This window comes from Zootoca vivipara, chromosome 3 (assembly GCF_965207765.1).
Source record: "Zootoca vivipara chromosome 3, rZooViv2.hap1.1, whole genome shotgun sequence".
Taxonomy (NCBI): domain Eukaryota; kingdom Metazoa; phylum Chordata; class Lepidosauria; order Squamata; family Lacertidae; genus Zootoca; species Zootoca vivipara.
Window position 1 is genome coordinate 63,620,144 of NC_142586.1, and position 822,590 is coordinate 64,442,733.

Consider the following 822,590-nt stretch of genomic DNA (forward strand, 5'->3'; position numbering starts at 1 on the left):
AATTGCAACTCCCAGATCAGTAATCCAAACTGCAGTGCATTATATATACACATTATAATGTGTGTGAGTTAATGTACATTTGCTGGAGTGTTTTTCATGCAAAAGTTCAAATATTTATTCCCAAAGTAAACCTTTTCATTCAAAAAGTTTAAAGGACATTTGGAAGACGTTAACTTGCACAAGCTGTCAAACAATAAAGGGCTTGGCAAAAGAGGAATCACTCTGAGGGTTAAAAAGCATGGGGAAATGGAATCGTGTGCAATATGAGCATAGAACAAAATGTTCATGAATACAATTTATAGGATGGATACACACACACACAGCATCTAAGTTCATTACAATTGCTACAACAAGCAGAAAAATCATTGAATGGTCCATCAAGATTCTCGGCAATTTTCAAGTGGTTCATGAAGAAAAAGGCTTTGGAACCACTGAAGTAGACCATCTCTGTACAGATCAACTCCCCTAAACAAAAAAGATCCTAATATAGCAGTTGTTAACTCTGGGATAGGGATCATTAGATCTGAGAGTGAAGTCAAACCGCTGCGCCTCCCGGGGTGCAAGCCTGGGCAATGTGTATGGAGGTCCTGGGCTGCCCAGATGACAAGATGCCCCCCTCTTGGCCTCACTGATGTGGTACAAAGGAAAGCAGAGTAATAGGCTTGGCAGCAGCTTGGCTACAGGAATTACTGGAAAGAGAAATACAAGGCTCCATCCAACCGCCCAATCCGCCAGAGCCTGTCCTTCCCTAACTCACAGAGGAGTACACAGGTGCATAAAATTAATATACAGTACGGTAGGATAAGGAGGGTGGATATAGGAGTGGTTGCAATCTTTTTCTTGATGAAAAGCAGTGTACCAAATGCTTGAATAAAATTAAAAATTGCATAAACGCCCCACCAAAATGTCCACCAGAATGTATGACATACTGAGATGGTACAGGCAGAAGTGGGGGGAGGGTGTTGGAGTAGAGAGAGAACTGGCCAGCTCAAGCCACTAATATCATATAGTAAGCTTTCCACTCATTTTACCTGGTCCTAGTGGAAGATTTTCTGTGGACACAACAGCATGACTGGATCCTACATGCAAGTATCTGTCAAATCTGGTTTTGCAATGAATCAGTCTTCTGAATCTTAGAAAGCTGTAAGTCTGACTTCAGAAGCTCAGTGAAAAGGTAAAGGGACCCCTGACCATTAGGTCCAGTCATGACCGACTCTGGGGTTGCGGCGCTCATCTCGCGTTATTGGCCGAGGGAGCTGGCGTACAGCTTCCAGGTCTTGTGGCCAGCATGACAAAGCCGCTTCTGGTGAACCAGAGCAGCACACGGAAACGCCGTTTACCTTCCTGCTGTACTTGCACTTTGAGGTGCTTTCGAACTGCTAGGTTGGCAGGAGCTGGGACCGAGCAACGGGAGCTCACCCCGTCACAGGGATTTGAACCGCCGACCTTCTGATTGGCAAGCCCTAGGCTCTGTGGTTTAACCCACAGCGCCACCCACGTCCCTTCAGAAGCTCAAGATATTCAATTAATCTCTCCCTACTTAATTTAAACACCAGTCCAGTTGCATAAATGTGTTCCAGCCCCAATTTACAAATGGTTGGCTGCTTATATGTATCTCCAAATGTTTCTCTTTCTTCTTGAACCAGACACTGGCATTTGTCAGATACAGTACATTTACACATGGGTCATTCTCTATGTCTCTGCAGAAACCTTGAAGCTAAGCCAGAAGCCTGCAGCTGTCATTAATGCAAAACCAACAAAAAATGATAAATTGTTTGTTCACAGATAGCTGTAGCTGAGCTTATATTTTGCTTAGTAGTTGATTAATATGAAATAAAGTTAAATTCTTTGTGTGTGTGAATTTGATTTTTTCTTTGCAATTCTTTAGGAAGCACCACAAAGCTAGTAACTTATTTTAAATCACTACAGCTCTTTCAGGAGGAAGGAGGGATTTAATTTGATTGAATAAATAACACAATTCTCCTAAGTATTTATCACACCTCCTAAGTCTTTTGTTTAAAAATCTAGATTGACTCATCAGTTACCAGAAAGCCAACCAATTAACACACATAGTACCTGAGAGAGGCAGAGAAATCAATGAAAAGTTAACAGCAAATTTTGAAAGCTCATAGAGTCTCTGTCTGTAGAGTTGGAACAGATGCAGCTGTAACATAGCGCCTGGCCTACATTCCAACTCTACAGACAGAGACTCTCACCTAAGAGATCTACAGCAAACCTTTTCAGAACTAAAATATCTGCCTGATGAAGTTAAACAACAGATCAACAGAGCCAGACTGATACCCAGAGAGAACTTGCTGCAAGACAGACCCACAAAAAGAAAATAACAGAACACCACTAGTAATCACATACAGCTCCCAAGTTAAAACAGTTCAATGCATCATCAGAGATCGACAACCTCTCCTAGACAATGACAGTTCTCTTTCTCAAGCTCTGGGAGGAAGACCTTTCATTGCCTAGAGACACTACTCAACACTGTGCATTTTAAACACCTTTATTGGGTCTCCTCTTACTCACTTTTCATCAAAACTAAAGAAAACACAAAACCTGTAACCTTTCCTCATAGGGGCATTCTTCCACCCCCTTGATCACTTTGGTTGCCTTTTTCTGATCATTTTTTCAGCTCTACAATAACTTTGGGACGTGTGGTAACCAAAACTCTACACAGCATTTCAAAGGTGGCTATACCACGGATTTGTATAATGACACTATGAAAATGATAGTTTTATTTTTAAGCCCTTTCCTAAAGACCCCATCTAGCTTGGTACATCATTTTCACAGCTGCCATACACTGGGTCAACTTATTCATTGACTCTTTCCTGGTCACTTTCCTGGTCTGTCATTGCCGGTTCAGACATCATGAGTACATATGTGAAATTAGGATTTTTTGCACCAATATGCATCTTTTCCCACTTGCTTACATTGAATTGTGCTTCCCATTTTATTGCCCATATATTCTTGCTTGCTGCTTCCTATTTCTTAATCAGTAACTGATACATAAGATGACCTTTCTTCTCAAACATTCTAAAAGATAGGACAAAAAGCGAACCAGCTCTTTTGTTCTCTGTTCTATATATAACTGTAAAGCAGTCTGCCTCCCAGGGTAAAAATTATTTCCTGTATATTAAGAGCTCCTCTGCTAATATAATACTGTGCGCTTTGCATTATTCCTTCAGAGAATCGGCCTTAGACTCAGGTAACAGCAGTGGCAGCAGGAGAGTTCAGATGGCCTTTGCTGATTAATTACAACTGTATACTTAATGTGTAATCAACAGATCAACCAATTAATCACTGACTAATGGATAAATGGCTTCAACTGTAAATTTAACTTAACTCACATTTCCCCACCAATTTGGTAGTAAATAAGAACAGGTCATAACTTTTCCCACAGAAAGTTAGATTACTGTATTAATAAATGTAATCCATACATTCTGTTTTCACTCATATATAGAAATCAAAATCAGATGTTTACTTGCTAATGGTTTATAGCTGCAAGATTCTGTGTTGTATCACTGAGGTTGCAGCTGTTTCTCCCTGATCCAGCAAGAGGAGTGTGCAACAAATGAAAATTGTATATATGCAGATGCTTGCATGACATGATACTCTTCAGGACTTGGTTGAATGTTATAGATCAGGCATCCCTAAACTGCGGCCCTCCAGATGTTTTGGCCTACAATTCCCATGATCCCTAGCTAACAGGACCAGTGGTCAGGCATGATGGGAATTGTAGTCCAAAACATCTGGAGGGCCGAAGTTTGGGGATGTCTGTTATAGATGCTAGTGTTCATGCATTTGAATCACTATCTGAAACCACTATTTGTGTCCAACACAGCTTACTAGAGCTGTATTGGTGCCTCTGAGTTTGCACATATTTCATGTATTTGTTTATTACATGAGCACACATTTTTATCCAACCTTAGGGGCCTTTGTCCAACTTTTATCTTCACAAAAATCTATTTACAATCTTTATTGTTTAAGATGGTCACAGTTCCATTACAAAAAAACGTAAAGCTAAAGAATGTTTATTGTAGAATATCTGATGCTGCTAGTTAAAAACTAACTGGATGGCAACCCTGAGTTCTGAATACTGAATGCCTAAGTGTTTTCCTGGGAAAAAGGCCAGGTATTTATTTGGAGAAAATTGAAATAATTATGCATACAGTGATCCCTTGGTTCTCAAACTTAATCCGTTCCGGAAGTCCGTTCCAAAACCAAAGCATTCCAAAACCAAGGCGCACTTTCCCATAGAAAGTAATGCAAAATAGATTAATCCGTTGCAGACTTTTAAAAACAACCCCTAAAACAGCAATTTTACATGAATTTTACTATCTAACAAGACCATTGATCCACAAAATGAAAGCAATAATCAACTAAGCTGTTCGAAAACTGAGGTACCACTGTAGTAAGCTTCCCTGGACTGACTCAGCCCAATGTAGGAGGTTATTTTTAGATGTGTCAAATAATAAAAAAACAAAACAAAAAGGTGGATGATTGGCTAAGTCTGCCCTGTGCACATTTATTTGGAAGTAAGTCTCATTAAATTTCTTAATATTTATTAAGACTGGAATCTTAATGTGGTCCATCTTAAACTTAAACCAAAATGTGATTGAAATCAAAAGAGCAAGATATTTCCGTGGGGTCTGGTAACATTCTCCATCAAAGCTTTTTCTTTTAAATTCACATATAATCACGTATTTGAAATGCGTATTTGACATTTCTATGTGAAATGTCTTTTTAAACTTGAGAAAAATGCTTTTGAACAGAGGCGTAGTATAAATTATATTTGTCCAGCAAAACTGGTTTGTATTCCAGTTGATTAAGCAATTATGGAAAATAGTTATAGAGATTATAATTGTTTCTAGAAAATATCATTAATGAACTCCCATCTGTGCTTTTGTTCAGCAACCTGCAGCATAAAAAATCCAACTCTTAAAGCTAAAAAATAATCAAATATGTGCAGTACGTGACCTGCTTAAACAACAACATTGTTTGAGGAAGCTGAAGGGACAAGTCTGTGTTTGCTTTTCAGTTACCACAGTTCAGCAATTTCTTACTAGTCTGTCCCCATGTAGGAAAATGCCGTATGTGAAGCAACCTATAGTTTTAGAGATCTCCACTCTTTATTTATACGTTACCAAGAAAGCATGCCCAAACGGAAATAACTGGAAGATCTGAGTATGAAATTGAAAATGAAAGATGTGCATTTTATTATTTATGTATTGAATAGATAAATAAAATTTTATGATGCTTTTAGCTGAGAGAAAAGAAGTATTGTCAAGTAATTTTTAAAAAAAATCCAGGGTCCTTTGGAACCCCCCCCCCCAATGTATATAGAGCACTAAGCAGATGAGCAGTCAAAAATTACAAAGCTTCAATGTCATTACTGAAATCTGCACTAAGAACCGGTAAGCCATTTAATTCCTAGTGTCTTCTGGTAGAGCTTTTTTTTCCAAACTGGGTTGGCCTTTACCTGTCATCCTAGTTTTGGGGAACATTTTGGGAATTCTGAGAAGGTGCCAGGGGCACCAGTCAGAAAATAGCTGCCACCTCTAAAAGAGCAGAAAAAGAAGAGATGAGAACATAAAATGGTTCAAATATGGGAAAACAAGCTGTTTGAAAAAGCGCTAGGGATGAGGGAGTGGTGCTGTGAGCAGCCAAAAAGCCTCCTGAGTGAGGGGAGCAGGGAGGGAGATGGCAGGCGTTTCCAGCTCTTTTCCATCTGGGGAATGTGCTCCTCCCCCCACCTTTAAACCCTCCCCTCAGTCTCCCCAGAGCAGCTGCAGTGCTAAAACATAACACCGGGATGTATGGTGGTGGTGGTGGTGGTGGGGGAATCCTCAGCAAGCCCCACTGAGCACAGGACTCCAAAGCAACTACAGTCATACCTCGGTTTAAGTACGCCTCGGTTTGAGTACTTTCAGTTTAAGTACTCCGCGGACCTGTCTGGAACAGATTAATCCACTTTCCATTACTTTCAATTGGAAAGTTCGCTTCAGGTTAAGTACGCTTCAGGTTAAGTACGGACTCCCGGAACCAATTACACTCATACCTCGGGTTAAGTACGCTTCAGGTCTGGAACGGATTAATCCACTTTACATTACTTTCAGTGGGAACGTTCGCTTCAGTTTATGAACGCTTCAGTTTAAGTACTCCACGGACCGTCTGGAATGGATTAATCCACTTTCCATTACTTTCAATGGGAAAGTTCGCTTCAGGTTAAGTACGCTTCAGGTTAAGTACAGACTTCCGGAACCAATTGTGTTTGTAAACTGAGGTACCACTGTACTCTATTCCAAACTTAAAAATGGAAAGCGTAATGCTGGTGGTCAACAAAAAAGGTTTAAAGACTCTCTGAAGGCAAATCTTTAAAAAATGTAGTATAAACACTGGCAATTGGGAAACACTGGCCTGTGAGCTCTCCAATTGGAAAACAGCCTTTACCAAAGATGTTGTGGACTTTGAAGATGCTTGAACTCAGGTCGAAAGGGAGAAACGAGCTAAGAAGAAGGCACGTTTGGCAAACCCTCACCATGATCAACTCCTGCCCAGAAACCTATGGCTCCACAGTGGAAGGAAGTGTGGATCCAGTATTGGCCTCCACAGTCACTTATGGACTCATCGTTAAGATTGTGTTCATGGAAGACAATCTTACTCGGCTACAAGTGATCACCAAAGAAGAAAGAAAGAAGACACTCAAAGAAGGTGTGGAAAGCACATTAACTGGGGATGCTGCAAGCAGTTGCAGGGAAAGGTGGGGCAGGGGTAAGGGTTGCAAAGAGGGAGGGGGACCTCAGTCCTCCAGTGGGCAATGACCTGGGGTCGGGCTCTGCTTCCCAGAGAAGCAGGAAATTGCAATCCAAAGGCAGCACTGGGGGCATTGCAGAAGTACCTTGTGGAAATCCGTGTGCAGAGGAGGAGGTCGCAAGGCGCAGAGGTGCGGCGTTGGTGGAGGAAGGAACCAAAGGAGGACTTGCTTTGGTGAGAGAGTTGAGGGGTAATGAAGGAGAACCACCACCCCCATGGCCCACTTTCCCTCTGGGTGATCTGTGCTGTCTACTTGCACAGTGCAGCCCAAAGCACTACAGGATCACCAATGCAATACCCCCTTTAACCCCCCCCCCAGATCAGAACAGAAAGGCACAGCCTTCTGAGTGGCGGAGGAACATGCAGCCCAGACTGCTGGTGCACACCGGTTTTTTTGCGCAGACATGGTGCTTTGCCCTGTGTCCTTTTCGGCTAGCAGATGGGGCTCCGGAACGGATCCTGGCCGCAAAACGAGGTATGACTGTACAGAGCTATTGGTCAAAAGACCTTCAATATGTAGCAGCTATCCTGTGCTCTTGGGAGACCTCTTTCTTTTTCTTTACCTGCTAGCTTTCAGATCAATAAAGACTGCAAATTCCTCGCCTTAGCAGAGAGTAATATAGGTCTATGCAAGCCTATTGAAGATAAAACAGTTTTTAAGGGGGAACAGTTTTTTGATGAGGAATGTTATCTGTAATCAGCTTTTGCTTATCTGCAACAGACAAGTCCAAACAACAACGTTTTCTTAAATAGGGGTGAGGGTCAGCCAGGAAAATTTGTTTAGTACCTAGCAGAGGGTAATCTTACGAAGCCTGCACCACAGTTCTTGGAATTCACCTTATGATAGTTTCTACAGATGTGACTTTATCATGCCAGCTTGTGCTCCCCCAATGTTTTGTTTAACATCTAGGATTATGAAGAATTCTAGCTTGCTTTCTGTTTTGTTACATCTTGGTTGTTCCTGATAAAAAATACTGCTCTGATGTGTATTTTGCCTTACTTCGTCACAGCCAAATAATATTTTGACATAGATCAGCAGTTATTAATATGGTTGTGCCAAATTTTCCTCTACAACGGGTTTTTCAAACCTGGATCTCCAAATGTTTTTGGACTACAACTCCCATCATCCCTAGCTAGCAGGACCAGTGGTCAGGGATGGTGGTAATTGTAGTCCAAAAACAGCTGGGTACCTAAGTTTGGGAAATTGCTGTACAAGAATTAAAAGGGAAACATTGGGAACTTGAGAAGTATATCAAAAAATACCTCACTTGGCTTTTTCATTCAGAGTTGCTTCCTTCCCTAATCTGCAGCATTGGTGTATTCTCCACCAAAGCAAGAAGATGAATTTTAACAAGGAGAAATGTAAAGTACTACACTTGGGCAAAAAATAATAATAATGAAAGGCACAAATACAGGATGGGAGGCACCTGGCTTGAGAGCACATAGCTGCCAAGTTTTCCCTTTTCTCGCGAGGAAGCCTATTCAGCTTAAGGGAAAATCCCTTTAAAAAGGGATAACTTGGCAGCTATGTTGAGAGCAGTACATGTGAAAAGGATCTAGGAGTCCTGGTAGACCACAAACTTGACATGAGTCAACAGTGTGATGCAGCAGCTAAAAAAGCCAATGCAATTCTGGGCTGCATCAATAGGAGTATAGTATCTAGATCAGTGTTTTTCAACCACTGTTCCGCGGCACACTAGTGTGCCGCGAGATGTTGCCTGGTGTGCTGTGGGAAAATTACTTTATATATAGTCAATATAGGCACAGAGTTAATTTTTTTAACATTTTCTAATGGTGGTGTGCCTCGTGATTTGTTTCATGAAAGAAGTGTGCCTTTGCCCAAAAAAGGTTGAAAAACACTGATCTAGATCAAGGGAAGTAATAGTACCACTGTATTCTGCTCTGGTCAGACCTCACCTGGAGTACTGTGTCCAGTTCTGGGCACCACAGTTCAAGAAGGATACTGACAAGCTGGAACGTGTCCAGAGGAGGGCAACCAAAATGGTCAAAGGTTTGGAAACAATGCCTTATGAGGAACGGCTTAGGGAGCTGGGTATGTTTAGCCTGGAGAAGAGAAGGTTAAGGGGTGATATGATAGCCATGTTCAAATATATAAAAGGAGGGTCATATAGAGGAGGGTGAAAGGTTTTCTGCTGCTCCAGAGAAGCAGACATGGAGCAATGGATTCAAACTACAAGAAAGAAGATTCCACCTAAACATTAGGAAGAACTTCCTGACAGTAAGAGCTGTTCAACAGTGGAATTTGCTGCCAAGAAGTGTGGAGGAGTCTACTTCTTTGGAGGTCTTTAAGCAGAGGCTTGACAGCCATATGTCAAGAATGCTTTGATGGTGTTTCCTGCTTGGCAGGGGGTTGGACTGGATGGCCCTTGTGGTCTCTTCCAACTCTATGATTCTCGGGCCGTCACCTTGTAGCATGCTGATTATGTTGCACTGTCATGCAACTATGCAACTAAAAAGATTTGGCTGCATCACAATGTCAAAAACCCAATTCAGCTTGTGGGCAGGAAGCATTGCCCTCACTCTGAGTAGACCTCTTTATGTTGCCAAGTATTCAATCAGATTTGATTATGTAAGAATGCCACAAAGCCAAACCAGAATGAAACCCCTCTGAACAAATGAGCATTTTCACCATGTGAACAGGTCTTCCCAAACAATCACTTAAAAGGTGCACTTCACATAGTAATCTTTAAAAATGGAAATCCATTTTTGGTTCAGTTTTAATTTTAATTGGAGATGGGGGAAAATTATTTCTCTCTCTCTCTCTATATATATATATATAGGATTCATATTGTTAAATTATCTCAGCTCACTCTTTACTCTTTGAATCTGGATTTGAGTACAACAGACCTCAGTATTTTCGAGCCAGTTGCTTCAAGATTCATGCATGAGGACCCACTGGAGTGGGAGTGTACCGTGCCTGTCTTCCTTCTTCAGAAATAAATTTTGAGCAGCTGTTGGTGACTATGAAATAAGACCTTTAAGCCTCATAACTTTGGGATGTCCCCCCACCACCACTTGAGACAGGAAATTCTACAGAAAGATTCTAAAAACAGTACATTAAAATCTGAAACTATTTTTCACGTATTACAAGTTACAAGGGTATAATATTCCATGGAAACCGTGGAAATGATCCAGCGAAAGTTAAGCAATCTACTTCAATAGCAAAATCAAATGCTCTTCTTTAGAACTTGGTTCCCAATTTTTATTTGTGCAAAACTTTGAAATGCATCTCAATCAGAAAACTTAGAAAACAACTAAAGCTTTTTATGTCCCAAGTAAGCTTTGGTATACCAAAGTAAGCTTTGGTATACCCTGTATCAGTAATGACTGGCAGGTTAGCATGGGTGGGGATGTTCTCCTGACCCCTGTGACCAGGCCAAGCTCCTTTCTTTCTTGATAACCAGAGCAATACAGCCCCACCCATGCTACCGCACTGTCTGCTGCTGTTCCATATCATATAGCTCCATGACCAGAGGACTTTGAAATATACATTATAATGTTCTCCAGGCACAGTCCCTGTATCAGGTATACAACTGAGGATGCTACTGCTATACACTGCCTTTAACCCAGAGGGTTGTGCCAAAGTTTACTTTGCAACACTAACTGTGATACGCAGTGTGGTTTCTCTGGCTACCAAAGCGCCTTTCCCTTCGCCTGAAAAAAATAAGGATGCAAAAATAAAATGCAGAGAGAGGTCACTATTTTTAATATGTTACTTATTGTTTGCTTTCCTCGCCAGAGCTTTAGCATAAGCCTGAGAAAAGTTTGAATCCTCTCAAAATCTACATCAGTAAACAAGTTTGCGATAATGCTGCTTTTGCATAATACGTTTTACAAATGTGTTCTGCAAAGCCGCACAATTTTTGTTGTTGTATCCTTTGGTTCCATAGTTATACTGTACCACACTGCAGCATGGTAACTTCTTTTCTTTTGCATTCCTTTACTTTAACAGACAAGGCCACAGCAAAAACAAAGGATCAGTGTGTTTACAAAGGGGCAAACAAAATGTCACCTTTTATCCTTGAAGCCTCTTCCCTGCAATAGTTTATCACACTGGTGCTTTCATGTGATTCATTTCTTGGCTCACATAGGGCACAATTCCCAAGAAGGTTCTCCTGTACAATCCTCAATGAAATGAATGAAAAATGCCTTAAGCAAGCACAGTATATCTCTGTATAAGTCGTTCAGCCAAAACATTACATTTCAAGGATCATTCAGGAGTGTTCTACTAGCAGTTGCATTCCTACATCACTAACCCAGACCTTCTCACCTTAGTGTTAAATGCTTAGTGTTAAATGTGTCTCCTATACTTCTCTATTTACCAAAGATAAACCTCCACTCTAACTAAAGGATCAGTTAGTGTGATTGGCTTGTGAGTCTACCATTTGGTTTAAAGGGATTACTAAAGGTTTTCATGATCACTAAATAGTTGCATACCAAATAATATTATTGTTAATTGCCTGCTTTTTGTATTTAAAAAAGGGGGTGGGGTGGGGGTCAGAGGTTGTTGTATTTATAGTTACCCTTATTTTAAAAACTGGTAAAATATATAATTTAGTTTAGATGGGTAAGAGCTGTCAATTATTTGATATAGATTCTGTATGAACATTAGATGCTTGACTTTCTGAAGGTACGTGGAGCCAATCAGTTGTATTTTTACATTGTCACATGCTGTAGGTCCTTATAGTCTACAGCAGGTATGATTTTGTTGATGTTGAAGATTGGGTTATATCCAACCAAGTTCTATTCAGGAGAGACATACTGAAATTTATGGTCATGTCTGTCATTTTCATTGGATCTACTCTAAGTAAGATTAAGATTGGCTACATCATCATACTATTTTTCTTTGTTGATGTGAGGAAGGACAATTCACTTTAGAACTTAGATGAGAAGCCCCTAGATCAGGGGTGTCAAACTCAAATTCATCGGGGGCCGCATCAGCAGTTTGGTCACCCTCAAAGGGCCGGTTGTGTCTGTAGGACTATGTGTCCACTCTTTATTATCATAAATCATTGTCACTGTATTCAATTATTACTATTTTTTGTAATAATGTAAGCTCATTCCCGCCCCCACGCGGATCACATTCCTGCGTCGTGGCGTGTGTGTGGGAGGGGATGTAAACGAGGGAAATTTGAACAAAAGGTGGTGATCGACGGCTTCCAGGGGGGGGGGGGGGCTCAACTAAACCTTCTGCAGGAAGGAGAAAGCCACTGCTGGGATTAAAAACCTGCAGATGGAAAGAGGGCTTCCCTCTCCCACCCTGCGCACACCCAAACCCCGCTAGGCAGGATGCCACACGCTGCAACCCACCCCATGCTTTGGAGAGGGGCAGGAACATGCGGTGCAGCGCCAATTCCCTGCTTTGCTTTTGCATCCTCCCTCCTCAGCGCCAGAGTCCCTTCCCCTCGCACTGAGGGAGGGCAGCGGATTTCCCGAGGAGGAAGGCGGCGGCAGCCCCAGCGGACGTGCATCTTTGCCTCAGAGCTGCTCTTCCCCCCACCCGCGCTGTTGTCGTCTTCGCCGCCGCCTCTCCCTACCGGGACTGCAGGCAGAGGAGGCTTGAAAACCTCCCCCCCCAAAAAAAAATTCCCCTCCCACCTACTCAAACCGCGAGGCGACTCCATCTGGAGCTCTACATCACGAGGGGCTGAGAGGAGGCGGCAGCAGAGCGGGAAGAGCAGGAACCCGTGCCGTCGTCGCCGCCTCCCTCCCGGCTGCCCCCCGGGGAGCAGCTCCGCCGGAACTGAGAAGCCAAAGGGCGGCTCGGAGGTGGGGGGCAGAGCAAAAGCCAGGCACCCTCCCGAGTGTCTATGAGGAGAAAACGGGGGAAGAGGGAAGAGAAACCCGGCTCCATCAAGAGAGCGGCTGTTGCGCTTCGCCTACTTCCCCCTCAGGCTCACTCCGCGTCCCTTTCGCCCGCTCGCTCGCCCACCCCCAGATGCAGCCGAGGAGAGGAAGGGAAGCAGCGGGCGGCGGCTCCCCAGTGCCGCCTCACTCACTCTTGGAGACAACAGCAAAGCCCGCCCAAAAAAAATCCAGCGCTGCTCCGTCCCGGCACCAACTTTGCTGGCGGCGCCTGTAGGACTTTCCTACCTCCTCGGCGGGCTTCCTCCTCCTCCTCCTGCATCTCACTTCCCCGTCTGGCCGCTGTGCCACTGCCTCCCTCAGCCTCATTCGAAATTGAAATTCCCTGGCCAAGGCCGTCAGCGCAGCTCCAGCGCCCTGGCCTCCGCCTGCAGCCCCGCCCCCGGTTTTGACCCTCGGCCAATCGCAGGCTCCAGAACGACTGTCAGCGGCTAATGTCGGCGGCGGCTACACGGGCCACATGACAAGGTCTGGCGGGCCGGATTAGGCCCCCGGGCCTTGTGTTTGACACCCATGCCCTAGATGCTTTTGAACCCATCACCCATCAGCATCAGCCAACATGATTAACTGCTTCTGGCGCAACAGAACACCATGATGGAAACCAGAGTGCACAGAAACATTTGTTTACCTTTCCGCTGCAGCGGTACCTATTTATTTACTTCACTGGTATGCTTTTGAACTGCTAGGTTGGCAGAATAGACATCCTCTACACCAGGGGTCCCCAAACTACGGCCCCCGGGCCGGATGCGGCCCAATCGGCCTTCCAATCCGGCCCGCGACGACCCCCGCCGCCCGCTGCCGCCGCCCGCTCTCACGGCGCGCGGCGCAGCGGCGATCTAAAAAATCGCCCAAAAATCGCCAAAAATCCTTTGTGCGCATGCGTATGGGCCTCTCCTGACCCGGAAGAGGTCATTTCTGGTGCACTTCCGGGTCAGGGGAGGCCCATACGCATGCGCACAAGCGATTTTCGGCGATTTTTTTCCCGCACGGGCGCGTGTGCGCATGCGCACGGGCGCGCTCTCCCCCGCCCTCCGGCCCGCTGCGCGCGCACTCCCCTGCCCTCCGGCCCACCGCGCGGTCGGCGCGGCGGGCACCGGCCCGCCGCACGGTAAGTCTGGGGACCCCTGCTCTACACCAGTATATTGGGGGGGGGTGTTAACTCGTGCTCTGCACCCCCACCCTCCCCAAATGTCCCACCTAACAAAGAAGGCCGACTACAGGGCTGAGATTATCCCTAGAAACTAATAATAAGATGTGGGTGCATTTAAACATCTGTTGTGTGCCTTTCTGCATCCACTGAGCAGCTATGACCAGCTGTGGAAGTCACAGGGAAGGTTTCCAGCTTAGAGATTTTTAATTTCCAGGCACACTTGATACCAGATGTCTTTCATTTTAGTTACATTAAGTGCTGGAAGATACCACAGCATGTAAATGCACAATTTGTGTGAAAGAGATATATCTTTAGGGAGAAGGATCTAGATTGTAGAAGGGGGGCAGAGTGCACCCCCTCCCAAATCTAGTTCTTATAGTGACTAGAAACAAATGTGTTTTAAGCAATATGAATCTATCAGTTATCTTAACTGAGGAAACAAATGCAGTTCTACAAAGGACTTTTATGTCAGTGCAGTTTTACTACATAACTTCAGCAGCAGCCAGGAATCTGGAATTTCCCAGACAAGTTACTTTGGCAGATTGTTTAAAATAAATCCATCCTGGTTTGAAACAGTTTTTGAAAGATGTAATTCAGAAGAATATATTTGATATGGATAGGTATTTTAATTGCCAGAACAATTTTTCTCATTACACAATAGGAGCCACTTGGTGTTTTACTGACTGAGAAAGCTGTGTTTAATTCAACTTGAAAATCTGAAACTTCAGCTTCTAGTTAGGAATAATGCAGAAAACCACAAGGTCTGATTTTTGTAAACAAACGAACAAAAATAAATCTGTTAACATGCCCACAAAAAATAGCATACACTATACTTTGGCAAAGAAGTCATCTGAATAGGTTTCAGGAAGGATCCCGGGACAGTGTTGCTAGTATAACTGCACTCATATGATTTTGCTTTATATCTCCAGTGTAACAGGCTGTCAACCCACACAAAATTTTGATAGAATTCCCTCTATCAAGATTAAGGCACAACATTTCTTAAAAAGCAAACCGTGGAATGACAGCAGAGGAAATCAGTGCAATTTTACTGCATACTTCTCTCCTAAGGTGTAGATGCTCAGAAGAGATTTCTGATTTTGATTTTTACAGACCAAAACGAAACAGCTGCATATTTCTTCATTGGCAATTTAAGTGTAAGCATATCTTTGTACTCATCTAGAGGCTGGTTTCTTAAAGAGTTCATACAGGATTGATGCATGCCATGTGCAGGTGAGGAGAGAAGTTGACTCCATGCAGAGGATATAATTGCAGCAATAGAACCGTAAAAAATGTAAACAATTTTGCTCCAAGCTGTCAATGCAACAACTTTCAACCAGCTTAAACTTCTGATTCTTCTCTATAGCCTGGCTAGCATGACCAATAAGTTATTGCTTATGGATGCTGTAGTCCAAAACATCTGTCCAAAGAAGCTTGTTAAACTTTTAGGTGCTTTAAGGACTCTTGCTTTTTGGTGCAAGAGTCCAATTTGGCTCCTCTTCTGGAAATCATCTTTTCCTTACCAAAGGCACATGCCAAATAATTAAAGCATTAATTCAAGATTCAAATACGTTTCAATTTCATCTCTGTAAAGTGGCATGAACGTTTGGTGACCCTAGTTGCATAATTAACAAAAAAAGGAAAAAAGCACTATAAAGTAATCCTGGAGAATTACTTTGAAGGTCAAACATCAAGCAAAGCTCTCTTCCCACGCTGTAGCTCTAAATGATTAATATGTTCCTATAGACAGAATGCAATTTCCAATGTATTTTTTTTTTTTTTGCAAAGTACCAGCCATTGAGATGTAGGAAGAATAAGCACTCTTGTGCAAAGTATCAGAAAATCCATTATTAAAGTAGTCGCATAACTGCTCAACAGTATGTGTTACCTGGGCATAGTTTACCATATTTGTTTAACAGGAGGAAAGAAGATCAGTATGTATAGCTACATGTTTGATTTATGAGACTTCTTTGAAATGTGTGACTTGGTGAAAAATTACACCAATATAAGTAGACTAACAAACAGCTAAAGTAGCTGTTTTTACCTGTTTCTTGGAAGTTGCAGAAGAAGAGAGGTGTGTTTTGCTTAGCAAAATTCTTCTGTTTGTAAGACCTAATAAAAAACCAAAATGTATCTAGATTTAGAACAATTGGTGCTTTTCTTTAAGCTTGTATAGCAAATGCTTCTTAAGTACAGTATTGTTGAAATGGAGATCTCAAATTTGGTGGGATTGTCATTTAAATTCAGTTTCCAGGATCCTCATACAGAGTAGCCAGGTTTCTGACTGGTTAGGTCAATGCAAATTGGTCTGTCTATTACCTTGAATAATTCCAGCTCAGTGTGGGAGAATCTCTTCCCAGACACATCTGCTTTCATAGCAGATTTGTTGTTAAATGACCCCCCATGGAGCCAAAAGGCTTGTGGAAAAGCTGACAAAATGTCTCTCACCTCTTAATCATCTGCATACTCCACAGATACCTAGCAGAGGACCTGTCTCAAGAATCTTGACTGTTATTTGACTCTAGCGGGAAGAAAGAACAAAGAGGCTTGACCGCAAGGCTCAGCCTACTTTCTTTGGCCTTAACTCCACCACACCCCACCCCCTGCCTGACCAGATGTCCTTTGTCCTACCTGGCCAGGTGGCGGATCATAGGCCAACCCGAGCAGGTGGGTGGCACCCGTTCCAGGTAGGCCTCTCACGATGTCACAAACCCCGCACACCTGAGGGGGAGGGCTTGGGCGGAAATTGTGACAAGTTCTGAAAGGGAGCAGTGGGGCTTCTCTTTAGCTGTTTTAGAATTATAGAATTGTAGAGTTGGTAAGGAACAACAAGGGTCATATAGTCTAACCCTTATATGCTACAGATTTGTTTGTTTGATTTATATCTCTCCCTCCAAAGGAGTCTGACACAATAGACATATCAATGCAATGATAAAACTTTTTTAAAAAATTATTAAAACAGTTAAGAACATTCTAATCCATTTAATACATCTGAACCACTTATCTCTACGCTGTCAGGAACAGTGTCTATTAACCATCAAATGCCTGGGTAAATATGAATGCTTTTAAATTTCCCCATAATGAGGGAGAGCGCACTGCCACTGAAAGGTTCTATCATTGGTCCACCCTCCACACCAGGCAGTATGCTTCCACTATTCCCCCCCCCCCCGTGTTTCTTACATGTCTTAGATGTAAGAGGGACAGATTCAATTCAGCTATAGCAGGAGTCAGCTTGTGCTGACAGAACAATCTTATTAGCCTAGTGTTGAATTCTACCTAAATGCAATCTTCCTTCCTTCCTTCCTTCCACAAAAGCAGGCCTTACCTTAAAACAAAAACAAAACAACAACAACAAGCTATCACTTGTGGAAAATCTATGTGTCTATCTATTCCATGGGACAAGGTATTAGGAACACCAGGCTCTGATTTACATAAAATCACATTCTTTGTGCATTTTGCCCAATTCTGTCTACTCTGACTAGCAGAGTAAACCCAAGGTTATAGGCAGAAATTGCTCTCATCACCTGATCCAATTCTGGAGAGGCTAGGAACTGAACCTGAGATATGCCTGCTAAGGATTCTCTTAAAACACAAGACTAGGTACTAGAGTGAATACTGGATGATCTTGAAACCCCCCTAATTAAGCAGAAGGATAAGACAGGAAGCAGTTAATATATAAAAAACAGTTTGAGCCATTTATTTAATTTTGTTTGTGAAAACTAATCATGCAATTAATTTGTTAAAACTGCCCTGCCAGTAGGGTTGCCGGTAGGTAGCCGTGTTGGTCTGGATCGAAGTAAAATAAAAAAAATTCCTTCAGTAGCACCTTAAAGACCAACTAAGTTTTTATTTTGGTATGAGCTTTCGTGTGCATGCACACTTCTTCAGATACAGTAGGGTTGCCATACGTCTGGAATCTATTGGACATATATGGAATACTGCAGCTGCAAGCAGTATCTGGACGGAAATCGGCTATATGTCTGAGAAACTCGGGATGTATGGCAGCTTTAATAAAAAAAAACAACCCAACTTAGGTCAAAACTAAAATCTTTGCCAAAAAAAACCTCAACAACTTTTCTGTCCAGATTTTGACTTTTTGAAATATGGCAACCCTAACCTGCCAGTATAATCTCCACTCAAGTTTTTAAGGAATTGCAACACACCTTTGCTCTCTCCCGACATTACCAATATCTTATCTGAAAAAGATGTTTGAACAGAATTTCAGTATAGCAAAGAATGTGAAAATAGCTTCATTGCAAATTTGCTTTTGTGCAGATTGCACAATGACTATATTATCACCTATGGTAATAAAATCCAGTTAACCAATGTCAGCAGAGCTTCTTTGCAAACGCTATTATGTAGCAGAAAATGAACCCTACCTGCTTGGACTACACAAACTTCGAGGACATGAAGTTTGCAGAAGGCATACTGGTAGCAGCAAAGCTAATCTTTCAGGGATTCTTCCTTAAAGAGACAAAGGCATTCCCTTAGGCTGACCCCTGATTACATCATGAGTTATTTAGAAAGCCATCTTCTGTTGAAAGTGGGGAGTGCACCAGGAAACAGAAAGGGGACCTTGACTGGCTTCCAGTTACAGATCCAAGTGTTGTGAAATTAAAACGCATTATTTTACCCGTGAAAGTTTTAAAAATAAGTAAAAATGAAATGTAGGGTTGAATCTTACAACTGACAGATTTATTATTATTTATTAATATATTTGTTGCAGGGTAAAGAAAGGGAAAATTCTGAAATGTCTTCTCGATTTAGTGAAAGTAACAGACATTTCAGGAAAACTGCAGTGCAGGATAATTTAATAAAGGAAACTTGGATTCCAAGGCTTCAGAGAGATTTGCGGCGTGGTACGTGCCAGCATCCATGAAAAGGAGCCACTGGGAAGCTAATGGGCAATGTATCACACTGCACAGTGCGATTAGCAAGTGTGTTTGTTCATATGATGTAATGTCCTTAGCCTGGGATGTCATTGTTTGACTATGTTGCTGTTCAGTATCCTGCCTTGGAAAGCTTTGTTGAATCTCCTTCCTACTGTACTTAAGCAATAAAAAGGTACCCGGCATTGACCTACTTTCACTGTTCCTGAAACCAAGGGGAGTTACACTTTGAAATACTACGATATCTTGTTCAGAACATTCTTTTTTAAAAAAAATAAAATAATAATAATAATCAACTGCTAGCCTATAATCAGTAGAGTTTTAATTATGACATGGGTAGTACTGTACTAGCTTCCCTGGGGGGTATGTGTTTTACTGAGCAGCCGCTGAGTCTGTCTCCCTCCAGCTTTGAGTGTTTGCATCTGTGCTTGTGCACACTACTTATCTGTGTTTCCTCCCCCCTCACCCACCTGCCTGCCGCAGTGCATATATGTTCCAAGAGCACAAACACACTTTAGCCTACGACCATTGAAGGGATGGCCAACTCTCAATGTGGCCTTCAAGTAAAAAAATGTTAGCCACCCATGCTTTATAGCAGGGGTGGCCAACTCCCAAGAGAATGCGATCAACTCACAGAGTTAAAAACTGGCAGTGATCTAACCCTTTTTGGGGGTGAAGTGCAAAAATGCTTTTTTAAGGGGAGCCAAAGTTGTTGAGCTTCTTTGGGGGGGGGCAGTGATCTACCAGTGATCTACCACAGTCGCCCAGTGATCTATCAATAGATCGCGATCTACCTGTTGGATGTGCCTGCTTTATGGGATTGCAGCCTTACGCAAGCTTTGGTCTCTCAGAGCTCCATTTGCAACATGTGATAATGATACTGAGAAAAGGGCTGAGAATAATTACTGAGGTAGCATACATGAAATATGCTCTAAAATGCTGCATTAGCCTCTACTGCAGGTATCCCCAAACTGCGGCCCTCCAGATGTTTTGGCCTACAACTCTCATGATCCCTAGCTAAGAGGACCAGTGGTCAGGGATGATGGGAATTGTAGTCCAAAACATCTGGAGGGCTGAAGTTTGGGGATGCCTGCTCTACTGTATAAATGAAAAATATGGTTCTTGTTATTTTTCCTCCTCATGCCTTTTAACACATGTTTACCCACATTGCAAGAATCTGATGTCTTTAATTTGATGACCCAGAACAGTTTGGTCTGGGACTAGAAATTTCAGCCATGCAATAAACAAGCTAAACAGCAGACTAAGTAAAAGCTCTATTTCTTCTCAAGTTGATAACTATGCAGATGTCATCTGTCAGCTATAGAATATTTCATCAAGGTTTTCCTCCCTTTGTGTTACACTGGATAAATGCTCTTGCATCCATCAGAATCAGTTCCTGCACACTTGTTACTACGAGATGGGAGTTTTAAACCACAATTTTCTATTCATAAGCAGGTGGTGAAAGAGCAGATTTCTAGAAGTGGGCTTTTAATCCAAGGTAGTGATTACAAGCACAGGACCAACTAGGGAAGGGCAGTGGCTCTTGCATGCAGAAAGTCCCAGGTCCACATTCTGGCATTTTCAGGTAGGTCTGCAAGAGACTATAGAGAGCTGATGCCAGTCAGTGTAGACAGTACTGAGCTAGATGGACCAGTGGTCAGTATAAGGCAGCTTCTTGTGTCCCTAGTTGGCTGTATCACTCCTCCACATTTATTGATCGATGATCAAAGAAAGGGGTATTTTTGTTCTTGAAGTTAGGAGAATTATTTCATCAACCCCATCAAGTTTTATTCATTTATCATATTATTCTTCTGTCTACCCTGTGATCAAAGCAGCTTACAACAATGTCTAGAATAGTAAAAGTATTGCAGAACATTCTGTAGTACGCATCAATTACGTCCAGTACAACACCCCCCCAAAAAAAAAAATCAATTCCTTCTAAGTGCTGCTATGGTTCTGCTGTGATGCATGTTCTATATATGATGCTGTTCCACAACCTGGGGCACCACCAAGAAAGCCCTGATTCTTGCTGAGGCTGGTATGGTAAGACTAGAATTTGTACATGTAGGTTTTGGTAATGTTTCATGCCCTGTGGAAATCGCCCTTTGTGAACTTTGGCAAGTCAGTAAACTTCTTTGTATTTCAGTTTAACCAGACATTTATTCCTAAAGGAACTTTGAGATCTTCATATTGAAGCTCCTATTCAAGAGCAAAATATTGGGTTTTTTTAAATTCCTTGTTCTGTTAGTAGCTTTGTTTCTTTTTTGTAGCTGTTGGATACCTACAGAAAACATGCCTTCCAGCAAGCAGTTCTCAACGCATATTAATTGGGCTCAGAGCACAAGGAAATCTGACCCTTCAAAGTACCTGACTGCACATTAGTCTGTTGCTGGGTTTGAAGCCTGGTTTATGGGTAGCGAACAATTATAAAAATTAGCATAGAAAAAGAATTCTAGGGATCATGAGAAGATCATATGGTCTTCCACCCTCTGCTTGCAATTAAGACTGTTATTGGCTAAAGCTTTTGAATCTGTAGTGTATCTTACAAAACAGAAAAATAAAAGAAGAGTTATTAAAGGAAGATGACCCAATTGTGCAAAGCTTACTGAATATACCATTTGACTTATGCTTGAAAAACAGATGTATGGACTAGAGTAGTTCAGAAAACACCCTCAGTTCAATAATTTTATCAGATATGAAAGCAACTCCTAATCAATTTGCTGAGAAATTCAAGTCCAAAAACAGTAAAATAGAAGCTGACAGGTCAGCCAAGGAAGTATTCTTGCTCATCTACTTTTTCCTGCTTTAACTCTTACCAAGTACCGCTTGACATATGGGACATTCACTTGGCTGTAAAAATAACACCAGTTGTGAGAGTGTCTTTTAAAACGAAAGTGACTTGTTAAAGAGCACTCACTGGGCTGACCCATTTATGTATTTGCTATTTAAAACTGTTAGTAATAGGAGAGAGTCTTCTTAGTACAGTATTTAAAATATTAAGTCCATCACACACACACACACACACACACACACACACATATATATATATGAAAAAAAACCTTGATAATTATATAGTGCCACAATGTTGCATAAGCCTTACAGGATTCCAGTGATTAGTTTGCTCAGTGCTAAGTCCTCTTATTCATTGCACTGGCACTTTGAGTGTCCCAAGATATGCCTTTAATTTTTTTGTCTCAGATACTACCAATCATCACAACAATCTGTCTTAGAGAAGTCCAGTTGCCATAAAGTATTCAATTATTCAATAATCAAAAGTATAACACTGATGTGCTAAACAAAATCTACAAGATATCTGATCTATGATTAATGTTCAGTATCACCGTTTTAAATAAATATGCAACGTGATACATCTAATCAGAAGTATGCTCCAGTGATTCCTTGTGTGATTCTCTTGCTATAAAAAAAAATCTTAGCTTGAATGGGAAGGTCTTGACTTTCTATTGCTATAAGGACAGTTCTCAAAACATGTATGTATACATCTAATTAAAAAAAAAACCCAAATACATCTAATTTTTTTTAAAAAAACAAACACTTTAAGGCTTATTTGTTCATTCCTAATGGTATACATACAGTGATCAGATCAGTTCAATGCTTTTTGTTGCCCTGAGCAGCAAAACTTGCTTCCCTCCTTTCCTTCTGTCCACATTTGAATCTTCTTGCTTGTTGAAAAGCATTAAATTACCAAGTGCTGACTATAATCACATTTTTCTTGTTTTTATTTTCATTTATTTAACAAAACATTCAGGAATCATCTTGAAATTGTTTCGGAGTAAGCTAAACACATAAAGGTATTATTAGGATGGCCTTCTGGATGAGACTGAAGACCCATCTACTTCAACACCCTGAAGCTCACTTTGGCAGCACATATATTAAAAACCTATAAAAATATACAGTTAGCATATTTAACATCCAGCATTCTGCAGCCAGATGCTTTGGGGTATGTAGGACATGAAGGCTTCATCCCTCCTTCCCTGCTTGTCTCCTAGCCATTTATATTCAAATACCTACTTCTTCAAATAGACATTTGTACAGAATAGACAGACAGTACGTGGAGAAGCAGACTGCAAAATTAAGTATCTTGTAATGCTGAATAAAGGGCAAAAAACTGTGTTTCCAGTTGTTTCAATGAGATTGATTGATTGATTGTGCTTATAGGCTGCTTTTGGTCACACTGTGACCTCAAAGTGGTTTCCAACATACTGATAAAATAACATATCACTTAAAATTCATAAAAGCAGTAAAATACAGCAAGAGTTTAATCTTGTACAGGCAGCTGAGCAAGGTAAACAAATCTTGTAAATCTATGATCAGATTAGAAAAGTAACATCTTCCCAAACCACACCTTCATCTCTCTTTATACCCATGAACGGTCCCTAATGTGTGCAAACAGACAAGAGACTGGTTCCAGACTAAATTAGGTACAGTATGTTTTAGCCTCGTTTAAATCAATGGGATAAATTGACTAACTTAAGTCACATTGATTTCAGAGGGACTAAAGCATGACTAGTCTGGATCCCTAGTCAGTCTATCTAAACATCTTCCTTGGTGTAAACATATATTTTATCATTCTGTCATCAAAGGTTTATTGTTAATACAATCTGAAGTCATAGCATAACACTGATTTACAAGGAAGTTGAAAAAGAGAAAGACTACCTTTCCCTCCTACTTCTCTAGCCCACAGAAACCTCTTATTAGATGAGGCAGGCGATCACAATATGTGGTTAATTTTATCACCCTAAACAGGAAGAAACTTCATTCACATAAAGATCATTATAGCCATGTCATTCTTGATTGAAGGGTAGTATAGAGAAAAACAATAACAATGGTGTTAAAGCAGCAAAACTTTGTCTGACAACTATCCCCCCCCCCCCGCCCCACCAATGAATTAGTGAGGTAAGGATGATTGTGGCTGACAAACACATACAGTACCTAGGTGCTAAATGGTAGGGTATAGAGGAATTAGAAATATTTCTCTGAATTTGTCTATGGTAAGGGTGTTGATTTTACACACCCTGTTATTATTTCTATAGCTATTATTTCTATAGGCCCCTGTTAAAAGTGAGCTTCAATTGGACTTTGCCAACATTCTAGTCATCTAGTGCATAGTTGTGACAGTTGAAAAACAGCAGTTAAGAATGCAGCAAAACCATCAGTGGGCAGGGGGAAAGAATCTGTTCAAGGAGAGGAGCTTTTATCTCCCCTTGGTGGTATTCCAACAGCTTCACAAGGTTGGGTAAGTGTTTATATATAATGGAGTATCACCTTGATATTTTACGTTGGTGTTCTATTTGTATTGTTTTACCATGTTTTGAAATATTGATTTGGAAGTCTGTTTGGAAGTTCAGTGGCAAGAAAGCATCAGGACAAGAATGTATTGTGTGCTAGGTCGTTAAGTTTTAGAGCTGCCTTTGGCATTACTTTTTAAGACAAGCAATTGTTGCATAACATACATTGCATCGGAGTGGGAAACCTGAACCTTTCAGATGCTACTGTAGTCCAACTTCCACCAGCCCCAGTTGTAATGGCCCATGGTCAGGAGCTGATTGGTGCTCTAATCCAGAAATATCTGGAGGGCTACAGGTTCCCCATACCGGTAGTTACATTTCCTTGGTCTGATCTTAGAAGATACCTAGTGCAGGAAGCTAGTCCATTAACCACTCTCTCTGTGTAACCGGTTTCTCAGCACACTAAACCTCAGCAAATGTAATACTGTACGCAGGTGGCGCTGTAGTCTAAACCACAGAGCCTAGGTCAGCGGTTCAAATCCCTGTGATGGGGCGAGCTTCCGTTGCTCGGTTCCTGCTCCTGCCCACCTAGCAGTTCGAAAGCACATCAAAATGCAAGTAGATAAATAGGTACTGCTCCAGTGGGAAGGTAAACGGTGTTTCCATGCGCTGCTCTGGTTCGCCAGAAGTGGCTTAGTCATGTGGCCACATGACCCAGAAGCTGTCTGCTGACAAATGCTGGCTCCCTCGGCCTATAGAGCGAGATGAGCACGCAACCCCAGAGTCATCCGCAACTGGACCTAACGGTCAGGGGTATCTTTACCTTTACCTTAGCACCTTTGAACCTGGTGAATATAAAAGGCTCCACTACTGTTTACCTATTGTTATGCCACTTCTCATAGGACATTGGGATACTTCCTTGTGATTAGTGCAACTGAACAGTGGTGTAGCCAGGGGGAGTCACAGGGGTGATTGGTTGCCCTGCTGCCTCAATACAGCTGTGCGCTTCCATCACGGGGCTCTGTTTCTCCATTCAAACCAGGAAGTGACCTTTCCAGACAACAGAACAACTCTTCTTAATTCTGCAGTTACAATCTTCTGGGTGATGTGGACACCCTTAGACAGTTGAATGTGCATGCATACTCCACCCCCCCCCCCAAGCACAGCCCTGGGTGCTGGCAATCCACACTATGCCACTGCAACTGATTGTCAGACTGCTTCCCAGCTGTCAGATTGGTTACAACTCTTATCAGCTATTCAGGTACTTTTATGTGTTGGGAACATCACAGGAAAACGAACTCATTTTAAACACATACTGTACCGGTAATTACATTCTTGCACACAACTGAAAAAGAGACATAATCAGGGACTCAAATGCTTTGCAGTTCCTAGGATATGTTTGGAAGCTGCAGGGTTGGTACACGGTCAATTACTTATGTTATAAATGGTGTCGTTCTCTCACTTTTTGAAAGTCATTATTAGAGCACAAAGAAAATAGGAAGTTAATAAAGAAAAGGACTCAAGGATAAAGTACTACTAACAGAAATGCATGTAAGGCGGGATAGCCCATGAAAAGAGAACTCTGTGAATCAAAGATTGGTGAAAACAAAAGTATAGCATACATGAGTACTGAAGGATTAGACCAGGGTTCAGCAAACTTTTTCAGCAGGGGGCCGGTCCACTGTCCCTCAGACCTTGTGGGGGGTCGGACTATATTTTGGAAAAAATATATGAACGAATTCCTATGCCCCACAAATAACCCAGAGATGCATTTTAAATAAAAGGACACATCCTACTCATGTAAAAACATGCTGATTCCCAGACCGTCCGCGGGCCGGATTTAGAAGGCGATTGGGTCGCATCCGGGCCCCGGGCCTTAGTTTGGGGACCCCTGGATTAGACATTACAAAGACTTTAAAGAAAACCTTACACATACTCTCCTCCCATTTAAAAATAATAATATCAATAATTCACTATCCTGTTCTAACTGTCTCAATTATTTAACATGTTGTTTTGAGTAAGACACAGAATAAAAATACTGCCTGTTAACCCCTGATTCTAAATGCTTTTACTTTGTTTTGGTGGCACTTGCTTCTAAATAGGATTAAGACAGCATATCAGTTATCCAACAAATAACTGTTTTATCACTAAATCATGGCAACCCATCCTGTATCCTTTTCCTAATGGTACAGTAATAATTTCCTATCCTGAGGAACTGTATTAGCTATTACAGTGTGAAGAGTGGTGGGAAGCTGATAGTAAAAAATGTATTAGTTGAAATGATTACCTTGGAACAATTAACGTTTGGTCTTACAAACAACTGCAGAAATAAATGTTGAAATGACTCTGAGGTTTAGATGTACGAAAAAAGGAATGGGATTAACCTAAAGTAAATAACCATAAAAAACTGTACTATTAATATATAGTTTAAAATGCTTTAAACTTTTATCAGTGAGTCAATTATTTGTGCTGAAATTTTACTTAAACAGCAATTATGAATTTGTTAGGTACTTGTATTGAGCCAACTACTGCACCATGGGAAAGGACGTTGAATTAATTCAGTATCAGGACACACAATCCTATGTTCCTTGTTCTGTTTTGTTCACCACTGTAACTTAACCTGAGCTATTGGAAATAGCATAAAGGACCTGTTTTGCATGAAAAGAAATCTGTATTTATTCTGATGCAGCATTAGGGGTTGAGGCCTTGCTTTGTTGGCTTCTTTTTTGTTAGAACCTCACTCCAATACCTTTTGAAATTTGGTGGAAGAAAAATATGTTTGGGGGGGGGGGTTAGATAGGCTCCTCTGCAAAACTGTGAGCGAAATTGCACCTTTAACTATGGATTTTTAAAAATATACCAATGCACATATATTTTACATTTTCACTTAATCATACTTTCAGGATAGTAAACCCCCAAAATCAATGAACCTTATTCCATATGCATAGCTGCCAAGTTATCCCTTTTTTTAAGGGATTTTCCCTTATGCTGAATAGGCTTCCTCGCGAGAAAAGGGAAAACTTGGCAGCTATGCATATGTGCTTAGTTCCAGGCTCAACTTAGAACAAATACATTCTAGGGTTCATAATAAATAACTGTATAACCACTTCCTCAGTCATACATTTTTTGATATTTTTACGCTCCACCTACACACAAAATCTTTGTTTTTCAATATAGAAGGAGCCCAACAGTATATGTGGTGTATTTAAATCTTATGCTAAGACCATTGTTCACCATCCTTCTCAACCTTACCGGTAGAAACATTAGTTACACAATGGATAGAACAATGGGTAGAATAGAGTCTAGTCATGACTATTGCATGGCTTTGAGCAGGTAACTATTAGCATCAGTGCATGGTAGCAAAGCATTTCACCTTGGGCTGAGTTTACTACAGTACCTCAGACAAAGGAGATGGTGCCCCCCTTTCCATTTTCCTTAGGGAAGCTGCGTGAACTTTACTTCAGTAGTACAGCATCTCCCATCACACTGAAGGGGAACAGAATTGCTTAGGGGATACAGGGACATTGGGGGGTGGCAATACTCAATAGCTGCTGCTTAGGGTGTTATAGGAATTCTAAAGTCTCATACTGTATATAAAAATCAGTATTTTCTTACAACAAGGGGAAGATAGCGAGAGAAGGGCACAGCTTTGTCCTCCAACATTTTGCCACCACTCTCTATCTCTAGTATCTGCCAACTGAGGTGACCACCTCTCTTTGTCTAATGCTGGAAAACAAAACAAAACCCTGAACAAATACATTTTAGTAAAAATGGGTGAGTGGCAGATATTGCTATCACTTTAATAACGACAAAAGAAATGTAAACTGTTCTATATGCTATGAGAAAATCCAACTATTATGTCCCAGAATCCTGGGAACTATAGTTTGTTAAGGGTCTTGGGAATTATAGCTCCGTGATGAGAGATAAACTACAGTTCCCAGTATTCTTTGGGGAAAACTATGTGTGACATATTTACAATGCAATCCTATGCATGTCTACTCAAAAGTAGGTCCCACTGAATTCAGTGCATCTCACTCCCATATACACATGTATTGGATTGCAGGGTATAAAATGCTAGGACTTTTTAAAATAACTCAAAGTAAACAAAATATCTGTGTTCAATTTTATTGAAAGGCAGTACAGTGTCATTGCCAATTCAGTATCTTCTTATGAAGAAATAAAAAGCCATCAATATTTTAGTACATTTCAGCAACTGCACTTTTCTTGTTGATCTCTGGAAAATCTCCAAACATCAAAATATGATCCTATGGTAGTGATTCAGATTAGGCCTGTCTCTCCATGGCTTTGCAATGCTACTGGTTAATGGCAATTATTTTACTGACAAATCAAGCAGATCTAATGCTAATCCACTTTGCACCCGCCAACCCCCCCCCCCCCGCCGAAAAATAAATTAGACAAGTCACTACCGGTAGCCAGCAGTAGACTATCACATAGATAGCACAGGACAGGGTACCTTCACATGATGATGAAAACTAGGCTTGTGGGCCTAGATAGGAGTCAGGTCTGCAGGTCTGCCAGTCTCTTCTGTAGTGAGACATTGCCGTTGAAGTTGGCCACCAATGGCCCAGGCCCAGGGACACACAAAGTGTGTCCACTCTGGCTCGGAGCCCGCCTACCTGTGTGCCAGGTGGGGCACACAGGCTCCTCTGGGCGCCTCAGCTCCCTCCTCAGTTGACCAGCCAAGGGTTCAAGAGACACGGGCGGCAGCAGCGCTGATACAGCTCCTTGCCAACAGCACAAAGCAGCCTAGGTACGCCTCTGCATGGAACACTTGCAGAAATAGAAACTGGCCACCTTTGATCTACTCCAATTTACCCCCTGTGTTTTGCTGCATAGGAAGAAATAAGGGACGTTTGGCAATTCTAGTCCCTGGTGATTTATGCTTCGAGTACTACTGTAGGCACGGCCGCCTCGCCTGCCTTTGCTGGGGTGGAAGGTGGGGAGCACATCAAAAATGCCTCGTCAGCGGAAGGTCACGGAGACGTAATGTGCAGAGCCACTTTCCCTCCAGCTCTATCGGTAATGGAATTAACGCCCATTAATCTAGCGCGATGGCGAGAGCGGAAGGCGACTCTTCTTTAGAAGGGGCGCTTAGAAAAGTCAAATAACTATCTCTGTGGCGGGGAGGGGGCAAAGAAGGCCCGGGGGGGAGCAGCCACCTTGGTCAGGTGGCGGGATGTTCTCTCTCTCTCTCTCTTCCCCCGCCCCTTCTCGAGACCAGGTTTGATGCTGCAAGGCGTGTCCGAGGCTCTGCTCATGTGATGGAGCAGGAGGGAGAGCGGGCGGGAGGACCAGAGAGGAGCTTGTTCTTTCCTCCCCCCCCCTCTAAAGGAGTTTGCAGAAAGCTACTGGTTTCCTTCAGTCGCAGCTTGAGCGCTCTGCTGAGCAGCCGAGACTGAGGCGAAGGGCGCAGCTGCCTGGACAGCTTCATTATTGCTCTCCTCTCTTTTATCATTACTGGGCGGGAAGCTTTGGGTCTGGGCAGCGGAGGTGAGGAACCGGCGTCGCGAGGCAGCCACGCACCGAAGAGAGCGAAGCCATGGGAGCCGGCAGTTCTGCGGAGCAGCGGAGCCCGCAGGACGGGGCCACTGCAGCAGAGGAGTCCCAGCCCAGCAGCCCTGCGGGAGAAGCGCCCACGGCGGCGGCGGCGGGGGCCGAGCCGGAGCAGCCGGAGGATCCCGCCAAGGTACGAGCCTCGGTGCCATGCTGCGCGCCTCGGAGAGCGCTAGGGGGGCCGGTGTCTGTGTTTTGAGGCCGCTCCGCCTCAGTCAACTCAAACTTTCGAGGGGCGCCTAAGCACCTGCGAAGGGGCTGGCGGGCACCTGCCTCCCCTTCGCCCCCCCCCCACCCGTCCGCGTCCTCTTCCACCCCTCAAAAAGGGGTGAAGTTTGGCGGGGTGGGGCGTGGCGCCCGCTCGGCTCGGCTCTCCTGAGGCGGGGAACTGCGCAACCGGCACCTCTGCAGTAATAAACTCTCTTCCCTTTGTCTGTCAGAAGGGCGGCCAAAAAAAGTACTTGGCGAAGGGCGGATGAGTAGTCGCCGAGGCGCTTCGGGGAGCTCCTCACGAGCGCGGCCTGGCGTCGCCCCCCCCCCCCCGCAGATCATCTCATGCCCTCTTCCCTGGGCGCTATTGGGGGCGCCCTATTGTATTTGGCTGTTTTGCACCTCGCCTAGTTTAGTCTCCTGTGCGCAAGGTATTGCTGTGGTGGTGGTGGGGAGCGAGTTAAGGCAGCCTCCCTCCCCTCTTGGTTTTCCTTTTGTGTGTACGTACGGATTGGTGTGGGAAAAGACCCCACCCTATGGCCGGACGGCAGGGAGTAGACTGTGCTGTGCCAGGACTGCAGTCCTGCAGTCAGCCAGGGCTTGGTGGTACCCAGGGCTGCTGCAGTTGTAGCCTCTTTTCTTTCTCAGAGGATGAAAGTGAGAGGTGTGTGTAATCCGAAAGTGAGGGGTGGGAGTATAAAAACAAACGGGAAACACAGAACTAGTCCCTTGGTGTTTTCTGCACTGACAAGTGTTTAAAAAACCAGCTCTATCCTGCCCCCTCCTCATATCGACCTGCTTCAAAGTACAGCACGTGTTCAGAATAGACAAGTTATTGAACATTCTTCAGTGTTGCATATTATATGAATAATGTGTATGCATTGGTTGCAGCGAGATACTTGTAAACAAATGCCTGCAGTTGCTAGAACTACAGATATTCCTATAAGTACAGTAATAAGGTGTATCCTTAACTAACCAAATAATTTTACTGAATATTCTCATAAATGTTACACATACAAATAGCAACAGAGAACTTAGAGAAGCAAAAAAGGCTCTCTTAATACACATTTTCTGTGCACTTTGAGTTACATTTTGCAATCTTCCAGACAAAATTTCTTGTTTTGTTTAGGATAAGGATGGTTTCTTGCATTATGCTATTTTCCCACCAATAGTCCAATAAGTATTTTTCTTACTTTTTAAAATATAGTCAGGTTTATTAAGCACACCGATTTAGCTCAATAAAGTTCTTTAAAAACAATTTAGATACTTATTTTAAACTCTAGATGGAACATTTCAAGCTTGCTGTTTTCCTAATCTAATGTGTGGGTGTTTCTAAAGCTTGAGAACTGGTTGTGACTTTGTTTTTGTGACCTTGAGTCTCAGATTTTTAACTCCCAGGAAGAATTTTCCGTAGCTGCTGTCCTACAGTGTTCACTGTTGAGGGTGGTATTTTTAAAAGTGTTTTAAAAAAGAAGTTAAAATGGAACAAATAGTTTTAATAACTTGGAAGAAATATGTCTTCTGATGACACCTTTCCAAAGTAAAATTTCACAGTGTACCCACAGTTTGTTGCTGTGAGATAATTCAGCTACAGAAATGTAACTGCAGAAATCATGAAATGTGACCAAAGTATCCGACCAAGATGATAAAATAATGCTGGCTTCAAGCTTGAGAAAGAAAATTCCTGCGAAGGTCAAGCCAGCGTCTCTTAAGCTATGTGAAAAAGCATAAATTATTTACTATGTTTCGACTCCTCTTGTACTTTAGGTTCCAGGAAGGGACTTAAGCATTTTACCCACGTGATTCCAGTTGTTGGAAGAAAGATAAACAATATGATTATTTTAATATTAGCTGTGCCAGTGTCTAGAAAGAATTAATCACAAAATGTTTATTTAGAAACATATATTATTTTAAGTAACATCTAGCCAATAATAATACATTTTAAAATGCAGTTGTTTGCATGAAATCTTCTAGACTAGGGATAGGCTACATGGTGCACTCCAGATATTGTGGTCTGTAACTTTCCCTCAGTCCCAGCCAGCATGGCTAGTATGCAGGGTGATCTGTGTTGTAGTCCAAAACATATTGGGAGCATCATTTTGGCTACTCCTCCTCAAGACCACATAAAATCAGTTATACCACACCTCCTTAACCTGTTCAAGCACCAAAAAGCATGAGCTGCTAACAAAAGCACTCTATACAGTACTGGTTCTTAAACTCCACTCCCATCCCTTCCATTCACGTCTGTCCACTGTTTAGGTCAGTGACTCTGGCAGAGCCAGACATGGCCAGGCCTGTTTTCTCAAACCTGTTCCTTTTTATTTTTCCAAATGAAGCCTCCAGGAACATTTTCCCACTACCAACCCAGAATAACTGTGGTTGTTCTGGGGAAAGAGTCTCCACATTTCCTTCTTCACCCCTCTTTATAAAACTCATCAGACATTCAGCTGAATCAGACTAAGGGTTCATCTAGATTCCACTGAGTCTTTTGCAAATGGTAGCTAAACAGATGTTTCTGGGAAGTCCACAAGCATAGTATCAAATAAATGGCCCACTCCCATTATTTTAGCATTGCAGTGGCAAACCAGGCGCTCTCTTGATGTCATTGGACTACAGTTCTCATCATCCCTGACCATTGTCCAAGTTGGCCTGGGCTGATGGGAGATGGCATTCCAACAACATCTGAAGGACCACTGGTTCCTCATCCCTGTTTTTGCAGCTGCTATTACACAGTCTTTGAACATAACCTTTGATAAACTTATCCTCCATTAATTTGTCTAACCCTTTTAAAAAGCCATTGAAGCTAGAGGATATCACATTTTGCAGTGGTGGATTTCACAAGCTAATTCTATGTTTATGACTGATTGGAATAATCAGACATACTGCCTATGCTTTCGACATGGGGGAGGAAAAGTATTGCTCCTCCCATGGTGATTCTTTTAGTGGTAACCAGGCCACCCAGTGTTGTTGGTGGTTGGAAGACTTTGTCTGCCCTTCAGGGTTACCCCTCACCTTCCAGAGAGAGTGAATGAATGAATGATAGCCATTAATCTGTATATACAGTAGAAAAAAATTAATGCACACATTGGGATAGGGATAACTGTCCCAAGTCCCTGATTATCATAGGGCCTGTAATGAGAAGTAGGTTTCCACCTAAACAGTCCCAGTCTGCATTTTTGTTTTTACTTTGTCCAGTAAAGCTCAATGGGAACCTCTGAGAAGCATAGTAGCAACTAACTACAAAGCCCTACCATGGCCTGGTTGCTGTTTCTTAGAACATAGGTAAAATTGAGACAAGAGAATTGTCTTTTTGGAACTTGCTTTGGTATATGTGGATTGTAACAAGTATTCTGAGTTTGTGATAGCAGTCCCCAGCAGCACACAAAGGAATCATAGAAGTGGTATGCTATGTTTCTATGTAACTTTAAGGTGCTTAATTAACACGATGCAAAGCGAAATATACTGGCAGACTACTTTAGAATGTATGCTGGAAATTCCCTATCATACCCCAGGGTATATGCTTCTACCCAATTTTTGATCCATATAAACTTAGCAGGTTGAGTTGCAGTAATTTTGAGCCGTTCCTTAGAATGCATATTACATTGCCAGTAGTGAAGGAAATTATTTTGCCTCATGCACTAATGAGAGACCATAACTCTAGTGCAGTGGGCCTTGGGCCACTTTCAGGTGAACCTCAGTGCCTGAGGCTGACTGGCCCCCTCCCCCACCTACTGTGCCCCAAAGCCTTTTAGTTGAACCAATGCCAACATCAGAGCACCTTGCATATTGAGTAAGAGTGCATGGGGTGGAGTGGTAGCAGTTGGAGGAAGGGACATCTCTTCTAACAAAGTGTTGGAGGTGTTGAAAGCCATAAAAAGTGAGATTAAAAGTTATTTATTAATAACCATAAAGATTAAAATTAATTAGGAATAGAAAGGAAGGATGTGAGAGAGAATCTGTTATAGGAGGAAGAATAGAATATAAAATGACCACCAGGAAGGAATGGGGAAATGGCATGTTATTTAGGGGTGTGTGTGTGTGTGTGTGAAGGGGATAAGGTAAAAATCAAATGTAAAAGGAGACTGGGCTTCAGTTCTTTCCAGCTATTTCAATATCCTTAAGTGCTGCACTGGCTATTCTGGAATAGCTACCTTTTCTGGTTCTAACAGGTTAAAATCCATACTTCATACATTTAAAATTAATATACTGTACAGTGGTACCTCGGTTTGCGAACGCAATCCGTTCCACGGAGGCGTTCACTCGCCGAGGTGTTCGCTCACCGAAGGCACACTTTTGCATGTGTACGAAGCGCCCATAGAGCGCTTCTACGCACGCGCTGCGCAGATCGCTTCTGCGCATCCGAGCGCCGCGGAACCCGGATGTAAACACTTACGGGTCCGCGGCATTCGTAAACAGAGGCGTTTGTAAACAGAGGTAGCGTAAACCGAGGTTCCACTGTACTACCTACAAGTAGCATTTGGTTAAGGGATAAATAATTTGTATTAAGTGACCTTAAATATGCATCACACATTAAATAAAAGGGGATACACATACCCCTTTTCATTTAAAAGTACACAGAAAAAATTCAGGTACTGCACAATGAAAACAGTTTATGTTGGGAGTTGAGCAGGAATTTAGAGAAGTACAGTTGATGACCATTTTGCGCTGGGGGGGGGATCCGTTCTCGGCCCCTGTGTGTTTCAGCGCAGCGTGTATAAGCACGTCCCACTCCACCTCTGTTACACACCCTTTTAGTGACTTGTTTAGTGACGTTTCCAGTTTGCTTCTGGGTTTGGTGCTGTGCACAATTGTGCATCATTTGAACGCACATTAATCAGTCATTGCCTGTACATGCAGACATATTCCCAATCTACCAGTATTGCTTATCTTTGATTTATTGAGGTTTTTTTTATAGTGTTATTCTTATTCTTCAAATGTAAAGTAAACATTTTATGCTGCAAGCATGTACACATACAGGCAATTTCCCATTTACGTGGGGGTTATGTTACGAGGCACTGCAGGTTTAAATAAAATTGCGTATATTGGGAACACCCTCTGAACCTCTGGAAACTCTTGGAAAAACCATTCAGAAAACAAAAACTCCACCAAACTCCACCACAGTCGCTCCCTCCAAACCTCCTTGCTCAAGCTCCAACGCCCCACAGGCCTCAAAGGTTGGTGCAAAGGCTCCCAGGATTGCATTTGCAAAGGCTCCTGGGAATGGTAAATGGTATTTTTGTGCCAGTTTGCCATTTATAGGCTCTTTTAGGACTGTTTTTGCCCCTTTTCATGCCGCTTCCGGGTTTGCACGGTTGTGGTGTCTCAAGTGTGCGTAAATGAGGAGTTGCTATAATTAATGACACATGCATCACTTCTGCTCCTGTACTTCTGTAGCACTGGCAAAAGTTTAATCAGTTCTTCTTTGCAATTACCTACCCCTCCCACCCGCTAAATCTTTCTCATGTTTTTTAAAACAGTCTATGGTAGGTGATACTCAAAGATCATTGGACTTATTCATTCACTTCGGTGGGACTTCTCTGTGTATGAGTTGGATATCACTCTGAATAGAAATACTTGTATTATCCTGGCTTCAAAATTAAGACCTGCCTTCCAGATTCTTTCACCATTTTAATCCAGGAAATGTAGAACTTTTTAGTACAGTACAGTCATGCCTCAGTTTAAGTACACTTCAGTTTGAGTACTTTCAGTTTAAGTACTCCACGGACCCAGAAGTGTTTACTTCTGGGTTCCGCCACGCATGCATGCGCAGAAGCAATCTGCGTGCTTTGCGCATGCGCAGAAGTGCTATATTGGCGCTTTGCGCATGCATGCTACCGGCGCTCGGATTAAGTACTTTTGCACCCCGGAACCAATTAAGTACTTAACCTGGGGTACCACTGTATTTTTTTTGCATTTTGATTTGTGTGGCTTTTTCGGTTTTTTCACTGTGACTTGTTCTTCATTTTATGGTTTCTGTGACTTGTTTTTGTGCCTGTGTGGAACCCAGTTCAGCTACTGGTTGATTGTGTGACTGCAGAAATGGATAAAAATAAACCCATCCAAACTGACTATCATCAGTGCACATAAGAAAATAAATGTTAATTTTTTTCATCTACAATACTGTCTTATTTATTTTTATAGTACAGTATATTGATTATTGCCTTTATTTTATGGATCAATAGTCTCGTTAGACCAGGCACCCCCAAACTGTGGCCCTCCAGATGTTTTGGCCTACAATTCCCATGATCCATAGCTAACAGGACCAGTGGTCAGGGGTGATGGGATTTGTAGTCCAAAACATCTGGAGGGCCACAGTTTGGGGATGCCTGTGTTAGACAGTAAAATTTGCATTAAATTGCTGTTATAGGGGGTGTTTTTCATCTTCTGGAACTGATTAATCCACTTTCCATTACTTTCAGTAGGAAAGTTCGCTTCAGGTTAAGTACGCTACAGGTTAAGTACAGACTTCCGGGAACCAATTAAGTACTTAACCTGAGGTACCACTGTATAGTAGTACCTCTGATTACGTAACCCTCTGGTTAAGTAAACTTCAGGATGTGAAAGGGGCAAACCCGGAAGTATTTGACCGGGTTTCGCCATGCGCGTATGCGCAGAAGAGGTTCTCATGTTGCGGAAACCTTGGGATCTGACCGGAGCACTGGAACGGATCCCGTCCACAACCAGAGGTACCACTGTACACTGAAACCATTGTTAATGGTCTGTAACATCAGTACTTTAGTTACTACAACATAATTTATTGAAAATCCACTAATGTATCGGTTCAAATAATAGTTCTATGTTTCAATACAAAATATGCAAAGTCATTATTTCACAACTTTTGGGAGCATTTTTAGGCCATTGCAAAATAAGAAATAGTTGGCAGGTCAGTTTCAGCATAATACATCACAGCAGTTGAATAAGAATCCCTGGTTCTGTTCCCGTATTTCTCAATCTAAGAGAAGTTTACTTTCAGCTCTTTCTCTTAAAATGATTTATAATGTAAAGTCAGCTGCTTGATGACAAGCTCAATAAGCTCATTCACCCATTGATCTTCAGAATACAGCACATCAAAACAGTGAACGGTGGTAGAGGACAAGCATATTCCACATTACTGCTGCTGCCTTTCCTGGCTAAAGTTGCAGGAGTAGGTTTACTCATATCCCATGGTGTTGCGCTCCATTTGGCTTTAAACCACAATAATATATTCAAAGTAGTCACTCCTCGGTAGAACCTATGGTAAATTCTGCACTATTTAGTTACCAGTATTTACAAGATGCAGTATATCTTTTGAGGGACAGGGTGGATCCTGATCATGCTATCAACTCTGAGGAAACTCCACTCCACATATTGAACTTGCCGTGACTTGAGATCTACTGGGAAGGCCCTGCTGGTAGTTGCAGCTTTAAAGGTCATCCTGGAGTTTATTACCCACCAAAGGGTCTTCACAGAATTGGTATCCTAGTTGTTGTTTAAAGTCACCCTAGGGGCTTGACTAGCACCAGCATGGTTTAGCTTTAGGCACCAACTGAAGATCTGTTGCTTTGCTTTTTGATATAGGAGGATGCCTGGGTTTCAGGACACTGACAGATTACAGGAAAACAGAACATTGGTGGTTTTAATTGTTTTCTTCGTTAATTGCTTTATGTATGAATTGTTGTTACTTGCTCTGGATTTTAGGATGAAGGGTAGGATATAAGTTTTTTAAAAAATAAAAATAAAAACTCTTTAGTTGATTAAAAGCACAGTCCTATGCATTTCTTCTTAGAAGTGAGACCTGATCCTGTTGATGACTTAAGCTCTTTGGGACTTACTTCCAAGTAAGTTTGTATAGTACAATACACCAATTGTCATGTTTGTCCAGAATATGACTTTTATATTATATTTTGTGAGACCTTTACATTGTTTTCCAAACTGCAGTAATAATATCAGAATTAATTATTAATGCTAATGTAACTACTTAGGCTTCCAGGATTCTATTTTTGCACATTCAAGCGAGCAGCAAGATGGAAGGAAGTAATTTAGCACTTTACTTTAGTCTGTCCATTTCCATAGTTTGCATATTAAATCTTCATTTTAGTTTTATTAAATTTATATACCACCTTTCATCCAATGATCTCAGGGTGGTTCACAATATAAAAATACAGTATAAATACAGGTATGTGGAACTCAACATTATCATGCAAAAACGAAATAGATGTTTTTGTAGATTACTCATTTTTTCAACTGGGACCCCACTTCAGAATTTACCTGAAGCAGCAGCAGTTAATTTGTTTCACAGGTGAGCATGTGTAGTTTTGTATGTGCAATAAATGTGAAGATATGTGAATGGGGGTATTCAGCTTTAGAAGTGGACCATGTACAGGACACGTGAAGAATACATTAGAACAAAGCAGCAGTTCTTCTTCCTAAACCTTGTTGAGAGAATGGGGTAGGAGGAGAATATTATTCCCCAAATACTAAATGGATGAGGGAGTCTTTCATTCAATTCATGTCATTATTCTATTCTGTCTGTTTCAGGTTTCTTGTGGTCTCAAAGGGAGCTTACATCACAGTTTGAGAACCACTGTGTTAGTGAAAGCTTTAGCAAGCACAGAAGCTGAAGTTTTTAATATCAGGGCTCTGATTGGTAGATGTTAATGGAAGTTCTTCCTTTTCATTGAGTCATGCAATTTGCAACTTTATCCTAAACATATTATGATTTTCAAGACTACATAGCCAGAGACACAATTGCTCACACAAAGGACTTTTTTGTGTTTCCTTTCTAGCACGTTTATAAAGTCTCCTCTCCTCACAAGGCCAATATACAGTACACCAATTGCCCTGTGAGAAGGAAGAAGAGAAAGAGGAAAGCAGGCAAAAAACAACATTAGGGCCTACTCTAGTCAGACTGTCCCCCCACACACTCAAACTTTACTCTTTATCTTTACCTTGACTCGTCATTTATTTTAATATTTTCAAATTGGTAAACCATCTTGGGTATTTGGGCAGAATATAAATACAATAAATAGATAATAAACCTGGGAACCTTAGCAAACAGATTTATTTATTTATACTTACATTTATTCTGTTAAAAAAAGTTTGTGAGCATATCTTGGGGAGATTTTCTACCATGCCCACACAAAAATTTGCCTTTAGAATGTTACATACAATTAATTAGTTATATAATAATTGAAAACAATAGAAGTTAATTTGGGCAACTGAAATAGATACAATACCAGTCAAATATAAAGTCTCTCTTGTAATGCCCCCACCCCCATGTGTCTGTCCCTAGGAAGCACGTATTTATGCGCACAGCTTGTCGAGCATGTCAACACAAGTGTATTCACAGAATTTCAGTGACTTATTTTTCCTCTTGTTCTAAATCGGGCTTCCTCAACCTCGGCCCTCCAGATGTTTTTGGCCTACAACTCCCATGATCCCTAGCTAGTAGGACCAGTGGTCAGGGATGATGGGAATTGTAGTCTCAAAAACATCTGGAGGGCCCAAGGTTGAGGAAGCCTGTTCTAAATAATGTAAGGGAAATTTAAGCTAAGAACCCAATAAGAGCCCTGCTGAATCAGACTAAAGGCCTATACAGTGGTGCCTCGCTAGACGAAAGTAATTCGTTCCACGGGTCTTTTCTTATAACGAAAAAATTCGTCTAGCGAGTCCCATAGGAATGCATTGAATTTTTTCGCATTGTTTTTTGCCCATAGGAACGCATTAATTGAATTTCAATGCATTCCTATGGGAAACCGCGATTCGCTAGACGAAAACGCATTCGTCTAGCGAGGCAACCTCCGCTCGAAAAATCCTTTCGTTAAGCGGAAATTTTGTTAAGCAGGGCATTCGTTAAGCGAGGCACCACTGTATAGTCCAGCATCCTGTTCCATAGTGTTCAACCAGATTCTCATGGGAAGCCTGCAAGGAGGACATAAGCAGAACAGCGCTGTCCCTATTTTTTATTCAGAGGTATATTGGCGGTAGTACATAGCCATCATTACTAGTAAGCTTTATTTGTCAGTAATTTACTTACTTACTTACTTACTTCCCTTTTAAAACTGTCCAAAGTAGTTGCCATCACCACATCTTGTGGGAGTGAATTTCATTGTTTTAACTATGTGCTGTGTAGTTGATAAGTATGTACTGCGTGAATAAATACTTCCCTTTGTCCAGAATCTTCCAGCATTTGTGACCCTTTTTTGTGAGAGGGAGAAAAAACTTAAATCTTGCTCACTTCATAATTTTATACATCTCCCAAAGATCTCTCTCCCCACCCCTATCCCAGACTTTTATTTTTTTCTACTGGTAAGTGGAAAAGCCCCAGTGTTTTCATCATGGGGAAGTTACCATTGGTTCATTTTGGTTGCTCTCTTCTGCACTTATAGTATACTTTGGTGACTAGAACTGTACATAGTATTCCAAATATAGGTGCACCATAGATTTGTATAATTGCATTATATTGTCAGTCATTTCACCTACAGTCTTTTTCGTAATGATCGGTAACATGGAATTTGTCTTTTTCACAGCTTCAGTAAATGGGCTGACATTTTCATTGAGCCTAGCTACAATGATCTCAAAATCCCCTTCCTGGGATTTTAATTAGGCCATTAAGTGTATACAGTATGTGGTTAGGATGCTTTGCTCGTAAGTCAGAAGTTTTTGACTTTTTTGAGTCCACGGCTCCCTTGACTAACTACATTATTTGCAGCATTATTTGCTGCTGCAAACAGCTGTGCAAGCCTTTGGGAGGCAGAGACCCAAGAGGGCATCAGAGGAGGGAGGGAAGGAAAGAGGGACAGAGGCCAGTGTTGCCCGTGGCACCCCTGACAGTGATTCAAGGCACCCAGGGTGCCACAGCACACTGGTTGAAAACCACTGCCCGAAGTGCATCAATTTTAATTTCTTTTCACCCAGTTTGCAGAGATCCTTTTGGAGTTCTTCTCAATACCTTTTTGTTCTTAACATCCTAAACAATTTGGTGCAGTGGAGAGGGTGAGAAAGCTCCACTGTGCACATGGACAATTGTATGTAGGTCACACTGATTCTTCAGAATATGGTACTCATACAGAAAGTCAGAACTAGTTTAATGGACATGAAATGCATAATGTATACCAGCCTCTTTTGAAATAGCAGTGTAAATATTTTCTCTGTAAGACTATAGTGATTTAAAAAATAAAATAAAATCTGTTGAGTGCATGTGTTACGTATGTTGGCCAAGTGTAAATTACAGAATTTCAGTGCTTTTATTAACCAACCAGATTTCATTTCAAATGCTTTAGAACAGGGGTCAGCAAACTTTTTCAGCAGAGATGCATTTTAAATAAAAGCACACATTCTACTCATGTAAAAACACCAGGCAGGCCCCACAAATAACCCAGAGATGCATTTTAAATAAAAGGACACATTCTACTCATGTAAAAACATGCTGATTCCCGGACTGTCTGTGGGCGGGATTTAGAAGGCGATTGGGCCGCATCTGGCCCCTGGGCCTTAGTTTGGGGACCCTGCTTTAGAAGCATCAGTGAAGTAAATGGATAGGATCATCTTTGGTTATCAGGAATCCTATGAAGCAAGCTAATGTAATGTAAGCAGGGTTTAGTTAAACCTGAGTTTGTTAATCTATTCTATGAGTCAGCTTTTGTGTCCTGATTTCTTTTGTAGTAAGAACGGAATGTATGTGGAATTATAAATATATTTAAAACTCAGTCCCATAATCTTGGAGACAGAGCATGGAGTGTTTGAAATATTTAAAATAGCACCCCTGGCATTTTCCTAAAATTCTACTCAAGTCTTCTTTTCCCCCTGCCATTTAAATAGGTAGCAAATCCTGCTTAGAACAATGAACTGACAAATATTTTTTGAAGATGGTGTATTTGTGACCTGTGCAACAGTTAAGAGTTAGACAACTCTTAATTTCTATGTCTATTCAATTACTGGATATTAAGATAGAGTAAGCAGCCTGTGTAACACTGGATAAGTGTCACTACTACATCCTTGGCAATGCTTTTGTATGTAGTGTGATGCTGCATAAGAAATGGGTCTTCTATGCCGCCTTCCTCTGTTGCCAGTATGACCTGTCATCACGTAAAAAAGGATCTTAATGGTGGAACATATATGTACAAGGTGTGGAGTCTTCTTGGCCTATCTTCAGAGGCATGAAATATTTAGAAGGCAAATGTTCCCTCCTAGAGATAAGAGACTGAAATGTAGTGTTGCTTATGAAGAGTACCACAGTCCTTTGCAGTCTTTTGGATCTACAGGAAAAGGCCTTGCCAAACAAGAACTCTCATTTTCATTAGGGTGTGCACAGCAATGCAGTCCTGAATAATGCAAATAGTGTGAATTGCATTGAAAATATGCAAAATGGTTTTATTTTGATAATGCTGTTGTGTTTTGAATGCATTTTTGAAGCTCCCGTTCTTTATGAGGCATTGTGAATATTAAACTCAAGTAGACTATGATATCCATTCCTAAATTTGTAAAGAATAATCTGTTGCCAGCCATCTCTGGGCATTTGTGGAACTGCAGCTGATATATAGCCTTTCAGCGATGGAGAAGAATGCTGGGAATGCTTAAACAATCTTGGAAATAGGTCACGGTTTAATAGAACTATACAAAAGTGAATGGCAGTTTCTCAAGAAGTTCTTGTGATCCTTGAAGCTTATTATTAATATATACCTGACTAAATTTTAAAATGAATACAGTGACCAAATCAGTTCATTAAACTTCCACAGACACTGACCATTAATTTGGCAGAAGTTATAGTTGTTTCTTAAGGATAGTTTTAAACTATTTTTAATTTTGTATATTAAACCAATTTCGTAGCAAAATAAAATTTACCTGGTAGTAAGCCTCATTATTATTAAGTCAGGCCCCAAAACGGCGTTTCCGTGCACTCTGGTACTCATCACTGTGTCCCATTGCGCCAGAGGCGTTTTAGTCATGCTGGCCACATGACTCTGAAAGCTGTCTGTGGACAAACGCCAGCTCCCTCAGCCTAAAGTGAGATGAGCACTGCACCCCATGGTCTCCTTTGACTGGACTTAATCATCTAGCAGTCCTTTACATAGCTGCCAAGTTATCCCTTTTTTAAAGGGATTTTCCCTTATGCTGAATAGGCTTCCTCGCGAGAAAACGGAAAACTTGGCAGCTATGGTCCTTTACCTTTTACCTTTAAAGGTAAAGGGACCCCTGACCATTAGGTCCAGTCGCGGACAACTATGGGGTTGCGGCGCTCATCTCGTTTTATTGGCCGAGGGAGCCAGCGTAGAGCTTCCGGGTCATGTGGCCAGCATAACTAAGCCACTTCTGGCGCAACCAGAGCAGTGCACGGAAACGCCGTTTACCTTTCCGCCGGAGCGGTACCTATTTATCTACTTGCACTTTGACGTGCTTTCAAACTGCTAGGTTGGCAGGAGCAGGGACCGAGCAACGGGAACTCACCCCGTCGCAGGGATTTGAACCGCCGACCTTCTGATCGGCAAGCCCTAGGCTCTGTGGTTTAACCCACAGCACCACCTGCATCCCTTTTACCTTTACCAGGTTCCAAATAGCTGATATGCTAATAATGTGAAAGCAATGTGTTTGTTTGCTTTTTCAAAATTGAAATAATTAAAGAATCTGGATTGTGATTGCAGCACACAGAATGCCTGGCCATTTTTCCCCCTGAGGCATCTCCAGGTAGGAGTGGGAGAACCCACTCAGAAATCCAGGGGAGCTTCTGCAAGTCAGAGTCGATAGCACTCATCTAGATGTATGAATTATCTGATTTAATAAAAGGCAGTCCCCATGTTCTCATTTTCTTGCTGCAAATCCCCCTTGTTGCTGTGGTTGCACCTTGGGGGACAAATAGCTGTTTTTGGAAAAAGTTTTTAATAGGGAAATGGATGCAGGTAGGTCGGGTCCACCTCATTCCCATTTACTTCAGTATTTTTCTACATAAGTACTTAGTGCCAACTGGATCCGAGCTTTCCTTAGCACTCATTTGGATTTCTTGGTTCACTTCAGATCCATTTAGATCAATAGATCCACCATCAATAGGTTTGTTTTAAAGGTTTTCCAGTGCTTACATGGGAGCAGCCATGTTTTTCCATACAAGTCCCATCACTCGAAGAGGGACATGCTCTGTGGGCATTGAAAGTGCATAGTGCCAAGGAGCCCTGTCTGCTAGCTGCTCAGGCTGTGGGAACCTCACTGCACTATTCTGAAGGGTTTAAAGGGGGTGGGTAATTGTGGTGCAGAGTGGAGTGCCAACACACATAAATGCTTTTCAATGTAAAACATTTTTTAAAAGACTTTTAATTAAAAATCTGCTTGTAAATGGGAGAGGATGGACTTAACGCTGTCCACTTTGAGAACAGGAATGGTCCAGACTTTAATGGGTCTGTCCATTCCTAGCTCCAGCCAGCTGGATCAGAAATCAAAAGTCTAGTCCACAACATTGAGGGCACCAGATTGGCTACCCCTGACAGTCTCTTCTGTTTGAAATGTGTTAATCAGAAACAGAGGGAATAAAATAGTTGTTTGTACCTTGTCCGTATATATATATTTGTGTGTGTGTGTGTGTGTGTGTGTGTGTGTGCGCCTAGGGTGTTCATTTGTGTGTAGTGGGAAAGATGGTTCATGAAAACACCTGTAGCTAGCCTTGACAGTTGTCTGGTATACAGCTGCAGATAATGTATGCCGCTGTGATGTGATTCAGATATAATGCTGGTTCCCAACAAAATAATGGCTTGCAAATGGGGAGGCAACCACTTGGATATTGCATTCTCTCTTTCCTTTGTTGGAGAAATTTCTGCGTGGTATCATGGTAAAACAAACTAGTTTTCTCTGCAACCCAATTTTTCTCTTCATATTTTTCTCTTCTCTGGTTTAAAGGGAATCCTGGCTTGTATTAATTCTGTATAACATAAGTCAATAGAGTGGGAGGTGCTATTGCTTTATATTCTCTTACTGCTTTTGAGGTCATAAAGTAGCAAAAGTGCCTTGCAATCCTATTGTCTGGGAACTAAAAAAATCAATACACTATTCAGTCCAGACATTTGTGAAATAACCAGGCATTGAGCTAGTATCCCAGTAAAAAATGCCACTACATCCTTAAGAACCTCCTGGAAAGAGGAGGTTAAGTTTCTTCTACTTAGCTAGAAAGGTTATGCAGACTACAAGCAATAGGTACGCGCGCGCGCGCACACACACACACACACACACACACACACACACACACCCTGAATTGACATACACTAACATGACACTGAACTTCTAAAAATCCTTTTTTTCAATAAAATATAAAAGTACATTGAATTATGTTAACTCTTGAAACTTTATCACTACCATAGCAAAAACAGTGGTTTCTGCTGTGGTTGCTACCCTGTCATTTGTTATTTTAACACTAGACACAGATGTCCTGGGCTGTCTCATCCCATAAAACATCCTTACTACAGGGAAACCAAGGAATGTGGTGCAAGTGTTCTCAATTCCTAGACCAATAAATGAACTGTAAGGTATTGACTAAGAGGAAATCTCTGACTCTGCTCTATCTCTTATCTTGAAAAGGAGGCTTGAATAGCACACCTATGCTGCAGAGCTTCCCCTGTGCCAGCACTTCAGCTAGGGGTCAGATACAGTACATTTTGGGGGGGATCCTGTGAGAGGGAAAACATGTGACAAACAGAATATGTATGTCCATTCCTATGATCTGGTGCTTTAGTACCAGGTTTAAGTACCAGACTCACATGTTTCATCTTCTAAGATTTCAATTCTTGGACTATGTATTAGCTGAAAACACATTGTTCAGTTTCCTCAGTCCTTCACTAAAATAAAAAAAATTCCTTCAGTAGCACCTTAAAGACCAACTAAGTTTTTATTTTGGTATGAGCTTTCGTGTGCATGCACACTTCTTCAGATACCTTCAGTCCTTCACTATTTACATTACCTATTTAATGACTTTTTTAATGACTTGCCACATTTAACTTATAGTACAAGCCTCCATGTAATGCACTGATAAATTCTAGGCAGTAGAAATTCTTTGCATTTTTCACTAGCAAGGAAGGAATGCTTCAGAATTAGATTCTCAACAGGTGACGCAAATGCTCAAATTGTCTTGGAACACAGTACCCCACCGCACCTCTCTAGGTTGAATGGTGTTTGATTTAAGCAGCTTTATTGCTAATAGAAGGATTAACTACACTGCATCTGGGTTTTTTTGGGGGGGTGTAGAGTAAATTTTTTGTACGTGTCAAATCTATTTAAATATTTGAGGGGAGTCAGTCAGCAGTGATGGAGTTACTAGTTGCTTCATCTTTTTACTAGTCTTAGTAAACAGCAGCAAAATATAATGTCCAAGATGACTGTAATCTACAGTGTACTTATTGTGAACTGCTTCTCTGTTTATTATGTGCAAATAGCCTGTGCTGATACTCTGCAATACTCCCAAATCCTGGTATATTTCATCTTTGACTCCTGGTGGTGAACAAGTTGCCTGCCTTTACTGTAGAGCTAAGTTTATCAAGGGCTCATGTGTGATCTTTAGTAATGCAAAATATTCCACCACATGCACCTCACAAATAACTGAATTGGGGGGGGGGATGCATGTGCAGAAGTTGCTTTTATCACAGGATTTTGGAGAGTGTCAGTAATAGTCCTCAGTCACACCCCACCCATCCTTGCCAAGAGTACAATTTGATTCCCAAGGTTCTATGTCAAGTCCAGCTTACTTCAGCAGAACTTTTAATGATAGGACATATTTATCTTGTTCAGATGATAAACCAACCATTGTTCAACCTTCAGTCCTCAGATGTTGCTGGACTACAACTTCCATTGTCATTGACCACTGACTGAGCTGACCAGCAACATCTGGAGTTTAATGCTGAGGAATGTGTATTGTGAATGATGTGCAGTGAATATTGGTCTTGTATGCTCCCTTTTCTACTTTGCATGTGATCTTCCACTTCCACTTTTGACTCAGTTTGGTCCTAATATTTTATAACTAGAATTTGAAAAAATACAATTCCCTAAATGAGGGCAGAAACTTTCATTCTCTTTGTGTACAAAGGATTGGGTGAGCTCGTGGTTCACTGTGGCTAAGCCATGGTTTAGATTAGGATCTGAACCAAGTCATTAAGGACTGGAGCACTTTACAGTAAATATAATTTTGGAAATAAACCAGAAGTGGAAAATGAAATTGTATTTTAACATTAGTAAAGTTGTTCAAATAAAAAGCTGTTAGAACTTTTTGTATTAATTTGGTGACAAGACAATTTGTTAAAAATTATTGAAAAGCAATTTAAAAAATTGGTTAAAAAAAGGAATTATCTATATGTTAGGAAGCTTACATTGTGGTCTGAGTAATAAGTGATTATTATTGGGTGTATAGTTCTTTTTGTTGATGAAGTATAAGATGGGGAGAACTGCAACTGCTGACTATTCAAAAGTTCCATTTGAATAGGTTGCTTCTCTCTCTCTCTTCTTTTACATTTTGTGTTTCATGCCAGTTGGGATATACATAACTCAAATTCAGTTTACATAATGCTGTATCTTAAAATGGCACTGCTTAAAGAGAATACATTAAGATAGTGGGTGTTCAGTAAAATTATACTAAACACAATGTGCCCTATGAAATCAATGGACTTTACTAACTTAGTCTACTGTATTTATTTCAATGAGTCTACTCTGAGTATGGTGGGACACAGGTGGCGCTGTAGTCTAAACCACAGAGCCTAGGGCTTGCTGATCAGAAGGTCAGAGGTTCGAATGGCTCCCATTGCTTGGTCCCTGCTCCTGCCAACCTAGCAGTTCGAAAGCATGTCAAAGTACAAGTAGATAAATAGGTACTGCTCCGGCGGGAAGGTAAACGGTGTTTCTGTGCGCTGCTCTGGTTCGCCAGAAGTGGCTTAGTCATGTGGGCCACATGACCCGGAAGCGGCACACCAGCTCCCTCCGCTAGTAAAGCGAGATAAGTGCCTCAACCCCAGAGTCGTCCGCGACTGGACCTAACGGTCAGGGGTCCTTTTCCTCTCAGTATGCAACTCATTGGTTCATTTGAACAGCTCTGCTGTATTACCAAGACCTAGCTTTCCAAAAAATGTACCAGTAGTTACTTTGGCTGAAAATAGTATAGCATAGAAGAGAAGGAAGGAGGACAGTTGACAGCAGATCATGGAGTTGTAATTATGGAAGGAGAATTTTATGCTGGCCTTTATTCTAGCTGCTGGAAACTTGGGCTTTATACCTTCATTTCTGGGTACGGTACTCGCTGATAGCAGGGGTTCAGTTTTAGAAGTATTGGGACAAACTAGAGTTCCGCCTTTGAGATCATACATCCTTGAGCACCCTTTACTTTCCACTATGCTAACTTAATTGTGTCTATGCTAGCGAGTGGAAATGTTTTTACCCCCCTCCCCTAGAATAATTTTTGACACATATCCTTGAAATTGTTTCTCATCCACCTTATTTAAGTGCTACAAAATTGACTACAATAGAAATACGTTTTTCAAAGCTTTTTGAGTCTTTCTGTCAGGAATGTTTATTGGGAATTTTTTGGAAAATAAAGTAACTCAATGAGAATACTTTACTGTTAAAAAATGTATTGTATTGCCTTTAGGGATTGAATAACTTGACTGTGATTTGTTCTGACATTTGGCAGTTGTATTATGACCACAGCAGTAGTTGCCTTTCTTTCAAATTTTTCCTTAATTGGAAATGGATACACAAGGGAATATTGTGTCTTCTTCCAGCCTTGAACAGTTATGCACTGTAGTAAAGTTCCCAAGGGAAAAACTGTTAATGTTGGTTTGAAACTCCCACACCAGTGTTTTCAGGTAGTACATATGACAGATGATTATACAGTGTTGATAGAAATGTGTTGTTTATCCATATTGATCTCAATTGTGAATAAGGCAACCATCAGTATATATGCATGTGCTAAAGCAAAGTGCTTTGGAAAGTACTTAACTTTTAAAACTGGAATACTTAACAGTATTCAGAAATGCTTGCCAAGATTTTACTGAACAAATGATGTCTGTTTTTATCCATGTGTACTGTTGGTACTGAATTAATATGATATGAAACATACTTTTATTTTAATATTTATTAAATTTATATAATACTTCACAGGATAAAGTTGCTGAAGTGATGTACAGGGTAAAAAGGAATAAAAAGCAGAAACACAAGCTTTAAAACAGTAAAGCCATCCATATAAACTAAAACCAATGAAACCATTCCATCAGTTACAAAACTGATATTCCATAAATGACTGGATTACACCTAATGGCAAGCTTTCCTAAACTAAAATGTCTTTATTAGGCATCTAAACACCATACTAGGTGGCTGTTTGATTTCAGCTGCTAATTAATTTCAGAGAGCTGGAAATGGAACACTAAAAGCCCTACTTCTGGTCCAAACTGAAGGCATCTCTGGGGTATATTCTACTCTCAGCAGTGCCTATCTGAGGAGGGAGCACTTGCTGGGTATGGATATAGTGGGCAGAGCAGTCCCTTAGATATCCTGGTCCTACATTGTTTAGGACTTTAAAAACAGCAGGGCCTTGAACTCTACCTGGTAGCACATTGGCAGCCAGTGCAACTCCTTCAGCATAGGTGTTATATGGTACTGATGGGAGTACCCCAGTAAATAATCCAGCTGATGTATTCTGCTCCAGCTTTAATTTATGAGTTAAACCCAAGGGAAGCCCCACATAAAGCGTGTTGCAGTAATCCAGTCTTGAGGTTACCAATGCCATGATCACTGGCCAAGCTATTTTGGTCCAGGTATGACTGTAGCTATCTTACTAACACAGAGGAACAGGTTTAAGGATTTAGATTTGGTGGACAGAGTGCCTGAAGAACTATGGATGGAGGCTCGTAACATTATACAGGAGGCAGCAACGAAAACCATCCCAAGGAAAAGGAAATGCAAGAAAGCAAAATGGCTGTCCAACGAGGCCTTACAAATAGCGGAGGAGAGGAGGCAAGGAAAATGCAAGGGAGAAAGGGAAAGATACAGGAAACTGAATGCAGATTTCCAAAAAACAGCAAGGAGAGACAAGAGGGTCTTCTTAAATGAGCAATGCAAAGAAATAGAGGAAAACAATAGAATGGGGAAAACCAGAGATCTGTTCAAGAAAATTGGAGACATGAAAGGAACGTTTCGTACAAAGATTACCATAATCAAGGACAAAAGTGGTAAGGACCTAACAGAAGCAGAAGACATCAAGAAGAGGTGGCAAGAATACACAGAGGAATTATACCAGAAAGATATGGAGGTCTCTTACACCCCAGGTAGTGTGGTTGCTGACCTTGAGCCAGACAACTTGGAGAGTGAAGTCAAATGGGCCTTAGAAAGCACTGCTAATAACAAGGCCAGTGGAAGTGATGATATTCCAGCTGAACTATTTAAAATTTTAAAAGATGATGCTGTTAAGGTGCTACACCCAATATGCCAGCAAGTTTGGAAAACTCAGCAATGCCCAGAGGATTGGAGAAGATCAGTCTACATCCCAATTCCAAAGAAGGGCAGTGCCAAAGAATGCTCCAACTACCGCACAATTGCGCTCATTTCACACGCTAGCAAGGTTATGCTTAAAATTCTACAAGGCAGGCTTAGGCAGTATGTGGACCGAGAACTCCCAGAAGTGCAAGCTGGATTTCGAAAGGGTAGAGGAACCAGAGACCAAATAGCAAACATGCGCTGGATTATGGAGAAAGCTAGAGAGTTCCAGAAAAACGTCTACTTCTGCTTCATTGACTATGCAAAAGCCTTTGACTGTGTCAACCACAACAAACTATGGCAAGTTCTTAAAGTAATGGGAGTGCCTGATCACCTCATCTGTCTCCTGAGAAATCTCTATGTGGGACAAGAAGCTACAGTTAGAACTGGATATGGAACAACTGAGTGGTTCAAAATTGGGAAAGGAGTACGACAAGGTTGTATATTGTCTCCCTGCTTATTTAACTTATATGCAGAATTCATCATGCGAAAGGCTGGACTAGATGAATCCCAAGCCGGAATTAAGATTGCCGGAAGAAATATCAACAACCTCAGATATGCAGATGACACAACCTTGATGGCAGAAAGCGAGGAGGAATTAAAGAACCTTTTAATGAGGGTGAAAGGAGAGCGCAAAATATGGTCTGAAGCTCAACATCAAAAAAACCAAGATCATGGCCACTGGTCCCATCACCTCCTGGCAAATAGAAGGGGAAGAAATGGAGGCAGTGAGAGATTTCACCTTCTTGGGCTCCTTGATCACTGCAGATGGTGACAGCAGTCACGAAATTAAAAGACGCCTGCTTCTTGGGAGAAAAGCAATGACAAACCTAGACAGCATCTTAAAAAGCAGAGACATCACCTTGCCGACAAAGGTCCATATAGTTAAAGCTATGGTTTTCCCAGTAGTGATGTATGAAAGTGAGAGCTGGACCATAAAGAAGGCTGATCGCCGAAGAATTGATGCTTTTGAATTGTGGTGCTGGAGGAGATTCTTGAGAGTCCCATGGACTGCAAGAAGATCAAACCTATCCATTCTTAAGGAAATCAGCCCTGAGTGCTCCCTGGAAGGACAGATCGTGAAGCTGAGGCTCCAATACTTTGGCCACCTCATGAGAAGAGAAGAATCCTTGGAAAAGACCTTGATGTTGGGAAAGATTGAGGGCACTAGGAGAAGGGGACGTCAGAGGACAAGATGGTTGGACAGTGTTCTCGAAGCTACGAACATGAGTTTGACCAAACTGCGGGAGGCAGTGCAAGACAGGAGTGCCTGGCGTGCTATGGTCCATGGGGTCACGAAGAGTCGGACACGACTAAACGACTAAACAACAACAACATCTTACTAACGAAAGCTGCTTTAAAGCATTCCTAGCCCCAGAGATCTTATGTGCCTCAAGTGACAAAGATGGATCCAGGAGCACCCTCCTCCAGTTAACGTTCCTGTTTCTTCAGAGGGAGTGGAACCTTACTAAGAACAGGTGACTGACCTACCTCCCAAACACAAAAACACTCATTCACAGGATATACTGACGATACTTTGCTCCATATCCCATAATGACTGCTCCTAGTAGCTTCATAATAGATGTTAAATAGCCTTGAGGACAAAATAGTGCCCTGGAGCACCCAATTACATAAATGTCAAAGGGGCCAATGAGCATTCCTCCAGTGCCACTCTTTGGAACTGACCCTGAAGGTGAAACTGTAACCACCATAAAACCCTGGGATCCATCTCACAGAGCCAGTCCAGGACAATACCATGGTTGATGGTATCAAAAGCCATGGAGAGATCAAGCAAAAGAAGCAAGGTTGCACTACCTTTGTCCCTCTCCCAATTGGGATAGATTGAGTCCTAAAACCAGGTCTTGATAAAGAATGCCAGCAGCTGTGTCACTTAAATCATTATTTAAACTTATTACCATTAAAAAAATTATCCTTTGTTGATGTCTTATTATATGTCAAAAATATTTTACTAAAATTCGATAAGTAGCAGGTTATATTTTTTTTTCCATGAAACAGTGAAACAGTTCCTAAAACAGAATTGGTCAAAGAGAAGCTGCCTTCATTTTTCAAATATGGAATAATTTATTAATTGGTGGTGATTCTGGACATTAAGGAAATGTATTTGAAGTTTAGGCAATTTTCTTTAAACAATTCATCATGTTTAATCCCCAACCCCTGTACAGGATACATGTGCTTATTGAAGAGACAGTTGAAACATATTCTTGAGACCTTTGTTTCTGTGCAAATGTATATAGAGATAATATAATGGAAAATTGTTTTTAAAAGAAAGTTGACTTTTAAAAGAGGAATAGGAAGAACTTACAAAAATTGTATACCCCCAATATAATCAAGCAGTATATAAATGTTATGAAATAGAGAAAAATATATTCCATTTATTCTTTTGAATCTTTTATATGCCGCCTTGTAAATATTTGTTTTCTTAAATACATGGATTGTTTAAAAACACAGTTAAGTCATGCGTTTACAGAACAGCTGAAAGTGCTTTCCTTTGTTGAATGTCCAAATACATCCAAATCAATAAACTGTTCCTTGTCTGTGGTTTCTCCTTGTAAGGCTGTTGTCTGTATCCATTTTAGTGGCTTTAGCAGAGGTGAGAATTGCGGGGAGCTTGAAATCAGTGCTGTCACTTTAGTTTCCCCCTTGTTTTGTAACTGATTAAAATTACACAGATTTAGGACAGCCAAGTTATATTTGGAATCTGATACTGTTATTACAGTACTTGCAGTCATGCTTTGACCCACACCCTTGCTCTGCAAAGCATTCTCATTTTCTTGTAGACAGACACACACATATTTTATTAAGGAAACCCCTGCTTTCTGTTTATCTCTCCTCTTTGTATGTGAAGGGTACATGTGGTATTTTTAGCTGGCCTTGGAGAAGATGCATAATTAAAAGCCGCCTTAGTAAGCAATTCTGATGTGGCTGAGGCAATGCAGTGCCATTCTTACTGCATTCACATTCTCTGTGGTCCATCTTTACAGCTAGTCCTCCCCATTATTATTTTTTTAGTGCCAAGGTAAACCTAAAAGAAAATAACAGTTGAACAAAACTGGGAAATGTATCTTTTGTTATATTTAGGTGTTATTGAAGAATATTTATTTGTACCTATTAACCAAAAATTTTGAGGTAGCTTGAAAATATTTAAAACACAATAAATAGATACTAAGGTAGGACAGAGGTGTATATAATCCCCACCCACATGGTCTCCCAGTGTTACCCCAGCACAATGAAAACAGCACTGGAATCCACCCATAATTATGTATTCAGATGTACCAAGGATTATTTTTATGTGGATACATTCTTTAAAGTTATAATTGGATTAATTATACAAATTCCCATCCATTCCTAAATTAATTCACACACACACACACACATACTTGCATTTTCAGGTTTACAAACAACAAGAAAGAACACATTTAAAATACAATAATAGAATCTCCTTTGACTTCCGCTCCCCCTTTTGTAGGTCCTTGTGCTGGCATTTTCTCCTGCATCTCCTCTATTACTCCATTTTTATCAAGTCTATAAATAATCCATAATTCAGCTTTTAGCTACAAGTGTTATATCAATCCTTCTAATGATTTAACCCTACTAATGATTTTAATTGTTTACAGTAGTTTTTTTAGATACAATATATATTTTCCCCATTTCTTATTAAAATATAAATCTTCCTGGTTCCTAATTCTTCCAGTCAGTTTTGTCATTTAAGCATAACCCATCAGTTTTATCTGCCATTCTTCTTTGGTAGGGACTGTCTTTTCTTTCCATCTCTGGGCTAACAAAGTACAGGGAGCTATAGTCGTGTACATAAATTATCTCTTCTGGTCACTTGGATTTTTGACATCTAGAATTCCTAAAAGAAAAGCTTCTGGTTTCTTAGGAAATGTTATTTTAAACTTTTTTTTCAACTCATTACAGTGGGACCTCGGGTTAAGAACTTAATTCGTTCTGGAGGTCCATTCTTAACCTGAAACTGTTCTTTACCTGAGGTACCACTTTAGCTAATGGGGCCTCCTGCTACCGCTGTACCGCCAGCGCATGATTTCTGTTCTCATCCTGAAGCAAAGTTCTTAACCCGAGGTACTATTTCTGGGTTAGTGGAGTCTGTAACCTGAAGCGCCTGTAACCCAAGGTACCACTGTATATATCATCTCCTAGAATTTTTTTACTACTTTACATGCCCACTATATGTGATAAAGGGTGCCCTCTTTCTCTTTACATTTCCAGCATGCATTTGAGATTGCTTTATACATTTTAGCTAATTTAGGGACCCCTGACCATTAGGTCCAGTCGTGACCGACTCTGGGGTTGTGCGCTCATCTCGCATTATTGGCCGAGGGAGCCGGCGTATAGCCTCCAGGTCATGTGGCCAGCATGACAAAGCCACTTCTGGCGAACCAGAGCAGCACACGGAAACACCGTTTACCTTCCCGCTGTAGCGGTTCCTATTTATCTTATTGCATTTTGACGTGCTTTCGAACTTCTAAGTTAGCAGGAGCTGGGACTGAGCAATGGGAGCTCACTCCGTCACAGGGATTCAAACCGCCGACCTTCTGATCAGCAAGCCCTAGGCTCAGTGGTTTAACCCACAGCGCCACCTGGGTCTCTCTTTAGCTAATTTACTGGAGGTTAAAAAGCAACAACACACCATTTTCATATTGTTTTCTTTCACATTATCACATGCTGTAAACTTTAAATCCTGGTTCCATAACCTCTCCCATGCTGCCCATTCTTAAATTAATTCTTTTGCAGAGTTATTTGGTCCAGGCAATAAATTACTTTGTCTGAACATTAATAAGACTGTTTGCATGCATCTTGGTGAAGAAATGTGGCTTTGAGCTCATGCCTATCCCTTGCCCCCCTTGATGTTGATGTCTGGAGGGATTAGGATGGAATATCAGTGTTTCTCTCCTAGCCTCCATGGAAGTCACAGCTGTGCCTGCAGATCTCCCAAGGGCCCAATCCTTCCATCCCTCATCTATGCCAGATGGGAGCTGCCATAGCACAAATACAGAAAAACCCACCACCACCTTGTGTCCTGGCCAACACAACCAGTGGAGTCTGGGGTATTATAGTGTGTCTGCTCCTTCCTGGCCTAACTTTGGATAGCTGCCAGTCATTCTGTTGCTTCCTTTTTCAAAAATGGAGAGATGTCTGAGCATTGCACATGGGCTTCTGGTAGCTTTATTGTGTCAACCAGATGCATAAAAAGAGCTTTTAAGCTCCGCCTACCATGTGCAGTTTCAACCACCTAGCCTTCAACTGCTTCATGTTGAAATCATACATGTTGAGAATTATCTGTAGTGCATAATTTCATTCAGGTTGCAGTTTGTCACAGGTAAAAAGTGGGAGAGACTACAGAATCATAAATCACATGTATAACACTACACACCAATTCTCAAAAGCAAGATTAAAAGAATGTGTTACTGTGGTGTTTGTCCGTTCTTTTGGGAATGTCTGTACAGGGGGAGAGAAAGGGTTAATAGGTAGACCAATAGAAAAGCCCAGAGGCGGAGCCTACCTGCTTTTAAAAGGCTTAGCCAGAGGTTTAGGCAGTTGGGGAAGACAGTTGAGGAAGACTGAAATAGAGAGAGTTTCTTGTGGTTGGTTTCTTGGTAGGAGGCATAGGCGTCAGAGTGGGTTAAAGACAGAGGTGATGACAGAGAGAGTGAATCGGATTACAGTGTTTCAAAGCATTTAAAACTTGTTTGCGTTCACAATAAACTGGAAGCTTTGTTAATACAGTACGTTATAACCTGACTGAGTGAATATATTACTGGGGGAAACCTGGTTGGAATAGATGTGGTGGCACAGGGTCAATAGTCCGTGGAACAACCAGGGACTCTGTGTGAACGTCAGTTACATTTTAAAATATTATTTGGCTTATAGAATCATTATTTTTTCCATATGATAAATTAATAGTGATGTTTTACCACTCCTGTGGTCTAATTACAAGGTCTTTTATAACTAAGAGACATCCTATCAGGAACATTTCAAATGTCAGAAATGAGAATTTAGCATGTTCAGAGTACAGTATACCATACAGTAAAACTTTTGCATATTATTAAGAGTTCATATTTGAGAATATAGTTATAAAAATGATTATGATTATGATTTTTATTTGTACCCTGCCATTTGATTGGGTTGCCCCAGCCACTCTGGGCGGCTTCCAACAAATATAAAAACATAATAAAACATTACACATTAATAAAACTTACAATGGATGGACTATTTCATTTTAAAAGCTATTGAAACAATACTTTTATACCGCAGAGTGGGTCGAATTCTATTGCCCTGCCTGAATCCCATAGCTGTCATCTATAAATTTACAAAGAAAAGAGAGTGCAATACTATATTGCTTGTTTGACATTAGGTTCACCTGGCAAGTGCTATTCTTTACTAGACAGGAAAGGAAATGTAATATAGGATATTTGAAACATTATAAAAATTGAAGGTAAAACAGTGCTATTCAAGTCCAGCTCTGCAGTTCAGTTGGAAATGCATTTTACTAAAAGGCAAACTGAAACGATAAAAATATGATTCCTAGTAGATGGGTTGCACATGTGTGTGTACTTCTGCTGCTACAGAGGCATTAGCTTGGAAAACCTGACACCCTCGTTTCCTTGTTCTGCACTAGCTAAACTTGTTAAGAATGTAGAGTGCTAATTTAAAAAGAAAAAATTGGAAAGTTATCAATTCTGGCAGACATGAGTATGAGGTCAACATATCTCTGAACAATGCTAAGAGAAGGGGGTTGTATTTTCAGTGCTAAAACCACCTTGGATTTGTGCTGTGAACAGGAAGGTTGCAGCAGATATATGTATGCTGTACTTATTTGTTCCTTTTAAACATAACCCAGGAGTAGAATCAATAGGCAAGAATGAACACCTGAGGAGATCCAGGAAAAAAGCATGGCAAGACAAAAGGAGTCAGATTCAGGTGTAGGAAACTAGATGACCTGCATTGTTTCCAGTAACTGGCAAGTTCCAACTGAAGCCTGGTGTAGTGTGGTCTCTCGGACCATCTCCAATGCCTACCGCAGGTGCTTGAGTCTGCTGTATGAGTCTTTACCCTTGAGAGGAGTGTTGTTACTCACAAGCATCTGCTTCCTCAACAGTCGCATGATGACATTGGGCTCTCAGATGTGCACTCCCATCATCAACCAGCTGCCTGAGCTTGGACTTTCTGGCATTGCTGCTCTCAAGGGCTGGATGTGACTCAACATCTAACTCAGCCAGTGGTCCCTATGCTATAGAGGTAAGTCAGGAACCTACCCAGAGGGTCCTTCTATGGCAGGCATCCCCAAACTGCGGCCCTCCAGGTGTTTCGGCCTACAACTCCCATGAACCCTAGCTAAGAGGACCAGTGGTCAGGGATGATGGTAATTGTAGTCCAAAACATCTGGAGGGCCGAAGTTTGGGGGTGCCTGTTCTATGGTATCCCTTGGAGGTAGACCTTTCAGGGCTAGTGTTGGAAGCTCTGTCACCTGGGCTGCGAATCAGGCGAACCAGGTCTTCAGAGGATTTGTTGGCCAGTGTTGGGTCAGGGCTTGTCATGATAGTGTTTAACTGCATGCTTGTCCATTTTCAGATGTGGCCAGTTCCAGAGAGTTTGCTCCAAAAGCAATGCCACCATCTGAGTCAAAATGTTTAGCTGCCCCTCCTTCCTATGTTTCTAATCGTGCAAGTTCCGTATATTTGTGAATTGGCACTAGATGGCTTATATGAAGTGGTCTCTCCTCATTTATTACCATCAGAGTTTAGGCTATAGTAATAAAGATGGGATAAGGTGCCCTACTGTTAATTTGTTTCATTATCTTAATACAGAAATGGAATCTGCATATTGTTGTAGAAATATCCTTGGGATTATAGATTTATTGCATTTTGTGATATGAAACCTTATTTTTAATACCTTTTTCAAATGATTCCTAGCTTCACTTCCTGCTCACTAGTTCCAAAGTAAACTTTCACATAGTTGCCAGACTTTGAAAAATGCTTCTTAATGCCACAAAAAATAAAGAGTATTTCGAAACACTTATTTTCTCCACCCCACCCCCCAAGCTTCTCTGTGGGTTAACAGTTCTCCAAAAATATTGACAGAGTGAAATCTACACATGTACAACTCTGAAATAATGAGTGTCTTGTCCTCCAGCTACTGTGGAGAAAATCCTGATCCCACCAAAATTAAAGTTGCACATATGTGAATTTCACTCTGTTTTCTTTTCTAAATGAATCCCCAACAAAGAAGAACTATGCTTTTACCAGCGTTCCACAATAATTTTAAAATATTAGACGGTACCAGATTTTTCAATTCATTGGCATCTATTGAGATCTATTTCTGAAAGTTATAGATGGTCATTCTTTGTCCACTTACTTGAGAGTACATTCAGTTGAATTCAATGGTGCTTTCTTCTGAATAGACATGTATAGGATTGTACTGTTAGCCAGACCCTTTTTGAAGAGCCTCTCAGAGCATCACTGTGATCTTCAAAACAGGGACTTTTAATTAGCAAAAAAACCCCCAAAGAGGAGCCTTGTTTGGCCTTATGATGACAACACCAACACATTCTGAATGAGGAGATGTATATAAATGGTAGAAGTAAATAGTTATTTATTTTAACAGCTTCATATCTCACCTCTTCCCCCAGAGGAGCACAGGATTAGCAAAATGAGACAACATAAATTCATATGTAGAACAGTAATTTAAAAATCAACAGCATTATCACCCACAGTTTGAACACAATGTGCAACAGATTCAGCAATAATGTTCCGCAGGTTCCAATGACCTAAGGAAAGTTTTAAAATTTTTGGTAGATTGCGATGGTCACATCTGAGAAGGAGTTCTATAAATAGGGTACCACTACTGAGAACACCCTACTTCTTTTAGGAAAGTTCTCTACGGACAAATGCCAGCTCCTTTGGCCTGAAGTGAAATGAGTGTGCGCACCATAGTCTCCTTTGACTGGACTTAACCATCCAGGGGTCCTTTATCTTTTTTACCTTTACCTTTCTTCACCTTTACTACTTTTAGTGCCCTCAGACTGCATATCACTGTAGAATTGAAACTGTTCCTGAATGAAAAAGAAGTTCAGAACCTTCAAGCCACTCTAAGCTGCTTATTTGCTTTTCACAACATATGCACATATCTTGGAGATAATGACTTAAAAGTGGTTGGGAAAAGATGGGCCCTTACTTCTCAAGACAATATAAATTTGCAACCAGTGGTCTGTGTGTGGCTAAAGGATTTTAATTGAAAGGCTCTAAAACACTCAATTTTTTAAAAGCCCCAAGGGCTTTAAACCAGTGCCATGGCACCCTGGGGTGCCTTGAATGATGGTCAGGGGTGCTGTGAGCAACCCTGGCCTCTGTCCCTCACTCCTCTGATGCCATCTCATGTCTCTGGCTCCCAGCTTGTGTGGCTGTTTGTGCAGCAGCTGTGGCTACAAGCTCTGCAGGCAAATAGTGCCTCTGGGGCCGGCCAGGGGGTGCTGGTTGCTAGGAGGCTAGGAGCTGGTGTGGGCTCAGAGAAAGCAAATGAGCGGGGGGCTCAGCCAGCTAGTCCAGCATTCCTTGCTGCTGGGAATGGACAGAAAAGTCCCAGGCCCCTGTGGGACAGTGTGAGGAGGCACCCCAGGATGGGGCATGGGGGGGCAGTTCAGACACCAGGGGCAGCAGCAGCAGTTACCCAGAGGACTCCCAAGGAGAAGGGAATGGAGAGGAAGCTGAGGAATCACTCCACAAGGGTGTTCAAAAAAGGGTGAGAAGCTGCCAGCTCTGCAGGCAAGGGGTGACATAACTGGGTTCATGAGTCCCACAGAAATAATGTAGTTGGTCAGAGGAGCCATGGACCCAAAAAGGTTGAAAATCTCTGCCCTAGGGTCTAGACCAGTGGACCCCTTTTTAATCTCGAGACCCCCACATGCTGATTGTTGTAATTTTAGCTTCCATTAATTGACCAAATACATAATCAAAGTGTCGAAACAAAAAATAAAAATAAAAATTACTTCCAGTAGCAACTTAGAGACCAACTAAGTTTGTCATTGGTATGAGCTTTCGTGTGCTCATATTTTTTTATTTTGACTACGTCAGACCAACACGGCTACCTACCTATAATCAAAGTATGTAATGGATATTCCCACTACTCCTTTCTTCTCCCCCAACTTTATTTTTTAAAAAGCAAGCACCAGCATGGGGCAAAGGAGATGATTGCCCCTCTCTGACAGGCAGCATTTGCCTGAGCATGTGGTGATATCTCTACGAGTCCTCCTCACCCATTTTTTCCACCCTGCAGCTAGCCCCAGCACAGGAGGAAGAAAGTGCTTACAGCTGGCAGACAGAAGCAACCTGAACATGTACCTAAGCATGCAGGGATAATCCTGCCACGCCTTCCTTTCTTCACCAACATTTTGTTTAAAAGTAAGCTTCAGCACAGGGTTTCACAGACCTCTTGGGATAATTCTTTGGCCCCCAGGTTCGGAACCACTGCTCTAGATGATACTAGTGAGAACCAGATCCAAAACTCAGAATCTGATCCAGAGAGAAATCAGCAAATAGCTAAGAGCAAAATGTTGACACATAAGAAACAAAAGCAAGTAAGAGAAATACTGAACTAAAATCTATCATGTTCCCTTCAGTCTTCTCTTTGCTCGACTAAATATACTCAGTTCCTCCAACCTTTCCTCCTAGGACCTACTTTCCATAATGTTGACCATACTGTATTAATTGTTCTCTTCTGAACACTTTCCAATTTGTTTATATCTTTCTTCAGATGTGGTGTCTGGAACGGGACATAATACTCTAGATGTGGTTGGACTAGTGCTTAGTTAAGATTAAAGAAAATATACCAGTTTCACTAAGGTTACTAAATGGGAGAGCAAGCTGGTGGGCCTCTCTCTTTTGCAAGACCAGCTCATTCAGGAAGTAATACCAGTATGTAGATTTGAGGGTGTGTGTAGGAACCAGGTAGAGGCAAAGTAGCATTGGAGGAGTGATTCTAAGAGCATGCCCCAATAGTGAAGATTATGTAGAACTATGTACCACATTTCTCTTAGGAGAGCTGGAAGAACTACCGGTAGGTAGCATGGAAGAGGGATGCAATTTCATAAATATTGTTCAGGTTTGCACTTAATTCTCTTGACTTACCAAATTAATACACGTTGAGGAATCTTTTTGTGTGCTTTAATATAGTTCTGATAGCACCTCATCTGAAACTTGATGCATCATCATCAGTTATCTCTCGCTTGGACTACTGCAATGCGCTCTACGTGGGGCTACCTTTGAAGGTGACCCGGAAACTACAACTAACCCAGAATGCGGCAGCTAGACTGGTGACTGGGAGTGGCCGCCAAGACCACATAACACTGGTCCTGAAAGACCTACATTGGCTCCCAGTACGTTTCTGAGCACAATTCAAAGTGTTGGTGCTGACTTTTAAAGCCCTAAATGGCCTCAGTCCAGTATACCTGAAGGAGCGTCTCCACCCCCTTCGTTCTGCCCGGACACTGAGGTCCACCGCCGAGGGCCTTCTGGCGGTTCCCTCGCTACGAGAAGCCAAGTTACAGGGAACCAGGCAGAGGGCCTTCTCGGTAGTGGCACCCACCCTGTGGAATGCCCTCCCACTAGAGGTCAAAGAGAACAACAAGTACCAGACCTTTAGAAGGCATCTCAAGGCAGCCCTGTTTAGGGAAGCTTTTAATGTTTGATGGATCTCTGTATTTTAGTGTTTTGTTGGAAGCCGCCCAGAGTGGCTGGGGGAACCCGGCCAGATGGGCGGGGTATAAATAATAAATTATTATTATTATAAATTATTATTATTATATATACCCCGCCCATCTGGCTGGGTTTTCCCAGCCACTCTGGGCAGCTCCCAACAGAACACTAAAACAGAATAAAACCTCAAACATTAAAAACTTCTAAATGGCTGCCTTCAGATGTCTTCTAAAAGTCAGATAGTTGTTTATTTCCTTGACATCTGATGCATCATTTTTATTGCTTAATTGCTTAATTTCATTGGCAAAATGTTGTTTCACCAGTCTTGGGGAAATTCTGTTGCTTTACATCCTACAGAAAAATGGAGACTTCTAGGCAGAGCTGATACTTCAAATCCGTTTACAAGAAAAAGGGTTGGCTGTTCTGGACTGTGAGCCATATTAAGAGCATCCTGTACTCTTTAAAAATATGCTCTGATATATGACAACTATTTTTTTAAAAAAATTGGTACTGGTTTTTTTATTTTGTGGTGACTGAAGCTGCCAAAGAAAAATTAAGACAAAGCATGGGTCTTTCCCCATGGGGTTAAAACTCTTCTTCATGTGCTTTATTAGTGCTAGGCATATTAAATATTACCTTCCCATTGTTTTAATTGTTCATGTTTTGTGGCTGAATCCTAAAAAGATTGAGCATATAACATCCAACATCAACAGCCTTCTGTGGTGTGTGTAATGATTTAATATTTGCAGGGCATTCACAAAAGCATGGGTAAGGAACCTTCTGAGATATTTCAGACTAAAAACACCATCCAGTAGGCAGATTTTTGCAGATTACCAGGCACTTGGGCCAACAATTTGAGTGCTTGAAAACAATTATCCCCTCTGTAATGAAAACAGTTGCCTGGGTGATCTCACCAGGGTGGTTCAGTGACCGCTGAGCGCTCACAAAAGCTAGAGGACAGCATATAAGAAGGCTCTCTAACTGGTTTTTGGGCCTGCTGATGTGTATATCTGTCAGCTGTACTTAGCTCCTTGAAATCTTCGTAATCTCCACCGGAACAATTATCAATAACCTTGATAACCATACAGTAATTATATACTGTATCCACTTCTGAACTAAGGGATTTAGAACTATTTGAAATGCTTGTTAATTTTAAAAAGAAAGAAAATCAACAACTATTAATGTTTTCATTAACATTGAAAGTTTGTCCACATAGAACTACAATTACCTTGTTATTATTTATCAAACTTACCAGCCACTTTTTAAGCAAAAGTAAATCAAAGTGACTTACAAGGGGAATCCGAATAGAGACCAATCATCCACATGACTCCTGAACATTTTACTGATGCTGTTGCTCCTAAGAAGGGCAAGGGGAGCTGGATTGTGTCTGTCATATTATTATTGTTGTTATATTTGTTTATAGCTCACCTTTTTCCTGGACCGGGATTCAAGGTGGCTTACACACAAAAAAACAAGACAAAGTTCAGAAAGCTAAAAACATATAAAAGATAATCATTGATTAAACTGTAATAAAATTTAAACAATATATAAAAACCCAGTAAATACCCCCCCCAACAGTGGATTGGTGTGGTTGCCCTTTTTCTCACTGGGACTATGTACTTGTGCCTGGGTAGCTAATACGGAGATATATTATTCAAGTTGCTCTTTTTGTTCACTATTAAACTAGGATAGTTATTTGGTGTGGATTTAGAATTAGGACTGCCCAGCCACCACTGCTATAGCTTTGAGAGACCAGGAGGTATTCCACCCTTTCCCTTCTTCTTCCTCCTCCTCCTCCTCCTCCTCTTCCCTATCTTATGCCTGCTGCAGCAAGCAAAACTGGCAAAAATGTGAGGAAATGTGTGATTTTGTTTAGATTGGCCTCATTTGATCTTGAAGCAGTTCTGTTTTTTTCTCTCCCAGTAAAATCTTTATAGTGACAGTATGGAGGCTAACTACTTGCTTACAGTGGATTGATTTTTATGGGAAATGGTTGGATTTGATTAGTGTTAGATTTTTTTGCTCATGCGGAAAGGCTCTCTCTTCTGCTGGTTTTTTGTTGCTTTTAAAAATAATGTGTGAGTTTGTAGACTTGCCGTTATTTTGCTCTTTCCATTGCTGGTCAACTGCTTTCAGTCTATAACCTAGGGTGATATAATCAATACTAAAATGGTTACTACAGTGTCAGTTAAGGATTTTCAAATGTTACAGGGTATATGGTGCAGCTGAGTAATCTATCAACACAGACGTTTTAACAGTGTGTAAAAATATTTCAGTATGCCATTTAGTTTAATCAGTTGTTCAGACAGCTGGATCTGGCTTATTTTAGGAATCTGTAGTAGAACTGATGTAGAAGGATTAAGACAAGGGGGCAAAATTAGCACTAATGCATTTGGGCCTGGTATGTGGAATCCTTGGAATGATCCTGGGTCTGGCATGAGGAATGTTGGGAATGATGGTGATTAGAAGTGGAGGAAGACATAGCTGTATCTGCCTTATTCTCTGAGAATAATGGGCAAAGCTTGCTACATTCATCAGCATGTTAATACTGAGTTTCTGAATGCTATATTTGAGGAGATGGTGAGTTGAGGGGGTCACAGGGGGAATGGAAAGTCAGCAGAAATTAGTTCCCCTTCCATTCATGGAAGGATGCAACCCATTTGAATACAATTCATTGTTTGTGTGTTTTAAAGCCAATTGTTTCATCAGTTTTCCTTTTAGGAAATAAGAATAGGGTGGAATCCACTTGGTGCAAGGTGGAAGATTATTTGAGGGCCTGCAGGCAGAATAGGCAAAAATCCTCTCATTTTCTGTTAACAGATGCCTTCACAACATTAAAAGCTCTTCTGTGAGCCAAGAGCATCAATTGGGTTCCACCCTTAGTTTTTATGTATTGTATAAATATGGAAGGAATAACCCCCTGGGCATTTCCAAACTGTTGTTCTTTATGGATGGGATTCAGTTGCATACCTGCAAATTCAGGTTGTACAGTTAAAGTGGATTTGGCAAAAAGAAAAAAAGAATCGGAAAGTGTCAGGAAAACACTTTGGAGAATGTGGGATAAGTACTTGCTTGATGCAGCCTTATATACCCTCCCTGCAAATAAATCAGAACCAGTGCTCAGTAAACAGCTATCATCATGTAAGCCCCCCCAAATCATGTAACCTGGGATGAATTTTCAAGAAGAATGTCATCTGGTAGCAACCTCACACCTTTCAGTCCCTTTTTTACTTTATTTTCCTGTTAAAACAAGTTTCCCTGTTTTGCCTTTGGGGGATATATCTCGTTAGTGTGTGCACATGTACTAGAATTCTTCTCATTCCAGTCCTTGGTCAAGTTTCTAGAAGTTGCATTTTGACTCTAGTGCACATGCCACAACTGCCTGTCTGGATAGCTGCAAAAAACAGTGTTGAACAGACTATTGCCGTGTAAACAAACATCAAGCAAAGAACCTTTAGCAATGTGTTCTTTGTGTTGGGAGGATGAAAATTTCAGACAGTGATCCTTGGTGTGAAAATAAGTTACCCAAGTACACAAATGTTAAAAGAGTACATAAACTAGAGGTCAAGTGAGCAGTAAATGAATTGCTGGCTCATGCAGCATGCATTTTTAATGATGTTATGCAAATCCGGGTCCCCCCCCCCATGAAGCTAAGTGAGTGACTTTGGATAAGCCATTGGTTTTGTGAGGATTAAATATAGTATGACCTCTCCTCAACAAAGGTAGCGGAAAATGTCAATAAATGAATAAATAATGTCAAACTGTCATAGTGCTATTTCCTGTATTCCTCAGTTGCGTGTTCTTAGCAAAGTGTTTTTTTGTGTGTGTTTTTTTTTGCTTCTCAGCCATGTTCCAAAACAATTGCTTTGGATCTGACTGAGTTGAGTCATTCCAAATGGAATTGAGAACACTGCTTTAATATAGTTGACATAATTGGATTAAATTGCAGAACAGAACTTTCTGAGAAATGAGGCAGTTAATGTGAGTGCAAAGTAAAACAAGTAGCTCTGAGGTGCTAATGCAGTGGGACAGATTGAATTGACCCACAAAGTTAGTGCTGTGGGAGAATGTACCTTTCCAAAAGAGTCCGTGCATCATTAATGCAAAAATATTTTGAGAGGTAAAGATGCTGTCATAACTTTTACTTTGTGATTTTTTTTGCCCACAGTAAGAAGATAAACAATATATTCTGAGTTTTTAACTTTTTGTATACAGTACTGTATAGCTGTCCTGCCTGTGGTTACAGTTGTATCATTGTAGAGTCATCATAGATAAAGACTTATTGTGTACTCTTGTTTATTTTACCTGGTGCTTTCTTTGAGAAATAGCCTAAACTTTTAAATAAATTCTTGATTTGTAGATCAAGGGTCTGTCTTTTTACCTTGTATCATGTAATTCTTTGTATGGCAGTATAGAAGTCTGAGAGAGACACAAGGAATGTTTATGACACACATCCCACCATTATCTAAAGCTATCAAGGCCCATATTTGGCCTGGATACCAATAAGTTAAAGAGTGTAAATACTAACTGCACATAGGACTTCTCACAAATTTCATCCTGAGAGTTGACCCCAGATGTTTTATTTTGAGCAATTGATCTGTGCTTGATTCTGCAATCCTGTATTTCATACTTTTTAAAGATTTTAGAGATGTCTAGCATTACACTTTTGTTTTTAAAAAATGCAGTTTATGCTGAAATGTGGGTCGATAATATTTTAATACAACGTGTAGTACATAATGTATTTTATAAATGATAAAGCACGTTCATCTCTATGAAGAAAAAAAGTAAATGTGATTTCCCCCCCCTAGCATGAGGCTTGACTTACAAAAGTTGTTGCTCTCTTTCTTCCTCCACTCTCCCCCTTGGCCTGTGCAGCTTTTACAGAAGAATGGACAGATATCCATTATTAATGGAATTGCAGAAGAACAAGTGGAGCTCAACCTTAAGCCAGAAGAGCTGAAAAAGGAGCATGGAGAAGCAGTCATAACAGATGGTAAGTAGATGCCTATAATGACATGGAAGTTTACCCAGGACTATGGAAGACACAAAAGGAAATTGGTACCTCGAACCCTTTCCTATAGTACAAAACTTCACTTTATTAATTTAACACTTTGATCCCAAGATCCTTAATTGGGGATGCCCTCCCCTAAACAAATGATTGGCATTGCCAGCTTTGATAGTAATGACCACCTTTTGGGGAAGAGCAGGTGCCTGGATAGAGCAGCCCTCACCGCCTGGTCCAATCATAATCAGTAATGTTACTGATTCTTTGTAATGGTAAAGGTTCGATCTAGTTCCCCTGCAGGTACTGTACCAACATGCATCGGTTGCCTGTATTGCCCAATATGGCTCCGTTTTTCCTGCCTTCACCTAAGTGCTTACATGTGTGGGCTATATAAGGAGCCCTTGCAGGGAAAGGGAAGCACATGCACTCCTCCCATATCCTCATCCAACCTTATTTCTCTCTATTTTTTTAGTTACTTGTGTTCTGGAGCATATACAAGTTATAGTCAAATTGGGTGCACAATATCCATGCATGGACCTTTCATTTCTTTCAACAGCCCCTGTGTGTAAACCCTTATAAGAAATGGGGCTTTCTGAACCCTATGGGAATCTTGTGTGTGGTGTTGTATCCAAGGTGAACTGGATTAGGCCCAGTGTTTTTGAAGTAGTCTATGTTTTCATTCTTCACTCCCTTACTAATAGTTGATATCTCTAGAGAAGCCCCGAACAAACTGTGCTGCAAAGAAAACACACAGCAAGTTCATCCACATAGAATTAGGCTTTGATTTCTTGTGGCTTCTTCTAGCTCACTAGAAAAACCTGTTGTCAGAAAGCCCAAGTAACTCTTATGAGTTTCTCAATCATTGTGTAAATGTTTCGGTGTTTTTATGTTGGTTTAATATACCCAAGTGGACTGCATGCTTGCTTAATTTGGAGATACCTCTGAATGTTAGAAACTTTTTCTGCCTGAACACACCTGCTCTTGCTGCTGAGCCACAGCCTCTTATATGTCTGTTTCTTATCTTGTCCATTAATAGAATCATACTTTTAAAAGGCATATGTCTGCAGGCCTCATAGCTCAGAAATGAAGTTTTATTTTAATTAAAGATGGTAGTACAAAATCTCACCAAATTTGTTTCAGCCTGTTTTTTACGCCAACCATGTTTGCAACACATATTATTTATAGTTTTTCCCATCACTGCAGTGCCATAACCTGACAATCTTCAGGGTGAAACTTGACACACTGATTTTGACTGACCAGCTGCTTTTAAGTGCAGATTTCTGTTGTTCTAGTGTATTTGACTGATACTAGTACTGATACAAGTTTTCAAAAAGTCACATGAGGATTTAAATAAGTAGTACTAACAGTAGCTTTTGTTTTAAATTTATCATTCTCTGCTATAAAGGGAACAGTATATATGGTTTCTGTTGATGTTATAAAGAGCTTTTCATCTTCTCCATTGTTAAGATTGTATTTGTTTTTTCAGAAACCCTTTGATATAGAGGCATAACTTCAAAAACTTTCATATGCACATTCCCTGCAGTTAAAGCTTATCCAGTTTTGGGCTCATAGGAAACACTCTGTTACTTCCTTCTTTCTATATACAAAAGCTGCTATTAAGACAACATATTCACTTTTTACATGTTTGATAATGATTTTGTGTAGGCAAAGCTCTCTTAATTCCAATTGTGAGTCAGGAAGGGGAAATGTACTGGGCAGCCTTATCCACAGTCCAATTAAGCTGATGTTCTTAAAAGCAGCTTTGTCCTACTGATTAAGACAGCTTTTAAACAGTTTGATTGGGCAATGTCAGGGATGACGCAGTGTTTATAGTCTAGATTTCTTCATTTCATGGCCTATTTGGGTACAAACCTCAAATATTTAACTCTAATCATACTGGCAAGTTATTTAAGCCAGTATAAGAATTCAATCTCCACTTTAGCCTCAACCTGTAGTTAAGCAAGCAGCTGAGGAGTGTATCCAATATTATACGCTGCTGATTTGGCTGTGATTCCATCACTTTATGTGACATGGCTGATATGCAGTGAAAGTGTGAGGTCATTGGTCAAAACATAGGTTTTGACATAACCTTCCAAATCTACCTCGCTTGGGAGTGATGGAGAGGGTGCTTCTTTATCACAGTAGCACAAACTGTTCCACTGTGACTAAACTGAATCTGTAGAATCAGGATGAACCCATTTCATTAGAACACATTACTCTGTAATCATTAATACATACTTGCCAATTCAGCCACTTTTTTGAAATGCAGTTGGAATGACCTATAGAAGCCAACAATGATGCTTGGTAATTGAGATTTGATGTCAGTTCTGCATTCTTAACCAAAACTAATACTGGATCAATCACAATTACAGATTCTTTCCTGTGGATATATGAAGTGGCCTTGTTTTCTGTCCAATCATTGGTACTTCTTGCTTCAGGAGTCTGAAGGACACTGTCTGCATCCTCAAGGAAAACAAGATCAATTGACCAAAGCAATTTTGAATAGCTACTTCAGTGATGTCTTTTATAAACAAGTTTCCTAACAGCATGCAGGCTAAGCCAGATTAGAGCAATTTTATTAGCAAAATAGCTTGCAAAAGCATTGCAGTGGGCTACAGAAATGTAATCCTTGGGGTGGGGTTCTCATTTAGGTACAATTTCCCTCCACACCTGCAATAGCTTTTCTGGGCATGATGCTGCATCAGCAGGGGTTGAAGACACTGCATGGGTCCACAAATGGACTCTGGGGTACTCTTTCAGATTGGGCTGCACTTGTTTGTTACAGACTCTGCTAACCCAGAAATAGTACCTCAGGTTAAGAACTTTGCTTCAGGATGAGAACAGAAATTGCACGGCAACAGGAGGCCCCATTAACTAAAGTGGTACCTCAGGTTAAGAACAGTTTCAGGTTAAGAACGGACCTCCAGTTCTTAACCCAAGGTATCACTGTAAAGCAATGAAGTCCAGCTTAAGTTCAGAGGTCCACATACTTCCTTCTCAAGTTTTAGGAGCTTCCACCTTGGTAGACTCAAAGCTTGGAGCTCAGAATATAGGAGACGACAATCATTCTTTCCCAGATGCTTTGGGAACTGATGCACCTTGTGGCAAAGGAAGGACCCATTCCATTACGTATTTCCATCTACTTCCTACATAAATGGCAATTTATGTCGCTGTCAGGGAATGGTCATACTGTGTAGAGAAGAAAACTCATAGAAAACGTCCTATTCTGTCATTCTGAGAAGCACAACTAAAGATGCTGCCGGTCATCCCAAGTCTGTGAGAAATCACGAGTCGGATATGAATTGTGTGCAGCCAATTAGCCCTTGATGTCCTAAGAGCACTGTACAAACAATCTGCACATAGTTGCTTGAAATAAAAGTTGAAATGGAAGCCCCTATTATGCAGATAGAGAGTAGAATTCTCTCTCTCTATCCTTTAGCCATGTGGTGGGACTGCATGAGGGAGAGCGTTGCTGCATGCAGGTCTTGCTTGTGAGCTTCCCATAGACATGATGGGCCATTGAGAACAGAATGCTGGACTAGATGGGCCTCTGGCCTTATCTAACAGTGCTCTGCATATTTTCTTTCAGCAAGGCTCTTGCTTCATTTTTGTAGGCAGGAGTGTCTGCAGTGCAGTCTGCGCCCTCCAAGCTTAGGTATCATAGACTACTTTGTATGTAGAAGGAAGGGGAAAGTGGGGAACTCAGTTTGGGAAGAAAGGAGAAAAACCAAAGGAAGCTCTGTGTGTGTGTGTGTGTGTGTGTGTGTGTGAGAGAGAGAGAGAGAGAGAGAGAGAGAGAGAGAGAGAGAGAGAGAGAGCGCAGTAGGGATAATGGTGGCAATTAGGAATATTGTTTTTATTTCATACAAGTTATATACCTTTTGATTAAAAAACAACAACCTCAAAGTAGTTTACAAAAAACATCAACATGCAAAACCTATTTAAAACATTAAAAAATTTAAAACTAAAACAGATTAAAACACATCAGTGTTCTAGATACCCAAATACATTTGTCTAAACACAATTGATTTTAGCAGGCAGCAAGAAGAGTACAGTCGTACCTTGGAAGTTGAACGTAATCCGTTCTGGAAGTCTGCTCGACTTCCAAAGCATTTGAAAATCAAAGTGCGGCTTCTGATTGGCTGCAAGAAGCTCCTGCAGCCAATCAGAAGCCCTGTCAGACATTCGGCTTCCAAAAGAACATTTGAAAACTGGAACAGTCACTTCTGGGTTTTGATCGTTCGGGAGCCAAACCCTTCAAGAACTAGGCTGTTCCAAAACCAAGGTACGACTGTACAGCTATATCAATTGGCAGGGAATTCCAAAGTATATGCACTGCCACACTAATTAATTTCTTACAAATGTGGAACAGATATTATGTGCCACCTGTAAAAGTGGCAGTTCCACAAATCAAAGCAATCGAGTGGGCATATATGGGATGAAGTGATCTCACAGGTAAACTGATCATGAGTTGTTAAGGGCTTTATATACCGTAGTAGCACCTTCTACCTGGCCCAGTAGGCATCCTAGACCTTTTAAGCTTAGGAATTTAGAGTACCGTATACCAGAATGAATGTTTGGTACAAGGAACTCCTCAGGTAAGGATTTTAATACCAAAACAAATAAAAGTTGGAGACTCACTAATGTTGGTCTTCAGAACAATAGCATAACTTGGGAGCAAAAAACAAGTGCTGAAATATGTGTAAGAGTGTTGAAGATTGAGTATGGACACCAAATCTCTGCGCATCTGTCAAGCTTGCTGGGTAGCCTTCAACAACAGCATCTTCCTTTGTCAATATGATGGGGGTATAAATGAAGTGAAGACTGTAAAGGGTTGTACACCAAAAAGTCTGTAAGACTTAAAAACTCGTATATTGGGATTCAAAAAATAATACAGTCTCTTTCATTTAGAGGTGACTGGTTTGTGGTAGTGTATGGGGCTGGGCATTTCATTGAAGGAAAATGTTCACAAGGTAATAGGAGTAGCTGAACTCTTTCTTAAACAAAGCAGGTAAATTCTTCTGCATTCCAGACTAGCTAAATCACTGAAATACAAGAGAGGGCTTACCAATGAGTCAAGGGGCCACTTCTCACATTACTTTTTCCTACAGAAGAACTGGACCTGTTGGTATGGAAAGTGCAGAAAATGTGTGCCTGCTTTATCTTGAGATTAGCTAGACATATTTCTATTTTACCACTGAGACACATCTGGTTTCCATCAAACATTTGCTTGTCAGATGCTAGTCCTAGCAGAAAATAGGAAGTATTTTTCTGGACATTATCAGATTACAGCTCTCATGTTTCTTTTTTCTTTTTCTTTTTTCTTTGCTCTTTCTGACATACTTTTGACTTCTGGAGGGTCTTGATGGAGAATCAGAAATGTCCCTAGTTTACAATCATGGTTTTCAGGGCAAGTGCAAACCATAGTTTCCCAGTTCAGATATAATGCTAAACTGGTTTGCTGTAAACCAAGACACAATTCATTAAGCAGAGCACAGTGGAGAGAGGACTACATAAGCATAATGCTTGCTTCCTTAGTGCATAAATGCTTAAGAGGAGCCCAAAAGATCAAGCTATAGGCCAATCTAGTCCAGCACTCCATGTCTTCACAGTGGACAACCAGATGCCCACAGGAAGTCTGCAAGCAGAACCTGAGCACAACGGCTTTCCCCTCTCCTGTGATTCTCAACAATGAGTATTCAGTGGTATACTGTCTCCAACCATAGAAAATATAGGTAGAAATGTAGAAGCCATGGAGGTAGAAGGTAGAAAATATAGCCATCATAGCTAGTGGTCATCGATAGCCTTATCTTCCATTAAGTTATCTGATTTTTTTAAAAAAGTTATCCAATTCAGTGGCCATTACTACCACTTGGGAGTTAATTCCATAGTTTTAACTGTGCTTGATGAATAAGTATTGTACTTTCTTTTGTCTGTCCTGAGACTTCCAGCCTTCAGCTTCATTGGGAAAGGTTCTCTCCAAAAGTAGCTTGAAATAGTCAGTGACCACTGAAGGCTTGCTTTTTTTGGAGGGGAGTGTCATGGAGAGAGCATAGCTGACTGGCAACCTGAATTTGAGCAATCCGTGCTGCAATATTTTGTTGCAGCTTCTACTTTTTTAATTATAGTTTTAAATGTGATACATTCACCATGGGAAAAAGAGTCATGCTGTTGCAACATTGCCTTTATCAGTCTTGGGTTTGTGTTTTGTTTTTGCTAAGGTTAGGGCAAAAGCAAATCAATGGTTTTCAAATTATTCATTGGAATTCTGGGTTAGAAGTTATTGGGATTGTTCAGTGAGAAGAATAGTAATGTTAGATAGTGTCTGAAGGACAACTCATTTGTCATTACTCACCTTCCTCTACAGTGCACACTCTGGGCCAAATGAAATGTAAAACTAAATGTGTGAGTGTTCATTTTTTCCCTCCCTTTTAAAATAATAGCCTCTGGAGTTAGATGGGATTGGGATCAAGGTGCAAAGGAAGGAGGTTTCAGCCTTTCCCTTCCATTATGGATCCATGTGAGAGAAGCTTTATTCCTGGGTTTAGTCATCAGGACTACATAGGAATGGCATGGTGAATCCCCTCCGTGGTGACAGAATCCTGATATGCCCAAGCTATTTAGGAGAAAGCTAGACATATTAAATGTATTCATACATTTAACATAATGTTCATACATAATGCTGAACCAAACCATAGTTTATTGTATCCACAGCTATGGATTAAGCAAAATGTTAGACATGTATGTAATTTGCTTGTCTGCAGTCCGACAAATTTCATACATTTGAACATTAATGAAAATGTTCCACACTATTTGTATTTCATTGCAATTTGATCCCACTGTGTGCAAATCCCCCCATCCTGCACCCCAAATATGTATACATAATTGTCAATTGAATATAATGTTTCTTGCAGCTGATGCAGTGGTTTCCAGCCTATGACATACTATGCCATAATTGCCATAATAATTGCTTTTGAGGTGTTACAAGGTTGCAAGGTTCTTCACTGAACTTTCAACCATAAATCAGTATGGTATTAAACTGTATATATGAGATTAAAGTTCCTAGAGGAAAGAGTCTGGTTGCTGGAATATTTTTATTTTTGTATATAGAAAGTGGTTCTGGAAATTTTTCTCCTTTCACTTAGTAGGCATGTAGTAAATATGAAAGAGAGGTATGTTACACCCTCCTTGATCTAAAGGACTTTCAGTGATCTGCATAAAGCCCTTACAATAGGGGGTGTGGTTTGGTCAGAGGGTGGAGATCTCATTGTTAAATTTAGGAATATAACCTGCCCACTCAATGAGCAGCTAAGGAGGGGGGTGGGCCACAGAGAGCTGTCTGTCAAGGACCAGTCTGCTGAAACACAACTTCAGTCTGCTTTTTTCATCAGACACTGAAGGACTGAAGCGTGTTTCTGTTAGCTCTGCTTCCCTCCTACCCCCCTCCTTCTGATTGCACTGTGACTTGGAGAAATAAAAATAAAGGAGTGTCTTGCTTTGAGGAGAGGAAAATCCAGATTGCCAAAGGGTACAGAAAATGCTGGGAACTATCACTCTAACAGGTATGAAATGTTTCCATTTTGAAATGTATTGATGGTTCTGTTGTCTCTGCGATGGTGATTCTATGCAGCAGCACTTTTGTCCAGAACTCAAGCATGTGACACACATATTGGAGCAGTTCTTTATTAAGCCATGTACAGCGCAGTCTATACATGTCTACCTGGAGGTAAATCCCGTTGAGTTCAGTGGTTCTTATTTCCAGATAAGTGGGCAAAGTATTGCAGCTATAATAACTTTTAAATCCTTGTAATTTATGTCTAAATAGGAGTGGGGAAGTGTCTTTGGATTAAAATTCTAAAGCTGCAGCTCTATGCACACTTACCTAGAAATAAATCTCTTGCAAGTACATTTACTGCTGTGTAAATTTGGTTGAACTCATGTGGTTGAGTTAGGTCAATTTCCCTACATGTTTACACTTTAAATTAGGAAGTTTATAGAACAGTGTATTTCAAATGCAACACTATTTCTTAGATTACAAAGTACTTTAGGATTAGTGATTTTATATTGGCAGAGGTACTTTATATTCTCTGGTGTCTTCTGTACTCACAGAAGCTTGCTTGTTTTTGATCTTTCAAATGCCAGAGAATTCTGTACTTGTAAGTTATAAAAAAAGTTTCATTTCTCTCTCCCCTCATATTTACTCTTTAGTCATGTCATTTAATTACCATATTATTTCACTAAATTTTACACTGTGAGTTTTCTCTCGGCCATTTGATCCTTGGTTTCATATTTTTTTGCAACATCCCATGTCTTAAAAGTAAACTTCCTTTTGCTTAATTTCCATTATCCTTGACCCCAGGCACAACCTTTCTACATAAATAACGTAGCAAACATCTGTTTTAACTTCTGAAGTTCAAGTGCTCACTTCATCTTATTCATTAAAAAGTGGACTATGGAGCTGCTCATAAACACAAAATCATTAAATTGGAGTGAATTAATTAGTGTGCTTTGAGGGAAGCTATAACCCCCTCTGCCCCCAAACTCCTTTACAATTTAATTTTGGAAACGAAGAGCTTTGGAAATTCATCAGTATATTGCTGAATGGTTGGGAATAGTTGCTGTAAACAATACTTAGAAGTCCCAGGGTTTAGAAACTTCAATTTTATCTTTCCTGCTGAGATGCTTGTTGAAACATTCCATCATTTATAGAAAAAAGAACAGTGATGGTAGACAGTATAGTATATTTATTGCAATATATGCAATAAATATTTTCAGCTTATGCAAATGTTTTGCTGCATCTCTGTGAGATTTCCCCTCAGTTTTGCCTATTAGTCATTTTTGTTTGATCTTTTCTCATAAACATTAAGTAATACTAGCACTAACAAACAGAACTATGACTTTTTCTTTTCTTTTACAATATCAGTGCTGTGGAATGTATATGCATCCCATGTGGATAACCAAAAGAGACCAATTCTGTTTTGGCTTTACAGTAACTCGTTCAGAATGCTAATGTGTTTATTATCATTCTGATAGTAAATTGGGACAACTTAAAACTCCATATGTCATATACAGTTATATGCCAAAATGTCTTCTATTACAGTTGTAAAGTGCTGGTTGAGCTGACATCACCACAGAGGTCAGTTCATTTGTTTAATATAGGTAAAATACATTTTAAAGCTTGCCCTGCATATCCTTTTCTAATCTCAATGTAACTGTATCCAGCAATTGAATTCCTATAACAAAAAGCCAGTTTATACTTGGAGTGAAGAAATATGGTAGTTCAAATTCATTCTTAAATTGTTCAGTTGGCCAGCTGTTGTTAGACTCATGACAGTGAGCAATTTTCTTTCCACATTAAATATGTTGTAACACTAGGTACAAAATAGAGCTGTGAATTTTTCTAACAGCAGTTGGTTTAAACCAAATATTTCAAAGCAATGATCTGCTCTCAGTTTAACACAACCAACGACACTGATGGTAGTGGGATTAACTATGAAATAGAGAGACTATTCTGGTCTTAGATGTTTAAAGATTGAAACTTAAGTTTTGTTTTAAAAATTGTTTGGAGACATTCAGTGGATTGAGGATTTTGGAACACTAGAGACCCGGGTGTGTATGACATATATCTGATGGATACAGAATGCAGAGAATTCATGGAGAAAATCCAGGGCAGGGCAGCAAATCCTGGGGGTGGGGGGGTGGGGCAGGGGGAGAGTCAACCAGCTCCAGATGTTGACATGGTTGACTGCAAGCACATGAGGTGTTTCAGACTTAACTGTTACAGCCTGAGAAATACTTTCTGTCTTCCAACTACAAGAAATGGTATCTCTCCTTTCTTGTAAGGAGAGTGAGAAGGTGGAGGAAACGGAAAAAGTTTGAAATGTTTGTTAGAAGTAAAATGTATGTGTAACTTTTCAGGTATTGTGGCAGTAGACACTCACTTTAACACATTTATTTAGAGTAATAAGGAAGTGTTTTCTTTTTACACTGTATGTCAAATGACTGTGAATGTTGGACCTAAATTTCTAACACGTTCTAAGTAAGATGAACACTCTAGTACCAACCACATCAGTATCAACTGTGTGAATAAATGAGTGCCTGTCTATGATACGAAGGGAAGTTCTAGTGAAGAGAGATTGAGTACAAGTACTTGCAACAACTAGTAGCCATATAGATGTAATGTGTATTCCTATGACTCATCCAGCCTGTGGAGTGGGACTGAATGAGTATCATGATTTTGAATGTGCATGTTCTTATTTGCACCACCTGCATGCGTACCTTGCCAGATCTTCCTGGCTTGATCAGAGGACTAAGAAAGGGTGCCTTTTGCTCTTTACTCTGCTTCTCATTCAGTGACAGAGAAGGCTTAAAATCATTCTAACGCCTCATTAAGGTGGTTTTTTTAATGGTATAGTACAGGAGTGAGCGAATTTCAGTTCCTGGTATTCTGGCTAGCTTAGAAATCTGAAAAAGTCATGCTGGTGTCTAAAGTATAAATTAAAATTGTGATTGCAGTGCTGGAGTTGATCCTTCTTCAAGGCCCTATTTTTTCAGATTAAAATATTCCTCTACCCCAAAGTGTTGGGGGCACAGGGGTAGGTGAAACTCCAAGGAACCTAAAAAAAAAAAAGCTAGCTGAAATTTCATTACATGTATACATGTGACATTCATGACATTCAGTTAAGCTGTCTCGTCACTTTTCACACTGAACAATTATGAAGTCAGTAATGCTGGCTTCATTGAGTCATTACTGCTGTATATAAGTATGAACTGGCATTTCAGAGAAGCAAACCACAAACAGCAGAGTTATACTAAGAGACGCTGTTCTCTCTAGTTGACAGATAGTTTTTAATGTCCTTCAGACCTGAAATCAACATTGTTTACACCGTCGTTGATGTAACTGCACATAAAGCTACTCTGCAAAGTAATGGAGGGCTTCTTCCAATAGTGAGCACCGTTGTTGGGCACTCACAGAAGGGAACTATGGAGGAGACTTGATGTAGGACAGGGTGTGGCTAAAGAAGCCTTGGGGTACAATATTTGGATGTTTGGGTGGAGCCACTCTTTGACACACAAAGTGGTTTTCAGTATTTTCAAGTTGATCTGGGGTAAACTTTTCTAGAATTGTAATTATGGTAGTACTCTTACAAGCAGTAATCATACTTTTTCAGTGAATTTTATTTTATTGGCATCACTGCTATTCATAGGCATCATTGAAAGTTATTTTGTTTCGGCATGCTTTTTCTTATGAATCCATAAGCATAGCATATCTTGATTTTAAAACAATACATTGAATGTTGTTATATACACCTAGTATTTCACATAAACCTTGAGGTTTGTTAAATAAAATAGCAGTGAAACACTGCCCTCTGCTGTTCATTTGTGTCAACAAATTAGTTTTTCTTTTTGAAGATCATGGTTTTGCTTCTGACCTGTCAAATGACAATAGAACAATAAGACAGCACCTGATAAACTTGCAACCATCCACATTAATTTCTAAATATTATGGCCTGCTTCACAAGTCACTTTAAATGAGAGTTAAACTAAACTATGGTTTAAAGCTGCAAACTGCTGTAGCAGTTTTGCTCCTCTGCTGGGTAGGTGGCTTGTTTGGGGAAAACAAGCCACAAACCTTGGTTTGAACATAACACTAAACCAAACCATGGCTTAGCTCCTAACAGCATGGTGATAGCAGGAGCAGAGAAGTGAAATGCCTGTCCTTTCAGCAGTATGCATCCGCATGCTGTGTGCTAACCTTTAAACCATAGTTTAAAATGGTGTGTGAACAAAGCCTAAGCATTTGTGTAAATTCTAACCAAACAATTGTTGTTTCCACAAATCATTATGTTAGTAGGAAGAGGAATGTGTATCTGAACAACTAATGCTTTCTGAGATCAATTTGTTTATGTTTTAACTTATATTCTGCTTAAATTCATAGAAATCCTACACTTCCTCCCAAAGGAGTTTAGGGTGGCAAACAACAATAAATAAAAACAATTTGAACACAGATGCAAACTGGGAAAGAACTCGATCTAAAAGGCTTGTAGGAAGAGGAAGGTCTTTAGTAGGCACCAACAAGACAACAGAGATGGGGGGGTCTGTTTAATATTTAAGGAGAATGAATTCAAAAGGGTAGGTACCACAGCACTAAAGGTCTAATTCCTAAATTGTGCAGAACAGAGCTCAAAATAAAATAGTATTTGCAGGAGGCCTTCTTCACCTGCAGAGTGCAGGGGTCAACTGGATATGTAAGGGGTGAGATGATATTTTGGTATCCTGATTCCAGTTTGCATAAGGTTTTATATACTAAAACCAGCACCTTGAACTTAGTCTGGTAGCTAATTTTCCACCATGTAGTCTTCAAGGTGACTTACAATATGGAATAAAACAACATAAAATCAATCCAATTAAAAGAACAACAGCAACTAAAATGCATTCCTAATAATAAGATTTTACAATCCAAATTCTCAAAAGGTCTGGCAAGGTAGATCTTGTCTTTACAGAAGTATTGAAAAATTGGTAACAAATTGTAGCTGAACAGTTCTTCAGGTAGAGGGGTTTTTTGGTCTTCAAAGCATTCACCAGAAAGTCTCACAGTATTAAATTATGGTGCAACTGGATAATAAATTTCTCACAGAAGCATCCTAAATGTGGACACTTGTCAAAAGAAGACAAGCAAACATTCTCATGCCACTTACTGCAGCTTCATATCAGTCTGGTGGATGGTTTGAAGGTTGCTACCGGTAGTGGTAGGTGTTTGTGATCAAGCAGGTCCAGTTACAGCAGTTGGAGTAGACATGGATTTCTCCTCCTGTAAAAAGCCTGGGAAACAGAGACCCAATACTGTACTTGGCCAAATCTAGTACAATTATATGTAGTCAAGGTTCTTAGGTAACTGGAAATTGTTCAACTTTGAATTGCTATGGCTGTTGATATGGAAGGTACTGCATTGCAGATAATGACTATAAAATGTTAGTGCTCTCTGAAAGTATGCATACATCTCTTGAGGAATTATTCTGGGGATGGCTGGAGATGGAAGCAATCTGTATGGAAGGGCAAGTTGCCATTGATTATTGATTTATTATGGTTTGATCATGGTCAGGAAATGTGCTTAATATAATGCAAATCAGATCAGATATGATTTAGTTGTTAGAGGATATGGAGCATTTTTAATAGAGGGGTACATTTAAAAGGTTCCTTTACAGTAAAAGCAGAGAGCTGTTTTTTCTTTCTTTTGCTATATAATTAACATGTCAGAAAATACTCCTGTTTCTTAATCCAGCAGATGCTCAGGAAGGAGATTCAGGACAGACAGACGAAACTACGGCTCTTCACATAATTCATTTATTTAACATTGTGTCACTTTGCCTGTGGAATTCGCTCCCTCTAGCGATACATCAGATAACTTCATTTTGGGAGTTTTTGTTAACAACTTGGCACATATCTATTTACCTAGGCATTTGTGCTGTCTTGAGATCAAGTGTTGGGCTTTTTTTCTGCTGCACAGTGTATTTTTCATCATCATAATTTTATTTGTATGCTGCCTTTCCATAGTTAAAACCATGCTCAAGGCGGCTTACAACATGTTTATATAATTGCAAACAAAGCAAAAGTAATCTTAAACTAAATAAAACACATCAAAAAGTGCACAACCAAACTGAACAATTTCAACATAAATCATAATAACTAAAAATAAAGATACAAAAATTAACAGCAATAATAGCAACAAAGAAAGAAAGAAAGAAAGGAAAGAAAGAAAGAAAGAAAGAAAGAAAGAAAGAAAGAAAGAAAGAAAGAAAGAAATCTCTAAACAGTACCTCAGCAGCCTCCTGGAGTCCATCATTCAGGGCCGCTCCCTCCTAGGCCAGGTGGGGAAAAAGGCTTACAAGGCATGGAGCAGGTCTTCGAGGAATCACAACCAAAATTTATTGTTTGTTTTATAAAATTGATAAACAGCTTGATTGTAAGAAACCTCAATGTGGTTTACAAAAATATAAAACAAGAAAAACCTCTTAACTAATGAAAATAGACTAGGGTCTCCGCTGCTAGCTTGACTCAGATTCTACCGGTATTAAAAAAATTAACTCCTTTAATTTTGGAAGAAGAATGTCAGGTTGGGAACATGGTGTGGTTGGCTTTACATTATCAAAATGCTGAAAGCAAAATATTTTTTCCAATATCCACAATTTATTAAAAATTCTTTTGATGCCCATGGTTTTTCCAGTATGAAGCTTCCAACCAAATTTTGAAGTGATTTTATTTCACTTCATTATTTCTATATATAATTATGTTTTGTTAATTATATGCATACAGGTGAAACTTGGAAAATTAGAATATCGTCAAAAAGTGCATTTATAAATGGAATGTAATTAATGAAATGTAATAGCGATGTTTATTTTTGTATTATTGTAACTATTTGCTTTATTATTGTGGAATTTCCAAAACAAAGCATTTTAAAAAATTAAAAGAAAAATAATAAATAATAAATTGCATTACTGAAATAAATGCACTTTTCGACAATATTCTAATTTTCCGAGTTTCACCTGTAGATACCCTTAAAATAATGGAATATATTTTTATCATGTATTTTAAAAGACATACAGTCACACCTTGGTTCTCGAATGGAATCCATTCCAGAAGTCCGTTTGACTTCTGAAAATGTATGAAAACCAAGGTGTAGCTTCCGATTGGCTGCAGGAGCTTCTTGCACTCAATCAGAAGCCTCAGAAGCCGCGCCAGATGTTTGGGTTCCAAAGAACGTTTTCAAACTGGAACACTCACTTCTGGGTTTGCGGTGTTCGGGAGCCAAAACGTTTGAGTCACAAGGCGTTTGGCAACCAAGGTACAACTGTATATAGTTTCCACAATCTTGTACAAAATTGAATATATTTAAGCTCATTAATTTAAATGCATTTGACATTTTATAATAATGCAGTGTATTCCTATATGGGATTACTTGGAACTAAGTCCCACAGCCTTACTCCCAAGTAAGTGTGCCTAGGATTAGAGGAATAGTGATTATTTCTACTTCTTATGCAATTTAAATAGAATTGTGATAACAGAATGCCTAATTTATTGCTTTTAAATGTCTCCTACAGTTGGACAAAGAGAAACCGCAAATGTGATTCTAAAAGAAGAGCCAGCTGAAAATATGGAGACCAAGCCACCAGAATCACCCGATAAATCTAACATAGATGTGGAACAGAAAGATGCACAGGATGCTGATCAGCAATTGCCATCAGAAGAAGAAAAAGTGGAAGAGCTGGCAGAACCTAGTGAATCTCCATCATCAAATGATGTTGGATTTAAAAAAGTTTTTAAGTTTGTTGGATTCAAATTTACTGTCAGAAAGGATAAGACTGAGAAAGCAGAACCTGTTCAGTTGCTGAATGTGAAAGCAGATGAGACAGAAGTACTATCGGAAGGAGCTGGAGATTGTAAAGAAATCAGGCTAGATACAGTGGAGGAAGAAACACAAAGTGAGGTGCCCTGCCCTGTAGAAAAGACTGAGCAAGAAACTCAGACTGAGCAGACAAAAGAAGAAATTTCTCCTGAAAAAGTAACAGAAAGTCCTGTTGAAGCGGGAAGCAAGGAGATAGAGATTAAAAGCGATGGTAGCAAGTCTCCAGAGTCTCCAACAAGTCCATTAACTAATGAAACAGCATCACCCCTAAGAAAGTTCTTTACCCAGGGTTGGGCTGGGTTTAGGAAAAGGACAAGTTTCAGGAAACCTAGAGAAGAAGAACAGCAAGCCACTGAGAGAGAAATGCAGGAGCAAGAAAAAGGAGTGATAAAAGAGGAAGCCACTCCCACTGAAGAATCAGAAAAAGAAAAACCCATACCAGAAAAAGAGAGGACAGAAGTGCCTATAGAAGCCAGTGATGCTATAGTAGAAAGAAAAAAAACAAAAATGATAGATGTTTCAACAGAAACACATAAGGAGGAAGCTGTTGCTGCCTTTGAACAGCCATCACCACAAATGTCTGCTGAAAGTGTAGACATAGAACCCAATATAAGCTTGAATAAGATTGACTTGGAGGAAAACTTGGAACCTGCACAAGAATGTCAAATGGCCCTGGAGCATAGCCCTCTTGCGTCATCTGAGAAAAAATCTGAACTAGCAGCTCCTTTGGCAACTGAAGTATTTGAAGAAAAAACAGATCAGTCTGCCCCAACTTCTCCAATGCCTATAGAAACGCCTGAGGAGCATTTTGAAATAGTTGAAGCCATATCCGAACCAAAGGCTCCTCTGGCAACGGAAAATTTTGATGACAGACACACAGAGATATGCACTGATGTTGGCACTACTGTGGAGAAGGAAGAACCAAAACCAACTGAAAAAGCAAAACTTCTTCTTGAACAATTTGTTGAAACTGATGCTGAGATTAAAGAACAAGCCACTGATGAACAGCTAAAAGTCAAAGAAAGCTTAGTTGAACTAGTAAATGTTGAACTCAAGCAAACTGAACCAAGTAGTGGAGATTCAGCAACAATCAAACCTCTAGAAGTCATTACAAATGAAGTTGAATTACTTTCATCTCAAGAAAGAGCCAAGATACAAGGCAGCCCCCTAAAAAAGCTTTTTACAAGTTCAAGCTTAAAGAAGTTGTCAGCAAAGAAACATAAAGGAAAAAGAGAAGAAGCTAAGCTAGGGGAAGCAGCAGAACAAGCACAGCAGTTGTCTGATTCTGCAGAAAGTCCAGAAGATCCAAGAGCAGAAAGCTCTGCTTCTTCCCCTGAAGAAACAACAGAATCTGTAGGAAAAGTTACAGATGCAGCACACACCACTGAAACGGAAGATGGTTCTGCTTCAGATATGGAGAAGAAAAGAGACATTGTTACACCTTGGGCATCATTTAAAAAAATGGTGACTCCTAAGAAACGGGTCAGGAGGCTTTCTGAAAGTGATAAGGAAGAAGAACTTGAGAAGGCAAAGACTGCTACTCTATCTTCAACTGAAAGTGCACCTTCTGAAGAGCAGGATGATGTAAAAGAAAATGTTGAGGAACAGAAATTAGAAAAAATCACAGATGAGCCCAAAAGAAAGGTTGATACTTCTGTATCATGGGAAGCCTTAATTTGTGTAGGTTCATCTAAGAAAAGAACCAGAAAATCATCAACTTCTGATGAAGAGGTAGGACAAAGACTTGCTCAAGAAGGACAGAAAATAGATGAAACTGGGCCCAATAAAGAAACAGCACCAAGCATGACCATTACTAGCTCACAAGAAAGTGATCAAGGACAAGGAGGTTTTTCACCAGAACAAGCTGGAAGCCCATCTGAAGGTGAGGGAGTTTCAACATGGGAGTCCTTTAAAAGACTAGTAACCCCAAGAAGAAAATCTAAAACAAAAATGGAAGAGAGAAATGAAGAATCTTCTACAGTTCCAAGTTTAGAACATTATACTTCAGATGGAGAGTCTGGAAAAGAAGAATCATGGGTTTCATTTAAAAAACTAATGCCTGGTCGTAGGAAGAAGAAGTCAGATGGAATACCAGAACATGCTCCTGTTCAGGAAGCTGGAGAAGAAATGACTGAAATCCATGAGGACGATTCTGATGTTCCAGCCGTTGTTCCTTTATCAGAGTATGATGCTGCTGAACAAGAGAAGTTTGAAGCTCAAAAGGCAAAACAAGAAGATTTAACTAAGAAAACCTCAGACCAGTCAGAAAGTACTTTGATTATTGAGCAGTCCAATGAAGGACTAGTTCATGCAGTTACTGTCACAATGGTAGAAGGAGAGAGAGCAGTTACAAGTATTGAAGAAAGATCACCATCTTGGATATCGGCTGCTGTGACAGAGTCCATTGAACATGCAAAGGAAGATGAAGAGAAACCTATTGAGCAGATCTCTGAAACTGGAATTGTGGAAGAAATGGTGGTGGTTACTAAAGTCATGCCAGAAATTCAAAAGGAGATTAGTGGTGACACTCTAATTAGTGACCTGGAGGTAACCTCAGAAGCAATTACAGCTAGAGAAGAAACTTCAGGTGTTGAAGAAGCAGCTGAAGTATCCTGTGCTGAAGAGACAACGGAAATGGTTTCAGCAGTTTCAAGGCTAACTGAGTCCCCTGATACAACAGAAATAGTAACACCAGTGCAGGAGGTAGAGGAAAGCCAGCAAAACCTAGAAGAACTAAATAAACAAACACAGGAAATTCTGCAAGAAGTTGCTGAAAGAGTTAAATTGTCCAGTGAAGCACAGGAAATCAGTAAAAGGATATCAGAAGTAACAATTCTGCCAGAGAAAATAGGGCAAGAAACTACTGTCATATTTCAAGAGGCAGAACAACCCTCAAAGGAAGAACCAGAGAAGACTGATATCCAAGTTAGTCAAAGTCAAGATGAAGCTAAAGGAAGTAGTCTGAAGGAAGCGTTGGAAAAGAGTAATGACATTTGTGTAGAGGTGAAGAAAAGCTCGAAAGAAACTGTTAGCTTGGATAAGACTGATGAGAGTCATGATTCAAAGATTGAACAAGAAATTGTTCAAGAAATCATTGAAAAACAGACTGCTGAAGAGGAAGGATTTGTCATTGTCACAGTAACCCCTGAAGAAGGGCCAGAAGTAAATGTTGGTGACATAGTAAAGGAAGCCAAAACAAATTTAAAAGATGCAGTTGAAGGTGGGATTGCAGACGATACTGGTCCAGCAGTTGATGAATTGGCAAAATTATCACACGAAGAGAAGCCTCAGTTCTCCCAGAAACTTGAACAAGTGGTGAACACCATACCTGACTTGGAAGCTAAATTAGTAACTACTGCAGATGAGGTAAAAGCCCCTGTGCAAAATGAAATAAAAGAAGTTGAGCCTCCCTGTGCTGATGTTTTCGTGCTTGAGACACCTATCCAGAGCAAGATGACTGACGTTCCAGTGCAGAATGCAGTAACTGAAGTCAGGGACCTAAGTATGGCCAAACATGCCGCACTTGGCTTACTACCAGGAAGCACAGAGAATGCTGTAGTTGAGGCCTGCATCCAGAACAAAGACACAGAGGTTTCTGTGGTAACTGAGACCCACGTACAGAAGGTGGAACCCAAGGGCCAACTGCAGAAATCAGAAACCAATATTTCTATGGTAAATGAGAAACTTGAACCTCTCCAAGCTGAGACTGTAGAAAAAGACTTGGTGGAAGTGGAGGTCCACAAGCAGAATGCAGAGACTGAGACCCATAAGCAAAGTGTAGAAACAGATGACCATGTCAAAGAGGTGGAAATGAAGTTCCTCGCAGAGAGTGTAGAAGCAGAGAAGGCAGAATTGAAGGAGGACTTGGAGCTTCCCACAAAGGCAGAAGTAGTGTCCCCCTCAGAAAAAGAAGTGGAGGAACATATAAAAGAGACAAAAGCACAGATCTCTACAGAAAAGGCACATGCAAAGTTGGAGGCAGATGCCTGCACAGAGAAAGTAGATGTGAAGGTAGAAGCAGAGGTTCCTGCAGAGGAGGCAGAAACAGTGGCTTCATCAGATCAGCCAGATGAAAAGCTAGATCTGGAAACTCCTGCAGAGAAGGTGGATATAGAGTCTGCTGTAGAGATTGCGAAGGAAAAGAGTGAAGTGGAGGTTCCTGCAAAGAAGTTGGAGGCAGATGCCTGCACAGAGAAAGTAGATGTGAAGGCAGATATAGAAAAGGTGGAAGTTGAAATTTCCAAAACACAGATGGACGTGCAGACCTCCACAGACAAGGGGGAATCAGAGGCTCCCTCAAAGATGATGAAAGTGGAGGACCCTATAGAAAAGACAGAAGCTGCAGCAGAAGAATCAAATGCATCTGTTTGTGTGGAGGCCATCACAGTGAAACCAGATGTGAAGGTGGAAGCAGAGGTTCCTGCAGAGAAGGCAGAAACAGTGGCCTCATCAGATCAGCCAGATGAAAAGCTAGATCTGGAAACTCCTGCAGAGAAGGTGGATATAGAGTCTGCTGTAGAGATTGCCAAGGCAAAGAGCGAAGTGGAGGTTCCTGCAAAGAAGTTGGATGCAGAGGACTCTGCAGAGAAGGCAAAAGTGGCATCCTCTGTAGAAAAAGCAGAAAGTGATATTATTCTTAAAGAGAAAACAGAAGTCCCCATAGAGAAGGCAGCCATCAAGACTGGTGTGAAGGTCTTTGCAGAGAAGGAGGATGCAAAAGTGGAAGTGAAATTTCCTTCTGAGAAGGTGCATAACGAGGTCTTTTCAGAACAGTCAGAAGAAATTATGGAAGCAGAAGCCGCAGCCACCAAACAGCCAGAACTAAAAGAGATCCTGCAGAATGTGGAGAATGAGGTCAGTTTCAACTCTGAGGTAGAAGATACTTCAGATTCCCTAGCAACATGTGTTGAGATAATTTCTGATAAAGCCTCTGTAATTAGTGACCAAACTGAAGCTCCTGAGCAGAGAGAAATGCAAGATGTTTCCCTTTCCTTAGAATTTAAATGTTTTGATACAGTTGTTACTGAGGAGCCTTCAAAGAATGAAGTAGAAGATGACCTTGCCTCAGAAAAAACATCAACAGAGCAAGCTGTAGCTGAGAGATCTGTGGAAAGGGGACTAGTTGAAGTTTCAGCACCTGATCAAAACGCAGTGGATGTCATCCAGAAGCATGTAGCAGATGCCAGCCATACCTTGAAATTGGAAGGCACAGAAGGAATTGCAGTTGATGTTCCAGAAAGTAATGAACTGAAGGATGTCACACTTGTAACTGCAACTGAAGGATCTGTGCAGAATGAAAAGGAAGATGCACTTACTTTGGGATCAAAACACACTGAGACTGAGTTAACAGAGGACAACACTGTGAAAAGTGAGGCAACTGTGGATCCTGTGAAAAAAGAGATTGAAAACATAGAGCTAGCAACTGAAGTGAAATTCACAGAAATGGTAACAACTGAAGCAGTAAAGACCAAAGTTGGAGACATCCTCATCTCGGACTCTGGTGCTTTATCAGATGTCTTATCAGAAAATAAAGGAGAGAGTTCTGTCACAGAAGGCAGTGAAGCAGGTATAAATGGTGTTTGTGTACAGAGTGAAATGTGTCCTCATAAATTGCCCCTGGAAACAGTCCTTCCACTTTCACAATCTGCCACAATTTCAGATAGCTCTCGGAGAAAGCAAGCATTGTCGGAGAAGGTGTTAGTAACAGAAACAGAAAAATCAACAGGGAAAATTGAACTTGCTGGTGCTGATGTACTTTGTGCAGCTCCAGTGCAGCAAGAAATGTTCACTGAGCAGCAGGAGGTTATCACCACTGACATTCCTGAAGTACAAAGTTATGGAGTTCATAAATCCTCTGTAACAGTAACAGCTGCAACAGTCAAAGAACAAGTTATTGCAGAGAATGTCACGGTTACAGAAACATTAACTGAAAACCTGCAGTCTCTCCTAGAGGAGCCAAAAGAAACCACATTCAAATCAGTTCAGCAGGTGAGCTTTGCTCAATCAGGACTTGAGGTTCTAGGTCCTGATAAGGATACAGTGTCATGGTCTGGGAAAGCAGATTCAGTGGTAGAGGAGGCAGTTTTAGCAGCAGTAACGTGCACCAAAGATGATTTGATCCAGAAGTCTGTATTGGATTCCAGCCCTGAAATGAAGCTTCAGAGATTAGAATCAAGTCAAGAGTGTGAAAAAAAGGCACCGCCAGAAAGAAGATCCTCTTTAACTCATATAGAATTTCAAAAAGATGTGGTGCAATCGGTGACGATAGAGTCACAGAGTACAAAAATTGTGCTGAAAATTATCCAGAATGCTGTTGATACATTGGAGCAAACAGAAGAGTTGCCATCTGTGTCAAAGCAACAGAGTGAGCCATTTCTAATGGGTGTAAATAAATCTGAAATTCAGGAAGGTTTGCAGACTGGTCAGATTCTTCCTGTAAAAGGCAGGGGAGAGAAAAATCTAGAGATCCAGCCATCAACTATAATTTTAACTCAATCTGCAGAGAATAAAGAGGCCTTCAAAGTGGCAGAAGAAATTCCCTTTGTATCTAATAAATCTGAAGATGCTAAAGTGATGTTGCAGCCAGATGCACGATCAGGCACTGTGACAGCACTAGCACAAGATCCTGAATCTCTGAATGAAATTGTGAAAGAAATTAAGAAAGAGACAGGTTTCCAGAAAGAAAATGGTGAATCAAAGCTCCATTCTGAAGGGGATACAGCCACTCCAACAGAGATTCAGAGACCAGCAGTAGAAGATACTGCCTCAGGAGATCTACCCAAAGAGTCACTTGAAATGGCCCAACCAAGGCTGACGGATGTAGAAGCTGGGCAGACTGTTCAGATCCAACAGCAGTTTATAGACCAACAAACACCTGCAAAAAACAAAGATGACCACAGCCAATCAACAGGATTCGTGGAGACATACACAGAGAAAGATATAAATAATCAAGACTACACCATCAGTGAGAGTCCACAGCTAAGCTTAGAGCTCACTGAATCCTGAGGTTTAATGTAAGTATCTGCTATTCAAATTCAGAATAATTAACTATTTTCAGTGGCTTTTTAAGCTAGATAACTTGCTATCAGAACTACAAATTATGGTAAAATATTTCATTGTCAAGTGGCTAAAAACAGGTTTTCAGTTTCCTGTTTGAGAGACTGTATTTTAGAAATATATCTAAGCCGTCTTTTGCATTCAATTGAACTTCAGAATTTAACCTTGTTCCAGTTAACAAGTTTCCTTAATATACAGGCTGTTTATGGGACAAAGTTTGACTCCTTGTGCATATGCTTGCCTTCATATGGCCTGGTTAGTGCCTAATGGCATGATGGGAGCTGGGCTGAGAAAGGAGCAAAACAACTGGTTTTCTAAATGTGTACCAGTACACTTGCTTGCTCATACTAACCTATTTTTTAGCCTAGCACTGTGTGAATTGAGCCTGTGAAGATCCATTATTTTGCCATCACTTTCAAAGGATGTTCTTTAAAAGAACAGTGAAACCTAGAGGAGGAGGCCTTCGCACAACTTAAAGCTATATACAGCTGTGGCTGAATAGGAAATGTTCATTTCTGTAATTGCAACAGATGGCTTTATGGCATTGTTGTAGTCTGTCCCGTCCCCCAAATGATGCAGCAGGTTAACAGGATATATTCGGAGCCCCAAGTTTACTCAGGTCTGTAGAAGCAACTTGAGTCTCTTACCCCTTTATTAAGGTGGTCTGAAACTCTTCTTACCATAAGGTTCCTGTGAGGCTTAACTGTACTGTACAGTTTTAATCACTACCCAAACTTTTTAAATACACTTTTCTCTCGCCCTAGGATATATCCAGTGACCAGCACCATGTGGTTGCTAGACTCACAATGTTGTTTTAGCTGTCCCCACCTTAAATCTTATCTGCTGTGGCTGGGCCTGTATTTGCTGCTGTGTTTGCTTGCCTCTCCTCCGCCATCCCACATATTGCCTTATATGCAGGCGGGAGCTGAGTCAGCATCTTCAGGCTGCTCCTGCAGCCAAACCATGCTCTCTCAGGCACAACAATCAGATCTAGTGAGGTAGCAGCCCATGCTACCAAGAAACCCTTAGGTTTCTTAATGTAAAAAGAGGAGTAAACCGCATATTCCTCAGCTGTGCTTAGAGCATACCCTCACAGGCAAACTATCGGACAAATCAAAACACCGATTAAAGCTAATCACTGCTTGCCTGCTTCTTCTTTTGCTTACCGACTACTGCATGAAGAGGAACCTGTGGTCGTCCAGATGTTATTGGAGTTCAGTTCCTTCAGTTTCAGCCAGCATGGTGAAATACCAAGTAAGGGTTGTAGTCCAACATCTGGATGGTCACAGGTTCTCCACCTTTGCACCACTGCATTCTCCTTTCCTTCTGGCAAAGGAAAGTTAGCAATTCAGCCTTATACAGGCTTCCTCAAACTCGGCCCTCCAGATGTTTTTGGCCTACAACTCCCATGATCCCTAGCTAGCAGGACCAGTAGTCAGGGATGAGGTTTGTAATCTCAAAACATCTGGAGGGCCGAGTTATAGCTGGGTGCTGGAGGCAGGAATAAATTATGCTGCTTATGTCATGAGATTTTGCTAACTTTTCCAAGCTGAAGAACACACTGTTAGCCCCTTTTTAATGCTACCTTAGGTTGGTGAACGGTTAGTCTGTCCTACCTTTAAGGGCTTATTGAGTCATCTCTAGCCTGGGCAGTTTCCCACATAGTGCCACTGTTGCCACCCACTGCATAGCAGCATCATGCTGAACTACTGACTGCTTCCATTGATATAGCATCTAGATTTGGTTCATGATGTGCATAGAAAAAAAATCAATTATAATATGATGGTAACTGCCATCACTCTGGATAAAAGGCTCGGGCTGCAAGATTTTGTTGATTTTTCTTTACTTCTGTTTCCACAGTTCTGGAAAAGCTGTGTCTTTATATTTGGAGGGACCAGTTCCTGAAGCAGCAGCAGCAGAAGAAGAAGATAATGGATTCTGTTTAATTGGGTTGAAGGTCACTGATTTGGATCAGAGAACAGATGTCTGATGTCATTGTGAGAAATATACTTGACAATCCTGAGATACCATCAGGAGCTTGAACCACCTTCTTTTACTATTGATTGTCAACACTTGCTCTTCACAATATTCTTTTATATTTTTTTGTTGATGAGTTGTAGTGGGGGGCAGAAAGTGTTAACTTTTGCTGAAATGACGTCCATACCTTAACCTGGGAAGGAAGTTGGCATCTTTTAAGCTCCCCATTTTATCAGTGCTTCCAAAACTGAATTGTAATTCTTTGTGTATTTATGTGTATATCTTCAAGCAAAATCCGATTTTAATGTATATTTCCTCCTCTTTATATGTGGAAAGAAAAAGAAAGAAAGAAAGAAAGAAAGAGAATGAAAGAAAATGATCTCACTTGTCTCACCCAGTAAAGAAACAAAATATGTGACCAATAGGGAAGAATTGTGAGCGAGCTACAGTTGGCCACAGATGGATCAGAATACATTTGCATTGGCTTTCCATGGTGTAGAATGGTGTGAGAACCATGTTTAATGTTGTATTGGGTCTTGATTTGGTACAAATCATACTCCAGAAAGGCATAGTTTTGTTTTGGAATAGTTGTATTACTGGTTTACTAAACAGGACTTTATTTTCCACCGCCTTTTATAAGCATGGCACTATGGCATTGTGTGTTGAAAATACGTCAGCTACATTCAAATGGAGAGTTAGGCGTACTTAAAAAGAAAGATTTCAGTGTATTTAAGCCTTCCTAAGTCTGCACTGACTTTCACATTTATCTGAGTACAGTTTAATTCTGAGGGAATGTGGAAAGTCTTTAGAAGCCAGACAAATAAATGGCCCCTTCAAATTTTCCTCAGCCTTTTCTTAGTCCATTTAAGAAACTGTCATACCGTCGTAACTTTAGGCAAATGCTGAACTGGTTTGAAGCTATCAAGAAAAATAAAGATGGTTCAATTTTTAGTGTAACATTTAATGCTCTCCTGTTTTTGGAACATCCATGTCATGAAGTAAGACAATTCATTTTCAAAAAGTTTTTGATGAGTAAAGGATTATGTTTGCTCTTTATGTGTGTCCCCTCAGTAGGAAAGTATATTTCATTATGCTTGTGTACATTTAGAAAACTGATTTCTGAAAATTGATCTAAACAAAAATTTGGCTTATACTGAGCTTTGTGCTTTAATTAATATTTTTTAAAGCCCCACAATTTAGGAAACATTGAGCAGGAGTCACTCTTCTGTTTCATTAATGGAGAATTGCAGAGTTTAGTACTGGTCAGTATAGGTTGTGCATAAAACTGGGCAGGCTTGAAATGCTAAATAATTGAAAGATAATTAAAATATTCAAAGCATCTAGTTTTTGATCTTCTAGACACCTAACCTGTCTAGAAGGTCAAGTTATATTGCACTTTGTAGCCTTTGTACCTATCTCAGCTGTGTCTTGCATGGCCCAGCAGCTTCATTGTCCTACATGTATAGTAATTTATTTTAAAATTATCGATAAGTGAGCCAAATAAGACCTTTGGGGAGCTGCACAATGAGTAAAGAAAGAAAAATGTCACTGGTCTAATAGTACCATCTAGTGGTTGCTGTATGCATAATGTAGCTTATAAATACTTTTGGCTAACAATACTGCCTTTCTTCAAATAGAATGTGGAAAGTTGTGAGTTTTTTTAAAAATTCATCTAACTTACCTGGAATAGCTCTGCTAATAAAATGCAAAATAATAATATGCAATGTTCTCAGTGTATTTGCAGTTCTGCGATGAAGTAGCCGATTTATGAAAATTAAAAATGGAACAATGCTTTTTATAAACCCTCTTAAAAGGTATAAAGACAACAGGGTTTCTTTGAACATCAGAAAAGTGAAACACTAATACATCAGTTTGTTTCAAAATATAACTCTTAAATAATTTTAAATAGCTAGGTGGATAAGAAAGGTGAGTGGCCATTCTTTAAACATGTACGGTATCTACAGCCGTTATTTCAGTTTCAATTACTACCTTTGCTGACAAAGATCCACAAAGAAATATTAACATCATTTTGGTATAATCATTGAACCTTTTTGTATTACAGAGTTGCCAAACTGGCAACCTGGATAATTGTTTAGCTTTCAAATTAGCCCATGAGTTGGGCCAGGAAGTACTGAATAGTAAATTGCGGTGGGTGGGCTCCCCCCATCTCTTTACTGGCAACTTTTGAGCTGTGCTGCCAGAACAGATGGCAGCTGCTTGCTAGTAAGCCTCCTCCATCTCTGTCTCTTGATTGCAGCTAGTAAACACGGTGTAACAGTGGCAAGGTATTCTCTCCCAACCCACCTCCCTAGGCCCATCAACTGAAGGCTCTCCATGTACCTGCTAACTTTTCTCCAAAAATATGGCCTCCCCCGCCCCCCGCCACTACATCTCTTTTGTGAGCAGTTTGCTTGTTCAGTTTGGATCAAGTTTGGGATAAATGTGTCTTACATTTGTAAGACAGGGTAGAGGAGAATAATCAAAACCAGTAACCCTTTCACTCGTAGTGGGTGCTAGCCCATGAAGCCTCTTTACTAAGTAAAACAGTGAGCTGGTGAATAGCACCGCAGCAATCTGTCTCCCTGAAAAGTAGATGGTGTATGTATGTACACAAGTTAGCACGTGCCTCCTTCTGGACTTAGTGTGATAAGATATGAACTTCTTGATATGAATGAATTTGTAAGAAAGTTTCGTTTATTCAGTGCAAAATGGAAACTTTAAAAAGTATTGAAGGTTAAAGCTCAATGGCCTCCAAGAAAGAAATACAGGTAGGCGCTTGTTTGTGGATTGGTTCGGTTAGATGTATTCCATGTGTGTGTCTACAATGTGTACAAATGTGTAAAACATTCAGTAACATGGTGTGTTCCCAAATTATTTGGGGGAGTCTTTGGTTCTCCCCCACCTTAGTGGCAGCTTCCCCAGTTAGAGTATGAATTAGAAAGTTTGTTCTGATTGCCAAATGCTATTTTGATCACTTTCATTGTGTGCTTTACAACAAGTCTGTCAAAGTCATTGTCCCTGAACTTCATGTGGCCAGCAGTCATGGGTTTAGTAGATGCTTGATGAACCTTTCATAGCCGAAGGGGACCCTGAAAGAAGTTTATCTCACACCCAGCAGGTCACAAAACATGGCCTGTGAATTTCACAGCCTTTTTTTTACAGTGCTAAGCAAATGGAAAACCTGCTGTGAATTGTAACGTGTGTATGGAAAGCCATATTGCAGTAGCTGCAACAAGCTAAATAATAATAAAACAATGGCATGGCCTATGTTATCCTGGTTCTAATCTTTATAGCTCTGAGGCTGTTAATAAATATGTAAAGTTATCTAAACATTTAAATAAAACCTAGTAATCACAATGTAAATTACCTTGCTAGAAGTTGGGGAACAAGCGCTTAGTTCTTGCTTGGTTTTTTTTAAAAATAAATACTGATCTAGGGCCTTTCTAAGCAATGCAAAGAACACAAATCATATTACCAATATTTCTGCTTTTAACTGACCCGTCTCCAAAAACCAAAAGCACCAATAGATTTTTTTCCCATGGTGCAGGGAGCATGTCTCCATACACAGATACTGCTTTGTTACAGTGTATTGCTTTGGCCTCAGAAATATTCAAGACGAGGCTGCAAACTTTTAGCTTGTGCCACAACTCCAAGCTTTTGCAGTTTCTTCTTAATCCAATGTATTGGATTAACCGATACTTTGATTTTATATGTTGTTTTTAAGGTAGATTTTCATGGACTAAATAAAATACAAACACAATTCATGCTGACTGTGTCCTTTGTCATTCTTATAATTGCTGTTCTTTGTAGTCTCTTTGTCATGACACTGATGGGATTTGTACCTGAGCAGAGAAACTTTGAGAACTTCTAGCCAGGGAACTAGCATTCATCTTTTCCTGAAAGCTGAGGGGCCATGAAATAACACCATTACTCCATTGATCCCAAGAAATGGTGGAACTCACCAACTGGGTAAGGGAAAATCAGGCTTTGGCTTGTGACAAGGCCCACTTGCAGAGGTGTACATAAAGCTATGGGATTCCCTACTGCTTAAATGCCAAATTGCAGCCTGGGCATCTTGGAAATACCAAAACCTTTTGGTTTAAGACTAAATTGTGGTTGTGGAGTTTTAGTATAGCTTGCTTTTTGCAATCCTAAACACAGTTACTCTGAAATAAATTCCATAGATCAGTGGAACATGCTTTTATGTGCATATATTTTGGGTCAAGTGATAATCTACATTTTTATTACATAGAAATAATTCATGATATTGTTGCAAATAACCATGAAATAACCCTTGCTAAATATACACTGGCAGCAAGCATTGTTGAAGCAATCCACCATATGATCCACACTAATGCAGCTACAGTAAGATTCTGTGCAGTTGTTTCATTTATGAAAATTGCTACCAATGAAGCATGTTCAGCAATTCTAAAGACTTGCAGAAGAGCATCTGGTGTGTTTGCACTAATTGTGCAATAGTGTAGCAGTTTTAACCCATCCACATTTCTGGACAGTGCAGCAAGCTTAGTTTCTTAGAATGTGAACATCTAGAAATGGAAACATTTCTTTTTTTGCATTAATATTGTCTTTATAATATCTGTCCTGATAGCATTGGCACTCTATGCAGTTTAGTTCCTCCTCTTTAATCCGCTGTCATTCAAATAGCTTGCCATTCCTAGAGGATTTTGGAGAGCCAAGTCCTTACTGCCTACTAGTACAAAGCAAATATTAAATGAGATTAGATTAATGCAGAATAAACCAAGAATTGGATTTGAGTTTGGCATGCCCATGATCCTGCCCTTATGCATGCAGACATCTTTTGCAATAGAAACAGTGGTGGGGTATCACATAACATACCTTGCTATTTCAACTCAATAGACTTGACGAAAGATGCTCAGTACAATCTCTGCAAGCTTTATGAACATGCCAAAAGGGCAGTTACTTGACAATTAGAATACTCATATCACTGAACCAAAAGGTAAATGTACACTGACCCAATCCAGCTAAAATGGTGATTTAGAGTTGAATTTAGAGAAAAATTCAGAATGTAGTCAGTCCCTGATCCCAATCCATCCCCCCCCCAAAGTGTCTCCTCTCAAGTACCCTATTTGATTTTTTGATCTCGCCACTTCAAGCTTCACTGTGCCACAAGCCACCCCATTCAAGTGCCTTGAACTGTCAACAGGTTTGAGGAGGGGAAAAGGAGGGTTGGGAAAGACTAAAAGTACCTTTCCATGGTTTTCACTGAATTTAACCATTAGGTAGCAATCATTTGCATAAATCTAGGTGTAAGACCCTTTGAAAGCAGTAGGACTTCTTTCTGAGTTTTTATTTAATAGACTTCTAGTTGATCTTTTAGAGTGCACCAAAATGGTGTGGGAATTCAAATTAGCCTGTGGAAGGCATTCCAGATATACAGTCACCACGGTACCAAATTAACTTCTTTCACCAGTGCCAGAGCTGATTTAACGCTTAGGTGCCTAGAAGTACAGGTTATCTTTCTAAGTAGCCTGGCCCCAAACTCTTTATAGAGCTGTGAAGGTTAATGCCAGCACTTTATAAATTAATTTGAGCCTGGAGTTTAATAGGCAGCAAGTATAAGTAATTTGTGCCATTGACTTCAGTGAGGCTGTGTGGGTCTGAGTAGCCTAAGGCGTCACTTTGTAAATTGTTTCCTATAAACAGCACAGCAAGGAAGAGGCTGCACTAGCCCCTTATTCCGTGTTGTACCAGGTTTTTACCTAAAGGGAGCTTGGTTTAAACATGCAACACATGTCCTTGTAGTCTGAATTGGCATAGTCCACTTTAGTAGCTCACACATAGACTAGCTCTGACATTTTCTGGAGTGGGGCTCTGTCATGAGATTGAGGGCAGTGTGCTTTTTAAATTTCTGGGGTCCAAGCAAACTATAATGGAGTAAAGGGTAGGAACAGTGGGGACACACTCCATGTATGGGTCTTCACATGCAGCTTCCTGGATCAGGAACTTAGTTTAAACATGGTGACTACATGTTTTTTCTTTGTGGACTCTGAGCTGCAGCCATGAAATCTGATAACTAAGAACATGGTTACTTCTAGTCCTTCAATTTTTTTTAAAGAGAAAGCCTTATAGTTCTATTCTATCCCTTCACAAACTTGATCTGATGCAAGCACAGGCCCATGACAGAAAGAACAGTTACATTCTGTGTGTCCCTTTCCAGAGTGGCTGTGCAGTGACAGGCCTTAATTTGGGGACATAAGAGGCCCATGATCGCGAACTGCATAGACTTTCCCCTCACAAGCACACACATTTCCCACATCAGTTGTTCCTGCTGCTTTGGCCCCCAGACAGCCTCGTGCTGCATGTTGAGTCCATTTCTAAGGTCTGCACAGCATGTACTAGTACTGCGTATGATCAGCTCACATTCAATCACCTTGGACTTGAAAAAAATCAAATTTTATTTTATACCTTTTTTATTCCATAAAATAATGTATAAAAACTTACAAACTGGAAAACATAACTAGACACAAAATAGGATGATACTCAAAACATGTATACAAAAGCAGATTTGTATCTGCCTCTCTCCCCCCCATCAGAACACACTGCCCCTATTTCTGGTGGAATGCCTCTGTTTCTTGAAACTTTCCCACCAGGACAATTGACCTTTCAATGGACTCCCTCCTCTCAGGTTATTTATACTATTGGAGAATATTATTATATTTATATATTAAAAAGATAAAAATCAGTAACTTGATTTTAAATTTGCATACGGTACTATCCAGAGCAGAAACTTGAACGTACACTGTGTCCCCTTTATTTATTTATATTTGCATACTTTGACTGGTGCCCAAATTGAAGGAACATAAAGAATATGTAGCTTTCCACTCAATGTTGCACTGTTACTTAAAAACCAACCATGATACAGTTTCATCATTATACCATTTGCTATGTTACAAGAGGCTGCCAGTAGCTAAATATTATTTAAGACCAGATTTCCTTTCCCTTAATTCCTACATGTTAATCACATAAACTCAGATTGCTGCTTTGATAAAAATAAAAAAGCCACAATGTTTTTCCTTTTTCAGTTACACTATAAAGGCTCAAATCTATTATTCCCATATTTAGCACAGGGCTCACTATGTACAATTCTAATCTCTGATTTCCTTCACGTTTTGGGTGATAGCACTGTTCATCATCAATTACTAGTCAGCAGGATTTTAAAAAATTCATACACCCTGTACCAATTTTAAAAGGACCAATTGGTGAGACGTTACAAGCAATGGCCAGTTTGGAAAGGGTGCATGCACACATTTTACCTGCATTTACCTGAAGTACACACACACACACATACATACATTTTTATGCATATAAAACGATTGCCATCACATTATTACTGCTATTTTAGCAAAATCTGGTCCTAAACACATTTATCTGGAAGCTTTAAGTCCCACTGCAGTTAGTGGGGTTGACTACCAAGTCACTGTGCTTGGAGTCAAGCCTTAATAATACATTTTTAATGGACATAATGTCAATGAAGTTACCTGGAAACAAACACTTGACAATAATCATGTGGATTAAAATAGTGTTCTTGGTTCATTAAGGGAATTTCCAAGCTTTTGTAAAATGACAACTTTACACAGCTTATAGGTGTGTAACCATGAGAATTTTGTATCTTCGGTATTCCCTCAAAATGCTACCGGTATTTGTTGAGAGAAAATATTGTAGTTTAATAAACCTGTTTAGTTTCCTTTCTGTCTTCTTCTCACATTGCATCTCACTGCATTCAAGTACAGAATATATATAGAAACAGTCTTAGAACTCGCTTAGAGTATGTTACAGATGCATTTTAGCATTATTCACATAGTTAGCTGAGTTACCCTTATACATTTTCTTCTTGGTTAAAATCAATTGTTATAATGTGATACAACACCCTTTATTAATTTTATACTTTTTCTGGAAAAAGGAACAGAGCCAGACTTCCTTCCATGTCAGTGTAGTTATGGTTGGGAGAGGAGGAGGATCGGTTTAGTAAAAATGAGTAAGACAAACTGTTTTCTTAAAAAAAAATGATATGAGCCTCACAGTCAGTCTAACAACACTGCTTCCTGTTCTTTTTTGATAGAGTCTAAGACCGAATGATCACTCTCTGTGGTTTCAGCATCCCCACCACCTAGCAAAATGGATCTATCCTCGTCTAGAGTAAAGACAGAGTTCTGACTTTGGCACGAATGTTTGACGACTTCATTAGGTGTGGAGAACGTTTTATCACACAAGTTGCATTTGTAGGGTTTGTTGGTCTGTACCAACATGTTGTCCATTTGGTTGCCTTCCTCAAAAGTACAAAGCTCCAGAGTCTGCTTGTCCACCATGGTGTAGGTGTCCATGCTTTGGTTTAGACATACATGTCGAGCAGCTTGATTGGCCCGGCAGAAGCTTTTGTCACAGGTGCTGCACTTGAAAGGCTTGCCAGTATGAATGTACATGTGCTCTCTCCAGTGACTTTTCTGAATAAATTTGCGCCCACAAATGGAACACTCGTACTTCCGCCTTTTCACTTCCCTTTCTTGATCTGCTTGCTCCAAGTTGTCTATGTCAGCAATGTCAGAGGGTGGCGGTGTTTCAGCCTGCGGTTGTCCATCGATGATAGGTGAATCCGAGATCTGCTGCAGCTCACTATCGCTAATCATTCCAGCTTCAGCAACTTCCATAGCCTCTTTTTCAAGAGCGTTATTACAAAGAGATAAAGGAACACTACTTTCCCCATGCTGGCTTGATGAGAAAGGCACCCCAGTGTGAATCTGGAGGTGCTCACGCAAACTACTTCGCAAATTGAATCGCCGACCGCAGAGGTGACAAGCGTAGTATTTGGGGAAGCTTCCGTTCTTTTTCATAATGCTTGGCTTGACGTGCGCAATTGTGAGAGAAGCAGGCTGATCATCTGAGGAGGAGGCTTCCATGTTGTTTTCATCACCTGGAGGAGAAGGATGAGGAGCAGTAGAAACCAGTTCAGGAGACAAAGGAGGCTGTAATGGGTCTGAAGTGGACATATTTGTTGGGGGCACTTGAGGCAGCGGTGGTGGTGGGATCTGTGACAGTTGGGTGGCTTCATGCATCTGTTCTTGAGTTGCTCTTGATGACTGTGGCCTTGGTCCTCGAACAGGTTTGTCAGTTGTGGCTGCTTTTGTGGAATTTCTTGCCTGGTGATCCGCAATCTGAATACCATATAACGAAGATGCTAATGGAAAAATCTGTTCCGGGTGTGTAAAGTTTCCTTGACTGGCAAGACTAGCCTCTTGAATAAGCGGGAACGCATGCAGAAACTTTATTCCTTGCTCCAATCGAACAGGATCTATGAGCTGAGGTGCCATTTTCCCAGTGTACATCAAATGTAAGAGATAGCTGAAAATATCTGGCTGTATGTCAGTTGCCTTCAAACGGACACATTCACTGAAAGAAATTTCAAAACAGTATTAAAGAGGAAGATAAAATGCTTCTGAAGGATTGCAATAATCTAAGTATACAACTAAGTACACAATTTTAAGTATCCTGGAACATGTTCATATAAATAAAGTAAATAAAGTAAAATAAATATCTGTTATCATGGTTTAAGGCATTGCTTCTACTGGTGCAACATATTTATAAATTACGCTGCAAAATGTGATCTGACTAATTTATTCCAGAATACATACCTTCAGGGCAGCAGTTCATGAACTTGACCCACAAACTAGTTAGCAATGAAATCCACAGGATTAACACTGTAATCAGGTTAACTGATTTGTGGATGAAGCTAGATGTTGAGTTATTGTGATTTGTAAGCAACTCACATTAGGCTGCCTTAACACTTTCTAATTTCTTCAGACTATTTTACCTTAACTAAATACCATTTTTAAAGTGTATTATTTTATAACTACTGTACCTGCTTTGATGAACAAACAACATCTTGAAATAGTTGGAAAAAGAGGCAAGGACAGATTTGTGTGCCTTGAAGTAAACATCACCAATAGCAACTGTACAGTCACACAGGAAACCAAACTCCCGTTGAGCATTGAGCTGCTGCAGAAGAATCAGTCCATGGTTGGCTAAATCCATCTTTTAAATTCTGTAAAGCAAATATACTTGTTTAGAACAATTTCCTCATTGTTACAGATCCAGGGTAAACAGAATTTGGGGGTAAAAGGGCACCCATAACTGCTAGGGCTAGTGAATGTTAGAAATTAGTAAATGGTAAAATTTAGATAATATTTGAATTAATGAAGGGAAGATGCCCGACATTAGGAAATTGCCCTGGGGAAAAGTGTAATCAAGGTGCAATTACCAGACAATGGCCAGTGATTGAGCCTGTTCCTGAGCTCAGGGTATATAGCAGAGTTGGGAGGGGGAGGTTACAGGTAGTGTGATGTCACTAGGGCTGGGCAATATATTGTCCAAAACCAGTTTGAAGTCCATATTGTGATTGTTGTTTAGTCGTGTCCGACTCTTCGTGACCCCATGGACCATAGCACGCCAGGCACTCCTGTCTTCCACTGCCTCCCGCAGTTTGGTCAAACTCATGTTCGTAGCTTCGAGAACACTGTCCAACCATCTCGTCCTCTGTCGTGATATTGGTTTCATAATTTTTGAGCTGACTATGATGTGTGTGCGTGCATGCGCAAAAAACACGATGCGGGGAAAACTGTGAACCCAGCCAGTGCCTCTATATAGCTCCGTCCTTCTTTCATGGTTAAGCGGGTTTATTTACACATACAGTATATACAACCTGGAGCCTACAATAGAGGAAGTTCGCAGCAGCAGCCCAAAACATGTCAGCTTATTCCATAGCAGCAACAACACTAAGCTCAGCACCATCCTTTCTCTTCAGCCTATCTGGCACTGCAGACCACAATGTAGCTTAGCAGTTCCTTTCTGCTTCCTGGTTACATCAGTCCAGCCCTAACCTCACAGCTTCTCTCCTAGCCTCAGTTCTGGTCCCTCCTTTGCTATGCTAAAGCTAATTATCTCAAAGGGATGCAGATGGCACTGTGGTCTAAACCACTGAGCCTCTTGGGCTTCCTGATCAGAATGTTGGCAGTTCGAATCCCTAAAACAGGGTGAGCTCCAGTTGCTCCGTCCCAGCTCCTGCTAATCTAGCAGTTCAAAAGCACACCAGCGCAAGTGATAAATAGATACCGCTATGGCAGGAAGGTAAACGGTGTTTCCATGCGCTCTGATTTCTGTTGCAGTGTTCTGTTGGCCAGAAGCGGTTTAGTCCTGCTGGCCACATGACCCGGAAAGCTGTCTGTGGACAAGCACCGTTCCCTCGGCCTGAAAGTGAGATGAGCTTCGCAACCCCATAGAAGCCTTTTCACACAGATTCACACATCTCTTTTGAGGCTTTGAACTTCAAATGATCTATGCCCCTCCCCCTCCTTCACCTAAACAAGGAAATTAGTCTTTTCAATCAACACTTGTTGATTGGCTAGCATTACTGACCTGATACACAACTTCAGAAAGCTGCCTAATTTAATCAGTGGCTTACCCACAATAATTACTGATGCTTGTTGTTGTTTAGTCGTTTAGTCGTGTCCGACTCTTCGTGACCCCATGGACCATAGCACGCCAGGCACTCCTGTCTTCCACTGCCTCCCGCAGTTTGGTCAAACTCATGTTGGTAGCTTCGAGAACACTGTCCAACCATCTTGTCCTCTGACGTCCCCTTCTCCTAGTGCCCTCAATCTTTCCCAACATCAGGGTCTTTTCCAAGGATTCTTCTCTTCTCATGAGGTGGCCAAAGTATTGGAGCCTCAGCTTCACGATCTGTCCTTCCAGGGAGCACTCAGGGCTGATTTCCTTCAGAATGGATAGGTTTGATCTTCTAGCAGTCCATGGGACTCTCAAGAGTCTCCTCCAGCACCATAATTCAAAAGCATCAATTCTTCGGCGATCAGCCTTCTTTATGGTCCAGCTCTCACTTCCATACATCACTACTGGGAAAACCATAGCTTTAACTATACGGACCTTTGTCGGCAAGGTGATGTCTCTGCTTTTTATGATGCTGTCTAGGTTTGTCATTGCTTTTCTCCCAAGAAGCAGGCGTCTTTTAATTTCGTGACTGCTGTCACCATCTGCAGTGATCAAGGAGCCCAAGAAGGTAAAATCTCTCACTGCCTCCATTTCTTCCCCTTCTATTTGCCAGGAGGTGATGGGACCAGTGGCCATGATCTTGGTTTTTTTGATGTTGAGCTTCAGACCATATTTTGCGCTCTCCTCTTTCACCCTCATTAAAAGGTTCTTTAATTCCTCCTCGCTTTCTGCCATCAAGGTTGTGTCATCTGCATATCTGAGGTTGTTGATATTTCTTCCGGCAATCTTAATTCCGGCTTGGGATTCATCTAGTCCAGCCTTTCGCATGATGAATTCTGCATATAAGTTAAATAAGCAGGGAGACAATATACAACCTTGTCGTACTCCTTTCCCAATTTTGAACCACTCAGTTGTTCCATATCCAGTTCTAACTGTAGCTTCTTGTCCCACATAGAGATTTCTCAGGAGACAGATGAGGTGATCAGGCACTCCCATTTCTTTAAGAACTTGCCATAGTTTGCTGTGGTCGACACAGTCAAAGGCTTTTGCATAGTCAATGAAGCAGAAGTAGACGTTTTTCTGGAACTCTCTAGCTTTCTCCATAATCCAGCGCATGTTTGCTATTTGGTCTCTGGTTCCTCTGCCCTTTTGAAATCCAGCTTGCACTTCTGGGAGTTCTCGGTCCACATACTGCCTAAGCCTGCCTTGTAGAATTTTAAGCATAACCTTGCTAGCGTGTGAAATGAGCGCAATTGTGCGGTAGTTGGAGCATTCTGATTACTGATAATTACTGATGCTTAGAATACATCAATTCCCACGGCACATAATTTGTAACACAAGCCTAATTAAACACCTCAAACCTTAATTAAATTCTGGTACCATCTTGATCTAGATTTTTAGGCTGTCTTGCACCCCAGATTAACAACAATATTCCGTGGCCAAGTTGCTCATCAGGGCAATGGTTGTAGCTTATTACACCACTCCTTGCCTGACTGTACTGGCTGCCATTTAGTTTCCAGGTCCAATTCAAAGTGCTAATTTTGACCTATAAAGCCATAAATGGCTCAAGACACAATACCTCAAGGACTGCCTCTTTCCATATGAACCTACCTGGACCCTCAGATTATCTTCTGAGGATCTTCATGTCTGGAGGGTAGCAACAAAAAAACAGGTCTTTTCTCGCCAGGCAACAACATTCGTCTTCCACCAGACCTTTGGCTATTTAACATCCTATACTCTTTTAAATGTGTTTGTGGAAGGGAAGGGTTTTACTGTTTTATGTATGTTTTTTTTAAAATTATATTGCACTTTTATGGTGTGAATCTAAGATCAATGGATTAAGGGTTATATACAAATATAAATAAATGTGCTTGCTTCCAAGTTACACACCAGTACATTGCTATTCCAATGTACAGACCTGAAACACTTGGAAAAAGGAGTCCCAGGGAATCTGGTGATAACTTAAAAGTTAAACATCCCCCTTTAACGGATCTGTTTTTCAGTCAAGAGGACCAGGACATTGGGTTTGGGGCACTAAATAAAAAGTTGAGGCCCTCGTGGTTGTGCTCCTGGTTCGTCTGCTACTGTGTGCAAATAAAATACTTAAAGAGCTTTAAGGCGCCAAATAAAAGTGGCAAATTCCGTCTTCATCCCGTCCAGAAACGAAGCGGGGGAAAGAACATTTTGCAAACTAAGCGGCTGCTCGCTCGGCAACGAAGCAGACCGTCCGGCTCCTCCTCTCATAGGCGACAGCCGGACGGCGAGAAATCTACAGCAACCAATAGCGGAGGAGCGCTGCAACCTTCCTTTTCACTCCTCAACCTGCGCTTCCCGTGGTGAATCACGGGGTGCCTGCACTGACGGCGTTTCCTATTGGCTGCCCTTCGGTGGGTGGGCGGGGGAAAGAGGACAGGCAAAGCCAAGCCATCGCGCGCGCCCCCGGGCTTCCGCAGCAGCTCCGCCTACGCCCCGTCCTCCCCCCTCCCCCTCGGCGACGCGAGGTCTCCACGTGCGCGCACACGCAGCTCCCGGAGGGGGGCGGGGCGTACGCGAGGACGGACGGCGGCGCGAAGCGACGTAAGCAGCGCGAGCGAGCGAGCTGCGGCGCCTAAGGCGCGCGAGAGACGGGATCCGCCGCTGTCGCCAGGGCCGCCTAGGCTGCTGAAGAGACGCAGACGGAGCCGCCCACCATCAACCCCCCCGCCCCTCCCTCCTTCTCTCTCCCTCCCTCCCCCTCCCTTTCCCGCTCCGCGCGGCTGCCTCAGCGCCCGCCCCTCCCCCCTTTCTAGGCCGGGCTGCTGCTGCTGCTGCTGCCGCTGGTGAGAGAAAAAGCGGGGAAGGCCGCTGCGTAGCTCGGCGGCTCCGAGGGAGGGAGGGAGACCGGAGGGAGGGGGGAAAGCAGGCGCCGAGGGGCCCGAACCAAGCCCAGCTCACGCTGACCCCGCGGGCCAGCGCTGGTGGGAACAGAAATCCTCCCCCTCGGGTCCTGACCGGGCGACCTTCCCACCCACCGACCGGGGGGGGGGCAGACGCGTCCACCGCCCTCCCGGCCACCGTCTCGAGGCCGCCGCCGGTTACTCGCGAAAGTCCTCTCAGGTGCTCGGGCCGCCCTTTTTCTCCCTTTGGGTCCCGACCTGGCCTAGCTAGCCCAACCGCCAGCACAATGGTGGGTATGGAGTGAGGTGGGGGAGCAGCCGGGCGCTGTGGCCTCCCCCGCCGCCGCCGCTCACGCCTCCCCCTCCCTTCCCCCCGCCGCCCCGATTCACCTTGTGTATGTGGGGGGGGGCAGACGTAGCTCACCTGGCTCGCGCTCTCCGGGAGCCCCCGCCGCCGCCTCGGCGCGCGCCCAGCAGCAGCAGCAACAACGGAGTCGGAGACGGCGGCGGCGGCTTTTCCTGTCCGGTTACGTTAGGGTCACATGACCGAGAGCGGAGCAGAGAGGCTGTGGCGAGGAGCCCCCGCCGGGGAGAGAGGCAGAGAGGAGGGGGAGGGGAGGCGGCGACGAGCGCTGTGGCGGCAACAGCAGCAGGAGCCACCCCTCCCCCCATGCCTCCTTCCCCGCCCGCCTCGCCTTTTCGCGCGCCGCTTACAGCGAGCAGCAAGCGCAGGCCGCGCCGGGCTCGGGGCGGGCTCGCGCTCATTTGCAACGGCGGGGAAGCCGGGCCTGGCGGCTGTGGCCGCTTTTGGATGTAATGCACGGACATAGGCGGCGTACTGGAGCGAGAACTGCATCTTCAAACATTCGCTCCATGCGATGTTCTCTCCCCCCCCCTACAGTTACAGGAGGGAGGGAATTGCCACGAGGTGGCCAAAACAAAAATAAGATACGGTTATTTGAGGGTAAGAAAGAAAAGGTGAGGTGGGGAGAGAGCTAGGGTTAATGATCAATACTATTTTTAACGTGAGGTTTATTTATTTTCAAAGGAATGAATTGGCATTACAATATTTATAATATGCAATTTTAAGTAGCTACTTAAGCCTTGCTTAGAATATCAAACATGCTTACTCTTCAGTGCATTTTTGTATGTGTTTATGGAGGGCCAGATAATACGTAATTTTTTGAATGTATCAGCAATCAGCAGTTGTAATGAGAAAAAGGTTTGAAGATGAGAGTTAACCCTTTAAAAAAATTCCTTCAGTAGCACCTTAAAGGTGCTACTGAATGAATTTTTTTTATTTTACTTCGACCCAGACCAACACGGCTACCTACCTGTAACCTTTAAAAAAAGTGATCCAGTGGTGTCCTGAGTAACTGAAAAAGTACTATGCCATAGTTGGCAGGATAAATATATAGGCCACGATCAGTACAAAAATACATGCATTTGGCACCTGTTGAAATGATTTGATTACATGTACCTGATGCTTCGATGCATTGTGGCAATAGACTCCCATTTCAAATGTTGGAGTGTTGAGACTCTAGAACTGCAGTAAAAAAAACCATTGAAGATTTTATTTGCTGAGTGGCCTTTTGTGTTTTAAAAAAGGAGAGAAATCAGAATAACAATAGTGCATATGAGAATTAACCTAATCTATAAATGGCATCATCTGCCCCAAAGTGAATATGCTTCTGCTTGCTAGTGCTTTGAATAATAGGTGTCCTTATACAGTATCTGAAGATAGAAAGAAATACGATTGCAGTAGTGAGTTCTCAATATATAGGATTGCAGCTATAATACATACTTATGATACTCCCCCCCCCGTCATGTTGGGGCATGGGTCTGGAATACAGTACTTAAAAATTGCTAAATTTGCTTTTGTTTCTGAATTGCTACCTGCAGGCTATTTGTGTTTTTCTGTATGATCTGTAGCTGTGCATTGCCTTTCTTGTTAAGCTTCAAACATCTACAATGCTAGGTGTTACAAATACATACTTTTTATGTTGTAATGATACTAAGAGAAAAGGTTGCAGAATGCTTTACTTACTAAATTTTAATCAAACCAGGATCTAATAAACTGTTCTTTCTGCATTTATGTATATACTGTCATCTTGCTCTTAGAAAATGTAAGGAGCCCATAGGATTTAAAATTGAAGATTCTGTTTTGTCTAGTGCTGTTGTGTGTAGCTATTTATGTTGGTTCCAGAAAGTTGATGTGGAGTTTAAAAACTGCCATAGGCAAAGGAGTTCTAATAATGTTTTCGAAACAAAATTTAAAAAATCCTTCCAGTAGCATGCACACGAAAGCTCATACCAATGACAAACTTAGTCTCTGAGGTGCTACTGGAAGGAATTTTTTTATTTTGTTTCGACTACGGCAGACCAACGCGTCTACCTACCTGTAACTAATAATGTTTTGTTATGGAGGCTCCAATGTACATACATGTTTAATACATAATTTTTGCATTTCTTTGATACCACTAATTTTATTATATAAGTTCAATGGATCTGAAATGGCTTGAAATTAAGTATTTCATTCAGACTGACTTGTGCATTGGGGTTCAATCTATTTTGGTATAGAAAGACAGTCTAATGGTCTTCAAACAGCTCTTCACTTTGGCTCCCTTTACTACCTTTTTCTCTCTGTGACATTTTCAGCATCCTGTATGAAGTCCCACAGAATTCAGTCGGACTTAAGTGTGCATAAGGTACCAGTAGTAGCCTCAGGTCACATCCTTGTACCTGTACCAAGGCAGTCAAACTTTACCAAATGGGCCATAAGACTACTTTGACATGGAAACCTTTGACATGCACACTCCCTTCCCATAGGCCTCTAAGCAAGGAGTCAGGCTTTGGGAAGGAGGTGCAAGGCGCTGGCAGGGTCCTAGAGTCCTCACACCACCTTCCCAAAGCCTAGTTAGCACTTCCCAGCTGTGGGAGGGAGGTGGGAGGACTCTAGAACCCTGTCAGAGCACTCATAGCTTCCTCCCAAAGCCCAGCACTTCACTTAACTGGCTTGGGGAAGGCAGTGTGAGGGCTGCGGGGTGTGTGTGTGTGTCAAATGTTGCTGAGGGTCACACAGAAATGCCTCGAGGGCCACGTGCAGCCCTCAAGATAAGCATTGGATATATTTGTACATCACCTCACCCAACTGGTTCCCAGAGCAATTCAAAACAATTAAACAGTGCAAACCCAGAGTAAAATAGTAAAAAGTAAGATTGAGCAGAATAAGTAGATAAAAACAAATGTAGTCCAGAGCTTAAAAGGCCTGTGGCAACAAAAAAGTCTTTGCCTGATGCTGAAAAGATAAAACAGGCAAGGCAGGTATTCCTGGAAAGGGAATTCTGTAAATGTGGCATCCTCTCTGAAAAGGCTTTCCCTATGGTTGCCATCTACCTCTCATGAAAAGGAGAGGCTTGCTTGCTGACTTAAATCGTTGGGTTCCTTTAGGAACCCAGTACTGTACTCAAAACAGTTTATGGTTTTGGAAATTTGCATCAATACCTTGAATTCTGCTTGGAAACAAACGAGCCGGTGAAGTTTTTAAGCCTACTATTGTAGTGCCTGTAGTTTGGTAGCTGTATTCTGTACCACTATCATGCAAGTCTTCAGATGCAGTCCACATATAATTCATTATAGTAAACAATACTGGGTGGTTTATCAGAGTATGTATGGAGAATAGCCAGGCTCTCTCTGTCCAAGCCAGACGATGGCTGGTACAGCACTCTCAGCTAATGAAAGGTACTATGTACCACAAGACACAAGATCCATAAACACAGACTGAATCTTATCAGGGTAGAGTGCAAACCCATCTCCCTGAGCAAATAAACTACCTTTGCCCAGGACCTCTGTTTTGTTAAGATTATTTAGTGCTCATCTAGCCCAGGGGTGGCCAACTTCCAGGAGACTGCAATCTACTCACAGAGTTAAAAACTGGAAGTGATCTACCCCCATTTTATTTGGGTTCAGGTCAAATTTTAGGGGGAGGCGTATTAGCCGCTCACCAAAATATCGCTGTGGAAGCAGTCTGCCTCACAGCTAAAACTCTGTTCAAGAGAAAAGGAGAAAATGCAGCGAGAGGAGAGGGGGCGGGGCCAGGTGCTCTTAGGCAAAAGGAAAGGAAAAGGAGCCCAAGATCGACAGAGATAGACTAGAACCTCCTGGGGATCGACCAGTCGATCCCGATCAACCTGTTGGACATCCCTGATCTACCCTATCACAGGATTTCAGTGATAGACATCCAAATCACACTTCTGTTAAACCACACAGTAACAAGTAATCACATGTCTTAAAAACAGCTTTTGAATATCAAGTAGGTATACCATTCTAACCCCATCTCTAATGTTTGAAGGCTGAGCACTAGTTGACTCTGCTGGCATTGAGTCACATGGCTAGTTGTGAGGGGTACTACCCAGGTGGGCAGACGCTATCTCCAGAAGTTAGCCCTGGAGGTGGGATACTGGCAGTTTTAGAGCCAAAGTGTTGTGTATTCTTGGGCCCCACAGTTGTGCCAGCCTGGAGATGGCATGAATTTCAAGAAACCATTCCCTTCACTTTTCAGCCTGGCTGGCATGAGCCAACAGTGTTTGGGATGTGGTGGTGGATCTACCATGTTTTCTTCCTCCAATCCCACTTGATTGCTCTGCTAGTGACTTCTTCGCACCTGTCAAACCTTGAGGTATGCTTGCAGTCAGGGGTGCCAAATTGGATAAAATGGGGGGCAGGTAAGCCTCGACCCACATAATCGCATTACATGGCATATGCACACCATTTGAATGGCAATGCCCATCAACTTTGCAGGGGTGAGACCCCCTCAAATATTTTACTTGGGGAGACAAATGGGCCCTTGGCCCCTGGAAGTTGGCTCCTATGCTTCCAGTACTTAAGTGTTCATATGTAGTACATATCCAGGTGTTTGAAACAAAACATGAAAGTTTACTTTCATGCACTTATTGCAGAGTTTTTTAAAAAGCAGTTTCAAAAAGTCAGTAAATTTGTGCAATTTCCACATTAATGTGAAATAAATTAGCAGGACTTTAGTGTATGAGTTCTGCTTTTAACAATTGGTTAATGAGTTTTGAACTGTGAGATTTTGTATGTGTAAGAGCTGCTTTACATCTAATGTATGGAAATGATAAATATGCCGTGGCATGTGTTTGGTAAAAGCAGTCATAAAGCAGTCATAAGACCAAAACATGCCTCACTACTTAAATGAAATGGTATAAAACAATAAAGCTACACATGTAGATTAAGAACAAGACAGAATTTCAGTGTTGGTGGTGGTGTGATTAATCAGTTTGTTTGTTTTTTGTGGGAAATTGTGCTTCACACTCCTGAAGAAGTGATGGTGAACCTTTTAGAGACTGAGTGCCCAAACCAACCTAAAACCCACTTATTTATCGTAAAGTGCCAACACAGCAATTTAACATCTCATTTTTTCTGTGTTTCACGTTTTTTCTTTATGACTTGTAATAAATAATGCTTTGTATAAGTTATTGCATTACATTCGTCATTAAATTATCTTTCCATTTATATATAATTTTATGGTATAACTCAGTGCTTTTTTCTAAAATAATGTTTAGGGGTACTCTAATTTTGACCCAAGAAAATCACCACCAGGGGAAAAATAAATACAGTTCAAATTGGGAAAATAAATACAGTGGTACCTGAGTTTTTGAACATTACCGGTAGTTCTCGAACTACTTGGAACCTGAACACTTCAAACCCGGAAATGAGTGTTCTGGTTTTGCAACTTTTTTCAGAAGCTGAGGAGCGCCTGGCTTCCTTCAGGTGGTGCAAGGACTCTCAGATGCAGCTTCCGGGCTGCCTCCACCTTCCCCAACCCCAGCAACTATTCAGCCTGGCTGCCTTCACAGAGTTGCAGGGGATCTGATGCAGAGGTGGGGGCTCCTTTAAACTTCTCCCTTGAGGTGAGCGCAGCCGTGAACCCCTCAACGGAAAGTGTGATGGAGCCTGCACCTCCCTAGCTGAGCAGCCCCGATCCAGCTCCTTTTCCCATGCAAGCAGCAACGCTGCCTAGTGGAGCAGCCCAATCCCACTCCTACTTGCCTGCAAGCAGGAGTGGAGGCAGGGATCTCTGAAGTGGAGCAGGCTGGTGGGGTGGGGGTGGCGACATCCCTTGCCTGCTCGCTTGCCGCCCAGGCCCAGCCTTCTCTCACTCAGCGCTGGGGGCTGCAGGGCTGCATTCAAAATAAAAGGTGAAACTTTCCAGAAAACCACAAAGCCAACAAACTTGCAACTTGTGAAAAGGCAGCAACACAATTGAAAAAAGCAAACCAACCACAAATGAATCAAACTAAGAAAACATAAAACAACACTGACCCTAATTCTAATCCTTACCTTAACCCAGTCCTCTCCTCCCTTCCCCTACCCCTGGCACGGAAGCGATGGCCCTGCTGGGGTGATGGCACGTGACCACAGAGAGGGCTCTGAGTGCCCTCTCTGGCACGCGTGCCATAGGTTCACCACCACTGCTATATAGTCTAGCTCAGGGGTCAGCAAACTTTTTCAGCCGGGGGCCGGTCCACTGTCCCTCAGACCTTGCAGGGGGCCGGACTATATTTTGAAAAAAAAATATGAACGAATTCCTATGCCCCACAAATAACCCAGAGATGCATTTTAAATAAAAGGACACATTCTACTCATGGAAAAATATGCTGATTCCCGGACCGTCCGCGGGCCGGATTTAGAAGGCGATTGGGCCACATCTGGCCCCCGGGCCTTAGTTTGGGGACCCCTGGTCTAGCTGATCACTGCCTGTAAGGTTTACTGGAAGCACAGTAGTGAGTGTCAGGTGCCTAATAGGACTTAAGGCTGTAGCAGCTACCCATGGAATTGGACAAAATGCTGTTTTTCAAATACCCCAATTGGACACAATCCTTACATGCACTGAAGGTTTGTAGAACTAATAATCTTGCAAATTTTGGATTTATTTTTTAAAATACCTTAATTTGTTTGGGGATGTTAAATATTAGTGATTTTTTCTGAGTGCTGAGAGCAAGTTAGGACTTGTGAGAAACTTTTCTGAAGTACAAAGCAGGAATGGGCCACAGGTATGTAAGAGATCCATGCCACTCAGATTTGTATACCTTGGGCTCAGTTTACACATTGAGGTGTGAGCTTGCTGGTTGCTTACAAGCTATTGGGGATGGGGTCTCTTCTTTCAATTTGCAAGGCCTGAATAGAAGCCCTTTTGGGAACACTAGGTTTTGCACAACTGGAGCAATAGCCTCCACGCTTGGCTAGGGCAAACAGCTGTTTTAGATCTATACAACTAGTAGTGCTAGGATGAAGTGTTGGTGAGACATTGGCAGCGCCTCTTCCCACCTGTCTCCTGCCCCTTAGTGATGAGTTGTAAATGCTGGAATAGAGCATTTCGTTTTAAACAGGCTGAAGGCATCCTTTCACATGGTTGCTATGTGAACCAGTTTCTAGAGGGATAGCCATATTCTGCTGCAGCAAAAACTAGACTTCCTAGCACCTTTTAAGCCTTAAATTTACTAGGGACAAGCTATACCACTGGTTCATGCAGCCTAGTAGTGTATTCTGCCTAGCAGCTCTGATTGCAAGATAGGTGTTTCCCTGGCCTGCTAGCTGTGATCCTTTAAATGGGATTAAATCTTCCACTCTGTTTTGGATGGCAAAAAAAATGTGTGGCAAGCAAGAAAACCCTCTTAGGGTACTTTCGTTTTGTCTGAAATTATTTCCTTTACATACTCAATGTTTTCTCAAGTTATTAAAACCTAGGTGCTCAAATCCTCATCTAATTCAAATTCCTCTTTTGCAGTATAGGAAATGAACTTGTTTGTTCTTCAGTACATTGAAATAAAATAAGCAGACTCACAAATGGATGCTTTTCCAGAGAGATGCTAGAAAAGAGGAATTGCCCCTGCCAATTACCTCACAGGTTTTCATATTTTGTGTGTGGTTCTGGATCTACAGTTCATCGCCATATATTCGCCATTAAGTAGAATAATTTTCTCTTCCTGTTACTGGTTAATCCATTGCCCCAGCTGCCAAACTAAAATACGTTTAGAAACCTGGGCAGAATTTTCCTCCCTTCACACTTGCTGGAATTAAGGAATTCGTGGTTGTTATATGAACACAAACAATACAGTTGTGGACAAAGTTAGTAAAAACACACTTGTAGAAGTCTGTTTTACGGACTTCGTTTACCTCACTACAGAATAAAAGATGAGCCTGGATCAGGCCCATCTAGTCCACCATCTCCACTGGCAAACCAGATACCTGCGGGAAGCCCATCAAGGGGGCCTGATCTCAAGTAACCCATGTACTGTAATCAATCTGAAACCAGAATCTGTTACTTCAATATGTTAAATAACACTGCTTAATAGTTGCTTAAAAATGCAGTTAGCATTTGATATGTAATTCAGAAAGTAGATTGTGACCATAAAGCACTGTTGACAAGGACACACGTTCTGGCACTTGTAAAATACAAATGTTGTGTAATTAAAACCCTGTTATTCCAATTCAACCCATAAATGATAGAACTGAACCTTTTGATAAGTTGTACTTCAGTGGAGTCTCTGATCTCTCTTTGAAGATCCCCCTTTAAGAACAGTCAAGTGTCCCATCATTAAGCAAGAAAAGGGATTAGATTCAGGATAATTTGAAGCATATCAAAGCTGCTACCCAGGTTGATAAACCCAAATTTCATCATTCAACTGCTTATTTCCAGTTCATGTTGCCTTTCAGAAGTGGTTCAGTAACTTGTTCAACCCACTATGAAGCAGTTCTGATGCATTTCATACAGGTAATCAAATTCTTTTGAGTGCTACATGAAGTGTAAAATGAGATTATTAGAATGTTTTAAACATGTCATGTACTAGCAACACACCCTACAGAAGTTTGTCATTTCACTTGACCAGAAGAAAAACAAGCACACACTAAGTCTTGGTGGTATGCTACCAAAAATGGTGCCCTTGTTCTCTCCCTCTCATGTAGCATTTTAGGTACTCAGCATGCAATGAAGCATTGTGATGAGTGTTTCCCAGCTCCCTCTTCAAATGACTGGCTACCAGTGGTGGTGGGAGAAGCTCGTAATAACCTATCAAATTGCAAGTGTACTTAGAACACTACAGCAGGGAGATTTTGCCATGTAAATGCTGTTTTTGGTGGGCGTACTGCTGGAGTGGGCCACCCTCAGCCTGCTTTTGTGTGTCCTCTAGAACTACGGTATCTAGCTTGTATTCCCCATACTTGTACCGTGTTGTGATGAGAGAAAACACTGAGAAGAGGAAGAAATATATATTACCACAACCATTTCTTGCATGCACACACAAACACAATCACATTCCCCTACCTCCAAAGTAGTATGTGACACTTGAGGGGGGGGGAATTGCCCACTCCTGGCATAGTGGATTGCGCCAAACATCCTTTCACTGCCAGGACTGATTCAGCAGACGCAATCTTTGCTTCCTGCTGTAGGCAGAAGAGACCATTTTCACTGGTTCCCTGCAGCCACCTATGCCATCTGCACTGTTTCAGAGAGCTGATGTCCACTTCCCCCAGAGCACAGTGTTCACTTGTTTAAAACAATGACTGTTCTGGTCAGCTCATATTAAAATTGATATAGAGCTGAAGAACGGATTGGCATGTGAAATGATCAAGGATGCCTTTCTATAATAAAAATACAAGTTTGGGGTTTTTCCATTTAGGAAAAAAACAACCAAGCACCAAAAAAATAATAATGGAAAACTATGAACAGAGCATTGTAATGTTCATGGAAAACTCTGTTCATGGAAAACTATGAACAGAGGACGAGATGGTTGGACAGTGTTCTCGAAGCTACGAACATGAGTTTGACCAAACTGCGGGAGGCAGTGCAAGACAGGAGTGCCTGGCGTGCTCTGGTCCATGGGGTCACGAAGAGTCGGACACGACTAAACGACTAAACAACAACAACATGAACAGTTGGAATGATGAAGCAATTTCCCCCCTATATTTTTAATAGAAAGAATTGGAAACACCCAGTGAAGTTGATTAGCAGATAATCAATAATGGAAGTACTTCAAAATGCACAAAAGCACAAAGTTTGATAACTACTGGCTTAGGAAAAAAAGATGAAATATTTTATTACTATTAACTATAATTTGACTGCACACTTCCTTTAGGATTCCAGGGCAACAAATAGATAGGCAGTTAAAATCTTGAAGGGATACAAAATAGTATCAGCAAAACAATTTAAAATACATAATTCACAGTACAGACAAGGAATAACATGTCATCAGCCATTTTCACCCTTCCCCAAAGATCCAGATAAACAAGTAGGCCTTTAGCTGTCAGCGGAATATTTGTGCAGGGAAACAAACTCTTAGGTGAAGGTCCATAGGGTGCCACAGTGGAGAAAACCCTATTCCCATGTTTTCACTTTGACAAAGTCTGTTGGTTGGAGATTTCAAGTAGGACTAAGACATTAAACATTTTGAAGAAATTTATGCCTACACATTTATTAGTCCCACTTGAAATCTCCCACAAGCAAACTTGATAAGTGTCTGTTGCTCCTTGGAGAAGTACATTAAAGTCAATCTGAACTAGCTAGGTGCTTCTGATTGAACAGTCCGTCATATTTAGTGCATCATCTGGAAAGAAATTTTGGGGTAATTCCAAATTTGAATATTGTTTATTTAGATCAGGACAGCAAAATAATCGGAAAGAAACAGGTTGTGCTTGGTGGGGGGAGCTGAGATAAATGCATGATAACTCACTTTATGAGTCCTTTTTCCTCAAAAGAACCTCCTAACTTCCTGGGACAGTTACTGGTTTTTCTGTTTTATGGATTCAGTTTCAAGTCTGAACTAGTTCATCGGTTTGGGCTCCTACTTTTGGCCTAGGCCAAGAGCCAGTTTATACTTAGCAGCGTAACATGGACGTGTTTTTCCTGAGCTGTTCCTACGTATGCTGCAGACAGGGGATAACATGTTTAAATCCTTCCCTGTTTAAAAAACTGCACAAAACAAATTAGCATGTTTGGGAAAAGAGTTCAGCCTATTTTTCTCCCAACACTTATTTTTCTATGGATAACTTATTCCCCACATACACAGTAGTACAATACTGGAAACGCTTCCCTCAATTCTGGCATATGTGTCACTGTTGTGGCAAAATACACACCACACAGTGAGACATAACCCATATAAAAGCCTTATTTTACATGGCACAGACTACTGCATCATTACATAATTTCCTGCTATACAGCAGATAAAAAAACTGCAAGTGTGGATGCAGCTTTAGTAAGCCAGTCTTTGGTTGTCTGCTTTCTTAAAAAAAAGGTATCTTAAAGAAGGATCAATATACTCTGAACCATGATTTCTTGGAAACAACCCCCAAGTCAAGCTTTGTTCTAACCTCAGTGAATTCTATTGTTTCGTTAGCAGCAAGTGTCCATACATTTATTATGACACTTGAACTTTTCAGAAGTGTGAAGAATAAAGCTAAAGTCCAGCAAACACAAGGCTGTTGGGATTATCTTCACAATCTTCTCAAACTTCTCTTCTGTTGGGATTATCTTCACAATCTTCTCAAACTTCTCTTATCATTCACAAGTTATCAGAAAAGAACTCTGCCAAGTTCAAACATGACCTGCAAAAGAAATACAATTTTGTTATATTTTTTCAAAGTGTTTTTATTGGTAATGAAAGTCAACTGCTCCAAACTGTTCCTTACAGTGATATTTAAAATCACCCTTTAAAAAAACACCCTAAAGCTAACTAATACAAATAGGGCCCCTTACTCCAGCACAAGCAATCTGTTCAGCAGCTAAAAGTGAATTAAGGCAAAGGGATGGCTAACATTTTCATAAGAGTGACGGAAGATTCTAATGTTGCTCACTCACCCATATAAGCTTGGTGGCTAGAAAGATAAAGAAACAGCACTATTTATGCAAGCAAAGGCCTCTGTAAGTCAGAGGTAGGCAGGTGGGGAGGGGATAGGATGACAGGATAGCAGCCCTCTTTCAGACACTGACTTTAAAAGGTGGTCACTGAACAGCTCCTTTCATCAGCAGGTACTACTTGAGTTGCTATTCCAAGTCTTTTGCTTTGCCCTCGCACCTCAGTGTGTGGAGGCTGACCGGGGCTCTGATTTTGCACATAGCAGTTCCTTAACTGGAGGGAACAGTTCCCAGCCATTAACAGGTGTAACTTAACAGGTGTAACTGCTGTTGATTGCCCCCAGAAACCAAATGCATTTGTAGTTTGCAAAAAAGAAAGTACACAAATTCCAGTAACAGGAAGGAAGGAATTATAGCTCAATATGTATTCTCAATTTAGGAATGCTTCATGTCACATAGAAAACAGTGTAGACAATGTAACGTGGCTTCCAGGGCATGTAAACTCAGCCATGAATACACTTGGCACTTGAACTACATGCAGGTTACATACCATCCCATGATGTAATTTTGTGATGTGAAGTAGTCCTAGATGACTAATTTTGATTTCTTCTTTCATATAGGTAAAAATTATGCTGGTGCAGTGTGGTGGCCAAGTTGCTTGTTCAAATCTCATTTAATCAAAGTCCCTAATCTCTCAGTTTCAGTTTAGCATTTTTAATTTAGGGATAATACTGGCCTACTTTATAGTTCTGTAGCCAGAATCATCGAAATAATAATGTGTGTGAAGCATTTTGAACACTAGAGAGTGCTATATCTACATAAATTCCTAGAGGATATTTACAAACTTCTCCTCAACTTGCCCGCATCATGTTTAATTAAATTGAAATTTCATCGAGACATGATTCAGCGAACTTGCTAACATTATAGGAAGTGATATACTGATTGTACTCACAAGGAAAGAGCTCAAGGCATGTTTGTTTCAACAAAGCTGTTAAGTTCATACTAACACTGCACAGCAGCACATTGTTGCAGACTTACCTCTATGGTGATGAGTATCACAATCATCCACTCCAAACGCAAAGCATGTTTTTCACTCAAATGATTTCTCATCAAATCTGTCAGCTCTGTGCAGTGCTGGAGCTTTTCATTCACCACCTGCAATAGAGGAACTGATACTTCAGAAATCCTTGGGTAAACAACTTGCTCAAGGTATTACCGTATCACCTAAACAGCTTATCCACTGAATGGGGCTTAATGAACATACTGAAGTTTGAAGAACTATATCAGAACTGATGTTTCTATTAATGAATGCAGCAGAGCACCCAACACCATAAAGTTAGTCTTAGGAGTTTTGACATCTCAGTGTTAGCAGATTTATTGAACAGTGGTTTACAAATATTAGACCACAATGACATCAGCTGGAACTTTGTTCATTAAGAGTTACTAAAATTGAACAGTTTCTAAAGTTCTGGGTTTAAGTAATGGAAAATGAAGGCAAAATCCAACTCAATCCAGTGCAAAGCACCAACTTGTAAAGGATTCCCATAGACTTAACTGAACTATAATTTCTCCTCCCCTACATGCATGTGTGCATAAGCATGGGATAGCTGCAAATCATGAAGGATGAATTGGAAATGACTGCATTCCTCTCATATCTCCATCAAACCCTCCTGCCTGTTCAATCAAGTGACAATCAAGCTGGACTGCCCTAACTGTGCAACATATTTTCAAAATAATGCTCCTTTCAAATGCATTTTAGCAAAAAGTGCAATTTTGGACTCTTATGACTTGAAGGGCAAAAATCAGCACTTCCTCAAAACCTTGTTTACATAATACAGAGTGAACCTCTCATTAGGCTCCTAGTTCTTACCAATGAAGACCCTTTTTCAAACCAAATACCAGCCGCATAGGAATCGGAGAAACTCACTAATGCAAGACTTGTACAGGCCTGCCAGAGTTTTCACAGACAGCTAAGGAGCCACACCTATCAGCAGGAACAGCAGTTAATAGATTGTCAAAAGATTCATTGTTATAAGCAGATTAATAATCCTTTAGGAGAGAAAACCTGGCTTCGTAGGAAGGACTGATCATGCTGGGGAAGAGATAATAAAAATGGGGGATGAGTTTGCTATATGAGAAAACTATACCGCAATTAACAAAATTAAATACAATACCAGCAAGCCAGCTCTGAGTAGGAATGGGAAAAACTGAACATATTACCCAAGAGAAAGAGAGAAGATTTTTAAATAGTTAGTTCACCTTGCTAAGAAAGCAAACAGAATACCAGTTTACTACAGGGATTGGGGTTTTTTTTTGTTTAAAATTAATGGCATGAAGCCCCAAACCATGTAATGTTCTGCATGTGCACTGCCCCATGGAAGCCTTTTGCTCCTAGAAAAGCTGCTCCCAAAATTTGGTGGGCCCTCTGGAATGGCCTGTAAAGAGGGTAGTATACACCCTGTGAAGTAGGAAGAATCAATAATCCCCCAGCCAATACTAGGCAGAAGTATCTTCTAACTACATGTGGGTCACTTTGAGTCCATGCCCATATTCTTGCTCATCAACAATGAAATACTGGTACACATCAAGTGCCTTTATTTACTTAAATTTATGTCCTGCCTTTCCTCCAAGAAGCCCAAGGTGGCACACACGACCAAGGTGACCAAGAAAACAGAAGAAGAAAATGGAGAAGCATGAAAAGTTTAAGACTTCTTTGAGGAGAACCAATCTGTGAACAATTGACAAAAATTGAAGTTTTTGCTGAGGCAGGAAAGCTGGAATTGTGTACCTACCTTAACTCTGCGATTAATGCTGAGAAACTGGCAAGTTTGATCATATAACTGTTCAAGATGCTCTCTATCCCAATAGAAATCTGGAGTCATCAGCAGATCAGAACTCAGATTTATGCGGTGCCTGAGAAAAGGTAGGTAAATACATAGATTCAGAGCAATTATGGGTGGTTCTTCCTTCCTAATTTGAGTTAATAATTCTACCTAGGTGGTTCAGATGTAATGCCAAACCATGGTTTGACGCAAAATGAATAAGCACTGGAAAACTCTCAGGCCCGCACAATCCATTTTTCTATCACATTCTACAGCCACTTCCCTGGCTTGAAGAAAAATAATAATTTTACAGTACCAACAAAATGGCAACCTATGGTGTGCCTCACACCAGGAAAATATGATTTTATCACAGTGAAAAAGGTATTTCAGGCTCATTTTTGTGCCAAACCATGAAGGCTCTATGAAGGCTCTGTTGGTCACTCAAAACAAAGTGATGATTTCCATATTCCCTCATGGGCTTCTTTGAGAGGAAGGATGAACTATAAATTACTTACTTTATACTTTATTCGACCGATAGTCAGAACAAAAACATTTCTCAATACAAAGATAAACATATAAAACTGAAGGCATCAGAGGGATACATAAAAATATAAAAAAATATAAAACTGAAGACATCAGAGGGATACATAAAAATATAAAAATATAAAACTGAGGGCATCAGCGGGATACATATCCTTTAGAACTATAAATTTAAAAAATAAATATTAATTACTTTTAAAAGGTACAAAATTAATTAAGAATTTGGGTGGGATTCACCTAATGAATCCTGTCAGTGGAAGTCCTGCAGAAGGGATTATGCAACAGGGCTCCCCCCTCCTCATGCCCCCCCATTGGTGCAGGAGAAGCTTCAGAAAAGCACATGAGGGGACAAGGGAATTGTTCTGTCTGGCACACTAATATGCTTGCAGATAGAACTTTTGGAATGGCAAGACACTGAATTCTGCCCATTATTTTTTGACAAACAACTTTTTTTTACTGAAGTGCTTTTTTTCCTTGACTACCCTACCCTACCAATAAGATATGGCAACAATCCTGCTCTCTGGTTAAGACCTGTTCCTGCAGCAGGACTTCTCATGATTAGTACTTCCCAATGGTACTTCTAAATCCTTAATGATTAAAGGATTTGGGGCTTATCTCCCATCTCTAAACAAAAAGAGATTCCCTGCTCTCAGCAGCTGATCTAAGCTTTATTTACAGTTACCCTTCACAAATCATATAGGTCTGTAACAGACATTCCTAGAAACAGGATTTGGGGAAAATACAGAACTTGTCAAGGTTATAACAGGCACACTTGCTTATGCTCTTATCACATATGAAGGCTTAAATGCAGCTGCACCATACACTGTAGCTTTAAAAACTTTTATAATAAATCCATAATGTTATTCAATAGGATTTCCATTCAAATAAAGATTCTAGTTTCATGTTTAATAAACACCAATTAACAGGGTACATATTTCCAAGTGTTCAGACAATATGGTGCTAATTGGGGAGTGCAGAAAGAGACATGACTGCATTGTGTTGTTCTACTGTATTTAACATTTTTGTTTCTAATCCTTGGTGCCCTAAATTTATCCGCTTGCAAATGGTAGGTTTGACTTTGGGTGTGAGCTTAGGATATCTTTAAAAAGACGATGCTAGATTTCTATAGGCAGTTTTGCTTCTCAAAAGTGAACCAATAACCTTGTTGGTAGCAAAAGCAGGGTGTAGAAAACGAAGGTGGCTGGAAGTGAAGGATCAAAATATATTGTAAACTGCTTCAGGATGCCTTATGGGAAGCAATTTATAAATGAAATAAATAACAGCAAAGTGCCCTGGGAATTGTTAAGTTTCCTTGTTATAATGAAGATACCTCAACGCAAATAATTCCCCAATTTTCTGCATCACATCAGCATGAGAGAGCTTCACCTTCCTTCTTGACTTTAGTATCTGTTAAAAAGATAGTAGTAAAACATTAAGAACAAATATATGTTGCAAATAGCTCCATTTAATAATAGTACATAAGACCAATGAAGTAGTGAATACCTCAGGTATTGACTGGATAGATTCTACAAAATTATCCAATGATGCTTCCCAAATTGCCAGTTTCACTACATTAGGGAAAAGTACAAGAGATTTATTATTCATGTTCACTGCCCTTTAATGTTTTCACAAAACCAAATCCCTACTTTCAATTACCATATTTTTCCGTCTGTAAGACGCCCCCAAGTATAAGGACCCCCCTCCCATTTTGTGGGACTCAATTTTAGGAAAATTAGGTGAGATGGCCCAAAGTTGTTGAGCCTCTCCCCCCACGCAGCTGTGGGCAGGAAACACTCCCTAGATCATTTCCCGTGCAGAGCAGCATCGGGGGAATTTGTGCTCCCACCAACCATCCGGTCGGTGGGAGCGCAACCTCCCCTGATGCTGCCACATGTGGGAAACAACCCAGGAAGCGCGCGCTGCACACAGCAGCATTGGGGGAAGTTGCAATCCCGCCAACGAGCTGGCTGGCAACGCACAGATTCTCTCCCCCAACCCCCACGTAGCTGCAGGCAGGAAACACCCCCCAGATCACTCACTGTGGCATCGGGGAAGTAGCACTTCCGCCAAATGGCTGGCTGGTGGCGTGCCGCTCCCCCCCCCCCATGCTACTATCCGTGTATTGGACGGCCCCAATTTTTTGACATTATTTTTGAGTCAAGAAACCTCGTCCAATAAACGGAAAAATTCGGCATATGATGTATTTGCTAGAAATCTAAAAATGCATGCTTGAGGGCCAAAACAGATGTCAGATGGGAGACTTGCAATCAGACTTCCCAGTTGTTGGGAATTAAAAACAAACTTTAAAACAGCAATGGAGTAGGGATCTCCAGGTTTGATTCTAGAAGTGACAGCAGGTAGCAGGTGCTAAACTACCAATCTAAATCGTCCCCACCACAAATTACGGTATTAGCCTTAGGCTACTTCCTGCAAAGCTAAATTGCTTTTTGTGGCACTGAACTCCAGAAGTAACTCAATAAATTGCTTATCATTTGAATTTGATATCAAGAAGGAATTGTCCAGAACAGACATAAGCAACACACATTTTAAGGATACTTTATCAGCGCACCTCTGTAATTATCTCTGAAGTTCACCTCTCAAGTTCTTTGCATCATACAGAAGTAATACTACTTTATATAACTTATCTCTGGCGCACATTCCCAAGCTTTCCTCATAAACACATTTTAGGTAACACTTTGGGGGAAAAATTTCGCAGCACGTGCTACACACCCCAAATTCTGATGCAAAAAGCTGCTTAGAAAGCCTGATGCAATATATCACTTACCAGAAAGGCAAAGAGCATTTGAAAAAGCAAACTTCTCTAGTGTAACTTCGTCAGGATCTATTTCTGAATTTATCAGGATTTCTCCTCTATGAAGTTTTGACTGCGCTCTGTAAAGAGCAAAAGGAATACTTTAATACTTTAATTGACCATAAGCACCAAAATAGAATATGCCTAGTATAAATCCATGACACATAGGAACTAGCTATACTATACAGTACTTGTAAAAAAACCAAAAACAAATCAGAGCACCTAAGAACATGCTTAGTTCCCGTCACAGACAATGGAAGAAAACTTCAGACTTGTTGAGCTTCTTTTTCAACTCTACTGTATTTGTCAAACAAGAAAAACAATTCACATTAACAGAAAGTTTCAGAAGCTGCTTAGCAAGTTATTTGTGGATTTTTTTTAAAGGGCCGAGTATATATGCTGGCTTGACTGAGGCGATAGAACTCTCAGTGGCCCATTGTAATTCCTTTCTGAGGCACTCTGAGGATAAGGTCAGTTGCATCCATCATTACTTTCTCTTAACAGTTAGTGCAGGTGATTCTTAAGGGTCATTTATCTTGGAATGAGTGTCAGTTGGTGCAGATTGAAGATACTGGTTGGATGTGTGCAATCGCTTGCTGATCCATGCCCCTTGTGGCTTATAAAGTCTAGCAGGGAGGGGCCAGCAAGTAGGGCCAATGAAGTTATTAACACCTCATTACGAGAGGCAGTGGTCCCCAGTTCCCTAAAAGTTATTATTATTATTTAAGTAATATTATTTGTGCTCCCTGTCTCAAAGATGGCAATGGCAATACTTTCTTACTTTGCAAAGGAATTCCAAATGCAGCTTTATTACAAAGATTATGGGCAGTCTAAACAAGCTGGCAGAGTAGTGTAAATATTTAGCAATGTTTTCAGGAAACAAATATATGCAAGAAGATAAATTGCACAGAAACTAGCACTTGATGACGTACAAACACTTACTCTCCTAATCTGTAGTTCATCTCTTCATTTTCCCAGTGAACAAGTGCAACTTCGTATGGCTGAATTTCATGCCCTTCCAGCATTTGCATGATATTCTTCATCTAGAAAAGATCCTGCATATTAAAATTGCTGACAAATGCTAGGAGGTCATCATATAAACCCGCAAGCTAATAGTCATGGTGCCTTCAGCCAGTTTTGAAATACCATGGAGAGGGAGGGTGGAACTGCACATCACAAGGAAAACAACTCCAGCTTTTCCTTACAATGCAAATACAGGGGCAGAGAGAGGAATACTTACAAGGGAGAATTGACCTAGTAGAGGAGATGCTTCACACTTCCCATCTCTCAATCCCTCCCCCAGAAAATGGTCTCGGGCAGTTTTTGGTATTTTTTCTTAATCTGGGCTCTGACACTGGAAGCAAGCCCGTTAGAAGAATAAACCTTAAAAAGAGGAGGGTGTGCGAGGGAAGTCTAAAATGGTAGGTGTGAGAGAGGTTAAGCATCCCTGCCTCCTACTATTTTCCCACTTCAAGCAACCTGTGATACCACATTTCTGTTACTTTGCTAGGCACAGATGTTGGAATCTGTGTTTGCAAAGGCAAAATGTAACTCCTCTCAGAGTCTGGCTCTACTTTGCACATGGCCATGACCCATAATATCCTCTGTTTCATCTCATCGATTTCCTACAATTTTCTACACTGACAACATTGTCTTTATTCTCAAATAACAACTTGCAGAAATACATCATTGTGAATAACTTAGTTTAAAAATAATAATAAAAGCATCAAAAGACATGGGACAAAAACTCCCACTGCCCTTCATATACAATTTTTTACAAAACTGAAAAATTAGACTGTAAAATGTAAAAAGATACATTAATAGCATTTGCTAAATCTACACTTAAATCTAACCAAACCATTTTATTTCGTGGAACTGCAAAGACCAATGGAGTTTAACTCATAAAATTTGGCTTCCACTTACTGTTTTTTCTTCAACATTCCAGAACACAACAGATCCTTCCCTGTATGAACAGAATTCCAAGGTGGTGTTAGCAGCACAGATTATGTTTCACGCTTACATATGTATTTCTTGGCAAGAAGAAAGACTCTATTCTAGATAAGGATGGAGAAGAATTTAGTTTGGTCCACTTTAGGTGAACTGACATAATTCACACCCAAATTAATACACAATCAAAACAAAATTATACTTTAAGATTTTATACTTCTTCAAATTTAGTGGCAATACTTGGCTCAGAAACATACAGATACATTTACTGAGGGGAAAATACATATTTAAATAATATTTTGTGATTAAAAAATACGTATGTAGTAAATACAGTTTTTAATGGACTTTTTTTAAAAAAATCCAGAATAAGGCAGAAACAGGATGGAATCAATTTATGACTGTACTGATGTGAAACTGACGCTGACTGAAAATAGACTGTTAATCCTACACTCCTCAACTCATCCAAAATTTTAAATCTTAGTTATCTGGTTTCAAGTGTGATCAATTAACCAATTACTATGGTTATGGTGTGTTTATTGAGGGTTCAGAAAATATTAAATAGCTTCTTAAAAACTTTTAAATGGTTGCAATTATTTATTCTCAAAAAAATATAAAGAGCACAGAGGCTAGCCATCATATAGTACAATTCTATACAGTACATACTGTATCTGGAAAGGCATGAAATTGCAATTGTCAGTCCCTGCCCCTGTACTCATTGGGAATTACTCTGGAGTTTGTGTATAGCTGATGGCCTTAGGGAAGATTGCAGCCTTTGAGTGCTGCCACCCCAGCCCCCTTCATTACAGCAAAGAGGGAGAGGGAAAGATCTGTAGTTGCTTGGGGGCTAAGGCCTTTTGAAGCCCAAGTCCCAGAGTTGCTATCGAGCTAAGCAATAAAACCTATCATTTTAATTTGTGTTACAATATTTTTTTTAGTTCACATGCACTTTATTGTTGGGCATCACTTACCTGAAGAAAAAAACCATTCCGGGATCATATTCTTTTGCTGAGCTTTCTGTACCAATCACCAAAACGTTTGCTGCATCTTGTTTACAAGAAAGCATACTTGGAATCATATTCTGAGACACAGAAACAGTATTAAAAACCCTGCAACCCCACATATAATTTATTTGGGCTAAACCCCACTGAGAACTGTGGTGATTACATCTACCGGTAAGTAAAACTACCGGGTTGCACTGCATGTGTCCATTTAATATAGTCCTATTTCAGAACCTTTGAAATGTTAAGGGTACCACTTGCTGATGTGGGGAGAGAGAGATTTGGCCTGCTTGAGTCCATAACAGCTCCTAGTATACTGAAAACAGAATTAGGGGTTTGAAGTACTCTTACAGCTCCACACCTAAGCCTCAAGCCCTTTAGCACTATATAGCCCAGCAGAGGAAGTTTGCAGTACAGCGCTTCCAAGAGCATTACAGAATTCATGCTCTAGGATGGCTGGAGGTGTGAATAGGAGTACTTCTATTGCATGCAGAATATACATGGCAATTTTTCCTTTTCACTTGTGCATGTGTACAAGTGCTATTTTCAGGTTAAAGAACTACAGGCATTGATGAAAAGAAATGCTGTCAACATCTGCAAATAAAAGTATGTTCAACAGTGGTATTGTTTTACCCTCTGATCTAGAGTGACAATTTATGCTCAATTTAAGAATCAATAAGCCGTTATACAAGGCCCTTCCTCAGTTTACTCATGTAATAAATACATGACATATCACCATATTACTTTATAATGCTTGTCTACCAAATTGCTCTTATGAATTTAAACAGCTCAGGAAAAATATCAGAAAATATACAAGAAAGTGGAGAGGATTACCACGAAGAACAGGTCACAGGAAAATGTTATGCCAATGCGCTTCTAAGTATTTAAAGTGTTTATCTCATTTCATAGCATTAGAAATATTAAATAGGTATGTTTTTGGTGCAGTAGCAGCTAAGCCACATTACAGCATGCAATGGGGCATGTTCAAGACACATTTCTGTTCAGAAAGTTTTGAAAGAGAATTTTACAAGGTGATAATTCCACAGATAAATTGATATAAACACTGCAGTTTTATTACTAAGAGGAACTGTGTTCCATGCATTCAACAGAAGAGGGGCAAACTGTTCAGAGGTCTACCTCTAGGTAATGTTGTTATTTCAACATAGCCACATGACGTCAGATCATGGCATAGGGTACCAAGATTATATTCATCTGCTGTTGCAAAGGCTGTGCACTGCATCAGATCCTGTGCCAAAGGAACAAAGTTTAGTTTAAGAAAACAATCAAGTGATATATTTAGAGGACATTTATTTGGCTTATTCACCAGCACTGTGATACACTCGACTGTTCTATGACCCCTGGTATCAAAATGCAAATGTCACACAAATACTAGGAGCGCTATCCTAGCATTTTGCTAATGGTTAAAATCACTGTGCTTCACAAATCCTAGAATTAAGATTCAAACTGCAAGCCTTTCATGAATACCATGGTATAAGATTCCATGTGTTAAGATATTGCAATAGGCTTATTTATTCATTTTGCCTGTTGAACAAGACCCAGAGCAGGCCCTCTGGAAGCATCCTGGAGTTTGCAGGGGTTTAGAGAGATGCAAAAAATTCAAATGCAATATGGCTATAATCCTATACAAACTTAGTTGGGTGCAAACCCAACAGATTTTGTAGGATTCAATTCCAAATAAATAAAACCAGGCTGCAAGTGAAGTACTTGACATAGCTGCCAAGTTTTCCCTTTTCTCGCAAGGAAGCCTATTCAGCATAAGGGAATTTCCCTTAAAAAAAGGGAGAACTTGGCAGCTATGGTACTTGAGTAAATTACTGCCACAACGTTTTATCCCCTTCTTTCTCTCCCCTTAAAAAGGCAGCATTATAAAAATAACTCTCATTTTCTGTAATTGGAATAAAGTATTTTTTGGTCAACTACAACACTTCATATAATCTAAAAAATGTGTGACTGACAAATATTTTGTTATCTGGTGTGTGTCAAGATTAACATTTGCCCTTGCAAAAAATCCAACATTAACATCCAGCAGGTGGTGCTCTGCATCAAAGAAAGAGAAAATTTTGTAACTCCAAATGTTTTTATGTACTGTACTATAGTCTGAGTCAGTGCAATCTCTGGAACAATATTTTACCATGTGGCAGCTTTCACTGAAATAACCTACCCTTTCACCATGTCTGACACTTTGCTCTGTATTTTTGAGATGGAAAAAACCACAGCAACAGAAAAAGGTCTCTGCAAAACATTTATTTGTGTGTAATTAAAGGTAAAGGTAAAGGGACCCCTGACCATTAGGTCCAGTCATGACCGACTCTGGGGTTGCGCGCTCATCTCGCATTACTGGCCGAGGGAGCCGGCGTATAGCTTCCAGGTCATGTGGCCAGCATGACAAAGCCGCTTCTGGAAACCAGAGCAGCACATGGAAATGCCATTTACCTTCCCGCTGTAGAGGTTCCTATTTATCCACTTGCATTTTGACGTGCTTTCGAACTGCTAGGTTGGCAGGAGCTACGGGAGCTCACCCTGTCACAGGGATTGGAACCGCCGACCTTCTGAACAGCAAGCCCTAGGCTCAGTGGTTTAACCCACAGCGCCACCTGGGTCCCTTGTGTGTAATTAAAGGTAAAGGTAAAGGGACCCCTGACCATTAGGTCCAGTCGTGACCGACTCTGGTGTTGCGCGTTCATCTCGCATTACTGGCCGAGGGAGCCGGCGTACAGCTTCCAGGTCATGTGGCCAGCATGACAAAGCCACTTCTGGCAAACCAGAGCAGCACATGGAAACGCCGTTCACCTTCCCGCTGTAGTGGTTCCTATTTATCTACTTGCATTTTGACGTGCTTTCGAACTGCTGGGTTGGCAGGAGCTGGGACCAAGCAACGGGAGCTCACCCAATCACAGGGATTCGAACCGCCAACCTTCTGATCAGCAAGCCCTAGGCTCAGTGGTTTAACCAGTGTTACAACCCCCCAAATGTTTTGTATGTTTAAAACATCAGTGTTTTCAGAAACCAACCTGCATTTCAGTGACATGGAAACTTAAGAGCATATTCCACATAGCACAATATGTACTCTCTCTCTCTCTCTCTCTCTCTCTCTCTCTCTCTCTCTCTCTCTCTCTCTCTCTCTCACACACACACACACACACACACACACACACACACCAACACTTGTCGCAATGTAACTTGACCAGGAGCAGCACTTGGGAGATTGCATCATGAATTACACAGAAATTTCACCCTATATAACAATTATGAAAACAAACGATGGTCTTTGAGGAAGGGAGCAAAAAAAAAAAGAACCTACCTAAGGCCAGTGCTTTTTTTTCTCTGGGGGGACGCGGGGGGGACGCATACCCCTAAACATTTTGTAAATCTTTGTACTTCTGTCCATTTACTGTATTTATTTCCCCCAATTTGAACTATAAAATGGTGATTTTCTTGAGTCAAAATGAGAGTACCCCTAAACATTTTTTAAGGAAAAAAGTACTGCCTAAGGCCAAAAAAAGTTGGTAAGCTGTGGGGAAAACATTTTTATAAAAAGATCCTTGATTTGGAAAGGATGGTGGTTTTCTTTTATTTCTGGATGGGGTGTCTATTCTTCAGTTCCTGTATTGAGGATACTTGCAAGGGAGGTGGGGGCAGGCAATGTAGCTTCTAAATAGGAAAGTACAGGAACTCCAGCCTGGGAGGAAGCCTTCTGTCTGATGAAAGCCCTTCTCTTTCTTTGAAGCAGGAGAGGTTTGGTGGAAAGATAAAAGCATTCTTGCCTGTGCTCAGAGTCACTTTTTGCACATTTCAGCTGACTGGTAAAAAAATATTGTCAGGTACCAATTCCAGCTACAATTCTCATACCTATTTCACAGTGTGGTTCACTGCAGATGTTTAAGAGAGGAATGGTTTAGAGCAGGCATGGCCAAACCTGGCCCTCCAACTGTTTTGGGACTACAACTCCCATCATCCCTAGCTAACAGGACCAGTGGTCAGTGATGATGGGAATTGTAGTCCCAAAACAGGGGGGGGGGGGCAAGTTTGGTCATGCCTGGTTTAGAGACTAGAAAAGTAACCATAGTTTATGGTTAGTCTATATTGATACAATCTGCGAGCCAGCTAGGGTTTTCAGAGCTGTGCTCTACAGTGCAGCAGTGACTAAAGTCCTTTGGCCCAAGGGCTGCATTGATGGTCAACCACCCCTCTAAGGGTTATATGCCAGTGGCGTGCATAGCTGATATATTCACATTTGTATACACACACTCTAAACATACCCCTCACCATGCACACACCTTCACAACGCACATACATACTCTCACTAGACATGATGGTCTCTTGTCTCTCTGACATACATGCATTCATACACTCTCACATACAAACACGTGCACACACAGGTGCAGTCACATAACCAACATTTCCATGTCTGTCCACTCTAAGTAGCTGAAAATACTGCCTTTTACTTTGCAGATTAAGCAGCTGTATTTCTCTCCATCCCACTTCAGTGCTGGAATGAAGGTACTGTAGGTAGAAATGCTGCCTTTTACTCTTAAAGAGTAGGCAGGGGGTATCTCTGATGTTAGAAGAGCCTTCTGCCTGCTCTTTAAAGATAATTTCTAGAGAGCAGCCAACCCACTTGACCCATAGATTTCAGAGGGGCTCTCTGTAACTGCCAGTCAGCCAATCAGTATTTTCAGCAAGCCTCTTTGAAGACAAGCTCCAAGGAGCAATCAGCTGCTTGGTGCTGAAAGTACAGCTTCAAAGGAGGTTGCCAAACCTACTAGTCAGTTGATTGGCAGATACAGCAACCTCCTTACAGATTTAATAGGTACCAATCACCTGATGTCATTATGATAGCAGGTGACTGACAGGTGGGTGCTCCTGCCCACCGGTCCAAGTTGGCCTGCAGGGGCTGGGGGAAATTAGGAATCCAGATCACCATCCAGATTCAGTTCCCTATCCCTGAAGCAGCTGCCACATCTAAATGCCACATCTATTCAAATACTGGTTTTCTTTTCACAATTTAAGCAGGTTCATTTTTGTTCAATCTAGGGTTTTTATCATGCATTTTAAGTGAATATTATTTTCAATTCACAGAGGTTCTTAAACTGTGCCTAGCAAGCCCCCTCACACCAAAACTGATGCAACATATCTTCAACAGCACTCAAATGCCACCACTAAGGCAGGAATGAAAATAGAAGTAACATGACAAGAGCCATAAGGGACTTCAGTAAAAAGAAAAGAAAACCTCATCTTTGTGCATGAATGCTCTTCCTTAGGCTGTAGTCATCGACATAGCTGAAGTTGGGGAACTGGGTCAAGAAAGAGTTCATGCTTTCATAGGCTGCCCCACCCTGTACTGTTAGGAAGACAGTAGTTTTCTCATTCCTGCATAATACTTGTTATGAAACATTATTCTGGTCTTCATAACCCTTCAGTGTTATAAGTACTACACTTCAAAGTTTTAATACTTTACCTCAGTTTCAGACAGTAGTGGCAGATTAGCTCTAGATGGCTGCTTGGTCCTCGATGCTTTTGGTAGCCTTTTAGCTGGCAAAATATGTTGATTTGGCATAATTTTACTAGTTGATAAAACTGAATAATGTCTATTTGGTATATCTGTAAATTTTCTCATACACTTTGCATTGTGCTTGAAACTTGTGTTTTTAAGAGCACAAAATTGTTCCCTGTGTGGAGGACAAACATGCATACCCAAATAATTCACAGTCTTTGCTGCAGTAGGAACATTAGCTTGTGGTCTGTGCCATTCCTTGGCTTGCACACAAAGCCTGCTTAAGCAAGAAGTTGTTGCCTCTGGAATGCACCTACTGATGGATCTACACGCTAATAAAGAATTGCTTGACACCCATTGAAGATTGTTGCTTGATGCTGAAAGCCCATATTTATGCAAGTGTTGGCAGTGGCTTGTTTTGTGTGAAGATCTAGCCAGGAATCTCAGTAGTTTAGTTGCCATCTTTTCACTGTGTCCTGAATGAGAGAGTTATAGTGCATCAACTTTCTGAAAAGGAGCAATATTTATCATTTTATTAAAAACAGTTCTGCACTACAGCAAGTCAATCACATCAATGATAGGGCTTGTTCTGCATTCATAGGCTCAGCTTCAAATGAAGCAAGCAAGGAAGACTGCAGCAATGCATTTACTTTACCCACCACAGCACCATAATGGCCAAAGATGGGTCCAGACCAGAATATTCTCGTCAAAGTATCTGTTCTCAAACATATTAAAGTTTGGATAATGGCAAACAGGGAGATGCATCTTTCTTCCTTGTAGCATAACTTTAACTAGCCAAAGGCAAATAGTGCAGTCTATATTAACAGAATCTGTGAGTCAGCCAATGACTAAGACAGTGATAGTTCAGTTTCACCAACTAGGGAGTAGGATAGCTAATAAATTAGACATATCATACACTGAAACACATTGAATAGCATGGTACTCTGAATAAGGTCAAAATGTATTCCTTAGACCCTAGGTCTAAGATTCTTAGATTGTGGTGTGGCATAGGGCACCTCCTAAAGGAAAATTATTTGGGGATGGCCCTACTGTAGCTGGGGTCCACTAGTGAAGGTTTGGCATTTCAGTCACCTCTGCCTTCAAGTAGATGGCACAACTTTGCTGTGGGGTGTGAGGAGGAGATGAAATTATAGTGACAGAAGATCAAATGCATAGGTGTCAAGTTCTCCCCCTTTTTAAGGGAAATTCCCTTATGCTGAATAGGCTTCATTGCGAGAAAAGGGAAAACTTAACAGCTATGATCATATGACACTTTCCACTTCTTCTCATCCCTGCAGGTGAGACTTGGCACTACAGCTCTGCTCAATGTATGTACAGATGGAGGAGCTACTGCCATATTATCTAGCTTCAGGCCACATAAACACAGCTGTGTGAAAGAGCTAGGCGCTCCTCTGCATAAAGATTGTCAGCGCTGAGCTGGGTGGAATGGAATTGAGAAGCAGAACCCCAGTTCCAAGAGCTTGAGAAGTGCTGCCTTAATGGTCTATCTTGCATTTGACTGTCACTCACATGATCGTTCCCCCTACAACTGCCGCATACAGTATCTCAACAGGTCCAATCTTTCCTTCACTGCAGAATTTTCTCCCTCAGGCCAGGCCATTCCTGCACCAATCATATTAGTATTATTTGGATCAGAAAAAGCTGTACTCCGGGGCCCCCAGGAACTACAGGATACATGGCAAATGACCAGGAATCATGGGAGCTGCAGGGCCTCAGTATCTTCCCAGGCTCGCCCTGAAACCCTCCCTCACAGCGCCCAGGTGACAGGTGACAATAAGGGTGAAACCAACACCGTTTCCCGCATTCATGCTAGACGAACGCTAAGGGGCCTTCAGACCGCCTCCATTCCTCCCACTAACAAGACCGGAAGGTTGCGGGGAAGGACTCTGCTGGGAACCATATTTAGAGCGCAAGAGGCGACCCGCCGCAGGTGACCCTCACAGTATCCGATTAGGACATTTTAAACGGGTGCGGGAGGAATGACCCCCCCCGCCCCTCGTACTCTGTCCCCATGCGCGCGCCCCAAACACCATCCAATCAGAGGGAGACCCAGTTCCACGCGCAGGAGCCTTTTACCAACCTGGCGCCGAAGCACGAGGTGGGAGGAGGACCCGCTCACTCCACAGAGGGCCGGCGGAGCCACAGAATCAGCCCCGCCCCCTCCGTCTGTGCGGTTGACGCGCGACGTCATATTCCCCGCCCAAGAGCGCCGATGAAGGTCGCCGTCGCCTCCTACGCCTGCTCCTGAAGGGCTGCTTTGCTCAGCGCCCCTCCTCCCTAAGCCCGTTGAACAAGGGAGCCCAGCCGCCGACCAATGAGAACAGGCGTTGCTCGGGAAAGCGCGCGGCTGCGCCGGTCGGCGCCACAATGAGCAAAATGGCGGCGCCGACGGCAACGTTGCCGCCTCAGCTCGCGGGCAAGTTCAAGGGGTGCGTCCCGTCTCCGCCGCTTCGTCGGGGGCTCTGAGAACTGGGTGGGCGAGGGGTGAACTGTTGGCCATTCGCGGGGAGGCTGGAGCTGTAAGAATACCAGGGGACAAGGGTAGGGATCTATGTCCGGGTCTCTTCCCCTCCTCGCTCGGGGCGGCTGAGAACGCGGCACTCCTAGTGAGCCGTTCTTTTCCATTTCTGCTCCTCTTCCTCCGAGCTCCAGTTTGCATTGCACGGAAAGCCGGCTTCCAGATTCGAATTATTTGCGAATGTGGCATTTGCCGTCTCAGATGGGTGTCTGTTCCCCGCACTTTAAACCACTTCTGACTGGGAAAGGGAGGTTTCCCAACAGAAGCCAGGAACACAGTTGGCCTTTTTCGGCTATCAATGGGTGGTTGGGTTCCGCTCCAACCCTCGTGCTTCGAGTATTCACGTCTTCCCTGCTCCTCCTGCAAATCACTCGGTGGTTTGCAAAACCAAGTTTTCTATTACGTCGCAACCAAGCATAAGCCATACGTGTCTCTGAGCCAGAATTAGAAGTGAGTTTCCAGTTCAGGTTTGAGGCAAAACCAGGAAGTAAGAGGAACAGAGCGTATGTGAAGCTAAGTTTGAGATGTCCAAATCATGATTTGAGCAATGTCTTTGACAGAGGGCTATTTAATCAATATGTTTGTATTCTCACGTATTACATTTAATTTTAACCGTGCAGTTTTATTTGACACAGAACCTGTGGGCTGCATCCTGCTTGTCATGGGGGGGGGGCGCTAGTGAGGCCAAAAGTTGACACACACCACAACTCTCTGGCAGGGTCCTAGAGCCCTGCCTCCTCCTCAAAACTGGGAAGTGCTAACTAGGCTTTGGGAATGAGGCATGAGAAATCTAGGACAGGAGTAGGCAACCTAAGGCCCATGGGCTGGATGCGGCCCAATCACCATCACAATCCGGCCCGCGGACGGTCTGGGACTCAGCGTGTTCTTACATGAGTAGAATGTGCCCTTTTATTTAAAATGCATCTCTGGATTATTTGTGGGGCATAGGAATTCGTTCAATTTTTCTTCAAAATATAGTCTGGCCCACCACATGTTCTGAGGGACGGTGGACTGGCCAACGGCTGAAAAAGGTTGCTGACCCCTGTTCTAGGACCTTTTCAGAGCCCTCATGCCTCCTTCCCAAAGCCAAGCGCCTCCTTACCTGGTTTTGGAAAGGCAGTGCAAGGGCTGTGGAGGGGGGGGGGTCAAGATGATTCTTGTGGTCCCTTCCAACTGTACAATTCTATGAAAACCAGTTTTAAAAATATGTTTATCTACTCTGAAACCTAGCAATAGGACTTAAATTGCCATTGATTAACAAATCATACATTTTCTTACTATTCTAGACAATAATTCAGATGTACTGACATCAGAAACAAGGCATTGTCTTTTCCTTCCCCTCCTCTTTTTTGAAGAGAACTAAGTTTATTTGTTAATAGTAAGTAGTAGTAGTAGTAGTAATATGGTGCCCATCTGACTGGGTAACCCCAGCTAATCTAGGCAGCTTCCAACAAATTAAATGAATGTTTGAAGACTGACATTTTGGTTTTAAGCTTATTTTACCAAGTTCTTATTGGTCTGGGACATGGTTTAAGGAAGTTGCTTTGTACATATGAAGATGAAATGGAACTGCAATAATCCATCCTTTATTTTCCATGGTAAACTGTGTGAGATTAAGACCACAAAACATTTTTTTTGCAAGTCTGGACACTTGGAAGTAATATTTCTGCTTAATTTTCATATTTGGAATCAGTGTATTGCTTAGGACTGCATATCAGTTGGGCAAAATCTTAATAGCTTCAATGATAATGTTTCAGTGTGATAAATACTGTGTTTGCATTGAGATGTGGTGTGGAGAGGTATGAGAGGTTTCAAAGAAGGCTGTGTTTAGACATCATGATAAACCATAGTTTATTGTCTATAAGAATAATAGGCCTGGGCTCCTTCCCTTTGCTCCTTCTCCTCCAGAGCCACAAGGTGATGGGAAGCTTTCACTTCCAATTTCAATTTTTTACAGTTTAGGTATTCCATCTGAACCATAAATTGTGGTTACAGTAATCTTAAATATGGAATGTTTCAAACAAAGTTTAACCAGTTCGTCAAGTTCAAGCAAGAAGATGAACAGTGGTTAATTGAAAATGTAAGTAAAACTTTCCAAGCTTGTCTTCTTATATACAACAAGGGAGGGAAGGAGTATGCAAGCCTGGGAGGAGGCTCGGCTCACTTTGTGACCCAACATAATTATGGGTTATCATAATATCTGAACACAGCAGTTTTCTCCTTCTGTGTAGAAATTAACTTCAATAAAGTTGCCTGATGGTGATTCTGATGGTGATGGAAGTGGCTATTTACAAGCCTAAAACTATTGTTTTGTTCTTCATAGATCCTTCGCATATAATACAATTAAAGATAGGCTGCCTCTAATCCTGACTAAAGTTGTTGATACTCTGCATCGACATAGAAATGAATTCTTTGAAGAACATGGAGAAGTAAGAAATTGCTGCCTTTTATTCTTTCTCTTTCAATGCTGTTCTCTTAAAAACCTTATGCAAATCTAACTTTCTGTAATTATTTCTGCATGCTTAAGGAAATATTTTTCTGCTTCCATAAGAACATACAAAGACCCTTGCTAGCTCAAACTAAAGAGCCAGTATCCTCAGTGGCCCATGCATTTGTCTCAATTCTCCATTCAAGCCTTTTCAGCTAGTGGCCATCATCACATCCTTTGGCAGTGAATTACATAAATTATTCCTTGTGTGACCAAGTACTTTTCTGTCCTGAATCTGCTGCCACCTGTTTAACCGGATGACCCAAAGTTCTAGAATTCCCTGTCCACTTTCCCCATGCCATGCGTAATTTTATAAACCTGTAATGTCTCAGTCACCTAGGCCCTGAGGCCACAAGTTACCTACCTATGGACTAAAGCATTTGGTTGTCATGTTTGACATGGGTTCTGGACTGGCACTTTTGACTGGAATTCAATCAGTTTATTGCAACTCCACAATTTATTGAAAAACTAACTTGATGAACAAAACACATTCAGATTGAAAACACTTATCACTTCATTTTCTCTTAATTTTAGAAAGGTATTGAATCAGAGAAGAAAGCTATAGCCTATCTCGCCAGGTTACGGAATGAGCTGCAGACAGACAAACCGCTGATTGCCTTGAAGGATAACCTCCCTGACACTACTCTCTGGAACCAATGCTTAGAATATCATCAAAGTTTATCAGATGAACCACCAAGCTGGTTTCAGTCTCCTTGGCTATATACAGAGTGTTATATGTATCGTAGAATTCATGAGGCACTCGCTCAGAAGTAAGTATGTGTGATGTTTGCTGTTGTATGGTTTCCGTCTGTGGGATGGGGAATTGGGGAATAAAGCTCAAGCTTAAGGTAAAACAGAGAAAAGAACTCAATCTTAGGTGCCTACCGTTTTCCTTTTTTTATTCCTTCTCCTGACTACTTCTACTTAGCAACAGAGTGATAGTTGCTTCTTGCACCTGGCACCAAGAGTCAGAGCAACATAGCAGCAGCTTGGGTAAATAAACACCACCCTGTCCAACAGCCATTTCTGGGCTTCGGTTATTTCCTCTGAAACCTGCTATGTGGTGCACAGATCAACAGCAGAGTGCCAGTGGAACATCTGAAAACGGGAAGGTGAATTTTGTTCCTTCCTAGTGACTCTTGTCTATTTCATGCATTTTAAATATTTTCTAATCCACCTCAAAACCTAATTTAGTAGGTATAGTATAACTACAAGTTGGAATTTTAGTTTCACTTCTTGCTACAAATTTTGAAGTCCTTGTAATTCTCTTCTTCCTTTGCTTTCTGATTAATGATAGACCTGTAAAGTGATTTGCTCACTTTAGCCTACAGCTTAATTGAATGAAATGAAAACTGTTGACTACTGTACCGTACTTTCTTTTTTGAACCCTACCCATAGAAAAACAGCCATCAAATGAAAAAAAATCAGTTGAAAAATACTGTAAAGTTAGTAAGATGTGTTAAGAATAATTATATTAATTTACGTAACTTATAACCCACTTTCACAGCTTATACAGTGCCTCAGGATATAGTAGTTACCAAAATCTGGAGTACAGATTGCATGTGGAGTCCTATCAGATGACATTGAAATGATGAGGAAAAAATTGTTAACATTATTTTCTCCTGTTCCTGGAAGGATGAAGGAATACCTTGTTTCTTGGGAAGAAAAAAATGTAAAGTTCGTTTCAATTTTGAAACCATTCTGTGTTTCATAATTACAATGATTATTTGTTATATATTATTGCTTGGAATTGTTTCTCTATGAAAGGTCATAAAAGTTCCTTAAAATGTCAAGAAATGTGTGCTTTGCTTATGAATTATTTTAAATAACAAATAACATTTTATATTGAACAACTTCAGATATTTGATTTCTGTATTTCTGTCATTTTTATTAGAAAGGGGCCATGTGTGTTAATAAGGGAGGGGGGAAATGTGAAATATTCCTGGTATATTTATAACTCAAGCTGTTGTTTCCTTCTCATGCATTTGTGTACTACAACCAAACCACTGGTCAGAGTTGGGTAATAGGGAACAACTGCAGCTCAGTAATAGAGATCTGCTTATCATGCAGAAGTTCCCAGTTTCAATCCCTGGCATTTCCATGTAGGGATGGGAATGTTCTGTATGAAAACCTTTCATATAGCTGCTGCCATTCAGGGTAGACAGTATTGAACTACATTGGACCAATGCAGAAGGCAGCTTCTGATTTTATTTATTTGTTGCGCGTATCTTATTTGGTAAATAGGAACTCCAGATTAAACATTCCTGCTTTCTACTCTTAGCCAAGGAAAGAGAGTAGTGGTGGGAGGGATGATGAATGCTACAAGTATGATGAGCAGGGGCAGGGAGAATCTGAGAACTTTGGTATTTGTTCTCAAACACCTTTCTAACATTTACATAGTAAAATTAAACCTGTTTGACTAAGGATGGAACTTCGTGTTGTTCTTTGTAGCTACACTATGGGAGCTAAGCCATGGGTTGGCTGAGTGTTACATTATGTGTCCGAATTCAGGCATAACCCTAAGCCAAAGTGTGGCTTAACATAAATAAGCAAATGTGCTGGTGCAGTTAGGAAATCACAGGTAGTTCACGCCTCCCGCTGCTGCTTCACTACCAAGAGCTAGCACATGGTTTGGCTTAGGGTTATGTGTGAATGTGCTCCTAGCTTGTTTTTTTCTAGACAAACAATGAGCTCTGTAACTAAGGTTTGGAGTAAGACAAACCACAAGCCGAGATTCACATGTAACTCTAAGCCAAACCATGGCTTAGCTCCCAATAGCGTAGCAACAGCAGGACCCAAGAAGGAGTGAAGTGCCCTAGCTATGCACAAGTACACTTGTTCATGTATTTGGCGTAGCATTTTGTGAATGAAGCCAATGACTTTGAGCTGGGGTGTGGAAGTATACAACATAGCACCATGTCACAGGGTAAGCAATTGGTGAGGCGGGGAGCTCAACATGTGGATGTGGTCTTCAGTATTTATTAAGGTCAAAAACTAATTAATGTTTTCCCTCTTTTCTGTTTAGTCCACTCATCAGTGACTTTGATGTGTTTAAAGAAGAAAAGATACACAATTTCTTTGAATCTCAACAAGCTATAATTCTAATAAGTACTTATCTGCAAGATATATTGAAAAACGTGGAGAAGCTAGATGAAAATTTATTGAAAAAGGAATTTTTTAAATTGCTTCAGGTAAAATTAGTAATACTGTTTATTTAATGTTGCACAAATTCTCTAATTTAAGTTTCTTGTTTCAAAGATGGCCTAATGTAAAACATCAGACGTATCACATTTCTGATAAGAAATGTTGAAAAACTATTCCATGCCAGCAGAATAATTTTAAGAAAGTTAAGATCCTTCAACAACTCATATACTGTTCTCTGCAATATTGTTTTAAACGGTGAGTAAAATTCTCATATCATTAGCTGCACCTCTAATACTGGGACACAGAAACGAGCACATAATTATTTTTCATGCACGTAATCTATTTCACAGCTCTGAAATAGATGTTTTTGAGATGATAATTTCTCTGAAATTTATTTTCTGCTATACATTCTGCAGCATTCTTTCCTTGTATAGGATTTATGCTAACAATGGCTTCCCCTGATTATCTTTCACAAAATAGCATTTACATTCCTTCTGTTTTTCTTTTCTCACTTATAATCTGTTGTCACTTATTCTTCATTGGAACCTGATTTTGGTGTCCTGACAAAGTTATTGATGTGATGCCCATTCCTTGAAAACTAATAAACATTACTTAAACTTGAGACTAAAATATGATTGATGTAGTTTCTGCTTTTGAATTTGGAAACTTGGGAGTTAGCTGTGCTCCACAATTCACAAGATGATTTGCTGTGCTGAGGAAGGGCAGAATATGAATTGAATAAATAATAAAATGATATTTTTTTCACATAAATCAGCATTCTGCTCTAAATAAGGGATATACGTACTTGGAAGAAGGCTTCAGTGTCCCTATCCCTATCCTTAAACCTATCATGATAGGGAATAGCTTATGTAAATGGGTGCTGTGTGCATGGTCCCCCAGCTTAATCCAACAAAGGTATCTGATATTTTAAAAATAAGATTGAATCCCCTCAATCAGTTGTTCAGAAGTAAGGAGATTGATTCTCCTTACTTCTCTGCTAAACAGCTGACTACTGGGAATCCAGCTTTTTCAAGTATGCTGTTAAATCTGAATCTAAATATATGTGATAGATAGTGCAACAAGGCATTAATCACCTCACATGACTTGTGTACTTTTTCTTCTTCTTTTAGGTTTCACTGTGGGGCAATAAGTGTGACCTTTCACTGTCAGCCGGTGCAGATAGTTCTCAGAGGTCTGACCCATTACAGTCTGTGGAAGAGTTAAAACCTTTTATCTTGGTGGATCACATGGAAAAGCTTTGGTCACTGCTTATAAACAAAAAGAACATGAATATGCAGACTACTAGACTTGACATAGTCCTGGATAATGCTGGTTTTGAACTTACTGCTGACCTTATACTGGCTGACTTCTTGTTATCCTCCAAATTAGCTACTGAAATTCATTTCCATGGGAAAAGCATCCCATGGTATGTGTCAGATACTACAAGGCGTGACCTGAATTGGACAATTAAGCAAATGCAGTCAGCTAATCACAAAGGGATGTCTAGGTGTGGTATCTCCTGGGAGGGCTATTTGAAAAGTGGTGTCTGGATTTATCATGATCACTTGTTCTGGACATCACCACATGAATATTGTAGGATGGCTCAAGTGGCTCCTGATTTGTACAGTGAATTGCAGAAGTCAAATTTAATTATTTTTAAAGGTGATTTGAACTACAGAAAGTTGATAGCTGATCGGAAGTGGGAATTCACAGTGCCATTCCATCAAGCCTTGAACAATTTTCACCCTGCCCCCCTCTGTAGCTTAAGAACGCTAAAATGTGATATCCAGGTTGGGCTGAAACCTGGGCAAGGTGAACAGCTTACTAAAACTGAACCTGAATGGATGATCATTGGGAAATATGGAATAATTCAGTTTGATGCTGCTTCATGATTGATGTGCAAAGTTTAAAGGACAGTGGTGTGCTAAATGCTTTTGTTGGTCAAGGTTGAAAGACCGCTGGCTTTCAATATGCATGTTCTCTTCTACGGGTCTTACTGCTATTTTTAAGGTGGTGTGCAATTGTGGCATTTTACAAACCCTTTTCTGATATTCATGGTCTTAAAAAATGAAAACTTCATTCTTGGATATTTGTAAGTAAAGAACGCTTGACAGAGGAAACACTGAGTGAGAGCAGCTTTAGTAGCTGCGGTTTGTCTGACCTCTATTCTAACATTAATGACAACATATTGCACTTTGATTTGCTAAAAGTTTTTGGTTTTTCTGTAGCTCAACTCTTTATTTAAATCTGCCTGAACTTCTCTGGTCAAGATTAGATTAAATAAATAAATGGATTCAAATGGATTCAATGGATAGACTTGAATTCTTCCTCCAGTATAAGAGCTATCGGCATCAGTTGGTGGGAGTTTAAATAAATAACCTGGCATATAAGGAACACCTTTTTCCACTTTCTAGCTACGCTAGGCTTTAAGTAGCACTGTGGGTTAACTACAACTAGAGATGGAAGGCTTTGCCCTCACATGATTACAGTGGAACCTCGGTTTACGCCTACCTCCGTTTATGAATGCCTCCGTTTACGAACGCCACGGACCCGGAAGTGTTTACATCCGGGTTCCGCGGCACTCGGATGCGCAGAAGCGCTCTATCTGCTTCGTGCATGTGCCAAAGCGTGCCTTCGGCGACCAAATACCTCGGCGAGTGAACGCCTCCGTGGAACAGATTGCGTTCACAAACCGAGGTACCACTGTATTGGCAATTGGGTGAGACTACGTTCCCATTTTTCCCTTCCTGCTTATGCTCAGGGGCTTTGAGGTAGGGGAGGTTGTTGTTTAGTCATTTAGTCGTGTCCGACTCTTCATGACCAGGCACGCCTGTCTTCAAGCACACCAGGCACGCCTGTCTTCCACTGCCTCCCGCAGTTTGGTCAAATTCATGTTGGTAGCTTCGAGAATGTCCAACCATCTCGTCCTCTGTCGTCCCCTTCTCCTTTTGCCCTCAATCTTTCCCAGCATCAGGGTCTTTTCCAGGGAGTCTTCTCTTCTCATGAGGTGGCCAGAGTATTGGAGCCTCAGTTTCAGGATCTGTCCTTCCAGTGAGCGCTCAGGGCTGATTTCCTTCAGGATGGATAGGTTTGATGTTCTTGTAGTCCATGGGACTCTCCAGAGTCTCCTTCAGCACCATAATTCAAAAGCATCAATTCTTCGGCAATCAGCCTTCTTTATGGTCCAGCTCTCACTTCCATACATCACTACTAGGAAAACCATAGCTTTAACTATACAGACCTTTGTCGGCAAGGTGATGTCTCTGCTTTTAAAGATGCTGTCGTTTGTCATTGCTTTTCTCCCAAGAAGCAGGTGTCTTTTAATTTCGTGACTGCTGTCACCATCTGCAGTGATCATGGAACCCAAGAGGAGGTAGCAATTTCATTAATTGCAGAGGAGATATAGCAATGGATGAGTGTTGCAGCAGATAGAGAGGACAATGTGAGGAGGAAAGGGCCTTCCCTACCCTGCTAAAGTATTTGGGAGGCAGTTATATTATTTAGTTGGAGAACAAATGTCACTGGGTTGGATGGCACCTTGTACATTCTATTTTCCTTTGGACTGCATCAGCGAGGCCAACAATGGGTGGGGACCTTTGTACACACTCCTCAGGTCTGCGCTCCGGTGAGGTCCCTTTGGTGCTGCTAAGAATATCTAAGTGTGGTTTTTGTCTATTTGGTTAGGCAGTCCATGAAATCACAACAGTGAATTCCCAACAGAAGTACACACACTAGTCTGCATTTTAAATAAAGAGACTTGTGAAATATAGTTTATGGTATAATGCTTTAGATTATTATAAATTAATATAGTACTATTGGGTAGATGGCTTTATGATACAAGCAGCTATTCAGGTGCAGTCATCTTACACAATTCTAGATATATTCTGGCTTTTCATTTGTACTTTCAGTTGTTGAAACAGTTCCACAATCCCAATAAGCTCTTGTTTTTCCAACACCAGCATCTTATCAATGGACCTCCTCAAAGTCATGGTGCAAGGATAGTTAAGCAGCTTTATCTTAACTATAGGATCAAAGTGTAGAATCAAAATGGATTTTCAAATTCCCTCTATTACACCCACAATGATGCTAAAATTGTGGTGCTGGGAGTACTTTCTTTAGTTGGAGTCCATTAGAATGCATACAAAATTACATGAGCATCTAAGTTGGGCTGTCACCTCTGTACCTCCCTGCCAGTGAGACAGTGGCAAGATCTATTTTCTATTCCTGTAATTATTAAGAATCAGCTAATATTGCCACCTGGTTCTCCAATAACAATCCCAGGTCCAAGGGTCTTCCTTCACCCTTAAAGAAGAGTATGCACCCAGGAACAGTATTTCCTCATCTGTATAGTCTGTCCCTCTTCCTCTAAGTTTGTCTTGCCTAGATTGATCTTACGCTTTAAGTCTACTGCAGAGCCCAGACTCTTGTTCAGGGATACTGACAACATGGGATAATCTCAATTGAGACATTAATGACAAGCAACTCCCCGTCCGTGGTTGCGCTTAAGCCCGTTCCAGCGCCGAAAACACGTGCATGGGGGGGGGGTCACGCATCAATTGGAGGTGCACAAAATGGTAGCTGCCTCTACATATATAATTTAGAAGTGTCTCCATTGGCTCTGCTGTGACCAGCTCCATCCTCTCCCTCTCAGTGGGAGAGGTGGGAGGCAGAAGGCTCATCAGATTTGCTGAAAGCCCAGCTCTATCAGGCACCTCCTACCCATCAACTGTGCCAGCTGGTCATTATAAGAACAACTGTTCTAAGAATTGGTGCCTGAGTTTAATTTTTTCCTCCCCGTCCCTTCTCCCTTGCGTTTTGTAAGTCTGCGGAAATAGAATATACAGTACACATGATTCCTAACTACAGTCGCAACTCCTCCCACTTCTTCGCGTCTCTTCGCTCCGCAGCCGCAAGTTTGGCTTCTTCTTTAGTCGTGTCCGACTCTTCGTGACCCCATGGACCAGAGCACGCCAGGCACTCCTGTCTTCCACTGCCTCCCGCAATTTTGTCAGACTCATTTTGGTAGCTTCGAGAACACTGTCCAAGTTTGGCTACTCAGCGCCAACGATACGAGGCGGAAGCCAGCTGCGCCCGGTCCTACTGAGGACGGAAGAAGACAGAAGAAAGTCTCTCAGGGGAACCGCCGCAGCCCTGGGACGGGCGCTTTAATCGGAGTCGTCTCCATGCGCGCGCATCTCGAACAGCCACTCAGAAGGAGACCATGGGCCTTTTTTTTTTCGAGGGCGGGGGGGGAGGAGGAGGATCCTCCGCTCCTCTGCATCAACCCCGCCCGCCCGCCCCTTCTCTTCTCTACCTCCTTACCGAGGGAGCTGATTCGCTCTGCTCCCTCCTTCCTAAGGCTGCTGCGCGAGGGAACGCAGCCGCCGACCAATGAGAACAGGCGTTGCTTGGAAAAGCGCGTAGCTGCGCCGGGTGGCGTGCCGGGAAGCAAAATGGCGGCGCCGGCGTCAACTTTGCCGCCTCAGCTCGTGGGCAAGTTGAAGGGGTGCGTCCCGCCGCCGCCGCTTCGTTGGGGCTCTGCGAAATGGGGCTGGGAGAGGAAGCTCGTGTCCAGGGTCTTCCCCCCGCTCGTACCAAGACCCTAAGATCCTGTGCCACGTTTGCTTTGGGCACAAGGCCGGTGTCCAAAGTCTCCTTTTTCGCACAAGGCTTTATTAAGATTTAATCTTAAATCAATTTTCCATCCTCCTTGACTAGCAAGAGCATCGTAAGCATTCTCTCTCTCACGGCATAAATCCTATTGTGTTCAACAGGACTTTTATTATTATCCTCACACCCCACCCCACCCCCACCGGGATTGAAAGCGGCTTGCACAAATGACAACAAAGCGGATGAAATACGAAAAGCTAGAAACTTGCAAAAATGATCTTAAAAAAAAAATAAAGTGTAAGGGAATTAAAACAATAGAAAAACGAATCGTATTAGAATACAGATAATAAAAACAACTTTGAATATAAGAGTTGGAGGGAGCATGGAGTGACAGTTGGGTCTTCCATACAGCAGTGCGCTGTGGACTCTGTGCTCCTTACCTGAATCCTCACAGCTACATCAAAATGTACCATGGTACAGTGGTACCTCGGTTTAAGTACACAATTGGTTCCGGAAGTCTGTACTTAACCTGAAGCGTACTTAACCTGAAGTGAACTTTCCCATTAAAAGTAATGGAAAGTGGATTAACCCGTTCCAGACGGGTCCGTGGAGTACTTCAACTGAAAGTGTACTCAAACCGAAGCGTACTTAAACCGAGGTATGGCTGTATTTCCCTATTTAACGTGAATTTATGGTTTTTGTGGAAAATCCAATAGTTTTTTCTATTATTATAAAAACTGCTATGTGGAAGTGTCCAATAAGTTTACGACATTAATAGTTCTAATCCTGACCTGATGACTGGTAGGGTGGCCAAGAGTAGGCAAAACTAATGACGGGGGACCAACTAATCCTACTTTTGTACCCATTCACCCCACTTCCAAACTCCACAAAGGAAGCACTGAGGCCAAGGAAGAGGAAACTGACAACCAGGTCCACCCCCTGGGCTGGCTGTGTTAGAAGGCAGGAGCCAAGACAGGTTGATAGGACAGTGCTCTATTTTTTGTAACAGGCCAACCCACCCTACTGTGATGTGTGTTTAGGACTGTAGCCTGGGGCTACAGTGTTTTGATGCATACAACAATTTTGTTGTTGTTGTATGTTTTAATTTATGCTGTGAGCCACTTCAGGTACTGTACTCCATAGGGAGAAAGTTGTGATATTAAAAAAATATTTAAATCCTAAGAAAAGGATACATTGCTATATATACACATTTAGATATTATATAGATACATTTTTTTGTTCTTCATAGATCCTTTGCATACAATACAATTAAAGACAAGCTGCCAGTAATCCTGAATAGAGTTATCAATAATCTGGAGCAACATAAAAATGAATTCTTTGAAGAACATGGTGAAGTAAGAAATCAGTATATTTGACCTTTTCTCTCTTGACATTTTATTGGCAATCTTAGGTCTACCCATACCTTTTGAGAATTGTTTCGAATGCCTAGAAGAGAACATCAGCTTTCATGTGAACATGTGAAGAGCCATGCTAGATCAGACCAGAGGTCTGTCTTATCCAGCATTATGCTTCTCCAGTGGCAAACTAGATACAATGAAGGGAATAGGCATCTTCCACTGTATTTCACTATCAACTGGGTTGCAGTAGCATAGCTGCTTATGAACATGGAGGTTCTCTGTAGTAGTAGTAGTAGTAGTAGTAGTAATATTAAATTTATTATTTGTACCCTGCCCATCTGGCTGAGTCTCCCCAGCCACTCTGGGCGGCTCCCAATCGAATATTAAAACAATACAGCATTGAATATTAAAAACTTCCCTAAACAGGGCTGCCTTCAGATGTCTTTTAAAAATAGGATAGCTGCTTATTTCCTTGACATCTGTTGGAAGGGCGTTCCACAGGGCGGGTGCCACTACCGAGAAAGTCCTCTGGTTCCCTGTAACCTCACTCCTCACAATGAGGGAACCGCCTGAAGGCCCTCGGCGCTGGATCTCAGTGTCCGGGCTGAATGATGGGGGTGGAGATGCTCCTTCAGGTATACAGGACCGAGGCCGTTTAGCCATTGTTACTATTAGATGGTGATAAGACTTTTCCTCCTCGTTAATTTGCCATTCCCATTCAAGCCATTTAACTTGCGGCAGTCACATACTGTGCACTGTGATATCAATAAAATATGCTTTGTGTGAACAAGCATTTTCTTTTGTCCTGAATCTGCTGCCAGTTATTTTCATTGGCCTTAAGTTTTTAACTTTGAGAACATGCTGGGGGTTCCAGTCACAAAATGGCTATCATGGGAGGTGTAATATAACAACATGACTGCTATGGGAGTGGCCATGGCATAACACAAAATTAAGGATACAATCACAGTGAAAATTTTCCCAGGATTGCATGCCTAATCTGTTGAAGTTTTGCACACAAAACAAGACAGAAGCAGGAAAAGTGAAAGGACATTTAAGGTAGAAACAGTGTCTCCTTAAGACCCTGTGGATTCCTATTACCTAGCGCCCAAATCACAGCTCTGACTTCACTCATCAGCTAAAAACACCTGACTGGTAAAAGCAGCCAGGTTTGCTCATTTCACATAAATTGCTTAGAAACGTATCTATACATTTTCCTTTATAACTTACCATGTCTAGGGGCACCAGCTAAAGTCTTTCAGGCACCACCATGCCCCATGGGCACAGGGTTGGCAACCCCGGTCTTAGAAATTTGTTTCTAACTCTAAACCACATTTACTTGATTAACATCCACAATCACAGACAGGTTAGCAATGCCAATGTTCATTCTGCTTAATTCAAATACGGTACTATGTTGTTTGTGAGAAAATGGCTTTTTATAGCTGTTCTGGTGCTTGAAGCACTTTATGTATCAAATAAGATTTGTTTTTTTGTGGGGGGAAAGTAAGTTTTATCAACACACACATTTGATTGAAAATATTTCCTACTTTATTTTAGAAAGGTATTGAAGCACAGAAGAACGTTATAGTCCTTCTCACCAAGTTACGAGATGAGCTGCAGGCAGACAAGCCACTGACTTCCTTGAATGACAGCCTCCATGACACCACTCTGTGGAACCAGTGCTTAGAATATCATCAAAAATTATCAGATGGACCACCAAGCTGGTTTCAGTCTCCTTGGCTATATACAGAGTGTTATATGTATCGTAGAATTCATGAGGCACTCGCTCGGAAGTAAGTACATAGGCTTATATATTGGATAGTAAACAGTGGTAAGCATAACACATCCATCATACAATATAAAAAATAGTTTGCCAGCAGCTGGACAGTGATACGCAAGAACATACAGTCCTGTGTCAACAAGAGTGGCAGCTGAAGCAAAGTACCAATGGTGCTTGCTTAATAGTAATAGGCAAGGAGTTCCACAACCTAGGTGCAGTCATGTTTAAATGCCTTCTCTCTTGTAGTAGCCACACAAACATGGAACCCTTAACTGCATCTCCAACTTAAAATATCAGGTATATGGGGAAAGGTGGTCCCACAAGTCAGCTGATTCCAAGCTGTTTAGGTCTTTATATTTGTTGTTTAGTCGTTTAGTCGTGTCCGACTCTTCGTGCCCCATGGACCATAGCACGCCAGGCACTCCTGTCTTGCACTGCCTCCCACAGTTTGGTCAAACTCGTGTTCGTAGCTTTGAGAACACTGTCCAACCATCTCGTCCTCTGTCGTCCCCTTCTCCTAGTGCCCTCAATCTTTCCCAACATACTAGCGGTAAAACTGTGAATTTGGCTTGGTAGGCTCTAGTCAAGCAAGATAGGTTTTTAAACAGGCTTTCCATCGGCAACACACAACTCTTATCAAGTGGAGAGTAACGCATTCACCCCAGTGTGGTTCCCCTTTATCACATACACAGCACAACAAGCAGCATATGAAATATGACTAACCTGACCCAACAACCCTCCTCACACAGGAAGTGTGCATGCACACGAAAGCTTATACCAAAATATAAACTTAGTTGGTCTTTAAGGTGCTACTGAAGGATTTTTTTTATTTTACTTCGACCCAGACCAACACGGCTGTAACCAGAACCCTGCAAACAGTTGAACACAATCAACCAGGCTCTGGACCCTCTCTCACAATGCCAATAAAAATTAAATGTACAAATAAAAGCCCTACCCATATGATGCTGACATGATACCATACACAAATGCTATGCAATAGAACAAAATAACGTTACCGTTCCACCTCTCCCCTCCCCCCAACTGCATTTCTAGAATGATAGTGTCTCATACACAATGTAAATGAAATGTGAAAAAGGCTCTATAAATCAGAAATAGAGATGCTATATGTACTTTCCTCCATTTATTTGTTTTGTAACACAAGAAAATCTCAAATAAAACTTTTTTTTAAAAAAAAAAAAGAGAGAGGAAGTGACCACACTACTCCCTCCTTGAGGACACTGGGGACCCTTATACAGAGAACTGTGAGCTACATTCTGAACCCATCCAGTCATAAGAGAGCTTGGACACACTGCTGCAAGCGCTGTGTCCGTGGGTGTAGCCGGGAGCGGAGCTCTCCCCTCTGCAAGTAAATAAATAAAAATATTTAGCTGAGGTTCTGCCCCCCCCCCCTGGGCATAAATCCTGGCTACACCCATGACTGTGTCCACATCTTCAGGCCCCATCAGCTGACACCGATTCTCCAGCACCATGCTAGACATGACATACGGTCTCAGCAGAGACTGCAACAGCTATGGGAGACAGTTTTTGACATTCAGTGATGTAAAAAACTAATGTATTATTATGTTTCTATCCTTTCTGTTTAGTCCACCTATCAATGACTATGATGTATTTAAAAAAGAAAAGGATCATGGTTTCTTTGAATCTCAGGAAGCTATTATTGTTTTAAGCACCTATCTACAAGAGCTGTTGAAAAACATAAAGGGCCTAGATGAAAAATCCCTGAAGGAGGAATTTTTGAAGCTGCTACAGGTAAAAGTGGTAGTAATTTTTGTTTAAATAATTTATCTGCTGCACATATTCTGTAATGTTAAGATCCAGTTTAAATTTCTTGTTTAAAATATGACCTAATGGAAACCATTAGTGATAATATGTTCAGAAACTATTCAGGCCATCAGAATCATTTTAAGTGAGTTCGTATCTTATAAACCTCCAACTCATCATACACTGTTCTCTGCAATACTGTTGAAAATAGTGACTACTAAGGCCTAGAAACAAGCATGACAGATGACCTGGAATAATACATGGAGCCCCAAATCTGTTCCATGCACATAGCGGATTTAACAACTAAGGCAAAAATATTTTTATGGAGTGTTTCTGGCATTTATTCTCAGTCATACACATACCTTCCCATGATGAAATCAGTATATCAATTATTATCGTTGGCATGCTTTTTGTTTTTGTAGTTTGCCAAACTATTAATTCATAGGTATTGATCTCTCCTTTGCCAAAACCTGATTATGGCATGCTGCCAAAAAAAAATTGCTACAGCTTTTACCATGAGAGAGAAGGTTCAGAAAGTTTCTACAACATTTAAGGGCCTCTCCAAAACGACATAGGGCTATAGGAGGGCACATATATATTGGCCATGTTTGATGGAGATAATGGAAGTTAGAAGTCCAACATTGGGAGGGCCACAGGTTCCCCGTCCCTTCTTATCTAAATCAGGAGACTGCTTTATACTGAGAGATTAATAATTTAACCCAACTGCAGAAAACTACTAACCCCTGGCTTCTAAATGCATAAGCAGAAACTGTATTAATTATACTTTGGTCTCAACTTTTCTGTAACATCACTTGTTAGTATTCAACTAACAAGTTTAGTTTTTATTGGTTTAGCTATGTTCTTTCACTAACAGGTGTTTCATGCATAACACATTAGAAGGAGGGAGGGAGGAAAAGAAGGAGAACTGGAGGGTCACATTGCCCCCCTGAGCCTGAGGTTCCCTGGCTTAGTGGATTGGAACTTGACAGAACAGTCTTATGGAAGTAAGTGTGTCTTGGCAGAGGAACGGCTACATCCTAAGCCTGTTCAAGGTCAAAAGAAGTGGATTAATTCTCATTTTTCTTACATTTCATATTAATTTTTATTCATATTATATTTGCCTTTTGGGAATTAACCCACTGCCTTTTCACATTTCTAACCCCATTGGTTTCAATGGGAGTAAAAAGAAATATTCCAACTCTGACCGACTTTCTCTTGTTAGTAGCCCCTCAACTGCAGTCCTCAAAGATGCACTTGGTGTATAGTAGAGCAAGGATCACTTGGCATACAGATTAAGGTGTACTTTTTCCTTCTTTAGGTTTCTCTGTGGGGTAATAAGTGTGACCTGTCAATGTCAGCTGGGGCAGATAATTCTCAGAAGTCTGACCCATTACTGTCTGTGGAAGAGTTAAAACCTTTTATCTTGGTGGATCACATGGAAAAGCTTTGGTCACTGCTTATAAACAAAAAGAACATGAATAAGCAGACTACTAGACTTGACATAGTCCTGGATAATGCTGGTTTTGAACTTACTGCTGACCTTATACTGGCTGACTTCTTGTTATCCTCCAAATTAGCTACTGAAATTCATTTCCATGGGAAAAGCATCCCATGGTATGTGTCAGATACTACAAGGCGTGACCTGAATTGGACAATTAAGCAAATGCAGTCAGCTAATCACAAAGGGATGTCTAGGTGTGGTATCTCCTGGGAGGGCTATTTGAAAAGTGGTGTCTGGATTTATCATGATCACTTGTTCTGGACATCACCACATGAATATTGTAGGATGGCTCAAGTGGCTCCTGATTTGTACAGTGAATTGCAGAAGTCAAATTTAATTATTTTTAAAGGTGATTTGAACTACAGAAAGTTGATAGCTGATCGGAAGTGGGAATTCACAGTGCCATTCCATCAAGCCTTGAACAATTTTCACCCTGCCCCCCTCTGTAGCTTAAGAACGCTAAAATGTGATATCCAGGTTGGGCTGAAACCTGGACAAGGTGAACAGCTTACTAAAACTGAACCTGAATGGATGATCATTGGGAAATATGGAATAGTTCAGTTTGATGCTGCTTCATGATTGGCTTGTATAAAGCATAGCACTGTTCATGAATACTGTTTATGATGTTTAAGATTGGAAGGCTTACTTGTGTTCAATATTCATGTTCTTTATTTTCTTCTACAGTTCTTAGATTTTTAAAATTGTGTGCAATTGTGAAAGTTTACAAACCCTTTTCTGTTATTCTCAAAGTATCAGAACCATCTGAAAGGCTATCTTTCCTCTTTTAAAAAACATTTATGGATAGAGTCAATAAGTGAGTGTTTTAATGGTTTGCCCCCATCTGTCCTCTTACACTGTTTTAGCTATTACAGTGCAGCACTTTGCCTTGTGCATTTACAGTTATTTAGCAGATGTTTTTATAGCTTATTTGGACAAAATTTAATAAAATAACACATGTAAATAAGCATCTCAATAATTTCTTCAGTATAACAGCTATATCATTGGACGACAGTAGCTTAAAGCAGGAATGAGGAATCTGTGGCCCTTCCCATTGTTCTTGAGACTCCAACTCTTATCAGCCCCAGCCAATATGGGCAATGTTGATTGATTGATTGGAGTTAGACAACCACAGCTTCCCCATTCATGGATTAAAGAAACAGGAGAGGGAGTGTTCTGGATGATTCTGGATGATAATTAGGATGAATTCAAATCAATTTCAGGCCCATTTTTGGGATGGAAACAATGTCTATTTAAGGCAACCTCTCAAAATCACAATAGCCACTGTACTTCCCAACAGATGAGTCTGTACCTTAAACTAGAAGATGTTTGTGAAACAAAGTTCAGTTTCTAATAACCTTTATGGGAACATAGGAAGCTACATTACACTGAGTCAGACCACTGGTCCATCTAACTCAATACTGTCTACAGTGACTGGCAGCTGCTGTTCAGATAGGGGCTCTCTCCCAGCCCTACCAGCAGTTGCCAGAGATTGAACCTGGGACCTTTTGCATGCAAAACAGATTACCACTGAGCTACAGCTGTGTCTCGATTTATCTGATACAATGTTACCAATATGCCTCTCTTTTTTTAGCCAACACTGTTCCACAGATGATTTGGACTACAGCTCCCATCAGCCCTAATCATCATTGCTAACGGTCAGGGATAACCCATGTTTTCTATGTGATAGAAACCCTTATCCCCACTTTTCAACATGAAGGAATGGTAAATCATTAAATCACGTGCACAGTCAAAAATGGTACTGTCCAGTCATACGTTCATCAGCTTTTGTACTGTTTGTGAGAACTAGGTCTATTGTACTGTGACAAATAATGACCTTTTGAGACAATCTACAAACCCTCTTCTCCATATATAGCATCATCAATTTGCATAGTACATATCACCTCTAATCACATTTTGCATAATATTTAAGCCTCCAGGGACTCTGTGTGCCTCTCCACATATGTTATTGATTGGGGGTATTTATATTCAACATTAGTATCCAATCCTTCCAAAGTGTTCCACAGATGATTTGGTCATATCTCCCCCTTCCTAATTCTCTGGTAGGCTGATTCAAAAACGTTTACATCTATTTCTTTCTGGTTGTTCCTCGAGCTACAGGGCAAGAATCCGTGGCCATATGCAGTTATTGTATTTCAGATTGATTAGTGGTGGCAAAAATCAGTTCTTCATTTGCAGTTTGAGAGTTCTCTTTTATTAGAAAGGTTTTCAAATTTCTGTGCAAGTGGTGCCAATGCAGTGGTCCAGTCACATATTAGGGCTTGGCAAATTCTGTCAGTGTAGAAATCCGAGTCTCTATCAACCTCCATAACTGCTGCCATTTCCCCACCTTTCTGTGGGCAAGTGTTGCCTTTAGACATATCAGTATCTGAGGCCTTGTCTGAGCCCTCAGATATTGAGCCTTCAATTTGCTTTTTTTTTTTAGATCTAAACATGTGGTCTTGCATTTAGATCCTCAAAATCCTTGAATCATTACCATTCCCGGTGTGCAAATTTTTTTTCTGTTCCAAAGCCTATGGTTGTCTTTCAATGAGATTTTTGCCCCATCATGCTCAAAGACATAAAATTATGCCTCCATTTGTTGTTCTCACTGTTGCAATTAATATACTGTGTGCATTATCCATCACATTCCATCACTACTTTATAGGGACAACACACGATCAAACTAGAAGAGATACAAAATGCTAATTAGAAACCACACCAGCAGCAAGAGAACATTATTGTCATCAAGATCACAACATGTAGAGGGGAGGTTTAACTAACTCATTTTTTCTTAACCACAAGCTTTATGAAAACAATAAAGTTATGAGCTGAGCTTTTCTCCTAAGTCTAATAGCTCTGTCTATGTCTGCTTTTCATTAGGATTGTGTTGGAAGATGAAAATATGGATTCTCTCCTTCCTGCATATTGTGGCCTTGATGAAAATTATGTATGTGTGTTTGCTATACAGTATATTTATATTTTAAACTAGTTGGCCCTGCCACGCGTTGCGGTGGCTCAGTTTGTTAAATGGAGCCTCTGAGTCCCACTTCAGACTCCCCTCACCTTCAGAGTCCCCCTGTTTTTCGTGTGTTATGTTTACATAGGCACAACCCTGTCTCCCCCCACCCTGTTCTGTCCCTCCTCCCCCCATCCCCTGGTTCATCCCTGTGATTGGGCCCACCCTGTCCCAATCTATGACCTATTCGCCCCCCATCCCCCACCCAGGCAGGCCCCTACCTCCACTTGGCCTAGTCTGGAAAGTGGCCTAGTCTGCAAAGCCGAGGCAAGATACTGTGGAGAGGGCAGGTTTCAACCCTGTGTCTCCCCCCACCCTGTTCTCACCCATTACCTATCCCTGCCCCCTATTGGGGCCCCCATCCCGCCCAGGCAGGCCCCTACCTCTGGAAAGCAGCCTAGTCTGCTGCAGCCTATTCAGTCTGCTGGGCAATGTTGGGCCTCGTTGCTGCAAAAGGCCTGTTTTCAGTTGGTTGCTGTGGAATTTTGTGATGTCATCTGGTGGCGTGGCTTTGGAGGCAGCAGCGTGCGATCTGTCTTTCTATTGGATGCTGTTGTGGAGTCTTCAGACCTTCTGCTGGTGATGTTTAATTTGGGCGCCACTTTTTGTGTGTTTAATCATTATTTTAGGTGTGAAAGGTGTGCTTTTTTGGGAAAGATTTTTACGCGAGATCCCTCCCTGATGGGCATAGAACATTGTGGCCAAATTTGTTGGAATTCAGTTCAGCGGTTATGGAGGAAGGGTGTTACATCCGTGCACGCAGGTGGGAATATTTATATATAGATAGATATTGTTTGCAAGAACATAAACATACGTGAGACCACTTTTTATTCGGCCTACAGCAGACACCACAGTTCGGGGTACTGAGCACCTGTTGGAGAGCCATACATTCCCTGTACCTGGCAGTTTTTGTACCAGTGTCCCATACACCAGCATCACTAGACTACAGTTAAATCATACCATTATAATAAGAACTTCCAGGTGTTGGTACAGTTTTTTATTATGCCACCAATGTACATGACACTTTACAGAGTACTGTAGACTGAACAAAAGGTCTCTCTTTGCCAAATAATGTGAATTTTGGCATCAAAAGCAATTTTTATTTGTAGATTTGCTGCTCCTCACTATGCATACAAAATACACATAAAGTATATGGTTTAAGTGTATTACGCGCATTCATCTGTGTATGAGGTCTCATAGTAGTTTACAGGTTTAAAAATTACTGATGCAGCATGGTATAAATGCATGCAGAAGTGATAACAACACAAACAATATACAGTATACATATTCAGAGATGTCAGAAGCCAAGTCACAGTTTCTCTTGTGTTACTGTAGGTTTTGTGCTTGGCAAATGCTAGAATATTTTATGTTCTCTAGAAATAGAGGCAATCAAATAGAATGCATTTTCAAAGATTTAGTCTGAAAATCCAGTCCTTTTCTTAGCTCAAAAGCTTGATCTTCCTGATGATAACATCTCTATTCATGCAATGTAGTGGTAGTAAAAACATACTAATTATATGCTCCCCTCCCTCTTTCTGAAGATCTTCTATAAACAAGATTCTACATATGTTGCGGGTAGAATGCCAGTTTGTAATAAATCTTGGGTACATGGATATTTAGTTGTCAGCAAAAAAAAAAAAAAAAAATCTAATCTGTCTAACATCCTGTCCAAAGATCTGGCAATTATCTTAGACAAGGCAAAGTGGTCCACAAGAGGAACAAAGGCTTTGTTCCCTCCTCCTCTCTTTTTATTAATAGGAGAGAGAGTTCTTCTTTTGGAAAGGAAATTGGCACATTTTAAAAAGCTGGTTGAAATATATCTAAAGAGGGTCATGAAAATCCCACACTCCCACTACTGATAAATAATTAAAAAATGAGTATGGGACTCTAGTGGAAGCTTGCCCAAGTAGAAAACTTAAATTGCTTTCTAAGTTTCCACAAAAGGATTAAAGGCTTATCTAAGATTTTTACTAAGTGTTCTGGATTTTACAAACCTTTACCAGTAGACTTTTATGGGCTGAAATATGATTTCTGAGGAAGATGACCTAGAAGTCTAATGAATTTCATAAGCTGGTCTCAGTTCTAATTTGGTAATTGTAATAGAGAATAGAAGCTGAATTCTTTAGCAGTCTGCACTTTAAGATCCCAGTTTTTTGGCATATTAAGTTAAAATACATGATTTGGGAGGACAAGGTAGGATATCAATCATAAGAATGGTTATTATTTGAAACATTGTTTCATGCCATCAGTTCTCCCCTTACCTACTTAGCAAGGTAAAATAATATGGATGTGTACCAGCTTAATTTTCAGTTCGGATTCAGCAGTTTGTAAAACAGAAGGCCTCCATTCAGTGTATTAGTGGGTTCTCCAATTCAATTCATCCATCCGAGTCCAGTTCATTTTCTCTTCCTCCTCTCCCCAGACCCCACTTCACTAGCAGGAATTCAAACAACGGGTATACCTTCATACTCCCTTTATAAAAGTAGATGAAATGTGAAGGCGTAGTAGCCCCTCCAGAGTGGATAAAGCCTGCCAAATTACAGACAAATAAATCCAGAAGTGCCATTGCTGATTAAATACCTTAAAGGATCACTATTCCCGCCAAATTTCAGAAGAAAGCAGTGGCTTTCCTGAAAGGGCAGGGTTTACATTGTGGGACAGGACAATCTGAAAATTGCAGGCATAAGGAAAGGTAAGAAATGTGCCAGATTTCAGGCAAAGAAATCCAGGATCATTTGTGCTAGGTACTTACAAGCAGGGGTGGGGGAATTTTTCAGCCCAAGGGCCACATTCCATTTTGAGCAACCTTCTGAGGGCCACCTGGTAGAGATGGAGGCAAAAGTGGAGTAATTGATGTGATGTGTCATTATAGCAGTCTTCAGATATCTGAAGACTCGTTCTCTACTGCTCCAGAGGGCAGAACAAGAACCAATGGTGGAAACTGCAGAAAATCAGATTTCAGATAAACATTAGGACAGGGGTAGTTAACTTGTGGTCCTCCAGATGGTGTAGGATTCCAATTTCCATCAGACCTAGCCAGCATTTCCAATAGAATTGCAGTCCATCTGAAAGGCCAGCCACCCCTGCACTTGGATAAACTTTCCAAAGGTATAAATTGTTCAACAGTGGAACTGACTACCTAGGGAGAAGGGCTCTCCTTTGCTGGAGGTATTTAAACAGAGGCTGGATAGCCGTCTGTCAGCAATATCTGTCGGCTATACTGTAGTTGCATCACTGCAGATTCTGTATTTAGCAGATAATTTGGTGTACATACGCCTAAAGCACTTAAAGTGTGCACGAAACGCATAGAGAATTTGCTAAGAATACAAGATTTTAAAGCGCAACAATACAATGTGTGGAAAAGACGTTTCAAACTCTCCGCACCCACCTGAATTCTCAGGAAATTACAAATTAACTTGCGTTGTTTTAACTCAACCTGTGAGCTGTTAAAAGTCATAATGCCTCGTCAGCTTTTCTGGTGCCACCACCAGCCTAATATGAAAAGGAGGGCAATGCTTTTTCTTGCCCAGTTTCCAAACATTTGGAGGGGAAGAAAAACAAACACGATCTTCCGTTGGATATAATCCAACTTCAAGACCTCTCGCGAGAAGAACTAATCAACCGTCTCTTCCAATCTACAAGCTCTGCGGTGTATACTTGTTTCCATGGAGACCGGCGTCGCTTAGCAAGATTTGTGCTGAGGACGCGCGCGGTCGATTTCCCGGGTAAAGTTCTGATCGAACGTTGGAAGCCGAGCAGCTCAGGGCTGGCGCGTGGCGGCCCCGGGGGAGCATGAGAAGCAGCAGCAGCAGCACTTCCCGCGGGGCCTCTGCCTCTGCCAGGCTCATCGATGTGACCAGTAACGCGCCATTGCTGCTGCCACCTGCCTCGGCGGCAGCCTCGCTAGAAGCAGAGGTATGGACCCCCAGCTCCAGTCCTGAGCTACTGGTGTGCGGCTCAGTGCTTTGGGCAGGCCCCGTTCTCTCAAATATAATATCCAGAGCAGGCATCCCCAAACTTGGCCCTCCAGCTGTTTTGGGACTACAACTCCCGTCATCCCTAGCTAACAGGACCAGTGGTCAGGGATGATGGGAGTTGTAGTCCCAAAACAGCTGGAGAGCCGAGTTTGGGGATGCCTGATCCAGAGGCAAGGTTTCCTCTTGGTGTCGAAAGATAAATCCTATTAATACATTCCCTTGGTACATGTTGACTACCGGGTATTTACATGAGTTTATAATGCCAGTAGTGATGTGTAACTGTGTGGTTGCCAGCACCCGCCCTTTCCCTCAATTCAGCAGGTGAAACTTTCCTCATCATTGAATCTGTGGTAGGAAAAATGGCACCTTCTGAATTTTACTTAGCGCACAGATGTTTTAGGCATAGCAGCATCACCAACAAAGAAGAAAGAAAGAAAAAGTTTTGACTCCTATCTCGGTAAAGTACAAGTTGGAATGTGCTGTACAGCAGTTCCCTCTGTGTCATTACAGTAGTTCAAATGTGCCCCCTAGTTTGCACTTCGTTTTCCAGTTCTTTTTTTAGACCCTTTATTGATGTCATGGTTGAAGTCCTGTTTTAACTCTGGTGCTGCAAGCCTCTGATTACGGTGTTTGTCATGTGCCTTGACTGTAACTACACAGGTGACAGTATTCAAACAGTGATAAAAAGTGGTCACAGTTAGACGCCAGCTTCCATCAGGTACAACTAGCCTGGCCAGTGGTCAGGGATGATAGGAGTTGTAGTGTAGCAACATGAAGGCTGCAGGTTCCTGACCCCTTATTTGGACCAACCTTGAAGGTTGTGCTTCAGCTGCTCCTGTCTGAACAGGAAGCTACTGGAGCAGGGCCTCTCCCACCCCCACCCCATGAATTTTGCTTGGTGCCTACAATGTCAGTTAGATACTAGAAAGCCATTTTAAGTTCCCGAGACAAATATTGGTTAGGTTCTTAACGTCTGTTTTTAAATTGTCAACTATTTTTTAATATGATCTTTCTAAAAAAGATGATAAGCCACCATAAGCATTATCACCAGGAACGTGATATAAATAAAACATTTAAAGCAATGTTAATGTGCACAGATGTGCACAAATGCGCACTGGAGTTGCAGTTGTTCAACATTCAGAACTTACTGCTGAGTTTTTACAAGTTAGAGTAAAGGTAAAGGTAAAGGGACTCCTGACCATTAGGTCCAGTCGTGACCGACTCTGGGGTTGCGGCGCTCAGCTCACATTATTGGCCGAGGGAGCCGGCATACAGCTTCCAGGTCATGTGGCCAGCATGACAAAGCCGCTTCTGGCAAACCAGAGCAGCACACAAAAACACCATTTACCTTCCCGCTGGAGCGGTACCTATTTATCTACTTGCACTTTGACGTGCTTTCAAACTGCTAGGTTGGCAGGAGCTGGGACCAAGCAATGGGAGCTCACCCTGTTGCGGGGATTTGAACCACCGACCTTCTGATCGGCAAGCCCAAGGCTCTGTGGTTTAACCCACAGCGCCACCCGCGTCCCTACAAGTTAGAGAGCAGAGCCAAATTGGGATACTCAGATGAAGGGTGGTATATACCCTGTTTCCTCTTTTTTAAGACATACCCCAAAAATAAGCCATACTTCCGCGCTGCGGAAACCAACCCCCACAAGCACCTCCACTCACAGAGTCACTCAATGCGGCTGGCACTGCAGGAGCACGATCAGCTGTGAAGCAGCGCTCCAAGAGCTCCGCTTAACAGCTGATCGCGTTCCCGCCTTCCTGGCTGCATCCCCACGCGCCGCCTTCTCGGCCACCGCCGTCCCTGCCGCTTCCGTGCTTGACACCACCGCTGGGCTCACTGCTTCTTCCTGGCCTGGCCTGGCCAAGGAGCTTGGAGCGCCCTGCAGCGGCGGGCGGAGCGCCTGAGCCAGCGGCCTCCGCCTGGCCTGGCCAAGGACGCCTGCTGCCCCGCCACCCAAAACCGGTGGCTGCTGCAGCGCCAAGCACTCAGGAGAGCCCAGCGGCGCCCTGAGCCAGCGCCCTGAGCCGTAAAAACCGTAGCGGTAATAAATAAAAAAAAGACATCCCACCAAGACCACCACAGCTAACCACAAAGGAACAACCATATCCGAGGCCAACCCCAGCATCTCTCACCATCAAAAGGAAAACAAGCGAACAACAGAGAACCTATGCAAGCGCTGCTGACAAGAAAAAACCCACCCCATCCCACCCTCCCACCCTCCCTCCCTCCACCCACTATCCTTCCCCTCCCCTCACCAATGTCTCAACAAATGAAACCAAGCTGTAAAAGTGTTAAGAGAGACATTGCTCCTCTTATCTTTGTAAACCAAGAAAACCCTTAATAAAACAATTTTTTTTTAAAAAAAGACATCCCACCGAAAGTAAGCCACCCTTTGTTTTTTTGAGGGAAAAAAGTTATAAGACGGTGTCTTAAAAAGGGGGAAACACAGGTAAATATAATAAATAAAAGATAAATACAAACTGCTCATGAATAATAAGGAACAGACTATACAGTAATTTTATGCTGTATGTTGTACAGTCAAACCTCGGGTTAAGTACGCTTCAGGTTGAGTACTTTCAATTTAAGTACTCTGCGGACCCGTCTGGAATGGATTAATCCACTTTCCATTACTTTCAATGGGAAAGTTCGCTTCAGGTTAAGTATGGACTTCTGGAACCAATTAAGTACTTAACCCATTTATCATCAGTATCAAATTGCAAGCATCCTTAAAAATAAATAAAAAAGTGGCTGCCTAGGATTCTGGGCAAAGGTCTTTCCTAAACTTGCCGCTTGAGACCTATGACCGAAGATGCCAGATGTCTTTCATTTTTTTGAGAGCAAAACATGTGTTCTACAAAAATTCAGAGAGTTACGGGTAGGCTAAGTACACAGTATACAAATAAGCATCTCCCAAGAATCCTGAGTACTGTTGTTTGTTAAGGGTCCTACTGATTGTAGCTCTATGAGATTCTTTGGGGAAGATGTGCTTTAAATATATGGTGTGTACACAGCCTTAGTAAACATGTTATATTGGACTCAATAATGTGAGCAATGTAACATGGTTTTGTTTGTAAACTATGAATATAGCTGCTGTAAAGATCTCTTACCATATCCACCCCATCATATAAAGCACTGTTACCACTTTAACAGTCATGGCTTCCTCCAAAGAATGCTGGGAATTGTAGTTTGTTAAAGATGCTGACGCTGTTAGGAGACCCCTAGTTCCCTATCCCAAAGTGGTTAAAAGTCAATCTTGATGCCTATGGAACTCTGGGAATTGTACCTCCATGAAGAGGTTACTCTGTGTGTATGGTCTCTGTTTTACTTGCTTACATATTATGTCATTGATGTGAATGGGTGACTGAATGTTTTCTTAGTCTTCCGTTCGTGTTCCTCTCTTGTTGGAAGAAACCCACACATCATCAACTTGTCCGACCACTCAGTACCTGTTCAGTATAACTTGCTTCATTTATATTTTTCTTGGACAAGAAAGCTAACTACTAGTAAAAGTTTTGGAAGCAGCAAAAGGGAAGGCCCTCCCTAAAAAGAATTGTTCTGTGTCACTTCTCAAGGTCTGGTAGCAGATCAATCCATTTCATTTGCTGTTTCATTTCATAGAGCACAGCTGCAGTGTGCCTTGTATGGTATAAAGCACTGAAGATTATTGTTTCAATTATACTTAGGTACAGCTTGGTTATTAAAGCTTATCTTTCCTAATTCAAGGACTAAACTGTTTCTTGTAAAATGCTGCAAGAGGGAGTATTTTTCCAAGGTTTTCCTCTTTTCAGTTCTTTATCTTTCATCCAACTCATGGCTTTGATCTAAAGTTCAGAGAAACCCAAGAAGATTGTTGCTCAAGTTTCTCATAGGACCTTTCCAGATGATGGGGCAAAAGACTAAGATTTCATGTGTAGCATTTTATTTGCACTACACTTATATTGCATATGGTTCCAACACCTGTAATGTAATACCCAGTCTCCACATAACATATGGAGACAAGTCACTTTGTGGTGGGAGAGGAGACCCTTCTTGTCAAAACAGCTATGCTGCCATTCTGGTTTTCGTATGTTCACTTTAACTTATGCTAACCTTTTTCTCTAGAGTCCATAATAATAGTGTATACTGCAAACTCATTGATATTTATAATTAAAATTAGAACTGCAATTGCATCCTCTAAAAAGAAATATCCCACATCATCCAACCGCCTTAGGGACTGCACTCCACATATTTGTAGGGTATACCCTTAGCATTTTCTTCTCCTGAAGATGTCCAACAAAGCACTGGGTACTTTTGTAATAACATAGTCTCAGTGCAAATGTAGTGCAAGCCCAGGACCAAAGTAGAAGCATAATCTTGGAATATGGAAATAGGAGAGTGAAATAATTAAAATGGATGACAGTTGTGGAAGTGGATTGGTCTGTCTGTCTGTCTGTCTGTCTGTCTGTCTGTCTGTCTGTCTGTTTGTCTGTCCACCCACCCAAAGGATTTATAGCTCTCTCTCTTCATTGATACTAAAACCATGATGGGATACAACATAAATGTGAGTTTGTATGAATGTAACCACATCAGATTTCCCATGGGGGAAATTCCTTGTTTGAAAGCACCCTTCATATCAGAAGCTCCCTCCATGTCAAGATTCTGGATTGACATTCGGTGTTGTTTTTCTCTATATCCAGATAATTACCAGCAGTCCTTCTGGATTCATAAACATACATCAATTGCAAAATTGAGCATATTGATTTATTGGATCTCGTTCAGTTACAGCAAAAAACAAACAGCTCTATACATTTTTTATAACAGTAGCAGCCAGACAAAAACAACCAATCCACATTTTTTTTTTGCCAGTGAGCAACTTCTCTGTTCTTCTTTTTTCAGGCTCCCTTCCTCTACAAAGGCAAGGCCTTTTATAGGATTTGTTATTATTTTATAGTAGATAAATTAAACTCCTCCTCATCCGCACCTTCTAGTAGCAAGTAACGCTTTCCTATTAAGCCTTTGGCATAACCTCCCCACTGTCAAATTTTAAATTGTTAGTTCTTCAGGACAGGGACCTGTTTTCTTGTACACTGTTGGCACAACATTCCTTATTTATTACATTATTAACCTACTTTTCTTCTAAGGAGCTCAAGGTGAAATATATGGTTCTCCCCCTTCTTATTTAATCTCTACAATAACCCTATGAGGTAGGTTAGGCTGAGAAACAGTGACTGGCCCAAGCTCATCCAATGAGCTACATGGCTGAGTGAACTTGAACCCTGGCCTCCCAGTCCCCGGTCCAGCACTCTAATCACTACCCCACATTGATTCAATACTGATTATATTCTAAAACCACTGATTATATTCTAAATCCTAAGGGTGTGTTTGCATGGTTGGCTCCTAGGCTGATGTGATTTTGTAAAGTGTACAAGCAATCAACATAAAGTAACTCTGTGAGCACCTTGTTTTTAGGCATATATGTTTGTTGCATGGAAAGCCCTTGTGTTTAGAAGCTGGCATGTAACTTGCATGCAGATCACATATGTTTCTTTTGTTGCAGTCAATTGCAGCTACTTAACGTAAAATATATGGCATGAAATGTGTGTATGTGTGAATGTCATACATATTTATTTATTTATTTAACAGAATGTATTTATCAGTTAATCGTCAAAAACATATCTGTTTACATATGAGGTATCTACATGCAGAGCATGCTACTTCCTCTCTTAATGGACATTATTTTTCTGTAGGAAAATGGTTAACCTATTGGGACAGGGGGGGGAGGGGGAGATCCAGGACAAGTGTAACCATCTGCTCACCATTTGGTGCGGTTTTACTTGCATTTATTGCCTGTCAGTTTCATAAAACTGTTCTCTTCTGTGGGTTGCTTTTGGGATATGGAAGTATAAAACTGGTCAGCCTGAAGGTTATTGGTCATCAGTAAGGTAGTATTTCGTTTGATGACCCAGTCGATCTGTTAGGTTCTGAAACTCTCCGTAAAAAAACCACTGAGCTTTTGCTGCCAAAAAAGCAATTTGCAAACTCTGTGTATGATGAAAGCAATTTTCCCTGTGGCCATAAATCTGTGCTTTGTAACTTTTGGAGTTTCAAAGGCACTGAGGGCATCCAAGCAAGCTCTTCTTTTGTTTGCGTTTCAGCTGCTCATCGTCCAGATCTCGGTAAAAAATAAATCACAGAGATATTTTCTTTTTAAAACTTATTTTTATTCTGCATTTCTTTCCTTATCCCTGATTGAACTTTAATTTTCTTTTAAAAAAAATACACTTGTGATTTGATGGACACAGAGAAATTATGTGATTAAATGTTTTTGGTGTGGAGTAATGTCTCTATGAATAACACATAAGCAAAGCTGTATGCTTTATTTTAAACAGATTGCCAGTAAAGCATAATCCCAAGAAGATGGAGACACTATTAGAGTCCAAAATAAATGAATATATCTGATTTATAGATCCAACCCAGCAGAACATGTCAAGGTCTGTTTTTCCTTGCACATAGACTAAAGGGAAACAGAAATATCCAAAAATCACATATCACATTTGAGATGATTATATAAGGTTGACGCGATGGTTATTGCAAGATGGGAAAAGCTGGTAGGAGTCTTCTCGGCCACATGTTGCAGGGATGCTACCTAGATCTTGCGAGGACAGTTAGTACAGTATAATAGATTGGGAGGCATGCTCTGCTTTTGCCTGTGCAACTTTTAAACCACTCATATATGGTAGGCTCCATAAATACCATGGATTTGCTGCCTGACTGGAAATGCAGACACAGGAGATGGTTGAGCACCTGGCATGGTAGATGGGATGTGTTAGGCTCTGTAGTTCCAAAGCTATTCTGACACACAGTCTAGGCACATGGATCAGTTCGGAGTGGTTGTTCTCTTCTCTCAGCTGCTTTTCCTATACTATTTCATATTGAAGTAGAGCAGAGGAAGCCACTACCTCATTATTTTACCTGGTTTTTGATGCCCAGTCATCCAGCAGTTTCGAACAGAAATGAGCAAAAGGTATTTGCTTTGTGCACTTTTTCCAGCTTTATTTTATGCAGCCTGTTTCTTTGATCTCAGTGGATTTATGAATGCTAAAATATTCTCTGATGAAGGTAAAGGTAAAGGGACCCCTGACCATGAGGTCCAGTCGTGACCGACTCTGGGGTTGCGTGCTCATCTCGCATTATTGGCCGAGGGAGCCGGCGTGCAGCTTCCAGGTCATGTGGCCAGCATGACTGAAATATACTCGGAGTCAAGAGACTTCTGGCGAACCAGAGCAGCACACGGAAACGCCGTTTACCTTCCCGCTGTAGTGCATTTTTGACGTGCTTTTGAACTGCTAGGTTGGCAGGAGCTGGGACCGAGCAATGGGAGCTCACCCCGTCCCGGGGATTTGAACCACCGACCTTCTGATTGGCAAGCCCTAGGCTCTGTGGTTTAACCCACAGCGCCACCCGCGTCCCCTTCTCTGATTACAGTAACCTTTTAATTGTATATACTTTAGTGACCATCTGTGCAGAAATTCAACAGACAAGCCAACACTGCACTTTTGGGAAAAACTCATTTGTTGGTGAAATAATACAACCTACAAATAACAAGTAAAACAGCAGGAGTTGTTTTAAACAAACAAACAAACAAAAATAGTAATTTATAAAAATTTGCCAAGCAAATTTAGGTGCTGTACAATTCATTAATATACAGTTTTTAAAGACCTAGGAGCCTTGCTAAACATAATCTAATAGCCATTACCCCCCCATCCCATCCAGTACTGTTTGTTGTGTTTTACAAATGCAACAAAACAACTCACATGTCAGGTGTACCTAGTACCGGTAGGTAATAAAGACAGGACCTTTTCAGTGATGGCCCTTAATTCCTGGAGCTCAGTCACATCAGTTCTGGCCTTCAGAAAGGCTTTGAATGGTTCAACTGAAATGATTTTCTTAAGTTTACTGCTGGCTTTTAGACTTTGTTATTTGACCTTGTGCTAGTTTGAGAGTACCTGTATATAATAATGAGGGAAAGCAGTGATTATGGCATTAAAAAACCCTCAGATGAGGTGCTTAAAGGAATAATCAACAATATTTAAGTCATAACAATATGAAATATGAACCCACTTCTTGGGTCTGTGAGCATCATACCGTTTGAGTATAGAACATCCTTGTAAATAAGCCCACAAAAGTTACTAGCCTGCACCTTATTTTGCCAACCTAAGAGACTCATAATTTCAATGTTGTCTGGAGATGACTGAAAGCCTTCTCTTCTGAACTGGAACCAGAATGGAAATGAGGCTTGTTTCTTCCATGCAAGCTAGCAGCAGAGAAAGGGGGTTCCCTTCTTTGTCTGTGGTCATCACAGAAACCAAAATGTTGCAAGGAATGGCGGAAAGAAGGGAAGAAGAACACAACAATCTATCCCTCTTCCGCCATCCCACTCACTTCCCAGCACAGAATTCCTTGTTGCCTACAACAAGCGGACAAATTGCAGAAAAGAAGCCTGGAATAAAAACACTGGAAGGTTTAGGTTTTTATTTTTCATTCAGTCCAGAGTGTAGACAAATTGAAGCCAAGACACAAGGTGTGTTCAGGCAAACACTGTATTTGTGGGTATTTGGGGAGGGGAGGGGTAGAAGCAGGCATGCATGCTCCATCCCCATGCATATCACCGAGTTAGCTTAGTTCCCAGCTTTCACTGTATTGAGCAGGGAATGTTAAGTGGGGCTTCTACTCACAATCTCTTGAATGTAAGTAGAGCCTTCTGAATGGTTAGCTGAATTTTGTTTAGATGTCTTTGTCTGATTATTTATACACATAAAGATTAACCCCAGCCTTCCTTAAACTTCAAATCATAGTTGTACAGTTTATCTTTTCTTCATAGCGTTAAATACCATTCTGCTCCAAAAACACATTAGGTTTAATTTTATTCAAATAAACAATGCAACAGTTGCCCAGATGTCATGTTAGAAGCATATTTGGAAGGCACATATTTGATTGTTCTCACTTTCACAAATCCTTGCTTTTATTTAAGATAATTGGGCTTTGGGGGATAACTGTTGCCAGCTGTTCTCAGACCATAGAAACAATATTCAGGATTCTGACACAGCAAAGTACAGCAGGAGAAATGTACAAAACTACAAAATATCACCAACATCCTGAGTACTGTGTCACCCATGAAAATGAAAATTCAAACATGTATTCATTTAAAAACTATATTCTACTTTTCCAGTTTAATAGAATGTCTACTTTGACGCATGAGGCTTTGTCTTAGTCACACACACTGCACACCTGACGTCATATATGGCATCACCCATTAGGGCAGGCAAAGTTGTGGCTGGACCACAGGGGGTTGCAGGCAGGCACTTCTTATCAGTTGATTGGCAATACCTGGAAAGCCTGGGTCACAGCAATTTTCAAGCACCAATTTGCAAGCTGAGTATCCCAATGGCCAATAGCCATGATATAGAACAGAGGCCTTTCAACACCACTTCCTGGGTCAATCCCTCCAGAAACCATCATAGCCACCATAATACTTTAGCTGCAAATTCAACTCTGGCAAGGCAGTCCAGAATTCTACCACGGCTGATGGCATCGAAAGTCCCCGAGAGGCCCAAGAAAATTAACACAGCAGCACTCCCCCCAGATGATTTTCTTGCCCAGGTCATGCACCAGATTGGAATGGATCCAATCAGTGTCACATCAAACTGTCTTTAAAATTGGTCCTTTGCAATCCTAAATGAAGCAATAACAGAAAAAAAGAAAACAAGGAGTTCTTATTTTTTGCCTTTGACCCTGACTATACCATTTTCACTAGGGAGCTCATAATTATTTTCTGTCGGATGTTCCTGTTACTCGAGAGCAGCTGTGCCACTATCGGAATGCAGCAGAAACAGCTCGTAGTGAGCTAGCAGCACTCCTGGTGAAGTATGAATGTTCCCAGGCAGAGGTAAGTTTGGAACTGACATGAAAATGTTTCTTAACCTTTTTGTATCACAAATGTTTATTGACCCACAGAAAACATCCAGTGAGCTACACTTACCAAAACGGCTGATATTGGACTATAGCGAAACAAAAAATTTAAAAAATTCCTTCCAGTAGCTTATAGCCTTAGTCTTGTTTCCCCTTGGCTTAGCCATCCAGGTCTCATAGCCCACAGACTACTTAAATCTTATTGAAGTGAATGGAATGTGAGCAAGATGGCAGAGGAACAGCAGAAGGTGATTTATAATGTGTCAAAGCATTGGTCCAACTAGCTCAGTATCGTCTACCCCAGGCTTCCTCAACCTCGGCCGTCCTGATGATTTTGGCCTACAACTCCCATGATCCCTGGTCAGGGATGATGGGAATTGTAGTCTCAAAACATCTGGAGGGCCAAGGTTGAGGAAGCCTGGTCTACCCTGACTGGCAGCTGCTCCCTGAGCTTTCAGACAAAGGGCATTCCCAGTTTTAAAATGGTTTATTCTGGTTAATAAGACTTTGCATTGGCCATGCCTAACTACCCATTCACAGCATGCAAACTGCAGGCTTCAGGAAGTTGTTCTCAGGCAAGGAGCATGAGTGTCGTGACATCCCTGTGCATGAATAAGCATGTGTACAGTGTTTGCTATATTCACGGCGGTATTCTTCTATGATTTGCATGGCCTAAGCACTGAAATTGGCATTTGGCATCCTCTAATTTTTCAGATTTCAGGGTGGTTTTCTAGTCTTAAGGTTGTGAAGATAGTGGAAGCTACTTTCAAGTGATCATGTGTGGACTGGACCTTACTTCTAAGGACATTTTTTAGAACTGGGCTGGAACCATTAAGCAGAGTGCGGCAATCAACAGGCGGCAGATGATGTGGGCAGCAGCAGTCCCCCTGCCCAAGCTGGTCCCGAGTCCCTTGGCCATTCCCCTCTGTTTGAGAGTATAACTATGTGTGCCAGAGGCTTATAATACATTCCCTAATGTAGCCTGCTGCCTCAAGTGCAGTGTTGTTGTAATACTCAACTGCAATTCCAGTCAACTTCTGTCCATGAAATGAGGGTGGCAGTGTGAATCTTCTTCAATACATGGGTAAGCAGTATAATTTACTTGATCTGCAGGTCAATCTGATGCATGTAGGTCACACATGACAAAATAAGAAAAGAATCTGCAGACTTTTTTGCTTTTTCCACATTTTCTGTTTTTAATTAATGGACAGTCCATTAATTACATGTAAGAGAATGTGCTTTAATGCATAAACTTTTACGTTGTAGCAAAATTCAGCACATTCAATAGTTGGTTCCTTTGTCTTGTTCTTTTATTGATGGTGTTGGTTTTTGCTTTAAGAGGTATAGTTTACTAGTCTTTTGAATTTATTTATTTATTTAATAAATATACTGCCCTTTATCCAAATATCACAGGACTGTTTACAACATGAAGACACAAAATACATTACATGGTTGCAAAAAGTGAATACATTTGTTGTTGCCAGATCCATTTAATTAACTTTTGAGTGAAAAGTGATTTTCTTTCCTTACTGCATCTTGTTAGCATGTTAAGTATAGTTCCCACGCTTTTGAAGTGCAAATGCAACACTTTGGCATATGGTGAATCAGAAGCTTTTCAAGCACCTGTTTCCATAAATTCTGTTAATTTTGTAAACGGCAGTTCCATTATACTTATTGTGCAGATTAAAATTTAACTGTGTAAATGCTGCAGTGGTTCTGTTTATTCCTGTTTAATAATCTGGTTTAAAACCCTCATCCTGAACATGTCTCAACAGATATTTGCAAGACAAAGCAGCATTGACTTTATATTCGGTCAAGCACTTTGGTTCAACTAGTTTGGTGAGAGAGCCACTTTGAGAAGGTCCTGTGGCTTTGAGTGGAAGGCAAACTCCCCGCAAAACCTTCCCCAAGTGGCTAATTTCATTTCTGCAACTCAAACTTTGACTCCCTCTTCCCCTATGAGTTTTTAACAGGACTGTTTACAACATGAAGACACAAAATACATTACAATTGAGAATTGTTCTTTAAGGACTCAGATTGCTATTCTATAACCATATTTTAGCTGGAATAACTCATTTTATGTGATTTTTTTAAAAATTAAAAATCATTGTTCAGATAATACAGAAAAGTAATAAGTCGATGAGGCAGAATGGCTTCCATTTATGAGTTTCATGTGAAATAAGAATAATAATCTTTGCTAAAATCAGCTTCCTTTGTCAGAAGTTTGGAAAGTGGCTAGTGTCATAGTAATTTTTAAAGAAAGATTTAAATACGAAAGAAGGACCCCCCCCCCAAAAAAAAGTGTGAGGGGAAGCAGAGCCTCACATTGATGCTCAGAAATGGAAGATTTATTATGCTGTGTTGCTTGCCCAGAAGCGTTTTTAGGGGCAAGAAGGTGCTATAACAATAATCTGTAGTAACAGTTCATTTGGGGCATGTTTTGCAAAGAAAATGTTTTTGAAGAAACTTAGTCTACTTAACATGCCCTGATTGATTTAGTGGGGGGAAATATTTCTTCCATGTGGTTCTTACAAACCAATCCTATGCACATTTACTAAGAAGTAAAAGTTGCAGATTTCAGTAGACCTTGCTCTCAAATTCATGTGCATAGGGTTGTATCAGGCTTGCTCTTTTCACACACAGTCCACCCTGAATTTAATTTAATATACTGATGCAAGAAATTAAAACAAATTTAAGTGAATAGGCAAATTTAAAACTGTCCTGAGAAGGAAGAAATTCAGTAATTAACTTATGCCCCCTTCTCCTGCTCCTTGAAAATGGTTAAAATATTCACTGGGTCATACTGAGATTTCCCTTGCATGCCTGCATTTCATGATCCATTTCTGTTTACAGCTTCAAGATCTTAAATCCAAAATAGCCTCTAAAGAAGTATCTGTTCAGGAACTGAAGGCTGCCGTTGAAAGCTATAAGGAGAATGATGCCAGGCAATCTTCTCTACTCCTCTCCATGCAAAGCAGACTCCAGGAGATTGAGAAGGAATCTGGAACAATTGCCTTTTCTAAAAAACAAACAGACCTGAAAGCACAGGCCATTCTCCAGGAGAATTTGGAACTGAAAGAGAAAACCAATGAACTGGAAAGTCAAGTCAGGTAAGGACATCAAACAAACTGACATCTTAACCTAAAATAATTGCCCTAGAGCAGCCTTTCCCAACCTGCTACTCTCCAGATTTTTTGGACCACACTTTGCTGGCTGGAGCCTGATGGAAATTATATTGGAAAACATCTGGAGGGCACAAAGTTGGGGAAGCACATGTATTTTCCACTGACTTTTTTATAGTTTCTGTGGTGATATGGAAGATGAGAGCTTGTATGTAAGAGCTAATAGGGTTAATAACACCAGATTTTTGGGTAAATGTTTTAGGAGACGATCATGGGGACTTCGTCAAAAACCTTACTGAAATCAAGATATGCTACACCCACAGCATCCCCCTGATATATGAAGCTTGTAACTAGATCTTAGTAGCTTGTTGGTTTTATCCTGTTTCTCTAGTGATAGTGCTGGGAGATAGGGAGGTGTGATGTAAAAACCTTTGTAAATGCACTATGGAGTTTGACCTAGATTCCAATTTACTATAGTTTGTGACCTGATTTCTGATGTAAGGAAGATGTTTTAGATCTGGAATTTTGGCTTAGTTAAATTACATTTACACCCTACCTTTCCTGCAAGTTGTTCAGGGTGACATCCGTTGTGTCCCACATTTAAGCATCTCAGCAGTCTTGTGAGGCATGTTAGGCTGAGTGTGTGTGACTAGCCTAAGCTCGCTCTGTGAGTTCCATGGCTGATATGAGTGATGATTTGAACTTGGGTCTCCTCAATCCTAGGAGGCCACTCTGACCACATTGCTCCCCTGCTGTGCAATTTACATGGGAAAGTGCATATTTCATAGTGAATGGTAATTTCTGTGTGTGGGGAAATGGTAATGACTCAATATGGGAATATCAGATGTTGAATATCAGATCAGGAAGAATATAAAGTTTTGTATATATTAGAAACAGAAACATTGGCTATACGAGATACAGAAAATAAATAATTCTGAATACTGATATTTTCAGTGCTAGCTTAGGGATAGTAACTGAGGTGTCAAATTAGAATAGGGCTGCAATATTTCAAAAAGTAGAAACCAGGACACACCGAAAGTTGTTGAGTTTTCTTTAGGAAGAACCCAAAATTGTTGAGTTTCTTTTTAGGAAACCACAGAAATTGTTGAGCTTCTTTTTAGGAAACCACGGAAATTGTTGAACTTTTAAAGTGAATTTTGGAGCTTTTCTAGGCATTTTCGGCATGATTTAACCCCTGTTCCTGATTTTCTGGAACATTTGCCTGGTTTCTGAAAAATAATCCAGGACACCATTTCCAGAGGCAAATTCCAGGACATGTCCTGGAAAATCAGGACACATGGCAGCCCTAAATTAGAAACTAATAGTATTTTAATACAAATTTAATACAAGTGAAAACACAAAATACATACCATATTGAAATACTTACTGTTATGAAGACTTTTTAAAAGGCAAACATCAGAAAATCTATCCCCTCTAATTCACCTAATAGGTTGACCTTTATTAACTGCAGACTGACTATTCTGCTGTTGCTACTGATGAACCTACATGTGTCCAGTTGCTGAAGAATAACAAAACATCAGGGCAAGCACTATTTTTATTATTTTTATTTATTTATAAATGTCTAAACCGCCTGTCATCCAAGGATCATAGGGGGTTTACAGTATAAAAACACATAATAACAAACAAAACATTACACTCTCCCCTCAGTTTAAAAGGCCATGGATTAGTCAGAGGCCTGGGGAAGAGGAATGTTTTTTGCAAGTGCCTAAATATATCTAATGAAGGTGGCAGGCAAGACTCCCTGAAGAGAGCATTCCACAAGCAGGGAGCCACTACAGAAAAGGCCCGTTCTCATGTTGCCACCCTCCAGGCCTCTTATGGAGTGGGCACATAAAGAAGGGCCTTAGATGATTAACACAGGGTCCAGGTTTGTTCCTTTGGAGAGAGGCGGTCCTTGAGGCATAGCTGCCAAGTTATCCCTTTTTTTAAGGGATTTCCCCTTATGCTGAATAGGCTTCCTCGCGAGAAAAGGGAAAACTTGGCAGCTATGCCTTGAGGTCCTGAGCTGTCAAAGCCAGAAACTAATGAGCAGCCAGTGCAGTTGGGCTAGGATCAGTGCAGTATGCTCATACTGTCTTGTCGCAGAGAGCAGCCTGGCTGCTGAATTCTGTACCAGCTGAAGTTTCCACTGTGTTGATGTAAAAATGTTCTTTGGTTTGTGTCCGTCATATAAGCTGTTTGTTTTTTTGTTTTATATCCTTTTAGAACCTATGTGAATGAGTCTGAAGAGAGCAAGACCCAAGCCTCTAAGGCCAGCAGGGTGCATAATGAATTCATTGCACACCTTTGGCATTTCTTTGACATGAGCATAATAGAGAAAGAAGAGCCACAGGAAATGCTGCTCTCAAAGGTTTATGTTTTATATAATTATATGAGACATAGCCACATTTGTATGTATATCACACCAAACCCAGAGTTCCCATTTTTTACCATGTCATGTACAGATGATTGAAGAGTCTAGTGAGAAAGTGTGACATACATAGCGTCGTAGGGGTTTTGAGGAGGAGAAAGTCTGAAACCACAAATATTCAACAATGGACGTGCCAGAGCAGGAAAGCATAATTTGCAAGAAAGGACATGGTTCTGAAAAAAAAATGCAGGCATGGATCCAGATTCATATTGGAAGGTCAAGCTCATTTCCTCATCCAGGGCCACAGGCCCAGTTCAGAAAATCCCTTAGAGAATCCCAGTCCTGTCTCAAGAGCCCAGCATTAGGTACAGGCATTTTAAATGGGCAGATGGCTGAAAGGAATATCTGGGAAGGGAGATGGAATCCTTAATGACAATAGCAACCCCTCCGTCCCGCTTTGAGGTTGAGGTTGCATCTGGAAAGCTAGTGGACACATCAAGAAGAGCTTCTCAATTGTTCCCCTCCATCTACCCACGTTTCTGTTTTACGTGCCAGGTTGGCATGTTCTTCTCGTATTAAATCACAAATAGCTGCTGTTTTACCCTTTAACTGATCTGACATTTGAAAGCAGCATCTCTGTGATTTGTGGGACCACAGAGTGTTCTTGAAACTGAATGATTGACTAGAAGAACCAGCTGCATCTTCCTGGTGTGTCCACCTTCTGCCACCATTCTACTACATACCCCTTATTACCCTAACGATAGCTCTTCCTTTTCCCAGGCATTCACAAGGAACCCACTATAGCCCGCTAAGCACATTTCCTTTTTTTTTTGAAATTCATGTATGACCTTTATTGAATTTAAAATAATTATAAAACAAAACAGTCAACTAAAACTCCAACAAAAAATACACAACAACCAAAAAATATACAAATAAACAATCATAAACATTCAAATAAAACCTATCCTATATTCTGCCATATTTATCGGTCTAGCTAAGCACATTTCCAAGGGAATATAAATCTGATAGCTAAATCCTGTCCCCCCAAAACAAGCCAGCAGTAAAGGTTTTCCAGTGGTTAATAAGTATGGTAATAATGAAAACAGCAAAAGGCCTAAGGCTGGAGCAATGTCGTGGAGCACAAGCTAGCATTTTATAGGTGGTTGGCCCTAAGCAAGCTCCTTGCAATGTTTCTGGACATAAGACAGGTTCTTCCATATTCACCACCACCACCACACATTCATCCTTGCTTTGCAGCTCGATGCCCGAGAGGTAGAGAAACTGTTAACCTTGAAAAGGGATGTAATTATGGTAGTAAAGCCAGTGGGTGGATATAGCATAAGCAATGCTTCATACTTATCCAGAAATGGTTATTCTTTAGGATGTGTGAGATGTGACCCAGCAATGCATAAATATCTATGTTGTGAGACCCACGAAATAGCAATAGCGCAGAGCTGTAAGGTTGTTTAGGTTATGGCAGAAAGCATTTGTATTACTTGAAATAGTTTAACTGTGATTGGATCATGGCTTTAGTTTAAAAGAAAATAATTATAATTTGATAAGCAAGAGTATTTAAATGTGCATAAAGCAGGGAGGGGGAGGTAAGAGTATTAACTTTTAACTAGCTTCCATGCTTCCAGATCAGTGACATGCATGAAGAAAATAAAGTACTAAAAAGACAGATTGCCACACTCCAAGAGACCACGAATGTTCATGACATGGAGTCAAAAGCAAATAGAGAAACCATCATGAGGCTCGTATCAGAACTGAGCAAAGAACAGAAGCAGGCAGCATCCTGCTGTCAAGACATGGAAAAGTTAAGTAATGTAAGTCTTTTTCATTTTTCTGTCATGGGGCATCGAGTCTTTACTTTGAAGAGAGCTAGGTGGTCACTTGTCACAAGTGTGTTTGGGGATGGAGAGAGAAGTATATGTGACAAAATGTTTTCTCAGAATCAAACTAGACAAGTGCAAGCATTTTTAATAGACAAATTGCCATATGGGGCTTTAACCTTTTGCACTTCACAATGGTCCCTATCTGAACTTGGAGCCCCATGCCTGATTTCCATGTGGGGAGGAAAAGTCTCATTGATGTGAATGGGAGTTTTTTCCTTAGGAAAGTTGGAATCCTAGAGGGGCTTTAACTCTTTAACCCTTGTTCTCGATCCAAATTAAGATCAGGAACATAGCAGGAGAAAATGAGTTGAAGCTTCCCTACTTTCCATACTTGGGTTCCAATCAGACCCCCCACACACTGACCATTTGTTTTGTTTTTTAAACTTTGCACTTAAGGACACAGACATTTCTCTCTTTTTTTAGCATATACCAACTGCAGGGACCCTGATTCTTTGCGGCTACTGTGAAGGAGCTGCCAATTTTCAGATGACATTTTAAAATTGATAAGTTTCTAAATTCTTCTGCTAAACAAGCAACTGTAATCAGGGGCAGCTGTTACACTGAAGTAAGCACACACACACACACACACACACACACAATTCAGAAGCCATTCAAGCAACCTGTCATGTAATGGTAATAAGGTAATCATATGTGGTTGTCCGCACAAAGTTGTAGTGGTTCTCAGTGCAGGAAGAGTTCAAGAGTTACTGAAACAGATGTTCAGGCAAGTATTAGATATGAGAAGGTGAGCAAAAAGAAAAGATCATGAGTCACTCAGCTGATCTGGCTTAAATTAACGGCTGATTTATCTAATAGATCTTAAATGGGTAAATGCTTTTAAAATGCATCATTAAATGAGTTAATGCTTTTTTTAAAGGAACAATAAACATGTCACATGAATCTTGTTGAAAACACTTCAGGGGTACATCAAAATATAAAGTTAAACGTATGTTTTGTATTAAAACTTTTATGGTAAACAATGGAACTCAGTCACATTTAACTTGCATAACAACAGGACCTTTGTGGGATATTGGCTTTCCAGAAAACATAGATTCTGTCAAAAGACACGGCACGCATCAGATCACATCTCAGCTGAACTCAACACAGTCCCGAAACTTCTATACTGTTGGTGATAGTACTTAGAGGAACAAATATGTTTTTTATTAAGGATGTAGTCAGTCATACGACTTATGAAATCATGGAACACATTTGATAAATGATTTGGATTGAAGTAAGAATACTGCTTTCAGGGTTAGTGTTCATGGAACTTCCCAGATCTCTTGTGCAGTTGTGTCACTCAATTCAAGCCCTTTAAAAATGTTCAGCATAGATGTCACACATGTTTACAGGAACTGTGGTGCACTTAGGAATTGTTGTAAAGGAAGTACAGTCTGTTTTGTAAGCATAGACTGCTTGCCAAAACCACAATGGAGAATACGGCAGTGACTTATCTGTCAAATATTAACATTTTATTTTATTTCATGAGATATTGGGAACATGATCAGATCTTAATATATCAGTTGTTTTGAACACTTGCATTCAAGCCACTCACCTGTAAGATCCCACCCTTCATCATACATGATTTTGGGGCAGGTAAGAACAATTTGAAAAACTATTTAAAAAATCAAGAAAACCATTATAACAGTCAAAACAGCAGCAAGGCCAGTCCTGCCCCATTCTCTGTGTTTTTAAAAAGTTTGTATCATTTTTATTATACATAAATATAAATACAGGCTAAACCAGGCACCCCCAAACTTCAGCCCTCCAGATGTTTTGGACTACAATTCCCATCTTCGCTGACCACTGGTCCTGTTAGCTAGGGATCATGGGAGTTGTAGGCCAAAACATCTGGAGGGCCGCAGTTTGGGGATGCCTGGGCTAAACAAACATGGAAGTGTAATAACATTCATGGGGAGGCAATATTAAATCTCATGTGGCATATTCCATGTTAGAAGGGAAATATGTGAGATGGAGATGGAAGAAATTAAGCAGGTATATCTGTAAAAGCAAAGTGACATTTGACGTTACAAAATGGCATTGTTCATATAATTTATGAAATTCCACTAAGTCACATAAAAAGCCTGAATTTGCTCTTTGCCTTAGTTTGTATCTCTTAAATTATTTGCTATTCCCCCCCCCCCCCGAAATGGCCATTTCCCATACATTCTTGTACTACAATGAAAGGCCAAAATTTACCATTTTTGAGCGATTGAAAGCTGCATAGCCATTAGCAAAAAGACCAGAAATTCTTTAGGTTTGATGCCCACAATTACATCTTCAAATGAAGATAATAATGATAAGTGTGGTGTAATACAATGGTTCTTTTACACTGTCCATAATTTCTGTATACACTTTGTCACAAGAATCATTAACCAATTGCTACTCCCACCTAAAGAGACGTGGTTTGCAGTAACAATAGTTTTCTAGTTTGGAAGTAAAGTCAAGAAGGACCAGAGTGTTTCTGCTCTTTCAGGTTCACTGTTAAGCTACTGGATCCTGTGAGCTGTGTACTGTGTGTTTACTGTGCTAGATGCACTTAACTGTGGATAATTAATTCATGTCACAAGCAGAAAAGCTGTGCCACAAACAAATCAGCATATTGCTTGTTCGGCAAAGGCTGCTGTCTGAGTTATAATTAATAACGGGTACTACAAAAATAGTTAACTGAAGTTTGAAATTAGTAAAAGAAAACTCATTAGCACTGGATAGGCTAGGATTAGAAGGCTGTTCTGAAGTAGGAGATCACATTATAACTTGGAAGTGTGGGTCACTTTTTGAGAATTGGTGAATTTTGCTGTAAGGTGCTTTCCTGTAAAGTAGCATGTATACTTTATTGTCAGTATGTTTATCACTGCGTGCAGTAAACATGGATGCTGGGATATCTCTGCTTTCCTTGCCTTTTTGAGCATTATGGATATTAGCTCTGAAAACCATAAGGTAGTATCCAGCAGAAAACTTCCAGCGATAGAAGGAATTCATCAGCAGAACTGGGGTGGGAGGCAATTTTTGGCAAATGGTTGTTTCTTTTGAAGCCCCCCTGTGCCTCCCCTACATCTGCTAGGAACACAGGGGTCTGCAGAGAGGAGGGACTAACTGAAAAATTCCCCTTTGCTGATTGCACTGACACATTCGGCAGTGGATGGAAGCCATTGGACACTACCCACAAAATGCAGAAGGGACTCTGGGTTCCCCATTTTGATTCTTTCTCCTGCAATGGATGTCTGCCTCTCTAGTCTCCTGTAAAATCAGAAAATGCCGCAGCTTTCTGTTAACTTCCTTCTATAGTTGGGAAACGTTTCCTAATTGTTTGATCTAAATCAGTTTTCCCTTTCACTGCTTTTGCTTGTCGTCCCCTCTTAAACCTCCCCACTTCCACGGTTCTGAGAAAGTTTTTTGTTGCTTCCTTTCTTGCATCTTTTACAAAATGTTTGAAAATCTTGCTTTTCTCTAGGATAGACATACCAAGCTCCTCCAGTCCTTCCTCATATGATGTTTCTTTCAGGCTTCTTATCAGCTGTTCTTCTCTTTGAATTCTTTCCTCTCTGGTATACTCTTTGAATTACAGTGCCAAGAACTGTCTGCAGTTCTTCATCAAAGAATGAAACGAGTGTAATCTGGAATGTTTGTTTTTCTCTCATTAAATACAGGATGGCCACTTGTAATCGTTCTGTTTTTCTTTAGAGATTTCAAATTAAGCTGTATCATAACCAATATCTTGTAATTTCCCCTTCATTTTGTCCTTCATTGCCCCAATATGAAAGAGTGCATCACAGATTATAACTTTCTTTTCTGCATGAGCTTTACATATAGGAAAAAGTCTCTGCCCCACATGTGCCAACATGTGTGAGGGACATGGCTGCTTTCTGGGCCTTTCATATGAAGCAACATGCATTTTCTGTTACTCACAGGAGTGGTTGGAAGAATCTGTCCATTTGTTTCTCTTTGTTTCTAAACGATGTTGTGCTGCACCTGCGATGAGGAAAGAGTGCATTTGTTGAAATAATATTGCAATCTGAAATTGTTTCCTCAATTTTCTGTAATATCAGTAATTTAATTCTTGGCACTAGAACAGATTCCTCCCCACCAAGATCTTTTAAGAAAAGTAGCAGGAAAATTAAATTAAATGGAAGGTTGCCAAAATATACAAAGGCAGATTTTGTTGAATGTGACGTCTCCAATTAGAGTAGGTTTTAGTGGTGAGAAGCATGCACTTAACACTTCTCATTCTTCTTAAAAAGAATCTATTCTTAGAGTTGGAATAATTAGGGAAATAAACTTGACCCTTCAAATCTAGCATTCCACTTTCCATTTCGCTTCCAGAACCAGATAAGTCATAAAAAAAACAGAACACGCTTTCCACATGCACTCAGTTGGTTGTCTAATTCTTGCACTTTGCATAGAATAAAAGTATTTCCTATTCCCAGTTGTTAATCAGAAGGTGCATTAAACTTGTAGTATTAATAGCCGCTGCTGTTTTTATAGATTGCTCCTAATTTAAACAGTTTGTTTCTGTGTCCACAAGCATCTAATGTTTTTATTGCCAAACTCCCACAGCTTTTCATTAAATATCACCAAAATTTTGCTTTGCCAGTATTTTTTTCTCTGAGGCGGTGAGTTTTGGAAGCACATTGTATGAATGAGAACCAAGCACTGTGTGTGCACGTGTGGGCACTTAAATTTTATTTAGACTCTCTACCGCAACAATGCCTCTCCAAAGCATCATTTGTGTACAGAAGGCCATTCTGAGCTGATATGGAGAGTTTGTGATGGGGCAGAGAATCCTCATAAGTATGCAGGAATCTTAAAGGTATTAAAAGTAGGTGTCATCTAGTGATTTATAGGTGGGCCTACATCGTTTTATGAAATATATTAATATTTTCTCTTTATTATGATGATGATTATGTAATCTAGACTTCTATGAATGGCATAGAGTAGGACAAGCAAGCCCAGGTCAGCATCCCCAAATATTCCCTCCTAGCTTGTGCTGTGCTTTATTGTCCTATCATGGTTGTTCAAATGGGAAAGTATGGTGAACAGTGGACATGACTCCTAAACTTCATGTTGATTACCCTGAATGCAGAATCTGCAAACTTTGTGCATTAATATAGAAAAGGAAAATTGGGGCTACAATGTGATTGTTATGGCTTTTATTTAGGATCTGAGCAGCACTACGGCAGCTAAGCAGAGCCTCGAGAGGGAGATCAGAACTCTCCAAGAGAGGCTGGCTGCATGTCAAAGGGCTTGGGAAGTCTCACAGGAGGAAATGAGCCACCTAAAGAAATGTTGCCATGAGAAAGAAGAGAACCTGAAAACAAGCATGGAAGAGGTCAGGGCTGAAAAGCGTCTGCACAATGCATTTAAAGAGCAAATCATCACCCTACTTGGGAGCAGCTGCATTATAGCCAGTCGATCTGAGGAGGACATTGTAGAAAAAATTCGAGAAATTATTCGCATGGAGGAGAGCAAAAAAACAGTATGTGGATGTCTATTGTGATTGCTTGAGGTGCTTGATTTTCTGTAGCTTATTTTCTGTGTGAATTGAAACCTTGCACGTGTTGGCTGACTTGTTCTGCATAGACCCTTTGCAAAACAACAAGAAACAAACAAATCTAAGCCTTTCGACTCTGGAGTTTAAGCATCACAGCATCTGCCTCATCATCCCAGAAAGTAAGCACGGGTACTTTGCAGACAATCCCAGAGCCCCATAACAGAAGCAGGTCCAATTAAATTAAAGCCGATCCAATCCTTTCCCTGACCACAGGCCCACAGAGAATGCATTTTTTGGCAATAGTCAGCTGCTGCCTAAACATTTCAACTTGGCCAGCCTGAGCATATTTGGCCAGCCTGGGTGTATGGCACAGATCCTACTTTTCTTGACAATACAGAGCCCTTCCTCTTTTTCATTGCAGGGGAGATGATCTAAATAAGAACAATCTAACTAGGGAGAGGCAGAGCTGCGAACAGGCACTCAATAGTAGTGGCATGGATGGAGGCTGCCTTCAAAAATAGTAGTAGTAGTAGAATGAAGAAAAGTCCTCTGGTGGAAAACAATCTATGCACATAAAATTATGCCCTTTGGCCTTTCTGTTGCATGGAAATTTTGATATATAAACTCATGATGAAAGTATGTGCATGCATGAATTACAGCATTAGATGTTCAGAGCTTTGCCAGATCACAAGGCTTTTGCAGAATATATGAACCCTGTCAGATTTCAAGTTGCAACAGCATATCCCACCACAATGCTCAATCGTTTTCTTCTTTCATCATTATCTTATTGTTTGGTCTCTTCATTACTGATGGGAATTGGTTTCATAATTGTTGACAAAACTTTCAGAGTCCACTCTTCCCTGTCTTTGAAGGCTTCATGTGTGGCATTTTAAATGAAACAGGCAAATTATGAATAAAATTTTAAGTCTGTCAGGTGAGTTTTTAGGAATAAAAATCATCAGTTTCACTTTTTGGAGGCCTGTCTGTCTGTATATTGTGCAAGGCTGCTTTTCATTGTTAAAATTTCGCTGAACTGGAACTCAGTGACTGAGCAGAACTGTGTATATTGATGATATAATTTCTTTTCATTTCAATTTATTGCCAGTGGGCAATACCAGTAATACCAGTAATAGCAATACTGAATTTTATCAACAACTTTTGCTCCTCCTGTGACTTATTTTTTAATTTATTACGGGTCTCCATATTAATTAATCTTTATAGCTGTCACAGCAGAATCCTAGGTAAAGGTAAAGGGAGCCTGACCATTAGGTCCAGTTGTGACCTACTCTGGGGTTGCGGCGCTCATCTCGCATTATTGGCCAAGGGAGCTGGAGTACAGCTTCCGGGTCATGTGGCCAGCATGACTAAGCTGCTTCTGGCGAACCAGAGCAGCACATGGAAACGCTGTTTACCTTCCCGCTGTAGTGGTACCTATTTATCTACTTGCACTTTGACATGCTTTCGAACTGCTAGGTTGGCAGGAGCTGGGACTGAGCAACGGGAGCTCACCCCGACGCAGGGATTCGAACCACCGACCTTCTGATCAGCAAGCCCCAGGCTCTGTGGTTTAATCCACAGCGCCACCTGCTTCCTCCACAGCGCCACCTGCTCCTCCTGTGACTTATTTTTTAATTTATTATGGGTCTCCATATTAATTAATCTCTATAGCTGTCACAGCAGAATCCTACTCAGAAGTAAATCCCATTGACTTCAGCCTTGCACTGCAATGTATACCCACTTACTTGAGAGAAAGAGTCACTGAAATTAATGAAACTTACATCTGAGTAGTATATCATGTGGTGCAGCACCCAAAGTGAATATTTGCTTATTGTAAGACTTTCAGAGTGGTTTCCAGTTGAAAATGCATTGAGTTAAAATAACAGTATCAGCACCAGTTGTGACTGGTGTTTTATTCAGCCAATCCAGGAAACAACTTAGCTTCCATGTTTTCGCACTAAGCGTGAAGAAGCTTTTCGACTCCTCAGGGGTGCTGTATATTGGGATATCTGTTGGACACTGCATGTCCACAGTGGGCCAGGAGTCTAAAGTTGATGTCGTCCACATCTACCACACCCCTCATACATGCACACACACCCATCAATTCTCTCTCTCTCTCTCTCTCTCTCACTCTCACTCTCTCTCTCTCTGGCTTGAAAACCACTTCCATTGACACTGCAGAGGGGGGTGCAAGCTATACGGGGAGGCCCTGCAGGCCATACCCCTGCTTTATACAAACCGAAGTTTCTGAGTAGCCTTATACATTGTGTTAGACTTAGGTGGAGGTTACCAGTGCATAGCTATCTATGGCCAAGAAAAGCGCCAGTGGCAAGTTGATGGTGAAAAGCACCAGTAGGGAGTTCACTGAGGAATCTGGCAAATTAGTTGAAGTACCAAGGTGTCTTGAAGGTTGGCTGGCTTGAACAGCCTGCTCCACCGCACCACTCTACCTCCACCGGCCATCATTTTGTACTTTCAACTGTCTCAAGTGGGTCCTGGGGCTAGAAAGTTTGAGAACCCCTTATATTTTAAATTGGAAAAAGAGCAGGTGAATGAACCCCTGGAGACAGGAGTGATGATGGTTGGAGTAGAGCATGTTATTCTTGCAATGGCGGTGCTATCCCTACTCCATGTCTTGGTGGCTGCTGGTGAGGTGGGGATAACTCTCCATGTAGCTTCTAAATGTTACCCTTGAGTGGAAAGATCTTTTAGAATTTCAGTGATATCCTCATGGCAAGAATTGCTTTGATAAAAGAGATAAAACTTTGGGACTTGTGGTAGCAGGTGGCTGGGAAGTTAGAGCACCCTTTTTTGGGGAATGGAGATGGGATTGTTGGGTTTGGTTTTCCAGAAAGATGCTGAGCCATGGCTCATGAAATGCTGTACAAGTGGGCTTGGCAGAAACATTTGAGGCTACCACAGAAAGTAAGGTGCGTACTTGTCCATATAGAAATGGCCACTCTCAGTGAAAGCAAAGATGGAAAAGTACTGAGTGGATTTGCTGAAGAAAAGTTAGCCTTAGACAAGCACATAGTACAGATTTGTCCTGCTTACACTGCCCCAGAATGATGTCTGTCAATAAGGAAGAGTGCACTTCAGCCTCTGGAGAGTTCCTATTTGAAGGTCAGGAACTGAGATAACAGTGTCAGAAAAGACTTGAGCATACTCCAAACTTGTTTTTCCCAAGGAAGTGCTATCAGGTTTTTTGGCTGGAGTGCAGATACACTTATACTTGATCGATCATCTTCTGGCCTCTTCAAAAAAAGAGTGTGTGTAAAATCAAATCTTAGCATGTAGTGTTTAGGCGCAAGGCTCAAACAATATATATTTTTAAACCCACAGAAATTCTAGGGTTCGCTGTTAAATGTTATGTTATCTGATATTTTTGCCTATATTCCAACAACTCATTGAGACAGGCGAGGTGGTAGAAGTGAGGCTTTGGGGCCCACATTAAAAAATATCTAGTGTATGATGGTGGCAATGTCATCTAGCGTGTGGAAGCTTTGGAAACTATGTGGTTCTATCTTTTTGAGAAGGTTAAAATGATATAATAATCTTCTTGTGGTATCTCATACTGCCTGCACCCTAGGCGGGTTGTATTATTGTGCTGGAAGTGGAGAACAAATAACACCACACTGCTGCTATCACTTTGTTCGCATGAGCCTCAAAGCTTCAATTCTCTCATCATTCCCCACCAAAGAAAAATTCAATAAGCATTTTGCTACATTAGGCTACAGTCAGAGAGCCAATGGGAAGCTGCAAGGATATTACCCTGCCTGATCTCCGGCCTTCACTAAGTCTCACAGGAAGCTGGCATATGGCTTTTTTTCCTACTGTCCTGTTGACCAAAACTAAAAAGTTACAGCATTAATTTTTAATTGCTTTAACTAAATTTGCTACGAGACTTTTGTCCTTTACTTTGTGCCCCTGTTTAGGCTGTTATTTGAAGCAGATTCCTCCATTGCCCTATCTCTTTATATAATGGCCCTAAAGGAGGGGGGACTCATTCCCTGGTTGGGTGGTAGATTGTCAGGTTTTTCCCCATCTTTCCATTAGGAACAGCTGGCTTGTTTTGTGCCTTATTATTGCTTGGCTTGATGTTTTCAACTGTGCGGCTCACTTGTTTGCATCTCTTTGTTGCTGTTTGCATTTCATAGTATTTATATACAACCTTTACCCTGTGTGCCTCAGTCTCGGGTAACACAACTCGTTTGTATTTGAAATGTTGCAATCTTTAAGTGCTGAAGCGGGCAGTGGAAAAGTTGTGCGCATAAATGCTTGCAAAATCAGGCCAGCTTGCAAACACGAGGATTACACCTGCTAATCAGGAATACAATTTAACAATATTTTGAGAATGGAGCTAAAACTGTACAAATAAATACCTAAACCACTACAGAGAAGTACAATTAAATTTAAACCATCTTATTAATGTGGTGAGTGGACTCTAATACTCTTAATTAGAAGAGTCTAATGGTTAAAACACATTTTAATCATTTATATGGGCTTACATAATAGGGTTTAGTCTGTTTTTTTGGCTTTGGCTACTCTTGTTTTAGATTTTTTTTGTTTTAAGTTGGCGTAAAATGTCTGTCTTAAAAGCATCCCTGTCTTAATGTCAAATATGTTTTTAAAATATACTAAGTAGTTCGTTCCAGAAGTCAATTTATTGCTTGCCTCATGCCTCAGCTGCTTTCAAGTTCTACTATTTAATAGACCACACCCTTGTTCCTGGGTATTTGGCTAGAGTATGGTCTTACTGTCTTCTCACACCATAGCCTGTCATATTTTATTGTTATGTGGTCTACTAGCCCAGGTCTGCCTGCCAATGATGGAATGGGATTTTGTTGTCAGACCAGCCTTTGTTTTATTTTCTCTGGCTGTCTGTCCAATTTGAAACCTAGTTCATTGTCCAGCTTGCCTGCCACAAACTGTGGTCCAAAGCCTGTTAGTCTTCTATCTGTCTCTCATCCCGCACCCCACCCCACCCCAGCCTTTTGTTTCTGAGAAGGACTTCTGATTTGGAGAAGTCCATGTAGACAGATCCCCATTAGTTAGGTTTTGCAAGTGCCTGGCACACTGAATCAGCACATCCAATCCATAAGCCTCACATGGACTGCAGATTCCAGTGATGGTTCAGTGATGGTTGACTGGCAATATAAGATATCATCTATCTATATTACAATACAATCAAGTAATCAAATACATAATTAAGAGCTGGTTGGCAAACAATCTCAGGCTTGAAATAGCTATTTGTTATTTATTCGAATACAGTGTTAAAATGCAAGTTGTCGTTTGCTTATTTGTTGTGTAGTCTATTTCTGAAAGTTTGGCAATGTCTTTCTTGAACCACAGTTTAGTTTCAAGCTCAGCCTCTGACTTTAGTTTGCCTTTCTCCTCCCACCCCCTTAGATGGTACCCCAGCTTGAAAACCAAATAGCTAAACTGACTGAGGCACTGGAGACTCAGGCTGTATCACACCAGGAAGTTTTGCAGAGGACCAGAAAAGCAGAAAACAAATCTGAGACACTTCACGATCAATTGCTGTGTCTGGAAGCGGAGCTGGTATCTGGGGACGTGATACGAGATGCTTTGAAGCTCGACAAACAAAAAGTAATGGCTTCTATTCACAGTATGTGCACAAGGGTAGCTAGAGAGAGAGAGCCCCAAATGCAACAGCATTCATGTTCCAATATGCTGGTGCAATCATCATATTATAATAAACATCTTCTGATGCATGAGTAAGTCTTTCAGTAAGCTTGACCATTTCCAGTCATCAGAATAGCTCATGTAACTGACCACTGCTGCTCAAGGTTTTTTGACTGATTATACTGTACTTGCAGAGCACTGCCAGGAACCCCAAAGGATAACTTTTACATTTGCCCAGAGGAAAAGGAGTCAGTTTTGAGTTTCAAAGCTAGCTGAGAAAAGTGGCTAAGGTTTCATGGGGTGCTTGGGAGTTGAGATTAGCACTGCTTGCTGCATGACTGCTTCTATACCTACAACCTGCTATTCCTAGTAAAGGTAAAGGGTAAAGGGGGCCCTGACCATCAGGTCCAGTCGTGTCCGACTCTGGGGTTGCGGCGCTCATCTCGCTCTATAGGCCGAGGGAGCCGGCGTTTGTCCGCAGACAGCTTCTGAGTCATGTGGCCAGCATGACAAAGCTGCTTCTGGCGAACCAGAGCAGCGCACGGAAACACCGTTTACCTTCCCGCTGTAGTGGTACCTATTTATCTACTTGCACTTTGACGTGCTTTCGAACTGCTAGGTTGGCAGGAGCTGGGACCGAGCAACGGGAGCTCACCCCGTTGCAGGGATTCGAACCGCCGACCTTCTGATCAGCAAGCCCTAGACTCTGTGGTTTATCCCACAGCGCCACCTGGGTCCCTCTAGTACAGTAATGTAAAAGTTGTACACATTACTAAACCAAGAATCTTAAGGAGTTGGGCCTTTAAATTAGGGATGGGGAACCTGTGGCTCTCCAGATGTTGCTGGACTACAACTTTCACCATACCTCACAGCTGGTGATGCTGGCTGTGGAGCATCTGGAGAACCACAGGTTCCCCATCCCTATTCTAAAGGAAACTGACTATGTAAAGCTCTCCAGGAACTGCCCAGAAGTTGGGAAATGGGGAAATGAAACAATATACAGTATTTAATATGAGATTGAAGAGTTGCTGACAAACCACCTCAGCTAATTTTAGGAGCAAAGCTTGAAAAGAAATCCAGTGCATTTCTTAGGATCTACAAGATGATGCAGTTTGGTTAATTTGGCTCCAGAGATGTAGTCATAGTAGTCCTGTTACAGCAAATGCACAAAAGAGCTTTGTAGCACCTTAAAAGACTAACATTTATTTGGATGGAGTTGTTTTTGGTGCAGACCAATAACCTGCATTATTCTGAACAGCCCTTGTTGTTTGCTTTCTAATTTGCACACATTAAAAATGTGCTATGTACATGGTTGATGTGATAGCATAAATGGGAGCAACTGGAAAATAAATTCAACTTCTGCATTTAATAATTCTGATAGCTTAATCTAATATGTCTCCCTGGAAGCCTTTCTTTCTTTCTTTCTTTCTTTCTTTCTTTCTTTCTTTCTTTCTTTCTTTCTTTCTTTCTTTCTATCTTTCTTTTTTCTTTCTTTCTTTCTTTCTTTCTTTCTTTCTTTCTTTCTTTCTTTCTTTCTTTCTTTCTTTAGAACTGATCTTTCCTGCACATATTGCCTCTTAGCTAATTTGCTTTATAGGTCATGTTATGCAGGCTCCTTCCAGCTAACCTTGGCCCCAGTTTCAAAACCACCTACTGTGAGAAACACATATTTAGGACATGTTGCTTTTTAAATGACTTCCCTGGTGTTAGTTATAGGTAGGTAGCCGTGTTGGTCTGAGTCGAAGCAAAATAAAAAAATTCCTTCAGTAGCACCTTAAAGACCAACTAAGTTTATATTTTGGTATGAGCTTCTGAAGAAGTGTGCAAGTGTATTGTAATATAGATAGATGATATCTTTAAGGTGCTACTGAAGGAATTTTTTTATTTTCCCTGGTGTTGAGAGAGAACTGTCTGCAGGAGGTCATTTTCTCATATGAATCAGGGGAGTGACTGCTTGGTCAAAATCCAACATTTCTTCCACCTGCCAGGTGATTCTATGACACTGGTTCTGGGAGGGAATGGGCCATTCAACTGGATGTTTGCTGAAGTAATATGACCCTGGTGGCTGAGTGTTTGGGGGAAGGCATGCTGATAAAAATCAATACGGAATTCAGGGGAAGTTATTGCTAGATCATCCGGTACATTTATTGAAGAAAAGTGGCTATGTTTATGTGACTGCTAACTAGCTTAAAATGCCATTTATGGCAAGTCCAATGAAACATAAGAAACATTATTGAACCTACCCTGTGGTGTGAAGATGGCGAAGAAGCAGTTTTTCTCCACTACCATTGCATGTCCACGGTGTCATCCAGCATAGCTTTTCTGAGTGGTTCAGGGCCTTTTGCTGTCTGGCCCAGTGGGAAGATATGGAAGAACTGCAGCTCAGTGGTACAGCATCTGCTTTGCATGCAGAAGGTCACTGGTTCAATGCCCAACATCTCCAAATAGGACTGGGAACATCCTCCAGGTGAAACCCTGGAAAACTGCTGCCAGCTCAGAACTGCTGAGCTAGATGGACCAATGGTCTGACTTGATATAAAGGCTTCCTATAGCTAAGCAGACCCTGTTTTGTGCACACATACCCTGCTTGAATTCCACAAGTTATTTTTAGAAATAATTACATTATCAAAGCACCTGCTAGGGAAAAGGAAAGCACTTTTCCTTTTTGAATGTACTGGATGACCTTTTGTTGCCTCTTTTCATTTATTTCTACATTTCTTCCCGCTCTCTGAAGTATCTTAAATTCCTGGATCAACTTTCTGAAAAGATGAATCTTGACAGAATGGCAGCGGATATTGGATTTGATATGAGGTTGGATGCAGTATTGGCTCGTGCAGACCAATTGATCAAACTGGAAGGAGACACGTTAACTGAGAATAAGATCATGGCTCGCAATCTACAAAGAAAGGTAGGGAAAGTGGAGCAAGATTTGAGAATACCACCTTTCAAAAGATAATAAAGTGCAGCGCCTGATTATTTAGACCAGCATGGGGTAGTCACTCTAGCAGTTAGTGTCGGATCAGTATCAGGGAGATTTGTTGTGAGTATAAAAATGGGGGAGAGTGACAACCATGTATGCTGCCTTGAGCTTTTTGGCAAAATCCTCCCCATCACTTTTGACAGACCTTTGAGCAGAAGCAAAAGAGAGACGTTTGGGAGAGGAGGTTACAGTTCTTAGAGATTCAGGGGCAGTGGGAACATCATTACTAGGACCATGTATGAGAAAAGAAATATGGTTTCCTCTATGAGTAGTCTATGGGGTCAGTCATCCCTTTTGTAGTGTCCAGGTAAGAATTCTTCATCACTACACAGTGTCATTCCCAATGGCTTTAGTGGCCCTATTTCTCAACCACACAGCAGCCATTCTGTTGGGTGATTTGCTGCCTAGATGCAGCTTAGTTTTAAAAGCAATCTCTACCCCTTGAGAAGAACAGAAAGATGCAAACCCTCAGACAGCATCCTAAAACAGTAACACATTCCACTCATTCACCCAAATCTCCACTGCCCCCAAGTCAGTGTCCACCTCCTGCTGATCTTTGGTGGAATTTCCTGTCTGCCCTTCAAAGAGCCTATTAACATCTGCAAAAAAAGGTTAACATTAATATGTTTCCTGCAGGTGGCAAATAAATAAATAAATAAATAAATAAATAAATAAATAAATAAATAAATATTCACCATTATATTTCACGAGGGTGAAGTCTGATTTTGTGGCGTGTGTATGTGTGATCACTGCTTTTTAACTTTTCAATGCAGTTGAGAACTCAAAAAGAGCAGCTTGACAGCAAAGAGCTACACATGAAACTTTTGCGTCAGAAGATAGCACAGCTAGAGGAGGAGAAGCAAGTGCGCACAGCCCTGGCTGTGGAGAGAGATGATGCCAACCTGATGGTCAGGAAGCTACAAAAAAAGCTGGACAGATTACAGAATGAACTTGTCTTAGCAAGAGAAACAAATACAGACCTGAAAGCTAAACTGGCTGACACCAACGAACTGAAGGTGAGGGAATATTATATATATCTGTTTTAAGCCATGCTCAAAAGGTGTACAGATGCCAGTGGATAGTTTAAATTTTACATTGTGGTGTTGTTTAGTCGTTTAGTCGTGTCCGACTCTTCTTGACCCCATGGACCAGAGCACGACAGGCACTCCTGTCTTCCACTGCCTCCCGCAGTTTGGTCAGACTCATATTGGTAGCTTCGAGAACACTGTCCAACCATCTCGTCCTCTGTCGTCCTCTTCTCCTTGTGCCCTCAATCTTTCCCGGCATCAGGGTCTTTTCCAGGGTGTCTTCTCTTCTCATGAGGTTGCCAAAGTATTGGAGCCTCAGCTTCAGGATCTGTCCTTCCAGTGAGCACTCAGGGCTGGTTTCCTTCAGAATGGATAGGTTTGATCTTCTTGCAGTCCATAGGACTCTCAAGAGTCTCCTCCAGCACCATAATTCAAAAACTTTAATTCTTCGGCAGTCAGCCTTCTTTATGAACTGGCAAACCACTCCAGTATTTTGCCAAGAAAACTCCATGGACAAAGACAACAGGCATAAATTTTACATATGTGTATCCAAAACTGTCCAGCTCATGCTGAGTACTTGGCAAAATGGAACAGTTTAGAAATGCTGAGAAATTTGTGTTCTTCAGAATCTTGGATTTCTGTTTAATGTCTTAGTAGCTAATAACACAAGCCTATGCAAGTCTACTCAGCACCACTTGTTTCTGGGTAAACGTAGGCAAGGGCCTTGGCAGTAGAGCACACACCCTGTGTAAAAATTCCCTGGATTAATTGCTGGCTTCTCCCCCTCTCCCCCTCTTTGCGTCTGATTACTATTAACTAAATATTTTAGTTACTTTTCCTCATATTAAAATGTTCTTCCTGTGCTGCTCTTCCAGCTGCTACCATTCTGATGGCAGAATGATTAGTCTCCCCCCCTTTTTTTACAACTCCAAAGCATGCATTTTCAGCTCCGCATTAAGGGGGGTGGAGTTTAACTTTCCCTTCACACCATTTTCTAATCTAACCATCCCCACCTGGCCAAAGCTGCAATTTATTCCAGGGGGTGGGGAGGAGATATACAATGCCTTATTCAGCAAGGCAAATAGCAAATTTGGGGTAGCAGGATTTAGATCAATAAAACAGCATGAGGGCATGCAGAAGGTTAACCACACCATCCCCTGCACTCCGGCAATCAAAACCGGCTGCTTTGACATAAAAATGTAAACCTCAAGAGATCTCAGCAGGGATCTCTCACATCTTATGTACGTAGTTTAACCTTATACCCCCTTGCACTAGATAGCCTACTGTTTATACCCCTCCTGAGGCAACTCTGGAATATTTTCACAGATCAGGACACTGGAGCAGGACAGAACCATAGAAGATCTAAGCAAGTCCCAAGAGAAACTGGAAAAGATGAAGACAAAGGCTGAGAAGCAGCTGACCTCTGTCAAATCAGAGTTGCATGATGTAGAGCGTGAAGCAAAGGAAGATAAAGAGAAGGCCAAAAGCAGACTGGAATCTGTTACCAGTGAACTGGGAACACTTAAATCTACTCTACAGGCAGTGATGAAAAGAGAGAAACAGGTGTGTAATAATATGACCGACAAGCAGCTCTTGGCATTTAGCAACTTGGTATCTGAAGCAATTTCGGGTGTGTGCTTAGAATGTTATATTCCTTTTTATTGGTGTGAGTTTAAAAATACTCTTTAGTTTGCAAAAAGTTAAATTCCATAAATGAAAGAAGACTTCTTTTTTTACTAGTGTATTATTTATGCCATTTCAAGGTTGTTGTTGTTCTTTAGTTGTTTAGTCGTGTCCAACTCTTTGTGACCGCATGGACCAGAGCACACCAGGCACTCCTGTCTTCCACTGCCTCCCGCAGTTTGTTCAGACTCATGTTGGTAACTTCGAGAACACTGTCCAACCATCTCATCCTCTGTTGTCCCTTTCTCCTTGTGCCCTCAATCTTTCCCAACATCAGGGTCTTTTCCAGGGAGTCTTCTCTTCTCATGAGGTGGCCAAAGTATTGGAGCCTCACCTTCAGGATCTGTCCTTCTAGTGAGCGCTCAGGGATGATTTCCTTCAGAATGGATAGGTTTGATCTTCTTGCAGTCCATGGGACTCTCAAGAGTCTCCTCCAGCACCATAATTCAAAAGCACCAATTCTTTGGCGATCAGCCTTTTTTATGGTCCAGCTCTCACTTCAATAGGTAAAAGGTAAAGGGACCCCTGACCATTAGGTCCAGTCGTGACCGACTCTGGGGTTGCGCGCTCATCTCGCATTATTGGCCGAGGGAGCCAGCGTATAGCTTCCAGGTCATGTGGCCAGCATGACAAAGCCACTTCTGGCAAACCAGAGCAGCACATGGAAACGCCGTTTACCTTCCCGCTGTAGCGGTTCCTATTTATCTACTTGCATTTTTGACGTGCTTTCGAACTGCTAGGTTGGCAGGAGCTGGGACCAAGCAACGGGAGCTCACCCCATCACAGGGATTCGAACCGCCGACCTTCTGATCAGCAAGCCCTAGGCTCAGTGGTACATTTCAAGGTAGCCCGTGTCAAAAAGAATTTGCCAGTCCATCTTTGTTTATTAACTCTTTTTGCCCTATCTCTCACACTCAAAAACACCCTGAGCCGTGTAGATCACAAATTTGTTGGGTAGATGCTGTATAATATGTCTTAAAGGCTTCTGTATATAAAATACATAATTTTCATCCTACTTCCAAATTTCATTGAGTCAGTATATTGGTAATTATACTGAATCATAGAATCATAGAGTTGGAAGAGACCACAAGGGCCATCCAGTCCAACTCCCTGCCAAGCAGGAAACACCATCAAAGCATTCTTGACATATGCCTGTCAAGCCTCTGCTTAAAGACCTCCAAAGAAGGAGACTCCACCACACTCCTTGGTAGCAAATTCCACTGCCGAACAGCTCTTACTGTCAGGAAGTTCTTCCTAATGTTTAGGTGGAATCTTCTTTCTTGTAGTTTGAATCCATTGCTCCGTGTCCGCTTCTCTGGAGCAGCAGAAAACAACCTTTCACCCTCCTCTATATGACATCCTTTTATATATTTGAACATGCACTGATGCACTGGCTACAAATATAAAAGTACTGACTACTGACTACTCTTTAGGGGTTTACATGTAAAAAGGATTTTTCAATAGACTAGTGACATCATAGTGATCAGTGTATTGGATGTGTTGGTTCCATACGAAACAAATAACCATTCACTTCTTACTTAATCAGCCTGTTCCTCAGCCAGAGCTGTTTATTTCTCCAGCTAATGTTGGTCTCGATAATCTAGGTCTAGAATAGATTCTTTCAATCCACCTCAAATTGTCACAGAGTAGATGTAAGTACCTCACCTTTCTTCCCTCCAAGTCCTCCAGAGTTTGTTGGACTACAGCTCCCTTCAGTCCTGAGCATTGACCATGTTGGGTGGGGCTGATGGGAGTTGGAGTCCAATGACAATCGAAGGGGTTACAGGGTAGCTTCTTCTGCTTTGAAAGTACTAACTCTGAAGAAGCCTCTTCCCAGGGCCCAAAAAAGATTGGACAGACCTTCCTTACACCTTCATAGTCAGAGTGGCTTCTGCATTTTATACAAAAGCTTTGAGATTAAACTGCCCACACAGTATACTACAGCACTCATAGAATAGAAGTGGTTGCCCTTTTCCATGAATAAAAGTAGTTGATATAGAAAGCACTTCATTTGATAATAGCACTTCTCTTGGGCAGATTTCTGACAGCTTGTTGTTATTCTCAAAACAAGGATAATGCAATCTGTTGCATCAAATGCCACCTATTCTAATAACACCAGATTAAAGAGCACAAACAATTGCAAGCATTTGGAAAAAGACATTTTTGGACACAATGAACCACAAAGATCTGAATACATTTTGACATTTATTCAAGTTATGCAATGAAGTGTGTAATATTCAATGTGTGGTTGCAGTATAAAATAAACAGAACTTCAGATTCTTCCTCAACTGTTTTGACTAAAAGTTATTGAACTTTCAAGTTTGGATATTTTGCAGAAGACAATCACTTCCAGCTTTTTTCCTGAAACTGAGCAGGAAACCTAACCTGAATATTTATCCATCCATTTTTCTTTCTGACTACTCAATACTTTTCATGGAGGTGGTAAACCCTGAAGCTAGGTTTTATCACTTCAGATAAAATCCAAGGACTAATATGACTGACTGCTCTTTCATACAAAAAAAATCCCTTCTGCACAGAAAATGATAAGTCAAGGATCTAGCCTTATTGCGACATGCTAGATTTCCACATGCAATTATTTTTTTTCTGTGGAGATGTGCATTTTTGCTGAGGTGGGCTCTCCCACACTGGACATCTTCAGGCAGAGGCTAGACAGCCACCTGTTGGGTATACTCTAGTTCTGGATTTCCTGCATCATTTAGGCACTTAGACTAGATGGGTTTTACAAGTACTTCTCCAACTTTGTATGGTTTTATGTGAGTACCTACTTGCCTGAAGTGGCATAGACCAAGCCCATAAATTTAACATGTATGTGAAAATGAGGTCAATAATGCCTCATTATAATTTCTTTTAATTTATAATCTTTATTCAGTATTATGTAACTGTCACAGGGTCGCTGGCGGCTACTCTAGAGTAACGACTCCGACACGTTGCCTTTTCATGCTTTTATTAAGTGCAAACTATTTACAGTGCAGAAGCTGTACAATGTACATATTCTCAGTCTGGGTCAGTACCCCGGAATGGGGATTCCCGCGTCTTTTTCCAACAAAGTAGTCTGGGAACCCCCCAATCTCCGCCCCCTTTTCTTCATGCGCAGCTCCGGAACTGGAGGGAGGGGTCTTCTAGCCGTGTTTTCCTGCCTCCCCTTTTCCCTCTCCCTTCCTTCCTCTCCCGGTCGGCGCAGGGGCTCTGTGACCCTGTCAGAGCCCTGCGCTCTACTTCCTGTTTCCCCGCTGGACTCATCTCCTTCCCGCTTGTGCTTGGAGAGGAACTGGTGGTCACGATGGGAGGGGGCAGTCTATAGCTCCTGTCCCTCACAGTAACAAAGAAAGAGAGCCACTGCATCACACCCAACAGACATGCATATATACCACCCATCCACACACACACACATGTGCCATACAGAGAGAAGAGAGAGAGAAAGAGAAAGAGAGAGAGAGAGAGAAACAGCAAAGGGAGGACAAGGGGGGGAAGTCAAGGGCCATTGCTGTAGCCTCCAAATCTGACAAACCACCTTGGACGGTGATGCTCAAGTACATTGCTAAATGCGATTGGCTCTGGCTCCACCCACTTCTGGCTTTGATCTCACTCACCATCCGCATGAAGCCTCTTCCAATAACTACTCCCACCCAAGGGAGTATCAACCATCAACAGAGAAAAGATTCCCCATCCTTGCAAAGAGTCCCTGCCAAATTTTAACACCCCAGTTTGGTTTTTTTGAAAGGACATGTAAAGCTTTTTAGCGACATTGGGTTCATTTCTTGGTGTGATTTTATACTAGAAAGGCAATAATTTCCTGTTTCATAGTTTGCATTCTATGCATTTTATAAATTATTATAAGCTCTCTTTTTTATGATGAGCATCATTGTTTTCATTAAAATTTCTATGGCTATTCATCTATAAAATTCTCTGCAAAAGTAAGCATTATACCACATTAGAAATGCAAAATATAATAACTAAAACAACCCTCCCCTACAAAAATAGCAATATAAAACCTTTCTCCTAGCACAAACAAAACAAAAACAATTTGGAGCTCAGCATAAAGCCACAGGAAGAGAACAACTTCTTTATAGTAGCACTCTTGTTGCAGAGATATTGCATGTTCCCAGCATAGAATCATAGAATTATGCTGCTGGTTATTCCTGCGCTTATATTTGTCCCTGTTAAAATTGGTTTTGATTGTTTTGGCCCAGTTGTCCAATCTGTTAAGGTCATCTTGAATCCAATTCTGTCTTCTGCAACTTTAGTTACCTTTCCAGCTTGGTGTCATGTATAAATTTGATGAACCTCTGCTCAATTCCTTCATCCAAGCCATTTATAAAGATATTGAACAACAATGGGCCCTGCGGCACTTTCTAGGATATACTGTGACAACAAGTGCTGGAGATGTAATGGTCAATGTGCAAATTGTATACACACACACACACACACACATACATGAGCTGTCCAGTCATTCAGACATGTTGGTTTACCATTCAAAATTTTTATTTTAGAAAAGACTGGATATTTGTTATTAAATTACTCAAAAATATTGTTACTGAATTATCTACAAGATACAGTCCCAGAGTTAGACCTGGAAATAGGTTCAAATCTTTTTTAAAAAACGACTAAAGACAAAGTGTGGAAAGCATCATCATTTTTAGCTTGGCTTGAGGGTGAGGACAATGTATATCCAAAGAATTTTTTCTCTTATAATTTTGTAATATGCTCTTGGTTATATTCATTTACGTTCATTTACATTTTCGTTATGCAATGTGTTCCTTTTTGTTAGGATTAATATTGAAAACAAAAGCCTTTTCAGAGAAACAAAGCCATAGCAATAAAACAGCAGCATAAAACATTCAAACTTAATTTGGTATAAAACTCCAAGCATCTTAAAAGGGCAGCAAACAAGCAAAACCATCTTCCTTTGGCACCAAAATAACAACAGACACCAGGAACACTCCCTGGATTCCTTGGCAGGATGCCTCACCCCAAAGGCTCTCTGCCTGCCCACCTTAACATCAATGGCATGAGAATTGAAGAAGAGCTTCAGATGCTTGGGGCATGGACAAATTGGTATGGGAGGAGGAGACATGATATTTAATTTAATGTCTCTCCCCCCCCCCTTTTGTTTTTACAGCTGGCGGACTTCAGAGAAGTCGTCTCCCGAATGCTGGGTCTCAATATTGCTACCATTGCTCTTCCCGACTATGAAATAATTACTCGTCTAGAGGGGCTGATCCATTCCCATCCACATCACTTTGTTCCCTGTGTCTGCTTCAAAGAAATGTCGGTGAGGAAAGATGGGTCATTGCAGCTTCTTCACTGAACACGTTCCCTTTGCAACAGTAATGAATTCCTTCAGTAGCACCTTAAAGACCAACTAAGTTTATATTTTGGTATGAGCTTCTTCAGATACATCTTCAGATACATTTCAGTGTGCATGCACACGAAAGCTCATACCAAAATATAAACTTAGTTGGTCTTTAAGGTGCTACTGAAAGAATTTTTTTATTTTGCTTCGACTCAGACCAACACGGCTACCTACCTGTAACAGTAATGAAGACTGAGTAGAATTCCTGTCCTCGTGGTCCTCTTCTCTTTGCTAGTATAAATGTTCCAGGATTTGACACCGAATGTTGGTGATAAAATTATAGAGGGCCTACAGTGTGAGTGCTTTTTTAAAAAAATGTAAATGTCTGTAATATGTTTCAGAAGATCAATACCCATGAAGTTCAATACCCATGAAGTATCTTAATAAACAGCATTCTGTTACAGCTGAACATCGTATGCACTGGATATTAAAAATGGAAAGAACATTATTACTGTTGTCATCCATTAGTGGGATCTGGCTCATAGACGCTCCCTGAGCTCAATTTTGAACAGTTCATCTGCCCCAGCTCACCCCAGAGTATTTCACAAGTCATTAATATTCCTTTGGCTGGACACAATAATCAGTTCAGCACTTTCACACCAAGGCATCCCAGTTTGCATTCTTTCCAGTCTTTTTTATAGCTGTTCTCCACTACAGTACTTTTGGTTTTTTTCTACTCAAGCTGGCACATTACAACTGTCTTTAGTTAACAGATGAAGAACATCCTAAAAACTGTGCCAAAGATTCTTTTTTTGAAAAAGAGAGCTCTTCAACAGGATTTTTGATTTCCCTCTTACCTATCACTCATTTATATTTCTTACGACAGGTTACCAGTTTTTAAAATTGAGAGCAAATGGGAATAACATGACAGATTAGTTGCAGCTGCAGAATTCTTTGGACAAAAAAAATAGAAAAAAGATGAATCCAAGAGCTCCACCTCATTCAACTATTAATTCATTCAACACGAAATCCTGCAAAGAACACTCTGTTGCACTGCTCACAGATGGACACAGATGGACACAGATGTGCAAGTTAGAATCCTAGCCCCACTTTATGCAACCCCTGCTGCTTTCTGAAGCTGCCCAATTCTGTTATCCCGTTAGAATTTATTTCTTCCCATTTCTGCTTTTCCCTTTCTTACCCCTTCAGTTTGTGTGCATACAGCACAGTAAAGTCAGAAAGGAGTTACTTTCACTTGCTTTCCAGAACAGCAGCTGTATTGGTCTGCAGTACTGAAAACGAATAAATCTGTATTTGACAATATTCCCAAATTTTATGCAGGTTTTCCAGCTGATATGACTTGTGCTGCTGTAGAAACCTTGTCTGACCTCTGGAACATCTGAATGGTTCAGTCCGTTGACATGATTGCCCCATAGTGCCCTCTCCTGCTTATGGAACCTGCTTGGCTCCCTGGTGTACTCCAGAGCTTAGAGTGAGAAAACAATCGAACACTGGTGAAGCATCATCACCATGCCTGCCTAGTGGGAGTGAATTGAATCCTCATTGTGCCAACTGGCAGAGCTTTTCCAGTTCTTAAGAGTCTAGCCAGAAGGAAGTGGCAGAACCGCTATGACTTGTATGCAAAGCATTTTGAGGATAAAATCGTTTGAATCCAATGAGATCTTGACTCTGCTGTTACAGCAGATATCAAAGAGTGTCCAGAGCAGTTTCTAGTCTGGTTGTGTTGGATGAGTTTCAGTTAGTAAGGCTCAAGGATGTGGACAAAGTGCACAAGGGTCCACTTGTGCACAGGACCCTTGACCTTCTAAGACCTGAACCAATGGATTCAAGTCAGAAGAAATAAGATTCTGCTTAAACACCAGTAAGAGCTTTCTGACAAGGAAGAGTTGTTTGACAGTGGAACAGACTCCTACAAGAAGTGGTAGACTCTCCTTCCTTTGAGGTTTTAAAGCAGAGGTTCATAGAATAACAGAATTGAATCACAGAAACTTTATTGGGCAAGGTTCTTGAGCAGGTGGTCGCGGACCATATTTAGGTGCTCTTGAAGGAAACTAATTTTCTAGATTGATTTCAACCTGGGTTTAGGGCCAGTTTTGGCACAAAAACTGCTGTGGTCACTGTATGATAATAATTTTGTGACTCCTCTCATCTTTGATGCAGCTCCTCATGTCCCCTCTGAATCTACCCGAGAGGGTTGGGCAGATTTGGGGGGAGTGGGTACTGTAGGGAGAGGGATTGTCAGAAATTGCCTTTTCTGTTCTGCTGTCTGTGAGTAGATTGGATACCAGCTGCTAAGTATATATTTAATAGCTTTTCAAAACTTTCATAACTCAAGCTCCCAGTTCTTTCTTTTTCATAAAAACACACAGAGACACCTGGCTGTAATTTAATCAATGGAAACTGACAGTGCTCTCTAAGTTGTATTGGAGAACATTTGTAGAAAGGTGATCTATAAACCTTTTAAATAAATATCCTTTCAGCTGGTTAGCACACACTCTTGACTATACTCTGAAGTAAATCTGTTGATTTCATTGAACGTGCTTCCTAGCTAATGTGCCTTGGGCTTCAATCCTATGCAGTACACAATTACCTGGGAGTGCGTACACTGAGATACCTGCTTCTTCCAATTAAATGTTCATAGGATTGCACATGCTTGAAATGCTTGAAAATACAGAGGACAGAAGGGAAGCAGGGGGTGGGAGATCAACCCCAATTATTTGGTAAGGATAAAAAGAACAAATCTTTGTGTATGGATCCATAAACAGGGGCAGTTGGGAAAGATTTTGTATTCATGTACTGTAACTCAAAGACATAATAATCTGTGGCTACAACTCTCATAGGAATAAATAAGTTTTAATATTGACAGTACAGTATTCGCTTTTCTCATGGAAAAGTATGCTCTTCTGTGCTCGTTTAGCCAGAGCAAATAAAAATAAGTCCAATGTGCACAAAGTTCAGAGGGGTTATTAAACTATGCAATTAGTGTCTGCTGAAAGCAAAACTTGAGAATTTTTAATTTATATTATTTAAATCTAAATTTTTGTTTTTGATAATATCACACACAGCTGTCTTAATCTAGATATACTAAGAGCTTCCACAAAAATAGAAACTATAATTAGAAAGTTAAGCACCATAAAAGTAAATCTTATACAATAATTTGTGGGTTTGGAAGAGAGAATACAGAATGAATCAACTGGCCTTTGTCAGAATTAAGACCTAAAAAATTCATGCTACAGCTATGGCATATATTGTTTATCATCATAAATGTATAGCAATTAGTTTCCAGCTACTGAGGATGCTTCTAGGTGATAGGTTAATATGCCATATGGATTGTTGAAGTATCACAAATGGTGTGGTGATGTAGAGAAATTCAGGTTTCCTGGAGAGATTTTCAGGATTGTAGATCACCCAACAAAGGAGAGTGACCCCCACCCCATGACCTTACTGTCAACTTGTTGAGTGAGAGGCTAAGGATTTGTGTCATAAAAATCTTACCATGTACTTGTTGACAGCAGCCCATATGACAGCATCTAGGAACTGGAAGAATAGATTGAAGAATAGTTCAACAGAATATGGCAAATTGTCCTAACAGAAAAGCTGAAAGCAGAAATGACAGTTCAGAGAATACAAAAATCAAGAGAAACATTTCACAAGGCTTCATTTCGCATGTGCAAATAGGCAAGGACCTGGAATAACTCTGCCAGACAGTGCAAAGAACATTTATAGGTTAAAGTACATGATGATTCTTTGCAAACTATTCCTATAAATATTTGTTTCATGCTCTTGGGGGAGGAGGGGGGAAAGGGGCTTGTTGTATTTGCTTAGGTTGTTTCAGAAAATATATATGAAACATCATAACAACAGGTTGTTGTTGTTTTTTAACTTAACTGGATTTTCCCTTAAATTGAGATTAAAAGACAAAAGAAAAAGATTACCATTTGATGACATCATGTGACTGCTGCAAGAAATTTCCATGAATAAGGAACATTGATCACCACAATAAGTACCCTCTTGCAAGCACCCTGAATCTATTTTAATTTGGTTAAGCTTTGGACTGTAGTCTCTAGTAATCACTATTTGAATTGACAGAAATGTCATTGCTATAGATTTACAGTAGAAACTTTCTGTTTTACTGTTTGCTTTTAAACAACTGTTCTGATCAGTGTGTGAAAATAAATCTTTGGAGGTTTACTGCTGCCTCTGCTTGTCTTTTATTTAACCCCATTTCAATTGGCTGGCATTACAATATGCTACAAATATTCAGCTAGTAAAAATTATAGTAGCCATGTACACGGTTTGTGTGCATATAAAATAGATCTGTTTTGAGCCAACTTCATGCTGAGAAACATTTGTCAGTTTTATGTTTGTAGAAATATAAGGAATCCTTATATTTCTGTGAACATTTAAATGATGCCCACAGTCCCAAGGAGGGCATTATATTGGAGCATGCAATATTTAGACCAATTGGGGCTGGGGAAGACAGCTTGAAATTGATTAGATAATTTAATAGCACAAGCCTAACCATGTCTACTCAGAAGTAAGCCCTATCTAATTCAGTGGTGCTTGCTTACACCCAGGTAAGTTGGTTTAAGATTGCAGTCTAAATCAGTGTTTCTCAACCTTTTTTGGGCCACGGCACACTTTTCTATGAAAAAAAATCCCGCGGCACACCAACTCTGTGCCGCCCTATATTAAGTTTAGTTTGGAGGGGAGACGTACCGGTAAAGCATGCCGCTGAAGAACTGCTGCGCGGTAGCCAGGCGGACCCACCAGGCGCAGAGCCTGCGGAGCGAGCGGGGACAGACCCCAGGCGGGCAGACACGGGCGCGCAGCTGCCGCCGCTTCCCTCCCAGCCGCCCCAGGCAGCCGTCGCCGCTCTGACCCGGCGAAGGGAAGCCCTGCGCAGCCTTCCCCGCCTGCCTCCTCCTCCCCAGGAGGGCGATTTGCATTGTCACGTGCCTGGCGGCCGCCAATAATCAGCACTGACCCACCGGAAAGGAAGCCGGCCGGGTCACGACGCGGGCGCTCGCCTCGCGTCGTGACCCGGCCGGCTTCCTTTCCGGCAGGTCAGCGACGTGACAGTGCAAATCGCCCTTCTCGTCGCGGCACACCAGCCAGTGTTTCGCGGCACAGTAGTGTGCCGCGGAACACCGGTTGAGAAACGCTGGTCTAAATGCATTGTAACTCAGTTCTTTGCCTGTTTACTCAGAAGTGAATTCTAAATGCATTGTAACTCAGTTCTTTGCCTGTTTACTCAGAAGTGAATATTAAGTGGTCCTGTGTTAAATGTGCATACAATTGCAGTCTTAGCTTCCAGCATTAATAAAGACTTAATCAGATCAGAAAATTTAGAACCAATTCTTCACACATCACCCCCTGCCCCATAGCTCAGTAGGTGAGCACATACTTTTCTTGAAAAGGGCCCTGCATTCAATATGCTGCGTCTCTTTTAGAAGTAGAGCTGAAAGGACCAGTTGGAATAGGGCATAGCAGTGTATATTTGTTTTCAAAATGAATACCGGTAATAAATGAAACAAGTGAGCTCCATTTTAGTTATAAAAAGAAATGGGGAGCAAATGAATTAGTTCCAAATGAAAATACATTTGCACTTTTTAAAAATAGTTTCACTCATTTCAATTGAAGTATGACTGCAGCAGCCTTACAGGGGGAGAGGAAGAGAACAGTTAGGCTGTGCCTGTGCACCTTTTGAAATGGAAACTCCCCCCACCCCAATTTTATAGGTAATCTAACTGAGTTGTGGCAGATCTGATGCCCTGAGGGAGTCGTTGGGTGTCTAAACATTCGGATAAAGACCACGAAAGTTGCAGGCAGCAGAAAACTGTCTGGATCATGCACTGAAATAAATGGAAGCCAACACAAATGGAAGTTGAAGAAAATGATAAGCTAGTTCTACATCAGTCATGAAACAACTGTAGCAAATGAGTAAGAAATTAAGTGAAACTTTATTAAATAAACACTTGGAATTAATAACTAAACAAAAAAAAGGAGTTCACACCTAGATGTCACTACGCTATGCATGGACAAATGGTCTGGCTCAATTTAAGATAGAAGCCCTCTTCCAGCAATCTTGCCCTAAGAGACAACAAGGGAGCTATAGGGGTATACATTTAGCCAAGCCCACTAAGGCTGCATTATAACCCTTGACTCCTACAGTGGCATGATCCAAGTGAACTTCTGAAGGGGGAAGTATACTGGTTTCATAGGCTCAATATTGGTATCAGTGTTCCGGATTGGTATAAAACATTTTTCAGGTGTTCAATCCTGGCCTGGGAGGATTGTAGACATTAGTGGGCTTCACAGATTACTGTACAAGCTTTAAAGTGTGCACCTTAAAAAGTGAAGTGAATGCAACACATTGCTGCTTGGAAGGAAGGGCATCCTCCTGTAAGGGGGGGGGGAGAGCCTGTTTGGGTTGCCTCTGCCCATCTCCCCACTGGCAGGCAGTAAAATCTTTTTTATAGAATACACTGAGACAACCTGAGACAACCCCATTTCCAGTTCCACTTCCTACCAGCCCCACTGCAGGTGGCTTTGCCGGCTGCTCTAGGCAAAAGAGAAAAGGCGGGAACGGCATCTTGGAATGGACTTTCTTCTTCCTTTGTCTCTCTCTTCCTGGCTCCTCTTTCTGCTCCCTTCCGCAACTCCTGCAGGGTTTCCACTCTCTCTTTCCCCTTCTCCTGGCGTCCATTTCGTGGCCTTCCCATCCCCCACGGGCCTACAGCCTTGGAAGGCCTTTTGTGTGGGGCGGGGAGCCTCGGGAAAGGGCTTCAGTGCGGGAGGGCCTTTCCTCAGAGCTGCTTGAGAGATGGATCTCTCCGCAGGGGGACCCGGGGTCTCCCTGAATCCAGCAGCAGCGAGTCCCCCAGCCATGGAGGTTGCGAGGGACCTGCAAAGGCCTGCTCCAGCGGCTCCTGTTTGCCTAGCCTGACACAGGCTCTGGGCCTACCGGCAGGCCCCATCCCCACTCCACTTGCCACAGGCCTATCAGGGCCCCCTCAGCTGGAGAAGGAACTTATCACGGTAAGTACACATTTGCTTCTCCTGGCAAGATTTGGTTGCGTCTCCCTGTCAAGAGTACTTGAATTTGTTGGCACACGTTGCATGAAATGACTTTGGAGCAAGGGGGATCCAAATGGTGACTTTCAGTTAGCCACAGGCAGCGTGGTTAATGGTTAGGGGAGATGGGAGCTGTAGTCCACAGCATCTCGATGCCATTTGAGTCGGAGAGTAGGTGGGCCAACAAGTATCTCCAGGGGACTTTAGCAAGTAATATTATTGTTGTTATTAAATTTATTAGTTGCTTTCTTTTTTTGGCCACGGACGACTTAAAGTGACTACTACAAGAGGAGACAAAAAAAAATCAATATAAACAAATCATCTGTAGACTCTGGTAAAGCAGTAAAAGTGTGGACTCGCTAAATTCAAACAAATGTATTAACATCAAGGAAAAATATTGAAGGGGTATCCTTACTTGCAAAAAGATCTGGTTTTAAGCTGCTCTAGATTTTGAACCTCAAAGGATAGCTGTTTTTCACCCAGAAGGTACTAGGAATGGGAGGAGTCCTAATTGCTGGTAATTAACAGGCAGCCACTGCAAATCCTATACAGAAGTCGTATTTTTTCTTATGCAAAACATTAATTATTGGGTTTTATCAGCACAAACAATGTTCAGCAAAGGCTTTCAAATTGCAGAAAACAGCAGGCAAAAGAAAAAATGTCAGATTCGCTGTCAGCTTTAAAGGTCACTGGATGATTCATAGGACAAAGGAAGACCACTGCTGCATATTGCCTTTCAAAAAATGTCAGGCATACGTATCTCCAAACTATTTGCCTGTCACAATTGACCAAGGAGGAGTAGTCAGGTCCCAAAAAACCAATTACCAATGATGGACCTGGACAGCAGCTCCATTCTTCACGCCCACAATGTAGTGGTGTTTCTTTTGATGAAGGGCTTCTGGATGGGAAGTAGCAAGAGAATGATCTCATCTGCTTCATGGTTGAATGGTAGCGTTCAACCATGCTACCACCTCTACAGTGTGAGCAGGGGCAGAGCAGAGACTACTATATGCTGCTATCTGGTAACTTTGCAGGCACTGTGTGGTAGAAAGTCATGGGCAGTGATGGATTCCTAAGGCACCATGACTGAGTCAGCCTTTTGCCCCTTGGCCCATTTGGATATGAGAGCAAAAGTAGGGTATTCAAGGCAAATTTTCTAAGGGTCCAACAGCATGTTCTTGCTAAAAAGTAAAAAAAATCCTTCCAGTAGCACCTTAGAGACCAACTAAGTTTGTCATAGGTATGAGCTTTCGTGTGCATGCACACTTCTGTATCTGAAGAAGTGTGCATGCACACAAAAGCTCATACCTATGACAAACTTAGTTGGTCTCTAAGGTGCTACTGGAATGATTTTTTTATTTTGTTTTGACTGTATCAGACCAACATGGCTACCTACCTGTAACTTGCTAAAAAATGTCTACCCAAAAGTAAATCCCTGTGAATCAAAGCACATTATCTCACACAGATATCTTTTCTTAATAGGACCTGAACCAAAGCTCTGGTGGAGCTTCACACATCCAGGGCTCGCTCCCCTGTTGCATGTGGGAACTCCCACATGTGAAGTGGAATTCCCCATAGGATGTATATAGCATTACCTGAGTCAGTGAAAAGAACAAAGCAGCCTATGTGTAAGCAGTCCCACTCGTGTTCATTGGGACCCCTGGATCATAGGACTGTACTCAATAACCGTTACGTCTTCTATCACCTTATTATCTATAAGGAGGGGGGGAATGTAGCCACTGATGTTCCAGGTTGAAGGATTCAGGATTCTGTCTTTGTTTAGTTAAAAAAGGACAATATATGAAGAATGTGGGTAGATTTAAATTACAAAAGCAATTCTTTATAAATTGTGCATGCCTCCTGTGCTTTACCCAGACAACAGAGATTATTTTGAGTTTGCCCAGTGAACTTGCTTTTATTAATTTTAATTAATTTTATTTCAGTCCATTTGGAAATATATCTGAATATTCAGCATTTTAGGGAATAATGACGATAACAGAAGAGTCTGTCTATCTGTTTATCTATTGTGTGTGTGTAAGAGAGAGAATCTAGACACACACAAATACACCGTGTGTCTGAGACTACCTATATGTTTAATTCAGTTTCACTGACTTTTCTAGAAGTACAAACAGCGCACAAGGTATAATTATATATGGATCAGTTAATTTCCACAGAGTTAATGTAGCATGAAATGCATTGTTCATGGCTGATACAATTCCAGCATTGGATATAGATTGTATCTTTTGTAAGTGATTATAGGGATATTTCAATTGTCCTGCCCAGTTGGTGTGGGTAAGAAATTGAACATACAGTGCTTTACTTTCTTTCTGTCCCCACCAACAATGGCTATGGGTGAGAGCTGGGTAAAGGGTGGAGCATGGGAACAGGTGGGAAATAGGAAACTGTGAAAGGGTGGCAGGTGCAAGAGTGTGGCAATGGGCTTTTCTTTCCTCTTTGCACCCCATTTCTTTCACTACCACCCTGTATGTTTGTGCAGCTCCCACTTGCTGATCTGTACTTCTGTTTCTCTGAACTGTGTCCAGTATCTTTCAAATAAAATATTCCTAGTCAGCTTTACAGAACGGTATGACTTGAATCTAAACTGCTCTTCCATGAGTGGCAGGCATTTCTCAAATTCTGTCGATTCTGCCTCCAACTGCAGGCCCCACAACAACATTGCATGCCAATCCAGGTATGTCTTTTTTGGGGTGGAAGGAGAGTGACTATTGGCTGTAGTGAGAAGGGGTGGGCATGAAAGCAAGGAGACTCCATTTGCACTTCTTTGGATTCTTCTGTATAAGCCCTAAAGGCTTTGGAATGACTTTGCTGACAGAGTAAAAGCAAAGCTAATTATCTCCAGAGCACTTTAGAATCTAATTTTTCAGAAGTACCACCTTGGGATTTTTAACTTTAAACCTATGATTTATGAGCTGGTGGCTGCTACACTGAAATGCTTACACTTGATTAAAAGCATCTTTAATTGAAAATGATCAGTCTATTTCTTATTAGAATGTGCTTCAAAAAGAATTTATCCCAAATGGCATTATATTAATTCTAGTTTATCTAAAATAGGCTTCCCCAACCTTGGGATCCCAGATATTATTGGTCTGCAGCTCCCATCATCCCTGACCATTGGCCATGGTTCATAGCTGCCAAGTTTTCCCTTTTCTCGCGAGGAAGCCTATTCAGCATAAGGGAAAATCCCTTAAAAAAAGGGATAACTTGGCAGCTATGATGGTTGCTAGGGGTGATAGTGGTCAAAGTGTGTGTGGTTCATATGGATCCTTTATAATGCTGTAATGTATTTATGTTTCTGTTTTTAAATGTGTTGTACAACCTTTGGGTAACATGCAACTAATAAGTCAAATAAATAAATTATCCAACAATATCTCCGGACCCGAGGCTGATCTCTCCTGTTTTAGAGATTAGAAGAATGAGAAATTTAATTCTTTTCAGAGAGGCATACAAACCATTGTTCTATATAGCCCAGAACTTGTTCCAGTGTATGAACTGAAAGCATATTAGGCCCCCACCTTGCTTGAAGTTAAACAATACTTACAAGGGTATCAATAAACTACCAATCCGTAAAAATAAATATATATATAAAGCAGTCTACACCAAAATACAATCAAATCAGTACATCAAAATTGTGGGTGCCGGCCGGACATCAATAGGAACAGTGTTCCAAAATCCAGATGGCACTGCACTGAAACTTTGGTTTGAATGCAAGTGAAATGACTGCAAGGCAGCTGCAGGACAGTCAAGATGATGATTGCAGCAATCTGGTTGCTTTGTAAGGGTCCTTCAGGTGACCTGGTCCTAGGCCAGCTAGGAGGTTGTTGCTGTTAATTTTTTTGTATCTTTATTTTGTATCCTATGATTTATGAGGAAACTGTTCAATTTGGTTGTGTAGCTTTTGATGTTTTGTTTATTGTTTATGACTACTTTTGTTATGTTTGTAGTATATATGTGTGTGTGTGTGTCTCTCTCTGTGTGTGTAAGCCACCTTGAGCATGGTTTTATCTTTGGAAAAATGGCATACAAGTAAAATGATTGATTGATTCACAGCCTTTAAGAAGCCCTTTGAAGTTTTAAAAAACTTTTACAGCAGTCAGATCAGCTGTACTTAATTTGTTATTAATGAACTATCTTCTTCTTCTTTGGCGATCACTCGTAGCTAAGTGAGATTGTCTTCCATGAACATGGTCTTAACAGGGTGCCCATATGTGACTGTGGAGACCAATTCTGGAGCCACACGTCCTTCCTCAGTGGGGACATAGGTTTCTGGGCAGAAGTTGATCACGGTGAGGGTTTGCCAAACGTGCCTTCCTCTTAGCTTGTTTCTTCCTTTCGTCCTGAGTTTGTGCTTTTTCAAAGTTCATGACGCCTTTGATAGAGGCTATTCTCCAATTGGAGTGCTCTCAAGCCAGTGATTCCCAGTTGTTGGTGTTTACATTTTATTTTTAAAGATTTGCCTTGAGAGTGTCTTTAAACCTCTCTTGCTGTCCACTGGCATTACACTTACCATTATTAAATTGGGAATAGAGTAGTTGCTTTGGAAAATGATAATCAGGCATCTGAACAACATGACCAGTTGGTCATGTAATGAACTATACTATATACCCTGTAAAATGTACAGCATTAAGACTAGACTGGGAAAGCAGATAATGATCCTAAACCAGAGATACAGGAAAAGGAAGAGCTATTTTACTGGGTCATTCATTTTTAGGGGAATGATCTGCTACACTTGCTGGTTGCTGGTGCTGTACAAATAAATAGTTCAGATTGGGCTAGCCTAATGCTTGTAGACCTCTGTGCCTTATTTTAAAACATCAGGTTGAGTCTGGTACAGGTGACTCTGTAGGAGGTTTTCTTCAAAGGTTTGTGATATCTCTAAGAACAAATAGAGTTAGCAGTGTGTGTGTGAGAGATTTTAGCATCCTATTTCTAAAAAAAATCCAGCTGTTGGAAATAAGTTACTCATGTTTTTTATTTTTTCTCTTTGCTCTTATATATTGTATCTGTTAGATATGTAACTCTTTAACAATACACAATGGCAACAGGATAGAAAAGGAGAATGGGCTTTTCATTGAGATGCAGCAATATTTTGTCTTTGTGTTTACATATTTTGAGTCTAATAGTTAATATATAGTAACATTTTTCATTTTATATTGTATGTTACTAGAGACTAACATGAAAAATAAATGTGAGATTATATAGCATTCTTACAGTTCTTACAACATTCTAAGTTGTAGTTTCATTGATCCATTTGATATCACGGTCATAAAGTGGGAATAATAATAATAATAATAATAATTTATTTATTGTCTATACCCCGCCCATCTGGCTGGGTTTCCCCAGCCACTCTGGGCGGCTTCCAACAGAATATTAAAATACAATGATTCATCCAGTATTAAAAGCTTCCCTAAATAGTTTATCTGGGTTTAGGAACCATGCTTCTGGTGGCCAATCCTAAAATCATGATGTGTGAGTTGAAAATACTAAACATGCACATCTAATGCAGGTGGAAACATCAGAAGTCAAAGTGGAAAGTTTTTGAATTATACACTGAATTAACGATTCGGGTTTTTGTCTTGTAAATGCTTTAAGTAAGCTGCCTTAATTATTCCATCAGAATGCTGCTTTTATTGATTCAGATGGCTGGAATATAATGCAGATTTAGAAATGAATGCTAGGATAATAGTCTGTAGTCTGCTGTAGTCTGCTTTTGATGTCTGTAATTCCTGTGAATTATTGTTGATCTTAAGCCAAAAATCTAAGAGATCCAAATGTGATCAAAAGCTGATATGATAGAATACTGTACATATATAGGATCTGATGTACTAGTTACCTGGAGATCTAAACAGAGGTGGTATGTCTGTTGATGTGTTGATGTACTTAAGGGTAACATGCCTCTTTGTATCAGGACATTCTCTAAACCAAGGTAGACAGCCTAAGGCCTGTGAGCCGGATGCAGCCCAATCGCCTTCTCAATTTGGCCTGTGGACGGTCAGGGAATCAGCGTGTTTTTACATAAGTAGAACGTGTCCTTTTATTTAAAATGCATCTGTGGGTTATTTGTGGGGCATAGGAATTCATTCATTTCCCCCCCTCAAAATATAGTCTGGCCCACCACATGATCTGAGGGATGGTGGACTGGCCCACAGCTTGAAAAAGGTTGCTGACCCCTGCTCTAAACAATAAAACAAGCAAGAAGTTAAATCACTTCTTAATATTTTATTTGTCCATCTCAGAGGGGAGAAATGAGGCTGTATTGTCATATTGTGATAGTTACAATCATTGTCTCTGTCATTAAAAACAGTAATCATAACATTTGCATTTTGTATTGAAATTGAAATTGAAATACTTTATTGTCACTTGTACAACTTGTATACAGTGAGATTACACGAGCACCTCCACACAACTCTCTTAGTATTAATTCCCCTCGTTTACTGATGCACCCCCACCAAACCCGAAAATCAGTTGCCCTGTTGTTATCTTTTCCCACGGATAGAAGTTGTTCTTTACCCTGTTGGTGCGACTAATCATGCTTCTATATCTTCTGCCCGAGGGCAGGAGATCAAAAAAGTGTCGGCCAGGGTGTGAATCATCCCTAAGAATTTTCCTCACTCTACTGAGGCAACGGTCTTCCACGATGTCATCCAGGGTATTCACGGGACAGCCCATAATATCTTGTGCTGTATTCACCACTCTCTGTAGGCACTTCCTATCCGTTGATGTCAAGCCAGCGTACCACACCGTGATGCAGTATGCAAGGACACTTTCTATTGTGGACCGGTAGAAGGAGACCATCAAATGTTGATTAACATTGTTCTTTCACAATACTCTAAGGAAATGGAGTCTGTTGGGCTTTCTTAACCACCCAGGTTGTATAGATTTTCCAAGTAAGGTCAGAGACTTCCGGTTCGTCGCGGCGGTGAGAAGGACGCAGGGACTTCGCGTGCCGAGGTCCCTGGCTTCTCGGAGGGGGGGGAAGTCCGCAGAGCGAGCGGACTCCCCGTAAAAGCATCGGATCGAGAGTTCCGATGACTCAGGCGTCCAGCGGCTGCTCCGTTTGGCGGATCCCCCGCCGCCCGAGAGCTCAATAGAGCGATCGTGAGCCGGTGGGGTTGAACCGCGGGAGCCATTTTGGGCCACATCTTACCTCCGGGAAGCGAAGCTCCGAGTCCTGACCCAGCAAGCGGCGGATTCTTCCGATTTGATACTAAAGATTCCTAAAGAAGTAAGTGGAACTTTGATCAGGATCCTAAATTTGCTGATTGGAAAATAGGAGAGACTTAAAGAAACGGAAGCCGGTCTCTTCCTAATGGGAAACTGGGAGGCGTTTGGAAAAAAATCCAAAGCTGAATAACGAAAGAATTTGAAACTGTGGTCCCGAGAGGGAAAAAAGACTTTTTGGAACCATCTCAGCCCCCGAGTCCGGCACCCCTTGAGGTACAGCGGCATTAAGGGGAAGAGTGTTTTGACAGCTGTCAAAGCTGTCAAACTGTTAAAAGACCGGGTGGATTGATTGCATTGCTGTGAACAGGAAAAATTGTTTGTAAAGGTGAAAGAACTATTTAAATTGGAAGTAAGAATGGATTTGGGACTGAGTTAAGAATCAAGAAAAAGAACAGCCAAAATGGAGTCGATCGTCTGAGAGAGGAATTTTCCAGTACCCATTGTTCCCTACCCCCTGTTTATCTGCGGTTACGAGAGGTATGAAAACAAAGCTGTCTCGAGCCTTCCAGGAGACTGTACTGAACTACTTGCTGTCATGGGAAGATTTCTACAAGGAATGGCAACATCCCAACTTACCACCAGTTGAGATTGAAGTCCAAGTCCAGGACTTAGAGGATAATTTAAATTTAAATTTGGAGACTGCTGATTCTGAGACTGTGTGTGAGGAGAAACAATTGGAAGAGGACTTGGACTGTGACAAATTTGTTTGGGATGAAGCAAAATATGACTTCCAAAAGGAAGAAAAACAACCAGAACAAGAAGATGAGAGACTAAGGGACTTAAAGTTTAATGGATTTGAAGATCCTGGAGGGGTTAAAATGTGGAGTGGGGTGTTTGAGGGATGGGAAGGACAGGGGCAGGGGGGGGGGCAAAGGCCTGGAGATGGACTTGGGAAAGAATGGGTGTGGGGTAAAAACTTTAGTTAAAAGGTATTGTTTTGGTTTCTGAAAGACGGTCTTCGAAATCTTGGCATGACAATGGAAATGCTGAACCAATTGGGGGAAAAAGACTTAGGGAGAGGAGATGGAATGTAAAAAAGAAAGAGAAAAAAGTGTTATGTTTCCTTAAGGGAGTATAAGAATGGCTTGGAAAGAATTTTTAAGTTACTGTAAATTATTGCAGGTTAAGTGAGGTGTTTAGGCAGAAAGCTGCCTGCCCCCCTCTCCTTACTCTGAGGCACTCAGTGGCAGGGGGTGCCCAGAGGGGTGAGGAGGAAATGGAACCTTGGAAGTGCTGTACCCTGCAGGCACCTCTTGTGGCAGGAGGGGACCTGTGGGAGGGCAGCATGAAAAAGGAGGAGGATTGAGTTAATATTATAAGATTAAGATTTGAAGCTGAGTTGGAAAATTCGCCACAAGTAATCAGAATTTGTAAGGAAAACCATGAGGAAGACAACCGAGGGAGTCGCAATTAAGATGTCAAAATAATAAGAACTGGGAAGTTTGAACTCTTCCCAATTTTCTTTTTTTTCTTCTTCTTTCCTTTCTTTCTTTCTCTTTTTTTTTCTAGGTTTATTAATATGATTATGAAAGAGTTGGGGGATGCAGATCCCCATAACTCCTTCCTCCCTGTTCTCTCAGTGGCAGGGGGGGATATGGAGGGAGGAGGGAGGGGGGAAGCAGAACTCAACTCATAATTGGACCCCTTTGTTTCCTAAAGCACACGGGCCCTACTGGTGGCAGAAGTGGACCGGTGGGTGGAGGGAAAATGAAGGGACAGTGTTATATTATATGTCTTGTTTGTGTATTTCTTGTTTGAAAAATTAATAAAAATCTCTTTAAAAAAAAAAGATTTTCCAAGTAAGGTCTTCACTGAGATAAACTCTCAGAAATTTAAAGGAAGAGACTCTCTCCACACAGCCCTCGTCGATGTACAGTGGGGCTAGTTCTCATCTCTTCCTCCAGAAGTCCAACACCATCTCCTTTGTCTTGCTGATATTAAGGTGCAAGTTGTTCTCTAGGCACCATGTAGATATTTTTTGGACCCCCCCTCTATACGCTGATTCGTCTTCACCTGTTATTAAACCGATTATGGTGGTGTCATCTGCAAACTTAATAATTGGACAGTGTTCTCGAAGCTACCAACATGAGCCTGACCAAACTGTGGGAGGCAGTGCAAGACAGGAGTGCCTGGCATGCTCTGGTCCATGGGGTCACGAAGAGTTGGACACGACTAAACAACAACATGGTGGTGTCATCTGCAAACTTAATAATTGCAGTAGACGGGTCAGATGATACACAATCATATGTATACAATGAATACAGGTAGGGACTTAGCACACATCCCTGTGTGCTGATTTTTAAGGAATTAGATGTTACTTGTCCAATCTTCACTGTTTGTGTCCGATCTATCAGAAAGTCTTTAATCTAGCCATATATGGTAGAACAGGCATCCCCAAACTTCGGCCCTCCAGATGTTTTGGACTACAATTCCCATCTTCCCCGACCACTGGTCCTGTTAGCTAGGGTTCATGGGAATTGTAGGCCAAAACATCTGGAGGGCCACGGTTTGGGGATGCCTGTGGTAGAAGAAAGGTTCATGTCAGTCAGCTTTTTAATGAGGATGTCCGGAAGGATGGTATTAAAAGCTGAGCTATAATCAATAAACAACACCCTGACATAGTTCTCCGGTTTCTCTACATGACTTGCTGCAAGATGAAAGGCGGTAGCTATCGCATCATTTGTGGACCTATTTCTTCTATAGGCAAATTGATGTTTATCAAAGTCCGGTGGAAAGCATGTATGCCATGTTTCAAAGAATAAGAAAACAAACAAGCATCATGAATAGCAATGATAATTCCTAAAATATTTTCCATCCACTCCCCACTCCAGGGCACCAGAGTGCATATATTTTTCTTTAACAGAATGACCTACCAATGCTCTATCAGATGCCAATCAGATAAAGGTCAGCTATTGCACACCCAAATAAGTACCGTAAGAGCATGAAGGGGACAAGTCATTTGGACACATCTGTGACTTAAAAAGGAAGGAATGAAGTAGGAAAATGCCTAACATCAGCTATATTGCCTAATACATTATATATTTAATAAGTGTAAATTTGCATCAAAGAGAATCAGGGACATTTGAGAGTTTTCTCACCAGTGTTCCACCCCCCCTTTTGTAGAAACAGGTAAAAGCAAAGGGACATGAAACCAAAAAGGGTTAGAGCAGGCATCCCCAAACTTCGGCCCTCCAGATGTTTTGGACTACAATTCCCATCTTCCCTGACCACTGGTCCTGTTAGCTAAGGATCATGGGAGTTATAGGCCAAAACATCTGGAGGGCCGCAGTTTGGGGATGCCTGGGTTAGAGACTATCACAATGGCAGCACAGACTCAATCCTTTTCATTTCAATGGGTTTGTGTTTGATAATATTAATAAGAAGAACAATCTATGGCATTTTAAACTTTGTGGGGGGTGTTTTTGTTTGCTATTATAGTATTGTATATCAGATGAGGCATAGAAATTTAAATAATGATCGTGTAATTGATGATGATGATGATGACCAGGATGATAAAGTTGCATTCTCTACAAGCCTCTAGGGAGAAAATGGGATGTTGCCCCAGCAGGCCTCGGGTGGACTGTAAATATTTAACCAAATGCATTAAAGTTCTGTAATGTGACTGGCAAAAAGCACATGGATATCAGCATCTTTGTCTTGATGAAGAAATATTTGATTATTTCTGGATATCTGTCTACATTTATTTCACAATTATTTGGGAAATGATATTTATGCAGATTGGCAATATCTTTCCCTATTATTTTATCATTACAAAATACTTTTATAAGCTTGTTTCAGCTGCAATGCTATGTCATGCACTTCTGTTGAGTCCCCTTTGGCCCAGTTAACTGGCAAAGATCTGATTTATTAAGAGAATAAACCTCTAGATCGCAAACACTTCCCTCTTATATGTGTTATATCCCAGTTATATGTTGGAGTATAAAATAACTTTATTTTGCCACTTTAGTATGATTCATATGATCAGTTTTCTCACAGTATGATAATATTTCTGGAATAACTTCATACTGGGATAATCACAGAATCCAGATCCTTGCTCGTGCACCAGAAACCAGAATTCAGTTGCTCTTGCTGATGGTGGGCAGCAATGTTAGTCCGTTGTAGCAAAAAATCCACCCACCACCAAAGAATTTCATGGATCAAGTTTCTAATGTTTACTGACACTGGATGATAATTGCCAAAATTCAAATTGCGTACACGAGTCACCCTGGCATGCAAATATCTGATTCATGCATATAAGACATGAGGACCAAATGAGGTGTACAAAAAGATAAAACACAACCATACTTCAAAGCATACAAAAGTTGAAATCCTTGTGTAAACATGAATGCTTTTAGCAGGTGCCAAAGAGTGCAGTTCAGGCACCTGCTTAATCTCAAGAGGCAGGGAGTTTCAAAGTGCATGTGCTGCCACACTAAATGCTTGTTTTTTTCTGGTCCATTGGCTGTAATAAATTGAAGTGATGATTAGCTTAGAGCCACAAGAGCCTGCCAGTTTGATTGGGGGAACAGGAGATGAGCTGTGGAAGTGGCTGCTTAACACTACCCCCCCCCTACAGTTCCTAGACTCCAATCACCCTCCTCTAGCTGCTGAGAATACCTTTCTCTTTTAAAGTGGCAACAAAGTACAGTATATTCCTGCATATAAGACTACTTTTTAACCCAGGAAAATCTTCTCAAAAGTCGGGGGTCGTTTTATAGGCTGGGTCATATTTCTTAAACGGCGAGTATATCCCAAACTCTATATTTTAACTGGAAAAGTTGTGGGTCGTCTTATACACCCAGTCGTCTTATACACCAGAATAGGTATGTGTGCCTCCCGACACACAGTGATTCAGGAGTGATTCAGTCACATACCAGAATGTTAGGTTTGTGCATTTAAAGTGGATTAAGGCACTCTCTATCATCCTAGATCAACAAGCGCAATGACCCCCTCCCCTTCCCCAGTTTAGAAAGCGAAGAGGAAATACATTGAAAATGTGAGACAATTAAACAACAAAAAGACGATCTCCCCAGATCAATCTTGCCCTAGATTACTTCAAAGTACATTATGCCAGCCTGCAGCAAAAGGGATGGGTGTCACAACCTCAGGGCAAACAAGATTCAGAGCTGGAGGCTATAGAGTCTCCAGCAGAGGACTCGGACAAGTAGCCATGTTAGGTTCAGGGCTTAGAGCCTGCTGCTGGAGAACCACTAAGTCTACTGAGTGGTTCTCCAGAAAAATCTCCCTTATAGCATCAAAGGCATGAGGCTCCCCAGCCACCTTCCCCTGAGAAATCAAAGGTCTCCCACAGTACCTCACCTGTCCAGCAGCCTTGGAAGTCACTAGGTGAGAAACTATAAATGGAGGAGTACCCATCTTCAGGCCAGAAGATTTTAAGAATCTGAAAATTATCCACAACAGAGTGGAGCCTAGAAGAGGTGGAGGAGGTGGGAAGCTTAAAAAGCTCAGTCTGCACTCAACCTGCTGGGGTGAGTTGTTCACTCAGAGCAATCAAGGGTCCAACAATACCTGCCTTCTCTGTGGGATCTGGCATCAGACCAGAACTTGACAATGTGTAAGGATGGGCAGTGGAAGACAATGGCTGTGTCTTTGTGGGAAGGACCCATTTCAGTCTTTCCAATGCAACCAGAGGCATGATGTTTACACTTAGGTCTGCCCGGGTGTCCTTCTGCCCTCTCCTTCCCAGCCATCTCCTACTTGGCTGGGAGAGGAGCAGAGATGCCAGGATGCTCTCCCTCCACCACCATCACAACGGGCACAAAGGGGAGAATCCTGTGTAATCAGGAGCTCATGTTCTTGTCCAGCTTCCTGATTGGTGTGCTCTTTAAGACTGCCATGACACTTGGCATGCTCACACACCATTGCTCTCCTCTATCCATTTAACTTTGGATTCTATAAACATGTGAGTTGAATTGGTGTGAAATCTATGGGAGTGTCTGATTTGGTCAAGGTATGGCCTGGTCAGTGTGACTGTAGGGCATAAAATTTTAACACATACTTACTTCTCTGCTTGGTGATCCTGTTTTAGTTTTAGGTCTTGCCATGTGATGCTCATGTGTTTGATTTAAGACTGGCAATACCACAACTCCCCTCTGCAGGGAGGTGGGACCAATTCAGATGGTCCGCCCCCGCCACATAATGGATCCAATTGGCTTCCAGAGAGTGGTAGGGGATGTTTTATCCCATGTTGATGGCCTTTCAGCTGATTCCCTGGTGGCCCACTGGAATGTGGAGTTAAGCAGGGCTATTGACTGTCTGGCTCCGAAGCGCCCTCTCCGATTGCATGGAGCCCGTGGTTTCCCCCGGAGCTGAGGGTGATGAAACAACCGTTGAGACAGCTAGAGCACCGGTGGTGGAAAACTCATTCTGAATCCGACCGGACACGGGTTAGAGCTCAACATCAAGCCTACCAAGTGGCAATGGCGACGGCGAAGAGGACCTTCTTCACCGTTTCTATTGCATCTGCAGAAAACAGCAGCAGGTGACTTTTTCAGGTGGTTCGCAATTTATCGGAACCACCTTCATCATCGGGGCCTGGTAGGGACCCCAAGATCTCCTGCAATACTCAGATTCGGAAGGAGGTAGACTCCACCTTGGGAGCAGGGCCAGGGCGGGAGAGTGCTAGAGCCCTGTCTAGTCATGTTATATGGGATCAATTCCAATCTGTTACCTCCGAGGATGTGGACAGGCTGCTTGGACGAGTGAAACCGACCACCTGTCTCCTTGATCCTTGCCCATCCTGGCTAATAAAAGCGAGCCAGGAAGGGCTGGGTAATGGGCTCCGTGGGGTGGTGAATGCTTCCCTCTATGAGGGAGCCTTCCCAGACCCACTGAAAGAGGCGGTCATTAAACCGCTTCTTAAAAAAACATATTTAGACCCGGCCAATATGGCCAACTATCGCCCAGTCTCAAATCTACCATTCTTGGGCAAGGTGATTGAGCGGGTGGTTGCTGAACAACTCCAAGCACGCCTGGAAGAAGCAGACCATTTGGATCCCTTCCAATCGGGATTCAGGCCTCACCATGGGACTGAAACTACCTTGGGCGCGCTGGTCGATGATCTCTGGCGAGCTAGGGACAAAGGTGAGAGCTGTTTCCTAGTTCTGCTGGATCTCTCAGTGGCCTTTGACACCATCGGCCATAACATCCTTCTGGACCGTCTAGAGGGGCTGGGAGCTGGGGGTACTGTCATACAGTGGTTCCGCTCCTTCCTCCTGGGCCGTGTTCAGAAAGTGGTGTTGGGGGATGTGTGTTCAGACCCCTGGGCACTCACTTGCGGGGTGCCTCAGGGTTCCGTTCTCTCCCCCATGCTTTTTAATATCTATATGAAGCTGCTGGGAGAGATCATCAGGGGGTTTGGGCTGGGTGTTCATTAGTATGCGGATGACACCCAGCTCTACCTTTCTTTTAAATCAGAACCAGTGAAGGCAGTGAAGGTCCTGTGTGAGTGCCTGGAGGCGGTTGGAGGATGGATGGCGGCTAATGGATTGAAGTTGAATCCTGACAAGACAGAAGTACTCTTTTTGGGGGACAGGGGGCGGGCAGGTGTGGAGGATTCCCTGGTCTTGAATGGGGTAACTGTGCCCCTGAAGGACCAGGTGTGCAGCCTAGGAGTCATTTTGGACTCACAGCTGTCCATGGAGGCACAGGTTCCCTGTGTCCAGGGCGGCTGTCTACCAGCTCGATCTGGTACGCAGGCTGAGACCCTACCTGCCCGCAGACTGTCTTGCCAGAGTGGTGCATGCTCCGGTTATCTCCCGCTTGCACTACTGCAATGCGCTCTACCTTTGAAGGTGACCTGGAAACTGCAATTAATCCAGAATGCGGCAGCTAGACTAGTGACTGGGAGTGGCCGCCGGGACCACATAACACCGGTCCTGAGAGATTTACACTGGCTCCCAGTACATTTCCGAGCACAATTCAAAGTGTTGGTACTGACCTTTAAAGCCCTAAATGGCCTCGGTCCTGTATACCTGAAGGAGCATCTCCACCCCCACCATTCAGCCCGGACACTGAGATCCAGCACCGAGGGCCTTCTGGCGGTTCCCTCATTGCGAGAAGTGAGGTTACAGGGAACCAGACAGAGGGACTTCTCGGTAGTGGCACCCGCCCTGTAGAACGCCCTCCCAGCAGATGTCAAGGCAATAAGTAACTATTCTACTTTCAGAAGACAGCTGAAGGCGGCCCTGTTTAGGGAAATTTTTAATGTTTGATGCTGTACTGTTTTTAATATTTGGTTGGAAGCCGCCCAGAGTGGCTGGGGAAACCCAGCCAGATGGGCGGGGTATAAATAATAAATTATTATTATTATTATATAACTCTTGATGCAACACTGGCACATCCTTTCCTCTGAGATATGGCTGTAGCTGGCTCTTTTCTTTTGGCGCCAGCTTAAAACATGCCTGTTTATTCAAACATTTGGAAATGGTTAGCTTGGGAATTTTATAGATGATTCTCTGTAGTTTTGTGATTGATGTTTACTGATTTTATCTGCTTTTATGTTTTGTTTAATGGATTTGTTGTTTTAAATAATTCTTTATTGCTTCTCCCAGAGATCCTATGACAAAGGGTGGGTTATAAATATGTTAAATATTTATAATATAAATATACATATTTTAAATCATACTTTTGCTGAATCCCACTCATAATGTTTGGGGTTTGCTAAGCAGACTTCAGAATCATCCTGCAAGAGTGGACCAGTTGATCTAGAACAGGCATCCCCAGATGTTTTGGCCTACAACTCCCATGATCCCTAGCTAACAGGACCAGTGGTCAGGGATGATGGGGATTGTAGTCCAAAACATCTGGAGGGCCGAAGTTTGGGGATGCCTGATCTAGAACTGCAGAACTGGATTCATTTCTGCTTTCAATTCTAGACACCAAAATCTATGACAATTATCAAAGGTTTGGTGGAATACTGCTCTTTTGAGCCTGCTCAGGACAGTTGGTACTCTGCTCTTGTGATAACCTATAGAGCAGGGTGGTCCAACACATGGCCTGAAGGCCTTGAGGCCTTTTTCTGGCAGTCCTCAGCAACATTTGACACCGCCCCTCCAGGCCTTTTACTGCTCTCCCAAAGCCAAGTAATGAGGTGCTGGGCTTTTGAAGGCAGTGTGAGGGCTTTGAAAGAGTCCCAGCATCCTCCTGCCGCCTTCCCAAAGCCTAGGTAGCACATTAACAGCTTTGGGAAGAAGATGGGAGGGCCCTAAGACCCTTGAAGAGCCTTGTACCTCCTTCCCAAAGCCCAACACTTCACTTAGCTGGCTTTGGGAAGTCAGCATGAGGGCTGCAAGAAAGTGTCCAATTTTGGCCTTGCTCTCCTGTGCGACAAGTCATTGTACTGCCTGCTGGTTCCATGTCAAAGTACTCTTGTGGTCCTCTTGGTATGAAAAGTTGGATTGTCCTGCTATAGGGTTTCTAACAGCTAGTACCGTTTCTATCCAATATATGCTCCTGATTTGATAATTGTGTCAAGCACTTGATTGTTGTAAAGTGAATAATCTCACTCTAGCCCAGCTTTTTTTATTGTTTCCAAAATATTAACCACAATATTCTCAGTGATTTTGGAAATGTTTTCAACAACCCAACTAGGGCGCCTCATAATTAATCCGTTAGTACTTCTGGTGAAGTTCACTTGAGCAGCAGCAGTGCTATTATCACTTTTAAAAATTATACTGTATCTCTCTTCACTTGCATACTCAGAGCTGATTACAGCAGTAGTAGTCAATATGGTGCTCTCTATATGGTATTAGGCTACAACTCCCATCAACTCTGACTGTTGGTCATGCTGGGTGGGGCTAATGGGGGTTGTAGCCAGAAAACACCTGGAGAGCTCCATGTTGGGTATCTGATATGGGTATGTAAATACTCAGGTGGTTTGACTGTGACGTCTAGAACTAGAATAGGGAGTATGAGTGTGGATGCAATCCAGGAACAGAATGCTCAGTTCAGGTTTAGGTTGCTCAGTCAGATCTCTTTCAGCTTAATAGTATTTTTACGTATATTTCTGTTTTGACTACAGCTGGAATACATTACCTTGAGTTCTAGACAGAGAAGAATGATTAAATAGAGATATAGCAGATTAAATAAACAATAGACAGGGAGATTAATTCTTTAAAGGCATATCACGATGCTGTAAAAATAAAATGCAGGGTTTATATTGCTGGACTGATCCAGTGTTATGAAACAGGGATAGAGATACCTCTATGCAGTGCTTTTATCTGGGGGGGGGGCGCAGGGGTATACATATCCCTAAATATTTTGTGAATCATTGTACTTTTGTCCATTTGCTGTATTTATTTTCCCTAATTCGAACTATAAAATGGTGATTTTCTGGAGTCAAAATGAGAGTACCCCAAACATTTTTAAAGAAAAAAGCACTGCCTCTATGCATAATATAGCAGGAAGCAATTTTTCTGCAGCAGCAAGACAGCAAGATGGACTTTATCAAGCAATTCTACGAAACTATAAAAGCTGGAATGAACACAAAAAATGTCAGGGACAGGACACAGCTAAGCCCTGAATAAGCAGGTTTCAGCTTTCAGCTCTGGAGATGGGTAGAAATTTAAAGGGGAAGCTATAAATCAAACTCCTAGGATGTAGCCTATTGAGTCATTATTAGAATGAGCCACCATTGTGTATATTTGGCACATAGCAATAGAAAGACATTAAAATTATGTACGTCAATAATCAAACTTTCATGTCAAGAAATATGGATTCTATGATCCCCTGTATGAGTTAATCAATTATGGTGCTTCATTTAGTCACAGGGAGAGGCAGAGAGCTGTGGCTGCTGGTAATGGGTAGGCTTTTTTGTTTCTAGCTTCAAAAAACTGATTAGATTTTATTCACAAACTTTAAAGCCCATCTTTGCAACCTTAAGTGTTAGAAATTTTATTTTACATGTAAACAACATCATTCAGGGTTGACTTCTGTACCCAGTACAATCTTCTCGTGCTTGAGTGGCGATGCCGTGTAGAATACAAGCACCTCTCCCATCCGTAGAAACCATCCTTGGGCTCAGCATGCAAAGAGAGAGCAGGAAATAATAGTTGTGGCATTCCAAGCCATATCACAGGAGTACCCCCCGCCCCCACCAGAATGCTGTGATAATGACTGATTCAAGGATGCTAAACATCAATTGTCATCTAGGATACGGTATGTGGCAAAACAGTAGCTGTTAGGATTAACCAGAGCAAACCTGAATTAGGAACTGAGACTGATCATCTGATTAGCAATGGGGATTAGGGGATTAGCGGATTAGGGAAAGATACAAAGTGGATTAGAAAAAACATCTGAGGATATCAATGTAATCTGCATTCTGATCCTAGGCTGAGTGCCTCAGATGAGGCAGATGAAGCACATCCTCTTGATTTAATTTAAAGACTTTTATTATTTAATTCGGGGATTGAAAAAAAACTTCAAACGTTAGACGTCTGCAAGCACAAAAAACTTTTTTTTGAGGCAATTGTTCTTGCATGGTGGGGAATCTTGGGAGCCGTAGTCTGTTCAGTGCGTACGTTGAGTGTTGTTAGGAGACCTCTATTTCTCCATCAGAGAGCACACAGGTTAACATTTACAGACATCCTTTCTCCTGCAGCCACCTGCACCCATCAAAAAGCTTCTCTGTACGGTAGGGGGCTCTCCTGAATAAGGTAGGTTGGGGCATTGTGGACTGCTGCCAAAATCAGAATTGGATCCTAACATAAATTGAAATAAGGAAGTTCACAGAAAGTGGGTTTCTCCTCCCCCACAGCCCCCACCTGTGTGGTTCAGGAAGGGCCTTTGAACACCTGGAGAAGCTTGCAGAGGGAAGGAGGGACAGGGCACTTTCTTTAATTTTTTTTTTAATTTAAAGGCAGTTATAAACTGCTTAATATTTTGAAATCTTAGCGACTTGGCATTCAAGCCATTACTTTTAGAAATTGTATCTAAAGTTTGTTTTTTATTTTATGGTTTTACAGTATGGATTTATGGATAGCTTCTTCAGCTCTTGCTTGGCATAGAATTGTAAGGGACAACACAGGTCATCTAGTCCAACCCCCTGCAATGCAGGATTTCTTTTGCCCAAGGTGGGGCTCGAACCCATGACCCTGGGATTAAGAGTCTCATGCTCTGCCGACTGAGCTATCCCAGAGCTGTAATAATTTATTTTTATAAATCTGCCCCACATGGTAAAATAATGACACCCCAAATTTTTTTTGAAAGAAAACATTGTAAACTGAAGACGGCTATAAGTACACTGAAATATAGATGTCTTATGAAAAGCAGTTTCCCAACAAGGCACTGCAAGCTGGCTGTTTAAACGGAAGTGTGTGAAGAAATTGCAAGCTGTTGTTTTTTTTTAAGTCCTCCTTTTCCTCGTGTTTTTCTGGATGTAGACTGTAAATAATAAAAAATATATTATTTATATTATATTACTATAATATGCATTTATATTATATAAAATTATTATTTTCTTATTTTATTACTCCTCAATTACACCTGTAGTGTATTACTCAACAGATTTCACGTAAGTGGTCCATGAGCGGGAAAGAAGCTATGGTGTACAAATCTATTAGTATTAACATATATATTACATATTAACATATATAAATGAAACCCATTTATATACTTAAATAAAAGTATATGAAGTATATGAAATGAATTGGGAGACTTGTCTAATGAATTCATAAAAGCCCAGGAGTCTAATAAACATGCTCCCTGGTTATAGTAAGTTAAGTCAGATCCATTATTTATTTATTTCATAAAATTTATATACTGTTTTATTGTAGAAAACCTCAAGATTGTTTACAATAAAATCAAGAAAAAAATCACAACCATACTTCAAAACACACAGAAGTCAAAATAATAAAACAGATTAAAATTATCTCATGATGGGGTCACCAGCCTGGTGCCCCCAAAGGCCTCTGAACAGGGGCACCAGACTCAGCTATCTTTTACTTTAAAGCAATTTCTGTTAAAGGAGCTAGCCTGGCTGCTCCTACCTGTCGCTTTTAGCCAACAGGTGAGGTCAGAGCTGTAATTCATTAAGTAGGTTGTGTGGACACCAGGCAATAGTAATCCTTAGGATCTAAATAGGGCTGAATTTATAAAGGCATAATTGGAGTAATTGCACCAGATTCCATGCCAGGATGTGCTGCAGGCTCTGAGCTTTCATTTTTTAAAAAAGCAAATCTCTACTACTTTTAGATAAGAAGGTATGTGCAGACAACCTTTTAAGCTGGGATCACTAACCCACATCAGGTGGAGAGACAATAACAATGCTTCCTCCAGCTCCGTAGCACAGACCACTTGGTGGAGTTGGAAGGGCCAACCCACTTCCCACTCTGGTTGGCTATAATAACTCCAACTCTCCTTTACAGAGGGAAGGACTTCTCCAGGCAGTTGTGGGACAAAGATGGAAAGAAAAGGGTAGGATAAGTCAACCTCTTTAGGTTTTTGGAGGGTGCATGGGCTGTGGGAAGTGCTGAGGCTGTTTCGCCTCCTTTGCTTTGGCTTCCCATAGAAATACTTTTTGGGGAGGTGGGGGAAAGATTGTTCCTAAGTGGTTTTAATGTAGGACAGTGGAGAGACTGTATCATAATCATAACATTTCCCCCAAGTGTTTCCATTTTGGGGGGGCACCCACTTTTGGGGGACACCGATTTCAGAGACATTCATATTAGCATTACAGCAAGGATTGTTGCCAACTTGTTTTAGGAGCACAGTGTGAGGGCAGAAACATAATTATTGTCTCATACATCTCCAATTTTGACAATAGTCACATTTATTTAGGTGAAAAAATAGGGTCCCCACAAAGGATTGCACATAGGGCCCCTCAGAACATTAATCCACCACCAACAGTCTTATACAGTATAATCTTATGTGGAAGCCATGCAGCAGACAATATTATAGCATGTAACAATTCAAACATTTGCAGACAACTAAAGGTGTCTATATTTGTGTGCAATTAGGCCACAGAGTTTAATCCATTTAATTTACATTTATTAACCCACCTCAGCATTTTTCATATAGGGAAGCTAATGCTTTGTCATTTTAAAATTCATTTTTCACCATATATCTCCTTTAAATTAGGCAAGCAACTTGTTAGTTTGTTTTCTGTCTCACAGGATCTGTTTGTGCCCAAGGCAAACTTAAACAGCTGTGTTCCAGGCAGAAATGGGAAGATCATGTGACAGATGGGAAGGGCTTAGGAACCAGTAGGAAACTAATCCTTTTCAGGGCCACTTCAGGCAAATATCATACTACTCAGCAGTAGGTGAGTGGAAGGTAATGACGGGCCAATAAACTATATTTTGCTTCCAAGGGGTAGGTGAAAATGCATACAGCTTTAACTTACCTTTGCCAACGTTTTGAGCTTGTGGCCCCATTCTAATGAATATCTAGCAGCATGCATTTCCTGCCTACTCCTTAACTAATGCATTTTTAAGAGGCCCAACTTTTTTTTTTTTGTAGAGGGGGGGAATTTCTACCTTCTCCACAATTTATAACATAGGGAAAGAAATTCATTTGGACCACCTTAGCATTTTCCTGGCAAATTAATAGCACTATATCCTGTCATATATCTCTCAACCTTGATGGTAAGTTAAAAAGCAAAACTATAAAGTGCAGAGAGAGAAGCAGAGAAAACAGGATTCACAGGGCTCTTTGGGTATTTAATAGATTTCCCAACCTCTAGCATATGGTGGTGCTAGTACTTTATTTTTCAGCCAGCCAGCCAGCCATGATTATTCATTTTACAGTTCTATCAAGGCTCATAGTTACTGCCAGAAAGAGAATCTCATCATAGCTGAAAATACAAGCACACATGCAGCAGAAACCACTCAATGGGAAAGACAATTTTAATGTCTCTTGCTCCAGCTTTTGTCTCAGAATGAGAAGATTGGCTGCAACTCAGATGATCCTGTCAAAGTAGGTGACTATCTTACTTTCTTGAATGTTTGTGGTATTGGCATTTTTTACAAGATGGCTATAAGTTAAGTACACACCTAGGAGTTATGTGTGTGATGTGGGATATAGTTATTCATTTTCCCGTAGCAGTGAATGCGTCCAATGATTGCATTCCCACCCACCCCTGAATAGTGGCTGAGGACGGTGTTGCTATCTGGAATCTGTGTCTCCGGCTGTGGAAAACTGACATCTGGAGCAGTAATTACTGGGGATGTAGGAAAAAATAACAAGTGCTTCCTTTTTCACAGAGCAGGAATAACAGCCTGTCTTCAGCACTCTGGGTGAAAAAAATGTTTTTACAGAACTCACTTGGTTGAAGTGTCATATTGTAAGGATACCTGCTGGGAACCACATGAATCTTTCCATTTAGTTATTTATGAATGAAGCCAGAAGCAACTATGCGACTTTGGGCTTCAAAGGCTGTTATAACTTTGTGTGTGTGGCATGTGTATATAAAGGTATCATTAAGAACATCACCCTCTATGCAGTTCTGCAGCAAGACGAACTTTCAGCTGCAAAGCAAATTAATTCACATTTCAGTTTAGCTGGCATTAAATACGGCAGATGTTTTAGACTGAAAAATGTACCATGTAAGCAGACCACTCTCTAGGCAGACAGGACAGTTCAAGCTTCTTTCACCTGCAAGCTCTAAATTAATGCTGTGGGATTGGCTCTTAGTTGCTTGGCTGCCAAAATTCAAATGACTCCCAGAGCGAGAGCTTCAGGGTCTACAGGTCAAGTTGGGAGTAAAGTTCCTTGTGCAATATCACTTGGAAGAACGGTGTGTTCTCAACTGTACAGAAAGCATTGAAATGTTGGAGTGGATGCCATATCCCTGCTCCCCAATGTATCTTAATTCATGAAATAATTACGTCTAATTTTAAATACAAAAGAGAATGTGTAGGCATATACGCATGGGGCACACGCAAAATACTAACAGTGTACAGTAATTCTAACTATGCCCTATCAGAAATCCTATTGCAGTCAGTAGGGCACAGATAAGTGGTGTGCAGGGGTGGGGAGAGAATTAAAGCCAAAAAGTAATTCAATCAATTAATAGAATAACACAAGCAGAGCTTACAACAGAGGAAAAACAGTCACAAACAAAAGGGGAAGAGAGGTTGCTTCTTTACATGCTTTTTGGAGGTAGGATTGAGGGGGCAGTTCTGTTCCCTTGGGAGTAATGCCCATGGAATTCAATAGGACTTCCTTCTGACTTACTGTGGTTAGGATTGTGCTGCAAGTCAGGCAAGAAAGAGAAGGCGAGGGTTTAAGCAAATGGATCAGCACTACCTGTATTTTAAAATCTCCCTTTGTAAGCTTGGGGGAGGGGGTACAGAACTGATATTTCTATTTACCTAATGGAGCATTTTATCCCTCTTTTGTATCCTTTTCTCAAATGGCATCAGGGTGAGTTCTCTCATCCTGAGATAGCTTGGCCACCCATGTTGTTGTTGTTTTGTCGTTTAGTCGTGTCCGACTCTTCGTGACCCCATGGACCATAGCACGCCAGGCACTCCTGTCTTGCACTGCCTCCCGCAGTTTGGTCAAACTCATGTTCGTAGCTTCGAGAACACTGTCCAACCATCTCGTCCTCTGTCGTCCCCTTCTCCTAGTGCCCTCAATCTTTCCCAACATCAGGGTCTTTTCCAAGGATTCTTCTCTTCTCATGAGGTGGCCAAAGTATTGGAGCCTCAGCTTCACGATCTGTCCTTCCAGGGAGCACTCAGGGCTGATTTCATTAATAATGGATAGGTTTGATCTTCTTGCAGTCCATGGGACTCTCAACAGTCTCCTCCAGCACCATAATTCAAAAGCATCAATTCTTCGGTGATCAGCCTTCTTGATGGTCCAGCTCTCACTTCCATACATCACTACTGGGAAAACCATAGCTTTAACTATACGGACCTTTGTCGGCAAGGTGATGTCTCTGCTTTTTAAGATGCTGTCTAGGTTTGTCATTGCTTTTCTCCCAAGAAGCAGGCGTCTTTTAATTTCGTGACTGCTGTCACCATCTGCAGTGATCAAGGAGCCCAAGAAAGTAAAATCTCTCACTGCCTCCATTTCTTCCCCTTCTATTTGCCAGGAGGTGATGGGACCAGTGGCCATGGTCTTGGTTTTCTTGATGTTGAGCTTCAGACCATATTTTACGCTCTGCTCTTTCACCCTCATTAAAAGGTTCTTTAATTCCTCCTCGCTTTCTGCCATCAAGGTTGTGTCATCTGCATATCTGAGGTTGTTGATATTTCTTCCGGCAATCTTAATTCCGGCTAGGGATTCATCTAGTCCAGCCTTTCGCATGATGAATTCTGCATATAAGTTAAATAAGCAGGGAGACAATATACAACCTTGTCGTACTCCTTTCCCAATTTTGAGCCAAACAGTTGTTCCATATCCAGTTCTAACTGTAGCTTCTTGTCCCACATAGAGATTTCTCAGGAGACAGATGAGGTGATCAGGCACTCCCATTTCTTTAAGAACTTGCCATAGTTTGCTGTGGTCGACACAGTCAAAGGCTTTTGCATAGTCAATGAAGCAGAAGTAGATGTTTTTCTGGAACTCTCTAGCTTTCTCCATAATCCAGCGCATGTTTGCTATTTGTTCTCTGGTTCCTCTGCCCTTTCAAAATCCAGCTTGCACTTCTGGGAGTTCTCGGTCCACATACTGCCTAAGCCTGCCTTGTAGAATTTTAAGCATAACCTTGCTAGCGTGTGAAATGAGCGCAATTGTGTGGTAGTTGGAGCATTCTTTGGCACTGCCCTTCTTTGGAATTGGGATGTAGATTGATCTTCTCCAATCCTCTGGCCATTGCTGAGTTTTCCAAACTTGCTGGCATATTGGGTGTAGCACCTTAACAGCATCATCTTTTAAAATTTTAAATAGTTCAGCTGGAATATCATCACTTCCACTGGCCTTGTTATTAGCAGTGCTTTCTAAGGCCCATTTGACTTCACTCTCCAAGATGTCTGGCTGAAGGTCAGCAACCACACTACCTGGGGTGTACGAGACCTCCATATCTTTCTGGTATAATTCCTCTGTTGACAGCTATGCTACACACCCATATCATCCTGCAAAGCGGCAAAGGTGATTTTACCATGATGTTTGATAGGCAAACTGTAAACCTGTGGGCTCAGCATCTTCTTAGCATGCAGAGGAAAAAGTAGTAGTCAACTTGGACAGGATGCTTCCTGAAAACCTTTGATCACACTTTTGAGGCCAACATGTAACAGAATAATTACACTCACTCTGGATTAAGACTTCTGCATTAGCTTTTTGATAAACGGGAGACGCAGACATTTTTTCAACAACAAAGGAATTCCTGTTTATCAACATCTCCATGAAATGGATTATGTATCCTTGCTGCAGCCTTATTCCAGGTGACACCACTTGTATACTTAATCCAGTGTTGTCTACTTCAGCAGGAGTTTCCCAGGGTCTCAGGTATTTCCCACCATCTGATTATTTTAACTGTACATGCCAGAAACTGAACCTGGGATCATCTGCATGCAAAGCAAGTGGTCTGCCAGTACCACTGAGATATGGGCCCTCCCCACCAAGGAACTTTGCTTTAACATTGTATACTTGCACTGCTAAATGGCTCTAATTTGAGAATTTAGAATTCAGCACTTGGGATCCCTATAGTCCAAATGTACCCAGTACATCAGCTCACATTGATTTTCCCTCCAAGCTACACACCATAGCTGTCAACTTTCGGATTTGAAAATAAGGGATCAGCAGCCTCACCTGTCCCAGGGACAGTCTAAGGCATGGAACCCCCAAACTTCAGCCCTCCAGATGTTTTGGACTACAATTCCCATCTTCCCCGACCACTGGTCCTGTTAGCTAGGGATCATGGGAGTTGTAGGCCAAAACATCTGGAGGGCCGCACTTTGGGGATGCCTGGTCTACAGTATATCTAACAAACCAGGATAGCAGTGGGAAATGGCGTTGGAATAAGGGAATTTCCAGCAAAAAGGGAAGGTTGGCAGCTGTGGCTTGGAATAAGGGAGTTTCCCCGCAAAAAAGGGAGGGTTGACAGCTATGCTACACACCTAATTGGGGCTTACATGGAACCAGCACAAGCTTGTGCAGCCAACATGATTGGGTTTGTGTGTGTGAGTGGGGTTCTTCTCTTCCTGGTTGGCTACTAGACCTATCAAACAGATGAAATAAGGCAGTCCAGGTGATGTAGAGTTTCTCATAAGAAAAGGGCATGTTTGTTTAGGAATGTTTGAACAATTGGTGCAACTATCAATACAGTTTGGAGAAGGCATGGAAACCTAATCCCTGGTATTGGTGAACAGACTATTGTGGGCAATTAGATTATAGTTGCAACTAGATGTTGCGATCCTGTGGACTTTCTGACTTAGGGGTCAGAATGGTTCATTAACTTTGTGTCTTGCCCCTCACAAACCAAGGTATTTGTCACTGCATAAATTTGAGAATGTTAAAAGCATGAAAGAGAGGCTCATGCCATGAGCCCCACAGTATTGTTAGGATCAGGCTTAGGCTGGCAGACTGACACAGGAGACGAAGAAGAAACAGAAGAGGGGGCTGAATGGTGGGAACCTACTTTGAAAGGGGGGGGATCTCCTCTTTCCACCCTGACGTTAGGTGGCTTGGAAAGCGGAGCAGGGATACCAGCTCTTTCTTCTCACCTTTTTGCAACATGGAGATCCTCAGTGGAGGCTGAAAAGGGCTTTGATCAGCTGAGGGGGAAGTCTGAACAGGAGGTGGTAGTGATTGAGCAGGAGTTTGAACAGGAGGGTGCAGTCTTGGCACATAGAACCAGGCACGGTCTTTGCAGATGGGAGCAGACCCACCAGCTCCGACAGAGCACATGTTTGCAAGCTTAGCATTCCTTTGAGGCAAGAGTCTCATGAGCAAGCATGTTATGCCTCATCCGCAAAAGCTGGTGGGAAGGGTGGGGGAGCTGTTGGGTCATCTTTGTGAATTCCGTACCGTTCAGTATTTCTTGTCTTGCTCCTGAAGTGACTCCAGAGTACAGCATCTGCTGTTGAGCCTGTACCATTACAGTACTTGTCTGAATAACTATCTCTTCCTTATTTACAAGTAAGAGCCTGTGTGTGTGTATGTGTGTTGGGTGGGAGCCAGGATAGGCCTGCTGTATCTTTGTGGTTTGCCCTTTGCTGATGTGTTGTTGCTGTTGCTTCTGAACTTGTGGGAAGTCCATTACACTCAGCTTTGCCAATTCTCCTGATTAATGCAAAAGGAATTTGGGTGCATTTTCTCTTGCTGCTGCTCATATTGGGCACAGTTCTGATTCAGTGCCACAGAAATATCGAGTTGTTGGCATCTGTTTCTCACTCAAGAGACAATGGAGTGTGGCTCCAGGAGTGAAGTCAAACAGTTGAAGAATCACAGCACCTGCTACGGGGGGAGGCCTTCTTAACTGTGCCAGTTAACTGAAATCTGACATGAGCGAAGACCTCCCTGGTGCTGTCACCTTACTTAAGAAATTTCCTTCCTCCTCATATATGGCTGGCACCAACGCTTACGAATTTGCAGTGCCAGCTGAAACCTTACTTGTTGGTCCTGGCTATTATGTGGGAATTGATGCATTGCTGTTTTATTTCATTGGTTGCAAAAATTGAAATTGACAACCAATTAATTGATGCCAGTTCAGAGAGTATGTAGTGAGATGAAGTCTGAGACCTAGAAACTGAGGGTAAGTGTTAATTTTACCTTGTTCTTATTCAGCTATATAAAATCCTGCTCCAGCTTATTAGCACATGATTATTTGTTCACTCCTCAAGGAATCAAGCTTCTGTCAGTTCTACCTTCTCTGACACCTAGCCTGATAGGTGTATTTTTAAATCTGTTCTAAATGGTTAAATAAATTCAAATTGTTAGAATATACGACACACAGTTGTATACAAATAAAGCTATGTGTATAGAATTAGACCTCCGGTTATGAGATTGGCTTTCTTCCATATTACTTTTGCAACCTTTCAGCTGCCTGTTTTTTGGACATTGGCTTGTTTCCAGAAGCAAAAAAGACATAGCTTTGATGATCTATTTGAATGATTGAATATTTATTTGTGTTCTTTATTTGACATCCCATAACAAAAAGTTCAGTGGGCAGTTCACTAGATAAAACAAAAATTAAAAAATATTCAGTAATACAGTCAAATACTGTAAGATAAAATGCAGCATTTAAACATCCCATAAAATCACAAACAAATTCATGCAAAAAACAGATAGGAGAATAAAAAGCTGCAAAGCTAAAAGAGATTTTGGCTTCTTACTATCCATTGTTCAAGCAAGTACTGTATACAAATGTTGCTTCTGCATATTTACTGAGTTACAATTCAATCATTAGGTGGCGATAATTTATTATTGCCCTTGATTGTCCCCTCCCTCCCAAATGTGATGTGTCAAGTTTCCTCCACGCTCCAAACAGCTAAGTCTGGGCAAGGAAGGATAATATCCAAGAGAAGTTGTGTTGTTCAAGAACTTGAACCGGGACTTTATCTTTCCTGTGGATATCAAGAATCTTGATCAAATAATGCAGGCAAAGACTGAATATTTCACATTGCAATTATAACATGTTGATGAACTGTACCTATGTGATAGACTGAACGTAACAGCACAGCAGAGACTCCATGGTGGTGGTCCAGTTTAAATTACAGCAGATGGTCAGGGCAAATTGGTGGGCGTGGGGAGATGAGCAAGAGCACAGGTTTCAGTGAGGAAGATGCTAGGCTTCACAAGCTGCTCAAGAAACATGACTTCCCACACTCAGTGCCTGCTCCAAACAGCCATGAGCCTCCCTTGCATGCTGAGGGCAAAATCATATCCATAGTAAATGGTTTTCCTAGTTCATAAAAATGACTTAACAATCACTAATGTATAAATATAAGCCACAATTCTGATGTTGGTTACATGTGGTTCAGTGGAACTAAAGCAGTGGTAGGGGAACCCTTTTTGGAGCAGCGGCCACATTCCATTCTAGTCACATGCCAGTGGTGGGCAGGGCCAGAGGTACAAGGAGGTAGAGCAACAAAGTCAAATAAAATATCTGCATAATAAGCTAGTTTTATACACCCTCCTCTATACCCATCTAGGCAAGCAAGGAACACTATTGGAGTTCAGCATTCCAGCCAGGAAAGATGTAAAGCAGGAACAGTGAGAGTTGTGGGTCAGAGAGAGGGGATGTGGCTGAGGTGGGGTATATGAGGGCCTTCTTGGTGGTGGCGCCTGCCCTGTGGAATGCCCTCCCAACAGATGTCAAAGAGGAAAACAACTACCAGACTTTTAGAAGACATCTGAAGGCAGCCCTGTTCAGGGAAGCTTTTAATGTTTAATAGATTACTGTGTTTTATTTTTCTGTTGGAAGCCGCCCAGAGTGGCTGGGGAAACCCAGCCAGATGGGCGGGGTATAAATAAATAAATAATAATAAATAATTTTATTATGACTTGAGGACAGTCCTGAAGACCAGACAGAGAGCATGGAAGGTCACAGGTTCTCTACCACTGGACTAAACATGTATGACCAAAGAAATTTTTGATTAGTAAATGTTCTGAATTCCTTTTCCTACTCAAAACCACCAGGGATGAAGGTCTTCTTGGTAATAAATTAAACATGTACACTTTTAGTCTGTAGTTACAAGCATTCAGTGAAATGGCATTACAGAAAATGAGAGAACTTTATGGAAAAGGATACAGAAAAGTTAATTATAATATAAATCATATATAGAAACCTCATTTGGCAAATAATGTTCCATTTTATGTTTTAGATATATTTTCTTAATCTGGCAGGAGAGGGAAGCTCTGCTTTCTTAATAAGGGCAAATCTCAAAGATTTTTAAGCCAGCAATGAGCAAATCATTCTTGGCAAATATATTCCTGGGTGGTGTATACAATGGATGAACCCTGATCCTCAGGACACTGAGATTCAGTATGTCTCCTCCAGAAGCAGAAATCTGTGATTTAAGCCCTGGAAAGTTCAGACCCAGTTGGAATATACATCTTCTTTAGCTGAGTCAACACAGAGGTAGTAAAGAGTTCAAGAGCTTCTTAAAATGCATTTGCAGATGATAAAAAATACAGACTTCATCTGCAAACTATAAATGGAAGAGTTTGGGACATTTTAATGAAGATCTCCTTTTATCCCACTAGATACATCAAAATCTACTACTGTGAGCAACATACTCATAGTAAGATTCAGCATAAATCTTGAGAGAGAATTTTCAGGCGAGGTTTGGGGAGTAAGACATAAGGAAGATAAGGATGAAAAAGATCCATAACTCAGTGGCAGAGCATGTGATCTGAATGCAAGTGAGCACTAATTTGTCTCCTAAAGGTCATCTAAGGCAGTGGTCCTCAACCCCCGGGCCACGGACCAGTACCGGTCCGTGGATCAAATGGTACCGGTCCGCCCAAGGAACATTAAATACAATTAAATTAAAATTATTAAATCAAAACAATCTAAATAAAATATAAATAATCAATGCCCCCCCCTCAGCGGGCCACGAAACAATCAACGCCCCCCCCCCTCAGCGGGCCGCAGTAAAATTATCAAACGTTGACTGGTCCGCGGCGATAAAAAGGTTGGGGAGCACTGATCTAAGGGACCTTGAGATCCAGGAAAGTTATTTTCCCACCACACTCCCACCACAGATGGATTGCTGGTTTGGCTCCAGATAAGGCATGTAGTCGTATCTTAAACCAGTAGTCTCTTAAAAACTACCTAGACAGGAGGAACTCTTATTAGAGATATATATCACCAGTGAATGTACTAGTGCAGCTGGTTCAGGTAAAGCCTAATTTCTCTCTTCAGCAATGTACCTTTCATATTTAGATGGTTGAACTCAGTCCTAAAGCTGTATTGAGATGTTTATTAATAATCCTCTGCCATGTGAGATGAATCCATAATGAAGGAAAATGTGATTTAAGTGACTTTACACCATCCCATTCCTTTCTGGAAGCAAGGACAAACTATTCCAAAATAGTCTTATGACGTGCTTTGCAGATGTGGAATTTTGTGGTTACAAAGAGCATTAAGAAATTATTTGTGAATTAGCACTCTAGTCTTCTAAAAAGACAGGCTGCTGGCTTATTCAGGAGTAGATCTGCTAGTGGCTGAAGGACTCTGCCCAGACTCTTGGAAAAGAATTGTTTCTGATCAGCAGATCTTATGCAGCCCTTCATCAGGAACATACCCACACATTGCACAAAACACCACTGAGGAATATCCCTTTAATAAAATACTTGGTTTCCTACAATGAAACCCAGTGTTGGAACACTAATAAGCATTTGGTTTTGTGCAAACAGAACTAGCAGTTCCCAGAACTATATGCTTATGGGGCAGATGATGCAGAGCCGGCACAATTTTACACCATCTGAACTATAACATAGGCTAGAGTCATTGAATTGAAACTGAATAAGTGCCTTAGACTTCAGTCAGTGTTCATCAGTTTCGTCACCCTAACTGATCCAGGGCTTAAGACCTAATTCAGTTTTGACTGGTACTGGTAACACAAAAGCCTGAAGGGTACAGTTTTTAAAGAAAAAAAATCAATGTTGCATGGTAAATAGAATCAGATGGACCAACAACTATGAAATTACACAGTTCACTTCCAGGTAAATGGTGGATTGCTTTTCCAGCTTAATATTTAGTTCTTTTTTGTCCATTGCCTTATCAAAAGTCTTAAGCAACTGGAAACTTTCCTTTATGCCCAGTACATTATCATACTATTGTTCCTAGATAACATTGACTGATTCATTTTAACATTGACTAACTCATCTTATTCTTTGAAACAATCTTGGTTTTTGTGATTTGTAGATTGTGAGTTGACTATTACCGGTAGTCACCTCTTAATCAGACTGTGCTTCTGTGGCTCCTTTTACTCTTATTCCATAGGTCAACTCATTTGTTGTTTTTGTGTTTATTGTTTTTGAACTTTATCCAGCATGTCAATATCTTTCTGGCAGTGTTGAGCCTAGAATGTCATGTGAAAGTACAAAGGCAACAACCAGTTCATTTATTACCTTGTTTGCCTCTTTCCCTTGGCCAACTCTTGGTCCCCTTCCTTTTACTAGAGATGCTGTATCTGCCACAAACCATCCCAGTCCATATCCCTAAAACTACATATTTGAAAAGCAGACAACCAAGAAAATGTGTCTCTTCCCAAATAGACCTGTGAGATCACTACAGTCATCAGATGATTTTTGCTGAGAGTGTTGTGATCTGCAGAAATCCACCCAGCGAGAACATGGTAGCATGCACTTTGTGGAATGAACTTCCCTGTGCAATGTGATAGGCACGCATGGTGGCTTGTTTCAATAACCTATCTTTTTGCACAGGCATTCTCAGATAATTGATGCCAACTTTTAACTGACCTCCAAGCTCTCATGTGGATATTCTAGAGTGATGGAGTCCTAGAGTATGGGGAACACCACCGAAAAGGAATTCTCTTTTGGAATTGCACCATGACCTGCCTCCAGAGGCAACACACACACTAATAAAATACATCAGAATGATTTTTGCAAATGTAACTGATATCAGAGGGAGAATGCACCATTTTTTTAAAAAAGAAAGATGCAGATGAGGACGACCACACTTGGTCTTGAACTTACTATTGGGGAGATTAAATCAAGAGAGAAATTATTCTATATCATTTCCGTTTCAGCTGTTGCCCATTATAATGTGTGTGAAAAACTGAATTTTCAAAAAAAGCACTATATGAATGCTAAAAACTATTATGATCATAAAGAGGTGGTGTTCTAGGTACCCTTTTGTGATCCTTACCACAAAATCATGATTCCATCCCAGTGATGATTTCATAGTAAATATGCAGGTAGTTGGTTCTGCCTACACGATTGCAAACTTTGAAAAAGCAGCACTGTAACCAACATAAAAGCTGCTTCCATGGTGTTCTGTCATACTTAAAGCAACATTGAACTAAGCCTGTGTGATACTGATGATAGTACATCGTATTCATATAGCCCTTCATTTATTATTTTTATTTGTAATACAGAGAGTGCTCAAATCACATTATGGGAAGTGCTTCCCATAAGCTCAGCAATTGCTTGCAACCCAGTTGCACAGCAGGCTACTGCTACGTATCTCCACAATGCAAATGGGTAGTGGCTAAGGCTGTGAGGCAGTCACCTACCTATGGCTATCTATAAGTTGACAGGGGAGGTGTCTCAGCAAGCCTCCTTGGTAGACGGGTGTTTCACGTACAAATGTTCTAGTCTTGTGGATTTTGGGAAATGGCATGTCTTAAAATGTTTTTTTTATACTGAATATACTCATGATCAAAATATACACATGTAACATTGCAATAGCTCAGCAAAATATGCACTTATAACATGGTGATGTGGAAAATTTGAGATACACACACATACACACTTTTCTTCAGTTTCAGTTAATTAGTTAATAATTCTAACCATGACCAAACTAGCACGCATATAACATAAACTCAAGAAGCAAACAAAAAAGAGGAGGAGATAGTGTGGAGTTTTGGAGGAAAGACATGCTCAGCACACTCTAGTCTGATCTTGCTCTCTGGGCTCACATTGTAAACTTGGCCTCAGTAACATACAGCTGGTATGAACTTAGTGAAAGGCTAAGTTAGGGAAGAGCCAAAATACAGTACATGTCTAAGCACAGTCACATGCAAACACAGAGATGGGAAGAGGGAGCAGATTTCTAGGGAAAGGACCTCTAGAAGGTAGGATTAAGAGTAAAAATTGCCTTCCCCAGCCCCGATTGAAAATAAAGTAGCAAGCAATGAAAACACTCTGGAATTTCAAAAGGCATGTATCAGGAGGCTGGGGTTTTTTACTGCAGCTTTCTTATACTGTCTTCAGAAATTATTCCATTAAACCATTATGGGTGGTATTTAACTCAAATAAAGGTCCGTGCACTGCTCTGGTTCGCCAGAAGCAGCTTAGTCATGCTGGCCACATGACCCGGAAGCTGTACGCCGGCTCCCTCAGCCAATAAAGGAGTCCCTTTACCTTTATCTTTAAAGGTCCAGCTCACCTATGAAAATTACATGTGACTGAAATAGTGACTTTTCAGACTCATCATTTCAACCCTAAGAAATTTTGCATGGAATAATAGCCATGGATTAAGCAATTGAATAGTGGGGGGTTTTTTGTACAGAAAACTGCTGTTAACAAGTAGACCTCTTAGTGTATACAGCCTTTCAAGCTTCACAACTTAAAAACATTTAACTGAAGAAAGATTATTGTTGCCAGCAAAGGAGAGATAAAATCAAGTAGATTTTGTTGTACATGCTTCCTCTTGAGAATCTTGCCCTAGCAAAGCTTTAATTATGAGAGCCGCAGATGTACTTTATACTTAATTAAAGGTTCTCATTTGTGCTATGTTATACATGTATAAGTTTGGTAAATTAGGGTGAAATATTACCTAAGAATTTCTCTTTGACTGCATATAGAATCAAGCTATCATTCAACAAAGCCCACAATTTGCAAGTAAAATAATTATGACCTATTCTTACAGGGGCAAATATAAATAAGTCTTCTCCCAGACAAGTATTGAATCTAATAAGACTAATATTCTGGCCTGCCACAGTTCAGCCAAAATGGATCTCTTCTTCATGCCTTGGTTCACCATTTGAATAATAAGATGCTGGGTTAGATAAGCCTTTGGTCTGATCCTGTATGGCTTTTAATATCCTTTTAAAACATACATTTGCAACAAAAATAGAAAGCCTGGGAAATCGTAATAAAGAAAAGGTGAGAATGAGGAACCGTGATCACATCCTCCATCATGCATAGCAATGAAACAGTTTATAAAAGAGGCTGACATAGCTTGTGGTGAAGGGGTTATCCAAAACTACATTTGAGACTAATTCCACCAGCTTGGTTAGGGAGACTGTATCATAGTAGGGTAATTGTACACTAATAGCATCCCTATTCTGTCTCTCTGGCCCAACACCACAAAAACCCCTCAAACCCAGTCTCAGTATGGATTGTTCTCCTGGTGAAAGAGATGATTTCTTTACGGATGACAACCACCCCCTCATTCTGCCCCTCTGAACTTGGCTGGTGCTGCATCAAGTACCCAAGTGGACACAGCTGGCTTTGCTCAGGCCATCTACCCATGTTTTAGTTGCACGTGCCAAATTGCCCCCCCCCCACTGTCAAATGAATGGTGGATGTTTTCTTATTGGCAGACCTCACATTTAGCAACACCACCACCTGACCAGAGGGTCAGCTCGCCAGCACCCTCTGATTCTGAAATACCCTGGAGGAGGCCACAGACAAGGGTGACTCTCCCAACCTACCCCACCCCCATCATTGCATATTCACTACTTGTGAATATTCAGAGTATCCCTACCTTCTTAAACTTTGGCTGAATTGTGCCCATTGTATCTACAGTCATACCTCGGCTCCCAAATGATCAAAAACTGGAAGTGAGTGTTCTGGTTTTCGAATGATTTTTTGGAAACCAAACGTCTGCCGCAGCTTCCGCTATTGTTTCTGGTGCGCCTGCGCAATCGGAAACCAATCAGAAGCCTAGCCTTGGATTCTGAACGTTTTGGAAATCAAACGGACTTCTGGAATGAATTCCGTTCAACATCTGAGGTACGACTGTATAGTGTAGATCAATGTTCAGATAACTAATATGCAAAAAAACCTAGATAACGCTCCAGATCTGTATTTAATGCCCATTCTGTTTCACAACACACTTGTCTTTGAATCCATTGCTATGGATAGTATCTAATAGGCTGAGGATATTGCTCTTGGCTACTTTCATATAGTAAAAATTAAAGAATGATCAGCAGAAAGTTTGTTGTGTTGCCAAGAGATTTTACTGCCATTTAAACAAAAATACTTAATAATAGGGATTTGCTATTCACAACAATGTGGAAATAATTATATCCTATTATTAAAGGGAGCTGATGTGTTTCAATACAGTATGTACAGTATGTGTGGTAAGTGAACATGGAGCAGCTAGTCAATCTTGTTCTACTGTTTGGGGATAGATTTAGAATTCCCTATTCTCATCCTAAATGAAAATAAAAGTAATGTTTTTAATGAAATTGAAGAAAGCTTCCCTTTGAATTGAGTGTGGCCAGTTATCTAGCTTAAGTGTGACAAGATTCTATTGTGAATGGTTCCTTGGCAGGCAAGTAACACTGCATATCACAAGGAGGAAATGCCAAAGCATTTTTGGCTGTTAAAAGCAGAAAATGGGGCCAAATAGATGCTTCAGTGAGAATAAAAACTAAGGCCAGTTCACACAACCTTTTTAATGTCATGAGGTATGGGTGAAATGATTATTCTCTGAGAGTGGCATGGGACTGGACTAAGTTAATGCAGCCCTCATGTTACTGCAGTAACATAATAATCTGGTTTGAATTCATGTAACATAGTGAGTGGTAAAGGTACCTGGAGTAATTTTGCATATTTTAATTCTGTCCATCGGTTATGAAATCAAATGGAAAGCTCCATTGCATGAGAGCACCCCCTTCCCTCTACATATATCCTATTGAGAGCTACATTTAATTCCTCCCAATGAAAGCAATCCTCCTGAAACTGATGCTATGTACTGTGTCCAATGGGACTTACTAATAAGTGTATTCTGGACTGCATTTCAGAGACTGAAAGGCAGTTATAGATGGTACTGGGCACACCATTTTTACAGGAACTATAGATCACAAAAATAATCTCGGCATGATACAGGTTGAGATTATGAACATCCTTCCAAAAGCTTCTGTTATGGTGTTAGCTTGCCATTTGACTTGTATCAAAGGTTTGTTCAGCAAGAAACTTGAATAATCACTGGGGTATAATATAAATTAGGATGCACTTGAGAAAAGTGCATTAATCTACCTTCATGCTATTAATATAGACCCAGACCTAATGAATTTTCTCAAAGACTTTGAATTAATATTTCTACAAGAAAATGGACAACTAGAGACATCAAAATCAGTGGATTCACCTCCTATATGGTACCTGCACAGAAAACAAATACTAAGGGCCGGCCTAAAGCAAGCTTTTGCTGTCTGATTAAAGACAACCTAGGGATTGAAATCAAACAGCTAGAAAAAAGCTCTCCATTTGCACAAGCTTTACTTCTAACTCAAACGAATGACATTTTTCTCTTTGTAAATGTCTAAGTTCCCCCTACTAAAAGCAATATCTCCAGTGAGAATTGGTCACAATTAACTCTTTAATCGAAAATCTGATTGATAAATATCCAAACTCCTCACTAATAATAGTAGGTGATTTCAATGCTAGGGTGGGAACCAACAATGAGCAACTATGTAGTAAATTAAATTGGAACATTGGCAACAATATTGCTTATGCACTGAAAATAGAACGATTATCCAGAGACAAGGTTATAAATAGGGAAGGTTTATGCCTACTTGAGTTATGTAACAACTTTAATCTGCAGATTGTGAATGGTTCCACAAAAGGGGATAGAAGCGGAGAATTTACATATCCCCCCCCCCCGAGGATGCAGTGTAATCGATTATATCCTTGTCCCTTATATTATTGTAAATTTGATCACGGATTTCAAAGTTGGAATGCGTACTGAAAGCGATAACCAACCTTTATTGCTGTCTATCAACTTAAAGTTGGAAACTAAAATAACTAATTGTAACATCCTAGGACCTTGCCAATATAAACAAACAACCCAACTAAAATGGTCCCAGGAAATAAGTGTAGCAGTGGGGCAAAAACTTACAGCTAACTTGAGACAACAGGTGCTATTAAATTTAAAGAACGCTAATCCCCATAGGAACATTTTGAAAATCTATAATGAAATTTTTCAAATCTTTGCAGAGCTTAACACTCCACCTAAAATCTGGGTACCTAAATACAGCGCTAGCCCTTGGTTTGATGATGAATGCTTTCAGCTTAAAAGAAAATTGCGCCAAGCCTTCAAAAATAATCGTACTAAATTAGAACTCTCCTATTTAGATGAAAAAAGAAAATTTCACCATACTCTGGCCGAAAAGAAACAAAAATATGCTACTCAAAAATGGTTACAATTACTTGACTCAATTCAAAACAAAAACAACAAAACGTTCTGGATGCTAGTGTATGGAGGTCTGAAAACCGACAATCAATTAAATTTTTCATCAATCACAGAATCTAAATGGTTCCAGTACTTTACATCCATATTTAATGATCTACATAGTGAATCAAAAGGAAACGAGGCCATAGTTAATAAAATCAACAAACTGTAGGATTGGCCAAGGGTAGAAGAGGAGGAAATCAGGGAGATAGTTAGAAGCTTTAAATCGGGGAAATCACCTGGGCCAGACGGTCTACCGATAAAATTATTTAAGACATACATGGACTGGTGGGCAGAACCCTTAGCTCAGTTAATTACTCTCATTGATAAACATGGAATCATGCCTGAAATATGGCTTAGATCAATAATTATTCCAATTTTTAAAAATGGCGACCCAAACGAACCAAAGAACTATAGACCAATAAGCTTATTATCAGTCATAGGAAAAATCTATGCCAAGCACCTCTTACCTGGATAAAAAACCTAAATTTACCAGGGAAAGAACAAATAGGCTTCTCTAAAGGTTGCTGTACTTTAGACCATTGCCTTATTTGGTTGAAAAATATAGATCCCAAAAGCAATCTAAGACTTACGCACCTTTTGTAGATTTCCATGGTGCCTTTGACTCAGTTGATCATGCAAAATTGTGGAAGAAACTTGTAGAGCTAAGAATTGATCAACGCCTATTGATTTTAATACAAAATTTATATTCTTTCAACATCTGTCAAATTAAACTCAACATTAAAGGTCACCTCTCGTCTGATATCCCTAATACAAAAGGGGTAAAACAAGAGTGTATTCGTGCCCCCTTTCTATTTAATCTATTTTTATCAGATCTCCCAGAACACCTCCAAAAAGTAGAATCACACGCCCCCAAACTCAACCAGAAGCCTGTTCCTCTTTTATTATACACAGATGACGCAGTCCTACTATCATTAATGAGCTTGGGTTTGAAACGTCTTATACTCTCCCTGAGTCTCTACTGTGAAATTAACAAACTTTCTATAAACTATGAGAAGACGAAAATCTTGGTTTTCTCCAAAGGTTGGAAACTAGGGAAATGGAAAATAAGAGAACAAGAAATCCAGCAAGTAAAGATGTATAAGTATCTGGGAATTTTATTTCAGAGCAATTTAGGGTGGTCAAATCACTGTACAAATGCTATAAAACAGGCGAAGAGTACCTCCTCAGCTGTTGCTCGTTTCTATTATCAGAAAGGAAACCAATTTATCCCTACGGCCAACCAAATTTTCCAAGCAAAGGTGTTATCCCAGATACTCTACGGGGTCCCAGTATGGGTACAAGCATTTAATAGAGATTTAGAAAAGATTCACTCAAGTTTCCTGAGATGTATCCTTGGAGTCCCAACTTCCATTAAATATGAATCAATGTGTGCAGAATTAGGCATACACACAATGGAATACTGGGCTTGGACTATTGCCATAAAATACTGGTTACGGTGCCATTTCTGTTGCCCACCATCAAGTCTGCTCTCTGACCTGCTCAAGGACTCTTATAAATCTAGATGGTACCAACTCCTAGAAAACTAAATTAGATTCATAGGCATTGAGCTGGAGCCCTTGTATAATTCAAGTGAGCAATATATCTTCCACAATGTCCAAATCAGATTAAAGGATGTTGAAAGACAAAACATTGTGGCAGCTGCAAATAAGTTTGCTCCCCCATGTTCTATGATTTAAATATCTTAGATAATAGGTCAACTATGTTACAAAGCTAATAATCCCAGCCCAACGTAGGCCCGACTGAATGTCTTTCCCTCGGCTTTTGTCAGGGGTAGATATCGGAACACTCCAGAGACAAGAGATACTGTAGATGTTCTCTGAATGTGCCGGATACTGTAGAGCATATTCTCTTTCATTGTCCACTCCACAGCATGCTGCGTGAACGTGTGTTGTTCCCCCTTCTGGGTGCTCTGACACTGCAGCATGGTGGAAATGTTGGATTCTGCCTGTCTGACATTGACCATAAGGTGTCTGCGGGAGATGCAGTTTACTGTTGCCTCTTTGTTTGCATTTTAAATACTTTTGTATGTGACTCTTTTTCTTGCGGTTCTACTTGTAAAATGCCTAATAAAGGTTTGATAGTCAATATTTTGCAGAATCTTCAAAAGTTCACTGGGAAGAAGATGACTTTTCTGAGTTCTATGATTCAGAAATAACCTTGAAATTAGATGGTGTCTCTAACTTGGTATCTTCCTGAATTTAACTTGATTGAATGTCAGAGTAATGTGTAGGTTGGGATCCTTTCAGTTTTACCTCATGTCTGTTCTCATGTTTTAATCTGCAGCAATCCTTTGAATTAAATAATACAAAGGCAAGGCGGGCATGTGTAATAGCTTTGTAAACAATTAACTTAAAAAAGCTATTGACTGAGCCATGAAAGCTTTTAACCAAGAAATATTTTGTTTCAGTGAAGGATCCAATGATAGACAAAAAATTGTCAAAGCAAAGTTTCAGTAATGGCCGCTTACCCAGTCCTGGGGTAGGTGGCGGTTGTGGCCTATTGCGACCTGACTCCCAGGAGCAATGCTGGGCTGGACGACAGCAATTGGGAAATCCCCATGCTGGCCACAGAGGAGGGCGGGAGTTCCTGCCAGTCCCAGTTTTGAATTCCAGCCAATCATGCCAGTCCATGGTGGGGCAGGGCTCAGGAGCGAACTGGAGTGGAGCAGGCTTCACCACAGTCTGCCCTCTGGGTTTAAGACTGGCGGTTTAACCCTCTGGGTTTAAGACTGGCTGCCCCTGACTTTGGGACTGTGGTCAGCTGAAGAGCACACCCTCCCATCCCTCCTTCCCTTTCATGCTTTGGGACTTGTTGTATATTAATGTTTCTTCCTCTAGGTTATTCGATTAACGGCCTTGCTCTGGTTCTTTAATGGTTGCTGGGAAGGAAATTGCCTGCAAATAGATAGGCCCCGTTTGCAGGCTTTGCCCTCCACATTGCAATGGTCACAACTTTGGCTGATGTAGGCACTGGGGTGGAATTCTTCCTGCAGCGGCATGGGAGGGCCATCCGTGTAGACCTGCATCTTGTGATTAACCCATTAATCCCATGATCAACCCTGCCATGCCTCAGCCTTCCACCAGGATGCTGGGAGAGATACATACATACCCAATGCCTAAGCCAAATCCTAACTATATCTGGAATCAACAAAATTGTGCCCAATTTCAAATCCTAGAACATTGTCCTTGTTTCATTTGTTCACCTTCTTAGACTACGACTTGCTCCTGGGGAAATGGGTCACTGCGAGTGGGACTGCAACAGGTACTCTTGGAAACAGTGAAGCATTTGTTGTTGTTTAGTTGTTTAGTCGTGTCCGACTACATAATTCTGAAATGAGCTTGCTTCTAGGCTATTCTTGTTTTGGAGCCCCAATTTGGCTCAATAGGCCTTGTAAATATTCCCAATACACAAACAACAATATAGTGTGCAGAGGAGAGAGAAATAAACCTTAACTCAAATTTAACAGGACTTTAAAAAATGAATTGCCCAAGGTTGATGGCTGAGAGGTTTTAACACAGTGGAAGAAAACTGAACTTTTCTCTACAAACTTTACAGGCCAATGTAGCTCATGTGTATTATATGTTTTAAAGTTCATTTCTCTCCTCGGCATTCTGCTGCTTCAGTCTCCCTCTGCTGAGGCTTTTCTATTTTAGTTCACAAGGTCCCGTGACCCTGTCAGCCAATAACAGAACAACAGAAGCAATGGAAACTTCTTTCTGAGATAAAAGTAAGTCAAAATAACTCGGCTTTTTCACGTTCTGCTCTTCCTCAGAATCAATTTTGTTTACTGCTGTTTTTATTTTCAGCATGTTAAACACAACTCATGGTGCCCAGGGGAGTAATTAAAAAGTTTCTTCAAACTGTGTTTTCGTAACGTCACTTTTATTTATGGTGTGTCTTCGGTATATTGCAGTACGACTGATCCTTCAAAAGAGCAACCGAATTGAAGGAATGCATGTCAGAAGCTGAATAACTTGTACATAAATGCAGATTTCACCCTTATTTTTCTAAAACTGGTCCAGTAGTTCAACAGTTACTATTCAGTAAGGATTTGTGTGCCAGGTCTCTCCCCAGTTTTCTCTCTGACCCATTCAGGAGCAAGGGACGAAAGTATTATAAAAAAAGGTCACATGTTCTGGCCATGACAAATTGCACATAAAGCAGCAGTTTTTTAGGCTTTCTCGTGGATTGCAGTACTATTAATCTTAAGTGGTTTCAAGATTTTTGCCTGAATTACTGGTAAATTTTTAGCACACTTAAGAGAATATTAAATAAGTAAAATGAAAATGAATCCAGCAGGATTTGGGATGACATAACTTTTATGTTCATGAGATTCATTTGTATCCAGGATGAACATAAAATGTGCATACTGTACAGGAAACGGTGAATATACACAACATATTTGGAATTAGGGCTACATCTTCAGATTAGAGGTATTGTCTTTTACTAAAATATTCTATAAATATTTTGGTGACAAATACCCCAGTGTATTAAGAATGAGCCTTTGTGAAGTGCTATGTTTAAGTTTCCCTGAGTAATATGTGGTAGTTAACTCCCCCCACCCCCAGTAATTGGACAGAAACTGAAATTGGACTGCCATCTCTGTGTGAAAACAGAAAGAAAGCTTTCCAAGTTACACAGATTTCTACTCTTAGGTAGTAATAAGATATGGTCCAGTTTTAGCCATATAAAGAGAGTGACTTTAAAAAAGAACTATGCAGGAATTTAATAATTTAAGGTCAATGCCATCTGAATCACGTAACATTTAGCAGATGTTACTAGAAATTAACTGAATAATTGTGTATTTAAAGTAACACATAAAATATTGTTTTTCAGTTGACCTGTTTCATTTATTAAATAACACTATAGTTTAAACCCATAGACCGTAATTATCTTACAGATTTAAACTGTAGTAATTCCCTCCTCCCTGGGGATTGCAATTCTACCAGAAGCGATTACAATTAAAGTGGTGTGTGTGTGTGTGTGTGTGTGTGTGTGTGTTATACTTTCAGGAGTATACAATCTGTGCATCAGTGCAGGATCACAACTTCAGAAGAACCTAATAAGTTGCCTTATACTGACTTAGACCATTGATACATCTAGCTAAGTACTGTGTACACTGTGTACAAACTAGACGTGATGTTAATTGTATTGATGCAGTTAATGTGCATATGTTAAAAAATTTAAATATCAGCCATGGGAGATCGGAGCAGCCTATCTAGGGATTGGGTGGGGACAGGGGGAGATTCTCAATGGTCAGAGGATTTAGTGCATTATGCACCAAGCACCACTCTTTCCCTGTCAATGCCTTTAGAAATGTCAAGCAGAACACACAGAAATGGAGCTTCATGAAAAATTAGATGGGGAATAACAAACTATGATAGAATATAATATAGAATATTATAATGTCAAATTTTAAAATATTTTCATTGTTCTACCTAAATGTAGCATCTAGACATGTACAAACTAGACGTGATGTTAATTGTATTGATGCAGTTAATGTGCATATGTTAAAAAATTTAAATAGCAGCCATGGGAGATCGGAGCAGCCTATCTAGGGATTGGGTGGGGACAGGGGGAGATTCTCAATGGTCAGAGGATTTAGTGCATTATGCACCAAGCACCACTCTTTCCCTGTCAATGCCTTTAGAAATGTCAAGCAGAACACACAGAAATGGAGCTTCATGAAAAATTAGATGGGGAATAACAAACTATGATAGAATATAATATAGAATATTATAATCTCAAATTTTAAAATATTTTCATTGTTCTACCTAAATGTAGCATCTAGAGTATTGTACAAAACAACCTAACATCCAATCTGTGCATCCATGATACTGGAAATGATCTCCAGAACCCCAAATCACATTTTGTTTTACTGTATAGCTTATTGTGATTTTTCTTTTTAATGAACTTTACTAAGTCTGCTGGTAACCATATTCCCAGATAGTTTGATATTTTTTATAACCAAGGAATAAAAAAAACAAAAAAAGCTTTTGGAAGATGTTTTGGTCTCAGTGATATGCTGTGTTGAGCAGCCCTAGACTTCAAATTGGTAGCCAGGATAGTTGACGTAGGACAGGAGTAGGGAATGGTGACTATCAATTTCACTTTCTCTCAGTTTCTCATTTTCCCAATCTTAAAGTTCATTTGAGCATTGTGCACTAACCACAGTTTTTGAACCATCTTCATAGGCTGCCCAGCATAGAAGGCGATTACTAGATGGATGACTGTGCCCAAATACCAACCAAATTCCAAACCCAGCTCTGTTCTTTTGGTGGAGAACTGTTTGGCTATTCCCTCATATAATAAAATAAGAACAAAATAAGTGAAAGAATAATGAGAAGAGAGGGAGTGATACTTTCTTCATTAGCAGACTTTCAAAGTCATACCAGTGCATGAAAGGTTGTCATAAGAATAAGAACTTACAGTTTGCAAATCCGTAGGCAGAAGGAACAGAGTTAGCAGTAACGTGTCAGAACCATAATATTGATATCCTAGAATACAAGTAGTTTTTTTATTTTAAAAAATTGCTAATAAGTTCGATAAATGAAGCCACTGACTTTTTAGTCCACTTTCAAGCTCCCTCTGAAGTGATGAAAGGCAGTTAGGTAGCAAGATATGTGCTATAAGAATTGTTTGATTTTAACTATTCCCCCATGCAGTGCCTGTAACCCAGACCCAGCAGGCATGTAACTTGTGAAAACCAAGAACTGAATCTGTTCTGAAACAGATAATTATTTTCATTATTCAATCTGAGTGAAATTCATGCATGAAGTAAGTTAGGCTTTTGAAACTTTTTTTATTCTCAAGTAAAGACAAAGGGGCCTTTATAGTTTCATATTTGTGTGCTTTGAAAGAAGAAAGAACACATTCATATAGGAAATAATCGGACGTGATTGCTGAAGAAAGTAGATATAAACTTTAAATTTTTAATCTTACTAAAACTAATTCTATGTACCATGCAAGTTTCAAACAAGCAATTTACCTTTCTTTCTTTCTTTCTTTCTTTCTTTCTTTCTTTCTTTCTTTCTTTCTTTCTTTCTTTCTTTCTTTCTTTCTTTCTTTCATCACCTGCCTTTTCCAATGCTGACAACAGTATACAACATAAAAACAACTACAAAATCACCCAATAAATATACAGGACTTAACAATAATACAAGCAGACCAACAAAAAGCAGAACCAGTGTGAAAGTTAACAAACAGGGTTCCACAATACTGTCCACCTAAGTAGCCAAACATCTTCAAACAGAGGGCCTTACACAACAGCCTGAAGCTCAGGTAGATGAGAGGAGACTTCCTAGCTCAAATCTTCTTCTATAACATCAGGACAACCTGATGCATCACTCACATGTAGGGCATGGAGTGAAGCAGGACCATGCTTTTAGCTCCACCCCCTACCTGGGTGGTGGGGGGGTTGCTTTTCAAACAACTCCACATTGAGCATAGTTGTTTGCATGATAATCATGTAACTCATTGTCTTGTTAGCTTAATTTAAAATAGATTTTGCTGGGATGAAAAGCAGAAGAACACTGAGTGAAACTAATAAAACTTTAAAAGGAAATAATAGGTTCCTAGGGATCTGTAACAAAACCACTACATTCTGATGGAATCCTAAATCATCTAGAAAGCAGGAAGATAATGAGGGAATGTGTAAATCTTCAGATGAAGCCTGTTATTAAAGTATGTTATAAGTGAGAGTAAAAGTTGAAGACACTAGCATAGCTGCCAGCTGTCAGTGATACCTCAGCATTGTAAACGGAGAAGCTAGGAAAAATGCTTAGCGGTATAGTTGCCAGTGTAGTTACATATGAAATTGTAAGTAAGGCACACTGTCAAAGGAATACTGTATAGCATGCATGCATGCATATAAACATATATTTATTTGTATGCCACCTTTCCATAGTTAAAACCATGTTCAAGGAGGCTTACGACATGTAAAGAAACCCACATAATTACAACAAAAAATAGTCATATGGAACAATTTTCATATAAATCATAATAAGATATAAAATAAAGATACAAAAAGTTAATATCAATAACAGCAACAACCTACCCTCCGTTCCGTAACCCCCCCCCCGCCCGGCCAGGTGAAAAAAGGCCTGCCAGGCAGGTAACAGCTCTTCAAGGACTCGCAGCCAATATGGTCTTGACTTATAGCCAGCATGGTTGTGTTATAGCACTATACCTCCCTTTCATTAAAATGTAAATAGCTGGAAAAGCATTTTAGCAGTAACTAAAATATCACTTGATTAAAAAGGGGGTTGTCTTAAAATGGTACCTGCCCCAGAGTACGAAAGTCAGACTTCTGCAGCCTGAGGAATTTTTTTAAAGAAACCACAAGGAAAAAACCAGGATGACAATGACTACATGATGACATTGTGTGGATGCCATGTAAAAAGTGAGTGAAAAGCACCTAATGTGGAACAGTCTCTGTTCTTGTAAATACGTTTTTTTTAGGCAGGGCATTGCTTGAGGGAAGCAAGTATCTTTGTAATAATTGTCTATATATATATATATATATATATCAAGAGCACCTTTATGATTATATATTGCCTTTTTCACTTTACGTTAACAAACAAATTTTCTAAAAATGTTGCAAAACTGTTCTAGTTTCCTTGCATGACTCACTTGAAGCTAAGGCAATAGTAGCCCACAACAAATATGTATACAGCCTTTGAATTCCTTCTGGAGTAGGAATCAGTTTTATAGGTTTGGCCAGAGATCAAAGAGAGTTAGAAAAAGGTACAAGTTATGCTGCAGGCAATAATGGCTGACGCTATCATCTTTCTCTATCATTCTGCCCCAAGTCTTCGTGCCAGTCTATTTAGTTTATTTCTGTACTACATCTGGTACGTTGTCTTAAGACAGGTCCAGTTGGGAGTCTATTTATTTCTCAATCCATTTCCCCACAATCTAAGGTATAGTACTGGCTTCTCTCATGGGTTTTAGAGGACAAATGAAATAACAAATGAAATAACGGTGAGACATTTAGACGAGAGTTATGCTGACTCTCATGGTAATTAACACGTAATAGGAATCGATTGCTGGAAGTAAGAACTGGAATACAAAATTTTGAATTTACTCACATAACATAGTAACAGAATATCACAATTGTAGCTGTGTACGAACTGCTGACAGGTACATTGCCTTGCCTTGCCTGTTTACCTTGCTCTGAGATGGTCTTGAGTTTACTTTTTATGTTGTTGCAATTCTGTGGCTTTTAAAGTCTAATTTGTATGGGCAACTTTCAGTCGCTGGGGTCCAGGGTTGTAAACAAATCTGGCCAACTATCTATGCTTGACTTTGTCCATCATTGTCCATCACATTCTAACATACAGATTGTCTGGCTGGATCCGGAAGATTGTTAATGCATCCCTAAGGATGAGAGTGGGACCAGTTTCTTTTGAAGGAGACAGTGATTTGGCCTCTGATGAAAAACCTAACCTGGATTCAGAAGAAGTTAACAATAGGCCGGTACCTAACCTTCCTTGATAGTAGTTGCTGAAGGGTGGTTGTTGGGAAAGTCTTTATACTTTTGGACAAAGCTGATTTCTAGATTCTTTTAGTTTGGAGTAGGTTTTGGAACTGAAACTGTCTTGAACAACCAGCAGAGTGTCATGTATTGAGAGAAAGGCAGGGAAAGTGTGACCTTGTTAATTTTCTTAGACTTCTAGTGGCCTTTGATACTGCTGACCATGGTGGGCAGGCTTTCTGAGTTGTGGATTGGCAGCACTATTTTGTAGTTGTTCACTTTCATTATCATTATCATCAACAAATAAACTGGAAATAGAATAGATGAATGTAAGAGAAGAAAGTTATTATAGGAGGAAGCAGTAGTGGCTGGTGGGGCTGCATTGCTCCTGGCTTACTGGGAGGGAACTATGCTAGCTTCCAGTTGAGCTCACAATAAGAAGATGAGGTAATATGAATAACCAATAGGATCCCATATATTCCCAAAAGTTGTTGGCTCTGGCTACAAATAGCCAATGAAGTCTCATCTGTTTACTCTAGCTTGGCACCTCAGTCTGAGTAACTTGTTGGTTGTCAATGGTTAACTCCTACACTGACCGGTTAGTCAGTCACTACCAATGATATTGTGTTGAACAAGAGGTCTGACAAAATGGTTTTTCAGTAGCTTGTCACTTTCAGCTCAGTAGATCCATGGCTAGACAGACATGAGAGAAAATTTTAGAAAGAGGGGTGTTAAAAGGTTTAATGTGTCTGTATGCATTGTATCAACCAAGCAATGCCCTTGGCCAAATTGGAATTGGAATAATTTATTGGCCAAGTACCAAACATACTTGGAATTTTGCTTCAACTACATTGCAATGTAAATGTACCTTATACAAACACTGTTCTACTCACAATACAATATCACAGCAAAGGAACCCCACCCATAACTGGCCTCCCCTTCCGCTATACAACAATGAATTTTACAATTTGATGGCACAAGAGAAAAAACTGCTCCTGTAGCCTTGCCGTTTTTGTGTATAGAGTCCTGTAGCGACATCCAGATGGAAGTAGGTCAAACATATGATGACCAGGATGCAAAGGATCTGCAGCAATTCCCTCTGCTCACTTCCTAGCTCGGATAGCATAAAGTGTCTCTATTGAAGGCAAACTAACGCCAATTACACTTTCTGCAATTCTTACTGCTCGTTGGAGCCTTTTCTTGTCCATCTTGGAGGCTATGCCATACCAGGCAGTAATAAAATTACAGAGAACAGTTTCAATGGTAGCTCTGTAAAATTGGATCAACACTTCTTGGGGCAAAATAAATTTTCTTAGTTGATGCAAGAAATACAACCTCTGGTGGGCCTTTTAAATAAGACTATTGATGTTGCCTCACCAATTTAAGTTTTGAGGAATTATAGAGCCCAGGAACTTAAAGGACTCTACTACTACAATCATATTACCAAGGGTGGAAAGTGGCAGCAAGATGGAAGAGTGCCTTCTGAAATCAATTACCATTTCCACTGTCTTTTGTGCATTTAGCACCAAATTATTCCTGCTGCACCACGAAACAAGATGGTCTACTTCCCGCCTATATGCAGATTCATTGTCCTCCTGGATAAGCCCAATAACTGTATCATCTCCAAATTTCAAGATCTTAACCGAGATCTTAGTTAAGGTGCAGTCATTTGTGTATAGAGAGAAAAGCAGTGGGGAAAGTACACACCCCTGGGGAGCACCTGTACTGATGGTATTGTTGCTCGATATAATTTCCCCCAACCTCACCTACTGCCTCCTACTGCCTCCTGTCCATTGGCAAACAGGAGCAGGCACATTAAGATGAAGTAATTTAGAAAACAATTTAGATGGGACAATAGTATTAAAAGCTGAACTGAAGTCCACAAACAAAACTCGCACATAGGCCCACAGGGAATCCAGGTGTTGCAGGATGTAGTGCAAAGCCATGTTGACCGTATCATCTACTGACCTATTAGCTCGATAAGCAAATTGCAAAGGATCCAGCAAAGGGTCAGTAGCTTCTTTCAAATAGGCCAACACTAGTCTCTCAAAGACTTTCATTACCACAGATGTTAAAGCAACCGGTCTGTAATCGTTCATCACACTGATGAAAGGTTTCTTATGTACCGGAATGATAATAGAATGTTTGAAGCATGAAGGAACTCTATACAACTCCAATGAACGGTTAAATATCTGTGTGAGGATCGGAGCCAATTGTGCCGCACACACTTTCAAACAAAGAGGAGTCACCCCGTCTGTGCCTGGAGCTTTTTTGGCCTTCTGTCTCTGTAGAATGCTCCGTACATCTTTTTGCCAGATCACCAGCGGAGTGACTTCAGAGCAGGTTGAAGTGGTTGTGGCTGTTGGTGCCTCTGGCGCTGACTTAATGGCACTACTTGATAATGCTTGACAGGTTTTGACACAGTTTTCCTTCTCAGATCAGATCTGCTACATAAGTTGATATTGTGATCCACCATGGGAGGAGTGTGTCTTTAAACGGAGCTTATAAATGCTTTTTTAAAATAAATAAATAAAATGGATGGATGGATTAATCAGGGTGGATTTGATTTAAATCAAACTGATTTAAATCACGATTTAAATCACATAGTCAGTAAGGCTTGATTTAAATCATAGTTTTCTACATAAAGACTAATTCTTGCTGGTATAACTTTAATATGCAAGTAGATGAAGATTTTTGGAATAACAACTTTTCATATTAGTTTTTTATCCCCAGTTTAATAGGTTATTCATATTTGGACAACTTTACTGTTGTACTTAGGAAGGAGAAAAATAATCATTACCTTTATAATAACAATTTAAATAGATTTATTCAACTGAAACAATAACATTACAGCATATGTTATTTGCTTAAACAAACATCCATGTTCGTTAACTAATTTGGCTAAACAAAAACAAAATATATATATTTTAAGAAACTTAGACTGTCAGCCCAGCCTACACATGAAAAACTTAAATACTGTCCACTCCAAACAATCAGAAAAATATTGTTTATATTCTATTCACTGAACTTATTGAAACTTAGCACTGAAGGGGTTGTTTCTGTATTCATAGGTTTGTAGAACAATAGGATTAAGGTCTTTTTCTCAACTCTGTTCATGTTACAACATTTTTGCTGTGAAGAAGAGGCATGTGATCTCTGTTGAGTCAAATTCAGTTTTGAGAACTGCAAAAGTAAACCAAGCATCTGTGATAATATCTTGTAGGCAGAGAAACTGCCCAATAATCTTACAAAAACCTCTGGAAGAGCATGACATTGTGAATGGATTAATGGAATTTATTTACCCAAAAAATTAAACATATACAACCTTATTCTACATAATTAAAAAACTAAACTTTATTTCATGATGGCAATATATTTTCCTCAAAAAGCATTTTATTTTTAAAAAATCTGATTTAAATCAAAAAAATGTGATTTGAGTTTTTTTAAAAAAAATCTTTGATTTTTATCCACCCTGGGATTAATATAAACAACATTGAGCTCATGTTCTATTTTGGGAGATATAATTAACAAAGAAACAAAGAGGTAATAGCCTTCTTTCTTCTAATGGTAGCTGTATTGTTTAGGTAGTAATAAAATTTACAACAGAATTTAACTTCCATTTAACTGCATAATACAGGCTTGAGAATTCCTGGCACCTTTGGGCAAGAAATCCCTCAGCTGGTTCCCCTCCCTGATAGGGGCCTCCCCCCCTTGCCACTCTCATAAACAGCCAGTCACCAGCCCTCAGCTTCTGGGCAGAAGGAGAAAGCTATGCAAGTGAACGCTACTGGTCTGTTCCCTTGCTTTTGTCACTCTTAATAAGCTAGACATGAGCAGGTGAACAGGCAAAGGAAGAATAAGAATAGGGCTAGACGTCTGACAGTTGGTGTGTGAGCCTCAGCCCTGTGATGTCAACGCCATACCCTCCAACCGTTATAACAGGACATTCCTGGAATTGCAGAAGCCATCCCAGCTTCCGATTTGATCCTGGAATGTCCCAGGCATGCACTGGTCCTTACAGTGGTGCCGTGCTTTTGCAAGAATCAGCTAACTCGTATAAGCCGCACTCTCGTGTAAGCCAGCTGACTCGCCTCCTGGTTTTCATCAGGGGGATGTTGGAGGGTATTTAACTACTGATACTTGTCCTACATCTACATACAGTGGTACCTCTGGTTACAAACTTAATCTGTTCCGGAGGTCCATTCGTAACCGGAAACCACTTGCAACTAATGGCACCTCCCGCTGTTGCCATGCCGCCGAAGCACGATTTCCGCTCGCATCCTGGGGCAAAGTTTGCAACAAGGGGCATCTACTTCCAGGTTAGCGGAGCACGTAACCCAAAGAATTCGTAAGGGTGCAGTTTGGGTGTCCCAGCCCCAAAGGGCTTATTTCTCATACCCACCCACCAATCCCCAAGTCTGTGGCCAGAGAGAATGCTCTCAAAGGGAAAGGTTATAATATTGAATACGATCTGTGGCTTAAGTTATGGAACAAACATATGGAATTTACAGCATGTACGGTACTAAAAGAAAATGTAATGAAAATGATGTGCTGCTGGTACCTGACACCAGTCAAATTGGCAAAAAATTATGGAAAGAAAATCAAAAAGTGTTGGAAATGTAACCAAAAGGATGGAGAATTATATCATATGTGGTGGCTATGTGAAAAAGTGAAAACATTCTGGGAGTTAATATATAATGAGTTAAAAAAGATGTTAAAATATACTTTCCCCAAGAAACCAGAAGCCTTTTTGTTAGGGCTAATGGGAAATGAAATTAATAAGAATGACCAAATTCATGTATGCCACCACAGCCGCCAGAATGGTATTGGCTCAAAGATGGAAAACAACAGAAATTCCAACAGTTGACGAGTGGCGGGTTAAGATGATGGAATATTCAGAGTTGGCCAGGATGACTGGAAGGATAAGGGAGCAAAAAGACCAGAACTTCCAAAAAGATTGGAGTAAATTTGTGGACTATTTAAAGGAGTACTGTAAAAATGTGAAGACACTGACAGGATTAACATAAAACCTACAATAGAAACAATAGATGTTTCTGTCTATAAACGAGATAGACTTATTTAAGAGAATGACAGAGACAAAGAGGGATAAAGTGCATAACATAAGAGAAAAGATCTGAAAACCAAAAGTGGAGAAGGAAGGAAGTTGTGTTCGGCAGAACATAAGTATGTTTTGGAGGTTAGGATTGGTATAGTAATAGCTGTATTAAATAGTAATTGAAATGTAACAGATGAATTGTTTTATTTATGATTATTTCCTTTCTGTATTCGGGAAAACAATAAAAATATATAAAAGGGAAAGCAATGTTCTTGGGCACGTTCACATTGAAAGGATTTGCACAAAATGCCCCCCCCGCCAGTTTTGCTGTTTTAATCAATTAATTCCATTTCCTATTGGAGGTTGTCCGGTCATTGTATGTGCTTTCTAATAACTATTTGCCTGAATAGTCATACTATATGCAATTAATCCTTGTAAATTGGCAATAGTTTTCTCAATGGGAGCCAGAAATGACTTTCAGACTGTTGTCTGAACTCAATGTTTTCTAGAGGTTTGGGCAGAATAGTTCACACTTTGTCCTGTTGCGCTTTCAAATACAGTGGTACCTCAGTTTAAGAACAGCCCTGTTTACGAATGATTCGGTTTACGAACTCTGCAAAACCAGAAGTAGTGCCCCGGTTTGCGAACTTTACCTCGGTCTAAGAATGGAATCTGAATGGTGGAAGGGCACTGGCAGAAGGAGGCCTCATTAGGGAAAGCGCGCCTCTGTTTAAGAATGGTTTCAGTTTAAGAACGCACTTCCAGAATGGATTAAGTTCGTAAACCGAGGTACTGTACCAGTGTATGAGACGTGAAAAACTGGGGAATGGAAACAAAGTACTGTAGGCAGCTGTGATGTTATTGTTGCAAACCTCAGAAAGGCTTAGATGCAAGTCTCTTTTTATTCTAATCTGAATGCTTGTGGTTGGGAGTGGTTGAGATAAATGACTTGGGGTTCATCTTTCTGAAGTAATTATTTATTATATTAATTTGGCTTTCCCAAAAGTATAATAAATCCCAGAAAGTACTTTGCAGTATGTTTATCTTTATGCAGTGCCAAGCCATGTTCCTATCCTCATAAGAAACTGTTCTATTTGTGTTTGAGTTAGCAAATTCTGACCTGAAGCAAAATTACCCTTTTCAATAGGAAATGAAGACATGTTCCCTCTACTTCAGGATGAGAAGTAAATACAGTACAGTTTCATGGCCTGGGCAAGAACATTAAAAGCAATATCCTGGCCAACAGTTTGCTTACTCAGTATACAGTATTGCTCTTTTCCTAATTCACCAAACTGGATATGTTTTTCGTTCAGGACTGCTGTGTCACGTTGCTATGTTTTATGCCAGTCATACTGAATTTCAAGGAGGTGTCTGTGCATACAGTAATACACCTATATATAGATTTTAAATCATCAGGAAATTACCAACACTACAATCTATTTTTATTATTTTGTTAACACCTCATTTTCTTAAGCAGCCTTCCTGTGAACAATGAATTCCTTGTGGCACTGTTCATGGTCATTCTCACAATAGCTGGGAAGACACTTCTAAGGGGAAAGCTCTACAGTACTTCTAATTAACAACGCTTGAGGGATTTGATTTCTGCAAATTCCTGTGTAAGCTATCCTGATTTGCACCTCCCTGACTAAGGTGCGGATTAGAACATAATTATCTTTATGATTTCACCCTTCTCCAGATATTGTGATATGGTTCTTGGCTCAGAAAACATACAAAAATGTGTTAAACGGAGTAGTTTAGGAATTTGTTCAGAAATGCACACGTTGAGATAAAAATACATATTCAAATGCTATTTTGTGATAAAGTTTGTGTTCAAATATGGATATGTTTTTAAAGAATCCAGAATGAATTTAGGAGTGAGCACATGAAAAATTTACACAGACTGGAGATAGATGGATCTGTTCATTTCTTCAAATACACATTTTCAATTCCTTTTGCAATGATGCTAGGTACAATTAAAATAATACTTCTAGATATAATCATTTTTGAGCATTTTTTCATTATAACATGAAGGATATACTTATGTACGATGCCTTTAAAAAAGGTGGCTTATACAAGTTTTATGAAATGACAAAATGTGTAAGGTTTTGTTAAAAATAGCATATAAACGATTATTCTAGCTATAATGGGCTTCCTTTTCTTGAACTAAGAGTTATACAACCAGGGAATATTAAAGAAGATTCTAGCTATCATTTTTAAAAGTGGAACTACATATTATGGGAGACACAAAGCTGCAGACAAAAATGATGAGCTTGTGCCAAGTTATTCTCTTCCGTAATGTGGGAAACATGTGAATATTTGCAGAGAGAGAATTTGGGCCAAAAGTGAAATGAAATGAAATGAAATGTGGCAGGACTCAGTGTTGGCCTGGACACATCCAATAACCCAAATAACATAAACTAGACGAAACAAATGGCCAAGGCAGTGCTTTTTGTCTTGGAATACAAAAATGCCATTGGTCTTGGAATACAGAATGCCATTGGTCAGTTCACAGTTGACTGTGCGCCTTAAGTGATAGTTTTTGCAAAATAATCAAGGGTTCAAGCAGTCCAGTAAGACAGTGGGCAAATTCTAGGCATCTTGAGTAAAAAAAAAAATATGTTGGCTATTGGACAAGCTGAAATGATGATGACATAAGGAACCTCTAATGACCTGTATGAAATATGTTTGTGGAATCAGTCTGGTTTGAGGTTCAGAGGATGAAATCTTGCCAAATGTCCCATTGTTGTAAAAATAGCCATAATAGTATGAAGGTTTCCTCCTTCAATAGCAAGAGTTCTTGCGATGATCTGCTGGAACAGTGCAGTTGCATTTTTAAATGTTTTCCCTACAATTACAACTTTGGAGCATTTGTTTTTAATGCAAGTTGAAATGAATACAGTAGACAGCACAAGATCACTCTTGCTATTTTTAAAATGGGGGTCATCCATTTCAAATTGACTGGGCAAATCAGGTTTTCATCCTCCAGGAAACATAAAATTCTCAAGGGCCTGATGACTGCACCCATTAAAAATTGTACTTGAGAGCTGTGAATGAGGAACATTGTTCAGTAAATGTAACCACTGTTTTCTGTATGACATGATTTTAAATATTTTTAAAATACAACCATTGTATTTTCTCTTGTAAAATATTTTAATAGTGTAATAGCTAGAGACATGTGAACTTAAGTCCTGTGAGAAATTTCACCATGATTTATCCATTACTATTTTTTTTTTAAATTATCAGAAATTCCAGTGGCTTCAGTGGTTTCTGCCTTATTTGTTCAGTTATTGTTATGGAGATTATTAGCTTGATTCTGCCTCTCAAAATACAAGATTTTCACACAAACTCTTAAATGCACTGTAATAAAATTAAGCATATTTGGGTACTTTAATTTATTGTTCGAGGGAACAATCAGTAACATATAGTTTATAAAATTTGAAGCAGTTTTGTGTAACAGCATAAAAATGGGGTGAGGAAATATCCACCTTGTTACAATTTATGTATTTTTTTACCTTGCCCTTCTCATGCGCATGCATTATTTACAGCAAATAAAGATCACACTGAAATAACATTGAAATAAAATGCAGCAAAATATAATACAATGGAAGCAGACATAACAGGTTTTTTTAAAAGCACCTAGGCTTAATGGGATAAGATGGTCTACAGTTTTGGTGCAGCCACAGTGAACTCCTTATCTATTTTAACAGCCATCCTTGCTTCAATCATAATAAAGAGAAGGTTGAAACAACCAACTGAGCAGGTTGGTATGAGATTCAGTGATTAGGGCTGGCCCTAAACATTTTGTTGCCTGAGACAAATACGATGTCGGTGCCCATTCTGCTGGTGGACTGGCAGCTGAATCTTATCTCAACACTAATGACACCCCCCCCCAAAGGCTGTAGGTTAGTTTAGGGCTCACATGATGGGCCATGTGACATAACCCCTTTCTCATTCACCACAGACAGACAGCTGGGGGGCTCTCCAACATCTGCTTTAGGCAGCTGCTTCACTCTACCTACCGTAATAATGATAGAGCCAGCCCCCAGAAGTGCTCATTAGGTAACAAGGGCCCAAGCCATTCAAAGCTTTAAAGATAATTACCATCAGTTTGAATTGTGCCTAATACTTTAATGGTGTTCTGTATATGTTTCTGTTCCAGCCCATTTTTAATGATTGAGGCTATGTCACATTAGTGGCTTGAAACACAGTGAGGTAGTTTTCTCCCGCCACATTTTAAGTCACTTTTTAATGTTGCTGTTCATATCAGAGAGCAGGGCCGGCTCTAGGGGTAGGCTAGGTGGTGTGGGGTGCCAGGGCGCCGGGCCGGCAGGGGGGCGCTGCGTGGTGGAGCCACACAGCAGCCCACCAGCCGCGGCAAGAAACGGTGATCTCCGCACCACGGGGCCAGGGTGCCCGACATGCTTGAGACGGCCCTGCCAGAGAGTAGTTGGAAGGAACTTAATTTGTTTTCCCGTACTGAACTACAAATCACTGAAGCTCTTGTGTGCATGCACTTCCACAAGTAGCCTAGAGGGCAACAACATGAGAAAAGGCCTTTTCTGTGGTGACTCCCCATTTGTGGAATGCTCTTCCCAGGGAGGCTCGCCTGGAACCTTCATTACATATATTTAGGCACAGTGGTGTAGCATCAGTTTCTGGTGCCCGGGGTGCACAGAACCAACCCAGCCCTTGCTGATGGAGCAAAGTGGGGCTGCCTGCCCACCCACGCAGGGGGGAGTCCAGTCAGCCCGCATTTGGGTGGGTAGAGAGGAACACTGGGCCACGTTGGGGGTGACTGGTTGATGCATCCACAAAAAATTGTGTGCCCAGGGCTACAGCCCCACGCCCAGCACCCCCTTGCTACACCCCTGTTTAGGCACCAGGCAAAAGTGTTTATAACAAGGCCTTTGGATGATTGAATGTTCTATGTCCTTTTAAATGTGTTGGTTAGTGGAAGGTTATCGGTTTGCTTTTGTTTTATTTTGCATTTTGTGTTCTTTTGTATTTTCATATTGTGAACTATCCTGTGATCTTTGGATGAAGGGCGGTATGCACATTGTATTATTCGTATTCTTATTATTAATCAGCTGGAAGCTGGGTTGAGGGAAAGTGAAGCAAACAGGTGTATTTTTCAAGAAGCTACTGGATACTTATGGATTGGGTACTTGGCTTCAAACACTTTCAAAGGGTCTGAGCTGGAGCCCGAATAAGCAGCAATGTGTACGTATGTAGCCTATGACAGGAGATCCATTGCCATATTAGAAATGTGAATGTTTTAACATTTCAAATTCTAAGAACCAGATATAAATCAGAAACCATCCTGTCTGTGCTTTCTGTGCCACAGAAATGTCAAATACAAGCCAAGAAGATATGGGTCAAAAAGGGAAATGTGCCATTCAGAATTGTGACCCAACACCCCTGTTTTTTGCCTCATGTGTGCTATATAAAAAGAAGTGAGAATTTGAAGCCGAAATGGCATTAGGAAGCAGAACATATGCCAATTTGATATGATCTGTATAATTTTACCTGTAAATCTGTTAATCTAGGGCAGAAGTGGGGACTCAGGGGCCAGATGTGGCCTTCCAGTCCTCTGTGTGGCCCTCAGAACTCTTCCCAATCCACACACCATCTCCTCAGGCCACCCCTTCTTGATCATGCATTATACACCCTTGGAGTGTTTTTGCCTCCCTGGAATGTCTCCTTTAACTCTGATCATGCCTCTTGCTTATCTGGATGGAAGATAGACAGAGGTGGAAACTAGTGAACTGTACAAAGGTAAATTTTACATTCATTGCTCTGCCCACTGCTGGTATGTGGCCCTTGGAAGTTTGTGCAGAAAGGAATGAGGCTGTCAGACTGAAAAAGGTTCAATATATCAATTATATATGAGGGTGGTACATTAAAGTTGAAATGTTTAAAATTATAACATAAATAGTCTTAACATATCCAGGGTGAAGCTTTGGTTGGATGTATAATGAGATGCAGCACTAGATCTTTGATCTTCTGAAATGCTTGTTTCCTGACTTTACACTATGACCTGAACCATGGAACAAACCATAAAATAGGCAGACAGCACAATCCCTTCCTGAGCCAACCAGCAGGGTTTAATTTGGTCTCACATCTCACTCCAACACCTTTCTGCCTCCATGCCTTAGTAAGGTGGCTGGCATTGCCTTTCACACAAAAACTGTTAGGGCACTTTTAAAATTAAGTAACAAAGTAGTTTTAAATAACTGAACTGAAATAACAGTGAATTTTGTCTCCAAATGGTTGTGACAATGACAAAAGAGACAAGAGAAGTTGGGCAATTTACAGTAAGTCATCTGCATTCTAGCCTTTAATTTGATAATGTGGTTTGTCATCATGAGAAGAATTTTCCAGACTAGATATTTTCTTCAGAAGCAGTCCTCCAAAATGACATGTTACTTCTTACTGATTGAGTGGATTGCACCTCTTATGTGGTAGATCAACAGTGCCACTCCAAGGATAATGGCAGTTGACGGGGACTATAACACTGATTTAGAATCAGTGCACAAATAAAGGGATTCTTGCTTTGGGTAATATTACTAAGTAAACTGAATAGAAGGAAAACCCGATGCTTGGAAAGGGCAAATGGGAGTTACACAGCTTGTAGTTTATTATTTTCTATTAGCTGTGATCTGTCATTAAGGTGTTATGTTGCAAAGTTTTTATTTCTGGGAACTAAAACAGTGCCACAGGCAACAAAGAGGCTGCTATGTATCCAAGCATCCAAATAGCCCTTGAAGGGAAAATGGGAATTTCAAATAGCCAACCAATTAGTTTTTTTCTCACTTGGTAATCTAAATTTCCTGAAATAACGAAATGTGTTTCTTTGAAACATAAGTACCCTTTACAAACTACAGTCATACCTCTAGTTGCATTAGGTTCAGGTTGCGGATTTTCGGGTTGCGAACGCGGCAAACCCAGAAGTGTATACTTCTGGGTTTCACCCCGTGTGCAGAAGCATTTTGTGCATGTGCAGGAGTGCTCTATTGTGTCACACACAGAAGCGATGCTCTATTTATGCACTTTTTGGGGTGCGAATGGCACCCCATAATGGATCGCGTCCGTAAGTAGAGTTACCACTGTATAGTATTAGAAGTTTCTTCTAAATTGTCCGACCTGCCAGAATTTTTCCTGGAGATTAACATTACGATAAAGTTTCTCAGTATGCTTGAAATGCCAGCCTTACATCTCCAGGGAAATTCCTAGGTAAAATGTGTGCACTTGTCATCCTATGTTGATCTTCTAAGAGAACCCTATTGATTTCAGGAAAGTATGCATAGGATTGCAACCTTGATGTGTTTAATTTTGGAGACATTCAACCACAAGGCAATTATTACTGCCATATGTATGTGTTATCCATTTGGTGACACCTAAGCTGACTGGATGGCAATAAGAGTAATTTTCCATTAGCTAAATTTAGAAGACTGAACACTCATAAAGTTAAGCAACTGGTGTATGTGTTACTATGAGACTGTAGCCTTGATAACGTCAGAAAGAAAAGGTGTAACACTAAAAATTGCTTTCCATTGCTATAATTACTCCTGGAAGTGTTGATTCTGCAAGGTTGACTTCCTGTGCCTGTGTCTTTAGGGCAAGGAGGTTTTGTTTACAATTACAAATATTTTTAAAGTTATTTAAATAGATTGAATATCAATGTTCTTTTGTTCCCATCAAATACATGCTTTCCCCACTTTTCTAGTTTCTGAAAGCTACAAATTATATTTGGGTTAACTCACCAGAAGACTGAGCCAGTAGAGGTGACCTTTTGGGCTCCAGGGTTAGCAAAGAATTAGATAAGTACCTAACTAATATCCCTCTGCAGATTGCAACAGAGTGTGATCTGCAGCCACAGGATGTGTGGTGGTATGTAAGGTAAAGGTAAAGGTAAAGGACCCCGGACGGTTAAGTCCAGTCAAAGGCGACAGTGGGGTTGCGGTACTCATCTTGCTTTCAGGCTGAGGGCTTGCCCTCACTTTCAGGCTGTGTTTGTCCACAGACAACTTTCTGGGTCATGTGGCCAGCATGACTAAACTGCTTCTGGCACAACAGAACACCATGACAGAAACTAGAGCATACAGAAATGCCATTTACTTTCCTGCTGCAGCGGTACCTATTTATCTACTTACACTGGTATGCTTTTGAACTTCTAGGTGGACAGGAGCTGGGACAGAGCAATTGGAGATCACTCCGCCACAGGGATTTGAACTGCCGACCTTCAGATCAGCAAGCCCAAGAGCCTCAGTGGTTTAGACCACTGCACCATGCGTCTCCCATACATACTGTGTGGTGGTATGTATGAGTTAGTACAGGCATCCCCAAACTGTGGCCCTCCAGATGTTTTGGCCTACAACTCCCATGATCCCTAGCTAAGAGGACCAGTGGTCAGGGATGATGGGAATTGTAGTCCAAAACATCTGGAGGGCCGAAGTTTGGGGATGCCTGAGTTAGTAAGACCTTTGGTAATGGATGAGATAAAGTGTGCTCCATTGGGTAGAGTTTATAATTTAGGTGTGGAGTAGCCGAATTCAGATGACCTCCTCAATGCTTCACCACAGCTTCATTTCTAAAATGACATACCGGTAATTGGCCTGGCTCTCAAGAGATGTGGCGGAGAATGATAAGCATTGCGAATCATTTTGCACATGAGGAAAATGTTAGGAAAATGATTAATATCAACTCCTCTTCTTTAGCAGATTTTGGGCAACTAGGAAATGAAAAGTACAGACCGAATGTAAGAAAAGTATGAAAACGCTGTTATGCATTGTCAGGATTTTCATTGCCTCTTGCTCAGTCGCTGTCTCATATACTTGAAGTGATGAACAGTTCTCCTTTCTTTGTTCACCAGATCATTGACGCTAACTTCTACTTTATGACAGCTGCAAGTGTTCTGTGCCATATAGTAGAGAACCTATCTAAAAAGCCCAGCTAGCTCCAACATGCTGCTCAAGGCTTTTTGTGAGAGACTAAAAGAAATAATCTTCCTTTCCTCCTGAAAAAGATGTTATATTTCACTTCCAAAACAAAACCCACTCCTATAAATTGCCAGCTGAGTTCATGGGATATTACTTCTAGGAAAAAACATCCAGGAGGAAAAGAAGTGTGTGCAACTGTTGGTTTGAGCAGCTGGGAAAAGCAAAATGGGTTTTCTTTTTCTTTTTACAACCAAAATTTTTAATTAAACTGCCAATGCTTTAAACAAATGGCTGAGTGATAAAACTACTTACTCCTTTTCCAATACTTGTTTAATTTACATGGTGCTCTGTGGATTTTTGCTTCACAGAATGAAATGGACATATACAGGCTAAATCAATATTTCATGTGGCATTCTGGCATCAGCTACTTCTTAAGCAAAACATAAAGGAGCCCCTGGCCAAAGATGCTGCTTTACTGCGTGGCACACATCAGCTGGAAAATTACAGAATTTGGCCTCCAGCAGGGATATCCAGTACATCCTGAATCCTGCTAATCCCAAACTTACTTTGAAAGAAAGTTTATAGTCCTCTTACTTGGGTAAAGGCAACATAAGCTGACAAATGCATATTTCTACTGAATTTTAGGCTTTGCAGGGTGGTCCTGGAAGTCTCTGTTTAGAGGCAATTAAATATGTAAAAAGTGGGAGACCTTTCCCACTGGGTGTTTTTAAGAGGTGCAATAAATGGAATGATACATGTTGTGCACATGTGATAAAGAGACTTTGAAATATCACTTGTACATGGGAGCCCATCATGAATTTCAAGAAGGGACATTGCTAGGTATGTAAAGGACTGAGGCAGAGCCACATGACACAATGAGAAGTTAGGGATTATAGATCAAGCGTTGCTTACCTCTCAACCATTTTTAGTTCAAAACATGACCCTTGCCTTTGACCAGATTGTTAGGCTCTCAATATGTCACAGACGTGGGGGAGACTGTTGCTTTGTGATATCACAGAGCTAATAAGCGCAAGAGACAGGCCCGCTTACCCCCTTTGGGGGTGTGGCAGCGTTGCAGGAGCCATTGTCTCTCCCCACCCTCCACTGATGCTGGAGAGTTGGGATGCCAGGAGCTATCCTGAGCCGGAGATCCGGCTCTGCTCTCTTCTCTTTAGCGGTCACTCGTAGCCAAGTAAGATTGTCTTCCATGAACACAGTCTTAACAGTGAGTCCGTAAGTGACTGTGGAGGCCAATTCTGGATCCACACGTCCTTCCACAGTGGGGACAAAGGTTTCCGGGTGGGAGTTGATAACAGTGAGGGTTTGCCAAATGTGCCTTCCTCACTTAGCACGTTTCTCCCTTTCGTCATGAGTTCTAGCATCTTCAAAGTCCATGACACCTTTGGTAAAGACTGTTATCCAATTGGAGTACTCTCATGCCAGTGTTTCCCAGTTGTCAGTCTTTATATTACTTTTTATTTTATTTTAGATTTGCCTTGAGACAGTCTTTAAATCTCTTTTGTTGACCACCGGCATTACACTTTCCATTTTTAAGTTCAGAGTAGAGTAGTTGCTTTGGAAGACGATAAACAGGCATCCGCACAACATCAACAAAGTTGATGTTAAAGAATCATTGCTTCAACACTGGTGATCTTTGCTTCTTCCAGTACACTGGCATTAGTTCACCTGTCTTCCCAAGTAATGTGTAAAATTTTTATGAGACACCGTTGATGGACGCTTCCAAGGAGTTGGAGATGGCATTTATAAATGACCCAATCATACAGTAAGGTTGGTAGTTCAAAAGCTTTTGGTTTCCCTGTCAATGTTCTAGTCCTCAAACACACTGCACTTCCATCGGGAGAAAGCTGCACTTACAGAGCTCAGGCGATGCTGATTTTCGGCATCAATGTCAGCCCTTGTGGAAAGGTAGGAGAAGTGAATGACACTTTCCAGCATTACACCATTGTTGTTGTTTAGTCGTTTAGTCGTGTCCGACTCTTCGTGACCCCATGGACCATAGCACGCCAGGCACTCCTGTCTTGCACTGCCTCCCGCAGTTTGGTCAAACTCATGTTCGTAGCTTCGAGAACACTGTCCAGCCATCTTGTCCTCTGTCGTCCCCTTCTCCTAGTGCCATCAATCTTTCCCAACATCAGGGTCTTTTCCAAGGATTCTTCTCTTCTCATGAGGTGGCCAAAGTATTGGAGCCTCAGCTTCACGATCTGTCCTTCCAGGGAGCACTCAGGGCTGATTTCCTTAAGAATGGATAGGTTTGATCTTCTAGCAGTCCATGGGACTCTCAAGAGTCTCCTCCAGCACCATAATTCAAAAGCATCAATTCTTCGGCGATCAGCCTTCTTTATGGTCCAGCTCTCACTTCCATACATTACACCATAGAGTTGGATTTGTGGTGCTGCAGGGAGGTTGTTTTGTGCTTGTTGGTGCAGCGCTTTGGTTTTCTGGATGTTGAGCAATAGGTCAAGTTTTCATAAGCTTCTGCGAAGATATTTAGGATGGTTTGGAGTTCATCCTCAGAGTGTGCACACACTATGTTGGCATCAGCATACTGAAGCTCTATCACGGTAACCTTATTCTTTGCTTTCAGGCTACTCAGATTAAGGAACTTTCTATCTGTTTGATATATGATTTCATACCCGGGCAGAGTTTCACTTTGACAAAGTGTAGGATCATGGCAATGAAAATAATAAATAGAGTTGGGGTGATAACATAGTCTGAAGCTATTTTTGGTCATCTGCATACTATCCCATGCTTTTTCCTGTAGGACTAATTGCAGTCATTAACAGTTGTCAACAGGTTTACCATACCCATTGAGCCAATCACCCTTCTCCTACTACCCTTCTGAGAAATACCCCACCCTACCACTATATATAAGGGTCTGGTGACTTCTGCTTCACTTGAAGAAGTGTGCATGCACATGGAAGTTTATACCAGAACAAACTTAGTTGCTGCTGGACAATTATTATTATTTTGGACTGCGTCAGACCAACAGCGCTACCTACCTGAATCTAGAATCATTATATCTAGTTTATGGCGCAGGTCATCATCCGACGAATTTTGAGCACTGCTGTGCAGAATCTGGCAACGTATGTTGTAGCAGGATTGGTATCTGAAAGCAGCAGAGACAATAGAATTGTCCTGTGCACCCTGGTTACTTATGCAGCAATGGTAAGATGAGGCTAGTACAAATGTCTCTGTAATAAAGACATTGGAGAAGCACATGCTCTTTTTTTTCTATTTGTCCAGAGTCACAGAGGCATTTTCTCTCCAGGTAAGCAATCTTCCTGTATCGGCCTTCAAGGATAGCCGAGGGGAGGGCATGACATCGAGCCAAGGTAAAGGCCCTCCAGTGTTTAGGGACTTCAAGTTTAGCTAGATATGCCATAGGGGAGGCAGAGTACCTGAAGGATTCATTGGCAATAAAAGTTGGGGTCCTGGCTAGATCCAATTGGCACTCTGTGTCTGCTACACATTGTTTTATGAGAGCTTTGGCCTGTTCATATCCCATGCTGTGTAGAAAACCTGGAGAGATTTTAATTGCCACAGCCTGTTTCTATGTGGTTTGAAAATCATCATTCATAGTTACTGGGGCAAGGCCAAGGGGAAATAAAGATAGTCCGTTGGCATTCCTAAAGTCTGCTGGGATCTAATCTCTCTTTCCCAGAATTTTTCAATGAGCTTGTGTTGTGTAAGTTCAATTCTGCCCACTTTGAAGACTTCGGCAGTTATCCCACCAGGTCTGCTGGCTTTGTTGTTTTTCATTTGGTTAATAGCTGTACATAACTCTCCCAGATTTGGAGATACTGCAAGCTCATTTCTAATTTGTTTTTGTGGAATTTGTGAGAGGACCTCAGCAGCTATGGGTGAGTTGTTGTTAAGGAGATGCTGGTAATGTTCTTTGCAGGGCAATGCAATAGCTTCTTTGTCTTTTAGAAGTGTGGTACCGTCTGTTGATCATAGGGGGCATATGCCATGATTTCTTGGCCCATAGATCCAGCCCCGCACCTGCCTGCTGAATTCGTCAGGGCACACTCTGGGGATGGGCCTGATGGAGCAATCAGGCTTCCCTTAGGTCTGCTCCCAGGGAATTTAAAACTATTCATGCTGGCCCCCGACACCCAGCTCTCCTTTCTTAGATCAATCTACCCACCCACTCAATTATTGCATTTCACATACTGATTTGACTTGGCTATGGCAACAGTGGTCACCGTATTAGCAGGGCCAGGTAGGAATTTGCCTATCAGGCAAATTGGTTAGGGCCTGAAGTTTTTGCCTACCTCATAGCAATCATTCAACTTGGGCAGTTTGGGCATTGGGTAGGTAACCTTAGTCTTAGATGGTGTGGGGAGGCTGTACCCTCTTCTTCCCCTCCATACGTAGGGTATCCTGATAAGGGGATCCAGGAAGGAGTTGCTTCTGTCCATATGCCCAGATGGGGGCTTGGACCTTAGCGCTTCTCTAGGCGGTGATCCCTGCAGGGATCCCCCTATTTGATGTAAGACATAGGAATCCCCACTGCCGGGTTGACGCTTGATGTCATTTCTGGCAGGCATTTCTAGTTCTTAATATTTAATGAAGATATCTGTTTAAAATCCTTCAATCTTAAACCAGAACACCCCAATGTTTCACAACTGCCTTTAATGGTATTAATGTTTGTACCTGAACATGTTCTACCCTGACTTTTCTGTAATGCTATTTATTAGTCTATGAGGCAACTGATAAAAATGTAATTCCACTGTCAGCCAATTTATGGGGTTGTTGATTTGAGAATTTCTATCTATTAGTCCACAGAAGGATTGTGTATGTGTGTTAAAACAAACAAACAAACAAACAACCTCATCAGGCATAAGTTGATTGTGCAAAGCTGTAATTCTCTTGGATTTGCATTTCCCTCTGAATATTTTACCCCTTCATGGATCACTGCCTTGTTGTGGCAGTGCTTAAAATTCTACAAGGCAGGCTTAGGCAGTATGTGGACCGAGAACTCCCAGAAGTGCAAGCTGGATTTCGAAGGGACAGAGGAACCAGAGACCAAATAGCAAACATGCGCAGGATTATGGAGAAAGCTAGAGAGTTCCAGAAAAACACCTACTTCTGCTTCATTGATTATGCAAAAGCCTTTGACTGTGTCGACCACAGCAAAATATGGCAAGTTCTTAAAGAAATGGGAGTGCCTGATCACCTCATCTGTCTCCTGAGAAATCTCTATGTGGGACAAGAAGCTACAGTTAGAACTGGATATGGAACAACTGATTGGTTCAAAATTGGGGAAGGAGTACGACAAGGTTGTATATTGTCCCCCTGCTTATTTAACTTAGATGCAGAATTCATCATGCAAAAGGCTGGACTAGACGAATCCCAAACTGGAATTAAGATTGCCGGAAGAAATATCAACAACCTCAGATATGCAGATGACACAACCTTGATGGCAGAAAGCGAGGAGGAATTAAAGAACCTTTTAATGAGGGTGAAAGAGGAGAGCGCAAAATATGGTCTGAAGCTCAACATCAAAAAAACCAAGATCATGGCCACTGGTCCCATCACCTCCTGGCAAATAGAAGGGGAAGAAATGGAGGCAGTGAGAGATTTTACTTTCTTGGGCTCCTTGATCACTGCAGATGGTGACAGCAGTCACGAAATTAAAAGACGCCTGCTTCTTGGGAGAAAAGCAATGACAAACCTAGACAGCATCTTAAAAAGCAGAGACATCACCTTGCCAACAAAGGTCCATATAGTTAAAGCTATGGTTTTCCCAGTAGTGATGTATGGAAGTGAGAGCTGGACCATAAAGAAGGCTGATCGCCGAATAATTGATGCTTTTGAATTATGGTGCTGGAGGAGACTCTTGAGAGTCCCATGGACCGCAAGAAGATAAAACCTATCCATTCTGAAGGAAATCAGCCCTGAGTGCTCACTGGAAGGACAGATCGTGAAGCTGAGGCTCCAATACTTTGGCCACATCATGAGAAGAGAAGACTCCCTGGAAAAGACCCTGATGTTGGGAAAGATGGAGGGCACAAGGAGAAGGGGACGACAGAGGACAAGATGGTTGGACAGTGTTCTCGAAGCTACGAACATGAGTTTGACCAAACTGCGGGAGGCAGTGGAAGACAGGAGTGCCTGGCGTGCTATGGTCCATGGGGTCACGAAGAGTCGGACACGACTAAACGACTAAACAACAACAACTGAATATTTTTTCTTTGCAGGATATGCTTTTTAAATATGAGAATAAAGAATAAACATTTTTGGAAGAAAACTATTTATACTATGATATGACACATATTGGTCTCCTGCTGTGATCAGCACTCTATACCTGGGCTGAAATAAAACATTTTGAATAATATGAAAGGAAATCAATGTGTCTGATTCATTCTGAAAAACAATATATCTTCTGCAATACCTCACAATATTTTATTTTCCCTTAAGCATAAGCATATTTGTTATAGTAAAACAGTGAAGAAACAGGAGCATCAACAAACAACAGAAATAATTTGGGTTGTTTTTTTCCATTGGAGGCAATTGCACAGGCCATCTGTTGAATTTAAACTGGTCCCTGCCTCAGTTCCAGTGCCTAAATGATTTAGCGGTTTAATTTGTTTTGTGAAAATTTCCCTTTTTGGCAGACAAATATGTCACCATAAGAGTTGTGAAAGTAGCTGAAATTATAATGAAAGTGTTCTTCAACCTTGACTCCCAAGTAGATGTTGGCATCCTCAGGCAACTCATCCAGTGATCAGGAAAATATGGGGAACCAGCCTACATCACTACCGTACAGGTCTCAAAATGATGTTTCCTGTGACTAAAGGAAAACTGCTTACAGCATGAGAAATCAATTCCCCCCCCCAAAAAAAACCTGTGGGCAGAATTGTTTTTTTTTGGGGGGGGTTAATCAAATTCTTAAACTCTGCTGCTTTTCACAATTTAGTCAAATCACGCTCCTCATGTCTGCATCAAATCTCGGGACAATAGAGGCATGCACCTTGGGGTGAGTTTAAACTGTTGGAAAGTTGCAGCACCTGCTGTGGCTGTAGAGAAGAAATCCACTCCACTTCCCAGTGGGGAAGAATTGCGATGGACCGCGTGGCCACCCACTCTCCTCCAGGGGCGGGGATGCTCTTTGGCACTGTCCAGGGGATCCTGGCCACATCATCATTCGGCCGGCCAATCAGCTGGCTGGGTGTGTGTGGCCGGGACCCACTTAAACTGAGGCGCAAGCCTTTAGGGCTCTTGTGGCGTTCAGGCATTGGGTGACCTTATGATGGGGGAGGGGAGGTCTGGCCAACACCTGCCCCTCCATGCTTAGGTGTATTCCGTTAAAGGAATCCAGGGGTGTGGATCTTGTCCGAAGCCCGGGGCGGGGCTAGGGCCATGCCACGACCCTTCAGGAACCCAGGGGGGAGCTCGAGTTGGTTTGGATCGACAGGGCTCCCCCTACCGGGGGTTTACCCTACCAGACTTCCTGCACAGCAGGAAGGAGTCAGATATAGCCTGGTCTACTCAATTCCAGAGCCAATATCACTCACATTCTGTAACCAATAAAGTTGTGGCCTAAATTTGCCCAAGAACATTAGCTTTATATCCTGTGTCTTAGTGTTTGTTATGTACTGAGCTGAATCCTAGAACAATAGGATTCAGAATCAGCGGGAGCTACCCAATCCAACTCCAGGTGGAAGTGAATCCGCAACCTGATTGGCCTGCTGGAGCAGCCAATCAGGCGGCTGGCAGAAGTGAATCTGCTACCTGATTGGCCTGTAGGAGCAGCCAATCAGGCTGCAGGCAGAAGTCAATCCACAATATAATTGGCCCACAGGTGTAGCCCTGAAGTAGCCAATCACGCAAGGCCCATTGTGTAAATAATGTATATAAGCAGATGGTTTTGGGAAAAGAGCCATTCGTCTTCTCTTCTTCTCCTTGATGAATATGAGCTGAATAAAGAGCATGAAATTCACTCTCGACTCCGAGTATATTTCACTGGCGACGAAGGTGGGATCCTGCTGAGCTGACCGCCACCACGCACTGCACCGCAGCACCGCCACCTGCTGCACCGCTGCATCGCACCGTGCATCCAGGCTTCAGCTCCAGGACCCAAGGAACCCAGAATGGCAACCGACAGCAGCTTCTTGCCATTCAAACCAGCATCAGGAGACTGGGAAGGGTACGCCGCCCGTTTCAACTTCCTCCTGCAAGCGAAAGAAGTCACCAACGATGCCATGAAGAGGGCGACATTCTTCAGCGTCTGTGGAGAGGAGACGTTTGAAATCGCCCGGGCTCTCCTTGCACCTAGAGATGTCGCTACCGTCTCTTACAAAACAATAATGGAACGGCTGAAGGAGCACTTTTCACCACAGCCCTCGGTGGTAGCTTGCCGAAATGCCTTCTATGCAAAGCGGCAAGCCCCGGGGGAAACCATAACTGGGTTTGTGACCTCCCTCCGCCAAGCCGCCGGTTATGCAACTTCTCAGAGTTGGAGAACATGCTTCGTGACCGCCTCGTCGGTGGCCTGAGGGACGAGATGTTGCAACGACGCCTCTACGCCAAAAAAGACCTCACGTTCCAGATTGCTCTGGAGGAAGCCCTGGCAACCGAAGCCGCCGAGAGGTCAACGCAAGAGGCACGACCGGCCCCGCCATCCCAACCGAGGGTCTACCACGAAGACCTCACCGACGAATCCGAATCTGACAGGGAGGAAGTACACCGAGTACAGCGGCGCACTCAAGCAGCACACACACCACAGCAGCCTCGACGAGAAGGAGGGAACTGTGCAAGCTGCGGGGAGAACCACGAGAGGAGGACCTGTCGTTTCCGCAACGCAGAGTGCAGGCAGTGCAGAAAATTGGGACACATCGCCCGGGTGTGTCGGGCTCGACTCACCCGTCGACAAGCATCAGATGACCGACCCAGGAGCCCCAGGTCACACGGCACCATGCACCAAGGCAACTCGACGGAGATCACGGACTACCAGGTATTCCAGTTGCCCCATCCCAGCACAGAGAAAATTTATATAGAGGTACAGATAGAGGGAGCCCCATGCCGCATGGAGCTGGACACGGGTTCAACTCTATCCATAATCTCGGCCCGAACATTAAGGGAACTGTGCCCTAATGGGGGTCCCAAACTAAGGCCGGCCCCATTCACCCTCCGGGACTTCCAGAAACGTAAGGTCCCTACAATGGGGGTGGGGACCTTCAGGGTGCAATATCGAGGGCGAAAGCAACAATTGGACTTGCTGGTAGTTAAGGGCCCCTACGTTAGCTTACTGGGACTGGCATGGTTTGGACCTCTGGGGCTAGCCGTTACCGGGGTGAACCGCACTAGCTTACAAGTGGACGTGGACGCCCTATGCAAAGAGTTTCCAGGGGTTTTCGATGGGGCATTGGGACGATATACAGGACCCCCCATTGCCCTACAGCTAGACCCCGCTGTACGACCCATCAGGCACAAGGCCCGCCGGGTCCCGTTCGCCCTGAAACCCCGCATAGACGAGGAATTGGACCGGCTCGTGGAGCAAGGAGTGCTGGAGCCGGTGCCCAACGCCCCCTGGGAAACTCCAATTGTCACACCCGTCAAGCCTAATGGTTCGGTCCGCATCTGTGCAGACTACAAATGCACCATAAACAAGGCTCTCACGGCCCATGCATACCCAGTGCCAGTGGTCAGCCATGTCCTCGCCACCCTGGCTGGGTCAAAAATCTTTGGCAAACTGGACTTGGCCCAAGCGTATCAACAGTTGCCTGTGGACGAAGCCACAGCAGAGGCTCAGACGATTGTGACGCACAGAGGGGCATTCAGAGTAAAGCGGCTGCAATTTGGCGTTAGCGTGGCACCAGGCATATTCCAGAATCTAATGGACTCTCTCCTTAAAGGGATTCCTGGCGTCACCCCCTTCTTCGATGATGTACTGATCGCCGGGCCCACACCAGACGAATTTGAGGACCGCCTCCGCTCCGTCCTGCACCGTTTCCAGACGGCGGGCCTCAAGGTGAAGCGGGAAAAGTGTTTACTGGGAGTGCCGCAGGTGGACTTTCTGGGATTTAAGGTGGACGCAGACGGGGTCCATCCAACCGGTGACAAGGTACGGGCCATTTGTGAGGCCCCAGCGCCCAAGAGCAAGCCCGAACTTCAGTCATTCTTGGGACTATTGAACTTTTACCATGCCTTCCTTCCCCATAAGGCAGCGGTAGCGGAGCCCCTACACAGACTCCTAGATAAAAGGGCCCCTTGGGTGTGGAGCCAGCGACAAAGGGCCGCATTCCAGGCAGTCAAGGACTTGCTCGTCTCAAACTCGGTCTTGGCACACTTCGACGAGAGGCTGCCAGTGGTGCTGGCATGCGACGCCTCTCCCTATGGCATCGGCGCTGTCCTGGGACACCAACTCCCGGATGGAAGAGAGGTGCCGGTGGCATACTTCTCCCAGACGCTTGCTGCAGCCGAACGAAACTACTCACAGATTGACAAGGAAGGTCTGGCAATCGTGAAGGGCGTAAAAAAATTCCATGATTTCTTGTACGGGCGGCCCTTTACCATAGTGACTGACCACAAGCCGTTGCTTGGCCTGTTTGCCCCCGAGAAGCAGACCCCCCAAGTGTTGTCTCCACGTGTCCTCAGGTGGTCAATTTTCCTTGCCGGCTACCAGTATGCACTAATCCACCGCCCTGGGAAGGCGATGGGCCACGCAGACGCACTCAGCAGGCTACCACTACCAGAAACAGGCCCCGACCCAGCGCCTGCGCAAGAGGTTATGACCCTGGAGCTGCTTCCCGACCGACCCATTCAGGCACAAGAAGTTGCGCACCATTCCACAAAAGATAGGGTCATCTCCCGGGTCCTGGACTGGGTGTGGCGAGGATGGCCCAGCAGCAGCCCCGGGCCAGAATTCGCTGGCTACACAAACCGCAAACATGAACTGTCGGCCCACAAGGGGTGCCTGTTATGGGGAAGCAGGGTTGTTGTTCCCCAGCCCCTCCGCAAAAGGGTCCTCACAGCCCTACACGAGACACACCCAGGGGTAGTGAGGATGAAGGCCCTTGCCAGGAGTTATGTGTGGTGGCCGGGGATTGACAGAGAGATAGAGGCCTGGGTCCAACACTGCCAGACCTGCCAAGAATCCCGCCCGGATCCCCCAAGGGCCCCAGTCCAGCCCTGGGAGTCCGCCCGACATCCATGGTCACGCTTGCACGTGGACTTCGCTGGCCCGTTCCAGGGAAAAACATTCTTCATAGTGGTGGATTCCTACACCAAATGGCTGGAGGTCGCACTGGTACCGTCCACTTCTACGGCGGCAGCCATCCGGGTACTACGTAAGCTGTTTGCAACCCACGGGCTCCCTGACACCCTCGTCTCAGACAATGGAACCGCATTCACGTCAGAGGAGTTCCAGACCTTCACAGCGCAGAACGCCATCCGCCACATCCGCTCAGCACCATTCCACCCTGCCACCAATGGCCAAGCGGAGCGCATGGTGCGGACCACCAAGGACAGCCTCCGCCGCATAACACAAGGGGACTGGGAATACCGCCTTGCCGCATTTCTTCTAGCACAGCACAGCACCCCAAGCACAACGACGGGCCGGAGCCCAGCTGAACTACTCATGGGCCGGCGCCTTGCAACTAGACTGGACCGACTTCACCCCGACAGAGCTCAGGATGAGGTAGTGGTGGGGAAAGGCAGGAACCCCCGGACATTTGTGGCCCAGGACCCAGTGTATGCAAAGAATTTTGGGGCAGGCCCAGCATGGGTACCCGCCACAGTCACCAAGGTGACCGGTCCCGTGTCGTACGAGGTACTAACGGAAGGGGGGCAATGTTGGCGCCGCCACTGCGACCAGCTACGGCGACGATTCCCAGGAGGAACCCGGGAGGAGAGCGGGACAGAGGGGTCCCAAGGGGACAGCAGGGCAGTGAGGCCTGTAGAGCGAGAGGGGTGGGCAGGGGAAGCAGAAGCAGTAGGCACAGAGGGGCGCCCCGAGGCTGGAAGGACACCGGAACCAGAGTCACAACCTAGTGGTCCAGTGGCGCCAGACCAGACAGCCCCGGCACAGCCAGCGGCCTCGGAACACGAGCCAGAACCAGAACCCCTGACCAAGGAACACCCCAGGCCACAACGCACACGGAGGCGGCCAGCAGACCTTGGGGACTACGAATGCAACTTCCCGGGCAGGACTGGAACTTAGAGGGGAGGGGTGTTATGTACTGAGCTGAATCCTAGAACAATAGGATTCAGAATCAGCGGGAGCTACCCAATCCAACTCCAGGTGGAAGTGAATCCGCAACCTGATTGGCCTGCTGGAGCAGCCAATCAGGCGGCTGGCAGAAGTGAATCTGCTACCTGATTGGCCTGTAGGAGCAGCCAATCAGGCTGCAGGCAGAAGTCAATCCACAATATAATTGGCCCACAGGTGTAGCCCTGAAGTAGCCAATCACGCAAGGCCCATTGTGTAAATAATGTATATAAGCAGATGGTTTTGGGAAAAGAGCCATTCGTCTTCTCTTCTTCTCCTTGATGAATATGAGCTGAATAAAGAGCATGAAATTCACTCTCGACTCCGAGTATATTTCAGTGTTTTTATTTCTCCTTGAGGGGGTGTTTACGGGGTCTCAACACGCAACTTTATTGACCAGGGGCTGCCCTGCTTAAGGTGGGCAGTAGCTGACCAGTGAGGCATGATGGCTATTTAAGAAACAGTAGCTAAGGAAGCTTTCACAAAACGGGCCCAGCACCCCTTAATTCAAGTACCGCAATCAAAAGATGTATCTTAAAACTACAGAGCCATGCTACTTAGTGTTTCAATGGGACGGCACAAGGCCAATGAGCATGTTATGTAAAATCAAAATCAAAACTTGTGGCCCTTCAGATATGGTTGGACTCCAAATCCCATCATCCCTGATCATAGGCCATGCTAACTGGGGCTGATGTGAGTTGGAATCCAACAACATTTGGAGGTTTATGGGTTCACCATCCCTGTATTAATCTAGCTGCTGTGCTGTGCCTATATATTCCTGGTCAAATGTTCTGATGTTATGGTTAATTTTAACATATATGATCCTTTGCATCTTTTTAATAACTTCATTGCATACCACTTAGAAACCATGGTTTTTGCAGTATATAAATTGTTGAAATAAATAGATATAATAGTTGTTGAAATAAATACATTAAAAATAGCAGCAGGGAAGGAAGATTTTAGGTTAGGGAAACAGTGCATCACCCAATCCAGATAGCTTTTTCTTCATAACAAAAGAGGCTATCTTAATCACACTTTTAAAAAAGCGTGATGCTTTCTGCTAGCTGAATGATGCAGTAGTAAATTCATTAGAGGAATTAATTAGGGTTGTATCCACCGAAGTTCTCATTATTGCAAGGACTTCCACTTCACAATAGGATGAGTTTTCCTGCATGCACCCTTACCCCCATCTGCTCCAGGGGGTTGGGGGAACCCCTTTAACTTTTGGGGGGCATAAGGACATGCAGTGAGAGGAAGAAGAAATTCCATTGCACAGGCAGAAGTCATTCAGGTGACTTTGTTGCATATGTGTTTGGTATGGCTACAATGCATGGTGTAGTTGCATTATTTTGTGTCCTTTGAACCAAGAATATCCCCTTGGATCCAATAAAGTAATAGAATTGTCAGAGTTGGGAGGGGGGGGGTCCAGTAGGCCATCTAGTCCAATCTCCTGCACAATGTTCAGTTATCCAGAGTTAGATGACTCCCAACACACATCTGCCCAGCCTCTGCTTGAAGATCTGCAGTGCTGGAGAGCACACCAACCATCTATTGGTTCCATTGTCAAACTGCTCGAAACTTCCAGAGGTTTTTCCTAATAGAATTTATTCTCAAATAACTATTCATGGAATTGTGATCTTTCATGGCTAGTAATGAAGGCATGCATCATCTGTTCTGTTCCGTCAACTAGTCATCCCCAAAATGTCAGAGGTAGCAGGAACAATATACAGAGCTCTCAGGCAGGGGGTAGGAAGGACAGGACAGGTGGGAAGCCTTCCCCCCCCCCCATACTAAACCTTTGTTTTATTCCCACAGTGGCAAGATGCTTTAGCTTCAGCTTAGGTACTGTAAAATTGTCCATGCCACATGTCCTCATGGATAAAACAGCAGGGAGGAATTAACAATCCAACCTGATATGCATTCTTTGGATAGTCTGTGTATGTAAGGATAGACAAATTGGTCTATTTCTAGTCTGCATCACTTTCAAATTTTCATCACTATTTTGTTCTGCTCCTACAAATAAAAAATCTACAAATATCTAAAAAATTCTACAAATAAAAAAATCTGCAAATTACATCTCCACAAATATTCATGTTGAGATTTGTATTTCTCAAATATGCATTTTAAAACATTGATACATTTTTGGAACCAATTAAGAGTCCACATTGAGGAAATGTTGGTAAGTAATATGGCTGAGGGATGCCACTCAGATCAGAATATATTAAGATTAGCAGAGGTAAAACATTGTTATTTGTGGGTTGAGAACATATTTATTAGTATTTTAACCATCTATATCCCTTTGATATACTACTTTAGGTTTGTTGCTAGTGTCCCTCCCTCCCCACTGCAGTTAATGGGAAGGAATTAACAATGCCATCTTCAGGACAGGTGTAGATTTAGGGCTTTGTTGGGGGTTCTGTGAATGAGGACACATATCATCCTCTAGATACATGGTCTCCCCTGACACTCCCCATTCACAGCTCCACTGCTGGTAACACAGCAATAATAGCAGAGCCTTTTTTCTGCTGTACTGAGGTGTGTGCCAAACCCCTCTTCACTTGTGGACCTCCCTCTCCACCAGCAGAGAGGGAAATCCGTTTTTCTATATTTTAGGAATCTTTCTTCCCTACTTCCCTGTATAATTTGATTTTAAAAGTCATTTTAAAAATGCCTGATTTGAAATTAAAATTAAAATTAAAAAGTAAAAAGTAAAATTATTTATTAACTTTTAAGGCATTTGTTACCTAAAAGGGATATCACATAATTGTAACTACAGCACCATTTTTTGTCTTCTTCATTCTTCATGGCATGATCCCAACCAGTCAGATACCATGTAGTGCATATAATAATGGTATGGCATTATTGAGCAAATCAGAGTAGAACCAACAAAGTCACTGAATCTAAATAAACTCTCCCATTGACTTTGAATTGGGAGGGAAAAAAAGAGAAGAAATGAGTCCCCATGTCTCAGGCAACTGGTTGATGTTGACTTGCTGTGCTACTGGTTTCATTGTCTGCCCATTCTCTCATCCTAAGATATGTTTCAGTTGAACATCCCAAAAGAATAAACATGTTTTATGGGAATTATAAAGCATGGACTCATTTAAGTTAAGCACAAGTAATTATTAGCAAGCTTTTCTGTTATACATTTTGATCCAATTTGTGGCTACTGGCAGTAGAGCCATTTCCTCTTTCTCTCCTTTGGGAGGAGCAAGAGTGTAACTGCAGATAAATAGTAACATCCAAAATAATTCATCAGTGCAGATACAGCTTTTAAAACCTAGGAAGAATGCTACCAAGACAAATGTAGTAGACAGCATTGTAAACAACATTTTCTAGACTTTTTCTTTTCTTTTTTACTAGCCCTGCCCGCCTGCCTGCTCATATGTATTTTAGTCATTTGTGGTCTGTGAAGGGAAAAAATGAATGGAAAAGAGCTAATTTTGTGCAGCTTCTCTTCGTGGTTGCCTCCAGATGATTCTGAATTCTTAGAAGCATCCATGGAAAAATTCTCTAAAATGCCTGAATTAAAGTAACACCTATTTTTAAAGGCAAAAGGTACAACATAATCAAATAAATACTGATTTATTCCTCTGTGTTGAATCATAGAATCATAGAATAGTTGGAAGAGACCACAAGGGCCATCCAGTCCAACCCCCTGCCAAGCAGGAAACACCATCAAAGCATTCTTGACATATGCCTGTCAAGCCTCTGCTTAAAGACCTCCAAAGACCTCCTTGGTAGCAAATTCCACTGCCGAACAGCTCTTACTGTCAGGAAGTTCTTCCTAATGTTTAGGTGGAATCTTCTTTCTTGAAGTTTGAATCCATTGCTCCGTGTCCGCTTCTCTGGAGCAGCAGAAAACAATCTTTCTCCCTCCTCCATATGACATCCTTTCATATATTTGAACATGGCTATCATATCACCCCTTAACCTTCTCTTCTCCAGGCTAAACATACCCAGCTCCCTAAGCCGTTCCTCATAAGGCATCGTTTCCAGGCCTTTGACCATTTTGGTTGCCCTCTTCTGGACACGTTCCAGTTTGTCAGTATCCTTCTTGAACTGTGGTGCCCAGAACTGGACACAGTACTCCAGGTGAGGTCTGACCAGAGCAGAATACAGTGGTACTATTACTTCCCTAGATCTAGATGCTATACTTTTATGCCACACCTGCCTTGATAAGCCCTTAAACATGGCTACCTGCTGGACCCTTAGACTCTTCTTAAACAAATCAGTCTTCTTTACAACATCATTGTCATTCCAATGGCAAAGGTGTTATAAAGGACGTTTTTATTTTGTTTTCTTTTGGTTAATTCTGAGTGCTATTGTAGTAACTTTTTCTGTAAAAGTTGCAATCCAGCACACAGTGAACTGCTTTTCAGCATTCAGGAAGATGAAGATAGTTACTCGTAAAAACATAAAACATGCCACATATATTTATATCAAATACTTTAGTCCTGACAAAACCAAATTTAACAATGAAGAATAAAATTACAGTAACAGAACAAAAAAACCAAGGGGGGGGGGAGATTATGAAAAGATTGGCTACAGCTCAGTGAGGTGAGAGCTTAACCACAAGCCCCGCTGGAAGTGTCTGGAAGCTTCTTTCTGGGAGCCTACCTGTTCATTTGATCTTCAAGACAGTTTTTATCTTGCCAACAGAGTTAAATATAGCTGCATATTATTTTCATACAGTATAGTCATACCTCGGGTTACAGACGCTTCAGGTTGCGCATTTTCGGGTTGCACACCGCGCCAAACCCGAAAGTACCGGAATGGGTTACTTCTGGGTTTTGGAGCTTGTGCATGTGCAGAAGCATCGAATCACACTTTGTGCATGCGCAGAAGTGCCAAATTGCGACCCAGGCGTGCGCAAAGGCGGCGCTGCAGGTTGCGAACGCTGCGGGTTGCGAACGTGCCTCCCGCATGGATCACATTCGCAACCTGAGCGTCCACTGTATTCTGTACTTTAATGATTTATAAATAAACTTTTCCTCATTACATTTAGTAGGTGCACATCTTTAACACTTTTCTTAATAAGTGATCTTCATCAAAAAAGGTGTCTCCCAAACATGCCCATACCATTGTAAATTCAATAGTTTTAGAAGATTCTGTGTTTACCGCAATTACCTGTCCAGCTGCTTTTAACAAGGATGCTGCAACGTACTGATTTCCTTTGTGAACAATTGCTTTAAAATAACCAAGGAGGATGCTTTTGAGTGTTGAGGGTGGGTATGTGGCTGGTTATGGTTTTAGTATTAGCAAGTATTTCTTATCAGAATAGTTGTACTTGGGAGCAAGATCAAAATACCTGCTCCAAAAGTGTGGCACCACCAGCACCTGTCCTTCAAAAAGTCATAAATTCTCCCTAGATTTATTGGCATTAATTACCATCTGAACTAAATTTTGTGGAAACCTTCCTTACAATTATATGAGATAATATGTTAAGCATTTTTATATGTTATTCAATAGTCAGTTCAAATATAGAGAACCTGGAACCTGCTGATACCGTCCTAGTCTCTCACTCGAGGCATGCTTTTATGGAGCTTCCTCAGCCTTCTCACAGCTTTTGTACCCAAAAGTACTCAGTCAGCTGGACTGCACATACCCAGTTCAAGGTTGCAGTAGGTTTGGTTTGGTGAATTTATTAGGGATCTAAAGGATGACAAATGGGACACCCCTTCACTCACTCTTCTTTCTCTGGCCTGTACAGCTCTCCTCTTCCAGCTGCTTTACCACTTGATTCTGCTGATTGAATAAACTGCCCTTTTGAAGGCATTCAGAGGTGGAATTTTCAAATGACTTTGTGGCTTGCTTTTCACAAGTCGTTCAAATGCTTCATTTATGTCAATTTGCCATCATCGCCAATAACAACTTTGTAGCCTTTACAGCAAGAGGCTAGGTGTTAGTCATAGGACTGCCTGTATTCCATGCAAAGATGCTTCAAAACAGAGTTTACAGAAAATATAATATTCCAGATTAGGTTGAAGGTGTAATGTAATGAATCTGCTGTTGCCACAGTTCAAGAATATGTACCCCCTTCCCTCCAAAAGAAAAAGAAAAGCTACAAGAAAGCATTCAGGAGTATTCAGCTCAGGCAGGAGTCATAAATCTTTCTGGCTTCACTGATTCTTTCAACGGCTTATGATCTTCACAAATTCTACCCTCATTTATTTTGTTTGCTTTTCAGCCTGTGGAATTGTTGGCAGGTATTCTGGTACGTTGGCTTGCCCCCATGAAGGGGATAGGTAAGCCATAATTTTCATTTTCATTAAAGTTTCCTTTCACATAGGGGACAAGGTTGGGCAAAGGACATCTTGTGCACAGTGAAGCAGCATTCACTTTCTTTATGATTTAAGCTTCTTCATACTTAAGGGTAAAGGCCTTCCAAGTACATCAGGTGTATTTTTTCCACTTCAAGTGGAAAATGGATTTTATAGCTGTTACTCCTGCTAACTTATTGCTTGATGATATTTCAGAAAACATTAAAATCATGAGCCAAATCTTATCTTTTCTTACTGCATACTACACAGCAGCGCCTCTCCACCAGTAGTTTCTTGAGAGTTTTTGTTTGCAATCAAGTCAATGGAGCAACCAATGACATGGATCATGTGTGGCATCCCCATCACTGATTCCCTCGCTCTTCCTCATACCTCTTGCCTATCTTTGCTGAAGCTGTGCTTCATGGTCCCCATCTTGTTTTCTGCTGCCTCTTACACCCTCTTCACTCACTCACACTCACACTTCTTTTTCCTTGGAAAAAAGTGAAATTTAGCAGAAGGAAGAATAAGCATTTTTCAAACATCAGTCATGAGAGTTACTGGGTAGCATAATCTTATTACTTGCTAGAATCTTAGAAATTGAGAGATAACAAGAAATATTTAAGTTTTATTGAAGATGCATGCCTTTTAAAATTCAGAAATATCTTTCTTTTCAGAGCTGCAGAACATACATTGTCCTCAGAATGGTATCCAATTTCTTACTGAATGACATCCTGGGAAAGGAAAATGTATATTATCAAGAGAAGGGCAGTGGGCACTCTGATAGCTTTTAAAAAATGATTACTCTAAGTCAGAATTTCATTCCTGGTTATTATCCTTGGTAGCATCACTGTCTGTAAGACTGCAAATCCAGGGACTAAGCAAGCTCAGCACGGTCTACCAGACATATATTGTGATGGTGCTCACCTTCTGATGATTACCAATTCTGATGATTACCTTCTGACGATTACCAATAATGATCAGAAGGTCGGTGGTTCAAATCCCCGCAATGGGGTGAGCTCCCATTGCTCGGTCCCTGCTCCTGCCAACCTAGCAGTTCGAAAGCACATTCACCTTGATTTTAGCTGCTAAACAGCCCCACCCCCTAAGGGGTGTGCCTGTTACCCATGCCCTCTTTCTCTCAACTAACACAGGTCACTTCCAAGCTATTGCCATTTTAGGGTGGTTTTTAGTTACATTCTGGCCAAATCCAGATATCACAGTTAAAATCCTGTATTAGTATTTGCACAGTCTTAGGAATGTTGTAGTGTAGTTAAATAAATAAGGTTGGACCTAGTTAACCCAATGACATGCATTGGCTCATTGTTCTAGATTTTGTTGCAAATATAGCCTACTGGGGTCTTCATGAATCTCTTTCACAGATTTAAATAAATGGCAATGTCACAGAGCTGTTAGACTAGATGTTGAAGTCAAAGAGTTGTTAGACTAGTTTAGACTATTTGGAAATTACCTTGAGGCAAAAGGTGCTGTAGTTGTATAAAGTGGTATTACTTCTTATTTAATGAAAACTGGGTGGAGATTTCATAGAGCTTGAAGGGAGTGTGTGGGATTCCTTAGTGAGAAAGGATAGTCCAACATGAATGATGAGCTGACTTGCAAAGGGAAAACTAGTGACTAATGCTTGGATGTGTTTGGGCGGTATACCTCATTAATAGCAGGTACCATAGCCAATAACATGTAAATATCTTTTGTACCAGATGTCTAAATAAAATATGCGTGGCATCATTGGCTATCTTCCGGAGAAACCATTTCATTAGTCTATTTTCTAAACACCAATGCCCGTTAAAGTAATTTCTTTTCAATCAGTGCTCTGAAAACACTGTCCTTATTCATTGCATGGCTGGAAACATCAGCAAAGTTAGTCGTTTATATTTTGCTGATACTTTGATTTCTCTGCACACAGCTTATGCTCAAGTAGGACATCCAGCACTGGAGCAGCTAGACAGGTTTCTTAACATACAAACACAAGGCCTGTGGCCCATCTAGCCTAGTATAGTGTTCTCACAGTGCCCAGCAAGATGCCTATGGGAAGCAGGCAATGGTGTTTTCTTGTATTTATGATTCCCATCAACTGGTATTCAGAGGCATAACCTCCAGGATTAGTAGTCATTAATTGCCTTATCCTTACTAAATAGCTTGTGAGTAATTGAAAACATTCAGCCTTTCAAAGGCTGGGATAAAATGGAATCATATTTAGGAATATGAAAACCACTGCAATACAGTGGATAGAAAACTGGACCTGAAACACCTGTACTGAAATCCCTTCTTGGCTCCAGTCTACAAATTTCATGCAAAAGCATAGGAGCCAACTCCTCGAGGCTGTGGGGGCTTTGTGCCCCCCAATAAAATATTTGAGGGGGCTGCTCCTCTAAAGTTGATGGGCATTGCCATTTAAATTGTGTGCATGTACTGCATCATGTAATCAATTATGTGGGGCGGAGCTTACCCCCTTATTTTCTTCAAGTTGGCCCCCCTGTGCAAAAGCATGTAATTGGTGTACAGTAGCTCCTTTTAATGAGGAAAAGCTGCTGCTTGTGGATGCAGTGAGACTGGAAAAAAATGGTGGAAGGAACAAGAGTTGCTGTGCTGTTGTATGAGGACATTTGCATTGCTGCAACTGAAGTTCCAGGGCAAAGTGCTATTACACTCTTGTTCTGCTTATGGGATTCCAATAGGCATCTGGTTGGTCATTGGGAGAAGAGAATGCAGGAATAAATAGGCCTTCTCTTACGTGTTCCCAACTGGAGGCAGTGAAGGAGCTGTTCATGGCTTTGAAGTGCTCACTGCTAAAGAGGGGAGGGGGATTGCCTCAAAGGATTTCAGGGAGGCACAGTGGGCATGCCCAACTTACAAGGCAGTGTTGAGGGCTAAAAGAACAGCAGAACCTGGGAACTATCAAAGGCAGAAAGCTGACCCTAGACAAGTCAGCCTTGGGTTAACTTGAATCGAGGGGCAGCCAAGGGCATTTTGTTGCCAGGAATAGAGTAGCACCCCCCCCCAGGTCAATTATATATATTAATCTTACCTTTATATCCCACATTTGTATCTCCCCATAATTGATCCCCAAGGTCAATTATATATATTAATCTTACATTTGTATCCCACCTTTCTTTCACCTTGGCACTCAAGGCGGCGTACATGGGGTTCCAGGCAGTCACTCAACCATGCACTGACCACAGACCCAGACCTGCTTAGCTTCAGCAAGGCAATGATTTCATGTGCCTTCAAATCATACCCATGGCAAGTTATTTTGAGGCACAAAATACATTAACTGACCATCAGTATTGTGCCTTTCCATGACATCACAGATCAGCTGCCTCATTCTCCATAACGGCAGGGCCAGCCCTGCTTGAATCTCTTACTGATTATTATTTGAGCCCTAAGCCTTATAGCCCACATTCCAGGCTGGATGCTTTCCTTCCCATCCACTCTATATCTGCCTTCCAGTGCCCCCCCCTCATTTTCATGACTTTAAATATAGTCAGTGCTTTTTTTCTGGGGGTACTCAGGGGTACGCAGTACAGACACCCAAAGGTTAAAAGTGTGGCACTTGCTGTAGCAACATTCTTTTAAAAAAAGCACTGAATGTAGTCAACATTCATTACAAACTCCACTGGAGAAAACTGTGATGGGGGAGGGGATTGTAGAGCAGGGAAGGTTTGGTAAGAAAGGTTTTTCGCAACTCCTCCCCAACTGCGTTGCGACTTCCTTTCATAATAAGTAGTTTGGGATGGAGCCCAGGCATGCCATTTGCCCTTGAGTTACTGACTCTCAGCCTTTAGAATACTAGCGGCCTTTTTCATAGAATACCAAATAATTCTTTAAAAAAATATAAAACAAAAATCATTATTGGTAATCATATCTTGTTCTGAAACTGCATAGAAAATACACAAGGAATTTTGATAATATGGGGGCATTAGAATATCTGTTACTGCTAATAACGTTCTGTTGCATACTGATTCAACAAACTGAGCATTAGTCATACTTCAGTAGCAAATTAAGTCTCTTATGAAATTTTTCTGAAATACAACTGAATTACATGAAGAAATCCTTAATGTAGAATCCACTTGCTTACAAAGATTTATGTCTCACATTAGTATTAAAGCTAAAAAACCAGTTTGTAATTTATGTGGTAGTTTGAGTGTATTTTCCATTTCTTAAATAGGAGTGGAAAGTTTGGCAAAAAAGCGTGCAGAATAGAAGAATTTGGCTCTTTGGTGGAAAAAACCCCCCAATGATTTTGGTTTGGGATAAATTATGTGGATTTAAACCTCATAGTTTTTGCAACATATAGTGGTTTTAAAATAATTTATAACAAAAAAATTCAATTATGGCTAACCTCATATTAACTTTTTTGGGGGCCTGAACTGTTACAAAATCAGTGTGGCTTCTAGAATATCCTCCCAAATCCAGCTGTTTCAAAGTACCGGTAGTAATTTTGATAACTGTGAATTGCTTCCCCCACCATGGGCTCTTATTTACAAAATTATAGCATCTGGATGTCTCCTAGGATTTCCCATTTTCATTACTTTGCTAGTGGATATTTGTTTATACCAAGAATAGGAACCATGCATCCCTTACACATACCAAATAACGTTAAATATAGTTTCAGTTCTTTGACTAGTTTAGGGCATGAACTGCAAGTGTGCTCTGCCGCTCTAAGACAGCCTTGCTGAGCTCTGGCAAATCCCATACATACCTGGGTGCTAGAGACCATGCAGTACGTAGGCTGTGCAAAAGCCCTGCTCTGCAGCTGTCCTGACAGCTCTGACAAGTCCATTTGGAATCTTCCCTTTCAGATTTCTTTAAAATGTGTCATATGGATCACAGTGTCTTGTGAAGAAGACTGTAACATTTATTTTGAAAGGTGACCTTTTAAAAAGAAATGGCTAAAATAATCAGTACAATACTAAGTGCTGATTGAAAAACAACTACAAACCCTTCAGGGAAATGCCAGTCATTTATTACTTTGGCCCCAAAGATTACTGTTGTATCTCACCAAGCATGTGTTCTATTACTCCATCATCATGTGGCGACCCTATGATTATCGTTATGAAGAAGTGCATTTGTTATTGTGAATATGCCACATGACAGAGCGGAAACTAGGGAAAACAGAAGGGCGGATGAGGCAGGGATAGGGAGCCTGTGTCCCCCCCAGAAGTTGGAGTAGTACATGCCATGCTGGCAGGGGATGGAAGGAATTAGGACAGTATGCCTCTGAATACAAGCAGCAGGGAATCACAAATAGGGAGAGTGCTGCTGTGTCCATGCCTTCCTTGCAGGCTTCTCATAGAGATCTGGATGGCCACTGTGAGAACAGGATGCTGGACTAGATGGGCCTTTGGACTGATCCTGCAGGGCTCTTATTATGTACTTATGCACTACCAGTCCAGGGTAGCATAGATTGCAGGATAGCACAACTAGCACAGATGTTTGATTTGAGAAGTGTCAGTTTCTACTTTAGCTCTCATGCAAAGTTAGTTTAATATTTAGGATAGTAAAGGTAAAGGGACCCCTGACCATTAGGTCCAGTCGTGACCGACTCTGGGGTTGCGGCACTTATCTCGTGTTATTGGCCGAGGGAGCTGGCGTACAGCTTCCAGGTCATGTGACCAGCATGACAAAGCCGCTTCTGGTGAACCAGAGCAGCACACGGAAACGCTGTTTACCTTCCCATAGCGGTACCTATTTATCTACTTGCACTTTGACGTGCTTTCGAACTGCTAGGTTGGCAGGAGCTGGGACTGAGCAACGGGAGCTCACCCCGTTGCAGGGATTCAAACCGCCAACCTTCAGATCGGCAAGCCCTAGGCTCTGTGGTTTAACCCACAGCGCCACCCGCAACCCTGTATTTAGAATAGTACAGTTTAATTGATGGGTAGAATCTTGAAAAGGAGTGTTGCATAGCAGTAATTTCACTAGCTTTTTCTGCATTCTCAGAAACTGAATTGAATATAGTGTCAATGACAGCATTGATGATTTGGAACTTTGGCTTTGAGAAATAATTATTTCAACTGAAATAGGCAAGGCTATAAATCAGCAGAAAAGAGATAAGACACCTGGCCATGACAGATAACATCAAAACTGTTCAAACCCTGGAAGATTATAGCAAGTTATATTTACATAATGGTCTGATTTGGAGGCATGGCTAGGTAAAAGGTTGTGTATGATACAAAATAAAAGGGAACCTTATTGTCTCTGGCTGAAGGAAGAGAACAATACTCATCCCTCCTCCAACAGGTCTTTTGTACTATCATTCTGGCATTTGATGAAAAATATAAGGATAGGGGATTACTCCAAATTCAGGTGGTACCTTATCTGATGGCCAAGCCACACATTACAGGATGTGGCAACAAGAAGTGCAAGGGCATGCACATTTCTGCTCATCAGCAAGTAATTATTATTATTATTATTATTATTATTATTATTATTATTACATGATATAATCTCATAATATGTGAGGGAGCCGGAATCATTGATGGAAAAGCTTGGGGATGTTAATACTGAAGAATAATTTTGACTCATAAAAATGCTAATTGTGACTAGAAAATTGGTGTCTTGTCTAGATGGCCTAGAGTTCCTCATTTACAAATTCAATACTGTAATGTACTACTTTAATTGTGTAGACTTGCAACAGAGGTCGACAACATGCAGCTGTGTTTGCTAGTACCTCCTATGGTGCCTGCAAAAATCTCAGTGAATTTCCCGTAAAAAAAATCAGAGTGTACAAAAAGAATGTCTAGCTCAGCATCTCCTACATTGAATGCAGCCCCTTAAATATGCCTACATTTCATTGGGTTCCCAGATAGGACACCCACATTCGCATTTATTCTGAACAGAGGAAAGGTGTAAGGAACTGCTGTAGGTGCTTTTTTCCGTCGACAAGGCAGCAATGAGGAAGCATGCCTGCACTATTTTGTGGCCTTGTCTCTTCCTTGTCTTTGAAATGTGGCAACCATTTTGTGGTATATCTCATCCCCATGACAGTCATTTTGTAACAGGTATGCACAACCCTTTCTTCAAAATTCCAAACATGCCCATTGGCCCCCAATGCTTGCTGTGTCATATAAATGAAATAAAGTTTTATATGATTTTGGAGTTATACACTAACTTCTAGATCAAGAATACTGTATGAAACAACAATGGTGAATCCACAAGTTTAACCAACCCTTCACTTCTACACTGAGTTCTGGGCAGAAATCTCCTCTAAAATTCCATTTGCATTGTGAGGGAAGCATCAATTAGTGCCAATGGAAATTTCTCTACTAATGCAGGTAGCAGATCTTTCGGTGGTGGATGGAGAGGGGATTTTATTTGGCCATAGCAGGGGCAAAAGCAACCAAAAAACCCTTCCCTCCATGCATAGGCTCCAACTCCTAGGAGCCAAGACAATTTCAGCCTCCTTTTTTTTAGGGGGTTGGAGCCCCTCGATGTTCAGAGGAAGTCTTGTGTGGTTACATTGGGCTCCCCTGATTGTCTGGCGCCTCTGCCTCCGAAGTCCCAATCTTATTCAGGCCCAGGCAATGGCTGTTTACTGTTAAAATAGAAATATGTGAATTTAAATAAATATGTCTAATGTGGCATGTAGTTTGCTCATCTGCTTGGAATAGTAAAGGCAGACAGTGAAGTATTCTAAAAACATTTTTCCCTGAAAAATCTCTCCACAACTCATTCTGGAAATAACCTTCTGCATGCAAACAATTTCATTTCACTTGAAATCATATCCCACACACACTACAAAGGCTCAGCTAACAATTATGTATCAGAACCATACACATTCCTTTACAGAAAAGAAAAAGAAACATACATTGGCCACATGAAAAGCAACAAGTATCTTGCCATATCTACCAAGAGATGATCCACATATGACAGAATGAAGTAGATAGCTGAGGAAGTACAGTACAAGCTTGAACTGTATTGCAGGCGTGGGAGGGGGGTGTAATCTTTTTGAATACTCTGCCATGTAAAAATTTGTTTGCACAAAGATTGTGGGATGGCTATACAGTATAAGATTAGTTCTTTATTGGGTATGCGTTATGATTTGCTTTTGAAGAGGTTGTATGATGTTGTGTCAAGTAATTGTTAACCCATATTTCCCCATCATTTTATTTATTGCATAAAGTTTATTTTTAAAGTGGTTTTAAGAGTACGAGGCCTACTTTAATTGCACAGCCTGAATTTGCTGGTGTGTGATTGAATCATACCCACAAAACAGTGGCAGTCTGGAAGTGCCTTAATATATCAGAGAGATTGTAGCCCTCTCCCTGACCTGCTGCCTAACATTGAAGAGCTTTTGATTTGAGGGAACATTTAAAAACTGTAGTTTCAGTTCAGTTTGGTATGGTGCAGTCCAGAATGCTACCGGGTCAGTCTATGCACCTTCTTTTGACAACTTGTATAAAGCAGCAGTTTTAAAATACTGAATCTTGCTTACAGTTGTGCTTTGTTAGATTTCTAGAGAGAAGTTTTACCAGCCTTTGAATTGTATATTTTCACCACTTACTAAGATTATTGCATGACTACTTTTAACAAAGCATCATCACTAAGCTGGTTGTCTCTTTTTGAGTGTATATATACCAAAGGAATGGATCCAGGCTTGGTCATGCTTAGAGTAGACTCACTGAAATCAATGGAGCTTAAGTTAGTTGTGGTTAACAAGACTTGTCTATTTCAATGGGTCTGTTATAATCATGAATAGGCTTGGCTCCAACCCAAAAATATCACAGGGAACAGAGGTCTGTTTTTGTTTTTTATATCAGCTATCTCTTTTCAAAATGTTTGTATTAAAAATGATTGCATCTAAGGAGCAGACAGATTATTTTTGAGATGTTAACACAGAATATTAAAATTTAGGATTGCAAAAATATTCTAAGGTTACAGAAGCGTACTCACCATAGGTTTGGCATTATGGTGAATGACTGCATTTCATCCTTGATACATTGAATCCCCCCCCCCGACATTTCATTAGAGATAATGGAATCTGTTGGTCTTGTATCTTTATATGGCTAGTAACAGATAGCTAGAAACATAGTAGAGTGAATTGAGTGCATTACAAAAAATGAAATATACTTTAGAAGTCATGGTGATGGAGTTCTAGGGCCTGGTATCTCCAATACGAAATAAACATTTCTAGGAAAAACTGCGTCAAGAGGTTTGAGAGGTGGGCCACTTTGAAAGATGAAGGATCTTATGATGTAACCTTCAAAATACAGTGTATGTAATATTTTGGGCAATTATCCTTTAGCTGCATTCAGAAACAACTTTTATTATTAGTTTTTTTTCCTTGTATTATATCCCAGCTTGCTTCTTATTTGCATCCCACTGTCCCAAAAAATAAATAGTTATATTTACGGCATATTTAATATAATCTATAAAGATGTTTAGGGTATTTGTTAAGACATGCAAAATACAGGTTTGAAAGCTAGCTTTATTAACAGGCAGCAGCTGCCATCTAATTCATATCTCTGTCTTTTTTCTCTGCACCTTTTTTAGCAGGTTAAGTTACTTCCATATTTCAGTTGAGAAAGACTGCATACATCAAAATCCTAGATATTCTCAGATGTTTTTACTATAGGTTTGATTAACCATGTCTCAGATTAGAACTAGTATGTGATCAGAGGCTAGGAGAGTACAGATGTAGGACCTGTGGTGTCCGGATGTTACTGGACTTCCAGCTCCCATCATCTCTAACCATTTGCCATGCTGGCTGGGTGATAGGAGTCCTAGATCTTCTGGAGGATATGAATACAAAGCATTTCCTATTTATTATGTGTGATACCTGATGGTTGTCATAGTCAGAACTGACCTACTGAAATGGACTTAAATTTTACTAGCTATGATTACTTCAAGTATGATTGAGTTAGATATCACCCTAAATTTATAAATTGCTTCATCACTGGGGAAAAACAGTGTGTAAGGCAATGCACAATAAACCCCATTAAGAATACAGATATATACTGTTGTTCCAAGCATTATATGTCTAGTTGCATATATTTTCTATTAAATTATGAACACTTATACAACCCTCCAATGAACTATATACATATGGGATAGAAATGGCCCCTACAAGAAACATCTGGAACAAGGGCTCAGATCCCAGATGTGGCAATAGAGTTATGAGCAGGCCATCCAGCTGACTTGTGCTGGCATGAGGACTAGAAATTCAATATGCCAGTGCACCTAAATTTTAAGATACAGTCTATTAGGAACGAACCAAACTGTAAATCATCCCAAATGCTTCAAATAAAAAATGTCAAAAGTCCTAAAAGAAACAATGTCATTCCATGAATACATTATATATATTTATTATTTACATTAAATATGAAAGTATATCAGGCATATAAATCCCCATAGACAAAGTTTGCTATAACCTCAAACTACAAATGTCCCTTATGCTTTCCAAAACAAATAAAACTGATTCAAGTGTTGAGCTTTAGCCTACCTGTTCTTGAATGCCTGCACAAAATAGCCAATAGTTCAATCCTACACACATCTACTCGGCAGTAGAGTCAATGGGATTTATACTCCTGGGTAGGAGTATGTAGGATTGCAGCCTGAGCCTATGAATACCTTAGAAACAACAGATACAAAACTGTCAAACATATAGGTCCTATGTTATAGGCAATCTTAAATGCTCCAAAGCAAGTTAGATAGTAAAAACATGCTGTCTTATCCTTAGACATGAGATTGATTCATCTGTTTATGCTACATCAAAGTTATGTTGACTGTCAACATAATAGCTGAGCTGAGCTGAGTTGAGCTGAGCAGTGCAACACAGCAGTAAGTCGTACTCTGCAGTTGCAGATGACTTGCAACTATATATATTCTATGCCAAGACCATATTGAACTAGAACAGAGCTTTTTAATACTAGTTTCTATTTCACTACATTGTTTTCTTTTAAAATGTGGGGTCATATCACTAGAAAATGATGCCAGTAATTGTCAACTGATTGTGCCAAACTCTGTCACCATTTTGTGTCTAGTGGTCCTCAGTAGTTTTCAGCCATGTCAAGTGGGCCCTGGGGGTAGAAGATTTTAGGAGCCTTTTTTGCCCCTTGCTCATCCATACAATGTCTATTATATGTGTCCAAAACAAGGTTTCTGGTCTAAATTTGTCTAGTCTCAGTTTCAAGCCACTTTAATGTATTGTGCCCTTTTTGCTTCAAGGGAGCCATAATGCATTAATAGTGCACCTTGCATAATATCTGTTACACCATAGAAAATTGTGCCTTTGGACAAATTGGTGTATTTTGAATCGTTGTGTTTGTCAATGAAAGAATAAATACATAGCTATCTTTAATGTTAGCTTCATTAACATTTAGTATTACCATAGAGAGTTTACTGCTCAAGAACAATCCAGACTATTGACCACTCCAGTGTACTTATGGAGTGACACCATTTGGTTTGCCAGAAAACAATGCAAACAAGAGAACAAGCAAAGAAACCCAAGATTGTTGGAATAATGAATAACCCTGATTTCCTACCCCGCCCACGCCCCCGGCACTGAACTGTGTTCTTTGATCTTTTCTGTTCTGAGTGTTGAAACATCTGCCAAGGAAAAAAAAACTGTTCCTGAAACACCAAAGTCCCGTTTGTTCCACTCCAGAGATGAAAATGCACCTCTCTCTTTACACAGCAGCTGAGATGCAACATTAAAGCATTAAGGCTCAACGAACCAGTGGCTTTCCCTGCTGTTGGTTTTACTACCCCCTTTGTTGGTGTGACTATTGGATGGAGTTTTACTTCTGCTTTGATTTGTGCTTGCAGAAGCTATTGTTCCATAACCATAAAACTGATTCAAAGTGTCCGTATTTTGCAGTGCTTAATACCTGAGCAGTATGCATGCAACCTTTGAAACATTGATATTTGGCTTTCATTCTTCAGTCACCTAATGGTGGAGTGAGTTTGAAACTGTCACTTTCCAGCAATTCCAATGCAACCAAAATTGCTGTCTCTGCACTACTCTTAGCTATGTGGGGGACAGCGAATTTGAGCGTATGCAGAGTTGTGCTGAAGGAACAGGTTAAAGCCTTAATTCCCCGGGTATCCCAATATCAATATCATTGTCCCTTGCACCCAGTGATCTTTTCTGTGTTGCCCAGTTGATGGCTGATCAGCCTGGCAGTCAGGAAAAGTGCACAGGGGTCCCTGAATCTTGGAGCCCTGAATGAAGAGCAGTTGAAGGATGCATGTAACCCATGGACTGATGATTATCCACACCTATCCTAGGGTACAAGCCTGATTCCACATTAGTCAAGCCACACTTCGTCTAGACAAAGAGCAAACCCTTTTGTGTACCGTATATTGTTGGGAGAGGGCCCTTATTTGCTCATTTCTACTGTAGGGCATACTGACCTTGGCACTGTATTTTTTTTGGCAAACAAAATCCTGCAGTAGTGAAGCTTGCTTGACAAGGGCACATGAAATTCTTCTTTTCTTGTATCAGAATCACATTTGTGGTGAAGCACTCCCTACTCAGTAATTAAAGCAAGCAGTATGGTGAATAATGCTCAATATTCTCCTCAACATAACAGTACAAATGAATTCAAATAACTAAATGCTTCTCAGCAATAATTCAGTCTTCCAAACACTAATTCTTGGCAATTTCTGCAAATTAAACAACTGTGATCGTCTGCAATGCAAATGCTACTGGAGCTGTTATTGCTCTGGAGAAGGCTTAATGTCTTCCTGGATTTCTACAATGCTAATGCATTGATGTAAAATGTTCCCCTGGGCTCACTGCTTAGGGTGCTTTTGCAGGCTACAAGAGTAAGCCTCAGGTCAGAATGCCTGTCTTCCCATAACAAAATAAGTTCTCAGGTCAATTCAGCCCTTCTTCTATTGATCTTTGCCAGGGGTTTATCTATCAGACATGAATCTCATTGGGTTTCCTAAATTATGGAGGACCAGACTCATGCCTGAAACTGATGGAGAGATGTGCAGCTATTCTAAAGCCACTTCCATATGCTTTGGGATTATTCTCTAATCCTTTCCTTCTGTTCTTAAATTAACCATATAATTTGTACCATATTGGATAAATCCTTTAAGCTATCTCCTCAGATTCACCAGCTGTATTTTGTACATAAGACAAAGGAAAGCTCAGTTGCAAAAATAAATAAATAAAAATACTAGTTTCATATAGCAGGCTGCCATTCATACAAGCTATACTTGAAAAGTAGAATCACATGTTCAATCCACATCCGTATGTGAATGCCAACAAATCCAGATGCATGTTGTGAATGTCTGAAAGTAGGCATTTAACCATCAGTGGTGGAAATCACATTTAAGTGACTTTCAACATTCACATGGGAACATATTCACAGAATTTGTATTTAACATCAAACAGGACTTTGGGCAGGAAACTTACATCGAGTATGGTATGTTTAATGCTAGTTCCTATGCTTGCTTCCGTGAGAATCTAGTTATGTGATCAAGCTTATTTTTGAATGGATGTCATTTCTACTTGAGTAGTCTCATTGGGTGGGCTATGCCCCCAAAGGAGATCTATGTATGTGTGTTTATCAGTTACAGTTTGTGGTGTAGGCATGACTTGATAAGAATACATATATGGACAACTTTGGGGGGGGGGGTTCTCCAAGCTTCAACTTTAGCTAATATTAGGTACTCCTTAGTGCATTGTGAGGTAGATGAGGAGCAGCTTTATCAGAGCAAGTGGCAGTGCAAAATTGCAGATGCTGGAGCCTGATCCAGATTGGGACCACTGAAGGAAGCAAAGGGATTTTCAGAAAATTCCACCCCTAATGCAGAGTTGTTATTTATGGTCATGGTAACAAATTTGTTACAATTGTATTTGATTGGAGCTGTCATCCCAATGCAGGATGAATGAGAAAAGCTGTCATTTGTTCACCAATGACAATTTCCTGTAAGTGGAAACTTTTTTTCTACTTTGAAATACTGGCAGCAGAGATTACAACAGTGTCTATACTAAAAAAAGAAGAAGTTGAAGACCTGTTAGACTAAGACAGTAGGATGTAAGAGACTCGATCTTTACTAGTTTTAAGACATGCAGTGGAGCCAATTTAATTCCAGTGAGCCTTCTTAGTCATGTAATTGTGTTTAAATGCTTGACTGTACCATTTCTGTTGTGTTGATAATTTGTTATTTTCTATTATATTAGTGCATTGATTATATTTTTCACATTTTGCAAGCTGCTCTGTGTAGCTTTTGAAAGAAGCATTGGGTATAACATACAACTAACTAAATAAATATGTGATGGTGACTCTAATGCTTATGCCATCATATTCCACATATATAGTTACAAAAAGCAAGGACTGCATCATCTGTGGCAAGAGCTGTGGTCACCTGTCTGTTACCTTTCAGGCATGGGACAAGTAAAACCACGTCATGGCCCCCAGCCGGCCAATCCGGTCGGCCAGGGGGACATACGTAGCTTACCCCTTTTAAACCGCAGCGCAGCAAGGGAATCTCCCTCTTGTTAGATTGGATGTATCAATATATTTATCTGGAAGGCTAGAAAAATGGGGCGAGGTTACTGAATAATGTTTCTCTCTTATTTAATTTTCCCAGTGTAAATCCTTCTCTCTCCAGCTGTTGTTTAACCTGCTAGGTAGACAAACAAATACAGATACTATATTGTTTCTGTATTTTTCTCCAGCACACCAAATAGCAAACAATTTTAGCTCTAGTTCAATTCCTCTTCCTCTATCTGATCTATTTGAGAGCCCCTGGTTTTTTAAAAAAGTCAAAACAATAACAAACATTAGCAAGCCAGAGGTTCTAGTCATGGATCTTTTGCATAACTTGAACTTTGGCCCTAAAACGATATTTCTACCATGGACTGTCCTCCCAGCTGTGGCAGATTTCAAAAAGCACCCAAAATATGAAAAGTAGGCAATGTAATATACTTACATTGCCAACTCAGTGGTGTAATCCAACACAGTGGTGTAATGTTGGAAAACGTTGATCACTTCTCCTACCTAGGCAGTTACCTTTTCACAAGGGCCAACATTGATGCCAAAATCCAGCATCGCCTGAGCTCTGTGAGTGTGGCTTCTCCCGATTGAAGTGCAGAGTGTTTGAGGACTGGGACATTCGCAGGGAAACCAAAATGCTTGTTTACAAAGCTATTGTACTACCAACCTTACTGTATGCTTGTGAAACGTGGACCACTTATAAACGCCATCTCCAACTCCTCGAAGGATTCCATCAATGGTGTCTCCGAAAAAAAATTACACATCATTTGGGAAGACAGGTGAACTAATATCAGTGTACAGTACTGGAAGAAGCACAGATCACCAGTGTTGAAGCAATGCTTCTTCAACATCAACTTTGTTGATGACTGGTCATGTTGTGCGGATGCCTGATGATTGTCTTCCAAAGCAACTACTCTATTCCAAACTTAAAAATGGAAAGCGTAATGCTGGTGGTCAACAAAAGAGGTTTAAAGACTGTCTCAAGGCAAATCTTAAAAAATGTAGTATAAACACTGACAACTGGGAACACTGGCCTGCGAGCGCTCCAGTTGGAGAACAGCCTTTGCCAAAGGTGTCATGGGCTTTGAAGAAACTCGATCTCAGGACGCAAGGGAGAAACGTGCTAAGAGGAAGGCACGCTTGGCAAATCCACACCATGATCAACTCCTGCCTGGAAACCAATGTCCCCACTGTGGAAGGACGTGTGGATCCAGAATTGGCCTCCACAGTCACTTACGGACCCATTGTTAAAACCATGTTTATGGAAGACAATCTTACTCGGCTACGAGTGGTCGCCAAAGAAGAAGAAGAATATACTTAGTGCTTATAATAATAACATGGGGGTTTGGTGGCATTTCTTTCCACATATCTGTTTCTTGAGCTGCTGTAGTTTATATATTTTTTAACACCATGTTGTGAATGTTCATGTTGTGTTTCTTGTGGTGGTTGTCTTGTATCTTCCAGCTCTTTTAAAAGTCAGTGTCTACAACATGGAATGCAGACACAATCTGGAACCACTCAAACTTGATTTCAAATTACTATGTTGGAGTTTCTTCTAGAGTTCTGGCTCTCTGCATGTGGTTTTGCCTCCTAGCAATGCTTGAATGTGGACAAACTTCTGGCCCCATTTCTGTCTTGTCTTTGCTAGCAAGCTTATTTCCTCTTTCTGATGGAATAGGTTCTACAGTTTTCCATTGTAAAGTTGTTAATCCACTCATCCTGCTGTGGTTTCACATGAAGTTCTACCCAACAAATATAGCTAAACCTCAGTGTGGATTTCAGCTCTATGATGGCCAACTTTTTGTGATCATGTTCTCATACGAAAGTTTTTGAAAACCGAAGACAAAATCTGACAGCAAACTGGCAAACAGATATTGCTCTTCTGCCATTTTTAGTTAAAGAAAAACAAACCTTGTACAGTCTTAAGCTTCATATATGTGTGTAAGACAAAGAGAAGTCCTGCTCACTTGATCAATGAGCTATAGATCAGTCAGTTTTCTTTTGTTTTAGTACTTTAATTTCAAATTTTCAGATCCTTTTCTACCCACATAGGCTGCCTCCTGTGATAGAGGATACTGTGCAGGGATCATAGGGAAGAGCCTATGTAAACAGAGCATGCTTCTTGAGACAAGAGAAGGTATTGCAGTACATAATAGGACTATGGGTATCTAGTAAGATTGCTCACCTAGCTTAGCAGCCCCACAGAACAAATCACCAAAAAGCTTTGAGAGGTCCAGAAACACAACCAGTGTTACCATCTTCATACATCTGAACCCTGAATGCACCTTTCCTCCATTTCTCTTCACTTGGGAACTTGGAGTGACAGAGATAAATGAAAGGGAAATAAACAGACACTGTATTCCAGAAATATGATCATGTTTCCTCAAGATAATAATAATAATAATAATAATAATAATAATAATAATAATAATAATAATAATATATTTATACCCCGCCCATCTGGCTGGGTTTCCCCAGCCACTCTGGGCGGCTTCCAACCGAATATTAAAAACAGTACAGCATCAAACATTAAAAACTTCCCTAAACATGTAAGATAATGAACTTGTAGATGAACTAGACACTGTTCATCGCTCAGCTCCCAAAAGAACTTAATTCAAACTGATTGAATGGCAATAAAAGTGCAAATGCAATTCAGTGTAAACAAATATTAAAGTGTAGGAGCCAAAAAATATCATTTCCACATATACACTCATGGAGTTTGAACTGGTGATGACTGACCAGGAATGGGACCTATGGGTTGTAGTGCGTAGCTTGGTGAATTGCCAATATTCCCAGAACCATACAACAGGCATGAACTCCTACCTAACACTGTTCTCCACTCCATTCTAGTTTGTCAACAACTTTCTTGGAATACGGTGCCCAGAAGTGCTTCAAATGTGGCTTTGGTTACAGTATAGTACAGTACACAGTGCCTTCAGGAAAGGACATAGGTTGTCATGACTGGCCTAGTCTGGCGTGTTAAAACACAGAAAGTATAAAACGCTCAATAATGCTTCTAGGCTTCCTCTATCATAGTACTGGCATCTAGATGTTCTGCCTTCTCCCACAAGTTATCTACCTGCATTCTCTGCCTTGTTCAACAGATTCTGGATTCCACATTCTCTACCAGAGGCTCTTATGTATAATTTTCAGAAAACACCACTTGATGAGAGAATGAACCCTTGGAAGCACCACAATTCTGAAAATAATAGGCACATAATCAAATACATCTTCTGCAGAGTATAAACTTAAAGCCATTACTCAGCAAGATGGCTTTGAAAATAATTGCTGTAATTCTGATGACAAGGAAACTAGGCCAGCACAGGAGGATCAGTTTACTCTGCTAGCCTTGTAGGGCTCAGCTTCCAGGCTTGGTTTACTTCACCCAGTTGTGCTACTGTTTGATGGCATATTTTGGGCAAGTGCTAGTTGCAAAGGAATACTTGCTGGCTTGGTATATCTTCACATTTGGTCAGGCCTGCCCGGCTCATTTTGGGTAACATCTAATCACTCTCCCAGCAGTGCAGTTCATTACATACTGTATCTGCCTGCTTTGCCTTTCTTCCCCCATTGCCTTTGGTAGAAACATTCAGTTTTTGAGCAGAATTTGAATGAGGTATTGGGGGGCTTTCTTAGGATGGTCATAGGTCCTACTTTACAGAGTGCAACTTTCTATTTAAAGAGCTGTCAGTGGAGAATCCTCTACTGAAGGAGGTTCTTATCCGATCCAAGTCTAATTTCAAGATAATTATGGAGGGAGAGCAGAAACCTTGAAGTTGTCCATCAACAGCACCTAGCAGATGACTGAGAAGACACAGAAGTCACCTGGTCACAGTCTTCCCCACTATGATGAGATGTATTTTTTTCTACCTATTTAGATTATAGACATTATTTATAAATTTGCATTTATACCCATAAATTAGCTTATGCAAATGTCATACAAGCTTGTGTCATTCCGGGTGGCGAGGGGTGGATGCCTAAGCAGCCACACTATACCCTCTGTCATTGTTATCTCCATGGAGTTTTTTCTGTATCCCAGAATGGAGGGAACAGTGACCATTCATTAGTAGCCAGCTGCCCTATGCCAGCCACTGCTGGACTTAAACTGTATTCCTGAATTATACACTGTCCTAGTTGTGCCTGCACAGTACAAACCACAGTCCTCTTGACCTAGGAAGTCAGATGACCCCAAAGAGCTAATCTACTTGTGTAATCAGTAATTATAGTTCTAATATTGTCTCCAGATATGATAGTTAGAGCTAAGAGTTCACTGTTTAGCTTATTTTTGTGGTTACTTTCATTTTCCTATGTAGTGTGTATGCTTTTTATTCTGGACCTATATATTAATTAAATAAACAAGAATTTAACAGTGGCAATGAGAAAAAAACCCAGGTATGCCATCCTGTGGAAAAACTGAGGAATTTAATTCAGAAACAGAAGAATGGCAGCAATATGTGGACATACTGGGCCACTATTTCCTTGCTAATGTACAGTAATCACTGAGGTGACAAACAAAAGGCAACATTTCTCAGTGCTTGTGGATGTTCAACTTGCTCCCTTTTAAGAAGCTTGTTAAAACCACAAGTTTGGCAGAGTTGCAAAAGATCTTGTCTGACCACTATATTCCAAGGCCAAGTATAATTGTGAAACGTTTCAAATTCCATAATAGGGGGTTGAAGGAAGGTGAATCTGTATCAGAGTATATAGCTCATTTCTAAAAGCTTACTGAACCCCGTTCTTCTGGAAATCTGGAGGGGATGTTGAGAGACAGATATGTGTGTGGAATTAGTCATAGAAAAATTTAAAATCAATTACTAGCTGATAGGGATCAGGCCTATGATAAAGGTGTAAAGGTGGCAACTGCCATGGAAGCAACAGTGACAAATGTACAGGATTTGCATCTTGACAAGAGAGAAACTCAAAATAAGTCTCTAAGTCAAGTCTGCAGCCCACAGCAGAAGTTTAGAGATCTGGAAAGGTGCTTTTGTTAAGGAGGAATGCTGTCGGCCTATGTTGGTAAACACAGAATGTCCCAATGCTATAAATTCATAAAACCTAGGCATTTAGGAAGAATTCATGAAGGAGGTTATCTGGTTCCACAACCAAGTCAGTCCAAGAGAGAGGCAAGAAAACAAAAAGCTTATTATTTACAGAAGGAAAGGGGGGGGGAGGAGGCAGATTAGAAGATCTGCTTGGTTTACTGTGTAATAGAAAAAAAAGGAGACTCATAACGTAACTGTGCAGTTCAGTAATCATCCAGTTGTTGTTGTTGTTGTTTAGTCGTTTAGTTGTTTCCGACTCTTCGTGACCCCATGGACCATAGCATGCCAGGCACTCCTGTCTTCCACTGCCTCCCACAGTTTGGTCAAACTCATGTTTGTAGCTTCAAGAACACTGTCCAGCCATCTCTGGATCTCCAATCATCCAGTAGGCATGGAAATAGAGTCAGGGGCTTCTGTTACAGTTGTCAATGAAGAGAGTTACCAACAATGTAAAGGAGGCCTGAGTCCATTGGCTAAGAAAATAGTGAAATTAAGGACTTACCCTGGCAGAAATCCCCCAGTCCTAGGATCAAGAAGTGTTCAGTCACATCAAAGGTCAACATAAAAGGCTTTAGTAGAAAAGGAAGAAAGGCCAAACTTTGCTTGGTTGAACATGGCTGAAGGAAAGTAGAGGTATAGAAATTGTCAGACCTCTCAAGAGATTCTGAGAGCCCACCCTAAAATATTTCAAGAAGGATTAGGTGCAGTAAGAGGAATAAAAGCCAGGATTTATACCAGGAGGGCAGCCAGCCAAAGTACTGTAAAACTAGAGCAGTGCCCTGTGCTCTCACAGGGAGAAATGAAAAAGAACCGGGTAGTTTGGAATAAGAAGTCATAATCAATCAAGTTTATAAACTAGACATTTACCCCATTCCAAGAACTTAGTACTTGCTCGCATTGCTTGGAGAACGCCTCCATTTTAAAAGTAGGACATGCCCCAGGCTTACCAGCAGATGCAACTTGAGGACTGCAAGAAATTCACCACAATCAGTATGCACAAAGGGTTGTACCAGTGTAACAGGTTGCCCTATGGAGTTTCATCAGCCTGAGATGTATTCCAAAGGGCCATGAAGAAGCTCTGAAAGGACATCCTGGGAGTTGTGGTAATGATTGATTACATTCTCCTCATCACATGCAAAAGAAGATCAGGACCATCTTCCAACACCCAAGACAGCATTTGCTAAAACCACCCTCTTTTGAAGATTGCCCTATGCAAATCACTGGGCTTTTAGAACATCTGGATCAGTCCCCTGTAAAGACATTCCAGATCAGAATGTGGACTCAGCAGACTCCTGTACTATCTGGGGTAATCCATAACATCTTACAGGGGCCACAACAGAATCCAGGAATGAATTCTGGATAATGAATATAGAACCGAGCATAGATTATCTCTGCATCTTGTGGGTCAGGTCATGGGGTGTTACCATGACAAAAACAGCAAAGGGTTCTGAGAGGATTACATGAGGTGCATCCCAAGAATTTTCTGGATGAAAGCTGTAGCTTGTAGTGATGTCTAGTGGCTTGGAAAGAGTTGTTAAGCACTGTTCCCAATGTTAGCTGCAACAAGAAACTCCAGCACAGACCCTCTTGCACCAGAAGCACCTACACTTTGGAACTCCCTGCCTATTGAGATCAAGCCTATTGAGATCAAATACTAATCTGCTTTAGTATTTTAACTTTTGAGTGATTTAATGTATTGTGATTTTTTTCTTGGTTTTATTGTTTTATCATTTTGTAAACCGCTTTGAGGTTTTCTACAATCAAGCAGAGTATAGATTTTATGAAATAAATAACATAAATAATTTTGCATTTAGACTATGCTGGCCCCTATTTTAGGGAAGAGGATTTTATTATCAGAGGCTCATCCAAAATGTGGAGAACATTTTGGCCCTCCAAATGTTACTGAACTACAGTTCCCATCATCCTTCATCATTGGACATTCAAACATCATCCTATCACCCAGCTTCAAATGGCCTTATTGAAAGAACAGTGAGGAATTTTAAAGAAGTACAGGACCATACCACAAATCATCATAGGCATAAGATCTGGCCAACTGCTGTTGGGAAGGGGTCTAAGGACTCATCTGGATTTACTGTATCCTGACATGAAAGGAGAAGTATGGAAAAAACAAACTACTTAAAAAACCCTTACATGGCTACCATGTCAAAGACTTAAAGGTTCAGAATTCATTCTTCACAAAAAGTTTCAGTACCCACCAACCTACATGGATTCCAGGGATGACCTGATAACAAATGGGGCCTTTATCATTTAAAGTTACAATCTTCTGATAGTGAGTAGTCTGTAAATATCAATGTGACATTTACAAGTGGATAGATGCATCTGAAGTACTTGAGTGGTCACCCAAGAAGAACCAGAGCCCTGTAGAGTAATTGAGAATTCTGAACCTGGTTGTTCAGGGCTGTTCATAATAACTGTTGGTTACCAGTGACGGACAGATGAATCTAGAGGAGATGCCCACTCCTGGGGAGAAGTGTGATCCAGTGAGAGAGCAAAGAGCTCTTTGTTATTTGAAGGACTATGTCTGAGTTGTAAAGTAAGGGTGGAGCAATGTTGTAATTAGTTATAATAGAGTTAAATATTGTCTCTTAGTTATTATGCCTTGGAGCTGAGACTACACCCTTTTTTCTGAAATTACTTTTCCTTTCCTATGTAGTTGTATATTAGCTTCTTGTTCTGTGCCTACTATGTGATTAACCTTGATTTCTGTTAAATAAATAAGAATTTAACTGTTGTATCACTGAATTATGAGACCACCAGAGCTGCCCCCCCCCAGTCTGGGTCATTTACTAAGTGAGGTTACCAGGGCCTTCAGCATGACTTCACCGTCAGTCTTCAGCCTGCCTGACTACAGCTTCCCTCCATCCTGACTGCTTGTATTCCAAAACTTCTAATTCCCTGTAGGTGAGTTGGCAAGAGGAGAAGAAGAGATGGCGAGGTCCTTTGCATTGGGCTGGGTTGTACCCCACACATAGCGCAAACATAATGGGCACTTTGTTGGATTCAGGTGCCAATCACAGAGACTGGCTTTTAAAAATACTCGTCATCCAATGGATTTCTGATGGTGTACAACAGCCATAAAATTATTCAAAGTACAAATACAATAAAATTACTTCCTAGTAATTTGCAGACTAAGAGGAAACAAAAGACTATAGAAACCAAAAGCAGACTGCCAAATAAAAATGTCTTAAGTAGGGATACATAATAATTTATAAACATGCTGAATTTTAAAAAAGTGTTTTGCTGATTAATATGCAAATTGGAGCATAGGGACTCGATGGATTTCACACTTCTCTGAATTTTGCAATGTCGTTCTCAGCTTTAAAAGTGTGTATAAAAATGTGTAGAGGGAGGGGATGCATACCAAAATGAGTATTTTGGGACAAAATGCTTACAAAAATACAATTTAAGGAAGTGTATACAATTTAAACACAGTTTTTGTGTGGTTTAAAAGAACAATTTGCAGAAAACAAAACAACAGAGTCTGATGGATTGAGTGCATGAGATCAATAGTGGGTCTAACAGTCAAGAAGGCAATTTCTGCATGTGCTGTAGAGGAAATTGAGAGGCAGATGGGATTAACAACCTGGGAAGGTAGCCCATATAGGAGAAAGAAAACTAATCCTAAACCCCTGCTGTCTTGTGGGATATATTTGGGAGAAGAAAAGGCTAAGAAGAAACCCTACACAAATCCCGAGTGGTGTCCCTAAGATCAGGGCCGGCCCTACAGCCAGGCTGGGTGTCGCAGGGCACCACGGTGCCGGCCCGCCAGGGGGGCGCCGCGAGCTGTGCCCGCCCGCTGGCCGGCCGGCCCGCCGCGCAGCTGCGCCCACGGCAACTGAGGTGTGCCTGCCCGCCCGCCGCGCAGCAGCGCCTGTGGCAGCCGCGCTGTGCCCGCCTGGCCACCATGCTGGGAAACGGGGTGGGGGGCGCTGGAAGGATCCGTTGTACCACGGCCACGACGCCAGGGACGCTTAAGACGGCCCTGCCTAAGATGGTTGGATGGTACCCTGTACTCCTCCTTCCAGCAACTCCCCAAGCCTAGCATATGCCAAACGTATGACTCTGCTTTCCTTTGGACCACATCAGTGAGGCCGAGGGTGGGGGTGTCATTGTCTGGGCAGCCCAGGACCTCCATATACACTGCCTAGGCTTGTACACTATGGAAGGTCACTTCAGTGCTGCTAACACACACACACCCCCCACTGCCTGGAGGTGCACTCCATTGTTTCTTGAGACAGAAAGATGCCAGCAGTAATTGATAGAAATTAAGCAGGGACCTTAAATAAAATTGGACCTACAATACTGAACACACTGCTCCTGGTAAATATGAGCTGTGTATCTGAGCCATGGGGGACTAATAACTGTGACTCCCCCAGCGACCTGAAATTAATACAAGAAGCCTGAAGCTGGCCCAGTAGCACACGAGCAGCTAGTGAAAGCTTTTCAGCACAGAAGTGGGGTGCTGGCAGCAGTCTGCCCCCACCAACATGATTTGATTTTTACACTAGTTGTAGTGTCTGAACCAGACCCGACGAGATCCCCAATATAGCATATATTGCAATAATTGAGTCTTGAGGTTGCCAATGCATAAATCATCATGGCCAAACTATCCTTGTCTCACCCGCCTGTCAAAATTGGCCCGTGGGGGATGGAGTGAAATAGTGTCCTAACAGGATTGAACTCCCCAGAGGAGCACCCCTACAGGATTCAGAGGAACTCACTAGTGCACCCAACTAGGCAGGATTGTACTCCGTATGCATCAGCGTGGGGAGTTCACTCTTGCTTTCTACAGGTTGGCCAGTCCAGCTGCATCTTTACCTCCCCCACACCTGATGTGACACCTGATGTCAAGTGGGAGGCAGGTGGCTGTGGTATGGAAAAATGCCCCCGTGGGCCAAATGGAAAAGCCTAGTGGGCTGGTGGTTCCTCCACCCTGTATAATCTGGGGTAATCCCAATGTAATCCAGCTGCAACTGTTGCCAGGCTATCTCTGCCCTGAAACAGCCAAAGCTGACCAATCGGTCAAAGCTAGTAGAAGGCACTCTGTTGCACCAAGGCTACCTGATCTTCATGTGACATTGTCAAATCAAGGAGCACCTCCATGCTATGCACCTGCTACTTCTAGGGTACTGCTTATCCAGAAGCAGAAGAATTCTAATCTGCCAGACCTGAGAGCCACCTTCCCATATATTTAGAATTCAGTTTTGGTTTATTGACCCTCATCCTGTCAAGGTAGAGCTTAAGGGGTCTTCTCCTTCTGTTGAATGTGCTTTGGATTACTTCCTTGAGTTTTCTGGAACTCATGTTCTGCAGACACCATAATGTGCTGCACCCTATTTGCTCCTGGTCTGCATACTTTAGTTTGAATTACGTGGCATAATTCGTGAGAGGTTGAACTTGTGGGTTCCTGTCTCGGGAATGGGATCCTGATTTGGATGTCTAGTTTAGATTCTGCCTTTCCCCTTAAACTCAGCAAGTTCAGGTTCATGTTGAAATTATGATTCAAGTATGTTAACATTGTCAGGGAAATGTTTACGGTTAATTACATTTGTCTGCAATCTCTAATCTGCCCTCTGCTGTAGCATTTTCCCCCAACCTCAAAGTAATGTGGTATAAGTTCCATTTAAATATGTTCATTGCCCTTTGTGTTTGTAACTCTTATTTTGTTGGACCCCTGGTTTGGAAAATATAATAATGCTAGATTAAATGTATGGCTGCACAAATAAACTTCCTGTATGCATTAGCCAGCTTTAAACTTACAACCCAACACTACTGCATTCACATATTTCAGTAGATATATGAACGGAGTTACACTGGTGTCTATGAAAATTGCAAACACATGTGCGTTCAGAGAGAGAGATTCACACACACACACTTTCACTTGTGCTCTGGGGCATACATGCATGCATGTTTGTAGAGTTTTTGTAGGATCTGTCTGTATCCTCAGGTATGTGGATCTTTATTTCCTTGTGGAATTCAGGCATATTTACAACAACCATAATTCCTGACCAGATTTCTGCTATCTATTAAAGCTAGTAGGGGCAAGTATGAATGTTAATATCTATTAAAACTAGTAGATTAAGTTCCAAAGAGATTAAAGATATCTTTAATCGTCTTCAGATATGATTGCTGTAAATGGTACCTGTACCGGTATATTACAAGGTAGCATTCTGTAAAATCTTCAATTTTTTTATTCACTGCAAACACAACTTATGTAATTTATGTACCTTGTTACTCATTTGTAACAAAGACCTTTTTCATAATTGGTGATAAAGTTGTTTCAAAACTATTTTTTTGGTTATAAAGGCAAATTCGTGTATACATTCATATCTGTTGTATATGCTAAAAATATTTAAAACAATCTATCATTTGTATCAGGGTTTATAATCTGAATAACAAATAAGCATTTAACTATGGAATTGCATTCATACATTCACTTGGCTATCTATGTTTCAATTTCACAAAAGGTTTTGTTTGTTTTTTAGCCAGCGGAGCATAGATAGCTGGGAAGCTATCTATTTGAATGATTTAATGGCTTCTTTGTTTCTACAAAGTTAAAAATCATGAGATGGCAAAATAAATTATTCTGAAGTCTGTTTTGTCTTAGATTTCTTTTTATTTGAATGTGTTAAAATGACCCCTTTAGATATTTTCAAAGCTCTGCTTTTTATAGATTGGTCTCAATGTGAAATTGAAGATTAAAAAACCTAGACTTTTGGTTGTTGCTGCTAGATTTATTATCTCTTTGTTTTCCATGCAGCTAACATGTGGTTAAATGTCAAGAGGCTGCATGTTTAAGCAATGACTGATTTCACTTTATATTTTTATTTCGCAATTAAAAGGAAAGAAACATGCTGATAAGCACAATGGCAGCATAACTGCAGGTTTAACTTTTCTTTCTTTCTTAAAAAAATGCTTTCTGCTACTAAATACCAGGAATCGTGATAATTGCAGTAGGCATGTTTGTGTGCCTTTTCTCTGGCTTAGATACAGAACACTATTTGATTTCTGGAATTTGACAGTCTGTGGCTGGCTGCACACGAGCACGCAAGTGTGCCTTCACAAAAACACACTTTACTGTGCCACATCTCAACTACCCTGTAGTCCTACCCAGGGTCATTATAGTGTACACTTTGCATATAAAGAATGAATAACTGAAGCCTGGTAGGGGTATACAACATGAACAGACGAGGCTCCGTGCTTGCCGTCGGAATACTTAAAAGCCCCATCCCATTTGCTCCTCAATGCCTGCCTTTGATTATCAGAGCCATATAAAGAGAAAACGTAAACAACTAGTACATTGAAACAATGATTTGGTATAAATCCGGAGTTAATTGTTTTTCAAGTGATGTTTAAACCAATGCCAGTGCAAGGCAAAAGTATCTGGCCTATTGCCAGCACTGTTGTAAAGCATATTAGCTCAGATGAGAAGTACTTCAAGTTAGAGTCAGAAAGAGAGTGAGAGAGAGCAGGAGCGACACTGTTCCCTGTGCTTAGACTCTGCTCAGTTATATATTCCTCCTTGCTGGGACTAGCTGGATACATGCATACTCAGATCTGTTAGCCAGAAAACATGGGTTTTGCCCTATTTCAAGCTGATTTCTGCTCTTTTTTCAGGTGGATTGCCAGCTGCTGAGTCTTCTTCTAGCACCCTATCAAGATATAGCACCCTCTCTGCCACTAACAATGACCATGACCCTTCACACAAAAACCTCCAGTGTCGCTTTACTGCACCAGATACAAGGCAATGAACTGGAGCCTCTCAGCAGACCTCAGCTGAAGATTCCTCTGGAGCGGCCGATTAGCGAAATGTATGTGGACAGCAGCAAAACTGGAGTTTTCAACTACCCAGAAGGTGCCGCTTATGATTTTTCCACTGCTGCTCCGGTGTACAGCTCACCCAGCCTCAGTTATGCCCCTACGACAGAGTCATTTGGGTCCAGCAACTTGGGAGGATTTCATTCTTTGAATAATGTTCCCCCGAGCCCTGTTGTGTTCTTACAGACGGCACCTCAGCTTTCACCTTTCATTCATCACCCCAGCCAGCAGGTACCTTACTACCTTGAGAATGAACCGAACAGCTTTGCGATGAGAGAAGCGGCCCCAACAGCCTTCTACAGGTAAGTCATACCACTGATTTATTTGAAACAGAGCTGGTGTATAAAAACTGAGCATTTAAAGCAGGGAGAGAGAGAGAGAAAGCGTGATTTCTTTCTTTCTGGGGAGGTATGCCATCAGAATTGTTGAGTCACCGCTGAATTATTCGACTCAGCGATAGTGTGGTGTAAATCAAAATGTCTGTTGTGACGGTTGGGTAATTGTTGCTGTGTACACTAGAAGCGAAATGCATATGAAAAACAAGTTGGGCTGCCTTGGGGAGGGATAACAACCCTGAAGCCCAAAATAGTGAGCTAGGACAGGACAGGACAAAACAAAACAAAACGCTAGCAAATTCAGATGGAAGAGCAGCTATAATGCAAGAGTTTTTTTTTACTTATACCAATCTGTTCTTTCTATACATTTACATGTTTGAACGTTAAGTCTGTGGACAGAAATACGGTACTTTTTCCACGTCTGCTCAATTGACTTTTATATGAAGTGTTCAGAAAATTAGAGGGCTGCCCTTCCAAATAGTTGTGATTAACTTAATGATGGTTCTTCAGTCATAAAGAAGCCTTTAGAAAGTGCACCTAAGGCCACAGAGGGGAAATAAGGTAGTTCGAACAATACTTGCGTGCGCACACTCAATCAGTGGTGTGTTTTAAAAGATCGGCTTCTCAGATGTTTTTTCTCTGTAACTTGTAGTACACTAAGAGAAGTCTCAGAGCTGATAAGATTTTTTTTAAAAAAAAAATCCTTTCGGAGAATGAGGGGGAGTAGCATACATTGGCGGTTTAATAGGCCTGCATCTATAAAGAGATTTTAGGGCTCTTTGAACTTGCTGGGGGAGTGTGGCTGGTACAATGGTGACAGAAATCATAAAAGCATGAAACAGAAAGTATTGCTTAATTCTCCCACCAACTATATAATTTATTGTGTTGGCTTTTGTTGAATCAAGTACAACTTGCACACACGTGCATCATGAGAAATGAAACTAACTGGAGGATCCAGAGACGGAGTGAAACACCACTTATTATTATTACTGAAAATAATACTCTAGGATGCACCTCTTCTGCATTTGTGATCACGTTTGGGGATCTGTTCCAAGAATATTGGGAGCATAATACTGCAAAATAGTTTGTTGCATTGAAGTAAATCTATGTTAATGTGCTTTCTGCTCTACTTGAGATTTCCTTGGTGGTTCCTAGAAATCCAAGGATAACAGACTGTAAAACCAGAAGTAATAATTTCTGCAATATTTATAATTCGTTATCTGCTATAGTTACACCTTCAAACACAGAACCTATTGCTGGATTTTAGCTGTAGCATGTGTTTTGGTTATGTATTGCCACAGAAGCCAAAGTCATGCGCCAAAGTTTTTCTGAGCCTGTTTTAAAACACACACACGCACGCACACACGTACGCACACACATGTTCCATAAGACATAAAAACAGATAACTTTGAACTGTTGGGGGAAAGTGCTGTTAAGTTACAACAGTGCAAAAGAAATGAGAACAAGTGTACAACCAACATGGAACCACTATGGGCTCCTTTAGAAGAAGGTGCAGGATAGAAATTTAATGATAAATAAATAAATAGAAGGAAATAGAACGTAAACGTATCATTTATTCAATGATAAATAAATAAATAGAAGGAAATGGAACGTAAACTGACCTAATACATTCCTCTAGTGGAGATTACAACAAGATTAAAAAGACCACCCACTAGGCCAACTAGGGCATGAGATGCTGCTGAGTATACAACCTGCCACATATCAGAATGAAGAATGTGTTGTCTGGAAGATGTTGATCGCCTAAACTGGAAAATAACAGCTTTATACTAAATTCAGGTAGGTAGCCGTGTTGGTCTGACACAATCGAAAAAAAATGTCCAGTAGCACCTTAAAAAGGTAAAGGGACCCCTGACCGTTAGGTCCAGTCACGGACGACTCTGGGGTTGCGGCACTCATCTTGATTTACTGGCCAAGGGAGCCGGCGTACAGCTTCTGGGTCGTGTGGCCAGCATGACTAAGCCGTTTCTGGTGAACCAGAGCAGCGCACGGAAACGCCGTTTACCTCCCCGCCGGAGTGGTACCTATTTATCTACTTGCACTTTGACATGCTTTCGAACTACCAGGTGGGCAGGAGCAGGGACTGAGCAACAGGAGCTCAACCCGTTGCGGGGATTCGAACCGCTGACCTTCTGATCGGCAAGCCCTAGGGTCTGTGGTTTAGACCACAGCGCCACCCACGTCCCTTAGAGACCAACTAAGTTTGTTCTGGGTATAAGTTTTCGTGTGCATGCACACTTCTTCAGATATACACTTCTTCATATATACATTTCTGAAGAAGTGTGCATGCACACGAAACCTATACCCAGAACAAACTTAGTTGGTCTCTAAGGTGCTGTTGGACAATTTTTTATTTATTTTGAGCTTTATACTAAGCCACAGAATAGTGACAACAAAAGTAGTTCTTGAGGAATGGCCATGTATTACCAACATTTTGTGACTATATAATATACCCAAAGTTTTTTGCATTTGATTTTTCTTGGTGTTTTGGGAAAGCTCCAATGATTATCATTGCATTTAGACAAAATCATTTTAATAGTATTTCATATATATAGCGAGAGAGATAGTGCTAAAAACTCAGACATAAAGACTACAGGTTTTTTCCAGTCAGGGAGTGAGTGGAACTGCCACACAGCTCCTGCTTTCTGTGTTTACTATATTGCTTATCTTGACCAGTAGAATTAGATAATGGTTCACTAAGCCTAGTATGGTTTGGCTTCTTTAGCCTCAGTTCCACTAGACTTGAGAGAAAATAAAATACTTAGTTTTCAACTGTGTTATCTTGTAGAGTTCATAGTGGAATATAATTTTTCATTGTGGCATTAAGGTTGCATTTAAGTTACGATGGAGTCTTTAATTTTTCTATGGATTGCCCAAATGAGGTGATATCAGCATTCAAAAAAAGAATTGGAGGTGTATTTTGGCTAGTGTTATTCTTCTTTCTCTTTAGGCTTTTCGGAGGAGCTGTACTCTGGAAAATACAGTGTATTTGGTAGTATGCCTTTCTTTTTGTCCAAAAGCCTTTCCAGCATTTTACACTCTTTTTTTCATTGTGTTTTAAAAATAAAACGTTACTTCTACTTTTTAAATATAGCTATATTGCAAAATTTTATCACTGCACTTTAACAGACACTGTAATAGTAGAAATAGTCTTCACTTGATATTATAAAAATAGCATTTAAAAAGATTAGTAGCCGTATCTATATACACTTTAAATTAATGCATGTTGAAATTCTACCTGTGCTTACTCAGAATTTGGTCCCGTTGAGTTGCTAAACATTACTGATAAGGAAGAATGCATAGGCTTGCAGCCTCTTCATATTTTAAACACACAGTTTAAAAACTCCCTATAATTTCTTCAGCTATAAATGATCAAAAATATTGAATTAAATAGTTCAGGTTTCTTAAAAGAATTGCTTATGATATTTAAGTTTGTGGTCAGGTCTCTTACAAGTTAACAAACTGTCAGTGGTCTGGACTCTTTTTGTATATTTTTCTAACACTATGATGTAGATTTATTTTCATTTTCTAACACTATGATGTAGATTTATTTTCATTTGCTACTGGGCCCACAAGTCTTACTGAACTGCTTAGTTTATAAATGGCTGTAAATATGTAAACTATTGAGTGAGACTCCTGTGTAGGCATGTACTGCTACTCTCTAGTGTTTAAGATGTTATAATGTTCAAGACGATAACTATGCTTACTTGGAAGTAAGTTCCATTAGTTTTAATGGAATAATTCTTTAGATTGCAGCATTATATGCTAAATGCTCATACAGTTTCAATCTCCTTACTAAAAGCATCCCAGTAGGATTTTTTTTTAATAAACCATTCTGTACACAGGGAGTTGAAGCCAAGACACTGTAACTTTTAGCTAGTTAAGGACTGAGTTGGCTTGAACTTGTTGTTTGACTGAGCCCTGCATGCCAGGCATTGAGTAACAAAGCAGGCAATTTAGCATTGCATAGAGCTGTAAAGAAGATTTGAGTTGCCACCACTTAGCCCTAAACAGCACTAGAAGTTTACTATGGTAACTGAATGCTCACAAATGACTGTGGAAGGAAAGGTTAGAGTAAATTCATTCATTCTTTCACAATATAAGCACTGTTTGTGTTAAATACATTTTTAGTTTTATTACTGGGATGCCTTTTGGTATGCATCGTGAGAAGCTCATCAGCCGTTTCCAGCCCGGCATTCTGAACTACAATCCCCATTATTTATGGCCATTAGTCATGCTGGTAAAGCTGATAGGGATTGGAGCCTTAAGATACCTGAATAGCATTCAGTTGGGCAGGACTGGGATATAGCCTTGTGAAAAATGAGGGTGCAGTTCTTACAAATATGATTTTACAACATGTCCCAGTTTTCCCCTCCAGCGTCCTTCTTCACAGATTCTCTAAGGGCTGAGTCTCGGTTCTATGCTCCTGTGATAACCAGTCGATGGAATCCCTTCAGCACATAGTGTTTACATGCCCTCTGTATAGTGCTGTCCGGAAAAACCTATTGAGTCCATTAGTCCAAAAATTCTCTGGACTTCCAGTAGAGACTAATCTTGCCCTATTATTGTAAGAGACTGATCCGTTCGTAACCTTGCAAGTGGCAAGATTTTTAACTTCTGCCCTATAAGAGGCGAAATGGATTGTTACATGAATCCTGAAAGCTTTTACCATATTGTTTTTCCTAATTTTATATTATCTGTAATTATTATATTTTCAGTTCTATATTTATTTCTTCTAATTGTAAAGCAAGTATGTTCGCCGTGCCTATTTTTATGTGTATATGAGCTTCAAGCTGAAATAAATCATTCATTCATTTAACATGTCCCGGCCGTAAATATATAATCATCTGATTTATATATTTGCCTGATGTGTGTGCCACGTGCAAAGGTAACATCTGATGTATTGCCACCCTCCTGAAGCTCTTCTGTGAGCAGAAATTGCTTCTTTGAAGCCTGCAATTACATCTTCGCTCTGATAATTGGCAAGGATAGTGTTGATCAATATAGTTTAATGTTGCTTTTAAAGTTTCCCTCTGTTTAGAGTACAGTCATACCTCATGTTTCATCCGCTTCAGGTTGTGTCTTTTCAGGTTAAGAACGCAACAAACCCCGAAGTGTTTACTTCCGGGTTTCACCGCATGCGCAGAAACATTCTGCGCGCTTCTGCGCATGCACAGAAGTGCTCTATTGAGCTTCGCACATGCGCAGAAGCACTGCTCTGGTTGCAGACTTTTCAGGTTGCAAACGGCACCCCAGAATGGATCGTGTCCGCAACCAGAGGTACCACTGGACTAAAAACGGTTTTGCCTGAAGTTTGTTCTTGGCTGCAGCAAAGCAAAGATTAGTCTGGCTTCCACAAGAACATGGCTTTCCTCCCCTGCTTGCACAATCTGAATGAAAGTGGAGGAAGAAGCAATAAGAATCAACTATTTTCAGTTCAGATAATGGGCGCTTTCATTGACATGCTTCATTTTATTTCCAGTTAGAATTCCCCTTCTCTCCTCATTCTTGTCAGTGTCATAGCTGCCAAGTCTCCCGTTTTTCGTGGGAAACACCCATTTTTAAAGCCGTTTCCCGCTGTTATCCCGAATGGTGATATATCCCGTAATTCCCCTGGATTTTCAAATCAGCTCCTGCCGGCCAGAGAGGCTCCTTCTGTGCATGTCTGGACATGCGTAGAAGCGACTTCTGGTGCCGCGGCGCTGCTGAGCCTGTATTTAAAAACGGGAGACTTGGCAGCTATGGTCAGTGTCATTCTAGCTTATTGTTATTGTAAAGACTGAGGAATGGTGTTACTCCTTGAACTTTACATTCAAGAGAGCAGGCACAGAAACATGGCCAGCAGCTTTCCTCTGCTAGGGTCCTCACCTCACCTCTGCCACTTGATAGCTTTCCATTGCTTCCTGATCCCTGGAACTCATGGGTGCTATTGTATGTCACCCTGATGTTCGAGCAGTGCGAGATTCCAGGGGTTCCAGGTCCTTTCCCAGGGTTCGTGTTTCCTTTTCGACAATGAGGCAGAGTGGAGACTGTGGTGTCTTTATGATATATGGTTTATTTACACACCTATACAACCTGACCCTGGGGGGGGGGGGTTCACAGCATTAACACCCCAAAAGGGTCTTGTTTCCCTCAAAGCCACACCCTTGGATTCCAACAGACATCAGACATTGCTCTGTCTCTCTCATCTCCCAGCTCTTTGTCTCTCTCACCTCCTAGCTTGCTGCTTTACATCTGGCCCACGTCACTACAACTTTCAACTCTTGCATTTGTCTTTTTCTAACTACCAGCCCCACGCATTTCCTTTGTTTCCCCATCACCCAGGCAATCACTCACCAGGAAGCTAGCCTGCCTTATATTCTAACACTTGCAGGATCTAGGGGTTAGAAGGGTCTCTGCTTGCAGCCTACTTCCTCAACCCAACAAAAACAGGTGCCTGCTCCACATCTCCCCACGTTTGGACTGGCAGACTACTTGTCTGCCCTATACTGCTGCTAGTGGTATTTTTTAGCTGATTGTCTGGCCAAACCTTTCTTTACATCCAGTGTCTATCCTTTCAACGATGCACTCGCAACTGTCTCTGAGCAGCATGAAGAGCATGTTACAGATGGGGTCAAGGTAGAGAAGATCTTCTTTTCTAATCCGGCAGAATCGCGACTGGAAAGCTCAGCGTGGCTGAATGTGCTCATGCTGCTAAAGCAGCCCAAATGCTTGTGTATCCAGCTGAGCTAAATAGCCACTTATAAAAACCCTTCAGTGCTCACAGTAACAGGTTAGAATAGCTTCTCTACCTATTTATGCATTGCCAAATTGAAAAGAGTCTGATATAGGAGTTATATCTTCTGGCCTTGATGTTGACCTTGATCTCAGCTGGCAATTATTAAAATCCTTGTTGCCTTGCACTCTAATGTCACCTTTCAGCCTTTGGTAGCCATCTGCCAAACAATACGCAAGTTTTTCACACTACACTCTTGAGTTCTTGCACACTGATTGAGTCCACTGGTGTATGCAGTCCGTAGCTGATACCCTAGCTCAAAAAAGTAACAGAAAATATTATTACTAATTAATTATCATTGCTTAGGGGAAGAAAAAAGCTATTGTTATGGATCCGCTTTACCAGAAGCAGTGAAAAGAGTAGGTACACTGTGTGCTCTCTGGTGGCTCTCTTACAGTTGTAGTGTAGTGTGTCAACACTGGTTAAACTGCTAGTGAAATAATGAAAAAATGAAGCATGCTATTTATTTGTTTTAGAATATATTCAGTTCTGTTTATAGAAATTATTTGCTTTGGGCACTATAAACTGGTAAAAGATTCATAGCTGACTATTATCTGTTTTTAAAAGCATTTTTTTGATTCTTAAGAACATGATCCAGTTTCTTCCGGTGAAACTATTTGGACTGAAGTGTGCTTAACCTTAGCCAGATTGTGGTCTAATTGTTTAATTTTCAACTGTTTTGTATAAGCAGATCTCAATATATCTGCTTTTTTGAGGATGTGGGATTATTTTGTTAAGTTACATTTTATGAAATATACTACAAAACATGGATACTTCCCCCCACCCATTACTAATAAAAAGATAAAAGTATGCCAGTTTGTGAGACATGTATAGGCTAACAAGGCTGGCCCTAGTACTCGGCAGAGAGAGATGGGCACCTCGTGTGTCAGAACTGGTGGTGAGGTGCTGTAGGACAGAGCTGTGTGCCCTACAGCATGCCTTGCACCCCAAAACTATCTGCAGGAATGGTGAAATAAGGTTTATGTGCTAGTTTCCCTACATTCCATACATAGAAGAGGGGCGCCATCTTCCTCAGGCAGCAGGAAGATGTACACCATAGGCAGCACCAGAGGGGAGGCAAGGGGGCAAGTGTCCCCCCAAATAAGGAGCTTACCCCTCACTTGCCCCCCTTTCTGCATTCCTTTCATTATCATATGAGGTGTGCACTGCCATTAATAGCATCCATTTGGCTGAAGCAGTGCAGCCTGTTTTACTTGGAATGTGACCTTTCACAGCTCTAATACAATGAAATTTAAGTATGATGAGCAAAATTTATATAGCTAGCTGGAATATTTTTTGCTCTCTGTCTGACTCAAAATAGAGTTAAGGTAACATAGTAGCTGTGACTGAACTGTTCATCTGTGAACCAAATCAGTGGCTCAACTCTCACTTCTGTCACATTTCAAAGGGAAACTCCAATGTGAAACTGATGAGGTGTAACTTATCAAAAAGCTAAATGGTTTCTTGTACCACTTCAGGTGTTGATTTAATCCCCAATGTAAGTTGATTGTGTGATCATCAGTTACTGCTGTTATGAAGCCACTGGAAATTGAGAAAGCTGCTGCCTCTTCACCTCAGGCCTCCTTCCTGCATTGGCAATATGCAAATAACAGCATTGACCGATTTTTAAGGATTGTTGTAAGAATTACTGAATGATGTCAGATGTAAAACACTACACAGATGCTTCTTATTCATAATAACACATTTTGCAAAGGCTGATCCATAGAAGGGCTACACATGCTCAGTATTAGCACTGGAACCATTTTTTATTTATTTAATGGAAGTCTCTGCGTGTTCTTTTACTTTGCAAGTTGTCAACGGGACATGCAAATGACATTAGTGTAGACAGAGTGTGGCCATTCATGCACTGTAAGAAAGGAGGAAATGCCAAAAGCAAGGACAAAAGAGAACACAGGGTCGCATTAAATTTGTACAGTATATGATAATGTGTATACCTCTCACCATAGTTGGGAAGACTGTGGCAAGGTGACCCTGTGTGCCTGTCCAGTTTGTTGTCTAGATGCTAACTCCTGATAATCTACTTCAAGGCCCTTCTTACATTCTTTTTCTTTAAACCAGGCGCAGACAAGACAAAGAGAACTATCCTTTGTACAGTGAGACATGTGGTCATCCTACATTACTGTTCAGTCCAAGCAGTGTGGTTTGGTCATGATATGAATCCATTGTTCAACTATGCTTCCTGATATAGGCCATCTTCCTAGTTTATCACATGCTGGGAATATAGTAAGCTCTCAAATTACTCACACTTAACTTGTGCACATTCAGCTTTACTCACTTGCAAAAATAAAATTAAAAAGGGGTCTGACAGGAGGCGAGTGTGTGGAAAAAAAAAAACTTTGGCAATCCCACCTGCCATTGAACCCAATGTATTTTGACTATATGCAATTTTGGCTTTAGGCATGATACTTGGAATGTAACCCCCATGTTAGTTGTGGGCTTACTGTATAAAGTTCTGCTTCATTCCAGGAAGGACACATACTAATTGGTAGTTAAACACATCCAACAATCACAGTGCATAGGCCCTGAAGGGAAGTGGAAAGAGTCACCACTTAATGATAAGTGATTCCTATGACAGACTCACAGGAATAAAACAGGAGGTTTCTTTCCTGAATGTCTCTAGAAAATCCAAAAGAGAAAACCTCTGAGCTTTCTAGACTGAACAAGGTTTTTTTTGCAGGTTGCCTTGATAACGTGTTTAGAACTTTTTAGAGTCCAAACCTAGTTTGTGTGTTTGCACTTTATGTGTTTTTGTTAAGACATAAATAAGCACCAATTGCTTCCTATTATAGTAAAGATATAGTAGCAGACTTCTAAGTGAGTAACTAGTACATTTATTATTGTTTTCGTTCTTGTTTCAATTTGTATGTCGCTTTCCCACAAATCAAATCAATGCAATAACCGTCAACATGCCAATTCAGTTCAAAACATAATACGGCAATCCAAATAAATAATTCATTTTGATAGTCTGGATATTATAACATTTTAGATTTATTATAAAATGAACCATCAATCATATCAGTTGATATCAGTTACTGTAGTTTTAAAAAATCAGAATCAGATATGACAAATATTTCCAGTGCAATCAGATATTAACAATGAAATAACCAGCAACCAAGTACATTGTGATACTAACAAATAAAGCACACGTTTTTATAGGGGCTAAGAATTGAAGTGCACACAGCTCCTAGCAGCTTTATAATTTACTACAAAGTGCACAAAAAACACCTTTCATTAATCCTCACAGGAAGCCACTCTTCTGTCGACAATTGATGGCTTCAATGACCTCTTTCAGTCTGGCCTCTCATCCAGACTCCCATTAAAGCCATCAGATAACCACAGAAACTAAGAGTATATTTACTTAATGTCAGCACTGAATTAGGTTACTGAGTGTCCAGACAGCGGTGCACAGAAATCCGTTAAGAACAGTTATTCAGCAATACACACACTTTACCAAATGTGACTAATGAAGAAGTCAGAAAAGATTATCTAGACACAGACATGTTCCTGTATCTCTTCCCCCATCTTATGTTTGAGTGTTGCCACTGCCTTTTTCTAGACTAGGGAAACCAATATGGCCAATGTCAGGCATGATGGGAATTATAGTTCAACAATCTCTGGAGGGGCACAGTGTTGGCATAGGGTTTTTCCTTAGTGGCACAGTAAAGAGGTTTGAGTTGAAGTTTCTGCCCTGAAGCCAAGTGGTGGGCAGACAGAAGAATCAGAAAAATTAGTACTGCAACAATTGGAAACTGTCTATAAATCTAGATTTTCCCAAATGTCAGTTTTTGTTGCAGTTACTGAAATGGACATGCCATTCAAGCTTATTTGAATAATTTTGCATATTATGAACTTGATATATTTGTAGGTACAGTAATACCTCGGGTTACGAACGCGATCCGTTCCGGATCGCAGTTCGTAACCCGAATAGTTCGCAAACCGAACGCGATGGGCGCCGCCATTTTGCGCATGCGCAAAGCGCGATTTTTGCGATTTTCGCGCTTTGCGCATGCGCAAATCACGCAATCGCGCGCGTGCGGCTTATGCACGCACGCACGCGGCGAAAACACTTCCGGGTTTGCGCAGTTCGTAACCCGAACTGTTCGCAAACCGAGGTGGTCGTAACCCGAGGTACGACTGTATATGAAATACCTATAAAATACAGTAAGACGCCTATGGAAAAACAATGGCAGCAGTTATCTTAAACTTGGAGTTAAAGGCAAAACATCCAGCAACTTTCATAACACTAGCTTGGACCTAGTGTGCAAAAGTTTGTATATTTTTGTAGGAATATGCCATCCTACTAACTTCTTGACTGCTATATCCAGTAACAGCTGAAAAGTGGCAGTTGCAGAGAATTATGTACATGGAATTATGATCATGTACCAAACGTTCTTTACTAGTTTCCATTAGGCTTCTTCATAAATGTCCAATCAGAGTAGTTCGTGACAATCAAAAGCATGCTTGCTTGTGGTCATCTCAGAGACAGGTAATGTGGTACAGACAACTTCATGTGGGTCCTCATTCACAAACTGAAAAATCATAATGTGATTTTTCCAAGTTAAGGAAGGGAAGGCTGTGCCAAAACAAACGAAATCGATGTCAAAAGTGACAAATGTAAGGTTCTATACTTAGGCAGGTACAGTATAACCAGCTGCACCAATATAATATGGGGAACTGACACATCACTGTTCCATTTATTTATATACATCAGGCATAACCAAACTCGGCCCTCCAGCTGTTTTGGGACTACAACTCCCATCATCCCTAGCTAAGAGGACCAGTGGTCAGGGATGATGGGAATTGTAGTCCCAAAACATCTAGAGAGCTGAGTTTCGGGGTGCCTGATATACATACATACGTACATACTGCTCTTCACCTGAAGATCACAGGGCAGTTCACAAAATGGAAACACAAAATGCATAATAGAGCAAAAGCAAACGCAAACCAATAATGCTCCCCTCCCCAGCCAAATGCCTATCTGAAGAGAAACATTTTCACCTGGTGCCTAAAGATATGTAATGAAGGTTCCAGCCAAGCCTTCTTGAGGACAGCAATCCACAAAGGGGGAGCTACCTCAGAAAATGCCCATTCCTATGTTGCCACCTTCTGGACCTCTTGTTGAGGAGGCACAAAGAAGGGCATCAGATTATGATTGCAGGGTCCAGGTCAGTTCATATGAGGAGAGGCAATCCTTGCAGTATTCTGATCCTGAGCCATTTAAGATTCTATAGGTCAAAACCAACACTTTGAATTGAGCATGGAAACTGATCGGCAGCCAGTGCAGTTGGGCCAGGATTGGTGTAATATGCCCAAATCATCATATGCTAGTGAGCAATCTGGGCACTAACAGTGCTTCAGTCTTATCTGGGTCGAACTTCAGTTTGTTGGCTCTCATCCAGTCCATTACTGAGGCAAAACATTGGTTCAGCACATCACTGCCACACATGCAGGTGTAAAGAGCTGGGTGTCTTCAGCATATTGCTGACAACTTACCCCAAACCTCTGAATAACCCCATGCAGTGGTTTCATGTTACTTCTGTTTCATCATTTTTAGTGATGGCATCTTACCAACATTACCAGTGCTCATCATTCATGGGTGAGAGAAGAAGAGTCTGCAGATGGGACAAGTTTGGCTCTGATGGCTATTCTCACTGTCTTATTTCCTGTGGTGTTTTCCAACTGTGGCCTCCTCACTTTCTGTTTTCTGGGCACACTTTCGGTGAGCATGAAGGAGGCATATTTTAATCTCTCACCACACACTCCTTGACCAGCAATTTAAGAGCAATATAGTATTGTGATGGTGGTGATGATATTTATATAAAATGATAATGGTTGAAAAAGAGGCAGAAATAGAAATCTCGAGACTGCTCATACAAGCAAAGATTTAGTAGAGATAGCAGTATAGCAACATAAATGGTGTGGTTTTATTTTTTGTGGCAGTTCTGCAAGTAATAAGGCATTATGTAAGCCACCTAGAAGAATGAAAGTATAATTGAGTACACTATACAGTGGTAGCCCGACTTACGAAGAAGATCTGTTCCATGGCCGTCTTCGTAAGTCGAAGTGGTGCTTCTGCGCATGTGTGAAGCGCATTTTTGCGCTTCTGCGCATGCGCCGATTGTGTGCGCCGTTTTGCGCAGGCGCAGAACGCGCATGGCGAAAAGACTTCCGGGGTTGTCGACTTCAGAAGTCAAAACCTTCGGAAGTCGAATCGTTCGGTTGTCGAGGTACCACTGTATGTGGAATTCTAAGGAAATGAGATTCTGACAGACTGACAAAATGCAACTCATACACTAGCTTTTCAGTTCAAGTTGTACTGGTTTCACATAGAATGGGAAAGTAATATATAAATATTGGAGCTGCAGGAAATGCCTAGTCCTAGTTTTTCCTGCATTTATGAGCCAGCAGGAGTCCATTGAACATTTCTGTGGCATTCAGCAGACCACAAAAGCATTTCAACAACTGTCTGTTTCAGGGCCAAACTAGATGTGACATACAGTCCTGTCTCTCTTTCTGCCAACAGGCTGTTTGTTTATTTGAAAAGAAGCCCCAAAGGCTAAGACTGGGAGTGGAACAAGTAGCGGGCTTCATTAGCTCTTTCCCCTCTGCCCATTTGTCCTGTGGAGAAAAGATGTACAGTCCAAAACCAAATTCATGCAGTGTTTTGTTTGGGTTTTGGATTGATTCCGTCTTGTTTCACTTCACTCTGTTTTTGTTTGATGTACCTTGTAAATTCATAGGAAAGTGGATCCTTGCTGACCCTCTAGGAGAACAGGACTATTAGTTAAACTATTGTTAGGAGTTTGTAGTGGGTATATACTCTGGGTTCCTTCTAGGCCTGTGTAAAATCTATAGAAGAGCTGCTGAACTGGTCAGGCAAGTTTCTTTGGAAGATGATGGCTTTAGTGGCCAGTTAGATACCCAACATATTCAGATATTCAGATATTCAGATAGATATTCAACATACCCAAAGAGTGTTCTTCCTTTTGTGTGATTACTGTCCCCTGTGCATGTTTGAATGTCTCTACAAAATCAAGGCTTTGGGGAGAAAGCAACAACCTCCCATCAGTTTTCTAGACAGTTAGCTGCAGCCCAGTTATTTTATCTTCAGACAACCCTTAAATAGAAAACTATCTTTAGAAAGATTTTTCCTCCAACCGCATTTTATTTTAAAAATCCAATTTAAATAAAAAAAGATTTAAATTTTAAAAAAATGATTTAAAATTTAAAAATCCTAATTTTTTTTTTTGGGGGGGGGAAACACCATTGATTTTTATCCATCCTTCCTGGCTTACAAATGCCAATGAAGACTGCCCCGGGAACCCTCATGCCAAGTTTGGTGATGATATCTTGAGAAACACCCAAACCTAGGCCAAAAACATGTCAATGTGGTGTTTCTCTCTACCATCTTGATTCAAACTGGCTTCTGACATGTAAACATTGACAACTGCTGCTCACACCTTGGGAACCCTCATAGAATCATAGAGTTGGAAGAGACCACAAGGGTCATCCAGTCCAACCCCCTGCCAAGCAGGAAACACCATCAAAGCATTCCTGACAGATGGCTGTCAAGCCTCCGCTTAAAGACCTCCAAAGAAGGAGACTCCATCACACTCCTTGGCAGCAAATTCCACTGTCGAACAGCTCTTACTGTCAGGAAGTTCTTCCTAATGTTTAGGTGGAATCTTCTTTCTTGTAGCTTGAATCCATTGTTCTGTGTCCGCTTCTCTGGAGCAGCTGAAAACAACATTTCACCCTCTTCTATATGACATCCTTTTATATATTTGAACATGGCTATCATATCACTCCTTAACCTTCTCTTCTCCAGGCTAAACATGCTTAGTTTGGCAGTGATAGGCATCCAAACCTATAGAGAACTAGCTGGTCCTGCCATGCGTTGCTGTGGCTCAGTCTGTTAAATGGAGGTTCAGAGTCCCCCTTCAGACTCCCCTTACCTTCAGAGTCCCCCTGTTTTACGCGTATTCTGTTTTCACAGGTGTATCCCTGTGATTCCCCCCCCCTGTGCCGATCCATGACGTATCCTGCCCCCTCCCTCCCCTACCATCAGCTTATCCCTGTGGTTCCCCCCCATGTCCCGACCCATGACATATCACAACCCCTCCCCCCCACCCCCCGGTTCATCCCTGTGACTGGTCCCACCATGTCCTGACCTATCCCATCCCCGCCTCCCCCCACCCCTACCCAGGTGACTCAGTACCTCCATTCAGCCTAGTCTGTAAAGGCTTCGGCCTAGTATGTAAATGGGAGCCAAGGTGCTGTTGAGAGGGAAGGTTTTATAATGCAGTACCAGTGTAGCCGCCGCTAGAGGGTGCTGGTTTGCAACCTGGTTCTTTTCCCAGCATGCACTTGTTCAGTTTCTGTTAATTGGTTCTCATGGGAAACTTACAGATTCTTGCTTCACACAATTAACTCAAGATAGTGTCAATTTACTCTCTTGGCAGAAAGCCAAGGTCTGCCTGACCTGGAAACTACTCTCTCTGATTGGTTAACGACCAGCACTGAACTCTTATCTAGGAATGCTAGCACAGTTGGTTTTTGTTAGGTGTTAGGAGTAGAAGTGCTGTGTATATGGTTGGAGAGAGAGAGAGTAAGGATTTATTTTGCTTTGCTTTGTATGCAGAAACTCTGCTGCTTTTATTTTCTTTTAATAAATCCTGTAAATAGTTATTCTGCGTCTAGCCGACTAGCCATCTCCACCTCAACTAGCTTCTGTGCTGTGCAGGAAAACTCTGCTACGTTTGGGCTAAAGCCACTAGAGCTATGCCTGACACTTCAAAATTCTAAGAGCACTTTTGTCTGATTTGTGAGTTCTGGAACATGTGGTTTTGGGGGTTTTACCTGGCCCCAGGTGTGACACCTGTCTTTAAAAATGGTATGGGCTTGCTCTCATATTCGCTTGCGGTATTGTATCAAAATTTGAACGCAATCGGTCAAGCGGTTTTGGTGAAACATGGATACTAACGGACATGGCCAGTTTACATTTTAATATATATATATAGATGAGTGGACAGACAGCCCTTGCCAAGGTCGCCACCACACTTTCCCAGTGTCTGGGCATTTACTAAGTTTCAAAAGGAGTTGTGTGCACATATAGATGTATTCCAGTAGAATTGAAGTTATGCCCCTGCCCATATAGTGTTCCTCTTCAAGTTGAAGAACTCTGCCTGTGTGCATGTGTGGAACACCTTCCAATGTCTGTCGAATGTGGAGTCATCAGGGGAGTGTGGCGACGGCAGGCAGGGCAATAATGTTTAATACTGTGACTTCCTGTGCACATTCTTTCAATGTGCAGAGGGGTTCATGTGAACCCTCCTAAGAGCAGAGACATAAGGTGGTGGCAAGGCCATTATGGGTTTTGAAAGTAAGGATAAATACTTTCGTGGCATAGATATATCAATTGTGCCTCAGTCCACATTACTAATTCCTATACAATTAGATAGCTGGACAATTCAAAGAGATTAACTGGCTCTCCCAAGGTCCATATTAATTTGATGTCTCTTAGTCCTTGTAAAGACAATATTAGTGATTTGAGCTCCAAACTTTCCGAGTGAATACTTTCAAAGTCTTTTCTATTATTATTTTGTCCTAAAGGTTTGGCCAAATCTTGCATTATCGTTCTATGCATTTAACATATTTGCCAGTTTCCACTTTTACATAACCACTGCCTCTTTTGTTGCAAAAGCACTTCGTAAAGATGTCTCTTTGCTTTATGAAACATTTGATTGTGTCCAAATTGTCTATTAGAAACCCTTTTTGTGTCAGCACAGAATCTGCATCCCATATTGTATTAATTCACTTCAGATGACAGGCCAATCCCACAGTAAATGATTAATTCAACTCTATAAATGTCCACACTGGTCCTTCGGTTTAAGGTTTCAGTGATTTGTGAGCCTCAGTCCAGGCTTCAAAAAAATTGGCAAGTTTGCAGCACTTTGGAAAGGGCAGAGGTTGCTTGTTAAAGTGTGAGGTCAATGGTTTTACATCCCTCCCCCGATAAGTGTCCATTTTCTTGATATAAGTCTTTAATTTAATAAGATTATGATGTATGAATGCTTTAGGTCAGGCAAACTTGGCCCTCCAGATGTTGAGGGACTACAACTCCCATCCTCCCTAGCTAACAAGACCAGTGGTCAGGGATGATGGGAATTGTAGTCCCAAAACAACTGCAGGGCCGAGTTTGCCTATGCCTGTTTTAGGCTGCAGTCATGCATATTTATCTGAGCTTGCAGAACACGGTGGGGCTTATTTATGAGTAAACATGAATCAATTATGTTGCTAGTTAATGAATGCTAATTCTGGCTCTGTTGCAAGGCGAATACTTTGGTTTAGAGTCCACTCAGTTCACTTCAGGTAGTTGTTGTACTACGTTGTGCAACTGACCGTTTCCCAGGACTCAGAATTAACTTTCTTCCTGCAGTTGTTTGTTCATCTTCATAGGGATAACTCTATCTTCCAGGGTAAATAATAAGCTACATCTATTCAAACATATCAAGTCTGAACTCACTCTGTGTCCTGGGTGGAATCCTGCAGCAGACCTTGAATTGGTGACTTGAAGGTTGTCAGGCAGGGATTTCACCAGCTCTTCAAGGTACTTCAGGGACAGTTTGTTCACTGGTGCAAGGAACTAGGAGGCTGGCTCTTTCTAGCTATAGGTTGTTTTCTTTCATCTTGCTGCATCTCTCATTTTCGCTTGCCCCACCCTCAAGTGTACAGGTAAAGGGGCAGATGGATTGTCAGTTTTGTCAATTAGAATTTTGGCAATGAATTGGCAATTCTCTCAGTTTCGCAATTCCTAGTGTTCAGTTCACCATATCAAGTTGTTGTTGTTGTTGTTGTTGTTGTTGTTGTTGTTGTTGTTGTTGTTGTTGTTTGTTGTTTAGACTTGTCAGCATTTTAACTGTGCATTTCTCCTACTGTTCATGTATGGGTATGCACTTTTTCCTAATATACACATTGTTTTGCAAACAGTTTCCCCTAATTGATTGTCAGTTCATTTTCAGGCCCTCACATTAGTGTTTAAAGCTACCGTATAAACAACTTAGACTATAAATATCCAAAAGGAGACCTTCACCCCACCCCCTGCTTGCAGAATGATGCTGGTATCATTGAGTGCCCTGCTCTGCGCACCAAAAGTGCAGGTGTATGGAGGTACCACTGGCAGAATTCTCACTGGTGGTTGCTTATGAAGCGTCCCCAAATAGGACATTCTGGGGGTGGAATTAGTAGGGTCTAGGATACATGGACTCCTGTGCTGGCCACACTGCTGCCAGTTTGGGCCAAACTGCTATGCTATGCCATGCCATGCCCTGCCATGCCAAGCAGAGTTTTGTTTGTCTCAGATGCAACTGTGACTATGCTGCTCCATCATGCCTGCTGCTGCCTAGCCAGAGTCAGGATTCCTCTGCTCACTGTTTGAAATCCTTTTGGAATGTTACACTGTAAACAAGATAATGTAATAGAAAGGACAAATTGTTTCACATCCTCTCCCTGCTTTTCAGTAATGCATGGAAGTATAATAGAATCATAAAATTGGAGAGTTGGAAGGGATCCTGAGGGTCATCTAGGCCAAGCTCCTGCAATGCAGCAATCATTCCATTATCAGCTGGGATTCTAGAATTATAACTGGCCTTTAAAGGAGATGCCCTCACCTGATTCAAACCACAATACTCTGATATCTGCCTTCCATTAGGTATCATGGGCTGTGCTGGGTGGATGATTAAAACAGAGCCTGCACGGTTGCAACTCCCATGTCCTCCCTACCCTCTTAAATTCACTACACCAGTAAGCATCTTGACTACAGTTGCATCTTTCATACCGCTTGGAAGCAACAGATGGTCCTGGGGCCCCAGAAGCTTCTCAGTCTGAAGCTGGAGGGCATGCTACATTTTATTGTCCCTCATCCTCAACAGGTAGTTTTTGTTGCTTTGAAGTCATCCTTTGCCTTACACCATCTCCTCACTTTATTTTGTTATTAGAAGAACCCCCTCCCACTCCCTGCCGAGCTTGACTAAAATGAATTTGGGAAAAACACTGGCATATTCCTACTTTTTGACATCTGGGACCCACAGCCTTCAGTTGCTTTCCAGTGCCTTGATTGGTCATAATAACTGTAGGCAAAGGAACTTGCTAAACCACTGAACTCTTCAAGGGATACAGGGAGCTATTGAAACTTAAGTCAAGGGAATACTGTACTGAATACATCTGAACCACAGATTGTAAGCTTTGTTTGGTTTTGGTTTTCTGATTCATGCGCAGACCTTTTTGTTACATGTCTGCAACAATTAAGTCTAGGAATGGTGTTTGGTTTTATTGCTTGTCAAGAATACAAAAAACATTAATGTTTCTCAACAGCGAAGCCTGTGGCTCAAACTAGCAGCTGTCTGCTAGTTGGAGCCACAGGCAAACTCGCAGCTGTCGCTTGTTTTTGCGAACATTATCTGTAATTTTGTCACCCCAGTGTTAGATTACTACAGTACACTCTACAAGTGGCTTAAGGCTTGAAACTAAACCAAAGAATGCCTTTGGTGACAAATGAATTTGTTCATTATTAAATGGTGTTCTGTGCTAGTAAACCAGAAACAAATTGCATCTATTTTTCATTTTCTGCACCAGCTGGAAACCAGTTACTGGATGACATTCAAGCTGTTGGTTAGACTGATAAAACTGTTGATGGTGTCCTTGCTGGTTATTAAAGTAACTGGTGCTCATCTTTTTAGTAACACAAGGTGAAGGTTACCCCAAAAGCCTCAAATTACAAGCATAGGATGTTTTTGCACTTATAAATGGGCTATTGTGTCTACACATGGAAGTATGTAATTGGGAATAGTCAGCTTATCAAACACCAGTCCTGTGAACTGCAAGTGTTTTTCTGTTAAATGCTTTTGGAGCTTCTATTATAAGAGAAAAATAATACTATATCACCATTTGAAAAAGTTGTATGGGTATTGTGACAAAATATTCACATTTATGCATCAGCAGGAATCATTCTGAAGCCTATCCTTCAAATGACCTTTTGTGGGTGACCGACACAAGAAAAGGCACTGCAGTGATAGTAATTTTAGAGATCGATTTCATGAGCATTGTTTGTGCCTAGGATTTCAAATGTTCTGCTCTTGTAACCATTTATGTGCTTTTTTTGCAAAGAGAAATATTTGCTATGCAAATAAAGTGAAAGTAAGGGAATAGAGAAAGACTGAAAATGGGAAGAAAATGGAAAATGAAGGAAAGTGATTAAAGGGCTGGCTTGAGGTTAATGAGTAAACAGTACAGGAAGTGAAAGTGAATGCTACAGATGGATAGGAGAATGCTAAGGGCATTTATCTCACTGGGTGAACATTGTGTCTACTTCTGATTATTTCAGATTTCCTAAGCCTCCAGGCTAGCTGCTCTCTGAGGGTTATCTGTTCTTGGCAGACTTAAAGGAAGAGTTCTAGCACCTGGGGGGGGGATTGGCAGTTTTCTTTAGACAAAGAGATGATCTTTGTGGTACAATCAGTTCTCACTTGCTGTTCCACATGCTTGGAACAACCTCATGTGTGATGACACCTCTTTTATTTCATTGCAGTTGCTCCTCAAAACACGTTCCCCCTGAAGCCTTCAGCATAACCCCACTAGGTCCCATGCCCTATTTCATGGAGAGCCTTTCTCGAGATCGAAGGGCCATATTCCCTTTGGGCCAACCTTCTAGGATGGGAGGGCACATGCCAGGGGCAAAAGTGGATGATGCAACAGAAGCAAGTTTTATCTTTGTACAGTAGGCTAGTTTCTTTACCCTTACACTTCACTCTTTCATCCATCTAGGCAACCAAGAAGCATTACGAGGGTTAAACCGGGCAAGAACGCTCAAGGAGAGTGCAAAGCAGAGCTGATGAGGTGTGTGACTCAGGAAGGGGTGTGGCCGTGGGAGAGTCCTGAGAGTTGCATCCCCACTGCCTCAGTCTCACACCACATTCTGTCCCAAATAAAAATGAATGCTTAAAGTGGCAACAATAAACAAGCAAACAAAATATCTGAATGAAGGGGAATTCCCCCCCCTTTAAATGTAATCTTTAAAAGGTAATTTCCAGAGGGGCATTTTTGACCCACAGTTGAAATGGCAAAGAAAGGTCTAGGCCAGGCATCCCCAAACATTGGCCCTCCAGATGTTTTTGACTACAATTCCCATCATCCCTGACCACTGGTCCTGTTAGCTAGGGATTGTGGGAGTTGTAGGCCAAAACATCTGGAGGGCCGTAGTTTGGGGATGTCTGGTCTAGGCCAAATGCTTATGTCTAGCGCTACATTGAAACAAAATCACTTAAAGGTGCATCTTTTATTCACATAAATGGGAAAATTTACTTTTAATAGAGTGACTTTGAAACCTCATACATTGTAGCAGGTGTGGGGAACCTCTGGTCCATGCTTGCTGGGGCTGAGTTGTTGTTTAACATTTGGAAGGCTAAAGGTTCCCCACCCCTGCAGTATAGGTGCGCTCTCTCTCTCTGTCTCTCTTGCTGTGTGTGTGTGTGTAATATCCACCCTGCAGGAAACCTGAAACTGTCCTATAACATTTTTGTGGTACAGGGCGTAGCTTCTTTCAACAAGATTGCATTGTGCTTGCATGGGAAGTTTTCTCATTAATAATCAGTAGCAACAAAATCTAGAAAAGAAATCAAGGTCCACTCATATTTTACCAAAACAGCACTTGATTTTAAGATCTACAGTCTAATAAATGTAATTGCTGTTGGGGTGTGACCTACTAGACCAGTTAAATAATAACTTTTTAAAACAAATGATTGTGGGTGCATGGATTAAATTGAGGCTTTGCTCTAATTAACCTATTGCTCTTCTCAGCTATTTACTCAATATTTAAATGGATGAATACATTTACGCATTTTTTCTGGGATGAAAAATGTAGTGGGTGCAAATAAGCAAATCCACCAAAATGCTAATGCAAATTACAGACTTTAAATAATTAAATACAGGTAGAATAGTTGTTGTTGCATATTCAAGAGCATGGTGCATAGTCTGGTATCTTTTGCTTTTAATTTGGTGCAGACTGATCCATGATGGGGGAAGATAGCTGCCCCACTGGCATCTATCTGTCTCGAGAGACAGAGGGCTCAACAGAATAATTTGGTAAAATAGTACAGAAATATAGAGGCATATCCCAGAGCTATTAGGCATCATAATTCCAGGTCTTATTACTCTTTCTTACTTAGGGCTTATCCACACACACTTACCTTTCCTCTGTGCGTTAAAGCTCCATGTCGGAGCACCACTTTTTTTTTTGCTCCAGAGCTTTCCCTGTGAAAACCCGCTCTTTAAAGCTGAATCGGGAGCAAATGGCAATCCACAAAAAACCTGAATAGTAGGATATTGGAGGCACTGAAGTGTTTCCATTAAGCTCCAATATCATGGGCTAGAAAACTCAATTGAAATATGTTTCCCACATGCCTGCACAAGATATCAGCTTTAAAAGAGTTCAGGAGTCACAATTCAAATGTTCAGGAACCAAACAAGACATTCAGGACTAGGCAGAAGCAACTAAGATGTCCCAACATTTTCCATCAAGCTATTAAAGGCAAAGTGTGGTGTGCTCACTTTTAGGACTCACTCCTTTGTGAGAATGTCAGGATTGCAAATGAGCACTCTCCTGCGGCAGATGGGTCTGCTCCTATCTGCAGAGGAAGCTCCTAGTTTTGTTCAGGCTCTTGATCAGATCCTGCCACCTCCTGCAGCTGCCCACAGACCCCAGCTGCCACTGCTCCGCTGGGAGATCAGGGTGGGTGGTGGGTGGGAGGAACTAGCATCCTTACTCCCCCTTCTGAAGTGGCAGAAGTCAAGAAACACTGGAGACATCCCTTTGCCCCCTGATTCCCACCTCCAAGCCCACCCCTACCACTTTCTTCCTCCGGCATTGGAGCCTGCCAACCAAATCCCAACAGTTATGAGGCGCATGACACATTTGTTGCGTGAGCCTGTTTTACACTCATGCAGTGTTGGTTATCACCGAATACTCTGTCACACAATACATCATTAATTTGTGGAATTGATGGCCACAGGGTGGGTTGATGGTGATAGGTCTCTCCCACTTTTTAGCCATGATTTAAAAAAAGATGGGATTAGATTGCCTAGAGGAAGTATGACACTTGAGTGTCAGTTGCTGGGAGACAAGAACAGGGGGAAGCTATTGTGATCATGCCTCTCTTGTAGCAGGGGCAGATTATGGTACTATGGCACATTGAGCTAGGCCAAACTTTGGCATTCCCAGTCCAGCCCTCATGACATGCCAGCCTTTGGGAAGGACATATGAGTGCTCTGGCAGGGTCCTAGAGCCCTCTCATCTCCTTCCCAGAGCTGGACAAGCACTAACTAGGCTTTCGGAAGGAGGCAAGGAGACTCTAGGACCCTGTCAGAGTTCTCATGCCTCCTTTCTGTAGCCAGGCAAGTGCTTACTGAGCACCCTCTCTGCTTGGTGCCCAGTGTGGGGAAACTGCCCTAAACCTCCCTCTGCTTGTGGGTAGAGAAAGCATCATATTTCAATGGGGAAAGCTTAAAATGCAAATTACCACCACTCCAAACAAACAAACAAACAACTGATCCCATTTTAATTGTATGCTTCCCAGCTTTTCTTGAAAGCTCCAATCTTGCTTACCCAAAGCAAGTAAAAAAACTCTCTGTGTGTGGTTGGTTGAATGTTACCAACTTTGGGCTTCCCAGAAGCATCTGTTTGGCAACTAGGAAATGGGATCTTGGACTAGATGGGAAATGGGATCTTGGCTAGGATGAGGATCCTGGTGGCCCTTCAACTTGTCACAATGGCTGGTAGTCAAAGATGATGGGAGCTGTAGTCAAACAGCATCAAGAGACCCACTTGTTCTCCACTCCTTCACTCTGATCCAGCAGAGCTGCTATTGTCCCCCAAGCATTCTGGTTTAGCTTGGAGCATCACATAATGCTTAATCCTGGGAAGAATTACTTTGAAGTTTTGGAGAACAGTCAGTACATTTAGCCATCACAGTTCAATCTGAATCCACCACTTTCTTTTACGTTAATATTCTTAAAGAGCTAAAACAGCTGCTGTCGAAAATCAACATATCAGTGAAAATATATTTTGATGCAAAAGTTGATAAAGTGCAATCCTCCTTGCTCTTTTTAGGAAACCCAAGCAGAAAAAGTGGCTCTATGAAATAGCTGAGCCACCACTACCTGAGTGCCTGTCAGTGTCCTACTTCTCATAAACACTAGGATGCTGCCATAACATTTGCATCTGGGAAAGTCTTCCCATACCACATGTTGAAGCAGTCAGGCTACTTACTGCACTATTGCACATGTTATATCCAGCATATAAAGAAGTACAGTAGTGAAGTGGGTAGAAGCAGGCTGCAACTGCAACATGTGTGAATGTGGAGTACAAGCTTTCCAATTTGGCCGCAATGCTATGAATCTGTAGCGCAGCAACACCTAGATATTTCAGCAGAATCCTGGGGGAGGGAAAGTTGCTCCACACAGTTACAAAAGAGTTGCTCCATCCCTTATCTTGGGACACTGAGCCAGCAAGATGCCGGCCTAAGTTTTTAATTGGATGTCAACACCTAATGAATTTGATATTTTATCTTAAATAATTGCCAAACATTATTATCTTGGTGAAATCAAACAGGTAATTATGATGAAGTATCTGATGAAGTGTGCATGCACACGAAAGATCATACCAAAATTAAAACTTAGTTGGTCTTTAAGGTGCTACTGAAGGAATTTTTTACTTTTGTTTCGACTCAGACCAACACGGCTACCTACTTGTAACTAGGTAATTATGAGATGTGTGACAACACCATCAAGGTCAATGAGCTCTTTCAATGTTTGTTTTACAGGCCAGGCTCAGATAACAGGCGCCATGGTGGCAGAGAGCGAATGGTCAGCGCCAACGAAAAGGGAAGCTTGTCCATGGAATCCACCAAGGAGACCCGCTACTGTGCAGTGTGCAATGACTATGCTTCAGGTTACCATTATGGTGTATGGTCCTGCGAGGGATGCAAAGCCTTCTTCAAGAGAAGTATTCAAGGTAATAACATTGTTGCTACTTAGCAAATACATGACTTGTTGTAATCGAATAATAAGAGGGTTAGGTAATGTACCGTATCAGTGAAAAGACTTACTTGTAAAACTGTGAAAATAAGCTTTGTAAATTATAAGCTTGATAAAGCTAAGCTACATTTCAGGAGCTGAATTGCATTTGAAGCCCAGAACAAAAATAAAGCAAAAAAGTGGGGGGGGGGTTGGACACCTCCAGCATGTTCACCATCAGATGATTTTGATTTGTTTGGTACACATATGACATGCCTGCTGGATCAGGCCAATGGCCCAACTAGTCCAGAATCCAGTTCTCACAGTGGCCAATTAGATGCCTATGGGCAGCCTGTAAGCCCGTTTGGGGAGATCATTTTGGAGAGATCTTTTTGTTTTTTTGCCACCTTGAACAATTTGGTATCATTACCAAACTTTGTTACCTCACTTCTTACTTCCAACTCTAAATCATTTATAAGCAAGTTAAAAAGCACAGATTCCCATATTGAGCAGGGACATGACTTTCTGCATCCCGTCCACTGAGAGAACTGCCCATATGTTGCTACTGTCTACTAAGCTTATTCAGGAGTCTTTGGTGGTGTACTTGGTCAGAATCTTTTTGAAAGCTTAATTACAAAAGTTAGCTGAATCACCTTTATCTATATGCTTGCTGCAACTTTCAAATACAGTGGTACCTCGATTTACAAACACAATTGGTTCCGGAAGTCTGTACTTAATCTGAAGCGTACTTAAAGTAATGGAAAGTGGATTAATCCGTCCCAGACGGTCCGTGGAGTACTTAAACTGCAGCGTACTTAACCTGAAGCAAACTTTCCCATTGAAAGTAATGGAAAGTGGATTAATGGGTTCCAGACAGGTCCACGGAGTTATAAAAGAAAACAGGCACATACAAACAAGGAAAATTGAATGGAACCAAGACCCTGCTATAGTACTTTACAGTTCTGGAACTCCCCCTCTCAAAAAGTAAATAAATAAAAGCATAAGCCTGGAAAACTACCTCTCATAAGAGCTTATTACATCTGTAGTAGAACTGTGCGTGCTTATAATTTATGCAGCATTATTTAGGGTATGGAGTGCAATGTATTTCTTACGTCATTTGTTCACACAACTATGTGATTTCGGGGAGTGCGGGGGAAGGACTGCCAAAATGAAGGAGTAGTTATAGGAGGCCTCGAGAATGATTGCAGAGTATGTGGTTCATTTTCAATGGGCTTATTATCTACCAAGTCTTAAACAGCTTGAACCTTGAGAATTATCCCGACTGAAAGTCACAATGACAAAGGCTGGTGCACAGAGAGACAGAGAGCCTTGGTGGTTGCTGAACAAATGTTAAGCTTTTTCTCACCAAACACTTATAGTAGTTGGGGTTAGGGACAAGTGAAATGTTATATTGCAAGCCACATTTTATCTTTTCTTTATTTATTCAAAAGCATCTTCCGAGATTTTAGTGAAAGTATAGCAGGCATGGGAGAGAGGCTCCTTAACTGTTTCTGTCTTCTTCATCAAGCTGCTTTTCTCCCTGCAAATGGAAGATGTGTCATTCTGAGCAGAAAAATAGTCTGAAGGCAAGGGACAGTGCTAAAAACTTGCAGTCTTATTTAAGAGAATAAAATGTTGGAGGAAAAAATACATACACGTGTCTGCATGTAATATGCAGACTGGCCCTTAAGGTTTGAACACAGTTTTATGGTATTATATGTTAAGGAAGGAAAACCCTGTAGTGGCATGATTTTAAATAATTTCAAATCATTCTGCTGGCACTGTGTTAGCAAGTTAGTTGAAGTGATTGCTCAATCAACGAGCAGGGGAGGGGGAAACATGCACATGCAAATCCATCTGGAAAATAGGTTCACCTGAGTGGGTCCATTCCCTTTTTAAATAAGGAGAAATGAACATGTGGGGGTGGAAGTCGACAGTAGAGAAAAGGTAAAGGCCCAAGGGCATAACATGCTGCACCCACTCCTGACTCAACATCTGCACGGGCTGCTGCCAAATCCTGGAGATAATGTAACATTTGACAGAACGTATTTGTGCTGTAAAGAGAAGTGGTGTAATTTAATTCTACTTTAGCTTGGACAGCTCTTAGCATTATTACACTGGGGTTCTACATTGAGTCAAGTAAAAAAAAACCTAGCTTACACTAGTGTAGCTTACACTGATGCAACTCAGAGCACACACAGAACATACAAAAGCCAATCAACCTATTTCAGATCCCTTCAGTCAGCTTTAAAGAGCACAGCTAAAACTACTACAAAAGAGCTTAAAGCATTTAATAATGAATAATCTGATTTGGTAGACAGAGTGCCTGAAGAACTATGGATGGAGGCTTGCAACATTATCAGGAGGCAGCAACGAAAACCATCCTAATGAAAAGGAAATGCAAGAAAGCAAAGTGGCTGTCCAATGAGGCCTTACAAATAGCGGGGGAGAGAAGGCAAGCAAAATGCGAGGGAGATAGTGAAAGATACAGGAAAGTGAATGCGGATTTCCAAAAAAACAGCAAGGAGAGACAAGAGGGCCTTCTTAAACGAGCAATGCAAAGAAAGAGAGGAAAACAATAGAATGGGGAAAACCAGAGATCTGTTCAAGAAAATGGATATTCCAGCTGAACTATTTAAAATATGATGCTGTTAAGGTGCTACACTCAATGTGCCAGCAAGTTTTGAAAACTCAGCAATGGTCAGAGGATTGGAGAAGATCAGTCTACATCCCATTCCCAAAGAAGGGCAGTGCCAAAGAATGCTCCAACTACCACACAATTGCGCTCATTTCACACGCTAGCCCTCGGGCAGCGTCACTGTAGAAAACAGGCTATGCTTAGAATTCTACAAGACAGTCCTAAGCAGTATGTGGACTGAGAACTCCCAGAAGTGCAAGCTGGATTTCGAAGGGGCAGAGGAACCAGAGACCAAATTGCAAACATGCACTGGATTATGGAGAAAGCTAGAGAGTTCCAGAAAAAAAATCTATTTCTGCTTCATTGACTACACAAAAGCATTTTACTGTGTCAACCACAGCAAACTATGGCAGGTTCTTAAACAAATGGGAGTTTTATATCCTCACATTTAAGTACGCCTGAGTAGCTAATATATGTAGAAAGCACTATATTATTTTTGGATGATCCCATTTCACTTAGAAATTGATAGGCATTCACAACCACTGAAGGTCTCTAATAGAAGGAATTCTTTTTTAAAAAATAAAATTGAAAACCAAGGTGTTCGAAATTGTTAAGACTGGTTCTACAATGCAATTTTGTTGCTCCTCACAAGAATATACACTGGTTTGATATACACTGGTTTGATATACACTGGTTTTATTCATCTTGAACAGCCATCCCCAAACTTCGGCCCTCCAGATGTTTTGGACTACAATTCCCATCTTCCCTGACCACTGGTCCTGTTAGCTAGGGATCATGGGAGTTGTAGGCCAAAACATCTGGAGGGCCGCAGTTTGGGGATGCCTGATCTTGAAGCTACAGACACAGTAGGAATAGCCCTTGCATCTGCATGCTCTTCCTCACTAATTAGAAATGAGGTTGAGGGTTCATTAACAGTCATTCTGATACCTATATATATATATATATATATATATATATATATATATATATATATATATATATATAAACTAAAATAGAGAGAGGGGTATTCACCATTTACTGACAGTAATAAGAATTTAAATAAATAGATTAGTAAGTTTGCTGAAGGTCTAAAAATGCATTTTAGCAGATTAAGATATTTTACTTCATTTATCTGCATCCAATTCTTTGAAGTTTTTAGGGAAGTGCTTCAAAAGAGGTCAGTGACATTTTCTGCTAGAAACTAAACCTCCTCTTATTCTAACTTTGAGGGTTGGAATAAAGTGCTTGTTTTATTGGTGTGTGTGTGTGTGTGTGTGTGTGTGTTGTTTGTACAGTAATTCACATGCTGTCTACTTGCAATGGCTTTTAAGTACACCTTGTTATTTACATTATTTCAGAATGCTTGAGATTAGTTGGTGTAGCAAAAAAATAAGGGGGGGAAACCAACGTTGACTTCTATTGGCAGAGCTTGAGATGCAAGATGGATCTGTCACTCTGCTCCTACTCAGTCTCACTTAGGATTGTTCTGTCCATCATGTTGATTAACTTTAGCCTCTAGTTCTACCAGACCAACACGAAACTCACACTCCTCCTTCCTATCTTTTTGTGAAGCTGCCATTTGGTCTCAGGTGCTGAAGTGGCTTCAGCTAGCCTTGCTGCTAGCCTCTCACAAACACAAAGGTATTATTGTCTGCTGAGAAGCATCCTTATCCATGTTCAGTGCTTAACTTGAGGATAACTTCAGTGCTTAACTGGGTATCTGAAGCATGCACACGAAATCTCATACCTATGACAAACCTAGTTGGTCTCTAAGGTGCTACTGGAAGGATTTTTTTATTTTGTTTTGAGGAGAAGGTCATTCATGTATTTTTTTTCATCCTTTTTGCTAATTATTGCTCTGGATAGCTAACCATACAACTTTTTTCTTAGTCTAAGAACATCATTTCTGTTTCTCCTTACTCCACTGCATTTCTCTGAAGTGTGTTTGGCAGTGGCTTCAGTTGCTATCTCCATGGAGGAGCCTAGAATACAAAAGCACTCAAATACTAGTTTATCACTCAGCTTAATCTCCTCTCCATAAAAGTTACTTGAGAGGGGAAAGGGGAAATATCATAAATATCATTTGAACAATGGCTCTTGACTACTGCTGATGTTGTAGTATAAATAGTTATGTAGCTGTAGTTTCTCTAACTCTGAGCCACATGGAAAAATTAAATTGCATCTGTGGTTGGAGTGCACTGAGGAAAAAATACTTTAAAAACCGTACAGCACTCTCCAAGGATTTTGCAGCATGAACTATATATATATTAAAAGCATTTTTCGTCTCATGACATAAAAAACATTCACGTTGTCAAAACAAAAAGCTTTCTAGTCTGTAATGACAATGTAGGAGCCCATTTTATAGTAAATTTTATATTCTGACTGGAACAGTAGACTTGAGCCATCTGCTGAAAAGGGGTACTATTTCAGCATGTTCTGTTTCAGAATGTATTTTTGCTGCCATTTTGTACATTAGATCTCAAAGATACTTTAAACACATTTACCCTTCTTTTTGGATTGAATGCAGATGTCCCAGTTCAGTGAGCATAAAAATATTATGCACTTGGATCTGATTGTAGAGCAGGAGATACAGTAAGCCAATGCTTAGGAAGCCTAGGTGTGTCAGCTTTCTTGCATAACCAGCACAGCTGTCCAGCGTGCTAGAAAGCCAGCCTGGATCCACTCAACATCAACCGCACCCTTTCCTCATTCAGCTCCTCCCCAGAGCCCTTAGGCAAGGAGAAGCCAATCTGTAGTTTTCCAGTTGTTGGACTACAACTCCCATCATCATTAACCATTGCCATGCGGCGGATAGAAGTTACAGTCCAACATCGGTTGCCCATCCCTGCTGTTTTCTTACCTTGTCACTCTGTGTTGCATGGGTGTGTGTGTGTGTGTGTGTGTGTAGTGCCTCAGTTAGGATTCAGTAGATGTGACACCACTTCCTCATGCATCTCTTCTCCCAGCCAGTCTTCTCTGATTAGCTAATGAATCTGAAAGACCCTCCCACACACAGTTTTCCAACTCCTGCTGTACGTAAAGGTTGAACGGTTGAACAAAGAACATCTTCAGCCCTATCTTTCTGTGCTTGTTCATAATAGCAGATACACAGGATGAAACTTTTCAGCTAACCCAATAAATTCTTCCAGTATATTTTCTCATGCATCTGATAAACCTTTCTCAGGCATCACAAATTCACTTGTCAGCCTGAATTTGTGTTGCCCATTCTACAAATCTTAACAACAACAACAAAAAAACAACATTTTAAAAATCAAACAAATTAGAGAACAGCATATAGGATCAGTCACAGGTGACTCTAATAAGGGCTAATCCTTGCTGTCACTCAATTTGTATTTTTATAGTTTTAATTCCCCTGTATCTGAGAGCTTTTCTAGTTGTTCTGCAGCTGTGCCTTATGAAAACCCAACTTTCCCACTGAATTGGATCTTCTTAGATGTGTGAAAGATTTGAAAAGAGCCATTTTAAAACAGTATACTCTCTAGTCAATATAGGTTTTACTGATGCTAAATGTAAAGATCAATTTGTCAGTTGTGAACTACGAACATTTAAACTTGTATTTTTGTCTCCATGCCACTATTAAACAGAACAAGTATATTTAAATCCAGCCAATTTCTTGTCATCTTATGAATATATATTTATATTTATATATTTATTACAGGTAGGGACCCAGGTGGCGCTGTGGTTAAACCACTGAGCCTAGGGCTTGCTGATCAGAAGGTCGGCGGTTCGAATCCCTGTGACGGGGTGAGCTCCCGTTGCTTGGTCCCAGCTCCTGCCAACCTAGCAGTTCGAAAGCACGTCAAAATGCAAGTAGATAAATAGGAACCGCTACAGCGGGAAGGTAAACGGCATTTCCATGTGCTGCTCTGGTTTGCCAGAAGCGGCTTTGTCATGCTGGCCACATGACCTGGAAGCTATACGCCGGCTCCCTCGGCCAATAATGCGAGATGAGCGCGCAACCCCAGAGTCGGTCACGACTGGACCTAATGGTCAGGGGTCCCTTTACCTTTACCTTTACAGGTAGGTAGCCATGTTGGTCTGCCGTCAAAACAAAATAAAAAAATTCCTTCCAGTAGCACCTTAGAGACCAACTAAGTTTGTCTCTAAGTTGCTACTGGAAGGAATTTTTCTATTTTATTTTTATTTTATATATTTATTAGAAATCCCCCTGTGAAATTTTCTCCCAAGTATGTGTCCATAGGAGTGCAGTCATAGATCCCAGTGTAAATAAAATAGTCAAATTTAACTCCTTTTTTAATCAGTGGAACATAAGCTAGCCCCATTGATTTCAATGGGGTCCAGCAGGAGTTAACTTTTTATTTAATACGATTTGTACACTAATTAGCAAAACCTCTAAGTGGTTTACATAAACATCTTTATCTCCTTTTCTTTAATCTTCACTTGCTTTTTCTTTTGAGCCCCATATCTTAATGGGATGATAATTTTTTTTGCCTGTCATTGACAACAGATGGATTTTTAAAAAGTATTATGAAACGTAAGGAGAGAATTGCATACAATATTTGGGTTAGTAATGGATTGCCATCTTGAATCCATTTGCTGTTACAATCCTTTTTTTCTTTTTGATGAAAAGCTGACCTTTCAATATATTTTTTTAAAAAAGCAACCACTTGTATGTTGGTGTCTGATAAGTTATTTGGCATATTTGGCATTCTCCCAAATTTTGTTTAAGATTCCTTTTGTTTGCCACATGGAATATATAGCAGTTAATAGAAGCTCAGTTTCCAGAGCATGTAGGTCACCAGTATTTTTTTCAGTGTTATGTCCAAATCAGTCTCTTACACAGAGATGAAAGAACTGTATGCAGCCACAACTTTGTTTGGCCAAGACCTGTTCAGTTTAAAAGCAGTTGCTTCACCTGAGATTGAGCTATGTGTACTGCTTATGACATTCCCATTTCTTGATCCAAGCCAAGCGTTGAGAATGCTCTGACCTAAGCAGAGGTCCACCCCAGAACTTATTGTAGGCAGGCAGAGGTGGGGGGAATTCTAGAAGGAAGGAACATAAGTCTGCATGTAGCTATAAGAGGGAAGGAACTCTGAAGTTAGCCTGTTCATCTACCAAGCATAGGCTGAGCCAAAATTCTTATTTTTAAGGGTCTCAGACTCTGAACCCAGCATAACCTACCTTCATAGATTTTTTAGTTTGAATACAGTAATTACTGTTCTTATCTCTAGTTAATTTATGTTATCTTTAAGGCTTTTGCTAGCAAGTTTGCTTACTGGGGTCATGTTTTCATGTTGAAAACTGCTTGCGACATTTCAAGTCTTTCGAATGAAGCAGATTAAATGATATTGCAACTTCTGAAAATGTAGTATAAATAACGGAAACAGCTACATTTTTGTGGAAATAATTACACTGATATGTCTCATAAGCCCTTCCATTAGAATCATAGCTGCCAAGTTTTCCCTTTTCTCGCGAGGAAGCCTATTCAGCATAAGGAAATTTCCCTTAAAAAAGGGAGAACTTGGCAGCTATGATTAGAATAACCCCTTTCACTCAGAAGACACTGAACACAGAAGCTTTAACAGTTTCACACCAGACGTTCCACGAGACATTTTAATTAACAAACATCTTATTTACAACTGCTGACTATGTTTGCATTTAATTTACAAGAGCTGATTGATATGCATGTCTGTTCACTAGAGATACACACTCAGTTACTTCTTATACCATCCGTAATTTAACTTTTCATCACGCTTTCTAATACTGAACTAGGTTTTCCTGAAGCGTTAGCTTCATAGCCAAAACAGGGGAAACAAGTTAGCTATGGGGAAAACCCTGTGTGTGTGTGTACATCTTATTGGTGCTCGTGACAGAACCTCAAGCATAGCCACACCCTTCTCAGGACCAGCTCTGTCTCGAAATCTCCCCATGCTCTTCCGGCTTGGAAAAAGCCAGTGCTTCTTTTTTCAGGGGGTCCTTAAGGGTACGCAGGACTGACACCTTTTTTGTTTTTTGGTTAAAGAGTATGGCACTTAACTGTAACCACTTCATGGTGAGTACCATCACCATGGTACTCATTTTTCTAGAAATGTCCCTCAATAGCACCAAGCTTAAAGGTGAGGTAAAGTCAGCTCCTCCAGCAGCTCTCAAACTCCAAGAACTTTTCAGATCATGAATCTATTCCCCTTGCCATGCTGACAGAAGATGGGCAGGCCAGGGAGCACCAATACTATTGGCTCCCGGTAGGCCTGAGAGGACTCTGGCACTTGGCATGTTATATAATGTGTTTGCTTTGGGTGACTTGGCAGAAAGGCAGTATAGAAACTCCAGAAATAAATGAATACATAAAATCATATTTTTATAGAAGGAAAATAAGTTCCTATAGGGAAGGCTCCAACCTATAAGAAAATAATATCCCTGCTGGAGGAGGCCAAAGACCCATGCAGCCCCGCGTCCTGACCTCACAAGCAAAACATGAGCACAGCAGCATGCTCCCCAAGGCAACACCCCCCCAAACCCCAGAAAATAGATGCCTATGCTTCTTTTATCTCTTTACTAATACATCTGCTACAAACATGATTCAAAATCCTCTGCAACATTTGGTTGCAGGCCCCTACTTGTATTAGTCGAAACCTAAATACCAGGCTGACAAATGCAATGTAAAATTTAAAGGGGAAAGTTTCAAAGGGCAATTGTAGTGGGAGACAGGAATTCATTAACAAATTTGATTGCATTTCCTATAGTTTATTTAAGAACTGTGTGTTAAAGAGTAATTTTCCTTCCATTTGGTTGTGTATTGTATTAAGATGTGTTTAGTTCTCCAGCAGTAAAGATGTTGTTGCTTTCTCTTCATCTTTGGTGCTCACCTTGTTAAATGCAATGTATCCTTGGGCTTGGCTGATTAAATAAAATATACTGATCTTTCTTTCTGCTGAGCAAGCATTTCTGGACCAATGCCTTAATCCAGCTGTTGTGGTTGTGCACATAAAGCCTCCCAAGAAAAGCCATTAGCACTCCCAGAAACTATTTGGAAGAAGTAAGGGTATTGGATTTTATCTCTATCCATGCCCTTTTTCTTGCAAAACACCTGATTCGTGTGATTACCCAAAGCACCCATAGTAGCTTTTTACATATTACTATTATTTATTTATTTATTCATTTATTTATTTACTGTACTTTATTAAATCATCTTCCACACAAGTCTCAAGTCTATTGAATCATCTTCCACATAAGTCTCAAGCCAATTTACAGAAAAACAACTAGAAGTTGCTTTGAAAACAATAAAGATGGGTTTATAAACAATATAAAATAAACACCTAAGGCAAATACATTTTAAGCTAACTGAAAAAGGTTGTTGAAACAAATAAGTTTTCAGTTGTTTTGGGAAAGTACAACTATAATCCCAACAGAGAGTATGTTCCAAAAAAACAGGGCCTGCCACACTGGAAGTCTCTAAAATGCAACTGAGCATGCTCAAAAATGCAAGGTAGCATGGTCAGCTGCAGCAATGGAAGCATGTGCCCTTTTACTGCCCACAGTTGAAATCATATTTCACAGTGCTAGAATACAAGGGAGATCTAAATAGTGAACAATTAATCAGACACTGTGAATGTGTGATTTAACACCCAAAAGAGTTATAAAGCCTGTGTCTAGCAATGGCACATTTTTGTATGTTTGGAGAAAACTACATTGGAACTGAAGATACCCAGAGATCCAAAGCAAGAGAGCAAGATCAGTTTCTCCCCCAGTAGTCAATACCTTGACCCTGTCTATATTTGCTGTCACAAGAAACCTGAGCAGACGTTATGGGGTCCCACCTCATTGATAAAATGTAGGTGCTTATAATGTGGCAAAAATATAAAAGGAAACTCCCAAACTAAGGCCCTCTAAGATGGCCAAAGGAAGGGTGATATGTGTCCTTGTATTTCTACTTTTATTTGGGAAAAATATTTAGGTATATCCTAGATCTAAAAACATTGCATTCAATTTATTAGCAATTCTGACCCCTACATCAAAGACAGATAACTAAATGTTATGCATATAGATATGGGATTATTTTTACTACATTTTTGTCCTCTGTATATCAACAATTACAACAATTGCCACAGTAAGTTTGAAACCTCCCAGAAGTCAATGATTTGGACTCCAGTTTTGTAATGCTATTTGTGTTTCCTTAAAAATGAAATAATTCTGTTTCTGTTTCCCAATTTGTTTATATTTAGAATTTTAAAGCAATATCTAACGCAAGTTGAAATTATTATTATTACAAATGAATTATGCTGTCAAATCAAGTAAAACCAGGTTCTAGCATATCCATAAGTATTGTCATATATTTCATTTAATTATATATTTGTTCAGCAAGAAGCGAACCTGAGTGTTTATTTGGTACATGTAAAGTAATTGGGATGTAAAGATTATTGTGAGTTTGTAAGTGGGATGAGGTCAGTTCTAAAGCTTCCATAATTTATTATTTGGTGTATGTAAAAGAATTTGGGTGTAAAGGTTGTTGTGAGTTTGAAAGCATGATGAAATCGGTTATAAAGGTTCCATTATAATAAGTGCAAGTTATAATTATACTTGTAGAGGCACAAGGTGAGAGAGCAATATAAAAGATCAGCTTGATGAAAAGAATTTAGTGAAGTGAGTGAATGATGGAAAGCTCTATTAGTTTATTTCAGCATAGCTGGAAGCTTTAAATTTATTAATTGTGTGTCACAGTTATATTAAGGTTTGTTTTGGTTTGATTTCTATCCAGATCTGTTATAAAGCAGTATGGCTGGAGTAAAGCAGTACGCTCAGTTGGGATCAGAGCGCAAAGAAGCTATGCATCATTGCCACCATTTGCTATAATCTGTTATGTTACTGTTAGAAGGGAATTAAAATGTTTCTTTTATAATGGCATATGAGTACACAAAAGTTTCTAGCTTATAAAGCAGTGAGTCATTGAGAGGCGTTCCCCTGCCTCTTGCCGCTCCTGCAATGGAGAAGGGCATGAGGTTCTACAAGAAACATTTTTCAAAGTTCCCTGCCCGCCTGGTGGCAAAGTTGGACAAGGGAATGCCTCTCACTGACCCAGTGAGGGGAGGCCTTCCACAGAGCTTTGCTGCTGGTCCCTTTCTGCCGCTGGGATGAGGGAGACCAGCGGAAAGCCTGGGCAGTGGAACGTTGTGTCTCCCTGCTGCTGAAGCCTCCCTTACCTGAATTGCTTCTGTGGTGGTAGGGCAGTGGGGACACTCGTGGGAGTGTCACCTCCTCAATTTCCACCACCTGAGGCAGTTGTCTCATCCTGCATCATAGATGGGCTGGGTCTGCTCTGAGAGAAGGAGGGGAAACCAGTCACACTTGCAGTCAGAAGTCCCAGCTGAGATTCTTCCACCAAAACACAGCTCACCTGATGGACAGTTGCATAGCTGCTGGCAATCCATATTTCCTCCCACACTCCAATTCAAGTAGTTGAAAATAAAATGTGATGTTATTGTGTTAGTATTTTTACACACACACACACACACACACACACACACACACACACACCATTTGTTGCTGTTTGCATAGCATTTCACACAAGGAGATGTTGTTCAATAGCGTTCACATACCTCTCCACAATACATTGCCTGGGCTTGAGACCTAAGAGGTTTGCCTTTCAGAACAGAGTGACAAAGTCGTGCCCTCCAGTTGTTGTGGACTCCAGCCTCAGCCCAGATGGCAAATGGTAGAAGTGATGGGAGTTGTAGCCCAAAAACATACGGAGTTGGTCACCATGGCTTAGATCTAAAAAGAGAAAGTTGCTCATACAACAGATCACTCTCATATTCAACACCCCCTGCAATCTCTTACACTCACAAAGCAACATCACCACTCTGGTTGGTCAAGAGCAGGGTTCCCCAAACTAAGGCCCGTGGGCCGGATGTGGCCTGTGAGGCTCTTTTATGCGGCCCCCGGTGACCCTTGCTGCCCGCACTTAACAGCGCGGTGCGTTGCGGCTGCCCACTTCCGGGTGGCTGGAGCGTTGGAAACAGCTTGTGCGCATGCACAAGCGTCATTTCCGGCGCACTTCCGGGTTAGAAGATCATCGAAAATACCTTGCATGCATGCGCAAGCGTCATTTCCGGTGCACCTCCGGGTCGGAGGAGGCCCATGTGAATGTGCACAAGATGTTTCCGGCGCTCCTCCAGCCCGGAAGTGCACCGAAAATAGCACACTCCTGTGCGCTTCCCCCGCCCTCTGGCCCACCGCACAATCGGTGCAGCGGGCACTGGCCCAAAGCCGGGTAAGTTTGGGGACCCCTGGTCAAGAGCCCCTCCTTGATGTGTTATCTTGTGGGAGGCTGCAGTGGGACAACGGAATTGTCAAGAATTGGGTGGCAGTGCACATGGTGCTCCTGCTCACACAAGCTGCCTCTACCCAGTTGTTCATTATTCTCTCTCCCACTGACATGACTCATATTATATGGGGAGACTTGGGGGGGGGGCAGAGAGGCTTCAGGTAGAAGGAAGGGGTAAGCAGCCCTCTCCTTGTGCAACCTTTCTTAGTGGAGATGATGTGCCCTCCAGTCTGTCATAAGTTGAAAGCTGCCCTATGCTACTGGTTGACTTTATATAATAAATATAGTACCGTAAGTTAGTAAGAAAGCAAATAAGTGCACAGTGCAAAGTTCTGCAGAGTTCCATTGCACAATGATACCTCATGTAACCTTTGCCATTAATTACATTTCTGCAAGCTTCTTTATTCATGATGCTTACATTGTTTTAATTAATACTCTAATGCAGGGGAGCCTAACCCCCAGTTTGAGGGCCTTATCTCTTACCACCCCGACAGCAATATTTTTGGGTTGTATAAAACACCACCAATTCTGGTGGCAGTGACAAAAAAGAAAGAAAAGGGCTGATAAAATGCTAGGGTGATTTGAGGCCAACACTCTGATGGGGATACAAATGGTCACCAGAATGATATTGATGAGAGGAGAGGAGGTGGTAATGATGAAAAGGGAGAAGTGTATAACTCCCTTCCACAGCTGATCTGCACAAATCGGCTGAGGAGAGCAGGCTGTGTGACTTTGTTTATGTCTGTCTGCAAGTCTTCCTGTATGTATGTGTATGCAAGAGTGTGGGGCAGCTACACCTTCGTGTGGCCACATCCACCACTGGTCAAGTCCCTGGAGGCAAATGGAAGCGTTGGCCAAGGGTGAATCTTACCCTCAAGCCAAAACAGTCTAGCCAGTGTCAGTGCAGTACATGCAAGTCTCAATTAATTTCATTCTTGGGGTACCAGCTATTTCTCTGAGAACCTTTTATAACTGATGCTATATTTTAGGCATTTCTGCCCCCCCCTTTTGCATGCAGGGTATTTGATAGTGGTGATGTCAAATGTATCATTTGCAGTTTTTTAGAAAAAGCAGACTAATACTTTTTCCACATGGCTCTGTAGCTACGTAACTTATTTTTTCATCCTGAAAGATGTGTTCCCAAAAATGCTCATTGTCTCATGGGTGATAACAGGGAGATGGTGATGAGTGATTGATTTTGTTTTTTACTCTGGTACAGCTGTTGGTTTGATCACATGCCAAGCACTAAAAACAATTGTGATTTATCCGATGGAGAGAGTAAGGAAAGATAGCATAGCTGTGTGCCACAGTTTTAATAGATTGGAATCTGCACAATTGATCAGTTCAGCCATTTTTGGGGGGGTGGGCAGGCGGGTAGGAATAGGAGGTCATGTGTAAGTGTCATCTGGAAAAGGAATACACAACCTGCAGCATTCGTAACAAGAGGTATGACTGTATTAGTATTACATTATTTTGAGTTTTGAGTAAACTACCCAAAGCTAGTTGTTAATGAGTATTCACTTAATCTTTAATCCTAACCCACTTCACTGGAAGTAAGCCCCATTGAATTCAGAAGAACTTACTTTTGAATGGATGTTTGGTTGTACATTTTGTCTACTGTGTCTCTTATTTAGCAATGGCAATTAAGTTTAGCAACTTAATACTTAGAGAAAAAACTGTATACAACAAAGCCATGTAATAGCTTTTGGCCAGTATGAGCAGAATAATAATAATATCTTCATATAGATATTAAAAAGCATGGGGGAGAGAACGGAACCCTGAGACACCCCACAAGTGAAAGCCCAGGGGTCTGAACACTCACCCCTCAACACCACTTTCTGGACACGGCCCAGGAGAAAGGAGTGGAACCACTATATAACAGTGCCCCCAGCTCCCAGCCCATCTAGACGGTCCAGAAGGATGTTATGGTCAATGGTGTCAAAGGCCGCTGAGAGATCCAGCAGAACTAGGAAACAGCTCTCACCTTTGTTCCTAGCTCGCCGGAGATCATTGACCAGTTTCAGTCCCATGGTGAGGCCTGAATTCCGATTGGAAGGGATCCAAATGGTCCACATCCTCCAGGCATGCTTGGAGTTGTTTAGCAACCACTCGCTCAATCACCTTGCCCAAGAATGGTAGATTTGAGACTGGGCAATAGTTGGCCATATTGGCCATATTGGCCGGGTCTAAAGATATTTTTTTAAGAAGCGGTTTAATCACCATCTCTTTCAGCGGGTCTGGAAGGCTCCTTTGCAGAGGGAAGCATTCACCACCCCGCAGAGCCACCACCTACCCAGCCCTTCCCGGCTCGATTTTATTAGCCAGGATGGGCAAGGATCAAGGAGACAGGTGATCGGTTTCACTCGTCCAAGCAGCCTGTCCTCATCCTCGGAGGTAACAGATTGGAATTGATCCCATGTAACATGACTAGACAGGATTCTAGCACTCCCGCCTCAGCCCTGCTGCTCCCACAGTGGAGTCTACCTCCTTCCGAATCTGAGCTACTTTATCTGCAAAAAAAACTTTGCAAAAACATTGCAGGAGATCTTGGGGTCCCTACCAGGCCCCGGTGACAAAGGTAGTTCTGATAGATTATGAACCACCTGAAAATATATTTACTGATCACATAGAATAAAGCTTTAGCTTAAAGTCAGGATCCTTCCTTTCATTTGCAGCTGTGCTTTGATTACTACGACTTCTCGTCTCAAATCAGCTATCCTGTTCTGTTCAATCACATTTAAGCTCATGTATTTGTGCGTATGTGTGTTAAAGTATCTTTGACATCCTGCAGAATTGTATAACAAATCTGATGCTGGACATAAGACTAGACATATAATAGCTCTAAGTCCTTTATGTGGAAACAATGTTTTATTGTGACCAGTGCGATTTATTTCTGTAATCTAGACTTTCATGTACACAGGACATACTCTGACATTTCCTAATCTATACAGTGGTTGTTGCCTTATGAAAGAGAACAGAAGCATGTGTGTTGCAGAGGATGTGACTCCAGTCCCTGGGTTTTAGTTGTTTTATGATTAGTAATTATTATGTTAAAAAATTAAAACTGCCTTGGGTGCCTTGGCAAAAAGGTGCTGTGTAAATTCAATAAATAAATATAATATCCGTTAAGAAGAATAATTATTATATAATAACTGTAGTAGTAAAATGTGACATCCTTACTGTAAACAATTATATAGGTATAAGTACCAGAGATCAGGGCCAAGTGAGATGAGGCAGTTGCCTCCGGTAGCAGATTTAAACCTGAGGAGTGTGCCTCGTTCCACCCCCCTCCACTGCATCCCACCCCGATTGCAGTGGCAGTAGGGCAGAGCAGGAGGAGGCTGTGGTGTGCTGCTTGGGCCTGGATCTGCTGCCTGAAGCAACTGCCCCTCTCTGGCCTCCTTTTCACCTTTCTTTTCTTGGACTGTCTCCATGTGGTAAGCAGGGTAGCGAGTGGAGGCGGCGGCAGTGATTTGGGCAGGGCGGGATGTGTGTGTGTGGCCTTAAGCGACAAGTGTATTATTTCGCCACCTGATTTAGCTCATTGTTCCTCTGATGCTTCTGTAGTGTGTTTAACCTGTGTGGCTACAAGAGGAAAACCCACAAATTCCTCTGCCAGGGGACTATAGAATTGCTCCCCAAACTTTGTTTATGATAGTATGTAGCTTATGAATTGGTAGTGAAATTTAATGACTGCTGCAATTTTAAATTAAGTATACAACATAAAGTCATGCTCAGAGTGAAATTAATGGATTTAAGTTGCAGCAAATTCTTCTTTTTTAATTAATTTTTATTACTTTTCCATACATCACAAAACCACCAAAACCAATACGACAAAATAAATACAGATACAAAATTAAGTACCACATTTTTCTTGTCTATTTTTACATTCTTCTTTCTCCCCCCCAAAAAAAGAAAAGAAAAAGAAAAAGAAATATACCATTGTGACTTCCTGTCATTACCCATTGCATATACTTTCTCTTTCAGTTGAATGTACTCAAAATATTTGCCTTTCCTATAACCATTTATCTAATACATTCTGTAACACTATCTCTCCTTCCTTTAATAATTCAGCTTCGTATTCTTCCTTGATCACTCGAATGCTAGCATGGAAACAGTAGGATATGTTTCCACTCGAATGCTATCACTCGAATGCTAGCATGGAAACAGTAGCAAATTCATAGGATATCATCCAATGTAACTAAAACAGTAGGTGATATCCAACTAAGTCACACTCAAAATAGACCCATTGGTTTCAGCTGTCTACTGTACGTATGACTAACACAGAATACTAGTGTACATAGTCTTTATTTTCTATGGACTCTGATGTAGTAAATATTTTTTAATCAATTCTTATTAGATTTTCACTTACAAATCAATCATATCAAACCAATTATTCCAAATTATACAAATATATATCTATTAAACCAAATATTATGCCAGATTATAAACATTTTACTTCCCCATGCTTCAAATTCTGAGGGTTCTGAGTATCGATAATGGCTGCCATTCTAATCAAAGTTCCAAGTTCTTTCCAAACCTTTTAATCCAACATAGTCCAGATCTTTCCAACAGCCTCTGAAATGTTTTCAGGTGAGATTTACCACAAAGCCTATGTTTTCTGTCCAGCTTCCCCATAAATCCTTGCATTCTCCTTCCATACTGGAATATCTTCCAAGCTGCGCCGTTTGTCACGGACCTATGCCCATTTAAAGATTCAATAAGTCATGTCCAGGCTTCTGCTTGTTAATTCCTCCGGTCGCGGATTTGCAGTCTTTCCAGGCAGGTTCAGCCAAATCCAGATATTAACACACATCTTATAACAAACCTATGGCTCCCCCGCCCTTTGACTGCTTTTCACTCCCCAGCCTCCATTTTTAGCGAGCTCAATTAAAAGTGCGTCACAAGTCAAAAATCTTCTTAAAATCATCCACAAAGAATTTTAACAAGCTCCAGCCGTTGATATAACCACCCTAGGGAAGCTTTCATCTTATAGGTTTATCTAAACAAATTCAAATAAATCCTCTATTGTATATATTTCAATGTCTACACAGTTTATATTTTTATAACTTCTCGCTTGTTCTAGGTACTTTAGACAATCCATCCAGGGAAGGTGTTAAGTGTAATCTTGAAACATAAAAATGTTTCTGTTCGGTCCAACGTAGTATTTTCTTTAATACAATATTTCCTCGACTCTTTTATCATTCAAAGGCTGGATTTTCTGGCAGTGTCCTCCTCCTCTTCATTTGAAGCATGTCCATGAATTTAAATCCAATTATTCCTCTTAAATCATGGACTCGTGCACGAACAGGGTGGTCTCCAGGAGTTCCGACCCCCACGGGTGCTTGGCCCAGGCCCCCACCCCCACCCCCCGAAGGTCCAGAGTGGGTTAAGGGGCATCCGCGGGCCAGCGGCCCCTCCCATCATCCTGGGAGGGTGGGGAGACTGCCTACTCCCCAAAGCAGCCGCCAAATTTTCCCATGGGAGTTGGGAGAGATGTTACGGGTCAGCCATTTCTCCCGATGAGCACGAGTGGAAGCTGTAGTAAATATATTTTGATATAGTACAGACTGAAGAATTAAAATGTCAAGACATTTCTAATTCCTAGGTGACTAGTTTATAAATAAAATAAATTATAATTCTGAACAATACTTTTTTAGGTGTTATGTGGTCTGTCGCTAAATCACGTAGTGTCTTCTGCTTAATAGGAGGAATTTTATTTATTTTGTTTATTTAGTACAAGTCAACAGACTTGTTCTTGGTATAATCTGATAGTAGCTTCTTAAACACACACACACACACACACAACTTACCTTTGCTAACATATAATGAATGATAGAGGGCTGGGTCTGATGAGACCAAGGCCTCCAACAAGCTCACTTTCAGATCCCTGACCTGAATGAAGAACAAACAGTTCTGTCATAAAATTGTTTCTTTGTGTGCTGTACCTTGTCCTGTTTAGCTGTGTGTAGAAGGAGGACTGGCTAGGATCAGCTCTGTGTTTTCAATCCACATCAAGGCTTCAGTAGCATAGGATTTTTGTTTTTATTTCAAATAGGAAATACAAAATTCTCAAGGGAACACTAGTACACATCCAGTACACACATGATGAAAAGCTATACTCCTTTTCTTAGATCAGGAAGTAGGTCAAGAGCAAGTGACAGGAGCTTATTTTATGTATTTATCTGATGCATATCTACCTTGCCTTTCAGGACACGCCACCTTACAGAAAAATATAAAAATCTATAAAAACTCAAAAGACAGCTCTACTATAAAATAAGATTTTGAATATAAAAACCAGCAGTTTCATTTCCCCCCAGCACAATTTGATACAAAATACTGTCTGCCGCAGTTAAATGTTTTTCCAGCATGACAAATTAATTAAACACAGGCTGGGTTGTTGTTTTTAAATAGAAATGTTTTTAACCTCAAAGCAATGATAAGGTCTGCTGTGGGGCGAGAAATGTGGGGCCACCATTGAAAAGGCAATGTCCCTCATGCCAACCAACCAGCAAGAAATGTAAAGTAAAACATTATAGAAGCTTATGAAAGCATTGTGTTTTAGGGGTATCTGTGAAAATTGTCACTCTAATGTCAATTCCCTATGATTTTTACAGGTCACAATGATTACATGTGTCCTGCTACTAACCAGTGCACTATTGACAAGAACAGGAGGAAAAGTTGCCAGGCTTGCAGGCTCCGAAAATGTTATGAAGTTGGAATGATGAAAGGTGGTATGTATCCAACCATGTAGAAATGTTTCTTAATTAACTTTCATCTCCATTGTATAACACACAGTTCTTAAGGAGAGTGGCAATTAATTTTATGAAATTGAAGTTTTAAAAAGAAAACAAAGGACTAGGATTTTAGGGTTCATTTACTTCTATAAATCATGGCTCTTTGGTCAAGACTACTAATGAATTTTATGTTATCCTGTAATATCCTAGACAGGAACTGAAGTGCCAGAAGCAGAGATGAGCAAATCTTAGTTTCTCAATTTTATGTTTGCACTTTAAAAAAGTAATCACAACAATTAATTAGCATGTTAGTGTACATTTCTTCTAGTATACATATTCTTACACAATCTTACTTAATGTACTTATTTTTCAATGAATATTCCTAATAGCAATGCATGTTTTTGTGTTATTTTCATTAACACAGTACAGTATATGAATTAATATGCATTTGCCCCTTTAAAATCCACACGGGGTGGGGGGGTGGGGATCTGCATCACAAAATTTAGAGAGGTGCAAATTTCAAAGGATTTCCCAAGCTGTATTTCAGTTTGTGCATTGTTTCAGGAAGAGCAAAATAGGAAGTTTTATATTGAAATGTGATCAGAACTAATTTTATTCCGCAATTCTGTAATGAAGGCTGCAATCTACTTTTAGATGGACAAGTGTTCTTGATCAAAAGCAGTTTCAAAAAAATAGTAATGAATGAAATGGAAATTAGTATGGACTTCTGGCCAGTTCATACAATCCTTTGAATTTTAGTTGAACTGTGGTACATAGCAGCTGGCTACTTGTATTGAATGGAAATTTGTTTGTGTGCCGAAACAATTGAGTTGACTGATTAATCAACTGCTGAGCTGCAACATGTCTGTTCTGACAAAAAATGGGTCATTAGGGGAGTAAAATACTAAGCACATTATTTTACAGTACATAATGAGGTGATTACAGTAAACCAGTTCACTGAATTTTTCAATCAACTTGGAAAACACAGGAATGAGCTAATGAGTAGTACCTGCTTATCTGCACCATACCTACATATGTTGTAGGTATTTCTCATCCATATGTTGTTTCATTTGCATATTTAATAAAATATCACACAGTGTAAAAATTAGATATATTTTTGCAACAAGTTTTCCATTATGGCTGGTTGCCAGACTATATTATATGAGTGATCAATATTCATTAATTGCAAGGTTTTCCAGGTTCTGGCTAGTACCATTCTAGGTGCTGTTAATAAATAGGTTAGTACTTCTTAATTGGTCAATATATAAACTACATAAATTAATAAATAAATTAAATAAATAAATAAATAAATTAAGGAATCTGAAGAAGTGTGCATGCACACGAAAGCTCATACCAAAATAAAAACTTAGTTGGTCTTTAAGGTGCTACTGAAGGAATTTTTTATTATTATTATTTTACATAAATTAAGTAAACCTTACTTAGCCTTAGCCTTCCCTTGCTTCTATTTCACAGTATTTGTTATATATTTTTTGTATTTTTGTAGCATTTCTCCCTAAAAGGATGCACCTAATAGCGAAACATCACACAGAGCCATCGTAACTGGGGGTGTGAGGAGAGCAGTAGAGATGATCCACTATTTCTAAAGCTCTACCAGCTTACCCCAGCCAGGGCAGGAGGTGGGAGGGAAACTTTGTTAGAAAATAAAATAAATTTCTAAGACCTTCCTTTTAGAGAGTTTGGCTAGTCTTGATTGATTAGCTGTTGCTTCATAATGATTATATTGATGCAAATGTGAAGAATTTTACTCCCCTCTGTTCTTCTTCAGAACAGTTTACTGACATATCAGACCTATTCTTGATCTTGTCGCTTGTTTTCAATTATACTCTGATGACAATTTATTATACGGCAAAGGAAAAGCAGATGATTATTAAAGGAATTCTCAGAACCAAAGATGAATTAATTTTTTAATGCATCATCTGGAATCATTCCAAGAATTCTAATTTGCCTTGCAATTATCTTGAATGCAATGTTATACTGTACTAAAAATAGTACTTGGTGAATGAGGAAGAAACGTACTCAAGCTGTAGGAAACTATTTGTTTTGTATCTGAAGTGAATGTCTATAATATTTTCAAAACATACTGTTCTGTACCAACGTAAAAATGTACAGTTATTAGTACTTGTGTATTTAAAGAACAATTAACTAAAAGGACACTGCAAAAATACTTATAGTTCAGAAGTCTTTTCATGCTCTGTAAATACAAAGAGTGTGCTGGTTGTTTGAAGATACATCATAATACTGCCTGTATCCTATTACTACATCAGAAGTGCTATTTACACCAAACACACACCAAATATGCAGCTGGATGATAAATCACACCTACCCTTTCTGCTCCTAATTATGTCATTGTTGTCCTCACCCTGCTCGACTCAAGCTACTCTTTTCAAATCAGAAGAGCAGACTATCTCAATGTTAGGTATTAAAAGAGCTTTGGAAGGGCCATACCTCAGTGCTATTACCGGTACAAAGATTGCCCAGATGGATAGTCCAGTTCTTCTATTCATCTTACAACATTGCAGAGAGACCATGCTTCTTGGATATGAAGGCTCACTTGGGATTTGTGAATGTAGTACTGCCTACTGATATGTGCAAAGCAGCGATATAACAAGGACAACCTCCAACAATATGTATTGGGCAGCAAGAGGAAAGCAGATACTGCCATGTAATGGACTATTCTTTCGTCTCAGTCTTTTGCACCTTAACTTCCAAAATTAATTGAGCACCCTTATGTCTTGTACATGAAGAAGAACATACTTATAATAATAATAATAATTTATTATTTATACCCTGCCCATCTGGCCGGGTTTCCCCAGCCACTCTGGGCGGCTTCCAACAGAAACATTAAAATACATACTTGTGCATGTGCATGAAGGAGACACTGAAGTTGCTCACCTGCTTATGTCCATTGGGTGACATTGTGCAGTCAAATAGCCAACCCATCTTCAAAGTGGTTGTTCATCAGGAGTTAATTTCATCCCCCCCAACACATATATCCCACCTTTGTATGTAAGGTGGTTTACAAATAAAAATATAAACCACAAAATTCAAACAAACAGCAATAAGGTGCTCTAAGGGAAGCCGATGAGGAACCTACTGGTAGATTGGAATAGTTGCTACTGTACTTATTGCATTGTTCCAAGAAAAAAGAAAGATAGATCAAGGGATGTTCCTCCTGGTTAGCCAGGAAAAAAACAGATCTGTGCAGACAAAAATATATGCTTGATTGTTTGCTACTCCCCCCCTCCAATCCATTACAGTTTCTGGCAAACAATGTATTCTTATACATTTATGTTTCCACACAAATGGAACATATCCATTTATGTTCCATCATTGAACAAAGCATCACAAATAGAAAATCATTTTTTTCAAATCCTGTTAGGATCTCATAACATGTAAATTTCAAATACAGTGGTACCTTGGTTTGCATACGTTTTGGATTACAAACACGTCAAACCCAGACGTGCGTGTCCTGGGTTGCAACCTTTTTTTGGATTACAACCCTTTTTTTTATTATTATGAACAATTTTTTAAGGAGGCCCCATTAGTGAAAGCATGCCTTGGGTTACAACCTGTTTTGGTTTACAAACGGACCTCCGGAACGAATTATGGTTGTAAACCAAGGTACCACTGTACAGTATTGCTTGTAGTAAGATTATGCCACATGGGCAATTCCAGTTAACATTGGCAGGAACAAATAGTGACATTTAATCCCTAGTACAAGGAAGTAAAGAGAAAGTGCTGTTTTGATTTGTTAAAGTATGTGATGAGTCATATTGTGTGTGTGTGTGTGTGTGTGTGTGTGTGTGTGTGTGTGTGTGTGTGTGACATGTTTTGTCACTTCACTTCTGAATAAGGACCATAGTTCACAAATTATGAATTAATTTCTTACTATTTTTCTGCCTTTTCTTTCTGAGGAATAGAAACATGACTAATAAGAGTTTTCACCTGTGATACGTGGTCTCTGGATCGTTATCCTTTGTCCCTGCACTCACAATGCCTAGTTCTGCACCTCCCCTATTTACATTTTCATCAGTTTTATCATCATCATCATCCCAAGGGCGTTGCTCAGTGATGTGTGTGGCAAAAAAACTCGCTACCTTTTAACAAGTTTGTTGCAACCACAAATACCAGAGCATAAACGTTTGGCAGGGTTGCCAAAAATCTTGATTGACCGCTGCATTCCAAGGCCCAAGTATAACAGGAACATTTCAAATTCTGTAATAGATTCAGCTCCCTCTTTCCCTCCTATCAGTATAGACCTAATCTCAAAAAGTTTACAGAACCCTATTGTTTTGGAAATGTTCTGGAGGATATGTTGAAAGACAGATTTGTGTGTGGAGTTGGTGATGTTGTAATTCAAGAGCAATTCCTAGCTGATTGGGAGCTGAACTGGGATCAACCTGTAAATGTGGCAACTACCATGGAAGCAGCAGGGACAAATTTACATGATTTGCATCTTAATTTTTAAAAAGCCACCCAATATTTGGTTGCACAGCCAAATCAGGCAAAAAAAAAAAGAATTCTTATTTACAGGAGGAAATAGGACAGGAGGCAACTGAGGATCCATGTTTACTGTGTAGTAGAAAAAAATGTACAGTTCAGTAATCATCCAATAGGCATGGAAATAGCTAGAGGGGCTTTTGTTACAGTAGTAAATGAAGAGAGTTGTGTGGCGATACCCCGATGCCTCCCCGAGAAATAAAAACACTAGACACATTGCATAAGGTTAATGGGCATAGAAGGCCACAACTTTATTGATTACGGATGTAGAGGGGTATTGGCCTAGGCATTGGATCTAACCGACTATATCTGACTCCAGCCCGCTCTGCTGGCAGTCTGTGAAAGGTTAACCACCGTTGGATGAGTCCTGCGATGCACATCAACTAGGAGCTCATCCTGGGGCCACCGCTAGGGGCGTGCCCTCTGGCCCTCACCTACCACGGCTTCGGACTTGGCAACGCCCCCGGACTCCTTAAGGGAGTACCTTTCCGCATTTTGGGGGAGGTGATGGCCGCAACCTCCCCCCCCCACACCTGTACCTTCACGAGATAATCCAATGCCTACCGCCAAAACCCAAGTTGTGACGAGTAGCTACGAGGTAGGCGAAAACCACAAGGCCTGAGCCAATTTGCCAAGTGGGAAAAACTCCTACCAGGCCCCAATAGGCGACCAACCGTAGTCCATAGCACTGTCACGAGGAAACCCTGCCTACGTGGGGGAGGTGGGTGGGAGAAACGCAGTTGTTGAATCCAGAAGAAGCAAGGCAGAGTCTCTGCCGCGCTCTTGTTCAAATAGGCGAGACACGCCCCCCAGGGCGACCTAATTGGCTGTGCTAGGGGCGTGCCGCAGCAGGGAGATGACCAATGGGCTGGGGGGGAATGCTAACCATTCCCCCCCCACGTGAAGGCCTCGTGGTGCCCACAACATCTCCTCCCCCCGAGGTGGGGAAGAGACTTTGTGTGGCGATACCCCGATGCCTCCCCGAGAAATAAAAACACTAGACACATTGCATAAGGTTAATGGGCATAGAAGGCCACAACTTTATTGATTACGGATGTAGAGGGGTATTGGCCTAGGCATTGGATCTAACCGACTATATCTGACTCCAGCCCGCTCTGCTGGCAGTCTGTGAAAGGTTAACCACCGTTGGATGAGTCCTGCGATGCACATCAACTAGGAGCTCATCCTGGGGCCACCGCTAGGGGCGTGCCCTCTGGCCCTCACCTACCACGGCTTCGGACTTGGCAACGCCCCCGGACTCCTTAAGGGAGTACCTTTCCGCATTTTGGGGGAGGTGATGGCCGCAACCTCCCCCCCACACCTGTACCTTCACGAGATAATCCAATGCCTACCGCCAATCGAGCCCAAAGGGCTCGCCGCCAATACCCCCACAACCGCAACCAATACCTAATAGCAAAAGGAATGTCAGCAAGCCAAACACCATTTCCCTCATTTGAGAGGTGTATGCCATCAACACGGTACAGGGACGCCTTGCAAAAGGAATGTCAGCAAGCCAAACCATTTCCCTCATTTGAGAGGTGAATGCCATCAACACGGTACAGGAACGCCTTGCAGTCATATGACTCCAGCCTGCTGCGCTGGCAGTCTGTGAAGGATTAACCACCGTTTTGTGAGTCCTTCAACTAGGACTCACCCTGGGGCCTCTCAGAATCCTATGGCTGGGCACAAGATAGTTTGTCCATTCAAAGCTGAAACCTTTCTGGTCACTTTGTCCATTTGAAGCTGAAACCTTTCTGGCCACTGCCAGAACCAAGAATTTCCTTCATTTATCAATAGCAGCAGGGGTGTGAAAGTCGCGCAAAATGCGTCTCTTCAGCAGTGAAGACCAAAGATAGTTCAAGATTTAGAAAGGCAGTCCCCAGCTCGACAAAGTCTTTAAAATCTTCAGTGCAAATCAACGCCTTTACAGTAAGCCAAATCATTTCCACCAGGCTGCACCTCCAAGAAAACAGGGGGATTTTGTGAGGCGGCCCTGGCGGCCTTGGCCTACACAGCTGGCAGGAGTCTGTCCCAGCACTTCCATCTCCTTGTAAAGCAGGAAACTTTGACCCGTGGAGGTAGCCCCAAATTGGGACCCAGTCTCCAATCAAGGGCGCGCACCTGGGCATGGTACTGTGATCAACCATCCAGATATTCACCGTATTATCTCCTGAGAACAAAGCAAAAGAATGTAAGTGATTTGCCAAACTCAGTTGCTTAGTCACATTGTGCAGCGGAGGTAACCCTTGTAAGCTTGGACTTCCATTGACCCAAATCTTTTATTCTCTCCAATGAGAGGCCCATGTGTACCACTGCTGTAGCAGACCGAATTCGGAAGGAATGTGCAGTACCACACAGGGACTCTTCCCTCTCCTGTCCATTTTTGATTGACGAATGTGAAGCAATAGTTATGTATCGGATAGAATTAGGTCGGATAACCAAGTGCCCTTGACAGACTGGTCGGGGGCAGGGAGCTCGCACACCCATCCTGATGGATGATGAAGGGGCCAGGCGTGGGTGTCCTTAACTGAAGGAATCGCCTGGTGTCCTTTACCGATTCTTATTCAATTTTTAAGCTAAGAGAGGAATAGCGGCTGTCAGGCTAGTAAAAGACTTAACCACACGTCCAGGTAACACAGTCAGGCAAGGTATTAAAGCACCTGATCTGTGGCGGGAGGGCTGACTGTGCCTGATATCCCCAGATTTGCCCCATAGGCCATAAAATCTGAAAGCCAAAGGCTTTGAACCGAAAGTCAATGAAATCAGCCATAAGAGTGGACAGAGCCAATATGTCGCTTCTCCCACAGCCCATCGAGGCTAGGCATCGCGATGCCGTTAGTAATTCCAGAAATAAATGTGCTGGTAAGTCGAAGAGAAACTTAAGGTGAAGCTGCACAATTGCGCAGAGTGGGAGTGACATCATCTTGGACCGCTTTGCAAGGGTACCGATGACAGCTTGATTATCCATCCCAAAGGAACGTGGCGATCTCTGAAGTCCTCCATCCAGGGTGAACTGGAACTATTATGAAAGAAACTTCCAAAGGTTAAATAGCATGCAATAGTAACCAGGCAAGCCAAAAGGCCACAAAGTCCGACACCAATGATTTTGGACCTAAGTCCATCACATCAGCCCAGGCCCTCTTATAAGATGCCACTACTCCCTCAGCCCGTTGAGGTATGTCAACGCAATGCCATTAGTAACCCCGGGAAAAAATTCTGAGAAGTTGATGATAAACTTAAGGCAAAGCTGCACAAATGCACAGAGCGGAGCGACATCCTCTTGGAATTCGACGCCTGCTCTGCAAGGACACCTACGACAGCTCGACTATCAATCCAAAGACAAACACAGAGATCTCTGAAGTCCTTCCACCAAGGTGAAGAGCCACTACAATGAGAAGAAACTTGGAAAGGTTAAATTGTATGTAACCGCCAACTTCATGCACCACTGGTGTCCATGAAGGAGCCCTGACTGAATCTGATAATGTGGAAAGAATTACCAATTGTCCTGCCAGAGAGATATCCCCTTGTAAAGATCCAAGAAGTTCAGTCACGAGTACATCCATATGAAGAGGAATGAAGTCCAGCGGTTTACCCAGCCAGAAGCGCCCCGAATGGCCAGCCTGGCTTGCGAAGTTCAAGAGTCCCCAGAGACTGAAACCACCATATGCGTGCTAGGGGAAGTGGAGAACTCTGGGAGAGGGGAGTTTTGGATCTCGAAAGATCCAACAGCATAAACCCTCATATTGTGCTAATATATGCTGGGATTCCCTACCAAAAGTGAATGAGCTCTGAACTGGAATCCTGGCCTCAAAGACCTCTAATTTTATATTTAAGTAAGGCTGTTAGTGGTACACAAACCACGCCATCCTTAGCCTGAGGCTAAGCAGCCCAGCAAAATCATTCTCAAAATAAACTACAGGGCCCAGGACAAAGCGATAGAAAGCACGGATTGTAATATATGCTTTGTTGTTGTTTTAATTATTATTATTATTAATATGTATTATTGCAGTAGTAACATTAATCCAATTATATTCGATACAATACAAAAGATATTTGAGATTGTAAATATCTGCACGGTGCTTATTGTTATTATTATTAAATATTAATAATTATTATTATTGGTGTACTTATTTCTTATTTAAAGCACTGTTTCATACTGCCATCAATGAGATTTGCAATGGGCAGAATGTACGCAGGCAATTAACGGGGAGGGAGTGGGTTAATCAGCAACCAAGCATAGAAACAGCCTGACGTGTCCCTGTGGTTCTAATCGAATAAATAAGATTGCAAACCAATATTGCTCTTGCCAAAAAAAAAAAAACAGTTACCAAACAATATGCCCCCGAGTGTTGATAATATCTATGCTGATGACCAGCCAATGCCCCAATATTGTCTGCATCGCCTAGCAAGCAGGACCCCTCAGGAAGCGGGGTTTATTCTCAATAATGTGACTCAATATTATGCACACTGACTGGATTGACAATACTTATTTATTTATTTATTTTAATTAAGAATGCTGAAGTTTGTTTGGCGTGGGCTTGGACACACCTGGACTAGACACCATTTAAAGCAGTCTACTGTGCATCCCAGACTCTCGCAGGGGACAAATCTGAATTCAATAACCAAAATTTTTAAGGATGTGGAATCTTTTAAAGGTGTGGGAAAAGTAGGAATATGGTAGGGTGCCCCTAATTCCATCAGAAAATTGTTGAAGGTTATGGCGTTATGCAACCCCCAAGCTACATCTGCTTCATAGAATCTGAGTTTTTTGTTGTTGTTGTTGTTTTTTTTTGTTTGTTTGTTTGTTTGTTTGTTTTCCTCCCCTGGTGGTCATCTAGTCCAGCCCCCCGTATTGCAAGAGTACGCAGCTTCCAATATGGGAATTGAACCTGCAAACTTGGCGTTAACAACACTACTATCCTACCAACCTAGAAACAGTACCTCAGAGTTTGACTTGACCTTAGAGTTCGAGGGACCCTAGATGTCATCCAGCCCATCCCCCTGTAATGCAAGAATATGCAGCCTTCCCCATATGGGGATGGAACCTGCGGCCCTGATTTTGTTTTGTGTTTTTTTTTTAGTGTGTGTGTGTGTGTGTGTGTGTGTGTGTGTGTGTGTGTTTTGTTTCTTTCTCTCTCTTTCCCCCCCCCTTTTTTTTTTATATATCACTACTATCCTGCCAACCCAGAAACAATAACTCCACCTCAGGATGAGAACCAGAATCATACTCTGTCGGCAAGGTGACAGCAGGAGCCCCCATTAGCTAAAGTGGTGCCAATGAACTGATTGGCGGCCCCTGGGGATGCCCTATTTATTTATTTGTTATATTATTACTTTCCAAAAAGGACACTATAAATCAAACCACCCTAAAGTACATTTATGCTGGGACAGTGAGTTGAATAGACTGTAGCCTTGGAAGGGGTCTGTAGGTCATCCAGTCCAACCCCCTGCAATGCATGAATATGCAGCTGTCCCACATGGGGATCAGTGTGCAACCTTGCCGTTTTAAGGCACCGTGCTCCAATCAACAGAGCTATTTCAAAGGGAATCTAGTACAGTATAGTGTATACTGGCCAGAAGCAGGCTTCTTCTTCATCTTTTAGTGTGATGCCCACAGAGATGTAGGAAATAGAAGCAAGCAAACCGCAGCATAAAAGGAAAAGCCACTACCAGTTAAATTCACTCAAAATGTAAAAAGATCCTAAGCAGTCGTAATACTGGGATTTCCTTATGATGAAATTTACCCTAAAAGAAGTAAGGATACTGGGCTAAATGTGTGGTAGCATGACGAGAGGTACTGATTTTATTATTATTATTAATTTATTTACTTATTTATTATTACTGGGCTAAATGTGTGGTAACATGAAGAGAGGTCCTGATTTTATTATCATTCATTATTATTTAATTATTATTTTATTGTATTTTTATTCTGAAAGAGAATTTTGTATGCAGATGTAATAATAGCTAGCAGATGCCAAATTCAAATAATCAATCCACAGCTTAAAGAGGCTAAGGCAGCAAGTACTGTCTCTTAAACAATTGAGAATACAATACTGAAACAAAACGGGGGGGGGGGGAGGACTTGCAACAGGAAGCATGTAACAAAATGTTAAAAGAACAGGTAAGCGTTTTATAGTAGCAAGCAACGTGTCACTTAAAGCCGGGCCAGATAATTCAGAGCAGCTATACTGTGTAACAAAACTGCTATGGGCCTGATAAAACTTCCCCGCAGCTAAACTATGTAACAACTGCTGCTATTGGCAAAGTAAACTGCAGAGCAGCAAATATATCTAAAGGCCAGGCGGATCTGGTCAGCTAGGCGATCAGGAAACAATGTAAGCAGGCTGACTGGAAACTGCTGGGCAATTAAGCAGTACTTAAGCAGTAATTACTGGATCCGACCCAAGACTGCAGGGCGATCAGGGAAACAAAGAAACTGGGATTAAGGTGATTTTGCTGATAGGAAGAAACTGCCAAGCCCTTAAGCAGCAGTTCAGCCGACTCTCTCATTTTTTATTTTATTTTCTACGCGACTTATTGGGAACCTTTGCGAAGCAAAAATCAACAAAGGGGACCCAGCAATCCTTCCCTGTCCCAGGGAATAGTCCGACACTGAGGGCAAAATTGGGAAAAAGGCTGGTAATATGCAAACATAACTATAGCAACTGCAGTAATTAAGGCCAATGGCTCAGTGAATGGAAGCAATCAAGGGGCAATTTACCCCGCAATATCTATATCAGCAGCTCACAGTTAAGGGTTTTAAAAGCAGACTCACTGTAGTTTGCGACCAGAAAAGGCAAGGAATTTTAACTTTTTGTAAACTTTGTGGCCACGTGTTCTATTAAAATGGCGATGCACACGTGCTTCATGGTCGTCTTGGCAACCCTCAGCAACTCGGCAAAGGGAAAAACATTCAGCAGCTCCCTCTAAGCCTTAAACACTGCAAATGTTAGCAAGCACAGGGAAAATAGCAACAGCGATTAGAACTAGCTGTAAAAAGGGGTCTAGGAGCAGCGAAAGGGGGGGTGGGGTGGACGATTTAACCACGATAGCAACAAAGTAACCCTCGGCAACACTCCCAAAGCTACTGAAGCACGAAGCTGCTAATTAAACAAAAGGCAACTAAATAGGTTGTGCTGCTCTGGCTTCTTTTGCAAAATTAAAGCAGAGGTGAATTATGCACGTGTAGCAGCAACCCGATACAAAACAAACACGCACACATTAGTCAAGGGGATGTAGAGGGGTTCGCTTTTTGTCTTTGTCTTTGTTTTGTTTTTTAAAGGTAGCTCGCAAGGAGGGGTTTTTCCCAGCGGCAGAGAGAAATACAAAGGGCTAAATGAAAACACAAGGCAGAGATGCAAATTTCCAGGCTGTCCCCACACACACACACCCCGCAAGCATACGATACCCTACAGCAGCTGCTCCTTGCTCTCACAAGATCAGTCAGGATGCCGAAGGAAAAAGGCATCAGCGACGATCCAGATCCGATGAGGGAAAACGCAGTTGTTGAATCCAGAAGAAGCAAGGCAGAGTCCCTGCCGCGCTCTTGTTCAAATAGGCGAGACACGCCCCCCAGGGCGACCTAATTGGCTGTGCTAGGGGCGTGCCGCAGCAGGGAGATGACCAATGGGCTGGGGGGGAATGCTAACCATTCCCCCCCCACGTGAAGGCCTCGTGGTGCCCACAACATCTCCTCCCCCCGAGGTGGGGAAGAGACTTTACCAACAATGAAAAAAAGGCTTGGATCTACTGGGCAAGACAAGAGTGAAAATAAGGACTTAGACTGACTATTGAAAAGGCACCAAGCCCACAAAATACTTAAGAAATGAAGCCTTGTGCTACTGAGCAGACAGACAAAGGGAGGGTTTCCAGGAGAAGGCTGAACACTGCAGACATATCACTCCATTTTGACTTGTTAGTTTTGTCCTGTGATGCTTTATCTTGTAGACCAGGGACAATTCTGTCCCATAAAATAGATCCAGCAGAAGAAGAATGACCAATTGGTTATGCCTCCAGGAAACAAAATAAAGCCAAATGGGCCTATTCTCCATTGGAAAAGGAAAGTCTAGCAATCGTATTTGGCTTAAAGAAGTTTTACCACAGCCTGTATGGGAAGCCTTTTGCCATCAAAGCAGGCTACAAACCATTGGCGGGGCTGTTTACAGAGAAAATCGATGACAGTGTTGGGCATTTACCCTAGCAGCTTCTGAATTCAAGATTCTCTACAAGTCAACATGGCAACACCTATGCACTCAGAAGATTACTGCTTCCAGAATCAGCCCCTTCCAAAGAGTTGGATGAGACCTCTGTGAAGACATTCTTGATAAGAATGTGGAATTAACAGTATGCTATACTATTACGGAGGGCCAAGACAGTATCCAGAAGCAGAATATTGGCCCTTCTGGACAAAGGTATAGACATGAGCCTAGATGGTGGTTGCATCTTGTGGGGCATGGGAGTGGTGGTTCCCCCACAAGGGCAGGAGAATGTGCCAAGGGAATTACATGAGGCACACCCTGGATTTTTCTGGATGAAAGCTGTAGCTCATAGCTATGTGTCCACACTTAGAAAGAGTGGTTAAGCCTTTTCACCTACCTCAACAGTCTCCAGACAAGGCCCCCTTGCACCAATGGTCAGGGCAGTCTTGGTTTCATTTCCATCTCAACTATGCTGACCCCTGTTTAAGGGAGTTTTTTTTGGGGGGGGTCCTCACAGATGCTTGTTTAAAGTGGTTGGAAGTGCACTTTATGAGTGTCTTGAACCCCTGGCCTACCTGGCAGCCAGTCAGTATGTCAAGTGCAGAATAAAGGTAGCATACACCCAGTGTCCTTCAGAACACAGAATAGCAAAATTTATCAATTTGTAAAGTGTGATATCAACAACCTCAGGTATGCAGATGACACAACCTTGATGGCAGAAAGTGAGGAGGAATTAAAGAACCTTTTAATGAGGGTGAAAGAGAATAGCGCAAAATATGGTCTGGAGCTCAACATCAAAAAAACCAAGATCATGGCCACTGGTCCCATCACCTCCTGGCAAATAGAAGGGGAAGAAATGGAGGCAGTGAGAGATTTTACTTTCTTGGGCTCCTTGATCACTGCAGATGGTGACAGCAGTCCCGAAATTAAAAGACGCCTGCTTCTTGGGAGAAAAGCAATGACAAACCTAGACAACATCTTAAAAAGCAGAGACATCACCTTGCCTACAAAGGTCCGTATGGTTAAAGCTATGGTTTTCCCAGTAGTGATGTATGGAAGTAAGAGCTGGACCATAAAGAAGGCTGATCGCCGAAGAATTGATGCTTTTGAATTATGGTGCTGGAGGAGACTCTTGAGAGTCCCATGGACTGCAAGAAGATCCAACCTACCATTCTGAAGGAAATCAGCCCTGAGTGCTCACTGGAAGGACAGATCCTGAAGCTGAGGCTCCAATACTTTGGCCACCTCATGAGAAGAGAAGACTCCCTGGAAAAGACCCTGATGTTGGGAAAGATTGAGGGCACTAGGAGAAGGGGACGACAGAGGACGAGATGGTTGGACAGTGTCCTCGAAGCTACGAACATGAGTCTGACCAAACTGCCGGAGGCAGTGGAAGACAGGAGTGCCTGGTGTGCTATGGTCCATGGGGGTCACGAAGAGTCGGATGCGACTAAACGACTAAACAACAACAAAGTGTGAGTGACAGGTAGTCATCCCATTTAGCGTACACAGGAAGCAGTACTGTGCATGCTGCCTTCTGTAACCTAATATTGTCTTCAGTCCCATCCTTGACAAACATGAACAAAAATGAAAATACATACTGTGCTACCTGATATTTTAGGCAGTATAGAGGGCATGGTAGTTTGGGGAAATAGTTTTCGAGGAAAACAAAGATATATCCCATGGTGCCTCAGCCAACATATTCTGCTTCAGGCACAAACACACATAGAGTAGCAATATTTGGATCAATGCACAAACACAGCTGGAGGGAGGAAAATTTAAGATTGAGGCTTCTTAAAAATGGTTTCCTTGTGTGCTTTATGCTCTAAACAGCACAATGGAAAGTTGATTTATAAGCCTGCATCACATTGGCTGGCTTGTGCCAGACCAGACCATTGGAGATCAAATTGATGGCTGAAAGATTCTTTTAGAAGGCTGCAGTTGGTAATTTTTAATTTCCCCCCCAGACATATATTTGTCCACTTGACATATGTAGAGGATAGAAAGAAAATGTCTTGCGTTTTTGCAAGAAAGTACTTGTGTTCTGCACCACCTAGAATCCAGACAAGTGCATGCGTAACAGATTGTGAATCTCACTTTTGATTTCCCCACTAGGTTTGTTACTAGATGTTTGGGGAGTAGGGCTACAGGTACATGGTCATTTTTGTGCCAGCCAACCTGGCTTGCTCCCCTCCCCAAGTATTTATTTTGAAACAAATATTAGATTACTCTATGAAGGGAATAATTGAAACGTGTAATTTGAGGTGTTGGTAATATATTATGTTGCCTTATTCTACAATATAAGATTTGGGTTTTTGCCAGGGAACAAGACCAGATCTTTATGTACATATATTAAATATGAGAGGGACTATAACTCAGAACATCTGTAAGAACAGTACAGCCAATGGAAATTCCAGATTCCACTTAGAGCCAAGTAAGTTTTGTGCCACCTCGTGACTAAACTGTATACCGTAAGAATACTGTCCACAAACATTGGGTTCCTCTTAAGTTTTATTGTTAGTAGATCCATTGAAATCAATCAACATGCCTATGTTGATGTCCATTACTTTTAGTAGGGCTCAGTAAAACGCATTCTTTGCTTGGCCCCTCTTCAGCCGGGGTGGGGCTCCCATTAGTCAATGGCAGATGCTATGATGCAGGAGGGTCTGGTACTATGTCCTATTCTCCAAGAGAATGAAAGGGTGTCTATAGGAAGCAGAACCCAATGCTGTCACAATGTAAGCTGCTTACAGAACTAAAAAGCCATTTCCCTTCCCTGGGGAAATGGGGTCGCGGGCTGGACATGATCCTGCCCCATGCACGGGGGTGTAGCTAGCGTCTTAGGGAATTCCCTCCGCGCCCGGCCCCTAGGCTGACCAATCCGGTCTGCCAGGGGGCGTGGCACGCAGCATTTAAACTGCCCACATGCGGGAACTCACTTTTTTCTGATTTCCCCTCGCACAGTTCTCCCTCCCTCCCTAAGATTAGGCTCTTAATCCTTTGACCTTGCTATGGACCTCGGTTGGTCGCTTATTGAAGGGGCCTGGCATGAATTTTTTCCACTTGACAAATTGGCACCAGCCATTTGGTTTTTTTCTCCTACCTTGTAGCAAATCGTCAGAACTTTGTAAGGTTTGGCGGTTAGGCATTGGAGTATTCGGTAGGAGGTGAGGGGAGGTAGTGGCCATCACCTATTCCTCCTATTTCAAGGATATTCCATTAAAGGAATCCGGGGAGCATGGCCCCATCCGAAGCCCAAGCAGGGACTAGGGCCATGGCACAGTCCCTATTGGTGACCCTGGGAGAGTTCCTAATCGATGTGCACCACAGGACTCCCCCTACTGGTGGTTAACTCTTCTGAGACTTCCTGCAGGCGGGCAGGAGTCAGATATAGTCGGTTCAGTTCTAAGCCAATACCACTCACATTCTGTAACCAATAAAGTTGTGGCCTTTTTAGCCCATTAACCTAAAATATTGGTGTCAAGTGTCTTTATTCCAACATTTTTTGGGGGGGGATTTCGGGCCCTTGCCACGCAATTAGTTTTTCAGAGTTCTTATCCACTGCTTCCAGGCACCCCTGCATAATATCACCTCAAAGGGCTTTCCTGATCTGAGGGATGCCTTGATAATAGAACTGAGCATGATCCCCCCACTCCTCATGTTCCTTTTAACCTTGCCAGTGCCAACAACTTCAAATGAATCTGAGCGAATTGTTTTTGTGTTGCTGCCAGGCGCAGACACTCAGTTGAGATTCCTGCATTGCAGGGAGTTGATTTCCCCTCAAGGTCCTTTCCAACTCTATAATTCTATGACTCTATGATAAAAAAATGAGCATAGAAATAAGGAAGATTATTTAGCTCAGTATTGCTTCTACATTGACTGGCAGGAGCTCTTCCTGGGTTTCATACAAGAGTGTATTACAGCCCTGCCAGGAGATGCCAAGGACAGAACCTGGGACTGGCTGCATGCCTTTACTACACCTTGTGCGGCAGGGAAGAAGATATAGGACCACCGCACTGTAAGTAATACAGATGACAGAGCAACTCTATGATGGATTTCCACATGAATTTATTTCCACTTGCTGCCTGTATTAGACCTCTGTCATTTATCAAAGCCCTCACAAGTCTATAAAATAAAGTGACCCACTAAAATAATGTAATTCATTCATTCATTCATTCATTCATTCATTTATTGAGTGACTACCTGTTCTTCATCAAAAAGTCTCATATTTTAGCCATATTTTGCTTGTATTTGTTTTTAAATTGTGTATACGTTTCCCACCCTGGGCTCCATCAGGAGGAAAGGCAGGGATTCAATACTATTCAATAAATAATAGTAATAATAACACTGCAAACATTCAACTAAAATAGCTATACATGGCTGGACAATTATATTGATTGAAGGAAGTTCTGAAGCAGGAATTAAATAATTTTGGATTTTTCAGCATGTGGTAAATGCCTGTCAGGATTTCACTTGAAAAATCTATCACCAAGATAGCTGTCTGAAAGGATCCTTTCTTTATGAGTCCTGCAGCTGTCTCCTAAATGTTAGGCGGAAACCTATAATAAAAGATGTCTTCCCCACACCTATCTCTGCTCTTAGTATAAGAGAAAAAGTGGCAGCTGGTCACATCTCCTTGTCTTCTCATGGCTTTATACAGATGTTATTTTCTTCAAATTGCCCTTTTCTTTTTTGGCACCATCATTTATATAATAAATATACTTGGAGAGTTTAAAACGTATAGTCTTCAGAAACTTTTATTATTTATGTAGCATGGTCAGTATGCAGGTTGTCTTACACAGTATAAGAGGGCAGATTCCCTTCCTTGTTGTTATCATTCATTTCTACATATTCAAAATTAGGCTGCTCTTGCATTCACAAAATATGATTTTTCATAGCCTAATGGTGCTAAGAATATGATCCCTGGAGGCATCTTTTCTATCTGTTCAGAAACAGCTGTCACTTTTTGGGGGGTTATTGTCTCTTTCTCCATTTCCATATTTACTTTTTCTTTTCAGTGAGGCAATTTTCTCTTTTATGGCCCATCTTCAATTGAGAGCATTTCAGTGGGCACTTAGAATTTTGTTTTGTTTTTGCTTGAGAGCAGGTGATTTAACTTTAAAGGTGAATAGTTTTGGCTAGGTATGGCTTCTGCTGTAACAAAGCTCAGGCTGTTATATCAGTTCTGCAGTTGCCTTGTTGCAGAACACAGAACGCTGTTGGCTTGTATGGAAAGTAAAATGGAACAAACCCAAAGAGCAAAGGATATGATTGGAGGAAGGGGTAGCACAAATGGCATGCTGTTGTTGTTTTTTTAGATGAATGATCAGGGGTGATGGGAATTGTAGTCCCACAACATCTGGAGTATGACTTCTTCCCCAACTCTAGCCAAGCTTTTAAAGCAAAGCATTTGCTTTACACTGGGCAAATAGTTGCTTGTGTGCTATTCATCCAGTAGCTCTAAAGATGAAGATTTAAATATTTTAAGAGTAGCAAAATTATCATCCGCAACATTTATTTATTTATTTATTTATTTATTTATTTATTTATTTATTTATTGGACTTTTTATTTTCTGTGATGAGCTTTGGTAACATTTTTATTGTAGTAGTTAAAAGTTGCATCTACTTACAGGAAACAAATAAAGAATGTATTGTTTGTGAGTTTTAAGTAATTCTAAATCGATTCAGTTCATTTTCTGGCTTTTCTTTTGTTTTTTATTGTATTTTGAATCCCAGCTCTGTGTTTTTGTATAGGAGTCATATATGAACCTTCTAGCTTCACAGTCAGCTAAATTCTAACGTAGCTCTTAGGCTTTGGTTAACACTTAGCTCCAAAAGTGACTCATTCAAATGGTAGCCTAGTAGCCTTTTAGGAATTTGTGTCTTGTCTGCTGCTCATGTTATATTACTTTTTTTGTATTGGGTACTCATGATAAAATTTGATAAGCAGAAAAAAATGGAGGCATTCGAGGTTTTGTTTTTTTTTTCCAAGAGAAAAGTGCACTTACTCCCTTTTTGTTCAAGAGAATTAATAATGATCTCTCCTTGTTTCTTCTCCTTCTATGGGATAAGTGAAGAGCTAGTAAGAAAAACCCTATAAATCTCTAATGAGCAGTGATGCATCTACAGATTTTTTAAAAAAAACTTTTTCTCTGTAGGTCAGAACATTTCTAGCTGCTGATGTAAGAAAGACAGAATGCATAAAATTAATCTTTTTAAACTCCTCAGTTCTGGTGCCCAAAGCTGTCTTGAGGAAATTTCTATCAAATGGATAAGTATTTGCAACTTGTTGTTTGGAATAATATATTGGGAGATAAACGAGCCAAAGACATTTATACAGAAAGCAATAGTTGGTTTTCTTGTCAGAGACGAGTAATTAGATGCTGGTTCCCAAAATACTGGCTGATACATGTCATCTACTTGATTCCCACCTGAAGAACACAGATACTGCAACCTAGAGCTTTTGACTGCTTATGCAACTTGGGCTAAAATACTTGCTTAGCTTCCACCTAATTAGTATTTTAGACTGCAGTCATATTGCCCCTGGGAGGGTGCCTAAGGGGTCATAGGATACCTCACATCCCTCTCCAATTTTGAGGGAGATCTAATATCATATTTACCCTCTGCATGGGCCTTGCCCTTTCAGCATCAGAGCACCAACATCAGTAGACGAAAAGGGATGTGTGTAAGTGTTGAGACAGTTCAGGTGTGTGTCTGTCAAGGAACACGAGAAGAAATGTTTTAATGATTTCCTAGTTGCCCAACACAACCCCAAACCTGGGAGAAATTTAATTTTAGTCCCTAGATTTAATCTTAATGGGCCCTTTAGATGGCTATGTATTGTATCTCAGTTGGGAAGCGCATAACTAACATTTCTCTTCCATTTCTCTCTCACCTCTCTGCCCTCCCCTGTTTAATAACTGCATCTACATTCCTGTTAAGTTAGTGCAAAAAAACCAAAAAACCAAAACCAAACACAGTTTGCCAATCTTGTTAAAAAATAAATATATATTCTGAGTACAGTGGTAGCTCGGTTTTCGAACGTAATTCATTCCGGAAGACCGTTCAACTTCCAAAATGTTTGAAAACCAAAGCATTTATTTCTGAGTTTTTGGCATTCGAAAACCAAAACGTTTGACTTCCGAGATGTTCAAAAACCAAGGTTCACACCAAGTTTCAAGGATGCTGTGGCCGTCAAGAGCCAGCCTTGATGGGCCTTGCTGTGCCCATCCCACCCAGGTGCTGACACTAGGCTTGTTGCCACTGCCACCATCATCTGCCTCTTTCTGCCTGTGGCTCTATTGACTCTAGCTGCACCACTGATTAGCTGAATAAATTGGCATTAGAGAGAATTGCCCCTGAGTTCAGAACCTCATAATAACATCAGGTTCTGCATATGCAGGCTTTCTAACTCAGTTCAAAAGAGAAGATTACCCATACGTCCATCCCTTAGTGTGCAGAACAGCTTCGTCCATTTAAATGTTAAATCATGGTTTAATCCTCTATTGATGTGATTTCACGAGCCTGAGCAAAGTGTCAGGCTCACATGTTCCCTTCTCCTGCCCCCATTGTACTACTTGGCCAGCTTTTCATCAAGCAATGATTAGTTTAAAAGGACACCTTCATAATCCATGGTTTGAATTTGGTTTGTTTAGAAACTAACCGGTGTTTGTTGTAAACCAGGATCTCTGCTTCATACTGTAACATAATGTTAAGATGAGATATTTTGAAAGTGAAAGTAAAACACAACAGAAGTTATCCTGACCATGCAAGAAGAGGGAATGGTAAGCTAGGGAACCTTCAAACCTGAAATTTTGCTCTGGCTCATGGAGTTCATTCATACAAGAAATAGCTTAGCATTTCTTGTAAACTAGGCCAGTAGCCATGACAAATCTATAAAAGTTGTATTTTATCTGCTTGGAGTTCTAAGATAGCCCACACATATTTAAACACATAAACAAGAAGTAAGACATGCACATCTGTACTTTGTTTTTAAACAATCACATGATTCTCCAGAGTAAAGACACATGCAATTAGTAAATGACGTCAATTTACAAGGCAAATTACTATGAAAATCCTTGCCCTTCGTTCATATGCTTGCCTATTCTGTTTTCATAGACCAAACCAGTATCATATTTATTATGAGTCATGTGGCAGAATTCAAGAAGCTTCTGATTGAGTTGTCCTATTATTTTGCTAGTTAGATATGTCGGATGGTAAAGTTTTGCCACAAGTTCTGCTGTTTCTAATGATAGGCTTCTTCAGGCATGTTGTCTTTAAAATAAAGGATCAGGTGGCGAGTGTGGATTTGCAGAACCTCTTTACCTAGAAACAATTATTGAAGAGTTGGAAAGCTGACAACGTGCATAAATTGCAATTAAATAATCCAACATTCTTAGGTATTTCTTTCTTTTTAAATTCATTCAATTACATGTTGCTCAATACATAGAGATATTCACAATGTAGAACATTTCTTTCCAACCTTAGAAGACATTTTTTTCAGAAGAGATATAGGTGGAAGCAGCACCGCAAACTTCAAGCCTCATTGTCAAATTTAAACTGAAGCCTTTAAGTCAAGATTTATTGGCTTGGGATTGATTAATTTATTAGAGTGTTTTGTACAGAGTGAAGTCAATGCTTAAACAGAGATGTTCACCCATACCTTGCCTTTAATGTGGTAATTGCAGTTTCCCAGATGGCAGACCATTTGTTTAAAGCAGTGGCTCTTTTTATCCTTTTCTTTTTCATCAAATTGGTACATTACTAGTAGTATGCCCATAGCTGCCAAGTACCCCGTTTTCCCCGGGAAACCCCCGTTTTTACTTACCTTTTCCCAGTGGCCCCCCGTATCACTTCGTCTCCCATTTTTCTCCGTTTTTCTCCCGTTTTCCGCCGCCGGCTTCAAAAGTCGCATCTACACATGTCCGGTGTTGGCGGCGGACATTTTTGGTGCCCATAGATGGGCGGAGCAACACCAGAAGTTGTGTCGACGCACTTCCTGACATGCGTACAAGTGACTTTCGAAGCCGGTGGCGGCCATTTTTGGTGCCCATAGAAGGGCAAAGCAACACCGGAAGTTACGTCGACGCAACTTCCGGTGTCACACGGCTGCCGGTCCCGGATTCTGCAGTCCGGGACTTGGAAGGTAAGAGTATGCCAAACATTTCTTCTGCAGTTTTCCCTGGCTATTCTCCATCAATATTGTGAAAACAAATTACATTCATGAATGATGAAGGCAAAGGAATCTTTTGGTGAAATTTTGGTGGAGTGCTTTTTTGTTGCATTTTTCTTCGATTGTTAAATTTTCAAGTAAAAATAAATAAATAAAGTAAGGGGGGAGGAAAAATTAAAACAAAAAAATAAAGAAAATAATGGTGATGATGTATAAACAATACTACTACTAATAAAAATTATTTCCCATTAATTCACAGTGTAGCTTAGTGCATAGCATGGCTTACCCTAGGGCAGAAAATTGGATCCATTGGCATTTGCATAATTCCCAGCCTGGCTATTGAATAGTGCTGTATTCAAAGAAGAGGAAATTATATTAACTGAATTTTTATGTTCCCTCTAGGAATTCGGAAGGACCGCAGAGGAGGCCGTATATTGAAGCACAAACGCCAAAGAGAGGAACAAGACAACAAGAATTCGGGGATTGTTGCCGAGACAAGGAGCCCCAATCTCTGGCCAAGTCCTCTGATGATCAAGCATAACAAAAAGAACAGTCCAGCCCTGTCCCTAACTGCAGATCAGATGGTCAGCGCCTTGCTAGAGGCTGAACCACCTGTTGTCTATTCAGAATATGACCCTGGCAGGCCTTTCAATGAAGCTTCTATGATGACACTGTTGACCAACTTGGCTGACAGAGAACTGGTGCATATGATCAACTGGGCCAAAAGAGTTCCAGGTAAGAATATTAGTAAAGGATGTTTGAACAGCTGTTCATACCTCAAGACAAACTGTTGACTAGATTCTACTTATGCAAATGTGTCTGAAAGTTTGGAGAAACAGTATTCATACAACTCCCTTATGGCTTATAGAACAATAAAACAACAATAAAACCACAATTAACATGATATCAAACAATTAAGAGCACATCTGCATAAAATGTAAAAACAGACTATTTATTCTCTTCAAAGACTGTCAGTAGATGCATGCCTCTGAAGAAAGTCTGGATTGTTAAAAAAAATACTAAAAGTACGTAGAGATTTACCGTAGCTGAAATAGTAATCGTATCTATCACGAGGTTTTGTGGGTCACCAAGGGCCAAACAAGAGGGGATTTTGATGTTACACGGTGAATTCATTTATTTAAAATCTAAATAGCTGACATGCTGCCCCCTCCCCCAAAGCCGGATTGGGACCGAGGTGTGGGAAAGAGAGCTTTAACTCTTTGCCACCACTTTGGTCCTGATTGAATCTCCACTCCAATTTACCTGCTTTGCAAAATTGGGAAGGAAGCTCTTGCAAGGCACCAGGGAGAACATGCCTCTGATTGTGCATGGTTGCTGCAGGAAGGGGAAGGGGCCCAAATTGAATCTGCAGTGCAGCAGATTCTCCCGTTCCGCATTGGTAAGGTTTTTTTTCTTAATCTGCTCTGTAACTCTAAACTGCGTGAAGCAAAAAACATCATGTCAAGTTTAGACCTGTGTGCATGTTCACACAAAAGAAAGTTCTGTTGAACTCCTAAATAATAATTACAAGCATAGAGACTTGCTTGTGAGTAAACAGGGATGAAATTGTATGGATGAAATGCTACTGTAGGCCACATCCATTATCCTGGTGATACTACAACCATTAACTGTGCAAAATGTCATCCCTCACTTATTATGTAAGGTACGCAGGCAAGTTTAATGTGATCGTTAGTTAGCTGGCAATTGTTGTTAGACACTGAGGTAACAGAACTAGTAGCTAATAGTACAGATACTAGGAAAGGCGGGGTTGATATTTTTTTGCTTTTTTAATACTGCAAGAAGGTTGAAGTAGTTGGCATTGCTTTCAGTGGACTTGGTTAATGATTTACACCCAGTACAGTAGCTGCATTATTTAATGATCCTAAAATGGTACATTGGGCATGCAGGCTTTGAAGTTTCAAGATGATTCATGGTGCTATGGTTATTTTGTGGTTTCCTGAAGCTAAAAGATAAATACTTGGCACTGCATTTTTGTTTTAATACCACTGAAGTTGCTGGCTTTCTTAAGGCATTGTTTTCTCATTTGACCTGTAAAGACTGTTTGTTAAATTAGGAACACTCTGTGAAGGACCAACAATAGCCACGTTTCTTCTTCTTCTTCTTCTTCTTCTTCTTCTTCTTCTTCTTCTTCTTCTTCTTCTTCTTCTTCTTCTTCTTCTTCTTCTTCTTCTTCTTCTCCTCCTCCTCCTCCTCCTCCTCCTCCTCCTCCACCACCTCCTCTCACACCCTCTCCCTTACACCAAAATTCTTGGTTAAGTTTGTGAATTTTATTTTCACAAATAGAAAATAAGAGACAATCACACTATTCAAGTGTAATCATCTTCCATATGCTGTTGAAAATATTATTTTTTGAAATTTAATCAGTCTGCCAAGTTCTGACCAAATTGGCTAATTTTAAAACTTCTTACCTATATGCATTATACTACTTGATCTCAGGTAATGTTGGGAGGAGAGGAGGAAAGCATTGTTGCACTTGTGGAAGTCAATGTGTGGGCTTCTACTAACAGGACTTGTTTGCTGAATCCCACCCAATGTTTCTTCATCCACACCTTTCATTTAAAGCACATTTATATCACTTCATCAGTCATGCCTTAGCCCAAAGAATTCTGAGAAATTTAGTTTATCCATACCAGCACCTTTAATAAACTACAGATCCCTGAATTATTGTGTGGCGGGGGGTGGGGGGGGTGCACCATGTGCCTTAAATATATGACATGTATGTTTTTGTCACATAGGCAGCACCAAAAGAGGCAAGAAGGACAGATTTCTACCCAGAAAACTGCCTTCTCACCCTTTACCCTCCCTAGCTGTGACGGGGTGAGCTCCCGTTGCTTGGTCCCAGCTCCTGCCAACCTAGCAGTTCGAAAGCACGTCAAAGTGCAAGTAGATAAATAGGAACCGCTACAGCGGGAAGGTAAACGGCGTTTCCATGTGCTGCTCTGGTTTGCCAGAAGTGGCTTTGTCAGGCTGGCCACATGACCTGGAAGCTATACGCCGGCTCCCTCGGCCAATAATGCGAGATGAGCGCGCAACCCCAGAGTCGGTCACGACTGGACCTAATGGTCAGGGGTCCCTTTACCTTTACCTTTAGCTGGTAGTAACCCACAACGATGTCCTAATTATGTTTCTTGGCTTGACTGCTTACTAATACAACAAATTACGGTATTACTAAATTTCTCAAGGTATTTTAATTAACCTTGAGAAATTTAGTATTTAGAATGTGGGTTCTCCTTCTAAATTCCCACTATGTGCAATGCAGCACCAGATTTTTTCTTCCGCAAGTGAAATTGCAGAGCTGCTTGCTTACTTGCAGGCAAGCCTGCTGTTGAAGACATCAGTCAATGGAGTATTCCCAATGTTGGCATTTGAGGAATAGAGCGTATTATCTCTCACCCTCCCCTCTTAAAGCTGCCCACAATAGAACTTTATTTCTTTCTGAACTCATTTCCCAAGTCACACTGGGGTCATGGGGCAGTTGCCACAAATCTGAGAGTGCATTCATTGCAAGAGAGCATTAACCTTACTCAGCTCTTGGCACCTCCCACTTCAGGGTTCTATTGCTGGCCAAAGCTTTGGGCCTCCTCTCCAGGTATGCCATGCCCTCCCAAGGGGCCAAACCTCCAGTTTGAGGCAGGCGATGCTAAGTAAAAGATCAAGCTGCTTTGTCTAAACCACCTACAGAGGGAGGTGGCAAAGCATGTGTTGCAGCTACAGTTTTAAGACTTCCTTCTCTTATTTCAGCTTGTCTGCTCTCTCTTAGCCTTCCTTCTGTGCTGGGATGTTCTTAAACCTGCAACTCTCCAGGAAAATTCATGGTCTCTAAAGAATTGACAGATAAACATTGGGGTAGTTTAGTTATTTCTAGGTGCAACACTGAATAAACATAGGTTTTTTGTGAAGGTGTTTTCCCTCCTCCAATGCATGTTTAACCTTTATTCTCATGTTCTCCATTTTTCTTTCTCATATTCCAATGCTTATCTATCTCTCTCCATTAATGGGTTATGACAATTTCATTTCTGGTCTTCATTTTACATTTCTTCTCAGTACTGCTCCCCCCCCCCCCCCCGTATTGAAAATCTTGAGTCTAGGTTTCATTCATATCAGGGTGGCTGAGCTGTAACCCTCCAAATGTTGCTAAACTCCCCTCCCATTGCCCTCAGACAGCGTAGTCAATAGTCAGGAATGATGGTGGTATTATTATTATTATTATTATTATTATTTACATGCTGCCCACCTGACTGGGTTGCCCCAGCTACTCTGGGCAGCTTCCAACAAATTAAAACATCAAACACAGTAAAATGTCAGACATTAAAAATTTACCTATACAGGACAGGGCTGCCTTCAGATTTCTTCTAAAAGTTAGATAGCTGACTTTCCTTTGTAGGTAGTTGTAGTCAAACAATATTTGGAGGGCCACAGTTTATAGTCACTGCTGCCTTGTATCTTCAGTTTTTCTGCTGTTCTGAGATTCATTTATTGTAGGAACCGCCAACCTTTTTGGGCCCATAGGTACATTTACAAGCAGGATAAATTGGCATGAGCACCACACATTCTACAACTAAGCACATACCATATCCTATTATGTTGGCTGCAACAGAATGCTCATGCATTCATATTTTGGACCTGCCTTCTAATTCTGGGGTGCCAGACATTGAATTTAGCATTTTAAAAATATAAACCATGTTAAAATATAAGCCAGCATGGCTTCCAGATGAGGTAATTGCCTGGAGATATGAACCATTAAAAGAGCACAAAGAGATGGGTGATGCCCTATTAAGAAGGCCATTTACAGAGAGACTCTGGGCAGGCAGCAAATCGGAAAAAAACCCTCCATGGGGTAAGAAATAGCAGAGGAAAAGGCAAGAGTTTCAAGGGGGGGGGAGAATTGCAGTGAGCAATGAGGTAGGCAGAAGGAAAAATGGTTGCATTTTGCAGGGGGGGGGGGTTGGGGCAGAATGTGTGCTGGCAGGTTTTGGATCCCACGTGGCAGACATGAGAGCAACAGTAGAGGAGCTGCTGCGCCTATAAGAGGAGTGTAATGCTGGGAACCTCCCCACAGTAGGTTCAGGTTGTATATATGTGTAAATAAACCATATATCATAAAGACACCATAGTCTTCACTGCACCTCCTGGTCCAAAAGGACACACAGACCTTACTCCATTCTTCAGAGAGTGGCTGGAACTGAGGAGGCAGAAAAGCGTCCTCCTTTTCTTCCAGCAGTGGCAGTTTTAAACTGAAATCTCAGGCTCAATACTGCGCCCAGAGCTCAGAAACTGCTCGCATTAATGAAGTTCCCTGTCACAAAATGCACCTGGAACAATGGGAGTTTCGAACCCTGGTAACAATATGTTGTTTAAACACTGAATTGTATCTGTATTTACAGATGGGACTGGTGAGAAATAAAGCCATTTGAAGGGTGTAGAAGGAAGAGAGAACAGGAAATATGAGCCACTGTGGGCAGAGTCCATTTATAATGTAAAGTAAGACAAGGTGGAATTGCTGATGCATTTAATGAGACTATAGTGAAAGGCACAGTGAAAGGCTATGTACCTGAGAAGTATTTATGTTTGTACAAATACACTGAATTTATTTCTGGCCAAAATAAGCAGTGAAAGTGTAAGCAGAATTACTACTTTCTGTCAACATCCTCCAATTGTACAGGCTGGGGCTGTGAAATACTGAGTTAATATCTAACTTGCAGAAGTAAGCTGTTTCAGCACACATGAAGATAAATTTACTGTCTTTTCAAGTCAAGGTTGCACACTCACTCTAGCTTTCCCACTGTCTAGGAAGCTGTAGTCTACGTTTACATCTACTTGGGTTTTCAAAGACTTGCTTTTAGGCATTCCACTCCACTATGGTGCTATTTAAAATAAATCAAAAACAGATAACAGTACTACTACTAGGACCAACATCTCAGAGTATACTGGTAAATATGTGCAGTGTTTTGTGTTATACAGAATTCCTCTACCCAATAAATCCCCTATCAACTGAATGCTTGCACAACTACAAGTGATCCTAAGAAGAGATAGCAGATTATCTATGTTTTACCCAGGCAACATACTCCAAGACCAGCTCCTTCAGGGCCAATTGGTTTAACAAAGGTATAACCTAGAACGGCTAAGGATACTTCTTACTGATGGGAGTCATGCCTACCCTGGTTAGCTTACCCTTGTATGAAATAGAGGATGAATGTATGAAGACTGTCCTTATGGAAGCTCCCTGTGTAGTCCTTGGGGAGGGGATACAAATTATGCAGGAATTGTCCACAAGTAGAATAGGGCTCCCCACTTCAGACCTTTCCCCTCAAATTCATGGAGAGGGACTGGAAAAAGGACAGGGGGCGGGGGTGGGGAGCGGCTAGGCAGCTCCTTCACCCTCACAGGCTGCCTCATTTGTTTCACCCTATATGAATGCCTGAAGTGTGTGTGTGAGTGTGTTTGTAACTTTGGATGCTCCTGAGGAGTATAATGGCACCCGGCAATTTAGAATGGGGAATAGAATACCTCTTGGATACACATTATTAATAATTTGGAATGTCTTTTATGAATTTGATTTGAAGATAAAATATAATAGCATTCCTAGTTATCTGTTACCACAACTCGTCACTGTTATTTGTACAAGTGCGCACTGGGTGTACAATATTTACTGCCATATGGAAGTGTGAGGGAAGGTGCAGGATATCATAAGGTTACCTAGACAGATGTAACAGTGAGGAGAGAAGGAGGAAATAAGAGTGCCATTTCAGTGGAAAACAAGCATTTAAAATTTGAACCTTATCCTGCAATGTGCCAGTGTTCAGTGCTTCAGTCCCTGTGTATTTTTCATGCAAAATACCGTATCTCATTAAAGAGATACGGATCATCTTACAATAGGACAGAAGGCATTGTAATGAACTTTAATGAGCGACGTTAATGTTTTGCTTTTCTTAAATAAGATAATGCATTTGTTTGGGTGACAAAATATGCAAATTATTTGTAGAGCTTTCAGGAGGAATAAGGATTTTCTCTCTCTCTGAATGTTTCACCAGAGAGCTAATTATCTGGAAGTTTTATTTAAAAACAACAGCAGCTATGAAATATCCTCAAACACAGCAGGATGGAAAGTCTTACATTATGTAGATTTAAATGTTTGTTTCCTTGTAAGTAAGTCATGCTGTGTCCAGTTGGATATGCTTCCAGTTAATTTCACATAGAATTGTGTCTTTCATTTTAGCTTTCTGTTGGCTCAATTTTATAAGACACACACAACAGCTCATTAGATTGGGCAGTAGATTCATAAAGACTGACTATTGGGAAGAGATGCTCTGCTGCTGTTTTCCTTTTTCTCCAACACTCCTGTCCATGAAAGAAACATTTTAATGAGACATTGGCTTAAGTAAGGATGAGTTACAGGTAGGTAGCCATGTTGGCCTGAGTCGAAACAAAATAAAAAAATTCATTCAGTAGCACCTTAAAGACCAACTAAGTTTTTATTTTGGTATGAGCTTTCACACGAAAGCTCCTCCCAAAATAAAAACTTAGTTGGTCTTTAAGGTGCTACTGAAGTAAGGATGAGGAATGCCTTTTTCCATTCCTCCCAAGCATCCACTTGTTTAATGTCCTATAGACATCTCTGACCTATACGAATCAAAGGCAATGGATCCTCAGGACATATACTTACAGAGTGTAGCCTTAATGTTGTTGTTGTTGTTTAGTCATTTAGTCGTGTCCGACTCTTCGTGACCCCATGGACCATAGCACGCCAGGCACTCCTGTCTTGCACCGCCTCCTGCAGTTTGGTCAGACTCATGTTGGTAGCTTCGAGAACACTGTCCAACCATCTCGTCCTCTGCTGTCCCCTTCTCCTTGTGCCCTCAATCTTTCCCAACATCAGGGTCTTTTCCAGGGAGTCTTCTCTTCTCATGATGTGGCCAAAGTATTGGAGCCTCAGCTTCACGATCTGTCCTTCCAGTGAGCACTCAGGGCTGATTTCCTTCAGAATTGATAGGTTTGATCTTCTTGCAGTCCATGGGACTCTCAAGAGTCTCCTCCAGCACCACAATTCAAAAGCATCAATTCTTCGGCGATCAGCCTTCTTTATGGTCCAGCTCTCACTTCCATACATCACTACTGGGAAAACCATAGCTTTAACTATACGGACCTTTGTAGGCAAGGTGATGTCTCTGCTTTTTAAGAAGCTGTCTAGGTTTGTCATTGCTTTTCTCCCAAGAAGCAGGCGTCTTTTAATTTCGGGACTGCTGTCACCATCTGCAGTGATCAAGGAGCCCAAGAAAGTAAAATCTCTCACTGCCTCCATTTCTTCCCCTTCTATTTGCCAGGAGGTGATGGGACCAGTGGCCATGACCTTAATGTATGTACACATAGACATTAATGAGCACCATGTACCACTGCACCAGGTCTCCTTTGCTATTCTGCATATTAGTTGCAATTGCATGTTTAGACCTTTAAACCTCCCCCTTAAATACATTCATACAAGACTCAATTTTTTTGTTTGGTTTTTGTCAGAATTTAGGCCACAACTTTATTGATTACAACAAGTGAGTGGTTGCATAGGCTCTGGTTCGACTAGCTCCCTGCACCGTTGCAGGTAGCGCTGACCCAGGGCACTACCATAGGTCAGCCTAGGGTGAACACCTGGAATGGCGGAAAGCCAGGGACATGCTATGTCCACCACCCAGATGTCCCCCTGGACTCAGGCACGGGTACAACCCCTTGCAGGGTTGACCAAATCATTGAGTCCCTGGATTCCTTTAACGGAATACCCTTCACATAGGGATGGCGAGAGCGTTCCCCCATCCCTATCACCTGAACCAGAGCCTATCCGCAACCTTACAAGTTGTGACAATTTGCTATGCGGCAGGCGAAACCCAAATGGCACAAGCCAATCAACCAAGTGGAGAAAATTCCTGCCGTGCCCCTGTCCCAATGACAGACGACACACGACGGCATAGCAAGGTCAAGCGTGCAAGCCCAAAATATAGGGAGAGGTGGGCGGGTGTTCTCATGCAGTGACCAAGAGAGAAAGCTCAGGGTCACGTGCATTGGCATATATAGGTCCCTTGATCCATTTGGCTAGCATCCCATTGGTCAGATTAAACCCAGCATCAAGTGACCTACCAATAGGTTGTTGTGGCTATGCAATCGTACCCACCCACAACTCAAGGGTTTGGTTGCCAGGTCTCAACGCAACACGTGCCCTCTTTGAGGGAGGACACGATTCACATTAAAACAGCTTCCTACCATATCTCAGCCATATAATTGAGTTTCCTATTCCCTGCAGTCTCCCTGCTGCATGAAACTTGCTCCTGGAATGAATTTTTAACCCCTGATCGCTTGCTTACTAATTATCTTTCTCAGATCTCTACATTACTCTGGTACCAAGGGTATCTTATACTGGAAGCTCTCTTGCTTCACTGAAGAGTCACTGTCAATCAGTTTCCTTGCTTTGCCAATCTGTTCCCTTCTTTACTCTGGTTACTTTGTGTGACAGTGCTGCACCACAGTTGATAAAGATGGTGCTCTAGGTATGGTGCAGGCCTATTCCACTGCACCAGAGCAACATTGCAGGATGGCACTGTACACCACAGAGTTTGACACTTGGATGTTGCAGCAATACCTAATTTCCATACAAAAGACTTACTGACTGGCACAGAGAACTATGCTGCTCTTTGTTTAGATGTAGATTTACATTTTTTTAAAAAAGAAATGAGTGATCTTATGGCCTCACATTGATTTTTTTTAAAAAATTATCTGTTTCCTGGTGAATTAATTTTGTCTCTTAACCATTTACATTCTCTAAATTCCAGGTCACTTGTTGCACTTTATTTTATTTTAGAGCATTCTATTACTCTTTTTCTCAGAAATCATCCTTTTGCCCCTACATTCCAGCCACAGAGTAAACCACTTGTTTGTTTTGCTTCTTTCTGGATTTGTCCATAAATGAACTTGAAAGCCTCATGTCATCTCCTTTTCATTTGGAGTTTGTACTCTGCATGCAGCTGAACTCAGGTTAAGCACAGAAAGTAGAAGAAGGGTTTCCACCACCACCCCAAAAAAAACTCCTGACACTGAACCCAGCCAAAGTGCCCTGAAAGGCTCAACACCTACAATAGTTAAGGCCAAACTAGCTGCATGGCTGTATATGCATATCTTTAATATTTTAATTCACTTATTATCAATTGCTTTTTCAGGTAAATTACTTGTTGAGAAAAGTAGAAAACAAGTTAGGCTGCAATTCTAGCCCCTTTACTGGGAAGCGAGCCCCACTGAATTCAGTAAGACTTACTTTCGAGTAGATGTGGCTAGAATTCCATATTATGTTTTGTGGGTTACATCCAACTAAGTTATACTCAGAGTGGATCCATTAAAGTGATGTCCATTAATTTCAATGGGTCTACTCTGAGTATTACTAATGTTGAATATAACGCTTTGTGGACATCAAGGGGGGGGGGAAGCAGATGCTGATCTCCCCCCATCCCCACCGGCAAACTTTGACAAGTAGGAGGGACAATCCACCTTCAAAGTCTCATTTTTACCTGCACGACATCTGAGGTCATATATGACTTCAAGTGTGGGGCAGGTGGGCATGGCTTGCCAGAAACACCCTCATAGGCCAAATTGGGAGGCCTGATAGACTGGGCCCTCAGGCTAGAGGTTCTCCACCCCTGGTGTGCATTCCTTAAAATATGTTGACAGTGCCTATCATTTCAGTATGTTTGTTCTTACCATATGTTATATATGTTTAATAGTTTGATTACTTTTGCATTCGAGGCAAAAATATTAGTTAATAGTACAGTTGTACCTTGGTTTTTGAACAGCTTAGTTTCCAAATGTTTTGGCTCCCAAACGCCACAAACCCAGCAGTGACTGTTCTCATTTGCAAGCTATTTTTGGAAGCTGAACATCTGGGGCTTACATGGCTTCCGATTGGCTGCAGACAGTGCAGGAGCTGCGCTTTGGTTTTCAAACGTTTTGGAAGTTGAACAGACTTCCAGAACATTTTGGAAGTTGAACAGACTTCCAGAACGACGGATTCTGTTCAACTTCCAAGGTACGTCTACTGGTATTAACTGTGACAAATGTGAAGGGATAGATCAGGCATAGGCAAACTCTGCCCTCCAGATGTTTTGGGACTACAACTCCCATGATCCCTAGCTAACAGGACCAGTGGTCAGGGATGATAGGAATTGTAGTCCCAAAACATCTGGAGGGCCGAGTTCGCCTACCATAGATAGATATAGATATTGATATACTGTAGATATATTATCCAACCAAAGGAACTGTTTCATGCACATAATTCAATGATAATTTAGCCTGCCGTAATTTCTTTGAGAAATTTGGCTGCTTGAGATTTGGCAGGCACATGTACTTTCAGTGTATCTCATTATTTGACAAAGAAGCAGTTCTCAGTTGAAAGAGCTCAAACTTGTTAGGTGAGTGATGTGTTTTCTGGGAACATGCTGCTCATTAACTGGTTATGATTCTCCAGAAAGCCAAGTGAATACAAATGGTCAGCTGCATTCCAACTTCAAAATCTCCCCATAATATATTCCTTTGCACTCTCAGATTGTGACACTCCCACACAGCAGTTAAAAGTATTCATGCTATTGCAGTTGTTAAGGGAAATTGCTATAATTTATTTTGCTGCCCCCTTTCTCCTTTCCTTGATGTCTTGCACATAGCCCTGCAGGGGACAGATGGGAGAAGCAGGACTCTGTTCAGCTTTATGATAAATTTTTCCTAGGCACATCATCCAAATAGTGGGTGGGAGATTTGATATTTTAATAAAGATTGCAATGAGATTCTCTTGAAAAAATATTTTTCTGCAGACAAAAGAATATTTAAATCTTACCCTTATATACTAATGCTTTAGATGCTTAAATTCACTTAAGTGGATTCTGCTTTCAGTGCTACAGGCAATACAATGAAATTAGTTCATTTCCCCATGAACAAGCTGTTGGAATTTTTCAAACTTGAGCTATATGGAGACGTCAAAATGGGTGCAGGTGCCTCTGCCAAAGACCAATTCTATTTTCTAATGACTTAAAAGAATCACCAGATCATGAACTCTGAAGATATAGTTCATTTATTTGGTACAGCACAGTATGTTCTCAGCAGATTCTATTTGTAGATGAAGCACTGTCAGATTCAAGTTCATTTTAGATTTAGCAGATTCTGTTCTCCTTAGCCTTTTCTTGAAGGAATCAATTTCTGTGTTTGTTTAATATGTTGGCATGCCTGATACGATTGCTGATCATTTCAAAGATAAGAACATTCCTTGTTTTAAAAAGAGAGAAACGCACTGAAATGTTGTCTTCAGTTTGGTTTCCCCATTATTTTAGGCTCGGTTTAAATTTCACATTAAAGCTTAGTTAAAAAGAAACTATGGTTTCATGTGAACAATTCTGTAGTGTGCTCATGCACACTGCTCATCAATCTCTACTTTATTCCTCCCCTGCTCCTACTATTGCCTCACCAGGGAGGAAATAAACCTGAGGCTGACTTCGTATCACATGTGAACCAGTGCTTGTTTTGCTTCAAGCAAAACCCAAGCAGAAACCGAGCTTTGTTTCTGGCTTACTGCTTATAGTTTGTTTGAGGAAACAAACCACAATATGTTCGTAGTGTGGCAACATCTGTTCATTCTTGTTAAACCTTTGTTCATTTTACACTATGGGCAAATGTGTTGGATGAACCAGCGCTTACTCAAACCAATGTCACTGGCTTAAACTAGGAATCAAAATTTTAAATTCCTAATATGAGCAAATGTTACTGATTTTCTACTTTCCTTTTTTTTAATACACATGTATTTTAAAGTGAAGTATGGCCTACTTTAAAGTGAAGTAGGATTCCTTCATCTCTCAGAGCCTTAACCATAGAGGAATACAGGAATGAGAGCATAAACGGTCAGGAGCTCCATTCAGACATGGAGCACCACATTCGTGTTTGTGTGTGTGTGTGTGTGTGTGTGTGTGTGTGTGTGTGTGTGTGTGTATTAGTATGTCCATTTAGTTAGTAGTGAGGACTTGGATTGGCTACCTCTAGTATAAATACAGCAACCAACCAGATACTTGGCCCTTGCCTGGGAAACAATGTGCTTCCATGCATGCAGACCAAAGTAGATAGGATAGCAGCAGATCTTGTGTGCAGCATTAACTCCAACACCAAATCCCAGTAAAGTAGGAAGAGGGAGGGGACCACATGAGTATGAGGAAATGAATTAAATCCCCCTCCTACCATGTTTCTCCTTCAAAACCACTTCTTAAATCTGTTTTGCTCTTAGTGGGGTTCAGTGTTTGGAATAATACTATGTAGTTTATGAAGCAGTAGTTTAAAAATAGCAGGACTAAAAGAAACCCTCACTGGATCCTACCACCTTGGGATATTCTCATCCAGGTTCCATTAGTCCATTTTTGGGTCAAGTGTGTCATATGCATCCCTGATAACACATGCAACAGTACACAGAAATGCAGACATGTCACCAAAACAGGTGAAGTTTTCAAGATGTTGGGGCAGAAGTCACAGTTTGTCACAGGAGTATTGCTTTGTATACCAAGTATGAGGGGAGGGGAGCAATCAAACATGCACTTGGGTTAAAAATAAAGATGTGCATTAATTGCAAAATAAAGTATGGACCTGGTGCCCAGCAGTGCTGTAGTGCCTGTGAACTCTCTCTCTCTCTCTCTCTCTCTCTCTCTCTCTCTCTCTCTCTCTCTCTCTCTCTGTGTGTGTGTGTGTGTGTAGCCCTCCTAGAGAGGGACTAACTTCACCAAATTTCTCTAGGAAGAGGAGGAATTCTCCCAACCATTTCTGGGGCTGGAGTTCACCATTAGCAGTGGCAGCTGCGCAATACTTTTCCTTTTTTTCTTTCCCCCTAATTTGTTGCTGTTGTGGTTTCCACTTGTAATAGCAACCACAACTGTTTTTTGCAGTCTGGCACCACCTACCATGAAAAAATGATAAGAGAAATTTCTGAAAATAGTCTTCATTTTATAGTGAGTGAGGGGAAAAAAGAATCTCAGGAAATTTCCTGATAATATTTTGCTCAGCTCTGTTGATTAGCCAACTTCACTCAATGTTAAACATAATGCACGGAATTAAGTACTTGCATAACTGCTGAGGAAGGGAGCCCTGATTGCCTGCAGTGAAGGTCAGCTCCACTTTATGAAGTAAATGCACACAGGTCCTGCAGCAACTGATAGAAAGTATGGAGTCATGGACAACATATCTGCAAGCTCCCAGAAGTATGCAGAGGATGTTTAAAGAAGTGGGCATATTGTTCCTTGTTTATGTATTTTCTAAAGGAAGCACTGCCATGTTGTCAGCAGTCCTGTATGCCAAGTGGGGGGAACTCTTGACTACAGTTCCCACCATCCTGCTCCACTGGCCATACTCACTAGGGCTGATGGGAGTTGAGATTCGGCAACATCCAGAGGGCCAAGGGTTCCCCACTCCTGTGTGCAGTGTGAAGCATGGGACAGTCTTAATTACACCATGACTGAATTCCTAAGTCTCTGAATCATATGAGGGCCCATGGCGCTCCATGAATAGAGGTTAACAACATCTAAAGAGGACTTAGGTCTATCTGATATTGTGTTATTGTTTTTTTAATGCCACTGCTAAATTTACAAATGTGCTCCCTTTACTTATACTGACAGGACATTTGATGAATGTTCTGGGAAAAGAGGCTTCTCTTTTTGGTCTGTGTGTCTTGTTTCGGCTTCCAAAATATCACAGAACCAAAAGTACTCCCTTGAGACCCAACACAGCCAGTTCTCATGAAGTAACAGGCAGCCATTATTTAGCTGTCTCCTGCCAGTGAGGGAATTCAGTAGCTGCTGTTTTTTTATGGTTGGTATACACACTCGATAAGATAATGGTAATGGGATGGAAGACTTTGCTCAAATATTGTTTTATTACTATCTACAAAAATAAACACTTCATAGGTCTTGTAACATTTCTCTGGCAGGGAACTGCACATAGCCTTGTCTTCTAGTAATTGTATCACTTAATTATGTGATAAGACATTGTGTTCTTCAAAGAAGCACCTGAAAACTCTTATAGTTAAAACTGTACACCCACTCCATAAAGACAACCGAGGAGAGTGAGATCTGGAGTTCAAGCTGATTAATACAGAAAGCTGAGAGCAACGATAGGTTTAGACTTTAGAATATACATGTCTCTGTTGTAGTAAATACAGGGAACAAAGCAGAAAACACTATCCTATCAGGTGGTGTGCTCTGAGGGCTGCCACTCTTCCAATATAAAGCACAAAATCTCAATTACCCCTAATGGATAGGATCCTATTGGAAATGCACGATTGTTTGCACATCAACAGTGAAAATGAGCATTGTTTTATTTCCATCTGCTTGGAAGCACTGGATATGCGGCCTGGTTCCTGTATGAGCTGATTCCCATTTATGATAATCTCTGGGATATGTGAGGCTGCTGCTGGGATCATGACCAGGCTCAGATGGAGGCACCTTCTGAGCTAGCACTTGTATAGCTATTTGAATGCTACCTCAAATTAAACAGGGACAGCTGCCACAGGTCCTACATAAGCTGGCTAGAAAACATTATACCTATACCAAGAAGCCTTGGAGCTGGCTGGTATTGCCTCTAGTGCATGCTGGATCCTGGTATGTGATGGAATTAGCATCACAATGTTCTCGAGTCTGTCTGAAAGCAAATAAATTTTCTGACAAATATCAGAAAAAGCTTTGCTAAATAGGAACTTGTTGGAGATACACAGTTGTATATTTCAACAATGTGAAAGATAATACTGACATAATCATTTGTGTTACTTAATATTAGACGATAAACATTGGATTTGTAGCTCAAAATGATTGCCTTGATATCAGTTCCAACCCTTTTGCTCACCCACTAAAAACTAATATCCAACAACTCATTTATTGTTCTGCTGGTTGGCAGCATCCTGTTATGCCCCCAAAGCATTCTGGGAAGTGCAAGACTAGGATGAAGCAGTTTTTGAGAGGAAGGTGCAGTCTTCCTTGATGGTATCATATCCAGTGATGAACATAAGTAGAAGAGAGGAGTGGGAAATCAATGTTTCTTTCCCCCTCGGCATTCAAGTTTTTCCACTCACATTTAAAATCAATACAGTATTTGCTTCCATTAGTTTCCTTCTCACTCCCTGTCTCTGTCTGTCTGTCTGTCTGTCTGTCTGTCTGTCTGTCTGTCTGTCTGTCTTAGTCTCTGTCTCTTGTATGAGTTAGCCTTTCTTATTGTCATTTAACTATGGCATGACTGTATGGTGTGATTTTTTACTCTGTTTCAAAATAAGTCCTACTTTTGTTGCAAAACAAGTAAGTATTGAATGTACCCAACTAAAATAAACTCAGAGTTAGACCCACTGAAATAAATAGATCTGAGATAGTTTCTTGCTTGCCTGGAGGGGAAATGCTTGTTTTTGCCTCCACCACCACTGGTATGGGGCCCCTGTAAGGTTGCCAAGATGAAAAGGAGATAACTGACTGGGGAAGAAAGTTTTTAGGAGAGGTAAAAACACAGGTGCAAAAAGCATTCAGCATCACCTTCCCACCCAATTCTTTCACTATTTAAATGTTTTCACCTTCAGTCTGTTCAGTCCTGTCCTAATGTGGCTCAAAGGTCCCATGGGAAGCTGTGTTGAGGCAGTGCCACTTACTGGAAGGACAAGGTCATGTCCAGAAGAGCAGAGTCACAATCGGTAAAGCAAAGTGAAGTTCAATAGAACCAACTGGTATCAGGAGGATTCGATTCTGCAGAGTGCTCCTCTGTGTGCTGTTTGGAGGGGTGGGAAGAAAGAGAGGCCTTGAAAGAAGGAGAGGTTAGGCAGGAAAGGAGTTGGCTGCTTACCCTGCTCAGGTGGTGGTGGTGGTAGCTTCCCCTCCATTCCTGGGGAGCAAAGGTAATCTCTACATGGGAGGCCATTGGGTCCTCCCCTGGCCGACTGCTTTGGTAGTATTAACTCTAGTTTTGAACTGCCCGGTCATGGGTGGGCAGGGATTGGAGTCTGGGCAATGGACAGGAGTCAGGAAGTCTTCACTCTGGTTTGCCGCATGGAAATTAAAGCCAGCTGCACACTCAGCACAGTCAGCCCATATCCCAGGCATTATCCTGCTTAAGCTTTAGCCAGGAGGCTGAGAATGGAGATACACCCAGTGCCTGAGCCAATGCCTGGCAAAATTTCAATCCCAGATTGTTGTCTTGGCAAGTTTCTTCCATTGCACCATTGATATTGTCTTTGCCTACTGGGGTGAGGATGGGACACTGTGAGTGGGTCCACCACCCCTACCTTCTCCTGCAAACATGCAACTATGTAACATGGGTACATCCTTTTCATGGTTTTTGCTTCTTCCCACACCTGCCTGCCTCTCCTTCCTTTAACCCCCCCCCCCAAAAAACCCAGTCATGGCTTGCTCTGGGCTGTTCAACTCAACCTGTGGCAAACCAGGGTTATCTTGGGCTAACTCAACCCAACCTCATTCATGCCCAGATTCCCCCAAATCAGTTTGGCCAAATCCAGTGCACAGGTGTAATTTTAAAATTGTAAACCACTAGGCTTCGCCAAAAGTCATTGTATAAATGTAATCAGTTAATCAACTGATAATTGGTTTACAGTTATAAATTCAATCTTCTGTTTAACATAATGTTAGAGGGAGACCTGCCTAATTTAATCAACATGCGGTAAAAGTTTGACCTCAGTATCATTCATGAGTAATGGCAAGTTGCAAGGTGTAGAAATATCCCAGACTGTGCTGTTTCACTCTCCTATTTAGTTTTGTATGTAATGCCACAGCCATGTCTGAGCACAAGGGGTCCATAAGTGATTCCTTTTCTGCTAGATGGTGCCAGCATTATTTTGTCATTATAGCAGTTGTAGGATTGGAGAGTATGCAACAACAACAGCAAAACCCTGCCAGTTTTTACTACTAGGAGGATAATAGTGGATCCTGAGTGTACAGGAAATTATAAATTAGCCATCATCGCTTTAAACAAAGATGTTTTACTCTATTTTTAAATTCTGTTGGAAGCCATCCAATTTGGGCAGGGTATTATTATTATTATTATTATTATTATTATTATTATTATTATTATTATTATTAAAAATCATCTTAAGGTTATGAACACTGGTATATGTGCCTTAACACATGGGGATAAATGGTTGTAATTCAGGAGTTTCTCTTTGCCCCCACTGTGTAACATAATTTGACTCTTCATCTGACATAGGTCTTTCATCTCTCAATAGGGGCAGTTATTTACTACAAGTATGAAGAAGAAAATAATAAATCAAGTTGTACAACTAAAAAATTGTCCAAAGCATGGAGAATATTTTTATTCAGTTTATTTCCCTGTAGAAAGTTATGTTGCTTTTGTTCCTTGACTTTAAATGAACTAATTGAATAACCAACCATTTAATTATTTTAAGTGATTCCATAACTCAAACTGTGTGTGTTTGTTTGTATCATGTATCCCCTACAGATGGAATATTGCAAGTGCTAGCTGAAGGCACAAGTTTGACCAGTTTAGATAAAACATTAGACATGTCCTTTAAAGTAAAAGGCATAATGCAATGTTGACATTTTTATGGCCATCTCTATAATTATAATTGTAAATATTAACTGCAATTTCCCTTTAAAAGGTTTTTTTCTGACTTGTATATAGTAAAGCCCATAACAGCAAATATAAAACAACCTTTTAAAATAATTTACACCAGATGCTATTTTCTCTGATCACATCTCTCCTAATGCATGCTACAATCTAATTGGGCTTAAAGGAGCAAATTTACAAATTATGGTTCAGTTTTAGGTGGGATGCAACATCTATGAAGAAAGGACCATTTTGAAGCAATTGGCTAAAGGGGAATATAGTCCTTTAGATCCATTTATTATACGAGATAAGGGCTATGCCTCAAAAGGCAGTTTACAGTATTTAATGTCTGGTCTATTTTTACAGGAGGAGGAACTGGTTTATTTTTTTTTTGTTTTGTTTCATTTTATTTCTGAAAAAATGCATACAGTTGATCCTGTTTGTCAAGGGAAGTTTTGCCATCTTTAATCAAGATCTGGTTGGAAATATTGAACAAATCTCTGCAGATCTGTGCAATGGAAAGCACAGTCCAGCCCAAGTTGAGCACTTTTTAAGCCCCATTGGTTTTAGTGGGAGATTTTAATATGGTACATGCTTACATCTCCACTATTGAAATTAACAAAGTTTTTAAAAAAATGAAATTAATGGATTTGTCAGGATTCTAGCCATACATTTTGGCATGTTGCTTGTGTTGTATTTTATGTTTTAGGGCACCAACCTCATACTTCAGCCTATTCACTCAAAGTGGAAAGGTCTTTTTTTTTTTTACAGAAGTACAAGCCTGGTAGATGAAGGGAGCGCTGTGGATGTAGCCTATCTTGATTTCAGCAAGGCCTTTGACAAGGTGCCCCATGATATTCTTGTAAAGAAGCTGGTAAAATGCAGGCTAGACAATGCTACCATTCAGTGGATTTGTAACTGGCTGACTGACCAACCAACTCAAAGGGTGCTCATCAATGACAATGGCTCATCTTCATCCTGGAGAGAAGTGACTAGTGGGGTGCCACAGGGTTCTGTCTTGGGCCCAGTCTTATTCAACATCTTTCTCAATGACTTGGATGATGGGCTTGAGGGCATCCTGAGCAAGTTTGCAGATGACACCAAATTGGGAGGGGTGGCTAATACCCCAGAGGACAGAATCACACTTCAAAATGACCTTAACAGATTAGACAACTGGGCCAAAGCAAACAAGATGAATTTTAACAGGGAGAAATGTAAAGTACCATACTTTTGTTTAGTCGTGTCCGACTCTTCGTGACCCCATGGACCATAGCACGCCAGGCACTCCTATCTTCCACTGCCTCCCGCAGTTTGGTCAAACTCATGTTCGTAGCTTTGAGAACACTGTCCAACCATCTACACTTGGGCAAAAAAAATGAAAGGCACAAATACAGGATGGGTGGCACCTGGCTTGAGAGCAGTACATATGAAAAGGATCTAGGAGTCTTGGTAGACCACAAACTTGACATGAGTCAACAGTGTGATGCAGCAGCTAAAAAAGCCAATGCAATTCTGGGCTGCATCAATAGGAGTATAGCGTCTAGATCAAGGGAAGTAATAGTACCACTGTATTCTGCTCTGGTCAGACCTCACCTGGAGTACAGTGTCCAGTTCTGGGCACCACAGTTCAAGAAGGATACTGATAAGCTGGAACGTGTCCAGAAGAGGGCAACCAAAATGGTCAAAGGCCTGGAAACGATGCCTTATGAGGAACAACTTAGGGAGCTGGGTATGTTTAGCCTGGAGAAGAGAAGGTTAAGGGGTGATATGATAGTAATGTTCAAATATATTAAATGATGTCATAAAGAGGAGGGAGAAAGGTTGTTTTCTGCTGCTCCAGAGAAGCGGACATGGAGCAATGGATTCAAACTACAAGAAAGAAGATTCCACCTAAACATTAGGAAGAACTTCCTGACAGTAAGAGCTGTTCGACAGTGGAATTTGCTGCCAGGGAGTGTGGTGGAGTCTCCTTCTTTGGAGGTCTTTAAGCAGAGGCTTGACAGCCATATGTCAGGTATGCTTTGATAGTGTTTCCTGCTTGGCAGGGGGTTGGACTGGATGGCCCTTGTGGTCTCTTCCAATTATATGATTCTTTGGAACTCTTCATAATCACTCTTTGTTTTAATGGCCCTGAACATTTCAGCAAACTTGGCCACCTCATTGCTCACTCCTAACTCTACATGGTTCATGAAGAAAAGCACAGGTTCCAATACCAATCTTTGTGAGACTCCACTTTCTACATAATTTGGAGAACTTCCCAGTTATTCCTACTCTCTGCTTCATGCTACTTAACCAACTCCTGATCCACAAGAAGACTTCTCTTATTCCATGACTACGCCTATTATTCCATGACTGTCAAGCTTAATGAAGTTAGTTTAGCAACATAAGAATACCCTGCTGGATCAGACCAATGGCTCATCTAGTCCAGCATCCTATTCTCACAGTGGCCAACTAGATGCCAGAACGTGAGCACAAGAGCACTTTTCCCGCTTGTGGTTTCTAGCAGCTGGTATTCTGAAGCATTGCTGCTTCCAAATTTGGAGGTAGTGCCTAGGCATAATGACTAGTAGCCATTTGTCTTATCCTCTTTTAAAGCCATTCAAATTGGTGGCCATCACTCCCTCTGGGGGACAGGGGGGGAAATTCCATAGTTTGACTGTGTGCTCCATGAAGAAGTACTTTTATTTTATCTGTTCTAAATTTTCGATCATTCAGCTTCATTGGATGTGCACAAGCAAACTGCTAATAAGCTCTGGGCTTCCCCTCCATCTCCATTGACCCCTCCAGTAGGGAGAATCGTAACCAGGACCTTAATCAATATTTTGAATGATGGTTTAGCAAGCTGGAAAGGGTTGCCTGATACAGGCCAATGTGAATGAATCAAGTTCATATGCATAAAGTTGATAGCACAGAGGTGCTTTCTATTCTATACTTCTGTTTCTGATTTGCTGCTAACTCTTTGCAACGTATAGCCCATCTGAGTTAATACCCATGTTATTCTTCTTTTCCACATTTGACGGGTGAAAGCACTTGTAGTGTAGGCAGCAGATGAACACAAGCTGTGATTTGCCAAATGGTAACTTACTGTAAGCATGTAGGGCAATCACTTGTCTATAACTGTTGCTCATAGTCAAAAGGTTCCCTCCACCCACTCACTCTTCTGCTTCCCTGGATTTCTAGTAAAGAAGTAAACTTTCCCTTCCTCCTTAGGCAGGTGCCACATATGACCCAAAGAGTATTTACTTTTCTTTCATGATAAAACAGCAAGTCATAAAGCTGTATGCTCTTTTTCTTCCTATAAAGGGAGAATAAAATACCCTGGGGATGAAAAGCTTTCAATATGCAGATAACATCAAGCTATATTTCTCATTTTCCCTGCTTGTGCTATTCGCTAAATAACATACACATAGTAAAACTGTCAACAGGACTTTTATCTCTTAAACAACCAACAGCTGGCTTAAACTTCATGCATGCAAAAACTAAAGTGATGTTGCTCAGATGGAGGAAGGTTTAGCCAAGAAACTCTTTTGCCTCTTCATCCTTTACTGCTGTTTTTTTTTTTTAAAAGGTTTCTCTAAGTCTCCATGAGAGGGTTGGGGACTAGCCAGTTTTTTTTCCCATTCCCCCATGGAAAATCATTTGGGGACTACATTCCAGTGGTGGCAGGTTGAGAGGTAAAAAGTGGGTGGAGCAAAGGCTGCAACTCCATTGAATTACAAGGAGCAATATGCAATGTTCATTAAAAAATACATTCGTACAATAGGCTTTTACACTCTCCCCTGTCTCATTTATTCATCCAGTCAAGCAAGAGACATTATCATAGTTAGCTTTCCCCTCATTAACCACAGGCTGTAACCAAGATTTGTTCTCATCCAAACTGGTTAAGCTCTCTCTTCACTAACCAGCTTTGGTTAGTGAGGAGAGAGCTTAACCAGGAATCCCAGTTCAAATGACATACTAAGGCAAACCTTGACTCATTGTGGCACAGCATTGGAAAGCACCAAGGAGCAGCAATGCGGCTGCAAGCTCCCCTCTGTGAGCTTGCATGTTCACCCAGTCTCTGTAAGCCATAGTTTGGCTTACGGTGTAGTGCAAACCCAGTCAATGTATTGGAAACTTGGATCCAGAGAAGTGATGCATGTGTATGTACTGAGTAATTTGCAGACAGAGAATACAAAACACAACTCTAATTAAAGGCAGGCAGCTGTAACTGAAACAGGTAAGCTATCAGCTTGAGATCAGTTTATGGGTGGCTGTACATACACACAAAACTCTTGTTTGTTGTTTTTAAAACAGTGATTTCCACTACCAAAGTATCAAGCTGTTTTTGAGACTGAACACTTCAGCAGCGGGAAATGCTGCACCAAAAATAGTGGATGAAGTGCTGGCTGTGCATGTACCTTAGCTGTGTGTGTTACTATTACAGTTCTTTGTATCATGGCCAAAATCAGTAGTAGAGGCAAAGCATATTTTGTGAAAAGAAAGTCTTACCAAGCAACACACAGGTAGACATTGGCTACAGTCCACAATAGCAGCACTCGCATTTTGACATGGAACATTTCTGCGTCATTTATGAAGTTGTTTATGAACCATTTGGACTAAAGCGAATAAACAATAGGGGAAAAGGCTGTTGTTAAATAATCTGCTGTTTTCCCTATATAAATGTGATCTTGATTATGTTTCTGTTAGACTAGACTGAAGCTTGAAATGTAGCTATGATTCTGGAGTGCCAAAAGTTTGGCATTTCAATATGAAATAAACACAATTTTAAAGAAAAAGTTGCTTGCTTGAGTGAGCTGTCAGTGCCAGTGATCCTTTTTCAGAGACTGCAATGCCGTGCTGAGATGCAAAGTATAGTTTGTTGCAGAGGCTGCATATTCATGGCCTTGAGACCCTAAGGATATTCTAGGTCCCTTTTCTGAATTTTCATCTTTCATTTAAAAAAAATGCAAATCTCTGGCTCCTTACTTCTGGAACTATAAAAATTGTAGAGGTAGAGCTTTATCAGTTTGCTCAATGAATAAAGCAAATTTGCTCCTGGCAAATAACAGATAAGTTATTTTGTTTAGGTTTCTGCAGAGTAACTTATCCTACCCTCTGAGTTCCCACATAAAATTAGGAAGCATCTTTCGCCATGATTTCAAACTCTGTATTAGAATTAATGTGGAAGCAGGAACAGAACTCTGGGTGGTATTATATTTATCTTTATGTTTGCAAAGCTGTATTTAGGCATTTTCAATTTGGATCATTTCAGAAAATGTCCTGCTTTGATTTAAGCTATAAATCTAATATAGTTGTTCAGAAAGAGATCACCCAATTAGTAGTGAAAAACATCTAGCTACTGTACTATACTGGATTTAAAGACTACCTTGTGCTGGAGTGTGTGTGCAAGGGTGGAGGTTTCATGCTCCTGTGTTCCCCTAAACATTATTATGAGCTCTTCTATCCTTATAGCAAATGATAATGCAGAGAACTTCAGTGTAAAACACACTTGTTTGATTCCTGTCTGTAAATCTTTAACTTAATTTGTAGTGTTCTACAGTGGCTTCAATGCATTCAAAGAAAATGTCAGTTTATATTTAAACACTAAAAAGTTTAAAAGACAACATTCCACTCCACTGTGTCAAATGCTTTCTTGATGTCAGCTCCTCCCTTCTTTGTAATGATGCCTGTATGCTGAGAGCCACTCTGCCAGGCACTTCTCAGTGCCTCTGCATTACAATCAAAAGCAAGAACAGCTAGGCCAGAAGTTCCACAGCATCACCAATATGGGGCTGGCACTAGCCTGACCATAGCCTCAACCATTCTTAAGCTGCTGCAACTGCAAGAAAGGAATGGGGTGTGAGCAGTGGAATAGAAATACAGTAAAGGCACATGGCTAATATTAATGGGCAGGGAGTTCTAAAGAGTAGATGCAGCCACACTAAATGATCTATCCCTGCATTTAGTTGCATCTATCTATTTCTATTTACTGGGATAGCCTTAAAGTTCTCAGATTCTATCATGTTTGGGGAATAAGATTGATAGTTTTTAAATAAAATAAAATAATAGAAGTTAATTCATCATACCTTAATTTGAAACTGGAAGGAGTTCCCTTCCTTTTCCAATAATTTATTGGTCTTTTTTAAGAGAGAGGGGGGAATGGTTTTACAAAAGTAAGAATGTTAGCAGTTTCTTATCAGTATTGATTTGTTCTGACTTTTTCCTGAATGAATCTAATTCTGCCTAAATATTTGGCTCTAACTTTTCTTACTGCAGGGTGTGGAATCTTTTTCAATGTGAGGTCCATATTCCCTGCTGGGCAGTCTTCTCAAGTTGTGGTGGGTGTTGCAAAGTGGGTGTTGCCAGGCACACACTAATGCCTATCCTACATCCTGGCAAGAAGGGAGTTTTATCACAGGACATATTCCAATGGGTCAAATCACTAGAGGGCACAGAGCAGGTGGTGGCTTCGGGGGCATGGGGGTGAGCAGAGTGCTAAGGGAGGGTGCATGGAGGTTATATTTGATCCCCAGGCTTGTGGTTTCCCACCCTTGTTTTAGTGCAACATTTTTACTTTTGTAATTATTTCTTTGATTTGAATCTGAAAAAGTCTATTTCCTATTTTCAGAATTCTAAGACCACCAGAGTACACAACAGAAGATTCCATTTGCTGTTTCAAGGTTTTTTGATAAACAATCTAAAAATGAAGCAGAGGACTCATGCATTCTCTTTGTCAGTACACCACATAACTCACACCAGCAGAACTAACACACCTGGGTCCCCCCCCCCCTGCTTCCCAGCATATTGGCGAACCTCCAACTACATTAGTTTTACTCTGACAACAGGTTTCTTTCTTTGCTGATGGAAGTGGAATGCACTCCATATCCTATAGCCCTTCATCCAGCCTTCTGCTAGTAAGATTGCTCCATTAATTTCAATTTTTTTTCTATTTTGATAATTTATGGTTACAATTGTTTTATTATTTAATTTCTAAAATCACTACAAAATAACTTCACTGATCATATTATTTTATTTCAAAGTTTATGGAGCGGCAAAGTTCTAATAGGCATTCAATTAAGTTGTTACCTTCTGCTTTTTCTTTTAAACATATTGGTTTAATATCCTGTTGTCACATTGTTTGACATGATCTTCTACAGGTTAAACTTTACTTTCAGTGCTTAATTGGGATGCCAGTAAATACTTTAACAAATATATGTACTTCTTCAAGGTTTTTTCTGTTTTTACTGATAATTTTTTTGTTTTCTTTTTGTAAACTGCTTTGAAATGTAACTGCAACATAAATCTTGTGAAATAAATAAATAAATAAATAAATAAAATGCATCTCAAACACTGAAAGAGCAAAAAGAACATATCAAAATTGATATATAAGTTAAAACAATAGATTGCATAGTTTCAAGCTCCAAGCAATCAGCTGTGCAATACTTCCCCCAGTTCCAACAGAAGAACACACAGTTCCCAGGTGCAAGAGAACACAGAGTTCCCAGCTCTAATCAGAACACACAGTTCCTAAATCAAAGCAATCAGTTGCAGAATTTTGGGCTTAGGCAATCAATTGCAAATTTCCCAATAAACAATCAGATAAGAAAAAAAGGCTCTCCTTAATTGTACAAATCCACATTAAACGGGTGTAGCAAATACTTGGTTGACTTGGTTATCTTCTAATTCAGACACAGCCTAAGTTTATGTCTAATTTTCAGATCATTTAACAAACAGAATAGCTAAGTTATTATGCTAGACAAGAGTATACCCCCTGACACAAAACACACAAAACCTTAGTCGTTAATTGCTGCTTTTGATGCAAATATTATTCTTCTATGATCCAAATCCTAAAAACCTTGGTAGGGTTATTCTTTTAAGCAGAAGACACCACTTCTCAAAACAATTCAACCTGTGATCGGACCAAGAAGTAAAATAATCTGTCTTCTCAATACAAATCCCATGCTAGTTAATGTTACTGAGATAATATAGTTCCTAAAATAGACAAATTACACAGCTTCACCAGGCAAAAGTAGCTCAAGCAGCATACATAATTCTTTTTAAGAATTCAAAGACAGAGTTCTCTGCATCCTCTCCTGTGAGCAATCTCCAGAGTATATTCTGGTGATGTCAAGCTGTGGTCTCGGCCACTAAAATTCAAGATGCGAGAAATGACTTGGCAGGCAGTAGGCATTCCACCTACAGTCTAAGTTAATCTTTAGCACCCAAAGGTGGTAGGACTGACCAGGGTTGCAGTCGGGGGTGTGTGTGTTCAGAGTTGGATCTATATTTTTGTGTGGAGGGAGGGGTGTCTGAAGGATTAGCCAGCTTTTCACCCATTATCTAAATTAAATTCATTCTGATTGGAAGAGTAATCTCATAAAATAAAAAGTCTGGGGTGTCTTTGTTTGTTTGTATTTATCCTGGGTGGTATGAACAAGAATTCCAGGTGAAGCAATCAATGTACTCACCCTGGCTACAGGGTGCAAAACAGACTGGAAATACATGTTTTAGTATGCTGATTTCAAAGACGTGGTTTACAACTGTAGCCAAAAGGTTCTACATTGCAAAAGGAGTGTAAATTCATTGCAGAATATTGAGGTCTGACATGTGAAAGAATTAAAATAGTCAAGGATTCCATATATTTTCTTTATCATCTGTTGATGGACTATCTATGCTCCAAGTGTCAACACTCTTGCTTAAATTGAGGGCAGATTAGGAGTACCAGGTAGCATAATCATGCCTCGATATATGCATGGGGCCTTGGTATGGAAGGTTAGCAGTGTGTGATTTATAGTGCAAGAAAATGCCAAATGCATAGCTTAAGAAGGAAAGCAAAATATTTTACACCACAGAAGTAGTGTTTATATTCTTAGTTTTCAAGACCACAGAAAATCAACTTATCAAATTGCTATTATGCATTTTAAACAACTGTATTAATATTCCTATAGCAAACACAAGGGGGAAAGAAAAAATATTATTATTTAAAAAGTAAGCTATGATTCAGTCTTGCTTATCTGAACTAGTCCAGGGAGCTCTCATATTCTCTCCCCCCCCCAAAAAAAATTATTCCAATATGCCTAGTTGCATTTTTTAAAAATGTTTTATTGTCATGTTTGTGTTCCATCTTCCATTTGAGGTTGTAAGGGCAGCATGCCTGAGGCTATCTTGTTTTTCAATCACAACAATTCTGTGAAACAGGTTAAGGTAAGGGATACGTGCCAAGCAGGGTTAGGTTTCTTACACCCAGACCCCACCACTGTATCACATCAGCTTCTGTTTTCATGTTGCTACATACTGGTCTTCATTTTCTTCTTTAGGGTTTGTGGATTTATCACTCCATGATCAGGTCCATCTCCTGGAATGCGCCTGGCTTGAGATACTGATGATTGGCTTAGTGTGGCGGTCCATGGAGCATCCAGGAAAGCTATTGTTTGCCCCTAACCTGCTGTTGGACAGGTCAGTCCACATGTTCTTTGTTTGTTTGTTTCTGTTATTTATTGTTGTAACTGTCATGCTATGCAATATTATTAGTATTAGCCTGACCTGCTACTATGCCTTTCATACCAAATGCCAGTCGCAGAGAAGAACAAGCCTAAAACTGGAGCACTAACAGTATTTTATCTATACATTTACACAATGAAGCCTGGAGTCGGGATACAGATCAATACCAGCAACAAATGCCACCTAACTGATTTCATGCTATGTGTATAGAGTGGTGCCTTGCAAGTCGAAATTAATTCGTGCCGTGAGTCGCTTCGTCTAGCGATAATTTCATCTTGCGAAGCGCGGGTTGCGCGGCAAAAAAAAAACAACGCCGAAAAACTTCATCTTGTGAAGCGCGGCCATTGAAAACTTTGTCTTCAAGACGCTTTCATCTAGCGAGTTTTTCGTTGTGCGAGGCATTCGTCTTGCGAGGTACCACTGTATTTGCTGAACCATATTTCAGGAGTATTACAATGAGAGAGATAAGCTTAGTAGTTCCTCCAGAATGATATTTATTTATTTATTGCATTTATATCCCATCATTTCCCCAATATAGAACTCAGGGCAGCATACATGTTGTTTCCCTGGCTCTTCTAAACCAAGTTAGCCACTTAAATATAGGACTTGCTTCTAGTTAAGCTAACATCTGGCAGTTTCTGAGATTTTCCTGCAATTTTGGCAAATACTGTACTTTCAAACAAATAACTGTGTGAAAAGTGCTGAGAGAGAAGCGACCGTTTGGGGATCAATATTTCCTTTATCTGTGAAATTGAAAAAAGCAGCAACAGTAGAAATGAACCAATAGTCAAAATAGCCTGCTTTTCTTTTTAAAATAGGCTAAGGATTGCTAGTCCATTCTTAGAGGCTGAGGGTGGTTTTTTGCAGCACACAAATATTTCCTTTAGAATTGAGCCAGGAACCTGGTTTCTGGTGGCTGCCATTATCGCAGCAGCCAGAGAAACGGGATGGGAAAATATTGTTGTCAATCAAGTGCTGTTGTTGATGTTTATGTTGCTGTTAGAAATATTCCCCTGACCTTTTATTAAATCACAGTTAAAACTGCTTTAAGTTTACCATTTGATATTTCATAGCTATTCCTCAATTCACTTGAAATGGCAAGCTGGAATGGAGACAGCTTGGACATATTCATTCTTGTGTAATGCAAGGGGTAGCAAAATCAAACCCCTGCTTTCTTTATTGATGGTTCCCTTATTATTAAGATTTAAATGAAAAAAATAATAATCCCTTGTCCTTGCAGAGAAAATGTTTCATTAGTTTTTGCAGTGCCAACACATACAGCAAGAACGCATACTCCAGTGGAAAGTTAGGTAGAATTGGACTTTTTAAAAAAATGATAACAGTTTTTCCTGTCATTTTTGGATTAGGTTCAGTTTCTATTATCAGGCAATGTTCAAAAGAATGAAGAATTGAATACTGACAGTGTGGTTTCAAAACATCCCTTAAAGGGGATTCTATTCACAGTACGTTGCCAAAATCCAAAAGAAATGTTACCATTGCATGGCTAGGAGGGGCTGATGTGATGCAGGAGCCTAAGCTGACGAATGGAACTTTACAGAGTAAATATAAAATAACAACAAAAATATCAAATAAAATAAGAACAGCAGCAGAGAAAACAAGACAAAAGTTAAAAGGTTAAGGAACAGGGTGGCTAGATGCAAAAGAGGGCAGGGCTTCTTGCATAGTAGAGGGAATTTCAACAGGTGTAGTTTGTCATGCAAAAGAACAGGCATGCTTTTTTCCCACCTGTTGAACCTTTATCAGCTACTTTCAAAACTTACGATAAAGGTCCTTGCAAATGATTTTCCAATGGCTATAGTCATCAAGTGAAGAAGCATTTTCAGCAGACTAGTTCAGATAAAATTTTAGATGCTGAAAATTCAGTGTTTTCAACACATCAAATAATTGCCAGCTGAAGTCAAGAAGAAATTCCCTTGTTTCATAGAAAGGCAGTAAATGAGCAGAAAGGACCCCCTCCCCCACTTTTAAGTATCTGCATAAAGGCATTTTCAGATGCCAGATATGAGACTTAACAGACTGTTAGCCACTATTTTTATTATAATTTCTGGGTTGGAACTACTAGCACAAATTCCACTGAACAGCAGAATAATGTGTGGTCTTTAAGAGCAAAATTCTGTTTATGTTTATTCTGAAGTTCATTTTATTAAGTTCGATGGGATTTATTAAGTCACTTCTGTTGCACAATTTTACTGCTTAAATTGTCAAAGAAACTTTTCTGGGAGATTGATATTACAAAGCTTCTGGAGACACAGGTTTTTTTGCTGCACACTGTTGTTGTTTAGTCGTTTAGTCGTGTCCAACTCTTCATGACCCCACGGACCAGAGCAGGCCAGGCACTCCTGTCTTCTACTGCCTCCCGCAGTAGCTTCAAGAACACTGTCCAACCATCTCGTCCTCTGTCGTCCCCTTCTCTTTGTGCCTGCTGCAAACTAGGAAATAGGAAATACTAATACTGATTATGTTAGTTGTCCTTTTCTGAAGCTTTTCCAACTCTACTATATCCTTTTTGAGGTGAGGCGACCAGAACCGTACACAGTATTCCAAATGGATCACATCACCATGTCAAGCAAGTCATTAAAATATAGAAATGAGTATTTCCATTTCCAAGAATGAATAATGCTTTTCAGGCTGCAATCCAACACACACTTAGCCCCATTAAACTTAAGGGACTTCTGAATAGACATGTCTGAATAGATGTGTACATGAATGTGAAATTATTAGCTTCACTTTACATACCTATTTCCTTCCATTCTATCAAATAGTTTTCTGTTGAATGTTCTTCATGGATATTGTTGTACTTCACTGCCCCAATAGCTTAAACTACTGAGACCTAGTTCACACTGTTAAATTCCACTATTCAAAAGTATATGCAGGTATATGAGGACAGGGACAAATTACAACGTGGAACAGGCTACACATACGGTAATCTAGCAGTCATTTTTGTGATTGCAGCTGCTGGGGAAAGTGGAAGCAGTTATAGAGATGGTTGCTAGATCATCATATTTGTGCCAGCCTTTCTTTAGAGTGGATATGCACCCTATATTACAGAGGCCAGTCATTTGATGGAAGGGCTGTCAGAGGATAGTAATCTATCGGAAGGCATCAGCTATTGTGGTGGAGCAGCTGCAAATGTTCCTGGATGACACTGATAATCTATATCCGCTTTAATCTTGGACTGAATCAGCTTTGGACTGAATCAGCCTTGGTTGCCCTGAACAATGGTCTTTATCAAGAGGTGGATGGGGGCATGTGCCCTCTTACCCGTAGTTTTCAGTGGCTTTTTATACCATTGACCACAGTATTCAGAGAGCAGAATTGAGAGTGTGTACCTCATCCTCTGGCACTTGTAATAGTTCCCACAGGACACTATTTTGTCTCCAGTACTATTTGGGAGCAGTCATTAGGAGTTTTGGGGCATGGTGTTATCGGTATTCTGAAGACACACAGCTCTATTTCACCATAACACCTGAATCAGGAGAGGTTGAGTATTCTGGATGAAGGCCAGTGGACTTAAGCTTGAACCTTGGGAAGACAGAAGCTTTGAGGGTATGTGGGTCCATATCTGGAAGATAGACCAATTGCCTGTTCTGGATAGGGCTGCACTCCATATGAAGGAGCAGGTATGTAGCTTGGGGTATTCCTTGATATATAATTGTCATTAGAGGCCGAAATGATCTCTGTGGCTAGGAGTGTCTTTTGCCATTTTCAGCGGGGATGCCGATCGGGATAGCTTGGCCACTGTACTGGTGACCTTGAGAGTGGATTATTACATTGTGTTCTGTGTATATTTACTTTATGTATGGGATGGGGTTGTGGTATATGTGTGCGAGTCATGTTGTGTTACCTGTCCATGTGTGAGTTTGTGTGAGAAAGAGAGGATGGTGTTGAAGTAAGGTGTATGTGTTAGTAAGGTCGGAACAGTGTAAGATATGACATTGAGATCCACCAGATCTGGGCTGAAATATGAGCTCCAGAGTCTCAAATTGCTCAACTCAAATAAAACCTAGTAGCCTTTAGGAACTATTGTTTTCCCAAAGGCTGCTGGCAATTACAGTAGACCTTGATAAAGCCATTAAGACATTATGTTCTGGAATGCTTTTATTCAGCCTTCCTGCTGGGATTAAAGCAACAACGCTTACAATAAGCTATCTGAAACTCCAGCCCTGACAGTGGTTGGAGAGGCCAGTAGTTCCAAAACCAAAAGCTTTTGGAAGCCTCTTGGGAAAGGTACCCTCAATGGGCAATGGTGTCTTCTGCATCCCCTTCTCACCACCACCATTTTCTGGACTAAAGTGAGTGGCAAGTGAATGGTGAAGAGGAGGAGCTGGTTGCAGGCCTCTAGGTGATACTGACAGTTGACACTGGCCTTAGGAAATTTTCATCCTTTCCACTAGTGCACCACTGCCATCGCCAGCCAGAGATCAGAAGTGTTTATAAGGAAGGGGTTACTTGGAGATCAAGGATGGGAAGGTAGGAGAGAGTGTAAAGGAATGCAGAGGGCTCAAGTTTTGTTTTTATACTGAATTCAGTCTGTCTCAGAAATAAATCAAGCTGTCTCCCATTTCTTGTGAGTTCATTCCTCAACACAGTCCAGACAAAATCCTATAATGCAAAAGACCTCACAATTTACTCCTCCCCCCTTCTCAACACTTCTGATACAAGGATAGATTATGCAGCCAGTGGATAAACTGCCATCTAGACTCCTTTAACCATTTGATAAGACTTCCTTCCCTGTCAACTGGTTCTCTTATATGTAAAACTAAATAGTAGGGATTTTGTTGTTCTATAATCACAAACAAAACAGAGCACTTAGTTAAACCCGGAGCTATGGATTTATATTCACATCTACTATGAAAGCTAAGTTGGCACATTGATAGAGTTTTAGCTTTGAATTTGGGAGATCAGTAACAAGTAATAGTTTAGTTGTTAGCTTTTGCTACACCATTAATTTATCCTAGCACAAGCTGAAGCATATTTGCTCATATGTAAGTTTGCCAGATGCTGGTGGACGTTCTTGATAATGATGCAACTCCATTTGGATGATTGTTTAGGGGCCAAGGAATTGTCTGCTCTGCCGGATAGTCTGGAGAGACGGTTGACTCCTCCTTCTGGAAAGGAGACAAGAGGCTTCAGTGAACCCTGCTTGGTCCTTCCAGTAGGAGGCGTCATCCTCATCAGGAATGTTCTCCAGCAGCATCTTCAAACAGATATTCATGGTAAGACAAATTTATGTTTTCTGCTGAATTCAATGGCAAGTGTAATTGCCATTGAATTCAGTAGAAAACATAAATTTGTCTTACCATGAATATCTGTTTGAAGATGTTGCATAGGATTTTAGTGTTAGACTCTGTTTCCTTTTTGTGATGCTGAAAACTCTATGGCACATCGTTAATGTGGGAGAGAGAATTATTATATGCATTAATGAAGTTCATAATATCTGAACAACAACAATAATTCAGACTATTACTTATGAATGCACTAATCAAGATAAAACCACACACTACCATGTAGAGATGAGTGAATCTATTTGTTTCTCATTTTTTCAATCTTTATTGTCCACATTTTCTCATCAGTTTGCTATTTTAAATAAATCCTTCTGAAAAATTCATCAGCATTTTAGTGCATTTTTTTCTGTTTTTGTATGCAATTTTGATTAAAATGCACATTTTTGCAAAACAGTTTCCTCTGATGTAATGCATTTTGGTGTGCTATTTTCACTAATATATGCATTTGTGTGCATGGTTCACCCTGGTGTGTACATTTTTTGTACATTTTTATACACATTACAGTACTTTGCTGGAAAACTGCACTGCAAAATTAAGAGAAGTGTGAATTTTAAAAGGTGACTGTTTTGGTTTGCATATTAGAAAGTGCAAATAAGTAGCATAAATATTAGAAGTGATTTTTAGAGGAGGGGGGATTTTTGGTACTTCTCACATTAACATAGAGATGAAACAGGATCTCTATTATCCTTCGAATAATATTGTGCAGCTATTCCTTTGCTATTTCTAGAACAAGCTACAACCAGAGAACTCAAATAGAAACCTTTTACCAGTGCCTCAGCAGAGGAAACCACTTCCAAAAGGATGATTTACTTTACAGACTGGCCTAAGTCTTTGAAAAATGTTCTTTGCTGAAGTGCTGACTGCATATTTGGATATTCGCTTAGAAGGCTAAGCAGCAGTCGTAAATAATTGCTTTTAATCATCCCTTCTTGGAAGCAGACTCTTGGTAAAACCTTTCCAACCACACACTTAAAATACTTCCATTTACTTTTATATAACAAAAAGTCTCAGGGCACCAAACTGGGCAAAATTTCCACCCCTCTGAGCATGTGACAAAGGGATTTGCCATCCCACAGTGATTACTTTGACTGCATTCACTTTGTTTGACATGTTTGGTAGGCATGGGAGGCCAGGAACCTCAAGCCTGGGTTCAAAAGTGACCCTCTATGCCTTTCCATCTGGTCAATGGGACTCTCCCCAGGCCCCACTGCTCACTGGCCCCACTGGGCACCCCAAGTATTTGCTAGGTGAATGAATGGAGAATGGGGTGCATGAGAGTGTGTGTTAAAAGCAGCCTACTGATCAAAGGTAAAATTTACCTTTGTGCTCTGCACACTTTTACCTCTGTCCTCCTACACTGCTGGCATGTGGCCCTTGAAAGATTGCCCAGAAGGGAATGTGACCCTCAGGCTTTCAAAGAGGATTGAATTTGTTGACCTTTTTTTAGGATTGAAGTTGTTGAGCTTCTTTTAGGATTTTATCCCACGAAATAAACTGCCACAGGGGCCAGATCAAACCCACCGGTGGGCCCCCGGGATGGACTTTGGACATGCCTGTTGTAGATACTCAGAAGGCATGAGGCTCCCTTCAGCCATTGTGCTGTACAGAATTAGAACTGTGCAAGCCCTGTCTTTGTGCTCTCCATGTGTTGGGAGGAAGGGTTCAAGAGAGAAGCCTGCTGTAGTTTTGCAGATAGAGCTCCATGTGTGTGTTGAGCAGGCTCATCTTATCAGTTCTCCTCCCCACAAGGCATGGTGTGTGTGAGGGGGGGTCATCCATAAATTTCATGCAATCTAATTCATCATAATTGCACCCAGGACCTCGTGTCCATGATCAAATGGCACAGATGAAGGAATATCTTCAGAAATGTATTGATTCCAGTCATATGAAGTATTGCTATCAATAGAATTTGCTGGGGTTTGTGGTTGGATATATTACTCAAGTGTACTCAACCACTTTTATACTTCTGTTCTTAGCTCATTTTTCTTATTAAGATTTTATGGGGGATAAGATTTTCTTAGTAAGGTTTTATGGCTTAGATCATAGGGCAGTGTCTGAAGATACTTCAGGTGGGTAGGACCCATAGCTCTCTGTTTATATAATGATTGTTGCCAAGCCAAAATCCACACAGGTGTTTCTGAAGCAGGATTGAACAGTCAACAGCTGGCAATTAAAACAAAACGACTGAATTATATTGGAACATGTAGATCCCTCTGTCTCCCTTCCCCTTCTTCCCACTCCTTTCCACTGGTAGCTGAAGCAATATTCTTTTTTAAGTGACTGTTAATAATCTTTATCCCAGCTAATCAGTCAATATGATAATTTCAGTCTGTTTGCAAGCCAAATGCAACCTTCTGCCCTGTGCAGTACATTCACTAGCTCACCTCTAACATATATGTTCTTAGTTATTAGGTAGCTTAAGTCATGTACTGCAAGAATATTATTTATGTGCAGAATGGAAGCAATCTCTAATTGATCATAAAAATTTAGTCACTGTTATTTGTATACATGGAGGCTTCAATTATGTTATTATTAGTGGCTTTCCTGCTGGTACATATACAATTGCAATATATTTATGGAACTGTTAGCCCCTATCTATCATCTATCTATCAATCATTTAACTCAATTTAGCAGACACCCTCGGTTGCATGCAGAAATCATTGCAGCTCAAAATCTTAATTCCTCATATATCAAAAATTCCATATAGCAGCACTTATAAAACAATTAGAGAAAGACCACATTATTGCAAGCATGAATTAATACAAATCCTGGAAATATTTGAGAATACAGTATTGGATCCTGCTCTTTGGCATGGACTGAACTTCTTTGCCTTCTTGCCTAACCCATATTATAGTTTTATGAGTTAGAACAAAAAGAAAATTTCCAGCCTTGCAGCAGCAATTTCAACTCAATTAACTCAGTGGGTGTGAAGGAATTCAGGTAGAAAGACTTATCTCAGATTTTCAGGTCACACAATTTCCCTCCTGTATATACGGTTCTACCCTTTTGGCAATGAATGAAATTATTATAAAACATACAGCCTCCTAGAGATGTTTAAATAAATCAGGTATTTTCTGTAGTTTTCAGGTAGTATTGAATTTAAAACCAAAGTTCCAGTTTTTAAAAGATGCAATGCCTTATGGATGCTCATTAATTATACTAAACACCATATTAAAAATATGCAAAAAATATTCCTATTTTCCCAGGCCTTTGGCTAATTAAATAATCTATGGTTTATTAAACTGGGAGAGAGTTACTGTTTTAGTTTGTTATTATGCTGTGTATTTTTGTATTTTTACATTGTAAACTGCCTTGTGATGTTTAGATGAAGGACAGTACAGAAATTTAATAAATAATAACTAAAAAGATAATTCAGGCTATAATTCTATACCCAATGAACTCAGTTCCTGAGAAAATCTGTATAGGAACCCGCTGTTAAAAGATTTTTTAAAAATTAGATACTGTATGACTTACTAGAATAAAAGCTTATTGGCATCCTGTTTATGATCTCTTTCCCAATAATTAAATGTTTGAAAGTTGTAAAGAAAATCACGCATTTAGGTCAGGCTGTGTTATTTGATATGGGTAACAACCCATATTTTATTTGACAACTAGATTATAGCATCTGGATAATGTCTGATGAAGAAATAAGCTGCTTTCCAAGTGATGAGAGGAAGGAATGATTCTGAAGTTTGTGTATATAGCGTGTATTACTTTCTTTGGTTTCTGTGGATTGTATTTAGTACTTTACCCTTAAAAGTAAGTGATTGCATGCAATTGAAGTGGTTTAGGATTTAGTGCTCTTTCAGTTTTATGCAGCTATAATAGTAGCACTTCCTGCACTTTAAGGATTCTAGCCACTACAAATACCAGTATAAAGTCTTTGAATTCTTTGTCTGGTAGGCCCTCATCACTGTTCACCTGTGGGTTGTTGATTCCCTTCACTTGTACAGATCTGTTGTCTTTCTTGGGCCAATTTTCATCTCTAACCCTTGGGCCCCAATTGGTTTTCTCTCCAGGTCACGTGTTTTACACTCAGATTCAGTTGATGTCTCAGCTCTCCCTTTTGAGTGCTAATCATGACAGAGACAGACATGCATCACTCAGATTCTGATCTTTTCTTACAGGAATCAAGGAAAATGTGTTGAAGGTTTTTTGGAAATATTTGACATGCTGCTGGCCACTTCTTCCCGCTTTCGAATGATGAATGTCCAGGGGGAAGAATTTGTGTGCCTTAAATCCATTGTCCTACTCAATTCTGGTAAGTGAGATATGCTTGTTAAGGGGTCAGCTCTAATTTCAAATGCAGTGTTGCTACTGTTTCTGTTCTTGTTGCCATACAGTTATAAGTCAAAAGTTAAAATGAAACGTGTGTGTGTGTGTGTGTGTGTGTGTGTGTGTGTGTGTGTGTGTTAAATTATGGGGAGTCATAGTTATCCTAATTGTAGGGAGTTATAGTATTAACCTGACCATGTGTTATAATCTCAGTACTGCTTGCCAATCCATGCCTGCTCTTTAAACTGTACATTCTAATTACATTCACACAGTTAGCATCTATATTTGGCCAACAGACACCAGTACCACAATAACTGATATATACCCTGGGAAAGGGCAAAATGAATAGGAAAATTAGGTGGATGGGAAGGTAAAAGGAGAGTGGGTTGGAGGGGAGAGAGAGAAGAAAAGAGTGGTGGGTATGTGCATGTGCTGTATGAGAGAGAGGAAAAGATAGGCAAAGGTAGGCAAAGATAGTCTTCCATTTGCCACATCCCCTCCATCATTAACTGTGTTTAATTGAATAGGTTGGGCAAGGGAGCTAAAGTTTGTTCCTTTGCAAAGCTCCTGTGATTTCAATACTGTTGGCTTTACTTGTCTTTGATACAAAGACTTGAATGGACAAGTGAATGGCAAGTTTCATATCCCCTACATCTGACAGCATTCCCCAATAGTTTTGTCATAGAGTTTGGGGGGAGTTCCAGAACAATGTGAGATGATGAAGGTGGAATAGGTTGAAATCAGGGAAGAGGCCAGATCCTCTATAGAGGCTTTTGAGGGTGTGAGTGCAAATGGCTCGGGGTTGGGGGGACGTGAAACTTCACTTCTGTAAACTTATTTCTGTTTACTTATATTTGAATGCAAGCAAGTATTTCTGTAAATGTAGTTTTGGCGTTTGCCATTTGTTCCACAATATCGCATTCCTGACTCGTGTTCAGTTTGTTGCCCATTTTGATCACCAACTCCTCCTCAGTTCAGACAGATAACAGGCCACACATCCATCATTTTATATTTGAGGGTTTGATTCTAGTTTCTTATGATGCTGTAGCTTGTTACATATTTTTTCTTGAATCTCATGTTATTCCTATTAGCTATTCTCTGAGGGTTGAATTGCAGGACAAGCTGCTGTAGTCAAAGCAACAGACAGCACAGATTATTGTGGCATCAGCATTCTGAACAGAATATGCAGGAGCTTCATTTTGATATAAAAAGCCACAATTAATATACACAAGGTATTATAGCAATTCTAGCTGTAGCTGAGGACAACAGAGCAATGCTGTTGGACAACAGAGCAAAAAACAATTTGGGTTTTCTGAGGATTGCTGTTTGCTCCAATCGAGTGGGTTTTTGCAGGTAAAACTCCAGAGAAAAAAAGGTTGCTTGGGCACATGGGCGTAGCCAAGGGGTCAACTGCCCCCCTAAATAAATAAAAATCAATACAAATCTGAAGGTTCTGCCCCCCTAACAAAAGCCTACCCCCCCCCCACAAAAATCCTGGCTATGCCCGTGCTTGGACACAGAGCTTTAAAGCGTGGATCATGCCTGGAGAGAGTAGATGGAAGGTAAGTGTATAAGCCCTATCACTGGGAAGGAAGGGAGATGGATGTCATTTGGTGGGTCACAAGTTATGCTTGCTTTATTTTTATTTTTTATGAACATTCAGCTGCATGCAGGAGGAATTAACATTGGCCTAAAGTGAAAGTAGTGTTTTCACCCTCCCCTTCTGTTTGTGTTGCAGTTGCAAAATATAGGACATTGACACAAATTTGTGAAATTTTATCCAGATATTTGGACAGCAGCGTGTCTCTTGCTGCAAGGACAGAAGCAGTATTTCATCAGCTTAGTAACAAAATGGAATCTGCCCCTAGATTCACTGTGGAAGAAATGAAATTAACCCTTCAACTTACAAAACAAAGTTATGGTTTTGGGAAACAAGCAAGCAAAAAAGTATTACAGCCATGCACTCTTTGGAGTGCAGTAGTATAGCACTGTATTCTGGGGCCCCAATCCAAAGGAAATTAGTCACACTTTCTTGAATGCCCTGGAAACATTGACTGTTACACTGCAACCCTTGGCTCTTACAATGAGTACATATTTTTTACTCAGTTTTCTCACTGAATATAGTGAACTTAAAATCCAGTTCATTAAACTTACGGTACTATTTTACAATAGCGCATGAATGTAAAGCTGCAATCTCAGATTTGTTGCAGCTAACCTGTCCTGTGGATTTTCATATGATTTAAGCACAAGCCTAAGGATTTGAGAGTTTGACACTAAACTTTGAGACCCATAACCAGTTTTCCTGAGTTTAACTGAAGACTCTGGGTTTTTTTGTTTTATTTAATAAAGCCTATTTAATTGGATGGGGAAACTAGTATAAACTCAGCACTTAGGCATTATCTATTTGGCTACGAAACTACTCATATATTGTGAAATAGTGCAAATGACTTTAATAGGAAACTTCTCGAATTAATGTGTTGTGGCTTGCAGTCCAACCAGCCCAGCTGCAAAGTTTGAAGCAGACTGCCAGAATGCTGATGATATGATAAAGGGATGAGGAGCATGTGGCAATGTGACTGTCTGTCTTATATCTAGCAATCAAAGTTTACATTCATTTTTCTTTCCCCTTTTTGTGTGTGTGGTGAAGATGAAAGGCTTGTTTCTGTAATTACCACCTCAGAGGGAAGGTTAAGACCAAAGGTTAGCTCCGGTCTTCCTTCTGAGATAAGTTTTAATATGAGACCCTCTTTCATAGGAGTTGGGGGATGGGGAGGCCGGATCTTTACAGAGAATACTGAATTCATGTGTGAAGACTTTGTGTCACCTTCACTGAATATTGGAATCTTCCCTAAAGGTTATGATTTCTAATGGAAGTTCCACACCGATTTTTTCTTTTTGATTTAGACCAGCTATTCATGCTTCAATCAGAGAAAATCAGATAGAGATAATCAGCTGATGCCTCAGTTGGAACCAAAATGGAACAATACTGTAAATTTACATTGGTTCTATGCCATTTTGTGTATTTGAGAATTTCAATCTGCTGTGTTGCTAAGCTTGAATTATTTGTTTAAAGTGCTTAATATGCTCTCTTTATTCATAGAACACAACTTGTCTGTTGTGGTTTGTTCTGGGTCCTGTGTTTAGTTCATTACTTTGACTCGCCTTATCTGTGCTTTAACAAAACACAATAAATTTGATTTTTTTAAAGGAAAAAAGGACTAAAAATCCTAGGTAAGAGGGTTTACCACCTACATTTGTAGTGTGGATATATATGTTGTCATTGAACAAAGTTCACATATTGGAATCCTGCTGTCACTTCACTTTTTCTCTCTCTTGCCTTCTTCCATAGGCATCTACACGTTTCTTTCCAGCAGCTTAAAATCACTGGATGAAAAAGACCATATCCATCGCGTTCTTGATAAAATCACGGACACCTTGATACATCTGATGGCCAAATCAGGCCTCTCTATGCAGCAGCAGCATAGACGACTGGCTCAGCTCCTCCTCATCCTTTCCCACATCAGGCATATGAGGTGAGTTGCACTAGTGAATGCTAACTTGTAAGCAAAGCAGACATCATAATATAATATGCTATGGGGAGTGTCAAAAATGTTCTTTCCCCTTCAGCATAAGGAGATGTACCCACAGTACTTCTGCAGACAAGCTTGTCCGCACTGAAATTATTTAATTAATCTTCATCACCTCTAACCTTGAGAGGTCTGAAGGGAGGGTGACAACACGAGAATGGGCCTTTTCTGCAGTGGAATGCTCTTCCCAGGGAAGTTCATCTGGCGCCTTCATTATACACCTTTAGGCGCCAGGCAAAAATGTTCCTTTTTAACCAGGCCTTTGGGTTGATTTGATTAACATCCTATGTCCTTTTAAAATGGGGGGGGGGATTAAAGGGTTTATTGGGTTGTTGTTGCTTTTATTTTGATTATGTATTCTGTAGTTTTATATTTTGATTTTATTCTGTGAACCGCCCTGAGACCTGCGGTTATAGGGTGGTATATAAATTCAATAAATAAATATTGCACCTGTGAAAAACAGTTACAATAGACCCTTTCATGTGGTTCATAGTTTAATAAAACCACCTTCCCCACCAGAGTCCAGTAAGGATTCCAAGATCTCCTGCAACAATTTTGCAAAGTTTTTTGCAGATAAAATCACTCAAATTTGGAAAGAGGTAGAGTCCACCATGGTAGCAGGGATGGAGTGGGGGAGTGCCAGTGCCCTATCTAGATAAGTTGTATGGGATCAGTTTCAACCTGCTACCTCTGAGGATGTGGACAGGCTGCTTGGACAAGTAAATCCGACCACCTGTCTCCTTGACCCTTGCCCATTCTGGCTCATAAAAATGAGCTAGACAGGGCTGGGCAATGCTTCCCTCTGTGAGGGAGTCTTCCTGGACCCCCTTAAAGAAGTGGTTATTAAACTACTTCTTAAAAAAAACATTTTTGAACCTGGTCACTATGGCAAATTATCACCCAGTCTCAAATGTTCCAATCCTGGGCAAGGTGATTGAGTGGGTGGTCACTGAACAAATTCCAAGCATCTCTAGAGGATGTGGATCATTTGGACCCCTTCCAATCACAGTTCAGGCCTGAAACCACCTTGGTCATGCTGGTCGATAATCTCCAGTGGGCTAGGGGCAGAGGGGAAAACTGTTTCCTAGTTTTGCTGGATCTCTCAGCAGCTTTTGATACCATCATAGTATCCTTCTGGACCATCTAGGAGGTTTGGGAGCTGGATGCACTGTTATACAGTGGTTCCGCTCCCTCCTAGTCTGTGTACAGAAAATGATGTTGGGGGATGAGTGTTTGGACCCCTGGGTGCTCACTTGTGGAGTGCCGCAGGGTTCCATCCTCTTCCCCCATGTTTTTTAACTTCTATATGAAACCGCTGTGAGAGATCATCAGGGAAATTGGCCTGAGTGTCCACCAGTATGTGAACAATACCCAGTTCTACCTCTCATTTAAATTGAAACCAGTGAAGGTGGTGAATGTCCTTTGTGAGTTTCTGGAGATGGTTGAAGGATAGGTGACGGTTAACTGATTGAGGCTGAATCATGACAAGACAGAAGTACTCTTTGTGGGGGACACGGGGCGGGCAGGTGAGGGGGACTCCCTGGTCCTGAATGGGGTAACTGCGCCCCTAAAGGAGGTACACAGCCTCAGCGTCATTTTGAACTCACAGGTGCACATGGAGGTGCAGGTCAACTCTGTGTCCAGGGCAGCTGTCTACCAACTCCATCTGGTACACAGGCTGAGACCCTAACTGCCTGCACCCTGTCTTCCCAGAGTGATACATGCTATGGTTATCTCCCACTTGGACTACTGTAATGTGCACTATGTGGGGCTACCTTTGAAAGTGACTTGGGAACTACCATTAATCCAGAATGCGGCTGCTACAGTGGTGATTGGGAGCAGCTGCCAGGGCCATATAACACCAGTCCTAAAAGATCTACATTGGCTCCCAGTACGTTTCCAAGCACAAATCAAAGTGTTGGTGTTGACTTTTAAATCCCTAAATGGCTTTGGTCCTATATACCTGAAGGAGTGTCTCCATTCTCATCATTCAGCTTGGACACTGAAGTCAAGCTCTGAGGGCCTTCTGGAGGTTCCCTCATTGGAAGAAGTGAGCAATACAGGGAACCAGGCAGAGGGCCTTCTCAGTAGTGGCAACCGCCTATGGAATGCCCTCCCATCAGATGTCAAAGAGATAAATTTTTATATAACTTTGAAGGCAACCCTCTATCAGGAAGCTTTTAATGTGTGGTGTTCTGTTGCAGTTTTGTATATTTTGTTGGAAGTTCCCCAGAGTGGCTGAAGCAACCCCGTCAGATGGGAGGGGTACAAGTTAATAACAATAATAACAACAATTCATTAAAACAATGGAAAATCAGATAACCTAATCTAATGTTCCTACACACATGACAATATACACATACTGGTATGCCCTTTAGGTTTTGGTTTTTTTAAGGAAGAAGCAAATTGTGAGTCTTATTAGTAAAAGATATATAGAGAATTTCCAGGACACGAATGAGAAGAGAGAACCTCTAATGGTGCACTAAAGTATAATTTATTCAGGCCACTGTGTTCAGATCGTACTCTTTATTAGAGGCAGTATAAAACACTCTTGGTTATTTCCAGTGTCAATCATACTCCGAGGAGGCCAGTTAAAATTATTGGACATTATTAACTTAGGTCTATTAATATCAATGGGTCTACTCTGAGTAGCCCTTGGCTACAGACCTCTGTATTTTGAACATGCTCTGTTACAAAGCGATTCATGTCATTAAGATATAGAGCATTGGACTGAATGCATTAAATTTTAGTACACCTCAGACATTCTCTTTTCTCATTCCTGTCTTCCATCCTTTTTTCCACTTTCCCTGACAGGTCACAATACATGGCTGGAAGGCTGTGTTTGGGGCCTTATGGTGAAGGGCTGGTAAGAAATCTTATAAAGAAATAAAATAAATAATAAGTTATGTGTGGGATATATAAGCAATTGTACATCTCTACTAAAACATGATACTGTAGTGGTGTTTTAAAATGAGGGCAGGAAAGGAAAGGGGCCTATGAGGGAAGAGTCAGGATCTGTGGACATGCCCAGAGCCACTAGCACCACCAAATTCTTATCATAATACAGAGTGCTTTTAAAGAATAGTTCAGAATTCACAAACATTTAAGGAATATGTCAAGTTGCACTATTGTTCCATCTTTCTTAGTAGTGTGCAGCCTAACTGGTAGCAGCTCTCCAGAGTTTCAGACGAGTCTCAGTCAAAAGTTCTACAGGAAAAAACAGAGGGATTGAACTGAGGGCCTTATGCACATAAAGCAGGGTAGTCAATGTGGTTCCCTCTCTTGAGACTACAGCTCCCATCATGCTAGACCCTTGGTTACGCTGGCTGGGACTGATGGTTGTAGTCCAACAACAACGGGGGGGGGGCACCATATTGGCTGTCCCTGGGGTAAAGCACGCACTTTTTCACTGAACTAGAGTCCTTTTTCAATGTTACTGAGTTTTCACCACTGTGCACCATGACAGCAGTAGAAGAATCTTAGAATGTCAGTCACAATAGCATTACTATGAGCACAAACGTATTGCCTATCTCTCTAGGGAATTGCAACATTTCTGAGACAAAGACCTGCAGCATCTGGATATGCCCTAAAAATGTTGCAGAGTCTCATGAAGAGACTAAGACATGTTGGTCTCGGAAGCAAAAAGAGAAAAAGAAAAAGAAAATGAATTCAACCCTGAATAGTATCATCACCACCACCATGTCAATTTATGGCACTTCTCAGGGTATTCCAAAGGTGGATTCCCTTACTTTGTCCTGTGGTTGATCCATGCCTGGAAGTATGATTTCTCTACATGATAACATCTTGTTTTATTTCTATGTGAATCTGCAGCAATAAAGGAATGGAGCACCTCTACAGCATGAAGTGCAAGAATGTGGTCCCTCTTTATGATTTGTTGCTGGAAATGCTAGATGCCCACCGTTTGCATGCCCCTGCAGCAAAAAAAACACCGCCACGTGAAGATGATGCCATGAACCAGTTAGCAACCACATCCACTGCAATGCATTCCTTACCACCTTGCCGTGTGAACAAAAAGGAAGATGCAAATGAGCCAGAAACCAAATGAGAGCCTACATTTCAAATAGCCTACAGCTTTCTGATAATCCCATTAAAAAAAACTACCTACTTCAGGCTTAGCTGAACTGGTACCATGTGTAAGCACTCCAATATTCACCAATCACCAGTGATTCCCAAAGCTTTGCTTGATGATATTGTTAGTGGAATGTATAATTTTGGACATAATATGGGGATTCAGAAACAATGATCTCTGTTTAATATAAACATAACACAATCATGAGGATTCCTGAGGTCTTTTTGCTGGTATCAGACTGAAAATTTGGGTGACCTTTCTCTTTGAAATCAACTGAGCAAAGATCCCAGCTGAGTTTGAGTAGGTGATGTTTACATTTGATGTTCATTGGCTCTTTGATAAATGTAAGAATCCTATTACCCCCCCCCCCCAGCACACCCATGTACAAACAAAATGATGGCAAAGTACTCAGATTTTGTTAGACTCCAGTCTCATTCATATTTCAAGAAAAACCAACAGGATTTCGAATATCACCATTCAGGCTTTTTATTGTTATTTCAGGGAAATAATCTATACACAATTAAACAAAAACTTTAGACCACGTGAACAGATGACTTCAGCAACAAATCCTTCAATTAACTTGTTATGAGTGACAAAGAAGTGCTAGGTTGCAGTGGTACCCGTAATGGGCTTATGCTGGTAGAGATGGAACAGGTAGTTTTATGCAGTGCTATTTTTCTAGAAAAAGAACTCACTATGAATACCTCCCTCATTCTTATAGAATAGCAATGGCGCCCACCTGAAAGGTGCCAGAACCAAGTTTCAGTGAGTTCCAGCTGGAAAAAAAGCCCTGGTTTTATGATCACATAAAGAATTCTTAGATGGGTAGCTACAGGCAGAATCCAACACATGGGCCTACTAATTTCTGCAATATGGTTGGAATGAAAGGATTGTACGAAAGTACTGTGCAGAAGTATATCCTTTCCACAGTTGTATGGGAGTCAACCCTGCATTAACAAAATTATAGCATAAGTTTTTTATATATTGCCTTTGACCAGAAAGGCAATTAATGCATTTTATAAATAAGCAGAAGAATCAAAATGATTCAATTTAGACACTACCTGATACATTATAGTATGAGATGGCAAAATCTGACTGGTCATGTGGGAAGTTTTGTTGGTGCTGCCAGGAAGATACCACACTAGAATGGAAGCTTCCGACATGACCTGCCTCTTTGGATGTTGCCATTTTGTACCGCAACTGAGCAGCTTGCTGCTGCATACTTAGGGGAAGCAGCACTCTCACTTGTATTAATGGCATTGAATTTGGTCTCAAAGAAGAAGATTGGGAAACCGAACAATTGTATCTATTGCATACTATCAATACTGCACAAGAGGAAAATAATGTGGGGTCTTTGGGTTCTACATAGGTAACAGAAGTGAGTCTTCATGTTTGTGACTGGATGCTCCCCAGTGTACAAAATTGCTCTGTGTTGAGTAACTACTGGCAAAAAGGAGGGGGGTGACGTGAGTAAAGACTGTTTGTGTTGCACTGCAGCCGAGGTCACTTTCTGCCATTGGCCCATGCACATACTGGTCCCAACTAATGATAATGAGCACACACACCTGGGGGCAGACGGGAACCAAATCTGCAGGTGATCATCGTGAGCTGCTTTTGTGGTATATATTGTTGCGCTTCTGCCTCTACCCCAAATCTATAAAAAGCAGTACAGCACTAATGTTGTGAATAGTTTTCATCTCGTCTTAATTTTGCAAAATGCGCTCACCAATGCCTATATATTGAGCTTCATTTCTGGTGGCCTTGCTTTTTATTAATGTAATGAAGTATTTGTCTTTCTGCATTCAAAATGTACGACAAAACAACAAAAACTGTTCTACTTTGAAACTTCCCCAAAGCTGTTGGGGACTACAAAGTGCCTTGTCAGAAATTGACACATTTTCAAGTGATAACTGCTTTCTTGTGTATTGCATTGCATGAAGTATAAACAAGAAGTCAAAATGTGTGTAGGACAACATTTAAAATAATAAGCAAAGTTTATCCATTTGGATCCCAGTGACACCCAATGCATAAAAGTTGTACCCTTTTTTCTAGGGGGTACTTTTAGCTATTTTCCCAACCCTCTGTTTATTTGTGGGCACAGAGCTTTATGTGTGTACAGAACTCCTGTGCTTGCAAGGACTTATCCATTAACATCAGTGAAAATGGCATGAAGGACAGCCAGGGGCTTTCCCTCCATTATAGTGAATAGGGAACAACTGTCAGGCACAAGAGCTCTATGGTTGCATTGGATAACAGAGATGTTGAACTCTGGATGGAAGGTAGTGTGTACAACACAAATTAACCATCATTGATCTAAATAGCCAGCTGCTTTCTTAGTTCTCCTACTTAAATAGCCACTTGTGTAAATTACTTAAGTAGATCTGAACTAATTTTTGTAATTTATAGACATCAGTTTGGATAAAGACCATGGAAATAATTGCTTTGGCTTCAGAAAGAAGCAAACAAAAACAAGACAAGCTACAAAGAAGCTGTGAGTGAGTGAGGGGAAATGTCAGTTTGCAACCAGAATTTGTGGTTTTAAATCTCTAGTTTCAATGCCAACATACCTGTGGCAGGTTTAGCTTGGGAGTCCAAGGGGGAAATGTGTTACTTTCTATTAAATCTGTTTAACTTTGCAGGGGTGGGATGGTCAGTTGTTATTATTGTTAGATTGTTGAAAGCATTGTTTTATCGTAATTATTGAAAGCACCTTAAATGATGTAATGTGTGTGTTTATATGCATATTATATACACACATGCAGAGCTCACCTAACAGACAACTGAATGTAACTGTTGTATTAACCCAGTCAACCGACTAAAATACAAAAAATCACCATATGTTGTTTTTATACTTTTCAGCTATTCTCTCATATGCAATCATTTGTGCCTAAGGCTTAGCGATTGTTAGAAATCACTATTTCATATCAATTTTTATATTTACATTAGCCAAAACAGCACTAATTTAGCCTTGTACCTGAACACAATGAGGAACTATCCTTTAATGAAGGAAGGACATTCAAGGCCGCGAATTAAGATTTTTACCAAAATACTAATGATGGATATGAAAGATGCCAAATATGGCAATGAATGGTTCTTCTTTTTAAACCAAACTGTTCATACTGTACTTAAATTTAAAGACAAAAACATAAAACGCCCTGGAGATATAGGAAATGTAATCTTGCTACATGCCAAATCATTGTAATATATTGGATTAACTTGCCTTATTTAATGTCAATTAACAGGCTCACTGGAAATACATGGGAGTGGAAAAGCCTTGAGTGGTGACATTTGTCTCTTTTCTTTATTTTTTTCTTTGGTAAGGGCATTTTTTATAGCCAAGTATGAAAGCCATTCTTGTATTTAATGGTATTGTGGACTCTTGCTCAGGCAAACCTCCTTCTGCAAAATAAAATTCATTCCAGTAGCACCTTAGAGACCAACTAAGTTTGTCCTTGGTATGAGCTTTTGTGTGCATGCACACTTCTTCAGACACTTCTTTATCTGAAGAAGTGTGCATGCACACGGAAGCTCATCCTAAGGACAAACTTAGTTGGTCTCTAAGGTGCTACTGGAAGGAATTTTTTATTTTGTTTCGATTACGGCAGACCTCACCCAGTCATTGTTTTCTGTGTGGCAGGGTTATGCTTTCCTGTATGCTCATGCCATCTGAAATGTCCCCTACAACACACAGAAAACAATAACAGACTCATTGGTCTGTCTCCTGCATGGAAAAAACAACAACTCTGTAAGAGATAGTGCTGCACAACACTAATTTTCTTATCTGTTTGGATGGATTGCCACCAGAACAGGCACAATTCAGTGAACTTGAACTGTGAACAACCAATATGATCTGCCAGACTGCCTAGCACACATCCTAACACAAAGGTGAATCTCTACCTGCATCTTAATGCAAGAGTGAGTGCATAACAACATCAAAGTATTGTGTGCAGTACTAATTATTGATGTGCTGCACAGGTAACTTGTAGCATAATCACATTTAATTTGTATTCATTCAGCTTTATGAGATTGGCAAATTTTTAAAATAAAATTTAAAAGGGGGTAAAAATATGGGGGGGGCAATCTGGGGAAAAGAACTTTGCCAATCCCACCACTGCATCCAGTGTGTTTTGAATATACACAATTTTGGCTTTTAAGTGCTATCCTCAGAACATTACCCTCACATAAGTTGAGAGTTGCCTGTATTAGTTACATGCATGGTTATTGCTGGGGCAAGCCAACTGAGATAGAGGAAGAATTACAGTGGAAACTCCTGGATATTTGTGTATGATGATTTTTGCCACTGCACAACTAAGGAATTTTCATCTTAATGTAGTCTCAAAACATTGGGGCAAAAATTACTTACTGTCCTGTTAGTCTCGTGATAATATTCTGTGACAGAAAACAAAGCAAGTGGCCAAATTTTCCCTCGATGGTTTTCCATTAGCCTATTGCCATTTCAAAACTTGTCCTTCTGTACATAATTATCAACCTAAACTTGCCTAATGGAAAATTAGCTATGCCCTGATCCGGTTTTCATTGTGTCTTACATTACAACTAAGTCCTAAGTGGGGAAGCACATTCCCATCCACCTCAAAAAACACATCTAGATAGGAGCCTAGATAAGCATCTTCATTAGCATTTGCTGTACACATGGAATCCTGCTTACACAGCTTTTATTTGCTGTATTGTGGTGCTAGTACTTGCCATACAATTTGGTATGGACTTGAGCCTTCATTTTACAGACATGTTCTCAGTGCTACTGCTTTTAAAATGCAAAACTAAAAGCCAACTTTTAAGTACACAAACTTTTGAAGATGCGAATGCTCTGCAGGGTAAGTCAAATTAATTGATTGCTCTACATTACAACTATTTCTGAAAGCTTTTTTTCTAATGTATCTTACTGTGGCTTTGTGAAGTGAGTCTTCAGAACTGAAGTGACTGCTAAGTCAAGACTTGATCTTAATGCAGTGTTTTAAGCTATCCGTCCTAGTACATAAAACATTGTTGGAGTGGAATTGTGACATAAATCTTGGGGTACCAAAAATTTCTTTTACATGAAAAGCCTTCTCTTTATAGATGCATTCTCTAGTTTTAATTCAAATATGGATGTGTTACTGTCTGGAATATTGTTCTGTATGTGATCATTGCCTTTTGAGGGGCACTTCAACTTTGCACTGTTCTAAAGAGATTTTTTTTGTAAAGAATCTACTTTTTTGCATTCAAATGTGCCTAAACTTATATGCTGCCATGCTGCAAGCCTGTATTTTAGTAGGAATATTGTCCTGCTGTGCACCTTTTTCTAAAAACAAAACAAAACAAAAAACAAAAAAAAAACATGCAGTGTACCCAATCTTGAAGTGCCCATCTAAGAATGGCAGAAGGATGCTAGTCAGAGAATAAACTCAACAAGCCACTTTATGCCACCTTATTGTATATATTTTTAAAATGAAGCTTTTTGTGCACTACAATATCCTTTCATTGTAAAGCTTTCCCTTTATTATGAGGCTCAAGGGCCATAATGTATTTGTTGAATTATTCTGCTCTTTTGCTGATGCATGTAATGGTATAATTGATGTCCCTGTTTTGTTAAAATATTGCTTTGTTAAATGAAAGAAAAGTTTTAAAGGGTAAACTTCCTTTTTTTGCACCTTCAAAAAATGTTACAAACAGCTTCAGAAAAAAATCAGCAGGATATCTGATCTGTCAAGATTTTCTCAGCTTTGATGTCAAAATAAAACAATGAACCACAGCACATTCTAGTTTGTGTATCACTGTAACTAAATATATTACCTTGGGTACAGTTCTCAATAATGACTGGTTACATTTCCCTCTCATTTAGCTTTAGTAAAAAAATAAAACAATTCTTTGATTTTGAAAATAAGTGAAGGTTAAAACTTCTATACAATACAAAAGTAAATGCACAAACAACTAAAACTGGAAATTTTGTATTAGTTTTAACCTTCACATGATGATATGAAAAACAAATTCATCTATTAAAAAACAAATAATGCAACCTTGGGCTTGTTTCCCCACCCTGCAAAATGATTTGATTCTACATAATACAAATCCTCCTTCCACTTTTATGCTAAACTCCCAGAATACAACTGTTAAAAAGATGAAATGGTACTGTGCAAGAATAATCAATTTCAAGTTTAAGGGACCTTGAAAAGATTTTTTTACAAGAACTCTGTTATCCATTAACCAGAGCTTACTTCAAAATACTAATCCCTGTGTATGTGTAGTAGCTTTATTCCGTGAGCTAAAAATTGGGGAATATACAGGTACATACACAGTATACTGCAGATCAAAGATCTAATACAAAATATCTAGTCAGCAGAGCTTCCCAAATAAATGGTGAATGGCATCCAGTAAATACTCCTACTATACAGATAAGCAATGCGTTCCTATGGGCTCCGGGGGACTGGCAGCAGTGGCAGGGCTTGCTCGCTTGGCTCACGGAAGGCAGGCAGACAGGCAGCAACAGCCCATGCCTGTCCTTGCCGCCTGCCTGCCTGTCCTTGTGTCGGCGGTGGGGGGGGGAGAGGAACAGACGGAGAGAAAGCTGTCCTTTTTCTCCATTCGTTCCTCTCCCCCCACCGCCAACAGCAAGGACAGATCCTAGGCAGCTTTCTCTTCCTTCATTCCTCTCCCCCCGCCCGACAGAGCCGGCATCTGACAGGGGTTCAGAAGCCCCATCAAATGCCGTTCTGTCGGGCTAGGTGGCGGGGGGTGGGAAGCAGATCGTTCCTCTGCTTCCCCCCTTCTTCCCACGCTAGTTCCCCTTTGTGTTCCGCTGGTCTCTGACGGTTGCCCCTCACTGCTCGCGGCAACCGGCAGAAACCAGCGGAACACAAAGGGGAACCAGCTGTAGCACGGGAAGAAGGCAAAGGAAGATCAGCTGACAGGCGCTGACAGCTGCTCTTCCTTTGCCTCTTCCCCACTAGACAAATGCCTTTTGGGATTGCAATCAGAGGTTGACTTGCAGCCACTTCATCTTTTTATGGCTGCCATATGACGGCGGCCATAGAAAACCTCGTCGTCTTGCGAGGCAACCTCCGATCGCAAAACCCATTCGTCTAGCGAAATATTCGTCTAGCAGCGCATTCGTCTAGCGAGGCACCACTGTATTGTTCTCCACTCCCATTTTAAATAAATCCTTGTGTGATAGTGAATTGGGACCCACTTGAACAATATTAGGTGTCTCATAAGGGCTGGATCATACAAGCACTTGATTACCCAACATTTGATGAAGTGCCATTGAATGTATGAACTGACACTGTTGAACAACATTTGGTGTATTAAAAAATTTAAAAAGGAAAAGCCCTAAATGGGCAGGGGGACCTCGAACACCAGTGAGCATGCTTGGTGGCTACAGGAAGTGGGATGGGGAGTGGGGGTGTTTGAAAGAACTCTGAAAACCTTGAGTGGGGAATGAAATTGTGTAACCTGTATCAGGACATAGCTGGGTGGCTAGGGTCCTAAACAAGAGTACTCCACAATGCAGCATATTATTGTAAATCCCATTTGGGGATCTCTACACTTGATGAATCTGCAAGGTAAATTATTCCCAAATCAATGAATCGGGATGGGGTGGAGACTGGTTCATAGGTTGGTTTTTAAAAGTTCAAGCATCATTGTCCATAGCAGTTGTCTGCTATACTATGAGTGATATTTACTGTTTTCATCAAGAGAACTTCCTTCCTCTCGGGGGGGGGGGAGGTGATGGAGATTCTGCTACATTGTTGGTATATATACATTATCATAGTGCTGCTCTAGCATCACTACAAATTGAATAACATGTTGCACCAGTATCAGTGGTGGTTCAAGAGTTTGGGGAGCCCTGGGCAAGAGAGTCATGAGGGACCCCTTAAAGGTATGAAAGCAAGTCAGGCATAAAATATTATGCCATATATATATATATATATATATATATATATATATATATATGAAGCTGCAATGACAATATGGAACTATGTATCATAATACATTCATTGTGGTCACTTTTTATTAAAACAGGAGTGGAGAATATTACTTAATCTGTTGTATCAAAACTACACTGAAAACAAAGCAAAAATAAGCAAGCCATTACTTCCATATGTGATGCTCTTAAATACCATAAACAGAAACAGCAAACACACACACACACACACACACACACAAAGCATACTGTGTGATATCCACATAGGCAGGTCATGTGGTGAACTGGTGATATCCAGTACACTGATAAAGAACAGTATAATGATTTAAGGTTTAATTCTCTAGTGCCCTATTAAATGAAATTAACTTTTCATTTAATAAATGAAAACACTGTAATCCAAGCCTCACCCAATTTCATGTTCAACTGAAATAAGTGTTGACTCTTACTTGCCATTCTTACAACATAGATGAGCACAGATTTATTGGTTTATTTTTGTGCAGAGGGGCAGGGAGCAATTTCAACATTTTGAGTTTCAGAGAGTATCAACAACCACCTCTTTAACTCAATCAACAACTCTGTTAAATCCACGTCTACCTCAAAGTGCAAAGATACACTTTTCAAGGTCATCGTCTCCCATTTTAGTCAAGATTTAGCATCAAATTTGAATCCATTATTTGTCCTTAAACATTTTGTTCGATCTGTGATCTACATGAACAAGATGACTGCTGCCTTCTCATGTTGTCCTGGTCAACTGGGAATGGGCATGAGGACATCTCTCAGCCAAGGAACTACTGTACTACTGATGTGAATGGCTTTGGCCTAAGGGAGAAAAGGTCATCTGTCTGTGTTTTTGTAGCGAAACACTTGCATGCTTGCCATGCTGCTGAACTCAATACAAGGTAGCCTGGGACTGACTGAGTATAAAGGAGGCAGGCAGGCTTTTGTACTTGATTAGAGTGTGGGGCTGCAGGTGGTTGTCCCAGCTAACACTTGCTGTAGGCTAAGCTGTTGCTGCACCTTGTATTCCACAAAGATATAGGGAAAAGACTTCCTCGGTGCCTCGGTGAAGATCTGAAGGGAGAGCCTAACCGGATTCAGCTGCACGTAGGCTACATCCCACAATACATTAAAAACTCTCTTATAACATTCTTAACACTCTTGGCTTCTCCTAAAGAACCCTGGGAACTGCAGCTTGTCTTGGATACAAAAATGGATTGACTGTTGAATGAGACCAATCTGGTTGATAGCCCAGGGACAGGAATAGCCTAACTTCTGCTGTCTATGCTCTGGTAACGTCTAGATTAAATTACCTAGAGGTAATCTGAAGACAATTCAGAAATTTTAGCTGGTGCAGAATTTAACGCCCAGGTTGCAAAACGATTTGAGCATGTAACGCCAATCCTGGCCCAACTGCCCTGACTGCCAATTAGCTTCCGGACTCAATTTAAAGGGCTGGTTTTGACCTATAAAGCCTTAAATGGCTCAGGACTGCAATACCTCAAGGACCGCCTCTCCCCATATGAACCAACCCAGACCCTGCCACCATCATCTGAGGCCTTTCTTTGTGTGCTTCCTCTAGAAGTACCAGGCAGCAACATGAGAACAGGCCCTTTCTTTTTTTATAATAATTTTTATTAATTTTTATAGAAACAAGACAAACAAAACATACAAAATAAACTCTGTCCCTTCATTTTCCCTCCACCCCCAAGACCACTTCTGCCACCAGTGATACCCATGGGCATTGGGAAACAAAGGGGTCCATTTTAAGCTGGGTTTGACCTCCCCCCTCCCTCCTCCACCCTCATCCCCCCCCCTGCCACTGAGAGGACAGAGGCGGAGGATCTCTGAGGTTTGGTTTTTTCCCCCAGCTAATTCTTCAACATAACAATCTACTTAACAATAAAACAACGAATGAAAAAAGAAAGAAAAAAACAAGAAAAAAGAAAAAGAAAAAATATAAATTCCCAAATCTTATTTTCTTAACAGTTTGTTTGTGGCTTCCTCGATTCTCTTCCTCCTGGTTTCCCTGACTTCTTTAATTGATTATGACGGGTTTTCTATTCTGATTCAAAATCTTATTCTTATCATATTAACTTAATCCTCCTCCTTCTTCATGCTGCTCCCCCTCTGAGTACCCTCCTGCCACTAGGGTAACCCAAGGGGCTCAGCACTCTAAAGGTTCCATTTTTGTGTCTGGGTTTCCTTCTACCCCTCAGAGCACCCCCTGCCACTGGGTGCAAAGAGTAAAGAGAGGGAGACAGGCAGCTCTCTACCCAAACACCTCTCTAAACACAAAAAATATTAAAAACAAACTCTAAAATATTTCCTCAACCATTCTTCTAGTCCCTCCAGAAAACTCCTAACCCTAAACTTTTTAAAACACTCTCCTTCCCCCCTCCCAATGTCTTTTCCCCCAATTGGATCAGCATTTCCTTTAGCAAGCCAAGATTTCAGAAACCGTTGTTCACCAACCAAAAAAAAAACCTTAAACTAAAGTTTTCACCCCACACCAGTTCTTCCCCACTTCCAAATCCAGGCCTTTGTTCCCCCCTCTCCCTGCCTATCCCTTCCCTCACTAACACCACTCCACATTTCAGTCCCTCCAGGGTCTTCATTTCCATCAATCTTCACTTCACTTTGCTTCTCCTTGTCGGCCTCGTCTCCTTGTTCAAATCTTTGTTTTTCATCATCCAACACATAGTTTTTTTGGTCCAAATCAGTCTCCAAATTATCATCAAATTGTTCCTCCTCACACACAGTCTCAAAATCAAAATTGTCCTCTAAATCTTGGTCTTGCACCTCAATCTCTGTTACTGTTGGGTTCAAATATTGCCGTTCCTTGTAAATATCTTCCCATATTTGTAGATAGTTCAGCACAGCCTCCTGGAAGGCTCGAGAAAACTTTGTTTTCATACTTCACTTAACCACAGGCAGACAAGAGATAAGGGCCAAAGGGTACTGGAAAATTCCTCTCTACCACGTTGTCAGCTCCATCTTGGCTGATCATCTCCTTTGTCTTTAACTCCATCACAAATCAAATTAGAATTCCAATTAAATTACTTCTGAATCATCTTCAATCAGTTTTTACAATCCACAACAATAAAATCGATTTTCTTGATATTTTAGCAGTTTGACAGCTTTTGACAGCTGTCAAAACACCTTCCCCCTTGTTAATGCTGAACCTCAAGGCACCGGGGGCTGGGAAGGTTTGAAAAAGTCTTTCTTTCTCTCGGGTCCACAATCTGAGAGGCTTTTCCCCTTTCGGCTTGAGAATATTTAATGCGCCTCCCGATTGGCCATTTGGAAGAGATCGGCTTCCGTTGTTTTGGAATCTCTTCCTATCTTCAAAATTGAAATTTTTAAAGTCCAAATAGAGGTTTGACTAACTTTATAGAAATCTTTTATTTTCTTGGAAGAATCCGCCGCTTGCAGGCTAAGGACTCGGAGCTTCACTTCAAGGAGGTAAAATGATACCCCAAAATGGCTCCCGCGACTCCACTCCGTTGGCTCTCGATCGCTCTACGGAGCTCTCGGGCAGCAGAGGAATCGCGTCCAGAGCAAACAGCTGGGCGGCTATGTCACCAGGACTCTCTACCCGGTGTTTTTTTGGGGAGTCCGCTCGCTCTGCGGACTTCCCCCCCCCCTCCACGAAGCCAGGGACTTCGGAGCGTGAAGTCCCTGCGTCCTATTCCACCGGCGCGACGGACTGGAAGCCCGAGAACAGGCCCTTTCTGAGGTGGCTCCTCATTTGTGGAATGCTTTCCCCAAGAAGGTTCACCTGGCACCTTTGTTACATATATTCAGCCGCCAAGCAAAAACATTCCTCTTCTCCCAGGCCTTTTGCTAATTAAACAATTTATGGCCTTTTAAACCATGTGTTTGAGAGAGAGTTATTGTTTTTGTTTGTTACTATAGTATGTATTTTTGTGTTTTTATGTTGCAAACTGCCCTGTGAGCCTTGGATGAAGGGTGGTATAGAAATTTAAGAACTAGATATAAATGAAAAAGAGCTGGTTCCATCACATCATCCTCTGAAAGTCTTCTTTGAAGATTTCTGTTTGACTTCAGTGCCTCATGCCTTTCCACTCATTTACAGGTTCACTACTTTCAAAATTAACTTCTTGACTAGCATCATAAAGGTTTCTGCCTTTCTGGAAGTGTAGAGACAGCTTCCCGAAAGTGTAAAATTACTTGCTAACTGCAGCCCACTCACATTACTTTTCACATGGGCTTTTAGACCCCCCCCCCCATCAACTCCATTTTAGAGGGTGTCCTGCTGACATGTCAACAGATGATTGTTCAGCTGTCAGAGATTGGGGGCTTGAGAAATTTGCAGGCAGTCCATATATTGCTCAAATTAGTTCATGACAGGTACTGTATACATCTTCTAGCACTGAACACCCACCCTTCACTAAAGCCCTCCTTCATTCTGTTCCAAAGTCTCCATCAGGAGGCAACTTAATTTACACTTTCTCCATTCACTTTGCCAGATTTTGTGGCCTTCATGAATTTTCTTTTTGCAAAGCTGAATTCAAGCACCACTGAAAATCTCAGCTTCTCTCTTTGTCAAATGTTCTTTTTCTCTTTTCAACACGAAAATGTCATACAAGTTGGTAGCCACTACTACTACACCTTGGGCGGCAAACCACACAGGTACCCATGTTGTGTTTAGAAGTATTTCTATCCATTCATACTTCTTCTTAATTATGTAAAAGATTTAAAAGAGACTATTTATATAAACTATTTTAGCAGCAGTCTGTTAAGCCACCTTCAAAGTTTGATGGGTTAAGCAAATTATTTGACAAATGGAATGGGTCTGTGTCCAAGAAAGAATGTGCACAATCAATGATTTCCCCCAGAACAATAACCCTTGCTTATTAACTGCAGCAATAATGTAGTACTTACACTTATCTTGAGCATCAAGCTTTCTGTTTTGTAGGTGTTTAAAAATATACTTGAAAGACACACTCACTCACTCTCTCTCTCTCTCTCTCTCTCTCTCTCTCTCTGTGTGTGTGTGTGTGTAGAGACAAAGGTTGACCACAGTTTCATGTAGAATTCATTTACACACACACAACTACTGCAGCTCATTAAACACTCTGCAAAACGCCTGGGGAGTTGGACTCACAGCAAAGGCAACATTCACTCAGATACACTGCCCCCCCCATACACCATACAGACTTTTACATAGGTGTGGCCAGCACAACAAGGCTGCAGAACCTGCCTCCTGGAAGCAGCGTTGTTGCAGGGTGGGGGCAATTATGGAGATGTGTGGCTATCTTGGTGGGAGGGCCAGATTGGTTATATTGGTGGGCTGGCACCACCCTGGCTTTGCCACCACCCTGGCCCACACTTCCCAGGATGTGGAAGCTGTTACCCTGGCAACTGACACCTGTGAGTTATTATTGTGGTTGTTACAGTTATACGTACTTCTTATTACTATGATTACCTGTCCTTCACCCCAGGGTTGCATTAAAGCACAATATTGAAAACAGTTCTAAACAATTTACAATCACAAAAATAAGGTGGGTCCTAAAGAGGTACATCTTCAACATTCATTGGAAGCTGCATAATGAAGATGCCAGATGCAGCTCTGTGGGGAGGGAACCCTCCCAACTTAAATACTTCTACAGAGAATGCCTTTTGACCGGCCACCACCACTTCTGAGCTTCCGAGGGTCAAGATGCTACCAAGGCACTACTAAGAGAGTCCCCTACCAATCTTAGTACCCACACTTGTTTTCTCCTGCTCTGGAGGGTAGGACTCGAACCACTGGCCTCAAGCAACAAGAAAAGAGATTCCGACTAAACACCAGGAAAAACTTTCTGACCGTAAGAGCTGTTTGACAGTGGAATGGTTTCCCTCAGGAGGTTGTGGACTCTCCTTCCTTGGAGGTTTGTAAGCAGAGGTTGGGTGACCATCTGTCATGGATGCTTTAGTTAAGATTCCTTCATTGCAGGGGGTTGGACTAGATGACCCTTCGGGTCTCTCCCAACTCTACAATTCTATTATTCTAAGAGGATCCATAGGGACAAAGCCAGTCTTTCAGATATCTGGGGCCTAAGTTGTTTGTGACTTTCAATGCTAACATGAGCACCTTGAAATAGCAACCAAATAATTATATTTCCAGGACCTACCCTACTTTCTTGACTGTAATTAGTTTTAAATTGATTTTGATGTTGCATTTTTAAATTGCGGAAACCTGCACTGGGACCTTAAAGGTGAAGGGTGGGTACAAAAAAGAAAACCAAATAAATACTAGGGCACCATTCAACTAAGTTTTACTTAAAGTAGACCCATTAAGAACATAAGAACAAACCTGCTGCAACAGACAGACTAGTTGTGCACCTAGTCCAGCATCCTGTTCTCATGATAGCCAACTAGATGCTCATGCGAAGGGCTTAATGTAGCCCTGTTCATCACTGGGTGAAACTTAGTGGGCTACTACCCCAAATAAATAATAAGTTGTGCCACTACCAAGAGGCTGGTTTTGTAGCACACCCCATGGAATTGTCCCAGTAAGCAGCAGTGATGCAGCTTCACAATGCAACCCAGCCAGCTGTTTCTGCTTCAATACCACAGAAAGCTGCTGTGGTATCCCGTTTTACTAAGGGCAGTCTTCTATTTGAAGTAATTGTCCAATTGGAGGTCTGTCCACTTGAAGTCCAGCTTAAAGTTAAAGAATCATAAGAAGAGAGAACAGGGATCTGTGAAGTTGCTGACCAACCGTCTGCACCTGGACAGCAGACAGAGAATGCGCAAAGGTCACTTGGCTGCACTCATCCCCTATAATGAGAAGAACATCCTTCTTTGGTGTCATTTCTAGAAGGTGTTGTAAGTCTTTGTAGAATTGTTCAATTTCACTTTCTTCAGCACCGGTAGTTGGTGCATAAACTTGGATTATTGTGATGTTAAAAGGTCTGCCTTGGATCCGTATTGAGATCATTCTATCATTTTTGAGATTGCATCCCATTACAGCTTTCGCCACTCTTTTATTGACTATGAGGGCCACTCCATTTCTTCTATGGGATTCTTGCCCACAGTAGTAGATATGATGGTCAGCCGAACTGAATTCGCCCATTCCCATCCATTTTAGTTCACTGATGCCTAGGATGTCGATATTTATTTTTGCCATCTCATTTTTGACCACATCCAGCTTACCAAGGTTCATCGTTCTTACATTCCAGGTTCCTATGCAATATTTTTCTTTACAGCATTGGACTTTCCTTTCGCTTCTAGGCATATCTGCAACTGAGCGACCTTTCAGCTTTGGCCCAGCCACTTCATCAGCTCTGAATCTACTTGTACTTGTCCTCCGCTCTTCCTCACTAGCATGTTGGACAACTTCCGACCTGAGGGGCTCATCTTCCAGAGTCATAACTTTTATATGCCTCTTGTCTTTGTCCATGGAGTTTTCTTGGCAAGGATAATGGAGTGGTTTGCCGGTTCCTGCTCCAGGTGGATCATGTTTAATCAAAACTCTCCGCTATGACCTGTCCATCTTGGGTGGCCCTGCATGGCATAGCTCATAGCTTCTCTGAGTTGTTCAAGCCCCTTCGCCACAACAAGTGATCCATGAAGGAGATACATATAAATTATCTTAAGCAAATTAGAATGTTTGAGTGATCCCTTGAAGTTGCAAATGTATGGGCATTGCTTCATTGTCTATTTTATTTTACTTATGAATGGAAACATATTTCAGTGCTTCGTGTTGCTTATTCTTCTTTCCTGCCATTCTTACTGACTAACCAAACAAAATGACAATACATGCTTTCCATCTCCTCTCTAGGTATTTTATCTACCTGTAAATCTCCAATGCCTTTAAGATGAGTACGTGCTCTTTTCTTTTCAAAACAAATACATTGTTAAGAAATGGGTTTGGTTTCCTATATTCTAGGCCACTTCTAACAGAAAAATAATTCTTCCATCAATCATTGTTGTGAGTGCTACCCAAATGTGAATTGATCAGCATTTTATGCTTCACAAGCTGTTGTTGTATGTGAGCCTGTCTACATGGCAACTGCAAACACTACCAGTTTGGCCCCAAAGCAAGCAGCCAGCTGGATGTCAAGTGGCAACTGGAAAAGGCTAGCACGTTAACCCACAGAGTGGGCTAGCAGTAAAAGGACACTGTCCTATACAGTAGATCCCTCCTACCTATCTCTCACTCCCCTGCATTTCAGGAAGCTAAGTACAGGCTGCGGCCTTCTTGCATACAACACCAGCTGGGCTTCATGCATGCATCCAGTTCTACAAGTAAGCATCATTCAGATGAGTCCTAGGACACACCAGCATTAGTTTAATAATGCAGTTCCCTACCATGTTAAATCCCACCCATCTTTTGTGCTGCACTTCTCTGACCCCAAAGTAGAGTTATGACTCATCAGTCATCCCATCTGGTATCTATCACATTCCTCATTGGTGTTCATAAGCGAAACATGGTGGTGTTTACATCTCTTTGCTTCAAACAAAATAACATATTAAAACAACACAGAACACTCTTAATCATTCTCTTCAACATTTCTACTCTGAAGGACAGTCATTTCATATAATTCAGATTTTATCTGCTATTTTTAAGTCATGATGGAGCTTTTCCTCTAACCATGTGGTTATTTATTTATTTATTTTTCTGGAGGGACGAAGGGGGATGCATACTCCTAAACATTTTGTGGATCATTTGGCCTCATTGAGGGCCAGGATTTCAATATGAGTAGGAAAATGAGAGTACACCTAGACATTTTTAAGGGAAAAGGCACTGCTTACAGCAGACTACAAAATAACTACAACTTTTATTTTCTTTAAACATATTTTTACATACTGTATTTGCCTTGGGCTGAAAGGATGAGAGCGAGGACAAGAAACCTACTTCTAATTGTTGCATATAAATGGCAATTTATTTGGGGGCATTTCCTGCTATTTAACGAAAATCTCAGAAGAGCTAGATAGTTTCATTTCTCCTCAAACACACAATGTACATGACAACATACTGAATGCAAACGAACCATGAAAAAGACCCTCTGAATTGGAAGTGGAGACACTATTTGTACTTTTTGTTTGTTTTGTTTATTTGTTACACAAGAAAATTTTAATCAAAACTAATTTTTAAAAATAAGTAAACTACTGAAAGTTGTTGTTGTTGTTGTTTTTGCTGCTGCTGTTGCTTTTGCAGCTGGTCATTCCCACTGTGGGTGGATCTACACTCATGGTTTGTAACATTAGGAAAGGGTTAAGAAAGCGTTTCAAAGTGTAAGGGTCATATTATGCTTAGTTTAGGACACTAATAACGTATTATTAAAATGTGACAGCAGAGGGCATTGCAGAGGTACTAGCTATCTTAAACAGGGTAGACTTTGTATAACGAAAGAGAAACTAAATGGGACTGACATTTTTGAATGATATTTCTAATATCGTTCTAATAACCTTTTAAAGGTGTGTGTAGATCCAGCCTCTCTCTCTCTTGTTCTGTTAAAGGGACAGCCCTTAAGCATAAAAAGGAAGCACGAAAAAGGAAAAAGGGTGGTCCATCCAATGAAGCTGGATTCAGGCCAAACAAAAGTAAGTACTTCTTCACACAGCACACATTTTAACTGTGGAAATAGCTTCCACAATAAATAGTGACCATAGGCTAGGATGGATTTAAGAGGATTAGACAAATAAGGCTATCAACACCCACTAGCCACAATGACTGTGTTTCACTTCCACTGTAAGAGACAGTATGACGTATGACTCCGAATACAAGTTGCTGGGAACCACAAGTGGGGAGCGTGCTGTGGCACTCAGATCCAACTTTTGGGCGTACTATTTCTTATGCTAAAACCTACACTTATGCACTCTACATTAGTAATTTTATGAGTTGCCGGGGGGGGGGGGTAATATTCTTTGAATATCCAGGCTAGTTTCCTGGTGAGGTGATTGCCTGATTGGCCATTAAGGAGAACACAGGATGGGGCTCTGTGAGAGATAGCCAATGGGTGGGGTAGTTAGAAGGACAAAGGCAGAGTTGAGAGCAGAGAGTTGGTTGTGAGCTAGAAGCAAAGCAACAATATGGGGGAGAGAGAGATGTTTGATTTCTGTTTGAATCCAAGGCTGTGGCTATACAGGAAGGAAGGAAGGCCCCCTTGCAGGCATTAATGTTGTGAACACCTCCATCATAAGCTCAGACTGAATATATGAGTTGTTTAGACTAGAACCCCTGGAATCTTGCACCATTCAGAGATTGAGGTGGCATGAAACAGTAATTTTAACTACAACTATGACTATTCTTCTGGAGAGGGTGCACCTTAACAGGCACATATTTCCACATGTGGTGGGAGTGCCCCAAAATCCATCCAACTATTCTGGACAACAACCATACGGGAAATAAGTAAAATAACCAAGCAAACATTAGAAATGACCCCAGAATTGGCCTTACTAAACATTTCCCAAGACAATAATTCCCAAGTACACTACAAAGAACTCATAACTCACTTACTCTCCGCAACCAGAAGCACCATAACCAGACACTGGAAAGACCTGTCAAGAGTATGCATGGACCAATGGTACCAAATAGTATGGGAAACAGCCCTACTAGAAAAATTAACCAATAAGCTGAAACTGACACGGGGACAAATAGAAGACGACGACTTCACCTCGGTATGGCTCCCCTTTATCACATACACAGCCCAACAAGACAATGACAAAAATTCACCAACAGCATCCAAATCAATATGGCTAACCTGATCCAAAACACCCACCCACCCAACTCACACACGAAACAAAAACCACTACAGCCAGCCACAAATGAACAACCATACCCTAGGACAACCCCAACCTCTCTCACCACCAAAGGAACGCAAGGGAACAACAGAGAACCTGCACAAGCGACGCTGACAACCCCCCCCCCCAACATATATTATGTAAAATAGAAACATTGTCACCTGACCCCCCCATCTCCCTCCTATCTACTTCTATCCCCCTCTTTCTTCCCAATGTCTCAACAAATGAAACCAATTTGTAAAAATGTTATGAGAGACATTGCATATATTTCTGTAAATCAAGAAAATCTTTAATAATAATAAAAATTATGATTATTCTTGTTAATATTTATGTCTCCATTGATCAGTGTGTATTACCAGCATTTGCTGGTGGAAAATTCTGTATGTTTATATCTTGCTCCTGTACATTCCTACTGACAAGTCTCCCTTTGTCCAATCAGACTTGCTTCTAAATTAGAATAAATCTATCTTAATGAATTAAGTTTCCCTGCTTTAACTCAGCTCACCCTGAAATAAAATCAGGCATGTGTAATGCATACTCATTTAGAGGTATAATTAATTTTGTTTTATAGCATTAGTATCTGTTGCCAGTGTTGAACGATAATGTCGAAAATACCAGACATTGTGGAGCTAAAAGATGGAAGATTGAGCCCTTTGGCTGGTATCTCTGGCCTACCATGATCCCAGGGACAACCCTGGTTAGTTCACACATTTTGCAATGTGCAGACACTCTCTGAGATTATTTTTAACCCTCCTGAACAATAATTTCCAGACTAGCACTTAACTCAGGATAGCTGCCACCACATAGGAGCTGTCTCTGGCACAAAGATTACCATGGAACCAGGGAAGAAGAACCGATGTAAGACTACAGGCTCTTTTCATACTTGCTCCAACAAGACAGTTCCACCATACTCTAATTATCAAAAGTAGCTCAAGACTAATATGCTCCCAAGTGGCAGAGGGTGTGTGTGTGTGTGTGTGTGTGTGTGTTTCTGAATTCCTCAATCATAAAAGAAAATATGTAAACAAAGGTCCAGTTTATTACATTTACCATCTCCCCCTAAGCTGCCACTGAATGACACTTCCACCATAAGAGAAAATATATGCATTTCTGTTTTTTGCATCACAAAGCATTCTGAGGAGAGATTGGGATTTATGAATCATATGGCATCATCTAAAAATGTTTTTCAGAGTACATTACTGAATCCTCACTGAAATTGGCACAGGTCCCTTGCTCCATATCCTTTTCCATTTTATGGGCTCACCACCATAACCCAAATCCTTTCCCTCGGCATTTCTGTAATCCTGTTAGCACATCTGTGTCTAATTTTTCTAATCTATATATATAAAAATGTAAAAATCGTGAAATTCCGTTTGACACTTTTCTCCGTAACCGCTTGACCGATCGTCCTGAAATTTTGACACAACGATCCAGGCCACTCCTAGAGCATTGTTGGGGGCAAAAATCCCTCAAATCGCACACCTGCCCAGGTACAGACCTGCTTTTCCACCAAGTCAAACAGTGCCCTCAAGTGGCGTAGTACCCTCCTCCACCCCCTCCCTTCCTGTGAAATCTAAGCCACACCCACAAACCAAATGACATCATCATCAACCAAGCAACTTGAAATCCCCCAAGGCGGCCATTAGGCCTTTGTTTAATGTAGGCCCCTGACAGGCCCGGGGGGGGGACCCACAACAACACACTTGGGGGCATGGCAAGGGGTTTTTACTTTACCATTTAGCACCACTAACCCTCCCCCCCAAAAAAACCCCACCAAAAAACCAACATTGCCAAGTGGAGGTTGGGGCCTGCCTGGGGAGGTGGGCGGTGGCACAGGCCACAGCACAGCCTTTGATTTATGTAGGCCCCTGCATGCCAAGGGGTTTTTACTTTACCATTTAGCAACACTACCACACCGGTCATGGGGGGGGGAGAAACAAACTGAATAGATCATGGATCGGGACACATGGGGCCATTCACAGGGAATAGCCACACCACACCACACCCACAAACCCCGCCTCTGCCACAAGATCCTGTAAAACAGGAGGCCTTGGCTCCATTTTACATACTAGGCCTCAGGTCTACAGCCCATTAAATACTATCCCAAATGGAGCCCTGGGTGGGAGGTGGGGGGAGGAGGAGCCCAAATAGGTCATGGGCTGACGTAGCTTATTTTCAGGGGATGTCTTATTTTTTATTACGCGTCCAGCCTTGCCTCTTCCTTGGGGCCCTCCAGAACTGCGCCTATAACTATGTCTTATTTTTGGGGTATGGCTTATATTGCACAAATGCTTAGATATCCTGCTATGTCTTATTTTAGGAGAAACAACTGATTGTAAGCCTCTGTGTTGTTTTTTTTAAAACCATTCACTTTCTCTCCCCAGTTTAAGTCCTCAGATATTTGCAGTGGCCACCCCCCCACACCCCATTTACAATCCCCTACCTTCCCCTTGCCCGGGCCAGGTAGATAATGTGGCCCTTTTTTAACCCTTTTGTTACTTTTCTCATTTTACTGATTGTGAATATGCTGACCGAGGCCCCCTTTAGATTCGGAGGCCCGCCCCAAGTGGCCCATATGACCCCCCTCCTTCTGTCTGGGCCTGTCTGTTGCTACGGGGCTATGGGGCTTCGCTATTTGATCCCCCCCCCCAGGTTGGGATTCTTTAAGTAGTTATCTGGGTCCCAGGGCACATCATCATCTCCTATCCTTAATCTAAATATATAGAAATGTTCACGATTTGTTCGCAGGGGCCAATGTATGGAGATACAGGGGGGAGGGGACAACAGAGGGCTCAGACAAAAGTAAAATACTGGGAAATAGAACCCAGAAACTGACAACTCCTTCTCCAATGACGGGGGCCAATGTAGGAAGATACCGGGGGTAGGGGCCAACACTCCCCAGGAACAACAGAGGGTTCAGACAAAAGTGCATGCTGGGAAATAGAACCCAGAACCTAACAATTCCTTTTTGAAGGGTGGGGGCCAAGGTATGGAGATACAGGCGGGAGGGGCCAACACTCCCCAGGGACAACAGAGGGAAGGGTATCCTACGGAAACACAGGGATGAGCCGGGGTGGAGGGAGGAGGGGCAGGATACGTCATGGATCGTGACAGGGTGGGGGGGATCACAGGAAAGAACCACAGCAACGCGTGGCCGGGTCAGCTAGTGCTTTATAAATTTTGGCATTGAAATTGTGTGTCACAATCAGGTGTTCAAACAATGTCAATTATCTTTTTACTTGTTGTTTTGTGATATATTTTAGTATAAAGGAACTACCTACATTACCCATAATGGGCTTCATGTTTCCTGGCTTGGAGTAACACACACATTTATCATTGCTGTTGACTGCTTTTTTGTTCAAAAGTTGGTGTTGAGAAACTTGTACTTAAAAAATAAAATGTTAAAAAAGTGTGCATGCCCATGCAAATACCCGCATGCATAACCCCCGGGGATTTCAGGTTTCTGGAGCTTAGGGAGGGGTAGGGAAATACGAATCGAGGGGAAGGGCAAGAACCCACAGAACAAATACACCCTGCCAAGAACCACCCACCAGTGTGGCCAGGAAACACTGGGAAAGATTTCAGAAGCACTAAACTGAAAGCACTAATGTGCACATGAAGGTGCACACAAATGCACACCTGGAAACAATGACAGGCACACACATTAATGCCCTAGAGTGGACACAGCCCAGGTAAGTTAAGTATCTGGCCTGATCAGCACAGTACTCAGCTGCAATCCTAATACACACTTAGCTGGCAGTAAGATAAAGGAACCTCTGACCATTAGGTCCAGTCGTGACCGACTCTGGGGTTGCGGCGCTCATCTCGCGTTATTGGCCAAGGGAGCTGGCTTAGCTTCCAGGTCATGTGGCCAGCATGACAAAGCCACTTCTGGCGAACCAGAGCAGCACATGGAAACGCCATTTACCTTCCCGCTGTAGCGGTACCTATTTATCTACTTGCACTTTGATGTGCTTTCGAACTGCTAGGTTGGCAGGAGCTGGGACCGAGCAATGGGAGCTCACCCCGTTACAGGGATTCGAACCTCCAACCTCCTGATTGGCAAGCCCTAGGCTCTGTTGTTTAACCCCATCAAAGCCAGTGGGATTTACTTGTGCTGCACAATTCTTTCTTGATCGGGGTTTAGGGAAGCTTCTGGTTCCCAATCCTGGATAACACTTGGGCCATTGCAACAGCAGTGGTGAGCATGCATGACATGTTGTGGCACTTGTGTAGTACTGACATACAACACTGAATGGTGCCCATTATATATTCTCACTGCCTTTCAGTTTCATAAGCTCAGTAAATCATTTTTATAAGACACAGAGTCAATATCAAATGAAATTCAGGCATACCAACTAGATACGCAACCCATGAGATCAGCATCCAACTTCTCAGAGAAAGAAGTGGCATTCTGCCACCAGAGATTGAGCAATAACTGCCTGTGACTTCCTTAGTATATGACGGCGTGATTTGTTTGGTTAATTCGGAGAGTGAACAGGATTCTGGCATGAGCATATGGTATCCAATTTCATAGAGAAACAGGCTCTGAGTGCCACTTGAGATTGTGCATATGACAAGCAGAAGACAGACATGACATTTAAGAGCATCATAATTCTACTATTTTAATAGCTCAAAAAACAAGTTCTTTCAGGACAGAGTCAACAGTTTACCAACATCCAGGTAAATTAAATTAATTGCTCCAACTTTTAGTAATGAAATAATCTGTTGAGACAACAACCATGGTCTGAACCGAGTTGCTTTTGATGGATTTGAGTAGTTCCTACTTGTCCTTCTTGCAAAATATTTCAAACTATGTCTACATTGGTGGGTTTTTTTAAAGCATATATTCCATATTAGTAATTTCCCAATCCAGAGTATTTTCTTATGTATATATTTCAAATATTGAAGATGACATAAATTTTCACCTGGGTGATTATTACTCTTTTATTGTAGGAATTAAAAATTATGTGGGCATGTGTGTCATTACAGATGGGTGAGCTATTTACTTTAAAAAAAATCCTTCAGTAGCACCTTAAAGACCAACAAAGTTTATATTTTGGTATGAGCTTTTGTGTGCTTGCACACTTCTTCAGATATACTGAAACAGAAGTCACCAGACCCTTATGTATATTCAGAGGGTGGGGGTGGGGGTGATGGGAATGGGTGATGGGCTGATAGGAGTGGTAAACCTGTTGATGACTGTTAATGACTGTTAATGACTGCAATTGGTCTTGCGGGGGGGAGCAAGGGCTGAGGTGCTAAGAAAAGCTTGATCATGTATAATGAGATAAGAATCCCATGTCTCTGTTCATTCCAAGTGGCTCCATGGTTTTAAGCTTGCTAATGAGTTGCAATCAGCAACTTCTCTTTCCAGTCTGTTTCTGAAATTTTTCTGTAATAAAACAGCAGCTTTGAGATCTTGTATAGAATGTCCTGGGAGATTGAAGTGTTCTCCTACTGGTTTCTCTGTCTTGTGATTCCTGATGTCAGATTTATGTCCATTTATCCTTTGGCATAGGGTTTGGCCTGTTTGTCCAATATAGAGAGCTGAAGGGCACTGTTGGCATTTGATGGCATATACAATGTTAGAAGATGAGCAATTAAATAGCCCTGAGATGGTATGTTGGATGTTGTTGGGGTCAGTAATGGTGTTGTCCAGGTGTATGTGGCAGCAAAGTTGGCATCTGGGTTTATTGCAGGCTCTGGTACCAGTGTCCGTGTTAAGTCTGGTGGTTGTATTATTGTGGGTGAGGAGTTGTTTAAGATTGGGTGGCTGTCTGTAGGCAATGAAAGGTCTTCCTCCCAGAGCTTGAGAAAGAGAGCTGTCATTGTCCAGGAGAGGTTGTAGATCTCTGATGATGTGTTGTACTGTTTTAACTTGGGAGCTGTATGTGATAACTAGTGGTGTTCTGTTATTTTCTTTTTTGGGTCTGTCTTGCAGCAGGTTCTCTCTAGGTATCAGTCTGGCACTGTTGATCAGTTGTTTAACTTCGCCAGGTGGATATTCTAGTTCTAAAAAGGTTTGCTGTAGATCTCTTAGGTGAGATTCTCTGTCTGTAGAGTTGGAACAGATGCAGTTGTAACGTAGGGCCTGGCTGTATATGATGGATTGTTTGGTATGTTTGGGATGGTAGCTAGAAGCATGTAGATATGTTTGTCGGTCAGTTGGTTTTCGGTATAAGGTGGTGTCTATACGTCCATCCTGTATTTTTATAGTAGTGTCCAAAAATGTATTTCTTGCATAGATTGGTTCATTGTGAGGTTGATGGTGGGGTGAAAGTCATTGAATGTCTGGTGGAAGGTTTCCAGGGTCTGTTGACCATGTGTCCAGATAATAAAAAAATTGTCAATGTATCGTAGGTACAAGAGAGGTTTGAGTGGGTAGGAGTTCAAAGCTGCTGTTTTATTACAGAAAAATTTCAGAAACAGACTGGAAACAGAAGTTGCTGAATTGCAACTCATTAGCAAGCTTAAAACCATGGAGCCACCTGGAATGAACAGAGACATAGGATTCTTATCTCATTATACATGATCAAGCTTTTCTCAGCACCTCAGCCCCTGCTTTTCCCCGCAAGACCAATTGCAGTCATTAACAGTCGTTAACAGTCATCAACAGGTTTACCACTCCTATCAGACCCCCACCCCCCACCCTCTGAATATACATAAGGGTCTGGTGACTTCTGTTTCAGTGTATCTGATGAAGTGTGCATGCACACGAAAGCTCATACAAAAATAAAAACTTAGTTGGTCTTTAAGGTGCTACTGAAGGAATTTTTTTATTTTGTTTCGACTCAGACCAACACGGCTACCTACCTGTAACTATTTACTTTCAGACAATCATGCTGAATTATACTACTACTGTAGTGGGTACACTGACAGTGGTAGATGTCTGCTCAATGAATTTTCTGCAGCATAGTAAGAACCTCCCCAGAAGATAAGGCTATGGTGTTGCAATTAAACTGTATCCTGTATCTTCAGATATTATTTCAGTAAACTGTCAGCCATAACAAGCCCGAAGCATTAGGTCCAGCTTGAATATTTGGAAACCTAGTATATTAATGTTTATTAGAGAAATTTAAGCTTATGATATTCACATATTATGCTTTATAAAACATGTATCAAATCTCTTTACTGTATTCTATTCTTTCATTATTGGTGAAGCTGTGTTTGGGATCCAGTTAGAAGTTTAACCTTTGCATGAAGCAGCCTTGAGGTTTTAGCAACTTCTCAAGAACAAGAGATAAGCTTTAGTAGTTGCTCGGAAACAACATTCCAGAGGGGTTTGTTTGTGTGTGAATGGATTTTGTTTACAGCAGTAGGTAAGAAATAGGTTTGGCCTAGCAGATGAGCAGTGTCACCAATATGGGCTTTTGATCTTTACTATGCTACAAACTTTGGACCTACATAAACTTGAGGCTATTCCCATGCATGTGAAGAAGACAATGGTGAGACAAACTTGGTATTTGGCTATGCTGTATTCACAACCAATTGCATTCTAGATCTTATAGGATAGGACTATGCGTCACCGGTATATAAAGGCAGTTCTGCCCCAGTGCCAATTGGGAAAAGGCAATCTGGATGTAGAAGCCAAGGCAGAGAAACCAATTGCAGAGCAACTGAGAAGATTAAGGAGACCAATTGGGAAAAGGATTACAATTCATGAAAATGGATTGCAATTCAAGGAAGACTTAAACAACAGAAATCCAAGGACATGTGTCTGCAGCATTCATCTCTCTCCCCCCCCCCCAATTTTGACTTGTCACAGTCCCAGTCTTTGGTAGGGGAGTATGTGTGTGTTTGTGTGTGTGTACCCCATACCCCTCCTGCCAACCTAGCAGTTTGAAAGCACAAAGTGCAAGTAGATAAACAGGTACCGCTCTGGCGGGAAGGTAAACAGCGTTTCCGTGCACTGCTCTGGTTCGCCAGAAGCGGCTTAGTCATGCTGGCCACATGACCCGGAAGCTGTACACCAGCTCCCTCGGCCAGTAACGTGAGATGAGTGCTGGAACCCCAGAGTCGTCCACAACTGGACCCAATGGTCAGGGGTACCTTTACCCTTTACCTTTACCCCATCCTTTGTACCCCATGAAATAGGGTTAGTGTGCTAAGGAAAGTTATTCATTCACTACACTCTCCAGTGACCTGTTTCTAGGACTTTTCAGAAGGAAAAGTCTGTGTAATACTGATTTTAAAGAATAAAGCTTTGAACCTTCATTTTTGCTCTTATCTGGAAATGCCAAGGATTGAACATGTGTCCTGCATAGAAAGCAGGAGCTTTAACACTGAGCTGGTTCTGCCTAGAAGTAGCTAACACTGACTAGCATGAGCTTCTCAAGATCTGTTTTTTTCATAGTTTTGCTGTGCTGACCCTTTTTAAATGGAGATAGCCAACAGTAAATCTGAACTATTTTCCATGCAAAGCATATGCTCAACCACTAAACTGTGGGCTCTCTCATCGTTTTATCTCCTTTTCCCTTATTTAAATTCAACACAAGGCAAGCATTATCTATTGCAGCATTAAATGCTACTAAAATGTTGACATTTTGGATGCAACTCTCAGGAAATTTAATAAAATTAAATTTTAAGCAAAACAGACAATCACAACAAGGCTGGAAATTAAGTGGATACTATAAAGATATATTTACTTAGTACAATTGGAGGGCTGGGATGAATTAGCATTTTCTAATTCTCTGCCCTGTGCTCCTGTAGACTCTGCAACTATTAAGCTTATATCCACCAGCCTTGCAAAAAATTAACAACGGATAACCCCCTCCCACACACACACACCCCTCCTGCCCCAATACATACCTACTTCATCCGCCAATTTCCTCTTCTCCTTTCCTCTGTTACTGGCCCTGCCCCCAAAACTGAAGTTTAGGACTCAGAGCTCCAATGTATTTCCCAGGTTTATCCCCAAATGTCAAGCAGGAGACAATGGCAAAATGGTGTTTTTGTCAATTGCCTGACTGGCTGACCTCAGCCAGGACTTGTTCCATATCCTCATGCACGTTGCAATTTCAGCCTGCGCTCTGCAAGCATAGATAGCACATTTCTAGCTGCTGGCATGCAGGTGTGTGACGGGGCAATGGAACTACCACAAGCCAACATTACAACCCACCTGTGACTTTTCTGCCATGTAAATGTTTACTACTGTATTTGGTTAAGAATGACTTCCCCCTCAGACTTCAAGTAATTGAGGGGGGGGGGTGCATGTACAGTTTTCTAACTATTAGCTGACTCCTGTTGAAGTTTTACTTCATGTGCCCTTTTTTGAGGCAGGTATATAGGTACATTTTTGTGTTCAGGCTTTTTTTAAAAGTAATCCTAAGGTATCTTGGGCTACAGGTGCTTCAAATTTCAGCTTCCTGGGCTGTGAGGAAATTCCCTCACCTTTTAAAGAACACATTTGGCAACATACAAACAGAAACATACCATGCTCCCTTTTTCATAATCATTCTGGTCACCAGGATTACTTGAGGAAATTGTGAGCTAAATATCAGTTTGTTGAATTAATTGGAAGTATTAGTCACCATTATGAGTGAGGCCTAAGAATCCTTAGTATAATATCAAATTATGTTAGTCAACCACATTTTCAAATAAGTATCTGCTCATTTCAAGCAGGAAAACGACACTTCGCCCTGACCCACAGTGCTCTAAACAACTGAAAAGCAGAAATTACATACCTCAGGGAGAAGCGCTTCTTCAAAAATCACTGCCCAGTTTATTCCACCTTTGTTTGCTTGCAGGCTGTTTCTTTGTGCTCACCCTCTAGCATCTTCTGTGCTTTGCTGGGCTCCTGAACTCCATGGTGAATATTGCAAGGAAGAAAACCATGGCAGGTGGCAATGAAGGGGAGCCATTGGGCTTGCCTTCCAGCTGTAGCTCCACTCCACCACCTCAAAACAATACTGAGACAGGAAGTGATCACATACAAGCAGGAAGCCAAGGCTTGAGCAGCACACGTTTTGCTTGGTGAGAGGGCAGAATTTGGTGGTGAGGGACTTAAGGAAGTTGAAAACTTGAAGGGATATTTTGGGATAAACTAAACAGAAACCAGCCTATCCTTTCAGCATTTTTCTGTTTGTGACTTTGCTATAACCACAGCTGCCTCCCCCCTCCCCCCTCATTGGGTTATTGCTACCACAGCTGTGAGGTTACCATTTCCCTGGTTTACCTAGTTTTGGAAATTACCTGTATGCTCAGTGTGTGTGTAAAATCACAGGCTGCACATTTTAGTAGAACAGTTGTTTATGTTTACACTACTAGTAAAACATTTTAGGAGAGAAATATGAATTTATATGGTGCTGGTTTTTCTTTTAGCCTCTCCCCCCCCCCAAATACCTTTGTATCTTGATAGATTGATAGATACAGATATGTTAACAAGCCTATTCTGGCATTCTCTCCCACAAGGTTATAATTGCAGGAAGGGGGGAGACTGGGGTCATGCTCCCTGGCTCCAACCCTTTTGTCACACCTGTGTTTGCCAGGCCACACGCCTCTCATGCATTGCTAGGATAATCCAGCACCTAAAATGTGAGGAGTTTATACCCTTACAGCAGACTGCCTCAGAAGAAGTTACCCTTACAATATATGAGAGATGCATACTAGATTATGAAAATGCAACTGTGACCATCACTCTGCTATGCAAGGGAGCTAGCATACACGCAAGGAAGTGTTGCTGGCCCACCCTCAAGATTTATGGTTGGAGATTGCAAAATCTTCATTAAATTACTTGTTATAATCTCCTTGCTGCTAGAACCACAGATCTCTACTCTGTCCTCTCCTGCTGCCTTGATCCTGGGCATGTCCCATGCTGCCAATTAGTTGTCATGTTAAAGGGCTTGTGGTTAACACATAAAGCTCAGAAAAACATGGGACCAGGATACCTGAAAGACTGCCTGCCCTTATATTGATCAGGAAGACTACACCACTACAGAGTATCATTAGGCAGAGATGTGAAAACAGGTATTTCACCCTCTGCCTAGTGGATGCACACCCCACCCCTAGTCATATTTGGGCCCCCACAAGGCTTCATGTTGCTTTGTTACTGTGTTGTTTATGTACTTTCCTGATCTTATACTTTCCCCATACCTCTATGTTTCTTTAGGGCTCTTCCATAGGAGGACAGGCACTGATTGGGTCAAATTCCCCCCTTGAGTGGAGGAGTGCTATACACAAATACATTGGTAAGTGCACACTGCTTCTTGACATTATGGGTAAAGGGGTGGCTAAGCCACAGAGCCCTATGACTCTTCTTCATACACTCTTTTAGTGTATGTGTAGGGAGGAACTGGTGCCCATCTTTTAACGTTCCCCAAAAGTCTACAAAGAACAAAAATGTTGTACGTGAACTGTGTGTCATGAAAACAGACGTGTTTTGTCAATAGTTTAATCAACTGTGCATACTATTTCCCTTTTGTTGAAAGGAGAAGAGAATGATTATGCTCTGCAGAGCTATAAATTAGTGTAAAAGTATATATATATGCTCTACTAGAAAGCAGTATCTGAATAAATATACAACTGCATATTCATCTATCTATTTCCCTTCACCTCCCACCACAACTTCCCATGAAAGATTAAGTTCTCCTTAGATAATCTGAATTCCAGTTTTGGCTGATTAATGCCAATAGACGTGTACAAGTGTATGCAAGTTGTGGCCGACTGGAGAGGGCCAGGAACAGCAGAAGATGAATGTAATACTATTGCCATGAGTGTGAAAGAAGCAATAGGGGAAACTGAGCAGAAGCTGAAATAGAGTTTGCCTTAAACTTTACCAAGTGCACTGCAGACTTCCTTCTAGTATGAAGTCTTATTATTGTCTGGCTGTAAAAAGTTCAGCTCTAATCACGCTCTGAGGGATAGATCAGTTTTATTCCTTCATGGCTTCCCACACAGCACTGATAATTGCTTGGTGAGGAGCAAAGAAATATGTTGGAGTTTTCTAGCTTTGTTGAGCACAACAATTCACAGCCTGTCCTAGGGAATGACTGTCAAGCCTGTCTTCAGCATAGATCAATCTTGAAAGCAGTGATGGTGCAACCTCCTCCTGAAGAGACCAACCCTGTAAACTGAGGTATTAGCAACCATTACCATGTTGCTAATGTCCCTTTATTGGGCAAGTTGAAAAAGTAATGGCTAAGGAACTGCAAATGTTAATTGGGTGGAATGTTTTATCTGCATCTATCCATGTCTGACTTCAGGTCTGGGAAAGGCATTAAAACAGCCTTGTAGGAACAGGTACGTAGCTTGGGGGTTCTCCTAGATGCAAAGTTGCCACAAGAGACTCAGGGGGCCTCAGTGAAAAGGAGTGCCTATGCCTAGCTCTATCTACGTCATTCAGTATGACTGTAATCCTTGCTCTAATAGCCTGAATTGCTGCAATGCAGTCTATGTGGGGCAAACCTTGATGACAGTCTGCCAATGAGCTACTATGTCCAATTCAAGACATTGGTACTGATGTAAAAGGTAAAGGTAAAGGGACCCCTGACCGTTAGGTCCAGTCGCGGACGACTCTGGGGTTGCGGCACTCATCTTGCTTTATTGGCCGAGGGAGCCGGTGTACAGCTTCCGGGTCATGTGGCCAGCATGACTAAGCCGCTTCTGGCGAACCAGAGCAGCGCACGGAAACACCTGGAGCGGTACCTATTTATCTACTTGCACTCTGACATGCTTTCAAACTGCTAGGTTGGCAGGAGCTGGGATCAAACAACAGCAGCTCACCCCATCGCGGGGATTTGAACTGCTGACCTTCTGATTGGTAAGCCTTAGGCTCTGTGGTTTAACCCACAGCGCCACCCACACCCCTGGTACTGATGTACAAAGCCTTAAATGACTTACTTAAAGGAGCACATCCTTCGGTACTTATTGATATGCTCTGAGGTCAGCAGGGGGGACCCTGCTCTGTATCCTGTCAATATGGTGTTCTGAGGCAGGGCTGTCTCAATGATAGCACCCTGACTGTGGAACTCTCCAAGAAAGTTGAGTCTACCCTGAAGCCTCAACAACACACCACCCCCATCCCCTGACAACCTGTGTTTGGCTGGAACCACAGGCGGTCCATTAGAAACCGACACAACCAACCATTGAGGAAGGAAATTACCCCCCCCCCAGCCACACAGAAACCGGTGCCCAATTCCCCTGCTCCCAGAGTTAACCCCCACTGGGAGGAGAGGCATGTAGTTCTTGCCAGGAAATTCAGGCCACAAATTGGCTCTGCAATTTAATAGTCCATTTTAGATGCTTTAATTATTGTTGTTGTTGTTTAGTCGTTTAGTCGTGTCTGACTCTTCGTGACCCCATGGACCAGAGCACACCAGGCTTTAATTATATAGATATATATTGAGCATCACACAGTTGTGAAAGTATTTCCTCATGTAGATGTTGTTGTTGTTTAGTCGTGTCCGACTCTTCGTGACCCCATGGACCATAGCACGCCAGGCACTCCTGTCTTCCACCGCCTCCCGCAGTTTGGTCAGACTCATGTTTGTAGCTTCGAGAACACTGTCCAACCATCTCATCCTCTGTCGTCCCCTTCTCCTAGTGCCCTCCATCTTTCCCAACATCAAGGTCTTTTCCAAGGATTCTTCTCTTCTCATGAGGTGGCCAAAGTATTGGAGCCTCAGCTTCACGATCTGTCCTTCCAGTGAGCACTCAGGACTGATGTAGATAGCCCTTATGAATTACACCATTCTTTTAATTGAACACTTTTCCTATAGACCAGAATATCCGGAAAACTATTCATAACTGTACTTGCCCTGCATATTTCTAAATAGATTCCCACGGCATTAATAATGTATTTGGTGTGTGTGTGTGTGTGTGTGTGTGTGTGTGTGTGTGTGTGTGTGTGTAATAAAGTGAGAGTGAGAGAAAGAGACTGAGAAATTTGGCCTTGACATTTTGCTTATATATTGCTCCAAAATAATTTTTAAAAAGCACAGACAAAAATTTCATGGTTTTCTATAACAAGAAATCAATACAACAAAACTAGTTTTAGCAAACTGTACATACATAAATATGTTTCTTTTTTAATACTTAACATTCATGATTTGTTCATAAAGCCTTCCATGATTTATTCATTACATCCATTACTTTTTTTTAACTATAAAAAGTGCTGTTCTGATTTACAGCTTGTGCATCCAAAGCGAAGGTTAGAACATCATGCTCCACCCAAAACCCCACAAAAAATGGGGAAATAATACATGGCCTTGCGATATCCTTAAAATTTATGTTACAATAGTCTCTAGAATCTCTTTAGCACAGTTTGGTTTTTAATGATTCTATGAGTGTGTGTATACTTGTAAAATACCAATAATGCAGATAATGAAAGTTTGAGTAATAGATCTTTATGAGCTGCACATGGGAAATATCTTCTTTCAGACTGAAGTCCTTGTCTATGCATAGTACAGGGCACTGGCCCAAATTATAAAAGTGACTGAGAAGTCCAGAATATTGGCAAAAAAGGAAAACCATTTTATCACTTATTTCATAGCTTTTTCAGTGCCAGAGATGTGAGTTTTTAACAATGCTACTCACATAGTGCATGACTCATTTTGGTACTGATACATATTTAACTTAGTGCCAAGTTGACTTATTTATGTGTCCAAGGAGGTCACAGGAGAACTACTCTGCAGTGGATGTACCTACATTTGATACAAGCTTCTCTGTCGTCTTTCCAACTGCTTCATAAAGGTGGTGGGCCATTAGTATATCTTAGCATGGGGTGAAAGGAGCGTGCAAAGTTATTGGAGAGAGCGCAGCTATAGTCTTCCTCTGTCATTGGCACCAGGCAGGCAAGACCAATTAAGAACAGCAAGAGGAGCTGAAGTGGGAGAGCGGCTCGGAGGACCCTGAGGAAGAAGCATTGCTGCTGCCGCCGCTGCCGAACTGACTGAACCTCAGAATGGGAGGAATCTAAGCCATCTCTTGTGCACCTAAAGAGACAATCCAATACAGAAATAAACCAATGCATTACTGTGAAATGACACCCAGGGCAATATGCTGCCTGAAATATCCATGAGACTTTCATGATTTAGAGATTCCAAATGCATTTTACATTAAAGTGGACATTTTCTAGTTACTCAAAAAGACTACTTGGGTATTAGAAATCCCATACATAACTATTTAAAGTAGTATGCTACCCTCTCTCCCAAATGTATGGTAACACCACTACATCAGTCACCCATCAGGTATATCAATCACGATCTATGCTATTGATCAACAATATTTCTTAAGGAGTGTAACCCAAGTATTTTTTTCCCCCCATGTCAGGAGCACAGTAAGTATGCCAATATCCAATTAGAAGGATTTTAGATTGCATAGTACAGTGTAGCTCATTTTGCACTGAATCAGCAATTAAAAGCAAATGTGGAACTTCAGATGTATCATTCCTCTTTGAGCATAATTTACTACCCTGGAAAAAAGAATGCAGTACAAATTAACAGGAAGAACTGTTGCTTGTCCTGACAAGGATTTTTATTTTTATTTCAGCCAGGAAATAATATCCACCCTTCTGCCTTGTGATTAATCAAAGCAACTGCATCTCCAGTTGCTAACATTGCAAGGGTGATGAGGGTAGGGGTGGGGAGAAAGTCTTTTGTTGTCACTGGACAAATTATGGGCACATATCTTCCCACCCTTCAAAAGCCTCAAGAAAACCAGGAAGTTCTGTTGGCTACTTTTAGTAGACCAATGGAGCCCTGAATGTTCAAAGCTAATAAATGATTAACTATTTGAGATGAGAGAGCTGACAAGAGGTCCAAGATCAAAAACAAAAGGTTGCAGATTATTTACAGGCACATCACTGAAACTAGGATGGAAAGCTGCTTAGTCTGTTATTAAGTATGCAGCCTTCTATTATGAATGCATCGAAACGATATGGCACATTTAACAGCATCAGAGCATTCTATATTAAAGTTCAATTAGACCCAGCCTTCAAGCATCTGACAATGCCAGCTTGAGGAGTTAATGGGCTTAGGTATACTTAGGCTGCATAGCCTCTAACTGTGACTATTTTCTCACATGGCTTTTACTTACTCCGCAGCCTTATGTGCACTGTATGTGTCCAGAATTGTGCCTGCTGGCACAGTGTCTACATACTGGAGGTGGCATTTGCACTAGGGAGGGGCATGCACATATAACCTGTCATAGCTCTGATTGCGCAATCATAGAACAGCCCCCATGTGCGGACATCACCTCCAACTGTATGAGGTGCAGTGAGGAAATGAGATCAGGAAGCACAATCCTGATTCTCCCACTAGCCAAAAAACTGTGGAATTACCATCTGCAGTCTATCCCCCCGCCCCCCCCCCCCGCATGGAACAATAACACCATCTTCCAAAATACTTAAGTTCTAGAACCACTTGGCATTCTGCTGCTCTTAAACCTTGTCTATAAAAGAAGGCAATAGGAAATATTTCTCCTTTTTTGGGGGGGGGAGAGAAGTAAGTCCATTCCAAAACAATTTGTCCTCCCACCTCTCTGTGGTTGTGATAAGCCTGGTATACCCTGTTGATGTGGCTCCTGCATTTGTTCAGGATGCAGAGTGGAGAGAACTGGGTTCAAATTCTACTGTAGTGATGAGACTCATAGAATTGTAGAGTTGGAAGGGACCCAGAGGGTCATTTAGTCCAACCCCCCTGCAATGCAGGAATTTTGGGTCTGACCTGATCTCTTAGTCTAATGTATCTTAAAGGATTAAAACTGCATAAATTTGAGAGGACAAAACAGTAGAACCCGTGCTTGCCAACCTGAGACACTTGGGGAAAGGGCAAAATAAAAAGGTTATTAAAAATGCAAGCCATTTTTACATAGGCTGAAAATCCTGTTGACACTTTTTAGATAAAACTTAATTTAAGTTGGGATTGCATTTCGGAGCTTAAAAAGCTTGTTTCTCCCTTGAGGAAGGTTTTGTGAATGTTCAAAGTTCCTTTCTGAGTCCTAATTCAAAGAACTTCATAAGCCTACCCAAAAATAAACATGGCATATTATTAAAACATTGGTCTTTCTTCAGCTACTGGCCTTTTTTCATCTGAATTTAAATTTGTATCACCTTTTCCAGTATTTTTTCTAATACTGGCTCTATTTTTACCTGGCTCTATTCACCCCCCCCCCTTTGTTATATTAACTTTTGTTTCCTGATCTATCATGCAATAGAAACTACTCTGCTTTCCTTAATTTTCTTCTCGTCCAAATAGCAGCACTAGCATTCTGTTCTTACTTTTAATTTGTATTCAGCTTTTGATATTGCCTTATTTAAAGCACAGTCTATTTCTCTCTCAGGGTTCTGCTTTTCTTCCTTGTCTTTCTAGACACACTTTCATGTTCCAGTTCTAGGTACAGTGGTTGAAATCCAATGTTTTAATCCCTGAGTTAACTTCCATGCTGTTCTGAAGGGTCCCTACTTGTCTGCAACACATTTTTTGGGGTGCAGGGGTTTGGCAAGCTACTTAAAAGCATCTTAAAGCCTTTGATCTTATTTATGGGATTCATTGCCAGATTACACTTGGTTAACTGATTATTTTTCCATCTCTCTCTCTCTCTCTCTCTCTCTCTCCCTCTCTCTCTCTCAATTTTTTAATGATTGTCACTAACTTGTTTAAGCTAGCCTTTTTGGGAAAGGCACTATGGATTTAATTTCTTCTTTGTTTTGTTCAATCATTTTATCGGTTTTTATTTGTTGTGTATATTAGATTATAAAACCCGGGCAGGGCATGTTTGCTTTTTTGTTCTGAACAAAGCCTAGATATTTAGACACTATTAATTATTTATGTTGTTTCTTTATTTCATGTGGTCAGAGATTTACAAAGCCCTTGAAAAACTGTCTGGCATTTATGTTTTTCATAGACTTATTAATAGAGCTGTAAAACTCCAGGACACTTGAGGACACTTCTGGGTTGTTGCACTTTCTCCTGGAATTCTCACACATATGGGTAGATGTCAGTATGTGATCTCGGGGCAATATGGGTGCACCTCCATAACCCATTGTGAAGTGGGCACTTCGTGATAAATAAAGGTTAAAGGTAAAGGGACCCCTGACCATTAGGTTCCAGTCGTGACCGGCTCTGGGGTTGCGGTGCTCATCTTGAGTTATTGGCCGAGGGAGCCGGCATACAGCTTCCGGGTCATGTGGCCAGCATGACAAAGCCGCTTCTGGCGAACCAGAGCAGCACACGGAAACACCATTTACCTTCCCGCCGGAGCGGTACCTATTTATCTACTTGCACTTTGGCGTGCTTTCGAACTGCTAGGTTGGCAGGAGCTGGGACCGAGCAAAGGGAGCTAACCCTGTCGCAGGGATTCGAACCACCGACCTTCTGATCGGCAAGCCCTAGGCTCAGTGGTTTAACCCACAGTGCCACCTGCATCCCATTCGTGATAAATACCAATGGCTAATTGGTGCTCCTGCACAATTTAGTCAGCTTTCAGCAACAACAAACACACACGCCTGGGCTTCTTGCAGTAAGAAAAGTGCTGGGAAATTATAGTGGAAAGTGCACCAGTGATGATGCCGCATACCTTCCACATATTTTTTGTGAAAGCAAATCAGGATGATTGCTCATTATTCACTCCTGTCATATAGCTCGAATCCCAACACAAACAAATCGGCTCATGCCAGATTCTAATGCACCACAAAAGGACTGGTGGAAGGAGCAAGGAACACTGTTGCTAAAGCTGCCTTTAAGATAAGAGTTACTTTCCTACACATATAGATAGTACTACCCCATGGATATTTCTGTAAGAGAAGCCTACACATCCATTATAACCATGTACAATTTACATCCAGATACAACGGACAAGGAATTATATGTCTGAAATACTGTAATTACTAAGAGTGCTCCGGAATTATTAGGAAGAGAGCACCATTATGCACATCCTAGGTTTTTTTAATGCTGTAAGAGAGGCATCAAAATGATGGTCATATATTTCCAGTTTCTAGGGAACCCATTTCGAAAGGCCCATTTTTAGCATATTTTTATATGGAACCAGAAGAATTTATACACTAATGGGTTCATTGATTATTATTGAGCTGTGGTTACTGAAATCATAGGGCTGGCAGAGGTGAGTCTCATGAGATCAAAACAAGCCTTTGGGGATAAGTCAGACTCCGTGTAATAATAATAATAATAATAATAATAATAATAATAATAATAATATATATCCCGCCCTCCCCGGCCAAGACCAAGTATAAAAACAATTGATTAAAATGCATCTTAAAAACAGGATTAAAATACAACTTAAAATGCAGCCTCATTTCAGTGGAAGCCCAGAATCAAATGTCAAATCTCCAACCAAGGCCAACCATCCAGATTGGTCCTACATGGGCCAGAAAAAAACCAGGGAAGTCCTCAAATAGGGGTTCCATCACATAAGGAAAAGGAAAGATGGGGAGGGGATCAGGCTGATTCAATATGAGGCAGCTTCATATGCAGATGCTGGGCTGGGCAGCAACTATCCTGGAACACCTTTGTTAATTGCATATATTTGCAATCTACCAAAGCTGTGTTTCTTTTTTCTTTCTTTTTTGCAAAATGTTGCATTCACTCAGTGGATATGCAATATTATTGTGCAGTTCAGTAGGAGTAACACTTGATCTGACACTTTATAAAGGTTTTTTAAAATCAATGCCACTTGTAATAGCTGTGCTGATTTTGCCTTTCACTAAGGTCTCAATCGTAGTTTCTTCATCTGAAGTAGATTGAGACACATGTTGCACATGGCTGAACGAGGGAATTTGGAGTCATGGACAAAGCTACAACTAACAATTGTGCATAAAAATGATTTCCGACCACAAAACATTTGTTCTGATCATATACCCACTGCCTTGCTTTTTCCTGTGAAAGCCAAGATGAATCTTCAAGTCTAAATTATTATTGGGAATGAAAAGTGAGGTAGAAGAATGTAGCACTTGATTAATGGGTTCTGAGACTACAGACTGAATCACTGGCGCCAAGACCTTTTAGGGATCCTATAGGGTAAACACTTCTGAGAAAAGGACACAATTACTTTAATCTCTAACATTTTATCTCATAAAATATCTATATTGACTCAAGCCTATGGCTGCAATCCAGTGATACAGCTCTGCTTGAAAAGGTCTCTCAACTGTTGGCTATGGCAGGAAAAATCTATTAATATGTGTGCAGTTCCATCTGTCACTGTTGGCAATACCAAATCCCATGAATAGTTTTGGATATTGATATACATCATTGGGGTATTTTTGTGCTAATTACTGATGACATGGGGGAGAATATCCATTCCTTTATGCAACATTTCATTTGTTTATTTTGATTTTATCCTGACAAAACCCAATGTCCTGGAGTGTGTGTGTGTGTGTGTGTGTGTGTGTGTATATATATATATATATATATATATATATATATATATATATATATATATATATATAATCTAAGTGCTGCCTAACCTGAAGTGCTAGTAATGGAATTGAAGCCATAAGCTATACCGGACCCTGCTGAGCTATACTGGACCCTGCAACACATACATGCATTGCTCCCTGCCAACAGTGGTGTTTTGCACCACCCAAAACACACCAATGTGAGAAAGCCAGGGTCCATAGGAAGGGCTGAACCATAAGTAATGCGTAGTTTGACAGTACCTATCCTTTGGTCTGATGCAGCTTCTTTCGGACAAGTTTGCACTTAAAACCACTGCCCTTTTAAATTTGCAACAGCAAAATTCTATGGGTTAAATACCTTGGTCTCCTTTTATATGTCTAGTCTCCCAAGGATTGCTGATCCAGTGCAAGATCAAACACAAGGTACTCAGATCAGAGGCAGGCCAGATTATTAAAAGAACACAGTGACAGCTTGTACTTCTTTATCAGTCGAAACCACATTACACATCAACTGCAACCTGTCTGGCTTCCATGCTTGATTAACTTCCTTATTCAGTAGAAAACTCATTTGTATTCCGTGCTTGACTGAATGACAAATTGTCTATTGTGTTGTTCTGCTAAGAGATGTGTTAATAAACAGTGCTGGAGAAAGATGCATAGATGCCACAGTTAGAACATAGGCAGGCTCTAAAGCTGCAAAGTGGTGGTGAAGCGCATGCTGAGCCAGTGGCTGGCTCTTTCAATGCCAGAACGTTCTAACAAGGAGGCGTGTGCATGTATGTGTGTGGAGGAAGAGGGAAGAGGGAAATTGTTGTACACAGCAAGCCCTACTGGTACCACCTTCCCAAATGCAACTTCATTTCACAGACTGATCAGAAAAAGCAATGCTTTGTCCCCCCCCCCCCCAGTAAGCAGTCTTTCCCTCCTTTGTGTGAAAAACAAGGTCCCGCCTCATACGGATTGGAAACATAGGTTTTTTTCCTTAAGTTTCTTTCTTGACAAAAAACAACAACAGGCAACTAAGTAGTAGTCCCAGATATTTTATGCATTTAAGCAAAATTTTGGAAAACTCTGAAATGTGTTCTACTTCATGTGTCACATGACCTCAGGAATTTGAATTCATTTTTGTTGATGAGGGCGAGACTGAGATGTGAGGGTGGGTAAAATTGGACTAGCCAAAAAGCCCAGAGACATATTTTTGTTTTGTTTTAATTGAAGCTACCAACACATTTTTTATTTAATGATGAGGTCTTTTTTATTTTTCCTTTTATGTAGCTGAAATTTAGAGTTATTTTGTATTAAATTATTTTGTATTATTCTGGGCTCCATAAAGGAGCCAAGCAGTTTTCCAGAATACCTTCCTCTAATATATTTTTGAGTTTCAACCAATTGATTTTGACACTTCAAAGTGGATGGGCACTTTTAGTGGAGCACTGAATACATTTCCTCTTTCAGTCACTTGATGCTTGTCACAATTCAAAAGGCACAAGCTGTGCATGGGTGTAAAAATTTAAGGGACTATAAATGACACATGGCAAAAAGTGGATAGTGGATTAGCATTCACATTCCTTCTCCCCTCCTATTCATTTCACAATGGCGCTTTGCTGAGAAAAATGTGGTTTGTGAAGGAATGATCACCCAGCGTTGAGTGCCCTTGATTAATCTTAGAATTGATTTATTCTATGCTTGTTTGACTGGCTGCTGTATTGTATAAAATGTATTTCTGTCGCACTTCCCATACTTTTCAATTCAAGGGGTCCAAATAAAATAAGGTACAACCCAGGAAATGCTAAGCATACCAGCCCCACTGAAATGAATTGGAACATGATATTTAGGTGCGGATTTTATCAGTGGGACCCAAGCCTTCCTAACTTAGTGGGTTTCACTGCAAGGGGTGGCAGACAGTAGTACTGTTGTTGGTGTGAGCTACATTTTCAGGGTATGTTCATTTCTGTATCTCTCTCTCTCTCAATCTCTATCTGCATTGTCAGGTTCCTGTTATTAAAAACAACAACAGATGTCAACATTGGACAATGACATAGAATATAAATGTGCATTTTCTGGAGCTCTATTTCAGGCCAGACAAAGGAGGAAGGGGCAAGAAGGTAGAGTGAATTGTTGATTGGTAAAAAGGTCACACACACATATGTATATATCTGCGGTATAGATACACAAATATATCACACTGACAATGACAGAATGCAGAAGCACTGTTAGCTGCAGAGAAGACAGGTTGCTGGACACAAGGTGAAAGCTGGAAGCTACAGCTGTTAAATCTACTCTCTACTGCTGGCACAAAGATGGGGTGTGCTGCTCTCATAATGCCCTGTATCTGCAAGCACCTTACTAAGGTTAGTATATTGCATCTGCAAGGAAGTTGTCTCACAGTGGAGGAAAAAAAAGATGTGCTGCTGCCAAATCTTCATTTTCAGCATTATCTCAGGTTTTGGATTGTGCCTGGAGTCATTAAATATGAAAACCCGCAAACTGAACAAAACTTTACAAACTTGAAAATAAAGGAGGCAAATCTTATGAGGATTTTTTTCTTTTCAGATTTGCGGGTTTTGTGAATTCTGATATACTGTATTGGTCTAATACCTGCCATAACTTAACATCTAGAAACAAAGAGGATGATAAAAGTCTTTGCCATGTACCTAAGCATGGATCTGCCAGTACTGTAGTTTCTTAGTGGCAAAATGATGGATGCAATGCATACATCCATTTAATCAAAGGCATCTAAATAATTAAAATGTAGGTTGAAGTTAATTGGAAGCAAAAGCAGAATACTATTGAGTGCTTGTCGTGCAATATTTTGTCTTAGTGTAATTTGATACTTGTAGAAGAAAGCCTATACTTAAGCTGCTTGATGTCTTTTTTATCAGATTAAATGTGCACATTTACATATCATGGACAGTTTCCATCATCCTCTTGAAGTTCTAGATCAGAGTGCAGAAACCAGGAGAATAAGGTACCTGCTGTGTGGACTGCTGACAGAGGGTCCAGGCTGTGAGACATTACATTTGCCTCGTGGCTGTTTGCAATGAACAGGGGTAAAGAAAGAAGAATGTTCAGTCCAGGCAAATAAAGGCAAGCTACTGATGAAAAACAAATTAAAAAGTGCAGCAAAGGAAACACAAAATCAAATGAAGTTACTAATTTCCATGAATCAAGGAAACTGGCTTTTCTTTTCTGCTCCTAGTTGAATATGAAACTGAACGTACAACATGAACTTAAAATGACACTGTAGTCAATAAAACAATACAAAGAAAGTAAGTGCAGTGTATTAAAAAAAAGAAACCTATGGTTAAATGCCTCAAACAATTTGCTGTATTAATTCATATCTATTCAAAAGTTACACTTTTGTTTGCTGATGCTTCAAAAATATATATTCTGTTTTTAATAATAACTATTATTATTTTAAGAAAATGTTTCCTTGTTTTGCATCAGTTAACTTTAGAGTCAGTAACTCTGCTTTCAGTATCACACTAACATCATTTGGCTTTTCATTGTTAAAACATTTTGGGGCCAGACTAAAGTTAACCCAGTCATGTAGACGTTGCTACTAGCACAACAAGCAGCACAAATCAGCTACATGAGATGGACTCTCTATACTACCAGGCTCCAGCAAGAATTTCAAAGAGTTACTGGCAAGTAGTGTGAAGGTGAGATATGTTATGGGGGCAAACTGCATGGTATGCCCTGTGCTACTTGCAATGTTTTTGGCTGCAGAAACTCACAGGGAAATCATTTCAGCTGACCTCCACGTGATTTGTCATAAAGTGTAGACCCTCCCCACAGTCTTAGTCTCTTCTTATGTGTTATTAGTTAATCATTATAGCAGCAATAGAAAGGTATATGGGTTGGATCCAGACCTGTCTGTGTGAATGGAAGTGGAGGCACCTCAGCTCTCTGTGACAGCTTTACAGGGGACAATAGAGGCTGTGAAGGGAGGAAAAACTGGAGAAAATCACTGCACCGCCCACTTCCTCCAGTGCTAGTGGAATTCCACTGAATGCAGCTCTGGATCCAACCCTATATATTTGTTATTAGTTCAAATTTGTTTTGGTGAAGATTATCTATTTGGAATATAAATCCAGGCCTTACAAAAAATATCTCAAATTTTCTTTTCTATTTGAAAAAGTTAAAGCTAATTTAAAAAATATACCTTAGAGAAATCATCTGTATCATACTGTACCCCAGAGAAGGTGATGATAAAAAGAAAAAAAAAGTTTATCAATCAACCAAACAGTGCTCTGTTTGAAGTGACAAATACAGATTTAAGGCATTGAAATGGTGCCTGTTGCATTTCTAACCATTGTTTAGTGATTGTCTACTTGCTACGATAAGCTGCTATTTCTACTCATATCCATAAGCTAACCATGATATATATAACTCATATTTTTGAAATGTTGAAAGATAAAAAAGTAATGACCCAGGAAACAAACAAGCCATGATTTTTGTGTATCTTCCCTTTGAAAAGCCAGTGTTCCTTTACATTCTCAAACTAGGATCTAAACGAAACTAGTGAATGTAGTGAAATCAATTTTAAGAGGCCGTAAGGTTCATAAAGACAGAACTCAGATTTTTTTTATAAGAGAGCAAATGAAAATTGATAGTTTTCTAAAAGCTAAGGAAAGCTGAATAATACTTAAATTAAAACGAACAAAAAGAATGAAAACCAAGTTCCCTACAGGACTCAAAGTGAAGAGTAGCACATTATGTGGCTCACAGACTGGCTTTGTATTATATTCCAGTGGCACAAAAGGAAAATGTAAGTAGGTGGAAGGGCGTGTCTGGTGGGTAGTATCAGGAATAAAAGAAAACAAATTATTATTCACACGAAACTTTGGCATATGCATGCCTGGAATGGTATTGCTTTTCCTCCTTCAGCAAGCCAGGGAGTGTGTTGCGTTGGAAAAACAACAACAACTTGCTTTCTCTGTTTGCTAAGAAATCAGCAGCATACCAAAGAAACAAGTTTTCATTGCCATCACCACCACAAAACAAAGAGCAACAGTTGGAATAATTTTGGTTGGGCTTTTGGGTGACACCCAGTGGTATCTGCCCACTTGCATAATGAAAATCCATTTGCACAACGTACCGGTAAATTCTGGTTTCTACCGTCTCCTCCAGCCCCCTGTGTGCCCCCCCCCCAAATCTGCTCTAAAGTGTTCCTGACCCTCTTACTCAAGCAGATTTTGGGGGTCTCCAGGGAGTTCCAGGGAGGAAGAGAGCAAGGAGAAGTCCTGGTTCATGAGCGGATTATAAATTGAACTAGGACGGATCTCACCCTTTGACCTTTATTACAAAGGACAAGGAAGACAAAGCTGGTCGTTGTCCACACTCAAAAAGAGCAATTCCACTCTGAACATGTGTATGGTGAATTTTATGAATATAAAATTGTTTTCTTTAGTCCCTGGGACTTCCCTACAACATTATCTTATCACTAATACTGATAGCTTAGCAGCTTCTGTGTTGTGTTTTGTAAGTAGCCCTACAATGTTACAGTATTCATTGGGTGACCTTAGAAATTGGATTTTTGATGAGGATGCCAACCAAGACAAAGCATCCATCATTGCTGCTCGCTACTCTACTTAGTACCCCCCAAATTAAGGCCAATCACTCAAGGCCTCATTACCTTGAGACTCTGACCTTGCCACAACTATGCAGGGCCTTTGTAGAACTAAGATTTCAACAGATGCCCTCAGCATATTTAGAGGGGAGATACAGTTGTACCTCGTGTTGCGTAACCTCCAGGTTATGGAATCTTCAGGTTATGGCTGTGGCAAACCCGGAAGTGGGTTTGCCGCTTGCGCATGCGCAGAAGCATGCGCAGAAGCGCTCTGCAGCGGCGTGTGTGCATGCAGAAGCAGTCCTCTGGTTACAGAATTTTTGGGATTCGGCCAGGTCTCCGGAACAGATCCTGTTCGTAACCGGAGGTACCACTGTACTGGGGAATTTCCCATACAGATTGCAAATGTATACATGGATGCAATCAGGTAGAGGACATCACACACAACCTGCTGACTTGCCCCCTGTATACAACGCCCAGAGGAAAATTTATATAGCCAATTCTTAATTGGCTTCCAGATTGATCTGCACAGGAAGTGACAGCTGAACTCCTAGCAGATAAACATCTATATATTACACACCAGGTAGCCAAATTTGCGCTGGCATCCAAGAAGCTCTGTTCTACCTATGTGAATGCACTCCAATCTTAAGTCTTAATGTTGTAAATTTCTTTTTATGTTGTAAACTATTACAGGTCACGTGTATGAATTTTGATTAAAGTTTCCTTTTATTCTCTGTTGTCCATTGTAAACGCCTTTGGCTATATACAATTAAAATATTTGAGTAACATGTCGTGATGCACCTACCGCACTTTGAGGCCTGGTTTTACTATATATAGCATCTTATAATCCTGATTTCATGCAGGGAAGGAGATGCAGCAAAGTTTAGGGAGGCAGTGTTTTGTTGGAGGGAGAGCTCTTCTGGGTTGGTGCCTTTTTCTTGCCTATGAGAAGGAGGAAGGTGGTGTGGACCTGTCACCTGGCTACAGCTACCTGGAGCTTCTACCCAAGAGCTAGCAGAAGGTTGGGACATTACCGTTCTCTGTCTGCTTGGAGTACTCCTTCCTGATACTGGACTGAGGGATCCTGAAGTGTCCAGCTCATCAGCGGATGACCAGGAGGACAGATCCTAAGGTTCAGAATCAGTGGATATTAGAAGGGAGAAAACACTATATATAAACTTGGTTCACAAAAAAGGACAAAAAATGCAGGCCAACTGCTCGCAATTTGAAACGAAGTTGCTACAGGTTATGCAACACAGTTTATGAAGACAAGCATACAAGTATTCTACCTTGCCTTGGGCAGGGAACTGTTATTTCTGGCCAAGTCAAGCCCGAGAAAACAGTTGCTCTTCAATGTGTGTGGTTTTTTTTTTAAGTAATAGGTGGTGTGTACACAATAAAAAATCCCTCTTGAATTGCAGATATTTTTTTTCCTACAGAGATATATACTAGACAGACTGAAAACTCATCATATTATTTGTACACTGTGGTATATGTTTTTTTTTAGTAAGGGGGAATAACAGAGGGACTACTTGCAATGGTAAGTATTCAAATCACCCTTTCAGTACTAAGACAGGTGTATAGTATTTGTATTCATTTGTCAGCTACAGGCTAGAAGTGCTGTGGCTATATATATTTTAAAAAATATACAGTATTTTGCAAAAAAAGAGTCAGATTTGGATCGTAACAAAGCAGCAAAATATACTTTTAACAAATACATATTTGAGATGGAAAATACATTCTGTCCCCTATCAAAAAAACAAAGGGGTCTCTAGGGTTGATGTAATTTGCAGATGGACCACTGATATGGGTCATTGGCAACAAGGTTTTGGCTTTTGTTTTATAACCACCATATTTTTCGCTCCATACGACGCACTTTTTTCCTCCTAAAAAGTGAGAGGAAATTCTGTGCATCTTATGGAGCGAATGCATGGTCCCTGGAGCCAGATTGCCCAGGGGCGAAAAGCAGATCGTGCCTTTTGGGGGGGGGGGAAGAGCTAAAGGCTAACAAGAGGGAAAGAGGGAGTTGAAAGGAACCCACTCAGCAGCTGATTGCAAGAGATCGGGGAGGGAGATAAGGGAGCTAGCTCCCTTGCCCAGGTCTCCATTGTTGAATGTTCTGCAGACGGAGGCTGCAGCGACATGTGACTGGCTGATTATATTATCTGTCTGGAAACTGTAGAAATGGCTCCCTTTCCTTTCCTAAAGAAAATGCAGAACTGTGAGTTGAACACCATAAAAACAGGATTTTTCCCTTTGCAAGGTAAGCTCAGCAACTTTGAGCTGATCCTCAAAAATGGAGCTTTCCCCCTTTGCAAAAAAAGCTGCAGAACTGTGAGCTGATCCCCCCAAAACCAGGGCTTTTCCCATTTGCAAAAGAAGCTGCAAGAAGCTGCACAACTTTGAGCTGATCCCCAAAAAACCCAGGGCTTTCCCCCCTTCCCTCCTCTAAAAATTAGATGTGTCTTTTGGTCAGGTGCGTCTTATGGAGCGGAAAATACGGCAACTGGATTTCCCCCCAGAAACGGTAACTTCAGATTAAAGTGGGGGGTGGGGGCAGTGATCTAAGAATTTTGATGCCAATAATGCCATGTGTGCATTGCAAAAAAAAAAAACTTGCATGAATGATGTCACAACAAACACTTGTCTGGAAGCAACCTAGCAGTGAACAGCTACAATGACTAGTAGATTTGCCATGGCAGAATGACTTACCAGCTGACTGCTTGAAACATCTAGGATTTTCTCCAGCTCCTTAATGCGATGTGAAACTTCTTTAAGGAGCATTTTGAGTCTGTTTCCAATCACATGGACCTTCTCTTTGGCTTCTAGACAATCCTTGCCTTCAGCATTGACTAGTAGTTGGCAGGACATGTCTTGAAGAGATGCCACCTTCAGCTGAGATTCTAGCAGTTCGCGTCTTATTTGCTGTCAGGAAGGGGGGGCAATCAGATACAATTTTGAATGAGTCAAAATGTAATTCAAATATTTTTCTGATCTTAAAACTCAGCAACACGGACAAATAAAGCTAAATTACCATATGCTTGCTGTTGCAAATAAAAAAGAGATATCCAAATTCAAAAGAGAGGATTAATGATTGACATTTTATTCTAAAGGCATGTCTGAACTGCACACTATTTTGTAAGTTCTGCATTTTCTATAAATATGTCATTATTTCAGGGTTCTCACTGCAAAGAAAAATGTTTTAAAAACAGATTGATGGCTTTCTATACCAAATCAAGAAGATCTTAGCATTCCTGGTAGTCAATATCAGGAATATGCATTCTCAATTGGCACCAAAGGATCACAATATGTGTTCCAGATACTAGTTTCTATGTTCTTTTGTTATCTCTGAATTATTGTTCCTTTAGAGAAAGGTACTGTACCATTAGTAGCCTGTGGTGATCCTGCAGAGTGTCCGAATCCAGATTTGGATTGATAGGGACAATCTCGTTTTTCCTCCTGTCAATGTTCTCCAGCCATAGCAACAAACCGTGGCTCATCTCATGGAAATCCTAGAAGTGATAGATGGAAGTTTAATGCCAAATGTGTTTTTTGTGCTGCCCAGAACTCCAAAGATGCATTCAAATTTTACATTATCTGATCCTCCAAGCAATGAGTTGTGTGCATACATCCTTCTTCCCGCTCCCTGACCCCACTTGACTTAACAGAACACTTCTAGGTTTGTCAAATTACAATCTGTTGTGATGTCAGAACTGGCAAACTGGTTTGAGCGACCCCTGTAAACTTGAATTGAACCAGTCTGCAGTTTTGCTTTGGAGTGGTTGCTCAGGTTCAGTAGCAACAACAAACCAGAGAGCATTATATTAAGCAGGCATATGAGGGGAAAACAAAGCAATTCTGCACAGCTTGATCTTCCAAACCACATTTGGATTGGCGAAAATTATGTATGAACAACATGTTAAGTGCAGTATGAAACATATGTAATGTTGTTCTGTGTAACATGGCACACTCTTGATGGCCTTGAGTATTTAATGCGCTGAACAGGAAGTAGCTACTAATATTACATCCTTGTTTTAATTACTTTTCACAGGAACAAAATCCTACATATGGTATAAGGCCTGTCACCTTAACAATATGCCAAAAACATCAAGATAGAAAATGTGCAAGGCAGATTTCAGGAAGCAATTTAGGAAATGTGCAACAGATTTTACCTAACGCACCAAAATCTTATAGTAATTAGGCTTCTGGGTTTTAAAAATACTTGCTTTTTATGCTCTTGTCTAAAATGTCTCTGTGATATATTCAAGGCAGGATATGATGGTGTGCACACATTAAAGTAACTCATTTAAGAAAATGAATGTAATTGGTGCAACATCTAATCCGAGAGTCAAAGGGGAATGATTTTGCATAGAGCAGAACAGACCTGACATTGCATTAGAGCGTTCTGCAGTGAACAGCGCCATTCTTCTAGCATACTACAGACATGATCCCAGCGCATGTTCATCTGAGACAACCGTTCCTGCAGTTTCTTGTTTTCCTCACTGTCAGACTGCATGAATTCTGAGCTGCAAAGGTTGATGGACAAAATGATGGCTTTGCGGTTATCAACGGCCTTCTGTAGCTCCTTGGGGATTGAAGAGAGACGGGAGTAAGCTTTTTTACAGGAAACATGCTTGAGAATTCAAGAAGAAACAAGTTCCACTATCTCTTTTAAAGTTTCATAACTTAAAAGACAGTTACTGTGTCTTTATTTTTAAAAGTGATATGTCTTGTAAGAACCCATTTTTATGAATGGCTCCAATTTAATGTTTGCAGTAGAATTCAGAACAAACTAATAAAGCCTTATGGCACTTTTTTCATACTCCAGACTGTACACATAACCTGCTTTCAGACTGTTGCTATTTTTGGAGTGTGGGGGATTCAATTACACACTGGCAAATTCAGATCTCACAATTATAGTGGATTGGGAGGTCTTGTGCAAGAAATCTGCTCCCCCCCCAAAAAATGACTTTTTAGGGAAGTGAATGGAAATTGCACTGGGAAGTGTGGGATAGTAGTTGTTTTGATGCAATGTCGTCTAGTCTCTCATCAAACAAATGAGGATGAATGCTCATGAAATAGACATCATCATCTAGCTTTCCCTTAAACAAAATTAGGATCAATGGTCAATAAGCATGTCATCTGGAAGCAAGTATTTAAATACTTTGGGAAGGATTACATGTTGTGCTATGGCAATCGGGCAATCGTTCCATCAGGATAAACATTTCTGTTTACTATGTGGAACGATCCCCCTTCCCTGCCCATGCTGTTCTGGAGGGTCTCCAGATTCCCCCAGACGAGTTTGGGGTGTGGGGATTGAGAAGGGGGAAAGCCCAACTGTAGTAGTGGAACCCATTGTGGGCTAGTTAGTGGGAGTTGTTAGCTGAATCTGCCCCATACAACTTCAAAAAAGTAAAAAAGTGTAAAAAAAAGTGTGAATGTCAAAAAGCTGAGACAGATAGTAGGCTGTGTCCTGGACTAGTCTAATTTAGAACAAGCCTCTGAATTTCACATCAAAGAGGGGAATTACCTGTCTCTAGAGCAAATGAATTGATGTCATCATTTGGCTTAGCTGAAATACTGCAGCCTTAGTTTATGAGGCTTTAATTCAAGCCAATTCAGGCCCAAAGGAAATATTAATGCCAGATTCATGTAAGGAAATTATCCTCTGGATATTCTGGAAACAGCTATGGGCCCACCTGGAAGAAGTATCTCATACAAACATAAGATACACTGTTAAACTCATTCATACCTAGAGTGTAGGCATTAGTCCCTGTCTGACAAATTCCAAAAGAAAAAATATTAACCAAAAGGAAGTCTGATGTTGACCATACTGTGCACTGGTAAACAAGCAGAGTTCTTTGCTTGGTTCTCTCAAAATGCCACGAATTTAGCTGATCTGAGTTGGCAGCCTCATAGTGCTCCTTGTAAAGAATGTCTGGTTGCCCTCCCCTTGGCTTGCCTCTTTAGAGCAAAATCTTCTGTCAACCATCTTAACCATCTGCCACCTTGAGTGTCTTTGGAGAAAGATGTGGGATATGAAGAGAATGAATGAATGAATAATAAAATGAATATAAACACTGGCATACTGCACGACTTAAAGAAGAAGAAGAAAACTCCAATGAAATTGACTATCATAGCCTTTCATTTCCAGTCCTTTAGTATATGAAGAAGCGCAGGGTCCAGAAACTGGCAGTGCTTTTTCAAAAGGAGCTGAAATGGCACCTCACAAAAATAAAGCATATTAGAAAATCAACAGAAAAGAAGACCAGGAATTAGAACCTACCTTCAGTTTTTTAATCCGCAGCTCAATGGTTTGTATATCCGTGCTGAGATCAAGGCAACACAGTTGTTCCAACTCTTCTTCAGTTTCTCCAAGCCAAACCCAGATGCTGTTTAGGTCAGAACTAAATTGCTGCCATTGCTGAAGATTCTGTTTCATCCTCAGTTCTTTACTTAAGGCCTGGGCCTGGATTAACTCCCACCGATCAATCACACCTAAAGGGAAAAAGGTTTCTCTGTAAGAGCAACTTCCTGCCTGACTCCCCCGCCCCCTGCCATATTCCACCACACGTTAGCATGATCAAGAAACAAAATCTAGGGTGAAGGTGTGCAGACAGAGGCAAGTTAAATTCTGGGGTGACCAGGGACTCATTTAGTTTCCATTCCAATAGTAACCCCTGAGGACACTCATATAAGTGAATGCCTGCCACCCAGTCTTAGAATGAAAAGTAATGCACTGAGCTTGGGGGCTGCCTGGACCAAATACCACTGATAGGGGCACCATGGAGGAAAGAATGTGTACAGAGCTCACAGAGAGACATTCAGAGTCCCTTCTAGTTAAGGCTGAGCAAGGCTCTGGTGGTACTGATGGTGCAGAAGTTTTCTGAAAGCCTAACTTTGGGCTAACTTAGTTGCTAAGTGTTTTGAAATCCTCATGGTTATTTATGTTCTCTCTAGATTTAATAATTTGAGGGCAGGAAGCAAGAGTGTCAACTTGGCCCCACGACCATGGATGCCTGGGGCCGTGGGTTACATGCAGTGTGCATGGCCCTGGCACTGAAATTTGTGGGTGCCCGGACCCTTCATGTGCAATTTTGTGGGTGCTCGGGCACCCGGGGAGTTGGCACCTATGGCAGGAAGCATATCCCTCACTCTGAAATGGCTTCAGGACTATGGTACACATAGTTATACTGCACCCATTATAGTGGACATTTTGTTAGGAAACGTAGATTCTGTATTTACTCTACCGTGTTTCTCAAAAGACACCGTCTTATATTTATTTTTCCTCAAAAAAATACACGGTGGCTTATTTTCAGGGGATGTCTTATTTTTTTATTAAGTATGGTACAGTTTAACCTACAAGGTTAAACTGCCTATCACTATGGCTTATTTTCGGGGTATGGCTTATTTTAGGAGAAACACGGCATATATACTCTGTTAATTGATAAAGTAATAGCCCAAATAAGACAATTCTCACAGAAGGAGTTGTGCTGATTAATTTACCACAGCATCCAAAAATTGCACTAATCATTATCATGACATGCTAAATTAACTAATGAAAGGGGTGGTTACTATGCTGTTTTCATTAAGGGCTATAACGAAGCTTCACACAAGCAAATCAGTCTGAGAATTTCCCACCAGATTCAATTAACTGTGACACTCACTCCCCTGGCTCCACCATTACAAAAAGTTCCAGACTCCAAGGCAAAAATCTTAAAACAAAAACAAAACCCACTTCTAATTTCAGGTTGAGATTCATGTTAATTTTTAATTGCATGACTGCTATGACAGAAATCGATAAAGCTTCCTCTCATCTTGGTGACTGCTACCCAGACCTCCAGTAGCACTTGTATTTGATCAGCCTGTTTTGTTGTTGTTGTTGTTTAGTCGTTTAGTCGTGTCCGACTCTTCGTGACCCCATGGACCATAGCACGCCAGGCACTCCTGTCTTCCACTGCCTCCCGCAGTTCGGTCAAACTCATGTCCGTAGCCTCGAGAACACTGTCCAACCATCTCGTCCTCTGTCGTCCCCTTCTCCTAGTGCCCTCAATCTTTCCCAACATCAGGGTCTTTTCCAAGGATTCTTCTCTTCTCATGAGGTGGCCAAAGTATTGGAGCCTCAGCTTCACGATCTGTCCTTCCAGGGAGCACTCAGGGCTGATTTCCTTAAGAATGGATAGGTTTGATCTTCTAGCAGTCCATGGGACTCTCAAGAGTCTCCTCCAGCACCATAATTCAAAAGCATCAATTCTTCGGCGATCAGCCTTCTTTATGGTCCAGCTCTCACTTCCATACATCACTACTGGGAAAACCATAGCTTTAACTATACGGACCTTTGTCGGCAAGGTGATGTCTCTGCTTTTTAAGATGCTGTCTAGGTTTGTCATTGCTTTTCTCCCAAGAAGCAGGCGTCTTTTAATTTCGTGACTGCTGTCACCATCTGCAGTGATCAAGGAGCCCAAGAAAGTAAAATCTCTCACTGCCTCCATTTCTTCCCCTTCTATTTGCCAGGAGGTGATGGGACCAGTGGCCATGATCTTGGTTTTTTTGATGTTGAGCTTCAGACCATATTTTGCGCTCTCCTCTTTCACCCTCATTAAAGGGTTCTTTAATTCCTCCTCACTTTCTGCCATCAAGGTTGTGTCATCTGCATATCTGCATATCAGCCTGTTAATTTGTATTAAATATGGAGCTTTGCTCTCTTCATCCATAACCTAAAAACCACACCCCCAATAAGCATTACAGTAAGCCTGCAACTTATGTGGGGGTTACATTCATGCCTAAAGTGAAAATCAAGTATAGTCAAAACCAGTGCTTTTTCCCTGGCAGTACTCAAGGGTAGACACTACCGGCACCTTTTCTTCTAGAAGAAAAGCATTGCTTACAAATGTGGCATTTACTGTAATAACTTCATGCTGAGTACCAGGACCTATTTTTCTAGAAGAAAAGCACTGGGACTCAAAATCCATTGGAGTTGAATGGCGGGTGGGATTGCCAAAGTCATTGTCCTCAGAACCCCACCCCCTTTCTGCCTGTTGTTTGTTTGTTTTGCCATGCACATGAAGCTGAAGGCACACAAGTAAAATGTGTGTAAGTTGTGGGCTTACTGTATTCCAGTTTGTTCATAAATTCCATTTCAGTTAGCTCACTTCGATCCACTGCCTCAACATAAACCAAGACGGAAGCAGCACCAAGTTTCTGAGATATACTATTTAAAAAAAATCTATAACAACATTCAACATTTGCTGGGAACATATATTAAGTAAGTGCCATGCAGGAAAAACAGCAGTGCAAGCTCATGCCTGTTTCTCACAGAAAGCCCCACTGACCTCAGTGGGACTTACTCCCTATCTAAGTGTGCATAGAGGAGTCTACCCTAAGAGCTTCAAGGAAAATACTTGATTTATAAGTATTTTATAAGGCACCATCTTATAAAGACCCATAAAGTCATTTCATACAATCCATTAAATTTAAAATAGACAGTGTGTCACCCTGATACAAGTCTTTAAACAAAGTCATTAGGAAATTACTCGCATCAGCCTCTTGAATCTCTCTCCCTCAGAATGAGTGGAACAACTTAAGCCAGCTTCCATAAATATTGTCTCAAGAATGAAATTGGATAAGAGCCCCAGAAAACTGTTGTCATCCTGATGTACCAATGATATTGTGTGTCCCATGATCAAACAGTGAACCGAAGATTCCAAAAGATTGTGCAATCCCCTGCTAATTTCTTGGTAAAGACCATTAACCAAAGCTGCCACTGCAGTCTCAGTGCTGCTCCAAAATCAGATTGTAAAGAATCCAAAAAACAGCTGTCACCCAGATGTGCAAACGGTATACGATGTGCTTCCATGGTTCAATGCTGCACGTCATTATCACTTGTTTTCCTCACATTTCAAGTTCAGTTCTGAATATTACTTACCGGCTGTTTGTGTCTCCGTGCTATTCAGGTTAATAAATCCAGACAGCTTCTCCTCTTCCTCTTTCAGTTTGTGCTCAAGTCTTCTTACTGAATCTATGCTCCCACTGCATTCACCCAGAAGTTTCATCTGTTTGAAAAACAGAGAAACCACTTCTCATTATTCATGACCATGCTGGAGAAACAACAGAACTAAGAGCAAAATCCTAGGAATGTTTACTCAGAAGCAAGAAGAAGAGTAAGAAGTAAGTCCCACTGAGTTTAATACATGGGATTATATCTTAAGATTCTAACTACAAAACAATGTGCCTACTATTTCTTCATATAAGTCATTCCATGATGTGGTAGGTAGAACTCCACTTTCTCTATGGTTTGAAAATTTTGTATGGCTATCCCCTTGTTTTAATGGCAATTAAACACAAGAAAGAGAGTGATTATGGGTCAACAGAAATGTTTTTGCTATTGCTGGAATTCCAGCTATTTAACTAAGAAACTAATGCAGAGTATAAAGATGAAGGAGCTAAAACTGAGACCACAGTTCGCTTTTAACAGGCACTTCAGGAATTATTGTTAATGTTTTCTTTAGTGAGATGTGGGTTGTTGCTGAGCAAGTACTAAATCTACAGTAATTCACCAGACTGGGATCTAAAAACCCTTGGAAAAACCCCACTTAAGGTGTACATCCAGTGCAATTTTTAAAGAAAGATTGCAAAGGGTTGCACTAGATGACTCTCATGGTCTCTTCCAACACTACAATTCTAGGATTCCATGCATCACAAACTGTTTTTGAGAGATCAGTTTCAAAAGAGGTTTCCTGTGTGATATGGTGGTGACGGCAGCTGTCCAGGAGTCCCCTGCACAAGCAGAACTAGTTGCATGGCTCACTGTATCCTTGCCCACCTGTCCAGATCACAGTTCACCATGTCACACAAATCTTCAAAATGTTGGTGTGTGTGTGTGTGTGTGTGTGTGTGTGTGTGTGTGTGTGTGTGTTACTGTTGCCTCTCCTTTCCCTCTGCTGTCTCCCCAGCACTGATTTATTAAGTTGCTGTTTTTTTCATAAGTTACCAGCTCTATTCTTCCCTGCCTGTGTCTGCTTTCCATTGCAGCTCCTGACTGCTGGAATGCTCTTCCTCCTGTCATTTTGGCGTTCAAGAAATCTGAGGAGGAATCTGTTCACTCCCAGATCCTTTACCCCCCCCCCCCTAGTATTGTCCTGTTTTTAATTATTTTTCAAGCCTTGCTTGTCTTTGTATGGATTTAACTTTAGGTGGCACACATGTACCCCCCCAAAAAAAATCTGAAGGAAAAAAGCTTCAAAAGGAGAACTCTACAACTCTACAAACAGCCCTATCATAGCACAGAATGCCGAGAGACTGAGAGGGTGTGGGGGAAACCCTGAGATGGAGAAATAGAACAGAGTGGTTGAACAGGAGGAAAGAGAAAATGTACATGGAAGAAACAACACCATCATCTGGGTTGATCACTTCCTGGTTCACACTAAGAAGTTATTTTAACTGTCTCTAGGGAGGGAAGAAAAAGTTGCCCAATGATATCAGTGTAGAACCCAAAACATTTAATGCACCTAAACCAGGTGCGAGTGACTTCAAACTCGAAAGGCAGGAAAGAATTTCTACCAGTTCTCAGTTTTTATTCAGTGTGAGACATTTAAGAAACAACCCTGATAAGGAAAATTCCAAAGCAAAGCACTTCACTGTCCCTAAATTATTAGCCTAAAGTAGCTATTCCCAGAAAAGAGTGACTTATAACAGCCCAGAAGTGTACGGTATCTCTCACACTGTGAGTCAGACTCTAGGTGATTTACTGTGTTGTCCAGAGGTATTAGATCCATACTGCAAGCTGGGCTGAAGCTGATAGTAGCTTACAACAATCCTGCAGTGTTATCCATTGCTTTCTCCGCCCACCCCTGCTCCCACAATTCAGACTGGGCTGACAAAATAGTATACAAAAATCCCGCAGTACAAATCATTTTTATATCTATTGCAAGTAGAAGTGATAGGCTGACAAGAGTGGTTTTCCTGTGGTGTAGCACATTGTTAATATTGCAATCCAGAGGTGGGATTACTTAAATTTACTCAGTCCAAATCAATCACTTAATTGCTGGGGGAAACCTCACGCTCCATTGACTTCCATGCATAGTGGCTGCAGTTAATGTGCAACAACTAAAAGGAATAATAAATTTTACATTTGATGGAAGGAACTATATCTGATGCAAACTTTCACCCCCTCCCCCACAAACCCCCTCAGCAACTGGCTCAGGTAAGACACACACACTACAAATAGCAGCAACATTTTTGTTGTGGTACCTCATTTGTTTTTCTTATGTAACCACATTGTGTGCATTGCGATGATCTATAACCGCAATGGTTATTTGCATGCTGAAACACAACACTTGTATCTTCTACCAATATAAACCTGACAAACCAGGCTGTAGCCTGTGATAACTTGTGCCACAAAGTATCATAGCTGCCAAGTTTTCCCTTTTCTCGCGAGGAAGCCTATTCAGCATAAGGGAATTTCCCTTAAAAAAAGGGAGAACGTGGCAGCTATGCAAAGTATATTGGTGTCACAGGACCTTATAATTTTTTGCTGGCTCTTTAACTCAAGGACAGTTATTTTATGTCCAGCCACCAGGGGGCTAAGCTCACAATACTTACATAGCCTTTGTAGCTAGAATCTAGTTCCGGCCCTGTTGGCGTTTTACTGCGGATTATGTTCTCCGTTTGCTGTATTTGGAAACGGCTGGTGTCTAAGGCCTTGTCAAGCTGTCGGATGTGTGTTTCTAAGGAACACGGTTCTCCTGTAGAAAATATAGACAGATAGATGTTGCCAAACCAACAAATTGAAATGTCTCAGTGAGAAGGAGAAAAAACTGAAGGTGGTGCTACTAGGTTTGAAAGCATGACAAAGAGTTAATTACAATAGCATGCAGGTGACAATTAGATTTGTAACTATTGTACAAACATATCTGCAACTATGTTGGTTAGTGTGTGTACTGAGAAATGAAGAATTTTTAGGCAGGACCTATCAGGAAAATTCAATTCCCAAAAACAATTCTGGAAGACCAAGCACTCTGCACTCGTTTCATTGTATCCTCAGACATTTTGCAGTATTTGTGCTAAGCAGGCAACTGGTAAGAGCCTAGAAACTGCTGCACTCCCTACACACCCTGTATAAATGTTGGGGAAGTTTATAGTCTCAGTGTGCACATACACATTTACTTGAGAGTAAGTCCCTCTGAATTCAAAAGGGCTAACTTTTGAGTACGTATATTCCTGCGTATAAGGCTACTTTTTAACCCAGGAAAATCTTCTCAAAAGTCGGGGGTCATCTTATACGCCGGGTCGTATTTCTTATACGGCGAGTATATCCCAAACTCTATATTTTAACTGGAAAAGTTGGGGGTCGTCTTATACGCCCAGTCGTATTATACGCCAGAATATAGATGTGTATAAAAAGGTAAAGGGACCCCTGACCATTAGGTGCAGTCACAAACGACTCTGGGGTTGCAGCGCTCATCTCGCTTTACTGTCCAAGGGAGCTGGCGTACAGCTTCTGGGTCATGTGGCCAGCATGACAAAGCCGCTTCTGGCGAACCAGAGTAGCGCACAGAAATGCCGTTTACCTTCCCTACTTGCACTTTGGTGTGCTTTCGAACTGCTAGGAGGGCAGGAGCTGGGACCGAGCAACGGGAGCTCATCCCGTTGCGGGGATTTGAACCGCTGACCTTCCGATCGGCAAGCCCTAGGCTCTGTGGTTTAGACCACAGCGCCACCCACGTGTATACCCATGTGTACAGCGTTGTACAAATAAATAAAGTTTTCCTATATTTTCCTGAAAACTCGAAAATAGTTGTAATGCCTCTGAGCATTACTGCTAATTTTCTGGTATGGCAAGAAGGGATTATGCTAAAACTCATGGAAATCAGGAAGCACATGGCCTTCAACAGTAAATTAAACTGTAAAGCAGTGGAGTGACCATAGGACAAATCTTTTGCTGTGGAAAATGACTTAAAAACTCCTCCATTAAAGCCATTTCAGGGTGCCTTATTTCTTCTACAGAAATATTGGGCAATAGCCTGTATCTTACTAATATTGTGATATTTCAAACTGTGCAAGAGGGTTAGAGAATGTAGAATCAGAGAGGGAGATGTTATCCTATTTTCACATCCTCTTCTCCCAATCCTCCCAAGCTGATTCATTCTGGTGTGTGTGTGTGTGGAATGTTAGTGATAATGCACATCAGATTTGTTTAAGGAAGATGTAAGTCGGAGGCTCTGGCTTTTGAGCAGTGAGTTATCCTAAATATCCTTTTACCTGTGATTCTATGATTTCTATCTCCCACCTCTCCCCAGGAAGCACAAGTTACATGAATGGCATATTCCCCCTCAACTCATAGGCTATGCAACAGGAATATTAATACCATTATTCTAAGCAGAATACTAAATATATAAGCAAATATCCTTATTTTCTATCAACACGCTGGTACTGATATGTGAGGAAGAGTGGCTGGGATAAGTAGTGACTAAGAAAGCAGATGTGCCAAGAAAGAAGAAAGTGTTATTGGTGGTTTAGGTCTGACAGTCTATATGATTTCTGTTGCCTACCATAGACATTTCTAAGAGCATTTTCAGTAAGTTTTATATAGGCCTCGGGGCTCCCAGGGATCACTATATCTGGAAAAATAAAAGAACAACCCAAAATGACTGCTTATCAACAATTATTTCACTCTCCTTTCTTTCAGGCACTGAATCTCCCAAAAGGAGAGTAAACCACCAGTTCTACTGCTTTTGAGACATTAACTGAAATTAATCTTTGCGGATTCTCCAAAAATGGTTCAAGGATCCAAGTGAAACAGGCAATAAGGAGAAACCCAAATGTGCAATTACAGTAAAATGATGAGAGACCAGAACTGTGTATTTCAGTAGGACCAAACGTGCATCTTCTTGTACTTCTGGTAATGAATCCTCATGAACAGCAGCCTATTCTGTGACTTTAATTTGTTTTAACTGCATTTATTTATTTATTTAAAATAGTTCTAGCCCACCCTGGGACCTACTGGTGAACAGCATCTGGGATCAGCATGCTGGCTAAGGTCAGCCTTTAGTCTGACCGACCTAGCAGGGATGTTCTTGTAATTCCCAGCTAAATCTCAGTTTTTGTATTGTTAGGAGTATGTATAACTGATTACACATGCTTCCTGTTTGACATGGAAATCAGTGTTTTGTAACTATGTATTAGGCCAGGACACAAAAATATAAATCAGGCTTAGGTTTGTGGCAGATATGCTCACTTTTTAAAGCCTCATTAAATTCCATAGTACTATGGAAACACTCACAGGATCAAGTTGACGCCATCCTTTTACCTCTGCTGCACTGTCCCACAGAAACTGTCTTATTAAAATATTCTGCATGTTGTTATTTTCTAGGACCAGCATGATCACACAGGTAAGCATGTTTAACCCATGAGTCTTAAGAGTAAAAATGGCACTGATGTCAACTCCTGTCTTACCTAAACAAGGGGTGTGTCTGATCCTTTTTGAACATGGCACCCATGAGTTTGCCTCCACAGACCTTAGCTGTGTGCTAGGCAAGGCAGTGTGGGGTGATTTTTCACACATCACTGTGGTGGCTTGGAATACAGCAGCTGGCATTGCAGAAGCATCCCCTTTACTAGTTCAACACATGGGGGCTAATTAAAAATGAAATTCATCAAAGTTCATGAGACTAGGCCCTGAACCACAATGTCTTCAAGCCCAGCTATTAACTAACCTCAAAGTTTTCCAAGAACATTTGCCTTCCGTGACTGCTATGACTAATAGGGTAGTGCCAGCTAATCTATTCTGTCTGAAAAAAATCTCTTCCAGTTCCTTCTCTGACAGTCTATGAAAATTTCCTAAAAAGCAACCATATGTCAGCTGCAGAAGTCCTGGGGGGGACGGGACCCAGCCCCATTTCATCTGATTTAGAAATGTCTCTGCAGAGCTGTATAAAGGGATTAGAGATGAGTGAGTGATTATACCTGCTAGGCTTGCTGCTCCTCTGAGATAAAACTCTTTGTCTTCTTGCCCCTCCACTTCTTCAGAATGCAACGCTCTAGAAACGGCCGTCTCCAGGTCTCGGCTCAGGTCATAGTCATGATCCCATTCCAAGGGGATGGAATCTACACTAGCAGGAGTGTCACGTCCTGACCTTTCACTTCGGAGAGGCTGGGGAAGAGACAGTGAGAGGTTGGAGGAAGGGTGTGGAGAGAGGACACTGTCTGCAGATTTGTCATGCCAGTGTATGTCAGAAAGATCTCCCGCTTCATCCAGGTCCACTTCGCGATCAGAGAGGTCATGCTCATCATCTGTGAGCTAGAAGGAAACATTAAAGAGTCAATTAATAGTCTTCTCAGTGGACCAGTGCTAGTTCTAGCTAGGTCAATAAGATAAAAGTGTCATTGCGTAACATTCAAACTCACAACATTCTCATTATGCTTCTTTCTTTTCTGGTTTTATGGGTGTGTTGTTGTTTTTAAAACTCCCATATAACACTAATAAAATAAGCTAAAAATAAGCATGTCTTGTATGTTTAGTGCTCATCTCTATGGCTGCCTTTCAGGTAATTGTCTCTGTTAGATAGCATCTCCTTCCAGTCAGGAAATTTACTGCAGTATCTCGGAAATGAGCCCAAATAGTCATGCATTTGGACCAGGACAAGGTCCTTTTCTTTCATCTTCTGAAAAAAGCAGTCTGATTTCCAAATATTTCTTATGTACTTCTCTTTTGCATTTTCAGCCTGAAAACTTAAATGAATAATGATGCCTCTTTAGATTTAGAAGTGTACCTTTCTGCATAGACACAAAATAATGGTCCAGTGGGATCCACTGTGCAGTCCATTATGGATTGTGTAGCTCTGATCTTGCAAATTTCATGCTTATGCATTCACAAAGCTTTAAATTTACCATACTGAATGTCCTACCTCTGTAAGGCTTTAAACAATTGCTTATGGTGGTGGTGGTGGGGGGGAACTTACCGGGAGGCGGATTAGTTTTTTATGATACCGTTCAACTCGGCCAAAGACCTCCTGGCAGTATCGCCGAAGCTCATCAAGCTCTTCTTCAATGACAGCTGCATCCAGAGGCTCACTTTTTTCTATCAGCTGCTCACCCTGGGCAATGATCTGTTCAATTTTGTTGTTGTTCAATGATATCTCCTGCTGAAAGGCCTACATAGCATAGTTATAATGACATTTTAAGGGGGGGGATGTTTCCAGTAAACATATTAATTAAAAGATCATTATACCACCTGTTATTTAAATGCAGATATTTCAAGACAGTTCAGATAACCATTAAACCGGTTCATTTACTGAGAATGTTGTATCTATAAAACATTTATATTATGGAGAGTATCTAAATCAGTCTTCTGTAACCTAGTGCTCTCCAGATCTCTCGGGACTTCAACTCCCATCAGTCCTCACCAGCACTGGCTAGGGATGATGGAAGTGGTAATTCCAAACATCTGTGGGGCACCAGGTTGCTGAAGCCTGGTATACAACAAGCACCCAGCTGACCAGGCAGTTGATTATCCCATAGGTAAACAAAATAGAAGGAAGAACATAAAGATTCTCAAGCCATGCTCTTGCATTGTCAAGCTGCTTAAGAAGCTGATCAAAAAAGATAATGTATATTGTATTCTATTTTATTTTGTTATTATACACCACCTGGAAATAACACACAGAGATCCTGCATTCCTAATCTGTTGTTAGTTGGTGACAATTTCACTTTTATTTAAGTTCTTTCAGACTCAGGTGCATACCAAGGTTTTATAATATTTAAACAGTTATCAGTGTAAACAAAATATAAGTGTTTTTTGAGGCACCATCTACAACACAGTTGTTCAGTCATGGTGCCTTCAGCAATAGCCCAAAAGATATAATTTGTGGGCAAGTTCAGACAGAAGAGGTGATCCCATCTACTGCCGGGAATCTATATTCAGTTCTGTCACCACACACACCTGAGTCCTGGAACAAAAGTATCCTTAGTTGTTTTATACTGCAGAGCTAATGCAAAATAGGCACACAGGTGAAAAGTCAACTTGACTTCAAAACAAAACAAAACAAAACAAAACAAAACATGCCACTAGTATCATAGGACCAACCTAGACATTTGGCAGAAGACCTGAATCCAGGAACTCCTCTGAGTATGGGGAACCACAACTGCCACCAAGAGAAGCAATGACAATGGACCCTTAATCTTTGCTCCATCTACTGTTTCCCACTGTGACGTGGAAGGGAAGGGCTGTGGCTCAGTGGCAGAACACATACTTTACAAAAGGTCCCAGGTTCAATCCCCAGAATCTCCATGTAGGGATGGAAATATTCACTGTCTGAAAGCCTTCAGAGCTGTTGTCACTCAATGTGGATAATGCTACACTAGATGGACCAATGGCCTGATTCAGTATAAGGCAACTTCCATCTGAGAATCTTTAGTTAGGACAAAGCTTGGGTGCTGTCCAACCGAAATGTCCCATTAGCTCAAAAATGTTCACTTGTGCAAAGGGACCTTCTCCTCTCTACTCCCCTGTGTGCACCTTGTCCCCTCTCCATATCTGCTGTGGAGGGTTGAGGGTAAATCCAGTACAGATTTAGGGAGCACGCGGGGGAGGTGGTGCTCTTGGGCAAGTGGAAATCCTTGCACTGATGGAAGGCTTCCTTGGTGCTACTTTAGATACAACCCAGTGATTTGTGCTGGGCATTTCTCCATCTCTTCTCTAAATATGGGTAAAGAAAAGCAACTCGTGAACAAACAATTAAACTTTCAGATGTCATCTGTTTGCTTTCGCATGTCAGAACTGATTTACTTGATGTGGACTGAGAATCCCACTTAGTGCTTTCCTTTCCATTTTCATGTTTATGAAACTTGCCTTGAATAAACCTTTTAAATAATGTGTAAAGTGCTTATTGGGTTTGTTTGTTTTTGTTACTGTGTGTATAGGTTGTATCTCTATACCTTGAGCTGCTTTATCTTGGCCTGAACATCACACTCTGAGAAATGTTCAATATTGGTTAACTGTAGATCCATCTCTGTAAGCCAGACTAGAATGCTGTCCCGTGCCGTCTCAAACTCCTCACGCTGACCAATGAAATGCTAAAAAAGGAAATAAACCTGATTTAAATGCTTATAGCTTTTCAACTTTACCAAAAGAACTTAAATAAAACCACCACAAGCACCACATCAATTAATAAAACTGCAATGTTCTCAACAGCAAACCCCCCCCCCCCATCCAAAAATATACCACCATAAGGAATGAACTACGAATGGAGAAATACTTTAAGTCTTCGGAGGATGGAGGTCACTCGCTTTTGTAAATTGTCCCATCTCTGGTTTCCTTCATGGACCATCTGCTTGAGGCTGCAAGCAGAGTCAGTGCGGTTCTCTCGGGCCAAGCGGCGGTACTGCTTGTTAATCAGTTCCAGCTGAGTCAGGCTTTCGTGAACTTGCCGCTGAAAAGCCTACAAGAATAGCAGCAACAAAAGAGCCTATTAGAGCACTGGCCTCTGTAAATCATGGTTTGTATTTTCCTTGTCCTTGACCTTGGCAACAGTACCACAGAACAGATCTTTGTAGATGGAAATTACTATCAAGGATATTACAGTACATGCATGTATGAAGGGGTAATTGAAGAAGTGACTTTTGATTGGTGCTACAATATTCTACTAAGAATAAATCAGTTCAGTTTTCCCTTAAGTGAATCCAGAGCTACACAACACATGTGATACTGGGATGTGACCGGATGAGAACAAAAGTGCTGCATCCTGTTTTCACAGTGGCCAATAAGATGCCTATGGGAAGCTTGCATGCAGGGTACAACACCATTCTCTCCATTTGTGAGTCTCATATGATCAAAACCTTTTTTGTTATGGGAATTCAAGGATTGAGATAGGATGTTGGGCAGTAATCATTTATGATCCTACAAAATATCCTCTTGGAAAACTAAGTAGATGGTGTGTGTGTGTGCGTGTGTGTGTGTGTGTGTGTGTTTGGGTGTGCTAAATCAACACCGGGAGTGGGAATGAATTTTCCATTACAAGAAATTGGCTAAAGAGGCTAGTCATAATTTTTCCGTTGTCCTGTAGCTTGGTGTTTTTCCTCGAGTTATTAAAAGTTTTGAAGCAGCAAAAATCCCCACAGGATTCTTCCCATAAATTAACAACTCAGGCTTAATGTCAATACAGAACGTAGAAAGGGGGATAAAAGAAGAGAAGAGAGTTTTCAAATGCAATGGAAATGGTAATCAGAGGAACAAAACATGTGTTAAGATCAGCAAAGTATCTCTTACAGAAACAAAATGCACCTGTCTCTAAATGTATCACAAATACATTTTGTAACAGGCAGTCCTTATGTCTAGTGAATCACAGCTGCGATGTAATCTGTTAGTAACTTTTGTTCAAAGGCTGGACAGTTGCACATGATTTCAAGCTCTCAGTGCTGTATTAAACAAGAACGTGTTTCTATATTGACTTTAGCAACCTCGTTTACAGTGAAGATCAAGAAATATCTTCTCAGAATTAAGTCACACAGTCACAAAAATGAATTAAGTCATTTAGACTTGTTCCTAGGTGAGTTTAAGCTTGAAGCCCCAGTCTCTGGTTAATGGCAATGGCATGAGTGAGAACCGTCAGCTAAGCTAGAATTTTAGAATCCTCATCCTGATAATCAACCAAAAGCAGCATTAAGGACATAATCAGAGAAACTCAAGACCAGGCAAAGGCAACCTCAGCCCTCCATATGTTTTGGGACTACAATTCCCATCATCCCTGACCACTGGTCCTGTTAGCTAGGAATCATGGGAGTTGTAGGCCAAAAAATATCTGGAGGGTTGAGGTTGCCTATGCCTGCTCAAGACCAATCTTGATAACCATTTTTTTATTTACTTTCAAATGGTACATGCAAACTCTACAAAAAAGACCAATGTATGGTTTTTTAAAACCTTGTGGTGTGACTATTCACAAACAAGGAGAGGCTCCTGTGCCTTTAAGAAACTATATATAGAAGGTGGAATTTCAGAAAGCGATGCTGTTCCTCTTTTACACAATTGTTACAGGAATCTCACCCTCTTTTGCCTTTTGTCACCTTAAATCCTTATTCTGTGACAGAATATAGAAATAGTGAATGAAAGAAAAGTTCCAAAGCCAACTAGAATGATTTTTGGAGCTTTTTAGTGAACAGTTAATTTTTTTCCTACAGTAATTATACAATTCAGCATGTAGGAAGGGGAAAGTGATTTGAAACAGTTGGGATAAAAGGAGATGAGACAAAAATTACAGAACACTAGCTTCAAGATGAAATCAAGCCAGTTTTAATAAGAAAGGCTAATTAAACTATACTTGGTTGAGTTTCAGTGGAAATCATTAACTATATGAATCTTCAGTGAATTAGGGGCAGAAGAAATGAGTAAGAAGAAAAGTTTGAAGAACTTTTTTCTTCAGAGAAATTGATTACACATCCTGCAAACCTAATAATGCATATGAGTGTTTGCATGATGAAGTCCTACTTGGAAGAGCATGGCAATAGTTTGCAAATGAAATGGAAGAGAAAAGGAAGGATGGTGGGAAATTACAAAGTTTTTAAAAATAAAAACTTGCGTGAAATTGGATGGTAAGGAATGTTTTGAACTGTTCTCTACATACCGGGTAGTACAATCAGAAAACTCATAGTGTTGGTTTACATGAAATATTTTCAGTCCCCTAAATCATGCCAATTAGAGCTAGTTAGCTGCTTCCTGGTTCAGGCAAAGCTTGCTTGCATTGAAATTGGCAAACTATGGTTTGCATATACTCTCCCAACCAGAATTAGAAACTATATTTTGAAGCTGTTTTCCAATACTGGTATGAAGGTTAAAAATTACCTATGGTGAATTAAGCAGTAACTAAAGACCCTAGGGACGCAGGTGGCACTGTGGGTCAGAGCCTAGGGCTTGCTGATCAGGTTGGGGGTTCGAATCCCTGCAACGGGGTGAGCTCCCGTTGCTCGGTCCCAGCTCCTGCCAACCTAGCAGCTTGAAAGCACGTCAAAGTGCAAGTAGATAAATAGGTACTGCTCCAAGCGGGAAGGTAAACGGTGTTTCTGTGCGCTGCTCTGGTTCGCCAGAAGCAGCTTTGTCATGCTGGCCACATGACCTGGAAGCTGTACACTGGCTCCCTCGGCCAATAACGCGAGATGAGCGCCGCAACCCCAGAGTCGGTCACGACTGGACCTAATGGTCAGGGGTCCCTTTACCTTAAAGACTCTTGAGGGCCTGAAGTAAAGACATATTCCCATTCATTCAAAGCATGGTTTGGAGATTTGGAAACAATGGCTACATTCACACATATTGCTAACTCACTGTTTAGCATTCATGCATGAGCCTTGTGCACACTCCTCTTGCCACTTCTCTCAAGGATGAGACTAGAACAGGCATCCCCAAACTGCGGTCCTCCAGATGTTTTGGCCTACAACTCCCATGATCCCTAGCTAACAGGACCAGTGGTCAGGGGTGATGGGAATTGTAGTCCAAAACATCTGGAGGGCCGAAGTTTGGGGATGCCTGGACTAGAAGCTTTTGCTTCCAATTTTCAACTAACCATGGATACTTGTTAGGCTGGAACCATCAACTGTGATTGGTGTTGAAATACAGTTTAGGAAAACAAGCCAGTATTAACCAGATTTGAAGCTAGCTTGTTTACTTAACTCAGAGTTAACGCTAACTAGTTTGTCTGGTTTAGGACTTAAGAATTAACTACAGTGAGTTAAAAACAGAAGGGAAAACATCCCATTTCCTTCTTGTAGCCGTGCTAAAGGAGGGGTGGGTGGGCAGAAGAAACTGAGGCCTATAGCATTATGGAAAGAGTGACCTGTCTTTTTCTCTAGCCAATTATTTCTCATGAGATGGCTGCAAAAGTATTAATCATTCTATATTAATGAAGAACTTCCCTATCAAGTAACATGTTCTCTGACAGGGCAAGAACACGCTCGCTGCTGTAATAGGATCAAAAGGTAATATATTTCAAATGTAACAAGTCACCTCAAATTTCTTTAGTTCTTCCTTAGCAACCGTGTACAGTACGCCAGAAGAACTAGGGAAAGCAGCTGTTCTTTCAGAAATTTTTAGCCAATCTTCAAAGCGAGAATAATCATCCAGGAACTTTTGCCACAGTCGCCATGTCTCTTCAATCCTGAAGCAGAAAATGAAAAATGAGGATAGGCTGTGATTCACTTTATTGATTTTTCAACTTCTTATTTACTTCACCAGCTGCAACAGGGAAATAAGGGTGCATGCCCAAGCAAACAACAGTTGCACAGAACAATAACTGATTCTTAACCAAAGCTTGATAGTAAGTTTGATTAACAAGCAACATAAATTGCTGGCTGAGCTGGAGCAAGACAGCTGTGGGCTGTTGTTTTTTTCTCTTTATACATGGCAAATTCTCATTTGGAATTCATATAAAAATTGTAAGATGTTTATAATAAGGGTACCATAAACCAAGTGCTGAGCAGAATAGGTCCAGAAATGCAATCTTGCTTTTACAAACTACAGCTGCTCTCCGATGATTTCTGAGCACAAAAAGAAACTTTCTCAGTGCACTAAACACTGTAGTTGCCCAATGTTGAATTTAAGGGACAAAACTTCCTGGAGGCTTCCTTTCACTAGCACATGAATTGGTATATCCAGCATGCAGTATAGCAAATTACTAATCATACAGGGACTCACAGCATTAAATTGTAAGTCATCAATGGAAAATAAAATGGTCATCAAGATACTTATGAATGGGTTTTAAAACAACAACAACAACAACAACAACAACAACAACCCAACATCCCCAAAACATTCACTGTGATGTTGGAAACTACCTTATATTGAGATCAACCACCCATCTAGCTCAGCATTGTCTACACAGCCTGGCAATGGCTCTCTGGGGTTTTAGAGAAGTGTTTCCCAGCCCTGAGTGGATATGCTAGAGATTGAACCTGGGATCTTTCATGCAAAACATATGTTTTCAGGATGTGCAGCAGTAACAGATTCCTTGAACTATATAGGCACAATCAGATTGCTTGAACTATATGCACACAACTCTATTGGCCCATCTTTTGAGATCCAGCCCAAAGATTTGGGCCAAGATCCAGCAGCAGATACTCTGTTGAATACAGAACTGACAAGGTTTCATCCATTCTAAGAAATACGGTATTGAGGATCATCTGAGGACTCTCTGGGTCAAGTGCTTACTTGAGTCGCCTTTCCATTGACATAGCACAGATGTTCCGCCATCTTCGGTCCAGGTTCCGTGTGGCCTGCTGGATGGAGTCACATTCTGTTTCAGTAGCACAAGCGTCACAGTCATGGAGCAGAACTTCACAAAGGTTGAGGACAGATGCAACTCCAGTGCTATGTTTCTCTATGTCCCTTTGCAGCTCCTATAGGTCAACAGATGAACTTGTAAACATCTTAGACAAAACAGGAGGCAAGCTTAAAAAAAATATGCAGCAGAAGCAAGCAAGGCAAACTTGGAACAGAAATGGATGAAAGCAGCCAATTTGGCAATTGATTACAAAAAAAGCCATTCTGATGAGTGGCTATCAACTTGTCCAACAGTTTTTGACTCAGATTCTAAGTGCATGTACTGAAAAGTAAGGTCCAGTGAAATAGTGACATTTAGGGAAGAGAGGGAAGCTGTCATTCACATGCCTACCCACCTTTGTTCTTCTAAAGTAAAAGTAAAGCAAAGCCTTTTGTATTAGCTATATTAGCACAAATAGTTTTTCTTAAAAAAGAAGGAAAAAGTTATGCTGATAACATTGATATACAAATTATGGATTACACAAAGTAAGCACTTATTTCTTTCAATTTAATACTGAGTATATCTAGGAGCAGTTCTTTGAAAATCCTCTCATACCTCTCTGCTGAATTATGAAATAACAGTCCTTATACAATCAAATGAATTTCTGAGTAACTTCTCTTTCAGGTGTCAGACAACTGAGTGGCACTTCAAAGCACCAAAAGTGCTTCCCTGCAACGACTTGATTTGAAAACTAAAATTGTCTTTGTTTAGCCTTTATCGTCACTTCTCTATCATTTAACAGCTGGGAACTTATTGGGGCAAGTAATTAGCATAGTTTATACAAACCTTAAAGTCTGGAATTAAAGGGAGTTATGTTAAACTAAGTTTTGCAATATTTAATATGCCAACAAAGGCAAGTAGCTTAATTTTAATCACTAGTGAACATTTATGATTAACAAATATTGGGTTTTGTTTATCAAATCAGAGCCTAATTGATCTAGAAAAATTTTCTAGTAACATTTCACAAAACTGTGCAAGTGTGCATCTTCAACAGGACCGTGTTAACTTTGACAGGATTTGTCCCAGACAAGAATTATTGATGTGAACAATGGTGAGTAAAACTGGTGAATTCTGGGTTGTATCTGCTATGTTGTGCCATATATACATCTTTCATGGTCCCATATGATCCCTGTTTGGAAGAATATGGATAAATATAGACTATATTATTTTAAAATACAGGCTAAGGATGGTATGTGTTCCTCAAGGGCCAGCTTTGGCTGGAAACAATTCAATAGATAAAAAGGTTAGTGTGAGATGCATGTGTGGTATACATAGTGATATATGCAGTTCAAAAGGAAATTACTAAATGGATGGATGGGTGGGTCATATGGCAATAGAATCATCCTCATAAAAGAAGCTAACCCTAAACATGTGATTCAACAGTTTACAGTATCCCATCTGGACTGAACTTGAACAGTAAGTACAACAACAAATCTGAGATTACTGAAAATTTCTAAATCCTGGAGTTATTCTTGTGAAACATGTAGTAATATAAACATGTTTTCATGGAAGGCAATCTTACTCAGCCATGAGTGATCACCGAAGAAAGAAAGAAACTCAGAGTAGGCCACTGAAATTAACAACAATGACTGAGTTATGTCCATTAGTTTCAACTCTGTACCCTTTGACTGTGGGGTACAAATTCAACCCATTTTAGATACATTGCTATGCCAATGTATAATTGTGAATAAATGGTACCTAGTTTTACTTTGAATATATTAGTACTAGTGTCTGGGCAAAGCTGCAGAGTCACACTCCACTCCAAAACTCCCACACAATGAAAAGCTAATTACAGCAGAAGCTGACATTCTAGACACAACATCACAGTGCCTTACCTCATTTGGTAGCAATTTGGTAGGGTCAGTGAGCAGTTCCATGTTGACAGCAGAAGACTCTATCAGAGTAATGCTATAAGCATCACCTGCCATGAAATTTAAGGGCATCTTCCTCTCACTGCCCTCTTGCTGGATACAGCAGGCCCAAGCCTGTACCACACTTGGATCACTCTCACCTTTGTGCAATGGGGAGTGTGGGTGTTTCATGATTTTTTTGTTCTTCTACCTCAGATTTTTGTTTTACCTGCTGCTCATTTAGTTTCCTTTGAATCTCCTCGGAATCACATGTTTCATAGACAATGGGCTTGGACAATTCTGACTCAATGTGGGCAAGCCAAGATCTCAAGATGCTCATGTTCTTATCCAACTGCTGGACTGCCACCAGCGTCTCCTTCAGCTTCTTCATCCTGCAAGATCACAGGCAAGATTATGAGTATGTTACTAAATAGTCTGCATTGTTAAACAGCATATCTATTCTCATGATTTTCTGTACAGAAGTAGTTGGGCTTTTACATCTGAACACCACGCTCTTAGGTACAGATATTATAAACAAGGGCCTATACTTTTAACAAAATGTATCTTATTTCATGACCACATCTCTTATTACAGTTTGAAGATACAGAAGGCACTGCCAAGTAGGAAAACATTTTTGTGAGATTAATATACATAGAAAAAAATTATCTTTACAAACCCTATTTCTTTTTTTTTTTTTTTTGTAATTATTTTTATTAAAGATTTTCTTAGGTTACAAAGATAGTGCAATGTCTCATTTTTTTTTCCCGCATCATTTTTACACATCAATTTTAACTTGTTGAGACAGTATGAGGAAGGGGGGAAAGAGGTAGGTGGGATGGGGGGTTGGGTGTGGTGGATTGCCGATGTTTCTGTTTTTCTTGATATGTGTAGGGGTTCGGCGTCAGCGTCGTTTGTACAGGTTCTCTGTTGTTTGTTCGTGCTTCTTTGTTGGTGAGAGAGGTCAGGATTCGTCTTAGAATGTGGTTATTCATTCATGGTTGGCTGTGATGATCCTTAATTTCTTGCGTGAGTGGGGGGGGGGAGGGTGTTTTGATCAAGTTAGCCATATTGATTTGTATGCTGCCGGTAAGCTTTTGTCATTTTCCTGTTGGGTTGTATAAGTGATGAAGGGGAACCATACTGGGGTGAAGGTGTCTTCTTCTGTTTGTCCCCGTGTCAGTTTCAGCTTACTGGTTAGTTTTTCTAGCAGGGCCGTTTCCCATACAACTTGGTACCATTGGTCCAAGCCCACTCCCGATAAGTCCTTCCAGTGCCTGGCTATGATGCTTCTAGTTGCTGACAACAGATGGATTATAAGTTCTTTATGATTTGCGTGAGCGTTGTTATCTTGAAAGATATTTAGTAAAACCAATTCTGGGGTAATTTCTAGCACTTGCTTAGTTATGTTACAAATTTCTTGCATAGATGTCTTCCAGAATGATTGAATTTTAGGGCACTCCCACCACATGTGGAGGTACGTGCCTGTGGAAGTGCATCCTCTCCAACATTTTGATGAGATTCCTGATCGTATTAGTGATAATTTTCGTGGAGTCAGGTACCATCTGTGAGTTAGTTTCAATGAGAGTTCTTTTCTTTTCATTGATATAGATTTGAAAGGGGGTTTCGACCACATTTTAGTCCATTGGGTAGGGTTGATTTCATATCCTATGTCATCCTCCCATTGTCGTTTTTATCTTGTCCAGGGGATCTATGGGATTCTGAATTAGTATCTTGTAAATTGCAGATACCATCCCTTTTCCGTGTCCTTTTGGCAATTGGAGGAGGTTTTCGAAAGCTGTCAGGGGTCTAGTTGCTGCTGGTTTTACAGTTGGGTTGTTCAGAAAGGCATGTAGTTGATGTTGTGCTAACCAGGACATTGGGATGTCTTCTAGTTTGTCCTGTATTTCTTGTGGTGACAAAGGTTTGTTGTCTTTATAAAAGTCTATTAAGCGATGTAAACCTTTAGTTTGCCAAGTCTTCATCTGGAGGTTTTGTGCTGCATGATGGAACAAGGGATGGTAAGCCAGGGGAATTAATGGGGATGGGGTTGGAGATAGTTTACTAGTTTCTGCTTTCCATGCTTTGAACATGGTTTGTGTGTATCTGTTGAGTGTTGTGGGAATCTTCCTTAATTTGTTTGGGAGAAATGGATATGCTGTGGTGCAGATATTTTCAATTGAGTCCCTCTCCAGATGTACCCATTGTTTTGTCTCGTCTTGTAGTATATATGGGATTATATGGCGTATTTGGTTGGCGTTGTAGTATGTTTCTATGTTGGGGATTCCCCATCCTCCTACTGAGGTGGGGAGGTGAAGGTATTTGGTGCCAATCCTTGGTTTTTTATGTGAGAAAATAAAAGAATGTAATTTTCCCTGCCATTTGCGAAGTTGGGTTGGGGGGATCCAGATTGGGAGGGTTTGGAATAAGTATGTCAGTTTTGGGAGGGTGACCATTTTGACGATGGCTATTCTGTCTGAAAGAGTGAAACTCATACTGTCCCATTTCTTTAGGTCTTTGTTTATTTGTCGCCACATGGGCTTGTAATTATGGAGGTATAATTTATTGAGGTTCTTGGTTATTTGTACCCCTAGATATCTGAATTTGGTATGACAAAGTTTTATTTTGGTGATATTAGTAAGTTCTTTTTGGATATGGGGAGGGGTGTTGAAGCACATGGCTTCTGATTTTCCAAAGTTTACCTGTAGGCCCGACACCATTGCAAATGTGTTGAGTTCTCTGATTAGGGAGGTTGCTGTATTTAATGGGTCTGATGTTGTGACCATCAGGTCATCTGCAAAGAGCCCTAATTTATAATTTTTGCCTTTTATTTCCACTCCCTTGATGTCTGTGGCTGCTCGGATTCGGATTGCTAGGGGCTCCAAAGCTAGGATGAATAGGAATGGAGACAGCGGGCATCCTTGTTTTGTGCCTCTTTGAATTGCTATGGTGTTTGAGTCCATATTATTAATTCTGCATTTTGCTGAGGCTTGGGAATATATTTGTTTGAGGATTTGTAGGAAGTTGGGGCCAAATTTCATGTTAGTTAGTACTGCTAATAAGTATTTCCACTCCAAGCAATCAAAAGCTTTGAGGATATCTAGGGACATAATTGTCAGTGGAAGTTTAGTTGCCTTACTGTGGTTGATTAAGTTTAGTAGTTTCCTGATGGGGTCTGTAATATTGCGACCAGGGACGAAGCCAGTCTGGTCTGGGACTATTAAATTGCCTAGAAAGATTTTTAAACGATTGGCCAATATTGATGTGAATATCTTGTAATCCTGATTTATTAATGAAATTGGGCGGTAAGATTCTACTTTGAGGTTGTCCTTTAATGGTTTTGGGATGGAGACTATTTTAGATTGATTCCATGTTTTGGGAATGAGCCCCCCTTTCATGATATCATTGAATAGGCGTATCATGTAGGGCATCAGGGGTTCTTTGAATTTTTTATAGAATTCTGCCGTGAAGCCGTCTGGGCCCGGGGCTTTATGTGGTTTCAGGTTTTTAAGGACCGTATCTATTTCCTCAGGGGTGATAGGGCTGTCCATAAATTCCTGTTCCTCGTTGGTTAAGGTGGGCATGGTCAGTTCTGCCAGGAATTTTCTAATTCCCTCCTCAGTTGGGTTGTGAGAAGTGTACAGATTGGAGTAGAATTCTGCAAATTCAGAGGTTATTTCTTTCGGGGAAAATGTCACGTTGCCGTCTTTTTTGGCGATGCAGTGTATTCTTGTTTTAAGTGCTTTTTTCCTGCATCTATTTGCTAATAGTCTGGAGTTTTTCCCTCCATACTCATAGAAGCGCTGTTTAGAATATAAAATATTGATCATTGTTTTGTTGATTTCTAAGGAGTCTAATTCTCTTCTCTTTTGTTCTAGAAGTTTAAGTAGTTTTTTGGAACCTGTTTGTTTGTAACGTGATGAGAGGGCAATGATGTCTTGTTCTATTTTGTTAATTTTTGAAGAGGTTTGTTTTTTAAGGAGTGCTTTCTCTTTTATGCAAACTCCTCTGGTCACCGCTTTCATAGCGTCCCATAAGAGGGGGGTATTTATATTGTCTACATCATTCTCCTTAAAATAGTTTTGGAGAGTTTTTGTGATACTTGCTCTAATTTGGGTGTTTGTGGTTAGAATGGGACTGAAAGACCATGATGGAGTAGTTTGCGTTTCTTCACCTATTTTAACAGTGACTTCTACTGGGGCATGATCTGTGATTTTGATGCTGCCTATGTTTGTTGATTCTACCAAGGGGATCAGATCCTGTGTGAGCAGGATGCTGTCCAGTCTGGACGTTGTACCATGACGTCCGGACTGGAATGTGTGGGTGATGTCTCCTGGGTTGTGTTCGCCCCAAATGTCATAAAGACCCCTGTTTTTTAACATTTTTAGTAACTTGTAAGAAGCCTTAGTTGTTTGGGAGGGAGGGTTGAGGAGGGTTGCCTGTGAGTTTACAGGATGTGTGTTTTCCAGAGTTATGCCCTTAATATTTAAGTTAAGGTCGCCTCCTAGAATTGCTTCCCCCTCAGAGAAAGAAAGGAACTTGTTTAGTGTTTTTTGAAAGAATTCAAGTTGTCTCGAGTTAGGGCCATATAATGAGCCGATTGTCAGTTTAATTTTGCCATCTAGTATTCCTTTAATGAAAATGAATCTACCTTTTTTGTCCTTTAGGACTGTTGTGGCGTTGAAATTTAAGTCCCTACTAATTATTACAGCTACTCCGCGGGCCTTTCCTGAGCCTTGTGCTACCCATTGTTGACTAAAACGAGGGTCATTCAGGAGTTTGTTCCCTTTGGGTGGGTTGTGTATTTCTTGTAGGAAGGTGATGTGTGGTTTCATGGTATTTATGTATGAGGTGATACGTTTTCTCTTGATTGGGTTTCCCAGCCCCCTCACATTTAGTGTGATTGCTTTTAAGCTAGCCATCTTGTTTATTTATTCTGTAGGATGGTTCCTTGCCAACCCGTTTGGGTTGTCCTATATCCCTCACTTCGTGTCGTGTATTGAACCATTGGAGTTGCGCTGACTTATGATGTGGCAGGTGGGGGTTCAATGGGATCAGAATTAGAATCGGGTTAAAGAGTGGGAGGTAAGTTATAGAGGGTTTCCTATATGTAGTTATATAGGTGTTCGTTTGGGGTATTTTGGACCTTTTGGCAAATAGCCGGTTGGTCCTTGGTCTCGGCTGATGTGAAGGGCTGTACTCAAGGACAGGCCTTCCCCTTCGTCGTTTGTGACAGGGGGTGATCAGCAAGACGGTGTAGAGTGGTTTTGTAATGTTAGTGTCTGGTATAAGGTTCGTGAGCAATGTTGCCAATGTTAATAGCAACATCACTGATGTGTTAGAGTGTGTGTATGTGTTGGTGCGCTCTGGTGCCACCATGTTGTTGAATAGGTATCATGTTTTAGCCTGATAGTGAGTTGTGTTATGTTATGGATGTTGGGAGTTGTTTTTCTCTTGTTTGGTATGAAAGGGATACTGGAGATATGGGTTGTGGTTGATGGGGAATGTGATTGAGGTTATCTGGACTGGTGTCAGGGTGGGGTTGGGATGGGGTAGGTTCTATGGAGGTGTGGGATTGGGGGGGATATTGATGATGATAGTTATGTTCAAGGCCTATGGGGAGGGGGTAGGGGGGGAGGGGGATCACCAGTCCTGCAGTTCGAGATGTTTTCCGGTTGCCTCATTTAGCTGTGGTTGTTGTTGTTGTAGGGTTGTTCCTCAGTGATGTTTTGGTTCGGTTGATCGTGGTTAGGCGTCCTGTAGAGAATGTCCGGTAGAATGATTTTGTGCGCGATGGTAGATGGTTGAATCGACGAGTCTTGATGTATTGCTTCTGTTGTCTCTTTCCTCTCTTTACTTCCATCCACTCATTTACTGTTATTCCACTTTCTTGATCTCGGCTGTCACTTGGTAAGTCTTTCTGTTGCTGGTTCGATGGAGGATCGAGTCCAAGGTTCCTCAATAGTTGTTGGGCTTCCGTTTCGTTGGTAGCCATGTATTGCGTTGTGTCGGTTGTCACGATGAGACGAAAGGGAAAGCCCCAACGGTATCGAATCCCTTTTTGCTGAAGAAGCTGAGTGTATGGACGTAGGTTTTTTCTCCGATTTAGGGTGTCCTGGGATAGATCTTGTAGGACCAATATGGAATTGTTTTTGTATTGGAGGTTGGTTGAGTTTTTGAGGCTGTTCCATATCTCCTCCTTTTTTCTGTAGCGTGAAAAGCACACTATGATGTCTCTTGGGTGGGCACCAGGTTTTGGCAAAGGTTTTAGAGCTCTGTGTGCCCTTTCCAGATCGGATACCTCGAGTGTTAGATTTGGGATTGTATCTTTCAACCAGCTCACAATCAGGTCTGCTGGGCTTTTCTCCTCTGCTTTTTCTGGGAAGTTGCGGAAGCGGATATTACAGCGTCTGTTTCGGTCTTCGATGTCTGCTTGTTTAATTCTCAATTCTTCGTTTTCTCTTTCCAGTTCGCACAATTTCTCAGTCATGCGTGTGGTTTCATCCCGATATTGCTCTATTATTCCTTCTTGCAGTTGATTCTTCTTTTCTAGAGCTTCCACTCTGGAGATAAGATTGCTGATTAGTAACTGTATAGGGGCCGTTGCATTTTCCACTGCAGCTTCCAGTTTACTAGTCATTCTCTCTTCCATTTCTCTTAGGTGTTGTAATATTTCATCATTTTGAGGAGGTGTTGTGATCTCAGTGTTTTTTACCATCTTTTTAGTTGGTGACACCTTCATCTCCTTGACGTTTTTGGTTTGAGGTTTGTTTGGCATTCTCTCAGAGTGGGACGTGTTGCGGTTAGGGGTTATGGCGATGAGGATTTCTGGGTGTTGGGTTATTGGACTAGTCAGGCGTTGTTGACTGGTGGCTTCTGCAGAGCGTTCGGTTTAGGCAATCATTTGTGTCATCTCTTGGCGATGTTATGTGAATTTCTCTGAGGTTGTCGTACTCGCCTCAACAGTGTTGTCAAAGCGGTGGTCAGGTACTCAGAGAGGCGGGTAGACCCAAGGACAAATAGACAAACAAACAGGTGAGAGTAGACAAACAAACAGGTGGGGAAAGAGAGAAAGAGAAAAAAGGGGGGGTTATAGATGGGCAAACAAGCAACTCAACAAACAAAGAGGGTATAAAACAAAAGAAGGGGTGAGGAGTGATAAGTGGGGTGGAAGGGGAAGATAAGGAATGGACAAATAAAGGGGAATTGAGTGTCTGGGAAGGGGTTCAAGGAGAAGGTTTATGTAGTGGAATGAAGGAAATAAGATAAAAATAAAATAGAAGTGTTTATTTTAAAGGGGGGTGATGAGTGGGAGGAAAGGCTCCCCTATTGGAGACAGGTTAATAAACAGACTAGATAGGGGGGGGGTTCAATTTAAAAGGGGGAAAGAAGGAACCGAAAAGGAAAGAGAAGACAAAATGAGGGTGGAAACAAGTGAGACGGAGGGTAAAAATAAAGAGAGGATATATTGGGGAGGTGGGTTTGAGTGTATGGAAAGGGTTTATGTATTGAGGTGGAAGGAATAATATAAGGCTAAGGTAAAAGAGGTTTGGAGGAGAGAGAGGACAGCAGCTTAAAAAGGATAGAAATTTAGTAAAAGGGCTAGGAACTTGTGATTTTATTTTTGCCTGTTTTTTCCTAAAGGGTTAAAATGTATAAAAAGAGGGGGGTTGGGTGTTAAAAAGTGGAAGGTGGAAGTAATAGACGGTGGCAATACTAAAAATATTGGTTAAAATATTAATATATTCTTTTCTTTTCTTTTTTTAAAAAAAGGGGTGGGTGGGTGGGGGGTGAAACAAAATCAAGGTCTTTTTGTTGTTATTGTTCTTATAGAAGAAAAATTTAAGGAAAATGAAAAAAGGGGGGGAAGAAAGATATATATATATAATATTTATAAAAATATTTACATATTTTAAAAAATAGCATTAAAAGTATAAAAATTTTTTTTTAGAAAGAATAAAAATAAAAAGGGGTTTATTATATATATATATATGTATATATGTATATGTATATATATATATATATATATATATATATATATATATATATATATATATATTTAAAAATGGAAAGAAAAACAAAAAACAAACGAGGCCTTTCCAGTGGGCCTTCCTTTGGACTTTGGGCGCGCTACTCGGCGGGAAAGCAGGCCCAGGTTGAGTCTAGGCCCAGCCTCGTGTTCCCGCAAGGCCGCAGTTCGTCCTCCTACCTCTCCCTCAATTTAGCGGCGGGGGTAGCGGAGGCAGCTCGATGGCGGGGTATCTGGGTCAGGGTCTCTCCCCTTCCCCCAGGCACCCCACTCTCACTCCTGAGTCCCTTCGGCTTCGGGGCTCCAGGTAGCCGGGTGATCTCGGCGCGGTAGCGCAGCAGCAGCAGCAGGGAGGATGACAGGTCCGAGGCTCCTCTCCCTCCCTGGATCGAATGCGGTGATGGCGGCGGCAGCAAGAAGGTCGGGGCTTTTTATTTTTTAAGATCCCCCTTCCCTCTCTGAGGCTCCGGCGCGCTGCGGGGCGGATGATTCAAGGCCCCGGGGCTCAGTATGAGCGGCGGCCGGGTGCCCTCAATTCCGGCCTGAAACACACTGAGGTGGCAGGCGGGGGGGGGGACCCCTCAACCGATTCACTAGACACCCCCGGCTCTCACGCAGCGGCGGCGGTGGTCCCGGCAGGTCAGGAGCCCCCCGGGCAGTCTAGATCTGCCGACTGACCTCAGGAGCTCCGTGGCGCCGTGGCGCCCGCCATAATGCTTCGCCGGAAGTCCCCTACAAACCCTATTTCTGAAGTCTTGGACTCTACAGCTCAGTTCTTAGAACACACTGTGAGTATTAAACAAAACAACAAAATGCTTTCAGATGTAAGAGTAAATTGTAGCATTATTTTTTACAGTAGCACTACTCTTTTTACAATAGAAGTAGTTCTTTCAAGATGCAGTGCTGTTAAGAGAAAGAAAAGACTTATTGGTACCCATTTTGGTCCAAGTAGTGTTTGCCGTTGATAATAGCCACCATAACTTTTATCTTGATTAGCAAACAAATGAGCTATTATTCAGAATTTTTCAGGTTATTTTTTCTTAGTGTAACAACTGTGTAGTTGTTATGGGGAATCCAGACCTCTTTAATCAGTGCATAACTTTTCATGTGGGGCTATCACATTTTTCCCAACCCAAGATTGCACTATTTTGCCAACATTTTAATCTGTAACAACATAATTGATGCAGAACAGTGTTTTGTCTTTTGTGGTTAAGCTATATCCACAACGAACCGTTGGCACAACTCAAACAAAAGCTGGATATAAAACAGAAAAAACTTGGCCCTAAAAATCTTTGGGCCAATTTATTTTGCTTATTTTTTCTTCCCTGTACAATTAAGTACTTCTTTACTCCCACATACAGGATTGCATAGAAAACAGGTGTGGGCTTTCAGCACTTATACTTCTCCATAGGACCTTCCACATGATGGAAGGGATCATGGGGAGAAAAGAAGTGGCTGGTTCACATATTCAAACAGCCATTTGTCAACTTCGGTAAGAACAGATTTACTAATCTGCAGGGGCCTTTATTGAAACCTTGTTAGAAGTACACTGGTGCATAAAGAGAAAATTAACAATTCTGTTTGGCTGTTTTTGGAACATAACTTTCATAAGCAATAATACAATTTCACTTTGTTTCTCAAGGGCTAATGCATGTTATATTAAATTGTATTTTTTTCTCATTCAAATTTAAATTTAAAACAATATTATTATTTATAATAAGCACTCTTAATCACACACACAAATAAAAGAAGTGCTTTCTAAAATTTTCTCCAAAATCCCGGTAGTGGCTGAGTGTTATATAAACAAGCTGCTCTTCTCACAACATAAATGTGATAGTCAACTGAAGGCTGAAGGATTTTGAAAGAAATATTACCTAGAAGCAGAACATATCCAGTTATGTTTAGAAAACCAAGTACTATTTGTCACAATGACACACAAAATGCGCCCAAAGGATTTACTTTGATTTTACAACTTTCATTTTCTTCATGACAGCAAATCTATCAAATATTTCTAAAGCAAAATATGTTACATACAATTTCACCCCTATTAGCCTTGAAAAAGACTAGCAAGGAAAGTTAGTGAAGGCAGATGAAGCAATTATTTTCAAAACAAGAAAAATAATGAACAAACTTATAGGCGATTTACATGGATTCCCCCCTCCCCCCAGGAAACAATTTCCCTTTAATTATCAGATTCCTGATAAAAGATATTCCAGAGTGTTTTTACAGTGTTCAATTACAGGGCGCAGAAGGGACCGGTCCTGTTACCTTTTCTGATAGGTCCCTTAGCAGCTGTTTTAGAAGAAAGAGGTAAGCCCCGCCCCACATAATTGATCACAAGATGTGCATGCACCCTATTTGAATGGGAATGCTCATTAACTTTGGGGGCAACCCCCTCAAATATTTTATTGGGGGGCCAAAGGGACCTCAGCCCCTAGGAATTGGCTCCTGTGCTTAGATGGCCATAGCAGGCATAATTTGGTTTAAAATGGTTGTGGTGGGGAGAGTGTCCAGAAGATAGGATTTCACTGAAGGCTCTTTCTCCCCTCCCCAATGTGAGCCTTGGATATTGCCCTCTGAATATAACATATTCCAAAAAGTATATGCAATAGTTGCCTTTTCAGACCCAAAGTGCTGGAATAGGTGCCAGTCTGTCAGGAGAGAGCAGCCTAAACCAAAAGGTACGTAGGTCCACTCTGTGCATGTGCAGCTTTTAGAATCTTTAGCTTGACAGGTCCCAATTTGATCTCCAAGCATTGTTTTCCCATCATGCCTGAACACCCTAGAGCTGCTGCTGTGCGGTCGCATGGAAAGGGTGTGGCTTACCTACTACGCTCACAGACGGTCTCAATTAAAAAGCAAATCGGTAGATAAGTCACAATCATGCATTCTCACCCTGTAATTGTGAAGCATTCACAGTGCAAATTTGCACAATTGCAGGTGGAGCTAAAAGCACTGTACCTTGAAATAAAAATAAAGTGAAGCCAGAAGAGAAAAAGACTTACTTAGATCTACAGAGGGATTGGAAAAAGGCACAATTCCTGCCTTGCAGGTTGGTTAATATATGAAACAGCAATACCGAAAACAGATTAAAAGTAAAAATAAGATAAGAAATAAAAGCATTGAGACTAACTGCGGCATTTTCCTTATTTCTAATTTCTATATTCTTGGGGGCGGGGGCAGGGAAAGCAAACACTTGGGTGCTCCTCTAGACATTTTTGCAGGTTTTTCTGGCAACAAACCAGGCAGCTTTCCATCTCTGCCTGAAGGAAAGTGTGAATTAAATAAACACTTTTAAGTTTTAAACACCAGCAACTGAACCAAAACCTCACGTTGTAAACCTGCTTTGACTTAGGTAAGCTTAGAATCAAAGTCTGAGGGATATATCCACACGCTTTGGGTTTGGAGAAGATTATGTAGAAATCATGACAGAGCTATCAATAGCTTCTCATTCATCAAATGGCAAATCCCTTGACTAAGCCTAGCAACATAATTTGTGCTTCAAACCACATGGAAAATAAACATGTGCCCATAGGCTTCCTCTAGCCGTTTTGCTCTCTGCTTGAATCAGGGCTTACAGGATTTGTTTGCATGCATGTTATCTAGGAAACACAGTTGCGTGGGAACAAGGACACATACTAACTCAAATAGATGTGCAGGTAAATGTCATGAAAGACAATGGAACGAATGCAGTTCTTGTTGTGTGTATGTTAGCTGCAGCACAGCTGCAGACACTGTAGCCTCTATCTCCTTTGAGGTAAATATGCAACAATAACCTTGGGAGTCAGTGTTCTAGGAAAACATGCAGCGATTCTGAAAATCCCTAGGCATGCTGCTTTAAGAAGCTTGGTCTAAGTCCTTTCTCTTGCTTCAGAGAGCTCATGTTCAAAATAGCAGCTTGAAATCATCACATGATAGGTTTAAACAAGGTTATATACATTTAGCAAGCCTGATACACAAGTACAGTAAGTCCCCTGTGACTTGCTGTACATTCCTTACAGCCCACATCTTAACCATTTGACCTTGCTCACTTTCTAATCTAATTGTCCAGGGTCATTATTCTTTATTAACAAATAACTTTAAAAGTAACATTATATTTGCATTACAACAACTAGTTAAATCCTAAATAATCTGGCATTTTTATATCATTTTAAGAATGCATGTGTGGGGAATTTTTTGGTACCATTAAACACTATGATATTTCTTTTTAGACAAATACATGTCTTAAAGTATTTTTTTATACTGAACATGCATTTACTATTATTCAAGTGCACTACATTGTATCATGAAGTCATCGAATCATGATTAAGCCAGACAGCTGGCTTCTAATAATAACTTGTAATGTTTTTTTAAAATAAATAAATAAATAAATAAGAAGTTTAAGGTTCTTTCAGATTTCCTCCCAGCTTTATTTCAATTCTACAAGGTATAACCATACAGGTCTTAAGATGGCTTTAGAAAAAAAGCAAGTTGGATTCAGAAAACATATCTATATATCTAGAACTTAAAGCACTGAAGAAGAAGAAAATAAATCTGTTTCCTAGTTGACTGAGAAGGCTGTATTGCAGCAGCTCTGATACAGTTCTCTCATAATAACATTCTCTTAGGAAATAAGTAACACATAAAATGCTATGTATAGCTTGCTGGTAATATGTGTCTTTGGTGATTTAAGATAAATCCAGAATGCTGATAGCAAGGATCAGAGTGTATATTGTGCTTGAAATATTTCTGTAAAACCAGTCTCCATGCTGGCCCTTTTCTGTGCCTCCTTTACAGCACATGGAAGATTGTGAAGTCAAATGCATTTTCTGCTATGGCTCATGTGTAGTTTGTGATCCCGCATTTAATTGGCAGTAAAACTAGGTGTACAGTTTCACTGAGCAAGTTACTCCTATGAGCAGGGTGGTTGTTTCCCGTTCATTTTGCTCATTCCAGAACGGCAAACATTTGTGCTTTATAAAATGTAAGGATCTGTTTATCAGCACTTAGCTCCCATTTAGTCACCTATTCAACATGGAAAAGGTCTAAAATAGGAAAAGAAACACATAAAAGGAAAAATAATAATGAATCAAAATGTTCACATGCCTTGTCACATCGCAATTGCAATCAGGGAGGTCTGAATCCACACTGCGGTCATCTGCCATCTTCACGGCCCATAAATCCACCAATACCAGCATTAAGCTTTCCAGCACAAAAATTAAGAACATTCAGTCCAAAATCTTCTCTAGTGTGTGCCACACAGAGCACCATGTGCACACAGAAAATGCTCACACTCCCAACAAATGTTAGTAACTCACTGCCTGATAATATGAGCCCAAGCAGTGACAAGTGGTCATGTTTCTAAATAAAACTTACATTCATCAACATGTGCCAGGGTGATCTCCTGGAATGTAGGCCACGAATGGGGGAGGGAAGGGGGGGGGGAGCCTCCACTGCAGACTCTGAACAGTTGTAGACTCAACTGTCCAACAGTCCAGGAGAAAATGTGCCCAGTTATCATAAACAAAGCAGAGGTCTGTGTTTTTCTTTCCTTGTTTTGCTGGGTAATATTGGGGTGATTTCTTTTTTAAGAGATATAATTTCTACTGGACTATAAGAGCAAGGGATTAAAAAATGAAAACAGTAAGGAAAAGAGAAAAAGTTTAAGTTCAGAATAGGTTTAAGGTTTAAGCTTGAGTAAAGATACAAAATAAATTTGCACTGAGCATGTTCCTTGTTTAATGATTTTATGCAAATCCCCGCCCCGAATAAGTATCAACAAACTTGGGCACAAACCAGCCATAGTGAAGCAAGTCCCATTGGTATTAATGAGAGGCACACAAGCACACGTGTAACACTTATACTGACAGCAAGGGAATTTAAAACGTGTTTAAAAATGATAGACATGGACACTCTATTTTGTGGGGGAGGGAAATCATAGTAAATTTATTTATTTTTACTGGGTGTTTCTTATTTATCTACCCATCAACCAAATGAATTACAAGGTGCTTTTAGAAATACTATATTCCTTTGAATTGGGAAATAAGTTTGAAATGTTAAAATAGCTGATTCTTATTGATTCCTGTGATATCAAAGAAAGAAGTTTTAGAACAAAAAGTGAATGATTTATAGGGGTGCTGGGTGGAAGAGCAGATCACCTGGTATGGTGGAGCCGAAGCAACAGCCTCCTGGCAGTGATGTTGCTGCTGTTTACCTGGAGGGGGGCAGTGTTGAGGTTGAGGCTATGCAGATTCACCAATGGGAGCACCTGAATGCAGCATTGAAGACAATATTGGGCTAGATGGAATAGTGATCTGACTCCATATAAGGCAGGTTACTATGTTCCATCCACTGCCTTCTTTGCTTTTCACTTTGCTTAGCCAAAGGTGAGCACTTCTGCATTCAGGGCAGGAGGGGGAAATGGGAGACAGGAATTGAGTGGGTGCTTCTCAAGTGCCTTTGGGGGGAAACCTTCCACCTCTTTCGGGATGGAGAGTTGTACATCCCCAGCCAGAATTTGTGTGTGTGCAGACCATATTTTTAATAAGGAAAAATTCCATGTTAGCAATTTCAATGAAATGGATTGAAAATAAAATTTACTATGAGGTATTGTTTATTTTTATACACCACCTTTCATCACCTAGAATCCCAATATTCAGGGTCAGTGAGCTGATCCAGTTTCAGTATCCAATATCGTATTGGGTTTTATCCTCCGGAAATGGAAGTCTCTTTGATGCAGCAATGGATTCCATTTTGGGAGTGGGGAGGAAGGCACTTTTTGCGGACCTCTCCTTCCTTCTGCAGCTCCCTGTGCCATCTCTCACCCTGTTCCAAAGGGGTTGCCAACCCTCTGGAACATATCAGAGGATCATGGGGACTGCAAATGGACCTAGGCCTTTATTCAGCAGAGGGGCACTATTGAAACCAAGTCACATTTAAAATTAAAGGAGAAAGCTTCTTATCCACTTGGGAATATCTGTAAAGGGGCAGTATGATACTAATCTCCATAGGCAGGTGTACTGCTATATACATACAGGTAATCAAGGAAAGAGGAGACAGGTGAAATAACCTGATGGGATTCAAAAACAGATATCGTAACAGAGGCATGGGAAAGCTTTCTAAGCCCAAGGACCGCAACACCCTCATGCCAGCAGTGGGAACGTCTGGAGGCAAAAGTGAGTGGAGCAACAGATGTGACCTTCACCTTCTGCAGTAGACTACACCCAAGCCATGAGAAAGTGAAAGATGTAAACACAGAAACACACTTCTCCACCCAGGCAAGCGAGAGGCCTTATCACAGTCCAAGGACACATTCCAGACCAGGCAAAAGAATTTGAGGAAGGCTGGTGAAGGGCCTGGGAAGAGTCTCAAAGGCCAGATAAAGAGGTGTGGGTAGCCTTGTTCAGCCCCTGAGTCTGAGGTTCCTTGCCCCTGCTCAAAAAGGTGTGGGGAAAGGGAATCAAAATACAGTAACCCACTTGTTGCACTGCAGCAGCTTCCTTATAAGGATGGGTTAGATGGCAAGGATGAGTTTAGAGAAAATATTATTGAACGGTTGCATGATAAAGGTTTGCAAAGTTGCATGGGATATTGAGAATGTGTTTAATGAGATACAATCCCTCTCTCATAGCACTAGGAGTGAAGACCACACAAAGAAACTGGCATCAGCTTCAAAATAAACAAAGGAAAGCATCCAATTACTGCCACAAGATCTGGCAACAGTACTCTAAAGCTCAGGGTCTTACTACATGTTGCAATGATTATGTGATTAGCAATTATGCCAAGGATTCTAAAAAAAAATACGAAGCAGCTCAGAGTGGTGGGGAGGATGGGTAATAGCCATTGCTTGGTGGGGCTTAAGCCTTCCCTCCCCAGCTGCAATTCCCCACCACCACCAATGTGCCTTCTAGTGAAAAAGACCAATTGCCATGTATATTTGGAGACACATAAATGTTGCAGTGCCTCTAACCATCTCCTCCCTCCCCACCCCAGATGAAGAAACCCACTACATTGTTGAACTTAGGCTCCTTTATGTAGCTTTGAAATGGAATTTTTAAAAAAAGATATACCGTACTTTCCCGTGTATAAGACTATGTATTTTTACTCCAAAATCATGTTCAAAATTAAGGGTTGTCTTATACATTGGTAGTGCATTGTGGGGACTTGGGATTGGTTGCTGCCGCGAGTTGGAGATTGTTATTGGTGGCTGTGGCAAGGGCTGGTGTTGATTTGCTGTCACTGCGGCAATTGGGCGGACGCTGTGCTGCTTTTTTCTGTGATGGGACAGAGGATAGGTTGCTTTTGGTCTGGTGGGTGAGCGATCTCTGGCATTCCCCCCTAAGAAAAGCTCAGCAACTCTGGGGGCAACCATCCCTCCAAAAGCTCAACAACTTTGAGGAATCTCTCCCCCCAGTTTTCTTAATTTTGAGTCCCCCAAAATAGGGGGCGTGTTATACACGGAAAAGTACGGTACATGGTACAAAAAACCCCAGAACCTCTAGGTCCATAGAGTTTAGGCCGGCTTAGAGAGTATGGTCCATGGGGTCACAAAGAGTCGGACACGACTAAACGACTAAACAACAACAACAGAGAGTTTCCTAAAAAGTTCCATGAAACAAAATAACCAGGTTTTAATGTGGGGCATAGCTGAGAAAAGAAAATATATCCTCCATACACCTAAATAGGATTAGCTCCACTCCAGAGGAGCCTCTGAGTCTTTGCTTTTTCCTTCTAGACATGAATGACTATCATTCATTCTCATGAGGAGACATAAAGCCTCTACTTGGGGGCAACAAGCAGAACAGTACCCTCCAGCAGTGATCCCAAAGAGCCAATGGATCCAGATATCCAGGCGACAGGCACTTCAGAGCTACTCAGGAGGAGGGAGAAGCACATGGAAACACCTGCATCGGCCAGGGCCTGGCTGAGACCCAGGAAGCAGGGGAGCCTCCAGTACCTGCATAAGCTCCCAGTTTGAGCTGCTTCACTGATGAGGCAATAGCTCTCATCTAAATTCCAGCCTCCTTGACTTGGGGAAATGGATAGTAAAGGTGCAATGAAGGAGAAGCTGCTTCCCTGGCATGACAAAATGGTGCAGCCACAATTGAGGACTTTATGAAAGCTGATCAGTGTTCTATGAACTGCTGAACTGTGATGAAACAGTTGAAATTGAGCAAAACATTTGGGAGGTTTGAGAGGAAGCAGCAGAACCCAAATAGCTTCACTGAAGCAACTCATTTAGTTAAATTAGGAATGCATTAGGAAGCATTCTAAGCAGGAAAGTGTGTGTGTGTGTGTGTAAAAATGGCCTTTGGACTTCTTGAGTGGCCAACTACTGCTCTTTATAGGATTGATAAATTTAGAAACATTATTCTGCAGACCATTTGTACAAAATAAACAAAAATGGTTTCAGAATGAATGTACAGCTCTAGATCTACTGTTTTCTATAAAACCACATCCTGAGGAGCCAAACAGGTGTTTTAAGAAATACCACTTCCTGTTATAATGAGACTAATGTCTCTGTGTTGGCATCTGCTTTGAAAAATCCAAACCTTTACAGGAGAGTAAAGGTGTAAAAATGGCCACAATGGCTAGAGTAGACTTTACCAACCAGTTGCCCTCTAAAAGTTTTGGAGAAACTCCCATCATTACTGTCTGTTGGATAGCTCAGTTGGTTAGATTGTGGTGCTGGCAAAACCAAGGTTGCAGGTTTGATCCCCGTATGGGGCAGCTGCATATTCCTGCATTGCAGGGGGTTGGACTAGATGATCCTCAGGGTCTCTTCCAACTCAACAATTCTATTATTCTATGATCCCTGTCTGTTGGCCATGGTGACTGCGGCTGATGGGCATAGGAGTTTGAGGAAGGCTAGCTACACCTTACAGAGTTTAGCACAGCATAGGGCAAGGTTTCAGAGCAACGACAGCCAGACTGCTGACTCTAGCTGCATACACACTTTTCATTTTAGAATCAATGAAGACTGAGTACCGTACTTGTTTTTTTTCTATGCAGTCATACACACAATCTAAATCTAGTCCACCATGAAATTTGCTGGGTGACCTTGGGCCAGTCATTGTCACCATCTCTTAGTCTATCCTACCTCACAAGATTGTTGTGAGGATGAAATAGGGAAGAGAAGAACTGTGTACACCAGGCACCCCCAAACTCAGCCCTCCAGCTGTTTTGGGACTACAATTCCCATCATCCCTGACCACTGGTCCTGTTAGCTAGGGATGATGGGAGTTGTAGTCCCAAAACATATGGAGGGCTGAGTTTGGGGGTGCCTGGTGTACACCACCTTGGGATCCTTGGAATTTACAGGTAGTATAGAAATGCAATAAACAAATTAAAAAAAACAGGTGTATTGTTTTATCTCTAAAAGCACTTCTTGAGAAACTGGTTTCATTTTGAAAATAAACGCTCACTGCAGATTGATTCTGCACTGTCTTGTTTTGTGTTCATTTTTTTTACTCACAAAAAATCATTTGGGGGGGCAGGGGTTGTTACATAAGAGCCCCAGATGCCCTTCAATTGTGTAACCTTAATTTACAGGTATACAGTTGAATCATACCTGCAAAATAGCCATAGCCTGAAAGCAGCCTAGATACCCTTACAATATATGCAGTTATAGGTTGAGCAGCAGTATCAAATTTCAAAATGAACACAGACATTATATGTCAGGTACTATGGATCATGAAGAATAAATGCCAAGAAAGAAGGACAGTAAGTAAGGATGATGATGGTTGGTTAAGGTAAAGCTTCAGCTTTGTGTTTAGCCTGCTTTGATGATCATCAGCACAAGCACCAACTATTTTACCTGGCTGCGATGAGATCTAGAAGATGCTGCCATCTGTCATTGACCTTGCCAAGTTTGTACTCAATCTCCAAAGCTTTGCTTTCATGGCTTGCTTTAGCAAGTCGCTCCCCCATTTGCTGGAGCTGGACTTTATTCTCTTGAGCGACTGCAATTTCATCTTGATAATCCTGGGTGACAGAGGGATTGAGAGAGACCATAAAGCTTATTCACAACACCCTCCAGCTGAAGACTAATAAAACAGGCACTTTGTAATGCTTGTTTCAACAAAGCCTTGCAGAATATTTAAATCATAGCTAAAAACAGTGTTCCTTCCTATTGCTTACCTAGCTGTTTGCAGCAAATAATGACATAATACATAGCTGCCAAGTTTTCCCTTTTCTCGCGAGGAAGCCTATTCAGCATTAAGGAATTTCCCTTAAAAAAAGGGAGAACTTGGCAGCTATGACATAATAAGAATGAAATACAAACACAAATTATTACACTTGATTATTTCCAAGTGCTTACCTAGCTTAATGTAACTGTCTAAACTGAGAATGTTTGTAGAAAGGTCTACAAAAGAAATTCAGAAGCACTGTACCTTTTTGAGTTTTTCTATCATTTCTTCAATGAGGATATCTCCATTCTGGGAAACTTTACTCTCCATTTGTGTCAACCATTCACAGAGCTCCTTGTTCTTCTCACTGAAGACTGCCCACTCATTCAGTCTCTCACTCACTTGCTGCCGTCTCAAGGAAACCTTTAAAAATGTGCAGAAGGAAGTAAATAAAAAAATCACACTGTGACAAAAACAGAGTCCTTAAGCCACCGTACAGGTGTTTCTGAACTGAAGAGAGAAGTGAAGACAAAACCTTTCACGACTCCTTTAACAGCTTAATGATCATGGTTAATCTCAGGATAGTTCTGGATCAAATCCCATTTAAGTCAGGAAGGCAGCTTCAAATACGGGGAGGTCACACAAAGATGAACTGTAGTCTTCAGTATCATGCACAGGCTCTGTTCTACTGTCCTAGGTATGCTGAAGTAAGGAGATCTCCATATAAGCTGAAAGGGTACAAGTCAGTATTTCTGTGTGACTATTAGGTCCAGTCGTGACTGACTCTGGGGTTGCGGCGCTCATCTCGCGTTATTAGCCGAGGGAGCCGGCATACAGCTTCCAGGTCATGTGGCTAGCATGACAAAGCCACTTCTGGCGAACCAGAGCAGCACACGGAAATGCTGTTTACCTTCCTGCTTGGAGCGGTACCTATTTATCTACTTGCACTTTGACGTGCCGTCGAACTGCTAGGTTGGCAGGAGCTGGGACCGAGCAACGGGAGCTCACCCCGTCGCAGGGATTCGAACCGCCGACCTTCTGATCAGCAAGCCCTAGGCTCTGTGGTTTAACCCACAGCGCCACCTGGGTCCCTTGGTACCCCCTGCTTATTGACATTAGGCAGGCACCCTTGCTATACTGTTTTAGATGCCTGCTAAAATAAAATAAAATGATTTCAGCAAGCCAATCCAGAGACATAATTTAGTTATGTATACATGGGTTTTATTTTACATTTATTGATTTTATATTGTTTTATGTACACTGTTTAGAGATTTTTTTTATTAACTGGTTTATATTTTTTTCTTCATACACACACATATATACATTAAAATAAATAAATATAGGAGGCCAGTCTAGGTTTGCCTTGAGTTAACAGGAAACAGAGAGTTGCTATTTGAATCCATACTTTAAATTGGGGGGGGGGGACAAAAATCATCTTAACATTTGGCATGTGAGGAAGACTTCATCGTGAAATGAGACCTGAGGCAAACTTTAAGTCACTGCAGATCTAGATTGAAATACCAGTACTTTTACTGCTCACACTAATAATTTAATCTGTATTTGTCCAACAGGCATTTTTAAAATGAAAGCCATGCATGTAAATTGGCAACTCAATCCATAAATATGCCCACTATTGGCACCAGATTATATACAAGTAATACGCCCATTGGCCACAAGTCCCATGGATGACTCAGGCATTTGCTTGTCCTTTTCTAGCCAACACATCTAAAGACATGAAGAATGACATCAAAAAAGCAATAAGCAGAAAGTCTTGGGGAGACAGTACAGCAGGAAAATAATAGATGTCTGGTTTAACAAGATGACCCCTGTGTATGAAATCATAAGTACTCTGTTTTGATCTTAAAATGTAGACTAAAGGAAGATTAGGCAGATTCAAGAAGACCTTGAGAGAAAATGCCCTGCTATTTTTCAAGGCAATTGTATGACTACAATCTAACGGCATCCTACTTACTGCAGCTGTTTCGTCTTTTCTATAAGTGCAGCTCCTTCTGAGTTTACATAAGCATCTCCACTGAGGAAGTGAACACTTCATAAAATGACTGCAGAAGACCCCCGTTTTTGTGTATTTCAAACTGAGATGCAAATGATACCACATTTCCTGTTGCGGTTCTCCACACACTAGTATTAGCAAAAATGTGGTTCTAGCAACCTTGCTTGTAAATACTCCTCTAGCGCACAGTATAACCATCAGATGGCAAAAGGCTGGTAAGTCTGGGTTCGTAGCATGTAAATCCTTACTTTTTCTAATTGAATGAATAGTTAGGGGCTTCCTGGGCTGGTGCAACTGTCTGTAACTTCTTACTGGTTCCCATATTGCACTGGAAGTTGCTTACTGGTTTTAGAGGGTATTATTATTATTATTATTATTATTATTATTATTATTATTAATGATGCTGTTTTCTACTCAAAATTGAAACTAATCCTACAATTGTTCTGCATGCTGTTCATGCATTCAGAGCTTTGTATAACAAAAGCAGTATCATATGGAAGCCCCCAATTTATAAATTTATTTTTGAACAATTTCAATAGACTATTATGCAAAACAGAACTACAAACACAACAAAAGGGAACGGGTGGGGAGCAGGCACATGTAGCTGAGATTCAATCTCAAGTAAAGTCTACTGTCTATTCACAGAAGTCCATACAAAGAGTCCCAATAGAGCTCCATTTGTGTCTAAGACAACCCCATAAACTTTTCAGCCAATAGGACTATGTCTCTTTATTACACATATACATACCAACTTTCCTTCAAGCAGCTCCTAGAGCTATATCAAGGCTGCTCAAGGGAGCTTCATTGTTGAGCAGGAAATTCTAACCCAAATTTCCCCCATCTAAACTCAACATTCCAGATGTCCACTGGTTCTCTGTTCTGACCTAAAGGTTTGGTGCAACCTAATGGTGAACGCCCCCCCCCATTAGTTCTACTACTTTACCTGGTGACAGAGTTCTTCCCATTGTCTGTGCAGTAGTTCAATGCGCTCATTGAGAACTGATATATCATCTGCACTGATAAAAGAGGACAGAGTCTCCTTCAACAGAGACAGGTGGGCAAGATCATCTGTCCACCCCTCAGCAGCACTCTCTAGCTCCTGGATTGGAAGAAGAAATTCTATGAGGCATTGGAATATTTGAGAAATACACATTTATTATTTGCTTTTGGTGATTCAGTGCAGTACTACCGGTATAGAAGAGAAACCCTTTTCTAGCATTAAGTCATTATAATTAAATAAAAATAGTTATCAAAAGCTTCCTATCCTAAATAATAGCAACAAAAAACAAGTATCTGGGTTCTGGTTCTTTGGCTCAATTCAAACATTCTGGCTTTGAAACATCCTTCCCCCAGCACAGGTGATCTGATCAAAGCTGGAGCCCTTCTAGGGGCTGCTTTCAAGCAAAACTTGAGATGTTGGGACATCTGATCATTGCCCCCCCCATCTGGTTTGACTACTGGGTGCCCAGTAGTATAGGCTAGCCTGCCTCATTTTCTGAACAATGGCTGCCGCAGCCACTTATATACCATTGCAGCTATATAGCATCTCGTTTAGGGCCAGAGTCTGTTATGCAGGAGTGTTTTACCTTACAACGAATCTGTTCGGTGTGGAGTTCATCATGATGGTCTGGCAGCGGCTGGGAGAGCTTCTTCTTGAATGATTTTAACTTTTCCAGAGAATCTGCTATGCCTTTTTCACATTTCTCCCAGTCCTGAACGGAGAGGGTGTGGGGAAAGACAATATGAATGTAATTTTCAGGATCCGGGCAAGGAAGAAATACAGAGAATATACAAAAAAAAGAAAAGAAAAGTGATGCATTTGGCCAAGGCATCCATGCTTCCCTCAAAGTTACTCCGAGTGTTTTAACTAGTTTGCACATAATCATGTAAAGTAGAGATGAGATCTTGTTCTCATTATATAAAGCAGGGCTGGGGGACATGGGTCCCTCTAGTTGTTGCTGGACTCCAACTCTCATCCACCTCAGCCAACGTGAGCAGGGATGATGGGACTTGGAGTCTAGAAACACCTGGAAGGCCACAGGTCCCCCACCCCTGATATGAGAAGGCAGTTATGAACAGAGACATGGACAGAGCTGGGGTAAGTGACTTTGTCTTTCTCACAGAGGCATAATAAAACAGCATTATTTGAAGTAGTGAATTCATTAAGTGAACTTACTTTTAACAAGAATGTAAGCTGTTTCTTCTGTTCCTCAAGTTTGAGGCTAGCCAATTTCCAGCACTCCTGGATTTCTGAAAGTTCAGACTGTAGGGATGTTTCTGTCTCCCCATCAGCACAGAGTAACAGCTGCTTCCCTCCTTCCACTGTTAAGATGTAGCTTCCTTGCTGGCGAAGGAGAACTTTTTCTTTAAGCTGCGAAGACCAATTACATTTTTTTAGCATCATTTTGTTTTTCCCCCCATAATACTTTCTTTGATTCTAAATTCCAAACCATTATAAGTAGTCTTATTCTTTTTATCTAAAGAAGATTTTTTTTTACAATAGTTTCCTGTCTTACATCAAAGAAATAACTAGTACTATCTACAGTAAAGAGGCACCTACCAACAATTTCATTTGCTGTTCCTCAAGCCTTGGAAGAAAGGGGGGAAATAAGCTATTTTCTCTTTCTTCGCCCTTTCTTTTCTGCCCTCCCTTCTCTTTTTTATGAATCCTTTCAATTTTTCTCTGTATCTTTCCCAAAATAACTCCCTTCCCCCTCTATCTTTTATCCCTCTACACACATGCCTCCTACTACTGGGAGGCCACCCCATATATTGAAAATGATAGTTACAAAATATGTTACCAAAATATGTGCAAAGCCTTTTTAAAAGAAATTACATCTCACTCTTCCTTAGAATGCTCAGCAATTTACATTGGTCTCCCAGTTTCTCTCATGCAGCACTGACAAAATACAGGAATGTTGTAGCATCAGCTACCCTTCAGAAATAGTATCTGATGCCTCCCTTCCCTTTCCCCATATTCAGTTTCAGAACTTTAGAGCTATTATCCTTTTCTTTTACTGTTTATCAGCACAACTGCAAGAGAGACGACTCCTTTCATTGTCTTATTCCCCCCCCCCCAGTTACTACAAACTCCCAATACTTCATACCTATCTACACTATGAATCTGTATATAAGATTTGAACTCAGCTGGCAAGCATTAAGAAAGTTCAAGGACTCCCTAAAGATGTACACCAAATAAGTGCACCTGGAACAAGCCATTCACAGCAAATCTGGGGAATAAGCAGCAATTGGATATGGCTAATGGGGAATCAGCCAGATGCTAGGCTGATATTTTTGATGACATCCTTTGTATGTATTTTATACCAGTTGCAGCTACAACTGATGAATGTATTCACTTTTTACTTACAGCAAAATTGCACTTAATTCCAGTTTTATAACTTTAAGGGCCTGCCAAGGTTTACCTGCATTTCATCCAGCAATGCTCTAGCCTGTTGCAGTGGTATAGGAACATTGCCCAGCCCAGTTGCTGTCTGACCAGACACCTCCACCAGCCACTTGCGCAATTTCTCTGCCATCTCTCTGTAGCGTTGCCACTGGCGAATCTGACTGTCAATTATGCCCCGCCTCTGCTGGGCTCTGCGAATCACCCCCTGCCACTGATTACTGAGGAGGGCTAGTTTCAGATTAAACTCATCCCTATAAAGAAGAAAGGACACAAAATGAAGGATTTTGATATCTGTCATTCAGCCAAACAGCACCAAGAGAGCTTCCAAAAACTTTAGGGTCTGTGAACATATGCTTTAATTTAACAAAAATTGGTTGATGTCAGAGCTCCAATTCTAAGGTATCATTACCGTACTTCTGGTGTGATCAGAGGAGCTAAAGAAAGCTAAGGCAGCTGGAATACTCAGTACCTTTGTCTCTAATGTTTCATTGTGATACCACAGAGTGTCTGCAAATTTCTTTGAAAGAATCAATGAGGGCAGATAAGGAGCAAACAAAAACAAAGTTCAAGGGGAAGATTATAAAGACCGCAAAATTCCACCAGGCTTCTGATATGTCCTGTGTACATATATTCCATTTTATTCCTAGACTCGGCCATTTATTAATCTTGGCTTAAGCATTTATCAGCATATAAACACTTGTATGTTTTGTCTAGACCAGAGAATTTCTATGAGAAACGTTCTTCCTGAAGTGCATTTTCCTCAACACTCTAGGGATGAATGCATCCCTGTGATTGTTCCGTAGGTTCACTCTGCTCCACCTTCCTTCTGACTGAAGGTTAAGAATGTCAAAAGTAATTTTTGAAATCAATACATGCAAAATTTGCCACAGCTATCAGTTCCTCCTGGGCACTTCTAATTTTTCCACCTGAGCAACTGACACGAACAATCACCTAAGTACATTGATAAAAGCACAAGCTGAAAAAGAATATTTTGATGAAATTTATTCCATTTTGTGCTGCTTGGCAATGTACACAACTGCTTGTACATATCAGTAAGATCAGGCATCCACAAACTTCGGCCCTCCAGATGTTTTGGACTACAATTCCCATCTTCCCCAACCACTGGTCCTGTTAGCTAGGGATCAGGGGAGTTGTAGGCCAAAACATCTGGAGGGCCGCAGTTTGGGGATGCCTGAGTAAGATGGATGAAAAAGAGGGGTAAACAAAAGTTGGTCAGACTGTGATCTCTTGCAAAGTTCAGTTTTAAGAAAGCACAACAATGGACTGAAGAAAAATAATGGCATAGCACTACTTCAGAAAGAAAAGCGGGGTTCAAAGAACTTTGGTTGCCTAATATTTTTTCCCAGTGCCCAAGAAGCTTAAACTCAGCATTTACATCTCCCACATCTTCCAACTTCATCTTCATTAGAGAGTCAACAGGACTTTTGAGAAGAGAGTCCAAAGGGGTGCTAAAGGAGGAAAATAATTATTTGCAGCTGTCCTCACTGTGGAAGATTTATTTTCTTTTATTTCTTATCCACCCTTTACCATAAGGTTCCATGGAAGCTTACAACAATAAAATATACAATTTCAGATCACTGTGCCTGAACTTACTTTTTCCAGGAGAGGAATACAAGGAACTGTGGCCAACAGTGGTATCAAGAGAAAAAGTCCTAGGTATTACTAACAGACTACTAGATCAACAATGATAACAACACAGGGCCCAGTTGACATCCTTAAGAAAAGAACTTCCCTATGAGGAAAGGTTACATCAGTTGAGTAAGAGGGAACATAAAATAATTAAATTATGCATGGTATGGAGAAAATGGACACCCCCCCAAAAAAAAGCTTTTCTCTCTCTTTCACACCACTAGAACCTGGGATCACCCAATATAGCACAATGCTGGAAGTCAGGACAGACAAAAGGAAGTACTTCTTCATGCATAATTAAACTTTTGGAATTTGCTACCAGAGGAGACAGTGATGGCCACAAAACTGGATGGTGTTAAAAGAGGATTAGACCATGTCATGATGGATAAGGCTGTCAATGGCTACTAGTTATTATGGAGATATACTACCTCCAGAGTTGGAAGTTGTATGTCTCTACAGACTAGCAGCTGGGAATCCCAAGTGGAAAGAGTGTTAATGTGCTCAGACTCTGCTGGGGGCATTCCGCATGCCATGGAGGCTGGATTTTGGTCTGATCCAGAAGGCTCTTCTAGCATTCTAGTTGTAAAGGTTATAAGAGAGTTTTTCTAGGAAAAGGCAGGTTGGAGTCTATTTTCCCCTGGCAATTTGTGTTAGCACAAATAATGATACTAAATTGGAAGGAAAAATGAAATGCTATCATTAGGTATACTATAATAATCTGAATATTGTATTTGCTGGTGTGGACAATTTCCCAGGCTATTCTTCTGAATGAACTATCCAATTTAACTTTCATTTGAAGAACACAATTGGCAGCTGGATGTTCAAACAGTTGTACAAGAAAGCAGGGGGAAACAAATCAACAACAAAACCCTTCAGCCCACTCACCAGCTGGCTGTGGAAGCTTCTGTGCAGCAAAACAGAATGGAAATTGTGATGTAGCTGGAATTAGTGTGTATGCATTTGTGTATGCAAAATGCCAGCAGTCCTGTGCTGACCCACTGCTAACTGAGCAACTGCTTTTTCAGAGGGAAAAACACGGGCATGTGTTCAGAAAATCCAACAATTTTTGCAATCTATGTGGTTGACACTTTGAGTAGAACAGAGAAAATTTCTGCAGAATTATAAAGAGTCAAGTTCTGTACATTCTTACCTGTCTTCCACCTGTCCTTGCTCAAGAAGGTGCTGACCATCCAAGATGATGGAATGTAAAATCTGCTGCCGACTAAACATCTCTGCTTGGAATAACTAGTGTGTTATAAGTTTAAAAAAGAAGGAAAGGGGAGAAATCAAATAAGCTTAAGGACACTGAAGAATTTGGCTCCAAAACAATTTTTCCACTTAGTCAGTATTCTTAGAATTCAGCTTTTTTAATAGACTGCTCTAAACAAACAAAGTAACTGGTTATTGGTACCAATTGACCTAAGTACAGTTTCCCAAAGCCTGGATGACTAGTTAAGTAATCAGGATCAAAGTGTCTGTTTTTTTGTGGTTTTCAGAAGTTATTTGGTCTATGCCATGAAAATTGAGAGCACTAAATTTTTAATCCTGTTTTTATATTAATGATAGTATGTTGCTTTATATGGTGTATAAGCAACTCATTTCAAGTTGTGTTTGCTGGAGACTTTCCTTTTGCTTGTTTAATCTTTTGTTACACAACAGGGGAAGAAACTTCATTTTAAAGGGAAAAACCCTGGAAGCATACTGTGTTCTAAACACAAACAAACACATTGTTTCTTCAACTTTTAAGATATCGTGGCTGAGAATTCCTCGTTATGTTTACAGCCTGTTCCCTAGAGACCTCTGGTGGCAATAAGCTCCACTGTTAGCTTTCCACATGTTTACAGCCTGTTCCCTAGAGACCTCTGGTGGCAATAAGCTCCACTGTTAGCTTTCCACAATGGAAGACTTTAAAAATGGAGACAGAAGAATCACATTACAGGTGAAGGAATATGCAATGGTATATTAACATGTTTAACCTGATAGATAAAAAGGGCTTCAGTTACTGACCTACTGAGGCATTATTTCTCTCCCACCCACTTTAAAAATAAATATCCTAGGATCCTGCATATGAATAACCACAGATCAATGCGGTGACAGATGTTGCAGCCAGATCGCCCTCACATCCAAGATGGCGTCGTTAGAGGAAGCACCGATTTGAGCTCCGCGTCAGTTGTGCAGTTTTTATTAGTTTTATCAGCTTTTTATTAGCTTTTATCAGTTCTAGTATTTTATCGCTCGGTATCTTTTTCTTAATTACTATATTCACAAAGTTTAAGCTAAAAGTTTTAGAGAAAGCCCTGGAAAGTCTCAGAGAAAGCCTTAACTCCAGCTTGACTCAATCTACCAACTACTTATCAGCAGGAGAGGAGATCAAACGCCCTACTCTTGGAAGGACGCAGGGTTTCCTGATTTACAGCAGAAAATAGTAGCAGCTGCATCTCCGTGAAAATGTCTAAGAAAAAGAAGCGATCGGCTTCATCTCCACAAGTGAGCCCACAGCAGAAGTGCAAGCAGAGTAAACTGGATGATTTCATAAGAGCCCAGAATTCAGAACCTACTACATCAAACAGAGTTCATTCCCAGGAAGGTGGGGACGCTTTAACAGGTGGAGACCACCCAGGGGAGAACGCTGAGATGAGCGCCTATGAACTATCTCATGAACCACTACTGCAAGAACTATCTTATGAACTACTACTGCAAGAACAGTGGGGGAAATTAACACCAAACTAGAAAAGACAACACCACTCCTGGCTGAGTTGGTGCTTTTGGCGGCCAGTAATAGCTCCCTCGATACTAATGAGATTGACTGCAGCATTGCCCTCCCCCAAGACCACTGTGCACAGGGGTGTAACTGGTCTGGATCCGACAACCGAGAGACTACAAATAGCAAAAAAAAAAAAAAAATGAAAGTAGGGACTTGAGCCTACAAAACACCCAAGTAGCTCTCAATATATAGCCTTTCAAAGGTATGCTGCCTTACTGGAAATCAATCGCTAGTGTGAAGAGAAACTTTAAGCTTTTACTAGATATCCAGTGTGGCAATCTGATTGTGATAAACCTGCTTTGCACAGACTTCCAGCACACTAGACTCATGCTGACATTTCCCGAATCCTAAAAAGCTCCTGAAATATAGGGCCCTCTTACAGGTCTATAATATTGAGTTGAGGCGAGTTTTTAAAGACACAGAACGAAAACAACTACTGCCAAATTTGTCGTATTGCCGGACCGACCCCAGGTAATCAATGCCCACTTTGTTGGAGGGCACTTGCTATAGGCCAGTGGTTCATTCGGCAGGTTACACGTGATGCACCCAGCCGTAACACTCCCTTGGAGAGGAAAACTTTAGAGCAAAAAGGCCAATTACACAAAGAACACCAGCCCAATCTAGATAAGTCAAATACAGGACACTCTATTAGCCCCTTGGTTAATCTCGAAATTCACCATCCTTTACCCCGGCTGGAACCCGATCAGCCATCGGCAAATGACACTCCTCCCAAGGGAAACACAACACACAGACAATCAGAGACAGATTTAATTGTCTTCAACTAAGACCCCCCCCCATTGCCTTAGCAAATGACACCAGGGTCCACAGACTAATAACCGATGCCCCAGAGGTAGTGGAGGAAATACATCAGGAACTGTCTGGGGCTTCAAGTGATAGCCAACCTTCCGACATGCACCTATATTGACTTTTTGCCACGGTTGGGAACCTGGTGCAAAATTCCTCTCTGCAGTTGTTATTGTGGAATGTGGCAGAAAGGTAGGCCTTTGGATGGATTGTTAACCCTAGTGGCTCTCCATATAAAAAGTGAACATATCCTGTTGACATGCTAGCTGTAAATTACTAGTAACGAAGATATCTCTATTTCGTTTTTTGTCATCGAAATACACTGCAGACATCTGATCTCCCTGGAGACCTAGAGATGCGACGATAGACTGCTCTGCCTCCTTTCTTTTAGCAAATGTTTTGTGCCACTGGGGAAGTGGTAATTCTGTATTGATTTGTTTTGGATGTTTGTATGTGATGCCCATAAAAGGTTTGATAATGTTGATGATGAATAACCACAGATCTGCCAGTTCAGTTTATGACCTTTCAACAGAGAGGATAGCAGGAGACAACAACCGAACTCCCAATGTCACCCTGTGGAAAAAATAACACCCAGACAGAGCCATCTATTTAACTGAAGTTTTTATATATACTCAAAACCAGGTCTCCTGCAGATGATATAAGGATTTGAAGGAAGTAATGTACCCCATAATATATTTACCCTTAACAACTTGGGACCAGTTTACCTAGGGGATTGCCTTACCCTACATGTGCCCACTCGACTGCTACAATGGGTGGAATTGGCAAACTACAGGTACCATATAATACCCATTTGCATTTCTAAGTCCTCAGTCATTTAGTGTGGTAGCTCCTGCACTTTGGAACTCCCTCCCTGCTAAGATCAAGCCGGCACCTTCACTGTACTCTTTTTGGCACCTGCTAAAAACATTATTGCTTAGACAAGCCTAGTCAGATCCTTAGATACTTGAGGTAATTTGTAATATGTTTTAGCATTTTAACTTTTGTGTGTTTTAAAATATGGTTGTGATTTTTTTTCTTGATTTTCTTGCTTTATCTTTTTGTAATCAGCTTTGAGATTGCTTTTACAATCAAATCATATATAAATTTTATGAAATATAGATAGATAGATAGATAGATAGATAACACCTGGATGAGGAATGGACTGAGCAAATCAAAGTATGAAAATCATTTGACAAAGTAAGGCTTCAGATAAATTAACACCTGACTCAGGTACTCAGACTAAGCACTCTCAACAATCATCTTGCACAGTACATTGTGCAGAAATTCATCTTCTTCTTCATTATTATTGATTAAATTTATATATACCACCCTTCATATCTATAGATCTTAGAGTGGTTCACACACAGCAGTTGCTACGGCTAATACCAATGCACTTCCAGCTCACATATATCACAGTTAATCGGAATGAGTGAAGAAGGTGTATGGAAGATGACAAAACCTAACACTTGAACAATAAACGCTTACAGTTGTAATGGTTGCAATCTACAAGCCACTGATCAATCCAACCACAGATTGGATTGTCAGTTTGCTCATTCTTTCATTACAACTTGCCTCGTGCGCCCTCTGCTGTTCCAAAAGAAGTTGGTAGTTTCCTGAAATCTCAGCGGCCAATTTCTGTTCCGTCTGAACCAAGAATTCCATCCAAGTCTCACATTTTTCTAGGAAGGTCTGTTGCTGCAGCATGAAGGATTGCAGCTTACTGTAAGGATAAAAGAGTGATTCAGTAACACCTCAGAGCTTGCTAAAACAAACTTACAGCAGTTCTTAAGTGAGCCATTTCACTTCACTTTGGCCTAAACGAGATTATTTATTTATTCATCCTGGGTATTTTTTAAAAAGTACGTACATAAAAATTAATTTAAAACAACTACCACATCGTAGATAAACATGCACATTTCTGCTTGCCTCTTTCATTAGTTTGAATGTTAGAAGAATATGTTTTCCCCATTTAAAATGTGCCTTTAGTTCATAAACAAAATCCCACAGCTGCCTTCATTTTGGAAGAACTGATTTAGCAAAGCAACCTCCATTTCAATAAATGAAGTGATTAGCTCATTGTTGCTATTTCAGAAAATTCAGTAAAAAGTACAGGAGATTACTGCTAGGTAAGTGGGTACAGGAGGGCAGTTTCAGGAATGCGTCTTCTCAAGCTTCCCACAGGTGCTAACACTGTGTGCACACACACATGAGGTTGTGCCCCTGTTCACTTCAAGGAGAGCCCCAAAGTTGGCAGGCAGAGGAACTAGCTGAGCTGGGGCAGGGGGAGAAGGGCTGCTGCAGCCTGTTGTGGCTACCCCCTCCAAGGTTTGCTGGGGCTGCCCATCCGCAACCTTTCATTTGTGCTGAAATGTGTTGTCATGCTGTAGTTTGCACCTGTTGACAGCCAAACTGCAGCACTACAACACATTTTTATAGAAACAAGCAGAACTAGCTTTCCCAACCTAGTATCCTCCAGATACTATGGATTATCAAAAGCCCCAGCCATCACTGTTGTGGTCCAAAACATCTGTAACGTACCAGGTTAAGGAAGACTAATGGAGATTATTCTGCTTTCAGGAACACAATTGAACCCACCAAACTTTTAATTCCTCCCAATCTTATGCAACTATAGAATAAGTTTAAAAACCAAGCCTGGAAGCATCACATTTATTTAACCGTGCTACATTAAACCTCCATTCAGTCCAAGTTAACACTTTGGTCCTTTATAAGTTGTCCCACCTGAATCTTTCTGTGGTTTGTGACGAAATAATGGACCAATGTCTATTTAGATTTTGCATTCTTTTGATTTCTTTATCATTCAGGGGTAGTCTATATCCTAGCTCATTCAGACGATCCATATCTGGTGCCATGCTGCTGAATTTTAACATCTGGCGCTGTATAGTGATAGGGAACAAAGAAGTAATCAGAGCATATGGGCTAGGATGCTGATCATCAGAGAATCAGAATGAACATACATATCAGTGCTTTTATGGATATTCATGTAAGATGCCTTTCATATTTTAGCACAATTTTAGATTTTAGGCACATCCATTACACCAATAAAACATATACAGTTTAAATCCTTATGTTCTTCTGGAAAACAACAACTCAGAGTTTACAGTTTATTGGGGAAAAGGTTCCCTGAAGTGTTTGTTCTCATTAAACATACTTTAGTATCAGACAAATTTTGCAAGTAAAAAAAGCCATGCTTCTGCCCTAACTCACTTTAAGCTCTTCCATTCTATTCCGTATTATGGACAGATCGGATGAACTACTTGGGTCTTGTTCTTTTAACACTTCTTCAGCTTGCTTTATCCAATCCTCTAGCCCTCCTAGGCTCTTGGAAAATGTCTGGTAATCTTGAACCCCAGCCTTGTATTAGAAAAAGAAAAAAGGAAAGGAAAGCTCATAAATTATGAAACGTAGGTTTCTTTCCACTAATTGTCTACCAGAGCCTGAAATCCACAGTGGTATGTTAACAGATCTTGCAGCTTGGGTGAATTAGAATGGAATAATCACATTTTCTGGAGTTGAAGGCATTATTCATGCAGGAACTATTTATAAGAGAAGTGGAGATGAGAGAGAGAAACAGCAGATATCTTGTCTCAACAAGCTGGGAGAGAACAATAAACTAAATGGCTCAGCTTTTAGAGGTGGAGTCAACTTAAGCAGAGAGCTATAAGCAAGTACTGGCTGGATTGCTGGACAAAACAGTGCCCTCATGTAGTTTAAAGTAACATATGCATTACTCATGCATTACTTATCAGTGAGAAGAATATGTATTTATTTTTCTCTAACAGGTTGCACAATTTCCTTCTTATTTTCATCACCTTGCTTTACTTTTTCACCTCAGATTCCTAGAAGATAAATGATACCTTGGGTGTGGCCTGCCAGTCCCTCCCCAAGTTCCACCCTAATCCCTATGGCAACCTTCCCTCCTCAAACTTTGTACTCTTCCCTCTTCTATGGGTTGTATTCTCTGTGACTGGACAACAACAAATAACAAGAACATATTGATTTATAACAGTGAAAGTGTGAATTTGAATCCTTTTGCTAGGCATGAGGTCAATACAACAACAATGATGAAAACTGAATCACTAATAAGAGTAATAATTTTATTATTTTTATGCCGCCCATCTGACTGGGTTGCCCCAGCCATTCTGGGCGGCTCCCAACAAAATATTAAAAACACAGCAAAACATCAACTTAAAAACTTACATGAATTATGTGAGCAGTGGAAGGTACTGGGAAAGAAGGAGGTGTAAGTGTGTGGTAAGGTCTTCCTACCTGTAGTATAGATTGCTGCCTGCAAAGAGTGTGTTCTAAGGATGATAAAGTCTGGTTCAGAGAGACCTGACCATACTGGAGTGCTGCTGCTGCAGAAGAGTCCACCTGTTGCTTCAGCTGTTCCCCCAGTTCATGCAGAACAAACAGAGAATCCTGCACTGTCTTCATGCCTTTAAGCAAATCCTGCAGAAAAACAACATACAAGTAGCTTCTGAGGGGTGATTTTTCATAGTGCAAAGTATTATTGAAATTAAAATGTGTTGACATGGACCTCAACGTAACTGTTATAGCTCTCCTGGAAGAAAATGGTATTGACCATCTCGGCTGTGAGTCTTAGGGACCTGCTCCTTGCCTTGCAGGCAAGTACTCATGTATTCATTCATTCATTCATTCATTATACATACACACATACATACACACATACATGCTGTCAGGGGGTTGTTGCGGCTACTCTCGAGTAAAGACGCTCCAGTCCGCACTGTCTTTAAGAGTTTTGTTGTGCATACTATTTACAGTGCGGAGATAATAGAAAACATGACTGCCTAGTCCGATTCAGAACCGGCAATGGCTGCCATCTGCTTTTCGGCCAGCATAAAAGCCTGGGCACCCAAAAACGCCGCCCCTTCACCCTACGTGTGGCCGTGCGCCTCAATTCAGGCGCCGGAAGGAGAGGTCTCCCCTCTTGCTGGCTGGGGCGGCGCCTGGGCTCCGACATCTTGCTGAGCCCCTCATCCGCTGACCCTTGACCAGAGCGGTGCCAAGGCTCTGACGCGTCTCTGAGCCCCTCCTGCACGCTCTGTTCCCCATAGCGTTGCCAGGGCTCAAACACCTCACTGAGCCCTCTCTCCATTCCGCTCCCTTCCTCATTCCCTCCTCCTGACTCGCTGCTCGTGCTGTTGCTGGGCGAAGTGCTGCTCAGGATGACGGGGGGAGGCTCCCTGTAGGGAGGGCCATAGCTGCCAAGTCTCCCGTTTTCCCTGGGAAAACCCATTTTTTACTTACCTTTTCCCGGTGGTCCCCCGTATCACTTCGTCTCCCGTTTTTCTCCGTTATTTTCTCCTGCCGGCGGCCATTTTTTTCTTTCCGATTTGCCCTTCTATGGGCACCAAAAATGGCCGCAGCCAGCTTCAAAAGCCGCATGTACGCATGTCCGGAAGTGCATAGACGTCACTTCCGGTGTTGGCGGCGGCCATTTTGGTGCCCATAGAAGGGCAAAGCGACACCGGAAGTTACATCGATGCAATTTCCGGTGTCAAATGGCTGCCGGTCCCGGATTCTGCAGTCCGGAACTGGGAAGGTAAGGGGAGGGCCCCTGACACATACATACATATGTCACCTTTATCTTCCAAGGAGCTCAAGGTGGTGTACATGGTTCTCCTCCTCCCCATTTCACCATCACAACAACCCTGTAAGGTAGGTTAAGCTATGAGATGGTGACTGGTCCAAGTTCACCCAGTAAGCTTCATGGCTGCATGGGGATTTATTCACTGGATGGTGCAGCCATCACCAACAGGGAAGGCAATACCACAGTCCCAGGACTATGAAGATGTAGCAATCAAAAGAACCTGGGTTCAGGGGTAAGGTGGCAATAAGCAACCTTACCTCATCCTCCCAATTTGCTATTTGGGGGAATGCCCTTTATTTCTTAGGGTCTCAGGGCAAATTTGGTGTGGGGAAATGTTTTGGAAAAACTGATCTCCTTGGTCTATGAGTGGCAATGGTCTGAGTGGAGGATCAGGGACTGGAGCCTGGGAGAAGAATGAGTATGGTAAAGGTGTATTGGAAGAGAAGGGAAATACTTCATCTGTTCCCTTGTCAGTATTCAGCTAGTTTTTTAGAATCCTTTCACATTAGGGACCTTGCTGCAGTTAAAGAGTGTGGACTAATGGCACAGCCTTCAGTTTACTGAACTTACGTTGCAATCATGAATCCAAGCAGCAATTTCATCATCAGCAATGTCCTTGCTAGTTGCAGCCTTCAGAAGTTCATTTGTTCGGTCCTCATACTGCTGAACTGTGGAGCAGCACTGTGTGTAATAGTTTTTGTACTTTTGCCAGAGCTGAAGCAGACCCTTACTGGAATGCAGATGCTCTGCAATTTCTTCTAGAAGGTTGTTCCACCTGGTGATTATAACCAATGGATTGTGAGATAGAGGAGCTCACAGAGGGAAAACAAAATAGACTATGGAAGAACTTTTGAGTACATCTTCATCTTGGGTTATAAAACTTCAGCATGAATAAGATGGTAATTTGGCTATTTATCACAAAAACAATTTGAAAAAGAGGAACACCAAGTATGCTGACTAATGGTCTTTGAAGCCAATCTTCATAACCCTATGATGACCTTTGTTCCAGAAAAAAGTAATTAACAAAAGAGACATGTAGGGGCATGAGTGTTAAAGAAACCCTTCATTTGAAAACTACATGTGGAGAAAAGAACCAAAAACATTATGTAGAATGAAGTGGTGCGCTAAGGAGATATAATTCTGGACACCATATTGCAGATGGAAGGACCTGTGAATGTTTACTCACATTAAAAAGACAAACATGTAGTAACTTAGCAGATCAGAATTAATCTGATCACAATCTTCTCCCATGGGGTACTCTAACTCACACAGCTTCCAAGGGGGTTTATTATAAATGTGTGTGTTTGAGACCATAATTTAACTGGATTTAGGTGTCTACTTTGCCACATCTTTGAAGCTTCTGGTTTATACTGGAACTATTTAACGTTTCAAATGATAACAGAAAAATATTTTTGTTTTGCCTATTTTATACAGATGACTAGAACAGCCTAGAGTTATACTGGCTCAGAGAGAAACAGATTTTCATTACAGAGCTGGGAGGACTAGGCTAAAACTACAGTTATACCTCTTCTTGTTGTGTTTTTTCGGGTTAAGAACATGGCAATCCCAGAAGTGTTTACTTCCGGGTTTCGCCATGTGCGCATGCACAGAAGCGTTCTGCGCAGATCACACATGCACAGAAGCGCTGCTCTGGTTACAGACTTTCCGGGGTGCGAACAGCACCCCGGAACAGATCGTGTCAGCAACCAGAGGTACCATTGTACTTGAGGAACCTGCAAGCTTGTTTTGCCCCTCCCACCCTTCATGTACCTATTTGGGATTATGTTTAAAAACCACGTTTGGGAATGGTTTCTTACCTCAAGTTCATTTCTTTCAAAGTGTTGTTAAGTACTTCTATGACAGGTGGGTGGCATTCTTTCAATAACTGATTGGTCACTGATCCAAATTTCTGTAAACTATGGTCTTGCTTTTCCAATTCATCCTGCAAGTTCTTTAAAAAGAAGAAGAGAGATTAAAGGGGAAAGAAATGTGCAGTTGCAACCAGGAAGGAGGACATGGAATAATAAATCACTATGTTATTTATTTACAGGCAGGAGTTACCCATTCAAATTCCAGCTCATGTGACTCCAGAGAGACCACATCAGAAAAAGAGTGGGCCTCTGTAGAGACCTCCAGTGCCACTGCTGTCAGACAGTTGAACAGCCTGAATTGCCTAGCTCCAAAGACACATTGCCTGCCCACAACAGCCTCACACACTCCACCTCAATCCTAGACTTTTCCGCTTCTCCCCAGGAGCAAAGGTGGCTTTGGGCCCAGCAACAAGTCCAGAGCCAGTGATGATGCTCTTTCCAAGCAGTCAGAGGAATTCACTACAAGGTCTACTCAGGAGGAGAAGCACAGAAGGAGCATGAGTACAGTGGGACCCAGCAGATAACCAGAAAGGGGTAGGAGCCACATAAGAGGATATAAACCTCCCAGTGTCTTGTGGGTTGCCTACCAAGTCCACAGCCGCATAACCAAGCCCAGCTTGGTCCAGCTCTGAGTTCACCTGTTGTCCTTCTCCAACCTGGTTTGCCCTCCTCCCAGGTATGGGGAGCTGATGATGGATTCCCCTGTGCATCTGATTATAGGTATGCCTATAATCCCCCTTTTTATGGATCCCCCTTTTTACTTTTTACCTACTGAACTTCCAGCACCAATTGAAGATTTTTATTTATTTCTTTATTCCAGCAGGCATTTTAATTGCAGTTTGATTTTAAGGTTTTAAATTTTCTTTTCAAAGTTACATCTGGCAACCTGTTAGCAAGAACTACCGTAAAATGATGCTAGGAAAGATGCGTAGAAATCCTAAAGCACCACTGAATGAAGAACACTGTAGAACAAGTTTGCTATGTTTTAAGTGTAGTTTTAAAAGGCTTCAATTGGTAATAACTTGCTTCCCTGCAAAGTTTGAAAATTTCCCTGACTTTCCTAGAATACACTAAAGGCTTTGATGCTCATGTCCTTACCTGAAGGTTATCTACTTGGACTTTCACTGCTTCCAGGGAACCTGTAAGGAGATGAAAGCGAGATAAAGAGTATCTGGCTTCCATCAGATAACTATTTAGTTCTTCATAAGCTGCTTTATAAGCATTCCACTGATCAAGGACAGACTGCAGCAATATTTTCAGCTGGCCAACCTGACAGAAAAAGAAACAGAACCAAACAATAAATAAAAAATGAAAGTATGAATGCCATTTTGCTGCCTGTTTAAATCATTCTGAAGACAAGGTTACTGTCAGGGAGTTGTTGCGGCTATTCCTGAGTAAAGACGCTGCAGTCCATTGTGTCTTTAAAGGTTTTAGTGTGCATACTATTTACAGTGCAGAGATAGAAGAAAACATGACCTCCTAGTCACTCTCAGAACCCGGCAATGGCGCCCGTCTGCTTCGGGCCCAGCATAACAACCTGGGCACCCCGAAACGCCACCCCCTAGCCCTGCGTTTGGGCGCATGCCTCAATTTGGGCGCCGGAAGGAGCGGTGCCCCTTCTTCCCCTGGCCGGCTGGGGCAGTGCCTGGGCTCTGACACCTCCTTGAGCCGTCCCTCCTCCACTTGTTGGTCAGAGTGGTGCAGGGGCTCTGATGCCTCGCTGAGCCTTCCCTCCTCCATTCCGCTTCCCCCTGACCTGCTGCTAGCACTGTCTCTGGGCGAAGTGCTGGTCAGGATGATGGGGGGAGGCTCCCTGTAGGGAGTCGCCCTGACAGTTACTATTTCAGATTTTATTATTTTCTCTGGTCTAATATTGACAAGCACACACACCCGTTCCCCTGCAGCCCCCGTACCACCTATCATGCTGATATGGAGCAGATTTTCAGGAGGCAGAAGGGGTCTGCAGCGGGGAGGAGGAATTGCCAAGGCTCATCTCTTCCTCTTCATGGAAAATCTGGGTTCAACCAATAGCCTATGTATTCTTTAGTTTTGTAAGATGAGTTGCAATCCAAACGGAGTAAAATGTTTAAAAAGCTCTACATAAATTCTACACAAGCAAATCAAATTCCTTTGCTAAACTGCAGCAGCACATGCAAAAATTCCTATCGGCTGCTCTTTGAGCTAAAATCCCCCTCTGTATAAATGCAGCCATACTTGCTTACCATGTGGTCCAAATTTGCCCAAGAATGGTTTAGTTTCTGAAGTGTGTTCATGACAACAACAGAAACTTCTTCTTTTTTATTCTGCATCAAGGAAAGGCCACACTGTTCCACTTTCTCCACTTCCTTTTCCTTAGATTTTATTTGCTGTTCAAGTTCCTGAAAGAAATACAAATGACCGTGGTTTTGTTTTAGGTTTGCAACTTTCGCAAATGTCAAAAACATTAACAGTTCCCAATAAACAGTGAAAGATCTGGTGGAGAATTCGCACAGCTCTCTAATGCAACGGATTCACCATAAATAATGATTAACATATTGCCATTTCAATTATTTTTAATTAAAACAATAGGCTGTCTGTATCAAATGCTGGATGGACTTTCACTCCTCCTCCCCACCTCCCAAATCCACTCCAGAGAGCATCCCAACCCACTGGAGCTACAGGGAGGAGGAAAGGAACAGTAAGTTCCATCACACAAGTGGAACAGTAGCACTGAATATCATCCTGTGTTTATTCAGAATCATCACATTCTGAATGTGATTCTGAATGTCACTTAGATTGCACATGGCCCATAACTAGAAATCACAAGAAGACTTGTGCATAATCTTTCGTAAGGTTGTATATTACTGTTAAAATATAAAGTTACAATTAAATAAAATTATGATTGCAAGATTTTTGACTAGCTGTTCCAGTTCTGTTTTCTTAGTATAAAGCACTTTTTTAATTTCCTGGCAGACCAATGCTTCACTCTTCATTTTGGAATGGTTTAATGGTTAACATATTCTCTTTTAGATTTACACTGAGGTCTACAACAAAATGTTCAAATAAATAAATAAAATTTAAACTGGCCTGAGATCAAAGGAAGGAAAAATGCACCAAATGCCAAAAATACTGGAAGAGAAATACTTTTATCTTTCCAATCTCATAACTCAATTAAATTGTCGTGCTTGCTTCTGATTTACTGCGGAGATTTTCCTAAACTATTTGAGGAAAATTTGAATGCTATCTACCAGCAGTTAATATAGGAATTGCAACATTTGCATTACATTGCTCTAATGGGTGGTGTTAAGAGTAGATCCATTAAAATCAGAGGACTTAAGTCAAGGCTAACTTATGCTGATTGATTTCAATGAATTTACTCTGAGTATAACTAAGTTGAATATCACCCATGTCTAAAGAATAGAATATTTTAATGATATTAAAATAGAAATATCTTAATGTTTTAATATAAAATCTGGTCCTTGAGAGAATTGTTTAGTTTTCAAAGTATAGAAAACATTCACTTCAGTCTAGTGGCACATATGAGAAGTTCCGGAAAGGTCTACAGGATTCAGGGTGGTCTAGAATTTAGGTCAGAGCTAAATTATGGGGCAGTTTATCAACATAAGAGAGTGATCCAGACAATCTACTGCCATATTGAATTACACCAACAGAGCCAAGCTAAGGTCTGGAATCTAGGTCAGAGCTAAGGAATGAAATATCTTTATCAACACTAAGGGGGTGATTCCAATGATCTACTGCCATATTGAGTTACAGCTAGAAAGTGAAGGTAACATGAAAACAGAACAAGTACAGTAGGCGTCACAGCTTATGTTTGAGACACAATAGAGACATGGCCACATAAAATTGAGGGATGGAAAGGAGCAAGAGGTGTCAGGGCCAAGCAACACCCAGCCAGCTGAAAGTAGTGATGGGCCTGATGGTAAACTGAAGATGAATCCTGGCTAGGCAGAGGTGCTGTGAATGGGTGGTTGCCATGTTTGGGAATTAGGTATCTGGAAGAGGTATCAACCCCTTCCTCTCAATGCAAAGGGAACAGGTTCTTAGTCTGGGACTGCTTCTGGATTCCAACCTGGATTCTAAGCACAGCTGTTCCTGGACCAGGATAGCCTGGCTTCAGCTGACCATGTCCTAGTGCCATCAGGCCAGGATTACTGCAATGTCTTCCAGGTGTGGTTTCCCTTGAAGACAGCCCAGAAACTGCAGCTAGTGCATAATGCAGCTACCCGGTAGATCCAATGGGCCACAGGTTCTGAAAGCACACCATTGGCTGCCAGTTCCTGGGTCCAATTCAGTGCAATGGTACCAGCATACAAATTTGTAGATGGCTTGGCACCCAAATACCTAAAATAATACTTCCTCAAATATTTGCAGGGGAAGCTCTGTTGGCAGTGCTGCCCAGCTGGCATTGACCTGTGTGACAGAGCCTTCTCAGCGGTGGTTGCCTGTTTGTGGAATGTCCTCCCTGGTGAGGCACCCCTGTCTCCCTCATTATTAACATTCAGGAGAAACTTTAAAACAGTCCTGTTTACAGAGGCATTTTTACCCTGGGCTCCTTTGAGAGGAAGGTTAGGACAGAAATTTAACAACCACCACCACTGCAATACCTGGCAGTCTTTCAAGGCATTCTGGACTGAAGCCTGATCTCCAATTTTCTGTTGTTCCTTCAGTCTCTTCTCCTGAGTTTCAAACCACATCTTCAGGGATTGAACACTGTCTTCATATTCTATCCAAGATTCCAAAAAACCTTCTAACAACTGAATCTGAAAAATATATGTAGATATTTTAAATAATGTAATTCACAGTGTTGAGGTAACTACTTCTTTCAGTGGAAAGCACTTCTGTATCAGTTCAAGCTTTCTTAGAACATAGCATTGTTCCGAGAGCATTGTAGAGCAGTGAACTTCAGGGCAGTCAAGTCATCACTTTAATAAACAGAACAGTAAGAAAAAGACTTGGCTTCCTCTTACAGAAGGGCAAATTCTTAGAATTTGCCTGCCCCCAAAGATTGGAGTGCATTTTCACACACCCCCAACAAAAAAAATCCTGCTATGAAAATTGCTGGGACAAATACTTTGGTCCAGCACTAGCTCTCACACATAAATAATGGAATTCAGAATATGTCTTTACCTCTAATTAATAAGCAATTTCTGCTCTTGCCATTCTCTTTAAATTGGGTAGGCTTCTCCCCTTACCTTTTCTGTTATCAGACCCTGCAGGACCTGCCAACGCCTGTTCATCACTCCAAGTTGTTCTGCAAAATCAGTCTTGTCACTGCGTTTACTCTCCACATCCTGACTGCTAATTTGTAGTACTGATTGGTTAACAAAGTCTACAGTTAACTGCTTACAGTTTACATCAATCTTGAAACCCTGGTGAAAAGGGGAAAGAATGGAAACTATCAGATATTGCTTTACAGAAAGAAGAAATGAATGCTAGTAATGTCATGCTTTGCCAAAAACCTATCAAAATATATAGCTCAAGTAGTATACTTCGGAAGGCTAATAATAGGGACAGTGTCACTATGACCCCTAAAGCAATTGTTAAGATACTGGCCTGGTTGGCTACTCATGTTAAACCATAGTTCAACCATGGTGCTCCTGGTCACAATAGGAGCAAAAAAATGCAAGCTTGTTATGTTGAGCCCAGGCTTGTGGTTTGTTGTTTGCCAAACAAACACTGCTCGTTTGCATTTAATTAAACATTAGCTGTGGCTGAACATGATGTGCAAACACAGTCATTGAATTTTGGGACAGGTTGAAAACCCACCACTGAAAATAAAAAAAATCTGGGTAGTAGACAACTAACTCGTTCTGTCAGCCCAAGGATTTATGCTTATGCAATGGAAATTCCTCTCCTCTCCCCACAAACATCCTGTGCCCTCTACAAATGTGCTCTGGAGGGTTGCAAACCTCTGGAACAGATTTAGGGACTGCTTGTGTGGGGAGGGGGGAAGGTATCATTGTGCAAGTGTAAATCCTTGCGCTGACAGAACAAGTTAGTTGCATGCTCCCCTCTGTGTGCTGGTTTTCAAAAGCAGGCCCTATTACAGAGACCCGGGAAGTAGTACAAGACTCTGCATACACTGCATTTAATTTTCATTTAGTAAAAAATAATTTTGTTTTAAACTAGTCTAATATTGGATCTGGTATGCTAAAACCAGAAATGTCTATACAAAAACTGATTTTAGTACCACTGGAAGTATTTAGAATTCATAAAGCCATGTTATTTGTAAAGACAAAAGTTGTTGTTATTCACATCCTAACATAGGTATACTAAAATTCTGTTATCTTATCTTTGGGCTGATATTCCTACTTTCCAAGCCTCCTGTACCACTTACCTTATATTTCTGAAGATAGTCTTGAATAACTTTGTGTCCTACTACATTTTTAAAGTTTTCCTCATCCTCAGAAATGACATTTTCCATCAACGAAATCCAACTCATGACTTCCACAATGGCATGACGAGAAGGAAGCTTGTCCATTTGGAGCTGCAAGACATTAAAAAATACATAGTTATGAAACCCAAATAATAAAATCCATGAGAATGGCTTATTCTAGAAATATGTGTTAAAACATTGTGTAAAATATGTGTAACAAATATCTAGGTTTTTGACAAAATTATTTGGCATACCGAAAGAAATAGGGTAATCCTGCTGGACAGATTTGTAGTTTAGATTTGACAGATTTGTAGTTTAGGTTATCACCTTTTTAATATTTTGCAACTTGGCAACATCTTTATTGAAATCTGGTGCCTATTACTGAATGCATTATATAAATGAGACTTTGTCAGTTGTAATAGTGCTGGGGTTTTTTTCTGAATCTTTTGCTCCTGCAAGCATACTGAACTTTTCTGCTTCAGGCTGTGATCCAAAGTATATTTATTTGGAAATGTCCTATGGGAATCAATGTAACTTTCTTACAAGTAAATACGCTAGAATCCTCACAGCATGGGGAGTTCATCAAAGATGTCAGCCAATTTGCGGAGTGGCTTTCATGGTTGAGGACGAAGTAGGATCCTGGGGGGCCTGGCCTCATACATGGCTGGTAAAATCTTGGGGTGGGGCAGTGACTGATTTCAGCAGCTCTTTTTCAAATAAATATGCTTTGGATCACAGCCTGTGGCAAAAACGTCAGTACACTTCTAGCAACAGAAGATTCAGAAGAAACGGCACCACCTGACAGACCCAGAGATTTAGTATAAAGGTCATACTTATTATATAATCGTATGACCTGCAGTCAATTCAACCAGATTATGAAAGTGATGGCAGGTGGACTCTGGGCAAGACAGGTAGGGGTGCTTCCCTGTGTTTCTCTGAGCATGTTGACTCTAGCAGACCTCCATTCCCCAAAATTCTTCATCCTTAGCTAGGGGGGGGGGTAAGGGGGATGATCTTTTCCAGGCATCCCCAAACTTCAGCCCTCCAGATGTTTTGGACTACAATTCCCATCATCCCTGACCACTGGCCCTCTTAGCTAGGGATCATGGGGATGCCTGATCTTGGCCAACATTCGTCAAGGCCCCAAAGAGCATGCAGTTATCTTCTCTCAAGGATGCTTCAGGGTACTTATTCTCATTCTTAAAATCCACTTACCTGCCCACAATAAATGTCAATCAAACAAAAAATAGCAGCAAGTCAAAAAAAAAAATAAAACCATACCCTTAACAGCCAATTAGAATTCCAGACAGTATGGAGTAGGCAAAGAAAGGGAGTCCAACACACTAATCAAATACAACCTCACAAAATTCCCTCTCAGCTAAACTGCCCCCCAAAGGGGATTAGCTGCTTTTTAACCAGACCCCCCCCCCAGTGCCAGCACACCAGGGAAAATTTTAATGTCAAACCCAAAGCACAGAGCCTATAGCAATTGTGGGCTTCTGTTTCCAGCCCAAGTAGTCACAAAATATCCCAGACAGAACCAATAAAGCTTGGGTGTTTCATTCCTCTGACAACTGATCATGGACCAACAATTGTAGAGGGATTTGCAAACAGTCACATATATTGAGCTGTGCTGAGGGGCAAGGCATAGCAATGAGTTCAACAGAGGTATTTGCATAGCAGGCTTTATAAGGTAGTGATACTGAATGAAAGCAGTGTTAATGCATATGCAATTTTGTTGGGGGTATGATTTATATACCTATAAATCCACTTACTGAAACGCCACGCTAATAACATCTGGAAGCCTCACTGATTTCAGTTAGCCATACTTTCACATAAATGTGGTCTGGATCACTTGCAAACATAATGAATTCAGATGTAATGCTGAGCATCTACCATACCTGATGCAGTTTTTCCTGCACTATAGGAATCTGTGTGAGTAGTTCTGTCCACTGGTTGTCAATCTGAGACAATCCTTGCCTCAGAGCTGCAGTATCCACTTTCTTCAGTCGCAGGAGTTGGTTTCCAGTACTCAGAACAGTGGATTTTTGCAATGACTTGGCATCAACTTCTTTAGAAAATTCCTGGAAAGATTGGCATTTGGTGTAACTGGTTGACATAAACATGCTTAGCAACAAAAATGTTGCCAATCTGCACTATGTGTGAAAATAACTTTAAATGCATTGTGTCCCACGTGAACTCATGAATGTCATTCAAGAGGGGGGGAAATGTCGCAAGTGAGGATAATGTGGGTTATTTATGGCCCATATACTGGAGGATGTCTTCCCCAGCTTGCTTGCTGCAGAAACCAGCAAGAAGTTGGAAAGCTTGGGCCCACCACAGCATAGCATTAATCCACTTTTCCACAAGACCCATTATAGGGATCCCCTCATAAGCTGCAGATCATGCCCACCACCAAAAAGGGGAAAGGGGAAACCTCACAACCCCAGGCCAATGGTGGTAGTCAGGAAAATTCCTTTCCAGGTCTGTTAATCAGCGACCAATTTCTGTCCACAGCAAGAACAATCCTAAGCACGGTGTGGTAGGTGGAGGAGTCTGCAATGGCAAGGTGGAAGTCACAGCCCAGGCTTGAACCTATAGTAAGTTTTCCCTCTGGCCCATTCCATAGGCCCCACCTCCAAGGTTTTTTGACTGGCTCCCTGATTGAGTCAGGCCAGCATCTAGTGTGGTGATGCTAAATGGGGAAGCCAGCCTACTTCCAAAGGCTCACCAAACTGGGAGCACCTCAGAGACCTGGCATGTAATGGCAGCAAGCCAAGAACGATTTTTTTTTTCACTGTGAAAACTACAAAAGTATAATAAGGTAGTAAGAATTCTACAGCAGTATGTCTCATTAGCTTGTGAGGAATATAGCAGCTTTGCACAAACAGTCTTTTAACTACATTGTTCACTGATTAAGTAGAAAAACTAATCAAAATAATACATTGTAAAGTGGGTCTTGGTTAGGATGGTGTTATGATAGCAGGATATCCAGAAACGCACAGCTGGGACAGATACTTATTTCATCTTACCAAAAATGCATTCAAGTGATCTCTGACTGATTCCAGTTCTTGGGGGACTGTAACCGATTGCTGGGTCCAGAACTCCAGACGATCCATTGCTGACTGGAGCCAATGAATCAGCTCAACTGACTCACTTTGATATCTATTAGGTGGGCAAAGGACAGACACATGTCACATCTTACTTCAAATATTGGGCAACCCTGAACTTTCATGAGTTAAGATCCTCCCCCAAGTCCCTGACAAAATCTTTCTCCTTATATCACCCAAACTGATATACAGGCAATAACTAGATTTACACACATCCAAAACATCACTAAAAAGGAAGAACATTTTATGGAACGTAAGCTCCGTGCAAAACGAGGATTGCCTGTATTAGCTTGAAACATGATCGAATATTCCTGGGAAAGCTCAGTTGGTGGAGCGTGAGACTCTTAATCTCAGGGTAATGGTATCAAGTTCCACGTTGGTCAAAATATTCCTGCTTTGCATGGAATTGGACCAAATGCCCTCGTGGTCCCTTCCAACTCTACAATTCTATTCTATTTTACTTTTTTATTTAAAACTATGTAATTAAGCACACACAACTGCTTAAATACATGTAAAGGTAAAGGGATCCCTGACCATTAGGTCCAGTTGTGACCGACTCTGGGGTTGCGACGCTCATCTCGCATTATTGGCTGAGGGAGCTGGTGTACAGCTTCCAGGTCATGTGGCCAGCATGACAAAGCCGCTTCTGGCAAACCAGAGCAGCACATGGAAACGCTGTTTACCTTCCCACTGTAGCGGTCCCTATTTATCTACTTGCACTTTGACATGCTTTCGAACTGCTAGATTGGCAGGAGCTGGGACTGAGCAACAGGAGCTCACCCCGTCACAGGGATTCTAACCGCTGACCTTCTGATTTGCAAGCCCTAGACTCTGTGGTTTAACCCACAGCGCCACCCGCGTACATGTACTTCTTTACATAAGAAGCACACTTTTCTTAGTGCACCTTAGTGTCTACTGTTTCCTGATGTCTTCAACCTGGTTACAACTCACGATACTCACATTCCACTTTGGGAGTGTATTTAAAAAGTACAGTGGTACCTCGGCTTACAAACACTTTGGGTTACAGACTCCGCTAACCCGATAGTAGCTCGGGTTAAGAACTTTAACTCAGGATGAGAACAGAAATCGTGCACTGGTGGCGGGGCAGTGGCGGGAAGCCCCATTAACTAAAGTGATACCTCAGGTTAAGAATGGACCTCTGGAACGAATTAAGTGCGTAATGAGAGGTACCACTATATACAAGACATCCCCAGAGTATGTGATTTGTGGAACTCTAGACTTAAAAGCTACTTCTAGGTTTATTAACATACCGTACAGAATGCAGAACACAAGCTGTTATGATGATGCAATATTCTGAAATAAGTGATAGTGGCACTGTACATGAGTAAATAATCAGCCACAAATGTTCACAGCAGGAACTTGCACTGGAGATACATATATGCATTTTTTTAAAAGCAAAGTTTAGAACAAATATTTTACTAGATGGAATTCGAAGAAAACTGTTTTGGAGATGGAGAGAATTTATAATTAATTAAGTTTGCATATGCGTGTTCGAAAGATTAATTTCCTAGGAACTTTTACAAAGTTTTACACTAAAAAAACAAAAAAACTTTAAAGGCAAAATTTGATTGCTGAATGCAAAATGGTAAAGCAATTAAGTCGACCCTTGTTCAATGTGATTAACACTACCTTGTCCAGTGTTTAAGTATAGTTTCCAGTCTATGCAGCTCTTTGGTGACCTTGCTGGTATTATTTAACCATTGCTCCCCTAGCTGGTTTAGCTGAGTTTCCAATTCTGAACAGGTGACGGAGAACAGTAGTCTTTTTCCATCATCCAGTATTTGGTAAAGCTTGGGCTGGTATTCAGTAAGGCTAGATTTCAGATGCTGGAGAAAAGAGGCACATATAATCATCAATAACATCTTTATTACCCGTCTTTTGAAAATCAAAATAGGAAACAATTGGGAATGGATTGTAATCCTAGGAGTAGGGTAGGCTCTGAAAACACACATCGGAAGTGCCAAAGGCCAAAGCACAGAGATGCATCTTCAGCATTCACAGGAAAGCTGTATAGTGAAGAAGCCAGTTGCAACACTGTGGGAAGGTAATTTCACAACTTAGGGGCTACCACAAAGAATGCCCTCTCCTGAGACAGGTGGAACAACCAAGAGGACCCCCTTCCACTCCATGGTGATCTTCCCAGCCTCTTCCTCCCTCTTCAAATTCATTTCATTTGTATTGCAAATACTTCCGTGGTAATTAAATCTTTGGCCATTTTTTACATGTTACTAAAATACACCTATGAAGCTGCTGTTAATGTGATAAAAGATAAGGCAGCTTTGCATAGCTGCCAAGTTATCCCTTTTTTTAAAGGGAAATTCCCTTATGCTGAATAGGCTTCCTCGTGAGAAAAGGGAAAACTTGGCAGCTATGCAGCTTTGCAGAAGCAATTGTAGAGCTGGCAGGCTGCCTAATTGGATGGTCTACGTGACTGAAGTCAGAAGTCTGCTCAGCAACTTCAAAGACCTAGCAACAGGTTGTGATTGGTTGCTGATTTCCCTGATAAGCAGTATGCTACTGCAGAGTTATTGAGATGAGGTTAGAATTGTTGGAGTGAGTCTGGAGAGTGTTACTGTTGAGAGAGCTGTAAATACATTGCTTTGCTTTTTTGCTCTGCTGTACATAATAAAGCAACTAGAGTTTAAGTTACTCTTCGTCAAGTTTCTGTTCCTGATCCAGTGCACTGAGGCTGCACAGTCTTGCAGGGTGTCTGCTGTGGGGATCGGTGTATAAAGATCCAACAATAGCTGAATGTTGGAAGATTTAGGACTAATGGAAGTAATTCTTCACACAGCACACAGTCAAACTATGAATCTTGCTCCCCCAGGAGGAGAGGCAGTGATGGCCACCAACTTGGATGGCTTTGAAAGAGGATTAGACAAATTCATGGAGGAGAGGGCTTTCAATGGCTAGTAGCCAATGGCTATGCTCTGTCTACACATCTTCCAAATACCAGTTGCTGAAAACCATGGGAAAGGGGAGTGCTCTTGTGCTGGAGCAGATGGGCCACTGGCCTAATTCAGCAGGCAAGTCTTTTGTTCGCATGTGTTTTGCGTATCTATCGTGTAATGTAAAAACTAAATTGTCCAGAATGTGCATTTGATTTTAAAACAATTCTCTTTCACTCTCTATTCTCCAATAACATAATTTAGATATGCACACAAATATTATATGAGACTCAAATAATGTACACAGGCTTAGTGTCATGTGTGGTAGCAATCATTGCAATGTGTGGCTGGAAGACTCATTGGGCTGGATCCTTAGTGGGAATGAGCAGAGGAAGACCCCCACCCCATGCTATGTGGGGGGACAACTAGTGGGGGGGGGTTACTGGATGTGGTTCGTGCTGCAGGTGAAACATAATACTGGTCATTCCCAACTACATATCAAATAGCAGACAGGCTGGTTGATCACTGGATGCATGCCCAATGCCAATGCGAAACCTGCTCTTAAATGTAATCAATAAAGTTTTGTCTTAATTTGAACGCAACATAGAATAGAAACCTCAGTCATGCAAACAGCAATCATCTGAGATAAAGCAATAGATGCTTTGTATTTTTTTGATAATAAATCAATATTTAAACTGTGGAAACCATCAAAATTACCTGGTAAAGTGCAATCCGATCTGCAAGCCTCTCCTCAGATTCCTCTACCAGACCCACACTAGGAATGCTGGTTTCAACCGTCTCCAGCTGCCGTGTAAGATCCTGATAATCTTTTTGCAGGTGTGTCCAAGTCTATAAAGGACACACACATTAAAAGCTGAACCAGTGTCTCAGTGATTTCAAAATACGTTATCAAAAGAAAAGTACAATTCTCATTTGGATGCTAAACCATGGTTTAGTGCAACACCAAAGAGACACATCTTCTCCCGGACCTACTCTCTTCACTTCCTTCCATATGGCTGAGGAAGATTTTGCTTTCCTTTAACAATTTTACAGCTAACTATGACAAGCACTCATAGACTGCATTTGCATTACCATAACCTGACTTGTCAAGTCCCTTGGCTCCTGCTTTGCTCCTCTCTTTGCACAAACATGGGGGGGGGGGACGACGACGACCAGGAAGCCGTTGTTAACCATAGCTTCCTGTTATGTGCAAACTATATGTACATTTTAAGGCAAGGAAAAAAAGGGAAGTTCTTACCTCTAAAATATATTCTAGTTCCACACCCCTCTTGTGAGCCTGTTTCAACACAGCAGAGGCTTGTGCCATCAGATCTCCGTGGAACTGAGTTTCCTTTACAAGAGCAAAGCTGCTAATCTTCCTGAAAAGTGTTTCCGTCAGAATTACATGTGACTCCAGTCCTTGGAAATATTCCTGAGAAATGATACACCCCATCCAAGTATTATTATTTGTATCCTACTAGACTAAACAGTATGTTCCTGTGCATGTTTACTCAGATATAAGTACTATCGAACTCCATATTATTTACTCCCAGGTGAGTGCATAAAGGACAGCAGCATATATTCATTATTTTTAATAAATTATACTAATGTGATGCAAACTTTAGATTTACCCAGATGTTTAAACCATGGGCTGTCCATACAGATTAGCCATCATTTCTTTTTAGTGCAACTTCTAGCAGAACAGATACTGGTGCAGGTTTTGTACATAATTTTGTATGTGTAGAAATTAATCCTTGCTTTATAAACTAGCATTTTGTATTTATATTATTTCCTTTACAAGGATGCTAGTAACCAATTATAGGTTTCCCATAGACATTTGGTTGGTCACTGTGAGAACTGGATGATACTTCAGCCTGATTCGCCAGAGCTCTTCTCGTGTGTTTATGGTCATCTAGTACAACCTCCTGAAATGCAGGAAAGCCTTTTCAGCAGCATCCCTCCAGGTGGTCAATACATTTCGATTCCTACTATTGCAACAATATAACATGGCAATATATAAAGTACCAGAAAACAGAATCTATCTTTTTTTTACCACTATTTATTTTAAAATTATTCCAAGTGTCATTAAATCATAACAGATCTCTTTCCAGAAATGAAGAAAAGAAAAATTAAAAGCAACCACCACAACAGAATGACACTAATGGAAAAACAAGATATTTGCAATAAATTAAATCTAATAATTACATATTTTTACCTTGTGCTTGTCCAGAAGAATTTGGACTTCCTCTTTAGAGGAAACTATCATTTTCTGGTCAACTGACATCTTTTCTTTGCCAGTTTCAATCAGGTCAGCTAAATCCTGCAAAGCTTGCTCATACTGACCCTTAAGTGCCAGATTTTGGTTTAGCCCACTACGCCGGGATCCTATGACCATTATCAACTCATCATACATATCCTGACATAGGAGAAAAGAGGCATAAATGTTCTTCCTTAGAGTCACAGAGAAAACTCACGCAAATATTAAACACTGCAGATCAGGTCAATCCATTTTGCCAGTGTTGGTGTTTCAATGATTATCTGGGTCAAAAATCTACAGTATACGGAATATAATTCATTTACTTATTTCAAGCATTTATATTCCATCTTTTACTAAGATTTCAGGGTGGGTTACAAAAATTCTAAAAGTAAAATAACAACAAATCAGATTTCTTGGAGACAAAATTTAAAATGCTGTATTGCAGGTGTAGTCAATGTGGTGCACCCCCATCATCTCTGAACATTGGTCGCCAAGTTGGGGCGGACTGGAGTTCTAGTTCAAAACATTTGGAGTGCACCATGTTAGCTCTCCTGCCACAGAGGCATCCCTGCCCTCAGTCTTAGTTGTAGATGTTGTTCTGGGAATTGTGATTGGACTGCACTGTGGAGAGTTGTGTCCTGTTTTTTCCTGGGTGCCTTATAAAGAATTCAACAAACTCATAAAAATATTCTAATGTAGTCACTGAGCTGGGAATTAACGTGTCTGAAAAGCCAAATGAACTTTTTTCCACAGTGCGTTCTATATGAAAACCATGGGCAGAGGCCACAGCTCGGTGATAGAACACTATTTGCATGCAGAATATTATGATTTCATTTCCAATCACCTCTGGTTAAAACTTATTGGGAGTCATATATGGAAAAGTGCTCTACCTGAGACTCTTGGGAGTAATTTGCAGCCAGTGTTGGCAAGATAAGGTTAAGTGGCCATTATTCCTTGTGTCAGGCACTCTTTATATTCTACTGCCACTGGCTTTCTGCCATTCAGTGACTGCAAAATATATTTGTTCATTGATGTAAAGAGACAACTAAACTCTCACAGAATACGTTATAATGTTATTAAACAGCAGCTAAAAATTTTGAATGATCGGAAACAGAACATCAGCAGATGTTGAAAAATGAAATGCTCTGGAATCCATGGGCACCAACTCTGTAGGGCTTAGGTGTCTCCAGCACCTCTCCCCCAAGTCTGTTGGGATGGGGCTGAGCCCCCACAATCTTGAGGGGCTGGGCCTCACAAGGGTGGCAGACCATGGCAGGCCTTGTGGCAGCGGGCCTCACAGCAGTGGCTTCCTCCCAACGCGTGTCACGTGTGATGTCACGTGTGCGCAATGGACCCTTCCAATGTTGGGCGCAACTTTGCGCCTCTGCTGGGATTATATGTATATATGCTATGATTTATGTTAATATTACCTATAAATAATAATTACTCATTACTTACAAATAATTTAGTGCTAACCATTTTTCAAGAACAAAGTTACAAAGTTCTTAAAAATAGGTTATGTACCTGAAGTTTTGTTAGCTCTTGCATGGAAGATTGGTCAATCTGCAGTTTATCCCCACGTTTCTTTAACTCACTGATTGCTGCATCTAATTCTTTCAGTCCATCTTCTGCTTGTTGAATAGCCTGTATAAGAAAGGATTATGACACTGAATCTCCAGCGTCACAACAACAGTGATGCATGATGTCAGAGACAGAAACTCAACAAAGGTGTTAAGGCTGCCCAGCAAAGTTTTTTACTTTTAGATTAGATAATATATATTTCCCCTCTCCATGGTTAGTAACAGAAACAGGGCAGTACCTGCATTTGTTCTGTTTCAGGGCGTTCGATTGCTTCAGCTAGTTTCTGCAAGGCTATATACTTGTTATCAGCCAGTGATGTGAACATCAGTTTCAGGTCATTCTGTCAGTGAAGAAAATTTTATGTGAGATTTTCAAAATGGTAGAATGTTAGCCAGTGCTTTTTTTCTAAAAAAATGTTTAGGGGGTCTTCCAATTTTCCTACCCATATTGAAATACTGCCTCTCAACAAGGCCAAACTCAGATTCACAAAAATTTTAGGGGTATGGGTACCCCTGCACACACACCCCCCCAGAAAAAAAGCACTGATGTTAACCATAATTTGGAGCAATCCAGTGTCAGCCTCTTTCATTCGTGATGTGAGGCAGTTAGCTTGCAGCTCTACTACTCATAGTAACTAGAGGGCTTCTAGTTCTACACCGGGGATCAGCAAACTTTTTCAGCAGGGGGCCAGTCCACTGTCCCTCAGACCTTGTGGGGGACTAGACTATGTTTTGGAAAAAATATATATGAACGAATTCCTAAGCCCCACAAATAACCCAGAGGTGCATTTTAAATAAAAGGACACATTCTACTCTTGCAAAAACACGCTGATTCCCAGACTGTCCGTGGGCTGGATTTAGAAAGCGATTGGGTCGGATCCAGCCCCCAGGCCTTAGTTTGCCTACCCATTTCTACATTGTTCAAATACACTGATGCTACAGTTCAGGCATGGGTTATGTCATAGCTTGAGCAGTCACAGAATCACAGAACTGTAGAGCTGGAAGTGGCCACAAAGGTCATTTATCCCAACCTAACCCTCTGCAATGCTGGACTCTTTTCCCCAACATGGCCTTTATCCTCAACCAGCAATGTTTTTTTCTCACTCACTTTCCTTCCTTTGTTTGTTTATTGAACACTGATCATGATAAATGATGTCAGTTTTATCTGTTTTATTATTCAGTATTTGTTGACACATGTGCTGATTGCATATTCTCAAAATCATTTTTCTATATCTTATATGCATTCTATTTAGCCCAAGGAAGAGTTCTCTGGAACTCAAAAGCTAACTCACTGCTTTGTGATCTTTTGTTGTTTCTATGATGTTCCTGTTCAGAAAAAAAATCTGAAGGGGGGGGGGAATCATTAAGAAGTTAAGGGAAACTTTACCTGAAAACTCAGAATATGCTGGAGTCTCTCTTTCATCTGATGACATCTTTGGTTTACCAGTGTCTCCATTAACATTAGTCTCCTTAGAAAACAATCCAAGGTGTCTTCTATAACATCTCTATTGTCAGCATTGTCAGGAAATATGTGAGAAAACAAATTCTTGTTCTTATCCATTTTTTCTGTCATCTCCTTGATATCTTTAGCCAGAGCCTGGAGTATATGTGAATAAAACCAAACAACACTTGAAAATATATGCAGTGGCACAAGATAAAACCTTTTCCATGATGGTTGGAGCCATCACTATTTATGTTTCATCACCAGGTAAGAACATCTCTCTTCAACCAAGCCTTTATAGGGAACAACCCCGAATTACATATATACGATATACAATTACTGTACATAGTATACCGGTATTTTATCTGGTATTTTAAGTCATTGAATTGGTTTTATTGCTTGTCTTTTAATTTATTATGTTTCATGCCCTGGGATCATTAATTCATGAAAAGTGAGAGAGATATTTAAATAATAAATAAGATGGCAATTCTAGGACTACATACTTCCTGGTTATAAAGACAAGCTTCTGTTACTTCGGGCAACAGGGCTGTGGCAACAAACAAGTGCTCTTCAACACCATCTAGCCAAGAAGAAGTGGCTGAAACACCACTGTACAACTTCTGCTCAAAGTGCAGGCTCTCCTTCTCCACACCTCCAGGCTGAATAAGGGACCACAAAAGAGAGAGGCAGGTCCGTTAGTATAGTAATATATACTGCACTTTACCCCCCAAAAAGTGAACATAATCAAATATCCTACCTGGGAAGAAGCGTCTTCAAAAGCCTCATTCAAACCAACCAATAAAGATGCAGCTGATGGTTTATCTTGAGATTGCCCTTCTTGTTTGTACACTGGCATGCCAGATATAAGTCGGTTTGGTCTACTGTAGAGCTGTGAAGGAAGGAAAAGGTAATGATGACGATTTTCAGACATGACAAAAATGTAAATGATGCTTTTATTCTCTTTATTTGGTTAGTAGGGCTTTGATTTAAACTGTTCCTTTTTCAATTTACATTCTGAGAAAAAGACATTACTGGGTTGTAGATTTTACCATTTTCTTTTTCTGTAAAGAGTGCTGAAAACAACAGTTTTGAAAGAAAGCCTACCGGCTGCTCTTGTTCTTGTTCCAGAGCATTCTGTAGCAGCCTATGCTTAATGCTGAATTCTTGATAGAGGCTTTCCCACTTCATTTTCATTTGATCTTCAGCTGATGGTTTTTCTCCCTCTAAACTTAGTTCCTCTGTTAATACATCAGGCTTCCTGTTGATGGAAAAGGCAAATATGAATTAGCAATCCTGAAACTGCAATATTTCTGGAATGACTGTTACTCTACTGTACAGTCGTACCTCGGGTTGCGAACACCTCGGGTTACGAACAACCCGGGTTACGAACTTCGCAAACCCGGAAGTATTTTTGCCGCGCGTGCGTGCACGCGCAAAGCGCGAAAATAGCGCTTTGCGCATGCGCAAAATGGCGGTTCGGGCCCTTTTCGGGTTACGAACTTTTCGGGTTACGAACTGCGACCCGGAACGGATCGCGTTCGTAACCCAAGGTACCACTGTACTCATGTATACTCTCCTCATATTTTGATGAGGAGAGTATACATGAGTACAGTAGAGTAACAGTCATTCCACACCTGATATGAAGGGTCAGTCATGAAAGTTATGTAAACCACTGAGATTATACAAGTTAAGAGTGGATGCAAGTAGAGGTGACTTGCACCCAGTGACTGCGTATGAAGTCCTGCCTGGCTGTGGTGCTGGTGGCAGGTCTCCTACACTTCCAGAACACTTTAACTGGGCTGTATTAAGGATTTCATAGAAATCTGAAGTACTCATAGTATTTATGCACTAAAACTAGGAAGCCTCATCATTGCTGAAATCAGTAACATTTCTGTAAGGGGGCGGAGTTACAGAGAACAGCCCACCATCATAAAGTCCAGCTCCTCAACCAGTTAGAGCTCCAGCAGCGGATCCAGTGAAGGGCAGGAGGAAGTGAGCAGGTCGGTACAGGGCTCCAGCAGCATACAAGAGCTGTGACTGCAGCCTGGAGCTCCTATACAGGAAATGGCCAGCATCGGAGCATCGGACAGGCGCCCTTTTCCCCCAACGCCTGATTTGAGGCGTGCCAGCTCCCGTAGGAGCAAGGGGCGGCGCTTTGGGGTCCCCAAACTACTTTGCTGGGCGCATAACCGGAAAGTGCCATTGCAAGATTCTGATGAAGACTGAACAGTTATGTCTCTCTTATCTCTTGCACTGTAAATAAGTATGTACCAATAAAAGTCTTAAAGACACAATGGTGTGGAGCGTCGTCACTCGAGGGTAGCCACCGGCATCCCTGATTGGTGGGTATGATTTTTGAGGCACTGCATTAAGTAAGCATTTAATTCTTTACATATTTAACCCTTCCAAAGTTTTTAAAAATTAGATACACCAAAAATTAATTAAATTCATATTAAGTATAGGAATAAACTTTAGGTACCTTTCATAAGAAAACTGCAAGTTGTGTATTATGAGTTAATGCGCCTCTTTCTAACAAGGCCTTGTGCTGGCAGGCTTTTTTGACCCTCTGCTTATCTTACTTGGAACTTTTTTTTAAAAAAAATGTTTAGACTTATTAGGTAAAAACAACAATACACTGCTATGATTTAGCCAGCAGTTGTCAAAATCTTGAATAAATTCTGAGAATCTTATTTTAAATGTAAACTGTTTTTCAGATTTCATTTACATTAAAACACAAATAACACACGAAGGTATGAGCACACACTGGCATGATCAAACAACACAAAGCTATTGAACAGGATCTAGCCTCACCGAATATGAGAGTTTTCTGAAGCAGATTGCTGCGTTAGAATTTCCTCTCCACGACTTGCCACAGAGCGAAGTAGGTTCTTCTGCTCTGCTAGCTCTTTCTCTAACTCCTGAAAAGAATCAAGCACAATTGGCTGAACAGCATCCTGTTTACTATTTAGGAATACCAAATACAGTACAACTTCTAGAATGCATTTTAGGCATACAGGAAAATGAATGAAAACAACCAAGATTTCAGATCAGACTGGCCACAGTTATAATGCTTCCTTGCATCTTCATTCCTCCACAGACAAAGGGCTACTCCTAAACTGAGCTGAAACATAGTTTACTCATCCCTTAAACAATCACAGAAAGGGTCAAAGTGCATGTGATGGGAGCAATCAGTGAACACAACTCCCAAAGACCACAAGGGGTCACGGTTCCCTTCATGAAGGGGTGTTGTGCTATTAATGGGAAGTGGGGCTGTACTCCCAAAGTTGCAGAGCTCTCCTGCTAGCCCCCCACACACACACACAGAATGTGGACATCTGCAAATGTGAAGTATACACAATTCAAATGAATGGTTCACTGCATTTAAACAGGTTTAGGATTTGTAGTAACTAATTACACTCACTTTTTGTCTCTGCAGGCTGTTCTGCTGCTGTTGTGAACGGGTTGTCCGTGCCTGAAGCAGCCATTCTTGGACACTGGGACCTTGAGAAGTAGCTAGATCTGGCTCACACTCCTCCTTTTCCTGTGTAGTACCCTGCTTTAAATGAATGAATGAATGAATGAGAGGGTGGAGGAGGAATACAAGCGGAATATGAATTTAGGGAGATGGGATTGTCAATCTCAGGTCTGGATTTGGAGTCTCCTACTTCTTCAAGAGATCGTTCAGGTCCAAATTTAAGTCCTGCTTTAATGTGATTCTGGTACTGTAAGGAAAGCTTATGTGGCCTTCCATCTGAACTGCGATATGAGAAACTTAAATGTTCACTAACTGGTTTCTGAATACTGTACTGCTGATGTTAAGTGTCTACCCTGTGCCATTTAGATTCCAATTTGATTTGTGTCACTCTCTTCAGCACGTTTTCCCTTTACTATTCTCCAGAGCTATGTATAGCTGCAGATTACAGAAAAGCTACTGCTTGACCTCTTCAAGGTCAATATTCCAGGCAACATGTGTTTGCCGAACTATAATGTAGAACAGTTTGGGGGTTAAGAAAAAGCACCCCTACATTTTAATTTTCAGTTTCATCTGCCATGTGATTAATGACACAGGTACGCTATCCTGCTTCAGGAATAGTGATCAGATAGGTGTGCCATTTCTCAAGTACTGCTCAAGTCTCTGGTCACTAATCCCCAGAGAATTCCTTATGCCCTTAACATGCAAAGAAGAATTATACGTAAGTAGGGAATCACATGCTTACAAAGAGGTTTCGGTTTGTTATTACATCATGTAGGGAGATAACATTCAAATGGATCAGGGAGGAAGTTATCCCTTTCTGTGGTTTGCTAAAGGCTATGAATGAGCTGCTCTTTCAGCAATTTCATATAAAAAAGTTGGCTTCACCATCTTCAAATATTGCTCCAGAGAATGTTATATGGATACGTACAGCAGGAAAACTGAATCTCAGAGGCAGATAATAATACTTTAAGAACTTGCGTGTAGTTCTTAATACACTAAGTTAGCCTAACAAATATTTAAGTTGAATATTAGGGTCCTGATCCAAAAAGCTACATGGTAGGTTCTGGTCAAGCATAGGAATTGCCTGCACCCTACCCTACCCCCAAGGCTCACTGCTGCTTCCACATCATTTGAAGCTGATGGCAGCATTAGAAATATACCCTAATGTGAGAAAACGCTGCCAGGAAAAAATGTGGATGCACACATGTATGTTGGTGCATGTGAGTAAAGGATTCTTTTGGGGGAATTACAGCCAGAGTTATCATGAAATAAAAGGCACAGATCTTTTAATGTCAAATTTGTCTCATACTCTAAAATAAATGCATGCACCTTACCCACTGAAATAACTTTGCTGCTGGAAATAGTATTCTGCTTACAAGTGTCATACGCAAAATGATGGTGCACAACTGTTGTTTTTTAAAAGCATTTGCCTCTTTCTCCTGTCTAGGAGATATCTGAATGAACTGATTTAATTTAATAACTAAGCTTGCAACATTTTTAAAAGTGCTTTGGGGGCACAGGGCAAGGGACAAACAAGGCTACAAATCCCAGTCTCTGAACACAAACAAATATAGGCTCCAATTCAAGCAATTTCCAATTGAACAATGGCAAAGAAGAAGACAAAGATAGGGAGCAGGCTTTAATAAATTTAGCTCTCCCTAAAGGTGCTAATAAGGAAATTAAATTGTAACTTGACGGGGTCAATTCTAACTGACCTGCATTTAATTACTGCTAGGTGTATAATAATGCCAGCTTCTTCTTTTTCAAATTTTCCCCAACCCACAGAAGGAAAAAATGCAAACCCAAACCCTCCCCCTTAAAGCCAATTAGGAAGAGCTCCTTACTTGGATGGTGATCTGCTTGTCGTGGAGGACTCTCTGCAACTCCAAAAGGCTTCCCTTTAGGGTTCGGAGCTTTATTGCCAGCTGCTCTGCCTCGTCCTTGGTATGAGCTTTTCCTTCCATGAGGAGGTTTTCGTTATGTACAGACAGCTCAGACAGAGCCACTACCTTCTGCTCAATTTCCACAAGCATGTTCTGAAGCAGCAGAAACAAGGAAGCAAATTCATACATGTTGCAGCATCCGCAAGGGCCTACCTCATCCTCATCCAAGCTAAGAGCAAGGCAGATTTGCATTGCTGCTCCACAGAGTTTTCCACAGAGCCTTCACAAATGTGCTTCCAATATTCTGCATTTCCCAAAGCTCTGGCTTTTATTTTTACATACAAGAAACATCCAAAACACAAGAGTCTGCATTGTCTGAAAGCAAAGATTTTTTCGTAGCACAGACATTTGCTTGCATTTCAGTGATATTTAGATGCTTAAATGCTCTTCTAGTCTTTTACTGCATCAGTATGTCAGAACCTATGACCCCAAGATAACGGCAATTAGCAGATTATGGTTGCTCTCTTCTCCTTGTTTTGTCACTTCTGCCTGTTGTATGCAGGGAGATCCCTTTTTCTGCCCTCCTCTCCCTTCCCTCCTTTCATTGCTCTGATTGTGTTGATAAGCTTCTCCACTTACTGTGGATCTTTCTGATTGGTGCATGAATGGCCCTAAGATCCTCCACATAATCTTCTTTAGTCTAGAAAGAGACTTATCTCTCTCTAGTGACAAATCTCTGGCATGTTTATTTTGAAATGCAGGTAAGTACTTTCACAGCATACCAAAACGGGGACAATATTCTGACAACAAGTTTAAAGACTTTGATTTAATTGCCCTCAGCTATTTAATCTGATGACAATTAAGTCAGAAGGAGGAAACGTAGAAACTTAAGGATTGGTTTAAAATGGCAAACCAATCTATTTTTAAAATCTTTATTGTCAAAATTGTCATTCTCACTAGGTTTCTGTGTCTGTGGTAGTGTTGATATTACCTCAGATTTGAGATGCATATGGTAGCTTGGCTTCTTCTCTAAAACTGTGGAGTTTTAGATAGGATCAGACACATGAATAAAAAACAGTTTTAGAGGGCATTAAAGAATATAAGCATGTTGCTACCTAATTTCATTAAGTTCATAACAGACTCATATCTCATGCTCACTTGTTTAAATCACAATCTGTTATATATACCTAACAACAAGCCAGGGTTCTGAAAGGGGAGCACATGGGTCAGAAGCTTTGCTCAATTTTGTTCCATGGTTTAGCATTCTATGAAAACACAGTCAGAGATTAACTCCAGTTTGTTTAAAATGTAAGGTGATTGTGATAATTAATTTATTAATTGCCTTCTACAAAATCATCTCTAAGCAATATACAATAAAAACAGAAAAAAGTTAAAAACGCAAACAAAAAGGAGATACACTTAAAACAAAATTTCCAATCTTTCCTGTGGCTACAGTAGAGAAGGAGTAAGGAGAGGGACCATGGAAGTTCAAAGCTCACTTCTGTTCACTCATGTAACACTAGACCATCAGTTAGGGAAGAAATGGGATACCTGTGGCCTTCCAGATGCTATAGACAGTTCCCATCAGCCAAGGAAGCCAGTGATCAGGAAAGGTGGGAGTTGTAGTCCAACAACATTTTGAGAGCCACAGGTTCCCAAATAATGCATTAACCAACTTAGAAGTTTTACTACAATTAAGCAGTAAGCCAATTTTGTTATAAAAAAACAAACAAACAAAGTCGTAGTTTAGTGGTATGTCTGAAATGAGCAACTCAGTCCTTAAGTGTGATCTCATTTAAACAAGTGAACATGAGACAGGAGTCTGTGATGAACGTAACAAAGCTTCAAGAATTCTGGAACACTTTTATTTCTGCATGCTGCTTGGATAACAGAGTAGTATTATTTGTTGATTTCTTTAAAAATGAATAGGGAACACTTACATGCTCTATTTGAAAAAGTAGGCCCAAAGCACAAGATTTTGTATTCAAAAGTTCCAGTGATTAAAACATTAGGACTGTGTCTAATTTGCAAGCTGCACAAACTAGTTCTGAATGCCATCTGTCTATTTAACCAACACTTGGGTTACTTTAGGCACTGCTCATTCCACTTTCCAGATGTGGAAGTGCTACATGCACTGTAAATGCAAAAAAAAAAAAACAAGTTTTCTGCTCAATACATGAGCATGAGTACTATGCATGTGAGGAGTCTTAATTAAAAAATACACAAGAAAGCCCTATAGGTGCATCAGAAGTAATATTTAGACATGATGGTTGGTATTTCACCTGACAGTCAACCAGCTGAGAATCCATATCCATGGGTTCCTGAACAGTAACCGATGAGGTGTCCAGTGTAGCTTTTGTATTCAGGAGCCAGTGGTCAAGTTCATCTGCTTCAGTGCAATATCTTTGCAGAGCTTGCTCTTGCCGCTGTTCTTCTAGTTGCTCATTGAGTTTCTCCTAGTAATTAGATGTGGCCATTATTTGCAATTCTTTTGAGTTCAAAGGAACAAAAATAGATGGGCTGGATCCACCCTCCATGGAGTGCTGCTCAAGTTCAAGGAAAGGGGCAGATGGCAGAGTTTGCCAGTTCTTTTCTCCTCAAGCCCCTGAAAAGTTGCGGCAGAGGGTTGGGGGGGGGGCCTTCGTAAACAGCGTTTGAGGTGGCACTGGGGAAAGGGGGCAGATCAGCTAAAATCATCACCTCATTCCCTTTCTTCAGGGGAAGCCTGCACTGTCTCCTAATTTGTCGAGGGACAGGTTTTGATTCATAGAAACCTAATATATGTGAATAGTGGTGTACGAATTTTGTAACAGAAAGTGGCTGCTGAGAGCAGAAAGGAAGTATAACTCTACAGCAGATTATCATATGTACTCAATTAAAGGGAGTCCAGGTGATGGTGAACTAAGAATTTGATTACAATTTTTCTTAACACTGTGATGTGTGCTGAGCAGCTTAACATACAAAAATGGAAATTAAAGGAATAATTTAAGAAATGAATGAGGAAATAAATGCAGCTTAGAGTAAAAGGCTAATCAAACAATTGGAAACATGGCCAGAGACTCAAAGAACAGTGCAGAAGGAATCTGACCTATTTTGTTCATCTTATAGATCCACACAAGGTAAGGTAATGTGATGGATTAGTTCACACAGGCATGCACATAAATAAAGTTCCTACTATGTGTTTAAACAGCACTCAGTGATATACAGCTGAATGTGTGAATAGGCTTTACTGAAAAGCACTGGTGCCACGTGAGGTAACATGCAAGTTCTGTGGCCCTCATCAAGTGATAAACATATTACAGCAGCAAATGAAATGTAGGGACACTTGGAAATACTTGAAAGACCATGGAAGGTCCTACTGATAAATTTGTCAGGATGAAAACTTCCTTTCAGTATCTTTGTACCTCAAGTAGCTGACGTTTCCCTGAAGCTTTCATCTTAATGGTGGCCATCCTCTCTGCTAAGACTGTAAGCGTAGATTGTAGAGCCAACTGGTCAGCAGCATCTGTATCTAGTGGTTCAGACACCAGCTCGTCTGCTAATGAAGTTTGAAGCTCACCAATTTCATCCTGAAGCATTAGGATCTCATCCATCAAAGCCTAGTGGTGGTTGTTGTTTTCAAGAAATAACAGGATAAAATTGGGTGAATGAGTGGGAAACATTATCACACAACTAGAAAATACAGATTTTCAATATAATTTCAGGGTAGTTAGTACAACTGTGCGAGGAACTTGGATTTTAGGACTAAAGACATGTAAGTGAACAAGAAGCAAACAATTTATCTTGCCATTCATTTATTTTTACCTGATGTTCAGCCATTTGGCTCTCTGGACTTTTCCCAATCCCCAGGCTTTCATTTAATTTCACCTCAATGGCTTCCATTTTTGTGGATGTAGACTGGAGGGAATCTTGATACTTCTGCTGGCGTTCAAGGGCCTCATAGAGGGTACGTTGCTTTTCACTAATCTACAGGTAAAGTAAACCGTGACTAGATATTCAACTCTTAAAAAAACACACCAACAAACACTTCTTTATTTAACAAAGAGGAAGAGACTGGCATTGATATACTATATGAGTATAGTGTATCACAATATATGGAACATAATATACAAAACATCATAAAAAATCCAAAAAGGGAGGGAAGCAAAGTTATAAATAATGAGTAAGAAACACCCATGGAAGCACCCCTGCCCTCTCTTCCTTTCAGCAGCCCCCACCCTGCCCCCTCTCACAGGGATCTGATGAATTGGGTAGCTGTGATGCAGGAGGCTGAGAGAGTCGAAGAAATAGAAATGTTTGCTCATAGAAGAGTGAATTATGTCTGAAATTTTATCTATTATAATTACAAATCACATCCTTATGCTATAATTTTCCTATAGTTGGAGCTTCATATGATCTCTGATGCAGTTAACAATTTGGCTGCTATGGACATATTGATACAAAGCTTTGCACAAATGTGTTTGTGTTTTACACATGAATTTGCAAAAAAAAGTACAGCACACGGTTCCTGGGTTAAGCAGTTGAGTCCACACTGCTGCCATTCAACATGTTATGGGCATTATCTCCATGTGTTGGCATGGATGTCTGCACTGAAAAAGTCTATACCAGAGCTAAGAGGGAGTCAATTGTGGATTATACTGTTTTTATACTGCCCTTCAATCATATTCCTGGGGCAGTTTACAAGAATGAAACATAGGGTGGTATCCAGCTGGTGCATCCCAACTTCTTCAACAACAGAACTTTCCTCCTTCTCCTCTTGAGCACACCCCACAAAATCTCTAAATCTGCTCCTCAGTGCTGAGGGAATGCCTACAACAGATTTAGGGGTCCATGCGGAGATGGAGAGAGGGCAAGTACCACTGTTCAAGTGGAAATCCTTGTGCTGACAGGACACATTCACTGAATACCACCCATAATAAACTTAAAGGTCACAGGATTACAAAAGCAGTCTACAGCAGTGATCGAGATCTACAAGTCTTTGGAAAAATCTGGTGCTGAAAAATAACAGTTGGGTGGCCAGCAAACCTCTCTAAGGAGAGCATTCCGCTATTGGGGCACCACCACCAGGGCAGCTGTTTGGTAATTGCCTACCTCACCTCATAAAAAGGTACTCACCTGAAGATCTTCAAGTATGAGGGGGTACATATGGAGACAGGTAGTCCTTCAAGTACCCAGGGAGCCACTGCAGTTGGCACAGCACAGTTGTGATATTATCAGAATACCCAGTCCGAGGTGGAAATCGAGCAGCCACATTTTTTAATTATCTGAAGTCAGAGCTTCAATAATGGAAGCGAATTGTATCTAGCCTCACTACTTAAAAATAATGTGTGCCTTCAGAGGCTTTGGTATACTTGATGAACTTACTTAAAACCTTCGAACTTTCTGCGCAGAAACTTCCTTACAGCTAAAATTCCACCACACCAGTTGGTTCCCTCCCTCCCTCCCTCCCTCCCTCCCTCCCTCCCTCCCTCCCTCCCTCTGGTCATGCACATATTTGCAAACAATCCACTCTGACACAATCACCTAAACCACACACAAAATTATAGTAGCATCTCTCCTTTTCCTCCTTGCACCAAGAGACTTACCACATTCTTCAGTGTTTCCCAAGAACGTTGTAAATCATCCAGCTTGGCACTAGTGGCAGATTCTAACCCTGGCTCAGAGGATTCCTGAGTGGATGAGGGGCTGGGATGAATCTTTGAAGCTTCTGTCTGTAACTGTTCAGCAGATAAGGCTTGGTAATAAGCAATGTCCTACAAGCATGAAGCACAATACAGCAGTTTCAAAACTGAAGACATAATACTCTTGAAAATGTCAGTCTATTCTTGTTTACTGTTGTTGCTCTACACAGCTTAAATTTATGGCTTATCTTCTACAATCATTATTTGTATGTATTGTTGTTTTTATCTTTTTTTTAAAGTAAATTTTCTAAGAAAACACCCATAGCTCTGCTCACAAGCCATAGCTCAGTGAGCTTTAATATACATTGTTAGTCTTATAATGAATTCTTCTAATGATGGTCTCTCCATCTACCGTAATAACCAATATAGGCAGCAAGTGGCTGCAGAGCCTCCTTCCTCGATTCTGCTACTTGGAAGGTAAGAGTGCTGTGTGGATCAATCACTACAACCCTACCGTGTTTCTCATATTATAAGTCATGTCTTATATTAATTTTTTCTTCAAAAAAACACGACATGGCTTATTTTTGAGGGATGTCTTATTTTTTAATAAAGTGCACGCGGGCGCTGTTTGCCGGGCTTGTCAAGCCCAGCAAACAGCGCCCGCCGATCTTCGGTGACAGGCGGGGGTGGGCGGAGAGCGGAGAACGATCTCCGCTTCCCCCCCACCCCCGCCTGTCACACAGCACAGGTCGGCGGGCGCTGTTTGCCGGGCTTGTCAAGCCCAGCTAGGAGCGCCCGCCGATCTTCGGTGACAGGCGGGGATGGGGGGAGAGCGGAGAACGATCTCCGCTTCTCCCCCACCCCCGCCTGTCACACAGCACAGGTCGGCGGGCGCTGTTTGCCGGGCTTGTCAAGCCCAGCAAACAGCGCCCGCCGATCTTTGGTGACAGGCGGGGGTGGGGGGAGAGCGGAGCACGATCTCCGCTTCCCCCCACCCCCGCCTATCACACAGGACAGGTCCGAAGATCGGCGGGCGCTGTTTGCCGGGCTTGTCAAGCCCAGCAAGGAGCGCCCGCCGATCTTTGGTGACAGGCGGGGGTGGGGGGAGAGCGGAGAATGATCTCCGCTTCCCCCCCACCCCCGCCTGTCACACAGGACAGGTCCGAAGATCGGCGGGCGCTGTTTGCCGGGCTTGTCAAGCCCAGCAAACAGCGCCGGCCGATCTTCGGTGACAGGCGGGGGTGGGCGGAGAGCGGAGAACGATCTCCGCTTCCCCCCCACCCCCGCCTGTCACACAGCACAGGTCGGCGGGCGCTGTTTGCCGGGCTTGTCAAGCCCAGCTAGGAGCGCCCGCCGATCTTCGGCGACAGGCGGGGATGGGGGGAGAGCGGAGAATGATCTCCGCTTCTCCCCCACCCCCGCCTGTCACACAGCACAGGTCGGCGGGCGCTGTTTGCCAGGCTTGTCAAGCCCAGCAAACAGCGCCCGCCGATCTTTGGTGACAGGCGGGGGTGGGGGGAGAGCGGAGCACGATCTCCGCTTCCCCCCCACCCCCGCCTGTCACACAGGACAGGTCCGAAGATCGGCGGGCGCTGTTTGCCGGGCTTGTCAAGCCCAGCAAACAGCGCCCGCCGATCTTTGGTGACAGGCGGGGGTGGGGGGAGAGCGGAGCACGATCTCCGCTTCCCCCCCCACCCCCGCCTGTCACACAGGACAGGTCCGAAGATCGGCGGGCGCTGTTTGCCGGGCTTGTCAAGCCCAGCAAACAGCGCCCGCCGATCTTCGGTGACAGGCGGGGGTGGGGGGAGAGCGGAGAACGATCTCCGCTTCCCCCCCACCCCCGCCTGTCACACAGGACAGGTCCGAAGATCGGCGGGCGCTGTTTGCCGGGCTTGTCAAGCCCGGCAAACAGCGCCCGCCGATCTTCGGTGACAGGTGGGGGTGGGCGGAGAGCGGAGAACGATCTCCGCTTCCCCCCCACCCCCGCCTGTCACACAGGACTGGTCCGAAGATCGGCGGGCGCTGTTTGCCGGGCTTGTCAAGCCCAGCAAACAGCGCCCGCCGATCTTCGGTGACAGGTGGGGGTGGGGGGAGAGCGGAGAACGATCTCCGCTTCCCCCCCACCCCCGCCTATCACACAGGACAGGTCCGAAGATCAGCGGGCGCTGTTTGCCGGGCTTGTCAAGCCCAGCAAGGAGCGCCCGCCGATCTTTGGTGACAGGCGGGGGTGGGGGGAGAGCGGAGAATGATCTCCGCTTCCCCCCCCACCCCCGCCTGTCACACAGGACAGGTCCGAAGATCGGCGGGCGCTGTTTGCCGGGCTTGTCAAGCCCAGCAAACAGCGCCGGCCGATCTTCGGTGACAGGCGGGGGTGGGCGGAGAGCGGAGAACGATCTCCGCTTCCCCCCCACCCCCGCCTGTCACACAGGACAGGTCCGAAGATCGGCGGGCGCTGTTTGCCGGGCTTGTCAAGCCCAGCAAGGAGCGCCCGCCGATCTTCGGCGACAGGCGGGGATGGGGGGAGAGCGGAGAACGATCTCCGCTTCTCCCCCACCCCCGCCTGTCACACAGCACAGGTCGGCGGGCGCTGTTTGCCGGGCTTGTCAAGCCCAGCAAACAGCGCCCGCCGATCTTTGGTGACAGGCGGGGGTGGGGGGAGAGCGGAGCACGATCTCCGCTTCCCCCCCACCCCCGCCTGTCACACAGGACAGGTCCGAAGATCGGCGGGCGCTGTTTGCCGGGCTTGTCAAGCCCAGCAAACAGCGCCCGCCGATCTTTGGTGACAGGCGGGGGTGGGGGGAGAGCGGAGCACGATCTCCGCTTCCCCCCCCACCCCCGCCTGTCACACAGGACAGGTCCGAAGATCGGCGGGCGCTGTTTGCCGGGCTTGTCAAGCCCAGCAAACAGCGCCCGCCGATCTTCGGTGACAGGCGGGGGTGGGCGGAGAGCGGAGAACGATCTCCGCTTCCCCCCCACCCCCGCCTGTCACACAGCACAGGTCGGCGGGCGCTGTTTGCCGGGCTTGTCAAGCCCAGCTAGGAGCGCCCGCCGATCTTCGGTGACAGGCGGGGATGGGGGGAGAGCGGAGAACGATATCCGCTTCTCCCCCACCCCCGCCTGTCACACAGCACAGGGCCGAAGATCGGCGGGCGCTGTTTGCCGGGCTTGTCAAGCCCAGCAAACAGCGCCCGCCGATCTTCGGTGACAGGCGGGGGTGGGGGGAGAGCGGAGAACGATCTCCGCTTTCCCCCCCACCCCCGCCTGTCACACAGGACAGGTCCGAAGATCGGCGGGCGCTGTTTGCCGGGCTTGTCAAGCCCAGCAAACAGCGCCCGCCGATCTTTGGTGACAGGCGGGGGTGGGGGGAGAGCGGAGAACGATCTCCGCTTCCCCCCCCACCCCCGCCTGTCACACAGGACAGGTCCGAAGATCGGCGGGCGCTGTTTGCCGGGCTTGTCAAGCCCAGCAAGGAGCGCCCGCCGATCTTTGGTGACAGGCGGGGGTGGGGGGAGAGCGGAGAACGATCTCCGCTTCCCCCCACCCCTGCCTGTCACACAGCACAGGTCCGAAGATCGGCGGGCGCTGTTTGCCGGGCTTGTCAAGCCCAGCAAGGAGCGCCCGCCGATCTTCGGCTCTGTCCCCCGATGCGCGACGGCTCGGGGAAGCAGGCAGGGAGCTCCTGCTGGGTCCCGCGCCTTCGCCTCTCGCTCGGTCGGGGCTACACGACATGGCTTATTTTCGGGGTATGTCTTATTTTTCACCAACCCTTAGAAATCCTGTCATGGCTTATTTTTTGGGGATGCCTTAAAATATGAGAAACACGGTACTACAACTCTCACCTTTAGGCAAAATAAAAAGACAAAGGTGCTGCTACTTACTCATTGCTACCGTGACTGCCCTCTTTGATCTGACAAACTTGCATTTTTAACTCACTCAAACTCTAGGTCCGCCCAATGCATATTTCTTACTTAATTTCCCATGTTACAAAATACATTGCAAAAAAAATATATTCCTGAGGTTCTTGTATTTTACACTTGCAATGGAACTAAACTTTACAAAGTCGATGGCTCATTATGTGACTTCCTACATTTGCTTTGCTTATTATTTTAACCTATCAATTTCCTTGTTGAATCACAATAGTGGTGTGTTTTGCTTTTGTTTGGAGCAAGAGGTACTTGCTACTAGCTTATAATAATTAGGAAATGAATAAATTGTTCCTGCTCTGTTCCCCTTCTTTACTAGTGAAGGAGGAATCAGTTTGAAATGCATTTATCCATGGGAAATGGTAGTTCTGACCTGATCAAGCTACAACCGAATTGAACCTTCTGTTGAATTATAACTCAAGCACCTTATTTCTAAGAAAAGCTCCAACAAATTATATACTGGCAGCCCCCAGTTGAATTAATTACATATATATCTCATATGAAAGAGGCAAGCCTCATGCTATACCTTACTTCTGCAATATTATGTTATAATACATAATTATGTATATAAAGCTGTATTGTGTTTTTAATATTTGGTTGGCGGGCACCCAGAGTGGCTGGGGAAACCCAGCCAGATGGGAGGGGTATAAATAATAATCTATTATTTATTAATTAATAAATTATTATTATTATTATTATTATTATTATTATTATTATTATTATTATTATTTGCAGCATCTGTTTATGTGCTGGTTATTTTAGGAAACTTGTAGTATATACTGTACTGTAACTGCATACTATGATATGCATAAAATGTATATAATATCCATATCATAATTATGCTATGATGCATATAATATGTGAGGAACTCTATCTATCTATCTATGAGAGAATATGCAAGAAAAGCACATTATTTTTCATTGAGATCAAGGAGTGAAACAGGGAGAAGAAAATATCTGACTGGATAAGCTTGACATCAAGGTGTGGTTTTTTTAAATCCTGCATCTCTATTTTTATTCATTGCATTACACCATTAAATATCGAACAGCTTCAGAATGCTCATTAATTAACAAAGGCACCTACAGTGTCAATTTGATAGAGCTATGCACTGTAATCACTGAAAAGAGAGCTCATGTTGAAAATAAAGCAATGGAATGAAAACAATTTAATTCACAATTACAAAAGTCACCATCAATAATGAAATATTAAAACAATGGAAGATCTTTGCAACTCATAGCTGCCAAGTTATCCCTTTTTTTTAAAGAGAAATTCCATTATGCTGAATAGGCTTCCTCGCGAGAAAAGGGAAAACTTGGCAGCTATGTTGCAACTACCTAGTAGCAGAAAACATGCAGATAGATAAAGGGACAATAAAAGTTGTGTTTTGTCAGGATCTCCTGTAATGCTGAAAATCTTGTGCATGCTCCCATTCTTTTATCCATATCTCCAGTATCAGAGAATTGTAGAGCTGAAAGGGAACCCAAGTATCATCTAGTCCAACCCCCTGCTATTGGTAAAGGTCAAGGTCCCCCCGAAGGTTAAGTCCAGTCAAATGAGACTATGAGGTCATGTGGCCAGCATGACTAAACCGCTACTGGAGCAACAGGACACTGTCATGAGTGCCAGAGCGCACAGAAATGTTGTTTACCTTCCCGCTGCAACAGTACCTATTTATCTACTTGCCCTGGTGTGCTTTCAAACTGCTAGGTTGGCAGGAGCTGGGACCGAGCAACGGGAGCTCACCCCATCACAGGGATTTGAACCACCAACCTTCTGATCGGCAAGCCCAAGAGGCTCAGTGGTTTAGACCACAGCGCCACCCGCTCCCTTAGCCCTCTGCAATGCAGTAATCTCAACATGCGGTCCCTCATCCAATTTGAACCCATGCTGGACCCTGCCTAGCATTTCAAATGTGCTAACAGTTTTAATGCTTCACCGCATTTACCATATTATGTATATTTTAAAGAACAGCATGTCGTTTCACTTTAAATAATAATATTTAAACAAATGTTTCATGTCATTTTAAACCTTGAGAAAACACTTCCAATTTAACTGACAGGACAAATAAGAAACTGCACACTGAGGACCACACATATTCGCAGACATCACAATTGAATGAAAGCCAATGGGGAGATACCGGTACCTGGTTAACAGAAGCATCTGTATTAGCCACAGGTGAAGGAGAGCGACAGGCAGGTGGAGAAGAAATCTCACTGTTGGTTCCCTCTTCCCCAGACTCCTCAGTAACAGGTGACAGAAGTGTGTGACAGCGACCAGCAGTCATCTGCCATGGGAAATGCAATCCCAAAGGACAAGAAGATCATTCAGTCACCACAAGGATGATTTGTATTTAATGCAGTCATATGCATAGAGTTCCAACAGGCCATAGTTTAAAGAGCCTGTACTTACATGGTGAAAAAAATATTCACCATTACCTTTAATAATTGTGTGTGATAATTTTATTTGGCAGGCACAGTTTTCCTCACCCTACTATGAGAAAATGTTCCTGCCCAAGTTCTCTCTTTTGCACAGCTATTAGATCTAGAAGTCCTGTCCTCCCTGGAATCTGATCATACCAACTAAAACAGTATTAATAATGTAGACAAAGAATGAAAGTTTATTTACTCTAGTTCTGAAGTATTTAAGTGGCAGCATTTTTGAGAACATATTTAACCTTATCCACATACACCATAGTTGCAGGAGCTATCACAGGAAAATATTGGAACATTCAGCTAGGGGAACATGTACCTTTCTACTAGATAAAATATATCTGAGGAATGTTGCAGAAGAAAAGCAGATCCACATGTAAAGATACTAAAAGCAATAAACACATACAACTTAATAGTAAAGCACCTCCCATGTATTCTTTATTCCAACAATGTTTCAACTGCTATCCAGTGTACTTAAAAAAAAGTTCCATGCATATGTAAGATACAGTAATTATTTTAATTTCCCCCTCTTCCAGTTCTTCGCTTAGGTATACTAAGGGAGGATAATGCACAAAACAGAAAATAATAATAATAATAATAATAATAATAATAATAATAATAATAATAACCTCTTAGGGATACAAAGTGAAGCTAATTTTTGTCATTTTATAAATGTTGATTTTATTTGGTGGTTCCGAGGAATTATCCATGTTTAAAAAGCTGAATTGCCAAAAGCCACCCAAGCATAACAGTAATTGCTGGTTTGTAAAACTGAATAACCACAGCTACATAAATTTGAGCTCCAGTGCATTCTAATCAGCAACACCCAGACACCTCATGAAAACAAAGAAACAACATGAACTGTAGCAATCTTTTGCATAATAGTGTCGGAACCAGTATTGCACATGACTGGTGGCCTCAGGAAACAGCAAAATTATACATATATTGCTTACCATTACTACAGAGGGGTGAGCTGAGTGTGCTGAGAGCAGCTCTTCTGAATCCAGCTCCTCCATTCCTTCTGAAAGTCCTTCCACTTCTGTTACTGTTAGAAGCATAGTGGCGTGCTTGGCTTTCATTGTTAGCATTTTGCACTTGGAATTCAGAGATGCTATTTGCTCCTGGTAGCCTTTGATCTTCTGTGCCAGCTCCTGAGGAAACATTTTCTTCCTTGAGAATCATATGCAGCATGCAGGGGCCGTAAGAAGGAGCAGCAATTCTGCTTCCGTTAGAGAAAGACCGGCTTGCTTGTCTAAGGTCAGCCAATAAAATCACAGCTCTGTGTTTCAGAAGCCCTACCTCAGCAGCAGCAGTGGCTGAACAGCAGGATGTTGATTGTGGAAAACAAACATGTCAGGCTGCATCGCGCTACATACACACAGAGAGAGGCAGAGCTAAACCACTGAACAGAAAGCTATGCAGTGAAAATGGAAAATCTTTCCTGCCTGTCACTGACAGAAGGGGCGTCTGGTAAACTCACATTATCATTTCTGAGGATAAGCAAATTCTGTATTAAATCCTGCTGAAAAGAAGACGGGAAATACTCTCGTCTGCCTCCCATGAGATACTAAAATGAGCTGAAAGTCCCCAGATAAGGCATGCCAAGGAAATGAGGTCATACAACGACTTGAAGTTTAAAAAAACATGCAGCATTCATTTCTGACCAGACTGAATACAATGAACAGAGAAGTTAATGCACAAGGCTGTCATGGATTAACAAACACTGCAGCTTTCTTATTGCTTTGTTCGAAAATGCTGGGAGCCGTGATAAACTAGTAGCTTGCACTTGCCACTTCAATATCACTCTGCAAGTTATTTATTTTCTTTTAATTGCCTGTTTAGAGTCACAGCTTGGACTGGGTCCAAATTGTGTTCCTGAATAAATTAGCTAATTTTGTACTAATGCTCCGCTTGAACCCTCTCTGCAGCAGCAAAATTACACACTTAAGATTACACACTATTGATTGCTGTATCAGTCTAGTTTTGTAGATTATGTATATCACCATGGCACAAGAGTGTAGCTAAGGCATTACAGGTGGATAAGCTAAATATTTCCAGTCAAGTTTATAAGAAATGTGTATGAAGGGACAGCAATGGTTTCTGATGGCAAAGGCACAGCACTTTGAAAGGGGCAACAATTAGCTGATATCTGACTCTTGTAAACCCGAGCTTTTGCAAGTGCTGAAAATCATGGCAGTGTTTGCAAAGGCACAGGGCTTTGAAAATACAGGCAGCTGACTGTTAGCACCTGTAAAGATCTGTGTCTTTGCCTGTGCAGTTTGATTTCAAACTGTGTTGGCAAAAGAAAACAGGTTACCTGGTGCTATATTTGACATCAGGTGATTGACAGAAGTAAAGAAAGGATGGAGTAATACTTAGAGGGAAAACATGACCATTTTAAACAGCAGATGTTTAAAACAGCAATAGAGAATCACTGAGCGGGGGAAAGTGGCTGTTTTAAACAATGGCAGAGGTTTGAATAGAGAAAGCAGGGGATGACACTGCAGGGTGAGCGCAGTTTGATACACAGTTTAACCACAGCAAGAAAGACTCTGCTATATTAGCTTTTGGGTGTTAGCTTCTGTGTTGTACCCATCTCTGCTGTTTCTCCTTGTTAAAACTGGTTTGTTTGTTTGTTTTTAAATGCCATCAATGTCTTTCCATCACTATTTTAAGGGCACATGCTTTTTATGATTACAGATATATTTATTTATAAAAACATTTCTATGATGCAATGTCATAAAATTTCAGGGCAATGTGCAACACCACAAAAAACAGTGAAACACAATATAAATAATCATTAAAATGGTTGGCTAATTAAATAGCATAAAAGCCTTCAAGAGACACCTTAAAGTCAAAAGCGAGGAACCTGCCACATCGCTGCTGGAAGAGAGGTCCACAGGATGCAACTGTTTACACTAAATGCCCAACTGCTAGTTGAGACCTCTGTAACACAGGGGACAACTAAGAGAACTCCTCACTAATCTGAGTGAATGAGCTGATATGCGAATGTGCAGGTATTCTGGATCCAAATTATTCTTAAATCAGATGTGGACTGGAAAGACCTCAAACAGAGAACACCTAAAAAACGGAGGACTATCCTCTGACAGACCTTCAAAATAGAGGACTGTCTTATTTAAAGTTACTTAAAGTAGGACACATGGTCAACCCTAACTATTTTTTTCCTTTCAAAACAGCATTTCTGATTTCATATGATGTTTGCTTAGTTTTTAGTCCTAAAAAAAAAAGCAGGAGGAATGTTAGACTATTTTCAAAAGTTGGAACAAAGTTATCTCAAGCCGTTGGTCCCAAACATGTTTTTACAGTCTGACTGCTCAGAGCAAATGAATTAAGCATAAGCGAAACTCCTGCAAAGCTTAACCTGAATGAAAGCCTAAGGGCTGGAGTAATTTCCCAGTGAGATAACCAGTATCATGAAACCTGTCACTCGGGTTTTTAATGGCTCTTTTTTCCCCACCTGTGAGACAAGGAATCAATGCAGAATGCTTAACAGCCTGCACATCTTTGCCTCCCAACAGGATGTGATGATTATTCTTTTTGCATATTCAGTTCTTGCATGAATAAATCAGCAATGGAATTAAGCCAAAGGGTGGCTGATAGGAATAAGATCCAAACAGGAATAGACAGAGGTATGTGACTCATATGACGTGATAATGAAGCATGGGATAGCACAGCTGGGTTCAGGCACCAAAGTTGAAATCAGACACCAGGAAGTATATTCCATTTCTGCTTTGAGGTTTTTAGCCAATTAACTCATGTAAATTAACATTTGCTGGTGTCAGGGAAGGTCAGCAAGGAGTGGGCAGTGATGGGTTGCCACACAGCAGAGGAGGCAACTGGCATGCTCCTTGCAGGCCACATCTGCTGCCCCAAGGCAACTGCCTCACTGGTGGACCAGCCCTGTGGCTTGGGAGATCATCTTCTCTAACAAGAGATCATCTTCTCTAACAAGAGAAGGCTGATACAGTATGTTGATTCTCATGCTGCTGTTTTAATTGTATGTTATTACTAAGCCACCATAGGTCTCCGGTGCACAAAAGCTGTGATATAAGTGTTTGGTTTTATTTTTACTTTGTAACAAGGCGAGGGGATCTGTTTTCACCTTGAAGACATTTATGTACTTTGTTAAATTTAAGAAAAATAAGTGTATGTCTTAATTGTTCAACACAAACCATATTCGAGAGACTCAGATCTTGCAATATTAAACTTTACACTTCACACCTATGAAAAGCCACATCCAAGTCCAATGGCATATTTGGATAAGCCACATCCAAGTCCAGTTTGGCTCTTCTACAATGAAGCTCAAGGTTTTAAAATGATTGCCAGCTATTGCCTACAGACACTGGGATATGCCTCCCAAAGCTGCATATATAAGTTGTACAGTTGGCAGTGCATCCATATAAAATGGGAGTGGGAGCGATTGGAAAGCCTCTTTGGTATAGTCTCTTCAATGGGAAATAGCTACTGTGGTGGAGAGGGAGAAGCAAAAAAGGGGGTTGATAAATATTTCTCTTCCTTTGCACTATGAGTCAGAAGAGACAAAAATGTCAGGGTTAACATTCTGGCAAATGGGAAAGGAAATGGATATTGAAGTTTCAGGAAGCGCAAATGAGTTATAGATTAATCTTAGGTACATTACCTCATGGCATGAAATCTGGGCTTGCAATTCTTGAATGTTGCTTGTTGATATGGGCTTGTCCTGGATCTCACGATGAGCTCTCTCTATTAGTTGCTGTAAATGTTTCATCTCTTGTTCATATTGCTCATACTGTACTACTGCTTCCTAGAGAGGAAATATGCCAGGGCCAGGGGGAATACAGTGAAAGCATACCAGAAAATAAAACACCTATTGTGTACATGTGTGTATCATTCTCTTTAGGACTATAAATGCTATAAAAAGCTAGATATTTGAAGTGCAATTAATACGCCATTAACATTTTTACTACTAAATGCTTTCTTTAAAACTTACACACTTTAAATCTGACTTACAATTAGTAATTAATTTTGTTCCAAACGTTTGTTGCAGGGTTATAACATAATTACTGGGGGAAGGGATGCAGATCACTGATAAACCAGAGGTCTAAATTTCATTACAGGTTGTTTATCATGTGAAAAATGAGTGGTTCAGTATTTTTAGTTTGTATCTTCTGGGAGATAATGTATACTTTCTTCTGAATAATACAGACAACAACCATTTTAGGCATGCCCATTTTAGGCATTTTAGGCATGCGATTGCCGATGTGCGGGTCGTTTTGGACCGGAAAGAGGGCAGGATGGGGGCAGGATGGGGGCAGGGCACACTGATGTGTGTTCAGCCGGCACATGTTAGAGGCCAAGAATGGAACCTCTGCAGAAAATGGTTGCTGCCTGTATATATCTGTATGTAAATATTCTTAAACTAGCAATGAATATAGAAATTCAAAACACATATTTATCTTTATGTTGTTAAGAAAGCTCTTAAGAAAAAATGACATTTACTCCAAACTGTGATATTACCCTGTTTCTCATATTTTAAGTCATCCCCATAAAATAAGCCATAGCAGGATTTTTAAGCATTCAAGGAATATAAGCCATACCCCAAAAATAAGACATAGTGATAGGAGCAGCAGCAATGCCGGCCGCGGCAGGAGGAGGAGGAAAAAAATAAGACATCCCTTGAAAATAAGCCATAGTGTGTTTTTTTGAGGAAAAAATAAATATAAGACGTGTCTTATAATATGAGAAACACGGTACCACCTCTTCTCACATTCAATTTATACTTGCCTGCATTATGTTGTACTGCTGAATGGCAGTGTGCTGTAGATGGCTAGCATCCTCTTGCAGCCTGAGGGCAGTGTGACATATCGGTAGCATGGTGACCACTTCTTCAGGAATCCGCAAAGCACTCTGGCAGACCTGCACTGCATGAACCTTTGGCTTCAGTGACTCCATTTCAGAAAGCAGATGCTAGAAATAACATGAGTGCAATTAAAAAATACAACCTCTCATGCCTCCATTGACCTCAACAGCCTTTTACTAAAGTGAGCTCAACAATAATCTCAAAATGTGTGTTAAATGATTTATTGGTTGGACATGTTGAAAAACATTCTCTACTACATTTTCACACTTTAAAAAATCAGTTATACAACTAAAAGCATTAGCACAAAATTGCCATCTATAGCTGAAAATATTCCATATTACCTTTTGGATTTGATTGAGCTATGTAGGAAAAGAATCTGAGCAATTTATATTTAGATCAGTTCTTGGGGGTTTTATAACACCGTAACAAAATCAGTGCCATCAACAATGAAAGAGGATTTGTCCTTAGGAAGAGACTAACAGTGGATGCTAGAGAAGGATGAATTCATAGGCCAAGTAATTTATATGTTCTGAATGGACAATTTTTTGCAAGTACTATTGTTCAAATAATTTAACATTTCCCACACCTACAAAAACAGAAGTAGAGTGCATGAAATGGGTTACCATCCCACCTCAAAGCAGACCCCAAACAGAACTTAGACACTTCAGTCAATGTAAATAAATTTCCATCTAAACTAATACTTTGCTGCTCTTCTTTTGCAAAAATTATCTTATAATCAGTCTAACCTGTCGGTGAGAAAGTTGTTCCTTCAGACTCAAACGGCTGATCTCTGAAGATGTCAGAGTTGCCTGGGCTTGTTCTAAAGCTGTTTGAAGAGCCTTTACCTCAGTTTCGAATTTCTTCATATCCTGGAAAAATAAATAGAAAAACTAGGAAAAACACAAACCACATTAAACTTGTATTAAGAAACACAAGTCAGTGGTGTCATTTTAAGGGATCTCCAAGCCTCTGGAAAATTGAATACATATCATATGCATTTTCTGGCATATTATAGTTCCTCGTCTTCTACAGGTGGCAACCATTTCATATTGGGTTCCATTCCTGGCCCCTGCACACTTCAGCAGAATGTGTATAAGTGCCCTCTTCCCCCATTCCAAAAGGACCTGCACGTCGACAATCACACATCAAATGGACACGCCTGAAACGGTTGCCGCCTCTACAACCTTCCATCCATTTCAATGTGGCTTGCATAGGAGAACTGTCCCGGGCATTGTGCCCTAGAAATGCAGTTTGTTTATTTATTTAGCCCCCTAAGTATAATTTATGTGTTTAAGCAGGGTGTCTTACAAAAAGTTAAGATTACCGTATTGGCCCGAATATAAGCTGCACCCCACCCACAAATAAACCGGGCCTTTAAAATTCAAGGCTTATTTGTGGGTGTGGCCCACCTTCTGGCTCTACTGCCCTGAATGGGGGGTGGCCGGTGCTTGGTGCCCTGCTCCCCAAACCGGTGCTCGATTCCGAGCGCACTTTGCACTACGGTATGTGCCCGCCTCCCAGTACTACCACTTCCTGGCACTACCTCCCCAAGCAGGCGCCGGGGGAGGCTTGGGAGCAGCAGGCGGGCTGCGCGCCATTGCCCTGCGCTCCCAGGCTGCTACCTGGGGGGGGAGCTGTGCTGATTTGCCGGTGGCCTCCCCCCCCCCTTTGGCAGCTCGGGGGAGGCTTGGAACGGGCACCATTATCCCACACCCCCGACGGCCCTTGTGAGCACTGTTTCAGCAGCAATACCATAAGGTCGTGAAGATAAGCCGCACTTTAACTTCTCACAATTGGAATTTTTGGGGGGAAGTGTGGCTTATATTTGGGCCAATACAGTAAGATTACAACAAACATTACTAAGGAATAATCACAACAAGATGTTTTATATTAGCCTTGTGCCGTCATAAAGCAGACCTTCAACTGTCAGCTAGATATGAAGGGCACTCCAAATACCTTGGCTGCATCCTGAACATTCTGCAGTCGCTGTTTGATCACTTGCTGCAACTCCTCAGTCTGCCGCCCAAGCTCTGATACTTGCTGAGACATCCCTTTGGTTGAATACACACTTGCCAGATAGTCTATCTTCTCAGTCATGGCTTCAAGGTCTCCGTGGATCTCACCAGATTCTTCCAGCATGGCCTAGGTGGGAGTAGTGACAGAATTTGTTTCAATATTCAGATTATGATTTAAAAAATGATAGGCTAATGTTTACGTTCAACCATATTGTGCCAGCACTCAGACTTCATAATGTTATCCCCCTCCCCCAATCATATGTTTGAATAGTGGCTTGCATCAGACCTCAGAACGAAGGCATATGACATCACAAGGATTTTACTAAGAATACAGGTATCTAAGAACTCCTCTCTGACTCCTGCCAGGATTCAGGAGGCACCCACGGGGAAATAAAGATCAAGCAAGTTTCTAGAAACTATCATTTATACAACTGCCTCACTGCTTTTATGGTCTATCATCATCCACTCCCCTGAAAAGATACCAAAGGGAACTCTTCCCAGGCCTATTACTCCACCAGAATTGTCCAGAATTGTCCCCCCTGCCCTAATAACCTATGGAGAACTATTGCACCAAGTCTCTTTATCTTAACAAAATGAAGTGGGCAGCTGAAATTTTTTGGTATTTCTAAAACTATGTAGTAAATTATGAGAACCTACTAGGCAGCAGTTTCATTAAGCCATGTAGTTAATGGAAAACTTATCACATGTTGACTACCTGCAGTACTTGAAGCATGAAGTATAAAGTAGTTGTCTCACTTTTATAGCTTGCTAGACTGAGACAGGAAAATTCAGCACTCATTCCTCTAGCAATGAGCTATTCATCAACACCAATACTTTATGGAGCCAGGAGTAGATTGTATTAGTCTGGACAGGGCCTTGTGTGCCTCACATAATTCTATTATACACATCCTCTGATGCAATATTGAAGGTACAAAAACTCAACCTCATTAGCATGTGATTAGAGACATCCAAATACACTTTGTACAACAACAACAACCCCAATTAGTACAGAAACCTCTGTGACAACCTGTCAAAACCAAATAAGGAAAGAAATACTTACTGGCAACAAATGGGAGGCAGGGTACTTTCTTATGCCAACAGCATAGCACAATAAAAACATTTTCATTTGAGCATCAGTGGGGCAGGAACGCATGTTGTTTGATCTGCTACTTCAACTTATTTTTATATACTGTATATTATTTGTGGTAGACCTGGCTTCCAGCATTATATATCATGTATATATTCTGATATTATATATCAGAAAACAGCACAGGCTTCATAATTTTCATTTGATAACCCAATGGTATTATAGTTCAGAGGTAGCAACTATCTTTGGTGCAACAATTTGTGTCGTCATCTATTATCTGAAAAATGTTTTTGCTATAATCACCTGATGAGTCAAAAATTGATCACGAAGCTGAACGGCAGAATTCCATGTAATGCTACCATGTGTTAGGATTTTAGCTTTTTTAATCCATTTCAATATGAATTCTAGCATCTCATTATATTCTTCTAAGTGTGAAATTGCCTGAAAAGACAAGTAAAATCTACTTCAATAAATCCAAAGCACAGTCTTGCGTACAAAAATACTTTTGGTTTCTGAAATGTTATCACTTTATTTACCTAGCAATTTTCATTACTTCCATTCTTCTAGTTTCTTAACATTTACATTTCTCGATTACTGTTCTAATGTGCTGATTGCATTAAAATTGGTACATTTGCCATATGCTTATTATGCTTACTTCTTATGCAGATGCAGCTACTGTATTTTAATTTTTTTACATGGAAGAATTATGATGTATTGATGTCAAATGACTGCACTGCTTGCTTACCTGATCTACAACACCTCTTCCTCTATTGACTTAACTATGTTTTGTGAGTACTCACACAGACTACAAGCAAAGGACCAATCCCTCTTAAGGGCGAGCAATATATTGCCCTACACAGAAATATATCAGACAGTTGTTTCTTTTTCCAAGATACAATGTACTTTTCTGGACATCTAGTATATTGAACATTTAGCATTATTTTAAACCATTAGAAACTACTGTTGGTCAATCAGTAACATTAGCATGCAATATATCACATGCATTGGCAATTGGTTTAAGCTCAAGAGGCCACAGAGTAACAGGAAACACGTGTCCCCTGGCTGAGGGCCTCTAGTGGATAAAAGTGAGTCATAAGGGCTTTATGCAGCTTTCAGCCTTGCTGTACTTTCTGAAAAGCCCTTTGAACTTACTGGATTTTAAGAGGCCCACTAAGACTGCCATCCTATGCATATTTACCAGAGTAGGCATCAAAGAAAAAGAAAAAAGAGGGGGGGGCTTACTTCTGTACAGACAGATTGTGTTGTAAAGCTGTATTATTATTATTTTTAAAAAGAAGTCTAAAAATCTTTAAAAATCTTAAAGACATTAATATCTAAAGATAAACATAATTTCCACTCTCATCCCTTCTACCATGTGGCCACAGTAGGGTGTATTCTGCAATTTAAAATCAAAAGCAAAATTGATGCCAAGAAAATCTGAACTCTGCAAAATGACCCAAATATACAAACTATTTTTGCACAATTTTTCCTGTATTCTGGTTTTGCTAGTCATTGTTTCGGAGCAAGGAACTATGCAAGGAGCTGGCAGCCTCAACTTAACCTACTGGCTTCTGAAATTTCCAGCAGACAATGTCTATCTTCACAGTTTAGAGGGCAGGAGACTTTAAGGGGAGGACAGGACGACGACGACGACAAACAAACGTGAAATCCCCTGGAAACTGAATTCTGTGCACAGTACCATGTTCTACGTGCTCCCATGGTGTATTAAGAGCCCTTCAGCCTATCTGTTTCAACAATACTTGAACAACATCTCAACAATATTTGAAATTGTATTAAGTTAACGTAATACTATACAGTACCTGGCTCAGCTTTGATGCCCTGTACTCAGCCTGCCTAATAGTTTGCTGGTGGAGAGCAGTCAGCTGGCTTATCTTGCCAGCCAGGTGCTTAGCCAGTTGAGGATTCTGCTCTGCAAAGTCCTGAACAGCTGCATCGAGTTCCATCAGCTTTATGTTGCAGCTGTCCAATTCTTCACCCAGTAGCTGGAGGGAGAAGAAACTGCATTACTTGCCAAAAAAAGGGAAAAGACTGAATGAAAGAGAGAAAAGTGGACAGATTGTTTCCTTTCAAAGTCTTGCGAGTATTGTTACACAATTCTCAGCATTTTTTTTTGTATGGAATGGGAAGGATGTGCAGATTTCTCTCCTATAGCTTCCAGCTCAGTTTCTTTGCAGTGGCTGGTAATTTTCCTCCCATACACACAAAAGGAGTTATTATTGTTATACTAAGCACTAAGAGAGAGAGAAATCACTGGCCATACCCTGGAGTTGTACATCTAAAAGTGAGAAGTTCCCAATCCTATATATAGTCAGCCCGACAATTTGTAGGATTAGATGTATGCGACACAAATGGGGGATATCTATACATTTTCTCTATTGATTTAAAAGTAGGAAACATTTATATCTCTCTTTTTAAAGAATGGCATAAAGACAATAATATTGATCACATTTGCACAGAATGATATGCCAGAATTTTGGCGTATCGTGGTTTAGCATGAACAAGTAGCATGCTACTGCAATTACTCTCATTTTATTCCTCCTTTGGTGGGAGTAATGTTTGGCTGCAATATCCAAACCATGGATCAAGGTTGTTGCATCTTAACCAGCCATCTTGCTAGCCAACCTTAAGCCATGAGTATTTGGTTTACTCATTGTTATTTGTTAGAGAGTAATGAGCTTTAGACATAATGGGGGAATCAAGCTTCCTGGTTGGTTTATCCCACTCATGCCTGGAGAGAAGCAAAGTGGAAGCAACTAGGCAGTTTGCAGCAGCATGCAGCTCATTTGCATTAAAACATGATAAACCAGAAAGTTTGGCTTATCCTTATGTGTGAAGATGGCAATTATGTCTGCCATTCTCAAGCCATCTTTTGCTTTCACACTTCAAAAATGACTAGCATCAACTAATGATTTCTATGTGTGAATAAATCGATCATCAGAGAGCAGAGAAATCATTCATTTGCAGGATCCTCAAAGAAAAATTATACTTTCTGCTGCTCCATCAGCTTACAAGAAATAATTTGATACACACACATACATGAACCAGCCATTAGTCAAATGCAGTCTTAAAAGCTTTCACATACGATACCAAAGGGTGATATCTTCCCGCTTTCATTATAATCCGTCTCTCTCTATACTCCAGGCTTCATAACACAGTACAGGAGAGTCCAAATTGTGTCCTCTACATGTTGTTGGATTCCAGCTCCCATCAGTCTCAGCCAGCATAGCCAATGGGACTTTCAGTTCAACAACTTGAGGGCACTAAGTTGGCTATCCCTGATATAGATTTTTTTGGGGTGTGTGTGTAAATTTTTGATTCTACAGGATTCTTAAATAGGGAGTGATTCTGTACAAAGTAGAATCTTATTTACCCTTTGATCCATTTTGGCTTGTGTTATGTTATTTGTCTTCTCCTTCAGTTTAAATAGAATTGAATCAAGCTCTTTTGCAATCCCTTGAATCTTTTGATCAAATTCTTGATTCAATGCTTTGCTCTGCTGAGCTTCTTTTTCTTTGGCTTGAATCTGCCAAAAAACCAAAGTTAAAAAAGAGAGCAACTAAACATACATCAATTATAGAGAATCAGTGTGACCACAAAATTGTATGTTTATGTATGTAGTCTTGCATTTTCTTATACAAATGCAAGAAAGTTGTGGCAACTTAACAGAGTCTAACAGTAATTTTTTTACATGAACTTTTGCAGCCAAGTATCTCTCCAATAGAAAACTGGGACAAGAGCATGCTTCTGTCTCGCTGTATGTAAGTGAGGAGTTTGACATAGGGCTCAACTGAGACTTCTTTACTCCTTCTGTCTCCCCAGTTGGCCTCTTGGCCACATGTATGTGTGCACTAAGTAAACTGCATTCAGATCCCTTGAAAAGAAGGCACAGTTGGATGTATATATGGGAAAGCCCAGATAGGCTCCTGCTGCAAGAAATGGTTGCTGTACTGTAGTGCTGAGGACCAACCAAGGTGGGACAGGGAAAAATGCTTTAATGATCTCTACCAAGACCCATTTCTATATCCACGGCTGTATGGGGGGAGGAATTACACCCATTTTGTGGGGTTGGGATTGTACATGAGTGCATGTGTGGTTTTACTTATCATTCTGCTATTACATGACTCCATTTACAGAATCGATAGTACTCAATTCAAGTATTTTACCTGTTCGTGTATATTTACAAGTGCTAATCCAACTTCTGCTAAATGAAGAGAAAGCTCTGAAGGTAAAATGGTATAAAGTCCCAAATATTTGTTCTGCTGTTGTTCAGCCATTTTCTCAACAGCCTGGCGGTGAATAGTTGCTTCATTGAGGAGAGACTACCAGGAAAGAGAACATATTGCCAAAAGAGTGGGGGGAAAGTGATAGGTTTTAGAGCTTCACATTTCATACGGTTACAAAATAATGAGTGGTGTCCTCTGAAACTTATCTCCAATATGACAAATCTTACCCACCTCAGTGTGTCTATTTTGACAATAGATATCATCTAAGATAATGCTGAACCCTTTTGTATGCCCACAGCATGCAACCTTGACCTGAATACTTCTGCATCACTGGAGTCCTGTTACTTCCAGAACAATGATAATGAGTGAGACCAGCTCAGTGATCAGTGTCTTAATCTTCCTCATATGATATTTCTTGGGAAGTAGGATAGTAAGAACTGCAAATGACTTCACTTCTTTTAGCCTGTTGCCAATATTGCTTCCTCTCTAGTATCCTCTCTGAATGATGGTTGTTTGGAAACTTCATCAACCTCAGGCATCCTGCTTTTGCAAAGCTCAGTCTTAGCGGCATTTGGCAACCATCCAGCCACAACACACACACCGGCAGAAGCCCTGCACACTTGCAATGGGGATTTCCCCCTGCAACACCGCACCCCCCATTGGCTTAGTGGATGGGTGAGAGAATCTCCAGACCAGTGCTTTTGTGGTGAAGAGAGGGGCATATGTTCCATCTGGAGGGCTGAAATGCTTGCACTGACGGAACGATCAGCTTAGCACAATGCTGAATTTCTCTTTAACCTTATCCAAAGCAGAGCCTCACTGTGCAGGAGTATTTCATTCCAGGTGACCCTGCTCTCTAAACCAGCTGGCCACCCTTTGTCTTGCTTACAATTTGTACTGTGCCTTGTCAACAAATCTTGATGCTGTGCTACTCTTGTGTGCTTTTCACTAACACCTGGCCTGCCAAACTTTGCAATCCATCCACTGCCTTATCTCTATTTCTGGCAGTGGCTTCCATGTTGGATTCAGCCACAATTATGAAACCAGAAATATGGTAGACAAATGCAAAGAACTCGTTCTGATTTAATCATAAAGCTGGTTTCGAGTTGTTACTCGAATGCTATAAGCATATAAGTAGCATTTGTTTAGCACGGTAAATGGAGATAATTTAAAAGGTACACCGGCCCGCTCTGCCCCCCTTTTTGTTAATGAGACACTTTACAAATATTGTATTTCACAATCCATTACTGTATATGTATGATTAGAGCAGGTAAATTTTGGGATTCCCTTTATTGGAAGTTTTAAAAAAGGTTTTTGAAAGGAATCTGTGAGAAATACTTTAGCTATAGGATTTCACTAAATCACGCTTCATATCCTAAAGGAATCCTTTTAAAACTGAATTTTCTCATGTCTGTCTGCTGTGGAACCTCAGTTTGCTGCAAAGAATCATGTGGTACATTCTAAAATTTGCACAGGGCACCACAACCAATCTCTACAGAAATTCTCAAATCTACAGAAACACACTGGCACTGTGTACAATTCTGACATACCTGCAATTCCTCAAGCTGAGGATCTATCTCAATTGTAGGATTTAATAAATATTCTCTGGCTTCCTGAATCCAAGACTTCACTTTATTAATCTCTTTTTCAACTTCTTCACGCTCTTTAAGTTCTTGTTTAACCACTTTCCCACTTCTTTTCACCTTTTGTTGCATGCTTAAAAATACAAACAACATTTTAAAGAACTGAGTAGCACACCTCTCCATACATTTGTCAAAACCTTGGAGTACATTAGTGGAGACATTCTATTATTTATTAAATTTGCCATTTATATTTTAAATGGAATATAAATGTTATTATTATGGCTGTTATAATTAATTAAATCAGCAAGTTTAAGTTATCGCCTATCCTATGTTGATAGAAACCAATATTGTGTACTTTAAACTATACAAGTATTATATTCAACAGTGAGAAATTCACAGAATATATACAATTATGGATCATAGCCAATATTTACAGTTTAAAATAGCTTTTTCTTACTTCTGGCATCTGTCTTGCATTGCTTTGATTTCTTGCATGATAGGCATTTGCTCTTGGGAACCAGAGGCTATTTCTATGTCCCGGAGCATGCTAAAAGCTTGTTGCTTCAGCAGACCCACAGATGACAATTGTTGTTCAAGTTCCAGAATGAAATTACTGTGATAATCCAGAAGATCCACAAGTTCATTCTTTGAGGCCTTTTCTACTGAACTTTCTGGTATGCGATCTTGCAACTGATCAAGAGTTTCTGTTGCTTTTTTCATCTAAAGATGATATATATATATTTAAAAACACACACACAATAAAAAAACATTTCCATAAACTCGTCAGTCATAATAATTTACAACCATTTTAAAGGCTCTGAATTGCTTCCCCATATATTTTACAGTTGTTTATAATTAAGCTTTCACATAATGGTAATTTTTTTAAAAAAAATAGTTTGCTATTCACAATTGTACTTCTGTACTTAGGTTATAGTATGTTTGATTTTGTTAATAACATGCTTACTAAAACGTGTCTTGTAAGCACCACTGGACACAAACTTAAGATCTAAGTAGCACAGCTCTCTCAATGCTTCCTAGCTTGTTCTGCAGCTGATAATACTCCCTCCCACCTGTTCCCAGTTCATAAAGAGCTGTGGCTGTGGCCCTGTGTGGCTGTGGGAAAAAAGGCAGGAGGCTTCAGGGAGCTTCTGCCCAGGAAGTACTTCACAGCTGGGTCTCAAGTACTGCAACATGGGCGTGCCCCCCCCTCTGATTAAATAAAACAATAGAAATACTTAACTAACTGACCAATCACGTCGGTTCTGCCCTCTCCAACAAAAGTCCTGGTGGTGCAGGGAGCCAGTCAGTTTCATTGCTGGGCTCCCAAGGGGAAGAGCTTCTGGGGTGGACCAGAGAGAAGACCTCAGGAGTCTAGTCCACTCCAGAAGCATAAAAGGAAGACCTGCCTGGCCTTCTCCATCACTTTCACTGATCTTCCCATGCCTTTGTGCTCTCTTTCAGATTACTGGTTCTTTCCTACTTTCCTACGGCAGAAGAGGCATTGGGCTGGATTATTAGAAGGTGAAGGAGCGGGGTACCCTGATCCAGCACACAGGAGATCCCCTTAAGGGGTATTGGAGGGCAGATTTCTCTCTTGAAGCCTAACTGACAAGCCATGGCACCCCTTACCAGTGGCCAAAGGAGGTTTGCCATAATTGGCTCATGCTGTGATGAGCCTCAGCAATTGTTGACTCCTGCTGTTGAAATGTAGCTCATCAATCTGTAGGTAGGCTGGTTGAACACGTGGGTACCTGCCCAATGCATATGTCAAACCTTTTATGTAATCAATAAGTTGTGATCTATTTATCCAACTTAGATTGTGTTTGTCATATTTTATGGCTTGCTCCTGGCACCACACACAGCTACCCTATGCATACATACACAATGTTGATTAGCTTGCTTCATCACATCACTGTAAGATATGCAGTTATTCCAATGAGAAATTCTTTGTTTTCAGCAGAACCCACCTTCTTAAGTGGTATTTATTTCCAAGTATATGCAAGATATTCTTTTCCTATAACCCTTCAGTTTAATATTTGAATATTGACATTACAAATGCAAAATATACTTGCACCGAATGGCTAATAGTGAATAGTTAGAGATACCAAATAGCCTTGATCCTTATACCTTATTGTTAAATACATTCCATTTCTGCATTGATTCTTCCAAAATCCTCTCCTGCTCTTGGGCAACACTTCGGAGCCTTGTCCACCGCTGCCAAACGGTTGTCATGGACCTACTTATGGTTGCCTTGCTGGCATCATTGCCTATTTTCTCTAGGCGGCATGCCTTCTCCTCCAATGAAGTGACCTTCCCATGAAAAGAGTTCACTACAGACACCAGTGACTGAGGAAGCAAAGAGAATGGGTTTTTTTGTATCTTAAGAAAATAATTAAAAAATATTTAGCATATCTTATGCTTCATTAAGTGTGTAGCATAGCTGAAACAGATTGTGTTAAATTAAGGCCTGTGGTTTCAGTGGAGAAGATGTGACCTGACATAATTCAGAAGCTTTACCTTATGTGATATTAATTTTTCATCTGCTTCAAGACTGGAAGTTGCTTTAGCTACAGAAAATTCAGATAATTTCTTCTCAGATTCATTCATCAGGTCAATAACTTGCTGCCTTGCCTCTTGATACTCTTGCCACTCAGAAGCACAACTTGAAAAGAAATCAAACAATGAAACTTATTTCTGAGTAGGCAATGGCATGTTCTGAGTAGGCAATGGCATGTATAGTTATTTGGAATCAATGGCAATTAAAATCTGCAGTGCTTAACTTTGGCTGGATTGCACTGTAAATGTTTTACGAAATAATCATAGCAAGACAAAATACTGATTGTAAATGTGAATGATTTGAGGCACGGTCTTTTAATTGCATTTACTTCATTCAAATTATGATGGACCAAAAACAAACAAGCCTACTACTCTTTTTGGAGAAACAGCCCCTTGAACTTTATTTATTTATTTAAAAATACTATAAACCGTGTAGTATATACTGTGTTTCTCCAAAAATAAGACACCGTCTTATATTTATTTTTCCTCAGAAGAACACACAGTGGCTTATTTTCAGGGGATGTCTTATTTTTGGGATATGGCTTATTTTCGGAGAAACACTGTAACAATTCTAAAGCAACATACACACAGACACAAATGGGGCTTGGATCCATAGAATAGTGGTTCAACCCTAGGAGTCAGCAACAGAACTCGCAACGGAGGTAGATGCTTGCTCAGCTCATTGATATTGTGAGGGGGAAAGAGTACAGAGAGCCCCCCCCACCCTGAGAAGCAGCTCCTCCACCAGTAGCGGCGCCAGCAGGGAGGGGGAAGAGTCCAGTGAGGAAGGAGGAAGAAGGAGACGGGGCTCTGGCAGCATAGCAGAGCCCCTGCTGCACGTGGGAGAGGAAGAGAGAGAGGGGGAAGAGGGGGAGAAGTAAAACATGGAAAAGAGACCCTTTCCCCCTCCGGTTCCGGAATTACGCAGGAGGAAACGCGGGAGGAGATTTGGGGTGCCCAGACTCTTATGTTGGAAGAAGACGCGGAGCGCGCCATTCCAGGGTTCTGGGTCAGACTGAGAGGATGTATCCTGTATAGCTCTAGCACTGTAAATAGCCTGCACTTAATAAAAGCATGAAAAGGCAAAGGTCTGGAGAGTCGTTACTCTAGAGTAGTCGTAACGCATCCCCTGTGACAGATATCTTTATGGGAATTGCTCCAGAAGCCAGGAGAAGATGGGCATGTCTCTGAACCTGCTATGACTGGTTCAAAATGTTGACTGCAGGGCTAATCTGAAAGTGGGGAGGGTACACCACCACCAGCACTCTGGCAGAAAAAAAACACACCATCTACCTTTTACAAGCCAACAACAGAAGTCATGGATTTATCCTCCCATTTCCCAACAGCTGCCTTTCTGAAAAGAGGACAGCAACTATCTTGTCATTTTGTGTGACAACCATCTGTTAGACATCTTATCTGACATTTTAAAAACTGGAAATGGTACCTTTGCAGTAGCACTTTCTGGGATTGTGCTTCTTGTTCTGATTCCATGCCTTTCTCTTCTAAAGCCTTCACATTCTTCTCCAGCTCCTCTTTCCCTGTGACTTGAATAAAGGGCTCCATGTCGGCCACAAGGGCCCGCAGTTCTCCCAAATGCACACGGAATTGCTTTTCAGTGCTAAAAAAATCTATATGGTTCTTTAGATTTTCCTCCGAGTTCTCCATATCGAGGCCATTTCGTGCCAACTGTAGCAATTCCTGTGCATCTTCAAGCCAGTCACTAGCAGTCTGAGAAACCTGGTAGTATCTTTGGGACAGGCTATATAATTTATTCAATTTATCCTGAAAACAAACAATTAAAATGACATGTATGGTCATTAAGAAAAAAACCCCTTATATAACATAATAATTAGGGAGGCTGTGATAACCAGCAGGTTTGATTTAACATAGTTCTGCTAAAATGAACAGCAATGTTGGATCCACCTTTTGTCCAATCTATCTGGAAACTGCACTGGAGTTTAAGAGCAGGGATGACTAATGCAAAATACACGCCTTGTTGAATACAACAGATAACACCTGCATTTGGAAGTGCATTCAAGTGTATATATGATTTGCACTCGTAAAAGCGTTACTAGAGACTCTGAAGGGTTTCTATTAAGTTCCAAGATCATGGAGTGGGAAACTCAATCAAAATAAAGGGGCAGGTTTCCCACATTCCTGCACAAAATATCTAAATTAGAATTGTCTCACTATTGCTCATTATTTTATGCAGCAGATTTCCCTTCTACCACAAAGTCTATTGAAGGGAGCTTCTCTTAGTAAAAGCCACTGATGATGCCCAGGAAGCAAAGTTATGATCCTACAGCATGTTTCCCATGGAGCAAGTCCTACATGCCTCATGTTTATGGCCAGACTATTAGTAGAGTGCATTATGGTCATGTCCACAGCATGAGGCAGATCAGAATAAAAGGAGAGAGTAAGTCACTATGCACGGATGGATTAATCCATTGCTGGATTTTTAACATTAATTGTCACAAATTGCTCAGCTGAGCATTCATTTTCTCAGGTGAAGTATATTAAAAATCCCAACAGAACAACTATGCAACAAGGCAGGCTGGATGCCTTATCTCTTTTAAGTATAGAAGCAGATGTGTTATGTAAAATTAGTTTTGAGGATCTGATCAAAGACTGCAGTTTTAAAAGTAGGAGATTTTTTTCCCAAATGTAAATAAAGCAGAAGTATACAAAAATAAACACTATTTTCCATCTTACTGTGATGGTTTATTATCGCTTCTATTTTAAATTAAATACATACTGGGGCACAAAAATCTTTTAAGTGATTAGGGCCTTGCCTCTATGGTCTTAGGAGCTGTGGACTAAAAAACCTTTGGTGTAGAATCAGAACTCTTGATTTATAAAATTGGCATTTACACTGCCTATGCTGTTTAAGGTGATGTTGGCCTGGTTCTCTGGTAATCCTAAACCAGGAGTGTAGGCACCAGGAACAAAAACACAGCCGCTTCACTCCTCCTCTGATTCTGCTGATCTAACCAGCTCTAAGCCATGGTTTGTCTTGTTCCAGACAAACCATAAGACATACCCAAAGTTTGATGTTCTGAGTAGAAGCACCATGAGTCCGCATTCAGATATGATGCTAAGCCAAACCATGGCTTATATGGGGATAGCACAACAGAAGCATGAGCAGGGCAAGAGCAAAGTGGCTACGTTTTTTTGCTTAAAATAATAATGATGGTGGTGGTGGTGGTGATAATGATGATTTATTTATACTACACCCACTCTGGGTGGCTTCCAACAAAATATTAAAATACAATAATTCATCAAATATTAAAAGCGTCCCTAAATAGGGCTGCCCACATCCTTGCTTGTTCACGTATCACCATAGTTTGGCTAAGAATTAGGAGCAAACTGAGCCAATGACAGCCATACTACCAGCATGAAATCTAAAACTGGCTTCAGCAGGTTAACCCTGGTTATTATGCCATGCTGATTATTCTAATACAAATCTTTAATTCATTGTCTTCTTAATATTGGTAAAAAAATTAAAGGAATGCAAGATTCACTGACCTGCCGCTTGTGTATTGCTTCTTTCACTTCCCCATCAAGTTCAGAGAGTTCAGCAAGACTATTTTCCAAGTCAGCAGGTACCAGTTCTTTGGCCTTTGTATACTTCTCCTTTTCTTTACTGCTTAGTGCTCCCATTATCCTTAGGCTGGACTGAACTTCTTCCTGCTGAATCTGAACTTTACGGATCTCTTCCTGGATAATGTTCAGTTTTAAATCAATACTCAGTTGATCATTCAATTCTGCCTTAACGTGCCTCAGCCAATCAAGGGAGCGATAGATTTCAGTTTGGAAATCTATGCTTTGCACCAGTCTGTTTTCACACTCTATCACAGTATCACCAATGGCAGTCTGCAACGTCTTCAGCATCTCCTGCCAAGTTCGCACCTGATGATTTGCTCCTTCATGCACAGATGGGTCAAGCTGGGAGGAAAGCATCTCAAGATGCTCAGCTATGCGTTTCAAAAGAATCCCAGCATCCTGCAGACTGCCAGCCAAGGAATGGTACATTTTCAGTTTTTCCTCTGCTGGGAGTGTTTGTTCATTAACTTTTGCTTGTTCCTCTTTTACAGAATTTAGCTGCATCTCAAGTTGCTTACACATTTCTTCATGTTCTTGATATGCTTCTATCATATCTTCCAACTGGTTTACTTTCTGTTCTATTTGCCTTTTTAGTTTGTGATACAAGGTGGTAAGCAGCAGCATCTCCTCTGGCAGCCATGGTTGCCCAGTGCTCCGAAATGCTTCCTTCTTCTGGTTTAATTCATCAACTGCAGCACCAAGGTTTATGACTTCAGCCAGGATGCTTCTGTAATCTTGCTGGAGTGACACAGCTTCTTTGGCTAAGAGGGTAAAAGGGGCCTTATGTTGGCTCACTAGTTGATCTTCCAATTCAGACAGAGCCTTTGTTGTCAATTCAATTAATGATGCATATTCATTACGGGCCAAGATTGCTTCTTGGACTTTACAGAATTTGTCCTTAGCCAGAGCAACAATCACACTAAATTGTTGAGGCAAGGCATTCAGCTTTTCATCAAGATAAGAACGGTCCATGTCATTGAGTGATGGTAAGATTTCCTGGCCATCTCTTTGCAATGTCAACAGAAGATTTTCATATTCAGAGCACTGCTCAAGAATTTGGTGATACTTTGCTAGTTGGGAATAAAGTTCAGAATTGCTGTTCATTAAATTGATCTCTGGGAATGAAACAATATCAGACTGCTTAAGCCAGTGGCATAATTTATCCAAATCTTCCTTGAAATATTTTCTAGAAACCATATGTTTTTCTAGTTCTATTAGTCGCTGGCTACATTTCTGCAAAATAGTGTCATACATGTTCTGTAGCTCTTGCAGTTTCTCTAACACTTCAGTCTTCTCTTGCTCTGTTGTTTCCTTCATCAATGTCCTCCCTTGAGACCACAGGGCAGATATTTCACTCTGGTAGGCCTTAAGGCTGGCTTGTGTACTCTTACAAACCCGGATCTGTTTGCTTACATCTTCTGGTAGCAAACAAATGTGCTCATAGAACATTACCTTTTTCTCATGTTGTTGAATGTGATTCATTGCTTGAAAGGCTGCCAGGAGGAATTGAGTCCTTTCAGATAATGCCTTATTCAGGTGCTTTCTCCTCTGACCAACCAGATCGCTAAGGCAATCCACGTGATTTTCGGCATCTGACAGGCATTTCTGGAGCACCTGTCTTTCATTAAGCCCCAAATTAGTCATCACCCTACTGGCATCCTTTGTAAGTGCTTTCAAAACAAGTTGTTTGGCTTCCACTTCACTGCAAATGGTGAGATGGTCCATGAGGAAGTTCTGAGCCAGCTCAGGTGGTGGACTGTGTTTGAGAGCTTCAGAGATGCTAGGTTGCTGCTCTTCCGCCCATTCCATTAATTCCTGAAGTTTAGTCTGCACCATACTCAGCTCTTCTAATGTGGTGACAGACAGTTGAATTTTCCTCTTGATAAGGTCCTCTAGCTGGATCCAGCGCTGCTCAAAGTGCCCCGTCTGCTCTTTTACTAACTCTCTGTCATCCAGATTTAGATGTTCTGTTATTTTCTGCTTCTGATCCTTCAAGTCTTCAAGAGCAAATCGTCTTTCCTGCAGAGCCAATGCTAGCTTTTTCAAAGCCTCAAGATGGGTAGTGGTACTTTCAGCATCCGATCTGTTAAAAACAAGTAAATTAAGAGCACAACTCAAAATAAGCAATAGCACAGGCATTGGGTGTGGGGAGGAGGTGTTCGAGCAATGTGAAAATCTGAAGCATTCTTTTCATTCCCTAAGGGCGTTAGAGATTTAAAAATCATATGTAAAGCAATCATTGCTAAACACACCGCCACTGCAAAGTTCTGTATAGCTGGAGATGTCACTGAGTGCATAGGTCTTTGCCTCCAAATATGAATTTTGGTAACTCATTAATACTCACCTCAAATACAAGGTAAGCATTGCAGTCCCCCATGTTATTCTGTTGGGTTATAGTCCAAATATGTCCTCTCATCCATCCAGTCACCCACCCACCAATCTACCTGCTCACCTTCGCACCTGCTTAGCCTGCTGCTGCTCTGGCAATGGTGGGAGGAAGAAATGTCAGTATCTTTCTTGCTCCTCCCCCCTTGCTCTACCTGGCTCTGCTACAGCAGCAAGAGAAGTACAGATACCACTCTGAATTGTAGCTGAGGGGACTGGAACAGGTGGAAGGTGGGTTAGAGAGAGGAAGACTGAAGATATGCAGATGAATATGTTTTTAATATATATCTCAAAAAGGCTTCAAAAGGGCCATGCTTTTCTGAGAGTTCTCTATGAAACCTTGTAAAAACTGAACTTAGAAAGCGAGCTTGGAGAGGAGTCCACCCATCTAGGTACACTATCCTTTTAATCATTTCAGCAAACCTTTGAGGCATACTGTTAACTTAAAAGCATCTACACACATTGCCAGCTCTTCAATCTGAAATGTGCCAATATGCCTGTAACATTGCCCTAACCCAATGTGCCAATGTGCCAATATGCCTTAACATTGCCCTAACCCTATTGTGTCCACAAGCAGTGCAAGCATGTGTTTAGACTTGCTCACTCTTGACTTGCTCATTCTCTTCTTCCATTTTCATAGTTGATCCTGAAGGAGAGAGGGACTTATGGAGGCATAATAAATAAATAAATAAATAAATAAATAAATAAATAAATAAATACATACATACATACATACATACATACATACATACATACATACTCAGGTAGGGGGACATGAGTGTGGAGTCTGTAGGAGGGTTGATGCTCAGTACTAGAGTATATGCTTTGCATGAATGAAGTCCTAGGCCCAATCCCTATCATATTCAGTGAAAAAAATCCTAGGGTAGCAGGCCTAGCAAAATCGTTATCGAAGCCCTTGGAGAGCTACTTCCAATTAGCACAGACAATACTGAACTAAATAGACCAAAAGAGCTCAATATACAGTAGTTAATTTTTCTATTCATTACAATTTGCCTTTTAGAGGAAAACCCTACCAATGTGGCTTCCAAAAGTACAAGAGCAACATTTACAACAGACTAGATTTAAAACCAGAAAAGCATAATTGCAATTCCAAACATTCATGAGTATAGTTCTATACTCTAATGAGAAGTGGTCACCTTAGCAATGTCTGTATCAAAGAAGTGTTACAGATTTTCCTGACTCAACCTGTGAGTCCCTACCTTGCCAAGTTGTCCCATTCTTGTGTAAACTTTTCCAAAAAGACTTCTACTATGTTTAGGCGGTCATGATAATCCTTTGTCCTCTGAAGATCTTCCTCCCTGTGTAGGAGCACATTACTTGTTTGAAGGCAAAGGTCCAACCAATGGTTGCTCAAGCGTCCTACTTCCTTGTGCTCTGGTGACTCTTGTCCTTGGGTTAGTTTGCTCACCTTTTCAGTCACAGCCGTCAAAGCTGTCTGTTTAGACTGCAGCTTCTGACTGAACTCCTGTATGAGGAGAAAGGAAAATGGTAATGAATTAACAACCTGAGAACTAAATGAGAATGTTTAATGCATTCTATTATGCTGTATCACAAAGACATATAGAAGTCAGATCAATATTCTTCTGTTTCATAAGATGTCAAGATTTCTGTTTTGACAATTCATGGGTAACAAAGAAGTAAGAGCTTTTTCAGATGGCAAATCTTCCTTCAGAATGAAAGCTGACAAAGGACCCAACAGCTCTCTTTTCCTCTTCCTTACACCCTTAGAAGGGAAACTGTCTCTTCCTTGTCCTGTTTTCTGTATAATGTCCCATGAAGAAGGCAAATTGAGCCAGATCTGTGTTGGAAAGCTTTAGGTAGAAATTCCAATAGCTCCTTTTTTAGAGGCAAACTATATGCAATATGCAATATGCTATATGCAAATGTATGTAACAAGACTACCAACTGTCTTTTTCTTTAAAAGAAGCTGCTCCGGTGAGGGTTTGAGGTACCCAGACCCTCTTTCCCTGCTTAGTGTTTCTTTGCTCCAAAATACCCCTTGAGCAGCTTTCCCACTGGATTCTCACAGAGCAGAGCAAACACAGCTTTGGAATCTCACAGGTAGAAAAGCTGCTTAGGGGAGTTGATTTGGAGCAGGGAAGAAGCAGGTGAGGAAAATGTTATGCACTCTCTTCCCATCAATTCTCTGTTCTAAATGCCCCTTTCCTCAGGCTACTTTTTTTTATAAAAAAACAATGACTCTTGCTCTTTAAAAATGTAGGATTAAATTTACTACAGTAGTTTTCTATTATGGGTTACATGCAGCAAATTCCATGTTAGAAATATATGCAGAGGAGCTATATGGTCACACAGGCTAGCTCTGTCCATCAGCACTGCTGTGTCCCATCATCTTACTCTTCCAATGAACATCCATTTCATGTTGATCAGAAAGGGTTCCCCTGGATACAGATGATTTGGGTCTCTCTTCAAATGTAGGAGCTGTGAGGAGAACTTTTTTCTGATCAATATGAAATGGTTGTTTATCAGTGACAGCAGCATACGGCAAAGGTGGCAGGCAGGATTGGTCCATGCCATCCCACAGCCTCCTTCATGTATATGCCTATTATGTGGAGCAGATCACGTGTACTCCCTTAACGTACTGTATCAACCTGGCATTTTGAGATAACCTGGAGACTGTTTTACCCACGCGTAACCATAGAATGTATTTAGCAAATTCAGGAAAACTCGGCCACTACCTACTTCTCTAAAATAATTAATCAATTTCATAGGAAAATGTCTTTATTTTGCCAGCTGAAGGTAGTTGTCTACCAAACCTAAGTGGCCTATATCAGTTTCCTGGATTGTGGTTGATTTTTCAGAAATGAAGTCATCTGTATAACTCAAAAGGGCATTTCTCATCCAGCTCTAACATACCATAGCATAAACACATAAAGTGCCACTCCTGCCCACATTCTTTCCGCATACCTGCACTTCTTCCAGAGAAATATATAACAGTCAAACAGTGTCAAGTATATGTAAAAATAAGAATAAAAATAAATCACCTGTTAGCTACAGACTTCTCTTTTATTTGAATGGAAGCTGCCCCTTACCTTCACCTGCAACACCATATTCTGAGCAATGTTTATTTCCAGCTCTGCCCCTCGCCTCTTCATATTCTGCAGTTGCTGATCTGCATCCTGAAAACATATCCAAAGCTCTGCCTTCATTTGCTTTATTTCCTCCCAGCCCTGAGCAAGGTACTGTGAGTTCATTATCCGATCTTCGATCTGAAAAATATGTAGGAGCGTAGCAGGAACATTTTAATGCAATTCTTTATGGGCTGTCTTAAGATGTACACTACCTCTTTATGTAGGGCAGACTCTTGCGATAGATTTACAGCAGGGGGTGGGGATGGGCCACAGAGATAGAGGATAAAGAAAGCTTGCATAAGTCTCTAGGATCCAGAATGACTTAACCCTGTGAAATTTCAAAACCCAATATGACCATAGCATGCAAACACTCCACACATAAAATAATTTTATTAAAATTAAGGATAGAAATGGATAACACTGATTGAACTTTAAAGTTTCTCTTTGCGTCTTTTACCTCTCTTTCTAGAGGCTTTGAAAACATTGTCAGCAGTACCGGTTTGTTTGGACTATATAGATGGCCTGGAATTGTATTATTTTGCTTTCTGAGAAGAAGAGTCCATCTGAATGTTTACAGATAGCATGGGTCACTGCTGAACAGTTTTTGTGTATAATTTATTTGTCAACAATAAATATTCTATGTACTATGAGCAAAATTTATTACTATGGAAATATCATTCAGAACATTTTTTAAAAACAACAACCCGGTTTGTTTGCATTGTATAAATGCATGTGCATAAATGAATGCATTTGTTATACTTTAAAGTTAATATGGCTGCTCTGTCATAGGACAGAGAATTTAATAATGAAATGGAAAAGCCAATGTATCTATTAGGATTCCTACTCCTAATGTGCAACTGCAATTGCAGTTTTGTTGCATGGCGGATTTCTGCCTCAGAAAATATTAGAAATTTTGTTTTTTCAGTGTAATCTGTCAATAGGTTTTACTTTACCCTGTCACATCTTTTATGTAGCAATGAAGAAAGCATTAAATATGCAAACGCACTCTGAAATGTTGCAATACTCTGCAGTAAAATAAAGGCCTGACTTCTTAAAATAATACTGATATATTTTAAACATTGCTAGTCTATTTATTTGCCTGATATAAAGATATACCACTTATTGTTTTCTAGGTATTACTGCATCAGTTGGTATGCTATTGATGCATATCTTTCAGATGAAAATCGAAATAGCTTCTTCAAACTGCTATTACCTAATATGACCCCTGTGACACAGTAAGACAATTGCACCTCTAAGAAGGATTAGAGGAGGTCTGCCAGAGTTTATCCCATACCGTTTGCTTTGTCAGCTGGATGTCTGTTGCTGTATTTTTCACTGTGCTGTCTGATAAATCACACATAGAGCACAAAAGATCCAAATAGGTGCTTGCTTGCTCCTGCAGGGCTCTGAAATGCTTAACCTAAAAAGAATAAGGAAAGTTTTTCATGAGAACAATATTTTCACATTTCACCAAGAAAGCTTTCATTTATACAATAGTCTGATGAACTGAAAACAGGACAGAATCATTACGGTTATTTTTGTTACAAACTATTCAGAAAAGTGTAGAAATAATGAATAACAAAGATGCAACACACCAAAAAAGCATGCAATTATCCACCCACTCATCAACTTGTTTCACTATATTAATGCATGCTAATATTTAAGTTTATATTTAACTTTCCCCAAAAACAAAACAAAATATCTGTTAGGCTACTTGAGATCTGACTGAAAGCTGTGTCCAGACAAACTGACTTCATAAAACAAAAACAGGACAAGATGCTGGTTCTTGAAGAATTAACAATAAGGGATTGGCTGTCTAGACCAACTAATTACTGTCCATCTGAACAGATTCATCACTGTCTGGCTTCTAATTTCTTAATCCAGCCTAGTCTTAATAATATTACAACCTCAAGTAGCAGATTTTCAAGGGCATGCTCTGCAAGATATATACTCCTTCATGAATGGAATATACTACTTTATTTTTTTAAGTAGCATTACAATTTGGGGGTGATAAATCTTATTGAGGACACAGCTAGAATTCCTAATTCTGGACCCACCATGCTGAACACTTCCATAGGATTTTTCAATGGCTCAAGATACATTTGAGAAATCTGGAGAATAATAAGAAGATATAGGATTGTATCTTAAAGCGCCTCCAAAATGCGCATTTGGACTTGTTCATTTTGACTTTAAATTCTTTAGGGACTATGGTTTTGAATAGAGATGCAAAGTAAATCTTTTGAACATTAAAAACATTTATTTGAAATTCATGCTGCAATGATACAGAAAGGCGTTACCAAACAATTTCTGCTTGTGATAGCCAAACATGTTGAACCACATTTGGAATACAGGGTACAGTTCTGGCCGCCTCAATTCAACCTGGGAGGATTAAAGGGCCTGGGGGAGGATAGCATCAAAGCATGTCCCTAGCTCAGGTGGGCCCTGCCTGGCCAGAACCTCTTCGCCAGTTGCCAAGTGCGATCCTGGATGCTTGGCCCACACCAGGGACCAGCACTAGTCAACTCCCCAACTGGAATGATGAACCGATCCTAATTCTATTCTATTCTGTGACTGCTTGATCAAAACTACGCACTGTGTTAAGTAGTACTTTCTTTTGCCTGTCCTGAACCTTCCAACAAATCCAATATATCTAACGTTCCAAACTCCAGTATATCTATAAACCAGAAACAACCACCATCATGGAAAAAACAATATCGCTAAGTGTCCGTTCTTTAAACAAGTACCGGTATCTGATTTCTTTTTAAAATTCATGGTACAATGCTTGAAGACACATGATCATGATAACTTTCTCCACATTAGTAAGTTCTTCCAAGATCAATGTATTCATTTGACTGTGCACAGAGAAAAAAAACTCTGATCCCCACAAACCATTGGTGGGTCACAAATACCCACCTCACAGAAAGGATCCAGGGATCAACAGCATCCTTGTTGGGAGGTTGTCCATTGATCCCAATCAGGCTTTTCAGGGGTGCAGCCTCTTTCCCCCTCCCCTCCCCCCTCCCCTGGGCTTGCATGCTATCAGCGTGTGAGGGTGTTAAATTGGGGTGGGGAAGTGTATTTTTGTCTGGGGGATGGCAGGATGGGGAATATTGTATGGGGAGGGAAGACAGCAATTCTTCTCTGACACAGGTTTTAATCTGAGTTGGAGAATATTGTCACTTGACAATCTTGGTTCTCCTTTAAGGTGGACTTTTACAAGCTCCCAAAGCTCTCCTATGAGTCCCAACTAGGGATTGTTGCTGGAACCCCTAATGAACATACCAATTTTCTGTTTAATTATGCACACATTTGGATTCAGCCATTTTGGTAAATACTCTATTTTGATCAAATATTTCAATATGGACTGTTCTTACCTGCTTAACAGCATCTGCCATGCTGAAAGGCGGACGAGGATTTGGCTTTAACTCTGGCCGAACGGCAGAGAGCCAAACTTTACATTGCTGAAGTGTGTCTTGATGGTTAACATGTTTCTGGAGTTCGTGCTCCAAACTCTGGTACACCTACAAAAAAAAAAGCATGAATAAGTTGCCTAATATTTATGATGTCATTATTGAAGATAAAACTTTCCTCAAGTTGATAGGCTAATTTTACATATAAAGCACCTAAAAACTTTTTGTTAATTGGCCGTATGGAAATGTTGCAAATAAGTAAAGAGACGCCCAACAAACATATAATCTATATTAGCAATATAGATATTACTGTAGTTTTCCGAAATGAGTTTCTAACGGCCTGTGTTCCAAAATGAGTTTCCAATTCAACTCTTAGATGAAATTTCTTCCATTTTCCTCCACCTGTAATTATGTTCAGTTTTCAGTTCTTCGGATGCCCATTTTGTACCCCATTTGCTAGTATTTTGCATTATATTGTATTTTTTGTATTGCATCTACCGGTAATAGATGATATATTACAATGACACCTACTAAACATACATGGATAGGGACTTACCCTCTGAGTTGTGCTACATATAGCTGAATAGCTATCCCTTGTTCCCTGCAGCTGGGTTTCTATATTTTGCTTAAATTTTGCTTGGAGATGCTCTGCACACTCATTTATCAAGTCATCTCCCTTGCTTTTAAGGCTGTTCAGGCGATCTTCAAATCCAGCAATCTCTTCCATCATTGCCTAAGAAAGCAGCGTTCAAAACACCACAACATATCACAGAAAATGTTTACAGCATTTACTATTCACCATTCAAAGGGGGACAGGCTAGGACAAAAGTAGTTGAGCTGCCTCAACCTACAAATGTCACAACTATAATGTCACTTGGGGCAACAGTCATTTGAGGGACCAGTGGCTTCAGAGAGTAAGGCTCCAACATTGAATCGGCCTATCTAACATCAAAGCTCTGTCTCTGAAGTCTCTTAGGTAGAGCCAATCTCATATAGGGCCCCTGGGAAACCCTCATTTCAGTATTCCAATCAATCTGATCATGTCTCATGTGCCTTTAAAGTAAACATTTTGTAACATAAATTTTTATCATAGTTGTATCTTGTATATGACCTTTCAAAATATTATTCACATCATAAGGCCCACTACAACATATGAAAAAGGGTATTCATTGCTGCTCATTTAGACCTACCTTGTGGTTGGCTAAATGTTGTGTTATAATTTCTAGATTACTGTTCTCCATAAGGTCAGGAGTAACCAGCCTGCTAGACATCTGTAACAACCACTTTTCCACTTCTTGCAAGTCAGTGTTATATTCTTCATGCTGTTTCACTTTCACCTCCAAAATTGCAACATGAGCCTGTGTAATCATAGAAACCAGTCACATTTCAAAGACAGTTCCAAATAATGCCCCCCTCAAAACACCAATTGAAAAAGCATGAAAATACATGTTTAACTTCGTATGAAAAAGTTTCATTTTTTTGCCAGAACTTGTTTGTAATTACACCTGTGCCCTGGGAGAGGGATGTACGCTCCTTTTCTCAGCTCTTTGCGTGCATTGTTTCCTCAGGCTGCCTCAGTAGCTATTTCCCCCCTCTACTCTTTTTAGAGTGATCACAGTCCATACAAAGTATCTTTTTATGATACACTGGAATAAAAGAAATACTTTAAAAATCTAATCTAAAAAGAAACAAGAGCAAAGAGAAGGATGGTGTTTTGAAATGTGTTTGTGGATCTGTACTGTGGTGTGCAATTTGCAGCTCATTGCCAAAGAACAGAGCATCGTGTTGAAGGTCTCTTTATATTGGCCAAGTGCTTGGAAATTACCACTTTAAAAGAGGCAATCTGCAGCATGATGCACTAATTGACTAGAGAACAAGAGGAACAATTTTAATCTTTGCTTGTGTGCCCCCCCCCACCTGCAAAAATTACTTGTCTAGTCACCTACTTCCCACACCAACAGGAAAGCTCTGCAAATTTAATAACATTTCGTTAGTGTAAGTTATTTGTGGACTGCTGTCACCAGGACATGGAGAAACCTTACAGCAGGCAGCCTATGTTTTAAGCCTAAATTCACCTGTAGAAATAATTATTACCATTTTACAGCAGAAAACATGGCTTATATAGAGCCAAGGCTTGTATTCCATGTAGCACGAAGGCTAACATTTAATCAGCACAAGGATTTTCCTCAGGGCCAGCTCTAGGGGTAGGCTGGGTGGCGCGGGGCGCCAGGGCGCTGGGCCCACCAGGGCGAGGGCGCCGGAGCAATCTCTGCACCATGGCGCCAGGGTGCCCGACATGCTTGAGACAGCCCTGATTTTCCTTCACAATGGAACCTTAATCCCCTTCCTGCCCCCACCCCTTAATCTGTTCTAGGAGTTCTCTCAACCTTCCAAAGCAAATTTGGGGGTGGCATGGGATGTGTATAGGCAATGAATAGGGGAATTCCCACTGCAGTTATGAGAATCCTTGTGCTGGCTTCTTCTAGTGCACTGAGTTAGCTGAATAAGACCCTAGGTATTTTACCTTTGCTGTGCTGCAGAGCTCCTGGTATTCAGTTTGAAGTTTCTGAATGTTCTCTGCCAAATTAACATCACACACTAGCTCAAGAAGGCATTTTCCTTTTTCTGTCACAGATTTTATTGAAGGCTCATGGGAAAAAACTGTCTGTTGAATTGACTAAAATGAAAAATAAAGTTAAGCTGTGCTTCAAAACGAATGTAGTATTTATATATAATACACAACACACAGAGTATCATTATTTTCTTGTGTTGAGAAAGAACCCATTTAAAAGTGTGATGTGAAGTCATCCTTAAACTATGGGAGACTCACAAGCAATTTCACATTTTCTGGCTTAAGACTTCACTCATTTTGTAGCTCACAATATTTATTTACCTTATATTTCGACAACTGTGCCTTTTTCTCATATAATTCCATTTTGGGATCCACTGTGGTATGTAGCACAATCTGATTCTCTGACAGCCACTGAGTGTGTACTTTGTACTTATCTAAGAATTCCTTTGTCAAGTGGAGACATTTCTCTAAGGTTGTGTGTTCTTTCCTGATAGAGCTGGTCATCTCATCAAGTTGCTCCACACAATCATTGATCTCTTTCTTTAACTGTTCCCCTTCATTTGCCTCCATGTACTTAATAGCTTTCTCTCCTTTTTCACGTGCAGATTTCAGTAAATTATGACCCACATCCATGTCACTCATGAGATCCTGTAAGAAGAAAAATGGAAAGTGTATATTTTGGCCTGCAACTGAAGAGTAAATTACTTTTGCAGGTTCAGTTTTATTCCTACTGCTGAGCATCAGGTGCTTGGTGAATACATTTTTATTTAATCAGTTGTTCTGAGGGAGCTTTTTCCTCTGTTATGGTCAATTGTAACTGATTTAAGCTTTCTTATCTTTTGCAACCTCATTATGCACTGCTGGTAAAATATGTGTTGTTTTAAATTGCTGTACCAGTGTCATAAGCAAACTATACCTCAAGCTTCTGCATTTTCTTCTCCATTGCTGCTTTATCTACAACATCAGACTTCGTCACAACATTTCTGAATTTCCTAAGAGTAGCTCCAAACCATTCCTTGTAAGCAGCAAAACACACTTCAGATTCATCCATACTTCGAATTTCATCTTCAAGGAATTTTATTTGCTCCTGCAAGCAAATTTTAAACAGGACTCAATATTGACTATTTATCCATTTCTTGTATCTCTTTCCATTTCTTGCATATCTTTTAGTAACTATAAAACACACTGTTTATAAATAAAACATAGATCAGAAGAGGCACTTACTTTCTCTCAGTTCATTTCCGAGCACAATTCAAAGTGTTGGTGCTGACCTTTAAAGCCCTAAACATAAAAGTCCTGTATACCTGAAGGAGCATCTCCACCCCCATCGTTCAACCCAGACCCTGAGGTCCAGCTCCGAAGGCCTTCTGGCGGTTTCTTCACTGCGAGAAGTGAGGTTACAGGGAACCAGGAAGAGGGCCTTCTCGGTAGTGGTGCCCGCCCTGTGAAATGCCCTCCCAACAGATGTCAAGGCAATAAGCAACTATCTTACTTTTAAAAGATACCTGAAGGCAGCCCTGTTTAGGGAAGTTTTTTAATGTTTAATGCTGCATTGTGTTTTTAATATTTGGTTGGGAGCTGCCCAGAGTGGCTGGGGAAACTCGGTCAGATGGGTAGGGTATAAATAATAAATTGTTGTTGTTGTTGTTGTTGTTTCTGACTACTACTAGATCATTCCCACCCACACACATAAATAAATAAACACAAGCTTATTGGTCTACTCCAAGTGCCTATAGGAAAACAGAACCTTCTGTGTGCTTCTGTGATAATATAAGCTTCCTTCATTCTTTATTTCCATGTGTTGAAGGAGCAGCAAGGCTACTCTGCTGGCCCTGCCTCTAATATCATCCCTATCTTCATATGGATATATCAGCAAGGAAAAGCTACATCTAGAAAATAGAATGGGACTGGAAGCAGACCATTAAAATCAGTGGCAGCTTTAAAATTAAATGGACTGAAGGACTCCTAAACTGTGATTAGGACTGCCTATATGTGAACCAGTTGGCCAGATGGGAAAAACCTGTTACTTTTCAGTTAACAGTGAATAACGCTCTCTCTCTCTCTCTCTCTCCTACTTCTTTTTTCATTTTTATAACTCACCAGTACTTGAAGAACTAGAGCTTGGTACTGAGAGGTAAGGTAGGTTGCTTGCCTTCCCATCCTACTAGAAGTATGACTCTCCTCCAGAATTTGCTGGGCTAACAAGCCAACTTCTTCAACTTCATCTTTATAGACTGTTATCTCCTCTTGCCATTTCTGTGGAAAAGAAAAATATTAATTTTTATAATATTACAGAAGTGACAAAAATGTGGACAAAAATGAAATAAACTATTATAAGCATGGGATTTTAAACACAGAGCACTTATACCATATTATTTTTGTGCAACAGAAAAGAACACTGAAGTAATGAAGCCCAATCCTAAACACTGATTCAGATTAATGTTACACTACTGGGTGACATACAAGAATATGTGGGTGTGCTTTCTTTGTATATTTATGTTTATGCGTATTCACTTTCCATTCAACTACCAATTACATATCCTACTCAATAAACGTACACACTTAATCTCCTTCCTCACATGGTCATAGATTGTTCAGCTGACTCAGTTATACACAGATGGGTCACAGATCCCCATTTTGTACACACACACATTTACACAACTCATTTTCACATGGAGCCAAATCATTGATAAGCACTGTTTCATGTGTTCTGCACCAGCAACACATAACCAGTCTATCACTAAGCTCCAATCTATCTCTGTATCCCAACTTAAAGTACACAATCAATCCCAGCAAGTACCTCCACAAGGAAAGCCCTTACAGTAAACAAAGGCCGCCACCTCCCTTATATTTATCCTGAACTCAATGGTAGAGCAACTTGGGGATCGGGTGGCACTGTGGTCTAAACCACTGAGTCTCTTGGGCTTGCTGATCGGAAGCTCAGCGGTTCAAATCCACTGAACGGGGTTCGCTCCTGTTGTTCTATCCCAGCTTCTGCCAACCTAGCAGTTCGAAAGCACACCAGTGCAAGTAGATAAATAGGTACCGCTGCAGTGGCGTTTCCATGCGCTCTGGTTTCTGACACAGTGTTTCGTTGTGCCAGAAGCGATTGGTCATGCTGGCCACATGACCCAGAAAGCTATCTCTGGACAAACGCCGGCTCCCTCAACCTGAAGTGAGATGAGCACCACAACCCCATAGTCACCTTTGACTGGACTTAACTGTCCAGGGGTCCTTTACCTTTACTTTTTTACCTAGTAGGCCAGAACAAGCTGAGTATTCTTATTCTAGCCAGGATTCACTAATATGTTCCAGGGTACTTTATTATTTCATCTATTTTTACTATTTCATCTATTTTTATAATGGTCCACCAGAGAAAGATACACACATCATCCACACATTGCAAGAATACTGGTGATCTGTGTTCAAACTGGAAACATTTGCATTTACATTTAGCCAAGAAATACCAAATAGTTGGCACAGGTAGAAATACAGGTGAAACTCGGAAAATTAGAATATCGTCGAAAAGTGCATTTATTTCAGAAATGCAACTTAAAAGGTGAAACCAATATATGAGATAGATGCATGACAGGCAAAGCAAGATATGTCAAGCCTTTATTTGTTGTAATTGTAATTATTTGTCATTAAGTGGGTCAATTACAAATGGAATGTAATTAATGAAATGTAATAGTGATGTTTATTTTTGTATTATTGTAACTATTTGTTTTATTACTGTGGAACTTCCAAAAGAAAGCATTTGTAAAAATTAAAAGAAAAATAAAAAATAAAAAGTTGCAGTACTGAAATAAATGCACTTTTCGGCAATATTCTAATTTTCCGAGTTTCACCTGTAAATGCCCACCTTTCAGATGTACAAAATTACTTGCTATGTCAGCACCTGGAACAAATTAGTTAGCAAGCTCATTGGCAGGACTGATGCAGATTAGCAGACTGCACATTCTAAATGTAAATCCAGGCCCATTTTAAATTACCATCATCATATAACTTAATCACCTTCATCTGTTGTAGTTGCATTTCCTTTGTTGCTCTGTCAGACTGCCGCCCATTTCTGATGTTAACTTTCTCCTCCAGAGCTTTGAGCCACTCATCCACCTTCAGAAATTTGTCCTCCATCAGCCTCAGTCTGCTTAGGGTAGTGTTTAGTTGCATCCTGACCTCAGAAAGCTTGTGTTGATAGACTGTCCAGTCTTGACGTACAGACTCCAGTACTCTGTCTTCCAATTGGGGTATACCCCATGGGATTACTTTTTCCCTGACATGGAGCGCTGCATTAAGCAAGGCCTGTCCCTCAGCACAATGCATCTGTAATTCCTGAAAATGCAGAAAGATTAGCATTAATCATTCCATAATTCCGTACTGGGATTCTGTATTACAGTATAAGCTCCTACATTCAGCTGGCATATACTTGAGACTGCATAAGTGCATTTCAAAGTTCTCACAAACATCAGTTTACAATGAACAGATTATCATATAAAATTTCATAATATTTGCAACCAACAAACATCATTGCCTGTAATAATGAACTTTGGTGGTTGGATACCTATCAATGTAGAAGCAAAATGGGGGTACCCAAAAATAAAATAGAGATTATAACATACTCCCTGTGAATATAGAAGCATATCAGTTTGTAAATAAAAAGAAAAGTATTTTTTTTAAAAAACTGTACTACCACAATCAAACAACCTGATGAGGATCAACAAGCCTCCTTGATGTACAGTGTGTTTTAAGGTGTCAGATGAAAGAGAGAGCGAGCAAACAAGAAAAGGGAAACTTGGGACAAGAACAGTTATGTTCCAGAAAGAACAGGAAATTGACCCGCTCAGGGTTCTGATAAATTTATAGGGATGCATGAGGATAGAGAAGATGCATGCAGTGAGGTTTCAAACTCCCCTCCCCACATTATACAAGGACATTTCAGGAGAAAGGAAGGAAAAGACACACATACACGCTAGCTAGCTAGCTAGCAAGCTAGCAATAAGCCCCATACATGGTTGGCAGCCTGCTGCAAACTCGAGCTCTCCAGTGCTGTATATCACAGCAGGGAAAGGCCTCAGTGGGGTGGGAAAGAAGAATTCCCTTTTCCTTCCTCCTCTCGAATGCCCCCCTCCCTCAAACCCTAAACAAGAATACAAGGTTCCAGATTGGCTAACACCCTGAACAGCAGCACTGTTCTTAGGATATGGGGATACACTGCAGAAGTTACATTTTGTGCCACTTGTACTAAATGTTCTTATTAGGACAATAAATATATAAACCTCTACCTGGAGCTTTCCAAGTGTTGCTTCATGTCTCTCTGCATCGCCTTCAAGATGCGACAAGCAGTTGAGTTTGTCCTGTTCTTTTTCTAGCCATGCTTCAAAGGCCTTTAGGTTTATTTGGTACTCTTGATGCAAGCAGACCATTTCTTCAGCTTTAGTTATTGCGTCCTGTTGTTAGAAAAAACTCATTAGTATTGAAGAGAGAAGGCTTCCCTGACACAAACCAAATATGTAGCGTGACCTTCTTCAAACAGATGCCCTCCAAATGTCTTCAATGGCCAATGGTCAGTGAGGATAGTCATTCAAACAAATGAAGGACACCAGTGGTGGAAAGCTTGTGCAATGTATAATAAAATAATAATATCTTATTTCTCTAACTTGCCTGGCTGCTTAAGTGGAAGATTACTTTGGATACTTAGGAAAGATATAACTGGGGAACAGATAAACTAAGCACAGCTTTTGCATGTAATCTGATTTACTCATAAATTAACTGGCATCAAAATTCAACAGTAATTCAAGACTATCAATGAAATTAAGCAAATTCCAAAATTCCATGAGCAAAGACACAAGAAAAGCTTTGCACACTTTCTTTAAATAACTACAAGATGAAAAAAAAGGTCATAGAATTGTCAAGAGAAGCAATACCGTTATCCTGTCTTTGAGAAACTGGTATCTCTCTCGAAGGTCTTGAAGTTCAAGCTGAGTTACATAATGTTCAGTCATGCCCATGCCTTTAATTTCAATGGTCTCTAGCAGTGTGCTGTGACTAAACACTTCTTCCTTAAGTAACTGTAAAACAAAAATAGTGTTAACAACCTGATTAGAAATGTTTAGAAATGACAATTGCTTCCATAATTTATCAAATATGAATGAAGTAAGAAGCTGACAAGGAGTATAATAGAGTTATGCAGCAGTTAATTAAGCAATATCAAAAGCACAATTTTTATAAATTAAAAACATGTCTAGTGTAATTAAGTTTTAATTAAGAACACAGGATGTGCATATCCTGAATGTACATGCATAACCAGTGTACACATCAGAGTCTCCCTCCCCCCCCCAAAATAGCAGCCGTCTCACATTAAATAAAAATTGCTTGACACAGTTTAGAAGTACAGTGGTAACTCTGGTTAAGAACTTAATTCGTTCCGGAGGTCCGTTCTTAACCTGAAACATGTTTTTAACCTGAAGCACCACTTTAGCTAATGGGGCCTCCTGCTGCCACCGCGCCGCCGGAGCACATTTTATGTTCTCATCCTGAAGCACTATTTATGGGTTAGCGGAGTCTGTAACCTGAAGCGTTTGTAACCTGAAGCATTTGTAACCCGAGGTACCACTGTAGTTTATAATGTGTCATGAGAATGCTACTGCTGTAAGAAGAATGTGGAGTTCTTGGCTGTATGTGTGGATGCTGCTACAATTTTCCTAAGAACGGGCTTTTTACAAACCTTAGATTTGCTGAGTGCAGAATTTTTCTCCCTAAGTTCAGCACACTGCCTTTCTGAAGCATTCATGATTGCTTCTATTTTATCCATCCAGCTAGTAAACTGCCGAACATCATCTTGATAACTTGTCCATTTAGAGAGTGCTCCTTCCAGCTGGCTGAAATGTCAATATATGCACACACATTTAAGAAGTTAAAATAGGCCCATTTATTCATATATTTTTTCAAACATGGACATTCAAGAATGAACTAACAACATAATGTATAATATATAGTTTTATATATTATACATTAATATAATATGGACAGTAGGCATTTATTTCGCGAACTGCCCGGAATTTTCTGTGAACTGCCTTGAGACTTCCAGGTATTAACAACAACAACAACAACAACAACAACAACAACAACAACAACAACAACAACAACAACAACAGCAGGCATTCTCATTCTGTTCTTCAGCCAAAGTAGGCTTCCAAAGCATCTTACAAATGTCAGTGCCCTAAGACTTATAATCTAAAAGACACAAATGGGAAAGGAATTTGGAGGAAGAGGATGACAGCAAACTCATGCACTGCTTTCAGTTGTGGTAGAAATCTAACATGGACTGTTTGGGTCCAGCTGATTTATAGGCAGGTTCTCATCCTTGTCTTTTTGAAAAGGGGAAAAAAAATATATGAAGTGGTTATGGAATGCTAGAAATCTTTGCACTCCTATTAAGTCATGTTTCTACTAGCTCTTTATGAAACTAATTAATGAATGAAGGACAAATTATGGTAGGTGTGAAAGTGGAAAGTATGGACTCAGCTTATGAATATAGACTCCACTTGCCCCAAATAGGCCAGTGTTCGAAAGGAACACTCAGGAAATGTCTGTGAGAAAATGGCACGCTGAAAGTTTACAAATTTAATTAAGCATCTATCTAAAGGTTCGTTATTCTGAGGATTTAAAATGCCGTTATGGGTGGTATCCAATAAAGCACTTCTGCTAGTGCAAAGATTTCTGCTTCTGCAGTGGAACTTCCCTTCCCATTCCTCTTCCCGTGTACTCCTAAAATCTGGTCCAGAGAGTTTCACTGCAAAGCCAAAAGTCCTTGTAGAACCACTTCATTTGATACCAACCAGTATGCCCAACTACATATAAGTTCCTTTTCAAAACCCTCACTCCTTCTACCTTTTACATTGGATACAAGCAGACAAAAGGGAAGCCCATGTGTCTTTAAGTGTTCTCAGCTGTTGTTCAATGACTGGCACTCCTTCTACTGAAGTATTTTGCAAAACGGAGTCTCCTCTTGTTAGCACCATTTTCATTTGGATTTCTTTCTCCTGTTTCACCAACAGTAGTCTCTGTAAAACAAAAAGATTCAGTTTCCATCCTTATCAGTATGCTGTACTCCTTCCACAAAATTTAATTGCAAATCACCAAATTTAACTGCAGAATAAAGTGTTCCACAGCACTACCATAGTTTCAGAAAAAATGTCACAAAGGTAGAAGTACAGCCTATTTTTTTCCATTAGGAAAAAATATAGAGAGTCCCTCCTTGCTGTTTTTAGAACTGAGCCCTCACACTTGTTGCAATCCTACACATAGAGCCAAAATACCTGGTGTATGCAAGCAAGTGCAATTGTGCCAGATGGCCTATTTTTTTTCAATGAAAAGATGTTTAAGGAGGAAGCAAGTAGAGAATTGGAAGGTGCATTTAACCATTTCCCCACTAGTTTTCTTGGGGAACCCTCATTCACTTACCTCCAGCTTTGCCATTCTACTGTCCAGGGCATTTTTGTCTGCTGTGAGATGGCAGTAAGATTCTAGCATCTGAATTGCATCTGCCATCCAGTCCTGAAGCTCTTTCAGATCATGAGAAAACTGCTGGTGCTCTGCTACAATTCTGTCCATTCTGGATACCTTTTCCTTAAATTCATACAGATGTTAACATTACCAACCATTCAGATAATCTATCATTCCACTAGAGTTGAAAAAAACCAGAAAGGGAAATCTCAGAAAACTAAAGTCAGGATTAGCCACGGGCCAGAAAGTTAGATTGATGAACTGTCCAAATTTCTTTGCCTTTGAGATCCCTGTCTGTTCCAGCTTTGTGTCTTTACATAATGGATGTGTACAGCACATGCATAATATGTATTCGTAACCTATGACTGAAAAACATACATTTCCTGCGGCATTTAAACTGAGTACATGTGGTACAACATTATAGCTATTCATAGGTCTCCATCGCATGTGCAAATCATTTTTAGAAGGGCATTTATACTTTTCATGCATTATGTGTTTTTGTTAATTATGTGAGACATTTTGGTTGAAAGGCACACTGGTGAACTAATTGTGCAATCTCCTGAGTAACCCTTTGGGAACCCATGCTACTACATGGGCCCCCAAATGAATCAGAGGTATTGTTAGGCAATACCACTGATCACCATGAATCAAAAAGCCCACAATGTTTATTTCCTTCAAAATAACATGAAAATAACAACTGCTCTTATGTGAAATGTAGTTTTGAGAGTGAGGCATTGTATCCAATGGAACTGAATGGGTTATCCTATCTCATTATTTGAGCCTTTAAATGTCTGAAAGGAGATCAGAGTTCTCTACATAATACTTAATATAATCTGTAGACGATTTCCAATCCCCCCTCACTTTCCTTTATTCCTTTGACTTCCTCATATTTTGTTGCCATATTGTAATAGATTAACAGTTTAATAGGAAAACCAAAATAGAGATTTGCAGATAAATGTAGGAACATAATAATAATAATAATAATAATAATAATTTTTATTTATACCCCGCCCTTCCCAGTCAAGACCGGGCTCAGGGCGGCTAACAACAAATAATATCAACACAAATATAAAAGAAACAATTCAGTTAAAACAACAGAATAATACAATGTTAAAATTCAATTTTAAAATTAAAAATCTACGAATAAGATAAAACCATTATAAATAAAACCTTAGGGGAGGGTAACCGTGGGATCAGACTGCGTCAGTCCGAAGGCCAAACGAAACAGCTCTGTCTTGCAGGCCCTACGAAAAGATGACAAATCCCGCAGGGCCCTAGTCTCCTGGGACAGAGCATTCCACCAGGTCGGGGCCAGTACTGAGAAGGCCCTGGTCCTGGTCGAGGCCAGCCTAGCCACCTTGTGACTCGGGATCTCCAATATGTTATTATTTGTGGACCGTAATGTCCTCTGTGGGTCATTAGCATAGAGAAGGTTGAGAAGTAGAGGGAAATAGGGGGGAGGGGGGTTAAGGGTATGTATTAATAATTCCATCTTGTTATATTTTTTGTTTAACATTTTGGGGTTGATGTATATGAAGCAACAGGAGTTAATTATGGTTTAAGCATCTTTATTTACCGATTTATTTATTCATGTTTATTTATGCATATGAAAAGATGAATTGGGAGATTTGGTTTTTGTTATTTTTGTTGTATATGATTTATTTTATTTTCTGTTACCTTTATCTTTTTCTTTCTTTCTGTTATTTACCTTTGTTAAATAAAGAAATAAAGTTTATTTGATTATTTTTTTTAAAAAAGGAACTGAATGGGTGTTCACCATGTCATGAGACACCCATTCAATTCCATTGGATACGACGCCCCACAAACTAAAACAGCGACAGTCTCTAAAAAACCCCACTAGCTCCCCCCCCCCAATGTAATTATTTGTGGTGTTAAGTGGACCTGTTTCAATTTTCCTTAAATGCACTACTGCTGGGTGTGATGGTTTCTCCTTCAACAACCTTTTGGCAATATCCTACACTGGATGAAACACTATACCAGTTGCAGAACAGCATTGGCCTGACTATGTCTTCTTGTATCAACTTATATGCTTTATACTACTATTTATGCCAGCTCTTTTAAGTATTGCTGAGCATTTTTTTATCAGTATCTCTGCTAACACCACCAGCTCACAAGGACATAAGCGACTGCATACAAAGAGAATTGTTTACTTCAGGACACCAGCTTTCATTTTTTTGTTAGAAGCGTTGCATAAAAGCACACAGGGTGAAAGCGCATTACCTTTGTTACATTGCTCAGAGCAAGATATTGAGAAGATAGCTGAGATACTCTGTGCATGAAGCTTTTGCTGGCAGCTTGTTCTTCCCAAAGCTGCTGAGCTTTTTCTTTTAGCCTGTCGAGCTGAGGTTCATGGCACCTTATTTCCTCAAGGACAGACTGTAAAGCATAAGCATGTTTCTGTTAAGTGTGGGTGCAAAAAAGCAAACCACAAAGAAGGCAAGCAGCAAGGAAATTAAAAGGATCGCCATCTGCAAAGATCTGTTATGAGACATAGACATAAAGGACCGTTCCAGATGATCAGTTCATAGATGTGAAAATGTTACCTATTTATTCTCTGTGTGTGTTCATGTGGGGAGAATCTCTCCACAATGTAGTGCCTGAGTGGGAGGAAAATCCTGCATAAGCCAAAGGTTCCTGGGTCTAAAGCTCAACTTTGTTTGGCTATTTGTTTGTTTGTTAATGTGCTGAACTCGACCATTTTCTTGCCCCTACTATATTTTGTGAACTTTTACACATCCACGTATCCTACATTGGAAGGATAATGTGACCCTCTCCGCAGCACACCTCTCTATCTTCAATCTAGAAGTGTATAATAAAGCAGGGCTAAATATCATCCCGTTAGTAGAATATTTTACACGGAATTAGTATTTTCCAGACTATCCTATAAAGGATAAAATGCTATTAGGCTATACCTTGAACTGATAATCTGAATCAGCCTATGTTTAAGATAAGGCAACAAAGCATGACATCAAGACCTACTGTAACCACAAACATGCATAGACACGGAAGGCCTGAAGCCCATATATCATCATCACCTGTAGTTTCTGCTGTTCTCTCCTTTTAGCTGGGAGGTCATGCAGCCGATTGCTGCTATCATGCACCATCATCTTGGTTTCATTTAGCCAGTCTTGAAGAGGTTCAGCACTGGTTTCAAAGTCTTTCATCTGGATCTTTAGGTTCTAGGAAAATATGGGGGGAAAGCTTGGCCTTACAACACATTTAATGCAATATTTAATGCAACACAGACAAGATAAAGTACTGTTGGGGAATGATTCTTCTGACATTCAAACTATTTTGCACGTTTCCCAAAGGATCAGCCACATTCAGTTTGGGGCTATTAGAGTCAGCACTGCCATTGAGTGCTCAGGTGGTATGAAGCATTTTTCACCAGCTTAGGCTGGTGCACCAACTGCAAACTCTGAGCTAATTAAAAATATGAGGGCTAGACTGCTGACTGGGCATATGAAACACATCCTGCCAGTCTTAAAATGGACTCCCAGTCCATTTCCAAACACATTTCAAAGTTTTGGTGTTTAAACCTTAAAGTCCCAAGGGCTATGGATCTGGGCATAGCTGTCAAGTTCTCCCTTTTAAAAAAAGGGAAATTCCCTTATGCTGAATAGGCTTCCTCGCGAGAAAAGGGAAAACTTGACAGCTATGGATCTGGGTATCATACAGATCACATTGTTCTGTATGAAGCTGCCTCAGAGACTTTCCTCTAGCATTTTTTAAAAAAATGTATGTATATCCCACCAACATGGATTTAAAAGTAATGCATACTTGCTTTGACTGGGTTCATCTCCGTATTTCCAGTATTTTGTGGGAGGAATTCAAGTGCAAATGGTGCAACTGAAGTGAATTAAACCACTCTGTCACACTAGAACAACAAATCCACTAAAAGGGGGGGGTATTAAGAAAAGTGTTGGGGAAAGACACAGAAAAGTCTGGGATGAACTGATGAGCAGGAAGATACCTGAACACCACAAACAACTTAGGATAAATGTTCATTGTCAGAAAATGTCCCTACAAACAACTCAGAATGAATGTTCAATAAAGACCAGGCATAGTCTAACTTGCACATATGCTTTGTTCAAGCAGAGCAGGATGATCAATCAATGAACAGGTTGTCTGGAGGAGCCCTTGAAATCATATGTAGTACTCAACAGTGGATAGCTAAACTCCTCTATAAATACCAAAGCAATTCACAACAGTAAGTTACACAAATAAGAAAAGCTTCATGATAAAATATAGCAGTACATTAAAACATCAGTAGTTCTAGTCAGCATAGCATTAAGCATGACTATCCTTAAAAGGGAAATAGAAGACTGATGTTTCTAATTAATCTGCTTATTTGCAATTGGTCACAATTACCTCCAAAGAAGTTTCCTTCTGGTGCAGGGTGGAGATAAATTTTTTCCAGTCTTCCTTAGCTGTAGCAACTTTAGCTTGGATAGATTTAGCTTTTTCTTTTGGCAAAATAGAACTTAATAATTCTCCTTTGGACACTACCATGTTTAATTTATGTTGGCCTTTTTCAGTTTCAGATAAGAATTCCTAAATCAAAAGATGGTCTTATATAATTATACAGCTTGCAATAAATACATATGAATATAGCCTTATTCAAACAAATAAAAAAGGCAAGAGACTGATTGCCCATGTTCTAATTAATTAATAATGAAGGCTTTTTTTCTTTTTTTGCTAAACAGGCAAACTACTCTTCACTAACTTATAACTTTATCTTCAATTTGCTTCAGCTGTCTGCCATAAAGTTCCCTTTGATCTTGATTTCCCTAATGTGAAATTGTCCTCTGGAAATCAACAGGAAAAATATCTTCCATTTCAGATGCCTTGGGTTGCATTTTGTTTTTGATAAACAAATGACCTTTTATTTAGATATATACTAATGAAACTTGAACCTCATATTATCCCAAGAGTTCTGGCAGACAATACTAAGTAAAAACCAAGTGTAATTTCAGGTTCCACTACATTCTCCGCTTTATCAGGTGTATGCAAGTTTTACAAACATACAGCAAACCCCAAAGGATATATGATACTCTTCTTCTATTACTGTGTTTTTAATTATGCAGGATTAGCAAAATCTGCAATTGGAGTTTATGTATAGATTGCTTAAACACACACATGCCACTTAGTATTCATTGTATTCATGAATACACCTCTCTCTCTCTTTCTCTCTCTCTCTCTCTCTCTCTCACACACACACACACACACACACAGCGTTACCCACATCTTATAAATTAACCTTAAAAAAAAAGGTTGCCTGCGGGATAGTACATTTCTTTTCCAACTGTGTTTAAGCACTGTTAAAAATTAACTTCATGCTAAGACCCTCAGAGCAGGTTATGGTTTCAGTTCCACATTCCTTTGATACAAATGCAACAGGCAAAATTATTCAGGAATAGAATGTTGTTTAAGTGGATTTTATTCATGTTTTTGGAAATGCTGGATCAGCTTAGTAGAAATTACCTGTATTTTCTGGATATTGGCTGCAGCTTCGCTGACATTTTGAGGCACATCAAAACATTTGGCAGTAGTGATTTTTGAATTGACCAGCCATTGTTGGAAGTCTCTGAATACTGTCCTGAATCTCTGCTGCAAGGCTTGCTCTTTACTTTGGCAACCCTTCGAAGCTTGTAGACAAAGACTTCAGAGTCCCATGTTAGTCAAATGAAAATGTAGATTGGGATTATGTTAGACAAAACGAGGGAGATGTTTCATCCAGTACAATACAATACACCAGATTAACATTAAAATGTGTTACACAACAACATACTGTGTTGTAGTGTAGTGTGAGTAGTAGCAAAACATAAATAACATCTGCATTGAATCTGTTATCTCTAAGTGAGGAATGTTTTAATTCTTAATGCTTTGGCAAGATTTTCATTAAAAAGCTAATATTCAAATAACAACATCATGGTTAAGTCACACAACACAGACATGCACAGATTTTTGGTTGTTTGTTCTATAAAGTGAGACTCACCTGTTATATTCCTTAATTAACTGTGATACCTTTGCAGAATAGGTACTCAAATCTTTGGAAAACCGACAAAGGTCATTCAACTGCATTTTGATATCATCATTCATATGTTCTGCCTTGGTTAGGGCACTCAATGTTTCCTAGTTGAAACAAAACAATACTAGTAAAATATATGCATTTGCCTACAGGGAATTATAATTGTGTGGCACTCTCCCTTCTTCGTGAAATGTATACATTGACCTGATCAAAAGTCAAAGTGGAATATGTATGGATTTCATACACCCACAAACAGCTGCTGTGCTCTCCCTTTGCTCCTCCCTTTACAATATATAGGGAAACAAACCAGGAAGTTGTACCTAACTAGAGCTTCCTGTTACATGCACACCAGGAACTATGGTTAGACCTCCAAATCAGCAAGATTCCAAAGCCAACAACAACCATGGCTTGGATCAAGACTTCAGGAGTGATCATCAAGCAACTTATAAAACTGAGTAATTTTTTTGTTCCTACTATGAGAGGGCTTAGTGCAAGATCTGAAATGCTGCTGTGGGGTTTGATATATATAATAAGCAACAGCTCTGACTTTTACAAATACTGGAGGGAAAAACCATACTTGTGGCTGGTGGGTGAGTGCAGGACCCATGCATGGTGTGCGTGCGTGTGTGTGTGTGTGTGTGTGTGTGTGTGTGTGTAAAACTTGATTGAATCATTCAAGAGGAGGCGCGCAAATTTTGTAAGCTGCTTTGAGAGCATTTGGGGGCTATATAGTGGGATGTAAGTATTCTAAACTAATTAACTTTTGACACTTTCTCCTTCTTCATGAAGCCAATTGCATTCTCCAAGAGTTTGTTCCAGCTGGTTGGGCAAATCTTTAAAGCGGTGTGGTGCATCCAGAGGGAAAGGGTGAATTAGCCAAAATTGCCTTCTTTTTCTTCCCACCATGCACTGCTTAAAAAACCTTCAATGGACAGAAGGAGCCCTTCCATTCATGGATGGTTAAGTTTGGATTCAAGTTCAAATTAAAATATGGATTTCTCCTATCATGATGAAACCTCTTGGTCCAAAATTGTAAATACCAGCAGGAAATTTAGTGAAAAACACTTAACCCAAGGCCAGCAGGACTACTGGTTACCTAAACCCCTTGAAACAAATTAGTTCCAAGATAGTGAAATGATAATCACTTCCTGCACACTTCCTGCTGAGAAAGTTAAAACAGAAAACAGTACTCCAAAGCTTCTGCGACCTATTTCTGCCTCTGCTCAGAGGCCCCGTTCCAGTGCCACAAGGACTAATGAAATGCAACACGTGTGCATGCAGAAAGCCATGAAATCACTATACACAGTTTCCACACAAAAAACAACCCTTCTACAGTTTGCTGTGTAGAAGGGTTTAGTGCTTGGTTTTAGTGCTTTCAAAGTTAACTTACATGATTTAGTTCTAAAAGTGCACTCCAAAGTTTCCAGTTTAGCAACGATTTATGCATTTTACACTCTCTATGTACAAGCGGCTCCCCTCTCCCCCCCCCTCCCGCCCAGGGTTTTGCAGCAGAAAAAGAAAAGAGCAGAAAGAGCTAAAACGGAAACAAAATGGTTTTACCTTTTCTCGGTGCCAGCATTCCACCAGCTCTTTGTCTGTCTGCTTACTATCCAGAGGGGTCAGCGTTTCAGACCAGGTTGCAAGGAGTGCGCTGAAGTGCTGCAGGGCCTCTTCCAGATGAGAAGCTTGCATGGTGAATTCCTGCTCTGACAGGGCCATCTGACTGTCCAGCTCTTGCAAGCTGTTTCGGGTTTGGAATGCATTCTCTTCCCACTGCTTCCAGTCGGAGTGAAGGGCCTGCATTTCGGTGTCTATGTGCTTGCACCCCTGAACAGTTGTGTTCTTTTTCACCGCTGGAGCCAGCGTCTGAACTCTGTTTAGGCGGCCCTCACCAGTCTGTCTGGAATCTATCAGCTCCTGCAATGGAATATCGCCATGGCAACTGAAATGGCTGTGATCCACTTCAGCTGGATAACGGCATGCTTACTACAAAAACGACACACAACATTCTGCAAAGGAGCTACACTGACTGCTCCATGTTCACAAGCAGTTTCACCAAAAATATATATTTTCCGAACAGTGCCGAGCCTGTGCTAAAATGTAAGTGAAGGTTTAAAATAACAAGGGGGGTGGGTGGGGAAGCTGTGCACGAAGTCGCAACATTAGCACCAAGTTACAGAGTTTCAGAATCTGAAGCCATCATATTTTCCTAGCAAACGAAGTTCGGATTGATTAAAATTAACATGGCATGTGGTCTATTTTATATGATACAGATTGTTGTATATTCTGGACAGTCTTGAACTGAGCTATAAGGTCAGACGCAGCAATTGGAAATATAGAAACATTCTAGGAGAAAAAGCACCCACAACTGGTGTTTTGTTTTGGGTATGATAACTTAGGGATGGTGTTATCCTCAAATTACCAAGTGACCATTTGCCATGTGGTATATGTATTTGTTCCGTTATTTCACGATTTCTGATTCTTCAAATTCTTGTTATTACAGTTGTACCTCGGAAGTCAAACAAAATCTGTTCTGTAAGTCTGTTTGACTTCTGAAACATTCGACTTCCAAAGCGCAATGTCTGATTGGCTGCAGGAAGCTCCTGTAGCCAATTGGAAGCTGCGGAAGCCCTGTTGAACATTCAGCTTCCAAAAGAACGTTTGAAAACCGGAACACTCACTTCTGGTTTTTGATCTTTCGGGAGCTGGAATGTTTGACTTCCAAGACATTTGGGATCCGAGGTACAATTGTATTAACTAAGCTTATATGGCCAGTCATCAGCATACAATCCCTGACTGATTTACAGGGCAAAGAATAAAATACATTATTACAAATACAAAGTAACAGTTCAAAATACCAACAACAAAAAACACAGCATAAAACGTTAATGTTTTAGCATACAGAAATACAGTCAGCTAGCAGCTCAATAAATAAAACACAGCTTACACAATGAGAAGCCAAATATTTGTTTGTTTAAAATGTTACCTGTTTAAAAGAATTGGATATACTGTATAAAAAAAGCCTTCACCTACTTATGCTGTGTATATTTTGATTTATTTTAAATAGCTGCAGTTCAGCAGTAGAGCTCTTAACATAATCTGAAGTATCAGGTAAGCTCTCAGCTGAATTTGTAATATATAATGTAAGAAATAGTGTGTTCTTTTCTTAATGCTTATTATACCATGTCTTGATTGATATTTGCTAGAGTTAATAAGTTGATAAGCTACTGCAGTAGTTTCTCACATTAATTTTGGCCAGTTTTTTCTGTATGGCAGATGAATCCCCTGACGCATCTGACCAGCGGTGAAGCTCTTCTTTAGCGGAATTAAGCCAGTCGGTAAATTCGTGAACTGCATCGAGGTATAGTAGATGGTCCTTAACAATATCTTCCACTCTTTTCATTTTTTCCTATAAGTGAAAAGGAGATTTTGTTCAATGCGGTGTTTACAATTCAATGAGTTAGTTCTGCCAGAGGACCTATATTTGTCTAGTTTCTACCCAAGAAAACAGACCTCAGTGACATCTCACCCCTCTACCTCCTGGAAAGCCTCAGTGATGGTGGGGATGGGAAGTGCCCCTGCCCTGCCGAACTATTGGTTTGAACCCAGAAAAGCTGTGGTTAAGTCTTAATTATGATTTAGGCAAACAAGTCATCTTCAAACCATGGTTTATGATCCTATTTGTTTTCTTAATTAACTATCAGAATTAACCACAGTGCTGGGTGTGGGCATACTACCAAACAATGCTTGACCGAAAATGAATGTGAAAGCTTCCAATCTTTCCCTTGCAATTGTGCCCTAATAAGAGAGGAGAGGACACACAAACATGGACTTGTGTATATAATAATAAACCACAGTTTAGTTTTATACTAGAACTGAATCAGATCACTGTGAGTATAAATTATGTGAATGCTGGCAATGTATATTGTTTCAATAATATGGTTCTCTATAGTGGTAGAGTATGACTAGCCTTCAAGATGTTGTTGTACTCTAATTCTCAGCAGTCCCAGTCAATATAGCTAATAGGAATGGTGGGAGTTGTAGTCCAATTTTTTTTAGAAGGCACCACACTGGCTACCCCAATACAGGGCCTCTTTGCTCTAGCTACACACATGATGAAATATTCTTGTAACTGCAGCATTATGCTTTAGTCCAAAGGAATATACATGATGAGTCACACATATCTTATGACTGAATCGTTCCCTTGCATCCCAAGATAGCAGAGCTGTTTGATTCTTTCAGGATTTCCTTATCCAATAAGCAATGTCAGATAATGGAACATATTTACTCCTGGAACTCACTGCAGTGAACTCTTGCTTGAAGCCACAGAACAGACAAGATAAACATCTACTTAATTTGTTTGTTTGTTTGCTTTCTTGAGTATTGAATTGCAAAAACTCTGTTTTCCCAGTTACAAAATATTTATTCTCTACTATATTTGCAATAACTTTCTGTCAATATTTGCCTGTCCTTTCATGATAAATAGAACCAATTGTATTGGAATAATCCAGACTCAAATCTTAATTCCTCCTGAGTTCTCTGACAGGTTTTAAGCATCTCATGTAAGGTCAGCATAGTGCAAACTATGCTGCATAGTGCAAGGTCAGCATAGTGCAAACTTGATGCCTGTCCCTCTCACTCTCCTTCTCGGTGTGTTGCAGTAACTCAGTTGGATGGAAGTTAGATGAGTGGCACAGCTGCAACATGGTGTCCCCTGCTGATGCTGCTCAGCTACTCCAAAGAATTTAAAAACATTTAAGCACAGCGCCTTGGATTAATATACTTCTATCTATATGGCATCATACATCATATTTACCTTGACTACCGTTGCAATGTCACTGAACTGGATTTTTAGCTCCTCTTGAGTAGCTTCTATGAAAGAATCATCCTCTGTTTTCTCATACAGTTCTCTGGCTTTATCCATGAGCTGGTGCAAGTCTTTAGAATGGTTTTCCACTTCCGCAACAATAGTCTGGAAATGGTCCAGCAGGGAGAATTTCTCTTTTAGGCCATTCTGAGGCTCCAAAGGCTGCTCCACTTTGTGGTCTACCGACTCCAGCCACTGGTCTAGCTGACTTTTCCTCTCCAGATATTCATCCCACTGATGAATCACAGACTCAAGCAAGCTTGCGGGAAAGAAATACACAGCGCATTTAAAATCTTACACCATTTAAGAGAATGAACTCGATTTAGGGCTGCTGTAAAACACCTCCAGCCAATTCAGCCCCCCCCCCCACCTCCCCAAATCACAGGTGGCAACTGGGAAAGGAAATTTTGTTGTTATTGAGGAGTGAGGGGGAAATCATCAAAATGATTTGGGGGAGGAGAAGGTTACATGTCTCTTACTTAACCTTTTTCATGAACAGTAGTTTGTTTCCTTCTCATACAACCCCCTTCTTATTCTTGAAAAGGACATGTTTTACACAGAAGACTGGCCAGTAGCCATCACTGCCATGCCTCAAAGGCACTCTGCTCAGAACTGGCTAGTTGGTTTTGGCTGGCCCTTCTCTCCCATAGCAGCCTGCCAGGCTCCCATTCCTCAATGTTCTGGAGGGCCTCATTGACCTTCCAGAGGCACTTTGTCAGGGTGCAGGCAGATGCAAGATCAAGGAGGGGACCAGAAACTTTTCTTTCATGAACTTCCTTCCTTTCACTTACCTTAGAATCCAAACCAATGCAAATCATAGAATCATAGAGTTGGAAGAGACCACAAGGGCCATCCAGTCCAACCCCCTGCCAAGCAGGAAACAAGCATCAAAGCATTCTTGACATATGCCTGTCAAGCCTCTGCTTAAAGACCTCCAAAGAAGGAGACTCCACCACACTCCTTGGTAGCAAATTCCACTGCCGAACAGCTCTTACTGTCAGGAAGTTCTTCCTAATGTTTAGGTGGAATCTTCTTTCTTGTAGTTTGAATCCATTGCTCTGTGTCCACTTCTCTGGAGCAGCAGAAAACAATCTTTCTCCCTCCTCCATATGACATCCTTTCATATATTTGAACATGGCTATCATATCACCCCTTAACCTTCTAACCAGTCCTAAGCGAATTAATAAATCAATCACCAAGTAAGATGACCTCTCAGTGAATAAAATGACCAAACAATGATGATGTATACAGTATGTAGAAACCGAAATAACTTACCTTTGACAGCTCAGTGAGGTATTGATAATGCTGCTCCAGAGATCTTTTAATGTTTTCAGTTGGGTCTGTATTGCTTTCTGCCCTTCCTCATTGCTACTTTTAAGGGCTTGTTCACCTTTGCCAATGGCCATATTTAACTTGACCTCTCCCTCACCTTTCATTAAAAGGAACTCCTAGGAAGCAAAAGAACTGTAAAGCTTCAATAGTTTACCCACAAGAAGAATGCCACCCATCATGTTTTGAAACCAAGGCTGTATCATATGTGACATTAGAAAGGATTACCTGCGTAGTTTTTTTCTATGGACAATACTGAATTCTAGATTCCTCTCACCAACCCCTTACAGGATTATTATAGGATTACAATAATAGTTCAGCCTGATCTAGCTTTTAAACTGTTGTCATAACTAGCACTAAAGATGAAAGAATATATTGGGTACCCTTCGCCAGTAAGCCACAGAAACAAATGGATATGTTCTCCTTTTGAAAGCAAGGGGGATTTTGTCTCTTAGAGTGGAGGAGTAATTCTGATTACCATTTGACCTGCTTGAGGGATGGTGAAGGTAATGATGCTTTTGTTGCCTGTTACTACTCATGGTGGATCCTTTTTTAAAAAACACTGTGGCTGTTATTTTAGTCTTTAATTTCAGAGTTCACTTCGTGGTCACTTGTGTTTTGATTTAACAGCTGAATATTATTCTCTTCAAAAGTGACACAAGGTTACAAGTGAGGAAATAAGGACAATCCTGTATTTTCAGTAACCCATTTTTGTCTTTGATCTCTGTTAACTAGAGCTAGCCAACCTAGCAGTTCTAAAGCACTTCAAAGTGTGAGTAGATAAATTGGTACCACTACAGCGGGAAGGTAAACGGCATTTCCGTGCGGTGCTCTGGTTCACCAGAAGTGGCTTAGTCATGCTGGCCACATGACCTGGAAGCTGTACGCCGGCTCCCTCAGCCAATAATGCGAGATGAGCACCGCAACTCCAGAGTCGGTCACGACTGGACCTAATGGTCAGGGGTCCCTTTACCTAACTAGAGCTTGCGTTTTATCTGGATTTAGGAAGTGTATGAGGATAAGCATTTGAAACCTTTGCCAACCTGGGTGCCTCACATGCTTTGGACTACAACTCCCATCAGCCCCCACCAACACAAGTGCTGGCAATTGTCACAAAAACATCTGGAGGGTACCCACAAATAATAATAACAACAATAATAATAATAATAATAATAATAATAATAATAATAATAATAATATATTTATACCCCACCCATCTGGCTGGGTTTCCCCAGCCACTCTGGGCGGCTTCCAACAGAAATATTAGAATACACTAATTTTTTAAAGATTAAAAGCTTCCCTAAACAGGGCTGCCTTCAGATGTCCTCTAAAAGTCTGGTAGTTATTTTTCTCTTTGACATCTGGTGAGAGGGCGTTCCACAGGGCGGGTGCCACTACCGAGAAGGCCCTCTGCCTGGTTCCCTGTAACTTGGCTTCTCACAGCGAGGGAACTGCCAGAAGGCCCTTGGCGCTGGACCTCAGTGCCCGTGCAGAGCGATGGAGGTGGAGACGCTCCTTCAGGTATACTGGACCGAGGCCGTTTAGCAAACAGTTCTGATACAAACAGTTCCGTGATTTTGTTACTTCACCTGAATTTGCACGAGGCGTTTCTCCAACACGACTTTGCTCCCAATGGTGCCCTCTGCAGAGGCCAGCTTTTCTTGCACATCTTTCACCCAGGTCCACATACCCTGCAGAGCTTCTTCTAATGCTTGGTGTTCCTGGAGAGCCACCTGAGAGGTCTTCAGCTTTTCCTTCACTGTCTTGATTAGGTTATGGTAAGCAGAGAAATGCTGAGAAGCCAGGCGGACCTCCTTCCCAGTGCTATATCCTTTCTCATTTAAAACCTGTGACTTCTGGGTCAGTTTATCAAAGGATTCTCTAAACAAAAATGGAGAAGAAAGCTTATGGAGTTACACATATCGCTGTGTAGATAAGAGCATAACAATGAAAAACTATGGACAATGTTCATTATTGTAATATAGTTCCAATATGAATGGTAAAAGACTCACATAAGGATACATGGACAAAACTGTTATCATAATATAATAGTGGGCCTCATAGTCACATGCTAAACTGAATCCTTAGTCCTTAATAAGAATGTGGTTGTTAAGGGGACTGAAACTTGCTAGATTGTTGATGTACTTATGTGCCACAACTCACTTATGGCAACGGAACAAAACCTGTATGGTGGATGAGAAACGGTTCCCTGAACCTATTGCAAACTTCCCTTAACTACTAAGCTATCTTGAATAAAAAAGTTCAGCACTAGACCCATATGCATATCTCACTTGTTTCTTGATTTCGGTACATTTTTTATTTGTCACTGTGCTGAAAAAAATACACATTAAGCAAACTGTTTAGGATTGTAACAAAATAAGGCATTATTATATAATAGAGCAGGCAAGAATATGGGATATTTAGGTAAAGTTGGTTTTGTACCTGGCTACCAGCAGCTCTTCTAGGAATCCTTCCACTTTCTGCACCTCATTTTTCTTATCAGAAATATTCTGTTTGCTCTCACCCAAAGCTTCTGTGCTTATCCTTTCCTCCATTTCATGGAGCCACAAATTCCAGCTCTTGCACAGATCCTCAAAGCTGTGAACAAAACAAAAGAAGCATGCAACTGTTGCTAGATAAACAGAGAATTCACCTGCTATTACACAAACTGAGAAAGAAATTGGTCTGGATACCACTTTTACTTTAATGCCTAGTGCATGAGAGCTGCACACAAACTATTTTTGTTCAGTGACAAGTAACCTAAAAATACTCAACAAGTATGTAAATATGTCAAGCAAAACCGTGGGAATTATGGAGAGAATGGAGCTTTCAAAATTGTAAAGTGGTACAGCTTACATTTTTTTATCACAATCTACGTGGAAACTGAAGGCAATGGAATAATTGTTCTCTACAGCCTGGCTCATACATTCACCCCTCATGTGACCACAATATATGCTGTATGTGTGTGGAGCATACATACATTAAAGCCTAGAGCAGGTTCCCACTTTCAGAGACCACCCCTTGCATGTATAGTTAGGGCTGATGAGGAAACAATAGGCCAGCAGGGGTAGAGCTAGTGAAAATTGTCTCTCTCTCCACCTTACACAAATGTAATTGTATGAGTGGTGAATGCCCAAATATGGTTATACAGGAAATATAAATGTCAAATAAGCCTATTTTGGTTGTTCTACTACTTCCCCTCCCCTTTTACTCTCTCTCATACACATATTGAGGACGGGATTAATCTAATGAGTCCCGTTAACAGAAGGTTTCCATTTGCACAACAGGACTTCTTCCCTTCTCCCTTAGTGTCCCTAAAACTGGCTCTGGGGTCCAGGAGAACCCTTGGGACAGCACACAGGGGGAGAAAAGGGGAAATTGTTCTGTCTGGCGAGCCAAAATGCTTGCCCTGATGGAATTATCACTTTAGTATGATGTTGGACTCCTCCTTTAGGGTTGTAACTTCTTTCCACAGATACTAGGCATCTCCATTTATACATCTAGTTGAAGCAGAAGAAAATGCAGACACAGATGGTCCATTCCCTCCCCAGTTGTGATGTTCATTGCCCACCATAATCTGCTGGCATGTGTGACATCCTGGAGAAATGCTTGCCACAGAAGATGAAGGAAGTCAGGCAAATAATGAAGGAGTAGGCAAATCCACAGCCCATTTTCTCCTGCTTCAACTGGAGATTTGAAGGGGCACACCCGGTGTCCAATGGTCAACAATCCTGCTCATATCTCCATTTTAACTGTACAAACTAGAAAGAAGGACTGTTTGCTATGAGAACATGAATAAAAGTATTCAAAACTGGACTTGTTGCTAACATTATGTAAGCAAGAGGACTGAGACCACAAACATTCCTCCCTGTAAAGGAAATGTTTTGACATGGTTACCAATGATTTCACAATGTTAAGCTATATGCCACTGTTTTCCTTTTGTCAAGCAAACCCACTTTTAGGAGAAGCCAAAGTCCAGTGGTCAAGCACATGCTTTGTGTGCATAAGCTGCCAGGCCCCATCCAGTTAAAAAGCTCTGGGGCTGCATGGCTGGGACAAGCCACTGTCTGAGACCTGGGAGAGTCACTGTTGGTCAGAATAGGTGGACCAAGACCACAAGGCAGATTTATATGGATATTTTATACAGTGCATCACATGCACAAATGAATGAAACAACCTACCTTCCCAGCTCCGCAATGCATTCTTCCAGAGCTTGTTTATCTTTCAAGCACTGTTTAAAGAATCCCTCAAAGTCCTGGTGAGCTTTATTTATCTGTTCCTGGATGCTATTCACAGATGATTTAGGTAGGAAAGCACACAGATGTTCTCCTTCCTGGGAAGCTGCCCCCAGCTTGCTCCTTCCTTCCTCAACTGAATCCAACACTTTCTGAGTGGAACAAACACAGAATTTTACTTGGGAAAGTGGGTAGAGGAAGGAAAAAGAAAATGGAAAAGAAGAAGCTTGGTTAAAGCATGAATGTTAAGAGCAATCGTTTAGAAAGCTTATACTATCTATACGTGAAGATTAATTGGCACAGATTTCCTTTGAATGTACCACTTCAGATTGTAGATAGAAGATTTGAATGTTATTCCTTGTTTAGAAAACAAATACAAAGTTCTTGTGTACAGAAGACTAACTAGCAAAAAAAATTCTAACATGCAAGTTTTGTATGGAAAGAGAAAGTTTGGTATGAACCAACATTCTGCAATCCGCCTTACACTTTGAAATGCATAGTAGCATCCAAGTATACAGACAACCATGGTAAATGCTGTTTTGAGGAACCATCTTTATCATCCTTGGCAAGTAAAGGGAGGGAGGGAGGGTGGTGGGGATGGATCTTGGTGGGAGCAGGTTGCAAGGAGCTCTCTAACATCCACAGTAATCCAAAAGACATCAATGGAAACACACAGGGCCTGGTAGCACCATCAGTTAAGACTAGGTAAAATTTAAAGTCAGATTAATGTTGGTACATTCAGTGAGCATTCCCCATGGGCTTCTCCACAGCTGTAATTGACGGTATGCATATTATTCCCTGCCATAGATACATACAGCATGTCACCCTGCCTACAATGTTTTTTGGGGGGAAAGATGCTATTTGTGGCCATTAACATGCTAGCTGTAGCCTGTCTTCAGTGAGTTCTTCTGCACCTGTTATCTTTGCGCCTTCACCAAGGTGTTTTTATCAGAGCTTTTGCTGGTGGTAATGGGGATGAGCATGCATGTTGAGCACTCACAAAACCCACAAGGCTTCATGAGTGCTTAAAGGGTACAACCTGCATGACCCAATAGACTTGTAATCCAAACAATGTGTTGTTTGGTCTTCTATGATAACGGTACCTGCAGTTCATGGAGTTTTGCTTCGATGGCTTTACTATCTCCAGATGTAATACTTAAGTCTTTTACAGCAGTCTTCAGGTTAGAATACCAGTTTTGAAATCCACACATAGATTCTTAAAAAAAACAAGAAGGGATAGATATAAAACATTATTATATTATACAAAGATGTTGATATTCTATTCTTGGAATTTATCAAGAATACTCTGTTTTAATTATTATTTTCCACTACTGACTTGTATACTGTAATCACTGCCACTAAAACAATGGCATAGATTTCAGTTCAGTAATGGAGCACTGAATATTGTTCTCTATGATAGACCACTTTGGTGTTATCAAAAACAAGGAAGCCTGCAAAAAAGCAGTGGCAGTTTAATAGAATTAGAAAATAGAAATAACAGTTGAGTTATTCTGGTGAATACTGACTAGGACTCTCTGTTTTGAATAGTGAATATATTAAGACAGTTTATGCAAAAACCCAGCTACTTGGAAAGGTAAGTAAAACAAGTTTTTGGCAACTTGAGTTTTAGGAAAGGCTATGCATAAAAATGAGTCAGTGATGTTAATGGAAACATTTCACCAACCAAAGCTGGCATGATTCAAGCAATTTCATACATTCCTGTGGCTCACATATTAACAACCATGACAACTCACGGAAGAAGTGTTTTTCCAGAGACTCTTGCATGGAAGTCTGTGTTTTCAAACATAACTGGTTCACAGCCTCATACTTCTTTATTAATGATGTGACAGTGCCCCCAAGAGTCTCCAGCTCCACAGATGGATATTTGCGACAGAGGCTGTTAAGTGTTTCCTGAGTGGAATCAAAGTTGCTCTGCTGCTGCTGCAGGTCCTTTTGTATTTTCTGAGCGAAAATTTGTAACATCAATTAGAGAACATTATGCTTATTTAAATCATGTACACATACATACCATCTTACTTATTTCTATCTATTCCCTACTTGGAATTGGAAGGCACCCCCGAGGGTCATCTAGTCCAACCCCCTGCAATGCAAGAATATGCAGCAGTCTCTTAAAGGGGTCAAACCTACAACCTTGGAGAGGGAAATATCAGCCTTCAAAATAGAAAAGAAATCGGATTTTAAATTATTTTACTAACTGTTTTTACCTCTGTATGAAGTATGTTGAAATTATACACCATTGTCCCTAATTTTTGGACACTTCCTCATGTATCAGCTGAACTGAAGTTTCTTGAAATGTATGTGCAGCCCTGCTTACATTTTTTCTAGACTTAGAATCTAAGCCTTAGACCCTGGACACACCTTTGGTTCATTGCCATTATATAGCTTCCATTATCTTCGCTACATGTTTCTACCATGCCTAGCAAAGTAGGAAATTTCTCCACTCTGGATCATATGAAAACTACTGTATAGTGATAGATAAACTCAGGGCCGTCCTTTTCATTTGGCTTAGTGGCGCAGTGTGCCAGGGTGCCTCCCCATCAGGTGGCGCTGGGCTGGGGCGCCCAGCAGCCCCGCACGCTGCTCATGTTCGAGGCGGCGAGCGAGGCGCTGCTGCTGAAGCAGCCTAGCTCTGCCGCTGCCCCTCCATCGCACTTGCAGGGGGCGGTTGACTGTATCCTCCACCGTGCGCTGTTCCCACCACGCCCCCTCGCAACAGCAGGCTTGCAAGGGGGGCTTGGCGGGAACAGTGCACCGAAAGGAGCCCTTTCGGTGCACTGTTCCCGCCACATCCCCTCACAACAGCAGGCTTGCTAGCCGCTGTTCCAACGGTGCCTAGCAAGCCCGCCCAGGTGAGGGGCGGCGGCGGCAGCAGCGCTTGAAAGGGCTCCTTTCGGTGCACTGTTCCTGTCACGTCCCCTCGCAACAGCAGGCTTGCTAGCCGCCGTTCCAATGGCGCCTAGCAAGCCCACCCAGACGAGGGGGGGCAGTGGGAGCAGCGCTCGAAAGGGCTCCTTTCGGTGCGCTGTTCTCACCACACCCCCTCGCAACAGCAAGCTTGCTAGCTGCTGTTCCAATGGCGCCTACCAAGCGGAGGGGGGCCCCAGAGGGATTTTGCACCACGGCGCTGGATACCCTTAAGACGGCCCTAGATAAACTCTTCACATTTTGACTTGGAAACAGATGACTGATTTCTAGGGGGAAAGTGAGGGGGCAGGGGGAAGGAACAGCTTGCTTGTTTTCCTCAGTGCTTTTTTTTTCTTTAAAAAATGTTTAGGGGTACTCCCATTTTGACTCAAGAGAATCACCATTTTATAGTTCAAATCGGGAAAAATAAATATAGTAAATGGACAAAAGTACAAAGATTCACAAAATGTTTAGGGGTATGCGCACCCCTGCATCCTGCCAGATAAAGCACTGGTTTTCCTGATAGTTCTAAACCAACACGTGTTAAATACACTATATTAAGTTAGTTTAAAATCTCATCCATTTCCTGCAATTGGCATTAAACTGTGAGATACTGTATTTGGGATGAAGTCTTTTTTTGTCTCTGAGCTAAAGGTGCCATGAAACCAGGGCCGGCCCACCCATGAGACAAGATAAGGCAGCTGCCTCAAGCAGCAAGATCTAGATAGGTGGCAGATCCGGCCTCCAAGGAGCTTGGTGGCAGTGGCTGCGAAGGTGGTGGTGGTGAGCAGCTACTGCAACATGCTCCTTGGAACCCTGATCTGGCGCCTCCCACCACTCCCACCTCATCAGTGGTGAGCAAGTGCACTAGCACCACAGTAATGGCCCAGAGTGTGACCAATGGCAGGATGCCAATGTAGTGACAAGGAGGTTTATGGGGACGGGGAGGGATGGCACAGGCATGCTGACGCTCTGGCCACTACTGGAATGTAAACAAAGCACTGCTAAGAGGAGGTGGCCAGAGCCGAGCAGGGCTGGGAGCCATCAAGTCTGATGCTCTGTCCTCTCCCTCCTGCTGATCGGGGGGGGCACCCCTGCCGCACCTCACAAGGCAACATCATGAACTTGGTCGGTCAGACTGGCGAGGTCGATGCTGGCCAACTGCTAACTTCACTAACTTCAACTTCAATATGCTTCCCTCACCTCGCATGCTGTCCTGGTTGGTGAAGAGAAGCAGTAACAGAACAAATCCCTGAAGGAGATGGAAGCTGGGGGGGGGGGCGATATGAGCATTTTTATGAAAAGCAAACTGGTTCTGGGGAGCTCTCTACTTCCCACAAGTTCGCTTTTCTGCCTTCTATAAAAGGTAGGCTAAAGGTAAAAATCTGCCTTCTACCACAAGGTGATGCCAAAGTCTCACTAATGCCCTTCTACAGTGACATAAGAACGGGTATGGAATTCTGATGAACCATAAAGCTCTGAATACTATATTGTTTTTGTAATACTCACCTTGACTGTGCTTAGACCTGACAGATCCTGGCTACGAGCACAGCTTAGGAGTGATTCTTCCATTTTGGTGAGCCACTTTCCCATCTGATTAACAAAGTTATGTAACTGCATCTTCTGAGAACTGAAATCTTTTAGTGTTTCTTTTGCTATCTCAGACATTTCTTTAGTGTGCACCAGTTTTTTCCTTAAATCTGCTTCTAAAAACTAAAAAAACAAACAAGCAGATTCATTAAAGCAAATGCTCCCTGTTATAATCATAAAACAACTGAAAATAACTATTATCCAATTTCTGTGGTACCATTTGTTAAATAAGAAAACATAAGGTCCTTTAATGAATCAGCAGTATAAACATTAAATCCAACAAGTGGCAGCTACAAAAATAATAATGTCGCAGTATAGCCTTTCACCCTAAGAGAAGTCCTCTTGATCAGGGCTCCAGCTAGCTTGCAGAGGTGTTCAATGGGGGCGGGGGCGGGGGCGGGGGGGCTGATACCTTCCCCCCAGCTGCCAGGACCAAACTTTAGCATTTTATTCTTACAAAGGTTTTGCTTCCAAGCTGGCACTTGACCGCCTGCCTTCACTATTAAAAGAAATAATCTTATTGTGGCTATTATTTCATACAATCTTCAGCCTAACAACAGGAATTTCACAATAAGGCGATCTGACCTTGAAAAGTGTCTATGAAAGAATCAAGACCAGTCACAAAGTTACATGATGGACTAGAGCCAAATATAGACTCCCTCTGCCTATGCATATAGTCTTGTAACAGAAACATTTAACAAAGATTAGAGTTATTAATTCAAATCAAACTTCATAGAAGCCAGAGACTAAAAGAGTGTGAAAGTCTCTTTGGGCTCCTAAAGGACCTTAAAGAACTAGCTGCAATGGGCTACAATATCTTACCTGAAGATTTGGGGGAACTTCTTCTGCGTTTACTAAGTCTTTAAGCTCAGATATTTTTGAACTGATTTGCTCCACATTCTGTTCTTTATTTATAATTTGAGACTGTAAAAGAGCACATGAGGAAAAATGGCTTTAGTTTAATATCTCCATCCCAATGACACCCTAAGTCAGAGGTTTTCAACCTTTTTGAGTCCACGGCTCCCTTAACCAATTACATTCTTTCTGTGGCTCCCCTGTGGGACTCAGGAGCCCAGTTGCGTCACCCTGTGCCTGCAGAGCTAGCAGCCTCTCACCCTTTTTCAAACACCCTCCCTTGTGGAGTGTTCCCTCAGCCTCCCCTCCTTGGGAGTCCTCCAGGCAGCCTCCGCTGCCACCTCTGCTCTCTGTGCTTACCCCCACCCACCCCCAGCCCAAAGAGAGGTGCCTGCAAGAGGCACCATTCGCCTGCAGAGCTTATAGGCAGGGCTGCTGCAATAAACAGCTGTTCAAGGCTTGGGGAGGCAGAGACATCAGAGGAGGGAGGGAAGGGAAGAGGGACAGAGGCCAGTGTTGCTCACGGCACCCCTGACCATCATTCAAGGCACCCCAGGGTGCCATGGCACACTGGTTGAAAACTCCTGCCCTAAGTGCATTCTTTCCATATAAGTGAACAGCTGCCATTCATTCCTATTGGGAAAAGTAAAGTGCTGTACTTGGGTCAGGGTTAGGCTAAAACTTCACTTCTGACCCCCACTGAAAGATAAATTCTGTGGGAGTTTGCCATATGTCCTTTTTCCACAGTGCCAAAGAGTCCTCAGTTTACAGAATCTCCCTCAACAGAATCTTCCTGTAGCTCAAGGTACAGGAAGTAGTGGTCAGTGCGGCAACATTGCTCACCTACCATTACTGAGAGGAAAAGGGAGACCAGCAAGGCAACAAGGAGTTTAGTGCAAGCATGGTGGGAGGCTCTGATGGAGTTTGTGACTGCAACCACATTTTGTTGATCTCCCTGCTGCCTTGTCCCTACCCCTCTGTTTCTGGGTAAGTGGTAGTGACCCTGGGCATTGGAAGCCAGATGAGCCAACCACTATTGGATATAGGCACAGGATCTAGATAAAGCTAGGTGCATTTTCAATTCTGCTGGGAATTCTTCCAAAAGCATTTAACGCCTGTAAATCGTGTGTATTCATTGTATGTGTATTTGTTGCCTGTTAACAATTTAATGGTACCTGGCATTCTTCCAGGAAAGCCTCGGTTCCCTGGCAGCTGGCCAGGTTGCTGACAATGCCATTCATCTGTGAGATGGAGTTGTTGCACCACCCATCCACATCGTCACCAACTGACAGGACATCTTCCCACAGCGACACACCGACACTCAGCCTATCTATGCTATCTTCAAGCTTCTCTGAAACCTGTTATGCAATGAAGAAAGCAATTAGGGATATTGCCCGATTAAATAAATCTTTATTGATTATTCTAGTAAGTTTAAGTCAATTAATTGCTTAGCTAATTGCTTAGTTCTGCTGACCCACCTGTCATTCTAGCACAGCTCACGTTGATTGCTAAGACAAACTGAGAACATCCTCCTGACTATGCCATCTGTATACTGAGTGACAAAGGTGCCAGATTCTTTGTTGTTCTTACAAGAGCCAAGTGTGTTTTCAAGGACCCCTGCTTAGTCACTGGGAAAAGGGAAGACCTTCCTCAAGGGCTCAAATTTATCCTCATGCCAGGAACAGGAATTTATTTTAAAGCATTTGCACCGTCTCAGGAACCTTTGTCCAGTTGCAGTATCTTCAATCTCTAGTTGCATCAAATTATAGTGAATTTCCACCCTACCCCCTTCCTTCTCTAGTCACCACCACTACCCAGAAGCACACAGAGCAGCAGCAAAAGTATCTTTTTGTGCTTCTTATTCCTCCTTGATCTGCACAGAGTGAGAATAACAAGTCAAGCTGACTCTGTGGCACTGGATCTGGCGGCTTGGTGTTATCTAGTGATATAATCAATGTCTCATTCTCCTCCTGAATGTCAAGGCTAGCTGCATTACATAATGCACTGTGTGTGAATATATTGGTGTGCTTTTCTCTTTAAGAATAAGAGCTGTGTGGGGCACAATCAGGATTGGAACCATTACATGTAAGGAGGGGGCTTAGCACTTTTCCTAGTGAAAACTTTCCCTCCTGAAGTAGTTATTTCCTCCCAGGATAAAAGACGCACTTTGAGAAATCAAATTCACATTTCCTTCCATTTTATATAAATATAGTGTACTTAATAAACTGTTCGACTGAGACTGCAGAGATCTGAGTTCAGACCCCAACTAGGCCAAGAAACTTACTGGGTGACATGGAGCCAGTTCCTGTTTCTCAAGTCAAACTACCCACACAGGATTGTTGAGAAAACTCTGCATGGGAAACATCTGCATATACTGCACTGTGCTCCTTGAAGAAATGATGCAATGCAAATTTGATAAATTAATTAATTAAAAAATCTTTCAAGGTGCCATGAATTCTTCATGGTATATGTATAATACAGACCAAGTTCTGGTTATATATAACCCTTCATTCCCATGACTGGACTCACACTCCGGTTTAACATGATCCAAAAGAAAAGCTACTTTGAAATCTCAGCATGCTCCTCACTAATAACAGCTCGCTTGTATTTAACTTTTCGAATTCCATCTCAAATATACTGCTTACATCCAGCCATTTGTCCACAGTGCTGTCCATGTCAACTTTCACTAGCATGGAGTCACAGTTGGGAATCTTTTTCAGTTCTGCTAGCAAGTGTTTTCCTTTGTTAGTGAAGGCATCCAGTTCCCTCTGTCTGTCATTTAACTCATTTCTGGCTGCTTCATGCTGTGAACAGAAACATGCGCTTGTTACAAAAATCTGGGAACAGTTTCACCACCTATTCTGCCTAATCACCTTTACAAGTTACATTTTAAACTTTCCATCATGACCAACTTAGACACCATTGATTTCAAGCAACTACTTTTATTTTGAAAAGGCTAGTCTAGAGTTTTGCAATAAAGTTACTTATGCATTGTAGGTAAAGCAATGCACACATGTTTTACATTGCAGATACAGATCACAGTCAAGCAGCTGCAACCAAACCCTACTGTTTCACTTGCAAAAGTCTGCTATGCATTACCTTATCAGTGGAAGTAGGATTACCTTCTCAAGTAGCAGCGCATAAAAGAATCTATCTGCAAAAGTGAAGAATCTACAGATGACTATAATCCTGCTAAAACGATTCACTAAATAATTACTACTGATTATTTTAGGATGAAAATATTTTAAATTACCTTTGATAAAGCCCATCTAACATCTTCCTGGTCCTTCAACATGGCTTTTGTCATTGTAACATTGCTAGCAACCTCTATGGCTTTGCTTACTGTGGATTTCAGGCTCTGATATTCCCTTATCAGGTCAACAAGGACACAGCACTGCTCCTGCCTATGATGTGGGGGGAAAATGTGATGAAACATATGCTTTGTCATATTTCAATGTCTACTGTGCGCCCAGAGTATGATTGATCATGTAGAATTTCCTGTTGCCTTGTAGTTCCCTTCCCATGATTTGCAGCAGCAGATATGAGGACATGCACTTTGATACAAAGGTCCAAGTAGAAAATGGAGGTATGTACATAAAGCAGCCGATAAAGCTGTTTTGCTCCTTTGAGCAGCCCTGTTCAAATGCTTGTGAACAGAACTAAGTAGCTTGCAATTTTGCTTGCAGCAGTATGCTTGCCTTGACCACATAAAGTAGAACTGCCACTCTTGCCCTTCTCCTTGATCTACCGTAGAAACCAGCATTTGGGGCAGGGGAAGGTAGCAATAGTGACCTCTGGCACAGAAACTTACAATGCAATAGTGACCTCTTCCAGAACCTTGGTAGTGTGTATTTTCCTGACAGGGATTGGAACTATCAATCCCAGAATCTAATAGGGGTGGAATAAAAACCTCCACTACTTCCTCCTGCTCCAAAGGTAAATTTTTGAACTAAGGGGAAGTGAGAGATAGGAGGTGCTTTGTGAGTGACTTTAAGCCTCTATGGGCATTCAAATGCTAGCAGAGCATTTGCCACCATTCAGCTGGAGTTTTTGCAAAGGCTTGACCCTCTTCAGAGCAACTTGCAGGGTACACATGAAGGAGGATACTTGTACTTACAACTCTAGCAGTGTATATTAAGTCATTACAACATATTCATAAAAACCTTATGCTTAAATATTGCAATTAATTAAATACCTACTTTTCTTGGATAAGTTTCTTGGTATCCTCCCAGGTGACTTCCAAACAATTAATCTCCTTGTCAACAGCTTGAGCACGGTTTATATCTTTTTGGGCAATTTGCTTTGCTCTGCTCATCAGCCATTGTAGTTCATGCTGGTGAGAATTCAGTTCATCATCTAACTGATTAAAAATCCTTAATCTGTAAATCAACATATTTATTACGTAATGTTAATCTGTTTTTAGGTTACTTCATTAAAAAATAAATAGAAATAACATCACCAAATACACCTCTGCAATCAGTCAAAAATATAATATAATATTTGGTTAAATCACAATAACATTCTAGAGCAACTATGATGATATGAATCAAATTGTAGTTATATATATACTGTACAGTACACGCACACACACACACACACACACACACACACACACACACACACACACATTTTCCAACAGTGAGAGCAAGTGGTATTTTGGCCTTCAATCATTTTTTTGTATTTATCTCATACTCTATACATATTTTTTTAAATTACAGTGGTACCTTGAGTTACAAACACCTCAGGTTACAAATGCTTCAGGTAATAAACTCCGCTAACCTGGAAGAGTTACCTCAAGTTGAGAACTTTGCCCCAGGATGGGAACGGAAATTGTGTGTTGGCGGTGCAGCGGCAGCAAGAGGCCCCATTAGCAAAAACACACCTCTAGTTAAGCACAGTTTCAGGTTAAGAACGGACCTCCGGAACGAATTAAGTTCGTAACTAGAGGTACCACTGTATGTGAATTTTCCAATGTCATCCATTCCTTCAACCAACAAAGACATGATGCTTCATAATATAATCTCATATTTGGCAGGGAGAAACCTTCTCTCTCTTTTGCCTCTATCAATATTTTAATCTTGGTTTTTTCCCTTGCCAGATATATTTAGAAATATCTTTTTGCCATACATTGAAACAATCTGTTTTGCCAATCACCGGAATTGATTTAAACAAAAATAACATTATTGGTAATACATTCATTTTTATAGTCAACACTCTACCTAACAGTGAAAGTTTCATTCTGTCCCAAATTTGCAAATTTCTTTTAATATCTTCCCAGGTTTTAAAATAATTATCTTTATACAGATTTATATTATTTGCTGTTAACCATATACCTAGCTACTTAGGAAGGTTAACACCAACCCCATTCCTGCTGGAATGTGTACTTGCAAATATTTTCTGAAATTTATTCTATTTTTGTCCAATGTAAGTTCTATTATTATAACTGTTTTCCATACAAATGCCTTCACATCTTAAATTTTATATCCAGTTCCATACAAATATGTATGTCTTAAGCATTTGGCATATAAAACATCTATTGCTTTGACAATTAACTTTATTACTTTCATCAAGAAAAAGGATGAAGGGCTAAGACTAACAACTTCCACCACACCATCAACCTCAACCTAGACAAGTACAATCTTATAATGAAAACCTACTGACTGCTACACATATCTACATGCTTTGAGCTTCCACTCAGAATATAGCACAAGATCTATTGCCTTAAAACCAAGCCCTGTTGATACAACCATATCTGTTCCAACTCTTTGGGCTAAGACCCACAATTTACATATTTATAAATCAGGTCAACGAGACCAGACAGCAAAAAAGAATGCTGTTCTGGCTCAATATACAATCTTAGTAAGTGAAATGAGCTAAGAACCAGCTGAGAAAGTTATCCTCACGTGTTACATGCATTCCTTTTTGTTTTACCTTTGCTGAACTTCCTGAAGGCTTGGTTCATTCAGTCCTTCCTTGTCAGCCCTTTCTTCGATATCTTCAATGCTTTTTAAGAGCTGTTCTTTGCGTTCCATGACAGACTTATGCAGAGCTCCAAGAGCTTCTGCTTCACTCTGCTTCGTTCCCAGCAAAGACTGGATGGATTCTAATTCTACGCAGATATTGTCGGAGATACTCCTGCAGGAGTTTCTTTGCTCAGAGCTTCCATGTTTTAAATGATACTGTGCTTTAGTAAGAGATGTATCTAAACTGGCTGCTGTAGATTCCAGTTTGCTGACATCTTGAATAACCTCACTCAATTCCTTCTCCAGCACTTCGGATTTAGACTTGTCCATGTTTCCAGTGGTTTCTACCATCTGCCTCAAATGGTGAAGAACTTGTGATGCAGCAGCATGAAGCTCTAAGAAGGCCTTAAGGTGGGGCAAAGCATCTTGCCTGCGGCTAATTACCTGACTGGCCTCCTGATAGAGCTGGAGACAGTCTTCAGCCTTATTCTGGAACACGCTGTGATCTTCTGGCCGACTGAAAGAGCACAGCTTTTCAACATGACTCTTCAGACTCTGTAGTTCTTTGAACTTTCCTTCCACTTCCATTCTGTGTTCCTGTTAAGATGAAGGGTAGGGAATAAAAAGTGTCAAAAAGTGAAAGAAAAACACCTGTTCTTGGCATAAGCCTTGCTTAGCACTGCCAGCAAATTTGATGTTAAAGTCATTTGTTGTTACTAAATTTCTGCTTGTTTCCTCCCCCCCCCCAAATAAAACTGCATGACTTTTTTTTTATTATGGGCAGCCTGCCATTTACGAGCATATGTGCACAACCAAACATCACACCAAACCCAGAAGTGACCCAGAAATGTCATAAAGATGTCACTGAATTGTTACTAAAAGGGTGGAATGGGGGCAGGGCAAAGTGGGGACAGAGTGAGGTGTTTTCGGGCTTTTTCAATGGTTTTCAGTTGTGCGTGATTTCACTCCTGTGTAAATAGGGGGCTGCCTGTATTTAAAGGTGAACTTCAAATTTGTGCTATGTAACACATTTCAAGTAGCTCCTGGGAAGCCTACAAGAGGAGTTTCAGAACACCCTCCCTCCAATACATTTACCGGTATTTGTCCCTGTCCATTCCTATCTTTCTTCGTTTGGTTCTGCATTAACCATGCAACCACCTAAATTTATCTCCCGACTTACCATATCCTCCATATGTTGTGCCCCCTTCCCCTTTCTCCACTCTGTAGTGCGGGACTGTGCATTTGTTCAGGGTCTTCACTCCCACAACAGCTTTAGTGATGGACTTAGCAGGAAAGCTGATTCATTAATAAGCTCTCTAATAATAATACTGTACATTAACAATCTCCTTGCTCTAGATCACAGAATAGTGTTTGACAAGAAATGCTCTATAATTGCTTTGGGAAAGTGTTATTGACAAAAATGCTTATTTACCTTATTGTGACATACAGCCGGCTGTTGATCAGCTGTATTTATTTCAGAAGTAGCATGTAGTTTACCAAGAAATTGCTTAATCCAGTCAGAAAAACTGAGGAGTAGCTCATCGTACTGTCTATGCTCAGCAACAACAGACTGGAGGAAATTTATCCTGGAAGATGTTGAAATTAACATTTTCATTTTTATCTTGACTTGGTCAGTATTATTATTTTTAGTTAAGGATGCAATAAAAGAATGTTACATATTAAAATTATTTAAGTAATGTACAGTACAGCATAATCCTCTATGTGGGAAGACCTAGAGGGGAGGAGTTGCAAGCAGAAGCTGTTTCCCGCGCTTACAGGAGGGAGTGTTTGGCCCCCTGCGTCAGCCCTGTCCCGCCACCTTGTTAAGCCCTTCAGCCGCCCTCACTGGGGGGGGGGCAGAGTCTGGCTGCATTTAAGTGGCCACCATAGCTGCCAAGTTTTCCCTTTTCTCGCGAGGAAGCCTATTCAGCATAAGGGAAAATCCCTTAAAAAAAGGGATAACTTGGCAGCTATGGTGGCCACAGTGGCGGGAATCTTTACCCCGCTTCCTAAACTACTCTGTTGCTCAAAGTAGACATATCTTAAACTTCAGAGCTGAATGTCTTCCATACAGAAGACAGAAAAATGCCAGTGATTGTACATATGGGTTTCTTGGATTGTTGCACTCTCCACTTTAGTCCCCATCAAACAACATAGCCCAATGTGTGATTTCCATTACATTTGCCACATTAACTTGTAGCATTCTGCATTCTGTCAGTGATCAGCATCTGTTTGCCAGTAAAGTGCTGCTATTTAAAGAGAAACACAAACCTTTTGTTAATTATCTGAGGTAGAGTTTTCCATCTTCTATCTAAGTCTTCCAAGTCTTTTTTAAGTGTTTTCACACTTTCACTGGAACATGTTTTAAATAATGACTCATTTAACTGCAGTAGGCTGGTATACAACGAAGCATAGGATGCAATATCAGATTGCAAATCCTGAGAAACAAATATATAAATATATCTTAGTGTAAAGCCTTTAATACGTAAATATTGTAATTATAACTTTGAACCAAACACATCTAGAGAAATTTAAATTTTAAGTGACTTAATTTTGCAGTATTTAATGAGGCATTGCAATTGACTGGATTTATTATGCAAGTCTCAGTGCTCTTTGCTGAATGTTGCCCTGAATTTGTTTCCTTAAAACAATACTGGAAATGTATAAAGAAAATTATAGCAACAAAATTCAAATTAAAATATAATTATTTTAGATTTAGATAAAGTAAGCCAAAACAAAACACCAAAAATATTTAGAAATCAGTTATAGCAAATAGAAACAACAAACATTAGTTTGAGAGCAATGTGAAACAATGCTTACTAAAATCCTCAGGGTGGCTCAAAACAAAGGGTGCCATTGCTAGGATTGATTTTTAACTGCTGTGAGGCCTCCTACACGTTTGACAACTTTTAACAAATCTGGTTTGCCAAAAGCATGACAACACAGAGCTGATCTCACACTGAAATATATTACAGAATTTGGTTCAATGTTGGTTTCACCAACATAAAAGTATATGTCACTGCAATTTGGGTTAAACGTCATCAGAAAAGAATGCTGAGTTTTGAATGGTGATGACATTTGACTATAAAATGTTGCATTTGATATTTTATGTGTGTAGATTATCTGTTGAATTCATTTACTGTGCACAGGGTCACCAATGTTTTTGAATCCATGAGCATATTTGCAAACCAGAGAAACTGTAGTAGGCATCATATATGTTACTGAGGCAAGGTGTACACAACGTGTGGCTACTAATCCAAACACAGCTCCTCTCTTTTGGCGGTCCCACATAGGTAGTCAAACAAGAGCTTTGCTGAGACCCTGGTGGGTTGCGTTCAGCTTGATGGACCAGCAATTGTGTTCAGTTCAGGCATCCCAGGAACTGGGTAAACCAGGGCCTTCTCGGTAGTGGCACCCACCCTGTGGAATGCCCTCCCGCCAGAGGTCAAAGAGAACAACAATTACCAGACCTTTAGAAGGCATCTCAAGGCAGCCCTGTTTAGGGAAGCTTTTAATGTTTGATGGATTTCTGTATTTTAATGTCTTGTTGGAAGTCGCCCAGAGTGGCTGGGGGAACCCGGCCAGATGGGCGGGGTATAAATAATAAATTATTATTATTATTATTATTATTATTAATCTTTGTCAGCACAAAGATTACTGCTAGTGCAATGGGACTTCCACTCCTCTTCTCCCTCTGAATTCACCCCATGCCCTCCCCAAATCTGCTCTGGGTGGTTGGGGGACCCCATAACAGAGATGGTATGTATGTGTTTTCTGTTGCACAAGCTGAAATCCTTGCATTTACGGAATTGCTTGCTTAGCACTATGTTGAATACAACCCAATGTCTTGAGCTCGTTTCAGTGAGCAGATTTTAAAATTATGCCTTATGCTTAGCTCCTTTCAAGCATTCAGTGGAAAGCTGCCACTAGTTGCAGGTCTACACATTGTTTTGTTAAACAATAATAGCATGTAATTATTTTCCCAGTATAACCTACAAGAACAATGCAAGGAACCTATGCCAACCCACGAAACTTACTTGGACCAACTGCAGCTCACTTTTCACTTTGACTCTGTCGGCAGAAACATGTTGCTCTGAAGGTCTGGCTGCAGCTTCACACCTTTCTAGCCAAATCGTGAAGGCAGAGAGCTCCTTCTCCTGTCTACCAGAACACAGCAAAAAAAAAAAAAGCTCATCAGTTCAAGTCCCACGAAACCAAAAGCTAGGAGACAGCTGCAGATATTTTTTCTGCCTGCATATCACACCGTGCTTTTCTCACCTCTGCCACTGTGCTAGGTGAACCTCTAGCGAGGCCTGTCTATCTTTAGCTTGTCTCAAAACCATTTCATGTCTTTGCTGAAGCATCAAAACATCCTGGGAGGCTTTTTCTTTATTCATGATCTTGCGAGAACCAGATGACAGAGAGGCCAGTGTTTGGTTCATTTTTTCCAGAACTTGACAGAGATCCTTGTTTAATTCAACACAACAAAAGAGAAGACAATTACCAACCCCATGGCCCTCACATAGTCTTGGACATAGCTAAAAAGAAGTAAAACTAATTATGCCATGGCTTTATTTAACTCATACTCAAGTGCAGTAATGCCAGAAGATGTTCAGGCTTGGCTGGTTGTTTAAGTGCTCAACCCAGGCTGATACTTAGAGGTTACAAGGCTTTATTGATGGTGGCACCACATCATGCAATACTATCTGTAGTAACACCACTATGCTGTGGACAAAAGGCAACTGCTGCCATATTTTATTTTTCCTGGAAAGCTGAATTGGGGGAATGCCTACCTGCAACACTTACGGCTTTCTGATTAGCCTTCTTAAGACTGTCTTAGGGCAGTAGTATCCCTAGGTTGCAATTGGAATACAGTAATATCTTTTTTTGCTAACTCCCCCCCCCATCCTATTGACCACCCCTTCTCCCACTTGTTTAAAACAAATGGGGCTTCTCTCTTGCCTCCACAATACCAAGATTGCTGATTGCAGAAGTAATTTCCAACCAAGATTTCTTCAGTTGGGTGAATGTTGGCTACAGCCCGTACAAATACATCTTCCATGCTAAACATGAAACCAGGTAACAAACTTTACACACACACACACACACACACACACACACACACACACACACACACAAACACTTACCGTAACATTATGAAGGGCCTTGTAAGTCTCTGCTGAGGAACAGCATGAAGCATCAGGCTCTGCCAGTTTTCCTTCATATCCGCACAGCTCCTCTTGGACCTAAACCAGAGAAATTAAGAAAAAGTACTAAAGATTTACAAAGTTACAAATATCTACACATCTTTGCATGCTTATTTGGTAGTAAATCCCACTGGTACCCCGACTCCAGTTAACTGTGCTCAAGGTAGAAAGCTCTGGGCTGTAGCCAACTAAGTTCTACTCAGAGCAGAAACATTGAAATTAATGGACCTAAGTTAGTCATGGGGACGTGGCTGGCGCTGTGGTCTAAACCATTGAGCCTAGGGCTTGTTGATTGGAAGGTCGGCAGTTCGAATCCCCGTGATGGGGTGAGCTCCCGTTGCTCAGTCCCAGCTCCCGCCAACCTAGCATTTCGAAAGCACGTCAAAGTGCAAGTAGATCAGGGGTTCCCAAACTAAGGCCCGGGGGCCAGATGCGGCCCAATCGCCTTCTAAATCCGGCCCACAGACAGTCCGGGAATCAGCATGTTTTTACATGAGTAGAATGTGTCCTTTTATTTAAAATGCATCTCTGGGTTATTTGTGGGGCCTGCCTGGTGTTTCTATATGAGTAGAATGTGTCCTTTTATTTAAAATGCATATCTGGCTTATTTGTGGGGCATAGGAATTCATTCATATTATTTTTCAAAATATAGTCTGGCCCCCCACAAGGTCTGAGGGACAGTGGACCGGCCCCCTGCTGAAAAAGTTTGCTGACCCCTGAAGTAGATAAATAGGTATTTTTGTGGAAAGGTAAACGGTGTTTCCGTGCACTGCTCTGGTTTACCAGAAGCAGCCTGGTTATGCTGGCCACATGTCCCAGAAAAACTGTCTGCGGACAAACATTGGCTCCCTTGGCCAGTAAAGCAAGATGAGCGCTGCAACCCCAGAGTCGTTCGCGACTGGACATAACTGTCAGGGGTCCTTTACCTTTACCTTTTTAAGTTAGTCATGTCAATTAATTTCAACAGAGGTACTCAGCATCCAACTCTTTGTAGGAAAACCTTACACCCGTAACGAGTAGGTGCAGCTGAAGTTGGTGGGGCTTACTTCTGAGTAGACATAGGCAGTGTTACACTCCATATCCCTAACAAGAATGGATAATTAAAAAATACTGTATGGTAACACTTTCTGTTCTGCAGGCAGATCAGTCTAGTTTATCTTGGTTTTAGATTAGTTTTAGCATTACATTACCCACAGAGGATTGAAACTCATGCGTATAAAATACCCCTTTAATTCAAGTGTGCACACAGAAAGTATTTCTTTTAAGTGCACTTTTTCAGGTCTTCCCTGAAGGTACATTTAATGGCCACTCTCTTTTGAATTACAGAACAAGTTTACATTATCTACCTTTGCAAAGTTTTCTTCAAATTTTTGCTGTACTGATGCCTTTCCAGTTATTGATCCTTCCAGATGCTGTGTATGGTCCCGGAGTTCTTCCCAATACCTTCTGATCTGTGTCAACTTGGCTTTAATATGTGCTGATTCTCCAGATGTAAGATATTGAGAAAATGACTGAGCATCCTTTTCTAAGCTTGGAATTTCATTTTCCTTGTCATCTATTTCTTTAATAATGACCTAAAATGCAAATAAATTTGTACATAAAGAATCTATAGCATGTGTTTATTGCTTTCCTGTGAGTCATGCACATATATAGGAGTTAGTTACATTTGTTCTTGGGCGACTTCACACATGAAACCACATAAATAGTTCCAGATAGCAACTGCAGATGGATGGTGAATGATTCACAAATGCGTGTGACTTGCTATATGGAGAGCAAGCAGCACTCCATTGCAAATAGTTATACTGCTTTGTAGCAGGAAAAACAGTGAAAGAATGTTTTAATATGATCAGCATATTACAAACTCAATAGTTAAATTGTGAATGGCAATATTGTGCTGTGGTATATGTGTGGCATATACAGCGCTTTATTCTATAAAAATGTTTAGGGGTACTCTCATTTTCCTACTCATATTGAAATACTGCCCCTCAATGAGTTCAAACTTAGATTCTCAAAATGTTTAGGGGTATGTGTACCCCTGCATCCCCCCAGAAAAAAAAAGCACTGGGCATATATCACAGCACTGCATTATCAGTAACTATTTAACCATTTGATTTTTAATATGCAGATCATGTTAAACAATAATTGACTTTTACTAGGTTCTCTGCTAGAAAACATTGTGCCTCCCCCATAGTAAGTCAGAAAAGTTATGAGGTCAAACTTTAAGATGATGCCATGACAATTCACCAGATTTCAGTTTCCAGGTATGCATTTGGTATTAATCAAATTATAACAGGCTATTGTTTGTCAGTATTTTCACATCTCCTGTGGGAAACACTCTGCTATTGTAGCCAAAATATTTCATCTTTCTGTAAAGCAGGTACCTGTTATATAATCTTACTCCCACACTCATCTTCTAACATGCAGCAATAAATGGGGAGTGTAGGTGGCTTTTGGACTCCTGCCTACCAACCATTATTGTGACAATAACTATTGGTGTTTCTCCTGGTTTATGCGCCCAGCCAGGCGAACATGAAATTATCCATTTATCCTCTTTCACCTAGTGATTTTGTTAAGCATCTGAGAAGCAGAAGGGATTGCGGGCATTTTGCTATGGGCTCATTTTGTTCCACAGAAAAACAATCCAGGTAACCCTGTGTGTGTGTGTGCAAGAGAGAGAGAGATCATAGAGTTGGAAGGGACCCTGAGGACCATATATAGTCTAAGCCCCTGGAATGCAGGAATATGCAGCTGTCCCTTACGGGGATCGAACCAGCAACCTTTTCATTATTAACACTACACTCTAACCAACTGAGCTATCTTTATGGCAGGCTTAAAAAGATCTAACTTTAGTTCTCTAATCACAGGGTACTATACTTTTGTGAGGGCAATACTGCCGTCAAACATCTCTCTCACAAGGCCTCCAAATTATGGTTCTTGGGATTTTCTGGAGGAAGCCATGACAGTTAAAATGGTATAAAACCAATATAAAGCAAAAGGCAAGGACAATAGGTGCAGAAGAGACGAGCGTTCACAATGCAATTAAATATAGTGTTGTTTAAAAAGGCTTCTTGAATTACTGTTAATGCCCAAAACCCTTTGAGGGGGAAACCCTCTTAATCAGAGGAATTTTGCAAATATAACGAACAGTGTGGTTTGGATGCTAACTTCCACTCATGGAAGAGTGGAAGGAGAGTTTCTCACACTATTCCCTTTTCAGCACCCTGAACTCTCCAAAATCTGGTAATTGGTAACCCTTAAGAAATGATGTAGGTGGCTCGCTCCCTTACATGAACAAAGAAGCATTTTATGCTCCAAACCTTTATATTTAAAAGCACGTTTTATTGTAATAAAATATAACTTTGATATAATAATTATATAAGTATATTATATATTACTGTGTTGTTTAATATGAACCACATTGTATTATGCAAAGCAGAATAAATCTTCACATACATACATTTCTTGTATACATATTGTACTTGCTTTTTATTTTTCTTGCTTTGATTCTGTCTTTTGGCTTTTCCTAGAAAAAACTATGTTGCCTTATAGAGTGTATATGTTCACAGTTGTCGGGTTATGGTGATAATTGCTGCTGTCCCATCCAAAGCAGAAAAGGTGAAATCCAGTTCTATAGTGGAACTGAGCACAGATGCACATGCCCTATGTGTGCTACCTTTTAAAATATACTGAAAGGAAGAGGCCAATCCTTTCTCATTTACATTTTTTGTGTATTATAAAGAGGGAAGTTACATTTGAGACATGCATATGCCCTTCACAATTGACGCAAGGTGCATATATGTGCACTCTGGGCACCCCAGTTCAAGAAGGATACTGACAAGCTGGAACGTGTCCAGAGGAGAGCAACCAAAATGGTCAAAGGCCTGGAAACGATGCCTTATGAGGAACGGCTTAGGGAGCTGGGCATGTTTAGCCTGGAGAAGAGAAGGTTAAGGGGTGATATGATAGCTAGCCATGTTCAAATATATTAAAGGATGCCATATAGAGGAGGGAGAAAGGTTGTTTTCTGCTGCTCCAGAGAAGCGGACACAGAGCAATGGATTCATACTACAAGAAAGAAGATTCCACCTAAACATTAGGAAGAACTTCCTGACAGTAAGAGCTGTTCGACAGTGGGATCTGCTGCCAAGGAGTGTGGTGGAGTCTCCTTCTTTGGAGGTCTTTAAGCAGAGGCTTGACAGGCATATGTCAAGAATGCTTTGATGGCATTTCCTGCTTGGCAGGGGGTTGGACTGGATGGCCCTAGTGGTCTCTTCCAACTCTAAGATTCTATGTTATACTTTGGCATCTTTAATCAAGAGCAAGAGCAGGATGTCAGATAAAATCACTGTCTGGATCTCCAGTTGGCCCTCCTTATGCTGCTAACCAATATTTGTCTTAGATTCTTGCAGTTAGAATGGTATTAATGATGATCAAACAGAACCACCTTACTAGAGGATAATTATTTATATATCTGTCTCCCCAAATGCATTATCAGTACCACAGCTTGGCACATGCAAAGAGAAGCAACAAACAAGCTTCAGATGACTAAACCAAGTGAAAGAAGTCACATGTTTATATACACCCTTATTCTAGGAATGTGACCTAGAAGAACAGCAATAAGTTTGAACCTGAAGTTTAGACATCCACTTAGGTAGTTTCATTATTTCTGTGTATATTTCCTTGTTCAATTTTGTGTATTTATAATTCTCTTTTAATGCATTTTCTTTGCCGATAGCTCAAAATTTAGTAATATTTATTTATAATTGAAAATATATAAATGATACACCAGCTCATACAGGCACACAGACAAGAACATATATATATATATATATATATATATATATATATATATATATATATATATATACTAGCACACAATCACTGTGTTCACTTATTATGTTACACAAATCTTTGCTAACTCAATGCCATCCAGATGTTTTTGACTCCCATCAACCCCAGCCAGCATGGCAATGCACATTGCATGAAAGCATAAATGGCCTGGAAGTCCCCACTTCACTAGGCTATATTGTATTGGCAACAACAAAGCATAATCCCTAATTTGTCATGACAGCTGACCCTGAGTTTGTGGTTGTTTCCCCCCAACATGAGCAGTAAGCCATTAACAAATCTTGGTTACAACACATAGTTTGTTCACAGAGAAACAAGCCCAGGCTTATGGTTTGCTGCTTCTGGTACAGCCAAGGAGAAGAGCACAGGAGAAGTGAAGCAGGGACTTTGGAAAAGTGTGCCTTGACATGCATTGAACAATAATTAAACTAACTATGGTTTAACATGACATGCAAGCTGGGCCATTAACACACACACCAACATAAACCAAAACATCATCACCGCAAAACAGTATTTGCAAAAGACATAACATGTGATCTGTAATTTAAATTGTAATATTGTATATTATCCAGGTATTTTTGTTTGGAAAAATTATTTCCCATGAAATCTATTCCACCACCCTTAGCAAATAAAAACAGATAACATAAAACTGCAGGGACATACATTTTTGTAGTAATTAGGATAATTTGCTACTGATAGAAGTCTAAGTTTTAAAGAGTATCCCTCCCCATTGTTTTAAGACATGGTGGATGTACTCATTTTCAGATTTGTATAGAAATTTAATGACACTTTTCTACAGCTTATGTAGTTTTATCAAAAAATGTATTTCGGAATACAGAAAAGAGAGTGTAATGGACTACTTTTAAAATGCCTTCTGACAGAATGAAATGGAGCCACAGTACAAGCTAAGAAACTTGCCTAAGGTTTATTTATTTATTTGGCTCAGATCTTCTGCTATTCATGAATCATGAGCACTTGAGCACCACTGATTTCCAAGAAACTTAAAAGCACTTGAGTAGAGTAGACCAATACTGCAAATGCTCAATGGAAGAAAAATAAAAATAAAAATGATACATTCATTTCTGGGACACAGTAGCCCTAGAATCCATTAAGAATGGTGTACTTCATTGGACCTGACACTACATATAAGACATCGTGGAGGGAGTAGCTTGCACTTCTATTCCCCCATGGTGCAGGAGTGGTCATCAAGCACTGCCATGCTTCACTGTTTACTCTTATGATGCTAGTTGCAATCATAATCCTTGGTTGCAAGTGTTGTTGTTTTTAAATCTAGGAACCACCACCCTACAAAAGATGACCAGTTCTAGCCATCTGTTTGGTGGGGGAATTCCAATCACATAATAAAGGCATAGCTTTCAGCTGTATATTTGCCACTGAGATAAAGAGAGAGAGTTGAAAATATGTTTGTGTGTTTGTGCATTTGCAACAAAATGGGATAGAAATAAAAGCAATCCTCTGAAATGGGCAACTTTTCTTGTTCACAATCAAGGAGCGCTTGAAGATATTGTGTGCATCTGATATTTTATTAATGCACCAGGAAAAAGAAAACCGAACCTAGCATATGACAAAAAGAATTCAGAGTATGTAGCAAAGGTTTGAGTATAGAAGCTGCTGAGCCCAGTAGTTGCTTTATTATTTCAGCATTATTTGAGAAACAAGATACACAAAAATCATAAATTATCTACTATACTGGAATAAATTACTGTAGCCACTGGCTGCAATACATAGCACAATATAAAACATTATACACTCTGTGAAAACATACCATGAGGATATTTTGCAGGTAAAGAATATTAATGGAAAAGATATCTATCTATTCACACCATTTTATGTTTTCCTATTACATAAACTAAAAGGTCTAAGTGTAAATTCAACTCTATGGGGGGCACAGCTCCTGCAAAACCTTCCTCCTTGGTATCTTTGCCTCAAAGTGTGATACATTATTTTTTTACATCTTTGCAGCTGTGAAATCAGATAAAAGCATTTTCCTCTCCTTTGAAGCTTTCTAGAGGAGAAGAGTGAAAGCAGTATTTTAATGCTAAATATAATGTGAACCAATCACCTTAACTTGGCTGATTTGCATATCCAAAGACGATGTTGTTTCCAAGGTATCCAGCTCTTTTTCTTTTTCAGTTATCCAGATGGACAAAGCTTCAAATTTTTTGCCAAAATGATCCCACTTGTTTTTCACCATTTCCATGGTTTTAATACTAAAATCAACCATATTTAGTAGAAAAGAAATTAAGTTTGTTACTGTTGAACTATGCCCATTTTCTTACCTCTCCAGTTTGCTGAAAATGCTTACATAATAGCATGCCATTTTTTATTTATTAAAAAAGCATATTTCAAATGTCGGTTTAAGGGTTTTATAAAAGTTATAGCACCTCAGAAGTCTGCCCTTATATTACCTCAGTTTTGTGGGAGTTGCTTGGCTACTTCCCTCTCCTGAAAAGAAGTAGCATAACTTCTCAAGTGTGATTTTAAGAAGTATAGCAAGAACAGTCTGGCAAGAAGCTACCCTGTAACACCTACAACATTGCCAAGAGAACCTAAGAATGTTTTTAATAGGTTTATTACAATTAGGGAATGTTAGCCATTTAAAAATTTGGAACCTATGAATGCCACTCAGAGCCATTCAGATTAACTGAAGTTCTGAGGAGATGTGACTTTCCATGAAACCAAGACAAAATGTAGAGAAGCAACTCTACAAAATGTAGAGAAGAGGTTTTTGAACATGTGCATATTTCTGCATATTCCTATCTACCTACTCTGCACCTTGGTATTCAATGCAGCATTGCAGCTATTTAGTGCATGTAGTACCTATTTGATGCTCACACAGTTGCAGCAGATCTGCTCGGGCACCCTTAGGAAATTAGCTTTCCATTCCCCCCCTCCCTTAAAAGACATTTGTGGATTAAGGCTGGAGTAAATATTGGAGAGCATGTGTACAATATCTGATGAAATCTCAGACTACGCAGAGCTACTGAGCAAAGCCTTGAAATAGCTCCTGTTCACTGTCCAAGAGTTCATGGTCATTCTTACTACATTACTTTTCCATAGTAATGTAGTTCCCTCAATCTCTATTGTGCATTTCCTTTGTTCCACTTTTGTTCATTCATAGTTACAATTTTACCACTCCCTCCCACCACCAGGTGTGTAACATGGTTCATTAAGAGCATCCCTGTGTGATTGTGCTCATGCCACAACTGTTCTAGAAGAGAGGGAGAATGCTTCTCAGCAAATAATGCTTGATGTGTGGTAGCCTAAAACCCACTCTACTAACTTTGGTTGTTGTTATGCTGGATTTCCTTTCTGGGGAAATTTCAAACTTGCAAAACCCATCAGTTCCAAAGGAATATGACTGGTTTTCTTTACAACTGATGGCATACATTTTCTATCTTATTTAGGAAGACAAGTCTATTGTTAGCTGAACTGAGGCAAATTGGGCACAAGAAGCAGGGCAATATGTGAGGCTGCAAAGAATGGCTGTGCATTACGAATAATATAGCTATATACATAAACCATACATTAGGTTAAGTACATATCTGAGAAAGTCAAACAGTTGAAGATGCATGCGTATTTTTCAACTTAATCATGATTGTCTGTACCTTGTTCATAGATCAATTACATTACATCTGTTAAAGCATGCACTGATAAACAGCATCTCACTGGAAGCAATAAAAAGGCACTAGAAGTCTTCTGAAGGAAACTTTTCTACTTGTGGGAAAGAAAGAATAAAGACTGCTAAAAAAAATTACGTAACTGGTGTTAGGAGAAAGAGAAAAGAGCAATATGGAAAGAAAGAAGCCACTCACAACAAAACAAATAGCTTATGAAATTGCATTCTCCATGATTAGTTCTGGGGCAATATTGTCTTACTAAAATGCAGCTCCTCTCTAAAGGTATTGAAAATTAACCATGAAGCAGGTAAACAAATTTATATAGATTTATTCAGCAGAAAAAGGGAAGGCATAATGAGAGGCCAAATGCAAAAAATTTATTTCGTTGCACCTGCATCACTGAACACTCTTCATTCTGAAAAGTAATGTTCCAGAGAACAGAACACTGGACTTAGATCAGAAGTAATGTGGTGCGAATCTCTGTGCAGGCATGAAATCAATGGTTGACTTGAACAACTCACTAACTTTCAGCCTCAGGTTCTTGCCTATGAAATGGGAATATTAGTGAACTCTCCCACAAAGGTGTTGTGAGGATGAATCAAACTTTAAAACTCTTTTGGGACTATATGATGCCATAGATGCATTGATTTGTAGAATTTTCCAAATGAACTAGGATCTCAACAGAACCGGGCAGCACTTCTTGGGAGCAGCTCCTTGGGCTGCGGCACCAGTATGTATCAGTCCTGAAAGGCAGCAACAGTGATACATTAAGTTTTTGGTTCATTTGTATGAATAAATCTTTGGAGCAATGCGTGGAATTGAAGTGAATGTGTGAATTGGCAAGTGACCACTGATATTTCGATTTTTGTTAACAATGATGTGAGTTGTAACATGGTTGCACCTTTAGGCCTTTTAAGAATGCTGGAATGAATAGGTGGTTTACATATTGCGGCTGCAAATCATTTTAATTGTCACGTGCAGTAGTGAAAAGTTTTTATATGCATAGCAGCCATAACATGTAAACTGGTCCTAATATTTCCAAAACTGGACCATTAGGCCATATCCAAGTTAATGAACATGAGGCAGGAAATAGAACTTTGAGCTGAAAGTCCACTCTCCCAAATAAATGTTCATATACTGTATAGTGAATTGTTATGTCTGAGCACAAGATTCCTGCCCCCTGACATCTCTTTGCTTTCTCCCATTTTGTAATGAAGCATCATTTTTAGCCACAAGAAAAAGAACTGGGTTTTAACTTCTGTGAGAAAAAGGCACATTTTTATATTCTCGTGCACGCAGGTTGGGAAAATATGAAGAAAAATACTTTAAAAACTGGGCAGACTTTTCTTCTAAAGGCTTCAGGCACTTTAGGATATGGCACTATTCATTTATCCTTGCCTGAGTCAAATAATTTACTATATGTGTTACTGAAGTGTATTATATTACTTCAGTTCTGTGCTCAATTAACTGTGCTTAGTTACATTAAAATTAATTGGCTTGAACATGCATAATTGGATTTATAATTACAGCTTAGCATGGCAGTTCTAAGGTCACTTGCATGGAATTGAGTCCCACTCAGATAAATGAGAATCTGCTTCTTAGTGCAATGCATCGAGGGACAAGTTACTCTTTTCTGTATTGGTTAGTCATAGTAGTTGTTTATACTCGTTCAGTACTACATGGTAATTTCTGCTGTATGACAAACTGAGGTTTACAAAGCCAGTTGTGAATAAACACCGCATTTTGATAAGACAACAAAATGTACAGTTATTGTGTCAGGAAGAAAATAATACTATGACTGTTTAAGAACATACTCTTCTTCAAGTGAAGCTTCCATTTTTTTAACTTGTTCCCGGACCGACTTTGCTTGCTGTTGAAGGGTTTGCTTGTTCTTCTCACCAAGCTGTATTGCAAAAGACTTCTTGACAAGAATCTCAGCCTCCATGGCCATGGCTACTGTCTGCTTAGAAAGTGCCTGTAAATAGGTGTGGAGTTATGAACAGAATACTGTATATTTGTGGGGAAAGCCTAGAAATACGTTGTTAGCAACTGGTCAAGCAGTGATCATTATTCATCTTGAGTGGACACCTTCATGAAAAAAAGAACTCCCAGAACACCACTTCATAAAATTACTACTTCAAGTATCTCTGGTTTAGATGAGGAATACCCCTAAAGAACAGATTACAAAATAGTATAGTATATAAATAGGTTTTTGAAGGGTACTACCGTGTTTCCCCTTTTTTAATCCGTAGTCAGAAAGTAAGCCATAGCAGGCTTTTAAAGCATTTGTTCAATATTAAACACCCCCTGAAAATAAGCCATACCTTCACGCAGCAGCGCCGCTCGCCTTGAGGCAGCGGGACCCAGCAGCAGCGCTGTCCTTGTCCTCCCGCTGCTGTTGCTGTTGCTGCTGCTGCTGGGCCAGGTGGAGGCGAGGCCGCTGCTCGCCCCTGGGGGCTGCATGGCCCAAGGCTGAGCGGCGGCGGGAGGCCCGCGGGCGCTTCTGCACGGCTGGAGTGACGGGTGGCAGCGGGAGCGCTGCTGGCCCCTTCCGCGCCGCCGGAGCGTTGTGGGCTGCATGGCCCAAGGCAGAGCGGTGTTGCGCCACCAGGGCAACAGGCGGCGGCGGCAGCACTGCTGGCCCCTTCTGCGCCGCCGGAGCACCCGGCGAGGAGGCCTGCCTCCCCAGCGCCCGGTACCGGCGGCTGCAGAGCGGAGCGCTCTGCCGCGCCGAGCGCTCGGAGCGCCCAGCAGCGCCTTGCAGAGCGCCGAACGCTCAGAGCGCCGCAGCAGCCTGGCCTCTTCCTGCCTGCCACCCCACCGCCCGGAACCGGCAAGGAGGAGGAGAAAGGGGCGCCTGGGAAGGAGTCGGGAGGGCCCTTGCTGCATGATCCATGGGCACCCGGCTCCTTCCAAGCGCAGTGAATGCCGCGCCTCGCTTTGAGCAAGAGGCATGAAAGGGACGCGGCGGCGAGGGTGATGGCTGCGCGGGCGGCGGCTGCGTCACGTCTCCCGGCGGCCGTGGGGGCTCTCGGTGCTGCCTTGCCCGGGCCCCGCATTCCCCGGAGGCCGGCCTCATGCGGTGGGTGGAAGGCGCGCGGGTGGCCTGCCTAAGGCCGGGCGGGATCCCTCAGCCCTCCTCATCCTCATGCGTTTATTTCGCGAAACACGCCCCCCCCCCAAATAAAGCAGCAGGAACCTCGGAGCGGTTGGCAGGGGGTGGGATTAAAAAAACCACGACAAAGGCATAACCGGGCGGAGCGCCGAGCCAGCGGCCTGGCCTCTTCCTGGCCATGCCGAGGAGGCCTGCCGCCCCACTGCCCGGAACCATAGGTACCATAAAAACATAATAAAACTAAGACATCCCCTGAAAATAAGACACCATGTGGTTTTTTGAGGGGAAAAAGTTATAAGACAGTGTCTTAAAAAGGGGGAAACACGGTACTAATAACGGACTGTTGTTATTATTTATTTCCTTTATGAATCACTTCCTATGAAGTAATTCAAAATGATTTCATAATACAGGGTGGCCCAAGAGTAGGTATACTTTTAAAAACAAACAAACATTTTTCTTTCCTGATACTGTGAATGATGAGAACTTGAGTCAAGAACAAAGAAAATGGATTCTAAAGCAGTATACCTACTTTTGAGCCACCCTGTACAATGAAACATATCTAAAGCAATGGCATATATAGAAACGGCGAAGAAAGTTATTGGCTGATATGTAATGGGAGGCAGTTCCAAAGGGCAGGTGCTGCCTCGATTCCAACATCATGCAGAATGGATCTTCGGATAAGAGGGTATCTATAGGATGCCCTCTCCTGCAGAGCATAGTGATCAGTTGGGTATATAAGTGATGAGGTGAGATGCTCTTTTAGGTATCCTGGTCCTAAGCTGTATAGGGCTTTATATATCAGCACCAGAACTGGAGGTGGTAGCCTCTCTTGTTCCAATATTCTTAACTACTAAGGCCACAATTCAGTCCCACTGCCAATGCAGCAGCCACCATGCTGAAGATTGCCAAAAGTTCACAGGGCCTGTTTTCCACTACCTAAAATCCCACCCGACTGATAGATCACTAACTTGAACTGATAATCAGGGAGAAGGGAATATAGAAATTGGCATAGTCTCCCTGTTTTGTTGCATTCTGTGCACCAGTGGAGAAAGAGAGTAAAACCAGGACTCTGCTGAACCTATAGGGATTTTTCATAACAGATGCTGTGCCCAGGTTGACCAATATTGTGATGTGTGTGTTTCTTCTTGAAAAATATACTATATAGCACATTCTCAAGTATGTTGTCCAAGGCAAAAACAAGGAAATAAAATAAGATCTATATCCTCAGTATGATAGCAAAAGAACCAATCATGATTGTAAAATTCCAAGTAAGCAACATACATACCTTTGTCTTTTCTAGTTCTGATGACAAACTCTCTAAGCTGCTAAAGCTTAAGATCCGTTCAAGGGCAGAGCTTGCATGACTAAGGTACTTTACAACCGTTTCTTTGTCTCTTTCAAACTGTTCCCATGTGCTTACTGTGAGCTACAAGAAAGAAAAAGAAGAAAAGGTTTGCCTGCAATTTACTAGCAATATTGTCAATGTTGATAATGACCTGGTTTGAAATATTAATTTTGTCTAGCTCAGATGATAATGAGTCAAACACCATTTCTCCCAATAGGTTCTTCTCCAATTCAGAATGCAAAACAAGATTCTGAACATGCAAAATCAGTCTATTTTAAATGGCCCTTCAGCACTTTATCTATTTATTTTGCTCATACTCTGTAAACACTAATCACAGCTCAGACACAGCTATGCAAAAGCCCTGTAAGGGCTCTAGGAACCCCTGCAGCATCTGAGCCACTGGCACAAGGAAGTTCCCAAGCCTTGAGAACAAGGGAGATGTGTAATCACTGAGTTTGTCTCAGCAAGAATCATGATCTGCATGAATTGATGCTTAGGCAAAATCTCTTTATACACACTCACACTCATGTAACACTTTATACACACTCACACTCTTTATACACACTCACACTCATGTAACTCACCACCCACAACCCATGAAACTGTTAAGAGCTCCACCTTGGCACAGTTTTAACTTAAGTCCCATGGCCCGGAAGAAGGTATATAGAGTATATAAAATGAATATGCTTAATCTTCAGCTCATGCCAACAAGGAACTTTCCTAGTGCTTTGTCAGAGAAGCTCAAGGTCTGCATAACTGCCTTGCTCTGACACTTGGGAGCTATGCTCCGTGCCAACAGCTCCCTGGAGCTGGAATGTCTGTGTCTACAGACAAGTGCAAGGTGGAGATGCTGGTGTTTCACAAGCAGAAAAAATGGCCAAGTTTAACAAGAAAATGTATTACATCAGGGGTAGGCAACCTAAGGCCCGGGGGCCAGATGTGGCCCAATCGCCTTCTCAATCTGGCCCATGGACGGTCCGGGAATCAGTATGTTTTTACATGAGTAGAATGTGTCCTTTTATTTAAAATGCATCTCTGGGTTAATTGTGGGGCCTGCCTGGTGTTTTTACATGAGTAGAATGTGTGCTTTTATTTAAAATGCATCTCTGGGTTATTTGTGGGGCATAGGAATTCATTCAGGTTTTTTCCCCAAAATATAGTCCCGTCCACCACATGGTTTGAGGGATGGTGGACCAGCCAACGGCTGAAAAAGGTTGCTGACCCCTGTATTACATTGTTCAAACTCAAAACCAAAGAACTAAATATAGAGCAATTAAATCATAAACAAGGGTACTGTTTTTATTTCTCTGTGGAGTTATATGAACAACACACTGACCTGCAATTGATCTTCACGTTTATCCATAGATTGCTGCATGTTTTCTAACATACTCTCCAACTTCCATAGGTCTTCTTGCACAGTGGGTGACAGACCACCTTCAATCTGTAGCTGCTTACCTCGGGTCATTTGCTGTTGCACATCTTGCCTCTTTTCATGCAGCCTCTTTGTCTTTTGCTGGGAGAAAACATCGGTAAGGGCTGAAGCAGATGTAGACATACTGATTCCCTCACTACAGAAATAGCCACATACCGTAGCAATGTATATACAACTGGCAGCGAAAGAGGTGACTATAAAAGTGCTTACTACCGAAACAAATGAAATGGGCTATTGTCCTACCTGGTGATGCCGAAGGAGTTGCTGAGCCTGTAATAAGCTTTCAACCTCTAAGATTTTATCAGCTTCTGCCTGAGCTTCTTTTGAATTTGTGATCAGTTCTTCCAGATTGAATTTCACCTCTTCTGTGTGCTGGACGCAATCACCTACAGCACTCAACATTTTCTCAATCTATTGTTAGGAGAAATATTAAAACTCTGTGAAGCAGTACAGTGTCAAGAATCAATACAGTACTTTCAATCAGGGGTGAGGAACCTTTGGCCCTCCAGATGTTGCTGAACTACAACTTTCACTATTACTGGCCAGTGAACATTTATGCTGGGGCTGATGGGAGTTGTAGTTCAGCACCAACTGCAGGGCCAAAGGTTATCCACACCTGCTTTTAATGATTCAGAAAAACCCTGAATTTTGCCAACTATTACATTTATTATTTCTAAGTTTTTACTTTTGTGGCCACAGCTCGCTGCGAAGTAGGTATGAGTAGATTCCCTCCATTCCATTTGGTTAATGCTTTCTGAATTTGCTCTGTCTCACTTTTCCTGTTTCTAGTTCAGCTTCAGATATTTTTTAAATGAATTGCAGAAGTGGCATCATTCAATGACTCCCCCCCCCATACAAGTTACTAATCCATACTAGTACATATTTTATATACAAAGTAGCAAACCCATTCTCCAAGTGGGATCCTTATGTAATCATTAATGCACATGAGGAAGGGATTAGCAGGCTCAGGGGGGAAACCTCAAGGTCTGTGGAAGTATACAAAATATATTTAGGGAGAAGAAAAAATAAGTATGTGTCTGAAGCCCCCCCCCCCAAAAAGCCCAGTGGGGGCTAAGCCTTCTCAAGCTGCATACACAAAATACATTTAAAGCACCCATCTCAAAGAACCCTGGGAACTAAAGTTTAGCCCTCGCAAAGTTACAGTTCCCATGATTTGGGTGTGGGTATATGCTTCAAGTGTATGATCGTTCATATGCAACCTCAGAGGCTGCATCTTGGGATCTCATGCACCAGTTCAGTCCATATGAGTAAGGGCATTCTTTCAGATAGCCAGGTCTCAAGCTGTTTTGGACTTTATAAGTCAGCTGACAAAAACACCCCAACAACAACAACAACAACAACAACAACAACAACAACATACACTTGGCTCAGTATCAACTTGGCAGCCAATGCTGCTCTTTGAGCAATGATATCACATATTCACAGAAGATGTTAAACTAGCATTGGGAAAGGACAGACCTCTGTGGTCAAGATATAGTCAGCCAATACAACACTTGGAAACTGACCCTGTATAAAGGAGCCGAACTACTCTAACGCAGAGCTGGTCCCGTACAATACCACGTTATCAACAGCTGCAGAGATGTCAAGCAAGATAAACAGGGTCATGCGCCCCAATCTCTCTCCTGATAAAGGTCATAAACAAGGGCAACCAAGGCTGATTCATTCCTGAACCCACAGTGTTATGAGTCCAAATAATCCATTTCCTCCAATAGTGTCTGAAGCTGTACAGGAGTGGAATGTGCAAGGAATAGTTCTCAGAAGCCTTCAGGACCAGGATACTTTATTTTGAAAGCAGCCACACTACCACCTCTTTCAGAGCATCCCCCCCTTGAAGCAATGAAATATTCTTCATACCCTAAATCCAACCAACCTCTCACCCCAGACTCACTCAAATCAATCATGATGGGCAAGCGTAGAGAGGGCATATAAGTACAATGAAGTGATACTATACCTCTATCAACAAGGCTAAGAGGCTCTTAAAGTCACTTGAAAGTCTAGAAAGCTCATCCTCTTGCTTTTTGGCTTCATCCTCTGAAGAAACTTCAGACAGGGCAGCAAGCCTAGATTTCAACCAGCTAATAACTTCTCCTTGCTTGCAAGTTTCTTGCTGAATTTCCTGAAATATAATTAATACAGAAATTAGAAACACAAACAGTTTAGTCAACAGTTGTGGGTTGCCCTACCACTTGATTCTGTTTACCTAGGAAGTGGCAATTATCTTACATTCTACTGTTTTTATAACCTTGTTTACATTTGCTATAAAGGTAAAGGTAAGGGACCCCTGGATGGTTAAGTCCAGTCAAAGGCGACTATGGGTTTGCAGCACTCATCTCGCTTTCAGGCTGAGGGAGACAGCATTTGTCCACAGACAGCTTTCTGGGTCATGTGGCCAGCATGACTAAACCACTTCTGGCGCAACGGAACACCATGATGGAAACCAGAGAGCACGGAAATGCCATTCACCTTCCCGCCGCAATGGTACCATGCTTTTGAACTGCTAGGTTGCCAGGAGCTGTGACAGAGCAACGGGATCTCACCCCGCCGCGGGGATTCAAACCGCTGACCTTCCAATCAGCAAGCCCAAGGGGCTCAGTGGTTTATACCATAATTCAGTGCTCTAAAAAGCCAAAAGCATAAAAGAGCTTATTTGCACTTTCAGTTTCTACCACCTGAACTCATCTTGCTAGTATTAAAAGCAAAAACATCTACGGTATCTTATTTTCAATAATTCTAAATATACCTCTATTGATGTTTTAAAGTGATTATATTTAGTGGTATCACTGGCACCATGCTTAATCTTCTTGAGCTGGGCTTCCCTTGATGAAATCCAGCTTTCCAATTCAGAAAATCTGAAACATAACCACATAAACGACCAACAGTCAATAAGGAAACAGCAGTAGTCATTTATATAAATCTTAATGGAACTAAAAGAATAGAGTTTTAAGCTTACTATACCTCAAAAGGCTTTTGACTGATGACAAGGGAAATTGCCTCTGTTAAATGTTTTCAATGATTGAACATTTAAAGTTGGTGAATATACTTTGGAAACATCCTGATCCTTCTTCTCTAATGCAGAGCCTTTACTTCTCTTAGGTATGCTTTTATATTCTGTGTTACTGTATATATGTAAGATTTGAAAAAATTTCCTCTACTCCAGAGGAGTATTGTTGTATATTAGGGTATCATCTAGGGCCCTAGGACTCTAAAAGCCCTATGCAAAAGTTCAGTTTAGGACTTCTAAGGAAGGGAGGGAGAGGGAAAGGGAGAGAAGGAAGAGGGCAGGCAAAAGAGAGAAATAGAAGGGAAGTTTATGAAGTTTTGGCTCCAGCCCTGCCTACTGTGGGCACACAGCTGCCCATATATTTCTCCTACAGGAGTGAAGCCCTAGAAAGAAAAAAAGGTTGCCCTCTCAATATTTGTATACTGGTATTTATTTAGGCATAACAAAACGATGAGCGAGAGTGCTTTTCTAATTATCTCCACCAAGGTTTTATTACGTCTTTACCACTGTCAGACAAATAGTACCTGTCCTTGTAGTCTTTCCATTTATCTGGGTGATTCATTAGTTTCATGTAGGTGCTGGCAACCAGGGATTTAAGTTCACTGAGGCCTTTCTGGCTACTTTGTGATGTTGTTCTAAGTGGATCCGATTCAGGCAGTTTCAAGCATAATTCATTAATCAGATGCAATCTTTTCTCACATAGCTGTAAGGAGCCTTTCTCACCAAAGAACAACTGAAGGCAGAAAATGAAAATGATTGCTAACTCCATTGATATATTTGATGTAATATACCTTCCATTGCGGGTATTTGCACGTCTATGGAAGATAAAACTGACACATGGAGTTATAAAACCTAAAGGTCAAGTCACAGTCAATAATAATTTAAAGTCTGAGAAGTTAAGGCTGAAATCCTAAGCACACTAACTATGGAACTAGCTTGATACTGGGAAATGCACAGGGTTGCACTGTATTTCTGTGGTAATATTTTGAGCCCAGTTCACAAGGCAAACTTACATGCTGTTGATTCTGAATGACTGCTTTTTCACATAAATAAGCTCACACATAACCTCATACGTTCTCACATAAGTATTTAAAATCTTGCAGGTACATTTCAATTTTAAAAAAGATATGACAGTGCACTTGTGAGAAGACATACACCTTCTCTCCAGCTTGTGCCACCATTGCAAGGAATCCAGCCCTCAAACTGCCACAAGGTGTTGTTTTTTATACATTAGTTTTTCTCTCCTCATGATTATTACAATTACTATTGAGATTCTATATATCAAAGTACTTAATGGGCAGCCCCCCCCCATATGATCACTGTTGACTAGGCACTAGTAATTTCAATTAATTTTTTTTATAATCACTAAACTATACAAATACCCTTGGATCATAATCCTAGTTGGAGAATCCTATCCATTTGACTGTGGAAGTTGAAATCATATAGGGTTTATTTCAACACAAGCATATCTTGAACAGGAATGTAAGGATCATGTCGCTAATCTTCGGAAGCACATTGCGTCCTTCATAATTCTCAGGTAATTGTACAAGCACATATGTGGGAATTTCTACATATTTCAGGCTTACCTTGTGCTCTCTAATTATCTTCTCACTGCTCTCCTTGGACACCAGCTCTTGCTGTCGAGCTAGTTCAGCATGACATTCTTGCACGGTTGCTAGGAATTTGCTCTTTTCCACTTCTATCTTCAAGCGAAGTAAATGGTATGGGGCTTCTGACTGGGCATCCTGCACTCCATAAACGGTGGGAGGGGAAAGAGGAAGTTAACATGATACTCATTTCCAAAGCAATTCTTCTTTTAGCCAACTATGTTAAACAACAATTGTTGACCACCTCCTACTGGTCCACAATAGAAAGTGTCCTCTCATATTGTATCACAGTGTACGTTGGCTTGACAACCATGGATAGAAAATATTTACAGAGGGTGGTGAACACAGCCCATGATATCATGAGCTGTCCCCTGAGCCCGCAAGATGACATTGCAAGGGATTGTTGCCTTAGGAGAGCGAGAAAAATTCTCAGGGACGATTCACACCCCGGCCAGCACCTCTTTAATCTTCTACCATCGGGCAGGAGATATAGAAGTATAACAGTCGTACCAACAGGCTAAAAAACAGTTTCTCTCTGGGGCTGTTAGGCTGCTGAATGGAAAATAATATAGTGCAACTGACTTTCGGGGTTGGTGTGCTGTGCGACAAGCACACAGAGTGCAATGAGATTGAGTGTTTGGGGGGGGGAGGCTTGTTTAACTTCATTGTACACAGGTTGTACATTGACAATAAAGGTATTATTACAATTTGCACATAGGAACCTGTTTTAAAATGAGTCACAGCCCCAGTCCATCTAGCTCAGTATTGTCTACAAATGACTGGCAGTGGCTCTCTGGGTTTGTTTGTTTTTAAGACTGGCAACATTGAATGGATCGAAGCAGGGGACTTTGACATGGAAAGCAGAGGCCCTTGAATTTAGTTATGGCCTAAGACGAAAAATAGATATGTGCAATGCTAGATCACCAATGAAGGGGCGGCAGTATGGTTTATGTTATTCATGCACATCCTTACATTTCAGAGCAATAATAACTTGGGGTAGGAGGGCAAGATTAAGTGGCAGATTAGTGTCATCTCATCGAGCCAAGGAAGGTGACAATTCTTTTACTCACCGGTGGTTTTTTGAGGGGAAAAGTGAATGGAATGGAAAGGAAAGGAACTAAGCTTCATGCTAGTGTGGTTAAGGGACCTCAACTGGGGAGGGGAATGAGGGTATTTTAGATCTATGGAATCATCCAAGACCATTGCCAACATGACCACTAGAGGAAACACCGATAGCAGTAGATCTATGTCTGCAATTTTCTGTAGGTGTATCAGAGGCCTGGGCAGCCAACCTTTTCCTTTCCCCAGGCAAGAGCGCCCTGTTAATGCTCAGAGGCACCTGATTTGGGGGGTATCCCACTTTCCGCCTTGGGATCTGTAGAAGCAGTGGCATAAGATAGAAAGGGAAGTTCTAATAGGTTACCATGGAGCGGGTGATGAGTAGAATGAGCAGGGGAATAGTCCCTAGTAGCAAATAAAATAACCCTGCGGCATACTGCAACTCAAGTGGACCACTTTGTTATATAAAAGAAATCATTTTTTAATGTAAACTCTATGAGCAACCACTTATTTTAATATTTTTTAAAATATTGTTTGAGCCGCACAATGTAAGTCAATATAAACACATAGGGGTTTCTAATTTTGCCTGTTGAAGAAAAGCTGAGAAGAAAATTGGTACAAAGAGAGCACCCACGGAGACCAAGTGGAACCATGCTTACTTAAATCTGGAAATACTAACCTTCCATTGCTTATGTAACTTCCTAACAGCTTCCTGAAGAGCACGTTGTTCTTGCTCAGGAAGGATATCAGTAAGCTCATCACAAGCTTTCAGGAAAGCATTTAGCACCCTCTGGTCCAAGCGACTGAAAAAATCCTGATGTTGAAAAATAATAGTACATAGTGATAACGTTACTACTTTGCTAGGGAAAACACACAACTGGTAACAAAATCTCAGACTAAAGGAGGAAGGTGGTATTCTTGTTGAGGCTGCTTTTATGAATGGCATCTGAGCCTATGTTGTACAAACCTGCAGAAAAGCATGGCCAATACAAATACTTCATATCACTAGGAGCCATAGCTGTCAAGTTCTCCCTTTTTTAAAGGGAAATTCCCTTATGCTGAACAGGCTTCCTCGCGAGAAAAGGGAAAACTCGACAGCTATGCTAGGAACTTAGGACATGTGTGACTATTTTGGTGTTGTGATGGTAATAATGATAATGATAATGATAATAATGATAAATTATTACAATAATGAAGTAGTAGCCTCATCAAGAAACAAGATTCCACATCACCACTTTCCTCTAAATCTTTATTGGCAGGAAACGGAGCTACATAATTTATATTACTAAGTTCCATATAAAATGTCCCTTGTGCCACTCACCCCAGTCCAGCTACACAAACCCCAAGCATTACTCAGAATGGGAGGCCAGTTTTTATTTCTCACATAGCTGCTCATGTTACAGGTAGGTAGCCGTGTTGGTCTCCCGTAGTCAAAACAAAATTAAAAAGATATCTGAAGAAGTGTGCATGAACACGAAAGCTCATACCAATAACAAACTTAGTTGGTCTCTAAGGTGCTACTGGAAGGATTTTTATTTTATTTTATAGCTACTCATGGGAATTCTCTTTCAAGCTATGGGGGAAAGATGTGGGTGGGCAGCTATATGCAAGTAAAGGTAAAGGTAAAGGGGCCCCTGACCATCAGGTCCAGTCGTGTCCTTCTCTGGGGTTGCGGCGCTCATCTTGCTCTATAGGCTGAGGGAGCCAGTGTTTGTCCGCACACAGCTTCCGGGTCATGTGGCCAGCATGACAAAGCTGCTTCTGGCGAACCAGAGCAGCGCACAGAAACGCCGTTTACCTTCCCGCCGGAGCGGTCCCTATTTATCTACTTGCACTTTGATGTGCTTTCGAACTGCTAGGTGGGCAGGAGCTGGGACCGAGCAACAGGAGCTCACCCCGTTGCAGGGATTTGAACCGCTGACCTTCTGATCAGCAAGCCCTAGACTCTGTGGTTTAATCCACAGCGCCACCTGGGTCCCTATGTATGCAAGTACACACCAACTTTCTGTTTTGAGTAACAGGTGGTACACTGATTTGTGCAATTTGGTACACAATGGTGTGAGGTTAATTTTGTCCTCTCCCCACAGGCAGAAATTTGCCTGCAGCAGGAAAAGGTATTGCATCAATCATATCCTAACTTATGGGTCTGGAGCAGCTTAATTTTCAATTTCACTAAAATCAGCATTTTCAGAAATTATATCCTGTCACATACAAAGATGTAAAGGCTTGCTTTATTGTAATTCCTAAATATACTTTGCTATCAGCTGAATAGGATCATGTCGAAAATCAGAGTTTATACTCACAGTATGTTTTCTGAGAAGTTCTTCAGGTCTGCCTTTTTCCTTTAGGCAACGATGTGCTATCTGTAGAACATTTTCTAATTCTGTTCTGGATTCCTCAAACTGCTTCATCAAACGACTGTTTGCCTCCACATTTTTCTTCCAGTCACTTGTCTTCTTGACCATATTCTTTGTAAATGAAAACAGAAAAAGATAACAATTACTCTAGGGGTGGTATGCAACTAAGTTTTACTCAGACTAGACCCACTGGAAAAAAATGAACTGAAATGAAGTTATCTCCATTAATTTAAATAGGTCTACTTTAAGTAAAACTTAGTTGGATATCACCCTAGTTTTCATGATCATGTTACTCTACTCCAAATGCAACAAAACAAAATGATGAACATTTCCCTGTTTCCTTTTTAGCATTTCTTTAATAAGAAGCTTTGGAAGAATATGACTTCTATGAGGGTGGGTTCGATTTAGTCTGCTTTAATATGCACATGGCCTGAAAACTGGGTATTTTCAGAGCTATAGTGCTTAAATCATCAATGGGAAACTAAACAGGGCAAAATCAGATACGACCCACAATTTGCTAACACGCCAATACTGTATCTAAAAAGTAATAGTTCTGAAAACCTAGTTTAAACTGGCAGTGCCTCCTAAGTCCCCAGACCTTCTCTTTCTCTCTATCACAATCACCTGCAATACCTGAAACTGCCTCAATTTCAAACTGCAGTTACTGGGACCAGCACAGTGGTGAAAGGCAGAACCAGAAACACTGAAAGAGAAGGATGAATATTTATCCCTGTCCTCTCAAGTCAGTGGTTTACTGCTTAGGACCTAGTGGCCCTTGTGGAATAAAATGCTTCCCCAAAGGCCACTGGACCTGCACAGCATGTCTCCCTTTCTCTCATCATGAAGGAGCCACTGCCACCTGCCCCAGTAAGTACAGTTCAAGGAGGAAAGGGTTTTGGTGGCCGGGGAGAAAGCAAAAGGTTAGGCACCTCTCCTCCACTGGACCACCATTCCAAATTTTCATCTCCTGAAGCAGCTTGCCTTTGGAAAAAAAATATGCATGTCACTTGTTGCTAGGTTCTCCAGCTGCTTCCTTCTCTACTCTTGTCATCTAACCTGCATTTTCATTTCTACAGCATAATTTGGCAAGGTTTTTTCCAAAATTTATCAGACTCAGACAATTCCAGGAAAAATCTTTTTTGTGTAATCATAGAACTAAAAGGTAACTCGGAGGCTGCCTAGTTCAACCTCTCAACTAAATGCAGAATCTGTGATGCTGCATCTCCTAACAGATAGATGCCCAGCCTCTGCTTTCACACCTGAAGCTGCCTTATTTGGCGTTATCTGGGTGGCTTTGGCTTTCTTCTCAGACATTTGAGATGAAGGCTCAGATCTTTCATGCTGGGAGTGCTGCAGAATGGACCAACCTCCTCTCACAACAAATTACCTGAAAAGCAGCTTGTATTTCTACTACTTTCTTTTGAAGCACCGAAAGATTGAAGTGGTGTAACACCTTACTTGAAGTCACAAACTTCACAATGGTCTGACTATTTCTTTCAATTAGTGATATGGCTTTCTTGCAATTTTCTTGATAAGCTACTAGATCCTAAAAGAAAATGAAAAATGAAAGCAAAATTAAAAGTGTTTTTACCCTAAGGAAAACTAAACACCGGAAGTCAAAATAACAGCAGTCCCAAACCAATATCTCCATGTGGTATATCCACCCTTTTTTTTAACACAATAATAATGAGTGAATTTATCCTTAAAATACAGAAGTTGCAGTAGTATCATTTCACAAAAATTAGATGTTATTTATTATTTTGCAAACATTTTTTAAAGGTCGTAGTCCTGTGTGAGTTTTATGTGTAATGAAGTACCAATGTTTTCAAATAGCTCTTGAGCATTTGCAATGAAACAGGATTGACCATCTATTGGCCTTTTAATGTAAATTTTAGTTGTTAAAATATTGTAACAGAAGATCCATTGATACTCATTAAATGCTCCAAGGATATTTTCCTATGTAAATATGTTACATTTATGACAAACCCATATTGTGGGCTTATTAGCATTCAGAAAGCAATTTCTGTGTCATATGGAAAATTCAAAAGTAACATTAGTTATGCATGTCTCAGCAGGTGACTAAGGCGGCAGTTTTAAAAGCATCTTGTATATAATTGAGCCCCAGTAAAATCAAGTGGAAGGCTACCTTTGAGTGAATATACTTAGGATCATCATATGTATGTTCCTCAGTCTCTATCTCTGCATTCCCCAGAAGATAAAGAAGCACATCAAAACAAAAAATAAAAGGCACTCAGCAAGTAGGATCCATTAAATTTTAATAATTATCGTTTAAAACATCACCAGAAGTAAGGTGGTGCCTTAAGTGTTTTAGAAAGTACCATTATTGTAATTTTTTTTGCAAAGATCAGCAGTTTGGAATAATCTGGCAGGTATGGTTTAATTATGATTCCTCCAAAGTAGGATTATCTCCTGAAGCAGAGCCTGTGGTAGAGGTAACTTGCTTACCAGACAATTTTAATGTCATATTCCTTTGATTCCTTACAAAGATTTACTAATGATAGACAAAGACTTCTAATGATAGCAGATGAGATTCCTGGGTTCTAACAGAAGTGTGTGATAGCTGCATAGGTCAAAGAGCTGCATATTGCTTTAATAAGGATAGATTCATAACATTGTATGCAGTGAGAAGAATAATATATTTTTCATTGGTGCACAGGGTTGCTGTCTAAGCTTGCAAAGGTGACTTCTACTTCCAACACTCTGCACTCAACACACTATTTATGATAACGTGTAGATGCATGGCTGCTTTCCACTGCCATGTAAGTGCACAGATATTTTGGAGTAGTGAGAAAAACTCACAATATTAGTGTGATGAATGCAAAAATGAATGTCTGTTCCCCAAGGTCTCCGGTTAAGAGATCTTTCCTGGCTCTGCTATCTGAGATGCCAGGGATTGCACATGCTATACCACTGAGCTAGCCCCCCTTCTTCAATCATATGTTGAAGTCAATGGAAAAACTGGGTCGGTGCCAACTATATAAGGTGAGCTTCAGTTCCATGCAATCTAAAGTGACTTTTGTGTTGCCTAGAGTGGATTATCGAGTGCATTCTTACAGAGCTGAAACTGCCTCATGGAGCAAAACATCAATCTTTTTAGTATACTGTTCAAGTGAATCTCCCCTTTGAGCATTCATGGAAGAAATACCTGATGTTGCTGTTTAAAAACATCGGCAGGCTGGACTTCGGGGTCTAGGACAGAAATAATTTCATTGACTTTCTCAAGAGATTCATAAAAATTTGTAATTTGCTTCTCCAGTTCTTCCAGGTGAGGAAGCAGCTGCTGAGATTCATAGAGCACAACCGGACAAGTGCCATCTACCTGAGAAATATATATATTCATATTATTGCATATTGTGCATTTTAAAGCAAAATGGGCCTGATAATGCATCTTTATTCCCTTACCACCAACATAAAAGGTTTAAAATAGTAACAGGTTCCTATATTATTATTCACTTTATGTTGACTTTAATATGTAGTCATTAAATTATCATTAGAACATTTGTGTGGGTGAGATGTCATTTTACTGTCTTATATTCCACATCAGCTTCTCTCTCCCACACGTTTCTCTGTCCTACCCTTTTAGCCTCATTTTACCTGCCATCCTTGCCTGATTTCCTTTTTGATAGGGTAAGTAATACTGTAATCCTAGAGGCACTCATCTGGGAGAAAGTCCCACTGAATTCTCTGAGACTTACTTCCAAGTAGGCATGCATGTCAGTCCTAGCCTTATATCTAAGCCTTAGACCATCTTCAACAATTGCTTGAATACCTTGCCGAGCTGTCCTTTGATTCCTGACATAGTTGCAAGCATTTCATTGACTTCTTCTGGTGGAAGTTCCTTGGTAACCAGTTGTGCTGTCCTTGTAACCATCTTGTACTGAGATTCCATCACAGGCACTTTCTGTTTAATATCCTGCAACAAATAGTTCAGCAGTGACTATGTATGTAGGTATGCACTTTCTTTTTATACAGTGACTGTCCAGCTAGTTGTAGGTGCAAGATCTACTCTGAGTAAAACTTAACACTACCTCTGTACCACCATTATAATGACTACACTACACCAGCTCGTCCTGGTTCTCATGTAAGCAAGGGAGAAATACAATGAAAAGTGCAATATTTGCAAGGAAAGAAAGTACCAGAAAACCAGAATATATAAACTGATGCCCCAGCTAAATAAGGCTCTGCCCTAGAGGATGCCCTCTTCCATAAACCCTGGGGAATGCCCTTGGTACAACAGGCAGGACAGGACAGAACACAAGGAAATAATAGTTGGGTGAACTAAACCCCAGTCCCCCAACACTCTGGACCATTGTGGGAGGTGGTGCAAAACGTCACCTTGCTCTCTCCATTGTCTCAACCCTGAATGTTTAAATAATGTTCTCTGCTGGAAGAAAAAGAAACTTGCCTCTATTTCTTGAACAAACATTTTCATATTTAGAAAGGACACTTCTAATGGAACACGGAATTTCCTCTTTGCTTGATCAGTGAAAGCAGACAAGGCAGCTACACCATCCAAATATTCTTTTCTCATTCTGTCTAATTCATCAGCCCGAGCATACTATGAAAGCAGATAAAACAGATGGTCAATAGAACACTGACTGGTTCAGGAGCAAATGCTTGCATTTCATTCAGTATTATTTTTAGAACTCTGCAAAGTGATATTTTCGCATTGAAAATAGTATTAAGTAACATGCACATCTTTACGGTGGCGTAGGAAGGAGGGTGCAGTGGCTGCAGACCACCTCAGGTGTCATCACTGAGGGGGGGGGGTGTTCAGTCAACAAACGCAACGAAACGCGGCTGAACTTGACGCTGTGTAGTGGAGAGCGTATGGATATGGACTCACTCAGGCTCAGGCATCGCCCTTAAAGGCAGAGGCCAAGCGGGGAAAGCAAGCCATCCCACAAGTGTTTGGGAGCTGTGCCACTTCTCTCTTCGCTGCCACGCACTCTGTATCTCTTAAGCACCTACACTCGGTATTCACGGGCTTCTTTTCCTGAGTAATGGGTTGTGTTTTTGAAGTTGCAAACAAATTAACATGGTGACCATTTCCTCCTTCTCTCTCTCTCTCTGTGCCCCCTTTCACCTTTCCACATCTCCCCGCTTAACTGTTTCCTGCCTTTGGGAAGTGATTTTGCCCTTTCGGCTCCTTTTTGTGTCAATGGGTAACAACTATGGAACAAAAACCACCAAGGACATACTTGCTTGACTTGCATAAATAACTCTCTCCATCGTCCATTCAGCAATAGCAGCTGTTGTTTTAAATCTCTGGAAATGGTCTCATCACACGTTTCGATCAGAAAATTGCCAGCATCATTCATAGCAGTGTGCTGCTGAATCCACTGTGGTAAATGCCGGAAGAAGTCCTAAGAAGAACACAACTAGCAATGAATTCTGAAAATGTAAACAAAAACCTTACACCACTTATTAAAGCATCATTTGGTTTCCTCCTTATTTCCCTTTACAACTCGTCTGGCAATGTCTGTTTTCTGTATGTTGTAAAAAACAAAATAACTTTTGGTACCTATTTATGGGGGCAGGGAGTCATCATTAAAACTACCCAAATGAAGTTTTGAGACACTGAGGTTCAACCTTGCTTTATTTACAGTTCAAGCTTCAACAAATACACTTGCCTTGATAAGAATAGATAAATAGCTAACCTTCTTCCAAACTTTGAAGCTATACAAAGGTGAACAAGAGCAGCTGTGAGGTGACCCCAACCTCTTCAACTTCATAGTGGGGAGAAAGGTTGAGGACAGTTTGGCAGCCGTGTGGCCAAAGCACTCAAAGAACCTTGGAGATTGTGTAGGACTAAACTGGCAAAAAAAGCCACTAAATATTTACTGCCTTCTAAAGGGAAGCATGGGGGCACCTATGCAGAAACTGTACATATCAGAGTTTCCATGTGTGTAAGGAGATCCTGGACCAGGCTGATCTATAAAGATATTTTAATCTATCTAGCATGATATTTTAATCTATCTATCTATCTATCTATCTATCTATCTATCTATCTATCTACCTCTCATCTATCTATCATCTATCTACCTCTCATCTATCTATCATCTATCTACAGTAATCTAATCTATCTATCTATCTATCTATCTATCTATCTATCTATCTATCTATCTATCTATCTCTATCATCTTTTTGCAGAGAAATGCAACAAGTTGACCACGTGCAATAATGCAGCCTTCAGCAAACTATGATAATAAATTATTTCCACTACCTATTTCTTTCCATATTCTGAGCCTTGACTTCTTTCAAAGCTAATCTTCTGCTCACTCTTATCGGAGGATCTAAGCATACAGCAGCTTCACTACTGTTGGTGCTGCATCTAGGTATATGTGCCACCTCTTTCCATCTCCTCTCTTTGGGAGACAATGCCAGACCCATCTCTACCTCTGAATCCTCCTGCCCTGCAAGGATGCCAACTTGAATAAAATGTTGCGGGGAGGGGCAGGTAAGCAATCACATGACATGGCACATCTGAATGGCAGTACTCATCAACTTTGGGGGGCACTGGCCCCCTCAAATATTTTATTTGTTGTCTCCTATGCTGCCCTGTAACATCTAGCTTGCCCCTTTTCCAATAGTTGACCGAATCTATTGAAGCTAATTACTTGTTTTGTTAGCAAATGCACGCTGATCCACATGTGTCCAGTGCTTCTGTGCTTAACGTTCTCTGGATCAGGGTCCCTGTTAAACAGTGGCAAAGAGCACACACAGACACTATACCATTAATCAAAGAATGTTCCTTACCTTTTTGGCATGTTCAGAGTGATTCAGCATTTTTTCGGCATCTTCTAGCCAGGCTTGCAGACTGGCCACTGTGCTGCTATATCGGTCCCAGTTAGCAATGACTTCTTCTAACATGCTTCTCACACTTCTCACCTCTACTGACAAGTGCCTCCACTGTGTTGTTGTCTCATTCATGAATCTCATAACACTTTCTATCTCTTCAGCTGAAATACAGTACTGGACTTTAACATAAATCTTAACCCAACTGAAATGAGTATTCCCAGAGCTGCAACTTTTAATCCATTAACCAATTCTAAAACTTTTGATTGGCCCCAAACTGTGCCCTGGTTAACTGGGCAGTAGTGTTTTGCTTTTGTTTTCAATATTTAACCTGGTACAGATGAAAATGGCATATGGTGAGCAGCATCTTTAAAGAAGTATCCCTCCTTCTCCCTAATGCATGGGGGAATAGAATGTTGCTTCAAATATTATGTCTGCTACAACCAGTGCTATTTTTCTAGAAAAAGAGGTGCCGGAACTCACCATGAATGCCTCCCTTGTTCTCTTATAATGGCAATGGAACCCCACCTGAGAGGTGTCGGAACTGAGTTCCTGTCATAGCTGCCAAGTTTTCCCTTTTCTCGCGAGGAAGCCTATTCAGCATAAGGGAAAATCCCTTAAAATAAGGGATAACTTGGCAGCTATGGTTCCCGTGAGTTCCAGCTGAAAAAAACCCCTGGCTACAAAAACACACATGCATTCACAATCTCAAAACAGAGTGTACTTTTTTTTACTTCAGAGCTATTGCTTTAGATCATATGTAAATTTAATTAATTCTGCCACCCCTAATGGCTTAAAAATATGAGCTGGCATGGTTGATTCACCACTAGGGTTGCTTAATTTCCAGGCAAAGGGTTTGCTGGTTTCTCTTTAAGGTTTCCAGACTCAAAAGAGAGCAGGGCAATTAAAGGCACAGAAGTCCTGTCCTCTATTGAGTCTGGCAATTCTATTCACCACACCCCCATGATGTTAAAGGGAGGGATTTTTTTTTTAATGGAAAATGGCAGGGAGTGGGGAGGAGGCAGGAGAGAATAATCTACTTCACCACCCAACTCCATAGGAAATTCTCTTTTTTTGCATTTACTGTATAAAACATTCCCTAGTGCTCAGTAATTGCTACAATACCTATACAACGCCAGTAGTATTCTTACTCCTAGCCTTACTGCAGGTGAGGGACTGGGCTATATGATTCTTATTTATCCTAAAGTCTAGTTCTTAAAAATACAACCAAGAAAAAGGAAACGGTCTTTGCTATATCAATGCAACCTTAAGGCTAAGAATTCAAGCACTTTGTACAAACAATAAAATAAGTAAGGAATATAACAGTGCATTTGTTCATTTCTTATACAATGCTGGCCTATGGATTCACAGAAATCTGTTTATCAAACAAGGAAGCAGAAAGCCACATCAATTTCTCTGTACTAAGGGTAGAACATGTGGATGATACAGCTGCCTGAAATCAACAATGATACACCCATTAAATTACTAGCTGTTACCTATAATGCTGTCAAGGGACTCCTATGTTTTGCTTAGGGATTGCGTGCTTCCATATGCTTCAGTGCAAAACTAGAGAATGCCTACTGTGTTATTGCCAAGAATGTTGCTTTGAATTTTCTTCATCTAGTTGATCTTCTAGTTGTTAATTTGTACACTGAACTCTAATTTTGTCATGTTCCAAATTGCTTAGCAACAGTTCAGCTTGATCATACAGCAAAAATGGAATCCAGAAGCACTTTAATCTGATGCCAAACAAATATATTGTTACTTACATGAGCCATTAGCTCTGGCATACATCTCAGCTGCCTTTTTCAAGATTTGGTATGTAACTTCATACTGCTCAAAAAATTTGTTATTTTCTATGACAGACTGAAAGAAAAAGAGAGAGAATGCAAATGATATTGATACAACGTATGGGGAAATAAACATTACCTACATTTTCATGTATGTTAAGAATTATGTCTGATTTCATCTTTCTCTATTAGCTTATAAAATGAAATGTGGAAATGCTTCTGAACATTAATAAACTTTACACCATCATCAAAAAGTGCATTACTTTGTAAAATATCAAATGAGGATTTCAATAATCATTGAGCACAAATTATTAGTTATTGAAAGGTGTCACAATTAGGGATTGGGATGTCATTCAGATTAAATGAGTGACTGTTTTATCATGCACCAGAGACCTGCTCCATCTAATTTAATTTGTTAAATTTCCATTTTACATTTTAGACTATTCACTTAAACCACCTTAAAATACCAATGACTTCCCTTCCTATCTTTGCATGATTCATTTTGCACAACATAAATCCCTGCATATTTTATATAAACAAATCCAGTACTGTCTATAGTAATGTGAGCAGATTCGGGAATGGGACGAGAGTAGGAGAGGGAAGCTACCACTTGTGCTAATTGTTGCATTGGCACAAAAATGTTTGTTGAATACTGCCCCATATCCATTCAAATATCCTGTTGAATTCGATGGATCTTACTTCAAAGTTAAATAAGATTTGGCTTGCACAGAAATGAATGGAGAAAAGAGAACATTGGCGAGATGAGTGGCATGTTTGCAACTACAAAATGCAACTTGGCTGTACTAGTAAACTCTTCTAGTGTCAACCTATTAACTTCACGTGTTAGCAACTGTAAATGATATGTTGCACTCAGGGCCGTCTTAAGCATGTCGGGCGTCCTGGCGCCGTGGTGTGGAGATCGCTCCGGCGCCCCCGCCCCGCCCCGTTTCTTGCCGCGGCTGGTGGGCAGGTGCGCCACGCGGCGCCCCCCTGACAGCCTGGCGCCCTGGCGCCCTGCGCCACCCAGCCTTCCCCTAGAGCCGGCCCTGGTTGCACTGAAGAACAGACTACACAGCTGCAAATAAAACATTTAAATGTGTTGTAAAGTTTAATATACAAATGTAACACTAGATGCAAAATTCAACGTCTTTTTCAAAACATTTTAAAATAAAGCATTTTCACAGCGTTTTTTATATGTGTGTAGATTCCACCTAGGCCGTTTTCCTCCCACCTCAACAATCAGTAGATAATTAAAACAAGTGGGACCCTTCAGCAAGATGTTGCAGTGTTTGTAGCAGCTCCAGTCTAGCACCTTGCACCCCAACCCGGCTGACAGCCCCATTCAACAGTCTCGGGCTCAAACAGAAGGTCAGCATTCTGAAAGGGTTGTGGGGGGGGTATTGGTATATTGGACCCAAACTGAGCTGTATTAAATTATTTTATTTTTCCATTAATTTCCATGGATGATTCTCTCTCCCATTCGTGGGGTCATTTAAAAATAGCTTCTTGTAAAAGAAGAAGTGACCTTTTCTGACAATGAGATGGTTCTTTCTACCACATATATATATACATTTCTCCACACTCCTGTTCCAATTACTCCATTCTATTCCAACCTCTCACCCAACTGTCAGTTTTCCCCACCTCCTTTCAGTCCTTTAACATACTGTGCCATTATGTTATTATTGGACTATTTTAGGGTACCCACCCCACTTAAGTTTCCATCCCCAGAGGTTTTTTCTTAAAAATCGTACATATCTCGAGGATATTCCCTAATCTACCCAGAGTTTTCTCTTGTATGTGGGATGGTGCAGGACACTCCTCTATTCAGTAATGTAGGTAATAATTGGAGAGTTCTGGCACAACAGACATATTTGCAGTCAGTATAGCATGTATAGATTCCATCACTATCCATTTTTTAAAGCACATTTTCAGTTTGGCAAATGGATTACTGACATTAGCAACCTCATCAGATTCTGGAATATATAAAATAACAAAATGCACTTTACTGGTATAAAGTATACCAGTAATTCAAGTACTGTACTTATTCATTTTATGTAAACATTTTATGCAAGCTTAATAAATTGGCTTAAAAAGAGAGCTATTATCTCACTTATTTGGTTTTCCATTTACTATATCTCACTTCAAAATACATGTCTACTGTCCAAATGATTATTGGCTAAGTAGGACTATGGTCTTAATTAAAATCAGAAAAGTTCACTGAGGCCATGAGAATAGTTGAATTCCCACTGCTATGACTGAGGGCACTCTCCATTTTGCTTTGAATTTAGATTGCAGCAGAAGCTGCTTTTAACACATATATTTAAGTTTGAGGCATAGAAGGCTTTCCCACCTCTTTTAAAAATGGAAGCTATGATGATCAGATTCTGTGAAAGCAACCGAACAACAAAATTTGCACCACTGCTATCTCAGCCATAGAGACATGTTGGTCTTGCAATCTTTAGGAAGACTTGGGATGCAGTGATCAATAAATACACCACCCTAGTCTACACCATGGTTTTCAGCTGGGACTTGGGACTGCTCTATTAGCTATACTTTGTTCCCATTGAAACCAGTGGAACTCAAGTCATAAATAGATCGTTCCGATGAATTCAATGGGACCTAAGTAACTTAGTCCAGATCCAACACTATGTGTGGAACAGCTTTATACTGATATACTATATCAATATATTATATTGATATATTCTGTGCATCAAAAATACAAACCTGCCTCATCCTGGCCAGAACACTGGTTCCATCTAGCTCAGTATTACCTACTGACTGGCTTTCCAGGATTTCAGCCAGTAGCCTTTACCAAGTTCACCTGGCAATGACAGGGTTTGAACCCGGCACATTCTGCAGGCAAAATGCAAATTCTGTAACTGAGTCAGTTGCTGTGTAACAGAAAATGGCAGGTTCTTAGGTAAAATGCTAAGAAAGCGGAATATGAATGCTTTGTGACTGCTTAGGAGGGAACAGTTTATTTCCAGAGGATTGACAGTTGCCTAGTAAAAAGAGCATATATTAAGAACATGGGCAATCTGGCACAGTGTGTGCCTTGACTCATCACAATGTGGGAGGCTTTACCTCCAGTCATTCTGTAATTCCTTTCTGTGGGAAATATGTTAGCCTAGAAGAAGAAGGAACCTTTTTTTTTTTACAAAGAGGAAGAAAGATTGCCATCATACAGACCATGCAGCTGTGGGTGGTATCCAGCTGGTGTTATCCATCAGCAGGAAAGGGAGTAGTAAGGCAATTTTATTTGCCCTGAACGCTCCCCAAAAATCTGTTCTGGAGGATTGGATAGGCCCCCAGAGCAGCTTTCAAGGGGCATGGGGAATGCATGGGAGAAGAGGAATTGCCAAAGTTTGCTTCTTTGCTCATTCCGCTGAAGGATGTGCTCCGCCAATGGAGGGGCACCATTTTGATACCATTCTGTAAGATCTATTTATTTTTGCATTATTGGTTTGTCTATTTCCTTTATGTTTCAAAGTTACATTCAAAAATAAATCAAGATAAGCTTACAATATAGTTTTGAAGAAGTAGTTCAACAGATTCTCTTCTTCCATATTTGATAATCCATGATTTTAATTTTGATTCTGCAAGGACCAAGAGTGATAGCAGACGGTATTTCAGTTCCAAGAATTCCATTTTCAGCAGATGGAGCTCAGATGTAGAGGCAACAAATTCAAACCTAGACATGAATCACACTATAGTTAACATTCAATTTGGAGAAAATTATGTTTTCAGGCTGCAAATGCAAAGCCTAAAGGCACATTTAATTTTACATTGTCATTTTGTATATTGCTAATTAGTAGCAAACTAATGACTGTGTTTATTAAGTGAAGAAAATGTGACTTACTGCTCTGTACTAAACATGCTTACATCAAAGTAATTTAATTCATTTAATTCAACAGAGCTTGCTTTTTAGTAAATATATTTAAGACTGTAGTCTACATGTTTTTCATTGTCAAGTGATCTTTTCTCTACTTCTCCCATAAATATTCTCAAGGTGTTGATACATAACATATTTCCTAATGTTCACTGACAACAAACAACCACTATATATATATATATATAGAGAGAGAGAGAGAGAGAGAGAGAGAGATCAAAATCCACAGCTTATTTAATTTCAAGCTTTTATCAGTAATAGCCAGAAAAGGCTTTGCAAGATGTTTACAACAACAACAACTTGTTGTTTCCATAGACAGTAAAAGCCCACTGAAAACCTAAGATGCACCAACTTTAACTGAAAATAATTTAAATCAAACAGATCCTTTTATCACTGCAGCATTTAAGAATGAAATCTGACTTACCTCTCTGCCATATCATCTAGCTGCTCTGGTGGAACAGGGACTCCATTGACTGATCGAGCTCTGTGGATCTCCTGGAATGTCTTTTTGTAACCATCTACATTTCTAAGCACATCCTAAATTGGATTTTTTTTTTAAGGGAAAGAGAAGGCAGAAAAAGGTTCACAGTAGGCAATTTTAATAAGTACAATTTTTTAAAGCTGCACAGATGACTCAGTGTATGAGAGCATTTGATCACGCTGCCACATTTATATGCGAGGTAAAGCATTTACAGCAGCAAAAGCTTCTACAGAAGGAAAGTGCCTTGTGAGATACTGAGTCAAAGCTGTGCCTAATAATTCTGGCACATTTGAAAACAGGCAATAGAGGCACTGCCTTAAGCATTTACAGCTTGAAGGGAACATGTTGCATAAGGTATCTATCTACCAATCTATCATTTGTTGAGATAAAAATCAACAGTTGGCAGTTGTTAACATTTCATGTCTATAATTTTCCACCTCTATCCCAACACTGCACATTTACTGCACTGCTCAAAGCACCTGAACCAATTCTTTCCCCTCTTAAAACCTACAGATTTAGATCCATCAAGTATGTTATGTATTCAATGCACAGTGAACTTTGGCACATGGAATAAGACTGATCAATAAGTATAGTCTGTGTTAGAAGCATGGGAAGCCGCTAACCCATGCTGATAAATACAAATCAGTATAAGCCTATTAATAACTCTTCTCTGTAGTATCTAAGCAACAGGACTTCAAAGGTTTAAGGGAGATTACATATTAAAATGAATTACTGGTAATCATCACTTAAGAAATATCCAGAATGATAAGATGCTATCTGTCCTTGGGCTGCCTGAGTGTGGAGGATTTAGTGACGCACAGCCCTTATGTAAACTGACTAGCATAAGGTTGATATAGGTAAATAAGTAAGCCAACTTCAATTTTTTCACCTGTCATTCTTGTGACAAAATTACTTCAAAATACTGCTTTTCACAACCTTAACTTGGAAAAAAAATGCATCCAAGCAGATTTACAACAGTAAGGAATCAGAATGGGCTACTGCCCACCACCGCCTGAGAGCTACTGCTGCTACTGCCAACATCTCTGCCACTTCCGCCTATTGTGGCACAATGGCTACTGAACTGATGCTTCATAGATGCTTTTTAGTTTACATACTCACTGTGTATAAACATCTAACACAGCTACTTGTGCAACTGTACAATGCACTGGGCTATGTACAGTGTACTCACGATTAGCTCTCTCTCACACACGCCCACAAATACACAACATAGTACTAATAAAGACAGGCACAAGAAACAGAACACAGCTGCAAATTAAATGCCAACCTAACCCAAAAAACTAGAGCCTAAATCAGGCATCCCCAAACTCCGGCCCTCCAGATGTTTTGGACTACAATTCTCATCTTCCCCGACCACTGGTACTGTTAGCTAGGGATTATGGGAGTTGTAGGCCAAAACATCTGGAGTGCCAAGGTTGAGGAAGCCTGGCCTAAATCGTGGGGAAAGGGATGGTATAAGGGCAGTGGCACTGCCCAAGTAACTAGTAAGACTTAAAACAAAAGGTAAAGGACCCCTGACAGTTAAGTCCAGTTGTGAACAACTCTGGGGTTGTGGTGCTCATCTAGCTTTACTGGCTGAGGGAGCCGACATTTGTCCGCAGACAGTTTTTCCAGGTCATGTGGCCAGCATGACTAAGCCGCTTCTGGTGAAACCAGAGCAGCACACGGAAACACCGTTTACCTTCCCGCCAGAGCGGTACCTATTTGTCTATTTGCACTTTGACGTGCTTTCGAACTGCTAGGTTGGCAGGAGCAAGGACCAAGCAACGGGAGCTCACCCCGTCGCGGGGATTCGAACCGCCGAACTTCTGATCGGCAAGCCCTAGGCTCAGTGGTTTAGATCACAGCGCCACCCACATCCCTAAGTAAGACTTAGATGCAGACAAAACACAAATTTTATTTTATTTTATCTTATCCTATCATCTTATTTTATTTTATTGAATAAGGATGGGACTGGAATTGAGATATCAGGATGGATTTCAATGTCACACTGTGGTGAATGTCCTATCAGCACAAGCAGTGCAGCTTGTCAGGTGGAATGATCTCCTCCCCCCCCCCATTCTGGGGCTTCTCCAACCCCCCGTGGGCCAATTTCAGGGGTGCCAGTGACATAGCGGAAGAGAGGGCCGGGGTGAAAGGAGCTTGCTGACAGCACTCATTAGGTGAATCCAACCCTGAGCATCTTTTGTGTGCTAGGCAAACTGACATGAGCTGACAATGAAACTGAATATTGACTTGTGCAACATAAAACAACTGCAGCAGAACAAAAATACCAGATGAATGTGCAAATGAATATTGGAAAGGATTGAGGCATGTTTGTACATCCCTAGGTAGAGAGCAATTCTTGAAACATGCAACATTTGAAGACAACAAAAACAACAAAATGTAATGACATTTCCAAGGAGCTACAGCTGTTGATAAAGAAGCATTATAAACCCTATAAAGTTGCAGATATAATAATTTCAGGAAGTATTTATAATTATAAAACATTTCTTTAAAAACATGCTCCATTAACTGAAAGTTATGCAATTTAAATGAAACACTTTGAGGAGGTGGAAAGCTCAGTTGGCTAGAGTGCGGTCCTGACAATGCCAAGGTTGCAGGTTTGATCCCTGTAAGGGACAGCTGCATATTCCTGCATTGCAGGGGGTTGGATTAGATGATCCTCAGGGTCCCTACCAACTCTATGATTCTATGAGATAAAGTTTGCAATCAGGAACATTTAAAATATTTTGAGAATTATACATTCCCTTCTGGCTTGCGGTAAACTGCATGCGGTCAGCATACATGCAAAATACCAGTCATTATTTGCTCTGGATATTTCCCATATAGGCATCAAGTCATTCCTCTCCTTCCCAGATGCCCCTATCTACAAGATGCTTATGGTCACAGCAAGGCAGGCATCATTAATCCTCCTATGCTGATGGCCTCCTAACACATGCAATGTTGTACATTTAAATAAATTTAAGGCAGCAATTTGTCAAGTCCCGCTGAACTCAACTGGACATTCTTCTCTGTAAACATGTATATGTCAGAGCTGATGGGCTTCCTCTCTTCACACAATCACACGAGAGCCTCCTGGAGTTTTATGGATTTTTATTTACATTATTTACAAGCAGTCACTAGCAAGTCATGATCATTCATCAGAGTCACTCAGTTCAGATCTCTGCTGAGGTCTGCGTCTGCCTGCCCAGCATGCAAGAAAATGGGGAACTCTTCAGCTCTGTCATTCACCCCTCCTTTTTTCTACATGTCTCACGAGAGCCGGCTTGAACCCTCCCCCTGAGTCTGAGCCAGAACTTAACCCTTGTCGTTCCTGTGAACTTCCTGGCTCTCTCTCTATAATAATAATAATTTATTATTTATACCCCGCCCATCTGGCTGGGTTTCCCCAGCCACTCTGGGTGGCTTCCAACCAAATATTAAAAACAATACAGCATCAAACATTAAAAACTTCCCTAAACAGGGACGCCTTCAGTTGTCTTTTAAAAGTAAAATAGTTGCTTATTGCCTTGACATCTGCTGGGAGGGCGTTCCACAGGGCAGGCATCACTACCGAGAAGGCCCTCTGCCTGGTTCCCTGTAACCTCACTTCTCACAGTGAGGGAACCACCAGAAGGCCCTCGGCGCTGGATCTCAGTGTCCGGGCTGAACGATGGGGGTGGAGACGCTCCTTCAGGTATACGGGACCGAAGCCGTTCAGGGTTTTAAAGGTCAGTACCAACACTTTGAATTGTGCTTGGAAATGTACTGGGAGCCAGTGTAGATCTCTCAGGACCGGTGTTATGTGGCCCCAGCGGTCACTCCCTGTCACCAATCTAGCTGCTGTATTTTGGATTAATTGCAGTTTCCGGGTCACCTTCAAAAGTAGCCCCATGTAGAGCGCATTGCAGTAGTCCAAGCGGGAGAAAACCAGAGCATACACCACTCTGGCGAGACAGTCTGCGGACAGGTAGGGTCTCAGCCTGCGTACCAGATGGAGTTGGTATACAGTCGCCCTGGACACAGAATTGACCTGTGCCTCCATGGACAGCTGTGAGTCCAAAATGATTCCCAGGCTGCGCACCTGGTCCTTCAGGGGCACAGTTACCCTATTCAGGACCAGGGAGTCCCCCACACCCGCCCGCCCCCTGTCCCCCCCAAAACAGTACTTCTGTCTTGTCAGGATTCTACATCTCTTCTTGCCTGTTCCTCCAGACCAACCTCCCCTTCGGGCTCACCTCCTCCTCTTTTCCACCCCTGCATCTCCCCCTCCCTCTGGGAAACCTGACACCTCTGGCTCATCCCTGACAGTATAGGATTTCATTGTTAGTCACATTAGTACAGTTAAAGTAGCCTATTAAAAGTATTGGGCAGACATCCTCCAATCTTTAATATGGAATGGGACCTATTAAGCTAGATTAATTTAGAGGGCATCCACCAGATGCCCCAAATTAATCTGATTTCAAGAAGACACATTTAATCCCATGTCTAAGTTCCCCATTTCAGATCTCACCATTGCAATTCAGCATGAGAATATGGTTTCTGTGAGAGCAGAGACCTTTCCTGAGCTTGATTTTTTTAAAAAAAAGCCAAAGTACAGAATGGGGCACTAGTCAAAACAACAAGGGAGGCCAGAGCTGCAGAATCTCAGGAAGCTCTGTAGGAGCAAACTGTATATTTTGCGGAGCTATGGCAGGCTCCAGGGGGAGGGGGGTATTCAATGAAAATTGCCTCCTCCCCTGTTCTGCCACTGGGATTCCTTTGCTGGATCTGTTGACAGAAGAATCCCTTCCATTTGTGGGAGGTGAAGGCTGGTTCCATTCAACCTGATGAAATACGTTTTAATTTTAAAAAGCACATCCCATTTTCTCTTTGGTATTGAAACAATATTAGTGATATTAAGTAAATGTCATTATTTACTCCTATGCAATTTTAAGCGAGCTTTCTACAAAGGTCTTCTAATTGTTTGATCTTAATGATTTATTTTCTTATTCTTTTTGTTATTAAAATGTGCTTTGTTATTAACTGTGTGGCATCTCTTTGCAAAGTTGTAAGAAGAATTTCTTCTTTGTTATGACATAAGGCAATGTTTAATTAATTGGTTTTCCAGCTGCTGCCCTTTCTTCTTGAATGCTCTTGACATGGCACCACTCTGGGGTGAAATGACAGTGGTTAAAGCTCCACTGTCAAGCCCCTCCCCTCTACCAAAAAGGCAGAATGAAATTAAGAAACTACCACTTGGTTGGCAGGTGGTTTCCAAAACCTTGGGAAACTTATTCCGCCTTGAAATTGCCCTATTTTTGCCCACTTATGCTCGTGTTCCTTGGTTTTGTGTTTAAGCACTTAAGATATACATTTATTAAATAGGGATATAAACAAAGCAAGCTAATGGATGATGTTAAAGGGAACAGAGAAAGCTGGCCAATTGTTCATTTAACCAAGGGTGCTAACATATCACTCATGAAAGCAAAGTTTCATTCAGGATTCTCTTTTTATTTCAAAGAATGTAGCAAAACTAGCACAACATATTTGGGCCTCCATTCAGAAAACATGATAGCAAAAGCTGAAAACAGTAAATGAAATGCATACCCTTCTTTTTTAAAAGTAGGATCTTTCTCCTTTTATCATGAAGAATACCAATCTATTTCAGCCTCCTTCTTTTTACTTACTTTTTGACAAAAAACCTAGCACTGCTCATGTTATCTAAATATCATCCTACACTGTGTTTTAGCAAAATGTGATAGTTTTGATATTATTATTATGAAGAATCACACTACAAACCTTTTGCTGTTCAAGCTTTCTGTTTATGATGTTTGCTGTTTCCTCATGAGCTTGTTGACTGATGATTTCTTCCATAAGAGAAGTCTCTGCCCGATGAAGCCAGGCTCCAATAGTACCCAGAGGAGCAGGGAGAGATTTATCAAGGTGCAGATGCCATTCAAATACCTGGAAAATAGAAACATTAAGACTGTTAGTAGCATCAGCAGCATGAATAGTCTGGGGGTATTATTTGGGGATGTGTGGGGATGTAATGTATTTGACTCAAAAAACCCAGATACACATGAAAATATTGATAAATAACGATGTTGTGAACACAATGCTAACCATATGGTTTGGCTCCTCCACAACAAGCAGAGGTGTAAGCATATTAAAAAATTCTTTATGGATAAACTGACAGTTGAATTAAACTGAGATTTTAGACAAGTGGCTACTGTTGCCATACAATAATAAAATTTCCAGGAAATATATATATAAAGCAATCTAGTAAGAAACTTGAAGTACCTATACCATGATACACACCACTCTGCTCCTATCAGCATTTCCAGTTCCTGAAATGTACCATCTTTCCTTCTGCACAAAAACTTCCATACCTGTTATGTACTAAGCTTGGATCCTAGAACAATAGGCAGGTAGGATCCTAGAATGCAACAATTGATTGGCCTGCGGGAGCCAATAGATAGATAGATAGAGAGAGAGAGAGAGAATCTCATACGCAGGTGAGATTTTCACTAAATGATGGTGCTGTCCAGTTAGGGTTAGGCATTCCTGCCCCGCCCCTCTCTTACCTTGTTGATTGCCACTCAACCTAGGATGGGGAACATCAGGTCAAGGGAGACTATGCGTGAGAGAGAATTTTGGCTCATGCTGGAAGCTTAGAACACAGAGACTTGTCTTGCTCTGTGCTAAACCCAATGTTATGGCTTGGGAACCTTATCAGGAGGCAAGACTTGCGGGGTGTTGATGCTATGAGTCTCTTCATCCTATGCTCAGATTGTGTTGTTGTTGTTGTTTAGTTGTTTAGTCGTATCAGACTCTTCGTGACCCCATGGACCAGAGCACACCAGGCACTCCTGTCTTCCACTGCCTCCCGCAGTTTGGTCAGACTCATGTTGGTAGCTTCAAGAACACTGTCCAACCATCTCATCCTCTGTCGTCCCCTTCTCCTTGTGCCCTCCATCTTTCCCAACATCGGGGTCTTTTCCAGGGAGTCTTCTCTTCTCATGAGGTGGCCAAAGTATTGGAGCCTCAGCTTCAGGATCTGTCCTTCCAATGAGCACTCAGGGCTGATTTCCTGAAGAATGGATAGGTTTGATCTTCTCGCAGTCCATGGGACTCTCAAGAGTCTCCTCCAGCACCAAAATTCAAAAGCATCAATTCTTTGGCGATCAGCCTTCTTTATGGTCCAGCTCTCACTTCCATACACCACTACTGGGAAAACCATAGCTTTAACTATACGGACCTTTGTCGGCAAGGTGATGTCTCTGCTTTTTGCCGACAGAGAGACAAAAATAACTCAGAGCTTCTCTGAGTTATTCAAGCCCCTTCGCCACGACAAGGCAGTGATCCATGAAGGAGGCTCAGATTGTATAGGTGTGCAAATAAAACTATATATCCTAAAGAGATCACGGTCTCCATTTAACTTCATTCTAAGAAAGCAAACCCAGTGAAAGTGGTGGTACCCTTGGAGTATCTCACTGCTCAGAGACTGGGATGTGTGCAACAATATTTTTTGAAAACTTACCCGGGAAGTAACTCTGTCCCATGCTTGCTTCACCAGAGCTTGATCAAGAGACAGCTTGCCATCTTTCCTTAGAGACTGTATTGCAAGTTCAATCTGTTTCCTCTTTATTTCATACTGTACTCGGAAATGTTTAAAGGACTGCAAGGAAAACAAGAGAGCAAGGATAAAAGAAATATTGGTAAAAGAACAAATAAAGTTCCTCCCAAGCCAAAATAGAAAAGCAGACATAAGACATGGCAAGGACCCAATACTTTTCTGACCCATATAGGATGGGAAGCAGAACACTCAAGAAATTAATGAGATGTGGGGTAGCTCAGTCAGTAGAGCATGAGCCTCTTAATCTCAGGGTCATGGGCTTGAGCCCCACGTTGGGTGAAAGATCCCTGCAAGTAGGGGGTTGGACTAGATGACCCTCATGGTCCCTTCCAAATCTACAAATCTGTGATCTGTAATGCTGGACAAACCATGCATTTGTAACAGTGCCCACTGCTAATCAAATCCTCTCTGTCATTCCTACTGCCTCTGGAAAGCTATTTGAGTTATCTGGAGGAAGCAGGGGTATGTAGACAACACCACCACCCAGCACCCTTGTGCATCTGTTATGATACCAGCATTCTGGGGCCCCATGGATCACCTTTTCCAAATCTGAAAGCTCTAAGCAGCAGTAAGCTTCTGGGCTGAATTCAAAGTGCTGGTTTGGACCTATTGTGCCAGACAAAAGCATTTACTTTCAGCCAGGCTTTAACTTGGATAGTTTTAGGTACTGTTCCCTCCTTTAGTGGGTGGGGTGTACTATGCTGCCTTTTATGTACAGCGGTACCTCGATTTACAATCGCTGTGGTTTGCGATCGATCGGTTTGTGAACGCCGCGGACCCAGAAGTGCTTACATCTGGGTTCCGCGGTGCGCGGATGCGCAAAAGCGCTCTATTGGCGCTTCATGCACGCACAGAAGAGGCACTCCGTTTACGGACTGCTTGGGGAGCAACTGGCCCCCGGAACCAATTGCATCCGTAAACTGAGGTACCACTGTATATGAACATTTTAAGCTTTTGTTCTGCTTTAGTTTTAAATCAGCTTTGTAACCAGATAGTAGTAGTAGTAGTAGTAGTAGTAGTAGTAGTAAGACGACGACGACGACAACAACAACTTTGGTTCAGCTGCCTGCCTGCTTGAAACACAGTTACTGCCTTCTACCACCAAGCGCAGCAGGGTCTATAAACAGAGGAAGAGATCCACCACAGGGCTCTCTGCCAAGGAGTACCTCAAACCTGAAACCAGTCCTGCAGAGACAGTGGTGAGGGCTTGTTCTACACTGAAGGTGTTGTGGTACATTTGTAGGCCTCTAGTTCTTCACAGTTCATTGATTATATAATTGAAATGTGCTTTTGCACTATGCTGGCTAAATCTGAAATTAATCTTGGAGATTTGGTAACATATGTGGCAGGGTCAGATCACATGTAAACCTGAGTATGTGTGTCTGTCCACCTGCCACATGAATGGCTTTCATCATTTTTAACTGACTAAGTCTGAAATGTCCCCTTTTTTCCCCTCCCCCAACAAACTCACATCAAGGGAGGATTGTGAAAGTTTGGCTAGTGTAAGCTAACCACATGCATAATGCTTGCTTCAATGAATCATTATTTTTTTTAAATCAAATGTTTGATTTTTTTAACAAAAAACCTCCCCACTCTTACCTGGTACTTCTCCTGCAAGCTTGCTTCCACCGTTTGTGCTCTTGTCAAGTCTCTTTCAAATTGTTCTACCCATATTTTCAGGTCTCTTAGCATTAGTCTGTCCTCTCTCTGTGACAGGTAAAAATAAATAGGCCAAATGAAAACCACAACTTGTTTAAGATGTAAGACTGTGTGTGCTATAAATTGTGTTATCATGCAAAACCAGTTTCACATTTTCCAAGTATGTATACAGCTTTCACTCTAATTTTATGTTGTGAACTGCCCTGAGATATATAGATATGGGGTGGTATACAAATAATTTCTTAGTTTCCTCATATCATATGTGTCCAGGGCAGCTGTCTACCAGCTCCATCTGGTACGCACGCTGAAACCCTACCTACCCGCAAATTGTGTCACCAGTGTGGTGCATGCTCTAGTCATCTCCCGCTTGGACTACTGCAATGCACTCTACGTGGGGCTACCTTAGAAGGTAACCCAGAAACTACAATTAATCCAGAATGCAGCAGCTAGACTGGTGACTGGGAGTGGCTACCGAGACCATATAACACTTGTCATGAAAGACCTACATTGGCTCCCAGTATGTTTCCGGGCACAATTCAAAGTGTTGGTGCTGACCTTTAAAGCCCTAAACAGCCTTGGCCCAGTATACCTGAAGGAGCGTCTCCACCTCCATTGTTCTGCCCGGACACTGAGGTCCAGTGCCGAGGGCCTTCTGGTGGTTCCCTCACTACGAGAAGTGAGGTTGCAGGGAACCAAGCAGAGGCCCTTCTCGGCAGTGGCACCTGCCCTGTGGAAGGCCCTCCCACAAGATGTCAAGGAAATAAACAACTATCTGACTTGTAGAAGACATCTGAAGGCAACCCTGTCTAGGGAAGTTTTAATGTTTGATCTTTTATTGTGTTTTTTAAAATCTTGTTGGAAGCTGCCCAGAGTGGCTGGGGCGGCCTGGCCAGATGGGTGGGGTATAAAATAATAATAATAATAATAATAATAATAATAATAATAATAATAATAATAGCAGCATATCTTCATTCTCAAAAATCATGTGATAGTCATTGTGTGAGTGGAAGAGCTTGCTGGCCCCACTCTTATCTTAGATTCTTCACTGGCCCTATGCCACTAGTACTCTTGCATGTTGCAGCAAGCATTTGCTTTCACCTTGATGCAGCACCATTGAGTCAGATTGCATGAGCCCTATTCTGGTATTCAGACCTCATGAGACACTCACTGCACTGCCAGGGTTTCAGGCAGTGGCCATTCCCACTCCTACTTAGATGTGACTGGTTTGAACCTGGAACCTTTTGCATGCAAAGCAGATGCTCTACCACTGAACTACAGTCATTCCTCTTATGTCAGACTTACACACACAGTGGCAGGGACACTTAAGGATGTGACAGCATGGGTGGGGATAGTGAACAGCAGGCATCCCAAAACTCCGGCCCTCCAGATGTTTTGGACTACAATTCCCATCTTCCCCGACCACTGGTCCTGTTAGCTATGGATTATGGGAGTTGTAGGCCAAAACATCTGGAGGGCCACAGTTTGGGGATGCCTGGTGAACAGTGTTCTGCTCTTCCCCTCATTTGATTACTACCATGTGCAGTATGAACACTCAAATAGGGATAATGCAATGGGACTCTAGGTGACTGCATGGCAATGAAAGCAAACTTGAGACTGGAGATTGGGAACCCATTGCCCTTCAGATGATTTTGAACTCCAACTCCCATCAGCCCCAGAAACATGACCAATTGATAGATGAAACTGATATTCCTGTGAGAGATTGCAGTCAAACATAGTTAGCAAGCACAGTGCTAGTTAGTGCATGAAGGGGTTAAGACCGGAGTTGATTCCTATACATACAGCAATTAAAAGATAGGACACCAAGGACAGGAAATCAGGGGGATACCTCTGTAAAGAAGTGTGTATTCAAAAGCCAACAGAATGCCAATACAGATGGGGCCTCTTATAGTGCTACTAGCACTACCATCCTCGATATTACTGCAAGTTGAAAATGGTCAGGTCGTGGCAAGCTTCATCAGATTTCATTTGTTGTCATTTTACTTGTGTCAAGGCAGATCTTAATCCACCCTATGTCTTTGTAACTGATGTAATTGAAGCTAATGTGATCTGAAACCATCCATTCCCTTTTTCCTTTCCACTTTGAGCACTATGAGTTACTTACTTGCAACCACCCACACTCTCACCATAACGTTAAAGGAGAGCCAGCAGTGTAGCAGTTAGCATATTGAGCTTTGATCATGGAAAGCTGGATTCCTATCTCTAGTCCACCACGAAACTACTGGGTATCACTGGGGCAATCACCATTTCATCCTAACCTAACCTTTTTATTTTCAAAGAAAGTAAAAAATAGTTCTCATGGAAGAAGAGCAGGGTTAAAATGTTGTAACTTTTTAAAAGTTATTTCTTTACAAATATGTATATACAAATTTTCCATATGCTTGAACATCAGGGTGTAGAGCAATGTTGTTGTTGTTGTTTTGGAAAATAAAGTCATTTCTCATGAACGATGGGTGATATCCAACTAGGAGACCTACTAAACTTAATGAATTTAAGTTACTACGGAAGTCAGTTCTGAGCATGACTAACGTTGGCCATCACCATATAAAAATAGAAACTTAACAGGATTTGGGTCTCAAAATGTTGTGTTTTAGCTTTGTATAAAGAAAAGTGAATAGCTTTCTGAAGATTTTCTGAATATTCTATATAGCATCACTAATAAAATGCAAAGACCAAACTAGACACAATGTTGGAAAAGTGAAAACACATCTCCAGACCATACATCCTTTCCCCTCTTCATTTTTCTGATAAAAGCAGCTGCGGACGTGTGGGTAACATTTGGTTCAGAGCCACGGGAGAAGGGAGGTTTACCCCTTTCCCACTGTGCTGATCCCTTGATGTGAATCGTCCTTTCAAAGCAAGTTTTCCACTCCTGCCTAACAGCAACTCTGTCAAGGGCAACAGCACAGGGGAAAAGGCTCCAACCTCTGTCCCATGGCTGCGGTTTTTGGAATGGTAGTGTTAAAGGTGCAAGAGGTAAGAACCTAAGAAGAACTCTGCTGGATCAGGCCAAAGGCCCACCTACTACAACACTCTGTTGTCACAGTCAACAACCAGATGCCCATGGGAACTCCTCTCATATGAAGCAGGCAATTAGTCTGATACGTTTACACATCTCCAGAGTCCAAATAGAAATATTGTTTCAAGCTGAGCTAGCAGAGTGTATGCTATGCTTGCAAAAGGTCTGAGGTTCCTGGTGAGGTAATGGCCTATGTATGGTTCATTAAGGTAACAAAGGAAGTGGTTCTGTGCCAGACAGAAAATGGGTGGGCCCTCTTCTCTCAACTGTCTGGTAGTTAGAAAGACAAAGGCCAGAGTTGAGAGTTTGTGTTATGCCAGAAGCTGGAAGCAAGCTGGGAAGCCAGAAAGACAGAGCCATGCATGATTTCTGCTGGAATCCAAGGCTGTGGGGTGTTAATGCTATTAACCCCTCCATTGTAGACTCAGTTTGTATATACGTGTAAATAAACCTTATATCATAAAGACTCCACAGTCTCCACTATATCTCATTCCAAAGGAAACACAGACCCAGGGTAAGCACCTGGAACACACAGCTCAGAAATTGGGTGGCGTGATAAAATATGTATATTAATCTATCCACTAATATATGGAACAAGCCAGATGTGTATCCAATTGTATGGATATTGTTCTACTTTGCATTTTTAAAAATATTGTTAGTGACCTGGCTGTTTTAAATCTGAGGATTTTTTTATTTCACAATTTTTTAATGCTCTTTCAGTTTAGTTACTTTATTTTATTGTTGATTTTTCTTTTCGTGTTGTGAGCCATTTCAAAAGTTAACCTGGCAAAGGAGACTAGTGTACAGAAGCAGGTTTTTCATGCAGATTCTGCATCCCTTATTTGGTTAGGAATTTCACATCTAGCAGCTGCCTCTGAATGTAATACTTTCCTAGACCAAGAGTAGCTGCAAAGTGTTGAATGTTTGACTTTTGTTGACAAGAGCTGGTTGTCAGCTTTGTCAGCACCTGGGGACTATTGAAATGTTCTTTACACAGTTTTGCCTTGAAGAGTATTTTGTTATTTGCTATATTAAACTAGCTAGTATATGCAACTTTAGAAGACATAGAAAGTGTGTTATAAAATGTTTAATTAACCATCTGTTATATAAGGATGATCAGTTAAATATAGTGTCTAGAGTAAAGATAAAAGGTGAAGACACGCCCCCACACACAAACATGGGATAAAATAGTTAATATCTAGCAATGCCAAGTATAGGTTTTTGATGATCAAGTGGTTTACATACATAATGATAAATAATAAACTAGTGAGTCAGTTTAATTTACCATGTTTAAACCTTACCTTGTATTTAGGTTTAGAAATAACAAAAGATGAAATTGCTTGAAGTGGCTTCTAGCGATATGAAGAAAAATGGATAGCGGGAGCAGAGAAAGGCAAATAAATAAATATAGAAAAAAGAAAGAAAGAAGAGAGAAGTACATTGAAAAATGTATGCACATTATTCTTCAATGCACAGGAAGTTGCTAAATCTTCAGGTCCAGACCTCATGGAAGAGAGAAGACTTTGAGTCTTGGCTCCTTGTTGATCAAATATTATAACTTTTCTCTGCAGTTCTCAACTGTAGATACTGGGTATATTTCTTGGTAGCCATGAAGCAGATGTGAGGTGGGCACAAAGTTCTAGGGATAAATAGGCTCCTGAGACATGAGATGCCTTCCCTTCTAGGCAAGATAAGGGTAGACTGAATGTCCCTAGTAGTGAACCCTCACTATACAGTGGTGCCTCGCTTAACGAATGCCCTGCTTAACGAAATTTCCGCTTAACGAAAGGATTTTTCGAGCAGAGGTTGCCTCGCTAGACCAATGCGTTTTACAAAAAATTCGTCTAGCGAATCGCGGTTTCCCATAGGAATGCATTGAAATTCAATTAATGCGTTCCTATGGGCAAAAAAAATTTCAAAAAAAATTCAATGCATTCCTATGGTATTCGCTAGATGAATTTTTCGCTATAAGAAAAGACCCGTGGAACGAATTAATTTCGTCTAGCGAGGCACCACTGTATTTGGATTGACACTAAATTGGTGTGTGTGGTTGCACCTTTGCTAACCTCCTCATCCTAACACAATTTTGGAAGTAGAGAGAGCACTGTTTATTTCTTATGCTTCATGGCACATGTGAATACCAATTATAAACAATTTTACAGGCATAAATGGTTAAGTACCAATCAGCACGACTCTTTGAGACTTCACATGACTAGTCATACCAACTAACAGAAAATCTCTGAACATATTTTACTGTATCTCCTAGTTCTAATTGCATGAAAGAAAGCTTGGTTCTCTGTGAAAACTGATGAACTGCTAGCCAATGAAAACAGAACTAAAATATCACACAAAGTAGTATAAAAACAATAGATTAAAAGAATTAAGTAGCATCTGTGGGACAAAACAGTACAACAGAGGCACATTAAGTCATACAGTCACAGCCACAAGTGATTTTTGTAATCACTTCGTGATAAGATTCATGTGACGAGTGATCTATCATGCTACCATCACTTCATGTGAGTATCCATCTTAATAACTGGCCTTGTAGCAGGAGATCCAGCAAATTACTTGACTGCTACAAACACTTATTTCTGGGTTAGTAATGAATAATTATTTGGCTCCTTTCTACTTTACTGATGACATTTCTCGCCTTTCATCTACCTCTGGTTATTGCATTGTCAATGCCTGGGTTATCCACCTGAGTTGATTGTGTTCTGCTTTTTGTTCAATCTCGTTGCCTTATTTCTTCCCCTTGTATTGTGTATTCCCCTTTCTTCTCAACACTTATGTTTAATGGCACTCAATGAATGTGTCTTTAATTAAAAAAATTAAATTAAAAAATGTTTAATGTCTTTTAAGAAGAAACACTATGTCTGTTCTGAGAATTTTTCAATTCCTGGTTTTTTTCATATTATGGGATGGAGAAAGGGAACACAGCCTTATTGTGTATAGGTGGCCAACCTGCAAACCTGATAAACCACAAGTAGCACTAAGAGCAAGATCATTTGACACAACTGGGCAGAAACAGCAGAGGTCTTCTGTCTGGCTGTTCCATAGGGAGGGCTACACTACTATCTGATGCTCTAGCATGGTGCAGCCTACATGCTTTTGGGGTCAGTGGAGCAGAGTTGCTTCCTCAACCTCGGCCTTCCAGATGTTTTGAGACTACAGTTCCCATCATCCCTGACCACTGGTCCTGCTAGCTAGGGATTATGGGAGTTGTAGGCCAAAAACATCTGGAGGGCCAAGGTTGAGGAAGCCTGTTCTAGATGAAAAACCAAAAAAGCTGGTGGGGGAGAGATCTGCACTTCTATTGTGTGTTCTCTAGTTCCCATGTAAGGTGCAACACATAAGAGAAGGGCAAGAAGGGGGCCGTGATCATAGTAACTTTCCTTCTTTTCCACTTTGCCTGCTTACTGCTTTCTCTGCCTAACACCAATGGGGAGAAGTCAGCTGCTACACCAGTATCTCCAGGGTTATCTCATCATCCAAGCCACCAGTTATAGTTTCTTTCACTGGAAGGAGCGAAGGGAAAGAACACAACGGAATGGTGTTCCCAGGTAGGGTGCCAACTTGGAGGTATCTGGTGGAGATATTGGCGCTATGCACCTGGTCTCTCATCATCAGCATTTCTGAACTTATCAGGAAGGGGAGTTTGCATAGGTCCAGCAGCAGAACCAATCTGCTGATCCAGCCACTGTGCCCACGCCAACCTCCCCGCCACCGTAGCCCTCTCACTCCCAGTGATGGGAGACAAAGTGAGTGGCACAAGACCCTTCCAGCTGCCTCTGTGCCAAATAGAAAATGCAATAACCTCTGAGGAGAGGGGAGTATACACAGAGCCATAGCACACACACACACACACACACACACACACACACACCCTGGTAGACAAGGACTTTCCTGGAAGAAGCCTGGTGAAATTCACAAGCCCTGTACCAGGTTTCTCCATAGGCAGCACTGATAGGGAAACTCCTTGTTAGCGTGCATGCATGCATGCGTGAGTGGGTATACATGCACATATATGTGGCAAAAGGGGCAGGGTGAGCTTTGCTAGTGCTGCAGAAATAGAAAAATATGTGACTACCAACCATATCACAATCCACTGCTCCACACTAAATGAGACAACAGTGCTATATTCTGTGTTATGCCTGAATGCACTGCACTGCAACTGTGGTGATTTTCAGTAAAAACTGAGTGACTTATTTGTATCAATTATTTGTATCAATACATATTTGTCTAGTAAGTAATTTCCATTTCCTATTCAAAAAGCTGGAGGCACAATACACCCTGGATTTTATGGTCTTGTTCTTTTGATAAAAGGCCTCTTACACCACTTCCATCTTCTACATAGAGAGTACATGGGAGTGTATTTTAGAAGGCAGTTGCCAGGGCTCAAATACTAAGATGGAGAGCTGTACTGTAGGACTGCAGTGGACCCTGCCTCCAATGAATTTAGCAATACTGATTCAGCCAATAATTGCACCAGACTAGCCCCAGCTCCTACTTTTTGCCTCTAGTGAAATCAATGCCCCAGCAGCCCCTGCTGAGGTCCTATAGCAAATAGTTCTTATAAGAAGCACGTGAAAGCTATACTATGAACTGCTTCTCTAGATATGGCACTGATCTTCCAAGATGTAAATAACAATGTTATTTTGCTCTTGTTATTTATATCCCAATGGGGCATAAATATTTAAATATAAGGGTGAGCTGCAAAGAAAATGCTTTGCATTATCCCTTTACATTGAATGATTCACAGTCACTGCTGAGAGCTGGGGTGGAAAGGACAGAAAGTCTGCACACTTCGGCCATAGAACTCGTGGGTTATTGCTGAGAAGCACCAGATGCATTTTCTTTGTCCTGCTGCTGGTGAGAAGCTGAACAGATTGTCTCAGTAGTGCCACTACTAGCCCTTGCCAAACAAAAGATGGTATGATCAGGATGAAAAGCCAAATGAAAGATTGTTTGCTGACAGAATATGCCACAGTTAGGCCAGTCCAACAGGAAAGAAATACACAGCAGAAACAGATTTTCTAAAGTCAACAATCCAAGGGAATTAGAAAGGACAGATGAACGTGTATCCCCATGTCAATTATTTGCACTGTAATAAATTATGCATTCTTTACTTATTTATTTTCCCTTACGTTGCCATCCTACACACACTGCACCATTGAGCTATATTAGACTTACTTCTGAGTAAATCTGCACAGGATTGGGCTGCATATAGCTTAATAGGAAAGTTGATAGGAAATCAAACTGATTAAACAAAACTTATGGAAAGGTACTTCTGATGCTCCTTGAGATTAGAAAGCAATTCAAGTCCACTGCCCCTTCTCTTTCTATTGCAAACATTTATTCACATTTCCCCCCTTAAATTGTACTTCTCTCAACAGCTCTCAACTCAAACTATTCCTAGCTTCTTTAGAACCCTATTGTGCTTTGACAAACAGAGAATACAGAATGAGTGTCTATGTAAAATATTGTCCACATTGCACATATTGTGTAAAAGTTGTGCAGTCTATGTAAAATAGAATTAAGAACATACATCTGTCTCCTGTGCATCACTGGCTGCATCATGAGGATCTGGGAGGTGTTTCAGGAATTGTGCTACATAGGTCATCACTGATTTCTCATCTGGCTTATCCACATCCACATCTGAAAAGAATGAGGAAGACAGTAAATTAACACAAAGCTGAACTGTATAAAATGTTAAGACATTCTCTCTCTCTCTCTCTCTCTCTCTCTCTCTCTCTCTCTCTCTCTCTCTCTCTCTCTCTCTCTCTCTCTCACACACACACACACACACACACACGTATTTTAAAAAGAACTCCCTCCCAAACCCAAAACTAAGGTGAGTTACAGTGTTACTATTACAGGTAACAGGGTTACAGTTCAACAGTGGTCAAATTCAATGATATGCTACCTTCAGGATCAAGAAGTCTTGGAATTCCTAATTCTGACTCTGCAATTGTAAATGCCTCTTCCAAATTTTCCTTGTTCGATCTCGTTTTCAACCTCTCCAAGTCCACTAGTTCTGGACGGATGGCATGAATAACTGAATGAAAGGCAACACCACTCCTCCAGCTTCGTCCAAAATCCTTGACTTCAATTCCAGCTTGCCTTCACAACAAGAAGAAATTACTTTGTAACAACCTGTTCTGACCCCCAACCTTTATCTTCACTTATATCATTAACCTGGGTTTTTGGTTACAATTTTTGCAATGGCTGGAGCAGAACTTACTTTTCAGTTGAATTAGTTGCTGTTCCTGGTTTGACATAAACCCCCCAGTCATTCTTTTCAACTCGTATTCATGCAAGCTCTCATTTATGTATGACTAAATAAGCGTGTGGAGACACACTGAATGATGGACCCCAGCAGGCTTTGTTAATTCTGCCTATGAAATAGTTAACTTCTAGATAATAGCCTTGAAGTCCACAACAGTAATGTTGGGAAAGTTCTTTACAAGGCAGAGGAATAAACAAGAAAGGGAACACTGCAGTTGTCCTTGAAAAACTGAAGGATTGGTGTCTGTGTCATATATACTATGTTTCCATCAGTACATCCCAGAACAGTATTTGCCCTCTGTTGCAATGACATGATATTGCTGTCTCCTGCTCAGTTTCGTTTCATTATTTATTGCAGAGTTATCTAATTTATCAAGGTCATATCCTATCCTGGTCATATGCTCAGAAGGTGGCAAGCAACATAAAGGCACAATCTGCACTAGTGAAACTATCTAAAAAAACATACATTCTCTCTTGTCCAATCCATTCTGGCTATTAGATAGCAACTGTCCAAACTGACTAGATGGATAGTACACCAGCACTGCCAAAATCACAGACAGTTGAATTGTAGGTTGTTCACGTCCACCAGCTATTCAAAGCAGACACGAATTGGTTAATAGTCTGATTACATATGTTATTGATGAAAGTTGTTAAGAGATTCAAACAGCTGAAAGCTGTTGCTATACACTGCTCCAGTTGCTTGCTTTCATCTAAGTTTCGCTGTCTTGTCATCTTCCTCTGATGCCTTATATATCCCACACTCTTCTGGCTTCAGTTAAGATTAAACAAAGGCAGTGCCACAAACTGTAGGCCAAAGGTTTCTTTCCATTATGTTCTAAAAGCTTAAAATTGAAGATACAGAAATACACATATTTTTTCTTTATGTGCAAATATGAAATCAAAGCTGGTACTGTATTGTAAAATTACATAGATGTTTACAAAGAGAATGTTATATTCAATCACAGGCCAAGTTGTGAGGATACATTGGCAAAGTGAAGGAAAATTCAATTAGCGAAGTAAGGTACAAAATCTGATAGCACTGAATTGCTCTGCTCATGATTTCAAACTGGGAAAAGAATTTTAAGTGTTTTGACAATGTATTGCCTCTTACAGCCATTCTGACAGAAGCCAATTTCCTTTCCAATTTTTATTGATCTCTCTGGCACAAACTTTCTTAATTTATGCTGGTGCCATAAATTATTACTACATCATTTAGCTAATATCAATCTACAGATTACTCACTTTGCTGCTGTGTACTGCACCCATTTTAGCAAAGCCTTCTTTGCATTTGATTGGACTTTGGTGACCACTTTACGCTTCGATGGTGGACTGGCTGTCTCAGAACTGACAACACTGTCCACAGATGAGGTACTATTGGAGAATGACTGGAGTTGAGGGAGGTTGCTTGTGAGCTCCTCAATCTGTTTATGGAATAAAGTTGGTTAAGTGTAATGGAAACAGTCAATTTACAAAAAGCCTATTTCCTTCTGCAGATCAGATGTCTAGAACTGGTCAGTGGATCTCATAAAAAAAGAGCACACACCAAAAAATAGCGGGGCAAGATAAATGAACTCTTACCCAAACTCTAAATTTTAGGACATGCCTCAAAGAATGTAGGACAGATTCACACTTTGGAGCATTGGTCATACTTTGGCCAAGTTATGGCTCAATACATATGCTATTTATGTGTAATATACAAAATAGAGAGGCCACATATACATCCTCTATCTATACACAGTACTAATGCACTCACAAATGCACTTCCACGTGATAGTGGTATGGTATTTTTAGTAGCCGTAAACATGTCTGAGGTGTTCATGGGAGTAGGCAGCACTGTGAACTAGGTCTATGTCTGGAGCATTTTCACAGATGTCTCACATCTGGGCCACTTTCCTCCTCCCCAAGCCTGAGTTACTCAAGTAAACATAGGTTGAAGGTGCCTGTACTATGATAACATCTCTAAATAGAGGCAAGGTTAATGTTACTGCAACTCCATTCTGCCCACTGAATCAATGGGCGGGCAGAAGCAGCCAGTGAAAAATTCCTGCCAGCAGCATCCTGCAGAAAACTCCAAAAGAAGGTGGGAACTGTCTGAGCCAGCCTGGTCCCACTGAAACCCTGGCAGCCCCACGACATTAGATTTGTTTTGGGCTCAATTGCTGTGCCAGCTCCGGGCTGGCACAGTGATTTGCCTTTCAGCCTGGCTGGCATGAGTGGTTGGGCTGTGGAAATAGTCTCATAGCTTTGTTAATGTCTGCTGCTGCCCAGTCAGGGCTTGCATTTCAATGAAACATACTCTTCTGCTTTGTACTTCCTGTAAGGCCTAAAGGAAGGGAAGACTGCATAATGCATTGCTCCTTTTCCAACTATATAAATCATGCAGATCTGATTTGCTAAGTTGTGGCCATTAACTTGGAAATGATTCAAACTTATTTGTAGAGGACTTTATTTCAATTAATTGTCATGAGGGCTGTAGCCAAAGTTTCTTGGCTTTCACATACAACCTTCGATGGGAATTGTATCCATTCCATATTGTAGTATCTATTTATTATTAGTACCGGTATTTATTAAATTTATATCCTCTCCTTCCTTCCAAAGGAACCCAGGGCTACATTTGCAATATATAGCCACATTCAAATTAGGGGTGCTAGTTTAAGTTTAGAACTGATATTGGATAACAGAATCAAGTATTTTTAAAATATGCACAATTTGACCAACAATGACCAGTGAAAAGTGAAAGCCACATTATAGCAATTACTATAGGTCTTTCTTCTGATCTAGCTCTTCAAAATAGTAAAAAACAAACAAACAAACCCTGTCAGATCTCTTCATTTTTCCAATAGCATCCTTAGGGCCAAAATACACATTACATTTACTAAAGTCATTTGTATATAAAACAGCTGTGGGGCAATCCATTTTTGGTTGGAGCAGAAAGCAGCATGGGGAAATTTTAACCCTTTGTTCCAACTGCTCTAAATGTCCCCATTCCACACACCGCAATTTCTTAGGAGCTAATTTACTTCTCATGATACACGAGCAGTTCTGTCACAGCACATTAGTGCCCCCTGACAAACCACTTTGGAATTATTGCTATAACTATCGTAGGCTTATCTCACACATATTTTTTTTATATAAAAAAGAACTGTACCTGAAAATACAAAATTATAGTCCACACCAGGCCAAGCACAATAGAAGGTCTACCATCAGCAATGTCAGTTGAATTAATGTTGACAAGCTTAATCTGTTTTAGGGAAAGAAAGGCACACTATTAACACCCACAACAGAAAGCCACAGTAATGGAGTAATCTTTGTAGCAATGTGTCTATTTTTTTGGGAAAAGGGAAACTTAATAAGCATAGTATATAGTATTTTTGAGAAAGAGAACATATAAAATAATCACAAAAATGAAGTATAAAATTATGCATGTACTTTTGAATTTAAGATTCAGTTGTTCTCAATATACACAGATGTAACAGGAAAGCTAGCCCTGTTGTGAATGCACTGCAAATATGCCTTTATAGCTGAACTGGCATTAGTGGCAGGGTGCTTTGTTTATTTTCCCCAGATCAAACAGACGGACAAGGCATTGTGACAAAGAGAACAAGTGAGCATGGACGGTCAAAAGCATGACTGATCAGGCCAATGGCCCATCTAGTCCAGGACCCTTTTTATTAGAGTGGCCAATCCAATGCGTATGTAAAGCCCCCCCCCCCACGCACCCACCCACCCACTGCACTCCTGAAACTGATTCTGGGGCAATTCAGGAGAACCCTCAGAACAGTGTGCAGGAGAGGAGGGTTCCATCTGCACAAGCAGGGCATTTGTTATATATATTTGCTCCGTACGTAAAATATTTAGTAATGTGGCTAACAGCACATGGAAAAGTTGTACTATTTAGGCTGCAATCCTAAACTCATTTACCCAGGAGTAAATTCCATTGATCACAGCTGCATTTATAAGCTAACATGCTTAGAATTGTGCAACTCATTTTATTGACACTCATTTTATTCAATTGACTCATTTATATGGTTTAATGTTTCATAAAATTATTGTACCAACCGGTGATCCTCTGTACACAGACTAGCATGAAAAACAAAACAACATATATTTAAAATAAATTATCTGAATAATGAATAGGACACAGAGATGAGTGAAGACAAAAATATACCATGTTGCCATATACAGAAATCAGTGAATACCATAAAGAACCTAACATGCTTATTTCTTGTTCTTTTGTTATATCTATATCACACATGGTTCCTAGGAGGCCACCCATCCAGGCCACCCATCAGACGCAGACTTGCTTAACTTCAGCAAGATGGTAGAATTAGGACCAAGCTTATGCACTCTGAATGACTGTAGTTCATACACAAATTGCAACAGCTGATGCAAACATCTAGCTATCTGTGGGACTTACCCGCCGTCCTTCCAGGAACTTAAGGGCTGTGCCAATGTTGGCGACTCCATGAATTCTCTTCAGCTTTCGGCCGTGTTCACAGGGCTTTTAAAAACAAGGACAATTAAGTACCAGCATGGCCTGACAATAAGATCCTAAACACATCCGTCTTGAAAGGAAACTCGGTGACTTCTATCAAGATTTGCTTCCAAAAAAATGTGCTGATTTTCCCTCCTAAAGTCAATATTCTGATTTTTTAAAACAACAACAATATTGACCTTTTAAAGTCCTTCTTATTTTTTTTCTGACTCAGCATTGGCTCCCTACTTCCAGTTATGCATGCAAACCAACTACATATAACTCAAACACTGTAAGGTAATAAAGAATCTTTATTCCCAGAACAAGCAAGTGGCCAGCCACAGATCCCAAATGTGGTAAAACTCTAACCCATTTTATTTTATTTTGTACTTAATACCTGTTTCTGATAGATGAAACTTGGAAGAGAAGAAATGGTTCTGGAACTAGCCTTATCTATACCTCTTTAATGTCTCACAGTCTTTAAGTCCACACAGTAATCACACTTTAATCAAAAAAATCGGTCTTTGCCTTTCAATATGAATGTGGTGAAACGTACTCCAGAGCATTTTGTTAAAATTCTACCACAAGAGGGAGAATTTCCTTATCAAAACAGGAGAGACCACGATCAAAAGCCCAATTTAAACAAGGAAAAGTAAGAAGGGCTGTGAGAGTGATGTGCCTCAAAAAAGATGCTTAGAAGCAAATTTCACTTAGAACATTGTATGTCACTCCACTAAATTGCCTGCAGTGTATGATAAAATAATTTAATTTGCTGAAATCATGTTTCATATTTTATATAGAATGAGTGTTCACATGTTTCATACAAGTGCTTGAGGAATTAGCTCAGGACATTGTCACATACTACTGCCTCTCAGTTGCTTCCCTGCATCCCAGCTGACGATCTGTATGACAAAGTTGTCAGTGAGATGCACGTAACTGAAAGGTTCTTCATTTTGTTGCAAACAGCTCCTTGTGAATTGCTACTGCAGACCAGCCCTGGCACTTCTATTTGTGTACTCTGAATACCTGCCCTAGCCTGGCTCTGCCCTAATTTGCTCTGCATTATAGCGGCTCAGCTTCCCTGAGATGCTGGAATAGATTTATATTTTCTATTTTCTAAACTGTCTGTTGAAGAAACCTTCTTTTGATCAAGCTTCTCTAGTTGTGCTTGTTTTCCCTAGGAAATCCTTGCCTGGAATCTGACCCTGAACCTAAATATCTAAATATAGATATAATAAGCAACCTAAATTTCACTTGCTGTCCACTGAACTAGCTCTTTCTGAAACCATCCACTGATTGAACCTGATCCTCCCAGGACTGCTGGTTCATATATTAATCAGAAATTGGAGACTCCATAAAGTTTGTACACACTACTCATCGAGTGGCACGGGGTGTGTGTGTGTGTGGGGAATCTTGGCATTTCTATGCCTAGAAAATGGTCACATATCTGGAGCTACACTAACATGGTGTATTAATAATGATAATGCAAATGAAAAATACATTATAAATAATATACCATGTTTTTTGCCCCATAAGACACACTTTTTTCCTCCTAAAAAGTAAGGGGAAATGTCTGTGCCTCTTATGGAGAGAATGTATGGTCCCTGGAGCTGAATGGCCCAGGGGCAAAAAGCAGATTGTGCTTTTTTTTATATAGAAAGAGCTAAAGGCTAACAAGAGGGAAAGAGGGGTGTTGAAAAGAAGCCGCTCAGCAGCTGACTGCAAGAGATTGGGGAGGGAGATAAGGGATGCTAGCTCCCTTCCCAGCCACACCCCCTTGCCCAGGCCTTCATTGTTGAATGTTCTGCAGAGGGAGGCTGTTTGTTTCCCCAGCAACATGTGACTGGCTGATTGGATTATCTGGCTGATTAGATTATCAGAAGCTGCAGAACTGTGAGTTGAACAGGATTTTTTCCCTTTGTAAAGTAAACTCAACAACTTTGAGCTGATTCTTTAAAAAATGGGGTTTCCCTCTTCCCTCCTCTGAAAACTTAGTGTGTCTTATGGTCAGGTGCATCTTATGGAGCGAAAAATACTGCATGCGTCATAGGAAAATACTTGCCAGTTTTTGTCCTGAGAGAACCTCCAAAAGGGCTATCAGTACTATTCCATCTTTGATGTCTTCAAACAGATCATTGACCACCATGGGAGGATTGCGCTGGGAGGAAAAGAAGTGGAAAGAACTCAGATACAGAAATTGAGTTATGCATTGTTTCCCTGCCACAGGTTAAGCATCTCTATCCTACTCCCTGCTGCTGGCCATTCTATTTACACTTTGAAGATTTCTTGTAAGGGTGGTATAATATATTCAGTGGTGTAGTGGAGAAGAAATGAAGAGGAGCACAGCTACAGAATGTAGTGACCAGCAGTGATAAAAGTCATTTATCAGCATAACAAGGTAACCGGTGGCCCCTCCATGATCTGGAAACAAAGCTTTAAAATCTCACAATAGTTTGTGACAGATTAACACAGAGGAAGTCAAAGGATGAGGAGAATAATCAAACAGAAGCTGAACCGTTGTAGAATGGTGACTTTCCCCCCATTCTATTGTCTCGAAAATGATGACTATGGACTTGTTATCAAGAAACCATCCATCCAAACTATTTATAGGAATATGCACATGCAAGTGAGCTTGCTCTGTTTATAGCTGGGAATGGTTATTCTGCTTGATGAAGCAGAATAACCCAAAGACTTGCAGAGCCTTTCACTGAAAGAAGGGATTGCCTCACTCTTATATTTTTTAAAGCCTTGTAAGGAGATACAGGAGATACCCCTCGAGGAGTTCTGCAAACAGAACACAAAGCAACATGTTTTTGATACAGCATTTGATTTGATTTTTGTTGTGGCATATTTTTCTGATTTCTAGGCAGGGTAAATTGGTTAAGTTTCATGAAGGTAAGAGAAGGCATGACAGCAGAAGCAGTAAGACTGACAAAATCATTTTTCTAGCTCATAACTGTTGCAGATATTTACCATATTTGCTGTTTGCTTTATTCTCAAGTCTCAGTGGTGATGTTGACAAATGTCAAATTATTACCGTATATACACCTACTGTATCTTTTTCTCTCCAATTTTCAAAGAAGCCAAATGCTTTTAACTTACACAAGCATTTGACTGTGTTCATGTAATGACATCCGAATATATAAATCTTTGTGTGTTCTCTAGCTGCTTGGTGGATAATAGAACAGCATTGTCATAAATCTTAAGATGCCTACTTTATTGCATGCAGTCTGTGCTTATGAAAATACGTGCCTGTACAGCACACACAAGTCTCCTGTGCTGCTCCTACAGATTAAAAGTAGATGACTGGAGGCCTCATAAAGAGTATTTCCCCACAGGATGCTAAGACAACATAACTGGGCATAGCACTCCTATTCTGCAATAGGTTCACAAAGCAGAAAATATTGTATCTTACGGCTGGATCTTTTGTTACAGGAGTCACATTGTTTGCTGATACCTCTGGTTGTGTCTCTTACTGCTCTGTTATAGTTCAATCATATTTAGTAGTGGCTAACCATACAGTTTCCGTGCGCTGTTCTGGTTTGCCAGAAGCGGCTTAGTCATGCTGGCCACATGACCCGGAAGCTGTACACCGGCTCCCTCGGCCAGTAAAGCGAGATGAGCGCCGCAACCCCAGAGTCGTCCGTGACTGGACCTAATGGTCAGGGGTCCCTTTACCTAACCATACAGTTATTCACCATATCAACATCTCTCCTATGCAAAGGAAGGCTAACACTAGTATGTGAAATAATTCAGGGTGGGTCAAAAATAGCTTCTCGCTTGTACCAGTCCATTTGTCCCCCATGAAAATGATGGGATTGTTATTTGTAGCTTTCAGGAGGCAGAATAAATGTTCCCCAAAATTTTGAAAAGGGGTGGGTGGTTTGGGCACATTTACCTATCTGATGTTTGTGAAGTGCCCAAGGGTCTTCCTTCAACCTATTCTTTTTCATTTTTTTAAAAAATGGGCTCCTGGTCATACAGAAAGTCTGCATTTTCTATGGGCCAGGCAGGAATATCTCTGAGTACATGGTTCCCAGGGAAAGCAGAGCATGTTAAAACATTCTCCCTGCTTGGGTGGGGAGACCAGTATGACTATGCCCGTGGGATCTATGCTACGTCATGATGCAGGTAGTGTGTTTCTGGCCCAGCCCCAAGAAAATGCAGCCTTGCCCTATGGTTGCAATGCTTTTTGTTAAGGTTGAAGAAGCAGGGTGGAGAAACGTTGACCAGCTCATAAAGTTAGGTAAGCTAATAATATCCAAATGTCCTACCCTGGAAATTGAGGGAAACTTTCACCCCCTTGTATTTTGCAACACTCCTCCCACAAATGGCAGAAAACAGATGACCTGGAACTTTAACCCAGCCCTATAAATAACTATCTACTTGGCCCATCCACATGTTCTGATGCTACTCTGGCAGTGTAGAAAGCAAACAGAGAAAGCATGAAACCACCCTGATCCTGTAATGCAAGAACTGACTCTAAAATGGTTTCATTCAGTATTGTTTGTAGGAAATACTCTCCATAAAATATGAAAAACCAATTTTCTCACATAAAGCCATTAATAAACATTAAACAACCTTATTTGAGCAAAATATTTTTTCCATCTTGTATGTGAATAATTAATAATGAATGTGATAGCTAGAAAGAAGAAAATTGATATGGTCATTTTCTTAGTGGACAAACTGTCAATATATTCTATAATAAGACTACTAGACTATCATGTAAACTGTTTTGATTTTAATAGAAAAATGCTAGAACACAACAGAAGGCAGAAGTTAGCAACGTTGGTTCACTGCGTGAAAACAAAAATGAACTTAGCACACACACACACACATGCTACCTACTAATACAGTTGTACCTTGGATCCTGAACACGCTGGAACTCAGACATTTTGGCTCCCAAACGCCGCAAACCTGGAAGTGATTGTTCCAGTTTGCAAACTATTTTAGAACTTGAATGTCCGCCGTGGCTTCCCCCCCTTCCAATTGGCTGCATGAGCTTCCTGCAGCAAATCAGAAGCTGTGCTTTGGTTTCCGAACGTTTTAGAAGTTGAACGGACTTCCGGAACGGATTCCGTTCAACTTCCAAGGTACGACTGTACAGTAGTTCAATCACAAAGTTATTTATACAGTACAAATAATACTGATTTAAGTTGGCGAATGTGCCATTAAATCAAGACAGTCTCGCTTTATGAAATTTGCAAGCACAAATGCAAAATAGGTTGTGTCACACAAGGTTTACAACAACTGTGGAAGAGTAATATAAGTTTTATGCTAGATCTCTGATACAGTAGACCAAATGTGGGCACCTCCAGTGTCCCAAGCCTCCCCATTTGATCTACTAGGCCAGTGGTTCCCAACAGGTGGCCCGGGGACCCCCAGGGGTCCGCGAGCTATGCCAGAGGGGTCCGCAAGATGCTATTAGAATAAAAAAATATATTAAATATATTTCGTATGATAACAGATTTTTTGTTTTGGCCGCTTCCTGCATGAGCAGAGTCTGGCGCAAAACTAGAATTAGATAGAGGCAGTAGTTCTGCTGTATGCCGTTAGGTGGCGCTTTACAAACACTACTGTATTGCAAAGAGGCAGTGCGCGCATTCTACTAACGCTCACCTCCCCAAGATGCTTTGCGCGCGTCGGCTTCATTTGTGCGCTACTGCGCAGGTACCCTGTCTTCTCCATTCCCCTCCCTCCTCCCTGGCGCACGCTGCCTCTTTGCAAAACAGTAGTGTTTGTAAACAAAGCGTTTTTCGCGGAAGCTACAGTTCGCGTAGTTAAAAAGTGGTTCGTTAAAACGACAAAGGCCTACAGATGAAGAGGAAGAACTGTAAAAAACGTATAAATATAAAATATAAAAAGACTCTTAATTTGGCTCTCACTTTTTAATTTTAGGATTAGGAATTAATGGGGGTCCTTGTCACAATAGTGGCTCGATGAGGGGTCCTCGAGAAAATTTTGTTGGGAACCCCTGTACTAGGCCATTTGGCCAAGCCACACCTACCTTCCATATACCTGTTATATATGATGTCAGATGCAGGATAGGTAAAAACCTAGCTGGGCAGGGGTGTCTGCAAACCCCATTCAGAGTTCTCCACAAGGCAGCACATTACAAGTGGCTATGCAAGACCTGACAATCAGCTGATTGTCTCATCTTGGGGGGCGAGGGGGTTTGAGGTCAGTTATGAGGTGAAAAGGAAGGGGAGTTGAGTGGAACTCTAAGGAGTGGGAGGAGAGGATCAGGGGCAAGCTGTAAGGGGAGAGGGTTGATCAGGTGTAAAGGGACGGGGGTTGACAGAGGGTGGGGGGTAGGCAAAGTTGGCAAGAAATGCTAGCAGGGGAAGCAGCCCCTGCTCCAAAAATAAAAGTGCACAAGTGTCATAGTATTTTAGATCATAACTAATCTTTGTACAATCGCAGCACATATGGTTTGGGGTTTTGATCTCAGCAGGTCTGATATTTATGAGGATGTGAGAGCATGCAACTCTGCTGTTAAGGAGCCATTATCACAAGTAATTTTGTGAACACAGTAGGAGGCATATGAATTAAGTGGAAGCATTTTTAAAAGGTCAGCATGTTGGCTTTCCCTACACTGCTTATTCGCTGAAGTGCATAAACTCAGAAGTGATTACTAATTAAGCATATGGGTTGTGATGGCTTTGGCAATGGTGATTCTGCCTAATGAAAGTGCTCAATTACACACTCATATACAGACACTCAAGCAATGGGCATGATCTAGCAAAACTCCAGCTCTACGATTTATTTTAGTTGGAGAGATTTAAGCACATTCGTAATACATTTGTAGTCCACCTTTTTTACTACTATGTGCTATCCACAGAAAATATATGCCCTGTTGTCCTCAGTTTCATTAGAGACATTTTCACCTAGCCATCAGATAGCTTTTTTAAGTTCTTGTTTCATCCCTCTGTATCAGGAACTATTTCTGAGACCTCTAGGCTCAAGGTATACATTTTACTGAAAATTAAGTATCACTGAAAGTAGTCAGGATTTTTCCAGGGTAAACATAGCCTTACAGCCGATTCTGTGCATGTTTATGTGTGAAGTTCCAATAATCTCAGTGGTAATTATTAAATTTGCATAGGATTAAAGGTAAAGGTACCCCTGACCATTAGGTCGAGTCGCGGACAACTCTGGAGTTGCAGCGCTCATCTCACTCTATAGGCCGAGGGAGCCGGTGTTTGTCTGCAGACAGCTCCTGGGTCACGTGACCAGCATGACTAAGCTGCTTATGGTGAGCCAGAGCAGTGCACAGAAATGCTGTTTACCTTCCCGCTGGAGTGGTACCTATTTATCTACTTGCACTTTGAGGTGTTTTCGAACTGCTAGGTTGGCAGGAGCAAGGACAGAACAACGGGAGCTCACCCCATTGCAGGGATTCGAACTGCCGACCTTCTGATTGGCAAGCCCTAGGCTCAGTGGTTTAGACCACAGCGCCACCCGCATCCCTTTGCATAGGATTACAAAGTGACTAATCAGATGCCTAGAGGAAGCCAGCAAGCAGGATCTGAGCACATCAACACTGGTATTCAGAGGTTTAGTGCCTCTGACAGTGGAGGTAAAACATAACCATCATGACAAGGAGTCATTGATGGCCATATCTGCCACAAATTTGAATAATCCTTTTTTAGCCATTCACATTGGTGGCCATTACTATTTCTTGTGGAAGTGAACTTCAACTATGTGCTTGGTTGATATAAGATTGCAGTCTTAGTGATTTCTATTTGCTATAGAGGGGAAATAACTGGGCCTTTTAACAGGGCACTTGAGCTAGGGAATCTTTTTTCCTGGAGAGAGGTCAGGAGGAAGCTTCAGGTTCGTGTACTCCTGCTCTTAACTTTCCAGTTCTCCTCCTCTGACAAATTAATCAGGATACCCCAGGTTTTGAAACATGGGATCCATCTGGAAAACTTTTAGAATGCGAGTTTTATCCCATAGGATCAAACAAATAAAAAGTTTAAATGAACATAGGATCTTGAACTTCATCTGTGAGGAAACCAAGCAATAGGGAACACACAAGCTCAAAGCCAGCTATCCCTAATATTTCCTTGAGGTTGCAGAGGTGGGAGGATAGCCTCTGAAAATGCCCACAGACATTTTTCAAGAAGTGAAGCCAGAACCTAACATATTTCTTTTGAAGAACGTATGAAATTGGGATTTTCCTGTCATAATGCCAATAACAACATGATGGGGGGGGATGGGGTGTAAGTTTGACTTACTTCTAATAATGCACACCATAATTCCCTCCCCCTCCCTACAGTATCCACTCATATTTGGAAATTCAGGCTGGAAAACTGAACTGGAAAAATATTGAGTCATTCCTTACAAAAGCAACTGTAGCGAAGTAGTGCAGTAACATTTTCATTTCAATACACAGTACTGTCATTTTGATCACAAATCTTTGATGCGAAGTTAATCCAAATCAAGCATAGATAAATAATGTATTTAAAAGTACATCTCACACATATATAGAAATGTAGTCAAAACATTTACAAGGCTAACTTTCCAAGGTTGTCAGTATGAAACACAGGGAAATACTTTATTTTTAGAAAATTGAAATAGAAGCCCTTAGAAGTACAAGTACATCCAATTCTTCAATTTCCCTTTTATTTCCTCCCCAGCATTATACAGGAAACACAAGTTTTTACTGATAATACCTAGCAGCCTCTATTGCCTTACAGATTTTCCACATAGAAGAGTTTTTGGACTTTAAATCATTGCAGTTATGGAAAACTGTATCCGCTTTCCTTCCCTCAAAGCCTCAAACAAATTGAATACAACTGCAGAAGCATTCCTAACCCTCTGGGAGGAGCAGGTCTGAACAGAGAGGCAAAGCAGGGGTTGCATCTAAAGCCCCGCTACTCGTGGGCTGGGGCCGAACTTGTGGAAGTAGTTACACCCACTGAGTCCATTGCCAATCATTGGACAAGCAGGACCTTGTTTGGCCCTGCCCTGCCCCCTTCTCACCCTAGAAACACCCCATTTGGGGAGCTTCCACTAGCTTCCGCCAGTGGTAGCTTCCACCTGTCCATCCTTTCAATGGGTGTAGTAGGGACCTCCCCTGCCAGTGAAGAGCAGCTAAACCAAGCTGAGCCTGGTGGTGAGGGTGGGAAAATTTCGCCACATCTAAATCTCCTTTAGTGTGGTGGGATTGCTCTGCTATTTAGGGACTGATGTTTTAATGTATTCTTAATATTTTGTTGGAAGCCGCCCAGAGTGGCTGGGGAAACCCAGCCAGATGGGCGGGGTATAAATAATAATAAATAATAATAATAATAATAATCTGCTGCTTTTACTGTAGGTGGTAGGAAAAATCAGAAAAATGTATTACCTTGGCCAGATGAGTGTTGATCCATTTTGTGAAAGTCCTCTTTTGCACTGACTCCTGCTCATCTAAAAAAGGAATAAAGAGACCATTATGTTGCACCGGTATTCTAGTCAGACTTGTTCTGGCAGTAAAAGCAGGTATGTCCAGTTCAGATTTTTTAGGACCCAGTTTTAAAATAAAAACCAGCATACTCATTTGACAAGATGAAGAGAGCAATACTGTATATTTAAAGCTTTAGGAAATGGAGGGCAACATGTAGAAAGGCACAAAACATACATTCTTTGCATCTTGTTATATTTATATATGGATGTCTGTTGTCTTTATAAATTGAATGCAGCTTTAAATTAAAATAAAATAAATAGTTAATCTGAACAGGCATGTGTACTAGATGGATTTTAATAATGCATTTGATACACTGTACTGCAAGGGTGAAATCTAATGAACAGAACTTAATGGTTTCTAATTCTGGGTATTAACCCTGCTGCATTAAATTACTGCATTCATTTTAACGCAGGCCGGGAGTGGGGATAACAAATGGTGCCTGATCTGGTAAACTTTGCAATGGACCACCAAAAGATTTCAAAGAACAAAAACAGCTCTCATCTACGTATATCTGTACGTAGTCACGGATTTCTCTCTTAGTAATACCATACGATGTAAACATCTACAAAATTTGCAAGCTCATCTGCCTTACACACCAACTTGATTACATGTATCCTGTAAGAACAAAACATACCAGCTCTCAGCTTCCTGACCACTTCCTATAGATAATAAGGCATGTGATTAATTATTTGCAAGACTATCATATTAAGTATTCATAAAGTTAATAAAATTAGTAATGAAACTAGAATATGATGATTTTCCTATAGGTGCTTGTATTGAGTGTAATTACAGAATTATGGGGATTGTCACATTGTATCATAGCAAGCCTCTCCCCTCCCCTTTCCCCACTGCCCTGTCTTACTTTTAAGTATAATACCTTATACTTAATACCTTAAGTATTATACCTTAAGTATAATTGCCATGAATGCAACCTGGGAGCAGAGGACAGCTCATTCGGTAGAGCATGAGACTCTTAATCTCAGGGGTCATGGGTTCAAGCCCCACATTGGGCATAATAGTCCTGCATCGCAGGGGTTTGGGCTAGATAATCCTTGTGGTCCCACTCCCTTCCAACTCTATGGTTCTAAGGCAATGGTACCCAAAATGATTCATTCATTAATTGATTAATTATTAATTCCATCTATTCAGTTATACACCACGTTCACAAATGCTCTGGAATGATAAGGCAACACTATTTTTAATTCATTTGTTTTTAAAAAGACATAAAATATAAATATAAAAATGTTTAGATCCTGTCAACTCATATAAATTAACAAGGTGGTGCGCCACAATATATACTAACACATATATTGTATTGGGCTTCCACTGCTGGAGTGGTTGTTTCACCCTGCCCCCCATGGTTTGTCAAGGCTTGATCTCAGTGATTTGTCCATTTGGATTTGTGAATCAAACTGTTCTGTATAAATGAAAATATGTGGATTCCATTCACTCCCATGTTGAACCTAATATATATTTCCCCCATTTGTTTGTTTCAACAAAAACAACCCTTTTAGAGTATATTAAGCATGCCAAATTACATTTCCAAGGGATTTTGTGGGGGAAGCAAAATAGATTCACTTTCCTCCACAATCCTTTAGGAGGGGGCTTTCTTGCTTCTTAATTATTTTAAGCCAAGTGATGTGCATTCTTGCTTGTACATTTTCAATACATTATCAGTTAAGGTCCATCTCTTGTTAAGGCACTCGAAACCTAGCACAGTTCTGGAGAATCCTGTGGACTCTGGACAAGATAATTTCTAATTCCCATACCTCAGATTACAGGCTGTAACTATTGGATGGAAAGGAAGTGCTGTTAAAGTTGCAGGACCTTGATTTAAAACAAATAAACAAATAAACAAACCAACAACAAAAGTATAGCTACTGTTTTTACGTAGCCTTTATTATCTTTGAAAACATGAGAATTTGTTCCCACGAATTTGTTTTATTGGCTTTGGTACTCTGAAAACTGCCCAAAACAAGACGCATAAAGGCTTTTGCAAAGTAACCCAGCAGAATTATTTCTAGGCATTTCCATAGCAACTCTTTTGCACAGGCATCTCCACCATTGTTCTCATTCTCACAGCTTCTCTTCTGCACATGTGCCCTGAGTTTCACATAGTTTTCAGCAGAGGGAGCAATAACTTTATATCAGTGTGATAATTATATCTATAAAATCAGAGTATAATGAATGTATGCAGTGTGGATTTTTAGGATTGTAACAGCAGGTTGCAGTCTTGATCCCGATGTGTTATGCATACTGTACTTTAACATGGAATGGAGGGAACAAGATAGAACAGGAAGGGGGGGAGGAGTTTATCGTGGTGTTGAAATGATTAGTTTGGTAATTAGTGTGGAAGTGATTAATCTTGCAAAACTGTTTGTGCAACAAAAATACAATATAAAGTACAGTACAAAAATGTGTTGGATAGTTAAAGGTTGGTTGTGGCTTATATAACTTCTGTCTGGTGTGTTAAACAAATTCGGATACAGTGGTACCTTGGGTTACAAACGCTTCAGGTTACAAATGCTTCAGGTTACAGACTCCGCTAACCCAGAAATAGTACCTCGGGTTAAGAGCTTTGCTTCAGGATGAGAACAGAAATCGTGCTCCGGCGGGGCAGCAGGAGCCCCCATTAGCTAAAGTGGTGTCTCAGGTTAAGAACAGTTTCAGGTTAAGAACAGACCTCCGGAACTAATTAAGTTCTTAACCAGAGGTACCACTGTAGTTTAATAGCAAATGAGTTTTTAATGAGCAGCAAGTTTTATAAAGCTTTCAAGGATCTAGCTCAACCTGCAGCCTAACTTAACTAACTCCCTCCTTCACACCTCCTTTGCAGGTGCACTGAGATAGAGGAGCTTTCCACTTGGTGAACTCAGTCAATGACTAGTCTTCCTTCTATCTATGAGCCCTCACAGCTGTCAGGTTAATGTGCTTCACATTGCCTCATTCATCTTCCCAATGAGTCTCCGTTTTGTTTTAACAAGGCTTGATTCTTGTCCTGATCCTTCCCTTCAGCATGTGTTTTCCCACCCCCTAGGTTTCCTGCATGGATACAGGACCCAGGACAAATAACTAAAAGATGAATGGACTCTTCCAAAAATGTTTGGGTATTTGTGTTTTAATGATTTGCTTGTTTATTTATATACAGCACCAACTAACTCAGGACTTAGTTCAAGACTTTTGGATTTATTTTTTATTTTATTTCAGCAATTCTGAAATCAAGTCAGGTTGCCATGTATTGTGATATATACTTAGCCTAAGGCTCAGAACTGCCTGAGCTTTACCCCAATTAATACTCTGAAACAGTCTCTGAAGCGGATGATTTCTTAAAGCAATTGAAGCAGGCTGCTTCCTATATTCTTGAAATGCTGTATTTAATAGGCTCACCAGTTTCTGTTATCCTGCCTCAACAAAACCCTTTAATTTTTTTGAGGCAATTAGTACCAATTACAACTAATTTAAGAAAATAGCTCATTTGTTTGAAAAATGTGTGGTTCGACCAATAGCATGGAGCCATCCTGAAGGCTGCTAGGGTAAGTATATATCACAATGCATGGCAGCCTAGCTTGATTTTGCTCAAGCTTCAGCCAGTCCCATTACCTTCTGACAGTGGAGAATAGAAACTAATCGGCATTAAAAATAACCTACTGAAACAGCAGAGGCTTAACAAAGGGCTGGGCCATTTTTCTTATATTCACTTTTGAAAACACCTACATTAAAGTAAAAGGCTGATAAAGTGCATGAAATAGCAATGGTTCCTCATTTTATGAGTGTCTCATAAAATTGCAAAGAACCTGTTTCCAAATCAGAGTGATAGCATACATAGGATGGCATAGCAAATGCATTTAATGCCACTTTAAATGGAAAAACAGTATGGAAAATCATAAACCACCGTCATAATGTAAAGAAGCTTTGCCATTGCTCAAGTACCAAGGCACCCAATAATAATTTTCAAGACACAGTAGCATTTCTTTATAAGGGCAAACATTTTAGCTTTATTGAGATTTATTTATTACTTCGGAAACTGCAGTTAGCTTAATAGTTTAACTATTTGTGCTTGTAATCTTGTATTTTTGCTTTTTATCTTGTGAATTGCCCTTAGATCTTTTGATGAATGGTGGTGTATAAATCCAATTAATAACAATAACAATAATAGCTACCGTATAATGAATGGACCAATCAGGCTATGCCACTGCAAGAAATGAACAGTTACATAGAGTATGACCAAGGACTCAGAGGGTATGTGAACAGCCTAAGAGGTTTTTGTAAAATCCTAAGGCTTTTATACTAGTGGCTAAGTAATTTTTAAAAGTAATTTTTTTTAGTCCTTGCACATTAATTAGAAAGTGTGCAGGCAATCATGGTTAATGGACATTCTCAGTAAAACAAGCTACTTTACATAGTGATTGCTGACCCACAGATATGAATGCCAGAATCATAAACAGTGTCTAGTTGCAAAATTGCTTCTTGGATATGTTCCTGCAAAAATGCTCCAACATTTGGCATGATCCTGCCTTAGTTGAATATACATATATAAAAGCAGCCTAATCATTATGGAAATAAGAGCCTCTTCACACTGAACTCAGGCACGTTAACCAAGCCAAGATTGTGGGAAGTACTGCAGTAGCAATATCACAGTGCATACTGACTTCTGTTATAGCAGGTGGTATGTACTGCTTCATCACAGCAATGTGAAAAAGGATGGATTAATGAAACCAATTATCTCTCCATTGTGACATGATGTCTGCAGATAGGAAAATTTGTGTGTCTCATTTCACCCACAAAATGAACAGGATGTGGCACAGGTAACCAAAGAAACTGGTCACTAGACAAAACTAAAGATAATCATAGCTTAGAATGCATTCCAGATGCCCAGCAACTAGGACAAAGACGAAATACATTGTTGTTGATTGAAACTGGTGAAATCTATAAAGAAACTTACTTAAAACTGAGGTCTACTGTACTAGCAATCCTCCTTCTTGTTACATTGTGTAGTATTTTCTTTTGAATTCAATGAAACACCCACTTATCAGAAGTGTACTAGTCAGCTTGAGTAATAGTGACAGGCTCTATCCCTTATTACAGTATTGGATTTCAGCCCATCACATTTGTATAACACTGCTGTGCCTTTGGTCAGCTTAATCACTATGAGTGTTCAGGGGCCAGATGAAAGCATGTTAATGGTTCTTAACACCTGCAGATGCTTTTCCAAATGAGCAATATACCCAAGAGGATAGGATCACAGTCAAGAGCTCTATAGTTGTGTACAACAGAGAAACAGTCAGCAGTTGCAAGTTTCGAATTTGAAAAAATATTTGTAAACAATCTTTGTAAACAAGACAATAATCACAAAATAAATAAATGTTGCACTAATGCTCTTTCATTTGAAGGAGAGAGAAAAAAGAATCATGAACTTCTCATTGCAAGGGTGAAGCAAGTTAACAAAACTTTTTGAGCAATTGGCTTACTACTCTGTCTCCTCTGTGGGTTACTCTCTTTTTCAAGTACAGTAGCCTTGTTATCTCCCTCCCTCCCTCTTTCTAGACAAGCTATTATTTGAGTATTATTTTAATTAACATGGGAAAGTACCCTTTCTTATTGTCTATGTTAGAAAACCAAATAGTGTCTCACAAACAAGCATGCCCAGACAAGTTTTTCTGGACACAGTGCCATAGTACGCAGAGCTTAGGCATTTTATTCCTCTACTATATTGTATGACACATTTCCTTCACAGCTTTATAAACTCTTTGCATATTTTCGTTTCCTATTAGCTTTTACTTCTTTGGAATGCACGATATATTTAATCTGCCATAATATATGTATTTTCCCTTGAAAGTTAAGAGGTGCCTGAGATCATATACATATGCAAATGCACAGGAACTTTCTTCAAAAGTCAAGGAAAATGCAGTGGCACCCGAATAACCAATTTATTAGATAAGAACAGAGGAAGCTTCCTTATACTGAGCCAAACCATTGGGTCCACCTAGCTCAGCATTGTCTATACCAACATATAGAAGCTCTATAGGGTTTCAAAGAGGGCCAGTGGTTACTGAGGGAGGGGCTTGGTTAATGTGCATGTGGTAAGAAAGGCATGGCACCAGTTTGAGATTGCTGGCTGATATCTCTATCACGGTTGATCCTGGCAAATGGATAGCACCCATTGACACAAATCTAATGGGGTAATCCCACCAGGATTCCATTCAAAGATGTTCTATGGCCAGTCAGCTCCCAACTGGCCTTTTGGACACACTCAACCATGAGCTTTAGAGACAAAGGATCTGACCTCATGCCCCTTTCTACCAAAAGTTGTTACAATTGCTATGAGGAAGGCAAAAACCCCAGACAGGCCTGATACGTCTACCGGCAAATTCCTTCCTGGTCCAGAATTCCTTCCTTCTTGGTCTGGTACTGTATGCGGTGACTGAGCAGTTCCACAACAAGGTCATATATGTGCACTACCTGCTTAACACTGGGCATGGCCACAATATGCAGGGTGGGTGGGAAGACCAATTCTAACTGCACTGCCAGGTGCAGCATAACCGGCTATTATGTCCCACAAGCAGACTCGACTGAAAACTGGTTCAGCCAGGTCTGCCAACAAGGTATTGCCCAACTCTCTGGGCCTCTGGTGAATTTAAAATTAAAATTATTTGGCGGGAAATCCTGCCAGTCCCCACAGCCAGGTGAGGTCAGTCCTGATGTCACCTGACCATGTGGGCTAACTACCACCCTCCCTCAGCTCCCCAGCAGTTGTACTGGGCCACAGTGGCCGCTACCATTGGAATTACAGTAAATTACTTTTTCATAAGCAGGGGTAAGTTCCAAACATGTTCCAGAAATAAAGGGGGCTGCTGGGATAGAGAGGAGGAAACAGGGGATTGGGACCTCTTTATTTGTATATATAAAAAATATTATTCACACTGCATCCATGCATTGAGATTAACACTGCAAAAGTCCTCATTTAGTTTCTTCATATGTGTACACGCGCACACATACATTGGCTCTGGTTGAACTAGCCTAGTCCAGGCATCCCCAAACTGCGGCCCTCCAGATGTTTTGGCCTGCAACTCCCATGATCCCTAGCTAACAGGATCAGTGGTCAGGGTAGATGGGAATTTTAGTCCAAAACATCTGGAGGGGCGAAGTTTGGGGATGCCTGGCCTAGTCTGTCCTCCTTGCTTGGATGTTACCCTTGTTTCTCCAGCATGGTTGCAAGGAGGAGGTCAGGAGCTTTAGTTTATATGTTAGATTAATCTCAGTTTAGCATGTCATCTGAACTCTAAACTGTCCCCAAGAAGCAATCGTACAGCCCTTAATATAGGCATAACAAATTATTACAATATGACATATTCGTCCTGTGGCAAGTCATATTTTAAGTAAGAGTAATGCAGTATGACAGTAGGCTTAATAATGCTTTGAAAATGGAATGCTTTGACATATATAGTACAATCATATAATCTGTGTACACACTCCCTGTTGCTCTGCATCTACTTCTCTCCCATCACTAGTGTAGGACATGGGCTGGTTTTGGGGTGTAAAAATGGTGCCAGGGAGGAATTTTGCTGGGAAAACCCAGATGTATGGTGATGCAATGGAAAAAGCAGCAAAAACAGCTTTGAAAGCTAAAAATCACCTTTGGGGGAGGTTCCCAATAAAAGCTCAACAATTTTTTGGTGGGTTTCTTTAAAAAGCTCAACAACTTCGTGGGTGTCAGGAATTTTACTTTTTGCTGGGAGTAGAGCATGAGACACGTAATCTCAGGGTCATGAGTTCAAGCCCCACCTTAGAAAATAAAATAAGTAAAGTAAAGTAATTCCTGCATTGCAGGGAGCTGGACTATATGACCCTTGTGGTCCCTTCCAACCCTACAATTCTATGAAAATGGCTTTACATGATCAGGGATACTGCATAATTGAGGAGCATCTGGTTTATTCTATTTTCAACCATTATAAAGATTTGTCATTGCTGAGTCTCTTGCAGAGGCATACAGATACACAAGGCTGCCAAATCATATATAAAATCTGCTAGTCCGCCCCCTTAGTAGTAACAGTTTAATAAATAAGTGTTTAAAATGCTATATTTTATGTGTCCTCTGCTTTTAAAAAACAATTAGACTAGTACTTCAGTTTTGGAAAAACTATACATGGAAGGTCATAATAAATTATGAGAGGGAGAAACTAATTACCTATATACTAATCTCTACCAGGGAACCTGCATCAATCTGGCTTCTTGTCATCTTTGCTTTTTAGGAAGCATTTTGGTATTGCTGCTAAACCTGGAAAGCTTGTCAGTTTGGTGATGCACATATGGTGCACTGAATAAATGAGCTATGATTAATTTTCAAGCAGTTAAATGACAAACACACTCCATCTGCAGAGGAAAACAAAATGAAGGTGTCCATGATTTCTTGTTTTTGGCCTGCCTTTTTATTTATGGACAGATCAGTATGTGGATCCAAAGAAAAACTGATTAGTGTGGGCATGCGAGCTGTGACTTTCCTTCTTACAAATAACTGCAAGATATATTGACAGTTGTTTTTTGTGTGACAGCAAAGCCCAGCATAAAGTATTGTAGTAGATATTGGCAAAAAGAATTCAAGAGGTCAAAAACAAAGCACAAAAATGTCCAGCATGTAATGAAAGTGACCTAAGGAATTAATAAAATTTAAGAAGAGAATGTGGGGTTATTGACAAGAAGTTATTCCATCGTAAGCTACTATATGTCAGTTTCTTCATAAAGCTAGGCAATCTCAAGTTATGTTGTCAATTTTAATTCTTTTTTAATGTTTTAAACACTTGTTTTAACTGTTTTGCTGATACTTTTATTGTTTTATTCTTTACATAAACTGCTTCAAGGTTTTATTGCAATCAAGTGGTGTAGAAATGTTGTGAAATAAAAAGAAATAAAATAAACCAAAGCCCCTTAAACGAAAGTACTAAAGTTTACCAAGAAGCACGTGTTTATTCAGAAATATCTGCTTCATTAATAAATGTGATGAATTGCAACCATAGTTAGATCTCCCTGCATCATACTTTAATATTATTTAGACGGAAGTCTACCCATTCTCCCAGCTAATATCATGGCCACAGGAGCTGCCTGCACCAGATGAGAATGAGGGAAAATAAACATTTGACATTACTGTAACAACTAGGGCAGGGGTGTGGAATTTCAGGCCTGAGGACCAAATATGGTTCTCTATGCCCACATATTCCTCTCTATTCCTAGGTCCATGCCCCCTCAAGCCACAGCCAGCCACACCCTCTTTGACTGCTTTTGCCTGGCTAGGATGTACCCTTTCATGGTTATAATGTCTCTTGCTTCCCTGGAGACTGAAGGTGCATGAGTGTAGAAGTCTCGGTCTTTTTTATAGGTGAAATGTATAGCGGTAAGAGTCATATCCATTGCTTAGCCTGCTTTTGTCGTTGATCCTGCCCACCACTGTCATGTGGTCCCCAAAAGGGAACGTGAGCCTTGGACTGAATTTTTTTAAAGCAATTTCACAGGATATCAAGGACAAAGAAGTGTGAGTTAATGTGACTTCAGCACTCCACCTTCTGGTTCTTCACTGTTTAAACAATGGTACTATCTTTGCAATTAATACATTACCCATATATTTTATGTACATTAATACATTACCATGATTGTGTGTTCATGTACCAGTTTGTATGCCAAAATGAATACATAGCATTCATGGCTCTAGTGAACTATTCTGGTTTATACTGTGGTGCCTTGGTTCTCAAACTTAATCTGTTCCGGAAGTCCATTCCAAAACCAAAGTGTTCCAAAACCAAGGCGTGCTTTCCCATAGAAAGTAATGCAAAATGGATTAATCCATTCCAGACTTTTAAAAACAACCCCTAAAACAGCAATTTAACATGAATTTTACTATCTAACGAGACCATTGATCCATAAAATAAAAGCAATAAACAATGTGCTGCAGTCACTCACTCAATCACTCAATCAGTAGCTGAACTGGGTTCCACACAAAGTAATTTCCCCCCCTTCCAGTAGCACCTTAGAGACCAACTAAGTTTGTCATTGGTATGAGCTATGAACTTTTGTGTGCATGCACACTTCTTCACACAGTCACAAAAACAAAAAAGAGCTGCAAAAACAAAAACACAAAATAAATAGCAAAACCAGACAGACTGCAGTATAACACTCAAATCGGAAGGTAACACTCAAAACGGAAGTGTGGCACTCAAACCGGAGCACATTCGGCTTCCGAAAAAAGTTCGCAAACCGGAACACTTATTTCTGGGTTTGCAGTGCTTGGGTTCTAAGTTGTGTGAGTACCAAGGCGTTTGAGAACCAAGGTACCACTGTAGTAGAAACTAACAGTCCAATTCTACATATGTTTAGTCTTTTGAAATTTTAAGAAGCTTATTCCAAGATAAGTGTGCATAAAACTGCAGTCTCAGGCCGTTTTCAAAAGAACAGTAAGAACACATTTTGCTGTTTTGCATGAAGCACTTGACAAAGTTGTTAAAGCAACATAAAATGGGAAAGTTAAGTCTATTTTAAACATTTGATTTTAAAATTAGGTGTCTTTTACTTTTCATTTTAACCAGTGCAGAATGTTCATTAAAATTACAGACACAAGAAAATAAATTGAAATATCAGGTGTTTATGTAGCGTCAGGATTAGTTCAAATGATATTTTTTTATGAAAGTGTGTTTAATCAGAACACACTCTGTCAACAAAAACTAATGTTTCTGGTATCTTATAAGAAGATACATCCAAGTCATAGTATACCGTGTTTCTCATATTATAAGACATGTCTTATATTTATTTTTTCCTCAAAAAAACACACTATGGCTTATTTTCAAGGGATGCCTTATTTTTTTCCTCCTCCTCCTGCCGCGGCCGGCATTGCTGCTGCGCCTATCACTATGTCTTATTTACGGGGTATGGCTTATATTCCTTGAATGCTTAAAAATCCTGCTATGGCTTATTTTATGGGTATGTCTTAAAATATGAGAAACAGGGTAAGTGTGCCCTGTGGAACACCCTCCCACCAGATGTCAAAAGAAAAAACAACTACCAGACTTTTAGAAGACATCTGAAGGCAGCCCTGTTTAGGGAAGCTTTTAATATCTGAAGGACTATTATATTTTAATACTAGCTGACCCGGCCACGCGTTGCTGTGGTTCTTTCCTGTGACACCACCCCCACCCTGTCATGATCCATGACGTATCCTGCCCCTCCTCCCTCCACCCCGGCTCATTCCTGTGTTTCGGTAGGATACCCTTCCCTCTGTTGTCCCTGGGGAGTGTTGGCCCCTCCCCCCCTGTATCTCCATACATTGGCCCCTGCGAATGAATCATGAACATTTCTATATATTTAGATTAAGGATAGGGGATGATGATGTGCCCTGGGACCCAGATAACTACTTAAAGAATCCCAACCCGGGGTGTGTGTGTGTCAAATAGCGAAGCCCTATAGCCCCGTAGCAACAGACAGGCCCAGACAGAAGGAGGGGGGTCATATGGGCCACTTGGGGCGGGCCTCCGAATCTAAAGGGGGCCTCGGTCAGCATATTCACAATCAGTAAAATGAGAAAAGTAACAAAAGGGTTAAAAAAGGGCCACATTATCTACCTGGCCCAGGCAAGGGGAAGGTAGGGGATTGTAAATGGGGTGGGGGGTGGGGGGTGGCCACTGCAAATATCTGAGGACTTAAACTGGGGAGAGAAAGTGAATTGTTTTTTTAAAAAAAACCCAAAGAGGCTTACAATCAGTTGTTTCTCCTAAAATAAGTCATACCCATAAAATAAGCCATAGCAGGATGTCTAAGCATTTGTGCAATATAAGCCATACCCCCAAAATAAGACATAGTTATAGGCGCAGTTCTGGAGGGCCCCAAGGAAGAGGCAAGGCTGGACGCGTAATAAAAAATAAGACATCCCTTGAAAATAAGCCAATGTGGGTTTTTTTTTTAAGGAATAATAAATATAAGACGGTGTCTTATTTTTGGAGAAACATGGTTAAAGCCTAAGTTAAAAGGGGCACGACTGCCCTTACTTAAAATGGCCGCCGGAGCCTCGCATGTGACACAACGCCCACTAAATTATAAAGCGAAAACCCCTTGCTGTGCCCCCAAGTGCGTGTTAGGAGAAATGATGAACGACTGCCTAATGCTGCCAGACGTTTATTAATACAGCCGCTGGGAGAGGCTTTGGGCTTGGGGTGGAATAGCTGTTTTGGTGGTTGCAAGGCCTCCTGTTTTACAGGATCTCGTGGCAGAGGCCGGGTTTGTGGGTGTGTTGTGTTGTTGTGCCTAATCCCTGTGACTGGCCCCATGTGTCCCGATCCATGATCTATTCAGTTCCACCACCACCCCATGACCGGTGTGGTAGTGTTGCTAAATGGTAAAGTAAAAAACCCTTGCCGTGCAGGGGCCTACATAAATCAAAGGCTGTGCTGTGGTCTGTGCCACCACCACCCCAGGCAGGCCCCGACCTCCACTTGGCAATGTTGGTTTTTTGGTGGTTTTTTTTGGGGGGGGGAGAGTTAGTGGTGCTAAATGGTAAAGTAAAAACCCCTTGCCATGCCCCCAAGTGTGTTGTTGTGGGTCCCCCCCGGGCCTGTCAGGGGCCTACATTAAACAAAGGCCTAATGGCCGCCTTGGGGGATTTTCAGTTGCTTGGTTGATGATGATGTCATTTGGTTTGTGGGTGTGGCTTAGATTTCACAGGAAGGGAGGGGGTGGTGGAGGGTACTATGCCACTTGAGAGCGCTGTTTGACTTGGTGGAAAAGCAGGTCTGTACCTGGGCAGGTGTGCGATTTGAGGGATTTTTGCCCCCAACAACGCTCTAGGAGTGGCCTGGATCGTTGTGTCAAAATTTCAGGATGATCGGGTCAAGCGGTTACGGAGAAAAGTGGCAAACGGCATTTCACAATTTTTACATTTTTATATATATAGATTTTGTTGGAAGCTGCCCAGAGTGGCTGAGGAAACCCAGCCAGATGGGCAGGGTATAACCAGGTTGGTCTGACATAGTTGAAACAAAATAAAAAAATCCTTCCAGTAGCACCTTAGAGACACCTTAGAGGTGTCATTGATCTCCCTTTCTTCCACCAAAAAATACACTAAAACATGTCTGAAACACCCATTTATCATGGCAGTTATATTTTCTACCCTGATTTCATTTTTGGAACACTGATGATGGGTGGAGGGCTGTGGAAAGCAGAAACATGGCTATGACTTCATCTGTTCCTGGTAAAACAAAACAATTAGACCTCCTACACTGTGAGTGTTAATGATGTCAGATTGTTTTTATAGTGTGCCTTAAGCCGAATTCACTTAAAAGGGGGGGGGAGAGTAAAACATGTGTTGTATCTTACAATTCCAAACAGCACTTCTAATGCAAACAAATCACATTTTAAAGACTTATGGATTGTGCCTAATTTAGTGGTGCTTCACATATAATTGGAATTTCCACCCCTATTCATTTTATTGTTTTAGTTCTTGCTGGGTTTTTGGCTGGCATTTTTATAGTTATGTAAGTCACCATGAATTTTTTTTATAAAAAAAAATACGATGATTCATAAATACATACACAGTGGTAGGGGAAATAAATGTTTAACTCAACCAAGTATTTATGATGAAAAGGGTACAATACACCACATAGGCCAGTGATTTCAAGTCACCATCCCAGCCCTCCTTTTTCCCTTCTTTAGAGAAAACATTATAATTCTCCTCCTCCTATGTATTTTCACTAGTGTGCCCACAGCTGTGAAACTCTGGTTACTATTATTCTTCCTCCCCAGCATGATTCATAACAGCCAGAGCTCCCTGTTGCTGCCACACTGCACCCCTGAAGCCACTAGGCCAGTGATGGGCAACCTTTTGAGCTTGGTGTGTCAAAATTCGCAAAAAAACCGAGCATAACTCGGGTGGTGTGTCACTTCGAGAAAAAAACCATAATTTCATGATATTTATAGTTTAAATAACAAAAATGTATAATTGTAATATATAACTGTATTTAATAAACAAAAAACTAATTATTTAACCAAACCAAACCAAAAACCCCTTATTTATCACAAAGTGCCCAGAGTTGTTGAGCTTTTTGGGGGGAGCTGCTGACCAAAGTTTTGGAGGTTTTTTGGGGTGGGATGCTTTGCTTTTTTGGGGGGGATGCCCCGAAGCTGCTGCGCTTTTTTGGGGCGGGGAAAGAGAACAGAAATAAATGACGAATAATACCTTCTCTGGAACTAACACGCAGCACCGACGTAGTCTGCCAAAGTGCCAAAAAACCAGCACAGAACGGGTTAAAAAACGAACGCTGTTACACCCAATCACAGTCTGCCAAAGTGCAAAAAAAAACAGCACAGAAAGGGTTAAAAACCAATCTCTGACTACCAGCAACAACAACAACAAAAGGATCCGAGTTTTAACAGTGGAGACAAGCTGTAGGAGGAGCGGGAGAACAAATGGGGGGGGGCAACAACAACAGCGCGAATGGGCCAATGGGGCACGTGCCAGCAGTGAGGGTTCTGTGTGTCACGTCTGACACGCGTGTCATAGGTCCGCCATCACTGCACTAGGCAAAGCCAACAGCTCAAAAAAAGAAAAAGAAGAAAAAATGGAGGGGGTTGATAAAGGAGATTTAATTTGCACCTGCACTTACATTTCATTTTGGAGTTACAACCTTCCCTCCGCCAAAGCTCACAACCCACTCCGAAATTCAACTGAACTCTGAAGCAAAATGATAGCTCAGTCAGTAGAGCATGAGATCCTTGACCGTGGGGCTCAAGCCCCACATTGGGCAAAAGATTCCTGCACTGCAGGCAGTTGGACTAGATGACCCTCATTGTCCCTTCCTACTCTACAATAAACTCCAGAGGTTTTTCTCACTTGCCTAAGCTCCCATCCAGAAAACCTGGGGAGATTTGGTGATGTCACATTACTCACACACCAGGAGTGCATCATATCAATATCTACATCAAAAAGATAAATGAAAGACTACATTAGAAAGAATAATTTCTTCCTAGTTACAGGTAGGTAGCCGTGTTGGTCTGACACAGTCAAAACAAAATAAGTCCGCTATGTTTCTATTAAGTGAGCAACTGCAGTAATCTAGGTGGTAACTCGGCGACATGGCAATAAAAACTCAGATCAACCAATCTGAAACACACTTGAGAGCACAGACCAGGATTCAAGCCTTGAAGTTTTTAACACAAGTCTATTCTTCTGTATTAAATAAACAGCTCCATTTGAGCTATCCTGCCTCTGCTCTCTTCTTTCTGCATGTAATATCAATAGACTTTCTCACAACTTTCTGTGGAAGGCCCTCATGAGGAATACAATTTCTACTCCAAGTCACTGTATTTCTTCATTTAGTACCTGGGGTGGGGGGTGGGGAGACATTAATGTACACTATGAGTAGCTTTTTCTGGCTACATCAGGGTCAACCACCTACTTGGGACCAACTGCCATTTCTCTTCTTTCTTTCCTCGGAGACTTTCAGCTGGTACCTGATTTTGCTTATTTTCCTCTTCCCTCTCCATTTCTTTTAAATCATATTTCTTAGATAGTAAGCCATTATTATAAACTGCAAAACACTCCAAGTGCCTTAACAGACATAAGGTATTTAAATATATAATGCATACTTTTCCCCAAATTAGCCCATGTTTCATTTTGGTATACTTCGTTCAGCACAATGCAATTCTGTTATAGAAATTACGTATTTTAGTCATTTCAGATTTTCCTTTTTGGCCTGGATGTGGTATAGTTTACAGACAATAACTTTTAATGCAACATGAAACAAACAATTGTGCAACAAAATGCTGTCTTAGGAAATGTTGGCTGACTACTTAGTTAAACTTTAGTGATTTTTCTTTTCTTTTACAGAGTTACAATATGTCTGTTAGTACTGTACATCCGAGACAAAAACCTTGTAGGTTTTCCATTACTGGAAATTTCCTTGCTGAGTAGTCAGATTTAATAGCAGGCATAATTAATTACCTCTGGAAAAATTACAGTATTTAATTTTATGTTCTTTTAAGTATAGGGAGCTAGGAGCCAATGTAAACTTGAAGTGTTTAATGCAGAAAGCACTTCAACTTCATATTATTTTCTCCAGCAGTCATACTGCTTGCTTCTACCCATTCCTTGTTGTGCAGACAGTGTGTGGGATTCAAAGCTACTGGAAATGGGCTGTGTTTTAAAGAAGGATTATAGACCCACTAAGACCACCTGCAATTTTGTAAAATAAGGAACATGAAAATAGTAATCTACTTGTGGTCTTGAGACAATAAGCTTCTCACAAAGCTGTCATGATGGATTGTCCCTCCTTGGCTTATTTAGCTGCAGTATAGAGTATACAGCTGAATTATGAGGGTAGACACAGCGCTGAAACACCTTTTATTGTTACTCAACATGTTTGTTAAATGTGACTATCATGGCCCTAGGCAATACAGTACTCAATATAAACAAAACAACAAAAAGCCAAAACAAAAATATACACAAAACAAAACAAAAGGGTGAGGCAGGGAAGCCCAACCCCCACTAGTCCTTGCAGGCTCAGACCACGCACTCCCCCTGCCTCCACCATTTGGATGAGTCCCAAATAAAAGCCACCACACTCTTGAATGAGATCAAATCAGGCCACAACGTTATTGACTACAGATGAAGAGGTCTGGCATAGGCAATGGGTAATCATTTATTTCTGGCCCACTTGCTGGAAATGATATCAAGGGTTAACCTGGCAGCCGAGATTCCTATGACTTACATCAAATAGGGGGATCCTGAAACCCAGGCCCCCTCCTGGGCCTATGGACAGAAGCAACTCCTTCATGGATCCCTTTAATGGGATACCCTATTACTGGAGGTGTAGGTGAGGGGACAACCCCGAGGCAGTGAAGCCCAACCCTGCTAGGCCTGATCAGGGGTCTGTCCCTGCCCCAGTTTTAACCCCTACAACATTTTGTCATGTGTCCATTAGAGCTAATGTTGCCATGGGTTCCTTGAGGGCAGAATAGGGCAGCAGGAAAACATATTTTCCTGTTGAGCTTTCTCACAATAAAACTTTTCCTGAACTTTGCATTTTGAAGAAAAGAAAATGCACACATTTCTAAAAAAGATACAACACATTATTTCCCTAAAATTGTGTGGGCTATTTGATTTTGTTTGTTACTATGTTGTGCATTGGGACGCGGGTTGCGCTGTGGGTTAAACCACAGAGCCTAGAACTTGCCGATCAGAAGGTCAGCAGTTCGAATCCCTGCGACCAGGTGAGCTCCCGTTGCTCAGTCCCAGCTCCTGCCAACCTAGCAGTTCGAAAGCACGTCAAAGTGCAAGTAGATAAATAGGTACCGCTCCAAGCGGGAAGGTAAACGGCATTTTTGTGTGCTGCTCTGGTTCGCCAGAAGTGGCTTAGTCATGCTGGCCACATGACCTGGAAGCTGTACGCCAGCTCCCTCGGCCAATAACGAAAGATGAGCGCCACAACCCCAGAGTCGGTCACGACTGGACCTAATGGTCAGGGGTCCCTTTACCTTTACCTTTTATGTTGTGCATTCTTGTGTTATATTGTTAACTGCCCTGTGATTCTCAGCTGAAGGGTAGAATAGAAATGTAATAAATCATATTAATAAAAATAAAATCAATCTACTTTTTATTATTGAACTTCAGCCCAATTTACCCCTTGCACAGAAAGGAATTATATATATTCTGGATTTTCAGTTTAGTGTGTTAGTGTCTTTTACTGATGAAAAAGGCAGTAATGTTTCATAATCTGTATCCATTCAACAGAGCCAGGACTATTTTGATTTTTCCATTACTCTGCAGACCCTTGCAAACTTTATAGTAGGCATAATTACCACTCAAAAATGAAATAATATAGTATTCCTTTATGCTCTAGTAAGTATAGTGGGCTATGAACTTATCACAACCTGAAGTGGTTAATACATAACATAACATAGTTTATTCATTCCAGCATTAATATAGTGCCACTTGTTTCTTACCATGATGATAACAGATTTCCCTCTTGTGTGGCTATATGGCTATAATGTTTAATGTATTTGGGAGTTAAATATCAATTTTGAGTGAGGGTTGCAAAACATAAATACATTTTAAAGTTTAAGGCAGTGACAATTTATTTCCATTAATTATTTCTTATGTTCTTCAAAGCTTTGTTGATCTACTGGTATGATAAATGTTGAGAATCATTGGCCTGCATGATACAAGTACCAAGATATATATTTGTGAGCCTACTCACAAATGAATTATCTTATAGCATGCAATATATATTTTCACCAAGCAATACCAACCACCAAAGCTGCTTATAGCTGGTGCTAGTGGCAGCCAGCCACTTCAAGTCTGCCTAATTACTGCAAGAGAGAAATTCAGAAAGCAGCTGGGCATCACACAATGTTCAAGTATTCAACAGAATTATAAAAGGTCACAGGTCACATCTGCAGTAGATTATTTTCAACTGCACCGTACTTTATACTGAGATTTTGTGATTTGCGAATGCTGATTACAGTTCAATTTATACATGAGATTCTGTGACAATAAGCATACTAAAGGGACCCATGCAACTGCTAAAAATTAAGCATTTCCCATCTCAAGTTTGTCATCTATGAACTTTTCCCTCCTCCTCTTTCTGGCTTCAGAGTTTTATTATCCCTGTCATTATTTGGACTAAGACGACTGTTTATCTCTACAGAATTGGCAGCAAAAAAACTATGCTCATCTGAGATTTTTAGTATGAAAAATTAAAATGTCAACCAAACACTACAACAGGGATGAGGAACCCCTGGCTCTGCAGAAGCTGTTGGGCAAATTCCTTCAGCCACGGTTAGTATATCAAACAGCATTGCCATTGATTGGAGATGACAGATGCTGAAGCCCAGCAACACCTGGAGGGCCACTGAAAGCTATCTTAGATAAGACCAGACTATTGGTCACTTTAGTTCAGTATTGGCTCCATTGACCAGCTAGCTATTGCTATCCATGGTCTCAGACATGGATCTTCTCAAGATATTCCCTCTAGATGGCAGGGACTGAACCAGGGTTCTTCTGCATACAAAACATGTACTTTATCATGAACTATGACCCATCCCCAGGTCCTCCATCTATACCAGGCATAGGCAATCTTGGCTCTCCAGATGTTTTGGAACTACAACTCTCATGATCCCTGACCACTGGGCCCTGTTAGCTAGGGATCATGGGAGTTGTAGTTCAAAAACATCTGGAGAGCCAAGGTTGCCTATGCCTGACCTATGCACTACACTTTGCTTTTTACTCTGAAAATCTTCAAAAAATCAGTAAACAAAATGTCAACAAATAAACCTAAAGACTGTGTGATTTTTTCAAAAGCTACTATTTTGAAGCCTGCTCTGTAGGGGTTAATGGTGGTGTTTGGACAGGACTTTGAGGCAGAGCTCCAGGGCCCCATTCAGCAGAATAAGCAGGAGGGCTCCCAGAGTAACCAAATAAAATAAAATATAATAATAATAATAATAATAATAATAATAATAATAATAATAATTTATTATTTGTACCCCACCCATTGGCTAAGTTTCCCCAGCCACTCTGGGCAGCTTCCAACAAAAATTCAAAATACATTAAAATGTCACATATTAAAAACCTCCTTGAACAGGGCTGCCTTCAGATGTCTTCTAAATGTCAGGTAGTTATTTATCTCTTTGACATCTGATGGGAGGGCGTTCCACAGGGTGGGTGCCACTACCGAGAAGGCCCTCTGCCTGGTTCCCTGTAGCTTTGCTTCTTAGAATGAGGGAACTGCCAGAAGGCCCTCAGCACTGGACCTCAGTGTCCAGGCAGAACAATGGGGGTGGAGACGTCCTTCAGTTATACCGGGCCGAGAATATTTGGTCAACACCAACACTTTGTGCTTGGAAACATACTGGGAGACAATATAGGTCTTTCAGGACTGGTGTTATACGGTCTCGGCAGCCGCCCCCAGTCACCAGTCTAGCTGCTGCATTCTGGATTAGTTGTAGTTTCCGGGTGACCTTCAAAGGCAGCCCCACATAGAGCGCATTGCAGTAGTCCAAGCGGGAGATAACTAGTGCATCCACTACTCTGGTGAGACAGTCCGCAGGCAGGTAGGGTTTCAGCCTGCGTACCAGATGGTAGACAGCTGTCCTGGATACAGAGTTGACCTGTGCCTCCATGGACAGCTGTGAGTTCAAAATAACTCCCAGGCTGCGCACTGGTATTTCAGGGGCACAGTTACCCCATTCAGGACCAGGGAGTCCTCCACAGCAGCCGACTCCCTGTCCCCTAAGAACAGTACTTCTGTCTTGTCAGGATTCAACCTCAGTCCATTAACCACCATGCATCCTCCAACTGCCTCCAGGCACTCACACAGGGCCTTCACTGCCTTCACTGGTTCCGATTTAAAAGAGAGATAGAGCTGGGTATCATCCGCATATTGATGGACACCCAGCCCAAACCCCCTGACCAAAGTAGCACACGTTAACATCTAAGTACACTGTCTAAAATTAGAGCGAAGAAGAGAACACCCTAAAAATACAGTACAGAGGTGATGCCTGACTTGTGCCATCTTGTCTTGAACCACAAATCTACAGACATGCTGTGGACCACCAGAATGACACTCAAGACCCACGGGTGGTCTGCATCTGTTTAGAGGAGCTCTGAACTGCTGTTATTTAATGTCTGGGAAGGCTAAAGAGCGTCAAATAAGAAGAGACATACAATATCTTGTTAGTGAAATAATGTCAGCATGCAAATCCAAGTATTGAGTCTATTTTTTTTATTCTCTGCTAGACCCCAGAACATTTAGACTGTTATCTCCTCCTTGCTATGAAATTCTGCTGCCTAGCAGTTCTTTAACTAAAGAAAAAATGCCATGCAGCATACATGAACAGCCCCATTCAGCCCAGCATTGTGCTTCTGACACTGGTGAAAGAAATACCCCAGGAAGTTTACACAAGTCTCACTGGAAATGTCAGTTCCCTACTGCTTCTCCATGGCATCTGATAATCTGTGGAAGTCAAAAGTATTTGAGAAATCATACTGTGTAGAGAACTAAGCTCTGTGCTTTCAAAAAAGGGTCAGTCAATATCTAACATTACTTTGACGTCTTCAAACCAGTTCACAATCTGTAAGGCACTGTCCTCTTACCCCGTGGCTGCAGCTCTTGCTTCCTGGAAATTGTAATTAGGATTGCAGCCTTTTCCAAATTGCAGGATGACGATGATGGCAATTGTTGTTATGACATTTGCACAACAGAATGAAGAAAAATGGTTTACTACTGGAAGCCTTGTATTGTTAAACAGTAAAGAGGGTGGTGAGGTTGTAATGAGCTAAAAAGTTTATTCAGTGAAAGGAAACTAAGGGTGCATTCCAAAACCAAGATCCACCGGGATGAGCCAAGGCTGGGGTAACTCCTCAAAAAGGAGTGGGCCCTGATTCCAAACTCTGTCATATGATCTAATCACCCAGCATACATTGGTAAAATGGGTGATATAAGTCAAACTCAATTTTAAAGTCTTATTCTTGCTCTGCCAGGCTAGGGCTGGTTCAGCTAGCAGTAACCTACTCCTGAATGGAGTTTAGAATAGGGGTAAGTTACACCAGTATAAATGATGCTGGCTTCCTACAGTTTAGATTGCTCTGTCTTCTCTATAAAGTGTAATTAGCATTGAAAACTTCTTAACACAGCAGCAGCTATGTCTAGGAATCCAGGTCCAACATTGGAGAGGCGTTCAATGTTTGCTGATGTTCCCAAAAGGTTGGCTGAAGCATCAAGAGTCTCATTGCTACAAACATTCCCCATTCCATAAACCTTGTGCTGCTTATTTAGAAAATAGGAGTGGAAGTAGGTCAGGCATCCCCAAACTGCAGCCCGCCAGATGTTTTAGCCTGCAACAACCATGATCCCTAGCTAACAGGACCAGTGGCCAGGGATGATGGGAATTGTAGTCTAAAACATCTGGAGGGCCAAAGTTTGGGATGGATGCCTGAAGTAGGTATTCTAAAGGGGGACAGCATTGTTCATGTGGTCTATAGCTTTGGATCCATCTTCTAAATTAGAGATGCCAGCAAAGCCATTCTGAGCCAAACTCAGATTGAAGTAAAGCACCTCTTAGAAGCGATTATCAAATTGAATCAAAATATGAGTTGGAGAAGAATTTCCAGCTTCCCCCTTGCCCACCCTTGCTGTTCCAAAATGCCCTGAATTGCCAGCCTCCTCACATACTTCATTTCTCCACTTATCTAACAAATGGCAGCAGTGGGAGCAACAGCAGGGGCATGTAGGACAGAAGGAGGAAGCAGATTATCTCTTCTCTTCTTAATCTATTGCTCTGATGTGGTGGGTAGCAATGCACTGTGATGCTCTCTTCAGCAGCCCTCATGAGAAGTACTTCTCTCATGATCCCCTGGTGTGGCAGAGCCACAAAGAGCTCGTCTCCTCTCCCTTCACATCAGTCTTGCTGCTTCCACCACTGCTCACAAATAAGTGAAAGGAAGAAAGGGTGTGATTTGGGATTGGCAAGAAGAGTGTCTGGGGATGGTGGAGGTTGGTGGGGGAATTTTTCCAGGCTCTTGCCTTGGAAAAGTACAAGTGTTTCCAATTTTAGAGAATTCTTTCTGATGTAATGCAAGCAGAGCTTTGGAGAACTTCTGCACCTCTACGCTAGATCCATTTTTAAACATGGGAGTTCTGCTGGCAAACTTCGAAGCACCTGGCAATGAGATTATTATAACAATTATTTTCATAGTATTCTGAGAACACCTTTCCGTTCTGACAACTTGCTCTTCATTTTATAGCTTACGCCTTTGCCACAAGTTACTCATGGTGTGAAATCAACCCCAAGGAAACTATATGATGAATTGATTTTGGCAGTATTAACCTCTTACTCTGCATGGGTTTCCAACTGCCTTTTTTGTCTGCTCTTGTATGTCTTACAGTTCCAAAGGTATGGAATTTTTGATTTACACAGTGTGACATCAGAATTAGCCACTCTCTCACTCAAGTAATTTAATGCAGGTTCTCTAGCAAATTGTATGCATTTTTAAATTTAAGTTGTTTGCTGATATCTAGATATAGCGTTCAAGAGAATTTTAGAGAAAAGTTCAAAATATATAGTAGGTTGCTACTGCATATGTTTAAAAGCTGACAGTTAGAAATGTTTCCCACCACTGTCTTACAAACCCATCAATTTGTAGGAGAAATTCAAATATTCATTAATATAAAATAACAAAAATGGTTTATAAGAGGGGGAAAGGGTGATGTTCTAATTTCCATCCTGACTTCCTGCTTCAAACAAATCAGTTTGCCATGACACTGGAATCAATAAAATTATGGTTGCACAAACATTTCTGGTATGAAGACTAACCATGATTTAGCAAATCAGGAACAAAGTGAAGTAATCAAAGTATATGGTATTAGAAGATAAAGAGAGGACAAAGAGAGGAGCACACATGTACAGAATTCATTCACAATAGCCAGGTTGTGGTTTGGATATTAAATCTGAATAAAGCTTGTGGCTGATATGGTTTTTGTTTGCCCAGATTTAGATTATGCTCCTTACGACTTGTAGTCAATTACGTGCTTCTTTTGCAGCAACAGGAATTTCTTCATTCTTATTAATCCCATCATAATTTGCTCTGATTCCAGGTCCCATTTTAATTAACATCAGAAATTTTTCTTTCTATATGTGTCTGATCCCCCTTCACAACAATATTTTAAAAGTACAACCTTCTGCGGATTCTATAAGCAGCTTCTTAAGATAAAATCTTGATGCACAGAAAACCTTCCCGCCTTCTTACAAGTCTCCTAATATTATTCCTTAAAATCTCTTCTTTGTTCTGTAAATACAGAAATTTCACTCTTATGCTATTCTGGTTTACTTTTGTGAGGTTTGTGATGGTCTATCCATCTTGATTTGTCTTAGAATTCCATTCCAAGAGTCATTTTCAATTACTCAGTGAGAAATGACTCATATTTGCTCCTTTTCAATTCTTTCGTGAATAACAGGTTACAGGTGAATAACAGGATTAGAGATAAGCCCATGTCCATTGGCCTGGATTTTTAAAGAGGAAACATGAAAATCAAGGTTCAAAATGTATATGCACATATTGGAATTCAGCTGCCAACTTCCATGGGCTCAGTAGTGTATATTTAGTGTTCCATTTATTGGTTCCTTTGGCTCAGATCAGCTTTGCCTCTCAGCTGTCTAATGATCTTATTCCAAATATTGCTGTTGATTAATTTGCCTAGGCAATAGGTATAGATGACATTTATTAAAGAAAGCACATACTGTACATGCTTAAGGCAACTACAACAAAAACCTTCTTTGAGAGAAGGAATACTTCACAGAAATGTGGAGCAAATCACTCTTTTCTAGTCTGCTTTTGTTAGAACTTTTTGTAATTTGAAGTATTTGAAGTACTTTATTTCCTACCTACATTTTACAAAAAGTTTATACAGAACTTTCAATTTTCAAAACAAACACTTTGAAAATGGAAAGTTTTATATACAGTACATGCTAGGTATTATTATTGTAAGATATGCAAATACTTCTCTCTAACTATATTTTAGTAGCACCTCTAACCTTTGCAGCACTCAGTCAAGATTGATAGGTCTAGCTCTCTGTAAATCAGAACTATAAGTACAAATGTGGATGAGCATAAGTGGTAGAAGTACTGAAGTAAAAATGCAAAAATAAATAAATTACATATTACAAAACATGCATCCCCCCCCCAAAAAAAATCTTGGCAATAACCACAATATGAATGCATGCGAGCCGGAATGATACACATATGACATCTCTTTGCTGTATGACAATAGCCTTTTTCTCACCACCATGCAGAAGAGCAAATCCAAGCTGGATTCAACTTGGTCATAGTATTTTAACACTTGTATCACTGTTTAGGATAAGATAGGTAGCCGTGTTGGTCTGACACAGTCAAAGTAATAATAATAATAATAATAATAATAATAATAATAATAATAATAATAAATAGTCCAGTAGTACCTTAGAGGCCAACTAAGTTTGTTCTAGGTATAAGCTTTTGTGTGCATGCACACTTCTTCTGTATTTGAAGAAGTGTGCATGCACACGAAAGCTTATACACAGAACAAACTTAGTTGGTCTCTAAGGTGACACTGGACTATTTTTTTATTTTGTATTTGTTTAGGATAAGTTTAAGATAAGCATAACAATCTTGTAAGTCCCCCCCTTTGTCCTATAATTCTTTTTATTTTAAATAAAGAATATATTTTTAAAAAACTTGCTTGTCAGAGCTAAAAGCAAACTGAAATGTAGGCTGTACTAAGTACTGCTAGCAGATATTGAAAAAAAGAAAAACCGGGCCTAATTCTTCAAAACTCAAAAAATGAAACAAAGTATTGTTTCACGTTGTTATGAGATGGGTGGTTGAACGAGATGACTCCAACATCCCTTCTAAGCCTGTGATCAGGAGCATTTGGTGATGAGAGGTGCTGCTATGCACCTGGCCTTCCAGCAACAGAGCCACTACTGCTTCCCAGGAGGAAGAGGGGGGAAACAGCAGGGAAGTTGGCACTGCGTGGACACATTGTTGACGCCAATTTGGTGTTTCCACCAATGCAGCTGCACAACAGGGCTCTCCCTGCTGCCTTGTCCCTCCACTTCTTCACTAAATAACCAACGACATTTCTGCTGCCAGGAATGTGGAGTTCTGCCTCTCTCACCAACCACACCTGCCTGTGATACTTGTGGAGTCTAACAGTAGGGTCTGTGAAACCAGCCAAACCAGAATGACTAGCAGGACTGTCAGAGATTGCCTTAGTGGTTTAGCAGACCCACCTAGCACCTTACCTTGCTATGGCCCTATAGCTAGAATCTTTTGAAAGAAGAGGTTTTGGGAAGAGAACTGGCTGTACCCCCTTTCTCCTCTCAGCTGTAGAATGTGCTAAGAGAGAAGTTTGAATAATTGGAGTAGAGAGACAAACTGAGTATAAACTAATACAAGGACACAGAAGGCCAAGTTGCTCACTAAGGATCTGTGCCGCAAGTGGTTCCCTTAAATATCTTCAGTAGCACCTTAAAGACCAACTAAGTTTTTATTTTGGTATGAGCTTTCGTGTGCATGCACACTTCTTCAGATGCTGAAGAAGTGTGCATGCACACGAAAGCTCATACCAAAATAAAAACTTAGTTGGTCTTTAAGGTGCTACTGAAGGAATTTTTTTATTTTACTTCGATCCAGACCAACACGGCTACCTACCTGTAACCTTAAATATCTGATAGGGAGAGTGAATTTGGGACATCTATTTGAGTTAAGCAGCATCTTCACCTATGCTCCACCTGTGTGTGTGTGTGTGTGTGTGTGTGTGTGTGTGTAACAAAACACCAGTAAGCCTCCTGTGATCCGATTCCAAAGAAAATAGACCCTAGTTACAACCCCCCCCCCTGGCGTTTTCACTTCTTTGAGAAGTGGGCCATGCATAAAAGTATCTTAAATTTATATTTGAAATGCTTTATTTGAAACAATGGGATCACAGTGCCCAAGCAGGGACAATCATGTATTCTTTAGCTGCCCAGATAAGAACTGCTCTTGGGGGATGAATGATCTCAATCTGTCTACTTTGCTATGGTTCCTATAACTCAGGTTTGGCTTCATTGTTACTGAAGGTGCAGGTGTGTGGTGGAAAAATTTATAACAGAAAAAAGAATGCTGATATAGTTGTTTATTTAGTACATGCTTCCCTAGCCTAGATGTAGAACATCTGGAAGGAGTCATAATGGTGGAAACTATTGGGTTGCCCCAAAATCCATCTAAGCCCTTATTCACAAATATTTTCTATATCAGACAAAGTGCACATAAGATCCTGCCACCATTTGTACCTCTTCTCCATTATCTTTCTGTTCTGTTGAGAATTCTCTATATGACAATTGAGACAGCCACCCATTCTGTTTTGGAATTACGCGGAAAACAATGATTGTTCTGAAATGAATGTGAAAACTTTGGTCATGTGATATTGAGCCATGTGATTCTTGAGCTGGTGGCTGCTTCAGGGACAAAGTAGGGATGAGCTATATTCTTAAAGAACTGCAGTCTCAGCCCATAGCTTCCCATTACTAGGCTATTGTGAACATTAAATAGGATGACCTCTGTCTACTTCCCCAAGATCCACATGCAAATGTGACACATAAAATCAACTAACATGTTTCAATTTTTTGAGATTGATAGGTTTTGTCTTGTGCAAAGGAGTGGACAAGATAATCTTAAGGAGCCTATCAACTATTTAATTCTAGGTCAATCTCTCTAGGGAGAGCTTTCTAAAAATGGGAGCTACTGCGGAAAAGGCCTGTTCTCGTGTTCCCACCCTCTAGACCTTTTGTGAAGGAGGCACATGAAGAAGGGCCTCAGATGATGCTCACAGGGTCTGGGTAGGTTTGTCTGGAGAGAAGTGGCGCTTGATGTATTGCAGTCATGAGCCATTTAAGGCTTTATAGGGGAAAAAACTAGCACTTTGAATTGTGCCCTGAAACTAATTGGCAGCCAGTGCAATTGGGCCAGGATCAGCATAATATGCCCAAACTGTGTTGCCCCAGTGAACAACCTGGCCGCTGGATTCTGCACCAGCTGAAGATGGGAAGAAACATTTTTGGTTGTCTTGGTAGATGACCTATACCACGAATGGAACAGAGTACCAAATCTACAGACAGCATCTTTTTTGCTGTGAAACCAGCAGGAGTTAATAGTACAGATAACTGAATTTACTTTGCAAATTTAAGCAGATATGATTATAAAACTAGAATGGGCATGTTACAACAACCATGTAGGTTTTGCAGATCTGTTTTATCCAGAGTCCTGCCAGGGATGGCAAAATTGCAGGTCATGATACATAATTAGTGGCTTGTGTCTGGGCTGATAGGGTACAAGTTGTGCAGACCTGACATAGCATTTTCAAGTCTACAGGGATATTTATAATTCCCTCATCACTTATGTTTGACATCTACTAGAGCTGAAACTCTTAATTCATAAAGGCCAGAAAGAGTCTGCACTGCAGATTGTCTGCTCATCCATAATGCAGGACCACAGCCTAAAAAAAGAACTGTACTCAAGCTCGGCAGAGGTGAAATATTTATTTAACTCACTTGATCTTGCAGCAGAAACTAGATGCTGACAATACAAAGGAAAACATCTTTTTTTTTAGAGCAAGGAAATGAGCGAACAGGTTAGAAAACTGTGGGTGCACTAACATAAATGTCTAAGTGCCACTTTATTGCCTTCCCCACCCATCCTTCTTCTCAAGCATCATCAGTTATATAAATGAGTCATCAACAGTTTGAGTAAAAGAGAGAAATTTCCAAAATAATGATGAAAACTGAAAATGCACTCATGTAGTGCTTCAAGCAAAAGTTACTGATGGGATAAAAGGTATATCCAAGTGGGGCACAATGGAGCCCTAATTCCAGGGACGTAAAATACTGATAAGTCCATATTGAGGGCCCACATAAAAATTCAGAAAGGCAACTCAGCTAACACAACTCAGGTTCTGATATACACTGTTAGGTGCAGTAAAAGGTTACCCAATGACCAGCAAGGGGAAAGTTCAAGAAATGTGGTGAGAAAAAAGCAGAGGTCAGGTTTAAGATAATAAAAGCAGGGAAGTGGTTAGTACCACGGAGAGCTCCAAGTGATAGTGGGGCTGGAAGCAAGACAAACTGAATATTGTTCCAATGACAAGCAAACTCTAACTGAGCCTTAGATACAAATACACACATATTAATTCCCTGATCTTAAGCCAATGTAGCCAACTGGCCAGTTTTGAACTAGCAGCTAGCTTTTCAAGCTTTGGGCCCATTGCTAGATGAGATATCTATATTTATTATACCCTACATTAGCTTTGGGTAGTATTCTATTAATATGTTCTCTCAACACAAAGGTTTTCAGCTTCTTCAATGGGACTTCTCTTCTCTCTTCCACCCACATGGCCTGGCACCTTCCCAAATCTGAACCAGAGGGTTGGGGAAACTCCCAGAACAAATTTAGGGGGCATGTGGATGGAGCAGAGAGGGAGAAGGTTCCACTGTGCAAATCCTTGTGCTGATGGAACTGCCTTAGTGCAATTGAACAGAGTATTTTCCATGTGTTCCACCCTATAACCAGAGACGTGAGATTCTCTCCCCTCCCCCCAATGACTGGAATCTGATTTAGTTTGTTTATTGAATTAAACCTCAATCAAAATTGGCTTTAAAGCATGCTGGGAGGGGGATTGGTAGCCCTCCACTTACTTCTGCCAGCTCAGCAAATCTCCCACAGGTAGAACCTGGCACAGTCCTGAATTGGGGCATTATTGAAAGTGAGGCAAGTCTGAGCATTGGCATTGGGCCCAATCAGTTTGTTCTGCTTGCCTCACCATCATTTTCCACTGCTGCCACTGTGCATGGCCAGGCAGCAGATGTAGTGGTGGTGGTTAATGTGGTTTCAGATGGAATAAGTTTTTTTTCTTTTGGTTTTGATTTTAGTTTTTTACTTTAAATCATCTAACATTTATAATCTGTTTTTTCCTTTAAAAAACAAATCAGCTTATCAAACAGTAATACAAAAGACAATAAAGCTAAACACTAAAATTACATAATAACATAATTAAAATTAAATAAAACTATGAGCAGCAAGATAGTAAACAGAAGAAATCTCAATTAAGCACGTCGTGCTGCTGTCAAAAATGATAGCTCTTTTCTTCATGAATAAAACAGTCACCTTTCCTCTTCTATAAACTAATTAGCATCCAGGATGTACAATCTATTTTATTTACCAAAAAATAATTTAACGGATTCTTTTCTAGAGAGTAATCCCAGGGTGGGGTAAATTAAATACTGTACTGTAAATTAAAATGAATGGAGTCCCAACTACAGTAGTCAAATAAGCAGATGAAAAGGAGCAGATAAAACCACAGTGACACCAATAGCAAAAACAATATCAACCCTGCATAAAGTCCTACTGGAATAAGTCATCTGAAGTTGGCACCAGAAACTCAGCCTTACTGCCAATCATACTTCAAGGGAAAGAGCATTCCATAATTTGGATTCCCTCACAGGGCCCTTTTCTTAGTTGCCACATACCATATTTCCATTGAATGTGGATCAACTAGGAGAGCTCTAGCTGCTGCTTTTAACACAAAGATATATGGACATAGAGGGAGATGGTGCTTCAAATATCTAAGTTCCCACATTTTAAAAAGAATTTTATAAGTCATTACTACTACCTTGAATCTGGCTTGGTAGCAAATTAGCAGTCTTTGCAATCCTCTCAGTATTGGTGTAAGATAATTCTGAGGAGCTGAAGTACTCAGCTGTCTAGCTGCTGCATTTTTCACTAGCAAGAGCTTCTGAACAATCCTCCACAAACATTACGGTATTAAATATGGAAGGTTATAAGTGTATGGGTCACAGTAGCCACAATGTCCATGTCCAGGAGCAGCCAGAGTTGGTGACCCAGCTGAAGCTTGAAAGAGGCACTCCTTGTCGCTAAAGTTATTTGTGCTCCAGGGACAATACAATCCTAGATCAAGGAGTATCCCTAGACTACAAACCTGTTTTTTTCAAAGGGAAAAACCCCATTAAGAGCAAGTTATGTACCTAATTCCAGTATCTGGGAACCACCAACCCACATGATCAGCATCTCACTGGTATTCAGCTTCATTCTATTGGTTCTCATCTATTCCATCATGTTCAGACATTGGTGCAGGGCCTGCACAGCTTCTTCAGGTACAGTTGACAAGGAGAAACAGACATTGGTGTTGTCTGCATATTGATAACACCACACACCAAATCCCCCGATAGCTTCTCCCAGCAACTTCATAAAGCAACCAGAGAAGACATGGTAAAACCCTGTGGGATTCCACAGCAGAACCACCATGGGGCCAAGCCACAGTCCCCAAATGCCACCTTCTGAAACCAGTCCTACGGAAAGCAGCAGAGCTACCACATTACAATGCATCCAACTCCCAACCCACAGAGTCAGTCCAATAAGGTACCATGTCCGGTGATATCAAAAGCCACCATGAGGTCAGCAAAAATAGCACACTCTCCCTGGATAAGGTCATCCATTACAGCAACCAAGGCTACTTCAACCCAAAACCCAGCCTTTGCCCATACTGAAATGATCCAACTTATCTCAGTTAGTTTTTTAAGTGTTACTTTTCATCTGTATACAGTGGTACCTCGACTTACAAAGACAATCCGTTCTGTGGCCATCTCATGCGCCAGGTGCACGTGGCGAAAACACTTCTGGGGTTGTCGACTTTGGAAGTCGAAACCTTCGGAAGTCAAAGCGTTCAGATGTCGAGGTATGACTGAACAAAGATGGCTATTGCCACTTGTTACATGAGCAAATTGCTGGGTAATAATAATAATAATAATAATAATAATAATAATAATAATAATTTATTATTTATACCCCGCACATCTGGCTGGGTTTCCCCAGCCACTCTGGGCGGCTTCCAACAGACATTAAAATACAATGATTTATTAAACATTAAAAAGTTCCCTGAACAGGGCTGCCTTCAGATGTCTCCAAAAAGTCTGGTAAACAACTAAACATCTCTTTGACACCTGGTGGGAGGGCGCTCCACAGGGCAGGTGTCACTACTAAGAAGGCCCTCTGCCTTGTGAAACTGGGTAGTTTCACAAGAGGTGCATGGAGTGGCTGATTAGAGAGCAGTGTCTGGGTCAATAGACCACTGTATACATTTTCATACACTTTTAAATACCTTTAGCTATACAGAACCAGAAACATTATTATTATAAGCATTTTATTGTTAGGAAGTGGCAATAAAAGTACTGTAATTTGTTCTGGACATAAACGAATCCAACAGCACATATCCCATACATCTCAATAGGACTGGTCCAAAATTTCCCTGTGGTGTTGCTTTATGCTTTCAAGAGCCTACACAGGCAAACAGCTCTGTGTTCCACTAGACTTCAATAACATCTGAAGAAGTTAATATAGCAAAGCTCAGCTGTTCTCTGTTAAGTTGCTTACCTTGGAGTCTCTGCATCACACCAGCAATATCACGAGGTGTTCTTGCTACTAGTCTTGAAGTGGCCATTGTTACTGTGTAGCAAAAAGTCTGCTGTTTGCAGAGTATCCACTTTGAGATGTAAGATTTTGATTACTTCTTTTTGCAAACCATCATGAGTTGTAGCACAGCATGCCTCGCTAAGTCACTGCAGCTCTTCAGTCAATACAAGTGCAGCTCTCAGAAATGGCGGTGCTTTAGGAATGCTCTTTCTGGAAGTCTGAAAAGATAGAAAAATGCAAGTGTGGGCTTCAGAGAACACAGTTGTGGTATAAAAATACTTCACTATACTGTCACTAGCTAATACATTCAAAAATCTGGGTGCCTCAGCTGTCCCAGGTGACTAATGACCTAATTCTATGAGCCACTGCATTGGAAATGTAGCACAAGGGCCGCTGCACCAGAGGAACACTAAAAATTGTGGGCTGCTGCTGGTTTCCCCTTCAACCTTCAGTACAACAGCACTGCCACCTAAAAGACAAGATTATGTGGCTGGGAAATGGCTTCGGTGGAAGAGAAGGAATGGGGGAAACATGAGTTCATGCATGCCATCTTATAGGCATTTCATCTGCCATGGATTCAGCTTTGTACAAATCTATATTCCTGACATGCTGAACTAACCATTTATAACTGCATTGGAGATGGCAACACACATTCCACAATAATTATGCTGGCTGGCACAAGCCTTTTGTGCACAGTAACAATGTGCCTCTTCAGGATTGTGGTATATATACACACACATCTTTCAACCTAGTTAACGGACAATTTTCATTCAAAGGAGCCTGGATGGTTTCAGAACACAAAACTACACTCTCTGTAGTTAACTACACTCGCTGTAGTTAAGCACTTAATTGCAACCATTGTGGGTGCATAATTTACTCACAATGCTACCTCTTCACCCAGCCAAGACAGAAAGAAGGACTAGCCGGAGTGTAGAAAAATGAATAACTACCAAGTGATGGTGGAAGAAAGTAATATAAAAGCCTACCTCACAAAAGGCCTCAGTAAGTAATAGGCAGAACTGAGAGGAGCAAGTATGGGAAGAGATAGCTAAGCTATCTTATTATCGGCAGCAAAGCAGCATTCGAAACTCCCATTGTTCTAGGTGCGTTTTGCCTGCAGATTGCCTCACCAGAGTGGTGCATGCTCTAGCTATCTCCTGCTTGGACTACTGCAATGCGCTCTATGTGGGGCTACTGTTGAAGGTGACCTGGAAACTGAAACTAATCCAGAATGTGGCAGTTAGACTGGTGACTCGGAGTGGCCACCGAGACCACATAACACTGGTCCTGAGAGACCAACATTGGCTCCCAATTCGTTTCTGAGCACAATTCAAAATGTTGGTGCTGACCTTTAAAGACCTAAACAGCCTTGGCCCAATATACCTGAAGGAGCGTCTCCACCCCCATCGTCCAGCCCAGACACTGAGGTCCAGCACCAAGGGTCATCTGGTGGTTCCCTCACTGCAAGAAGTGAGGTTATAGAGAACCAGGCAGGGGCCCTTCTCAGTAGTGGCACCTGCCCTGTGGAACACCCTCCCATCAGATGTCAAGGAAATAAACAACTGTCTGACTTTTAGAAGACAGCTGAAGGCAGCCTTGTTTAGGGAAGTTTTTAATGTTTGAAGTTTTATTCTGTTTAATATTCTGTTGGGAGCCCCCCAGAGTGGCTGGGGAAACCCAGCCAGATTGGTGGGGTATAAATTAATTTATGATGATGGTGGTGGTGGTGGTGGTGGTGGTGAGCAGTTTCTGAGCTCTGGGAGCAGTACCACACCTAAGATTTCAGATTAAAACTGCCACTGCTGGAGCCAAAGAAGGACCTTTTTCTGCCTCCCCACTTCCAGCTGCTCTCTTAGGACTGGAAAAGAGACCCTCATAATAATATTAGGTAGGTGGGCAGGGGATGTATGGTTTTGTTTGTTTGTTTGTTTTGCAGTCTTCAGATGAGGACTAGACTATGTGAAAAATGAATAAGATTTTAGCTGCAGCTCATTCATTGTCAGCTTTGTATTCTTATTTAAAAAGTGTGGCTACACATCCCATTGCAGTGCTTATAACCTAGGTTTAAAGTGCCATTTAGCACCTAGCTTTCATATCTCAATTTCTAACACTGCAGCAAAGGGACAAGTGAGGCAGAAGGACAGAATGTGGCCCTCAGAACACAATGGGCCAGAATTGTCAGGTCACACAGCTCCATCCCAGATTTCTCTTTCCCCAACACCTCCAAACATTTCCTGTCCTCTTATGCCAGAGAACAGCATCCACCTCTGCATTCTTCTCAAAAAGAGGGGCTGTAACGAAATAACCCTAGGATGATATATTTGGTCACAGCCTGGATGTATAAGCATTAATGCATCTCCTACCCTGAGTTACATCACATGCTTGTGGGGGCGGGGTTACGAACATTCTATGAGGAGAAAACGGCAGTTAGTGACAGTTGACAGTTGGGGAGAGAGAGGGAGTTGGGAGAGCGTGGGTGATGGTAGAATAGGTTTATAGAGTAGTGTTAGGTGAAGATTTGGTGAGGTTTGCAGTTATATGTTTAACAAGAACAGTTCCATTGAAACCACATGCTTGTACACATGAACCTCGAATGCAACCGTTAAGTTCATAAGACATTAAATGTTAAATTAAAGTTCCATCTGTACTATCGTCTGTGTGATCTTTCCAGCAGTGGTATTTATGGCTCATCTGGTGGGGATACTCATTAAAAGGACAAAACCCCTTATCTAAGGCAGAAGGAATAGGTTGTTGTCCCTTGAGTGCACTGAGAGGAGAAGGAAGAGGGAGACTGGTTCGAGGGTGACACAAAGTTTCCTCAGGTGGGAGGAAAGCTTCAAGTGGGGGAAAGCTCGAGTGAGGAGAACCCCTTACTGTTGTGTACATTAAGAATAGTCTCATATTTCCCCTCAGAGCTTAAAAGAAACCGTGCCACGTTTTGGGCTGGAAGAGCACTTTCATTTTACCTTTAAACTCCAAGCGTTGTGAGGGGGTTTATAAGGAGAATAACTGGGATAGTGGGAGGTGAACTTTACCTCAGGACATCCACATTAAAGCCTTGCACAATCTGAGAAGTAGGTTGTACAATAAAGACGGAAAGTAGAGTACTTTCGTCACAGGGGCCAATTTGAAAAACCAAATGGGGCATAAAGTATCTATGTACTCAACACATTCTAATGAAGCATGTACTCAAACATTTAAATATAGCAACATACTTACACTGACAGTACAATTTTATATAGTCTTACTTAAAACTAAATCCACCAAGTTTAATGGCGCATACTCATAGGAAACTGCATAAAGTATAGAATTTCAGCCTGAAAAAAGGCTTGTCTTCAAAACATGGCTTTATTAATTGTTTGTGCCACTGCCTAGACTTCTTAGTTTCCTCACCAGATTTTCGCACTGTACTTATATTCAGCAGTTTATTCTGCTCTACCTATGACTTGCACACAAAGCTGTTTTTTGCAGCAACAGTGCAGTTGTAACTGCACATGGGGGGATATTGTGGTGTAGTAGTACAGTGTACTAGTAGTAGGATAATGCCAGAAGTATTTTCCTTGAGTCCCACAGGCAATCATTTATGCCTTCAGACATAGGATTTGTTTACTCTCTTAATATCATCTTACTTTTCAGTGTGGCAAATTTTAAGTGTTCTTCTGTAATATAAATTATGCAATATAAAACATTTTTGTCCTCTAACAGCACAGCATTTATTTAAAAATCAGGAAGTACACACGTACACACACACGTACACACACACACACCACCAGCAGCATTGATTAAAGACTGTAAGTGAATCAGGCCAATCATTTATAATAACATAGATTATCAACTATGAACGGCTAGGTATCATGGGATTCAAAATACATTTAACAAGCTTAGGATAGAGCTGTCTGTTGCTATAACAGGAACACCTCTTATTGTGATATATTTATTTATCCATCCTTTAAAAAGGAGATAATTTGTTCAGTGTTTCCTCTCACTTATAAGGGAGCTGTTATGAAATGAACCTTAAAATTCAAAGGTTAAGGCCATGCCCTATGGCAGGGTTTCAAACAGATTCCTTGGGGGGGGGGATTGCCTTTGCATATTCAGATACACAGCACACACTATATGTAATCAAGGCTTGATACAATAATCCAGTTTTCTGTTCCATTAAACCTCTTTCTTCTTCTTCTCATCACACTGTGATTTGTGGCCAGCAAATGTTTCACCTATCTGTGGCAAACTGATGCACAACAAAATGGCTCATGTATGGCATCTCTGGTGGAAGGAGAAATGGAATGAAAGATGCAATGGCCCAGTTCAGATGATCATATCTCAGCTTATTAAATCAAGATACACACGAGTCTTTTGGTTCTATGGTTACCAGCTTCAGAAGAAGCCAGGATGTATATCTTGGCTTGTTCTGAAGGTGGCAACCACAGTTTCCCAATTCAGACAAGACAGAAACTATGGTTAATTAGAGACTTCCTTGTTTAAACGTAAGTTTCACCAAGGGGCTGCCTGTAGAGGCAATTGGCTTGTGCATATTTGTTTATGTTTTTCTAAATGTGGCCAAAGATGAATGAGATGAAGTGGTATTTTATTGAAAAGTATTACTCTGTGTGCAATGTGCACCTCCTTTTAAGAAGTGTAGGTTAGCAGAAATTATAATGACTGTCAGGATGCTTATAGATATAAATACATTTAGTCTATTGAACCAGAATGTTCTGAAATAAGGTACATTTAACAGTCATCCATCCCCAAGGAATGGCAGCTTCGCTTCGCTGAAAGAGTCTAGAAGTGCTTTGTTGTTAGTGGAGGCCACTAGGCAGCCTATAGTATAGACAAAACAACCATTAGAAAAGGAATATGTGGAAGAGGAAGCCTGTGATAAAAAGGAAATTCATGAAAATAAGAATGCTTCCCACTGTCAAGAACACTCTTTGCTCTTTTTCCAAACAAGTTCAGCATGCCTTATACTGTATATGGTTCATTAAAAAACATCAGAGCATAAGAAGGGCCTGCTGGATCAGGCCAATGACCATCTAGTCCAGCATTCTGTTCTCACAGCATTCAGCCAGATGCTTGTGGGAAGCCAACAAGCAGGACCAGAGAACAAGATTCCTCTCTGCCTCTACACTTTCCAGCTACAGGTATTCAGAAACTTTACTGCCTCTGATATCTGACTGGTGGTCTTCCATCCATGCAGTGTATAGAGCTGTGCAAGTATAAAATGTGACTTTACACTATTTTCTAGGCCAGAAGGATGGATACACCTGTAGAACACATACCCTAACTAGGATCACGTGTACAAGCAACATTTCAAAGGGACAGCTATGTTACTCTGTCGCAACAACCATTACAATAATTATTGCAACACCTTAAAGACTAGAGCTTTCATCGGTTAGTGTATGCTTGATATGCGTTTTATGTATCAATAAAATGGTCTAAACACCAGATCACTGGATGACAAGATGCAAAGATGACAATACTGACATAATTTGATCAATATGGGATATTAGAATGGTATGCTGCATTTATGCAAGTTATATCCTAATACATAAGAGCTAAGTAGTATACTGTTGAAATACATAAAAGTAACTTTCATTATCTGATTAAAATATGAATTAAATTGGTTTTATTTTATTGCATACAAAATTATTATTTCCTTAAACTCTCAGTGTTAAATCGATTACCATGCATTAGTTCCTTCAAGTTATATGGAGACAATATATTAGAATCAGTATTAGGAAACACTCTACAGATTTTGAATATAAATTAAAATTCACATCTACCACTAATTTAGAATAGCTTGTTTACATTTTGTTTACACAAACTGTTGAATACCAATATTTTTTTAAGCTTTATTACCCAAGTGTAATAAAGCCAATTAATTATCTTTCTAAATGTAAAGTGAGCCTCCAAGCTACACAATTTGTGGTAAATGTTACACTTCTTTGTGTAGGGTGGAAAACTAGACTTGTCTAAACAAAAGGAAATTAAGCTGCAACAGATGGGCAGAGAAAGAGCATTAACAGAAGAGGAGACAACATCAACAGTATGCCCACTTCAGCAATCTTAGACGTTCAGCAGAATTACCACACACCTTTTGGTATTATTCAAAAGTTAGTTGTTTTTACATGGAAAAATATACATGCAAGATGAACAACTGTGAATGAAGTATGAATAGTCAAACGGATAAGGTTCCATGAAATAAACACATAACCGGGCTTCCTTTCTTTCAAATTTATTGCAATATCATCAAACACTTACATGTCATTCCTATTGCACCATGTGTCCCTTTTGCCTTTTAAAAGTTGCTTTTTGTACATTCACTAAGAAGCAAATAATTAATTGTGCCCCTAAAAATCCAGTTTCAATTACTTTCTTCCTAAAAAGCTGACATATGACTTGAGATCAAACTGCCATAAAGTTATTGCTGAATCTTTCTTTTTTTAACATAAACGGTCAATGGTATGGAATCTGAAACATTTTAGGGCCTGTTCACATCATGTATTCATCCAGGGCCAACCCTGTATTTGTAGGGTGAGGGGAGGTGGAAGTGTGTAGAGGAAGCAATTGTGTGACTTGTGGTTGTCAATGTTGTCATTGATGTTTTATATGCAGTTCCATTTTAAAGTACTGTCATCATCCTGGAAGCTGTTGTTACTGCATGTAGAGTGTTCACACAGATGCCCCTAGCTCACACAACCATTTTTACTACTCATTTATGAGCCCTCCTTACAAAACACAAGGAGATACAGGACAGGTCTGCCAGACACGATAATGACAATTGTGGGAAGGTCTTCAAAGATAATGATTCCCAAATAACATGGCGTGTTTTCCATTCAAATGCATCTAATTAATAATATTAATATGTGATCCTAGGCAACCCATTCCTCTTCATCTGCTTTAACTGAAGAAGAAAAAATAAGGGCTTGTACCACCACACCTAAAGGCATAATTCTATGCCTGACAAGTGGGGTTGAGATACGGTAATCTACTTTACTCTCTAAAATTTGAACTCTACTTGGCTACCATAAGCACTTACTACAGGAAAGCCTTGTTTAGAGTTGTACAAGTCTTTAAAATCCCAAACAACCAAAACACCATGGGTGATCTACAATGTGATCTGCCATTGTAGATCACTGGTGCAACTGCTTCTTCTACAAATGCTGTTGAATTACTCACACTGTGTTGACCTGGAATCAGTTCTAAGGTCAAATCAGCAACATAAACATTGGCATTGCATTGTGAGGAAATGATCTTGCGCCTTCTCATTCTGGGACTGCCAAGTTATAAAATCAGGGCATTAGAACTTATCTTGCTTTCCCTTGGGCATACTTTACTTTACTTTACCTTTAGCCATGATAACAGCTTCAACTTCCACATATAAATACAAACAAATACTATGTAATAATCACTTCCTACTGCTGCTCATGCAATACTGGAACTTGTTTGCATTCTCAACATGCCTCTAAAACATTAAGACAAATTTCTGAGAACCAGAAATATCAGGTTATAATGGCAATACAAAAAGTCTTGTGGCAAACAGACTGAGTAATTAGTTTATTGTGGAATGAGCTTTCATAAGGAGGGGAGGGAGAAGGCTATGCACAAGCTGTATGGAAATGAAAACCAAAAAATAAAAAATGAGCAGATCATTAACAACAGGAATAGGGGACCTGTGGCCCTCTAGACGTTGTTGGCTATGTTGAGTGGGAATTATAGGAGTCAGATTCCAACAACGTCTGGAGTGCAGCAGGTTCTCCACATGGGCTTAAAGTTGCAGAAGGTTCAGTAGTGCTTTTAATGTTTCGTGATGATTTTATATTGCTATACACAGCTCTGATATTGCACGAGGTGTGTGTGTGTGTGTGTGTGTGTGTGTGTGTGTGTGTGAGAGAGAGAGAGAGAGAGAGAGAGAGAGAGAGAGATGTACTCCTATTCCCCAATCCTAACCATGATTATTCATCAGAAAATCGAATTGAATTCAGTGTGATTTACATCTGACTAAGAAAGTGCAGTGTGATCCTGTACATGTTTACTCAGAAGTAACCTCAATTAAATTCAAGGGCATGCACTCTCAGTTAGCATGGGTCTGCAGAGATAAGGCAGCCTACCGTACTTCTGGAAAGGAGTGTAACATTGGAAAGATGATCAAGGCACAAATATATATGGTAGTCATTAAGTCTGGCAGGTCTTGCAGTGCTATTAAGATAATATAAAGTGACACTTCATTTCTTTGTACTACTGAGGGTGGGGGGGTGTCCTGAGGTATAGATGAAATGCAAAATTATGGTGACATTTCCCTTCCTATCTCTCAAAACAGAAAGAAAATATTTTCTTTTCCTGGATACTTGTGTCCATATCATCAAGTGATGTAATTCACACTGGCTTCATGAAAGTTAGCAGAGCCCAGTCGAACAGGAAGTCTGGTTGTGGAACAGGAGTGGGGAACTTTTGGTCTTTCACATTTATAATTCAGCTTCAGTAAGCCAAGATACACATTATAATTTTTAAACCTATTGTTTCCAAGCCATTAAGTAAACTTTTTGTTTGAAATACAACATATGCTCCCTCTACAGCTTTCTAAATCACATGATACTTGGGCAGTCCGAAGATTAAGGTCCATCCTGTTCATAATAAGTAACAAACAGTAGAATCATTAGTCACTAAATTAAAAAAAAAGTTTATGGAAGTTGAGAATCAGAGTCAGCCTCATCACAAATGAAAAGGAAGGAAGAAAACAAGTTCTGCATACTACTTTATACTATTCTAGTTGAGGTTAGCTCAGTGAGTCTCAAGCCTCATTGAAGGGGGTGGATGGGACATTGGGAGAAAATATATGTTAAGCTGCAGGGAGGGTTCTAGAGGTAGATGGCACCAGTCAAGCCCTGTGTAGAATAAATCCTCCCACCAATGAGGTGATTTCAGGTGGTCACCTCCCTTTCTGCTCCATTATTCCAAAGTGACTTGAGCATAAAACATTCCTAAAAAGCTGCACTGTTCATATTTTTTCCACTTAAGTGATTTGAGATGGGAGTCAGAGTTAACCTGTCATATTGTTAGTGCAGAATTACTTCTCAAATTCATTGACCCTTCAACTCAGTAACAGCCCCTGAGCTTACAACTGTGTGCAAATACCATTGCATACTCAACCATAGACAGAGCTATTGATGCTGGATTGGGGAGCCACAGTAGGTAACACAAGTTTTAAGAACTGGAGAAAACTAGTTTAGATGCTTCCACTTTTGATCCGAAACAGTGTGTACTAGGTCAAAAATGTATCATGCATTCCTGAAAATAACATCTGCTTTCATAAAATGACTGCCCCAAGACTATTACAAAATTGAAGTTATTGTATATAACAAATAAAAGCTCATAAAGTAAGGAGGGGCAACACTTATAGTGAAATATGTTTCCTTTAAGTTTCTAGTATGCCATTTATTAAGCTAAGCATCCTGATCCTGCACATGCTTTAAGTTCAATGACAGTTGTTTCCTTGTAAAGCCACAATCCTATGTGGTAGCTGCACACCTACTGAGTAGCTGATCCCTGGTTTCAGTGAAACTATCACCAAATAAGCATGTAAACGACCAGACTAGCTGCAAATATGCCCAAGACTCCAGCCTTGCCCCTCAATGTCATGCATGTTTACTCAGAAGTAAATTACTGTGTTCAAAGAGATTTTCTCACAAAGAAGTGTATGAAGCATTGCGACATTGATTAATGCTCTTAGAAGATTTGTTTCTTCTAAAATAGTTTTTTTTAAACACCACCACCACGCTGGAAAAAACTATAATTATGAACATTTTATTATGCAGTTATTTGTTAGGACCAAATGCTAAAATACACCTGTTCCTCTGTTGGAAATAAAATACATAATTCATTATTTACAAATTGGGCCAGGATTAGTATCACAAACATAGCTTTTTTAAAGTGTTTGTGGGAGGGGAGGTTATTGTTTTGACTATTTATTTGTGCTTTTATCTTGTGTTTTTATTTTGTGAACTGCCCTGAGATCTTTTGATGAAGCGTGGTATATAAATCAAATGAATGAATAAAATAATACAATGCTTTTAGTTCTGCTCAGACAACAGTCCAGGGGTTTTGACCCTTGGGGTCCCTGCCAACACTATAATTCTATGACTTGATTCTATGAATCTCAGCACCCTGTAGGTGTCCAAAGCCATATGGACAAAAATATAGTCACACATGCACACACAGGAAGGCTGTTGATTTCTTGGCATTAGCATGAACTGCTTTGTGTGCAAAGCTGGTTACTAGTGTTACAATCAGTAGTAGCACAACAACAAATTACAAGGTTACAACAGCCCAGCGGATAAAAAGTACCAACCCACAAAATGTTTCATGAGGTGCCTTGACCAGAAAGAGCTGTAAATCACTGAGCAACTGACTACCTCCTAGGCTGAGCTAATCCACCAACAGAATTTCCAGTGCTGGCTTGTTATGGACTAACGGAATTTTCAGTGTGAAATGAACTGGCTTCTAAATGTTTCTGCTTGAAGTTGTACATATAGCAGATTAGTCCAGTTGTAGTCATGGGTTATTGGTTGCACTTTTGCACATATTAAGCAAAACTATTCTTCAGCTCTCAAAAAGAAAAAGAAAAATGCAAGAGTAAACAGGCACCAAAAAAGTGAGTCATCACTTCCAAGGCAAAAGTTATTTTGCTTTCAGTTACATGAGCTGAATATAAACTATCAGAGTGACAGGTATATCCAGCTTGTTGTTGTTGTTTAGTTGTGTCCGACTCTTCGCGACCCCATGGACCAGAGCACGCCAGGCACTCCTGTCTTCCCCTGCCAGTTTACCGCTTGCAAATATTGCCCACCCTGCCATCCCTCCCCAGTCAGCAGCCAACATTGTATTTTGTGTTGGATAAATATCCATAATCGATTTTTGGGCTGTTTTTCCTCCCCCCCCCCAAAAAAATACTTGATTTTAGATCTGGCTCAGTTGCCCACGAAGCTGAGAACCCCACAAATCAAGAGAACGACTTTTGCCCCAAATTTGCTTTGGATGGCCCTAGGCTCCGGCTTCATTGCCTGCGAGTCGATGATGCAGAGCTCTAGATCTCAAGGCGCCCTTCCACCTGCCCGATTCCGAAGGCGGCAGCAATGCTGTCCCTTGTACCTGCCCTGCCCCAGCCTGCCTCCTCGACGGACATGACAGCGCAGAAAGCAGAAGCATCCCCTCTGCGCCGCCCGGCGAGGAGGGACGCGAGAGCCCTCCAATGCCGGCTGTGGGTTTTGTACCTCCTTCACGCTCCCCGTCCGGGACTCTTCGCAGCTGCTGGTGCTCCCCTTTGGCCAGCGCTCCCTGCTCGGCCCCTCTGCGGACGACACCCGAACCGCTGCCTCTCTCCCGAATCCCAGGGCTCCGGAGCTGCCAGACGCCTCGGGCTGCTGGCTCCCTGGTTACCGCGGGCAACAATCCCACCCCAGCGACAGGCGAATACACACGCACTGCTGCACCTAGCAGCAGCCGCGGCCGAGAAAGCTCCGCCTCTTCTCTCTCACTACCCTCCGCCCCTTCGCTTCTGCAAAGCGCGCGGAGCTTCTCCTCAGCCACAGGCACGGGGGTTTTCTCTGCGCGCGTGTGGGATGGGAAGGAAAGCAGGTGCGTGCGCGTCTACTGGGACGACGAGAGACGGAGGGAGGGGGAGCTGACTCGGGGTGCTGCGTTTTGTCCCCCCCCCCCGCGGAGGGATGCTGCGCGAGGCTAGCTGTGCACGCGCGCGGCGCGACTCCATCTCAGCGAGCCACACAGCGCGCCCGGCTAGCCCGCCATCCCGAGAATGAGGGCGCGCGCCTGTCCTGCTGCGGCGCCGGAGCAGCACCTGCGAGGGTGTTTGTTGTCAGTGGCGCGTGTGGCCGCGGGTGTCGCTCTCCCGCTTCCCACGCTGGGCAAAAGGACAGCAGGAGGAAGGGCTCCTTCCAGCTCCCTCTTCGTCTCTCTTTACACACACACGCACGCGGGGTTGAGGCAGCCCAACAGCAGCCGGCCGAGCGCCTTCTGCCCAAGCCGAGCTGCCGCTCTCGGAGCGGGTGGCTGGCGCGAGTGCAGCGGTCAGACTCTGGTCATTCTGCCTGGGAGGCCCGCCATTTTTTTCAAGGGCAGATTCCCTCACGTGATGTCCCGACTAGATGCGAGAAAGCGATGGGAGGCAGGCGCGGCGCCTTTCGCGCAGTTGACGCGCTCTGCCAGCGGCTATTTAGAAGTGTTGCTACTTCTGACTTAATTTTTAATCTGTGTTCACACAACATTATTCAAAATGCATATGTATCCTGTGCTTTGTTATGAAATGCTACTGCTCAGTGCATTGCTTCTCAAACCAGCTTCGCACCAGATGGAGTTAATTCCTAATTCACCTCTAGCTATAGAGTGAAGACATCCCTGCCCATCACATCAGTGCTCCCTGTGTGTACATGAAGCCATGCTGATATGAACAGCTATGGCAGGAAGAGATGTGAAACACACCATACAGCATCCCTATGCTCCAAGGTGGTCATAGGAACACTCCCATAGGAAGCTTCCATATACCCAGACCACTGGTCCATCTATAACCGTATTTTTCTTCCTACTCTACTTCCTATTCCTTAACCAGTCACTGGTTGCCCTGAACCCCTGGCCTACCTGGCAGCAAGACAGCATGTCAAGTCCAAAGTCCAGGGCTCAATCCACACAAGCAAAGTTCCAAGGTCAGAAAACACAGTCCAGAGTCAATCCAAGTAGCCAAGTCTGAAATCCAACAGTCAGGATACAGTCCAGAGTCAAACCTGAAGCACAGTGCCATAGAGATCCAGGAGCACACACGTCAAGGTCCCTCAATATGGGCAGTTCAGCAGACACAGCAACTAACCTCTGCTTCCCTTTTGTATTTTGCATGCTGATTGCAACATCTGGGCTTGATGAGGCATGTGACCTTCACTGGTTCTAAACCTACAACAGATGAGGAATCACAGGCTTTCTCCCAGAGCTAGCAAGCTCCACCTGGCCAGTTAGTGAGCTGTCCTGTGGGCCCTTGCCTGCCTCAGCCTCCTAGAGCGCCACTCCTGCTGCCCCCTTTGTCTTGGAGCCTGCCATGTTCGTGGGAACTGCTGTTCTAGTGCCTTGTCTTCTGTCCCTTTGCATCCTCCGTCACCCTGTGAGTATTTCCTTCTCCATCCCCTGCTTGCCCCAGTGTGTCCCAGCCCCAGCTACACCCCTTGCCAGGATCCTCTTCCTCTTCCCTGTTGTCCAGCTGGTTTGTGACACTGATCCATAAAAGTACAGGTACTCTCATCTCAGGGCTGCTAAGTTTGCTTACTAAGAAGTCTTTGATGAAGGACTTTCTCCAAGCATCACTGTTACATAAGAAAAAATACTTCAGATGTCCTAACAATCAGCGAGTGGTAGTTTTGTTTATTGTTTCTAAGTTCTGTCTTAAAACATCCCTATGTGATGGGTTTTTGATGCTATTTCCCCCAATTTATTTAAATTTAATAGATTAAAAGTCAAATTATTAATCAAATAAAATGATTTGAATAAATATTTTTGTGTTATGTCTTTATGTCTTTATATTTATAATATTTTAATTACATTTTCTGTTTTATAATCTATATATATATATAAATGTAAAAATCGTGAAATTCCATTTGACACTTTTCTCCGTAACCGCTTGACCGATCGTCCTGAAATTTTGACACAATGATCCAGGCCACTCCTAGAGTGTTGTTGGGGGCAAAAATCCCTCAAATCGCACACCTGCCCAGGTGCAGACCTGCTTTTCCACCAAGTCAAACAGCGCCCTCAAGTGGCGTAGTACCCTCCTCCACCCCCTCCCTTCCTGTGAAATCTAAGCCACACCCACAAACCAAATGACATCATCATCAACCAAGCAACTTGAAATCCCCCAAGGCGGCCATTAGGCTTTTGTTTAATGTAGGCCCTTGACAGGCCGGGGGGGGGGGGGGAACCCACAACAACACACTTGGGGGCATGGCAAGGGGTTTTTACTTTACCATTTAGCACCACTAACCCTCCCCCCCCAAAAAAGAAAACCCACCAAAAAACCAACATTGCCAAGTGGAGGTCGGGGCCTGCCGGGGGGGGGGGTGGCACAGGCCACAGCACAGCCTTTGATTTATGTAGGCCCCTGCATGCCAAGGGGTTTTACTTTACCATTTAGCAACACTACCACACCAGTCATTGGGGGGGGGGGGGACAAACTGAATAGATCATGGGACACATGGGGCCATTCACAGGGAATAGCCACAACACACCACACCCACAAACCCCGCCTCTGCCACGAGATCCTGTAAAACAGGAGGCCTTGGCTCCATTTTACATACTAGGCCTCAGGTCTACAGCCCATTAAATACTATCCCAAATGGAGCCCTGGGTGGGAGGTGGGGGGAGGAGGAGCCCAAATAGGTCATGGGCTGATGTAGCTTATTTTCAGAGGATGTCTTATTTTTCATTACGCGTCCAGCCTTGCCTCTTCCTTGGGGCCCTCCAGAACTGCGCCTATCACTATGTCTTATTTTCGGGGTATGACTTATATTGCACAAATGTCTTATTTTAGGAGAAACAACTCATTGTTTAAAAAACCCATTCACTTTCTCTCCCCAGTTTAAGTCCTCAGATATTTGCAGTGGCCACCCCCCCCCACCCCATTTACAATCCCCTACCTTCCCCTTGCCTGGGCCAGGTAGATAATGTGGCCCTTTTTAAACCCTTTTGTTACTTTTCTCATTTTACTGATTGTGAATATGCTGACCGAGGCCCCCTTTAGATTCGGAGGCCCGCCCCATGTGGCCCATATGACCCCCCTCCTTCTGTCTGGGCCTGTCTGTTGCTACGGGGCTATAGGGCTTCGCTATTTGACACCCCCCCCCGGGTTGGGATTCTTTAAGTAGTTATCTGGGTCCCAGGGCACATCATAATCCCCTATCCTTAATCTAAATATATAGAAATGTTCACGATTCGTTCGCAGGGGCCAATGTATGGAGATACAGGGGGGAGGGGACAACAGAGGGCTCAGACAAAAGTAAATACTGGGAAATAGAACCCAGAAACTGACAACTCCTTCTCCAATGACGGGGGCCAATGTAGGAAGATACCGGGGGTAGGGGCCAACACTCCCCAGGAACAACAGAGGGTTGCATGCTGGGAAATAGAACCCAGAACCTAACAGTTCCTTCTCCAAGGGTGGGGGCCAAGGTATGGAGATACAGGGGTGAGGGGCCAACACTCCCCAGGGACAACAGAGGGAAGGGTATCCTACGGAAACACAGGGATGAGCCGGGGTGGAGGGAGGAGGGGCAGGATACGTCATGGATCGTGACAGGGTGGGGGTGGGGATCACAGGAAAGAACCACAGCAACGCATGGCTGGGTCAGCTAGTTTCAAATAAATATTTTACAAACTTTAAAATATCCAGTGACTTCCCTTCTTCTCTTTACAAGGTTTATTTTGCATATCATACAGTCCTGCATATTTTACTATAACCATTCAAATCAATTTTCCACTTTTATATCCATCAAAAATTATTTACTCTGTTGAATTTAACTTAATGCTGCCAGCGTTTTCAGCTGTACAGTTATTTTACATATACTCTAGCTTATGTCTTATATTTATTAGCCAATAATAAAAAAGCAGCTGCTCAGAGTGAACTAATTTACAATATGTTGCAGTAAGATATTGTTACATATATATAGGGCAAAGGTGCAAATCCTTCTAATAACAGAATGTGAAGTGAAAAATGTACAAATTGCAAAACTTGGAAGTTATTTAAGAGTTGAAAAAGGCAGAATCTTAACATACGGCATTTAGACAGAATTTGGCAATGTGTATTGCCAAAAGTAAGTTCTTCGCAAGATAATGCAATGTGTACCAAATTATTACTTTTAAATTTTTCTTTGTAAATGTGAACGATAAGACTGATTTAACCAGTTAACAGTCCAGGTGATGTCTGGAGGGTTTCATCTCAATTTTGTTTCCCTTGCCTGTTCACTATTCCCCTACTACTTAGGGGAGTCCTCAGACTGAACACCAGTCATGAACATGACCTGCTTATGTTAATAATACTGTTTTTTCTTGCTTTCTCTCCATAATGGCAAGTCGAATCTTCAGAGCTCAGTAGACACAATATGCATAATTTTTGTCTAGATGCATTATTTTGATCTGCCTTTTCACTTGCGCATTCTGCTAATTTAATAGGATCATTTTCAGCTTCTACTCAAAGTCTAGCAATCAACAGAGCACTGCAGAAAGAAAGCTGCAGTATAAAGAGAGGTAAGTGACAGGAAGACATCTAAGTAAGAGCTAAAAATATAACATTAGCCTATTTTCTCTGACTCCTGTTTATAACTTGGAGCCAAGAAAAATGTTGTGGTTTGTGCATGAACACTAGTTATTGCTTGTTGGTATTTGTCATCTTTTGCTATTTCTGACATTGAACCTTCTTAGTTCAATGGGGTTTACTCCACAATTAGGGCCCATGGGATTTCAGCCAAAGACTATTTTCTGCACTATGTACAGGTGCATTTGAACTATGGCTCCAATCCATAATCCAGTGAGATGGTGCGCATGCTCATGTCCATGCTTTTAGAGTTTTCCCAATATTATCCCCGCTTTTCACCCTTAGATGAGCAGCTTCTAAACAGTTTTAGAGGAAAGGCAACAGTGATATGGGGATGAAGCAAGACACATTTTTCAGATTCCTGTGAACCAGCATGCCTTTTTATCCACTGGAACAAAAAAATAAAAATTAAGCTCCTAGATGTCTGCATCAGATTTTTTTGGATCCTGGGTGATTTTGCACTTGCAAATTTCCAGTCTCTCCAATAGAACCTAATGCACAGCTGCTCACTGAGTCTTTTTTAACTTGATGGCATAATATAAATACTACAACTCCCTCCATCCAACTTATAGATAGCTGAGTTTTTGAGCACACAGAGTACAATGGATACTGATTACTAAAAATAAAGCCAGAAAATAGGACATTAAAAAAGCAGTGCCTGAATTCGAGTTATGCTATAGAAATGTCTTTATCATAAGAAGTGAAGATTAGTTGCGATAGAAGAAGGTAGGTAGAACACTGAGTAGATAGGATGGAGTCATATGGCTGTGTGCAATTTACATGTCGGAATTATTCTGGGGTGGGGGGAAGGGGTTTGTTGCATTTCTGTGCTGGGGACAAGCTACACATGTCTCAGAAGGGAGAGATATGGAAGTTTCTCCATCAAATACTTCCATCCAGCTAGAATGCTGCTTGCAGAATTGAACCAGATTAGGAACATAGAAAGCTGCCTTCTACTGAGTCCATCTAGCTCAGTATTGCCTACAGTGATTGGCAGAGGGTCTCCAGGATTTCAGTCTCTCCCAACCCTACCTAGAAATGCAAGCGATGGAAGTGGAGACCTTCTGGGTGCAAAGATGCTCTACCACTGAGCTACAGGCCTTCCAGAAATGCCATGGGAATTCTGTATTCGCCACAAGCAAGAGAGCATTAGAGTTGCTCCTCTGCCTTGTTGAAATCGGTGGGGAAAGGTAATTTTGTCTTAACCAGTACCGAATTTACATATAAGCTAAACAAGCGGTTAAACCACAGAGTCTAGGGCTTGCTGTCCCTTGTACCTGCCCGTTGCTCGGTCCCAGCTCCTGCCCACCTAGCAGTTCGAAAGCACACCAAAGTGCAAGTAGACAAATAGGGACTGCTCCGGCGGTAAGGTAAACGGCGTTTCCATGCGCTGCTCTGGTTCGCCAGAAGCAGCTTTGTCATGCTGGCCACATGACCCGGAAGCTGTCTGCGGACAAACGCCGGCTTCCTCGGCCTACAGAGCGAGATGAGTGCCGCAACCCCAGAGTCGGACACGACTGGACCTGATGGTCAGGGGCCCTTTAAACAAGCTATAGCTTAGGGCCCCACTCTCTTGCCCCCCCCATATACTTCTTCTTTATTGTATTTTCACTATTAATATACTTCTTTATTGTATTTCAGTTCAACAATTACTTTGCTAAAATACATATTTTGTTATGTGTAAATGGCTTTAGATACATATTGGGTCCATAAATTACCATATAGCATATATTCAACACAAAAACAGTGACAATTTGTTGTTGACAAAGGACAGTTGGGCATATAAAGGGCCCCATTACCTTCAGTAGCTTAGGGCCTCATCAAACCTAAATCCGGTCCTGCTTACCACCAACAAATTTTAGGTATGGAGAGAAATAGGTGAGATGAAAGTTGTAATAAATAGAAACAAATATATAACATAAATATAGGTAAAGGTAATTAGGTAAATAGGTAAATGACCCCATGATGGTTAAGTCCAGTCAAAGGCAACTATGGGGTGTGGTGCTCATCTCGCTTCAAGCTGAGGGAGCTGGCATTTGTCCACAGACAGTTTTCCAGGTCATGTGGCCAGCATGACTAAACTGCTTCTGGCACAACGGAACACCGTGACAGAAACCAGAGCGCCCGGAAATGCGGTTTACCTTCCTTCCACAATGGTATCTATTTATCTACTTGCACTGGTATGCTTTCAAGCTGCTAGGTTGGCAGGAGCTGGGAACAAAGCAATAGGAGCTCACCCCGTCACGGGGATTCGAACTGCCAACCTTCTGATCGACAAGCCCAAGAGGCTCAGTGGTTTAGACCACAGCACCACCAATGTCCCTAAAATAAATATAGGTGGCTGTCATCAAGGTACTGAAAGCTCCCAAGGATAGGGTACATATTTATGCATTAAATCCATTTCAGCCTCACACTAATCCAAATTAAAGTAGTAATACAGGAAATCTCATATTGTTATCATTATTTAACAAAAAAATTAGGACCATATCCCTGTGAAGCATTAGTCACTTAACAATTTTTTTTTAAAAAAAAGACCGCATTACCAGTACCTGTTCTTGTGTGTCTTACGTTATTTGATTGCACTGAGGAAGTTGGCAGAAAAGGAAGTGGTTGGTTTCATACTTGCCTCTGTTTCCTTTTAAAGGCACATTCTCAATCTTACTAGGTAAATATCTCATAATGTTTCTTCTTCAGAAAAAAAGAGAGATTCAGAATGGTTATGCAGCGAATTGTTTTGCTTATTAGGGAAACGTTACATGCTAAGGAGGAGAGGTCTCCTACCTCAAAAGTAAGGGTTGTTTGTTTCTTTCAGTTAAGAAATGTTGGGGCTTATGTGTATTTGTAGATTATTCTCTTAGCAATCTAATCTTAATATTAGGCCTAGTTGTAGTCTAGGTGTGCTTATTCCCTATACTTTATTACCTCTTAGCTTTCAGAAGATAAGAGAGAGCATCACCATTACTCCCACAACTGGTTTTCAGTGCTTCATCTGCCTTCTGAGGTGCCTCACACAGTGAGAAAAGTGTGAAACTGAATAATGCAAGCAGGAGGGCAGAAGCCTGCATTCTCACTGTGCTGTGCTTCTGAAAATATCCCAAGCACTGTGTACAAGTACAAGCCGCTAAGTACAAAGGCTGCTTGCAAGATCTTAGACTTCAGCTATGCAGTACGGGTGTAAGTTTTTCTTCTCTGCAAAGTAACCCAGCCACTTCTGTTGTTGTTCATCCTGCATCTTCACCTGAACAGTTGCTTCAAAGGAAGCCCTCACATGCTGAGGTATTCAGAAACCTGGTCTTCCCCAGGGCCCCATGCACAGATGCAGGAACGGGACTATACAGTGGTGATGCGGGCAACATATTCAGTACATGGGCAGCCTTAATAAGTCTGCAGATTATTGCAGTTCAAAATGGAGTATCTTAAAAAATCACAGGGAGAAGCTTTCATTTCCAGGGTGGGACAATGGCTGGCTCTGTAATGTTCATGAACACTCTAGCCACTCACCCACAGAATGCTGACAAACAGTGCAAATTATGTGAGTGAAGTGAAAGTTCAGTTTGGATGGGAATAATGTTTAAAGTGTGTGTGTGGGGGGGGGGGGACTTGAACTGGGGAGTTTGGCAGCAAAGCTTAGACACCTTACTGCATTTGCCACTGGGACTGTTCTTAGACTAAGGATCTACCAGCTCAGTATCTGTTATGCTGCAGCAGAACTGTAGCTGTTCAGTCCAGCCAGGATCATGTAACTTTAGGCGTTTGGTTGGTTATAAACAGTTCCTGTTCCAAGCTGCGTGTCTAAATGTGAGCAAATTTGCCTTTGCCTTTGAACATTGTCTTCTGGCCAACCTGGTACTAAGATCCAGCCAATCTTCCAACTACATCTCTGGCCTTGCCTGCATCTTGTTGCCTGCTCTCCTGCCTGACCTCCAGCACATCTATGTTGTTGTTGTTGTTGTTTGTCTCCGTTTCATTTGACTTGTGCCTACCTTGTCAGAATCATCTGCAGCAGAAGCTGCCAATGAAACTCCTCCATTGGCATCCCTGGCCAGAGCATGCAGACTTCTTAATAAAATAAAATAAATATATTTAGTAGCCCTAGAAAGAAAGAAATGAAATGAAATTAAATGAACAGATACCCTTCTAAGTTATTTCTGTGAAAAGAGCCAACCTGGCTGTTCCTATCGTTCAGTCTTTTTAGCCAATGAGTGAAGTCAAACCTGTGATTGATGAGTTAAGTTGTTTGGAACCAGGCAATAGGAATCTATGGGATTCTAAAGAGCTGCTGTTTTTCCCTACTTTTTCTGCTCCTGTTTAATTTGCTGCTCCTTGAAATTTTGCACTTCTTTTTCACAAAGCAACCAGGAAGCATCTTTCCCATGGCAGGTTTGTCTGAGATCAAGGTGAAAAGTAAGAATGCATTTTGCAATTTTTTTAAAAATAAATAAATCTGTCAGGTGAAAATATTCTCCTGTCATTTCAAACTAAGGCTTTAATCCTACACACATGCACCAGGTAAATTGAACACTTTGTTGCTTACTTCTGACTAAGCATGTTTTGTGCTGCAAGCCTTTTAGTAATAGACAAATATCATGGAAAGTCAGTAGCTAAAAATAAGTTATTGTATAATGGCTAATTTGTTACATTTATATAAAAGGTAGTCACATACCACCACCTTCTGGACAGCAGCATTTCCCCCCTTATATTTCTAAAGGAATCTTATAGCAAAGCTGTAAACTGTGGAATCAAGTCAATGAGCTTTCCATGACATTTAATTTCAAGAAAATGCACTTTAAAGAACTTCTAGAACCTCAGCAATATTGTTATAGTGGTAGCCAGCCATTGCTTTGTTCAATAGATTACTTGCCTGTGGGCTAAATGTTTAGCTAAACTTTGACAGTTGGAGATCTCTCCCTGTTGTTTTCAAGGAGATAGCTTGTTATTACCATACTGTTAAGTCAGGGATGGGGAATCCCTGGTTGTCCTGATGTTTTCAGCTTCAGCCAGTTTGAAAATAAAACTGCTTTTTAATGGCATTTGGGGGTTTAGTCTCAGTACTAGTTTTGAGTGCTTGATTTGCCCCTTGGTATCTGATTTGCCCCTGGTATCTGTGCTCACTGGAATGACAGATCCTGAAGCCGAGGCTCCAATAATTTGGCCACCTCATGAGAAGAGAAGACTCCCTGGAAAAGACCCTGATGTTGGGAAAGATTGAGGGCACCAGGAGAAGGGGACGACAGAGGACGAGATGGCTGGACAGTGTTCTCGAAGCTACGAACATGAGTTTGACCAAACTGCGGGTGGTAGTGGAAGGCAGGAGTGCCCGGCGTGCTCTGGTCCATGGGGTCACCAAGAGTCATAGAATCATAGAGTTGGAAGAGACCACAAGGGCCATCCAGTCCAACCCCCTGTCAAGCAGGAAACACCATCAAAGCATTCCTGACATATGCCTGTCAAGCCTCTGCTTAAAGACCTCCAAAGAAGGAGACTCCACCACACTCCTTGGTATCAAATTCCACTGCCGAACAGCTCTTACTGTCAGGAAGTTTTTCCTAATGTTTAGGTGGAATCTTCTTTCTTGAAGTTTGAATCCATTGCTCCGTGTCCGCTTCTCTGGAGCAGCAGAAAACAATATTTCTCCCTCCTCCATATGACATCCTTTCATATATTTGAACATGGCTATCATATCACCCCTTAACCTTCTCTTCTCCAGGCTAAACATACCCAGCTTCCTAAGCCATTCCCCATAAGGCATCGTTTCCAGGCCTTTGACCATTTTGGTTGCCCTCTTAATCTTCTTCCATCATGGGGCTCAATGTGTTTTTTTCTTGTACAGTTGTGGTAGAAGTGTTTTCAAGTGCTGTGAATATTCAATTATGCTTGTGATTTCGTATGCAGCGGGGAAAGAGGGATCCCATGTTTATGGCTGATCCAGACCATATTCCCAGAATGCACTGGGCTAGCTGTAGTGTATTCCAACCCAGGAATTACAGGAGGAAGGCAAGGGGAAAAGCAAGTTCAGGAAACAAGATTACCATTCTGCACCTGCACTTAACTGTAAGCAGGCAAGCGAGCAACTCTAAAATAAGCTTGCTCATTTAATAAACAGCCTGAGGAATCCAGGGTCTCAGACATTTCCCTGAATTGTCAGACCTTGGCCTGCTTAGCTTCAGCAGCGTGGTTGCATGAGCCCTTAGACCCAGCGGTAGGCCCACGAACAGGGTAAGCCGCCCATAGGAGCAGGGTGCATTGCAGTCTCCAGAGCCTGCCTGCCTGCCTCCTCCCACTCAGTTGCCCTACAGCTGGAGGGGAGGCAGCGGGTGGACTGTTTGGGCAGCGCAGAGCCTGCGCACGCTGAAGCCACCGTGTCTCTCCCAGAAGAGACATGTGGCTCGGGTGTGCTGCAGGCCCCGCAGTGAGTGCTGCCTGGCATTTTGTCACCTCCCTCAATGGTGACACCCGGGGCGGCCTGTACCCACCGCTCCCCCCTTCCTCTGCCCCTGCTTAGACAATGTCCTGGGACCTAACGTGTCGTTCTGTGCCTAACACCACAGCAGAGCAGCAAAATACATAATACTCAGTTTCTTGTACCTTTAATACTTTTTTAGGATGGGGGAATGTACGTAGCTTGCCATGTTACAGAGCTGCTGCAGCAGCATAAGAAGAAGAAGGAGAGAGTACCTCCTGAAACTTCCCCATGGGAGTTGAAATGATTGGAGCATTGCCATTAACTGTGGACCCAAAACAGGCAGCACTTATCTGGCCAACCAGTTTTTGTGGCTCTGAGAGTAGCGTGGTGTGCGGGAATCACGGGGCAAGTTTTTAATGGCAACAATTAGCATTGCCTAATATCAAGCTGTTGCTGAAAGGCACAGGAAAGAAACCAGTCACAAAGACTTTCCCTGGTGCAAAGTTGACATTTGGTAGTAATGATTGTGGTGGATTACTATGGGGAAGTATATTTTGGAAATAATACGTATCACCTTCCTACAACAGGTGTAAACTGAACTGCCCAAATATTTCTGAAGAAATATATCAACACATACACATCCAAGCCTAGATATGAAAAAGAAATGAGTGGAAATTCAAATATATCCAGAAGAACCAAAGACAAATTTACAGTCAGAGTCATAAATTGCCAATTTGGTTTCAACAGTTTTTGTAGCTACTTACACAAGGAAACCTTGTGAAATGAATTGTTATATAAAAGTGGTCATGTAAGGGTTCAAAATCCTACAAAATGTGTTAAACTTCTGGTAATTTTCTCTCTCTTTCTTATTCTCTTTTTAATGGATGTGTGGATTGGCAGGGGTGGGGAGGGGTGTTGGGCTGTGAAACTGATATATTCATTTATGTAGTTTTCCAGCAGAGGGCAATATACTTACACTATAGAGATATATTTATCATTCTAAGGAAAAATTGCAGAGTCTGGGACACAACTTTTTGTTGTTGTTGTTGTTAAAAGATATGACAATATTATTTTGGTTTTATTTTCTGCAACAGATGGCTAGCTTACTCTCTGCCACCTGATCTAGAGATGTGTGAAATCCCACTCCTGATAATTTTTGCCACACTTATTCACATGATTTAGCTTTCCTAGAAATTCTTCACATCAAAGGCAAAATTTATTTACCTCAACTGTTAATTGAAGGCATGTTTTAAATGGCAATATTGTTCTTCTAACTGAAGGGCTTGTTCAGCAGAACAATCTACTTTCTTACGGAATACAAACTTGATGTGTGGAAATGCCACTGTGCAATTGGACACATTCTCAAAGGGAGGACTAATTTTTATTTATTTCATATTTTATGTATTTCATACAATATATTTACCACTTGATTGCAGAAAAAGCCACAAAGCATTTTTAAAATTGCTTTAAATAAAAGATTAGCCTTTACAAAACAAATGAAGGCAAATTTTCTACTTGTTTAAGGACAGAGATACATTCAAAATAATATAGATTATGAATACAGAAGTTTGTGAACACTGACTGACCTTATTTTCTTAATTAATGTGAAAACTGACCACTAAAGCTATGCAAGATTGCAGTATGATAAATCTTGTACTCTGTTTGGTCTATCTCAGTCAGCAATCCTGAACACACTTCAAAAGTGCATTTGATTTAGGGCTTACGGCTCAGTCAACATGCATAGGATTGCATTGTATATGAGAATTGTATTTTTTTCGTTGGAATAGATGGCCCTCAGGGTCCGTTCCAACGCTACAATTATATGATTCTGTGAAATATTCACCCCATTTTACTTCTTTTGTTTTAGATCATATGATAATAGCATTTTCTGTTTCTATGGTCATTGGACTTGTGATCGGAGGCATAATCTGGGCTATGCTGGCTTGCCTGTCTAGTCGCAGAGCCAGTGCCCATATTTCCCAGTGGAGCAAATCATCCTCCAGCCGGCGTCCCAGAGCTTCTCGTGGATCTTCTGCCAGCAGGCCAGGATTTTATCGCAACAGCAGCTGTGAACGCCGCAGTAACCTCAGCTTGGCCAGCCTGACCTTCCAAAGGCAAGCTTCCTTGGAGCAGGCCAACTCCTTCCCAAGGAAATCAAGTTTCCGAGCCTCAACGTTTCATCCCTTCTTGCAGAGCCCCCCGCTTCCTGTAGAAATGGAAAGTCAGGTGATTACTTTGGTACCAGCCACCACCACCACCACCCTTACTGGGACCACCACCAACAGCCTATCTCGTCCAGAGTTCCACTGGTCCAATAATAGTCTTCGTGTCTCCAACTCAACACAAACACCACCTCCTGCTTACGACTCTATCATAAAGGCGTTCCCAGACTCTTGACTCCAATTCTTGGGGATGTATGTATATAGAAAGAAACTCAGTTGTATGATTTTCTGTGGGCTCTATGAAGACACCTATGAAGTCTACCATTGCAAGGACCTGCAGTGCTGAGACCCAAGTGATAGTTCTGTGTCCCTCTATGATAGGCATTTGCTGGAGTGAAACCCTGATGTCTCTTTCAGCGACAAATACCTCTCTTGTGCTAGTATTCACAATGGTCTACAGCATCATTGTGTGTTTATATTTGCATTGTAACCATTGCCTTTAGTTTAGATGCAGACTTCATCTAGTCTATCACATTGACTCATTTCTGGAGACACAGAATGTAAAAATAGTTTTCTTTGTAGATAGTCTCCAATTAACCTTAAACACAGTGATGAAATTGCTGTTTTTATTTAGGGTTTCTTTTCTTTTCTTGGTCAAAGCATTTTCCTCTGGGCATTTTGATATGCAAAATAAATAAATCCTACTACTTGTTCATCAGTTGGCCATAGTGCCATGTGATTACAAGATCTACATGATTTTTTAAAAACAGATGTAAATCGCTTAGAATTTGTTTTATATTTCTGTGGGCTAAGATCCCCAATTTATGTTTTAAGATCTTTCTAGTTGGAACCATTGTCTGATGAAGGCTGCTAGCTTGCACATGCTTTCCTAGGAGTAAGCCTCATTGAATTCAGAGGCTAAACGTCAGGGTAGATATAAGAAAAATCTCCTAGAGTAGGGGTTCCCAAACTGTGGTCTGCGAGCTTCATTCAGGTAGTCTGTGGCATGTCTCTGAAGAACCCTTCCAATTTGAGTTCTATCCAATTTCTATGGAATGCAAAATGTAACATAGTAAAATGCAATGATCAGAAATAAAAGAAACAATCAAAACACAATCAAACATTGTACAGCACATTACATTTGCGACAACAGGCAGGAAAATATAATTAAGTGGCCTGCCCAGAGTCTCAACAATTTCCAAGTGATCCATGGGGGTGGGGGATGAAAACCACTGCCCTAAAGCTAAAAAAAATGCATGTAAGGATGTCAATGTTAAACCCAAGATGAGGGGATTCCTTAGCCAATCCCTCCTATAAGCCTCCTAAGTATGAAATAAAAGAGTTGTGCAAAGGAGAAGTACATATACGTCAGTCCTGCTTCCTCTTTCACTGTGATGAGTGTTGCTGCTTTTATTGGGATGTTGCCATCAAATCACATAATGTTAGATTCTGAGCTGGTTTCAATGCAATCCAATGCTTGCAGACTGTCAAAGTTTTCAGTTTGGCAATAATCATGCCTTGGGTTGACCTTATTGTCTATGATACTGCCACTGATATTATTTGTGTTCCTAGAAATATGTCACTGCAATGAAAAATCCCTGAGCCTTTAATTCTGTTTGCATTCCCTGCTGAGATCAATACGATTGCTGTTCAGAAGAGAGTAAGATTTCCTCCAGAATGCATAGCTAATTTGTTCAGTCTGTGTTTTCGATGATAATGGAAAAGCTCTTTAAATAAATGGGGTTTTGTTTTTGTTTTTTTAGTATTTACTTCTGGAAATGTTGCAAATGATCTGTATATAGCTTATATAAGGTAATATCCCATGTGTAGCATTAGTTTTCACAGGGAATTTATGAGACTGCATTATGTACTGTGTTTCCCTGCTATAATTCACACAGGATGCACAAAGGAATGTTTTGTATGCTCAGCTCAGGGAAGCTGAAATATGAATCCTGTGGTTTTTGGTCAGTTGCTTGATGGTATACTGTATTTTTCTGTTTATAGCACGCCGCTGTGTATAAGATGCCCCCTATTTTGGGGGGACTCAAATTAAGAAAATGGGGGGGGGGAGATTGCCTCCATGTATAAGACTACCCCCCCTTTTTAACATTATTTTTTTAGTAAAAAACAACAACCCTGTCTTATACACGGAAAAGTACGGTATATTTAAAGACTAGACAAATCTCTCTTTTTTATCAGCATGTTGGAAATGTTGGGATTTAAATGAAGTCAGAAATATAGCTCTATGTTATCTTTTTGGTTATTTTTAAAAATATTCCAATTTACACCTGAAATGAGTTTTCCCCTGACTGAATGCCACCAGATTTGTACCCTTGAAAATCTGACTACAACAAAGCACTCATTCTTTCCTTATGCTGTAGTCAGGGCCATCTTAAGTACCTTTGGCGCCCTGGCACCCTGGTGCGATGGATCTCACCGCCGCCTCCCGCTGCCCCGTTTTCCAGCGCAATGGGCAGGCGGGCGAGGGGGCTGCTGCGCGACGGGCGGGTGGGTGGGTGGGTTTGCTGCACGGCGGGCGGGCAGGCAGGCAGGCACGGCTGCTTGGCGCCCCCCCCCGGCGGGCCGGCGCTGTGGCGCCCTGCGCCACCCAGCCTGGCCGTAGAGCCGCCCCTGGCTGTAGTTGAGAACTTGGAGAACGATATAGAAAATTCCCCAGCAGGACCTCTTTCTGCTCTTTAGCACCATTGATACTGACAAGCTATTTTTGCAAATTCCCTTGATTAATTCTCCTTCTTGGCAGGAAGGCCCTATAGCAAGTGAGCTACCTGTTCCTATCCCTCCCTGTCTCTCTTTCTTTTGACTTGCTAGGGGGGAAGAGGCTGCTATTATTTTTATTATTTAATACATGTTAAGCTGTAGAACGTCCGACGCAGCTTCCGTGGCTTCTGATTGAGTGCAGGAAGCTCCTGCAGCCAATCAGAAGCAGCGCCTTGGTTTTCGAACTGTTTCAGGAGTCGAACGGACTTCCGGGATGGATTAAGTTGGAGAACCATTCTGGAATGGATTAAGTTTGAGAACCAAGGTACCACTGTATCTCTTCCTTCCAAATCTGTACTGCTCCCCTGGCTACTTCATCCCTTCCACCTTCCACTTTCTCCCCCACTTTATAGTATGCCAAGACATTGTTCAGGGACAGTAGCGTTCCTTTATCTCCTTATAGGTACAGGAAGTGGTGCAGCACTCTTCTCCAACAGTCCCACTCACACCTCCTGCAGGAGAATGGGAGATCTATATTTAAAATACAGCATTCTGTATGAAAGCTGAAGTAACTCTCTCGTACATGCATCTTTCAAGCCTTGTGTACAATTGTCCAGAACTCTGGGGCTTCCTGCAAGTAGAGAAGTAGTCCTTCTCAAGCCTACTAGTCACCACTAGCAGGACTTGATCCTATCATTCCTATTTTCCTTGCCTTACAAGTCAACATACGGTGTGTGTGTGTGTGTGTGTGTGTGTGTGTGTGTGCAGAGCAAGTGACCAATAAGCCAGGTTTCGGACATATGCAGGATGCCATCCTTCACCCATTCTGTCACCCATCGAGTTAACTTTCATAACAGGTGTAAACATGAGTAGCTTTCCCCCTCCTGTGAGACAAGATTGACTCAGGGGAGCCATGATCCTGTGGATTTAGGCAAAGCTCAGGCTATGTGAATCAGGGATCTTGGCAAGGTTAGTGAAAAGAGCCGATATTTTGGAAATGTGGTGACATTTAGGGCTGATCCTGCACTTGTTTACTCCAGCTGAGTTCAGTGTGGGGCTCCCATCAAAGTAAGTGTGCCTAGATTGTCAACTTTAGAATCAAGCAGTTTTGTTTGTAACCATTTGTGAGTTTTATTTGAATTTTAGTGTTTTGCTTATTTTAAATGAGAACTGACCAGCTCTTGGGGGTTTTTATGCATTGATACCTGACCATTGTTCTGAAATAACTGATGAATGAGTTTGGGGTATAGCTTATCTGCTCCCCAAACTTTCCTTTGTAAAGTTTGAGGTTGACTATTCTGCAGATATTCTCTGCCCACTGAAAGCTTGCTAGCTAAGTAAATTCTTCTTTACCATGAAGAGCTGAAAGTCACTGAGAGCATATTCAAAATGCAATAAGAAGCTAATCCATGAAATAAAAGCTAATCAGAAATAAAAGGTAATAAAACAAGAAACAAAAAAATAAATTTGAGTTTTGTAAAGCAATCATAAGCAAATTATCTGTGGTAGGCGACAGAAAACATACCTGGGCATAGTTTATTAACCATCTCCACATAGTGAGCTCCACATTCCTTAACACGCTCATCATCAGGAAAGCCATCAGAAAGAGAAAGGATTAGTAGGAGAGGAAGAATAATGGTCCGGAGAGCCATGGCAAATTTGACCTGTAGGAAAGGAGAGAGAAGTCAGATGTGAGTAAAATAAGATTGAGCCTTGATTTCAATTTTTCTGAATGTCATATGCCTTAAGGATAGTCTGTCTGTCATTTGGCTTTGACCTTGGGAGGCAAATCTTCATATCTCAAAACAAGGCATTTTAAGTCTAAGACAGTGACATGCTCAAGGTCATCTGGTGAGCTTGCCTGTGAGTGAGGTTTGCACGATGGCTTCCCACATTCAGATCCAGTCCTCAGTGCACTACCGTACATTATCAATGACCAGTCGACAGCTCATGTGTCTGATCTGCCAAGCTTTCTTCAATGAATCCCCAGCCAGGCCCTCAACCTAATTTGGCAGCAACGGGTTAAAAGGGTAGAGCGCACCTGCAGGATCAGAGTGATTTTCATCCCCACCATGTAGTTGGGTTGGGCAGAAACCCTTTTTGGGCCTTTTTGACAAATCTCAGCACCACAACGGAAACAGAGATAACCCCTCCCCTTTCTCATCAGTTGATTGACCTGATAGAAAGGTGTTCTGAAAATGTAACCACACTGTCTCCTGTCCATATTTATAACCCAAGGTTGAGTGCAAATGGCACAGATTGGCTTAAAGGCATGCCTCCTCGGCACCATCCTGGCCAGCATTTTTGCAGGTCTAGTTCACTCTAGTTGAAATATCAACAACCTCAGATATGCAGGTCTAGTTGAAATATCAACAACCTCAGATATGCAGATGACACAACCTTGATGGCAGAAAGTAAGGAGGAATTAAAGAACCTTTTAATGAGGGTGAAAGAGGAGAGCGCAAAATATGGTCTGAACCTCAACATCAAAAAAACCAAGATCATGGCCACTGGTCCCATCACCTCCTGGCAAATAGAAGGGGAGGAAATGGAGGCAGTGAGAGATTTTACTTTCCTGGGCTCCTTGATCACTGCAGATGGTGACAGCAGTCACGAAATTAAAAGATGCCTGCTTCTTGGGAGAAAAGCATTGACAAACCTAGAAAGCATCTTAAAAAGCAGAGACATCACCTTGCCTACAAAGGTCCGTATAGTTAAAGCTATGGTTTTCCCAGTAGTGATGTATGGAAGTGAGAGCTGGGCCATAAAGAAGGCTGATCGCCGAAGAATTGATGCTTTTGAATTATGGTGCTGGAGGAGACTCTTGAGAGTCCCATGGACTGCAAGAAGATCAAACCTACCCATTCTTAAGGAAATCAGCCCTGAGTGGTCACTGGAAGGACAGATCCTGAAGCTGAGGCTCCAATACTTTGGCCACCTCATGAGAAGAGAAGAATCCTTGGAAAAGACCCTGATGTTGGGAAAGATTGAGGGCACTAGGAGAAGGGGACGACAGAGGACGAGATGGTTGGACAGTGTTCTCGAAGCTACGAACATGAGTTTGACCAAACTGCGGGAGGCAGTGCAAGACAGGAGTGCCTGGCGTGCTATGGTCCATGGGGTCACGAAGAATCGGACACGACTAAACGACTAAACAACAACAAGTTCACTCATGGTCTGCTCTGATGTTATCTGAGAGCCACAGGAGGAACTGCAAGACAACTTCCTCCAGTTTTAATGGGGCAATAGCAGGAACATTTATTCCTGCTAGGGCACATTGTTCTCCAAAGGCTTCTTATCACAAACCAAGAAGCCTTTTGGGTAGTGGTGGGGTCACTATGTGTTCTGTTTTTCATCCGCTGACCCTCGACCAGAGCAGTACCAGGGCTCTGACGCGTCTCTGAGCCCCTCCTGCATGCTCTGTTCCCCATAGTGTTGCCAGGGCTCAGACACCTCACTGAGCCCTCTCTCCAATCCGCTCCCTTCCTCATTCCCTCCTCCTGACTCGCTGCTCGTGCTGTCACTGGGCGAAGTGCTGGTCAGGATGACGGGGGGGGAGGCTCCCTATAGGGAGTCCTCCTAACACTTACTATATGCTTGTGAAACATGGACCGCTTATAAACGCCATCTCCAACTCCTCAAAAAAATTCCATCAATGGTGTCTCTGAAATTTTTACACATCACTTGGGAAGACAGGGGAACTAATATCAGTGTACTGGAAGAAGCAAAGATCATCAGTGTTGAAGCAATGATTCTTCAATATCAACTTCGTTGGACTGGTCATGTTGTGTGGATGCCTGATGATCATCTTCCAAACCAACTCCTCTATTCCGAACTTAAAAATGGAAAGTGTAATGCTGGTGGTCAACAAAAGAGGTTTAAAGACTGTCTCAAGGCAAATCTAAAAAAAAGATAGTATAAACACTGACAATTGGGAAACACTGGCCTGTGAGCACTCCAGTTGGAGAACAGCCTTTACCAAAGGTGTTGTGGGTTTTGAAGAACTCAAATTCAGGACGCAAGGGAGAAACGTTCTAAGAGGAAGGCATGCTTGGCAAATCCACACTGTGATCAACTCCTGCCTGGAAACCAATGTCCCCACTGTGGAAGGAAGTGTGGATCCAGAATTGGCCTCCACAGTCAATTACAGACTCATTGTTAAAACTGTGTTTATGGAAGACAATCTTACTTGGCTATGAGTGATCGTGGAGAAAGAAGAAGAAGAAGAAGACTCAGATTTGCCTAAAATTTGCATGTGCTAATCTATACATATCAATTCAAATTTTAAAATAATTACCATAATTTGGATAGAAGTAAATATCCTTATAGAATGGACACTGTGCCCAAGTCTGGTATCCAAATGCTGACTGCTGATGAGTAACTATGATCTAATAGGCATTACTGAAACCTGGTAGGATGATACCCATGACTGAAATGTAGAAATTGAGGGGTACAATCTGCTAAAATGGAATAGATCAAACTGTGTGTTTATATTTGCATTGTAACACTTGCCTTTAGTTTAGATGCAGACTTCCTCAAGTCTAACAGATTAACACATTTCTGAAGCAATGCAAGAGAGGCAGTCCCTGTTCTTGTACAATCTGTGCTAGTCGCTGACGCATGTTACATTTATATTGGTTGTAGAACAGATGTGTCTTTGATATGCAATTGTATGTGAGGTATAATATCAGCTATTAGCTTTCAGGTATTGGTGTTAGGTAAAACAATTGTGTGTCTTTTAAATAAAAGAATATATTTTAATAAATTTAGCAATTAGCAAGAATAAAAAGGAACTAAAATTAAACCCCTAAAAACTCTTTGAATAAAGGGCTCAAGTGCAGGGGAGCATAATAAATAGTCTATTCTGCTGTAGGACTTGTGGAGATTAGAGAAATAAGAAATGGCAGCTGCTGTGGAATTCAGTAATTGCCATGAGCCTAGCAGTTAATAATGAATTAATAATTAATCAGAGGTGCCGACTTGCACCGAAGATTAAGGGGGCCAGTCATGTGTATGATGTCGCACACGTGACACATGACATCTTGTGATGTTTTGGGAGGAGCCAGGGGTGGAGCTGAACACAGTGGCTGGCAGCTCCTCCTCACTCACGCTTGGCAGCCTTCCATGGCAGGAGGAGGAGGAGCCGGTCACTGAAGCCATGCTCAGCTCCATGCTCAGCTTCCTCCACCCCCTGACAGTAGGGAATTTTGGGGGGAGGACGGACGGGACAAAAAAACCTCAGCACCCTGGGGTTGGCACCTCTGGTCTGAATCATGCATAGTGGTCACTCATAGTTTGTTTTGTCTGCCTCTTATTGGGTCAAAGGTCCTGTTAAGATCACTCCCAATAGTAAGAATCCCTCATGGAACTCCTTCAGATAAAACATTTGGTGGCTGACCAGGAAAGAGACCATGGTGGATAGATTGGTGAAAATGTCAACCCCAGCTGCCAAAAGAGTGAATTACATGTTAGGGATAATGGCGAAATGGAAGGAAAATAAAAGCGCAAATATGTTAAGGGGGTGTGGACTCAGTTTGCCTGTTTCCCACCTTTGGTGCTTCATCACTTCAACTATTATATAACAGAGTACCATGTCAGAGGTGGCATCTGTTGACACTTGGCCTAAGCCTGAATACATAAAAATACTTGCCTCATATGATTGTTCATTGTGCTGGGGTAAGAATGTCCCCCGGGATGTGGGTGGTGCTGTGGTCTAAACCACAAAGCCTAGGGCTTGCTGATCAGAAGGTCAACGGTTCGAATCCCCATAACGGGGTGAGCTCCCGTTGCTCGGTCCCTGCTCCTGCCAACCTAGCAGTTTGAAAGCACATCAAAGTGCAAGTAGATAAATAGGTACTGCTCCGGCGGGAAGGAAAACGGTGTTCACCAGAAGCGGCTTAGTCATGCTGACCACATGTCTGCGGACAAACGCCAGCTTCTTCAGCCAGTAAAGCAAGATGAGTGCTACAACCCCAGAGTCATCCGTGACTGGACCTAACGGTCAGGGGTCCCTTTACCTTTACCTTAAGAATGTCCCCCACCATTGCCTCTCTGTCACCACTGTTCCTGTCATCAATGCATTGTGGTGGGATGGTCTGATGAGGGGAATCTGTCCTGCATGCATTGGCTCCCCTGTAAATTTTTGCAGGTCTAGTTCACTCATGGTCTGCTCTGATGTTATCTGGGAGCCACAGGAGGAACTGCAAGACAACTTCCTCCAGTTTTAATGGGGCAATAGCAGGAACATTTATTCCTGCTAGGGCACATTGTTCTAAAGGCTTCTTATCACAAACCAAGAAGCCTTTTGGGTAGTGGTGGGGTCACTATGTGTTCTGTTTTTCATCCGTTGACCCTCCACCAGAGCAGTACCAGGGCTCTGACGCGTCTCTGAGCCCCTCCTGCACGTTCTGTTCCCCATAGCGTTGCCAGGGCTCAGACACCTCACTGAGCCCTCTCTCCATTCCGCTCCCTTCCTCATTCCCTCCTCCTGACTCGCTGCTCGTGCTGTCACTGGGTGAAGTGCTGGTCAGGATGACGGGGGGGGGGGGAGGCTCCTTACTATATACTTGTGAAAAAACGCCATCTCCAACTCCTCAAAAAAAATCCATCAATGGTGTCTCTGAAATTTTTAAACATCACTTGGGAAGACAGGGGAAATAATATCAGTGTACTGATATTACCAAAGGTGTCATGGGTTTTGAAGAACTCAAATTCAGGATGCAAGGGAGAAACGTGCTAAGAGGAAGGCATGCTTGGCAAATCCACACTGTGATCAACTCCTGCCTGGAAACCAATGTCCCCACTGTGGAAGGAAGTGTGGATCCAGAATTGGCCTCCACAGTCAATTACAGACTCATTGTTAAAACTGTGTTTATGGAAGACAATCTTACTTGGCTATGAGTGATCGTGGAGAAAGAAGAAGAAGACTCCGATTTGCCTAAAATTTGCATGTGCTAATCTATACATATGAATTCAAATTTTAAAATAATTACCATAATTTGGATAGAAGTAAATATCCTCATAGAATGGGCACTGTGCCCAAGTCTGGTATCCAAATGCTGACTGCTGATGAGCAACTATGATCTAATAGGCATTACTGAAACCTGGTAGGATGGTACCCATGACTGAAATGTAGAAATTGAGGGGTACAATCTGCTAAAATGGAATAGATCAAACTGTGTGTTTATATTTGCATTGTAACCATATGAGGGGAGTCTGTCCTGCATGCATTGGCTCCCCTGTAAATTAGCACCTTTAGGAATCAAACTTTAGCTTGAATCCAGTTCTTCTGTCCAGAAATGCACAATTTTTTTTACAGCTCCATAAAACATGCATTAAATCTGCCTTAATTCTATTTTAGCTCCAAGACAATGTATAGAACCATAGAACTGTAGAGCTGCATGTTTTGGACATTTTTTTTAGTAATCCTGTATGGAATTAAGTACCATTTTAATATTGTCTTTCAGGTTCACACCAATAAGCATTTTTGGAATGTTTTCTAATGCCCATGTACATTCTACTTCGATGATTGTTAACCCAATATTTGGTAAATCCCATTTCCATTTCCTTTTATATGAAGGGTAAAGAGATTATTTTGCATATACAGTATAGAGAGTGTTATAACTTTGCTTTTATCATTTTGCTTGAATGCTGCTTCCTGGTGTTACAACAGCACCGCTGCAAGGTTTCTTCAGCAAGGGCCAAGCAGAATCCATATCTTCTGATGCCTGTTTGCACTTTTCACATTTCCCTGTTTCCTAAACAGAAGCCTGGTGACCTATCTCATAGTGATGAGTCGCATTCTGTGAAAGAAGATGAATGATTCCAGCCGTTATCTGTTGGAATGTTGACCTTTCATTGGTAAAGAGTTTCAACACTGCCGTTCAGACACAGACAACTGCTCCTACTTCATGAAATCAAATTTTTAAAGTTCGCAAGCAAATCACCACATGTTTTGAGTCATCTCAGTATCTGTTTTTAAGTGTAACAAGAAAACTGTATTTACTGGAAATGTCTGCTCAGACTTGTAATGACACATGCCAGATCCCTGGCCTTTAGATTACTTTATGAGATTAGAAGATGCTAGTGATGCAAATCAGTTTCTAGAGAAATGAAAGAAACAGGAATAGGAAACATATCTCTGGCATAGCATGTCCAAAGGAAACAAAATTAACACAGCTGATGCATCTCATAGAAAAGGCAGGCCGCGACACCCCCAGTTATCATTGACTTGATAACACAATGGCTGATTAATTGAACTGCTATCAAATTTTGTACTGCAAGCCCTGATATGACTAAAAATTTGTAAGCTTGCAACTAACGTGTCAACTGGTTGCTGTTTAAGGATCTTGCCTTTTCGGTGGTGGTAGGCTGATTCTTCCATTGTTATTTGCAAAAATCTGAAACCTATTTGAAAAAGGGAACCAACTCAACCATTTTTTTTCTTTCAAAAATGGATGACTTAGGGTCAATTTGTACATTGCTTTTATGAAGTGTGCAGATGTTGATGCAAACATGATTATACAAGGAATAATTCCAACTAACACTTCATCCAGTCCTGCTTAGTAACAGCACAAAGTGAGTTGAGGCAGTATCTGACGAACAATATTTGTGATTATTCCAAAGTTTTGAAGGGAAACTCATACCACCATGTGCATGGCACATGCACACATGCACACACAGAGTTTTTAAACAGGGTCATTGATCAGTTAGTAAATATAGTTAAATTTCAGTTGGTCAAAAACAAAACAAAATCCCATTTGGTTCAGGAGCAAATGAACTGTCCTTAAACGCATGCAGGAATGTATTTTATGTGACATTAAAAGGAACCCCGAACAGAGAAAACTTTGACAACTATAGTACTTTACATTGTTTTCACAGTGTCATTTCTAGCAAAAGAATTGATCTGTAAAATTTATTGGTTTGCTTTATTTGACAAGCTCTCAGACAATTGTTTGCTAATATGGAGACACTATTTTTCCTTTCTGTAATCCCACGCTGCATGCCATCCAGAGACACAGCAGCTATTTCATAAATCATTCAGCTGCCCATGCAAAATCTAGTAAATCCATGCTATATGAACCAGCAGCCAGAAAACATCAAGGCCCTTGTGTAACGCCAGCCTGTCCTCCATTCTAATTCTGCTCATGGCTCAACAATGTTATTGTGTCTTTGACAAAATAAAAAAATTCCTTCCAGCAGCACCTTAAAGACCAACTAAGTTTTTATTTTGGTATGGTATTGTGTCTTTGAGTATATTGTTGCTGGCCACCCCAATCTCTGCCAAGAAGTGCATGAAATTCCAGGAGTCTTGGCACTTAACCAGGGTTTGTGTTCTTTTGGAACAGAATAGCTATATATAATGCAATGGATTAAGTTATAGCTGATATCTCTGTCTTGAAATGCTACTGCGAGAAGTGAAGCTACAGGGAACCAGGCAGAGGGCCTTCTCGGTAGTGGTGGCCGCCCACCCTATGGAACGCCCTCCCTTCGGATGTCAAGATGTCAAGGAAATAAGCAACTATCTGACTTTTAGAAGACAACTGAAGGCAGCCCTGTTTAGGAAGTTTTTAATGTTAGATGTTGTTGTTTTTTATTATTATTATTTTTATTATAGAGTGGCTGGGAAAACCCAGCCAGATGGGCAGGGTATAAATATATTATGATGATGATGATGATGATGATGTATGCTGTTAAAAGTTCTAATGTCTAACTAGGGTGGCTGCTAGTACCTCTGCAAATTTAGAATTACTGTTATTTACATGGAAATACAGGACATCTCCCCACAGTGTGGTAGGATGTGACTTATCATGTCACCACACTGAAGGGGACTGGCTTGGTGGCCTGTGTGTCACTACTCAAGTGTGTTGTCCAGGTATTAGCTGTTGATGAGCAAGTTCAACGCCCCTGCTGTCCCCTCATTTTTTGGTCTTTAAACTGGACTTGCAAAAGAGAGTCCTTCAAATAGAGGACTATCAAGCAGAATAAATGACCCTCCCACCTCTTATTTTCCCTGATGCTGTAATAAATAAGGAATGTTCATAAGGCAAGTCACTTATTGAATGACGTGCAGTTACTGTCCTCACATTCCTTTGTTTATGCAGGTGTCAATAACCTTTGCCCTGCCAGATGTTGCTGAGCTACAACTGCCACCATCCAAGGCCACTGGTCATGCTTGCTGGGGCTGATGGGAGTTTTTGTTCAGCATCATTTGGCAGGCCAAATGTTCCCTACACCAGTGTTATTGTTTTAGAGCTGAAAGCCTTACTCCATTGGTTTTCTTACTTCTGCTTCATTGACTTCAATAAACCAGAACATTCTCATTTGACATGGTGATTATCATTCAGTAGCATGGCACGTCATTTACTGCAAGATGATTAAGGAAGAAGAAGGTCATTACAGGGAAATCATGCATTAACTCCATGCATTAACTCCAGGATATAAGTGAAGCCAATGAGAAAAAGCATAGTTCATGAATGTCCTGTGTGCTGAATTGTGCTGCCCTCAACAGTGTTCTTATAGCTCCATCCCTGGATGGACATAGTTATGGGGAAAAGAGGTATGTATCAAAAAGTTCACAAATAGAAGGAGTGCTTTGGTCAAGTACAGCGGAGCAAGCAACGTAAGCCTTCCTAGCTCACTTGCTATTGTTTCTTTCTTTTATGCTGTTTTGTGTGTGACATCTCAGGTATTAGAGAAATTTTCCCTGCCAGGGACTCAGGGCGGCTTAGAGCAAGAAAGTCTTCACCTGCTGCTGCAAGGATGAAAAAGGGAGTCAGTCTAACTCCTCTAGGGAACAAAGCCTGGGAGCAGCCACCAAAAAGGCCCTTCTCCCCACATCCCTACCAAGCATCCCTGAGGGTGGTGGGAACAAGAGAAGGGCCTCCTCCCAAGATCTTAAACCCTGAGCAGGTTCATATGAGGGAGCATGGTCTTTCAGGTAGCTTGGACCTAGCAAAGGAACATAAGTAGAGTGGCCAAGCAGATTCCATTGGGAAGGCCACAAGCGGAACATGAGGGCCACAGCCAGCATGCTGCCTCCGATTCTGGAGGTAGTATAGTTATCATTTACTAGCAGCAATTGATAACCCTTATCTTCCATAAATTGATTTAGCTTCCTTTTAAAACCATGTAGCTTAATGGCCATCACCATGTATTGTGGAGGGTTTTAAAATAATATTTTTAAATTAATTATTCATTAATAACAATTCAATATAGACCACATTAATACAATAGCAAATCATAATTCAATTTAAAAAGCCAATTGTCAGATTCCAAATTAAACATTTTGGTTGACTTCCCATGTTCTGATTTTAGCAGATTTTTTAGGAGATATTGATTCCTTGTTCCTGCTCCAATCTGCTTATTTAATCCAAATAGTACAGTTCTGGTGTTAATCCTTTATTTTAACAGCCACTGATGTGTTGACTTCCGTTCATATTTAATTGTTCCATATCCTTTAATTTGCAAGAGGAGTTTATATCTGGTACCTTTCTGTGTGGATTTTTTTTTAAAAAAAGTTCGATCTTCCTTTCTTTTCTTTTCTTTAAAAAATAATTTTTATTGAATTTTTCATAGAGAAAAAAGGGGGGAAAGAAAAGAAAAAGAATTTTTTTAAAAAAGAGATACAAAAATACAAAATGCAAAAAAAGACAATGTATATCCCCTCTTACTTCTTCCAGCATCTTCCCTTCCCCTTCTTACTATCCTTGTTTATAATTAACTTTTACTATTTCCAAATCTCATCTAGATATCATAAAATTACATCTTATCTCATGTTTCATAACCTTCTTTTTAAATCATTCTTATTCGTTGTATATAAAAGAGTGAAGGAAAGATAGAGAGAGAAAAAAGAAAAAGACCCAAATTAAAAATAAAAAGGCATAAAACATTATCACATTCTCCCATTTCTAATCCAATATTTCGGACTTCCTCATTTCCCCCTCTTGAGTTCCTTATCGATCACTAATTATTGCAGTTTCCAAATCTAAGATTACCTTCTTTCATCCAATTTATAACTTCTTTTTAACCATTTACCCATCTTACTTCTCTTTACCTTTATTACCCAATATTCTCTAACCTTTTACCCAAAAATATTCATAATTAATTTTCAAAATCTTCTCCCCCCTTTTTCTTACTACCCTAAAAACTAGATCTCCCCCCTTTCCTTGGAATCGGTGTCTCCAGAGATTTCAGCCAGCACCTTATTGCATTCTGAGCTCAGACCGTGTTTAACCCATAAAAATCATCTCAATTCCTCCTCACCCCACTCCTGTTCTGTCGTATTCTAAATTTTGCTCACCCCTTTCTCTCCCCTGCTGTATTCCCAACATTTTATCCTCATTCTCTTTCTCTTTCAGCCCCCCACCTGCTTCCTTCTCCCCCTCTCTCACTGGGGTAACAACCTTTTTATTTTTCCCCTTTTGGGGGGGCTTTTGAATCGAGTCCCTTCGCTGTTCCACCCCTCCCACCGGCGAAACAGTGGTTTCTTCTTCTACCCTTCCCTGTTCCACCCCGCCCACCGGTGGAACAGTGATTTCTTCTTCTTCTGTCTCAAAAATCAGATCTTTTGAGTCAGCAGGATTGCGGTTGTCCTCTGTCATTTCCAGAGTTTTTCCCATAATCAAATCACAGCATGCATCTTCTTCTGGTGCATCCCCTGGTCCTTCTTCGTCTTCTCCCTCTTCTTTCTCTCTGAATTCATATGGATCGTCTACTTGAAAATTCTTTTCTGTTAATTCATCAGTCCTTCCATCCATACTTGTTAAAACACCTTTACGATTACGAATCTCCTCTGTCATTTCCAAAATTGTTGTCAAAATCAAGTCCCACTGTGTACTATTCTTCTCGTAGTCCAGAACATTCTCTTCCTTCCTGTTGATGCTGTCCGCCTCCATAATTGTGACAGTGCAGGAAGTGGTGTTGTTATTGTCCTTATTTTATATTTTCCAAATATAAAAAGAATAAAGTCCCATCTGAACTGGATCCAATCTCTATTTCTTTACTTCCCCCCCCCCTTATTATTCAGTCTCAAATTCAACACTGAGTAGCCTTAAAGTCTATTTTTTAAAACTTCCTCTTTTGCTTGTCTGCAGCTCTCGGTCTCAGTCTCATACAAGCAGACACATTATTTTCCATTGTGACGTCATAAAGACGGCTAGCCGTTCCTTCCTTTGACCCGACTCCAAGTTCACCGGGGGGTTTCCCCTTAACAGATCACAGTCTTTTACAGAGATTTTAAGCACTTTTTCCTTTTCCCTTACTCTGCATCAGGAAAAGGTTTCCTTTTAAAGCAAAATTTCTGAGCTTTCCATAGCTTTACTGCATTGTCCATTACTCAATTGGGGGGGCTGACTTCCCTTTTAAGCCTCCTCCCAGCGCCAAAGTTCTCAGTCCAAATCGCAAATTTTGACTTACTTAGTCCAGATCTAATCTTTTAGGCTGGAGGCTCAGAGCTTCGCTGCATGGAGGTAACAATGGCGCCCAAAAAGGCTCCCGCGACTGCCACTCCGCTGACTCTCGAGGCTCTTACAAGCTTACCGGGCAGCGGAAGAGTCACTTTGGGGCTCTGCTGGGCTGCTTCGCCCCCGGGACGCTCTACCTGGGGTTCTTATGGGGATCCGTGTGGCCCTCGCGGGATTCCCCCCCTCCACGGAGCCAGAAACCTCGGAGCTCGAGGTATCTGCGTCTCTCCGCCAGCACGATAGACCGGAAGTCTCAAGTTCAATCTTCCTTTCTTGTTGCAATCAATCATTTTTGCCATTTCCCCCCCGCCCACTCCAAGGACTCAATTTTACTGCGTAGTGACCTTTCGCCATCATGCTTTTCTTAAAACCGAAAGTGGTCTGACATCTGACCATTACTCCAGGCAAACTTTCAGCGTTTTCTTTGAATACTTTCCCATCCGATAACAAGCTCATATATTGCCAACATCATAATAAATCAAAGTTAGAGTCCTCCGTAGGAGGGTATTGCCACAGAACATCCCAATATTTCCCACACAGTTCCATTCTTTCAATTAGTCCTAAGCATTATAAAGTTCTTGTTTATTCCCTCCATTAATAATTGCTATCCATTAATAATTATAATCCATTAGCAGCCAACTTTTTCTTCTGAAGAGCTGCCAAATCATAAACAGCATAGTGAATATATAAAGAGAAAACAAAGGCTTCTCTCCACCACATACCAATCCAATTATGAAGAAAATCTTTTCCAGATCAAGACATTGGCACTCAGTGGCTGATTTATTTAGCAGGTTAACTTGTCTCCTTCTTCCAGAACATGCCAGTTTCTTAAGTCCAAATTCTGATATATCTTAAAAAACAGAAGAATCTCCACTCACAGTGACTGCGTTGGAGAGTTTCTGATGTGTGCAGACGCTATGCACTCAGAGTCCCCTCCCCTGCATTTCGTAGGAGCGGAGGCAGGTACCAGACATCTGCGAGTAAAAGCTCTTCCCTCTGACCGGGGTTTTTTTTTTTTGCAAGGTTAACTACTCTCAAATTATCCTTAATTGGGTGCATGCCTGGGGTCCGCTATCGTGGGAGCCACCGTTCACCATGGCGGCAAAAACCGGAAGCCCTATTGTGGAGGTTTTAACTATCTAGTGTGTTAAGAAATATTTCCCGAATTTTCAAATATTCAGATTCATTGGGAGGTCCCAAGTTCTAGTATTATGAAAGAAGAAGGGTGAGGTGAAAGCATTGCTTTCTGTGCATGTGCTGCACACTATCAATGATTTTATATACTTCTTTCATTGCCCTCTTACTAAAAGGTCCTATACATTGTAACCTCCCCAGAATTACTCTGAATCTCATCCAGGTACAAACCTGACACTTTTGGTCATTTCACCAGGAACACATCACACACACACACACACACTATTTATATCCTAACTCCTAATCCTTCATGTCATAAAGTGCATTTAAACATTTTTACTAGGATCACAAGAAGAGATATAAATAGCTGCTGTCTTTCCTGCTAGAGTCTGGATATAACATTGATCTGCAGATTGATTTAAATGGCACTCTCAACGTAACGCAAATTCAACAACTCATTTATCACTGATGTAAGACCTTTCAAGGTTAACGACTTTGGCATGGATCACTCGAGTCTGGGCAAATACATTTCAAGCCCCGGAAAGGAATAGCAAGAATCAGAAAACTATAGTATCAGAGGATAACCCACTGATAACTTTTTCTCAACCAGTGTCCCAAAGTGAGATACCTTAAAAGTAAACCCCATGGTTTTATTTACATTTCATTGCTGATTGGTTTTTTACTGGGCACTGAGCCAAGGGGGTCGCCAGGAGGCTCTGACAGGGTCCTCGAGTCCTCCTTCCTTCTTCCCAAAGCCTAGTTAGCACTTTCCCAGCTTTGAGAATGAGATGGGAGGGCTTTAGGATCCTGCCAGAGCCTCACCCCTCCTTCCCAAAGCACTGTCTCTCTTAACCACCTTTGGGAAGGCTGTGGGGGAGGCATAAGTTTTTGGCCTAACGCAGGGCACTGTATTACCCAAGTCCACCACTGTTTAAATTAAACATGACATGAGATTCTCCACCTTGAACCTTGCTTGACTTTGGTGCGAGCCTGATACTGGCCTCATCTCAGGAAATACTTCACACCTTGGAAAAGTCAACACATGCAATCCAAGTTGCTAGCAAAATCTATTCAAACTCCTGAATGGATGCCTTCAAGCTAATGATGGTACAGGAGGCAGGCAAAGAGATGGCCACTCAGTTAACTGCTCACTGTCACAAGTCATTCACCCTTTTGTTAAGCAGAGCACATACAGAGCGAGAAACTAATGGGATGACCAAGTTTTAGCAATTTCTCACTAGGATGGTCAAGGTGAGAAAGGGGCAGGACACTGTTCATTTTAAATCCCCTCCCTTCCCTACTAGAAAGAATGTTATTTTTAAAACCCCAGATTCCCAGTAGGCGGTTGGCTCTGCTAATAGGCAGCTATGTCTTGTCTTCCAGCCCCAACAGGACAGAACTGACACAGTGCTCCCCTACTAGAAAGAATGTTATTTTTAAAACCCCAGATTCCCAGTAGGCGGTTGGCTCTGCTAATAGGCAGCTATGTCTTGTCTTCCAGCCCCAACAGGACAGAACTGACACAGTGCTCCCCAAGACTCAGCACACTTCTGCTTCACTTTAAGAACAGGTAAACTTTCCTTCCTCACCCCTTCCACTTCTAGTTAGGGTTTATGGCAAAATTGTCATGTCTACATTTCTGTAGGGAATCCATCACTCTTCAGATGTTGCAGGAGTTGCTGCCTGCTTAAATTGTAATTTTTACAATTGAAATAGTCACTTTTATTTCATGTAATTGTAGAATCATAGAATTGTAATGTTGGAAGGGTTTCTGAGGATCATTTAGTTCAGGGACCCCAAAGGACTCATTTATTGGCACGATGCAGTGCGGCTCCCCACTTCCGGGTCACAGGAGCACTGGAAATAGCTCGCGCGCATGCGCAAGCATCATTTCCGGCAGACTTCCGGGTCAGAGGAGGCCCGTTCGCATGCGCACAAGCTATTTCCGGTGCTCCTGCGACCTGGAAGTGCGGCGGAAATAGTGCATGTGCGCACGTATGGGCCCTCTGGCCCGCTGCACTATCGGTGCTGCAGGCACCGGCCTGAAGCGTGGTAAGTTTGGTGACCTCTGACTAGTTCAACTCGCTGCAATGCAGGAATATGCAGCTGTCCCATATTGGGATCAAACCTGCAACCTTGGTGTTATGAGCACCGTGCTCTAACCAACTGAGCCATCCAGGCTCAACCAAGCTTTCTTTATTCCTCTGTGTGAGAGCTTCTTGGGGACATAGGGTTAACAGTAAAACACACACTCATAAGCAAGTGTGCATTGTAACTTCAGCAAAAGATCCTAAAACTCTCAGCAGTGTGTATATAAACATACATGAGTGCTGGCTGTGCACATGAGAGTCCAGGCACACTCTTGTAACAAGATTATGGGCCGCAAATCAAGGGTTAGTTTCAGGTCGGCTGCTTCCCAAGAATGGCTCCTCTTCTTTGTGTGCAGGTAAGCCTACCTGATCCTACCTGGCCGATCCCCCTGGCACGCCCCCTTCGGCCGGATTGGTTGGCTGACTGAGTGGGCGTCGACCCCAGCCTCCAGCCTCAGGTAGGCAGTGCCAGCCTCCAAACTTCCAGGGCTGCCTCAGGGATCCCAGGGGGGGGCTGCACGCGACTGCACAAAATGCGCCTCCCCTTTATGTTGGGGAAGCGGTCATTCCTCCCTTTTTATTTCTTCATCTAAAGCTATTACACTACACTTCTATTCACTCTCCCGCTCCATTCTATCCTCTGAATAACCCTGAGAAGTTTGTTGGGTTGAGAATGAGGGACTGAGCCAAGGTCACATGGCCAGCTTTATGACTGAGTGGCTTTTCCTGTTGCATGTACAGTGAGGCAAACTATTAGTGCTTCTAGAGAGGGGTTTATTTAATATTGCAGGTGAGCATTCAGATACCTCAAATGCAGGCATCAGCAACCTCTGGCCCATGGGCCAGTTTATCTGGCCTACGGGCCGCCGGTGAACTGAGCCGCAGTGTGGCGCGGGGACTCACCGAGCAGCGCCAAAAATCGCTTCTGCGCAGCCGCGGACATGCGCAGAAGCGATTTCTGGTGCTGGCTGCCCATTTCCAAAATGTCCGCAGCGCCACCGGAAATGGCTTCTGCGCCTGTGTGGCCCATGTCCAGCCCACGGATGATAGTCCATGGGAATCCTCCGGCCCACGGGAAGAAAAGTTTGCCGACACCTGCTCAAATAGGTTAAAAGAAATAATCTTAAATACATATTCGATTTTCCTGTGAAGGATAAATCCAGATTAAATGGGGAAGTGGGAATATAAAATGCTGGCATTTTGATACTGACAAAACCACGTGGATGATAAAAAACCCAACCTTGCATGCTGCAGCAAGCATCTCAGCACAGGGTTTGCAAGCACACTATGTTGTTGTTGTTGTTGTTGTTGTTGTTGTTGTTGTTGTTGTTTAGTAGTTTAGTCGTGTCCGACTCTTCATGACCCCATGGACCATAGCACGCCAGGCACTCCTGTCTTGCACTGCCTCCCGCAGTTTGGTCAAACTCATGTTGGTAGCTTCGAGAACACTATCCAACCATCTCGTCCTCTGTCGCAGGGCCGGCCCTACGGCCAGGCTGGGTGGTGCAGGGCACCACGGCGCTGACCCGCTGGCCGGCCGGTCCGCCGCACAGCTGCGCCCATGGCAACCGCGCTGTGCCTGCCCGCCGCACAGCAGCACCTGTGGCAGCCGCAATGTGTGTTGCACCCGCCCGCCCACCGCGCTGGGAAACGGGGCGGGGGGGAGGGCGCCGGAGGGATGCGTCGCACCACGGCGCCAGGGGCGCTTAAGACGGCCCTGCTCTGTCGTCCCCTTCTCCTAGTGCCCTCCATCTTTCCCAACATCAGGGTCTTTTCCAGGGGGTCTTCTCTTCTCATGAGGTGGCCAAAGTATTGGAGCCTCAGCTTCAGGATCTGTCCTTCCGGTGTATACTCTGCGTGAAGCGTACTTTAAAGGGCCACTGAAAACTGGGATATATGATTTAGGTTAAGCAAGTTTCAATATCCAGTTTTCTCCAATATTATTCTTATCATATATATATTATTATCCAATAACTCCTCACCCACAATAATAAAACCACCAGACTTAACATGGACACTGGTACCAGAGCCTGCAATAAACCCAGATGCCAACTTTGCTGCCACATACACCAGGACAACACCATTACAGGCTGACAAGATGGGTCTGAACACCTAACGGGATACCTGACACCACTGCATTGGCTACCAGTTAGTTTCCAGGCCCAGTTCGAAGTGCTGGTTTTCAGCGGCAAAGCCTTTTGTGGCTCAGGACCTCAATACTTCAAGGCCTGCTTCTCCCCCCACACACACCAAGTGTCCAGGAAAAAAATGGGGCAGCCAGCTTTTTCGCACGAGATCATGGTGGCCATTGTCAGTGCTGTAATCTCACATGCTCTTGCCCCTCACACTTGCCCCCCAAAAGCCTTTTTTCCAGGGTCACAAACTTGTGTGGTGCCCCAAAACGCACCCCCCCAAAGAGCTCTTGGGAGGGTGAGATTGTGGCATGGGTCACGTGACTCACTTGGAAGTGCGTCCCAGAAGACACACACCTCAGTTTTTTATATGAAAAAGTTGGATGATATGACAAGAGCCAACCTGGACCCTGAATTCTTCATCATCCAGGGCCCTGTGTGTCCCCACTGAGGGAAGTGCAGAGGGAGGAGACACAAGTATGGGCCTTCTTGGTATGGAATGCTCTTCCCAGGGAGGCTTACCTGGAACCATAACCATCTATTTTTAGACACCAGGCAAAAACATTCTTATTCACCCAAATTTTAATTGTGTGCTTATTTTTAATGGGGTTGGGTTGCTTCTGCTCTTTTATATATATTAATGGTGCATTTTAGATTGTTTTTACGCTTGTTTTTAATATTCATTTTTGTAAGTTGCTTTGAGTTCAGCTTTCTAAAAAAAAGAGAGAGACTGGTGTTTATAATAAATAACAGAACTTTGCTATGGACTATGTACTTTGAGTCCTCCTATTTCAGCACCCTTTCCTATCCTCCTGCTCACTTTCTATATCCTACTTGCAAAGTCAAATATTAGGAAACTTAATGAAGAACTGGATGATCACAAGAAACCAATGGCCTGGCCTGTCACCCTGGGGCATGACTGTTTGTTTCCCAGCCAGTTACAGAGGAAGAAGGGGAACAAACTGTTGGGATATCACCATTGGGAGGTCCAGCCGGCAGCCTCCTCTTCTCCTCAGTCCCGGTGATTCCCATGGAACACGACTCAAGGTCTCAGTGACCTGAGCACGCAATCAGCAGAGCTCATCTCCAGCGTTAGCGTGGTGTGGCAGCAGCAGCAGCAGCAGCAGAAGGAATACTCAGAGAGAAGTCCTTGCATATTTACAAGCGTTTATTACAAAGCATCTAAAGCATCTCGGAAGATAGACCAAACGTGTCTGTCTCCATCCTCAAAGCGAAAGCAAGACTAACTAACAGCATCACAATTACAATAGTACAACCCACGGAAATATATATCATGTGATACATTCAACATCCTCTGCCAAGCCTGTTCCTGTTTAAGGTGGAACAGAATCTACTATGAAATCCTAACACAAACTTCCTGGAATCAGTCCTTTGCAGGAACTCTGGTTTAAGTCACTTTTGGGTTTAATTCATTTAATTTTTATGTAAGTGAATTAGAAAATGTGATTAAGGATTGCTGAATATTCACCATCAGGTTTGCCTAAACTCGCAAAAACATGAAACAGGGGAGAGATGGGAAGTTTATTAGAAGGAAGAGGAAATGGTAATATCTTCCATATTTATTGAGTTTGGGGGCTATGAGTCTCATGTGATTTACTTTTGAGCAAGTCATCTTAAATTTCAGTGGCACTTGCTCATGAGCAGATGGGTTATGATTTTGAAATCTCTGGATAAAGATCAGGAGAAATTAGCTTAGTTTAAGAGTGAGAAGAAACAGCTCCATTCAGTGGAAATTAAACCTTGCCTTGCAGGAGACCTCCAATGCACCCCGCCTCTCTATTTGGGATTAGTACAAATCTTTGTACAAAGTATTCTTTGCAGAAGAAACCTATGTAGCCACATCCTTTGCAGGCAGAAGAAACCTGTTGCCTATGCTTAATGCATAAATCACGTGTAAGCCTACAAAATGTGGTGGAAATATAAAGACGGGGAATGCAGCAGGAGTGGTCAGTGCGGTGGTTTGGGGTTCCAGAGGCATCCACCTGAAAGAGGCATCGCTGCCGCTTACTGAGACTGTGGGGGAGGGTGACCCTGGCAAGGTTGGGGCTGCATGGGTGCTCCTGCTGGTGTACCCTCAGAGCCCCAACCTTGCTGCTCATGGGTTGGAAACTTCAATTCCCTGCCCCACTGCGGGGATGGCTCCTGGAATGTACATTTCAGTTTTGGCCCTTGAATACTTTTTCTGCATATCTCCTAATTCTGCATTTTCAAGGGATGTAAGATCTGTGTGTCACAGCTTTATAAACGCTTCAACCTAAAGTTGGGTTATTGTTTTGTGATCTTTTATGTGAACCACCCTGAGACTTCTGGATATAGGGTGGTATATAAATTCAACAACAACAAGAAGCCAGATGTTATTGGACTCCAACTCCCATTAGCTTAAGCAGTCAAGAAAGATGGGTTTTAGGCACTACAGGATGAAAGTCATTCCCTCTGATCCCATAGTCCTGGTCCTTAAACTGTTGTTTATGATCACCTATTTACTAATTTCCCATTTCAAGACTGACGTCCTCTGGATGGTTTACCAAAAGGGGTAAAATATGCAAATGCAATGCATAAAACTCGGAGCCTGGCATAAACCTCTTCCAAAAACAACATATAAAGTGGACAACATAAAATGAACATATTGATATGAAATTATATACATAATATTATAAAATGAAAATATATTAATGCAAAGCTAATATATTATTGGGGCAGACAGGTAGCCGTGTTGGTCTGACGTAGTCGAAAGAAAATTAAAAAATTCCTTCCAGTAGCACCTTAGACACCAACTAAGTTTGTCATTGATTGGTATGAGCTTTCGTGTGCATGCACACTTCTTCAGATATATTATTGGGGATGACCATGGCTACTGAATGGTTGAGAAAAAGCACTTTGTACTTGGTCAGAGACCTGTGATGCCTGGCCAGCTTGCATACTGAGAGAGATAAAATTAAAACAACAGTTCCACCAAAGTAATGAAAGCAAATCTGGGGGGTAAGTATACACCTTTCCTAAAATTTGCTATTACAGAAACTGTTTCTTTTGCTGTGCAAATGGTGATCAACTTGGAAGGCATAAACCTAGCTTTAGGAAATGCTAAAAATTTATGGGTGGGGACCATAATTCCCCATGAAGGGGCTGGGTATCCACAAATTTTGATGCCAGGGCCATGCGTGTTGCATGGCACCCACAGCCCCAGGCACTCACAGTCGTGGGGCCAAGTTGGCACTCCTGGTGGGTACAAACCTCTAGGACAGATAGCCTGTTCTCTACATGCCTGCTGGGATCAGTGTCTCTGATTGAACAAAGTGGGACTTACTTCTGAGTAAACATGCCTACTCTGTACATTTCATAAATAGCATGATTTTATATGCTGAATTATACATGGTGTGTTTTCAGTTGTTAAAGCAGTAAAATACATTTAGGCTCAGTAAGAAAGTAAGTCAGGTGGCAGAAATATCAAAGTTATATGGTCATATTTTAATTCCAGACACAGGAAAATCACTATGAAAATCAAAGTGATTTAAGTTAACATTTTGACCCCAATATACTATTAACAAGATGATTTCTTCTGTCAGGCTGTGTACTTATCTTCTCTCTCTGCCGGTTTGCATGTCGACCCCCTGACTTTTTTTAAAGTTAAGCTTTGCCTAAAGCTTCTAGGTAACTTATTCTGTGTATCTCACCAAAATAAGCAATTGTAATGCATGAAGAAGTTGATCTTTCAAGGCAGCAAAGAATCCTAGAACTGTAGACCTAGATGTGACCACAAGGGTCATCTAGTGCAACCCCCTGTAATGAATAGTTGTTGTGATTCATCTTCACATTCATACCAGAATCATCCATGCCTTTGCTACCAACTGTACATTACTTATCTCACTAGGAATCTGTCATAAGAAACTTATTTGCCTCTGTCAACTTTCTTGTTCAAGAAAGTTGCCCAATTAATATATTTTTTTTAATATTTTGAAATGTGACCTATAGTGGCCTTCCTTTTCCTATTCAGAATTACCAATTTCATGTTTTTAGACCACCCTGTGCCATGTCTTTTTGTTTATGCAAAATTTGGGCATTGACAACAAGAGGTTAACATTTTTTAAATTATCTTTGTCCAGGCAGGTCCAAGGAGATGGAACATGGAAGTGGCCCCCAGCTTCTCTTCTGCTTTGCTCTCCTCTATGTTCTCTGCACTCAAGCACTCGCTTTACCTCCTCTGGGAACTATGAGGTAAGGGTTGCTCCAGCTAAGCCTCCAACGGGAGATGCAGATGTCACGGAACTGTAAGAAGAAAAACCAGCCCTCCAGTTTGAAATGCCCTAATGCTGCCTACCTTGCAAGGGCCAAGCTGAATGTGCTTAGGAAAATTTGCAAAATCATTTTACTTAGACTAGCCAAAAGGGAACCGAGCACTTTAAAAACAAACAAACTTAGATTTGGGCATAGCTTGACTGGATATTTCATGTATGCTTTTACGCCTTTTGTTACTGACTCTCACTGTTTCATGCTTAAGAGGCTAGAAATAGCTAACTAGTTCAATGAGAATGGACAGGAAGAAATGAGGACATATTTACTTGGCAGTAACTTTGATAGGTTAGTCCAAAATGTTCATCAAATTATTCAGTTCAGTGCCCTTGAAAAATCACTGAGATTCCTTGCATGCAATGGAAGTGCATCTGCAACCTTGCAGTACCTAGCCAAAGAGTGATAATACAATGGCTCTCTTTACCATTTGCTATATCTGCTTTACATACATTTCATCCTTTTATCACAGCCTTCCCCAACATAGAGCTTTCCAGATGATCTTGAACTACAGCTCCCATCCTCCCTGACCACTGGCCATGCTGGCTGGGGCTGATGTAGTCTGAAACATCTGGAAAGTCCCAGGTTAGGGAAGGCTGTTTTATCAGAATTTCAGCACTAGTTATTACTGTGTTGAAATTGCTGTTGTAAGCTTGGTGTGATCTAGGATCCATGCCTAGAGTGGCTGGGGAAACCCAACCATTGTCCAACCATTCTTTCTAAACATCTATTACAATTGTTTTATTGATTTGTAATTTGAGATTTTCACTCATTTGAGATTATCTATTGGCTATAGTTGTCAAATCAGCCCTGGGAAGCCAAATGTTTGGCCAATTCAGACACAATTCAGTGATGTTTGAAGGTTCCCCAAACTTGTCAGGTAAATTATCCAAAGAGACTGCTAGCTGGGGTTTGATTTTATGAACAACAGCATCAGCAGACTGAGGAGGCTTCTCATTTACATTTGTGTATCCGTACAAGGAAACATTCTTTTACTTACAGAAAGCCTTTGGGGGCTCTGTAAGATCCTCTGAAGAAATTGAGTTTCATTCTTAAATTGTATAAGATTGTTGGAGCTTGATAACAGGGTGGTCAGGTGAAATGGAGGACAGAGCTTTGACACTTTTAATAGTGTAGAAGAGGGAAATTTGGCAGGAACAGCTTATTATGCTAGCTTCATGTGCTAGAATTCCCTCCTCTACACAACTGTTAATGGTGTAGGAACATAGCTGTCAAGTTCTCCCCTTTTTAAAAGGGAAATTCCCTTATGCTTGCGAGAAAAAGGTTCACTTGACAGCTTTGTGTAGGAATCCTGTTCTTTTTACCTGGTCACCGTACTTAAACCATGGCATTTGACTTTTGCATAGTGTTCTAATTTCTCTTGTCCTGCTTCCATCATAATGCTTGAGGTTTATCAATATAACACCATGGGGACTGCCATGTGCATGCATTTATACAATCAGTTAAATTATAGACTGAAGCTGCAATGCTATAAACATGCACCTGGGAGCTGGTCCATAGGACTTACTTCTCAGCAGACATGAATAGGATTGCACTATAAAAATCTCCCTTTCACATTGAAACACCCTTAGGTCATTTGTTATGGTTGTGATCAACTGAAGTGAACTACTTTGAAGTCCCCTTGATTTGAATGGGAGGGTTTAGTGTACCAAAATCTCTCCTATTGGAAGGACCATGTTTTCTGTATTATCTTATCAGCACATAATGGAATCATTCTGCATGTGTAATTGTTCATTGTGAAGTTTGTACTGAAATAATTGAAAGAGTAGGGACATCTGCATGATATGGACACAGTTTTAAAATATCTGCAGTTGTGACTAATATTCTTCATTGTCATAATGAATGAGAACTAATGATTGCATTTATGAATGGCTTACTATAGGCATCTTATAGTAATAGTCAATCTTAACCTGGGAGGCGATTGTAAGAATTCTCTAGCATCTTCAAACATTGTTTTCTTTTCCTCTTCTCCATTAGATTAGGAAACAGAATGCCATTTGATGGGGCAAGTGAATCTGATCATTCTCAAGGTTCATTAAAATCTGAGGCTGACATTTTGCAAACTGCACTATCTGAGAATGACAAGTTCTATTATGATGTATACAGAGCTAAGGCATTTTTTAATTTAAAAAATCTATTAATCATTGCAAATCTGAATACTGAACTGCTTGTAATTTCACTGAAGCTTTCTGACCATTCCTCTCCCTCTTTCATGGTCTTTAAGCTATGTTTGCATTACTAGAATTATGTGTTTGGAACTGTAAGGATCCACATATCTTTAGCTGCAGTAACTATATGGTTGTCTGTACATTAGCTGTAAATATGAAACTATATACAATCTTGAGAATGTAGGTCACAGATTTTTACTGTAGGACTTTCAATTGCAGGAACAAAAGACATGCTGATGGACTCTTCACAAACGACTACAGCAAACTTTTGGGTCAAATTGCGGCAAGAAAGTATTTGGAATCGCTTATACATATAGGAAAAGTTGGGTTAGTAACTATTCCTCCTGTTTCCCAGATTCAGCTGGTTTCCCCTACATGCCTCTTAAATACGCGTATTCCACTATGTTTGAATTCAAACACTGATCATACGATCATCACGTGTTTGTATTTTGTTGGCATCTATCTTGGGAGACAATGGAGGAGTGCAACTTTGGGGGTGAAGCTGAACTGCTGGAGAGTTATAGTGCCTGCTGTGGCTATAGAGACCGATGTGGGAGAGACATGCTTTGTTGCATCTGGGGCAGATGAAGGCATCTGGCTGCTGCAGGTGCACCATGATGTTTCTTCTCTCTGTGCTCCTCCCAGTGCTCATTTCTCCGCTGTGGGTTGTGTCTTTTCAGGTTACGGACGCGCCGAACCTGGAAGTCCCGGAACGGGTTATTTCTGGGTTTGGCATGTCCATAACGTGCGCGCATGCACAGAAGCCCTAAATCGCGCTTTGCACAAAATGTAAGCGCCGCATTGCATCACGCGTGTGCGCAGATGCGACGCTTCAGGATGCGCCTTTTCATGTTGTGAACAGGCCTCCGGAACGGATCCCATTTGCAACAAGGGGTACCACTGTACAAGCTTATCCATAACTGGGACCAGGGGCATAGCAAGGGGGGAGCGGGCCGCTCCCAGCTCCCTGTTTTGAGGGGCAGCGCGAGCAGCAGTTTGGCGCCCCGCTATGTAGCGCACATGTTTGCAGCTCCAGGTGCCTGAGCAGCTTCCGAGGGTGCTGACTGGTACAAGCAGTATACCAAATATGGCTGTTTGAATATACAGCAGATGGCTGTGAAGAAATATTTGAACTCTGTTTTAACTGGGAAAAGAAGGTAGGAAGAAAGAGTGCACAAAAGACAAGTGGTTTTTTTTTAGAAGTCTCCAGGAGTGACGAGCTATTAACGCAATCTTCCTTTTAATATATAGAAAAGTACAAGCGATGGTTGTATCACAGCGGCTTTCTTCTGAGGGCAATTTATAACAAAAATAGCTTAAAAGAACAAAGATTGTGTACAGAAAGAAAGGGCATCACGATCCAGCCATATTTTTCCATGCTTTCTATAGAAGGCATGATTTAACTAAGAATGTGAGAACTAACCCGCTCGTTCTCAAGCAGCAATTACAGAATTAACTAAAATGTTCAGCATTACGCCTTGAAGTAAACTGATTTCTATAAAAGTGCTATACATTGTTTTGTAAAATAAAGCTAGACAGGTTGAATCATTTTAATAAAGGCTAATGATGCAATAAAATGCAACAAAGGAAAAAGTTTCTGAGATGAATTCTAAGAAGAAGGAAATTAAACTAAATCCAAGCTTCTGCTCTGCCACAGTCAGGAGGAGCTAAACCCAGCCAGCCTTCGGGATGAAACGGAATTGCTTGACCCTGCCTTCTCCGAAAACTATGATGATGATGTCACTGTAGATGACCTTGAGCTTCTGAATCACCTCCCATTGGTAAGTTTGAACATCTTCCCAACCAGAGCAGCCATCTTATGTTTATTATGTTCACATAGTTCATATGTGCTACCGGGGTTTTCCAGAAAATTGCTCTTAATGACATGACTCCCATATGACATTTCTGTGGGAATCACATCGCAGGAAGATAATTGCATGGATTAAATAACGATGATATCTGTGAAGTATTTCTAATGAAAATGAGTGGTTTGATAATGTTAATTCACCTGGCTCACTTGGGTTTTCTCAGATTGTGTGTGCTAAGGCATGAAACCCAATCTGACTTGTTTAATTAGGGTGAATAGTACTGTGTCTCTGAGGATAACTGCACTGGCATTTCTTTTAATGAAAACAAAAATAAGTCCACCCGCACCTTTCCTCACACCTTTCCTGACCTTCTGATTGGTGTAATCAACTAATCGCTTCTGAATCTGACCATCTAGTTAGTGGGTAAGCATAAAAAGATTCTTGGCCAGAAGTCTGGTTCATACTCATAGTAGTGACACTCACATTGTGGGTTGCTATCTACTAAGGCTGCAGTGCTAACACAAATTACCTGGGAGAAAGCCCCGTTGAATTCAAAGGAAGCTATTTCTGTGTAGACATGGGTAGGATTGCAGCCTAAGTGGGTCAAAAGAGGCACCGTGGGAAGGACGTTGACTTCTTCTCAGTGAGTACCGAAGATAATATGGGTGGGTGGCATGCAATCAGTGTCAAACATAAAATGATTTTTACACTTATTAGAGGTTGAATTTATTGCAGTGAAGTTTTTTTTCCTGAAGGTGTCCTGTGTAACATAACTTGAGAGAAATTATGTATTTATTTAAACCATGCATCCCCACTCATCAACAGGACTGGTCCATTTCAGGATACCACTAAGTGTGCTCAGTCTCACTAGACTGTACTTTGGGATTTTGCCCCCTTTGTTTTATTTGTTTAAAAGAAATAACCCCCACCCCTTAGTTCTTCTGCATAACTCCAAGCATCCTGCTACTTCTCTCTTGTTTCTACTTTGGCTCCAATCCTACTGGGCACTCAACCATCTCGGTTTGCTACTAGAGAAAATGATAAGATAAGATAATCATTCTTATTTTGCCATTGAGATGCTTAAAGACAAGTCCCTGTATCTTATTGCAGCTCCTATTTGGGCAGCTAAATGACATTATTGGCCATGCCATGAAGATGATTTGATTTACCACAACATTTTTCCAAGGAGGCCTGCATTTGTACAAGTTTATTGTTGTCTACTGGCTAACAGCCCAACAACATGAGCCACTATTGAACAACCAGGGATGGGAAAGCTGTCGCCCACCAGATGATGTCAGACTACAAGTTCTTCCATCCCTGACCATTGGTGCTGATGGGAGTTGGAATCAGCAACATCTGGAGGTGCCACAGGTTTCTCATCTCTTATACAAAGCCCACAGCATTGGAAGAGAGAGCCTTGTCTCTGGCTCCAGATCTTTCCTGAAAGCAAGTGCAACGATTAGTGATGCTGGCAGAGAATATGAGGCCCCTGGATTGAATAGTCCTGATAGAAATACTAGAAGTTTGGCCTTCTGTCCTTAACCAGGCAATGGACAAGCAACTTCAATATGTTGCTTTCCAAGACTTATCCCTTGCCCTTGCCCTGGCTTCACTTCCATCTCCAGATCATACAACTGACTCTGTAGGCCAGCAGTAAGGAACATTTAGCCCACCTGATGTTGCGGAACTACAAATCCCATCAGCCCCAGCAAGCATGGGCAATGCCCAGGGATGATGGGAGTTGTAGTTCAGCAACATCTAGAGCACCAAAGGCTGTCCACAGCTGCCACAGACTGTCAGTAGGAGAATATCCACCAATTAAGGTCCCGTTCCAGTTAGAGTCATGGCGCTGACAAGACAGAAGTCACATTTAAAAGGTTTTTATCCTCTACACTGACCTAAGTGGGTACAGTGCCTGTGTTTGCATATGGCTGCCACCTGAGCCACACCAGCCCCAAACATTTTGCTGCGTGAGCTGAAGGGCAAAACTGTGCTCCTGTTCCCACCCATTCCACCAGTTGACTCATACTTCAACAATGATGATGTGATAGTTTTTCTTTTCGCTATACCTGAGGGTGGCCTGCTAGCTTGAGGAGCATAGAGCACACACAGCTCTGTTCTTCAAGAGAAGGGAATGCCCTGAGGGCTCAGCATAAGTGTCACCAAGTGGGAAACTGTTACATCAATTGTATGCCATCAGAAGCATTGCAATAGCAATCATGGTTCATTTGATTTCTTTACTTATAGTGCAATCCTATACATCTACTCAAGGGACCCAGGTGGCGCTGTGGTTAAACCACTGAGCCTAGGGCTTGCTGATCAGAAGGTTGGCGGTTCGAATCCCTGTGACGGGGTGAGCTCCTGTTGCTTGGTCCCAGCTCCTGCCAACCTAGCAGTTCGAAAGCATGTCAAAATGCAAGTAGATAAATAGGAACCGCTACAGTGGGAAGGTAAACGGTGTTTCCATGTGCTGCTCTGGTTTGCCAGAAGCGGCTTTGTCATGCTGGCCACATGACCTGGAAGCTATACGCCGGCTCCCTCGGCCAATAATGCGAGATGAGCGCGCAACCCCAGAGTCGGTCACGACTGGACCTAATGGTCAGGGGTCCCTTTACCTTTACCTTTATACATCTACTCAGAAGTAAGTCCCAAAGAATTCAATGGGACTTACTCCCAGGTAAGTAGGCAAAAGACTGAGTGGGTCAATCAGACCCATTTCTAGCATATGCATTGATAACTTTTTTTAAAAAAATTCAGGATTACTGTACAATCTTTTAATAAGTGTTACCATAATTTTCTAAATCAATGTTTCTAAAGTACTACGTGTTATTTTTCTCTCTCCCTAGCATATCTGAAGACAACTCCGTAAAAAGAAAAACCCTGCAAAAAAATCCTAAAGATGAGATCAAACTATTTTTTTGAGTTTCTCATAGTATTTCAAAGAGATGATTTCCGTATTTAAACCAAAACAGATATATTGTGAAGTGAAAATTGTTTATGTTTACCATACATATACAATTTATTCATTTTTTAAAAGACATTTTATTAGATTTTCCAATTAAACACATTTAAACAATAACATAACAAACAAAACAAGCAACAACAAACACAACATAAACATACTAAACACAAAAAATTTCTTCTAGACATCTTATCAATTATTACATTTTTCTTTGCTCTGCCGAGCTTTGACTTCCCTCCCTCCCCCCAATCAGGTTTTTTGTCCATTCCTGTCTTGCAGTTTCTTTATTCCTTCTATTTAAAGTCAATTCGTAGGATTTATTTCAGTCCTGCAAGTGTCTTTAAACTTCTACAGTTCTTTTCCACATAGTCCACAAATTTACTCCAGTCCTTTTGGAACTTTGACTCTCCCTGGTTTTGGAACTTGCTAGTCAGTCTTGCTGATTCCGCATAGTCCATCATTTTTGTCTGCCACTCTTCAATCGTCAGTAACTCCTGGGTTTTCCATTTTTGGGCTAACAAAGTCCTAGCCGCAGTTGTCGCATACATGAATAATACTTGATCTTCTTTCACTACCTCCTGTCCAATAAGTCCTAATAAAAAAGCTTCCGGTTTTTTTTGGGAAAGGTATATTTAAAAATCTTTTTCAATTCGTTATATATCATTTCCCAAAATCTTTTAATTTTTTTGCACGTCCACCACATATGATAAAATCCACCATCCTTCTCTTTACATATCCAGCATGTTTTACTACTCATCCTATACATCTTAGCTAATTATACTGGTGTTAAATACCATCTGTACATCATCTTCAAAACATTCTCTTTCAGGGCAGTACATGCAGTAAATTTCAATGTTTGATTCCACAATTTCAACCACGCATCATATTCAATATTATGCCCAAAATCTTTTGCCCATTTTATCATCACATCTTTTGTCAATTCATCCTTCGTATACCATTCTAACAACAAATCATACATTTTTGACAATTTTGTTCTGCCTTCCAACAGTTCTATTTGAAATTTGGACCTTTTATCTTCAAAACCTACTTTTTTATCATTTGTAAACACATCATTTACTTGGTGATATTGCAACCATCTAGTCAGAGATTCTTTAATTTCCTCATAAGGTTTCAACTTCCATCCCCTTTCTGATTTCCTCAGTATTTCCTCGTAAGTGGCCCTCCTCCCTTCCATTTTTATCTTTTTAACTGTCAACACCTCCACTGGTGAGATCCACCATGGGGTCTTAGTTTCTAACAGCGATTTATTTATTTCCCACACCTCATATAAAGACCTCCTTATCACATGATTTGTAAATCCTTTATGAACTCTTTTTTTTATCATACCAAAGATATGCATGCCAACCAAATCTGTTGTCATATCCTTCCAAATCTCATAAATCTGTATTTCCCGATGTTATCCATTCTCTTAACCAACAGAGACAGGATGCCTCATAGTATATCCTCAAGTCCGGCATGGAGAATCCACCTCTTTCTTTTCTATCCACCAGGATATTCTTGGTTTCTTCCCCTGCCGGACAAATCTCTGCAAAACTTTTTGCCATTCTCTGAATTGTCCTGTTCCCTTTATTATAGGAATCGTTTGAAATAAAAATAACATTTTGGGTAATACATTCATCTTAATTGCTGCTATTCTTCCAAGGAATGACAACTTCATTCTGTTCCATGTTTCTAAATCCTTCTTTATCTCCTTCCACACTGGTTCATAATTGTCATTAAATAGGTTAATATTTTTTGCTGTCATCCATATTCCCAGGTATTGTACTTTTTTTGCCACTACGATACCATATTTCTGTTGTAATTCTTCTTTTTCCTCCATCTTCATATTCTTAATCACCATTTTCGTTTTTTGTTTATTTAGCTGAAATCCAGCCAATTGTCCAAATTTTTCTATCTCTTCTATAACTTCTGCAACACTTTCATTGGGATTTTCCAAAGTTAAAACTAGAAACTAGATCATCCGCAAAGGCCTTCAATTTAAACTTTCTTGCACCTACTTTAATTCCATACATATACAATTTATATATACCATTCAATATACCATTGTATATGTAGGACTGGAGACACTTTACTATTTCCCCCCAAAATGAATGTAACCGATGAAATATGCAGACAATAAAGACATTTTATTATCACTGAAAATATCATTGGTTTGTGTCACAGGTGTGATAGCGGCTACTCTCAAAATGTTGTGTTTTAGCTTTGTATAAAGAAAAGTGAATACCTTTCTGAAGATTTGCTGAATATTCTATAGAGCACCACTAATAAAATGCAAAGACCAAACTAGACACAATGTTGGAAAAGTGAAAACACATCTCCAGACCATACATCCTTTCCCCTCTTCATTTTTCTGATAAAAGCAGCTGCGGACGTGTGGGTAACATTTGGTTCAGAGCCATGGGAGAAGGGAGGTTTACCCCTTTCCCACTGTGCTGATCCCTTGATGTGAATCGTCCTTTCAAAGCAAGTTTTCCACTCCTGCCTAACAGCAACTCTGTCAAGGGCAACAGCACAGGGGAAAAGGCTCCAACCTCTCTCCCATGGCTGCGGTTTTTGGAATGGTAGTGTTAAAGGTGCAAGAGGTAAGAACCTAAGAAGAATTCTGCTGGATCAGGCCAAAGGCCCACCTACTACAACACTGTTGTCACAGTCAACAACCAGATGCCCATGGGAACTCCTCTCATATGAAGCAGGCAATTAGTCTGATACGTTTACACATCTCCAGAGTCCAAATAGAAATATTATTTCAAGCTGAGCTAGCAGAGTATATGCTATGCTTGCAAAAGGTCTGAGGTTCCTGGTGAGGTAATGGCCTATGTATGGTTCATTAAGGTAACAAAGGAAGCAGGGGTGTAGCCAGGATCAAAACTAGGGGGGGCAAGCCATGGTCATTCAGGGGTGGGGCCAAGGAATGGGAGGGGAGGGGCCACAAAGTGGGAATGTGGGTGGGGCTACAGGGCCAGCGGGCCCGACGACATCGTGGCTTCTGGGGCTGGCAGCGTCGGCGGCTACCCTGCTTGGCTGGAGAGGACGAGAGGGTCGGGCATGCGAGAGGGGGTGGCAAGGCGGGCGAGGGCGAGGCGAGGCACGGCCGCAGTCATGACGGTTCCGAGACGTTGCTGCATATCAGCATAATATTTCAACCATGTCGTGGGTTCAAGCCCCACCTTAGGAAAAAATTCCTGCATTGCAGGGGGTTGGACTAGATGACCCTTGTGGTCTCTTCCAACTACAATTCTATGCTTCTATTGATATATTACCATAGCATATGCATCATTCTGCTTTCTTGAATTGTCCTACTCCTAGGCATAGCAGCCAACTCCTAGGGGCCTAGGGGCCTCTCCCCCCCCCCAATTACTGGTAAATACAGTATTTGAAAGAGTCACCCCCCGTGTTGATGGGCTTTCTATGTGGGGCTTATCTGCCCCCCCCCAGTATTTTATTAAGGATGGAAGAGGGAGGGAAGGAAGGAAGGAAGAAATAGAGGGATAACTCATATTTGTGGGTGCCTCTGGGTGACGCTGTGATGCTGGAACTCTGCAGCAAGAGGAAGATACCGGTACACCTGTACAGGAGGAGCCTTGTAAGCAGCTTTCTCTCTGCTTGATTTACAGCAGGCACGTCCAACAGGTAGATTGTGATCTACCAGTAGATCACTGGATGTCTGTGGTAGATCACTGCTAGATCACTGGCACCCCTAAAAAAGCTCACCCAAAATGTTCCTCCTCCCTAAAAAAAGCTGAACTATGACCTAAAGCCCTAAACAAAAATGGGCCTCCCTCCCTCCTAAAAGAAGCTCAACAAGTTTGACCTAAACCCCACAAAACAGGGCTTCCCTTCCTTAAAAAAAACTCAACAGCTTTGATCTGAACCCCCCAAAAGGGGGTAGATCACTCCCAGTTTTTAACTCTGTGAGTAGATCAGAGTTTCTTGGGAGGTGGCCACCCCTGATTTACAGTATGCAGATGCAGGAGGAGGGGCAGACTGGAACACCACTGCTTTTTATAAACATAACTGTGTCTATCAAAGCTACAGCCCCCCCTTTTCTTATTCACTTCCTTTTAGCCTTGCAGAGCCACCTTAGTCAAATTGAATTGCCAATAGAAATCTTAATGCGATCCCTGAATGCTCATTAACAACCCCCACTGAAGAACAATAGGGTGAAGTGGTGAGCTATCACATCTTGCCTGGGGATATCTGCTCCATTGTCTTAACTGCTTAACTACCAGTAGCCACTTTGCTTTATTTATTTAATGTGTTTTTGTTATAGCTGTGTTCCCCCCCCCCTCAGCAAGCGGAGATTGAGCTGCTCTTGCTAAAGCAAAGCCCATTCCACTTCAGTTTTTGGAGGGGAAAAGTGCTGGTTATGGCCTGTAAAATACATTAATTTTTTTGCTTCGGGGGGGGGGGGCAGCCTACGCCCATGAAAGGAAGTGGTTCTGTGCCAGACAGAAAATAGGTGGGCCCTCTTCTCTCAACTGTCTGTTAGTTAGAAAGACAAAGGCCAGAGTTGAGAGTTTGTGTTATGCCAGAAGCTGGAAGCAAGCTGGGAAGCCAGAAAGACAGAGCCATGCATGATTTCTGCTGGAATTCAAGGCTGTGGGGTGCTAATGCTATGAACCCCTCCATTGTAGACTCAGTTTGTATATACGTGTAAATAAACCTTATATCATAAAGACTCCACAGTCTCCACTATATCTCATTCCAAAGGAAACACAGACCCAGGGTAAGCACCTAGAACACACAGCTCAGAAATTGGGTGGCGTGACAAAATATTTATATTAATCTATCCACTAATATATGGAACAAGGCATATGTGTATCCAATTGTATGGATATTGTTCTACTTTGCATTTTTTAAAATATTGTTAGTGACCTGGCTGTTTTAAATCTGAGGATTTTTTATTTCACAATGTTTTTTTATGCTCTTTCAGTTTAGTTACTTTATTTTATTGTTGATTTTTCTTTTCGTGTTGTGAGCCACTTCAAAAGTTAACCTGGCAAAGGAGACTAGTGTACAGAAGCAGGTTTTTGCATGCAGATTCTGCATCCCTTATTTGGTTAGGAATTTCACATCTAGCAGCTGCCTCTGAATGTAATACTTTCCTAGACCAAGAGTAGCTGCAAAGTGTTGAATGTTTGACTTTTGTTGACAAGAGCTGGTTGTCAGCTTTGTCAGCACCTGGGGACTATTGAAATGTTCTTTACACAGTTTTGCCTTGAAGAGTATTTTGTTATTTGCTATATTAAACTAGCTAGTATATGCAACTTTAGAAGACATAGAAAGTGTGTTATATAACAGATGGTTAATTAAACATTTTATAAGGATGATCAGTTAAATATAGTGTCTAGAGTAAAGATAAAAGGTGAAGACACGCCCCCACACACAAACATGGGATAAAATAGTTAATATCTAGCAATGCCAAGTATAGGTTTTTGATGATCAAGTGGTTTACATACATAATGATAAATAATAAACTAGTGAGTCAGTTTAATTTACCATGTTTAAACCTTACCTTGTATTTAGAAATAACAAAAGATGAAATTGCTTGAAGTGGCTTCTAGCGATATGAAGAAAAATGGATAGCGGGAGCAGAGAAAGGCAAATAAATAAATATAGAAAAAAGAAAGAAAGAAGAGAGAGGTACATTGAAAAATGTATGCACATTATTTTTCAATGCACAGGAAGTTGCTAAATCTTCAGGTCCAGACCTTATGGAAGAGAGAAGACTTTGAGTCTTGGCTCCTTGTTGATCAAATATTATAACTTTTCTCTGCAGTTCTCAACTGTAGATACTGGGTATATTTCTTGGTAGCCATGAAGCAGATGTGAGGTGGGCACAAAGTTCTAGGGATAAATAGGCTCCTGAGACATGAGATGCCTTCCCTTCTAGGCAAGATAAGGGTAGACTGAATGTCCCTAGTAGTGAACCCTCACTATACAGTGGTGCCTCGCTTAACGAATGCCCTGCTTAACGAAATTTCCGCTTAACGAAAGGATTTTTCGAGCAGAGGTTGCCTCGCTAGACCAATGCGTTTTACAAAAAATTCGTCTAGCGAATCGCGGTTTCCCATAGGAATGCATTGAAATTCAATTAATGCGTTCCTATGGGCAAAAAAAAATTCAAAAAAAATTCAATGCATTCCTATGGGATTCGCTAGATGAATTTTTCGCTATAAGAAAAGACCCGTGGAACGAATTAATTTCGTCTAGCGAGGCACCACTGTATTTGGATTGACACTAAATTGGTGTGTGTGGTTGCACCTTTGCTAACCTCCTCATCCTAACACAATTTTGGAAGTAGAGAGAGCACTGTTTATTTCTTATGCTTTATGGCACATGTGAATACCAATTATAAACAATTTTACAGGCAGAAATGGTTAAGTACCAATCAGCACGACTCTTTGAGACTTCACATGACTAGTCATACCAACTAACAGAAAATCTCTGAATATATTTTACTGTATCTCCTAGTGTAATTGCATGAAAGAAACAAAAGAAACCTTGGTTCTCTGTGAAAACTGATGAACTGCTAGCCAATGAAAACAGAACTAAAATATCACACAAAGTAGTATGAAAACGTTAGATTAAAAGAATTAAGTAGCATCTGTGGGACAAAACAGTACAACAGAGGCACATAAAGTCATACAGTCACCGTCACAAGTGATTTTTGTAATCACTTCGTGATAAGATTCATGTGACGAGTGATCTAGTGAATAAGTCTATCATGCTACCATCACTTCATGTGAGTATCCACCTTAATAACTGGCCTTGTAGCAGGAGATCCAGCAAATTACTTGACTGCTACAAACACTTATTTCTGGGTTAGTAATGAATAATTATTTGGCTCCTTTCTGCTTTACTGATGGCATTTCTCCCCTTTCTCCTGCCAATGTTATTGCATTGTCAATGCCTGGGTTATCCACCTGAGTTGATTGTGTTCTGCTTTCTGTTCAGTCTCGTTGCCTTATTTCTTCCCCTTGTATTGTGTATTCCCCTTTCTTCTCAACACTTATGTTTGATGGCACTCAAAATGTTTAATGTCTTTTAAGAAGAAACACTATGTTCTGAGAATTTTTCAATTCCTGTTTTTTTTTATATTATGGGATGGAGAAAGGGAACACAGCCTTATTGTGTATAGGTGGCCAACCTGCAAACCTGATAAACCACAAGTAGCACTAAGAGCAAGATCATTTGACACAACTGGGCAGAAACAGCAGAGGTCTTCTGTCTGGCTGTTCCATAGGGAGGGCTACACTACTATCTGATGCTCTCGCATGGTGCAGCCTACATGCTTTTGGGGTCAGTGGAGCAGAGTTGCTTCCTCAACGTCGGCCCTCCAGATGTTTTGAGACTACAATTCCCACCATCCCTGACCACTGGTCCTGCTAGCTAGGGATTATGGGAGTTGTAGGCCAAAAACATCTGGAGGGCCAAGGAATCCTGTTCTAGATGAAAAACCAAAAACGCTGGTGGGGGAAAGATTCACACTTCTATTGTGTGTTCTCTAGTTCCCATGTAAGGTGCAACACATAAGAGAAGGGCAAGAAGGGGGCCGCGATCATAGTAACTTTCCTTCTTTTCCACTTTGCCTGCTTACTGCTTTCTCTGCCTAACACCAATGGGGAGAAGTCAGCTGCTACATCACTATCTCCAGGGTTATCTCATCATCCAAGCCACCAGTTATAGTTTCTTTCACTGGAAGGAGCGAAGGCAAAGAACACAACGGAATGGTGTTCCCAGGCAGGGTGCCAAGTTGGAGGTATCTGGTGGAGATATTGGCGCTATGCACCTGGTCTCTCATCATCAGCATTTCTGAACTTACCAGGAAGGGGAGTTTGCATAGGTCCAGCAGCAGAACCAATCTGCTGATCCAGCTGCTGTGCCCACACCAACCTCCCCGCCACCGTAGCCCTCTCACTCCCAGTGATGGGAGACAAAGTGAGTGGCACAAGACCCTTCCAGCTGCCTCTGTGCCAAATAGAAAATGCAATAACCTCTGAGGAGAGGGGAGTATACACAGAGCCATAGCACACACACACACACACACACACACACACACACACACACACACCCTGGTAGACAAGGATTTTCCTGGAAGAAGCCTGGTGAAATTCACAGGTTTCTCCATAGGCAGCACTGATAGGGAAACTCCTTGTTAGCGTGCATGCATGCATGCATGCGTGAGTGGGTATACATGCACCTATATTTGGCAAAAGGGGCAGGGTGAGCTTTGCTAGTGCTGCAGAAATAGAAAAATATGTGACTACCAACCATATCACAAACCACTGCTCCACACTAAATGAGACAACAGTGCTATATTCTGTGTTATGCCTGAATGCACTGCACTGCAACTGTGGTGATTTTCAGTAAAAACTGAGTGACTTATTTGTATCAATTATTTGTATCAATACATATTTGTCTAGTAAGTAATTTCCATTTCCTATTCAAAAAGCTGGAGGCACAATACACCCTGGGTTTTATGGTCTTGTTCTTTTGATAAAAGGCCTCTTACACCACTTCCATCTTCTACATAGAGAGTACATGGGAGTGTATTTTAGAAGGCAGTTGCCAGGGCTCAAATACTAAGATGGAGAGCTGTACTGTAGGACTGCAGTGGACCCTGCCTCCAATGAAGTTAGCAATACTGATTCAGCCAATAATTGCACCAGACTAGCCCCAGCTCCTACTTTTTGCCTCTAGTGAAATCAATGCCCCAGCAGCCCCTGCTGAGGTCCTATAGCAAATAGTTCTTATAAGAAGCACCTGAAAGCTATACTATGAACCGCTTCTCTAGATATGGCACTGATCTTCCAAGATGTAAATAACAATGTTATTTTGCTCTTGTTATTTATATCCCAAGGGGGCATAAATATTTAAATATATGGGTGAGCTGCAAAGAAAATGCTTTGCATTATCCCTTTACATTGAATGATTCACAGTCACTGCTGAGAGCTGGGGTGGAAAGGACAGAAAGTCTGCACACTTCGGCCATAGAACTCGTGGGTTATTGCTGAGAAGCACCAGATGCATTTTCTTTGTCCTGCTGCTGGTGAGAAGCTGAACAGATTGTCTCAGTAGTGCCACTACTAGCCCTTGCCAAACAAAAGTTGGTATGATCAGGATGAAAAGCCAAATGAAAGATTGTTTGCTGACAAAATATGCCACAGTTAGGCCAGTCCAACAGGAAAGAAATACACAGCAGAAACAGATTTTCTAAAGTCAACAATCCAAGGGAATTAGAAAGGACAGATGAACATTATCCCCATGTCAATTATTTGCACTGTAATAAATTATGCATTCTTTACTTATTTATTTTCCCTTACGTTGCCATCCTACACACACTGCACCATTGAGCTATATTAGACTTACTTCTGAGTAAATCTGCACAGGATTGGGCTGCATATAGCTTAATAGTTGATAGGAAAGCAAACTGATTCAACAAAACTTATGGAAAGCAGTTATTGGAATTATATCCTTAAAGCCAAGTTGAAAAGTTTATTTATTAAAAGGTACTTCTGATGCTCCTTGAGATTAGAAAGCAGTTCAAGTCCACTGCCTCTTCTCTTTCTATTGCAAACATTTATTCACATTTCCCCCCTTAAATTGTACTTCTCTCAACAGCTCTCAACTCAAACTATTCCTAGCTTCTTTAGAACCCTATTGTGCTTTGACAAACAGAGAATACAGAATGAATGTCTATGTAAAATATTGTCCACATTGCACATATTGTGTAAAAGTTGTGCAGTCTATGTAAAATAGAATTAAGAACATACATCTGTCTCCTGTGCATCACTGGCTGCATTATGAGGATCTGGGAGGTGTTTCAGGAATTGTGCTACATAGGTCATCACTGATTTCTCATCTGGCTTATCCACATCCACATCTGAAAAGAATGAGGAAGACAGTAAATTAACACAAAGCTGAACTGTATAAAATGTTAAGACATTTCTCTCTCTCTCTCTCTCTCTCTCTCTCTCTCTCTCTCTCTCTCTCTCACACACACACACACACACACACACACACACACACGTATTTTAAAAAGAACTCCCTCCCAAACCCAAAACTAAGGTGAGTTACAGTGTTACTATTACAGGTCACAGGGTTACAGTTCAACAGTGGTCAAATTCAATGATATGCTACCTTCAGGATCAAGAAGTCTTGGAATTCCTAATTCTGACTCTGCAATTGTAAATGCCTCTTCCAAATTTTCCTTGTTTGATCTCGTTTTCAACCTCTCCAAGTCCACTAGTTCTGGACGGATGGCATGAATAACTGAATGAAAGGCAACACCACTCCTCCAGCTTCGTCCAAAATCCTTGACTTCAATTCCAGCTTGCCTTCACAACAAGAAGAAATTACTTTGTAACAACCTGTTCTGACCCCCAACCTTTATCTTCACTTATATCATTAACCTGGGTTTTTGGTTACAATTTTTGCAATGGCTGGAGCAGAACTTACTTTTCAGTTGAATTAGTTGCTGTTCCTGGTTTGACATAAACCCCCCAGTCATTCTTTTCAACTCGTATTCATGCAAGCTCTCATTTATGTATGACTAAATAAGCGTGTGGAGACAGACTGAATGATGGACCCCAGCAGGCTTTGTTAATTCTGCCTATGAAATAGTTAACTTCTAGATAATAGCCTTGAAGTCCACAACAGTAATGCTGGGAGAGTTCTTTACAAGGCAGAGGAATAAACAAGAAAGGGAACACTGCAGTTGTCCTTGAAAAACTGAAGGATTGGTGTCTGTGTCATATATACTATGTTTCCATCAGTACATCCCAGAACAGTATTTGCCCTCTGTTGCAATGACATGATATTGCTGTCTCCTGCTCAGTTTCGTTTCATTATTTATTGCAGAGTTATCTAATTTATCAAGGTCATATCCTATCCTGGTCATATACTCAGAAGGTGGCAAGCAACATAAAGGCACACTCTGCACTAGTGAAACTATCAAGAAAAACATACATTCTCTCTTGTCCAATCCATTCTGGCTATTAGATAGCAACTGTCCAAACTGACTAGATGGATAGTACACCAGCACTGCCAAAATCACAGACAGTTGAATTGTAGGTTGTTCACGTCCACCAGCTATTCAAAGCAGACATGAATTGGTTAATAGTCTGATTACATATGTTATTGATGAAAGTTGTTAAGAGATTCAAACAGCTGAAAGCTGTTGCTATACACTGCTCCAGTTGCTTGCTTTCATCTAAGTTTCTCTGTCTTGTCATCTTCCTCTGATGCCTTATATATCCCACACTCTTCTGGCTTCAGTTAAGATTAAACAAAGGCAGTGCCACAAACTGTAGGCCAAAGGTTTCTTTCCATTATGTTCTAAAAGCTTAAAATTGAAGGTACAGAAATACATATATATTTTTTTATGTGGAAATATGAAATCAAAGCTGGTATTGTAAAATTACATAGATGTTTACAAAGAGAATGTTATATTCAATCACAGGCCAAGTTGTGAGGATACATTGGCAAAGTGAAGGAAAATTCAATTGGTGAAGTAAGGTACAAAATCTGATAGCACTGAATTGCTCTGCTCATGATATCAAACTGGGAAAAGAATTTTAAGTGTTTTGACAATGTATTGCCTCTTACAGCCATTCTGACAGAAGCCAATTTCCTTTCCAATTTTTATTGATCTCTCTGGCACAAACTTTCTTAATTCATGCTGGTGCCATAAATTATTACTACATCATTTAGCTAATATCAATCTACAGATTACTCACTTTGCTGCTGTGTACTGCACCCATTTTAGCAAAGCCTTCTTTGCATTCGATTGGACTTTGGTGACCACTTTACGCTTGGATGGTGGACTGGCTGTCTCAGAACTGACAACACTGTCCACAGATGAGGTACTATTGGAGAGTGACAGGAAGTCTGCTTATGGAATAGGAGTGGGGAACTTTTGGTCTTTCACATTTATAATTCAGCTTCAATAAGCCAAGATACACATTATAATTTTTAAACCTATTGTTTCCAAGCCATTAAGTAAACTTTTTGTTTGAAATACAACATATGCTCCCTCTACAGCTTTCTAAATCACATGATACTTGGGCAGTCCGAAGATTAAGGTCCATCCTGTTCATAATAAGTAACAAACAGTAGAATCATTAGTCACTAAATTAAAAAAAAAATTATGGAAGTTGAGAATCAGAGCCAGCCTCATCACAAATGAAAAGGAAAGAAGAAAACAAGTTCTGCATACTACTTTATACTATTCTACTTGAGGTTAGCTCAGTGAGTCTCAAGCCTCATTGAAAGGGGTGGATGGGACACTGGGAGAAAATATGTGTTAAGCTGCAGGGGGGGGAGGGTTCTAGAGGTAGATGGCACCAGTCAAGCCCTGTGTAGAATAAATCCTCCCACCAATGAGGTGATTTCAGGTGGTCACCTCCCTTTCTGCTCCATTATTCCAAAGTGACTTGAGCATAAAACATTCCTAAAGAGCTGCACTGTTCATATTTTTTTGCCACTTAAGTGACTTGAGATGGGAGTCAGAGTTAACCTGTCATATTGTTAGTGCAGGATTACTTCTCAAATTCATTGACCCTTCAACTCAGTAACAGCCCCTGAGCTTACAACTGTGTGCAGATACCATTGCATACTCAACCATAGAGAGAGTTATTGATGCTGGATTGGGGAGCCACAGTAGGTAACACAAATTTTAAGAACTGGAGAAAACTAGTTTAGATGCTTCCACTTTTGATCCGAAACAGTGTGTGCTAGGTCAAAAATGTATCATGCATCCCTGAACATAACATCTGCTTTCATAAAATGACTGCCCCAAGACTATTACAAAATTGAAGTTATTGTATATAACAAATAAAAGCTCATAAAGTAAGGAGGGGCAACATTTATAGTGAAATATGTTTCCTTTAAGTTTCTAGTGTGCCATTTATTAAGCTAAACATCCTGATCCTGCACATGCTTTAAGTTCAATGACAGTTGTTTCCTTGTAAAGCCACAATCCTATGTGGTAGCTGCACACCTACTGAGTAGCTGATCCCTGGTTTCAGTGAAACTATCACCAAATAAGCATGTAAACGACCAGACTAGCTGCAAATATGCCCAAGACTCCAGCCTTGCCCCTCAATGTCATGCATGTTTACTCAGAAGTAAATTACTGTGTTCAAAGAGATTTTCTCACAAAGAAGTGTATGAAGCATTGCAACATTGATTAATGCTCTTAGAAGATTTGTTTCTTCTAAAATAGTTTTTTTAAAACACCACCACCACCACCACCCTGGAAAAAACTATAATTATGAACATTTTATTATGCAGTTATTTGTTAGGATCAAATGCTAAAATACACCTGTTCCTCTGTTGGAAATAAAATACATAATTCATTATTTACAAATTGGGCCAGGATTAGTATCACACACATAGCTTTTTAAAAGTGTTTGTGGGAGGGAGGTTATTGTTTTGACTATTTATTTGTGCTTTTATCTTGTGTTTTTATTTTGTGAACTGCCCTGAGATCTTTTGATGAAGCGTGGTATATAAATTAAATGAATGAATAAAATAATACAATGCTTTTAGTTCTGCTCAGACAACAGTCCAGGGGTTTTGACCGTTGGGGTCTCTGCCAACACTACAATTCTATTGTAGCACCCTGTAGGTGTCCAAAGCCATATGGACAAAAAATATAGTCACACATGCACACACAGGAAGGCTGTTGATTTCTTGGTATTAGCATGAACTGCTTTGTGTGCAAAGCTCGTTACTAGTGTTACAATCAGTAGAAGCACACCAACAAATTACAAGGTTACAACAGCCCAGCCCCAGCGGATAAAAAGTACCAACCCACAAAATGTTTCATGAGGTGCCTGACCAGAAAGAGCTGTAAATCACTGAGCAACTGACTACCTCCCAGGCTGAGCTAATCCACCAACAGAATCTCCAGTGCTGGCATGTTATGGACTAACGGAATTTTCAGTGTTATTTTGCTTTCAGTTACATGAGCTGAATATAAACTATCAGAGTGACAGGTATATCCAGCTTGTTGTTGTTGTTGTTTAGTTGTGTCCGACTCTTCGCGACCCCATGGACCAGAGCACGCCAGGCACTCCTGTCTTCCCCTGCCAGTTTACCGCTTGCAAATATTGCCCACCCTGCCATCCCTCCCCAGTCGACATTGTATTTTGTGTTGGATAAATATCCATAATCGGTTTTGGGGCTGTTTTCCGCCCAAATAAAACAAATACTTGATTTTAGATCTGGCTCAGTCGCCCACGAAGCTGAGAACCCTACAAATCAAGAAAACGACTTTTGCCCCAAATTTGCTTTGGATGGCCCTAGGCTCCGGCTTCATTGCCTGCGAGTCGCATGATGCAGAGCTCTAGATCTCAAGGCGCCCTTCCACCTGCCCGATTCCGAAGGCGGCAGCAATGCTCTCCCTTGTACCTGCCCTGCCCCAGCCTGCCTCCTCGACGGACATGACAGCGCAGAAAGCGCAGAAAGCAGAAGCATCCCCTCTGCGCCGCCCGGCGAGGAGGGACGCGAGAGCCCTCCAATGCCGGCTGTGGGTTTTGTACCTCCTTCACGCTCCCCGTCCGGGACTCTTCGCAGCTGCTGGTGCTCCCCTTTGGCCAGCGCTCCCTGCTCGGTCCCTGCTGCGAGAACACCCTCTGCGGACGACACCCGAACCGCTGCCTCTCTCCCGAATCCCAGGGCTCCGGAGCTGCCAGACGCCTCGGGCTGCTGGCTCCCTGGTTACCGCGGGCAACAATCCCACCCCAGCGACAGGCGAATACACACGCACTGCTGCACCTAGCAGCAGTCGCGGCTGAGAAAGCTCCGCCTCTTCTCTCTCTCTCCCCGCCCCCCTCGCTTCTGCAAAGCGCGCGGAGCTTCTCCTCAGCCACAGGCACGGGGGGGTTTCTCTGCGCGTGTGTGGGATGGGAGGAAAGCAGGTGCGCGCGCGTCTACTGGGACGACGAGAGAGAGAGGGAGGGGGAGCTGAGTAGGGGAGCTGCGTTTTGCCCCCCCCCCCCGCGGAGGGATGCTGCGCGAGGCTAGCTGTGCACGCGCGCGGCGCGACTCCATCTCCACACAGCGCGCCCGGCTAGCCCGCCATCCCGAGAATGAGGGCGCCCGCCTGTCCTGCTGCGGCGCCGGAGCAGCAGCTGCGAGGGTGTTTGTTGTCAGTGGCGCGTGTGGCCGCGGGTGTCGCTCTCCCGCTTCCCACCCTGGGCAAAAGGACAGCAGGAGGAAGGGCTCCTTCCAGCTCCCTCTTCGTCTCTTTACACACACACGCAAACACACGCACGCGGGGTTGAGGCACCCCAACAGCAGCCGGCCCAGCGCCTTCTGCCCAAGCCGAGCTGCCGCTCTCGGAGCGGGTGGCTGGCGCGCGTGCAGCGGGCAGACTCTGGTCATTCTGCCTGGGAGGCCCGCCATTTTTTTCAAGGGCAGATTCCCTCACGTGATGCCCCGACTAGATGCGAGAAAGCGAAGGGAGGCAGGCGCGGCGCCTTTCGTGCAGTTGACGCGCTCTGCCAGCGGCTATTTAGATTTTTAATCTGTGTTCACACAACATTATTCAAAATGCATATGTATCCTGTGCTTTGTTATGAAATGCTACTGCTCAGTGCATTGCTTCTCAAACCAGCTTCACACCAGATGGCAGGTGGAGTTAATTCCTAATTCACCTCTAGCTATAGAGTGAAGACATCCCTGCCCATCACATCAGTGCCCCCTGTGTGTACATGAAGCCATGCTGATATGAACAGCTATGGCAGGAAGAGATGTGAAACACACCATACAGCATCCCTATGCTCCAAGGTGGTCATAGGAACACTCCCATAGGAAGCTTCCATATACCCAGACCACTGGTCCATCTATTACTGTATTTTTCTTCCTACTCTACTTCCTGTTCCTTAACCAGTCACTGGTTGCCCTGAACCCCTGGCCTACCTGGCAGCAAGACAGCATGTCAAGTCCAAAGTCCAGGGCTCAATCCACACAAGCAAAGTTCCAAGGTCAGAAAACACAGTCCAGAGTCAATCCAAGTAGCCAAGTCTGAAGTCCAACAGTCAGGATACAGTCCAGAGTCAAACCTGAAGCACAGTGCCATTGAGATCCAGGAGCACACACGTCAAGGTCCCTCAATATGGGCAGTTCAGCAGACACAGCAACTAAGCTCTGCTTCCCTTTTGTATTTTGCATGCTGATTGCAACATCTGGGCTTGATGAGGCATGTGACCTTCACTGGTTCTAAACCTACAACAGATGAGGAATCACAGGCTTCCTCCCAGAGCTAGCAAGCTCCCCCTGGCCAGTTAGTGAGCTGTCCTGTGGGCCCTTGCCTGCCTCAGCCTCCTAGAGCGCCACTCCTGCTGCTACCTTTGCCTTGCTGAACAACTCCAGGCATGCCTGGAAGAAGCTGACCATTTGGATTCCTTCCAGTAAGGATTCAGGCCTCATCATGGGACTGAAACTGCCTTGGTCACACGGGTTGATGATAACCGGCGGGCTAGAGACAAAGGTGAGAGCTGTTTCCTTGTTCTGCTGGATCTCCCAGCGGCTTTTGACACCATCGACCATAACATCCTTCTGGACCACCTAGAGGGGTTGGGAGCTGGGGGCACTGTCATACAGTGGTTCCGCTCCTTCCTCCTGGGCCGTGTTCAGAAAGTGGTGGTGGGGGAATGGGTGCTCAGACCCCTGGACTTTCATTTGTGGGGTGCCTCAGGGTTCTGTCCTCTCCCCCATGCTTTTTAACATCTATATGCAGCCATTGGGGTTTGGGCTGGGCGTCCATCAGTATGTGGATGATACCCAGCTCTACCTCTCTTTCAAATCAGAACCAGTGAAGGCCCTGTGTGAGTGTCTGGAGGCGGTTGGAGGTTGGATGGCAGCTAACAGATTGAGGTTGAATCCTGACAAGACAGAAGTACTGTTTGTGGGGGACAGGAGGCGGGCAGGTGTGGGGGACTCCCTGGTCCTGAATGGGGTAACTGTGCCCCTGAAGGACCAGGTGCACAGCCTGGGAGTCATTTTGGACTCATAGCTGTCCATGGAGGTGCAGGTTAATTCTGTATCCAGGGCAGCTGTTTATCAGCTCCATCTGGTACGCAGGCTGAGACCCTACCTGCCCGCGGACTCTCTCGCCAGAGTGGTGCATGCTCTAGTTATCTCTCGCTTGGACTACTGCAATGTGCTCTATGTGGGGCTACCTTTGAAGGTGACCCGGAAACTACACTTCATCCAGAATGCGGCAGCTAGATTGGTGACTGGGAGCAGTCGCCGAGACCACATAACACCGGTCTTGAAAGATCTACATTCGCTCCCAGTACGTTTCCGAGCACAATTCAAAGTGTTGGTGCTGACCTTTAAAGCCCTAAACGGCCTCGGTCCAGTATACCTGAAGGAGCGTCTCCACCTCCATCGCTCTGCCCAGACACTGAGGTCTAGTGCCAAGGGCCTTCTGGCAGTTCCCTTGCTGCGAGAAGCCAAGTTACAGGGAACCAGGCAGAGGACCTTCTCGGTAGTGGCACCCACCCTGTGGAACGCCCTCCCACCAGATGTCAAAAAGAAAAATAACTACCAGACTTTTAGAGGATATCTGAAGGCAGCCCTGTTTAGGGAGGCTTTTAATGTTTAATCGATTATTTTATTTTATTTTTCTGTTGGAAGCCGCCCAGAACAGCTGGGGAAACCCAGCCAGATGGGCGGGGTATAAATAATATATTATTATTTATTTATTTATTTATTTATTTATTTATTTATTATTATTATTGGAGCCTGCCATGTTCGTGGGGACAGGGCCCCTTTGGCCCTGCTGCTCTAGTTCTTGTGCATTGTCCTCTGTCCCTTCGTCATCTTCCGTCACCCTGTGAGTACTTCCTTTTCCATTCCCTGCTTGCCTCAGTGTGTCCCAGTCCCAGCTACACCCCTCGTCAGGATCCTCTTCCTCTTCCCTGTTGTCCATCCAGTTTGTGACACTGATCCATAAAAGTACAGGTACTCTCATCTCAGGGCTGCTAAGTTTCCTAGAAAGAAAGAAATTAAATTAAATGAGCAGATACCCTTCTAAGTTATTTCTGTGAAAAGAGCCAACCTGGCTGTTCCTATCGTTCAGTCTTTTTAGCCAATGAGTGAAGTCAAACCTGTGATTGATAAGTTAAGTTGTTTGGAACCAGGCAATAGGAATCTATGGGATTCTAAAGAGCTGCTGTTTTTCCCTACTTTTTCTGCTCCTGTTTAATTTGCTGCTCCTTGAAATCTCAATATTTTGCACTTCTTTTTCACAAAGCAACCAGGAAGCATCGTTCCTGTGGCAGGTTTGTCTGAGATCAAGGTGAAAAGTAAGAATGCATTTTGCAATTTTTAAAAAAATAAATAAATCTGTCAGGTGAAAATATTCTCCTGTCATTTCAAACTAAGGCTTTAATCCTACACACATGCACCAGGTAAATTGAACACTTTGTTGCTTACTTCTGACTAAGCATGTTTTGTGCTGCAAGCCTTTTAGTAATAGACAAATATCATGGAAAGTCAGTAGCTAAAAATAAGTTATTGCATAATGGCTAATTTGTTACATTTATATAAAAGGTAGTCACATACCACCACCTTCTGGACAGCAGCATTTCCCCCCTCTTATTTCTACAGGAATCTTATAGCAAAGCTGTAAACTGTGGAATCAAGTCAATGAGCTTTCCATGACATTTAATTTCAAGAAAATGCACTTTAAAGAACTTCTAGAACCTCAGCAACATTGTTATAGTGGTAGCCAGCCATTGCTTTGTTCAATAGATTACTTGCCTGTGGGCTAAATGTTCAGCTAAACTTTTGGGAGTTAATTGTTAGATTATCACCTGACAGTTGGAGATCTCTCCCTGTTGTTTTCAAGGAGATAGCTTGTTATTACCATACTGTTAAGTCAGGGATGGGGAATCCCTGGTTGTCCTGATGTTTTCAGCTTCAGCCAGATTGAAAATAAAACTGCTTTTTAATGGCATTTGGGGGTTTAGTCTCAGTACTAGTTTTGAGTGCTTGATTTGCCCCTTGTTATCTGATTTGCTCCTGGTATCTGTGCTCACTGGGAGGACAGATCCTGAAGCTGAGGCTCCAATAATTTGGCCACCTCATGAGAAGAGAAGGCTCCCTGGAAAAGACCCTGATGTTGGGAAAGATGGAGGGCACAAGGAGAAGGCGACGACAGAGGACGAGATGGCTGGACAGTGTTCTCGAAGCTACAACCATGAGTTTGACCAAACTGCGGGTGGTAGTGGAAGACAGGAGTGCCTGGCGTGCTCTGGTCCATGGGGTCACCAAGAGTCGGACATGACTAAATGACTAAACAACAACAATCTGTCATTATTACTATTTATTTATTTTATTTACCCCCTTTCATCTCAGAGAAGCCCACTAATTACTAAAGACAGCTTTATCACACCAGCAGGAAGCACCCTCCTTGTTGCCTTGAGTAACAGACTTTGGGGGCTAGACTTTTGAGGGTTGATGCTTAATGGCTGGGTTGATACTGACTCCAGTTGGAGGCTTGTTAATCTATACTGTTAATCTATAGCCCAGTGCCTTTGTATTTGGGAGTTGGTGGGTGCCTGTGGCGGGATGTCAGGGAGAGCTTTCAGTCCCCCAGTTGCAATCAACAACTTTGGCTCATTCTCTCCCCATAAAGCTCAACAAGTCTGATGAAGCTTCCCCCCAAAAAGCTCAACAACTCTGGACAATCCAGTAGATCACTGGCAGTTGTTGTTTTTTAAATAGTGGGAGTAAATCGCAGTCTCTTGAAAGTTGGATGTGCCTGGTCTAGGGGAACACTAATCATTCTACGAGATGTACATGCAACCCGCCATTTGCACGCATTCAATATGTGCACGGCTGTGCATATACACATTGGGCTGAACCCAGAAGTCATATACAAATATTTGCATCATTAAATTTTATCCTGGGGGAGTGCTCGGGGATTTCTGCTACACAGGCCAAAAATAGTGAGTGGAGGCATTTCTGATTCTGTATGGTTTATTTGACTTCTACCATGCCAAAATGATGGACTGTGTTTATAGGCTAGATAAAAAAGTAGGTTTTCAAACCAAAAAATCCAAATTGGAAACAGATTTGATAGAGTCTAAAACAAAGAATCTTTCAAAGATGTGTAATTTATTGCTGGAGAGGCATACCAAAGATGAACAAACAAAATCGGTAATGATTGGGCAAAAGATGTTGGGCATAATAGAATGATGGAAGATTGGGAAAGGTTGTGGAAGAAGAATATGAAGTTTACCGCATGTAATATGTTGAAAGAAAATATGATGAAGATGATGTATAGATGGTATCTTACACCAGTTAAACTAGCTAAGATTTTTCATAAACAGGATAATAAATGTTGGAAATGTAAGAATGTGGAAGGAACCTTTTATCATATGTGGTGGACTTGCCCACAAGCAAAGAGCTTCTGGGATAAGATTTATAATGAATTGAAGAAAGTGCTGAAAAACACGTTTGTTAAGAAACCAGAAGCTTTTTTACTTGGGATAGTTAGAGAGGAATTACCTAAGAAAGATACTACGTTTTTTTCTGTATGCCACAACAGCAGCTAGAATTGTATTAGCAAAGAATTGGAAATCTGAAGATGTACCTACGGTGGACGACTGGCAGATGAAGCTGAATTTATGGAACTGCCTGAGCTGACTGGGAGATTCCGAGATCAGGGGGAAGAATGGGTGGAAGAAGATTGGAAGTTTATTTAGAAAAGAATTGTAAGTTAGTAGTTTTTATTAAAAGTTTTGGAAGTACAAAGAGGTTGTGGAAGAGTATTAGTTTAGTTATTATTATATATTAAGATTTAGTTAAGTGTTGTTATTGTATTGAGTTTAAGATTTAATTAGAATAGAATAGTATTTTGAGATAATTATAAGAAATTATAAGATTGATAAGTTAGTAAGTGATATAAGATGTCTAGTTAATTATTAAGAAGATTGCAACCAAGATATGGAAGTACTAAGGAAGTAATATAATGAAACGCAGTGGGGAGGGATTGGAGGAAGTCGATAAAGATAGAATTTTTTGATAGAAGAATGTTTGTATATTTTTTATTGTAGTGTTTGTAATTTGTTTTTGTCTCTTTGTGTATTTCTTGTGTATTCTTTTTTGGTGTTGTATGTTTTAATTTGTAAAATCAATAAATATATTTTAAAATAAAAAATAAAAAATGATGGACTGTGTTATTGTGGATATTTTCAGGCTTGTTTGACTATGGATTCCTGTTAGCCATGCTACTTCAGAGCTGCAGAAGTAACTATAGGTGACTGCTGTCCACTACTGTTTTTCTAAACTGTTTTTCTACTAAGTTTCCATTATTATTATACATGTTCATATAGCTGTATTTTAATAGCTGCAGAGGAGGCAGCAGTGGGTGGTATTTTTGGTTTTGCCTCTGAATGCAAAACACCCTGGGCTTGCCTTGCTGGCACCGGATGTAGGGTTGGAGCCAGCAAATATGTGGTGTCTTTCTGCTCAATCTGGCCTCTAACTAATGTGGAGATCTGCAGGGTTTTTTTTAAAAACAAAATAATGCATGGACTGGACAATCCACATCAATGCTCACAAAAGGTGGGCTTCAGCTCTTTCAGTGAATGTACCATGCACCCTATTCAGAGAAGTGGGACAGTGATCAGGAAGCAGGTCTGGGCAGCAGCAAAAGTCAACAACTTTCTCACTTCTGCCCTTTTCCTTAATAGCTGGGAGACAACAAGAGTGAAGGGTAGCTTGTTGCTTATGAGGAGGTATGCAGATCAGACCTGAATCTCCCATTCTGTTGTCTCATTTACAGTAAGAAAGAAGCAAGAACGAGGACGGAAGTCTGGGTATTTCCTATCCTTTTCTTTAGGGAACAAAAATGCATTTAAATAATGTTTAAGTTGTACTTTTCATTTTCAGCGTTTGTTATACTGCTTATTAGCAATAAGTTCTGTGGAAGGCATTTAAGTGTTCTTTAAAGCCATTAATATTTTTTTAAGCAGCAGCCACAATGACATGAACATAAAAAATCAAACATCCATTCAAACAACGTTAGATTAAAGCAGAACAAAATCTGTAGTGCCCCAAGGTC

General features: G+C 41.3%; 9 protein-coding genes and 4 long non-coding RNA genes across 66 annotated transcripts; 8 read left to right on the forward strand and 5 right to left on the reverse strand.

Moving 5' to 3' along the window:
- The first annotated feature begins 29,371 nt into the window (after nucleotides 1-29,371).
- AKAP12 (A-kinase anchoring protein 12) lies at nucleotides 29,372-95,171 on the forward strand. Of its 2 annotated transcripts, XM_035108752.3 has the most exons (4): nucleotides 29,372-29,697; nucleotides 66,842-66,959; nucleotides 82,070-89,387; nucleotides 91,291-95,171. In XM_035108752.3, the coding sequence occupies exons 1-3, from the start codon at nucleotides 29,551-29,553 to the stop codon at nucleotides 89,377-89,379; spliced, it is 7,575 nt and encodes a 2,524-aa protein (XP_034964643.1). In that variant the 5' UTR covers nucleotides 29,372-29,550; the 3' UTR covers nucleotides 89,380-89,387; nucleotides 91,291-95,171. The 2 variants fall into 2 exon arrangements, with proteins under 2 accessions (XP_034964643.1, XP_034964644.1); XM_035108753.3 differs by lacking the exons at nucleotides 29,372-29,697; nucleotides 66,842-66,959 and adding an exon at nucleotides 74,265-74,533.
- A 2,655-nt stretch (nucleotides 95,172-97,826) lies between these two features.
- ZBTB2 (zinc finger and BTB domain containing 2) lies at nucleotides 97,827-106,505 on the reverse strand. Its single transcript, XM_035108754.3, has 3 exons — nucleotides 106,246-106,505; nucleotides 101,303-101,485; nucleotides 97,827-100,833 (listed from the first exon to the last, which is right to left on the reverse strand). The coding sequence occupies exons 2-3, from the start codon at nucleotides 101,473-101,475 to the stop codon at nucleotides 99,471-99,473; spliced, it is 1,536 nt and encodes a 511-aa protein (XP_034964645.1). The 5' UTR covers nucleotides 101,476-101,485; nucleotides 106,246-106,505; the 3' UTR covers nucleotides 97,827-99,470.
- Nucleotides 106,506-115,911: 9,406 nt separating this feature from the next.
- Nucleotides 115,912-134,486, reverse strand: RMND1 (required for meiotic nuclear division 1 homolog). 4 transcript variants are annotated; one of them, XM_035108759.3, is made up of 13 exons: nucleotides 134,426-134,486; nucleotides 133,855-133,947; nucleotides 132,289-132,800; nucleotides 127,947-128,055; nucleotides 126,780-126,855; nucleotides 125,788-125,827; nucleotides 124,807-124,907; nucleotides 123,838-123,944; nucleotides 122,556-122,620; nucleotides 122,383-122,459; nucleotides 120,483-120,603; nucleotides 118,729-118,845; nucleotides 115,912-117,440 (listed from the first exon to the last, which is right to left on the reverse strand). In XM_035108759.3, the coding sequence occupies exons 3-13, from the start codon at nucleotides 132,784-132,786 to the stop codon at nucleotides 117,408-117,410; spliced, it is 1,344 nt and encodes a 447-aa protein (XP_034964650.3). In that variant the 5' UTR covers nucleotides 132,787-132,800; nucleotides 133,855-133,947; nucleotides 134,426-134,486; the 3' UTR covers nucleotides 115,912-117,407. The 4 variants fall into 4 exon arrangements, 3 of the variants coding, with proteins under 3 accessions (XP_034964650.3, XP_034964648.3, XP_060128731.2); XR_015948990.1 differs by lacking the exon at nucleotides 133,855-133,947 and having other exon boundaries at nucleotides 117,123-117,314; nucleotides 117,354-117,440; XM_035108757.3 differs by lacking the exon at nucleotides 133,855-133,947.
- Nucleotides 134,487-134,661: 175 nt separating this feature from the next.
- On the forward strand, nucleotides 134,662-142,798 carry DCPH1 (damage control phosphatase 1). The gene is made up of 5 exons (XM_035108751.3): nucleotides 134,662-134,774; nucleotides 137,187-137,292; nucleotides 137,886-138,121; nucleotides 140,377-140,542; nucleotides 141,626-142,798. The coding sequence occupies exons 1-5, from the start codon at nucleotides 134,713-134,715 to the stop codon at nucleotides 142,385-142,387; spliced, it is 1,332 nt and encodes a 443-aa protein (XP_034964642.2). The 5' UTR covers nucleotides 134,662-134,712; the 3' UTR covers nucleotides 142,388-142,798.
- A 3,102-nt stretch (nucleotides 142,799-145,900) lies between these two features.
- On the forward strand, nucleotides 145,901-201,837 carry LOC118082005 (damage-control phosphatase 1). Of its 5 annotated transcripts, XM_088666275.1 has the most exons (14): nucleotides 145,901-146,001; nucleotides 147,355-147,460; nucleotides 149,018-149,253; nucleotides 150,845-151,010; nucleotides 169,320-169,451; nucleotides 172,328-172,584; nucleotides 174,823-174,967; nucleotides 176,608-176,793; nucleotides 182,018-182,335; nucleotides 187,757-187,957; nucleotides 190,728-190,901; nucleotides 191,747-191,989; nucleotides 193,328-193,564; nucleotides 198,825-199,467. In XM_088666275.1, the coding sequence occupies exons 1-14, from the start codon at nucleotides 145,949-145,951 to the stop codon at nucleotides 199,011-199,013; spliced, it is 2,643 nt and encodes an 880-aa protein (XP_088522401.1). In that variant the 5' UTR covers nucleotides 145,901-145,948; the 3' UTR covers nucleotides 199,014-199,467. The 5 variants fall into 5 exon arrangements, with proteins under 5 accessions (XP_088522401.1, XP_034966465.1, XP_034964637.3 ...); XM_088666273.1 differs by lacking the exons at nucleotides 145,901-146,001; nucleotides 147,355-147,460; nucleotides 149,018-149,253; nucleotides 150,845-151,010 and adding exons at nucleotides 159,164-159,454; nucleotides 199,885-201,837 and having other exon boundaries at nucleotides 198,825-198,977; XM_088666272.1 differs by lacking the exons at nucleotides 145,901-146,001; nucleotides 147,355-147,460; nucleotides 149,018-149,253; nucleotides 150,845-151,010 and adding exons at nucleotides 159,164-159,454; nucleotides 200,340-200,487 and having other exon boundaries at nucleotides 198,825-198,977.
- Nucleotides 156,522-159,168, reverse strand: LOC148686275 (uncharacterized). The gene is made up of 3 exons (XR_015948991.1): nucleotides 158,928-159,168; nucleotides 158,292-158,359; nucleotides 156,522-158,068 (listed from the first exon to the last, which is right to left on the reverse strand). It is a non-coding gene; the product is annotated as an uncharacterized LOC148686275 (long non-coding RNA).
- A 25,742-nt stretch (nucleotides 201,838-227,579) lies between the features above and the next one.
- ESR1 (estrogen receptor 1) lies at nucleotides 227,580-431,577 on the forward strand. 25 transcript variants are annotated; one of them, XM_088667299.1, is made up of 11 exons: nucleotides 227,599-228,272; nucleotides 267,074-267,212; nucleotides 313,485-313,987; nucleotides 334,656-334,727; nucleotides 338,708-338,898; nucleotides 358,462-358,578; nucleotides 380,875-381,207; nucleotides 408,387-408,525; nucleotides 418,004-418,137; nucleotides 421,501-421,684; nucleotides 425,277-425,709. In XM_088667299.1, the coding sequence occupies exons 3-11, from the start codon at nucleotides 313,554-313,556 to the stop codon at nucleotides 425,293-425,295; spliced, it is 1,623 nt and encodes a 540-aa protein (XP_088523425.1). In that variant the 5' UTR covers nucleotides 227,599-228,272; nucleotides 267,074-267,212; nucleotides 313,485-313,553; the 3' UTR covers nucleotides 425,296-425,709. The 25 variants fall into 25 exon arrangements, with proteins under 25 accessions (XP_088523429.1, XP_088523425.1, XP_088523424.1 ...); XM_088667300.1 differs by lacking the exon at nucleotides 227,599-228,272 and adding an exon at nucleotides 248,059-248,092; XM_088667289.1 differs by lacking the exon at nucleotides 227,599-228,272 and adding an exon at nucleotides 248,063-248,092 and having other exon boundaries at nucleotides 425,570-431,577.
- Nucleotides 431,578-449,008: 17,431 nt separating this feature from the next.
- On the forward strand, nucleotides 449,009-485,248 carry LOC148686276 (uncharacterized). Its single transcript, XR_015949332.1, has 3 exons — nucleotides 449,009-449,184; nucleotides 455,612-455,690; nucleotides 485,110-485,248. It is a non-coding gene; the product is annotated as an uncharacterized LOC148686276 (long non-coding RNA).
- SYNE1 (spectrin repeat containing nuclear envelope protein 1) lies at nucleotides 458,393-754,567 on the reverse strand. 18 transcript variants are annotated; one of them, XM_060272757.2, is made up of 146 exons: nucleotides 754,024-754,567; nucleotides 742,715-742,971; nucleotides 710,632-710,693; nucleotides 703,342-703,437; nucleotides 701,223-701,306; nucleotides 699,954-700,046; nucleotides 698,048-698,226; nucleotides 696,444-696,640; nucleotides 696,066-696,175; nucleotides 691,822-691,872; nucleotides 687,424-687,531; nucleotides 685,729-685,866; nucleotides 683,988-684,152; nucleotides 678,150-678,262; nucleotides 677,359-677,527; nucleotides 673,816-673,912; nucleotides 672,008-672,210; nucleotides 670,450-670,614; nucleotides 669,654-669,806; nucleotides 669,018-669,161; nucleotides 668,394-668,567; nucleotides 666,615-666,773; nucleotides 665,174-665,338; nucleotides 663,550-663,684; nucleotides 661,791-661,949; nucleotides 660,729-660,937; nucleotides 659,944-660,052; nucleotides 659,155-659,319; nucleotides 657,426-657,593; nucleotides 657,087-657,263; nucleotides 655,691-655,831; nucleotides 653,105-653,265; nucleotides 649,733-649,880; nucleotides 644,148-644,375; nucleotides 642,742-642,840; nucleotides 641,873-642,060; nucleotides 641,632-641,755; nucleotides 639,866-640,032; nucleotides 639,027-639,180; nucleotides 637,563-638,191; nucleotides 635,831-636,010; nucleotides 634,885-635,035; nucleotides 634,277-634,435; nucleotides 632,807-632,989; nucleotides 631,599-631,700; nucleotides 630,696-630,899; nucleotides 628,016-628,223; nucleotides 627,365-627,477; nucleotides 626,208-626,413; nucleotides 624,469-624,624; nucleotides 623,616-623,907; nucleotides 621,973-622,145; nucleotides 620,647-620,956; nucleotides 619,075-619,239; nucleotides 617,391-617,747; nucleotides 615,798-615,934; nucleotides 615,284-615,461; nucleotides 614,171-614,353; nucleotides 612,835-612,978; nucleotides 612,020-612,175; nucleotides 609,737-609,901; nucleotides 609,164-609,336; nucleotides 607,998-608,151; nucleotides 607,198-607,341; nucleotides 606,556-606,720; nucleotides 605,288-605,605; nucleotides 603,374-603,529; nucleotides 602,190-602,360; nucleotides 601,595-601,921; nucleotides 601,226-601,378; nucleotides 599,892-600,059; nucleotides 599,258-599,434; nucleotides 598,666-598,812; nucleotides 596,586-596,711; nucleotides 595,253-595,429; nucleotides 593,402-593,667; nucleotides 589,719-591,879; nucleotides 587,638-587,975; nucleotides 586,155-586,299; nucleotides 585,765-585,983; nucleotides 584,095-584,357; nucleotides 583,605-583,770; nucleotides 581,995-582,150; nucleotides 581,202-581,354; nucleotides 579,631-579,813; nucleotides 578,114-578,251; nucleotides 576,665-576,850; nucleotides 575,455-575,577; nucleotides 574,633-574,815; nucleotides 573,509-573,652; nucleotides 569,802-569,999; nucleotides 568,563-568,703; nucleotides 562,461-562,592; nucleotides 560,680-560,841; nucleotides 560,280-560,474; nucleotides 559,158-559,331; nucleotides 556,837-557,028; nucleotides 554,939-555,073; nucleotides 554,329-554,435; nucleotides 552,622-552,775; nucleotides 552,275-552,406; nucleotides 552,021-552,176; nucleotides 551,464-551,673; nucleotides 550,316-550,417; nucleotides 550,021-550,140; nucleotides 548,455-548,655; nucleotides 547,498-547,671; nucleotides 546,957-547,088; nucleotides 544,981-545,177; nucleotides 543,253-543,385; nucleotides 542,122-542,304; nucleotides 540,182-540,331; nucleotides 539,037-539,213; nucleotides 538,449-538,604; nucleotides 536,067-536,222; nucleotides 534,943-535,113; nucleotides 533,791-533,924; nucleotides 532,544-532,748; nucleotides 530,629-530,811; nucleotides 529,567-529,713; nucleotides 529,081-529,235; nucleotides 527,914-528,061; nucleotides 523,924-524,018; nucleotides 521,140-521,374; nucleotides 519,894-520,088; nucleotides 519,304-519,429; nucleotides 518,661-518,816; nucleotides 515,971-516,129; nucleotides 515,394-515,560; nucleotides 496,802-496,964; nucleotides 494,611-494,798; nucleotides 493,411-493,561; nucleotides 489,677-489,859; nucleotides 489,357-489,494; nucleotides 487,382-487,573; nucleotides 486,387-486,720; nucleotides 484,973-485,041; nucleotides 483,024-483,166; nucleotides 480,349-480,475; nucleotides 476,710-476,921; nucleotides 474,808-475,008; nucleotides 473,807-473,935; nucleotides 473,136-473,348; nucleotides 471,458-471,550; nucleotides 467,824-467,882; nucleotides 458,393-459,434 (listed from the first exon to the last, which is right to left on the reverse strand). In XM_060272757.2, the coding sequence occupies exons 2-146, from the start codon at nucleotides 742,779-742,781 to the stop codon at nucleotides 459,185-459,187; spliced, it is 26,445 nt and encodes an 8,814-aa protein (XP_060128740.2). In that variant the 5' UTR covers nucleotides 742,782-742,971; nucleotides 754,024-754,567; the 3' UTR covers nucleotides 458,393-459,184. The 18 variants fall into 18 exon arrangements, with proteins under 18 accessions (XP_060128740.2, XP_060128739.2, XP_060128744.2 ...); XM_060272756.2 differs by having other exon boundaries at nucleotides 554,939-555,070; nucleotides 562,461-562,628; XM_060272761.2 differs by having other exon boundaries at nucleotides 486,387-486,573; nucleotides 562,461-562,628.
- LOC132591900 (uncharacterized) lies at nucleotides 617,741-638,371 on the forward strand. Of its 3 annotated transcripts, XR_015949329.1 has the most exons (4): nucleotides 617,741-617,930; nucleotides 619,107-619,191; nucleotides 635,144-635,217; nucleotides 637,901-638,371. It is a non-coding gene; the product is annotated as an uncharacterized LOC132591900 (long non-coding RNA). The 3 variants fall into 3 exon arrangements; XR_015949331.1 differs by lacking the exons at nucleotides 635,144-635,217; nucleotides 637,901-638,371 and adding an exon at nucleotides 620,073-620,336; XR_015949330.1 differs by lacking the exons at nucleotides 635,144-635,217; nucleotides 637,901-638,371 and adding an exon at nucleotides 625,502-625,640 and having other exon boundaries at nucleotides 617,791-617,930.
- A 12,308-nt stretch (nucleotides 754,568-766,875) lies between the features above and the next one.
- LOC132591902 (uncharacterized) lies at nucleotides 766,876-815,600 on the reverse strand. Of its 3 annotated transcripts, none has more exons than XR_015949335.1 (6): nucleotides 815,050-815,600; nucleotides 812,242-812,370; nucleotides 810,644-810,840; nucleotides 810,277-810,386; nucleotides 771,922-772,060; nucleotides 766,876-767,722 (listed from the first exon to the last, which is right to left on the reverse strand). It is a non-coding gene; the product is annotated as an uncharacterized LOC132591902 (long non-coding RNA). The 3 variants fall into 3 exon arrangements; XR_015949333.1 differs by lacking the exon at nucleotides 766,876-767,722 and adding an exon at nucleotides 770,733-770,908 and having other exon boundaries at nucleotides 815,050-815,189; XR_015949334.1 differs by lacking the exons at nucleotides 766,876-767,722; nucleotides 812,242-812,370 and adding an exon at nucleotides 770,733-770,908 and having other exon boundaries at nucleotides 815,050-815,341.
- On the forward strand, nucleotides 767,389-768,055 carry LOC148686277 (myc target protein 1-like). The gene has a single exon (XM_088667320.1). The coding sequence runs from the start codon at nucleotides 767,389-767,391 to the stop codon at nucleotides 767,911-767,913; it is 525 nt and encodes a 174-aa protein (XP_088523446.1). The 3' UTR covers nucleotides 767,914-768,055.
- On the forward strand, nucleotides 793,343-798,681 carry LOC132591939 (VIP peptides-like). The gene is made up of 6 exons (XM_088665449.1): nucleotides 793,343-793,448; nucleotides 795,519-795,654; nucleotides 795,894-796,101; nucleotides 796,758-796,866; nucleotides 797,367-797,490; nucleotides 798,628-798,681. Exons 1-6 carry the CDS (start codon nucleotides 793,351-793,353, stop codon nucleotides 798,679-798,681), a joined length of 729 nt encoding a protein of 242 aa, XP_088521575.1. The 5' UTR covers nucleotides 793,343-793,350.
- Nucleotides 815,601-822,590: the final 6,990 nt, after the last annotated feature.

What these genes read in the sequence shown, in the direction of transcription:
- DCPH1 (XM_035108751.3), top strand. Translation starts at nt 134,713, where the DNA reads ATGAGCAAAATGGCGGCGCCGACGGCAACGTTGCCGCCTCAGCTCGCG. An exon ending in TCTTTGAAGAACATGGAGAA is followed by an intron (nt 137,293 to 137,885) that starts GTAAGAAATTGC and finishes TCTTAATTTTAG; the next exon opens with AAAGGTATTGAATCAGAGAA. An exon ending in AATTTTTTAAATTGCTTCAG is followed by an intron (nt 140,543 to 141,625) that starts GTAAAATTAGTA and finishes TTCTTCTTTTAG; the next exon opens with GTTTCACTGTGGGGCAATAA.
- LOC118082005 (XM_088666275.1), top strand. Translation starts at nt 145,949, where the DNA reads ATGGCGGCGCCGGCGTCAACTTTGCCGCCTCAGCTCGTGGGCAAGTTG. An exon ending in TCTTTGAAGAACATGGTGAA is followed by an intron (nt 147,461 to 149,017) that starts GTAAGAAATCAG and finishes ACTTTATTTTAG; the next exon opens with AAAGGTATTGAAGCACAGAA. An exon ending in TGATGAAAAGAGAGAAACAG is followed by an intron (nt 193,565 to 198,824) that starts GTGTGTAATAAT and finishes TTGTTTTTACAG; the next exon opens with CTGGCGGACTTCAGAGAAGT.
- LOC132591939 (XM_088665449.1), top strand. Translation starts at nt 793,351, where the DNA reads ATGGAACATGGAAGTGGCCCCCAGCTTCTCTTCTGCTTTGCTCTCCTC. An exon ending in ATGATGTATACAGAGCTAAG is followed by an intron (nt 795,655 to 795,893) that starts GCATTTTTTAAT and finishes TTGAGAATGTAG; the next exon opens with GTCACAGATTTTTACTGTAG. An exon ending in TTCTGAATCACCTCCCATTG is followed by an intron (nt 797,491 to 798,627) that starts GTAAGTTTGAAC and finishes ATCTTATTGCAG; the next exon opens with CTCCTATTTGGGCAGCTAAA.
- ZBTB2 (XM_035108754.3), bottom strand. Translation starts at nt 101,475, where the DNA reads ATGGATTTAGCCAACCATGGACTGATTCTTCTGCAGCAGCTCAATGCT. An exon ending in TTGTTTGTTCATCAAAGCAG is followed by an intron (nt 100,834 to 101,302) that starts GTACAGTAGTTA and finishes AATTTCTTTCAG; the next exon opens with TGAATGTGTCCGTTTGAAGG.
- SYNE1 (XM_088667307.1), bottom strand. Translation starts at nt 742,781, where the DNA reads ATGGCCACTTCAAGACTAGTAGCAAGAACACCTCGTGATATTGCTGGT. An exon ending in AAATACAAGCTGCTTTTCAG is followed by an intron (nt 665,339 to 666,614) that starts GTAATTTGTTGT and finishes TCATTTACAAAG; the next exon opens with AATATGGTCAAGAAGACAAG. An exon ending in AGGGTCTGATAACAGAAAAG is followed by an intron (nt 538,605 to 539,036) that starts GTAAGGGGAGAA and finishes TATATTTTTCAG; the next exon opens with ATTCAGTTGTTAGAAGGTTT.
- LOC148686277 (XM_088667320.1), top strand. Translation starts at nt 767,389, where the DNA reads ATGATAATAGCATTTTCTGTTTCTATGGTCATTGGACTTGTGATCGGA.
- AKAP12 (XM_035108752.3), top strand. Translation starts at nt 29,551, where the DNA reads ATGGGAGCCGGCAGTTCTGCGGAGCAGCGGAGCCCGCAGGACGGGGCC. An exon ending in AGCCGGAGGATCCCGCCAAG is followed by an intron (nt 29,698 to 66,841) that starts GTACGAGCCTCG and finishes TGGCCTGTGCAG; the next exon opens with CTTTTACAGAAGAATGGACA. An exon ending in AGAAGCAGTCATAACAGATG is followed by an intron (nt 66,960 to 82,069) that starts GTAAGTAGATGC and finishes TGTCTCCTACAG; the next exon opens with TTGGACAAAGAGAAACCGCA.
- RMND1 (XM_035108757.3), bottom strand. Translation starts at nt 132,786, where the DNA reads ATGGCAACTAAACTACTGAGATTCCTGGCTAGATCTTCACACAAAACA. An exon ending in CTATCCAGTCAATACCTGAG is followed by an intron (nt 122,460 to 122,555) that starts GTATTCACTACT and finishes TCTTTTTAACAG; the next exon opens with ATACTAAAGTCAAGAAGGAA. An exon ending in TGATACTCATCACCATAGAG is followed by an intron (nt 117,441 to 118,728) that starts GTAAGTCTGCAA and finishes TTTCTTTTGCAG; the next exon opens with GTCATGTTTGAACTTGGCAG.
- ESR1 (XM_035108734.3), top strand. Translation starts at nt 313,554, where the DNA reads ATGACCATGACCCTTCACACAAAAACCTCCAGTGTCGCTTTACTGCAC. An exon ending in CCTAACCTGCTGTTGGACAG is followed by an intron (nt 408,526 to 418,003) that starts GTCAGTCCACAT and finishes CTTTTCTTACAG; the next exon opens with GAATCAAGGAAAATGTGTTG. An exon ending in TCCCACATCAGGCATATGAG is followed by an intron (nt 421,685 to 425,569) that starts GTGAGTTGCACT and finishes GTGAATCTGCAG; the next exon opens with CAATAAAGGAATGGAGCACC.